The sequence below is a fragment of the Castor canadensis genome, chromosome 7 (assembly GCF_047511655.1).
Source record: "Castor canadensis chromosome 7, mCasCan1.hap1v2, whole genome shotgun sequence".
Taxonomy (NCBI): Eukaryota; Metazoa; Chordata; class Mammalia; order Rodentia; family Castoridae; genus Castor; species Castor canadensis.
In genome coordinates, this window is record NC_133392.1 from 5999621 (window position 1) to 7153053 (window position 1153433).

A 1153433-nucleotide genomic window follows, 5' to 3' on the forward strand; every position below is an offset into this window, starting at 1 on the left:
ATCACACCACAGTTTTCTCCTGTGGTCATACTGCTCAATGAAAGTTCAGCCACAGCTTGCTTCAGTCAAGGAAGAGGGAGAAGTTACCTACACCCTGGATGATCTCCAGAATCTCTGACACTGCCTATGACCAGTGGTTTCCATAGCAGCCAGGCATTCCTCAGAAAACCTCTTCTTGGTGGCCTTGGGGCCATAGTGGGATGGGCAGTCCTATAGGCCTCCACAGGGCCTGTGGTCCATTAGTGCACTGTGGTGCTAGAAAAGACCTGACTGCTTATTACCAGAACTTCAGGATCTGCTGGGCAGGAACAGATAGGCACCACCAGAAGCTGGTTCAAACGGACGGCTATATAGGGGTATAGGAATTGGTCTTTATGGCTCCAAGCCAGGCAAGCAGATTCCTTCTTTCTTTGAGGTCCTTATTTAGTTTTAATTTCTTTATTGCCTAAATTTCTTCCCTGGCTGTCTTTATCACGGAACTTCCAAATCCAAGATGGTGCTCCACAGTGTAGTTCACTGGGGAGTCTCCAGCATGACTCTCAGGTTTGAATCATGGATCTTGGCTTCCATCAGTTGGGTCTGGCATCCTGGCTGATATCCTTGGGAGAATCAGAGGCAGAATTAGGCAGTGTTTTGTTTAAGGTAAAGTGAATGCCACTCTGAGATGTTGGGCTGGTGTTCATTCTCTGTGGATCTACTGTTTTCACACTCCGATGAGAACATCGGTCTGAAAGGTCTTTATTGTCTTTCATCTCCTCCTGTGGTTTAGTTCTCAGTCTCTACATTTCCCTTGTTTCCAAAAGTTTAGCAATCCACTAGCCAAGTCCTAGCTGAGTGTGGCTTGCAGACCTCCCACCTAGAGCAGATGGGGTAAGGTACAGGGTCAGGAACTGTAGCTCTGTTCTCAGGAAAGTCATTGCAGCCCTTCATTCAGCCTCTTCTATGGCTTGCGATATCAGGCAGGTGAATTAAATTTTCAAGGGTTCAGCTTTGCTAAAGTCAAGAATAAGTTCCTGTAAAGAACAGTTTTGTGTCTGGACTTGGAGAAGCCAGAGCACTTGTCATCTATTTCCTCCTGGCACACATCTTTGACCCAAGACTTGTCATTTTAACCTCCAAAACACTAGATTTTTTCTATTCACCTAGTGAATAGAAATGGCAAAACATGAAATGAAAAGTGAGACTATCATGGATCCACATTTCTAAATGATTTGAAATTTGGAATCTAATCATTTTAGCCTCATGTAAATTTCCACTATTTTCTAAGTGTAGGGAGAGAACTTTGGGAAATAATTTGAGCAGAAATGTGCAACTGTCCCTTGAGTATCATTCAGTGCTCTTCCTGGGGGAAACTGAGGCTCAGGGTAGAGAAGGGACTTCCACTGTTGATCGGGGTCTTGAGCCCCCATGTGAGCCAGTGTTCTGGCCCAATGCTTTTCCCAAATTCTCTAGCAGTCTTCATTTCTGTGCTGGGAGTCTCTTTGTCCCTTGAATGTGTCCCTTATCTTTTCTAGGGCTGAGAACGCTCTTTGTGTCAGTAGGCAGTCTGCACTTGCTCCTTTCAGTCCTGGCAAGAAAAAGTAGGAATTCTAAAAGGCATCAATTATCTCTCCTGGGTCCTTTGTACAGAGCTCTGTAAATAATTTATTTGTATTTGAGGGCCTAGAAACAGAAACATTGTATCTTTTGGTAACCAGGCAAATTCTGCGCTCAGAACTTGAGTGCAGTGGGAAAGAAACGTGTTTCTTTGAAATCAGAAAACAGAGTGACCCACCAGCTGGGGGACATGGCTGGTGTTGGTCAGATCCCAGCAAGAGGGTTTTTTTTTTTTTTCTCGTGTCATGGAAAGGTCACGCTGGAGGTTTCCATGTCCTCATCCTTCATCCTGCAACTGGGATTTGGGAACTGGCTGTGAAGTTGGAAAGCCCTGAGCCAGGCCTGGCTGGGGCGCTTCCCAAGCCCCTCCTGCTGCACTCAATACCTGGGTGAAACAAAGAAAATTGTGTTTGCCAGGCTGGCTTGCCGAAGTCACAAGAATCCGAGCAGGATCACGCAGTGCACTGGAATGATTGCAAAAACTCCTGTGCAGGGCCGCAAGGGAACGCCTGTCCACTGTCCGTTCCAGATAAAGACCTTTAGCACCGAGCCGAAAAAGCATGCGATGATCACGGATTTTGTGAAGAGTAACTGGTTTCCCTCCCAGAGAAGAGCCAAAGTGTGTATTATCCATGTGTGCCAAGGCCTGCAGCCCGCCCAGGAGCCAGCCAGCAGATATGAGGTACCGTGGGCAGGTGGGGAACTGCGGGGGTGCTCTCGGTTCCGAGAGAGGTGGAGGGGTGCGTGTCACATATACAGTTCAGGTGTCTTACCTGGCTTAATAAATTAATCACATCTATTTGTAGTCTTTCCTGAGGGATTTGAAAAAAGACTATTTGTTCTTTATTTCAATTTTTGCAACATTGTTACAGGGGTAGCATGTTGGATCAATGTCATTTACACACGCCAAGTTTCTGCCGTTACAAACATTTCATAAGGCTCGGAAGACTTCTGCCGGTGGGCCATTGGTGTTCACATTTAGAAAATGCAGTGCATTTTATGAGTTCAGTGTTCTATAAATGTGCAGTTATCTGTCTTTAAAGAATGAAACCTGTTGAAATTATACTAAGAAGGGGCGGGGGTGGGGGGGAAGGGGGAGGAGGGAGAACGATGGAGGGGTGAATCTAAGATATATTGTAAAGACACATGTAAATATCACAATGTATCTCCTTGTACAACTATTATATGCTATAATAAAATTTCTATTTGTTTCCTGATGTGTCATGCAGGAGGATATACATGACATGCTTTGATACAACTAAATAGAATGATCCAAGAAAGGTCTTTCCATTTTTGAGGGTGAGCTCTCATTTTTAAGCACAGACAACTTTATAGAAACAAAGGCAAACACTGGCAATTTAGACAGCAAAGTGAGATGAACACATTACTATGAAACATATTTGCATTCTGCAGTGGTATCAGCCATAAGCAGTTATCTTTTCAGAAAGTAAACACACATGAAATCTGATCAGCTCTTTATCGTACATGGAATAAATTATGAATGACACTGTAATTGACTCCCAGATAGCTCACTTACCCATCTCTTTTGATGAATGTAACATGCAAATTGCTAATGCTTTATGAAAAGACAACCTTTCTGAATATTGATGCTGTTATTAGGGAGGCCGTCCCATGGTCTGATAGCCGGCAAATACTTCAACTCTTTTGTTCTCTACACTTGGCAGAAGGAAGCCAGCACAATGTGGAAAAAACAGGTTTTACAGGGTTCAAGGCTGGCTTCTTCCAGTTCCAGCCCTGGGAGAGTGAATTTCCATGTTCACAACCCAGATGTAAAGGCCACAGGAATAATGGTGTTAATTAAATTCAGTAATCGTTGCTCATTACTTCATTGCCCAATCAACCAGAGCAAAAGGTATGCAATTAGAATATAATTGAAAGAAACCAGAGCTGTTATTATTCACAAGTAATTAATGGGATGGGGACAGAATTTTATCATTTTCATTGAGGTTACTTTACAGTCCTCTAGAGAGGGAAAAACTTGCTGAATTATATCATCACACGTTTTACAGTCTTACAATAATTCATGGTTATGTTTTAAGCCCTATGTAGCAAACAGTCAATTTTATGTCCCCATTTTTTTCATGCATAAAACTTCATTTATTCCTGCATTAGTATAGTCACACTGAAGATAACAATGTAACAAAAGTGAATCTTTAAAGAACATTGTAAAAAACTTCAAATACATTGATCATCATAGCTACTTTTTTGTGGTTTGTTCCTCCACTGCCTTTTACAGCCAAGAGTTGAGCCATGGTTGGTAAAATGAGGCTCAGGCCCTTCCCCTGGCCATCTGTTTAATTATCTGGATGGTTTTCCCTGCGTCTGTGATGTGAGACATGGTCTAGGCAGGGCCTGTTTACTGGGCTCAAGGGTAGGCCAAGTTTGAAAAACAACAGATAGGATATATGTCTGCTGTCCTTCTGAATTTTGAGGTTTGCTTAACTCTCAGTAACAAACATGTCTTGATTAAAAATATCCCCATCCATTGAACTATTATGATTACTCTCAGTGGGGCATGTCAGCACCTCTTAGATTGAGGAAGGTAGGAAGAAGCAAACTTCCTTGCTCTGTTTCACAAGCTGAACAGTTGAGTGAGCCCAGTTAACAGCCTCTGGGTCCTGTCATTGGACTTGACCCCGTGACTCCTCCTCTTCCAGCAGCTCAGGGGCCATCCATCAAGCTGTCCTGGGCTGTGACCACATAGTGCCCAGTGGGGTGAAAAATGAGCAAGGTCACTGGGATGAACTTTCAATGCACAAAGGTGCTGGATTAAAGAAACTGGTTGGTTTTCCATAAAGGTGAGTTTGGGTGATTTTGTTCCTAGGAAAACCTTATAGATTGCAAATTCTTTCTGCAAAAACTTGCAAACTTTCTTGGGTTGAGTGGAAGTTCTACAGACAGAGATTTGTAATGGCCTTAGTCCTGAGCTGTGTTAATGCTTGGAGAAGCTATCTGTCACTTGGGGTAAGCAGTGACCCAGTATAACTGCAGCCCAGGGATGGTCCAGCCACACCCATTCCCTTCCTTAAACTGCCTTGAGGAGAAGCCACTGTGCTGAAAGGTACCTAGGGTGGGAAGCAGATGAGGGAGGATGCTGAAGATCCTTGTCCTTGCAAAGCCTGGATCCCCATTGATTCTGAGATGCCCCAAATGAGCAGGAACCCAGATCATTAAGGGCATTTATCTCCCCATATATGTTTGGATAAATTTCAAGTATCAAGAAAGCCATGAATGGGCCCTGTCTTTCAGCTGTGCCTGCTGTCCACATTGTGAGCGTGGATACTTTCTGAGTCTCCCCAAGGCAGAGCGCAGATGGCCTTGCCAACTTCAGGAAGGGAAATCCTATAATTCTGTGATGTGCTCGAATCTCCCAGAGTGTGAAGTGAGGAATGGTCCCTTCATTGATTGTGGAGACCTCTTTGGTGATAGGCACAGACCGGGACTTGCCAGCCAAGGCTTGTCCATTGTATGGGTGACAGTTTCTAACGCACTTAATCATGAGATGAAGCGGGGAAAGGTTTTGTATTTGGAAATCACTATTTGGCCCTGCCTCTCAATATTTTCTGAAACCCTTGTCATCAGTTGTGTCTCTTTTTTCTATTCATCTTTTTTTTTTTTTTTGAAAGGGGTGGAAGGAGGACTTAGCCAGTAATGCTTAATTCTGGTTGGGTATAAGGATCATGGTGAGCTTTAAAAAATTACCTATGCCTGTGACCTAACCAAAGCCACTGTGACTCTGGGCTCCAGAGCAGTGTCAAAGCATCAGCAACAGACAACAAGCAGACATTACACATATCAGGCAGCTCCTTGTACCTTCCATTTCTCTCCTGATCCAGTTGGTGATTTCCTCTACCTGCTCAAGCACACAAAGCATGTTCATATTGGCAGTTTTTAAGGTCCTTATTTGCTCATTTCACCATTATTTCACTGTTACTTCTATAACTGTTTCTACTGATTGGTTTTCCTCTTGATTAAGGATTGTATTTTCTTGCTCCTTTGCACATCAGACAGTTTTTAGGTTGAATTTTGCATTGGAGTTTTACATTGTTGATTGCTTATTTTTGTTGTACTTCCATGAGAAGCACTGAACTTTGTTCTGGCATTAGGGCAAACTACTTATAGACAGCTCAGTGCTGTTGAGGCTTACCTTTGAGATCTATGGGAGCAGGTGTAAAGCAGGCCTTCATGCAGGGCAGTGGTTCTCAGCCAAGGATGATTTTGCTCCTTGGCAATGTTTGGAGACAGTTTTGACAACTTGGGGGAAGATGTCACTGATTCTAGTGGGTAGAGACCAGAGATGCTGCTAACTTCGTACAGTGTGTGAGATGGCTCCCTTCCTTCCTTCAGAGAATAACCCAGCCTAAAACATATGTAATTTTGAAGCTGAGAAACCCTACTCTAGGTTAGGGTTAATTTAGCCCCTCAGTGAAGACATGCCCCTTCTGAGGGTTTTACTTGATGTCACAGGTGTGATGAAATCTTTGCACTTGGGCTGGTAAGAACTTGAATTCTTTCCAGCTCTGTCTGAGGTCCTACACTTGTCTGACCTACCACTTTCTGGTAGTTTTTTTCCTTTTGCTGCTTTCAGGTAGTATTCTCTCAAACAGGTGCAGATTAGTATTCAATGAAGGACTTGAGGGGTTCCTGTAGGTTGCTAGCTCTCTATTTCCTTGCATTTCCATGCTCTCCACAAATTCTGGCTACATAGGTTTCCCTGAGTCCTGTCTCTGCCTCCTCCTAGGCTCTACTGAGTTTCCCATCCCAGGGTCATGACCTGGAAACTGCAGTCATGTGGGGCAATTGTGGGGCTCCTCTCTTGGTTCCTCTCTCTTAGGGCACAGTTCTGTATTGCTTTCTGGAAACCATTGTTTCATACCTTTTGCCTGGCTCCTCCCTTGTGTCTGGAAGTAGACTTTGCCCAGGTGGGCTTTGATGGATGCTTTCAAGAAGTTGGGCTGTGTCTTGAGGTCTTGTGAAATAAAAGTACTCAAGTTTTAAGTGCTTGGGCCTCAAGATAATTTGACCCAGAGAAAAAAGAAATCACTGAAGCCAAACCAGAGGAAAAATAAGCATTCCCTTTTCTTTCTCAGTTATCAAAAGGAATAAAGGAATTTTGCCTATTTCCCAATCATGCTGAAGTGCTTTAGTCAGATCAAAGTCTTCTGAATCTTACTTTTCTTCCTGAAGTCCTGGCCTCCAAATGATGTTTTTGCTGGGAGATGCTGGTGACTGACTGTGCTCCAGAATGAGCAGGCTGAGAAAAAGGTGTTTCACAATGGACCATAATGATTGCAATTGGCTCTGCCACTCCACAAACAGGTCTGGAATCCCTACCTCATCCTTAGGTCTTGCCTCCTGTCTGGGCATGTGCTTAGTGCTTCTGCTAGAAGCCCCAACAATGCAGGCTCCATTGGCCATGGCCTTGACTGGGAGCCTCCACTGGCCTTGAATGAGGCTTCCATTGGCCATGATTGGGGCTTCCATTGACTTTGACTGTGAGTGTCCATTGGCCATAACTGTGAGCTTCTATTGGCCTTGAGTGGGAGCTACTTTTGGCCTTGACTGGGAATTTCCATTGGCCTGGACTGGGAGCCTCCATTGGCCTTGACTGGAAGTCACTATCCAAGTGCAGAAAGAGAGAAATCTAGAGGAGAAAGGTAAATGAGATGACCATGCATGGGTATTGATGCTACCTCCTCACCATATTCTTCCAGCACCTCACTCACCTGCCAAGGGAGACTGGCAGTCAGAGCTCTGGAAACAGTTTTGTCGCATCAGAAGTCATGCATGGTGACCACTGTCCATCTCACCACACTGTACAATGCTTTATTGTAGGTGAAGTGTGACTTGGGGCATTTGCAGCCAATACTGCTCAGATCTGATATCATTTTGGCCAATTTCTACCAGGGAATTGGGCATTGGTGGGGAGGTCATGTCCACATTTCAGCCAAGTCAAGGGAAGGAAGATGGGAGGTGAAATGTGTTGGTGTGGTTAAAGTGAGGACACTGGATTGAGATTGTCTGGGATCCTGCTATTTGAGTAACCTTGGTGATTTCCTTGTCCTGTCTGTGCTCAGTTTACTCTTTTATATTCACGAGAACAATGGTAATATCTATCTTTTGGGGTGATTGGGGGGATTAAAGGAGTCTACATGAAGAACCATGCTTGGCATGGAGGGAGTACCACATAAAAGCCAGTATCATTGTCCAAGTTCCAGTGTACCTTTTTCTACCATCCTGCCACAGACGTGGAATGAAAAATATGGCCCCCAGACCCAGGGTTGTGACCGGTGCTTGTGGATGTTATCCTCTGCAAGCCATCTTGCTTAAGTCACAGAAAAACAGTCCCATCCATCCTTCCCCACCCTCAAAATGCCAGGTGACAGGGACTTCAGACCTTCCATGCTTTCCTGCATATTCTTTTGTGTAGTCTACATTCTTGGCTCAGGTAATGCCCTTGTCTCAAGATAGTGAGAAGTTAGTTACAAACTGGCTGTAAGCTGATGGCCTACTCCTCCTATGGCCAGCTGCAAATTCCATCAGTGACAGAGTGTCATGAGAATGTGAGTTCCTGTATATCTGATTCCTACATGAGAAAGCCAGGGCAAAGGCAGAAAATGGCAACATATTTTTTAAGGCAGTACTGGAGTTTGAACTCAGGACCTTATCCTTGCTATACTCCTACCCTTTTTGTGTTAGTTTATTTTACAGATAAGGTCTCACATTTTTGCCTAGGGCCAGCTTTGGACTGGGATCCTCCTACCTCTGCTTCCTGAGTAGCCACCCCACCCAGTTTTTAATTTAAAACTGCAGTCCTCCTATCTTCTTCCAGAGTAGCTGAGAATCCAAGCCCAAGCCACCATGCCTGGCCTGTTTTTGTTTTGGTAGTGCTGGAGATTGAATTCAGGACCTCACCCTTGTTAGGTAAGTGTTATACCACTCGAACCACACCCCAGTCCACTAGCAGGGCATTTTCAATATAAAATAGACATCCCTCAGAACTCTTACAAGGGTCCTAATGGGATTTTACCACCTCATAGAGGTTGAATGGGCCTCACATCGTATTGTACTTAGGAATATTGGGAACTCTCAGACTGCAGATATCTGGATTCTGGGAGGGCACCATCTAGAAATCTGTGGGTTTTGGTTTTTTGTTGGTTCGTGGTGCTGAGGATCAAACCCAGAGCCTGTGCATGATAGACAAGTGCTCTGCACTTAGCTACTCACCCCTACCCCCATAAGTCCGTGTATTTGACATGAAACCTGATTCTGATGCAGGTCTGAAGCCCTGACCTGAAGTCCCAGATCAATCCTTTGTGACCACATGAATAGAGAAAGCAGTGACAATGATGCCAATGTGAACTAGTGTGCTACGAAAACTGGTGTGTGAAGGGCTGTGGGCGTGGTGTAGCAGTGGTGAGGCTGGGATCACTGTGTGCTAGTAGCCTAGGGAGTCAGAGACGGAACAAAGGAGACTGGTGTTGGCTGATCCCTGACTCGCCTCATTGATCCACACCACAGCTGTATGGGACACACGAGCCCCATTTTTCTAGAGAGAAAATCTGTGAGGCCTGGAGTGATGATGCAGACTGCACAGTGACACGGTTAGAATGGCAAAGGGGACTCCAGCCTTGTGATATCCTACTCTGAGTCTGTGATTGTCATGTGGTGCCGGGGAGGAGAGAGGCCAGTAGCAAATCTAATGGGCTGGACCCAGCTCAGAGGCAGCCACAGAGACACCGAGAAAGCTGCCAGTGCCAGGACTAAGTGGTGAGAGGCAGCTACATAGACTGTGACTCCACTCCTCTGTAAGTGCCTCCCTCCAGTCTGGAGTTCCTCTGCTTGTTTTTGCTGTTCCAGGTTCTAGTCCTCCTCTAACGAGCAGAGAAGTCAGGGAGGAAACACTTGTGCTGGCTCATTTTAAAGTTTGAATCCAGAACATCCTGTGTAGCAGGAACAGTATTAGATGCTGCAAACATAGGTCACAGAAGCAGAGCTCCACTCCTGTTGGTTGCTCCTGTGGGAGCATCAGCCAGTGAGTGTCTACACAGAAATGAGGACCTTGAGGACGCAGAAAGACCCCCTCAGAGGAAGAGACATTTGGCTATGTTCATCATGGAAATTTGGGAGGTTTCTGGGCTTAGCAGGAAGGGTGAGGGTAAAAGATTGGGGAAGGGGAAGACATTTCTGGTAAAATGTCCACCATTTCCAGATGGTAGCACAGAGAAGGAGACCCTAAACAGAGTCCAGTGGCTTCTCTGAACTGAAAAGAGAGAGGTCACAGCTAGAATTTGAGGGCACAGTTCCTGAGAGGAGGAAGCCAGAACTCCAGAAAATTGCTGCAGGTCTGCTTGAGTCTGGCTGAAAAAGCCACCTGTGTTCTGTAGGACAAAACTCTGTGAGATGGGGCAAAGAACAACTGGCCAGGAAAAAACAGTTCCTGGGGAGCTATGAGATGAATAGCATTTAGCATCCCCTTGGGGCTGTGGATCACTCAAGCTGCCCTCCATCTGAAATGTAGGGACCTCACAGAATTCGGGGACAATTTAGCTGAACTCCTAGGTAATATTTTGGAAGTGTCACTAAGCTAGCCACAGAGTAAAGGCCCTGTAGACCCATTCCCTAACAATTAAAAAAAATTGTTGGAAGACCCAAGCATCTCTTGAGTAGTTTAACCAGTTAGCAAAACGGAGTTCAATACTTTTTATCAAACTAAACCCAGTAATATAAAATTCACAATGTGTGGCATCCAGTCAAAAATTTCTAGACATTCAAAGAATCCAGAGAATGTAACTCTATACACAGCAAGGATGGGAATCTAGGGTAGGATCTGAGGGGCAGTTTCTGGTCCCTACTCTGCCCGCCAACTATTTTTTTCAAATGCTTATATTTGTGAAGAAAAGGAAATACAAAGTACTCTTGGAATTGAAGGTACATAGGTTAGAGCCTCTGTCATGAAGAGGGGTACTCATGACTTGCTATGGGACCATGCACCCCGACACCAGGTCAGTCTTCAGTAGACATTTCTGGACTGTGTTGGAATGAATTACTGAATGCATAAATGAAAGCACATGAAATACATATTAGATGAGAACCTGAGACCAGGGTGAGTGATAGTTGACTTTGGGCACATGAAAGATCTTCCTCTGACTCAATACTTATGTTAGGATCCCTTACAGATTCACTCATTTTTCAATGATCAATAGACAGATGATGTATGGATAGATATCAGCTGTTGTTTGTCCAAGAGAAGCTACAAAATGGAAGTCACTTGTTTTATCCTTCTTTTCATTAATTAAATTCTAAATAGCAAAATAATTTCATTCCCTCTTAGTGAGTCTAATCTAAAGCCCTTCTTCATCCCAAAATGCCTTTGAGACAGCTCCAAAAATGAGTATGCTTGAAAAAAACTCAAGCTTTAGAAACAATATTGTATCAGAGAAGCAAATAGGACTGAAACCAAATGGGGTGTGGGTATTTTCCCAAAGTATATGGCAAACTGCTTGTCATTTTATATCAAAGGCAAGAAGCCACTTCCCAGCACAGCCTCCTATAGCCAGGAGCAAGTACATGGGCACCCCAGGGACTCGTCTGCATCAGGGCCCAGATGTCTCTGATTCAGCCCTGAATTTACAGAAAGTTCACGAAAACCATTATTTTAGCTGCAAATGTGTTCAACTCCTGACTAATGAGTTCTGGGTCCTGCTGGCTTCTTAGCACTTGGCTCTGTTGGCTGCTGTGTGTTGCTTTGTAGTCACTGAGTGGCAGCCTGTTGATTGGCAGTGAGCTGGGCCTGATGATGGAGGGGACTGGGTCTGTATCAACCATGAAGGTCCCAGGAGCAACTGGGACTCACTGTGTGCTCCAGTCCTTACTGATCACTGGAAGGAAAGAAGCTTTGTTAGCTTCCAAAATGTATATACCACTGCACTAATATACAAGAACAAAAACACGAAGACACTCATTAAATAGTCCCATAGAAATAGCTATGTAATTTGTGAGGACTATTGCAAAATGAAATTGTGGTCCCCTTATTTAAAAAAATCAGGGAAATGATCACTAATGGCACTCAAATCTAAGCTTTCTCATTTTTCCCCACATTCTTTCTTTCTCTCTAGTTTTCATGGCATTTTAAATTTGCTGTTTAATGGTGGTCTCAGTAATGAAAATGACAATTTCACAATTGGTATTGTGAATTGTGTAATGCTTGTATTTAATACATACATAGAACAATTAAGTGATATTTGGAACCACCAAATGTTGCAGTCATAGTGGGTGTTGAACGTAGGGCCTCATGCTTACTAGGCTTGCAGTCTGTCACCCGAGCCACCCACACCTCTAGCACTTTATGTGTTGGGTAATTTTGAGGTAGGATCTTGTTTTATGCCTTGGCTACCTTGGACCACAATCCTCCTGTTTGTGCTTTCCCACAGAGCATAGCAGGGGATGACAGGTGCATACCACTGCATCCAGCCATTTGTTGAGAAGGAGGCTCATGAACATTTTGCCTGGGCTGGCCTCCAACTGTGATCCTCCTGATTTTCACCTTCTAAGTAGCTGGGATTACCGGTATGAGCCCATGCACGGTTGCCCATAATCGTGTTTTTCAGCTGATCCAAGAATATGTGTATTTCATTCTTACTAGAATAATGGAAGTGCTGCAAAAACCAACACACCAGTCTCACTTTCTTTATATGACCACATTCTATCAGCATCTGCTTTTGGTTTGTTGGGGAATAAGGAAGGACCACACGGAGAGGCAGCTCTGGGTTGCCCGACCTTTCCTTCCTTTTCTATCATCATTTCAGCATAAATGGTTGCCCAACCCAGGCAGCAACATGAGTAAGTATGGAAGCCACGGTAGGGTTGCTTGGCCGTTCTCAGAACACTTTTACCTCCCTAACTGTCTTGCAGTCGGGTTGGTGCCAGCAGAAGGCACAGCTTCAGGGCAGTTGGCATTGCTGCATACTTGATCTTAGATGTGACATGCTCAACTCACATTCCCTGTGATTTTTGCCCAATCCCATGAGCATGAGCATGTAGGCTCACCCAGACTCTAAGTGAGGGGCACCTATGTCAAGGGCCAGCCAAGAAAGGAGTGAGCACACACAATGTGTGTACCTCCTCTGCCCACACATCTACTCCACCGCCCCATTGGACTTCAATCACAAGATGCAAGTTGAAAGATACCATTATTAAATTTCAAGATGGAAACACCAAAAGCGGTGACATACCAAAGGAAAAACTGATTAATTGGATTTCACCAGAATTACAGGTAGATGTGCCTCAAAGGACACTCTATCTTCAGAATGAAAAGGCGATCTGCCTGTAACACGAGTGAACTTGGAGGACATTATACTAAGTGAAGGAAGTCAGACACAGAAGGACAAATATTGGACTCCACTTATCTGAGGTGCCTGGAATAGTCAAATTTGCAGAAAGAAGGTAGAATAAGGGGTGCTGGGGGCAGGGGGAGAGAATAGAGAGAGAGTTCTGGAGATGGATACTGGTGACGGTTCCATAGCATTGTGAAGGTGCTTAGTTGTTCATTTAAAAATGGTTAAAATGGTGAATTTTATATTATGTATTTTTACCACCATAAAAACCTATTCAAGATGGTGACAATTAAGCCAAATGCACAGACCTTCTTGGATAGGTGCCTGTGCAAAATACAGGTCCCACATCCATAAAGCTGGCCTTGCACCTAGTATTCATAAGAAGGTGAATTTTCAACTTATAGACGGTTCGCATTTGTAGGTTCTTCCACCACTTGGGGAGACCTCTGAGAGCAACATCTGAAACTCATTTCTCCTACTATGTGTTTGATGAAGCTCTAAGCCAAGTCAGAGCTTACATGATATGTGTTCTTTAAAATCAGCCTTATTAAGATATAATTTACATACATTAATATTCAGACATTTTCAAAGGACACAGTTCATTTTGTTCTGGCAGATGCTGACAGAAAATGTCTGGGACATTTTCACCAACCCAAAGACTGCCCTGCCCTGCTCCCTCAGAGCCCTCCCCCAGCCAATATCCTTTTTGTCGCCATAGTGTTACCTATTCTAACATGTTCTGTAGTGGAAATCCTGCAGTCTGTAGTATTTTGTGACATGATAAATTTCCATTACAACTTTCAGCATCTTAATCAAGTCCATTGATGTTCTCTTGAGGCAGCAGAGGGCCGAGGGCTTGGACCCTCGTGCAGGGAAGTGTGTATTTATAGCCCGACTCTGCCAATGTTTAACTCTGGAACTCTCCATGGAACCTACCTTCTCCAGCACCACTGGCTTCGTATATAAGATGGTGTTATGATGGTATTGATATCAAACGCTACTGTGGGGATGGAATAAGGTCCTGTGTAGAAAGTGCTTAGGCCACGTGTGGCTCACAGTAGCGACTCCTAACACTTAGCTGTTGCTCACACTGTCGTTGGTTTTCTTATGAGCAATAATACAATGCCTCCTTGCCTTTAGGTGGGATTATAGTAGACCCTTCTTTCCAGGGTTGCCATGGAAATGACTTAATGCTGTGAAGCATTTAGCATTGTGCTTCCTCATGGTAAGCCCTCCAGAGTGTAACTGTTATAATTTTCCTGTGATAAAGCCATTAAAGACCAAATTATGTTAGCCTTCAAAAAGTAGAAGACATCACTGCCCTTAATTCCGAGAAGGTGTAAAAGTCAGATATAAAAGGGCTCCTTTCAGATTGCTTTTGGCCAGTCTAGTTGAAAAAAATCACAAAAAGCAGCTGTCAGTGTAAAATATATAAAATACTAAGTCCTACCCCTCTAGGAGTTCCATGGGAACAGGTAAAGCCTCATCCTGCTTGGTGCTTTTGTTTTTGACTGTATTGCTTTGAAAGAAGAAAAAAACCAACTGAGTTAAAAGTTAAAGATTTGAGTGGGCTACTGAATTCTCAGAACTTTCTGATGTGTTCCAAAGTCAGAGTGACTTTAGAGTACTTGTTCTGAAGTAGTTCAAACCGTGCAGAGCTCTAACTGAGGGAAGGGAGAAGGTGACGGGAGACAGTGTCTAGGGAAAACGTCTCTACGTGGTTCAAGAAATGGATTCTGCTTGTGGAGTCATCAGCTCACATTTTAGAGTAGGGAGAAAATGTTGCAAATGATAGCCAACATAATAGAACATGCTGGAAGGAATTCTTAAGGAATCAGGGGACATCCTTCTCTTTGATATACAAAATAGTTCAGCTAAATTTGACTTTGTAACTGGGTAATTAACATGCCTATATTTTGGAGTTATTCTCCTTCCCACGCCTGGTGTTTGCATAGACATCTCCAGCAAGTGCTTCATTCTTGCTGCTGTCATTTTACTTGCCAACAGAGAGGGCTAACATGGCCCCGGGGGGAAGACCAAGAGTGAACTCTGCAGACCACATTTCATTAGTCAGCTGGGGAGGCTGTTTGCCTCCTTGTGTGTCTTGCAAGAAAAGGAATGATTGAAATCATATATCCTCTTTACATCCTGATTTGTCTCATTTTCAAATCAGAACCCCACCAAACACCACCCTTGGAGACAAGAGTGAAGGAGAAACCCAAGGAGAGTCACTGTGGTATCCTCATTCAGATCCTAACAAGGAACAATGCCCCCATTTGCAATCAGATAAGGGATATTATCTCGGTAATAAAAGGCAATCGAGAATCTAAATGAAAAATCTAATGCTTTTCATGCTGATTTATTTTAGATTAGAAAAAGTTAAACCAGATGTATACATGAAGAGATGAAGCATGAAGAGGGGTCATGGTGGAGAGAGAAATCTCAGATTTGAGTTATTAGAGGTGCGGGGTTGCATTAACCAGAACGTACACTGTCTGACATTAATTACTGTTGCAGAATAGAGTTCAGAAGATTGAAAACAAACATTGCAGCATTGGCAAAGATCAATCATGCATCTGATTGGTGTTGGAGAGTGTGTACTATTCCTGAGAGAGGTGTACTAACTAGTGGTCCAACCTGGACCCAGCCACCCCATGTGCTGTTTGCTCCCCCAGTAGGACCTCCTGAAACCCCAGGGGAAGGCATTTGGGTGCTGGAAAGAGATGCCCTCCTTTCCTTTTCCAACAATGTCTATCATTATTCTAAAGAAAAGACCCAGCCAAAACCCCACACATGTGAGATACAAGTAGATAGGGGGCATCTCCTTTGTTTCTCTGTGAACCATTCACATATCCAGAGAAACAAAATTGGGAAGGTGGTATGTTGGCAGCAAGGTTGTGTATAGACCTGAACATTTCCAATTGTTTTATCCCCTTTCTTCTTTCCTGGGGTAAATGAAGTTTTAATCCCCGATTTGCTTGCTCAATATTTTGCAAAACTCAGTAGATATCTCTACTCCCACCAGGCAAGTGCACACAAACACACACGCACACTACGCACACATGCACACATGCACACATGCACAGTGCATCTAGCTGGAGAGGGGAAAGTTCAAGTACTTGAGTTCACGGGGTAAAGTGGGAGCATTTGAACTAGGCGAGGGCTTCTCCTGACTCCAGATTTAGCAGCTCTGTGCCCTAGAGCAAATTACTCAATCTCTCCATACCGGGATCTGTGGTGTGGTGCTGCTATGAGGACTGGATGAGGAACGAATGGAAAACCCAACCCCAGGACTAGCGACCAGCGCTCAGTAAACATCCATCGTACTGATGTGCAATCCTCTCACCCAAACTCTGGGGACTAAATGTGGCTCGACAGCAATTCTTTGGATTTAAAAGACGAGTCTGTGCAACTTCTCCAGAGGACCTGAGGTGGCACTGTGTAATTAGGCTCACTGATGCTTTTGCAATAAAATCCATGAAAATGCACACTAAATGGAATAAATTAATATTATAAATAGCCTTAGGTTAGTGTAGGTAAGGCTTTGCTGTCAGATTAGCTTGCTACAAACCCAGGGAGAAAAAGCTGTCGGATTTCAGAGCATTTTAGAATTGCAGATAAGGATGACAGCTCCATAGTGAGATGCAGGTATTTTGAAGGGGAAAGGGGTCGGAAAACACGAAGATCAGCAGAGCCAATAATGTGTGTGCTCTTTGGAGCCCAGCTGCTGCAGCAGGACTTGGGAGGATCCAGTCAGAGAATGAGCAAGTTGCTCTGCACAGTGTGCAGTCGTAGGCATACGCACAGGGACAGGTCAGTGTTACTGCACCTGCAACATTCAGTCAAAGCTCATGAGAGCACTGCTTCTGGCTGCCCGTGGGATTGGAAGATGAATTTACTATTGATGTCATTGCCCTAGCAGACACCAGGCTTGACCACTGAACCTTTGCAGAGCAGTACTGGCAGGAAGACCTGTCCTCTGTGAGGTGGTGGACAGAGTTATGGTGTGGAATCAAGAGGGCTGGTGTAGGTGAAAGAGCCACCCTTTCCTTGTCTTTGGCACTAAGGCAGTTTACCCTCTTGGTGCCTTAGTCTCCTTATGTACAAAAACAAAACAAAACCTAAACCACCAAAAGCAATAATAACAAAAACCCAACTATGTCTCCTGGCCACTTCTTGTGGATTTTGGAGAATCAGAATGAGGTGACATACAGTAAAGATAGTTGCATATTTTTGTGAGTTCCCAGGATATTTTAAGGTGATAGATCCTAATGATGGTTTCCTATTCCCGAAAAGCGATCCTATTTGACTGCGTTCCAATCTGGGTTCCTTTACTTGATTATTAGGTATATGTGACCTTGGACAAGTCACTTAACCTCCCTGTGCCTTGAATTCCCATCTACAAATGGAAATAATGGTTTCATGCCCCTCTCACAGAGTTGCTGGAGGGTACACAAGGCAATTGCCCAGTGGCCATGGTGGTTCCTCATGTAGCCTCAGGGTGAACCAGACCCTGGACACTGGAAGCTGGAAAGGGGCCTCACCTTTTCCCCATTCTATGACTTTGGTAGATTATGTCCCTGGTTTATAGTGGCCCATGGGTATGATGGGGTAATGACCTCCGTTCTTTGGGTACAGTGTTGAAAATTAGAACACTATCACCATGGAAAAGGAGAATAGACAGGCACAGTGAAGAAAGAGACTTCTATTGTGAAAAGAAGGCTTTCATTAAAAGGGATGGTATGCCTCTGAAGAGACGTGAGGTGGACAGTTGGGGTGGGAAAGCCCAGCAGCCTCCAGTTGTTGCCATCTTGGTCTTTTGCTGGTCAACGTGGTGGTGAAATCTCATGATGCAAACTTTTGGGTCCACCCTTAATTCACGGAATGGGCCAGAGCTGGCACACGTGTTGCCAAGTTGTGTCGCTCTTGCAGGAGAGGGTTTGTTAGTCATAAGCCCAGCATACTTACTGCATTTAGAGTGTTTCAGATGTGGGGCATGGGTCTGTTCCTTTTCCCGTCCGTGTCTGGCTGTTTGCTTGCTCTAACAATTACTACTCCTTTCACTAAATAACACTTCATGCTTTAGAGACTTAGGCAGACAGCCTTGAAAGGACTGAGACTGGGTTCTCTGATCACTCAGGAAATGGCTCAGACTGACAAGGGGCTCCCTCTGCATGGGAAGCTCTAAAGAACTGGAGCAGTGCCTTGGTTTTTTTTTTTTTTTTTGAGTGTGGGGAGGTTATCTATTTGTAGCAAGAGTGCCACATAATCCTGCTATTTACCTACAGGTGGAATTATGGGCCACACAACCTCCACCAAGCCAGAGACTGCTAGCCATCCCTTAACTCCTAGCCTTGGCCAGGCTCTCAGCCCCAACCCTCCTGTTTTCTTCCTTCCTTCCTTCTGTGCCTCCTTCCTTCCTCTCCTCCCTCCCTCCTTCCCTCCCTCCTCTGTAGCCTCTGCAGTGTATGATACATTGCTGTGCAGGACACCAGAGATGTGCAGGTAGGCCCTATCCCAAAGGAGCTCTCAGTTCTGGTAGAGCAACAGCCTGGCTGGGTGAGGAGGTCAGGTGCCTCAGGGGAAGTCAGGGTGGACCCAGCACACATGCGGGGCTGAGAGGCCGCATGGAAGAGGAGATCCCTGACTTTTGAAGACCTGTTTGGTAGCCATCTCCAGTAGAAAAGACACACAGTTTCCCAGAATTTGAGAAGTCAAAGAAAATGTATTCATTTTTGTATGCTTTTCCCATTCATTTTTTCATATAATTTTCATGAAATAAAATATTTTTCATAACTTTTTTTGGTCTTTTGTTTTTTGGTGCTAGGGATTGAACCCAAGCCCTTCTGCACACCTAGGCAAGTGCTCTACCACTGAGCTATATCCCTGCCCTTTCGTATGAGTGAGTGGAAATCATATTGAGATCCAGTGATGCTACCTGCCGTATCTGCAGGCAATCATAAACATTGTCACACATGGTCTCACAGGCCAGACACTCATTCATTCCTTCCACATGTAGTTTAAAGAGCACATTGTGGCCCTGGGGGCTATTCTAGATGTTACAGTACAGCGATGAACAAAGAACTTACCTTGTGAGGATTACATTCCGGTGGGAGCAACTGGAAAACAGGCCAATAAATACGTCATGTGTTGGGCATGATAAAAACAGGGTCGAAAAATACCACCTGTTACACCAGCAGCAACTGAGAGAAGGCTCCCAGAGCAAAGCTGGGATCTCCCCTGAATACACAACTCGGCTTGGATACACAACTGAGCATAAGGTGCCAGCCCTCCTTTGTCAAAAATCCCCCATGCTTCCCTGTCACTTAGGAAATCGTATCTAGGTTAGCACAGCTCTCAAGGCCACTCCTGACATGCTTTAGTTTGTAGATGAGTTGTCCATAGTGTTAATAGGCCTTACTGGGCCCATATGTTACCCACAGAGCCATTCCCTGCTGCGGAGGATTCAGATACTTCTGGTATTTTTAGATTGTGAACCACCCTGAAAAAGCTTCATGAACATGGCCTTCACCAGACTTTGAATTGGTTGGAAAAAATCTAAAAGGTGTAAGCTGGGAATGACATACTGGATTTGGATACATGGAGGGTGATGAGGTGGAGGGAGGTGGGTCATGGCAAGAGTTATGAAGGTCATGAAGATCTCCATCAAGGTCATGGGAGAGCGAGATGGAGGGGTGAGAAAGCTGTTTGGGAAAAGGAGCCAATGGGAACCATCTGTAAGACCATCCACGGAGACAGCAGCTGAAGGACCACTGGGGAGCAGAGCTAGAGGAACTTGGGGAGCAGGTCAGGTGGCCCAGCACAGATGTGGCAAGCTGAGAACTGGTGGGAGGGTGTGGCAGAGCCTTTGTGGAGGGCTTTGTGGCAAGGGGGAGGGCAGGGAAGAGGTTGTCCGGTGTGTGTGAGAGGGAGCCTTTGTTCCAAGTTAAGAAGAGTGGGTTGTGGTTGGGAGTGCTGAGGAAGGCTCAGTTGTGGATCCTTCAGGTGCAAGAACTCCAAGAAGATAAGAGAGGGAATTCTGGGGACACTGTGCAAAATGCTCCTGGGATAAAAATGGTTTGCTTTCATTTATTCATTCATTTATCTTTTTTTCCTAACCAGTAGTTATTGAGTGGTTTCTGTATGTCTAGTCCTATATTAGGAGCTAGTAATTTGATGGTAAGCACGACAGAATTTATTCTTTAGGGGTTGTAGCAAAGTGAAGAATTGGACATTAGCTGAAGATTCACCTCCTTCATGGTATTTACAAAACCACGGCATGGGATCTGAAGAAAAGGGATGTTCTGTAATGCTCCATAAATCAGAAATCTAACCCGATTTCAAAGGTGGTGTCAGGAGACACTCACATTGCCAGGTCATGTGAGCTGAGATCCACAGGAGGATGAGTAGAATATGTGCAAAGGCCCTGTGAGCAATGTGCAGTCAAGGACATGGAGCTCACACAGAGTGTGCTCTAGTGATCCACTGAGATTAGCAGGGGTGGACACACAGGATCCTCTCAACACTTTATCCTAATGGCAATGTAAAGTGTTACTCTTCTGCAATTGCAGAAAGTAGAGTCAAAGTCAAGTCTTGACAGATGGGGTTGGATTGAGCCCTGCAGTCAGCTGAAAGCAGTTCCTATGTCACACTTCATTGACGACTCTTGGATCTCTGGTACCCAGAGCTACAGAAGACAGTTCCTGACTTTGGAAAAGCAGAGGGTCAAGGGCCTAGTCAATTAGTCACACCCTGGGAACTACTGAGATGAGAGAGACAGACAGGTAGACAGATAGACAACCTTAGTTCAAACCAGCACACTTCAGTGTTTGTTCATTCATGGTGGGGCTGAGGCTCTTGACTAACAATTGCATAGCACATTAGACAGAAACAAGTAAAAATTAATTTCGTGATGTCATATGCCAGATTGATTAACTTGCTAGGCTTGATAGTTACATTAAAAAGTATATGCGATGATCTTCTGTAGAAGGGTGCTTATCAGACTCTGCCCAGGCGAGAAGCAGTGCTCACCTTCAGCCTCCACCAGCCCCACTTGTCCTGCACCCCTCTGCCTCTGAGGCTGCTTCCAGACCCGCCTGATGAGTTGTATCAAAGCAGCAGAGACATAGCTTATGGCTGCTAAATTTTGGGATTTAAATTCTTTTCTAACCCTATATCCAGTGTCATGGCCCTTTTTTCTTTCCTAAAAAATTTTTATGTGTTATGAGGTATTCCTGTGACATGTCTAAGCTAACTTGGAGCAAAGGAGAAATGGAGGGATAATGGTTCTGTAAGTATTGCCAGATGGAACCAACTAGCCAAGCAATAAGCATTAGTAGCAGCAGTAATAATAACAGCAACACTAGTCACTGTTTGGAGCATGCAGGTTGGAAGCTGCGGTGCTTTGGTTCTGACTGGCCAGGTCGGAGAACTGACTCCATCTCATGCCAGCTGAATGACTTGGCCAGTTCCTTCACTGAGGCCCTGGTTTTCTCAGCTGCCATCCTGGGCTGGTAACTGCAGGTCTTTCTTACAGTCATGAGAATTTGATGAGATATCATAGGTATGCCGAGCATAGTGACCAGCACTTGTGAAGTCTCAGTGGTTGTCAGCACTTCTTATTATAATTAATAATCTGTTGCTAGGAGGCAGTGGCTGAGTGGGGCTGGAGGAAGAGGTCAGGGAGCAGTAGAGATGATGCCAACTACTGACTTCTCTGGGTCTCAGCCAGCCCTGTCCACACATCTGTGTCCCTTGGATTCCTTCTCTATCCCCATGGTGTCAGGGGGAAGGCTGATATCTTCCTGGGATGGAAGAATCATTTGGTGACAGCTACCTCCTGTCACCCCCAAATGCGTAGCCCATAGGTTGGGGATGAGCAGAACCCAAATTGAAAAGCAAGCATCAATAAGTTTAACTCAGCCTTAGTACTAAACAGTGGCCTGAGGTCTGAATGGGAGTCATGCCTGAGCCCTGGTTAGGACAGGACTGTCAAGAGAGGGACTTTTCAGCCAAGTGAGGCCATAGGGTATCTGAGGGCTAAGGGGGGTCATGGGCTGATCCCTGTGGAGGCAGATGCTGCCTCATTATTTGTATAACCAAAGCCCAAAGTGTCATCCACAGCTTTGCAGAATAAACCTTTGCCTTCTGGCAGAGAAAGCCAGCATAACACACTTGCAGACAGCAGAGAGCTCTTGTGTTTATTCACACTGTTTTCATTGGGATTTAAAAGATAACTCCTAAAATTTAATTGCTCAAGGTGAATCAATTTATCAATATTTATTGAATGTTCAGTTTTAGTGCCACACCCACCCAGCACTGTAATGGGTTAGAACGGAAATATTAGACGTGGTCCTTTGATCTACTAACAAAATCCTCACAGAATCGATGTCAATTGGTGACAGGTTTTCTCCCTCCCTTCCTCCTTCCTGTGCGTTTTGAAATCATCAGAAACCTTCCTTTTGTTTATTGGGACAGTTAACTCAGGAGAAAATGGAGATGTGTATTCATTACACTCTCCAGTCCTAGAGAAAGGCCAGAATCTAGGGGTGCCTGCTTTTTACAAAAATGTACATTATTGAAGATTATATATCAGGAAAGTAAAAACATAAAACTGGGAAAGGTTTCTGTTTATTTTCCAGATCCACAGTCGGCTTTTCTCACCCCCCAAAGATCGCTCTGCCTGGGAAAGAAATGAAAATCTTTCGAATGCAGGTAAAGAACTGGACTCTTGCAAATCCTCTCTCTCTCAGTCTCTCTCTCTCTCCTCCCCCCTCTGTCTCTATGTCTTCTTTATTTTTATTAATAATGAAATGCCTTTTGGTGCCTAGTTTCCTCCAAACATGATATGCTAGCTAAAAGTTTCCAAGATTTGAAGCTGATTTGGATTTCTGAGCCCTCAGGCTTTCAGGCCAGCAGTCTATGAAAAAGCAAACAGCGCAAAAGCAATAGTGGTGGCTTCAGGAATATTGGTGCCTTTGGAACCCGAGGTGGCCGCAGGCAGCAGAGTAGGCCAGGTCAGGCAGTACCGAGCAGGGCTCTGACAGGGATAAATATGTAATAGTCTCCCAACCAAGTGGGATTTAATTTAAATATAGGCACAGTAGCTATGTATCCATAAATCATTTTTTGAAGCTTTAATTCATAGCCACTATACTATAAAAACAAGAGGTGAGACGGTTACAGTTCATAACTTTTATTAAGTTTGTTAACATAAATTATGTGAAAACTGCTCCCCCTACCTCCTTCCTGCTAGAATCATATGAATTTAGGTCAAATGTTCCAATGGTGCTGTAATAAGACAACGGGGTTAATAGAATATTCAATTCAGAGACTCGAATGAAAACAAGTTCTAAAAGAATGGTACCAGATTTTATTTTTAATTTTCATTTTAATTTTAATTCATAAGTGTGGCAGATGAGTTGTAGATGAAAATATATGTTTGCTTGTATACGTAGGTATGCACATATACATATTTGTGTGTGCATGTGTGTGTGCATATGAACACACACATATTTATAGCTTTTCTTCTCATTATCTGCCACCATCTGTCTGTATCAAAGATATTAGGGACTTGAATTGCTTTCTGTAACTGACATAGTCAACCCAAGACAAAAATATTCCTTGAAAGAAGCTTTCATTCTTAATCCTCTCTGAAGTTCCTGGAGTGTGGTTTTTAGCTTATTATTTAGTAGATATTTAGTTTGGTTTGTTTGAAAACCTAGCCCAGAATTTGCCTGTGGTGAAAATGAGACTCCATTTATAGGTGCTTCTGCCTGGATAACAAAGGCAGGCTCAGGAAGCACAGCTGGCATCTGAAGCCCAGGAGAGTTTGGGGACATTGAGACAAGTCAAGCTGGCCATGGGAGCATTTAGACCTGACAGCTCAAATGTGCACATATTGGAGCTCTTTCTCTTAGAATCGGTCAGTCCAAGGGGGCCTATCCAGGTGTTCCACAGAGGATGCTGCTCCAGAGGTGCCCAGTGGTTCAGTGGCTCAGGAACCAACTGTGTTCTGGCCTTAGGGTGGCAGTTGACGGTCCAGGCTGCAGGCAATATGCCAAGCAACTGCATGTGAAGAGGGAGACATATTTCCTGGTTTTCTTTTTCTCTTTGAGCCTATCGGTATTGTCAAAGGGCTAATTATTACAGAATACTTCAAAGGTGGATTTGAACTTGGGTGTTCTGATGTGAGGCAGTAAGTCATATCTAAATGGGCATTGCCCTCCTGCAGGATTGATTTTCCACCGTGCTCCGTCATGCTCTGAGTGTCTTCCTCCAAGGTTGTTTCCATCTGTGGCAAATCTGCATCGGGTACTTGTTAAAACTGAGATTGTATTTTTATTTGAGTTATTGCCATGGGGGAGAGAAGCTTCCATCTAGAACTAAGCTCAACTCTGAATAGTAGGGGCAGCTGGGGGCTTGTAGCAGTGGCTGGAGTGAGGCACTCACTGGATGGAAGACTATGAAGAGGAAACTGGTATCGAATGAGGGAAGAAGAACCTGATCACAGTCAAGGTGGGCAATCCCCTTCCCCCCCCGGCCCCTCAACTGTCTTGATCAGATTCTCACAGAGGGATTCTTTGCTCAAACTGGGCTTGGCAGGATAAGGTTGAAGCCCAGGAAAAAAGAAGGTGCAGAAGAGCCTGACCATAGTGTGGTCAGGAGGAAGTCCTGCTCCTGCCCCATCTTTTCTGGGAAGATGAGCCTGAGCCCAGCTGGGCCTCTGAGCTCTCGGTGGTCCAGCTCTCTCCCTCTGAAATGTACAAGGAGTTTGAAGCAAGAACTTGATCCCCATCTTAGCTACTTTGTACTGCTGTAACAGAATTCCCCAGATGGAATTCTCCAGAAGAGCACTGTAGGCCAGGCAGATGTCCCAAAGCATAAGGAGGCCTGAAGAATTTCAAGTTGGTGGTTGGGCACCAAGTTTTTTTCCCTCAGTTTCTTCGTGATGCTGATATCAGTGTTTGAAACCCTCTTCCTCATGGCCACATGGTAGTGAGGAAGCCTCTAGACTGGGTGAACACATCGAAAGACAAGGCTAGGGGACATACTCTATTTTTAGTTAGATCGTGACATGCTCACACAGTTGGAATTGTTAGAAAGCTTTTAGATGGCCAAAATAAATAAGCTCACTGATTTATTGACTGTATTTGTTGACTAGGCGAAGAGGCACCACTAAATATTTTTAAGTTGCTGGAATATGTGATCTGATCCTAGTTGGAGGAAGACAATCCCATTGTGATGTCTCAGGCAGGAGATGATGTGGGTTTAGCCATGACAGTGACTTTGGTTGCTTGAACTATGGGAACACTGAGAAATGACCCAACGAATTGTTCACTGGTCATTGGGATAAGAGGCTCCTGAGTAACAATGAGAACAGTGGGAAGGGAGCCCAGGATGGGGTCAAGGGGCAGAGCGGGTGGGAGGGTCCTAAATTTGTGGGGCTTGGCTACTTGATGTGAGAGGCCAGTGTGACATCTACTTCAGGTGTCTAGCAAGCAGGGGGACATTTGGTATTCAGAAGGCCAGAGCAGGGTTATAGGTCTTGCTATGGCTGTCATGCACAGGTGGACAGTATGAGAAACCACAAGAACAGCTGAGATTACCACAGGAGAGAGCATAGGAGCTGGGAAGAAGGTGAGGTTACAACCCTAAAGGAGCTCACAAGCCTGGGTGGGAAGAGAAGCTTTGTCCTGGGAAGCACCTGCCAGGCCTTGGGGTGTCTCCCAAGCATGGATGTTGCCCAGGAGATCAACGGGATTTCATTTTACTCATTTCTTGGCTTTCCTGAGACAGTGGAGGTTTAAGTTTCTTCAGTCCTCTTTGGGGCATGCTCTAAAGTTCAGTAATGGGGTGGTGGTAGACTGATTGAGAAGCTAGATCAGTGGGGTACTGGGACCTAACACCTAACAGAGCTCACAGTGCTCAGTCTGAAGCCAGTGCTGGCTCTGGCTCTTCAGTTCTACTTCTTTCATTTGCACAATTCAGTTATTTCCTGCTGGTCATTGGAAATCCCAGGCTGGGAAGGGTGGGAAACTGATTTTCAATGGTTAAACTCTCCTTTTGGCAAGGCCTTTGAAATCTGTTGGCTTAGGTAAAATTTCAGTTTCCTATGATTACCAAGATCTGAACACTAAGGGAGAAAAAAATTTAGGCAAGATGCTTTGAGAATCAGAGGAAGCTAGAAAGTACCTTTCAAATTCCAGTCCTATATGTTATAAAAAGATTCTGTTTGCCACTTTCACATCACTGCACTACCCATCTGCAAATGAGCTGCTGGATGGCAGGATGAGGATGATAGGGTGTGAGATACCTCATCAGGACACTTCTGGGGAAGCCAGTTAGCAGAACACAATAAAGGGAATCAATGAAGGTCACCTGGAATTTTTAATTATGGATTCACTTGGCTTAGAAAGGAGGATGGGACCACATGAAATTTTCGCCTTCCTGATCAATTAAGCCCGACCTTTACAACTGGCAGTTTTTAAAGGGTGGGTCTATGATTGATGAGAGGGATAAAGTAATTATATTTCACTTAAACCTGGAGGATAATTGTTCCTTTATTCTAGCTTTTGTAAAAGCAGAGATTAGCTGTGTCCCTAACAATAGTTTTAATCTTGTTACTATGAGTCACCAGTTGGCTTCCCCGATAGAATGTGGCCATGGTCCTGCTTTGAGCAGAACGGTTCTGTTTTCCTTAAATAGAACGCCAGGCCCACTCTGAGTGTGGTTCTTCTCTCCTCCACACAAAGTTGTTTGTAAATGTCATAGCTTCTCCTGGTTTTTATGGTGGTTCTAGTTGCTGGAGTTGAACATGAAGATATATGTATCTATATACACACACACACAAGCCATTTTGATCATTTTTCCTTCCCTGGGTCTTCTTTTCATAGATTCCTCCTGGCTACAGGGAGAATTCATCTACTGACAATTTATGAGTATTTTAAACCAGTGCAACTTCCTTGGTCAAAAACCCCATCAGTCCTCAGAGGACAAAGTATAAACTCCTGGGCACAGCACAGAGCTCTCCACACTTCAGCCTTAGTTTGTCTTTCTAGATTTTCCTCTAATTATATCACCCTGTGAGCACTGTACTCACCACCAACCATCTCTGTCTGTGCCCAGGGGTTCCTCTGCCTGACATTCCTCTATATTTCTGTGGTTAAAACCAACCTTTGACCAGTAGCTTCTCTGATTCAGGGTGCTCTTACCTGGGGCCTGCCCAGGGCAGTTTGCTTGTTTCACAAAAATCAGTATTGCCTAGTTTATTTTGTTCAATTGTCCTTCTTGCCTTCAAGGCTGTGGGCTCTGAGGACAGGGACCTTATTTTCCTTATTGCTATGATCCCAAGTTCAGAGGCCAGTGCAAAGAAGTTGTTCAATAGATTAAGCTGCATGATTTGCACAAAGCAGCTTCTTGGAGTCATTTCTGTGTCAGAGGACCTCATCTGACCCTCCCAGGCCAGCCTGCCGAGCAGGCAGGAACTGGATTGTGTGACAGTGTCCCAGAGCCTGGCAGGGAAATCATATGTGCTCAGACTTCTCCAAGACACCTTCCAATTCTTTAATAACAGGCTCCTGACCTGTCACTCTGCCTCCTTTGTTGAAAGGGATAGAGGCTTCCCTTTGGTGGTTGCTTTGGGTCTGCTGGGCACTTCCTCTTCCTGCTCTGCATTGTGGAGGGAGAAGACAAGCCCTGGTTTGCTGACCACTGAAGGATAAAACATATTCACTCCGTCTTCCTGCAGAAGAAGTAAAGAGGCCCATATATGTTTATTGCACCTACTTAGGTGGGACATTATTAGAAAACAGACCAAGCCACCCTGTCACCAGGGCTACATGACAGTCCTGCCTGCTCTCTCATAAATCCCCTCTTGAATTCTGCCAAGTGGCTGTCTTGGGCTTTGCCTCTGTTTTGCTACAATTGCCCATAAATGGTACAATACCCAACTCGTGAGCAATGGCCTCTAGCTTCCTTTTTGCCCGTCACCTGGTGCACAATCTAATTTAAAAAATAACTGTTAAATCACGTGCTACCCAAAGAGCTCAGGGGCAAACTCCCAGCAGTATTACGACTCTGTCAGGCAGAGCTGCAGCCAGCACGTTTTACCACTTCTTCTCACAGGCACAACAGCATGCTTCTTCCTCAAGTCAACCGAGGGGTTGACTCCAGGACCTCATCCTGAACTGGGGAAATCAGACGTGGGGGTAGATATGGGGTGAACGGTCCATGAGTGTCACTGTCTCATTCTTACAAGGGTGGAATGAGAGCCCTATCCATAATTTCAGTTCATCCCTTCTTCCCAAAGGGTATGAGCCATTCTGACTTGCCATGGGTGCCAGGAAGGAACCTTGGCACATCAGTGTTCTGAGCTGAACACTGTCACCAGGTCTGGAGATGGAATACAGCATTGTGTGTTCTCTGGGAAGGAGTATATCCTGCAGAATCATCACCAGGCAGCCTTAGTGGAAAGCTGAGAAGCACTACCATGCCATCCAGCTTGGTGACAAGACCTTCCTGAAATCCTAGGCAAGCAGCATGGCTCTGCTTTAGCAGTAGATCTCAACTGGAGGGGTGAACCTGAGCCATCCATACAGCCCAAAGCCCAACTGGCTCTCTAGGTCCCACTCAGACCTTGGAGTATACAGGGGTGGAGCCCATGCACCCCTGGAACTCTCATGAAGTTTTCTGTGCTTTTAAGAAATAAAGGGGTAACATTTGCTAGTACAAGTCGTCACAGAAAATGGCAATCCCATTTTGTCACCACAAGAGTTATGTAGAATAATGTTCTTCTATCAAGGGATGTCTCACTTGCATTGTCTTCATGCCACGTGTGGGAGAAGGGTTCCTGCCCTGGGTTTATAGGTTAGCCTTGCCTTATAGAATACCCAACACTGGGCAGAGAACATTGAGAGAGGCTTATTAGTCATATATACTCATCTTCAGGAAGGACACCATATGCTGTTCAGGTCCACATGGGGTTCTACTTTGGAACAGAGTGAATAGGCGGGGTAGTGTAGTTACTACAAGGCAGACCTTGTAGTAACAAGAGGGTGGAGTGCCTCAAGTTCCTGCCAGAGGATGTGGTTGGTTTGTTTGAATAATTCCTGTCAGGGAGCTGAAGTTTGCCACTCAGGGACAAGCAGGAATAATGCCTGGTCCTATGATATGGAGGGTGTTTGGCTGGGGAGGCTTATCTGAGGGAGCAGCCTGGGTAAGGGAGTTACCCAGCCCTTTGAAGCCATTCAAGGTCCACCTGGTTCTCTCAGATTTGGGCCTTAACTTTTGATCTTATAGCAGTATGGTCTGGCTCAGAGACAAAAGGATGGGTCAGAATGAGATGGGTAGTACCTGGGGAGCAATACACACCTGCCAGGGCAGGAAAGACCCAGGGAGGGTTTTGACCCTGCTGCAGGAAAAGTGGTAAGAGCTAGGCACGGACAACAACTGGGCAAGAGACCAGGTCAGGATGAGCAGAATAGCACAAAGACCTCAGATGGAGGTACATCTGGCACCTTGGATATAGGGTGGAGGCATGCGGGAAAAGAAGCTGTGATTGGCCCCCACTCAGGACCCTGGCTTACACCAAGCACTGTCTAGAGCATCTGAGGTCCCAGCACCAGGAAGAGGGATGGAGTACAATCATGAACATACTTCACAGAGCAGAAACCTGAATTCTAGCCTGGGCTCAAGCAGGGCACGAAGCCAGAGAGCTTTGCCCTACAGCCACAACATCTCTGCGAGCTCAGGACTATTGTTCCATCTCAGGAATGGCAACCTCTTTCCACCTGGTTAGCCAAGCCAGAAGTCCAAGAGTCTTTTCACCTCTCCTGTACTCCTGTGTCCAATCCATGACCAACTCCCTCTGATTCACCTCCTAGTCATTTCTGGGATCCACTCTCTTCTCTTCATCTATGTGGTCTGGACTCTGGCAATGGTCTAGCTGTGCCTTCCTTGTTCTCATCTCTACCTTCAGCCAGCATGAACTGCTCAGGTTACACCATAACCCATGTAATGACTTTCCAGGCCTTCCAATTGCCCCTGGAATAAAGATCCCAAAAGTCCAAGAGATCCCAAAGGCCATGGGCCCTGTGTTTTCTGCTCCACCCTTGCTTTCCATGAGCCTCCTGCTGCTGGGTTCCTGCAGACACAAGCCCTGTGCCTGAGCGGTCCACCGCTGCCTTTCTCCTCATTAATTCTGCCTGAGACTCATCCAAGGGTCCCATGAAGTCATTATGATGTCAGGGCCAATCAGGGCCCCTCTTTTGCTGTACCTGTTATAGTCATGATTTCATGTTTGTTTGCACTTAATGAATAGTTGCTCCACCACCCATACCAGAAGCTTCATAAAAGGAGGGGCCCTATCTGAGTTTGATTGCTAGCTCCAGTGCCTCCCCTAATTGCTCAGTAAACACCTTCTGGGGACAGAGCTGGCAGGCTGGAGACAGTAGTGCTATCACCTGTGCAGTATGAGGGAGGGTGGAGATAGAGAACTAGTCCCATCACCATGACTGGCATTGAAAGGACTTGTGACACCACTCTGAGCTGCTGGATGTGTCCCTTCCCTGCTTTCTATTCTCCCACTGCTCTGATTTGATCCAGTTTCACTCCTGACCTTGGTCTTCTCCCTCCCTCTGATTCCATCAGCCCGGCACCCCTCCCTCATCCCGGTGCTGCCCAGCTCCACAGCCAAGAGCCATGATCTCTGTCTGTGTTTGAGCTGAGCTCAAACATTAGTTTGTGGTGTGATTTTTAGGTTGTTTTTAATGAAGACATTTGTTCTTTCCCACTTCCTTGCTAATTATTAGTTATATATCAAAAGCCTCCCAAGAGAAAAATAACAGTAATTGCTGGAAGTCACCCAGTCTTCAGAAGGCCATATATTATTAGGGGAACCTGCACATAGAAGGCACGTCTCCAAACTCGGGAGATGCTGGGCAGAAGGCTGATTGTTTGGGTGAAAAATTGTTAATAAGGCTTGGCGAGAATGGACTTGGTCCTGAGCTGAAGTGTTTTTTCAGTTGCATTTGACCAGCTGGCCATCTAAGGAGAGGATTTTTAAAAGAAAAAAATATAAACAATGCACCACAAACAGACAGCAACACAGAAGCAAATGCACTTTTGAAGCTTATTGAGGTATTTAATTCACTGCTCACATTAATGTTCAACTTCCCAGAATAAAAGGAATATTTATCTCGTAACTGAGCCGTGACAGAGCCAGAAGAGACAGGGACCCTGAGTAAAGCAACTATCAGATGAAAACAAACCATCTCTTCTTCCATTGCATACCTGGGGCGTTCACTGCTTGCTTTAAACCTTGGCAGCAAGACCAGCGTGTTGGCCAAAAGATCATTCTTGAAGCATCTTCTTTTGAAGGAATTACCTCCTTATCGGCTTCCTTCCCTCTTGTTTTTTTTTCCCCCAGGAGCAGCCCCCTTCATCTGCCTCTGTGCTGGTGAATACTGACAAATTGCCCTTAGCTTATATTTGAGAGATACAGTAGGCAAGGAGGCCCATACCTGGCAGGGAGGGAGAGGGAGGGGGAGAGAGAGATACAGAGAGAGAGAGAGAGAGAGAGAGAGAGAGAGAGAGAGATTGAGATTATATTTAGAGCCAACCACCCCCTTCCAGTTTACAAGGGCACACAGAGACACCACTAGTCATGGGAGCAAGCTATGTTCCTGTGTTTGAGTGGGAGACAGATCTGACTTTGATCCTTGGTCAAAGGGACCAAGCTTGAGAGAGCTTTGGTTTGTGTCACATGCCTACCTTGGGCATGTGAGGAGAAATTGTGATTAAAAACCTTCTAGAACATCCTCCCCTCAGGCTGGTATTTGGCAGCTCCTGAATAATATTTTAACATTCAGCTGTGAAGTTTCTGGTTTCCGAAAACTGCTTGGCCATTTGGGGTCAGCACAGATCACAAAGGGCTGGTTCCCTAAAGCAGTTCATGTTATTTTTAAATGGAAGTCTTTCTTAAAGTAGGCTCTTGTGGGAAACCAATTTATAAAACAGATGAAAGCAAAGGAACTCCAGAAAAAGGGGGGCAGTGAGCCAGGGACCCAGGTGGGCACTCTCCCTGAGGACTTGGCCCATCTAATAGTGGCCCCAGCACGATTGAAAACTGTTAACTACAGTACTGGAAGGAGAAGATGGGCTGTTTGAATTACAATTGATTGCTTTCTCTTTGAACGTGAAGATTTCCCACAGTTAACCTGGAGCCCTGTGGAATGAGTAGGTTGTCACCATGGGCAGTCCATTTGAACCCAGAGACATCCCCACTTCCTTATTGATCTGCATCTTCTTCCAAAATCCTGAGCCCACTTTGTGAATGAGATTATCTTAGTGCCTTAAGCCAGAGCTGATATTGCAGGCTCTTCAGGGGTGGAGGGCCGCCCCCCAACGAATGGAGAGGAGGTGAAAATGTGCTCTGTGTTTTAACTGGAAGAGGGGACGAAGCAATAGTTTATAATAAGACTGTGCTTTTAAAATTCTCTTCCTTTTCCTGTATTAAGTAGCTTTGCTTTTAATAACCCTCAGCTTACAGTTTGTTTTAGATCCTTCATACCGGTGCTGGCAGGACTCCAGTTCTGCACTCAACTCTGAATGTGGCATTCTCTAATAGCTCACGTGTGCTTAAGTTTGATTTGTTCTTTTTATGGGATTTAAGAGATAATCTATGAGGGTGATTAAAGATCGAGACAGGCTGCCTGGAGGTGGGGCTTTGGCCAAGTGCCTTGAAAACAGGGAAAGGGGGCTGGGACTTCCCTCCCAGAAAGTGATACCATGGGTGAGGTTTGGCAATGTGGACTCTGAGGACAGGTTAAAATTTGTGTCAGAGATATTGTCCCTGCCCTCACAGACATGATTGGGGGTCTTTATTCTGGGGTAAAAACCCCAGATCTCCCACTGTTCCTTCTGTGACCTTAGACAACTGACTTTTGACTCACTATGGTTTTGACATGCATTTCCCTAATCATTGAGTTTTTAAATTAGCATTGCATGCGATCTGTCTCCCCACCTGCCAGAAAAATTAAAATACCTATAAGTGTTCATATGTTATTATCTTATTTTCTGAAGTTTCCAGTTTGTGCTGTCTATTGGGGGAAGCAGACAGGTTAGGGAACACAGAGGGGAAGGACAACCTGTCAGAGGATCTATGAGCTCACTCCAGGTTGGCCATACCAGAATTGGGTGGCTCTTCATGTGGCCACAACACACAAGTCAGTCCCATGCTTAGCCTGTCCCCATGCCCTCCTTCCTCTTTATCCCTGCAGCTTTGTCCCAAGCAGAGGGTCTGCTCTTCTCCCAACTTAATATAGAGCCTGCTGCCCCATATCTTCCGGTCAGGAGCTCTACCATGGCTAACTCTGTCCGCGACCTTGGTCACCTTGGTCAGATCACCCTACAGAATGGATCAGGCCTGTGCCCTGGCCTGTGCTTCAAAGACCAGCAGTGTCTTGTAACCTTGTGCTTTTGTGTACAGCCCTACCTCTGCCTAGGAATCATGTAGCCTGGAATGTGTGACAGACCCTCTTCTACACTGCTTCATGCCCATCAGCCAAGTTGCGGCCTCATGGGTCTCTGGGCAGCTGGTAGAGGAATGATGGGAAATGCCTTCAGAGCCTGGATGCTATACCCTCCTAGGAGAGTTTTAGCACATGGTGACAATGGGCGGGATGTATCCAAAGGATGGCAGCAGGCACCAGAGTCAGACAAGGATCCATGTAGACTAGGAGGTACCATTTTATCAGAGGATCCAGGGGACTGAGGTAGGAGCAATAGTCATGGGTTCCAGGTATCTGTAAATACAAGAATGTCAGAAACCAACCTAGCCCCAAGACTTGGTGGCTTATAGAACAGGAGGCATTTGTACAGCTCTAGAGTTCAGGGGTGGCAATGGTGGTGGTATTCTGCTTGCGTGTTTGGGATGGGCAAGCTGTCTTCTGGGACAGTGTCCTGTCAATCCAGCTGGTCTGAAAATGCTCCAAGGGCAGAAACAGAAATGCCCAAGTGCATGTCCAGACCAAAGCAAGTCAAATGGCAGAATTCTAGAGATGGGAAAATAGGCCCCACTTCTTGATGGAACAGCTGAAAGGTCATTGAAAACAGCGGGGTCCCCAGGGGCATGGGGTTTAGGAGCTCCTAATGCAATCCATCTGCCACATGACGGCCTATGTTTATTGACACCAACTCTACTCCCAGCAATTCACTGGGCATTCTAAGGATTTGTGCTGTTTTCTATAAGCACCCAATGAGGAAGCTACAAACATTCCCATTTGATAGATAAGAATAGTGGGAATGTTGATGATCTGGAAGATGGAGATTCTGTTTCCTACCCCAAGGTCTGCACCGGGGGCATGTTAAGTGCTCCACACCCCTATGCCTGGAATATTCCAATGGTCCAGTAAGCACCGGCTGCCCACTGCTCTTGAACTCCAAGACCAAGGACCGTGAGCGTCATGGAAGCCTCAGTGCACAGTAGTTTTAGGACCTGATAAATAGCTGTGGACTAGATGGCTGGCAACCTGTGGGGTCATGGCAAAGGTACACCTGAAGGTCAGACAGTCCTGGGTCTGATGCTGATTAGTCATTCATCAACCGTGGCACCTCTGGTTTGGGTGTCTGGAGAAGTGGTGTTTCTTTAAGGTTGTTCTTGAACTTTTCCAGTCCTGTCTCCTCCATTATGAATATTGCCAGTTTGTAAATCTTGGGTTGCTGGGGCTACTCTCCCAGGCTGTGTTCAGCTGCACAGAACATCTGCAGTCACACAAATGAAGATGGTGTCTGTCTTAACTGATGCCTGCCCTGTCTGCTTTTGCTACTTTAGTAGTGACTCAGTCCTTTGCCTGACTGTTTCATTCTTTCTGTGTGTCTTGGTGTTTATGCTATCTGTCCTCAATTTCAGTCCCTCACTGTTCAAGTTCTTATCCTTAAGGAAGGTCAGCGATCTCAAAGATAGGAAGGAGGAGGTAGGGAATTCAGATGGTAGGTGGCCCCTCTTTGCTGAGCACTTGCTTACTAAGTGCCAGAAGCCAGGCTGAGTATGCAGTGCCGAGCAAGACATCAAAGAATGCTGCTGAGCTGAAGTTTGTGTTCTTGTGTTCAGAGCAGACAGGAATCAAGTGGGCAGACAACAAGCAAAACTGCTGCAATGAGGAGACAAGAACCAAAGCAAAAGGAGACCTGCTTCTGATCACAAATGCTGAGCAGAAGTTTGTCATACAGGGAGCACGATAGGCTGCTGGAAGGTGTTTGTGCTTGGGTGCACAAAGCTCCCAAGGAAGGGAAATCCTGGCACATTCCTTCAGCTAAAAGGAAACCCATTGTGGCTTGATCCTGTTGGGGAAGAAGTAGTGGAAGAGAAAGTAATCGGAGAGGTGGGAAGGTCAGAGAGCCTGGAGGGCTGGGGAAACAGGGTGGCTCTTCTGTTTTGTGCAGGAAAAGTAGAACAAAGGGTTTCAAAGACAGGAGTTAGGTGTCCCATGCTGCTTTGTGAGAAAATAACTTGTGCATGCTTGGGAGGTTGCAGGTGCTGTGAGGCCTGACACCTGTATAATTTGGGCAACCATGTTTAAAAAGTGGAATACAAAATGACAAAGACAAAACCACTGGGCCCTCCTGTTGGTTTGGAAGGGTGCCAAGGAGTGAGGGCCGAAAGTTCACTTCCTTTGCTTCATGTGGAGCCCCCTTGATGGTGTGAGATACAGGAGGAAGACAGAAGAAAGGCCTGTGGCAGCTGTCATGGAGAGCTGGATGCACTCAGACTGGTGGTGTTGGAAATGGAGTTCAAAGGACTGGCTCAGAATCTGATGCAGATGGAGGTGGGATGGAGGGATTGAAGATGGTGATGCATCAACCCTTTCATTTCATCCTCTTGCTAGGTCCAAGGGGTGCTAATGCTCATTTCAGTCCAAAAGTAAGGGAAGTGATGCTGGGGTTTCCGGTAACTGCCCAAAGTCTCAGCGTGACTAAGCCATGGGTATGGATGGAGAACCTTGTTGGTCTACCAGCACCTGCCTGGAAGCTATTGTCACCATGCTGCTCGGGGCTCCAGAGCAGAGACTTGTGGTGGTCACCGTTGACTTTAGACCAGACACACCAGGGCCCATCAGATAGATTGGAGCAGAGGCTCTGACCTGTTTTTTTGTGGTACTGTCATTTGAGTCCTCATGGGGCAGTTTTTGTCCTTCTTCACTTTTCTTCTCCCTCCTCCTATGCTCTTCCCACTCCCGCCATCTCCAACCCCAGGGTCCTTCTGCTGCTTTTTTGGAGCCCTGCCTGGGCCGTCTCATCTGAGGCAGTCACCTCTCCTTCCTCCTCTGTCTCCCACCCAATCTCTATCAGCTCATTTACAGAGTGACTCACTGAGGCCACAATATGTCCTTTTCATCAGCATCTTCAGGACTCATACACAGAGGGATGAAGTTGCTTTTATTGTATGGTTTCTCCTGTGCGTGCAGAGCTGCAGGCTGGCGAGGTGCAGGGGGACTGGGGAAGTTAAACTGTCTACCTCTGCTTTCTTGTTATTAAAACAGGGCAGTGATAGTTCTTGCATCATGGGGACATTGAGAGGATTAAATGGGGCCATGCTGACACAGTGTCTCAAATATACTGCACATGCAGGTGGGTGGTGTTTATAATATCTATATTTTAAGAGGAAAGAAATATGAACAATGTCCTGTAGCTAATGTCAGATAAAACTGAGGTACATTTACAAGTTAAGAGAAGCTGGTGGATGCAATGAAGTTTATAGACAGTCTTTGGGGTCTGGAGACCCTTCCACCTCCACATTCACCTTCCCTTGCAGCTGGCATTCATCAACCCTGCTCTGCCAGGCTCCATCTCTGGACAGAGCCTTATAGGATTGGTGGCTCATGTTTGCTGAATACCAAGTACAGCTGTGAGTTTACTGATGCGGACGGATCTTGTATCCACATGGAATACAAAACATCCATAGTTATTTTATTTATAAGCCCATTTTTGTACAAATCCCTTGTGAGCTTCCATTTTTTTGGATAAGTTTAACTAAAAATTTAAATAAATGGAATTCAAACTTACTTCGAAAACTTTTCCTCTTTCAAGTCACAGCATAAAGAATAGCTCCCTTCAGATCTCTGCATCTGTCGGGCAGCTGGAAGCTCCATCCCCTGTTTTTGCTTGTAACACCTGCCATTTGTCTCCATGCAGACATTTCTTGATAATTGAGATGTGTTGTGCGTGAGGCAGGGGCCTCATGCAAGGCTGCCCAAGGGATGGTCTCTGGCCAGCTGCTCCCCCTTCATTAGAATGTGTCCATCAGATACTGCTCAGGAGAAACCCTTGCCAGAGGGAGTTTGCCTCTGTCATCCTATTAGATAGGATAAGCTGGGCTTCTTCTTCCCTAGATAAAAAGCTGGAATTAGCATTTAAGAAGCCGTTGTCATAAAAGTTTTCACCCTTCACAATTAATCCAGGAAGAGGTCAATGATGGCGGATTAATGCTACAGAAATCAGCCTTCATCATTCATGAGCAGTTAGGGCCTAAATGCCACATCTGAAGGCTGCCTCTGCCTTCCAGTCCTGATGAGGATGTAATTGTATGGAACACTGGCTTGTGTTTGGAATCTTAATTTGTCACAAGGAGTCCTTTTAAGACCCCAGATTCTTACAGAAGGACCATTCAGCAATCTCTTCAAAGGCCATGGTGTGCCAAGGACAGAGCAAATGGCTGCCTGCAGAGCAGTGGGATGTGTGTATGGCGTGGAAGTGGGGAGGCACACAGGTAGCATGGTGTTTGGGAGGCACAGAACACATCCCAGAGCCCACCTCCTTTGGAAGGAACTGGGTTACCTGCTTAGCCTGGTCCCCAGAGAAGCTGTGAGGACTAGATGAAGCAAGGGCAGGCATGCTTGAGGCTGCAGAGATGCCTAAGTCAAGAGGGGTAGCTGCCAGAATTCAGAACTGTCCACTTAGCAAAACCACCTCCAAGTTACTTACTGAATGACTACTGCTGAGAGTCAGAGTCAGTGGAGCACATTGGTATCCCAGAGGCTGACCCCCCACCAAGATTATCACCCTCTCCTGGGCTCCACTTGGTGTCCCCAGTGACAGAACTCAAGCAGAAGCCTCATCATTTCTTTATTTGTGGAGAGTCCATGAAATAGTGACAAACTTAGCAACCAGTCACCCAACTCCATCCTATCCTTTTCATCCATGTATCCACCCATCCAGCCAGCCAACATCTAATAAATGCCAGCTTTGAGAGAGGCCTTGCAAAGTACATAAATAAATAAATAAGACACCTGCATTGACATTTTGAAGGCCCTTCAGAGAATGGACCTTTGGAGAGCTTAAGAATGTCAAAGCCAAAGAGATCTTGGGGATTTCCCTGTGAGATTTAGCCAATAGGAAAACTAAGCTATTAAGCAGATGAGTGACCCTGCCTGGCAGGGCTGGAAGCCAGGACTCTGCTACCAGTTGAGGAGTTTTCACACGTCACACAGAGGAACCCATCTTCATGGTAGGAATAAATGTATGCTTTATAGATCGGGTATAATTCCGTGCATTTTCTTCAGAGACACATACTATTTTTGACAAAGAGAATAAGCAGATAACATATTCAGGGAAAACTGGTCCAGTATGTTGGGAAATAAGCCAGGTATATTCACTCTCACATGAAAATGGGCTCTGCCGAGCAACTAGGATCTGGGTTTCCTCTGCTGGGGGCACAAAGGAAGTGGAAGTGCCCACTCTTGCCTGTGAGCTTCTACTGTGCCTTCAGCAACCAAAAGGTTAAGTGAACTAGGAGTGATTTTTCTCTAACAGTGAATCTCCCTGTATCACTGCCTGAGGTTTAAGAAAAACAAATGAACAAACAAACAAAACCTCAACAACTCTGCGATGACTTCTGGACTAGAAGAAGGAACCATATAGAGATAAGAAGTTTGCTCCCTTGCAGACCTCCCTTTGGATATCACTTTCAGTAAATCAGATGTCATTTCATTGCTATTTCACCAATGGGGACCATAACAAGGTTTTCCTAGTCATCCACAAGACGTGCTAAGGAGGAACTATTTCTAGAAACTAAAACAGTCAGTTATCTCCAGTATTCTTTTAAAAAGTCACCATTTGTATATGGCTGACCTGGCTTCCAAGCCTTAATTAAATTTAGCAGGATGGCATTTGTCATGGTAGCCAATGGAGCTGCTGGATGGAAATGTCCTTGTAGGCGAGAAGAATTTAGAAGTTTTGACAGCCTCAAGGACAGCTATGCTTTCACTTAAAAATCAAGGTTACATGCTCCTGGTGAAGCACTTTTAAAGTCGACCCCGTTTCTTTAATTGCCAGCACCAGCCTACCCAGGAAGCCTGCAGCAATGGCACCAATATAGCTCAGGTTATTGATCCCTGTGATTCAGTGTTTCTGCTCAAGGCATATTTCAGCACTTTCAACAGATCAGCACAATAGTTCAGGGATCAATCATTATTTCTCCCACTGATCCATTTTAATTGTGATATCAAAGACACAGTAATCCCTTCTTAAGTTGGAAGAATGTATCTGAAGCCAGTGTAAGTTTTTTGTCACAGTAATGAGTCTTTCACACATGAGTCAAGGGTCCTAAACTGACCCCAAACACCCAGCAGCCCTGAACTTAATGGAAGTTTCTAGTCAGCAGTTCATCAGCCAGGTGACCTCTTTCCCTCCCTCTTCATCTAGACCACTGTGGGTTCTGGGAGGTAAATGGTCCCAGTAGGACACAAAGATGCAACTCATAAAGCAACAACCCCTCTCCAGGATTTGCCTGGGGTGAGGGATGGACAGGGGTGCTGAGGTGATGCTCCCCACTTCCATGAGAAGCTGTCCTCACCTCAATGGAGAGGGGGCTCCTTCCCCAGGAAAGGAGATACACTTGCGCCTTCCCACATTTTATAAAGGGATCCAGAATTCCCTGGAAGGACTCTAACCTCAAAACCATCCACTACAGGGACTGTGGATTACCATAACATTTCTGGCCCACAGAGGAACAAAACGATTGGATTCCAGTCCTCAAGCTAATTGCCGTGCTGCCACCTATCCTCTCCATTTTGAGGCTCTAATATCTTTAGAAAAAATGTGAGAAACAGCAAAAGGTGAAGTCAGCCAACCTGAAAAGAATGTGGACTGGCTCTACCTTCTGCTATCTCTCTGCCACCTTCTGCTTTCTGACGTTTTCCTGGATACGTCACACTAACCAGACATGAGAAAGGAGTCCTGAAGAACACACCCTAAAAGATTACTCTTCCCTGGGTAACCTTCCCAAAGCATGCTCCCTTGGATACTAGTTAAGTGGGATGTTGAATACTTGTTATATTTTTTTAAAGTGTCCCTTGGTCAAGTCAGTTTGGGAGGTGACACTTGGTACTGGATGGGCTGTTTACTGAGGCCACTTAAAGTCTTCAATATGTTACTGTGCATATTTCTGCAAGCCTGCATGACTTTTCCATGACACAATGACACATTTTGCAGGACAAGTGTCACAAAGAACACACATTAGGAAGTGCTGGTCTGGACATGAGATTATCTGGAGCTGAGACATCTATTTGCTAAACATCTGGGCTAGACTGGGCCGGGAATGATACCTGTCTGCTTCAGTACTATCTCTGAGATTTCAAGAGGGAAGCCTGTGTGTGTGTGTGTGTGTGTGTGTGTGTGTGTGTGTGTGTATGATTCTGGGGGCTCACCAGGCACTTTCCTCAGCACCCCTCAGCTCTCTACATTGGTGTCCTTCAATTGAGCATGAAATACATGTATCTCTCAAAAGAAACCATCTGTGCTAGAAGCAGGGGCATCTAGTACATTGTGCAGGAAATGCTGGAGGGCAAGTGCAGAGTGGATATTTGCTCATCTCTGACTTCCCAGAATCCTCTCCCTTTCCCATCAGCATATGAGATTCTTTCTAGGGCTGCCTCTACCCACAGCTTGCAGACTATTGGGAATATATCTGCATCCTATCCCCTCCTGTGGAAGGTGAAGAGGTCTTTAGGCAGATTTTTCTACCAGATCTTTCCTTTTCCTGCTCTGAACACTCAGTGTAAGTCCAAAAGGTAGCTCATGTATGCTCTTTTCTGGGGCTTTAACTTTGGAACGAGTAACATAAGGACAACACAAACCATAACACACATTTTGGTTCCATGTTCTTCTACCTGTCTGCTTGGCAATGAAACCATTCCTGACTCTGCTGCTTTGTTCCCACAAGCCCACTTAGCTCGTGCCAGGTGCCAAGTCTGTTCTCAGTCTTCTTAGTGATTCTGTGAGCTCCCAAATCCCATTGGCTTAGGTTAGCCAGAGGCAGTTCCTGATGAGACCTCTTAATGAAAACAAGGCAAAAAAGATACTGTGTTGTATTGTCTTGTAGTCACCGTGCAGGGCTGGCACTTGAAAAACAGACAGTGAGATTTCAGTGGATATTCGCTGACTCAATCAGCAAAGTTCCTCATTTCTTTGCATTATGGGGATAGACCCCCAAATACAATGATGGGGCTTTTTGTTAAAACATATTTGATAAATGCCCACTATGTTTTAGTGATTGTTCTGGGACCTGGGACCATATTCTTGAGCAACCAAAGTCCCTGTCACACGGAGCTCTCATTCTACCTGTGGAGAAAGAGAAATAAGGAGGCAAACTGCCAGGGGGTAGTGAGTTCTGCAAAGAAAAACAAAACCATGTATGTAGGTAGAGTGAATCGGGGTGCCCTACCTCATATTGAGTGTCTGAGAAGGCACCTATAAAGGTGCATTGAGAGACCTGAGTGACAGGGGAAGTGAGCTATGCAGAGAGGACAGACCCCCGAGGCCAGATATGCACAGAAGGTTTGAGAACAGCTCAGAGGCCAGCCCAGGGCCAATGAAAAAGGATGTAGTGAGCTCATACTCATGGGATGGGGTTGTCCTGTGGCCATCAGGAACCAGGGAAGGTGTGAGCAGGGGAGGGCATGCTTTTACCTGATTTAAATACAGGATCCTGGAGTCCTCAGTGATATCCAGCTGCAGGTTCATCTAGCAGGTCTGGGAGCTGTTGGACAAGCAGGATTAGCCCTGAGCTGTTTCCTCTAACTTTTGTGTCTCCTATGGAAGACAGTTACATAGAATACTTTGAAATCAAATTATATTGTTAATACTGCATATGAACTTTTCCAATATGGCTACTCAGCTTGTGGCAGTAAAGAGTGTGTATGAAAATATGTGCTTGCACATGTACGTTTTAAATAATTTTATGACAAGTAGGAATCTGGAGGGTCATAGAAGTTTCCTTGCATGGTAGGGGTGTGTGCACTTTTCTGACTATGGCATAGTTGGGGCTGTGAGAGTGAGGGCCCTTGTCTGCAACAGGAGCATTCTGGGCTCCTCAGTGAAGAAGCTCCCTGTCATTCAGGATTCTAGGGAGATGGAGACCCCTAGATAGTGGGCAAAGAGAGTGAGGGACTAAAGACGCTGGGAAGAATTTCAGAGAGTGAGGTCTCTCAGCCTGGACACTGTTGACATTTGGGAACAGGTGCTTCCTTGTGGTGGCAGCTGTCCTGTGTACTCTTCATTAGTTGTATCCCCAGCCTCTGCCCCACTCTAGCATCTTCTTCCTCCAGTTATGGACACCAAGATTGTCTACAGCCATGGGCAGAGAAGTCCTGGAGATGCAGTTCCACCCCCTGGTTGAGAACTACTATCACAGAGTACTGAGGTTTAAGTACCTGACTCACAGTGGGGAGAGGGGAGCACTTTCCCTCCTTGAGAGAGAGCGCAGAGGGTTTAAAGAGTGGAAAGTTGTATCCCTCCTCATAAAATTATTTATCAGTTGAGCTACTGAGGTAGAGAGACATGGACCACTACTATGTCCTGGGGACTGGGCTGCAGTCAGTGTGAAGAGAGCCAGACAAACTTCCTACAGACTGTTCTATACCACACGCAAAGTGTTGTGATAGGGACATGGCCTGGGTACAAAACAGGGGTGAAGCACCTCAGCAGCCCATGGGAGGGATGGGCCAGGAGGATGTGGGCTAACTGGGCAGTTGAGGTTTCTGGGGGTGAGCCAGTTGGGATGGGGATTGGGCTACGGCAAGGATGGTAGAAGGGGTGGAGTAAAACATGTTCACAGGTTACAGTTTGAGAGGGAGTGCCCAGCATTTAGTATTGTTGAACTGTGAGATTACTGCCAAGCACGAGTAACTGTGTATTGATGAGTTAAAGCAAAGTCAGGGGAATTCTTTTTAAATTTTCCTTATTTATACTATATTAATCATTTAGAGAAATTTTTATGAATACCAAGAATAAGTGGAGTGGCCTCAGAAAAAATAATCCATAAGATTGCTAGGCTGAAATAACCAAATTAAGGACTCTTATTCATGACAGATACCACTAAAAATAAATATACCATATGTCATCATTATCATAATAAACAATCAACATATTAGTTCTTTCCTTGCACAAGGCACAGATGGTGACAATATAGAAGAAGAAAATTTGAAATAGATATGACTTCATTCACTTTTGCAAATATTGATTGAGCACAAGCTGTGAGCTAGTCATGTACCATCTTCCTATGAAGATAAACTCTATGTTGTCCTTGACCTGAAGTGTCACAGGTCTGACTGAAGTCAAATAGCTATGTTTATGTTTTATCAAAGAAGTGCCATACAAATTGATAAGAAAACACATCACTCTATCAATGTACCAGGGACAAAAGAGGAGACCTAACTGGAAAACACATTAAAACGTCTCCAACCTCATTAAGTGTAAATTAATTCATAATTCATTCATTGAAACTGAATATTGTCACAGTGGCCATGTAAACTACTAGACTGCACTGGGAAGAAAGAATTCCGTAGAAGGAAAACAACACTGCTCTTAAAGATGTTCATTGCTGTGTTATCTAGTCTGAGAAGAACCAGGAGCAATCTAAAAGCATGGTAGTAGTGAAAAGATCAAGTAAATTTTGGCAATATATTCAATCTCTTGTTGCATTTATTTAAATGGGAATTATGAAGAAGTTGCAATAGTATAGATATGCTAAAATGCTTATGTCAAATTAGAAAGTTAAAAATGACTAACAATATGCATGAAATAAAAACTAGGCTGAGATACATCAGATTTATACTTGTTGACTTTCTTGGGAATAGAGATGACTCCTCCCATTCATTGACTGAAATTTATGAAATATTTTAATGCTCAAAAGTTTAAAACCAAGCAAAATATAAATAAATGGTTAACAGTGCATCTTTCTAGCCTTTTCCTCCTCTCTGGCCAGTAAAAATATTTTGGATTTGATGGTTTTTCCCTTCCTCTCCCCATTCTCCAAGGAGGGTCTTCTATTTTTTTTCTGGCTTCTGAGAGGGAAAAGTGTGTGGGCTAAAATGGAGGGAGAAGGTGCTAAAAAGTAGAGTTCAAGAAATGCAAATGAAGTTGTTGAATCAATTTGAAATTCCTTTAATTTCAGTGGAACTTGTTTTTTTTGCCCAGGACAGTGAGGTGAGGAATTGCATGGCTGACACTATGATAGTGTAAACTTTCAGTGTAGTCACCCAGAGAATCTCAAAGAGGCCACTGAAATGGGGTGTGGGGGACAATGGTCCTGAGCCAGTTAGACAGTTGTAGAAAGACTTGATTCTAGGTGGAATGTAGACCTAAATGTAAATGCTAAAACGAAAAGGTTTCAGAAAATGATGTGTGAAATAGTTTCACAACTGTGGAGTGAGGAAAACACAAAGCACTACCTGTAAAAAAGGTGCAGAGTTGGATTATCTTAAATTAAATTAAAGTAGAAGACTAAGCTTATCAGAATTATACTGTGTAAGATAATAAAAACACGAGCTGCAGGATGCCAGATAAGAATTTATTATATATGAATCACATACAAATGCAATTGAATATATGATGTATTACATATATATATTCATGTGATGCAAAGGGTTTTTAGCCAGTATTTAGAATGTGTAAGCAATTTCTAAAAATTCAAAAATATGGTGATAGTGTGCTTTGAACTCAGGGCTTTATACTTGCTGGTATATGTTTTACGACTTGAGCTACATCCCAACCCATTTTTAGCTTAGGTTATTTTTCAGGTAGGATCTCAAGTTTATGCCCAGACCAGCTTTCAACCTGGATTCTCTTATCTATGCTTCCCCTGTAGTTGGGACCAAAAGCATGCATCACCATACCTGGCATATTGACTGAGATGAGGTCTTGGTAACTTTTGGCTCTGTCTTGTCTCAATCCTTTCAATCTCTGCTTCCCAAAGTAGCTGGAGTTACAGACATGAGCTATCACACATGGCTCTAACAATACAGATTTTAAAAGGCCATAGACTACAATATGCCCTTCATGAAGGAGGATATCCAATGACCCATTAATAGATGAAAAGGTTCTCAAGATTATGAATCATCAGGGAAACACAAATTAAAACTGTGATGAGATATCACACACCCAAATGGATCAACTCAAGTAGAAATTTTCAAGTGTTGATAAGGATTTGGAGCCGTTGGAATGCTATGCACTGCTCCAGGGAGTAGGCATTGGCTCAGTTACTTTGAGAAACTGCTGAGCAGTGGGCACCGACGATGACCCTGTGATACTCTATGACCAGGTACTGAGCACTTCCGTGTCTTCCCAGCAGGAACACTGCCTCTGTCCTGGAAGACATGCATCAGAATGTCACGACAGTGTTTCCCAGAATAGGCAGCAATGGGAAAGAACCCAGGAGTTCATCAATAGTGAAATGCATAAACACTGCGGCAACAAGAGGAACCAGTACTGCCACACACTGCAAGGCAGTGTCACAAAGCTAAGGAGTCAAATGCAAAGGAGCAATTATCATGCGCTCTCACTGTGTCCCGTTCCCAGCAGGCCAAGTGAAGTTCTGGTTCTGTTAGAAGTCAGGATGATTAACTTGGCTGTGAACATGAAGAGGAGGTGCATAATGGCGGCTTAGACTTTTCTTTTTAATCAGTGTCGTGATTTCCCAGATGTGTTCACTGCAAAAAAAAATTACCAAGTTATGCACATGCAATTCGTTCCTTTTTTTGTATGTATGAATTCTACCTCAATAAAAAGGAATTGAGGTTGGTTGACTTACAGAGCAAAGGCGATGGTGCTTGATGAATGTCTTTAAGCAAATACAGGATTTTATTTAAAACGAGAAAGGAGAGGTCTAGCTCATATCTGAGCAAACAAATATAAATTAAAGTAATGGAGCATTTGGCCAGGCACGAGGGAGGATTTCTCAAGAACAGGGATGATTCAAATACAAAATGGTTTGTGGGGACACAAGGGGGAGGCCTCTGCCTTAGATTTTTTGGTGGGAATGTTCGGCACCCTTCACCAATGGTTTGGAGTTTCCACACCAATGTCAGGTGCATGACCAGATAAAAATAGCGTATTTCATTGATTCTAAGATGCACATTTTGTCACTTTTTAACTTCTGTGCAATTGAGATGCTTCACATAGTAAACAGCCCTTCACAATTAATGGTAGTGTCTGTCTTAGGTCCAAGAAATAATGGTGCATGAATATAAGATTGTAAGATTGAAAGGCACCTTCAAATTGATAAAATACAGTAATAACATTACTTCTAGCTTTAAGATTCCCTCCTAAGCCTCACAGGGAGGGAAGCTTATTCCCTTAGGAAACATTTTCTGTCCTTATGGAGGACAGCTCCACAAGAGGGTCAGAGGGGCCTCGTCCATTATGGGCACTCAATAAACATTAAACATCAGCCATGGCCCACGGCCAGCTCCGAATAAAAATTGGCATATGTTCACATTTATTGCTCATGGATGTTGTGACTCATAATCTCTCTCTCTCTCTCTCTCTCTCTCTCTCTCTCTCTCTCTCTCCTTCTCTCTCACAGTGTAAGCTATGCTCATAAGGGCAAACCCAAGGTGGACAGAGGGAGAGCCCATTGCAGATGATTTTCACTGTAGAGGTACACAGTGTGATGAGGGAGCAGATGAGCCTGGCAAATCTCATCTGAGAGAGGAGCCCGGGCACAGACAAGCACACAGGCTTTGAAATCTGAGCTCCGTGCCCTAGCAAAGACCTTACAAACCATCTAGTAAATGACATAGTGTGTTGAGAATTAGTTGAGGAGCTTTGTGTGTCTGTGTGTGTCCATACCTAAAGCTGACTATTTAACAATGCCACATACACCTGCTGAGAGGACTGGCTCTGGGCTACAGCAGCCTCAAGCCCTAGCCATGATGGCTTGACCTAGTTGTTTGGGGGAATCCAAACCAGTCATTATCAGTGGGAAAGCACAGCATCTCTGCATAGGTATTTAGGTCAGTGGTGTTGTCTTGCTGTAGGACACATGACCCACTGTGATGCTCATTCTTGCCCATCAGCAAGTAGAGCACTCTTCTCATTGGTACCCTGGGGAAAGGATTAGACATCAAGAACTTGTCCTATGGCATTCTCTGGTTGGAGATCGAATTAAATCAAGCACCTGGAATTTTCTCAGTTGGGGTGGGGCATAAGTGGCTAGAGTAGTTTGGGGAAACTAAAGAGTTAGCAGGTCAAAGAAAACTCACCCAGTGTATATAGAGAAATTTTGTAGTAGTAACTTGGGCACAATGTGTTTTTTATTTTATGTCTCTTTTGCTTATAAGGAAGAGGAGGAAGTTTCTAAGGGTAGTTGGTTTGCTTTTCTGACAGCAAACGGTGTTGGGTAGACACCCAAATTCACAGACTTTAGTCCACCATTAACATTGTCTTTCAAGTTAGATTAAACCTGTCTGGCTAGAAAGAAGAGGTGTGAGAAGCCAGAGGAAGGCAAGTCACATATTGATGTTGTAGGCCCTATTTGCCAGGGCACTGAATGTCACAGGAACCAGGAGGAAAGACTTGCTATTATTTTTCTTTCTGCCTGAGATTCAGTTAGGAGGAGATGAGCAAAGAGCAAGGAGCAAAAGGTTTCGCTCTTCAGGTGGTGTAAATTGCTACAAGCTCAGCTTTAATTATGAATAATTATTAGTTAAGGAGATGGATCATACAGACCAGAAAGATGAGGCTCATAAGACCCAAGTTCCACTGTGGCCTCCAGAGTTATGTTAGTGGACAAAGAGCCACCACATTGCCCATCAAGAGAGTGCTGGAGGCTGCCAGGTATTCATGCTGCATGTCCACTTGGACACTTGGGCCTTTGCCTGTATCCATCTCACCTCTCTTCTTTGGAAATCCTCCCAAGGCCTAGCTCATAGGCCACCTCCTCCATGAACAATTGGATGCCAGGCTCTGGTAGATTCAGGGAAGGAAAAATCATGTTTGGATGTATTTCTCCCCTACCTCCTTCTCCAGAGCTCATGAAATTCTTCAGTTGAGTCCTGAAAACCATTCTCCTGGGATGGTTTTCCCTGCTGCTTGTTGGAAGAGTGTCAATGCAGAAATGGAATCATAGGTGACTGCAAATGCTTGGTTATTAAGTTCAAAAGACCTTGGCTTAAGTGTGAGGGAAACAGATTTGGATGTGCATTTACAGAGGTAGTTTGTTTTACCCCCAGAGTAGATAAAGCACTCAGACTTGGAAGGAGAGCCTGCTCAGACAGGAACAGCAAAGATCTGGCAGATCAAAAGTATTAGCACTTAAGGGGATATAACATATGACCAGCCAATTGTCCACTAAAAAAACAATGCTCATTTGTGCCCTGAGATATTGGTCAACCCCACATCCAGCCATATTGAGGGATGTTTTCCTGCTCAATAGTATAGGACATTCAGATATCCCCATCACTAATGCAAGACCTTGGATACCAATAAAGATGGTGGCAAACTGATGGGAAGGTCCTGGCAGATGCTGAATTGGAACCACCTAGAAATTGCTTGGGGAGACCATGAATAAATGACTTGTCACTGAATGTTTTCAGAGCCTGATCTTCAGCCATTTGGACTTTTCTTTGTCTCTTTAACTCCCATAATCCCCTTCTCCATCTTCTGTGGAAACTATTGCAGTGATCTGACTAAAGACTTTATCTGGAAGATGGCGACTAGAGGGAGGAAGCACAAAACGTGCTCCCTAAAGTAAAATCTTGGAGAGACACTGGAGATACACCTTACAGGAAAAACCACTGAGAGGAGGCAAAACTTTGACTCCTCCACACCCCCAGCCTTTGCATAGCATCTCCACTTCACATCAAACAGAGAAACCAGGAGGGCTCCCACGCTGCAGATACCAGCACCCAGACCACTTGGGAAGATGCAGACCACAAGGTCAGCTAAGTGGCACACGGTACTCCCACTGACAACCCTGGGCCAGATCAGCATAGCCCCCTTGTCAGACTGACCCCCACCCAGGGAAAAAAGAGAAACCGAATAATAAGCAATAACAACAAAAAAGACATGTAGCAAAGAGGGCAGGGCGCCCTGAGCGTCGAAGCAGGGGGAGGGGAAATCCCTCCTAACAAGCCGGCTGGAAAGGCAGGAGCAGCAGCACACACCCAGCAATCAGGAGCAGGAAAGCTCATAAAAGTGGTGGTGGGAAGAAAACTCCACAGGAGAGGGGGGAAGGCCCACTTCCCATGTGAGCTGTAAATAAACACGCAGGCCTGAGAAAGCGGGTGCAGTGTCACCTCCCCCAGTGTGCTTGGAAAGGGGAAAGCTTGTAGCAGTGCTAGTCGCATAGGAGAACTCTGAGTAAACAAAGCCTGAGGGGCCAGGTGAGTGTTAAGGTCACTCCTGAGATCTGCATAAATAACGCCTCCAGCAACAGCAGGCTGACAGCAGCAGGCAGGTGAGCTGCAGCCACAGATACCATTCACAGAACTGTCTCCAGACTCTTTTTTTTTCTACCTCTCTCTCTTCCTTTGATGAGACAACAACCGAATTACACCTGCATGCTGAAAAACGTGCGGAAACTGTATTGCATTTGAACTTGGGACACTTTGTGGTGTTTTCTTGTTGTTTTTCCCCCCCCCCTTTGATGAGACCATAACAGAACTACTTCTGAGACACCATTTCCAGGATTGGAGCCTGAGGGACTAACACCAAAATTATTAAGACTGAAACTTTATTGCATTTGAACTTGGAGATTTTTTAAATTTTAATTTAATTTAATTTTTTTCCTCAATCCTCTCTCTGTCTCTCTAATGTCTGTTCAGCTTACTGTTGGTTATTACACTCTCACTCCCTGTTTATATCTTTGAAACTTTTTTGTTTTGTTTTTTTACTTGTCTGTTTATTTGTTTTTCCCTTTTTCTTTACATTCTTTGCTTTCCCTCTCCTCTCACTCTTCCATTCTAAATATCAACATTATTATTATTACAAGCTAGAAAATACTTAATTGCACACAGTACAGGGACAATAAAAATACCAAGGGCAATGACAGGAAGACAGAAAAAAACAGGGAAACCAGTTTCCCCACAGCAAAAAATTAGTACAGGAACCAGAAGGAAATGAAGAAAACAGATACTCAGATCCAGACTCCAACAAAATGAAGATAAACTATGCCAAGGAACCCAATGAAGCCCACAAGAATAATCTAAAAGAAGAAATCCTACAGGTAATCAATGAGAATTTTATAGAGATGATACTGGATAGGGTCAACCAAAAAGTACAGGAGACACTCAAGAAATTCCAAGACAACAAAAATAGAGAATTTGAGAAAGCACAAGAAGAAATAAAGGAAACCATAGAAGCACTGTATAAACACTAAAGTAAAACAAAGAACATGATTAATAAAGAGATAAAATGAATTCAGGATGAAAATAGACAACATTAAAGAGGAAGTGACTCAGGATATGGAAAACATCAGAAAAAAGAACGAAACAGAACTACAAGACAAAATGGAAGGCCAATCCAGCAGAATAGAACAAACAGAAGACAGAATCTCAGAACTTGAAGATGAAATGGTAATTAAAGGAAAAACCAAAGAACTATTAATTAAACAACTCAAGACCTGTAAAAAGAAAATGCAGGAACTCACCGACTCCATCAAAAGACCAAACCTGAGAATCATGGGCATCGAAGAAGGAGAAGAGGTGCAAGCGAAGTGAATGTGTAATATATTCAACAAAATAATAACAGATTTCTAGAGAAATCTATTCCCATACAGATGCAATAGGCCTCCAGAACACCAAACAGACCAGACCAAAATAGAACTACTCCACGACATATCATCATTAAAACAACAAACAGAGACCCAAGAAAGAATACTGAAGGGTGTAAGAGAGAAAAAACAAATAACATACAAAGGTAAACCCATCAAAATCACAGCAGACTTCTCTACAGAAACATTAAAAGCAAGAAGAGCTGGGGGTGAGGTCTTCCAGGCACTGAATGAAAATAACTTCAACCCCAGGATACTCTACCCAGCAAAACTATCATTCAAAATAGATGGAGCAATAAAAGTCTTCCATGATAAGCAGAAACTAAAACAATATGTGACCACAAAGCCACCACTACAAAAGATTCTGCAAGGGATTCTACACACAGAAAGTGAAACCCAACATAACCATGAAAGGACAAGCAGCACCAAACCACAGGAAAAGAAAAAGCAAGACAGTAGAGAGTAACCTCAACTTAGGTACACACAATCAAACCTTCAAACAACTAACACAACTAAATGACAGGAATCACCACATACCTATCAGTACTGACGCTTAATGTTAATGGACTTAATTTCCTCATCAAAAGGCACTGTTTGATGAAATGGATTAAAAAGGAAGATCCGACAATTTGTTGCTTACAGGAGACCCATCTCACCAACAGAAATAAGCATAGGCTTAGGATGAAAGGCTGGAAGAAGATTTACCAATGGCCCCGAAAACAGGCAGGAGTAGCAATTCTTATCTTGGACAAAGTAGACTTCAAACCTACTTTGATCAAATGAGATAAAGAAGGACATTCCATACTAATAAAAGGGGAAATAGACCAGAAGGAAATAACAATTATCAACCTGTATGCACCCAATGTCAATGCACCCAATTTCATCAAACATACCCTGAAAGACCTAAAAGCATATATTAACTCCAACACAGTGGTTGTGGGAGACTTTAATACCCCATTATCATCAATAGATAGGTCATCCAAACAAAAAATCAATAAAGAAATCCAAGATCTAAAATATACAATAGATCAAATGGACCTAGTTGATGTCTCCAGAACATTTCATCCAACCTCTACAGAATATACATTCTTCTCAGCAGCCCATGGAACCTTCTCCAAAATAGATCATATCCTAGGGCACAAAGCAAGCCTCAGCAAACATAAGAAAATAGAAATTATACTATGCATACGATCAGATCACAATGCAATAAAAGTAGAATTCAACAACAAAAATAAAGACAAAAAACATTCAAACAGCTGGAAACTGAATAACACATTGCTTAATGATCAATGGGTCATTGATGAAATAAAAGAGGAAATTAAAAAGTTCCTGGAAGTCCAATGAAAATGAAAACACAACCTACTGGAACCTATGGGACACAGCAAAGGCAGTCCTGAGAGGAAAGTTTATAGCCATGAGTGCATATATTAAAAAGACTGAAAGATCCCAAATCAATGACCTAATGATACATCTCAAACTCCTAGAAAACCAAGAACAAACAAATCCCAAAACAAATAGAAGGAGAGAAATAATAAAAATAAGAGCTGAAATCAATGAAACAGAAACCAAAAAAACCATATAAAGAATTAATGAAACAAAAAGTTGGTTCTTTGAAAAAATAAACAAGATCGATAGACCCCTGGCAAACCTGACTAAAATGAGGAGAGAAAAAATCCAAATTAGTAGAATCAGGAATGCAAAAGGGGAGATAACAACAAACACCATGGAAGTCCAGGAAATCATCAGAGACTACTTTGAGAACCTATATTCAAATAAATTCAAAAATCTTAAAGAAATGGACAGATTTCTAGATACATATGATCATCCAAAACTGAACCAAGATGATATTAACAAACTGAATAGATCTATAACACAAAATGAAATTGAAGCAGCAATCAAGAGTCTCAGCAAATAGAAAAGTCCAGGACCTGATGGATTCTCTGCTGAATTCTATCAGACCTTTAAAGAAGAACTGATACCAACCCTCCTTAAACTATTCCACGAAATAGAAAGGGAAGGAAAACTGCCAAACACATTTTATGAAGCCAGTATTACACTTATCCCAAAACCAGGCAAAGACAACTCCAGAAAGGAGAACTATAGGCCAATCTCCTTAATGAACACTGATGCAAAAATCCTCAACAAAATAATGGCAAACAGAATTCAACAACACATCAAAAAGATTATTCACCACGACCAAGTAGGCTTCATCCCAGGGATGCAGGGGTGGTTCAACATACGAAAATCAATAAACGTAATAAACCACATTAACAGAAGCAAAGACAAAAACCACTTGATCATCTCAATAGATGCAGAAAAAGCCTTTGATAAGATCCAACACCACTTCATGATAAAAGCTCTAAGAAAACTAGGAATAGAAGGAAAGTACCTCAACATTATAAAAGCTATATATGACAAACCTACAGCCAGCATTATACTTAATGGAGAAAAACTGAAACCATTCCCTCTAAAATCAGGAACCAGACAAGGATGCCCACTATCTCCACTCCTATTCAACATAGTACTGGAATTCCTAGCCAGAGCAATTAGGCAAGAAGAAGGAATAAAAGGAATACAAATAGGTAAAGAAACTGTCAAAATATCCCTATTTGCAGACGACATGATCCTGTACCTTAAAGACCCAAAAAACTCTACTCAGAAGCTTCTAGACATCATCAATAGCTATAGCAAGGTAGCAGGATATAAAATCAACATAGAAAAATCATTAGCATTTCTAACACTAATAATGAACAAACTGAGAAGGAATATATGAAAACAATTCCATTTACAATAGCCTCAGAAAAATCAAATACCTAGGTGTAAACCTAACAAAAGATGTGAAAGACCTCTACAAGGAAAACTACACACTTCTGAAGAAAGAGATTGAGGAAGACTATAGAAAGTGGAGAGATCTCCCATGCTCATGGATTGGTAGAATCAACATAGTAAAAATGCATATATTCCCAAAAGTAATCTACATGTTTAATGCAATTCCCATCAAAATTCCAATGACATTCATTAAAGAGATTGAAAAATCTACTGTGAAATTTATATGGAAACACAAGAGGCCACGAATAGCCAAGGCAATACTCAGTCAAAAGAACAATGCAGGAGGCATCACAATACCTGACTTCAAACTATATTACAAAGCAACAACAATAAAAACAGCATGGTACGGGCACAAAAACAGACATGAAGACCAGTGGAACAGAATAGAGGAGCCAGATATGAAGCCACACAACTATAACCAACTTGTCTTTGACAAAGGCACTAAAAATATACAATGAAGAAAATACAGCCTCTTCAGCAAAAACTGCTGGGAAAACTGGTTAGCAGTCTGCAAAAAACTGAAACTAGATCCATGTATATCACCCTATACCAACATTAACTTAAAATGGATCAAGGATCTTAATATCAGACCCCAAACTCTAAAGTTGGAACAGGAAAGAGTAGGAAATACTCTGGAATTAATAGGTATAGGCAAGAACTTTCTCAATGGAACCCCAGCAGCACAGCAACTAAGAGATAGCATAGATAAATGGGACCTCATAAAGCTAAAAAGCTTCTGTTCATCAAAAGAAATGGTCTCTAAACTGAAGAGAACACCCACAGAGTGAGAGAAAATATTTGCCAGCTACACATCAGACAAAGGACTGATAACCAGAATATATAGGGAACTTAAAAAACTAAATTCACCCAAAACTAATGAACCAATAAAGGAATGGGCAAGTGAACTAAACAGAACTCTCTCAAAAGAAGAAATTCAAATGGCCAAAAAACACATGAAAAAATGCTCACCATCCCTAGCAATAAAGGAAATGCAAATTAAAACCACACTAAGATTCCACCTCACCCCTGTTAGAATAGCCATCATCAGCAACACCACCAACAACAGGTGTTGGCGAGGATGCGGGGAAAAAGGAACCCTCTTACACTGTTGGTGGGAATGTAAACTAGTACAACCACTCTGGAAAAAAATTTGGAGTCTACTTAAAAAGCTAGACATCGATCTACCATTTGATCCAGCAATACCACTCTTGGGGATATACCCAAAAGACTGTTACTCCAGAGGCACCTGCACATCCATGTTTATTGCGGCACTATTCACAATAGCCAAGTTATGGAAACAGCCAAGATGCCCCACTACTGAAGAATGGATCAAGAAAATGTGGTATCTATACACAATGGAATTTTATGCAGCCATGAAGAAGAACGAAATGATATCATTTGCTGGTAAACGGATGGAACTGGAGAACATCATTCTGAGTGAGGTTAGCCTGGCTCAAAAGACCAAAAATCGTATATTCTCCCTCATATTGTTGCCCTCAATACAGAGAAACTAAAGCAGATACTTTAAAGCAACTGAGGCCAATAGGAGAAGGGAACAGGAACTAGAGAAAAGGTTAGATCAAGAAGAATTAACCTAGAAGGTAACACACACGCACAGGAAATCACTGTGAGTCAACTCCCTATGTAGTTATCTCTACCTCAACTAGTTAAAACCCTTGGTCCTTCCTATTATGGCTTATACTCTCTCTTCAACAAAATTAGAGATAAGGGCAAAATAGTTTCTGCCGGGTAGCGAGGGTTAAGGGAGGGTAAAGGAGGGAGCGGGGGTGGGGGTGGGGGTTGGTAAGTGAGGGGGCAGGGGAAGTGGGGAGAAATGACCCAAACATTGTATGCACATATGAATAAAATTTTAAAAAAAGACTTTTTCTGTCCCAGTGGGGTAGAGATCCCATCTCTTACTAACTTTTTGGTCTCTACAATGCCTTATACATCATAGGTGTTGAAAAAGGGGCATTTTCTGAAGATCTAAATGACTGAACTTAAGAGGGTAAAACATAGGAATTTGATTCGAGAATTTTATATATATATATGTGTGTGTATATATATGTGTGTATACACACATATATATATATGGAAATTAAAATTATGAGCTGACTCTGATCATTGTATTTATGTTATATTTTTATAGCATCGCTTCAAAGACATCTTTTTCACAGACAATGGTTACTTGAAGTTACCATTCGGTAATTACTTGAATATTATGAAATATTCCAATGAGTACAACAAGTTGGCTTAAGACACTTTGTCAGTGTTCTCTATGTCCCCCTCAACAGAAGAGTGTTTTGATGGTTTCTGGTACCCAGGGCCTCACATCTGGAGCAATTTAAGGTGGATTGTTGTAGAAATGTCCTCCAGTGTGTTGAAGCTCCTTGTAGCTGCACTGTTGGGTAGTTCCTCTCCATGATTTGGAATAGGCAACGTGACTCACTTTGGCCAAAGGGACATTGGCAAATGAGCTGTGAACAGAGAGGCTTGACAAGCCCCTGTGAGGTGGGGCTCATCCACTGTAGTTTCTGAGAGCCTTCCTAGACATCTTACATCAGCCAAACCAGTGAGAACAGTGAATGCACCAAGCTGTGAGAAGTGAACATGGATTGTCTCTGGAACTGCGTTTTGCAGCACTTTGATATGCTGTGTGCCATCTGATCCACAGCTGCCCAGTAGCTGGCACAAAAGAGTTGAAGGTGATATCAGTGCTCGGTCTGGTTCTATGTCACACCTATTAGCAGAATTACTCGAATTCTTCTGTTCAGTGTCACTGAGCAATGCTCCTCTTCACTCACTGCTGTTCTTCAAGTTTGATGCCCCTTCCATGGGACGAAAGGCTGAGTTAACATAAAAGTCCATGATACAGATTTTCCCTGGACTGTGGATTTCCCTAAGAATGTCATGACTTGTCTCATCTGAATCCCTGGTGCCTCATGTTTACCCCACACAATGGCCTCAGTCCACAGTCTTGGGAAGGGCAGAGCACACGCAGACTTTGACTGCTTAGCTTTCAAGTTGAGCGAGAGATACAGGTTCACTGGCTTTCTTGTGCTTTTCTCCGAGTCCACACAGGCAGGCTGAGCCTATTCCTGACCTTGGGATATTATTTGAAGGTGCTTATCACATTTCATATTCCCTTCATGTTGGCAGGATCCTTGATTCCTGTCCTACCCTGGAGATCTTGGGAGGATTTTTGATTTCTGTGACTTTCTTTGTAAGTCAGGGATGTTAAGACCTTGCCTCCTCAAAAGTGGTCAGGGCAGTCCCAGGGGCTCAGTGCAGTGACCTCTACAATCTCACTTAGCTTACTCTGACCCTCAATGACTTCAGACTGTGCCCACTTTGAACTTGCTTTGTAACTACATTGACTTTTCCTAAAGCCTGCTGCTGATAACAAGGTTATCAGGGTGATGGAGACACAAAACCCTGTGTATTATTCATGAGGACTAGAAAGCAGGTCTTTGGGAAGAGACTTGCTTCCATGGAGCCCTTGCTCTCTGGCTTCCTTTGAGGAGGACCAGGCTGCTACCCAGATTTCATAAATGAGTGGTCATGCCAACATGGTCAGCCAGCCCTCCCAGGGCTTCATATATTCTAATCTGTGTGTAAATTGTTGAAAACCTTGGCTCATGCATGTGAATTCGATTTATCCCGATGAAGAAGTTACTGGTTGTCTCCTTAAAACCAGACCTGACAAGACTTCATTTGTCTATAGCAATCTAAAGAGGAAAAATCTCTGCACATAATTTGACTTTTAAGATACTTCTTATAGTTTTTCAAATTTGAATTATCAATTGAAAATTTTGTGTCAGTCAATTAAAATGGTCATCTATAGCTTTGATCTTTGGCAATCATTTAACTTATGGAAAATGTTGAATTATAAATTTAGAGATGTCTAGTGGCCATTCATATCTTATATATAAATAGTAAGAGTGTCTGCCTTCTTTTCAAGTTATAAATGAATGTATTTTTGGAAAAATAATAATAATAATTAAAGGTGTATGAAATTCAACATCTGCTATGCCTCATGAATAGACCGCAGCCCCAGAATGCAAGGCCCACTTGATTTGTTTTTGTATGTAACACACATTGTTGCTGCAAGGGCAAGTTTTCTCCCTCAATGACTTGGTTAGCATTTCTAACATGCTGGAAGTAGAAAAGTGTTAATTGACTGCTAATTATTAATAGCACTTATGCAGCAAATTCCGCATTTAGAAATGCATGAAAGCTGGCACTCCTTCACAGAAGAGCTTTCTGGAAGACAGCCTTTGAGATATTTAATAGTTCTCAGCCCAGTCATTGAGCTTTGGGTAGGTGGACTTTGAGGAGTGAAAAGAATAGTTTAAATGTTGTTGAGCTGATTGGAAAACACCACAGTCCACCAGAGATCTTGAGGTCTAACTTTCTGCATTTCTATATAAAAAGTACACTCGTCTCTTGGCATCTCTGAGAATTCTGAGTTTCTTTGGGTGATTGGCTAAATGAGTCATAGGGGTGTGTGTGATGGGGGACTTAAGAGGAAGGTCTGGAGACAAAGCCACTGTGATTTCTCACAGGTTGACAATGTCCTCTTCAGTGCTGTCTGATAGAACCTTCTACAATGAGTTCCAATGATGGACTCTTGAGCACTTGACATGTGACCAGCATGACTGAGGAATTGAATGTTTAATTTTACATCACTTTAATTAATTTAACTTTTAACAGCCGCATATGCTGGGTAGTTACCATGTTGGATAGGACAGCTGTAGAGTATGTAGGATTCATGTGTGGAATCTGTCTGGATTCTATGTGTGCTACTTGGGACCAAACTACTCTGTGTCCTTGGAGTGGAGAGAGAACTCTTGAAATGGGCAGTGGCTTGGAAAGCATGTCTAGGGCAATGTCTTGTACTTGGGGCCACTACAGTGGGGAGATCAGACAGCTGACTGAAGCCACCTGCAACCAAATCCCCCTGTCTTGGGAATGTTTAAGGATGCATATAAAGCTGTAATAGAAAACACAGATAATGATATGTGTTGACAGGGTGTGAACAAATTAGAATCTTCATACATTGCTGGTGGGAATGTAAAATGGTGCTGTTGAGTTAGAAAGTAATCTGGCAATTTCTTAAAAGGGTAAATGGTTACTATGTGACCTGGCAATTTACCCAAGAGAAATGAAAATGTATGTCCACATAAAACTTGTATAGAAGTGTTCATAGCAAAATTATTCATAATAGCTGAAAGTGAGAACAACTCAAATGTCTATCAACTGATGAATAGATCAAAATGTAGTCTATCCATACAATGGAATATTATCTGGCAATAAAAAGGAATAAAGTGCTGACCCACACTAGTATATGGATGAAGCTTGAGAACATTGTGTTATGTGAAAGAAGTCAGACGCAACAGACTACAAATTTTATGGTTCTATTTATATGAAATGTCCAGAATAGGGAAATCCACAGAGCCAGAGAGTAGATTAGTATTTCCTAAGGCTGTGGGTGCTGAGGGGGAACAGGGAGTAATAGCCAATGCCATGGAGTTTCTTTTTGGAGTTATGAAAACATTACAAATTCAGAGAGTGATGATGTTTGAACAATTCTGTGAATTTACTGGGAAATAATTGATTTATACATTTAAATTTTTAAGTGGTGAATTGTCTTATATTCAAATTATTTTTATTATATTTAAGAATGCCATAGGTAAAAATAAAAGACAAATGAAAAAAAAAAAAGAGAGAAATAGAATCAGACTTCCACTTCATCTCCAGCTGCAAGGGTTTGTGTCTGGGATGTGAAGAGCCCTAAGTGACAGTTCCACATAGGGATTCATCTAAGCTGTGTTCACTGATGACTTGTGGTGTGTCTGTTTTTCATTTATTAACTTTGGGTGAGTGAAGATTTGATTAAAGCTATGGACTGAAGTAATGACTAGGGGAGGCAATTAATTCCCATTCTAAAGTGTTTTGAAGCATTTGATTTAATGTGTGAAGAGAATCAGAATGAAAATTCATTTACCATTCAGTCATCTAATAAATATTTAATAAGTGCCTACTATGTGCCTGGAACTCTGGAGGACAGCAAGCAGGAAGCAAGAAGGACAGAGGGGGCAACTACCCTCTCAAATGGACACCCACATCTGATGTGTTGGACTGGACTAAACACTTCAAGGACTTTGGGAGTCCTTGAGCCAGAGGCTTGGAAGAAGACAAAACATTGTTCAGTTGGGTAGTTTTATGTTTATAAATAGGAACATTTTTAGGCTGTTGGCAGGGGATGATGCAGAATATTAGGCTCCTGTCAACACTGGTCTTGCCAACAGTGGTGAGTGAGACCAGTCTACCAAAGGGTATGGTGGACAGTGGGCAGCACACAGTGGGAGGCTGGGAGGAGTCAAAGTGCTGTCTATAGGACCTGGACTCAGGCAACTCCAAGAGGGTCAATGAGGAGGAGCCAATGAGTAAATAGCCCCAGTCCTCTCCCTCCTGTGCCTACCTGGGGCATCCTTTGAGTGAACACAGCTGGAAGCCAGAGGCAGGTGAGCCTGCCAGGGCTGTGTGAGTGGATGTGAGTCTAAGAGGTAGGCAGGAAAGGTAGAAAAACATGTGGAAAGGGCATATTTCCAAATCAGACATTCATGACGTTTAGGGTCCACAGAGCAGCAAAGGAGGTGCATATTCTGCCTGGCACCTCCGGGGAAGTCTCCATGAACAGGTCCCTCATGATGGGAAGTGTCACGAGAGGTTTGCTGGAAGAGCTTGGGCAGTTCTGGGAGATGCACATCCCACTGTGGTCTTGTTGACCTGGAATGCAGATCACAGCACGCCTTTGCTCAGCATCCCCCATGCCATTTGTCTCACTCAGCAGGAACCTAGAGTCCCCTTGCTCTGGCCAAGCCACATGGGCCACCCTGGACCATTCTGAGAAGCATCTGACTAGCCCTCTCTGGTCTTCACTCGCATGCTGCCTTCTTTCTAAGTCCTCCCTAGCACACTCTTCTCTGAACGACGGCCCCTAAGGCACTCCCAACTGATTCCCACAGCTCTTCCCCCATCACACGCACTCATATTTTACCTCTTGGTGTGTCTCTGTGTCTGCTTCCCTGGGTAGAAGGAGAGTGCCTTGAGCAGGGATTTGTATCTATTCTGCTTTGTTGGCTGTGGGTTCCTCAGAACCCAGAACACTCTGGCAGTGAACAGATCAAGAAACACCTACTGGGAAGGCAGCGATAGCTAACACATCTGAGTGCTTGCTTTGGACCATGCATGGCACAAAATGACTGACGTACACGATCTTATTTTTATCCACATTTTAAAAACGAGGACACTAAGGCAGAAAAGGATTAAAGTCCTTGCTAAGGCCACACAACCTATAAGTAGCAGAGACAGAACATTTTAAGCCAGTGGTTCTTTGACCTTTTGGTCAGAACTCCTGCATACTCTTTGAGATCATGGGAGACCCACAGGGCTTTCATTAATGTAGTCAATATCTGTCCATTTTGCTGAACTAGAAATTTATAACCAAGATAAATTAAAGCACTAATTAATTGACTCACTTAAGCAAAGTGATAATTAGGTTGTGATAAACCTGTTTATATTGAAATGAAACATTTTTCATAAAAATGATCATGTTTTACAAGACAAAAAGTTATGAGAAGTCTGGCAGTGTGTTACACTTCTGCACACCTCTCTAATGTTTGGATTAATAGAAAAAATCTGGGTTCTCAGATGTGCTTCTGCATGCAATCTGTTGCAATCTGTTGTTGGGGTTGAGTCGGGTGAGGAAAACGAGGCATTAGGCAGGTGCGTAGCTGGAGGAGGAGGAATAGAGAAACCATCTCTTCAAGTAGCATGGGCCTTCTCCAAAGTGTGATGAGAGGTTTTCCTTCTGCAGTTTCTTTTGTAGTAAAACAAACTAAACATAAAAGTTACTGTCTTAGCCATTTTTAAATGTACAGTTCAATGATATAAAAAAATCCATGGTGTTAGGCAATTATTATTACCATCTATCTCTTGTGTACTTTCTAAACTAAAACTTTGTGTCCATTAAACACTAACCCCCTCCTCACCCTCTACAGCCCATCGTGTCTATGATTGCGATTACTCTAATGCCTCATGTAAGTGGAATCATACAGTATTTGTCTTCTTTTGTACTGGCTTATTTCACTTAAACCCCATTGGCTGATCTTACACTATAAATACATCTTTACATCCAAGTATGGTTTTCTAATTCCTTCAATTGGTGAGTTGGAAAATATTGATTCCCTGAGTTATACAAACCTTCAAAATGTTGACACATTTTATTTTACAATGGAAAAAAGAATTCATTAATATCACTGAACTCATCAGAAAAGTCTAATTATTGAGAAGCTGTCAGGCTCAAGGAGGCATAGACAAGCTTTCAAAATTCTAATATTACTTGAAAGTTCAAGTTTGATCATTGACAACTAAGAATATCAGTGGTTTTCTTTAAAATGACAGGCTCACTTTGTTCTTGAAAATATCTACCAAGTACTCATATCTGAGAAAGCATAGTTGGTCTGTCAATAGTTCTTTCAAGTTAAAATGATGTTTTCATGAAAACAATGGCTAGTTAGGCTTGCAACTACAACAAAGCAACAATTGCACAAGTGTTTTTCATGGGAACAATCAATGCTCTATAGCTAATGTGAGCTTCCCATGTTTTAAGATTATTTTTGAATTGGCATACATGAACAATATAAGGGGATTTCATGGTCACAATTCCATACATGCATCCAGTGGACTTTGAATGAGTTTCCCCCTCCATTCTATTTCTGTTCCCTTCTTCCTTCTCCCCCCCTTTTCAATATCACATGTTCTTACTCATTTGTGGAACCTAGACCTAAATTGATGATGGTAGTGATAATTTGACATATGAATGTAAATGGGGACTGTCCATGGGCGCTGAGCAGTGGGGGGAGGGGAAGGGCAAGGATGCTGAGGGGTGAAGAGGATGAACATATGCAAGGGCTGCTCTGTAATAAAGTTAATGTTTTTTCTTGCTTCACAGGGAATAATGTCGAGTAGAACTAGCATTTTCTGTTTTATCCTCTGGGTGTGTGATGAGTACAATGCCTGCTGTAGAGTGTGGTGTCACAAACTTGACTCAATAAAGGGGCAGATGCTTTACCTGCCATTACTTCTTTACCCATCAGTACAAATGCCAACTCAGCTGTGAAGGCAAATATCTTGGTAATATTGCAGAAATTGTTTCATTTGTGGAATTCTTAGGGATCATGAATACTGTCATCTCAATGTGTCTCCCTGTGCTCGTGTGTCAGAAACTTAATCTCTGTATGAATGGATTAATGCTGCTATCATGGAAGTGGGTTAGTTATTGAAAGAATGAGTTATAGAAGTGAGTTTACACCTGGGTGTGGTGGTGCATGCCTCTTGCCTCAGGACTTAGGGGGCTGAGGCAGGAGGATTGTGTGTTTGAGGTCAGCCTGGACTACACGTTAAGACCCTGTCTCAAAATATCAAAAAAAAAATGAGCTTGCCTCTCTCCTTTCTTGTGCTTTGTTACCCCTCCAACTTCCCCCGTGGGATGGTGTAGCATGAAAGCCCTTGCCAGATGCTGTACTTGATCTTGGACTTCCAGTCTGTGAGAAGAAAGTCTCTTTTCTTTATAAACTACCCATTCATTTCTATTCTCTTCCAGCAACATGAAACAGACTGAGACAGAAATTTGAGAAATTTGGTATACAGATCAAGACAGAAATTTGGCACAGAGATGTGGGGTTGTTGCTTTATAACAAGTAACTTAAAAAGTGAAAATGCCTTTCCAACTGAATAATGGGGAGAGCTGGAAGAGTTTGGAAGAGCAGGCTAGAAAAAGCCTAGGTTACCACAGATGGAGAATTCCTGGAGATTCTGGTGAGCACTCAGAAGACGAAAAGAAATGGCAGGCATGCCTGCAACTTCTCAGTGATTACTTAAGAGGTTGTGATCAGAACTTTGGAGATCAGCACAGTAAAGATGATTCTGGTCGGGTCTTTGATGGAAACAAGGGATGAGGAATTGGAAACAGGAGTAAAGGCCATCCTTGCTATACAGTTGCAAAGAACCTGGAAGAATTGTGTCCATGCCCTAGGTGTTTGTGGAAGGTAGGCTTTAAGAGTGATAAGCTAGGGTAACTGGTGCAAGGAATTGTAAAGGAAATGCTGAAGGAGTTGCCTGGCTATTTTAAACTGTATACAGTGAGATACAAGAGGAAATCAATTAAAGATGGGTATAAGAGAAGAGGTACAGAGAGATTTAGAACAATTCACCCTCTAGTAAAGAGTAAAAAGCTGTGCTTAGAACATACCAAAGGTGTGGTCAAGTGATTATTTATTAAGTAGATTAGTATAGATGCAAGGTTGCCAGGACAGTGGGAAAAGGGGCAGAGAGCTTCGAGGCTGCCCTTGCTATCACAGTTTAGAGCTCCAAGGGGCAGGATGGTGCCAGGGGACAGGCCCAGGATGCCATCCCCAGGGCTGCCTGGGGTTTCTGACTCTTGGTGCAGTGCTCCCCCACTGCACCACCCATGCTCACACAGGCCCACAATGCATTCCTTTGGGAAGCACAGGCTGTAAATCTTGGCAGTGTCTCCATTGTGTTAACACTGCAGATGCATAGGGTGCAAGAGCTATGAGGGCATGGCTTTCTCCACCTGGATTTCAAAGAATTGACTATTCATAGGTCACTACCAATGTGAGGCAGCCCAACATCCACTCATGGGAACCAGTGCTGACCGATGGTGCCATGGTAATGGGCCATAATTGTTTTCTTCCACAAGTGTTTTAAACCCCAAATCATTTATCTTACTCATAATAATCTACTAGGGTGACATTATTCATCTTTTTAATATCACTTCATGTCCCAAAGGACATAATCATTCTTTTAATCACATCAATACAGCTCCTCATGGGTGTTCTGTGTCTTGAAAATCACTTTATGTACTGTGGGCAGGGCTCTTAGGAAGGCATAGGTCCCCAGGGTGTGAAGGGACAGTGCTCCCATCCTGGAGCAGAAGCTGCACTGCTCGGGAGCTGTGGTGCTGGCGCCAGAGGAACCAGTTCCCCCATGTGATATGAAAGGTCTCAGTGGCGGTCACCTTCTTCTTCAATTCGCAGGCAGAATTTCTAAAGTTAATGGTCACATTTCAGTTAGAGAAAGTCCTTTCTTAACTCTGCAGCTGAATTCCTTTATTTTCTTAGTTGTTAGTTTTTTCCTCTAGCAGTTCTGTCACTGGGAGCTGCCTTGTCCAGACTTCGGCTTGCTCCTCTACTCTTGCACTGCTGGGTTTCCTAGTCCCAGGCTGTCATTATTCTCTGAGTCCAGGTGGCTCCAGCAATCCCTCTCATGCTGGGAGCTCAGCAGCCTCCATCCCTAAGGGCAGGTGTCATCCCAGCACCTGCAGGAGGCCTTGGCGCCTGCCTTTCTCCTTGGCTGCAAAGGTTGAAGGCTGGTAGTTCACCCATTGTTTCCCCTCTCTTTTGTGCCTTTCCTGGACCATTTATATAGGTTCTTCCTACCCAGGAAAGTTAATCCCCAATGTCCTTTGCAACCAACCAAAGAAGGAATGAAGTCTCATTTTGTAGCCTGCAGGACTTTGGGGCTGAAGCTCCCCATGGGACCAGGGTTTGGGTCCTGGACTGGCACTGGCGTTGGGAGAGGAGAGAGTCAGAATCTGAGAAACCCATTCTGGTGTCCACACAGCCATTGCCACTCTAAAGCACCTGCTCCTTGGAGGGTGTGTACAGTAGCCCATATTTCTGACTTTGCCCAGAATTCAGGCCTTCCTTAGAATAATATGAAGCTACTTTTAGAGGGGTATTCTTTTTTCCCTATTTCTGGTGTAAGGTTAAAAATGGTGACTAGTGTGAGTGAAGATATGAAGCAACATTCATTTGAAAATTGAGTTCTTGTAACATTTGCAATCTGTGTCCTTGTCGTGTGTCTTCTGCTGCTAGTTTTGCTGCTTCTTGAGCTTTTTCTGGTGTGGCACCAGGTATACCAAGAGGGTACACTGGAACGAAATGCTTACATTTCATGCAGACGCTCTGTGACCAAATCCCAAGATCCATTAATGGAAAAATATGCATGCCTCTTGTGCCCCATTATGAAAATGTGCCTTATCTACCTGATTAGACTGTCAGTTCTTATTAAAACAGATCCATGTAGCTAAAAGCATTCAGGCTTGGTGGAGTTCACAGGGAAGTGTAGCTAAATCATTGCCTTCTTAAGACCTGTGCCTATTACTAGAATACCAGCCTGTCTGATGTGCTGGATGTTGAAAGATGTGGTACAAACTAGCTGCCTTTGGCTTCTGAGGGGAAACAAAACCTCAGATTAACTTTGCCGGAGATCTGGAGAGAGAGAGGAAGAAATGTTGCTACCCACATGTGCATTTCTGGGCTTTATGGATTACCTTCCTATCTTCAGAGAGCTAGGGTCTCCTCAAAGGAGGACTTGCTGCTTGAGCAATTTTTGCTGTCCTTTGAAAATGTGCATATATGTGTAGATTTGAACTTGTTTCCCTTCAACTAAAGATCAAGTCAGAATGGATATCGGCAACCAAGATAGCCCAACATTTCAGGCAAACATATTAGATAACTTACCTGAATGCTTTTCCTTTTCTTGTTTTACTTTGTGGGAGTATGGCCAAGAAGAAGGCTCTCAGGTGAGGCCTAGGGATGCAGATGCTGGTTGTTCCCCCTTGGCCCAGTTTTACTGAGGTTTTGAGAGTCAGTCAGGTAGATGGCTAGGCTCAGGTGGCCATCAGAGGATTGGTGAGAGAGGCCACATAGCTTCTCTGAGCCTGTGTGGCTGTGGGGAGCCCACCTTGCCCCGTTAAGGTGGGTGGCAGTAAAGACATCATGAAGGGTTTGAGCATGGGAGCCTCATTTGTGGGTACCATGAGCAGCAGTATCTCTGCTTCACAAACTCATCCAGACTGATTTTCTCTCCAGTTCTGTGCCAGTCACTTCTGATGAGCCTGGGGACATCTTCCCTGACCATACAGAAATCAATCTCCCATGTCAAGCTGGCTCTGATGGCTTCTTTCCTTACCTTGCCTGCTGCATACAGTCCTTTTTGTCACCCAGCAAATACTTCCCCCAGTCCTAACATCTGTGTTAATTTAGCACTCCTCCATCCCGCTGAGGGAGGCTTTCCATAGGCAGGGAGGTTTGGCAGAATGATTGAGGTCTAGGGCATTTTCAGCACTATATGTGTGTTATTAGCATATGGATGAACTAGAAGACAGGCAGCCATTAGCTCCCTTTCACAGATAGGGAAACTGAGTCATGGAGGGCTTCAGTAACTCACCTAAATTTGTTCAGCTAGCAGAGGAGGCTGGAGTTTGTTATTCTGATTTTTGAGAACTGCTCTTTTGGAAGATACTACAATCAAATGTATTTACCATATTTCATCAGATCTAAGTGAAGACCCACTGATTGTAAGATTCACTGTTACTTTATGTGGAACTAAGACAAACCAAAAGAAAGAAAGAAAAGAAGAAAGCCCCACTGACTAGTAAGCTATGTCCTACCATCACTCATGAGATCCATCCTGCTTTTAGTGAGCGTCATTCCCCTCACCCACAGGACAAACACACTTGTCCTGTCACACTTGTAAGTCACATCCCCTGCACTTGTGTTGATGGGGGCTCCATCCAAGTCAGGGAATCGGTCACTGCTCTGACAGTTAACAGGCACAGCTGCCATCTAAATGTCTATGTTCTCATGGTCCCACCTGTGCCCGGAGGAGAGGGTTACAGGCAGGAGTCTGCATTGAGATCCAGTCAAAGCCCCTTCCCAGCTGGGTGATCTTGGGGCCCTCTCACCCTTGCCACATCTCAGAGAAACCCTTTCCCATGTAGGAGCAGATCTGATAATCCCAGCAATGGACAGGGCCAGGGCAAAGCCACTGCTCACTGCTCAGTGGCTGCTAGCCTTCTTAACTCTTGATACTTAGGATCCTTACAGCTGCTTGTTTGTGGAGGTGGCTGTTCGGGGCCAAAAGAAGCACTCACTGGCAGAGCCACCAGCACCCAAGTGTAGCTCAGATTCAGGAAAAGGTGGTAAGGTTGAAGCATAACGTCTCTGTTCAGAGATGTGACTCCTTAGAAGGGCTGGCTCTGAAACCTGAGCAGAGATTTGAGGTGACCCAGAGGGACTCTGGAGCTAGAACCTGGGTGTCCTGGGAGGACCAGCTGTGCTCTGGAGTATGGAGGAGACTAACGGAGCCATGTGGGAAACTGCTGCTCACATACCCTGCATTTTCCTACCATACCACACCCTGCAGGGCAGTGGCAGCTTGTGGTGATGAGACAGTTAGAGATGAGAGAGAGAGATTAGGGTGGAGAAAGCGATGTGGTGCCACAGGTGTGTGGGCAAGCATGAGGCTCGCCCTGTCCCATGTATGAGGGTGACACCAGCCTCTACATTCTCTGACTCAGCACCGTATCTGCATTGTTCCCAAGAAGGCGACTTGCTTGCTTTTCTGAATCCAGACAGTGTGGTGGGAGTCTTTAGGTGAGGAACTTGATCCAGCCCCTAAGTTCTAGGGTATAGTGACAAAAATCACCTTATTTGTCTATTAAAACTGAAAAGGCTTTGTAAGTCAAATGTGATAATGGGTACGTAAGTGCACCCAAGCAACAAGAAACTGGGAAGACTGGTTGGAAGTCAAGCATTGTATATAATGCTTTGGGGAAGATTAAGGCAAGAAAAACACAGCCTTTTCTCTGGTGCTCCCCTTGTTTTTTTTTTTTTTTTTTTTTGCTGTACCAGGGCTTGAACTCAGGGCCTATGCCTTGAGCCACTCCACTAGCCCTTTTTGTTTTAGGTATTTTTGAGATAGGGTCACATGCTCTATTTGCCCAGGCTGGCTTCAAACCTCGATTCTCCTGATTTCTGCCTACTGAGTAGCTAGGATTACAGGTGTGAGCCACTGGCGCCTGGCTTCTGTTTTCCCTTAATTAGTTAATAAAGTGCATTTAAACATGTGCTCCAGGAGACATACATGCATGCATACACATACATTTGCACATGCATGCAAGTGTACAAGTATGCAAATGCACATATACATACTCCCTTGCAGCTATATATACACACTCTTGTATACACACACATACATATTCCCGAGGAACACACATGCATATACAAGAACACACACACACATACACATACATGTAAATACATGCTCCAAACACACATACATGTACCCTGGGAAACACAGCCCCACGTGCATATAAGTACATTCACAACACTGTACATACACACATGCACAGACATACACATACATATAAGCACACACATGCAAACAACATGCATGCCAGAAGAAGCACTTGTGTATATACACACATACACATACATATGCACGTCCCTGAGGATGCATACAAGCACATACATGCACACATTTAGTCTTTTGCATGTAGCTGAGCCTGTCATGCATCTTACAAACTCTAGTTTGAGCAGGAAGGAAGACTTGGGTATTTTTTGTCTGGTCTTAAGTTCACATACCATGAAGGGCTCCCGGTAGGGTGGGGTGGCTCTTCTCTGCATTGTCTCCTGAGCCTTGTACACAGCTGGCGTTCACTCGATGGGCTCTGTTTGCCACGTGTTCACCATGAGCTCCTTGATACCTCTGCCTTTTGTTTCAAGTAGCTCCACCCTACACAAAGCACAGGCATCTGCACACAGCAGACCCCAGTGTAGGTTCCATGTGACTGGCCCTGAAGGTGTTAACAATCTTGTCTTCCAGACTGTCCCTAGAGTCTCCCAGGAGCAGCAGAGACCTGCACGACTTGGGAAGCCTGTTTGGCATGTGGTCCTGCCAGCTGGCCCCTGTGGGCCCTGACAGCCAGGAGAAAAGTCACCGCCTGCACACACACGCTCCCACTCCCACACATACAGGCACATCACCTGAGCCTGTTCACATCACCTGAGCCCTCTCTGCCTTAATCTAATTTACCTGCAGTGGCCAATGATAAAATTGTTGGGGGAAAAGGTAGACATTTATGTCTTAGAACTTAAGACACTTTCAACTGATTAAATGTTGAAAAGTGAATGGTGTTCTCTCTCTTCCTCCTTGAGTTTTTCATGGATCACAAAATTTGTGTCCTACAAGTGAAAGCACACAATAGAGCCTTCCTGCATGCAGAAAATAAGCTGGATATTACCCTACCAAACTCTGTTCTGTCAGTCCTCCCTTTAATGAAATCGTTAGTGTTTGTTGCATCATAAGAGAAAATGGCACTTTAATTAATATTAACAATTGGAAGGGGATTAGTGTCCAAATCCCCTATTACCAGTTTGTCTAATCCACCTAATTGCATGTGCAGCTATCAGTGAAGTACTTAAAAACCTACAAAGCTTCAGGGCCAAGCAGACCGTCCATCAGCCCCGTGTCTCCGAGAAGTGCCACCACCCTTAGAGGTGGGCCCCACTCAGCCTCTGCCCCTATTCTCTCGCTGTGGTCCACCCTCCATCCACTGGATATCTCTGTGAGCCTTTCCAACCTGGCCTCTTCATGAACAGAATACCAACACACCCAGCATCCTGATCTCCACGGTGCATGTGCATGAAGAGACCTGCCCACTGTGCGGTGGAGATCCTACTGGAAAGAACTAAGATGGGGGCAATGTCAGTAGGCTTCAGTTGAGACCTAGTGTCTCCAGCAGAATTGTCTTCAAATTCTAAGTCACTGTCAACAAAATAGCAATAAGAAAGTTGTTAGTATGTATCTATAACATTCTCTTTGAAGTAGAGTGAAGCTAACTGATAGACTGCCAGGAAACAGCAAATCTTTCATTGAATGGGGAACAGGGAAAGGGAGGGAGGGAGAAAGGGAGAGAGGGAGAGAAAGAAGGAAGAGGGAGGGAAGGAAAGAAGAAGGGAAGATCTATATACTTGATTCCCCCAGCCCATTCCCTTCCCCTCCACACCCAATGCCAGAGATGGAAACACTCCCCAGTAAACTCGTTAATTTCACTCAGTTTTGACAGCCTGCTTAAATCAGCTTTGAAATGCCACTGCTGAATAAGCACATCCATGAGTTGACGATTGCTTCCCTCCTAAAGACTAGCTCACGTGCCAAGTGCAAGTGAAGTAGTGAGCGTGCTGAAAGAGTGGTTTAATTACAGGCCTGGTAGAGGAAGACACAGAAAATGTGTAAGAACAGAGGAGAGCACAGGCAAGGGGTGTGATGCCATACTGGTGTGATGGATGCTTAAATCATAACCTGTTGGATGGCATAGCTGGAGGACAAGGCAGGTTTTGTTCTAAATATCTACTTTCAGTGAATTTGGAGTTCAAAGACATTAATAACCATGTGGTCAGACTGTTAGATGTTTACAATGAAAAAGATGTCAGGAGGATCTTTGCTATTTCTCTCACTCTTCCAAGAAAAGCATACCAGGTGTAATTATGCACGCAGGTTTCAGCACACCATGCAAGAGGACAAAGGCTAGTTCTGCTAGAACTGTCCTAGTCCTAGATCTTGCCAGAGAAAGGGCAGAGGTGAAACAAGCTTGGCGTCCTGTGTGTGGAACCAGCTCTGCCATGGCTGCTGATAGTGGATGAGGACCACAGACAAGCCCTCAGAGGTCTTTAGGTGGCCAGGACAAGTTTATAAAAGGATGAGGATGTTATGCTCTCCATCTCCCTTTTTCTGATATGCTTACTAGAGCAGCCATTGAGGGGAAATCCATGGAAATAGGTTATCTGGGGTACTTTACAGCTCTCTCATGATATCCACGACGGAAAGTGGAGAAATATGGCGGTGTGGATTCATCGTCAATAGAATGTGAGTATTGTTCCAAGTCATCTTGGAGGAAGGTTCTTCTGCCTCAGCTCACTGCATCTTGTTTCCACATTGGTAGCAATGACTCAACTGGCACTGATCAGAATAGTAAGGAACAGCTTTATGTGCAGGCTTACAGAATCCAAAATGAAGAGTACACGCCACAAGATGAAAATCACAGAGATAAGTGGAATGTTTTCCCCAAACCTCATCAGTGATCAGGTGCTGCTGGCATAGTCTCCTGAAGTAATCTCCATCCTGCTCAAGCATGAGCACCTCTCATCTCCCTGTCTCTACTCTTGCTCTTTTCAGTCCATTCTTTCCCCAGTAACCAGCTATCATTTAAAAATGAAGATCTCAGGAAAAGATGGAGGGGATGAACCAATTTGGGATGTAACACCTACGAATATAGAAATGTCATAATGAAACTCCCTGTGTAGCTATCTTAAACAAACAAAAATGTCTTTGTTCAAAAACAGAGGTCAGGAAGGTAAAACAGATCGTGCAGGGGGTTGGTACCAGTGGGAGGGAGGAGGATATAAGGAAAGGGTGAAGGAGGGTGAATATGGTGCAAATATTGAGTACACATGTATGCAAATTGAAAAATGAGGCCTGTTGAAGCTATTCCAGGAATGGGGATAGGGAGGAGAAAGGAGAATGATGAATGGGGTGAATTCATGTATGATATATTGTAAGAACTTTTGTAAATGTCACAATGTGCCCCAGTACAATAATATGATAACAAAAATAAATAAATAAAAATCCAAATCTCATTAAGTAAATCAGTGACATCACTTTCCTAGAACCAATCTTGGTGACTTAGCAGGTTTTCCAAGCCCTCCTCTCTATCATCCCTATCAGCCTCCTTCCAACATCTCCAGTCCATGTTGGTGGTCTACTCTCTCACCCCAAAACGTGTCATCTCACCTTCAAGCTCATCAACCTGTTCTCTCTGCCTAGATCATCATCCATCCATCCCTTATTTCCAAGTACTATTTCATTACATAGACATACATGTCCCACATATGATTATATTCTTGAGAACATTTCCACATCACTCTTTATGTGGATGTATGCTTTTTCTTTTCAGGGAGTGGAAGTACAGGTAAATTCCTAGGAGTGGAATTGCTGATTTGTGTGGTAAACATATGTTTGATGCCAAACTGTTTTCCAAAACAAACTATGAAAGTTTTAATTTCTCTATACTAGTAACAATGCTTGATCTCGACAGTATTTTTAGTTTGGGCCATATTAGTAGGCAGCCAATGATGCCTTACTGTGTGTGAATGACTGTGTATACGTGTGCCTCTATGTGTGTGTGTGTGTGTGGTGTGCTGTGCTTTGCTAGGATTGGGACATCCCAGATCCTCCCCTGGAACTCTTCACTTTTACCTATAGCCTTAGGGGGGTTCTTCATAAAGTTTCGTAACAATGGATTTCATATTTAATAATGTTAGAATTCAGTACAATTCCTAAGGTATAAGATGGCAAATGAGGCCCAGGGAAGAATGGGGTTTCCCCAGGTGAAGCCAGATCTTCTCCTGCCAGTAAGTCCTCTCCCTCTGCAAACACCCCACACAGCCTCTGCTGAGAGCCACTGGAGATTCCACAAAATCCCTTATTTGCAGTTTGCCTTTTCAGCATTTTACACATTGAAAATGGGCCACCCACAAAGCTAAATAATTTAGATCCTCTTTTTCTGATGCTGTCACTTGCAAGGGAGATGAAAGATGGGTTTGTCAGGAGGGGTGGCAGTTGTCCAAAGGCTACGCAGGCACATTCTGAGTCTCTGTGGAGGAGCCCAATCTGTCAATCAAAGTGGAACAGAGGTCAGCTTCATGGGTATCAATTAAGGAATTTTTTTTCACTTTCTGAAATGTGGCCTGACATTCTAATGATCTGCTTGGGTTTTCAAAGACTCTGAATCCTTGCAACCTAGCTAATAACTGTAAGTGCGGTGGACACAGTAGAAGCTGGCATACACAGTTCTAGAACAAAGCAAGAGTCCTGGAAATCCTTAATGAGGCTTTCAGATGGAAGGCTATTGTGGTGCCACCATTTCCTGCACGTCATTGTGTTCTCAGAAAACTTCAGATTTTGGTGAAAAACTTTTAAACTGCGCACATAGAACATGAATTCATTCTCTTCTCAATCTGCTCTGACCCAGACTTGTCTCCTTCCTACTACTGAAACTGTGTTGGTCAAGGTCATCAGTGATGGTCATGTGCACATGACTCCACCTCACCAGGAGACACTCCTCCCTCAGGAGTGTCTGGATCAGTGGGTCACTTTCTTCTTCCCAAACCATTTGCTGCTCCAGCCTTCCAGGCTGCTCTGTCACCCACTGCCCCTTCCTTTCTGTCTTCCATGATTATTCCTTCTTCTCTGGGTCCTAAATGTTGGTGTGCCTCCATTTCCATCCTGCTGCTATCTCTAGCAACAGCCTCTTGACCCAGACTGTAAAGCACTGCCTTGACCAGATCTTCAGTCTGACTTTCACCAATGTCCCTCACCTACTTGTGTGACCATCCTCTTATACCTCCTCCTAGATGGAAACTCATGCTGCCACCATTGCTGATTTCCCTCCAAATTGTGCCACCCTCCCTACCCTCCTCAGTTTAATACCTCTCAACAAAATCATCTCCCACCACGTTGCCCAAAATGTTATCCAAGGGTGAGAGTTGGGCTTCTCTTCTGCTAAAAGCCCCACTGAGATATTCCATAAGCCCTGTCAAGTCTTCCTTCAAAAGCAGACCCTAAAAGTGATCACTTTATACCATTTTCAGTGCTACTTCCCTTGTCAAACTGTATCACCCCTTCCTGGACTGTGGGACCCTCCTTCTCATGAGTGTCCTGCTCCGCATAGGCGGAGTATCTTACTGTTCATGAACCTAGTCATGCTTCTCCTCCACCTTCACACTCTCCAGGGCTTTCCCTTTTCATTTAGGAAGTAATCTAGACACTCGATCCTCCCACCTCTTACAGCCCTTCTTTTCTCATCTCCTCTGCCATTGACTCCCTGGCCATATTGGTCTTGAGCATAGAAGCTCTTCTTGCCTCAGCGTCTTTCTGGTGGACCCCTCGCCTAGCATGCTGTCACTCTGACCTGCCATGGCTCTGTCCTCCCCACCACTCATATGCTTGGAGACTTCTGCAGCTCTACCTCCCATTCTCCAGCATGCTCCTCTTGAGTTGCACTCATAGTATTAATCCATACCAGAATTTACTTAGCTATTTCTTTATTCTCTCCTTTGACCCAAATTCAACACCTGGAGTCACTGCTCAGGGTCAGTTTACCCCATGTATGCAGCATCTAGAATGGATCAGCACAGGTGAGGTGGCCAGAAGTATTTTCTGATGGCTGTAAGTGAGCTAAATAATTCAAGAAGCTCTTGAATGCTCGTCTTTCAATACTCCTCTTCCTGATACAGATTTCCTTCCTGGGGTGGTTGCTGCTGATATTTTGTGTATGTCCTTCCAGTCCTTTGTCTGGGGATGTATAAATTTAAATTGAAAACATCTGCTTTGTGTCTACAGTTGCTACTTGTTTGTTCCTTCAGTGAGTGAGATCTAGCCATGCTGTTTTGCTCCTCACTCTTAGCACTTAGGAGTGTGGCTTCAGGGTCACTTCTTCTTCAGCACACAGAGATTCACTGCCTGCTTAGAAAGTCAGCCTGGCCTTCTACAATTAGGTAACTGTCCGACAGTCCATGGATGTACGAGTCGATTTTGCTCATGTGGTTCCAGTATCTCACCAGCATTCTTTCTCTGGGTTTACACTGACTTCTGGGGCTCACTTTATCTTCCCTTTGGCAGGCCTGTTCATGAGGTGGTCTTCCCTATGGCCTTTCATCCCTTCTGTGCAAAATTATGAGGAGAGACCTTTTTCCTAACATGCTGTTCCTGTGTCATGGATGCTGTGACACTTCATCTCTCACCAATCATGATGCTTGAAAACAAACAACAAAAAAGACTTTAAGACTGCAAGGCAGCAGAGAACACCTTTATGGAAAGAAACAAAAAAGATTTAAGATAATGTACATCTGAGAAAAACACCCAGGAGTAGTGATAGTTCTGAGCTCCCCTTTCCAGTGAGCCCTACATGTAATCTGTGGACTGTGAGCACATGTCTCCTTCTCTTGTCATTTGCTCCCCTGGAAACCCTCTGCAGCATCCTCTTGACATCCTATGTCACGTGTGGATAAAGGAATGGATGCAGAACACTTGCCTCACAATTGTAACCCAACAAGGGCTTTCAGATTGTGTTCCACAGGTGCAGTGTTTCAGCCTGCCTATTTTTTATTGGTCTGTGAAATGGTTGAGGCCCAGAAAATAATTTTAACCAGCTCCATAATGTGGAAGAAAATGCACAAAATTAATATGAAAAGTGCTTTAGTACATCTGTACAAAATATCACACAGAACTCAATTCTTAAAGTGATAGAAGGAAATACTCTGGATTGAGTGTGTCCCATCAGAGTTCTATGCAGAAGCTCTGACTCCCTGTGATGGGATTTGGGGAAGGGCCTCTGAGATGTGACTAGGTTTAGATGAGGTCATGAGGGTGGGGCCCCCAGGGTGGAATCAGTGGCCTCCTAAGAAAAGAGACCAGGGAACTTGCTCTATCTTTCTGTCACATAAGGATGTAGGGAGAAGGCAGCATCTGCAAGTCAGGAAGAGCCCTCATAAACACAGTCATGCTGACACCCCATTCAGACACTCCAGTCTCCAGGGCAGTGAGAAATAAATCCCTATTGTTTATGCCACCTTGTTTGTGGCATTTTATTTTGGCAGCCCAAGCTAAGACTACAGGCATTTTAATACATGACATTGGATATGGCAAGGTCAAAAGTCTTCAAATGCACCAGGTCTCACCCACACTTTAAAACAATAGTTATGAAGAAAATATAAAAATGGCCAGGAACAGCAAGTCCTCCAAGATGTCACTGTTGTGATATCATCAGGTTGTGACATCACCAGTGGACATTGATTGGTGGAGTCCTTTATTACAGGCCTGGATCCTCATAACTGGCCTCCCTGCAGCTATTATAACAGTGTGACTATAAAAATGGATGGTTGCAAGGTATCCTTGGATGGGCTTGAGTGTGCTGGTGCCCATCTACCTGGTTGTCTTTTTCCTTGATGGAACAGAGGCTGAGTAGGGTTTGTTTCAGTGTTGGCTTCTGAGAACCTTTCTGGCTTAGACTTTGGTCTCCTGGGCTAGATTCGAAAGTGTGAGAAAGGGAAGAAGTGGGCAGTCACCAAGAAGCAGCCTGTGGTGGGCAGGACAAAGCATGTATTTTGCAATTTAAGAACCTTTTCATTAAACCCATATTTTCCTCTCCCTCTAGCTGTTGCCTCTGCTCCTTTTATCCAGGGACTTATGGAGTCCCTTGAGTCTTTGTCCCTCCAAGCCTGACACCTGTCTCTGAACTTCTAGGGATTAAGGGACCCAATTTTAAAAATGCTCTATAGGCAGATTCTGAGTAACTGTATAAAATTTAAGACCTTCAGGGAAGAAAAGGATGTCAACGATCACTTTGAAGGTGCTGGCACCAATTATTGACCTGGCATCTTATTGGTGACTTCATGAACAGAGACAAAGAAAGGTGCACGCTGGCGATTGCATAGACCTCAAAGGGATGTCTCATTGGTCCAAAATGTGTCCGAGCTCCTTTTGCCTGATTTCCCCTGTTACAGACTTGGGGCACAGCAGCCCTTGCTCTGCAAATGCTCCTTTGCTTAGTGAAAGCCAAGGTGTCATGGGTTGCAGCTTTGGGGACACTAGCATGTGAATGCTTAGGTCTTCAGCCCTAAGATGGCATCTTGGCACCTCTCTCTGCCTGGGCAGACTTCCTGTGGTTCTCATTGTCACCTTAGGTATTGCTCTATGATGGAAACCATTCCTGGATTAATTAAGCTTGGATATTTCAAAGCGCTCTGAAGACCTTTAAAGTTACAGAATTAGGACATGAAATAACTTAAGCTTGAGTTAACCATCCACATTGTGTGTTGCTGGAAAAAAATAAGTTCCCTTGGTTTTTTTGAGAGTTAAGCTGCTTCTCTGTTGTAGGAAGTCTTCAGTGACTTCCTACTGCCAACATCAGTGAGTCTTAAACTCTACCAAGAATCAAAATTAGGAGATTGCTGGGCCCACTCAAAGGCATCAGGTGCTATAGGTGATACGGGGAGGGTCACATGCATTTCTACCTAGTTCCTGGGCAATCCTGCTAAAGCCGATGCTGTGTCTGCAGACCCTCACCAGAGAACCAGCAGCTATAGCATAAGATGTGAGTGCCTTGGCCTGGCACGGCAAGCTGTCCATTCTGCCCCTAATTCGCCTCTCTAACCTGGTCTCCTATTCATAAATCCTTTTGCTTCAGTCCACTAGAATTCTCTCCTTCTTTGCACTTGCCCCATACATGCTGCATCTGACCTACCCTCCCTCCCTCCTTCCTGCCCCATCTTTTCAATTTTCTTCCAAGGCCCGAGCCCTACCCCAAGGATTCAAGTGCTAGCTTAATTACTGCATTATCTTTGCCCTGAAGAGTCGGGATTCCTAGCCTGAATTCCTGTCTCTATCATGGCTCCCTCCATCCTACCTCCATAATGCTGGGAAGGTATCTTCCAGATAGATATTTGGTAGCATGTTTGCTCTTCAGGAACTCTGTGTTGTCTAAAACCAACATTTGCTAACCTGGTTGGGGTTACTGTGCAGTGAAATTCCTCAACACCCACCTCTTTGTTGCAGAAGCATCAACCACTCTCAAGCTAACTAGATCCTGGGAACAGAGCGAGTCCTTTGGTCCCCTATGCCATTAAACACCAGGGACAGATGGGGGGCTAGCACACACAATGGATGTCTTCTCTAGATGGGAAGAACCACCTGGCTCCTCTTGATATTTCCCAAGTGCCATAAAGCATGTCCACAGCCTGTGAATGGCTGTGCTCATGCTGCTGGGCCTCAATTCCAGATGGAGATCTTTCTGGGCATGTTGGACAGCTCTGATGACCAATACATTGGCTACTGGTGGTTTTTTTCCTTTTCAGAGCAGAACACTGAATTTTTGTCCAGCTTTGCTTATCATTGCAATGGACGGCAGCTAGGAAATTGAGTGGCTGGACTATGTCCTGGAGGCCCTTGAGCACTGGCAGAGCTGACAAAGCTGAGCCATTTGTGGTGAGTTGGGGTGCACAGTCAGCTTTAGTGGGTGGTCCCCACCATCCCAGACTTGAACAGGCACAGTACCTTCCAAATAATAAGAGAAACAGCCAACCATGCTGGGCTGAAAAACAGAGAATGCCAAGAAATGATTATTAAAGAACGGTGCTGATCATTCTTGCCCTCATAAATATGAAGCAGAATGAAATTTGAGAATATAAATTCAGAGCTTTTAAACCTGAAATATTAAGTTGGATAAGGGACCTTTTAGACAAACTAGGATCTGTTTTCGTGATAAAATCTCAATAGAAGGAGGTGACTTTTGAGGATGAGACTTTTGAGCTCTTTATATTAGAATTCATAGTCACTTTTCTCTCTCCGAATGTTTCAGAGATAAAAGAAAATTGCCTTGAAACTTAGTGGACACCTCTCAAGTTTTTCTTGAGCTATACAATTTGTGTGTGTGCATGTGCACATTTCCTGCACTTTCTTTAGGCAAACTAGTCTATTACTTCTACCTCTAAGTAGTGGTTCTTAACTCAGGGTAATTTTGTTCCTCAGGACGTGTGACAATGTCTGGAGCCATCTCTGGTTAGCACAACTGGGGGGAGCCATTCTACTGGCACCTACTGTATGTGGAGGCCAGGGAAGCTATTGAACATCCTACTATAAATGGGACAATTGCCAGAGCTAAGAATTACCCAGCTCAAATGTCAAAATCATCAACTGAGGCTGAGAGTCCATCTTGTAGAATAACATGGGAACCATTTGGGGAACAGTCTCTTGATCTGTGATTTTGTGATACCCTCACCTCTTCCTAAGAGTGGTGAGTGGTCCAGACATTTTCCAGCTGTGAGTTGTCTGATCCAAGCTTTATGTTAAGGCTTTTGGCTGAGTCTTGGAGGTAGCATGGAATATGGCTTGTATCGCATGATTGTATCATTGTTGTGCTGTTTAGAAAACAGGAAAGAGATTAAACCATGAGAAGAAAATGAAGAGAACCAAACGGAAAGATGTACATCGCCACATTCATCTCCATAGTTCCATTGTTGTGTATGAATCCAACCTCTCTCCTGTGCATCCAGAGGCTTTGTTTCCTTTTTAGCCACAGAAATCCCAATGGAATCTGGAATATCAGCTCCTACTCACTGCTCTCCAAGTTCTGAGCAGATGCTCCTTAGTGCAAGCTGGTGGTCCTGGCAGGTTGCAGATGTGCACATCCACACACGCAGGTTTCCACACCTTCCATGCAGGCTTCCTAAATGTCATGTGGATGTGGAAAAGGATAAGGAAACCAAAAGAGACTGGCCAGGGGAGCAGAGCAAGGAAGGCAACTGCACACTGAATCAAAAGCACAGCAGTATGAAGGAGGAGGGGGAAGCAGGAAAGACACAGCCCTGTTCTTTAAAAATGTGCTTAGCACAGGTCAGCACAGGAGACCACAGGCCCCTGCTGCAGATTCAAGGGGTTAAGGGACATCACCGAAAGCCACTGGAGCAGGCTGCAGACTTACTTTAGGAACAAGTTCCAGAACCACTGCAGAATGTCCTGGTAGAGGAGCTGCCATGGTGCCAGGAATATGCTGTTCGCAACCATGGTCATGAGGCTGTTGCCTCCTTCTGGGTGGGAGCCCAGAGTCCCTGCTGCAAGCAGGAACTGTCACCCCAGCTGCCAACCTCAGAATCAAATTGCCTATCTGCAACTGAGATTCTGCCACTGCCTGGTAGCAAGAAGGAGACCCGGGGTGACCCCCCAGGTCTTTTGCAGCTCCCTTCTGCATCAAAGTCTGCATCTGATGGATGTGTATGAGTCAATGGCTGCATGCTAGTAGCAAGGCACACTGGGAAATGAGGCCTTTTCTGTTTTGAGATTCTGCACTAACTACAGGAGTCACCACACAGGGAAACTGAAAGCATGCGGAAGGAGTTCAGCAGATTTTACATGGCCACATATAATTCCAGTGTACTCCATCCAAACACTGGCGAATGTGAGCTTCTCTTCAACTTGGACTTGGCTATCAGTTTCATGCCTATGAAGAGCATGGCCAGCTTGGGAAAAGGTGGAAGGCAGAGGTCTGTCCCTAAGAAGGAAGAAGGGAGGGATCATGACCCACTGGAAGGTGGAGGAGGAGAGCACTGCAGTGTGTCCTGGGCCAGGAGAGATACTTGGTACAGCTGGAGGGCGTGATGGCAGGACAGCTGGTGTGGAATCCACACCTCTGGGAAGCCATCTAACAGTGCTGCCCTGGCTATCCCAACTCAAGGATGTGACCCTCAGAGAATGACCAGAAGATCAGACTATCTGTCTCCCTGACACACACTTGCTGGTCAATTGAATTCTAAAGCTGCAATTCCCACTGCAATATGCTTTTCCTTCCAGGTCATTTGAGTACTTCAGAATGAAAGGGTCCAGCATGAATATCCCGGTTAGTCTCTTTTTGCAAAGGGGCATTGTGAGGCAGAGGCTGGTCTAGCTGAGGCCCTGGCTAGGCAAGCAGCAGGGGACAAAGCGTGTGTTCCCGGGTTTCTTCTCTGCATAGTAGCTAGCCTAAACAGGTTGTGTTCAGACAAGCTGTGCGTGCAGTTTTCTGGTTGGACACCTGTAGTTTTGCCTTGTAAAGGTAAATTAGTGCCTCCTGTAACACCGTAAGTGTCAATCATAACATTGGAAAAGCAGGGCCAAGAGCACAGGAGAAAACTGACAAAGTCACTAGATACTTGTGAGGGCAGTGGGAGACACACATGGAAAGGAGAGGGATGATGGAAATCTGTGCAGAAAGCACACACACGTGTGCGTGCACACACACAGTTCCTCACACATCTACACATGCATACACATTCACAAGCATGTACTCACTGGCACACACAGCACAATCATACACACACAGTTCACACACACACTTCTTGTTTCTGTTATGGAGAAGTAGAGGATACATCTCTTGCTTTAATGGTCTTTTCTCCCCCATTATGGTGAGAGAAATCTAATTTGTGTCTGGAAAAATGGATTTATGAGAAAAGGTCCAAATCTTGTAGGATCCAAGGAAGAGTTGGATATGCAAGTCTCAGGAGAGAGCAAACTAGGGCCTTGGGGACCAGGGCAGTGAGAATCCACCAGCCTTCCTTGCTTGGGTGTTTGTGTTTACCACTCGCATTCCTTTGAGTGGTAGCTTTGTGATCAGCTCTGGACACTGACCACAATGTAGACTCATTCCCACCAGTTGGGTGTCTGCCCCCAGGAAGTCCTCCATAGCCCAAGAGGGACAAATCCACAGGGCTCCCAGATCCAGAGCTTGCTCGGTGGGAAAAGGTCATTCCCAGGTGGAATCAGGAGCACGTGAAGCAGACAGCTCAGGGCTTGAGTCTCATCAGTGTTTTGGGGAGATCTGTGGTTCTGAACAATCTGCTATGGTAACAATCCTTCCATGGTGAGTTTGCTCTAAGGATGACGAGTACCTGCAAGAGTGCCTGGCTTTGAGGTGCTCGGTATGAAGCAGGTGCTTCTCATTACTTCACCAACACCTACTTATAGTTGAGATACTCTGCATTATAACACAGTAATACAATGGCAGATATTTCAAGATCCCTCCTGAAAATCTTTCCTTTTGTTGTTTTTTGTCCTTTCTTTAGACATGAATACTATGCACGCTAAACTTCTTACAAGTTTCAAATGGTTTTGATTGGAACAGAGTTCAATGAAATTTGCTTGGTGTAAAATTGCATCAAGAAATACAGATTCATGAAACCCTTCCAGAGTGAAATCTCACTGAAACACCTGTGTGTGAGTGGTTGATAAGTCTGACCTAGAGGCCGCTGCTCCCACTGAGAAAAGGATACGGTGTGCTTTTTATACCTGGGCAAGAAGCCCTAAGTGCCTATGAGTGGGAGCAGAGCTGATTTTTTAAAATTGAAATGTGTTATCTGTGCTGAACAATGTGCATATCATAAGTGTACAGCTCCATGAGCTTTCTCAAGATGCCCACACCTCTGGAACCAGAAACCTGACTGAAAAATGGAATGTGACCAGCATTCCTGGAAGTCTCTTTCCAGTCACTCCCTCCTGGAATCAACATACTGGCCCAGACTGTGGACAGTGTCTTTTCATCTGTAGTTCTTAATTAATAAAGTCCAATTTGATAGCATTTTATGCTTCATGAATAATGTGGTAATTTTCTAATTTTTTGCCTATCCCAGGATCATGAAGATGCTATTGTCTAAGTCTTCTTCTAAAAATTTTATATAATTTTACGTCTTTTGTTAAGATTACATCACCTGGGATTTGCCTTCCTGTGTGGTGCAAGATAGAGACCTATATATGTTTTCTTGCTCATGGATATCCACTTGGCCTGATCTTTCATGGGAAGACTACCAGAGGTATCATGCTTGTCATAAATAGGGCATGGTTTGTTTCTGGACGCTACTCATCTCTACCTGTTGTTTTGTCCATCACAGTGTCTTAACGTTTGTAAGATTAGCATGAGATAATATTTGGTACTGTAAATCCTCTAGCATTGTTTTTCAAGATTACCTGGTCTTTCCATATGAAGTTTAGCATCCCTTTGTCAAAAGATCAAGCTAGAATTTTGCTGGAACATTGATGGGGCCATGATGGATTTATGGATTAACTTGGGGGAGAATTAACACCTTTATAACATAGAGTCTTTTAATCCACAAGGATGGTATTCCTCTCCATTTATCTGTCTTCTCTATTTCAACAATTTAAAATATAGCCCAGAGGTCTTGCATGGTTTCTGTTAGATTTATTCCTAGGCTCTTTATTTTTCAATGCTAGTATATGTGATGTAACTTTAAACCTTTTTGTTTTCTATTTGCATAATTCTAGTAAATAGAAACCAATTAAATTCTGTATCCTGCTTTCTTACATCCAGAAACCTTGCTACTTTTACTAAGTGACTTTACTTCTAATTTTTAGCTGCATTTGGACTTTTTACATTTGTTATTACATTATCTCTAAGTAATAAAGACCTTCCCTTCCCTTTCCTCCCCTCCCTTTCCTTCCTTCCTTCCTTCCCTCCTTCCCTCCCTCCATCCCTTCCTTCTTCCCTCCCTTCCTTCCTTTCTTCCTTCCCTTTCCTTTGGTTTACTTTTCCTTCTTATTTTACTGGGCCTGGCCTCCAGTAGCATTTGAATTAAGGTACTAGAGATAACATCTTTATCCTCTTCCTGAATCTCAGAGAGGAAACTTTTGATATTTTACCATCCAGAATGAAGCTCACTGTGGAAACCATCCTTGCACTAAACCCTGTTCATCTTTATACATCATTCTGTCTGAATGTCATTCTGTCTGGTTTGCTGGTATTTTCTTCATTTTTGTTAGAGACTGGTCTCTAATTTTGCCTTTCTTGTAATATTTTATGTTGTAGTGATAATTTATACTTCCTTCTTTATAGTGAAGTCAAACATACATTCATATTTAAGAGCCATTTCCTGATTTTTGCCCTGTAATCTACTCATTTGTGTTCTTTGTACATTTTTACTTTTGTTTGTTTTTCCTTATCTATTTTAAGGGCTTCTATGCATTAGGGAAACTCATCTTTTTTCTCACATGAGTGTTCAATATGTTCCTGCTAGTATTTTGCTTATTTTTGGTTTGGATTTTTTTGAGACAGGGTCTGGCTATGTAGCTCAGACTGGTTTGATCCTCCTGTCTTAGCTGCCTGAGTGTTGGGGGACTACAGGCATGCACCACTATGCCCGGTTTTTATTGTTTGATTTTGTTTATGGTGTATTTTTTGAAAAAAATTTTTATATGTCACATTTTGTGTGTGTATATGTGTGAGTGTGTACGTGTGTGTGTATGTGGTGCTGGGGAATGAACCCAGGGCCTCACACATGCTAGGCATGTGCTTTTACCACTGAGCTACATTCTCAATCCTGAAAATTATGTAGTCATATTTTCAGTTTTTCATGACTTCTGGATTTAGTCTTGCTTTGAAGGGCTTTTGCATGCAGACATAAAAATATTCTCCTTTCTACTTCTGTGACTTTGTTTCTCAATGTTTAAATCTTTGATATTAGAATTTGTTTTGGAGCAAAGAACACAATACATTTTTGCCAATCCAAACTGACTTACATGGGCTCATGCCTGTAATCCCAACTACTTGGGAGGTGAAGATGGGAATGATACCAGACTGGATTTTTGTTCCCTGAGTTCATGTCCTGGCACATTTGATGACTGAAGGCACAGACGAGCAGTTAAAAGTTAAAGCAAGATTACGCCACAGACCAGGAGTTAACAGTTAAGCAAGCACAAAGTTTATTGGAAGGACAGCAAAGCACTCTGATGGCTGGGACTTAGTGAAAGAGCTAAGTCAAAGAATGGCTGAAGTTCATGAGATTATGTAGGGGCTGACTTTAGCTCCCCCACTCTACTTTGAAGCCGTAGCTATAATTGGCTGTTTGATTAATTTCTTGCTGAACCCGACCATCTGGCTGCCCCCATCCCTTTCAGGACAGGAGATTCCAAGAGGGTCTCTTCATCCTGTCCTTGAAACTTGTCACCTACATTTTATGACTACCACCCATTATTCTGATGAGACCCCTTTCTTTGTTTATCTTGGGAAAGTTTGCTATGTTCCTCTCCTTTCAGAAGAGTTCTATATCTCATCCCTTTAGATGTGTGCCCATAGGAGTGTTTTATCTTGTTTTCCTCGTCTAGGAAGAGAAACTGCTGTGCCTCATCACCTGTGTGCTAAACTGGTTTTTCAGATTCCCCAAATGTTTTGCTTTTAAGTATGCCTTCCTAAGTCCTTTATCTAAAACAAAGTTACTTCTGCCATCTGTCCCTTTACATTTGCAGGGTTATTTTGCCATTTGTTCCTAGGGATATTTCTGCCATTTTATTTCTCCTTACATTTGTTCTCTTATAGGAGGATCATAGTTTGAGGCCAACCTGGTCAAAAGTTAGTAAGATCATGTCTCAAAAACAAGCCAGGCATGGTGGTACATACCTGTAATTCCAGCTACTGGGGAGATGGAGGTAGAAGGATTATGGCCCAGTCAGAGGCAAGCCCAGACAAAAGCTTGAGACCTTATCTGAGAAATAAACTAAAAACAAAAAAGACAAAGGCGTGACTCCAGTCCTGAGTTCAATCTCCAGTATGCCCCAAAAAAATAGCGACAATAAAATACCCATATAACTAAAATGTCAGCCCTCCAGAACAGGACTGAGCCTGTTTTCAGGATCCTAGCCTTTCCCACTCTGCCTGCCTGAGGTAGAATTTGAAGAACATACCAACACTGTCTGTTAAGGGTTAAAAGTCGAGGGTGCCTTCTTGTGTCAGGTATTATGTGGGGTGCAGAGAGGAAGGCAGGGGCCACCAGGGCTCTGCTAGAGCTGTGGGTTCAGGGGTTGGGTGGGGCATGGCGCTCTCCCCAGAGAGGGAAAAAGGTTTCTCAGCAGTGGGAGGAGCTCAGGGAAGAGAGGTAAAGCCAAGTAGCTCAGGAGAGGTACAGGATGATGGATGCCTGGGGCACTCAGACCCAAGAGCAAGTGGAGTGGTCCCTGGGTTATTTCTGTAGGTGGGAACCAACACATAAGCAAACACTCCTGTTTACAGGTGTGCCCTCAGGGCCAGCAGGGACTCTGAGGGTGCTGACTGTCTGGGCACTGCTGAGGGGTTGCTGACCTCTGGTTTGGTAGCCAGAGGCCTGGAGTCCAGGCTTCCCTGGAGATGTTTTCCCCTGGGTAGTGAACTGTCCTGGAGCTGAGAGCTGTGGTGTGGGAAGAGAGTCAACTCCAGGGGGCATCCTCCTGAGGTCCTCTGCCTTCCCAGGTCCCCCTGGCTGATCCACTAAGGCAAGCACTTCTCCTTTGAAGCCAGGCAGAGAAATGGACGGCTCATTTGTGTCATTTGAATGGAATGCTAATGATGGGAGCTGTAAACATTCATTATTCATGTATGTACAACCTCCTCCCTGGCCAGGGACACCTTAGAGGCTTCCTGGAGGCAGAGCAACAGGTGACTGCCGGTAGCACTGTGAGTCTCTGCTGCAGGAGTTCCTGACTGTGCCAATGCCAGGTAAGATGGGCCAGTGGGTCAGGACCAGCCTCTCCTGTTGAGTCTTACCTGCCCTTTGGTCTGGAGTGTGATTGTAGACACTCCTGTGTGGATGAGAATGGAGGACATTTGTCTTTTAAAAGTGACTTCTCACTTTATGAAGGAGTCTCCATGCCCCAGCAGGACCTTGCAGGTCAGTGGCTGAGTGCATCGCACTGTCTGGCTGTCTTTCTAATCGCCTTACATTTCCTCTGTGACTTCTGTGGAAAGAACTGGGCCAATCCTAACATTTATTTCCCTGGCAATCTGCAGGCAGCAAGTGCATGTATTTTAATGGAAATAGATAAAGCTGAGGGCCAAGGGCGTGGGGGAACTGTGCAAAGGGAAGGGATAGAAATGACATTGGATACTGAGTCTGTGAGGTGCTGCCTGGCAGCGGGGACAAAATGTGTTTCTGGGATCTCCAGAAAGGTTCTATTATGACTCGAATAGTTTTACTCTTTCTTTTCCTTTTAAATGAGATCACGTTCATCTGAAAGACTCTGAGAGAGACCTGGAAGTGTGGCAAGGAGGCTAACATTGCCCTGAATAAGGAAGCATCAAGGATTCTGCAGGTCCTCTCCAGAGAACCCACAAATGGGACCTTAATGTGAGGTTTCCATCTCATAGGAATGGTGGCATTCTTGTTTGGTTTCTTATTTCTTTTCAGCAAAATACCTTAGGTCAGACTGTAAGAAATGGTACTCTTGAGAATGATTTTGCAAGAACTCAAAAGATTAAAAAAAAAAAGAAAACTGCCGGGTGCTGGGTGGTTTCCTCCTGCAATCTTAGCTATTCAGGAAGCAGAGATCAGGAGGATCATGGTTCAAAGTCAGTCCAGGCAAATAATTCATGAGGCCCTATCTCGAAAAAACCCTACACAAAAAAGGGCTGGTGAAACAGCTCAAGGTGTAGGCCCTGAGTTCAAGCCCCGGTACTGCAAAAAATAAAAAGCAAAAAAAAAAAAAAAAAAACCTTCCTGGGATTTCCAGGAGATAAATTATCTAAGGAATATGGGAGTGTTTTATTCCAAAGTTCTCAGAAATTCACCAAGAACCCTGTAAAGTCTCTAAATTTTCCTAATTAAGTTGTAAAGTAACTCCTTTTAAAAATCATTGAGCACTACATTACAGCACCATGAAATAAAAGCACGCTAACTTGGTAATATATATTAAGTTCTTGGGGATCCATTTCCACACATTGGAGTTCTGCAACTTTGAGAACCCAGCCTCATGGAAGGAAGTTAAGGAGGAAAGTGAGGCCATGCATAAAGTTCATTGTAACTCTCCACTGATTGACAGAAACCTTAATGAAGTCCGGGCCCTAAGGAGTTCCCGAGTCTGTGCAGGCATAGAATTCACCGTGCAGGAGAATTAGAAGAAGCGAGATAATGCAGCGCGCAGTGGAATATGGTTAGCGCAGAGCTCAGCCAGGAGGGTAACACCAGCCCTCGTGGAGCGGTGGAGGGTTTTTTTGTTTTTTTGGTTTTATTTAATTTTTAAAGAGATATTTCTTTTAGATGCATGCTGTTCCCTCTGGTTTGCAAGGATTACAATGAATCATTTAGTACAGCCATTGTGCAGTGTGCCCAGTGGCCAGCTGAAATGAAGCATTGCATTTCTTTTCTCTTTCTTTTTGTTAAGGTGATACATACTTGGTTTTCCCCCCTTGTGTTGTGGTGTTATGGATCAAATCCAGGCTCTTGTTCATGCTAGGTGAGTGTCCTACCACTGAGTTACACCCCCAACCCTATACTTGCTTTCTCTATGGTTCAGAAACACCTGAGGACTTTGGGGATTCTTTCTAAGTTGATTTACCCATGTCAAGCATTGGTTTTAATGGGGCTAATCACAAGAACGATCAATGCAGTTTTGGGTGGCAAAGCTTTTGTAACACTCATTAGCATAGATTGGCCATAGATACCCAACAGGTTGTTCTCAGAGATGAGTCCATGCCTCCAGTAAACTCTCCTCTCATCATTTTCCCAAGACACACCCTTCCTTTTGCTTACTCTGTTCTTGGCTTCTAATTTTTTGTTTTCATACCTCCTTAAGACTGTTTCACCAAGATGCATACTTAGTTTGTGCCCCATTGTGCCCTGTCTGGGTCCTACTACCTACATTTGGCTCACTTCAGGCCCTGGAATCCAAGGCCTGGCTTGAAGTACCTTGGGCCCATGGGACTCCAGCAGAAGATGCTGGTTTGGGTGTCAAGTGCAGCATGGAGAATAGGTTCTCTGTGACCCCAGAGCTCTGGGTTTCACAGACCTGCGCTACTCAACATGGCCCCCTATGGATGCCCCTCTCCAATAGCAGTGCTTAGAACAAAAAAATGTCCTTGGTTCCCTCTAACTACTACTGCCGCCAGAGAAGAGTTCTCCCCTTCATTTTTGTAAGAGTTCTCCCCTTCATTTTTGTAAAGCCCTGCTCTACAGAAGTTGGCGCCTGCTGATTTTGCCATGCACACATGCCCCTGGCTGCTGGCTGGTGAGCCTGTGCATGCCTCAGGCTCTCCCTGCCACAACAACCCCAAGCATGCATGCTATCTCCCTCTCCACCCACCTGCCAGCCGGGCTTCTCTGTAGTGTAACCCTCTTTCTTTACCCACCATAGTCTCTGCTCCCACTTTCTTGGCAGGTGACTTTGTCTCATATTGCATTGAGAAATAGACACTGGGAGCTGTAGAGCTCCTTGTCTTCTCTGCTCTGAGCTTCCAAACATGTCTGCCCCTGTCTCCCTCTTTCCCTCTTTCCTCTGAATCCGTCCTCCTAGTGTCCACACCCTGCACGATGCCCTCCCCTTAAGTGTGGGCAGAACCTGTGGGTATGATGGGTTGTGATTTTCATGATGAGATGGATCTTCAGTCAAATTTGAGTTTAATCGAAAGGAAGATTACTTGGTCAGACCGGACCTAATTTGGTGAGTCTTAGGAAGGGTCAGAGATATTCAGTGTGAGAATTCTTTGTACTGACAATGAAGATGGTGAGGACATATGGCGAGGACCTGGGGAGGGGGTCCCTAAAAGCTGACAGCAACTGCCGACCCACAGCAAGTAAGAAAATGGGGATCCCAATCCTACAAGGGGCTGAATTCTTCCTGTAAACAATCCAAATAAGATTGGAGGCCAACCTCAAGCCCCAGATGAGAGGCATTCCTAATTGTCTCTTGATTCCAGCCCTGCAAGGGCTTGAGGTTGAGTCCTGCAGGATTTCTGTCCTCAAGAACTGTGTGACCATCAATTTGTGTGGTCTTAGGGCTAAGGCGGTGATCATCTGTGTCACAGCACAAAGAACTAGGTTTCCTCCCTAGTTGGCTGTGGGTTTGCCATCCCTGGTGTATGGCCTACCTCGACCCCCCATTCTGCCCACCTCTTCCCCCTTGAAGAGCTTCCTTCTGCTGTCCCCTTCTGGGAGAATACCTCTGATACGTCCCTTCTGGATTATTTCCATCAGCACACAACCTGCTGTATCAGAAAATATCCCTCCTTTTGCCACTCCCATCTCCCTAGATGGCATACTATTCTCACTTCCATCATAGGTACCCTTCTCAGGGTTGCATCTGCCACCTTACCTGGTCCCCCTGTGCTCCACGTGCTCAGTGTGTCTCTGCCAAGCTCTGCAGTGCAGTGCCCCTCCATTCCAACCTCACTTGACCTCCCAGCAGCATCTCATACACAAGCCTGCATTCTCTTGGCTTAGAGGTCCATCCTCCTGGCCATGCTTTTTCATGCTTCCCTGATCATCCTATAGCTGACCTAGCCTTTGTCTGGCTAGCTGACCCAAGCACCCTTCCCTAGCACCTTCTTGGAAGAGATCTCATATAGTTCTGTGGGTGTCACTATCTTCTTCATGCCTGGGACTCTTGCTGTGTCTCTACCCTCCAGGCCTCTGAACTCCACACCCACACAGCCAATGCCCACTCAGTGCCACTCTTGGGTGGGCGACACACCACGCAGACTGCATGTGTCTAGATGGAAATCCCCATGTCCTTCCATCCTGCCCCCTACATCATCCCAGTCTTCTTGCCTCCATGGGAATTCCAGAGGTCTTGTTAACTTCCTTCCCATCTTCCCATCCTGGGTTCCATCTCTGAGTCCCTCCTGTCCTGCCTTCTGGTCTCTCTCTTTCTGCTTTTCTCCTCGCAGCAACTCTACTCACATCAGCTAAAGGATTGCTTTTAAAAGGCAGTGCCTCTGGTCACCTTTGCCACCACCCCTGTTCCCCAGCCCCAGTCTCACTGCTTCCATTTGGGTCCTCCATCCTTCCAAGTCCCTTGATGCTTTTGGTGTCCACATGTGTATTGCCTATGGCCCAGGATGCTTTTCAACTTCTCTTTGTTGGCTGCCACCTTCTTCCCTTTTGGTTGAGTCTTCCAGAAGCCTGGCCCTGACCCCTTGTCCAGCAGGGCTGCCTGGGATCATTAATTTTCCCCTTAGTTTCTGTCCTAGAACTTATCAAAAATTGAAAATAATTGCTTGTTTTGCTTTCTTGTCTCCTGAGGGACTGTTCTCTGCTTGTGGGCAAGGACTTAGTTACTCTCCTCTCTGCTCCATCCCTAGCATTTGGCCCAGAGCCTGGCCCATGGGGGCCCGTAGGGAATATTTGTGGACTTAAAAAAGTAGTGAATAACATCAGTTTTTGCCTTGCTGTCTTTCAAGCCCCATCACATAAGTATCCTGGTTGTGACTATTTAAAAGGTTAAAAAAAAAAAAACCAAAAAACAAGGACGGGCACCTAGCTCAAGGGTAGAATATAAACCTAGCATGCTTGAGGCCCTAGGTTCAATTCCCAGCACCTCAAAGAATTTAAAAATAAAGTAAGTAAATAAAAGATGAATAAAATTGGAATGAGGTGAAATAACTCACCCCATTTGGGTCATTGCCAAAATCAGGATTTAAACCCAGCCATTGTGGACCCAGAGCCTACTGTTCCTCCTCCTCCAGGCTGGGGGGATACATCCCCTCATAGGACCATTGGGGGAGATTAGAACTTGACCATAGAGTAGTTTGGCAATACACAGAGCCCCCTATAGAGACATGTGTTCGTGTGAATGTCAACATGGTCAAGAGGTACAGAGGACAGTACTTACGTTCAGCACTGGGCCCTGAGTGGCTGGTGTGACTGCGTTAGGTGAGTTTGTTTCAGGAGGTGGCAGGGTGTCTGAAGGCTGTGTTTCCTCAGTTTCAAAGCAACTTGGGAAAGATGCCGGGGCTGGAGTGTGGAACGTGGGGCTTCTAGAGAGGAATGTGGTCACAGGGTGCCGATGAGAGACACTGGCCTTCCCCTGTTGGATGGAGAGAGCTTGCATGGGATAGCTTCTTTCACATCCCTTTGTTTTCTGTTCTCAATTTGTTCAAATGGAAAGGGGCTTTGAAGTGCCTTAAGCTGCTCCAGTGCAGGGCCTGGGTCTACTGTATGTTGAGAAGTTTTCTGTTTTGCTGGAAACATGCTAATTTTCCACATGCTAATAAAGAAGGACTTAAAAAAAGGAAACAGAGCTTGTTGCTCCTACAAGTGCTTTGTATCTTCTTTTTAGGGAGAGTGACAACAAATGGATTGCTCTATGAGTTTTAAATCATATCAATTAAACTTTGGGCCTGGAGTCTTATTCCTAAACTAAGAAGTGAGTCAACACAAAGGGGTCTTAATTTTATTATTTAATCAATGCCTTGGGGAGGGTGGGGTAAGCAATGGACTCTTAGCAGGCATTCTGCTTGGAAGAGAAGGGGAGGTTGCTGTGGTTTCAGCCAGTTTCTTCTCAAGGCTGCAAGAGGGGGCCCTGGCCTCCCTATGGAAGCAGTTGCTTGGAGAGTTGGTTGTCCCCGAAATGTGGATGTTTACCCGAAACAGAGTTAAAGGTGAGGATTGCTTGGGGCCTGGGTGAGTCACCCTGCTGCCATTGTGCCTTTCCCACCCATCACCTCTTTCTTCAGAGATAATATGTGGAGCTTGGATGTCAGGATTGTGAGCTCTGATTCCAATTCCATCACTTGGGTGGTGGAAACGACCTCATACCTAAGTCACAGAGAGCCTTGAAGACCAAATCCATGCTCAGAGGGGTGGTGATCATGGGTCGCAATTTCTCTCACTTCTTGTTCTGGTTCACTATTGACGTATTCTGAGATCTTGAGAATATCTTGTGGTACACTGCGTGTACCACAGTTTCTTTGCTGAGCAAAGAAGGGATGGTTCAGTCAAAGGTGTATAGTCAGTAAGTCAGGCTGGGTGGGCGCCCAGGACATAAAGTACAATGGGACCTGTCTCCACACGGCCCAGACAAGACTGCTTCCTCTGAGAGCCAGGCTGTTGCTTTCTGAAGGTCCTTGGGTGACATGGAAGGAGGCTGGCATTCATGGAGGGGCTTTGACTCTGAGGCTGCTGCAGGCTAGGCCTCCTTTGCTGCTTTCAGAAAGAACTCAGGTCAGAATTGTAACTTCTAGACCCTCTTCCTATGCTCATCCAAATCTGGGGGTTGGGACTTCATCCTTGCCATTCACAAGGACAGTTACAAAACCCAGTGATACAAACTGCTCAGCTGGAAAGAGACACGGCTGTGCACTTTTCCAGATGTCTCTGAGCCTACAGATCCGTGGAGCTCCGTGGTTAAGACCCCCTGCTCTTCCCCTGCAGCCCTTCCAGAAGACAGCTATCTAAGCAATGGTTCTCAAACACATCAAGTTTGAGACATTTGTGATGTTTGGAGACGTTCTTGGTGTCACAACTGGGGTAGGGATGAGGATTGCTGTTATTCAGTGGGTGGAGGCCAGGGATTCTGCTGAATACCCCAACACTGCACAGGATGATCCCCAACCCAGGAAGTGGCTGAGGTAGAGAAAAATCATTGTGAGCTCCTCTGATCTTGCCCAGAGCTCACTAGAAGGCAGGGGCTGCACCTGGCTGGTCCTGGGGGTAATGAATGAGCAAGTTTCTCCTTGCACATTTGATGCTACAGCCCACTGCCCTAGTCTAAGGACCAAATGAGCAGAGCCTGGATGCAGGATGCACTGGGCTGTGTTCCTTCTGTTTGGAGCTCCTGAATTGCTCAACAGTGTGCATTGGCAGGAGGTTTTGCTCAGCACAGCCACCTCTAGCACAATCACCAATGTGGACTGGGCACAGTGCCACGTGCTGCTCCATGCACTTTCACACAGATAATCTCATGTAATCCTCACGATGATGTGTAAGGAGGCAATTGTGATTGTGCTGGGGAGGGAAAATGGTGGTCTTCTGCCCTTCTAGGTTCTTTGGCTGGGCTACAAATTGAATTGGCAAAAGACAGATGAACAGGAGAAAAACTAATTTAATTATGGGCATACATACGGGAGTCCCGGCACCATGAGACTGGAAGGAGGACCAGGTGATGGAAGCATATCTGGCATCCTAAGGGGGAGAGGATTTGGGGGGTAATATAAGCTGAGGGGAGGGGGTAGCTGCATGGTGGATATGACTTGTTTAGTTCTGTAGATAACTCTATCCGTTTTCTGCTACTCATTGTCTGAGCAGCCCCTTCCTGATTCTGATAATTTTACTACTGCAGATACTTTCAGATTTTCTTTCTAGGTGTAAAGGACAGCTTTCAAAGCTACCCCTGAGACTCGGTTTCTCAGAATAACTAGTTTGAAATTTGCTAAAGTATGTTTTGGTGTGGCACATTCTGGTCTCCTATTCCTGTATTCTGAGGTCTGGTGTCCTGAGTTCTCCAAAACTATTCCTTATTCGCTGGTAAATGGATGGAATTGGAGAACATCATTCTGAGTGAGGTTAGCCTGGCCCAAAAGACCAAAAATCATATGTTCTCCCTCATATGCGGACATTAGATCAAGGGCAAACGCAACAAGGGGATTGGACTTTGAGCACATGATAAAAGCGAGAGCACACAAGGGAGGGGTGAGGATAGGTAAGACACCTAAAAAATTAGCTAGCATTTGTTGCCCTTAACGCAGAGAAACTAAAGCAGATACTTTAAAGCAACTGAGACCAATAGGAGAAGGGGACCAGGAACTAGAGAAAACATTAGATCAAAAAGAATTAACCTAGAAGGTAACACCCACGCACAGGAAATCAATGTGAGTCAATGCCCTGTATAGCTATCCTTATCTCAACCAGCAAAAACCCTTGTTCCTTCCTATTATTGCTTATACTCTCTCTACAACAAAATTAGAAATAAGGGCAAAATAGTTTCTGCTGGGTATTGAGGGAGGGGAGAGGGAGGGGACGGAGTGGGTGGTAAGGAAGGGGGTGGGGGCAGGGGGGAGAAATTAACCAAGCCTTGTATGCACATATGAATAATAAAAGAAAAATGGAAAAAAAAAAGAGACAGAAAAGCAGGCTCCAGAGGCCAGACCCTTACTGCCACAGTGCACATCTAGCAAGCTGAGAGCCTTGCGTTCAGTTGTTCACACTACCAGGTAAGCTGTGGTAGAGTCCAGACATGGCTCCACTTGGGCTGCCGGGATGGTTCTGCAGTGCCTCTGGGGGAGAAGCTGGAGCCTTGGGCTCATTCTGTCATATGTCAGATGAGTGGGGGACATGTGGCAGGAGTGCTGTGGACAGGGGCCCTATGTTGAGCAGCACACTGCCATCTTGCCAGTTGAACTTCTCCGCTGGGTCCACAGCAGTGCCTGGCCCAGTCAACAGGTGGCTGCTCACTCTTGGGGTAGCAGCAGGGATTGCTGAGTTGTGGTGTTTGTTGCTTTCTATGGTGTAAACCCTCCCACCATGGCCAGAATCTAATTAACAACTTGACACCCCAAGCACCGCTTTGAGAAGCTCCATGTACGCTTATTTCCACCACCCCAGTGGGCAGGTCCTGCCCACCACAGTCTGGGCCATGAGGAGCCAGTGATGTCAAATACCCACAGGGGATCTCAGTTCTTGCAGGCTGTGCCAATATAGCCTCACATTGACAGGTGGGGTGATGAGTACTTGGTGAGTGATAAAAAGTGGGGTGCTCCTAGTAGCCTGGTTATCCTGGCTAGGGAGCTCTGTTAGGTTTTGCTGTCTGGATGGTGCTGACCTTAGCTGGGGCTATGGGGCTTTACCATAGGCCTAGAGGAGCCAGTTCAACACAACTGGTGCCACTAACACTGTGACTTCATAATAAAAAATAGTCCCACATAGAAAGGGAGTGGAGCCACTGAACAACTGCTTTATGCAGATGTTTTGTGTCCCTTTGATAGGTTGGTCAATCACACAACAGTAAGGCACAGGTAGCAATGAGCAGAGCCAGAATCTCTATCAGGTGTGTCTGGAACTGTTTCCTCTCATGCAGATAGGAACAATTCTGCCAGGGGCATGTCTCCCGTTGCCTGTGTGGTTTGTAGGCTCCATTTTTGGTGGAAGAAGACCACACAGAGCATAGTTAGGGTGCCCACCCTAAGCAGAGGCCAGGCCTTTGGACTTCCCATATACACTGCCTAAGGGAGAGGGGGGTAACCAGGCAAATCCTCATGCCATTGTGAGCCTGCAGACTGTGAGAAGCACCCTGGCTCCTCCAGAGTGCCAACCAAACCCTGTGAACCAACACTGGCAGGCAGCTGTTGGGCCTGTGGCTTCTTCTGGGCAGCCTGTCCTGCTGGGGCAGAGGGGACAGAACTAGTCAGCACCCCTGATAGAGGGCAACCCCTTGGGCTCTTCAGTTGCCAGGAATGACCTTGGAATGAAGCTTCCTGCCAGGCTGCCATGGTTTCGGCACTGTATTCTGATTATGGGATGGACTTTCCTGGTCACAGGCTTTACTTCCCTAATTCAGCTCGCAGCAGGGGTGGCGGGGGGGAAGTTCTTTCTCACTTAACTTCCAAATTTACACCTCTCCTCTCTCCCTGGCACTCCTATCTGGAGGTGTTGATGGGTGCTTAGCAGGCCACATGGGGCCAGGAGGCAGGGCTGGGCCTGGCCCCTCCAGTGCCAGGCACGCATCTCTGTTCCTGCCCTCACTCTGCCTGGAACACATGCATTGTTTCTCTGAGAGTCTCCTTGTTTAATTTGCAGCTGTGGTTCCAGGAGGTGACATGTCTCAGTCACATCCAAGCCTCCTTGGGCAGCAAACATTCTGTGGTTCCCCATAGCACAGAGAGCAAAAAATGTGTCTTCATTTTTGTCATTGGGACTACTGAAATGCCACAGCCCCCAACCCAATTCCGAGGGCAAATTTTAACGAACCCAGCAGCAACTCGTAGAACGATGAGAAAATGTAATTGCCCACACCCATCTCTCCTCTGTGAGCTGCAGAATTCCAGCTCCCGGTTTGCAATTTCGTCACCATGGAGTCACTCCATCCTAAGGTGTGCACAGCTCGCACATGCTTGAATGGAACGTGTGGTGAATTTTCACCATGGTACCAGGAGCAGGAGCAGAAGCAGAGCGGGAACAGGCGGTGCTCCACTAAGATTAATTAGTGGGTGAGGCCCCCACTCAGGAGCCGGCGGCAAGCTATGAATTATATCTCAGTGCACTTTTCGAAGATTCTTTCTTCCAGAACACCTCCCGATTTTCCCCCCAGCCATTCTAGACTTCTGACTGTGCACGTTGACTCCAGCTTTGGTCACTCTGAACACTTCCTTGAGAGAAGCCAGGGTAAATGCCAGTGACAAGGAGTGGAGGCATGCGGTATGCTTGTGTCTTGAATTACCTGTGGGAGCTGAGTTTATCCCAAATGTCTTGAGAGATGTGATTCAAACATGGGTTCCTCACGACCCCGAGACAGTGTCGTAGAAAATCACCTTGCCTGTTTTCAGGAGACCTTTAAGCTAATAATGTTTTAAATTATTAGAAAAAATAAAAGCATAATCCCATGTGACATGCAAAAAAATTATATGAAATTCACATTTCAGTGTCCAGAAAGAAAGCTTAGAAGGCCATAACCACACCCATTTCTTTACGTATTCCTCTGGCAGCTCTCCTGCCTCAGTGGCAGGGTTGAATAATTGTGACAGAGGCAGTGTACCCTGCAAAGCCTGAGGTGCTTACTCACTGGTCCTTTGAGAAAACATTTGCTGCCCCTCATACAGAAGAGCAGGTGCCTCCATCGAGGGTGACGTTGGGCCCTTGGCCAGTGTTGATGACCAATGGCTCATGTCTTTTATTCAGTGGACAGTTACATTTTTGGTGATGGTCATGAATGAGGTCACTCTGGTTTGGGGACCTGTGCCCTTCAGTACCATTTTCAGCCTCTGTGAGCCAAGGCTTCAGATGGGAAGGGCCACATGACTGTGCTATGAAATGCAGGCACTGGGCGTCCAGTCGTGTTCTGAGCACGGTGGCAGCCTGTTATTTGCCATTCGTCACTGTGCCTTCAACGATCAGCAAAGTGAAAAATAGTTTGCCAAAGAAGGAAAGTGGAAAATTAATTTCGGTTTTCCTCCTGTTGCAATAAATGCTGAAATTAAAACGATACCTGTAATCACTGGCGTGTTTTCACCTTTGGGTGAATCTTACCCACTTAAAAATTAGTGGGGGGGATGAGTTTGCTTATTTTAGTCAGAAAATAATTCTTGGTGACCAGTGAGAACGGTCTAGTAGAAGGAAAATATTCCGTTTTCTGTGTGGTTTTGCTCAAAGAACAAGCCAAAGAGTGCCGGGGAATCAACGGGGTGATTGTAAAGAGGTATGACATTTATCATGAAGAGCAAATACCATAAATTGAACATGTGCCACCTTGAAGATGGCCTGACTTCCTCAGAGCTGGCTGTCGTGATGGGAAACAGAAAAAGACCAGAGCTTCAAAAAGCCAAACACGCAGCTCTCCCAGGCTCCAGCTTTACATCATCTTTTACAAACGATGTGCTGCGGCATGTTCTCTGAAACCTTTGAGTCTAGTTTCAGCAGACTTTCTTTCCATCAAGTATTCTGAGTTTGGCAAGCAAGGTCCCGACCTGCTTGCTGAAGGGAGCAACTCTGGATTGGGTTTCTATGTAAAATATCCTGACTTGCCCAGCTGGTATGTGCCTTGGCTTGAGTGTGCCTCCCCACAGTGCACGCACTGGAACCCAGATTCCCGGGTGTGGCAGTGTTAGGCCATGATGCCTCGTGGGTCATGGGGTGGAGCCCTCAGAAATTGTCACTGCCTTTTACTGACTCCTCACTCTCGGGGTCTGTGTTTGTCACCATGAGCAGGTTGTTATAATGCAAGCCCTTTCCTCATTTTCTGTCTCTCTCTTCCTCGTGGCCCACTCCCTTCCTCTCTCTGCCATGAGTTGAATCAACACGAGGTTCTCACCAGCACCCTGTACTGGGACTTCCCAGCCTCCGGAACCATGAGGCAAAATAAATTTCTTTTCTTAATAAAATTGCCTAGTCTTAGCTATTCTATAAACAGCAACAGAAAACAGATTTTTCAGCCTCATCCAAGGACAAAGGGAGGTTTCTTGGTTGATTTGGGTTTTAAGCCAGTGGCAGCTGCTTAGACACAACAGAGATATCCCACTTCTTTGGTTCCCATCTTTGGCTTTATAGCACTGGCGCGGAGTGATAGCGACACTGGCTCTGGGGCAGAGGCAGAAAGAGAGGAAGGAGGCCCAGGGGATGGTGGGTGTGTAGCCTTGTGGATCTTTTCCTGGCTGCCTTTAGTCCTGTGCTCAGTGACAACTCTTAACATCACTGTAAGAGACATGGTGCATGGTGGTGACTGCATCATGGCGATGAATCCAGTCCCCTGAGAGCGAGAAGTCAGTCAGCAAAAGGCAGTGACCATTCCCAAGGGCTCTGCCCCATGGCCATGAGACCTTCCTTTGTTGACTGAGAAGTGACAGAGGAATGACAGTCAATGGCATTGAATAGGGAAATCAAGCATCTACAAAAGTGATGCTTGTCCCCAAGTTTGGGACAAACCCTGGTGTGGATTTCTCGCCTTGGGAATGAATGTTTATTCTAATGGAGCTTTTTTGCTGCTCACTTTAAAAATCCGAGAGGGCAAATAACCAGGAATGACATTGAAATATGGACCAGCAGGGCACAGCACTGATCTCTGAGGATAAGGTGATTGTAAAAAACCCCTCCAGCATACTGGAGGACTTTGGCTAAATATCAGCCAGTGTATAAGGTTTTTAAGAAAAATTCTATAGAAATTACTCAGTAAAAGTATTTCTGTCTCAAAGGGATGAAGTTCAGAGGTGTGGAATAGCAACACAAGCTCAGTAATTCCCTTGTTACCCTTTGGGGTCTCTGGGGTAGTCTCATGTTTCCCATGGCTGATGGAGTTCATCCACACTCACCCATCTCTGCCAGGTATGTGCTGCAGTGGGGCTTGGGGTGTGTGAGGTGCATGGTAGCCCCTGCTCCCTGACAGCCACCCTCTGAGCGTGAAGAAGAGAGAAGGACCAGTGAGCACCAATCAGTGCAAATGTGGTCAGAGATGTCATCCATGAGATGCTGAAGGCCAAGGATCGAGAGCTCATCCTCCTGAGGGTGTCCAGAGGAATTTTGAAGGACCAGCAGCTAGCACTGGCCATGTGGGCAAGGGGGAGAGGGAACACACACAGAGGAAACCATGTGCTAGGTCAGGTGGCTCACAGAGATTCCATAGCTCTTGTGTGGTGGAGTCTCAGCAGGCAAGGCTGGCCAGCTGGCCAGGGATCGGATCACAGAGAGTCTTCTGTATTATGTTTTGGGGTTTGGATTTCATCCAGAAGACAGTGCAAAGGCACTGAAGAATTGTAAGGTACAGGGAAGGGCATTTGATAAGATTCAAGTTTCTGTCCTAGGAAGACCCTGGCAATGAGCTAGAGGCTGGTCTAGTCTTGCAGTAATGATACTGGGAAGGTATCACAAGAGTGAGATGATGGTGGCCTGGCCTGGGCATTAGCAGTTGGGATGAGTGGAGGAAGGCTTGATCCGGAGACAGCCATGAGCAGAAGGCTGAGCAGAGCTTGCCACCATGTAGGCAATAAGAGACGGGCTCCTCGTGTGAGCAGAGTGTGGGGAGTACACGGGGGATGTTTGAGGGATGCTGGGAGGGGCTGCCAGCAGGACTTGGTCATTGGCTGCCCCGGGGCAGGGGGTTGAGTGGAGACCAGGCATGTGGAAGATGTCTTCCCCTTTCAAACTTCATTCCACACTCCTGGTACCAGTAATGTCTGCCTCATGTAGACAATTTGGAAACTGGAGGGGAAAAAAGAAAGACAAAGGGAGAAGCAGAAAGAGATTCTACAACAGTGAAATACTATTTATTAACATCTAACAACATGCAAAACAATAGCACACATTGCCAACGAGTCACATGATGCATAGAAGTAAGGACATGGAGTCCAGGACCACTTCTACCTGAAGAAGGGGTGTAACTGGGGAAAGGTGCAGGAGACTGTGGCTAGTTTGGTAACAGTTACTTCTCAATCTGGGTGGTGAGGATGTGCAATTTCTATGTATTATGCTTCATCTGTCTTAAATATTTCATGATTTTTTTTTGTAGTACTGGGGTTTGAACTCAGGACCTTGCACTTGCTAGGCAGGCATTCTACCACTTGAGCCACTCCTTCAGTTCTTTTTTACTTTTACTTTTCAGATGGGGTCTCCTGTTTTTGCCCAAGGCTGGCCTTGAACTGAGGACTGCAATCCTCCTGCCTCCGCCTCTCACATAGCTTGGATTATAGGTTTGTATCACTTCACCCAGCTTGTTTGTAAAGATGGGATCTTACTAACTTTTTGCTCAGACTTTTCTTGAATCTCCGTCTTCTCAATTTCCATCTCTTGAGTAACCAGGATTATAGGTGTGCACCACCAAATCTGGCTTCATAATTTTTTTGTCATCAAAAACTCATTATCTGAGACCATCATTGTAACACACACAGTTCCTGGGAGCAACTCCCTTCTCTTATGCAGAGCCTTCATAGAGACCACCAGACCCTGTAGTACTGGCTGCCCCTCAGGTTCAGGGGTCACAGTGGGTGTTCGTGGTGTTTGATCCCTAAAAGAAACTTCTGCAGGAGCCCTCCCCTTCTTTTCAAAGATCGCAAAACAGATCCAAGCAATAGGATGTCTCAGTGATTAAGGACTCAAAGTCCCGGATTCAGCACTATGGAAATGAACCTGAAGACACACAGCCCCTAAAGGGTTATTTGTTCTCTGCCGGGAACCTGGTCCTCCAGCTGACAATGTGTTGTGCTCAGCTGGAGTTCCACCGACTGCTTCATAAATTGAATTTCATTTTTGGAACCAGGATGAAATGAAGAAATAATTTCACATACTATACACTTATTGAAATTATATCAAAATAAGCAATGAAGGAAAATTTCTCTTGGTAATATGATTTCAAGGATCATTTCAAGAGTTTGCATCTGGAAAAGCATCGGAAAGTGTCCGGGTTTGATAACCACAGGGAGAAATGGCCTGTGTTCTATTTTGAGCCTGAAGGGAGAAGGCGTCACACTGGCTTCCTTGGCTGGCCCCTGCCCAGAGTTCTCCCACCCTCACTGTCCCTGCTCCTTGTGCTCTAGGGTGCCTGCCATTGGTATTTTCAGTTGGGCATATCACAAGATGGATATCATTCTTTTGTATGACTGAGGACCTGAAATTACCATTATGGGATACAGCATTCAACCAACGGTCATTTTGGCCAATGCATTGGTGTAACTTGACTGCCTGCCAGGCACCCAGCTGGTTTTGATATCAGACAGTGGAGACTCATTTATGATCTGAAGCAAGCTGAGACAGACATTGCTCACCAATGATGGCTAAAGGGAGGTTGACTCACTTCACAAATTTACAGGCATTCACCAAAATTGTATAATTTTATAGAAGTTTTATGACAGGTTAAAATGTGAAATTGACTCAAGCATCTATAGTGATATATTTGTGGAATACATTCATTTCTCTCTATTTCCAAGAATGAGCAGCTTGTGAGATGAGCTAGTTGCTCAGAGAGAGGGACTTCCACCCACCCATGCCTAGCAGCCTTTCTGTCTGATGCAAGGGTTCAATTGGCTGGTTTTACACTCTATGCCAGGCCATGCAAGCTAATGTGTCAACCTCTCCCAGTTCCTTTTCTATTTGGGATATGCTGCTTGGATACCACTGTGTGTTGTTTTATTTACTGCTTCCTGCTCCCTCTACCCCCAAAGCCCAATCCATTTATCCTGTAAACACTCAAGGTTAACTCAAAGTCAAGTTGTGAATCAAGAAGAAGTGAAATGCTGATGAGACAGGTGGAACTAACTAGATCAGCATCCCACCCTTCCTCATTTAACTTCCTGGTTCTAGGGCAAAATCCTGGTGACAATACACAGGTGGTGTCTCTCAGGAGAAGTGCCCCTTTGTGTGCCCCGTGATCAGATTGTGTGATGGAATTAAAGGGGTTTTCAAGCACTGTGCAGATGAAAGCAAGACCTGCTATTCCCAGGTTATTGGAGGCTCCTAATTATCAGCTGTCCTCTCTGCAGTTCTTTCTTTCCCTATTTTGATGTTGGCTTGATTGTACTACACATTTTGCTGGATATCTCATCCAGGTATAATCAGCAGGAGTAGTCATTTGAAATAAAAGTCTCTGATTTTCATACACATTTTCTGAGACAAAGGGGAAAACACAGGTTATTTTTAGCTTAAAAAGTATTGTGTTGTCTCTGCAGCATCCTAGAGAAAAATGGCAGCAGGGAATGGGTTGGATGAGGACTCTATCCTTGTGATGACAAATTAACAGAATTAATAGATGACTAACCTTTCAAAGACAATTATATATCTTGCACAGTGCTTGGTGGGCTTTTATCATGTTAAATGAATAACATTTATGTGCACAATAATACTCAAATGCTGTGTGCACCTTGATGCATTTTTACAGATGTACACACCCCGTAACCATCGCTCAAATCAAGATAGAATATATTCAGTTAGTCAGAAGGCCTCTTCATGTCCTTTCCTCACCCATAACTACCTCCAGCTGCCCAACGAAGACCATCCCCATTCTGATTTCTACTGCAATAGATCAGCTTTGCCCCTTGGACTCAATGGAAGCATAATCACATAGTGTGTGCTCTGGTGTTTGTTCCTTTTGTTTGACATTATATCTGAAATTCATCCCTGTATTAGCAAGTTTTGTTGTAGCAATCTTTTAGGTAGCAGTGTGGCATTCCGTGAGTGGACACTGGGGTCATTTCCATTGTTTGGCTGTTATAAACAAAGCTGCCACAACAGTCTTGCATGTGTCTTCTGTGGTCATGTTATCCACTCCTCTTGGATATATGCCTAGAAATAAAACAGCTATACCAGAGCGGAGGCATAAGACTTTTCTTTTTGCTTTGTTGGCAAAGTCCATCAGTTTTCCAGAATGGCTGTGTCACTTCACTTTTTCAGCAGCATTTGTGAGCATTGTGGTTGCCTCACATCGTCAAGAATTTTAATGTTGTCTCTTCTGATTCCGTTTTCTTACTGTACCTATACTGGCCACTGGTGTGTTGAGCATCTGTCAAATGCTTAGTGGACTCTAGATTCCCTCTACTTTCTGTCTTTTTCTTACTTATTGGTAGGCATTCTTAAAAGATTCAGTGCATATATCTTACGTACCGTAGATACCCTTTCTCACATCTATGACTTGATTTCTTTCTCTTAGGGTGTCTTTTGATGAATATGTCCTTAATTTTTCTGAAGTCCAATTTATCCATCTTTTATTTTTAAAGCTTTTTTTATTCTCTTTTCAAGAAATGTTTGCCTGCCCCAAAGATACAAGATATTCTCCTGTGTTTTCTTCTGGCAGCATTGTACTCTGACTTTTCATATGTACATCTCTGGTTTTTGTGGCATTGATTTGTGTTTATGGTGTGAGGTAGGGGTTGAGGTTCACTCCCCTCCTGCAAACAGAAGACCAGCTGATCCAGAAACATTTATTGGGAGTATTTCTTTCTTCCCACTCTACTGTAACAGGGTGCTGAGTATATGTCACATGTTTTCTCTTATTTCTTACAGTAACCCTGAGATGTAGATACTAATTTTACCTCTACCAACAGATGAGCAAGCAGAGGCTCACAGAGATTAAGTAATTTATGCTGGTCATGTAGCAGAAGTTTGAGGTCTTCCTACTTTATCAAACACATACTGTTGCATTTCTTTTCATGCTGGGTAGATGGCATGAGTAGGTGGGAAGGGAAAGTCTGGTGAGTGGCATAGTCTGACTGCAAGGATGATATTGCATTGTGGGTGAATGTCTGTATGAGCTGGCATCTTCTTCTGGGGCTCACTCTTCTTTTTCTCTCCCTTGAGTCTGCTGAGTGTGCACCAAAGAAGAGGCATCATTGTGCTTAGCAGCCTAGGAAGATGTAGCTGGGCTCCACACTTGCAGAGAGAACTCCTGAATGGGGACCACCTGCCCAGTCCTCCTCAATTGCCTGGAAGATGTCCTGGAGTGAGCATGCCCATTTCTACTGTGTTTCCTTGGGTATTGCGGAGGGAGATTCTGGACCAGTGTGGAGGAAAGACAAAGGTGGAGTACATTCAGTGCTACAATTGATCGGTGTCCTGAGGCACTTTGGGATGACAACTGCAAACCTTTCACTCATTCAACTAATATTTACTGTTTGCTGTGTTGTTGCAGGCACTGGCAAAATGGCAGTGAACTAAATAATGGACACCCCTGCTCTCAAGCATCTTATGTGCAAACAAGAGTTTCCTAGAAAAACTCTGTTAGCCTGGTAAACCTGAAGCTTTTTCAGTTAAAACATCAACTGATTTTAACAATCCCCTTCCCTCTGCCCCAAGCATCTCAATCCACCAACTCTGACACGTTAGTTTACCTGGGCTCTGTGCTTTATCTATCTCTAAACACTGAAGAATAGAAGGAGCAGCTAGAAGTGCCTTGGGAAGTTGGTGTGTGCTCTCTTGCTCTAGCAGATGAACTCAATCAGAGGCATTGCTGTTCAAGGTTCTATCAGCAACAAACTGACATTGCTGTCTTCACTATTCTGTGTACCTTTTCAAGGTCATGGTCAGCAAGATCACAAGGTTTTCCATATTAATAAGGAAACCAATTTTGGACTTCATCCTACAAACTTCTCCTATGCCTTTTTCTTTGAGTCATCAAATAACATGGTCTCAGGCGCAACATGTGACCTATGACATGAATTTGGAATATTTGTGTCTGGTACAGTGAATTTCATTTAATGAGGTCGTTTTCATTCTTATTAATTTTTGGTTTTTCTGCCTCAACTGTTTTTGCCTGTGTCTTCTAATAATAGTTCATTCCATGGATTCAATCCAATGTGTGTTTACGACGTGGCTATGATATGAAAGGATATGCATCCTGGAGGAAAAGCAAATGAATAAACCCAGAACGTTACTTAAGGAGTTTCCAGTCCTGTGGGGGAGGGACTCATGTACCAACAAGGTTCATCGAGCAAAGTGGACTGAGTCTGTGAGTGGATGCTGGTAGTTCTAGAAGCAATCATTATTTACTAAGCATTTATTATTTGCTAGGAACCCAATCCACATATTGTAAATGTTCTCCAACCTTGGGGAAACCCTTTCAAGTAGATTTAGTTATCCCTGTGTTGGAGAATTGAGGCTTGGAGGGGATGAATGATGTACTCAAGGTTTTGCAGCTGGCATATGAAGATCAAGGACTTAAATACAGGATCACATGATTCCAAGACTGGCTCTGGTCTTCTTTTTCCCCACCCCTTCACCATCCTCAGTCTGATATCCCAAGAAAGAGGAAACATGGAGGAAGTTTAGAGAATCACAGTGACATTGGAACTGTTTTAATTAAACTTTAAAACATTTCAAGGTAATTGTAGATTCATATGCAGTTTTAAGATAGAAAGATCCCCTACCGTCAATCCTATTCCCCACATGACAGCATCTACAAAACTGCAGTATAATATCACAACCAAGATGTTGCTGTTGACAGTCGAGACAAAAAATGTTTCCATAAGCACAGGGACCCTGCTTTTGACTGTTTACCATCACACACACCTCCTTCTTTCTTCTTTCTACATCTCCCTGATAATCTCATATCTAGTCTCCATTTCTGTAATTTTGTCATGTCCAGACAATCAGATTGATAGAATCATGCAGCTTGTGGCCATCAGAATTGGCCTTTCCACTCAGCATCATTGGAGATTCATTCAGGTAGTGGCATGTATAAATAGTTTGTTCCTTTTTATCTCTGAGTAGTGTTCCATGATTGGATGCACTATGCCTTGTCTAACCATTCATCCACCGAAGGACATTTGGGTTGTTTCCAAACTTTTGCTATTGTGAATAAAGCTTCTGTAATAACTTGGATATGGGTTGTTTTTCTATGCATTCAAGTTTTCATCTTTCTGGGATGAGTGTCCAGGAGTGCAGTTGCTGGGTCAGATGACAGTTTTTCAAGAACCTTCCAAAAGATTTTCAGTAGTGTTGGTGTGCTTTCAAATCCTCACTGGCTGTGTATGAGCAATTCTGTTTTCTGCATCCTTGCCAGTTTTTGATGCTATCAATATTTTTTATTTAGCCTTTTTGATCACACTGTGGATTTCATTTCAATTCCCTATCGGTTAATGATGCTAACCATCCTTCCATATTCTTATTGTCATCCACACCTTCTTCACTGAAATGTGTCTTTGGTCCATTTTAGAATCGGATTGCTTGATTTTCCCACTATTGAGTTTCGAGAGTTCTTTATACATTTTAAATACCAGTACTTTTTCAGATATTGTCTCTCACTCTTGGCTTTTACCCTCTCATCAAGGTCTTTCCAGAAAGCAAAAATTTCAAATCTTGACTAAATCCAATTTGTTAATATTTCTTTTTTATTGATCATCTTTTGTGTCAAAAAGATCTGCCTAGCCTCAGATCTCAAGGATTTCTTTGAATTAAAAAAATTTTGTGATAGCCAGGTACTGGTGGGTCATGCTGTAATCCTAGCTACTTGGGAGCCTGAGATTGGGAGGTGTTCTTTTTTTGGAAGGAACTGTGTAGAAATGTTCTTAATGCTTATGTCAATGCTTGGCAGAATTCTTTAGTGAAATCACTTGGGATTGAAGATATTTTGGGAGAGAGTTTGAAATTGCGAGTAAAATTTCGTGGCTAGCTATGGGGCTAGTCAAGTTACATAATTAACATTGGGTAAGTTGTGGTAGTTTCTGTTTTCAAGGATCTGGTCCATTTTGTCTCAATTGTCAAGTTTTTATATGTAGAATTATTTGTAATGTTCTCTGACAACTTTTTTGATGTCTGCTGGCTCTGCAGTTATATTCCCAGTTAATCCCTGATAGTGTGTTTTTTTCTATTTTTTTCTTGTTAGAAGCTTGTCAGTTTTATTGATCTTTTCAAAATATAAGTTCTTTGCTTAATTTTCTCTATTGTGTTTCTGTTTTTTTTTTATTTCATTGCTCTTTGCTTAACCTTATTCATTCCTTTCCTTCTTCTTGCTCTGGATTAATTTGCCCTTTTTCTAGTTTCTTGAGTGGGGCGGTTAGGTATTGATTTGAAACTTTTTTTCCTCTCTATTATTTGCGTTTACTGCTATAAATTTCCCTCTCAACCCTGTTTTAGCTGTGTCCCACCAATTGTGATTCGTTGTATGTTCATTTTAATTCATCTTATTTTGATTTCTCTCATGACTTCCTCTTTGATCCACTGATTTTTACCTAGTTTCTTGTTGATGGCAAAAGGTTGGGTCATGCTTTGCAATCTACTATATTCTATCTTTCTTGTTACTTTTCTGTTACTGACTTCTAGTTTGCTTCCATTATAACCAGAAAACACAGTGGGTTTGATTTCAGTCCTTTTAAACTTATTGATGTGCGTTTTATGGACCAGGATATGGTCTATTCTGGTAAACATTCATGGTCACTTAGAAATAATGTTTATTCTGCTGTTCTTGGGTACAGCATTCTGTAAATGTCAATTAGATCCTAGCGTTTGATTGTGTTGTTGACTTCTTCTGTGCCCTTGCTAGTTTTCTATTTAGTTGTTCTATAAGAGAGAGAGAGATTGATTAAAGTCTCCAAATTTAATTTCAGATTGCTCCATAAAGCATTTCAATATTATCATTTCCTGCTTCACATATTTTGCAGTCTGTTTGTGGACTATACATATTTATGATTCATATGTCTTCTTGATAAATCAACCCTTTTGTCATTCAATAATATCTTTATCTCACTCTGGTAATTTTATTACTCTGAAGTCTATTTTTATCAGATATTAATATAGCCACTCTTGTTTTATTTTAATATTTTCATGGTATATCTGCTTCTATCCTTTTACTTTCAGCAGTCCTGTATTGTCATATTTGAAGTGAGTTTCTTGTTGACAGCAAAAGGTTGGGTCATGCTTTGCAATCTACTAAATTCTATCTTTTAATTTATGCATTATCCAATTTATATTTAATGTAATTATTGATATGTTAGCTCTTTAGTCAACCTTTTTATTTGTTGTTTCTGCTGTTTCCTCTGTTTTTCATTTTGCTGGATGTTTTTTATCCTGCCTTCCTTTAGGCTACTTGGAAAGATTTTATGATTCCACTATAGTATTTTTGAATATGTCTTTATATATCTTTTTGAACGATTACTCTATGTGTCACTATATACACCCATCTTGTAACAAATTTGATTCTTATAATGAAACTATATTTATTATATATAATATAATATAAATATGTCTACTGATACCATCATTTTAACAGTTCAAGTAATTACTAGAGACTTACTTTTATTTACTTCCCACATTTATAATAAAACTGTTTCAACACTTTGTCTATGTACATTTAGAAGCACATTAGTCAGTGTTATTAATTTTTTACTTAACTATCAAACATAATTCACAAAACTCAACCTTCTTTGACATATTTTTGCCCACTGTCTTCCCTCTTCCTTCCTGATGTTTCAAGGTTCTTTCTTTTATCTTTTCCTTCCTCTTTAGAGAACCACCTCCTGTCCTTCTCTTAGGGGAAGTCTGCTGGTCACAAATTCTTTTAGATTTTTTCCCCCTGTGAGCATATTTTGATCTCCTTTTCTGAGTGATATTTTCACTGAGTTTGGGATTCTGATTGACAGTTCTTTTCCTCCAGTACTTGAAAAATATTGTGTATTTCCTTCTGGCTTCCACAGTTTTTGATGAGAAATCTACTGTCATTGCAATGTCTTCCCCCCATAGCTATGTCTTTCACTTGCTGTTTTCAAGGGTTTATTTTGCCTTTACCTTTTAAAAGTTGAATTATGATGTTTTTGTTTGTTGCTTTGTTTTTCTTGTTACTATCTTTGGTATTCGACAAGCTTTTTATATTACATGTTTATGTCTCTTGTCAAATTTAGAATGTTTTCAGTCATTACTTCTTCAAGTACTTTGTCAGACCCATTTTTTTTCTCTTCTCCTCTGGGATTCCAGTGTCTCAAATATCAGATATTTTATTACATACAGTCTCACAGGTCCTTGAGGCCTTGTTCAATTTTCTCTCAGTTCATTTTCTCTCTGTTGTTCACTTTGGGTAATTCCCATTGTTCTGTTCTATCTTCTGATTCACTGATATTTTCCTCTGTTCCCTCTATCCCAAGCTTTTTTTCATTATTGTATTTTTTATTGGCATTCTTATATTTTTCCATTTATTTGATAAACCTTTTTTGTCTTTACTTTTTTGCTGATCTTTCCCCTTGCATTTTTTTCAAGTGTACTTGGAACTACTTGTTGAAGCATTTTTGTTGTGCTTTATTATCTTTTTCAGATAATTACAATGTTTGTGGTCTCAGTATAGATACCTATTTATGGCCTTTTTTTCATTCAGTTTGAGATATTCCTGGCTCTTATTATGACAAGCAAGTTTTCAATTGAAACCTGGACTTTTCATAGTATGCTATGAAACTCTAGATCTTATTTAAATTTTCTACTTTAATTGGCTTCTTCTGACTCTGTTTTGGCTGGGGAAGGAGTTGTGTGCTGCCTTATGACTGGTAGGTGTTGGTAGAAGCTCAGTTTGCTTACTTGGGTTCTGTTAACATGCAAGAGAATCTCTACATTACTGTTGGACAGTGATGAGACTTCTGGCTGCTCACTGGGTGTACACTGATCCTCTTCATTAGGAGTGACTTGTTACTGCTCCCCCAACTCTTCCACTGACACTGCATGGAGTGGCCTTGTTATCACTGGTGGGTGTAAAGGTCCTATATCTCTGCTTAGGCTCCTCTTGCACCACCCTAGTGGGTAGAGGAAGATGTGTCAGTACTGTTGAATGAGGGTAGAAGTTCATGCTCCCCAAGTGATCTTTACTGACACCAGCGATGGATTGCTTTGCTAGCAGCAATGGAAGTTCTAGTTGCCTATTTGCCTGGCCAACCCTATACCACCCTGCCAATGGTGTTAAGGTGCTTCCTTACAGTCTCACAGGTGTGAACATTCAGGCTCCCCACTGGCCTTTGCTGGCATGTTGGCATGGGGCACAGTTTTATCCTGTGGGGTTTGAATGGGGTAAAGTGATTATTGTCTTTTAAAGGCTTTTGGCCTAGTTAGCTTGTGTCTTTCTTGGTCATTCGGCTAGAAAGCAGACTTTTAAGATGCATTTTCTCTTTTGTTTGCTTATTTGTTTGCTTTGGTCTTTTATCTTTAATCTTTTCAGGTTGCTGCTCCCACAGCTCCAGGAGGCAAAAGGAAAACCCAGGGAATTTATCACCATGTCACTCTGTGGGTCCCCAGGTCCCTAGCTTATCTGCCTTCTTCTCCTCTTTTAGGGTTTTCTTATGCTTGTTTTATATGGAACATCCAGTGTAACATTAGTTCTATTTAGTGCAAGAAATAAGAAAAAGTATACCTCTCCATTTCCCTAGAAGCAGAATCAGTGCTGATTTGAAGCCATTGGAGCCATTTTTATTTTTAATTTTTTTTGAGAGCGTCTCATTGTGTAGCCCAGGCTGGCCTCAAACTCTTGATCCTTCTACCTCAGCCCTACCAAGGGCTAATATTACAGGCAAGCACCACCATGGACAACTTGATTTTTTTTAAAGTATGTTATTTAAATCTCTGAATTTTTTATTTGTTATTTAATTTTTAAGTGAACATTCATATTCAAAAGGACCAATACCAAGCATGCTCAGCCCAGTGAAGTTTCATTAAGTGAACATAGCCATGTAACACTACTGCTCTGCTCTTCAGGTAGATCTTGCTGACTCTGCAGCCCATGTGCTCCCCCCATTACTCCCTCCCCAAGAGCAGCCTAACCCTGCCTTCCAACCCTTCACCTGGGCCTGGTAGAGTTGAGAAGCAGCTAACTGGTGGGAATTGGGGAGGGGCTTTCCATGCTGATGATATGAAAGCAGGAAAAGTGCTGTGAGGTGAGGTCACATTGTCCTCATATTTGACCTCAGGATTTCCAAAAAATTGGTATTCCAAAGAGAGAAAAGAAGAGATAGAGATGGCTATTTCAATATTGTGAGAATGAGCTTGTGCCTCCAGGTTCTGCATCCATCTTGGGATCGTAGACAATGGAGACAGTTGAGCCTGAAAGAGTCATAGCACAGTGGTAAAAACAAGTGAACAATGATCCATGACTATGGTTCACTGGGCCAGGTATTTAGGCACTGATGCTTTCCTTAACACAATGACTATATCTACAGAGACCCAATGACCTTGGTGGGTTAGGACATTGAGAAACCAACCATGGCTTATACCTGTGTACACTGAACAATAGTTGAAGAGAAAATTTGTACTATTCAGTTGTCCATTGGGATCTGTAGGAATTGGTTCCTTCCAGTTCCTCAATCTACCCCTCAGTATGCTCAAATCCGTAGATGCTCAAGACCCACAAAGAAAATGATGAAGTATTGCATAGAACCCATACACATTCTCCCATATTTTTTAAGTCATCTCCAAATTACATGTAATACCTAATACAATGTAAGTGCTGTGTAAATAGTCACTATATCATATTATGTAGGGAATAATGGCAAGAATAGATGGAATTCTTTTTCAAATATCTTCATTGTGAAGTTGGTTGGATCTGAGGATGTGGGACTCAGGGATACAGAAGGCCAACTGAACTCAATTTCACCTCCTGTCCCTAGATCTCTGGGAACAGCAACCTGGCTCTGACTGAGAGGGATCAGAGAGGGGCTGAAGGCAATGCTGAAAGAGGTGTTAGGAGTGTCTGGCATGGGGGTAGAGTACACTAGGCAAGGCCTTGCTAGGCAGAAAGTCACTTACTTTCATGCAAAGATACTATGTGTGGGTCAGCATTTGTCTCTTCTAGAAATAATGGTGGTATCTAAAAGTTATTTTGCTTACACAGAGATGGGAAAACTCATCCTAGGAATTGGCTTCAATATCAGTCATCCTACTTGTGCTGATCAAGAAGAAATAAATGATGCTAAAAATCTCCAGGCATGCACAGGTCCCCACCCCTTTGGTGATGCATACAGTGCAATCAATAGGGCAACACAGGGAAGGAGTGGGTTTCAGAGTGACTCTCCCAGGTGTGAATCATGCAATTATTCACTCACCTCACTTAGGGAAAATCAATTCGGCTCTAGTATTGCCTGGTGATTTCTTTCTGCCTAATTCCATTACTCTTCTTTATATTCATCTGAGATAATCTTTCTAAAAGCTTCACTAACAAAGCAGAGACACTGAATGTCACAAATTCTGTTGACTCTTTTAATGGAAAGGAAAACAAAATTCTCACATGCATTCTCTGGCTAGAAAATGTGCCTTATGATTTATTTTTGACATTATTTCAAGTGATGATCCCCAACAGTGGGGTATAGCCCAGAAGCACTTCATGGGGCTGGGGAAAGGATGAGCCAAGTCCCAGAAGCAGGTGAGTGGCAGGCATAGGATGGGAAGCCATCTGACGTCCAAGGACAGGCTGGGCAAGACCCCAGGACACAGTGGATTGTTCTTCTATGACACCCACAGCCATGATCTGCATGCCCCTTCTCTTTTCCAATTTGTAAGGGAAATCTGTGGCACTTAAGTAACCAGCTGGGACCCTTGGGCCAGGTTCACTCCACAAGAAGTATTTGGTTGGGCTCAATGAGTTCTTTTTTTTCATTAACTTTAGATCTATTGACAATATAGACAAAAATTGGAAGATTTCTCAAAAAATTTTGGCATAGAGTTTCTTTTAAAAAATTAAATTTGACAATACCAGGCTTGTGCCAAATTGAGCTGAATCAGCCAAATTGAGAGACACTACTCCTGGGCAGGGGGCTGTTCAGCATATCCTATTTATTTTCCATGCCTGTGGCATCTACTTGCTTCTAACCTGCCATCTTGGGACTCTGGCACATGGCCTAGGTAAGATGACAGCTGCGGAGCTTGAGTCAGCATCACACTGGGTCCTTCAGGGAAGATCAAATTGGTTGCAGCTTTAGTAGTGTCCTTTCTACTTTTATTTGAGAAAAGATTTTCTTGAAAGTAATGGCACAGCTAATGAAAATTGATTTTTCTTTTCAACGGTTTATTTTCCAGAGAACAAACGCAGCAAACTCCTAAGCATATGTGCTAATGGCAATAGCAGAGGCACATAGAAACTGAAACTGACCATCAGGGACGTGTGTATTCATTCTTGGCCTCAGCTGTAAGACATTGGCCTGGTCTCAGGGAATCGGTTCATACTCAGCTTCCATAGGAATAGAATGGTGGTGGTAGAGTCTGCCACAGTTTCCTTTCCCTGTACCCCATGGTACCTTGTGTGTACAGCTGCTACAGTCTTCCTCACATTGGATTATAGAAAAATTGTGAGCTATCTACCTCTCCCGTTCCAAATGTTAACCCTTTGGTACCTAACAGTATCCCTCAGTTACAGTGTGCTTAAGGTAAGATGTGATTCCAAGCACTTTTATCTGAACTAACTCATTGCATCCTCTCAATAACCCTGAGAGGCAGGTGCTTGAATCATCTCATTTTTCAGTTGAAAGAACAGGAGTGCAGAGATTCTACTTATCAACATGCAGAGCTCGTGAGTTCGAATGTTTACAGACGTGTTGAAGTATGTCTTAGCAGTGAATACTTGAGTGATTTAAGTTTATTACAACCACTTTGCGGCATTGCATATTATACATTACAGTGTAAATTAATATATGTATATATTTTAATTGCTGTGCACAGTTGTTTACACCAATCATATATATATATAATTGATGGGCAATTTAACAGTGCGTAAGGACAATTAGAGACCAATTGATTCTTAAGTTTTGTCCTTAGGGTTCTCAACATGACAGTACCACACATTTGCCAGACTTTTTGTTTTTAATTTGTTTTGTTTTCTAAGCAAATAAAATATCAATAGCCATCAGGCTATTGATATGTATCTATCTTGAGATACATGTGAAATTAAATCCTATATATGAGTTGGTGGGCCACAAGGTATTTGCATTTAAAATTTTAATAGATGTCAAATTTTCCATCCCCAAATGTTCTACCCATTTACATGTGAGTCAGTACTGTAGGAAGAACTCACTTTCCCATTCCTTAACTTGGAATTCCATAGGTATATGTGTGTATTGTTTGTACTTATGTGCGTGTGTGCTTATTTTCAGCAAATTAAGCAAATTTTCAGCAAATTAAGGGAAAAATTAAATATTACTGTTTTAATTTACATTTCTTTAATTGTTAAGCAGCTCCAATATCTTTTTAACATATATTACTTTATTGTATTTGTTTTTCTATGAAATCTATGTTCATCATTGCTTTTTAAATTGAGGCAAAAGTCAGGTAGCATAAAATTAACTATTTTTAAGTGTACAATTCAGTGGCACATCCACAATGTTGTACAACAACCACTTCTATCGTGATCCAACAGTCCCACCCCTATAAGAAAACCCTGTACCCATTAAGCTGTCATTCCCTACTCCCCAGGCTCTGGAAAGTACTAATCTGATTTTGATTGCTGTGGATTTGTCTATTCTGGGCATTTGGTGTAAAGGGAATAGTACAACATACGACTTTTTTGTGTTTGGCTTCCAACTTTTACCATACTGTTTTTAAGATTCATCCACATTGTAGCACATATCAATCCTTCATTCCACTTTATGTTTCAATAATACTACATTGTGAGTATTATAACAACTTGTTTGTCCATTCACTCGGTAGACATTGGGTTTGGTCCACTTTGGCTATCATGAATTCTGTTAGTAGGAACGTTTTTGTGGGAGTATTTGTCTGATTACTTGTTATCAGTTATTTGGGGTCTAAACCATATGTAATTCTATGTTTGGAACTGCCAAACTATTTTCCACAGCAACTGTACCATGTTACACACCAGCAGAATTTATAAGAATTTCCATTTCCCTATATCCTCATCAACACTTATTATTTTCTGTTTTGTTTTGTTTTAATTATAGCCATCTTAGTGGGAGTGGATTTAATTTCCTTTCCCTAGTGGTTAATAATATTGAACATCTTTTCATGGACTCATTGGCCATTTGTATATCTTCTTTAGAGCATACCTATTAAAGTTCTTTGTCCATATTTAAACTGAGTTCTTTGCCTTTTAATGTTGAGTTACAAAAGTTTTTCATGTGTTCTGGATATTAAGCCTTTAACATAGATATTATTTACAACTTTTCTCCCATTCTACATAATATCTCTTGTTGTGAAAAGTATTATTTTAATACATTTTCCTTCCATGTTATTGTTTTAATTTATATTTCTTCAATTGTTGAGCAACTCTGGCATCTCTTCAATATATATTACCTTATTATGTTAATTTTTCTATGAAATTCATGTTCAAATAGTTTATTCACTTGTCTAAATTATTTTCTTCTAGTAGAATCATGGCAGTTACTTTTATAGTCCAGATATTAGTATTTTCTTACAGCCTGTTGCTCAGCTCATCTTATAATTTTGTATGTAATAACATCTGTCATGTAAAATTAATAGTTATTTTATGCTCCACCTGTTAATCTCTTATAACCCATGGATATTTTGTGTTCCTTAAAAGATTTCCAATATTATCAAAAATATTCTTCTGGGCTGGGCTGGGGGTTATTCCTCAGTGGTGGAGAACTTGCTTTAGCATGAGTGCGTATCTGGGTTCAATTCTCAACATAACACACACATATAAAAACCCTTCTATTATTTTTAAAATTTTTCATATCTTTATTTTTTTGTCTTCAATTAGTTTAGTACAACTTTATACATAGATTATAACATTATTTTATTCCCAAATACAATACTAATATTAGATACTATTCTGTTCTTTGATTTGAAAATTCTCTTTCATAAACTAAATTCTTAAAAATATACCTTCTTGAAAATTGCCATTTTGTTCCAGTGATCTTCTCCTGTACTGAGGCCATATTTTAACTAGTAGCACTTTAGAGTAAGCTTTGCTATGCAGGGCGGCACTTTCTCACTCTCATTGTACATCATCAAAATTGTCCTGACTGTCAATATGTGTTCTGTTTTCCACAAAAATTCACGAACCAGTCAAGTTCTGGACTAAATTTGGAATTTTGTAAATTAATTTGGACAGACGGACTTTACAATGATTACTTTTGCATTCAGGAACATGTCGCGTTTCCCATGCACTGACCATTCATAGTCTATAGTCATGGAATGAATTGACTTCTGCAGTAGTGTGGCTGCAGATCTCTGTGAGTAGAAGAATCGCTGAAATGCATTTATTCCTGCGGTCTCACATCTTCAAATAACATAGTCCAGTAGCCTTTATGGTTTTAAGGTCGGGTTACATGTTCATCCTGCGTGGATCCTGGGTTTAACCATTTCTCTAGTAGCCTTTTATGATACCCTTAGTACAGATTGTGCATATTTCACTTAGATGTGTTCTCTTATGTTTTATTGTTCTGTTGCCATTGTTTACTTTTTCTCCTGGTATTTTCTGTTTGAGTACTGCTGCTCTTCTTGACAGTTACTGAACCCTGAAGTTTGCTTTCATTTTGGTTAAATGACGCCTACTCTTAGTCATTCTAATAGCTCTTTTGCTTAAACTCTGGGTTTACAGGTAGACGGTCACATCCTCTCCTCCAGTGCTCTTCCTGCCTCTCACTGCCTTATCTCACTATGCTGGCAGCACCTGTGGTGTCTGGGATGCTCACTCAGCTGCCAGCCTCCCATGTTTTACCGTGTGGTGCTTCATGGTTCAGCACAGTTTCATAGTTTATGTGGAATTATAAAAAGTCTATTTTTCCATGCTTGAAAAAAATAATTTGTACACTGTTTAGAATATGTTGTTTTTCAAACTTTTGCCCATTTCAAAGAAATCACAATGTGTATTATATTTCTTTGGCTTTATTTTCAGAAATTTCCCCAGATTTTAATGGTTGGTCATTTCATTCATGCTACAGACATGGAATGTATCTGTAGCAGTTTGGCTGAAGCTCTGTGTGACTAGAATCACTAAGATGCATTTATTCAGATTGTCTCATGTTTTAAATAACACAATATCTATAGGTAGCTTCTTTGAGTGAAAGCTTGTCCCATCCTAAAGTGCTACTGCAGAGGATCCTGTTAATGATGAAGAATCCTATATACACGCACACACACATACACATACATACACGCATACACATGTACACACACACAGGCACACGCACAACAAATCTACAGAAATTTCAGTCTGCTTCTGCTGCAGAACAAAGCCCTGGCATGGATGCTTTGTTTCCATTCATGCAGGTTTGCTTTCCCTGATAAATACACTAATGCAAACTACAGTAGAGTTGCTGGGAATACCCAAGATGACAAATGCTTCCAACGTGCCCCCAGGAGCCATTGGGGTGGAAAGGTCTCTCCACACTGCTCTGCACAGCACCGGGACTTAAGGGGTTGCCTTGGCCTCTTTCTTCCCGGAGCCGTGGTGGTTTAATCAACTTCAAAGCTCATTTAGCTTCAGGCTCAGCTTTCTGTAGCAGGAATCTCTTGCCGATCAACCCAGGACCAGTTTCTGGCGGCAGCTCAGCTGGCGATGTGCCTTATGCCATCATATTAAATATTTCATGGTGCCTTGCTTTGGGTTTTCCCTGGCCCAGTTAGCACTTAGCTTTGCTTTTAGTTATGTTTGGAGGAACCCTTTCATTGTGGTGTGCTGGGAAGCCCCATCTAGAATAAACAGAGGTAGAAGACAGGGGTCCAGAGTATGGGGTTGCAGATACCCTGACTTGGGTTGGAATTTCTCTCCCTCACTTGGATGCTGTGGGATATGGAGCCGGTTGCGCCCTTCTCTGAACCAGTTTTCTTACATGTTAAATAGTTAAGAGAGAAAACAGAAGAATACATTTTAACCATGTGTGGCAACTGGAAAGCCTCTGTATACGTTTCCAGCCATGCTGTAGCAACACCATAGAAAGCAGGAGGCTCACATGACAGAATCAGTTGACCCATAGTTCTCGAGGCTAGAAGTCTGAGATGGAAGTGATGCCAGAGTCGGTTTCTTTGTAGACCATGTGTCTGACTCATGGGCAGTCTTGGGGTTCCTGGGCTTACAGAGCATCACCCCATCTGTGCCTGCATCTCTACACATCATTTTTCCTGTGTGTCTGCCTCCACATTTTCCCTTTTGATACACTGGTTGTATTGGCCTAGGACCCATATAACCTCATTTTAACTTGATCACTTCTATAAAGACCCTGTCTTCAAGTAGATATGGTGGTTCACAGCTATAATACCATCCCAGTTCCAGGTCAACACAGGGGAAGAAGTTTATGAGGCCCCATCTCTATGAAAGCTGGGTATGACGATGTGTGTCTGTCATCCCAGCTGAGAGGTTATCATAAACAGAAGAATTGCAGTCCTGTCATAAATGCCTAAAACAAAATGGGCTGGGGGCATGGCTCAAGTGGTAGAGTACCTGCCTAGCAAGCACAAGGTCCTGAGTTCTAACCCCAATACCCCCCACCCCCACAAAAAAGACCCTTTCTCCAAATCTGAGGTGCTGGCATTAGGATTTGAGCAAAGGAATTTTGGAGGGACACAATTCAACCCATAGTAACATTCAATAAACATTATCAATTTCAAAACATTCAATAATACACTGAAATCTGGGGAATCACCTCCTGATGAAATGGCAGTGTCTCTGCTGGGCCACAGAGAACTCAGTAGATAGATAGGAGGTCATGTCTGTCAAGCCAAAGCTGCAGGAGAACTCAAAAAAGTGGTGAAAGAGTCAAGACTTAATTTTTCAGGAGAACTACCTGTGACCTCAGACGCAAGGCTTTGTGTTCACTGGCCACACACCTGCGGGGACGCTTCACTCTGCTGCCTGTGGGCAGAAGCTATCTCTATTGGAGATGTTTCATTTTCAGAAGAGCCACATAGCCGGCTGAGTTTCTGGGGTGGGGGGCAGGTTGCTAGGCAACAGCATTCTCATTTCCTGAGAAGGCCACAAGCCATCCTGTCCCCCTTGTCCAAACACATCTTTTTAGGTAAAGGATACATTTGGACAACTGATGACGATTTACAACTTCTTTTTTCTGGGGGAAAACGAATGTATGTGCAATGTATGTGCTACATGAAGCCATCCTGTTGGAAATGGCCTGACTAACATTTCCCTGGCTATTTTTCTTTTGGAGTTGGGTTTTGAGCATCAGGGAGAGTTGACTTTGGTCTTCAGTAGCAGAAGCGGAGGTTCAGGACCTATGGGCTGTGAAGTATAGGTGTGATATCAAGTCTGCTCCTTCTTTACTTTCAAATTTCAAGTGCTAGTGATAAAAAAGCAATTACCTGTTATCTTCTGTTGGAAAAGAAGATAAACACCAAACCCACTTACAGTCCTCTTTATTTTTACTGTCCTGTGTTTGTTTTATCTCAGGTATTCCTTTTGCACGTTTGTAGGCATGGGCAGAAGAGTGGTTGAATTGCCAAATTCAGTCTGTGGAAACCTTATGTTTTAAGGAGAAACAAAAGCCCTTAGTGACCAAGCACCCAGAGCCTCTAGGCCTGGCCAGGCCTCTCCCTGTGAAATTTTCAAGGTTTTTTGAACAGAAAACATTTTTATCAAACTTGGGCAGAGCTGTGAATGAATTCAAGAGCATTCTTGTCTGTAAAAATTCAATTGTAGCTTTACTCACAAGCTTGTGGTGCTGGGTCTTGGGGTTGAGAGCACAGGACAAAGACCTTTTGCTTCTCTGAGGCCAGTTATAGTGAAATGGTACCGTGGGTTTGGAGGCAGCAAGTCTAGCTTGAATTCCTCTTCCTCGCTGAGTCACCCAGCTACTCTGAGTTTGGGCTTCCTTTTCTTTCAAATGGGATCCTATGCCCATCAATTAAGTGAGTTGAAGACCAGAGGAGATGAGCAGGGTCCTTCATAAAGCCCAGGAAGTGGGGCAGCCTCGCCCTTCCTGAGGTCTTAGACAGCACCAAAGCCAGGGCTGAGCTGAATAGCCCTGCAGAATCTTCAGTGTTCTCCTGGCACTGGGAGGACTGCCTTCCCTACCTGCCTTGCTTCCTGCGGCCACCACTCTCCCCAAGGTCAAACTTATACGAAAAGCCCACATCCACATCCAGAGGAGGGAACATCTGTACCCAGTGGTAGAACTGATTATCCCAGACCAAGGAGGCCCACGGGTTCCCACTAGTACCCTGGACAGGTCTTTTGGGAAACCGGTTACGTGCACACGTGAGGGGAGCATCTCTTGGCTATGGCCTTCCTGTGACCCCACAGCCCTATACAAAGCTGGGCGTTTGTTCCATTTTGGTAGAAAAGAACTTTGGTTGTGGCCTACTAAGCATAAGGTTCTGAGTTCCAACCTCCTTCTGACCCCAAAACCAACCCAAAACAAAACAGAATTCAGTACAAATCAAGGTTCTGCTCCACCTGTCAGGTCATGATGGACTCCGCTCAACTTGTTCTTGGAGAAGAGCAGACATTAGGCAGGGATTCTAGCATTAGTGCTAGGCCTAAGCTGCCTGGCACCCTGGAGGTTCAAGAGCGGCTCTGCTTCCTACAGGGTTTTATGGCTTATTGTAATTCATGCTGTGTTCCCTGGTGAGAATGTTCAGGAAGGAAAAGCCTGGCTGACTAAGGCCGGATGAGTGCATTTCTCTGTCACCCTCAAAAAAAAGCACCAGATTTTGCCACATTTATTTGCAAAGGGAAGACCCAAGATAAAATGAAAAATTACAATTTTGTTATATACATATGTATATGTTAGCATCCCTGCTTCTGTGAGCTTAAATTGTGAATTCTTTTCTCAAGATTCCCTTCGTATCTGGGAATTTCAAACAATGAACTTGATTTATATCGAGACTGAGCACAACTTCATGTTTTACAATCTTGTAGCAGGAATCTTTAAGAATCAAGCAATACATTTGGGGATCTGTCTAAAAATTTCCTGGAAACAAAATGATGCTATGTGGCTCTTCCCATGAATGTGGTCTCAGATTGTTGTGGGATTCTCAAACAGAGACACAGGACACCAAGGCAGTTCAGCAGGAAGCAATGTTTTATTGTGCTGGCACAGACTCAGCGGACTCCTGACCAAAGGCTGAGCCCCAAGAACAAAGGGGTCTTGCCTTATATATTCTTGCAAGCAGGCTACAAAATCAAGAAGCAACACCTATCCCATATATGATTAAATACTATTTCATTGGCTAGCCTTTTCTCAGTGCTAAGTGACCTTTTTCATGTTCAGATTCTTTAAGTTTTATCTCCCTGCTATGCTGTCCCCTCCTCCCTGCTACATTATGAGAACACAGACCTGATTGCTTTTCTTCTGGTCCTCCTCCCTGCTACATTATTTCCCTCATTTGATGCTTGGACCCACCTAAGGTCAAAGAGCATCATCCCGATTTAGGGACTTATAGTTCCACAACATCATTATATGGGAATCCAATTTTCTTTCTATAGTGGCCTCCATAAGAGTCCTGATAGACCACAAAACCAGGGGAACCATGCAGGGTAGCCTCAGACATGCTCCCAAGACTAGACCCACCACTATTATCAGGGTTTTGAATCCACCCAAGGCAGAAAGCCACCTGCCAAGCAGACTGTTTGAGTCCCATCCTTTCCACACCTGTATGGATACATGCACCACCTTTCTGCTGGCAATTTCCCTTACTGTTTGACCATTGTCATCTATGTGGAGGCAGCAGTCTGATTGGTTGAATTTGCTATATACTCCCCCTCCTCAGCTAAAAGATAATCCAAGGCCAGGTGATTTTGATATATAGCAGCTCACATTTGGGTCTGTTGCTTGGTCATTAGCTCTAGGGCAGAGGCGACCTGGTTGGTAATAATTTCCACCACTGCCTGTAATCTAATGATTCTGTTGAGCATATATATAGGAGTCCGGTAACCCCAGCTCCCATCTGCACCCAGGTGGCTGGTCCATAGGTCTCGATAATCCTCTGGGAGGCCATTCATCTTTTCCCCATCTCTATTGGCCCCCTACCTCAAGGTCCCTTTTTATTCTAGGGCCCCAAAGTTTCAAAAAGGGAAACCCCCAACTGTTCCCCTTAGAGTTTGGGCAAGAGGAAGAATCCAGGCTAGATAACTCCTACAGTACAGCTTCTCTTCCATGTCCTAGGGAGTTTGGTATAAACTCGTTTCCCACATATCCAAAATAACCCATCTGGTGCCCTGCACCACTCTCGGTCAGAATTGGTGAGATTATTCCAATATTTGCCAGTCTCAGGGATGCCTCATAATGGGTTCACCTCCACAGTAGTAAAACAATTTAAGAGGCTGTCATTGGTTGAACAATCATGACATTGAGGACTGTTTTTTTGATGGGGGCAATGTCTAATACCATTTAGGCTCATCAGGCCACCAGATTAGATTAGTCCCATTCCAAGAGCATACCCTTTTACAAAGGCTTTCTCCCACCCATTTTTCATATCCTGGCACAGCTCTTTTGATACATTCTTCCCCAATTACTTCTGATGTGAGAATCCAGGTCTGAGGTCGGTTACTCTCTTGTCTAGTTATAGATTGATTCCACAATACAAGTTGGTAAGCATTTAAGCTGGTCCCTTTCCAAGGCCATTCCTCACTCAGGAGGGCACCTCCGCACACCCAGCACTTTGAGACATTTAGTTATTTAGCAATCCTTTCCACCAGGTCTATAAAAAGATTTTTCCTGTTGTTGGAAGGTCTGATCCTCTGTCTAATTCACTTCTGATTTTATTATACAGTGGCCCAGTGCTTTGATTGGCAGCTGGCCCCAGTCTGGGTGAGAGTACCTTTGACACTCGGTGTGCTCTCTCTAACAAGTTGTTCCCAAGTTAGGTCCTGGATTCCCCCACCATCAGAGCTTCCCCAATATCCCAAATAAGCCCAGCAGACCCATTCTCCCTGCTTTCCATGACAAATGTAGACTGCATTATTCCCCTTACTCTGGGACTTCTACTATCGCCTACCAGCAACCTTGCAAACCTGAGGAGTATATGAGCCAATGTAACATCCAACCTGTTGGTGGGTGTATGGTACAAAGTATGGCTATGTGGAGGTCCCAACAAAGGCCCTCTTATAACATTCAGTACATGGGGGAAACCTTGCAAGGACCAAATCAAAAGGTAAAAGTCCAAGTGTGTAGATGAAAGCAGGTGTGCATCCCATGTTTGAGCTTCCACCTGCATAGACTAGTCAGCTTCTGGAGTGACTAGAGCAGGGCTGTCTTCCCATTGTTCATGGTCCCTTGTTGTTTCCTGGGAAGTGGAGTCCTGCCCGGGAAGAGCATGGGCATTCCAGAGGGTGATCTTGCATGGTGAGAATGGGTCAGGGGTGCATTCCCACTTGAGAGAGGCTGGCTTTACTTGGCTGTGGTGTATCCAAGGAGCAATCTCTGCAACTTTAACTGCTGTGGAGTAGACAAAATAACAACAAAAGGTTTTAGTGGTTGGACATTCCATTCCTTTACCCAGACAGCATCTCCTGGTTTGTAAGGGTATGTGGGAGTTGTCAGGTTAATGGGAAGTCTCTCCCAGATCCAGTCATTGATCTTTGAGAGAATCTGCATCTGTTGCCCCAAGGTGAGGTCCCCTATTTCTTTGAGGTCCCCCCATATGCCTTTGATTAAGGGGGGTGGGCATCCATAAAGGACTTCAGAAGGTGAAAGCCCTATCCACTTTGTGGGACTAGACCATTATAATCCTCAGTAATGCTATGGGTAGTGACTGATCCTATTGCAGATGGGTCTCCTGACACAGTTTTCCCAACTGTAATTTTAGGGTTCTATTTATATGTTCCACTTTTCCTGAACTCTGGGGGCAGTAGACCATATGCGACTTCCAGGTGATTCCTAAGCCACTAGCCATCAGCTGCACCACCTTGACCACAAGGGCTGGCCCATTATCTGACCCAATAGACAGAGGTATTCCAAAATGAGGGGGAGATTTTCTTTAGCAGACACCTGGCCACCTCCCAGGCTTTTTCAGTCCATGTCGGGGAGGATTCCACCCATGCTGAGAAGGTGCAGACAAACACCAATAAATATTTGTGTCCTCGAGCTCGTGACATTTCAGTGAAGTTCACAGGCAGGTTTTCCAGGGAAGTTGGTCAAGCCAGCAGGAAGTCATCTATGTACTGAAGGAGTGTGCAACCATGGTGATCGGCTGACAAAGCTTTGAGGTCAGGTGCCAAGGCAGTTCCAAAAACAATGGGTGAATTTTTGAAACCTTGTGGCAGCCAAGTCCAGGCTAGTTGTCCATTTTCTCCAGTATTGGGATTTTCCAATTAGAAGGCAAAAATAGACTGACTCTGTGGGGCCAGGCAGATGCAAAAAAAAGCATCCTTAAGATCTAGGCAGGTAAAAAACTTTGCCTCTGAGATAAGACCTAAAAGTGTGTAAGGATTCAGGACCATGGGGTGCAGAGTAACAGTTCCTGAATTTACTGCCCAGAGGTCCTGATCTGGCCTGATATCCTCAGTCCCTGGTTTCTGGATAGTTAATAAGGGAGTGTTCCAGGATGACTAGCAAGGTCAGAGGATCCCATATTTTAGGAGTCTGTCAAGGTGTTTTTGAATTCTGACCTGGGCCTTGCAGGGAATGAAGTACTGTTTTTGGCTGATGGGGTGGTTCCTGGCTTTAGTTCCACCACTACAGGGGGCATGTTTCAGGCCAGACCTGGGGCGGGGGGGCTGTCTTCAGTCCATATACCTGGAATCTTGGAGGGAAACTCAAGAATCTCAGGAGGCCTTCCCTCAGGGGCACAGAGCTGCCATTCTTCTCATGCGACCATGAGGACTAGTCTTTGCCTCAGGTCCTCTCAGCTTTAAGGCTGCTATATCATCTGAATCAAAAGTTATCTGTGCCCTCAGTTTGCATAAGTCCCTGCCCATCAGGTCCACGGGGCAATCGGGGAGATAAAGGAACCCATGTATTTCATGACTCCCACCCAAGATTGCATTGTCTGGACTCTAAGAAGGGGCCATGGCCCTGGTCTCCTGTAGCCCCAATAATATTGTATGCTTGTGCAACAGGGGGCCCACTGGCTGGGTCACAAGTGAATGTTTTGAACCTGTATCAACCCTGAGATCGAGGGGTTGACCCCCTATTTTTATCTGGATCATAGGCTCCTGCAGGCCAGTAGAATGGAGCCCAGTTGTCCTATTCCTCCTCCTAGCCTTCTAGGGCTGCCAGTCCAACGTTTTCTTCCCAGGGGCCAGCCTCCCCATAGTCAGGTTGATATCTTCTCTCAATTTGGCTTCTGCCTCTGGTTTGGGGGGCCTTCTTGGAGTCCCTGGCCCATTGAGGACATTCATTCTTTCAGTGCCCTTCCTGATGACAGTAGGCACATTGATTTTTGCCCTAGTTCCTCCCTGGGGTGGGGGCTTCCCGGGGGCACTGATTGCTGTCCATGGTGATTGCCTCTGCCTCTGCCTAGATTAGCTTGCCAGGCCCACCTGACTGTTCAACAAGGGCTGCAGGAAAGAGGTCCACTTTCTTTTTCATCTTCCTCTCAGCCTTGTGTTTTGCCTCCTGATCCTGATTGACCAAAAACCTTTGTGGCCACCTCCAGAAGCTGGCTGGCGTTCATTCCAGCAAATCCCTCCAGTTTCTGCAATTTTTGCCTTATGTCTCTCTTGGCCTGGCCAACAAAAGCGGTGTTAGTAATCCGCTGGTTTTCAGTGGCTTCCGGGTCAAAAGGAGTATATAACTGGAAGGCCTCACACAGACACTCATAAACTGGCGGGCCCTTGGAGGACTTCTGATGTTTTACTCATGTTTATGGTCCTTTTTCTCTCCTTCTCATGTCCCCTAATAGTGTCTCCTGATAACATTTGAGTTGCTGGTAGTCTTGGTCATTATTAGGGTCCCAATGGGGATCCTCCTTCAGGAAATAAGCCCAAGCATAGGCTTGGGTATTTAAAGTGCCAGCAGGGGCATGATCTTCCAGCCACTTTAGAGCTCCCAACATTATTTGATACTGAAGAGTTATGCCATATAGAGTCAGAAGAAGATGTCAACAATCTGTCCAGGTGGGCTTATGAGTCTGGATGATGGACTGCACCAAATCAACCAGAGCCTGAGGTTTTTCCATGAAGGAGGGGGTGTGATGTTGCCAGTTGAGGAGGTCTGTGGAGGTAAAGGGCTGGTAGATGAATGTTTGCCCTCCTCCTTGTCCTGGTCATAATACATTGGGCTTTGGACCTCCCTCAGGGGCATCTGCAGGGCAGTGGGAGTCTGAGGAGAGAAGGGTCCTTGCAGAGACTGTTTGGATGCCCCCGACTGAATGGGGGATGTGGAGTGAGAACTGGCAGACTTGGAGTGGGCATTGGGTCAACAGGACTTAGGGAGGTCAGGGAATTTAGGGCCTAAATGACTGTCCCTTGGGCTTCCACATCTGATGTTAAAGGTGAGGGTTTGGAGCTGTGGCTGGTGGCAGAGGTGAATAAAGTATCATATAGGGTGGTGGTGTTTTCTCAGGTTCCTTGGCCAGTATAGGCTCCTTTGCTTTCTCCCTACACTTGGAAGTTGTGGCCACCCTAGTTACCATAATCCGATGGGCCTTTTCCAGACAGGGCCTTAGCCATGTGAGTTGGCTGAGAACAGCATCCTGCCAGCAATCAATATAGGGAAACTGATCTGGATGCCCAGGCTTCCCTACAATTACCCTATAAACTTCATTAACCATAGTTTTGTCTAGTGACCCTTCCGGGGGCCACCCTACCCTGAAAGTGGGCCAATCTATTTCACAAAGGGCCTTAAGCTTATTAGGAGTTAACTTAACTCCATAGTCTCCATTAAATCCCCTTTTAGAGTTCTTAACCATATACTCCAAAGGAGTGTTTTTACTCTGACTTCCACCCATTTCCTCTCATTACCAGATGTTAAGACAGAAACAGAGGGGTAGAGGTTTTGGAGAAGAGGTAAGGGGTCCTCTTCTCCAACACACAGGGAAGAACAATAGGTGCCTCTTATCTGTGACCTGGACCTAGTCGCCTGGCCAGGAGCTGCACCTACACAGGGTCCTCACTTGCTTCCTCTGTCTCTGGCTGCTCCCCTTGCTTTCTTTAGGTGTCTCTTAGCCACAGTGAGTCCATGTAATCCCTGGACCAGAGGCTTTGTTAGGGCTCACCCTAGACCATATGAGTTTGCCATGAACCAGCAGATTGGTACTCACTTTAGCTTCATAGCCAGGCTACATCTCATTCACACACATTCACACGCAGGCATCCAGCATTTCTGCCCTGCTCCCAGTGCCTAGGAGTCATGGTTTTGCTTTCGCTCAAAGTTACTCTGATGACTCTGGGATCAAGCTCCCCTTCTGCCACTTAGGGGTAGGCCTAATATTTGAACCCGGGTTCTTACCAGTCTGATGGACGGTGCTCCCCTCACAGCTTCCTGTGCCTCACTGGGTTCTGTTGTACATCCGAGGCCCTAACCCTGACTTGCCAGGAGGGTGAGTCCCTCCTTCGATCAAACTGTCCATTGGTACCTGGCGGATCACCTCTCCTGGAGGTCCAGGGGACACACCCTTGTGACAAGGGAGGTGAAAAAACACTGGCTCTGAATCCTGACTGAGCCCCCAGTAATGTTGCAGAATTCTCGAACAGAGGCATGGGGACACCAAGGCAGTTCAGCAGGAAGCAATGTTTCATTGTGCCGGCAAAAAACTCAGCCGACTCGTGTCCAAAGGCTGAGCCCCAAGAACAAAAGGGTCTTGCCTTATATATTCTGGCAAGCAGATTATAGAAGCAAGAAGCAACACTTGTCCCATATATGGTTACATACTATTTCATTGGCTAACCTTTTCTCAGTGCTAAGTGACCATTTTCACATTCAGATTTGTTAAGTTTTATCACCCTGCTATGCCATTCCCTCCCCCTGCTACATTATCAGAACACAGACCTGCTTGCATTTCTTCTGGCCCTCCTCCCTGCAACAAGATGACCTGAGCAAGCTGTCTCATCCTCAGTTCCCCAAGGAGCCAAGCAGAAAGTGGCTCCCAGGAAGAAGGTACTAATTGGGGTGATTGTCACCTCTACAGAGCCTGACCAGGGGAAACAGGAGCACAGACCCAGCACACCGCCACCTTCCCAGGACATAAGGTAAGCAGGAGCTTACTAAGTGTTTCCAACTTCACCAGTTTTTCCCCATTTTTCAGTTTTCTGAGGGGTAAGAGAAGCAGAATAAGGAAACAAACATGCAATTCATGTCCAGGCATTTGACATTCTTAGTAGAAAAGTGATGGTTATATGAACCCAGAGCCTTATCATCTTCCTTTCCTTTGGAAAAAAAGAGATGGAAGAGAGACGTCTCCATAGATGTCCTGGAATAGAGAACTGACCATGCTACCTTGATCTTGGTTTATGACACTGATGTTATTCCCAGAAAAGGAGAAATTGTGTCTCTTAAATGCTGGAGGAAACTCTGTTTTACAGAACAGATTCTTGGGACAGAGAATTGGAGAGAAAAGTGCCCAGCCACAATTATGAGAGCAGGCACTGTGCAATACCTGTGAATGACAGGTGTTGACAGCAAAGAAAATGAAATGGCAGAAAAGGGATGCCCAGAAATTCTTGAAACAAAAGCAAAGAAATAGTTTGGGTATCACATGAAGGGATTCTGAGGCCTGCAGTGGAAGCACAGTCTGAGAGTGTGGCTCAGGCAGGTAAATGCACCGTGACCTGGGCTGGACTGCTCCCTGGCTTGTGATGCAGAGGCCACTTGAGGAAGCTGGTCTAGTGGAACAAGAGACTTTCCTCAGGTTGGGGATGACATGCACTGGCAGTTCCAGAGCAGGGTGGAGGGAGGGAGAACAAATGGAGCATTCCTTTCCCAGTGGATTCTTGTAAGCCTTCCTCCTCCTCTTTGTAAATTCATGCATCTTGGGTTGTGGTTAAGCTGGTCCCAGTGCCTGCAGGGGTCCTGGTCCCAAAGGAAAGATGCCATCTGAATGCTGCACTGGGGCCACCCCCCAGCACTTGTCATTCAGCCCAGCTCAGCAAACATTTAATTAGCTTGGATCCCTACTGGCAGCTGCCACTTCCTAGCTTTGGCTATGTGCCAGGCACTTGTGCTAAGAGCTTTCATGCAGCAATCAGCTCTATGAAGGGAGTGTGGTGTACATTGTTCTCTCACAGACAGGACATGGGCACCCAAAGGTTCCCTTTGCTGAAGTCAAAGTTGGTCCTCCAGGGCTGAGGCCCTCCCTGTTGCCTCCTTTCCCAATGCCCAGGATTTGGCAGTGAGGACGAGGAGATAGTGGCTCCTGCAACAGGAGGGCTACAACCCATCCAGGGGGGCAACCAAACCATCACTACATTATAATGAGGTTGGAACACAGAAGAACAACTGGATTATTTTGTCTAGGGCCAAATCTAGAAGGAAATAGAATCTGAACTGATTCTTAAGTGAAATGACAGATTTCCCTGAGTTTGAAGAGATTTACTTCTATGTTCAGAGGACTTGGTGAAACTCTTACCTTGACTTTAAACTTCCTGGGCTAACATCTGTGTGACATGGCCAAGAGGAGGTTAAGCAGAAGCATGTTACCCAGAAAGCTAAGCATGAATCCTAGAACTCTGCTGTCAGGGCCCTGCTGAGTTTATGTAAGGTTTAACACTCAGCCATACTGGGTTTCCCCTCACTTTTCCTGAATCCAGACCTACTCACTGGTGGTTCATCTGGAGTGACCCCAGGACCAAAAAAACCCCCAGACCAAAGCCCAGAGAGGAGAGGATATCCTCACCAAGGCTTTTAGGGCCACAAGAATGATAAAGATGCAGTCAGAAAGCCAGGCACTGGGGGCACTAGGAGGGTGGCCTCAGATGTTGGTCTCTGTGTTCTCTGGGAAGGTCCCATTTACAAAGAAGATGTAATGACTGAGTACTTGAGACTGCCCAAGAGGATCATCACAAAGTTATTCACCATAGGGAGATGGAGCCATGGGTTAAAGTATAGGACATGAGAGGCTGGAATGGAAAGAGAGAAGCAAAACAGACATATCCCAGGCAGCCTGCAAGCACCAAGTAAAGGTGGGAGTCCATCCTAATTCCAGAACCAAAAATGTACAGGAATAGGGGTTTAGTTCCTCAATATGGGGTATGGGCTACCTGAGTTTCTATGTCACATCCACTAATAAACATCCAAAGGTACCTGTTTCCAACCCAATGAGGATAGTTCAATATTTGGTAACTCCATTTTATATTGGGTTGTTTGTCTTTTTGTTATTAATTTGTAGGGGCTCATTAAATATCTTTTTTATCTGCCCTTTATCAGAAATATGGTTTACAAGAAAAATATTTTATCACAGTCTGTGGCTTGCCTTTTTATTTTCTTAACAATATTTCCTTGTGAGCAGAAGTTTTTTTAGCTTTGTTGAAGTCTAATTTATACCCTCTATTTTTTCTTTTATGGTGTTAACTTTCTGGGTACTGCATAAGAAAACTGTGCATACTCATAATTCACAGATGTTCTGCTGTTTTCTTCTGAAAGTTTGAACTGTAGAGTTAGGATTGTGATTCATTTCAAATTGGTTTTTGTAAAGTGTGTGAGGTAAGGTTCAGATATACTCTCTCCCCATGGAATATCCAGTTGTTCCAGCACCATTATTTGGGAAAACTCTACTTGCTCAGGATGAATTGATCCTTTTTATATATTGTTTGACTCTGTTTGCTAATCTTTTAAGAATTTTTGTGTTTATGTCAAAATTCCTGTCTTCAGAGCTATGGGGATTTTGGGCCAGGTAATCCTTTGTTGTGGAGGGTTGTCCAATGCATTGTAGGGTGTTTAGCACCACCATGACTTTTACCTATTAGATACCAATAATACCCACTCCCTAGTCATGACATCCAGAAATGCCTGTGCATTCTACCAAATGTCTCCTGGGGGCTAGTATAACCCCCCCCAGTTGAAAATTGTTGGTTTGTGTTCACAAGGAGTATTTGATCTGTAATTTCTTTTCTTTTTTAGGTAATAACTATCAGGTTTTGCTATTAGAGTTATGCTGGCCTTGTCTGCTTTCTCAAATTTCTGTAGTATTGGCATCATTTCTTCCTTAAATGTTTGGTAGAATTCATATTTCCTGTAGGTGTCTGAAGGCTGCCTAGGACTCTTTTCCAGCCCATTCTGTCCTGACCTCATATTTTCTCATCTGCAGTGTAACCATCGGGTCTAGAGTTTTCTTTGGGCTGGGAAAAGGGAAGCTTTTGATAGTGAGCCTATTCTTTTGACTCCAAACAGTTCAACATAGGACTTTTAGGATTTTTGTTTCATCTGTGTCACTTCAGTAACATATTTTTTCAAGAAGTTAGTATATTTTTCTAAGTGGTTGAACTTGCTCACATAGAAAGAATTCATATTCCCTTATTAGCCTTTTCACATCCGTAGGCTCTGTAGTGATGCCTCTCTTCATTCCTGAAAATGGCTATTTGCATGTGTTTTAATTTTTTTCTTCATCTATCTTATTGTGTTTTTTTTAAGAATCAGCCTTTTGACTTTATTAGTCATTTTTACATTTCACTGACTTCTGCCCTTATTTATCTTATTTTATTTTTGCTTTTTGTTATCCATGCTAATGTATATAGCTCTAGTTTATTCATTTTCACTTCTTAGTAGTTGAATATCTCAAAGTTTATTAGTCTTTTTAAAAAAAATACCTTTGAAAACAATGATGCTATGACAGTTTTGTTTATCCCAGTGCAAATGTGTAGGCTTTAAAAATATGAACACAGCATTTCATTTAGTTTAAGATGAATTTTTATAGTTTTATGTTTAATATATCTGAAATTAGGATATGTATTAAAGCCAATGACATTTTAGGGTAATATTAGGAGCTTTTCCCCTTTCTTGGTGATACTTTAAAAAATGGAGTCCATGCTTGGTGGTTTATACTTGTAATCCTAGCTACTTGGGAGGCAGAGAGCTACTTGGGAGAGTTTCAGATGGCTACTGACCCCAGGCAAAAATGCAGGACATAATCTGATAAATAACTAAAGCAAAAAAGATGGGAGGTGTCACTCATGTGGTAGAGGGCCTCAGGACTGAAAAAAAAGTAAAAAAGTAGAAAAGTAAAAAAGGAGTACATTCTTATATTTATTGGAATGTTAGACTTTGTCGAAATGCTATGAAGAAAAGCAGGATTCCTACATAGTTTGGTGTTTTCATCTTCATACTTATCAGGTCATTTTCCACAGTGAGCAGATCACAGTCACGCAGGTGAGTTCCTGCTGCCCTGCATCCTCACCTGTATTTAGTGTTATTAGATCTTCCTGATCTAGTATGTGTGAAATGAGCTGGTATTATCATCTCATTTTGCATTTCTGTATTACTTTTGAGGTTGACGATCTTTTCAGTTGCTTAGTGACCATTTCTCTTTAGAAAAACACAGGTTTTGTCTGCATCTCTTTTTCCATTGGGTTGCTGGTCTTTTTCAAAGTAATTTTCAGGAATTTTTAATTTTAAAGTTTGATACTTTGTTACATAGGTCGCAAATACCTTTTCCTAGTTTGTACCTTAGTCTCTCTTCATGGTATTTATTGATCAGAAAATATTATAGCTGAATTTATCCAACTTTTGTTTAAGTGTTTGGTTTGGGAACTTTCTAAAGTTAGCCTTTCTTGTCCAGGATCGTGAAGGTCTTAACTATTTTAGCTATTTCTAACAGTTTTAATCTTTCACATCTAAGTTTTTAGATGATTGTATTTGATTTGTGGATTTGATAAGAAGTAGGGCTCCAACTGGGTTTTAAAAATAATGACTAATAGTTCCAGCGTCACTTGTGATGTTCGTGTCTTCGTTTTGAACTCGTTTTTAATGAATAATTTCCATGTCTGAAGACCTGTTTCTGAGTTCCCTTTTCTACAGTTCCCTTCTCAACAGTCTGGTGTTGTTCTTTTCCCTCACCTGCATCTCAAAATGTGGTATTTGCTAAGACAAATCCCCATTTCTGTGTCTGCATTTACCAAAAGGAGTCCCTGTCTAACCCGGTTTGACATTATCCCCTACCCCCACGCACGCGCACGCACGCTCACGCACGCGCACGCACAGCACGCACGCGCACGCACGCACGCTCGCGCACGCGCACGCACAGTAGGCCGCAGTCATTGGCCACAGAGCATCCCAGGCCGCTGGAGGCCCCTCCCCGCGGGATGTGCGACGGGCCCTCCAGGAGGACCGGACCTCTCTCCAGGCAGACGAGGCCAAGTCGCAGGCCCCTCCGAGCCCGGAGAGCGGGGAGGGGAGAAGGTACGAGACGCGCTCCGGCCACCAGGTTCAGCGGAGCTGCCGCGCGCCATCCACTGGGCCAGCTGTCCCTGGGCGTCGCTGACCTCCGACCCCAGGGCCTGGGAGGTTGCTATGGGTCCTGGAGGCCTCTCTTAGACACCAGCTTTGCTATTGCATGCTCAGCCCTGCTGGACCTGTTTCTCAAGTAGCCAGAGCTGCATTCCTTGCTCCCTCCATTCGCTGCTTTTTTTGTTTTTGTTTTTGTTTTGTTTTGGGTGGGACTGGAGTTTGAACTCAGGGCTTCATGCTTGCAAAGCAGGCGCTCTCCGGCTTGGGCCACACTTCCACTCCAGTTTCCCATGCTTATTTTGTAGATGTGGTTTTGTGAACTATTTGCCCAGACTGGCCTTGAACTATGATCCTCCAGATCTCAGCCTCCCAAGGAGCGAGGATTACAGGCGTGAGCCACCGGCGTCTGTGAAGACATCCCCTCCTCTCTGGGCCTTGGCTGGCAGCTTTCCTATATGATTTTATGCTTCTAAAACTCCCCCAGATTGGTAAGTGGTCTTGCGGTTCTGTTGTCTGGATATGTGGAAGTGCTAAATCTTGGGAGTTTGCTTTTTTTCTCACTTCTCTGATATGTGGCTTCTTAGGCTCTTCTCCTTCTGAGTCTGTTTTAGGGAAAGGCCATGCCAGGAGCTGGCAGAGAGCGGTCATTACTGAAGTTCATGCTTCATTTCTCTTCTAAAGTTCAAGTTTTTGAAACTTTCTTTGTTTTGTCATTCTAGTTTCTGATAAGCTGGTACTTATTTTGTAAACAAGAGTAAAAGTGTTGTCTTATAATAACTGGTATCATTAATTTTTTTGAGAATGCTGTATGGCATTTCACAAGGACAGAGATTTTTCCTATCTGTTTTGCTCATTGCTGTGACCTCAGCGTCTAGATTAGTGCCTGGCCCTTGGTGGATACTGTACAAATACTTATTGCAGAATCAGAGAAATGAACTTTCTTGGTATTTCCACATGCCAGGCAGCATGCAAAGGGCCTTCCCTGCAACAGTTCTACAAAGTAGATGTCATGATGCCTGCCTCACAGATAGGGAAGCTGAGGGATCAGAAGTAAGGTCCAAGCTGAAAACTTAAGAAGTGCTCAAGCTGGATTCAAGACCATGTATATGGAACATTAAAGAATGTTCCCTCAGCCCCCAGATCGTCATGCCTCTGTCACCGATGGCACAGGGATGTGAGATATTGTCTGATGGGAGTCTTGAGACATCACTTCTGTAATTACTCCAAAGAAGTAATTACATGGGTCAACAATCCCATGAAAAGATGCTCAACTCTGTCAGTCATTAAGGAAGTGAAAATCGAAACCACCATGAGCTATCACTTCACATCCTCTAGGATGACTGTGGTAAAAAGATACGGACAATGATGAAGTGTTGGCAGGGATGGAAAAGAATGGAACCTTCATGCTGTTACTAGGAACATAAAATGGTGGTCACTTTGGAAAGCAGTTTGGTAATTCCTCAAAAATTTAAACATATGCCCCAGTACTTTTAATCCTAGGCACACCAGTGCATGCCCACCTGAGAACTGGGAAGCGAATGCTCATAGTAGTATTTTTTGTGATTACTAAAAAATAGACACAAACTGAATGCTCATTATAGATGTGCAGTGTGTAGTTTATCTGTACAATGGAATATTCTGCTATGAAAAGGAATGTGTGCTGCAGCATGGATGAACCTTGTAAACACGATGCCAAGTGAAAGAAGCCAACACAAAAGGCCACATATCACATAATCACATTACATAAAATTTACCCAGAACAGGCAAATCGGAGAGAGACAGTATTAGCAGATGCCAGGGACTGGGGTCAGGAGGTCAGGGGAAATAACTGTTAATAGGAAGGGAGATTTTTAAGGGGGCCTGTGGAAATGTTCTGGAATCACTGAACCGTACACTTTAAAGAGAGAAGCTTTATGGTGTCTCAAGAAAGCTGGTGTTTAAAAAATGTAATAATCAGTTGGAGAGACACACAGACACAAAGAGCATGAGAAAGGGGAGGGAGAGAGGAGGGAGAGGAAGGGAGAGCAGGAAAAAGAGTTGACGCAGCTGGAAAGGGTTGGAGGAAGAATTGACCTCAGAGACCTGGGGCCCTTATTAGGCTTGATGGAGTGAGCCCCTCTTGGGCCTCCATTTCCTTTTTTGTACTGTGGTAGGTGTGGATATGTCCTACACCCTTACAGGGACAGTTTCTCCGGTTCTTGTCCCAGTGTTGGGTCTGCCATGCAGCAGGTGGGGAGAGTAAGGACCCAACAACAGCAGCAGAAAGCCCAAAGACTCCAAGGAAGACCCACTGGGGAGAGTGCACCCTGGTGCTAATTGTCTCGCACAGCTGAGAAGCTGTTGGAGTGGTCTGTAGAGGCTACTCTGGTTTTCTAAGTAGGCATACTGGCTGATGGCAGGAGTGTGGGCAGGCATCTCCAACTCAGGTTTTCCTTTAACACTATGCTCTCGGATACAGCCCAGTGACAGCAGCTCTCTCCCCAGACCCCTGATGTGCAGTGTGCAGTTAATGGTTCTTATAATGAGAGATTTACAGCTTGGGCCTTTCAGATGTGGCACCAGCCTCATTTGTCCAGCTCATGGCAGAGCCTGTAATCATCTCTGTGGGCTCCAGCTCCAGGAACCAGACTTGCCTCTCTGGCCAATTCAGCTGAACAGACAAGAAACAAAAAACCTGTATGGTCCCACAAACAAGTGCCACGTTGCTCCTTGTAAAAGATAGGAAATGCATACTGACATCTTATGAAAATCTTTTTGTGTCTTGTTTCTATAATGAATCTTGAGCCATCAGGTTCTTTTGGTCTCACTGGAGTGTGTACTTTGCAGCAGGAGCAACGTGGCCACTGTCGTCCACCTGAGGGCCTCAGTTTCTGACAGTTCTGACCTGCACGGGTGGAGAACATCACCTCTGAGCGCGAACTGCTCCGTGACTTTCAATATGGTGTGATAATGATTCTTGTTTGGCAAGCTTGATAAGAGACAGCAACATAATACAGATGAGGCACCTTCCATTTAATAAAGGAAAAGAGCTCAAAGGGAAATTGCTGCCCTCTCCCACACACCCTCACCAATGTCCCCACCACCTCCTGGACCAGCCACAGTGGATAGGCAGTATGGCAGAGCTCTCCATTGCTCTGTAGCCCCTGTACAATGTTTGTGTCACAGATAGGGATACTGAGCCCAGGAGAAGAGCTGATTTGCTTAAAATCAGAGCTGAGTGGCCAGGTGGGATCTGGAACCCAGTGTTCTTGCTGCCTGTCTAGACTTGCGAGCATATCATGCTGTGTCCTCATGAGGCCAAAGGAATGGAGACAAATTTCTCATCTTCCAACTTTCCCCACAGCTCCTTCCTGCTGCTCAAGCTGTAGCCCTCTGCTTAGGAAAGGTACAGTTTCTCAGGAAATGGCACAGAACTCTTGGTATCCACACTGGAGTTGTGGTTTTCTTTTTGCAAGGTGGATGCCCAGCACTGTGGAATCTGTCCTGCAAAGGAAATGTGTCTATGTGTCTAGTCCCTTTCATGTCAAAGTTCACACTGAAGGTGCTTGGGTTATACAACAGAGGAGGCCTGTGCTCAACTGCTTACATTCACGAAGGCCTTCAAACAAGACCGTGGATTGCATCTCCCCCTCCTCTATGGCTATGTAGAGAAAAAAAAAGATGACTTTTAAAAGATGGTTTTAAGAATATTACTAAAATGATCTATGTACCTATCTATCTCTTTCTCTAACTTATCTTTCAAAAAAGGACTCTAGTTCATGCTAAGAAAATATTATAAAAAAGACCAAGACAGAACCACAGAATGAAAGGCAAAAGGGAACCTACAAGAAAGAATGGCAAGTAGGGGCTCAAACAGATATCTGTATCTGTGCTTAATGCAGCATTAGTCACAGCAGCAAAAAGGTATGAGCACCCCAAATGACTATTGACAGATAAATGGCTAAGCAAGATTTGGCCTGTCCATCTGATGAAAGGACACTCAGCCTTAAAAAGAAAGGAGAATTCTGGCACATCTATAACCTTGAGTACATTATGCTAAGTGAAATAAGCCAGTCCCAAAAGCCAAATCTGTATATTCCCCTTATATGCAGTCCCTCGCGTAGTCAGATTCATAGGGACAGAAAGGAGAAGGTGGTTGTCAGGAGGGGAGGTGGGAATGGGGAGTTAGTGTTTGATGAGGGCAGAGTTTCAGTTTTGCAATATGGAAAGAATTCTGGAGGTAGATGGTGGTAGTAGCTTACAACAATGTGAGTATGCCACTGAACCATGTATTTTAAATGACAAAGATGGAGGATCTTGAGTTTGAGGCCAGCCCTGGGCAAAGTTAGTGAGACCCTAAATACAAGTTGGGCATCAGTGGCTCATGCCTATAATTCTAGCTACTCAGGAGACAGAGATCAGGAGGATTGTGGTTTGAAGCCAGCTTGGGCAAATAGTTCGTGAGACCCTATCTTGACAAAACCCATCCCAAAAAAGAGTTGGTGGAGTGGCTCAAGGTGTAGGCCCTGTGTTCAAACACCAGTGTTGCAAAACACATAAGACAAGTTTGGGGGCATGGCTCCAAATGGTAGAGCGCTTGCCTGCTATGTGCTCCAGATTCTGGGTTCAATTCCCAGCACTGAAAAAAGAAACACTGAGATGGTAAATTTCACATTATGTGTATTTTATTGCAATTTAAAAACAACACCCCAAGAGAAAATTGTCCAAACCATATTGCACTGAAAAGACCACTCTGTGTATCTCATTTCCCTATTAGGCTGTGAGCTCTCCAAATGTAGGGGCTCCTGAGCTCTGTTCATTTTGTAACCCCAAGACCTCAATGACATGAGAGATTGTGAAAGAATATTTGCTGTACCGGTGAGCAGGCCTCGCAGTGGACAGACCTCTCATATATGGTACCATGTTGGTTGTCCTCATAGTCTTTGAGGCCAGTGGCCTTGCCATGTCCTGCAGGGGAGACCCACATTCCAGCCTCATGAAACAGAGCTGGATTCTCTGCCCTGGACACCAGTGGCTAGAGGGACTTTGCTTTAAACTCCAGAGGTCTCAGTCAGCCAGAGCCCCCAACACTGAAAAATCCAGTGGGCAGATGTTTAAAATGTCTTTATTACGTACATAGTTTTTGAGAGAGAGGACGATTATATGTTAAGCTGTGAATAAGAACATTCCATTTCTCTGAGGGCTCATTATGCATCAGCACTATGCAGAGCCCATGGAAACCCTTACTTAATTCACTTAATTGTTCCCAGCCCCACAAACACATGCCTTTCCTCCTCTTTCACAGGGATCCAGAAGTCATGTGGCTTGTCCAGTGTTAGAATGTGGTACTCCAAGTGTCTCCAGAGCCAGATGCTCAAACCCAGGCTTCATTTCTACTTTCCTTGCAGGCACTGATTCTTAACATGGCAGTCTCTCAGCTGAGAGCTTTTTGGAGGGTTACCCTTGGCAAGCACCTCAGCTTCCTGTAAAATGTGGATGATAAGTGTTAGGAAAAATGCCGCTCACAAAGAAAGCTCACGAGAAAAGTCCCACGTCCATAGAGCAAAGTTTAATGGCAGGCCCAAACTGCCAGGCTGGCTGGGGGGAAAGATGGCGCAGCAGCGAATCTGGGCCAGGCATGGCTTTTACGAGAATGGGAAGATTAAGGAAGTTAGCGCATGCACAGGAGTCTGTGGTAGGGGTGGGGCTGTCTTAGAGCGTGGGAATTTGTTTAAGGGCAGGGCTGTCCTTGGAAGTTTCTCAAGTGAGGTCTGAGGATAAAATGGCCACCAGTTTACAAATGGTGACATTATTGTTCTATCATTCCCCCATTTTTTCTTTAATAATGATGAGGGTAGGGGCTGAGGATTGGGAATTGGGGCAAAGCGTCAGTCTCTTAGCTGCTTCCTGCTGGTAGGGGGTGTTGTATGGAGCAGGATCCTCAGGCTCCAATGTCCTGGTGGGGGCCCTCATAGCAGTCCTCTGGACAGTTTTGGAGAGATTGATATCCCTGGAGGTACAACTGGTTAAACTTTTGATTAGCAAGCGCAGAAGGAAGGGAACACAAGGGAGGAAGCTTAAGAATAGGAGAGCAAGAACAAAGGCATCAGGATGGGCATTGGCCAGGAGAACCACTGTGAGATGTTGTTCCCTAGACAATTTCAAGAGTCCTCCAATTTCCTTCTCCGTTTTTTTTTTTTAACTGTTCCTTGAGATGTGCTGCCATTTGGGGATCCCATTGAGCTTGACAGCAGTGGGTGTCATGAGAATGACCAGATGAGGGCTGGTCCACTGAAGTCCCAGTGGAGAGGGTAGAAGATCCCTTTTGGAGAACAAGATGCCCTGGTTTAACAGAAATTGTTATAGGGTGGGGAAGGATCTGGTCTGCATGCTCTCTGAGAAGTTCCCTGAGAAGGTTAAGGTAAGGCAGGTAGTCAACCAGAGGAGCAGAGTCTGTTGGAGGCAAGTTTTCTAAGAGAAATGGGTGGCCATACATTATTTAAGACCCAAATAGGAATATTAGGAGGAGCATTAAAAAGGTGTCTGCTAAGGGACTGCATACCTAGGGATCTAAATTCTGTAAAATCCTGTAACTCCCAAGAAAGCTCTAAGCTGCCTTATGGTATGGGGAGGGGAATGGAAAATTAGGTTGATGCATTTATGACTCAGGGAGTGAGTTTGTCCCTTTAAGGCCACGCCTAGGTAGGTGACCTGTGGAAGGCAGGGGCTGTCAGGATTTAAATGTAACACTCATGGATAAAAGAGAGCTTTAGCTCATTATTTCATATAAATCAACACTTTTAACTTTCTAAATGTTTGTACCATATTTAGATAAAGTATAACATAACACTGTTACAAGGTGGTCATTTAAGACATATAAGCAAATATGTAAATGAACTCTGATTTAGTCGTACTTAAAGCTTGACAAGATCAGCAGAAAACACAAATAATTTCTTTGATAAAGTCTTTTTCTGTAACAGTTTTTTGTAGATGTTACTCAGAGCAGAACAATATTAAGATAACCTTGTTATTTTATAAACATAGAAAATTTTATTTTAGTTTGACATGACCCTAAAAATCTTTTAGGCAATTCTTAGATTATAGTCAACTTTAACTTTATCACACAACAAAGCTTTTTATTATACACTTTTAAAGCTTACTCAGACCTTTATATAACATACTAAACCCTTCGATGCCTTGTCTTTATCCCTCCTATTTGAAACAATCTTTAGGACAAACCCTTCTTTACATAAATCCTTTCTCATCCAAAAACATTTCTTTTTCCTTTAACTTCTCAAAAAATACATTCACTACCTATCTATATCCATTCTAGTTGTTTACTTTGTAACTGTATTTTAAAATTAACTTTTATAAAAATTTTAAATGTGTTATAGGGGCTGGGGCAACTAATTAGTGGCCCTTGTTTTTTAAGGAATTTATGATAGGCATAAGGTTTTTGTTTCTCAGAGGGGCTTGAGGGTATATTGTTTTTGGTGTGGAAACTGTGAGGGATCTTTGAGTTTTATTTGAATAGGGAGGGCCGTCCTGGCTTACCCTACACTCATCCCATCAGTCCACATTGTGGAATCTATTTGTTCCTGAAGGATGGGGCAGCAGAAATAGCTGCCTGGGGGGAGGAGAATTTGAGTTTTTAGTTGAGATAGTAAATCATGTTCCAGCAGGGACATTGGAGTTTTAGGTGCTATGAGGAAAGAGTGACAGAAGAGGAGGTCTCCCCAAGAGCAGGCCAGAAGCTAGGTAAACTAGTGCTCTAGGGGCTGGCCAGATTTGCCCTGAACGATAACTTTTGTCATTGGACTGGGGACCTGGAGAGAAACGTAAAACAGAAATGGGCTCCACTGTCTAGGAGGAAAATGACCTTTTGCTTCTCTACCATTATGACTACCTGAGGCTCCTCAATATTGATATTAATAAGTGGAACATGGACAGGAAGCCCTGGGACCCATCAATCCATAGGAGGTGGCACCTCACTTTCTAACTGGAGACAGGGGCACTTAGACCACCAGTGGTTACCTGTGCATAGAGGGCAGGGTCCTGGTTGGGGGCGGGGCTGTCTCCCTTGCTGTCCCCCCTTAAGCATTCTCTGCAGAAATGCCCCTCCTGTCTACCCTGGTAGCAAGTTCAGGATGCAGGCCCCAGTCGGGTGGGGGCAGCAATGAGGTCATGTCTCTTATCTTTCTCTCTGTTAATAATGTCCTGGTTATAATATACAGGCATGGCTAGTTGTATTAGTTGATCCAATGACTTTTCTTCTTCAGCCACAGACTGAGTTTTCTACAAATATCTGGGGCTGACTGTTAGAAGTTTATCTTTGAGGAGAACCTCTCTCACCTGTGACTCTGGGTCCACTGTGGTATGCTTTCTGATAGCATCCTTAAGATGCTGTAGAAAGGTAAGGGGATTTTCTTCAGGATGTTGCTGTAAAGCAAAGCTGTTATTTCACATTGACACCTGATACTCTGGAGAGCAGGTCTCTGAACTGTTCTGGGCCTCAGTTTCCTCACTTGAAGAATGAGGGATCTGGTCTAGGTTATACTACTTTCTTCCACTATGAGATGGCTGAAGTGGCATTAACACCATTTATCCTCCTCACCATTTTTGTTTTTGATTTAGTAATGTTGAGGAATTGAACCCAGGGCTTTGTACATGCTGGGCAGACATTTTTTCACTAAGCTACTTCCTCAGCCCCAAATTTTTTTTTGTCGTTGGCTGTACTGGATTTGAACTCAGGGCTTTATGCCTGCAAAGCGTCACTCTACTGCTTGAGTCATATCATCAGCCCCTTTTGGTGTGGATCTGTCAAGGGGACTGCCTGTGCCCATGTAGGTAGGCACACTTACTCCCTCATTTCCAGGTGCCACTAGTATTGGGGATCATTGTAAATGGTAATCATTTCCAACCTGAGTGGCCTGGGCCAGAACCCATTGTTTTTCTAATGAGGAAAGAGTTTGGTATAATAGAAGCATAATATCCTTTCATGCCAATTCAAAAGTTTGGATCACAGAGATAAAGGCTTGAATGTATTTGTCAGGTGTGTCAGTATAGGTGTCCAGACATTTTTTAATTTCCCTTAGATCTGATAGATGGAAGGGGACATAAGACTCGCCCTCTTCCTACCATTACCTATTGAAGGGGGAAGCACTTATTAAGGAGTTCTGAATATTAGGGTGTTTTAGAAGGTAGAAATTTGTATAGGGGACCTAAGTTTACTTTTTTTCCCTCTTATAGAAAAGGTCTAATTAGAGTATGGTATTGTAATTTAAGGAACCCTGTGAAGGCCACTTCTCTTGGTCACCCAAGGCATATTGAGGCCAGGCCTCAGTACAAAGCTTTTAACATCTATAAGCCAGAAGACTGGAAGGTGCAGGTCTCATCTAGACAGAAAAAAATGCTAGGATCTTGTCTTTTAGCTAACAGCAGGCAGCCTCTTTAATAAAGGCTACTTTTTAAAATTGTTTTATTATACATATGTGCATGCAAGGCTTGGGTCATTTCTTCCCCCCTGCCTCCACCCCCTCCCTTACCAGCCACTTCGCCCCCTCCCTCTCCCCCACCAATACCCGGCAGAAACTATTTTGCCCTTATCTCTAATTTTGTTGAAGAGAGAGTATAAGCAATAATAGGAAGGAACAAGGGTTTTTGCTGGTTGAGATAAGGATAGCTATACAGGGAGTTGACTCACATTCATTTCCTGTGCGTGTGTGTTACCTTCTATGTTAATTCTTTTTGATCTAACCTTTTCTCTAGTTCCTGGTCCCCTTCTCCTATTGGCCTCAGTTGCTTTTAAGGTATCTGCCTTAGTTTCTCTGCATTAAGGGCAACAAATGCTAGCTAATTTTTTAGGTGTCTTACCTATCCTCACCCCTCCCTTGTGTGCTCTCGCTTTTATCATATGTTCAAAGTCCAATCCCCTTGTTGTGTTTGCCCTTGATCTAATGTCCACATATGAGGGAGAACATACGATTTTTGGTCTTTTGGGCCAGGCTAACCTCACTCAGAATGATGTTCTCCAATTCCATCCATTTACCAGCGAATGATAACATTTCGTTCTTCTTCATGGCTGCATAAAATTCCATTGTGTATAGGTGCCACATTTTCTTAATCCATTCGTAAGTGCTGGGGCATCTTGGCTGTTTCCATAACTTGGCTATTGTGAATAGTGCCACAATAAACATGGTGTGCAGGTGCCTCTGGAGTAACGGTCTTTTGGGTATATCCCCAAGAGTGGTATTGCTGGATCAAATGGTAGATCGATGTCCAGCTTTTTAAGTAGCCTCCAAATTTTTTTCCAGAGTGGTTGTACTAGTCTACATTCCCACCAACAGTGTAAGAGGGTTCCTTTTTCCCCGCATCCTCGCCAACACCTGTTGTTGGTGGTGTTGCTGATGATGGCTATTCTAACAGGGGTGAGGTGGAATCTTAGTGTGGTTTTAATTTGCATTTCCTTTATTGCTAGAGATGGTAAGCATTTAATAAAGGCTACTTTTTAACAAAGGAATAAATCATCTGTAAAGTTAGAGAAGGGCATTCAGAGGGCATCCCTGGCCAATAACAGTACCATACTGTCCATTTTGAGATTTTTGGGACTATAACCTTGAGCTAACAATTGGCTTCAAGGGCTGGGTGTGGTGCCCCGAGGTGTGAGGTGGGGCTAGGAGCAGGGTTTGTGTAAGGCACCAATGCCCTCCATACACACCTGGGACAAGTGAGCCTGTCTGCCTAGGCCTGATCCTGTGGCCTGTCACCCCTCCCCCCTTCCTGTGTACTCTGTGCACGTTTATTCTAGGGGAAGTGGCAGTGGGCCGCAGTCATTGCCACATGTGGCTGGTGGCCCAGGATGTGTTGGGTCCTCTCTATGGATTTTCTTAGCTATGGCAGGCATTTTTGCTGTGTCCAGAAGCCGGCATCCTGTGCACGAGCGCGCCTGTTTGTTTTCCCTCCTCCCCTTGTGGGGGCAGAGTTAGAGCATGAGCCTGGCAGCCACAGTTTTGTAAGCCCTTTTGTAAAGCAGCTGATTTAAAGTTACTTTAGACTGAGAGGTCTGGCAAACTAGTTGGAATAACTTAAGTCATAAGATACCATGTTACAAGTTTTTCATGGGAGGCAGGGTCCCAGTAAACCCAGGGAGGGGAAGGCAGACAGAGACAAAGGACATGTGGTGAGACCGTGGAGGAGGCAGAAAAGGTGTCCTGACATCTTAGGTAAGGGACGGGAAGGCAGAGCCTGGAGGCATGACACATGCCTGAGGGATTAGCCATCACCTGTGCCTCTAGGTCACGCCCATTGACTGGTACTGGAGCACTTTCAGCAACATGAAACCTCCACTCTCCGATTGTTGTCTCGGGCTAAAGGGGCATTAGACAGGGGAAAAGAGAAGCAGTTGTCAGATAATCAAACAGGACTCCCACAACGTAGCATGAGGCACACCTGAATAAACCCCAGGCTTGGTCTCAGCCCACAGGGAGGGAGCATGAGCTCCCCAGAGCTGGACTCGCCATGAGGCCAGAGTTGGCAAGGAGTGGTTGGTTTAACACCATGGCAGGAAAGTTCCTCAGGAAGATAGGAAGAGACAGGCATGGTAAGCAGTGCAAGAAGTCTGCTTTCATGGGGAAGGAGGTGGTTTGGGAGAGGAATTAGTTGATTTAGAAACTGGTTTAGAGACTAATAGAATCTGCCAGGGGAACAGAAAGCACAGAGGGAGGGTTTGGTGCGGAGATAGGGAAAGGATTGGATGTAGGAAAGTTCCTTCCATTTACCAGCATGCTCACAGAGATGTATAAATCCCTTAAAATATTGGTATTGAAAGTGCCATTAACTGGCCATTTGGAGGCATTGTCTAATGGGTATTGGGGCCATGCCTGATTACAGAGAAAAGTGAGCTTTCGTGGCTTAAGATCAGCGTTAGGCCAAGGGGCCCAAGGTTGGCCAGGGGACATCCCATTGGGGAGTCTGAAGGAATTTGGGACGGTCCAACTCCCATAGTGAGGCCTGACCTGAGGAGAGATATGGCAGGCATCACCGATACATCAGGTCCTCAGGAGAGAGAGAGTAGATGTGGAGCACCCAGAGGGAATGTCTTCACCATGGGGGGGTCCACAGTCCCTAGTGGGGAACCCAGTTCCCAGGGATGAGAGCGAGCCGAGACCTAGCGCTAGGATTTCGAGGAAATGAGAGAGATCACAGCTCTGCATGAAAGAAGGACTCACCGAGAGGACCTTGAGGGAAGCTTGGCCAGTGGTGGATGGCGGTTGGAGGCACGCTAGGGTGGAGGAACTTCCCTGTGAGCTAGTGAGGGAGTGGCGTTTTCTAGGATCAGGGGTTCTGGCAAAGCAGCTCAGATCCTGGAGGAAGGTAATGGGAGTTGAGAAAGAGAGAGAGAGGGATGGGGTGGGGGAGGCCGGGAGAGCAAGCTCAATGCTGGGAGTGCACCCTGATCCAAGTCATGGCACCAAATGTTAGGAAAAACTCCGCTCACAAAGAAGGCTCACTAGAAAAGTCTCACGTCCATAGAGCAAAGTTTAATGGCAGGCCCAAACTGCCAGGCTGGCCAGGGAAAAGATGGCGCAGTAACGAATCTGGGCCAGGCGTGGCTTTTATGGAAGGGGAAGATTAAGGAAGTTAGCGCATGCATGGTGGTCTCTGGTAGGGGTGGGGCTGTCTTAGAGCATGGGAATTTGTTTAAGGGCAGGGCTGTCCTTGGAAGTTTCTCAAGCGAGGTCTGAGGATAAAATGGCCACCGACTTACAAATGGTGACATTATTGTTCTATCAATAAGAAACCCTCCTCAGAAGGCCTTGAGTGTCTAGAGAGACAGACCTTGGACATTGCCTAGCCAGTGTCTGTCTCATGGTCAGCATGTGTCAAATTCAGCTTTTATGACCTGATGGTGAAACTGGCCAGACTCCAAGTCCCTTGGATGAGCCAGTGAAGTTTACATCGGTCAAACTGCTTACAGAGGCACTTCCCATTTGTGTAATGACCCAGCCTATTGATGCCTTGTCCCAGGGCATAAAAACACTCTCTTTATGAGATGGTATTTCACTTGAAGGTCAGGAGTTATGCAGTTGATCATGTCTCCTCTTTGGCCTTGGCTGCGGGAACTTACCCTTGAGTTGTGATTCATCTGTGCCAGGGCTGGCTAAGCCCAGGGTTTTTGATTCAAAGATTTCTCCAGCTCGTTGTTAGCTTTGTTTATCGGTTTCACCAGTATTTACCGTGTTAGCCACCATATTCTCCCCTGTCTGCAGTTTACTTTCTATGGTTTGTCACCTATAGCCAACTGCAATCCAAAAATATTAAATAGCAAATTCCAGAAATAAGCAATTCATAAGTTTTAAAAGTTTTATTGCAGTATATTCTTATAACTGTTCTATTTATTATGCTAGTGTTGTTAATCTCTCACTGTGCCTCATTTGTAAGTGTTACTTTATCATAGGTAAATAAACATAGTATATTTAGAGTTGGATACAACCCCAGTTCCAGAATCCACTCAAGTTTTGGAATATGTCTCCTGAGGAGAAGGGGGAACCACTATATAGGCTACCTCAAATAAGTCATGTGCAAATTATATCACAGTGTTTATTGTAACTTACTGTCAAAGATGGTTTATTAGATTGTAAGAAAACTGGTCATAGCAGCCTGTATGGTGAATAGGCTGTCATATTGCTCAACTCTTTTTTTTTTTTTTTTTGGAAAGCAGAGAGTGGCGCTCCCAGAGCTGGGAGGGGTCCCAAGAGAGGGTACCCTGCTCAACTCCTTAGATAGACTGGTTTGCAAAAATTGTTAACAAGCAGCTTAAACAATTTTACTTTGCGATGCTATCTGGATATATTTTAATGCTAAGAAATTTTTAAACTGCCTAAAATGCTGCCTGGCAAGAGACCACCATCATCAAATAAGTGACAAAGTAGGGAGAGGTTGGGAAGAGAGAATTTTTTGTATTAATTGTACAAAGGGGTTTCATTGTGATATTTTCATAATTACAATGTGCTTTAATTACATTCGCTCCTTCCAATACTCTTTCTTATCCCCCTTTTTCACAATTTCAATGGGTTTTGTTATTTTATTTTCATACTTGCACAGAATATTCTTTGATCATAATCACTCCCCGTTCACCTGGGAAGAGAGAAATTCTTCCCTCACTGTAGGTAGTGCAGAAACTTGTTCTTTATCTCATATCTAATAGTGCTCTGCAGAAGGTTTTTAAATAATGCTCAGGAGACTTGTTTTAATTGTCAAAGGAACCTCAGCTATGAACCCCAAAGTGGTGGTAAAAGGAAGCAGTGTGAGTGACTGTAGGCCCCACCCTTGTTGCTTGGTAAACATTCCAGGGATCCCATCTTTGTGGGCAGTAGGTTGGAAGGTTGGGAGCTGCCTCATTCTGAGAGCAGTTACTGATGCAAACTGTGGCCAAGTTTTCTCTTTTAGTGAAATGCGTCCTTTTCATTAAAAGGCCTTTGAAATTGAGTAAAATGGCTTCGAAACGTCAGTGGAATGTGACCAGACAGCCGGGGGAAGGTATGTGCTGTTTTTCTCTACACGTGTCAAAGTATATGTGTTTGTCCAGGCCACACTTAGTGAGTATCTTCAGCTGGCCCAACACTATGCATCAGGAAAGGAGATGAGATTCCACTGAAGGTATCAGTATGGGGAGACAGACTCAGGAATAGATAATCACAGTATAGCATGCTAATGCCTGTCTGGGGCACTACTGTGAGTACAGTGTATTCCCCAAAAATATATTCCAGGCCTAGCCCCTGATGCCTGTGAATGTGACCTTATTGGGAAGTGGGGTCTTGACAAATGTGGTCAAGACAGAAAAGGTTGCCCTGGATTAGGGTGTGCTCTTGTCCAATGACTAAGATTTGGAGGCACTTGAACATGTGAAGATGAGGCAGAAATTAGAGTGAAGCGTCCACTCACCATGGGAGCTAAGGAATGCCAGCAGTCCTTAGAAGCTGGGAAGGACACAGGGAAGGGTCTTTCCCTGGAGCCATCAGAGGGCGCACAGCCTTGCTTGTGTCTTGATTTCAGACTTCTAGCCTCTGCGAACTATAAGATAAGATTGTTGCTATAAGGCACTCAAGTTAGTAGAGCCCTAGGCAACCAGTAGGTACCAATATAGGGAGACATGTAGGGGATGCCAGGAAGCTCTTCTAAGAGGAAGTGACCTGCTTTGAGAGAGGATGTGTTTTGGTCCAGTGGGGAAGCTGGGAAAGCAGCATCCATAATCAAGGCCATGGGGAAGCCCAAGCCACCAGTATCCTGGAGGTGAAAAACAGTTATTTCAACGGTTTCTCTTCTCAACTCCCTGGATTTCTAGGACCCCTACACATACACTCAGATTTTATATGTCTTCTAGGTCCTTTGTGTTTCTTGCAGGAGAGTTTTTGAGTGGGCATGTGGCCTTCACTGGCCATATCAAGGGTATTTGGCAGACTTGCCAGGAGATGTGGCTGGTGGGATCACTAGCCTGATTGTGACCTTGCCAAGACCAGGCAGCATAGGGAGATGAAACTGATGCAATGGAGTAGAGCTTGTTTTGAAGATAAAACCAGCCTTGTTTGCAGGTGACATTGGAGGTGAGGGGAGGGAGAGGAGCAGAGGAGATCTCTCTCTTTCTACTGTGGAGGTTGAGTGGGTCTGGCTAGTCATCAAGGAAGGGAGTCAGGAGGAGGAGGAAGGAAAGGAGGAACTGGAGGGGAGCTGAGTTGGAGGTGCCTTGGAGGCAGCTGAACCTAAAGGCAGTGCTCACAAAGGGAATTTTGGCCCCTCCTTGGCTAGATTGGTCTAGGGGTTTGGTAAGATGAAGCAACCAGAAGGTGGAAAGATACAAAGAAGACCATGTTCTGGAACCCAAAGATGGAAAGAAACTCCTGAGGCACTGTGTGGTCAACAGTGTTACATCTCACAGAGATGATTAATTGAATTTAAATCTGAAAAGTGATTCTCTCAGAAACATCTGTTTTCAAATAGTAAAAGGGTTTATTATCAAAGGTTTGGTAGGAATTCAGAGTAAACTTTGACTCCTAACAGATTAGAAATGAGGGAAGGCAGCTGAGATCCATTAATGGATGGCTGAGTACACAATCTCTGCCTCTTACGTGAAGGAGGTAGAAGTGAAATCATGTAGGCTCACCCAACATTTGCTGGTGCTTTGGTGGATTGATTCATTAGGCAATACATGGTGGTGCTTGTCTGCTGTTTCTGTAGTGACAACTGAAGCAGTGCTGGATGACATGCGGGACTATATATGATTCTTTAATTGGATCCTGTACTTCACCAATATGCTACTGGGTTTCCTCCAAATATGCTGTATTTTCCTCCTTTTATACTTGGCCTTAAACCATTCACACCTTTCCCTTTGTCCTTTGCTTGGGCTGTGCTGCCTTCTCCCCAGCTCCTTCCACTTCTGTCTAGATCACCCCATCCTGCAAGGCCACTTTCATTGTCCTCTTCTGCTCTAAACTGTTCCTGGTCCTCTCAGCTGGAAGAGTTCTCTGTGGCTTTCTGAGGCCCAGGACAGCAAAACTGTGACTTTGTCTTGAGGTCCCTGGGAAGTGAGAGCATCTCTCCCACTTTTGCCTCAGCGCAGGGCCTCACAGGCCCTCCTGACAGCGTTGGTTGACTTTGCTCCTGCAGCTGCCTCCAAGAGCTGGGAGTAGCTCAAAAGGGAGCTTTGGGTTTGTGGTTCAGGCTGGTCGAGATGCAAGTACAATCTTTCCAGCCGTCTCAGGAGAGAAAAGTTCTTGGCACAGTCTAGTGAAAGGATACACTGGGTAGGCCTGGAGGACCAGAATGCTGGACACCACGCACAAGTAACAAGGGAACCAGCAATGACCATGGAGGCAACTGGACTAGTTCTTAATTAGCCTCAAAATAAAAGTCAGCATGCTGACTTTAATGATCATTTTGTTCTAACTGAAGCCTTGTTTTGATCCCCATACTCACAGGCTAGGTATAGTTTTCTAAAAGTCGTGGGTAGTTTTTGAATCAAAGCATCGTAGTTCCCTTCTGGGGCCTCGGGGTAGATTTGAGCTACCATATCCTGGGAGGCTGGCTAAAACACAAATGTTTGAGCCTCACCCCAGGATCCTCACTTGGTAGGTATGGGGGTTATGTAATGGGACCTAGAGCATGTATTTCTCCCAAACTTCTCCATGATGCCGATGTAGCTCTGGGGCTGCACTTTGCTGTGAGACAGCCCCAGGAGGTCGGACATCTCTGGTTGTTTCTAAGAAGTGAAGCCTGAGGCAGAGGGTAGGACATGTGGGAGTTGGTGGGGGTGGGGGCTTTTCAGTAGGGACCCATGGACAAGTGAGGGATGCTCCATAGGGAAGGAGGAAGAGCTGAGTGAGGGAGTTGTCTGAGGTAAAGTCTGGCCTTTGGTGTCTGTCCTGGGCAATGAACAGCTGCAGTGTCCCAGTCTTTGTCCCAGTCTTTATCACAGCATAACACTGGCTGTGGTCCAATGTGGAAAATCATCCTAGGGAAGAAGGAAGCTGTGAGTTATTGACAGCAACCCCCTAATAGTAGGGGATTGGAGTGGTCCCCCAGCAAAGAACTGGTAGGGCACAACAGTGTCAGTCCTGTATTCTGATTTCATAGATGGGGAAACCAGAACCAATGAGGTTAAGTAAATTAGGCAAAGTCACACACCTGGAATGTGAACCTGGGCTATGGGACTTGCACAAATTCTTGTTGAGCATATATCCTGAAGTCCTTCAGTGCCTGCACCTGCTGCCAGCTCTTTTGAACCAGGGCCATTCTTGATGCAGCTACTCCTTTTCTATTTTTTGTGCATTCTCCATATATTGTTTTAATGTTGCCATCGTGTACGCCATAGCTTTTGAATCCTTTCTTTCCATAAACTTTGCATTGTTAGTACTTTTCCATATCCCTATCACTATACAGACTTCACATTCATTATTTAAAGGCCATACATTCTAGTCTGTACATCTGCTTGATTCTCCTCAACTCATCTGTGCTGGGTGAAATAATGACACTGTCAAAGCCGTCCATATCCTAATCCCTAGAACCTGTGCATATGTGACTTCACATGGCAAAAGGGCAGGTGTGGTTGAGCCAATAATCTTGAGATGGGACAATTTCCTGGATTATCCGGTTGGGCTCTACCTGATATAAGGGTCCTCATTAGAGGACAAGAGGTTGGAGTCAGAAGAAGAAATGTGATGGCAAAAGCAGAGGTTGGAGTGATGCAGGCTGGGAAGGAAGGAATGTGAGTGGTCTTTGAAAGCAGAAGGCATGGCAAGGAATTCTCTACCAAGAGCCTTCAGAAAGCAGCACAGCCCTGCAGACACCTTGATTTTGGTCCAGTGAGACCCATGTAGGACTTCTGACCCCCAGAACAGTAAGATAATGCATTTGTGTTGTGGTTGTTACAGCAGCCACAAGAAACTCAAACATAGCCACTGCTTACCTGAGCAGGCAGCTTCCCCTTCTCCCTGCTGGAGATGAGGTGCTTCCCAATAGTTGGTGTTTATTGTATGATGTTATGTTGTGTGTGTTACATTAAAGGCTACTTCACTGTGTCATTTGATCTTTTTCAGTACCCTATGAAGTAGCACCTTCATCCTCTCCATTTCACAGCTAGGAGCCTGGGAATGCTAAGTAACTTGTCCAAAGCCACATGCATGGCCAAAGCTGGGATTTAGTCCCTGGGGTGGTATGGTCTGATTCCAGTGGCTTCCTGAACACTGGTGCCACAGCATTTGTGACCATTTGGGCTTTGGGAATGGCTGCCCTGATCTTTCACATTAGCAATTACAGTTACTGCCATTTATGGTATATTAACCCCACACCCTATCCATGCTTGAGCCTTTACATGTAGTTCCCTCAGCTCAGTGACAGCAAGGACCACATTGCTGCAGGAGGTGTCACTCCTGCATGAAGAAACTCAAGAGAGGGGTACACAGCTCACCTACTTCAGGTCAGCTAAGTCCGAGCTGGATCACACCCAGACCTGTCTGGTCATAAAGTCTGTGCTGATTCTAAAGTTCCTACCCATGCGCAATGCCACACAACCAGGGCTGGGTGATTTCTGTCTTCATCAGCTTTACTGTCAGCTCATCATGGCACTTCGACTGTGCGCAGGAGTCCATGAGACCTTCATGAAAAGTAATCTGTGCACATCGTTTTGGGTGACCATCTCTGTCACTCTGTGGCAGTCACAGATGGAGCAATAAGCACGCATGTGGGCAAGAGCAGATGGAGGCTTGTCACCCCAGGTTGAAATGAGGAAGAGCTGAACTGCAGACCAGAATTGGTGACCCTTGAAATCCCCTTGAGGACCTTTGCAAATTGACCAAACTTGAAAATACTATATCATTTTCTCCATAAAATATTTCAATTCTGTCTAAAAATTTTAATAAGTCCTGCTTATTAATTAATTTAGGAAGCCATTGTTTTTAAAGTTTCTTTTTCCTCATTATCAACATCAGTAGCAGGGGATCCATCCATTGTAACATTTTGAAGTCACTTTCCCTGGAATATCACCATTGTGGAGGCAAAGTTGTCACCCCAGCCTGAGGAGACTGGGTCTCTGACTGGGCTTGCACAGATTCCTCCCTTCCAGTCTTCCTGTGTTTGCCTCACATTCCTGCAGGAGCAGCCTGACTAGGATCCCTGTGAGAGTTGGGGTTGTTGGTAATGAGGACCTGTAGCTAATGTGGTCTCATGCCTGTCTGGGTACCAGGTAGACTTTGAAATGCTCCTAGCTTACATCAGGAGTGCTGCTGCCTTGAGAGCACTTTTTCTCAGGCCTCTGAGTTGTGCTAGGCAGGCGTAGTGGAAGGCTAAGGGCTGTTCTGTAGATGCACCCATCGTTACGTGCACTTGGGCCTGATGGTATTCTTAGGTGTCCTATGGCTCATGCTTATGGGAGGGACATGTGGGGGATTACATACACAGTGTCTCACAATGTTATCATCAACATTTCCTCAGATACTAAAACGGTTTTAATATCAGTGTCTGGGTCATCCATTGCCCCTCCAATTTTGGTTGCATTAAAAGACTGGATGAAAGTCAGTCTTGCATTTCTGCCTTTCTTAACGCTTGTGGTGCTGGGAAATCTGGAGATGTGATTTTCTCTTCTGCTAGGTGTAAACTCAGGACATTGAGAGGTAAGAGGGCTACCCTTGTTCAATTCTTAGTGACTCTAAGGGACTGAAACAACTGTTTGGGAGATCTGCTGCAGTCTAGTAAACTAAATAACATTGGACTCCAAAAGCATTAAATGGAGGTGGGTGGAGTGAAGGAAGGAAATAGATAAGCTTTTATCGTGAGCTGAAATTCACTGGATTCACTACTGGCTATCTGAGCAGGGGACATGAAATTTTATAGTAAAGTTATATATTCCATTTTATCCTCTTATGTGCTAAAAGTAGCAATATTATCTTTCTTTGTCTAGGAGTGCCAGACCATCACTACAGTACGAACGATCGAATTGCCCTTAAAAATCTCCAGTCTGATGTTACAGAGAGAAAATCTGAGTTCACCAAGGTAACATATGTTTGTGACTTCTGGAGGGCATCTGACTACAAAATGTCATCCCTAGGCTACTTGAGATTGGTTTGCACTATATTTTGCTTAGTGAAAAATTGAAGGGTTTCCACGTCCTCCTCCATTCTCCACTGTGCAGTCTTTCTCTTTTCTTCTCTACAAATAAAATCTTTCTGACCTCAAAAAAAATTGAATTAATGCAGCAGAAAATTCAACCACCAGTGAGTAAGAATTGTTACCTGAAGGTATGGTCTATATATTTAATTATTCTTTTATAATCTTCACTATTAATTTGTAAATTTGTATTATCATAGGAGTATATGATGATTGATCTCAATTTTAAGCCAAAGTTAATATAAATACATGCATACATACATACACACAAACAGAAAGAGGAAAGAGAAAAATGTGACCTTTAGCACTTTGAAGGTCAGGAAAAGATATCTGAAATCTAACAAGTGAGTGTAGGTTGTTTTAACTGCAAAAGTGTCAGTGGTACAAAATAGGGAAGAACATTTAATGTCATGTTTATACAATAAGGTGTTTCAGATTCTAGAGAATCAAAGAACTCTGTGCACAATGGTTAGTATTACCCACTTACATGCCAGACTCTGCTTAATTGACTTATTTAACCTTCCTGTCAGTCCTGGGAGGGAGGTGGTTTTGTGCCCATTTTGTTAATGAGAAAACTACACTTCAGCTTGTAACTTGCTCCAAATCTTGCAGCTCCTAAGATTTCTGGCTCCGGAACCCTCCTCCTCCTCACTTGCTCTAGGGGACTGCTGCAGAGGATGTTTACTCCAGTTAATAGAACTTGAGTATGGATTTTCTGACCTTAAAGACTTGTCCCAGTTGTTGCAGTTTACAAGATACTTGCTGTCCTTCACAAATGGATGTTTGGCCACCACTTTTGTAATTCTAAGAGAGAGTGAAATTATAAGAATTCTGTTACTTAAATCTCTCAGATTTGAATAACAAAATATTCAGAAATGCTTGTTGGTACTACTTTGACTGAGTTCAGCATTTAGTAAAGCTCTTTGCATCCCTCAGGAACTCCAGGTCTCAAATCCCATAGGTGGAGAAAGAGTGCTGTTTTGGGTTCTGAGATTTAGTCATTTACATTCAAAACCCTTTCTAGGATGGAAGCACCATGCTCACTGTCTCAGGGTGTACACATGCGTGGTCCTAATTGATTTGTTCTCTGAGCAGGAACTCCAGGTAGAAGGAGGAAAACGAACAGGAGAAACAGTGAATCATGGAGAGTCTGGACTGGGAGCAGATGCTAGTTAGGAAGAGTGTGTGTGTGTGTGTGTGTGTGTGTGTGTGTCAGAGGGAAAGATGGCACTGCTGAGATGGATGATTACTCTTTTAAAGAAAGATTCCAGGGCCAGAGATGTAACTTAGTGTCAGAGTGATTGCCCAGTATGTACAAGGTCTTGTGTTCAACCCCAGCACCAAATATATTTACTCCAACTGACCTTTATTCCTACCTATTTTCCACTTTGAGCTGGCAGATTTAGGTATTTTCCTGTTGATGTCAAAATTAATCAGTGTTTGGTCATAAATGATGATACAGACCTTTGGGACTATGTGACTGGATCCCTATAATACCCCTCTCCCCACATTTACACTTGGTCATTTTCTGTGACTAAGTTAACTCCCAGAAATCACACCTTCTCTATATTTGCTCTGGAATTACTTGGATCATCTAACTTGATTAGTAGTGTGACTTTCAAATTTCCCTCCTAACATTGAGCTTGGAGAGTTTGTCCCTCTGTGTGCTCTAAGAGTGCTGTAAGATGATGAAACTGCCTGTGTGAGTGCCATAAATCTCTGTATCTCTCCAGAGGCTGCTCAAGATTGATTGCCTTCCGTTCCAAAATGTATTGAAGCTGTAGCAATGATATGAGGTACTCCTCTTCTGCCAAGTGATTATTTAAAAGGAGTGAAATATGGAAGAGTTCTCTTCTGAAAAAAAAAGTTCAAGTTTTCCTGTAGTAAAAGTAATTACAACCCCATGTAGAAACTTAGGAAAATACATAAATATATACATACATATACGTGGACACATATACATATTTATGTCTTTCCTTGTTTCTCCACATAAATTTTACAAAAGTATGAGTGTAACACATATCAACTTTTATGGTTCTCTTTGATTACCTAATATTCCATCACTAGCAATTTCCCATGTCATTTAAGTTATTTGTAATTTTAATTTCTGAAGAATATAAGATGCAGTTGTGCATATCATGATCAATTTACCCACTCCTTCTCTTTTAAAACCCAAACCCAAACATTGATTCTTGGTGGTTGCAGGGGTGGGGGGGAGTCTGTAGGAAGAGGGAGTGGGGACTTTTTATTTTTTATGTAATGGGTTACGGGGTTGCAGTTTCACAAGATGAAAAGTGTTCTGGATGCGCATGCTTGTGATGGCCACACAACATTATAAATGCATTTGCTCCCACTGAAATGTGTACTTAAAATTGGCAAGATGGCAAATTTTGTTTTGTGTGTATTTTGCCACAGTATAAACATTGGGGAAAATTGATTCCTGCCAGCTTTTCATTGCTGTATATTACTGTGCATGAATCCTCTGGTCTTTAGTAACTGCACAGAAAGACAGTCACTTCATGATGGAGAATGAGAGGAGCCCAGGTTCCCATTTGTCATAAAGCTCATAGAGAGTAAATGTGTACATGTGAAATGGTCTAATATCCAGTACGAAATAGCACCAGGTTGACAGATTACCTAGTGATGATGCTTCTAGATCTTTTCGGTGAGGGTAGCAGGCTTGCAGTGGGTGTAGAGGTAACTGTTGTAGAGTGTATCTGTGGGGAGATGTATCCAAAGACTCTATCTGGAAAAATACAGCTGTAGCTTGCAGAGCAGCATTGGAACAGGAAAGAATTGTCTTGAGGAGAAAAATACAGATTTCAAAGGTACAGATGAGATTAGATGCTTATCCTTTGGAGAAATAAATTGCTCCAGGAATAGAGGCATCCTCACTCCAGTGACTCCGGATCAGATTTCTCTGGTCATCTGCCGTTCATCTCTCCCTTACTTCAATTTATGAAATGATGCCCTTCTTAGTAATATGCCTTAAGGCATAAATATAAAGTTAAAAATAGTCAGTAAAAAGCATAAGACTATGAAAGCAGTTACCAGCTCTACAAAATCATGTTTGAAACATTTAAATAAATCAGTATCTCAAAGCAGCATCTATAAGAAAGAAATCGTAACAATGTGTTGGATGTTGATGGTCAGGAAATGAATGGTTTACTGCCAAAGCAAGACACAAATCCTACTATGCGCTGAGCTCTCTCCGACCTCAGAAGTGCTACTTTAAATACAAGGTGATCTTCTTTCTTTCAAGTCAAGTCTTAAATCAGTTAACTTTATTTAAGATGGAAGAAATCTCTTTTTAAAAGCCACATTTAGTTAACCCAGTCAAAAAGACAGCCGGAATGTCATAAAGTTGTTTTTACTTGCATTCATTTGATTACTATTAAGGATGATCCCTTTTCCATATTTGTTTACTAACTATATTCTCTCTTAGATGGAAGATAGATTTTTCTTTAGCTATTAAAGGGCATGTCTGAACAAGATAACCATGTATTAAGAGCCAGGAATTTCAGAATCTGGTGAATTCTCAATTTTCATCAATTGGCCCCACTAGGAGTGGGCATAAACATTTCTGGTGTTAATTTCCTTTTTTGTAAAGTTGGGCTGGGTTATAGTTTACTACAATTAAAGGCTATTTAGGAAATGCCTTGAGTTTATGTACCTTAAATTCTTTCTGTCCTCTTTTTATTAGTGCATATCAGTTATGCAAAGAGGTAGCATTGTGATATTTCCATATGTGCATACAAGGTACTTCAATCAAATTCATCTCTGTTACTTTCTTATCCTCCTCCCCCCCCCTTTAAACAATTGTAACTGGTTTCATTAATTTAACTTCATGCTTATGAAGTACTTTGATCATAGTCATCTGCCCTTCACTCTCTCCATTCACCCCATACCATTTTCATCCTTCCTTTTTTATACTTGAGTCATTTTTTGGTTTAAATTCTATATGTGAAAGAAAACATGCCATATTTATCTTTCTCAGTCTGACTTATTTCACTTAATATGATGATTTCTACTTCCATCCATTCTCTTGAAGAGGATATAATTTCATTCTTCCTTATGGCCAAATAATACTCTATTGAATATATAAGCCACATTTTCTCAATCCGTCAGTTGATGGACACCTAGGCTGATTCTATAGTTTGGCTCTTGTGAATAGTGCTGCTATAAAAATGGGTGTTCAGGTGTCTCTATTGTATCCTAACTTACATTCCTTTGGATGTATGAGTGGGATTGACAGAATTATATGGCAGCTCTATTTTTATATTTTTGAGGAACCTCCATACTGATTTCCATAGTGGCTGCACTAATTTACATTCCCACCTATAGTGTATAAGTCTTCCTATTTGATAGCAATTTTGCCAGGATTTATTTTTGTTTTCTTGATGATCGCCATTCTGACTGCGAGGTGAGATAGAATCTCAGTGTAGTTTTGCTTTGCATTTCCTTTTGGATAAGGATGTTGAACATTTCTTCATGTATATATTGACATTGGTACTTCTTCTTTTTAGAACTCTGTTCAATTTATTTGCTCATTTATCGATTGGATTGTTTATTTTTTTCATGTGTAACTTTTCGACTTCTTTATATATTTTAGATATTGTCCCTTGTCAGATGAAACCTGGCAAAGGTTGTCTCCCATTCTCTTGGCCATCTCCTCCTCTGATTATTGTTTCCCTTGCTGTGCAGAGCTTTTTAATTTGATACAATTCTAATTGTCAGTTTGTGTGCTTACTTCATGAGCTGTCGGAATCCTATTTAGAACATCTTTGCCTCTGCCTACATCTTGACATTTTTTCAGTTTTCCTGTAGTAGTTTCATAGTCTCAGATCTTACATTAAGGTTTTTAATCCATTTGTTGAAGAGGCTGTCTTTTCTCCAGCTTTCTTTTACACCTTTGTCAAAGGCGGGATGTCTAGTTGTGTGGGGTTATCTCTGGGTCTTCTGCTCCATTGGTCTACATGTCCATTTCTGTGATTATGACTCTGTGGATAATTTGTGATTATGACTCTGTGGATAGTTTGAAGCCCAATATTGTGATATCTCTGGCATTGCTCTTTCTTCTCAGGATTGCTTTGTCTATTAAATGTCTTTTGTGCATCCATATCAATGTTAGGATTGATTTTTCTGTTTTTGTAAAAATGATATTAGAATTTTGATGGGGATTACATTGAATCTGTAGATTGCTTTTGGTAGCATAGCCATTTTCATAATATTAATTCTGCCAATTCATGAACATGGAAAACATTTCCATCTTTTATGTCTTCAGTCTCTTTCTTGAATGTTTAATAGTTTTAATTATAGAGGTCTTTTTATTCTTAGGAATTTACTTTTTCGAGGCTATTGTAAATGGGATTGTTTTCCCGATTTCTTTCTTGGCATGTTTATTATTGGTATATAGCAAAGTATTCATTTTTGTATGCTGATTTTATATCCTTCTGCTTTGCTAAAAGTGTTTATCAGAACTAAGAGGGCTTTTTTTTTTTTTTGGTGGAGTTTAAGGTCTTTTAAGTATAGGAGCATATCACTTGCAAATAAGGATTATTTGACTTCTTCCTTCCCTATTTGTGTCCCTTTTCTTTCTTTCTCTTCCCTTATTGCTCTGGCTAAGAATTCATGCACTCTATTGAATAAGAATGGAGAGAGTGGATAATCTTGACTTATTCCTAGCTTTAGAGGAAATGGTTTCAGTTTTCTCCCATTTATTATGATTTTGGCTTTAAGTTTCACATATAACCTTTCTTATTTTGAGGAACATTCCTTCAATTCCTAGTTTCTTTGGGGCATTTATCATGAAGGGATGTTGAATTTGCCAAAAACCTTTTCTGTATCTATTGAAATGATCATATGGTTTTTGCCCTTGATTCTGTTTGTGTACTGTATTATGTTTACTGATTTGCATATGTTGAACCATCCTTGCATGCTTGGAATAAAGCCAATTTAATCATGGTATATGATCTTTTTAACATATTGTTGAATTTGTTTTGCAAGTATTTCATTGAGAATTTCTGCATCTATGTTCCTAAAGAAAACTGATCTGTAATTTTGTTGTTGTTGTGTGTCTTTATCCAGTTTGGGTATCTGGGTAATACTGACTTCATAGGATTAGTTGGGTAGTGCTCCCTCCCTTTCTGTTTTATTGAATAGTTTGTGGAGCGTTGGTGTTAGTTATTCTTTAAAGGTGTCATAGAATTTAGCAGTGAATCCATCTATCTGGTCCTAGGCTTTTCTTTGCTGGGACTTTTTATTCTTCAGTGTCTTTCCTTGTTGTAAATCTTTTTACATGGTTCCTATCCTCCTGGTTCAATTTTGCATCTATAAATTTATCCATTTTTTCTAGATTTTCCAGTTTATTAGGATGTAAGATTTTTAAGTATTCCCCAATGATCCTCAGAATTTCATTGGTGTTTGTTATGATATCCCCTTTCTTGTCTCTAATTTCATTAATTTGTTTCTTTACCCTCTTTCTTTTGGTTAGTTTGGTTAAGTATTTGTCAATCTTGTTTATCTTTTCAAAGAATCAACTTTTTGTTTCACTGATCCTTAATATTGTCCTTTTAGTTTCCATTCTGTTATTTTTTCCCTCATCTTTATTATTTCTTCTGTCTACAGCTTTTGGGCTTAACTTATTCTTAATTTTCTGAGAGCTTAAGGTGCATCACTAAGTTATTATATGAGAATCTTTGATGACCCATTGATCTTTCAAGAATGAATTGTTCAGGTTCCATATTGTTCGAATATTTTTGTAGTTTGTTTTTATTTCTAGTTTTTTTCTATTGTAGTCTAATAAAACATAGGAAATTATTTCAGTTTTGTTATCTTTGTTAAGACTTGCTTTATGTCCTAAGATATAATCTATTTTGAGAAAGTTCTGTGGGCTGCTGAGAAGAATATGAGTTTTGTGGCTATTTATACAGATATCTGTTAAGTCCATTTGATCTATATTGTTGCTTAATTCTGAATTATCCTTATTGATTTTTTTTTCTGTCTGGATAACTTCTATGTTGATAGGAGTGGAATATTAAAGTTTCCCACTATTATTGTGCTGGGATCTATCTGTGTTTTTATGTTTAGTGGTGTTGGTTTTATGAAATTGGGTGTGTCAACATTTGGTGTATATGTGTTTACAATTGTTATCTCCTACTGCTGTATTGTTCCTTTATTAATATGAGATAGCCTTCTTTGTCTCTAGTAATTTTGGTTTGAAGTATGTTTTGTCAGATAGCATACTTGTATGTGCTTTCAGGCTCCCTTTGTGTTGGAAATCTTTTTCCATTCTTTCACTCTTCTATTTAGTATGACTTATCTTTGCCAGTGAGGTGTGTTTCTTATAGGCAACAAATGGGTGGGCCTTATTTTTTAATCCAATCTGCCAGTCTGTCTTTTGAGTGGAGAGTTGAAGCCATTAATATTCAGAGCTATTGCTGAAAGGTATGTTATAATTCCTGTCACGCTATTGGTTTTGTGGTACTTAATCTTCATTGTCTTATCTGCTCAGTGAAAATTACTCTTTCCAGCATTTTTTGTGATTGCATTTACTTTCCTCTTCTGTGTATAGGATTCCTTTAGGTATCTTCTGTAGTAATGGTATAGCATTTGTGAATTGTTTTTGTTTATCGTGGAAGGTTTTTATTTCTCTTTCAATTATGAAGGATAGCTTTGATGGGTGCAATAAAATAGGACAGTAGTTATTTTCTTTTAGGGTCTGAAATACATCATTCTATGCCCTCCTTGCTTTTAAAGTTTCTTTTGAGAAATCTTCTATTCTGTTATTCTGGTGGCTTTGTCTTTCTAGGTGTCTGGGTACTTCTCTCTTGCAGCTTTCAATATTCTTTCTCTGTCCTGTATACCTACTGTTTTAATGTAATATGATATGGGGAGAGTCTTTTCTGGTCTTGTCTTTTTGAAGCCCTAAAAGACTTCAGTGCCTGGATGACCATCTCTTAAGGTTTGGGAAATTTTCTGCTATTATTTCATTAAATTTGTTTTCAATGCCTTTAGCTTGCACCTCTTGTCATTCTTCACTGTCCATGATTCATAGGTTTGGTATTTTAATGGTGCCCTGGAAGTCTTGCATGTTCCATTTGTACTTCTTAATTTTTTTTCCTCTGTCTTCATCTGCATGTTCAAACACATCTTTGTTGTCTTCAAGTCCTAATTCTCTGTCTTTAATTTGATTGAATGGCCCATCAACTGTGTTTTTTTTCTTTTATTATTCATATGTGCATACAAGGCTTGGGTCATTTCTCCCCCCTGCCCCCACCCCCTCCCTTACCACCCACCCCCTCAATACCCAGCAGAAACTATTTTGCCCTTATTTCTAATTTTGTTGTAGAGAGAGTATAAGCAATAACAGGAAGGGACAAGGGTTTTTGCTGGTTGAGATAAGGATAGCTATACAGGGCGTTGACTCACATTGATTTCCTGTGCGTGTGTGTTACTTTCTATGTTAATTCTTTTTGATCTAACCTTTTCTCTAGCTCCTGGTCCCCTTTTCCTATTGGCCTCAGTTGCTTTTAAGGTATCTGCTTTAGTTTCTCTGCGTTAAGGGCAACAAATGCTAGCTAATTTTTTAGGTGTCTTACCAAACCCCACCCCTCCCTCTACCCCCCACCCCCTCTATACCCAGCAGAAACTATTTTGCCCTTATTTCTAATTTTGTTGTAGAGAGAGTATAAGCAATAATAGGAAGGAACAAGGGTTTTTGCTGGTTGAGATAAGGATAGCTATACAGGGCATTGACTCACATTGATTTCCTGTGCGTGTGTGTTACCTTCTAAGTTAATTCTTTTTGATCTAACCTTTCCTCTAGTTCCTGGTCCCCTTTTCCTATTGGCCTCAGTTGCTTTTAAGGTATCTGCTTTAGTTTCTCTGCGATAAGGGCAACAAATGCTAGCTAATTTTTTAGGTGTCTTACCAAACCCCACCCCTCCCTTGTGTGTTCTCGCTTTTATCATGTGCTCAAAGTCCAATCCCCTTGTTGTGTTTGCCCTTAATCTAATGTCCACATATGAGGGAGAACATACGATTTTTGGTCTTTTGGGCCAGGCTAACCTCACTCAGAATGATGTTCTCCAATTCCATCCATTTACCAGCGAATGATAGCATTTCATTCTTCTTCATGGCTGCATAAAATTCCATTGTGTATAGATACCACATTTTCTTAATCCATTCATCAGTGGTGGGGCATCTTGGTTGTTTCCATAACTTGGCTATTGTGAATAGTGCCGCAATAAACATGGGTGTGCAGGTGCCTCTGGAGTAACCTGTGTCACAGTCTTTTGGGTATATCCCCAAGAGTGGTATTGCTGGATCAAATGGTAGATCAATGTCTAGCTTTTTAAGTAGACTCCAAATTTTTTTCCAGAGTGGTTGTACTAGTTTACATTCCCACCAACAGTGTAAGAGGGTTCCTTTTTTCCCGCATCCTCGCCAACACCTGTTGTTGGTGGTGTTGCTGATGATGGCTATTCTAACAGGGGTGAGGTGGAATCTTAGTGTGGTTTTAATTTGCATTTCCTTTATTGCTAGAGATGGTGAGCATTTTTGCATGTGTTTTTTGGCCATTTGAATTTCTTCTTTTGAGAAAGTTCTGTTTAGTTCACTTGCCCATTTCTTTATTGGTTCATTAGTTTTGGGAGAATTTAGTTTTTTAAGCTCCCTATATATTCTGGTTATCAGTCCCTTGTCTGATGTATAGTTGGCAAATATTTTCTCCCACTCTGTGGGTGTTCTCTTCAGTTTAGAGACCATTTCTTTTGATGAACAGAAGCTTTTTAGTTTTATGAGGTCCCATTTATCTATGCTATCTCTTAGTTGCTGTGCTGCTTGGGTTTCGTTGAGAAAGTTCTTGCCTATACCTACTAACTCCAGAGTATTTCCTACTCTTTCCTGTATCAGCTTTAGAGTTTGGGGTCTGATATTAAGATCCTTGATCCATTTTGAGTTAATGTTGGTATAGGGTGATATACATGGATCTAGTTTCAGTTTTTTGTAGACTGCTAACCAGTTTTCCCCGCAGTTTTTGTTGAAGAGGCTGCTATTTCTCCATCGTATATTTTTAGCTCCTTTGTCAAAGACAAGTTGGTTATAGTTGTGTGGCTTCATATCTGGGTCTTCTGTTCTGTTCCACTGGTCTTCATGTCTGTTTTTGTGCCATTACCATGCTGTTTTTATTGTTACTGCTTTGTAATATAGTTTGAAGTCGGGTATTGTTATACCTCCAGCATTGTTCTTTTGACTGAGTATTGCCTTGGCTATTCGTGGCCTCTTGTGTTTCCATATAAATTTAGCAGTAGATTTTTCAATCTCTTTAATGAATGTCATTGGAATTTTGATGGGAATTGCATTAAACATGTAGATTACTTTTGGGAGTATCGACACTTTTACTATGTTGATTCTACCAATCCATGAGCATGGGAGATCTCTCCACTTTCTATAGTCTTCCTCAATCTCTTTCTTCAGAAGTTTATAGTTTTCCTTGTAGAGGCCGTTCACATCTTTTGTTAAGTTTACACCTAGGTATTTGATTTTTTTTGAGGCTATTGTAAATGGAATTGTTTTCATACATTCTTTTTCCGTTTGCTCATTGTTTGTGTATAGAAATGCTAATGATTTTTCTATGTTGATTTTATATCCTGCTACCTTGCTATAGCTATTAATGATGTCTAGAAGCTTCTGAGTAGAGTTTTTTGGGTCTTTAAGGTATAGGATCATGTCATCTACAAATAGGGATATTTTGACAGTTTGTTTACCTATTTGTATTCCTTTTATTCCTTCTTCTTGCCTAATTGCTCTGGCTAGGAATTCCAGTACTGTGTTGAATAGGAGTGGAGATAGTGGGCATCCTTGTCTGGTTCCTGATTTTAGAGGGAATGGTTTCAGTTTTTCTCCGTTAAGTATAAAGCTGGCTGTAGGTTTGTCATATATAGCTTTTATAATGTTGAGGAACTTTCCTTCTATTCCTAGTTTTCTTAGACCTTTTATCATGAAATGATGTTGGATCTTATCAAAGGCTTTTCCTGCATCTATTGAGATGATCAAGTGGTTTTTGTCTTTGCTTCTGTTAATGTGGTTTATTACATTTATTGATTTTTGAATGTTGAACCACCCTGCATCCCTGGGATGAAGCCTACTTGGTTGTGGTGAATGATCTTTTTGTGTGTTGTTGAATTCGGTTTGCCATAATTTTGTTGAGGATTTTTGCGTCAAAGTTCATTAAGGAGATTGGCCTATAGTTCTCCTTTTTTGGAGGTGTCTTTGCCTGGTTTGGTGATAAGTGTAATACTGGCTTCATAAAATGTGTTTGGCAGTTTTCCTTCCCTTTCTATTTTGTGGAACAGTTTAAGGAGGGTTGGTATCAGTTCTTCTTTAAAGGTCTGATAGAATTCAGCAGAGAATCCATCAGGTCCTGGACTTTTCTTTTTGGGGAGACTATTGATTGCTACTTCAATTTCATTTTGTGTTATAGGTCTATTCAGGTGATTAATTTCCTCTTGGTTCAGTTTTGGATGATCATATGTATCTAGAAATCTGTCCATTTCTTTAAAATTTTCAAATTTATTTGAATATAGGTTCTCAAAGTAGTCTGATGATTTCCTGGACTTCCATGGTGTTTGTTATAGTCTCCCCTTTTGCATTCCTGATTCTACTAATTTGGGTTTTTTCTCTCCTCATTTTAGTCAGGTTTGCCAGGGGTCTATCGAACTTGTTTATTGTTTCAAAGAACCAACTTTTTGTTTCATTAATTCTTTATATGGTTTTTTTGGTTTCTGTTTCGTTGATTTCAGCTCTTATTTTTATTATTTCTCTCCTTCTATTTGTTTTGGGATTTGCTTGTTCTTGTTTTTCTAGGAGTTTGAGATGTATCATTAGGTCATTGATTTGGGATCTTTCAGTCTTTTTAATATATGCACTCATGGCTATAAACTTTCCTCTCAGGACTGCCTTAGCCGTGTCCCATAGGTTCCGGTAGGTTGTGTTTTCATTTTCATTGGACTTCCAGGAACTCTTTAATTTCCTCTTTTATTTCATCGATGATCCATTCTTCATTAAGTAGTGAGTTATTTAGTTTCCAGCTGTTTGCATGTTTTTTGTCTTTACTTTTGTTGTTGAGTTCTAGTTTTACTGCATTGTGATCAGATAGTATGCATGGTATAATTTCTGTTTTCTTATATTTGCTGAGACTTGCTTTGTGCCCTAGGATATGATCTATTTTCGAGAAGGTTCCATGGGCTGCTGAGAAGAATGTATATTCTGTAGAGGTTGGATGAAATGTTCTGTAGTCATCTACTAGGTCCATTTGATCTAATGCATATTTTAGATCTTGGATTTCTTTATTGATTTTTTGTTTGGATGACCTATCTATTGATGATAATGGAGTGTTAAAGCCTCCCACAACCACTGTGTTGGCGTTTATATATGTGTTTAGGTCTTTCAGGGTATGTTTGATGAAATTGGGTGCATTGACATTGGGTGCATACAGACTGATGATTATTATTTCCTTTTGGACTATTTCCCCTTCTGTTAGTATGGAATGTCCTTCTTTATCTCGTTTGATCAATGTAGGTTTGAAGTTTACTTTGTCAGAAATAAGAATTGCTACTCCTGCCTGTTTTCGGGGGCCATTGGCCTGGTAAATCTTCTTCCAGCCTTTCATCCTAAGCCTATGCTTATTTCTGTCGGTGAGATGGGTCTCCTGTAAGCAACAAATTGTTGGATCTTCCTTTTTAATCCATTTCATCAAACAGTGCCTTTTGTTGGGTGAATTAAGTCCATTAACATTAAGTGTTAGTCCTGATAGGTGTGTGGTGATTCCTGTCATTTAGTTGTCTTAGTTGTTTGAAGGTTTGATTGTGTGCACCTAAGTTGAGGTTAGTCTCTACTGTCTTGCTTTTTCTTTTCCTGTGGTTTGGTGCTGCCTGTCTTTTCATGGTTAAATTGGATTTCACTTTCTGTGTGCAGAATCCCTTGCAGAATCTTTTGTAGTGGTGGTTTTGTGGTCACGTATTGTTTTAGTTTCTGCTTATTATGGAAGTCTTTTATTGCTCCATCTATTTTGAATGATAGCTTTGCTGGGTAGAGTATCCTGGGGTTGAAGTTATTTTCATTCAGTGCCCGGAAGATCTCACCTACGCTCTTCTTGCTTTTAATGTTTCTGTTGAGAAGTCTGCTGTGTTTTTGATGGGTTTACCTTTGTATGTTACTTGTTTTTTCTCTCTTACAGCCTTCAATATTCTTTCCTTAGTTTCTGAACTTGTTGTTTTAATGATGATATGTCGTGGAGTAGTTCTATTTTGATCTGGTCTGTTTGGTGTCCTGGAGGCTTCTTGCATCTGTATGGGAATATCTTTCTCTAGATTTTGGGAAATTTTCCATTATTATTTTCTTGAACAGATTACACATTCACTTCACCTGCACCTCTTCTCCTTCTTCAATGCCCATGATTCTCAAGTTTGTTCTTTTGATGGAGTCAGTGAGTTCTTGCATTTTCTTTTCACAGGTCTTGAGTTGTTTAATTGATAGTTCTTCAGTTTTTCCTTTAATTACCATTTCATCTTCAAGTTCTGAGATTCTGTCTTCTGTTTGTTCTGTTCTGCTGGATTGGCCTTCCATTTTGTTTTGCAGTTCTGTTTCGTTCTTTTTTCTGAGGTTTTCCATATCCTGGCTGTTTTCCTCTTTAATGTTGTCTATTTTTGTCCTGAGTTCATTTATCCGTTTATTCATCGTGTTCTCTCTTTCACTTTGGTGTTTATACAGTGCTTCTATGGTTTCCTTTATTTCTTCTTGTGCTTTTTCAAATTCTCTATTTTTGTTGTCTTGGAATTTCTTGAGTGTCTCCTGTACATTTTGGTCGACCCTATCCAGTATCATCTCTATAAAATTCTCATTGAGTACCTGTAGTATGTCTTCTTTTAAATTATTCTTGTGGGCTTCATTGGGTCCTTTGGCATAGTTTATCTTCATTTTGTTGGAGTCTGGATCTGAGTTTCTGTTTTCTTCATTCCCTTCTGGTTCCTGTAGTAATTTTTTGCTGTGGGGAAACTGGTTTCCCTGTTTTTTCTGTCTTCCCGTCATTGTCTTTGGTGTTGTTACTGTCCCTGTACTGTGTGCAATTAAGTATTTTCTAGCTTGTAATAATAACAATGGTAATATTTAGAATGGAAGGGTGAGCTGAGATGGAAAGCAATAAGTTAAAGAAAAGGGGAAAACAAATACACAGACAAGAGGGAGAAAGCAGAACAAGGTTTCAGACAAGAAAGTTTCAAAGGTATAAACTGGGAGCATTAGTGTACTAATTGACAGTAAGCTGAACAGACATTAGAGAGACAGAGGATTGAAAATCAAAAATAAAAAAAAAATTAAGATAGGAATAAAAATAAAAAATAAGTAAATGAAAGAAATATCTATATATTAAAAATGAATTAAAATAAAATGGAAAATAGAAAATTAAAAAAAAAAACAAAAAACCCTCCAAGTTCAAATGCAATGAAGTTTCAGTCTTAATAATTTTGGCGTCCGTCTCAGTCTCCAATCCTGGAGATGGTGCCTCAGATGTTGTTGTGTAGTTGTGTCATCAAAGGGGACGCATAAAGTAGAACAAAACTACACTCACACACACACACAAAACCCACCTAGTGTCCCCAGTTCAAATGCAATACAGTTTCAGTAAGTTTTTCGGCTTGCAGGTGTAATTCGGTTGTTCTCTCATCAAAGGTAGGGAGAAAAAGAAAAAAAAGCGTCTGGAGGCAGTTCTGAGAGTGGTGTCTGCACCTGTGGCTTGCCTGCCTGCTGCTCTCAGCCTGTAGCTGGCGGCGTTATTTATGCAGATCTCTGGGGTGAGCTTAGCACTCACCTGGTCCCACAGGCTTTGTTTGCTCAGAGTTCTCCTGTGCGGGGGAGGGGGGCCTCTGCTACAGGCTTTTCCCTTTCCAAGCACTGGGAAAGGCGACACTGCCCCGCGTTGTCAGGCCTGCGTGTTTATTTACAGTTCACGTGGGAAGTGGGTCTTCCCTCCTCTCACAAGCGTCCCCGCTCCTGGTTGCTGGCGCGCCCCGCTCCCGCCAGAGCCTCTCCGGCCCGCCCGGCTCGTTTATTTACAGTCCCGGGAAGGATTCCCTTCCCCCAATCTTCAGCGCTCAGGGCGCCCCACCCTCTTTCCCGCGTGTCTTAACTGTTCTTATTGCTTAGTTCTCAGTTTCTCTTTTTTTCCCGGGTGGACGTCAGTCTGTCCAGGGGGCTATGCTGCTCTGGCACCGCGGTACCACGAAGCTCACCTGGTCGGCGTCTTCCCAAGCTATCTGGGCGCCGGCCACTGGCAGCCCGGGGGCCCTCCTGGTTTCTCCGTTTAACGTGAAGCGGAGATTCTCTGTGCCGGCTGGAGATGTGGAGGGGTCAAAATTATGCCTTTTCTCAGTGATTATCCTGTGTTGTTTTTTGACTGTTTCAAACCCAAGCCCCACCCCACCCCCATTTGTGTCCCCAGGAGCAACTTTCATTTCAATTTGATTCTTTTCAGAATTTCTGTATATTCATTGAATTCCTCTTTCACGTCTTTCTTTGTCTTATTTCATTTAGCTCTACATTTGAGTATCCGTGGAATTCATTCAGGTGTTTATTTGTGCCTTTAAAATTTTTTGATCATTCTTATAATCATTTTTTGAACTCTTTGAGATTTCATCCACTCTCATTACTGTTTGTTAGTGTGGAGTTGTTGAGTTTTAGAGGAGGTGATTTGCTCATTTCCTTGTGTTTCTGTGTTGGGATTTGTGCATCTAAGGACAAGTTGTTGGTCTTTCCATCGAAATATTTTTAGTGTTCCGGCCGGACAGCATAGCAGCCAGGTTGTGGTGCTATTTCTCATGCTCAGCAGCCAAGCACTTACCGCGCATGCTCAGGGTACCAGGCCTGATCCCCAGCACTCCTCAGACTGAGAAGGGTTGGTTTTCGGCTTCTGGGCTCCTTTCACCGTAGAAACTTCCATTCTCTGTTTCCTGGAAGCTGATGCTGGCTGCAGAAAGCTCTATAACTTGTGGGTCAGGCAGGTTCTCACTTGTTCCACAAGCCCCCAGTTTGTGTTCTCATGGATAGCAAGCATCCAAACTTCAGGGTGACATTCAAATGCATTGGAGAGGGGGAGCAAACAAAGCACTGAGTTCTACACTGGCTGGGGGAGAACTGAGGGACCTGGTCACTCTGCTTACTGGTCTCACTACTTATAAACACCATCCAGCAGTTCACCTCCCCGTGGGCAGGAGGAGTCTGTGGAAGTCTTGTGATTCAAAGGCTGGACTTGGGGACCTCAGTCCTGCCTGTCAGGAAACACACCCTGGGATATAGTTCCTAAAAGCAATTCTTAGTGCTTTCAGTGCTCACCCAGTAGTTTACCCTCCCCCAGCCCCCTCAGGGGAGGGAGCTGTGGAAATCGTGTGATTTTGGAGGGGTTAGGCTCCGGGTCATCAGGCTAGCCTGGCAGCTCACATGCTGGATGCAGTTCCTAGTGGCAGGCTCTGCTTTCAGACTCTGCCCTGCGGTTCTCCTCTCTGTGGAGAAGAGGCATCTTTGGAAGTCACATGACTCAGAGAGTCTGGGCTCTGGATACTAAGGCCCAAATTTGCCAGTTTTTTAAAAGCAAGGATTTATTTTAGTATAACAGGGTAAAGTAGGGGGGAAAAGGGAAAAACATTTCTTGCTCTCTACCCAGGAGATTGGAAAAAAATACGCCCAGTTTTAACAATAGTAATTGACCTAAAATAATACCTACTCCTCTCTTTCTTGATGTCCCAGACCCAGAAGGAGGATTGGACTCAAAATGATATGCTATAATCTGTGATAGGCTGAGTTGTGTCCCTCCAATTTTATATTTTGAGGCTCTAATCACAGTACCTCAGAATCTGACTGTATTTGGCAATAGGATTTTTAAAGAGATAATCAAGTTCAAATGAGATGATTAGGGTTGACCCTAGTTCAGTGTGACTGATATCCTTATAAGAAGAGTCAATTAGGATACAAAACAGGTACAGAGGAAACGCTATGGGAGGACCCAGGGAGAGAGGACTCAGGAGAAACCAGCCCTGCCAACACCTTGGTCTTGTATCTCCAGCCTCCAGAACTGTGAGACAATAAATTGCTGTATTTAACCCGTCAAAACTATTGACATTGTTATGGCAGCCCCAGCAAACTAATACAGTTTTTATAACGTTCAATATTATCTCTGATTATTTAATAAGTCTCAACTAGAAAGGATCTGATAAAACTTTCCTTACAAGAATATTGTGCATATTGAAGAGAAAAGGTCCAGTATTTCCTTTTTATTTCTTTCAATTGATTTTTTGGGGCTCTTGTTAAAGCTAAGACTAAACTCTGGAAATTATTAGTAATTTGATGGCTAGCTTATTGTTATCTCCAGGCTGTTTATCAAGATCAGGGTGTCCCCAGCACCCAGCATGGTGCCTGGTGTATAGGTGCTTTAAAAATGTTTGTCAGATGAGAAATTAAACAAATGGTTTGACCATGTCTGTATGTTGTGAATAATAGAACTTGTGCCTAAAAACACTAGGTATCAATTCACATTAACAAAATCTCAGTGTATTGGACATTGAATGGATTATTTTCATTTATGTAACTCAGATAAACTCAAATGTATGCATTGTACATTCCACTGGATCATGGTATAACTTGGATGAGGTAGCCCTAGCCCCTCCTTCTGTAGGTGTGATTATGTCAATTGTTCACTGATTTCTGTGGAGTCACAGGATAAGTAATTGCCTAGAATTAGATGACATGCTCAGATTTTGAGAGGCACTTTCATCTTTTTTGCTCTCCATGCCTTTCCTGTTTGGAGAGAATGCAGATAGAGTTTTCTTTGCAATGGCGCTGCCATCAGCATGTTACCCCAGTGACAGTGTCACCCTGACATCCTGAACAATTTCAGAACTTCAGAAATAAGTTCAAATGCACACTGTTCATTATTGTTCTTCCTTATTGCTTTTGATAGCGTCAAAATCATAGTCACATATGCCAGGCCTCTGGTAATAAAATGGTGGCTGACCTCTTATCTCATCGCCCTGGACTTCTAGGTTTTTCCAGAGTGACACTCTTGACCTGCAGCCCCAGGCCACCCTCAACACATGCCTACCTAAGCTGTGGCTGGAGCTGTCTGTCTTGGAACATGTGCAGCCAAGCCATTATTGCCAGTGTCAGGGTCTTTTTGTCGCAGCTCCAAGTGGAGCTGACAGCTCATCATCCCTTGCAACACACTTTTGTTTATTACAATGCTGAGGCTGTCATGGGATCCCGAGCCCAAAACGTGAGGTGCCCTCTTGACACTGGAGATTGCAGCACAAGGCTCCACCTTTACAGCTATGGAGACCAAGCTCCTTCTGAGGTTGTGTAGCTGGTCTGGGAGTCCCCACTTCAGCATGGGCCCCAGGTGGCCTGTGCAGGAGAATCACCTGAGAGGTGGTAAAAAATGCAGATTCTGGGCTGTATGCCCATAGGTCCTGACTTGACTCAAGCCTGGGGAATTGAGGGGCCCAGAAATCTATACTCACAAGTATCCATTGTTTCAAACTTTGGGAAATATTGCGCTGTAAAGTAAGACCAATGCAGTAGTTTCCAAGATGGATTTTTGGTTTTTTCTCTCCAAGGACCAGTCAAAGGAGTTCCTACTGGGTATGATTGTACACCTTGCAAGGTGTGAGGGAACAATTATCAGAACTAAATTTAACTAAAATGGGAGGGACTTTGTACCTGAAAATGGGCACCAGGTGCATTGCAGGTTTTTTTTGTATGTTAATCAAAGCTATGAAAAGTGATATGGGGAGCGGGCTAGAGTGAGGGGCAGTGCTGTAGAAGCATGGGGCCACCTGCCAATATCACATAGCAAGCTGATAACATGGATGCTTGCCATCAGCCCCAGGGATTCTACTGGAATTTGTATGGGGAGGAATACTAGATACTAGGGTTGAGCAAACTGTAGGTGACTTTGCAGCTTCAGAAATGCTGGAACAGGGGGCTCCATCTAAAGCAAGGCTCCTAGCCAGCCAGGTGCCCACAGAGTGTGACTTTGAAGCAGGAGGTGGCAGTGAGGCTGAAAGAGAAGGTGGAATGTCCTCATTTTTGTCCTTATGGTAGAGATATTTTGATTTTTAAAACAATGGAGTAGTTTTTAAAATGACTCTCCTACCTATTTCTTCTTCTTTGCATTTCCTAGGCTTCACGTATATCTTTAAAAATAGCTAACCACATAAAAGATACTGGAAAACAGCAAGCTGATCATCTCCCCACACCTGACAGGAAGGATGCAAGGCCCTGAGGTTGCTCAGATTACACATGCTGGGCTCCTTGTGGATGTGCAGGGCTCGGTGTCCAGCTAGAGCACACTCAGTTATTTGGTCAAATGGGTCTGAATCCTGCCTCGAGGTAAAGAAAAATGCTACCCTGCTTGCTTTGTCACATCTTGGGAGAAGAAAAACCCCAGCTCTCAACATAAGAAGGCATGCTCCCTCCAAAAGCATTCTCTTGACATGACCAGCAGCCCGGAGACTCAGTGCTTCTCTGTGGATCACATCCATCAGAATCACCAGGATGTGGGTTAAAAGGCATGTGCCCAGGCCCCACCCAGGACCTACATAGCCAGAATCTCTGAGCTGGGAGCCTGTGAAGGCAATGTCCCCAGTTGTTCTCCTGTATGTTGGGGTTGGAGATCTGCTAGGCTTCCCAGCTGTGCCTTTGGGCTCCCAAAGCAAAGGTTCTGTGCAAGCAGTGGGCAGTAACTTAGTAGTTACTGGAGTTTGGGTCCCATGCATTTCCATACAAGGGTTCATTTTAAAGACCTGTACTAACGGGTGAAAAAACAGGGCCCCAGATTCTGTGCACATTCACTACTGAGGTATGGTCACTCTTGTGTACCAATTTTTTTTAAATGTAAGCATAAAAACACGACAGAAGAATCTTCTTGATCTTAACCTGGTTTGATGCTATATTAAAAATCAGAGCACATAGTTGGGTCACACTAGTGATTTACTGTTAGGACTTACAACCTGCTGAGTAGGAAGACGTGAAATCCCTGACCATTTTAAAATAGTGCACAAAACTCACGCTTATGCAGCCAGGCATTGAGACACAGCAAGCTGTGTCAGTAGTTCTAATCAGTCTTGGTCTACCCAGGCCCCATCCTAAGAAGTGAAATCACCTGATTGTCACAATGCTGTCCTGGTAATTATCAGGGCCTGGGCATTGGATTTCCATTGTCTTGCTCTCTGATCTTAGACTCCTGTGGTGCCAAGTAGCAGGGAGCTACTGCATTAGTCTAAAACAGTGAAGGTGCAGGACTTGAGAGGGATGAGATAGGAAGGGGCTCCTTATAACCACATTTGCTGTCACCAGAGGGCTGACTCATGGCCTGCATAAACCAGTACCCTCCTCCCAAGTCCCACTCACCTCCAGAATTCTTCCTTCTTATTGAGGCTGTGAACTTTTTTGTGAGAGTTCCAAGTCTGGTGGAGGTGATTATCAAAATTTGATGATACTCATTGATGTCAGTTAGGCTGATATTTGAAGACATGTAACTTTCTCCTAAACAGAAGGGTTTCTTACCCTTCTGAACTCTCAGACTCAGTGTCAGGTGTGCAGTAAAAGGCCTTAGATGAGAAACCAAGGCATCCCGGTGGCCCTGGAGTGTTCACTGCCTGTACTATGATGGACTGCTTGGATAATTGGGATTCTTTCTCATTTGCAGGAGAGGCTTGCATCACAAAACGCAAAAATGATTTCATCCATCGTCATTTCACAGCTGATTGATAAGAATAAATCAAAAGAAAATGGGGCCACGCTGCCCCTGCCCTGTGCAATCGCTCGGCCTCGAGTGTGTCCCACAAAGCCGGCTCCTACTAATCTCAGCAGAGTCAACATCCACAGGGCATTTGCGTTACTTCCAGACAGATTGGGAATTCCAACCCTGTCAGATGAGCGAAGACCTGAGACCAAACTGCTGCTCACAGGGGAGAGCCCAGGTGGCGACCCTCGCAAAGGTTTCACATCCATCACCATCACTGCCCGGCGTGTGGCTCCCCCAGCCAGTGCCCTGGTTTGGGGCACTCTTGAGGATTCGCTGTGTCCCAAGTACAGGGCCGAGAATGCTCTGCTCCGGAGCTCCTCAGCCCTGGCTGGTGGAGCCCATCCATGTCAACACCATGTTCCTTTTGCTTGCTCTGAATTTCCCAGAAATGGCTCCATGAAGCTGAAGGTTCCTGAGACCCATGCAAAGCTGTGTGTGGGACACGAGTACTGGGTCACACATGTAGGTGACAAAGAAGCCAGTTTTTCTCCAGATATCCCACCATCAGGAAAGGGCCCACTGATGTTCAGTTCCTGTGTCCACTTCCAGGTGTCTCGGCAGTGTCCCAATGCTGTCTACTACTTGGACAAGTCACTCTCTGTTCCCATTGCACACCCTCCAATTGCCAGCCCCAAAATGCATAGATCCGTCCTGTCGCTCAACCTCAACTGTAGTTCCCACAGGCTAACAGCAGATGGAGTAGATGGCATAGCTAACAGAGAACCAATAAACAGAGCCCTAAAGCAGGATCTCAGGGAGGGAAACCAGAACCTCCCAGCCCCACACCAGAGCTCAGCACCACAAGAAAGTCATTCGAAACCATCATTGGGACAGGTGCATTTGGGGACTGGCACATGCCCTTGGAGTGGCTCTCCTTCATTGGAAAAGACAGAATTTGCAGATGTGGGAACTAACCAGCTCACTGTAACAAAAGGGAAAGAAGACCATGCACCTCATCACACCAGCGGTCATGCTGACCAACTGTCCATTCACATTCCTGGCTGGAGCTACAGGGCAGGTGAGTAGAGCTTCCATCTGTAGGTGGGAGGTTTATGTAAATGCCCTGCCATGGGGCATAGTGAGAGAAGTTCTTCTATATAATCTGTTCCAACCGGCATTTTGAAGTAGAGTTTCTTTGATCTGCTCTGTTCAAAGTTGACAGCTCTTAGCTCAATATTAGTGTCTGATTGGATAGATTTTCTTAGATGAGACTTTTGTAGATTATGAGAGACCTTCCATTAAATTTTTGTTTGCAATAATAGTGCCAGTTCATATGCATGGTTCCCAAAGAAGCTAATTTAAACTGTGCCCATATCATGTTCCAAATTGAGGTGAGAAGAATAAAAGGCCATCCACAGCCAGATTTTTTGTCTCTTTTGTGTCAAACATCTGCATATTTGGGATTGTCCAAAATGCTGAATGTTTTACTTTTCAATCATATGGAATTACCATCATAAATATCAAAAGCTCCATAATGGAGTATGTGTGTGTCTGCAGTAACCACAGGACATTTTCATGAGAGTTGGGGACTCTTACGAAAACCAGAAAGAAAAGTGTTTTTCTGTCCTGATTTGTGTCTTCTGGGACAACTTGGCTGGGCTCACTGCTGTTTCTACCATTTGCAAGGCCAGGTGAAATTCCCAAGATGGACTCCCTGAACCCTTCACCTTTCTTGGGAGATCAGGGAAAGAAACAGGTCTGTTTTGGAGGAAAGCAGCCATATTTTTTTCTGTATCTGTGTAAACTAATTTGCAGCTTTACTTTCTGAGAAAGAGACTAGTTTATGAATTAGTGACTTTCCACTTGGGGGAAATATTTAAAGATAATAGTAGTAAAATTGAAAATGCAGCATATGCATGATAGTTTTATGGTACAGTTTTTGTCCATTAAAGCTTTATTAATTAATAAAAATGACTGTTAAACATTTAAAACTATAACGTGCATAGAAACATTAAATGATGTAATTAATTTTAACAAGTGTAGATATATTGAATGCTCAGAGATTTTTAAAGCAATTTTGATACGGCTTTCAGATTGATTAAACTGTTGAAATGCCTCTGAGTCTTACAGACTTAGTGCAAGAAGGAAAATATATGCAGCCATCCATGTTCCAAAGATAAACCCCACTTTAGTATTTAAAGAAATTGCTCCAGCTCAGCACTTCATCTTCCTTATTGATGAAGATTCCAGAAATAGACAACCTGCTCTGTCGTGTGCTACCCTAGTGGAAGCACATCCTTGTCTACGTACTGTGTCTCGTGATGTGAGATAGTAATGTGGATTTATAGCACTTTTCACCAAAGGCTCTTTAAAAATAAACTAGAGCCAGATCTCAAACATCCATCTCAGAGCAGGGGAGCAAGAACAGAGAAAAATTCCCCCAAATTATTTTTGGCTTGGTGCAGAGAAGGTTTTTGATTATGGCTTTACAAGTGGCTACACCTATGAGGGATTTCCTTAAACAAATAGTGAAGGCTAACTCCTTACACACTGACATCCCTCAGAACAATCATGCAGTCCAAAGACTCACATCTGGAGCACTGTAGGTCACCTGGCTTCATCCCATCATCTGAGTAAAGACCCACAAGGCCAGGGGAGCCGTGGATGCCTTTTTAGAGTTGCCAGTCTCTTGTTTTCTAGTGTAGAGAATGAACAAGCAATGCCATCAGCTGATTTCCTCCTCTGGGTGACTAGATCAGGAGATGGACTGGTTGTTCTGAAGGTCTTCACGCTTAAAAACATTCTAGCTCTACCTGCCCAAAGTGGAATCTTTAAAAGGAAAAAGCTCCTTGTGACTCTGGGTCTCTTTATTGTGATGTACAAAGCCATAGTGCCTTGAGGCCCATTGTTTGGGGCACCTGCCTCCAATATGTACAGATGCACACGTGCACACTCTTGGGCTAGTGCAAGCTCTCACTCAGAAACTAGTTTTCAGTTGACTGTATTTCTTCTCCAGTGATGAGAAAGCACTCGTCTTCCTGCTGTAGAATTCTTGCTTGAAATTCATAAGCACAACTTGTTGACTCTAATGACCACAGTCTGTCCTGGAACAATGTACACCATGTTTCAAGGGTGTGCTTGCTGACCCACAGTGCTGACAGAGCCTTTTCACCTTAATGCAAGTGCATCCAGACCGTGGTGCTGCTCATTAAGACTAAGGAACAGTTTGTATTTTCCTGTCTGAAACCATAATTACATCTGAAGTATTCTTGACAGCATCCTGTGGTGTTACCCATTTTGTTAGTGGTCTTCATACTTTGTAGTGACTGAATCTGATTCTTCTTGTCTGAAGAATTTCAAAATACATCCTGAGCAGGATCCTCTTTAAGCTGACTTGTTGACATCAGCTCCGTCACAGGAACTGCCTGGGAGACTCTACAAATGGAGTTGAGGCTATTTTAGTTCTAGTCATTAGGTCATTGGGCAGAAAGTCCTACAGAGTGTAGTCTTGCCTGAGCTTCCAGGTTACACACCCAGAAAGATTACTAAGAATAGGGAAATGGGTCTCTGCCAACACTTCCTTAGACTCTGTCTACTGCACCCTGGGTACTTGTTTTCCTTGGGGGCTGAGGCTTAGGAATTGGTACTGTCTTTGATCATCTTCTTAACCTGTGATGTTTTATCTTTACTGTTAGTAAGCATCCTGCTAATGCTATGGAGGTGGGCAAATTCCCACATCTATAAGAAAGAATTTCACCAATATTGCTGTTACCCTCATCTTATCTGCAGCCACAGTATGTTGTAAAAATCCTAGATGAAGGCTATCCTCGATGTCAGTTATTTTACGTCATTCAACCTTCTTCAAAGAGCACATCATTACTCCATTCTGCAGATGATTTCATAAATGTGGCTTGAAGATTAGGCGATTTTCCCGAGTCCATGTGGCTGTTAAGTCCCTGAGCTGTGTATCTAGCTCCTCCTGTGTCCCTGCCAGAGATACCCTGTGCAGGGAGTTAGGACGTTGGTAACTCTCAGTAACAGACCCTTCTCCACTGTCACTGTGGGAGGTGGTACTTGAAGACTGTTCACATGTTATGTGGAGCAATACCAGCATGTAGTGGCCAGGAAGCTACAAGTGAATTTCTGATGAGATGTGATAGGTCATGTCATTTGATGCAGTTTAATTGCAAGCATTGGCTCAGAAATTCTTCCCGCCCTGAAATCCAGTTCTTTGTGCTGCTCTGTGGGATATCCAGTATTGATTGATCCCAGTGGTTCGGACTTCACTGGGTGTGCATGCCTGAAACGCTATTGACTTAGATACCTTACTGCCAATATCAGTGTGCATTCATGGCCCAGCTCAGAAGCTCTCTCACTTTCTGAGACATTCAAGTAGATAAAACAAAATCTTCTGGCGTTAGATGCTATAAGAGAAGATACAAGGAACACTCTGTCCACACCTGTTTGCCCAAGTGTTCCTGCTCTGTTGTGGGCTCTCCATGTCAGTAGGCCCCTGTCAGTGCACAGGCTCGGATGGCATTGGTCTGAGATGTTCTTGTGGTATTTAAAGTCACTAGTCAGCAAAGATGTGAATAACTGGAAGGAAGAAGTCCCTGCCAGGTCACTGAGTGAGTGCTGTGTCTGGTATGTTCTGATGGCGTAGTTAGTTGGACCTATTAGTGGTGAGTTTTATTTTGCTTACGCCCCTCAAGGGAAGAGAAAACTGTGCACATGTTGAGCCTACCTGTGAGGCAGAAGGCTCATTAGACTCAACTCTAGGTGGACTTCTTTCTAGAGAGGCCAGGAGACATTTGAAGAGCCCTTATTTTACAAATGTGCTTTTTTAATTTAATGATCTAGAACTAGGATGGCTTCCTCCTTCCCTCCCTCCCTCACTTCCTCTTTCTGAAAAGGGCCAGATAGGAAATGTGTTAGACTTTGCAGGCTATAAGTAGCAACTACTTACCTCTGTTACTGCAGTCATAAAAGTGTGGCTGTTTTCAATAAAATTTTATTTACTCAAAAATAGCAATGGGTCATGTTTGGCCTATGGGCTGTAATTTACTGATATAGAACCCAAATAAATCCATCCTCCAAGATAAGCATCACCCCTATTTGCCAGTGGTGCATGTTGAGTTCTGCAGAACTCAGACTCTGAGGTGGAGGTCAGTGGGCAAGGCATTCCTGGGAACCATTCATGGGAGTGACCGTGGACTGAAAGGGAGGAAAAAGGACTGAGGTGAGGGAGAAACTTTGTGGTGCAGGTGTAACCTCAGTTACACCTCAGTAGCCTCTTGGGAACTTTGGAGTCTAGGATGGTCCTTTATAGTTGTTCTGAGCCAAGACAAGGGGGCTGGTTCTCTGTATCCCAGGGAATAATATGTGGCCTTGAATGAGGCAGCCCTCTTCTGCCAGCAGTTGCTGTAGGTGGAGGCTGCCTTCCCAGGGGACTCCCAGCAGCTGGCAATATGTCCTCCCTTCCTGGAGGGGGTTCTGAATGTGTAGTGCAGTGTACATCTCTGCTGGCCATTCTGCCTCTCAAACTGCTTTCTACTCTGTGACCCCATAAGTCTTTGAAACAAGTCAGAGGGCTTGCTAGGCTAGACCTGGGGCCGGGTCAACTATTGTCTGTATGGAGAGAAGAATGGAGTTCTACTCTCCCACCTTGATGTTTGTTCATTCATTCACAAACACAGGCAGGGCAGTTGTCCAGCATTGGAAGTGGTAACCTGGAGCAGGGACAGTGGTGGAGGTGTTGAGAAGTGCTCAGATTGAGGGCCACATTTTGAAGGAGAGCCAACAGAGCTTGCCAATGGACCAGATGGTTTGGCAGCTCTTGGGCACAGGTGTGTCCACACCTCTAGGTTTCCTGAGGCTGCCTCCAGCTATAGGCTTCCCAGTGAGATGGGAAGTTATACTGTCACACTTCTCTGTCTGGCTGATGTGGTAGGTGCATAGTGCAGACCTGGTAAACAGTCTTACAATGGTGTTTTCTTGCCTTTTGTGAAGCTGGAAGAACTGGGAGGAATATCTTTTTGTTTTATTTTATTCATCACAGGATAAGCCAAGGGGGTGTTCATGTTAGCTAACAAATGGACAGAGAAACTGGAATCTGGTCTTGTGCAACAGCTTGTTGAAAGCAGATACCAGCCAACTATGACCCAGAGACCAAATCCTACCCTTGGCCTAATTTTGTTAATAAAGTTTTATTGAAGTATAGCCATGCATGTTCACTTACACATTGTTCTGTGGCTGCTTTTACACGATAGAGCTGAGTACTTGGGAAAAAGATTGTGTGGCCCACAAAGCCTAAAATATTTTCCATCTAGGCCTTTTCAGAAAAAGTATGCCACTCCTGCTCAAGGATGCTCTCTGGTGACTTTGGGCAGGTCCCTTGTCTGCGAGGTCTCCATCTTTTCACCTCTGGACAGGTGGATCACATGACTTACTAAACTCTTCTCTCCTAGTTGATCAATTCACTCATTTTGAAGCTGTGGTTTTCTGTCACAGTAGCTGTCAGATGAACCAGATTTTTAGGACAATTCTCAAAATGTAATTAAAGAGTGATGCTTGAGTCAAAGGGAGGAATGCTCTCATTTCTGGTCTCCACACCCCGTTTATATTGGCTTTCCCACGTCTTCTGGCCAAAGCCTTTCTGGCTCTTTCTGGTTTTTTTCCTTCATGTTTCAGCCTTGGCATCTAGCCTTTTGCCTCTTTACCTCTCAACAACAAGATCAGTCACTCACATGCCCCTTACCATTGTCACCAGTTGTTGGGCTACATGTTCAGCCCTGGTACCTACTGCTAGCACTAGACAGAGTCCCACCTGGATACCATTCCTCAATCACCTGATTTATCATTTCAGCTGTGGTACCAGCCCTGAGCTGTTCTCTTGTTCTATAGTGCTGAAACAAAGTTCAGATGCAGGGTACAGCCTTTTAATGGGACCCATTTGCTATCATGGGTGTTCTTTTCCTTCTTCAGACTGCATGTTTCTTGAGGGCATGATCGGTTTGAGCCATTGGAATTGACCTCTTTACACCAAGAACAGCACACAGAGCACAGAGCAGGTGCTCAGGACCTGTGTGCTGGGTGGGGGACAAGTTACTCTGATGACCCCACAAAGTCACTGCTGTGATGTCAGGGCCACTTAAGTGCTCTCTGTCTCTCCTTCCTCACACTACCTGTCCTTGCACCCACTCCTACAACACCATGGCAAGAACAGGGTGGGGATCCATGTAAGACTCACTGGCAGAGGTAGGTCATGAAAAATAGTGAAAACTATAAATTCCCATGTAGTTTAAAAACTGAGGCTGGCATGTGTTTGTGGAAAATCTCCAAATATTGTTTCCCTCCAGGAACCCAATCAGAATAATCAGGTATTGTCATGATAATACCTATTATCCTTCAGATGGCAAAATTTAGTGTTAAGGAAAAGAAAATATCCACAGTGTTGCAAGAATATTTTGAAGGTGTTTTAGAACTTTTTGTTTATTTAACTCTTGGTAAGTCTTGATGAGATAAGGTCATTCCCCCACAATCATAAATATGATTTTCAGATCATTTTCTATAGCTGTAAGATTTAAATGTGGCTTATTTCAGCCACTCAAGCAGACTCTATGGAAACAAGGGCTTTTTTTCCTCCTCTCTTTTTCCTAAGTGACCTGCTCAGTTGTGGTAATGGGCCATGCCCCCAAATATTTAGGAGGAAGCCATTGCTCATAGGCCATTTGCTCAGGTTTGCCAGGGATAGCTGATGAGAAATGGATTCAGGGCCTGAAGTGGGTTAACCAGATAATGGCCTGATCCTTTAAATTAGGATACTTCAGAGCAGGCGTCCTTACAGGAATAATGGTCACGCAGAGGGTGGCCTGCAGAGGCGTGTGGTCTTGGGAATGAGGCCCAGGTGTGTTTGAGTTCACTCTGCCAGCTGCTGGCCATGTCCACCAGCAGATGGTTCACATGAGGAGCACCGAGAAGTTTGGGCTGACAGTGGGGACTCTGTGCTTGTCATTATCATTAGTCTTCAGTACCCTCTGAGCTGTCTGCAGGAAGTCAATGTAGACATGATCTTGGAGAGAGGAAGTGGTTAGCAGCATGACTTCTGTAAGAAAAAATACTCTAGATGCAGCTGATCCTGGAAAATTGAAAAAAATGTGAGAAATAGATGGTGTCTTTGATTCTGTTGGCTTGATTAATTCTTTATTTCCTAATGATCTTAAAACAGCTCATATCTTTCCATAAAACATGATTTTCTTTTGTGTCAGTAACTTAACTCTGGAGGGCAAGAGATGAATGAAGATGAAAGAGCAACTTCATAAATTCACCTTAAACTGTGTTTTCAAAGTAGTTCGTTGTTAGATGTGGAAACATTTTTCATATTGCTATCACATGCTCGTTTATTTTCCCCTTACAGCATAGACACGCAAGGATGTCACGGCAAATGAAGTCCCACAGTCCTAAGCCAGGGTGGAGTAGTGACCTTGCCTCCTTCAGGGTTGTCCTCAGTGAGCGTGGAAAGACATTCTTGCCTCAGCAAGCCCATCAAATGCCTCTGCAGTTTTTTTTCTCTTTTTTATAGCATTCACACTGATCCTAGTCTGGAACCAACACATCCAAGATAGTGCTGCTGTGGCTAAGAGTATCTCTTCTGTATGCCTTGATTCTCAGCTGCTCAGCAGCAGTCAGCAGGCTCTTCAAGGTCGAGGTCTCCTTGAAGTTCTAGAGGACAGGTGCAGCGAACATGAACACAGCCTTTGTGACGCCACTTAAGATTAGAATCTGTCTCTTAACTGCCTGCCTTGCCCACTCTGATTCTTGTGATACATGTCCTACGGGAGTGTCCAAAGTCATGGTCAGAAGAACATATAAATAGGCACTTTAGAAGTTCATTGTCTTTGGAATCAGAAGTTGACTACAGAAGCTACAAAGCTTCACTTTTCCTTAACCATTTTCTCAATGAGTTAGAACATTTGTATGCAAGAACTGCTTCTTTCTGTCTCCTGTAGACTGAGTTTGCTTTCTTTGTGCTGTGGTGGTGTGCCCAGAAGCCCGTGTCAAGCATGTGGCCATTCACAGTACTGTAGAATGTCACCTATGTGAGCCTCAGTTTTCCCTCTTTCCCAGAGGTGTGCCTCTTCTGAGCCACTCAGGTTTTCTCTCACAGAACATTTGACCTGTGCTGCAGCTAAGGTTTCTATTTCCACATTGTTGAAAATTCAGAGCTGTCTTTGAGGGCTGTCTGCTATGAGTATGTGGGAGCTCATGCTGATATTTGTCATGCAAAAGCCACTCCTGACTTTATCTTATTTTTTGCGTGTATAAATATATGAGTTGTCTGAAATAAAGGGAAAATTCTATAGTTTTACTTAAAATCTGCTCACTTCTTAGGCAGGATATGAAATCCAAGGATAGGCTTGCAGTTGAACGGAGTGGATTGGAGTCTTGGGTGTCCCTTCAGTAGTATTTAAATGTTCTGGTGTTGAAGAAGATAGAAACTTATCCATTCTGGTATGTGGGTGGATTATACTAAGGTGGTTTTGCTCAGATTGCCTATGTAGATAGCAAGCAAATGAAGCAATTGACTGAGTTTCTTTGGCATCCTTCCTGGGCCACCATAACTACGCTTATGCATGTAACACCAAGAAAACCATTTCAGTGAAGAAATTACAGCCAAAGGAGCTGTGAAAAGTGGAGTAGCAGACCCAACTGTGGAGTTTGGAGGGGTGGTCAGTCAAATGCATTGGATGTCACAGTGTGGTTCATTTAGGACAGCCAGCTGACTGGGCAGCAGGAGAATTTATGCTGACAGGATTTGTGTGTCACAGCTAGCTATGGCATCCCAGCCTCAAAACCTTCCTGGCCTGTACCTCTTACCTGTTGTTTCTTCCTGGTTTGGCATCATCTATGAAGGTGTTTCTTGGAGAAGGGTATAAATGAATCCATTTCTACTTCAATTTTTTTTCGCTTTTGTCATTCTTTTTTCCTATTCAAAGACTAAAACAGGTGCATTGTAAAATTTCTAATCTAATGAAGAGAAATGTAAAAGTTAACCATAACTGCTACCCTGAGATAACATCACTGTTAATGCCTCCCTAGAACTTCCCAAATAGCTTATCTGGATTCTCCCATGAATGCAACAAATTTTTCTTTTTTCTTTATATCCCTTTCCTTTCTTCTTAAAAAAGGGGGTCCCATGAAAAACAGACAAGTCCATTTTATGTCCTCCATACTTTGTATTAATCATTTAATGGTTACCATTAGAGGCTTCCATTTATGCACCTAGAATCTTAAAAAGACTCTTATTGTTGAATAGTAGTTTCTGTTTTCACATTTTATATTGATAAATATCCTGAGAGAGAAATGTGGGCATATAATGTGATTTTCTTAAACCAGATTCCTAGATTTCTGATCAGAAGAAGGGCATCGTTTTAAGGCTTTTAAATGTAGATTTTCAAGGGGTTCTCCCTCTAAGTTGTACTGTCTGCACACAAATACCAGCTTCCCCAAACAAACCTCAGCACTGAGTATTGCCATCAAAGCAGTTTCCATGCCATGTTGATGAGTGAAAATGGCTCTTGTGATAGTTTGTTGGTATGTTTTCATAGAGGTTGAATTTTCTTGGTTCTTTAGTCATTTCTTATCTTGTATTTCTACTTATGTAGGAATATTCTTTTGTATTTTTTTCTTTTTTCCTTTTTTTGTGTGTGTGGTACTGGGGTTTTGAACTCAAGGCCTTGTGCTTTCTAGACAAGCACTCTACCACTTGGGCCACGCCCTGCCCTTTTTTCTTTTAGTTTATTTTTTAGGTAAGGTCTTGTGCTCTTTTGTCCAGAACTAGCCTCAGCTGGCAATCCTCTGATTTCCACCTTCCACATATCTAGGATCAGGTGTGCACCACCATGCCTGGCTATATTTTAGTTTTTAATGTTTGTGATAATTTTTTAAACTTCAAATTTTGAAATAATTTTAGGCTTACAAAAGAGTCACAAAGACAGCACAGAGAGTTCCCATATGGTCTACCACTGAGCTTCCTTCTCATGCAAACATCTTACCCAACTGCAGTCATTTAGCTAAGACAGCTTCTCATCCCAGTGCTGTGGACTTCTTGGGCTGGATGAATCCGGGCCATGAGGCAGTCTTGGGTATGGTAGGACTTTGCAGGTTCTCTGGTGTCTACCCCGAGATGCTAGCAGTACTTCCCCTAACCCACCGTGTGTGCAATCAAAACTGTGAAGTCATTGTAAGATGTTCCCCAGGGAGCAAAGTTGGTCCCAATTGATATCCACTGATCTCAAGTAAGAAATTGGTATTGGTGCAGTCCTATTAACTAAAGTACAAGCATTGTTCAGCTTTCTCAGTTTGCCTACTAATGGCCTTTTTCTGTTCCAGGATTCAATCCAGGATGCCACCTTGCCTTTAGTCATCATGCCTGTTCATGGTAATTTTTCACATTCAGATTCTTTATTGTCTCGATTTTTTCCTTTGTCTTGTCTCTGGCAGGCTTAGGAAGGCTTCTCTAGCCTATATTCCTCTCCCATGCTGTATTTAATTTATATTTTCTGTGTGGTATAGGCTGGAATCTATTTTTCCTAAATGGTGTGACAGTTGTCTGTAGACCATTAAAGAGATACCTGTTATTTCAGAACTGACTGGCAGTACCACCCATGTTTGGAATTCTTATTTATGCAAGGATTTCCCTGATGTGCATAGTTGTTTACTTGAAGATACTTCCATGCAGCTTGACTATTGTGAATTGTAAGAGTGGCTTTCTTCCTGTCTGTGGATATGAAAGATGGGGAATCTTTATATACTTACTCCTATTACTCCTAAGTGTGAGTTGTTGGCATTTGACATGTCTTGTCAACGCAGGAGTCAGACAGGGTCAGTCTCTGGCTGCCATCATAATTTTTCAAATTTTAATTTTATTTCATATAAATTTTATTTTATATATTTTAAAGAGACCTGCCCAATTAGGTCCTATACTCCATTGGTTGTTTATATTTTTTAAATAGGCTATTTTGTGTCACTATTTACTTAAAGTGTGCACATTTTATGCATATACCCATATAACCAATACCACAAACAGATAATATAATAAGTCTAACACCTGAAAAATTTGGGGCTCTTTTCAGTCTTCCCTCACCCCCTACTGCATTAGTCTTCTATTTGTTACATTCAAAAATCCATGTAAATTGAAGCAAATTGGACATAGTCTTGTGTAAGGGTTTTTACTCAGAGTACTAATGCTTTGAAATGTTTTCATGTCATTACATGTATCTTTACTTTCTCTTGCCCATGTTTTGTAGTTTTCAGTATATAGATCATTTGTGTATTTTGTAAAATTTATCTTTATTTTATATTCTAAATGCTACTGATTTTTTAAAATTTCATTTCATACTTTTTTTGCTTGCATACACAGATTTGATTTCTGTCAAATGACCTTGAATCCTACAGTTTTGTTAATAGCACTTAGCAAATACAGCAGTGTTTTTGTAGATCCCTTAGGATTTTCTGTATACATAGTAATGATATACATGATTAAAGGTTTACTTCTTCTTTTCTCATTTGATTACTCTATCTTTTTTCTTGCCTTATTGCCCTAGGTGAGCTCTCCAGTGGAGTGTGAGTAGAAGTGATGGGAGAACATCCTCGTCATCCCTTGTTAGCTTAGGGATTTTTAAAAACATGCAGATAGATTCCATCTCTACAGAAGACTCTTTCTAGTCCTATTCTCTCTTTTTTACTGTGATAAAATATATGCAACATAAAAGTTACCAATTTTTAATTTTACTATTCTGTGACATCCATGGCACTGAGTAAATTTGTATTTTGCAACTATCATATTGAACTCAAGGACTCTTTTCATCTTGCAAACTGAAACTCTGCTCTCATGAAGCAGGAATTCTCCATTGCCTGGCAACCAGCATTCTACTTCCTGTCTCTGAATGTGACTACTCTAGTGACCTCACATCAGTGGAGTCACGCAATATCTGTGCATTTCACCTCAGCATAATGTCCTGAAGGTTGCCCATATTGTAGGGTGTGTCAGAATTCCTTTCCTGTTGAGGCAGGATAATACTCTACTGTCAGTGTATGCCCCTGTGCTCACCACTCCCCGGGTGAACCCTTGGATTCCTTTCACCTTTAGGCTACTGTGAGCAGTTCTTCACTGAACAGGAGTGTACACACCTCTTTTGAGCCCTGCTTTCGGTTCTTTGGGGTATATACCAAGAAGTAGAATTGCTGAGTTATGTTTATTTCTTTCTATTGGTAAGTTTTGAGGAACTGTCATTCTGTTTTCTATAGGAGCTGTACCATATGACTTTCCTACTGGCAATGTGCAAAGGTTCCATATCTCTACATCCTCCCCAACACTTTTATTTTATTCTTTAATAATATCCATAAAGGGGTATTTTGCTGTGGTTTTGATTTGCATTTCTCTTATGATTCCTTAGTGATAGTGAACATTTTTCATGTGCCTTTTGGCCATTTGTGTTATCTTTGGAGAAATGTCTATTTGAGTCCTTTGTACAGTTTTTACTCAGATTGTGTTTTATTGCCATTGTTCTACTGCTAATTTGAGAGCATTTGTTATGCATGGATGTTGAATATTAACAACTTTTTATGTACCTGTTGGAATAGTAATAGGGTTTTCTCCTCTATTTTATGAACATGGGAACTACATTGATTTTCATGTTAACTTGGCTATATATTGCTAGGATAACTATTTGGTAATGATGTATTAGACTTTAAAAATAAATATATTTCTCAATTCTGTCTGCTAATATTTTTCTAATTTTTTTGTGAGAAGTGGTATGATGGTCTTTTTTTTTAAATGCTTTTTTTTTTGTTATCAGGAAAATAACAGCTTTATCAGCTGAACTGGAAAGTGTTCTTTCCTCCAATTCTGAGAGAGGTTTGGGGTTATTGATATTATTCTTGTAATAGTGTTTGGTTGAAATGACCAGTGAAAACATCTGGGCTGGAAGTTTTTGGTGGGCACGTTTTAAATTATGAATTAATTTTCTTTACTTGCAGCATGACCAACCAGGGTATCTGCTTCTTAAGTCTGTTTTGGCAATTTGTGTCTTTCAAGGAATTTGCCATTTCATCAGAGTTATTTGAGTCAGTCACTATTGCCCTCTTTTTATTAGTATATATTAATGTACAGAGGATTCATTGTAATGCTTCTCTACATGGATGTAAGTTTCTTCTTTTTATCCTGCATCTCCAGTGATGCCCTCTGGTTTATTCCTGATGTTAGTGATTGTATCTTTTCTTTTTTTCTTATCAGTCTACCCAGAGATTTCCCCCAAAATCCAGGTTTTATTATTTTTATATTTTCTATTATTTGTTTGTTTTCTCTATGGTTGAGCCATCCCTAATGCAGAAATTAAAAATCTTAAATGCTCAAAATCTGAAATTTTTTGAACACTGATACAATACCACAGGAGGAAAATCCCACACATGAAACTTTGTTTCATGCCCAAAATTATTAAAAATATTAAAATTACCTTCAGACTATGTATACAAGATGTACATGAAACATAAATAAATCTTGTGTTTACACTTGAGTCTCATCCCCAAGAAACTTTATTATGTATATGCAAATATCCCCAAATCCCTTATCTGTGTGGCATCTGGTCCGAAGCTTTTCAGATAAGGGATGCTCAACCTGAATATTAACTTCTACTTTTAAGTTTAATTATATCAATTGTTGGCTTACTTTGTCCTGAACTAGCGCTTGTTGTTGTTGTTAGCTTTTTAACGTGGAAGCTTCGATCATACTCCTGTCAAATATTTTACATAATTTAAGGTATAATCTACTCATTTAGATATGTATTGTTTACATTTTCCTTCATTTCAAAATATTTTCTGCAACTACTCATCAGTATCAATTTTAATCATATCTTCATGATAAGCTTTAGTATGTGGTAGGGAAAGATAATGGTTACTACCTTTTTGAAAATTTTATGAGCTATTCTCAAGTATTTAAATAGAAAATTTAGGCCACTTAGAGTATTTTGGTTATTGATATGTGTGGGTTTATTTCTATCATGTTAATTAGGTTTCTATTTTTCTCACCTTTTTTGTCTTTTTAATCTCTTTAATAGCCATGTATTGTATTAAATTTCTTTCTTTATGCTAGTTGGAAGTTGTATTCCTTATTTCTATTATTTTAGTGACCAACTAGAAAGTATAGCTCTTAGGGCACTTCCCCTCCCACAACCTTCAAGTGGGTGCACCAAGACTGTTGACATGTCTTAATTCTGCTGCTTTTATTTTCTACCCTGAGAACTTGACCTTAGTTTTATGCAATGTTTACATGTCCCTCATGTTTGCCACTGCCTTTGGTTCCTTTCCCTTTGTGTGTGTCAGATGCTGGCATGTCATGTTTTACATGTCACTTTTGATGGTTCATGAAAATGAATGGAATTCTGGAATAAACTCTGAGACTGGCATGAATTTGGGGGAAGATAGGGATTCTAAAAACATGCTTATTTCACCATTTTGGGGGGCCTTCTTGGGCTTGAACTGAGGGCTTCACACTCGTCAGGCAGATTGTCTACCATTTGAGCCACGCTTTCAGCCCTTTTTGCTCTGTTTCTCTTGGAGTGAGGGTTGCACTTTGCTTAGGCTGGCCTGGATCATGACCCTGCTATTTATGCTCCCACTGTCACGGGATGACGGGCACTTGCCACTGCACCCAGCTATTGGTTGAAATGGGGTCGTTGGAACTTTTTGCCAGGGCTCTACCATGTTCTTGGAAGACTTGCAGCACCTACTATTCTATGTTGACAAAGGTTTCCTCTCAGTTCTTTGAAAATGTTGTCCTAGTGCCTTTGGGCTCCCCTGTTGCTGTGGAGAAAGCAGCTGCAAGTCTTTTATGCCTTTGTTCTTTTCCTTTGGGCCACATTTAAGAACTTCTCTTTGTGTTTGGTGTTATGTTTCTGCACAGTGTGTTTAAATGTACATTTCTTCTTGGTTGTTTCATGATGTGTTTCATGTTTCTGATGATTATTATATTAGTTCTGGAAATTCCTCAGACATACACTTCCTTCATTTCCTCTACTATTGGATTAGATATGTTTTATATGGTCTCATTCTATTTTCCTTGCTTCTAATCTTTTTCACGTTTTCCATTTCTTTGACTTTCTGTGATCAATAATTTTGAAAATTTATATTCTACTTCCCTAATTCTCCTTTTAGCTATATTTAAAGTCATCTGAGTTTATTTCAATTAATTTATTTTTCATTTCTAGAAATGTTTTTGGTTCTTTTGAAATCACTTGTCGTTTTTATAGTTTATTGTTCCTACTTATAATCTTCACTCTTTAATGTCTCCAAACTTACTATTTTATATTCTGTATTTATTTCTAATATCTAGGCTATGTATATGAGTCTGAGTCTGCAGTTTGTCTTCTCTGTTGACTATTATAATAGTCACTTCTTGTATATGTTATGATTTCTGTTGGATATACAGTATTATTTTCTCTCTCATTCTTAACTCACCTTTACTGGAAATTTCTGGATGAGAGTAAGTTCTTCCTGAGGGGAGTCCCATGCTGCTACCAATTTCTGCTACATTTTCAGCTTGTGATGGTTCCTACAAAGCAAGTTGTGTGGATTTTGGCACCGCACCCAATGGGACCAGCTTGTGATGAGGAAATGTGCTGTGTGCAGAGCCTTCTCACATTTTCAGGTCCCAGGTTTTGTTTCCTGGCCTCTGTTTGGCCTTCCGTCTCAAACTCTAGGTGACCAGAAATCAGCAGTCATCCCCACCACCACCAGATTTATTCCTCTGTCTTTTTCTTAACCCTGCATTTTCATGCTGCCTTGCAAGCTGAGCTGTGCATTTAAAATACGTATTTAAGCCTATTTCTAAAGTTTTAGTTGCTTCATAGCACAGGAGTTTTGGGGTACCTGCTCCACTGTATTTTAGGGAATATTAAATTTAGCTACTTTTTTTTTCTTCTGGAATTTTCTAACATTGACCATTTTTTTAAAAGTTAGAATTTTTAAGATTTTTATATCTTTAAATTTGTAGATAAATTTAACTGAATCATTGCAGTATTAATTTTCCTGTACATACATGGTATACCTCTTCATTTACATAAGTAGACTTAAATAGTATATTGTCTGTTTGTGTTGCTATGACAAAATACCATAGAGTGTACTACTTACACACAATGGAAACTTATCCCTCACAGTTCTGGAGGTTGAAGTCTCAGATCAAGGGTTCTGGCAAGGGCCCTCTTCCCATTGTAGACTCTTGATTTCTTCTATCCTCACATAGTGAAATTTGAATTACTTGCTCTCAGGCCTCTTCTTACAAGGCAACGTCCTCATGATCTGATTACTTCCATAAGACCCTATCTTTTTCCATCCCCACACTGGAATTAGAATTTCAACACATGAATTTGGGAGGTGACATTCAGTTCATTACAAAATCTCTATTCTTTAACAATTCTTTTGCTGACATTGTTAGGCTTTTTCTAACATCGTTGCAGTTTTTTATGAAACCATGAATCAGAGTGAACCGTTTCCATTGCTATTAAAAATTCTCTATAAACATGTGAAATAGCTGTCTGATTTTCAGTAAACTTTTTAGCTGTGTCCCTAATGTGGGGCATTTAGCCTGATTCCTAATTTTTCACTATTTTAAATATAATTTGAAACATATTTTTGTCTATTTCTGCTCATGTTCTTTTTGCTTTTTACTTCTATATATTTTATTTGTTTATTTTATTACACTCACAGAATTCACTTTTTTAAAATTGTTTTTAAAATTTTTATTATTGTACTGGGACACATTGTGACATTTACAAAAGTACTTACAATATCATAGTTGAATGGTGATTTCAACAGGTTTAAAAATTCTGTAGTCATTATTATATAGAAAGTACATCACCATATTCACCTTAACTTCCTTCTTTTACCTTCCCTCTCATTAGTGACCTCCCACTAGCATGACTTGTTTTTCATAATATTGCTTGTATTTGTATTGCGGCCTTTGGCTTTTTGAGCCTGGCTATCTTCACTTAAGACAGTGTTCTCCAGTTCCATCCATTTACCTGGAAATGATCAAATTTCATTATTTATGCCAGGATAAAATTCCAGTGTATATAAATACCATATTTTCTTAGTGCACTTGTCAGTTGTGGAGCTTCTTGGCTGTTTGTATAGCTTTGCTGTTGTGAATAATGCTACAGTAAACATGGGTGTGCAGGTGTCTTTATTGTAACCTGACTTACATTCCTTTGGGTATTTCCCTAGGAGTGGTATTGTGGGATAATATGGCAGTTCTATTTTTAGTATTTTTGAGGGACTTTCATACTGTTTTTCATAGTGGTTGTACTAATGTGCAAGAGTTCCTTTTTTCCCCATATCCTCGCCAACACTTAATGCTGTTTCTGTTCTTAATGATAGCCATTCTGATAGGAGTGAGGTGGAATCTTGATGTGGATTTTATTTGCATTTCCTTTATGGCCAGGGATATTGAGCATTTCTTCATGTGATTTCTGGCTGTTTGGACTTTTTTCTTTGAAAAAACTGTTCAGTTCATTTGCCCATTTCTTCATTAGGTCATTGATTTTTTTGGAAGTTTAGTTTTTTGAGCTCCCTGTATATTCTGGTTATTAATCCCTTGTCAGATGTATAGCTGGCACAAATTTTCTCCCATTCTGTGGGCTGCCTCTTCAATCTGGTGACCATTTCTTTTGTTGTGCTAAAGCCTTTTGATTTCATGTAACTACATTTGTCAATCCTTTCTCTTAGTAGCTGAGCCATTTGAGTTCTGTTTAGGAAGTCCTTCCCTGTGCCTATTAGTTCCAGTGTATTCCCTGCTCTTTCCTGCACTAGCTTCAAAGTTTCAAGTGTTATATTAATGTCCTTAATCTGTTTTGAGTGGATACTTGTACAGGGTGAAAGACAAGGATCTAGTTTCAGTTTTCTGCATCCAGATATCCAGTTTTCCCAACGACATTTGTTGAAGAGGCTGTCTTTTCTCCATTGTATATCTTGGATGCGTTTGTCAAAAATCAGGTGGACGTAGCTGCATGGATTCATATCTGGATCTTCTATTCTGTTGCATTGGTCTTCATGTCTGTTCTTGTGCTAGTACCATGCTGATTTTATTGCTATGGCTGGGTAGTTTGAAGTCTGGTAATGTGATACCTCCAGGATTGCTCTTCTTGATCAGTGTTTCTACTCATGTTCTTAAGCTCTATTCCTGGAAGGAGAATTTTTGGATGACTGACTTGAACATGGTTAAAGCTTTTGACTTTAGTTTATCGACTGCTTTTGTTGGGGCTCAGAAAACATACTCCAAAGCATGGTGCTTAGACCTTCTGAGTTAAGAAGCAGTCTTGGGGTTCAGCTTGATTCAGCAGACTCCCTTACTACCTTCAGAGGGCAAGTTTGAACTTCCCTGCACCTCACCAAACATTGAGGTAATGGGCGATGCTGTTGGCAGTATAGAGTTTCTGTCTCTCTCTAATCTCCCTAGAACTTAGTAGATATAGTTTTACATTTTGTTAATTTGGTAGGTGAAAGCAATATCTTATTTTTGTCTAATTTCATGTACAAGTAAAGCAAATTTTTTGTTTATTGTCTGTATTTATTTCCTACTTTGAAAATTGCCTTATATTTCACATTCCCTGCAGCTATCTGCTAGTGTTCTTCTGAGAAAATGAATCTTTAACGTATTAACTCTCTTAGGATGCTTGGAATGGTTAGTCTGTATCTTTTAAGCCAGCGTACAATGACCCCTAAATCATTTTGAACTTGTGTTTTACATTTGCGCTATTGCATTCTTTGTATTTAGAGAATTAGAATAATTCAAAATATGGTGGATTTAGAGGAAATTGCCACAAGTATGAAGAAACCTAGAATGCAGAAAAACATGTTTTATACAGTACATATGAGCAACGTGGTAAAGTCAAGAATAAGGTAACTTTCTTGGTCTCAACATGAGACTGAGGAGAGGAAGGAAAGGAAAGCCTACCAGAAACCACTTCTGCAAAGTGGGTCACAATCAGGCCTCTGGGATATCCAAACCTTATGCAGAGCCATCCCAAGGGTTGGAACAGCACACAGTGGATGTAGAAATGCAAAATGTCCTGTAACCATGAGATGATAATGGGAAAGTAGTTCAGAACCCAGCATGGAAGCCACCACATCTCACTCTGAAGGTTTCAGGCCTCTCTCTAGTGCCTCTCTAGGGCAGAGAAGATAGGCAGTACCTTCATCCAACGGGCCTGAAATCAGTGTTTACAGAGTGAATTCTACCATCTGATTCTGAAGTTGTGTTCCTTCTTTCTTAGTATTCCCTTACAGACTTACATCCTGTGATCTCAAATCTCAACCCCAAGCATCTGTGTATTTTCAGACACCCTTGGCTGCTGCTTGCAAATGAGCTTTCTGCTCTCCTGAGCAGTGATCAAGTCGGCACAGGAGGTACCGAGTCTGGGATTAGTCAAGAAAGGATTCGGAAAGGATTTTAACATGATGTAATTGGATGTGAATTGTTAATTACATTAAGAAACTCAAAGCACACGAGCAAGAATCTCTGCAGCTGAGTTGAATTAGTTCCTCAACCAAAAGAAATTAAAGTACAAGTCAGAAGACTCGCAAAGACCAGAATGCCAAGCGCAGAGCAGCACATTTCACTCAGGCTCCACCTGCGGAGCATAAATTGCTCTTAGTTTGGCACCGCGTGACTCCCAGCTGCCTGCCTGGTTTAGAATCTGCCGGCCACATGCTTATCGCATGGTGAATGGTCTGGGTTTTTAAAAGGTTTATTTATAACAGCTTCACTGAGATATAATTCATTACTGTAGCTCTCTTGCATGTGTTACTTCAGCCAGCAATATCTTCTAGTAGGTAGTTCTCTAAAAAGTACATTGAGGTTCTTTTTTTTTTTTTTTTTTTTTTTTTCAGTACTGGGGCTTGAACTCAGGGCCTACACCTTGAGCCACTCCATCAGCCTTTTTTTTCTTTCTTTTTTTTTTCTGGTGATGGTGTTTTTCAAGGATCTCATGAACTATTTGTCCGGGCTGGCTTGGAACCACAATCCTCCTGATTTCTGCCTCCTGCGTAGCTGGGATTACAGACATGAGCACTGGTGCTCGGCTGCATTGAGGTTCTGAATATCACATATTATCATATAGATAGAGTGGTAATGGGACTTAAAGTTAAGGGTCCCCCAGACCAAACTCATTTCTTAATTCCATTTCCAGCAGAGAAGATTCCCCCAAAAACTCTGTTTTTTCCTGCAAGGAAATGCACACCCCCATCTTGCTATTGGCAAAGTCTGAGCCTCTTGCTTTCCCTGACAATGCACTGCTGTCAGGACTGTGTCTGTCTGGGCTGTGTGACCTGCAGAGATCTGCACTTCCTTCCTGAGAGTGGCCCTGGCTGGGCTGGAGGTCATGTCAGAAATGGAACACATGTAATTGTGAATTCAGGAGAACGTTACAGTGGCAGTGCTAGCAAGGGAAGGAGCTCAGGATCTCAGTCACTGTGATCTGGCTCTTTGCTTCTCTGTTCTTGCTCTTCTACCCACCTGGCTTTGGTCTAATTTTCCACCCGTCTGTGCTTCTGCAGAGTGTGCAGAGAAGGAATGTGAAGTTGGATTTGGTGACTGTTGCTTTCTGGTTTAAAAGTTTCAGAGTGGAGAAGGGCAGGGGAAATGGTTAAGATAAGGTACATGCATTTGAATAGTTGCCATTATCAAGTGCTCATTGGATTGTGATGCATACAACCCCACTGTCCCTCATCCTTTTCAGCCAAATGGGTTCATAGCACCTGCTGGCATGATGGTGTCCGCCATACTGCTAAGCACAGAGCAAATGACTGAGGAAAAATGAGGGACCAAAAGTGTGCGGAAATGCCTCTGACACTCGACACGTATACTTAGTCTAAAACAGTTTTTCCTCTCCTTGAGACTATTGAAACTGAAAGAATAATGTGCTTTGTCACGTCCTGAGTGGAATGGATTGTCTCCAGGCTTAAGGTTTTCATTCTTCTGTCACAAATTTCCCAACTTGCCCACTCTGTGGGGACAGCAGCCATCATGTCCCTGGCTTATAACAGGATGCTGGAACATAGGGGGTGCCTCAAAATATCTTTGAATTATTGAGGTTTTACTCTGTGATCTGCCAAAATTCTTCTGATGATGCTTTGGGTAGGGATTGTGTCTCTTCATTATCTCCTAGTTCCTGACAGGCAAGAGAGTCTTCGGGATTTTATACAGCTCCTTATGGGTACAGCGCCCTTCCTGAGGACACAGGACACACTCTCAGTGATGATGTGAGTCGTGTTTACTCAGTGACAGGTGTTGACTAGGTGCCAGGCACTCAGCAAACAACACAAGGCTCTGCTCTATGAAGCTGGCTACACAGTGGGTAGAGATGAATGATAGGATACTTCTGCCTGTGAACACTCAGTGGTGATGAGGGCTGTAGCAGAGCCCAGAATCGGTTGATAGGATTGGGTTGGTCCTTGTTGGCTCCTTTTCATGGGGTGGCCTGGGAAGTCCTTGCTAAGTAAAGTGACATTTCAACCAAGCTCTTTATGGTAGAAGGAGCCTGCCTATGACAGTGGAGAGGATGAGCATTGTAGATGGAAGGAACCACTGGTGAACAGTCCCTGACATGACACAAGAATGGAGCTGGACACCCAAGGGACAGTACAAGGCCAGTTAGGCTGGGCTGCAGAGGGCCCCTGAGCTAAGGGAGTAAGTAAGTAGAGTCAGGGATCAGGTGGCAGGAGTTTGTGATTTACTTCAGGTGGAACTGAAAGCCATCGGGTGACCTAAGCAGAGGATTGTCATAGTCCCATCTAATTTTCTGCTCTCCTTAGGTGAAGCAGGAAAAGGGTGTGAGAACCAGGTAAGTGGGATGCATGCAGAAGGATGAGTGGGTAGTTCTAGGTGTGTTTTTCAGTTAGTTGCAGTTAGTAGCACTTACTGATAGGTGCCATGTTGGGGTGTGTGGGGGGAGTAGAAGTTGAGGAAATGCCTAGATTTGGTGATAAGTCATTGAACTAAGGGACATGGGGGTTAGCACAGGCCCTGCTAATCCTTCACTGATCATTTTTAAGCCCACAAGACACTGAGAAGACTTCTCTATGTTCTCCAGTCCCTGGGGACAACCTTCATTGCCAAGCAGAGACTTGTTCCCAAGCACTAGACCAAATTGTATTGAGAGGTGTGGCCATGTTTAAAGATCCCTGCAAATTCAAGTAATCGGAAAAGGATTCCAAATAGTGAAACAGTCTTACATGGAAAATTGGAGTGTTAAAGACAAGAGAATACAGGAATTTTTGCCAAATTTAGAGATTACTGCACTTAACATGAGACAAGGCAGACCCGAAGTTCATTTGAAGTGTTGCTGTTTTGTGACATTTGGGGATTGGCCCACAGTGGTGGTGGTATCTTGATTGGGTATTAATGTTTTGTCACTGCTTTTTTCTTAACCACGTAACTTTGAAAGGATGTTTGTGTATTTTTATGTGTAATTTTTTATACCTAAGAGGCGTTTCCTTTTTACCACTGTCATACATACTCAAAAGTGAATAGTGAAAATCATTAGGGAAATAGAACTCTCCTTTTAGAAACTTTCTCTGCAGCAAACTTTTCTGAAACATAGCTGTTCCTCTGAACCATAATGCAGGAACTGTTCCATACTGAACTTGCCAGTAAAAACCCTCCAATAACCTGGTCATCAAAGAATGGGTAGGATGTGTTTGTCAGGGATAGAAAGGGCACTGCTGACACTGCTTTCCTTCATAAATACAGCAGAATGTCATATTATTCCACATGGAAGCCTGCTACATCATTGGGAAGGAACTGGATCTCCAGGGCAGCAAAGCTTCCTTTCTTAGTTCCTGTTCATTTGTGTTTTTACATTCCCAAATAGAAACAATACATATGTTTTCCTTCTCCACAATTTATTTTTAGAAAATTTGGAAAATGAAATGCCTTCAGTTCAGCCACATGACTCCCATTAGCCTTAATGGGAGAAAGGCGTCTTTGTGGAGAAAAGGAGTAATCCCCCAGTGTATAAATAGCAGCAGGCAATGCCATGTTGTGACCTCACTGATGTGAACATCACCAGCTGTGTCCTGGCAATCACTCTTACCCTGGATGAGTCGCATTGAAAGCTCCTTTGGAGCTCAGAGGTTCCTTCTGAGGCCCAGCTCTTGGCCATCCAGTGCATGCAAGGCAGGCTCTACAGTGCTTGTACAGAAACCCATGCATTTTTGGGATCGACCCTCTCTTCTCACTGCATTCTCTTCCCCAACTGCAGGTCCAAACTTTGGAATCTTAACGCTTGTGCTGCTGACTGGACTTTTCTGAGAAACTAACTCCTTTCAACTCACCTAGCATGGACCTGAGCCCCAGCTCCATGGAAGGGGTGTCAGGAGGGCCACTCGTGGGATAAGGCACGACTCTTCCCTCAGTGCTTGCAGCCCTGTGATAGAAGCATCCAAATGTCCGCTCACAACTTGACCTTGAACCGCTGCGTTTATCACCTCTGGTGGGGAGGAAGTGTGGTCCAGTTGTCATTTTAGGCCACACTTCTCCTTTCCCCACTCCAGTGTAACTATCTGTATGGAGACAAATCTGACTGAGGAGTTCAGGGGCATTTTTGAAGGTGAGAAGTCTTAAGATGCGTTCTCCAAAAGGAGCCTGTCCTCTCAGGGAAGGGACAGAGGGACAGGGGCTCTTCTTGCCCACACTTCAGCCCTGACTTCGCATTTAAAGTTCACCTGAGAGTCTCAGGTCTGGTCCAGCTCCTGCAGCTATCTCCATATCCTTCTCTCTCACCAGTTCCAGGTGAGACACAGCAGAGAACTGGGCACATCAAGGGAAAAAAACCAAAGCAAGGGCGGGGCGGGGGGCGGTTAGACAGTTGGACCTCCCTTGAAGTAAGATAGCTGGGCTCGCTGTACACAAAGGACAGTTCTCGTCCCGTGATATAAGATGGTCCCATCCTGAACCTGCATTAACCTTCATCTAGCCTTTTCCAGAACATTTGGCAAAATAGGCTGGAAATAGTAGTCTTTGGCCATGAGAGTGAAACACTGGCCAAGAATTTGATCAAGGTCTTCCTGCCTCTCTGCATCTTCTTGTGTGTATATTTTTCCAAGATTTGAAATGAAGGATACTGTCTGTCCATTTCATTTATAGACTATGTATTTAGGGTTGCGCATTAGAAATAGATCACCCACCGTTTGGTCAATCATAATGAGGGGTCATCTTTGCTTAGTGTATCATTGTTTCCATGTTTCACATGGTCCCCTCCTTCCTCCTCTGAGGGCAAAGTGTTATCATCCCACTGGAGACTGGATGGCTGGTGACCTGTGCATAGTTACACAGCTAATTGGTAGCAGAAGCAGGCAGCAGTAGATAACAGATCTCTGGGCTTGTATTTCAAGTTTCTCTCACTTTCTCTCTTTCTAAAATGGTGTTATGTTGCATATTGAGCCATCCTAGGAGATGTCACGTCACAGCCTCTCTGAGGGCTGTGCAGGTGTGTGGCATGAGTCGTTAGGCTGAGCTCAGTGGGATTCTGAGTTACTGGCGACCCCTCTGTACTCGCCAGCACAGAAACCATAAACCATGTTGCAATCTCTTGAGTATTTTAATAGCTATGACTTTAGCAGTGTTTTATGCCATTTCTGGTGAATCAACAGACACAGAGATTGTAATTTCACAGTTGTTGAAAAGTGACTTTCACTAAGTGGAAATCTGCTGCTGGGTGAGGGCCCTTTTGCACCTATTATGACTGTCCATTGTGGGGCAGAAACAGTTCACAGGCCTCCCTGGTACCCCAGCCCTGTTCCCTCTAATGCTAACATGTGGTGTTAGTAGTGGCCATTTAATTTTTCATCTTCAATCAATGAGCACTGGTGTAACCTAAGGACCTGCTGCCTGAAAGCACACTTCTTAAAGAAGGCTGCACTAATTCTATAGCCTCACCAAATATTCCTTTGAACGGTGTCAACAGGGGAAAATGCAGGTGGCTTTAAGTACAGTGGGGATGGTGTGGACCCACGGCCATGAAACGTGGCCAACCTAAGACCCTAAAAGCAGCTCTAGAAAAACTCAGTTGAAATATTCATAGGTTTAACATCCCAATGAAAACTAGTGAACTATCTTTTCCCCCAGTGTTTGGAACTTGATGAATATTCTGGCCAATATAAGAGGTAGGGGTTGGAATGGTTTGAGAGGGAAAGTACCCATCTTCTAGCCATTCTGTGTGATTCACTGCCAACAGTGCAGGTTTACATAAGACAACACTCACCTGCATGTGTCAGCTAAGCATTTAAAACTGCTGGAAGGTTGGTACTTCCTCCCCTAGCCATCCTGCAGCCCCTCCTTCCTCCAGGTGCATAGACGAGACATGGGTACGGGAGAGAACCTTGCATTTCTTAGTGACTCATTTTGCCTTCTCCACATTGCTCCAAACAATGGGCTGGTTTTTTTCAGTGAGATGTTAGTACATTTATTTTCACAAAGAAATACCCACCTTCTCAAGGGTAGCAGGGTAATGCCTTTTTAAAAAAATTCCTTTTATTCATATGTGCATACAATGTTTGCGTCATTTCTCCCTCAGGGTAATGCTTCTATGAGACAAAATATTTACTGTAGCTTTTAAACAGTTAAACACATTTCCATTTTTCTATACCTAAATGGTCTCATGAGTCAAGTGCATAAGCTAAATATGTTTGTTTCTTATGAATTACTTAGTGAAGAGGAATCAATAACTCAGGAAGTTTACGTTATACAAGAGTATTGAGAAAGCAGTGTTTGTCCCGTGCAACACCACCTGCTTATTTCATTGGAAGTGACCATCATTTGGGAACAGGAATGAAAGGACATTAAGCGTCTAAGTTGGAAGTCACAGGAGACGAAAGCAGAGAAATGCAGCCAGCGTCAGTGTCGCTTTCTTTGCATCCTGACTGGGGCCTGGCCTGTGCTGACTCAGCCTCTCTTCATGGCGTGATTTATTCCTAGTTACATTTTCACGTGGCATGTGCTTCTCTTCAGAGGCCCTTGGGAGTGTCTCCAGTGCTGATTGTCAAAAATAGTTCTTCAAAGGGCGCAGCATTCTTAGGAAAGGATGTACACAGGGCCGTGTGCTTCCAGCTGAGTTGGGGTTGAATGATTGAGGTTTGGAGAACGTGTGAGAAAACTAAAAGGATGATGTGAGCAAGGCTAGGAAGCGCTTGCAGCCGCCCAGCAGCACTGAGAAGCCCAGCTCAGGGCAGTTTCCAAGGGAATCCTGCAGGCTTGGAATTCACTTCCTTTTCTGACATGGAATCTCAGAGGTATTTATATCCTCCTCAAATGGGGTTTCCAGATCTTGCAGTGGAGCAGAGGGTCTGACCGGTTGGAGGGGAAACCATCTGACCAGGAAAGGAGGGAAGTGGAGGGATTGTGTGTCAGCACATATGTCTCTTCTTGGCTCCTGCTCCCTGAAGCACCACAGCCGGGCAGTGCGTGCAGCCATGGCCTGTGTCCTAAAAACACCTGGAAGTGGAAAGTATATGCACAGTGTGTTAGAAAGGGAAGTCTGATGTCAAAGCCCTTGTAAAAACCCTCATCTCATATCCCACACTTTTAGGCCCCATCTTGGCCCTACATATTTAGCATTTTCAGTTGGCTCTTTAGTTCTCTTCATTTCCTCAGCATAAAGCCCACCATTTCTGGCGTAGGTCCCATGACCGTGAGTTAAAAGATTTGCCACTTCCAGCACCTGGTCTGTTCCATCTTCATCTTAATTATGATTATTAAGTTTATGAGTGCCAAGCATGCTCAGATGCCATTCGCTTCGCATTTTCATTAAAAGGGGGAAATGGAATTTATGCTCAATTATTGCCAGAAAACAGCTGTCCAAACAAGAGTGAGGACTATGCTAACATGGGAGGCAGTTCCATGTGCGTGCTGTGGAGGCTTATGTTTGTCAGCTGACGTGCTGACATTCAGAAGCAGCGTGAGGACATTGTTGTGTTGTTCTCACTGTAGGGAAGTCAATATTAGGAACATTAGGTCTTTTGTGTGGACCGTTCAGAGCTTAAGCCTAAGCATTGCTGTCACTGAGGGGTGAGGAAGGCCCTAATCTGTCTTCAAGGGCCTTTACCTGCTGTTCACTGGAGCCTTCTCTAGACTGCCTGGTAGGTTTAGTCTCATTTGAGATGTCTTGGGTTTGCAGCCTTTTGGCTTTCCAAATGGTCCTTTCTACGTCACCTTGATGATGGATCAGCCATGAGATCTTGCTGTGTTCTAGCACCTGGCATGATTTATTCATGGTTTAGTGACAACATCAGAGCAGGTGACTTAGTGCCACAGTCAGAATTGGCTGTTTGGAGGTCACCCTGGACTGCCCAAAAGCAAATTGAGGTAATGTCCATCCATTCTATGGAAGGGCCATTACTCCCCACCAGCCCAACCCCTCAACCTTGGATCTCTGCTGCTTGCCCTTGGCTTATGTGCAGACAGAGGAGAAGAGCAAGGAGCTAATTGAGCTAATTGAGGTAAGGTCTGTTGACTACCTTCTAAGCCTACCACACTGGAGTCCTGGTGGAGGGATGCTAGTTGGAAGGGCAAATTCATGTATAGTTTTGTCAGTCCTTGCTAAAGATCCTTTGCTTTTCAAGTCACATTGAAAGCCTTTCTCTTTTAAAAGGTGAGTTAAATCCATTTGTATTTATTGATATGACTGACATTTGGTGTCACCTCTTTCCTAACGTTATAATCATAGTATTTGCATTTTGTCATATTGGCTAGGTTTCTTTCCTAAGACAATTCTCTGCTCTGCCTGTATCACCGTCTACACATATACACATTACATATGTATTTAAGGTTTCTTATGTTTGTCCTAGTGGTTACCATTGTATTTACACCTGCTTTTATTTACTCCATCCCTGGAGGGAAGGACAGGCAGAGAAGCCAGGCAGACTATGGAGACTATTAGGCTGTTCTTCCACATTCTGTTCTCACAGCACCTGGTAGGATCACATACTCTCCATCTTTGATGTTAAGCCTTTGGCCAATGAAATTCTAAGCTATGTGAGTCACTTGTGAATGGAGCCTTGATGAGCCAGTGCAGAATGTCTGCACTCTTCCTCCAGCTCTGAGGTCATACAGGCAACTCATGACCAGAGGGACCCCCCCTCAGGGCCAGCACAGTGCCTGTAGCTCATATGCTGCTCCTCAGATTTGGATATGCATGGGAGCCACCTGGGAACTACAGTGCAGATTCTGATCCCAGGGCCTGGGGTGGGGACTGGATTCTGCAGCTCCAATAAATCCCCAAGATTCTCAGAGCTGTTGGCTTCTAGAGCATAGTTTTAGTAGGGAGGCACTGAGCCACTGAAATTTGTTTGCTTTATTTCTCTGTTTCTCTAGTATACCATAAGCTAACCCCATGGTTCTCAGATATGGTTCCTGGAACAGTAGCATCTGCAGCACTGAGAACTCAGCATATTCCTGGGCTCCATTCTAGATCTGGTGAACTAGAAACTCAGTGTGGTCCCAGCAGCCTGAGTTTTAACAGGCCAGCCATATGATTCTGATATGTGTTACCATTGGTCTAGCCTAACCAGATCCATACCTTGAAAGATCAGCTAGGGCTTGTGTCTACCTTTGTGTAGATATTCAAAAATAAGTGGCTTGAAAATGTAAGGGAAGAAAATGGAAGACATCCAGAGGTGGGCAGTCTAGGTTAGGTATGACAGGCCCACAATGTCTTCAGGAACCCATGCCTTTGCCTTTCTTCTCCACTTTCCTTAGGTGTGGCTCTCATTATGCTCACAGAATCCACATTGAATACCAGTGGGACTATCCCTTCTCTCGACTTTCCCACTTCTTCCCAAGGACTTCTGTTTATATCTTACTAACTAAAGTAGAAGCCCATGCTGTCAAAATGTGACTTTTAGCTGATTCTGTTGTCATCTTGAAAAAAATAAGGACTTTGTAGGTAAGTTAAAAAAATAAGAATGAATATTGAGTAGGCAATCAGCCTTGTCTGCCACAGAGGTGGTGGGGACTTGAAGTCTTTGATGCTGGATATGAGATATGAACAAGAAGGGCTGGAGTGGAGGTGATGGTCCTTGGTTGTGGAGTCATATGGGCATATAGTAGGTACTGAGTAAATAATTGTTGAATTGAACAGATCACAGTTGAGAAATTTCCTCCAGAGAATAGGAGAGACTAACAGCAAACCTTTTATTCTCCCGGGAATACTGAAGACTCCAGTGTCAGGACAGCAGAGTGAAAATCTGAAATGGAAGCCACCCTCCTCACTCTTTTCTCTCTCTCTCTCTCTCTCTCTCTCTCATATTCATACACCCATACACATATGTACTACCAGTGATTTGGGGATGAGAGTCTGGCCCTGCACAGACATTTCACTTTGCTGGAGCCTTGCCCAAAATTCCCTGCTGTTCCCTTTGACACCTGGCAGGTCGTCGGTATTCAGTGTTATCCACCAATTGTCAGAGCACCCAGGAAAAGCAAAAGGAGGAGAGGAAATGAAAACTCTGAAATGGTCAGCCAGCAAGAGGAGAGTGACCATCAACAGCCATAAACTCCACCTCCACTCCCTACAAATAGGGATAATTTGACTACTTCCTTTCCTACTTGAATTCCTTTTATTTCTTCTTCCTGTATTATTGCTCTGGCTAGGAATTCTAAAACTATGTTGAATAAGACTGGAGAGAATGGGCAACCATTTCTCATTCCCAACTTTAGAGAAAATGGTTTCATTTCTTCCCCACTTAGTATGATGTCAACTATAGGTTTGTTATATGTAGCCTTTTTTGGGATATATTCCTTCTATTCCTAGTTTCATCAGAATGTTTATCAACAAAAGATGTTGAATTTTGTCAAAGACTTTTTCTGCTTCTATTGAGAAGATATGTGACTTTCGTCTTTGTTTTTATTGCTGTGATGTATTACACTTATTGATTTGCGTATATTGAACCATCCTCCTCGTCCCTGTAATGAAACTGACTTGATCATGGTATATGATCTTTTGGATATGTTATTGAATTTGTTTGGCAGTATTTTATTGAGAATTTTTTTTGGTGATACTGGGATTTAAACTCAGGGCCTCATGCATGCTATGCAGGCACTCTACCACTTGAGTCACTCTGCCAGTCCTTTTTTTGTGTTGGATAGTTTCAAGATAGGGTCTCTTGAACTATTTACCAGGGCTGGCCTTGAATGGGAATCCTCCTGATCTCTGCATCCTGAGTACCTAGGATTATAGGCATGAGTCCCTGGTGCCTGGCAAGAGAGGTGGAAAGGGGGCTTCTGCTGATTGATTAGCAGCAGAGGCAGTGGGCATGGGAGAGGATTGAGGATGGCTTTTGCTTTCTGAATGATGGTTTTTTTTTTTTCTTGCTCTGGGGTTTAAACTCAGGCTTTGTACTTGTAAAGTAGGTGCTTTACTGATTGTGCCACACCTCCAGTCCTTATTGAGAATTTTTGCATCTATGTTCATTAAAGAGATTGGCTTATAATTCTCTTTTTTTTGTTGTATTCATGTCTGGTTTTGAGATGCATGCAATAATGGCTTCATAGAATGAGTACAGTAGTGTTCCTTCCCTTTCTGTTTTATGGAATAGTTTGAGTAGTTTCAGTATTAGTTCTTCTCTAAAGGTCTGGTAGAATTCAGCAGCAAATCCATAGGGTCCTAGACTTTTCTTTTTTGGGAGATTCTTTATTGCTGTTTCAATTTCATTGCTTGTTATAGATCTATTTAGGTGGTTTATGTCCTCTTGGTTCAATTTTGGTTGGTCATATGCATCTAGAAATTTATTCATTTCTTCTAGATTTTCCAGTTTGAGTATAGGTTTTCAAAATATTCCCTAATGATTTTTCTGAATTTCATTGGTATTTGTTTTGCTATCCCCTTTTTCATCTCTAATTTTATTAATTTGGGTTTTTTCCTTCCTCCTGTTAGTTAGAGTCACTAAAGGTTTATCAGTCTTATTCATCTTTTCGAATAAGCAACTTTTTGTTTCCTTGATTTGTTGTATATTCTTTTTAGTATCTATTTCATTGATTTGGGCCCTTATTTTTATTATTTTCTCCTTGTTCTAGAGGTTGAGATGCAGCATTAGGTTACTTATTTGAGATCTCTGTGTTTTTAAGGTAGGCACTCATAGCTAAGAATTTTCCCCTTAGTGCTGCCTTTGCTATATCCTATAACTTCTGGTAGGTTGTGTTTTCATTTTCATTAGATTCTTCGATGACCTTTATTTCTTCGATGGTTGTGCAACAATGTGTTGTTCAGTCTCCAGGTGTTTGAACATTTTCTGCTGTTTATTTTGTTGAATTCTAGTTTTATTCCATTGTGGTCCATCCAGGTACAGGAGGCCTCTAGGACACCAAACAAATATGATCAAAATAGAACTTCTCCACAGCATATTATAGTTAAAACAATAAGCACAGAGAATATTGAAGGCTGCAAGGGAGAAGCATCAAATCACTTCTAAAGGTAAGCCCATCAGAATAACAGAAACCTTATAAGCAAGAAGGGTACGGGATGAGGTATTTCAAGCATTGAAAGAAAACAATTTCAAACCTAAATTACTCAACCCAGCAAAGCTTCATAATTGAAGAAAAAATTAAAACCTTCCATGATAAACAGAAACTGAAGCAACATATGACCACTAAGCAATCACTGCAAAAGATACTCAAAGGAATCTTATACACAGAAGATGAAGGTACACATAGCCATGAAAGGATGGGAATGAGTGAATCTCAAGAGATGAGCAGATAAGCAATTGCAGACTGGCAAAGAATCAAACACACACACTCAAAGCAACAAAATGGCAGGAATTACCATGTACCTCTCAATATCAACACTGACTATTATATTAATTGTCTAAACTCCCCCATAAAAGAAATAGATTGATGGGCTGGATTAAAAAAGAAGACTTGACAATTTGTTATGAATAAGAAACACACCTCACAGACAGAAACAAACATTGAATTAGAGTGAAAGTGTGGAAAAAGGCTTTATAAGCAAATGGCCCCTGAAAACAGGCAAGAGTAGCTATTACATCTGAGAAAGTAGACTTCAAAATTAAATTAGTTAGAAGAGACAAAAAAGGTCACTTCATACTAATAAAAGGAGCAATACACAAAGAGGAAATAGTAATTGTTAATTTATATGTGCCCCCATGTCAGCACACCCAACTTCTGGACTTAAAAGCACAGATAGAGTACAGCACAATGATTCTGGGAGACTTTACCAATAGATCATCCAGTCAACAAATCAACAAAGAAACTTCAGAATTAAAGGACATTGCAGACCAAATGGCCTTAACAGACATCTATATAGTATTTCATCCACCAGCAGCATAATACACAGTCTTCTCAGCAGCCCCTGGAACTTTCTCCAAAATAAATCATATTTTAGGACACAAAGCAAATCTTAAAAAATATAAAAAGTTGAAATAAGTCCCTGCATACCATCTGACCACAATAGAATAAAACTAGATTGCAACAACAAAAGAAACAGCAGAAAAATTAGAATTTCTTGACTGTGATCATTTGTGGCTTTAATAATTTTATTTAATGAAAAATGTAATCTATGTGCTTTAGGATCTGAGTCATCCTTTGGGATAAAGGATTGTGGGGAAACTGAAAATCTGGGATTATTTCCTGAGTAGGAAGTAGAAGGATGTGATTTAATAGTTAGTTGGAACTTGTATGTCTCAGCCATCAGTTGTGGTGTAGTGGAGGTGATCCTGCTGTTAGGAAGCAAGGGTGTGTGTGTATGTGTTATTTCTGTTTTTCAAATGCATCCTTTTGCATGCCTTAAGACTTTTGTTTATAAGTCTCCAACACCTCCAGAAATATGACATCATTGGAGAAACAGCTCTGGATAGTTATCCAGCATTTCCTGGATGTTGGGAGTGGTGGGGGGGGAATAATTTGTATTCCTACTCTGTAATAACTACATGTACGAATTTACTGTAAAGTCACACGGTTTTCTATGTGGTATCTTGAAAATTGCCTCTGGGTTAAAAGTGAACACATTGTTTTCCTCCTTTTTCTCTGGATGTAGAGTGTGTCTGATCACTACACTTACACACTATGCTCTAACTCCACATTGACATCTGAACAGCAGCTCTTCCTGCCCAGCCACCTGCCCTGACCTGCAGAGAAGTGGCTGCTACTACTTTTTACAATGCAATCTTGTTTCTTGATCATTGCTCCCCCTTGGGCTACTTCTTTAGGAAGAAAAGCTGACAGTGGCCTTTTTAGAGGAAACCTGTTTGCTGTCTAGGAAGGGCTGGCATTTGCAGGAAGTCTGGTTTCCTGCAAGGGAGAGACTCCCTCATTGTGTGCTTCTTCTCTGGATGCCCCTTATCCTTCCAGCTGATTTCCAGCTTGGCTCTTCCCCTTGGTACCAGCATTTCTTTTTCTTTCCTCTTCCCAATGGCGCCAGTTCTGCCTCTGCTGTGTGGACTGTCTTGCAGACCTTGCCAGCAGCCCTGTTTAGGACTCCCCTGCACTCTGACAGGAGCTGTTTATCCCATTTGCCGTCTGCCTCCTTCCCCCTTCTCTTCCTCCCTCCCTGGGCTGCAGTGTCCTCTGCATAGAGATTGAACAGAAATATGCTGAAACAATTATTGTCTGATTTTAAACAGAAGTCTGCATGGGACGACATGCAGCGTTACCAAATGGAGACGCATTTCCACATGAGGAAATGGTTTTAACCCACAGCCAGAAGATGAAGCCTTAAACCAGTCAAAAAGCAGAGAACACACCATCAGCTGTGCCCATGGAGAAGACTCGTTCTTTGTTTTTTTCTCCCTTGTTTCTCAGAGGCCACAAACAAGTTCCACTTTCTTTTATTTCATTTTCTGCTTGTCCTAATTGAAGGTAGTTGTAGGTTTTCTCTCTTCTTTGAGAGGAAAAGAATAAAGCAAACAGTACTTACTAGGGAAGCTGTGACTTACAGCTCTTTTCCCTCCTCTTTGGTGGCTTCCACGTCCATGAATTAGCGAGCTTCATGCAGAAGAGTGCCCTGTTGCTCCTCTGCAGCACCCTCACATGTCCCATGGCCAAAACAGGGACAGCTAAGATCTGGAGGTAGGGGGAGAAGAGTAGAGATGGAGACATAGGCAGTTGTAAGATGGTCTAGCTTTTGAGAGGGAGACATCACCACCAGAGACATTGACATGTGGGGAAAACATGAGTCTTAGATTCAAGGAAGCCTGGTGTGTTCAGAAGTGTCTCTTTGGTTGACTGGATGATTTTAGTCTGTTTTAATAAGGTAGGAACACAGAGGAGAGTCCTGAACCCTCAGAGATGATCTCTCTCTACCAGAAGGAATGTTCTAGAGAGTTAAAATTTCATCTTCAACTCCAGAACACCTCTAACACCATTTAATTTATGTACAAACAATTGTAAAGTGAGTTTTATATGCTTTTTATGGGCCTTGGCTCTGGGCTCAAGTGTCTACTTTCCCTGGTTTTCTTATTTTCCTTTGTGATTTGACTGGCAAAGTCCTTGTGCTGTGCTGTCCACAACAGCCTGAGCACTTTCAGTTGTCTGTTGTGATCCAAAATACCACAGGCATTAGAACTGTGCCCGTGGGATCCAGGAGCTCAAGGGGCTCACGTAAGACTATAAAAGATGTGTAGTCCTTAATATTGGGGGGGAGGTAATACGGTGTTTTTGTTTTATTAAATCAGTTTATGATAGCATTTTCTGGCTAGTGGAGGTAGTGTCCAGAGGAAGGGACGCCTTGTTCTCGTGTTATACTAAGTACCCCTCACCTGGCCCTCAATCATGCCTCTTCTCAGCTGTCCTGGAAGATGAATCCCTGAGCCCTTCACTCCTCTGACCCTGCGGGGTCAGCTGGGGCCTGTGTTTACCCTGCTCAGCCTGTCCTAAGGTCCACTGTGAACATGGGTGTCAGGTCAGGCACAGAAAAGTCCAGAGAAGCCCATCCTGCTGACCCCACAGCAGCAAGCCCGTCCTCACACTGGCCCTGCCTTATGCCTCTGAGGTCAGCCCCTGGTGCTCTAAATGTGGCTTGCTACTCTCTTCCCCAGAATAATAGCTCATAAGCTCTTGGGGAAGCTAGGCTCCAACTAGACTGCTGAACTCTCTCTCTCTGGAAGCTTTTGTCTGATGACATACTTATAACAGCTGACTTTGTACTTGCTATTCAGAATTTTGGTATTAAGAACGTGGACCCCATAGCCAGTAAAGTGCTGTAGGGGGATCCTGTACCCTAAACTCTTTATACTTTTCACTGTGCTGCATGACCCAGCTTCACCCATACCCAGCTGTTATCAGGGACTAGGATACCAGAGACTTGGGGACAGAGGGGTGGTTCAAACTGCCAGACATGGGGACATTGTTGTGAGGTCAGTTTTATTAGAGAGGTGGTCATAAGCTTGTTTTATTTCTTTTTTTTGCATAGTAAATATTTGAGAAAGCAGAGCAAGAATCTTTTAACAACTTTATTTATCCAACAGTCCACTGAATTTTTTTCTTACCCCAGCACACAGGAAAGTTAGGACAGGTTCTCAGAGCAGTGGCTTCCACCAGAGATGGGGCTGTTCTCCTTGGAGGAGACAGCATGGGGTGGGGGTTGGGGGACAACTAGGGATAGAGTCTCAGTCTTGCTTAAACAAGTAACTTTAAACATTTATAGAATATTCCAAAAGAAACGTTTAAAAATTAAGGCATTAAAAAACAGGCAGTGAAGAGAAAATGTGTCTTCTACTGTCCCTCCCTGAGGCTGGGTCCTTCTAGAGTAGCTCTGTGCCTGCAGGCGTTTGCAGGGGGAGGGACCCCACATATTGCCTTCCTCGTGTGCTTTGTTCACTTAATAATATACTTGGAGGTTATCCACATTTACACAAAAGCATCCATCTTGTTCTTTTTAACGATTGCAAAGCACAGGTGCACATAATTTATTTAACCAATGCCCTAATGGTGGGTGGAAGGTGATTTTGACTTTTGAGGTTACATTGTAGAAACAAGCAACCCGCTGCTGGGAGCTGTGGACCTGTTGCTTCATTAGCACTATGCACGTGACTGAATAGCTTGTTTCCCACCCCTGTACTCGCAACTACTTGGCATCAGCACTTCTGCAACAATAACAACTGAGTTGTATCAAGTGTCCTGCTTGTAGGACACTATTCTAAACACTTTACATGCAGCATTACCTTAATTTATTGTTACCTCAATTTTAATGTTTGATATTTATATAGCTAATATAAATATGTTAACTTGATATATATAATTAAGACAATTATGTAAACATATCTGTATTTATGTATTTATTACATAAAAGTAAATTAAGTGAATAATATCTAGTATTATTAATTCATTGGTGAGGTTGGGTAGCTTAAAGTGGTGGATGTGGGATTTGAACTCAGGCATTCTGGCCCCAGAGTGAAGGTGTTAAATCAGTGTAGGGATATAGTGTGAGTTCCTGAGGGCACTGCTGAGCATGGTCCCTTTAGGGTCCAGTACATGTATGCATGTGGAACTCCTGACTGTGGTTCAGGGCAGTCTTGCCAGCAATGATGACCACATGTTGAAAGCTTAAGCACACATAGCCAACCAATTGCCAGAGGTCCCCTGAAGCCCTGTGGTGGCCCCACCAGTCTGACTCCAGAAGAGTGCCATGGGCAATAGATGTCAATATGTAAGACATGGGCTCATCAGCTATTTTGAGCACAACTCTCATTTTATTTTAGTAGAAACAAAACTATTTTCTGGAAGCAGCAAGGAGCAGCAAGGAGAAACACGTGTGACTCTGTCTGCTCCCCCAGTGGAACAGAAGCCCATTATATACTTCCCTCCCGATGGGGACAGTTCACCAAGCGATGACGGTCAGTCTAGCGACCTTTCTGAGCCCACTGAGAGACGACAGCCAAGCTTCCTGAGACCCAGAGTCCCTTTACCTGGGTTTTTTTGTCCCTTACAAGATCTTTGCACCTCTCCACAGGAAGACAATGGTGGTCAGATAGAAAGAGAGTTCCCCAAAGGTAAGGAGTGAGGGTGGCGGTGGACATGGCTTTTTCTTGATACTCATGAAAATGGCGAGTATCTTCCTGGGTGTGGTTCACACAAGCTCACCTTTTGGAGGTGTCAGAGTAGAGAGGGAGCCGGGTGGGCAGGTTTGCATCATAGGCAGGTGGCACCTTGCAAGTAGCCAAAAGGAAGCCCCATGTGGGTCAGAGGCTCCCAGCCCTATGGTGTACAAGGTCATTGCCAACTGAGGCCAAGAAGGCCACCTTGGTGCATAGCAGCTCCTGCGCTGAGCTAAGGAGTATCTGAGGAGCTGGTGTGGCTGCTCTGAAGGCAGCAGTTCCCCCAGGCTGCCCAAGGCCCCAGGAACTGACTGGCAGGGTAATGGCTGAGGGGTGTGGCCCCTACTTAACACAGCTCACTAGACCTCACAGTGCGCATGAAGCTGGTCCCCATCTCAGCCTCTCGCAGAGGAAGGGAACAATTAGAACACAGGCAAGTGCACTGAGCACTGATGTGTGAAAGATAAGAATTTCACAAAAAAATGATTGGTGGTGCCAAGTTATGCCTGTGAAGAATTTAGTTTTCCTGTTACTCTACAGATTTTCTCAAAGAACTAGGGAAAAGGATAGAAAAAAAAGATTATATACGTTTGGGTTGTAAAAGTTAAAATGATTATGGTAACTGATAAAAATAATGTCACTTGGAGCAGAAGTTGATCCCTAGATCTTCATTCATTACAGAAGAAATCATTAAGCACCTGCTGAATGCTCTGAAGTTCTCAGTCCAGTGCAGGAGACCATTGATTACATAACTGTATCTATGTTATATGGGCCACTAGGGAGCTGAGCACAGCCTGGCACTCTGAGAGGGTCTGCATAGAATTGTCTTCCCCCAAAATGATTTCAAGAAGGAACTTGTAATGTCATCAGAGGTTTAAAGTTAGCCTTGAGGACAGAATTCTGTAGGCTAAGGGAAAATCACAGAAAGCAAAAAGCTGAGGGAAAACACATGGCTGTTTGGGAAGCAGCAAAGGGCCTGGGGCCAGAGCACAGTGATGGTCTTCCACTCACAGCACTAAGTCCATGGTGGGAGTCTGAACTGAAGGCTGCCACAAAGCCTTGAAAGTGAAGAGCTGTAACGTTTTCTCTAAGGTAGCTGTCCCATGAACAGTGAGAGGGGGCGAGGCTGGAGCTGAGACCTGGCTGCAGAGGAGAGTAGATGGTCACTGCTTTCATCAGTCACAGGGATAGAGACTTCCTAGAATCAATGTACAGATCCTTATGAGCAGTAGGAAGGTGTGAGTGTTAGGACTGGCCCTTGGGTGGCTGGCTGTAGTGATAGGGAGGAAAGTGGAGAGGGGGTGTAAAGAAAGTATGGCTTCCTTGTGAGCTAAAAAATATATATTCTCAAAGAGACATGGGAACAGTATAGTAAAGGGAGAATTAATTCTGGAGGAGGAAACTTTGGGGCTAAGTGTTAGATCTGGGCTAACCTGGGCTAATCATTATGCCTAAAGAGGAGGGGACAGACAATGGAGAAATCCTCCAGAAGGAATGAGAGCAAACACTGAAAAAAAATGAGAGAATGGCGTGAGAACATCTAAGTGGTATGATGTTGGTAGAGAATCACAAGCGACAGCAGGAGGTGGAACATCCACCATGAACAAACCATCCAAGGTCCATCAGCTTGGGTTTGCAGGGAGTTGAGAGCATTGATGGATTTCGAGTAGAGATAGGACAGCCTGCCCAGTGGAGAGGATGTAAGTGTGAACAATGACCCTGGTAGGAAGGGGTTTGGATGAGCTGCATCCTATAGCCAGGTAAGCCTCCTCATAGCCTCCTCACCTTGCCCAGAAGAACCAGCTCCTTTAGACACCTGACCTGGTGCTGTGGACAGACACAGACTAAGCACAATGTGATCCAGCCCTTGAGAGAGCCACAGGCTTGTGGGGTTAAACCATCATGGTAGAACTCCACCTTTGATTCATGCTGCTGACTGGGTGAAGAAAGCTCCCCTGTGGGAACACCAGTTGAGGCAGAAATGGGAAGGGGAGAAGGCATCCTGAAGTTTGGGACTCAACCTTTGATTCTGGGCAGTGGATCAAATGGGGCTTCATGGAGATGGGCGAGCATGTTGGGCAAGGGGATGCTGTTTGGGTCTAGTCGGAGGGTTTGGTGAGACTGTGGCTAAGGTAGGAAAGGTGCAGCAGCAGGGGTAGGGAGGCTCAGACAGGCATGGAGGGCCGAGAATAGACTGAAGGACCTACCATTATGTTCCAGGCTGAGGGCTTGGTCAAGAGATGGCCAGTGAATACTTAACTAATCTCCCTTCTACCACCCCAGAGACAGCCCTATCCAAGGTGCTGCAGGATCAACTCATTTCCTGATTTCCACAACGGAAATTCAAAAGAGCCCCAGGAAGGGGCCCAAACCAGTGTTGAGAAAGAAATCTTTCCAATTACTTATGTAAAGCCAGCTGTAGACTCTGGCAAATTAAGGGGAAGGATACATGATTGAATGCCATTCCCCGTCCTTACATCATTAGTGCAGCAAACACAAGACCGATTAATATGCTGTCCTGAAACAACCGAACTGTAATAATTGTACAGGACACACTTAATATGAAGTGCAAAATAGTAGTTTTTTTCATTGTAAGCAAAGGCATCTAAACAACAGAAGACAAGGAGATAACTCTGTGGCATAATTAGCCAGTTGTGGGGTCTGGCTGCCTGTAAGAGTCCTTCCCTGTGACCAGAGCAGCTGGGAGGCTCTGTGATGAAGCATGATCTTGTCAGCTTAACGAGGCTCATTAATTACCCACTGGCATTTCTATTTTCAAAATTGTCTTCTGTGTCTAATGGTGTTGAGGAACCAGGCAAAAACCACTTGGTGCCCTCTAAGTGGAATTTATTCTAAATCTTCTCTCCTAGCAGATTACACATGCTGTGACTTGGTCGTAAAACTAAAGGAATGTAAGAAGAGCGGTGACCCCACCTCGCCTGAGCTCTCATCAGCAACCCCCTTACATGTACTCCCAGAGCGACCAGAGACCCCTGGCCTGTCGGAAGATGTTTCTGAGCCTCAGCAGATACCTGAAAGTTTCATGACTTTGCAGGTAAGGCCTCCCATGCATCCCAGCCTCATTCTCGCCAAGGCATGATCTTCCCTAGGAAGTTGATAACCATGCCTGTGTCTCCTAGTCTGGAAACCTGAATCATCTTTCCCATGTCTGTGTGACTGGCAGGTTCCCTAATGTTTCTGAGCCGCAGTTTCATTGTTTGGATAATCGAGATAATGACACTGACTCCACCAAGTTAAAATGAGGATCAAATACACTCAGCGGTGACAAGACCATAGCAATGACAGGTGCCGAAAATTATGCAGGGCACTTTATATGATCAGCACCTTTGCTTCTTGAAAGACCCTTAGGGCACTGGAGGTGTGGCTCAGTCAGTAGAGCGCCTGCTTTGTAAGTGCAAAGCCCTGAGTTCAAAACCCAGTGCCACCAAAAGAAAGACCCTTAGAAAGCAGGAGTCCCTCAGAGAAGAACACCACATCTTTGAAAGGTCAAGGAATTTGCCAAGGCCATAGCCTTGAGTTGAAGGATGTGGAAGATTTCGTTTGACATCTGTCCTGATTATGGAAGTAGTGTGCACACTTGTCTTAAAGATCTGAAAATCAGAAGGGCAAACAACCTCAGAGATAGCCCCTGCTGCAGTATCTTACAGAGCCCACCACACCTCTGGGAAGGCATGAGATATGTTGTGAGCCTCCCTGAAAATGCAGAGATGACTCCATTAGCTGACTCCTGCTCTTCTGGAGCCTTAGTGGGCCCAGATGAAGTGTTCATGGTGCCCCAAAGCACCTGAGCCTCCAGGGCTGTCCTTAGTAGGTGGGCAGTAAAGCAACAGCCACACTTGGGTCAATAGGGAGTTCTCAGAAGCTATCTCTGTAGCCCTAGACCTCCCTGAAGCTTCAGCACACCCACTGACTGGTATTTTGTAGCACCTGCTGGCCAGTGGCTAGCGCTTAGCCAAGAAAATGCCTTTCCCAGCACAGCTGCTGAGACACATGCATGACATAGATGGAGCCTATGATGCCCACTCCCAGAGAACTCTAAGCTCCTGGTGGACCAGAAAAGGAATGGGGCAGAAGAGCATTTTCCATCATGGCAGAACATCCAGTGAGCCTTTGCTAAACACCTACTCTATGCAGAGCTCAGAACTGTGCCTATAAGAAATATGAAGTGGATGAGACATGGCCCATGCCTCTCACAGCAGCATGGAGATAAACGGGTTAGTGTGTGAGGCACCAGGATGCTCTGGCTGAACACAGAGACCCAGCAGGGCTAACTGGGAGGGATGGAACTTAAGGTATGGCTGTGGGTAGTCCTCCAGGCAGGGGAACTACTTGAGCAGAGCCATTCAAAGAATGGGAAGTTAAGACAATGAAAGGCACCATAGGAAAAGTGTTAGACTTACACAGCTGAGTGTCACCACGTGAACTACCAAGCCTCCGTGTTTGCTTCTGTCAGTGGGAATAAATACACCTGCCTCCCAGAAGCAATGCGGGGACTCCAAAAGATGATGCGTACCCAGGGAGCTCCCAGCCCAGCATCTGACAGGGCAGCACGTGCATGAATAGCTTAGTGCATGAGGTTGGGAGGCCTGCGGCTGCTGTGGAGATGTGGGGATTTCGAACCTATTCTGTGGAGCCCACAGAACCATTCTTTGTAAGCAAAGATTTCCTCCCAATCTTTCTTCCCAGGAGGAGAAGTGGTTTCCTTGGGCCACAGTTTCTCTTCAGACAGCCCATTTTTCGCCCTGGGAGGGTGCTGTGTGTCTGTGCTTCTTAAAGTTCCACCTGCAGTGGGAGTGGGTGACTCATAGCCCTTGCATTCCATCCCCACCCATGACTTCTTGGAATGTGGGATGCAGGGCACTCAGATTTAGGTTGGTTCGTAGCGAATGGCTTGACTGGGTAGAAGGACAAATGAGCAGGTGTTTACCTTTTGCATCCGTAGTCATGATGCTAGGTACTGCTTGGTTCTGCTGCAGTGGGGCCCTTGGTGCTGGCTGGCACTGAACACCAGGACCATGTCATCAACATGTCCATATCATCTTTCTTTACGAGGCCATTGGAGAAAATTATGACATGCCTTTGCACTATGCCTTTTGGTCTCTGAGGGTCATACTTTTGATTGCCTTATCTTGGCCAAATTGTACAGATGTGTTGCCTTTTGGTGTCAGTTCTCTTAAAAATATTTTCTTTGCTCCAATTAGGAAGCACTGGAAGTCCATAAACCTCAGTTCATTTCTCGCTCACAAGAACGGCTGAAAAAGCTAGAACACATGGTACAGAAGAGAAAAGCACAGCAGAAGGAGAACCCGGGGCAGAAGCAGAGCATCCCTCCCATCCGGGCCAACAAGAAGCAGTTCACCGTTCCCCATCCACTTAGTGGTAAGCTGCAGATGGCTCAGGAGGCCTGGAGAAGACTGAGGAGAGGGATCCTCAGGGCTGGAGTCTTCATCTGGGACTCATGGTCCCCCAGGATGCCACTGACATATGCAGAACCAAACCTCAACCTCATACAGCCCATTCTGCAAGCCAGCCTATTTGAGAGATGTATGTGAGCATCAAACTCAGCAGAAATAACTTGGGACACAAATTTACCATTCTAGCTGGGAAAGAAACCACACCACTGTAGCAGCAAGGGTAGCAAGTTCAAATTCTTGGCTCCTAGCTGATGTTTGCAAGAGATCCCCTTTGCCCTTTATAGATTGCAAAACAGATCTCAGGGTAAAAGGTTGACTCCAGCTTGTCTACATCAACATTCATCATCTTAAAACCCCTTCCTGCTGTGAGCACAGAGAAGGGACAGCCAGCTTGCTGAGCACTGTGAGGCCAGGGTCAAGCTGACCTGGGAGGAAGGGCACTAACTCACTTGTGGGAGAAGGAGTTATCAGGAACCTTCTCTGGACCAGGCACCATGTGGTGAGCTGGGGACACTACAGTGAGCAAGATTGACCTCAGCCTTTCCTTCATGGAGCTCATAAACAGACTATTAAACTAGCAAGAATAACAAGAGATGAGGGCAAGCCTGTGGGACATTGGAGCACACTTACTGCCTGCCAACCCAAATCATAGAATCTGGAGGCCTGGAGATGTCTCTGTTTTATTCCTCTGGATAGAGGAATGAGGGCTCTCTTCCTAGGAAAACGCTTTGGCCCTCAGGAGGTGAAATCATGTGGATAATTCTGAATGGAAGTCTTTTGGGAACATGACCATATTCACTAAATTAAGCTTAGCAAACATTACCAAGGGGAACTGGGGGTAGAGGAAAACAGGTGTTGTCATGTATTCCTGTTAGCCCCCGTGGGTCATGGGCAGGCTGTCTCCTTTCTGCCACCCAGAGTACTGTGTGAAAACTGTCTAGAGATCTTGGCAGGGGTGGCCTTGGATGCATCCTTCTTGTGCAAAGACAACCTGTTATCTTTGGCAAGACTCCTATTGTGTCTTCCTCAGGACACTTTCCAATATGCTGAGAAATGGAAACAAACAAGGTAGATGAACAAAAAACTTCCTATTGTACAATGTGTATCCAGACAGTGCTTCAAGACAGATGGTAGATGTGGGCTTGGGTTGGGTGTGTTTGGCTTCTGGCTCAAACAAAGAACATCACGGTTCGGGCACGTACTTCTCAAGGTGCTATGAAGACCAAGGCCAGCCCCACCTTGGTCCTGGCTCTTGCCCTGAGAGGTTGGGTGGTGGTGCCTACTCTGTGTGGTCCCTCAGCCTTAACAGTGCCTAAAGGTATCGCTTGATAAAAATGGTCAGGCTCCCAAAACTAATGTAAACAAATATACAGTGATACTGCCTTAGAGCACAGCCTACTCATACACACACCTAACCTAATAGCATCTGAGGACCTTCCTATTTAGCAGATCCCTTTTCCTTGTGTAGGAAAAAAATAGAGACCCAGGCAGTAGGGAACTTGTACAGTGTGGTACTGTGTCACTCAGCTTTATGTTACTATAACAAACACTTGAGATAAGAGGTTTGTTTTGGCTCCCAATTTTGGAGGTCTATGATTAGTTGGTTTCATTGCTTTGGGGCCTGTGGCAAGGCAGCACGTCATGGCAGGGAACACATGGTGGAACTAAGCTGCTTACCTCGTGATAGCCAGGAAGAAAGAGAGAAGAATCCCTTTGAGGGTACTCCTCCAATGACCTGAGACCCCACCACTTAATGTTTCTACCATCTTCCAATACTCCAAGCTGGGAACTGAGCCTTGAAAATGGGCCTTTTGTGGGGGGACATTCTAGATCCAAACTCTAGCAGGTGCTATGCTGACTTTCTCCTCTCCTGAGTCAGGCTTTCCATCTGTGCTGCAGTGATGGCACAAGTTTCCTGAGTATCAGAAGCAATGTGGCCTTGGTCATCTGTTCTACTTTCCTAAGATTGCTGTAGGAAATCGCCACATACAAAGTGGCGTAAAATAATAGATTGTATTCTCTCATAATTCTGGAGGCCAGAAGTCAGAGCCAAGGTGTCAACAGGGTTGGTCCCTTCTGAAACCTCAGAGGGAAGACATCTTCCATGGCTGTGTCCCAGCTGTGGTGGCTCCTGGCCATCCTTGGTGCTCCTCAGTGTGTGACAGCACCATGCTAGGCTCTGGCTCTGTCTTCTGTCTTCACATGGCCTCCTTCCCTGAGTCTGTGTGTCTTTGTGTCCAGATTTCCTCTTCTTATACCATGGGTTAAGGTCCACCCAACCCAGCATGAGCTTATCTTGATTACATCTGCGAGAACCATACTTCTAATGATGAAGTCAAAATAGGCATTTGCAGGCATGGGGAATTAGGATTGAATATATCTTCGGGGGTAGGGGGTACAGTTGTACTCACTACATCATCCAACTTTGATGCTTTCCACAACACTAATATAAATTCTCATTCCTATGAACAAAATCATTAAATTGTATATAATAAAAGGGGATTAGGCCCAGTCAAGAGTATTTAATAACCAGGGCACCTTTTTATTCCCCAAATTCCAAGACAGTTCTGGCAACTTTGGAATGCTTTGGTAGGGGGACTTGGCTGATTTTATGGCCATTCCAACTGTCCTTACAATATTGACATGTTGATGAGAGCTTTATTGTCATGTTTGTTTGTGTTAGGTCAGTTAAATCAGACAAAATCTGGAACCAGAGGCTTGAGTGAGCTCAGGCAAGTGAGAGGGAATGTTTAAGGTCCCATTAAACAAGTCTACAGTACCCATCTTGTCTTCAGCCTGTCTGCTGGCAAGATGATAAAAGCAAAATGCAGATGTTTTCCTTACATTCTAAATGAGTTCATAAATCATGTGCGTGAATGAGCTCTGGCTGCGGTGTCAAGGCATCTGGTGAAGACTCAGGTTTGCTTTTCTGGGCCTGGGTTGCCACCTCCCGTCAGGGCTCCACGGAACAGTGTTGGCTCAGGAATAGAACCCAGGAAGTTCAGGTGGGAACTCTGGCATCTAACCGAGCTGGGAGAAGTAAGTCACTGCATTTGCAGAGATGACTGTGACAAGGACAGCTGTTTCATGATGGATTCCAAGCAGCCTCTGAGGCTCAGGCAGAATATGTCTTGTGTGTGCATGTGTGCGTGCATGTGTGTGTAGGTGCTGATTAGGGTTAAGGGTCTCTTTGTAGACAGGGAACTTTTGTGAACACTTGGTGATGACAGAGGGACCAGGAACTTGGAAATAATATTATTATGGTGGCAGCGGGGGGTACAGTCCCCAGCCCTTGATGGAGGCCTCCCAGTTGCATTGCAGTGAATTGAAACTGCACAGGTGAGTCCTGGTGCAGGGTAGATGAGGAGGTAAAAGCACAATAGTGAGAAGTGGCTGGAGATGCTCAGCACAGCTGTGGGGACAGGGTAAAAGGGGACAGGGCCAAAGAACTGCTCAAGGGAAAATGAACGCAAGCAGGCCAATAGGCACTATATATGTAACTACTATGTTTGGCCTCATTCTGAGGTCAGAGGCCCAGGTAGGGAGCTGTGTACAGTAGCTGTAGGCAAGATACAGTGAAGGCAAGCCTAGCTCAGGGCACTTGTGCACCCTGAGAGAGGTGAGAGGGTCTTAGGTGCGATAATCAGTGGAAATTGTTTGCTGAGCTGTAAAGGAGAGAAGCTGAGCTGGAGGACATGAGGGAAACTGGCAAGAGGGCTTTACTTTCAGTCTTGGACATGACAGATACTCCACATGAGGTCCTCTCTTCTTTCCAAGCCAGCACTCTACCTGGTCAGTTCACTAGAGTCACCTGAGAGCCATACCCAAAGATTCTCCATCATTGCCACATAGCTCCTGGGATCCCAGATGGTCTGGATCATGTGCAAAGGTTGACTGTAACCTGGGACAGAATTAGTCATTGCTTCTGCCTTACAAGTAGAACCCAACAGAATAGTCTGAAAGCAGGTGAAAACCATAGGTATGGCCCCTAGGCAATAGGTATTCAGCACCTGCAGGGAGTAGGGATACTACTCTGTCTGCAGGTAGTGGGGGCTCCACACCTATAGCAAGTATATGCAGCCCTCACCATTCTTTGTGACATGCAGCTTCATCCTGTGCCCACTGCCACTCCCCAGACCTGGCCCTAACCATCTCTCACTGGGCTGGGGTCCCAGCCTCCCTGGATTATATCCCCATCCTGAAACTCATTCTCCTAACCTGACTCTGCCACCCCTGGCCTGGTCAATCTCATTTGCGGGTCTTACCCAAAGGGACAGTTTCTCTGTCCCTTCTCTGTGCCACATCATCCTTCCTGCCCTCACAAGCCCATCTCAAGTCTAGCCTCTTCATTAGGCCTTTCCTGTACCTTCTTGACCCATGCATGGCCTGTCTGAACCAGCTTTCACTTCTCAACTTCTCATCTGAGCACTTGGTGGATGATGGATAATGACTGCTACCTGTATGCAATGCTGCAGTCAACTCAGAAAGCCTGGCAGGGCCTAAACACGCCCATGCGGCCTGGCCACTTTCTTACTCAGCTCCTTTTCTGTCCACCTGTCATGATCCTCTTCCTTGGCTCTCTCAGGTTGAGTTCACCTTTACATGTGCAGAAAATTCACCAGGAATATTCCCTCCATAAAACCCTTCCCTCCTAGCCTCCCCCCGCCACGAGGACACTCATGGCTCTTGTGTGGGTACAAATGACCTACCCTCTTACCTTCTTCACTTTGGATTATAGTCATGTGGGTATTCTGGGAAAACGTTCCTGGACTGGAAGCACTAACAGACACATGCCCCACTGAGTCACTGAGACTTCTCATGCATGTACATCAGACTGACTTAATCTGAATTGCATTATCCACACTTCCCAAGGTGAGCCGAGTCAGAGCCATTCAACTCTCAGACCATAGAGGAAGCAAACTTCCTTCCCCAGCAGATCAGCCTTCACTGAAGGTTCTTGGCTGAAGCAAGTGTTAACATTAATTTGGATTCCTCAAGCATCTTGCTTGAGATGTAACCCAGCAGATCGAGAAGGGAGCAGAAGTCATTGCTGTAATAAAAGTGTGCTGCATATCACGCAGCTAGCTGAGCAGGGTGCCTGGTGCTCACTGTTGCCCGATCTAATCTCATGAGTGTTTTTCCATAAAATGTTGAAATAAATATTTATGGTTAGTCCTCCCAATATTAATCACAAAGGAATTTAAAAATGTGCTTATCAGATAAAAGTAAATTTTTACTTTGTCCCAAAGAAAACAAGAAGCATGAGTTACTTAAAGACTATTTCTCTGATTCAAAGTTATTCACATGTACACTGTTAGCAGTGTCTTTTAGATATTGCCATGTGCAACACCGTGTTGCATTTTTTTAAAGAAACATAGGAAGAAAGACCAATGTATGTCTGTTGACTAGAATTAGACTAAGGATGATGTTATTTCCAATTAAAATAGCATAAAGTACAAACACTGAATTGCAGAGTGATAAGGAAAATGACTTACGAGAGAGTACAATTGTTGTTTCCCAAATTACTTCACTTTATATTCCACAAAGCAGTTAAGTAAAAAACTCTGTAGTAACATAAGGATTAAATGTACTTGCCACCAGCATGAAATTTTTTTATCAGTCATCTGTAAATCACCACATTTTGTTCTCTAAAACATGCTGGAAAACCCTGGAATTGGAGCAAATGCTGACTTTAATAAACACTCACTACCAGACTTGGAATGGATGCAGCTGCGTGATGTCAAGCTACGTGATTTGAGTTTTAATTTGTCACTTAAAAACACACCTATTTTGTTTCAGCTTTATTAATGTTTAATTGAAAAAAATTATATGTACTTAAGATGTAGTGTGTTTTCCTAAATGAGTGCATTGTGAAATAATTGAGTCAGATAATTAACATCTTTTACCTCACATCCTTCTTTTTTGTGGTGCGAACATTTAAGATCTCTCTCATAGTAATTTAAATTATAATACTTTATTATTAACTATAGTCACTGATAGAACAATAATGTCACCATTTTGTGAATCAGCCAAAATGGCAGCCCCACCCTTAAACCAATTCCCGTGCTCTAAGACAGCCACACCCCACCAGAGACTACTGCGCATGCGCTAACTTCCTTCCCCTCCCCCTTCTATAAAAGCCACTGCTCTCCCAGGCTCTTGGCTGCGTCATCTTTTCCCTGGCCAGCCTGGCAGTTTGGGCCTGCCATTAAACCTTGCTCTATGGACATGAGTTTTCTCGTGAGCTTTCTTTGAGAGCGGCGTTTTTCCTAACAGTCACCATGCTGTACAGTAGGCCTTCACAACTTACTCCTCCCATCTCATTGAAACTGTTCTCTTTGACTACAACTCACCAATCTCCCACCTCTGCTCCTGGTAATCACCATCTTATCTGCTTCTGTGAATCCAGCTTTCTTTCTCTCATGTAAGTGATAGCGTGCGGTGTTGCCTTTCTGTGTCAGGTTCATTTCACTTAACATAATGTCCTCCAGGTTGACCCATGTTGCCACAAATGACAGGATTTCTTTTTTTCGTGAAGCCGAATGGTATTGTGTGTGTGTGTGACATTATCCAGTCGTTTGTGATGGACACTTTGCTGATTCCGTGTCTTGGCTCTTACGGATAATGCTGTGATGAACACAGGCTCTCTTCAAATGACCGTTTCATTTCCTTTGAAATGAAAGGAAACACATACCCAGCTATGTGATTGCTACACCTTATAGCAGTTCTATTTTTAATTTTTTGAGGAACCTTCATGTTTTCCTTAACGACTGTTCTAATATGGATTCCTACAAATACTGCACACAGGTTCTCTTTTCTCCACCCCCTTGCCCTACTTTCTGTAGGTTTTTTCTCTTCATAACCGGCAGGCCACCTTAATAGGCGTGAAGTGACATCTCATTGTGGTTTCAATTTGAATTTCCCTGTGGATGAGAAATACCTGCTGGCCATTTGAGAAATATCTACTAGTGTCCTTTGCCTATTTTTGAAATCAGGTTATTTTTTTGAGATCAGGCAGTTTGATTCCTCCAGCTTTGTTCTTGTTGCTTTGGCTATTTAGGGTCTTTTGTGGCTCTGTGTGAATTTTAGTAACTTTTTTCTTTTTCTGTGAAAATTGCCAATGAAATTTTGATAGGGATTGCATTGAATCTGTAGATTACTTTAGGTAATCTGGACATTTTATCAGTGTTATTCAAATCCATGAGTACAGGATAGCTTTTCATTTATTTATGTCTTTTTCAGTTTCTCTCATCAGTGTTTTAAAGTACAATTCTTTCATGTCCTTATTGAACTTTTTCCTAATTATTTCATTTTGAAACTGTTAGAACAGGATTGTTTCCTTGATTTGTTTTTCAGATATTTCATTGTTAGTGTATAAGACACTGCTGATTTTTGTATTTTCATTTTGTATCATGCAACTTCACTGAATTTTTAAAATTAAGCTAAGAGTGTTTGGTGCAGTCGTTAGGGGTTTCACATGTAGAGAACAGAGTTCAAATTCTTTCTTTTCAATTTTAATACTTTTATCTCTCATGGCCCGCACCAGCTTGTCCTACAAACCTAACTGGGGGCGACAGGAGATACCCCGAAAAGACAACAGACAGGAAGTGGGGTCAGGTGTGTTGGGTGCTCAGGTGGAGATGCCCAACGCTTACTGCTTCTTTTCTCTGTCTTTATTTTTTAAGGCCTTACTCCTTGCAGTTTTTTTAAAACCTTGTTTCTAAAGTCTTCTTTAAAACCTTGCTTGATACCTCTTTCCTGAGACTGGCACTGTCCCGTGTTGTGTTTTCTCTTAGCTTATCTTTAGCCTAATTGCTCTAAAGTCTTTTGCCCCCAGGCTTGCAGCTTTTCTTTAGCATTCTCTCTTTTAGCTTTCTTAAAGCCTCTGTGCTCAGACTTGCAAAGTCTTGGTCCTCTGTCTAGCACTGTCCCATGTTCTCTTAGGCTTTTCTTTAGCTTCTAAAGCCTATGTTAAAGTTCTTTCTTTGGCTTTCTTTCCTAAGGCCTATGTTAAAGTTCTTGGTGCAGATTTTCTATCAACCCCTCTTTAGCCATACTTTTCCCTTCAGCAATTTCCCTTTAGCAATTCTTTTCCCTTCCAAAAACTTACCACACCAAAAAGCCCAAAGCAAAAGCCACACCCCGAAAAACCCTCCAGAGCCCAGTGTAAAAGCCAAAGGCAAAAAGCAAAAAGCCCCCCAGCCCTCCTTCAGCGGGAGGCAAACGGGGTGGAGCAGAGGCTCTTGGGGAGGGGCGTGACATAGTAACAGGAGAAACCTGCATACCTGCTTCTCTGAACACAAGCTTAGGAGACACAGCTGTCCTTCTTTTTTCTGTTTCATGACCAGCGCTGTGCCTATCTCGGCTTACAGGTAAAAGCTGCATCTCGCCTTGTTTACATCTAGTTCTCATAGGCTTTTCATAATCTGCTCTCCACATTTATCTCTTTTTCTTGCCTACTTGCTCTGACTAGGACTGCCAGTACTTCGTTGAATACAAGTGGTAAGAGTAGGTGTGTTTGTCTTGGTCCTGATCTTGGAGGAAGTACCTTTAGTTCTTCAGTTAGCATCAGAGTATGATGCTAACTTGAACTTATCATCTCTTTTTTTTTTTATTCATATGTGCATACAATATTTGGGTCATTTCTCCCCCCTTCCCCCACCCCCACCATCTCAATACCCGGCAGAAACTATTTTGCCCTTATTTCTAATTTTGTTGAAGAGAGAGTATAATCAATAATAGGAAGGAACAAGGGTTTTTGCTGGTTGAGATAAGGATAGCTATACAGGGAGTTGACTCACATTGATTTCCTGTGCGTGTGTGTTACCTTCTAGGTTAATTCTTTTTGATCTAACCTTTTCTCTAGTTCCTGGTCCCCTTCTCCTATTGGCCTCAGTTGCTTTTAAGGTATCTGCCTTAGTTTCTCTGCGTTGAGGGCAACAAATGCTATCTAGTTTTTTAGGTGTCTTACCTATCCTCACCCCTCCCTTGTGTGCTCTCGCTTTATCATGTGATCAAAGTCCAATCCCCTTGTTGTGTTTGCCCTCCATCTAATGTCCACATATGAGGGAGAACATACAATTTTTGGTCTTTTGGGCCAGGCTAATCTCACTCAGAATGATGTTCTCCAATTCCATCCATTTACCAGCGAATGATAACATTTCGTTCTTCTTCATGGCTGCATAAAATTCCATTGTGTATAGATACCACATTTTCTTAATCCATTCATCAGTGGTGGGGCATCTTGGCTGTTTCCATAACTTGGCTATTGTGAATAGTGTCGCAATAAACATGGGTGTGCAGGTGCCTCTGGAGTAACCTGTGTCACAGTCTTTTGGGTATATCCCCAAGAATGGTATTGCTAGATCATATAGTAGATCAATGTTTAGCTTTTTAAGTAGCCTCCAAATTTTTTTCCAGAGTGGTTGTACTAGTTTACATTCCCACCAGCAGTGTAAGAGGGTTCCTTTTTCCCCCGAATCCTCACCAACACCTGTTGTTAGTGGTGTTGCTAATGAAGGCTATTCTAACAGGGGTGAGGTGGAATCTTAGTGTGGTTTTAATTTGCATTTCCTTTATTGCTAGAGATGGTGAGCATTTTTTATGTGTTTTTTAGCCATTTGAATTTCTTCTTTTGAGAAAGTTCTGTTTAGTTCACTTGCCCATTTCTTTATTGGTTCATTAATTTTGGGAGAATTTAGTTTTTTAAGTTCCCTATATATTCTGGTTATCAGTCCTTTGTCTGATGTGTAGCTGGCAAATATTTTCTCCCACTCTGCGGGTGTTCTCTTCAGTTTAGAGACCATTTCTTTTGTTGAGCAAAAGCTTTTTAGTTTTATGAAGTCCCATTTATCTATGCTATCTCTTAGTTGCTGTGCTGCTGGGGTTCCATTGAGAAGAAGTTATCATCTCTGAGCTTTATCGTCTATGCATTACTTCTATTTGTTGAATTTTTTTTATCATGAAAGAATATTGAAGTTTGTCAAACTAGGGCTTTTATCCTTCATTCTGTTAATATTGCTTGTCACATTTGTGAATTTGCTTTCCAGGAACAAACACCACTTGATCATGGTGAATGATCCTTTTACTGGGCCATAGAATTCAGTTTTCTAATATTTTGCTGAGGATTTTTACATTTATGTAGTCATTGAAGACACTGATTTGTAGCTGTCTATCTACCATATATCTGTCTATTCATTTATTTATTTTATGGTGCTGAGGATTGAACACAGAGCCTCGTGCATGCTAGACAAGTGCTCTACCACTAAGCTATATCCCTAGCCCTTTAATTTTCTTTTCTCATAGTGATCTTGTCTAAATTGATTTCATGGTAATGTTGGCCCATAAATGATGTTGGAAGTATTGCCTTCTCTTCAATTGTTTAGAAAAGTTTGAGAAGGATATTCTTCCTGAAATGTTTGGTAGAATTCAGCCAAGAAGCCGGTAGGTCTTGGACTTTTCTTTGATGGGAAATTTTTTATTTCTTACTCAATTTCCTTACTCTTTATTGGTCTGTTCAGATCTTCAGTTTTTTTCTTGGTTCATTCTTGGTAGGTTTTATGTTTCTAGAAATTTATCCGTTTCTTTGAGGCTATCTAATTTATAGGCATATGTCTCTTCATAGTGGTCTCTTATGATCCTTTGTATTTCTGTGGTATCAGTTGTAATGTGTAATTTCTAACTTCATTCTTCTCATCTTCTCTCTTTTCCTTAGATTAAATGTTTTCCCCTCTTCTTTATCTTTTCAAAAACCAACTTAGTTTTCTTAATCCTTCATGTTATTTTCCTATTCTTTATTTCTTCTCTGATCTTTATCATTTCCTCCCTTCTGCTACTAGTTTGTTCTTTTTCTCATTCCTTCAGATGTAATGTTATATTGAATGGGATCTTTTTTCTTCTTTTTGAAGGTAGGAATTTATTGCTATAAACTTCCCTCTTAGAGCTGCTTTTGTTGAATCCCATAAATTTGTGCATGCTATTTCATTTTTATTTAGCTTTAGAAATTTTTTAGTTAGCTTTTGATTTCTTCTTTGGCCATTAACTATTCTGGAGTATATTGTTTAATTTTGATATGTTTATGAATTTTTAGTTTTATGCCATTGTGGCTAGAGAAGATATTTGATATGATTTCAGTCTTCTTAAATTCTCTAAGACTTGTTTGTAGCCTAACATACAATCTATTCTGGAGAATATTCTCTGTGCCCTTGAGAAGAATGTGTATTTTGATGCTTTGGGATAGAATGTTCTGTATATGACTATTAGGTCCATTTGGTGCAAGATGTAATTCAAGTGCAATGTTTTCTTACTGATTTTCTGCCTTTCAACATCAGTTGTTCAAAGTGAGGTACTGAAGTCCCTTAGTGTTATTGTGCTGCTGTCTATATCTACTTTCAAATCTGTTATTTGCTTTATAAATCTAGGTGTTCTGATGTTGAGTGCATGCATATATAAAATTGTTTTATCCTCTTGATGAATGTACCCTTTATTATTATATCATTAATTTATATATCATGTGTAAATCCTATCCAGCAAGCACCAGTAATTTTGAAAGATGAGAATGAATTCTGTTAATGTCCCATAGTTGGCTTCACTTTTCTTCTTAGTGTCCTCTAGCCATGTGCTACCAAGAATACATTTCAGAAGAGGACCATTACTTTCAGATTCTTTTGAAAAATGTTTTATGTCTTTTATATTGTATTCTCTTGGAAGTTTACAAAGCCCAATGCTTATTAAAGATACTTATAAGTCCTACAGCAGAAAACAGTGATTAAATCCATTTAACCTTCTTTTCCCTAAACTTCTTTGACTTTGGAGTACTTTTACCTAACTCTTGAAAGTCCATTTTGGAAGCACTGCTCTGGGAATCTTTGCTACGTATCTACCGAGCTTTTCTAAGGAAACTGCAACTGGAGTTTCAATTTGCCTTTTTTCCATAGATATCTGGGTCCATGAGGAAATGGTCTTTCTCTCTTTACCTATAACACTTTGGTCTAGCAATGCCAGAAAGTGATGGCTGAGAGCCCCAGGGCCTCCTGAACAGCAGGGAATGGTGCCTATCTCCATCTGTGCCTGGCTTTGCCTCACTGGAAGCTTCCGTACTTAACAGGCCCTGCCCAGAGGTGGCTCGACATTAGCTCCCCTGGCATCTGTAACAATGCCGCTGTGCTAGCTTCCAGCACAAAGTCTTCTGCAAAAAGAAGAGTTAGTCACATTCCCTTCAGAAAGTATTCACAGATACCACAATGGCAGATCAGCCATGCTATTCTGTGAGCTGACAGAATGACCAATAAAAGCAATAAAGACTAGAGGTTCACTACACCAGCAGTGCTTTCGCAGGCAGCTCTTTCACACTGTGACACTGGGCCTTGGGCTTGGTGGACCTGATACTTCATTGCCATGGCATGGTAGAGGGTCAACAAATGCTCAAAGTAAGGTTGCCATATTTACCTAATGACATATCGGATGCCAGGCCAAATTTGCCCTTCAGATCAATAATAAACAATTGTTTTGCCAAAGGGTGTTCCATGTAATATTTGAATTTACACTTTTAAAAGTTTCATCATTTATCTGAAATGCAAATTTAACTGGACATCTTGCATTATGTCTGGCAATTCTTCCTTAAGGCTATGAAACTCACAGGAGGACTTTGCTTCTTTCCAACCCCTCTTGTTACCATCTGTCAAAGTAATAGTGGTCCTCAAATGAAGGCAAATACCAGGATCACCTGGAGGGCTGGTGACACAGACTACTGGTCTACCCCCAGAATTCCTGATGCTGATGACCTGGAGTGAAGACAGAATTTGCATTGTGACAGGTTTCTAGGTGCAGCTGATTACTGCCTATTCAGGGATAGGAAAGTCAATGGAAGCCACACAGATGTTAACATTTACTGAAAATGAAGCCCTGCTTTGAGAACCTCAACTGTATACATCTTCTATAGAGAACAAAAATCTCACTGATTCTGTTAGTGCTTAATTCTCAGGTCTCTTAACTACTTATTTTGAGATCTGAAGTAAGTTATTTAATCATAAGACCGCCCTTTCCTCACCTGGATGGAAGAGAATAAGACCTACATTCCTTGGTCATTATAAGGATGAACTGAAATGTGAGTGGGAAAGGTAGGGGTCAAGTACAGAGGGGGACAGTGGTAGTTAGCATTAACTTTTTCACAGTTTATAGAACACTTTCATACAGACCATTCCCTTCTGTCCTGCCAAGAACTTTAAAGAAGATTCTCTGCCCCCATGAAGCAGGATAGGAACTGAATTTCAGTGCTCAAGTAGCTTGTTCCAGGGCACAGAGCACCAGGCAGAGGCCTAAAGGATTGCCCGCAGGTCTTAGCCATGAGTCAGGCAAGCCCAAAGGATCACCACATGTACATCATAAAAGTATAATAGTTAACTTACCAATGCTTATATTATCTTCATAAAAGCAAAAAGAAATAATTTCCTGTCATGTTGAGTGAGGTCACTTGAGGATGGGGGCAGTCATTAAATCCTGGAGACTGGGTAAGACTACTCATTTAGTAGCTGGGTTTCCTTCCACAACAGTGTGCTTGGTGCAGGAAATATTGTGCCTCACTTTCCCAGCCTCTGTAGAGCTCCCAGGAGTTAGGGACCATACACCATTTTGGCAATGGACAGGAAGGAGCCCTTTACTGGGGTTCACATTTTGAGTTTCTGGGCTGGAATAGGGGTCCAGTTTGGTTTGGGAGGCTCTGATGCTACTGATACCACTGAATAGAATTGGCACAAATACAGCTCCTGATTGCATGCATCCTTGGCAGACTGATCTGAGTTAGGAGGTGGTGTGGGCTGGCCCTCCCAAGCAGTTTCTGTGCCTCCTGGGGAGCTAATGGAGATCCTCAGATCCCTTTGTCCCTTGCTGGATTCCTTGAGCATCATACCAACCAATGCCTGTAAATCTGAAGCACCCTGTGTCTTTTGGCCATTGGAGATGGCTCCTTAGCTAGGAGCCCTGGGCTAAGGAGGGGGAGGAGAGAAGAGGCTAACCCACCCTCTAGGGGCTCACAGGCCCCAAGGGGAGAGAGGTGGCAGGCAGAAACTGTAAACAATATATAGAATCTTCTAGGAAAACCTCTACAGAACTGGAAGGAGAAGGGGGCTCATGGTCCCAAGAGATAGAGCAGAGTTCATTTCTCCCCAAAAATGACTTTTGTAGGCATGTTTGACATGGAGGGCAGGAGTCTGCTTATTGCTGTGGCCCAGGCCCCATCTGCCATCTTGCAGCAAGTTTCTTTCGTGGGAAGAGCTTACGGTTCCTGTTCTGCCCTGGTTACTGTAGGCCCCTCTAATCACTGCCCCTCCGAAAGGAGCAGACTCTTTCTAAAAACCCATCTGGTATCTTCCCCGTCTTTGCATGGAATCCCCAAAATGGTGACCCAGCTCTAAGCTCAAGGGTAAAACTTCACATGCAGAGATGAGCCTTCTGCAGAGAGAGTAGTTCCCTCATCCCACCCTGAGACCCCTCCTGCCTTATTTCTCAAACTAGATGTCCAGAAGCAATCACTGTTACTGAAAGCCCTCTGGTCAGTTTGCGTTTTTTCAGTTTGTATTTCTTCACCGTAAGGGTCTGGGAGCCATGTTACATTTCCAAACTGTGCCGTCAAAATCTCATGTGTCTGCATAGTAACTGGTGCTCAGTGCCCTTTTCATATGCATGGGAACATCTGTATGCTTCTTCCACTCACATTCCAGGCCCTAGACCAAGCTGGTCACCATGTGCCACTGTCATCCAGGGACAGGATTCCACAGAAGCAGGACATGATTTTAGAAAAATGGGAGTGTTTATTCTGCACATGATTTTCTCAGCAGAAGAGCACTTCCAAGGCAAACCACCTGAGTCTGTACTGTGCCTCTGTATGGTGTAATGTGTCCTGTTTAATTTCTGTAAGGCTAATTAGTGCAAATATACCACTCTGCTGTTGCCTATGTCAAACAAACAAATTTAGAGGTTCCACCATGGCGAGCTGAATAGAAATGATGTGCAGATAACTGGATTAGAATTTTGGAAGCCATGGTGTGATTTCTCCGGCGGTGGCCTAGCCAGATGCTTATTTGAAACCAGCATACAGAACAGCCTTGTGGTCTTAGAATACGTGTGTCTGGGGGCCCCCCTAAGATACACCCCATTTCCATTCTTCCTGGGAGGTGCAGACTTGGCCTCTAGACTTCAAACTGGCTTGTCGGCCAGATTCTCTCCCAACAGGCTTGTCTTGGTTTTAGTGTTTCAAAGAGAGGGGAAGCAAAGGTCTGAAACATTCTTCAAAGCTGAGATGACCAAAGTAAATAGACTTGCGAGAGAGCGTTGTGCTAACAGATCCTGCGCTGTTGATTATTGATGAGATGACTGTTGAGCAGGGAAATGAAGAGTGAAGCTTTACAAACAGACAGAGCTGTAGATCTAAGGGTTTCCAGGGAAGGAAAGCAGCCCCAACCCCCCAAGAACAACCAGTCATGCTGGCAGCTAGGTGGTCCTTGCCGCTTCCTGGTGATGCTGTCAGCTGCCTGCATGTTGAGGCCGCCTATCCACAAGTGTGCACACATGTGCACACATGCAAAGTGGAGATTGTAATAAATACCTGTGTATGTTTGTAGAGATTAATGAAATATTAGGACTTTGATTTTACAACAGTCTCAGAAGCTCCAGGACCTTGGTACCTGGTTATTTGTTGACTTTGAAACAGGCAGGGACTTAAGGAACCCTGGCCTTGCCAGATTAAATTAACAACAGCTCTGTAGTTTACATCCAGTAATAAGCCAGATGCAAGATATTCAGGGAGAAAGAAAAAGTAATTTCCAGAAATACAGAAATGGGCAACTTACAGTAATTTTATTGAGAGAGGAAAAAAATTTCCTTTCTATTTGAATGCTAATAATAGGGAGTAAATATAACTGCCTCTCTCTCCTCCATGACAGTGAGTTAGAATGTGTGAAGCTTCAGGGAAAAATCCATAAAAGACCCATAAACCAGCTGAAAATTATTCTCACCAGTCACTTTAATTTTATAAAAGCAGAATTTCCATTAAAAGGGAATTGATGGATGAGATTTCACTATGTTTTTTAACAAATCACATACAGGATAAATTTCCATGCCATGAAAACTTAGACCCCCCAGGGACCATGCTGCCCGAGCCCTTCAAAAGTCAACACTTGGCTCAGACAGGTCCTCATGGCCCTGAGCCAGTCCTTTCTCTCCCCAGTAGACCTGACCCTCAGGAGGTTTCTCCTTTATCTGTGCAGGCATTGGTCTTAGCACCTAAAGGCCCTGCTTATCTGGCTCTCATCTTGGGCTCTGAACTGAGTCTTATTTATCTTTGTGTCCCTATCACCAAGGAGATAAAAGCTTAGCAACCATCAAATGAATAGGCTGCATAGTCCAGAGTCCTGAGAGTCGTGACCCCTCCCTCGATCTCAGCCCACCACTCACTCTTCCTGTCCAGAGTACCGAATCCCATGGCTACCCTCTGTGCTGAGCACTGCCACTTTCCACCAGTTAGCTCCAATTGCTGGACCTGCCTCCCTGCTGCCATTTTTGTATCTTCCCCCCATGTTCATCTCTTGAAGAGCCACTGCAGTCAACTGTCATCAGCCCTAAAAATCAGATCTCCTGTGTAACTCTGTCCATGGCTGTCTGGCTCTCCTACTCTGAAGGCAGGTTTCTTAACAGATAGGTAAGTTCCTTGAGCAGATTTGTAAAACCCAGCATGGGTGGTTCCCAATTCTGGAGATTATGGTTGAGATCCCAGTGTATATGCACCTAAATCTGTCAAAATCCCAGGTGGCTAGGAAGTATAACCTGGGTAGAGAACCACAGTACTACCTGTTCTCCCCACTGTGTCTCCCTCCCTCATACTCTAGCCACATTCCTACAGCAGGAACTCACTACTCCCTCCTACCAGATCCTGCCATGGCTGGCTCTTGTGGTCATTTGGGTGTTGCTTTAAAGCTCTCCCCCCAAGGCCCCATGAGACCCCTTCCCATATGGTGGTACTTCATTTTTATCAGAGCAGTTGCTGAATACTTTCCAGCCTACCTCCATAAATGAAATCTTATAAAGGCAGGATCTCATCTATTATTTTTTCTCAGTATCCCTAGCAAGATAGAAATTGCTCATTAAATGTAGAAGAAAGGAAGAAGGAGAATGTGAGCAATGAATTTTGGACTAGTCTCATAAGAAATGGAGGCATTGGTGGTGGCATTCTGAGGTTAAGAACATGTATAGATGATGCTGGGCTGGTGTGAGCTAAAGCCTTGTCTTTACTACTCACTTGTTCACAGTGTGAACCTGAGCAGGTAACACTTTTGCCCTTTTGAATGTCAGTAGGCCTCAACCCTAAAGTGAAGAAAATCATGCATGTCACTGGGTCAGTGTGAGGACTAATTGAGATCACACGAGGAGGAACTAGTAAATGTTAGCAGTGTCATCATAAATCAGCACACTGAGCACCCACTCTCTCCACTCCCTGCCACTTCCCCTACAAAGTGCTCAAGACAAGTGCATTCTTCCTGCTCCAGTGAGACTGGAGATACTGGCATGCACTTGCTGTATTTCATACACTTTCTTCAAGGAGGTCAGCCACCTTTCTCTTTCCTCTTGGCCAAGAAGACCCCTGATGTTTATCAGCAGGGCTGCACTGCTAAGAAATCATAAAATCTACAGCCACCAGCATGCAAGCCCCTCTCCAAGGGTGGGCTTGAGCCCACCAGCCAGAGCTCTCTTGGATACAGACCTGCTGTTTTGTACCTATTGAGGGTTGCTGGGCCTAGAATTTAACCTTCTGCTCTAGCCCAGCAGTCTGAGAAGAGTTCAGAAAACAACAGTGGGGTGTCAGATGCCTCACATTTTGTGTTTTCTGTTGGAAACAGAACCAAGGATTAATTATGGTATCAGGTGTGCCAAATAAACAAATTTGGGGAAAAAATAAAATTTCCAGAATAGACCACATACAATTGAATTGAGATTGTGAAAATCTTTACAGATGTAATTTGTAATGTTTTTATCCTCTCGGGGGACCATCCTGGATACAATCCATTGGTTACGTCCTAGTTTTGAGTAGCCTCTAAGGAATGCTAATCCAAAATTGGGTCTCAGTCTTTGTTCTTCTGAGAAGAGTCTCGAAGCAGTCACATATTTGTTTGCCCAAGAGCCTAACAGACTTAGCTACCATTCCTTTCTGGGATTTCTGGAGGCTTTTAGATCTGGCCTGGCCCTGTCTGGGGTGGGGTGCTAGAGACATCCTGGCATTTTGGCCTATTAAATCTCACGGTGATGTCTTCTTCCTGTTTCACCCCTCCCCATCCCATTTTCTAAACACTGGTGACATTTCCCCTTAATTGGAAATATTATCACTTCTTTCTCTTGTTTCTCCTTTCAGTCTTGTCTTTGATGTTAAGTAGCAGTGCCACATCCTCCTCTTCTGTGTTTCAGTAACTTAGGATGCTTAGCCACAGTTTTGTTTTCTATATTGTAGTCAGTGGCTGAGTTCTATTCTCCAGTATCCTTGCCTCTATCCCACCTTCTTGGATATTCTTGGAAAACTCTATTTATTCTTAAGCCTGAGGTGGGGTGGATGAGCCAGGTGGAAAGCCTGTACGCTAGGGAGAAATAAATAGAAATATACCCAGTCCTCATTGGGGTCACAGCGTAGCTTAGCAAGGGTACAAAGCTTCCTGTCTGCTTATGCTACGTGAAGACTGCGAGCTGCCTATGCTCAGGTGTTCCAGAAAATGTGGCAGCTGCTCAGATTTGCCCCCAGCAGCCGTGATGTGAGCCAGACCTTTGGCTAGTCTTTCAGGCTGAGGGTCTCATGGGCATTTCAGATTTTTTGCAAAAGGGTACATGCTATTTTTTAACACGCGTCATTCTTAAGTGTGCTGAATATAGACACCATGACAATTAGTAATATGCACTTAAATTGAAAAACATTCCAGTCTCAAAATTTTTGCTGTGGTATACTTTCTAAATCAAAGGACACTGAGTATATTTGACTATGGTGGTGTTGTCCATGACCTCTTTGAATATTAGAACAGGGGTATGGGGACTTGCCTCTTGCAGACGCTAAGCGAGCCTTGATGGAGGACTACAGGCATGAGTGGAACCTCCTGCTCTCAAAATGCTCCAGGAATAGCTGGGATGTTTCCTGGCCTTTAGTGGGAAAGCTCCCTAGTGTGTGGATTTTTCTCTGAGTGGATGGCCTTGTATCTGGCACTTCCCCTAGCAAATCATGACTTTATTTGCTAAAGGAAACACTCAGAGGAATGGCTTCTCCATGAAGTAGGCTAGATGATAACGTTTTACTTCCTGCCCTATTGAACCCTTGGCTGGTCAGTTGTCAGTGCAACCATTTATGGTACATGAGTCCCTGCACTGTTGGTCACAGACTGTGGCATAGAGTGAGGAACAATGACAGAGCATGTACTAACTCCACTTCAATGTTGCTGCAGAAATGTGTGATACTCTGTACCCTGTGAAGTTAATCCTCTTTCCGTTTTTTCCAGATAACTTGTTCAAACCCAAAGAGAGGTGCATTTCAGAGAAGGAGATGCATATGCGGTCTAAAAGGTACTTGGTCTTGTTCATTGCGTGATGCAGAAAGGAGGGAGGGAGGGAGTTGGGGTGGTTTGATGGATCTAGGCACTGTCCAGTGGGGCCCCTATTTCTAAGGCCATGTTTATGCTCTGAGGTTCTCTTGGCCACAGATCTGAAAAACTGGCTAAAATAAATGCAGTTGTCGAATTGTACCTCAGAGTGTTGTGCTACTCTTGGACAAACCTTAGGAAAGTGGTAGGTCTTGGATTCTGGACTGATCCAGTAATTGGTCCCTGAGCGATCCCCAGACTCCAAGCTGGAACTCTTCTGCCATTCACATCATCAGTCAGGGCAAGAGCTCTGTGCACCACACCTTTGAAGGTGATTTTATAAGGAGGAGAGAAGCTGTTGTCCTGAGGGTCTTGACTGTGGCAGGGCCCAAAGGGAAGAATCCAAACTGGAAGCCGGTGGAGTGTGGGAGCCAGCAGGGCCTCAGAGGGGCCACAAGCCGGCTTTCCTGGCACTCTGTCTCAGGCAGGCTTGGCAGCCCTGCTGCCGGCAAATTCTCCCTGTTCTGCCTGCCTGGTTGCTACCCAAGACTCCCACTAATTCTCACCACCCTGGTGCACACAAAGGCTGCCATTCTTCCTGGATCCTGGCCTCTTAACCAAAATGTAAAAAGCTCAGCAGTGTTGGCCACATTCATGCAAGTAAAATGTCATTAGGTTATAATAAAGTACCTAGCACTGGGAGGAATTATAACAATTAAATCAAATTGATAGTACACTTAGAGACACCATTGAAATAGAAAGAATAATTTTCTCCCCACTCCAGGCCCCAAGTCTCTGTTTTTACCATGATTATGCTGTTTCCATGATGATTAGTACCTTCCATCATCTACAGGGAGCCTCTTTTTATGAAGGGAGGGAAGGAGAGACGGGTCCCTTCCCATTAAAAGCTGATTCATTGCATCCTAACTGGAGCTTACAAAGGGCTGCTGGGTTTGAGAACTTTCTGCTTCACACGTGTGAAGTTTGCATATACCTCATGCAAAGCATTCTGTCTCTAGTCTAGTGAAAAAGAAATCAGCACATCTTCCCCTTCCAGTCCCCAAACTCAAAGAAGCTATTATGGAGCCTTACAAACCAAACAATTAAAATAACAGCTTTCCAAGAAGCAATAGTAGACAGAGTGTTGTCCTTTTGTTTCCCACAAAGAAGAAACTGAGGCTGAAGGAGCCTAGCTGGTGAGCTAGGTGATGCTGCTCACCAACCCCATTGGTCTCTGATGGATCCAGCAGGTGGGTTTCTTTCTGCTCTATAGAATGTGTCTGGCTTACCCACAATCACCCCAGCTCTCATTGTTTCACATTCTTTGTTAATTATATTTTAAATTATCTTTTCATTTAAAAACTCAAACATTGGAGATGAAGCTAGAGTTCCCCCATTACCAACTAGCCTTCTCTTATTTTCCCAGCCTCAGACCTGTCTGCCACTCTGCCCACTGTTTGGCTCCTTTCTCTTGATCTGGACATTGACTTCTGTTTGCACATAAACAGCTATGTGATTCTTAACCGTTAGTGGTATCATACTGTATACTGTCCTCCTGTAGCTTGCTCTTTTGACCGCATACTACTTCTGTGAGCGTTCATGTTACTGTCCTCATTGGCTTTGACTTTCTGCAGAGTACCCATGGTGTGCATGTGTCATGATTTATTTATTCATCTCTCTTGAGAACATGACTGTCATGACAGAGGTGAGAGCTAGGAATTTTTACTTTAAATCTCTGGATCTGGATCTGAAAATCTTCCCGCTGTGTAGCTTTGGGACACGTCGACTTTCCTGCAGTTCGCTTAGGGATTCTCTCCTGGTCCTTTCTAGAATCACTCCTAAATTTGTCAGCTGTGTATTCACCCACTCATACACTTATTCAGCTCATGCTGGTGCGCATGGTGTGCCAGGCACTGTCAAGCACAAGCATTTCTAGACTTCATGAGCAGCTCTGTGCTATATAGTAGGATGGTAGTGATGCATAGTGAGTTAGGAATCAAAAAGATCAGGCTCAAATGCCAGCCCACAACCAGCAGCTTGAGATGCTACCCATCTCCTGATCTTCCTGGGGGTTGGCTTACTTGTTTATGTAACAGTGGGACCCTGTATGCCTCCTCCAACTGTTGTGAGGACTGAGTGAGTTAACTCACGTTAAATGATAACCAAGATGTCACCTGCTGATACTGTCATCAATATTATTTTTATGCTTTGCATTCATGATTTTAATAGTGGAAGATCTTAAACAGATTTTGTCTGGTTTTGAAACATGAGAGAAAATGAGGAAGATGTTCTAGCTGCTACATGTTATACAGGTAGCAACCCAAAGGCTTGGGCTGCAGTGACGCCACTGTGTTGGTGGAAAAGCACCAGTTGGAATCGGTCCATGAACAGTTTGTGCTTGTAACTTAAATTTTTTTACATCAAGACAAGGACATAATACTCGTTCCTGGGATATAGTTGGAAACAGCTTAATTGGAAATGCAGTGGACTGAGAGGAAACCCACATTTTTTAATGTTTTGTTCCAGCATTATAGTTCCTGCTTCTTCCACCTATCTGCTGCTCCTTTCCTAAAACACAGAGAGACAAAAGTTGGGTGGCAAATAAAGGTACTTTGGATGGCAAAGCAGGAGGTTTCAGAATCCCTCCTTTTAAAGTAAGCAGTTATCACTGAGAATGGAGAGATGAGAAAAGTGACTTCATATAAACACCTGGCCCCTCCAACTTGCCTGTTTCACCGTCTCAGGAAGCACAGAGATGAGGCCCTGTCCCCTGCCATACAGCCATGTCCTAGGATGTCAGGAAAGCCCTTCATGTGGCATCTCACCATGTACAGATAGCCCCCAGGCAGGGCATTTCCTTTGAGATGAAAGCACATGCTGACAAGACAGGATACACTGTACCACAAACACACGCTGTCTGCTGCCATTCAAAATGTTCTCTACATCTGTTTCAGAATCTATAATAACTTGCCGGAAGTTAAAAAGAAAAAAGAAGAACAAAAGAAAAGGGTGATCTTACAGAGTAACCGACTCCGTGCAGAAGTCTTCAAAAAGGTAATGGCTTTGTGCCAGCAGGTGTGATGTTTGTGGCACACAGATGTGCATGTGAACTTGACATCTCTGTTTCCTTGCTTCTCCAGCAACTACTGGACCAGCTCCTTCAAAGGAATGAAGTCTGACCCAGGCTGCCCTGCTGACCACTACCTGGACCAGGAAAGACTTCAAATGCTGGATAAGCCATTAAACTTTAACATTGTCTTCATGACATAAAAATGCTTAATTTACTTTTGATGTTTTTTCATAAAGGAAGCATCACTTCCTGAATGACCCAAAAAACAGAGACAGAAGTGCTGGATAAAATAGGTCAACAATCTGTTGCAGAGAAAACAACTCCATATAACTCACCAAGCTTGGTCCCCTTCCTTTTTGATTTCTGGATTTGACCTTGGGCTTCTGATGTTTCTACCCTGCCATTTCCACCAAGCAGAAAGGCTTGATATATTCAAGTGTGCTTAGATCTCTTGGGGAGGGGGTGATATTCAACAAATATCTCAGACACAATCCATCATTTTAAAATAGCAATCCCAATGCCTACTTCAAAATATGGATAATCCCATAGTATGTTTTCAGAGTGAAACCTCTAAATACTAGAGGCTGATTTGGAAATGAGCAGGTGAAATGCTGGAGACTGAAGAGCAAGCAAACTATTTCTTTGTGACCTAGAAAAGTCAGAGCAGCCCTTGGCTGCCCTCCCCTCCCCACATGCAGCTCCTGTCTTTGTGTAACCATGTTGTCTATTTCAGTAGGGCTCTAAGGGCAGAACTGGCTGAATAAATGGATAGGGAACATCAGTGTCTTCTTCATTTCCCCCACCCATTATAGTTAAAATGGCCGAGTTGCTCCAACATTATTTATAAATATGTATTTGGGGAGTTAAGAGTAAACTAGTTTTTGCAATAAAATGGAAATAAATGCAAGCACTCAAAAAATTCAAGTGTTTCTCTCTGTTTATGTATTCTGACTGAGCAGTGATAATAAATACCACTCAGTGTAAAATGCCGCTGCAGCCTCAGGGTGCTACTGTCCTCTGTTGTTCCCCTTTGGCCACCATGGAGCCCTTGTGCCAAATAGGGAATGCTGCCTTCCAAACATCTGGTATGGAAGAAGCAGATAAAAGTGCTGAGAACACTTTACTCTTGAAGACCCCAGCGGTCACTAGCAGTATCCCTAGGAATGAGAGAAATTTGGAGGATGAACCAGGACCAGGATTCCTAGTTGACACCTCTGCCCCTTTCCTGAGATTGCCACCTTCCTTCCATCTGCCGCTGTTGCACACATCTTTCCCTCTTTCTGGAACACTGGTCCTTTCCAAGTCTGCTGGGAAATTGTTTATGAACTGCTCCCTCTCTGCTGTGTCCTCCAGTAGAATTAGAAACTTCACTTTCACGTCACTGTGACTGTCCTGGCCAGGTGAGGTGGTCTGCTGATAACACCATCAGGAGTGCAGGCTCAGGAACCTGGCTGCCTGGATTCAGATCTTGGTTATTGCTCCAGCCTGTGGCCTTATGCAGGGTGTCAGTCTGTATCCAGGTGGGAGAGCGAAAACACACAGTAAAGTTTGAGGCAGTTTCGTATACTTACTTATTAATCACGTAAAGAACTGGAGTAGGGAGGGGTTGGCTAGTAAGAAGTAAAGCTAGCTCTGTAGAATGCAGGTAGCGATCGCTCACACAGGAGCAGAACTACCCCTAGGAAGCTCCCTGGGACCCTGGCTGAGGGGAATGGATGCGGGCTAGCAGATGATAGAGAAATGTCCGTGCTGCCCCTCTGATGGAGTTGGCTGAAAAGTCACCATCCAGAACTTTCCAGAAATCTACCCTCTGAGCTGCATAGGAAGATGTCTTCCCTGCTACAGCAGCAGCTCAGGGAGGCTACTGAGTGTGCCCTCCAAGCCTGGCTCTGGAGTGCTTGCTCCCAGGACACCACCTTTTTTCCATTGCTGTCTCTCTCTCCAGCGCCCCCTACTGACAAAGTTTACCATCTTGCCAGAAGCAAAGGGACACTGTTCAAAGGGCCCTGAATCCATTTTAACAAATCAGGCAAAAACGGGCGAATTTGGAGGTGAGAGAGAGAATACAGTCAAGAACAGGCACAGCAAATTGTTTAACTTTGCCTTAGTTTTCTCAACAGCCAGATGTAGATAATTATAGTGTCCCCTTTATGGGGTTACTATGGAAACAGAGTACATAAGTCCTTGTGAGTGGAGCAAGTAGAAGGATGCCTGGGCCAAACCAAACACACCATGAGTAAGTTTTTGCCAGCCGTGGTGAGCAGAGGTGGAGGAGGAGCACAGGTGCCCTGAGGCGCTCATCCCCATGACTCCCAGCTTGGCTGTGAGGCACTCCAAAGGCCACTCAAGTCACGAAGTTCATTGCTGCAGCTGAGGTCAGTAAAGAAGGATGCCCTGTAAGCTTACTGCGTCCTCCTGCATGTTCTTCTCACCTCAGGAATCATCTGAGCAGCGCAGCAAGCTTGCCGTACGGATAGTTCTTTCTTCCACGAGTGATCAGACCTCTCACAGGTGCTACACTGAACTTATTTACAGCCTAAGTGCTTGTTTAAAAAAAAAATTTGAAGTCTATGATATTTAAGAGCAATCTTAGATAATAAAGATCCTGGCACACCTCTTCTTGCTTTTCTTTACTATCTTCAGAGAGTTTCAAGAGCTTTCCCCTAACCATTTAAAATTCAGTGCCCAACTACTTCTAGACTGTTCTGGGATACTTTTCAAGAAATGGATTCGTGTCAACCTAACATTTTAAAGAATGAATGCCTAGATGGAGCCAACTTTCAAAAAAGAAATCACCTTTTCCTTCACTGTGACAAAATACCTGAGAAGATCAACTTAAAGAAAGAAATTACTTATTTTGGCTCATGGTTTCAAGATTTCAGTCCATATTCCTTAGGTCTGTTGATTCTGGGCCTGTGGTGAGGCAGGACATCATGGCAGGAGCTTTTGAAGGAGGTGGTCACTCACCTTGGGTGGACAGGAAGCAAAGGGGCCTGGGACAATATATATAGCTCCCAAGGAAAACTCCAGCAACCTTCTTCCTCCAGGTAGGCCCCACCTCCAGAGTTTCCAGAACTTCCTAAAAGAGTGCCACCAGCTGAGGACCAAGCCTTCAGTACATGAGCCTTTTTTTGGAATACTTCATATCCAAACTAACAAAGAGCTTGTCCTGTTGTAAACTTGTTTATAATTTAAAGAATAAACAAAAATCAACTTGAGATGAAATGCCACTGAATAATGTATTTCTGCAGATGGTTCTTAACTAAGGTGCCTGAGGTAGAGGATTGGGTAGGAGTACATAATGATGTCTGGTTTGACCTGGTCGTTCCTTTGGACAGCCAACTCAGGATGAGGCTAAAAATTAAAATTTGGGTCTATTGAACTGTTTTTCTTCCTATTGTTTTTAATGCTGACAAGTGAATCTCAGACACCCAGCATTTCTTACTATTGTAATCAGGTTCTATGTTAGAGTAAATTTGGAAGTCAAAGCCTTACAAATCAATCAAAGCACCCCCCTCCCCTTCTATTTGGCCATCATTTGTTGGACTGTTTAATTAAAATCAGACTTCAGGAAAGACTTTAAGGACTTTGAAAATTCTAAGTAGAATTTATCATTGTAACTTCAAGAAGCAAATTTAGTTCTGGAATTGGTTTGTTGATATCTGAGTATGCTTTGGTTAAGACAGTTCTTCAGTGATGCAGCAGGTAGCAAGGGTTCAAGATTTTAACTGAGATTCATGAGCGTGATCCCAGGAACATCTGGGAAAGGTGGCTTCAGGCAGTGGCCTTTCTGTCAGATCTGGAACTAAGAGAGGGGGCCCAGGTGGAAGCAGCAGGCTGTGTCCCTGTGGTCTCAATAACTTCATGTCCAAGGAGAAATTCCTATTTTGGTTATTTGTCCTCTCCGCCAGCTCATAATGGAATAATGGAAAAACAATCCCCTTGGTTTTTCAGCCAGTGTCTATTGCCAAGCAAGCTTCCTGGAAGTTGTGAGCTCCCGGGGTGAGTCAGCAAAAGCTTGCTGGGATGGAACAAGGCTCTTTGAAAGGAGTATTTGTGAAACAGCCAATCCTGGGAGAGTGGCTGAGAATTCTATGTCTCTTGGAGTTCTCCCATTTCAACACTTCTCGGTTAAAAACAAAATTGCAGGCAATTTTTAAAAATTGAGCTGGCCTCCAAGTCATCAAATGACCCACATGTCTGAGTATGACACGTGTTAATGCAGGATGAAAAGGAAGTGATGTGACCATTAGGACATCAGAGTTGTGGTTTAACAATGAGGCTGCAATGGATGGAAGAACTGGCTGTGGGTTTGTGTGAGAGGGTTTGGTGCACATTAGAAGAAGCAAAGGGAACGATCTGGTAAGTGATTAAAATGAACTCTTAGCAGATGGATAGGCACGATAGGCTTCCTTGAATTGGTACTTTCATCAATGCCTGATAATTGCCACGAATATCTAGCTCTGTAAAAACCTTTCAAAATTGGCTGTCACTGGCAGAAACAGCCTACCCCAGGGACCGTTCACTTTTGAAACCCCTCCAGCCCTCTCTTGTCTGTCCCAGCAGGAGAGTAGGCTGTGGACAGCTCCTTGATTCTGTGTGTCCCATCTTGTCTTCCAGACTGGGGTGGGGTGGTCTGGAAGTGGCAGGCTCCTTCGTTCAGCCAGATGTTTTAGCCCTGTGGAATGTAGGGACAGCTTTGGCTGGTTTTCCTGAGAATTAGGGCTTTTCTTCAAGTAGCATTGTTTGCCTCAGGCACAGATCTGGTTTGAGACCCCCATGAGGCTGTCTAAGGTCATCCTCTGGGGTGTGTGGATGGGAGAAAAGAGAGGAAGTTGTTGAAATTCTTCCATTTTTCTCACTTCTCCAAGAAAGTTCATGCACACATTGTGTGGAAGCCAGCTCACAGCCACCAATAGCCACCCTGCTTTAGGAATGGTGACTTCAAGCAGTGGCCTTTCTCTCAGATCTTAGCACATTAGGAACTAGAAGAGGGACCAGGGAAGAAGAGATGTGCCTGCCTCAGGCATCTTAAAAGAATGCTTCCTTTTTCTTATCAGAACTAAAAGGAAAAAAAAAAAAACGATGGAAGTGGAGGATCTAAGTGACTTCTGGTGGAAAAGAAAGATGAATTTCTTTAAATTGTTTTTATTAAACAGCACCAGGAGTGAACATTTTAAAATGTGTTGTTTTGAAGACTTTCAGAGCATTCCCCCTCAGTTTTAACATCTTTACTTTCCTGATATGCCTGAAATGGTGCAGCAGCTGCAAGTGACATCAGGAAAGATATTTGACAACTGTCACCCATGTGGAATCACATGACAGGTACTGATCTTTCATCAAAGCCAGCAGCCTGTGGGCTTGCCTGCCCAGTGATGTCAGTGAGGGGGACATTACAAATCTTTACACCATGGTCACCAGTTTACACAAGAAATAAGCCCATACCACTGTGTTCTGCCCACTGCAGTTCCTCTTGACTAATGTGACTATGCGGACATCAAAGAGATTAATGACGACAGGGTCCACGTGGCCAACTATGCAGGTCCCATTAAAAGTCTCCTAGTGTGCCCATGGAGTTTTTGTTTTGTTTTGTTTTACTTAACAATCCACCTGGAGGCTAGTTAAGCCACCCTTAGTAATAAGTGTAATGCCAGGTCTTGCTCTCTTAGCTGAAATGTTTATTAAATCGAAATGACAAAATAACCCAAAATTTTTCTAAGGATTTTTTTGGGAGGTAGCCTGTGACATTTCATTAGCAAGGCTGAGCCTGGCTTTTCATGATGGATAACAATTTTTTTTGCATAGTTTAAATGGGTATATGGATGTCAGTATTTCTGAGATGGTGGAATTGATTTAAATTGGTGAAATGTGTTTTTGTTAAAGCATTTGCCTGAGATTTTGGTGTTCCATGGGCTGGAGGCTTGGCAGTACAGCACCTGCTTAGCAAGCACAAATCCCTGAGAAGCACCTCCAAAAGAAGGAAGGAAAGGAGGGAGGGAAGGAGGAAGAGAAGGAAGGAAGGAAAGAAGGAAGGAAGGAAGGAGAAAATGAAGAGAAAGAAAGAAAAAAGAAATGGGAAAAAAAAAGAAACATTAGGGGTTGGAGGTGTGGCTCAAGTGGGAGAGAACTTGTCTAATAAGTGCAAGGTCCTGAGTTCAAACCCCAGTGCCACCAGAGAGAGAGAGAGAGATTTGGGTGTACAAGCCTAATTCTTACTTAGTTGAACAAGATTGCCCCTCCTACCACTCTCCCAATACATGTAGTGGTTTCTGGCTGATTGATGGTGAACTGTCTCTAAATAGAGGCTAGAACCTGAACAGAAACTGAGTTCAGAGCACATTGCAGATTTTGTTTTTATAAACAATAATAACTTAGTAAAAAAGCCACTCACTTGCTATGTGCTTTGCATGCTCCTGTTTGGTCACAGCCCCCTCAACATATGCAAATGAATTGAGCCACTGTGTGTCCCATTCCTGACCTGCACTTTGTAGGCGCTTCCACACCACCACTGAGTGGGGAGACAGTAAGCAAGTAAGCATCTTGTCTCTTCAGAATCAAGCAGTTCCACTTCACTTAAAGGTTCTTTCTGTCTAAGGCGTAGCAGCCAGCAAGGCTCATACTTGGTCTTTTGGGTTCTTCCACCACCCTTTTCCTTTCCAAGATGGTGCCCAGGTATAGGAATGGTTTACTGGGAAATGTTAAGTAAGACAGAGCCCCAGGTCTGCTTCCAGAGTCCTTGGGTAGCAATGGACTTGCTATGTGTGGTGTTCACACAGTGAACCCCAGTCCCCAATGTAGCTATATTTTGGAGATGGGCTTCCAAGGAAGAGATTAAGGTTAGATGACATCATGGGGGTGGAGGGGGGACTTGATCCAATAGAACTGACATCCTTTTAAAAAGACACACCAAAGAGCTCACTTTTTGAGAGTACACAAAGAGGCCACATGAGCACACGCAGAAAAGATGGCAGCCTGCAAGCCAAGAGAGAAGACCTCAGAACAGAACCTACCTTGCTGGGACTCACCTCCAGAACTGTGAGAAATAAATTTTCATTGCGTAAGCTGCCCAGGCTGTGGAATTTTGTTATGGCAGCCTGAGCTGACTAACACAGGACTCTTGCTGTCCTCTCTAGTCAAGTGTGGCTTGCCCATTTTTTTTGGGGGGGTGGGGGCATCTGCTACCCAAGTCTATAGCAGGAAAACTCCCAGAGCTGAGGCTGTTTGTTCTTGTTGCTTTTGGTCCATCTTTGCAATTTTGGGACTTGTGGATCCCCCCGAGGCATGCAGTGACTCCCAAAGACCCTGGCCTCTGTGGTCAACTCTTCATCTTTTGGCTGTGGAAGTGCTTCGTTCACCCTGGCACACGCTGGAAAGTTTGACAAAGAGTACTACTTGCTACTTTCCCATCTGTCCATAGGGCCTGCAGGAACTTCCTGTATGTGAAGCCTGCTAGAGAACCAAATGAAAGCCCATGTCCGGTCTGGTAGCGGGTGGATTTCTTCTGTAGGTTTACCGTGGATTCTCTCTGCCTTTGCATATAGATAACCCCCATGACCTAGGTCCTTGGTATAGTTCTTGACAAGAACTATGGATTCAAGGGAATTAATTTCTCCTTGGCTTTCCAGACAATCTTCTCATGAAGGATGCTAGGAGACCAGCCTCCATTACTCATTGGCCTCTTTTTAAATTCTGTGATATTATCCCCCTTCCTTTATGTATGGAGGCAAAAAGTCTCAAGTGAATTGATATTCCCTACACATTTACAAATCATTTCAAATCCATTGTCTCAGAAGAGCCCTAGGAAGTAAGCATAGGTAAGCTCTGGTTGGCTTCCTTTCTATAGGGGCTGTAGGAGATGGTGTAATAGTTTCTAAAGTCACATATAATAGAATACTATAATATCAAAATCACCCCTAAAATTCCCTTAGGTACCATCTTGAAAACAGACCTAACAGTTTTCGATTCAGGTTGGCCCACCTGACTAGTGTTTTCTCCAGCTGTGAAACAGATGGTACATCACAGGAAGATATGGGCAGGTTTAGAGGATATCATGTACAAAAAGCCTTTCCGTTGAAAGACCAGAATCCCCTTCAGCATGGTGAGATGGCCCTACTCTGAGAAGAAAGGAAAGTGTAGATTTATATTTCCATCTGGACCTCCTCCAGGGCAGAGGCCAGAGAGGCATGATGAGTGAGTGTGATCAGGGTACCATGCCAGCGAATGCCTCCTCCCACCTCCCCGGGACATCTCTGCACTGGGAGAAGCACGTGAGTGTGCAGTACTCCCATGCAGCCCTCTCCATCATGCCTGAAGAGATGGAGTCACTCAGAGGACAGGTATACCTTGCCCAGGTGGTTTCACTGAGAGCTGGGACTGAGATCTGAGCTTCATCTGTCTCCCTCTGGAACTGCAAGCTCCCATGCTGACCCTATGCTAGAGATGGTAAAAGAGTGCCCATGAATGGAAATAAAGGCATATTTTTGGATTTTCTCTAAAGTTTTAAGTAATTTTACTGACTCTGACAAGACTTAAATTATGGAACAGAACACCTCAAAGTTTCAGGGAAATAAAATTAGAGTTTGCCTTAAAAACTTGCATCCTTAGGAGCAAAATGTCAAGTACTGTAGAATAAGGAAGAGCTAAGTAGGTTTATCATGACACAGAAACATGATATTCCACTAGACTGAGACATCCTGGCACGGAGTCTGTGTCCTGCTTCTCCCAAGAAGCTGTTACCCAGGGTTGTCAGAAATATTCTCCTCACTTCACTGTCACCAGCCATCATGGCTTAGTTTTTCTGCTATATCACCAGCTGTTTGTCTTTATTTACGTGTCACACTCCATCTGAGAAAGCAACCATTGCTCAAGTTCTGCCCCCAAAATCAAAGGTGATAAAGAAACAGGCAAGAGACTGCAAGTTCTGACCAGAAATTGCTAAGTTTGAATCATATTCCAAGAGGTGAGGAAGACTTCTTAGATGTGTGTGTCCATAGTGGTGGTCACACATGCCAGATTGTCTCTTCACAGTAGACCTTTAGGCATTGACTGTGCACAGGGCTGTGGAGTTCACAGTGGATAAGGAAGGGGGGAGGCACCATCAGTAAAACCAAAAAAGTACACATAAACCCTGAACCCTGAGCCATCCAGGTTACGTCAATGAGGAGCTTCCAAGACAAGATTTCATCAAGTATAGGTCGCAAGTGCACTGTACACAAAGATTCAAAGTTTGAATCTGTCCATAGAACTCATGCATTTCCCTAAACACATGCATTATTAATAACCTGTAAAATATTAGCTCCATCTAAAATGCATTACTAACAACATGATCTGTGTGATAGACACACTAGTTTTCTCCAGACACTTTATTTAGAATCCTTTTCTTGATTGAATGGGAAGAGACAATTGTGCAAATGTTGATTTGTTCTGATCAAGAGAGTCATGTGGTCAAGGAGTCCACACAGAATCAATAGCTCTGACCCAAAAGCCAGATTTCCAATCTAATATTGTTTCTGAAAGTTGCACAACCCCAGGGGCCCAGTGCTAGTGCACGCTTTTAGAATGCACTAAATGTTATCTTACTTTGTTTTGTTTTGTTTGTGGGCACTTTCCTTTTTTTCTTTTCTTTTGTTCTGGTACTGGAGATTGAACCAAAGGCCTCCTGCTTGCTAGACAAGTGCTGTACCTGTTGAGGTGAGTACTCCACTACTTTTGCCTTTTCAGTTTGTTTTACAGAAAGGGTCTGGTACTCACTTTGCCTAGGGCCTATCCAAACTGCAATCCTCCTACATCTGCCTCTGAAGTAGCTGGAATTATAGGCAGGTACCACTATGCCCAGTCCTTGTAGACACTTTCTTAAAATGAAATGTTAAGCCTAGGAGCCACAGTGAGGCCCAAATCAAGTGATGTTCTTGTCTCCAGTGTATGTGCTTAAAGACACCATAAAAAGATTGACAGTGACAACAAATTCATTGCTTCAGGCTTATGCATACCACTTGCACTTTAAACCAAGGCTCTGGCTTTGACCTTTGCAGACAAGCTCTGGATTATCAGCTAGGAATTTCAGAATTGGTCAATATAGAAGGTTCATGCCATGTTTCAAATGTCCAAAAAGGAGAAAGGAAGATTCTGACTTCAATCTTGATTTGGTCCTATCATGGGATGCCAGGGCTCTGTAGAAAGCTCATTCCCATTAATGGTGGAAAATGCCATCCCAGGAACTGCTTAGGACATTGCTTCTGGAATCCTCATTGACTGCCTTGCAAATAATTTTTTAAGCCATTAGAATTGACTTCATTTGAGTCAAAAACAAACACTATTAACTGAGTGCCTGCTTAGCACAATGTGCTGTGTGTACCTAAATCTTTCAAGGGGTACAAACACTAAAGTGACCAAGAAAGAGATAATTTGTAAGTATGTAGAAGGCAAAAGCATTCTAATGAAAACAATGAAAGAAAAAATTCTATAAATGTTGAGCTGCAGAAGAAAGAAAGAAAAAGGGAGGGAGGAAAGGAAGAGGAAGGCAGGGAAGGAGGAAAAAGGAAGGGAGAGAGGGAGGGAGGAAGGAAGGAGAGACAAAGAAGAAAAAAAGAAAGAGGAAGGAAGTACACTTCCATCTGATTATACAAAATGAGAAAGTACTTGCTATGAAGATGTTCCTCCAAAATTTCTTTGATGAAACCCATCACCAATGTGACCGCGTTAAGAGGTACCTTCAGGAGTCAATTCGGTCTGAGGCAGAGAGCTCATGAATGGGGTCAGCTCCCCTGTGAAAGAGGCCTTAGGGAGCTGTTCATATTTTCTGCCATGTGAGAGTTTAATTTCTTTAATAGCATACCCAGTCAACACTCTTTTGCTTAGTGGGCTGAATGGTTGCAGACACTGCTGAAGGTCAAAGAACACTGTAAACAAAATTAAAGCAGCAAATGGAAAAATAGAACAAACACTATATGACAAAAGGTAAGATCTTTATAAAAGCACTCAGATAGGAAAATGGTTAAAGAGTGTGAACAAGCTCTTCACGGAAGAAACATAAATGGACAAGAAATATTCAAAAGTGCTAAGCATTGCTAGTAATGGAAGAAGAAAAATTTTAAATGATGAAATATTAAACCAAATCTCAATCCCCTTTTTTTTCAAAGATTCAAAGAAAACCTCCATTGAAAGCACAGGTTAAAGGTGGCACACACATGTAATCCTAGCCATCAGGAGGCACAGACAGAGAGGATGGAGGCTCAAAGCCAGCCCAGGCAAAAGTTGGTGAGACACCATTTCAACCAATAAAAGCTGAGCATGGTGGCACACACCTGTCATCCCAGCTAGATGGAAAGTACAAATAGAAGGATCACTGTCCAGGCTGGCCCTGGCGTAAACGTGAGACTCTGTCTCAAAAATAGCCAAAAAAAAAAAAGAAAAAAGGGCTGGAGGGGAGTGGCTCAAGTGGTAAGTGTGCCTGCCTAGCAAGTTCAAGGCCCTGAGTTCAAGCCCCATTATTGCCAGAAGAAAAGAAAGAAAGGAAAGAAGGAAAGGAAGAAAGACAGGCAGACAGAAAGAAAGGCAGAAAGAAAAACACAAAGAAAGAGAAAGAAAAAAGAAAGAAAGAAAGAGGAAGCAAGAAAGGAAAGAAAGCAGGCAAAGGGAACGCATCTAACTTGGAGGTGAGCGTCGCTGCCTCCTTGTTCATGCCCTGTCCAGGGTTACCTGTCCTTCCCTATCCCCCGTCATTTCTCTGACCTACACACACCCTGGAGAGCAACTTGCCTAGAGCATGGGGCTCTGCACACCACAGCAGGCAGAGGTTCCCAGATGTGAATGAAGAGTCAGAACCCAGAGCCTGGCAGAGAAGGTGCCAGCTCACCAACAGCAGGGTGGAGCGAGAAATTGCTGCAGAGAGGACACAGGCAGATGTGAGAGACTGGGCTTTTAAGGCCAGACTCTGCTTCCTGCAGCCTTGAGGTCCCCAGGTCTCTGGTGAGGTCCCCAGAGCCTTACCAGACCTGGTTTGAGCAGCACTGCTACATTGCATTCCCGGGGGCCGAGGGGTCACGAGTGACTTGCAGGGACCCAAATGGTCTCTGGCAGGTTGTGCTAGCAGCCTCACAGCTAGGGCCACATTTCAACCCACAACTCCCAGGAAGGGAAGACGTGACTGGAGATGATGTGTATCCAGGGACGCTTATGTGTTTATCAGTGAGAAACTGGGACAGCTTAAAAGTTTTCTGGGAAGGAAGAGGCTACATCCATAGGATGGTAGACAGAGGTCACAGCAAATGTACTTACAACATACTGACTTTGCCACGCCTACAGCTGAGAAAGCTAAGTAATGTGAGCCCCAACCTAGCAGAAAACAATGTTTTATTCATAGAAAAAAAATTGAAAGGAGATCACCAAAATCTGTTAACCTTTTATTTTAAAATAATATCACATAGGTAGGTTACTTTACAAAAAAAGAACAAAGAATTCCCTCTTGTCTTTACCCAGGATCACCAACTGTTATCATGCTTTACGGTTCTGGCTTTCTCTCCATTTACGTATAAACACACATGTAAGCATCTTATATGATGTAAAATAACATAATTTACATAACATATGGATAATCTGTATAATATAACGTATAACATTAATTTTACATAGTAGATAATATGCATATTTATACAGATATGTATGAATAATATGATACATATGTAATATTGTATTTATTATTACATATATATTATATAAGATTAAGAATATTATTTTCTGAACTATTTGATAGTAATTTACTAAACCATGTCTGTTTGCTCCTATCTGGCATTTTAATTTTTTTCCTCTATTGTTACTTTATATTTTCTAAACTTCCAACCTTTGTAATAGATAACATAAATTTAAAATAATGATACATATTATCTTAAGAAGTGAATTTCAACTATTTCATCTTTCAGATTGTTAAAGCAATGTTTAAATTACTGACTGGACAATGAGTTGAGACATCTCTTCTAAAATCAACTTAGAGATACATATGTAACGTTTAAATTTTTACATGTCTCTTGAACCAATAACTATTTCTGGAACTCTGTTCTAAGAAATTATTCTAAAATCTTAAAAGGGCATTCTGTACAAAATGTGCTAACAGCATTCCTTTTGAGAGAAATATGAGTAAGCCAAATGTCTTATGAAATAGCTAACTGGTTATAAAAACTAATGTTCATCCATGAAGATGGTACTTGTGAAGGACTCCTTGCTCCTGGGAAATATCTAGCAAGGTTCTGATCTCAGGTAGCACTGTTGGAAGGTTTGGGCTAGAGGTGTGTGTGGGGAAGGACCCTAAAAAGGCCCGGTGGAGCCCACGAGAGAGAAACCCCCAAACATGGAGTCTCTGAGCCAAGCTCACCTCTCCCGTTGGGAAGCTCTGGGCCCACAAGCATCATTAGCCAGGGTCAGATGTCCCTCTAGCCCGGACAGTGAGCGTGAGAGCTGTCAAGAACTGAGCAGAGATTTAGTCTCTCCCCGCTCTGCGCCCAAGGCAGACCTCATGGTTGATGACTGCCTTCTCTCCCACTTAGTCCAGGTGTGGCCTCAGAATCATTCTGGATGCCACCACATGTTCAAAGTGACCGCATGAGACAGACCTATCTGCCACCTGAGCTAAGCCTGAGCTAAGACAGATGAGGCTCATGACCTGGGTCATGGGGGACATGGTAGAGGGCCAGTTGGCAGTGACCTGGAGCCATCTTCACCCTGATCATGAAGTCCCACCTGTAAAATGGTCAGTTTTCAGAAGCAATGATTACTGGTCTTGAACAAACCATTCATTTGAAAGCTACATGAACAGTCATTGGCTTCGCTTCCATTTCACCTGCAGCTCAGCTGGCCCTCGTGGCCACTCCCAAGCTGCTTAAGGCTTCCTTAATGGCCCGGAAGACTTAGTGCCCTTGGGGTTGGATGGTGACCGTCTCGCCAAGTTCTGAACACAGACAAGCCTCAAGCTGGTTCAGTGGAATTTCAGCTACCCTGGAATATACCCTGACCTTGCATTGACCTTGAAAGGCAGATGCTGTGCTGACCAGCCAACTTGCCAGGTCTCAAGGTGGGTGCCAGAAGGCAGACTGCCACTCCTGAACAGACCAGAGAGCCAGAGCCCATGGCTCCCAAGGAGCAGAGTCAACTTGGTCACATAACTGAATTGCCAGGACATGTCAAATCTTGCAAAAAAGAAAAAGCATTTCCTAGGTTACCACAACCATACCTGCTGCTTGAAGAGAAAGAAAACTTGCTGAAGTCAGCAGTATCCTGGGTGCCAAATGCAGGGTTGCAGCAGGAGACTGTCCTCATGGACTGGTCTAGCTCCTTAACTTCTGATAGGTAGACTTAGAAATGACACATCTGTCTGTGTCAGGGTGTCACACCCAAGGGGTGTGAGCTGGCAGAAGGCAGAAAGAGACACAATCCCCAGGAATAAACCTCCAAGTCCAAGTTTCAGCTTTAAAATCCCTCTCACTTATACCAAATGAGATCTGCAAGGAAGTGACATTTTAAAGGTTCCAGTCATGCAAGGATAACAAAGACAACCATTATGTTGAAAGAGCAGCTGTGCTTTGATGTCTTAAAGGGCAGCAGACACAGTGCCCAGGTGGAATTAGGGTTGGATTAGGAGACGTGCCCAGGCAAGAGGCTGGGAGGAAGCTCTCCAGTTTCAGGCTCTGTTCTGTAGACAGAGTGGCCCCAGAGGAAGCAAAGCCCTGTTGCTCAACATAACTCATCCCCCAGTCTGGAGTCAAGAGTAGGAATTAATTGTTCCTGGGTAGATAGTCTTTGAGTGATTGTGAGCAGAGAGAGACCCTGCCATCTCTTATCTTCTGCGCAGGAAAGAGCTAGAAAAAGTGGCTTTCAGCAGCTAAAGATGGTCTTCTTTGCAAAGATGGCTTAAGTGGACCTCCAAGAGAACTGGCAGAGAATTTGTCCTAGCTGGTCCCAGAGGATGAAAATGAACTCCTCAGCAGACCACTGCCTGTTTAAGCAGCTATTCAGAATTCAAGTTTCATTTTTGGTGGTACTAGGGTTTGAGCTCAAGGCCTTGCACTTGCTAGGCAGGTGCTCTACCACTTGAGCCACGCTTCCAGCCCCGTTTTTGTTTTAGTTATTTTTTAGATAGCATCTAAACAATGTTATCTAAAAAATCCTCCTACCTGTGCCTCCAGAGTAGCCTGGATGACAGGTGTAAACCACCATGCTTGGCTTGTTGGTTGCCATGCAGTCTCAGTAACTTTGTCTGGACAGGCCTCAAACTACCATCCTCCAAATCTCTGCCTCCAAGAGTAACTAGTATTAAAGGTATACACCACCACACCTGGCTGGAATTCAAGTTTTTAAAGAAATTGCAGATCAGAAAACACCTTGTGGCTCAGAGTCCAAAATGTGTGAGGTTGGCACATTGTCCCTGAGGACATCTGTCTTTCTACCAAGAGTTGCTTATGGGTTGTCAAGAATTAAATGTGCTTATTCTGTGACAGTCAATACCTGTTCTGCACCAGGTTGTTGCTGAGAGGTTAGAAAGATCTCCATTTTTCTAGAAGGCACTAAGGCACTGACTGTACCTACCATTGTCATTGGAATGTGGATTTCTGGTATTAGTTGTTGGCCTAGGAAAGCCACAGTTCTCTGCTGAAGGAGAGAGGGCTGCTCTCTTTCAGAGGGAAGTCATAAGTCACTTGTCAAGAAGGAATCTCCTGAAGGAAACAGTGACCAGACCCAGATAAGAGGACCACCTTTCAGAAGCTGCCCTACAAATGCCCCCCACTCGCTCTGGTCTGGGAGTGAACACTGGGTGACAGGAAGTGCACTCTGGTTTGTCCCTGCCCAGCTTTGCTCACTCTCCTTCTGCCAGGAAAACCACCATCATGCCCCCACCGCTGGACACCAGCTCTCTCTTCAAGACCTCCTCTCTTACAGGAAGTGCTTCCTGACCCCTGCCACCAAGTTCCCACAGCCTGTGTGGCCTTCATGTAAATACTTCCACGATCCAGTTAAAATTCTGTTTCAGGGATAGGACAGACTGTTTATTGGCATGAAAACCTGTCCCTACCCAATAAAAGCAAAAACCATCAATGATAAAAAGAAGGTCCAGTATGATCCCAATTAGGTTTAGATCAACTAAATAGATAAGAACCTATCTGAACTAAAATATCATTCTCCACAGATAATGTGAGTGCAGACGGTTTGTGGTTTGCTCTTTGTGTTTCCATGCAGTTTCCAGGTTTTCTCTTGAACATTGTTCACATCATCTATTGTTGCCATAACAAACAGTACAGCTTAAAACACATACACTGAGGACGTTTTTGGTTAGGAGTCTGGTAGGGGCTCCATTGGGCAAACATTGTCAGCAGGTCTGCGTTGCTTTCTGTGTGCTGGGGAAAAACCCATCTCCAAGTTCACTCAGGTTGCTGGCATATACTGCGCCTCTGGTGTCGTAGGTCCCCTTGGTTTCTCTTTCCATGCTGGTGTTAGCTGAGAGCCAGTCTTACCTTCTAGTGGTTCATGGGTGCTTTGCTGCCCTTTAGAGCCGGTCTGGGGTGTCAGGTCCTGCTGAAACTGCTGTCTCTGTCCCTCCCTTGAGTCTCCCTGACTGCCTCTCCTTGCCTTTCTGCTCTGCTGTGAATGACATCCTCCCACCCCCTGATCAGGATGATCTGCCCAGTTCAAGGTCACTTGATATTACCAATCTTAACTCCATTTCTGCTCCCTTAGTTCTTTCTTGCTTTGTAATGTGACATATCTGGGGGACGAAGAGCAGGGGGACCCAACTTCTGCCTGCCACAAACATTTACCTCTAATTAATGGAGCAATGCCACTGGAAAAAGAGCTGATTTAAGTGAGGTCAGGGAGCATCCACTATCTTCTGGCCTTTCGAAGTTAATTACAGAGTCAATGTCTGTAAATGGCTCATCACTTCTGTGAACGTTGCTTTTTTTTTTTTTTAGAAACCCTAGCTTCTTTAATTCTCAACTAAAATTCCAAATCTGTTGGCAAAAATTTTCTTCTATTTTTATTCTTTAAAAATGAACTATTTTTTTTCTGATTTCAAATGTCACACATACTTTCTTGCATGACCACAACTTCCGATCTGGGTGTGTGCAGTGCTTTGCAGGGTGACACATAGCACCTCCCACAAAGAGGTCCCATCTCCTACTCCACCCATCAGTCCTGGTTTCCCATGTGACTTGCTTTGGCCACTATTTGTGAGCAAATGTAATGAAGTGCCTTAGCACTTGACCTCTTTGCTCTCTGGACCCTTGATGCCAACGTCTGAGGAAGCCTGGGCTGGCTCATGGGAGAATGAGACACAGTGGAGGCAGACACACTCCTCCCAGTCCAAGTCATCAGACCAACCCACCTGCCACCTACCAGAAAGGTGAGCACAGCCTCACTGGGTCACTGGCTGCCAATTGACCATAAGACCCACGTTGGCCTGGACCCAAAGAACAACCCCAATGAGGCACAGAATTGAGAGAATGATGTTCCTTATTTTAAGACATTCAACTTTAGAGTAGCTTAGTACATAGCAAAACTAACTGAAATATATTTTAAGAAAAATTTGTCATTGCAGAAAATGTTAATAAGAAACAAAAGTCACCCAAAATTTCATCAACCCAAAATATCCAGTGTGAATATTTCAGTGCAGTTTCTGTGATTTTTTTATTCAGTTAGTTACATAGCTGAAGAAAAAGAGAGACAACTATAAATCAACAATGATGGAAACCCACACAGAATATATATACACTTACCTTTAACTCTTACTTCTTTTCCTTACCTAATTAGCATGATTTTGTGTCACTATTTCTGGAAAGTATGGCCTTCCTTGGCTTGGCAACTTCTTTCAAACATTTAGTTTTCTTAATAGTCACTTTATTAAATAATGTCTCCTACATAAGCTCCTTTATCAATGTCTATTTCTTTGAATTCAGGTGCCATAAATTGATTTAAAATGATTTGAATTGATTTAAAATGAAGCAAGCAAATCTTTATTGGCTCTCTTATGTTGCTAAAACTTTTCTGAGTAATGCACCAGATCTTGAGGTTTGGTTGGTACAGTTTAGCCTTGGAGACAGGAAGCCATCCTTGTGAACGTGGACTTCTTACGAATGGACATTTCCCTTTACTCTAGGACAGGAAGTGGCTGAGTGGACAGGAGAAGCAGCTGCTCACGGAGCCCCTTCCTAGGCATTTATTCCTTCTCAGTGGAGCTGGCCAGCTTCACTCGAGCCTCACTCGGTGGGGACATGGACCTGGCTGGGTAGACCTCAAGGCAGCCTCCTGCAGCAGCCTCGTCCTGGGTTACAGGTCTGATAGGAAGGCTGGGCCGTCTGTGCGGTGACGTATTCATTCACATCTGAGTCCTGGAGGAGAAGGGATTGGGAGGACTCAGGCTATGGCTAGTGTCAAGAGCATGGCTCAGAAGCCACGAACAAGTCCATGGATAGCGCAGTCCTCCCTTCTGGGTCTCCAAATCGTAACAGCCAGGAATTTATACCACATTCTTTGAAGTCCATTTTCAATTCTCCTCACCCCAACTGTCCTCTACCCCCAAATCAGGTACCTGCTCCTGTAACCCTGCCATATCCTCCCTCCTTACTCCCCACTCCCTGCTTTTTCTGCCTAATGTCAGGGACTGCTTGGGCTTCTTGGTGGCTTTCAGCTTTCTTGCTGGCCTTCCTCCTGTCCTCCTCAGCTCATCCTCAGTTACAAGGCCTGTGCACCCAGGATAGCCTCTCCTGGGCAGAGAGGAGTAAGCATGAAAACACTGAGAATGTTCCCACAATGGTCATTTTTCAACCCTACTTGATAAGTGCTATGTTCACTAAAATTCCAAGGAGACATTTGGAAACAAGGCAGCCTGGCTGGGGTCATGTGCCATGGTCACTGCTAGAGCCCAAAGCTGACCATCTGGCCCTTTTGAGGTTTTCTGGTGCACTGTTTCGAGGACATGGAGCTGAGGGCATACAGGGTGAGAGTGGAGGACAAGGGAGGCTCAGTGGATCCCATGTGACTGTCCTAGGGGTGGTCCTAGGCAGGACCTGCTATGGGCACAGGAGCCAGTATAAGAAATGCAGTAAGGAGCCAGAGTAAGGCCACAGAAAGAGTGGGGCCTTCTTCACTTCCTGGCAGATGTAACTTAAGGAAGCCCAGTGATACTAAAATGATGCTTGTCCCCCTTGCTAGTCTTTTTCTCACAGCTCCACTCTTCCAGCACTCAGAGTCCTTTTATTTTTCTCATTCTGCAGTAGCCCCAGCATCTAGAAATGCTCATGACTTACTCACAACCCAAGATGCAGATGTCAGTCCACTGGTGTAATCATTTTGCTAGAGTTCATTGAAAGCCAAATATTTGCCTGAAAGATGGGCTTTGCAGTATAATTGCAGTGTTACAATTATCTGCATAGACAGCCCAGTTATTTTAACCCAGCAGTAGACTCTCAATCCCAGGTGATACATGTCAGTCTTTCTGTGGACAGGTCTATTAGAGGAATCCAAAATAGCATCTCCAGGCTCGTTTACCTCTCGCGCATGCACTTGGACCAGGAGGCCACTGCTGGGAATTCCTGAGGCAGAAGCAAGGCTGGGCAGGCCCAGCTATTGAATCCCATGGAGCTTCACATAGAGGATGCTGCTGGTCTCGGCACGTGCTGGAAACCAGATGTGAAAATGTTGTTTACTGTGATCATGACAACATGGTGGCCGGAGGGCAAGAGGTGGTCTTTTCAAAACAGATCCACACTGTCTAAGCCAGGTGCCAATGACAGCAGCTACTCATGATCCTGAGTGCAGTACAAATGAGACCTTGGAAGTGGAAAACATGTCTATCCCTGACCCCTTAGAATGCGCAGACCAAATTCTCACTACGTATTACAGCTATGGAAATGGCTTCATCTGATGCAAAGAATTTAGTTGTTTGTAAAATGTGTACAAAATCCTAACAGGCAAATAGGTTTGTAAGCTTTTAAGAATATGGGTTGCTCATTCATTCATTCAATCAATCAATCAAGTGTTGCTGGAGCCAGGCCTTATACCAAACACTGAGATCCCAAAGAGAAGGACACTGTCCATGTCCGTGAGGGGTTAAGACTCTAGTGACGAGGGACAGATAGAAACAAGTGCTTCTGCTAGAGTTTATCAGAACTGTGCTGAGATTAGGAGAAAATGCCACAGGATCCAGAGGAGGGAGGTCAGCAGAACCCAGCCCATCTCAGAGGTCTCCAAGATGGAATGGCCGCATTCCAGCCGTGGCCACCCTCTGAGTCCCTGAGTATGAAGCACCTGGGACTTTCACCATGTGCTGATAGTAGTGACAGTTGTTATCTTGCTGGTGACACTTTGGCAGGTCCCTACTAAAGGTGAATTCTACTCCTGGGGTCTCACTCAAGGTAAGTGCATGCCTATGTCCTCAGAAGACGTTTATGACAGCGCTCACTGTAGGTGCAGTCATGTAAGTTACAAACTGGAAACAAATATTTGGATGGATGAATAAATGCATCGAGTTATATTCACACTGTGAAATACTATGCTGCATATAAAAGAATAAGCCACTGCCACAGGCAATCACAGAAGTGACTCTCACAGACTTAAAGATGAGAGGAAAATGTCAGACCCAACAGATCACCCCGTGTGATGCCACAGTTGCTACCCTTGGGCAAAAGGAGGGGAGGTTTGAAGAAAGGGCCCCAGGGGAGGTGCTGGGTAGTGTTCTGTGTTGTGATGTGTGGTGACAGTTACAAAGCCAAATGTGTCCGTACAGTAACTCATGAAGCTATAAACTTAAGTTCCATGTACCCTACTGTGTGCATGTTATAACTCAATAAAAAAAAACCCTTTAAAGTCAAAAGCCATCCAATAAACAACCACATGGAATGCTGTCACCTCATATAAACAATGTGCTGGATTAAAAAAAAGAAAGGTTTTTAGTCCCCCACCCCATCTGTCACCATGTGGAGATGGAACCCAAACTCCAGCACTGAGCTATATCCTGGCCCCACTGAAAAAGGTTTTCTTCTTGACTGTCCTACACTCAAACAGAACCAGATAGAAGCCAGCGTGCCACCCACCCTGCTCAGCACTGTGACCTCAGGAAGGGCCTTCTTAGATCTCAGCACCAGCATCTTTAAATTGGTGAAAGTGGTGCAGAAGCTAATGGCTGAAATCATCTAATAGTCTCTGCACATAAAACCTCAAGGATAGCCAAAGCAGCCAGGTATGGTGCTGTAATCCTAGCTACTCAGGAGGCAGAGATCAGGAGGATCGTAGTTCAAAGCCAGCCCAGGCAAATAGTTTGAGAGACCCTATCTCGAAAAAAACCCATCACAAAAAAATAGGGCTGGTGGAGTGACTTAAGGTGAAGTCCCTGAGGTCAAACCCCAGTACTGCAAAAATAAATAAATAAATAAATACATACATAAAAAAGAATCGCCAAAGCAAATATGTTAGTGTTTTCTACAGAGACACCCATATTTTTAAGCATAACAACCTTTATTTTTTAATGGATTTTTTTTAGTTTTAATTATAACACAATTTTCAAGCATATAGAAAAATAAAACAATCAAATATCCACCGTAATCAATCCAACTTAACAGTTGTTAAATTTTTGTTTTATTTGCTATATTATCCCCTGAATTAATTCTTTTTACTATTTTATTATGAAAGGTTTGAAATGTTAAAAAAAGAGAGGTTCAGTGATCGCTTCCCGTGTCCACCGCCAGCCTTTGTAATTACGAAGTCTCGGTTGATCGTGACTCATCCATGTCCCCACTTCCTGCCCCAGAATTACTTAGAAGCAAATCTCAACCATGACATCATTTCATGAGCAAATGAAATCTCAGTATTAGTTGCAAAAAGGTCCAGATCAGCCCTTTAAGAAATTAACGATTTCTTAGTATCAAATACCATTTCTCACATAAAAGATACAAATGTTTTAAAAAAAAGAAATAAAAGGTATTAGGATTTTTTTTAAAGGATACTTTTACAGGTTGCTCAATCCAGAAGACCAACAAGGTTCTGCACACCTCATATTGTTATTTTAGAAAATTGTTTCCTTTTCTTTTTTTTTTGATGGGGTTTGAACTTAGGGTCTTGCAAGTACTCTGCTTCTTGAGCCACACACCCTCAGCCCTTTTTTGCTTTGGTTATTTTTCAGATAAGTTCTCACATTTTTCGCCAGGGCCAGCCTTAGATGGAGATTCTCCTATGTGTGCCTTTCAGGCAGTTAGGATTACAGATATGCACCACCATGGTGTTGCTCATTTGTTAAAGAAACCAGGTTTCTTGTCCTACATATCAGTGCTGTTCACATTTTTGCAAGCAAAGGAATCACCTAGCAAGCTTGTTGAAATGCTGAGTCCTGGGCCCCAGCTTCAGCTAGCCTGAGTCAATAGGACTGGGGCAGGGTCTGGGAGTTTTTATTTCTAAGATCCCCAATGATGGTGAGACTGGCCTGTGAACCCATGGTGAATACCACAGCTCTGCCATCCTGTACCGCAGTCTGCAGAAGCTGTTGGGTCCCTGGGTGTCTCGGCACACACGTCTCTGTTCCTTGCATATTTTTAAATCCACTTGTAGAATCTGCAGGTTGTGCTATATACTTTCAAAAGGAGGCACAGCCTCTGGCCACTTAGTGGCTGCTACTGTCATTCCTGTATCTGTTTTTTTCACCTGGGGTTGCAAGACTGTGATGCCCTTTTTCTATTGCTCCTTTTTCCTGTACAACCTGCCCCAGTTCCAGAAAGAGAGATTTTCTGTCACCAGCTCTGTGCATACCTCACAGTAGAATTCACACAGGGAAGTCAGGGTACGTGCTGTGTCTGCTTCTTCATTGACCCCTTCTCCAAACAGTGTCTTGGTGCCCTCCAACCTGAGAAGCCAGAGAGATGTTTGTTTGTTTGTTACCTGCCTAATGAACTCGAGTACAAATTCATTTGGTGAGTTGCTCAAGTTGTCCCATCTTTGACTAATGGGAGCATAGTCAGGTTAGCCCTGCATCCTTTTGACATGACACATGACCTTTGATGACGTTTTGTCTTCTGATGTGACATGATACGGTATAGTATTGCCTGTATTGCAGATACTATAGGTTTCTTGCTCCAGACCTAGAATCAGCTGTATCTCCAGGAAGCCCTGCTTGCATTTAAGGGGAAAAAGTGCACACAGCACAATGTAGGCTCTAGAAGCATTCATTAATGGTGAGATGGTGATTGTTACCAGAATTTTGGTGTGTAAAGCTAGAAAATTTGATTTATTTTTCTAAAATAAAATTTATCATGAGTTTATATGCATGCTCTTGGTTGGAATTTATGACGTATTTTACTTGATCTCATCCACCTTAAATCTCAGAATAATAACTAACCATACAACCCATAATGTGACTATTAAAAACCACATATATTGCTTTTTCTTTTGTACTTCCTTTGGCAGTACTAGGGATTGAACTGGAGGCCTTGCTTTTGCTAGGCAAGTGCTCTACGACTTCAGCCATGCCTCCAGTTCTTTTCATGTTGTTTTCATTCTCAGTTCAAATCTCCCTACCACAGAACATAGATAAGGAAAAAACTGACAGTGCATTCAGTAGCACTTTTCAACAGAGTAAGTAACCCTAACGCACCGATGGGTAACTTGAAAATGTCAGTCCCCACGTCTGTCCACCTACAGAAAGTAAGACCTTGACTTGAATTACCTAGACCATCAGGGACCACAGGAGAAGGACTTTTTCCCCCTCTTCATTTGAGAATAATTTCAAATTGAAGAAGAATCACAAAGACAGTACAGAGAGCTCTCCCCTCTTCTTCAACCGGCTTCCCCCTGTTGTCAGCATTGAAAATAACATGGGGGCATTTATCAAATTGGGAAGCCAACATCAGGACGTGGGTATAAACTGAACTCCAGATTTCCATCCCATTCCAGGACCTTTTCACTAATGTTCTTTTTCAGGATCCAGTCTAGAATATTGCCTTCAGTATCTTTCCAGTTTCAATCGACCTAAAAACTGACCATGTTAAAGGGTCCTCCTGTGTCCTAAGGGACATGAGAAAGCAAATGAATGGTTTACTGCCAGTAGGCTGACCACAAGATTTAAATCAAAATCTGACTAGAATCCACTGTTATCAGGGACTGTCTGGTTTGGGCAAAGATGATGTAGATTCTGGGGTTAGACGCATCTGGACGAGGGTCCTAGTTTGTGTGTCTCCTTACTAGTGTGAAGGCTTAAATACTTTAACATCACTGAGTCTTTGTTTTTCATCTGTAACACTGGAAATGAAAATATGCTTCACGGGACAGTTGGGAAGTTTATGAGTACCATATGCGAAGTGTTTGGACCATAGTAAGTGCTCATTAAATGGTGACGGTCATTACCATGCCAGACCTGTAACTATACTTGGGAACTGGATGTCTGGGCATTTGGTGCCCCAAACATAAATCTCTCTTGTAAAACATATGTAATTTTTAGTTCACCAGCTGGCTGTGGGGTAAATGCTCAGAGTACAGCGTCTGGTTAAAGTGACCCTAAGCAGAGGGGTGTTTGCATTTGATTCCAGCATGACTCATGCATGAGTTGCCTGGCTTGTTGGTAAGACTTCCCACCAAGAGGCATTATCCTGCAGGAAATTCACCAGAAAATAAGCATCTAGGAAATTTATATATACATATATATGTATACATATATACATATATATATATGTATATATGTATATATAGTTTTTACTTTTGAAAGTAATGTTAACAATTTTTAAAGCAGCTCCTCACAAGTTTTGTGGGGTGTGTGTGTGTGGTGTGTGTATGTGTGTGGCGGGGAGGGGGGGGTGTCACACAAAACAAATGCTCCTTTCTGGAAAGTTTCCAGCCTTGATGTCTGAGTGTGTGTCTGTAGGTGCTAGGCATGAGTCTCTCCCTCCTCTTTTTGCAGACGTACAAGACACTTTCCAAACTAGAACTTAAAAGTGGGTCAGTAAAAGAGGTCAATTGCCATAAATGTAGCCAAAGAACAAATGGAGACTGGACTGGCTGGAGACTTCATGCTTAGACCCCTGGGGCCTGATCTGTGAGGAGCTGAAGAGCCACTTTGGGGACAGTGACACCGATGCTCTATTGTGATTGCTGGTCATGTGCATTTTTTTTCCTCTGAGGTGAGGCTTGCTCTTGCTGGTCATCAGGGCCAAGCTGGCAGAGTTGAGCTTGATGGCCATGGGGAAGACAGCACGGGGTTGGGGTCCACACTCTGCTCTGCACAGGATGAATAAGCAGGGCGCTTTCTTTCCTCTGCCAGTAGGTGAGTAAGTGACTGGTTTTGAATAGCAAAAGCACATTATTGGCTCATGCTTCTGGTATGTCAGTGCCTAGACACCCCTGCTCAGAGGGATGTGAGCTTTGGGGTGCTGGAAATGGACCTAAGTGGATTAGGCCTCAGGAATGGCATCCACCTGGCTTTTAAAGGTCGAGTCTGAATGACACGGAGGCTTCCTCACCAACCCGGGTCATTTTCCCGTATGGCATACAAGACTGTCTACATCTCCCCAAGATGTGCTGCATTTTCCTGATGATGGAGGATTTTGTAACTTTTCTTGGGGCCCCACCAGATAGACAGTCCTTTCTAATAGATGCAATTTTGATTTAAAAAAAAAAAACCTATCAAACTTGATCTCGTGTCCAAGGCTCTTCCACATGACTTTCTGAGTTACTGCCGACACACATTTCTGGTTTCAAATTATTCTGACTCAGGCTCTTATTTACTTTCTCCATTGTTAGCAGTATCCTCAGATAACCACAATCCTTATCCCTTGTCTGATTACTAGAACAAAACACAGTCTGAAGTTGTTTAGAGCCCTGGAAGAGCTTCATTTTGTTTCTATGAAATTTAGAAATAGTACCAGAAGTAATTGACTTAGTTAAAAAATCAAGAATTTTAGAAAAAAAGCCATGTCTCAGTACAGATTACTGCTCTGTGAAAAGATCAGTCTAACTGAGTTTGCAATGTAATAGGCCCTACCTGGAGTAATTAGGGAGGTTATCGGGACAAAGGTTTGGGAAAGAGATGAAACACTGTGCCTTATCTTCTTGAACCTCAGGCATAAATAAGTTCCCATAGAATCACCTTTCTTGAATCTGGAGTAGAAAACTGTACAGAAGAAAATTCGGAAAAGCCCAAGTGGAAACGTGGCTCCACATTGGCTCATTTATCTACTCAATTGGGAATTTCTGTCCTTTTCCAGGCTCTGGGTTAGGCAGTGACATATCAGATATAATACTGAGCAGGACAGGGCTTTGCTCCAAGGGCATCCCTGTCTTGGACGTCAGACAGGTGTGCACAGTAATCATGGTAACACCAAGTGTCAAGCCTCAGGCTAGCCACTGCCACACGGAACTGGGAGAGGGAAAAAAGAAGTCTTCATTTTCCTGAAGCAGGAGAAAGATGTCACAGAGGCAACGGTACAGCTCTGGGCCTTGAAGGCTGGGCATTCTGACCTTGGGAAAAGCATATGGAAAACCACAAAGTATTAAACATTTACAGATGGATGTTGATTGGCCCCCTGAGACTAAAGGAGGGGGCTGTGTGTTATGAGACGGGAAACAGAGAAGCTTTTGGGTTTTGGTCTAATCCCAAAGGGCCTTGTGTGTCCATGAAAGAGATTTGTTCTATTTCTGAAGGCAATGAGGACCCACACAAGTGGTGTCAGTTTTTCACTTTAGAAGGAGCTTACATAGCAATAGCTGGAATGACAGCACAACAAGCCCCAGGCTCCTGTGACTGTCTTCAAGGGGAGGTGCTATGATTAGTCCTGGGTCTGGGGGCCGGGCCTTCGAGGGAAAGGATTGATGGGCAATTGGAAGGGTGTGGTTGAAGGATAAAGGAAGGAAGGGACCAAACAGAATTGTTGAGTTTTGGGCCATCATCAGCAGAGGAAATGAAGTAGAAGCTCCTTGGAATCAGACAGACCCATTCTCCCAGCTGTGCCACTTCGAGTTTTGTATTCATGAACAAGTCATTTTTCAGAGGCTCCTTTTCCTCTTTCAAAAGAGGAATTGTAGCTAGGCTCAGTGGCTCAAGCCTGTAATCCTAGCTACTTGGGAGGCTGAGATCAGGAGGATCATGATTTGAAGCCAGACCTGCACCTCCTACCCAAAAAAAGTTAGCAAGACTCCATCTCAACCAATAGCTGGGTGCCATGGTGTGTGCTTGTCATCCCAGCTAAGTGGAAGATCACAGTTCCAGGCCAGCTGGGGCAAAAAAAAAAAAAAAAAAAAAAAAAGGTTATAAGACCCTATCTTAATGGAAAAAAGCTGGGTTTGGTGGTACATGCCTGTAATCCAGCTATGGTAGCAGGAAGGGTAAATTAGGAGTATCATAGTCGAGGCTGGTTATTAGTGAGGTCCTAATAACCAGGGTAAAAAGGACTAGGGGTGTGGTGCAAGCTACAGAGCACCTGTATAGCCAGAGCAGAGCCCAGAGTTCAAACCCCAGTACTGCTCCCCCCACCAAAAGGCGGGGAATGAGTGAGGTTGGTGTGAGATCTGAAAGCCTGGGTAGTAGCTGCAAGACTGCTGCTCTCTGTTATGACTGATTTCATGGGCTCAGAGCCATTCCCGATAGCATAGGACAAGGAGGTCTTCGAAGATCAGGGCTGTTCTGTTCTTAGTCTTGGAGAACATTTGCTCAACTTTTGGTTCTTGGTCTTGCAGCACACCCTTTGATAAAGAAAGCTGAAGAAATAATTGCTTGTGAATACAGTTTAGGATTATCACAGGAAAGGAAGGCTGCCAAGCAGCTGGTCACTGACCCTGACCCTGCTGAGAGATGTAGGTGGGCATCAGCAGGTAGTGGTAACAGAATTTCAAATGCTTAGCAACTGCTAAAAAATTAAAGCTGCTTTGGATCCCAGATCAGCACTCAGTGGAGGAGGGAGAACAATCAGCCGGGCCCTAGAACATAGGAATTGTCTTTTCTGCTTGAGTTCATGGAGAGGTTAATGGGAGACAGGAGTCCTGGGTATAAGTGCCCACCAGGAGGCAGAACTGAGAGAAATCAGAGGCAGATGCAACAGGTCCAGGAAGTGGACAGAAATAACTATGGCTAAGATGGAGGGTTGCCTGTGCCCCATGCCAGGTGGGAGGAGATGGAATGAAGGGCAGTCATGCCCTTCTCAGGAAGCCAACCTCCCCAGAACTTCCCAGAGTTCCCCTGAAGTGGAGAATAGACCAGGCCTCTAAAGAAGTATTGCCAGTCTCAGCTGCAGAGACCCCACCAGACACAATAAACCAGCCCTCTGCTTTCCTTGGCCTTCTGCAGACCCTTTTTGGAGCAATTTGACCACATTTGGCCTCTTCGTTTGAGAGAAATCAAGAAACTGGAGTGGATCCAAAGGAGAGCAACAAACGTGATTAAAGAAAGTGAGAACAGGGCCCAAGAGGCACGTTAAAGAAATTGGGGTTGATTTTCCTAAAACAGTGAAGATGAAGTGGGAACTGTACTCGAGTACATGAAAAGACCTGTGTCCAGTTACCTTCCCATCTCAAAAGCACAGAATAAGAGGAAAATGGCCCAATTTGTCACCTGAGAAATCAGGTAAAGAAGGAGTTTTATAGGCTGGGTATGGTTGCTAACGTTTATAATCCCAGTGACACAGGAGGGATAAGTAGGAGGACTGATGTCTATGCTGGCCTGGGCAAAAAACCCCATCAGACCCTATCTGAAAATATAACTAAAGCATAAAGGGGTGGGGGACTCCCTCAAGTGGTAGAGCACCTGCCTCGCAAGCACTAGGCTCTGAGTTCAAACCCCAGTACCACACACACACAAAAAAAGAGTTTTATAATGTATGTATATCTTGAATGCCATGGCACTCCTTGAATGCAGATCCTGCCTCTTCCCCTGAAAGGAAGTCTGCTAGAAGTCAGATATGGAGACCCCAGCTTGTTCCCAGGGTGCCTTTGAGTCCTCCCCATCCTCCACCAACCATGGCTCTCTGGGCCTCTGGAAGCACATACCGTCTTTTCAGGAACAGAAACCTGGTGATGAGAGAATCTTTGCTTCCTTGGGTGTGTCTCTCCACCCAAGAGCAACCACGACTTTCCATCACATTTTCTCCTTGGTGTATTCAAGATATAGCTGCCAGCAATATCGGGTTCTCTGAAATCCGGCTAAAAAAAACCACCTCCATTTTCTGGCTGTGGCAGTTCAGGTCAGACTGGCTAACTGCACAGTGAAGACACTGAGAATCTGGAGACGTCGAATCCGAAACTGTTTTGCTTTAGGTATCCTGGCTGCAGCTATACTTGGGTTCACCATCCATCACTGAGGACTTAGCCCATCATAGAAGGAACCAAGTCAAGACGTGGAACCAAGCATGTGTGCCTGCCTCCTCCTCCTTCCCCTAAATACCCTACACTAGACAGATTTATCTACACATAGCATAACTGAGCAGTTTTCTGGCAAACCAGGATGCTCATGAGAGGGAAAGGGGCACTGTTGATAATTCCAATGGGCTAAAACTGGGACCCACAACTACCCTGTCTACAACCCATACTCAAACTTCAGAAAGGGAGGTACTCTTGGTATTGAAGTGATCGGAAATCCTGGAAGCTAAAACAAATGTAGACATGGAAAGTTTGCTTTATGTAACAAATTATCTTCAAACTAGTGGCTCAAAACAACAAACACTCCTTACCTTTCTGTGGGCCAGGAATTTGGGAGCAGCTTAGCTGGATAGTTCTGCCACGGGTCTCCCCTGAGCTTGTAGTCAAATATTGCCCAGATCTGCCATCATCTGAAAAATTGACTGAGCCTTGGGGATCCATTTGCAAGATGGCTCACTCACAGGCTCTTAGCAGGAGCCTGCCATTCCTCACCTTGGTACTTCTCCATGGGGCTAATTGCGCGTTCTCACAAGGTTGTGCTGGCTTCCCTCAGAGGGAGTGAAGGTGTCAAGGAGGAAGCTGGCTACCTTTCACCAGTTAAATTCAGAACATACACACTGTCACTTCAGAGTGTGTGTGTCACCAAGCCCAACACACACCAAAAGGGAAAAGAATTAAGCTTCATTTCTTGAGGAGTATCCTCAAATGTTTGGTCATTCTCCTTGCAAGTTCATGTTTATTTTTGATATTCCCAGTTTGCCTTTTCACTCCTCTTCCCCAATATGTGAACTCCAGGGCTGTCTCAACGCTAAGTGGGGAGGGTTACTGAGCTCCCTTGGCAGAACGTGTAGGTGGGGAAGCTGAATAGTCAATTGGTGGATGACACAGGTTAATACAGGTGGGGTGACCTTTTCTGTCTCTCAGACCCACATCCATGAGTGCCTCTCCTCTCCCCCACATTCTTTCTTTGGCATTTAGTTGGTTCTGTGTGATAATGGCCTTGGGAGATTGAATCTGACAGCAGAGTCTATACTGGGAGCAGATTTCTGAGGAGGTGAAGGCTTGGGTTCTTGAAGTGAGAAAATATATGAAAAGAAAAATGGACCATGTGCTATTATGGGCCAAGTGGAGCTAGGATTTCAGTCTCCCTAAGAGATGGAATTAAAAAGATTTCCAAGACTCTTAATCACGGGCGACTGTGTTTGTTTACTTTTACAGCGAGCCTTAGGAACTGTACTGGGAGAGACGAAAGCTTTCTGCGAGTTCGTGTCTCAAGTTCCACCAATAGGTCGAGCTGCAAAAAGGCTGAGCCTTCACTTACTGCTCACATCAGGAGTGGCTGCCTGAGAAATCCCCTCTTAGGAAGATTTGCCTCCATTTTTCCTCTGCTTGCACTTAAGGCCGAGTGAGCTAAATGTGAGCTTGGCCAAAATAAGTGCCCTGTTATTGTGAATGCCCAGGCTGTTAAAAAAAAAGAGCACACAGGAAATGGTATTGCAAAGGCCAATTCTTCGAGAAAGGAAGGGACAACAGCCATCTATCTGACACTTTAATGAGCAGATCCTGGCCTCTGACCCCACACCATTACCTAACAATCCAGTACTGAATGTGACGCTAGCTTCCATTTCCTGTAAATGAGGAGGCAGAATTCCCATCTGAAGGCAGACCATCTGCCGGACGCAAGCTTTGCTTTTTGCCTAGCTGGCTGTGGCTGCTGTGCATGAAGTCTTTATGGATAGGGTGTCAGCCAGGCCCTTGCTTCAGAGAGATGATCAACTAGAGGGTTGGGAAACCAGGGCTTGTGGCTAGGATTTTCTTTCTTTTTTAAATTTTTTTCTGCGATGGCTGTTTTGTTTCATTCAGTTAAACACCAAGGACAAACTTGGGGGAGCACATTGAGTCTTGCAGAGAAATCTCTGCAACTTCAAGGTAAAAAAAAATGTAAACATTTATGGTAAAGAGCAACAGCCGAATATTAAAGAGCAAAAAGAAATGGATAATTAAGAGAGAAAGTGTGTCAGGCCCCTGGTCCAGTGTACAGCATGCATTAATAAGTCAATTGTGAACAAACCATTTATTTATTCGGTCCGTGATTCAGGCCAGCAGCTGTGCTCATCCTGAAGCTGGTCTGTTCTGTTGACCTCAGAGGAAACGGTTCTAAATTCCCTTGCTCACTGTTTCTGAAGTTCATGAAGCAACAGTATCAGAACTGACCAAGTACAATACTGGCTAACCTTGTCCTTCCAAACCTTCCACATCAGAAGCTCAGCACAGAGGTTCTAGGAAACAGGTTGGTGGAAGGGCTTTGCACTGGCTCCTTCAGTGCTCCCACCTCCTTTAACAGATACTTGGAACTCAGGGTTGAAGACTCATCTGTTACCTGAAACGGATCTGAGTTCTGACCTACTTCCTCACTGCGGTTGTGGAAAAGCTATGACGTGCCCTCTGTACAATGTGGTTTCCGCATCTGAATCTTCAGGACATTGAAGTGAAATAATGCAGGCAAAGTGCTTTAGCACAGTACACAGATCGTGTCATATGAAGTACGTAATAAATGATACAGTGGTCAGCAAGTCTAGTTATTAACTAGGCTAAGTAACCAGCTCACACTGCCTGACAATGATGATTTATTGGAGTATACAGGGGACAGAAAAGTCTTTGAAGGCAAGAGGCATTTCTCCTTAGTTTGGCTTCCCAAGTCTCCAGCATAGCCTTGCTAATTCTGATTGAGTGAGGGAATGGACAAAAGACAGACCTGCAAAGCTGGTTAGTACCGGGACTGATTTCAGCTGGTTATAGCTGGGCTTGACGGCAGTCCTTGTCTTCAGATCAAGTACTGAAGTGTCCTGGCTCTGGAAAGGGGCCCATGAGCCAGTGCTTCTGACTTTTGTTGTTTTAAAGTCCTGCATCTTGTTAGGAGGGTTGACCTATTTTGGGGGGTGGGGGTGGGGGTAAGGGAGGATATGCAAACACCTGAGGAACCTAGTGAAGAATAGGGGCTACTTTTCAGTGAGATGGTAAAGACCACAGTTTCTTAAATGCTGGCTACCCACCTCTTAGAATGGGGACCTGTGGTGGGATGTCACCTGAGCAGAATAGAATTTCTGTGGTGGTCCCGGGACCTGGCTGCAGTAGAATCACTTGGGGCTTTGAAAACTATCCTGGCTCTGCTCCTCTTAGGAGATTTTGGGTTATTGTTCTGAGTGGGGTGGATTGTCCTTAACCCTTACTATTCTAAGAAGTCCCCAAAGTTGGAACTCAGAGTAGCTCCACGAGGTGAGTGTTCACCATCCTCCGGGGACCCGTATGTCCAGCCACTTCTGTCTGTGAGGCCCGCCTCCCCCGGCTGCGCACATGGCCCTTCCGAGGGCAACAAGCCTTGACACTTACAGCGAGGCTCAACCAGGCTGTTCAGCAGCCCAGGCCATAAACACCAGCGCTGAGATTCAAAGGCCAGGCGGTCCATTCTCTTATGGGTGCTTCCCCTAGCCTGGTGAAGATACAGGAGGGCGCCCGGGGAATTGCTAAAACCAACCCAGGTGTTTTTTAAGATCGGGGAAGTTTGGGAAATATCACTCACTGCACACCCTTTCCCGAGTCCAGACAGTGGAAAAGAAACGTGAGCCAATCTATAAAAGTAAACCCTAGAGCAGTACATCAAGAGCGTCGTCATGCCCGCACACTTCATGCCTGCAAGTCCAGGTTTGTTCCTCAGACGCGGGAGATGCCCGTTTGGGGGCTCAGGGCCGGGCCGGGTGCGGGGCGCCTGCCGGGCTGTGGACGGCCTTTCAGACCTGCTTGCTACTTGCGTCCTGCCGGTTCCCGGCGAGCCGGCAGCGAGCAGCCAAGTCATCATTTCCAGCCTCAGCCTGGAAAGCTGGACTTTGCCGCCGCGTGTGCTCTTGGCAGCCGGGCGCCCGGGGCCCCACGGCCACATCATCCTGGGGCGGGGATGTGTGCGCTCCGATCGCCCGCGCCGCCACCGAGCCACGTCTGTGCAGCCGGAGCGCGCGGCCCGGGGAGGCGCCCCGCACCCAGTCGCCCCGGGGGTGGTCGAGCGGAGGCGCTTGGGCGGGACCCTGGCAGGCGGGGACCCCGGAGCGGTCTCTAGGACCCGCGGGACGCCGCGGGCGGGCGGGGAGCCGGGGAGACGCTAATTTGTTCCGTGGTAATGAGAACGGTGACTGTTGGCCGTGGATCCATTTCACAGGCCTGCCTGCTCTCCCTAACGATCTTGCTCGTCCCCGCGCCAACTCGGACAGTTTGCTCATTTATTGCAACGGTCAAGGCTGGCCCGTGCCAGAGCCGCGCGCGCGCGCGCGCACACACACACACACGGGTGGGAGGGGGGACTTTTTTTTTTTTTTCCTTCTTTTAAATGAAAGGCTAGGCTCGCTCCTCAGCGGCGGGGCGCTGCGCGAGGGGGTCTGAGCTGACTCGCTGCAGCAGGAAATCCCTCCGGTCGCGACGCCCGGCCCCGGCTCGCCGCCCGCGTGGGATGGTGCAGCGCTCGCCGCCGGGCCCCGAGAGCTGCTGCACTGAAGGCTGGCGACAATGGCAGCGCGCCCGCCGCCCGCGTCCCCCGCCCGCGCCCTCCTGCTCGCCCTGGCCGGGGCTCTGCTTGCGCCCCGCGCGGCCCGAGGTAAGTCACCCAGCCCGGGCGGCTGTCTGCCCGCGTCCTCGGGAAGCTCGCGCTGCGCTGGGGGCTCGCCGAGTGCCACAGCTGCCCCAAGAGGCGGCGCGCTGGGGCGCATCTGCCGAGCCTCGGGGCGCGCGCTCCCAGCGCGGCGAGACCGGTCCCCTCCCAGCTACCGATTCCCCGGAGGAAGGGGGACAATTGGCTCGGGGCCCTGGAACAGATCGCATAGCCTCAGGCTGCTGCCCCGTTCCCTCCCTTCTTGGGGTGACTTTTGCTACAATGTCTCAACAGTTACATGTGTCGCCCGGAATGATGGGCGTGGGGTCGTCTTGCTGACCCTATCCCATAGTGAATTCCCCGACCCTAGCTTCTGGGTCGACCGTCCACGAGGCTTTCTTTCCACCTCCCTCCGTTCCCCTCTGATGCACTTGGGAGACGCGTCACAGCCACACAGGTGAGCCAGCCCCTCCCTCCGCAGGTGTGCCTGCTGCGCTCCACCGGGGCCTCTGGTTTTGTTTTGTTTTTTTTTTTTAATTGACTCTGTCACCTATTTCATTTCTCCTCCCCTTTCCTGTTTGGCTCCCAAGTTGTAAGCAGCGGCCAAACTTTGGACGAATTCTTCCACCTCGCCGTGCTCGGATTCTTGGCGGTAAATGATCGCTTACATCAACCTCGTGTAAAGAAGAACTCACTTTAGAGTTCACTTGCGTACATTATAGCTGTTTCACCGACTTGGACTTTCTTGAGTCGAATCACCTTAAAACCGGGCACCTGTGGATGCTGTTTGCGTAATGAGGACTCACACAGCAGGTGCCTTTTTAAAATTAGGGAGCTTCCCCCTGGTCCCCGCCTCTGCCGCCCGCTTTCTGCCGCTAGGGGCGCTGTCGGACCACCAATGAATGATTTGCCTTGGCCTCAAACTCTAAATTTCTGTGATTCTATATAATAGGCATTTATGTTTCGACAGCTGCCGTCAATCGCGAGCTGCTACCACTGTGATACGTTGTGTTTCGCAATTGTCACTGTTAGCCTCCACCCCCACCACGTCTGCTGTAATGTGGCTGAAACCCAGTTCTTGTTAATATCAATAAAGATCAATTTGGGAATTAGTGATTAAATAAAAGGCTTGCACAGAACAATTAAGCAATGAGAAAGCCAAGAACGAATACTGCTGACCATTCAAAGCACTCTGTGACCCTCAAGTGAAAATAACAGTAGTCAAGTGTTTTTGAAAGATTTTTTTACAAGTCAGTCCCTTTGTTTATTGCAGATGAACTTTTAAAAAATTTAAGCAAAGCCTCAAAGTGTGTCCCAGGTGGTCTGGAACTTGCTATCTCCTCCATACAAATAATCAGAAGTCTACTGAGCACAGGTGATCTTTATTATTTTTTTTAGTGGAAAATGTTGAATAAACCAAACAAATAATCGGAAATTATTTCATGGTGGGGGAGGCTTTTTATTATTTCATGACTACAATTTCAAAGTGTTTTCCTTAGTGTAGATACAACCCCAGACAGAAAACCATTAAGGCCCAAATACATTTATTTATTTATTTGCCGTACTGGGGATTGAACCCAGGCAAGCTCTCTAAGACTTGAGCCACACCCCGGATCTTTTCTGCATTTACTTTGTGTTTTCAGACAGGTTCTCTGCCTTTTGCCCAGGTGGACCTAGGACTGTGATTCTCCCACCTGCTCCTATTGAGTAGCTGGGACTACAGCAGTGTGCCACCATTCTGGGCCCCAAGGCCTTTTAATGACTCAAATATTGTGATACAATATTTCAAGATTCATTTCTTGTTTATCCTTGGTTCTCCATATCAACTCTTAGTCTCCAAATCATGTCACTGAGTTTTTTAGAAATCAAAACATGAATGAAACATTTCTTTAGGTTGGCAAGTGAAAAAAAGGCATTATTATTTGTTGAGGGCAAAACTGGTCCTGAGTTTGTCTCCAGCTTTGTCTGTTACTCTGCCGATCTGGTACTTTCTGTGACAACTTAACCCTAACAGGTCCAAAACAGAACCATGGATCCCAGGTCTTCATTCACAAATCATTCCTCCCATCTTCCCCATCACAGTGGGTGACATCCTCTGCCTTGTCCAGAATGCTGCACATTGATACTTAGGAAGTCACCTCAAGTCTCCCTTTCATGCCTCAAGCCACCAACCACCAGTGTGTGTTCCCATCTGTTCACATCCCTCCACCCCCATGTGCCTTCCCCAAGGTGGCCTGTATTCAAACCCCTTCTGCAGAAGCCTCTTACCTGCAGGCTACCTGGTAGCCTTCTAACTAGTCTGCTGGCTTTTCCTCCTGTCTTCCCAGTGTATTCACCCCGGTGTTACAGTCAGAGTCACCATTTCCCATCATGAATCAGACTTTGCAAGTTGTTTTTCCTCGGTGTCCTTTTTCCTGGAGCCCTAATCCTCCTGTCCCAACATGACCTGCTTGCTTTTTTAGACCTAAATCTCCAAGGTTGCCCCAGGATGACCCTTACTACCAGGATCCTGGAAATTCCTCTTGCATCCTTCACTGGGCCACCTGTTTTCTGATCATGCTAGGTTTTTTTTTTTTTTCTTATTTGTGGAGCACATCTTCCAGTAACTTCCTGAGGAAGAGTGTGTGCGAAATATAGCCTTTTGATAATTTGTGAATTTGCAATTGAAAGATGCTTTTTAGTTGCAAATAATAGAAAACCTGGTTACAGCAGTTTTTGCAAAGTTATTTCCTTTACATAGCAAGCAATTGTGAAGTAAGCAGTATAGCAGTGGAGTCACTGGTGCCACATGTCAGTGGTAGAGTCAGGGGTGTGGCACTTTCTGTTGTTTGTGCCTGATGCCACACTTAGATACTGCCTTTTGCATTTATGCTTACTGCCTCATGGTCCCATGATGGCTGCTGCACCTTTTGGCATCATATTTAGGCAGTAATGAGGCAGAAGAGGCAAAAGGTAAAGGTAGCCAATTCCACTTTTACCTGGAAAATAGTATTTTTAGGTCTCTTAACAAATTTTTTCACAGATCGAATTACCCAGAGTACAACACAGAGCCAAAGTTAGCTGCACAGGCTAGAAAAGTTAGTATTTATAGCTCTATACATTGGTGCTTCAAACAAACTAGCATTCTGTGAATAGCACAGTCATGCTATCCTCGATTGCTAGTTTGCTTAGGTATAAAATATCAAGGTGCAGCCATATATCCTCAGCATTTTATAAAGTGTGTTTTTGTTGTCTCTATACCCATTACTGCTTGAGAATTTTAAATAGTCTTTTTTCTTTCTGCAAGTTATTATCTTTGTGACTGCTATCTTTATGTTTCATGATGATGTGTTTTAGTGCTGGGAGCTCAGTAGGACTTTTCAGCTTGAAAATTCACGTTGTACAGTTCTAGGAGACGTCTTAGTTACATTTTTTAATGGAACCTGATCAGCCAAAGGGGCAAGGATACAGAGCCTCAGGTGAGACGCTTGGCATCCTCAGGCCAGTAAAGTTTCCTGTACCACCATGCCCCTGGTAATGTCCCTGCTCTCAGTTCTACAAGTGCAATTGTTTTTGATTACACATATAACTGAGAACATGTGGTAATTGTCTTTCTGTGCCTGTCTTATATCTTATTTCACTTAGCATAATCTCAAATTTCACCATGTTGCTGCAAATGGCAGATGTAAATATAAGTATATATATTGCAGTACTGGGGTTTGAACCTGCTTGCTAGGCAGGTGCTGTACCACTTTAGCCACACCTCCAGCCCTTCTTGCTCTGGTTATTTTGGAGATAGGGGCTCACACTTTTTGCCTATGCTGGCCTGGACTGTGATCCTCCTATTTATGCTTCATGCCATAGCTGGGATGGGAAGTGTGCACCATTGCACCCAGCTGAAATGAGAGCTTGCAAACTATTTGCCCCGGCTGACTTTGAACACCAAACCTTCTAATCTCAGCCTCTCAAGTAGCTAGGGTTACAGACATGAGCCATCAATGCTCAGCTATTATACGTTTTTATATTATTTCTTCAACTATTTTTTCTTCCACCTGAAAATATTCTTTAACTTCCTTCTCTATTTTTCATCATGGCATTTTTGTTTTACTCTCTGGATAGCTGTTTATTTATCCCAACACTTAATGAGCTGATAGCAAATTCCTCTTACTTCCACAGGTGGATTTGTTGACTGGTGTCTTCATTTTGTTGGTAGATGTCTGTATAACACTGGTTCTGTGTTGCTGTCTCTCTCAGGCTGGCCAGTTTCTCTACAAAGAGAATCCTGCAGCCTCCTGCGTGGTGTTTAAGGCTGCAGGGCCCATACGGTCTGCAGAGGAACCCGGTTAAGAGGGTGTCATACCATTATTATTATTTTTTACTTAATTGTTTGATTTTCAGGTAAGCACTTTGCTGTATTTCCTCTCTAATTCTGGGAGTCCTTGCGCTCAGGACCGCTCTGCCACAGTGTCCCCCCTGTTCCTGCAGACAGAGGGGCGGGCACCTGCTGTGCTGGCTTTGCAAGACACCTAGGACTCCAACTTCTTAACCAGTCTTGCAGCTCAGCCTATGCTGGCTCCAAGAGGTGCACAGGGTTTCCATTCCCAGGCCTTTCCAGGCTTCTGCCTCTCCCTTTCACCTCTGATGGCTTTTTTCCTCGCCGGTGGGCTCCAGTTCTCCTCTGCTAAACAGACAACCACCCCTCCATCTCCTGTTCATCTTCCAAGGCTTTTTTTTTTTTCTTCTATTTTTGATGGTGCTGGGGTTTGAACTGAGGGCCTTGTGCTTGTTAGGCAGGTACTGTACCACTTGAGCCATACCCCCAGCCCTTTCTGCTTTAGTTTATTTTTCAGGCAGGGCCTTACTTTTGCCTGGGGCTAGCCTTGGACAATGATTCTCCTACCTTCATTCCCCCAGTTTAGCTGAGATTACAGGTATGCACCAACACATCCAGCTTGTTTGTTTTTTTAAGATAGGGTCTTACTAACTTTTAGGTCTGGGCTGAACATGGATTCTCCCATCTCTGCCTTCCACCTAGCCGAGATTACATGCATGAGTCACTGCACCTAGCACTTTATTCTTTCTGGTGCTGAAGATCAAACTAGCATATGCTAGACAAGTGGTCCACCACTGAGCTACACCTCCAGCCCTAAATTTCCCAAAACTTTGCTTCTTCTCTTACCTGTTTTTATCTTCTTTCCAGTTTCTTGATTTTTTTTTTTTTTGGGTTTTGTTTTTGTTTTTTGGTGGCACTGGGGATTGAACTCAGGGACTCATGCTTGCTAGACAGGCACTCTTACTGCTTGAGCCATTCCGCCAGCCCCCAGTTTCTTGATTTTTATTGTTAGCATAAGTATTCCTGTATTGTAGAATTCCAGAAGGGAGTATACTAAACACCTGTGGATTTGCCATGTTAACCACACTCGACAGAAACAGTTTCTTCCTCTCACTTGTCATTTGGCTCCTTCTATTCCTTCCTTGTGGAAACAAGAATTAAATCCATTTTTAAATGTTTTAAAACTTTCTTTTCAAAATCTATAAAAACTCAAAGTCAGTATATACCTAATTAGTTAAATGCTGCAGCTGTGGAAACTTAAAAAAATGTTTTTAAAGAAATGAAACTACATTATTTAGAGAAGCCGTGCTCATTTCCTCCTGACATCGAGGATGCTGCAATGAAGTCATTATGGTTGCAAAAATGCTTTTTGTATCAGAGCATGTTCAGGAACCTTTCTAAGTGAAATCATTCCTGCAGTGTCTATCATGTACAATAGCAGATGTGAGAAGCATTTGGGGATGCTTTTCTTCTGTACCAATTGGCTAGCTCTATAGCATCTTGCCTGCATGGCCCCCTGGGAGCAATATTAAGTAATGCTGGAGATAAATACGTTTATACATACATACATACACACACATATAGTCGTTAGTGGTCAAGTCTCGTGTTAAGGAAGTGAAATTGATGTAATCTGGACAGGATGATTGAGAAGACAAGTTCTGTGTGTTTTTAGTAGCATTTGTTTGGTTGGTATTTTATTAATCCTAAAGTTTTCCTATCAGGACATAGTTACTTTAAGACTTTTATTGAGTGCATTGGTGTCAGACACTTTGCCAGGGTCTCACAAATGCTGGAGAAAGAATCCTGTGGTCACCCTCCTGTACAGCAAGGTAAGTTGGCTTCAGATGGTGTCTGCAATGTGGCAGACACTCGGCAGCCTCTGGATGCTGGCAGGTGGGAAGTGGGTCTTAACCCACTTTGTAGTGTGTGCTCTCTGTCTTTGGCATGATAATGATGCCTGTGGCAATGGGTTTGGTTTTAAACAGAGCGGAAATGCAGCTCAGATAAACTTTGTTTTCCAGTTCAAATGTGTGTGTTGAGCAGTGCGCTTTCTAGCACATTGCGCTTTCCATCCTCCTACGTTCTCAGGGTCAGTTTTCATCCTGTTCCCTTTGCTTTTTTAATACCCAGTACACCTTGCCTTCAATTGACAGATGAGGCAGAGAAGCCGAATAATTCAGCCTCCCCATTGATAGCTCTAATCCTTTAAGCTCTTGGGCCCTCTCAAGGCTACATAAAAGCTCAGCTTCTTGACAGCTGTTTAAAAGCTTGGGCATTGTCCGCTGGTCCTTCTGCCTGCTTCGTACTGCTGCAGGCTTTGGCTTCCCAGGTTGGTTTAGATGACTGTCCTTAGAACTGCTGTGGCCACATAGCCACTGGCCTGAAATTTTACCAAGAGCTCCTGTAATGAAAGTCAGGATAGAATTTACCCATGCCTCGTGGGGTCTGTGCTCATTGAATCTGGTTATGATCTGGAACCTGGTTTTGCTCATTAGTTTGGTTTGGTTAACTCCCGGATGTTTGGGTAGTGTTCCTGGTGGCCTGCATTAGGGTTGCAGCCTGTGTTATATCTGAAAGGGTAGCTGCTCTCTGACTCATGGAAATAGGTGCGTTCCTGAAGTGAGGCATACCAAGTAAACATTTTAAACTAAACTCATTTTTTTCAGCCAATTTCAGTATAATTTGAGATATCATGAAAAAAATGATTGAAAAAGAATTTGGGCTTCATCATTCATTCTTTCAGAAAACGTGAAAAATTTAAAGGTTGAAAAAGGACATGGAAGAAGTTATACACCTGTATTCTTGCCACCGGCGTTTCATTATAGACTCTTCAGAAGTTTGAAATTTAAAGATGTAAAATGTTGAAGATATGCTTATAGCAATCCACTAGCCTCCCACTCATCTAATTCTCAGCCTTCCCCCCACACTGGGGTTACATTACTCTGAGGTGATGGGTTTGTATAGACACACATCCCTAACTCATGGCTGATATTAAATATTAACGTTAAATATGCCTTACTGTAAATAACAACATTCTGCTCTTTTTAAATATGCACATATTTTAAAGACTTATTCATGCTGATGCATGTGGTTGTTCATTCTGTTAATTGAGTGTCTAAAACCATAAACCATTCTCTTCTCTGGTGACAGATGCCTGTTTTCTCCAACTTTCTGATATTACAGTGGTGAGTTCTTTTTCCTATCTTTCTCTCCTCTTTTTTTGGTGAGATTGGAGTATGACTCAGGTTTCATAGTTGCAAAATAGGTGCTCTACTGCCTGAGCCACACCTCCAGTTCATTTTGCTCAGGTTATTTTGGAGATGGGGTGCTCATAACTATTTGCCTGGGCTGGCCTTGCACCTCGATCCTCCTGATCTCAGCCTCCAAGTAGACAGGATTACAGGCGTGAGCCACCGGTGCCAGCTTTTTCCAGTCTCTATGTGTACATGTGTGAGCCCTAGGGAATCTATCATAAATGAGTTGCTGAGTTGTAAGAGTATGCCATTTTCTGCTTTAATATAGTTTACTAAATTGCTTGTCAAATTGGTTGCATGAATAAATAAATATGCTTACTTGTTGGAGCATTCTGGTTACCTAAATTTTGGCAATATTTGGTATTTTTCAGACTGGAATTTTGACAAGCTGGATGTTGTTGGCATTCGCCTGTTAACTAGAGACTGTAAGGCTATTTTACGTGTTCATATGCCTTTGCGTTTCTGCTCTGAATTCTTTACTCTTATCATTTGTCCATGTTTTGTTTTTAAGTTTAGCTTAGGCAATCCTCTCTTTTCTGAACTCCAAAAGAGATTTTTAAAAATAATTTTTTTTCAAATCTTACCTTTGCATTGTTAACTTTTGGTGTGCCTGGCAGTTATTTTCCATTTCTTGTATGAGATCAGCATGTGTTTTTTGTCCACATCTAAAGAGCTGATTGTCCCAGTAACATTGAATCCGCTCTTTTTGATGAACACCTGACGTGAACAGATGAGCTTCTGGTTCTCCGTTCTGTTGTGTTCTTCCCCCTTCCCTCAGTTCCCCCAGTCCCCCAGTTCCAGAAGAAGGCTATGTTCAACATGCTGAGCTGTTTAGGCTGTGATCTTGTGATGCAGAGGGCAAGCACTGAAGTCAGCTAGTTGGGGTTTTCTCTAAAAACCCTGTATCATAAGAAACCTCTTGATGCTGGGCAAACTGGGATGGTTGGTCGCCCTAAAACTTGGACAAATTATGTAATCTTTCTTCTTCAGTCTCCCCTCTATGAAGTGGTGATAGCAAGAGTGTCTCCCTCCACAGGTATGTGGCAAGGATGAAGTGAGACAGTGCATTGAGCCGTGCCTGGCCCTGGCTAAGCTCTCGAACGGGAGAATCTACCCCTCCCTTTCTCCTCTTTAAAAATCACCTGGCTTATTCTTGAAACTTGAGTCTTTCCTATGAACTTTGAAATCTCCCTACTAAAGGTCACAGAATACCCTCTGGGGTATTCTGGTTGATTTGGTAGAGAATGTGCACCATCATGACGTCAAGGCAGCCATCATGGATGAAAGCACTTCTCTCTTCACTTGTGAACTTAACATTTCTTTCTCCCCATCTCTGTATCTAGATACCTTAAGAGCCTAATGGATTCATTGCCATTCTGAATGGTGTCACTGTGGCTTTTTGTTGTTGTTGTTTTAGATTTTAACTCTTTAATACAGAAAAATTTAAACACACACAGCAGTAGACAGACCCTTGTGAACACGTGTCGGTCACTCAACGAGTAACCACTCATGGCTATTTTGGTTTATCTGTGGATAAATACCTTTCTTTTCAATTTCTAATTGATGTTTCTAATTGATTTTCTGGTTTTCTGTGTGTTGATTTTGAATTTAGAAATCTGACTCCATGTTTATTAATTCTAATACTTTGTAGATTGACATCATAGAAATTTAAGAGAATTATCACCTGAAAATGATAAGTTTTTCCTTTATATGTCTTCACAGTCTACTTTTTTCTTCTTTGATTGGTTAGCACGTCCATTACTGTGTAAACAAAAGCAGTGCTTGCAAGTGTTCTTGGTAGATATTCCTTTAGTTTTATTGAGAATACCTTTAGCTTTCTGCTACTTTTCGACACCTTTTTCTTCTTTCCTGTCTTCACTTACATTGTCGATGGGTTAGCCACAACTTCTTCTTCTGGTTCTAGTAATCTAGAGGTGATATGTTCTGCTTCCACATTTTTTAGCGTGCCATTAAATTTCTAGCATTTTCACTTCAGCAACAGAGTCAATGGATAACAAACACCGCTGGCCTTCTCAGTCCTACAGACTAAGATGCCCGATGCCCTTCATCTCTCCTCCTGCTTTCATTATTATCTGGCATTGTAGTTGTACCCTTTTAAACACTGCCCGTCACACAGTGCAATGGGGCAGTGGGGAGCCTGCTCTGTTCTTAGCACTCCATGCCTGGTCTGGTTTATCCAGTGCAATCAAATCCTTTCTAACATCGTGGCCCTTAGAAACTTTCTGTTTCTGGGTTCAGTTTGCTCATCACAGTGGTCCTCCATGGAAGGAAGAGCAAGGTCTCTGCATTTGTTGGCCTGGGAAATGTTCAATGTTCATTTTGTCTTTTTCATGAATGTTAGGTTAGCTGTGTAGAGAATTCTAGGATGGCTGGTGTTTCCCTTGAGCAGATCTCCCCTGTTGCATCCTGGCCCCTCCTGGGCTGTTCAGAACTCTTCAACATAATGATCATTCCTTTTCACTAAAATCGCCTTTTTCTCTGGTTTCTTTTAAGGTAGTTCTCTGTGTGTGTTTATCACTCCTTCTGTATAGTCTCCGTGTCTAAATTCCCTTTCACCAATTCTCCCTTGAGCTATGTCTAAATTGCTGTTTAACCTGTCTATTGACTTAGTTTGTATTTTCCAATGTCTTTAATTTTTCATTTATGGAAGCTTTATTTGCTTTTTTTCAAACTTACTAGGTAGTTTTCAAAATTAATGTCCTTCCATCATTGCTTCTTTGTACTCTTTCATCCCTTCAATAACGTTGGATCTGTCTGTTGTATCCATTTCAAATTCTCCATTATTTCAAGAGTTAGGGGGTGATTCGTCTTTATGACAGATTATCTCCTCCAGTGCCTTGCAGTTCTGAATTGTAAACTCCCTCCAGCTTTTCCCCTACACCACTGCCCCCTCCGTGGGAGTCCTATGCACCCCAGATCCTGGTACAATCAGGAACTTTCCTGTGGAGAAGAGCTTGTTTGCATATGACAGGTGCCTTGGGGATTTCACTGGTATAGCATAATCCCAGGTCTTATATGAATCTCATTCTTGGGAATTTCACACCATGTGATTATTGTAATCCTAGTTTTCACTCCATGTTGCAGAATCTTGGTTTTGGCTCCTAGCTTCACCAAATCTCTAGGTACAGAGAAGCCACTGGGTAGCTTCCTTGGGTATTTGGTAGAGATTTTTTTTCTAGCTAGCCCTAATAACTTCAGAAAGGCAATTCTATAAGGGCCTGTTTTTCTTTTTGCTTACTTTCTTTATTTTTGTGGTAATGGTGATGGAACCCCGGGCTTTGGTTATGCTAGACATGTGCTCTACCACTAGGCTGCATGCCCAGCCCAGGCCCTGGTTTTATCTGAGAGTCTTGACTACAGCGCTCCACTCTGTGACTTCAGGGTCACCTGCCACTGAACTTGCCGGTGTCTGCTGGGCCTCCTGGGTTTTCATGGTATTGGCAGTGTTCAAATGCTATGGCTGGGAATTCCTTTAATTTCCAGTAATTTCCTTTCGTTTCTTTCCAGTTCAGTTGTGTAGGTTCTCTAAAGCTGTTATTTAACATTTGTGTATTTTTTGGTACAAAGGTTTCCTGTGTAGCCCACCATATTTTCAGAACCCACAGTCTCCAGTCTTGATATTTTGGCTCTTTTAGTCAACACGTACACTTATTTGTTGCCTACTATGATTCCATATTTAGGCCCAGAACTGTGGATATGGTAGTCTGAAAACCACACTGAGACACCACATGACATGTTGAGTGTGTGGACTTAAAGATGTGTAGAGAATAAACTGAAGCCACCTGGTTGCCCAGGTCTCAGCTTCCAGTCCTCTGAACACTCATCAGAAAAGCCCGTCAGCTGCTTTCCTGCTGGAGCGTTAGTCTTTGCCTTGGCAGCTGTGAGGGTGAGCTGTGCTAATGATGGGAGGTCATCAGCTGTTCCCATCTCCCTCTGGCAGAGGCAAAATGAGAACAGCTGGTGAACAAGGCCAACATATACTCCAGAAGCTGCCTCTCTGCTAGTGGAGGTGTCAACAGAACTCCACTCGTGTCTGCCTCCAGGAGTGCACGCCGGATTTGTTCTGACTCTGATAGAGAGAGGGGACCATAGGACGGAGTAAGCTGTTGATGCAAATACTCATCTGAATATCTTTGCAACTTTTGGAATGAATGCTACGATTCCACATAGATGGACTTCTCCACTGATTTGCCTAGAAAAAAACCAGATGCCTGATTGTCATCAAAATTTGGTCCTGTCAAATTGAGTCAGCTCGATTCATGAAGTTTTATGTCTGGTTTCTTCACAGGGAAAATTGGTTCCTTGGAGCATTACTTATTTCCCCAAATTGCATGGTCCTCCTGAAACTCCCTCTGCCAGTTTGTTCTCCCACATTTTAGTCTCTTTGCTTTTCATTCTTTCTCCCTGGCACAGCTGAGGACTAAGCCATTGGTTATAGAGGCTCATTAGGAAATCAGTTTCAAAAGGGATTGGAAGGAGGGCTAAAAGAGGGGGAACAGTTGAAAAACCAGACCAAGACAACTGTAATCAAGCATGAAAGAGCTCTGATGCAAGCACCTGCTTCTCCTATGGCCAGCAAAGAGATAATAAAATGAGATTTCTTTAACCTGTGTCCCTCCAGTGTCACTTCTGAGTGGAACGGAGCGGGTTTAGGGTCTATGGACTCTCCGTTTGCAGTTGTGAAACTGACAGGTGGCCTGGATCAGGCCCAGGACTGGGACTTGGAGTGAGAAGTGGCTCTGAGTCCTGGCTTGGCCTCTTTATACAGCTTTGTGACCCTGGGGAACCCAGTAAATCTTTCCAAACTGTTTCTTTGTTTGTCAACAAAGAGTAAGTGTGTGATCTACTTGATTGGGCTGTGTGGAGCTTTGAGGGGGAGATGTCCTGGGGAAATGCTTGGTACCTCAAGGTCTTCTCCTAGATCATACAGGAGGACACCTGGTACCACTGTTCAGTCTCATGCTGGGCAGCCACAGGGTCTCAGCTCCATCTTGTTCTCAGTAAATGGGTGTCAGAGTAGTCTCCCAATACAACAGGAGGGTGGCAGAGGTTCATTTTTCTCCTACCTTAAAGCTCACATTTCCATTTCTGTTTTGGTGTATCTAGGGTTAGGGGCATCTCTTTGTTAACCAGGACTATTTGAGATTTTCCTAACAATAACAACCCTGTCACATCTCATTTACTTATAGCAAACAGTAATAATTAGTTTTATTCTTTGCCACTGGGTGGGTTATACTGAGGGCCGGGCAGAAAGGTTATACAGAAAGGAGAGATGATGGCAGGGACTTTCCCAGCCCCCAGCTTCCTCTGGCCTCTTTAGAAAGGACTTTGAGAGGAGGATCAAGAGTAGAATAGGAGGGCAAATAAAATTTTAATAGAAGAATGAAATTATGTTATTGTAGGAAAATGTATGGAACTGAAGAGCATCATTTTAAGTGAAATAAGCTAGGTTCAGAAGGACAAAGGTCACATGTTTTCTCAAACCTGCAGAATCTAGGCCTAAAATGAATATGTGTGGGTGTGTCTATCTATCCACCCATCCACCTGCCCACCTGCCCATTCACCCATCTATCTACCTACCTATCTCTCTATGCATGTATATGTGTGTATATGTGCAATAAACATACAACATGTACATATAATGTGATTGTAGTTGTAAGACTGTTGAGGGGCATGAGGAGAAGGAAAGAGAACAATGGTGGATAATATTGAAATATATCATGCCTATATATGAAGATGGTGTAAGGAGACCCACTGAAAGCTGTTGAAAGAACAGGGGTGAGGAGGAGGAATTGAGAAAAGAAAAAGCAATAGATTGAGTTAATCTGATCAAAGTGCAGTGTATGCATTGTGAAATACCCTGAAACCTCTTTGTATAATCATACACTAACAAAAATTATGTATAAGCAGGTCAATTTAAATGTTCATTGGGGTGCTGGGTAGATGTTAATGAAATTGCTATCAAAATAGCAATCTTTCACATTTTTGAGAGTGAAATAGTCACATACATTCTTCACTTTTGTGCTAATTACCAGTTAGAGCATGTGATTTCAGTAATGTAGCCAGTTAGAAGCTCTGAAACCTTGTGGTTCTGAATAATGCAAATTTAGAAAATGTAGATCCTTCCAGAACCTGATAGAAATGTTCTACTCTGAGACCAAAAGTTGCTATAATTTTCCAAATTTACTGAAAAAAAGCAAACGAGAATCTCTCCACCCCAAGGATGACTTATCTTTGAATCTTTTTTTACACTGTTAGTTCCAGCTGACATTTCATCATTTACAAAGAAGCAAATGCATTTTCAAAAATATCCCTTCAGAGACAAGGTTATCCCTCTAAACCTTGCTACTTGGAAGGCTGAGATCAAGAGGATTGCAGTTCAAGGCCAGATCAGGCAAATAGTTAACGAGACCCCATCTCAACCAATAGCTGGGTGTAAGGGCTTACGCCTTCATCCCAAGCTGCACGGGAGGATCGTGAGACCCCATCTCATCAGGAAAAAAAATCTGGTTTCTGTGGTGCCTGCCTTTTATCCCAACATACAATGGGAGGATTGGGGTCCAGTACAGCCTGGGCAAAAGGCAAGAACCTATCTCAAAAATAACCAGAGCAAAAAGGTATGGCTCAAGAAGTAGAGTGCCTGCCTAGCAAGCATGAAGCCCTGAGTTCAAACCCCTGTACTGCCAAAAATAAATAAATAAATGATAAATAAAATCTACCCATCGTCTGCATACCTGAAGGCGACTATCCTTATGTTGTAGGAGAGAATTAAAGAATGCACAGGGGGTTTGCTTGTGTGAGTTCTGTGGGTCTGCCCTGCTCAGAAAGGGAGGCAGGCACTGTGATCAACTCTTCCTGATGAAAAAGCCACGGCTAGGAAATTCAGGTTTCACACGTCATGCTTCTGGCAGGAAGCCATGTGCACTATGTGCATGAACTCCCATGCAAGTAGGGAATCTAGAAATGGGACTTAGGCAGATCAGGGCAACAGAGATGCCACTGGCAGTTACCCTAACACTCAGCAAGCACGAACTAAGTCTTTTCCAGGCTTGTGTCACCATGCCTCTCAAGGTGTGTGTCATTGCGATTGCCATTATGCAAATGTAGAAACTGAGGCCCAGGGGACATGTGATTTGCTTTGGCTCTTGCAGCTTTAAGAAACCGAGTCAAGGCCAAACTAGGTGCTGACCTGGGAAGAACCACGAGCTTCAGCTGCCCTTCCAGACTCAGATGCTCCTCAGCCATCTTAGTTTGTGCTGGTCTTGAGACACTGGGGTCAGAGGAGAGAGCAGCTCAGCTATCCAGGAAGACACTGAGCTAGAACAGTGTTCTAGTCATTGACTGGATGGGTCCAAGGATTTGTCCTGTGGGCTCTGACCTACGGGACCTATTGTCAGGGTTCAATACAATTGAACCTTTGTTTTTTTGTTAAAGGAAACTGTGGACTTAGCTGCTAACCTGTGTTTTCTTTACAGGAGAAACTTACTGTTTAACAATTAAGTGCCCAGTCTTCTGCTCTATCTCACTAGTAAAATACAGGACTCTGATAGCTTTTACTTATGATGGATGTAGAAAATGTTTATAAAAACTATAAATGTGCATACTTGAGTGTGCTAGTTATCTTTCACCATGTGACAAAAGTCCACAACTCAAAGGCTCATGGCATTATGGGTCAGGAATCTGGGTGCCATTTGCCTAGTCCTCTGATCTAGTTTTTCTTGAAGGCTACAGTGAAGGCATATCTAGGGCTTGGACTCATCCGAAGGTTCAGCTGGGAAGGCTCTACTTCTAAACGCACATAACCTTGCAGAATTCAGTCCTTGAACTGCTGTACTGAGGCTCTCAGTTCCCAGAAGTTCCTCTGATTTCCTAAACACATGTCCAGTCTAGTCCACCAGCTTGTTTCACCAAGGTCAGTCAGCCGAAGAGTGAGAGGGGTTGCTAGTAAGACAGAAGTCACAACTTTTGTGGAAACAATTGCCACAGTCTTTTGGTTGGAAGCAAGTCCACTCTTAATCCTTACCAGGTTGGTTACACAGGTTGGAAGCAGAAGTATTTAAGAACTACCTTCACACTCTGTCCCCCTCAGTGAGTTAATAAATAACGAGTGCTGATATCAGGAATGAGTTTGATGGCTAGAAGCTTCTGATTTCAGAGGTTTTAGAGTGGGTAGTGGCGTCCTGTTGGTAAGATGGTTCATTCCTACATTTTAGTTGCCTGACTGTTGCAGGGTGTTTCACCACCATGTCTTTGTTGCCTCTCCCTGACAGTTATTTCTCTACCCTCACCTCAACCAGGTTAGAATTCACTCTCTGTTCTTGATGCTTGCCACCTAACCCCTCCTATAAAGCGCTAGTTCCCCATCAGGGCACTGATCACACTGTACTCGCCTGTGCATCTTCCTGGTTAGATTTCAAGCTCTGTGGTGACAGAGATCATATCCCTCTTATTCCCAGCTTCATCCCTAGTGCCTGGCACATCACAGCTTCTCACATATTGGCACAATGAATAAGTGATTCCAATTCCACATACTTCTTTTGCTTTTCAACAAGTGTAGCTCACTGAAGCTCAACTCTTTACTTATAATTTTTGCCTTCATATGACCTTTCATGTAAATGAATAGCATATTTGGGAAAATCCTTTTTGAAAGACCACGTGTCCTGATATTGGGTATGGAGCAGGGAGTTAGCGTTCACTAGGGACCTGAAGGAAGCCTCTTAGGGAAGTGCTACTGTACCCCGATTCGAGTGCTAACTTTTCTATAGGGTAAACAATGAAACGGTAACAACACTCAGTGTCTCTACTAAGTTTACTTTATCCCCCTCATCTCCCTGGGAAGCATGCAGTAGGAAGGGGAGTCTGAATAGTTCTATGAACTAATTTGGGTTTGAGTTTGGGTTTTCTATAGCTAGAATCTAGTGATCTAGTGGTGATAACTTTTTTCTTTTTAATTCCCTCTCCCCATTTTAAACTTTTGAAGTGATTTTTTTTTAAATATTCGGTTTTTCTGCATAGCTCAGTCTAAGTCTCAAATTCACTACATAATCCAACATGGCCTCCAACTTCCTGCCTCAGCCTCCTGAGTGCTGGGATTGCAGGTGTGTGCTACCATGCCAGGCTTGAAGCAATTTTGACTCAAATGAGTAAAAATTCAACTGGGAAACAAAATAATTCCTTCTAAAACAGAGCTCAACTTCAGCAAGGACAAAAAGAATAGAGATGTGTCAGGCTAATTTGCAAATCATGAATTTTATTTTGTTTTATATTACTTTCTTACATTGACCTCGGTTATCCTTTTGTTTACATCCATGTTGAATGACTCTAGTGATTTAGGAAAAACATTTGTATATACAAAATTTTGAAAACGTAACATGAAAGATTGTTGTTGATAAACTCTGGGTCATTTTAAAAGAACATTTCTTAGGATTGTACTCTATTTATTTTTATAATTCTCTTGGTGTTTACCATCAGTGCTTTGTAGAAATATCCTGAAAAAGAAGCCAGGGTTATGAAATATTGAAGTAGGTTATCAAAGGAATAATGAGATTTATGTTTTTGAATAGTTTTAGCATAAATAACAAGTGGGTGGCCTAATTAGTTATTGGCCTGGGAATGTGGACTGCAAGAAACTACTTAGGTTTCACAAATTAGCATGCCCATTTGTTTCCTGTTTATCCCGTCCAGTATGTGTGTGTGTGTGTGTGTGTGTGTGTATACCTGTTTATACATAGATACTCATTCATATGCATTTGTGTTCATGTAGAGATATCTGGGTTTGATTCCCTAATATTTTGTTAAGAATTTTATAAACACCACTCCTCTCAGACCAGCCTTTGTTAAGGATTTTATGCCTATGTTCAAATAATATATTGGTCTGTGATAATTTCCTTGTTATGTTCTTGTCTGGTTTGAGGTTCTATCATGAGGTTATACTGACTCCATCATAAGAGTTGGGGAGGTTTTCCCTCCTCTTCTGTTTATGAAAAAGTTACTGTAGATTGCTATTTCTTGAATGTCAGATAGCATTCATCACTGTCCCCATCTGGTGCCAGAGGAGCGAGTGGGGTATGTGTGTTGGGGGAAGGGTTCATTATTTAGTCAATTTCTCTGACAGATGTAAGGCTAGTCTTTCTCATTCTTATCAATTCTAGTAATTTGTGTTTATTAAAACTATGTCTGTCATCTAGGTTAACAAATTTATTGGCAGAAAGCTTTTCATGATATTTCTTACATTTACTGCCCACACTAACTAAAATGGTGTCCCCTCCTTCATTCCTGAAATTGGTAAGTCATGTTATTCTCACTTTTTCTTGCTAGCAATTTAATGTTATCATCAGTGTTTTCAGATGACCAACGTGAGTTTCAAAGTCTTGCTTGTTTTTACTTTGTGGATTACTGTGCTTTGCTGTTTCTTTCCTTCTATTTTGTCTGTGACTTGCTCTCTTAGCTGTTTTTAGTGGCTCCTGAGATGACTAACATAAACACTTCATTTTCTAGTATAACCATTTGGAAATGTAAATATACCTATGCGGTGCTCCTTTAGTTACATGTCACAGATTTCTATAGGCCATATTTATCATTAGTCCAAAGCATTAACAACTCCCTTCTGATTTTCCCTTGAGCCTTACCTGAGTTAGAAGTAGATTTCATTTCTGCATATTTGAAAAATGTTAAAGATATCCCTTGTTATTTCTAATTTCATTTTCTTATAATCAGCGTGCTCCTTGAGACTGTGATCTCTACATTTGTTGAGACTTATTTGTTTATGCCCCATCTTATGACTTACATCAGTGAGTATCCCGTGAGCTTTGAGAGAGATGTATATTCCACAGCTGTTAGGGTGCTGGTCTAAAATAGAATAGCTAAATCTTTATGAGCTTACCAAGCCTTTTGTTTACTATTTCTATCAATTATTAAAAAGTAGAACCATTGACTACAGTCTTTCTTCAGGTCTGACGGTTTCCTTCATGTATTTGAAACTCTTTTAAGGTTAACATACGTATCACTGAGAGAAGTTTTTTTTTTTTTTAATTTTTATTCATATGTGCATACAATGATTGGGTCATTTCTCCCCCCTGCCCCCACCCCCTCCCTTACTCCCCCCCGCCCCCTCCCTCATCCCCCCACTCCCTCAATACCCAGCAGAAACTATTTTGCCCTCATCTCTGATTTTGTTGAAGAGAGAGCAGTTCTTGAAGTCCACCTTGATATTAGTATACCCACCCTGACTTCTTATGCTTGGTTCATGTGAGTGGAGCATGGAGTATCTTCTTCCTTCTTTAAAAAAACAAACCAGATTTCAACATGTCTGTATTTATTCCTATGGTATATTTCTTATAAAACAGTATGTAGTTGGATTTGCATTTTAGTGCATTCTGAGGGTCTCTTGTCTTTTGACTGGAATATTTAACCCAATTACATTTAATTATTCATAAGGAGGGTGAAGTTTGTTATCTTGGTGTCTTTTATATTTGCCCAATATGCTTTTGTTTCTTTTCCTGTTTTCTTTTGGATTGAATGGTCTAAATGTTTTAGTTTTGTTGTTACGTTTTAGTGGTTGCCATTGCAATTACAATATTTATCTATAACATACAAAATTCTTTTTTTTTTCTGTTTCTTTCTTTTTTTTAATTGTTTTATTATTCATATGTGCATACAAAGCTTGGGTCATTTATCCCCCCTGCTCCCACCCCCTCCCTTACCACCCACTCTGCCCCCTTCCTCTCCCCCCACCCCCTCAATACCCAGCAGAAACTATTTTACCCTTATCTCTAATTTTGTTGAAGAGAGAGTATAAGCAATAATAGGAAGGACCAAGGGTTTTTGCTGGTTGAGATAAGGATAGCTATACAGGGAGTTGACTCACATTCATTTCCTGTGTGTGTGTGTTACCTTCTAGGTTAATTCTTTTTGATCTCACCTTTTCTCTAGTTCCTGGTCCCCTTCTCCTATTGGCCTCAGTTGCTTTTAAGGTATCTGCTTTAGTTTCTCTGCGTTAAGGGCAAAAAATGCTAGCTAATTTTTTAGGTGTCTTACCTATCCTCACCCCTCCCTTGTATGCTCTCGTTTTTATCATGTACTCAAAGTCCAATCCCCTTGTTGTGTTTGCCCTTGATCTAATGTCCACATATGAGGGAGAACATACGATTTTGGTCTTTTGGGCCAGGCTAACCTCACTCAGAATGATGGTCTACAATTCCATCCATTTACCAGCAAATGATGATATTTCATTCTACTTTATGGCTGCATGAAATTCCATTGTGTATAGACACCACATTTTCTTAATCCATTCGTCAGTGGTGGGGCATCTTGGCTGTTTCCATAACTTGGCTATTGTGAATAGTGCCGCAATAAACATGGGAGTGCAGGTGCCTCTGGAGTAACCTGAGTCACAGTCTTTTGGGTATATCCCCAGGAGTGGTATTGCTGGATCATATGGCAGGTCTATGTTCAGATTTTTAAGTAGCCTCCAAATTTTTTTTCCAGAGTGGTTGCATGAGCTTGCATTCCCACCAACAGTGTAAGAGGGTTCCTTTTTCCCCCTATCCTCGCCAACACCTGTTGTTGGTGGTGTTGCTGATGATGGCTATTCTAACAGGGGTGAGGTGGAATCTTAGTGTGGTTTTAATTTGCTTTTCCTTTATTGCTAGAGATGGTGAGCATTTTTTCATGTGTTTTTTTGCCATTTGAATTTCTTCTTTTGAGAAAGTTCTGTTTAGTTCACTTGCCCATTTCTTTATTGGTTCATTAGTTTTGGGAGAATTTAGTTTTTTAAGTTCCCTATATATTCTGGTTATCAGTCCTTTGTCTGATGTGTAGCTGGCAAATATTTTCTCCCACTCTGTGGGTGTTCTCTTCAGTTTAGAGACCATTTCTTTTGATGAACAGAAGCTTTTTAGCTTTATGAGGTCCCATTTATCTATGCTATCTCTTAGTTGCTGTGCTGCTGGGGTTTCGTTGAGAAAGTTCTTACCTATACCTACTAACTCCAGAGTATTTCCTACTCTTTCCTGTACCAACTTTAGAGTTTGGGGTCTGCTATTGAGATCCTTCATCCATTCTGAGTTCATATTGGTATAGGGTGATATACATGGATCTAGTTTCAGTTTTTTGCAGACTGCTAACCAGTTTTCCCAGCAGTTTTTGTTGAAGAGGCTGCTATTTCTCCATCGTATATTTTTAGCTCCTTTGTCAAAGGCAAGTTGGTTATAGTTGTGTGCCTTCATATCTGGGTCCTCTATTCTGTTCCACTGGTCTTCATGTCTGTTTTTGTGCCAGTACCATGCTGTTTTTATTGTTATTGTTTTGTAATATAGTTTGAAGTCAGGTATCGTGATACCTCCAGCATTGTTCTTTTGACTGAGTATTGCCTTGGCTATTCGTGGCCTCTTGTGTTTCCATATAAATTTCCTGGTAGATTTTTCAATCTCTTTAATGAATGTCATTGGAATTTTGATGGGAATTGCATTAAACATGTAGATTACTTTTGGGAGTATCGACATTTTTCTATGTTGATTCTACCAATCCATGAGTATGGGAGATCTCTCCACTTTCTATAGTCTTCCTCAATCTCTTTCTTCAGAAGTTTATAGTTTTCTGTATAGAGGTCGTTCACATATTTTGTTTGAATGACCTATCTATTGATGATAATGGGGTGTTAAAGTCTCCCACAACCACTGTGTTGGCGTTTATATATGCTTTTAGGTCTTTTGGGGTATGTTTGATGAAATTGGGTGCGTTGACATTGGGTGCATACTGGTTGATAATTATTATTTCCTTTTGGTCTATTTCCCCTTTTATTAGCATGGAATGTCCTTCTTTATCTCGTTTGATCAATGTAGGTTTGAAGTTTACTTTGTCAGAAATAAGAATTGCTACTCCTGCCTGTTTTTGGGGGCCATTGGCTTGGTAAATCTTCTTTCAGCCTTTCATCCTAAGCCTACGCTTTTTTCTGTCGGTGAGATGGGTGTCCTGTAAGCAACAAATTGTTGGATCTTCCTTTTTAATCCATTTTGTCAAACGGTGCCTTTTGATGGGTGAATTAAGTCCGTTAATATTAAGCGTTAGTACTGATAGGTGTGTGGTGATTCCTGTCATTTAGTTGTCTTAGTTGTTTGAAGGTTTGATTGTGTGTACCTAAGTTGAGGTTACTCTCTACTGTCTTGCTTTGTCTTTTCCTGTGGTTTGGTGCTGCCTGTCTTTTCATGGTTAAGTTGGGTTTCACTTTCTGTGTGCAGAATCTCTTGAAGAATCTTTTATAGTGGTGGCTTTGTGGTCACTTATTGCTTTAGTTTCTGCTTATCATGGAAGACTTTTATTGCTCCATCTATTTTGAATGATAGTTTTGCTGGGTAGAGTATCCTGGGGTTGAAGTTATTTTCATTCAGTGCCCGGAAGATCTCACCTCATGCTCTTCTTGCTTTTAATGTTTCTGTTGAGAAGTCTGCTGTGATTTTGATGTGTTTACCTTGTATGTTATTTGTTTTTTCTCTCTTACAGCCTTCAATATTCTTTCCCTAGTTTCTGAACTTGTTGTTTTAATGATGATATGTCGTGGGGTAGTTCTATTTTGATCTGGTCTGTTTGGTGTCCTGGAGGCCTCTTGCATCTGTATGGGAATATCTTTCTCTAGATTTGGGAAATTTTCCATTATTATTTTGTTGAATATATTACACATTCCCTTTTTGCACCTCTTCTCCTTCTTCGATGCCCATGATTCTCAAGTTTGGTCTTTTGATGGAGTCAGTGAGTTCTTGCATTTTCTTTTCACAGGTCTTGAGTTGTTTAATTAATAGTTCTTTGGTTTTTCCTTTAATTACCATTTCATCTTCAAGTTCTGAGATTCTGTCTTCTGTTTGTTCTATTCTGCTGGATTGGCCTTCCATTTTGCTTTGCAGTTCTGTTTTGTTCTTTTTTCTGAGGTTTTCCATATCCTGGGTGGTTTCCTCTTTAATGTTGTCTATTTTTGTCCTGAGTTCATTTATCTGTTTATTCATTGTGTTCTCTCTTTCACTCTGGTGTTTATACAGTGCTTCTATGGTTTCCTTTATTTCTTCTTTTGCTTTTTCAAATTCTCTATTTTTGTTGTCTTGGAATTTCTTGAGTGTCTCCTGTACATTTTGGTCGACCCTATCCAGTATCATCTCTATAAAATTCTCATTGAGTACTTGTAGTATGTCTTCTTTTAAATTATTCTTGTGGGCTTCATTGGGTCCTTTGGCGTAGTTTATCTTCATTTTGTTGGAGTCTGGATCTGAGTATCTGTTTTCTTCATTCCCCTCTGGTTCCTGTACTAATTTTTTGCTGTGGGGAAACTGGTTTCCCTGTTTTTCTGTCTTCCCGTCATTGTCTTTGGTGTTGTTACTGTCCCTGTACTGTGCAATTAAGTATTCTCTAGCTTGTAATAATAACAATGGTAATATTTAGAATGGAAGGGTGAGCTGAGATGGAAAGCAAGAAGTTAAGGAAAAGGCAAAAACAAATACACAGACAAGAAGGAGAAAACAGAACAGGGTATCAGAGAAGAAAGTTTCAAACGTATAAATAGGGAGCATTAGTGTACTAATTGACAGTAAGCTGAACAGACATTAGAGAGACAGAGTATTGAAAATAAAAAATAAAAAGAATAAAGATAATAAAAATAAAAAATAAGTAAATGAAAGAAATATATATATAAATAAAATAAAACAAAATGAAAAATAGAAAAAAAAAAAAAACTCCAAGTTCAAATGCAATGAAGTTTCAGTCTTAATAATTTGGGTGTCCGTCTCAGTCTCCAATCCTGGAGATGGTGCCTCAGATATTGTCCTGTAGTTGTCTCATCAAAGGGGACGCATAAAGTAGAACAAAACTGCACAAAAAAACCCCACAAAAAAAAACCCCACAAATTGTCCCAAGTTCAAATGCAATACAGTTTCAGTAAGTTTTTCAGTATGCAGGTGTAGTTCAGTTGTTTTCTCATCAATGTTAGGGAGAAAAAGAAAAAAAAAGTCTAGCGACAGTTCTGAGAATGGGTATCTGAGGCTGTGGCTTGCCTGCCTGCTGCTGTCAGCCTGCTGTTGCTGGAGGCGTTATTTATGCAGATCTCAGGGGTAAGCTTAACACTCACCTGGCCCCAAAAGCTTTGTTTACTCAGAGTTCTCCTGTGTTCGAGCCTCTGCTACAAGCTTTCCTCTTTCCAAGCACACTGGGGGAAGTGACACTGCACCCACTTTCTTAGGCCTGTGTGTTTGTTTACAGTTCACGTGGGAAGTGGGTCTTCCCTCCTCTCCTGTGGAGTTTTCCTTCCTCCGCCACTCTCACAGGCTTTCCTGCTCCTGGTTACTGGGCGCGTGCCCCGCCCCCGCTCCTGCTGGAGCCTCTCCGGCTGGCCTGGCTTGTTTATTTACAGTCCCGGGAAGGGTTCCCTTCGCCCAATCTTGGGTGCTTAGTGCACCCCACCCTCTTTCCCGTGTGTCTTTATTGTTCTAATTGCTTATTACTCAGTTTCTCTTTTTTCCCCAGGTGGAGGTTGGTCTGTCCAGGGAGCTATGCTGTTCTGGCCCAGGGTTGTCTGTGGGAGTACTGCAGTACCGCTAAGCTCACCTTGTCCACGTCTTCCCAAGCTGTCTGGGTGCGGGTGTCTGGTGGCGTGTGGGAGCCCTCCTTGTTTCTCCATTTAACATGAAGTGGAGATGCTCTGCGCCGGCTGGAGGTGTGGCGGGGTCAAAGTTTTGCCTCTTCTTGGTAGTTTTGCCTGCAAGGTGTGTCTCCAGTGTCTCTCCAAGATTTCACTATAGGAGGCACGTTTTCTGCTTCCTCCCTCTAGCCACCATCTTGATGTCTCTCATACAAAATTCTTGAAAAGAGCATGCTGTGAGATCCAGAAAGACTGCATGAAGTTAATGTGGAACTAGTGTTTGTTTATCTCTAGTAATTTTATACTTTTTCTTCTATTGAAGTCATTCATCCATTTAGCATTTATTTTGATACAGTGTGAGAACAGGAATCCATTTTCTTTTCATACAGCTATTCAGTTGTGACCATTGTTCTGTTTCAATGATTGAACATAATATCTTGTATATATACTAAAATTTCACACATATTTGAGTCAGTTTTCTCACGTTCTCTTGCTTCTGTTGTTCTGTCTCCATTGCTACTTGATAACTCTCATATCTGGCAGATCTAAACTCCTTACATTATTCTTTCAGAGTCTGTTTATACATTCTTGACTATTTTCCACATAAATTTTAGAGTCCAAAAAAAATCACAATACACGTGAGCAGGACTGCATCAAAATCACAGGTGAATTCCGAGAGGAGTGAGCACCTTTTAAAAATTTGTCTTCATATTGTAACTTGACTTCTGAAGCTTGTGATTACTTAGGTTCTTCCCAGACTGTGACCCTGACACTGTTCATTAGTGGTATTGTTGTTACCAACTCTTCTCATCTTTTTTTCTTTTTTAACAGTTTTCTAGTTTCAAATATTTTAATTTGCATTTCAAACTTGTTGGAGTGTTAAAAGTTTACTTAAGCCACAGTTCCCTTCTCTTCTTAGGTTCAGAACTAATCCATTCCTGAGGAGGCCGTGTTGGAGATTACACATCGGTCATTAAAGTCTGCTGTCTGTTCTTCATGTGTGTGTGGAGGGGAGGGTGTACTTGAGTTTGAGCTCAGGGTTTTGCATTTGCTAGGCAGGTGCTGTACCACTTGATCTACACATCCAGCCGTGGTTGGGCCTCTGCGTTCATATAGGATCCACATCTGCAGATTCAACAACTGTGACTCAAAACTATTTGGAAAAAAATTATATCTGTACTGAATATGTGCAGCCTTTTTTCCGTGTCATACTCCCTAAATAACCTAGTATAGCAACTATTTACATGGTATTAGATATTATAAGTGATCTAGAGATGATTAAGAGTATGCAGGAAGTCATGTGTGGATTCCATGCAAATGCTATACTATTTTATATAAGGGAGTTAATAATCTACGGATTTTGGTGTCTTTGGAGAGTGCTGGAGACAGTCCCTCAAGTACACAAAGGGACAACTGTACCAAAAAGCTGATTGGAAAATTTGCTTTAGGTCCTTGAGAAAGTTGGCATGCTGCTACTTTACTGCCCAGTAAAATGAGAGTGGCCAGTCCTGCTGGACAATTCTGATAGTTTGGAATCTTGCCGAACAGGATCACATCCTTCACCCTATGGTGTAGGGCACACCAGAGTAGATGTGCTGTAAACAGATTGGAGAAGAGGGAGAGCCAGAGGGATCTCCTAGATCCCTCCCAATGCCCCGTTCCTTCTCCCAGAGTCTTCAATGCTATGCATTGCTGTTCCTTCCCTGGGAGTTGAGGAAGAGGGGAGGAGCCAGGGGGGCATTGCTCTATTGGAAGTTCGCACACAGAGAAACAAAGATGAGGGAGGGAGGTGGAGAAGTTGGGGGGTGGAGAGTCTCTTTAAATACTAAAATGGTTGAGCACCCCCACTTTTTTTTTTTAAATCAACTTGTGATTCTTGATCTTTGAATTGTCAGTGAATTTCTTTCAGTCACTTTGTTTTTGAGGTACTTATCTTTTCTTGGTTGATTTATTAAGAGCTGCTCACATATTATGGTACTGCCCTTCTGTGAGCCATGATTTTGCATGAATCATGTCCATTTCCTACTCCTCGTTTCAGGTGGTTTTTTCTTGTCTTGTCATTATAATGGGATCCAATTTTCAATTTTATTTCAGTAATAGTATTTTCTTATATTGATTTTCACACTCAAGTTCTGGGACTAGTCTGGTTATTAAAATCTCTTGTTGGTTTTAGTAAATGTTTAGTTGACTTTCTTGGGGTTCCTAGGTAACTAATCATATCACCTATAAATTGTTTCCTCTTCTAACATTTATTTCTCAGAGTTTTTATTGCTTTATAATAGTGTCTCAAACATATAGAACAGTTTTTTAAAATGTGTGCAAATGGTAGGAATCTGTCTTGTTTTGGTTTTTAATGTGAAGAATCTGAATGTCTCACCATTGATTGTAGAGTTGACTGTTGATTTAAGATGCAAGTTCATTATTATAAGGACAGATCTATTTCTAGTGTTTGAAATAATCAGTATTGAACATTAAACTATGCTGTTTTTTAGATATATACTGAAGTTTCCTATCTTTCTCTCTCTGTAAATGCTTTGACCTACTAATACAAATATTCATCATCTCATGAATATTGATACTTGTCATGTATTGATGTGACTAGTCATTGATAGATAAGTGGATATAATTATATCAAAATAATCTAGAGATTACTTTGCATTTTTGGTACATATAGCCTACATAACACAGTGTTAATGTATATATAATTTGCTTGGTATGCTGCTGAATTTAATTTCCAAGACTTTGAATTCTGGTTTTTTCACACCTGTATTAAAGGTAAAGAACTTTTGTAAATCAATTGTGTATTGATACAAACTCTGTGGCTTCAAACAGTCAAATGTGTCTTTAACTCAAGGGTCAGGGATTTAGATCAAGCAGTTCTAGTTTCTGGCATTGTAGGGGCCACCGACCATTGACAAGAGGACTGGGCTCTTCTCCCCATGACTTGTCCATTCCTCCCACAGGGCAGCCCAGGCCTGGTTGCATGAATGGTGGAGGTGTCAAAACAAGTATGTTCTCACAGGCAAGCCCATTTAAGGCTCCTACTTGGGTCTTACCTGCACACATCCCACTGACGTGTTGGGGAGCCAAACTCAAAATCAGGGATGGGGAAGTTGGCTTCACCACTTGAGAGGACTGCAATGCCACATCCCAGCCCTGAAGCAGGGGCTCTTTGGCTCTGGGATGGAGGTAGAGGTAATATCAGGGTCATTCTAGCAACTGGCCATAATCCTGAAGTTTCTTTTGTCCTGTCTTTTGACTCCATGTGTGTTTTTTAGAATAGTAAAAGTTATAGGACAATAATCTATATTTGGGGGTTTTAAAATCTCTCCCTTAAAATTATCTTCGTGAGACCTAAGGCTTTATAAAGTTTTCAATTTTTTACATGCTCTGTGGTTTTGCTACTTCTTATTGAGTTGATTTTGCCAACTTGGCCTTTCGTGGAAAAATCCTTTATTGTATCCATGTTTGCAGATTCATTAGTATAAAAAATGTGTAATGCTGCATTATAATTTAATTTTTATAGCTATAATTATACCCATTTCTCTTTACTATTAGAAATTGACAAATTATGTTTGTATATATTTATGGGGTACAAAATGATGTTATATTTTATACTTGCATTTATTTGTAGAGTATAAAATGATATATTTGTGAATACAATGTGGAATGATTAAAAATAGCTAATTAACATATCCATCACCTCCAATATTTATAATTGTTTTGTGGTGAGAACATTTGAAAAGTTTCTCTTAGACATTTTAAAATGTACAATACACTATTATCAGTCAGATTTTGAAATGTACAATTCACTGTTGTCTAGTGCTGTGCAACAGATCTCAAAATAAAACAATTTATTCTGGCACCTGAGGCTTTGCATACTTGGACCAATATTTCCCCATTACCCTACCACCAAGCCTCTGTTCTACTCGTGTAATTGTTTTTTTATTACACTTATAAGTGAGAGCATGTGGTAATTGTCTTTCTGTGCCCATCTTATTTCACTTAGCATACTGTTCTCTAATTTCACCCATTTGCTACAAATAACAGAATTTATTTTTTTAAAGACTGAATAGTATTCCACTGTGTATACATAACACGTTTTCTGCATTCATTCACTATTAATAGACACTTAGTTCTGTAATGTGACCACTGTGAATATTGCTGCAATGAACATGGGAGTGCAGACATCTCTTTGACATACTGACTTCAGTTTTTGGGAGTAAGTGCTCAGAAGTAGGATTGTTGAATCATATGATAAGTCTATTTTTTTAGTTTCTTGAAGAATCCCTATAGAATTTCCCATAATGGCTCTACTACTTTATGTTCCCAGCAACAGTGTACGGGGGTTCTGTTTTGCCTCATCTTTGCCAATACTTTTGTTCACTTTTGTCTTTTTGATAACAGCCTTTCTGACAGGTGTAAGGTGACCTCCCTGCAGTTTTAATTTGCATTTCCCTAATGATTAGCAATGTCAAACATTTTTTTCTTTTACCTGTTGGTGATTTGTCTTTTGAAAAATGTCTCTTCACTTTCCTTGCCCATTTTTTTTAATAGTCAGGCTAGTTTCTTTATATACAGTTGAATTTCTGATTTATTTCAGATAGTAACCCCTTTTTGGATGATTTGGAAATATTTTCCTATGTTTTATAGAAGCCTTTTCATTTGAAGTCATATCATTAGTCTATTTTTGCCTTTATTACCTCCTCTTTCAGGGCAAATCTAAAAGTATCATTGATCAGACCAATGCCATGTAGATTTTAAATTATGTTTTCTTTTAGTAGTTTAGCACTTTATGGCATTATCCTAAATTTTTTTATCTACCTTGAGTTGATTGTTTTGTGTATTGTGTCAGATAAGGGTCCAGTTTCATTCTTTTGGATATAGATATTCAGTTTTTCCAACATCATCCCATTGTGTGTTCTTAACACCGATGACAAAACTCAGATGTCTGTAATGTAGAAGTTCATTGCTTCACTCGCTATTAAAATGGTTGATGTGTTTATTTTTATGCAAATATGATGCCATTTTAATTGCAATCATTTTGCAATGCAGTTTGAAATCTAGTACTGACTCTGGCTTTGTTCTTTTTGCTCTCGATTGCCTTGGATATTTAGGTAATTGTGAACAAAATCACATATTTGTGGTTCCAAATGAAATTTAGGATTTTTTTCCTATTTCTCTGAAAAACAACATTGAAATTTTGATGGGAGTTGCATTGAATTTGTAGATCACTTTGAGTGATATGGATACTTTAACAAAATTTGTTTTTCTGATCTATGAACATAGGATATTTTTTGTTTGTTTGTATCTTCGAGTTTTTTCATTAACAATTTATAGTTGTAGTCCTGTCAGTCCTTCACTTTAGTGGTTACATTTATTCCCACATATTTTTGTAGTTACAGGAATGGGATTGCTCTCTTGTTTTCTTTTTCAGATAATTCATTGTTAGTTTATAGAAATGCTAATGGATTTTGTGTGGTGATTTGGTATTCTGCAGTTTTATTGTATTTATTCCAGCAGGTTTTTTGGTGGCATCTGTAGGGTTGTCTCCATGTAAGATCATGTCATCTCACTTCTTTTCCTACTTGGATGCATTTTATGTATTTATTTTGCAGAATTGCTATAACAAAGACTTCTACTACCAAGTTCAACAGAAGTGGGTAGAGGAGGCACCCTTGTCCTGTCCTAGATTTTAGAGAAATGACTTTCAGTTGTTCACATTGAATATGATGTTACCTGGGGCATCATATATGGCTTTTATTATGTTGAGGTATATTCATTCCTCATCTAATTTGTTGAGCATTTTATTACGACAGTATATTGAATTTTGTCAAAGGCTTTTTCTGTGTCTCACAAGATGATCATGTGGTTTTGACCTTCATTTTGTTAATGTGAATCGTGTTTATTGTTATATATGGTGAACCATCCTTGCATCCCAGGGATAAATTGTACTTGATCACGACGAAAAATTCTTTTAATGCATTATTGAATTAGATTTGCTAGTATTTTGGAAAGGCTTTCTGCATCTGTGTTCATCAAGGATTTTATCTTGGGCTGGCCTTTGTGTCAGGGTAATACTGGCCTGATAAAATGTCTTTGGATGCCCCCCCCCCCACCAACGCTCCGCCACACACACACACACTTCGTTTTTTTAGAACAGTGTGTGAAGGATCGGTATTTGTTATTTTTAAAAATACTTTGTAGATTTAGGACTGAAGTCATCAGGTCCTGGGTTTTTCTTCAATGAGGGCTTTTTTTTTTTTAATTACTGATTCAGTCTCCATACTTAGGCTTTGTCTGGGAAAGTTTCTGTTTGTTCCTCATTTCTGAAAGACAGCTTTGCCCCATGAGTGTTATTGATTGGCAACACATTTTCCTCCAGCAGTTTGCAAATATCATGCCTTCCCTTGCTGAAGAATCCTGCTGTGAAATCCACTAGCAGCCATGTCAGCGCTCCTTTGTATACAGCAAGCTTCTCATCCCTTCCTGTTCTCAGGAGCTTTTCTTTATAATTGACACTTGACTGTTTGATTCCTAGGTGTCTTGGTGAACTCTTCTTTGGATTGTATTTGATTGATAACCTCTGAAATTCCTGTACCTAAATGTTTAACTCTTTCCCCAGATTAGAGAAGTTTTCAGCCATTCATTCCTTAAATATGTTTTCTGGCTCTTCTTTTTTTCTGTCTTCTCCTCTGTAACTCCTGTTCTACAAATATTAGGTCATTTAATGGTGTTCCATTAATCTCATAGTCTTTCTTCTTTTAAATCCTTCTTTCTTTTTACTGCTCTATTTGCATAATTTCAAACTCACTGATTCTTTAGCTTGAGTAAGCCCACTATTGGGGCTTTCTGTTGCATTTTTCAGTTTAGCCACTGTGGTCTTCATCCCTAGGATTTGCATTTTTAATTTTTTCTGTTTTTGTTAAAATTCTTGCTTTATTCACATATTATCTTCCAGATTCATTTAAATTTTTATCCTCCTCCCTTTTGTTTTAGTTCACTGAAATCCCTTAAGAGAATCATTCTAAATTCATTATCTGATTTTCATAAATCTTTATCTCTTTATGGTTCATTGTTAGAATTTTGCTAGCTTATTTTGTAGGCGTCATAATTTCCTGAATCCTTGTATTCTTTGCTTCCATGTGTTGGCGTCTGCACATTTGAGCAGACAGCTATCTCTTGTGGCTTTTGTGTGTATTCTTTGGCAAGGCAGGCAAACCTTCACTCTTAAATCAGGCCCATGATTGTGGATGGGCAGGCAGAACTTATTTTCAGGTTCTCTAGATGACTGGGCTACTCTCTTTGCTCTACGTTTAGGTCAGGCATCTGGCTGGGCTCTTCCACCTGACAAAACCTCTTGTTGAGCTCTAAAACTAAGTAGTGCTTCTGGTTTATCACTGCAATTACCTTTGGACTAGGGTCTTGGCCATGTGGTACTGCTATCTGAGTTCTGCATTTGCATAGGGTTACAGTAAGGTCCCTCAAGTATAGGTAGAATTATTATGTGTGGTGGACAGGACCAGTTGCAATGCTCAGTAGAAATGTATGGTTGAAGATTGCCTCCCTACCTAGGCAGGGACTTAGTGTAGTCTTTGAGGATGAACTGAGTGATATTTACATTTCTGGTTATAGCAGAACTAACCATAACGTGGTGGCAGGCAACTCTCTCCCTAGGTGAAGCCTTAATGTAGGGTCTGAGGCAATTCCTGGAGGTTGGCCATCTAGAGAGTCAAGCCAGGTACAATTTCCTGCCACTTTTGGGAGTGACCAGCTTTGGCTTTGCTATGCTGTTAGCTGGTACCTCTGATTGGTCACCACCATGCGCCATCACCAAGATGGGTGTGCAGGAATCTGGAGGCTCTGCCCTCTTACTTTCTTACTATCTGACCTCAAATGGTGAATCCCTGCTGTTACCCACTGTGCTCATTATGTGGTCAGACTGGGGAGGGCCTCTGGGACGCATCTTGGAATGTCACAGAAGCTAGATCTCTGCCTCTGGTTCTCCCTTCCCACTGCAAAAACCACGCACCCTGGGGAATCCTCTCTGTGTGGTGCTGACTTTGGGGAAGGAGAGAGGGAATGCAGTCAAAGTGAGACTGTCCTCCTATCCTTGCAAGGGAGTCTTTATTCATATCTGTGGTCAGCAGGTGTCTCAGTCCTGTTTCCAAGCTTTGGTGTCTTTGCCAAAGTCTTCTTGTGTGCAGATTGTTGCTAGCTGGACTTTCTGTGGGAGGTAGTGAAGCTCGGTATCTCTTTCTGCCATCTTTGTCCATTTCTCTTTATTTTTAACTTACTTTTATCTTTCTTTGGAATTACTAGATGTTTAATATATATTTAGTCTGTCAGAGAATTAAGTTTTAGTTTTATTAATAAAATCTACTTTCATTTATAGCTTCTAATTTAGTAATTACTATTTATATTAACTCCTTCCTCTTAATTTCATCCTTCTGTTTTTTTTTCTAGTTGAATACTCTGTTCATATTTCTTGATAATAAAAGCATCTTAAACTGTATGTTTGTCTTAGTAAATTTTTGGTTCCATTTCATGTATTTTGATGTGTAAATTCTTCAGACAGATTTAATTTTTTTCTATCTTTAAATGTTTTCATTTTCTGTGAGGAATTTCTGTTTTAAAATTGACATAAGAACTCTTAAGGGATAGACTTTCTGGGAACGACTATGAATCCTATGATGTAAGATTTAATGTAAATATATGAAAAACTTCTATCTCCCTATTTTGTCACCCTTTCAAAACAAAATGGTTACTGAGAATTTCGGTGGACTGAATGGATTTTCTGAGTATTTATTCTGCCCTCTCCATCTCTTTTGGCAGTGAATATACAAAATCTTGCTGTGGCAAAGCCCATGACATTCTCTAGAAGACTTGGATCTTCAGCAGTACTTTTCCTCCCTGAAGTTTGCTCCCCAGACTTAGTTTTGAATGCCAGTTTGTTCTCAACATTATTTCTCCATTTAAATTGCACTTTTAATAATTAATGATTAAAAATTTAGTTAAAATTTAAATGTCTTTTTTGTTTTCATGTATACTTGCCAGTAAGGGATCCATAGAATGAAAATAGGAATGACAGAATTTTAGAAATACAGCAGACAGTAGACATGCACACAGTCTTATGGTTACCAGCCTTTCCCCATTGCCTCACAAATGTTCATGGAGTACCTACCATGTGCCACACTGCGCGTGGTCATTGCTGGATTTCTTCCTTTTCTCTCCTTCTAGAACATAGTTATTTGAAAACTTGGTGGAAGGCAGGAGCCAACTGCCTTACACACATGAGTATTGTTGTGAGATATTTTTGAGGACTTTTACCACAATAAAAATGACTTCTGGAACCACAATAGTATGTTTTTGGACCCCAAAGTTTTTCAAGGACAATCTCTACATCTGCTATTACTTTTCAGATGAGGAAAGCAAGGCTGGAGAGGACAAATGATTTGTCCAAAAACAGATACTGAGCTAGAGAGTGAATAGGAGTTCCTGGGGTCATAGAAGAAGTCTCAGCAGAAAAATAAGTCTAAGTAAATAAATGCAATTATATTTCCCTTTCAAAACAGTCTTTTTCCAATATAAATGCATTGTAAATCATCTCAAATTCACCTTGGTTAACTTCCTTCCATAGAACATTTGGGAGCATGGAATTTGTTGCACACGTGGTTTCCCTGGCCAGCTTAAGACACGATCTTACAGACTTGTGACAGGGGCCTCCTCCCTGGGACTCCTGCTTTCCAAAGTAAGGGCATCTGGAATTCTACAATTGACTTTTTTGTGCCAGAGCAGTCAATTGGTTATAGAAAGGCGTTTTCCTTTCTCTTTAGGGATTATGGCGGGTTCATTGTGGGATCTTCCAAAGGTATATGAGCAGGACTAGGCTGGACCTGGATCCCATTAGCTCTTTCTGTTCACAAACAGTGCTTAGCATTGCAGGAGTCATAAATCTTTTTTTTAATTTTCCTACCAGCAGCCCTCATATCACTCAGCTCTCTCATAAACAAGTTGAGGGACTCTGCAAATGCAATAAAATGGAAAAAATGACAAACTGATGCAAATACAGTATCTGCTGTGTTTTATCACTGAGTACCTCTTTGTGCTGGTGGCTGTCCTGGCCCTGAATGCTGCCTCTGCACACCTGTGGCTGGTAACCTCTCCCTCAGAAAGCCTCCTGGCCCATTGCCCTCTTATCTCCTCCCCACTTCCTTACTCCTGGCTGTGATAGCCGATGTCCCCAGTGCTCCGCCATCTTTGTTTGACACTATTGTCTTCTGTGAAATCTTTCAGAGGCGTTTGACCTTTGTTCACTGCAAGGGCCTGGTACACAGTAAGTGCTCAATAAAAGCCACCAGCAGGTTTTATAATGATCTCAAGTTTGTAAGCTCATTGATATTGACTTCATGTCTTGGACACCTCCACTCTTCAGATATTGCAGCCATTTGAGACTATGGAGTGAGTGGTCATTCTTCTTGAATCTGTGGGCTTCATTTGGCAGGTAGGAGGAGTTCAGCTGTCCCATGGGTAGAGGAATGGGGACTCTGGAGCAGTGGAGAGAAGCTTGCTCTGATCACAATGGGGAATAAGTGGAAAACACTCATAGCAAGAGCAGCTTTAGGGCCTTGATTTCAGGGTTGGCTTAAAGGCCCGGGTCTCATTGTCTACCAAATGGCCTGCATTGAAACTATTCCCTGGGAGCTCATGATGAATGCAATGATACCCCCAATCTGAATCAGAATTGCACCTCTGCCATGATTTTGAGACTTAGCTTGTTTAACCAGGTCCTTAAGTAATTATACATATGGCAGCAGTGACCAGCTGTGGTCTGAACAGTCCATGCAGTACCGAGTTCCCCAATGTTATCTGAGAACTACTTTCAAGATTTTTTTTAGATAGTGTGTCACCTGTGCTGTTTTTCATAATTTATCTTAAAATTTCCTTTGTCAATTTACACATTTTCTTTAAATTTATTTAAGAAGGAAGTTGTACTTCCACATTATAAATAGAAGGTCAGGATCACTTGACATAAATGCTATTAAAATAAATCAAAGGAAAGCCAAACAATGCTATTAAATTCTAGACAATCATGTCTGCTCATATCCTTGGGTAGAGCCCTGTTTCTTTTGTGAAAAAAGGACAGATGGCCAGTGGCTGTGGAAGTTTTCAGCATGTTACACCAAACAGATTTTGTCCTAAGTAAAAGGCTTGAGAGGGAACTGTAAAGGAAACCTTTCCTTAACCTTATGTTTTGTCTCAGTCTACCTAAATGCATCTAGCATCCCGCTAGCTGCGTGGGTCTGGCCCTTTGAAGGATGCTAACAAATGTCGGGGCCCAAGTCCCTCAATGCAGACCCCAGAGTGACTCCCTGAGATAGAAGGGAGGAGGCCAGTGTCCCCCAGTGACCTGAGCACTGTCATGGTCTACTCCTTGGTGTGAGTCCAAAGGCTGCAGAGGACTTGGTGCTAGAAATGGGGAGGGGAGGATGTGGGGAAAGCAGGGTACAGGAGGTGCATTGTGTTAATGAGGAGGTTGGGTCATCAGTCAACCATAGATTATTGTCATTCATTTCATGTGTCCCTCTCCATTACATCCATTCAGTGCATTGCTTCAGCATGTTACAGGTCCAAGGTGTGAGCTCTGACAAGGGGAGAGCTCCTGGTCTCCTGAGGCTGCTGTGCCCCACCTCCACTAGAATGAGGTGGATAATCCCATCCCAGCGAGAAATGATGTATTTGGGAAGTACACTGTAAATTCCTGGAAGACATCGATACAAGACTGCCATATACAACATAGGCAAAACCACACAAAATCCTCTAGGAGACAAGAAGAGTTGGATTCTGGGACAGGAACTTCCTAGAATGTTGGTGACAGTATCAAGCAAAGTGTGTCTCTTTGTGGTTGAGGACACTAAGGTGGCTGTCACTGTCTCTTGGACTAAATTCCTCTCCACCCCCTTCCCTTCCTCAAGTTCAGCCTTCTAGAGAGCTTGCTTCTACTCAGGCTTGGCCGCCCCTGTGTGGTATGTGTGTTTTTGAGATGAGAGTTTCCCTCCATGTGGCTCTGATTTATGCTGATACTGTCAAGTTGAAAAATATAAGCTGTATGATTTCCACAGAAAATCAATGTGACAATTTCTTTGCTCCCCACCCAGCTCTTCTCATGAAAAGTAATCTTGAGGACACACTGGAAACGTTAGTGGAATTATAGTCCATGCCAGTGCATGGACCCTGCTTTCTTTTAGCTGTTTCAGTTTTTCCACTGTCTTCTTGGGAACAAGGAGGGTATTGAAATATTTACAAGAACATCATTGGCCAACCAGTGGTGAATATCGCCTGCTCTCCAATAGCCATGTCTAGGCACTGTCACATAGTTGGAGGAAAAATGGGAAAGAGGCAGAAAGTCTACAGATAGGTGGCTTTTTTGACACTCAAGACAAAATATCTATATTTCAGCATTTCAATTTTCATCTAGACATTTGTCTAACAGGGAAAGCTACTTAGAAGAGCAGCCAGAATAGCTGAGTGCGTTTGCATACAGAGAAATATGTTTTGTGACTTTTTCTATGGTTGAATAGCAAAGGTGAACATAACAGTGTGTGCCTTGTTAAAGGTTTGACGTTGGGTTTTCCTTGATGGTAGAGATACTCAGTTGTTGAGGATGTAAGGGACTCGTGAGGCTTATTAAAATATGAGCTGCCACTCGTGGTAATTGCAGTCTAAAGTTGGAGCTTTAGAAGGAGCTTCCTCTTTGTATAAGGAATTATGCAAATATTTGGCTTGTAGAGGGTATATCTGGATTCTTGTCCTTTATTTTATAACAATTGCATACTTAAACAGGCATCTTTGGCAGCAACCCCCTCATAAACTTATCTTTCTTTAACATATTTTAAAAGCAAATAATTTTGGTATTGTGGTCTGCTGCAGACATCATTTGTAGTATAGCCAGGATATTATTTGAGAACTGCAAAGCTCTGTAGGTATTACATCTGTATATAAACCATGTGTTAGAAAGATATAAATTCAGTTTTGTAATATTTGTTAGACTGCTCTTGGCTTTCAATCCGTGCCAAACATGTGCTTTGGTGACAGATGGAGTCATGTGAGCCCTGAATGAAACACTATTGTGTGTAGACTGTTGTCTTCCAACAGTAGGGTTGGAGAGGCTGGAAGATTAAAGAGAATTGGGTTGCTAAGAGGTGTGTTTTTCACTGAGTGTAACATCCTTTCTCTCTCCCTCACACGTTACCAGCTTATGAGGATCTCAAATTCCGTGTCAAAAAATATTATTAATTTGCATTGTGAATTGGTGCAGAGGAATTAAGTTTAAGGCACTCTCATGTTAACTTTACATTTTGAAATTAATATATTTTTCTAAGGAATTACTGAAGGATTTTGGTTTTGTAGGCCTATGAACTATTCAAGGAAGGCTGGATCAGCACCCACATTGCTCGCTGTCATTCTTAGTTCCCCATAAATCCCAACCAAGCCACAGGAGTTCCTACTTCTGAGTGTCCAACAGGTGGAAAGAGGGATGAGACATGCCCCTGCTATTGCCTTTTAGAATTCCAAATATAGGTCCCCATAAAAATGCATGGGGCTTCAAGTCTAAACCTGTTACCTGAGTTAGAACTCATAGTGCATTTTTAAAAATGAAGTGTTCTAAATTGATGGCACAAGAGTCAACTACATTATGAGTTAATAAGCATTTGAGAATCAGCCTTCAAGAACTTACTTGGCCTATAGAAAATACCTTTCAAAACTCCAGTCATCAACCTGTGCCTTTTGGTGCGCTTGCTGGGGTGTAGCTCTCCCTTGGCTGCTGTGGCAGGTGTGCACTGGTGAATAGGGAAGGAAATGACAGGTTACCATGGTGACACTCTCTATTATGGCTCCTTAGTCCCCTGCTCTGATCTTAATTTGGCTCTCGAAGGAAGCTTTCCTGCTGGGCACATAATGAGTGAAATGTTTTAGACAAGGACTCCAGTTGACATGGCAGTTCTTTCTCATTAAAAAAAAATCAGTAAATTGGAATTCCGCTCATAAATAAGACACATGTGGATTTGGTTCTAGGCATCAACCTGCAAATGCAGATATTCCTGGGTGAGCTAAGAGTGAGTCACCTGTCAGAACTTTGAAGAACAAAGAACAAGCCCTGGGCCCCCACCTGTATCATCATGACCACAGTCAGGCCACAGAAACTTTCATTTTTTTGGATAGTATTTCACTGAACAAATGGTTATCTACATCTGGAGATAATAGGGCAGGGGATTTGAAGGACAAGGCTTCTATCTCTTGTTATGGCCAGTTTCGATTGGAGGGTTGGAGAGTGGGGTGGTGGAGATAGACAAAAGAATGAATAAAAAAATCAAGTTAGATAGTGGTAAGTTCCAAAAAAGAACGAAACAGGGTGATAGGTTAGAGAGAAACTTGGGCTGGGAGGAAGGATGTAGAATTAGGGCAGCCTCTGTAAGGGGCAACATTCAAGCTAAGTCTTGAATAATGAAGTTTGGGGGCCTCTTGAAAGTTTGAGAATAGACTCTTCTCAGCAGAGGGAATAGCAAATACAGAGGACATGAGGTGGGATGTAGCTGGGCATCTAAAGGGGTCACTGGGTGATCAGCGTGGCCACAGTACAGTAAGCAAGACGACACTATCCGGAGATGACGTTCCAGAACTTGCAGGACCCAGGGAGGAATTTGAATTTTGTTATGAATATCTCCCGGTCAGAGTGATTTGTGTAGTAATTGCTCAGCTGGTATTCACCATTGTAATCAGCAAACATTTATTGGTTATATAATCCATGCTCAACCCCTCATTTTTACTTTATGGAAAGTTCTTGTCAGTTTTTCTCCAAGCTTCTTACACTCTGTTCCTGGGCAGAGAGTATTTCCAGGATGAGTCAGATTTACCCTGCTTACAATCCTTAGGATGGCTTCCCACTGCACTCAAAATCCACACTCAAGATCTAACACTTCATAGTTGGAAGGCCAACTATGACCCGATCCTTCTCTATCTCCTGTCTTTCTGTGCCCCCCTCTACATTATTTCCCTCATTCCATTTTAACCACACTGATAGACTCTGTTCCTAGCGCAGGCTCCCAATTGCTTTAGGAAACTCACATTAGCGTTTTCTTGACAGAAGACCCTGGCATGGATGGTTGCTCTTATCAAATGTCCCCCTCCTTTAGGTTGGAGAGAGAACCTTCAGGTGAAGGGAGCAAGTCCCTTCTCTCAGTGTGTGATGCTTGGCTGACACATTGGTGCTAATTTTATGGAGAATTGGAACTCTATTTAGAACAGTTAATACGTCACTAGTGTGGATTTTAAACCGATGACAGTGTTCAGATTAGAAGTGGGAGAGTTTTAAGAAGAAAGAATAGAGTGAAAACAAAGCACAAACACCCAGTGGGAGTTGTTGACTTGGGCAATGCAAAGGAGACTGTGTCAAAAGATCACTCAGCTACGTGGCTTAAGAGGGAGTGGTGGTGGAATTAACAAGACACTTATGACAGAAAATGTCTTGTTTTTTGCTCAAAGATGGAGATGAGAAGCCTTTAATTTTTAAACATGTTGAATTTGAGGTAGCAATGATAAGACATTGAAATGAACATGTCCAGAGGACATTATCATTCAGACTGTGCTGGGGTGAAATGGCCAGATGGGAAAATACTGAGTCCAGATACATCCTCTTAAAAAAAAAAACCATGAGTTCTCTGGGGAGCAGGGAGGGTGGAGGGGACAGAGGGCCAAGAACTGAAACTTGGGGGATGTTCAGGAGGAGAAGGCAAGATCTGGTCAGAGAAGCGGAAGCACCTGCTCGCCAGGCACTGTCAAAGCAGGTGTGTGTGTTGCAAAGGTGGTCAATGATGCCAAAGCTTAAAGCAAGGGGAGATGCAGACGACTTCTTTCTCACCGCTGTTTAACTCCATTTACTATAATAGAAGGCCAAGTGGAATAAATGAGGTTCTAGCTTTGTCCTTTTACTGCTAATGTCCAAAAATTATTTCTGGGGTATAAATTTTTTAATAATTCTTCAAAGTCAACTTTGAAGAATTCTGACATTTCTCACTCCCTACCATGAAAGTATTTCAAATGAACAGTCTGTCTTTGTCTCTCCAAGGGACAAAGTGATTAATGTATTGAAATGCAAAGAATTGGGAATTTGTCATTAATTCTGACATTTACTATTGGGTAACTTTGGGAAAAACCATTACCACTCTATAGTTTAGTTTCACAATTTGTAAACTGGGATTATTATCAGCTTCCACTGACCAGCCAAGGGGTAGAAAAACATAAGTGGATGTGGTGAATAGCCTCACTCCCCACACATGGGAGGCACTGTAGGCATGAGAAGAGATGTTTATGTGCGGTAAGACAGCTTGTGCTTGGGGTATGAATCCATTTGAAGCATTTACGGGAAGCTATAACTAGCTTTCTTTTGAATTTCAAAATAACTCATAAAACATCTTTTCAAAACTGTAATTGTTCCATAGTTCTTGATTGCTTTTATTTCCTGTGGGCTCTGTCCTCCAGCATGCCCGAGGCTGTGAGCTCTAATGCCAGGAACACTCTTGGTTTATCATCATGGGTCCAAATGATTGATGTTTTCAAGTTTATTTTTTCCATAATAAAAGTAATATGTCCTGATTATAGAAAAATCAGAAATACACACAAACATAAAAAAGAAGAACATAATGAATTCATAGCCCCAGTGTTCAAAGAAAACCAGCAAGACTATTCTGGTTTGTTTCTTTCTAAGCAAAAAGCTGAACTAAATGACATCCAGTCACCCTTTTACACCCATGATCTCACTTGGTCTTCCTGCTAGCCTTCTAAGTTGGGTGGTGGTCATACCCTCACTTGACTCACAAAGGATCTGAGGTGCAAGGAATGTGAGCAACTCGCCCAAGATCATGTACAGAGCAGTGTGCGGACGCTGATGTCCTCTGACTGAATCCCACAGAGTCTTCTCTCTGCCAGGCTACATCACGATAATGTAGCTACTTGGGTGGTTAGCTGTGGTCTTAGATTCCAAGAGAGTCTGTTTCAGCCATGTTTTATCAATGAGTTGTGCAATAAATAGTCATATGGTGTCACTTCCCCAAACCAAGTGGCAATTGTCCCTTTCACTTCTCTACTATTTCAGAGCCCTGGAGTCCAGACTCAATAAAGACTTCTACATCTCTGAGCCTGTTGTTACTGTGTTCTCTTGAGTGCCCTGGAGTACTTTGAAGGGCCTTCAAACTGCTTAAGGATCAACTGTTTTCATATCCCTCTGCCTCCCTCCACCCTGGGAAACCTTGTCAACGAACTATGCTTTGCTCCACCACAGTTGCTGAATCTTTTCTACCATCTGTATAAATAGCAATGCCAGAAGCAAGGTGAATGGCAAAGGCTCCGACTTGCTGATATCTGCAGCTCTGGTGATGGCTGCTGTCTCTGAGTCTTTTGATACTAAATTGCTCCAGAATAACATGATCGTTCTTACAAGATTCAGATTAAATATAAAAGTACTATCAGTGGACTGTGTTTTAGAGCAATGTTTAAATTTATAGAAACATTGAGAAGCTCAGATAAATGGTTCCCAGATACCCTACAGCTCATTTCCCCTTCTCTTAACATCTGACATTCGTATCGTACATTTGTTGCAACTAATGAACAAATTTTGACATATTTTAAGTAAGATTCACACTTTACTCATCTTTCCCCTTGGCTTTTATTTATTGTGCTTTTCCTGTTCCTGTCCCGTGCAGGATTCCATGCTGTATTTAGCTGTCACATCTCCTCAAGCTCCAATTGGCTGAGGCTGTCCTGATTTTTATGATGTTGACAGTTTTGAAGTGTACTGGTTAGGTGTATTTTAGGACACAGCTCTTTGGGGATTTACCTCATGGTTAGACTGGGGTTGTGGGATTTGAGGCAGAAGATCACAGATGTGAAGTGTTGCTCTCATATCATGTCAAGGGTACCAACCCCCCAGATGACCCCTGAGTGTTGATTTTGGCCTTGATCTTTTGGCTGAAGTAGGGCTTGTTAGATCTCTCCACTATAATAGTGCTCTTTTCAGATGAACTTTTGCCTTTGATTCTTCTGCGGCTCCTTAAACTATGTTATTTTAAAATTACAAAGCTAATTTCCATTTAGGGAATATTATAGATGAGATGAAAGGATGAGGTTATTTGGTTGAGGTTGAAGATGTAAATCTGAACCAAAGAGCTATTTTTGCCTTTATGGGAGACTGTAAAGACACTACCACTTTACCCCAGAATGAGTAGGCAGTCCTGTATGATTTTATTTAGCTCTTAGGTATTTGGTGCTAATAAAAATGCTGAATGAGTTTCTGAGGCAATGATCCTGGCTTTTGCAGCTCACAATGGCTGCTTCAACTTTCCTTTTATTTCCCATTAGATTTTCAAAAGAACATTCATCTCAATTCTGCTTTGGTACTTCTGATCGATTGTCATCTCTTAAGTAATGCAGGTGTCCACAGTGATTTCCGTTAAAGAGGGACTTCAGGTCCCATGCGTCATTTCCTCTCAACTGAGTGACCTCATCCGACTTTGTCTTCTCTATGCTCATTGGGTGGTATGCATGCATCCTGGTATTTTCCTTCCTTTCCTTTTCCTTTTCCTTTTCCTTTTCCCTTCCCTTCCCTTCCCTTCCCTTCCCTTCCCTTCCCTTCCCTTCCCTTCCCCCTTCCCCCTTCCCTTCCCTTCCCCCTTCCCTTCCCCCTTCCCTTCCCCCTTCCCTTCCCCCTTCCCTTCCCCCTTCCCTTCCCCCTTCCCTTCCCCCTTCCCTTCCCTTCCCTTCCCTTCCCTTCCCTTCCCTTCTATCCATCCACTGGGGTTTGAATTCAGGGTCTTGCATTTGCTAAGCAGGTGCTTTACCACTTGGGTCACATACCCAGCCCTTCTTTGCTTTATTTTTCAGATAGAGTTTCACAATTTTTCCTGGGGCCAGCAGTGGGCTGTGATCCTCCTACCTCTGTCCTCTCATGCAACTGAGATGACAAATTGGTGTCACAATACCCAGCTTGGTTGTTGAGATGAGGTCTTGCTAACTTTTTGCCTGGGACTGGCCTTGAACCAGGATCCTCCAGATGTTGAGTAGCTGGGATTATAGATGTGACCCAGTGCATCTGGTGTGAGTCCTGGCATTTTTTAGTTATCAGTGTGTACTCCTGATTTTCTTACCAGTAGTTATGAAAATGTCACTGCTGAGCCTAGAAACGTGGATATCAATATCCTAGACTGATGTCATACGTCACACTTTTTGAAGGTCTTTGCTGCATTGCCTCAGTTGTGCTTCCTTAACACAGTGGGACTCACGAAGGGACAGAGAATGGAACAACAAAGTTTTCATCTTGTAAAGAGTGAACCCCAGACTCGGACAGTGACAAAAGTCAGTGAGTGAAGGAGGAGTCTAGACCAGGCCTGGATCCTGTGGGTCCCCGATGGTCTTTGCCCTCTGTCAGCTGTGGTACTGATCTCCATCTTTGGAGAACTGAAGCATCTGGGTGGGCACCTGCATGCTGTGCTGTGTGTCTCCCACTTGGCTGTGTTTCCCTTCATAAGCTGCCCAAGGGGCATTGGCTGAGCCAGGATGTGGCAGGGCTCATGTAGCAGCCAGGGTCTGGGTGGCGCACATTGGAGCCACCTGGATCACTTTGGGTGTGTCTTCTTTGCCAGCTTTTCCATAACTTCAAAGCCACCATTATAAAGACTCTTGCCTGAGGAGAAACTGGACCTATAACTTCCCTCTTGACCAGACTTAATCAAGTCTAAAGATGACAAACCCTGATGAAGAGACAAGAAAAGCAGGCCACACATCCAGTAGGAAACTGAGCTGACTTCCATAGAAGATAACTCTGTTAGAAACCAAAATATCTCCTATCCTTTCTTCCTTAATGAGGTCATTTTATCCAACAGCAAGCAGTGTGTCAGGTTACCCAAGAGTAAAAACGCTGGAAGTTCCTCCCAGTATAAGTCATACACATTTCCTATTTAGATAACAGTGAGTTTTGTCAATGTCCAAACTTATATTATACAAAACAAAATGTATGCAAACTGTGTTTTATAAGGTCATATTTTTTGAATGTATGCATCATTCAAGACCTGCTTTTATGGTTTGTCAACAAGATCACTCCATAAAGTATATTCTGATATCTCACAGCTGTGGATAATTTATTCTGTCTATCCATGCAGCACAAATAAAATTTTTATTTGCACCATCTAAAAGAAATACCAGTGTATAAATACATAAGCAAAACTCATAAGAAGCAGTCTTCTGACTTCAGATGCTGCCGAGGGGATATTGTGCACCCAATTAAAAAGCTGAGAGATGGCTTCATTGTCCATTTACACAGATAGTAAATACTGTGCTCAGCAAATAGTGCAGTTTCTCAATTTCCTAAAAGGGTTACACAACGTCCCACAAGTGCTGGCACAGTCCGCTTGCAAATTCTCCTAGGAGTATTTTGAAATAAAGCCTGTTCAAGGAAACCATTTGAGCCAAAAAGGGCTTCTTTTGGATTAAGAAGCTGGAATATATAGGTGAAAAGGGAATTGCTCAGTGGTTGGAGTATTTTGTCAGATTCTGTCTTTCTCTGCCACCAAGAACATTGAAGGAAACAATCCTGAGGACTCAGAATGTTCTTCACATCCAGTTTGTACAACCTCAGCCTGAACAAATCCGAGGCCCTACTGGGTCCTCCCTGGTGTTCCCAAAGGTAAGGCGTGGAGTTACTGTCTTCCCCGATCCCTTGCTGGTAGAGCACATGTTAATGCTTGAGTAGGAGACGTGGGTTTCACGTTTCCTCTCCTTCCTCTTGACAGCTTCTCAAGTGAGTTCTAATAAGTGCAAATAAATACCTTTCTTCCAATATCTGAGGCCTGGTGAAAATCTTGCCAGCCTTTTGGTCTGCAGCTGGAAGCACATGGCAACTTCCTGTCCTGTGCTTGCCATGGTGGTTAGTAGGAGACACACAATGCCAGTGTTAAACCTCTTCCCCTGCCCAATTTAACAGGCCCTTGAAGAACAGAGTTTCCTATTCATTCACCAAACTGACTTTGTTGCAAACTTAAGTCAAAGCTGCCAGGAGTAGTTTGTAATTCAACTGGTTTATTTATGTGGAGGAAATGTTAAGAGCCTGTAATCACTCTGACAGTTTTACCTGGCTTTTCAAAGAGCACTATGATGACCACAGTAACACTTGGCATATGGCATGGTTTTCAGTGGTCAGGGGGGAGAAGTTCTGGCTGGGTGTGGTAGGACACACCTGTAATCCAAACTATGCACGAAGTAGAAATAGGAGCACTGGGGTCTGAAAAGGCATGGCTCAAGTGGTGCAGGGCCCTGAATTCAACCCCCAGCTCACCCAGAAAGAGAGGGAGAGGGAGAGAGTGTGCGTGTCTGTGTGTAGAAGTTCAGATGGATCTCCATGATACTACTTCAAATTCTGGATTTACAGGGGAATTGCAAATATAACATCTTGAATAGCATGCCCCTCTCTGTTATCTGCAATTAATTGCAGTATGCACACTGGAGTCTGACTCTATAGGAACTGCATAAATGGATCTGAACCCACTCCAGCCTCTGACTTCCATGGGATCCTGGGCAAGAGACCCAGGTGTTACAAAGCTTCAAGAATTATGCCATTGACATCGGCCAGCTGAGGCTGAGCTGTACTTCCCATGGTAGCTTCACATACATTTTGTTTTGCATAATATAAGTTTGGACATTGACAAAACTCACTGTTGTCTAAATAATAAATGTGCACAGCTTATACTGGGAAGAACTTCCAGCTTTTTTGCTGTTGGATAACCTCACTGCTTGCTGTATGGATAAAAAGGCCAGCACCAGCCTTCTTGTGGAAGAGCATCCATGGATCATTTTCCCAACTTGCCATGCTCTGCCTATTTCAGGAAAAGGACAATACTCATCCTGTCTTGGCTGATGTGATCTTCAACCTTCCATTGGGGCTGGAGGTGTCCCATCTTTGGTCTCAGCTTTATGCACTCCCCAGCTCCAACCACCACCACAAAGGGCTTCCCTGGCTTAGCCATCAAGGGTGCCATTCCTAGCCACACTCCTGTCACCCCAATTTTCTTCTTTAATTTTTATCCTGGAATAAGATTGGATTTGCAGGACACTTGCAAACATGATAAAGGGTCTCCCAGAGTCCTGTTCTTTTGTAACACTTTCTGCTCTCCAAAATGGTCTTCAAAACTGAGTGTCCCTTATCGGGTCCCCTGGGACAAGAAGTATTTCAGAGTTTGGATTTTATAGAACTTCTTTTGTTGTGAAATATTTGCATCTACTTAAAGAGGTGTCTTGGGGATGGGGCCCAAGTGTGAACACAAGATTCAATTATATTTCATATATGCCTTATACACATACCATATTACATTCAACATATTTAGTGCACCTGCCTTTTGACTGACACCCATCACAAGAGATCAGGTGTAGACTTTTCCACTTGTGATGCCAAAAAGTGTCATAGTTGAGATCATTTGAGAGTAGTGATGCTCAGCCTATATTGGTTTGGTTATTTCTGTGCCAGTATGAGAATTTGCACCAAAGGGCAGCTGTGTCCCTGTCTTAGATGAATAGGACTGAGGTGGCTGAATTTTAAGCTGTGTTTAATAAATGAAAGTTATCGTAGTGTACATGGATGCACATAGGTGTGCTGGCCTGAAGTACACACAATGGGTGTTTTGAGTGGAAGCATCAGGTCTAAAGATCCTACAAGCAAGCCCATGTCAAAGCCAGCTTTTAGTAAGCACTTGGCAAGTGAATGGACAGACAAGCTGTAGGACCAGGGACCTATAGCTGCAAACTCCTGCCGTGCTACTTGTGAGCACTCTGCAGACCACAAACTGGAGTCATGGGAGGAGGCTCATTGACTGAAGATCTCTGTAGCTGGGAGGACTTCTGGTATCTTGCATTCATTCAGATAGTCCATCCCTTCCCCTTCCGGTTAGCACTCCACAGATGTTCACAGGTGTCACCACCTGGAGCCAGACCTCTCTGCTGGCATGGATGGGACTCTCATCTTCTGTCTACAGGTTTATTTCTGGGGACTTGGATCCATTCCAGCCTTGAGTTCCCCCTTGCCTTTCCCTCCTCACTTGGTCTGTGACCACATTACCATGGTTCTATCTTCCTATGTAACTGAGGGATTCAGCTCATCCCTCTGCCTCTGGTCATATTCCTGACCTCTTCATCCTTGATCTTCAATAACTGGCAGTTTTAGAATGCTTAAGACCAGCTTCAGAAAGTTCTGGAAAGCCTGTGTCAGACAGTGAATGCTCCAGTAGTACTCCTTTTGTAACCTGACTATGACTGCAGACTTCCACACCGAGAATGATAAAATGGTGTGGATTTAACAGTATTGGGGGAATTATAAAATGTCTAGGATTAAAATTTCAATACCGTTTGTGCCCAATAAATGAGAACTCTTTAGTAACTCTAAACTGTGCTGTGATGACTCAGATCTGAAAATCATGATTCCTGGCTCAAGAAATGAGAATAGCACATGAGGGAATCTGGTCCCATCCTTCACTTCTGGGGTACAGTGTGGCTGTTCTGAATAGCAGGTGTGTGACTTCAGGAGAGCAAGCCTAGAAAAATCACTGTGTTTGTTAAGAAAGTGATAACTCTCTCCAGAAGAGAAAATGTTATCTTTTCCACTAAGATTGTTTATGGAAATGGGGTCAAACTGAGCCTGTGTTGGTAGAGTAACTGGTTCAACAGACAGCACTGAGAAACAAGAGCATATAACAGTTTATTGAATGAATTGAGGTTTTTTTTTTACATAAACCAGTCTAGTCAGTCTGAACTGTAAATTAATTTTGTCTATAGAATCACTTACTGAAGCATATAAAATTAGACTTCTTAAGTACAGGGAGAAAATTGGCATTGCGTCTAACAGATTCGCTGGGACTTAAGTTGGTGGATTTAGTCTTCATACAGCTAAAATCTTGAGGCTTTGAGAACTAATCTCATGTAAAGGGTTAATTCATCATTTTAAAAAGTCACTGCTTATGGGTTTTTATTGCTTATTTGAAGGATGGAATTATAGACTTCAACTATGATAAAACCCAGCCATGGTATAGATCTGGAGGGGAAAATGTAAATTTGTTTTCTGTAAGGTGCAATATTTTAATGGTGGGATGGACAGAGAACCCATCAGTTTTAACTCTTTCTTGGATTTAATGGATTAGTGTTTCCCTGTACTTATTCTGCCTCCAGATATTTTCACCATGTCATTTATGTAGCAAACTTCTGATGCCACGCTCATTCCAACCAGGATGAAAATGCGGCTTCTTTTCTTTTGATTCAGGGGTGAGCTTATGGGACCAGGAAGGAGCTTACGAAGTTGCCAGCGCCTCTCTTCTGAGTGGGGACCTGGGGACCACAGGAAGGAGCATCAACTCGAAGGTCAGCAGGGGTTTTTATTGTTTGTTTTTATTTTGTCCTCAGCTTGGGGGCTGGCTAGTTTCAAAATCATGTTAACTGCATCATATTCTGTTATTCAAAGTTTCTCTTTACCTATTTCAATGCTAACTTTATCCTCTGAGAATGAAAGCCTTATTCTTGGGAACTTAAGTACAATTCAATTTTGATGGGACAGTCTAATGAGTGACTCAGCAGGCACCAAGGATTACATTTCTGGCTATCCAACTTCCATCTTTACATTAATGATTGGTATTTTTTTAATATTCATGTCTATTGAATATTTAACCAGCATTTTGTCGTCTTAATCGATTATTGGTAGAAATGTTTTCATGCGATTTAAAAAATTCATAATATGTTTTAATATAATCTAAACTTTTCTTACTTTAACACGTTTGATTTGCATTTCTATGATGTAAAAGAATGCTATAAAATAATTGAACTACTAATGATTGAATTAAATATTTGTTTGAGTTTTGTCTGCCAAGTTTACATTTAGATTTCGAAACTTGTAGGAACAGTTGGAAAGTGATAAAACCTATAGAAATGTGAGCCCTTGGGGAGATCACATGGACAGTTTTGTCCTTGTAGCATGCGGAAGAACTTTTTGATCATTTTCCATGACAGAAAGCAGACTCTTTTAAAAGACCAGTTGAGATTGTGAAAATCCCATGTAGCTTTCTGGAATGGTTGCAGTGGACCACCTTTATTTGGGTTTTGGTAGGATGATTTACATCATTATTTCTAAAGCATTTGCATTTCAAATTGAGTATTAAGAAAAGTTGAGGGATTGACTAAAGGAGCCAAATAACAGAATCTGTATGAAAAAAAAAACCCTTCAGATTGATGGAGGTGTCGTGAATTAAAGATACAAAGGGCAAGTCCAACATGGTGGTATTGATGATGCTTCCTGGGAGGAAACTTAAGATCTTGAAAAAAATATCATATTGCTACTAAGCAGCAATATTAGAAACCATACGATAGGTGCAGAAAAAGAGGAAGATATTATTTGATAAGAACACGTGCATTTAAAATATTTATAATATAAAAATGTGGAACAATCTAAACTTTCTTGATTGGCAGAAGCCATTATGAGGACTGTTCCTGGGAACAGAATTGCCAGTTTAGCTAATAAAATACCAAATACCTGGTAAAGGGTGGATTTCAGGTAAACAGTTGGGACATACTTACACTGAAAAAGTCTTCATGTCCCAGAATTGTTTACCTGACATGAAGATTTAACCCAGAGTCCTGGCTTTCATCTGGCAACCCAAGCTGGGGGGAGTCAACATGAAGTTTCTGAGTGTGATGGGTTTCCATTGGTGTAGGTCACTTCAGGTCTGCTCTGGGTTTCAATCATGGCTTTGTCCTTCCTGTCCACTGGATGCCTAGCAGACATCACAAGATGTGATCAAGGAAGAACTGGTATATCCATTGCCAGCCCAGCTTCCTTACTACCCAATGGTTTCAGATATGACTACCATCTTTATAGAAAACTAACAGAAACTATTATTGTTCAGTACAACTCCCAATTTCTGTGTGATTCCACTCCAGATCCAGAACCAGGAAGGTGACTGTCATGTTTCTAAAATAAACTGCACTCAGATAACTCCATGTTTGTGGCATTATTTAAGAATAGGGACCTATGTGACATGGGAACAGCATTGTGTTGTAATGCCATGGGGCTTATCTCAATAGACAACTGTGACATCAACATTGCGACTTTATAATTACAGTAGACTCTCACATTTGGTGGATCACTGGCAAACCCTGAGTGAAAGGGGATCCATGTAAGTGATCGGTTAGCATGTGCGTGACTGTTTGTCAAGTTCTCTAGTCAGGTGTGGGTATGTGCTGTGGGAGGAGGGATCTATGACTGTACCTGTCCTTGTTATCAGTTTCAGTCAAGATTTTAACTTCAGCTGCATCAATACAGTGTATCTTCACATGGACAAAGTGTATTTGCGTGAATGGATTTTCAGCACGAGTGGTCTTCTGCACTTCCTGCTTCCTTTTGTTCAGCTGGTTTTTAGTGGAGAACTTCTGACGTGCCAGGTGCTGGGCACACAGTCATTGAGGAAGACAGCTAAGCATTCTGTCCCTGCACCTTACATTCTAATGAAGAAAACACAAATAAGATAACTTGGGATTGTTTTAAGTGTTAAGAAGGAAGCAAACTATTCTAGGGACCAACGGAGGAGATGCATTTGGATAGATTGGCCAGGAAACACCTTTCTTTTTTTTTTTTTTTTTTTTTCATTTTTCTTTTATTATTCGTATGTGCATACAAGGCTTGGTTTATTTCTCCCCCCTGCCCTCACCCCCTCCCTTACCACCCACTCCGCCCCCTCCCGCTCCCCCACTCAATACCCAGCAGAAACTATTTTGCCCTTATCTCTAATTTTGTTGTAGAGAGAGTATAAGCAATAATAGGAAGGAACAAGGGGTTTTGCTGGTTGAGATAAGGATAGCTATACAGGGCATTGACTCACATTGATTTCCTGTGCGTGGGTGTTACCTTCTAGGTTAATTCTTTTTGATCTAACCTTTTCTCTAGTTCCTGGTCCCCTTTTCCTATTGGCCTCAGTTGCTTTAAGGTATCTGCTTTAGTTTCTCTGCATTAAGGGCAACAAATGCTAGCTAGTTTTTTAGGTGTCTTACCTATCCTCACCCCTCCCTTGTGTGCTCTCGCTTTTATCATGTGCTCATAGTCCAATCCCCTTGTCGTGTTTGCCCTTGATCTAATGTCCACATATGAGGGAGAACATACGATTTTTGGTCTTTTGAGCCAGGCTAACCTCACTCAGAATGATGTTCTCCAATTCCATCCATTTACCAGCGAATGATAACATTTCGTTCTTCTTCATGGCTGCATAAAATTCCATTGTGTATAGATACCACATTTTCTTAATCCATTCGTCAGTGCTGGGGCATCTTGGCTGTTTCCATAACTTGGCTATTGTGAATAGTGCCGCAATAAACATGGATGTGCAGGTGCCTCTGGAGTAACAGTCTTTTGGGTATATCCCCAAGAGTGGTATTGCTGGATCAAATGGTAGATCGATGTCCAGCTTTTTAAGTAGCCTCCAAATTTTTTTCCAGAGTGGTTGTACTAGTCTACATTCCCACCAACAGTGTAAGAGGGTTCCTTTTTCCCCGCATCCTCGCCAACACCTGTTGTTGGTGGTGTTGCTGATGATGGCTATTCTAACAGGGGTGAGGTGGAATCTTAGTGTGGTTTTAATTTGCACTTCCTTTATTGCTAGAGATGGTGAGCATTTTTTCATGTGTTTTCTGGCCATTTGAATTTCTTCTTTTGAGAAAGTTCTGTTTAGTTCACTTGCCCATTTCTTTATTGGTTCATTAGTTTTGGGAGAATTTAGTTTTTTAAGTTCCCTGTATATTCTGGTTATCAGTCCTTTGTCTGATGTATAATTGGCAAATATTTTCTCCCACTAGAAAACACCTTTCTAAGAAGATGTAAGATCCAGTCTGAGAAGAGTGAGTGTGTGAAAGGCTGGTGTACATGGAGCAGGAATGAGGTATCTGCAACATAGGAAATCAGGTGGTCAGACAGACAGACTTGAGATAATTCAGGAAGGGCAGGGGCCATCATGCACCACTGGGGATCTTTCACATATGACCTCACTTGGAGAAGACATATATTTGTTCTGAGGTGATGAACTGTGGCTCTCTTTATCTGATGGTTATAGATTTGCATGTAATCAGGGGAAAGTCCCATGATTTTATGGGGCTTTCCAAATTATAACATTAAATTTTCATAATTACTCTTGCCCAGCATGGGCATGTACAGTGTTCATCACAATGAGAGGAAATCCTTGTTCATACAGAAACACTTGACCCCTGCTCATGGCTTCTGTCTATGTGGCCATTAGCCATCTAGTGAGGCAGGACCAAGAATGTGGACGGAGGGCTTAGAGGGGATAGGCCACAAGACCCTGAATGCTGGGCCAGTAATGCAGAGAAGGAGACCTCAAATTCCAAGTCACATCCCTTTGGCTTCCCCGCAGACAAGTTGCAGAAATTGTTTTTCTAAAATGAGGATCTAATTCATCACCATCCTGCTCCAGCCTTCTTCAGAGGTGAACTGCAAGTCAACAACATGAAGGCAAATTCCAGGCTTGATATAAAAAATTCCATCATTGTGAGACTCTCTTGTTACTAACGACTGCTCCCCCAACTTACCCAATGTTCTGATCCACATCCCTCTGCATCCTTCCCATGCCTGCATGGGCTTTCTGTCATCCTGTAAGTCCACGCTTGTGATCTACAGGGTGCCTTGTGATCTGTACTTGCGCTACTATGCTATGTCCTAGTCCTGACAACTGTACAATGACTCACACACAGGGCTTGGGATGGAAACAAGGAGACCCCAGGAGGTTGGAGTAATGTCAGGAGGAAGAGCGAGGCAGCTCAAACCCCGCTTGAGGTCAGTAGCAAGACTGGGGAGTATTTTAAGGAAGAGTCAATTGGACTCATCAGTAGATTAGTGACATTAAGGATAAACCCTGTGTTTGGGCTACAGAGGTGGAAGGAGGTACCACCATAAATATCCTCAAAGAAACAGGACTCCTGTCAAAGCTAGCTTTTCACTATATCACTAACTTGCTATGTACACTGGTTCTAGTCTGTCTGTGGATCAGAATCTCCTGGAAACTTATAAATATCAGCATTCAGCTTCTGGTCTTTGAGAATTTAATTGACTTAGAAGAAGGCCCAGGTATCTTCCTTTTTTAAAAAAAAAAGTGCCCCCCAGGTGATTTTAGTGAACACAAAAGGTGTAAAAGCACTTGGGGAAATTGAGACTGTAGCCAACTTAACCCAGTGATTTAGGCAAAGGTGCAATCAAGTTCTCTCTCTCTCTCTCTCTCTCTCTCTCTCACTCCACGCCCCCCCCACTCCCCCTGTGGCTGAAATACATCTGGAAGGGATATTAGTATATTCCTTCCAAATCAAGAATCAAGCCATCACTGCCACTGATAATTTATTTGAAAAAGTAGGATGGGGGGGGGCAGGAAAGAATGTGGCCTTGTGCACATTGGAGAGCATCCAGCCTTCTGTCTGTATACTTATGTCACCATCTGTGACAGGGGGATTGTCTTACCTGCTTTCCCTCTGGTTAGAGTCATTATAAGAATGAGATGAAACATAGCTTTAAAAATACGCTAGAAATGGAACATTGCTACACAAATGTAAGGTGATATTGAACGGTTTACAGTGTCTTTGGAGACCAATCTCCAATTTCACGTCTTAGAAAAGTCAAGCTGAGAACTGGGAAGACATGTCACAATGTGATTGATCATGGGAAGGCCACAGTGGGGCTCAGCCTCTGAATACCCCAGGAAATTTCATATTTCCAGCTTTCACACATGAGAATGAAATTAACAGAAATAGTATGTGAAATGGAGAATCAAAGGCAAATGGATTAGAACAAGAAACCCAAGCTTCCTGTAGCATATGTTGGGTCTCAAGTATCGAATGAAAACTAATTAAAATGGCAGAGGTAGAGCCTACTCCATCCGTTTCCACTTTCTGTCCTCAAAGTTGAGAAAACTCAGCCCTGTTCTTCCATCAGGAAGCCACCCCCATCTGTCCCTTCAGACTTCCTGGGGTGGGGGACACATTCATTTGCTTACCTCATTTCCCCAACCCTCTCCTCCTGGATGGTAGCTCCATTCCCAGCACTTCCTCAGCCTTTCCAAGGTCATGGGTGTCCTCCAAAGCCTTTCCCTCCTTATCCGACTTATCTCAACCCTGTCTCACTTTCCCATGAAATTCTCTCTTCTTTTGGACCCTGAGGTCCTGTTCTCTCTTGTTCATTCTTACAGGTTTTTAATTCTTGCTTTTCATTCCTTTTCCTGGCTTTGCACCTTCACAGTTGGTCTCTTCTGAGTTTTTTGGCAGGTCTCTACAAGTGATGTCACCTTCACCTATTCCCATGGTCTCACCGGTGCCAAGGCTCAGATGAACGGTACCAGCAGTGAGCTCCCACACTCCGAGTGCTACTGGGTGTGAGGTGCCATGTGTTCTACGTGGATCACCTACCTTGCACCTTGCATTGACCTGAGATCCAGATCCTCACTCTGAGATTCCATCTTTGACTTCCAGTGACCTGAAAGTTCCTAATTATCCCAGGCTCATTGTGTCCCAGAGTGACATCATCCTGTCAGATCACCCTGAATTCTCTGTATAACAACCTTGAAGATAAGACTGACAGCTCTCGTCCCTCCTGAAATCGTAAGGTAGGGAGAGATCTTTGACTTCACTGGCCCTGCGCTTCTAACACATGCTCCTCCCTCACTGTGCCCACCGCCACGGTCTTCATTACTCTCCCTCTGCTCTGTGCTCATGGGTAAAGAGAAGTGAGGTGATCTGTTTACAATACAGATACAACCTGTTCCCTTTCCACTTTCTGTTCCTTCAGATGCACTGTGCCATCTGCCTTCAAAGCCAGGTCCCTGAGCACAGTGCTTCTCTGCTTGGTAAGCGGGGCCATCCTGACTCTGGACCACACCCCCTACCCCCCCCCCCCCGCCCCACAAGCCATGCTGCTGTAAGTGGCAGCCCATTGCCTAAATAAACCATGTTCTTATCAACATGCTTAGCATGTGTTCTGTCCCCATGTTCTCCTGGCTTCTCAAGGCCTAATCATTCTCAAAGCCCCAGCTCACATAGCACTTTCTCTTGGGAAGCCATCCTGACCTCCTGGCCTCATGGCTAAATGCATCTTCCCATCCCTTCATTAGCAGGGCATACACATCTCTGTGATATGCAGTCTTCCCGTGTATGCGTCTCACTCATCACATCCAGCCTGTGGACATGGCAATACCACCAATGCTAAGACTTCCCTTGTGCCCAAGCCCAAGTCACTCACTGCTGTGGAGATGGTGTTTCTTCAAACATCGGTAGGGGTGGGGGAGCTTGAAAGCCTCCCCGTTTCTATAGAGAGTTTGCAACTACCCTGTGAGCACCTCAGCTTTGCAGATGTCACCCACGTCCTTGTAGCAGATCTGAATCCTTTGAGGTCTTGGGAAGCCTCTGACAGCTTGGAAGGATGTTGCATTGTTCACTTTGGGGCTGCTAATATCTTACTGGAAACACACACAGACACACAGACAGACAGACACACACACACACACACACACACACACACACACCCTCAGGAGCAGCTCTGCTACTCTGTTTGTGTAGGTTTTCTAGGGCCAGCCTCAGAGAGACTGACTTTCCCCTTCTCTGAGGACTTGTTCTGGAATTTCAGGAGCTACTGTAGGCTACACAGTGGTACCTGGCACTCAATCGAGTAAGCTCAATGGTGAGCCTTTGTGACTTAATGGGATATTGAGCTTATATTATCTTACAAGCCAGCCAGCACTGTTTCTTCTTAAGAAAATAATTTTTAAAAATTGCCAGGCACTGGTGGCTCACGCTTGTAATCCTAGCTACTCAAGAGGCAGAGATCAGGACGATTGCGGTTCGAAGCCAGCCCAGGCAAATAGGTCATGCACGAGACCCTATCTCAAAAATACCTAACACAAAAAAGGGCTAGTGGAGTGGCTCAATGTGTAGGCACTGAATTCAAGTCCCAATACCACAAGAAAAAATGACCTACTGTGGAGCATCTCAAAAGAAATGTACAAGGACGCGTAAGTTGGAGCATTATTTGCAGACTGAGTAGATTTCTAGGATGGTCTGTCCCACCTCTGGTCTTCAACCTTCTGTTGGAACCCCAACGCCACCCATACCTGATGATCCACACGAAGCCATGTCCGGCACAGTTGGGAGGCTGGTGGAGATCCCTCTGTAGCTCTGGCTTTGTGTAACCCATCTAGCCACCACTCTGCCCACACTTTAGACACCTTGGTATCTTAGTCTGGAATTGAACTTTTTCAAGTATCCCTGCCAATACAGGGGAAGGGGAATAGTGGAAAGTGGTACATTCAGAAATGGCCCTCGTTGACCCTCTGCTTCCTCAACTGTACAGGAGATGGTGATGGTTGTCTAGATGCCTGATGCAGCAAATGTCAGCCACTGTCTCCTTCCTTTGACTCAGTTTGGGCTTTCTGCTTATACCAAGGCAGGGCTTCTCAACAGCACCATGCTACCTGGTCTGGGAAGGTCCTTGTGTATGTAGGGGAGAAGGTGGCTGTTCTGTGCACTGTAGGATGTGAGCAGCAACCCTGCATGCCCAACCCATGTCCATCCTTTCTCCATCTGGGACAACTGCTAATATCTTTAGACATTCCCAGATATTTCCTGCACAGTGGGTGACTGAAGAACCAGTTCCTAGGTTCTGGAGGGCTAGCAAGGGACCATGGACTTTCTCTGTGAAGAGCTAGGCAGTGAGTGCATTCAGCTGTGCAGGTCATGTGGTCACCATTGCAGCTGTTCAACACTAGTGCCACAGTACAAGCAGCCATAAATGACATGCAAATGAGTGGGTGTGGTTATGCTGCAATAAAACACATTCGTGGACACTGAAATTTGAGTTTAATATAATTTTCATGAGCCATGATATATTATTTTTTGTTTTGAAACCATTTAAAAATACAAAACCAGTCCTAGCTCATAGGCTGTACCAAACCAGGCATTGTGGTGCTTTTGGCCACTGCTAGGCTGGATGCTCCATGGCTGTGGTCTCCCTGGATGCTTCCAGCACTGGCAGGTGGGGATGCTGAAGTCATGGAGGTGGGATGCAGAGAACATAGCTAAGCAAATTGGCCTGGCTCTCATGCCTGAGGTCTGGTGTTCTTCCCACGGTGCTTCCCGGAGCATCTTCAGCCCTCATGCATGGTATCAGCACAGCACTGCTTGTAAATCTCAGCTCCAAGGCTGAGGTCAAGGATGGAGGGCAGCTGGCAGGGAGCTCCTGCCAGCATGCTCTCTCCCTAGCTCTTAGTCCTCCCCCACCCCTGGGAGATCTGGCTTTCTTGGAGATGTGATTTCTTCATCCCAGCTCCCTGCCAGGGTCTTTCTCGTTCATTCTTTCTTTCTGGCCAACCCACAAAGAAGAGAAAGCAAGCCAAGGCACTCTGGTTTTCTCAGCGGTGCCCCCTCAGGAGCTCTCCAGGCACTTGCAGGGACCAGGGAAATACAGTCATGGCTAACTCACTTATCTCTTGAAACCCTTTAGCAAGACCTCAATATGACTTAAAAATTGCCCTTATTGAATCTGGTCTCTGTGCAGTTCTTTAAGCTCACTCCCTCCAGCCTCTAACATCATCACAGAACTGCTTTTTTTAAAAAATCATGTTTTAAAATAATGGACCAAATGTGGGTACTAAGAAGTAATTGTGGTTTGCATTATTTAAACACAAAGATTATTTTTTTATAATCTTGGGTAACACGTTACATGTTTGACTGATATGTAGGGCATGCTCTTGCTTGATATCAGGAGAAAGGGAGCTTGAAGAATTGTCTTCAGTTGTTCATTTATCCAAGGACATACAGATATCAGCTGTGTCTGAGATCCTGGGTCAGGATTCCAGGACACAGGGATGAATGATACCCAGTGTTGCTCTTGGGAGGCTCACAGATTGTAATGAATTTAAATAAGTACTTAGAGACATGTGGTTTTTAAACATCACTTATTTTAGAATTGGCTTAGGTTTACTGAAAATTTGTAAGGACACTAAAGAAAACTCCCATATACCCCACACTCACTCCCCTGCCCTTTGCATTTGTATTTCTATGGTAGGTTTGTAGCAGTTAGTGATCTATTATGGTAACCTTTTCAGCCCCAAATCTTTTAATAGGAGAGAGTTTGGGGGATTGAGGTCATTTAAAAGAACATGTAATTTCTGGACACTCCATAGTATTTTCATAGAACATGTAACCTCCAGAAAGAATTTTGGTTCTAAAACTTCCCTTTCATCTTCCCCCAGAGATATTTAATGTGTGCTAATGTTACATTTCAGAGCTTCATATTATGTAAGGGCTGAGGACACTATCATTTCTGTGAACGAGGAATAGCTGCTTGATAAAGTCATGATGGTGATGAAGATATTTGCTTTGATCATGATTTCATGTAAAAAAAAATTTTGGCAGTACTGGGGTCTGAACTCAGGACTTGCTAAGCAGGCACTCTGCCACTTGAGCCACACTTCCAGCCCTCAGGTTCAGATTTATTTTTTAAAGGTCTTCCTATTCTTTCCTTTAAAAATGAGATATATTTTTAAAACCTATCACAAGGGTACCTTTAGCCAAGTATGTAAAATCATGTTTAAAAGAAAAACAAAACTGAATGCAGGCGATTTGGTAACTGTAACCTGGCTAGTGTGAGAACTCACGCGGGAAGGTTTTCCTTTTGCATAGATTTAATGTGCTCCTGACCCTCCTGTCTCTTGCAGGCATCCCTGTGGGTATCAGGCACGTGTTTCTGCTGGTGAACTCCAGAGCTGAAAACATGCTTTCATTATTGCCTGCCTAAGAAGAAAAATTAAATTACTTAAAATTAAAATTTAATCCCTCCCTAACAAGGCAAATTGAACACTGAGGAATAATTTTGTTGGGTAATACCGAGTTCTTTAGGGCCACAATGATTGTACTATCTAAGAATTTTCACCCCTTTCCTGAGTGCCAATTTTAAATATCCAGCCACATAGAGAATGCATCATGGGTACTGCCTATAAGTGGACAAAAGGATAGTTGTCTCACATGACCACATTGGCAATTTGGGCAAATAAGAATAAAATTTAATTATACCCCCCACCTCTCCCAAAGACAGCTCTTGCTAGATTTTTAAAAACAAGATTTTTGTATAAGAGCAATTTTAGATTTACCAAAATATTGCAAGTATCATACAGAATTTTCACATACCTCTTATCTGGTTTCTATACTATTGACATCTGACATTATTCCTATGCTTGATATAATTAATGAATCAATATCGATTGGTTATTATTTACTGCAATCCAGGCATTATTCCAGTGTCCTTAGTTTTTCCTTAATATCCTTTTTGTGTCCCATCCAGGACCCTAAGAAGGGTTTCCCTAGGTCCCTCTTGCTGGTGTCGTTTCTTAAGTGGTTTTGATGACTTTGATGGTTTTCAGAAGGACTGGTCAGATGATTTTATAGACTGTCATTCAACTGGAATTTGTCTGATGTTTTCCTCATAATTAGATGGGCTTACCTGTCCATGAAGGTAAAATACCATTCTTATTGTACTACATCAAGGATACACACCATCAGTATGACTTCTCATTGTTGATCTTGATCTTGATCACCTAGCTGAGGTACTGTTTGTCCGACCTCTCCACTCTCAGGTTCCTCTTTTCCCATTCATAGCGTTCTTTATAAGGAAGTCACTGTGTACATCCCACACCTAAGGAGGAGTTATGGTCCCCCTCCCCAAGAGGCAATGAGCTACATAATTACTTTTAATTCTCATGAGATTTGTCAACTTTCCCTACTTATTTGTGCACTTAATCATTTAGTCTGATAATTATATATGGTCTCATAGATATTTATTTTATGCTTTAGGTTGCAATTCATTACTCTTTTGTTTATTTTGTTCAAATTGTTTCCACTTTGGCTATTGGGAGTTCTTTTGACTGGTTCCTGTATGCTTTGATGTATGCCCGTTTGAGGGGTGGGGTGAGCAGGGAGGAGGGGAGAAGGCACATTTTCTTCCTGTTATTAGAAGATGCACTGTGTTCATCTGGTATATTCATGCTTCTGTCCTAAACTTAGCCACTTCTCCAAGGGGCCCTGATACATTGGAGAATGGTATTAGAAACGAAGGCATAAGCGTTAGTATGCTCAGTGACACTCACTGGGATGTCATTGTGTCCACTTCCTCTCAGCTGAGAGAGCATAGGAAATGTGTGAGCACCCATGAATTCTTAGTAGGTTTTAAAGAAGTGATTCTCAAATGCTGGGTCATGGCTGAGGCACACCATGTTCTTTCAATAACTAATTACAGAGATGATATAAAAGCAAACATACCATGCTTCACATTATTAGGCCTGTGGAGGTGAAAAGAAGAAGAGCTCTTTCTAGTAATCCTTGAGATTGAAACATAATCATTAAGTTCTTTCTCCTAAAAATTTTAATTTAGGACTTACAAATTAACTCCCGACTCTCTAGCATTTGACTTAACTCTGGTGTTTTGAACTCCCTGAGTTGATCCATGTCTCAAGGCTGCCTTTCTGCTAATTATTCAAAATTAATTTGACCTTTTCCTACAAGTGGTATGTGAAAAGATTTTATTCAGCTGGCACAACCAATTTCACATGCAATTTTTACTCAGTAAATGTACTAAGGGTCTTCGTTTTTGCTTGAACCTATTACTTTCCCAAGCATATAATTTAAAGACTTGGTCATGAACCCAAAACAGAGTTGGTGAAAGGGCAGAGCTAACAAGACCGGGGTTACAGGTTTTGACATTGTTAGGATTCCTTGTCCTCATGGGACCATTCTCTTGGCTCAGTTCTTTGTCCTTACCTGACAGGCATCTGACAGGGGACACCTCTGGGTATATGTGGCCAGATTGGCCCAAATTCAGAACATCATGTGTGTATTCCTCACATTGATGGGTTATCAAGGTGTAGCTTTATATAGGTGACATATCTTACATCCATGTTTCCCAAACTTCAATAAGGATCCTAATTACAGAAGCAATTGCATATAACAATATGTCCTCGCTTTATGTACTTACTGATTTTAGATAATTTAAATTAAATATACTGTAATGCTCTTAAAATGCATCTGTATTTCATCAGAGGACACATTTTATGATTTGGAAAATGCTGTTTTAGACTTTTAAAACTTTCTCTGTATTTCCATATGATAGATGTTTTTTATTGAGTGCCTCATCAGGGCAGACCATGCTAGTTAAGCCCTGCACAACACAAGGGGGGGTGGGGGGAGCAGCATTCGATTCCCAGAGTTGCGTGGCATAAGATCAGCTTGGCTGCTGATTCAATGGAATTCTGTCTAAGAGTTTTAATAATGTTTGAGGGGAATAATTACCAACCAGAGATTATCCTACTTTTCTATTGAACTCTTGCTGTATTTAATTGACAAATATTTGAGTATTTCTCATGTGCCAAACCTTATGTTAGAAGCTAAAGATATTTTGCCCTTTCAAAAAATGCATAAAAACTGACAACTGCATTTCAGAGCTGCTGTGCTACTCACTGAAACAGAACCCTGGAATTCTCAACAACTCCCACAGTGCAAACACAAGGAAGAGCTGGGGTCCACCAGTGAGAGGGAATGCTGTCATTCATGGCTCCTTCGAAATCCAGCCCTGGTTCAAAACAAGACCTCTGGGGCATAAAATCTTTGGTCTTACCTATTTGACTGATAGGAATGGTTTTTATTGCCAAAAGTGATGGCTGGGCTCAATGTTCTTTGCCACAGGCAGATCTCTATGTGGGATGTGTGAGAATTCATCCGATCTCTGAGGGCTACAGTCCCCCATGCTCAGGCCTGCCTGTATATGTGTCACTACACATGCAGGGAGCATTGAGAGTGGACCTGGGCCAGCCTGTTGGTTTCACATTGCAAGTTAGGAATCTGATTCTCTAGACCCCAAGCCTTGCTCAGTCATAAGGAGGAAGAGAAGGGAAGCTGTTGAAGGTCCGTCTCCAGGAGGAGCTCACTACAGACCTGGAAGGAGGCTGGCTTTTCCAGTCTGCTGTTTCCTGCAGGTGCTGAACATCACGTGGCTCAGTCTGGAAGCCTTTCTGGGAAGGCAGCTGCCACGGGAAATGCCTGGAAGGGGCGCACACTGGTCATCCTCTGTAGTTTCCAGGACCAAAAACATACTCTGATTTTCATGCTACATCCTTCAGTTGCCCAGATGTGGTGAGAAGGGACTGCCAGTTGGGAAGGATGGAAAGACATTTTGAAGTCACAGAGGAAATAGGAAATGCATCAGGATTGGTCATGACAGATAGGGCCATGCAGACATGTCCTTGGCACCAGCAGGCATGACAAGGAAAAAGCTGGCAAGCAAAGCTGGAAGGTGAGGAAATGAGTTGGAGAACCATTAAAGATCTTTTCCTACAAAATAAACGTCCAGAAGCGGTGGAAATGTCCATCTTTAGTTAAGAAAATATCTCAACATGTGTACATTTTTCGGTGAAACCTTACCAGTTACAACTGCCTAGATTTTCAAATTCCAAGAATTTCAGCACACACAGAATTGGCCTATTATGCTCATTAACCTTAGAGGCAACTCCTTGCAAGAAATTCCTATAGCTGTGACAGCAAATTAATTTAACTCTTTTATTTGAAGCAGCTAAGGCTGAAGCTGTAGTTCCTTGCTGTATCTCTTGGGCTTAAGTGGGAAGGACACTGATTTAATTATAATTTCTAACTTCTGTACAGCCCAAGGCAGTGCAGGGAGACCCCCAACTCTTCTCTTCTTTCATAGGAAAGATCTTAGTGGGCTCTACATCCATCAACTGCGCTCTGACAAGCTGTAGTTCTCTGTTCACTGTTACAAATGACTCATAAGTTCCTATCACAGATAAGATCGTGTCAGGTCTTTGCCTTGGGGTGGGGAGTTTTCAGGTGAAGCAGGGCCTTGGCTGGCATGCTAAGGTGTTGGAATTCTATCCTCAAAGCTACTGAGCGTCCCTAAAGGTTTCTGAGTAGTCAAGTGACATTTGTGGACTGTAGTTGTAGAGGGGATTTGAAAACAGTGTTACTGGAAATGTTATTACAAACAGTAGGCTCTTAGATACATAGTTTTTCCTTGAAAATGTCACTGTTTACCTACTGATTGATTTGTGTGTGTCTTGAGCTATGAGTGGATGGTGCTCTCAAGATCTGTCTCCAGTGAGAAGCAGAGGTCTTAATGTGTGACTCTACTGAGACGGTGTACTAGAAAGCAGCTAGCCTGTACTTGCAGCCCCAAGGCTTATGCCTGCTCCACTCTCTTGGCCTTGGCACTCCCTTTGGAGCCCCTCCTCTGTATCCTGTCCCCATGCTACCACTGGCTGCTTTCTGCTTGGTCTTACCTGGGGCATCTGGTCTCCTTTATAGCAACTTACCACTGGGTTTTCCACATTGGAAATTCTGTCCAATCACTTTCTCCAGGCTCCATTCTCTCTTCCCACTCAGGCCCTGTCACAGCCTTCTGACTGCATGACTGGCTATGTGACATGTTCAGGACAAGCAGGATGAAGGAGCTCATCTCCACCCCAAAATGGCTCTTCCTTTGCCTTTTGTCCAGAAGAGTCCTGGAAAACTCTCCTGTGGCTCTCTGCTCCTGACAGAGTCCCTCTGGCACCCTGTCTTTTCACATGGTAGAGGAGCCCCTTCTCAGGGAAACCTCCTTTCCTCAAACCTCAGGGAAGCAGGTATCCACCCAGTGGGATTCTTAAATTGTTCTTTGTTCCTTGTACACTCTGCCCCCTATTTTATTTGCTAGTATCCTGGCTTAATGTCTGCTTCTCCAACTACTCTGTGCATTCCAAGAGGAAGGACAAGTACCTCTTTTGCTCCCTCGTCTTCATGAGAGTGCATCCCAAAAGCACCTGTGATAAATACCTGTGATGTGATCAGTGGATGGGTCTGGACAGTACCTGGATGCAGATGTCATTGATGTGGCATGTGTGTTCTCTGCCTCCCTTTTCTGTGGCCTCTGGCACCTCTGGTTAGTCCTCATAAAATCTTCAAAGACATCCTTCTACTTTCCACGTTGGGAGACTTTACCCCCAATTAGCATATATTCAAAGGTGAATTCAAGGGCTTTGTGACTCCAGTTTCCAAGATGGGCTTTGCCCTTCCCAAATTCCTTCCTCCATTGAGTCAGGATTGGTCTGGGTGACCTTGAGGTTTAACATGCGAGAGAGACATTATACTTTTCACTTGGTTCTCTTGGATCTCTCACTCTGGAGGGAAGTCAGTTGCCAAGCCAGGAAGCTCCAGCAACCTGGTGGAGAGGCCAGTGTGGAGAACTGAGGCTTCAGCCAACAGCTGAAAAACTTGCCAAGCCTGGGAGTGCACTATCTTGCAGTGACTTCTTCAATCCAAATGGAGCCTCAGGGACTGTACCCACACGGACATCCAGCTGCACTCTCGTGACACACCCTCAAGCTGAAAACTCTCAACCAAGCCACAGAAACTACAGGCAAAGTAGGAAGCTCATATGTTCTTCATTTGAACAAAAGTGGCTAATGTATGTATGGAAATAATAGAGTGTCATGAAAATTAAAGAAAAGAAAACATGAAGTCTGAAGATTCATCTTCTGTGGTGCCCATGCATGGACCTGTACGTGTGTGCACACACATGGCCTTCACGAGAGGGCGTGGGTCCTGGTTTGACAGAACCTCAGATGTGCTGATGCCATCTGTTGGACTGTTCTCTACACAGAGAAGAGCATCATCCCTCCTAAAGCAGGAGAAAGCTACAATAGTAAGCAAGCTGAGTGTTTAACAAAGCCAGTCATGATCTGGGTCCTGTGTTTGACTTGATCATTTAGGTTTAATTACAGGGAATTCAGAATTAGAATTTAAGAAGAGGTTCCTGCTTTTCCATGTTTTCCTTCTCCTTGAAGGACCCAGCATAGGCCCTCCTCCTCCATGAACCCTTCCTTGACTATCCAGCTCTGCTATGCTATCCTACAGTTTCCATGTCCCATCACCCATGTGGTCAGAACTACCTGGCTGCATGCAAAATATCTCCTTTTGTTCTTGGTTTGTGAAGAAGAAATAGCCACTTAAATCCAGTCACATCCATTCAGAGGCTCAGCCAGGTTCTAACCTCAGGGCTTGCAATCCTGGGGGTTGAAGAGGTGAGGAGTGGGGGGGGGTGTTGGAAAGCCCCACCTACTTCCCACTTGCCCACCTCCCTTGCTCTACTCCCTCACCTACCTTGTCTTCCAGCTGTGCTCTGCTGAGGCTTCTTCCCAACACGTCTCATGTTTCCTCATTACAGTTGTGTGGAAAAAACTACTTCCTAATGCTCACTTCCCTTCTACTCATCAAATGTGCATCATCTCCCCTGCCCCAACCAGTTTCCCAACTCTCCAAATACCTACAGTTCACTAAATACATGGAGGTGGAGCAGACTCCACAGTGAAGGGCTTGGTCCCCCACATGACTGCTCCCAGAAACCAGATGCTAGTCACAAGGAGGGTTTCCCCAAGGGACCCACACTTCTGCCTGGCTTGGCTGCAAATCAGCCTTCCCACAATCTCCTCTTACTTCTGATAAGTTGCTGGTTCACAGAACTCAGAGAAACATTTACTTATACTTTTCTTGTTATTATGAAAGATTTGATAAAGCCTCCAGATGGACAGCAAGATGAAGAGGAGCAAAGGGACAAGGTCTGGAAGAGGTCTTCAGGAGAGGAACTTCTATTGCTGTTGGGTTGGGATACACCTCCTGGCAACTGAATGTGTGCACCAACCTGGAAGCACTGCAAATACTGCCCCTCAGGGACTTTGCTAGAGGCTTTATCACATAGTCACAATTAATTATTACCCCACCCTTTAGCCCCTCACTCCTCCCTGGAGGACAGAGCTAGAATTTCCAAGTGTCTAATCATGGCTTGGTCTCTTATGGCCAGCTGCCCATGCAGGAGCCCATCAAGGGTCACCTCATTAAAACCAAAGCACCCCTGTCACCCAGGAAAGTCTGTTCTATGTCTGGAGGGAGAGACCAAAGGTATGTTTTGTACTATGTCATGGTGGTCTTTACTGCTCTGCTATTGTATTACTTTAAACACTATGCTATGCTTTAAAAATTACTGTTCTTAGAGAACAGGCTTAGAAGGAATAGTTGCCCTCTCCCAGGTTTCTCTTCCTTCCACCCAAGCCCCAGTTGCACTTGTGTATTTATTCAGCAAGTATGGACAGGATGTAAGTTTGAAGGGTTTCCCTTATTCTTCTCCTACCTCTTTGGCCATTCCACATTCCTCCACCAGCCTTCAGTCTGTTTCCTTTTCACTGTGTTCTTTCTCTGGTCTCTTTTAGCATACTCCAAGATTTCATCTATCTCTTCTGTTAACACAACACAAAATCCATGCCTGCAGTCCTGATCTTTTGTAAGGTTCAAGTATATATTATCAATTATTGTTATTATCATTGCAATCTGATTTATTCCACCATTATTCCATAGCTGCTAACTTCCCAAATGAATTTCTCCAATTCTCCTGCAAAAATGGTGGCTTCTTATGTCCATATTTGCACCATGACACAGTCAGCTCCTGGTCATGAATTGTCACTCAGTGTAATGCAACAGGGGCAGTTACTTTTATCCCCATTCTCTGGACAGAACTTACTGTTCAAGCTTTTTTCTGAGAATGAGGATCCATTTGCTGAGAATGGATTTAACAAATAAATTGAATCTTGGTTTCCAATAACCAGAAACCTAAATAAAGCCTGCTTGTATGAAATCAGGATTTTTTTTTCTATTAACAAAGCTGAAAAGTCCTGGCTTCATACATGATAGACTTCAGGAACAGGCCAATGTCCTCAAGAATGGTATATTTTGTATACACCCCTTAGCTTCTCTCTGTTGGCCTTAATCTCAAAGAGGGCCTATCTTCATGGTGGCAGTGTGGATGCCAATAGCTGCAGTCTCATATTCCTTCCCAGCAAACTCAACTGCAAAAATTCTCTCCCTCTATTATGTCCTTAAATTGAGTCTCCAAGGACTAATTAGGTCATGTGTCCACACTTTAAATGATCAGAAGGCATGAAATAGTGAGTGACCAAGCCTAGGATGCACATCCATCCTTACCATCAGCAGGAAAGGATAATCAAGCAAAATCACAAAGACCGAGTAGTAGAGTTCTGGTCCCCCAGCCGCACCCCCCAAAAAAAAAATCCTTGAATTCTGCTGCTGGATAAGATTAGAATGAAAGAAAATCATGCAAAGATGACCAGTTTATTTGTTTGCACAAATGCATCCTTCGGTCATCCCAGGAGAGGTTCATGACAGCTGACATAGACATCACTCGTGGACCAGAAAATGGTAATATCTAACTTTGAGTGATGGATATGACATTAGATGGACTTTGACATGTCACATCTGTGATTTGTAGTTGCTAACTGTGAGAATGGTCCTTGTCTATTAGATGTTCAGATGTCATCCACTACAAAGTATACCAGGCATCACCCAATCTGCATGAATATTTTTAAACTTGTAGTAAATAGTTTGAAGGCACTTCTCAAATAGCAAATCAAAATTTAAAAATAGTCAAAACACAACTTACTCAATATTTGAGTTAATTTTAAATAGTGACTCTGTAGAAATTTGCTTTTATGCTATCTACCAAGAATGATGAAGTCAACAGTGAAAGCAAGATTTCTGTGGTGATGCTTTAAATGGCTGAGAAAACTTTCCTTGAGTCAGTTGTATAAATGTGCATAAGAATTCTGGCACAAGTTAAGAGGCTTGTGTACTGTGTGAGAAATGCAGAGTGAAACTTTCCACACTCTCCTGGATTGGGGAGAGAGTCCAGACAGAATAGGCTTTCCTAGCAACAAACACACAACTGGCCTTTAAAATGCCAAATTGAAAGTTGGGTGGTCAAGGAAACTAAAGAGTTACCTTCTAACTTCTTCTGTAGTCATTTGGGACTGAGAAGACAGAAACTGACAGACTGTCAATAAATAGTCACCTCAAGGAACTGAGTCTTATAACAGTGCAGCCCAGCTTAATTTCTGACAAGTGAGAGACTGATCACATGAGTCTGGACTGTCTGTAGATGAAAAACTGTACTCCCTCTGGTAGTAAATTCTGTCTGGAGCCTTATGGAATTTTTATGCACACTATCTGGCATGAATGCAGTAACTAGACATGTTAAAATTGGAATCTGTAACTGACAATGAAGAGGAAAAACTACAAGCAGAGAAGCAGATGGTATAGATAGTGGACTTAGTTGAGGACTTAAAAATAATCAGGATTGGCTTTTTATAAAAAAAATGTTTGAAATGGAGAAAATATACAGATTTCCAGTAGTGGCCTGGGAGCTACAAAAATGGATCAAATTGGCATTCTATAACTGAATAATGCAATGACTAAAATTAAGTAATTGTTAGTCTAGAAAAAGAACTTGAAGACAGACCAATAAACAAAAAAAAATGAAATAGAATAATAAATGGGAAGAACAGAGGCTAGAAGACATATGGAACTGTGGAAAGTCTAACTTACATGTTAGTGGACTTCTGTAAGGAGAGAAAGCCAGAGCAGAAGCAATATCTAAAGAGTCAGTGGCTGAGAAAGTTTCAAAAGTAATGAGAAGCAGTCAACACAGAATTTCATGTTCAGTGCACACTGATTAGCATAGGTGCAAAGACAAAACCTTAAATTTCAAATCAATAATCAAATTGATGAGGTCCAGGAGAAAAATCTTTAAAATGTTCAGATGAAGAAAGACTGTCAAAGGAGCAGTCTTAAGAATGACGGCTGACTTCTCAGCACAAATATGCTAGCTAGAGGAAAATGGAAAGAAATCTTCAAAGGGCAAAATGCTAGAAAAACCATCAACCTCTAATTCACACCTAGAAGGAGTGAAAAAATGAAGGAAAAATAAAGATGATTAAATAACAAACAGAGGTGATAAAATTCATCTCCAACAGATTACAATCAGCAAGAGATCCAAGAGGATGTTTTTCAGGTTAAAGGAAAATGATCCCAGAAGGAAGAGCCTAAGAAAGTAACACTTGGCACAAATCTCTTACTGGTGATTTAAAACAACAATCACAATATGTTCAGGGATTTAGAACATGTGGAAGTGAAATATATGAGTAGCACAGAGGAAGAAGCAAATGGAATTAAGCTGTTGTTCTATTGTTGCTTGTTCTGAAAGCAATAAAGATACTAAGTTAAGATATATGGTAACAAGTCTCAGATGCTTATTTTAATCTCTAGTGTAAGTACAATAATCTGGTAATAAACTACCAGATGAGAAAGAAAATAATAAAAATGCATAAGTTACTTTTGTAAAAAAGGAAAGGAAGGATACACGAGCAAAGACTAACAGATAGAAACAAAAGTAGAAAGATGGGAAACTTACTCCCCTCTCTGCCATTGATTATACTAAAATTAAATGCACAAATTAAAAGCAAACATTATCAGATGAGATTAACAAACCAAACTTCCTATATGTGGTTTATAAGAGATACAGTGGAAACAGCAATATATACATAAATATGGGAATTTCTGTAGAAACAAAATAAAAGGATGGAAAAATTTATATACTTGGTCAAGATCTGATCAGCTGCAATGATATCAACTGTAGTAGATTAAAGACAAGAAATTTGATTAAAAAATAAGGATTTCTCATAATGAAAACAGACCAATTAATGTGGCTATAATTCTATTCAAAATAATTTTCCTACAATAGTAAACATTTCTTTTATAACTTTTCACATAATTTATAGAACTAAAAAGAAAGATAGACCAAACCATATCATAGTGGAGATTTCTATTTTAACCAAACTGTAAGGGCTGGGCATAGTGGCTTATGCCTGTAAGCCCCAACTATTGTTTGGGAATTTTTTTGCCCGGAAAAATTTAGTGAGATCCCCAGCTTAGCAAACAAACTGGATGTGGTGGGGCACATCTGTAAATACAACTACATGGGAGTGTAGATAGGAGGATTGCACTCTAAGGCTGACCCAGGTAGAAATATCAGAAAAATAAAGTAGGAAGGAATGGAGACATGGCTCAAGTGCTTACTTAACAAGTACAAGAGTCTGAGTTCAAACCCCAGTACTGCCCCCCCAAAACCCCAAGACATTTGACATAAAACAATAAATCCACCTATTTTAGTGTGCCAAGTATTGGTGTATAAGCACCCATAATGCATATGTGTTCCTAGAGGGAAGTAAAAGAGGGTAACAACTTTGGAGAATAATTGGAAAGTTTCTTAGAAAGCTTGTATTTACTCACTATTTGAATCAGGGATTCCATTCTTATTTTCCCAAGAGAAATAAAAATACATAATCCATCCTTGTGATGGCTGAAGGCACTCCAAATTAGTCACTGGAGGAGGTCTGGTAGAGATGGCTTTGGAGTTTCCACTCTGGTTCTTTGACTCACTCACAGTTGGCTGTGAATTAACACCTTTAGCCTCGGATCTTTGTCTTTTTATCTCAGCCAGCTCATTTGATATAGAACGTGAAGAAGACCTCATGCTTTAGAAGCACAACATGAGTTGTTACTTTGCTATAAATGAAGGAAGCCAAAGCCACCATGGGTCCAGAGACATTGCTACGCTGCTTAGTCTGTCCCAGAACTTCTTTGTGGCTAGGGCAGGATTCAAACATATTGTTTCTTGCCTTCCTTGTGTGGCCTTATACAGGTGGGACAGAAATAACTTTTCTTTTCCATTTTCCATGGTTTACTCAAAGCATAATGCCTGAAAATTATCTAGGAGCCAGGAGTCAGGTAAGGCTTTCTCGATGACCCAGAAAGACTACTTAAGAAAGGTGTTCCATGTTATTCATCTCTTCCTAAAAACATGTCATTTAATGACCAGTCTTGGGAAATGGTCCCTGTGTGCACTGTGACATCACTCTGTCACATTACTGTTCTCCTTGGATTTCTACAACTATGTAATTATTCCTACTTATCATGAAAGACCAACTTAGTAGAAGGGAAAAGACAGATTTGCCTTCAAACGAGCCATACAAATATGCTCGTGCTTGCTGTCTTTCCCTACCTGGTGCCAGAGGCCGTGTCACTGCTGGTGCTGTATCAGCAACACACGTAGGTCGGCTTGAGCAACTGGGAATGCAGATGGGAGCCCCTGGAGGCATGGGGGTTTTACTAAGCTGCAGGTGAAAAGAAATACCTGCGCTTCCATCCTGAAACAGCCAGTGGTCACGATGTACTTAAAGAAAGCCTAGCTGCACATTTGGAAAAATAATTAAATATCAAAAATGATCTAGTCAGCCCTCTCATTTCTCTTGGGCACCAGTCCATTCCCAGGCATCCAGCTTCCCATTCTTCACTTCCATTCTTCCATCCTTACTGACCAACCTGTCCCACAGTCATGCCACCTCTTCCTTTGTTCCTCTCTTATAAAAGTCACCTCTTTTCTAGTGTTGTTGCCATGTGCTCAAGTAATAGAAATTGGAAGTGGTGAGGATTTTACTGTATTAAAACTCAAACAGTGGGTTTATACCCCTGTAAAGAATAAGACCAACTCAGTAGAAGGGAAAAGATCCTTCTATCCTTGGTCGTGATATTTGTGGTCTATTTCCATCCTAGATATTATTTTCATCCTAGACGTTATTTTCCTGCAGTGACTTATAATTCAGGACAGCAGAGCACCTCACCATTGGTGGGTTCCTTTCCAAAACAACTGAATAGAAATGGACTTCAGGCAGGAGATAACTGTGCTTTTAAAGGTATAGAGACCATTCCAAACTCTTAGGACCCCTCTTCATTTTCTTCTTCTGCACCTTGGACCCCCACTCATTGTCCTAAATGTCCTCACACAAGGGGTGAATTCTTTCCAATTCTCTGTGTGCATTCTCTGTGCAAAACATTCTGTTTTGCGGAAACTCATTTATCATGTTCAAAATATTATAAAGGGCCAATTACTTTCTAAAAACTGCTGATTTTCCACTTTCAGCCCAAACTCTTTGAGAACGTGCATAGAAGCCACACAGGTGCAGAAGTGCATCTGTGATCACCTGAGGAACTTAGTGAGGATTTGATCTGAGCCCTCACCTTGGAGAAGGACAATGTGAAGGCTGAAGGTTTAACTTGCTGAACTCAGCACAGAAACACACTTGGTGACACCCAAAGGGGAGGTGGCGGTGGAGAGAGTTAGAGGAACAATAAGTGAATTAAGCCAAATGATTATTTGATTTAAGCCCTGGAATTGGATGACCCTGAGAATCCCTCTGGAGAACATACTGCAGAATGTTGCTTCTCCAGAGAATGTTGAAATTTCAGACAAGACCAGGATGTTTTTGTATACTATTCGAACTTAACATTTTCCTTAAATGGCTCAAGCTGCCCTGTGGTCATGAGACATGCTACCCATGTATGTTTCTTTTGTTGGAAAAAGATCAAGGGATTAGACCCCAGTCATGGAGTGTGAGCTATGACTTAAGGAGGCAGAGTATTAACTCTGCCTTCAGATTTGGGACGACACAAGAGAGTCTGCAAAGGGTGATGGCTGCAATTTGGACAAGGGAGCATGGACTGATGTGGGTTTTGTCTTCTGAGTATTTCTCAGTGGACTTGAAATAGTCTCTGCCCTTTCATTGCTTGGGATTAAAATACAGCCTTGTTGATTATCCCCATAACTCCTTGCCAGCTAGTCACGCCCTACAAGCCATGACCTCTTTTAAATAAACCCACTGATCAAGCTCTGCTGACCATCGTGCTCCCTGCTCCCATGCTCCTTTGGCCCATTTCCTAGCTTTTGCACATTTGACCCAGAAACGTGGAGATTCTTCTTCCCTCCTGTCAGCCTGCCCTCCTCTCCCTTTAATGAGAACTGAAGATGAATCCCTTCCAGAAAACCCCAGATCACATGCACATGGACCTGTTTTCCGATGTGCTATCATGTCTGAGGATGAATGGAACTGCAGTCATCCTCACATGGGTTGAATGGAGTTATATTTTGGCAAGTTTTTCCTCCCATTCAAAAAGGTGGTCTTCAAAAGCACATAACACATCTGTTTGCATATGTAATCAAGATAACAAGGACGGGAGCTGTGTTAGCTGGTGGGTTGTTAGTACTTACTGCGTTATAAACCAGCTGGTTAAATACAGCTCTTCAAGAAGAAAAAAAATTCAAACCAGGGTCACCTACTGTGGTGCTGTTAACACTTCAGTCTAGAAAATTCTCTGCTGGGAGCAGGAACAGTGCTGTCCTGTGCTTGTGGGATGTTTAGATGGCTCTCTATCCTCGATGCCAGCAGCAGTCCTCACCTTGTGATAGTCAAAAATGTCCCCAGACATTGTCCCAAGTGAAGGGCAAAATCATCCCAGGTTGAAACCATCAATTTCAACCTATTTATTGAAATAGTGGCATGTTTTGAATACTTGTTTTTCAAACTAAAGCTTCCATACTAAGAAGACCTGTAGACAGACAAGACACATTTGGGCCTCTGTGATGCTGGTCTTTTTGACCATGCTATTGTGGTCTCTTTTAATACCCTAGCAGTGTGGAAGAAGAGCAGTGCTAATCAGTTAACAGGTGAAAAGGCCCAAACACGTGACCTATGTAGACTTTGACATCAGGGTTTTAAGGGTTATTTGAATGTTTCTGTGTCCGATTTGATTCTTCAGAATGGTCAGTTTCTTATGTTCCTAATAAAAAAAAGTAAGGTCCCATGCTAATATGTTCTACACTAAAAAAAATTTGGACTTTTAGGTTAGTAACAGAAATGTTGAAATAGTGTTTCAGTATTAAAAATGTATCTTGACCATACTTTATACATAGACATGTGATTGATGGTTGCTGCATAGAAATAATTTTCCCTTCAACTGTTTACATTGCAATGAAGAAATATTTAGAAGATTATAGGTATGAACTAACTTGTTTTGTTCAGATGAGGTCTCACTAACGTTTTGCCTAGGCTGGCCTCAAAGCTTAGTCCTCCCAAATCTCATTATTCTTTTAATGTGATTTGCTGCTGCTGAATTCTTTCAATTTTTGTTTAAAACATATCTTTATTTTATTAATACCTTCAACTTTGAAGAGTATTTCCTAGGATATAGAATTGCAGGTGACAGTTATTTTCTTTAAGCATTGTTGTCTATTATGTTGTCTTTTGTTGGTCATCTGTGAATTATGGTTGCACCTTTGTCTCTTTTTACAGCAATTTTATGATGATTCCTCTGGTATGACTTTTATTTCTTATTTAGAGTACTTTGGCTCATGGTGTATTTTCAAATGTGTCACTTACTGTCTTTGGCCAATTTGGAATTGTTCTTATTTTCTCTTCAAACATTGCATCCACTGTGTTTTCTCTTGCCTGCTTTCCTGGGTCTCTGGTCACAATTACCTTTCACCATGTTGTGTACACCTTTGAAGCTCTTTCTAAGTTTTCCAGCCCTGTTCTCTTCCTTCAGCCCTGTTTTCCCCTGCATATGTTCTCCCTTTGGCTGTGTTTAAATAACTGTTGAATGCATTCATTGAGATGCATTTTCTAGTTTTAGAATTTTTGTATAATCTTAGTTCTTTGCTAGAATTTCTGCTTTTTAAGTTCCTTGAATGGATTTTAAAGTCTGTTTTTGGGTTTTGTTGACTGGATCTCCTACAGGTCAGTTTGATCGTCTATTATTTCTTCCCCATGTGGTTCTTGTCTCCTTGGTTTCCACTTACGCCTGGTTAGTTTTTGGGTGACAGACATTGTATATAACAATTTGAGATAATTTGAGGCACTGGGTGATGATGTGGGGCTGTGTCTTAACTTGGGGTACTTGTAGTTTCAATCTGTAAGAATACGCCCCTTCTCATGGCCCTATCTTCTAGGACACAGCATTTTAGATGTCACCCAAGCCCAAGGGCCATCAGAGCCACCTCCTAGCTGCTCTCTACTCCAGAATTTGTGTCCAGCCTGTGAGTCTGTTGAAAGTTCTGCTGAGGTCTTCAGCCTCTCAACCACCTCTTCCAGGATTATAGGGATGCCTTGCATGGAACAGTTAAGCCCCAACTCTGGGGTCACACCTTGGGCTTCCTTCTCTACCTGGCTCCTGGTCCCATAGGTCTCCATTATTGTGGAAATTCTATACTGCTTTTAAATACAGTTTTCCAATATGTCCCCAAGCTTTACTGGTTGTTTTCAGTGGGAGGATGGGTTCAAATGACTCTGGAAGCAAAACTCCTCCATTCTGGTTCCACGAGCTTGGTACTGTGGATGTCATGTCGTGTGTGTGTGTGTGTGTGTGTGTGTGTGTGTGTGTGTGTGTGTGTGTGTGTTGTTTTGTCTTTGTAGCCATTTCCCTGGGTAGGACATCAGTGTGTTCTTTCCATTCACTATGAACCATGCTGAAGGTCTTGCTGCTGTGTCTGTGCGTTCTTTTCTGGTTATTTCCTCTAGATGAATTCTTGGGAGTGGAATTGGTGAATCAAAGCTCTGCACATTTTTGAGCAGTGTAATAACTGTTTCCAGATCTCAAGGAAGGCTGCGCCAATGTACACTTTTACCAGCTGTGCATGAAAATGCCCACTTGCTGGCTTCCCAGCCACAACAGTGTTTCATATTTTAATAAACCTGGCACTGCCCTGGGCAGCTACCAGGTTGGCTTTAAATGTTCTCAGTAATTTGGACCTGTAGGTCAGAAAACGTACAGTAAATCTGGAGGTAAAATGATGACCACTGCACTAGTGGAGCAGGTCCAGATTGGGAATCCTGGAGAATAAAAGCAGCACCTATGAAAAAGGGTCACAGCAGATGAGTTAATGTACTCCTGGGCTGAATTTATAGACCTGGAGGGCACAGATCAAAGGGGACAAGGGGTGTCCTTGGACTATGAACAAGGTGGCTCATATCTGAACTGTTCTAAGCGTGTTCTATTTTAAGGGCTTGGTATACCTGATGAGGTTACAGAGCAGGTACAAAATGATGTGTGGCCCCCACAAAGATGGACTTGGAGGAGGAAATGATGACTTTGGATGACTTTCCTTCTTAACTACATTTTAAAATAAGAAAAAGGAAGTTGTCTACCAAGCATTTTATTTAAAAAATATTTGGCACCCATTTCCTGGTAGTCCCTACACGGAGATGGGCTGGACCTACTGCTCTCTCTAGGCCCTGCCCCTTACGACCACCACAGTCCAGGACTTAATGGGTCGTAGCAAGACGGTGCATAGGTGCAGGAGGGACCCCCAGTGTGCATCGCTCTGTTCACCTCTTCAGCACAGCTTTTTACTTTTTATCTTTGATTGTCAGATGAGCTGGCCTTCTGTCCACGCCACGTCCCACGATTTTGTTTGCTTTGTTTCATTTTGGTTTTCTTTATAAATGGCATTCCTCCAGGATAGGCAAAACAAAACAAAACAAACAGACAAACAAAATATGGGTGGAATGAGGGCAGCAGGGTGTGCGTATTCTTGTGGCAAGGGGACTTATTAAGCTTCTCTTTGTCTGATAACTATAATTGACAGTTTGGATAAGCTTCTTACGAGTGATTTTTCCTCCCAAAATCTGACAGAACAGAAATAAATGTGTGTGTGTATGTGTATTTGTGATAAGATGTTGTGGCTTGTAACAAAATGGAAACTAGAATGTAAGAACAGGAGGGTCATGCTGGATTGAAGAACAAAAATACTCCTAGACAAAAGAAAAAGACCAATACAGATGGCACCACGGTGTGACCTTTACTGTCAATCACAGTGCTTCCTGTGGGCCAGCTTTGTCCATGTAGTGATGTAAAATGTGAAATTTCATCCTCCCAACTGGTATATTATGTTTGTAGATGAAGAAAGGGAGCTCAGAGAAGCTAAGAGAAACTGAGTCACGCGGTAGTAAGTGGCAGAGCTTGACTTACTCCCAGGTCTGTTGATCCTGATTCATTTTAGGGGAGGGAGAGGAGACTCTCCTGAGAAGATGAGTTTCATTTCCTGTGAAGCTGTGGTGAATTTACTACTTTTATCCTCCACTAAGCCTGGGTTCATCCTCCATATCTCTCTCCCCTCCCCCCTCCTTCTCTTCCTTTCTTCCGTTCTTCCCTCCTTCCCTCCCTCCCTTTTTTATGGTACTGGGGATTGAACCCAGGGCCTCATACATACTAGGTAAGTGTTCTGCCACTTTAGTCACTACCCCAGCTCTTTCTGTTTTGGCATTTTGTTTTTGTGATGGGGATCTCGCTAACCACCTAGGCTGACTTTGGATTGCAGTCCTCCTGTCTCTACCTCCTGAGTAGCTAAGATTATAGGTGTGAGCCACCATTCCTGGCATAAGGCTAGATTTTCTACTTATAAAGAATGAGGAGGAAAACCACCAATTTAAACCTGATGTCCGTGTGACAGCTTTTATATTTCTTAATTCCAGTGCACCTTTAGGTCAGATCCTGCTCTATTTGTAAGGAAAGCACACGCACGCACACACGCACACACACACACACACGTTTTGTTTCTACTAAATGTCTTCTACTTAGCAATTCATTTGAAATTTTTTCTGAGCTATTCTCCTTGAAATTGTTACAAGCAAAAGACTTTTCAACAGGAAAAAGATTTTTCAGGAATCATTAATATGATGCTCTCTGTCTAAATAAATAATAGGAATTTGATTTTCATTGGTTAGAATTCTTGTTGGCCAGTTAAGATTATCCACACCCATGTGCTGTGTCTGTTTAGCTGTCTTGTCTAGCCCTGTGCTTTTCCTTTTGCCAACTCAGTATTATTTAGTTTTATCATCAGGTTAAATTGATTATTTACTTAGTTTTTCTTCACTTTTATAAAGTCACTCTCAGGAATAGTGCAATTCTCTCCTTTTCTCTGAAGGACACAGAGGGGACCTGAGCACCCCTGGCTTTTCCCCCAAAGCAAAGCCATGTGTAGTCTCTGGGAAAATGAAGGCACAGCCATGACAGGGATCTTTGTTTATCAGAGCCACCTCCAGCTAGCCAATATGGTCCTGGTAGAAAACCTGCAGTTCCTGCAGTGACCTCTTAACTGCTGTCACATTTTAACTCTTCTGATTTAGTTCCAAACAGGCCCATCTAAGAAGGTTTGAAATGGGCTGAGGGTCTGGTTACCGCCCATGTGTAACCATTCCAGCCTCATCCTCAGCAAGGCATAGACTTTCTATTTTGATCTGCAAATTCTCTACGTTAAGGCTAAGTTTAAATACCTACTCTATCAACACAATGGCAGCACTCAAGTGGCAAGTCATTGTTTCAATGACTGACCTACTTTATAGCAAAGATCAAGATTGGTTATTAAGGTAGACAGCCTGTATTAATACAGTATCCAGATCTGCTGTGTAAATGTTTGACAAAGGAACCAGAAAGCAACATTTCATAATGCATTGATGACATTAATCCAAAAGGCACTGATTCCATACTTTCTGTAAATCAAGAAATCAGTGACCAGGTCTGCTTGATGTGTTCTAGAAGCCCAACCGTGAGCAGAAACATCTGAACTCCAGGCAGCACGAGGGGCACCATGGAGAAGCAGACGCTGGGAGAAGTGTTCTACCTGAGCCACCGGGGCCAAGGATCAGAGGCCAGGTGTCTCTGAGGGGCCTCAGGAATGGGTCATTCAGGAAGTGGAGGGAAGGTGAGGGAAGAATTGGGAGCTCCTGCATTCATTCCACATGTAGTTGTAATACGTGTTATCCTCTGGGTTTCTTTTCAAAATTTATTTTTAATTGACAGATAATAATTGCACATATTTATGGGGTATGGTGTGATAGTTCAGTATATTAGGCCATCGATCATTTCAGCCACTTCACATTTCTTTGTGATGAGAGCACTCAAAACCTCTTCTTCTAGCTGTTTTGATGTATATAATATAATATTGTTTGACTTTACACTAGGGATTGCAAACCCAAGTGCCTTTAGAGGTCAGGCTGGTGTTAGAAATGAGTGAAGGGGGTCAGGCCTAGGATGATAACCTTTGCTCCTTGGCTCCATGTGGCTACAGTAGGGCCAAGGGGCCTGGGAAAATCATCAGCCTCTCTCTAGTTTGAGCCAATTGTTACCATCTGAAAGTGCAAGCCTATTTCCTGACATTTTTCCCTTCTAAGTTGTTGCGTGTTAAGATTTGTCTGACATTTTCCTGACTCTTGGACGCTAGCAACTAAACTAAATGGGCACCATCATATGACCCTCACTTTGGGATCAAACTACTGCTGGCAGCTGACTACCTGAGCCTCACCAGCTTGTGAAACGTGGCCAAGTTTGGAGGTTCTGCAAATGTTGTCCCTGGGCCAGCAGCACCAGTGTGGCCTGGGATCTTGTTAGAAATGCAAATGCTGGAGTAGGCCCTGCCCAGCCCTTGTGAACCAAAACCTCACAGACAGCCTTACAGTGTACGCTTTAAGAAGCCCTAAAGGTGATGCTTGTCGTTGATTAAGTTTTAGAATATTTTTTTGTCTTTTCAAATGGCTGGGGGTAATATAAGAAATAGCATTTAATAACACATAGAATTATATGAAGTTCAAATTTCATTGTTCACAAACAAAGTTTTATTAGAACACAGCTATGCTCATATTACCTATGTCTTCTTCTGCATTGTAATGGTAGAGTGGAGTTAGGTATGCCTGGAACCAAATGGCTCACAAAGCTTGAAGTATTTCTATTTGCCCTTTCAGCAAATGTCCGTCACCTTGCTCTGGAGCTCTGAGTTGGAGGGAGGAAAAGACGGCACATTGAGGTGTACACAGTGCTCAGGCACCTGAGCCTCGAACACACAATGAAGGTAGAGAAGGATTGTTTGAGACCTGAGTTAATAAAATGGCATTGGGAAGCATTCACAGGTGGTCCCGGCTGCAGTGGCTCAACTTAAGGTTTTTCCACTTACGACCGTGCAAAGTGATAAGCGTTCAGTAAAACTTGCGATTTGAATTTTGAAGTTTGCTCTTTTCCTGGGTTAGCGTTGCCTGGTGTGATCCTCTCTGGGTGGTGGCTGTTTCTGAGGGGAAACATCGGTACTGTGGCTGTGCTGAGTTATCAGCTTCAGCAGGACGGGCAGATTCAGTGCATTTTCAGCTTGGAGTATTTTCAACTTACTGTGACTCTGCCAGGACATAACCCAGTCATTGCGCGAGAAGCATCTTGGAGGAGTGGCCGAGGAGAGTAGCCAGGAGCAGAGTAGGACGGAGGGCCACACAGCAGGAGCAGGAGGATTGCAAAGTCAGTTCCGAGGAGGAATCGAAGCACTCAACCAAACTCAACCAAAGCTCAACAGGGAACTAAGAGAAACGATTCAGAAGATGGTACCCAAGGGTGGCGATGGCAGTAGGAGTAAGAAGGGGGTCACAGATAAGGAATGAACTTGGCTATCTGGGAGGAGATGTGAGGTTTGCCAGTGAGTTTTAAATGCAGTAGCATTTGCATCACACACATTGGGCTCCAAAGAAGTCAGAGCTGGAGATTGGAAATAAAGGCACTTTTACATAAAGAACAAATTTCCCCACATGTATCACTGACTTCATGATTTTACTAATATTTTAACAGGAAAAGAGTTGAGCCTCAGTTTTCTCTTAGCAATGCGCACTGGTTGGGGATCGCTCTGCCCCAAAACTAAGCGGGGTTGGAGACGGAAGACTCTTCTGCAAAAAGCGCAAGGGCCTTTCTGGCCAGAAGTGAGGGACCACAGGAGGCTTCCAGAAGTCACACAACAGCCAGATGACTCAGAGGAGCCCAGTCCTTCACTTGCTCTTCTCCAGTCTTGAGTCCTTAAGACTGGGACCTGGGCTGCACCCAGCCTGTGCCCACACTCCCAACTCCAGGGGAGCTCCACCATGGCCCCACCCTGCACACCTTCTCCTCTTCCTGCTCCTCCTCCCTCCTGATTTAGCAAGAAACAGCAAGCAAAGGGAAAAGCTGGTAATGATCCTAATTCAGTTCTTGTCTGAATTAGTGAAATGTGCTTTCTCTTCAAGAGGCTTGGAGCATGAGTTTTCACGGTGCGGTTAGAATGGGTGTTGCAAAAAGTTAGCAATTAGCTGTAATTCTGTTTGTAACAGAAGAAGTTGTTTGCACTTGGCTTCGCTTGGTCCACAACAACTTGGCAGTACTGTTGTGATTGATAGCAGGATTACTCTTTAAAGCGCTTATTATATTCTACTAATGTTTATTTGAAGGAGATTAGAATGATGCTTTATAAATGGCTCTCAGTCAACATGTGACGGGGCGTTCTCTCCAGCAGATAGCTTGCATGCAAACAAATCAGCAACTTAAGCCATTATCTTCTTCCGAATGACAGTTTTGAAATGGCGTTGCAGGGAAAAAAAAGGTACATGAATGTTTCCAGACATCAAATTAGCAAGATAAATGAACTTTGGATTAAAAACCAAGCTTTCTGGTTAATAAACACAGTGCATGCTATTTTACGGCTGGCCGTGTCTTGTAAGGATAGCAAGTCACTCCAAAAAGCAATGCTCTGTGCTATTTTATACTTTAATATTCCAATTGTATCAGTGAGGACAGCATAGGAAGTGTTACCTTTAAGACATTTTATATCATGGTGAAGCTCATTCCCGTACTTCATGCTGCAACCACACAGCTGTTAGAACCTTCCCTCAACTTCTAACACACTGGTCACATGCATATTACATAAGATCTTTTTTGCATATGGAGGAAGGGGAGACACTAATTTGCTTCCAGCCATCAATCCAAGACTGGCACCATGCCTGACTCATAAAGAGACCTGCAATTAATAAACATATAACATTCCTTTTTGAAAGCATTAAAACCTAATTTACTATGCCCACATGGGCATAATAAGTACAAAAAACTTATAAAAGATTTTCGTACATCTCAATACAAAAAACTTATAAAAGGGTGTAATCTGGGCAAGTAACAATAATAATAAGTGAAATAGTGCCTTGTCACTGTCATGCTGTGAAGTCAGTCTCATTGGTGATTGGATTTCTGTAACAAGCGTGCGTTTTCATTTTATCATGCATGATGGTTTACAAATAGACAGATTGCCACCCGAATCTCATAGTGATCTTCCTAATTATGTTAGTTTTTGAGTGTTGCTGTAACAAATTACCATGATGTAGTGGCTTACAACAATACCCATTTATTATCTCTAGGTACTCAGGGTGGGAAGTCCAGTGTATGGAGCTGGGCTCTCTCCTCAAACCTCACCTGGATAAGGAAGGCAGAGCCGCCTTCTTGGTGGAGGCACCTGTGGAAGATCCGTTTCTGCTCCCTTGAAATGTGACATAATTCACTTCTGTCTGGTTGTAGGGCCAAGATCTCTCTGTCCTTGCTGGCTATACATGCAGGTCATTGCTAGACTCAGGGCTCCCTCGCTTTATCTTCAAAGCAAGCAAGGGGCGGGGGTCAGGTCTTTCTCTCATCCCATCTCTTTGATCCCAGTGATGAGACATATCTCATGTTTACTTTGGGACCCTCCAAATATTCCAGATAATGTCCAGATGATGCTGAAGGGCAAGTCCCATCTTAGCTAGCATTAGCCCCCAGGATCCCTGAGCCAGCAGCAGGTGGCTAAGTAGGTGGATAAGTCTGTGTCCTTGCTGTTGAGAGATGTCTGGAGGCAGGAGAAGGTAGGAGGGCAGCTCAAGTTGGAGGACCTGCTACCACAGCTGAGTAAGCGTGACCTCTGTTGGAGGCTGGTTTCAGCCCCTGATGGAAACACCCAGTCCTGTCCCTGGCCATCTGCCACCATGCGGCCCTATCCCCAAATCGTCTCACCACACAGTTCTGTCTCCAAGCCATCATGTCACCACATGATCCTGTCCCTGGGACATAATGTCACCACCATGTCTAAGGACCAATCCCCTAATGAGGCCAGGCAGTTAAGAACCATTAAACAGCAGAGCAGGACTTCCTAACTCTCCCTGCCCTGCTCTCCTCAACAGCAAGTCATCCTGATGGCTCTGTGAATTCTCTGCTCCACCCACTAGTCTTTGCTATGAATCTTATGTTGAGTCACATTTTACGAAAAGCCCTTCCATTTCTGTGATCTGTTCCTCTCCTCTATTCTGGATTCTTAATCAACAAAGGTCAAAGGAACTGAGCAGGATGACCCAGAATCCACTCTGTTTAGAGACTTGAGGGTGCTGGAAGCCAGACTGGGAATGTATCACTGGTCATTTTTATCCAGTCGCAAGTATGAATAAGAAACTCAGCACCCTTGGGGCTGGGGGTGTAGCTCAGTGACAGAGCACTTGTCTGTCACATGCAAGACCCAAGTATCATGAAAAAGGAAGGAAAGAGAAAGGAGGAGAAGAAGGAAGGGAACTTCAGCTCCTAGAGCAAGCCCTGCCTCCCTTCTTTAGAAGAACAGAGCACAGTCCATTTCCAATGGCCTGGTTTCCTTAGTCACTGGGAAGGGCTCCTTTGTACAGCCACTTGGCTCCCTCAGGGTGTCTGCCTTCCAGAGAGAGGCATCTCAGGTACTGGGGGAAGTTCGCAGCCTCCTGAGGTGAAGTTAGCAGTTTTGGGGTTTCTCCTCTCCCCCAGTGTTCCTTCATACTTCCCACCCACAGGTGTGTCTAGGTGGCTTTGCTTGGGCATAGGGAGCTTGGACAGGCTGACAAATGCTCTGCCCTCACAAACTTTCTGTTCTCCTGGGACAGAGAGACCACCAAAAGTAAAATAAAAACACAGTTGAATGACCACAGCTGATGAAATATGCTAGGAAAAGACAGAAGACAGAACTGGGTGGGTGAGAGCAAGCAGCCCCACTTGGAAGGTCAGGTCCCTGAGGCGGCGGTGTCAGGCAGATCACTGGCACGTAAGGCCCTCAGAGTGCGCAGGGAGGACGGTTCAGCAGAGGGTTGAAAGGCACTGAGGCCCCAAGCTGGGCCATTTCTACAGAGGGATGGAAGCCTGTGAGCAAGCAGAGGAAAGGGGTGGGCAGGGGTCCTCTTTGTGCCCTGAAGGCCATGAGTTTTATTCTCTGTACAATGGATCACCATTAAAGGGTTTTAAGAAAGAGCACCAGGAAGCTGGGGAATTCCAGTGGAAGCTTGGAGCGGACTTCCCCCAGCCTCCCCTATGCTATGGATAGAAAGAGGGTGGTAAAATAAAAACTGGATTTTAGGTATGCCAGATGCAGAACTCCGCATCACATTGTTTTCCAGAGGGCCTTCCCTAAGTCATGCTGTCACCCCCGCTTCCAGCCCAACTCAGAGGGATCAGGTGACTGTTGTTGCTTCATATCCACTGTGGTTCTCAGGTGCCCGTGAGCACACGGTGAGCTGTCATCCCCCAGCCTTCAGATGGAGGGAGGAGACAGAAGATGAAGTATTTAGGTGAACACATAAGCCTTAAGATTCTCTGGCCATAGCTACAAAAACTAAAGTGAAAATCTAAGCCATTTGCTACAGATTTAAGGATCAGTGTTCATACCAGTAGCAATGATCAAAAACTGAGGCCGTAGGGCTGACAGAGTGGCTCAATTGGTAGAGTGGCTGCTTAGCAAGTGTAAAGCTCTGAGTTCAAACACCAGTACTGAAAAAAAAAAAAAATGGGGCCAAGAGCCCTATGCCGGCCAGAGGGGGCTGTGGGTGTATCTTTTCCTGATCTGAAGGGAGAAAAATGTGATGCCACAGAAAGAATTCCATGCCACAAATAATCCAGCATTGTAACAAAAGAAACGAAGACAACCTTAGGTATCCTTTCGGTGAGTGTGGTGCTGGGGGTGGAGCCCAGCCTCTTGTGCATCCTGGGCAAGCGCTCTACCACTGAGCTATACCCCAACTCTTTATGTGTTTTGATAACAGCTTTTAGCCAGGCTTATTGGCACATGTCTATAACTCCAGCTACTCAGGAAGCCGAAATAGGAAGATCACAGCTCAAGGCCAGCCCAAGGAAAATAGCAAGATCCTATCTGAGAAACTAAGAGTAAAGTGACTGGGGCGTGGCTCAAGTGGTGGAGGGCTTGCCTCGCAAGCCTGAGGCCCCCAGTTCAATCCCCAGTGCCATCAAAAAACAAACAAGAGAACAGCTTTACCTCTGGAGAATATGTAAATGACTATACATTTTGACAAGTTAATGTCAACTTTCCACTGGAAAAAAAAATGATCACTACCTCATGGATAAAAATCATCATCACTTATGTAATAACTATGAGACCCCAAGCTGGGGTCCTCCCATCATGGAGCCTTGGCGCCTTAATTCCTTACTGTGCCATCCTGCAGTTAATTCAGCTCTGTCCTCTAAATTCCATGGTATGAAGAGCTTGCCGGCGGTGGAACCAGTGCACTAATTTTAAAGTGGTAATCAAGAGGCTTCTAAATATTCATAGCAATAAATGCCTCCCTCGGGCCCCATGAACGCCAGGGCTGCAGTCTGAGGCATTTATTTAGTGCTGGAGAGGGACCTAGTTATTTCAGAGTTCCCTTGAATGCAATATTTTAATGTTGTTCTGCTTAAAAAAAAATTGGATCCCACCGAGCTTCCCACACGGATGGTTAAGATGGATGGCTTTGGCTTTGAATGGGCCACAGTCTTGGAAAGGATGACCTAGAGGCTGTGGTGGGAGTGGGCGTGGCCATGAGGACCATTCCCTCCTGCCTGCTGACCCTGCTGCCAGCCCACTGCCACGTGGTTTCAACTTGACGGGCAGGGTTGGATTTTTCTAAGTCATTGAAAATTAGTTGTTCTTCACAGATGGATATTAAGGAGAGGATCCTGAGCGTCATTGCATCCATTCAGGAGAATAATGAACACAGCTTCCCTGCATCCATGCAGAGCTGCCTTCAGAGACTCCAGAAGTTTTACACCCATCATGGGTGAAATAATTTAGACTCAGGTTTGGGTGGGCTTCCAGTTTCACAAACTAGAGGGCCACTACAACATGGGTGACACCAAGAAGCAGCAGCAGCTGTGGCTGATCAGTAAGTCACTATTTACAGATACGTTTATGAACCATTAAGGTGGGAGCCCCTGGCCATTTGTACCATTGAAGACTTCTGGATGAGCACAGGTGATTGTCTCTTCTTTACAGACTGGATGTGCTCACAGGGGGGCATGACAGGAGGAAGTCCTGTGCCTCTCAGGAGCCTGCCACGCGTGGGACAGTCTGATAAACGTGTTCCAGTGGCAAAGTTTCTGTCCTGGGAGGGAAGGAGGATGCTAACTAAGTAAGTGCTATGTCAGCCTTTGGATTTGTCTCCCAGCGCACGTGCCCCAACAAGTGGTATTAGGTCTGACTTCTGGACAGAATTGGGAGCAGAATATAAGTAAATACAGCGAGCACTATTTCATCCAAATGCCCGATGAGAAACTGGGATATCAGCCAAGGTCCTGTGTCATGATTATACACAAACACATACACGGCTGTACATACTCAAAGGAAGGTAGGAATATCAATATCAACTCCTTATCACTTAAGGGTCAGAACAATGAGAAAATATACTGATTTGCTTGTCCATTAAAAGTAAAAAAAAAAAAAAGTCTCCTGCCCTTGAGGTGACTGGACACTGTTGATCACTGCCATAACTTCCTTTCGCCTCCCAGGTGCCATGATTGCCTGCACAGCTCCCTGCTGCTCAGCACCCATAGCAAATGGCCCTGTTGTCTCCGTGATATCCATGTCCCAGACCCCTGTCCAGGATTTCTGCCTAGGGCTCCTTTTTGGTTAGTACCTGGGGCCTCACTGACTCAGCTGTCTTCCTGTCTTCCTTAGTGTGTCCTCACCACTCTCCTGGTATCCTCCTCTGACCTTTAGTCCCTTTTGTCTGTGCAGTCCATAATCTGGGATTGTTCCCTGTCTGCTTTCGATAGCGCGATGTGGGCCCTGAATACTGCTGGAGAAAGACAGGTGTGTGCAGGTGACAGAAGCAAATCTACATGAGGAAGAGAATGTTCCTGTCTGCCACAGAAGACAAGTGAAAGTGAACAAATATAAGGAAACCCACACTTACACATGTTATAGTGACACTGCAAACACAGAAGAAAAGGGAAGATCACAAGATCAGCCAGAGAGGAGACAGATCCTGGCTGAGACACCTAAGGGCTGACTTCTCCATGACAAGCTCACTGCAGCAAGATAGTGGAGTGATGCTCCAAATGTGAGGACTTGTGAGGAAGCTGCAGTGATTAATACAGGCACATGGTACATGGATAGGTAGACCAGAAGCAGACCTCTGTGTGCTGTGGCAGAAGACAGAAGGACAGATGTTTTAATACACAGTTCTGGGACAGATGGTTATTTGTATTTTAAAAGATTTTGAAATGAACATCTTCATACTGAACACAAAGTCAAGCCTGGATGGGATAAAGGCTTAAATGCAAGAGGCAAACCATAAAACATTTAGCAGCAAACACTGGCTGCTTTTTGATGTTGGAGAAGGAAAGGATTTCTCAAATGAGGAAAAAAAGTGTAAACCGCCAAGGACTTCATTAAAACACAGCATTCTTTCACCAAAACACAGTGAAGAGGATGTAAAACAAGCCACAATGAGGAGAAAGTATTCCTGACATTATATAATGGACAAAGGGATCAAATCCAGAATATGGAAAGAAAGAAAATAAGAGCAAGATGAAAAGAGGTGAAAGGGATGGATGAAAGCAGGGAGGGAAGAACAAAGGGCAGGTAGTCACGAAAGCATGAGCAGCTAATTCACAAAAGAGGAAAACCAAGTGCCCCATAAACTTGAGCTGCCCTGCCTGTTACCAATGAGGGAGATATAAACTAAAACCACGAGAAGTACAATTTTACACTTAGCAGATTGGTCTTGCCTGATTTTAAAGTTTTTGCCAAATATTCATGAGGATATGGAGTGGTTTGGAACATTTACTCACTAATAGAAGGGATGTAACTGGTTTGTACTTTGGAAAACAGTTTAAAGATTGCTGGGGGCGGGGCAAACATGCAAACCTCACCACCCAGAGGCTCCGTGCCAGATGGAAACCCGAATCTGCCCTGTAGGGGTGAGCACACAGGAATATGTGTCAGTATGTAAGGCAAAAGACCTAAGAACGGATATGTAAATTGTTCATCCAGTAGAACACTGCAAAGCAATGAAAGTAGATGGCCAACAGCTACAGACAGCCACGAGTGAATCCACACGTAGAACAGTAACTTAAACCCAGTCAGAGAACAGACCAAGTGTGAGACTGTTTTTATAACACTCAAAACTGGGTAAAGCTGAAGAGTACATTGTTTAGGAATATGCATAGTTAGCTAGCTGGATGGGGTTGGGGGAGAGAGAGAGAGAGATCGATCCATGTGGAAGTATCCTGTAAAGGAAGTCAGGAAGTTCAGCTTGATGGCTGCCTCTGATGAGCAATGAGAGAATGTGGGAATGACTTCAGCATAGGGCTGACTAGGGCTGAGTTGCATCTCCGCAAACCTGCCAAATCCATGCCTCGAGTCCTAACTCCAGTGCTTTAGAAAGTGACGGTGTTGGAGACAGTGCCTTTAGAGAGGTGATGAAGGTAAAAGGAGGTCATATAGGTGGGCCTTTTGTGACATGGCTGGTGTCTCCTCCGTAAGACCAGGTTAGGGCACTGGGATGCAAGAAGCAGCACCAGGCAGCTTCTGAAAGCCAAGAATTGAGGCCTCAGAAGAAACCAACAACTTGGGCTGATACTTCAAACTGCCAGATCTCAGAGAAAACAACTTTCTGATGAACGAGTCACCCAGCATGTGACATTTTGTTATGACAGTCCTAGAGAGCTGTTCAAGGTACCCTGGTGATTATTTCATTGTTCTCTTTTTTAAAGACACACTGATGCATTTTATCTATTCTTTTGGGTGTGCTTTCCCTGATTTAAAAGATGGAATTATAATTCCCAAATATTCCTGGCCTATTGATTAGCATTTAATTGAGTTGTTCAGTAATGCTGTTCTTTAAGCATCCAACAAAAGACATAGTTCCATTAGGGGAATCAGTGCACCATCTTTAAGAAAAGGAATGTAGTATTGCTAGTGCTCCTTTATAACCTCCCACAGAGGTTTTCAAAAGAAAAGCAAACAAACACAGCTTTCAAACTAAAGTGTCTAATGCAATTAATGGCTTTAAATTAAAATAGCTCTCTGTGTTTCCTCTCCATTGAGTTTGTCCTACACAGCCATATATCCACAAACACATACACAAAAAGATTTTCTTGTCACCCTGGAGGAAAATATATTTTATTATATATATATTTGTGGTACTGGGTATTGAACTTAGGACCTCATGCTTACTAGAGCACTAGATAGGTGCTCTATCACTTGAGCCACTCCACCAGCCCTTATTTTATTGGTTATTTTTTGGGATAGGGTCTTGATTTATGATTGGGCAACCTGGACTGGAATCATCCTAGTTGTGCTTCCCCAAACAGTTGTGATGGCAGGTGTGTATCACCACACCCAGCTGTTGATTGAGATGGGGTCTTGTGAACCATTTGCCTGGGCTAGCTTCAATCTACCATCCTCCCAATCTCTGCCTGTGAAGTAGCTAGGATTACAGGCTCTAGCCAAAGCACCTAGCCAGAAAATGTACTTGTTTGAAAGTTGTTGACATTGAAACATTACATCGGCTCTTGTTCATACTTTAAGTGGAACTAGTGCAAATGTTAATAGTTAAACTAGCTCAATTTTGGGGGGCACAGGGGTGCATGAATTGTTTTGTTGTTTGTTGGGAGTGCTGAGTGTCAAGCCCAGGACACTGCACATACCACACACACACTTTACCATGAGGGTGTATTCTTAGCCTTTTATTTTTATTTACAAGTACACTTGTCAGGATTTCTCTTCAAGATGGTGATATGTTTGTGTCAATATCTTAGACAAACACAATTTGTAAGTGAAGTAACTAGTATTGATATATACACAAATATAAAACAGCTAGTTATACATACAAAGATGCAGACATATGGGCCAATCTTGACAGAATATTAAGACATATTTGTGTTTTAATATCATGTTGTAAACTCAATTAATAATCCTGTCCTTCTAAGATATAATTAATGAGTACCTATTGCAAACCCTGCACAGAACATTGTATAAATGTTTGAAATTAAATCTAAGTGTCAGAAAGTATAAACAAATACAGGCAAAAGTCCTGGGAGAGACACAAAAGCAAATAAAAACACTTCGCACACTATGCTAAAAAGAAGTAACATGGGTTTAAAGTAACTTAGGATGGAATAAAAATATTTTAAAAGTTCAGCAAGCATTCAGAAATCCCTGCAATTCTTATAAACACAAGATATTGTCAAAATAGGAATTAAATATCTGAATTAATATATGAATGTATGCTGGTGTAGTCTTTTGCTAGAATAAATCCATGAAAGGCAAACCTGTGTAAGTCCAAAAATTATGCCTGAGCATGGAAATTCAGCTGTTTAACCCTCAAGCTTAAGTAACTATTTAAAATAGCATCATCCCTCAATTAAAATTGAGACAAGCCTCTTCAAGGCACATTAAAAAAAAGTTGAGTTTGTGTCTGATGTTATCCCTGCAGGCACCAGATTCTAAAATACCTATAACTCAGGCCATGATTGGATGATGCACGTTTTTGGCTTTATCTGTCCCTCAGAACTGACCAATAGGCCTTTGCACAAGTGGGAGTGCCCTGTACCTGTCTCGCCCAGGAGTCACATGTAGCTGTTAGATCACCCAGAATAGCTGGTGAACTTACTTTTCAATTTTATTTTAGTTTAATTTAAATAGATGTATGTGGGTAATTTAATTTAAATAGATGTACCAGATTAGACATAAGAAGACTACTAGAAGATGTCAGAGAGTTGACCTAAAAATAAGACAAATAGTTTTTATTAGTTATCACATTTTATTATTTTCCCAAAACTTATGCGAACTTCAGTTATTGTGGGGTTTAAAAAAATTTTTTTTTGTTTCGTTTTGACTAATTATTTTAATGTTGGCTAATTGGCATTTATACTCTGTTTTGTCTTAAAGTGTAATATGTGGTTAGTTAACTCATAATATAGCTGGAACGCTATGTTGTGAAAACCTTTTGAACTCTGGAATTATTATAATACCTTTCAAGTTGTGGAATATTAGAAAACTATATATAAATTTCTTACTTTCAACACTCTTTCACAGTATAAAAGCAAAGGAACTTATAAGCACAGGCAGACAAAGCCAGTATAACTTCAGCTAGCTCTGGGGTTGACTGTGGACAAGGATGTCTCGGTAAGAGAATGACCATGTACAGTGCTCACACGGGGCTTCTGGGTAGAACCAGACACCCGTGAGGCAGTTGTGCTGGTTCTGTGGGGTGGCCCAATTCTCCATGCACTTCTCTGGTTTTTTTCCTCTTCAAGGCACTGGGAATTGAACCCAGGGCCCACCACTTGAGCTATACTCCTCCCCTGCCCCTCCCCTCCCCTCCCCTGCATTTAAGCTGCTAAGAAACCTTAATCTGCACACAGGCCTATGACAGCACTTTGGCCACTTCTCGGTTGACAACATCATTTATGACAGAGCCCACCTTCTGTTCTTTCCATCAACTGGGCAGCCTCCCCTGAACACAGACCCAGTGGCAAGCAGTTTCTGAGTCTGGATATGCAGTCAACTATCTTAACAGGAAGAGGAGAGGAGCGGGAGGGGAGGGATCTGCCAAGCAAGAGGGAAAGAAAGAGGACAGTAGCGCCATGGCCCCATCCATTATGGTTCCTTCGTTTACCAATGTTACCTGAGTTTCTGTAACTCCTCAGGCATCAAGATTGTCATGATAAAAGAGCAGAAGTTGACACACTGCTGTTACAAGTAGAATGAATGCCCTTCCTGAGGAGAAAGGAAAGGACAGTAGGCTGGAAGAAAGAATAACTGGGGAGGGGACATAATTAGGTTGCGGGTAAGGTGAGGCTTCTTTGCATCGTTGACTTTCAAACTGAGACCAGTTAGAAGAGTTGGGAGGAAAGCTTTCCAGGTAAGGGAACAGCATATGCCAGGGCTCCCAGCTCAAGAAAGCTCTGTGTGCTTGAGTAGCTGAATAGGCTGGAGAGGTAGGACCAGGTGAGCAAAGAGGAGAGCAGCTTAGGTGGATGTGGTAGCAGGGGGCCCTAGTCACAGGGATGGGACACTGTAGGTCAGGTTAAAGAGTAGACATCTTGCAGTGTGGCAGGCAGCCAGGGCCATAGGGGTGGACTGGTCAGGCTGTATTTTTAAAGATATCCTCCACTGTCATGGAGAATGAATGGGAAGAACACAAAAGTAGACATGGAGGAGCTGAGAGTAGAAGAGTTTTGCATGTGGGGTTTGCAGGTGAGAGAGAGCATGGTTTGGGGTAGAGAGGGTGGGGCAGGCTGCAGGACTACCTGCAGGAGATGGCAGGTACTTTAGAGCCTCTTGCCCTGCCTTTCATGGAGTGGACCAGGGCATAGAGAGGAAGACCCTGAGGGATGACTTGAGATCTCTGGCATGAGCAGTTGGGGAAATGAAGGTGCCTTTTGTAGAGCTAAGGAAAGGGTCACTGGGGTGGAGGGAGCCTGTGGTGAATGGAGAGGGTCCCAAGGGTATATGGTCAAAGGCAAAGAGTATAAAAAGCCACATCTGTGCCCAGTGTTTCATTTTCCAGCTTGTGCCCTGGTCTTCTGAACTTGGAGTCTCAAAATGCTTCCAAGAAGAAAAGGAATTTTCTCTCGCTTGCTGACTGTGCCTGTAGAGCATGGTCAAATGGTTTTCAACTAGTTCTTCTTGTTTGTCTTTCAGGATCATCCAGAAGTATTGAGTGTTCGAATTCAACTGGAAAGCAGAGAACTGATCATAAATCTGGAAAGAAATGAGTAAGTCAACTTGATTCTTGTTTATCAATGATGGGAGAAAGTTAAGACAATGTGGACTGAACAGTGTTGTGTAATTTGTGTTAGCACTTAAAGAAACAGAACTAAATGGCATGCATTTGTAATCCACATTCACATCTGAGCCTGAACTTAATTTCAAAAAATTTTGCAATGTAAAAACAAGGACTTTTAGCTCTCTAAAAAAATAAAATAAAATAAAATTAAAAAAACAAAGAACTTGATCACTCAGCAGGTTTTCTATAATTCCAATGTTTCTTTTTCTCGAAGAGAGAATTTAACCAGCCCCTATTCACTCAAATGACAGTGTTCCATAATTAGATGACTTTTGACAATTCCTGACCTGTAGAAGAGGAAGTAGCTTCAGAGAGGTAGAAATACTTATCTCTGGGGAAATACCAAGAACTTATTTTGTCTTTCAAAGCATGTTTCCAGCAATACAAACTTCACTTTAAAATATCACCCTTCTCTGGAAAAATTAGATAAATTTACAGAAAATGGCATTAATTATTTTTGAAATGTGTGGATATTATTACATATTTTGTCTGGCTTCCCAGTAGAAGCTGTGTCTGCTTCAAGGTACAAGTGAAAATAGCTCCTGCCCACGTCATTCCTTACCCTGGCTCTCCCACCAGTGCTTTGGCTCTGAGGCCTCTTCCTAGCTAGCTAGTTACTAATGAGCTCTTCCCATGAGCAATCTGTATTTAAAGGACTAAATCAACTTCCCAGGTTCTGCTTGATTAAAAATAACAGTTTCTGTCTTTAGGAAGCCCTTGTCTCTTTCTCACTCATCAGTGCCGTGCTGGGGTTTGCTGAAATACAGTGTGAATGGGTAGGCCTCTTCAGAAAGAAGCTTGCCAGGGATGAGGTATCACAAAAACCCAAATCAGAGTCTCCACATAAACAAGTCAATCACCGTGGGTGTTGGTGCTTTGATATAAGCACACTGAGCAAGTTAGAGGAAAGAGACCATCACTAGCTTATGCTACCATTCTGTATCAAATGTCACAATGTATTTGAAATAAAAACACAGAAAATCACGTGGCCTGCTCCTTACCATCTGCAATCTGCCTCTTTGTATTTCTTTTTATATCCATCCATTCCCTTCATGATTAAATGGATCGAAATCTTCATAAACAGTAAATAAGTAATGTGTTTCAGCTTTTCTTGTGACCTGGTGATCTTAACAGAGAGAGTCAGGCACTTGTGTTGAATAATTTGGGTTCTGAACTGAAAACTGTGTATTGGTTTTGACATGTCTTTCTTAGGAAAGTAAATATTTTATGGTCTTTCTTTTTCTATTTTTTCATGTAAGAATATTGTAGGACATTTCAATTTTTGTATATTGCTGCTGGTATATGACTTTGAAAATATCTCCATGCAGGAAGCTAGGTATCCTTAGAAAGAGCAAAAGAAAGGCTTGCAGTTGTGACCCATATCCCCGATGGGTTACTGTGCTTGGAGGCCTGTTCTAGAAGTTTCTTTATTGAGAGTACGAGGCATTTGGAAGGACATGCTGCCAGCATCCAGGAGGCTGGTCCTAAACTTTGTAGATGGTGTTATGTCCGCAGGTAGAAGAGCACACATAGACCTAATAAAATCCTTGAGTTACTTGTTTTTGCTGTAAAAGGAATACGTGCCCCAGCAGAAAACCGAACAGCATAGGGGAAGAAAGGAACAAAGAATTTAAAAAAAATGTACTCCTGTTATCAAATGTAACCCCGGTTAACGTTGCAGCAAATGCAAATACAGATTTTTTTTCTTGTACATAAGGTTTTGCTTCTTTTGTCTTTTGAGTTGATGTTGTTGTCTGTGTAATTTTATACCCTAGCTCTTCACTTAGCTTTATAAAGTAGACATGCTTCTCCATGTAGAAATGATTTCTTAGAGCCCATCTGGTTCTCGGAGTTGGTAAAGTAGTTTAATATTCTTGTTCATGGGTTCCCTGAAAATGCTTTGCTTCCCATTACTGCAGATGGAATAATACCTGCTGACAACCAGACAATGACTAATTTGTATAGAAAGTCATTTTAACAGTGACTTAATTTGCTCCCTTCTAATTCTGGGCCTTTCATATGATAGTCTCAAAATTAGAAAAGTTGAATACATGAAACTGTCTCTTCTCAATTTATTTCTCTCTTTCCAAACTCCTCATCAGCTTACATTTAAAAACTCAACGGAGAATATTTAATATGCTCCTAATAGATCGTTTAGCTTTGTTTTGATTATCCTCGTACCATTTTTTTTTTTTTGGCGCTAGAGATCAAACCTAGAGCCTTGTGCATGCTAGGAAAACAGTCCTCCACCTTGCTACATCCTCAGCCCCTACCTGTACCAAAGTTAAAGATTCCATCCTGTTAAAAATACCATTTCCATAATTAGAGCACACCGGTGGTACTATTTTAATAATGCATTCCCCCGTACAGTATAACAGTTTTTAAAAGGCTGCCTGTCTATTACAAATGAATACCTCCAAAATCTACAATTTTAGAAAATGCTTTTATGCTACTAACTCTTAATGCTGTCAGACACAAAAGATAATCATCCAGTTTATAACTAATTTTTCAACTTGCATAGCTTTTGGCCCAATAGATCCAATCCAGAGTTTATTCAAATGAAACTGTAAGAACTTAAACATAAAAACATAAGCAGAGCCAGGCACTGGTGGCTCGCACCTGTAATCCTAACTACTCAGGAGGCAGAGATCAGGAGATCGCTGCTTGAGGCCAGCTTAGGCAAATCGTTTGCCACAAGACCCTAGCTCAACAGTACCCTGCACTAAAAAGGGCTGGCAGAGTGGTTCAAGTAGTAGAGCATGAGGCCCTGAATTCAACTCCCAGTACTGCCAAGTATATACAGATATATACACCTATATATACAGAAATCATTGAAATACCGAACACCCATTGCAGTATAGGGCCCAATCCATCAGAAAGAACAGTTGACCAGTAAGGCAGCCAGCTGATTGTCACCGGCTTTGCTGCCTACAGGTGGGGATCAGCCCTGTGTTCAAAGACGTTCGTTACAGAATATGAACATGCAGTAATTAAAAATGATGAAGGTCTTTATTATTGGGGGAAATCCATGATGTAATCAATGTAAACTTCATGTTAGAAAATAATTTACAAGGTATTCAATTTTTATTTTGCACATGGCACACATCTCTAAACACCAAGATTATGGAAGATATTTTCTATTGAGTTAATGTTTTATAAGGGTATCTCACTTTTAAAATTAAGAAAAAGCCTTTTTGTTTTGAAGGAAAAAAGTTACTGTTAAAACTTGACCATGGTTGAAAACAGGAAGGTTGAAATATTTATTATTTATAAAAAGGATACAGTGAAAGACGTTTTAAAAGACTTTTGAATCACGTTTAGCAGCTTCCAAATGACAAGAATGTTCTGTCCACTGACGAGTGAGTTCTTTGAATTTCCAGAAAGCTATATAAGTTAAAAACTCACTTAGAAACGAAAACCTGACTAAAAGTAGCCTCAGACCCTTAAATCACAAGAGGTACAATCTGTAGCCTCTGCTGGAAGAGAATAACCTAGTTATCCCTACTCAGAAATGGTAAACTACTTCTTCATGGAGCAGGGCCGGATTTTTATTTAATAACCGTTTCAGGGACTCTTTTATTTACCTTTGAGCATTCGTAATTTGTACAAAGATCTGCCGTTCACTTAAAACCTGTGTTTGTACAGCCGTAATTGAATGTTTAAAGCAACACAAAGCTTCCCTCGAGAAGCATCTTTCACAGTGCTGCTGCCTGCCTGAGGGACTGCAGAGACCAGCTTTATCACGTCCATACCTCTCCTGGATCCCAGTGGGCTCCCGGGCCGTTCTTCAGACAGGTGCTCTGCGAGACTGCATCTTTGATCAAAATGCTTTATGGGACAGGCAGGCCAGCTTAGACATCGTTTTTCCAGTTTAGGATAATTAAAAGTGAGAGCTGTAGATCACAGTCCCACATCCCTCAATCCTGTGAGTGTTCTGATTGTAAACTCTGAAACCGGCACTGATTGAAGGGTTGTCATGGGAAGCCCGTGGTCCACTGAGTTTAGGTTTGGGTTTGGGGTGTCTCTGGGCTAGAGGAACTTTAGCATGGACTTTCATTCTATCTGGAACAGTGCCAGACTTTTCTGAAGGGGTAACTTTAAGTAGTGTTCACTTTAGAACAATAATAGCACATTTAAAAATTGTCAAAAATGTAGACAAAAAAATCTGAGAAGGTTGTTTAGTTTAGATTATCTCTCAGACTATCATGGACCGAATGGAGAAATGCAGCCAGTGCGAAGGTGATGGTGGGTGGCTGAGAAGCTGGCTAAATGACTGTCCAGAGGATATTAATCCAGTATTCATGTTGACCCAGGCAGCTGGTCTGACACTGCCTCAGATGGCCTTGGGTTGTGTGCACAGCATCTCCTTGGTCCAGGGTTTTGTCAGCCATCACTATGAAGACATAAAATCTGCCCTGATCACATCTCCTGGCAACACAAAGCTGGCGGGGAGAGCTAGCTCCTCACAGCAGAATCTGGATCATGGAGATTTCAGCAGTTGAATCAAAGCTAACAAGATGAGGTTTAATTGGGGGTAAATGCTAAATCCTGTGCTTGGGTTAACAGAAATGAAATGTTCCAAGTTGAGAAGAAAGGAAGCTAGTGAGTCGCATGGATGGGACCTGCAAACTCAACAGGAGCCCTTGAGGCAACGTGACTGCTGAGGAAGGTGACTGCCACCCAAGTATGGCACTTCTAATGTGTGGGGACCCTGGCCAGGCCACATAGCCAGACCCCTGTGTAGTTCTAAGTACAACATCTGAGAGCCATTGGCTGCTTTGTTCTCATCCCTCTCCTCTTCCACCAAACAGGGATGTCCTTAAATTGAGGGGTTTTAAATCCTCACCACCAGCACTACTTTCCATCTAGGGTGCTGGACAAGTCTTCCACATGGGTAAATGATGGGGACTGGGCAATCTGTAGGGAAGCAAATGGGAGTCGCCAGTAGGTTGACCCATGTCTTGAGGGTGTGAGCCACAATTCTAAGAGAGAAGCTTTGGGAACCCTGTGTTTGCACAGCAAAATGCTGAAGGTCTCTCCACGTCCTGGTCTGCAGATGGCAAACAGTCTGTGAACAGTGTGCCCTGGAGCCTGGAACTCATGAATTGATGGTCAGGCTGAATGACTCTGTGACATTTCCCTGTGGACCCGGTGTTACTAATTGTTCTACTAACCTACATATGCCACAGGCTTCACTTTGTGTTTTATTTCAGACTTTCTAAGTTAATGGAAATTATGTTGTTCCTACTCTTTATCTGGTAAGTCTTGGTAATGGTCAAACATCTCAGTTCTGACCAAACCTGAATAGAATCTTTCAGGATAATCCTTTGGGTTCCTATTGCTGTACGGGTCTTGATTTTACAATTGTGACATTCTCAAGAATTCCAGTGTTCACATCTTTTTTGTTTGTTTGGGCATGGAGCATAACAGCTCTTCACTTCTACTCTTACGGAAGAAGGCTAACCCACCTGCAGCGCCACAAGCTCCAGTCGGCACTGTGATTCCAAATATTGGCTAAACGAATGAGGACAGTACCATTTCTTAGATACTTGGCTATCTAGTGTCAGCTTTAGGGCCTGGGGATCTATGGTTTTTACCACAATCCGTAGTTTTTAAACACATTTTCCAAGGAAGTATATTCATGTTTTATTCAGAGAACACCAGCCACAGGTGGCTATTGAAATTAAAATTAATTTAAATCAAATGAACACTTCAGCTCATTGGTCATTCTAGCCATGGTCCAAGGGCTTTGGGGCCTGGAGGGACATGTCCCTGTCATAGAAAGTTCTCTTGACAGCATCTGGACTGACCAGGGAATGGCTACACATCAAATCCTTCTAGTTTGGGGTTCCTTCTTAGCAGACGCGTTCTCAAGGAAAAGTCCTTTCCTACAGAAGTGACCACACCTCTCAGGTTGCCTAGTGCCCATGGCATAATGAACCCCAATCTGTGCCTCAGAGAATCAGGAGGCACCAGGGGGTCACCGCTGCACTCAAATGAATATGGGAGAAAGTTCTCTGAGTGTGTCTGAAGAATTGACTGAAGCTACATGGACTCCAGTGATCTTCTAACCAGACCAAACTCCTTCAGATTTAAGTTGAAGTATCTCAGCCTTAACATCCCAGGTCTTTTAAATTGAGCTAAATTTTGTTTCCTGAATATGCACTCAATCCCCTGGAGCTTCTGCCCTCATTTCATTGTTTGGGATTGTACAGACATTGGAAAAGGTCAGAACACCATTTTTAGAGCATTTTGTTCTCCAACCTCATTTAGATTGAAGGTGCCTAAATGGGCTATGATTATCCTTCTCAAAACAGCACCTCCCTTACTTCCATCTGAGAGTAAGTGTCCTTGAGTGACTCCGTAATGTGGGAAGGACCCAGAAAGGACATGTTGCATGTTTGCTCTCTTCACTTGCAGTCCCTCACCTCATGGACCTTGGGTCTATGATTTTCTAATGCAAATCCTGCTGCAATCTTGGACCTCTCTCTCAACACTGCATCCTAAATGCATAGAAATGGGTATGCTGCCCTTTTCAGGTGGTCTCTAGCCACCAAGGAGAACTGATGCCATCCATGGATGTCACTGCACTGTCCCCTTTCTACGGCATGGCAAGTCTCTTTGCCACTTTTTCAAGTTGTTTTGTCCTCAGCAGAAAGATTGTGACACTTCTGCTTGTGTGTCACACTGAGACTCTTCACCCAGCACTTTAAGACAGCAAAATCAACTCTCAGAGAGCTTGAGACTTTAACATAATTTTGCTAAGTTTATAAGCAGATTCAGATTGATTCTTGTAATATAACTCCACAGGAAACCTAAACTGTAGGTTATTCTTTCTCAGAAGGGTTTATTTACTTCAAACATCATCCCAAAGGGAACTGGAGCCCTTGTCTATCACTGGCTATGCTTCACAATGCATTTGGAAAAACTTAACTCGGTAGTGGTAGTTCTGCTTTCCTTGGTTTCTTCTCACTCCTTTCTTATTTACACTGAGCATTCATGCTTAATTAGTGATAATAAGGAGCTGTAATGGTGTTAATTACCAATAGCTCATTGTTATGTGCAAATTATATGTGTATTCCTTTCCTTCTCATTATAAATAAAGCCTTTGTTTTAAAGCCAGGCTGTATCAGGGACTTAAACAGACATTTGTACATCCGTGCTCACAGCAGCATTATTCATAAAAGCCAAAATGTAGAAACAACCCAGTATCAATCAAGAAGTGAGTAGATTTTTTTTAAATGTGATTATAGGTTCATTAATATATTATTTAGCCTTAAAAAGGAATGACTTTCTGCTGCATGCTAAAGAACAGATGGACCTTGAAGATGTTACACTAAATGAAATAAACCCCTGGACACAGACTTATAGATGTGCTGAGAACAGGCAAATTCGGAGACACAGAGAGTGGAATGGTGCTGCCAGAGGCTGGAGGAGGAGGAAGAGGGAGTTTTCATTTAATGAGAACAGTTTCTATCTGGGAGGATAAAAACGTTCTGGAAATGGATGGTGGTGACAGTTGTACATTGCTAGCATGTTTCAATCCACTGAATCACATACTTACAAGTGGTTAAAATTGTAGACTTTATCTTACATATATTTTACCACAGTAACAAGTGGGCTCCCTGTATGTTTCTATTATCAGACTAAACGATCCTTTCCCTGTCCTCCTTCATGAGCATATTTAATGTAGAAAAGATGGCAGACAGTTTATTTTGAGTCTTTAACTCTAGGAAAGTCATTCTGCCACTGATCTAGCTAAAGGATCAGGGTATAGCTATGACATAACTAATGAAAGCCAATCTGCTCTTCTTTGAGGTTCTAGCTCACTTTTCCAGGAGCTACTTCCACATCTCTGGTGCAGGGGGTGATTGGTGCTGCTGAGGATTGGATTTGGTTAGCTGTGTTTGGAGATAAGTCACGTCACCACATCACCATTCTAAGATGGAGAGGACAGTACCTTCCAGAGAGCTTGATGCCATTTTGTCATTCTTTCTTTCTGTTTTGCCTGCCCTAGCCTCTTCACCCTTGGGCTCTCATATGAGCCCCTCCTGTCTCCAATTCCCCATGATTCCTTCTGTTCCGGGGCCCTGACCTGTATCCCTGTCTTCCTCACTCTAGTTTTCTCTTCCTTATCCCAATCCTGGTCAGCTATGTCAGTCCAGTGGCCTGCTTTGCTCACCCCACACACCCGTTCTTGTTACCTGAGGTTGGGAACCCTATTCTTCACTCTGCATGTTCATCAGCAATGGGAGAGCTACAAGTTAGCTGTGGGCTATGGGTTGAGTGGACCAGTAGGGCCAGGGTTGTCTGTTCAGGTGTCCTGGACACCAGTTAGATTAAGTGGATTAAAACTTAATTCCTACAACAATGGGAGTCACCTTTGTGTGACACACAGTCATGGGACTTTTATCCCATCACTTCATTACAAAATTGTTCATCCCAAAATTGTTATGTATCACTGAAAAAGAATGTTCTTTATTGCACCTAAAAATTAATAGTAATTTCTTATATTATCAAAAATGCAGCCAGAATTAACAGAATTAACAGAATCAACAGTGTCTCCTCCCCTCACTGTCTCTCATCCTCTCTTTCCTGACAGTTACCTTGCTTGAATCAGGATATAAGCACCGTCCCCACTTCTCATTTGTTTGCTATAAGCCTTCAGTCTCTTTTTAAAATTCTTGCAGCTGAGATCTTGGAGTCCACACAATTAAAAACAAGTTGTTTGCAAATGAAGCCAGCTCACTTGCCCAGTAGAATTTTCCTCCCCCTCCACCTGTTGTTCCCATTGGGGCTGCTGAAACCATTCCACCTGCCCCTGTCGGTTCTGTTACCTGGTAGTAAGAGCCATGTAACTTTACAGATCCCGGGTCTGAGTTTTGGTGCAACTCTATATCAAATGGTGCCTCATCCTTCCTCTGCACCCTGTCAATAGTTCTGTGACCAATGACTACTTCATTTTTGATGCTGGGTTGATCCCTGGTGCCAGGGGTCACCCTGATGCTTCCTTTATGAAGCTCTACCTGAGCTTTTATTACCAGCCATTAGTGATTAACACTTGCATCCATACTCCTTTAAGTCTAGAAAAGGGTGGTGTTCTATCATTCCTCCTTCATTTATTAGCTGGTATGCTGCAATACAAGACTTGCCCTTGTCAAGAGATAACAAGCAAGATAATTCTTTAGGGACTCCTCTAGACATTGCTGTGCCTCTGCCAGTGGGTGGCCTCTGTATCCCGCAATGGTGGGGGATGTCCCACCAGTGGTGGTTCACTCACAGTCCACATTTCAGCATGCTCTGTGGGGATGTGGAAGTGCTGGGTCTAAGTCTGAAATAGTTGTCCTTTTAAAGGCAAAAGCCCCTCTGCACTCTGCAGGAATACAAATGCTGAGGGGTGAAAACAGGAGCTGGGTCCAGCAACTGAGGTAGAGGACAGACACAGCCTGGCCCTTGGAAGGCTGTCTTTGTAGACCACAAGAGCAAACGTCACTCTAACTGGAGGACAATGGCAGTCCTTTCCTCAAACATCAAGAGCTTGAGAAGGCGGAGGGGTAACCCACTTATTTGGATGCCGTGAGAGACATGCAAGGTGTGTATTTATCTAGTGCTACTGTGGGATGTTCCGGGTTTCTTGTCAGCATGCTGGTAGCTCTCACCGTGGGGTAAGGTGAGTGTTCCATAAGTGCAGAACAAGAATGTCGTTCTGTTTTCATGATTTTCTTCCTTATGAGAACCATGTGGGCAGGTAGAAGATGATACAGGACCAGCCCCTACAGTGGGAGGGTTATTTTGAGAGACAATTTATTTACCCAGAATTATTTTCACAGCCTTTCTGAAGCTGCTCTTTCAATCTAGAGGATTTTGCTCACAGGTTTCATGGTCATCTTTGAAAATATGACGATTCTTTGGAGAATCCTATGTGCTGTGTTAGCAGCCAAGGGATACCCATCTGACAGATAGTTTGGAACAGAAGCTCCCTTGGAAATTGTAGGCTATGGTTTTTAAACGTACAGTTTTCACAAAATAAAAAAGTAGCAATATTTTCAATAAAGCCCCAATGGTATTGTGCGTTCATACCAACAAAGTATATAGACCGCTAGGAGATTGGTTAAATAAAAAAAGATATTAAAATACTATCTTATTATTTTGTAAGTATATTTGAAATTTATTTAGGTTTTAGAGCAAATTTATTATATTACCAAATAAGGTCATTAATGATTGTGACTTGATTCTATCACTCCTTATGTTCTACAAACACTTCTTCATCTCAAAGCCATGTATTTTTATATCGAACTGTATATTACCTATAGAGATGTTACACAAGTCTCTTTAGATGTAGGAAATAAGTTATATCCAACTGCTGCTTTTCCCAAAATACTTTTGCCTCTGAGCCACATGACGCAGGAATCATCTGTGCTGGAGTCTGTACTGGCTGCACCCTGAGGAACGTGTGAACTGATCATGCTGGCAAAAATGCACTCATGACCCAGATGAGTAATTGTGTAGAGTGGATTGTATTTAAGCATTGAGACCAATAAAACAATTCCTCTGAGAGCCAAGGTTTCTCACTCAGTTGGATTTTAGTAAACCAGGAGATGCTGAGTGTTCCACAGGGCACTGAGCAATTCTCCCTGGAGACCTAAGAATCCTGGGTCTCGTCTCCATTTCTTTGGGAGATTTAAGCATAAGAAATATGAAGCCGAGGGAGGAATGTGCTCAGCCATGATACTGCCAGTGATGACCTAAGTGGAATCCAATGTAAAGATGGAGGTAGGGCAGGAAGTGCCCCCTAGAAAGCTCAGGTCTAGTGGCCGGGGTGTAGGTGGCATTGGGAGAAAACTAGAGGGTCACCATGACATTCTAAGTGATGGAAACCTCAACCTTTTTAGAGGCTTTCAAATAATTAAAAAACAATTATGATGGAAACATGGAAGTATGTGCCTCAAGGATGTTCTGGCAAAACCTAACTTAAGGGTTCTTTATCTACAAAGAGCGACTGTTTTGCTCCCTTAAGTACATTTGTCCTCTCCTCCCTTCTGACCTTCCTGAGCAGGAATCCAGATGAATGTACAGAGGATGCTGCCCTTAGGATGAGTAGATGAGACTTGGCTGAATATTCTGATGAGTTGACATCTCATTAAATTTGACATAGACGTTTTACAAGTGGAAATAGTGAAAAGAAACACAAATGCTACATAAAGAGTGCAATTTCTCAGATTTTATTTATTATTAAACTTAAATACATGAACAAGTATATTCATATATTCTATGTGTACTGTATGCTAAATAATACTACATAAATATGCATTATAGTGCTTAAAAGGCAATGGTTCATTTTGTTAGGTTGAGACAATAACCAATGTGTTAAGTTTAAAAGAATGTAGTCTGAGCTGTCGGAGTGGCTCAAGTGGTAGAGCACCCGCCTAGCAAGTGCAAGGCCCTGAGTTCAACACCCAGTTCCACAAAAATAAAGAAAAACAAGAGACTCTAGTTCAGACTATAACTTCAATGATTTTTCAAAAAATTCCGTAGCAATGCAGACTTGACTTTCTGTAGGTTTTGGCTTTCTACAGGTTTTGACTTAGAAATAGATATCAGGGCTCTAAGAAACAAAAACCTGAGAATGGATCCCTATCAATCCCTGCTTATTTATAGAGAAAAGGACTTTTAATCTGGGGTGTGTTTTGTTTTTCTCATGTTGACATTGAGGTGCTCGATCATCCATTCTGTTCATTTGTTTGCGGGGTTCCCGCTTTTCATGATGCTTAAATCCACCCCCACTGTACAGAACAGCACAGGATTGGCTTGCCTGAATCATTTACTATAAACACTCACCCTGGGGTAGAGTTAATTTGCAACTTTTTCATTAATATAATGGGAAAATTAGAAAATAGCATGCTGCTATTCCTCTCCTGATTTTTGCCTTGCCTTTTTCTCCAACAAATTTGGATTATTTTGGCCTTTTTCTGAGTATAGTCTTAATTGCTTTAAACTTGGCAGTTTGTGTGTGTATGTATACAAGTGTGTACATATGCAAGTATTTAGTTAAATATGCATTATGTATTGTATAATTATTGTTTTGCTACAGTCCAGTCTGTCACATAGTAGAGATGATGTCACCATTATGGCAGTGTAATAGCATCCTAATCTATCCTAGGATTGATGGTCTCTGGATCTAAAGGGCAGCCCTTCTTGGTATGCCACCATCACCACTGTCTTGTCAGGGGTCTATGATGCCTTCCTCACAACCTTAAAGAAAGGGCAGAATTGTAAGATCAACCTCTGTCTGTTCAGAATGAAAGACCTGTTTGTTTTTGAAGGTCTTTTCCCTTCCTATTTTTTTGTACCCTTTCCCCAGAAAGTCAGTTTTTCTAAAGGAAAGCCAGGTGAAAAAGCAGCTTCCTGTCCTCAGAGGTTTGCTTGGTCCCCTCACAGAATTTTTTAATTGTGAAGGCTGCCCTGTCAGCTCTCCCTTGGGACTCTGTTACAAACACTGGCCATTTTCAACTCATGGCAATCCCAGGCAGAGGGACTGGGACAGAGACCAGTTTTTAAAATGCAAATATGTGTCCATGTTACTTGTCAGCACAGATATTCAGTAGGCTTCTTGGAGTCCTGGTAACTGGTCCTATTATCACAAACATATGGAGAGGAGGTGGAGACTACTTGGCCCCCATTAGTGGGTAGGTAGGCAACATGCAAGGTAGAAATGCAGGTGGAACCTGTGTCGCATAAGGGGGCATATGACCTCACAGGTGGGGCCATCACCTCGGGGAGGTCATCCTCAGCTTTGTACTTCCAAAAATGATTCTTGATAGATTCAAGTGTTCTGACTCCCAATGACCAAGCTCACATATGATGGACATCTGAGCTTGCTCTCAGATGCCCCAGGCAGCCAACTCCATGATCAAAGAAAGGATGACCCATTCAGAGGAGCATGGGGGCAGTCATGTCCCCGTGAGCCCTAGAGTGAGAAGGTCAGACTTGGAGGTTGCATATCACATGCTCTTTGTGACCTGGTTCAACCATTTTACTCTGCTAAGCCTCAGTTTCCTCTCTATACAATGGAAATGATACCTCTGAACTTGTGGTGGATTACGTGATGGGGTTTTAGTCAAGCATTTCCCCAGAGCTCAGCCTATTCACTTTATTTAATTCAGGGCAGAATGAGATCCCATGTTCCTGACCACGTGGGTCCCCCTATCTGCAGAACAGAATCATCATGGTCTCTATGTTCAGCCTCTTTCTCTTGACACTGGGTTAGATAAAGTCTACTGCATTCCTTTTCTGGGTTGGATGTTCCACTCTGGTTTCAGTCAGAACTCCACTGGTCCCCACATGGCCACTTTCCAGGTCTCTTTAGCCCATCTTCGGCTTCAGACCCATTGTTCAAGGGGATTTCAGTGACCATCAGAATGAATCCTTTTTGTAGTGACTTTACTAGTTTACCCTGCAGAGGAAATGCTTAGTTCCTATACTTCTTCATGCTTAGAGGGTCTCTTCTGGCACTACATCCCTTATTTCTCTATCACCATGCATAAGGCCAACTCTTCCCTGTTTTCTTTTCAAAATTGTCTCACCGAACCATATATGAGGACTTGAAGCCTTTTTTCTAGAAGTAGATATGGGCCAGCTGGGCTGAATGGTCTGGTTTACTTCTCAGAGGGTGATTTTATTCCCTCACGTGCAGGAAAGGGAGCTAAGTAACCTATGTGCAGGTGAGGTCCACTTGCTCCAGGCCTATGTAATGGAGCACAAAAGAAATCAGGACATCAAACTCCATCGTGAATTTTCATAGAATTGCATTTTCCCATAGTAAAATAGTTTGCTGTCTCAGACCAGATCATGTGCTGGAGAAAAGAGTTACATGAACAGCAGCAAGGACATTGCTGAGAAAAGCATGTCATACTCTTTCCAGTAAACAAAACTACAGAAATTTTGAGAAGGGAGCTTTTGAATCACAAAGACCAGAGATATTTTGCGAACTTAACTTATTTAACTTTACAGAGCTGAGCTTGTCAGAGCTCCTTGAAACTTTTTGAAGGAATTTTCCTCTGTGTCACATTTGCTTGGACATCTGAGAAGGTCATTCATTGTCCTAGATACATTAGGATCACCAGGCTGGAAGTCTGATAGTGCAGGATACAACCCACACCCTGCTGGGTGAATTAGAAACTGGGTTCTCTAAGCCTCTGTCTGAGGTCAGTGTAATGAGGACCACCAAGACCAGGCTGTTGTTTTAAGAATTAAAGTCAGTAATTCATGAAAGTACTTAGTAAATATCCCACAAATGTTGGCTGGGGCTGCTATTATTAACTCTACCAGTATTTTTGAGCTTCTGTATAGCCCAGTACAGGGGGGACAGGGTGCTCTAAGAGCTTGCAGGCTATGGGGCAAGGAGATGCCAAATAAATCCCGTGAATGATGGATGAGCCTGTCATAAACCCTGGACATGCCTATGGGAGTGGACAATGAGAGAAAGAAAGGAGGCTTGGTCTGGGAGCCAGGGAAGGCCCTAGGATTAGAACCACAATCTCCTATAGGAGTCCAGCCCAGTGAAGAGACAGGGGAGGGGAGTTTGGGACCAACCCAGCAGTACACTTACACACGCAAGTAGATAGGAGGTTGTGGCTTTGAAGAGTTGTCAGAGGGCTGGGGTCCAGGCTGAAAGTAACCTAGAAGGACAGTGAAGAACCTGACAAAGACCATGCCCCACAGAGCCTTGGCATGGTTTTCAGACACCACCCTGCATGCTGTGGACAGCCATTGAAAGTTGTTAGGCAGGGCAGTGACAGAATGAGATGTGTCCTTTAAGTACAACATCTCCATGAAGCTAACAGTTTCAAGACTAATGTCAGAGACCTGTTGAGAGACGATGACTGTAGTGTAGTTAAGAGCTGGTGGAATTGGTTGAGCCTGGAGATGGTGGAAGAATTTAAAGAATAGTTAGGGAGAAAGTCCTGAGTCTCAAAATTTAGATGCAAATGAAGATGATGGCTCTAGAAAACCTTTAGCTGACACAGAAAGACTCTGATGAGGACAGAGATTTCAAATTACAGTGTTTGTCAGATGTATATACGAGTGGAGAAAGCAGTATTAAGTAAATGAACTTATGTAATACATGCTTGGAAATAGGCAACCTAGTTAGCAAAGTAAATATTTCCACAATGGGTGTGTGTATATATATATATATATATATATATATATATACACACACACACACACACACACACACACACACAAATACACATATAGATTCAGCAGAAATATAAAACTATAGATACGATGGCCGAAGATCCTTTTGGACTCTTTGCATCATGACCTTGAGAGACCATCTTCTATGTGGGCACATTCTTATGTTTAGAAGGTATGCCTGTCTACAGCCATACCACCTGAGTGCACCCAATTTTGTCTGGAAGGTACAGCTGATGCCTTTCCTTCTATCTGTCCCCAAACTACTCAGAAGGACAATTCCTTTTGTGCAGAAATCTATAGCCTCTAGTTGAAATCAGCTGCTGGTAAGTACCTGGCATCATTTCCTCTGCCCCACCTCTCCCAAGTCCTTGGCAGGATGGACTCCTTATTTTTTAAATTCTAATCTCTGCATTTATGTGTTTCATCTTTATCTTTGTTCTTGCCTCTATAAAATGAAGACAGGTATATTTCCTTACCCATCTTCATGGTTGACAGATGAAAGTTATTTTATGAAGCAACTGTAGTTTTTATTCGTGATGTATTCTTACATGATTGCTGTGATAGGTCATATTTCCATTTTTCTTTTATTATTATGTATTGAATTTTATTTAGAGAGTCAATAAAATTATGTGTGTGTGTGTGTGTGTGTGTGTGTAAATACAGCATAGCAATACATGGCCACTTATGTATCTGAGAAAGGTAGTAAAAATAATAGTTCTTCATGTGCTTGACAAATTATTCTGTGTTTTAAGTTGCATTTGGGTGAGAAAGGCTTCTTTTTCTAGTATCTGTGCAGCCCTTGCCTTTTCTAAGTAGTAAAGAGACCATCTCCATACAAAGGGGACATTTTGATCCCAGAGCTGAAGACAAATGTGGATGTCCCTGGTTCCTTATTGAAGTATGTTTAGTGAGAAGGCTGTAGTGGACAGATGTGGTGCCTTGGCTTTAGGATCTTTTTGTCTGATGTCATTCCTTCCCAGTCCTGCCTTTAGAGAGTGACTACATGTTTCACTGTGTTAGAGGGCAGTGGTTATAATTAAGTACAGACAATGAAGACAGCTGGCACAGATGTAGGAGATGGGAATGTTTGGGGAAGAAGGGCAAGAGTGGGTGCTGTGGTCCCTAGGCAGGGGGCAGAAGTGGGCTCGGGTTCTCAGGCACAGGTGTACAGTCAGCTTCTCTGAGTGGATGAGCAAGTGTCGTAAAGGGGAGAGTTGAAACCAGAAGTCCATTTGTGATCATTACTATTACAGTTCTCCCCACCCCAAAGCTGTAGGAGCAGAATTCATTAGGAATGAATGGGCTGGAATGGTACCTAAAGGCCAGCCTTTGCAGTGTTGATGTTAATATGAAGGAGGTTTCTGGGTAAATCCACTATTTCCACATCCCCTATGTCTCTTACCTAACCTCATCATTATTATGAGACTCTCCAGAGTGACTCAGGGGATATTTCCTTCCATTTGCTCCACTTTTTCATGGATCAAATCTTTGCTTCTCTGAATTGGGCTCTTGTCCAGATCAATGAAGCAGACTCTCAGGCTGGTAGACTTTGCAAAGTGGAGGCAGACAGCAGTGAGATGCCTCCTGGAAGGTAGCTCCTGGAGTACAGGCGGCAGTCTGGTCCTTGGTTGCACCCAAGACAGAGCTGGGTGCACAATGGTGCTGAGTGTTGGATGCATGAACACAGGGACCTCAGCACCATCGTGTCCACATCACACTCACACAGATGGAGACCCGGAGAGTAGGAAGGCTTAGGCACTTGCCCAAGGTCACACAGTTGGCCATGGAGCTGAAAATTCAGCCAAAGGCTCCAGATTTATAAACCCATGCTCTTTCCTAATACACTGGCATTGGTACACTGCTGCTGCAGTCCTTAGACTCTGCATTATGTTTATCTACTCATTCATAAGACAAGCACTCATTTATACAACCTGATGATTCTCTGTTAAACTAATCTGCTTAGACATTATCACCTGGAGATCTTAGAAAAGAAGGTCCTTAGGTAGGGAGCATGGTTGATTTACCTTTACCTGAACGTCTGTATTTTCCTGGAGCACCCCAGCTGATCTGAAGAGGTGGCAGGGGTGAGGTCTGCTCATGACAAGGGGTAAATGCCCTGGTGCCAGGAACCCACCTCCTCCCTACACCACTCCTCACTCAGGAAGCCCTTGGCAGCCCATGCTAACTAGATTTGGCTTCAGGTAGAGATGGTAGAAGTAACACCACAATTCTCAGTTTCTGTGCCCCAGATGTATGCTGCCTTGGTGCAGGTGTGTCTTAGACCAGCTTCAGTCTGGCGGGTTGCCTTTGTCATCTTGTCTTCAGTCTGTCACTCAGTTGTCCTGGAGACAACCTCATGGAACCAGGTGCTTTGTTGAGGATTCAGAGAAAAATAAATGCTAAGATGTTGTGGGGTACTCTGTGCTTGGGAGGAAGTCATGGTTTGGTATTCATTAATTCAAATTCAGTGATCACAGAGCACCTTGTTCCTGCTGGGATTTTAAAAAGCAGTATCTCTAGAAACCTTTGCTGTTTGCTTTTTCAACTTAATACCATTGTCACTGGTGCCTTCACCATGTTGAAAGGACCTCATCAGACTTCCAGGTCCTCCCTGGCATGAAGGGGTTTGTTTTGAGGGTGACTGTGTGACATGGGGCAAAGAGGGGAGTTGGATCTGAAAGCAAATATGACCTGGATTCAGGACACAATCTGAGGTTGTCAAAAATCTGTGGTGACTCCTTGAGATAAAAAAGAGAAAACTTCACTTCCTCAGGTAAGCCAGAACCTGCTTCTATTCAGTGACAAGGCTTCTTTCTCACTAGCTTCTATTGGGAAAAGAACAGTGAAAGGCAGATCTAAGAAGACACCACCTGACCCAGCCATGCTTGTTGTTGGCTTGAATGCTACCAACACTCAGTGAGGGTACACTGAGGTTTGTAACCCACGGAGTGAAGTTTCTCATCCTTGCACTGCCAAACAAGCTAGCATAGGAGGTCAGGAAGGTAACCCCAATGCTGGCCAAGGTACCTCCACTACCATAGCAGGACAGCCAAGCTCCAAATGTGGCACTCTCTTCAAATGCCACTGATGGTTGGGGGAGGGAGGAACTGGTAACAAGGCAGCTGGGGAAATGCAAGACTTTGCACCTTCAGGATCCCAATACCAGGAAGGAGAGATTATGTCTAATTATAGTTGTCTCCCAGTGGCTTATTTTTAAGGCTATCTGTGTTGAAACAATTTCTGAACATGTGAAGAAACTCTTCTGCTCCCTAGCGATGGCAGCACGTTGAGTAGCTTGGAGGAGGCCAGGAAACACAATTGTAGAGCAGCTGGTGATCCTCATCCCCAGTAGAGCAGCAGCTCCTAAGGTGCTCTACAAATCCAAGGGGAGAATGGACTATGGTCCTGGAGTGAGGAGGAGGGGTCCCCATGGAGGCCAAACCTGAGACTGATGTTGCATAGCAGATCTCCAGGGTGGATGCCCATGAGCAAGGTAAGGAAGAGAGGGCAAGAGGCAAGAGGACCATCCCCTTGGGTTGGGGTCCAGTGCCTGTCTTGAGAAGGAAGTTTTGGCCGGTCGAATGGCTGTCTGGACTGCAAGTTAGCTCTGGAGCCAAGGTGGATGGAGCGCATGGTGGTGCTAAATATTTTTATCCACACTATTTTTTCTTCTGACACAGCTGGTAGGAGACAGAGGTGGATCCAGACCCCAACAGGTTGCCTGAAGACCTGTTTTGACAGCTGAACCTCTGAAAAGAAGGTGTAAGCTGGGAGAAGAGTGGTGCTGCTCAGGAGAGGTCTGGGGAAGAGCCATGGAGAGGGGTGGGCAGGGAGCTTGGGAAAAGGGCAACTGAGTGGTTCCACCCGAGCACTGCATGGGGCTGGTGAGCAAGTATGGGACTTACCTCTTAGGGATGCCCTCAGCATCCTGCTGTTCATCAACAGGGGAGGTTCTGGAGCTTGCCAGAGAAGAGAAATGGGGAAGGCTTAGGATATACCCAACTAGTACATTAGACTTCCCTCCCCAAGCCTGTGTAAGCTCAGGCAGAACAGGACCCATGTCTTATCACTGTCTCCTTCACAGTGCCCTGCCCCCAAGGGTCCCCACAACAGAAGTGGGATGGTATGTGAGGAGAAGACCCCCCCACAACCCCAACCCCTAAGGATACTCTCATGCCAGGCAAGTTCAAATGCTATCAGAGAACCCGGAATTTTCTCTTGGGGTGGGTGTTCCCATCCTGTCCCACTCTGAGCCATACAAGAAGCAGATGTCTTATCCTAATCTTCAAGTGGACTCAGTCAGGGAGGACCATTAGCTGGTCTTTCTAACACGAGGAAACGGCTGGTTAGTGGTTATTCCTGCGTGGCTGAGCTCACTCAGTACAGCAGCTTCCCCCCTGGAGAACAAGAAAATGATAAGCTAGTATAAATCATGCTGAAAGGAATGAGTCCCCATCGTGAGTCATTAGGACAGATGACACGTTGGCGAGCAGATGAAAAACCTTTGATGGAGACCAGTTGTAAAAGCACAAGCTAATGCTGAAGAAATGCAGAGTGGTGACTCAAAGCATAGTCTGTGCATTTCTCCTCTTCTCTCTTGCTGTCTTCAAAAATGTTTTTGTGCAGTAAATGTCAAGAGTGGCAAAATAACATTTCCCGTGCTGGGCCCTGGGGGAGAGGTTCGGGGAAGGGTGAACTTGAAAGGATACTTTTAATCAGGCAATACTGAAGATGGTTCTGCAGAGTAATTTGGGAATGGCGTCAGAATTGTGAACCACTGAGGTGGAGAGAATATGGAAGTCTGCAAGGGCAAGCAGGTCTTACAAGTTTGCATTTGAAAGCCAGTTCCAGCATGCAGCCTTTGCCTTCGATGTAATTTCAGTCACAGGAACTCTAAAGGCAATTTAGAATACCGGCTTCATTTGCTGTTTTCTTTTGAGTCCATCCCACCACCTGGCTAGCACACAAGTCATACAGACCCACTCTCTTGACTGGTCATTACTGGAGCACGCACACATCATGGCCCACTATCACTTCTGAGACTTGCCAGCCACACCTGAGATGTTGCACAGAAGGGTCATATAGTTGCAAAAGCCACCTCCATCACTGCCACAAGCAACAGGAGGCAGGATGCCCAGGGCTGAGGCATCAGGTCTCACACAGGCACCCAGATGGGTGTCTTTGCTCTGCTACCTCATAGTCCTGGACCTGTGATGGTTAATTTTAGGTGTTAGCATGACTGGACTAAGGGACACCCAGAGAGTTAGTGAAGCACGACTTCTGGTTACGTCTGTAAGGAAGATCCACCCTCACTAGGTCTGGTTGAACACCATCCAGTTGGCTAAGGCTTGGGTAGGACAAAAAGGGAAGGTAAATTTGCTCTGCTTCATGAAGCTGGGAGGCCCATCTTCTGCCCTTGAACGTCAGCCCTCCAGCTTCTCCAGCCTTCAGGCTCCAGGACTTGAACCAGTGCTGCCAGGTCCTCAGGACTTTACCACCAGCTTCCCTGGATCCTCAGCTTGCTGGCATGTGGTGAGGTGTCTCAGCTTCCATGATTATGTGAGCCAGTCCCCATAATAAATATAATAGATGTCCTTTCCTCCACCTTCCTACCCATCCCTCATCCTTCTTTCCTTGCTGTTGGCTCTGAACAACCCTGCCCTGCCAACACAGTGACCATAAACAAGTTCCTTGCCCTTTTAAGACCGCTCCCTCATCTAAAAGGAGGTTGATGATCACAGGGCCCACCTGTGGATGGATTTCTTTGGTCACAAGCAGCGAAAGTGGCCTCTGCAGACTTAAGCAGTGGGGTATTCAGGAAAGATGTAGAATAGCTCTCAGAACTAGAGGGAAGCACAAAGAGCAGGTGTCAGGAAGGGCAGGAACTGGGCCATGGAGCATCTTGAAAGAACAATGAGTGGACAGGCTGGTAGATCTGATAAGGACCACCTTTGAGTCATGTTGCCTGGATCATAGTCCAGAGAGAACATCTGATAGATTCATTGGGTCACATTTCCACTTCTTGCCCAGTGGAGGACAGGCCACCTTGACTTTGGCCATAGGGAGAGTAGAGTATCTTATTACCAGTGTTAGGCAAGACCACTATGGGGATGGATGAGCACTGTGCATGTGGAGTGCTTAGCAAATCATTAAGAGCTGAAAACCCAGTTGTAAATTAACAATTGTATAATTGGAATGGTTGGTAGCAGATCACTAATATAAACTATTCTGAACCAAAAGCTAGTTGATACATTCACAGAAATGATTGTACTTAAGATGGGCAATCTGGTTAAAATTATTGGATTAAATCTGGGTCAGCATCCTGGTTGTGGTGTTATATCGGAGGTCTGGAAACTCCACTGGAAACAGGACAAAGGATACAGAAATTCTCTCTGATTTATTCACATGACAATTGCATGTGAATCTACAAGGATCTCAGAGATCCTTGTAGATCCATCAAAAAGTTGATGGCAACTTCAAAATCCCAGCAAGGTTTTGGCCCTGCTGGAGGTCATCATCTTAATTTCCCATGCTATCTCAGTGTCAGAGTCATGATGGATTAAAAATTATTTTTAAATATTTGAGAAAAACTTCAGATACAATAAAAGAACAAGGCCAGATCAGAACATTCCCTTTACAAAAAACACTTACTGTTGAACATTTGATTAACTTTGCCATACATGCTTTCTCCTATCACATACACACTCCTGCCCTCCCAGTGAACATGGGAGCAAAATGTCAGCCTGCTTTGTCCCCAGCGGTTTATTTTAGGGAGAGCTGTTTGTTCTCACTCTTATCTCTTAAGTGTTAGTTTACTCGAGCAAAGGTGGGCCCCAGTGTGCCTCAGCTCCCAAAGGATGTCTGTTAGGCAGATCGAGTCCTTATATCTCTGTTTATGTATTCTAAGATTATGCTGGGAAAAGCAGCATCCAAAATCCTTAAAGAGCCCTTTAGTCAGGGGTGCCTGACTCTGGTGGAAGACAGACTCAGCCATGCACCAGACTTCTGCTCATTCATTTTTTCCTTTCTATTTTTTCCAGTCAGTGTTTGTTGGATGCAAAGCATTAGACACCAAGATTTACTTCCATCCTAGACAACCCCACGGCACGATGGTAGACTGTGCTGTGTTCTCTGATGATGGCCACTCAAGGCAGTGGGTCCGTGTGTCTTGTGCACTAGCAACATGGTGGATGGATTCAAAAGAAAAGGCAAAGGAAGCCATGAATTCTAAGTTGCATTTAGCAATTCCCACAACAGAAATTATTTTGAAAGCAAGGACTACAGGGTGGCTCTGGCTTTCTGAGGCACACCTGCAAATTTGTAAATCCTGTTTTCCCTCAGTGACTCAAATGCCTACTCCACCACCACCGTAACAACCATCACTAGCTCCCACTCGGGCAATTCCTTTGTTGTCTAGAGTAGTGGAGGACAGCTTGTTTATGTTTGACTCTTATTTGCTAGTAAGTGTAGCTAGATTTTAAGAGGGTCAAAAAATGTCTTCTAGCACTAATTAGAGCAAAAGACTAGAAATATTTTAGCCTAGAGGGGCTGAGAACCAGGAGAAAGCCCAGCTGTGTGGTCTTGAGCAGATTACTTAATTTCTTGGTGCCTCAGTTTCCTCCAGCTGAAAAGTAGGGATAGTATTTTACTCCATAAGTGGTCTTGGAAAATGTAATAGGTAAACGTGTGAAGTACTTAGAATGGTAGGCATTGAAAAGCTATCAAAACTATTAAACCTGCTGGATCCTGTGCTGAGTACTGCTAAATGTCTTTGCGTGTTAGTGAGCCTATCAGAGGGCAGGGATGTCATTGTAGTCTTTTTATTTATTTTTTGGTGGGACTGGGGTTTGAATTCAGGGCTTCATGCTTGCAGAGCCTCACCTCCAGTCCATTTTGCTCTGGTTATTTTGGAGATAGAGGTCTTGCAAATAACTCCTCCCCCAAAAGACTGGTTTGGAGCTACGATCCTCCAGATCTTAGCCTCTCAAGTACCTGCCCCTGACTTTTGTTTGTTTATTGGCAGTACTGGGATTTGAACTCAGGGCCTCTTTTTGCTAGGTGGGCACGCTACCAGTTCATCCATACCCCTAACCTTTTCTTGCCTTAGTTATTTTTCAGATAGGGTCTTGCATATTTGCCCAGGGCCTGCCTTGGACTATGATCCTTGTACTTATGACTCCCACATAGCTGGGATGACAGGCTCACAGCACTACAACTGGCTTATTGGTTGAGATGGGGGTCCCACTAATTTCTTGCCCTGTCTGGCCTAAAACCACTATCCTCCCAATCTCCACCTCCAAGGTAGCTGAGATTGTAGGCATGAGCCACTATGCCTAGCCCAGAGGTGTGTTGTCATTGGCTACTGAGGATGGATATAGAAGGGAAACCAAGCAAAGGCTGAGAAATCCCAGTACTGTGCACAAGAGTTGATCTGCCTCAGAGGAGGGTGATGTGTAGGAGCTACAACTGCCTCCCTCACACAGCAGGTAAGGATATGGAAGCCTAGAGGGGTGAAATACATAGCCAAACACCTTCAGCTATGAGCATTGCAGCCAGCCAGAGGGTAGAGGTTGGAGACTCAGAACACATCCAGTGTTCTCTCCTGCAGTCCTCCACCAGGGCTGTCGCCTCCATGGCCTGCAGAGACCCTTCTGATTGTCCAGCCTGTGGCTCAAGGAAATTGCAAAGGTCAAAGAGTCATTAGCTCACTGCTGAGTCATTAGCTCTCGGAGCCATGGGATCAAGAAGTGGACTCCGTTACTCCTGGGGTTTTAGGGAATGGCTAGACAGAAAGGGAGGTGAAGTGGTGGCCACTGTGAGCTGACAATGTTATCTGCTTGTGGCCACCAGCTGATCTGCGAGGTTTTTAGAGTCACATGTTCATGCCTCAGGGTTGACGTTTTTTTACTAGTACCAAAAACCAGATAACAAGGAATTCCTGGTTGGTGACTTACTGTCAAGGTTGGCACCGAGCCCTGTTTTAAGTGATTCACTTTCTTCTGTGCTACGGAATGCCAGCAGTTCCTCGAGACACGAGGCCAGAAAGCCCATGAGTTTCTCAGGACCAAGCTGGGCATTGGGAAGACCAAACCTGTGTCAGAGATGGCAGTATCCCAGACAGACCTCAGTAACTGTTGAGTGAACGAAAGTTTCCAAGTCCTTGCTACTACTGTGAAATATGAGTAAGTTTGGTCAGTGGCTCTGCTGCTGTGAAGTCTTTCTTAATACTTGGTTTGTTGACATTGCACTTGAGTGGAACCAAAGTGGTTTTGTCTCGGAAGAGGGGTGAGAAGAGTTAATATTCTCAACCAGCATTTCATTCAGTGATACCACTGAGTGATTTCGTCTCTCTAGACGCACTGTTGTTTAAATAAAGTATATACTTGATTCTCTTTAAACTTTCCAGCAGGCTTAGTGTGTTAGCAAAGTTGACGTGTGTTGGGAGCCTTATGGTTGACAGAGGAAACATTTTCTCATGAACCTCTTTCAGATCCTTTAAAGAATAATTGGAGTTATTTTCCATCAAGAAGTGATTTTATACAATTTTGAAACTATTTTTATTTAAATATCAAGTGACATTTCTTCTTTTATAGAGAAAAGAAAAATGTAAATATGTACCTGTGTGGGTGACTAGATATTTACCTTGGCGGTCTGTGGCTATTTTCTTGAGAATAAAGCTATTGAATCTGGTACACTTTGCAACAGGTTCAAGATAAAGTGGAAAAGAGCAATTTCTCAGAATTTTACGTCCACAGGTCAGCATCTCAGTAGGGGCCTCATTCTACTCTAGTTTTTGAGAAAGTAGGCGATCTTCTGTCAGTAGGGCCATTTTTCCATCTCTACCTTAGGTCCTATTTATTTCTCCTCTGGGACACCATGGTTTTGTGTTCCCAGTATCATCTTGGTCTTCACTGTCTCTCCTCAGCCTTCCCCATTTACTCCTTTCTTTCCACTGCTAAATATGCTGGGTTATCTCCATTGTTTAAAACAAATCTGGGGCTGGCTGAGTGGCTCAGTGGTGGAGTGGCTGCCTAGCAAGCGTGAGGCCCTGAGTTCAAATCCCAGTGCCACCAAAAAGGAAAAAAAAAAGATGTGTGAAGAACATTATGGGCAGGGGGGAGAAATGACCCAAGCCTTGTATGCACATATGAATAATAAAATTTTAAAAAATCTGCCTACCTCCTCATTTATCCATCCATCCATCCATCCATCCATTCCCAGTCAAGTTTTTCTCCTTTATCTCGTTGCCAAACTGTACCCACATGTTCTTCTGTCATATGTCTCCCACTCATCCCCTCTCATTCTGCCCCCTCCTCTCCACAGTCTTTTCTTTCAGAGATTCCAAAGGAAGGTCTCTTTCTAGCCATACCCAGTGCTTTCTTCTCAATCCAAGCAAGTTTAAAATCAGGATTAACTATGAGATTAACCATCACACCATCATCACCTTCATTACCTTCATTTTCCAAGTTACAACCCAAGACTGTCTTTTCTTACAGCTCTTCCTGTTCAATCTAAATCTCATACCCTGTCCTGATTCTAGTGTAGCCTTCTCCTCTCACCCATGCAACTTTATACCTCTCTTCATTGTAGCACGTGCATTTTTTTTTAAATTATTCATTTATTCACATGTGCATACATTGTTTGGGTCATTTCTCCCCCCTGCCCCTCTCCACCCCTCAGTTCCAGGCAGGTCCTGTTCTGCCTTTATCACTAATTTTGTTGAAGAAAACACACAAGTCTAATAAGGAAGACAAAGTGTTTTTGCTAGTTGAGTTGAGGATAGCTATACAGAAATATTCCTAGCATTAGCACGTGCATTTTATTGAGTCTATTTCCAGGTCTGCGTATACTAAAAAACTATGGGCTACTTTGGGATCTGACATATCAGGTGTTCTCCCTGTATCCTGATACACCAAACTTGTACATTTATAGATGTCTGTAAAGACTGACTGAATTAAATCCTGATGGAGGAACAGATTGAGTCTTTTTACTAATTGACTTATACAGTGCAAATGTCCCACCATATTTATCATGATTCCCCAATACAAAGTCAAAGATTTCCAGAAAATTCCCTGGTCTATTCATACATTATGTTCCTGAATCCTCTCTTCTCTCTGCCTCTATGAAGCCTATCTTCCCCTCCCTCGCCATCTGTACCTCGTCCTCTCTTCACACAGTCTGTGTTACCATCAATACAGGCAGTACACTGCACGGCCACGGTCTCATGTGTGTTCGCCAGCTGTCTTTTCTGTTTGTCTTATCTCTTAGGATTTTGTTTGAGCCAGATGAATGCAGAAGCTATGCTGTGTACTTCCTTTGACTACTACCAATGCTGGACTCATGGCATGCACAGAGTTGTGCATCAAAGACTTGATGAGTTGTTTAGATATCTTCTACTTCATTTCCAAGTACTCAAGACAATCAAACTCACAGTTTTATGGCTAAACCCTCGTGTTCTAATCATAGAGCTGCCAAAACATGACTAGGCAGTCTGGAAATGACTAGAATTCACGCAACAGAAACCTTCTGCCCCTAGCCTAATCCAGTTGGTACTGACTGTGCCTTCCACCAGACTTTACCAGAACAACAAATCTTTCCTCAACTCTAGAATTTGAGAAAGCTTGTAGAGATCAGTCACTGAGGTTGAACCCTACATTTCCCTGTATCAGTGTCTGTTCTATCCCAGAACAATCAGAAACCCTAATACCTCTGAAAAATAGACCATGGTCTATTTCCAGGAAAAAAGATGTTAGAAGCTCCTTTCATTTGGTTACTTGGGAATGTCTATATATTTGCTTAGAAGTGTCTATAAAACAGAACATATTTCATTAGTATTCTTGTATTCAGAAAATTAGTACTTATAGGAATACCACTTTATCCCTCTCCAAAAGAAGTAAAAAAAATAGATTCACTTCAGAGTGAAAAATGTACCCCATACATGCTTTTAAGTTGGTCTGCATGCCCTCCTCTAACACACCCCAAAGTTTCTCCCCAGTGGTCTACACTGAGGATCATGTTAGGTTCTGTCTCCCGGGATGCCAAAAGGAGTAAGTAGATGATGTGTGAGCAAAACCTAGTACAAAGAAAGAATTTAATGAATGTTTGGTCTTTATGCACTCTCAAAATTGCTGTGATTATTGTCAGTTTACTTTTGTGCTGCTTAAACATCCAAAAGTTAGGCATAAGATTGACAGGATTTGATGGCTGGTACCATCAGCAGCTCTGGGTGGGGACCTCATGCAAGTAGCATGAGGGGCAGCTCTCTGCAGCAGGGGCAGCTTCAACACTGCCCACTCGGGAGCCACGTGCCAAGTGACATAGCACTGTGGGTTCATCCCCGCTGCTCTGAGCATGCAGACGAGATGAGTGTGTCTAGGCTGGAGAAGGGGATGGATGAAGTCATTCATATCCCATGTGATGGATTGGTGGCCACCCCTTGGGCTTGCCTGTGCACCTCTCTGGGTCACAGCCTTGGCAAGATCACACCCTTTCAGGGATGGCTCTAACATGGAGAGGAGAGCAGTATTCCCTTGATGAGATCATGAAAGTCCACCAGTTTGTGATATCAAAATCAGCCATTCAAAGGAATCGCAACAAGTGACATTCCTCACCAAGCCCAGAGCTGGAGAAGGTCTGTGTCTACCTCTTTCTGCCCAAACGTAGACATTTTGACATCCTGAGGAGCCTGGGACCCCAGCCACGGCTTTGTTTGTTATTTGTGTAGAAAACTTAGAGTGCACTTCTGTGCCTATTCCAACTCAAAGCAAAATCAGCCTTCATTAAACAGATTTGCACAGCTTGTGTCAGAGGCTCTGCTGAGTACCCACCACGGACAGGCGAGGAGCTGTGCTTTACAAACTGCTGTGTTTGCAGGATCTCACAGAGGGGAAACAAGACTGAACCCTACACCCCACCCTTGCCATGCAGAACTGCTTACATTGTGCTTAATTTTGCATCGTTTTGCCTTGATTCTGAAATTCTTTGGGGAATTTTAGGGGAAAATAAGCAAGACCATTTAGTGTTTACTGCTGACCCAGAAATACGACCCCATCCCCTGCTTTGTAGAAGAGCCTCAGGAGTCAAAGGCTGATTTTAAAAGGTAGGTAATGGGGGTTCCTGCAAATGCCAAGGGCATTTTAAAGTATGTTTTTACAACTTGACAAAGTCTGAGGAGAAAAGAGGCTTACAACTAAAGTGTTAGGAGCGGCTGCCAATTGAAAATGAGTCACAAATGAAGATAAATCACCCCTGAGCATATAATGTGGAACAATGGGAAAATATTATCAGAATTGTAAAAATTTGACTTGCATGCAACTTTTCAGAAACATAGTTTTGCAAGCGTAAATTGAAACAAGCAGACTGACTCATGTAACAGGGGGAAAATCAGTCTAAGATTCCAAACATGTATGTCAGGAGATGACTGTTGGATTTGAAAACACAAAACCAAACCAAACTTTAATTTACCCCACCAACTCCTTCTTTGCCATGGAGGATTACAAAGGGTATTCATAAATTCCATGCGATACCAAGACCCTGTAGAACTATCGATAACTATCTTCCTGATTATGCTTACAATGATCCTGGAAGCATTCTTGTCCCCATTTCACAGATGAAGTCACCTGTGCCTAATGTTCATGAAACTTGCCCCAAGCCACACAGCTCTTGAGTGACAGAGACACTCAAGCTCAAGTTCATACTGCCCTTAACTCCACCTGCCTTCCCATGTCCTCCTAAGTAACCAGGGACAGGGAGGAGCAACTTCCTGCCATGGCCTCTGCATGTATTTGAAACAATAGACTGAACATCAATCAGTCCAACATATGCATTCTGCTTGGGGAGAAAGGGTGGAAAAAAGAGATTTAGCCCAAGTCAATGTGTATGGAATCAGTCCATATCCAGATGGTTTCCTCGATGCTCCTGGCCAAGTTGGGTTTCCCTTGTGGCAAGGACGGTAGTCCACTAAGTGTAGTGTCCAGACCAGTAGCATCAGAAGCACCTGGGAACTTCTTAGATGTGCCAGATCTTGGTCCCCACCAAGAACTCTGGGGTTGGAGGTCAGCAATCTGGTTTTAACTAGCCCTCCAAGGGATTCTAATGCCTGCTGAAATTTGAACAGCCCTACTATAGGAAATAGCCCCAAATACACTCACATTCTTACCCATGGTGTTAGGAGCTCCCTCACCAGGTTGACTTCCTGGATCCAAAAAGTGATCCAGAGAATTCAGGAGAGGTTGCTTAGTCACACAGTGAAAATGTAAATGAAAATGGCACCCAGGTCTCCTATACGTTAGCTACTTTCTTCAATATGAGGCAATAAAGTGGCTTTTTGATCCCCTCTTCTGAGTCTATAGCCAAAGGAAATGAAATCAGGATCTCTAAGAGATGTGAGAACTCCCATGTCCATTGCAGCATTACTCATAAAAGTCAATACATGGAATTCACCCAAGTGCCCACCAAGGATGGCCTGATTTTAAAATGTGTGTACATGTGTGTGTGTGTGTATATTCATATACATATATATTTGTATGTATAGATGTGTGTATAGATATTCATATAAACAACACGAACAAAGTAGTACTATTCAGCTTCAAAAAAGAAGGAAATTCTGTCACTTACAACAACATGGATGAACCTGGAGGCCATTAGTGCCAGGCCCTGGAAAGACAGATACTGAAAGACCTGGATTACATGTGAAACCTAAAGAATTCATAGGAACAGAGAGCACAATGGTGGTTGCCAAGGTCTGGGTGTGGGAGCTGGGGAGTGGGGAGATGTTGGTCAAAGAGAGTGAAGTTTCAATAGTCTTTGAAAGGAGAAAGGAGTCAGGAGATCTGTTGTGCCACATGGTGACTGTGTAGCATGTCTCCTTGAAATTTGCTCAGGTTTGACTTTAAATGTTCTCAGCACAAAAAAAAAAAGAAAATCTGTGCGATAATGCATATATGACTTGACTTGATTGTGGTGATCATTTCACAAGGTATACATATATCAAAATCATGTTATTTACCATAAATATGGACTATTGTCATTTGTCAACTATTCCTCAGTAAATATGGGGCAGGGAGAGAAAAAGGAGGACCTGTGCCCCTTTAACCAGCCACAGTGAGTGAGTTGTCACTGTGTCACACCATGAGCTAAAACCTTCAGTGCCATGGATGTTCACCCCAGGAGTATCCTGACATCACTATCTCTCCCGAGATAGGAGGCATCCCAGTGTGCCTGGAAAACCTTGTTATAGAATGTAGTTTCTGCTGTTCTCTTAGGGTCAGAAGCTCATGCCTGTGGTGCCCACCTATGGTGCAATTGAATGAAATTTTAAAAGAATGTGTGACTGGTTGTCTACATTTCTGTCAGCTGCCAGAGTCCTTAGCAATGCACAGCCCACATGCTGGGCTGAGTGGGAGGCAAAGACAAGGCTCAGCCAAGTCCCTACCCTCAGTTTGGCCTCTGGAAGACAGATAGAATGCTGTACCACCAACAGGCCATCCAGATGCCAGAGCAAGCCCAGCGAAAAGATTTGATCAGACTCAGGATGGAGTCCAGACAGATGTTCTGGAGGATGTGCCACCTGAGCTGGGCCCAGAATGATGGAGCAGGAGGGCAGAGGTGGGAGGCATTGGGTGTGGCAGTAGATACCCAGCAGTGAGTGTAAAATGCTGGGGTGGAAGCCATACCAACTAGAGCCTGCCTAGGACCCACTGTGCAGATGCCACCTGCTCACCATGGGCTGCCATGAAGTCTTTCTTTAGAAGGGGGCCAAATTTTGATTCCCATCAGAAAATTATTATAGGCTGAATACCCCCTACCCCAGAATTCAGGATCAAAAATTCTCTAACATTCAAAATTTCTCAATGACTGACATGATGCTCAAGAAGTTTGAGATTTGGGAGCATTTAGGATTCTGGGTTTTCAGAATCCTAAGTAAAGTTGAGCACATATTCCAAAATATACAAAACAAAAAAACCTCAGAAATCAGAAAGACTTGGGTCCTAAGCATTAAGGGACTCAACCTGTAATAAGTAATCAGACAATTGTGAATGGAGTGAGTGGTTCTCTTCAACCTCCCAAGGTGTTGGAGGGGGTCTGTCATTGGGATTTATAATCAAAAAGTTACAAGCATGTTCTATGTCCTTCCTTAGATACTACAAGAGTCTATTAGAATTATATTCTGTTATAATTCTTTTTAAGATGATTCATCTTTTCTCTTGGAGGAAATAAAGAATGAAGCAAATATTGTGTGTTTTAATTCTGAAAGAACCATCTCATCTCTATAGCTATTTATCTGAGAAAGATAATGTTTGTTCCTTGTGAATAACTACTTTAAGCCACCTGGTGATTTAGACATTCCCAAGAATTCTAAAGAGTTGACCGTTAGAAATCTAACGGCAAATGTCACAACACAGCTAGAGAGCTGCTGGCTCTGGGCTAATGACATTTTCAATAGAAATTCACTGTCATGTCACATGGTGCAGGGCAGGCTGTATTCACACAACTTCTTGATACTCTGTGCTTTGGTTGTGTCCTGTTGTACGTTGGTTATTATGTCACGGCTGCATGGAAACCATGAGTGTTCTTCCTCTGTAATTTTATTTCTGCAGTTTTCATGTCCTACATGTAGTTGAGAAACAATGCTAAATTGTATGTACATGTAATGTTGTTTGAATTTTTTCAGCATAGAAGAGGTCTCTTCAACACTGACATTGCTAGAGGTGGTTCTCACCTACTCCCTGCTTTAAAAAAAATTGTTGACACGGTTTCACTTCTTAATTTTGATTGAATTTAGCTGCTAAGAAGCCTACTTAGTCAACATGACCAAACTCATATAGAACCTAAGGCTTCACTATTCTAGTTCCTAAACCTTTTATCTCTGCATATGCATGATTCATCTGTATGCATAACCTCAGAGATAACCCTTCTTATAAAAAGGAGGGGGGCCAGGAAGGGGATGAAATGTATAGAGCAGAATGAGTGCCAGTAACATCTCAGGTCTGCCTTCAAGAACAAGCTAAGGTTGTTTTGAGGGAGGAAAAGGGTTTCTGTTTCCAGTGGCTCCTAAGCAGGCAGATAACTATGGATTCATTTTATGAGCTCTTGCCTGGATGAGGTAATGACATAGGTATTTAAGTGCAAGACCATGCAACTTCCTGTCCTTGAGGACATCACATTTCTTTGCTGTAGGTCTGGGTGAAGGATTTACATTACAGCTCTTTTGATGGCATAGGACGTAACCTGGGCCACCCATACACTGAGAGCTGATGTGACTGTATTGTTAGGAATGTCCTGGTACGTGAGTATTATTTTCATGTGGGATCTACCTACAACCAAATAGTATTTGAGATGGTACAGCCAAAATAATAAGGATAATAGCCCAGTATAAAGATGTGAACCAAGAAGAAAAGGAAAAGGGAAAGAGGGCAAAAATACACTAAGAAATTATAGATAGGAAATATCTTGAAAGTAAACATGGCTGATATATTTTCAGTGAAGACATCTGGGGTCTGCTTCAAAATAATCTAGTGAGAGGAAGGGGAGAGGGGGCTCAAAGAGATGGAGTGAGGTCAGCCATGAGTAGATAGTAGTTGAGTTGGGGTGACGAGTCTGTGAGGGTGTGAGGGTTTGTTACGACTGTAGGAGCGTAATGGGTACCTGGGGGCCTCACCATCTTTGTATAATTATAAATTTCCAAAATAATTAAAAAATTTAAATTACCAGGCTGTCAAGCAAGCAAAACTTTCCATAGTGGTCTAATAGCCAAGACAAAGAATAAAATAATAAGTATGTTTTTCTTATAATCCAGGAAAGGATCCATAGCTATTTTAAAGAAAATCTTCAAATTAAATACTATGTCATGAGGGTATTTACTTACAGTGCTGGAAAAACATGAAATAAAGGCAGACGTGAAGAGGGCGAATGGGGTACAGGGTGGTGGGAGGGTTGGCCCAGCTGAAAGGAATGTTATCTCTGATGTAGTTTAGTACTGTCGACACAGGGTGAAAATGAAAAGCACACTGACTGTGGTCAGTTTTATACTGTTTTAGATTCACTGCTGACACACCTCTGACCACTTGTGCTCAGGCATTAGGGCCGTGACCGTGCTGTGCACTGGATTTCCTTCCTTCCTGGGACCCTTCTGGTAGTGCTCCTCAGGCTGCCTCCCCTGCTTTCCTCTCCCTCCACACACACTCCCACACAGTCTACCGTTCTGTGTCTCCAGCTCTGATTTCTCCATGTTTCCAGGTAAGTCCAGGAATTTCCGGGGATCAGACTGCCATACCCAGTTGTACCTCAGGCATCTCAGACACAGCAAATCCAACCTGAGCTCACTGGTTTTCTGTACCACCCTGAGCACTCCATCACAGATCCTGGCATGGCCATCTCCCCTAGGGCTCTAGCTGGATGCTGAAGAATGGTCTCTGGCCACTAGGCATGTTGGTGGCATCTCTGCATACCTCCTCATGTCCTTTCCTGTCCTGTCTCACTGCCACCCATAGGTCCAGTGGTCATCTGTCTAGGGACATGGCAACAGCCTGTAGCTGTCCGGGAATAAGTAATCCTCTTTTGAATTACAAATGTGTACTTTCTAGAGGATGCCCCTCCCCCCTCAGATTGAAATCTGAACCCACCCTACACTAGGAGCCTGCCTGAGCCCCTGGCTAGCCATTCCCAACTCACCCCTGTGTCTTCCAAGCCCTGATCTCAGGTCATTTCCTGCACTGCTTTTGCATACACACCTCCCACCACCCTTTGATTTGGTCACGTCCTGCTCATCATGAATTTAACTACCACCTGCTCCCCAATGTCCCCTTTCTTCAAATCCCTTTGTCCTCTTCGTTCTGCCTGTTCCTTACCCAACAAGCTGCCAGGTCCTCTGATTGACCTTCTTGATCCTGTTGCCACCACCCTAGTGGAATGCTGTCATCATTTTGCACACAAGCCAATAGTTTGCAAGCACAGTCTTACGACAGAGCCCTTTCATCCAATGGAACACAGTGCAAGGCTGGGGAAAGGTTTAGTGAATACGAAGACCTGGACTGTGTGCTACACCCTGGCAGATAATGAGGACTCCCAGGTGGAAGGTTTAAGTTGCTTGAGGAAGGTGGTCATCAACACTCCCTCGTTTGTGGAGTAATTCCTGTTTTCCAGATGCCTGCTACTCTTTTTGCATCTGCCTTGTCTTTACTTACACAGCTGGAAAGAAGTACAAACATACATGTTAGAGGTTTGAGCATTCAACTGGGCGTGGTGGTGCACATGTCTAATCCCAGCTATTCAGGAGGCTTAAGAGGATCATGGTCCAAGGCTGACCCCAGGCAAAAACATGAGATGCTATTTGAAAAATAACTAAAACAAAAAAGACTGGGGTGCATCAGGCAGTAGAGTGTCTATCCAGCAAGCTTGAGGACCTGAATTCAAACTCCAGTACCACCAAAAAAAAAGAGGGGGAGGGAGGGGAAAGGGGAAAGGAGAGGGAGGAGAGGAGAGAGGGGAGAAGTGTGAGACATTGATTGATTAGGCATCCAGATGGATCGATAGGATCAGGCGTATTTCATGAATCTGTTCCCCACCTTCCCCCAGGGTTTGAGCTGGATACTCTACCATGTTTATTTTCTTCATGGTACCCAGCCCATCATTTAGCACAGACCACACACTAAATAAATAATAAGGGATTTTTATCGTTGAAGTATAAACAGCGACGTTGATCTGTTGCCTAAGCCTGTTTGGATATGAGATCACGTAGTTTCATGCAAATACCCATAAAGATCATAGACACTGCAAAGTGTTGTCTGCCTTTGCATGTTTGAGAGCTGGCTTTCAAACAAATAGAAAAAAGTTACTGGACTTCTTTGTGTCTATTTAAAGACTACGTTTGAGTTTTTGTTGACACACACAATATTTGCCGTAACAGCTCTTACTGCTTTTCTTCTATAACTACAACTCCTGATAATTACATAAAATGGAGAAAGCACAGGTAAGAAAAAGAAGCAAAAAAAGCGGTGACACACAATCTCATCCCATTTTGGTGTACTCCCTTCCTGTCCTTTTGTCTGTGGCGGGTGATCTTGGAACTAGTGGCGTTCTCTGCGTGGGAAACCTGAGAGCTGACTGGCTGGGAATCTCCAGTCTTCGTGACTTTTCTCAGATGAGTAACTGCAGTGTTACACTTTCTTTACAGTAAAATAGGCGTATGTTTATTTTCCCTTCACACACATGCAAACAATGATGTATTGCTCTTTCCTTATCTCATATCCCTTTTAGAACTTCTGGGATGCAGGATTCTGAAAATGAAGGGTCATAAAATACCAAGTGTGATGCATACATTACAGTTGTCACTTACCTCTTTATCTGTTGTCGTAAATCACAGCTCACTCACTGAGTGAGAAGCCCAGGTTCTTCTGCAGGTGGGACTCCAAGGAGGGAGCAGCCTTCCCCCGACACACACACTCCCTGCTAGCAGCCTTCCTGGTACTATTTCCTACATGATGTATCTGTCTCCTGCATCTCCAGCCCTTCCCAGCTCCCAGACAGCCTGCAAAAATGTGCATTAAAACCAGCCTTACAGTGGGCCTCCTTTCTTCAAACGAGCACCCAAACCTTGTGGAGCTGTGGTGTCCCTTTACCCGCCCCCTCTCTTCTCCACGCCTTCTTGTCCATAGCTGCCCTCATCCCCCATCTCTGCAAGCTGTTGTTCACTCCTCCCCCACATGGCCTTGTTGGGTGCTGACCTAATGTGGACCCATGTGTGGGGCACAGACTTTCTGTTCCTCCTTTAATGCCTTGATCTCCTCAGCAGATTCCATGGGCAGCTCTTCCAGCTCTGGACCACCTTCCCCTAAGCTGTCCCTCCTTCTTCTGGGTCTGGAGTGGAAGTGCACTGGGGTCCTGCCTTTGATTGTTACTCTTCTCAGTCCGTCACCTGTCCCTCAGGGGCCATCTTTGAACTCCCATCTCTTTGTTAAGAAAGCCATTAGGGAAGTTTAAAATTTCCTCTTTTCCCTTTGAGGTTTCAATCATTTTAGTCTATAAACAAATTGATAATAGATTATCAGGAAACATACCAAGTTTATTAGTGTGCAGAAACACAGGAACCACACACAAAATATGAGAGTCAACGAGTGGCAAGATGGCTGACATTTCTTTAGGGATAAACACTGGGCTGGGGCTCAGCCTCCAAGTGGAGGAGAGGTGTGTGATAAAATCCCTCAGGCAGCAGCTCACAGGAGTCCCCCTCAGCTTGTGGGAATCTTGGCCTGGGCCAGGTGTGGCCTCTAACTTCTGTGACACGAAGAAGGATTATTTCCTGCAAGCTGAGTGGAGCTCAGGAAAGCCGTCCTGTTTGCATCTGATGTTTAGCTCATGCTGGAGTTTGGATGTTGAGGGTTGGTGGGTGGGGGATGGGGGGGTCCCTCAAGGGTTCGTGTGTTGGAGGATTGATCCCTGGTGTGGTGATGTGAGAGGTAATGGCACCTTTAAGATGTGGGGTCTAGTAGAAGTTTGCAAAACTTGACCCTCCCTGTGCTCTTTAGCTTCCTGTCACACCAGGCACTCAGCATTGTGATGCCGTCAGCCTTAAGGTGGCAGGGGAGGAGGGACATACAAGCACACACACACACATACACACGACGACATTACCAGAGCTGGAGCAATGGCGGTTGGACTTTAAGCCTCCTAAAGTGTGACCTACACAAACGTCTTTTCTTATAACCCACCCAGCCTTAGATATTTCATTATAGAAGCAGAAGCAAATGGATACATTTTATGAATGCAAATAGCTAAACATTTCTTTTCACATAAGCCCAACTGCCTGCAGCTTTTCAGAATAGCCATCTTTAAATATGCCAAAGAAATATATTTTGGGGTGCTATGTTTTGGGGATCTCACAAGCCTAAGTCCACTCAATTTCATTTCTGTGTACCCTAGTATCTCAGAGCCAGGGCCCTTGGATCCAGTGTGGGAGGTCTCTGCAACATTTGATGACTCCACATCTGTCCCATGGACTTTCCATCCTCCCTGTCCTTCCTCCCTCTGTCTCCACCCATGACCCCACCCACCCACCAACTCCTCTTTGTCCCCATCCTGCGGATTTTACATCCAAGATACTTTTAATTCTCTCTTCCTCCCTCCTCAGTTCTGTCACTGTTTTCTTATTGCCAACCCTCAGCATTAGCTGCCTGAGCTATGGAAACAGCAGCCTAACTACATAATAGGCAATCCTCCCACGATTTGCTTGTTTTGCTCAAGTGTGCCAGCCAATGGTATATGGGATGTATGATTTAAGAGAAGTAGAAAGGGTGACATCTGGGAGGCTGACAGCCCCTGAGCAGGTGTTGGCTAAAGGAGGAAAAGAGGGATTGCTGGCTGTTAGTTGCCTGGTTTGGGAGTTTGGAGTGGGGCTGGTGATTGTTAGTTTGCTATTGCTGCTCTACAAATGGCCACCAATGCTGTGCTTAACACAGTACAGATTTATTATCTTGCTGTCCTGGAGGACAGAGATCAGCAGTCCCTCTCATTGGGCTGAAGTCAACGTGTCAGCAGGACTGGGTGCCACCGGAGGCTTCCTTGCCTTGTCCAGCATCTATAGCCTACTGCATTTCTTGCTCTTGACCTCATCCTGCCCTGTCAAAGCCAGTACTGGATCACCTTTTAATTTCTCTCTCTGACCCCCACCCCTGCCTGCATGTAGTTACCTGGGGCCCACCTGGGTCACAGAGGATAACCTAACTCAGCTCAAGATCCTTCATTTAAGCACTCAATAAAGTCCATTTGCCAGCTAAAGTGACTCACTCTTAGTGTCCAGGGATTAGGATGTGACACCTTTGAGAGATCATTATTCACCCTGTTACAGGGGAGAACAGGTGAGGGGACACTAATACCAAGAGTTCCTTTCATTCTGTGAAGTTGGCAGTATGCACTGACATTGAAGTGTGAAAAAAAGCAGCTAGAGAGAAGTCCGGGGTTCTAAGCTGAAGAATGGTTGGGAAGCAAAAAGACATAAAGAGAAGCAGAATGGGTCAAAGACCAACCCTTTTCCTCCATGTCCCCTGCAAGTTGAGGCTGGGAAGATGAGGAGGGTCCCACCAAGGAGTGCTCAAGGCAGCAGTCAGGTGGGAGGAAATAGAGGTCCAAGGTGGAGGTGCTACGTCGGGGTGGGGTTGCCTGTGCTACTGAGAGAAAAGTAAGACTCCCAGGAGACATGCTTCTTCTGATTGGCCAGAGGAGTAGTCATTGACCTTGACAAAAGCCATACTAGGACAGGAGGCCCTCTGTAGGGTGGGAGGGAATAAAGGGAAAAATTGGAGCTGCCAAGCCAGACAGAGGGGAGTTGGTACAAGTGTGCAGAAGCTAGAGCCAGAGACCAGGCTATTTTGTCTATGACATAGACATTATTAGGGCATTCAGTATCCCTGGGGTTATGCCCAGATAAACCCATTGTTAATTTGTAAATGTGCTAAGTCAAAAATTCTTCAAATACCCTAAACTGCAGAACCCTGCCGCTCAACAGCACAGTGTGCTGAAGAGTGGGGGTGTTCTCCCCCCGTTCTTGGGGCTCACTGGGAACCAAGGCTCGAAGATGCCACCTGACAGCATGAGAGAGGATGTCATCACATATCACTTGCCAGGAAAGGATCAGGGTTCAGAATTCATACTACAGTTCATACCAAACCAAACCATATCACTTTTGCACTGTAAGTCACTGGTACTTTGGGGACTGAGATACACAGAAAAGACGCCTACCTTGGGCTTCAGGAACAGAGGAGTATCCTGGGAAAGCTTCTTGCAGGAAGCTGCATCTTAGCTAAAATGGAAGGGACCCATAGAAATCAGCCACATATAGAAGGCAGGAGGAATTGGCCAGGCTAAAGATGTGGGCTGGTACCCTGGGGACAGATGGAAGCTGGGGAAGCACAATTTGTGGGGTTCCCGTCACATGGAGTGCCAGAGGGGTGGACCAGCAAGGTGTGAGGGCTTTGGGATCCCTGTGATGTTCTTTACTTAATATATATATTACTTTTATAACTCTAAAAATGTAAAAACTCCTATAATTATTCCAATCATAATCACTCCTCAGCCTGCCAGGCCCTTAAGAAAGAATGTCAGCTGACAAACCCAGAATGAGGCTAGAGCCTCAGCAATTGCACAAGACTGGGATTTGCTATCTATAGACAAAGTTCTCCGTGGGAAATCCAGAGCCCACAGCTCGAGAATAATGCTTGTGCTCTAATCCTGTCTCCTTCCTCACCTGTCCCTGCTGCCTGCAAGGGTGGAGAAGTGCTCAGATGGCCTCCACCTGTGTGGTGGTCTGAAGTCAGGAAGCCTCCAGGCTCCCTGGAAAAGTGTTTCCGTAAATGTGGCCATCTCAGATTTTATCTAAGCAAATAGGGAATCACAAGTGGCACTGGAGTTTCTTTGCTTTTGTACCCATGGGCTTTGGGTTGCTGACAACTCTTTGTGTGCACTGCCAATAAGACCTTTGATATTAAAGATAGTGTATAAAATCTTCCTCCACATGATCACTGGATTGAATTTTGGTTTTTTATGTACTTGCAAAGAAAACATTCATTTGCCTTTAGAGAAAAATGGTGGTCTGGACATAGTGGACAGTTTGGCTATACAGGTGAAAGACTTGGCCTAGGTTTATGTGGATAGTGATTTATGGGCAGAAGGAGCTGTATGAAGTCCACCCGTCCTCCTGGGAATCAGAACGTAAAAGTGCCATGAGGGGTCCAGTCCGTCTGTTTTATTTAGTAGGAGCTGCATCTCTAAAACGTAAAAGTACTCTACTGGAAACACGACTCCTAATTGTCTGGTTTCGCTCTAGTATGACATAGACCTATGAGTAGAATGTTTTCCATTTAAATATTTCAAAAACATATGTTTGAAATATTTCAAAAAACATATGTTATAAAATATAAACCTTCTTAGGGTTTTATAAAAATTAAATCCTTGTATCTGAGAGATGTTCAAAGTTACTTTTGGAAATCTGTTTCGCTTCTGTTTCCTTAGCTGCTGGTTCTTAGTCTTGTGGGGAACGATCTCTTGGAATCATGCATTTAATAGAAATTGAATGGAAAAACGTCTTAGGATGTGCTAATGGGTCCAAATCCCTCACGATGTAAGCGTGAAGCTTTTATTGATACTCTTTGTTGACTGGCATAGTGTGAACTTTCAGAAAATATTGATTTGCTTTTGTTGATAGGATTTGGCTTTCATCCGAGAACCTGAATCGTGCTGGAAGGTGCAGGACTTCCCAAAGCTACAAGGTGTAGTGCATCCTTCTCTCTATGTTTCAAGTAGGGAATGGGAGTGTCTGGGATGGAACTTAGCCTCCCATCCAGACCATAGTTCTGGTGTCATCCCAGGAGACCCCTCCCACCCCCCCCAAAGACTCAAGGCTTTGCAGCAGTGCCAAGGAGTGGCTCTGGGGTCAGAAGGGGAGGCCTGCCACCAGGATTGCTTCCTCTTCAACTTCCTCCCTGCTTCCATCTCTTTTCAGTCTCCTGAAGTACTGTGGCTTTTGTTTTTCTACACCTTGGTTTCCTTGGTCTGGTGAGCTTATCAGAAGGATTGTTCCATGAGTTCCTGGGGAGGAAGAAGAAGGCTGAGAAAGGGGATAGGGATAGGAGCTCTCTCCATACCAGCCACTTTTTCCCAAGAGACAAGGCCATCCTGAGACCTATCTTCTTATTCAAGTCAGTGCTTCTCAAACCTGAACTCGCCTACAAAAAAACTGGGGATGTGGTTGACAGGCAGATTCTGAATCACTAAGTCCAGATGGGTCCTGAGAATCTAATGGAGCTTCTGGGTCAGACAAATGCTGCTGGCCCATGCTTGAATTGCAAGGGTGCTCTGAGAAAAGGGTGCTTCACCTGAAAGTTGGTAAGACAATTCCTTAGGGGGCCAAGGAAAGAGTTGGGTGCATAGTAAGTGCTTAATAAAATGCTTGAAGAATGATCAAGATAGGACGATGGTGATGATGGTGGTAATGGTGGTGGTTGTGATGATGGTGGTGGTTATGATGGTGGCGGTGGTGACAATAGACATCATTTATCATCATAGAAAGGTCACTGTTGAACTTGGTATAAAATAAGAAATTATTGTCAAAGAGCCAGCATCAAGAACAGAGAGTAAACCCGAATCAGTTCACTTCAGCCACTACAAGCTGTGAATAGCCACTCTCCACAGGAACTTAGTAGAGTTTGCAAACCAGCCCTCTCTCCTCAGACCATCAGCTCTAGAAGGCAGCAACCACATCAGTCATCATTACCCATCTGTCCTGGTGCCTGGAAAAGTGCCTGGCTTAGGAATCGCTCTGCAGGTGTTGGCCACCAACCTCATTTCCTGAGCACTTGCTATATGCCATGCACGATGCTCATTTTTCTCACTTAACCTTCACAACAAACTTGGACAGAGGTGTGACTATTAATTTCAATTTAAAGGTACAGAAGCTGTCATATCCAAGGTCACTTAGCTGGTTAAGGAAAAGCCAGGAACTCAGAACCACCATCTCTCACAGCCTAAACCCTTAAATCCAGTACCATCTTGGCTGTGGTACTGGATGTACCTGGACCTAGGGGTCCAGAATGGTGCTGCCACCTCGTGAGTGAATGGCCCTCATCCTTGGCCACTGGAACTATGGACAGGCCACCACCCCCTCTTCATGTGGAAGCACCTGCCAGAGGAGGCACATGCTCAACCTCCTCTATGCTCAACAGCTCTTGCTGCTGTCCCCAAACTCATCGTGCTTCTTGTGTGGCTCTGACTCCGTCCTGGAAAGAGGTGTTCAGGCAGATGTCCAGTGGCTACAATAACAGCCCTGGGCTCAGGAAGGATGCAGGCTCCTTGTTTCATTGTAGGACTGTCATTTTTAAGACATCTGTAACATGCACAGAACATGATCTTGGCTTGCCTGGGTTGTCTGTGCCAGGTGTCCTGGCTCTGTAGCTGTCCCCAACAAGATGTCCATCCCTGTGGTCTTCCAGGGGTTTTCAGGCTGAACCCCAGATACCCTTTTCATGTTTCTGGATAAACTTGGCTCCACATCAGTATTTCTGTTAAAATTACAAAAGGCTCCAACTTTGTTCCATTTGGGAGGTAGGCTAGGATTGCAGGCTCCCACATCCTGTGGTAACAGTGTTGGAACCACTGCTTCGTGACCCTGAGAATTCCCAGTTTCAATTCCAGGGAGGTCAGAGAGGTGCAAGGCTCCCAGGCACATTTCCATGAGTCACGGCTCACACTGGAGTCTTTTGCTCGTTTTGGTGATAAAGGCTGACCGTGGTATGTGATGAAATCATAGAGGGTTATCAGACTGTGAGACAAGGCCAGCCGACTTTGTGAAAGCAGCTCTGTGCCCTCCCCTGCACTCATCTTGTACCCGTAATCAAGCTCGATTTCCAGTCCCATGTGTTAAACACGCACGCCATCCACCACCAGTTACACAGGGGAGTCTGGCTCCCGGGTGAAAGTCAAAGCAGACTGATTTTCCAAGTGATTAGGTGAGATAATACAAGAATCACAGAAGCTCTTGTCCTGACTGCACTTTAATTTCCTGTGTGACCTTGTGCAGGTTTCTTCACGTGTCAGAGCTTATTTCCTCATTAGTAAAATGAGAATATCTAACTAGAAAACTGTCCAGAGATCATTCAGCTTTGAATCTGTGACTGCCAGACCATAGTCCCCGAGTATGTCTCTTATGTTTAAATAGTTCCTTTCTCACTGTTTCCCTTCCAGCGCCTTGCTTTGTGACACATAGATCATGACATATAACATGCACACTGCCTTAATAAATGAAACTGACTCTTGGCCACCTTTCCCAGGGGGGCTGGGCAAGTATGAGTGTGACACAAATAGTCAGGAGCCTTTTTCATTCCTAGGAAAGCATTCACACCTCAGCCACAGGACCACCTGTCCTGGAAAAGTGAAGAGTGGAATCAGTACTCCTGCTCTCTCTTGGTGGATTTCCTTTCTAAAGAGCATCTTCTCGCCACAAACCTGGGTTCACAGGTTTCTGGAGCCATGTCTGTGACTACAAACAAGAGATGTCCAGGTAGAGGAGGAGGCTAATGGGGAGGCTCAGCCTTCCTAGTGCCCAACTGCCAAACAATTGCTTTCTTCCCTCCCACTGCAGAGCCTACCTGGGATCCTCTTGGATTATCTGAGGTACAGCCAGCCAGGAGTGGGCAGAATGAATGCCTCCCAAAGTCCACCTCACTCCTGTGCCCCTTGTTGCCCACTTCTGGCTGGTGGCGGATGTTAGATGTGATGATGGCACTGTGGCTGCCCTGAGCCAAGGTGAACCAGGGAAGGCAGGAAGCAGAGGAGCCCTGGAGGTGATGTGTTGTGGTTCAGGTGAAGTGATGGGCTGAAAGCTGCAGCACTGTGGAAAGACACAATGGAACCTCCTATCTTGCCAGGCTGCATTGCCATGTCCTAGCATCTTCCTGCAAGCCAGGAGACTGCTGCCCATTCTTCCTGCCTGTGCCTCCCTCTCTTGCCTGGGGGACCCACTTCTCCAGAAGCATACCATGCAATAAGAAACCAGGCTGGAAGCAGCCCCTAGCTCCAGAAATCAGAATAAGACCTCTGTAAAAGGAGACCACTAGACACAAGGGGCATGTCCAGGTGAGGCGGGGCTTTCCTCCCATCTGGAGCCTATGGTGAAGCTGTCTTACCAAGAAAGAGCTGAACACTGGGTAGCTCTGACCTGGGGAAGAAAAAGAAGAAGCAGGTAGAGACCCAAGTCAGACCTCCTTTGCAGGCTACCCTGAGGGTAGTTGGTGTCACATCAGAGCTCTGTATGTGTTGCATTGGCATTGGCCCTGGATGGTCCCCAGAGACCCACCTGAAAGTTGCCTTTCCTACACTTTTCCCAGCACCTCCCCCAGACATCCAGATATTTTGAACCCCGCAGCCTTGGTTGAGCTGAGGGTCATGAGTCCCACTATGAAGGCTCATTGCTAGGTTTAAGTTAAGTCTGCCCTTTATGGGCTGCTGGGACAGTCACCCCACCTCTCAGTCCTCATCTATAAACTGAGCATTGTCCCCCTGGGACACCGTGAGGACTCTAGTTGATGAAGTAGCAGGGTGGAAATGTCAGTATTGGCCCTATACAAAGCACCTGCTTGCACAACCTAATATGGGCACACAGTAATGCAGCCTCGTCCAGCACACAAAGGTGTTCCCTTCCTCCAGCAATTAAGGTCCTAATGCCAAGGCCCAGTCATTTAGACCAGAGGCCACAGGAAGTTCCCTGTAATGCTGTGGAGCCTCTGTTCTGTACCTAACTTGGCATCAACCTGTGTCCTGTACCACTAAGTACTGAGGACAGAGCCATGCTGGTTGGTCTTCTCATGTGGTGCTAGTGCCCACCATGTACAGCCACTGAGAAAATCCTCCTAACGTTGCTTGTTTTTACTGTTCTTTCTCAAATTTGAGTGGTGGCCTTTTAATTTTTATGTAGATCCTAATAGGCACTCAGCTCATTCATCAAGGCCATTTAAAATGGAAGGCTGTTCTTCACTTTATTGTGTTGGGATGTATAGCAAAAGCCGACAACAGGGTAATTTCCAAGAAGAAATGACATCCGCCCCTAACTAGTGTTCTTATTCTCAGCACCTCAGTTGATCTGGGTGATCAGAAGAATGTGACATACAGAAGCTGAACTAAGAAAAACACTTCTTTGGAATCCAATTTGAATCTATGTCAGAGCATCATATCTTCTACTTATTAAGGAAGTGAGAACTGTTAGGTTAAATTGTACAAGCTTATTTAGAATTGTGCGTATGAGCAAAATACCTCTTCCCAAATTTCATCCTATCTAAGTAAAAATACTTGTGGAAACTGACAAACCATAAATGGATAGGGAAAATGACCCAGCCCAAATGCAGAGTATTTGCTGCCTGAATAAAGCATGTGCAGTAGATTTGGCAGGGCTGTATCCTCCAAATCTCTAAGGAACAGAGGAACAACTAGTAAGGATGATGGAGCAGCTGACAAAGGCATTTTCCCTTGGCCCTGTGTGAAACGATGGCAAAGATCCTATTGCAAGTCTAATTTCCCAAGGAATTGTGCATATTGAATAAAAGCTGAGGTCTCTGAGGAGAGGCAGAAAGGAATGGGTGATGGGAGAGGACACAAAGAAAGATTCTTAGCTATTGACTCAGATGCAAGGAAAGTGTGAAATTGCTGGCTCCTAACACCTCTGCCATTGCTGACAGTTTCTGAACATGGATGTTGCTACCTTGATAGCTATTTTGTGGTTAGAAAACAACCCAGAAATGCAGGATCAGAGCTTCACATAGAAGCTTTGGGCAACTGTCTGGATCAACATGACCATCTGGTTCACTGAAGGACCCTGGCAAGTGTCACCCACCAGCTGGCATGCAGCCCTATCAGGTACAGAACCCTGCCCGGCTGGAGGAGACCCTGTCCTGTGCACCTGCACTCACTGAGATCAGAAGCTGCTCTCTTCCTCTGGCAACCCCATGGGGTAGGCCCTGGCCTTGTTCCCAATTCACAGATGAATCAACTAACTCATAGAGAGACTAAAAGATTTACACAAAGAAACCCAGCTGGGGGTGGTGTCACACCTTATGAACCCGCCTGTTCATTTCATGTTGCACCCCAACAGTCCATTGATTGCCCTTACTGGATGTTGATGAAGGAGAAGGCTGGGCTGCAGAAATGCTCAAACCTGGCCTCTCTGTAAACACAGGCTCTCTTCAGAAACCCAGAACACGCCCTCAGTGAGTCCAAAGGCCAGGAACCCGGGCTGGGATCCCCGTGGCGAGATGTCCCAGTGTCCATAGTTCCATGTGATGCCTGTGCATCCTTGGTTCAAAGGGGCTGAACTCTGACCTCAAGAGACTGCTTCCTGGGGTGGGAACTTCTGATGGACAGTGGGATTGCTCCGTGCGTGGTCCAGGACAAGATGGCCTCTTGGGATGGCTAGCATCTTGGTTCTGAAGGTCTGTGACAGACAGGGCAGTGATTTAGAGATGAACGGTGAAGAAATGGGAAGATGCCAGTGTTTTTTACATTTGACCTGGGATAGCTTTGAGTATGAAGTATCTCTAAAATAATCGTTTCACAGAACCTGCCCAGCCCCATTTCACTGTGGGGAGAATGAAGAGGGCCTAAGGGGGATTCACAGGGAAAGGGAATTCTGGTTCCTTTGAATTTCAGACCTGCCCTGCCTGCCATTTCCCCCAGGCAGATCTGGACACCTCTACCCCATCTGTGTTGAATGCAATGATGAGTAACAACTTATTGGCCAAGTTCCTTTTCCTTGAGTGAAAGAGGAAAGACAGATGGCCAAGAGTCTTTTAACCTTGTCCACATGTTATAACTTTGTAAAATGAGTAGAAACTGGTGCATATTAAAACCACCCATAATCCAGTAACCCAAGCATAATCATTGTTATTTTGCACCTCTCTCTCAGATCTTTTATGTGTGTCTGCATCGTGATGCATCATGTCAACATGACTTTGCATCCTTCTCGCTCTTTTAATATGCCATGTGCACTTCCACATGTGGCTGCAGAATGCTTAATATCTCCAAATCCCAGTCCTTAAAAAGCATTTGCCAACGGTTGAAGCTATTCCCCTATTGTTGGGCTCTAGGTGAGTCTTGTGTTTAGAATATTAACTACACTTAGATGAATATCTTGATACTCAAACACTACAGAACCATTCCACAGGGCTTGGACACCTTTACGGTTTTGACTGATTTGCTCTGTCAAATCACTTTCCAATGGCTGTGTGAGTGACAAAGTGTCCCTACAATGGGGAGAAGTTTTGTCTCATCCCTCAAAGAGAAGGAACTAAAATTTGTTTACAAACCTCTGGGTTTCTGTGGCCTGCTAGAGATGCAAGATTCCCTGCTCAAGTCACCGATCACAGCGAGAGGCAGGAAGACTCACCCTGGAACTAGCAGGCAGCCCGAGAGAAGCCTAGACTTGGCCAGCAGGGCATGGATGCTGCCAGGATCCAAGTCTGAGAGGAACAGCTTCCTAATACAGGTCAACTCTTCATATCCTTCCCAACTACTCAGGGTGGGCGAGGTCTTCAGCACCACTTTATAAGGAACATATTGAGAACTTTGAGGCTTATTCTTAGCATCTCAGAAATCAGAAGACATTAAGGATGTCCAAATAGAGTAAATATACATTTTCAATTTGAATTTCAAATGGAGAATAATTTTATAAGTACAGTAAACCTGTCTTATTCATGGTTTTATTACACATGGTTTGCACCAAGCATGGTCAAAAAGTAATTTTTTTAAAAAAATCAAATTTCAAAAGCAAATATTTTCCATTCCTGCCATAGCCACAGCTCAGTGGATGGAGAAAAGCCCCCAGTCAGTCCTGCTTCATCATCAGTTGTGTTTAAATTTTTGTGTTACCTGCTAAGAGTTTCCCTGACCTTAATTTTGTGAAAATCTGCCTCCCAAAAAGCAATGGTGTCCAAAAAAGCAAGGTAAAAAATCAATGTGCTTAATTTAAGAGGTAAAGTGCAAATTTGAGATTTGTCAAAAGGCAGAACGTCTTTAGCGTAAGTTGGGTGGCATGGGAAAAAGGGATCCGCAGTTCAGTGCTGAACTTGGCATCCTGAACATTCCTGTGCTTTCCTCGATTGTGGTCTCCCTGGACCCTTAAATACCTGTGGATACCCAGGTCTACTACGTGCCCCAAATGGTGTATACTAACAACGATTATTTATTGTTTATCTGAAATCCAAACTTAACTGTATGTCCAGTGTTTATTCAGCACAACGAACACAATAAAAATGAGGGCTGGGAGACCTTGGACCAGTATTGGCATGCCCTGACTTCTCTTTCTTTAGCGCTGCCAAAGTGTGTAGCATAGTTGTCCCTTAGTATCTATGGGGTTATCGGTCCCAGGGCCCCAAGGATGCCATTGTCTGCAGGTGCCTAAGTTCCTTATGGCGTAATGTTTGTAGGCGTCCATTCTCCTGTATACCTTAAATCACCTCTAAATTACTTGTTACCCCATACAATGCAAATGCCATGTAAACAGTCGTCTACCATGCTGCTCATGGAGTAATGATTAAGTATAAAGTCTGTGTACAGATAGATATACATACTTGATCCACAGTTGATTGGGTCTGCAGGTGTGACATCTACACATTTGGAGGGCCAATTATATTTGTATTTACTTGACACATAGTCAGCACACAGTAAATATTTACTGCTACTAGTCTTTCCTTTTTGTTTTTTTTCCTTTTCTGGTGGTGGTAGGTCTGAACTCAGAGCTTTGCCCTTTCTAGGAAAGTGCTCTACTACTTGAGCCACACCTCCAGTCCTTTCTGGTTATTTTGGAGATATGGTCTCACTTTTTGCCCAGCCCAGCCTGGACTGCAAACTTTCTATTTTATGCTCCCAGGCATAGCTGGGATAGCAGGTTCATGCCACCACACCCTGCTTTTTGGCTGACCTGGAACCATTATCCTCCTGATCTCAGTGTCCCACATAGCTGGGGTGATAAATGTACTCTACCATGCCCAACTGTTAACTGAAATGGGGTCTTCTGAACTTTTTACCTGAGATGACCTCTACTGCTATTATGAAAGGGACAGCTTAGGTCTGCAGAGTTAACTAAACTATGTCATATTTCATGCATGAAGGTACAGTCTGTTTTCCTCTGAAATGTAGAAGGCCATTGGGTTGACCAATGTGTGGACATATGCCATCCTTGAAGGAGACATGTGAGCGACAGGGTTGGTCTCTGAGGAGCTTAGAGATGTCCTTCTTGGTATGGCAAGGTGATATTATCAGCATAGCAGACTCCAGAATTACTCCAGCTGCTCTCCCATTTTTCCCAGCTTCTTTCCAATTCCCAGTGGCCTAATTTTGGCAACATGATCCAGGTCAATTCCCATTTGTCAGTCAACTCAGCCAAAAACCCTATTTCCTAATTTCCCTACGAACTGACATTTTTTTTTCACTTGCCCAGGGTTATCTGATAATAACAACAGAAAAGAGAGCCTATCAAAAAATATGAATAGGTAAAATTTATTGATGCACATACAAAGCTGATGGTTTCACTAGGATCAGCAGAGAAACAGTGACTTCTACAGGGCATGCCATGTCTATTTCTGACATAAGCTAATCTGTTGACTTAAGGTTGCTAAGCTGTAGGGTTTTCACCAGACTCCTCTGGGTTGTTAATATATAGTATTGTAGTAACACATGCAACTGGATTTATAGACATTCCTTTCCCCCATAAAATGTGAACCTTTTATAGCTTTACCAATCTTAAAAAAAACAAAAGGCAAAGGCCATTGGCATACATGTTGCATAGATGTAAAGGGACAAATGTGTCTTACTCTGGGGGAGGAAAGGCATGAGCTCCTGAGCTGTTGTGGCTGCTGCAAGAACCAATCAGTCTGAGTAGAGCTTCACACAGCAGGTCACAAGGATGTCCCCGCGAGATGTTTAGGACAACTGCAGCAGGCTCTGATCTCAGAGGTCACCTGTTGTCGGGCATGACATCTGGTGTAATCAGTCCTTCAGAGGCTATTACAATGGGTTTATTTATTTTTTAATTCAAGAGCATCCTCCAAATAGCCTGAACCATGTGGTCTCTATCACTAGAGAGCCAAGGGCGCAGGTGGGGTGTCTCCATGCCTGGCTACCTCATCTGCACCTGATACTGAATACCTGCAATCACCTGCATCTCATTTTCCTCACCTTGTAGGGTTGGGAGGATTAGAGGTAAGGTCCATAAAGCATCAGACACAAGCCCAGGCCTGAAGCAGATGTGTAGTTGATGGGAAGCATTGATTTCATTGTCTACTGCAAACATCGAACCTACTCACTCTTATCTGTACCCCCAAACATCTCTGCAGATTCTCATTCAGCAGACACCATTCTCATCATAACACCCCACGAGAAATGGGTAGAACAGTGTATTTCTTCTGTGAAGAGCTTTTTTCTTGGCTTTGCTTTTGTGCTCAAACATTGGATTAGAACAGAGATAAAACAAAGCAGGGCAAGGGTGCAGGGCAAGGCAACCCCATTGCCTAGTGGTCTCCTGTTCCCTTTCCCACAGAACCTTCCCTGGCCCTTCCCACAAATCCTGAAGGGAGGAGGCTCTGAGGCACCCACAGTATGTCTCTAATTGACTGTCTGCCTCACTGTGTGACCTTGACCAAGCGTTTCCCCATGTGAAATGGGTGTGATGACACCCACCTGCCATAGATGCCATAGGAAGATTCTCTGTCCAGGTTTGCCTGTGATGCCTCAGTTTAGGCTACAGTGTCCCTTTTCACTCTCAAAAGTGTCCCAGAGTGGATGTCACCCTAAATATGTACATGCCAAATAATTGTATTTGCTCTTTTGTTGCTAGAAATCACAGTCACAGTGATTTCACTGGTCAATGAGACTGAAGTGCATGTATCAAAAAGTTCTTCACTCTTCTTTTATGTTATACCTCATGCAATTAAAATTTTCTTATTTTCCTATTAGAAAAATAGCATCATTTATATGGTAAAAGTGGGTGAGGTGTACAAGCTGCTATTTTCCTTCCATAGCTTCATAGATTCGGAGTATTTTTCTTCCTTGTAGAAACCTGTGGGACTGGGGAGTTTTTTCTCAGTGACCTTTTCTCTGTCTGGGTAAACTTCAGTTCATCTTTTCAGAGAGCATATGTATTTAGACTATTCACCAGAGAGCTAAAGTTTGACCTGTCATAGCTACTATAAATGTGTGTTCATCGCCATCAGTCTTCTCTGTTGTAATAGATGTTTTTTCTCATGGCCATCATTCTGTTAACGAAGCTCCCCTGTGTACTGGGATATGTTAGCAAGCATCCCTGACTCTTGAGCTCAGAGGCAGACAGCTGAGCACCAAGATAACCAGAGAAGCCTTCTGCTTCTCTGTGATTATCACACAGGACTATCTCCAGAGTCATAGGGAAAAGGTGCCAAGGGCTGAAGGTTCAGGGTGTGTACGGAGAGGAGAACAAACCTGGAGCTCCTTCTGAGACATCTTCGGGGTCATCTTTCAAAATCTGGACTATTTGGCCTTCTGCCCTGGTCACCCTGGTGGCCTGGCTGAATTCCAGGCAGGGGGAGAGACCACCTCCCTGACATCCCAAGCCCTTGGGGTTTTGATACACGTTCCTCATTCCAAATGGAAGGACAGGTCTAAAGTAACATTGGAAGCTGTGTGATGTATTTCCCAGTGCAGGAGAAACAGATTTATGGTCTTGGAGGATCAGCCTCTTCCTGGAGTTACTCAGGCCCAACAGCTTTTTGAGACGGAAACAAAAGGTCTATCAGGAGTGTGATTTATGGAGAACGAGCTGATGGAACACATCTTGTGAGAGGCGAAACGAAGAGCTTTCGAGCTTGGTAACAGTCAGGAAAAAAAAATGACCAAGCCCCGGCAAGCTGACTTGGACTTGCCGAGCTTGCTTTTTAATCTTTATGAGAATTCTTTTAACTGGAGGGGTCTACATGGTGTGGGGAAGGCTGCGGCTCATCCTCACTGAGCATCTCTAAGCCTTACCTCCCCAACTCATCACAATATCTGCACAAAGGAGGCCCTGGAAACCTGGAGGCTGAGCTCCTCAGCCATGCACACACCCACACTTGGGACGGTATGAGCTGGGAGTTTTACCATCCTCTTCATTATCACGCAAAGTATTTTACAAGAAGCAAGTTGTAAGCCAACACCAAGTGCGGAAGCAAGCATGGGAAAGGGAAAAACAAAATCCAAAATCAGGTGACTTGAGGATATGGTGGTTATTGCTGACTCCTTTGGGTGGGGTCACATGGAAGGCAATAATACAGATGTTCTCAGAGACTGAAAGCACGAGGACTTTAGGCAGAAAATGAGGACAACTCATAAGCTCTCACTAGTCAAAGTATTGTTGCATTCATGGATCCCACGACCCTTGGCCAACACACCAGCTTTTTGTACCATTGACACAAGCATGCAAAGCCGTCATTGTGCTCCATTTACTGTCACTTGTGCACACTCTGCTTTTGAAAAGTGTCTGGCTTTCCTCATGGGCTCAAGGCTCACATTGGAGCTGAGTCCTTGTCTTTGGTTGATCCTGCCTCCTGCCTTTAGATAGACATACCTTCCCTCTTCTCCTGAGCCCTTCCAGTTCCTTCCTGCGCTTGACCGGTTGGTCACCTGACCTGTGTTGTTGTTTACCTAAAGCGACCTGACCAACCCACTCCCCTCACACCTCCCATGAATTCCCATGAACTCCCACAACCTCAGTCTCTCTGTCTCAGCCCCATCATGTGCCATGATTTCAGGGATTCTGAGTTTCTCCAGGGCAAAACAACTCACACCCTGCAGGTTTCCCATGTTCAAACCCCAAGTCAACAGGAAGAGAAAAAGGCAAAGCAGAGCCAGGAAGAGAGGGAAGAGAAAGGCAACATGGGACTGTCTTAAGTCTAGGACATACCTCCTTTACCCTCTTGCCTGTGTTACCGGTGGGCAGTGTCACCCTTGCATCTCCAGGGAGGCTGAGGACCAGAGAAGATGACAATTACTGCATCTTAAAGCCAAAACTGTCAGTGGCAGACTGATTTGAACCTAGGGAGCCTGAACCCATGGGTCAGTGCAACATGGGCCCTCACGGAAGGCCCAGAACTAACAGAAAACGCAGGTTGCAGATGAGGCTGGCCTGGGCAGACTAGGTGTGGTTAGATAAGCTGAAGGAGCAAAAAAAGCCAGCCGACAGTCATTCTACCAGCAAAGCTGCCTGGGACACCTTCCTGGTACTGTGCTTCTGTCTGTCTGGGCATCCCCGGGAGCTTTTCAAAATATGGATTATTGGACTGGCAGTAGAGTGCCTGCCTAGCAAAACATGAGTTCAAACCCCAGTACTGCCAAAAGAAGACAAAATATGGGTTGTTAATTACAACAATAATAAGCTTTAATCTTGAGATTTGGGGATAAGAATAAATGTCTAGTTTTATGTTGGTAGATAATTTAGCCTGTGCATATTTTTATACCCAGCAGAGTTATTCTGCAACCATGTGGAGAAAACAGTTGAGTGTTTTCCGTGGATGGCTTATTTATTCAATGAGTTGGTAAATTCTAGCATATCACTTCACAAAATCCCATTTGAAACAAATTGCTCAGTTGATTACAAGCTTATTTTTTTCTGCCTCACTTAAGAATTGGTAATGTTCAACAAATTCCCATTGGTATAGGTTCCAGGCATCATCTCTAAAATGTGCTAGCATGAAATTTAATAAAAAAAGTGTGTTCTGTAAAGAACAAAGTGTATGTGTATCTTAGCATATGATCTATGATATTATATGTCAGGTAAGGACAGATAACCTGTAACATTTTATTATTTACAAAACCATAGTTTATACCTTTGCCAGGACACAGCTATTTATATACTTAAAAGCTCTCTGAGCTTATCCCTCCTGTAAAATAATAGGTGCTTCTTCTAAAAGTGTTTATTGCCACACAGTGTGCTAGACACTGCAAGAAACAGAGCTTTGTGGGGTTTTGAGGAGTCAGAGATGAGACCAATTGAGCATTTAGAAAGAGATTCCCATCCAGGTATGGTGGCATATGCCTGTAATCTCAGCACTTAGGAAGTGACAGTGGAAGGAACAGGAGTTTGAGGCCAGCCTGGGCTATGAGACTATGTCTCAAAAGTCACACATTTGTACACACACAGACACAAAGATCCCTTCCACATCTCTATGAATATAGTAAAAACCGCTGAACTGTACAGTTTAAATGGTGGCATGTGAATTACACTCAATAAGGCTGTTAATTTTTAAAAAGCTCATTCTGGCTGAGGAATGTACAAGAGACTGATGGTAGGAGTGAGCGCTGGGATCTAAGCACACTCTGAAGTGTCTCGTCATAACAAGAGGAAAATCCTTTTTCTACTATTACAGCACAATTGAAAGGAATCGATCTCTCTGTAACAAAGTTGGTCTCTAAATTAAGCTCTGAGAATTCACATGCACACATACAGTGTGCTTCAGTCAGCCACCAACAATGATAAAATGACATTCACCACATTCAAGCAAAGCTGGCATCCAGAAGTACCTGCAACACCAGGAGAGCTCTATGTTCTTCATATACTCAGGAAGAAAAGATGGATTGGTCCAACTGAAGAGACAGAAGGAAAGAACACTTGCCACTTAACTCCCCATCATTAATTTTTATTTGCTTTGGGGGATAAATACCAAAAGATAAACTAATATTTAATCAGATAAGTTTATCTTAATTTTTTTTTATAAAACTGAGGGGAGGACAAATGTGTGTTCAGAGTGTGCCTTTCATTCTTCAGTTTAAGATAAAGTCCATAGAATTTAGCAGAACCTGTTTTCAACAGATTTAGGGGTGTGGATCTATGAGAAGTTCAAACTCTAGCTGAACTGGTTTTTCTCCTCCTTATTGGCCTACCTCTGCCCAGAAAAGCACCAGCTCTGAATGAACCCAGGCCGCGGTCCGTCTCCTGCTGTCTCCTGAAATGCAGATTCCCCTGGTAGAAGGTAGTCACCTCCTATGTGCATATCTGAGTCTCATTGGGGCTCCCTGGTGACCTTCCTTGTGGCCTACTCATCTCCAACACCAGTCACGCCAACAGCAAATATCCATCTCCTCTGTCATCTTCTTCATTCAAGTCATTTTTTCAACCATTAGGGAGCCATAGGAATCCACATTTTCCCTGGCGCCTCTCTAACCCCACCCCACTCACTTGCCACGCTGTGCTTATTCCCAGCTCACTCTGACACACTGTGGTCACTGCCTCCTTTCTGGACTGGGATGTGCTGGGGCCAGGTGGTAGGTGACTCATGGGGGGCCAGTACCCAGGGAAGGGAGGCAGAAATTGCTGTAGGTGTTGGTTTCCTCCCTCCAGCTGACCACATGGGTGGGTTAAATAATATTTAACCCAAGCCCAGCACAGCCCCTAGCAAAGAACAAAGCATCCTCAGTCAGCAGGAGCTGCTGCCTACCCAGCTTTGTCGGGTACTATTTCTGGAAGAGTGAAAAGAAGACCACCAGGCAGAGAGGAAGGAAGGACCTGTGCATAGAGGGTCAGCACAGGAAGAAGGCAGTGGACACTGATGTGCCCAGAAGAGGGTGGGGATAGAGGAAAGACAGGACATTCCTTAGTTGAATCTACTGCTTCCCCTAGAGAGATCAAGAATCAAACCTGAAAATTAAAGCATCTGAAGAATCCCAAGTTGCAGTTATGTGACTGGGCAGTAATAAAAGCATTGAGGAGAACAAGTCACTCATGAGTTACTGTTTGTGGACTGTCCCCAGGGATGTTATATGCTAGCTAGAATAATCAGAGTTTGAACTTCCCATGAGCCCACACCTCTGAATTACTTGAATTGTGTGTTCTGCTGTTGAACTCAATGCTAGTAGGGCTGCAGGTTATCATGAAAGAGTAAAGAACTTCTTGGCTTATCATATCTTTTTCTTGGATAGTCTGTGGCTTAAAGCCTGCACCCAGTGTAATGCTATAGTCCTCTTTGTCACTCTTCCTGAGACTTCCTGAGTAGTTGTTGACAGAATGCAGCTGACACATCTGGAATATTCTGATATCATCTGAGCATTGCCTCAAGTGCTATGGTTTGTAAAATCTAACTATTGTGTTTATCACAATCAAAGGAAAAAAACCTCATACCGTGGTTATCAGGATAGATCCTGACACATTCTAGTGACAATGGGACAACTAGGAATTTTCTTTCCACCATCAATTATCCTTATGACTTCTAAAGAACAATCCTTGCTTAAGACAGCTTTGTCTTTCAGGAACAGTACTGTGGATGGGTAATTTTTATGCATTTTTATCAGTCTGAAGCAATTTACATGTCCAGCAGAATTTTATACAGGTGTCTAGAAAATTTATACCTAGGGATGGTACCATAATAAAGATTTCAAAAGCTGCATTATCTTTTCACCCCTGTTCATCAAAGTGTGAGCAGTCCACATTTTTTTTGGAAGTAGCCATGAGAAGCAATTAAAAAGATGAAAAATCTACCTCCTACCTTGATAGGATTTTGGTTCACTGCCAAAATTCCCAATTGTGACTTGACAGTGTTCTTGCCTTTAGAATTCTGCTTTTCATTGCTCTGTCACTGGTCCCAATTTTGACAGCAATATAATAGGTAATAGAAAAGTTTCATTAATTCCTGAAAAGAAGCATTCTGTTATCTGCCACTTCTCAGAGAATATTTTTATGACAAGAAGTTGGCACATAATTGAGAAACAGCTCCATCTTATAGGATAGGATAAGATATTTGACCAGCAAGAAGGATGTGTGAGGAACTGGAAGGGGGAAAAAAACCTCTGCACTTTTTCAGTTCGCTTCTAACCTGCAGAGCAGGAGTTTCTGCCACACAAGTTGAAGAAGGTTGCCCTTTGACTCATATAGCCTTTCTTGCAACAAACCATGTTTTTTAACCAGGTCCCTTGGACGGTTCTGCTTAGTCTTCCTGTGCTGTGAGCCATGTTCTCTTTTGTCTGCATTTTGGAGTGTTGATTGGGTTCCTCTCATAAACATGTCCAATTGGCCGAATGACTAATTGTCTAGCATTGAAAAATGAAAATAAACCCTAATTTCGTTTATTTCTCCATTTTAACTTCTTGAACTCCTGGTGTGGTGTGCCTGTCCTGCACCTCTCTTTTGTTTGTTGTATACAATTGCACGTGAGTTTCAAGAGCTCCGAAAGCCATCCCAGCCACCAAGAGTAAGGGCCTGATGGTGTTAGAACAGGTCTCCGAGCCTCCACACGTCAACATTTACAGCTGGATCACCCAGTGTTTGGGGCTGCTCCCCGCATCCCACGGAGTTTAGCAGCATCTTGGGCCTCTTCCCACAGTCCGTGCCCCAAGTTCTGATAACCAAAAATGTCTCCAGACATTGCATTGTCCCCTGGGGGATAGAAATCAACTGCAGTTGAGAACCACTGACTTAAACTCAGGAACTTTCTTGACCAATTCTTTAAATCCCCTAAGATTTCCTTCCTTACTTCAGTCAATTGATAGAAGTGTAAATTGCATCAAAGTAGCCTAAGTCCCATATGAAGAGACAAAGGGATTGCAAACCTACACAATTTCCTCTATAAAATGGAGTACTGGTGAATAATAACTAGTTAACATCCATGATGAGGAAAACATTACAGAGCCAATTGAAATAATGTTAGTTAACTCGGAAGGCTAGCTGTCCGCTCTTTTTCCTTCTAGTATTATTCATGTTAAAGCAAGTAAGAGTTTCTGTATATTTGTGTAACCTTATCAATGTTAATTCTGGAATTTAATCTCTAGTTCCTAAGGGATGATGATAAGGAGATGAGTGGAGCAAGAATCTGGGAGAATACTGTGTTCGAGTAACCATTTAAGTAGACAGCAGCAGCTGTAATCTTCTCAGTATCAGTAAATAACCTAGAATAATATAAACTTTGAAGGTTTTACAAAAACAGCCACAAAAGCGATTATGCCTCAGTAACAAGTTGCTGTAGGAGTCAGTACAATTGAAGTGGAAGAAACCATATTTAATTCTGAGCTTATCAGCAGATGGGGCCTAAGCACAGTCCTCCAACCAATAACATGTCAAAACAGAGAAAGTAATATTTGAAGTGACCAGGATATGCTGAGAACTTCTTTCAGAGTTTTCTCCTGGTTTTTTTCCTGGTACTGGGAACCAAACTCAGGGACTTGCATTTGTGAGGCAAGCATTCTACAACTTGAGACGCGCCCCAGTCCAAGAATTCTCTTTTAAATGACTATTTTTATGTGATATTTTATTTCACATAAAATATCCGACTTCTGGGGCAGCCACGGTACCTCAAGCCCATAATCCCAGCTACAGGGGAGGTGGAGATCAGAAGGATCATGGTTTGAGGCTCACCCCTAAGCAACAATAAAAGACCCTATCTGAAAAATAAACTGGGGTTTATTTTTCAAAGGGCTGGGGTGTGGCTCAAGTGGTATAGTGCCTGCCTAGCAAGCACAAGGCTCTGAGTTCAAACCCCAGTACCATAAAAAATTAGACCTCAATTATTGTAGTAGTTTGCATAATCTCTGCTGTAGGACAGCTAAGGTTATATGAAAAGACCCTACCTAACGGATCATTAGTTCTTATGAACTCAAAGTAAGCCAAATCCGTTAGCATGTTCAGAAGCAGACAGCGGTGCCTTTGGCCAGAGAAAAGGCAGAATGCCTGCTCCCTCTCCCCATTTGCAGGCCATGTGAGTGACGTCCAGTTTATGTTCTTCCTGTTGCTTTCCTTCCTATATGCAGAGAATCACAGTCTTCAGGAAAAAGAAAAACCCACCCACCAAAGCACACTGAGGACTCAGCAGGATTCCCGCGTGTTTCTTTCTTTGAATGATGATATTTACCAGATAATCTTATAATTACCTGGTGTTTGGCCTCAGCAGATGCAAACACACAGCCTGTAATAGGAAAAGGTCTCCTCCTGACAGCAGCCAGTCGGTGTGCCCGTCGACACTGATGTGAATGCATGTGTTCTGGAAACGGGAGACTGTTTCTCTTTCCTTATGCGATGTTATGATTTACTTGATTCCCTGGCTGAGTGTTAAAGATTCAACTTTGACTTTCATGCTTGTGTTTGAAAATGCTTTCAGAATTGGATTAGCATGTGTCCTAGACTAGGCAGGAGAGCATCTCACCAAGTATAATTTAGCAGGATGCTGCTGTTTGGGGTCTTAGGATCCAAAGTCTCTCCAGGTCAGCGTTCTGCTGTGTGTGGCAAATACTTTTTCAAAGGGTAAAGAGAGAAATTCACGTCCACAGACTGTTCTATAGATTAGTGGTTTCAGCTGGCAGAGCGACGGTGTTTACTTACAATGTATTTCCCCCAGTAATGAAAGTTTAACTGCAACCTAACGTCAGTGATTTCTGTGGTCCACTTGCTTGAGTTCAGTTTAGACTCAGCATTGCTGTACTCAAAGTAATTTGTTTAACTGTTGCTGGAAAAAAATTAGACATTTCTCCCAGACACATGAAGCCTTGCTGGAAAGGTTGCGTTATAACCTCCCACCAAGATTTTTGACTATGGAGGGGGGTGTGTGTGTCAGAGAAAGAAAAAGAGAGAGAGAGAGAGAGAAATGTGGGGAGTTTGTGTGTGTGTGTTTGTATGCGTTACTAGAATTTGCTCAGATACCAGTTGTGTTTTGTCTATAAATCTGATCACCTGGTGGCCAGACCATCTCAAATTTAAAACGATATTGACTCAAAAAAAAAAAAAACAATAAAAAGGAATGTTGCCACTGATACTGGTCAGCTGTTCCCAAACAACAGCGGGATGTATATTCTAGGGCTGCAAAATAGAGTCATGAGAGATGGGAAGTCAAAGACAAGGCGCTGGCAAAGTCTGAGGCAAGATATCTTAGCCTGGGTTTTGGCTTTCCTTCTGTGAAATGCAACAGGGGTTGGTACCTCACCTACCTGATGCTGGGTGTCCACTTGACCCATGGAAGCTCATCCTTCCTTTTGGAAGGATGTTGTGTGTGAAGGACAAATCATGTCTGACATATGTACTGAGCCTGAGTTTCTATAGGCTATCTAGGCTCCATGAAATGGGAGCAAGTCAGTGAGTCTGTGAAATCCCTTTCATTTCACTGTTACTAACATTTGATAAAATCTTTCATCATGCTACGAAAGTGGGCTGTCATGATTAAACAAGTTAAACTTAAGGGGAAATGAAATTGACCTGAGGTACGTAGAGTTTTTTTCTAAAGAGTCAGAATTCTTCTAGTGGCAAGTGGCAGAAAACAATTCAAGCAGCTTGAAGATGAGGTAAAGAAGTCTTGCACATAACTGAGAAGTAAGGTCCAGCCTGCCTCAGCTGTGTCAAACCAAGGGCCCAGAATGCTTTGGGGCCCCATCTCTGCTGTATCTTGGTTAGGCTCTTCAGCTGTGATGGTCCAGAAGGCTTTGGCATTCCCAGACTCGTGCACTATCAACTGGAACCCTCACGAAGGATACCATCTTTCCCAAGAGCCTTTGGGAAAATGTTGAGGTGTCACCAAATGACTTTCATCACCTACCTATGCCTGAACTATCCACCATGGGCAAGAAACTGGGGTCATTCTGGCCAATTTTGCCCTCCAAGCCCATTAGGTAGATCAGACCTTCCTACTCCACAGGAGGGCAGTGAAGGGGAAAGGAGTGATGGATAGAAAGAAGGAAAAGGGACCAGTGCAGCAATGGTGGAAGTATAAAAACAGAATCTGGATAGAAGACAGTCTTACAAGACAGTCAGCAAACACATGTTTAAATCTATAATACAGAGGCTTCTTAGAGCACCCAGGAGGCAGAAATATAAGAAGTCATTTCCATCCCCTGTGGGCTGTGTCCCAGTGAATCGGTCTGCAATGTGTATGGAGCCCTTCTAACTAAATGATATTTCTGAATGTATATTTAAGCATACCAGGCACTGTGGTGGGTTATGTAGTGGTCAGCAAAGCAGGTCCAGTTCCTGCCCCATTGAGCCAGGATTCCATATGGTGGGAGCGGGAGCTTAGTGAAGGGTTCCTGTAGGGGACAATAGTTGCAAAGAGAAATCATGTGTGCTGCAGTGTGTCTCAGACATTAATATGCACCCCCAAAGTGTGGTCCGTAGCTGGCAGCATCTACGTCACCTGTGAGCTTCTTAATGCAAAAGACCAGGCTGCACTAGCACTCTACTGCCGAAGGCAACTTGTCATTTTCACAAGATGCTTGGGCACTTTCCGTGCACATTAAAGTTTTAAGAGGTTCTGCTCTAGTTCAATGGCTAGCAAACAAGAACTTCTGAACCAGAGTCACCTGTTGCTATGAATAAAGTTTTATTGAAACACAGTCATGCCCATTTGCTTGCAAAGAAGTTGTCTATAACAGCTTTGACTCTACAATGAGAGTTAGGTAGTTCTGACATAGATTGTGTACCTAACAGAGCACAGATATATTTGTTGTCTGGCCCTTTATAGAAAAAAATTGCTGGGCCCCAATCTAGTAGGTAAGCAGCGCTACCTTTGTGAAGGTACAAACTGAGTGGTCACACAAGTCCCATACTTAGAAGGGGCCTGTGGATGCCTTAATGCTCTTCTGTCACCATCTCAAAGTTCTTAATAATTTATTCACTGGGAAAGCCACATTTACAGGGGAATAGCAGCTGAAGCTCAGTGGCCACACCACCTTCACAGGCAGCCTTGCGTTGGCTGCTCCTACAGCAGGGAATTCATTGGAGAACTCCTTTAGCTCCTGAGAGCCCTGGAAAATAACTGGGGACACACGCACACACACTTACTCACTCACTCACTCTCTTGATTTTGCCAGGAATACATCGATCAAAGAAAGTAAGGTCCTCCATGACAGTTAGACTCCCAAGGGGGGACTGGCTTGATGTGGTCTCTGGGGGTCACACCCTTCTGTTGCCCACAGTTATGAGACACTTTTTAAATAGTGCTGCTGAGCAGTTTCTGAGGAATTTGTGGGAGTCAGGAGGAAAACTATACCTCAAAAGATATTTGGTCAGATCCCGTCAGATAAGTAAAGGATGTCCAGGAGAGGTTTGTGAAATAGGATTTCATAGCTAAAACTTGAATGACTCTTCAGTAAAAATGGTACTTAATGCTTTTCTAGAGTTTATGCCTCATTTTTCTCACTGACTTCTGTGTTTCCTCTGTTTATGTTTCTATATTTGTTCAAAAAGAACGTCTGAAATCTGCAAAACATAATTTTTCTTGGCTGAAGCACCTACATTCCACAGGAACTCCACTATACTTGCTTTGAGGAAATAAAGTTAAAACGTCTGTTGGAGTTTTTACCTTAAGTAAGATTTTTGTTACAATTGAACCAAAGTATTTTTCCCCTCCAACTGTAATTCTTTGGAGTATATGTTGGTAGGATGGCATATAACATATTAATATGTGTAGCAAATAAAGAGCACATTCTAGTGCCTTATAAAAATCACAGCTGTGATTTCTATAGATTAGCTAAAGTTCATACACTCGTTGGGTGTGAAGGTCAAAAACTCTTGATATGGAAATGTTCTGTGTAGGCTTTGCCACATGAACAACCTTCCTACCGATTTTTCGATTTCTTCTTACTAATCCCTTCCCCGATGAAAACCAGATACTTTGGACACCCAAACTTTCACAAAAGATGTCCGGGTAAGTATGAAAGTTTGTACAGAATTTCTTCTACAGTCTGTCATCTGCAACAGTGTAAAATGAAAGAAAAATGTCTCAAATGGAGACGTGTTTTTCTTTTCAGTGGCTTGAAGATCCAGTCTCAATTTGACCTTTGGAAAACTGTCGAGGCTTTTCAGAGATGCCGAGGTATTCGAACCTGCGGTAATTTGGGGACCTTATATAACTCGAAGCCACTTGAATCCTGTAGACACTCGGGGATGATGAAAATTCTATTGAAGCGAAGTGCTTTTGGCTTCCTGGCCCCAGCAAAATTGCACGTTGTGAACAGCTTGTATTTTTAGTTGATGGTTTTGCTTTGGGGTTCAACTGCAATTTTACTTTCATCGTTATCTTAAATCTGTAATTTTGAGAGAAAGTCTTAAAAATATCTTCTCTCCACTGTAGCAATTATTCTGACTGGAGAGTGACCTTTTTTTTTTTTTTGATTCTGGTTAAAGAAAGAGAGGGACAAAGAAGAACTAGAGCACTTTGGGGTTTTTCAAACCCTTGGATTACAGGATGGAACACCTCAAGAAGAAAAATAGGAACAGTTTTGGACATGGTAATGTCATTGGATAGTCATTAAGTTTATACAAAATTACAGTTCAGTGAACTTCAGGGTGCACCAAAAGAGGTAAAAGCCGCAATAATGGGAGAGGCCAAAATCTGGAATCAATTAACTAGAAACAAATTAACCAACAATTACAGCATGCCCTGTTTATTTTTCTAAAGATCTTGAAATAAAAAGTTTTCTACAGGTACTAATAACTGTAACCCCATGTGAAGGGTTTGAAGCAGAATTCTTCCACATGAGAGGACCTCCAGTCACCGTGAAAGAATGGTCCAGCTGAGACCACAGCCTGGATGCTGTGATTTTCCAAGGCATGAGTGGAGGCCCAGGGGGCCTGGCCTCTGGTGCTTATGGTTTGTGAATTGAAGACCCTGAACTTTCCTGCTGGGCAATTTCTGTCATTATAAATGTAGAGAGCCACCAAGGTTAAAAGGTCCAGCTCATGGAACAAGCACCTCTCACGATGGCCTTTCTTCCATTGAAGGTAACCTTCCCATACCTTACATATTTTTACCACTTCCCGTTCCCCTTCATCTGTCCATTGGCATTGTCATCTTACCTTGTTGGGACATCAGTCTTCCTTCTGCTCTTCCTTGAGATTCTCCACCATTATTCATTCACCAGGCATGGCATAACAAAGTTTCACAAACTGGATGACTTAAAACAACAGAAACTCACTCTCTCGCAGGGCTGAGCTCCCTCTGAAGATGTTATAGAAAAGTCCTTCCACCTCTTCCAGCTGCTGGTGGTCTCTGGCATTCCTTGGCAGTTTTTGGCTTGCAGTTGCATCTCTTCCTCCACTGCCATGTGCCCTTCTTCCCTGTGTCTCTTCTGTGGTGTCTTCTCTAGGTGCCTGTTCAAGTTGCTGCCTTCTTATGAGGTCTACCATCTAGGGTCTACCTTACTACAGTATGGCCTCTTTATAACTCACCTACATCTGCAAAGACCCAATTTCCAAATAAGGCCACAATCACAAGTACCAGCTCTTAGGTGCTTATTGTATCTTTTTCAAGCTCACAGTTCAACCCACGACATCTGCCATTATAGTCCTTTCTTAAGCATGGCTTTTCCTCTCCACAAAAATCATGGCTGTGAAAGAATTCTGACAACTTTAGCTTGGTGCTCTTGCTCTTTCCCAGGTGCTATGCGTATCTTTCTAGTGTTGCCTCCCATCAGCTTTCAAATGAGAGATCTCTGCTGGACTTTCCACCATAATATTTCCAGAACATACCATGTGCATTTAAAGTATCTTTGTCTTTGCTCACTGCATCTCTGCTGTCTCCAAATAACTACCACCACCCTGCCCCTCACATCTAGCAGCTCTCCATCTTAACGCCACACTCTGGGGTCCCTTTCTCTAGGTCTTGAAGGCTCCAGCCTGTTAGATCTTTCTTTGCCCCAGTTACTGCACTGTGTATAGCTTCTTGTCCCATGCCTCATTGATGCTGATGTCACCCTTGCTGTAACAGCTAGCGTTCACAGAGGTCTCACTTGGCTACACACCTGAGCACTTTGCATACATCATCTCATGAAGTTCTGCAGCACTGTGTAGGTACCATCATATCCTAGCATTAGGATGCTGAAGCAGCAAAAGGGAATGCCTGGTCTGAGATCTCCCAAAGTAGTGAGAGATGGAGCCAGGAGTCACACTGATTTTTCTGACTCCAATAGTCTGACTCTTTACCCCCATACTCCCCTGCTCCCATCAGTGTTGGTCACTATTTGATTTCAATGCCATCATTACGGTGTTAATTTCCTGGGTGTTGAGACTATACCTGGACCCTCCCTGTGATGATTCGGAAGGTATCTGATCCTGTTTAAGAGCTAATGACACGATTATGCTCAGGCAGCCTTCAGACTTTCCAGTTACAAGCCTTGCATTAATTAGAAGCCCGGCTGCCCAAGTGCTTCTCCATTTTCCCCCCACCCACGCAGACCCTAGCGCAAGCCGCCTGTCTCTCCAACCTTAACCACTTGCACCTGTCCCACCTCATTGTGCAGCTCAGGTCAGACCTGCATGGAAGGCCAACTCATGGAATTTCCTAATTAATAGAACGGTGAACATTAAGGTGTGTCCCAGGTTCTAAAGATCTGGTAACAGCTAAGTCACTGTTTTTCCCACCGTTGAGAGAGCGGATGGATCATGATGTGTGTGGAAGGAAGGCTCCATCCATTTACCACATGCAGTGCTGCCGAGTGCCTGTGTTTAGTACGAGCCAGTGGACATCTTATTTTCATAGTCAATTATTTGAACAAAGATTGCTACTTTGAGCAAATAGTTACTACCTACCTCTGCTATAGAACAAAGCTCAACTCTTGTTTCAAGATCATGTTCAATATCAAGTAATTAGAGAGAGGAGAAGGACACTACTTATCTTAAACAAATCCACTCTCATTGTTCCACTATTGGAGAATGTTATTGATATGTGAAACTTTATATTGCTTCTTTTTCTGGATTTCATTTATAATTTTAAATATTTGTTTACTCTTCTCTGATTTAGTGAGAAACTAACTCACGGAAGACTAATAGTGAAAATCTGGTCTCTAAATTCATGAGACCCATGGCTGCAGGGAATGCACCACAGAAACCAATAATGACCTCCTGTCAACAGAGGGTCAAGGATGCCTCAGACATGAGTGGTCTCTGACAGCCTGGTGAGCAGAGGTTCCTGGTGGTGCAGGGAGGGCCTCTGTAGTTGGTGAGGGAAGTAGTGTGTGGACAGGACACAACTGGACCATGCCGGGCATTCAGGGGACCCATACACAAGATGGTGGAGTCCCAGCACGTCAGCTAGAAGCCAGAAAGGTCTGTTAATGGCCATACGTGAATGAAGTCACAGGTCATCACCCAGAAGAGTGGCCAGCTGCCCTCACACCTGAACGTGACCCTGGCACAAGACCATCTGGCTGTCAGTGTGACTTGAGCAAGGCCATTTCAGCCAAAGCATTAGTTCCACTTGTCTTCACAGAGTAATTCACCAGTGGCACTTGGTGGTCTCACTGTTGTCATCTGGGTCCCTGGGTCACTTTTTCTTTACTTTACCGAATATAATTGCCCCCAAAGAAAACCTTTGTTCCATTAGTCTGAGCATACTGGAGACTTCAACCTTGTAAGAAAGGGGTTTGCTAAGGGAGGCCGACGACACGACTCTGTAACACACCTAATTATTTGGAGCCTAAAAGTACAAAAGCTCTCTATAAGAAGGTCAGGCCTCCTATCAGACAGCCCTGGCATCCCAGACCTCCTCCTCAGCCCTTCCTCCCTTCCGCTTTGATATCAGACATGCAGTCATAAAGTGGGACATATTTTTGATAGATTGGGAAAAGTCATTTCTTCCCCTCTTGAAAACTTTTCTCTTTTCTCACCACAGCTGGGAACTTGGAATATGAATAAATCACCAGGAATTTGGCAGTAACTGTATATTCATAAATACACATGAAATTTGGTGGGGTTTAAAGAAAAATAGAATTGAAAGAGCATATTGTCAGTTTAAGCCAAAACGTACCCCGAGACTGAAACTGAGTTTGTTTCCAATGGGTTGTTCATTTGCTTTGCAAGGATGGATGCCAGGTCCTGGGTCCTGGGATGGAAGCATGGGGAGACTCCTACCCGCACCCACAGCCTGGCGTGGGAGGTGAGGGGACCTTCAGCTCAAGGCTGTGCTTGTCCTGGCTGCACATTTTGCCTCCAAAAACTAGGAGATCTGTCACTCCCACAGCCAGTGACACATCCAGCATCTGACCCCGTCCTCTCGATGGCTACATTCAGGGGCTGGGGACAGTTCCACGTGTGGGAGAGAACTTACGGCAGTGCTCCTGGTCCTTTTTCAGTCGTATAAATTCTCATCAGAGCCCCCCACCCCCTGCAGACTGTGTGACTTTCTCCAGAGTTAAAATGAAATCTTTGGAATGTTGTCGTGGACACTGGAGATCATGTGTACCTGCTGGTAGTGACTCACTCCCCCATCCCATTCCATGTCAGTAGTAGGGGCTCCAGGAAGGGCCACGGATCTGCACATTTGTCACTCGAGGGGAGGCCTCATTTGCAGTGATGCTCATTTTGAATGTGTGACATCATGGCAGAGTGATAAGCTGAGCGGTCCCTCCTCCACTGCCATTCTGTGCCAGTGAGGTTCTCTCTGAACCTTCCAGATCCCTGCCCTGCACCAGGGAGCCTGGGGAGCCCATGAACTTTTCCTGTTTCTTCCCCGTTGTGTCTGTGCTGCTTCCCAGAGCTGTTCCACCTGCACTGCCTTTCTGTGCCTTCTGCCACCTCATGCCTTCTTCACTTCAGCCTTCAATCCTGCAGGTGGATGTTCCCTTTTCCTCTCTAGCAACTGCCTACCTCAAGGCTGGATGCCCTAATTCCTCGTCTCACATGAGCTCTGAGAGCCACCTGGTGGTCCCACTACACTCCTTAATTCCCTCCTCTCCTCCTTCCTCCAAGCTGCAGCAGATACCCTGCCTGTGTCTCTGTCCCCAGGTGCTCTGCTGCTTTTCTCTAGTCCTGTGAGTCCTCCTCTGTGAGGCAGTTCAAGGCCAGAGTGCCACTGTGCCAGGGTCCACCTCTCGCCCATGGCAGGGTGTTGCTCCAACAATCACTGCCCACCCCTCCTCTCTAGCAGCATCCGGTTTGTGCTCTGTCCTGGGTCACTTCCTAGCAGCACAATGTGACACTGCTCTGAAATCCTTCAGCCTCAAAAATGACCCTCCCTGCATTGCAAATGGACTTGGGCTGCCATTCCTACTCCCATTCTTCCCACATCCCATTCCTTTCCTGTGATCTTCCTTCATTCCTGCCTTCTACCAGACAGCTCTTACTTGTCCACCGATGACCTCTAAGTAGCTAAATCCAAAAGTCAATGCTGGGTGCTGCCTCCCCTGACCATGTATCAGAAACACTTTCTTCCCAGGGCTTCCTTGCATTGGTTATGATGAAGTCAGTCTTTACAAATGGCTCCCCAGCTATGCTCACCTTCCTCAGCAGCCCTGCCTCACTGGCTGGGCACCTTCTCTGTCTCAGGTCTGGATGGTTTCAAGCTACTTCTCTTCCTTCCAGTCTGGAAGCCACAGCGGCTCCCTCTCACCCAAGGTGATGGGGCCCACTTGGTGGTGTCACACCCAAGGCCTCTGCAGTCTGGCTTTCCTGCCTCATTCCATTTTGTCCCTGTCTCCTACTCTTCCCCTAATATCACACAGCCTTCCCTGATGCTTTCAGAAGAAAAATTCACCTCCCACTTGTGCTTTTACCTTGTACTTTAAGTTGCCATTTAAAAATTTTTATTAGTGTATATTAATTGTACAAAGGAGTTGCACTGTGCTATATCCACTGTACTTATATTGTACATTTTATTTCTTTTATTCATATGTGCATACAATGTTTGGGTCATTTCTCCCCCCCTATCTCCCACCTCCTCCATTTCCCTCTGTCCCCTCCCTCTCCCTCTGTCCCTTCCCTCTCCCCCCACCTCCTCGCTACCAGGCAGAAACTATTCTGCCCCTATCTCTAATTTTGTTGAAGAGAGAGTATAAGCAATAATAGGAAGGAACAAGGGTTTTTGCTGGTTGAGATAAGGATAGCTATACAGGGAGTTTACTTGCATTGCTTCCATGTACATATGTGTTACATTCTAAATTAATTCTTCTCGAACTAACCTTTTCTCTAGTTCCTGGTCCCCTTCTCCTATTGTTCTCTGTCACTTTAAAGTTTCTGCATTAGTTCCTTTGCATTGAGGACATCAAATGCTATCTTGTTTTTTGGGGGTTTCTTGCCTATCCACATACCTCCCTTGTGTGCTCTTACCTCATCATGTGATCAAAGTCCAATCCCATTGTTGTGTTTGCCATTGATCTAATGTCCACATATCAGGGAGAACACATGATTTTTGGTCTTCTGGGCCAGGCTAACCTCGCTTAGAATGATGTTCTCCAATTCCATCCATTTACCAGCGAATGATAACATTTCATTCTTCTTCATGGCTGCATAAAATTCCATTGTGTATAGATACCACATTTTCTTAATCCATTCGTCAGTGCTGGGGCATCTTGGCTGTTTCCATAACTTGGCTATTGTGAATAGTGCCGCAATAAACATGGGTGTGCAGGTGCCTCTGGAGTAACCTGTGTCACAGTCTTTTGGGTATATCCCCAAGAGTGGTATTGCTGGATCATATGGCAAATCTGTGTTTAAATTTTTAAGAAGCCTCCAAATTATTTTCCAGAGTGCTTGTACTAGTTTGCATTCCCACCAGTAGTGTATAAGGTTTCCTTTTCCCTCACATCCTATTCTAACAGGGGTGAGGTAGAATCTTAGTGTGGTTTTGATTTGCATTTCCTTTATTGCTAGAGATGGTGAGCATTTTTTCATGTGTTTTTTGGCCATTTGAATTTCTTCTTTTGAGAAAGTTCTGTTTAGTTCACTTGCCCATTTCTTTGTTGGTTCATTAGTTTTGGGAGAATTTAGTTTTTTAAGTTCCCTATATATTCTGGTAATCAGTCCTTTGTCTGATGTGTAGCTGGCAAATATTTTCTCCCACTCTGTGGGTGTTCTCTTCAGTTTGGAGACCATTTCTTTTGATGAGCAGAAACTTTTTAGTTTTATGAAGTCCCATTTATCTATGCTGTCTTAGTTGCTGTGCTGCTGGGGTTCCATTGAGAAAGTTCTTACCTATACCTACTAACTCCAGAGTATTTCCTACTCTTTCCTGTATCAACTTTAGAGTTTGTGGTCTGATATTAAGATCCTTGATCCATTTTGAGTTAATATTGGCATAGAGTGATATACATGGATCTAGTTTCAGTTTTTCGCAGACTGCTAACCAGTTTTCCCAGCAGTTTTTGTTGAAGAGGCTGCTATTTCTCCATCGTATATTTTTAGCTCCTTTGTCAAAGACAAGTTGGTTATAGTTGTGTGGCTTCATATCTGGGTCCTCTATTCTGTTCCACTGGTCTTCATGTCTGTTTTTGTGCCAGTACCATGCTGTTTTTATTGTTATTGCTTTGTAATATAGTTTGAAGTCAGGTATTGTGATACCTCCTGCATTGTTCTTTTGACTGAGTATTGCCTTGGCTATTCGTGGCCTCTTGTGTTTCCATATAAATTTCACAGTAGATTTTTCAATCTCTTTAATGAATGTCATTGGAATTTTGATGGGAATTGCATTAAACATGTAGATTACTTTTGGGGGTATCGACATTTTTACTATGTTGATTCTACCAATCCATGAGCATGGGAGATCTCTCCACTTTCTATAGTCTTCCTCAATCTCTTTCTTCAGAAGTTTATAGTTTTCCTTGTAGAGGTCTTTCACATCTTTTGTTAGGTTTACACTTAGGTATTTGATTTTTTTGAGGCTATTGTAAATGGAATTGTTTTCATATATTCTTTTTCAGTTTGCTCATTGTTAGTGTATAGAAATGCTAATGATTTTTCTATGTTGATTTTATATCCTGCTACCTTGCTATAGCTATTGATGATGTCTAGAAGCTTCTGAGTAGAGTTTTTTGGGTCTTTAAGGTATAGGATCATGTCGTCTGCAAACAGGGATATTTTGACAGTTTCTTTACCTATTTGTATTCCTTTTACTTCTTCTTCTTGCCTAATTGCTCTGGCTAGGAATTCCAGTACTATGTTGAATAGGAGTGGAGATAGTGGGCATCCTTGTCTGGTTCCTGATTTTAGAGGGAATGGTTTCAGTTTTTCTCCGTTAAGTATAATGCTGGCTGTAGGTTTGTCATATGTAGCTTTTATAATGTTGAGGTACTTTCCTTCTATTCCTAGTTTTCTTAGCGCTTTTATCATGAAATGGTGTTGGATCTTATCAAAGGCTTTTTCTGCATCTATTGAGATGATCAAGTGGTTTTTGACTTTGCTTCTGTTAATGTGGTTTATTACATTTATTGATTTTCGTATGTTGAACCACCCCTGCATCCCTGGGATGAAGCCTACTTGGTCATGGTGAATAATCTTTTTGATGTGTTGTTGAATTCAGTTTGCCATTATTTTATTGAGGATTTTTGCATCAATGTTCATTGAGGAGATTGGCCTATAGTTCTCCTTTTTGGAGGTGTCTTTGCCTGGTTTTGGGATAAGTGTAATATTGGCTTCATAAAATGTGTTTGGCAGTTTTCCTTCCCTTTCTATTTCATGGAACAGTTTAAGGAGGGTTGGTATCAGTTCTTCTTTAAAGGTCTGATAGAATTCAGCAGAGAAACCATCAGGTCCTGGACTTTTCTTTTTTGGGAGATTCCTGATTGCTGCTTCAATTTCATTTTGTGTTACAGATCTATTCAAGTGATTAATTTCCCCTTGGGTAAGTTTTGGAGATCATATGTACCTAGAAATCTGTCCATTTCTTTAAGATTTTCAAATTTATTTGAATATAGGTTCTCGAAGTAGTCTCTGATGATTTCCTGGACTTCCATGGTGTTTGTTTCTATCTCCCCTTTTGCATTCCTGATTCTACTAATTTGGGTTTTTTCTCTCCTTATTTTAGCCAGGTTTGCCAGGGGTCTATCAATCTTGTTTATTTTTTCAAAGAAACAACTTTTTGTTTCATTAATTCCTTGCATTTTTTTTTTTTGGTTTCTATTTCATTGATTTCAGCTCTTATTTTTATTAGTTCTCTCCTATTTGTTTTGGGATTTACTTGTTCTTGTTTTTTTGAGAGTTTGAGATGTATCATTTGGTCATTGATTTGAGATCGTTCAGTCTCATGCCCTCATGGCTATAAACTTTCATCTCAGGACTGCCTTTGCTGTGTCCCATAGGTTCCGGTAGGTTGTGTTTTTCATTTTCATTGACTTCCAGGAACCTTTTAATTTCCTCTTTTATTTCATCAATGAACCATTTTTCATTAAGCAATGAGTTGTTCAGTTTCCTCTGTTTGCATGGTTTTTGTCTTTATTTTTGTTGTTGAGTTCTACTTTTACTGCATTTTGATCAGATAGAATGCATGGTATAATTTCTATTTTCTTATATTTGTTGAGGCTTGCTTTGTGCCCTAGGATATGATCTATTTTGGAGAAGGTTCTGTGGGCTGCTGAGAAGAATGTATATTGTATAGAGGTTGGATGAAATGTTCTGTAGACATCAACTAGGTCCATTTGATCTATTGCATATTTTAGATCTTGGATTTCTTTATTGATTTTTTGTTTGGATGACCTATCTATTGATGATAATGGGGTGTTAAAGTCTCCACGACCATTGTGTTGGAGTTAATATATGCTTTTAGGTCTTTCAGGGTATGTTTAATGAAATTGGGTGTGTTGACATTGGGTGCATATAGGCTGATAATTGTTATTTCCTTTTGGTGTATTTCCCCTTTTATTAGTGTGGAATGTCCTTCTTTATCTTGTTTGATCAATGTAGGTTTGAAGTCTACTTTGTAGAGATAAGTATTGCTATTCCTGCCTGTTTTTGGGGGCCATTGGCTTGGTAAATCTTCTTCCAGCCTTTCATCCTAAGCCTATGCTATTTCTGTTGGTGAGATGGGTCTCCTGTAAGCAACAAATTGTTGGATCTTCCTTTTTAATCCATTTCGTCAAGCGGTGCCTTTTGATGGGTGAATTAAGTCCGTTAACATTAAGCGTTAGTACTGATAGGTATGTGGTGATTCCTGTCATTTAGTTGTCTTAGTTGTTTGAAGGTTTGATTGTGTGTACCTAATTGAGGTTACTCTCTACTGTCTTGCTTTTTCTTTTCCTGTGGTTTGGTGCTGCCTGTCCTTTCATGGTTATGTTGGGTTTCACTTTCTGTGTGCAGAATCCCTTGAAGAATCTTTTGTAGTGGTGGCTTGGTGGTCATATATTGTTTTAGTTTCTGCTTATCATGGAAGACTTTTATTGCTCCATCTATCTTGAATGATAGTTTTGCTGGGTAGAGTATCCTGGGGTTGAAGTTATTTTCATTCAGTGCCTGGAAGACCTCACCACAAGCTCTTCTTGCTTTTAATGAGAAGCCCGTTGAGAAATCTGCTGTGATTTTGATGGGTTTCCCTTTGTATGTTATTTGGGTTTTTTCTCTCTTATAGCCTTCAATATTCTTTCTCTAGTCTCTGAACGTGTTGTTTTTATGATAATATATTGTGGGATATTTCTATTTTGGTCAGGTCTGTTTGGTGTTCTGGAGACTTCCTGTACCTGTATGGGAATAGATTTCTCTAGATTTGGGAAATTCTCTGTTATTATTTTGTTGAATATATTATGCATTCCTTTTTCTTGCACCTCTTCTCCTTTTTTGATGCCCATGATTCTCAGGTTTGGTCTTTTGATGGAGTCGGTGAGTTCTTGAATTTTCTTTTCACAGGTCTTGAGTTTTTTAACTAATAGTTCTTCGGTTTTTCCTTTAATTACCATTTCATCTTCAAGTTTTGAGATTCTGTGTTCTGCTTGTTCTAGTCTGCTATATTGGCCTTCCATTTTGTTTTGCTTTTCTCTTTTATTCTTTTTTCTGAGGTTTTCCATATCCTGCATCACTTCCTCTTTAATATTGTCTATTTTCATCCTGAGTTCATTTATCTCTTTATTTATCATGTTCTTTGTTTCACTTTGGTGTTTATACAGTGCTTCTATGGTTTCTTTTATTTGTTCTTGTGCTTTCTCAAATTCTCTATTTTTGTTGTCTTGGATTTTCTTGAGTGTCTCCTGTACATTTTGGTTGACCATATCTGGTATCATCTCTATAAAATCCTCATTAATTACTTGCAGGATTTCTTCTTTCAGATTGTTATTGTGGGCTTCATTGGGTTCTTTGCCATAGTTTATCTTCGTTTTGTTGGAGTCTGGATCTGGGCATCTGTTTTCTTCATTTCCCTCTGGTTCCTGTACTCATTTATTATTGGGGGGAAATGGTTTCCCTCTTTTTTTCCATCTTCCCATCATTCCCCTTGTTACTGTTACTCTTCCTGTACTGTGTATAGTTCAGTATTGTCTAGCTTATAATAGTAAAAATGATGATATCTAGAATGGAAGGGTGAGAGGAGAGGGAAAGCAAAGAAGGGAAAAAAAATAAAACAACAACAAAAAAAAAAACAGAGCCAAAGAAATAAACAGGGAGAGATAGTGTACAAATCAACAGTGAGCTGGTGGTCTGCATCTCCCAAGCAGGTTAGGAGCTGGCGTCTGGCGGCGCGGGATCCCTCCTGGTTTCTCCATTTAACATGGCAAGAGGATGCTGTGTGCGGGCTGAGGGTGTGAGGTGTCGGAGTTTTGCCTCTTCTTGGTGGTTTTTCCTGCCAGGTGTAGCTCCAGCATCTCTCCAAGAGTTTACTTTAGGAAGCACGATTTCTGCTTCCTCCCTCTAGTCACCATCTTGGAATCTCCCTTATATTGTACTTTGATCAAATTCACCCCTCTGTTACTTTTGTCCCATTTCCCCTCCCCTATCCTTAATAGTTCTAGTGGGTTCCATGATGTCGTTTTCACATAGAGACCTAATGTACTGCGACATTATCCCCCGTCACCCTCTCCTTTCCCTCTCCTCCTCCTACTTGTCCTCTTCCAATCAGTTCCACACTTACATGTTGTATATATATTTAGGTCGAGATTCTGCATGTGAGAGAAAACATGGTGTTTGGCTTATTTTGCATAATGTCTCCAGTTCCACCCATTTTCCTGCAAATGACACAATTTCATACTTTTTATGGAAAACAGTACTCCATTGTGTATATATCCTGGGCTGATTCCACGTCTTGAGTTTTGTGAACAGTGCTGCAGTAAACATGAGTGTGCAGGTGTCACTATGGTATCCTGACTTACATTCCTTCAGATACCTGCCCAAGAGCATGGGCAGATCATACTCTAGTTCTGTTTTTCAGTGTTTTGAGGAGCCTCAATACTGATTTCCATAGAGGCTGCACTAGTTTTCATTCCCACGAAGAGTGTATAAGAGTTTCTTCCCCCAGGATTTGTTGTTGTTTATATTCTTGATGACAGCTATTCTGACGGGTGAGATGGGATCATGGTGTTGTTTTGATTTGTATCCCCTTTATGACAAATGATGTTGAACATTTCTTCATGTATTTATCAGCAATTTTTACTTTTTCTTTCAAGAACTGTTTATTCAATTCATTTGCCCATTTTCTAATTTGGTTATTCGTTCTTTTGGTATTTAGTTTTTTGAGCTCTTTATATATTCTGGTTATGAATCCTTTGTCAGATGAATAGCTGGCAAATATTTTCTCCTATTCTATAGGCTGTCTCTTTGTTATAGCAACTGTTTCCCTTGCTGTGTAGAAATTTCTTAGCTTGATGCAATTAATTCTTGCTCTTATTTGCTGAGTTATTGGAGTTCTTCTATTCAGGAAATTGTCTCCTATACCTGTGTTTTCCAGGGTTTTCCCCACATTTTCCTGTAGTAGTTTCAAAGTCCCAGGTTTTATATTAAGGTCTTTGATCTAATTTGAACTGATTTTAGTACAGAGCAAGAGACAGGGATCTAGTTTCAGACTTCTCCAGCTGGATATCCAGATTCCCCAGCACTATGTGTTAGAGGCACCATCTTTTCTCCAATGGGTCTTTGGTGCTTTTGTACAAGGTGCCATGCTGTTTCTGTTACTATGGCTCTGTAGTACATAGTTTGAAGCCAGGTACTGTGATACATCCAAGCATTGCTCTTTTTTCTTAGGATTGATTTTGCTATTCATGTTGAATTGACACTTTTGTAAAATTAAATTAATCCCTTTTTTTCATTTTATAAGAAGTAGTAATTGTTCTTTACCCATCAGTAAGTGTACTGAATGGTCATTAACTGTGACTTTTACTATGTAAATTCATCTCTGAACATATATGTCCAATGTATCAGAGTTATGAATTGATGAGTTATTTTCTACACTGTTGTACCAATCCCAGTTCTTGCTCTTAAGTCCCATGTGGCACCTACAGTAACACTTCCACAAAAAGGGCTTGGTAGGCCCTTGGGCCAGTCAGAGTGACTCAGTGATTGTGTATTCACTGATCAAATGTAAACAGATAAGTTATGCCAAAATAGAGATTCCAGAAAGTTAAAAACATGGTTCTCATATAAATATGTAGAAGACATTTGTCATAGCCTAATGCAGTTCTTTAACGAGGGACCCAGCAGGATGGTAGAACTGACTGAAAGGAGGATAAAAAGTGCTGACTTAGAGCTGCAGGACAACCAAACAGAGGCTTCATCAGAATTCATTTTTATCCTACAGAAATCCCTTGCAGTGCATCAGTCTTGTACAAGTCAACCTTCTACTTCACAGACCCGAGTCTGTAATCAAAAGCTAGTTGTAAGTGAACCCAAACAGCACCCCTAAAACGAGGGTCTGCGAACATTCTCTCAAAGAAGCAGGTATTAAATGGCTTAGTCTCTGTGGCCATACTGTGTCACAGTGACTCAGTTCTGCCATTGCAGCTAAAAGCTGAAGTAGACAACACCTAAGTGACTATGTCTTATAAAATTTATTTACAAAAACCAGGCCTCTCAGCAGGTGCCTGACAATCGCCCTTCTCAGGCGGGTGAGTGGAAGATGGTAGGTACTCTGGTAGCTTAAAGGTATGTACTTCCTGCCTCATTCGCAAGTTTCCTGTGTTTTAGATATCGGTTCCCTAGAGTTTAGAGTGGTTAAAATAAATAGCACAGTTAAAAGAAAAGTTACAATGTTTTCTAGGAGTTCAACAACATTTAAGATTTATACGTAATTAGGGCAGATTTTTGAATTTTTTATTAATTTATTTTAGCTGAAAAATAAGAATTGCATGTATTTGTCATGTACACGTTGTCTTGAAGTGAGTACATCTTGTGGAATGGCTGATCAACCTAGTTAACATGCACTCCTTCATTCCCACCACTTTTCATGGTGAGAATGCTTGAAAACTCTCGCGGAGCTTGTCAGGAATTCAGGGCATTGTCATTAACTGCAGTCACCATGTTGTACAATCATCTCTTGAGCTGCTCCTCTCATCTAGCTGAAACTGTGAATCATTCGAGCACATCTCTCAGCTCCTCCCCCCAGCCCTTGGTGCACACCATTTTCCGCTTTAAGACCGACATGTAACTATGGCACAGTTCCAGAACCACAAGCATGTCACCTCAGCTTCAAATAACAAAGTTACCAAATTCTACCTCATTGTCATAGTTATTCAAAGACGGCTTGCTGGTGGAATTTGGGGACACCTGAGGTCTGATTGTCCTGCTCAGACAGATGAAGCTCTGGAGGTTTCCATGCACTCTGTGGAACCAGATATGCATGAGGGTGTCCTTAGAATCTGATGTAGAAATGTTAAATGTAGAACAAGAATCAGGGTGACCTACTCTGAAATTCAATGTGAGCAATTTTATTTCAGCAAAACTAAGATATCCATGAAGCTGAATTAATGTTCAATCGAAGTTTTTTTTGGAGGGGGGAGTGGGGGGAGGCAGAGGTAGTTTGTTACTTTGTATTTCATTTGTAAATTTGATTGGTGTAAGTGGCATGAATTTATGTTTATACTTTGTTTTAAGCTTGTATGCATTCGAATAATATTAGGATAAAAATAATTTAAGTCCCCATGGGGGTGGGGGGAGGTCTCTGAGAATTGCACATGTGAATTTTCCCCATTACACCACGGGCTGGTGGCCCGTGGCTCAGCATCCTGGCAACAGTGAGGCAAAATGTCCCTTTCCCTCCTTGCCTTGGTTTGCCTCTGAAAGTGGAAAGCATTCTTCTCTAGTCCCCACACAGATGGGCTGACAGCTGCCAGAAAGCAATTTTTTTTTCAAGCCTATGAGCTTCGTATTAGGTGTCCATGACTGCTGGCAAAGAACCAGAGAACAAAGGACATTTGATTGCTTAAAACTGGGTCACTCCACGGTTTGCTCACACCACACACTGTATGTGGAACCCTTTTCTTTTCTCATTAGCTTCTCCCTATAAGCACCTGGAGAGTTTATGGAATAGTATTTTCCTTATTTCTCAGGAAGAAATGCACTGGTTCTCCAGTATGGGGGGTACTACAGCAGCATTCTGCCCCGCCATTTCTAAATCACTGCCTGTGTGTTGGTTCCCCACAACTGACCTTTCTCACACATCTAAAAGATGCTGCCAACGCCGTTGTTCCTTCTTTGTCTTTTGGGAGAATCTTCTCTTTCCCTGGCCTCCATTAGCCCCAGTTCTATTGGACACAAGAAATTAATCCACCCAGAGTTTTTCTCAAATGCATTTTAACCCATGGCAGGAATCAAATACAGTTTCTTCTACATGGACACAGGATGCCAAACTGAAAACTAAAGGAAACCCTTTATCAGAGTAGTTTCCTGAGTTCTCATTCCCTAGGGCCTTCTACTTAGTCAAGCTCATTGGATATGTCTGGAGTTTGGGGTTTGTTTATTTTGCTTTGTTTTTTGTTTTATTTTGGTTTTTGTTTACTTGGGTTTTTTTTGAGACAGGGCCACCCTACATAGCACAGGCTGGCCTTAAATTGTCAACCCTTTTGCCTCAGCCTCCTGAGTGCTAGGATTACAGGCATGTGCTGAAACACTAAGCTACTTCTTTATTTTCTGACAATAACCAATTACAGTATTACTTTGGCATATGTGCCTACTCTCTCCCTTTGGAGAATTACATGGCAGAACTCACAGCAGCTCTAGACCAATCAAGATGCACCAGACAGTTGCATATTAAAATGAGTCTTTGATATATTTTTTATAAAGTACCACTGGCCTCCTTCCTTAAATTTTGATCTTTTCAAATATTTTATAACCACTTCAGAAGCTATGTGATCAAGTCCCGACAGAGGGCATGTCCTCAAAGAGGATTACATCTGTTGAAAATTCAACATGGAGGTTTGAAAATGAGCAAGTATGTGACATGGTGGATAAAAACAACTGTGTAGTGGTTCCTAGGTCCTGTTTCTCCTGGAATTCTGGTCTTCTTTACCTGTAATAATGTGGCCATTGGCTATAAGAGGGAGTAATTGAAGGTATATCTTTTGAATAATGGTGTAGTTATTATTTCAGTGGAACACAGGCTGATTTCCTAACGACCCCTTGTGCTCAGGACAGAGATGCCTCTGGCAGAGTCGATGTTCAATGTGTGTTTTTTCATAGTAATAATAATACCCATCATCTATTAAGTGCTTTTTTTATGCCATTTACCAGGCACTGTACACAAACACACACACACACACGTGTGTGTGTGTGTGTGTGTGTGTATATATATATACTCATGTAATCCTCATGAGACACATAAAAAGTTTGCCCTCATTTTTCAGATATAAAAAGCTAGTCACAAAAAAGTTAGGCAACTTCCCCAAAGACACAGAGCTAGTTATCAGCAGATTCAAGGTTTAAGCCCAGCTTGCTGGCTCTAGAGTCCTATCGTCTGAACCCCATATCAAGCTGCTGCTCACAGCATTCACAATTGTTGACTTTTCTTTGCCACCTAACCCTAGAGCACTTGGACTTCATCCCACTTCTGACCTTACTGATCCTGCCTCAGTCTTCTCCATGCAAAGAACATGCAATCACAATATTACCCAAGTGAGGCCATTAGGAATCCCCTGTGATGCCTGTCCCTTCCCACTCACACTCTCCAATCCACCTTCCTCCCAACCCATAGTCTCCAAGCTGTCTGTTTCCCTTCATCCCCATGATCCTATCCTGGTCCAGTCCAGACCAGCCTCAGCTCCCATCTGGATTCTACAGAAGCCTCCAGAAATCCTCCAGGCTTCCCCATGGGCCACCCACTTCCATCTCATCCTCCCCAGCTGCTAGAGGGATGAAAGCCTGAGCCAAACCATGACCCTCTGGCTCCCACTCCTTCACGGGCTCACAGCCCGTCATAAGCCCACAGCCTCTTGCAGGCCACAGCCCCTCACAGTCTCACAGACACTTTCAGACGTCTACTGCAACTAAAATAAAGTCTGCACTTTCACCCTGTTGTTTACCAACCTGCTGGTTTGGTCAGCGTCACCTCACAATCCTTGTTCCCTGTCCTTTTGCTCGCTTGCTCTAGCTCTGCTGTCTTAAGTCCATATCTGGCTGTTACGCACCCTCTACCTCGGCCCTCTGCTGGAGGGTTTCTCCCAAACTCAGCACAAGGCCAGCCCAGCCGGCTGGGCTCCAGCTTGACAGCATCTCAAGGACCTGACCTTCACTGTCTTCTCATTTTCCGTGTTTCATTCCTGTTTGTGTCTGTTGTGGATAAAGTAACTGCAAGTTGTAATACACGCTCCTCCTGTTTGGTGAATTTCCCCACCAGACTTTAAACTCCACGAGGGCAGGAAAAACACTTTCAGAGGCTATGGAACCTCCAGCACCCAGCATGTAGTGGGTGCTTGGTTGGTTTTTGCTAAGTGAATGCAGCAGTGCAATTTGAATACAGGCCTACCATGTGCCATCCCCCTCTGTCTCAACCCCCGGAGGCTGGCAAGACAGCAAAAGATTTATACTGATGGTAATCGTGGCAGGTGGGGCTGACAAGTCTCAGTTTCACTTGGGTGAAATGCAGCCATTTAGAAGAGGGCATTCACAACCACGTTTGGGATGCTGTGCCACAAGTGACCTTTTTGTGAGAAGTCACAAAGGCCTGCAGGATCCTGTGACCTGAGTGGGAACATGTACCTGAAATGCTGAGACAAGTTGTCACATGGTCGAGGCAGTCAGAGGAGTGGGACCCTGCAGTGCCATGTCTGGGAAGGTTCTCCCAAACAGAATGGGGCAGAAGCTGGAGGTCTAAGAGGCCAAGCAGAAGGAAGGGTGCGACCAAGCACAGCCAAAGCACACGGGGCTTGAAGTGGGGGTTCCACAGCAAGCCTCTCCATGCACAGACACAGTGCCACCGGGTGTCAGCTGTGTGGTGGGGGCAGGAAGCCCAGTCTGTCCTGTGTTGTCATGTGTAAAGTAACAGTAATAATACCATGTACTCATAGGTTACTGTGCATGCTTGGCACGCACGTTGTCACCAATGGAAAAGTAGCCACGAGAGTTGCTATCAGTGGAGTGGAGTGGCCGAGGTTGTGGCTGCTGCTGTCATAATAGTAAGCATTAATAATGGAACATTCTCTGAGCTAAATGCAGATGGATGGCCCTCCCTTGTCAGCCTGCCCCCCATGTTCCCAGTGCCCCATCATTAGGGGGACCCAAGAGGCCAGGCCTGGGAGGGCGTCATCTTATGCCCAGGATGGAGTGTGACAGCCAAGGGCACCTGTACTGTGGACCCCGTGGATCATGCAGTGAGGCTCCTCAAAGTCCCCTTGACTTCATCTTATCAAAGAACTCCAGTGAAAGCCCCTCCAACCCTGCACTGGTCTGCGCTTCTCTTTGTGCCCATTCTGCAGCACCATCTTGTCCTTCAGGCAGTCTTTTGAAGTCAGTTTGAAGTGGCAGAGGGTGAAGCTGCTTCAATGGCACCTTTGAAGCACGAGCAGTTTGCTCCAGCAGGGCAGGCCGTGGGTACCTGACTCGGTCCCTCCTCTCACTCTTGGTGATCCCAGACCCCAGCCTTTATTCAACAGTAATCTGCACCTGCGTGTGAGCCTTTTGGTTTTCTTGGGTTTCCGAAGGAGCTAGAAGGAAGTTGAAATCATTTATTAAGGTGCCCAGGCAGCAAAACGGCACTCGATATCTCATTTGCAGCATTACATTTATTTTTTATTTCATTTCCTTCACAGTTGGGAAGAGCTTTTAACAAAGGGGTGAATCATAAAACCCATGTGGAGCCAATTTTCCCAAAGTGGACAGTTTCTCAGTCCGCCTATCCTTTGTTATAGCTGTATTTTAGGAAGAAATATAAAAATTCTAACCTATGTAGTAATTCCCACAATGCAAAGATGTTTTTCTTTTATTTTTTTTCTGGGGGGCACTAGAGCTTGAACTCAAGACCTCATGCTTGCTAGGCAGGTGCTCTTACCTCTTGAGCCACTCCTCCAGTCCAAGGTATTTTTTCTATGTAAACCATGCCCAAACATTAGAATAAAGGAAAGAAGTATTTGCTACATCATCCTATAGAACTAGTTGCTGTTGGGGCTTTTGTTGTTGCTATTTTATTGGTGATGCTGGGGATTGAACTTGGGACCTCACACTTGCTGGGCAAGCATTCTGCCACTGGAGCCAAGCTTCCAGCCCTTTTGCTTTAAGTTTGTTTTGCAGATAGGGTTTCCCACTTTTGCCCAGACTGCTCTTGGACCCTGATCCTCTTACATCTGCCTCACCAGTAGCTGGAAGTACAGGCATGTGCCACTATACCCAGCTAGAACTCATTTTTAAACAGTGCAGAGAGGAGCCACCAAGTCAGGGAATGCCAATGGTACCCAAGGAAAACTGCACAATTTGGAATCCAGACTCAGAAATTGACCTGCTCACAGCTGGTGACCATATGACCTGAGAAAGTAGATTCGCTCAGTGTGCCTCAGTCTCCCCACCCACAGAACAAAGACGGTAGTACCTGCTTTCCAGGGCTGGTTTGGAGAACAAAGGAAAATAATACAGCTGGAAGTGTTGCCTGATATCAAGTCCGTGAACATGTTGGTTTATTTAATGAGAGACTAACAGTCATCTTTCACCCATCCCTGTGCGTCCTACTCTGCTGGGTCCCCCACTTCAGCTGTTGGTCTTCTCTGCCCTCTGCCACCTGACTCCTGTCCCTGTCCCTTGGCCGCAGCCCTTCCTGATAGCTGGTGTTCCTGGACTCCATGTGATTCCTGCCCCTTCAGCAGCCTCCCAACACAACATACAACCAGATAACTCACAAATGGCTCTTCCCAGCTTCCCCCTTATCTACCTGCTGTGGAACCACTGAAGGTAATAATAAATACTGGATTTGGGGTGGAACCTTTCTTTAGGGCTCAGATGCACTCCTCTGTGTGCCAAGTTGCAGCAATGGTTCTATGGGAGAAATTCTCCTTGGCGCAGAGGAAACTGCAGGCTAGATGTGGCACTGGAAGGCTTCCACGGGCAACGTTCAGTGTGACTACTGTGCAGGCACGGGTTCACTCACTCCTCCTTACCGTAAAGGATTCCTGCAAAGATGACACTTGCTGAGTGTGTTGGTGGGATCTTGCTGTCCCTCGGGGATGGCAGTGTGACAAACCTGGTGGTCAAGCACTTCGCACTGTCCAGTTGCAAGAGAGAAACCTGCAGAGACAGGCTCCTTGTGCAGACCCACCTGGCACTGTGGACTCTCGGTTTTGCCAGATCCCTCAGCCCTTCAGCTTGAGGTGGGCCAGGGCAGCAGGTGGCCATTCAGATAGAGGTCAGTAGCTCCCAATGGCAAAGCAAGTCTAGACAGCACATTTATACAAATGTCATCAAACTTCAGAATTACACGGGATGTTGATAGGTATCTGGTTCAGTCCCTGGGCTAATCTTCAAATATCTTTGAAACTATACGTCAAGTCTCCTTCATAACCAGGGCCAGGAGTATCACTTTCCTTGGAGGCTGTGTCTCAGAAGAAAGTAATAATGCTGACAGAGCTGCGCTGCCCCTGCCAACTATTCCTAGTCCATTCTTTCTCACTCAGATCCCCTCTAACTGTCCCCATGGCAATGTTCCCATCCTTTCTCTGAGTGGATTCCTGAATGTCACACTGTCTTTGGGAAGCCTTTTGCTATAATTTCCCCTTGAAGAGCCCACGTGAACATACAATAGCCCCCAGTTGACTTCACTATGTATTTTCCAAGATTCATTTTTCATTTATTCTCAAAAAAAAATAGATGTTAATGAAAATATAAATGTCCCAACAACTCTTGGCTTTTGCAAAGTGGGAGTGCTGTGTTGGGAAAGGAAGCTGTCACCTGCTTCTGTAAGGCCACCAAAGTCATTTCCCTCAGGCTCCTTCAAGGCCCAATCCTGACTGGCCACTGGAAATTCCTAATAGGCATGCCCTAGAGTAAGTCCACACCCTTTTCACTACGCAACGTTGTTCAAAAATAAAAATACTTTTGAAATTGGAATGAGTGCTGATAGTGTTCCTCATCCAAAATGCTTGGGACTGGAAGTGTTTCAGATTTCCTTTTCTTGTTTTTGATCTTGGAATATTTGCACATACACAATGAGTTATCTTGGGACTAAGACCCAAGTCTCAACATGAAATCCATTTAGGTTTCTATCTACCTCATGCACATAGCCCGAAGTGATTTTATACAATATTTTAAATTCTGTGTTTTGGCCACGATCCATCACATGAGTGTAGGTGTACAATTTTCCACCCGTGATGTCATGTCAACACTCAGAAGCTTTCATATTTTAGAGCATTTTGATTTTCAGATTAGATTTCAACCCACGGCAATGCCTTTCTTTCCTTGAGAACTCAGAATGAAAGTGTATTTTATCACTTTGCGGTCGGTAGTCCTTACCCATAGATGTGAGCAGAGGATTCAGTTTTGTTTTGTAAAATCCCAACCACTGGGTAAGGCAGTACTGAAAAGATGTGTGGCAGAATTAGAAAATGTGAGAATGAAGCCCCTGCTTACATTAGATGAGTACCTTTCATATAAGGGAAGATTAGAGTCAGGCTGCAATGTGGCTTTCGTCCCTAAATCCTGCGGAAGGCTCCCGTCATAGCAGTGGTCCTCTCTGCATGTAGAATGACATTGGCCACTCACTAAAGTGTAGCAGTTTTATCCTCAAGTGACCCTGGAGGCCTGGCCTTGCCCTTTTATCCCTGCTGGGTGTGTATAGAAGTAGTGGTAGGTGCCTGGTCAGAACCTGAACTCTGGTCTCCCCGGGTAGATGTTGTACTTCTGCTGCTCTGTGCTGGCTTTGTTTCCCCTGAAGTACAGGTGTCAGTAGACGAGGCCCAGAAACAAGAGGCAGTCCTACAGAGTACAGGCTCATAGAAGGCCACCGAGCTGTGACGGTACCCAAGTATAAAGCCATCAGCAAACAGCAAAACCACGTACTGTAAAACTCAACTCCAGGGCTGAATCCCTTCATCTAGCCTAGAAAATGTCATTTGCAATTTGTGAAATATGATATAGAATTTGCCATTTCATCATAACAATTGGAATACTTAAGTCTAAATAAATCATTTTTGGAAGACTTAATGTAATAATGAATTGTTTAAGCATGAAATCGGAGCAGGATTTGTAAGCTTTGCACCATATTAAAAATCTGAGATCACTTCTACGTAGCACTCAAGGGCTTTCTGTAGAGAATCCCTTCATTACTTAGGAAAAACAATAAAACCTGTGGTAGGTTAATGTGTTTGCCTTATCTAAAAGTCGCTGATGTGACAAAGCAAAGTTTAATGCCAGTGAAGTGCAGCTCCACAGTTTCACTGTCCAGTAGTTCAATTCTGATGTGTTCAGCGTTCAAAATTGGAAGAGCCTGGGGCTGGGGAGAAAAGGGGCAGGGAGCTGAAGTGTGCACCTTCAACAGGGCTGTGTCTTACTGATTTGGTAGGACCGGGGCCAGACTGCTTGGCTCACGAATTACAATGTGAAATATCATGCTCTTTGGGGGGAAAATCATGCGAAATATAAGGGCAGTAATAAAATCAGGAAAGAATATTAAATATCTCATTGTGTTATACAATCATTTATTAAGTGTAGACTTAGGAAACATCTTTTGACGCCAAGTTTTTGAGTGTTAGTCACAGAACTCCGTAATAGATTCTTCTATAGTTACATGGAAATTGCCATAACATCTCTGTGTTTGGATTTCAAAACATCCTCTTGTGTATTCATTTTTCCAGCCGTCCATCCATTCATGAGACCTCGCCGAGTGCCTGTTGTGTGGCTCTAGGAGAACAGCTGCTGTGGGATGCCTGCCCCTGCGCTGGGGGAGGTGAACCCCACCTTGCCCTGTCTTTGTCAGGCTCTCAGCACGTAGGAGAATGTGTGGGAATATAGGGGATGGCCAAGAAATGTCTGAGAGAGTTAAGAGAAATGGACTTAAAGAGAAGTGTGGGATAACTGTCTCAATGTCAGGGCAATCACTTCCTTGTTGGATATGCCTCCAGACAGCCTGTGCTTCCCAGATCGCTCACTCCCGTGCCGTTTCAACTCTGATTTGCTTTTCTGGAAGTGTGTACACAGAAAGGCAGGAAGAGAAGCTCCCCTGACTTGAATGGTCACCCTGGGACTGAGTGGAGGAGTTTTAAAGTGTAAAGTCCTGATTGTATCCAGCGTTCAGTAGATTGAATGCTCAGGTACCAGAAGGGTGAAAACCTCTCCTGGTAGGTTGGCTCTCCCTGAGATCACACAAATCCCTGATGTCCTGAGACTATGGATCATCTAGACAGAGGGGACATGTTGCAAGCAAGACCCCTCTGTGATACTATCAAGCTTACCTCTGATGGTCTCGAAGATCTATACGTTGCTGCTCCATCCTGACTAATATTGACCTTGACTTTCCCAACAACTCACATAGCCTGGGCTCTTCATGTCCTTTGCTTAGTTTCTCTTTATCTCGTGTGTGTGAGTGTGTGTAAGTTTTACAACTCCAGTGACATTTTAAACTTCTCAAAGGCAGAATCTGATATTTTTACTCTTTTACATCTTTTATACCCTCTCTAGCCCATGCAAAGGGTTTTTTGAAAAGATCAAAAATTCAGTAAATCCTCATTAAGTAAATGAAAGCACACTGGAGGACAATTCAGAGTGAACATTTTTTGTTTTGTTGAACAAAATCCGGGTCCCCTGTTGAGGAAATTCCATCTGTACCAGACTGTATGAATATGTTTTCAGTTTCGCAGCCATTTTTATCCAGCACATGTTGACAAACCTTAGACAAATGAGAACTTCACTGTCATAAAAACCCGACCTCAGTATGAGTTTTCTGATTGTACTCCTCACTTTCCCTCCACACTTTTTGTTTTTGAAATGGAAATGTTCCTGAGAAGTCAGTCCAAGGAAACTTGCCAGTTACCAGGCAGATTAGTCCATGGTTGCAGGGCCACCGTTTTCTGAATGTGCCATCCATCCAGATGCCATTTTAGCACCACATGAGGTCACAGGTCACCTTGGTTTGTTTCCGGAATCATGCATTAGAAATGACTTCTGAAGGACAGTCATGCCCTGCCATCATCCAAGAGAGAACGACTTTGTGTAGCCAGCAAACTGATGTTCAGTGACCAGACCCGCAATTAAAGGTGGCAGAAGTTACTAAATCTCCCAGTGGATCCCAGCTGCTTCCAAGTCAGGAGCCGTTCCTGCCCCCACTCTTGAGTCCCGTGGGGGCCTGATCTGACTGTCAAAAGCTGACTCATTGCCAAGCAAAGCAGTGCGATGCCAGTTAAGGCAATTTTAACCAAGTAGGAAATGGAGATGAAATCCCACAATGCATGTCTCTCCTGTATCTCCTTTTCCTCTGTTTTTCTTCAATTTGCTTTGCCCATTTGTCTTTCACTGCCTTACTCAGTGCCTTCACACAGCATGCATTTAATTAATGATTTTTAAATGGATGGGTTGGTAGATTCCTGGATGACTAGGAGGCTGGGGCAGGGAGGTAGATGACTAGATGGGTGGATGAATGGATGAATAGGCAGCTGGGTAGTGGGTGACTGGGTGGGTTGATGAATGTATAGATTAATGGATGGCTAGATGCATGGATTGGGGAATGGAAGGATAGATGAATGGACATATTTCTAAATACTAACTTATGAATGAAACAGTAGTAACCAGAATGAATTGGATAAGACAGGGATATCATGTAAAATACACCAATATAACTATTGGAATTATTTTGAGGAGTTAATACAACCATAATCAAAATCTTTGTAGAATAATCTGCTTTTTAATCTGCTGTATAGCTCAGTCATCCTTATGTCACTACGTGTTTTTACTTCTTCCTCTTCCAGAATGTCTTTGGCTGATTGTTGAAGGATGCAAGTGTATTTAGTGTAATTGCAGTAATGATGACCCTCTTTACAGAAGTGCAAAAGGAACTGAAAACCAACAAAATAACAAACTTACTCTTCATTAGCTTTCTTTCTGAGAAATGCCTTTGTATATGATAAGGTTTTATAATTGAGTAGGGAAATGGATCAATAACTTCAAATTCAAAAGCAAATTAAAACTTCATAAATATTTATATGAGGGAAATGAGGTAATTTTTTGCTGTTTGATCTTAAATCCTTTTGGAGCAAATGCTAGATAGACACTGGAGCCTATCTTACTTTGGAAAGAATGAAAAGAAAATTACAGAAATTACCAACTTGCACACACCCCTATATCTGCATGTACCACACCGATTCAGTGGTTTCTGAGGTCAATTGCTGACTTGCAATGGATGCAGTGTGACACAGCCTGGCTGTTAAACAGGGAACACTGAAAGCTTGGAAATGTTTTCCTTACTACAAACTTTGCTGTAATTTAGACCTTGAACCTTGGAGTGAGAAAGCTCCTTTTCAAACTTTACTTCAACCACTTACCAGATGGATGACACTAAGAATATTCTTGATATTTCTAAGCATCCATAAATTAGCATAATGACAGTGCCTGAGATTGTTAAAGGAATTTAAAAAATTTTTAATATAGTGCCCAGGACATGATAATCATCCTAAGTAATTATGTTTTTGACAATATCATCTTTATTGTATCAGTATTATTTAGATGAATATTGTATAGACCTTGAGACCTAAGGAATATTTCTTTTCGAAGAACAATTAGTACTTAAGTTTCAGAAAACTGAGAAAGAACATCTTTCCTCAAACTGGAAGTTAAGCAGAAGAGCTTAGAACCACGTCTGCACGTGATGGCCACATCTAGGAAGTCACTCTTAAGCTCTCAGTCCATCCCCAGTCTACCACCTGATTACACTTGATACTTGCTCTATCAGACCTGGTGTGCCATGCATAAATTGCTTTTGCAGCATCTAGGACACTTCATTTACACACGTTTACATCTTGGTCACCCCACTAGACTGGAGGGATCCTTGAGTTCATGAGCTATGTTCTAATTCATTGGTTTCCCCAGTACCCAGAGAGGCACATAGAGACACTCAATGTTTATTGAATTTATTGGCAACTTGATCCATACCCCCTACATAATGTTGAAAGAGGTCAAAAGGCAGAGAGTACCAGTGACTCCATTATGCCTTTTTGCACTCAAGAGGTACAACCTGTGCTCCCCCCAAAGTCAAAGCATTTCTAAATTGCTTCAACCCTCTATCTAGGATTGACTTTTGTGTTCCTCCCTAGAGCTAGTCGTGCTACTCTTGGTGGAAGTTAGAAATTCCCTTTGGTTTTGACCAATCAGGCCAGCTCATTTTCAGTCCAACATGTAAAGAAAACAGTGCCAATTGACTGTATGTTGTGGCATGACTTGGTTACAAAACAAGAAGCCAGCAGAGAAGGGAGTGGGAGATAATGTACCACTTGCTGGGGCTCTTTCGGTGAGTACAGGAACACAACGGTAGATGGCGGAGGGGAAAGAAGAGCTACAAAACCATGCATTTCTACTAACACTTGTGACTACTCTGGCAGGAATGATGGGAAATTCCCATACAATCCTCTTATATCCACAGGAAAAACTGCCATCTCAATGATGGAGATGCCTTGGTGGACTCCGATAACTTCAGTCCTTATCATGTTTTCCAATCCACACCCAATACGACATCTTCTCTTTGATTTTTCTACAAAGCCCCATCTACAAAGGCATTCTCTGTGGTTTCATCTTTTTGCCTCCTTTGATATCTTCCCAATATGTGACCTGTTTTTGTTGTGTTCTTGTATTTACAATATCATAAAAGAAAGGTAAGAAATAATTTTTACAGACCTACAAGGAAATGGATTGCTTTTTTAGATGTCAATGTTTTATATGACAGAGATTCTGACAGCATGTTTTCAAGTGCTGGTTACCTTAAAGCTTCTTATCAATAATAACAATAACCTCCAAAGGAGAGCTCAATCAATCTGCATTTAAGGTATAAAATTCCCTTAATTTTTAAATCTACAAAAATATCAATCAATAAACAGAACCATGTTATAAACCATACTCCTCTGATACCGAGCTTCATAACTATAATGACTATTTTTCTTCTTGACTCTGAGACCATGTTTATTCTCTCTACCACATTTATATAGAAAGGTTTATTCAAGTAGCTATGGTTTGAGTTTGCCTGATGTAGACATGAGATTTTAACACAACCATTTTCATGTCAACAATAGCCATAAATACAACACAAAAACTTGCCCAGTTATGGTTTTTATAAGTCCCAAATTCAATTACAGACTAAAATGTTATTCAAAGTGATGTTAATATAGTAAGTTAAATGAACACACAGATATTCTTATTTAATGAAGCTGAATTACTATGAAAAAGACTTGAGTGGCACATGGCTTGCATCCAGGTACCTCTCCAAGTGCACAACCTTCCTTTCTTCTTGGCCAAAATCTCAGTTTTGAGGAAGGACTTTGGGTAGCAGCTGAATTCCCATTCCTTGTTGTAATATAATCAAGCATGGGCTAACTCTTGGTTTTATTATTTAATTTTTATTGAAAACTTATTGTATTATAGTTATTTTTTGTTTTTGTTTGAAGATTGGAATTTGGATTCTGCCCTGGGCTCCCTTCCCATTTTCTTAAACCAAAATGTCATTTACTTTTGTACATAACTAATTGAAGCAAAGCAAAACCAAAAGCCTACTCCTATCACAGTCTCCAATTTTCAATCAGTTTCATTTAGTTATTTCAGATTTTCATTGTTCCTTATTAATAATTATCACTGTTTCAAGGCTGGGGTTTGAATTGAGGGCCTTGTTCTTGCTACGTAGGTGCTCTGCCTTTTAAGCCGTGCCCCCAGTCCTCGAAGCTCTTGTCTTCTATCACTTACTTTTTTTTGGTAGTAACAATCTGATGTAGTCTCTTATTTTCTTCCTAGGTAAAGCACTTCTATGTTTTCCTTAGTATTTTCTGGCAACCTGGCCTCTCCTTTCATAAATGTTCTCATAAACATTTCCCATAATGCAACAGAAACAATGTATAGCCAAGTGCATTATGACCTGGACACCTCTCTGTCTCTCATTCTCAATCTCATTCTCTCTCTCTCTCTCTGCTTTGGCACACCCACCTTGCTTAAGAAATAGGACACAATGACAGATCTATTCTGGCTCTCTACAGATGGGATGGCTCTTATTTAAACAAAGGGAGCTGATTTTTCTCTATTCAGTTCTCCCTGGGGCCCTGCGGAAAACGCTGACAGAAAAGACTCTACAGCCTGTTGACACCACATTGAAAAGCCGCCTGACAGTTAACCCTGTGAGTCTCCGGGCTGTAGGAGGCAGTGAGAGATTTTCTTCTAAGCCCTTACGAATTAAGTTCTGATCCCCATTTATTTTTATAAGGTCATTATTTTTAGGCCAAAAGAAGATTACCATATTTTAGTTACACTATTGCTTCCTCTACCATCAAAACCAAAGAACTGCATGACTCTGCTGAACACAAATAATACAGATGTACTTAATTCAGCTCTTTGCTTACTCTGAAGGCAAAACAGGATGAATGATTCTGAGTTCTCCTTGGAATTTCAGCATCCTGCTAGTTCTGGTTTTATATTCTTTCCACTCTTCGTAGGTCTTAAATTTCATCCAGTGTCTTTATTTAAAATGCCAGTAAATTCTATTTTATATCACATATATAAATGAATTCCCTAAGAGGCCTTGGGATAATTAATCCCACCCTGAAGGATAACAGAGCCAGAATCTTGACTCATGGCCATGGGTGGAAAGCAGTGTTCATCCCTCTCACTCATCTCATGAGCCTTTGGAAGCCAAGTGCAGTTGGGCTGAGGAGGCCTTGAACACCGCTAATTTGCAAGGCTTCTCCAGGTGCAGCCCCTAAAGTCTTCTTTACTTGGGATCATTTTGAGGTTGTGTGTACTCAGTGATTTCACTGAACTAACTCGGTGCCTGACCTGTTTTATTTTATCAGTCACTCAGTTCTCTGACCCTGAACCCAGGACTACAGTGACCTAATCCCTTGCTTCCAGAAAAGCCCTCTGTGGTGTGCAGGGGAACAGAACAAGCATGTCCCAGTGTTGAGTGTGCATACTGAGGAGGCCGATTTCCATCTGATGGCTTTGTCACAGACCTTACAGAGTCCCTAAGGGGGAAAGAGAACAGTGTGCCTGCCTCTGGGGGTCACATGCCCCATGGAATTCCAGAACGGGAGGCCCTTTCTCGCTCTCCACAAGCAGCTTGCAGAGTGGCTGGTGGCTGGGCTGGTTTTCCATGGTAAAAGGGACTGTGCAATCAACGGCACAAGAGAACCCTGTACCCATCACTCCCCCACCTGCTGCACACATCACACGAAAATCCCCTTCCTCCACTGCAATGAGATAACTAATTAGGCTCAGAACTCCCTGTACTGTCCTGGGTTGTTTTTGATGAGAGAGAAACTTTGAGGCCATTTAAAGGCAGTTTCCAAAGCAAACCCTGTTCACAGAAAGAGGAAAACAGACTCAATGCTGCGTTCCTGGCAGTCCTCCTCGACTGTCTTAGGAACATATGTTTAAAATAAAAACCTTTACAAAGCACTTCTTGGTATTCTAATAGTTTGCCTGTTTGGGTTTTTTTTTTCTTTTTCGAGCCATTGTTGTTGTTGTAATTAAATAATAATAATACTGTTTTGTGGAGTTGTGCTGGAAACGCAGGCCCAAGCCCAGGCAGCACCTGGCCGTGTGGCCCAGTGGGCTTCTGACCCCCACTGTCGGCATCTCTGGACGGCCTCCCACACACACACCCACTCCTGTGTTTATGAACAGGCCCCTCCTGCGTGTACCCTGTTCTGTTTCCTTTGGCTCTGGGTCCTTGTGAAGACATGGTTTCCGGCCATTCCTGAAGGACTCTGGCCCTGAGGTGGTCTCACCCTTGACCTGGTTTTGGGCCTTCTTCCTTGCCGGCCTCCGCACTTCAGAGCAGGAATACTCTGCTCCAGGGGTCAGCCCCACTTCTCCCTGACCCAGCTGGGTCAGAACAGCAAGGAGTGAGACCCAGGGCAGCTCTGACCCGAAGAGAAAATGATTCCATATGAGCCATCTCTTGCTCTCATCCACAACCAATGTCTGGCTCCCTTGTGCGCTGTTGGCAGCTAATCCAATCCCACCATCCCTGCCACCTGCTCTAGAGGGAGGAAAGGGGTTCTTTTCCCTCTGTGCCCTTCACATTTTGCTGTGGAGACTGTGGGCCCCGCAAAAGAAAGGCAGAGGCCCCATGGATGTGGGCTGTCACAAGAGAGCTGACCATTCCAGGGAAACCAGTGAAGCCACCCAAGTCAAGGTGCACTGGAGGGGCTGAGTTGCTGATTTAGACCGCCTTGTTTTCTAGAAGCATGTTTCTTTTCTCCCTTAGTTCCCTTATGTTCCTGTGAACAAAGGGTTCACAGGAGCCAGGAGCACCTTTCACAGAATTATCAACAACTAAGCAGTCCAGCTTTTGGCAGGGAGGCTGTGTAATGGGAGCTAGTCTGTTGTAGACTATGACCGACCTGCCTACATCCACCAGGTGTGTGCCAGAGAGCAGAGACGCAGTTGGTGCCCAATGATGGCTTTGTCTTCTCCCCTTCCAAGTAGTGAGCAGCCTGTATGGAACATCGGATGACTGTGCACGTATCTTGTTCCTTATCAAAAATTTCCCCCAGATGAGCACCCACTGACCTAATGACACCCCCACGATGCCCAGATGACCACAATTTGTATCAGTAAGAGACAGAATGACATCAAGTCTCCCAGCTGAGATATCCTGAGGAAGGAACACATCATCAGGGAAGTATTTGCATAACCTCAATTGAGTCATAAGGACTATCAGACAAACCCATTTTTTTTAATTTAAAAGAAGATGTGTCTCTCAAAAATACCATCTTAGGACACACACACACACACACACACACACACACACAGTCACTACAATCTTTGCACACACCAAATACACACATACGGACCCTGATTCAACAGCTCAGTGCATGTGTCTTTATTTTTGGATGATATAAAAGAATAAACTTAAAAAAAAAATACCATCTTAGAAAAGACAAGGAAAAACAAGTTCAAAGTTCATAAAAGAGAATGAGACAGGGTGAAGGAGAAAAGACAAAATATTCTAAGATCACATTGTGGTGATGACCACCTAGGTCTGTGAATACACTAAAAATCACTGAATTGTTTGGTGTGAATTGTGCCTCAAAGTGACTTAAGAAAACACAAAGGGACATAACAACCCAATGCAAGACCTGATCCTGATGGGTCCCCGTGGGTGGGGGAAATAAATGTGGCAACAGCACCACAGGGTCCACTGTGGCTGCTGAGATGAGGTGGGAGATTACTAAGGACTGCTCCATGTGACGCCTCCTGGCTGTTGGTAGCTGTGCTGTGATTAGTAGGAGCAGATCTGGTTTGCAGGAAATGCCAAATGCAGGATCTGGGGCAAAGGCCATGGCCTGTGTCACTTCCCCTCAAGTGGTTTAGGAATTATGAATGCATGTGTGTGCGTGCGTGCACGTGTTCAGAGAGAAAGAGAGGGAGGGAGCAAAAGATAAAGCAAGTGTGATAAAATTTACCAATAGATGAAGCTGGATAAAAAGATAATTTTTTTTGTTTTTGGCATTTTTCTGTAAGTTTGAAATTATTTCCAAATAAACGTTGAACGCTATTTTTAAAAAATGCACATTTCTTGGATTCCAGCTCTGTGAGATGTGGACTCCTTGGGCCTGAGAGGATGCACACCACTCCTGTGCTCTGATGCTGGGGTCCTGGCCCTCCTGTGGTCACAACGTGCTCTGTGACACTCTTCAGGAATCTTCTCCCACAGTCCAAGAGACTCAATTAGCGTCGTAATTTTTCACACTTATGTTCTGAGACATTTTAAATACATTCAAGAGAAGAGAAAATAGTATGCTAATCCCTCTTACACGCCAGTGACTCTCAATTGAGGGTTACATTGCCTCCTGGGAGACAGTTGACAACATGGGGGGATAGTTAATGTCACACATGGCGGGTTATTACTGGTGTCTTGTGGGCAGGATAGGTGGGTGTTGCTATACAGCCTCCATTACACAGGGCAGGCCCCCTCAGCAAAGTACCATCCACCCTAAATGGCAACAAGGCCTACGCCTATCCTCCAGGTTCAACAGGTATTGAGACTTTGCCACACTGCTTCCTGCTGCCTCGCCCTCCTTGAGGTCACTTTAAACAGACATCATGGCATTGAGCTCCTTCACACGTCAGTCTGCATTTCTGAAATGACACGGCTGCCTTCTTACCTAACTACAGCACCATTGCCTCACCCCACAAAATTAACTCCACAGGATCATCTAATAACTGACCCAGATTCAAATGCTCTGACCAAACCATGCTCTGACCTGCAGAGAGTTGAAATGTGACGGATTGGTTCTGAGCTCCCACCCTTATGAGAAAAACATAGGACACAAATGGCATTTTCTTCATTTTCTAGATCGTGATCCAGTTCCCCAGCCTTGGAACACACAGCAGTGCACTTGATACTTAATTGTTTTCTGACCTCAGGAAGTGTTGATTAATTCAATAAGCTTTCAGGTGATTATAGTATTTTTTTTTCATGAAACTATTAGGGGGAATTAGTGAGGCAGATCATTGTAAATTACATTTTTTAATCATTAAACTGTACCTCCCCCCTCCTCAACATCTATTTTTTCCCCAGACACATGGAAAGCTTTCAGCTTTTAATGAAGAACTTCTTTCTGGAATATGAGTTTAGTAGCACACATGACGTAATCCCAACTTCGCGTGCAAGATTGTTGTGTGAAAATGAAACCATAAGTCCCAGCTGAGTCCTGTGCTGGGTTCTTTATAGGAAGTATTCTTCCGTGTTCCTTTTTTTAAAGAAACCACAGCATTGTCATCTGAGTAACAGATCCATGGCTGGGAAGCCAAAAAATAAAAAACTAGAGGCATATTCATCCTGGTTTTTTTTTGGCCAAAGTCCATCCAGGAAAGTGAAGTTTTGCTCTGGCTGGGTGTGCTAAGTATGTAAGCATCCATTTCTGCCCTGTAATGTCTTAGGGATGTAGCTTGGAGAGGCCACAACCAGAAGAAAATTGCTCTAGTTCTCAAAGTGATACTATAAGATTTGTCACTGCCCTAATGCCAACAGTTTTTTAAAAATGCACTCCAAGTAAGTAATATGTCAGAATGCCTGCATAGCAAATGAACCCTGGGGATTTCATAAATGGAATAGATTACTGATTCAATCAAATATGAACCAACTAATCACCTCTGTCATGCTTTTTAACTAATTTTACAATTTGAGACCAGGATGCTTATTAAAGGTCTCTTTTTCATGACCCAGGGTAATATCTTCTCGTGTATTGCATTACTTAACTAAATCCACAAGGTAATTCAGACTGCTCTAGCCTAAGAATAATGAAAGTAACGTAAAATATTCCCATCCACCATTCTGACTGAACTACTTAAGTGCTTGTAGAAAATTAGCTGTTAGAATAAGCTGAACTCTTGTAACCTGCAGGGCTGGGACTGAATGAGAAATTAAGGCACTGTGAACAGTGTTCATTTGCCTTTGGAGGGCCCATGTGTTCAAAGCCAGCTGTGGGCATATTGATTGGGATGGCCTTTATTCTAGAGAGAAATCCATCAATGGCCCCAGGTCACTGGCCTGTCCTCTGGTACTTTTTCTGCAGGGTTCTCGGCAGCATTAGCTCTGAAGTCAAAACCCTTCCAGATTACAAAAAAGAAAGTGTCCATTTGCTGATCAGGTAGTAAATCAACTAAGCACCTAGAGAACAGTTATTGGGAAACAGACTTACCCAGCTTGGGGATTACAAGTGCTTCTTGTAGTTTTTTTTTTATTTTTTGGTTTTTAAAATAACCTTTATTAAGTTAACATGTGCATTACAGGAAGCAAACACATGAAGGAAAGAACAAAATCATCCATAGCCACAAGCAGTACAGTTGGACTGTCCTAAATCCTGTGTTGTAGGTTTTTTAGAACAAGGAAAACAGAAGAGTATTTCCCATGAAGAATGCAGCAACTAGAATTCAGATGGGGTTTATGGTTTTATTTTACATTTTACAACCATTCGTTGTCTCAAAGACACGTACTTCTCTTTTGTAATGGTTCTCACAGGCAGCAGTGCCTGATTTCTTGCTGGCAAACACCCATGTCCCTGACTCAGTCTCGGGATCGAGCAGGCAAAATGGGTGTACTTTGCTGGTGATTGCTGTGTGCACTCAGGTTTACATTTGGGGGTCTCACTTAAAAAAAAAAAAGGAGGAAGACATTCACTTCAAAACCCAAGCACTTTCCCTTGGTAGCTCAGGAGGAGGACCATAGGCCAGTTTAGAAACTTTTAGAAAGTGAGGGTCTTTTGCTGTGCTGAGGTTCCTCCTGGTATCTCTCTCTGGTGAGGATGGCATGGAGATTTGCAGAGCATAACTGTCTCTGAGCAAGCAGAAACGAACAAAGTTGATCTCACACACATTCTGCGAGTTTGGTGCAATGTAGGTCAGTGTTTAAGAGAGCCCAGCTGGCCAGTCTGCACGTCTGCCTGGGAGCTGGCTGGCTGGCTGGCTTCCGCGAGGCCAAGAAACTCCCCCTCGGCCTCAGAACACCAATTAATTAAAGTTCTTCATCGCTCGGTGAGGGTGAGGAAAGCGAGACTGAAATGCTTCCAGCTCACTGGGAAACTACTTACCAGGTCCTCAGACCCGAGGCCTTGCTGGGCTCGCTCACCGCTCCGGACACAGCTGCCTCTCAGACGTCAGCTGGCACAGGAGGGACACGCATGTCAGAACCCTTTTGTTTGTTTTTAATGCTTAAGGCTGTGTGTCCAAAGATTAAAAGGTGTTTTGGCTTAATGGATCCTAATAATTTGGCTAAACATTTTTTAATGTTAGCAATTTCGAAAATATCCTTTGAAGATGTATTTTTTAAGTATATATATATATATATATATATATATTTTTTTTTTTTTTTGTTCCACTTACAAAGTAAAGATCAGGTAGGTTCTAGAAGGTGGAACTTTTAAGGGTTAAAGAATTTATTATTCGTTAGACTTGTGGGGTTTTGGTGATAGTGATGGTTATTATTTGAGTAGAAAAAAGCTCACGTGTTGAAACAGCAGTCAGCAAATAATGACACTCTTATCTATGAGCACGTCCAGTGTGTTGTTACACTCACTCAACAATTATCTTTTAAGTACCTACTAAGTTCTAGGTGCTTGTGGAAGGGTGAGAATGCAGAGTGACCCTTCCTGATGTGGGTGCCTGCCTGAGGCATCCCATAGAGCAATAAACAGCCATGTGTGCTTAAAGAACAGGTAGACACCTAAAAGAGAGGCAAACACAGAGAAGTAAAACGAGAAAGCCAGACAAGGGGGCTCCAGCCTGCGGGGTGAGGACTACTAGGGGCTGGCCAGGCAGAGGAAGAAGAACGACCATTCCAGACCAAGATAAGAAGGGTGGAACCTTTAGGGAACCAGAGGGAATCGTGGGGCCTGGGAGGAGTGGGCTGGGAAGGAGAGAGGGGCAAGGACCGTTTCATACCACGGCATCTGAGCTTGACTTTGGGCTCTGTAAGAACTATGCAGGGGTGATGGAATGGATGTTTAAAAACCTCACTGTAACAGTCGTGTGAAAAATGAACTGTACATTGCAAGAGTGAAGCTAAGAGTCTACTTAGGCTCTCCTAGAGGTTAGGCGAGGGAAAATGGAGACCTGTACCAGACAAAGGAGGTAAGACAGAAGGAAGCCAACAGGTTCATGAACGATAATAATTTCTTACTTTTATTGAGCATGCAATGTGGCTGGCCAGGTGAGCTTATAAGCATTTAGCATTTCTTACCTTTATAAGAACCCTGGGAGGGAGATGACGAGAAAGCTCCAGCTTGCAGTCAAATCTTATGCCCAAGGTCACAGAAGAACATGGAAGAGTCAGACTTGAGCTCAACCCTGTTAACTGCACTGCAGCCAGGATGCAGTTCCGAGGTAGATTTGTCGTCTGCCTAATTTTTTACTTGGAACTGCATCTGTTCAGGCATTCTACAGATATGGACTGAAAACCCTTGGGAGCCAGGAGTGGCCTCAGAAGTGAGTGAAGACAACCCCACCCAGCTCGGACAGTACCAGCTGTCACACCCCTTGGATCTGGCCCCTTTATGCACTAGGCATGGTTATTCAGTTAGGTAAATCCATTCCCTAAAGTGACTGGCCAAGTCCTATATGGGACTAGGGGAGGAAAGCAGGTTTTCAGCACGTAAGCATACATGGCCAAGAGAACGTAAGGTGTCTTAGCATCTAACAACCTCAACCATTGCTCCTGAATTAGCTGTGTGACCTTGGGCAAATTTCTTAACACCTCCAAGACTCAGTTCCTACATCTGTAGAACCGCCATAGACTAATGTCAACATGTTAATGGAAAGATAAAAAAAAACCACAGGTTGTAATCAAATACTGTGAGGGTGCCAGTAAGCAGTGAGGTATAAGTGCCACCTGTAATAATCCAGGGCAAGGGGGACAGGGAGAATGTGAATTAAAGTTTGACTTTGTTTCTAGGGTCAAGCCTATTTTGATTATTTTCAGGTAATATTTCAGTTATCTGAAATGAATTATTATATTATTATAATGATTGTTACTTATATTAATTATATTACATGGCTTGATTCTTCACTTGCATGACTGAACTGATCATGCACCTTTTCAAGGGTAATAGTGTTGATTTTTCCTGTCCTAATACACACAAAATGACCACATGTTAATGAGTATTTTCCCTAGGGTTAAACAGACCCTGGTTCATACAGATCCTCATTGAATCTTTCGGTTTTGACCTGGGACAATAGGCGGGACATAGACTCACCCAACCCAAACTAGAAATTCTCCCTAATTGCTTTCAAAGACTGAGATTATCAAGTATCTTTGTTCATCCAGAGGGAGGTGGACAAGAAAGGCCAACAGAAGACTAAGGGGAAATGGAAGTGGTAAGTCTAGCAGTAAGAGGTTGAGCTCTGAAGTCAAGCTGCCTACGCAAAGCTGGCTGTGCGACCCTGGACAAGTTGCCAGGCTCTCTGTTTCTCTTCTCAAAACAAGCACCTATCTGCTAAGGTTATTGTAACTGTCACATTCTAAAATGCACACAAAGTGCCCTGGTGCTGCTACCATTGTGGCCAACAGTTATTTTTTAAAAGGAAAAATCTGAAGCTTTAGAGAAACGGCTGTCTAACCCGTGTTGGCAGTAACGTTGGAGTGTCAATGGGAGCACTCCACCTTTTGCGTGGCATTGACCCCAGGGTCTCGCACGTGCTAGGCAAGTGCTCTGACACCTCAGCTTTTGAGCTTTTGGCTGGTTATTGTCTTGTTTGTCTCACAACCTTTGCTCAAGCTGGCCTCAAACTCGCCATCTTCCTTCCTCTGCTTCCCAAGTAGCAGGGATTACAGGCATGCACCACGTCCAGTCTTGTGGTTCATCCTTGACAGAAGTGGGTGTGGGGCTTTTTTTTAACCTGTTGGAAATATGGTTTTTTGGGGTTTCAACAACCCTCTGTACCTATAGCTTTATTTTTTCTTAAAATGTGTTACTTGCACTTGATAAACCTCATCTGTGAAGACAGTCATACCACACTGAGAACAGCCTGTGACAGGCTATGGCCCCTCATTCAAGACTTTCAAACTACACCTGGTCATTCAGAAGGGGAGAGGGTCTTCCAAAGCTTTAAGGCCCATGTGGCATGAAGGGGGGCGGGTGTGCAGAGGCAAGGCCATCACTGTTACCCTGCTTTTATGTTTCAGCTGGAGGACCCTGGACAGTGCTCCCCCAGCTCTAAAGGGATTTCCACTGCGTCTGCACTGCCAAGGGGGCATGTGTAAAGACATAAGCTCATGTGGACAGTCCCAAAGGACAGTAACGAGACTGGAAGCCAATGTAGATGCCCCACAATTTGATCCAAAACTCTGTGTTCTCGTGACTTATAATGGAGGCAGTATATTAAGAAATAATTTTCCAGGAAGGTTAATTGTCCCCCACAGCTCCCCAAATGCTGTATCAAGTTTTGTTTATTATAGTTTTTGAAACTAAATGAGAAAGAACTGGGCAAAGGGAGCTTTTTATTATTAGTAGTAGTATTCCAATGAAAAAACTGTTTTGGTTATGTTGAGCATTTTAGTAAATGGAGAATAACAAAAGGAAGCAGTGTAAATGCTCCATTGTTCTCACAGATGTACATTTCAAGTTAGAATCCCCAAATGCTGAAATTATAACCAAAATTTATCTGAATTTGTAACTAAATTGAATTGAGTGCAAAGAGAAGCAGCATAAGCCCCATTTTCAACTGCTTGTTCCAGCATTACAGAAAAACTTTTTTTCAGAAAAATATGGAATATGATTTGCAGCTGCCTATTTTTCAGGCCTTCAGATCTGTGTGTCAGTGTTTCCTCTTGGGAAGGCAGTGTTGACCAGAGGTTGCAGAGGGTCCAGTTTTGGAGTCGAACACAGTCAATCTACCTGGGCTCTGCTGTGTGGCTTTGGATAAGTCACTTAACCTCTCTGAGTGTTTCTTCTTCCTCATTAGGCAGGTGCTAGCACTCTCTACCCAACAGGGTCTCTTTCAAGGCAATGTACGAATGTACGTGGCAAAAGCAAGTGACCCTGGGCTTGACACAGTGAGCAATAATAGGCAGGAGGAGAAGGGTGGTGGCAGTACCCGTGATGGTGACAAGACGTGAGAGTGACATGCTTTGCTATCCCTCCCAAAACCAAGAACCCAGAACATGTTGCCGGGTGTGGGGCCACATATCTGCAAGAGGAATTGCAAGTTCAAGGCTAGCCCGGGCTATGTACTGAGACTCTGTGTCGAAAAACTGAATCGATAAAAAATAAATAAATAAAAGAACCCAGAACATAAGTTATTTACAGGCAATGAGAGCCTCCTCTAAGGGAAAACAAGAAACGTCAATGTTTGCAGGTGGAGTTCTAACAAACGCAGAGCTCTAACAGACGGCCCTGCAGAGCCAAGACGGGGGAGGTGCCAGATTTCTCAGACTCTGTTCCTCATTCTCATTTTCCTCATTTCATAAGGCATGCACTGCTTTCATATCTCACCGATTCCTCTGTTAAATAGTCCAGACGATTCAAGGACGGGGAGATAAAAGTTCTGTCATTCCAGTCCATCTAGGATTTTTGCTAAAAACCAGAGAACATTCTTCAGCGTATGTGGGATCCAGGCTGTGTGCACCCTGGTTTACCTCTCTATCTTTACGTTTATTTTGCTCTGATTCAGGCACAGATAACATTCAGTAAAGGATACTCATTTTGGCAACTAGGAAAATACAGATCGTGGTTTTAAATTATGGTTTTTTATTGTCTGCTATGTTTTGTTAACATTCTAGGAGATTCACCCCTTGTGTGTGAGTATTTGGAGCTATATTTCTACATTCTAGTAAAAGAAAACCATTCCCAAGTGTACTAGTAAGTGAATGATTCCATAATTTGTGGAATAGTAACTTGATAAAGTAAATCTGCAGCAGAAAACGAGGTTGGAGACTCTCACAAACCGGCCTCCAGGAAGAACTCACTTAAGCCTACATGCATGTGTGATTTAATCACAGAGTATCTCTAGGGCCTGCGGGTGTTAATTGACAATAAGAACAGTCTTGTGACACTCTGGCATGAATATGTTGCATAGAATAATTAAACCCACACCGTATGTATGGCCTTCAAAGAAATAAGAGGAAAAAGTTGACATGTCAATGAATTTTCCTATTGTAAGTAATTGATGCCAACCTCTCTTTTCATCCCGGCCTTCCTCATCTGGACACCTGTGAAATGGATGACCAGGTGTCAGGGTTGATCTAGATAACCTGAGAGCATTTGGAATTTTTGAAATAATGAGATCAAGGTTGTGAACATGACTGTCCCTTCCCCGCTCTCTCACTCCATCCCTGTTCCAGGATTAACGACAGCAATTTGAGCGGTATTTCTGGCCATTGATCCAATGAGTGTGGACACCCCTATCCAGCAATAATGTCTCTGTGTTTGCCATCCACTTTTTGAGCAGTCACTGTGCTAGGCTTGGGATGTAGTTTCTAACCTGTAGCTCAGCTCAGTGTAGGAGCAAAACAAGAAAACAAAAAAATATTGCAGAACAGAGAAAGTCCTGTGACAGAATCCTGCAGGAGGCAGGAGAAAAGGCGCTCACTCCAAGGGGGTTTCGGGAGGGGGGGGTGTAAATAAAGGCCTCAGAGACACGGTGAGCGCATGTGCCTTTCTGCTTACTGACACTTTGAGGAAAAATACGTTATTTTAGTGGAATTCATCTCATTCAAACTACACAGCTAAGTTCTATAATGGTAAGTTTGGAGAAGGTTAATTTTAATATTGATCTTAAAAATCACATTAGAGGTAATTTGTTTTTTTGGTTCAATACTCAAGTCTTTTTGGAAATGCAAGATATTTTATAAGAATGTTACCTACGTGGTAATGTCATACTGCAAATTCCAAGTGACTGTTTTCAGCCATGTTTGCCCAAAGACTTTGAGATCAGAGAATATAACACTCAGGTGGAAAGTACAGATTCTGCCTGCTCTCCGGTAAAGGAGGTGCATGCTGGCTGTGTCCTGGTCAGTTTCCACTCTGAGTTGCTCCCCAAGCCACACAGGGTCAGCTGCTGATCAGATATGGCCAAGGGTAGGTCTCTCAGCACCTCACTCACTCTGCATGCCCAACAATGAGGTCAAGGTCACCCTTCCCATCCCAGGTGACCTCCCAGCCTTCAGCCATTATCAACACCTTCTCATGTGTCAGACCCTCTTGAATCCTGGAAGCTGGGATCCTGGCCTGGTCCTTAGGGTGTTCACACCTATCTGCCTGATAACCTTTCCTTTAGTCCTACCCACATCCCTGTTAGGGTGGTCTTTTGCAACCAAGCTCCTGTGTGCTCAGGTCACTGCCATCTGTAATGTCTCCCATTGGGATCTGCCCCCAGCCTGCCTGTCTCAACAATAGCACATCCATCACCCCTCCTGAGACCTCACTCCCTGAGGAGTGGGAACCCCATGTCTTTTCATACCCCCTAATATCACGGTCCCCTGGCTGCTGTCCCTGTAACCTCGGTGCCTTTTAGCACATGCTCTGGAATGTTCTCCTCTGTCCCCACTCCTCACCTCACACCCCACAACAGGTCTTGTTCTTCTCTCATCTTTTATGACTGACTTGGACCCCATTCCCAGGCTGGCTGTGGGGTTAGAAACCCTTCCTTGACCACACACACAGCTCCTGGCATGTCTTTGTCATGGAGTCTTGGCCAGTCCGGGTCCATCCTTCCCCTATGGGGACTCCCATGCGGTATTGGGGGTACAGTGGTAGGCATAGCTTCCTTCCACAGGGGACTACTTGCAGTGTCCTATTGACATGTCCAGCACCAAAAATACTGGTTAAGTGAAAGGATCTTTAGGTATCACTTATACCAGCTAAGCATATGGAAAACAGCAAAACCAACTCCTGGCACTGTTACCACTCATTTTATTTTCTGGTGTCGAGAGGAACAGAATGCCTTGTTAGATCCGCTAATCCAATAAGCAAAGAGAAAGAATGTTCTCGTGAAATTATGCATTCACCTTCTGTTTCCATTTGCTGACATGAGAGGGTCCATCTAATTGGATTTTCTCTTTGGGGAAATCTACAGGATTATTGCTGTCATATTTCCAATATGGCCATTGTCCATCTGTCCTTCTTAATTTTCTCCAGAGGCCTACGACTTCCAGCCACCTTTAAATCAGACACACATCTTCAAACACCACAGTCAAGCATCTTCTCAGGTTTGTCATGGCTCTGGACCCTTGTGCAGTGCTTGCTGGATTTTTTCAGATTCATTCCTTTATTCGTCCTTTATTCCACTCAACACATATCTAGCCATCACTACACGAAGTGCTCTGTAAATATTGTTTGACCAGCTTGTAAAGTCTGCTAGCACCACACAGCAGTTTAGAGCACAAGTTCTAATGCCAAACCCACTGGCACTGCCACATTCAGTGTGTCATTGAATAGTTCACTTGACCTCCCTGTACCTTGATTCCCTCTTTAAATGGGATTAAGAATGGATTAATACCAGATTAATAGATTAATAGGATAGATTAATTGATCTATTTTAATCTACTAATAGAATAGATTAATTAAGAATAGCCAAGTGCTGGTGACCCATGCCTGTAACTCTAGGTACTTAGGAGGCTGAGATTTGAAGGATCATGCTTCAAGGCCAGCCCAGGCAAAGATCCCACCTCAACCAATAGTTGGGACCCTGCCTGTCATCCCAAGCTACATGGTTAGGCTGAGTTCAGGAGAATCACAGTTCCAGGACAGATCAGGTAAAAAAGTTTACGGGACTGCCATTTCAATGAAAAAATAAACACTGAGCATGATGGTGCACACCTGTCATTTCAGCAATGGTGGGAAGTACAAAAGATAGGAGGATTGCAAACCAGACTGTCCTGGGCAAAAAGCAAGACAGTCTCCAAAATAACCAGAGCAAAAGGAGCTGGAGGTGTAGCTCACGCAGTAGAGTACCTGCCTAGCAAGTGTGAAGCCCTGAGTTCAAACTTCAGTACCACGCCCCCCCCGCCCCAAAAAAAATAATAGATTCTCTAACTCATGGAGCTTGGTACTAGAAGGATACAACAAGCCTAGTAAGTGTCTGACCAAAAGAAATGCTTTGCAAGCATTAACTGCCATGGAAAGGGGACACACTCCATTCTTGAGAGGAGGGACAGATAAGGAAGTAAGCCGATGGATGCTGTGCTGCCCAGGAAGCCCAAGGAGCTCTGGGACATGGGACAAAACTGTGATGGCGCCACTTTAGATGAGATGATCAGGAAAGGCCCCTCTGAAGACAACATTTAAGTTAAAAGCAGAAGGGTGACACATACCAGCTGCGTGAAAAGAAACCATGCAAAGGATGGTCCAGACACAGGGCTGGCCAATGGGAAAGGCCCTCAATGGGAAAGAGTCTGGAATGCTCTAGAACCATCCAGAGGCTAATGTTGGCTGGGGTAAGTGTAAGCTAGAGGGGAACTTGCTTAGGTGCAGAGGAAGAGTGGGTAGGGTGAGGTCATGAGCGCCTCAGAGTCATGGGAAGGCACTAAAAGATTGTAAGCAGGGGGTGTCCTGAGCCTGAGGAGGACCTGAGGGAGATGTGAGCTGGCGCAGAGGAAATCAGAGCAGGGAGCAGGAGCCCCAGAATAAGTCATGCTAGCAAGTCTGTGGCTCCTGCATTGTCACCTTCTGCCACCAGCACTGGGACTCTCCAGTCACAGAGAAACTGCACGGTAGTACCAGGAAGTCTCAGGAGCCTGAAGTGTGACCAAGGCTGTATTTCTGCTGGACTTGAATGACATTTCCACGACAATGAAAATAGTACTGCACTGAGTCACGGTTTTAAAAAACAGTAATTAGCTTTATTGCTGTTTCACCCCCAAACTTCTCTGTCTCTTCATTTGCTGACCACTGTCTCCTGAAAGCTCCTTTTCCCTCTCCCCAGTTTTATGATGGACTTTCCATCTCTCTCAGGCATGAAAGGAGTTTTCTCCAGATGTCCATCTCAACTGGCTTTCAGCAGGGCCTGGTCTGAGGCCTTAGATGATGTCTCTTCATTCTACAGAGCCCCAACCTTGCTAAGACTCAAATCACTAATAAATTAATAATAAGACATGGGATAAGTAAAATTATTAAAGAATAGGAAGCAGTACAATAAGTAATGATATAATTTAGACTGTACTAATGTTTTCTTCTCCTTTCTGTGATCTTGGAGCTGGCCAAGTGTCCTCCTCCTGAGACCACTGAAGCCATGACAAGTCCTCTCTCCACATAGGAGTGAGCACCACATAGAGCTCTGCATATCCTTCTGCCTGGGCCTCTGCGGCTGATGTCCCCACGTCTCCTCTCGCCATGTCTTCATCTTCTCAGCCCATCCCGTTCCAATGACCAAGTCCCCATTTGTTGACGTCACATCTCTCTGTTTCCCTTGAAAATCACTCTCTGAAAAGGATCCATTTAGCTTCCTCATGCCCTTCTCACTATTTCTGTCCTTGTCAAGGTCACCAGCCTCCTCCACCCTCCTAGAGACCTATGCCATGTGAACACTGTGCACCCCTTGTCTAAACTCCTCTCTTCAGGCTCCTGTAGCTTCCCCCACCTGCTCTGCTGCTCTCCTGCTCTCCCTCCCTGCTTCTCTCTCCTTTGCTCCTGACAGTCCCCACAGGGCTGTGTCTCCCTAGGAATGGCCTGCCCAGGGAAGCCCTGGGTAGCTCAGAGGAGGTGGGGAGTTTAGAAGATGGGTCTTTGAGAGCCAAATGCATTTTTCAGCATGATTTGTATGCTCCACTGCATAGTGAGGAACAAGGGCAAAGGGAAGGACATCCCTTGTGCCCCATCAGGGAGTGCAAAGGATTGTCTGTATCTTATACTTTCTGCACACTCTCCCCAAACACTCACTATTAAATCCAGTACAACTCAGACCCGCCGTAAAGGTTCAACTGATTTAAACCAGGCCTTTCCTGAATATATCAAAATCCATGTAAAATAGGGAGATTACCCTTAATGCTGAAGTTGGCTGGGGGAGGGCCGTAGGAAATCCCTTCCCTGCCATACTTAGCAGGATGCTGGCTGCAAAACGCAAACTGAACCATCTCAAGCCAAAGAGGAATTCATGAAGAAAAGGAGAGGGGTGTCAACCTGGGGGCACACAGACAGTCTCCCTCCTTTTCCTCCGTGTCACCACACAATGACAGCTTTGTCTCCCTTGCCAGCATCTTCCCAAGGAGGGACCAGGCTGGAGGCCTGCAGCTACATTCTGAGCCTTGCAAACAAGAGGAAGACCTCTTCCCCAGAAGTCCCAACTCACAGTAGGCTGTAGGGAGGATTCATGATTGGTTCATCCTTGGGTCATGTGTTCATCTCTGGACCCAGAGCCACCTCCAGGAGTGGAGAGAGCCCCACCGGAGTCAATGGTGTGAAGATCCAAGGAAAGATAGCATTACCAAACTCCACTGTACCTCTGCAAAGGTCAGGGTTTAAAACAACTCTTGATTCCTTATTTCCTAGATAGATAAAATCCAGGTTCTGTTTACAGCCCTTGTACCAACCTGGCTCCCCAGACTCCATACTCTTCAAGTATTCCTGGATTTCCCTTCCCCTCTCACTCACCTCCTACTCTATCTGCTGGGGCCCAGTGATTGCCAGCTCCTCTGCAAACTCTCCCTTCCCCTTCTCTTTCTGCCTACTGCACATCTGTTCACCCAAGAAGATGTCTCTCCTACTCTGTGACATATCTCCCCACTGCAGGATGCTTCACCTGTCACCCCAGGCTGCAGTGTCCTCAAGAACAAGGGCTGGTCTTATCCTCATATCCCAGCAGCTAGAAGCCAGCACAAATAGGTGCACAGGAAGTACTGCCTGTGGTCGTGTTGAGCAGGATAAAATAGCACAGATCACTTAAGAAGCTGCCAAACCATTTAAAGCCTAAATAATGCCTGCTTTCTTGTCCTCAGTGAAGGACAGTGGATTATCCTAGTGGATTACACAGTTTTAGGATAAATGGGGGGGTGGTTCCTTTTGTCCAGTTTATCTTGGAAATTCAATACTTCAGTGTGTCCAAAATCATTTTTCTTCTCTTCTCACCTGCACTACTGCTTTCAACATTTCATTGTTATTTTAATTTCATCTGTGACATTTCAAAATTGACATCTGGTTCTCTCACCGGTGGGCCTCTACTGTGGAGGTTGACTTGGCCATTGATTCTAGGGCCATGGAGCAGTATGAGCTCCAGGTGTGAGGTCTCAGCTCAGAAAGCTCTGAACTCTGTGTGTGTGTGTGTGTGTGTGTGTGTGTGTGTGTGTGTGTGTGTGCGTGCGCACATGTGCAAAGGTGTGCACTCAGGTGTGTGCGCTGGAGGAATGAGGTGGGAGGAGTGGACGAATCCATGTACCCGGTGCACTGTTGTTCAGTGCACATGTAGTCAGTCTTCACCCGCCTGGGTCTCCTCCAAATTCTCCCTGACAACCGGAATGGGAGAAGGCCCTATGGTGGCCTCAGCACATCACCTGTGCAATAAGGAGGCAGTCAGCACCTCGCTGCCTGGTGACCCAGCCATTCACAGTAGCGTATCAGCAGAGCTCCTGCACTCACCTGTCATGTGGCTCTTATGTTTCCACAGAGGTCTCATTGCCAGCAGCTTCACAGAAACCCATTACCTGCAGGACGGCACCGATGTCTCCCTCGCCCGCAATTACACGGTGAGTGCTGCATGTTTGGATCAACAGAACCCTGAGTTGTTGAATCTGCGCTTCTGCTTTGTAGCCATTCTGTTTCCAGCAAGTCACATGTTCAGATTCATAACTTAGGCCCCAAGAAGCCCTGGGTGTCTATCCCCCAGTGTCTAGGAATCCAGAGTTACTCCAGAAAAACTTGGCCTGGGCCAAGTACGTATCAGGACAGCCCTTTGAACCTGTATGGCAGGGCTGACCCTGAAACCACCTTCCAAGGTCTACAGGATGATCATGGGAAGACTGTTTTTAGAAAATCTAAGCAAAATTAGGGGTGCTTAGGAAGTAGCTCTACCTGGGCTGAATTTTGATGCATTAGACTTTGAAGGACCTTAAAGAAAACTTAAGGAAAAGGGACTCTGCTTAAATGTATCCACAATGTTGATCTGGTTCTATATCAAGAGTATCACTGCCAGGTGTAATGGCACACAACTGTAATCCCAGCTACTCAGGAGGCAGAGACAGGAGGATCTTGAGTTTTAGGCCAGCCAGGGCAAAGTTACGGAGACCCTATGTGAGAAACAAAATACAAAAACAAGAGGATTAGACATGCTCAAGAGGCATCAGACCCTGGAGTCAATCCCTAGTACTGAAAAAATGAACAGTATTACTGTAATATGACATTTACCACCTCCTAGTCAACTTTTCTGACACTTGAACTTTTCTGTCTAACTTCAACAAAATATTCATTTCGTTTGTGCATTCTGTATGCATGCATATAGTCCCATGCAGGAATATGAAAACGCAGAGCAGAGGCCAAAGTTGCTGCCCTCTGAGGGCAGAAAAGCAGGCTACGTGTCTTTAAGAGCTATCAGTATTTGTTTTAAAACAAACTAGCTGGAGGCAAGCTGTGCTTTCTTCTTTCTCTGCATTATGCCAACACTGTTCTTATCGTGAGTCTGGCTCTGGGTGCTTACAAATGGATGGTCCCCCTTTCCAGAAACACAGTGGGGTGGGATACTGCTCTCTCCCAGCCCCAAGAAGACACAAGATTAAAACAGAATCAGCAAAATCACACTGAGGTAGAGACAGAGAGAGCACTGACTGCTCAGTTGGAGCTGCTGGATTCCAAGAGCTACTCAGGACCCAAAGCCAGGTGCTAGGGGTGGGAGCAAGAGACATGGAATCTCTACCAATGGAATCTCACAAAAGCTGGCTCCCCAGGAGAGCTCCTTCTGGTGTGAGAAAAGAGGCAAGAAAGAATTGTTTGCCAGAAATCCCAAACAGCAAAAAAGATTCCACAAGAAATAGGAAACCCCATCCAGCTGTGGTTGTGTGTGCATGCATGCGTGTGTGTGTGTGTGTGTGTGTGTGTGTGTGTGTGTGTGTCTGTGACTGAGTGAAATGGGCTGGGCCCGTGTTCAAAATTTTAATACCATCATAAGAATGGAATTCCCAGGCAACATATTGACCTCAAAACTGGTCTCAAATCAGTGAAGCCCCCATGGGCCCAGGCTGAAGCCAACCCAGAATTGTTCCTTAGGGATATTTCTACAGCTCAGGTTATGTGAACTGCCCATGCAAAGAAGAGAAAAGGATAATAAAAACATTAAAGATGAGTCCCAAGTCACAATTACAAACCAAACAATGAACAAAGCCACTGTACGTGACCATCAGTGGACAAAAGAAGCGAATTACTACTTCCAGGAATACAAGATAATAGAAAAACCAGATTAAAAATGTACAGAGAACAGAGTAGGTCTAATAGAGATTCTCCTAGGAAAATATATTTTTCAGAAATAGGAAAGAAGCAATGATTAAACAGAATGTGGTCAGAATGTCCCCGAATTAAAGAAAGATGTGAATCTTGAAGAACGGCCACCAAGTCCCAATCAGGAAGAATCAGAATGCACCAAATGACTTATAGAGAAACTGCAAAACATTGAAGATGAAGTCATAAAACAAGCAGAGACAAAGAGAAATTTGTACAAAACAATAACCATTGAATCAACAATAGATTTCTCATTAACAACCACAGAATTAAAACTTCAGGGGAGCAGAGGGAAAATTATGGCCACAGTCAGCCTTATACTGAAGTTATTTTACAACAATAAGAGTAAAGTAGACACACTCATATAAAGAGAAGAGGACTCTCGCATCTGAGCGAAAAATACTTACCCAAGAACACCTAATGACAGTACCCAAATAGGAAGGAAATGAACAACGGGTGGTCAGAAGCAATAGTAAGCAAAATAATTGCATGTGAATGTCTGCTTAAAATAACAAGCACAACAATAATGACTAAATTATTAAAACAATTATAAATTATAAAAACAAAGAAATAGATTTAAAACAGTTTAAGAATTTGTATTGTGCTAAAGAATAATAGACGTGCGAATAAACTTTGGAGTTTGATAAGTAAAATATGTGTTCTGCAATTTCAAGCGTAACAATTTAAAGAAAAGAAAAAGAGAATGTATTATTCCAAGTAATTGAGAATGAATAAAAATAGTGTATCAACTTAGTAAAGGGCAGGAAAGAAGGAAAAGAATAAAGAAGAAAATGTACGTAAGACACAAACTAAGATGAAAAGGAGAAGCCTATTAATCTCACTATATGTAAATAAATTTGTTAAACTTAAAATGAAATCCAGCTACATAAATTTTACAAGAGTCACACACCCAAATACAAAATGGTTATGAAAGGAAAGGAATGGTAACAAAAAGGATTGGATTAAGAAATCTTAATCCAAAGAAATCTGCAGACAAGCTAGACCTTAGGGCAAGAAAAAAAAACATTATTATAATGTACTGATAAAAAGATGAATTCAAAAGGATGGTAAAGGAATTGTGACAGCATATAAGAAATAATGGAAAGACTCTAACTGTAACCTTTAAATCTAGCTATAGATTCATCTAGAATTAATGCTTTAGCCCAACTCCCAGTTAAAGGGTTTCTTAAAATCTAAGAAATCCATTAAAAATTAGGTGAACTAAGGCATTTTTTTTTTGCTTCTTAGTAAGATCATAATTTTTAAAAACCCACTAATACCAACATAACACTTAAACTCAGTAATTTCTCAAGAGAGAAATTCTCTAGGTCCAAAATTGGTCTGGAAGATTCCAGATCCATAATCTCTCCACAGGGCGGGGGGCTCTGTGTGTGTGCAGAGCCAGGAGCTGTGTCTTTCCTTCTCCCCATCTTCCCATGAGGAGATGGATGGCCAGGTCCTTCCCCAGGATGGGTACCAAGCTTTGGCTGGCAAGAGCAGTAGGGTAGAAATTTCCAGAATCCTCACTTCTACCAGGCCTCAGCTAGTATCCTCTGCAGAACATCCCAGAAGCCCCTTACTGAAAGGCTCTCAAGCTGACGCTGTGTTGTGACCTTCAGCCTACTCTGAATCTTTCTTCAGTAGGCAAAGCAATTGGAGGATGGATTAATTGATACCCTCAACCACCCAGAAGCCACAGCACCCTCGCTGCCATAATTAGAAAAATAACGACTCCTCTTTTTCATCCAAAACCTGACTTCACCCATTCCGAGTGCCGTCCTAAGCGTCAGCTATGTTACTGTAAAGATAAGGACTGAGAAAGCTGGTTCTCAACACACAGCCCGCGGGCCAGTCATCTGGACCTCGGAAAGTCCCAGGCCATGTATTACTGTTGATGGTGAGGAGACAGATGCAGCCTGGGGAGGAGATTGGCTCTTATTGAATCAGGATGCAAAACAAAAAGAAATTTGCTGATTCATCTCTTCATCTTCTAAAGTCAGCCCTCAACGAGTTTCCCTAAATTTGAGGTTATGTATACAATAAGAACCACTTTGGCTGTAGTACTTTTGTTTTGTTTTTAATACCTCAGCGGTCAGTGTAAGCTGGCTGACTCCGAGGAGTGACTGATTTTAATGCATGGAATTCATCTCGTCCCTTCTCTCCATTGTCCTGACATGATGAAGTACTTGTGACTTTGTCCTTTGTTGACCACATCTAAGGGAGGATTATGTTTTATATTGTCACTTCTAATAAGGCCTGTGGGAGACAGTAGGCATGACATTTGTGCTGTTCACATGCACAAAAGCAGCCCTGGGAAAGGGAGAATCACCACCCAGAGCTCCCTTGTGCCCTCTGCACTGTGGTAGGAAAGCATGAATCGGGGGCCAGGAGAGGGAGGAACATTCCAGGCGGGTGCAGAGTTTTCCTGGGGAAGGGAAATGTGTAGATGGTAGCAAAGATCAGCGTGTACAGGACCTGGAGACTGGTAATAAACTTGTTCATGGTAGGGAAACACTGGGAAGCCATTACAAGACTTTCCCCAAGGCATTGTCACCATGTTTGGACTCTGAGAAGACTCCACTGACCCAAGCATGAGGAAGTAGCCAGAGGGTCAGGAGCTGGAAGCCCAGGTGAGAGGCACTGCCATGGAGGCCAGGTGCATAGAAATGGAAAGAAAGAAAAATGGCCCGTACACATGAGAACTGGCCAAAAATGTTCCATGTATCTTATGTGTTTCTTGTAATATGATACTGGAAATCTTTCTTAGAAGAGACCTCAGAAGGCAGCCAGCCAATGCTAACTGAGGCTCGACCGCAGCAGGTCATGGAGTCTAACATTTTGTTAAAGGTGTTGTTGGCGTGACATCCCAGCCATTTCCATGACAACTATTTCCTGTGGAATGCAAGTAGAATCTTTGACAATTGGCTTGACTAAGCACATTGGGCAAATGGACATTTGCTCTCTGCAGCTAGAAAGCTTCTGAAAAGAAGGGAGGATGGTTCTGGAGGAGAGAGGGAAGTCAGCGCATATCCTGTCTCCTAAGTGTTCCAAGTGTGAGCAAAGCCATCACTCTGGAAACCATCTGAAGTGCACTGAATTTCCCATGTCCCTGCATGCCCCTTGCCCCTAACTCCCCAACTCTTCTGCTTGCCTCTTTTTTTTTTTTCTTTTTTTTTCTGGTACTGGGGCTTGAACTCAGGGCCTTCACCTTGAGCCACTCTACCAGCCTGATTTTTTTGTGATAGGGCTTTTTCAAGATAGGGTGTGGCAAACTATTTGCCCAGGCTGGCTTCAAACTGTGATCCTCCTATCTCTGCCTCCTGAGTAGCTGGGATTACAGGTATGAGCACCAGCACCCATGCCTGTTGTGCTTGCCTCTCTAATGGCCACTCAGTTCGTTCCTTCTGACGGAAGCCCTCATCACTGGCTGCTCCCCCCAGGTCTTCCCCATCCACAAAAACCTCTGCTCTGTAGCAACCCTCATCTACTCCCTGCATGCGCCAGTCCGGTCCCTCCTTTCTTCTCCATCTGAAGATGTCTGGCCACCTGACTCTCCCCAACTTCCAGTCTTACCTGATTTCAATCCAGACCCCTTCTGCCTAAAACATCTTTCTATTTCTGTCACTCCCCATTGCCATTGTATTTTGATGTTCTCAGATCATTAGCAGTTCCCCCCACCCTTGATCAAGTGCAAATTTCTTAGACTTTACCACACAAAGGTGGCACCCCCAACCTTTTCCATGCATGTATGCATTCACTCATTCACTCACTCCACAAATGTTACTGAGTGCCCAATAGGACAGGTAATCCTGAGTGAACATCAATATTTTGCAAGGCGCTGTGCACCTTAGCTTTCTTAGTTGATCCTCGTCATCAGTCAATTTTTGTTATTTTTATACCCAAATGGGGAGACTGAGGCACAGAGAGGCAAAGTTACTAAACCAAGGCTATAGCTATTGAGGATCCCAGCCCCTAAGATCTGCCTCCTGAATCGGAGTGCCTGGCCACTGGGAAGTGCTGTCCCTGATTTCAATCTGGCTCGGAGCAGAAGGGAGCCATGTTGCTATGTGTTTGTTGTCATGGAATTAGTCTATCATATGGTAGTGAGGAAGACTAGGGAACAGACTGGCACTCATTTACAAAGGGCAACCTCTGACATGCTTTTGGAGGAGAGAAGAGAATGTTTGGATGAACCAAGTCCTAGAATATGAAGATAGAGGTCAGGCCACCCCTGGAAACTCACCAAACGGCTCATTGTGGGGCCTGTCTGAACTCAGCTCAGTAAGGTCCCAGAGGGAGGACAAGGCCCTGTCCTCAGGAAGCTGACAACAGGTGACATGATGGCCAGGGCAAGGACACTGTCAGAGTCAAGCAATGGAAGCACCAAGCCATCTCCCAAAGGGAGTCCAGGCCCTGGCGACTTTCATTCCTCTAAAGTGTCAGGAGAATTTAGAGGCAAGGCTCGGAGCCAGGCCTTCTGACTGGGGCAGAAGTGTGGACATTAGGAAAGTAGCCACAGGATCTAAATCCTTAACCAGCCACACGCTGTGGAGGTGAAGCAGTGGACACTGAGTCAAGCCTTAAGAAAAGTGAGCTAAGGAACCCTCTTACACTGTTGGTGGGAATGTAGACTAGTACAACCACTCTGGAAAAAAATTTGGAGGCTACTTAAAAAGCTGGACATCGATCTACCATTTGATCCAGCAATACCACTCTTGGGGATATACCCAAAAGACTGTTACTCCAGAGGCACCTGCACACCCATGTTTATTGCAGCACTATTCACAATAGCCAAGTTATGGAAACAGCCAAGATGCCCCACCACTGACGAATGGATTAAGAAAATGTGGTATCTATACACAATGGAATTTTATGCAGCCATGAAGAAGAACGAAATGTTATCATTTGCTGGTAAATGGGTGGAATTGGAGAACATCATTCTGAGTGAGGTTAGCCTGGCCCAAAAGACCAAAAATCGTATGTTCTCCCTCATATGTGGACATTAGATCAAGGGCAAATACAACAAGGGGATTGGACTATGAACACATGATAAAAGCGAGAGCACACAAGGGAGGGGTGAGGATAGGTAAGACACCTAAAAAACTAGCTAGCATTTGTTGCCCTTAACACAGAGAAACTAAAGCAGATACCTTAAAGCAACTGAGGCCAATGGGAAACGGGGAACAGGTACTAGAGAAAAGGTTAGATCAAAAAGAATCAACCTAGAAGGTAACACCCACGCACAGGAAATCAATGTGAGTCAATGCCCTGTATAGCTATCCTTATCTCAACCAGCAAAAACCCTTGTTCCTTCCTATTATTGCTTATACTCTCTCTACAACAAAATTAGAAATAAGGGCAAAATAGTTTCTGCTGGGTATTGAGGGGGTGGGAGAGGGAGGGGGCGGAGTGGGTGGTAAGGGAGGGGGTGGGGGCAGGGGGGAGAAATGAACCAAGCCTTGTATGCACATATGAATAATAAAAGAAAAATGAAAAAAAAAATGCAAAAAAAAAAAAAAAGAAAAGAAAAGTGAGCTAGCCACAGCCACTGCTCTGCTGTTGTCATCACTTACAACAGCCCTTTCCTACACTGCGCCATTTTCCTCCTCAAATCCCTCATAGATCGTGGTGATAGATGATAAAGTGAACCTCAGCTGACAAACGTGGGTGAGTCGCCAGTAACCAAGCTCATGAGACTGGTACACCTCCATCAGATAGCAAGCAGCCCCTTGGGTCTTCTGCCCCTGCCCACTGCCCCCTGTGTGCCTTTTCAGGGTTCTGCACAAAATCCTCCCCAGCACCTAAGAAGATCAGGAGCTGAAAGTTAGGAACAAGTGAGGGGGTGCACGCAAATAGCACCCTTTCTTTCTGACAGGTTTGTTTCTCTCACACTCGTCTACAAAACTACACTGAGCAAGGGTTTGGTACGGAGGAGAACAGTAGGTGGAAAGTAGAGCTGACAGCATAACAGGCTGCAAGTTCTTACCTATTTTGGTATTCCAAGGGCTAAGGATGCCTTGCATCTCACAAGGTTCTTCATGATCCTTTGATCCATAAATCTCTGGGCAATTAAGTGCCCATCCCATTTCCCAGATTAAAAACTCAGACTCCAAGTCTCAACTGAAGACTTCCATCTCTGGATTGCTCTGTGGTCTCATGATTGCGGACGTGCTGTTTCCAGGCCTGATTTGCCAGGAGGTCCCAGAGAACTCGAACGTGATTTCTTACGCATGGGTTCTCCAACGCAAAGGAACTGGAATGGCCCCTGGGTTAGGCCTGTGCAGTTTCTAAGCAGACGTGATAATCATTAGAGTTGTGGGAGCATAGGTAGCCCTGGGAGGATGGGTGTGTCCGCTGTTTTCTCACTGATCCTGCCCTGCAGGAGCTCAGGGCTGAGCTGGGGTAGCTAGCTCTGCAAACACAGAGGCTGCAGTCACTCTTTGCTTGGTGAACTGTCACCTTGTTTTGGTCTCAAGCAAGCATGTGCTCAGTGGAGGCTTGATGTTCCATATAGGGAACAAAGGCCCACCACCTTCCTGGGGAAGTGCAGTAGAGCTCTGTCTCCCTCTCCCCCTCCCTTCCCCTCCTTCCCCTACTCCACAGACTGTTCTCTGCTTTTGGGAATGACTTCACTTTCCTTCAGTCCCATAAGTAACATCATAGTGAGAGACCACAAGACAGCATGCGTGCAAGTTTGCATTTTAGGTGGGAGTTTTCATTCTAAAAAAAGAAAGACACTCATGAGAGTGTCATGCAAGAAGTCATGGAGGGAAGCCAGCCAGGAGTATAGAGACCTGGGTTTGAGGTCCTGCCCTGCCAGAAGCTGCCTCTGTGACCTTCAAAGACTGTTGAGCTAGCAAGGCCTCATTTTCCACAACTGTTGGGGGAGTATCTGGCCCAAAGAGCGAGGTTGGCCTGATGTGGCTTCTTTCAGCTACATCTTGCAAGGCCTTTTGTTGTGTTGCCTATGGCAGGGGTGGGGGCAGGCTCTCTGAATTCCCAGGAAAAGAAGCGATGAAAATACCGTTCTCTGGGCACATGCTAACTGACTCTGTCTGCTAGCAGTCTTTTTAATCACAAGGTCGGGCCATTTTTGTTACCACTTTAGCATATAAAATTCCTTTATTTCTAGTCTACTGAGAGTTGAGTACCAGAAGTCTGATTTGACTTCCCGCAGGGCGTAGAGTTAAGGGCTACCAATTTTCAAGTTCAAGAGTTCTTATTCCAGCTTCCTCTTACCCACCATTACATATGATTGATAGCATTGGACAGAAGGAAAACGTATCTTACTGGAGTGGGGAAATGTATTAGGTTAAATAATAAGTATATAAAATACATGGTTAGAGGTTTTGTAAAGGGAAAGATGTAATTTTGTGGCCGTGCATGTTTGGGACTCTTTTCCATGTTAGGTTTTGTTGGTAGAAATAGAATGTATTAGATCAGCAGAATGAGGCAAAGACAACTGCCCTAGGAGGACAGCATCTTGTTCAGTGATGCCTTCACAGATGTGAGCATGAGGAAGGGGACTGTACAGTTTGATGCCTTTGGGGCAATCAGATAGAGGAGATGGGTGCATTCTGGGAAAATGTGTGGAGAGCCATAGCTCTCCAGCAAGGAGCTACTGTGGTGATCAGTTGGCTCAGGGAGCTGTAGGGTGCAGATGTTGTCTGGCATGCTGGCACTCTGCCATGTTCCTTGCCAGCATGGCACATCCAGCCAGCAACAGGCCTAGTGTCCATGAGACCTGTGCGCCTCTGTCTCTGGGCATCAGTGTATAATGACCACTTGGCTTTGGAATACAGCACACACTGGCTTGGGGACCTTGAGCAGACACCACTGGTCGTGATGCTGCCTGCAAGGCTCCTCTCCTTCTGCCTCCTGCCTAAGAGATCAAACCCCCATTAAGATCAGAAAATATGTTTCTGTCACTCCCACAATCAAATTTTCTAGTCAATCATGTATACATGGTATGACAGCCATGTTTATTCTTCATTGCATTGTGAAATTATCAAATCAGGTGTCACATTATAGAAACTAAATCACATTTATTTACACATTCACTGAGTCATGCTCAAATAATTAAATTTCATGAAGTCAGAATTATCCTGGAGAACCTGCAATTTAGAATTCTAGCAATTATGTATAGTAACGTAAGAAGTTAATCCCTGCTTGGTAGTCAACTGTCTGAAGGGGATAGTGGTGTCAGAGCTGAGGCATAAGTCGTTAGCTCTCGTGATGACTGAGAGTGCTGGTGTTGTTTAAGGAATAGCTCAGAGGAGCAAAACCCTATCTCCTCCTTCCTTCATAAGCAATCCTTCAACCAGATGTTGAACTAGAAATTAATTTGATACTAATTTGCTCTCAGCTCATGCTTTAATGAGCTTATATTTCTGTGTATTTAATTCGAAAGCACATTTGATAAATAATCTATTACAAAAGTAAATTGAAATTTAGAATAAATGAGTTTGAATTTTCAGAGGTCACTACTTGGTTTTTAAACAGTATTTGGCAGGTTAATTATTTAACTGTTATTTAGCTGAGAAAAATATTATTATCAAATTAGTTTCCAGTTTTCAAATCAGGACTTAGCCAGTATTTAACCAGTTTTCACCTATGGTGGCATTTCATATTTCTCTAAAATGGAGGAGATTCTAAGATGGACCCCAAAAATCAGCAGCAGTCAGAACCTAGAGGGTGAGGTCACTGCAGGCAGGCTAAACTCCAACCACAGCTGCTGTCACTTCGCACTGAGCTATCTTGGGCTGTGACATGCCTCTGTGTGCCCAGGGCCGAAATCCCCACACCCCACGAGCCACAGCCTAGATGGGGATCAGAATCTTACTGACGCCCTGAGGTGTTTCAGCCCAATTATGTAATCTCCTCATAGTCAGAGAATTATCATCGTGCCTCTCTTAGGAGTTACCTAGAGAGAGGGGACCGTGGAGCCATCCAAAATCTGTTTCACAGCCATGCTGAGGAGGCACACTGGCAGCAAGGGCTGGCCTCCTTGATGGCCTGGTGGATCTGATGCAACTGGTGGGGCATCCTCAACCCTGTTCAAACCTCCCACGTGCCCTTGACTATGCTACACACTTATTAACAAGAACAGCTGCACTGGGGAGGAACAGGCCACTGCTAGTGCCACATTCATTCCTGTGCCTGCATCCACAGCCAAGCAGAACTAATACCCCCATCCCCCATTGCCTCTGCCCCTGAGTCCCTCTCCTGCCCTGGTCCCTGGACGCCAGCCATCCCACCCCATGATGTGTAGGGAGGATCCAAAAACAAACCCATAAGACTTGCATTGTTTATTATTGATATGTTCAACAGCACAGAAAATCCAAGATTTGCTGCAAACTATTAAACTGGTATCATCAGCAAGATGTCTGATACCAGATCAACTTACAAAACCAAAAGTTTCCCTTTACATTAAAATAGCAAAATGTGAGACATAATAGAAAAAAAGATTCTATCATGATATCAATAAATCTATACAATGATATCAATAAATCTATACAATACCTACTATAAGCTTTACAAAAATTGATCACCACATGTAAGAAAACAAATAAACTTAAGGACAAAAAAATGGCCTCATTAAAAGAAGAGCCCTACATGGGCATGAATAGAGCAAGTCTTTGTGAAAATGCAAGCTCTCCCCAAATTGACCTATACCCTCAATGGAAAACCAAGCTGAAATAAAAATTTGATTCTAAAATTCATTTGAAAGAGAAATAAGTGATAACATCCTAGAAATGTTGAAAACAAACAATACCAAAAGAAAAGTTGCTGTTTGTAGGTTACCATAAAAATTCAGTGGGGGAAAGAATTGTCTTTTCAACAAATGGTTCTGGGATAATTGTCTACCCATCCACATGCAGAAGAATGATGCCAGACTCCTACTTTAAACCATATACAAAAAATTAATTCAAAATGGATCAGAGATATGAATGGAACCGTTAAACCCATAAAACTCTTAAAAGAAAACAAGTGTAAAACTTCATGGCCTACATAATGGTTTCTTGGCCCCTAAAGTATAAGCAATGAAAGGAAAAAATAGACAAATTGGACCTCATGAAAAATAAAGACTGTGCTTAAAAAAACACAACTAATAAAATATAAAGATCACCCACAGAATTGGAGACAGCATTTGCAAATCATATATCTGATGAGGGACTAGTATTCACAGTATATAAAGAACCCCTCCAACTTGACAATAAAAAGGCAACAACTCAACTGAAAAACAAGCAAAGGATTTGAATACACATTTCTCCAAGGAAGATTTCCAAATCACACTAGCACACAAGAAGACACTGAATGTCATTAGTCACTAGGGAAAAGGAAATCCAAACCACATTAAGATGCAGGTCTCAGTCCTAGGATGGCTGTAATTAAACAATCAGAAGTGTTGGCGAGGCATGGAAAAGCTGGATATCTCACACACTGCTCATGGAAATAGAAATAGAAACAGTGTGACAGTACTTCAAAGAGTTAAGCATCCTGTGTCCAGAGGACCCAGCAAGTCCACAGCAGAACAAAAAAGCATGTCCACACAAAAATTGGCACTCAAGTGTTCATAACGGCGTAACTTATAAGAAAAAAAGCTGAAACAGTGCTGATACCCACCCAATGACAAATGCATAAACAAATTGCAGTGGAGTACCACGCAGCAATTTAAAAAGAATGAAGTACTGACGCCTGCTACAACATGACTGTCTTAAAAGCATTATGCTAAATGCAAGAAGCCAGACACAAGGCCTTAGATTGTACGATCCCATTTATACGAAATAAATAAAAGAGGCCAATCCACCGTGACAGAAGGTAGATTAGTAGTTGCCAAGGAATGGCGGGGGGAGATAAGGAACATGGACTGTGGGTGGATTCCAGGTTTCTTTGGGGGCTGATAACAGTGTCCAGGAATTAGATATTGGTGGTCATTTCACACCCCTGTGGACCTGAGTGATGGAGAAAATCCTCTACTAAATGTACTCTGAACCACTGAAAACATTTAAAATGGTGAAATTGGTGGTATGGAATTGAGTCTTTATCTTAAAAGAGAACTTGCTCTATCAGATATCAAAATGTAGTATACAACGATTATAATTGATTTCACAAATGGGAGTTTGCCTTAGTGGACTGGAGAGTCCAAAGGCGGAACCACAAACAGTGTGGGTATTTGGTACTTGACAAAGTGGCATCCTAAATCAGTGAAGAAAGGACAAATGATTACGGAGAGTGACTGGCTCTTAGCTTATCAGGAAGCTACGATTCCAACCTCATACTTTCAGATAATAAATTCAAGATGGGTAAGAGCTAATTGCAAGATTATTTAAAAAATAAAGAAGAAGAAAATAGGGCTGAGCACGTTGGTACATCTCTATAATCCCAGCTACTTGGGAGGCAGAAGATCATGGTCTGAAGCCAGCTGGACCCTATCTGAAAAATATCTTATGCAAAAGGAAATGGGGATATGGTTCAAGTAGACCCTGAGCTCAGAGAAAGCTGCCTTAAGCAATGCACAAAACTCAGATAGAGAAAGGTAGATAAACTTGAACTTATAAAAACCAGAAACTTGGACCAACAAAAGATGCCAGAAGCAAAGTTAAAAGACATTTCCCACATATTACAGGTAAAATATTAATATCCTGACTACATAATGAGCCTCTAAAATCAATAAGAAAAAGTCAAACAAAATAACAAGTCTCCCTACAGCCTCCCCATGTCTTTCCTCTCCTCTGTCTCCTCTCCTCCCCTCTCCTCCTTTCTTCCCTTCCCCTGCTAGACTCTTGCCCTCTATTCTGTGAGTCATTGTAGCCCCTTTTTCATGGTGCTGATTTCCCTCCATTCCTCAACCCCAAGGGTCCTTGTTCTTAGCAAAATCTAGGTAGTCTGTAAATTACTGTTGTTGTGGGAGAAAGCACCATTTGCTGATATGGGCAGGGTTGGGACCAGTGTCTGCTTCTCTTTTCCTCTTTGAAGTGGCAGCCCCTTCCCTGTAGGGACCCCATACCCAACTGGCACAAGGAGGACCTGAATGAAGAGGGCCTGCATGAAGGACCCATCAGCCTTAGTGGGGTTGTAGCATAACCTTTACCCGCCAGCAACTTTAACCTTGAGTCCGAACAGATATCTGTCTCCACTAAGGAAGCCTCAGGTGCTGTGGTTTCTTTTTGCAAGCAGTGACATTAGTGACACCACAATGCTGCAGGCATGTCACACGGGAATTTTTGTCTTCAACTTACACCACCTCATTGTGCCTTCCTGCAACTGTGAACTGGGTAATTCAGAGAGGCCCCTCTTTCTTTCCTCACCTCTCCCTTCTTCTCACGTGCTTTTCTGTTTTCATAAGCCATACATTTCACAGTGTTGCTTAAATACCCCCTGCAGGTCCTTCTCTCATTACCAAAGGCAATTCACATGAGGGTAAAATGACCATGTCACCACAATTTGTTCTGCTGGTGGATTTTGTGCAACACTGTCCCAGGACTCTTCCAGAGGGTGTCAGAGAGGCAGGGATGGGGCTGATGCATTTTAAAGCCCTCACGATAACCTCTAAGTGGATAAGATCCTCCAGCCGTAGATCTTGGTGGGTCACATTCGCCTTAGCACTAACTATTACGACCACTTATGCAAAAGGAAACTGCGATTAAAAACGAGGGGAAAGGACTGGAGGCAGTTGACTTACTGTAACTGGTCAAGAAGCTACAATTACTGAACTCGCTTTCTCCCCACTCCCCTCCAGGGCCATTGTTACTACCACGGACATGTGGAAGGATATGCTGGTTCCATGGTCAGCCTCAGCACTTGTTCTGGTCTCAGGTAAGTGGCCGTGACCATGGCAAGTCTGGTCTTAAGTGCACCAACCACAGACCCGCCCCCCCCCCCACTGTCTTTTCGCACTTGTGCCAAAGTCCTGGGAGTCTGTGCTAGAGCCTCACAGCGCCTGATCAAGAGGGACAAGGCTTTTGTGATTACTCACAGCCGTAGGGCAGCACGGCTAACGCGGGATCTTAGCGCCCTGTTCACTGCTCCTTTTGTATGCCATTCGCAGACCTGCTGGGATGAGTTTCAGCATCCAAACATTGTGTTCATATCTTTCATTTTTGTGGCTTGATAATTCCTGGTGCTGTAAGTCAGGGCATTAGATATTAAACTGCTGCCTTAATTTTTAAAAATTTTAAAACGGTCCTTCTCATTAGGAAACAAAATAAGGGAACTAATTTAAAGTTGACCAAGGTGAGTTGGATATAGGTGTGCATTTGTAGGGCTTGACTGCTATGGGTGAATGCAAGAACTAATTGCCCTCTGGTGGGGGCCAAGTCAACCCTGGGCTCACAGCCCCTTCCCTCCAAATCACGGTTGTTGTCATCAATTGGCTGTTATGTGCTCCCCAGGAAAGCCATTTGTCTGACACTTTTCAAGCTACCTCAGCCTTTTTACTGGGTTGGTTTATTGAGTTTGTGAACTGACAGCTTGTATCCTCAAAATCCTGGGTGGTTTGGGACCATGGCACCAGAGTGTGGCTCTGAAGGAGGGAAGACAGAGAAGGATCTAGAAGAATGTATCAGCTTGAGTTAAAAGGTGAGGTTGCATTCTGTAGGTCCCAGTAACTGCAACATCCTTGTGAGTTCTGTGCGGGATTGGGGAGACATACCACACCCATGGCATAGCATTCACACATCACAACACAGCTACACCACACACACATACCCACAACACCACAAATGTGATATACGCACATACAGCACAACACAAATGAAAGGCCATCTTGTCTTTCTTGGTTCTGCAGTTCACCTCCTCTTCGGCCTCCTCTTTGGCTCACGTAGGGCCAGTTCTTTTCTTTCACTGCTGTGTAGAATTCCATTTGACCAGCACATCGCATTTGATCAACTCACCCCACATCGGCGGTCATTTAGGTGGTTTCCAGTTTTTCTCAGCTGCAGACAGCACTGCTCCCTGCAGGGCCCTAGCCATCAATGCGGGAGAGAAGAATGTGATGGGGAGGGGGACTGGGCACTCTCACCCTTACCAAACACCAAGCATCAAAGGGATGCTTTGATTTCCACTCTGGTCCACAAAGAATGGGAGTTTCATTTCCTCCCATCCTCCCCAATGTTTGCTGTATCTGAGTATTTTTTATGTATTTCCCACTGGAATTAAGTGTTTACTATTGGAATCTACCACTGGAATATTTGCGTATATATACTCAAAGCTGTTTCTCTCCCCCTTCACCCCACTGCAGTACCACACAGGTGAAAATGGCAACAAACTGAGTTGTACGCCTCCCACCTCCTGCTCCGTGAACATGTAATCAGGGACCAGGGCATGTCTGACTGTTTTAATAACAGAAGCACACCATGCACAAAGTCAGCTTGATTTTGTCACCTAATCTCATCTGTCTCTCCAAACTCACACACATTTCTGCATGTATTCATTGCTTTTAAAATCATTTCTGATAAACCATTTACATAACACTATTGGACTGTAACATCTGAGAGATGAAAAAGGTGCCATGTTTGAATTTGTTTCACCCCGATTGGTCATTCATTCAGCAAACCTCCCTGGAGCATTTCCCCATGCCAACTCTGTTCTAGGTCCTGGAGATACGGAAGAGAACAAAACATGTTCCTCAGGTCAGGGAGTACATCCCAGGAGGGAGCAATGAACAGAGTTAAGTGTGTGATGTGAAGGACCGTAGAGAGAGACAAACCAAGACAGGGGACAGGAAAGGCACAAAGTGGCAGGAAGATTTGGAAGCAGGCAAGCTGAGCCCCAGCCATGAGCAGGAAGCACATTCCTGGCAGAGAAAGAGCGTATGCAAAGCCTCTGAGGCAGAGCAGCAAGGTGGCAGGTGTGGGCAGAGAGGAAGGAAGGGAGGCAGTGGAAGAAGAAGGCAGAGGGAGGCAGAAAGGCAAGATTACATGGTGCCTTGGGGGAGGCCAGGTGTCCTGTGGCACCTGACTACAATGGGTGCCCCGGGAGCTTTGAGCAGAGCTGGCATGACCTGACTTAAGGTTTCCACAGGACCACTGTAGCTGCCAGGTGAGATAGGCTGGGGAGACACAGAAGCAAGAGCTCAGCAAAGCACCTTTGGAACAATACTGCCAAGAGATGGTGGGACCTGGTCAGAGGTGGCAGCTCAATGCTAACGCCTCTAGCTTTTGCTGGTGACCTGGGTGTGAGCCTCACTTCCCCAAGGTAGTGTGGGCATGGTTCTTTGAAGGCATCACCTTCCTGCTGCAGATGTAATTTTGAAGAAGATACAGGGAATCTCTTAGTAGGCAGGGTCTCTAATGCACACTTAGGCCCAGTATGCATGGTGGCTGCTCAGAGGAGAGGCGTCTGGAAGTGACCCTCCAGCAAAGAAACCAGCTGGTCATTCCATAGGAGTGAGGAACACGAGGGAGGACATTAAACAACAAGGTATTCGCTCGGAAGACTGCAGGGAGGTGGTGTCCACAGGGGTCCATAGGTTCCAGTTGGGGAACATTTGGTGGGGGAGAGAGAGAGAGAGAGAGCTATGGGTGGGGCAGGATTTGAGGCTGGACTGTGAATCCCAAGAGCACAGTGGGAAAGTCCAGTGCGAAGGCTGTGAGGATAGGTTAAGTTAGAAGATGAAGATTTGTTGGGAAGAAGGGCACAGTTTTCATGGAAGACTAGGGCTCATGAGGCTTGGACTCCTGGAGAAGACAGAGCTAGGATGGGATGAGGTCAGACCTGGTGACTTCTGGGGTGAAGGTGAGTGACCAGTGGAGGTTGAGATCACCAGATGGAGCACAGTAGCCAGGCACTGGACTAGCCTTGTGACAGGAGGTAAGTCACCCTTTCTGACTTCAGTTTCCTGAGTTTAACATGGAGATGGAATCTCTGACTGAGATGGTCGATTTGAAAGCAAACACAGTGACCTATAGGGAAGCACAGCCCAGGCCTGCCCCTGGTGAGCAGCTGAGATAGCCTCACAACCTCTGATTCTGGACAAGACAAGTTGGGGAGGAGGGTGGGCTTACAGCATCCCTGGACCAACTCTGTCTCTCATATATTTGTGGAAAAGGAAAACCACACTGCATTGTTGCCTCTCTGGGGCCTGAAAGATGGATCAGTTTGTTCAAAGTCCAGTTATTAAAGGCTGAGTAATTGTGTCCTCCCATTTAATGTTAAAGTCATTGTGTACAAAGAAGAGAAAAGCCAATTCCAGCTGGCATAAAGAAAAGCAAAGTAACATGAAGGTGGACTCATGCTACTAAGAAGTCCAGGTGGCTTCAGGTGTGGCTGGATCCAGAGTCCCAGCTAATGATTCAGCGTCCATTTTTTTCCCCAGTCTCTAGCCCCCACATTCGTTGGCTAAGACACTATCTTAGATTGGATTACCATGCAAAATACCACAGATGGTGCAGCCTAAACAATAGAAATGTGTCTCTCACCTTCAGTCTAAAACCTGCCATCAAGACGGGTTTCTTTCCTAGGCCTCTTCTGTTGGCTTAAGGTGGTTACCATCTTGCTGTGAGCTCACATGACCTCTTCTTGTGTGCACTGAGAGAGGAATCTGAAGGCTTTTCCTCCATAATCCCTTCCTGGGACTCCTCCCTCATGACTTCATCTAAACCTTCTCACCTCCCAAAACCCACGCCTCCTAACACTTTCACATAATGAAGTGCATGGGACAAACATTCAGTCTTATAACAGGCACTGTTTACTTTATTTTACTTTATTTTATCTTGGTGACCAACGGGCTGCCAGTAGCACCAGGCTTTTACATCCACAGAAAGCAAGTGCAAGAGTGAAACTGAGCAAAGAGACCCAAGAGTGCACCTTACCGGCCCGTCCCCAAAACAGCCGGTGGCAGAGGGGTAGGATGCTCGGCTAATAGGTGTCCACCCCTCCCAGAGCTGTACTTCTGTCCCTCTCTTCCCACACGCTGCCCCCGAGAGAGGCACAGGTAACCTCTGCACACCGAGGTCACCCTCTAATGCAGCAGTGTCTGAGTCTTAGCGCCCACTTCCCATCCTCACAGATCCCAGAGGAACATTGTAAAACTCTTGCAGCTGGTACTTCATGACATCAAACGAGTAAGTGCTGTTTGTCTGGTGCCACCACAAGAGAGTGGGAAGAGTGGCAGGGAGCACTGTGTGGCCTAAGGCCCGCCTGCTATGTGGGCCCAGGGGTTTGCACTCCCAGATCCTTGTGCTGCTGCTGTTGCAAGAGCAGAAGACCAGGTATCAAGAGAGAAAATCTGGAGCCACGCCATCAACTCTACATCTTGCAAGTAGGAGAATCAACGTGGGAGATAGGGACAATTGCATTCAATCCCCAGCTTCCTGACAGAAGAATCAATTAGGGCTGGAAATGAAGAAAAAATAAATTTACCTCTAGGAGTACCAGCCTGGTAGGTGTTAAGAAAGTAGGGATGCAGACTCTGTTGAGTGAGGCATGCTCTGACAGCACATGACGATCCATGGAGGTAAGGGCACCTCAGTGAGACTCAAGGACACCACCAGGAACCAACAGACTCCAGTGTCCTACAGAAAAGCAGAGAGGCGACATCCCGCACTGCTGCAGAAAGGCTTGATCAAGATGGTGGGCAAGAAAACACATCCCGGAGTGGGCGAGAAGGGAGGGAATAAGCAAGTCACTGTCATTGGAAGGTGAAGGGAAAATGATAGGGGGCAGTGAAAGAGGACAGTGGGAAAGGGGACTAAAAGAAATGGTTTCCGTGGAGGGAATGAGGGCCATGTGGAAAAGAGGCCACACAAACGAGGTCAACTGTAGAGCTTACTGGTACTTTGAAGCAACTTCAACTCCAATGTAAAACTCCAGCTCTGAGTTAGCTTTGTCTCACACGGCGTGACTCCTCGGGATGCTCAGCCTGGTCAGCATGGCTCGGTGTGGTGTTCATGGTCCCTCATTGGGCCTCTCCACTTCTGCCTTTCACCCCTGCTGGCCAGTGAGCCCAGCCTGGCCTTAGCAGCCGGGGCTCCCTCTGCCACACCACAGTGCACAGAGAGCAACCCGTCATGGTGATAGGGAGAGAAGCCAGCTTCTGGCCTACAGGAACTCACCTTGGAATGGGACCGATACCCGGTCCCATATGCCCCCACAGGGCCTCAGAGCAGCCGTGTGCCCAACTTGAATTCAGATTCGATTCATAAACACCACATTCCCTCCCCATGCTGCTCGCTGGTGACAGCCTGAGCTCCTTTGTGGCAATGGTTGTCTCTCACTCTTTTTCCTTATTCTCCTGCCCCATCCTCCAGCTCCCACTCAGATCTCTGGCAAGAGGAGTCTTTGGGCTCCTACTTTCTCAGTGAGCCCCGAACTTTCCCTTCACCAGCAGACACAGGTTTAGAATTAGCCTGAGTCTCTCAAGGACCCATCAGGACTTTGACAGACCTGAACTGGCTCTCACTTACCAGGTGAGGAAACTGCATATCCACACACTCACGCACACTCACCCATGGGGTCAATGCTAACTGGCCTATGTCAGACTGTCTTTTTTTCTCTGTGCTCCCATGAGGGCAGGCCAGGTGTCATTGTCACAGTTTTACAGAGCAGTTCGCAGGCTTGGCATCCTGAGGGCCTGCTCTCTGTGCTATAGTCGGTGCTTCTTGTCATTATCCTCCAAATGCCCCCAGCACATCTGTCACACAGGCTTCGCTTTTAAAGCACCCTGCGCCTCATCCCTGGATGCAACAGATGTCTTCCCAGGTCACTACCAACTGTCCCCAGCTGCCATCTCAGAGGAGAGGGAGAGGCCACTCCCACATCTGCACTGAGCTCCTGTGTGTTTGCCTGGGATGCTCACAGAGGCCATAGGCAGGAACTGTGCTCCTCGGTCCACAGGGAGAAGCAGTGCTGGACATGTCTTCCCCACAGTCCCTTAGCAACAATGGGCAAAGCGCCACCCAAGTCTGGCCGACTCCCAGTTCCACGCTTGCTCCTCTTGCACAGTGTGTATCCAGCATTCTTCTTCGGCTCCACCATCCTCCTCCCTGGAATCTGCTCTGTTCCTGCCACACTGTTTTCTAGCTGTGCTCAGGGCATACCGCACACGTGCATCTTGCTGACTGCATTCTTGCTGTCCCTCTGCCTGGGCCACATTTCTCTCCCACCTGCCCTTTGGCTTTGGAAGAGTCCACTGACCCATGAACACCCAAATTAAGCCGGGTACAGTGGCTCATGCTACACAGGTGGGATCAGGAGGACCAAAGCCAGCGCAGGGAAAAGGTCAAGAGACCCCATCTTGACTAATAAAAAGCTTGGTGTGGTTTTTCACACCTGTCATCCCAGCTACAGGGAAGTGTAATAGGAAGATCAGGACCCAGGCCAGGGGGCGGGGTAGCTTAAACTCAAGAACCTATTCTGATAATAACTGAAGCAAAAAGGACTAGAGGCATGGCTCAAGTGGTAGAGTGCCTGCCTAGCAAGCACAAGGCCCTAAGTTAAAACCCCAATACCACCAAAAAAAAAAGGCCCAAATTAAATGCTGCCTCCTCTGTGAAGCCTCTTGAGCCTCCTCTTTGCCATCTGACTCAACAGGACCCATCATGGTATACCATGAATATTTGGCTACATCCTGCCTTAAGGCACCTGTTCCTCCTTGTTCCGCCTCCACCTACCCTGCAGTAATAGCTTCAGGGTAAGGAACATTTCTGACACTTCCCTTCTATCCCTTACTGCAAACTGGAGCCTCAGATGAAAGAAACAGTACACAATGCGCTTAGAAATTCAACTATATAAAAATATCAAAGGCTGGGGTGCAGCTCAGTGGTAGAGCCCTTGCCTGTCGTGTGCAAGGCCCTGGGTTCCATCTCTAACGCTGCAAAAATAAAAACATCGAGATGCGAGGCTATTCATGCCTGAATGAGCCCACACATTATTGTCTTCTTTGAAGGTTCTTGATGTTAATTGTGTAATATGACATTGACTGCACCAAGTCTTAAACGGTTGAAAACAAATGCAACACAAAATGCAGGAGTAGCTCTTGCCCCCATACTATTTAAAAATAGTCATTAATTTATTTTTCAAAGGGTAGGATTGATCAGTATTGTGGTCCATGGGATCTGGTGTAACCACTATAATGAAAACAATAATTTGCAATTTAGTCATCAGGGCAAACGCAGCCATCGTAAAATAAATGCTGTTAGGGAGTCAGTATTACTATTTATAATTTAACAAATGAAATGGATTGACACATTTAAAGAAACCCACCCAAAATTCTCAGCTGAGAAACTAGAAGAAGAAAAAGACTTGTAGGAAGAAAACAGGACAGGGGGAGATAGGAGCTGTGGGATGAGCTGCAACCTCCTGCAGGGTCAGGCCATCGTCCTAGGGAGCCACATGGTCACTGTCCTCCCCAGCCCCTTACAGCTTGACTCTCAAGCTCTGACCTAGATAGATTGGGGGTTTTTTTTCCCACATTCTTAGCTCAGCCTAAATTGCTGACATGGGCTACAGCCCTAGCGAATCAGGCCTATAGAGGAGGCCGTTGTCACCTCCCTGTGTGCCGATGGCAAGTTCTAGCAAGGCAGGATCCAGAGTCCCCACACTGTGCTGCATTAGAAATGATCTGTACAGACACTCATGAGTAGCGTGCTCCATCCATATGCTCAGGTAGCAGTAAACCTCCATCCTGGTCAGGCCAAATTTTCAAAACTTGATTTCACATCAAGGAAGCCATCAGCAAAGAATGGAAGCCAAAGCAATCTGTCCCTAACTTTGCCCCTATGCATGTCTGTTCCCCCAGCCTCTGTCCAACTAGGCTCCCTGAATCTCCTCCAACCCTCAGTCACGTGTCTCTGTACTTCTGTCTTCCTGTCTTCCTCCTGTGGACATGTTGGGAGCCTGGGTGAACATCAGTGGTGGCGTGATGGGGTCTCTGGGCTGTCTCCAAGGCTGCACTATTCTCCCCCTCAGAGGACCCCACAGGGTCCACTCACACACCCTCCTCTGGGCAAGTCTGCACACTGGCTCCCACCACCCTCTCTTCCATTTATGGTCACATTCCCAGGTCCTAAACTTGACCCCTAGGAAGCTTTGGGTAACCCTACCCATCTTGGCCCTGTGTGCTCTCCCCCACAGCACACAACCATCGAACCCCTCTTCTTTATCATTCCACCTTCTCCAACCCTCGTCCTGAGATTTCCAGCTTGTCCTCACTGTGCCTCATTCCTTCCTGCTCCCTTATAACCCTCACCACATCCCAGAAGGTTCTGCTTCAAAACCACGGTTTGGTTGTATTGTAAGTCCTGTGCCCATTGCACTCAAAGGCACCATGAATCCCTGTGGCCCACACATCAGAGCCTCGCTCGTTCACCAATATTCCCACAAACATGTATTGATCACCTACTCACCGATTGACTCACTGATCAGTTGGATCATGACAAGTCCCAATGCTGAGCAAACCATAAAATAAATAAATAAATAAAAATAAAACAAGGAAAGTACTCTGTGGGTGTGTAAAAGAGCCAGGCATTATCTAAAAACAACAAGGAGAAACTGCAAAGTGCCCTACCTACCAGGGAGTCCTAACAGAAGGGTTGTCTACCCTGGACCCCCAAGGTAATGCATCAGCCTGGAACAGTGTTCTGATAGAAGCCTGCCCCAGGAGTATCTAAGGCTTTGGGTAGGAACACCTGGTCCTGAAGCTGCTTGCTTCCAGCTAATCATAGGTGCAATATGAGGAGCAGGTAGGTTGACGGGCATGAGGAAAGGCTCAGGGCAGAGGGCAGGGCAGGCAGGGTCAGAGTCCCGGGAACTGGAAATTTGTAAGAGGCAGTGCTTCAGTGTGCACGAACAGTATGTGGAACAATGGGCCAGAGACCATGGGCAGTGAGAGGTCTGATGACTAAGTGGTAGCAGCAGTGAGTGGAACCAGGAGAACCTGGCATCCTGTGTCATGTCTTCCTGTCCCACCCTCCTCTGTGGCTCCTGATGTCCATCTGCAATGCCCAACCCTCTTCCACTAGTCTTCCTCTATCTTGGAGTGCACCCTGACCTTCCTTCCACCTGCCCTGTTGCTCACACAAGGCCACTCAACTAGACTCCATGCTCCTCACCTCTTCAGGTCTTCCCTGCCCTTCAAAACTTCATTCAAGACCCATGTTCTATGTAGTGCTATTTATCAAGCCCTACCCCATTGCACTGAGCTGACCATCCTGCCTGTGGGCAGCTCTGAACTCCTCCATACTTGGCATTTGGAGTCAGCTGCACCTTCCCAAACACAAATGTGGGGTGACAGAGCACAGGGTCTTGGCCATCCAGGATGGCCAAGGGCAGCAAACAGCTTGAGGGCCAAGTTCATCTTGTCCCTGCCACTGACTGGTGGTGTAGAATCCTGTAGACTACCGACACAAACTACTACACACTGAATGACTTAAGCAACAGAAATTTACTCTCACTGTTCTGGAGACCAGAAGTCCAAGATCAGGGTGTCAGTGGAGCTGATTCCTTCCGGAAGCCTTAGGGAAAGAGTGCCTTCCACCCCTCTCTCCTAGCCACTGGTGGCCTCTGCCAACCCTTGGTGTCCCTTGACTTATAGACGTGTCACTAGAGTTTCTGTCTCTGCCTTCACTTGACCTTCTTCCCTTAAGTGTCTCCTCTTCTGTCTCTTGTAAGATTGTGTCACTAAATTTAGAGTCCACCCTAATCCAGAATGATCTCATTTTAAGATACTGAATTTAATGATGTCTGCAAAGACCCTTTCCTTAAATAAGGTCCCATTCAGAGATACTGGGGACTGACTTGTAAACATATCTTCGGGGAAACACTATCCAGCCCCTACAGTGACCTTAGGCTCTCAACATTGTTTCTTCATTTGTAAAATGGGCCTGTGTCATCTGATTTACAGGATTACTGTAAATATTAGGAAAAAATAATTCATTCCACAGCCTGGCTCAGGGAGGTGGGGGCGCCGGGGGGTGTGGCGGGGTGGGGGGGAGTAACTGCTAATGGGTACAAACTCTCTTGGGGGTGATGAAAATGTTCTGAAATTAGGTAGGGGTGACATTTGCCCAACTCAGTATTCTAAAAAACATTGAATTGCATGCTTTGAAAAGGTAAACTTAATGATATCCAAATTATTTCTCAATGAAGAATATTTCTCAGTGAAGAATCTGAAAGGTCTCAGGGGAAACCGGTCACAGATCTGTTCTTCTTACTCATGTGACAGTAGGGGCTGAGAAGCTCTTGTTTGAAATGCCTGGGACCAAAAGTGTCTCGGAATTGCATGCATTAGGATTTGTGATATTTGGATTAGGACTGCTCAGCCAGTAACAACTATCCTTAAAATCCTTCACGATACTTTGGCCTTTCATTTCTTTTTTCATACAGCCATCCCCGGTTACCTCAGGCAGGATGTCTACCCCAGTTTCCGGCACACAATGGGGACAATGAGTATTTGTTCTGCTTGTACGTGAAGAGCTCACATGGAAACGACTTTCTGAAAACAAGCCTGATGGTGATCAGGCACTGGCTAACACTGCTCCCTCACGGTTTACCAAACACATATAAGGCAGGATATTACTTTCACCCATGAGCTCCTCCAAAAAAACCTCTGAAATTAAATTTCATGCCAACCGTATTTCTGACTTGTGATTGGCAGCATGCTATTGAGAACAAAAGTCCTTTTCTAGGAAATGCAATTAGCAGTTGAACATGAACTAGCCAGGATAATTTGTATTTTCGAATCATTATTTCATTACAGGTAGTGCCTAAATTCACAGGCCACTTTCCTGCTTGCCTCTCAGTAGCAAGAAAATCATAATACAAGCAACATTAAGCTGCATATTGCTGAATCCACCATTGCTTCTGTGATTAAAAACTGAATTTTCAGAAGGACAAAAACTTATCTTGAGGGAACATAGGCCTCCTGGGTTTCTACATTGAAACCTAACAAAGTCACTTTATTATTTTTATTCATTTATTCATATGCACATACATTGTTTGGGCCATTTCTCCCCCCTGACCCTGTCTCCTCTCTTTCCCTCCCACCCACCTCACTTTCAGGCAGAACCTGTTCTGCCCTTTTCTCCGATTTTGTTGAAGAGTAGACATAGTGATAATAAGAAAGACAGTGTTTTTGCTAGTTGAGATAAGGATAGCTACACAGAGAGAGTCCTAGCATTGCTTCCATGCACAAGTGTGTTAAAACTCAAATTGGTTCTTCTCTACCAGACCTCTTCACTTCTTCCCGGTCACCTTCCCATAGTGACCTGTTATTTTAAGGTTATTGTACTAGCATCTCTGCAGTGGGGACATCAGACATTTTCAAGTTTTGGGTTTCCTACCTATCCCCATTCCTCCTGTACATGTTCTCCCCTTAGCGTGTGACCCAAGTCCAACAACATTGCTGCATTTGCCCTACATCTAAAGTCCGCATATGAGGGAGAACATATGATTTTTGGTCTTCTGAGCCTGGCTAACCTTGCTCAGAATGGTGTTCTCCAGTTCTATCCATTTAGTTGAGAATGATAGGATTTCATTCTTCTTCATGGCTGCATAAAATTCCATTGTGTATAGATACCACATTTTCTTAATCCACTCCTCAGTGGTGGGGCATCTTGGCTGTTTCCATAACTTGGCTATTGTGAATAGTGCCGCAATAAACATGAGTGTGCAGGTGCCTCTGGAGTAACCTGTGTCACAGTCTTTTGGGTATATCCCCAAGAGTGGGATTGCTGGATCATATGGCAGATCTATGTTTAGACTTTTAAGAAGCTTCCAAATTTTTTTTTCCAGAGTGGTTGCATGAGCTTGCATTCTCTCCAGCAGTGTAAGAGGGCTCCTTTTTCCCCACATCCTCGCCAACACCTGTTGTTGGTGGTGTTTCTAATGATGGCTATTCTGACAGGGGTGAGGTGGAATCTTAGTGTGGTTTTGATTTGCATTTCCTTTATGGCTAGAGATGGTGAGCATTTTTTCATGTGTTTTTTGGCCATTTGAATTTCTTCTTTAGAGAAAGTTCTGTTTAGTTCAGTTGCTCATTTCTTCATTGGTTCATTGATTTTGGGAGAGTTTAGTTTTTTGAGTTCTCTGTGGATTCTGGTTATCAGTCCTTTGTCTGATGTACAGCTGGCAAATATTTTCTCCCACTCTATGGATGGTCTCTTTGGTTTAGAGGCCATTTTTTTTTTTGTTGTGCAGAGGCTTTTTAATTTTTTGTAGTCCCATTTGTCCAGCCTTTCTCGTTGCTGAGCTGCTGGGGTTCTATTGAAGAAGTACACCAATAGAACTTGCTTCCGGAGTACTCCCTGCTCTTTCCTGTACGAACTTCAGAATTTCAGGTCTGATATTAAGGTCCTTGTTCCATTTTGAGTTGATACTAGTACAAGGTGATAGACATGGATCTAGTTTCCGTTTCTTGCAGATGGATAACCACTTTTCCCAGCAACAATTGTTGAAGAGGCTGCCTTTTCTCCATCGTGTGTTTTTGGCACCTTTGTCAAAAATAAGGTGGGCATAGCTATGAGGATTCATATCTGTGTCCTCTATTCTGTTCCACTGGTCTTCATGTCTGTTTTTGTGCCAGTACCATGCTGTTTTTATTGCTATTGCTTTGTAATAGAGTTTGAAGTCGGGTATCGTGATACCTCCTGCATTACTCTTTTTGCTGAGTATTGCCTTGGCTATTCGTGGTCTCTTGCATTTCCAAATGAATTTTAGGGTAGATTTTTCAATCTCTTTAATGAATGTCATTGGAATTTTGATGGGAATTGCGTTAAACATGTAGATTACTTTTGGGAGTATAGACATTTTTACTATGTTGATTCTACCAATCCATGAGCATGGGAGATCTCTCCACTTTCTATAGTCTTCCTCAATCTCTTTCTTCAGGGGTTTGTAGTTCTCCTTATAGAGGTCGTTCACATCCTTTGTTAAGTTTACTCCTAGGTATTTGATTTTTTTGAAGCTGTTATAAATGGAACTGTTTCCATATATTCTTTCTCGATTTGTTCATTATTGGTGTATAGAAAAGCTAATGATTTTTGTAAGTTGATTTTGTATTCTGCCACCTTGCTGAAGCTGTTTATGGTATCTAGGAGTTTTTGAGTAGAGTTTTCTGGGTCTTTGAGATATAGGATCATGTCATCTGCAAATAGGGATATTTTGACAGTTTCTTTACCTATTTGTATTCCTTTTATTCCTTCTTCTTGCCTAATTGCTCTGGCTAGGAATTCCAGTACTATGTTGAATAGGAGTGGAGATAGTGGGCATCCTTGTCTCGTTCCTGATTTTAGAGGGAATGGTTTCAGTTTTTCTCCATTAAGTATAATGCTGGCTGTAGGTTTGTCATATATAGCTTTTATAATGCTGAGGTACTTTCCTTCTATTCCTAGTTTTCTTAGAGCTTTTATCATGAAATGGTGTTGGATCTTATCAAAGGCTTTTTCTGCATCTATTGAGATGATCAAGTGGTTTTTGTCTTTGCTTCTGTTAATGTGGTTTATTACGTTTATTGATTTTCGTATGTTGAACCACCCCTGCATCCCTGGGATGAAGCCTACTTGTTTGTGGTGAATAATCTTTTTGATGTGTTGTTGAATTCAGTTTGCCATTATTTTATTGAGGATTTTTGCGTCAATGTTCATTAAGGAGATTGGCCTATAGTTTTCCTTTTTTGAGGGGTCTTTGCCTGGTTTTAGGATAAGTATAATACTGGCTTCATAAAATGAATTAGGCAGTTTTCCTCCCCTTTCTATTTCGTGGAAAAGTTTAAGGAGAGTTGGTATTTGTTCTTCTTTAAAGGTCTGATAGAATTCAGCAGAGAATCCATCAGGTCCTGGACTTTTCTTTTTTGAGAGACTCTTAATTGCTGCTTCAATTTCGTTTTGTGTTATAGATCTATTCATGTGATTAATGTCCTCTTGGTTCAATTTTGGATGGTCATTGTATCTAGAAATTTATCTATTTCTTCAAGATTTTCAAATTTATTAGAATATAGATTCTCAAAGTAGTCTCTGATGATTTCCTGGATTTCCATGATGTTTGTTGTTATCTCCCCTTTTGCATTTCTAATTTTACTGATTTGGGTTTTTTCCGTCCTCATTTTAGTCAGGTTTGCCAGGGGTCTGTCAATCTTGTTTATTTTTTCAAAGAACCAGCTTTTTGTTTTGTTGATTCTTTGTATGTTTTTTGTTTGTTTGTTTCTATTTCATTAATTTTGGCCCTTATTTTCATTATTTCTCTCCTTCTGCTTGTTTTGGGATTTGCTTGTTCTTGTTTTTCTAGGAGTTTGAGATGTAGCATTGGGTCATTGATTTGAGATCTTTCTGTCCTTTTAATATTTGCAATCATGGCTCTAATCTTTCCTCTAGGACTGCCTTTGCTGTGTCCCATAGGTTCTAGTAGGTTGTGTTTTCATTTTCATTAGCTTCCAGGAGCCTTTTAATTTCCTCTTTTATTTCATCAATGATCATTGATCATTGAGCAATGTGTTGTTCAGCTTCCAATTGTTTGCATATTTTCTGCTGTTGTTTTTGTTGTTGAGTTCTAGTTTTAATGCATTGTGATTAGATAGAATGCATGGGATTATTTCTATTTTCTTATATTTGCTGATGCTTGCTTTGTGCCCTAAGAGATAATCAATTTTGGAGATGGTTCCATGGGCTGCTGAGAAGAATGTATATTGTGCAGAAGTTGGATGAAATATTCTGTGGACATCAGCTAGGTCCTTTTGATCTATGGTATGATTTAGTTCTAGAATTTCTCTATTGATTTTTTGTTTGGATGACCTATCTATTCATGATGGGGGTATTAAAATCTCCCACTACCACTGTGTTGGAGTCTATACATGATTTTAGGTCCTTCAGAATATGTTTGATGAAATTGTGTACACTGACGTTGGGTGCATATAGGTTGATAATTGTTATTTCCTTTTGGTGTATTTCACCTTTTATTAGTATGGAGCGTCCTTCTTTATCTCATTTGATCAATGTAAGTTTAAAGTCTATTTTGTCTGAGATAAGTATTGCTACTCCTGCCTGTTTTCAGGTGCGGGGGGCACTGGCTTGGTAAATCTTCCAGCCTTTCATCCTAAGCCAGTGTTTATTTCTGTTAATAAGATGGGTCTCCTGTAAACAACAGATTGTTGGATCTTCCTTTTTAATCTAGTTTGCCAAACAGTGTCTTTTGATGGGGGAGTTGACATTCAGTGTTTAGTTGACATTTAGTTGTTTTTGTCACTAAGAGTTTGATTGTGTGCAGCTGAATCAATGTTACTCTCTGATTCCTTGCCTTTTCTTCTCCTGTGGTTTGGTACTGCTGTTCTCTCATGGTTTGGTTTGCTTTCATTTTCTGTGTGCAGAATTCCTTGAAGAATCTTTTGTAGTGGTGGCTTGGTGGTCATATATTGTTTTAGTTTCTGCTTATCGCGGAAGACTTTTATTGCTTCATCTATTTTGAATGATAGTTTTGCAAGATAGAGTATCCTGGGGTTGAAGTTATTTTCATTCAGTGCCTGGATTACCTCACTCCATGCCCTTCTTGCTTTTAAGGTTTCCGTTGAGAAATCTGCTGTGATTTTAATGGGTTTACCTTTGTATGTTATTTGTTTTTTCTCTCTTATAGCCTTCAATATTCCTTCTCTATTCTCTGTTCTTGTTGTTTTCATGATAATATGTCCTGAGGTAGTTCTCTTTTGGTCAAGTCTATTTGGTGTCCTGGAGGCTTCCTGTACCTGAATGGGCATAGCTTTCTCTAGGTTTGGGAAATTTTCTGTTATTATTTTGTTGAATAAATTATGAATCCCTTTTTCTTGCACCTCTTCTCCTTCTTCAATGCCCATGATTCTCAGGTTTGGTCTTTTGATGGAGTCGGTGAGTTCTTGCATATTCCTTTCACAGGTCTTGAGTTGTTTGAGTAATAGCGCTTCAGTTTTTCCTTTAATTACCATTTCATCTTCAAGTTCTGAGATTCTGTCTTCTACTTGTTCACAAAGTCACTTTAAAATCTGACAGAATCCTCTTCATTTCTTTTGTGAAAAGCAACAGAACTTTCCATTATAACAGAAGGCTGTCGGTTTTCACAGCAGCTGCTCGTTTCTCTGCCCCTGTCTTTTATACTTCAGCTTAATCACTCCTGTCCCTGTTCTGGTCACTTGGTCCTTCTCATAACAGTGCTGGGGTAGGAAGGTAAAAGTGGGATTGAGAAACCCAAGCCTCAGACACATAGGTCTTAGTTGAGTCCCCAGCTCTGCCTGGAGCCACCTGGCACCTGGTACAGTAGGGGAACAGCTGCAGTTTTAGATCCGTGAGGACCAGTAGAGCAATAGGTGTAAAGACACAGCCAAGAACTGTAGGAGGAATACCATCAGGGATGGCCTTCTTGCCCCTGATGTCCTCAGCCTCCCATAATGGCTGATCCAGTGTCCACCCCCCTTGTCCCTCCAGAGAGGGTATCCACAGCCTCCATCTTTCCCAAACACTAGAGAGTCCCTTCTGATCTTCCTTCCTTCCTCTACCAAAAGAAAAAGAACCTCAAGCTCAAAGTCTGCTGGATTTAAATGCTATACTCAGATTCTTCCAACTTTAAGTTTTCAGCCGAATATCTATGACATTCAACTTAAAACAAATTACATCTCCTTATCTAACTTGGGGCCAGGAGGGCTGTGAGAACATCAAATTTTTACATCTTGGAAACCCTGAGTCCTTGAGTTTTGTGTCCACTGTTGTTTCCAGCAATCTTTAGAACTAAATGATTAATTATACTCAAGATAGTCCAAAGCAATTATTCAATTATGCTGTACATAGGCTGCCAATTGTGTGGTGCAAAGGGAAGGCCTTCACCCCCGTTTTTCAACATCTGGCCTTTGGATGACTCAAAAGATAAAAGGAGATGCAAGAACATTTTTATGACCAAGTAACAATTTTCTAGAAATTTTTCACTAAGTAGAAAAACTTTTTCAGCAGTTTCTCATGATTAGAGCATGGTGACATCTTTTACTATAGGTTGCCAGCATATTTAAATCAATGCAATATAAAAAAGGGTTGCAATGGAAAATGAATTGTTGGTACCATTTTCTTTTTAGGGTAGGAAATTCCATTTTCTAACAAATCTATATTTACCCCCCTCAGTGTTTTCACTTCTCCTGTCTTCCTTGCCTGTGTTTTAAAGTTCTCTTTCTTAAAAATTAGGCTTCTCAAAGTCAACATTAACAAACATCCTCATCACCCATTCTAAGTGTAGAAATGTCAATTTTATTTCATAAAGAACAGCTCAAGGAAAGGCACAAGCCACAGCACAGAGTGCATGACAGAGTCAAGCCTAAATGATTGACTTAGAGATACTTGAGTTGCTTACTTGGAGGGAAAGAGAATAGCTACATACAGTGACTTTTAATCAATCTGTGGAATTTAAAAAGAGTCAGCAATTCTTTGGTTACTCCAAACCATATTGGGTCCCCATTCATTGAAGAGTTAAGAGCTCTGATCCTTGGTAATGTACAGCATAGCTGGCTGCTGATGTCTCACTGCTCCCTGTCTGGGTGCTGTCCTTGTCATCAGAGTACAAGCATCCCAAACGTGTTCATTCTCTTTCTTCTGCCTACAATACCTCCCCAAAAAGGATTGGTGAATGGACCAGTTGAATCAAAAGAGTTGAAAAGAGATAAGTAACTAACTGATCGATTCAAACTTCTTTCTTCCATCACATTTGAGTATACAAATTCAGTCTTTCATTCAAACTTAACAGTGGTTCAAACAGTCACCTTGTTGGTAGGCCATCAATAAGCAGAGGATGAGTGAATGACTGAACAAACAGATGAGCGGTAATGAATGACCTCAGAGCACCTTCCACAGTCCCTGCTTTGGAAACAAGCTCAGATTGTTTGAGGCAAGCTTATTTCTTCAGGGTGAAAGGTGTTCTCAAATATTAATTGTGCATCAGAACTAAGGCCCTGAATCTGGAGTCTGTGAGCCTCATCCTCAGTCCTGAATCTGCTAACATAATCTGAAAAAGAATTCTGTGGTTAATACATAATATGTGCCTGAATCATTCTGGTGGAGTCTAAGGAGGTTCCTGTCTCAAAAAGGGCTGAGTCCCTGTGGGGGGAGAGTCTGTTTACAGGGAGATGAATTGTGATGAAAATGTGGCTCTCCAGTGCAGAGGCGCCTTGCTGAGTAATAGAAGGTGCTAGATGGTGGATGTGTGTGATTCAGTTCTCTGTCAATGGACCAAACTGTCATTTCTCCCAGAAAATCTCTCTTTCGGCATCAAGAAGACGCCGAAATTTTAAATTAAAGTACTTTGTTATATCCCACATTGGGAAATAGAGAAATGAAAACCAACATTCAAGCCAATGTTCCCTATCACTTGAAGGAAGCTGATACCCTCAGGGCAACTGCTCATTTCCTTAATGGAATCAGGGCTCAGTTCTGAGCTCCACAAGGTCAGACAAAGGTCATAGTGCATGGCTGAATGCCCTCTCTGGCTCTGCAAGTTAGAGTGTTTAGGAAATTTGTTCTTTTTTTTTTTTAATCTGTGTGTTTATTCCCAAACCAAAATGGTGGTTCAAAGAGTTCTGCCTTTGTTATTGTCAATCCCAGAAGTGTGTTTATCTTATGAATGTTGTATTTCATGCTGGGGAGACACAGATGGCCTGTACTCCTATGGGTAGATGTGTTAACAAAGCAGAGGACTTCCCGAAAATTGTCAGTCTTTGCAATAACACATGAAGATCAGCCTTTCAGTAATCAAGAGAGATGCCACCATTAAACACTGACCGGGTCCTCCACTGGGCCAAAAGTTCTCACCGGATGGCATAGTCACCTTGAGAGGTAGCTACTATTGTCCCCATTGTGCAGGTGAAGAAGCCAAGGTTCATTGAGATCAAGATCACACAGCTAATAAATGGCAGAGCTAGAACTTAAACCTGGAGCTGCTGGACTCCCGAGGACACCTTCTCAGCTGTGTGACTGAGGCATCTCACGATGGGGCCCAGCTCTGTAAAGAGCTGTCCACTGGTCTAGAGCCAGACACCTTACCCTCCAAGGAACAGTTCAAACACTTTCATTATTTAGATCTGCCCTTTCATTTGAGCATCTCTCACAAATTAAATAAATAAAAATATATAAATATATACATTTGCACACATCCTGTATCTGACTCTGTTCAAATACTTAGGAAATATGTATGATCAGTACAAGTAATATCCTGATCTGAAATAAGAATTTTCTTTAAAAAAGAAAAGGATGATTTCCCTTCTGAGTTGGGTCTGCTGAATCAGATATAGTTATGGCAAGGAGACATCTTTTCTCTGGACTCTTCTTCCAAGCAATGTATCTTTGAGACTTAAGAAAGAAAGAAGAAAAAAAAAAAAACCAGAAAGGCACAATGCAATCTATTCTTTGCCATAAAATATTTCAAGCAAAACATCCTCAAACTTGCTTTCTAAAAGCCTTGCAAAGTGAATCAGTGCAAACACATGGCACAGGACCGTCCTTTCCTAATAAAGCCTGAATATAGAGATAAATTGACATTTCTCCTTTATTCTCTCCCTCATTAAGCGTCTTAGCCATAAACAAGGATCTATCCTTTAAAAAAATATTCATTCTTATTTCTTTTTTCAACAGGGGACTTATTATGTTTGAAAATAAGACCTACATCTTAGAACCCATGAAAAATGCCACCAACAGATACAAACTCTTCCCAGCAAAGAACCTGCAGAGTGTCTGGGGGTCATGTGGTTCACACCACAATGTGCCACACGTCCCTGTGGACTACGTGTCTCCTGCACCCTCTCAGATGCGGGACAGAAGGGTAAGAAAGAAACCCAAGCTCGTGTTTCTAGGCAGCTGGGGGCTCGAGGCATGGACACCCAGTGCTGGGGGGCTCGGGGCAGTTTTGCTGCTGTTTGCTGGGTCTAGGGAAAGGGAATCCCCACCGAGCAGGAGCACGGACATCTGGTGACAGACATAATCACATGCTGAGTAAAATGACATCACCAGGGTCAGGGATGGCAAGGTGACCATTCCTCAAATATTCTGTGAGCACATACAATGAGCTAGGCCCAGGGTTGGACCCCATCAAGGCAAACCCTGACCCACTCTCTGGCAGCTTTTGAGAAACAGCACTGGGCAGTTTCTTCATTTGCCATCTGTCCTACAGTAAGGGTCTCTCAATAGCGTGCAGGTAGTGCTCACTCTTTGCCCAGCTGCTTGTGCAGAGATGCACTGAGTCCCTGTCCCTGTGGTCTGCCTAAGGAGTCGCTCTCACACCCTGGCCACACTGCAAACACCTGTCATCGCCACACCCGGGACTGAGAGCAGTCTGGCCACCTACCTGCTCCAGGCTCTGTTCACAAAAGGTTTCCTTCTGCCATAACACTGAAAAGAGTTATGTGCCAGTGGAGTCTGCCTTACAATTGGACTTCCCTCCCTGAGGGAACCCAGAAAACTTTTGCCCTGACAGTGGCCTATTCACTGTGTGGACTACAAAGCCCAAAGCCCACAGCAGAGCACTGTTAGCAAGAACTAAAGGGGTCTTCACCACTATTTTGGGGGCCCTAAATTTAAATGAGCTCAACCAGAGAGGAAATGATCAACAATTTCCTGATTTTTTTTTAATGTCTTGACTTTCATGTTCCTCAGCTGACAAGAAATTCTTTTTTTTTTAAAGTCAAGCATGGGATATCACTCATGCTAAGAACATCCACTGTCTGGAATGTGCTCTTCATGTCTCTCTGAATGCATTTTATCTTTCTTCACTTTAATTTGTTTAGATCACTGCTTAACATTTTACACTCCATGAACATTATTCTTGGTTCATTTGAAATCCTTTTCTAAATTTGAGCAGTTTCTCATACCTAGGACTGCCTTCATACCTGGGAATAGGTGTCTGTTCCCCTAACCAAACTAGCTCAGGTCTGACTCCCCTAATTTTACACGTGTTCTTTCAGTGATAGTTTTCTAACCTCCCTACTAACGTGGGGAGTCCCAAGATTTCCTATGGCAGATGCTCAAATCCTCCCTGTCTTGTTCCGCCCCATCCCAGGAAGGGAGAGCTCTCCCATCAGGAACTGTGGCTCACCTTGACACTGATGTAGAAGCGGTTGGGGAGTTGACTCTGAACCCCAGGGAGCAGAGCTTACATATATACCCACCAGTAGCCACAGTCACTCAGGAAGGTTCCATTCTGCATTCCCCCTACCCCCTGCCCCCTGCCCCGACCCCTCCTGACGGACAGATTTAAGAGGCAGGATCACAGAGACCTGCCTCCACAGTCCCACACATGTTTATTTTACTCTTCAAACGTGTTTGCCTTTGACTCTGGAGCTCGGCTGAGATGCGATTAGCTGTGGCTCCCGCAGTCATAAACGAGCACACATTTTGTTTTACAGGTTCTTGGCTTTGAACACCTTGCTGGACACCTGTTATCCCCATAATGCAATTTATAACCTGACAGCTTAAATGACACTCAAGTATTTTTGCCATTTCATTTCGAAGTACAAACTTCATCTGTACTTGCCAACCATTTTTTAATTCTTTAAACATACAGTTTTGTAAAACCATGATTGGCACAGTAATTTCCAGTCATTTCAACTTGTAGAGAAATGGGGAGAGCCCGTTCTGTTAATAATGCACATTGAAGTGTAAATGAACCTTTAAATTGAAAAAGGCAGGCAGGGATGCCCTTTTGAGTTCTAGAAATAGTTGGGATCGTTTCTGCACAATAGAACACATCCTCGACCTCAACCGTGTGTGTGTGTATAATGCAAATGGTACAAAAAATAATTTTCAAATAAGTGGAATACTTAGGAATTGGAATTACTTAGAAGATCGTTCTGGAAAACACCTATGATAAATATGAAAGGCACATATTAGAGTTATATGGTGTTTACTTGCCTCACTTACGCTCCCTCTATTTTATACTAAAAAAAAAAAATTCAACATAGCTGCGGCTAGTTTTTGCTCATGCAGCGGAGAGGTCACACGTCCCTTACCCAGCATTGTCCTGCCCCATCAAATGTTCACTGTCGCAGAGATGGGTGTGCAGACACACACGGCGTCTTTCTTCACCGAGTGTCAGGAATCAATCTACGCTCATCGTATACACCAGCTACAGTATAGACCTGAGCTATTGCTTGTCATTTTTACAAGGCTCTACATTAGGGTTTAGTGAGAGCCCAAGTCACTTCTGAAAGGGCACAGAGAGACAGGAACTTCACAGCCTGCTCTCCTCCAAGGATTTTAAGTGCTCCTGCTCTCTGCTCACCTGCATGAACTCCTTCCCTCTCCATTGGCTACGCATTTAAGAATGGAAATGAATTTGAATACCACCTGAGTGAGCTCTATAAGGGAGGCAAAGACTAAATCTTATACTAAAGAAAATCAAATAACACATCCCAAAAGCAATGGAAATTATTGTTGAATTTTCCTTTCTTTCACGATGACCTCTACCATTGTTCCCCTCCACTAGCATGGATAATTATGAGTCAGATACAGATATTGCTGCCTTCTCTGGGAAGAAATGTTTGCATGAGCTTCTGGGTACACAGAGGACAGCAAGGCAGGGAGATGCTGCTGGTGTCCTCCATGCAGCTGTGCTGAGATGGACTGGTCCCCTTGCTTATGTTTTCAGGTGGCCTTGTGTTTCCAGATATCTGTTTGGTAGGAGCCTCAGGACGGTGGCCATCTTAGCCATAATGGTAATGCATAGTGTATGCAGAGTGTGTAGTTAAATCTTGAGAACTGGTCAGAACCACTCATTAATTTTGGCGGGCATATTTAATTTCCCTCCGACACAATCATCCTTACCTCCATACCATCCCTAAGAGACCAGATCAAGTTCTCTTTCTGCTATGGCTGCTTTCTAAGCATGGGGAGGGTGGACACAGAGACACAGCACCACCTCCTGGGCTCTGAATGTCTGCCAGTGCGAGCTGAGGCTCCATGTTTCCAGGTGTGCATTCCTGTTGAGTCTCAAATCCATGAACACTCTAGATAAAGAAATAGCAGAGCTCCCTGTGCCAATGGCTTTTTGAATTCAAGTCCACTACTTCCCATTTGGCCTCAGGACTCAGCCCGATACACTCTTCTGTTGTATGGGATCATTTCCTGTTAGTTCTGCTGGTCCACACATTAGCCAGGCCTTAGAGTCAGGGTCCCATGTGGACGTGTTCATCTGTACTGTCCCCATGCATGTCACAGTCAAGTGGTAGAGATAGCTTCATAGCGAAGGGCAGGCACCACTTGTACCACTTGTCCCTAGGCATCAGTGACCTTAGAGCTGGGCATGGAATTGAGCCGTTAATGATTCTTCCTTGCTCGGGAGATAATCCATCCCGTGTACTGATCTTGCCAGCCCTGGGACTATTGCTGCAGTTGTTTTGCTGCTGCCAGGTTAGAGCACATCTGACCTGCATATCTTCCCAGATCTCCGCCATCTCCATCACTCCTGCCCCAAGCCATCTGCAGCTCTTTGAGGTAGAAGTAGGCAGACCCCTCAGAGTACTCACAGCAGGCGGTTCCAGAAGCTAGCTTTTAAACCTCACATTCAAGGACTTCACTGGTCCAGTTATTAGACTATCATTAAACCTCCTTGCCCTATACCCTGTCCCCATCCCCACCCGCATCCTGCCTGTGGCTGCCACCCTCCAGACTTACCCCAGCTCGGGACTTCTGCTGTGGTCCTTCCATCTCTTGGGAACACAAGAGATGTTCCTCATCCTTCAGCTCTCAGCTCACTTAGCTCTCCCCACCACCACTGCTACCCTGGTTGTAGAACCTATTTGTTTCCTGTATAGCACTTCTCACAGACTATGTTTTAATTCTGTTGATTCTTTATTATTGCTCCATCTCCCCTCCACACACACACACCCCTAGAAGGTGAGTTTCATACAAGCAGTGACCTTGGTCATTTGGTCAGCACCTGGCTTCCAGGGGCTCCCAGTAGATGCCAGGGGGTGACTGAATGCTGTGCAAACAGTCTGACATATGAAGAAAGGATTGCAGTGGAAATGCACAGTAACCTCCTCTCGGCTTGCGTTCCTAACTTGAGTTCTCTGTGTCAGAGTTCATGGCAGGCAATTTGGAGATAGTGTGTCTCTGGGAACTTGGCTGTGATGACTTTGAGAGTCCAGGAACTGGTCCCCTCTTGACCAAGTCTGCAAGAATGCCTCTGTCCCCACCTTGGAGCAAGGATGGGGGGAAGGGTAGATTTTCAGAGGCCTTTTTAAGGGTGAGCTTTTATTCATAAACCCAAAAGTAAGAATTCAGTCAAGCAACCCAGATTCAAGTATTGCTCTTCATATCACAAATTAAAAATAAGATTTTTTATAAACCGGACAGCCTAGATAGGTGGAAATCATGTGGAGGTAATTTAAGCCTCTCTCTAGGGCAGCGAGTCGGCCACTCCCCTGTGGCTTTTCATTATGGTGCGGTTAAACTTCTCTGAGCTTGCAGTTCTCTGAATTCATGAGAAAATGTGAACTTCTCTGAAAACTGCAGAGACAGGAAAATTGTGTTCATGTGTTTGTTTTCATTATCTGGAATTGTGTATTTTCTAAATGATGATCCAAGGCCAGTTGGAAGTAGTCTCTGGCCGTTGATTTCGCCTTCTGCAGTCTGAAAAGTATAAATGTATAAACAACCAGAACCCTTTCAATGAGATTTTCGATGGGAGATGGGTTTATTTCTTCATTTCCAGACCTATATTTCCTTCCACATAATTCGTGAATTTGTTCATGGTTGTTCATGGGCAAAAGCGATTTCTGCTTCTTTGATCCCTCAGTAAGGAACAGGGGCAAGACCTTCACACTTTCCAAAGTGAGAAAGTGTCTCATTTTGTGAGCACACGTGGGCACCACAGGAGTGAATTTTTTTCCTTTATAAATCTGTAGTTATCACCATACAGCCTGCCTGGAAATAGAGTGAAAGCTTGCCTTTTTTTCCTTGCATCGTTGTAAAAGCATGAGAAAATCTTCCTTTCATAGTGCTCTAAATTTTCCCTTCCTCCAAGAGCTTTGCAGAGTCCTTCAGGGACACCTAGATTCTTGAATCGGCACAGCTGGACAGCAAGCAGGAACACCACTCTAATACAAACATTTTTCTTGTAAAGATCCGTTGGGAAGATCCCGAACTGACGGGGAATTGTTTTTTAAGAGCTGTTTCCCTGAGGATTATGTGACTGGCACTTTGATTCAAAGCCTGCTCTGGTCCCTTTTGCTTTTGTCTCTAAAGAGACAAAACATGCCAGTTTTCAGCATAAGCAGTGTGTGCTTAAGTCATAAACCAGCAATTTCAGGCAGGAGGACCAGAGACCAATTCAGCCCCCACTTCCTCTGCCGGCGTGTTATTGCAGAAACAGGAGGCTTTGCCTTTTGTTTTTAGTGTTTGCTTTTGGGGACCACCCTCCATGAATTGCTTTCTTTCTCCTAAAAATGCCTTTGGGATCCTCCTCGTAATCTATGGAAGGCTGCGGATGCAGCTTGATTAAAATGTAACCCACTTCAACCTACTTCGGAGGCTGCCTAGATTGCGATCCGCATTTCCACACTGAACACCCCCAAGCCCGGCACCTTCCTGTTGATTACGACTGTTCCACTCACCAATCCCAACTCTCCGGGCTTCTGTTTTCAGCTGTCGCTTTATGCTTTCTCTGCTTTGCCTCCCAGCATCTCTTTGCCTCTCTAGTCATCAGGCTGGCTGCTCCCCTTTTTCCAGACCACCCCCGCCCAGTCTTCCAGGGCCTCTAAGCTAGACTTTTAAAGGATCAGTCTTAAGACCTGAGCCCCTGGGAAGGGCTCCTCGGTGTGTGCCCCGAGGATCACACAGCTCCTTTTCAAAGGGTCCTCTCCTCTGCATTTCTCACATCACAGAGCAGGTACTTCTGGGCCCCAAAGGTGATGGAAACACCCAGGACACGCTGGATGCCAGTCCGGTCTCTGGTGACCTCATGCCCTATGTGTGGTTGGAAGCTCTTCTTCTAGAAAGAGTTTTGAGGTTTTTCGTTTTGTTTTCTCTTTTGTTAATGAGCTCATTTTGTTTAATAATGACCTTGACTACTTCTGATAATACAAATTGATAACTCAGCAAGAAGGTTAAATTCCTTTTTAGTATTTACTAAGTAGAAATAGAAACAGCTTCACTAAAAGATGGTCAGATTGGGGGTCACTTCCAGGTGGGCTGGAGCCCGGTGGGGAGTCTCCCCCTGCTCGTAGCTGGACTGAGAGAAGTTGACAGTTTTCTGGAAGCACCATAGAAGCATTAAGGAAAATTAAGTTCACATTTGCTTTTGGCAGCATAAAAGAGAAACCCTCAAGATGACCAAGTACGTCGAGCTGGTTATTGTTGCTGATAACCGAGAGGTAAGGACTTGGTGGAATTTCTCAGTGTGCTTGTTTTAAAAAAGAAAAAGAAGGAAAGGTTCAGCAAGTTATTACTTGCTTTACCATTGCCTATCCTTTTTTCAATGTATCACAAAAAAAAATTGAAAAGGGATTTTCTGATTTTAGTAAATATAGAATCTTAAAAATGTATCTGAGGTTATAAAATAATAGCAAAACCTACAGGGGAGAAAAAAACACAGCTTCTCTGTAGCTAAGCTCTCTAAAAAAGAATTATTTGGGAGAAATGATGAATGGCTTTAGACTGTATTCTAAAACATTTGGGGGAAAGTTAAGTTTTTATAATGTATGACATGTCCTAAACCAGAATGAATGAATGAACAAATGAATGAACGAAGGTTATAGACATGGCAGAGAAATGCCACCCTGTTGAAATATGGCTTGGTACTGTGTCAGTTTTTTCTTTTAATTAATGTTGACTTGGTTTTCATGTAGATTATCTTCACGGCATTTATCTATTGTCTCATTGATGTATTATGAACCAGGGAACATGCATGCATTAAAGAGGTTTGACAACTTTTCAGAAAATTATTCTCATCTGGGAAAGTGAGATTAGAGAAGAGAGTGGGGAATTTATTAACTTTTTATCCAATCTCTTCTGTATCATCTGACATGTTGCCACAAGCCTCTATTGCTTTTACTATTTAATTTGAAAAAATGAATATAACGAAGATTTCTCAGGAAGATGACATCAAGTCGGTGACATGAAAAGTGGCTTTGGACTGCCTTCTGGTTGTCCTTTTTCTTTTTGCCAAAACATGTCACTGCCTCTGTCATTCACGAGGCTGCAAAAATTGCAGAACTTACTGTCTTCTGAGCACTTAGCTGGGCAAGTTTCAGGGAATTTCAGGCAGTCCCCAACTGGGGAAATTGCTAAGTGGGGTGAAAGCCTGCTTCACCCTAAACATGCAGGATCCCAAGCATTTTACAAAAGCCCAAAACTTCACATTTGAGGAGCTGCGAAGATGAGACTTGATTGATATTCTTGCCGTTATTAATGCTGACGTTTAAAATTGTTAAGTTTCAGAGGCAAGGAAAAGATCTGGAAAAAGTTAAACAGAGATTAATAGAGGTCGCTAATCACGTTGACAAGGTAAGTTCTTTTCAAGATAATTAAATCACTCTAATCATGGAAATGAGGTTGAGAGCTGAAGCAGAGAGACCAAGTTCTGCCTCAAGATCCTGGGCTGGAACTCGGAGTGTCCTGTCCTCTGAATATGGGGTTCTCAGGTCCTGGGTCACTTCAAGAGATTCCAGCCTGTGGTTGTCTGGACTATGGTGGCCTTGGGGTCACAGCTTCTTCCAGGCTGTCTTCTAGCCAACCAGAGTTCTAGCCTACAGGAATGTTGGACTCCCAACATTCCTGATCCCAAACATTTTAGATCCCAAACCCCTATGGAGTGTACGGGACCCTGTTGAGAACTCCCAAGCCCTAGTGTCCCATAGATGATCCCATCAGCGCAACCTGCCCTGTGCCAGTGTGGCTCTGCAGGCCAACTGTCATCCATAAGGGATGCACAGGCTCCACTGTTCAAGAGCACAGGAATTGGCTTTCAATTCAGTCCAGTGTGTTTGTCAGTTTTTCATCATGACAAATTTCTGAGAGAAACAACTTTTTAAATTTTTATTTTATCAATTTTACATTTACTTACATTATTTGTGTAAACATTATCTCACACCTCCTGGTGAGAGAAACAACTTAAAGAAGATTTTGTTTGACTCATAGTTTCAGAGTTCTCAGCCCAAGGGTAGCTGGCTCCATTGCTTTGGGCCTGAAGTGATGCAAACCATCATGGCACAGAGGGTCTGATGGAGAAAAGCTGCCCACCTCATGGTGAACAGGAGACAGAGACAGACAGGAAGGGGCCCAGAGGCAGGTACACCTCTCCAGGGTATGCCCACAGTTACATCCTTCCTCCGACTAGGCCCTGCTTCCCAACAGTGCTGTCATATTATGACTCCATCAAGCATCTCTTGATTGGGTCCACTGCCTGGGGACCAATCCTTCAACACACGAGTCTTTAGGAGACACTTCGTATCCAAACCACGACAATGAACTACTAGAGAATCCCTCACTGAGAACAACTTGGAAACCTGCCTTTCACAAAGACGAGTTCCTGGCAGGAAGATCCATGGAAATCTGGTCCCCACCTGGGGATATTTGCTCACAAACTGCTCCTTCCACGGAAATGGTGATTCTGCCTGTGTAAAGCCCCTGACCTCCACTGACACCTCCTATGGGACAGAACCTGGCCTGTTTAGGGCTGATGGCTCTGTGAAAATAGGACTTCTCACACTGGCCTGCATCTTGGCTCTGCCTGGGGAACTGCTTATGTGCTGGGGTGGGGCCTGGACCTCAGTGCTTCCAGAAGCTCTCCAGTGATTCTCACATGCACCCCGGCTGGCAACCACAGACCAACAGCTCTGTGTCTCCTGCCTGTAAGGACACTGGGCATTGCAGAGTGACTCAAGCCCAGCTCCTCCAACATGCTCACCTTTTGCACAGCATGGTTTGTGAGGGTGCCTCACTGTAGCCTTCTTTCCAAGCAATCCCATTATATTCTCATTGAATTTCTCAGTTTTCAGGAAAGTAAAGGCAAAGACCCTTCCAAAAACGTGCCTCTCTTCTACAAGCCTTTCTGCCCTACACTATGCTCTCTACATCAAAAATTCAGAAAGAATCAGATGTGGTTCTTCCACTCGAAGTCACAGCATTGTAGGGAGGCAGACATACAAGCCACAGAACATGGTCCCAGCTGACAGCCCCTGCAGAAATGCCATGAATCGAGGTCTTTGGGGATGCAGAAGAGACCCACTCGCTTTCTTCTGACTTCAGGGGGAGTTTTTTGGGAAGGGATCCTGAAAGGTGAAAGGGGGTGTGCATCTCCACCAGCAGCAGAGCAGGACAGTGCCTGGCCTGCATCCCATACGTCTGGCAGTGGCAAACAGTTCCTTATGACTAAAGAGAATGTATGTGTGTGCACACTTGTGGGCACACACATGTTCCTCTGTGTGTGTGTGTGTTCATGAATGCACATATGCATGTCCGTGTGTGCGCAATGTGTGCATTTGTGTGTACATGTATGCACATGCATTTGTGTGCTTGTGTTTGTGTGTGAATATATGCACATGCAGTCAGGGCAGCTGCAAAATGAAGCTGAGAGGATCATGCTGCCGAAGGCCCCAAGGCCCTACAAAGCCATATCGGTTTTATTCTACATCCAATGGATGTTTTTAAGCAGGGAAGAGAAGCACAGGAAGATACAAAGACATCCTTGCAGTTAGTGTGGAGGAGGAGCTGCTGACAGGTGGGCTGCTAGGAGCTATTGCATAGAAGTGACAAGTGCCTGACCCAGGCAGGAGAAGTGGGGGCAGGAGGGGAAGAGGACAAGGACTTAGAGATGTATGAGGGACATGGCTACTGATCAGTGTTTTTTAGCACAAGCAAATCCCTTAGCTGGGAGCTGGGAGCATAGTACTCAGGAAAGTACTGTACTGCTCCCATTTTTTATGGCAGAGGAAGCTGAGGTTTGCAGAGCTTAGAATTTGCATATGTTCAAGCAGTATTAAAGGACAAGACCAGGAATGGGCCCACCTCTCTCTGACCCCAGCAAGGGCTTGGCCTTGACTCCATACCACTTGCTGTGGATCCCAGGACCCTGTGACCAAGCAGAAACAGAGGCCAGGGAGTCTAAATGATGGCAAGAAGTGGTGGAGGGGCAGGTGGACAATGCTTTAGAACCTCGGGGATTTTGTGGGGCACTCTAAGCAGTCAGAGACCTGGCTTGACACTCAGAGAGAAGCAATGGCCAGATAGAACTTTCTGACAATCAGAAAAACACAATGGCTGTTGATATCATGGGACGGTATTGCCTTTGTCTACTGGATCCTTGAGGCAGGTCAAACTCATGGGCAACCCATGCTTTTTGATGTGTTTTCAGTAGCAACTCTTGGCAAGTGAGATTTTATCACACAGTCAAGCCAAAGCAGGAAAATCTTGGTAAGGAGTGAGTCCTTTGGGAACGGGAGGGTGAAGGTTAGATTCTAGAAAATCTGTCAAGAACAGTATAGGAGTTAAAGCTGGCTTGCAGCCCAGGCTGGGTGTTAGAAACCCTTAGGAAGTTGTGTTTGGATGTGTACTCTCTAAAATAGTGATTCCCAAGTCTCAGCCCAGGGTTTCTGATCTGATTGGCCTGGGGTGGGGCTTGGCACAGACATTGTCCAGGGTGCTCCAGTAAGGCTAGCACAGGACAAGACTGAGATGCACTGACAGACAGATAGAAGATTTCTGTATCTGAGATAAGAGCACGGGTCACCATTCCAAGGTGCGGAGGACAGACTGTTGTCTGGAAGGCCTCAGGTTGTGCAAAAAGGAGAGTGTGATTTCTTTTAGGCCTTGGAGATAAAAGGAAATGACGAGCCATATTAAACTAAACTAGAGATTGCTGAAACTCCATTTTAAACAGTGCTATGTTCGGCTCTCTGTTTATATGTCTTTATGTATTATCCTAGGTTATTATCATGCTTTAGTTTGCAAAACCAAAAATGAGCAATCAGGGATTTGTTAACAACATGCACTGGTAATTAAAGAACAAGGCCTCAGAAAAGTCCTGATGGACCAGGGTCGAGAGTGCCAGCATGGCTGTTCTTGTGTTTCTGGGGACGGAACTGATCTGCTGAGCACACACATACATCCAGCCCTGGTGTCTCTGTCTACTGCCAGCAGCCCACAGAGACCCTGGTGGGGATTACCCAGGCTCCTTAGGTGATTCTGTGTATCTAAGTTGGTTGACTGACATCCCAGGCTACTCTGAACACTCCAAATTTCAGTTTTGCAATTCTACATGTGGGAGTCTTGGCCTCATAGCCACTTCCTCATTTGCTGACATCTTGGCTCTGCTGGGCCAGTCTAAATTAATAACTGCTTGGCTGCCTAGGCTTGGAACGAGAGAAGAACATCCCAGATTGGAAGACCAAGAAGTGACAAAGGTGACATTCTGAAATGTTAAGGAAGTCCCCCTGGAAGTGAAACCAAGTGCATGTCTGACATGTATTTCTTGGCCAAACTTGAGGTGCTCTCCCCAGACGGGGCTGATTGCATCACAGCCAGCATGGCAGAGTGTGGGCCTGCCTAGGAGACAAATGCTGAAGCTGTGCCTCTTTAACCCTTCCCTCCAGCCCACTCTCCTCACTCTTCCAGAAGTTGGCACCAGCTGTGAAGTCTTTAAAGCCAAACCTCAGTGACTGTCTGAAAGGACTCATCTCCGTATTGAATTTCTTCATTCATTGTCACTCATGTGACTACCTTCTTCACCTCCCCCAAGACAGTTGCCTGAAGAATGCAGTTCTTCCTAAAACCCCAGGGAATTCTACCCCCTCATTGTAGTTCCACTCCTTCCAGAAAGTCTTTGTGGCTGTCCATCCCAGCCTTCCCTGAATCTCCTGTTCACACCATTGCTTGGCAGGCTGCTATGTCAGAGTCAAGTGGAATAATGGCGACGTGCCCCATGTCTCAAGCCTCTTGGTGACCTCTGAGCAGCTGAGCAAGGGCCAAAGCATCCTGATCTTTCTTCTGTCTGATCACGACAGGCCTAGCCCACAGCAAGGCTAGTGTATAAGTAGGAGAGTCTCTCAGCTGTGTCTCTGCATCCACATACATTCTGGGATCCCCAAGCTGAGCAGGCTCCACTTGTCCTGCACAGGCCCATGAGTTATGGTCGAGGGTGGCAGTGTTACTTTGTTGTGCAAATTGTGCTGTCAGAGTCAGCCTGCCTGTGTCCAAGCCCAGTCATGCAGCTGAGGTCTTGAGTGACTTACCTGGCCCCTCCCAGCCTCAATGTCTTGACTGAGTATAAAATCGGAACAGTAATATTTCGTGACTCATAGACTTGTTTTGAGTACTAGGCTACGGCACAGAAAGCACTTTGTAATCAAGCCTGGAACAGGGCAGTGCTCGTGCCATGTTAGCTGTGGCCATTATCATTGTCAAGAACCAAAAGCACCCACAGGCAACTGTGGAAGAACCTTTGGAGTTCAGCACCCATGATGGTAATTCATGGGTGGCACTAATTTTGGAGGGAGGGTTGTGTGTCATATTCTGCTGGCCTGGCATGTGACTGACTTTTCAGGGCTCATAGGTGAAAACATAAACTCTTTACTCTTAAGGAAAGCTCTCTGATTAGTTAACTGACCTTAGTTCCTACTTCCTTTCAAGACTCCTGGGAAGGAAGCAGTGTCCCCTTCTCAGATGACAACTTTGAAGCCACCCAGAATGGCTGGTGCTAGGGACATCTCTTAGCCAGCTGCTATAACATTGGCATTGGATCACCTAAGTTTCTGTTTCCTGACCACAGTGGCCTTTGTATGTGATACAGCTGACAACATAATCGAGCAGAGGACACAGCCAAACACATGCGCGCAGAGGTCAGGGCATTCCAGGAACTTCATTTTGCTTGAGAAGCTTTGGACTGGGAGCTTGCAAGTAAATACCACAGGTCAAGCAATTCTTGATTAAAAACATACTATTGGGCAACATTTTGGTTGTGTAATTGTCTCGTTAACTTATTCATGTAATATTTATTGTTATCTGTTAGAAACAAAGTTGGACTTCTGCAATCCATGTGTCCTATGACACAGTTTGTGTCCCAGTTGTGTTCTTCTGCTGACACGGTGCTCACCACATGACTGTGGGGACCAGCAAGGACAGCAAGGACTGCCTCCTGTGGGTCAGAGCGTAGGTCAGATGCTCAGCCTTGGGGAGTTCTTTGTACTTTAGCTCACTGCATTGGAATGGTGTTTAGCTCTCAAATGCAGAGCTGTCATGACGTGGTTACTTGTTGGCCAGATGTTCTAGTGACTAATACAACCTGCTCACAGCTGGAGTTTGGCCTTGGCTGCTTAGCCATATTTTTCTCCCTGGCTACCTGGGGTCTCAGAAGATGAGAACTTTCTCCATTGCATGCCGCCCTGTACATCACAGGTATTGAAAGATTTACAGGCAATGAGGTGACCCCAGGTCCTTGGCCCTTCAGCTGTGACCTCAGCACCATCTCTCTATAAATGTGATGCATCTAGGACAGGGGACAGTTGGTGGCCGTGGGTAGTCCCTACATCTACCCTGACCACTCACCCTGCCCGCCCATCAAGGCTTATATAAGACAAACCCACACCTCAGCCACCGGAAGACTTGTGTTTTCCCCTGACCCAGGATTATGGGCTGTAGGTCGAAGTCATGACCACCTAAAGGTAGAGGACAGGAGGGGAATGAGAAGATGCAGTCTGAGCAGAGCGCCTGATGCTGTATGTCAGAAGCCCCTAGGGAGGGGTTTCATGTACCAGACCTTCCTGTGATGCCAGTGCTGCGCTAACTTCGGTCATAAAGCTTCTGAAGAAGGAACCTTTAGGCTTAGACCTGTATTATCCTGAAAGATATTGACTTGTTCATATAATTAAACTTTCCAGGTTGCCTGTAGTGTAACAGAATATGACAGTGTCAGCCAAGGCTGAGTCTTTTCACGAAAAGTTATACAGATTCGTTTTTAGTGCATCCTAGGCAGAAACTTTTGCTTCAAATAAACAAGTTATTGTCCTTGGCTGAAGTGTCTGAAAGATGCTAATTCACTCATCATTTTTCATACAGTGGATATTAGCTAGCAGCATTTAGCAGTAATGTCTACGTGCACATTCAAATCACCAGTGAATCACCTGAAGTATGTGTTTGCGTACAAATTCAGGCGGACAGTAAAAGGGCCAATGACTTTAATACCAAATTTATTGATCAACATTTGAGAGACCAGTTAACACATCACTGTGTCTGGTACTGCAAATATTTCTTCCATTCTAATGCCACAGGAACAAAGGCACACAGAAGATGTGGTTCTCACCTATGTCAGTGAACCTCAACAAAGTCTGTTGTGATTTTCATTTTAAGTTCTCACCAATGTGATCCCCCAAGGTTGCCTGCTTTCCTCAGTTTTACAGACCACTGAACATTCGGATAGTGTTGGTGGGTGTGGAAGTGTGGAATGACATTGACAAATGCTCTATAAGCCAAGACCCATTCACCAGCCTGCATGAATTTCTAGACTGGAGGAAGATGAAGCTTCTACCTCGCAAATCCCATGACAACGCACAGCTTATCAGGTAGGGCATTCTGTTTCCCCTCTACCTAAAGAAACAGTGCCCTGTGCATGCACTTTCCTCAGGTGCAGCTCCAAGGCACCCTGTTTTGTAGGAGCACACCAGCTCCTACAAGAAGTTCTCATCCCACATTATTGGGCAGTTGCCATCTTACCTGGAATGGGCAGATCCATTGGGCAATCCCTTTGAACACCTGGGAAACCTAAACATTTGCCTCTGGGCCAATTTTTATCAGAAAAATTGATATAAAGTTGTCCTGGGTAAACTTTCTTTTGAAAGGCATGCTTCCTTATATTATTAATGAAAAAATGTATGTTTGTATAAGATCTAAAGGTAAGACATTGGGTGAATATTGTTAGACACCTAGAGCAAAACAACTTCACTCCTCCTCTGTTCAAGCTCTTGCTCTCTGGTTTTCTAGATCAAAGAGTGCCAGTAGCATGGCATACTGACCTTGTGGTCCTTCTTTAATCAGTATGTACTGAGCACCTGTTGGGACCCAGAGAGCATTGTAGAGGATTTGAACATAGCAGTGACCAGCACTAAACTCCCTGCTGTTGGGAGTCTCTAGTCTGTTGAGAGAAGACAAAAGGAAACGAGAAAAAAATTTCAGCATGAAAAGGGTCATGAAGATATGAAATGAAGGAAAGCATGGCTATCACATAACATATGGTGAGATATTTCAGGCACCATTATAATTAAAAGAAAAGAGTGTTCTTATACAATAGTCTGAACTGGATCAAAGTAGATGTTTCCAGAAGTGGCACATGTTTATGTAAAGCTTTAAGTAGTTTGTGCTGTGATTCTTTTGTTCTCATGTAGCTTAGGTCATCTTTGGGACGGAGGATGCTTTTCTTTGGCAAGTCAGGTCCAGTTTACTGAACAATGTATGGGAAGTGAAAGACTAGTCCTGCCCCACCCTCACCTTAGGAAATGCCTACGCCCACATCGAGGCTGGTGACAGTCCCTCGTCATTTACTTTGGCCATTTTCACAAGGGTTTCCCCCCTTGGATGTTGTGGTTGACTCATATTTTATGCATTAATTAGTTCTGTACTATTAAAAGTACATTTCATGTGCTTTGAGTCAGAATGTTTTGTTTTGATTTCCCCCTCAATGGAATCTGCCCAACTTGAACATCTGGAAAGAAATTAGCATCTTATTCAACCTCATTATTTGCATTGTTACATGTATCATTGTATCTGATCATGTGGTCTATATAGATGTAAACATAAAGACTGAAATGCCTACTGCTGTAAATACAAGTATACAGTTGACCCTCCGTATCTGAGGGTCCACATCTGTGAATGTAACCAAACTCAGACCAAAAGTCCTCAAGGAAAAAAATGCATCTTTTTGGACACGCACAAACTTTTATCCTTGTCATTATTCCCTAAACAATAAGGAAGCTATTTACAGCGTTTATGTTGTATTAGGCATTATAAGTAATCTAGAGGTTATTTAAATTATATGAGAGGAGATACTTAGGTTCTTTGCACATACTGTACCATTTTGTATGACAGACATGCGTGTCCATGGACTTAGATGTCCTGGAACCAATCCCCATGAATACCAAGGGAGGACTGTACTGGGATAGATGGATAGATGGACAGACAGATAGTCAGACAGCTTTATATACACTTGTCAGCTTTGTCCAATCAGCCACAGCTAAAATATCTAACTTTTCAATCTATGCATTATCTGTATATGTGTGTGATCAAGATAGCATAAATAGGTCATTTGAAATCTTAACAAATTCCATGTTAAATTTTTAATGGATGAGTTTGGGATTAACAGTCCCCCGGTGCTATTAGATTCATGATCAGAGCAAGATTCCAGAGAGGAGGAAGCCTACAGCAAAGCCCCCTTGCAGAAGCTTCCTCCCTGGGTGCTGAGGCTTTATGGGTGCTTATTCTTATTCTCCACTGGCTCCAGGGGAGCATTCGCCCTTCTGCTGATTTCTGTAAGCCACAATGAAGGAGTTTGGGTCTCTGGAAGAACTGTAATGAGTTACAAAGGAAAGCAAAGTCAGCGACAGCAAAAACTCTCCTAAGCCATCTAATGCGTTTTCTTTAGTGAACAGTGATTCTCCATGACTGAGCTCAGCCTTTCCATCAGCAGGCATTGTTTCAAAGGAACAGTTCTCTACAGTGGTTCAGGAACCAGGCAGGCTGTGACTCACAAATACAAAGTAATGACTGGTTGCTCTCTGAGTCTAGACAACAAAATGCTGCAAGAATTATGGAACCATGATGCAACTGGAAAAATAGAGCATAAAGGTGGGGGGAGGGGCAGGAGGGAGAAGCCCCATGTAAACATAGCCTCATGTGGCTGTCTTCATTTTTGCACATTCTGTTTCAGGGTGTCTGACAGAACGTGAAATGTTAGGAGATGCATCCATTCTACATTAGACTAAAGAAGGTCCTTCCTTTTGTTTCCTAGTGGGGTGTATTTCCAAGGGACCACCATTGGCATGGCGCCAATCATGAGTATGTGCACCGCAGAGCAGTCTGGAGGCGTTGTCATGGTAAGCCAAGGATGCCAAGGAGCTGGCTCCCCCAGTTAATGGTTCCCCAGGACATTCCAACTCTTGGTAGACTTTGTGAAGTTAGATCCTACTCTTTCATGCTTTCTAAATTTATTTCTGGTCTTATTCTAGCCACGTTTGTGATCTTACATACCGCACAACATTTTAGGGACTGTTAGAAAACCCAGACTGCACACAGAAAAAGTGGGCATGTCGAAACAGCTCAGTGGAGTTGAATCTGCCCCTTTTATGGAAAAACATTTCAACTGGGACTTTTGGTCAGAGCATCAAAAGTCAGGAATTCTTCCTAGCATTGGGCATGGGGGTTTGTCCTCAGCGCTCAGCTTTTTGGATGGACTGTGGTCTTACCAAATATTTCCATTTAAATGATTTTCTGATGGTTCTGCCTCTAAGGCCCAACAGCCAAAAGTTTGAGGTTTTTCACTCTGTACCACTGCGAGTGCTTTGCACACCTTCTGGCCAGTGTACAGTTTGTCTTTATAATAACCTTATGCTTGGAAGGCAGAGGCAAAGTTTATTGCTTTACAGGGTAACTTTGTCACATATGGGCTTATCATGTTTGTAAAAGGAAATAAAACAGGAAAAATATTTCGACTTCCTATGACTTTGAGAGGGAGAGTCCTGGGAAGCTGCCCAACAGAGGGCTCCTGCTGTAAACCTCTCTGACAGTTCACACTCTGATGTCCCAACACTGAAACTCTTGTGCCTGCCATGTACCAACCCGCAGGCAGGAAGTATCCCCAGAGCCTGTTCCTCCGTCTCTATTAAATAAACACAGACTTGCCCTCCAAGAAGCAATGAGTTCCTCCACATTTTTCAGACAGAACATTTGTGAATATTCGATGTAGTTACGGGTGGAAGGAGTTATGTTCTGCTGACTATTATTTTCATTCCACATACCACCTAATCTAATCTTCTTAGTGACTATACGTAAACATTTTCCCCTCATCTGGGTGCAGTGGTTGATAATTGATGTAAGCATGCCCTACTTGGGTAGGCTTTTTGGAGAGACTGCACCCACTCACTGAACTGCTGGCTTAAATGGACTGCTGTCTAGTTTTCTTTGAACACAGAAGCCCTGTGGGTGATCTCCATGGTAGAAGTCAAAAAGTTTGGTTTTCATTGGTGCCAGGTTAATTTCAAGTCACATCACAACTTTATTTTTACAGAGTATACTGTAAAGTTTTAAGAGGGGATAATTTTCAGTTTCATGGTTTCATGGTTAGTTGCTACTGACTTTGCCACTTAAAACTGGCATAAATATGTTTTGAGAGCTGAAAGTGAATTCAACCTTGGCAATTCGGGTCTTGCCACTGTGTGGTGCTGAAAGATCCTAGGACCCATGTGACAGTGTTAAGAGGCTTTCTTCAGCTCATGTCCCTTGTTTTGTTTCCACAGAAGCATTTTAACAAGAGTCCTTCTTTAAAAACATATAGGGAAATCTGTTTTTTTTTTAAATATGTAAAAATAAATGTAAATGTGAAAAATATATGCAAATTGTGCATATACCATGAGATTCAAGTCAAGACCAAAGCTAATTATCAAGAAGTAGGTTTTTACCAATTTAAGAGCAGTTAATATCACCTTGAGACACAATCCTAGATTACTCCACATGTAAGACAAACATCAAACAGGATGAAAATGCCACACAGCACCTTTCATGTTTATAAAATTCATGAGACCAGCAAAATCAATATCTTGACCAGATAAAAATTTCTATACTAACTTTGTCCTATTGTGTCTCTAAAGTCAAATTTATGGGAGTTACCTTGTTCAAGGACTCTCAAATCTCAGAGGAAGGAAGTATAATCTTCATAAAATGCAAAATATGACTTCAATGACCATTTCTCCATCTTTCTGAGATAGAGCAAATCATTAATTTTAGTAACTTAAAACTATGCCTTTGTGTCTAATTGCCCTAAAAATAAAACATCTTAATTTGGGAGTAATGCCATGAGTAAAGAGATTGGTGTTTTCTTTCCACATTACAAATGTAAACTGTTTATCAGAGTCTTGTAAGAGACATTCTTACAATCACTTATACATGAAAGAAGGTAAAATAACTTGGCAATTAAAAACAAAACTGTGATTTTTCACTGATGCAAAAGAGGCAGCAGCAGAGTGGTCTTTAAGGGTGAATTCCTTGAATTTTATGCCAACACATGCTGAATTCAACCCTCTACACTCTTAGACTGGCTACATTCTCTCCACCAATGTGTGTTTTTCTTAAAAATTGATTTCCTGAAACATATTTGTAAAGCTTCCTACAGCAGGAAACTGTACAATCTAAACAAAGTCATTAATTAGGAATTTCATCTATCCTAAGACAAACTTGCTTCCTTGCATGCCTTTCTTTCCTTAGACTAAGAGGTAGTGAGAGAGACAGCTACAGTTGTAAATACCACCAACAAATATGTAAGATTGTACACAAACATGTTTTATCCAGAGGCCTCATAGAGACTGGCTATATCAGGAGTGATATTTCTCTAAAATACAGTATAACACAGTTTCCTTGGTCCAGGCATCATCCCATGATGCACAGGTCTTTTCCAAAACTCTACTCATGGGCACAATTTCTGTAAATCACATTCACTAATAACTAACTTTAGATTAAGTTAAATAATTATACTTTCATTTAATTCCTAGTATCTTTTAAGCCAAGCAAGTTCTGTTAAGCTGGGAGTGCCATATATTGCTTGCTGAATGGAGAGATGGCCTTCCACAACCAAGCAAAAACCTGTGTGAACCCCAGCAGCACAGAGAGCCAGACACCTCCATGCATTTCCAAGGTCAACCTGACCACACAAAGGGCCAGCAAAAGTGAGACATAATTGGATTATAACCTTAAGTCAATAAGTCTTTCAATAGATTACTCCACATGGTCAGCTGTTACTATGAATTATTGCAAACTTTCTCAAGATCCATCACTACCCAGTGGGCAGGAAGAGGTGGAGTGAATCACACCTGCTCAAGTCTCATTTAGAACACCACAAGACGTGCTTCCTCCAGCCTTCTTCATATCAGCAGCCTCTTAATCAGGGTTAAAATGGGACTTCCATTTCCCAGGAAGTGATGAGCATTTTCTGCTTCATTCAAATGGAATGATGTTTTGTGAAAAATTGAGGATGTGGGGTGGAGATCATGCTGTACTTATCTTATAGAAAGACACAAAGAATCCTACCTGTGTATGTGAGAAAAGAACCCAAACTAGCTTAATGAAATAGATCAAATAATTTGTTTAAGTTCAAATCCTTTATGGGGAATTCAACTAAGTCAAGTGTTAATGATGAGTAAATGTTGGAGGTAGGGAGAGAACAGGGGAAAAAAAAAAAAAAAGACCAAGCAGATGTGAACTTTATGTCTGTGCTCTTGTGTTTTCTTCAAGGACCATTCAGACAGTCCCCTTGGTGCGGCTGTGACCCTGGCACATGAACTGGGCCACAACTTTGGTATGAACCATGACACACTGGAGAGGGGCTGTAGCTGCAAGATGGCTGCCGATAAAGGAGGCTGCATAATGAACCCTTCCACTGGGCAAGTACAGAGTTTCCCCTGGCTTTGACAGTTGCGCACAGCTTGGAGTGTGTACTGAGAAACAGCAGAGGAAAAGAAAAATGTCCCACTGGTTTTCTGGTCAGACTATCTTCAGAGGCATCCAAAGAGAAATTGCTTCCCAAGAAAAAATCAAGAATGAACTGTGTTGCTCTGGAGAGTCACAGGCAGCCAACTTGCAATACCACATATCATGAGGGCTGGCCTCTTCCCGGGGAAGTGGTGGTGATGGTTGCTGTTATTGCTTAGAAATTGCAAAATAGCCCATAGGGTTCTTTTTTTGTTGTTATCTCAGTTTTTTTTTTCTTTTATTATTCATATGTGCATACAAGGCTTGGTTCATTTCTCCCCCCTGCCCCCTCCCTTACCACCCACTCCACCCCCTTCCGCTCCCCCCCCCCAATACCCAGCAGAAACTATTTTGCCCTTATTTCTAATTTTGTTGTAGAGAGAGTATCAGCAATAATAGGAAGGAACAAGGGGTTTTGCTGGTTGAGATAAGGATAGCTATACAGGGCATTGACTCACATTGATTTCCTGTGCGTGGGTGTTACCTTCTAGGTTAATTCTTTTTGATCTAACCTTTTCTCTAGTACCTGTTCCCCGTTTCCTATTGGCCTCAGTTGCTTTAAGGTATCTGCTTTAGTTTCTCTGCGTTAAGGGCAACAAATGCTAGCTAGTTTCTTAGGTGTCTTACCTATCCTCACCCCTCCCTTGTGTGCTCTCGCTTTCATCATGTGCTCAAAGTCTAATCCCCTTGTTGTGTTTGCCCTTGATCTAATGTCCACATATGAGGGAGAACATACGATTTTTGGTTTTTTGAGCCAGGCTAACCTCACTCAGAATGATGTTCTCCAATTCCATCCATTTACCAGCGAATGATAACATTTCGTTCTTCTTCATGGCTGCATAAAATTCCATTGTGTATAGATACCACATTTTCTTAATCCGTTCGTCAGTGGTGGGGCATCTTGGCTGTTTCCATAACTTGGCTATTGTGAATAGTGCCACAATAAACATGGATGTGCAGGGGTGCCTCTGGAGTAACAGTCTTTTGGGTATATCCCCAAGAGTGGTATTGCTGGATCAAATGGTAGATCGATGTCCAGCTTTTTAAGTAGCCTCCAAATTTTTTTCCAGAGTGGTTGTACTAGTCTACATTCCCACCAACAGTGTAAAAAACTTATCTTTGACAAAGGAGCTAAAAATATACGATGGAGAAATAGCAGCCTCTTCAACAAAAACTGCTGGGAAAACTGGTTAGCAGTCTGCAAAAAACTGAAACTAGATCCATGTATATCACCCTATACCAAGATTAACTCAAAATGGATCAAGGATCTTAATATCAGACCCCAAACTCTTAAGTTGATACAAGAAAGAGTAGGAAATACTCTGGAGTTAGTAGGTATAGGTAAGAACTTTCTCAACGAAACCCCAGCAGCACAGCAACTAAGAGATAGCATAGATAAATGGGACCTCATAAAACTAAAAAGCTTCTGTTCATCAAAAGAAATGGTCTCTAAACTGAAGAGAACACCCACAGAGTGGGAGAAAATATTTGCCAACTATACATCAGACAAAGGACTGATAACCAGAATATACAGGGAGCTTAAAAAACTAAATTCTCCCAAAACTAATGAACCAATAAAGAAATGGGCAAGTGAACTAAACAGAACTTTCTCAAAAGAAGAAATTCAAATGGCCAGAAAACACATGAAAAAATGCTCACCATCTCTAGCAATAAAGGAAATGCAAATTAAAACCACACTAAGATTCCACCTCACCCCTGTTAGAATAGCCATCATCAGCAACACCACCAACAACAGGTGTTGGTGAGGATGTGGGGAAAAAGGAACCCATAGGGTTCTAATTGGAGCAGGTCCCGCTTCCAGCAGCCAGAGGAGCCAGCCCACTGAGGGCCCTGCAAACTCATCAGGAAGAGCTGGAACGGGTCATTAGTCCTAGCAGGTGCTGGATAGGAGGTGTTTCTTCCCTCGTGGTTGGCTCTAGGGCAACCATGTTTGGGTGTGGGAGGACTTGTAATGTCCCTGCCTGACACCGCATCACCTCACCAGACCTTGGGGATTTAAATGAAATGGTTTTTCTGCTTTGGTAAATTAGGTCGATCCTCCTTATTCAATGCCTTCTGAAACTCTAGACTTGGTTCAATTAGAAAAAAAGAAGACAACTCCATTATTGGAGCCCTTGAACAAGGTGAAAACAGATTCAACTTGGGTGATTAGAGATTCTGACCCCTCTAAGGGCCTGTCCCTAGCAGGAATGTCGGGCTGATGTAGGAAGGTCCTCATTAGTCAGGGCAAACACACACTGGATGCAACACTGACTTCTTACGTTAAACCTTGAGACCTTGTAGACACATACCTTCATGGAACTTTCCAGCCAAGCCTGCTCTCTGGGTTTGCTAAAAGGTTTGGGACTGAATGGCCCAAAGACTGGACTCTACTCAGCCTTGCTGACAAGGGGCCAGAATGGTGTGAGGAGGACACCTGCCAAAGGGACTTAGAAGTCCCAGAAGAGGGAGGAATTGTTAAAGAATGTGGTTATGCTTTTGCAAGCAGTAGCCTGAGGGCCCCCTGCCAAGTAGTTTATAGGGTGTTAAGTTGCTCCTGCCACAAAGACCGAGCCCCACCTCAGGGCATTGTCACCTTCTGTGAGCTGTCAATGAGATGTCCTCTCACTGCAAGTTACTCTTCCTCACATCCATCCCCACCGCAAGCACCAAGCCTTTGGGGCCCTCTTTTCAACTCATGATTCTGTCTTAAGCATAATCAAAGGGGTCACCAAGACCTTGCTAAGGATGTCTCTCTCTGAGTCTGTGATGACAGAAACCAAGAACCTGCACTCTAAGTGAAAATACCTTAGAGCAATGCCAGCAGAAAGTGAAACAGTGCAAAGCTCTAGACTCTAACAAGTGGAGCTCTCCACAAGAGAGGCAGGCCACCCTGAAATGGAATGTGCTCTTTGTCATTCCAGGGATCTGAGCAGAGGCAGAATAATGGTTGGACCTTTAGGGCAAGGAGTTTGTTCTTGGGATGTGAGGTTGGCCTGGGATCTGCAGGTGTCTTCTGTCTCCATCATTTCGTGGGCTCAGATAGAGTCAACCTCCCCGGGGTAGTGCTCTATGTGTGCCTCTCAGAGGTTGGTGGAGTCTGCCTGCACCTGGTGGTCTTTGTGTTGTCTTGTTTTTATGAACTCACAGTAGCCACAGCAAAGGCACTCTGCTTCGTTCACCTGATTATCAAGTTGGTACTAGCGCATTCACTCATATGCCCCCAAAATGGCTCCCAGTGACCAAGAAGACCATGTTAGTCAATATTGCTACTGCTTTTAAATTTTTGATAAAGAATTTATTTTAAAAGAAAAAATAGAGGGGAGGAAAATCTAGATTGGGAACACCAGATTGGATTAAAGAAACATGGTTGTCCCAATTCTGACCCCATAACTTTTATAATACAGGCAAATGAACAACCCCTGTAGACCTGATGTTTTGTCAGTAAAATGCATGAGCCTATCCATTCATCTGCCCTGCCCACCTCCCATTCATCCACCCACCCACTTACCTGCTCATATATTAAACAAATATTTTTGCCCTTGTACTCATTGTTGTTAGGAATGCACAGGTGAAAAAACCCTACAGTCCTAAAGATTCCAGAATTCGCAGGCATGCTCTCTGGAGCTCTAGGAGTTCTGGGTAGAGCCCGTCAACCTGGCAAGTGCTGAACAGTGTGAGCCAAATTACTCTGGAGGTATTTGGACACCTCAGGTAGAAATGGTATTGTTAAGAGCTCAGCAAAACATTTCAAACTCTCCCTACCTCATCTACCCTGCCTGCCACGACTTTCCAGGGCTCTGCTAAATAGCCCTTATTTGATTTATACCTTATTAGCAATTTCTAAGTTTTCTCTTTTGCTTAGCTTGTGCTTTTGCATAAATCTTTTTTCTATTTGTTCTCATTTATGATCCCACATTCCTGTCCAGAGAGTGGTGTTTTTAATTTTCTCAGATGGAAAGCAACTTCCTAAGCAAGTGAGTGAATTAATCACAAAAGTCCACAGTGAGGGGGGCCACAGTGCAGTCAGCCCCCATCATCCATCACTCATGGTGGAATTTCCCAGGCTGCTTCAGCATTATCTCAAAGCAGTGGTTCTCTTGCCTCATGGTGTCCCCGAGAGAGTGGGAAAATGGATTAATGAGATTGTGTGTCTTTGTAAAGTGTAAATCATTCCACAAATGCAAAAGGGTATTATTATTGTTTAGTTCACAGGGACATCAGAGATGAAGGTATTAAAAAATTAAAGATCATTTTCAGAATTCCTACTCACAGTTGCAGGAAGGACTCCGGGTGCCATTTAAGTGTTACTGGGCAACGTGTCCAGTTTCTGTGTGGATGGCTGGTTTTAAGCTGGCCCGTGTCTAAACACTATCCTTCCTTCTGACTCCTTTTCCCCCACCACTACTGCTTTGGCTATGGGTAGCAGGTGTTTAAAATGTTGGTTAATTGAATTCTTAGCCCCAGAGGTGACTCAGAAAGAGATGAATTAGTAACTGCTTTGATACTAAGGCTCAGAATAAAAAAGAAGTGAGTATTATGAATGCTTTAAAGGGGGAAAGTGTATCCCCTAACATACCTGCTTTCCCCTTTATCTCAGCATGCCAGAAGCCTAACTCTGAAAACATTAACCGACTGCCACCACTGACAGATGGGACCCAAAGGCCTGCGAATGCTAGCATGGAGTGGAGTCCTGTGTGAATGTGGTGTCACGACTTCTGTTGCATACCGCAGGAGTGGTCGGAGGGAGTTTCCTTATGGCTTGTCTCATTAATTACTGAGCGCCTTCGAGTGTGTGTGTTTTATGTCTTTGGATAGTGACCATTTAAGACCTGTCTTGGACATTACTCTTTGGCAAATGCAGTATCTGAGGATTGGTGTCGGAGTCAAACTCAGTGGAGTCTATCCATTAAGGAGCTTCTCAAAGACCTGGATCTTACGGGGCTGACAGCTGAGTATGCTGTATTTAACATGAATGATGTGAGCACTCTTAGCAAAGAGTCGTTAGCATAACAGTAAATGCCACTTCCCAGAGTGGAAAAAGGCAAAATTTGTATTCAAAATTAGTATCAGATTCCTCTGTGTTTTTGCAGAATTTTTTCTGTTAAGAGTTGGGGTTTTAGGGCCATCTCTGGGGAACACGGGGGAATTTGTGCACATGTTAACTGAGCTCCTACCACATATGATGCATACCTTGGGATTCAACCATGAATAGGGCAGATACACATCTCACCCTTGGAACTTGTATCATAGTGAGGAAAACCAACAAGAAAAAGAACAAACGGGGGTGGGGAGGGGGGAGGCAGCACAAACAGTGTATACATATGTAAGTAAATGTAAAACAATAAAAGAAAAGAACAAATAAAATTGCAAATTAAAAGGAGTGTGATGAAGAATGCAAAGAGGATGAAAAGGAGTGAAAAGCAGAGGGTAGGAGAGGACCAAAAAGAAGAGAGGGAGAGAGAACCAACAAAGAGAAGAAGGGGCAAGCCCAGCAGAAGGACGTGTGTGCAAGGGCTCTGAGGGGGCAGCCTTGCTGCCAGGAGGCCAGGGGCTTGGGAGTCGGTGAGAAAGTGACGTTGGATACTGTAGGATGGAAATGACAGGAGCCAAGTCAGACCAAGACCTGCCTGCCATCCTAGAAACATGGGTTCCTCTCTCCAGAGCAACAGGAAACAATGCCAGTGTTCAGATAAAGCAGTAATGTGTTATTTCTCGTAAGAGTCCTTCGTTTATAAGAGGGTCCATGTAACATTTAAGCAACTGTAGCTTTCCAAACTAAAAGACTTCCTGGAAAAAAAAAAAAAAGAGGACTAGCATATAAATTCTAGTTTTCTTTTAGTGTAATTAATAGGTATTTGGAAACTGGAAAGGAAGGGTCCGGCATTAGCGCGCCAGGTGGTGGGGCTTACCACACTTCACATGCCCAGCTCTCCGATATTCCTCTCTTGATGTAAAGGAGTCTCTTCTGTTCCTGATTTCCACTCCCCTTCCTACAGTGGGCATCCTTTAAGGACTCAAAGAGCCATAAAAGACACCGGCACATTCCTGTGTGTGGGCAGCTGAAAGGAATCGCCACCACCGTCTTCAGACCAAGGGGTTTGGACCTGTCTTGGTCATGTTCATGGGCAAATGGCTCCTAAGCAAAATATATGTCCCCAGTTGCCAACCAGGGGTGGAAAGCAGCACGTTGAACACCAAGGACAATGTAGACTGGGAAACTAAGCACATGAGGTTACTTACTCCTTGTTCTCCAGGATTACAAAAAAATCACAGAACGCAGAGGTCAGAGCCTCAGGAATAACCTCCACACCTATAAAGTGACCTGCTTATGAAGAAGAATGTCATTTACTTCCCAGCAGTTTGTATAATCGGCTCGTTCAATCACTTCAGTTTAGTTCAGGGTGTGCTCACAGCATACCCTCTTGCTACTCAGGTGACTGAACATGGAGAATATCTAGATGAACCACTGGATCTGCATGGCCTCCACCCAAATTCAATCTCCTCAAATGAAAAGGCCAAGATATCAGCCTCAGACTCAGGACAAGCCCATGATGGAACCATGTTGATAGAGAAATGGCCACAAGTCAGAGCAAACTCATTCATCCACCCAGCAAGCACTTACTCTGTACTTCCTATGAGCCAGATCCTAGGGAGCAGGGCAGGGGCGTAGAGGCCAAAGGCAGGGTCCTGGACTTCCCAAGACCAGCATTGCGATGGAGAGACAGGCAGGTGAACTGGAAATGGCAGCCTGGGAGGTGCAGGATTCCAACAGCAGGTGCTTTGGGTGAGGGGGTCTCAACCAAAGGCATCTAGTCTACTCTGTCTACACAGGCTTGGGCGTTACAACTTGCCTGTGAATATTTAAGTGTGTGCATGTGTGCCTCTAAAAGATCAGAAGAAATTTTCAAACATGACCATGATACCATTTCACATCATTTAAAAAATGACCAGTAAAATTCCTTGTGACCAGGGAGCCAAGGGTAGAAGGGGATGGTAGGCAGAGAAGACATCCAGGGTGGAGCCCACCTGAATTAATCTCTGGAGAATTGAACAGAGGAGACCCAACTCAAACTATGCTAACATCAATGTCTTTTAGGGAAGGCCTCTGCCTACTGATGTGTTTCGAGGAAGTCAAACAAAGAGCAGTTGTTGAAAACTTCCTAGAGCTTCGCCTGTAGTAGGACTTAGTTAAAAATGCAGGGTAGTTGGAAAGTCATACTCAATAGAACTCACTGTCTTGAAAATCAGTCCACCCCCTTTTGAACTTTGAGGAGCCGTTTGAGCTCATGAAACACCCTGATTTACCAAGATGGGATAGGGGGGAGTTATTTCTCTCTTATCAGCTCCTCATTTGAGGGTGATTTTTTTTTTCCCTCAATGAAAAGTTTAATAAAATCTCATTTCTTCTCTCAAAGTGTTAGGGGAAAACTGGAAATCTTTATCCAAATAGAAGAAGAAAGGAGGAGGTCCTGCAAAATGAGGACTCCAGTAAGATGAAAACAGCACTGGCCGGAATCAATTTAATTACCCAGCTAGAGTCATTTAGTCAGCTGCAATGCCAGCATTGTCGGGGAAAAGGAACCAAGAGGAAGGATTCTGGAAAACAGCTCGAGAAGGGCACATCCATTTAGAGCAAGTTCTTGTTTCCACTCCGTGTAATTAGATACTGCTCACTAGAAAATAAAAGAATTTGCCTGCAATTAATACAGAGTTTGAATACTAAACGCCACTGCCCCAGGGCCTGGCAGAATTGTCCTTCTCTTTCAAGCTGGATGCAAAACAGAGGTCAAGCAAGGGAGGCCAGCTCTGCATGGGTATTGCTCCTTGAATGTCCAGTCCAGGGGAAATAAACACAAGCAAACTTGCTGTCCATCCTAGATGATTACACTTGTGCTGTTCTAGTGAGATGGGCATGATTGGGCTCATTTTAAAGGTAAGGGAACTGGACCTCAGAGAGTTCAACAGGCGGCCTACCTTTTCAAACTTACCCAAGTGGAAGCCCCAGGACCTCTCGCTGAGTCACTTCCTAGTGTGTTCACTACATGGAAGTGGCCGTGGCCATATTTGGGCTTCCTATGAGGACAGAGGCCTTCTCAGGACAAAGCACAGTCTCTGGGAGGCAGAAGGCAGCCCCATTTTTAAGTCATTTAGTTCTGCAGACCTCCTTCAAATTGGGTCACAAAAACAGACAGCAATTTCCAGGCTCACTAACCCGGCATTCTAGTTGTGGTAGAATGTGTGCAAAAGCATTACAGCTGAAATTCTCCATGTCCTTCCATGTCCCCCCATGCACATACCCCATGGCTTCCTTCTATCCCCAAGAAGTGGCATGAGGCTGCAGTGTGAAGTCAAAGGTAATTTCTGGGCCTCTCTGCAACCACAGTGTCCAGAAAGACTTGTGTTTAGGTTCTAGAAGGTCAGGGACTGGTGCTCTCTTCACTGAGAATCCTCAGCCCCTAGAACAGTGCCTGGCACTGGCATGCAGTAGCACTCAGTAGGTACTTCATGATTGAAGGATGTGTGGACGGGTGGGTGAGTGGGTGAGTAGAGGGATGGATCAATGGATGGGTGAGTGGATCAACAGATGAAAAGACAGACAGTAATTACAAGACAATCAGATGCATGCACAGTGAGGCTTTCTCTTCATATTGTATGTAATGGCTGAACCTCTGGGGAGAAGACTTTTATAGTAGATCTAGCATTTTCTTTGTATACTACTCATCATTGTACCCATGGGTTTATAGTAGCTTACAAGAATAGACACAATGCAATCAATAGAAAAAAATCACAAGCAAAAAATAAGGGCTGAGAAACCCAGATGACTAGAAGGCTGAGTCTATTACTTTTCAGTACATGCTCCATGGAGAGTGGGGTGATGGGAGCAATTTGGTTTCCAAGGGTGGATCCTTTCAGCAGGGACTTTTCCTGAAGGCCTTTGCTAGATTTATCCCAAGCAGGCTGGAAGCAGTTCAAAAATATAAAATCTAATCGGGAGGTGGAGGTAGGGGAATCACCAACCCAGACAAAGACCCTATCCCAAAAACAAGCTAGGTGTGAATGCACACACCTGTGGTCCCAACTACACAGTAGGTAGAAGTAGGAGGATCAAGGTCTAAGGCCAGAGCAAAAGCATGAGACCCTATCTTAAAAATAAACTAAAAAGCAAAAGGACTGAGGTATAGCTCAAGTGGTAGAGCGCCCTGAGTTCAATTCCCAGTACCAAGATATGTAATTGAACAGTTGTAAGAATTAATAACATCCCCAACACTCCAGTAGACCTCTCTGCACTTTACAAAAAAACTTTGACAATCACATATTGTCACAGCCCTGAAGAGAAAAAAAAATAGATGAAACCACCTCCATCTTACAGCTGAGAAAGCTGAGGTTCAGGAAGGCCAGTGGGCCCAGTTGGTCAGGGCTGGATTTTGGATGCCAGCCCACAGCCCCTGGCTCCTGACCCAGTCTTTAGCCCCTCACCAGGTGCATGTGACCTAAGGAGCCTCTCAGCCCTGGGATGAGGGGCAACCCCTCACCCCTCCTGCATTCTCTGTGGTCCTGGTGACGAGCCCATCATAAGCTGCTCACTTAGGCCAGGACAGGGCATGTGAGGACTTCAGCCCTGGTTGGAAGTCCATGCCCACCTTCTCCATCACATTGGGTGGCAAGTCTCTTCCCTGTTACATCCTTGCAGAGTCAGCAGAATCAGCTGGCATTGCCTGTCTGCTGGGGCAAGAGGAAAGGGTACAGTTATCATTAACCATGGGATCTGCCTACATCTGTCGGAGCCCAGTCCCAGGTGAGTCACACAGATGGCAGCCGCTCCTTTCAACAAATGTGAGCAGTGCATCTGATGCATTGCTTCTAACCAACCAAGGTCCCATCAGCGGGAACACTGTGTCCCCGGCCTCAAGTTCTCGGACTTGCTGGAGGAAACTGTATCATCATTGTACAGACATGAAAAGCCCAGAGCAGTAACATCCAGAAGCCTCCTGTACATGTCGCAACCGAGTAGAGGTCAGTTGGTGTCCTTATTAAAAATTCTAGGAAATTATATTTGCACTTTATTTGGTTTCCAGGGAGGAGGAGCAGAGGTGAAAGTTCACATGTTAAGATCGTGGATTATAAAGTGCTGCAGATGGCGCCATTCTGGGTCCCAGGTGTTTGCTATTAACAATTGAAATGGCCTACTGAGGATGTTTGTGATTGCTCACTCCTGGCCTGGTAGCTTCCTTAGCATTCCAGGGCTCATCTGGTAGGCCCATTCTGATACAATCACCCTCCACTTCTGGAGGGAGGTGAGGATGTATCGTCCCATTGGCTTCTCCTGCACGGCAAAGTCCATTCCATCAATGAAGTCACAGTTCTCCGTGCTGGGCCCAGTGCACCCTCTAGTGGCAGGGTGGGTGGACTCAGGTCTGCATACCTCCCCCATCAGGAGGTTGTGCTGCTACTTAGATGGTTTCTCTTTTCCTGCCAGCAACTCATTAGGTCCTGGATAGCTCGCAGCCTCAGATGTGTGCAAGCTGACCCATGCTTGACCTGAGTTGGATAAATCCCAAGACCTGGGATTACACCAATGACCCTTACACCAATGGTGAGGTGTACTTGGAATGGAAGTAGGACCTCAGGATTTACTTTTATTTGCAGCTGGCTCTAGGGAGCACTGAGGAAGTCAGGCAGCTGCCTACCTCTGGCACTGATAACTCGAGGCCAGGTGGTTGAATGAGAGGAGCATAGACCTTCTGGTCAGAGATCTGTGCTTTTAGTCTCAACTTTGGAAACCCAGGACCCTGGTAAGACACCTCACCTGTCTGAGCACCACTTTCTCAATCATAGAACAGGAGTGATGTAATTTGATTCACAGGGCGTCAATGAGAGGGAATAACCTCTGAGCTCTTGGTCCACAACAGGGTTTCACTAAACAAATGGTATTTATGGTCACGATCCTAATGTGCAAGGGGACAGAAAGGAAAATATCCACGAAGTGGGGTGACCTCCTTGGGCTGCACGGCAGTCCTGCCACACCACTGAAGGTGAACCAGTCACCCAAAGGTGCAAGCACCTCTACCCCACCCAACATGACCGTCAACTCGTTCACATAAGTCCTGTGCATGGATTAAAAGTGTTTATTCACCAGCATAACTGTGAAAAGACGTAAAGATTTTTGTAAAGATGGCCCTAAAATCTTCGATTTGAAACCTGGTGGAGCAAAGTCCTTCTTCCTGCCTCCCCACCCCTGCTGTGAGCTCTTGTACCTTCTCACTGTAAGAAGACCTCACTCCCACCTGGGAAGCAAAGATGGGGTTATCGTGGCTTCTGGGAACGAGGAAGTAGAATGGGCTCTGCACTGTGGGAGACTGAGTTGTGTTTTTAAAAGCCCATCACACTAGTGGAGTGAATGATAAAATATTAGTTGTGGGCTTATGTTCTCTGGAGAATGGAGTCTGGGATTTGTGCCATGGCCCACCCTGCGCTCCAGGCCTGGCCTTGGATTTGGAGTAGGACAGGAGAGCATGTGGAACGTACTCACAGGAGGTGATCTTGGGGGAAAACATTTGGAAAAAGCTTCCAGGAACTAAACACAAACATAACCACATGGCAGGTAACAGCTGTGGGAGCTGCTCGTTTGTGTGTTTAGTCTGTGGTTGGTCAGTTACTTCTGCCCTTCAATCCATGTTCTTGTTGAGCTGGAGAAAACCCAGCCATTCCGGAATGGAGCAGGGTCGCCTTGCTTCGTTCACACCACCACACCTGTACTAAGTTGAGGGATGCTATTTAACCGCCTGATCATGCCTTCAGCTCCTAAACCATGTTACTCTTAAGCCTCCTCGCACTTGTGGTTTTACAGATTAAACATTGCTGCATTTTAGCTGCAATTATAATATATTCTGCACCATATTGGAAAAGTTTCTAAGCCCAAGAATACACAAGACAGTAGCAGACATCTTTTCCGTCTGGGCCCTGGCAGCTGACACCTCACAGTGCTGTGAAGTTTACCAAACTTCCACTGAAAAGGAGAAAGTCTTGTACCCTCCTTGGAATGGAAGGTAGTGATGATCCCCACTTTATAAATGTGAAAACTAAGGCTCAATGCATGCCAATAGAAGAGTTGCCCAGACATCCTCTTCCAATTTGGCCTCCTCCCTGCCTCCTCCACACCACATGCTCAGGTGAGAACAGTCACCAGGTCTGCTCAGTCTGTGACGTTCCACGTTTGTCAGGAAAAGGCAAAATTCCATTTTGGTCTGCCAAAAGAAACCAGTGGGAAGCTGGATGACAGCAACCTATTTTCCAAAACCAGTTAGGATCAAATAATTTGTCAGCTGTGGACAATAGAAGTTTGGGATTTTTTTTTTTTTCAATCAATTTAAGGAGAAAAATCTGGATGGCTTCCCAGCCCTGGTTTCCTGCAAGCTGACTTTTCCCGTCACACTGTTTCGTCAACCCCAAGCTGTTCTCAGCAGCTGCCCGGACTGCTTCACTCTCTTCCTCCATCACTCCTGGTTCTTCCCGACAGTCAGCACTCGGATGGATGGCAGTGCAAGCCCAGAGCCAGGGAATTGAGACACGTTTATTAGGGAGACAGCTGAGTCCCTGGAGACTGCAGGGACTGTGACCTGCCGCCCCTCAATCCAGCCTGATTACAGCTGCTTTGCCTGGCTGCCTAATTTCCAACAAGAAAAGTATTCTGCTCCAGAATGCTTCCCAGAGAGCCTTTGCAAGGGAGCCAACTCCCGACTTCTGTCAGGGTTGATAAATTGGCTTAGTATGATTCACCCCAAGAACATAGCGGTGAAACGCACAATAGGCTTCCCGCAAGAAAAGAAGTTTCTGACTGTAGATTTGTCAAAGTAATAGTAGCCTGTAATAATGTTTAACTTGGCAGGTTTGTGACAGCTGGAATATTAAGCCATGAGTGCATTCGTAGTGAGAAGCTCTAAGTAACATTCCTTTTTTTTTTTTTACAAGTGGTGGGGATTTTTTTCTCCAAATCACCTAGCTTTCTCTCTAGGTGGAATTTCTTCCTAAAAAGAGGAATTTCTTCCTCTTTTTATTTCTAACCTTGCATTCAGCATGGTAAACTCGCCCCAAGAGTCCCTGGTAGTTAGTATTAGAGGAGAAGGCGAATGTGTCTAACAAAAGAGGTCACATCCAAGCAGGGGCCACAGTCACCCTGCCATGGTGTCTGAGATAAATTCTCTGCCCCTGAGCTAACAGCAGCCCTTTTTTTCTGGGTCTCAGCTCTAATTATTTTAAAGTGCTCTTGTGCCAAGGGAAGTATCACTCGAAACAGCTTCTCATCTGAGTAATTCTCCAAGTCTATTGCTTTGCCTCAGTCTATCATTGCTATACGTCAATTCAGTTAGCGACTGTCCTGGCATATTTGGGATAATTTATTAGATGTATTAAAAAGGACATTGTGATGAGCTTGCCAAAAGTTATGGAAGAAACTGAGGCTTGTCGTTTTACATACAGACCGTGGGCTGAACCAGATCTTTGATGTCCAAACAACTAACTACACAGCCCAATTCAGCGTGCTTTTCCTGGATGCTCCAGGAAATACAGCTACTAACCAGGAAAGGAAAACTATGAGCGAGAGGAAGGCAGAGCTGTCATATTGGATTTTGAAACAAGAGGAAGGGAGCATCTCTCTGCTAACCACCAGACACTGCCCTGCTCCTTAATTAAGGTGCACTATAAGAATCAGTGCATTTACTGTAATTCCTAAACATTTTAGCATGCATTCCTGGTTTGAATTTAGTTTGAAGAGACAGGCAGATACGGAATTTTCAGTCCATACCTAAAGCCAGGTAAGGTTTTCCAAATTCTATACTTTGCACTTTTCTTAGAATATGGATCCACGATGTCAGAGCTGTACGTAAGCACAGTGCAGGAAAGGTGATCTGTGATAAGTCTATATTGCATTTCTTACTACGCCGCAAGTAAGCGTGGGTGGGCCACACATCATCCTTAAAGCACGTGCATTTGAAATCTAGGTGGGTTGGTTCTAAGCTTTAATGGGCCACTAAGTGATGATCAGATAAACTGTGGTATGGCCTTACTTACAACAGAACAAGTATCTAGCCATGGAAAGGAATCAGTACCCATTACTAAAATGTGGATGAAGCACCGTGCTAAGTGAAAAATGCCAGACACAAAAGTCCACATATTGTATGATTCCACCTCCGTGAAATGAACAGACAGGCAAACCCATAAGGCCAGAGAGCAGACGTATGTTGGACAGGAGAATGAGGACTGGCTGTTTAGTGGGCATGGTGTTTGTTTGGTGAGCCCAGGCTTTGTAGTGTTGACGCACTCTGTTCTGTGCGTGAGCGACCCTAAGCAAAGATCTGTCAGGGCCATGAATTCATTGGGCCTCCACTTAGCATCTGAGGAGGCTGCTGCTATCTTGCAGTTAAAACCAAGGCACCTTGAAGAATTAATACCCGCAAGTGCTTTCTCAGAGCAAGGATGGAGCCAGGGCATTGGATGAATCACATCCCCCTGTGATTGTGCATGAGGGCGAATTTTAAAAGCACTTGGGGGGTTGTTCTTCAACAAAATAAGAAAAAGCTAAGGGAAATAGAAGTTTATTACTACACAGATCACTGTGCTTCCAGCCGACCACATTTAGCACAGACACGAAGAAGGTACTTGGGCCAGTGGTGATTTGTTCTACCCTCCCAAAGTTCTACCCTGGCACCTAAACTGACCTCATTCATATGTGTTTCTGTCCCTTTTCTTTAATGTCAGTGACATGGGGAAGACTTGTCCCAGCTTGCTGAGTAGAGCTGGTCTCAGCCCTTCCATGCCAGGGGTCTGTGGACATTTGGCTCTCTTGTGAAACAGTCTGACTCAAGCCACCCTTTCTTCTGGCTTCTACTACTATTATTCCCACTACAAACACTTCCTGAGACCTACAACTTGTCCTCAGGTTTTTTCCTAATGAACTTGAACACTATCTAGAAATCTGCTCCCTTCCAAAATGAACCAATCATAGTTGTCATCACATCATGGAGTTGCAGATGATTGGGTGAGAATGAGGTTCAGGCTCCTGAATCAGCATGGAGACACACACATGTCCTAGGATCTCTCGTGTAGGAGAGGCTCTCACCTAAACCATGGTGGAAACTGCTCCTTTGCAAAGAGAACTACTCATAGTTCCTATGCAATGAACTAGTCTCTTGCATACAAAGCCCTTCTAAATTGAAGGTAGTACACTTTGTAATTCGATGAACCTGTTCAGCCTCATTTTGATACCAGGAACAATCAATCTGTCTGCCAAGGAGAGGTGTGATGCCTACAGAGGAAACTTTGTTACAGCTTTTGCATTGTACAGAGTAGGACTTTGATTCATTAACTGATTTGTGGATTAGTATTGTACTCCAGTACTAATTGTTAATAGCCTGAGCCCTTGGGTTGGAGTGGGATCATCAGGTTGGCTCTGGAAATCATCACAATCTTGAAACTTTGCTAAACTCAGTCATTATGTGGCAGCTACTGTGCCACCTTCAGAGAAATGGAGCAGCTTGTGTTGGTTTGGCTAATTGGTTGAGATCCAGGTATGATGGCAATCCATAAATGTCTCCATGGGAAGGGGCCCTGCTTCCTCACTAATAAAACCTTTTGGGTTTCTGGCATGCCTGCCTCAAGATATGGGAAAATACATTTGTGAAAGAGAGTGACCCTTTGTGTTGGATAACTATATTAGTCTGATATCTGTTGCTGTAACAACATACTTGATGCCGGGTGGTATAGAAAGTAAAGAGGTATCTCCAGCAAGTTCACAGGCACAGTGCCAGCATCTGCTTGGCCCTGGTGAGGCCCCATGGCAGAGGGCATCACAGGTGTGCATTCAGGAAGGAGAGTTAACATGGCAAGACAGGAAGCAAGAGGGATTTGGGGGTGCAGCTTACTCGTTTTATAACACCTCACTCTCGGGAACTAACCAAGGTCCTCAAGAACTACCTTAATCCCTTCTGAGGGTGGCATCCCTATGACATTACCACTACAAGGCCCTATCACCTCCCAACCTCAGCACACTGGGGACCAAGATTCCAACACACAAATCTCTAGGGCCTACACTCAAACCATGTCCTCACCCCTAGCTGCAGTAAGAAGAAGCCTCCCCTCCCCACCCCACTCCTGCCCCTTCCCAGGGCTTACCAGATCCAAAGTGTGTTTCCCTTCCGTATGACACACTGTGGCTCGTGGCCACAGCTGGCTCCCCTCCTTCCAACGCGTCAGGACCAGGTGCCATGCTTGAGTCCTCCATCTCCTAAGGCATAGAATACCCTGATCTCAGCTGGCAGCAAGGGAAAGAAGGGCCTTGCTGTACTAGCAAGAGCCTAGTGAGCCCTTTCCCTTCCACCGATGTGCCACCAAAGCCAAAACTTAGTCACACAGCCCACCCAGGAGCAAAGAGTCTGGGAAGCCCCTCTAAGACCACCGAAGGAAGGGGAGCACAACTTTGCTGAGGAGTTGCCTGACTCCGCCACAGCCCTGTGTAGCCCTGGAATTCAGAGGTGAGCGCTGGTGCTGCGTTGTCCCCCAGCATTCTTTTCCAGCCATGTGGGGAGAGGGCTGATTTGACCTTCACAGAGCCGAGGGCCAGTATCCGCTGGCCTTGACCTAGGGTGCAGCCCTCTGTCTCTATATCATGAAACTGATAGGTACCGTCAGGTGGACCTTTCTCTTCTTTATTCTCACCAATAAGGACACCAATATGTGTTCTTCTTATAAGCTACAGTCCTAAGATTTCACCATTTTCCCCAGAAATATTCATGACACCTGTGATGACATTCTGTCTAAAGTTGTTGAAAGTTTGAAAGCTGTGAAAAAAAATTTTTTGGTGGCATTGAGGTTTGAACTCAGGGCCTCGTGCTTGCTAGGCAGGTGCTCTCCCACTCGAGCCACTCCGCCAGCCCGTTTTGCTTTAGTCATTTTGGGGTCAGGGTCTTGAGTTCTTGCCCAGACTGACCTGGACCATGAGCCTTCTGTTGCTTCCCATTTAGCTGAGCGATTGGTTAAGATGGGGTCTCACAAACCCCATCTTTTTCTGGGCTGGTCTTGAACCGTGATCCACCTGATCTCAGCCTCCTGAGTAGTTGGGATTACAGGCATGAACCACCATGCCCAGCTATTTCTTCCTTAGCAGTGGTGGCACTGAACAGAAGCGACTGTCATGAGGGCTGAATGTCCACTGTATTCAGTAGATTTAGACCTTTGTTCATCGAGCCTAAGGGGGAACATCTGGGCAGACTGCCACCAGGTGGCATGAGTAGCAGCAGGTGACAGCAGGAAAGGTCATCCTGTGCCCTGTGACTCACTCGGGCTCTTCCTCATCAGGTTCCCGTTCCCCATGGTGTTCAGCAGCTGCAGCCGGAAGGACCTGGAGACCAGCCTGGAGAAGGGGATGGGGATGTGCCTCTTCAACCTCCCAGAGGTCAAGCAGTCTTTCGGGGGCCAAAAGTGTGGGAACGGATATGTGGAAGAGGGAGAAGAATGTGACTGCGGGGAGCCCGAGGTGAGCAAGCCCTTTCTTGGCTCAGGCTCTTGGCTGGAGAGTCAGGATGGAAAAGTCCGGCAAGGCCACCTTGAACTAGCTCTGCAGCTGGGGTGGCTGCCCTGAATGTTAACTAGTGCACAGAGTAAGTTGTATCCCTTGGTTTAAATAGAAAAAGAATCTTCTCTACGGAAGGGTGCAATGTTCTCTGTGAGATGAGGACGAGAGCAATAAAAATGCATTTAGCTTTGAGTCTGACAGAGAAGAAAGCCTTGGAATTCTGGCTTCAAAGAGCTGGAAAGCACCATCTCCTTCTCTCTGTGAGACACGCTACCAGAGGGGAATGTGAATCAGCCACACTCGGTTTTAGCTTTCTCTCGAGGTGAAATTCTGCCACAGCCTCCTGCGTGTGCAGGGCCCGGGGCTCCAGGGCTTCTGCCTCTCAGCTTGTCAGCTCTCAGAAGCTACCAGCAAAAGCAGCGAGAGAAGGTTTTGATCCACCACAGGGCTTGTTTAACCCTGCTTTCCAGACAACCGCAGCCAATGTTCTCATTTCTGTGTGGCCCAAGTTAATCAACATAGAAAGTATGGCAGCCACTTTGTAATCTCTGAATAAGTCCTGAGAAGGAAAGAGGCGAGGGCACAGGGAGAACTCCAGCTAAAACAAGTGTCCCCTCGAAGCCAAAAGGAAGTTGTGTGCAGCATAAATCAAAACAGGGCGTTTGTACAGTAGGCAGGCTGCATGTGGGATTCCCTCCCCAAGAGCTCATGTAAGCCAAAATGGCAGACCAATTCAAGGCAGGCTTAGCTAAACACACAGATGGCTTCATGAGGGCTCAGGAAGAAAGTCGCAGAGGGCTGCTCTGAGAAGGGGGTTCCAGGAGGGAGGCTGAGCTGGAGGGTCCTGTACATTCCTGCGTTCCCCTCATAATCAGCTGGTTTTTGGAGTTCTTCTTATGTCTTATGTCCAAGTGTCGGGGGTGGGGGCGCCACACCAGCAGGAACGACAGCTTCTGGAGAAATTTTAGAGGTACTGGGTGGGGCGGGGGAGGTAGAGGTGGTTTTATCAAGTGTTTCTGTGCCCTTGACAAACTCAGAACTTATCAACGGTAAGTGGTGGTTAATTTTGCTCACAATGAGCAGGTGTGCTTGCTGTGTAGCTGCAAGTCCTAATCATGGTGTTACAAAAGCTCTTTAAAATTGGGGAGGAAATGTGAAACCATCATGGGATGGGGTGTGCAGATGGGAAAGAAGTTCCTTGGAGGTCTTGCTAATTTCTTAAAGAAGTGACACAAGTAGCTTAAATCACCCACGTTCCTCAGGAAAAGCCATGTTGACTTCAAAGCCATGCTTTGTCTTTGATTTGAACTCTGTTATTAATGGAAATAAATCTGACAGATCTTCATGGAGCCATGACTCTCAGGTTGGGAAGGACTCCATTGGCTCATCTGCCACCATCACCACCAGCTAACACTACCACTGTCACCATCTCCACAGTCTTCGCCACCATCGTCATTACCACAGGCACACCAGCATCCCCACCACCATCACCACTGGTCCACCATTAATTACCACAGCCACCCTTCTCCACCATATCAGCATATACTTTGGAGCCTACCATCTGCCAGCCAGTTGTGTGTTTGTCCTCTCTTACCTCCAGGAAGTAGTTTGTGCAGCTATGGCACTATCTTCTCCAGGTAGCACATTGCATTGTGGGGCAGTTTTGCATATCACAAAGCCCTCCTTATGTAGAACCAAATTCTGCTTGTGTGTAATTCCCAACTTTGCATTTATGTGGTTAGGTTCCTTATATTTCATAAGATGAGTTCTTGATATTTTAAGAGAAGTCTCCCTGCCCTCTTCCAAAGCTCTTCTTCCCACAAAATCTTTTAAAGTCACAGAGAGTATTTTTGTCTCACTTGTTATATTTTTTTAAACTTTATAATTTATGTTTTGCTTTTCAAGGTTCAAGCTCCAATTGTGCCTAGCATTGCAGTAGCCCATTTCCAGTTCCCAAACTTCTTTGCACAAGAATTGCAGTCAGACTTGTTACCTGGGCCCTTTTCCCCCTTGCCAGTGCTCAGGCACTGCAGATATTCCTCTACCATTGATCAGAAGGGCCATATATCTCCTAGCCCAGAGAGGGACTCAGTGTGTCACTTAATCAGAGAACCAGGGAGCTAGTGGTGTCAGAAATGTCCAGCACACAGCTAGAATCAGCCCCACTCCCACACTCCCAGAAATAAGCTCCACCATTCCCAAGAAGGTACACTGGAGTTTTATCCCAGCTCATTGTGACTAAGAATCTACATCTGCTACCCACAGCTTGAGAATGACAATTAGGGACTTGCAGTGGATTCTTTAATGCTTTCATTATTCTTTCTTCTTCGGGGACTTAGTATTCATTGGCTCTGTTGCTGCTCTATTGACTTCTAAAATAATAAATGTATCAGCAGACGAGGAATTTGTCTCTTCTGAGAAATATGGTACTGCAGAAGAAATAGATTCAGGGTAGTTAAAAGGCAAGTGAGTGTTGCAGCCTTCTGGTTCAGGACATTGGATTTATATCAACATAAGGAAATCTTGATGACTCACTCACTCTTCCAGCTAACTGGGCTGGGAAAGCGGCCTTATCTCCTTCTTTAAAGTCATAGGATGCCAGTAGCTTGCACATACCTTTTAAACTTAGTTATCTTTTTCACATTATCAATCCCCTTTGAAGCCAAAGACATTCTACTTGGCTGCATTTCCATTTGAGCTGCTGTTTATATTATCTGGTGTTTTGGAGGGAGGTGGGTTCTTAAGGGATTTTAGGACCCAAATATCAGATGGCCGATTTAACTTAGAATTTCCAGGGCATCTCTAACTTGGTTAATGTGTCATTAGTAGAGCCATTTAGACCATAACCAACAAGACAGAATTGTTGTACACTTGATGGTTTTGTCAGGGTGTGATTAATGGACTCCTTAAAAAAAAAGTTTCTAAACTTTTGTAGAAATTAAGTCTAGGAGCTAGAAACCCTTACTGTCATGAAAGTTACAGCTATGACTTCTGGTTGGCAGTTTTATCTTATTGTATACATTACACATTCCGGATGTTTATAAAGTCCTCAAACAAATCTAAAATTTAATAACTTTTGAAATATGTATGATAAGAGCAAATGGTAAACAGCAAATGATAACATAATCCATAGGGCTCCACATAGGGAGCAGTTCAGGTATCTAGGGTTGCCATAAATCTTCTTGATTGCTGGCAAAATTTATGAATTGCATGTGTAATAGTAATGATAAATTCATACAAAAAATGGTTTTCAGGAGTCAACTATCATATTATTAAACTTGTATACAATTAGCTTCACACTAGCCACTAATGTATAAATTCCTCAGAGCACATTAGACACTGAATAAAATCAAACAGCATTGGTAATTGAAGCAGGATTAAAGACTCAGTGGACTGTTCAATCTTATGACAATCACAATTTCTTCCCCCAGCTATTGGGGTACTATAAAGTCATAGACTTCATAAATTGACCACAAAAATGTGGCAGGCCCTCTGTTGAGAACTAGCAAAAGATGTCAATCCCTGGTTTCTTTTTGTGGGAAAAACAAAGTACTTGTGAAGGACAGCTTACTACAAGAGTTAGTGTTCTCTCAGCTTTGTTTCAGAGAGGACAATGTGCTGATATTTGATCATCTGTTTAGATCCCTTGAAAATCAAAGGGCTGCCAGCCCCAGCTACCTTCTTACCTCTGGGTCATGCTGATGTCAGTCCCCACTCTGACTGCCCTAAGTCAACAGGCTGTGCATGATGAGCAAGGGTCTCCTCTATGCCCACCTGGTTAGATTGCAGTGAACTGGGTTCAAATACTGGTTTTACTTCACTTCCTGTCAAGGCCTTTATTTTTTGTCAAAAGTGAGCCTTTATTTTTACTCATTCATGTCTGTGGGGGGGAGGGGGGAGATACTGACACCTAAACTCAGGGCCTGACACATTCTAGGCAAGTGCTCTACCACTAAGATATACCTCTGGCCCTATCAAAAGGGTTCATTTTTGAAGAGTAAGGTGTACATAAATCAATGTATATTTTTCTGAATGGGTAACTGGAAAGACTTCCAAGGATCCTCCTGGAATTCACTGTAGTGAGTCCTGCATGGAGACTTCTCTTGGAGCCCCAGCATGCCACAGATCAGAACGGCTTCCTGTCTGCAGCCAGCCCTCCTCCTCTAGCCCCTTTACCTTTCATGAAAGGTACTCAGTGCAACTGACTTCTCCCAGGGATGCACAGCACTAGTCAGTCCATGGAACTTAGCAGACGTTTTGCTGTCTTGCAGATGAAATGACCCTTGAGCCGGATTTCAGGTCAAGACCCAGGCCCTCTTGTTCTGTCGCACACCATTCAGATGCCCACTTGTGTCCTATGACTCATTTCTCTGTAGGACCTTGTCAAATGGATCTTCTTTCATTCCCCAGGAATGTACAAATCGTTGCTGCAATGCCACCACCTGTACCCTGAAGCCAGATGCTGTGTGTGCACATGGGCTGTGCTGTGAAGACTGTCAGGTGAGGTCATGCAGGCTGCAACTTCGCCCCAAAGTCACCGACAGAGTCCAGTGGTTCAAATCTGATGCAGGGCAAGCAATATGGCAGATCAATTTCCCAGTGCTTGTCCTGCGAAAACTCTCATTCCTTTTCCCATGCACTAGTATTATCTATTTTTATTGCTTTCTAGTGAAATGCACATTTACTTGCTATTCATCTTGGTAAATTATTTATTTATGGGCTGAAAACTTAACAGGACAAAAAGCTTGAGCTCAACATTAATGATCCATTTATGCCATGGGTTGCACAGGGGGTCCTATCACCAGGACTAGAAAAATGGGAGGAGAACCAGATCCCAACCCCTGTCACTTAGCCTCACACCTCGTCTACCTCCCTGATGCCAAGAACATCTGCCAAGAAACCATACAGGTTGTTCCAGGATGGTTCAGATAAGCATCTTGATTTTAACGTCCTTCCAACAGAAGATGCTGGGCCCACCCGGCACAATCAAGAGTAGCACTTTTATGCTTTTGCCATTATTGCCACTGTGACCACATTTGCTTTGGCAGTCCATTGTTTATCTCATAACAGAGCTGATCTGTGACAAAGTAGAACCCTGAGCTTTGGCTTGAGTTTTATTTCTTATAACTGAAGCACTTGGTCTTGGCTTACAGAAGACTCCCTTTAGCTGTCCCCTGGCACAGGTGATTTAGAAGTGCATCGTAACATTTTATGTTCTGTGCTAAAATATCCTCTGTTCCCCTCCTGATGGTCATTAACTTCTGGAAATGTCGTAAGAAGGTGGCAACTCCTGGCACCCAGCTACTGCTGATGGAAGGTGCCTGAAAGTAGCTGAGGGGAGGAGGGAGAAGGCTGAGCTTACCCAGAAGAGACTCAAAATGATCACAGGAGGCAGGAGAAGGAGGAGCATGTGGCAATGCCAGGGGGTGAGCCATTTTAATGACTTTTTTTTTTACCTTTTTTTTATTGTTTTATTATTCATATGTGCATACAAAGCTTGGGTCATTTTTCCGCCCTGCCCCCACCCCCTCCCTTACCACCCACTCCACCCCCTCCCTCTCCCCCCCCCAATACCCAGCAGAAACTATTTTGCCCTTATCTCTAATTTTGTTGAAGAGAGAGTATAAGCAATAATAGGAAGGAACAAGGGTTTTTGCTGGTTGAGATAAGGATAGCTATACAGGGCATTGACTCACATTGATTTCCTGTGTGTGTGTGTTACCTTCTAGGTTAATTCTTTTTGATCTAACCTTTTCTCTAGTTCCTGGTCCCCTTCTCCTATTGGCCTCAGTTGCTTTTAAGGTATCTGCTTTAGTTTCTCTGTGTCTAGCAATAAAGGAAATGCAAATTAAAAGCACACTAAGATTCCACCTCACCCCTGTTAGAACAGCCATCATCAGCAACACCATGAACAACAGGTGTTGGCGAGGATGCGGGGAAAAAGGAACCCTCTTACACTGCTGGTGGGAATGTAAACTAGTACAACCATTTTAATGACTTTTAAACAATTCCTTCCAAATCCCAGACCTTCTAGAAGGGAGCAGGGATTTTTTTTCTCACTGCCTTTGAGAAGTGTGCAGGGATCCAAACCCACAATGTGGAGGCCCCTGGCTTATAGCCTCAAACAAGCCACTCTGAGCCTGAATTTCTTCAACCACAAAAAGATGAAGCGGTGGTCAGAGGACACCTAACATCCCTCACCACCCCTGTGTTTTACCTCTTCTCTAACTTTTCCCCACAGAGATCTACAGAGGTTTGTAGTTCTGTAGTTTGATGACAAATTAACGTTGCTGTTGACTTGTGCCCTTGGAATTATTTTTGTTAATTTGCCCACAAATGCAAACTGGGAGTACAAATGTCAACTTAAAACATGTGACAGTACTGGCAACCAGAGAAGAATCAACCTGCCTGGTGGCCTGAGATGACAGGTGATAGCCAGCAACATGTTCGCTCATCTAGAAACCCTAACACTGCTTGCAAGCCCAAAATGGCTGCCCATCCCGTTACAGAAGAAAGGTGAATGCCAGAACAAGACCGTTTAATAAGTTCTCTATGCTGTAAAAGGGGCTTACCTTAAAATTCTCACCATTTCTGAAGGGTGCATGGAGGTGGCCTTGCTCTGCTCCACCTCTGGAGAGCCACTTTCCCTTACCTGAGTGCTCATGCCCTAAGCCACCCTGTCATTCCAGCTGAAGCCTGCAGGAACTGCGTGCAGGAGCTCCAGCAACTCCTGTGACCTCCCAGAGTTCTGCACAGGAGCCAGTCCCCAGTGCCCAGCCAACGTGTACTTGCACGACGGCCACCGGTGCCAGGGAGTGGATGGCTACTGCTACAACGGCATCTGCCAGACCCACGAACAGCAGTGTGTCACACTCTGGGGACCAGGTATGTGGCTACCACTTGCTCGAGGCTGGGCAGAAATCCTTGCTCCTGGATCATACCACCCACAAAGCATCCATTCTGTCCAGTGCGGGATGACTGGCTACCCGGCAGAGGCAGAAGCATGGAGCAGGCAACAGTGCAGCTTCCTGGAGCCTGAGGAGTTCAATGCAGCCCAACAAGAGAGGCAGGAATGACACTAGGTGCTCCATGGGTGGCAGGGAGGAGTTGGCCAGGACTTGGCATGTACAGGGTTGAGTGGACAGGTAGAACTTCCTGCCACCACTCAGACTGTGGGGATGTCTCTTATGCACAAATAAGGGCCCCAATCAAGGGCTGAGGATCCTAGAGAGAGATGACACTGCAGCTTGGGGAGGGGTAGAGAGAACAAAGGCTGGTCCCAGAGAAGTTCCCAGATCCAACTTGATGCAAGAGTAAGTCTATGACCCCCAAAGAACAGGCAATGGTGAGCCAACTCTTAGACAAGAAAGCCTATAGCATGTAAGAAACAGTGGATGCGAGGGATGTTAGGTGTCCTCTGACCACCGCCTCATCTTTTTGTGGTTGAAGAAATTCAGGCTCAAAGTGGCTTGTTTGAGGCTACAAGCTGGTGGTCGGGGGAGATGAGACAGCTGTATGATGGCGTGGAATGCCATTTGCTAGGACAGGTTTGGTGTGTATTCTAGAAAAAGAACCCAGGTGGGAAGGCAGCCAGGATGTAACTCCCATGGTGACTGAATCAAACAAGAAGACATCTATTCTTTGCATCCCAAGGGACAGTGCTCTTAGTTGGGCACTTGGCCCACTTGGCCTTTCTGACCCTCCAGTCCTTGAGGTATGGTCAATGACTTTAGCATTACAGAGGGTAAAGCTAAAACTCTAAGACAAGAAGTCCGCTTCCCAAGGAAACACAGCTGGAATTTGAACTCTGTCACTGGCCCAACCACCAGGTGTAACCCCCCATAGAGCACAGTCACCCCAAAGAGCAAGTGAGGTCTTGGTCTAAAGTCCTACAAAAAGGCTCTCAAAGTAAGCAGAGGTTCAGAGGCAAAATGGAGCAGAATCTGTACCCTACATTTACCTCTCTACCACTGCTCCAGTCTAGGGTCAGAAATCCAGGGCCTCGCCACCCCAGGAACCATTTGGGATTTGATCCCTGCCTCCAGCAACCAGGATTCTGGATGAGAATTCTCTGGGGAGTGCTCTTTAAGAGGGTCTTGTGGTTCTCTCTCTTTCCCTTACAGCTTGGCCAAGGCCTTGCTTGAGGCTGAAAGGTGACCTGGCCAGACCCCAGCATCAGCCAGGCTACTATGATCAGCTAGACTCAGACCCAGGGTCAAGTGACCTCAGGGAAATCTGAGCCAGGCTTTTCAGTAAGGGTCTGGTTTCAGAAATAACAGGGGAATAAACTAGAGCAGAAAATGATGACTAGAAGTAGAAGGCCGGCCTTAAATGTCACGTGGAAGCAGAGGCCAAGCATGGAGAATGTCTCTGGAAGCTGTGTCCTGGCGTGGAGCCCATTGCCTTGCCAACCACAAATGCCCCTCTGCACTTAGAGCTTCCTGAGGTAGAAGACAGTAACCTGAATGCAGTGAACCACAATTGCGATATGCAGGTGGCACGAGGAAGCCCGGGGTCCCAGGCCTCCTTGCTACCACTAAGTGCTCAAGGTAGAGTCGGGACACCCTTGTTACAAGACAAGCACTGCGAAGGCACTCACTGCACACACATCACATGGCCACAAGGGGTCTGAATGGTTTAGCAACCTCAGACAACTTTCAGCCAACAAGATCACTTTGGGACAGCAGCTACTGCTGCAGACCAGGTCCTTGTGGCTTCAAATATTCCTAGTGGCCGTCCCCTCCCAGCCCTTCTGCAGAGTCAGTAAGCTCTCTTCTAGAGGGACAGGGGTCCTTCTGATGCTATCAGGGAGCATCCTGCTGCCAGAATACGCTGACACTGAAAACTGAGGCTGAAAGAGCCTCTACTGCCCCACTGTGCTGAGAAGGCTGGCATGCTCTCCAACGTGAGGTCAAAAAGAACTCCACGGTGCTCTCTGAACCGCTGTGCAACGTAACTCAGCCTGCCTTGTGTTCTTGATTGATGGTGACCTACGCTGATATTTATTATCTTATCAGACTAGTCCTTCCTAAGCTGCCTGAAAAGAGAGAGCAAGAGACAGGAGGGGAAGGAGGGAGGGAAGGAGGGAAAGAAAAGACTCACAGATTGGCTTTTCAAAACAAGAGGTCATGAAGAAAGTTCCCCCTTGACCTCTCATCTTTGTTGACAAGGGTGAGGCCAGAGGCCTGGCTGCTCAGGAAGCTGTGTCCCCTTCCTGAGGAGGGTGCTTCCCTGGAAACCCCGCTTCGATCTTCTCTCTTGATCTCATCTCTCACCCTGTCACTGATCACTGGGGAGGCCTTGACCTGGGCATGGCAGAATTGGCCAGGAGTAATTCATTGCAGGTAATGCTAAGCAAATCACAGAGACAAGGTTTGGGAACCAGGTTTGGGGAGCTACCTCACACTTGTGACTCCCTATGTCTCAGAGTGCCCCTGGCAGCCCCTTCTCAGCTCAAATTACCAGCAAACTTCCTTGGGAGAGCAGAGAACATGGAAAGCCACCACCAGCTGTGGCCCTGTGCACCATCAGCTCTTGGAATGGGCCTTTAACCCCCACTTACAAATTCAATGGGACCCTCTCTCTCTGTATTAGTGGGGCTGCCTAGTCTCCAAGGTGAAGGGCACTCTGAGAGTTTCCTATGGCTGCTGTGACAGTTCTGGAGGTCAGACATCCTCAAAGCCAGGTGTTGGCAGGTCCACTTGCTTCTAGAGGCTCCTGAGGAAAAATCTGTCTTCCTGCCTTTTCCAGCTTTCAGAAGCTACCTGCATTCCTTGGCTCATGGCTCCTCCTTCATTTTCAAGGCCATCTGTATAGCAGCTTTCAATCTCTGTGTCTCTCCAACCTCTGCTTCTGTAGTCACATTTCTTTCCCTGACTCTGAGCCTCCTGCCTCCCTCTTAGAAGGACGCTGGTGATTATACTGGGCCTGCCTGGGTGAGCCAAGATAATCTCCTATCTTTAACTTAATTGTATCTGTAAAGTCCTTTTTGCCATTAAGGTAATGTACTCACAGGTTCTAGATTAGACCGTGGACCTTTTTTATTTTGAGGGGGGACTGGCACTGAGCAGACCACTAACGAATAGGACCACCTTCAGTACAGTGCTCAGCCTTGTTGTGCCTTAGCTGAAAAGTGGATCTAGTAGTCTACCTACCTCAAGGGTATTTTGTTACCCTCTTTGTAACCCATAATCTACTGTCTGTAGTATATTGTACATGGGACTGTTCCTGATACAGAGCGCCTAGCAAATCGAAACTCTAGAAATAAAATGCAGCTGGACTTGCAGAAAGCTCCTGGACCAGTGAACAAGACATTCAAGTCCTTGGGGCTTTTTAAAAGGTCTGTGAGAAGATGGCAGGCAAGAGATGGTGAGGCAGAGAGGAGAAGGCTCAGGTTGGTGGGAAGAGAAGAGCACCAACTGGGAGGCCTCATGACTGAGGCTGCCCTGGAGTAGCCACCTGCCAGGGCAGGAAGAGGAAGGGGGCTTCCAGCATCCAGCATGGGATGGATAAGGTGCAAGACACAGTGGGACCAGCTGAGGGAAGTACAGGTAACTCTGTTTATGTAGGCTTGGGCTGTGACTGGAAGTGTGGAGGTCCTCTCATCTGTCACCCATTCTCTCATTTGCTAAATATTTACTGACATCCTGCTGGGTGAAAGATGCTGACTCAAGAGCCCAGTCCTGCCAAAAGAACACACTTCCCTCAGTCCCTGCACTCTCGCACAGACCTGCAGTGGAGTCAGGATGTGACTCCATCAGTGTCCTTTGGGAAGCACTGATCCTGGGCAAATGTAGCCCTGGGGGCAGAGGTGACTTCCTCAGCCAGGCCTCCGGCCAGCCAGATGTCCTGGGGATTGAAAGAGTTGGAATGCTTTGTTACAGTGGTTGGTTTGAATTAGCTTTTCTTGAGTCAGGAAGGAAGACATTGTCCAGACTGCATTTGCAGTATTTCATCTCCCCACCCAGCAGCAAGGGCCCCAGGTCTGGACCATGTTCGAATAGGGTCATGGGAGGCCTTTAGGAAAGCATGGTCACTCAGAACTCTAGGACTCACTGCATCCTTGCCTTGATGGCGATGCCACTTGTACCCCAGTGACCTGGCCCACTTGTTGAGTCACCCAGGATTCTCCAGTTCCTTTCAGGATGTCCGTTACTCATGCTCCAGAGCTGGCTACCCCAGTGCTGGCCGGATGAAGCCCTTCCTTCCAGCTAACTATTCCCTTTGGAAATGGGCTTTTCTCAACTCAGCATTAAATTTCAATAATGGATTCCTGCTTCCAAATCTTTCTACAAATGAAACAACAGAAAATTCAAAACATATGCCTGTAACTCCTAACTGGCAAGGCGATATGCTTTCAGATACCTTTTGGGGTTTTTTGTTCATTTATTTGTTTTTCTAATTATTATTGATGTTGATAATCTTCCTGTTGGCTTCCCAGCCAACAGGATTTTTTCCTCTCACTGATTTTCTCCCACAGATCTTTCATCTCAAGATTTTTCTATGTTGGGCTGCAGGGGTGGCTCGAGTAGTAGAGTGCCTGTCTAGTAAGCATGAGGCCCTGAGTTCAAAACCCCCAATATCATAGAAAAAAAAGACTTTGTATGTTGGTGTCTGAGACATAAATGTTATCTGGATTCAAACAGTGTAACTTTGGCTTAGCTCTCCTCCAGTTCAGTCTTAATATCCACAAGGATTTTCTGTTGATGTGATATGACCTTTAGTCTTGATGAAATGCAACTGGCTATTTTTCTTCAGGCAGCAAATTTTTCCAGTGTTTTTCAGAACCACTGGCACAGAGGCTGAGAACATTACGATGTTACTTGGCAATTAATCTCACAAATAGTGCATGATAACTACATGTAAAGGCACACATAATTTGCCATGGGGAAGCTTGAAACATACTAGTGTTATCTATTTTTATCACTCACCAGAACCTAGAGGCATTTGATTTACACAGTGTGAGCCGGCCAGACAATTTTTATGGGCTGGTAATATTCAGTGTTTATCGGCAAAGCTGGTTTAAATGAACTTGGCTTAGCAAAATCCACCTGGGGCCCTGCATTTACTAATCACCTATAAGGCTGGTGGTTACAGATGGGAAGAAAAGATATTTTTGCCAAGAGGCATATTGTTTAGGGATCCAGGAAGTACTCCTATCGTCCCAGCATATAAGATGGAAATGGTAATATTGGGTCATTTGCTGCTGAACACAAAAGCCAATTTGGAGATGGGAGACAGGAAGAACAAGCCAGCCTCCAATTGTTTGTGCAAATGTCTTTGTGGATATTGGTGACAGGAGTTAGGGAGCTGAGTGACGGGGGAGGGAGGAGCTGGTTTGACTGAACTGGAGAAGTACATTTGCATAATAGAATCATTTTAAGTAAAAGCTTAGAATGAGTAAACTGTGGGCTTCCTCAGAGAGGCCATCATCTCTCTTTCAAAAGACAAAATGACATTGGGAACTTACAAACTACAATTACAAATGTAAGTTACATCGCTCTGAAGATAAATCTGGTAATTAAAGTTCATCACTTCCAACATAATTATAAAATGCAGGGTGATATCAAAATTCCCTCTGAAAGGCTAAATTTTATCTCTTGATAATGGCAAAACATTTGAGTGTCCCATTATTAAGAACTCAGAGGCTTTAAATTGATGTACTGTAGAAGCGATAAGAAAACTGCTGCCCTTCTTTCCAAGAGACAGACAGGACGTCTCTGGATGCCCTGAAGGAAGACCAGCATCCTTAAGTGCAGCAGCTTTGCAGCCACATCTCTGCCTTTGCAATGTCTTCCAAGTGGACAGAGTCATTTACACTTTTCAGCTATTGACCATTCTGTCTGTAAGATAAACACCAGCTGGCTGCCAACACCCCACAACCAAGAGAAGCATTTTGCAGGCCTTCTCCACCCATCCTAATGGGGACTGGACGGGTCCAGAGAGCTCAGCAAGTTGTCTCTGAGCTGGCACCTTACTGTCCCCTTGCTTGGTGGTGTTTTCCTTTATGCCCAAGCACCATCTGCCTAACAGGGTAGACTGAGGCTAATTTCAGACCTCCTATGTGTAAAGTCTCTTTCTTTAATTAAACTCTGAGGAAATGGGGATTTCTCGTTCCTGGAAGGAAAGTGTCTGTCTTTTTATGACCTCACGTAAGGTGACACAGTCACACTTCTCTCAGTGTCAGCAAATCAGTGAAAAAGCAAAGTTGCAGAGAGCCAGAGAAATACGCTCATCTCCTGCAGAGTCCAGACAGCCTCTTCCAGGAGGCGTTGGAGGCAGGAGGACACAGTCACTGGGTCATGCTGGTGAGCTCTAGCTGGGAGCTCGCTGGCCCCAAGAGGTGGCCTAGGTCCCTGCATGGCACGATCCTACAGCCTAAGCTAGGAGATTGGGACAGCAGTGGTATGTTGTAAGCTGAACCAAGTCTCAACTCATTGTGACATTTGCAAGTTTGGTTCATTTTAGACACCTTGGCCTTTAAATCTCCATGTTTCTCTTGGGGGCTTCTGGAAATGCCAGCGTAGGAAACACCAGCCGAATGGAAGAGAACCAGCATTGCACACAGGGCTCTGCCAAGTCCTTCTCCCACCTCCCTGTCCCCCTCACCACCCAGTGAAAACCACAGAATCTGCAGGGGTTGGTAAACCTCGCCAGTTCCGACATGCTTGAGGGTGGAGAAAGCAAAGAACCCTGTCCAGCAAGGTCATGAGTTACCATGGCTGTATCTTTCCTTTCATCCTCCAGAGACAGGAATGCAGGAAAGGAAATGATAGGGGGCCAGGGTGCAATTCTGGTCAGAGACAGATGTAACTCTATCCTGTCAACGAAATCATGACCTGACTTTCATCCAGATTTCCAGATTGGTTTTTTGGGTTGGTTGTTTGTTTGTCACACCACAGTGAGCCAGGTCATTGCTGTGTCCCATTGATACCAATGTCTTGGCCATACATAGGTCAACAGTGGGACCTGCTGGCTCCTGCTCCCTCACAGATTAGGTGAAGGCTCAAATATGTATGTCTTGGAAAGAGACCATTATCATTTTCCTGGGGGACAGAAAGTTAACCTTTAGAAATCTGCATTGTTCAAGCCACTAGACAAATTAACCCCAGAGCAGAGGGAATTTGTTACTTAGGAACTGACTTCTCTCTCAAAAGTATCCAAGTCATCTTATTTGGGATTTTTCATTTCTTTTCCAGAATAGAGAGAGATGCAACGAGAGGGTCATAGACCTGCACTGCCTTTCCCCAGCACCTCCCTGCTCTGAGGGAAATGCTCAGACTCAAGGGAGGGTGTCCCCCACTATAATTCAATGCCTGAGATGGAGAGAGCAGCTGGTGTTGTGTTTCAGCCTGTCCAGTTCTTTGAAAGGGATTTGGTGGAGATGGAGTCAAGTCCAGGAACAGGTGGATTACAGGCATGCCTTGGTGTCCTGAAGAGGAAGGAATAGCAGAGAAGAGGGAGACAGCACAGGATCCTGGCTGATCATGGATCAGCTTTAAATCCATGAGTCAAGCCCAAGCTTGCACCTGTGATCTCTAAGATGCTGAAACTGAGCCTTAGTGTTCAAATCTGGGAAATGGGGCATGTAGACCTTGCTAGTGGTCACAAGAATGAAAGCTATCACATGGTGTACCCAGTCTCCTACCTAGTAGTGGGGGTGAGCGACAGATGGCTTATGAGTGATCTAAAATGCAACAGTCATGAAAAGCGTGTTAGGTTTACTAAGGACGAGAAGAGGAAATGACAGGGGAGATGATCTTTATTCCCTGTGGAATAAAGAGGAGTCAACTCCGGTGTCTTTACTGAAGGTCCCCTGTGGTCTTTTTCTAAATTTCACTTGGTGTCTACTAAGTTATAGCAAGTTCTGGAAGCCCAGCCAGGAGCCAGCAGGAAGGGCACCCAGAACAAGCCAGGACATGGAGCCTGAAGGAGGCTCCAGTGTTGGGAGCAGCAAGGAAGAGACGGTGCAGGGAAGTCCCTGAGCTAAGGTTTCAGTTTTGGTTTGCTACATTTGCTGATGTCCTCAGAGTCCTCAACAGATACCATCCTGTGAAGCATGTGTAGGATGGGGGTGTCTTTTTTTTTTTTTTTTTTGCAGTTCTGGGATTTGAACTCAGGGCCTACATCTTGAGTCACTCCACCAGTTCTATTTTTGTGATGGGTTTTTTTGAGATAGGGTCTTGTGACTATTTGCCTGGGCTGGCTTCAAACATCGATCCTCCTGATCTCTGCCTCCTGAGTAGCTAGGATTACAGGCGTGAGCCACCAGTGCCCAGCAAGTGTGTCTTTCTTCCTCCTCGTGCCCCAGGGTGTCGTTCATTCACAGTTTTCACTGAGGCCTGTCTCTCTCATGGGTTCCAGAAGAGAAATCCCTTTATAATAGTAAGGTGACTAAATCTGTGCGATATCCAAATAGCATTGTGTTCAGTGGCACAGTGGCACCAGCTCTGCCCGCCCTGTCCCAGGAGCTTGGTGTCCACTAGAACCTTCTGGCACTCCATTGTCCTGGTCACTTGAAGTAGGGAAAAAATAAATGAAGCCTCCTCCTGCCTCATTTTATCAGCTGTTCAGCGGGTGGCAGCACACGTCACTGAATCTAGAGTCCTTTGGGCTATGGGATGGGATTTATTGTCTTTCTACCCCTAAAACCAGCCCAGGGCATCAGGGAAAGGCCACCATAACCAGGCCCGGGGAGCAGGAGGGACAGCTCAGCTTCCCTCAGACAATCCTGCCCTGGACAGCTATATATATAACCTCTTAGCTCCTGGGTTTGTGTGTGAGATGGAATGAGACCTTCCTTGTAAGATCTCTGGCAGTCCTAAGGGGTGCCTCTTTTGTAGTAGGTTTTCCCTGAGCAGGCTGCCTTAAAAAACAATAGCCCTTAAGCCTGGTGCAGTGGTACAGGCCTATAATTCTAGTTACTAAGGAGGTGAAGATCAGGAGGATCATGGTTCAAGGCCAGCCCAGGCAAAAAGTTAGTGAGACCCCCCATCTCAACAAATAAGTTGAGCATGGTGGTACGTGCCTGTCATCTCAGCTATGTGGGAGGCGTAGGAAGGAGGATTGTGGTCCAGGCCAGCCCTGGGGAAAAGGTGAGATCCTGTCCAAGAAATAACAAAAGCAGCAACAGCAACAGAAAAAGACGGGCATGGCTCAGATGGCAGAGCACCTGTCTAGCAAATACAAGGCCCTGAGTTCAAACTCTGGTACCACCAAAAAAGAAAAAACAGTCCAGGACCCCTTTATTCTGCCTTTGTCCTTCATAGCACTACCCGCCACTTGACTTCAGAAGAATATATTCATTTGTTTGTTTTCTCTTTCTCATTGCAATTTTCAAGCAAGCTGTTTTGCGCAATTGGGTAACTGGCAGATCATTAAGTGCTGAATAAATCCATGTGCATGGTTAAAGTCCCAACTGAATGAAAGGAGGGAAGGAGGCAGAGAGGGAGGAAGGAAGAAAGGAAGGAGGGAGGGAGGGAAGAAGGGAGGGAGGAGGAAGGAAGAAAGGGAGAAGTGAGGGAGGGAGGAAGGAGTGAGGCAAGGAGGAAGGGAGGGAGGAAGGAAGAAAAGAAGGAAGGGGGCAGGGAGGAAGGAAGAAAAGAAGGAAGAAGGAAGGGAGGAAGGAAGAAAAGAAGGAAGAAGGAAGGGAGGAAGGAAGAAAAGAAGGAAGAAGGAAGGGAGGAAGGAAGAAAAGGAAGGAGGGAGGGAGGGAGGAAGGGAAGGAGGGAGGAAGGGAGGAAGGAAGGAAGAGGGAAGAGAGGGAGGGAGGGAGGGAAGAAGAGAAAGAAACAAGGATGGATTGTTGGAAGGGAGCAGAACTGACAGGCAAGCCACAAATACACAGGGTCCCTGCAAAGTCACAAACAGCGGCTGCATTGCTCCTATTCCATGTGCCAGTGTTTCCAAGCTGCATGGATCATTTGGATCCAGCACTTTGATCAGAGGTACCACCAAATAGGATTAATTTAAGTACAAAGTGCAGGTTCTATACCAATATCACTCTCCCAGCCCCTCACTCTCCAACAGACAGGTGAAAAGGAATTAGAGGGCAGAACTCAGAAGAATCATGTCCGTTCTAGGCCGCTGAGGGTGTCACAGGTACAACAGTGAGCAAAGACAATGTGAGTCAGTAGAAGAGAAGGAAGGTGACACTGGCGAGCGAAAGACCTTATCTTTTCCACCACAGGCAATTGTATGGAGGTGGGGCTAGTGCCCCTCGGAAGGGAATTTGAGAAGGCCTGTCTAAAGCAGTTGTTAATGGGAAAGTGACAGTGTGACTGGTGGTCGGGCACACTGCCCACCCTCCTTGGGGTGAGAGTAGGAGATGGTGGTTGTGTCTGCTTTTGCTTTTGAATGACATGATCCTGTCAGCTAGTAGCTGCTGAGAGGAATCAGGCACAAGCTAGAGACAGGGGGGTGTTTAGGAAGGAGGAGGGAAACGCTGCCTGTCGTCTGATTGGAATCTAAGACTGGGTCTCACTGTAGAAGGCAAATGGAGGCTCCCTGGAGTTGGGAGCACAAGGACACGGGGCAGATCTGGAAGGCTGCATCCTGCCAGTCGGAAGTCACATGAAAGAAAGTGCCCAAAGCCAATGCCAGTGTGGGACGGATAGTGCCGTTTGTTCTGAAGAACATGCCATGTCTTCCTGATGTCCTCATGGTTGTTAACAGATGTCACTAGGCCCAGGATTCAGGAGACCACTGTAGCTTTGGCCCTGCAGAACCCAATTATATCTTTGTCTTTCCCTGACTGGAAGATGTGCTTCAAAATGACTGTTTTCTGAGTTCTCGGGCTGCCATAAGCCTCTCTGCTGGGGACTGTCATGCTGTGCACAGTGACTCTCGGGGTTTATGGCTCCATGGCCTCTGAGAGCCATCTCGCCTTGCAAAAATAGGAATTAATTGAAGCCAGCACTTTGTCTTGGAACTGTCTGGGACTGAAAGCATTGTGCAAGGTCTCTGCACTGCTCATTTGAGCTTTCTCTCTCTCTCTCTCTCTCTCTCTCTCTCTCTCTCTCTCTCTCTCTCTCTCTCATCACTCCCCCACATTCGTCATCATGACTCCATGCAGGCTTCCCTAGCTTGCATTTTCTCACCGGAATTGTGTGGGATGTTGCTAAAGAGAGTAGCTTCCCCTTCTCTCTGCAGCCAGCCAGCCAACTCCTTCCTGCTCCAGATTGGATCTGGCCACACAGCCAGCCCTCATCTCCTGAGGGGCCGTACATGCTGTGAGCCACGGACCTGTAGGCCTCCAAGCACAAGCCATGAGACATGGGCTTTGCCATGAGCTGGGCCAAGAGAAGTGCGAGTGTTGACACTCCAGGCTCCCCCAGGCCAGCTCCCATCACCAGTCGGCTGGGGGCTGGGTGTGACTTCTCTAAACTCAGAACCCATCTCGACTTAGCTCCACAACCCACTGCCTGAGGTAAAGGTGCCGTCGTGTCTCTGTTCCAGGTGCTAAGCCTGCCCCCGGGATCTGCTTCGAACGAGTCAACTCTGCAGGCGACCCTTACGGCAACTGTGGCAAAGACTCCAAGAATTCCTTTGCCAAATGCGAGATGAGGTATGGTGTTGGCACGTCCTGACCACGTCATGACTGTATCTTCCCACATGGCCCAGGGGTGCTTCCAAACCTCCCCTCTTTTGAGATCGTTTCCTCTCACCCTTCCAGAGATGCTAAGTGCGGAAAAATCCAGTGTCAAGGAGGTGCCAGCCGACCAGTCATCGGTACAAATGCCGTTTCCATAGAAACAAATATCCCACTGCAGGAAGGAGGTCGGATCTTGTGTCGAGGGACCCATGTGTACTTGGGCGATGACATGCCGGACCCAGGGCTTGTGCTTGCAGGGACAAAGTGTGCGGATGGAAAAGTAAGACCCAAATTCTCACTTGCATCATAAATGTGAGACAGGTCGTGCAAGACCTGGGGTGTGAGGTTGGTTGGTTTTCTGAGATCCACTTCTCAGAGTGAGGTCTCCGGAATCCAATTCTTTGCACCTAGAAGAAAAAGTCAATAAAGCTGAGGTTCCAGTCTGGCTGTTGAGATGCAGATCTGGGGAATCCATCTTGTCTTCTTGGTGCTTGAGGGCTAATAAGTCATCTCTACACCCTGAGTGTCGTGAGCATTTCCAGCCAGGAAATTACTTTGGAATGAAATGCAACAGCAGAGCATATTGCTTTTGGAAATGTGGCTTGATTTTTGGCTCAGAGTTCTCGGGGGCTTGTTCTCACCTGGACAAGATGAGAAGTCAAAAGTATTTTCAGAGACCCCGTAGAGAAGAGGAAGAAAAGGGGAGAGCAGAGATCAGCTAAAAGCCAAAGTGGAGTCCTTTTAGAAAATGGGGAAAGGTACACTGAGAGAATCTGATATTTAAAAATAAAATCAAAATTTTTTAAAGAAAGAATTGAGATTTTCATGTTCTGCCACACTCATTTCTTTCACCAGACATTTTCATCAGACTAAATGTTAGCAGATTAATAAAATGTTTTAGGAAAAAAAATGACTCATTTCCCAACTTTTTTTTAGGACCCATTTTCAGCATGATAGTGAAATCACAGAGGTTGCCGAGGTGACAACAGAGGAGGGACAGACACCTATCCTTTTCCCTACAGCATCCCAAAGTCAGGAATTCCCTTCACTCCTGCCTCTGAGCCTCCTTATACCCTGAGCCGCCACAGATGCTCTTCCCTTGAGGACACAGGACAGTACAGAAAGCATGTTCCACATTCTACATGACTCCTCAACCACGTTAGCTTGTGTTCAGGTCTTGACATTTCAACAGCACCATTTTTAAACTGTAATGTGAACAGCCAGGACTGACACTTCCAACCAGTGAAATTCCAAGGACTCCCTTACTGAGGCTGGTCTTTTTTTTTTTTTTTAATTTTTATTGTTTTATTATTCATATGTGCATACAAGGCTTGGGTCATTTCTCCCCCCTGCTCCCACCCCCTCCCTTACCACCCACTCCGCCCCCTCCCTCTCCCCGCTACCCTTTCAATACCCAGCAGAAACTATTTTGCCCTTATCCCTAATTTTGTTGTAGAGAGAGTATAAGCAATAATAGGGAGGACCAAGGGTTTTTGCTGGTTGAGATAAGGATAGCTATACAGGGCATTGACTCACATTGATTTCCTGTGCGTGGGTGTTACCTTCTAGGTTAATTCTTTTTGATCTAACCTTTTCTCTAGTTCCTGGTCCCCTTCTCCTGTTGGCCTCAGTTGCTTTTAAGGTATCTGCTTTAGTTTCTCTGTGTTGAGGGCAACAAATGCTAGCTAGTTTTTTAGGTGTCTTACCTATCCTCACCTCTCCCTTGTGTGCTCTCGCTTTTATCATGTGCTCAAAGTCCAATCCCCTTGTTGTGTTTGCCCTTGATCTAATGTCCGCATATGAGGGAGAACATATGATTTTTGGTCTTTGGGGCCAGGCTAACCTCACTCAAAATGATGTTCTCCAATTCCATCCATTTACCAGCGAATGATAACATTTCGTTCTTCTTCATGGCTGCATAGAATTCCATTGTGTATAGATACCACATTTTCTTAATCCGTTCGTCAGTGGTGGGGCATCTTGGCTGTTTCCATAACTTGGCTATTGTGAATAGTGCCGCAATAAACATAGGTGTGCAGGTGCCTCTGGAGTCACCTGAGTCACAGTCTTTTGGGTATATCCCCAGGAGTGGGATTGCTGGATCAAATGGTACTGAGGCTGGTCTTTGACCTTGCCCATGGGTTCAGGAGGTGAGTAACACCCATACACTGCGGTCCTGACTGAGTCACATGTGTTCAGTTCTTACCCTCTGGAACATAACAGTCCCCTTGGCCAGGATTCCACCGACCTCTCAGCTGCTTGGGTCGGCAGCACTTTCGTGGAAGGGCATTCGTCATGCTTACATAAGTTGTTGGGGTCAGTGAGATGTGACCTTCCCACATGAAGGACCGACTCAATTAAAAGCCTTCTGCATTCTAACCTCCTCTCACTCCACTGAGTGAAACAACTTGTGGAAGAGAAAGGGCCTGGTCCCTAGAGCCTGGAGCACATCATACACCTCTGAAACGAGGCAAACTCCAGCAAAGCCCTACCTCTGCAGCGGCTGAGTAAACACAGAGGAGCCTGTACGCCTCTGCCAAGGTCTGCTGATGGGTTATGTCTCTGATAAGGCTACTTGTCAGTATTTTGAAAAAGTTCCCATATTTCAATATGTCCCTTCGATAATTCTTGAGCTGTAGATTCTTGGAGTCTGTGAGTCTGTCCAGACCCCAGGGGAAGAACTAACCCATCATGTCCTCTTTATGTCTTTTAATGGAGATTAATGCTGTAATAGATAGTTTTCATAGCAGGACTTAAAAAAATATGAGAAAATTAGTCGTAATTTCAGGATTGACTGAAACCATTTTAAATGCCATAGAGCATAAAACAATTCAATAGTGTTCACATTGGTCTTAGTCTTGAAAAGTGCTCAGTTTGGAGGCAGACCACAGGCCCCGTGTCTGAGCCAAACAGAACATCATTGTGCTGCCTCAGTGTTAACAAAAACCGGGGCCTCTCCACACTGTCCTTTTTAATGCACACACGTGGGGAGGGAAGCAGAAGACTGAGACCTTCCTTGTGTCTCCCTCCTTCCACAGATCTGCCTCAATCGTCGATGTCAGAATATCAGTGTCTTCGGAGTTCACCAGTGTGCCACACAGTGCCACGGCCGAGGAGTAAGTAGGCTCAACTGCCTTTTCATCTCCAGCACATGGAAAGCCAGCAACAACAACAACAAGAACACTGCTTGTCTGCAAAGGTCTTTTCAATCAGGGCTTTTAAAAATACAGCAGTCCTCTCAATATTTTCCTCCGAAAGCATTAATTTTCTTTGACCTTTACATGGCATGAGAAATGTCATTTTCATTTAACAAAGAAAATCAGATTGAATCGTAATTATCTTTTAAATTAACAGTCTGTGATTTAAAGAAAGAATTTTGTCATCTTCATAGTAATTCAAAGCTAACCTTGCTTCATGAAGGGCTTTCCATTAGTATTTTTTTTATTTTATTTTATTACTCATACGTGCATACAAGGCTTGGGTCATTTCTCCCCCCTGCCCCCACCCCCTCCCTTACCACCCCCTCCGCCCCCTCCCTCTCCCCCCTACCCCCTCAATACCCAGCAGAAACTATTTTGCTCCGTTAGTATTTCAAACAGGGCATCCTTCTTGTCCCCACGTTCCAAATATATGTCTGAACCAAATGCTTTCCAAAGGGACTAGAATGAAGACAATGGATTATACTAACCATGTGTTCTTGACCCCCTCATGATAGGTTTTGACTACAACAGGCTGTTATTTTAGGTCAGAGGAGCTGTAGGGAAGAAGGAGACTCTGTTTTAAATATACTTTATTTTTCCTGATGGGCTTAATTATTTCCAACGGAGTCATACTAATCTTGATTAACAAATGTCAGTGGTTCATTTGGTTTTTTTGAAAACTTCTCTACAAAAAAATCATGCCCTAAATTATAAACTCTATTTTTAAAACTTCCAGACACTCGCCAGTGATTCAAACATGGGATGATGGGTGTTTTCATAAAAATCACCACTGTGCAGTAGCCATCATGGGTTCCAGGGCCACCTCGGATGAGCCTGTTGGGGCTGCGTTTAGCTGATATGAAATGGAATCTCTCTATGCCGTCATTGGATCATAGGTTTATTTTTGATGACTGCAAGAGACAAACTAGTCCAGCTCTGTTGTCTTACTGATGAAGCAAGGTCCGCATGGGTGGGAGGTTGGGGGAGTCAGCAGCAAGCAGCGGGGGCACTGTGGGACCCTCCTGCTCTAAGATCCCTGGGGCCTCTAGCACTTATTGGAATGCAAAGGGTCACATGTTCTGGAACAACTGCTATGACCGGGTGACAAGTAGCACAGTCTTGGTGCCTCTGGGATGAGGCCAGGCTCAGAAGTAGCACTTCTAAGCAGGGTGTCAACTGCAGTTTCTCCGCCAAGACACCCCAAAAAGGTATACATTGCAGTGGGAGACCAGGCAGGGCAGTGTGAGAATGCAGCATGTGGTATGTCCATACCAGCACCTTCGAGGGACCAGCCAAGATGCTCAGATCCGCACAGGCTCAGCCACAGGCTGAGGAATCCTGCTCAATCATAGCTTCATAGAAAGACACTGCCCTACTCATCACAAGCTCTCTTGACTGCTGGCCTTCAAATCTGAAGAAATGGGGGCAGCTGGTCAGATTCTTCAGAAAAGATAGATAAAGCAGGAAGCCATCAAAGTGAGACATGTGCTCCAAATGTCTTATTTTGCCTTAAAATATGGAAAAATTTGGCACCAATGTTTTTGAGGAGGACTACTAGGGTTGGTTTACTAACTGTAGTTCCACTCTGACTTCTACATAGAAACTGCCCAGAAATTCTTCACCTGAGACTTAAGTTTGTTTCTTTAAGTGGAGAGGAAACTTAAGACACTCGGCTGTCATCTGGGTACATGGTCCCCTTGTCCTGTGCAGCTTTTCCCAGTCATTTTATACTTGTCTAACCCATTCCTAATATGTCAGAAATCCTTTTTTAGTGACTTGCCTTTATCCAGTGTTCTCAAAAACTCAACCTAATTCATAGCATTAGGTCTTCCTGCTGGTATTCCATTGTCCTATATACTAGTTCAGTAAGTTGCATATGTGTCAATAGTGAGCCCACCATTAGTGACCCTTGGCAAGGCAGCACGCACTCTCCGAGGCCCTTCCGTGGAGGACACTGGTCTCCCATCAGGATGCTTGTTCAGGGCCCAAAAAGAGCAAGAACAGCCTCCTCCTGTCTTCGCCACACTCTGTTCTTGCCACACTAGTACCACTCTCTTATTGCCCGAGGGAGAGTTCATTGTCTTTGCCCATTACGCAGGATGGAAAGCCAGAGAATGGCGAAGTGGTATTTCAGGAATGAGCTATCAGAGCAGGCTTGAGGAATGTTAGTGGAACCCTTGCATGCTTTTGTGGGCATCAGGATGCAGGGGCACACTGTCAGTCTACCCCTACCTGCTGATGGACCAGGACCAGTGTGGCTCCCAGCACCTCCTGTGTAAAGGAGGCAGGGGTGTGCCCTTAACTTCTTAGGTCCTACCATGCCCAGTGGTCTGATTCCTGGTCCCTGAAGCAGGTCCATCCTCACCACTGGAGGACTTCTCATCTCAGGCACGGGGTGGGGGTGGGAGGGTGGTTCCCGAATTAGAAGGAAGGACAGGGAGATGCGAAGAGGAAGAGGGGAAGGTTGCTGGGGAGGCTTAATAATGCCTGCAGCTGCTTTCACTCACAGCCTCAGACTCTGTCTCACCTGTGTGGTGCTGTGTTGAACTGCTTCTCACAGGATGTTTACTGAATCTGAATGTTGGGTGCTGGTGGGGCTTGAGCCCACAGTGCCCTTGCTTTTGCTATGGCACTCAGTTAGGGCTCAAAGATTCACCACCACCCCATGCGGAAGGCACCCCCTAATGCTGCTTCCTCTGGATGTCTTTCTCCCCTGCTACCCCCAAAGGTGTGCAACAACAGGAAGAACTGCCACTGTGAAGCCCACTGGGCACCTCCCTTCTGTGACAAGTTTGGCTTTGGAGGAAGTACAGACAGTGGACCCATCCGGCAAGCAGGTGAGTAAAGCCCTGCATCCCTGCCAGGTGGGCACCCAGCTGCTGGAGATGGCGGACAGGGTCGGCTCACCTGCACTCAATGTGGTTGTGGGTGTGGCCCCACCAGCAGGGGGTGGGGCCTGTGTGGCCCTGACCCAGCCTGAGGCCTCTACCAAGTGCCCAACACTCTTTCCTTGTCACCTGGCCTTTCCAACACCCCCTTGCTCTCTGCTGTGGCTGAAGGGCAGAGTTTGAGATTCTCAGCCTGTGACACTTTTCTCAGCTAAGGCAGGGTCCCCACAAACTGCCAGACGAGTATGCACTTCGTTGTTTCAAAGGTCTTTTCAAAGGCCAGCCTCTGTGTGTGGCCACCGTGAAGTGTATGAAGTTGAATGCCTTTTAAAACGCTGGCCAGAAAGACTGCTGCTTCTTAATGAAGATAACGGTGGCAGCAGCTGCAGTGTCATGGTGGCTGGGTGTCTTGAGCAGTCACATGCAGGCAGGGTTTTGTGTGTTCTGTCATCTGTTCCTTACTCAGCTCTGAAGCAAGTATTACAATGAGAAGACCCAAGGTGCAGGGAAGTCCAGTTGCCCAAAGTCACACAGCTAGGATTGAGATGCAAGTCTATCCCCAGAGAAGCTCTTGATAGCAGCTGTGTTGAGCCCTCAGTTCTTTTTTCCTCGGGTGACCTTTGGAAATGTTCTTGTGCCCAGCTGCAGTCTCTGTGTTCTTGTCGGAAGATTAAGGAGCAAATGAGAAGAATGTCCCTCTTATAGTGAAAGAAGCAAAGCAAAAAATGGCAGACTGCCAGTAGGGGGCGCCGCTGGGGAGCGGGTGGGGATTGAAGGAGGTGGCCTGGCCTCCACTGGAGCCCATCGAGCCCCTGGTGACGCTTAGACCATGACCAGTGCCGCAGCAGAGGAGTCATACATCCCCAAAACCTGCTGTGACTGGCAGTGTGGAGTCTGTGGCTTTGCCACTGTTTCCATGACAACAGACACAACACTAGCTCTGCGGGGCCAGGCAGACAGTGCAAGACTCAGGAGGGATGGCCAATCTTGCAGGCACATGTGCAGATGCTGTGAAAGGAAGGGCAGGAGTTCTTCGTCACCCTTCCCTTAAATACAGTGAGTAGGAAAGGACCAGAAAGCCTTACCTATGGTTGCGCATCCATTGCGGGGCTGCAGAAGTAAGAACTTGGCCCAGTGTCCTCTTTCCTCCATGATGTCCCAGCCTTGACAACCAGCCTCCTGCTGCAACTCACTATTCTAATAGGACTTCCAGGGTTTATCTTACAAACTCAGTGCTGTTTAGTTACTAATCCATCAAGGGCCCTGCCACCTATCCTGTCTCCATTCAAGCCAACCCAGGGACATCCAAAGGGGCTGGAGAGGAGCACATGCTCTGCCTCTCTCTCTGCTGTGGACAACAGTGCACACAGTGTATGATAGTGAGTACATAGTGTACTCAGACTTTAGAGTTTCCCAAAAGTTGAGGAACCCACAGAGCCGCCCACTCTCCTCTGCACCAAGTAGAAGCATTAAGAATAAAAACCCCTAGAAAGCAAGTGCCTCCTATGGTTGCATCATCTTATAGAAGGAGGTACATTGCAAATACTTCCTGGCAAACATGCACCAGAAAGAGGCAGGTGTGAGCTGCCATGTCTTGGCCTTACTGTCCCTGTGGCCTGCTGTTCACTGACCTTACCATGACTCAGACACTCATTCAGCAAGTTCTGTCACATATCAGTTACTCTTTGGGTCCTAGAGAGGCTTTAAGTAGATATCATGTGGCCAGGATGGGGAAAGAGAGGGTGTTTTGAGAGGGGAGCAACACCCCCAGGCTCAGGAGTGTGGGTATAGGGTATCAGAAGGCTCCCAGAGACCTTGATATACCTGCTGAGGTCTGCAGAGGTGGGGAAAAGCATGTTCTAAGCACAGAGCACTAGCTGTGCCAGGACCCAGTGTAGGGCAGGGCAGGGTAGGGTGACAGTGGCTGAGGAAGGGGATACAGGGAGCCAGCTCCACAGAACATGTGACTCCATCACTGCCTGGGTCTTTCAGGCAGTTTGGTGGATGGCACTGTAACCCTGTGGTGCACCAAGTACAGTTTGGGGACCTAGTGTTTGATTGGATAAATATATCGGTTTAAGATTTATGGATTTTAAGAAACTAGAAATTATGATTTAAGACTTTTGCTGTTCACTTTTGATTCAGTTTTGCTATGAAACAACAGAGATCTGGCTGGAGCCCTAATCACCACTAAGAGTCTGAAAAGAATGACATTTTGGCCAGGAAACCAGAAGTTATGCTTTTCCAGTCTCACTAGCAAGTGAATCCAGGCTGTCACAGATGCCCCTGGTAGGACTTGTCATTTGGGGAGAAAGTCCAGAAACGAGGTACAAAGGCATTCTTCCCAGAGTAGGGGCTGCTGCCACTCAGACCTGCAGGCTGCTGAGCACTGAGGGGAGGCAGTAGAGTGGGGAGAACCTGGGAAGTGGAAGCCACCTTTGTGACTGTCACCAGCAGCCTGAACAGAGGGCTACGCACCTACTTTGTAACACATACACTGCTTATTGCCAGTGGGAAAAGAGAATTGAGGTCCCTGCTCTTGAAGACTTCACAGTCTGGATGAAACCTAAATAAATCTCCTCTAATTTCTAGCATCTTGGGTCCCCAGACAGCCTGCAGTCAGAAACCAACCTGATGGCTCCTGCCTCCTTCCTTTCTACACCCTTGACAAGCCCCTTGAATGTGCCGTACTAAAAGGGGATCAAATCACCAGAAAATTTGACATTTTCATATAGAAAATAAACAGCATCCTCCCAGAGAAAGGGGTTCACCGCCAAAGGCTATATCATTAAGTCCCTAATGTAACAAAACCAAATCCAGGGGCATTTTACTTAAGCCATGATTTGTCTCTTTCCCTCTCTCAGAAATAGAGTCCAGAAATAGAGTCGTTTTTTTACAAAATAATAGGAAAGGTAAAAGCAGACGCCAGTACTAAGAGTAGGAGGAGTTGGGTGTAGCAGATTTGTGGAGAGGACAGGAAGACTGTACTGTGGAGATCTCCCATCTTGATGAGACTTTAGTGATGGCTCCAAGGTCCTTTCTGTGGCCACACAGTTCACTCTGCTGTTGTCATGTTCAGTGTGGTCCAGCCAAAGTCCCGCCTACCAGACTGTGCTCCTGCACGTGGAGTGAACCTCAAACACGACCTTTGAAGTAAGACTAATTTATTAGCACATCATCCAGGGATTTACTCGCTCTGTTTCTGTTTGTTCCTTCAAAGTTTGCTCCACCGTAAATGTCAGGATGAGATGTCTCCTGTATTTTATTACAACTGCCTCCTTCCGTGAGCCAACGTGTTTTCTTTCAGATAACCAAGGCTTGACTATAGGAATTCTGGTGAGCACCCTGTGTCTCCTCGCTGCTGGATTTGTGATTTATCTCAAAAGGAAGACCTTGATACGACTGCTGTCTACACACAAAAAAACCACCATGGAGAAGCTCAGGTGCTCTGAACTTGGTTTGTCATCCTTTTTGAGAAATGATGGTGGAAGGAACTTCCAACAAACCTCTTCTCACATCGTTGTCCTTAGCAAAGAAAGCAGCAGACTTTCTGGATCCTAAGACTGGATCTTTTCACTTTGTTTTGTGTTTGTCAATTTCTGCCAGACCAGTGCCTCTTTCTCTTTCCCTTCAAACTCTGTGCTGCTTGTTAAATGACTAAGCAGGGTGGAGTCCACCGGTATGCTTTCTCCCACCTTTGCATTAGTAATTTTCGCAGGACCTGAGGACACTGACATTTTTTTTTTCAGACAGGGTAGCTTGTGGTCCAGGTCTACTTCAGTGACACTATTGCTTCACCCAAAAAAAATCCATGTGCCACGTGTCACAAGGCTGCATTTCTATGGGATGCAAGAACTAATTTGGTAGAACAATGGCTTGGGCAGGGAGGCAAACATCAGTATTTGTTGTGCATCTCAGAGTATTAGATCATTTTTTCTCTGCATATTTATCACACTGAGTTAAGATAATCAAGTTATATTTTGACCATCAATAGAAGGACAATCTGAGAAGTTAAGCCAAAAGGGAAACCACCATCAGTTAACACTTGGGGTTGCATTGCAGATGTGTGCGTCCTTCTCGGCCATCCAGTGGCTCCCGGCCTGGGCAGGCTCTCCCCACCCACCTCAGAAAAGGCCTGATGAGCAGGCCACCACATTCCAGCGCATGCAAGGTAAACTGGCCCAACACAGCACTTACTGTTGCACTTACAGCACAGCTTTACCATGCAGGGTTGAGTGGGAACAGGATCCTGGCTTCCTCCTGTGAGACACTGAGTGAGTCAGCACCTTTGCTTCAGGCCCATCGCTGTGACAGTCTGGGGATCCAGGGAGGCCCCGCAGTGACCCACTGCAAGCTCTACTACATCTACTTGCTGGCCAGTGCATGTCCACACGTGGCATGGTGTATGCTGCATTGTAAACCACAATCCCTCTAATCACCCTGGTTGCACTCCAGGCCCATCAGGGCTGCACCCTGAGCAGCTTCCTGATGTCCTGACACTGGGCCCCCCTCAGTTCCCAAAGGCCACCGGCTTGGTTTGAGTGAGCGTCTCTGGTCCACTGTTACTCCTGGAGGACTTCTGAGAGTCTCACTGAGCCTCAGTTTTGCCTGTTTTTCTCCATCTCAGGGCTGTGGAAGCTCTGTCCCCTGAACTCTGTGGAAGAGCTGGATCCTTAACCATAAGTACCTCATGGCTCCCTACTGCCTCAGTGTTCCTGCTACCCTGACGAATTACTGTGCGAGTTCACAGTCATATTTAGGTTTCACTACCAAGTTTTTTTGGTATATCCACAAGAATTCTTGAATATTGAACTCTGTCATGGTTTGAATCTGAAATGTGCCTCATAGATTCATGTGGTGCTATTTTGGGAGGTTGTATGAATTTTAGCAGGTGGAGCCTACTTAGAGAAAGTAGGTCCCAGGGGCATGCTTTTGGAGGTTGTGCCTGGTCCCTTCTTCCCTCTCAATATCCTGTCGACCATGAGGTGAAGAAACCCTCTGCCACGCGCTCCTGCCACCATAATGTTCCACCCAAGCACCTGGGGCCAAGCAACCATGGACTGAAGCCATAAGCCAAAATAAAATTTTCCTCCTTTTAAGTTGTTCTTGTCAGATATTTTGTCACAGTGATGCAATGTCTGACTAACAAAAATTCATTCAACGAAATGACCAAATTGTAATGGAAGAGACAGATGTCAAGAAATGATTGAAAAAATTATCATATATTAAGTAGACAATATGCCATTTAACCTCCAGTGATGCAAGAGTAGAGGGTGGGCTTCCAACAGGGCAACCATCATCCCTGGTAAGTTTTATTACTGTTCTCCTCAGTCCTGGAACCACAAGTAAGAACAGCGTGCATTGTCAGTGGAAAATGTTGTGCTCTATTTAATCTTAAATATAGATTAAGAGCCAAAAATGTGAAATGGTCCAAATGTTCATTAACAGGTAAAAGGGCAAACTGTAGAATATTGACACAAGGGATTGCCATTCAGCAATAAGAAGGAAGCAGCCAGTGACATACATAACACTGGGGGTAAATCTCAAAATCGTTATTCTGAGCAAAAGAAACCAAACAAAAAGGACTACATACTCTGATCCCATTTCTATCCAATATTAAGACATGCAAACTAATTTGCAGTGGATCCATGGTAGTCAGATTCCAGGGGGCAAAGTTGGGGAGAGACAAAGGTAACAGGGAAACTAAATGTATATGTTCTGATGGCTTCATGGGTATACACAGTCAAGCTGGGCACAGTGGTAAATGCCTGTAATCCCAGCACTCAGGAGGCTGAGGCAGGAGGATCATGAGTTCAAGGATAACTTGGGCTACATAGTGAAATGCTAACTCGAAAAAAAAAATCCGTCAAAAAGGACCAAATTTTGTACATTAAGTATGTGCAGTTAATCGAATGTTGATTAGATCTTAATAAAACTCTTCTTAAAAAGAAAAGGAAGAGCCAGTTGCTGGTGGCTCAAGCCTATAACCTTTGCTACTTGGGAGGCTGAGATCAGTAAGATCGTAGTTCTAGGCCAGCCCAGGCAAAAAAGTTTGTGAGACCCCAGCTCAATGGAAAAAAAGCAGTGCATGATGGTGTCTGCCTGTCATCCCAGGAACAGCAGGAAGCTTAAAATATGAGGACCACAGGTCCAGGCCAGCCTGGTTATTCTCCAGACTAACCAAAGCAAAAATGGCTGGAGGGATGGCTCAAGCTGTAGAGCACCTACTTCACAAGTGCAAATCTGAGTTGAAACTCCAGTACTGCTATAAAGACAGAGAGAGAGACTTGTTTTCACACCATCCTTGCCTTCGGGGGCTGTGTCTTCGTTCTTGATACTTCATCACAAGTCTTGCACCTTTGTGAATGAAACCAGTTTTGTTGGTTTCCTTGCTTTTTTTATTGAGATGGGGTCTCACTGTGTAGCCCAGGCTAGCCTCAGCCTCCTCTGTGCTAGAATTATAATTGCTGCCAGGTCTGGCTAAGCCATTTTTTTTTTTTCATCTAAATAAAAAACCTACCTCTCTATTCCAGATTTGGGGTGAGGTATACTTCTGTTGGAACTTCGAAGTGTAAATAATAACATCCTCTCCCACCTTTCCGCACACTCCCCCACCTTCAGTGATCACAGACTGGCTTTGAAACTCTTTACAGCCTGCCTCTCTGCTTTGACCACACAGGACAGGAGGTCACCGCACTGTCAGAGTGTTGACATCAGCAGACCCCTCCATTCCCGTGCTGTCCCTCAGCCCCAGTCACCTCAGCGAGTGCTCCTGCCCCTCCACCAGGCCCCACGTGCACCCAGCGGCCCTGCCAGACCCCTGCCCGCCAACCCTGGACTCAGACAGGCCCAGGTATGCCTCCAGTGCTGATGTGAGAGGATGGTGATCAAATCCAGACCCTGCTGCTTGCTAATGTGTGAACTTGGGCAAGTTGTTCAACTTCTCAGAGCCTCTATAAAATGGAGATAATTCAGCTATTCAGGTGGCTGCTGGCAGAGTGGCTCAAGTGGTAGAGTGCCTGCCTGGCAAGCATGAGGCCCTGAGTTCAAACCCCAGTGCTGCAGATGGTTAAATGAGATAACTGCACATGGCATTAGTACAGTGTTTGAAATAGTAAGATGCAATATATTGATCCAAGACAGATGGTCTCTGTAAGGATAATAACAGTTATACTTGCTTAGCATTTTTTTAGCCTCAAAATTAATTACAGTGGGGTTGACAGAGTGGCTCAAGGGGTAGAGTGTCTGTCTGGCAAGGATGATGCCCTGAGTTCAAACCCCAGTATCACCAAAAAAAGAGAGAGAGATAAATAAAAAGTAAGTATTGAATGCTTCTGGAAAAAACTAATTACGAAAATTTCACCACCTATCTAAGTTTGGCCTCGACTTAGCACTCATTTGTGTACTTTTTGTACATCTACTTTTATGCTGCTTTTGAAAGTAGCAACTTGTTTTGACAGCAAATGTGACATTTCCCAATAGGATACCTGGGAGGAGGGGACAAGAAATGAGAAGCCCAAAGAGTAATTTTGTTTACTGCTACTGGTATATTTTTCTAGAAATTTTTGCATATTTGTATTTGTATATGTTTTGTATATGTGCTTTCACCTAATTTATTCTCTATGTATTCAGCTTTATAAACTGCATTTTCCCCAGAGTCATTCCCACATACCATGGCATTATAGACCCTATAAGATGTTATTTTACAATAGCACTCTGCTGGAATATAGAATAGTTTCTGAAGCCCTTGCCAATGAATGGGCGTGCTTGAATGTCTCAAGTTTTTGCTATGAAGATTTAGATAGACAAATTTTGAACCTCTTTAATTATTTCCTTAGAGACATTCTTAAAAGTGAAGTATTGGGTTGAAAATCATCTGGCCATCTAAATTCTCATAAAAGTTAACTATTTGTTCAGGACTATCATATATATTTCTGATTCCATATTATTATTGTGTTGTTATGACTTTGCCAGTACCAAATGCTAACATTTCAAAGCTTTGCCAGTTTGACAGGTAAAATGTAACACCCCTATTTTCTTTCTGTCTAGTAGTCCAATCAGTTACTGAGAAGTATCCAACTATACTTGTGTTGCTTTGAGTATGTTGAATCTCTGTTGCTTGTGACACACATAGCTGGGATTATTGCATCTTCTTTGTGAATGGTGAGATCCCTTTCATCATTATGAACTGGCTCTCTTTAGCTTTGGTCATCTTTGTTCTAAAGTCTACTTTATCTGATATTAATACATCCACAGTAGGTTTTTTTAATTAGTATTTGAAAATTAGGTCTTTTCCCACCCTTTTACCCTCAGTCCACATATGGCATTATATTTAAAAAGAGTTCCTTTTACACAGCACATAGTTGGATCATGTATGTCTCATCCAGTCACTTTCTTTTAATAGATCCTTTACATTCAACTCAATTATATTAGGATTTAAGTCTACTGCTAGGTTTTCTTTTTTCCTTCTGATTTTTATTTCACCGTGCTCCCTTTCCTACACTCCTATGGTTTGGTTGAATGTTTCCAGTATACCATGTTGATTTATCTATAATGTCGTTGAGCATGTGTCTTTGTACAGTTTTATATATCGTTTCTGTGTGGCAAGACTTCCCACCCTCAGCATTTTGACATCTTGGGCTGTGTAACTTTCCTGTGCATTGTGAGAGGTAATAGTAGCATCTTGGCCCCTACCGACTACACAGCAATATCATTTGCAATCATGTCTCCAAACATTGCTGTCTCATGAAGGACAGAATTGCCTCCATAGAAAACCACTGCTCTAAACACCATACATGTATACGGTCATAAGTTATCACAGCCTAGTGTTGATGCTTTATCGCTTCAGGTTCAATGTAGAAACTACCAGCTAATACATCCCTTTGCCTTTTCTTATGACATAGATTTCTTAAATATTGCCTTTATGTATCCTGAGATCCTCTTCAGATGACGTAATTTTTGCTTTCAGCCAAGCATAATGGACTCTGAAGAGTCCACTGCATTTACTCATAGATTTAGCTTTTCTGTTCTTTCTTCATTCCTGATGTTCCAAATTTCTTTGATATTGTTGTCTTTCTGCCTGATAAACTTTCTCTCACTGTTCTTTTAAGCAAGTCTGTTGGTAACATTTTCTTAGTTCCTTCATCAGAGGATATTTTTCACCTTTATTCCTGAAGGATATTTTTGCTGGATATAGAATTCTGGGTTGACTGTTTTCCCCTTTTGACACTTTAAAACTGTATTCCCCTTCTCCTGAACTCTGTGGTGGTCAAAATCTTTTGGTCTTTCTGTACCAACCTTTTTCCAGCCTTTTGGCTACAGAGGGGAGGATTTTCTTGGGTTGGTTTTTATTTCTGTATGCCACTTAGTTATTTTCAGGTTGAGTATGCTAATGTCGTTTTTCCCTTTATATAGCTTACCTGGGGCTCTGGTGCACGAGTACACGTTCACACACACACACAGACTCATCACTGGCTAGTTCTACTTTCTTTCTTCAACTCTCAGTCTTTCATCATTTGTTTTATGAATTTTGTCCAGGCTTTTTGTTGTAATTAGCAGGAGGAATATGATTATCCCACCTTGTCCAGACCTCATTTCCTTTTGTAGTTCTTTGATTACTGCTACACTCAAACTATTTATGTCTAGTAATCTATAATGTACTGATAAACTCTTTAAAAAAAGAAAAGTCTTGACTTACAGCTAATCTCTCCCAGCACATCCAATTGTTCCAGCTGTTTATGTGACAACATGCCCAAGGAGTAGGGAGCTGGCTGTCATGAGCCAGCTCGAGCCAGCTCTGCATACCTCCTCTAACTGTGTTCTGTAGATATTTCTTCCTATCCTGTGCTTTGTTTTTTGTTTGAGTGGTATGGTTTTCCTTGCTGGTTTATATGTTTCTTTTTAAATATAACTTGTGTAATTTATTGTAATTTTATTTAGGTTTCTGGCATGAGATGAACTCTAGTTTTGAATAGTACATTTATTATTCTTTCCTCGTGTGAATTCTCCCATACCTTCTATGCTTCAAGCCTTCCCATTTCTGTATCAGTTAAGATATACATATAATTTTTTCAGTTAATTTTGTTGACTGCTGACAGTTCTGTCTTTTCCATGGTTTTCTGGCCTGTTTTGGATTGACATTGGTGCCAGGCAGAGGATACACCCTAAACTTTTCTGGACTGTGACTTATTTGAGAACCTAATGAGAGCTATACGCCCTTATGAAAAACAAGCACCAACACTGAATATTTGCATGCACACTACAGTTATTCATAGCGCCTGTAGGCATCTGCCCTCTGCATTCCTTTGTACTGAAGTTTTTTGTTCCTTTCTCTAAGCAGCCCACCTGTTCACCGTATGAAACTGGGACTGTCTCTAACAGAACTTGTGATCAGAGAAAAGATATTTCTACATGCTTGTGTCTTTTCCCCCACAGCTGTGAATGTCTACAGAAGGGATTCCTTCAAGATTTCCTTTAAAGCAAGGTCCCCAACCCGGCTTTCATTCTGTTTTGTGAAACTACAGAAATGTTATCCTTCAACCATTAGTCACCGAAAACCCCACATTTCTCACTCCAGGCTGGTGTCTGTCTGGAATCTTTCCGAGACATGTGACATAGATTAAGTGCATGATTTCTCTCCCATCCACATAGGGAACTGGAATTAATTCCATGCAGGTGTGGGGAATATTTGGAGGTGACTCTCGCTTGGCAGCACGAGTCGAATCCACTGACGTTTTGCACTTTCCAGTTCGCTCTTCCCTGCCCCGCATGACATGACACACACAGCTACACGGCTGGCCCTGCTCCAGCCGTCCAGATTTGCCATGTACATTCCAGGAGGAAAGAAAACACCATCATAAGCACCATATTGGTCAACCTAACACTTAAAGCGTAAGCTAGTTCTTTGTGGAAAACATTTCAGCTTCTATGAAATGTTCTGTTTGATTCTGTAAAATCAAGGACAGGTGAGTCAACTCACTCTCTTGTCACAGTAAAGGGGCCTTTGGAACTGAAGCTTCTTATCCTAACTGCTTGCTCTGGATAAAGGAAACAAACTGGAATTTCCTTTTCCTCCTGCCAGCTATTTTAGAGGAAAATGATTTGGTGTATTGTTCATCTAGCTGTTGGCTGCTGCTGCCCAAACCATGACCTGAGCGTGTATGGCCAAGTGTGAGTGGAGAGAAAACTAACTGAGGGAAAACGAGAGGGGAAAAGGGTTCCTGGCACTGACACTTGTGTACCTAGGCAGGAAGCGCTTGGCATTGAATTTGTCTCTGTGCCGACTTGTATGTTAGATCTGCAGTCCACCAGGAACACCCACCTACAACAGGAGACAAGACAAGTCCTGTGCATTTTACATCGTACAAGGTCTTTTGGAGGCACCAGGGGAGTTTCCTGCACCTGCTCCTGCTGGTAGACTTCATCCCAGGCTCCAGAAGGGAAATAAGAGAAAACAAAACCAACTTATAGGAGGGTGGAAGATGGATCTGAGTTTCTGAGAGATTTCTTGGAAAAGCCAATTCTATGATATAGTTTTTAAAATGAAAAGAGTTATATGAATCAAGTGGAGAAAACACAGGGCAGACCAAGCATAGGTCTCAGGCAAGATTCTGAAAGAGACTTTCATGGGAGGCCACAGCTTGACCTTTAACCTGACACTTTGAGGTGCAAAGCTCATGAGGACCCTCCATGGAGTCCTCCTGGACTCCTGCCAATAAACACAGGAAATGATCACCTGCTTGACTTCAGACACTGTTTGCAAAGTCCACTGCCTTGGCTTTTGGGAGGAAAGGGGGCCCTGGGACTGTGCTGGGAGCTGGGTGGGGGAACCCTTCACCACTGGAAGGCCAGGGCCTCTGAGAGGAGCAACAGTTGATACTGAGTTTTTCCCTTTTCTTCTTCTTCATTCTGATTCCCTGGCCACCCCTTAACTCTAAGTGCTAGCCACCACAGCCTAGTGTCAGTCCCAGGTCAGAAAACGAAGAGGATGTTGCATTCACACTGGGGGACACTCATAGGTCAAGGACAGCATTCTAGGTCAGTGCTGAGGGGCTGAGAGAGTGTGGCTGGTGGAGCCATCCAGCCTGGGAGGAGGCAGGCAGCTAAGGGTCACAGAGAGGCATCCAGGGGCCTTAGAAGGGCTCGGGCATACACAGAGCAGTGTCCTACCATCCTACAGGAGAGAGGCTCAAGTTGCTAAATTTTAATTAAAAATAAGCATGGCCCTGAAAAGACTAGAAAGCATAGGCCCCTTTGCAGATTCTCCTCACTGCCCAGGCTCAGTGTTAAACTAGTAGTCCTAGTTGGACTACTAGGACAAAATCTTGGATCCAGCTGAAATCCTTTATGCCATCTCTTCTGAATTATCAGATTAATTGACTCACTTAAAGTTTAAACAAAATCATGCTCAATGGCACATCTAAGAAATAAATTTCTCGGCTCACTGAAAATTATGTCTAGAGAAGACCAAACTGAGATGCAGTGGATCGAAACGCAATTTTCTGCTGTCAGCTCTCAATGTGCCCTGATCCTAAAGGGAGGGAAAGTGGCACCTTCAACTGGTAGACAGCCAGGCCATTCTTCTAACAAGTAGAACTTTACCCAAGGGTCGCTCACTTAGCACTTGCCTGGTTGCTTTTCTAAACGTTTGCACCATAAAGCGACATTTGAACTATACCTGATCATGGGTAGCCATACACAGCTCAGGGTTATTTTCAGTTTTATTTTTTAAGCTGTGTGCTTCCTAGAAAATGATAAGGAGTGGTTTTCCTCAGAGAAATCTTAACGGTGAACTGTGGGACAACACACAGTGGCTAAGATTCTTTTCCCAGTCAGATTAGCTTCTTCAGTAGAGGACGAGAACATTTTAAAAGGACAACTGAGTCCATCTCTCAGAAAGGCTGACTTTTGCTGAGTCAAAATCTTTTCCTGACAAAGCTAATGGGCTCATGAAAATGTTTGCCAATCCTGTTTTCAGCACTGTGTATCTATACTGCAGAAATTCCAGCAAAAACAACAATGGCAGGATTCATTTCTGTTTTTACTTGTATAATTGAATGATATGTGTGTGTGTGTACATGCAAACACGTGTGTGCCTTTGGGCATGCTGTCTTGGAACGCAGAGCTTCTAGTTTTGTTTTGAATTGTTATAGCAGATGCTTCCTAAGTACCAACTACAAGGCATTTCTCCAAGGAAGAGATGGTAGCATTGGCCCCAATTAACACAGGGAGAATGAGGCACCATGAGGATACACAGGTGATCAGGAACGCAGCAGAAGTGGGAGAGCCAGTGCCCAGATTTACATTCTTAACCAGCAGGTCTAAAATAAATGTGCGTGTGGAGGGATGGGCAGACAGAAGGGAGAAGCCACAATGATTCATGCCACCCAACTCCCCCAGAGAGCCTTTGTTTATACCTCTTCCAGGTTTGCCACAGAGCAGCAAGGTGATAAGGACTGTGCAGAGCCTCCATTCTCTGTGGAAGAACCTTGCTCCTCTCTTTTCTTTTGCTCAGAGCATGATGGGGCTGCAGTCATTCTCACCTCAACTGGTCAGGCCACGGTTCAACAGCATCACCAAACAGGAGCTGCACTGTGGGCACCAGCAGCATCTTCAGTGGAGGTGGCTGTGTTTGCTGTGGAGGGATTTTCAGTTCAGTGTTTTGACAGACACCCACTGCCAATCAACTCCCACCTGTGCCTGCAGTGTATAGCACATACAATATTTGTAAAACAAGACTGGATCTAGGACAGCCTCTTCCAGGGAAAGGCAGCAGAACAACGAAGCTTTGCTTACATGGCCACAGGAGGGGCAGCAGTACTACAAGGAGGTCAGAGAAAAGTGATGAGTGACTCACTGGGTTGTTACTGGTAAGCAGCGGGTATTCATCCTACACCATTTGTCAGGATGTGAATGGGAATGAGACAACCATTCTGGTAATGGCCAGCACAACAAATCCAGCTTGGAATGAATGAGGGCATGCACCCTTCTGACCACGTGGCTGGCTGAAATTTGTAGCGTCTGGAAATCTGATGCTGTAGGTCTCTGCTCATCAGAAATGTGAATATGAAAGAAAAGGAAATCCACTCATCAGTATGTTCTCCTAAGGAAGATGCAATGCGAGAGAACTCATCCAACAGCAGTCTTCACTCTGTCGAGCAAATGACATCCTAACAACAGTGGGAAGGTGATAGATAATATACTTCCATGTCTGCCCTCTGCTTTCCCCACCTTCACCTTACACTGAAGACCTCACTCCACGACCACTTCTCCCTGGGCTTTTCCACAGTCCTCCCTCCCTTGCCCGCCTGCTACGTGAGCCTGGAGCTACCTGTACACCTGCTGTGCCCCGCTCAGAGGGCCGCTGGGGCTACACATGTCAGAAATGCCAGAGTCCAGACCTGTGAATACAGTAGACGTGGAAGAAGCACACTGACTGGATTTTACACAGTGGAACACAAGTCTCGTCACAGATCAGTCATTCTCAATGGGCCACCACACTCCAGGGGTCACAGATTGATGAAAACTTGAGGCTATTCCTCCTATAAATCTAAAATTTAGCTACCAAGGTTTCAGATTGTTGCTAACCTCTTCTTGCCACCTGCTCAGAACTTCAGAAACCCTAACTGACCTGTCCTTGGTTTCATGTCACATACTCATCAATCATGTGACAAATCTATCCAGTGTCTTTAAAGGTGTATACTCCAGTGGAAGTGGAAGCAGTCCTCTCTCTCTCTCTCTCTCTCTCTCTCCCCCCCTCTCCCCTCCCCCCTTTCACAGAACACAGAATTGCCAGGTGTTTGTTTTCCACTCAATTCTGTGATGTAAACATGCAGATTGCATATGAAAAGTGGGTGCCTGATATTTCGCCCTTCACATTTGTTAATAAGTAATGTATGCCTATAATTAAACATCCCTGCAGTATAAAGGGTTTTACAGGAAAAAATCAGTCTCCCTCCCACCTGTCACCAGGCTCCCTTCCCAGAAACAATCACTGTTAGCAAAACACAACCTGGAACACAACAAAATTCTCTGTTCTACCCACCTCTCTCTGCAGAGAGACATTGTGGAAATGTTCAAACACTCAACATGGGAAAGAGAAGTACAGTGAAATTCTGTCTGCCGAGCTTCAGCTACTGTCACCTTGCTGTCACTCTCATTTATGTCCTTGGATTGAATGCAAAGTATAGCACATCACACACTTCCTTCCACTTTGACTACTCTTTTCAGTTCTCTGCACATCTGCTTCATTCTTTTCCCTGGCTACAGAGTATTTCATTGTAGAGATATGCCATGACTTGCGTAACTGACCCTTACTGGTGGCCAGGTGGGTCATTTTCAATTACTTGCTACGTCAAACAGGCATATTCTTTTTTGTTTGTTTGTTTATTCATATGTGCATACAATGTTTGGGTCATTTCTCCCTGATACCTCCCGACCCCTCCCTTTCCCCCCACCCCCTCGCTTCAGACAGAAACTATTTTGCCCTTATCTCTAATTTTGTTGTAGAGAGAGAATAAGCAATAATAGGAAGGACCAAGGGTTTTTGCTGGTTGAGATAAGGATAGCTATACAGGGTTGACTCACATTAATCTCCTGTGCGTGTGTGTTACCTTCTAGGATAATTCTTTTTGATCTAACCTTTTTTCTAGTTCCTGGTCCCCTTTTCCTATTGGCCTCTGTCACTTTAAAGTTTCTGCATTAGTTCCTTTGCATTGAGGACATCAAATGCTATCTTGGTTTTTTTTTTTGGGGCGGGGGGCGGTTTCTTGCCTATCCTCATACCTCCCTTGTGTGCTCTCACTCACCTCATCATGTGTTCAAAGTCCAATCCCCTTGTTGTGTTTGCCCTTGATCTAATGTCCGCATATGAGGGAGAACATACGATTTTTGGTCTTTTGGGCCAGGCTAACCTCACTCAGAATGATATTCTCCAATTCCATCCATTTACCAGCGAATGATAACATTTCATTCTTCTTCATGGCTGCATAGAATTCCATTGTGTATAGATACCACATTTTCTTAATCCATTCATCAGTGGTGGGGCATCTTGGCTGTTTCCATAACTTGGCTATTGTGAATAGTGCCGCAATAAACATGGGTGTGCAGGTGCCTCTGGAGTAACCTGTGTCACAGTCTTTTGGGTAGATCCCCAGGAGTGGTATTGCTGGATCATATGGCAGGTCTATGTTCAGATTTTTAAGTAGCCTCCAAATTTTTTTCCAGAATGGTTGCATGAGCTTGCATTCCCACCAACAGTGTAAGAGGGTTCCTTTTTCCCACCATCCTCGCCAACACCTGTTGTTGGTGGTGTTGCTATTCTAACAGGGGTGAGGTGGAATCTTAGTGTGGTTTTAATTTGCATTTCCTTTATTGCTAGAGATGGTGAGCATTTTTTCATGTGTTTTTTTAGCCATTTGAATTTCTTCTTTTGAGAAAGTTCTGTTTAGTTCACTTGCCCATTTCTTTATTGGTTCATTAATTTTGGGAGAATTTAGTTTTTTAAATTCCCCATATATTCTGGTTATCAGTCCTGTCTGATGTGTAGCTGGCAAATATTTTCTCCCACTCTGTGGGTGTTCTCTTCAGGTTAGAGACCATTTCTTTTGATGAGCAGAAGCTTTTTAGTTTTATGAGGTCCCATTTATCTATGCCATCTCTTAGTTGCTGTGCTGCTGGGGTTCCATTGAGAAAGTTCTTGCCTATACCTACTAACTCCAGAGTATTTCCTACTCTTTCCTGTACCAACTTTAGAGTTTGTGGTCTGATATTAAGATTCTTGATCCATTTTGAGTTAATCTTGGTATAGGGTGATATACATGGATCTAGTTTCAGTTTTTTGCAGACTGCTAACCAGTTTTCCCAGCAGTTTTTGTTGAAGAGTCTGCTATTTCTCTATCATATATTTTTAGTGCCTTAGTCAAAGACAAGTTGGTTATAGTTGTGTGGATTCATATCTGGGTCCTCTATTCTGTTCCACTGGTCTTCATGTCTGTTTTTGTGCCAGTACCATGCTGTTTTTATTGTTATTGCTTTGTAATATAGTTTGAAGTCAGGTATTGTGATACCTCCAGCATTGTTCTTTTGACTGAGTATTGCCTTGGGTATTCACAGTCTCTTGTGTTTCCAAATAAATTTAATGGTAGATTTTTCAATCTCTTTGATGAATGTCATTGGGATTTTGATGGGAATTGCATTAAACATGTAGATTACTTTTGGGAGTATAGACATTTTTACTTTGTTGATTCTACCATTCCATGAACATGGGAGATCTCTCCACTTTCTATAGTCTTCCTCAATCTCTTTCTTCAGAAGTTTATAGTTTTCCTTGTAGAGGTCTTTCACATCTTTTGTTAGGTTTACACCTAGATATTTGATTTTTTTTGAGGCAATAGAATTGTTTTCATATATTCTTTTTCAGTTTGTTCATTATTAGTGTATAGAAATGCTAATGATTTTTCTGTGTTGATTTTATATCCTGCTACCTTGCTATAGCTATTTGATGGTGTCTAGGAGCTTCTGAGTAGAGTTTTTTGGGTCTTTAAGGTATAGGATCATATTGTCTGCAAATAGGGATATTTTGACAGTTTCTTTACCTATTTGTATTCCTTTTATTCCCTCTTCTTCCTAATTGCTCTGGCTAGGAATTCCAGTATTATGTTGAATAGGAGTGGAGATAGTGGGCATCCTTGTCTGGTTCCTGATTTTAGAGGGAATGGTTTCAGTTTTTCACTGTTAAATATAATGCTGGCTGTAGGTTTGTCATATATAGCTTTTATAATGTTGAGGTACTTTCCTTCTATTCCTAGTTTTCTTGGAGCTTTTATATTGAAATGGTGTTGGATCTTATCAAAGGCTTTTTCTGCACCTATTGAGATGATCAAGTGGTTTTTGTCTTTGCTTCTGTTAATGTGGTTTATTATGTTTATTGAACCACCCCTGCATTCCTGGGATGAAGCCTACTTGGTCGTGGTGAATAATCTTTTTGATGTGTTGATGAATTTGGTTTGCCATTATTTTATTGAGGATTTTTGCATCAGTGTTCATTAAGGAGATTGGCCTATAGTTCTCCTTTCTGGAGTTGTCTTTGCCTGGTTTTGGGATAAGTGTAATACTGGCTTCATAAAATGTGTTTGGCAGTTTTCCTTCCCTTTCTATTTTGTGGAACAGTTTAAGGAGGGTTGGTATTAGTTCTTCTTTAAAGGTCCGATAGAATTCAGCAGAGAATCCATCAGGTCCTGGACTTTACTTTTTTGGGAGACTCTTGATTGATGCTTCAATTTCATTTTGTGTTATAGATCTGTTCAGGTGATTAATATCCTCTTGTTTCAGTTTTGGATGATCATAAGTATCTAGAAATCTGTCCATTTCTTCAAGATTTTCAAATTTATTTGAATATAGGTTCTCATAGTAGTCTCTGATGAGACTTCCATGGTGTTTGTTGTTATCTCCCCTTTTGCAGTCCTGATTTTACTGATTTGGGTTTTTTCTCTTCTCATTTTAGTCAGGTTTGCCAGGGATCTATCAGTCTTGTTTATTTTTACAAAGAAACAACTTTTTGTTTCATTAATTCTTTGTATGGTATTTTTGGTTTCCATTTCATTGATTTCAGCTCTTATTTTAATTTTAATTATTTCTCTCCTTCTATTTGTTTTGGGATTTGCTTTTTCTTGTTTTTCTAGGAGTTTGAGATGTATCATTAGGTCATTGATTTGAGATCTTTGAGTCTTTTAATATATGCACTCATGGCTATAAACTTTCCTCTTAGGACTACTTCTGGTAGGTTGTATTTTCATTTGCATTGACTTCCGGGAACCTTTTAATTTCCTCTTTTATTTCATCAATGACCCATTGTTCATTAAGCAATGAGTTATTCAGTTTCCAGCTGTTTGAATGTTTTTTGTCTTTATTTTTGTGTTGAGTTCTAGTTTTAATGTATTGTGATCAGATAGAATGCATGGTATAATTTCTATTTTCTTATATTTGCTGAGGCTTACTTTGTGCCCTAGGATATGATCTGTTTTGGAGAAGGTTCCATGGGCTGCTGAGAAGAATGTATATTGTGTAGAAGTTGGATGAAATATTCTGTAGACATCAACTAGGTCCATTTGATCTATGGTATGTTTTAGATCTAGGATTTCTTTATTGATTTTTTGTTTGGATGACCTATCTATTGATGATAATGGGGTGTTAAAGTCTCCCACTACCACTGTGTTGGGGTTAATATATACTTTTAGGTCCTTCAGGGTATGTTTGATGAAATTGGGTGCATTAGCATTGGGTGCATATAGGTTGACAATTGTTATTTCCTTTTGGTCTATTTCCCCTTTTATTAGTATGGAGTGTCCTTCTTTATCTCATCTGATCAACACAGGTTTGAAGTCTACTTTGTCCAAGATAAGTATTGCTACTCCTGCCTGTTTTCGGGGGCCATTGGCTTGGTAAATCTTCTTCCAACCTTTTATCCTAAACCTATGCTTTTTTCTATTGATGAGATGGGTCTCCTGTAAGCAACAAATTGTTGGATCTTCCTTTTTAATCCAGTTTGTCAAATGGTGCCTTTTGAAGGGGAATTAAGTCTCTTAATATTAAGCGTCAGTACTGATAGGTATGTGGTGATTCCTGTCATTTAGTTGTCTTAGTTGTTTGAAGGTTTGATTGTGTGTAGCTAAATCGATGTTACTCTCTACTGTCTTGCTTTTTCTTTTCCTGTGGTTTGGTGCTGCCCGTCTTTTCATGGTTAAGTTGGGTTTCACTTCCTGTGTGCAGAATCCCTTGAAGAATCTTTTGTAGTGGTGGCTTTGTGGTCACATATTGTTTTAGTTTCTGCTTATCATGGAAGACTTTTATTGCTCCGTCTATTTTGAATGATAGTTTTGCTGGGTAGAGTATCCTGGGGTTGAAGTTATTTTCATTCAGTGCCCGGAAGATCTCGCCCCAAGCTCTTCCTGCTTTTAATGTTTTTGTTGAGAAGTCTGCTGTGATTTTGATGGTTTTACCTTTGTATGTTATTTGGGTTTTTTTCTCTCTTACAGCCTTCAATATTCTTTCTCTAGTCTCTGTACTTGTTGCTTTTATGGTAATATGTCGTGGGGTAGTTCTATTTTGGTCAGGTCTATTTGGTTTTCTGGAGGCTTCCTTACCTGTATGGGCATAGTTTTCTCTAGATTTGGGAAATTTTCTGTTATTATTTTGATGAATATATTAGGCATTCCTTTTGCTTGCACCTCTTCTCCTTCTTCGATGCCCATGATTCTTAGGTTTGGTCTTTTGATGGACTCAGTAAGTTCTTGCATTTTCTTTTCACAGGTCTTGAGTTTTTTAACTAATAGTTCTTCAGTTTTTCCTATACCATTTCATCTTCGAGATTCTGTCTTCTGCTTGTTCTAGTCTGCTGCATTGGCCTTCCATTTTGTTTTGCATTTCTGTTTCATTCTTTTTTCTGAGGTTTTCCACATCCTGAGTTTCTTTAATATTGTCTATTTTTGACCTGAGTTCATTTATCTACTTATCATGTTCTTTGTTTCACTTTGGTGTTTATACAGTGCTTGTATAGTTTATTTGTTCTCTATTTTTGTTGTCTTGGAATTTCTTGAATGTCTCCTGCACATTTTGATTGACCATATCTGGTATCATCTCTATAAAGTTCTCATTAATTACTTGTAGGATTTCTTCTTTCAGGTTGTTCTTGTAGGCTTCAATGGGTTCTTTGGCATAGTTTATCTTCGTTTTGTTGGAGTCTGGATCTGGGCATCTATTTTCTTCATTTCCCTCTGGTTCCTGTACTCATTTATTGTTGGGGTAAAATGGTTTCCCTCTTTTTCCATCTTCCCATCATTGCCCTTGTTACTGTTACTGTCCCTGTACTGTATGTAATTCAGTATTGTCTAGCTTATAATAGTAACGATGGTGATATCTAGAATGGAAGTGTGAGAGGAGAGGGAAAAAAAAGAAGGTAAAGAAAAAGGGAAAAAAACAAAACAAAAAACAGAGCCAATGAAATAAACAGGGAGAGATAGTGTACTAATCAACAGTGAGCTAAACAGGCATTAGAAAGACAGAGAGAGGATTAAAAAATAATAATAATATAATAATACTAATAAATAAATAAATAAAATTTCCCAAGTTCAAATGCAATAAAGTTTCAGTCTTAATAGATTTGGTGCTAGTCCTTCAGCATCCAGTTCTGGTGTTGGTGTCTGAGTAGTAGTTCTGTCATTGTCTCATCAAGGGGGATAAAGAAAAAAAAATATCCCAAGTTCAAATGCAATACAGTTTCAGTCTCATCAAAGGAAAAAAAAATGGAGTCTGGAGACAGTTTTGTGAATGGCTATCTGAGGTGCGGCTCACCTGCCACCTACTGTCAGCCAGCTGCTGCTGCAGGCTATATTTATGCAGATCTCAGGAGTAAGCTTTACACTCACCCAGCCCCACAGGCTTTGTTCATTTAGAGTTCTCCTGGACGCATGCCCCTTTTGTTTTCTCCAGTTTACGGCCCTACCCACCTGTTGCAACTGGCCTCTGTCGCTTTAAAGTATCTGCATTAGTTCCTTTGCATGGAGGACATCAAATGCTATCATGTTTTTTGGGTTTCTTACCTATCCTCACCCCTCCCTTGTGTGCTCTCACTTTTATCATATGATCAAAGTCCAATCCCATTGTTTTGTTTGCCCTTGATCTAATGTCCACATATGAGGGAGAACATACGATTATTTGTCTTCTGAGCCTGGCTAACCTCACCCAGGATGATGTTCCCCAGTTCCATCCATTTACTTGTAAATAATAAGATTTCATTCTTTTTCATGGCTGAGTAAAATTCCATTGTGTATAGATACCACATTTTCTTGATCCATTCGTCAGTAGTGGGGCATCTTGGCTGTTTCCATAACTTGGCTATTGTGAACAGTGCCACAATAAACATGGGTGTGCAGGTGCCTCTGGAGTAACCTGTGTTGCATTCCTTTGGGTATATCCCCAAGAGTGGTATTGCTGGATCATATGGCATGTATATGTTCAGATTTTTAAGAAGCCTCCAAATTTTTTTCCAAGGTGGTTGCACCAGCTTGCATTCCCACCAGCAGTGGATTAGGGTTCCTTTTTCCCCACATCCTCGCCAACACATGCTTTTGGTGGTGTTTTTGATGATGGCTATTCTAACAGGTGAGGTGGAATCTTAGTGTGGTTTTGATTTGCATTTCCTTTATGGCTGGAGATGGAGAGCATTTTTTCTTGAAACAGGCATATTCTTGCCTAAGGTATCTGTAGGATAAATTCTTCAAAGCACAATTTCTGGGCAAAGTCTGCATGAATTCAGAAATTCCATAGATTGAGTAGGACTGCCTGTAAAGGAAGTGCTTGATTTCTGTCGCCAGCTTGGCACCAACATGGCATCGTCAGAGATGGCTCTAATCTTTGCCAATCTGATAGGTTAAAAAGGCATCTGTGTTCTTCCTCAGATCCATTTGATTTGTTTTCCTTCTCATTTTGGCTATTTTAATCGTCATGTTTAGAAGAGCCTGGTTGCTCCAAACTTGCAAACAGAGCTTTCCATTTCTTACACTTTCATGATCTTTTCTCACATTTAAATATTTGATCCATTTGCTATTTATTAGGGCTGGAAGCATAGCTCAAGTGGTAGAGTGCCTGGCCTGGCAAGCATAAAACCCTGAGCTCAAACCCCAGTACCTCCCAAGAAAACAACCTTCCATTTGTTATTTAACATGTAATGTAGGAAGGCTGCTATTTTTTCTAGACAAGTGACTAGAAATTCTCAACACCACTTACTGTATTTCTGTTACTCAGGTCCTTTATTGGCCATATTTTATTAGATGTATTTCTTTCTCAATCCACCACACCCCCCAAAAATCATCTGGATATATGGAATTGTCACAATGAATCCTCCATTGCTGGAGTGGCTCAAGCAGTAAGAGTGCCTGCCCAGCAAGCGGGAGGGCCTGAGTTCAAATCCCATGACACAAGAAAGGGGGGGAGGGGATAAAGGAGAATGATACAGGGGGTAAATTCAACTATGATTAATGTAAGAATTTTGTAACTGTCACAATGTACCCCCAGCACAACAATAATATAATAACTTTTAAAAGGAAAATAAAACACTGGCAAAAAAGATACAATGAATCCCCCTCTATACAATGAATATACGCTATAATAAAAACAAAAATTTTGAAGGAAAAATAAAGCAGCAGCTAGAGGTGTTATATAGATATTTTCTTCTTCCTTAACCACCACCAGACCTCAGGTGTTACTTTTATCTCCACTCCACAGATTTGAGATGATAACAGACTTGCCTTGTTGGATCTGGTGATAGTTGAATGAAAATTTCTAACTCTAGGGTGGGGGTAGGGGGGAGAAATGGCCCAAACAATGTATGCACATATGAGTAAACGAATAAAAAAATTTCTAGCTCTATGCATGTGCATGATGTATCTTTGAGGAATGATAACTTTTCTGTTGTTTTTATAATTTATCTTTACTATCTCAAATTTGTTCTTTAACTTATACCCTTATTTCATTTTTATTCATGCTTTATTAATATAAGTATGAGCCTAAGAATCTCCCTCTGTGCTCACTAGTTCTAATTTGTAGAGAATTTTATTATTTTTTTTTGAATAGTCTAATAACCAGGCATAGTAGTGCACACCTGTAATCCCAGCACTTTCGAGGCTGAGGCAGAAGAATCACAAATTCCAAGCCAGTCTGGGCCACACAAGGAGACCCTGTCTCAAAAAAAAAAAAAAAAAAGTGTTACATGTTTCTCTTGTTTTCCCCTTTGGTCCAGAGATTGAAATTACTTTTTGGTTTTTAAAATATAGAAAAGTAAAAATAACCTAGAATTCACCACTTTTACGTTGCACAGAAGTAGCTCTTGTTCTGTTTTCCTACATTTGTGCCTATTTAAGTCCCAGATGGATAATACACATGCACTCCCTTTGTTACAAAAAGGAAAATCAAGAAATGACAACTAAAGTCATTTTTGCCCACAACTTCCCCCTCCAGATACAATCACTGTCTTGAGTCTGTGCTTATTTTTATAAGTTCTTTGGAATATTTTACGTAAGTATATAGTATCTTGTTTTGTAAGTTTACATTAACCGCAGCAAACTCTGCTTCCTTCATGCAGCTTGCCCTTAAACTCACCCGTTCTACTTTGTTTCAGAAGTTCTCCTTGGCGCTAAATGAAAATATGTGCTTGTCTTTCGATTCTTGAAGCACAGTTCTCATCATCCCCACACCTGAAGTCTCTGGACGTGTTGCTGCCGGCTCTTATTCCTTCTCACACGTGGTTCCTTCTGCTTTGGAAGAATGATCTGTGAGGTGTAGGAGAAAGGTGTGCTCCTCTGCGGAGGGTGTGCTTTGTCTCTGTAGGTGCCCAAGACAACACCTGTTTGGGATGACAGTTAAACCAACAGCTTGGGGCTTATGGACCTTCCCACGTGGTGTGATTTCAGCTTCAAGGCCTCAAGGATGATGTGTGGCTGCCATTTCATTTTCCTAGTGTATTCTGCAAGGCTCTCAACATCCACAACGGACAGATAGCGTCACCAGTCACTTCTACATGATTCTTGACCTAAGGTCTCCTCCACAGAGCCCAGCTTTTTTGGAAAGGGGTTGGAAAAAGAATGATGTCCTATTCAACTAGTGCATTTGCTTTCTGTCCAAAGGTCCTGACCTTTGGTTCCTGTATCCCTCATCATAAAAGGGCATCAAACCAGAACTCAGTTTCCCCAGCTTGGCAGAGGCCTCCAGCTGCTGTGTGTATTCCTTACCTCTTCAGGCTGCTTCTTCTGTTTAGACTTGGTCTGATAGCTTCCTGCTGTCTTACTTCTTGAAGCTATTTATGCTTTTAAGAAAAAAATTAAGTATATTTTTCATCCAACAACTACAGCGGTTTTCAGAGGAAAAGTGGATCCGCACAACTCAGCCGGCCCTGTGGCTGGCTGTAGAATCCCCACCTCTCAGCCTCAGTTATTTCTCTAAGGTTTATAACATTTGTTCTGTACCATAATCACAAGTCCCATCGTCTTTTAGCCAGAGATAGGCTGAGTACACAGAATGAGATTTGTTTATGCCACACTGGGCCCTGTATGACATCTCTGGCATGCTCTGGTGATCACTTCCAGTCTCCTTGCAGAGATCTCTCTGGATAACAAAGGGGTTGTATCTGGATTTTATAATGCTTGTTTTCAAACTTCTTAAAAATCTTGGAATATGCAGCTATTGTTAGAACCTGAGCAAAAGGTAGAGGACTGAGAGTTCCTGTATACCAGCACACCTGGTGTTTCTTCCAGGACACGGAAGAAGGTGAGAAGGAAGAGGAATAAGGAATGAATTTGTTTCCTTGATTAAAATGAAAATAGATCTAAAGAAATCTTTATCGAATGTGAGCAACCTAGAGTCCTTTCTTAGCTCCCTGCAGAAGAGTGTGTGACTGGACTGGACTTCTCTGGGGGAGTCCTGGTTTAGCTTTTGCAAAGGCAACAGGAAAAGCAACAAGCAGGCGCGTGGAAATGTCACTCCTTCCACCACGGTCAAACTTCCATGGCCATTTTGTACCCCTTAGGCCTGGCAGGAAACCAGCCTCTTACTGAGGCATAACCTTTACATGTTTCCTCCAGACTATATCCGAGCCAGGTGAAGGAAGCAGACTTCAGGTCTAAAGTCAGAACTTTCAATCAGCTACTTGGACCTTTCTCACTAGAGTGACCATATCATTTTTTCCCTAAAGTAGAGGACATGTCTGAGAGAATGTGACTAATAATTCCCACAAGCATAAAGTGGGAATATCCCAGGCAAGTTGGAATGAATGCCCAATCTAATTACTTTCTAAGGTCCATGATAAATCCAAGTGTGTTGTGATAGGCTATAACACATATCTCATTTCTCCATACAATTAAAACCTGGCATCATCTTTATTGCCAACACTAGGCATTTAATCACACTTAACAGTAACACTTGTATCTGTTAGTAGTGGGTTATTTAATCCCCAAGACTTGCAATTTTATGAGTGTGTCCATCTGTTTTTATATTGCACACTGATAACTTGCTCACAGTGTTCTGTTCTGTTATGGGAAGGAGAGCTTGATTTGTGGACTTAGCTCATTACTCAGTTTGTTGGTGGGAGTAGGATGCTCTTGGAAGGTAAACTCGCCCCGTCAATCATAGTGGAGCAGCAGCTCACACTTCATGGTGACTGCATGCCACGCCCTGTGCTGAGAGCTTTACTGCCTTCCCAGAGGGAGGGGCTGTGATCTCCTCTCAGCCAAAAAGGAACCTGCATGTGCTCAGGAGCTCGTGAGTGCAAAGCCTGGCTGAGTGTGCATGGCCCACACTCTTCAGGCACATTCTGTGTCCTTGTTCCTAGCTAAGGAATTTGTTCTAGTCTACATTCTATAGCCTGCTTATGTTTCTTTTAATGAAATCTAATGTGAAAATCTAATGTCATTTGTCTGTCCCTTGTTCAGGTGGTCTCTTCTAGCCCCTTCTGTCTGTTGTTCCCACCTGGCATGTCTCCCACACCACTGTGGGCTCGGAGCTCTGCTGTGCAGGGAGAGGTTAGACAGTGAGTCTACTGTTACATGTGTTCCACTGAGCTCCAGTGCTGGAGAAATGTGATTTTAGTGTGATAAGTACTGTGAGAAATTCAACTCCAGTGCTTTAAAATCATTTTTAAATGTTCTTCCTGGATGTGTAGAACACTGAGTCCTAGGACTGTGTATTTGTTTTGATCTTGAGACAACAGTCTCACTGTGGTGCCCACACTGTTCATGAATTCCTGGGTTCAAGTGATCCTCCTGCCTCAGCCTCCCAAGTAGCTGAGACTACAGGCATGTACCACCACACCTGGTGACAACAGTGAGTTAGATCATTTAATTACTCGGACATTCTGTCTCTCTTGAGGTTCCAGCAACATTTCCCACAACCTTGTGCATTTGTTGGTGCTTCCAGGCTACCAGGTCTAGAGTAGAAGGTATCTTGCACCCAGATTCACCCGGGGCTGCAGAGGAGAGCAGTGTCAGGCACTTACTAACTCCCGCCTCCCATGGGGAGCAAGGGAAGGGCCAGGAGAAGAGGTTGTGGGTGTACTAGTATACTGGGCTTTTTATTATTTCATTTTGTGCTTTCTCTTACTTCTATTAAGCCTTTTTTAAAGTTTGTGGAATGAGGGGATGCTGCTAGCACTAATCGTTTTTACCTGTGTGCCGGGAGTTTCCTATGCATTATTTTGTTTAAGCCTCACAACAATGCTGTGAGATAGATCTTGTTTCCCAACATTTTGTGGAGGAAGAAATGGAAATTCAGAGAGGTTGGCTTTGCACAAGTGCCTCAGCGTTGGTCTTTGGATATAACCCAGGATAGAACAGCCCCCAAGTTCATGCTCTGCCTACCGTCCTCATGGCTTCTGGTGCAGCTGTCCCTAGCTCCTTTAAAGAGCTTTATTTGTCCCTTAAGCCACTGTGCAGATCCTTTGAACATACCATAGGAAGTATGTGGAGGGAAGAACGTCAGAGCAATGTGTGCATGTCCTTGATGGGCATGAGGAACACTGACAGGGGGCAGGGCTGTCACCTTCATTATCCAGGGCACTCACAGTCGACCTAGTCCTGTCATGGGGAAGAAAGGAAGGTAATTCATTAGTGCTTGGAAGAGTTTCCCCAAGACCTTTATAAATAAATTGCAAAGTCCCTGAAGGCTCATGAGAGTTCACATCTCCTGACCATCACTGGCAGAGAACCCCAACATCACCTGCACCCCTAAGGCCTCTGAACACCAAGACCTGCCTTTGAGTGTTTGCTATACAATCCTACGGATAAAGCTTTTAAATGTTAGAGAACAGAACGTGAACGGTCACACCCTACCTGCCTTGTATGGCAAGAGGATTAGCCACAGACGTGAAATCTCTCCAAATTGTGCTTCTTGGGGGACTGATAGCTCCGTGTCTGGTTCTGGAGCTGAGGGATCACGTATAGTCTTATGTTTATTTCAGGGAATCCGTAAGCCAAGCCCCCCGCAGAAGCCTCTGCCTGCTGATCCTTTGTGCAGGACTCTGCGGTTCACCAGCACCCCAGTGGCAAGGACCCTGGGACAGCAAGAACCTGCATCACGTCTGGCTCCCACCAGGTGGGTCTCTTTCTCCCTTCAACACTGTAGGGCAGATGAACCAACCAAGCCAGGAGAGTTGGAGGGGGAAGCTAGACCATGCTTTCTGTCTCCCTCACAACTAGGAGCAGTAGTCAATAGATGTGAAAATAACCAGGAAACAGTCAACACAAGCTACAATCTCAGATATTGCCACCTGACTCTCAGCAAGGGCCCCACTATACCTAAGAGACCAAATGGGGAAAGCTATAGCTGCCAATAGGGCCCCAGTCAGGTCTTCCACAGGCACTAAGAAGGAAAATGGTATGGTAGCATGAAGGCTGGACCCCTACCTCCATCACTCTCAGCAAGACTAACTCTGCCCAGTCCCAGGATTGAGAGGCACCAAGTCAGGTTGGAGGGTCAAATATAAAAATGGGGAAATGAATAAGCTGAAAATGCTGAATAGCAGGAGGCCTGGAGCTTCTCTGTACAACTGAATCTCCCTTAAAGGCTCTCCTGCTGTCCTCGTCTCCACCCTCTCCTACAGGGATGGAGGCAGACTTAGCCTGACTCCTACTTACACAGGGAGGTCAACCTACTGTGATGCTGGAGTTGGGTTCATGCTTTTGGTGAGGGCTACCAAATTTCCTGGAATTTTGCAAGCTAGATGCCCAACCTAGTCAATATTAAGGATTAAGCCACATGAACTTGCTATGATGTAAGTTATAATATGAACAAAGGTAACGAATGCTCAAAATGCCTCTTCCAATTTGTTACTACTTTCTAATGGCTATTCGCATGGTTTCCATGTTTGTGATATCAGCCTGGTTTGGAGTATTTTTGCAAATGCTACAGATCAAGCTCTCTTGCTACAGTGGGTTGTTAAACACTGACCAGCACAGAGGTGTTAAACTTTCAGCCAAAGCCCTTGCCTGATTCATGTGCCCCCTAGCAGAATGCTCACTCCATGAGCTCAAAAAATCCAAACGTACTAACTGTTAGCCAGACCCTGCACCAACTCACATCTCTGAAGGGAAAAACATGCTTTAGTGATTTCATTACAGCTTTTTGGAAAGAATGTTTGACCTGGGAAAGAAATAGTTATCTAATAAATCTCAGAGATAAGACTGGTCAAGGACCAGGGCAATGATTCTATTCCTGAATGCAGAAATGCAGAAAAATTGTGTAGCATCCTACTTATTTCATGGTGGTTTGGAGGCTGAACTTAGTTACTTTTCTTTGTCTATTTGGAAAAAAAAAAAAAGTACCACTTTACATGGCCATGACCAGGGAATGATCATTTTTCACAGTGCTCTCAACCAAGGCCAGTCTTAACCTCTGCTGCTGGTGCAAGCTGACTTGGGTCTTGTCTTGCATATTCGTTTTTGAGGGATCCCATGTGCTGGGCAGCTTTGCTCTAGGACTTAGAGCTCTGCTGTGCAATCCAATAGGTGTTCAGCACATTGTGGCTGGTAAATAAATAAATAAATAAATAAAATGCTGTAAGTATAAGCACATGCTGGATTTTAAAGATTCAGTACCCCCCACATGTCAGTTCTCTTAGTGCTTTTTATATTGATGACACATTGAAATGATAACTCTCTAGGTCTGTTAACTTATAATGAAAATTAATTTCATCCCTTTATTTTTTACGTGACTACTAGAAAACTTAAAATCACCTAAGTGACTCACATCATTTTTCCTGTTGCATGGTGCTGTTCCAGAATCAGTGGGGGTTTGGAGCTGCAATCCCTGCTGAAGGAAGCATGGTCTTGGGCCCATACATGGGCTGGTGGGATCTAACCTATGAAGCTCATCAAAGTGCAGGAAAACACCTCTCCTAAGGCTGCAGGTGTGGCTCAAGTGGTAGAACCGCTAGGCCTTGAGTTCAAACCCCACTACACACACACACACACACACACACACACACACACACACACACACACACACACACACACACACACACAACCTTTCCCATCCTGTACATCTGTGTCTACAGCAGTGGCTTCCAAGACCTCTAACTACAGTTTCATTTTCTCTCTTTATTACTCATCATTCAGACCTGCTCCTAAGTATCTACCCCAAGTGCCCAGATCTACCCACGCCGCCTTCATGAAGTGAGACAAAAGCCAGCACCTTTTTTCAACAGTGAAGACAGAAGTTTGCACTATCTTTCAACTCCAGTTGGAGTGATTTTTTTGTACCAACCTTAAGAATTTTTTTTAATGTTTAAAACACCATTATTTCAAGAACTTTGAGCTACTGCCGTCGGGGCTGTGCTGTGCTCTGGTGCTCTGTATACTTGCTCAGGTACTTGTAAATTATTAATTTATGCGGAATGTTTATTACAGTGCAGTGCGCTGTAGTAGGCATTTTTACATCCCTGAGTTTTCCATGGAAGGAAGGCTTGTGCTTTTAATGTTTTAGTGAACTTGAAATATCCTGCTTGATGGGATTCTGGACAAGATGTTTACTTTCTGAGCAAGGCTCTATTGGAAAACAGCTCCCAAACTACCCATAGCTGTGGTTGTGGTACCAGACCCAGCTCCAGAGACCCCAGTAGAACTTAGAGTGGGGCCCACAGGTCCAGGCTGTGCTTCGCCTTCAGGGAGGCCTTGGGTGCCTGCATGCTGATAGGCCCCAGGGGCTGTGCCTTGATGCTTTGACACTACAGGCAAGGATCTGGTTTCTGGCCAGGGACCTTTGGTGAGAACCTGGGTTGCAGACAGGAATTCTGAGGTGTGGCCAGACCAGGCCAGGCAGACACTTGACCTTGAGCTGACCGGCCATGAGCACATTTGGAGAGCAGACAAGGGATCTGTAGTACTGCTCAAGGTTTTGCTTTATAGCAACACCAAGAACTTCTTTTTCTGGCTTCCCTTTATGAAGTGCTGGCAATGGCAGGTTATTTAGATTGGGAAGGGTGGTGTTTCTACAAGAAAGCCACTGCCTGGGCACTGCAAAGCCACATCTCCCTGTACTATTTGGAGCTAAGCAAATTACCATATTGTCTTCTCAACTGCAGTACAATGACCCTGTGTTCAGACAGATAGATGAGGCTTTCTCTGGGACCATAATAATGATTTTCAGATGTGAACTAGTAACCAGATCTAGTCAATCAATTCTGCAGATAAAAATCTCCTTTTACAGCAAGGCTCAACATATTTAAAAATTAGGCAGAATCCCTTTGCTTGCAAAAACTATAGCCAAATGGAATGCTTATGCTCATTGGTACAGCCTATGTCTTCTATCCTTACAGTCTATGTTGGGCACAGACCCTAAGTTACCATTCAGTTCTCTTTGGAACATCCTATTTTCTCAGCTAGACAGCAGGAATCTTTAAAGGATGTTTTCAGCATACAGTCTGAATCTTAAAAGCTTGCAATCTACCTGTTGAGCATCACAGAATGTGTTAAGGAAATCAATTTCCTAATCCTATATATTCATGAAAGGCAGGCTTGGGCAAGCTGCCCCTTCAGCTTCTTATTCTTCCAGTGTCTTCCTGGGGAGCTGTTTTCACAAAGTCTTTAAGATGCCTGAATCTAATGGCATGAAACATACAAAAATACTCAAATAAGGCCAAATGCCATTATGCCTCTCACTGTATTCTGTGGAGTCATGTTTGACTAGTTTTCACATTAGAAGGCAAGTGACAACATTTCTATCACTCACTGTAAGTGTTTTATGATAAGACTTCTTTTTGAGGTCATTTCAACAGTTCTCTTATGCCTTGAGGCAGAAAGAAAAATATATACCAAGAATCTTGGCTTGCCTTCCAAAAAAATGAAACTGCATTTCACTTTGCGCATGCTCCCCACTGTATCTAGACAACACGGTATTCATAAGTATGGATAAAAAATCCAAGTCACAAATGCACAAATGGGAACCCGGGCTAATACATTCCTATAGCATGCATCTGTTTATGATACAGTTATTTTCTTAGAAATGCAAAGCCATGCTAGATGAAATTACTGCTGATGAGGTACATACAGGATTACTGTAACTGATGTGACACTTGGTAATTGTATTAAGGCCAAAACATACACTTTGAAAGGTTTACAGAATTTTATGGTGCATGATGTGCATATTGTCTTTCTAGATGCCCAAATCCTTAGAGCTGACATTTTAGCCTCTCCTTCTATTTCGAGTAAGAGGAAAGATATGAACATCACCAGGTTTTTGTTGTTGTTGTTGTTGTTCTTTCTGAACAGATAATGGTATTAAAGGAGGTTAAAACTGTGATCTTATGCCATGTTGTCAGTGGCCACATAGGGACTGTGGCTGGTGACACATTCTTATCTCTACAGGACTACGTGCTTTTATAGAACCGTGCCATTTATTACTGAATAAGAACATATTTAATCCTAATAGTCCCTTACAATACACAAATCATATTAAAAGAATACTTCCAACATGCAATATTTATCAAATAAAGCATATTTAGCAATAACTTCCACTTTAATGTTGCTTAGGAACCAGTAACCAGGGTAATTGTTGGGGGCTGAGAGAGTATTTCTCTCCATTTTTATATTCTTTAAATGATGGAAACAAAAACCAATACATCTATTTCAATGGCAATTTCTTTAATATGTTTTTAATTTTATAAGTATAAACAATAGAGTTGGTTTGAACTTTATAAGACTATCACTGAGGGCATGTCTCAAGTGGTAGAGCACCTGCCTAGCAAGCATGAGACCCTGAGTTCAAACCTCAGTACCAGCAAAAGAAAAAAAAACAAAGAAAGAAAGAAAACACCATAACTGAGAAAGCTCAGTGCCTAGACACAAAGCAGGCCTGGAAGCTGCTTGCTTTTCCTCCTACATCTAGGAATGGTCGTAGGCTACAAAGCCCCACTTTACCAGGTGGTATACAGCTAATCTTCCAGGGATTCCATTGAAAAGTTTATCTATTGAAATATTCTTAAGAGTTTGTTTTCTTGACACATGGAATCAGATGTGTGGCAACCAAGAGAAACGATGCATAACTTTTTCCATTTGGAAATCTGCATGAGGAGGTTACACTTCCCAGTGTGAATTTTTCCAGCTTACACATGTGGGATGACATCACAGAAACCAACAAAAGCAACAAATTAAACTATATGAGAATGAATACTCCTGACAAATCTCAGAGGGGACATTTTTATGCCTTCTTAACTTTATTAGGAATTCTCAGGCTGAAACTGTAAGCCATTGTTCTCTGACAAATCAATACAACACATCAATGCATCCTCTAGAACTGCTCAAAGTGATCTGTGTCAGAATATTCTTAGGAGCCTGTGACCCCAAGGTGCTAAAAAGAGCCTGGAACTGGGCCAAGGAGAACCCCGTGCCACCTCTCAATTGATGTTTACTAAGCACACTGAGCCAGCGGGGCCAGATCTTCCTAATGTACCTGACCACTTGCAGTCTTTCCTCATGAGGTTCACTTCACATTTCAGCTGTTCTAGGAGGGGCTCCCTTCACTAGGTGTTATGGAGAAAGCTCAGGGCAGACGTGGTCTACAGATCCTTCCTCATTGCTCTCAAAATGGTCCCAGCCATACACAAGTGACCCAGATTAAAGTTATATCAGCCCTCCCAAAAGTCTCCCAGCACCTGTGCTGACCCAGAGCTGTGACTCTCACACACTGGCTGGTGGAGGACTGTCTGCTCTCCCCACTCAAGCTAGAAACCAGCCCTATGTTGCCAGTCACTCTCCATGACTTAGCAACGCCATGCACATATCTGGACTCAGGAACCAGAGACTAATGCATCTGTTTTCCTTCCCCTATCACTGGACACAAGTGCCTTACTCAGGCCAAATCCAATGCCGAGGCCTCTCCACTCTCTGATGGTCAAATCTCTATTTTCAACGCTACTTCAGGTCAGCCAAAGTGGGGGCTGCCGCAGTGTGTGGCCATGCTGCAAAAGTCCACTTACTGGGCACCAAAGTCCAGCCTTTTCCAGAGACACAGAAGAGCAACCCTACCAGTATCCCCAGCCTCAAGTCCCTCAGAGTCCCCAACCCCTGCCTATAACACACAACTCAGTGACCTCCTACCCTATACCTTGTTTTAATTAAAGAGGGAAATCAATTTAGCTATGATTACAAAATTCTCTTGAATCACTCTAAATTTTCCATTGACACCTATTGCTCTTAAATGTTTTGAAACTCTGGCAATGAAACAAGTAATCATCCAAGAAAGACTTGGGAGCCTGGCACTCAGAATCGGGGCTGTGCAGTAAGGGACCTTCCCTGGAGCCATGTACCCACATGTGAGTGTGCTGTTTCCTGCCTGTTGTAGACACACCTCTCCCTTAAGTTGTGGACAGTAAAGGCAGTTCAGAATCTAGCCATTACAAACTTGTTTCATATGAGAAAAACTAGGAAAAGAAATACTGCATATCAGATTGTTAAAGTGCTCAATAATGGATACTGGTCACAGAAGGTTTAATACTCAAAGTCATTGTCAATTTAAAGTGAGTGCCCTCATTTTCTACATTGCCTTCAAAACGTGCTATGTTCCCTGTGATTCTTCTAGAGAGTAACTTTTTGAACCTTAATTTAGCACATTTAAGTTGAGACAAGAGAATGAATATCATGTGATCATTTTAGTTTTACAAAGAACTTGAATAGTGTTTTACATCCATGGCCTATAAGCAGGCACCTATAGGTCATGATAAGAAAAACAAATTTTAAAAAAAAAACAAGCAAAACTTCTAAGACTCCAAGGCAGGATAAGTTGAGGCAGAACAAATAGTTCTCTTAGCTCCTTCCATCAGGGCAATTTGGTAGGTAGTGGGGAAGCCCCAAAGTGTGTGGCAACTGTCCATGTCACTCTCTTCCCTTGGCCACAGGCTATTTAGCACAGTATAGATTGAAGTTATAGCTACATAAACCAGCATAGTCACACTCCAGTGCTTCATCCATTTATAATGCTTTGGTTTGCCAATTTTTTCACATAACTTTTTATACTATGTTCTGTTCCTTATGTACACATTGCTCATTCTGGGGATTTACAAGTGAACACAACCTGCTGTTTCAGTAGAAAATGTCACTGTTAAGAACATTATATCCAATAAATGGTAAACAGGTAAACAAAAAGTGTCTCATTCATTACTGAGAATGTTACAAAAACGGGAGAACTCTCATGTTAAAAAAAAATGTATAAATGATGTCATTCATTTATAAATGCATAAGGAAATTTTGGAGCAATGCACAAAAAACTAAGAAGAATGGCTGGAGGGGGCTGTGAGCCTGGACTGCTTGCTGCCAGTCCTCAGGATACAGGTGAGAGGATGAGGAGGGACAAAGACATCTGTTCATGCACCACCCATGAGCGGGTGGGGGGCCTGGTACTTTTCTTTGAACAATGTAAATTTGTAACCTATCAGAATAAATTTTAAAACTCACCTTATTTATGTAAGAGAGAAATTCAAACACTAGACAGTGTGTGCAGATGTATCATGCATATAAGGCAAAGCAAATATAAATGTAATGGATATATGTGTACAAGTTTTTTAATAGCATCCAACTTCACAAAACTGCAGAAAACACGCATATGCAAGATGGTTGCAAAGATGACAGCATTATTCTTACTTTGTTCCACTCACGACAGAGCAAGTGTGCTTTGTGAAGTAACATAGATGAATGCCAACATGGATGACAAGGTAATGCAAACTGATGTGTGTCACGTGGGATCTTACACACAAAGAATATAACTTCCTTGCAAGTGCCTCTGGGGGGGTGGGGAGAAGACTATCAAAAAAACAATTCTGTGCCCTGGAACTGTAATGAATCTTTACTTAAAGATAAATTGCAGATGATTATTTGAAAATAAAGCACATTGTAACTTTTATGACTTTCTCAACTCCCTGAAAAATAACTCACCTGTGACCCTGTTAAAATCCATACTTCAGAGGGTGTGAGGGGGGTGGCCAAGAATCTGTAGTTAGCAAGTCTTCCCAATTGAATCTTTAGATCAGAAAGTTTTAGAAGGGAAAAAAAAAAACTTATGCTAATACAACTAAAGCCGTGCTGAGGGGAAAATTCATAGCCCTAAATACATATATTATTTTTAAAAGTCAACAGTGAGTGGATTTAATATCTATAAAAGGAACTTCCAAAAGGAATAGGTAAAATAGAAAAAAATGAATTTGTAGCAATAAAAAGTATAAAATAAGGAATTAGAAAAATTGGACTAATAAAACCATGAATTGTTCTAACGAAAAATTAAGACAGGCGATAAGCCATCTTCTAATCTCATTAAGCAAAAAAAAGGAGACAGGGCTGTCCGATGTAGCACATGAGCATAGAGAATCCAGCAGTCCACTAGAGCCCGGGGAGACCATCGCAGGCATGTAGGATGCACCACGTTGCCAAGCTTGATGTTAGCAAGAAGGAATGTGTGTGCACTCCTTCCATAGAGAGGCCAGTGAATGCATGCTGCAACAGACCGGGAAATGAAGTGAAGGTGAATGTCAACACTGATCACAGGGAAAGTGGGAGGGGAGCTTCAGAAAGTCGTAAATATGTTCCAATTTTTAGACTTCTTTAGAAATCTAATCTAGCAAACATAGAATGCATTTGTCCAAAAGGCAAAAGAGAAAAAAAAAATGCCAATGAAATGTCTGTGAGCAGGATTATTTATAGCTCACAAAACCAATTCCCAGGGTGCACATTCAGAATAGAGCTGAAGATCACCAACATCAATAAAACAACACATTCTCCCTGTGTCCTCTCCCTTTCCCAAAAGCTTTGGGGTTGTAATTACCTTTAAGTTGGTCCTTCCCCACCAAGAAAATTCCGCTCCTGTGTGGATCTTTGTAGCAGGTTTACTTGCAGGCCAAGCTAATCAGTCTGTGTCTAGATGTGATCTGCATTTGGTCTGCTCACTTCTTTGCTGTTTTTCAATGTGTTTTCAGAGCTACAGCTCCACCACGTTTGTGTCTTTAAGCTCCCAAACAGCAGATTTGGGTGCCATTAACCCTTACTTGTCTGCAAACTACAAGATCAGCTTCAAAATCCTTTTCACTCCGAAGACTAAATTTAATGCACTTAGTCTGGTCAAGCTGTCAGTGGCTACCACCGTGAGGTATGCAAACACATGCACAGCCAGGCCTGTTCCGTGAACACGGACCCTCAAGCAGACACCACTAACAGAACAGGACCAGAGTCTTGAGAGATGCATTTTGAGCTTTGATGTGAGGCCAAGAACAGAGGAGAAAAGTTCTGGGTTTTAGAAGGAGCAGCGCGGCAGGAGGTAACAGCAGCCTGGCGGCACAGCCGGGAAGGCCTGCAGTGAGGAGGGGAGATAATAGGAAACATGTGGGGGGAAGAAGGCCCACAGGCCTGGATAGCTCGAGGGACAGCTGGGGGGCAGAAGCTGGGAGTGGAGACCCATGGATGTTTGTGTAGCTCTGGTGCATAAACGTTTTGTTTCATGTCTAGCTCCAAAGTCACAAGTGCAAGCAAACATCCCCGAGCCATAGTCGCCCAATGATGAGAGCACATACACACGTGCTTAGGTTAAAAAAGATGTATTTCAATGCGGGAACAGTTGTCTGTTACAGAAAAGTCACCGTGAATCTTCAACTAAATAAATAAATGTACAGATCTCAGAGACGCAGGATTTCTTTGGTTTAACAGTCGCACTTTGCTGTTTCACTTGGCCCTTGGAGGCAGGTGGTTCTCATTGATGAATGGAGGACTTACTTAGCACCTTTTTTTTTCTTTCTTCTAACAAGGAGAGGACATTCTAGAAAAACAAAACAAACAGGTGAATGTCCTCCAAGGTTTTGGTGGCCATTTCGATTGTGAAAGTACTACAAAATTAGCCTTGGTAGACAGAGAGGACATCCTCACCTGTCTGTCAAAAACTCTGGCCATTTCTAGGACACCTTTGCCAAACTGAAAGAGGAAACAGCAAAGATTATATAATCTGTATTAGACTCTATATCCTTGTGTTGTATTCTCCTCCAAAAGAAAATCTCCAGTAAAGTTTATTTACCTCATTTTTGACACTTGGATCTGCCCCTTTGTCAAGAAGTAACTGAACCAACTGTTCGTGATTATTTAATACGGCTACCTGAAAAAGAGAACAGTGTGGTGTGAGGAGCACTCCCCTTCCTGCAGGGGGTGCAGGCAGCCGAGACAACCAGCAACATCAGAAAGGCACAGCTGTCAGGCTTTGCATGACAGGACTGTGTTCTAGTCACTGCCCAGCAGTGGCAACCACAAGGACAGTGGAAATGTCACCTCCCTTTGTCCTTGCTGAAATAATGATACAGTAAAGACCAGGCCAGCCCAGCACAGAAAAGCATTGTTTTAAAAGGTCTGTTTTGATCCTCCAGTGGGACTGGGGTTGGTAATCCTCAATCAAGCAGTTGTAAAAGACAATCAAAAGAGTACAGTGCTGGGCATGGTGATGCACCCCGGTGGTCTCAGCTACTGTGGGAGAGGAGCTGAAGCAGGAGGATAGCTTTAGCCCAGGAGTTCAAGGCCAACCTGGTGGTGACATTCTCATGCCTTTATTAACAGGCTGCTAGGGATTAATATACACAACCAAAACCAGGGCTGAACTCACAGGAAGGTCAAATTGTAGAAAAAGCTGAGACCTGCAGGTGAAGGGCGTACCATGAGTGGTGTCTTTCCGTCTTTGTCCTTCACATTCACATCGGCCCCAGCCTCGATGAGGAGCAAGGCCACCTTCTGGTTTCCAGACACTGCAGAGACTCTCATGAGCGGGGTCCACCCACAGCCAGTGTCCATGACATCCACCTGTGGCGACAGATGAAGCACTGCGTCAGCTCGCTGCCTCTCTATAGCATACTTCCTCACAGGCTTGCAAAAGGAGCGTTTACCACCCAGCTCCTGGCTTCACTGAAGGTCTGTCTAGACTTGGCTCAAGTCGATCAGGTTATGCTAACAAGTCACATCTGTGTGCAATGAGAAGGTTCCCCCTCTGCCACAGGCCCCGGGACTCTCATGGGCATTTTCATCTCCATTGTTTTAAAATGGAAAAAGATGCACTAGAAGTGGCAACTGAACTTGACCTTACTCTTGGTCCCGTATGAGCTCATGTGGTATGTTCTCTTGCATAACTTTCCCCACCTGTTTTTAAAAATTGTGTTTGTAAGTGCTTTAAATCCTTTCTGGAATAAGATAAATAGACACACACCATTATACTTAGCAACACTCACCAAGTTCAGGCAGGAGACCCACAGTCAATGCAAGGAGACCAGATCCATTACACCAGCTCTAACAGGAAAAGCTGACTGACTAAATGCTTCTCCAAAACAGTGTGCCCAGTAGAAAGAAACCCATTTTCCAAAACCTGCTCTGCACTGAATTCTCTCAAACTTAGTGTTTTAAAAGAAATATTGTAAAATAAGAAAATGTAAATGTTGCCCCCCCCGCCCCCGCAACTCCAACAAAGACCTAAGCAAAATAGGAAGAGTGGTACTGAAGTAAAGATAGGTGTGTGTGAGCATGGTGGACACACACACACACAGACTTCTGTTACTACTCAAAGATGATCTTCTGCTTTAGTGAAACATCAGGATAGAATAACCAACAAGGAACTGGCAGGAGGTCCTGGGGACACTTTGGGTTATTTTTATGTATGAGATCATCCAAGCAACCTTATTCTTCTTCATGCAAATAAAGAACTCATGAGCAACAAGCCTACTGAGTTTGAACAGTGATAAAATCGTCACCTGCTAATTCAAGAGGCTTTGTACAATTTTCAACATGCTTTCACCCTTTGGTCCTGAAGCTTTCCAGTCTGGAAATGATCAAACCAATCTCAGAGACATCAAGTGTCTCTTCTGAGGTCACGTGGCTTGTCAAATGTAGAAATGGTTCCCCCATTCAAGGAAATGTGTCACTCTCAGCATAACAGCATTACATTTGGGAAGAAAATGGCAACACCCAGCTTGGCTTCCCACATCGTCAGATGTGTCAGGTGAGCCTTCAGCCAAGGGCACAGACACTCAGGTTGCCATCATCTGTCCACCACTAGCAGCCACAGGGAAATATCCAGTGGAGACACATTCATGCTTACGGCTATGTCCTCTGCAGCATGGCTTCTGTGCTACAGAGAAAGATAGAATTTATCCCAAATAATTGTGTTTTTAGCTGAAGTCCAGAGAGCATACATTTCCAAAATTCCATATTTAAAATGTTCAAAGCAGAGACTGTCCAATTCTGGATTCTTTTCCTCTTTCAGCAAAGATCGGCCTTTTTCAACTACAGACTTTTATTGGGTCTGAATCATGAGCACAGCTCACTATAAACCAAATGAGAAGAATATGGCCTGGCTCTCCCTCTGAAGCCCAAGGGCTCAGCCTCCTGACCTCTTATGCATGTCTGTAAGACATAAAGAAACAAATGATGAACAAGAATCTCTTCATGGCTGAGATTTTCCTTCAAGGGAACACTTCTCAACTCTCCACAAACAGCAACAGGAACCAATGATACTCTGCCACATACACCTTGCTTCCCCTCAATCATACTTCAGCAGCAAATGAGAACAAATCTGCTGACATCTTCTGGAAGACATGATTTTTCTTCATTTGAGTTAATTCTCCAGGTCATCAGTTTAATTTCCCAGAACCCTGCCATCCGGCAGTCACTGTCAGCATGGTATTTGTCCATCCATTATTTCCATGCCCAGAAATTCTTAGTCCAAGGCTTTGAAGAGATTAAAGTTTTCAAAGATGCCAGGCATCAGCAGCTCACACCTGTAATCCTAGCAACTTAGGAGGCTAAGATCAGGAGGATTGGGGTTAGAGGCCAGCCCAGACCCCCCAAAAAAGCTTATGAGACCCCCATCTCAACTAATAGTTGGGCATAGTGTCGTATGCCTGTCGTCCCGGCTTTCAGTCCAAGCCTGCCTGGGTAAATGTGAGACCCTATCTCCAAAATAATCAGAGCAAAATGAGCTAGAGGCATTGCTGAAGATGCAGATTGGCTGCCTAGGAAGTGTAAAGCCCTGAGTTCAAACCCCAGCATCACCAAAAAAAATTTTTTTTCAAAGTTAATAGCAGTTATCATAATTGGTCTAATTGTAATTGCCCTCCATCAAATACCTATCCAAGTTCAAGAAGCTCAACTTCTGTTTGTCACAGCAGGTTTGTTCTTCGTGATGACAGAACCCAGGAGCCCAGCATGCCTGCTCTGGGTAGACAGAAAGAGCTGAAATGTTCTGTTCTCCATACACTCAGCTTGACCCTGGGGCCTTTCTGCAATGCCTAATCTTTAAAGGAAACCAAGAATAAAAATGACTTTAAAAGCAACAAGAAGCACTGTGGCTGTGACACCACTCACCATCCTTGTGCCTCCAACACTTAGGACAATCTCTGAGATGTGGGAGAGGCTCAACAAAGCACTGAGAGACTGAATAAGGAGAGAAATAACTGAATGGACAGAGGAATAAATGAAGCAGAAGCATCAGGTCCAGCTCTGAATTCAGCCCCATTTCTTTCTTCTCCACAAGACCAACCTGACAACCTGGGCCCACTAAGTGTATCGGGACCACCAGGATCTCACTTTCCAAGATCCTTGCTTTCTTGCTGACATGCAGAAGCCCTTCTCAGCATTTCCAAGTTGAAATGACCAAAGCCCTGTTCTTTCTTGGCCCTACGGAAAGCATTTCAGGTTCCTGACGGTACCCTGTGGTTCACAAGGAAGGCCCATACCTCACAACCATCTTTTATCATCCACTCAATCACAGGGCAGTGGCCTCCATCTGCAGCCCAGTGCAGAGCTGTACAGCCTCCCAGGTCTCTAGCCTCCCAAGAAGCTCCATGTCTTCGCAGGTATTTCACGACATCGAGGTGTCCTGCATAGCACGCAAGCATTAGACTGCAACACACAGAAGAAGTAGCACGTCATCAACCTCAGGTTCACATTTTATCCACATGGCTTACACCATGAAGTCCTAATGTGAGCGAAAAGTCTGTTTTGTGTGTTTTCTTCATATGAAAATGTACATGTGTCCATCAACTGATGAATAGATACACAAAACATGGTATATCCATGCAATGGAGTATTATTCGGCCATGAAAAGGAGAAAAGGGCTGCAATATGAAGGAACTCTAAAATACTGCTCAGTAAAAGATGTCAGACATAGAAGGACACATATCGTATGACTCCATTTATATGAAATGTCCAGAGCAGGCAAATCTGCAAGGCATAACCAGCAGGCTAGTGGTTGCCTATAGGAGGGAGAAATGGAGAGTAACTTGGCATCTCTCCAGGATGAGGAGAATGTTCCAGAATCAGATAGTGGTGGTTGGTGAATCTTGTGAATATATTTTTAAAGCCAAGTTGTGTATTTTAAAGAAGTGTATTTTATGATTTATAAATTTTTCTCAATAAGAAAATGCATAGTGACTATAATTGAGGGTAAAATATTAGAGTTTAAAACATCTCCACAACCCTGATGATATCCAAAACAGAGTGAAGGAAGACCCATGTTTGGCACTAATGCAATTCATTACTCTGCACTTCGGCATTTAGGGGGAAATGCCCACTGACTATGTGTGGCCTCTGCTGTTGATGGGGAAGCTCTTTCTTACAGGAGAATGTCAGCTAGTAAGACGGAAGCAACCGTGTAATTCCTCCATATACAGTTCTCTCGGACAAGGGTCCTCAGCGGATGCTGAAATCACAGGGTAAATGTCAATGGGGAACGAGCTGTCACACGGCACTGCGTTATTACCACATAGGTTGTTATCTAATTGCAGGGGGAAACTATATCACTGCCAAGAAGATCTCTGGCTGTCACCACCCTCACCACTGCCAAGCCTAGACTCACCAACTGTGAGACACCCTGCAGTCCAGGCCTTCTGGCGGGTGTGACACCAAGTCACAATACCAGCACTGAAGAGTTCTCATTAAAGATGTTAACCTGCGTCCCATCAGCCTTCTATACCTAATTTTAACTTCATTGGAAATAAAGGGTTAGGTGAACAAGTTAAATGTCTCCCTCACAAGTGGGGACAATTAGGCAAATCTAGAACACAGGGCATTCTATAAGATAATCTGTTCCCCACAGAAAGTCACTGCTATGGGGATGAAGGATGAAGAGAGGTAGAGAGAGAGAGACAGAGAGACAGAGATACCTAGTCTAGAATATAGAAGATAGCAGAGGTAAATCAAGCAGATACAGTGTGTGAGCCCTGGCTGGATCATGGGTTTACCCTAGCCCCCACCCCAAATAAAGCTATGGATGACATTCAGGGGCAAATGGGAGGCCTGTATGCATGGATTGGGTATCAGTGACAATAGGGGACAAGTGGGATGCACCTCAGTGGAGATGACATGGCAGTCATTCAGGTTAGTGACCTTGTTTGCAGGAGACGGTACTGAATTACAGTACTGTGAAGACACCAAATATTTACTATGGAATTAATTGTCCAAAAGGGGGCAGGAGCAAAAATGTAAACAGAGATGCAAACATGGGCAAATGTTAACTCCTGTCAAGCCTGGATGGTGCATATACAGGTGTCGGTTTTACTGTTCTTTCACTTTTGTTAAAATGTCTGAAGTGTTTCTCAATAAAGATGTGGAAAATAAGCTAGGCACTAGTGGCTCACACTAGCTCATTCTAGCTACTGACTAGATTGAGATCGGGAGGATTGTGGTTCTAGGCCAACCTCAGGCAAAAAAAAAAAAATAGTTTGCAAGACTCCATCTTGATTGAAAACAGCTGGGTATGGAAATTGTAACATAGAAAGATAATGGTGTCAGCCAGCCTGAACAAAAAGCCAGAGTAAAAAGGGCTAGAAGTGTGGCTCAGGTGGTATAGCACCTGCCTAACAAGCACAGAGACCTTAATTCAAACCTCAGTATCACCAAAAGAGAAGAAAGGGTTTGGAAAACAAAGCAGATGATCCTCCTAACAAGGAAATTGCAAGAGCCTCTCTGAGCAATCACCAGCAAGGAGGCAAAGCCAGGCTGCACTGGAATGGCCCCACTGCCCAGGTCCCCGTGTCCTCACGCAGGCCTGGTGTCCAGGAGACAACCTGAAGACAGCAAGCATCCCGCACACCTAGGTGTTGGATGCTCTGCCTCCTTCCCAAGCACGCCAGGGTCTTGACCATAACCTTTGCTAAGGAGGGAAATTTTCATTCTTAGGACCGTATGCAAATAAAACTCTAGTTATTTGGATAATGTTTTTAAATAATGCTGCTTTTCTGATTATAAAGCAAGGCATACCACCTGGGAAAAAAATTCCCATAGCCTCACTTCCAACAGAACAAACTCCTGAGATTCTGTTGGCCCTGCTTCTGGGAGACAGGAGAACTGTGTGTGACGACCGAGGTACTCTGTACTGCTGGGCAGTGAGCTGAGCCGCTCCTCCTTCCTAGGGCCAGCGCCAGCCTCTGAGCTTCACTTCCCACCAACCAGAGGCCAGCACGGTCCTCCAAGTCCCAGGCAGCTGACGTCGGCCTTCAGCCCTCTGACTGACTGCCAGGCACACCAGCCCCCTGCTCCTCTTAGCCTTAAAAGCCATGCTCACATTCTCCCATGGAAAGGGAGAGCAGCAGGACACAGTTCTGGCGAGCAGCCCTGCAGGGACCCAACTGAGCCTGGCAAACCCTCCTGGAGTGGCAGAGCTGCCCACCTGCCACTCCCCAGGCCACTGTTCAGTCACATTCCCAAACCCTGGGCACAAAATCCCGGCCCTGCTCTGTGTTCTCACTCTGTTGGTCCCTATGATTCTCTCTTCTCCCTCTCTTTTTCTGACATACTGTGTCAGCTTTTTTTTGTTTTTGTTTTTTAATTGCTGTGACTAAATTCTTGAGAGAACAACTTAAAGGAGGAAAGATTTATTTTGATTCATGCTTCCAGAATGAATCAGTCATTCATTCTTCCAGACAATGAATCAGGATTCATGCTTCCAGAGGTCACAGTCCACCGTGGTAAGGAGAGCATCACGGAGCAGAGCAGCTTGCCTCCTGGCATCCAGGAAGCAAAGACAGAGCAAAGTACGCCTGCCTTCCAGCTCTCTCCTTTTACCCTCTTATTCCTTCCAGGCCTCCAGCCTATGGAATGGCACTGTTCACAGTCAGGGCAGGTCTTCCTTATTCATTAGTAACCTCCAGAAACCGCCCAGCAGACATGCCCAGAGGTATGCATTACTAATCTGAGCACTTCTCAGTCCAATCAAGTTGACAACCAAGATTAACCATCACACATATTATCTTTCATTTCCTTACTATTTCATACACTTCCCTAACTTCTAAATTCCACCAACAGTATCTACATGCCAAATATTCCGCCACATGAACACATCAGAACTTGTCAGTTCATGCATGTATTGCTGGACATTTGAGCTGTTCCACATTCTCCACAATTTTAAATGAGGCTACAGCAGACATCCTTGCTATGGAAAGTCTTATTTGCATTTCTGATTGTTCCCTGAGGGTATAATTCCTAAAAATGGAATCACTGTATCAGTATCCATACTTACACGCCCCCCTCCACCCCACTTGTGCTGGGGCTTGAACCCAGTGCCTTGCATACACTAGGCAAGTGCTCTACCACTAAACTATACCCCAGTCCCCATGGCTTTCTGTAGATGCATATTTTCATATTGCTTCTGAGAAGGCTATATCAATTTACACTTGCATCCACTCTAGGGAAGTATCCTTTTTGCTCTACCTTCACCGATACTAGTAGTTTTTAATTGCCAATTTTATAGGTGGTATTTTTTGTTACTAACAAAGCTAAACATTTTTCATATGAATTGTGTATATTGGTTCTTCCATAAGTTTTTTTTTTCATGTAACTTGTGCTTTTCCTGCTGTGAAGAGTTGTTTTGGAGTGTGTGTCTGTGTGTTCATGTCTTCTATATATTGAAGGTGCCAGTCACATGTCCCTAACACATTCATCAACATTTCCTCAGACAGACCTTAACTTCTAGTTAAGTTTTTAAAAATATTTGATATAAGCTGGGCACTAGTGACTCATGTCTGTAATCCTAGTTACTTGAGAGGCTGAGATTGGGAGGATTGCATTCTAGGCCAGCCCAAGCAAAAAAGTTCCTGAGACCCCATCTCCGTGGAAAGAGTTGGGCATGGTGGCACACATGACTGTCATCCCAGCAATGGTGGGAAACATAAAACAGAAGGATCACAGTCCAGGCTGGCCTAGACAAAAAGCAAGGCCCTATCTCCAAAACAACCAGAAGAAAAGGAGTAGGGGCATAGTTCAAGTGGTACACCTCCTGTCTTGCAAATGCAAACCCCAGTACTGCAAAAAAAGAATTTATTCTTTTCCTTCATGCTTTTATGCCTTTCACATTGCAAGATCAGATAAATATCATCAGATTGTTTATTTGCAATCTCTCTAGTTTTCTGATGGGTACTCAGGGCTATAAACTTTCTTCTAAACACTGCCTGCCTTTGCTGTGTCCCACAGGTTCTGGTAAGTTTTATTTTCAATTTCATTTGAATCTAGGTATTTCTGAATTTCTTTGCTAATTTCTTCAGTGACCCAGTGATTTGCAAAAGCATGTTGTTCAAGCTCCATGAGTTTGAATACTTTTTGCGGCTTTGCTTGCCATTGATTCTGATTTCATTCTATTATGGTCTGTTAGGATGCAGGGAATCACTTCAATTTTTTGTTTGTTGAGATTTGCTTTATGACCTAGGATGTGATCTAATTTGGAGAAAGTTCCATGGGTTGTTGAGAAAAATATGTAATCTGTTGCTATAGGATGGAATATTCTATAAATGTCTGTGAAGTTCATTTTGTCCCTTGTTTACTTCCATGATATCTTTGTTAATTTTTGTCTGGATGTTCTGTTCTACTTGAGATCTCCCACTGTTATTGTATCTGGACTCATCCGCTCCTTTAGGCCCAGAAGAATTTGTTCTATGAACTTTGGGGAACCAGTGTTCGGTGTGTCTCTATTTAGAACTGTCATATTTTCTTGGATTGTTCCCTTTATTAATATGTAGTGACCTTCTTTAGCTTTCCTGATTGATTTTTGCTTAAAATCTGCTTTGATATGAGAATAGTAGCTACTCCTGCTTGCTTTCAGTTTCTGCATGCCTGGTACATCTTTTTTCCAACCTTTCACTTTTTGTGTGTCTCTGGTTGTGAGGTGTGTTTCTTGTAGACAACAAATTGTTGGATCTTGTTTTTTGATCCAATCAGACAATCCTGTGTCTCTTGCTGGAAGAGTTAAGTTTGTTTACATTTGTGATTATGATGGAGAGGTATCTACTGATTCCTGCTTCTGTTGCTTTTTTTTCCAGGTTGCATGTCGTGTTGATTGTTCTTTACTTTTGGCCTCGTTCCTCTTCAAGTCTGCCTGACTCTCATGGGTTCATGAATTCCCCCTTTGAATTTTATTTTTTTTCTTACCGTTCACAATTGAGATTGTTTTTCTTCCTCTTCTATGTGAATTATTTCCTTGACTATCATGTGGACATGGTGGACACGAGCTGCTTTAGCTTGTCCTTATCCTGAAGATCCTTATTTCTGCATCAACTTTGAAGGACAGCTTTGCTGGGTTGAAGTCTTCTTGGTTGGTAGTTCTTTCTCAGAGTTTGAATTGTATTTCCTGGCTTTGGGGGTTTGTGTAAGAGGTCTGAGGTGTTTACCTTTGTATGTAAGCTGATGTTTTTCTCTTGCAGCTTTCTGTATTCTTTGTTGTCTAGTTTTGGCATTTTAATTAGGATATAACATGGAGGGTTTTTTCCTGGTCATGTCTATTTGGAGTCCAAAATGCCTTCTGTTCATGATTGTCTGTATCACTACATAGAGCTGAGAAATTTTCTGCTATGGTTTCATTATATAGGTTTCCCATGACTTTAATTTGTATTTTAGCAACTTCTTCCACCCAGCAAATTCTTAGATTTGGTCTTTTGATAGTGTCCCAGAGTTTTTGTATGCTGTAATCATATGTATTCCTGTGTTTCTTTGTGATTGTCTGTGTGCAATATCTCTTCGATCTCTGATGTTCTTTCTTCTGTTTGGTCTTTGCTAATAATGCTGTGATTTTTATTTGCTTTACTGAGGTTTTCATTTCTAACATTTCTACTTGGTTAGTTTTCATAATTTCCATTTCCTGAATTTCTTTTTCATGATGCTAGCTTTCCTGTCTAGGTCTTGAACTGATTTCCTAACTTCATTTATCTGGCTTATATGAATCCTCTTTGAAGTCACTGATCATTTTTATCAGTAGGCTTCTGAATTCTCTCAGACATTTTGATCAAGCTTTGGATCCAGCTGTTGAGTTCCTGTGGGGTTTTAGAGGGGAGACATTCCCTTGGTTTTTTATATTTAAATTTCTACATTGTGATTTGTGCATCTGTTGGTCTAATTTTCTGTCTTACTTCCTCATGTAACCAGAGAACCTACTACAGTAACAAGGTTTACAACTCAGCAATAAATCAAGTAGTTGAATGGGTGAGAAACTATTGGAACTCTTCTGTCTCCCAACTAAGGTTGTATGGAGGGAAAATTTTGGTTTCTAGGGAAATGATCTGGGAACTTGACACTGGTTGAAAGATATAAGAATTGGAATTGAGTAATACAGGAGATAGGTATGGAGAAGGGAGGGGAGTGGGAAGATTTTAAAAGGGGAGGTAGGTGTAGGAGATAATAGTATTAGAGAGCTGTATATATTTATAACAGAAAGAGAGAGTGGTTTGGGAGAGAAGGAGAAAAAAGAAAATAAAGGGAAAAAAGATTCTGACAATTAGAAACCAAATTTTAAAAACAGAAGAAGGAAGGAAGGAAAGGAGGGAGGGGAGGGAGGAAAGGAGGGAGGGGAGGGAGGGAAGGAGAGAGGGGAGGGAGGGAGGGAGGGAGAGGGGAAGAGGGAGAGAGGGAAGAAGGAAGGAAGGAAGGAAGGAAGGAAGGAAGGAAGACAAAGAAACAGCCAAACAAATTAGATGAAGAGAAAAAAGGAAGAAAAAAAGGGGGAAATTTTTTTTAAAGCTTATATTTCTTACTGGAGAGAAATGTTGGTATTCCTTGTGTTCTGTCCACATTGGTCATTCTTGCCCTGGTTGTTATGGGAACAGCTTCAGGAGGACAGAGTTGCACCTCTAGCTTAGGGTGCAGGTGGGAGCCTCAGGGGAAGGCAGCTCAGACCCTGTGGTTGACACACTCCAGGGTAATTCTCTTAACAAAGAACTTTGTCTTTGAAATTGTTTTGGGACTGCATGGCCACGGTAGATAGAGGGGGAGACTTCAGGTTGAAATGCAGCAAGATCTGAGCAGGTGGAACCACTCATTCGTTGCATAGGGCCTTGGATAATGGGGCTGCTGTTGCTGGAAAGGGCAGGGCCACCAACCTCTGGGCCTTTTGCTGCTTCTACCAGGAACCCTCAGATTTTCCTCCATCAGAACTCCTCTCTCTCTCTCTCCCTCTCTCTCTCTCTCTCTCTCTGTCTGCCTCTGGTAGCAGACTCTCATGCAGACACTGTGGCTGGGAGTCCCAGAACTCTGTGCTGTGATCTTTCAAATCCCCCAGATTGTTTAGTCTAAAAACTCGCCTGCCTGCAAGGAGTTTCAGAAATCTGAGCTCTCTGCCAGCAAAGGGTAAGTGCTTTGTTTCAGGAATTTTCCACTGGCAGTTAGGATTGGTTGCCAATACTGTGCTTTTCCTTCCCCCTAGCTCCTTTAACTTCGCAGCTTGCCCCAAGTCAAAGCCTCTCCCTCTCCAGGAGCCTCTTGTGGCCAGCCCCTCTTATACACTGTAGCCAGATGTCTCTCATGATACCCTGACCTGTGACTGTTACTTGTTTACAAGAACCCCTGAGTACCTCAATCTCAATCAGGAGACCCTCTCTCAAGATGGTGGTTCACCACAGCTGTGTGAGGTATGGGGAATGAAAGGTTGTCTTGTCTGATGCTGGTCTGTCATGCTTGGGAAGTCACTGTCACTGCATTGGGGTTAGGGTTTGCGGGCAGTGTAGTTATTTGTCCCACAGTCTGTCATGGAGGCTTCCTGACTTACCTTGAGGGGACATTTTCACTCCCCACTCCTAAGGGAGCTGGGGCTGTTTCTTGATTTACTCTTGCCATATTTTCAGCTGTCCTGTCCCTCGTTTGTGGTGCTCAGTGCTCTTCGTGTCTTTTGCTCTTCTGCATATAGTCTATTCTTTGTCATCCAAACTCATTCATGGGGTCTGGATGTCCAATGGAAAAAGCATCTACTCCTCTGCCATCTTGCCCCCTCCCCTTTTTTTTTCCAAGATCAGATAAGCATATGCCCTGTTTTCTAGTAGGTTTTTATTTTATGAGTTTTTACATTTAATTCTCATTCACCTGATATTTATTTTGATGCATGCTTTAAGGCCATGATCTAATAATGTTTTTTTTTCCTTCAAACAGCCTATTTTTCAGTACCTTCTGCATTGGCTTGTTGGCATCAAATGCTAAGTTTTCATGTATATGGGGATCCACTTTAGGATTTCTATTCTATTCGATTTGTCTTTTTTCCAATTACTTTTGCCATTGTCACACTACTTTAACTACTATAACTTTAAAGGCATTCTAATATGTCAAGAAAATTCTTCCATCGCCTTCTCTGACACCGTTTTAGTAGCTATTATCATATATTTGTTCTTCCAGCTAAATTACAATCATTTTGATAGGTTCCCAAGAATAATTCCACTTGAGGCTACATTCAATCTATATGTTAATTCGGGAAAAACTGAAAATGTTCTAAGAGTCAATCTTAGGATTCTGGCATATGGCATATGTCTCTATATTTTAAAATCTTTATATATATCTCAGTATAGTTTTATAGGCTTTTTACATTCAAATTTCTTACTTTTAGATTTTTTAATTCTAATTTATTTTCACCATTATATTTATTAACTAGTATTTACAGGTTTTTTTTTTAATTTTGTCTTGTAGCTTCCCACTTTAACCTCTTTATTAAGTTCCAGTATTTGAAAGTTGGTTCTCTTGAATCTGGCAGGACAGAGGTCATCCTTCTTACTCTGTGTCTTATCAAGTTGGTCAGCCTTCCAAAGTATACTCTAATCACAAAATAACAAGATTATAACCTGTATTCACCATGTGCCAGGCACTGTTTTATACATTTTTCATATGTTAACTCATTAAGTGCTCACAACAACCCTATAACATAAGTACTTCTATTATCCCTATTTCCAGGTAGAGACAGGATAAGTAGCTGGCCCAAGGTCACACACTCTGTCAATGGAAGGATGAGGATTTGACCTCAACTTCTCAGGCTCTGTCTACACTCTTGCCCCTCTCTTGCAAAGGCTTCACTACTAACCTGAAGAAAACATAAGACGGAGTATCTCCCATGCTCAGGGATCAGCAGAATCAATATTGTTAAAATGGCAACATTACCAAAAACAATCTGTAAGTTTAATACAATCCCCATCAAAATTCCAATAACATTCTTCACAGAGATAGAAAAATCAAACCTAAAGTTCATATGGCAGCACAAAAGACCTCAAAGATCCAAAGCAATTCTGAGCAAAAACAGCAATGCTGGAGGTATCACAAAAACAGGCACAAAGACCAATGGAACAGAATAGAATAGAAGACCCAGACATAAATTCACCCAGCTCCAGCTGACAAAGGAACCCCAAAACATGTTGGAGAAAAGAGAGCCTCTTCAACAAACAGGTGCTGGGAAAACAGGATATCCATGTGTAGAAGACTGAAACTAGATCTATGTCTTTCACCCTGTACTTATATCAATTCAAAGTGGATCAAAGACCTTAATGTAAGAACTAAAACTTTGAAACTATGACAGGAAAGAATAGGGAAAACTTTGGAACATATAGACATAGACAATGACTTCCTGAACAGAACTCCAATAGCTCAGCAATTAAAAGAAAGTTCTGACAAATGGGACTGCCTCAAACTTAAAAAGCTTCTGCACAGCAAAAGAAATAGTCACTAGATCGAAGACAGCCTACATAATGGATAAAATCTTTGCCAGTTAAACTGGCTATTAGTCTGACAAGGGACTAATAGCCAGATTCTACAGGGAGCTCAAAAAACTAAACTCCCAAAGAATCAACAGCCCAATGAAGAAATGGGGAAATGAACTGAATACACAATTTTCAAAGGAAGACATCCAAATAAATACATGTCCAATAACTACATGAAGAAATGCTCAACATCCCTGACCATAAAGGAAATGCAAATCAAAACTACATTAAGATTTTACCACACCCCATTTAGAATGACTATCATTAAGAACACAACAACAAATGTTGGTGAGGATGCAGTGAAATAGGAATCTTTATACACTGTTGGTGGGAATGTAAATCATTACCACTATGGAAAGCAGTATGGAGATTCCTCGAAAAGCTAAAAACAGGCCTACTATTCAATCTATTGATACCACTCCTGGGCATATACCCAAAGGAATACAAATCAGGGTACAATACAGTCACTAGCACACCCATGTTTATCGCAACACAATTCACAATAGCCAAGCTATAGAGACAGCCAAGATGTCTACAGCTGATGAATGGATTAAGAAAATATGGTATATATATATATATATATATATATATATATATATATATATATGCACACACATACAATGGGGTATTATTCAGCCATAAAGAAGAATGAATTTTTTCTTTTTTCAGGTAAATGGATGGAACTGGAAGTCATCATGTTAAGTGAAATAAGCCAGGCCCAGAAAGACAAAGTTTGCATGTTTTCCTTTATATGTAGAAGACAGATCCAAAAGAAAAACATCTACACAAATACAAACATTATCATATATATATATATATATATATATATATATATATATATATATATACACATACATACATATATATATAGAGAGAGAGAGAGAGAAAAACATGTTTGCAATAGAGGCACCATTTGATGGGACTAGGAGCAGGAGGGAGGGGAAGAGCAAATGATAGTGTTAAACAATATGGAAATACATTATCTGTGTAGGAAGATGGCACAATGAAACACACTGAAAGCTGTTAATTAATAAGGGTTAGGGAGAACAAGTAAGGTAGAATAATAAAGGAGGCTAATCTGATCAAAGTACAATATAGTCATGGGTGAAATGCCATGGTGAAATCCCTTTGAACAATGAACAGACACTTTAAAAATGAGAGAGAGGAATGTAAAACAGGTCTTGTTAGGGGTTGAATATTAGTGGGAGGGGGAGTGGAATAGAGGGAATAAGAAAGGGTGAATTTGGTCAGTGTACTTTATATACTTATGTCAAAATAGGACAATGAAACCTGTTGAAATTGTTTTAAACTGGGGGAGGGATGAACCTAACCAAGGTGCATTGTTAGCATATATGGAAATATCACAATGAAACCCTCTGTAAAACTAATATATGCTAGTAAAAAATGTTTTTTAAAGATTATAATTGGTTCATGGAAAATCTGAACAAACTCACTGGAGAACAGTCAAGCCACAAGCCTACACTGGAAGCAGTGGTATAATACATTTTTTAATTCCTTACAAGGATTTTGGCGATTTCAGATTTTTTTGCTTCTTGGGTTGATTTTAGTGGTTTAAATTTTCTCCAAAAAAAGTATCCATTTCAATAAAATTATTAAATCTACTATAAGACACAAAGCACTATTTTATTTTCATGTGTAAATTTCCTCTATAAGCTGGGCGTGATGATTCAGACCAGTAATCTCAGCAACTGGAAGGCAGAGGCAGGAGTTTAAAGGCAGCCTGGCCTATATTGCAAGACTCTATCTCAAAAAACCAAAGAAGCCAAGTGCAGTGGCTCATGCCTGTAATTCCAACTATTCAGGAGGCAGGGATTGGAAGGATCCCCCTCTCCCAACTGAGAGCCCATCTCAACCAATAGGCTGGAACAGTGGCACACTGCCAGTCATCCCAGCTGTGCATGTGGGTGGGATAAATCAGAGGGTCGAGGTCCAGGCCAGCCCAGGCAAAAACTGGAGACCTATCTGAAAAATAATTAAAGCAAAAAGGTCTGGGGACTCAAGTGGACAGCAACTACTGCATGAGGTCCTGAGTTCAAACCCCAGTCCTGCCCCCGCCACAAAAAAAATCCTCTACAACTATCATTATGTTCCCTACCAAATTTCTGGTTTTCTCTTTTCTCATATTTACAAGTGATTGGTCTGTTTTATCACATAGGTGTTTAAGAGGCTGCTCTCAGATTTCCCAATGATCTTTTGCTTTGTGATTAATCAGTTTCTAGTTCTGTTTTCATTCTTTTTTCTACTTTCCTCACATTTTTTGTTTGTAAATTGGCATTATTCTTTTCAGACTTCTCAAGTTGATGGCTTAGTTCCAAATTAACCTAGAGTTAATTTGGAAACCAAGAGTTCTTTGGAAAAAATACTTTTGAAATGTGTAAGTGAGTTTTTAAATGTTATTTAAAATCTGTAACTGCACCACATCCAGCGAATGGAACGGGCAGGCATTCTGATCTTAGAAATTAGTTGACCTTTCTTTGTGACTGCTTATGCAATTTGTGTTGTGGTGCCCACACCAGCCGTCAGCATGCATTCAGTGACCAGGAGCTTCTGGAGCAAAGTCCTCAGCTGCTCCCCATTCCTCCCAGGCTCCATGCACAGTGCCATGTGGTAGTCACTCAAGAAATACTGGTTGGAGCCAAGCATGCTGGCTTATGCCTGTAATCCTAGGTACTTGGCAAGTGGAGATTGGGAAGATCAAGGTTTGAGACAAGCCCAGGCAAAAAGTTCCCAAGACCCTATGTCAACCAATAGCTGGGTGCAGTGGCGTTGCCGTCATCCAGCTATGCAGAAAACATAAGTAGGAAGAACACGGGCCAGGCCAGCCAGGGCATAAAGTGAGATCCTATCTCAAAAATAATTCAAAAAAAGGCTGGGGAAGTGATTCCAGTGGTAGAGCAGCTGCTTAACTGAGTTCAACCCCCAGTACTGCCAAAAAATAAAATAAATATTGGTTGTTTTGAAATAACTACATCTAATTACTAATTAGCATTTAAGTCTTTCAAAAGCATTCTGTCATCCATTCTTTACAATGTCATGCTCTTTACAAGAACTTTTCCTGTAATGCCCTCAGATGGTTTTATAGAACCCTCAGGAAAGTCCTGCAGCTGTGTCTTTGATGCTGATTTCTGGAAAACAGAGGAAGGATGAACTACAACCAGAGCCCTGAGAGAGGAACAAAGTGCCCTCGGCAGGCACCAAGGACAAGGTGCCATCATCTCTGTGCTGGGCACCTGTTCCATGATGGTTACCATTCATGGACCAGGAAAAGGCAGACACAGTATAACCCAGGCCCAAGAGCACACTCATGAAGGAAAGCACGAAGATAAGCCAGCTCGGTCACTGCCGTTGATCTCCTTTGGCATCTAGTCACCTCTCAGTACTTTCAAAAGAAACTGAAGGAAATATTTGGGTTAAGTCAGAAAAACCCTGCACACACACTTAGTGACACAGTACCATCACCTCAGCACACTTTAGGGGCTTCCCACCTCCTACCTGTCCTTGCCACTTCCATTCTTCAGATTCACATCTGTGCCATTAGAAACTAAGATTTTCACAAGCCTAAAGGAAACAAAGTTAAGAGTAGCAAGATAAGTCTCTTTGATGACTTGGAACCCATGATAACCTGGTAAAAAGTCAGAAAGGTGACATTTAAGAATCTTTGCAACACCTTCTCCACCTTCAGAAGCCAGCCAGTTTTAAAGGCATTGTTAAACTGGAACGCCATAAACAGGTTTTTACCCTTACATGAATTAGTCATTAAAATCAAACTAACCCACATAATACAAATTGGACCTCCAAAATAACTCCTGCATTTTAATGGCCATTGTTAATACATTCTCAATTGGCAGCATTTAATGAAAACACATTTTTTCCAAAATGGCATTATAATAATCAAAATACTATGTATGATTGGAAAATAACATGTTAGCACTTATACTTTGTGGAACAGATAATTGTTGTTGAAATCTTATCTTGACAACCTAACTGGAGGCAAGGGGGTCTGTTTTCCAGAATGTTCCTGATACATCTTCTGTCATTTGTTTAAAGGAATTCAAATTCCAATATCCAGTGTTCCTGGGCCATAAAAAACACACTGCATGTGAGTAAATGGCTACCTTTATTCCTGAATACATGATTATACATTCTGCATTCTCTTCTGCATGCTGCATAACTGTATGTTAAAAGCAGCTGAATTTGGAAGCCATTACACGGATGGCTTGGAAAAGAGAAAAGAAGATGGGTTGCCCCCAGTCTAGTTCCTTCCCATCCCCATCCTGACCAGAGTTTTTTGGGGGGGAAGTGGAAAATGGGACCACTCACTCAGCAAAGCAGTGCCATACCTGGTGAATCCTTTCTGGGCAGCAACCATCAGAGCGGTAAAGCCAAACTTATTGGGAACATCAACTTTAACGTGGCTTGGAAGAAACACAGAGAAGAGACACAAACATGTTCAGTCCAGCTGCTTGTATAGGTGGCTTTTTGCAGAACACAGGTGGCTAGAATGATTCATTTTACCAAAAATCCCAATTTCTTCTTAAGGTTTTGTTGCCTTATAATGCTCTGCCTGATAATTTTTAAAGATTCAAATTTCACTTGAAATAGGTACTCCCTTCAGCTCAAAATCATTGTGCCATTTGATAGACCAGGCCTGCGGTGGGCACAGCCTACTGATGCTGATTGAGAGCAGTATCTTCATCACAGACTTTCTGAGCTCCCCCCAGCAGGAGAACAAAGTTTTACCTTGACTCCCAACTCATCTACTAAGTATGAAATGCAATGTTGCTCAAAGAGCAAAGTCCAGCTCTTACTGTCAGCTGAGGAGCTTGGCTTTTGTGGGAACCTTTTCTTCTCCAAACTTACAGAGCCCTAATTCACAAATTGCTTGTCTTCTAAGACACTCAAAACTATTCATTTGGGTCTGAGGACTTGGCTAGCAAGCACGAAACCCTGAGTTCAGATCCATATACTGCCAAACAAAAGAAATGAAAAAGCAATAGTAAAAAAAAACTACTCAGTCTAGAAAACGCCTTTGCATTTGGGAGGTGGCATCAAACACCACCATTTTTCTCTAGTGTTCGACCTACCCTCTCGATCAGCAGGCAGCTGACTTAGTGATTTCCTGATTCCATCAGGGTTAGATGTGGGCATTTTGAAGTGAAATGTGTCTAAATGCTAGGGCCTCTGAGCAAGGAACAGAAGTTTTTCCAGAAATAAAATATGACACCCAGGCTCATAATTTCCTTTCTACAATTTTCATTAACAACAAACTGTAGCATTTACATGTGGCTTTATGATCATCTTTATCAACTAGGCTTTACTAACTCATACCACTCACCAGAGAGCAATTTAGGAGGCAGTTTCAAAGGCATGGGAACTTTCAGGAAAACAAAATAAAGCTACATCATGTATTTCTACGTACTTTATGGTCATTAAAAAAAAAAAAAAGCCAGCAGAGTTCTCTCACCCTGCTTCAAGTATTCGAATGAGCAAATCTTCATCATTCACGTTGACAGCTCGATGAAAGTGCTCGCTACTCATGGGTTCTCCTGAAGAAATTAGATGGGAAGCAGTCATCCAAAATGTAATGACAGAAGATTCATTCCAGCGCTATTCCTCCTGTGGCCTTCCGTGGGAGTTTACGTTCACCTCCAAGAAGGCACAGAGATGTTCCTAGCGGTGGATCTTACATTTCCTACTCAACTGCTTCTTTTTCTGAAAAAAGACCTGATTTTCATGTTAAGAGAATATTTAGACTGACTTAAAGGCTTGGGACATTTTCAAGTTATAAAGTATTGCTTCATAAATGTTATTCTGATATTTGAGTAACCCTTTGAGATTTCATAAGGTTTAATCAATGTTTCTTCCAAGGAAGAAGACTTCAACAATTGTTACAATGTGATAGTGTTGTTTGCCAAAGAGTGGCTAAACTACTTGAACAATAAAGAACAAATGGCTTTGACATTTGCCATTGAAATTTTCAGTTCTTCCCAGGAATATGACACACATATCAGCCTTGTCTCCCCTGAGTTTGTGGGGGCAGAAGGGACTCATACCCACAAGAGAGGTGGGGAACCTGTGAGAAAATCCAATCAAGGGACACCACCTGTTAAATAGAGAAGAGCAAGAACAAGTCTGAGAAAGGCAACATCAGTGGGAAATGGAGTAGGGGAGACTGGTACAGGGAGCAGGGACTCTGTGGAGACAAGAATGGGGCAGATCAATAGGAGCAGAGTACAGAATAAGGGGACCCTGGGAAACAGCCCACTTGCCAAGCCATTGTTACACATTCCAGGCCTTTCAAATTTTTTTGAACTATCATGATCAAGCTTAAAGGAAGTATAAGCAAAGCACTCAGAATAGCTCCTGGCGCATCGTAATACCCAACACAGGGAATTGGGAGGCGCAGCTGCCAGCTCTACTTGCTTCAGCACTTCCCCCATTCTGTGCCCAGCAACCCCTCCCACGGTTGTAACATCCACCTGACCTCGACTGCCATAAACCGCAAGTCATCTGGATAGCCTTGTCGAGGGGGACACGGGAAACTCATCCTATTTCTACTAAATTTTAAGATGTTGTGGTATCCTAAATCAAATCCTATTGATTACGCTATACATAGGATTTTAGATATGCTTTTTAAATTTTCCTCAAAGCTACAAAACCAACACTCTGAAATGCTACGCTGTCCAAGGTCACACAGTGAGGAGTGGGCAGCAGAGCTCACAGCCAGGTCTGTCCTTAGGTCATACTCCTTCCCTTTAGTCCATAATCAGCAATGAGGTAACTGACAAGTTCACTGTTGGCTTGCATGCTCACTAAATTTTGGACACAGACATCTTTAGTAAATGTGAATCCCCCCCCACCAAAAAAAAGTGTTAAAGGGTTGCCTAAAAAACTCAGAGAGGGCTAACTTCTCAGGATTTTTAAGAAAAGTTCTGAAAGCACCTGCAGCATCCCACACCTCTGCACTGACCACCTCTATTCCACAGCACCTACCTTACCTGCACGGTGAGGCCCTCTCGATGGGGGCACTTCCTAGCACATCCTAACCAGGAGGCTCTTCAGCATGCAAATGTTGGAAAACAAGTGAGTTCATTTCATGCTTATAAGCTTATCTTGGTATTATGATCCAGCTAGAATAAATGTATGTCTCTTCCAGCTTCTGTGAGGGGTCTACAGTGCTTCTCATCCTATGCTAGGAACAAAGGGACCCCTCGAAGAAGAGAAGGAAAGACTGTCATTGTTCATCACTCCTTATTTGATGGATTCCAGCAAAAGGAAGCAATCCCCATGTGCCAGGTATGACAGCAACTTCTCATCATTAGCTCAATCCCCCTCCTCCCAAGAAGACATTGCCCCAGAAAGGCAAAGAGGGACTGCAAATTTCCACTGGAGCCATGGGAAGCAGCCAAGGTCCAGAAAAGTCCCACAGTTAGCATGAATTTCACATAGACACTGAAAAGAAATGAAAAGGCCCTTGTTTCCTGAGCACAGCCATTCCTTCTACTCCCACTATAGACAGGAGTAATGAAGAACAGAGAGGAAATTCCAGGGTAAGCAGAATGTTCCACTCCTCCCACTCCTGAACCCTTCGAGACTCTGTGGGCTAAGTGCAACTGAAAATAAAAAGGCAGTCCTTTGCCTGGGTGGGTTTGATTGTCTAGAGCTTATTCTGAGTGTTGTGACTACAAACATCAAGCTGATCTGCTGGTGGTGAGGATGCCCTGGAATTCGCATCAGAGCTGGGTGTGGTGCAGGGAGTGAAGATTCCTGGGGCTGGGGACAGCAGAGTGGTTTGGGTGAAGCCATCATGCTTGCTCTGTAAAAGGGTCATTTAGCTGCAGATGTGTCTGCAGATATTATATGGTGATAGCACCTTTCTTGGTGGAGTTTAGGTCTTTATTGATAGCAGTGAATAAATCACAAGCTTGTTGGAGAAGATATTTGCCAATTAACAAGTAGCAGCTGTTCTTCTTTCCTTTTAAGGGCCCAGCTGATTAAAATTGCATGCCTCATTTAAGCAAGATCTTGTGTACTTTACCTGGGAAGGTTGGGGGGAGGGGAAGCTGAGCATTCTTTACTCAAAGTACATACTTTTGTGATTCGCTAAAACACTCTCAAATTGAATGCAAGTTATCAGCCTACAGAAGTATTTTCGCTTGCAATATATAATGTGCACACTTTTTAATTCTCTGTATAGAATGATCTGCTTCCTTAAGAGAGGCTGCACCAGATATAATAATGACAACAATAGCATAAGGAAGTAGCAGTCGCCCAGCAGAGCCCCTGGAGGCCGAGATGGCCACTGGGCTGCAGGCACTTGTGCTGTGCCTCACAGGGAAACAGTCAAGAGGCCCCTGCACATCTGGTCAGCACCAGCAAGCCCTTGTCCTGCAGGAGGTCTTACCTAATTACCCATGGAAGCCGAGGCGCTGTGATGACAAAATGCCTGGACCAACTACTTCTGCAAAGGCAGCTGGGCAAGAAGAAGGCACACCTGGCCACAGACACAACCCTTGTCAGCTGATTGACAAAGTTAGTCTGGTCTCTACCTTCCTAAAAAGGTCCCATGCAACACACTGGCTCCATGTGAACTCTGGCTAGAAAGTCCAGAACTCCTGGCCCTGATTTTGATGTGCTATATAAGAGGACACTAGTGGCCACCTGAAGCCTACCATAGTTGATTACAAAGCCGACCATGTCCACCTTTCCTGGAAGGTTCAGGTGGACTTGTTCTGATTAGTGGGAAATGGATCTATCCACCAACAGACATGAGTGCAAGCCAAGAAAACCAGAGTTTCTCTTCATACACTTAATGATGCCTCTGGGCCTTAGTTCATCATCCCTCTATCTTTCCATCCATCCATTCATCGAGGATCTCCTACATGTTAAAAACCCATCATCACCACCATCCTTCAGGAGCCCACAATGTATGGAGTCTAAAAAGGCAAACAAATATGTAAAATGAGATTTAAGAAGTCTTGGGAGTCTCCGCTCCCATTTCCTGCATAGGGAACAGGAAATGTTTCTTTCTCTTTCTCTGCCCCCACCATCTATACTTTACCCTGTTATACTAAAATAAATCCTTGCTAAAACTTAAAAAAAAAAAAGTGCTCCTGGAGGTGGGGAGCCCTGCTTTGTGCTGGGTAGAAACTGCAATGTGTGCAGAGAGGAACAACTGTACAAACAAATTGCCCCTGAGCCAACTCTGACCATGGAGCAGGTATGTGGGGGACTAAGCTCCAGGGAGGAGGGGAAGAAGCAGAAGTAGGCAGTTGGGGGTGGCCAGGGACCTATAGGTTGGTGGGGCAGCAGGACAGAAGGAAGCAAAGAGGCAGCCTCAGAGAACATCCTGGCCAGTGTGCCTTGGAGACTGTTCAAATGCCAGGCTCCCTTTGCAACCTTTCTCCTGTCCACTTCTCCCCTGACCTTCCATGCACAAAGAACTCAATGGCATTATACCACTCTGCCTTCACACACACCCCCCATCCCCCACCCCAGGACTCCAGGAGCCAAGTATCATCCCTACAAAAGCAAATACTTTCAGCATTGCCAGATCAGAGAAAAGGTCCTCTTGCTTGACCTGCATCTCCATGATTGGCCATTTCGCTTCAAGAGTCTTCTCTGAAATTGCCCTTTTCATGGCTATCCGGGCATCATTTGGGAACGTAGAGTCCCCACTCTTTCAGCTTTGACTCAAGTCACAATTTGCTAAATTTAAGCTTCAATGCCCTCATGCCACATTTGCAACTGAAGATGTGACAGGGCACCTCAAAATCTGAATTATCTTCAGTCCACACAGAAACTTAGCTAAAGAAATGCCTAATGGACACAACTGAGCACCACAGAAAATATACATAACAAGCCAAACACCATATTGAATAAAACTGGAAAAAGAGCTTTATTCACAAAAGGAAGAGTTCTTTTGTGCAATCCAAAAAAACCTTGCCTCTACTGTCAGAGGGTGGGCCATGAAGGATATTCCATCTAAATCTATGCAATATTCCAGATCAAAGATGACACAGAACAATCCATCTTTAAAATGTCTCAAAATATCAATAGCAGAAAATATCATAAAACTGGGATAAGACCAAAGTGGTCAGAGACGTAGCATCCAGCCTCACTGGCCACCTCCTCTGCAGGCCTCTCTCTCTGTGGGGCTAGGAGTGCACTGTTTTCTCACTCTGTAACCCCAGAAATCAGACATGTGTGACCAAGTCACATACACTGAAGCCGTCCAAAGTAGACAAGCACTGAGTAGACTTCCTCAGCAAAGTCTATGCCCAATGTCTGTAACAGACAATCCTGGCACAAAAATCAGCTCTCCCAATTTGTGAAAGCAGAATTGGACTTCCCTATGTCACATGATGCCCAAGCCCAGGCAGTAAATGATATTATCATAGTACTTAAAAATGGAATCCTTTCTGCTTCTGGTAAGGATGAGAAAAGGCAGAATATTTTTACCTCTAAATCACTTGTCATCATCATGGGTCTCTAGATAAATGAACAGAGCATACTCACTGGTCGTAGATACTGAGATGACTGGGCTGTACTCGTACTCTCCCGAGGGGCTGGTGACCTTCAGTCGGAATCTATACAGTGTCCTGGGTTCCAGACCCTCAATAACATGCTTCGTTGCATATCCCCTAGACATGAGGGGAGACAGGTCAATAACATCAGGAACCTTGTTAACACTCTCTGACAGACGTGGCAAGAGCAGGTGGAAGCAACTTTTGAATAATAGTTCTAGTACAGACCTAATTTGGTTGAATTCCTTGAAGAAAAAAATGGACTGGTCACATATGCCACTTCTATCCCCACCCAGCATGCCCCTCTCTGTCCCACAGGGCCTTGCTAGTTCCTGGTGCATGGTTAGTGTACAATTTTGTACTTTGGCGAAGTAATCATGTTAATCCATGACATTAACCTCAAGTGACAAAGTTTCACTTTGAAAGATAAGACAAGCAGTCAGTGGGGTCTTTGAGTGGGTGGGTGAGGCTACTGAATTTTATTGCAGGCAAATCACTACCACAGGGCAAGGCCCTGAAGAAGTGAACATGTGATGGTTTGCTGCCTTGACCAACTTCCGGCCCAGCTGGGGAGTCAGGCAAGGCATGAGAAACAAGTCTAATATCATGCAACATGGGTAAGTTCTCCGAGGAACATTGGTGGCCAATAGTGAACACTTCTCAAATAAGAAGTGTTAGAGGCTTGAGGTGGAAATCCACACATTTCCAGAGGGAAGGAGTTCTGAGACTAGTAATTTGGAGTCTGAAAAATGAGCACCAAGAAATGCAGTGAGGCAGCTGGCAGCCTGACTGCTCAGAGGACACTGGGACCTTGCAGACCTGGGGAGATCCCACCTGGGCTCCCATTCAAAGATATCAGGCCTTCAATGGTGACAGGGATATATATATATTTCCCATATTGCCCAAAACCTCAGTTTCCCTTTGCTGCCAAAAGTCTTTATTGATATCCGACTAAATTTCAAATCTGTCTAAATTTTTTCTTTCCTACAACTTCAAAGGCTTGAGTTTCGGGAGGCACACATATTGTTTCCAGCTCTCTTCTTTCCTGCTTCACTCCAGCACTTGTTCTCTTCTTTTCAGAATATTCTCTGTTGTTCCTTGCACTCCAAGTTTACCATTGTTTTCTGCAAATATTTTTTGCCTCTAATTTTTCTCTCATTTTCAGTGGATCTTCTTCAGAGGCCAAAACCATACTTTGATACTCACAACCAAAATTTCAAGGATGTTTATGTGCAACCCAAATATTTATACACCAATTCTATTCCATGCAATTCAACAAACATATCTAGTGTCTAATCCTTGTTCCTTGCCAGGGGCTGGGCCAGGCTAGGAGGCAGCCTGGACCAGCTCTGGGCTGAGATGAACCTCAGAACAGCAGGCTGATGCTGTCTTCTGCTGAAGGGGTGGCAAGATGAGGGGTAGTCAAGGGGGGTGCAGAAAGGACAACTGAGTCAAGTTGAGATGACAATGCTGACCAATAGAAGCTCACCTGAAAAATGTGGCTTCAGACCTAGGAAGGTAGAATCTTGTCACCTCACTTATTAATGACACTTTGCACTCTCTCCCCTGATGAAGGGGTATAGATCCACCACCCACTAAGAGGGAGCAGGACCCCCCAGAAGACACCCTGGTGGCCTTTTTGAGCTCCTTCTGCTGAACTCACTCATCAGACAAGTGATTCCTGAAAGTAAGGAGTAAGGGGTGGGGGAGAGGCAGGAGAGCATCCTCTAGGGAGCCTCTCTCTAGCCTGCAGTAAGAAATTGGGTGAGGGACTTCCATGACAGACAGATGATTCATTTCTAGATGGCAACCTGAGAAAGGAATGTGGGGTCAGAAGGGCATGAACACTGTAGAGGCAGGACCCGGTACCCTCAACAGGGTGAGCACAGAATGCCAAAGAGGATGTTGTGACCAGAGAGACCCCTCAGTGAGATCCAGAGGCCCACAGAGCCCTTTCTGAAAACTGATAAATGTTAATGAAGTCCCCTCTTTTCTTGGTATCTCTCCCCTTTATTGTTTATCCAAAAGATGACATTTCCAGGTGAAATAAAGTTCTTAACACTTAGCCATCCTTTTTTTTGCACCACAAGTTACTTCAGACACCAAAACCTAAATGATTTCTCTAGCACAGTTTTAACAGAACCAAGAAAATGACTCGGTGTCTCAGGTCCCCTGCCATATGGCTCTGCTTCCCTGCTCTTTGCTGGGGGATTCTACTGAGATCTGATGTCATCTTTGCTTGAAGTACACTTCTCTTCACCTAAAAGAAGTGGCATGTACTAGAAGGCCAGCGAGACTGGCAACAAGCCCCCCATGCCTGCAGGTACACAGAGGCAGGGTCTAGCCCTCTCCCTGGAGTAAGAGGGAAGGCGGCAGAAGTCATGCTGTGCAGCTCTGGACATGGATTATACGAGGCCTGGAATTTCTGCATTCGTGCCCTTGGAAAGGGCACTTCCTTGCTAGAGAGAGGTTACCTGATAAGACAGTCACTGGAAGATGGCAGACAGTGAAGGGAGAGAGAAAAGCCCAGGTAGTTTCCTGTAGTACCTGCCACCCAGCAGAGGCTGGGGCTAAAATGAAGCTACTTGGTTCTTCCCACCCAACAGAGCTACCAATTCCATACAGAACAGAGCTGAGTAGCCCCACATTGCCCAAGTCACAGATCATGAGCAGACACATGCATGTTTCTGCCTTAGGCCACTAAGCTTGGGGGCAGATGGTTATATAGCAATAGATAATGGCTATCTCACATATCAATGAAAAAGAGGCTGTACGACAATAAAAAGTTATACCAATGGCATTAAGAAAAATATTTTAATTGAGAAAACAAGGAAATAGATATGCATGAAAAACAGGTATAAATACACTGAAAAGGAAAAGCTCTAATACCAAGATAAATATTCAGAAAAACTGCACACCCTAAAAAATAATTTATAAAACTAAAATATCAGCCTGGCACAAGCTATTCTCATGAACTGATGAATTTTATAGTTAAGTGAGCATAGGTCTGTGCTATGGTTTGGGTAGGCTTTGTCTCCTAAGTGTGCTTGCATACACACGAACTCCTCTATCTTCTTTCTCTCACACCCAATATCTGCTTCACTGGCAATTTTTCTAAAAAAATTTTTTTTGAAACCAGGTATCGTTCTGTTGCCAAGGCTGACCCCAAACTCCTGGGCTCAAGGGATCCTCCTGCCTCAGCCTCCAGAGTGACTGGGACTACACATGTGTGCTCAGTTACACTAGCCCAGTTTTCAAACCTATCTTTAAAACATATCTTGTGTTCAACCACTTGTCATACTGTTCTGTAATCTTCCACCTCAATTACTGCAAACACTTCCTAATTAGTCCTCCTTGGTGTTTTCTGCCTTGCATTCCCTTAGCCCAATATCAGCCTGGCAGCCAGAGTGACACTCATACAACATAAGCCAGATCATGCCTCTCTTCAGCCTAGCAGTGTCTTTGCACTTTCCCTACCTCTCTGAGTAAAGACAGGGTTTTGGTGGAAGCCAGGCTCAAGCAGTAGAGCATCTGCCTAGGAAACATGAGGCTCTGAGTTCAAACCCCAATATTGCAAGAGAGGGGTAGGGGAAAGGATGACCTCATCTCTATTACTCTCAGCTTTGTTCCCTCTGCTCCACCATGTTCCTGGAGCATGCCAGGACACACCAACCTCAAGGCTTTCCCATTTGGTATTTGCTTTGCCTGGAAAGTTCTTCCTCCAGATATCTCTCACTTGCTTCAGGTCTTCACTCAGAAGTTTCTTTCTCAGTGATGATTTCCTTGCCTCCAGCCCAGACTCACAACTTTTCCTATGCTTTTCCTCTTAGTACTCATTACCATCTGACATACTACATATTTTCATTTATGCAACTTACTTATGATTTGCTTCCTCCCCATGAGGAATTTCTATCTGTTCCCAGTGCCAAATCTCCAGCATCCAGAACAGTGTCTGGCACATGGTAGGTGCCTGATAATATATGCTGATGGAATGTATAAAATGTATGATATGGGCACCAATTGTCACAGGAATTGGGGGACAAAGAATAGGACAGGAAGGAGAGGTTCTTGGTTGAGGTAAGAGAAAGGATGGATGATGAGGGGAATTTGTCCAGGGAGAAGAGGAAAAAATCAAGGCATACTCAAAGGACAGGAAGTAGATCTGATGAGAGGGTTTGTGCTCAGAAATGAGAGACAACAAGAAAGGCAGGTTGTGGGCAAGCTGTGAAAAGGCAGCAAATTTTAGTCTAAGGAAGTTGACCTTCATCCTTCAAACAAAGGAGACCCACTGGAGATCATTTGACAGAAGGAAGATTACAAAGAAAAGTAACTGGCAAGATAGAATGAAGGGACAGAAGCCAAGGAAGGAAGGGTAGGACCAACTCATTCTATCAGCCAATGTCCAGGCAGTGTAGGGTCTGGGATGTAGCTGAGAACTGCCAGAAAATGGAGCTCATGTTCTAGTGGAGTAGAAATGCCAGTCTCTTGAGGGGGAGCATAAAGGGACTTTACAAAGGGAGAATTCACAAAGCTAGATGACTGATTAGCTCTGAGACACCATGGAGAAAAGCCCAACCTAGAGACCATACCACTGACTCAAGATGGACTGATGACAGATGGGAACAGAAACTGACAAGTCAGAAGAAAGCTCCTGATCCACAGCCGGATGTCAGATGGTCCAGATAATCACTTTTTAAAGAAAGACATCTGCTAGTTTCAATATCTAGAGAAAGTGGTCTAATGAAAAAACAGGTGAAGATTGATACAGTCTAATTCTGCCACCTAGCGTCAAGATTTGTACCATATAATTCTCCAAGGGAACACTGGCATTTATCCACTGCCCCGGGAACTGGCGCTGCAGGCGTTGCCAAGAGCTCAGCAATACTAGGCCATCATCTGAGACCACTCTGGCCTCACAGCAACCAGCTTTGTGGGAAGAAGGTAAAAAATGCAGACATACACTCCAAACTGGAGGCCAGTGTACATGGTCTATCCAGCCTCTAGGCAGGGTGTCTATCCAGCCACTTAAAAAAAGAAAAAGGCCAAGTAAAAGAGTATCTAGGAAAGCCCTCTGCCCATAGCCAAGAGTAGCTTGCTAAAGGAGAGAGATGGGGAAAGAAATAAACCTTTCTCTTTCTCCAGAGAAACACTTAAAAATATCACTCATGTTTTGAGATGGAGACTACCTTCACAGAGGAGTACATGACATGATTAAAATTAAAATTGGGTAGTCAGGTCAGGAATTACTTTCACATTTCAAATAATGCTTTTTTGTTTGATTAGATACAGAGAAATATTTCTCAAATATCAGGGATACTGTCACTCAGGTAATAGCTAAATTGTGTATGTGCATGTGTGCATACATAGGAAGAGGGTTGACAAGGGACAGTGATATGACATGGGCTCAGAAAAATTGGCTAGGGGAATTCCAAGATGGCGGCTAGAGGTAGGAAGCAGAAAGCGACCCTCCTATAGTGAAATCTTGGAGAGACGCTGGAGACACACTTTGCAGGCATAATCACCGAGAAAAGGCGTAACTTTGACTCCTCCACATCTCCAGCCAGCGCAGAGAATCTCCACTTCACGTTAAATGGAGAACCGAGGAGGCCCCCGGGGCCGCCAGGGGCCGGCGCCCATACGGCTTGGGAAGACGCGGACCAGGTGAGCTTCGCGGTACCGCGGTTCCCCCACAGACAAGCCTGGGCCAGAGCAGCATAGCCCCCTGGACAGACTGACCTCCACCCGGGAAAAAAAGAGAAACTGAGTACTAAGCAATAAGAACAGTTAAGACACGCTGGAAAGAGGGTGGGGCGCCCTGAGCGCTGAAGATTGGGGGAAGGGAATCCTTCCCGGGACTGTAAATAAACGAGCCGGGCCGGAGAGGCTCTGGCGGGAGCGGGGCGCGCGCCCAGCAACCAGGAGCGGGGACGCTTGTGAGAGGAGGGAAGACCCACTTCCCACGTGAACTGTAAATAAACACGCAGGCCTGACAACGCAGGGCAGTGTCACCTTTCCCAGTGCTTGGAAAGGGAAAAGCCTGTAGCAGAGGCTCCTGCACAGGAGAACTCTGAGCAAACAAAGCCTGTGGGACCAGGTGAGTGCTAAGCTCACCCCAGAGATCTGCATAAATAACACCGCCAGCTACAGGCTGAGAGCAGCAGGCAGGCAAACCACAGTTGCAGATACCACTCTCAGAACTGTCTCCAGACGCTTTTTTTTCTTTTTCTCCCTACCTTTGATGAGAGAACAACCGAATTACACCTGCAAGCCAAAAAACTTACTGAAACTGTATTGCATTTGAACTGGGGACACTTGGTGGGGCTTTTTTTTTTTTTCATCTGTGTGTGTGTGAGTGTAGTTTTGTTCTACTTTATGCATCCCCTTTGATGAGACAACTACAGAACAACATCTGAGGCACCAACTCCAGGACTGGAGATTGAGACGGATATCCAAATTATTAAGACTGAAATTGCATTGCATATAAACTTGGAAGTTTTTTGGTTTTTTGGTTTTTTTTGTTTTTTTTAATTTTCTATTTTCCATTTTATTTTAATTCATTTTATAAATAGATATTACTTTCATATACTTATTTTTTATTTTTTTTATCTTTGATTTTCAATCCTCTCTCTGTCACTCTATTGTCTGTTCAGCTTACTGTCGATTAGTACACTAACACTCCCTGTTTATACCTTTGAAACTCTCTTGTCTGATACCTTGTTCTGCTTTCTCCCTCTTGTCTGTATATTTGTTTTCCCCTTTTCTTTAACTTCTTGCTTTCCATCTCAGCTCACTCTTCCATTCTCAATATTACCATTGTTATTATTACAAGCTAGAAAATACTTAATTACACACAGTACAGGGACAGTAACAACACCAAGGACAATGACAGGAAGACAGAAAAAACAAGGAAACCAGTTTCCCCACAGCAAAAAATTAGTACAGGAACCAGAGGGGAATGAAGAGAACAGAAACTCAGAGCCAGACTCCAACAAAATGAAGATAAACTATGCCAAAGGACCCAATGAAGCCTACAAGAATAATTTAAAAGAAGACATACTACAAGTACTCAATGAGAATTTTATAGAGATGATACTGGATAGGGTCAACCAAAATGTACAGGAGACACTCAAGAAATTCCAAGACAATAAAAATAGAGAATTTGAAAAAGCAAAAGAAGAAATAAAGGAAACCATAGAAGCACTGTATAAACACCAAAGTGAAAGAGAGAACACAATGAATAAATGGATAAATGAACTCAGGACAAAAATAGACAACAATAAAGAAGAAAACAGCCAGGATATGGAAAACCTCAGAAAAAAGAACGAAACAGAACTGCAAAACAAAACGGAAGGCCAATCCAGCAGAATAGAACAAACAGAAGACAGAATCTCAGAACTTGAAGATGAAATGGTAATTAAAGGAAAAACTGAAGAACTACTAATTAAACAACTCAAGACCTGTGAAAAGAAAATGCAAGAACTCACTGACTCCATCAAAAGACCAAACTTGAGAATCATGGGCATCGAAGAAGGAGAAGAGGTGCAAGCGAAGGGAATGCGTAATATATTCAACAAAATAATAATGGAAAATTTCCCAAATCTAGAGAAAGATATTCCCATACAAATGCAAGAGGCCTCCAGGACACCAAACAGACCAGATCAAAATAGAACTACTCCACGACATATCATCATTAAAACAACAAGTTCAGAAACTAAGGAAAGAATATTGAAGGCTGCAAGAGAGAAAAAACAAGTAACATACAAAGGTAAACCCATCAAAATCACAGCAGACTTCTCAACAGAAACATTAAAAGCAAGAAGAGCGTGGGGTGAGATCTTCCGGGCACTGAATGAAAATAACTTCAACCCCAGGATACTCTACCCAGCAAAGCTATCATTCAAAATAGATGGAGCAATAAAAGTCTTCCATGATAAGCAGAAACTAAAACAATATGTGACCACAAAGCCACCATTACAGAAGATTCTGCAAGGGATCCTGCACACAGAAAGTGACACCCAACTTAACCATGAAAAGGCAGGCAGCACCAAACCACAGGATAAGAAAAAGCAAGACAGTAGAGAGTAACATCAAGTTAGGTACACACAATCAAACCTTCAAACAACTAAGATAACCAAATGGCAGGAATCACCACATACCTATCAGTACTAACACTTAATGTTAATGGACTTAATTCACCCATCAAAAGACACCGTTTGACAAAATGGATTAAAAAAGAAGATCCAACAATTTGTTGCTTACAGGAGACTCATCTCACCGACAGAAATAAGCATATGCTTAGGATGAAAGGCTGGAAGAAGATTTACCAAGCCAATGGCCCCCGAAAACAAGCAGGAGTAGCAATACTTATCTCTGACAAAGTAGACTTCAAACCTACATTGATCAAACGAGATAAAGAAGGACATTCCATACTAATAAAAGGGGAAATAGACCAAAAGGAAATAATAATCATCAATCTGTACGCACCCAATGTCAACGCACCCAATTTCATCAAACATACCCTGAAAGACCTAAAAGCATATATAAACGCCAACACAGTGGTTGTGGGAGACTTTAACACTCCATTATCATCAATAGATAGGTCATCCAAACAAAAAATCAATAAAGAAATCCAAGATCTAAAATATGCAATAGATCAAGTGGACCTAGTAGATGTCTACAGAACATTTCATCCAACCTCTACACAATATACATTCTTCTCAGCAGCCCATGGAACCTTCTCCAAAATAGATCATATCCTAGGGCACAAAGCAAGCCTCAGCAAATATAAGAAAATAGAAATAATACCATGCATACTATCTGACCACAATGCAGTAAAAGTAGAACTCAACAACAAAAGTAAAGACAAAAAACATGCAAACAGCTGGAAACTAAATAACTCATTACTTAATGAAGAATGGATCATCGATGCAATAAAAGAGGAAATTAAAAAGTTCCTAGAAGTCAATGAAAATGAAAACACAACCTACCAGAACCTATGGGACACAGCTAAGGCAGTCTTGAGAGGAAAGTTTATAGCCATGAGTGCATATATTAAAAAGATTGAAAGATCCCAAATCAATGACCTAATGATACATCTCAAACTCCTAGAAAAACAAGAACAAGAAAATCCCAAAACAAATAGAAGGAGAGAAATAATAAAAATAAGAGCTGAAATCAACGAAATAGAAACCAAAAAAACCATACAAAGAATTAATGAAACAAAAAGTTGGTTCTTTGAAAAAATAAACAAGATCGATAGACCCCTGGCAAACCTGACTAAAATGAGGAGAGAAAAAACCCAAATTAGTAGAATCAGGAATGCAAAAGGGGAGATAACAACAAACACCATGAAGTCCAGGAAATCATCAGAGACTACTTTGAGAACCTATATTCAAATAAATTTGAAAATCTAAAAGAAATGGACAGATTTCTAGATACATATGATCATCCAAAACTGAACCAAGAGGAAATTAATCACCTGAATAGACCTATAACACAAAATGAAATTGAAGCAGCAATCAAGAGTCTCCCCAAAAAGAAAAGTCCAGGACCTGATGGATTCTCTGCTGAATTCTATCAGACCTTTAAAGAAGAACTGATACCAACCCTCCTTAAACTGTTCCATGAAATAGAAAGGGAAGGAAAACTGCCAAACACATTTTATGAAGCCACTATTACACTTATCCCAAAACCAGGCAAAGACACCTCCAAAAAGGAGAACTATAGGCCAATCTCCTTAATGAACATTGATGCAAAAATCCTCAACAAAATAATGGCAAATCGAATTCAGCAACACATCAAAAAGATTATTCACCACGACCAGGTAGGCTTCATCCCAGGGATGCAGGGGTGGTTCAACATACGAAAATCAATAAACGTAATAAACCACATTAACAGAAGCAAAGACAAAAACCACTTGATCATCTCAATAGATGCAGAAAAAGCCTTTGATAAGATCCAACATCATTTCATGATAAAAGCTCTAAGAAAACTAGGAATAGAAGGAAAGTTCCTCAACATTATAAAAGCTATATATGACAAACCTACAGCCAGCATTATACTTAACGGAGAAAAATTAAAACCATTCCCTCTAAAATCAGGAACCAGACAAGGATGCCCACTATCTCCACTCCTATTCAACATAGTACTGGAATTCCTAGCCAGAGCAATTAGGCAAGAAGAAGGAATAAAAGGAATACAAATAGGTAAAGAAACTGTCAAAATATCCCTATTTGCAGACGACATGATCCTATACCTTAAAGACCCAAAAAACTCTACTCAGAAGCTTCTAGACATCATCAATAGCTATAGCAAGGTAGCAGGATATAAAATCAACATAGAAAAATCATTAGCATTTCTATACACTAACAATGAGCAAACGGAAAAAGAATGAAAACAATTCCATTTACAATAGCCTCAAAAAAAATCAAATACCTAGGTGTAAACCTAACAAAAGATGTGAAAGACCTCTACAAGGAAAACTATACACTTCTGAAGAAAGAGATTGAGGAAGACTATAGAAAGTGGAGAGATCTCCCATGCTCATGGATTGGTAGAATCAACATAGTAAAAATGTCTATACTCCCAAAAGTAATCTACATGTTTAATGCAATTCCCATCAAAATTCCAATGACATTCATCAAAGAGATTGAAAAATCTACTGTTAAATTTATATGGAAACACAAGAGGCTACGAATAGCCAAGGCAATACTCAGTCAAAAGAACAATGCAGGAGGTATCACAATACCTGACTTCAAACTATATTACAAAGCAATAATAATAAAAACAGCATGGTACTGGCACAAAAACAGACATGAAGACCAGTGGAACAGAATAGAGGATCCAGATATGAAGCCACACAACTATAAGCAACTTATCTTTGACAAAGGAGCTAAAAATATACGATGGAGAAATAGCAGCCTCTTCAACAAAAACTGCTGGGAAAACTGGTTAGCAGTCTGCAAAAAACTGAAACTAGATCCATGTATATCACCCTATACCAAGATTAACTCAAAATGGATCAAGGATCTTAATATCAGACCCCAAACTCTTAAGTTGATACAAGAAAGAGTAGGAAATACTCTGGAGTTAGTAGGTATAGGTAAGAACTTTCTCAATGAAACCCCAGCAGCACAGCAACTAAGAGATAGCATAGATAAATGGGACCTCATAAAACTAAAAAGCTTCTGTTCATCAAAAGAAATGGTCTCTAAACTGAAGAGAACACCCACAGAGTGGGAGAAAATATTTGCCAATTATACATCAGACAAAGGACTGATAACCAGAATATACAGGGAACTTAAAAAACTAAATTCTCCCAAAACTAATGAACCAATAAAGAAATGGGCATGTGAATTAAACAGAACTTTCTCAAAAGAAGAAATTCAAATGGCCAGAAAACACATGAAAAAATGCTCACCATCTCTAGCAATAAAGGAAATGCAAATTAAAACCACACTAAGATTCCACCTCACCCCTGTTAGAATAGCCATCATCAGCAACACCACCAACAACAGGTGTTGGCGAGGATGCGGGGAAAAAGGAACCCTCTTACACTGTTGGTGGGAATGTAGACTAGTACAACCACTCTGGAAAAAAATTTGGAGGCTACTTAAAAAGCTGGACATCGATCTACCATTTGATCCAGCAATACCACTCTTGGGGATATACCCAAAAGACTGTTACTCCAGAGGCACCTGCACATCCATGTTTATTGCGGCACTATTCACAATAGCCAAGTTATGGAAACAGCCAAGATGCCCCAGCACTGACGAATGGATTAAGAAAATGTGGTATCTATACACAATGGAATTTTATGCAGCCATGAAGAAGAACGAAATGTTATCATTCGCTGGTAAATGGATGGAATTGGAGAACATCATTCTGAGTGAGGTTAGCCTGGCTCAAAAGACCAAAAATCGTATGTTCTCCCTCATATGTGGACATTAGATCAAGGGCAAACACAACAAGGGGATTGGACTATGAGCACATGATAAAAACACAAGGGAGGGGTGAGGATAGGTAAGACACCTAAAAAACTAGCTAGCATTTGTTGCCCTTAATGCAGAGAAACTAAAGCAGATACCTTAAAGCAACTGAGGCCAATAGGAAAAGGGGACCAGGAACTAGAGAAAAGGTTAGATTAAAAAGAATTAACCTAGAAGGTAACACCCATGCACAGGAAATCAATGTGAGTCAATGCCCTGTATAGCTATCCTTATCTCAACCAGCAAAACCCCTTGTTCCTTCCTATTATTGCTTATACTCTCTCTACAACAAAATTAGAGATAAGGGCAAAATAGTTTCTGCTGGGTATTGAGGGGGGGAGCGGGAGGGGGTGGAGTGGGTGGTAAGGGAGGGGGTGGGGGCAGGGGGGAGAAATAAACCAAGCCTTGTATGCACATATGAATAATAAAAGAAAAATGAAAAAAAAAAAAAAAGAAAAATTGGCTAGGGTTCTCCATCCTGGAAAAGGCCAGACAAGTGACAGATGTTTTGTCTTCTGACTGCATCAGGGCCAACCTTCTGGTTGTGATACTTCAGAAGTTTCCCAATGCCAGGGGAAGGTGTGGGGGCAGGGAATGTGTACACAGACAAACTCTATCATTTCTTATAAATGGACATGACTCTACAATTACCTCAGAGCAAAGGGTTGAAGTAAAAACCATATCTGTATCTTATTTCTGGTTTTCTGAATCAGATACGGAGCCATTTTGCAAGGGATAATGCTTCCAAAGAGAGATCAGTGTGAGCTGACAGGAAAACTAAGAACAAAAAGACCCTTGATCCCTGCTGTAACCGGGGTTTACTTGTACTACAGCTCTTTTGAGGGCTCTGCCTACCAGCCAGTGCTATCTAGGAGCAGGGGACAGAGTGCCACACACATAGCCATCATACCTGTCTCTCACTGCAGTTTAAATACTGGTGGGGAGACAGCAAACAAACAAGCAGACAAGTGAAATAGCTGTAGCAGAGCTCAGGGCTCTGACGCATCCAAATGAGGATGGACACAGGGCTGCCCGGGGGGCAGGGAAAATGTTGGATGGCCCTTTGAGCAGGGGAGGGTCCATCTGAGATTCTCCAGCCAAATAAAACGGAAGGAAACACACTTAAGGGAAAGCAAGGAGAAAGGTCCTGACATGGAAGCCAGTCTGGCCTGCTCCAGGCCAAAAGGGTGGCCAATTGGTTGGAGAGGGTTGACAGGGGGACAGAGGTATGACAAGAGATCAGAGCCATTGGCCAGGGCAGACTACACATCCCACCTCCATGAACAAAATAATCTCATTTAATTTTATCAAAGTGTCTTTGGTTTCTGTTGCTAAATCTTAGATTTTAAAAATATACCATTAGAATATTTCAGAAGCCAAAGAAACTCTCAAAGGCACAGGAAGTTTAATTTCAAAGTTATTGCTAATGCTTATTTTCCAAAAATTATGATTCATAAAAGAACATGAATGTAAATGATACTGACTCATTCTTTTCTTTAATTTCAAAACAAGTAGAGGCTTTTGAGGGGCAATAGAAGTCATTCTAGACAACCAGGAAATCACATCAAAATGGTAAGCAATTCAATTTTGCACCTACGTATAAATGATACCGTAACTGTGCATTTTAGGGTCTTCCTCTTCAATTGAGAACCTATGCCACTGCTCCTGAGGTCCTTGACGTTTTGCTTTCTTTTCCAGATCCCAGTATAATTCAATGCTGTGATGAGTCACTTTGCCCACAACAGGTGGATGAGGCTTTGAGGATGGCGTGATTTCTAAAAAAGGAATGACAGAGGACTTTAGGACCCCAGAAGAAGGGCTAGCTGAGTGGATTCTAGCTACTCAATGATTCAACTGTTTCCTGTACATCAGGCACACAGGGGTGTTGAAGAACACCTGAAAAGCTGAAGGGATGCAAAACTCGGCTGGCTCATTGAGTTCTCACTTCCTTGCACAGGCAGACTACACCAGGCCCATCAATATTGAACTCCAATCATGGGCCCTTCCAAAAGGTGGGTTAACATATCAAACTAATATGTTTCAGCTGATGAAATTCAATTTGCTGCCATAATCCTTCTGTTTCAGCTGATGAAATTCAATTTGCTGCCATAATCCTTCAGTGAACTGACTAGTAGACACAGCCAAGAGACAAAGGCCCAAGTTTTTATAATGCAGATGAAAAAGGGTTGACATCTATTCTATATAAATAGTTCTTACAAACCAAGGCATAAAACAAAATCTAATCCTAATGAAGGTAAAAAATGAGCAGTGGACAAGCTAGCAAAAACAAATAGCCAACAATAAACATGAAAAGATGTTCAGATTCCACGGTGTTCATGGAAATCGGTAGCAATGAGCTGTAACTTTTTGACTAGTCAGACACTTAAAAGAGATATCACTATTAGTAGTGACAACCTAGGAAGAAGCTAACTTTCATTCATTGGCTGTGGGAAAATATGAATCAGAGTCTTTTTAGGAAGCAATATGACAGCAATTACTGAAAGTAAAAACACACACACCCTTCTACCAGGCCTTACCAACTTTAGTAACTTCTTCCACAGACATCAGAGCACTAGTGAACACAGAGACACAGATATAAGGACATTAGCTACTATTAGCAGTTTACAGCAAAAAAAAAAAAAATACCCATTAAGAAGGACATTGGCAAAGAAGTTATGATTTGTGGATGTATTATGTAATGTTACATAGCCTCTTAAAGAGAACTAGTTCTGTACAAGATGCTTTGAGAGGGTTTCCATAAGGTGCTGTTGGATGAGAAACCAAGGTACAGAGAAAACACAGAATGTCCCATTTTTGTAAAAGATAAGGAGACCGGTACAGTACATACCAAATTGTCTAGCATGCAGTGGTTCCTTTTATGGGCTTTGTCCGCCTGCTGCTTCTGGAGTTTCTTAGGTTTTTAAATTTCTCAGTCCATGTCTTCCGCTCCTTTTGAAACCTCTCCCTGTGCCTCAGTACTTTTCAGGCCCCAAATATGTCACTGACTTACCACATTGGTCATTCAAAAAGAAAAGATTTTGTATTGCCCTTGAAGCTGGCCAGATGCTCTCTGAAGACCCTGCGACCTCTACAGTCCACTGAAGAAGACAAGGCTGCCCTGGTCTTGCCTGCCTCAGGTCAGCAGGGCCCAAGCCAACAATTCCCTGTGCATTGAGATCCCAGAGCAATGTGAAGAGACAGCTTGCAAGCTCATATTTCCTAACTTAATTTTCCAAATATTTATAGAAAGCATGGTGGAATTGAATCAACCTGGATTTGAATACATGCTCTGAAACACAGCCTAAAATACTTTGGAAGTAGTTGTGATAATTAAATAACATGTAAAAAGCATCTAAATTTTGGTATCTTTCATGCCTGAAATTCCATACTGTAGCTAAAAGGAACTAATTCTATATGCATTGACATAGATAAATCCCAAATGACAAAAAAAAAAAAACACAGTTTGCAAAAGGAAACATTAAGTTTTTACAATAAATAAACAGTACACATTATTTATGACTACTTAGATAAGCAGACAAAGTTGAAAACACAGAGGGCAAGAAGTATACAACACCTCAGATATGCACTGAAAGGGACAGAGACATGATGGGTGCAAAAAGAAAGGTGTCTCACCATTCTGTCTGTAAATTTTTATTTCATTATTATTTTTTTCTGGTAGTACTGGAGTTTGAACTCAGGGCCTTGTGCTTGCTAGACAGGTGCTCTACCATTTGAGCCATACCCATAGCCCTTTTTGTTTCCATTATTTTTTCTAATAGGGTCTTGCATTTACGCCTGGGCCAGGCTGGACTTTGATCCTCCTATTTATGTTTCCTGCATAGCTGGGATGACAGGTATGTGCCACCATACTTGTTTCTATTGGTTGAGATGGGGGTGGGGGTTGAGATAGGAGATCCTCTGCATCTCTGCCTCCCGAGTAGTGGGGATTACAGGCATGAATCACCACACTCAACAAGGTTTTATTTCTTTATGAAAAGAACTTTGAACATATGTGGCAAAATGTCCACATTTCAAACCTGTATGATATATTTGGGTGCCTTACTTTCATTTTAGTAGGCTTGAAATATTAATTTCTGAAAAATAACTATAAAAATAAATACTACACATTGTTCTTATGGGACTGCTGGCTTTCTCAGAGAAACCAATTCCAGTGTTGTAAATATAAATTACCACATGTGGGGAAGACACTAACAAGCCAGACACTGACCTTTCAGCATGAGTCATCTCATTTTATCCTGGCAGTCCTGGCTGGCAAATGCAGTGACTCACATTGGCACATCAAGACACCATGTTAAACAAGTCACTTTGTTTTCAGAGCCCTCTGAAACCAAAGGCCAGGATAGGCAGATGATAACAGAATAGCCCCAGCATAACAAGAGGCCAACTCATGTTTCAGTTCCAAAGACATCCAGCCTAGAATCTCACTAGAAATCAGGACAAGCAAGAAATTCTAAATTAATGTCAAATCTTGGAAGGGACCAGCCAAATGGCTCCTCATGAACCTATATGAGGATCAATAGAGCATTAACTTCTCGGGTACACTATTTTCTCAGGCCTTGCTCTTCGCTTGTCTATGATACAGGCAAACAAGAGACCTCCTTCAGTCAGTTTGGCAACGCCACAACCATCTTCTGCCCCAAGGCCTATCCTCGAGCTCACTTAAGGCTGCTGGGTCATGATTGAGTGGGAGCCCTCACTGCTCATCATCCCTCCAGATCCCAGACAAGCTGTAGGTGTGGAAGTTCTGTCATTATTATTCACTCAATTGGTTTTTAGGAGTGATCCAAATGTAAGGGCACCACAGCCTCTCTAATTGCACTAGGATGAGTAAAGCCTTGTGCCTGCACACCAGGTAATAGGAGTCACATGATTTTGCCATGCCCTGTCACTGACCACCAATGACCTTCTCCATTGTCTTTTACTCTGATACAAAGCTTGGCAAGATGCTGAGGCCCACTTGGGCAAGAGCTACTTTTGCAGAAAGCTATAATGCCAGACAGGACCTGATGGTCCTTTTATCTTTTATCAGTAGAAACACTCTTAGGAACTGTTTTCATAAATTTTGCACACGTTTCCTAAGATATATACAACACAGGCCACCAATACACATTGGTAGACACAATTTGCATGCTGTGTTTTTATATACAAAACTTTTCTTTGGTGGTACTGGGGTTTAAACTCAGGGCTTTTCTAGGCAAGCACTCTATGGCTTGAGCCATGCCTCCAGTCTTTTTTCTCTGATTATTTTGAATAGGGTCTCACTTTTTGGCCCAGGCCAGCCTGAACCACCATTCTCCTGCTTTACACTCCCCAGCATAGCTGGGATGATAGACTTACACCATCACACCCAGTGTTTTTTTCTGTTGAGATGGCCTCACAAACTTTTTTGTCCAGACTGGCCTGGAACTGTGATCATCCAATCTCAGCTTCTTGCATAGCGTGGGATGACAGGTGTGAGCCCGGTGCCCAGCATACAAATTTTAAAGCTCTATTTTTTTTCCTGGCTTTAAGTATCAGATCTTTTTAAAGAAACTTTTGCTTGTTTAAGTCTAATAACCAGAGTGAGTCACATATTCTAATATCACAAACTAAGACCTAAAGTTTATCTTTAGATTACCAACAAAATAGAAAAACAAGACCTTACTTTCAGTTTTGCATGGTCCCTTTAAATAATTGGGAAGATCTTTTAACTTTTCTTATCTTAAAAGTTTCACAAAAAATGCCAGGGTATAGCTCATGGCTTTAATCCTAGCTACTTCGGAGGCTGAGATCAGGAGGATTATAGTTTGAGCCCAGCCTGGCAAATAGTTTTCAAGACCTGATCTCCAAAATAACCAGAGCAAAATGGACTGGAGGTGTGGCTCAAACAGTGTCTGCTTTGAAGCTTCAAACCCTGAGTTCAAACCCCAGGCCCACCAAAAAAAAAAAAAAAAAAGTTTCTCCAAAAAGGAAAAAAAACAAAACTACAAGTACCTCAAAAGGACTATTATATGAGAGCCGATGTATGTGTTATGTACCAAAAAAACTTTCTGTAAGAAAATTCTTATGCAAATCTGACAAACAGAACAATTTATACTGCTGGTGCCATTTGTTGAGTAATAAATGTGAAAAAGTGAAGGACTTCAAACACTGTCACCATTCAGTCATCCCTGTGGTTTCTCGGGAGATGGCAAAAACCATGGCTCTTGAGTCATAAGAAACTCATAAGACAAGGCTGCTGCTGACAAACTCTAAGTTTAGATGTGGAAACCAGAAAGTTTAAGTAAGCCACTCTATGACATTAGGCCTCAACATCCTGTTTCCAGGACTTTAATAATTAACACAACAGAATTGTGCCAAGTCCATAAAAGAAAACTCCAGAGACAAATTAGGAAAAATATCAGATTACTAAGTATCCCTATGATAACCAGTTGACCATATTTCAAAACCTGCAGGTGGGAGTGGTGGCCATGCCTATAATCTCAGTACTCAGGAGTTTGTAAGACAAGAGAATTGTGAGTTCAAGGCCAGCCTGAGTTACATAATGAGATCCTGTCTCAAAACAAACAAAAAACAAAACCAACAGAGAGAATTGCTGATCAACTATGAGTTTGAATTAGTAACTGGATTAGTATCATGAAAAGAGGGAGATTATGAAGAGAAAAAGCAAAAGCTTTGGTTCATTATATAAATATAGAAACCATAGCACAGAACTGCTATTTTCCTGCTCTTCAAAAAAATACACCTGAAAGCTTACTGAAGTCAGATTTCATGATGAGGGACATGTGCAACCTGGCCTCTGGTGGCAGATGGCCCATAATGAGGACAACGGCACACTGAGGGACGGCTGCTATATAAAGAACAGTGTAGTGATTTATTGTGGCTTGACCATATATTTATAGCAACCATAAATCAAAACCATATTCAAAATCAGCATGCCATGGAGATCATAAGAATTCCCACATTTCGGATTTTAAAAGTATCAAAAATGTTTGCCATGAATACATATAAAGAAGGAATTTTTAAATCAAATATCAAAATGATCATAGAGTGATGACAGCTTTTCCTTTCCCTCAAAAATAAGGCAGCTAAAATAAGTTTAATTCCACCAAGCTGTTATATTGCTTTTATAAAACCTGAACAGCTGAAATGAGCAAGCACAGAAGTAGACAATGTGAAAATTTTTAAATGATAACTGCCAATAACTGCAATTAAGAAAATGCTCAAATTTCTAGACTCTAACTATCTCTACGACAAAAAGGAGTAGAAATATGGCTGATTTTCTTTGGTAAATTTTAATGCCATTATGGCATAAATAAAAAATAGTTAAGTTAAAATAACTGGGAGGCATTGTTTCACTCACAAAACTGCACTGGAAACGTGTGCTGGTGGTAGCCTGTGCTGTTTGAAACTGATGAGCTCACAATTATGGATCATACTGCACATTTCACTAATCAACAGTGATAGGATTTCTCATCTGGTGACCCCACCTCTAGAAACATATCCAAAGAAAATGATTCAGAAATCAAAAAATAAATAGAAAAGCTAAATGATTTTGGTATTATGTGTGCTTTTAGTGTTTATTATAAAAGTAAATTTCAAACATAAAAAAAGACAGCAGTATAGCAAATCCCTTTGTACCTGTTGCCTGGCTTCAGCAATTGTCAGCATGAGCCTGTTGAGACTTATCTCATCTATGCCTTCATCCAGCTCCACAATGGATTGTCTTAGAGCTAAATTTTAATGAGACTTCACTTTGTATCCATGTTCTAAGCTTTTTACATATATTACTTAATATTCACAATGACCTCATGAAGTACTAGAATTTCCCTCAGCCAGTATAGATGAGGCTATAAACACACAGAGGTCACATAACTTTTGCCAGGGAGGTCGCTCATCAAGCAGCCATGCCCCTAAACTTTCTATGTGCTGCCCACACCACCCTATATTTAAATACCTGCATACAAGAATGATAAATAAGATAAAAGCCAGAGAGAATCACTTTAGCACCACTCAGAGTAGCAACTGCAAACAATCTAAATGTCCAAGTGTATGGAAGATGTTACATTGCTCAAATGCAAGAATGTGTAGCCAGTAAAGCCTGGAGGCAGCACTGACATAAGTGTGCTGCAGATGCTAAGGAAAAGATGAAGATGCAGTGATCATGGTGACATAAAATACATAGACACATACAGGAGAAAGAACTGGAAATGAATTTAGGAAAAGGATAACCAAAGAAATAAAATTATAGCTGATGTTTTTGGTAGTTTAATGCCATTATAGCATTGGAAAGGGAAAAATGTAATTAGGCATTTTTACTTATTTTTAATAGGAGAAAAATTCAGCTAAACCAACTACCAGCCTACATTCTTCCTCACTAAGCTTCCTGTGGCAAGTTTGATATAAAATAAAACAAGAATAAGTCAGTGAGTAAGCATCATGGTGAGAGACATTTCAATTACACTCTGGCTCAATTTATTGACCTTTCTGTTCCAAGTAGATATTCTGTATCACATTTATTTCCAAGGAATCAGTTTACTTACACCCATAACCCACATTTGTGGGCACCTCCTCTGTCTCCAGGACACAAGTGTAACCAGGATGGCAGCAGGGAGAGGGCTAACATTGGTGGGGAGCAAGGACACCAAACAGACACCAAGCAAAGGAGGCAGGAGGGGTTGGGTACAGAGGAGCCCCCCACTGCCACTGCCAGGCCTCACCTACTGGCCATCTAGCAGAGCCTGAAGGCAAGGATGCCATCTAAGACATTTTAATGTAACATACCTAAATTTTTTCCCCACACATCCTTATCCTTTAAAACTGATAAATACTCCTTCCTCTCCTGACTCTACTATGGGTTTTCCTCATTAGGAAACTGGAGATTTACTGCAAAGACAAAAGCATGTGATAAGATATTGAAAAGTGATTTGAAGTATATAAGGACTTTGCAAACCTGAGGTAGTGGAAATGCTTTTGAAACAAGCCATAACACTCACTTATCTCACACTTTTTGGTACATGGAAACCTTGGTTGGAATTTCATATGGATAACAGATAATAAGAAAAGTGAGAAATGTGGTTCCAAGACAGTTCTTTTACTTAATTATACTAACTTCAACTTACTGCAGGCCTGCTCTAAGCAAGGCACTTCACAGAGCACTCGATCAGTAGTGTCTAACCTCGCAGTGACTTAGTGTTCTCAATTCACAAATGAGGAAGGAGAGGAGGAGACCATGGCTCAAAAAGGTAAATCAGCTTGTTCAAAGCTACAAAATGGATATATGAAGAGCATGCCTGAGTTTCAACCCAGGTCTCTAACTCCAAAGTCTGTGCTCTTTCTCCCATTAGCAGTGCCTCACATGGAGCTCTGGGGCTTTTCTATGGAAATGAACAATGAATCTGTAAAATGACAGATATGAAACCAAATACGAAAAGTCAAATTGCTATACATATTCTTTTGACAGTTTGCACTGAAGTTTAAAATATACTTAGAACAACAAGTGGTAGGATATTTTATAACAAGCAACAGGAAAATGTTCAAAATGCATACGATTAGCTTACATACATCCTTTTTTGTCTTTTGGCTGTACTAGGGGATGAACTCAGGGTCTCATGCTTGCTAGGCAGACACTCTACCACTTGAGCCATTCTGCCAGCACTTACATATATTCATAAGGAAAATAAATGCTACTAAGATATTACTGAGCAATTCAGCAGAAGAGAAATGCAAAAATAATACGCCAACCTTACTGATAATCAGAACAATGTGATTAAAATGATGGTATTTCACATTCAACAAATTTATTAAAATTGGTATTTGCCGATAGCAACAAAGAGGAAGAATGGGAATACTCTCAAGCTGCTCAAGAGGGTAAATTGAGAAACCACTTTGGAGAGCAACTTGGCTGGGCACAGGTCAGGATGAGCACTTTCATCCCCCAGCAATCCCACTCCTAGCTTCAGTCCTTATCATGCATAAGGGCTATGCAACTTTGCCCTTGGGGAAAATTGAAAACTACATGCACCGAATGAGAAAAGTAGATGAATTATTAATAACCATATAACAGAATGCTACATAGCAGTTAATATTAAAGAGAAAGTTAATTATGTTCCCATATATCTGGGAGTGAGAGGTTGAATCACAAAGGGAAGTTATAAAATGATATGTACAGAATGATATTACAAAAAATTTGATTTGAAAATCTGTATCAGAGAAAGAAAGAGTGAAAGGAGTAAAATGGAAGAAAAATAATTTTACTGGTAATATTTTGTTTCTTAAGCTTGGGTGGTGGCATAATAATGTAATTATTATTTTACATCTTTGTCTGATGCACTTAATAAAAAAAAAAAAAGAACAAGGTACTGTAGGTGTGGTGTATTTCTATCCTTATTCTTGTCTTACTTCCCGAGTAAATAGGCATCCAGGTAAGCTATACTTCAAAGTTATCTCTAAATGTTAGTGTTGATGTAGCTCGGTTTCAAATTCAGAAATCCATGGTAGCTCTGTGTTTGTAGTATTTTCTTAATTCCAACGACACTTCAATCCAGCTGGAGATCAAGCCTGTCAAGGAAAGTCCTTCCCTCTCCCTCTACCCAATTCAGCAGATGTTTGATTTGAGCTTTGAATTGATCTGTTAGGATTCAAATATTCATGAGGTTCTGTTTTTAACTCCCTAAAATATACTATCATTAACTTAACCATGGCAGATAAGGAGTGTCTTAACACACAGTGTATAACATTATATTTCATTCTACTGCAGTTAGCACTCATCAAAATCTAGACTCCGTAATATTTACCGGTGGGTATGAAACAGACAGCAACTAACTTCAAATATGCAGAGAGGTTCCCAATACCTTTATCAGTTAATTCAAATCATCTTGTGAGTACATCTTCTAGTGCATAAGAGTCATCCCCCAGGACGTGACACTCTGTCTCCAACTCTGAGCTCGTCAGCAGTAACAGAAGTAACAGAAATCAGTCACTGTTAGGAGCCTCTCTTTTTCACACAAAAGTAATGAAATAATGTATATTGACCCCAAAATATTTGAAACCGTACAGTTTTCTAGCAAATAATGCAGAATTAAGTGGTGATGGTGACTACATCACTACTCTAGACTTTAGTCATCATTTCTTTCTCTGCCCCACATCCTTCCATGCTCCGTCCTTTGATTCTTAATATCTTTTTGAATGTTACTTTGTGATGGACCTCTGCTAAGTATTGAACATGCAGAGGACAGGACAGTCAGTTCCAGCCCTTTTAGACAGTCTCCAGGAGATACAAACAATAAGCAGAGACTCCTGCCCTCCAAAAGTTATCACAGCTGTGAGTATTGAACTAAAGGAAAAGGACAGGAGCTGGGGGACATTTGAGCTCATGCCTCAAGGAAACCCTGTCAGGGTGATAAAGAACAGGATCATCCTTCCATTTCTGTACTTCTGCAGTAACATGCTCTGCAAACTCACCCAGGAAAAATCTAAACCTAAAAGTCAATTCAACCACCTCAATAACAGTAGAGTGGTACAGCTAATATTAAGCCCTCCAGAGAAAATTCACTCATTATTTAATAACAAAAACATTATACTTTCATGTTTGAATCAATCCTTAATATTCATCACACACTGTAGTTCTTCCAAATAGGATTCCTTTGTAATGTGCAACCACATCTTTGATTCCAACAGCTTTCGACAATGGTTTCCAATAATAAGAAAAGAATAAACAGAAGAGTTGGATAAACTTAGCTTATAAAGACAAACTTTGTACTGCGAATCTCCCCAAACACATTCCTTCTAAATAGGTTACCAGGGTGTACACAGAAAATATATTGTATTTTTACTGCCAGTTTAGAAAGAACCAGGATCATAAATTGGATATTAATTATAAATAATGGTCATTGTTCTTTGCATTTATCAGAATAACATCCTATAGAAGAAATCCCCTGCTTCCACTATGGGATTGTTTTCACATTCATCTGTCTCTTGGCTCTAAGCATGTCTTTAAGACATGCCAAGATTCATGTTCAGACCCTTCCCAGCAAACAGTAACTAAACCTGTTCTGCAAACAAAATTCAAAGGCAGCTATTATATCATTGTTGTCCTTCCAAAAAGTGTCTTTCCTATGTATAAAATACAGTTTGAAAGTAGATTTACTTCCCCTCTCTCTACAAGTTACAAATGCACCGCTTTGATCTCAGCTTGAATGCAAATAAATCTTTTTCATCTTCCCATAAGTATCACTGACCTCTCCCACCTTTTCCATTCTTCTTTCTCAACCCCTTCTCGCTCCTCTGCCCAAAAACCAATAACTGAATAAAAAAATGTATATATATATATATATATATATATATACAATGATATACAATGAAGTGTTATTCAGCAATAAAAAGAATGAAATTATGTCATTCACAGGAAAATGGATGGAATTGGAACTCATCATGTTAAGTGAGATAAGCCAAGCTCAGAAAGGCAAATATCACTTGTTTTCACTCATATTCTCTATCTAGACCTTTGTAAAAGGGGACTGTCTTAGTGGGGGGAACCACTGGGAGAAGGGAGGGAAGGGGAGAGGAGACAGCGATGGGGGGTGAATATGATAGAAGTACATTATATATGTGGCATGAAAATAGTATAATGAAAAAAAGAATAGTATAATGAAACCAACTAAGGAGAGTGGAGGAGAGAAGTTAGCTAAGAAACAGTAATAGAGAGGGGGAGTTTAATCAAAGTACATAATATGCATGGATATAAATATCTCAATGTATCTAAATATGCAATTAATTTATGCTTATTTAAAAACAGAAAACAATTAAGGACAGAGCCATGGTTTTAGTGTGGGTGACCAAGATCTCCAAATAAAATAAAACCAACAACCACAGTATGGGGATACTGGACTTAGAAAACACAAGTACACTACTAAAACTACTGCTGTATACGAGAATCTCTGGGGGACCTAAAGTGGCCCTTGTTTGCCGATGCCCCTGGATGACCTGCAGAGGCAGAAGCAAATGCTGCCTGAAGGAGACACACCATGTTAGCCACATGGTGTACAATCAAAGACTAGCAAGCACCAAGCCGGGCCCTGGTCGCTGACATCTGTAATCTTAGCTAGTTGGGAGGCCAGCCGGGGGCAAATAGTTCATGAGACCCTATCTTGAAAATACTCCACACAAAAAATGGATGGCAGAGCAGCTCAAGTGGTAGAGCACCTGCTAAACAAGTGTGAGGCCCTGAATTCAAACCTCAGTACCATCAAAAAAAAAAAAAAATTAGCAAGTACCGAGGAGGGCAAGCATCATTGCAGTCAGAATGTAGACCCTACAGGAACAGAAAAGGGTAGAGTTGTCAGATTCAGAATACACAAAAGCTATACAAAAAAATTTAAAGAAATAGAAGATTCAACTACAAACTGAATGTACAATGAAGAAAAGCAGGAAACGATGGAAATATTTGAGGGAAAAAGTAAATGGAAATTATAAACATGAAAAAATAAGTCTTAAAACAAGAAACTAAGTGGGTGGATTAAATGGCAAATTAGGCAGACATGAAAAACTAATTATATATTTGAAGAATTTACCCAGAAAAAAAAAAACCAAATTGAGAATATAAAATTAAGGGAAGAAAGCAGAATGAGAAGAGTTAGTACATAATAACAGAGCCAGAAACAAAAAAGAAAGAGAATGGAAAAGTGCCAATATTTCAAGAAAAATGTTTCATAACTAATCAAAAATATGAATTCACAACCCCAGGAAGCAAAACATATATCAATCAGAATATGAAGAAAAACATGCCTAAACACATAAAAATGTACCAGCAGAACATCAAAGGCAAGGATATAATGCCCAAAGCCACTAGAGGGAAAATACACAACACTGACAAAAGAATGCCCGATGTCAGCAAAAACACGATGGAAACCAGAACACAGTTGACACTATGCTCAGAAAAGAGAGGAGAGCTGTCAGCCTAGCACTACATATGCACTGGAAATTCCCTTCCAGAACAAGAGTGAAATAAACGCATTTTCCAATTTACAATGCAGGTATTTTGTGAATTTTTACAAAAACTATTTGATAAGACTTATATCCAAAATAGACAAAGAATTCTTAAAATTCAACAATAAGACAACAGCCCAATTCAGAGATCAAGATCTGAAAAAGACACTTCAGCAAAGAAGATAGTATAGATGGCAAATAAACAAATGTAAAGATGCTCAAATCGTATGTCATCACAGATCTGAAAATTAAAACAATGTGATATCACTCTACACATATTACAGTGGATGAAATTCAAATGCCTGACAATACCAAGTGCTAGAAAAGATGCCAAGCCTCACTCATTGTGATGAGGCTGTGAAATGGTTCAGCGATTTCTTACAAAGTTAAAGATAGCCTTACCATAGGATCCAGCAATCATGGACCTAGGTTAATCGCACAGTTGATTTAAAAACTTATATCCACTCTATGAACAAACTTACACATGAATGATTACAACACTGTTATTTACAATTGCCCCAAACTGGAAGCAATAGATCCTTCAGTAAGTGAATGAAGAAACTGTGGCACATCCCAACACTATTATGCAGTGATTTTAAGAAATAAGTTGTCATGCCATGAAAAGAAATGGGGGGAACTTTAAACGCATATCACTGAGTGAAAGAAGCTGGTCTGTAAAGGATATATCTATATGATCCCAACAAAATAACATTCTGGAAAGGCAAAACTATGGAAACCATGAAAAGATCAATGGTTTCTAGAGATTTCAGGAGAGGGAAGTAAGGTTGAATAGGTGAAACAAAGGGGAATTTATTAAGGTGGTAAAACTATTCTTTATGATACTGTAATGGTGGTGTTATGGTTTGAATATTAAATGTCCCCCACATGCTCATGTGTTGAAAGCTTGGTCCCCAACTGACAGCACTATTTTGGGAGGTGGTGAGGCTTTGGGAGATGGGACCTAGCTGGAAGAGATAGGCCGTGGGGTAGGAAGTATATTCTTGGGAGCTAGATCTTGCCCTGGCTCCTTCCTGCCTCTCTCTGTTTCCTGGCCACCAAGAAGCCAACAACCTGTTCTATAGAAGGGAGGAGGGGACAGCATAGCAGGCAGACAGTCTTAAAGAATCTGAACGTGAAGGAGGTCACACAGCACTGAAGATAAGGTAGCCAATAGAGATGAATACAACCATATATGGGTTAAACTTTGCTTCTTACTTCTGTAAACTGCTTGCAAGGGTATGTAAGGCAAGGCTACTTTGTTCTTGAGGCTCAGCCTTTGGATGGGAATCTGCTGAGCCATTGCTGGCATGCTAATAAATACTGTTTCCTGAAAAGCCTTTGGTGTCCCATTTCCCTGCTTGAATATCCTGCAACATTTCTGGGGGCTCAGTCTGGGATTCGGAGATGGTGTTTTCACTTCCTTGTCACCAGAACTTGGCATCCCCAGCTTGTCAGGAGAGCATCCTGCCAGGCACCAGCAGACCTGCTGATCTGACGGAGGGACTTGCCTCTCCTGGCACCAGAGAGCTAGTTTTGGTTCCACAAAGGAATCCGGAGAAGGCTCAGGAACCAGTTGGGAGCCCTGCCCACCAGACTGGTAAGAACCTGGGTTCAAACAATAGGCCTGCCTTTAGGAGGCAGAAGGGGAGCCTGGCCACCTCCCAGAGACGCCAGATTAGTTCTACTGAGGGTGAAACCACGTGTCTTAGGTTCAGGGAGCAGGGCAGAAATGTGTGAGCATATATGTGTATATGTGTGAGAGCCTGAGATGTGGCCTGGCTATGAAACCAGTGTAAAGTCCTGATTTGCTGCACCATGGTGACCTCATATAGTCTAGGGTGAGCCCTTGGTGTGGGGGGGAGTGCACTGGTCCAGGGTTTATACAGACTTACTACTGCTAAGAGGCTCCTGAAGTTCCCGCAAGGGACATAGCCGGATGAAGCGAGTGATGTATTGCTCCCCACTGTGTGTCAGAAAAGGGGACCCCTTACCTCTCCTCCAAACCCTCTACCCCTCCATGTCTGTCTTGACATTTGGTAATGGGAGGAAATGAGTGGAAATCAGAGTAAAAACACCCCCTTGGAATGTATGGTTAAGCACTTAGTAAAAGATTTAATGGAGACTATGGAGTTAACTCCTAACAAGCTTAAGGCCCTTTGTGAAGTAGATTGGCCCACTTTGGGTGTATGGTGGCCCCCAGAAGGGTCAATAGACAAAACTGTGGTTAATGAAGTTTATGGGGTAATTGTAGAGAATCCTGAGCACCCAGATCAGTTTCCCTATATTGATTCCTGGCAGGATTCTGTTCTTAGCCAACCCACATGGCTAAGGCCCTGTCTGGAAGAGGCCTGTAGGATTATGGTAGCTAGGGTGGCCACAACTTCCAAGTGTAGGAAGAAAGCAAAGGAGCCTATACTGGCTGAGGAAGCTTAAAAAATACCACCACCCTATATGATACTTTATCCACCTCTGCCACTGGCACCCAGATCTGCACCCTTGCCTTCGACATTGAATGGGGAAGCTCAAGGGACAGTCACACCTATAAAATTTGGTCTAGAGGCCTCAGGGCCTCAACTCCCCTGACCTCCCTGAGTCCTATGGACCCCATACCCACTCTGAGTCTGCCAGTTCTCACTCCACATCCCCCATTCAGTTGGAGACATCCAACCAGTCTCTGCAAGGACCCTTCCTCTCCTCAGGCTCCCACCACCCTGCAGATGCCCGAGGAAGGTGCAAAGCCCAATGTATTATGACCAGGACAAGGAGGAGGGCAAACATTCATCTACCAGCCCTTTACCTCCACAGACCTCCTCAACTGGAAACATCATACCCCCTCCTTCACAGAAAAACCTCAGGCTCTGGTTGATTTGGTGCAGTCCATCATCCAGACTCATAAGCCCACCTGGACAGACTGTTGACATCTTCTTCTGACTCTATATGGCATCACTCTTCAGTATCAAATAATGTTGGGAGCTCTAAAGAGGCTGGAAGATCATGCCCCTGAGGGCACTCTAAATGCCCAAGCCTATGCCCAGGCTAAGTTCCCTGAGGAGGATCCCCAATGTGACCCTAATGATGACCAAGACAGCCAGCGACTCAAATGTTATCAGAAGACACTATTGGAGGCATGAAGAAAGGAGAGAAAAAGGACCATAAGCATGAGTAAAACATCAGAAGTCCTCCAAGGGCCAGCCAGTTTATGAGTGTCTGTGTGAGGCCTTCCAGTTATATACTCCTTTTGACCCAGAAGCCACTGAAAACCAGCGGATGATTAATGCTGCTTTTGTTGGCCAGGATCAAAGGGACAGAAGGTGCAAATTACAGAAATTAGAGGGATTTGTGGAAATAAATGCCAGCCAGCTTCTGGAGGTGGTCACAAAGGTTTTTGTCAATTGAGATCAGGAGGCAAGAGGGGAGGCTGACAGAAAGATGAAAAGGAAAGTGGACCTCCTTACAGCAGCCCTTGTTGAATAGTTAAGTGGGCCCTGGTGAGCTAATCCAGGCAGAGGCAGAGGCAATCACCACAGACAGTGATCAGTACCCCTGGAACACCCTCACCCCCTGAAATCAATGTGCCTACTGTTGTCAGGAAGGGCACTGAAAGAATAAATTATGTCCCCAATAAGCCAGAGACTCCCAGAAGGCCTTCCCAGACCAGAGGCAGAGGCCAAATTGTCGAGGAAAAGTATCCACTAGCCTGTGGGGAGGCTGGCCCCTAGGAGGAAAACACTGTAGAGCTGGCAGCCCTGAAAAACTATGAGGAAGACTAAGACAGACCAGGCTCCATTCTACTGGGCCCCCAGGAGCCTATGGTCCAAATGAAGATAGGGGGCATCCCATCAATCTCATGGTTGATATGGGAACAAAACATTCAGTTGTGACTCAGCCAGTGGCCCCTCTTTCAAAAACGCATGCAACTGTTATTAGGGCTATGGAGAACTGGACCCACAGCCCCTTCCTAGTATCTAGACGATGCAATCTTGTGAGTCATGAGATAAGACATGAATTCCTTTATCTCCCCAATTGCCCTGTGGGCCTGATGGGCAGGGTCTTATTATGCAAACTGAGGATACAAATAACTTTTGATTTGGATGGTATGGCAGCCTTAAAACTGAGAGGACCTGAGACAAGAGTTTTAACTTCACTGTCGCACAAGAGGAATGGCAACTCTATGCCCCTGAGGAAAGGCCTCCTGAGATTCCTGAGCTTCCCTTCAAGATTCCAAGTGTATGGGCTGAAGATAATCCCCAGGTCTGGCCTGAAACATGCTCCCGTAGTGGTGGAACTGAAGTGGGGAGCCACCCCCATCAGCCAAAAACAGTACTTCATTCCTTGCAAGGCCCAGGTCAGAATTCAAAAATACTTTGACAGACTCTTGAAATATGGGATCCTCTGATCTTGCCAGTCATCCTGGAACACCCCCTTATTACCTGTTCAAAAACTGGGGACCAAGGATTTTAGGTCAGTTCAGAAACTCTGGGCAGTAAATTCAGCAGTCATTACTTTATACCCAATAGTCCCTAATCTTTAAATGATTTTAGGCTTTGTCCCAGCTGAGGCAAAGCTTTTACCTGCCTAGATCTTAAGAATGCACTTTTCTGCATCTGCCTGGCTCCACAGAGCCTTCCAATGGAAAAATCCCAACACTAGAGAGAAAGGGCAACTAATCTGGACTTGATTGGTACAAGGTTCCAAAAATTTGCCCACTATTTTCGGAATTGCCTTGGCATCTGATCTCAAAGCTTTCTCAGACAACCAGCATGGCTGTACACTCGTCCAGTATGTAGATGATGTCCTGCTGGCTGGACTAACTCAGGAGAACTATATGGAAGGGACTTGCCTCCTTTTTTTTTCTTTTATGGGAGGCAGGCTAAAAAGTCTCTTGAAAAAAGGCCCAGATTTGCTAAAACACTGTCAAATACGCTAGAACAGCGCAGGCTTGGCCCCAAGAAGAAACAAGTTGTCTATTCCATTCCAGCCCCCAAGACCTGCTGGCAAGTCAGGGAGTTTCTGGGAGCCACGGGTTTCTGCCGAATACGGGTCCCTAACTACTCCCTCTTGCCCAAACCCCTCTACAAAGCCACAAAGTGGGGAGAACAGGAACCCTTAACATGAGGAGAGGAACAGAAAAAAGCCTTCAGAGGAATCAAGAGGGTGCTCACAAATTCCCCTGCTCTAGGCCTGCCAGATGTGAGGAAGCCCTTTTTTTTATACATCCATGAGTGAAAGGGAACAGCTGTTGGGGTCCTGAGTCAGTTACTAGGCTCCTGGTATCGTCCAGTGGCTTACTTGTCAAAACAGCTGGATGTTGTTGCCCAAGGCTAGCTGCCTTGCCTGTGTACCCTAGCAGCCACCGCTGCCCTGGTGGCAGAGGCAGACAAGCTTGCCCTGGGATGAGAACTTTTGGTATGAGTTCCCCCACTCCATCCTGACTCTCACAAGAGTATAAGGAAAATTATTGGCTGACCAACTCTCGGATGGTCAAACATCAGAGTGTGTTATGTAAAAACCCATACATCAGGCTAAAAGTTGTTAAGACTCTAAACCTGGCCACCGTATTGCTGGTTGACCTGGGCCCCCCAGAGCATGACAGCTTAGAGATTATGAATGAGGTTGCCTCAAGCCAGCCAGATCTAACTGACCAGCCTATATTAAATATGTCACAGATGGCAACAGCTTTATCTGGGACAGCATGCACTTTGCTGGGTATGCAATAGAACTCTAGACTCAGTCATTGAGACCCATCTGCTGCCAGTTGGAACTTCTATACAAAAGGCTGAATTTGTCACACTCACACAAGGCACTCCAGCTCACTGCAGGAGTACAAGTAAATATCTACACTAACTCTAAATATGTCTTCACAACCACTCATGTCCATGGGGCCCTATATAAAGAAAGGGGACTCATTAACTTGGGAGGAAAAAATATTAAGTATGGACAAAAAAATCCTCAAACAGATGTCCTAAACAGATGGCAGTTATACACTGCTGAGGGCACCCAAAGGGAGACACAACAATTGCTCGGGGAAACTGGAAAGCTAATAGGGAAGTCAAACAAGCAGCCCTCAAGAGGGGACCAGCCCCAACTGCCCTGACTGCTGCCTTCTTCCCATGTCCCTTAACTGAATGGCACCCAACGTACACACCACAAGAACAGGCCTGGTTTAAGACTGAAGAGGGAAGTTTTCTACCAGACAGGTCATAGAAGTTTGCTGATGGCTGCATCACCATTCCTGAGTCACTGGCTCCTGCATTTGTTAAGCAGTTCCACAAAGGAACCCATTCAGAGTGAACAGCCCTAAAGACTATCCTGGCCCAGCACTTTTATGTCCCCAAGCTCTGCAGCATCAGTAAGGGGTATGAGAAAAATGTAGCTGATGTGCCAAAAACAATCCCTGTGCTGCCCAAGGTACAGAGCATTGGTAGGACTCCCCTGGAAAACCTGACTGTGGACTTCACTGAAATGCCACGGGCTCGAGGATACAAATATCTATTAGTGTTTGTCTACACCTTCTCAGGATGGGTGAAAGCCTTCCCCACATGGACTAAAAAAGCCCGGGAAGTGGCCAGGTGTCTGCTAAAGAAAATCACCTCTCGGTTTGGAATACCTGTGTATATGGGGTTGGATAATGGGCCAGCCTTTGTGGTCAAGGTGGTGCAGCTGATGGCTAGGGGCTTAGGAATCACCTGGAAGTTGCATACGGCCTACCACCCCCAAAGTTCAGGAAAAGTGGAATGTATGAATAGGACCCTAAAATTATATAGTTAGAATAACTATGTCAAGAGACACATTTGCAATGGGATCAATTACTACCCATAACATTACTGAGGATTAGATCTAGTCCCATGAAGTGGACAGGGCTTTCCCCCTTTGAAGTACTTTATGGACACCCACCCCCCCCCCTTAGTCAGGGGCATACGGTGGGGGGGAACCTCAAAGAAATAATTGACCTCACCTTAAAACAACAACTACAGGCCCTCAGGTCAACTCTCTCAAAAATAAATGACTGGGTCTGAGAGAGACTTCCCGTTAGCCTGACAACTCCCACACACCCTTACAGGCCAGGGGATGCCATCTGGGTAAAGGAATGAAATGTCCAACTGCTGAAGACTCATTGGAGAGGCCCTTTTGTTATTTTATCTAACCCCCCACACTCCCCCACCCCCCGACATCAGTTAAAGTAGCAGAGATTGCTCCTTGGATCCACTACAGCTGACTAAAGCCAGCCTCTCACAAGTGGGAATGCATCCCTGACCCAGCCTTACCATGCAAAATCACCCTCTGGAATGCCCGTGCCCTTCCCCAGCAGAAGTCTGCTCCCTAGAGGACAGAAGGGGACCATGAATGATGAACAACAACCCTGCTCTAATCATTCTGGAAGCTGACTCCCTCCAGGGATGGGTCTTTTCCATGTTTTCCTTTTGTTAAATTTAATCAGTTCCTTACTCAGAAACCCTCAGATCTCGAACTGTGACCTACGTATACATACTACCTGGGCAGGAAGTGTTGTCACCAGGACTCTGCTTTTCCATACTTACTATTCAGGATGACAGTACAGGCACTGTCATCAGGGCATGCACTCACAACCATACCATCTATTCCGTGTGTTCCCGTGATAATCAGTATATCTGCTTCAACCTTACCTACTGCCCTCGGGAGCAACGGTTAGAAGTCCAGAGCTTCTGCAACCCTGGGAACCTGGTCAGCCGCACCCAGGTGTTTAACCCTGATAAACCAGCATCAACATTCTTTGATGCATGTGGCATCAAGGTGGATGTGGAGGTATAGGCTGTGGCCGTGGGGGCCTAGCTTGGGAAAGAGACTATATGTCAAATACTAAGTATATGTGCTGGAGAGACAACTCTTGGCACTCCTACTATTGTGGACTCCTACTGTTGCCCTTATTGGGGTTGTGTTTCATGGGTTACAAGGCAAAAGACAAAACACACAGCCCTCCTTCACCAGGGGACAGCTGACCCTGACTGTACCCTAGACACCTGTAACCCTGTAAACTTTACTGTACTTAAGCCCTCTGATTAAAAACAGGGACATATAGTTAACATAAGGATAAATAAAAAGGACCATGACCCCAGGACTCTGATGCGCCTCAGATTAGTAACTATTACTCATGAGAGTTCCTCATACCAAGTTTATCACTCCTTTTATGAGGAAATGCGGTGTGAATTTTCTATCTCTGTCAAGGCCAGAAACCTGTTCTTCTCACTAGCCGAGTCCATAGCCCAGACACTCAACGTCACCTTGTGTTATGTTTGTGGGGGAACCAACCCGGAAGACCACTAGCCATAGGAAACTATGTTGCTAAAGCCATGGGAGCCCTTTAATGAGCCTGCCTTTCGCAGCCACAGGAAAAGTGTCTGGCTCCTAAAAACTTCCTTCATTGGAAATTACGGTATTTCCTGCCCCAAAGGCCAGTTCTCCACCCTGTTGGGCGATTTAACTTGTTTAGGACAAAAGTTTTACAATGACACTGCCCAAAAGACCCAATGATGGAGAACTCTAAACCACACGTAACCCAACCTCACCTGTAGGCCAACCTCTCTGGTCTCCAGGCAGCTTGGGACAATCTTACTGAAAACATAGATTGGCAGGCGCCCAGGGGACTATATTGGATCTGTGGGAAACTAGATTATATGATGCTACCCAGAAGTTGGTTCAAGTCTTACGTAGTGGGCACAATTAGGCTGTCCTTTTTCTTGCTTCCCCTCACATAAGGTAAAAAATTGAGAACTCCCATACATGGAAAAAAAATAGAAAAAATGAGGTGCCTTAGAAATTGACAATTAAAAAGATGATAAATGGCCTCCCAAGCAAATCATTCAGTATTATGGTCCTGCTACTTGGACAGAATATGGATCCTGAGGCTGTTGCACCCCAATTTATATGCTCAACTGCATTGTCTCCAGGCAGTAGTTGAAATTATAACTAATAAAATTACAAAGACCCTTAACATACTGTCCAAACAGCACACAAAGGTGCACAATACAATATACCAAAACCACCTAGCTTAGATTTACATATACAAATATTTATAGATATGTGTGTGTGTATGTGTGTGTGTATACAAACACAGGTTGGTGTAAACTCACCTTTCCTTGTTCTATCAACTGAGAAAGCCTACAAGCAATGACACCCTACCAACAATGTTATATGTCTAGATCTAGGTCTTGGTTTCTAATGACATTCTTCCATTAAAGAAACCAGAATTTCTTATAGAAATAACTGATTCTAGAACTGAGGCAGGAAATGATACAAAATAAGTTTGGAGCATCTTATAATGCTAAGAAGTTACTTAATGACAAAATAATGCTTTTCAAGCCCCTCCCCACCAAGGTAGGGATAAGTCAAGGGGCATGGGAGAAATGTGAAAAGCTCCCAACAGGTGAAACTGGAACATCTGAACAAGAATTAGATAGTATTAGATTATAACTGAAAAAATGAAAAAAAATTCCATGAGTCTGTACTGACATGGATAAATGAGAAAAGAGGTATGGAAGAAGACATAAAATTCCATGCAGGAAATTGCAAGCTATTTATGTGAGCTCTGTTCTCCTTGAGGTGAAGCACAGACAGCTTCCTACTCGTGAGCATGGGCTCAGTAAGGGAGGCAGATAGAGACCTTTTCCACAGAGCACAGCATGGACAGTCAGAGATGCACAACTTCCCAGTGAAGAAACCTCGTGAATGCTGCCTCGGCCAGGTGACCAATGTGAACATCACTGGTGACAAGTCATGCTGATGGTATATACCTTTAATTTGATGTGATGAAAATGACTTTTTTGCCTGATGTCTCCTCTCAAAAAAAAGAAGCTTATAAAAATCAATCTAATTCTGAGAAAAATATATCAGACAAACCCCAACTGAGAGACATTTACAACAAGGTCATCAAAAAAAAAAAGTCTAAGAAACTGTCATAACCCACAGGAACTTAAGAAGACATGACAACTGCATTTAAAATGGTGTTCTGGGTGGGACAGAAAAAGAGCATTGAGCAAACACAAAGGCAATCTGAATGATGTATGAACTTCAGTTAACAATGCATCAGTATTAATCAATTAGTTCAGTACTCGTAACAGACGCGCCACATTGGCATAAGTAGTTAATAGTGGAAACTAAGTGCAGGCTATGTGAGAACTCTGTGAATTCTATTTGTAATTTATTTCTAAGTCTAAAACTATTATGAAAGTAAACTATTTTTTAAAAATCACCAACATGTAAAGAAACTGAAAATATGACCAATAATAAGGGGGAAATCAATGAATACAATGAAGCCAGAGACATCAATGACAGAATTAATGCACAAATGCATTACCCTACCACAAGTATGCAGTATACATCCAGGAAGATGAAGTACATACAGCATGAACCAGAATGAAGACGCAACTGTTAGAAAATGGTAGGGAATTAATATAAGTCTGTACATGGCAGAAAAATATACCAATAAACTAGAAGGCACAGAAGTACAAATGGTAAAATAAGTCAGAGAGAGAAAAAAAGGATTGGGAATAAATTGAGAATACCATCAGTGACAGGACCAAGCAGTCGTGCATGAATGTCACTGTAGTCCAAGGAGGAGAGGAGAAAAGTCATTAGAAGAAATAACAGGCAAACTTCCTCAAATTTTATTTTAAAACACATAAATCCACAAACCTAAGAACTTTAATAACCCTATGCAGAAAAAAATAGCCTTAAGAAAACTAAATCAAGGGCTAGAGGTGTGGCTCAAGCAGTAGAGTGCCTACTTTGAAAGCACAAAATCCTGTGTTCAAACTCCTGTCCCACTAAAAAAAAAAAGAAAACCAAATCAAGTAGCTTTTTAAACTAACTGTTAAAGGTCAGTAAAAAGTCTTAAAAGTAGGCATGAAAAGGACAGGAGATGAACAGATACAGAATGACAGCAGACCTCTGTTCAGAAATATGTAAGCTGAGCACAGTGGAGAGATACCTTTAAAAAAAAAACACTCAAAGAAAAGCTGAGCACCAGTGACTCATTCACATCTGTAATCCCAGCTACTTGGGAGAAAAACATTGGGAGGATGGTGGTTCCAGGCCAGCCTGGGGAAAAAGTTCACAAGACCTCATCTCAACCAATAGCTGGGCATAGTTGCACATGACTGTCATCCCAAGCTACACAAGGAGGCTGAGATCAGGAAAACTGGGGTTTCAGGTCAGCCTGTGCCAAAAAGTTTGTGAGACTCCTATCTCAACAGAAAAAAAGCGAGGTAGAGTGGTGTGCCCTGTCATCCCAGCTAAATAAGAAACTGCCAGGCTGGCCTGGGCAAAAAGCAAGACCCTATCTCCCAAATAACCAGAGTCAACAAGGATTAGAGGTGTGGCTCAAGCAGTAGAACACCGCCTAGCAAGCGTGAAGCCCAGAGTTCAAACTCCAATACTGCAAAAAAAATTTTAAAAACAAAAGCAAAGAAATCAAGGTTAAAAGTGTCAACCTAGAATGCTTTATCCCATGACACTATGCTTCCAAAACAAAGGTCTCTTTAGGTAAACAAAAGCTAAAGAACTCATTAGTGCACCTAAACTAAAAGAACTGTTAAAAGAAGAGGAGAAACCAGACAAGAAGCAAATTTAGATCTACATAAAGGAATAAAAAGTGCTTTAAAAAGGCAAATATGTGGGTAATATAAAATAGGCTGTCTACCTAAGCAAAAATAGTAACAATGTATCTTGAGGTTAATAGGATATGTGAAGGAAGATACCTGACGATAGCACAGGATGGGGGTCAAAGGATATTTGTGTTAGTTACTTTTGGATAGCTGTGTTAAAAATACCTGAGAGGAGGACTTAAGGGAGGAGTGATTTATTTTGAATCATGGCTTCAGAGAGTTTAGCCCACATTTTCTCAGCCCCGTGCTCTTGGGCAGAACATCATGGCAGGCAGAGCTTGTGGCAGAGACAGTTCGTCACTTCTTGGTGGACAGGAAGCATAGAGAGGGCATTAGGAAGAGGTCAGGGACAAGATACCCCAAGGTCCAGTCTCCCAGTGATCTACTTCATCCAGGATAGGCCCCACCTCCTAAAGTTTCCAGAATCTCCCAAAATAGTGCCACCAGCTGGGAACCTAGGCTTTAACACGTGAGCCTGTGGAGACATTTCATATTTGAACCATAACAATACTGCTGTAAGGCTCTTCTGCATAAAGATATTCTTGAAGAAAGATTGTGATGAGTTGAGATGTTTAAATCCTAGAGCAACTACTAAAGGAAGAGATTCCCTGCATATTGCAAGTCTGTACTGCGTGGGATACAGCCTTCTGCAAGCTAATAACAAGTTCATGCTTCTCCCTCTTGTTTATTAAAACTATCTTCCCTCTAATTTGTCAGGTATTTTCCTAGTGAGATTGAGTAAGTTCACTTCTGGTCACCAAACTTGACAAATAAATGCAACCATAGATTAATACACAATCACTTAACAGTTATAATTATTAAATTATAACCTTAAATTTATTTATAATTACCTAGCTATGACTTTAAAATTTTTTACTTTATACCATTGCAAATATACATAATAAATATATCACACTTCATGTACCTGTACCATGTTTTCTGCAAATCCAATAAAATCTTTGATTCAAAGTAAAAAATTCCAACTTGGTCTGAAGTGGGAAGCAATAAAAGTAAAAGTTATTCACATTCATATGTGCCAATAAATCCACTTGCTCTTTCCCATTTACTGTAATGGTAAAACTTGAATTATATATTGAGGCTTGCAGCAAGCAATACCTCTAATAAATCATATTGTCTGTACAATCTTTAAGAACTCCTTTGATTCTTTGCTTTTTCAAAGTGAAGTGCTCAGTAAACATCACTTTGAATCCCCTTTCAAATATATTCAGTTCTAATAATGACTGTTACTCTCATTTATACCAAAAGAGCACCATCAAAGTACTGGTTTAAGCTTCAAGGACTGATATTCTGTGTAAAATGTTTGTCCTTGCTTGGTAGAACAAATACTTTCTAGTCAAACTGTGAGTCAGCAAAACTCTTTATCTCAGTCTCCATTTTCCTCCTGATTCTAACTTGAAATTGTGAGTAAATGGGAATGCTGGCTTCCATGTGTCCTCTGCCATTTCCAGGATAATTGGTCAGAGTTCATTCGATTAGAAAGCTAGAGCACAGCTACTGAAGGAGGTCATTTACCTAGATCAATGCACAAGGCTTCAGGAAAATGCCCTCAGTGGTGAAAGACCTTGTAAACACATAAATTACCAGCCATATTTTGAACTCAATGAGAAAAGGACAAAAATATGTTTACCCCAAAGATCTATACTTGTGCTATGGACCTTTGTCTTTACTAGGTGCTAGACTTTGACTAATCTAGGGGTGAGGGATGGGGAATGTGTAACTACACCTGGTACAGGAATCTGGTCTCCAAAGGAGCTTCCCCCTATTACAGAAAACAGTTCTGCTTGCCTTTCCCCCAGACTCCAAAGCACCTTTGTCCAGCCATATGCAACATGTGAGCAGACCTGGCCGAAGTCCTGCAGCTGGTGGGGGAGCACAGGAAAGCACTCTGGTGGAGAGATGGAGCACATGAAATGTTTGTACCATGGATCTTGGAAACAATGCAGACCCAGTAAACAAATGTTGTTGATCTGAACCCATATTTACTAAATATATAGGTGGAAGATCCCTAGAGGGATATTTGCTATAAACTAATGAAGACTGAATCTCTGGGGAATCTCATGTGCATTGGCACCTTCCAAGCTACAAGAGGTCCCAGCAGTGTGTTCACATGGTCAAATATTTTTGAGAAATTTGCAAATGAAGTTCAAACTCTAAGCATTCGAAAAATTATCTTCCCTCCTTCCAAATTCCCCTATGTCCCCTGTTGGCTGTCAAAATGTTGAAGGTATTGGCATTCCTGGGATCTGACTAAAGAGAATTTGACTGAGAATGCATTTGGCTTGGTATAGCAGGGCATATCTAATGCAGTCTCTTCCAAGTGTAACTGAGGTACTGCCAGTGTCCCTCTGTAAAAATCACTTCCAGGGACACTCCTGCCACCTACAATGCCCATTCCATGACAGAGTTCCAGGGTGGCAGGCCATACTGCCAAACAGGCAAGTCTATGGAAATTCTTCCAAACATTAAAGTTTTTAAATTTTAAGCAAAGGATTTGGTTTTCACTGATACCTAATTAAAACCAAAGCTTTCTCTTGTCAGAAAGTTATTCAATAAACAGCATATACAATTTTTTTTAAATCTACACTTTTGCAACAAATCACACAAACTAAAGTTTGCCAAAATTCCCAGGTTTGTAGGATGCAGACACACAGTATTACTACAAATAGTAAAGTGTATCTGAGGATGCAGAGTGATGATTTATGCATTGCTTATGTACACCTTAACTTATCTGGTACATCTTTTCCTCACAAAGTCTGACAGTTCCATATAAAACAGCATGCAAAATTGCCACCAGTACAGCAAAGCAGCCTGAAGAAACAAATATTCCAGTGAGAAACTCCTACACATATCCCTTCAATAATTCAATATTTGTAGCTTATGAATGGTTTGATTATACAATTGTGGGCCTCAGTGGCAATTTTTAAATGCTTTAGAGTTGCTCTTATGTATGCCTTAATTTCAGATCAATTTTCTATTTTTTCTACAATTATTGATCACTTCAGAATTAAACTCAATAGAAAATAAGTATTGTCATTGACGCTAAGAAGAAATAGAAGGAATAAAGATTGGCAGTAGCTTCAAAATGTCCAAAACCCTTATATTATAAAACTCTTGATGGTTGGAATAGTATGCAGAACCATTTCATAAAGAATCACAATAGCCAAGAAAATATGAATAATAACAATGATAACAGCAGAGATAAGTAAGACTGTGAGAATCAGAATACTCTCCAAACAAGAAACAGAACTGTCCAAAAAGAAGACATGATTTCTATCAGGATAGCCTCATTTTCATGAATGTCTTGATTTCCATAAGTATAGCGAACTTTCACCCTGGTCTGTCACACTGAGGCATTCACCAATACACTGTGAATGACAATCTTTCACCTCCAAAATCATGATTTCAGCTTATAATACATCAAACAAAATATATAAAGGCTTTGTTAAAATGGTTTTATAACAGTTATTTAGAAAACAGACTTCAATATGAAGAAATTGTTGTAAGATGTTAGCTAGTCTATTCCTCAATGAAAAATATGAATAAATATAATGTTTGTTGCTGTTATTATTAAGTATTTTTAACAAGGTACACATTATACCAGGTAAGTTTTCACACTGATTAAATGTGTTGAGAACTCTCAAAAATCAGAAGACATCACAGAACACAAGGAGGCTGTGTTTACTTGGTTTACCTATAAATGAATTATAATGTACTTTATCATTGGCTTGAAGGACAAACAAGAAATGATACACAGTAATATTCTTGAAGTAATATGAAAAGAAGTGGAAGGTGTTCAGTAGTGAAGTGAAAAGGGTTTACCCATCAGAGATCTCAATGGAAAAGTGGTGTTCTTCCTACTTGTGCAAGCCCCTGGATTCCATTCCCAGCACTGCAAAAACATTTTTAAAAATTAAAAGTGATGTTTTTCAAGTAACAAGTTTCAGAGAATCACCAGACTAATTTCTTGGTTTGATCAATTTTTGTTAGTGCCTGGAAAACTATCAAGATAAAAAACCAAATGTGACTTATTTATCTAAAACAGCTCATGCAGAATTAATCAAAATAGGGAAAACATAAAATTAAGTGAGAAAACAAGAAAATAAATATACCAAGAACTAAATAATACATTGCTGCAAATATAACCATACTACCCTAAGACAGAAAACCCATTTGCCATACAGAAAACCAAGTTTTAGCTTTATCAAAATCCACCTGAAATTAAAGCATACAAGAATAATTCAAAAGCCATTTTGGTGTTTCAGCAGAATGAAATTAAGTTCAAGATGTCTTTAATCTGTTTTGTGTAATTGCAAGCAATGGTATGACAGCATGACTGACTGACACAGGGTGTCTCCAGCATTCTTAGAAACATAAAGTAGTGAAAACATACATAATGGACGCAGCTCAACTAATCACTTAGTCATCTCGGGGAAAGCTACTTTCTCTCCCAGTCCTTGAGTTGTTGGCTACTTCAGAGTTTGCAAGAGTTACATATTCTTCTTGGATTGCTCTATTGTATTAGATGTGATATTTTAAACACCCACATCAACTTGTATTTGCTTTTAAGTGTGTATGGATAGGGACAAGGTTTGCTCATTATAAAGCATTGCAGTCTTGTAGCATCAGTACATAATATTTTGAAGACTCCAGAATACACTTTCTATGACTCATAGGAGAATGAACACAAACAAAACAAGAAGTTGTTCAAAAAGTTAATAAAGTTTGCACAAAAGGCCACATGTGAATTCTTCTCCATGTGAAATGTCCAAAATAAGCAAAGTCATAGAGGAAGACAGTAGAGTAGTGGATGCAAGGAGCTGAGAGAAGGGGAAAATGAGGAATGACTGCTAATAAGCATGGAGTTTCTTTTGGAGGTGATAAAACATTTGAAATTAGATAGTGAGATGATTACACGACTTTGTGAAAAAGCTACTGAACTGTATACTTTAAAGAGTGAATTTTATAGTATGTCACTGTAGCTCAATATTTTTAAAGTTAACAAAGGTTGGTTATGCCATATAGCTGCAATTTAGAAAAACAATTTCAGACAAGTTTATGAATTTTTTTAAAATTTCAGTTCCTGATTTAGACATATATGAAAAGTTTCCATTTAATCATTAAATAACAAAACACAGGAATTAGATAATGAAGCAAATGATTTAAGAGGAAAATGAAACTAACAGAAATTATTCTAACCTCATGGGAAAAGTTATTAGAAAAATTATCCGAACTAAAAGCAATAATTAAAGAAAAAGAAAAATTTCAAACGGATGTAACAAATAGGCTCTTGGATTATTTGGTAACTTAATTGATGAAAAAAAAATCATATGACCACATGGGGAATATATTAGCTGAATTTTCATAAAATACTGACTTAAAGATAAACTAAATTCATAATTGTTACTGGTTTGGAGACATCGATGACCAAAAGGTTAACAAGTATCCTCAATGACATGAGTACTCTACTCATGGTTAGCCCAGCCCAAGAAAACAAGAGACAATCTGAACTCATGCTGTTCATTCCGCAGGGCAACTCGCTGGAAGTCTCAGCCAATGCAAGAACAATACTAAAAGTGTTACATGACATCACTCACAATGAGTTGCAAAGCTGAACTCTTCTAAACCCTAAGAAAAAAATCAGAAGAGAGGAAAATGGCAGATTAGAGGCATCTAGCACATTGCCACATCTCCTCAAACCTAAACAAAACATCAGGTGTGTAGCTACGGGGAGAGATGAGTGGTCTGGAAAGGTATGATGTACAGCAGTAAACAGAAGACAGATGAAGACCAGGAAGAACCCAGAAATATGGACACTAACATAGAGCAAAAGGCAAAATGGTGGGGCAGGGCAAGAATCCCCAAGTGGAGCATTACAAAAGAGAGAAAAGGAGAGCCTCCGTGAGCTCCACAAGCAGTTTGACACTCTGAAAAAATATTCCTGAGTGGGAAGAGTGGGCCATGCTGCAGAGGGAAGCTAGGCGGTTACCTTTGAGGAATTACAGCCAGAAGAGGGGACAGACCAGCTGGATGTGAATACAAGTGTGTCTGTGGTGGGGAGGGGTTCTAGAACAGAGACTGGCATGGCCAGGGCACCCAGGATTGCTCAGTGCCCTGCACCTTCCCCCACCAGCACAAATTCCTTTGGGCTGACTGCTTTCTACACTTCAGAGAGCCTCTGCTGGGGCATTTCTCACACCCATGCCTACACTGGCAGAGCACCCCTGGTGTGAGGTAGCTCCAACCAGGTGTTCTTGGGCTCAGCTGGCAGGAGCAGTTCAGGGGCAGCTTTTGCATTCCTGGTGTTGCTGGTCCTGGATACAGAAAACGCTGGCAGCAATTCAGCCCAGCAAAGTCATATCTGCCACAATAGCATGCTGGCAGGACAGGGGGTGGGGCTCTGCCTGCACACAGACAGCCCTTTCTGATCTAACCTGTTTGCACTTCAGAGAGAAAACAACTGGATACCCTATCCCTCTCACCCTCATGGTGAGTAAACTGCAAAATGACAAGCCTGAGAAAAAATGAAGCGTTGCCACCCTATGTCTTCTCAGGAAGAAAGAAATTTTGACTGGTCTTATTTTGTTTTGCTTCATTTTGTTTCATCTTGCTCTATATTTTATTGGGTTATTCCTCACTATTAATTTCTTATACCAGGCTGGTGGAGTGGCTCAAGTGGTAAAAGAACCTGCTTAGCAAGCATGAGGCCTTGAATTCAAACCCCATTACCAAAAAAAGAAAATAAGAAATTCATTTCTTATACCTTTGTCCCATATACTTTTCCTATCTTGCTGCTTCTCTTTTTCCTTTCTCTATTCCCCCTTCTTATTACTTACTTAATACTTTTACCTTTAATAATCTTTAAATTCCCAGGTTAGGCATGTCCTTACTATTTAGAAGTATCTAGCTTCTTTCTTTTCTACCTGCATTTGGGGATACAGTTGATGTTGTCATTAAATGCATATAATGAAAAAAACGGAAACATCTACTATATCTAGTTAGCCTTTGAACTGATGTTTTTATTACTACTCTCTGATTTTTCTTTTCTGAGTGATAGTAGGGATTGAGGACCCAAGAGGTGCCTGTCTACTAAGAAAATACCCATAAAAAACTGGAAAAATGGGTAAAAAAATGGAGAAAAAAACTTGAAATGGAAAAAAAATTTCAACCAATGAACAAATTGCAATAAAGAAACACAAGGAAAATGAAAAATATGACTCCACCAAAAACTAATAACTCAATAACTGAACCAAACTATATTGAAATAGTCAAAATACTGAATAAGGAATTCAAAAAGTCAAGCTGGGGGCGTGGCTCAAGTTATAGAGCACCTGCCTAGCAAGCACAAGGCCCTGAGTTCAAACCCCAGGACCACCAAAACAACAAATTAACAAAAAATTCAAAAGTGTAGTTTTAAAAATGATCAGTATCCTCAAAGAGGATTCAAATAAAAAGATGAATGAGGTAAGGAAGCCAATTCAAGTGCTGATGGAGTAGCTTAAGCAGTAAGAGTGCCTGCCTAGCAAGCATGAGTCCCTGAGTTCAAACCCCAGTGCTGCCAAAAACAAATCTGGAAGCCAATTCAAGACTTAGATGAGAAATTCAGCAGCTTGGATAAGAAATTCAGCAAGGAAGCTGAGATTTTGAAAGAAAAAGAAAAGAAAGCCCTCTCACATGTTCATGGATCAGCAGAATTACTGTTGTTAAAATGCTCATATTACCAAAAGCAATCTACATATTCAGTGCATTCCCCATCAAAATTCTAAAGGCATTCTTTACAGAGATAGAAAAAAAAATACTAAAATTCATATGGAAACACAAAGACCCTGAAGAAATAAAGCAATCCTGAGCAAAAAGAGCAATATGGGAAGTATCCCAATATCTGACTTCAAACTATACTATAAAATCATAATAACAAAAATAGCATGATACCAGCACAAAAACAGACACATAGACAAATAGGTCCAGAAGTTAGCTCACACAGCTATAGTCATCTGATTCTTGACAAAGATGTTAACAAAATAAATTAGAAGGAAAAAAAAAGGCAGCCTGTTTAATAAGTGCTGCTGGGAAAACTGTGTATCTGTATGTAGAAGACTGAAACTAGATTCCTCTCTCTTACTCTAGGAAAAGCACCCATCAATGGATGAATGGATAAAAAAAATATGATGCTTATACACAATGTTTTACCCAGCCATAAAGAAGAATGAAATTATGTTGTTTGCTGAAAAATAGAAGGAACTGGATGGAGATCATGATATTAAGTGAAATAAACCAATCCCACAAAAACAAGTATTGCATGTTTTCTCTCATTTGTGGAAACTAGGGTAAAACAAAACAAAACCAAGGTCATGAAAGTAAAAAAGGGACTACTAGGGAGGTGGATAGAGAAGGGGAAAGGAAAGGTTTCGGGGGGAGGGGAATAGTGAAGAGTAATAGAGGAAGTGCATATTATCAACATACATTATGTACACGTATGGAGATGTCATGATAAAACCCTTTTATATACATATATATATGCCAATATGTATATATATATGTATGCCAATAAAAATATCAACTCAAAATGATTCTAAGACCTAAAACTTTGAAAGTACTAGAGGAAAATGAAATACAGGAAAAACACTTAAAGATCTCGGCACAGGCAATGACTTTCTGAATAGGACATCAACAGCTCATGAAATAATAGCAAGAAATGACAAATGGAATTGTATTCAATTTAAGAGCTTCTGCACTGCAAAAGTAGTCAATAGAGTGAAGAGACAGCCTACAGAATGATAGAAAATCTTTGCCAGCTATTCATCTGACAGGAAATTAATATCCAGAATATATAAAGACTGAAAAAAATTAAAATTCAATCAATAAATGGGCCAATGAACTGAACAGATACTTTTCAAATGAAGAAGTACAAATAGCAATAAGTACACTTTTTTAAAAGTCTGACATCTTTAACTATCAGGGAAATGCAAATCAAAATTATATTGAGATTCCACCTCAACCCATCAGAATAGCTATCATCAAGAAAACAAAAAGTAACAAATATTGGCAAGGAAGTGGGAGAAAAGGACCCCTTATACACTTTTGATGGCAATATAAATTAGTCTAGCCACTATGGAAATCAGTATGGAAGTACAGAACTTCCATATGATTCAGCTATACCACTTCTGAGCATATACCCAAGGAATCAAAGTCAGGTTACTATATATACCCACGCACTCACATTTACTGCAGCACTATGCACAATAGTCATGTTATGGAATCAGCCTGGATGCCCACCAGTGCACTAATGAATAAAGAAAATATGGTATATAGTCAATGGAGTTCTATTCAGCCATAAAGGAGAATGAAATTATGCCACTTGTGAGGGAATGGATGGAAATGCAAATCGTCATACGAACTGAAGCAAGCCAGTCTCACAAAGACACATGTCTTCTCTCACTTGGGGAATGTAGGAGGAAGGAAGAAAGAAAGAAAGTAAACGGGGACTATAGACATGTGGAAGAGGGAGAAAAAGGATAAGAAAGAATAATAGAGGGGTGAATAAAACCAAAGTGCTTTATATGCATGCATGGAAAAGTCATAATGAAAGCTCTTACTTTGTACAATTAATATATCATAATAAAAATTCACCCAAGTAAAGACTAATTTTATTTCGAATTCTTTTCCTTAAAGAATACTTCCTTCCCAAATTAAGATTTATTGAGAATTTTCAGCTTGTCTACACTGAGAAGTACTTTAGAAGTTCTATAAAATGTTAAGTTTACAGATTCAGGGAGAGTTGACATCTTTCTGAAAATACATTTTTCTAAGAACAAATTATGGTTTTCCATTTGTTCCAGTCTCCTCATTTGTCTTTGTAGCCTTTCACTATTCTCTTCTATAGCTCTTACACATTTCCTGTGAGATTAAAATGCTAGGGCATTTTACCCATTAAGCCACCCTCCTATATTACACCTTCCAACTGATACTGTTCATATGTGCAAGGGTTTTTTCTTACTAGTGATGCTATTGCTGCTTCATCATCACCAGCCTATTCGATATTTTTCAGAGTATGTGGAATATTATGTGATAAAGCAATCATCAAGCACACATTGTAAACCAGCTATCAGAACACCACCAAAAATCAAGAGTCTCTGCTTGTGTACTGGCTCCATCTCCTTCCCCTAACTCCCAAAGATAACAGTACCATCAATTTTGTGTAAAAGTGATTTGACCATCATATGTACATACTTAGTTTTGTTGATACAATGCTAATGCGTTTTAACAACAGTATTAAACTGTATTATATTTTACCATGGAATAAATGACATTTTACTAGTGATAAACATATTTTAAAACTAAGCAAAACAACACGATTAACTTCTTATCAATATTCTTTTCTGAGACTTGTCACTCACATAAACACTATGCTACTGTGGTAGATCCAGCTGGGAGTAAGTAGCCGTGGTTCACACTTCTCCACTGCCGTGTGTGACAGCCCCTGAACATAAGGAAGGCTGCAGTTATGATTTTTAAATTTTATGATGGCGCAAAGGTGACATGGTTTCTGTGGAAAAGGTTCCTTGAATATTGCATCTTGATATTTTCCCAAGCTAGACATATGCTGAATGACACCTGGTCACCTAGCAGGGCAGCAGCAGTGAGGGCCAGCTCTCAGGCCGTGATGGCTGGTAGGGTAAGTGTATTAAATGTACCTCACCTTGCTATGGGGTTACCTGGGTTTACATAGCAAGTCAAGGAGCGTCTGCACTACCTTCCATCACGCGATCGCAAGTAATTTACTCAGCCATTCTCCTGACAACAGACATGCGGTTATTCCCAGGTTTTTGCTCCTATAGACAGTACAGCAGCTATGAACATTCTTGGCCTTCTGGTATCTACACACAAGTTTCTTTGGCACCTGGACTTAGCAGTGAAATCCGTTTGTCTACAAATACACAAAAGTTCAACTTTATGTGATAATGACAAATGGTTTCTCAAATTTATTATGCTACTTTACAGTTCCCCCAGGAGCAAAAGAGTTCCCATTGACGTATACTCTACCATTATCAGCTTCTTACTTGTTGCCAATCACAGAAAGGCAAATTGGTATCTGATCATGGTTGTGCTTTTTATTTAAGTAACTTCCTGTGATTTTATTTGCCAAGGAGCTCCCTTTGTTGTGAAATGTCTACCATCTAGCTGTTGTTTATTTTCCCACTGGGTTTATTTTTATTGATTTCTAGGTGTACTTTGTATATTCTAGACTTTAATCTTTTGTCTGATATGTTGCAAAGATGGAATTTCTGCAAGACTGTGGCTTGTTACTGTGTTTTATTTACTATTCACCTTTGTGGAAAAAAGTTACCTCATATTCCAAGGTTAGAAGTTATATTTTACTATATATCTCTCCAAAGGTTTCTAAGTTTTGCCTTTCACATGTAAATCCTTAACCCATTTGGAACTGAGTTTTACATATGGAGTAAGATGGAAATCCAACTTCATAAGGCTTTCCCTCATTGTGATATCAATTGTCCAGCATCATTTTGATTGGAATTGCATTAAACATGTAGCCCAACTGAAGAAAAGAGATACCTTTGCAACACTAAGTCCACCTACCTGTGAACTTTTAGGTCTACTGTAATGTCTTTCAATGAAGTTGCATATGTTTCTGCACACAGGACTTACACATATTTGTTAGAATATTCCCAAATTCTTCTTGATTTCATATAATAACTGTATTTGATTACTTTGTATTTCTAAATAGACAAAACTTGTTTGTGACACATTAACTTTATACATTGCTGTTTTAGAAACTAAAGTTCATCACTTCTGCTTCTCCCTCCGTCTCACAGTTTGGTATTCCTCTTTAAGAGAAGAAATAGTCCTTGGGAAATCGTCTCTACTTCCTGTAAACCCAGGACTGCACAGGTATAGCCTAAACCTAGCAATTTTATAATAGGAGGAAGAGTCCTTTCAAATACTTTGTTTTCCATAGTTTTAGAAGCAGAATTCTGTTAATTTTTACATGGACATATCAGCTAATGATTACGTATAATGGTTTGTTTTCATTCTCTTGGGTTTTCTAACTAAATACTCACATCATCTACAAACAATGAAAAATTTATCTCCTCCTTTCCAAACTTTATTTCTGTTTTTTCCTCGTCTGTTTTAGCTACTACCACCTAACTATAAAAATGAATAGTGACAGTGGGATTATCTTCTTGACACTGTCTCTAATGAAAATGGTTCTAGGCATTGTTCCCTTAAATCACAATGCTAGTATTTAGAATGAAATTTATATAATTTCTATGTAAAGGAACCATCTGAATATCTCTACCTCATATAAAAGTATGTTAAGGTTGTGGTCATAGTTCAGGGGCAGACACTTGCCTCACAGGCACAAGGCCTTCGGTTTCATTCCTAGTAACACCAAAAATAAATAAATAAACAAGCACAACTGGAAAAGATTTTGACTTACTAAGTGCCTTTTTGCCACTCTTCTTATGGATTGTATTAACAAATTTCCTCTTGGGGAACCATCAATGACAAAATGGAAAATTAGTATCCTTAATGTAAAAAGATATGAGGCTTAGATGGTAAAATACTTGAAAGCACTTGAAATGTTCGAAATCATTATCCCCAACTCCTTATTTCAAACACATGGAAAGATTTTTAAAAACAGTCCAATGAATTCTGGAATGTTGCCACGCTTGGTTTGTTTGCTCAATATCTATGTATATACCTTGCTTATCATTGAACATTTTAAATTAATTTACGGATATTAGGACATGTCTCCAGATTATTCAGCATGTATCCCCTAAGAAGTTCAGCTTCTCACATAAGCCAATACCATTGTGTTCAAACAGCTAAACACTAGTGTTATTTAACATGTAGTCCATATTCAGATTTCCCTGAATTGTACTGTTTCCATCATTGTTAGCTGCGGCTTTTTTTTTTCAATTCATTGACAATTCAGTTAAGAATTATGAATTGCACTAGCTGATCTGTCTCTTTAGTCCCTTTACTCTATCACAGATGTCTATTTTTTGTTGTTGTTTTTCATTACATTCACATTTTTTTTAAAGCCCAGGCAAGCTGTTTTATAGACTGTGTCATAATTTGGGTTTGTTTGATTGCATATTCATGAATACATTCATGCTGAACATTTTTAGCAAGGACAGTATATAGATGATTCTGCATATGGTCCCATCCCATCAGGGGGCACATGATGTTGGCATGTTTCATTATTAGTGATGTTAAGCTTGTCACTTGGTTACAGTGGAGTTTGCCATATCTCTCCATTGGAAAGGTGTCAATATTAACTTTGTGATGCTCAAATTGTTCCAAATTTTGCCAATGGGAGACCCCTCAAGCTAGTTCCTTTGACTTTTTAGTATGTCCCCATAGATTTTTAAGCACCTGTTTGCTTTTCTGGCATACTTTGATATTCTAAACCCACCTGCAACTTTTCAGGTCCCAATACTGGAATCACATCAAATTCAGTAAGCCATTTCTCATACTTCCTTTAATGGAAATGTATTTAGCAACTAAGATCTTGTACTGTTTGTTCATTCCTATTGAGGAATCATTTATTATTTCTAGGACTTTATCAAACCATCAGGATTTTTTTAATTCCTGAGTTCATGTTGATTGCTTTAATTTAAATCCAACATGACAATGCTATTTTCCTTCTTTAACATTTATGTATTTCTTCTCCCAAAATGAAAATTCTGTCTTCCAGTGGCAAGGATGTGCTTTATCAATTGCTCAGCATCAGAGTGTACACAAAATAGTATCGAGACCACTCTCAGCTAACTAAACAGCATTCAACAGGTCTCTAGCATCTTTTTGTCTTTAGGACCTATGTAAATAAAGGTACAGTCAGAAAAACATGTTTGAAAATTAAATGAATTATGGTTCTATGTGGTTTATTAATGACTTGGTTTTTTTTTAAAAAGTACACTTGTTTATGTTTATATTAAATTTTAGGGTTCTTTTCATCCTTGTAAATTTTATGTGTTGAATGTGTAAAACATTACCATGGCTTAACAGCTGTTAAAATGTATCTTATAGGTACTTTTAGATTCACATTCCCTTACTTACCTCTTCAACTCTATTCCTAAGCACCTCATTTGTGCTTAATTTCATTTTTGCTTATTTTTGTATTGATAGGTCCACTATCTATCCTCTTGCAGCTTGATTTGTTTACTAAAATATCATGGAATATCACTCTATATTAGTTCATTGGTTTTATTCTTTTTTATTTTAATATAGTTGCATTAAATAGATGTGCCATAGTTATTCAATCAGAATCCTATGTATGGGAAATGCCTTGAAATCTTAAAGCTCATATGAAAAGAACTGATAGAGTTCTTCCCAAATTTGGTAACATTTCTAAAAATTTGTACGATACCAAAACCAAGTTTTGAAGCACAATCTTTTCTGTCAATAATAAAAATAAATTGCAATGCAAATTGAAACTACAATGAGATACCACTAAATAGGCACTAGAAAGTCTAAAACTAAAAGGACAGAAAATACTAAGTGTCCATTATAATGCAGAGGGACCAGAACTCTTACACCTTGTTGGTTAGAGTGTAAACTGCAATTTTAAATAACTGTTTAGCAATATCTTACCAAAAATTTCTGTATGAAAACTGTATAAATCAATAATTCAACTCTCAAGTATATATTCAATGGAAATGCATGCATATATGTTCACCAAAAGACATGTACTAGAATGCTCACAAAAGTAATATATATAATAGCCCCAACTAGAAACTACCCAGTTATCTGTCAATAGTAGAACTGGTAAGTAAATGGTGGTCTATTCACACAGTGAAATAGCAATGAGAAAGAAGACTTTTCAACTGTATACAGCAATACAGATGAATCTTACAAACATTAATGTTCGGGAAAATAAGCCAGATCCAAGTAAGCACATTCTGCACATTTCCACTTTACACAAGGTTCAAAACCAGGCGAAACTCATCTATGCTGTTTGGGAGTCAGGGCAGTAGTTATTTTAGCAGGAATAGAGATAAAATCTGGAAGGAAACATAGGAGGCTGTTCTGGGGCTGTGGCAATTTTCTGTTTCTTGATCTGCGTTCTGAGTGTACAGGTGGGTTCACTTTCTGGAAATTCAGCAAGCCATATACTTCTGATGTGTGCATTTTTCTGTGTATATAGTCTACTTCAGTAAAAGCTATGCTCTAAATTTCAGTTATGAAAGAAAAAAAATCACTAAACTCAACTAAATACCTAAAGAAAAATGGAAGAACTGTAATGGAAACGAGAATGGCTGTCTTAAGTTAAAAAAATATCAAGCTATTAGTCCAAAATAAAAGCCTTCTACAGTCTGGTACTTGAGCTTAAACTTAATATACATTGTGCATCCTACTCTCTCACATTTCTGTCTGCCTTAATGCAAAAATGTTTCTACATATGTAGTGAAAAGTAAAACTGATGCTCTAGAAAGAAGTTCCACCCTGTCCTTGGAATTTGAAAACCTACCCTCAACCATGCTGCTACCTATAGACAGAACAACACATTCAGAGAAGGTTAAGTTTGCAAACTTTTCTTCCGCTCGTGGCCCTACTTAGCTTTAAAATATTGTAGCTATAACATCACAGGAAAATTATGTAAGAAGTCTACCAATTTTAGACTAAAGAAAAGTTTAATAACTATATTAATGGAAAAACTAAATCATCTTTCTCTTCTAACCACAGAAGTTATTGCAAAATTGTTACATAAAAGTAATATAAGGACATGCAGTCAAATGTGTAGGAAAGATACTATAGACATATATTGGGCAAGCAGTTAATGTTAATTTGCAAGTTTAATGGCATTTATAGTATTTGTCAACTTTTTATATTTTTAATTAGGTGGACTTTTGTCATTCTACATATATACATACCTTTTGTGCTTATAGGTTGTGTTCTTTTTCTCCAGGACAACTCTCCAAATAGCTTCAGACCCACAAAACCTTGATCTGCTCCTGAATGGAATTTAAGTTTACAGCAAACCTTTAGTTTTTACCATGTCAAATACAAGATGGCAGGGTTGTGATCTCTATACCACCAGCCAACTTAGAACTAAGAAACAAAGTTAATTTAAGAAAGTCATTCACATATTATTCATTCATATAGTAAGTATCAAAGGATGCTCTGTGCTAAGCTGTGGGGTGCAATGGTGAGCAGACATGGCCTCTTCCCCTTCATGAAGCTTCCAGATCTATGGGACAGAGAAGTAAGTGCCTGATCATCCCCCAGTGACATACTATGCTCAATGCAGTGAAGGACTGTGGAGTGCACAGAGTAACATAGGATGAGTTTAGCAAAGGTATGAGTCTTGGGGAGTAATCCCACGGCAGGGAGTCTTAGTCAGAGCAGGAGCAGTTCTCCAGTGAAAGTAGAGAGATGAAGAAAAGAAGTTCTGCCCACACCCCTAGCAGATGGATCCAGGGATACAGACAGCACAGTTTCAGTCCAACCAGATCTCAACACTGTGCATATATAGGGGAGGAGTACATCTCACAGCACCTCAGTCAGGGCCAGGCAAAGAGCCTGCAGGGCAGGCACCAACCCTACCAAGCTGCCACAACTGCCAATTCCAGCAAGACTATTGTCACCTAGTGATTAAGAGCATGAATTTGAAGATAGGCAGATGTAATCCTGGTTGGGTCAGATTCAACTACCTACACAATTTCTCTTATGTATTTGCAAAAAAAAAAAAAAAAAAAAAAAGGAACACGTAGAGAGCTGTTAAGGCGGTCTGCACAGAGCTTGAAACCCAGTGCTAAACAAATGGGAGTTGCTCTCACGAAGGCCCTCCTCTTCCCTCAGCCTTTTTTGTTCCTTCCATTTGGTTCTGGGACCGGTTTTTATTCATCCAGAACTGGAATTCTGCTGTGTCTCAATCCTAAAAACCAGGCAGCGGCCCTAATGCCTTCATCTGCTTGCCCAATACTGCCACCTACTGCCCAAGGCTGGATTATGCACAGAGCCGGGTTCATCTCAGCCCTTACCCAAAGAGGCAAAACAAACAGCAATATATGTTTAGAGATATTTTTCTGTGTAAACTACAAGGAAAAAATAAGTAAACAAATGCAAACTATCTTTCAATTACGATAACGGTCTTCTACTGCATTGTAATATTAATCTTAGTAAAGAAGCAACTTAAAAACCTTAAACACAAGCACAATTTTAACTTTTTTTTCCCCAACTATACCACATTATCTGAAATTAGCTTATTTGAATCTCCAATTATAAGCACCTTAAGAGTAGGGATTGTATTTCATTATGCTTCTTATTCCTAAAATCAAACAAAATATAGATAAACCAACCAAGGGAACAGCTTGGAGAGCCAGGAACACACCCATCTATATGCAGTGTGTGATTTACAATAAAGGTGACACTGAAGAATAGTAATGATGGTCTTTTTAATATGCAGTGCCAAGGCTGGTGCCAGTGGCTCATGCTTGTAATCCTAGCTACTCAGGAGGCAGGAGACCTCAAGGTCAGGCCAGGCACAAAGGAAGACCCTATCAAAAAATACCCAACACAAAAAAGGACTGGTGGAGTGTCTCAAGTGATAGAGCACCTGCCGAGTGAGCATGAAGCCCTGAGTTCAAACCCCAGTACTGCCAAAAAAAAAAAAGCAGCAGCGCCAAGTCAACTGGATAACCATTTGAAAAAAAACTCCTATTTTACATCATACATAAAAAATCAGTTCTGAACAAATTATAAATTATATGTGAAAAGGCTTTTAGGAAATAATATACAATATCTTTATGATCTTAGATTAGGCAAAAAAATTATAAACACCAAAAACATTACCAACAAAAGAAAAGACTGATAAACTGGAGTATATTAAAATTAAATAGTTCTATTTGGAAAAAGAAACCCTGAGAAAGAATGAAAAAGTATTCTACCAGGCAGAATAAAGTATAACCAAAGAACTTTGACCCTGAAGATATTTAAGAATTTCTATAAATCAATAATTTCAAAAAAAAAAAAAGAAAGACAACCCAATCAAAATTTAAACAAGAAACTTCAGCAGGCCCTTCCCCAAAGAATATAACCCAATGGCCAACATTAGTACACAAAAAGATATTTAGCCTAATTAGGCATCAAAGAAACTCAAATTACGAACATGATAAGATCCTACTTCACACCCACCACGACACTTAAATTAAAATAAAAAGTTTTGGAAAACTAACATAATAGTAACTACTAGGAAGGACGGGAAGCTGGAGTATGCGCTCACAGCTGCTAGTGTGTACATGGATAGAACCACCGTGGGAAATTTAATTGAACATTCACCTGCTCTAGGAACAATGCTTCCACTCCCAGGTAGAGAGCCAATAAAAGTGCACATATGTGCACCAGAAATTAAGGACAAGCAAGTCTGTAACAGCAATACTTACACTAGATCCAAACTGGAAAGAGCCCCAGCAGAAAAGCATACTGAGGGGCATTGGTAAAAGGGAATGCACATGACAATAGACACAAACTAAGTACTTAGTGCCATGTGAAATGCCATGGACATATCCCACAGCCCGATGTTGAGGAAAGAAGACAGATACAAAAAGGAAGATTCCACTTACAAGGTGCAAAGCAGCAAGCCTAAGGTCCGGTGTGGATAGCCAGGATAGGAAGTACCCTTTGGGGAGGAGGCGAGGACAGCACCTGGAAGGAAATACTCCATTTCTTGGATGTTAACTATGAAAATTTATTGAGTTGTACTTTCAGAATCTGCATACTTACCTGCATGTATTTTATACCCAACAAAAGTTTCCTTTTTAAAAACTCTGAGAATGAAAAGGACAGTTCATGATGCTCACAAATTGAGGGAGCTTACCCCAGGAGAACATTTCTAAACAGAATACTTGAGGATGCCAGGCAGTAAGAAAGTACGCCACGTGGAAACTCTGAGAAATAAGAAGAAAGGAAGGAGGGCAAAAAATAAATGGTGAATAGGTGCTAAACAAGCATTAAATGCAGAAAACTATAAAATAATGTCCCATGAGATAAACAAAGAAAAAATGATAAACTAAATCATAAAATAAAAAAGATAAAACATCCAAATGGATCTCAAGAGATTTTTGCTGAATAAAAAAAGTCAACATCACAGGATTAGATTATATGTGGTTTCATTTACATGTGTTTTTGAGGTGACAGAATTATATATAGAGATATGAGAACAGATCAGTGCCTGGGAAGTGGGGAGTGGGGATTGCTTGTGGCTAATCACAAGGGATTCCTCTACTGCAGCTGTTCAGTATATAGGGAGCAGTGGTAGAGGCCATACAGCTATGCATGTATTCAGATTTCACAAAATGCTAACTAGAAAGGCCTTATGTTTAGAAACTGAGAAATGTACTTCTAAATAACCTATACCTAAAAGACAGATTTATTATTATCATCAGTAATGCATATCAAAACTAAGGTGCAGTCAAATCTATTCCTAAAGGGAAATCTATAGTCTTAAATGAATACATTAAAAAAGGAATATTGAGGGGGGAAAAAAATCAATAAACTAGCATCAACCAATATACTAGAAAAAAACAAGATAAACTCAAAGAAAGGAAAAGGAAAAACATAATAGAAACAAATGAAATAAAAAGGCCCACAATAGAATCAACCAAGATAAAATTTGGTTCTTTAGAAAGCACAACAAAATTCATAAACCTCTAGCAAGATTTATCAAGAAACTGAGTAGTCAAAACATAATCTTGTATAACAGGACTGGACTATAGATATGAGACTTTGAAAAGACAACTTGGAGTTATGAATAACTTTATTCATATTTCTCTTTATGAGAAATAAGAAACATTAAAATGAACTCAAGTGGTGGTACATGCCTGTAACCCAGCATTCAGGAGACAGGCAGGAGAATCATGAGTTCAAGGACAGTGTGGGCACAATAGCAAATCCCAGGCCAATCTGGGGTGACATAGTAAGACTTTTTCTCAAAAACAAACAAAAAGACTCAAAAAGTAGGGGAAAACTTACATATATTGAATCATTACTCAAAAAGCTTCATACAAAGAAATTTTCTGTCCCAAGTAGCGTTACCAAAAAGTTGTATCCGTTGGGCACTGGTATCTCACAACTGTAATCCTAGCTACTCAGGAGGCAGAGATCAGTAGGATTGCAGTTCGAAGACAACTGGGGCAAATAGTTTGAGAGACCCTATCTCAAAAAACACTCAAGCAAAAAAGTGCTGGTGGAATGACTCAGGAGGTAGAGTGCCTGCCTAGCAAGCATGAGACCCTAAATTCAAACTCCAGTACTGACAAAAAAAACGTTGTGTCCATGAAGCATACATGTGAAAAAAAAAACGATGGGATTACAAACGTGGTGGTACATGCTGGTAATCCTAGCACTTGGGAAGCTGAGACAGGAGGACTGAGAATTCAAAGCCAGCCTATGCTACATAGCAAGACCCTGTCTCAGAAAAAGAAGAGGTGAAGAAGAAAAACAAAGAACAACCAAAAAAAAATTTACTCTGTAAAAGAATAGAAAAAGTCCCCAATTTATTTTATGAGATTAAAATAAAAACATCTTTCATATAAAAAGCTAAGAAGGCAAATGCAAGAAAAAATATTTACAGGTCAATATAAATAAGTATGGATGGAATACTTAATTTTTAAGTGTATTGAGCAAAAGCCATGTGGCACATGACTGTAGTTCCAGCTACTCAGAAGGCTGGGGAAGAAGATGGCTTGAGCCCAGAAGATCAAGGTCATTTTCAGACCCTGTCTCAAAAACAGAAGAGCTGACAATTTGTAGGCCTAGCCAAATGGAAAGTGCATGCTACAGCCTGTCCTTTCCATTGATTACCTTTTCAATATCAGGACAAAATACCAATAGGAATGATATGAGGACTCTGCAACGTAAATGTTCCACAGATTAGGAAAAAAAAGCCAAACCTTAGGAACAGTCAGTATGCCAACAGTGATGTGAGCCATGTTCTTGGTTATAAAGCAAACTCTAACGTTAAAGATTTGAAATCAAATGAAGTATGCTCTCTGGTGATAAAAGAATTAAGCAAGAAATCAACAGAAACATTTTTGGAACATCTCCTAACATGTGGAACTAAACAGTGTATTTCTAAATGATCCATGAGTCAAGAGGTCTTAAAGAAATCAGAAAATATTTTGAACTGAATGAGCATGGCATAAACTTAGCAAAATTTGTGCTTACTGGGAAATTTACAGTACCAAATCATTCTATCAGGAAGGGAGGAAATACCAAATCAATAATCTAAGCATCTACTTTAAGACAGTAGAAAAAGAATCAAACCCCAATCAAGCAAAAGGAAGAAAAGACTAAGTAGAAGTGACTAAATCAATAAAATTTAAAATAGAAAAACAAATAGAGAAAAATCAATGAAACCCAAAGCTACATCTTTGAGTAGAGGGGGAAAAAATCAATAAAATTGAGAGAGAGAGAAAGAGAGAGAAATGAGAATATAAATTACCAGTACTAGGAATGACAGGAGTAATGTTATTACAGACATAATAGATAAGGCATGTTAAAACAAAAAAAACTGTAGGCTTATAATATTTCTACAAACTAGATGAGCTCCTTGAAAGACACAAACTAACCAAACATAAGAAGACATATTGAATACTCCCATATCTACTAAAGAAACTAAAATGGTATGGCCACTTTGGAAGACAGTGTGGAAGTTCCTAATGAAATCAAACATAACATTGACCATGTGAGCCAATGAATCTACTCGTGGGAATTTGTTCAAGTGAAATGAAAACTGGTTTACGAATGTCCACAGCCAAGTTCATTCATAATTCACCAAAATGGAAATATTTGTGCTCCCTTGATGGCAAACTGAGAAACCAAGCAGTATCATCCACACAGTGGATGCATTTTTTTTTATTCAGCAATAAAAGAGGAATGAACTATTAATACAATAGTATGGATAAATCTCAAGCACATTATGCTACAAGAAAGTCACCTGGGGGGAGGGGAGCAGGGGGAGAGAAATGACCCAAACAATGTATGCACATGTGAATAAATGAATAATTAAAAATAATAAATAAATCAGAAAAAAAAAGAAAGTCACCTGATTCAAAAAGAAAACTATAACCTGAATAATTCTGTGTGATATTCTGAAAAAAGCAACCCTAGGTGACCAGTAGTTGCCAGGTGTTAACAGTGGGGGCTTCAGTACAAAGGGGTAGCCCACAGCAAGTTTTAGAGAGACCAAACTGTTTTGTTTCCTCATTTCAGTAGTGGGACATGACTCTCTCTGTATTTGTCAAATCTCAGAGTTATATACCAAAAAGTAAATTATACTATACATAAATTTAAAAACAGTTTTAAGATGTATATTTGCAATATATCAAAGGATATTGCAAGTTGTGTTTATCTTGAGATTTTAATATAAAAAACTGAACACAATCAACACATTAGCAGATGAAGGAGATAAAAACAAATGGTCATCTCAGATGCACAAAATATTTGAGAAACTTTAAAACCCATTCCATGAATTAAAAAAGCTAAGTAAATCAGGAATAGAAGTTCAAAACCCTTCCCATAAATTTAAAAATCTAAGTTAAACAGCAATAATCTGTTTCAGGAGTGGTGGCTCACACTTGTAATCCTAGCTACTCATGAGGCAGAGATCAGGAGTATCAAAGTGCAAGTCAGCCTAGGCAACAAACGAGACCCCCATCTCAAAAATACCAACACAGAAAGGGCTGATAAGTGCCTTAAATGGTAATGTGCCTGCCTAGCAAGCGTGAGGCTCTGAGCACAAACCCTGATACTGAAAGACAAGTAAATAAAGTTCCTTAATCTGATAAAGGTCTACCATGAATACAAGCTATCGTTCTTAATATGAAATACTAAAAACATTCTCTGAAAGTGGAAAGGTAACCACTGTGGGTACAAAAAGAAAAATGAGTCAAAAGTAAAAGAATTGACAACGAAGAAACAAAATTATTATTTCAGATGGAATGGTGCTGTACGTTGAGAATTTAAAAATCTATAGATGAGTATAACAAGTTAGCTATTCAAACACCCAACAATTTAAATTAAACTTTAACCAACTGTATACTTTACAACAGCACCAAAACTGCGATGAACTGTGAAAGTACAAGGACGATCTCAATGAAACCACACCGAGAGTGCTTTCGCAGTGGAGTTGAGGGGCCGTTAAGAGAACAGAGCTCATGTACATCTCAAGCAGCCTCCTGGGAGTGTGCACTTTTACTGCAGCTATCTTGACCAAGCAGGCAACACACTGACTCAAGACATGCGATAAGAGGTTATGGGGTTCTTGCTGAAAGAACATTTTACAAAGCATACACATTCTCTTCTTTTTTGAGGAGGGGAGGGGGCAACTGGTGTTTGAAGTCAGGGCCTACTGCTTGCTAGGCAGGCACTCTACCACTTGAACCACACCACCAGCCCTTTTTGCTTTGGTTATTTGGGAGATAAGCCTAGCTTTATGCCTGGACCATGGTCCTTCTATTAGGGCTTCCCTACGTAGCTGGGATATCAGGCACATGACACCATGCCCACCTATTGGTTGAGATGGGGGTCTCTCAAACTTTTTGCCTGGGCTGGCCTTGAACTTTGATCCTCCTGATTTCAGTCTCCCAAGTAGCTAGGACTACAGGCGTGAGCCACCATGCCTGGCCTCGTTCCTTAATTTTCTATCAGTCACATAACCTCTATCACATAGCCCCCGTTCTTTCTCGACATTGGATAAAAGTATCCTAGGAAGGAATTACAATAAGTCAGCTCTGGTTGCCTATGTGAGCTTTCACTTTCCCTGCCCCCTCAGACACGCATTCAGCACTATCTGCATCTATGTTCCCTGAACTGCAATTTCTAAGACCCCCCCCACCAGATAAAGTTCTCTATTATCTCATAGCTTGAACTGATCCATAGAACCAGTAATAAACAGACAAAATATACAAAATGGCACGGAGGAAATCATAAAATGTTGAAAGAAGACACAATAAATGGGAAAATAAGTGATGTTCATGGATTGGAGGACTTAATATTGCAAAATTCACCCCAAAATAAAGTATGTAATCCTAATGGAAACCAATGAGATTTGGGAAGACTGATAAATCAACTCTACAATTGTGCAAAAGCCAAGAATAGCCCAGATCAAGGGGGACGAGGCAGGGAGGGTAACACAAGTGTTTTTTGGTTAATGAGTAAAATAAATAGAAGACAAGCAAAATTAGTATGTATCATTAAACCAGAATTTCTAAAGCCAAACAACAGTAGGCATATCTAAGCATTCCCTAAATTAGTTTTAAAACAGACTTTTAAAAAAATGTATTGGAAATTGATTTTTAAAGAGATAAAAACCGTCATAAAAAAAAAAAAAAGCCTCCAGGCCTCACCTAGTGTCACAAAGTGTCAGTCCACTGAAAGATCTAAGTGCTGGCCAACCACCTTCGAAGCTGACCATGGCCACAAAGGAGGTGCCACCGCTCGGACAGCAGCGTCTCAGGGCTCTTTTCGGTTCAGCAGCCATCACAGCGACTGAGCCCAGACTCTGACACTTTATTTATGATCATTGTTTGAAATCGCTTGTCACCCTTACTTACAAATCACAGAGAAGCCGAGATGTTTATGTGGCCTTCTGCCAAAATAATCATCCCACAGTGTTCGCACTTAGTCCCAGGAAACAGTATTAGAAGACTTTGTTTGGGTTGTGTTTTGTTTTGAGACAGGGTCTTGCTGCATAGCCCAGGCTGCCCTTGAAATCGAAATCCTCCTGCCTCAGCCTCACTCAGCTGGATTGTAGGCATACACTACCATGTCCCCCTTAGGTTTTAAAACAAGAATAAAAGGGAGCTGGCAGAGTGGCTCAAGTGGTAGAGTGCCTTTCTAGCAAGTATGAGGTCCTGAGTTCAAACCCTAGTGCTGCCAAAAAATAAAAAACACAACACACACACAAGAAAACCAAAGAAAAAAAACTTCCCTAAATTTCCTGCATATTAAGTCTAATGAGCTGTGATGAGGTACATTAATTCACTTAGCCACCTTATGAAAATGTCTGTAAGAAGACATCTAACTTGTAAAATGGAACTAACGCATTGTCATAGTTCTAGAAGACTCAAAGGCCAGAAATTCCATGTTGGTCTATATCATAAATCCTGCAAATTCAAAAAGCAAAACATACTGGCCAAACAATTACTGGTTTCTTCTGTGTATGATATCATGTTTCTTCACTATAGCCTGAAATTACATTCTATCTTTGACCAAAAACCATAGCTAGTTAAAACAATAAAATAACCAAAAGCAGCATCACAGAGATTACAAGAGGCAGGAATTATTTTCCAATCCCAAATTCTGCCCCTACATTATTACACATTGTCTCAGTTCCTTCAAACTGAAGGAATATTGATGACAGCATTAGCAAAATCTATACTTGACTCATCAGAAAAAGTATTTTTATTTAATTCCAGAATTTTTTTATTCCAGAACTATTGAAACAAACAAGGGATCAGGAATGAACACTCTCAAGAGAAAACAATTTCAAAAGTAAAATCACCTGGCTTTGGGATGGGTTTAAAAAATCAGGGCAAAACCAAGCACCCAACAGAAAATAATCAAATTCAGTAGAAAAAAACTCTTGAAGGATCATGGCTAACTGGGTTTATACACCTTTGATTCACTTCAAATTCATGTAACCCACAAAGAATTGCTCCTTTGTGAAGGTCCCAGTTCATGTTTAACAATGGAGTAGCAGCAGACAGATTACCTCCAATGTGACTGATCTTTCATACTCTATGTGATTCAAGGCAAATATTTCTTTCCCTCTCTCTTAAAGCCCTCCCAACTGGGTCACAGAGCCCCTAAGTGTTTCCTAGCCGTGTGTTTGTATTTGACATTGAATACTTCCCAGGCTGATGATAGAAGTCAGCTCCTTACTAAATATTTTCTGTAGCAAACCATAGCTGACCCCTTTATTGTCTTCAATGGACTAGGATGTAGATTTATGTAATTCTCATGATTTCTATTTCACCATGAACCTAGAAATCCATTCCCTTTCCTTCTGATTTACCTTTCAATTATAAGTAGACTAGCTCAGTTCCGTGGCCTCTATTCAAACGCTGTAATATTGGTTTTTTTATTACTACAACTTTATTAGTTCTGAGACTCTGCCCTGGAATTTTTTTCCAACCATGTAGAAAGGAGAGTAATGGAGTAGAAAGATTACATGATTTAACATTATAAAGACCTATGTCATACCAGCTGTGACACTTCAGATAAACAGCTAGCTTCTGGGAGCCTCTGTTTCTCATCTATGAGCTAGGGATATTTTCTGTGAAAGGCTGTTTTAAGGATTTGTGAAACAACTATGAAACACTTAGCATTTAACAGGTGTTCAAATGATAAGGGTTCATTAAATTTTTATCCTGGTAAAATATACATAAACTTTACCATTTTAACCATTGGCATTAACCATACTACCATCCATCTCTAGAACTTTTATCAGCCCCTACTAAAATTCTTTACTAGTAAGAGTAAAAATGGTTGCAAAATAGTAAAAAAAAAAAAAAAAAAAAAAATCCTGTTTTGACATTAGAAATTTAATGATAGTAGGAAATGTCAGGATGTCAGAAACTGAAACTGAATCCACCAGAAGGGACAATTTTCCAGGATCTAGCAACACCTTGTGAGATTTGAGAAATACTGGAGTGACCAGTTTGTTCCTGACCTGGCTATTCCAAAGAACTTAACCTTGATTTGCACCTGTTTTCAGTCCTGGACTGGTCAAAGTCCTGCTTATCTCCCCATAGGAGAGAGTGGGTGCATGCACCCACTGCTCCTTGTTAGAAAGACCCACACCACCATCCTGCCACAGACACTGGCTCAATGTGTGCAAACCTGTTTCCCAATTTGCAAAGGCATTCTGCGCCCAAATAGAACTGTCTTTGGTTGTATTTTAGCCTCATTTATGATTTCTTGGCTTACAATACTCATTAAACAGTAACTCTGCATTCCTCTCCGCTCCACCCAACAGCAATCCACTTTCTATAAATTTGACTAATATAGTACTCATGTAAGTGGAATCATATGGGAGAAGAAAAATATATTTTTCTTCCACCCTTCTAAATTCTCAGCTGAGACTTCCATAACAAAAGGCAGATTAAGCATCCAAATTTACTTAATGTAAGTTTTATATGACACAGTTTTCATAAGGAAATGAAGACCTAAAGAAATAAAGCCAAGTGTTGTTATACTGGTTGGATGAAGAGTGGGGAGCCGTGTGAAAGGTGATAGGATAAGAGAGACATGCAAAGTGCAGTAAACCAGGGGACAGCAAGACCTGCTCGTTCATTCTCTTCAGAGGTGGGGACACTGCTTTCTCTGGGGGTAGGGAGGGAGTCTCTCACACGATGTCCCATGATCTGCTACCGGGAAGAAGACTGTGGGAGGTCAGAGAGTCCTCACTGCCATTTCTTAAATTCCTTCATCTTAAAATACTCTGTATGCCAAGGTACCATATTTTGGGGTGGTGTTCCTGAACCCCATTACATATACCATTTGTCCTCTTTGTGACTGGCTGATTTTACTTAGTATGTCTTTAGGGTTCATCCATGTTAAAACATGTGTCAGAATTTTTTTCCTTTTCAAGGCTGAATAGAATTCATGTTTATATACCACATTTTATTTACCTATTCATCTCTGGATGAACACTTGGCTTGCTTCCACTTTTTGGCTATTATTAGTGATGCAAATGGCAGGTATTTTAACAACACATTTTTATATCAGTGCACAATCAAAAAAGTTTATCCTCAGCCCACATAAAACTTTTTTAAATGCCTTCTTCAATAACCTGTGTGAGGGGAATACCGATAGAGCCTACTTTCTACAGAACTCTATTTAAGAGTTCCCATTAACCCTTTCACAGAGAAGTGAAATATTCCAAGTAACTAGACTGAGGAAATAAACAAACTGCTAATACCCAACAGCTATTAATAAATTGTCAAATTAATACACAAAGCAACCTGCAATTTGAAAATGCCAATTATAAATTGTAAGGAAAACCTGTGCATAATAGACCACTCTGCATTGTGTAGATTCCCACCCATTCAGGGTTTCCAGTGTGGCCTCAGTGGTTTAACAAGTTGAAAGGCATGCAGACTCTCCCACAATCTGCTCCAGGGGGCCAGTTCTCCATGAGGCAAAGCCACTCATGTCATTTTCAGGTTTATCTCCAGTTTATTTTCATGTATTCTGATCTCAGATGTGCCTGCTCTTTGGATTTTTCTTTTTTTTTTTTTTTGACTCAGGTCTTGCTATGAACCCCAGGTGGCCTCTTACTTGGGGTCTTCTTGCCTCCATCTCCCAAGTAGCTGGGATTATAGTTGCTTGACACCATGCCTGGCATCATGCATCTGTTCTTCAGATTTCCTTTTGAAGTGGTTGTAGCATCTTACTGGTTACTTCATTAATAACCTTAATAAATATCAACGTACTTGTTTTATACCTGTATAACAGTCAGACTTTTACACTCTTTTGAAAATTTATCCTTTGAGCAATATAAGTAATATCCACAGGAGTTAATTCCATGCTTCTCCATGTGGCCTGTGGAGCAGTAGCTGGCCACCCCTTGAGATGCCTGTCAGCAGTGCAGGGTGTTGAGCTCTTGGAAATTTGGGGCTTAGCATGTCTCTTTCACAGACACACTGAAGTCAGAGCCACCCAGGTGAGTACACAGCATCAACTGACCTCAGGCATAGGAAAACCAGATCTACCAGTCCCTGGGGTTGGCCAACTGCTGTCTCCTTCCTGGCTTCCTGGGAGACTGTACACTGGAAGTGGGCTCACTGCCAGCAGCCAGGTGTCACTTTGCCTTCATGCCTACGCCAACACACAGCCTCCCCTCCTGTACAGGGAGCCACACTTTAGGGATTGAAAGTAAGTGTCCAGCTAGGAGCCTCAAGCCTCAGATAGCCAGCTCTCCACTAGGATGGCATGGGGTTGGGAAGATCTTAGATAGAGAGTCATTTGTGGTTCTTTAGAGTACAAGCATCCCTGATTTTAAAAACCATATGAAACCAAGTTTTGGACCCAAGGCCCAAACTCCTGGGATTCCATATACCAGGTCAGACCACTCACCTGTGTGTGACAAATAAAGAGCCATGGTGAAGGGCAGAGAAAGGAGATTTATTGTGCAGCCTGGGACTCGCCATGGGAAGAGACAAAGTCAGTACTTCAGCCCATCGTCAGCCATCTTCTGGTTACAGATATGAGCTTTAGCTTCAAATAGACAAAGAATTAGGGCAAGCGGCAAAAGAACGAATAAACAGTCCCAGTCACAGGTGTATTACAGTGCTCAGGTTGGTTGAGTGGGACCTGGTTGACCATTATCTCAGTCCTTATTCTCCAAGGGTTCCAGAGAAATTGTTATAACTTTCATCACTTGAGGGGAGCAATATAGTTGCCATCAGATTACTCCTGCTCCACAGTACAGCCTCATCATTATAGGTAATTGTCCTCATTTGGAGGGTGGTCTGTCCTGCAAGGCTCCACTGAGCCTTAGGGGAAGTTTCAGTCCCTTGTTACCAGTCGTTCCTGTCCTTTCTTGATTCCAAGGTGGCTGCAAGAGAGAATGACTCAGAGCAAAGGACAACAGGTACAAAATGGAGACAGAGATGCCAAGCTTTTCCCTCATTTAGTTAATTTGGGGGCCCAAGTAAGGAGTCAGGGCTTTTCAGCAAAAGCAGTTAAGGACCTCTTACACTTAATTTTTGTATATAATTTCTCTTGTTAGAGAAAATGTAACTTTTACCTCTAATAATGAAAATACAGTTAAGAAACACAGCTTTGGAGCTGAGGGTAACATTCACTGTAAGAGCACTTGCCCAGCACGTTGGAGGCCCTGGGTTCCATACCTAGTGCCATAAAAGAAGAAAAGTGAAACACAGCCCATGGTTTCTTTTATCACTGTGGGGTTCCTCTGCCTACATTTCCAGGTCTTCCACTTACTAATTCAACCAACACTTGATTGCCTACTCCACATTTGCATTATGGGCTTTACAGTATGCTGAGGGAGGGTGTGGAAGCCGCTACCTGAAAAGACTATTGAAACAAACAAGCAACAACAACAACAACAAAAATTTTTTTTTAAATGCTGAAGCCAGGTATGGTAACTCACAGCTATAAACCCAGTTACTCAGGAGGCAGGGATTGGAAGGATCTTGGTTAAAGGGCCAGCCTGGGCAAAAAGTTAACAAAACACCATCTCAACCAAGAAGGTGTGGTGGTACACACCTGTAATTCCAGCTACATGAAAGGCTTAAGTAGGATTGTGATCTGAGGCTGTTCCTAGGTAAAAGCCCAAGACACTTTCTGAAAAATAACTAAAGCTGAGGTGGAATTTTAGAAAATGAAGAAAAAGTAAAGCAAATTTAGAATGTGAATACTATTGAATTATATATATGTTATGTTGAAAAAACACAGGAAGTTGGGAGGAGTGTTCCATCCTACAATAAACGTAAGTTAAGGACAGAAAATACTGAATTCTAAGCAGGGAATTCAAGTAGAGATCTCCTCCTGCTCACTGCTCAGTGGAAAAGAGATTGGTCTGTCCCACCCCATCCACTGATATCCTCCCAGTGGTGACAGACAAGTCTTTCATTTGGCTGGTCAGTTTAGATTTACATTGCATTTGTTCTCTTCCGGCCTTGATTCTATCAAGTGTTTTTGTGTAATTAATGTGTGCAGTGATCACTGGCCAGGACCCCTGGTGGGCACTGGGCAGGCATCCTCATTTAACCTGCCCAGGAGCCCTATAAGGCAGGTCTCACTCAGAGTAGCTAGGACTTGCCCAAACTCAGCACTAGTACACAGAAACCCGGGAGTGACTGATTCCTGTGCCCCCCCCCCATGCTGCCTTGCTCGACCCTGCTGTTGACATTGCCACAACTTTGTAAATTAACCTACCTCCACCTAAAATTAACTCAAAGTAAACAGATGTTTTTTGGAAATAATGGTAGCAATGGCAATTTTCAGAGGAGAAAGTCCTACTTTTACTAACAGTTGTGGGGAGCCAGTCTGACTCCCCTAATCAAGTTACCAGCTGACAACAGACAAGGAGACAAAGCTCATGGAGCACCAGACTTTTGACACTACCCTCCTCTGGCAGAGGAGACTGCCTTCAGGTGTCAGGCAGAATGAGCAGCAACCAAAACGGGGTACAGAGTCAGAGGACAGAGACTCACCTGCTGACTCTTCTGCACTGGTGCAGAAGAGCAAGGGCAGATGTTACAGGCTTCCCTTCAAGGCCTTATCTGATTGCATCAGTTCAAGTTGAAGGTATGGACTGAAGTAAACAGATTAAACATTGTAGCCTTGAGCTCAAGTCATTAACCAGGACAGTTATCTGATTAGTACTTCTACCATACCAGCTTAAACCTCAAACCATCCAGGCCACAAAAAGCAATGAATTCAAGATGCCAATGTTTTTAAGGTAATAGTTATCGCTTTCCTTAATGTTTTAACACAAAAAAAAGAAAAAGAAAGAAAGAAAAGGAATGATGGCAGTGTCAACACATAAGGAAAGAAGAAATGCACGCTGTAATATTGATCTCCAAGCCAAGAGCAGAGAAGGTATCCCTTTCTGGTTCATTTTTCACTGGAAGGGGACTTCAATTCTAGTTTGTGGTGCAGGTGTTAGTTCTTCCAAATGGCAGCACAAACAGGTTTTACCTCATGTGCAAATAACTGATAAGCAGTGGCGCCATCCAGAAGCCTGGGTTATGTTATACTGACCTCAGGAGGAAAGATCTCCAACAGCTACAGGAGCACAGAGGCAGGAAGGGACACATAGGTGTGTTTGTAGATTCCACCTTATATCCATGAGTCAATAGTAGAAATGATCAGTGCATTGCTAGGTAATCATTTCTTCAATGTCCACTAATCAATACTTACAATTAGGACATTTTAGTCCAAAACAAATTTTCATCTCCATAAACAGAACTTGATAGAAATATTGATGGATAGAATGTGTTCTACAATATATTTCTTATTTAATTTTTTTTTGGCAGTACTGGGATTTGAACTCAAGGCCTCATGCTTGGTAGGCAGGTGCTCTATCACTTGAGCCACTCTGCCAGCCCTCCAATACATTTCTTTTCCACTATTGTGGCATAGATGCCTTTGGATATATTACTTCCAGAGAACCCACACTGTGTAAGGTAATTGGAGGGCCAGGAAGGTATAGCAATATAAAATAGAAATAAGGACCTAGTCCTAATTCTGAAGGAGATGAAAAATATGTTGACAGATGAGAAAAACTGAGTAATATGGGTGGCCCAAGGAAATTAAGATTTTTCACTAGCAAAAATGGTAAAAATTCAAGTTTGATAATACACTATGTTGAAGAGGCTGAGGAAAAGAGGTATTCATGTACATCCCTGCTGAAGGTGTAAACTGGTATGGCCCCTGTGGAGGGGTGCTACAGTTTGGATGCTGAGTGTCCCCCAACGGCCCATGTGTTAAAGGCTTGGACCCCAGGGTGGCACTATTGGGAGGTGAAGGAATGTCAGGAGGGAGCTAGGGCCTAGTGGGAAATGCCCCTGAAGGATATTGTACAACCCCAGTCTCTTCCTCTTCTGCTCTCTGGTCACAGGATGAGCAGTTTGCTCTGTCATAATATTCAGCACCCCCAGCAGGATCTACTCCAACATGCATGGGAACTTCTAAAACTATGAGCCAAAGCAACCTTTTTCTCTTTATAAAATAACTTTACCAGGCATTTGTCATAGTGATGGAAAGCTGACTAACAAAGGGTGATTTAACAATTAAGAAAACTAACGCGACTTTGACTGCGCAATTCCACATTCAGACGTTTACTCTGTAGATACGCTTGCACAGATGCAAAATATCAGATATGAAAAGCGATTCTTCCCTGCAACTTTCTTTATAATTGCTTGCTTAAAAAATATATCTGTAATATTTTCCTATTGGTGCTGTAACAAATGACTACACACAGTGGTTTAAAACAACATAGACTTTTGTCTTATTGTTCTGGAAGCCTAAAGTTCAAAATGGGTCGTGTCGGGTTCAAGTCAAAGGCTGGTTCCTTCCAGAGGATCCAATTCTGTTCCTCTTCCAGCTCTAAAGGCCTCCCCACTTCCTGGCTCCTGACCTGGCATTCCTCTAGCTTCCCCATCACCCCTTGGCTCTGGCCCTCTGCCTCCCTCTTTAAGGACCTGTGTGGTTGATCACATTGGGATAACACAGGCTGCTTCTCCCCATGTGATGATCCTTAATCACAAAGCCCCGTTTGCCATGTAGGGTAACATATTCACAGGTTGGGGGGATTATAATGTGGACATCTACTCAGCCTACCACAACAGTAAATAATTAGAAACAAAATGAATCTCCATCAGGAGTGTACTGGTTAAATTATGATAAACTCCTAAAACAGGATACTATATAGTTGGGTTTTGTTTTGTTTTTTGGTGGTACTGGCATTTGAACTCAGGGAGCATCTACCACTTGAGACACACATTCTAGCCCCTATACAGTTATTTTTTAAATGAGAAAACTCACTATGTAGTAAAGAGAAAATTCTCCAAAATATTATGTTACATGAAAAAAAGCAAGAGTACAGGACAGAGAAAGAAAAGAAGCATGTATAATTTGCTTTTGTATATAATGTTTAAATTATCTCTGGAGTAACATACCAAAACTAACAGTGGTTGCCTACAGGACAGGAAGTGGGAGGTATCATTGCAAAAGTGAGGCTTTTATTATATATCTTTTATAGTTTTTGATTATTGAAACTTGCAACTGTATTACTTATCTAAAAAATAAAATAATGAGGTCTAGAAAGAATAAAAAAGAAAAAGTATAAACAGAATCCTATAGGGCAGGGATCAGTGTACACTGGAATCAGAAAGGCCAGTTTCACAGCAGAAGATACAACATGAGTGTGCCAAACAAGGCCCTGGGTTTAATCCCCAGAACTCAAGAAGGGAAAAAAACAAAAAGATCAAGATGGTACAAGATTCCAATACTGCATAACCAATTACCCCCAAACTTAGTGACTTAAAACATCAAATATCATCTCACAGGTTTCATGGGACAGATAACCAAATGGAAATATGGGTGAAAGACTTGAACAGGCACATCATGAAAGAATACTCAAGTAGTCTATAAAAATATATGGAAAAGTATTTAGTATCATTAGTCATTGAAGAAGTAATTTAAATTGCAACAAGATAGCTCTGCATATTCAGTAAACTAGCTAAATCAAGAAGGAGAAAAAAAAAAACCAGCATTGACAAATATGTAGAGCAACCAGAAGTCTCTCACACACTGCTAGTGTGACCACTCTGCTAACCTGAAGTATCTACTAAATCTGATTTGGCAGAGTAGTCCACTGAGCAGTGCTTCCTGCTCCTAGGTAAAAACCAACAGAAATGCACACATGTGCACCAAAAGACATGTATGAGAATATTCTCAGCAGCAGCATTTGTAATATCCCCAAACTGGAATCAACCTAAAGGTCCACCATACAAAGAACAAATAAATTACAGGATACATATACCACAGGACACTATATAATAATGAAAAGATAAACCACTACTCTATTTAACTGCATGGTTGAATCTCACAGGTAAAATATTAAGCAAAAGAAGCTAATGGCAAAAAAAAAATCACACACTATCTACCTGTTTAAAGAAAATTTTAAAAGGAGATGAAATGAATGCATTACAATAGAAATCTAGGAGTGGCTACCTTAATAGGTCAACAACTAGAAGGGTGCAGGAAGAGGGTTTTGGGGTCAAGGAGTGTTATTTTTTACTGAGTGGTGATATTATGGATGCATTCAATTCATTAAAGTATAATCAAGACCTGTTTATTCTATTGAATGCATACACTTCAATTAAGAAATAAATATCGGTTGTCTAGGGAAGAGGGGAGTAGGGATGCACTCAATCAGCAGCACTATTCTCAACTCGGGGAATTAGTTCTCTAGAGAACTAAAGTACATGCATGATCCTGAATAAGCTTTTTTAACCTGTTTGTCTCTCAAGCAAACAGGATCTGTAAGTCTATCTTTGATTTTTGCCTTTTTTGATTCTGGGCATGGGGCCTACGGCCTTGCGCATGTTAGGCAAGTGCTCTGCAACTAAGCCACACCCCCAGTCTGTGAGATCATTTTTAAAACTAAAATTCTGCAACTGGTTTTCCAGTCCTTCACTCTCTCATTCTAAGGTTAGTAAAGGGATTCACTAGACTCAGGAAGGTGAAGATCTTATCCTGGTCTCAAGGCAATTTCTCATGGGAGAGCTGGGCGTATATATTGATTACAATATACTAGAATAACAAAGTTATTGTAAAATAATTAATGAAATGAAGCCTCAGTATATTGAGAGAAATTAACTTTGATTTAGGGGTTTGGGAGAGTAAATAGAAGCACCAAGTCTGTGAGAGATGGTGATGTCAAGGAGGTTTTAAAGGGTGACTAGGTGGGCACGCAGTGAGCGCATTCCAGGCAGAAGTCAGGGGGCAGAAGGGTCTCTGCGAGAGCCTGCCTCCTCCTTCTTCCAGTCTTCATTGAGGAAAGCCTCTGAGCGCCCCCAGGATAAACATCTTCAGTTTTGCCCTAGACTTGCCACCCAGCCCTATGTAAGCACACACAGGGAACATCAGTGTGAGTTGTTTACTTTAGGAGTGTGGTTCCACCTGAATTTAATGACTCATCCAGGCCACTCTTAGATGATGCTGGTGAGCACAAGCCCCTCCTTGAACCTGGTTTGCTGGTTCAGAAGAGACAAGTTGTAACAGTGCTTCCTTTGCTGATCAAGACCAAGCAAGGCTGAGTCAGCAGGAATAGAAGAGATCCGCAGCTAAGGTGGGTGAACCTGAGTTACCCAGGACACACAGCTTCAACTAGATACCTCCTTTGGCTGACTGAGCATCACAGGTCAGGACTGAAATGACATTTAGTATTTTGAGGGGGATTTTAAGTTAAGACTGTTTAAAAGGTATTGCTTTGAAATTGCTAAGTTTTAAATTTGATTTTTATAAGCATTTATTTCTTAATAAGATTTGAATTATAGCCTAATTGAAAGAATTAATATTCTCTAAGGGCTAAGACTATTTGAGAAAAAATGTTACACAGATTTGTTGAATGATTCCTGGGCTTCAGTAAGAAATTCCCTTCTAGTTTTCTCCAGCCTCCCAGGTGATTCAGAGCATGTGCTCCACGGTAGTGCAAAGATTTTGTTAGGTCCTCTGGCCCAAAAAATAAGATTACTTACATAGATCCTTAATCTTACCAGATAAAATGAGACTCTTAAAACATCCATTTAGATGAGAAAAGAAAATGGGACTACCATACTGACCTGACATTTTTAAACACCTGATTTTAAATTAACTTTACCCAAAATATACTCCACATTTCTTTCACATTTCACTGGAGCATAGCCCTTCTGTTGTAAAGGAAAACATCTTTCTTCTTCTTCTTTTTTGTCTTTTCTTTTTTGGTTCTAGGATAAACCCAGGGCCTCGCACATGTTAGGCAAACACTCTGCCATTGAGCTACATTCCAGCCATCTTTTTTCTTTTAAGTATACCATTCTTAAGGAAACAAACTAGGCATCTAGCTGTTAACAGTAATACCATTCCTTCAATGTTTGTTTAGGGCAAGCTCCCTGTGAGGCACTGAGGACAAAACAATAAACAAGACAGGGTCTTGCCCTCTTCAACCACAGGAAGTAGATGTTGAAAAATTAACAAAACAATTACAAACTGTGATTATTGCTATGAAGAGAAAAATGCAGAGATAGTAATATCAGGGTGGGGCACTCCCTATTTTAGGGAGTCAGAGAAGGACTGGATGAGAAGTGACATTTAAGCAAAGACAGAAGGTCATTAGGATTCAGACCTGCCAGAGCAGGAGGAAATAGTATTCCTGGCAGAGGGAAACATTTGTACAAAGAACTACAGTCATAAAATACCTCACACCGACCTCGTGATGAGTTTGAAGAGGCAGCTAGATCATAATAAGAGCTTCAAGGGCTCTGGGGCAGGACAGAGGAACTGCAGAAATCAGCAGAACCTGCAATCATGACTTAAGTGGGATGGTGCCTTGGGGTGCCTGATTCCAGCAGGGAAGAGGAAGGAGGAGCATTTTTGGGGTACACTTTGGTGGTGGAATAAACAGACATGCCTGTGGGGGGGTGGGGAGAAGGAGTGGGGAGTGAATAAGAGGAGTCAACAATGACTCAGATTTCAGGCGAGAGTAACTGGGAAGATGGCAAATATTAGTGGAGAGACAGGTTTGGAGAGACAAGTCCAGTCTTTCAGTGTATGCCTCAGTCCCTCATCACTGGGATAATTTAGAATTCCATTTAGTGGAAGCTGCAGCCTGGCCTATCCCAGGTTTATGTGTGGGTGTACATGAAAAGAAATAAAGATTAGAAAGGAAAACAAATAACCATTTTTATAATCAACCTGACAAATAATCAGAACGCAGTATTTGTAACTGACATGGAGAGTTTAGGGAGCAGGAGCTGGGGGTGCTTATCTCAGTGTTGTATTTGATAAATAGTTTTTACTTAGACTATGTGTTTCCTTACATTTGTCTGTTTACTCTGACTGTACTTGTTTAGATTTGAGCTAAAGGCTCCCAAAGCCACTCCGTTCTTTTCACTAAGAAATTCGGGAAGAGAAAAAGCAAATTTTGGTGTGCATTTTCCATGTTATTTCAGACGTGGGTTATCTTTCCAATAGTGAAGTTAGTTTAAGAAGAAAATGTGATGTGCAGACCAAGAAGCCAGCCTGGGATATATAATAAGACCCTGACAAACACAAAAACAAAACAAAACAAAAAGTATAAATATGTAAGCCAAGAGTGCAAACCATTATGTGCAACCCTAGGTTGTGAACTTATTTGTCCTTTCCCCAAGGAATCATTTCTTGGCTCATTGACTTATTATTCTGTGAAAGAGTAGTAGCCTGACATCCTTTGTCTGTTGCCGGAGTATCATCCAGCTGTGGGGTTTGACAAATCTGTTTTTATTGGATTTTAATGACTGTCTACAAAGTAATAGAAAACTAAGCGTGTGGAGACCAGAGGGACACAAGTGACTTCAGGGGTCTTTCTAGTAGCTCCTTAGTGTTGCCCTTAGGTATGTTTAATCCTTAAAAGCACTTAAGAAGGATCCTTCATCTTAATCAATTTCCTGATACAGCTAGTCTTGTAAAATGTTGTTTGAAATCCCTCAATAATAAAAGGTACCATGTAAACACCAGTCTTAAAATGTTTCACAATACTGTTACCAACATACTGTTAATATAGAAAAATGTTATAATTAATAATAATTTTATATAATTATAATACTTGTTAGTATTGTATCCATGGAGTGCTTCCATTTTCTGTGAAAGAATTAATAACTTCAGCATCAAGCAGAATCAGGCTGAATATAAATCCTGATGTTAAAAGGGAATTTAGAGATTATTTAATCTTGTCCTTTTAAATATTTGCTAACCATGAATGACTTAGTAAATATGTGTCCAAAAAGGTATTTATTAGACCGTGAAAGTTTCCTAAGCCACAGGGTGATTTTTGAATTACTTGAAATGAACAAAAGCATTCAAGAGTAAGTGAAAAACACAGGTAGTCATTCTTCATGCATAAATTACTTAACAAATATTTCCCACCTCAAATCCAATGAGCTCACATATAAATGTAGAGTTCACACACGTAATTAATTTCTTATACAGCCCTTCTGATCTGGCTCCCGTTGACTTTTGCACCTATCTCTTTTCTCCCTACCCCCCAAACAACTCTTCTTTTCTCCTCCTCCCTCTCCCCCTCTTCTTACCTATAGCTCTATTAATCTTCCTCCTCTGAGCCTTGAACCCACTGCTCTCTCAGATCTCAGGGCCTATGCACTAGGACTTCTTTTCTCCTTGGGACTGATTTCCCCCTTTCTTTTCAGGTCATTCTACAGGCCTACTACTTCCTCCTGGAAGCCTTTTGCCATCTCCCCTTCCTGGGTCTCAGACCCCATGGAAGTTCCAATAGTTCTTGGGCAAGTCCCTGCTTAGCTGTCCTAGGATGGCCAGAACTTCTGCTGTTCAACCCCTAATCCTGAGAACACAGCTGCAACGTTGTCACAGGCAGGGTGAGCAAAAGGATGGATCAAGACAGTGATCAAACACCAAACATTCTGAAATTTACAGTTTGCACCATTAAACAACACAAACCTGAAGAAATAAAGTTTCTATTGTAAAAGATATGGTGCACTTCAAATCATTTCTTCCCTAGAGAGAACTACACAGCAGTTGACATGGGACAAAAAAATAATCTTAGCATTATTTTACCTAAATTTCTTTTCAACAGGTTTGATAAAATGTAGCGTCCAATAAGTTTTAAAAAAAAGAAAAAGCAAATGAAGGAGAGTGTTTAAAAATCCTATCAACACAAGCAAAAATTTTTTTTCCCTCAGCAAATGAGTTAAAAGAAAGGAAAAAAAGTCTTTAAAACTTTCTTTTTGAAAATGCCCTTTAAAAATGCCAGCATCTAGCTCCACAGAAATTTGGACTTGGCCTGAATGTTTTATTTCTAAAACGTTTCAAGAAGGGACTGCTTGGTTTTGAGAGTCAAACTGAATCCTTCTATAAAGTTTTAAGACCTTTCAAGTGTCCACATAAAACACGGACCTTGTAAGAACAAAAGGGCAATAAAACAGCTTGGGCGGGAAGGGGGAAAGAAGCGCCTAGGACAAAGTCCCAGGAAAGGATGGAAACCCCAGCAAGCCAGGGTGTAAGTGCCCGCTCCGGACACCTCTGGTCGCTAAACTGCGCACCTTTGGCCGAACACCGGAAACAACGTGGGAAGAGAGAAAAACGAAGAAATCCTTTTAAAAAAATGCTGCGTGTCTTATCTTGTGGAACCCCTAACAGATCAAATGCCGGGACAAAGGTCATTCCCCGTCTCCGCTACAGGACAGACGGACTGGGGGGCTGCGCGGGTGCACGTGGGGTCTCCGCAAACATTGCTGGCATTTTAGAAGCAGGTGCGTTATTGACGATCAAGGAACCGGACTACCAAAGTGAAGTGATGGCAGGGGTGGAACTTCGTGGGGGAATTTCGCGAGGGACGCGTTAGGGGCGCTCGTCCCCCCGTCTCCCGGGGAGAGCAACGCGCGAGCGGAGGCGCCGACCGCAGTTCCCACTCGGAAGCGTTAGAGCCGCGCAGCCGCTCGGGGCGCCATGCTGGATCCCCGAAGGCCCCGGCCCGCTCCTCCCCAGTCCGGCCCGGCCCGGCTCGGCCACCTTACTCTGGGGCTCCATGGTCAGCTGCTCCCGGGGCCCCACGGGCCGAGCGCCAGCGCCGCCGCCCTTCTAACGCCTCTCCTCAGCGGCCGGCGTCGCTCGGGTTGCCGTGGCGACCGGGGGCGTGGAGGAGGCGGGGCCAGGAGGACGGCGAGAGGGTGGGACCAAAAGTCGCGAGGAAATGCGGGCGCGCGCGAGCGCCGGAGCGTCGCCGGGGGCACCCAGCCAGTAGCCGGCCGAGGACACCGCCCCTGAGAGGCCTGGTCGGGCGCCCCCGCGGGACCGCGCTCCGACGTCCTCCGCGGTGGGCGCTGTGGGGCCCGAGGGCGTCATCCTGAGGCCGTCTGTCCGGACCTCCCGAGCGTCGGCGAGCCGGCCTGGCCGCCTCCTCCTCCTCCTCCTCCCTCGGGACTTCGCCGCAGGTAACGGCCGGACCCGGGCGGCCGGGGCGGGGCCGGGTGGGCGCACCTGTTGCGGCCGGGCCGGGAACGCCTGCCCAACGTTGGCCCGGGCGACCCGCCCCCGACCCCGAGGCACCGCTGCCGTGGGCGCCCCCTGGTCGGGCGCCGGCGATTGCCCTGCAGCCCCCCAGCCGTCCAGATGGGGGTCCCTCTGCCCCCCCAGGGCTGTGCCCAGGCCACCGAGGGCCGCGCGTGGGCCCTGTGGTCCCGCTGGGCCCAGACTCGGGAGAACCCCTCCGCCCTGCATTGCTCTGTCATCCCGAGTGTCACGTTGCAGGCCCCGGGCCCGCGTCGGATCTTTCCGGTTGGTTTAGTTTTTTTTTTTTTTTATGGTGTTTCACTATCCTCCCGGATTTCGATTGAATTCCTGATTCAGCCCACATGTTTTGTAGCACAACTTGGTATAGGGCTTTTGGACGAATGGAACATTACCTCCCGCGCAGTCATCTTGAGTGAGACTTGGTTTGGGTTTGGGTTTAAGGAAGCCGGGAGGATCCCAAGGATCCCAAGTTTTATCTGGTATGTTGTAGAAATATTCACAACCCGGAATGTGTCATAGGGTGGGGGGGGAGACCAGCCGGAAGGAGGAGAGAAAAAATGGAGAGGAGATAAGCAGGAGGATGGGAGTGGGCGGGGGCGGGGTGGCGGGGGAGGGATCCCAGGGTTGATTTAGTGCTCAGGTCCCCAGATTATGACCTCTCTATCAAATCCCACCGCTGCTCCAGACAGCAACAGAGGAAAAGGAAGGAAGAGCCCTTGGGGGAGGTCATGTAAGTGTTTGTCCATCTTTGCCACCGGAGAGATTTGCACTCCATGGATGACAAGGACACCGTGCAGAATCACTTACCTCGTAGAAAGTAAATCATGCAGAGGTTAATTGAACCTGAGAAGCCTATATTCTGTGGTGGAAAGCCGAATTAGGCTTCCCCTCTCAGACTGTATGGGGACCCTTTTCAGATTAATTGTCAAAGCAAGAAAGTTTATGTGTGGATGTTGACAAGCAGTAGGATTTATGAAGAACTCATGATTCACACGCTTAAATACTGAAGTAACAAATTCAGGTTAGAAAGAAAACACGCATATGCCCCCATCTCTAAATTTCAGGAATAAGTTAAGGTACTGTGGTACCATAACTGCTTGTTCTGAAGCTTAGAGAGGGGAGGATGCATTTTTAGACAGAAAGTATCTGAGAATTTCAGTGCTTCTGTGCACAATGTTATTCAAACTCTGGTTTTTCATAAGCAGACTTAGGAAATGGCCATCTCATTAATATACAAACATAGTGATGCTTATCAGTACAATAAAAAGTCTTAAGACAGTGATTTAAACAAACAAACAAAAATCTGGCATTATTGGCACAAAACAAGAAGGTAAGGTTATGATCCTTCCAATCTCAGCCTCCCATGTTATCTAAGAATACAGGCATGAGCCACCAGCACCCGGCTTTGAACTCCAATTAAGCAAAACAGTATCTCCCTGTTATTGATTGAATGGTGTCCTCCCCAAAAAGATATGCTGAAATACCTCAGAATATGACCTTTGGAAACAGAACTGTTGCATACAGAACTAGTTAAGATGACGTCAAGAAAGGTTAGGCCCTTTCTTACAAGAGAGAAGACGGTGAAGACAGACCACACTCCATGTCATCAACACCAGGTGATGATACAGGCAAAGACAGGAGTGATGCAGACACAAGTCAAGGAATGCCAATGATTGCTGGCCACCACAGAAGCTAGGAGGAAGCAAGGAAGGACTCTACCCAGCATTGCAGAAAGAAGTCCACCTTGATTTCAAACTTCTAGTTTCCAGACCAAAGAATAAATCTGTTCTGAGCTTCGCAGTTTTGGTACTTTGTTATAAAGGCCCTATGAAACTATTATAACACCCCTTGTCCCCCTAAATTAATTCCATCCTTCTTATTAGATTTTGTATTACAAAAACTTATAGCCAATTACTTTGAATATTAATAAAAATATTATGAAAAGTAAAAAAAAAAAAAAAAAAAAAAAGAAGGTAAGGTTAAATTTTCCAAAACAGTAAATGATTAGGCATTTGTTTTTTGGTTTTTTTTTTTTTTTTTTAAACTAAGGAGAAAGAAACAGCATTGCAGATCTCCATGCAAAGGTAACAAGGACTGAATTTGGTGGTTACAGATTTCCAGGTTGGGAAAATGGGGATATGTATCAGTGACGTACTTTGTAGTAGTTTAGTATTATTTTATAATTCTTGAGGTTGACATTAAGGAAGTTTTATTCAACAAATAAATATGAAAAGGCATCATTTGATTTTAGGGCATGTGTGGTGTACCTGTGGAGAAAAGACTGGTTAATTTGCAGAAGCGGGGAAGAAAGTCACTAAAATGTCCAAGGGAAGGACAATATTCAGTTTTCCTTTTTCCCTCCAGCACCACAGCTCAATGTGCCTATTAAATGAAAGAGAACTTTAGAGTCATTGCTACTACTGGAGAAAATAGCTGAGGTCAAAAGTTGCTAGTGGAGTGTTGGCCTGGCCAAAGTCTTATTATCCCTTAAGGGGGTGTTCAACTATTGTGTTTATTTTTACTGCCTAGTTCAGTATGTTATTGGTGGTCAAAGGAAACAATGAACTACTGTGGTTTTGGTTTTTTTTTTTTTTAGTTTTTATCACTTGCTAGAATAGTTACATTACTATTTACTTCACTGACCCTTAACTAAATGTATCACACCCAAGCACTGTTACCAGAGAATAACATGGTAGCAATGAAGACATGTAGTCTTTCTTTTTCTTATTTAAATCTCTTGGGCACATCAGAATCTGAAGTAAAAGTAACTCTAGTAGGAAGTTAACTTTATTCAGTGCAAATCAGATGATTAAAAATCATAGCAAATGAATATGTTAGTTCTGTCCCCCTCTCTTATATGTGGGTGAAAGGTTTTGTTTTTGTTGGATGAGGGGGTGTATTTTTTAAAAGGGGTTCTGGGGTCTAAACTCAGTGGCTATCACTTGAGCCATGCCTCTGGCCCTTTTTGCTCTGGTTATTTTGGAGATAGAGTCTTGTTTGTCCCAGGCCTGCCTGGACCATGAGCCTCCTGTTTTATTCTTCCCACTGCAGCTATGATGACAGGCACGTGCCACCATGCTTTTTCCATTGAGATAGAGTCTCCTGAACTTTTTGCCCTGGCTGGCCTTCAACCGTGATCCTCACAAGTAGCTGTCGTTGCAGACTTGAGCCATTATGCCCAGCTACTTTTAATTTTTTTTTTATTTCTTTACCAGAGTGAAGGGTACTTTTTCTTCCTTCTGTTACTTTCTGGAACCATTAGGTAGTCGAGTCAAAGGTAGAAATTTTGCACGTTTTTTGTGTTTTTGCGTTGTCCCCTAAAACTTCACAGACTGCACACAAATCCTTGTACTCACAGGAATGCCCATCTCTCAGCTCTTTGGTTCATTCATAGTGTAATCCTGCTGCTGGACCTTGCTGTCTCCCCTCCCTGTCCTGGAAAGTCTAGGAATGCCCACCAAATGTACTTTTCTCTCTTTCTGGAGGCACTGTACAGTTTGCACTTAGCCCTGTATGCTCTTGTGGAATTTTCTGTTATTTTATGTTTATTGATCTTGTACCTCAGATTAAACATTTTTGGAGCTAAATCCATGATTTATGCTTCTTCCATATTCCTTTTTATCCAGTAGTGAGCTTGTAATAGAGTGGTATCCAGTAGTAGGATTGTAATAGGACAAGTTTCAGTCAAGGGAAATTGTAGTAATTTCTAGCTGTGGCACTTTGGGAAAGTCAGGAACTATTAGTTGCTCATTAATGACCTGCAGTGATGGTTTATCGTAGTGATAATTAAACTAAATTAAATATGATTTTAATATGAATGATATCTTATATGTTACAAAGAACTTTTTAACTATCAAGGGCTGTTATTGATTCCAACATAGAGCAAACATTTATTGAGCAATCTGTATGTTAGACACTTCCTGGCATCTGGGTTGCTTTTCATGAAGGTTAAGTAGGAACTGTCCAGACTGATGTGTATGTGGGCAGGAGGGCTTCCTAGCAGAGAACAGGTTGGCAAGAGGCAAGAAGGCAAGAGACAGCAACTACTGGTAATGGTTCTTTGTGGTTGACTGTCTACAGCCTATACATTAGAACAGAGGGGGAGAAGTGAAGCCAGAGAGATAAGTGGAGCTACAGCAGACAGAACCTAAAGGCTATGGTTTTATCCTTAAAAGTAGTAAGGATTGGGGTCAGTGATAGAATTAGTGCATTTGAAGAGGATTAAAGATTGGTGGAGAGCCAAAATTGGAGGTGGGAAAAAAAAAAAGACTGGGAGATTTTTAGTCATTCAGTGAAGAAATGGTAAGGTAGAATTGGCAAGTCTTGGCAACATAGGGAGGAAGAAGAGGAGAAACCACAGATAACTACTGGTGTCTGACTTGGGGGGTAGGGTGACTTGTTCTGTTATTTGTTGAAGTCTAGAACACAAAAAGAAGGGAAAATGTTCTTTTTAAGGAGTGGAGAAAATGGGATGGGTACTGAGTTCAGTTTTGAACATGAGGGCCTCAGATGCTCCCCATTTACGTTGGAAGGGTCCAGAAGCACTAGTTGGACTTTGGGTCTGGAAAGAAGTCTGTGAGGAAGATGGAATATTAAAGATTCAGTAGTGGAAGTTAAAATAAGAATAACTTCTTCCGGGAAACTGTGCAACAAGACGGGGGTTGAAGATAGCACCCTGGGGTACACATATTTTACATGGAGGGGCCTGGCTGGTGGAAGGATCCAAGGAGGCTAAAGAACAGTGACCAGAAGCTGAGAACCTGGAAAGGTAATTAAAGAGCCCTTGCGCTTGTGGAGTTTGTGTCTGGTCTTCCCTGAAATGGTGATGCTTTCTTCCACCTGCCGCCAAGTGCACAGCCTAGTTTTGGGTTATTATTTTATTAAAGCTCATGCAAAATGACCACGCATTACTTTGTTAACAAAAAAAGAAAACTTCTTGGTATTTATGGGTTTTCACAGCCTTTATCTGGGACAACAATTCATGTAAAATGTAACTCAGAAGTTGGTAATGATGATGTTCAAGCAAATACGGTTTTTTTTTTTTTTAAAAAAAACAAAACATATTTTTAAAAAAAGAAAAAGGAGGAGAAAGAGGACTGAGGCAGGAGAATTGTGAGTTCAAGGCCAGTCTGGGCTTCACAGTGAGAGACCCAGTCTAAAAAATGAATGAAATAAAATATTTTAAAATTCATTTTCTAAGTACCAGTGGAAAGTAAAATACGTTAACTTCCTTGGGGAAACTGGCAATAGTCTTAGATCCTTGGAGCTCACCTTTACTGGATCTTATATCTCTCCATCTGGACCACATGAATAAGCCACATAGTATTTTAGCACACTGTATTAACTCTGCTTTTACTAAGAATAAATTAGCTTTTACAATGCTATGCAGTCAAAAATCATAAAAGCAGTATTGAAAGCACCGAGTAGTTCAGTCATTTGAACTTCTAACAAAACCCTTGACTCACAAACTTCATTGTGGAGAGTGGTATATTATTTGGTATATAAGCACTGGACAGTCTTTCTATCTCTACGGCTAATATTTAAATTACCATTAGAGTGTAGGATTTATAAAAAAAATTGTGCAGAATTTGTTCAAGCTATATGAAGCAATACTGAGTAAAAAGTGAATGATTTTTTGATTTGCTTACTTAAAATCAAAGACAATATGTTAGAAGTACAGAAGTACAGTCTTGAAAATAAATTTTGACCTTAAAACCTTTGCCAGAAAGATTTTAAATAGACACTGGAAACCAAATAAAGGCAAATAGGATGCATTTTGGGGATAGTTGAACCTATTAAAACATAGAGTTTTGGGGTTTTTTTCTTTTTTTTTTTTTTGTACAGGGTCTTGCTATGTTGCTCTGGCTGGCCTTGAACTCTAGATCTTCCTGCCCTCCTGCTGGGGTATAGGCACGTACTGCCATGCCCAGCAGGTTTCTGTAAGTCTCAGTAATGGTTAAGTGCATTGTTTCAATTAAAACATAGCATGCCTGAGAGGTAAAGTTCACATACTGAATAACTCCATGAGGACAATTAGAACTATGTTTTTCAAATCTTTAAAAAAGATTTACAAATGGTTCTGTACCATGTTTTTTGTTGTTGTTTCAGAGTTTTGGTTTTGATTTTTTGCTGTGTGTCATCTCTCATAGTGTCAAGTATTTCTTCAGCCCACAGTGGTACAGCATAGGCCTATTTTCTTTAACTTTGTCCGGAAGCAGTATGGTCATGTGGCTAAGCATGCACTGTACACTTAAACTGGGGTCAAACTGGGATCAGACTGCCTGCCTTCAAGCACCTGCTGTATCACGGATGAGCTGCTAGAATCTGGGTAAATTAACCAAACCTCTGAAGTCTTAAATTTCCTCATTTGAAAAATGGAAATAATAAAGCGAACCCTCGTGGGGTTCTTAAGGGTTTAAATGAAATAATCCATATAAAGTGCTTAAGTGCTTAGCATGGCATCTGGCATAAAATAAGCACTCTCTAAACGCTAATCAGTAGAATTATTATCATCATCATCATCATTAGTCTGACTTTAGTGGTAGTGTGGAATCATGTTCTCAAAGAGTGGTCTGTAGACCGGTGCCAGTCCACAGCCTTACCAGTTTGCAGGGAGAAGTAGTTTGTACCTGGATGTCAGTGGCCTGGCTCTGTCACTAAATGCACTGTTTCACTCAGCTGATCTTGAAGTAGCAAGACCTCTTCAGTGGTGGTGCAGTAAATTAATTTACACTCTGCACAAGCTCTTTAGCTTGCCACAGACCAGCACTTTCTATAGAATTGCCATGCAATATTGGACCAATGATCACATTCTCCAAAAACTAAAGGCCAGTTGTCCTGAATACAGTATTATTCACTTGTAATACCTCATTACTTCTCCTTTCTAAACATTATAATCACGAATTTTAAGTATATTGTTTATTAGTTCAGCAAGCACTTATTGATCACACACTCTGGGAAAAACCCCATATTTTATTTAGTAGGAGTTGCAAAGATGCCTCAGAAATTTACCTTACCTTCAGGAAGTCTACTGAACCTGGAACAGGAAGAAAGAATAAATATTTGACTAACTATGTTGAGTAGGTGCGGTGAGTGTTTGCAGTAGTTTTATGACTTGGTTCCAAATGGTTTTGCATAGACAGATGGTCTCCTTTTACTAAGCTGCTTCAGGAAAGGGCAGAATAAATACCTTTTACTTTTTCCACACTAGACTATGATAGTGGAGATCAGTGTTCATGTTATCAAGTAGTGTTTGAATCTCCTAGAAATCTGAAATACTGGGGAACATCTGAATTTTTAGGTATAATTGAGAAAATGATAACTTTTAAGAGTAGTATTATAGAAGATCCATCCTTAGTTTTTTAAAATGACTGATTATGTGCTCTTATATGCAAACATGAAAAATAATTCTGTACCGAATTTAAAGATACATTAAATAGATATTAAAATGCTTGTAAAGTTTTCATAGAAATTAGCACAGATTCTTCAAAAATATATTGGTTAAGGCTGGGTATGGTAGATCATGCCCTGTAATCTCAGATGTTTGGGAAGTAGAGACCAACCCAGGCAAAAAGTTATCAAGAGCCTATCTCAAAGAATACGACAGGTGTGGTGGTACCTGCCCGTAATGCTAGCTATGCAAGAAACAGAGTAGGAGAATCTTGGTCTGAAACTTGCCCTGGCCAAAATGTGCAGACCCTGTCTGAAAAACAAAAACCAAAAGGGCTGAGCACGTGGCTCAAGTGGTAGAGTGCCTGCCTCTGCCTAGCAAGTGTGATGCTCTGAGTTCAAAATCCCAGTACCACAAAAATAATAATAATGATGGGTGTTTCTGTGTGTGTGTGTCTGTGTGTGTGTTGTGCCCAGTGAATTAGATTATGGGACAGACTTGTTTTCACAGACCTATTAGAAAATAAATTTCCAAGTCAAGAAATGCTGCTAATTTTAATTATTCTTGGTTCTTTGTTTATTTGCTTGCTTTTTGCATGGAAATGGGTTTACTGGCTTCTCTTGCTGCTTTGCCTGATGCCACGATCATAACACCTCCGTTGTACCATTTGCCTTAGTCTGTCACCAACTGTCCTAAAGCCTGATCTCAGTAATAACCCTAAGAACATCAAAGGCAGATATTGGAAATGTTGTAGATAATATTAAAGAAAATAGAGTAATATCAAATTTAAGAAGAAAATCACAAGGAAACCAGAGTTTAAGAAAAAACCTTGAACAAGAAATAACTAGGTGACTTAAACCCATGACACTTAAAACAGACCTTTATTGCCACAGTGTTATCACGCCTTTTGTGGTCTGGCCCCAGTACTTCTTTGAGCTCATTTTATGCCAGAGTGTGTCTGTCTGTATCTGCTATTATGTACCAGCCACACTTTTCCTTCTTTAAGTGACCTGTCTATAAGATCAAGACCCTTTCATGTCCATGGACAAAGAATTTCTATTTCCACACCTGCCCTTAGCCCCCACTAAACTGTAAGCTCCAGGCCAGGAGCCAGCCTGCCTGCTCACACCGTGGCAACATCTTCACCATGCAGATGTGTACTAGACCCTCAGCTATTAGTTGAACTAGTGAACAGGAGACCTGAAAATGTAGGTATCAAAGATGAGAAAACTTGAGAATAAAGAAAACCTAGTGGATGATGAGTGGTACTTATGATAAAATACAATCAGATGTTAGTCTTAAAGGCATAAAATCCCTAAGGAGCTTAAAACAATTTATTCATTATGCATTCAGCCAATAATTTTTAATTGAGCACCCACACTATTAGGATTCAAGACTATGGAAATTACCAGTAAAGAAATTATAGCTCCAACAAGAGTCTAAAGAGATTTAAAAACAAATGGGTAACTTGGAAAATTTAACAAAATTGTCTCTGAAGGCTCGTAGAGTGACTCAAGTAGTAGAGCTCCTGCCTAACAAACGTGAGGCCCTGAGTTCAAGTCTCAGTACATCAGTACACCACCATCTATATGCATACATATGTGTGTATATGTGTGTGTGTGTGTATATATATATATATATATATAGCAAGAGAGTGAGTTCAAGCCTCAGTACACCCCCGTGTGTGTGTGTATATATATATATATATATATAGAGAGAGAGAGAGAGAGAGAGAGAGAGAGATCTGTATAGGTATACATATATATCTGAAGTGTTAGCATCATCCATTCATTTCACAAATATTTATTGAGCACTTAGTACGTGCCAGGCACTGTTGTAGACAATGACACAGACCCCTGCTTCTTGGAGTTTGTGTTGAGATGGACACCAACATTAAACAAAGAGGGAAGATATACCTTATGTTAGATTGTATGTTGAGAAAAACAAAATAGCTACAGAGGGTGTGAGTGGGTTTGGGCAGTGGGGGAGTTGGTCATTTTGGAGAGGGCATCCAGGGAAGCCCCTACTAAGTTGACATTTGATAAAGCCTTTAGAAGGTTAAGGAGCTAGCCATTGGATATCTGAGGATGGAACTTTTTTTTTTAGACACAGGAGAACAAGCACCACATCCCTGAGGCATAGGAGGGATCCATATGGCTGGAGAAGAGTTGAGTAAGGTGGTGAGCTGTTGCAAATAGGGGCAGAAAGGCAGTGTGTTTGAGTCACAGAGGGCTTCCAGATCCTGTTAAGGTTTTTGATGTTTCCTTGGAGTGAGAGGAGATGGGAAGCCATTGGAGATTGTTGAGCTGGCTTTGACAAGGTCACACTGACTGACTCTTGAGTATTGCTGAAAGGGGTAAGGTTGGAAACCAGCTAGGAGACTACAAGGACAGGGCCCAGACCAGGTGTTCACAGTAGAAGTTATAGGGCCCTTGCTATTTTTTAAGTGTAGAATTGACCTGCTGGGATGTATTAGTTTTTCTATTGCTTCCGTAATGAATTACCACAAATTTAGTAGTAACTTATTGTCTTACAGTTTTTTAGGTTAAAAGTTCTCACTGGGCTAAGGTGTTGGCAGGGCTCTGTTCCTTTCTAGAGATGCAGGAGAAATAGTTTCCTTGCCTTTAATGGCTTCTAGAGGTCACCCACTTCATTCCTTGACATGTGATCCACTTCCTGCATCTCTCTGACTATTCTTTCATATCTCCCTTTGACTGAAACTGAGGAAGTTTCTCTGATTTTTAAGACACATGTGATTAGATTGAACCCACCAGGATAGTCCATGATAATCTCCTGATCTCAAGGTCCTTAATCACAGCTACAGAGTCCCTTTCAGCATGCAAAATATTTGTTTACAAGTTCCAGGGGTTAGAACATCTTTGGAGGCCTCCCGCATTCTGCCTCCCACACCAGTTAAGGATCCGACGTGGGATTTGAGACTTAAAAAAAAAAAAAAAAATCAAGGGGGTTGGGGTGTAGCTCAGTGGTAGAGTACTTGCCTGGCATGCTTAAGGTCCTGAGTTTCATCCCCAGCACTGAAAAAAAAAAGAATAAAGGATAACTTAAAATACTTTGATCTGAGCAATTGGAGGGAAGCAATTAACTGAGATGGGGGACCAGGTTTGTGTCTTTGAGGTGTATCTTGGGAGGTCAGTTTCAGACAGGCAGAGTTTGAAATGCCTATTAAATATCTAAGTAGGGGATGATGAGTAGATAGTTGAGTACCTAGAGTTTAGAGGCAGCAAATCAGAAGGATATAAAAATGGGAGGTTTGATGAGACTGCATAGGTCCTATTAGAACAGGGAAGAGGTCCAGGGACTAAGTGTTGGAAATTGTCAGATCACTGCAAAGTGCTAAAATTGGACAGTGGAGAATTTGATAGGTGTAAAGAATGTTTTTATAGTTAATTGAACACAAAGAAATAGAGATAGGGAGCATTGAATGATGAAACAAAAAGTTACTCCGGGCAAATTTCAGTCTTGCTTCACTTAATCTCTTGCAAACTTTGTCCTTCCTTTCTATGAGCTAGTTATCTGACAGACAGACACACATACACATAAATAGCTAAGACACAGCTTCTGATTCTGTGTTACTGAAGTGGTCTGTTGGTCAGATCTGTATTTTGTTCCTGCATACCCTTTAAAAGTAGTAATAGAATCACTTCAAAGGGCAGTCCTTGACAAATTATGCTGTCTACAGTATACACACAGGACTGCCTTAAAAAGGAGTCAGTACCTTTAGACTTCAAATCCTTGTAGTAGAATGTTACTTATGTTGGTACCAGCATTTTTAATTGAATTTTATTTTAGTGACACATAACCTAACTATACTATTTATTTTTCCTAGGAGTAATAACAATACTATTTATTTTTCCTTCTTTAGGTTGGCACAATTAAATTTGCCAAGCCAGGTGCTGGTGGCTCATGCCTATACTCCTAGCTGTTCAGGAGGCAGAGATCAGGAGGATCATGATTCAAAGCCAGCCCAGGCAAATAGTTCTTGAGACCCTATCTCGAAAATTCCCAATACAAAAAAAGACTGGTGGCATGGCTCAAATGGTAGAGTGCCTGCCTAGCAATCTTGAGGCTCTGAGTTCAAACCCCAGTACCACCAAAAAAAAAAAATTGCTAGAGCAGTACATGGATCTCTTATATGTGTTTAATCACCTCTGAAAACACTTTAGCATGGCTTACTCCAGATGCAGGATGAATGAAAAGTGGTGCATGAAGATCACTGGAGTGATGCCTACTCCAAAACTCAGCCTTTAGTTGAGCCTAAAACTCAGCTTCTAGTTGGGTCTTAGTCACTCTCCACTCCACATCTGGAACTCAAACCATATAAGCAAAACATCCCTCTAACTAGTCAAATAGATGCTCTAAAGTCTATGAACTTCATAGCTTTGCCCCTCAGACTCATTGGATTCCATGTGGAGCTCTTGTGGACTCAACCATTAGAACATTTCTATCACCAAGCCTGTCTGGTTTCTAATGTGCCAGGGAGGAGAGCAGGTTAGACGAGCCAAGAGGAGCCTCGCTAGATGCGCATGCTGACCCCAGGGTGGCATGGGCACTGAATCCCAGGGGCAAGCAGAGCTCCACAGCAGCAGTCTGGTCTTGACCCCCATCACTTCACGGAAATCTACAGACATCATTCTCTGTGGTAACTGGTGTAATGGCAGCCCTGAGTCATAGAGGAAAAGTTAAGTTGTGAGTGTGTTGATGTAGAAGGCAGAAGATTGGCCATCTGTTACTGCAGGACAAACCACCCTGGAATGAGCATTTATTACCTCTCATGGTTCTTTGGGTTGAGTGGCCTTCTGAGCTGCCTGTTCAGGGCTTAGTGTGGTGGCTGGAGGCCCATGGGGCTGGAGCATTTTCCAGGGTTCACTCCTGGGGTTGGCCCAGCCTTCTCAGAATGACAGCTGGCTCCAAAATGGAGTGTTTTGAGTAGGGGAACACATTGGAAGTGATTCGGCTTCACTTCACTGCATTCTTTTGGTCATAGATAGTCACAGGATCAGCTCAGATGTCAGGAGATAGGAAGTAGACTCCACTTCTTCTTGGAGCAGCAAGGATCCATGGCCATCTTTAGTTCCACCATCACAGTGCAGTGGATATAAATACATAATATGCAACAAAGGGGCTAGGTGAGTCTTAGGTCTCCCGGAAGAGGACTGTGGAGAAAGCTTGTCTGCCTCCTGAGGGTTCAAAGTGGTCACTGCTTTTGTTGACACAAAATACAACTGTTGCTTTAAAGGAAGCAGAAGGTTTATTCTGAGCCAAATATGAGTGATCATGACCCAGGAATATGGATTCAGGTTATGTTGAATGACATGTTCTACAGTGGGAGAGGTTTCATGAACTTTTATAGTCATAGGACAAAAGAAAGTCATTAATTAACTCATTTACCATATACATTGGTGTGGACATCATCAGGTAGGCAGGTCACAGTAGAGTCTGGAAATCTCTTCTGTAGGTTTCAGGTGTTATAATATTCTTAGCTTTAGAGTTGATAGGAGCTAGTTGTCTGATAAGTTAACAAGATATTCCAGTAGTTTTACCTGATAGTCACAAAGATGTTAGATGAGATGTAGAGATTGATAGTAAACGGCTATTAAGGGCACTAAGGAGAGCCCATGGTAACTTTGGCTGTCCACCTGCAACATTGCATCTCCTCACAGTCATGATGTTCTATCCCACCATTCGGTCTCCAGGACCTTCAGCACAGATGTGGCTTCTTTAGAGAACTTCATTTACTGTAATTACAAGATCATTACACTATTAGGGAGTATTATAACCTAACAAAAGCATTTATATTTGGCAAAAATAATAGCTATGCTTTTTTAAAGGTAAATTAGTTACTAAGGTAGTTACTAACGGTAGGACAAGAACCCTTGGAAAGAATTCTAACCAGAAAAAAAGAAAAATTAAATATGAAACCAAATTTTAACTTCTCTTGGGGTTAGAATTTTCTAATTCTTGGATTCCTTCTCAGTTTGCTTGTCCTGGCATCTCAAGCTACTGTGTTTCCTGGAGCTTATCTAGGTGTCTAGTCTAGTCTGGACAGTGAAGGATTTGGAAGTAAATACTGTATTTGTGTTACACACCATTATGATTCTGTCATGTGCATGAGATGTCACGGGGGAATCCACAAACTCACTAAAGTGTTCTTGCTCTCAGAACACTCTCGAGAATAAGAGGCACTGGAGTTACAGGCAGGAAAGAAACTTTATTGATAGAAAACGGCTGAGCGGAGGTCCGGAAACCGGGCTTCTCCCAGGTCATGAGGGCTTCTGCATTCCTAAGATGTCATGGAACTGATTTATGTTATGTGACTGCTACAATTCCTTTGTGGTTTTTATTTTTTGCATAACTGAGGTTTGAACCCAGGGCTTTGTGCTTGCTAGACAGGCAATCTACCATTTGAGCCATGCCCCCAGCCCTGTTTTACTTTAGCTATTTAGGTTATTTAGGTAGAACCTCCTAGTTTTGCCCAGGTCTAGCCTCAGACACACAGGCCTTCTATTTACAGACTCCCATGTAGCCGTGATCACAGTCATGTACCACCACACCTGTCTTGTTTTTGAGATGGGGTTTTGCTAACTTTTTGCCCAGGCTAGCCTAAACTGTGATCCTCCTGATCTCTACCTCCCAAGTAGTTGGGATCACAGGTGTGAGCCACCATGCCCAGCCTTCATTTTAATTTCGAAACTGGTTTTCAAAATGAATTTTTAAGAACCCTGCCTAGAGTCAAAAAAGTCTCTCTCCCTCTCTGGCTATTAGTTTCTCCTCCTTGTAGCTTGTGTGTAAATTTATAAAAATTCTACACTGCTCTTGCTTCCACCATTATAATACATTTGTGTGTGTGTGTCTAGTACCTAGTTTATTAATTTAAACCCCAGCAGGCACTTAGCAAATGCCTCTTGAGTGTATGACTGCCTCCTTGGAGCCTCCCTTGTTTAGTGTAGAGATTGTCCTCTTACTGGCGGGTGAGAGACCAGCCCTCTGAGTGCACTGACGCTGGCTATGTAAAGCACCAGCAAAGGTGAATTAGGGCTCTGAGGAGAGTAATTTCAATGGAAGCTACCATGCTTGTGTGAGCTGTTGTTTTTGAGGTAAGTTTTCTGTCCTCTTAATTTTCACCTGGCTAAGGTGGGAAGGGACTTTCTCCAGCAGCACTGATTGGCTTTTTTCTTTGTTAATGGCTAGTGATTAGAGGAGGACAGACCTCCTAGCTCACTGTCAGGAATTCGTCCCTGGTGTAAAATCACCCCCCTCCCTTAGGTAGTTTCTCTTCTTCAGTTAAATTAAAAATTGTCTTTTGTTAACACTTGGATCTGACAAGTTGGGCCCAGGAATCTCAAGAAATATGTTGGAGGCTTCCGATTTAATTAAACAAAATACTTTATTATCGAAAGCTAGCTATAACCTCAGATGGAAAGAAACAAATTCACCTCCTTCACTTGACTTTCTAAACTGGCACAAACAGAAGTAAAAATGAAAGTTTCTGAAATACTTTCCTTCAAACTGAAGAACTTCTGGATAACAAGAGACTTTGTTGTAGCCCACATTACTGGAGCACTTACCAGGCCTTCACAGTATCCCTTTTATAGGGTCCCATCTCTTTTGTCATGGGATTAGGGGACCACGTGACTGATTTAGCCTCACAATTACAATCACCCCTCCCCCTGCTGCTTTCCATTCACAGTGACCCAGATGCGGAGGCCTGTTGTAGAGGTCAGGCTTAGAGGGCCTGGCCCAGTGTGGAATCATTTTCCAAACTGGCCAGGAGAAAGTTACAGCCAACCAGCCTGTAAGAGCTAGCCTAAGTTATTCCTGGTTACTTAATCAACAAAGACAGACAGAAGCCACTTAATATACACTCAAAAAGTCATACATTTGCTTTGAATTCCTCTCCTTTTCCTTTTAAACTTCTTATATATGTGCCTGACTTTATATTCTTTTTTCCTTGTGTTTGTTTTCTAGTGCGGTTTATTGGCAGTCATGTAACCCTCTGACGAGTGCTGAAGTGAGCACAACGAGGGACAGATGCAGGTGTGCTGAATCTTGAACTGAGTCTTAGGAAATCCAGAGGTGTGTAAGTAGGCGTCAGGCCCTGTTTGCAATGAGCTGTTGGTAGAAGAAACTTGATGGTGAGATGTCAGCTGCCTAAGTGCACTGTTGGGACAAAATGGAAGAAGAACAACTAGAATGTCCAAACTCCTCCTCTGAAAAACGCTATTTTCCTGAATCCTTGGATTCCAGTGATGGGGATGAGGAAGGGGTTCTGGCCTGTGAGGATTTGGAACTGAACCCTTTTGATGGATTGCCATATTCATCACGTTATTACAAACTTTTGAAAGAAAGAGAAGATCTTCCAATATGGAAAGAAAAATACTCCTTTATGGAGAATCTGCTGCAGAATCAAATTGTGATCGTTTCAGGAGATGCTAAATGTGGCAAGAGCTCTCAGGTGAGTGACCACTACAAAAACCACTTGCTTTATGCGTTGCTTAAGTAATTATAAGCCATAGCATAGCATTTTGATTTAATGACAGTATCTAAAGCAAAAAAGAGTACTAGCAATTGAAACAGAATAAAGTCACTTGTTTTATTAATGGCAACTGCATACAGTTAATACTTATTTAGAAATTATGTTTGGCCACTGGGAGTTTGGGGCTCAATCTCCATGTTTACTGACCGGAGGTCAGATAGTCACAGAGTGTGTCTGTGCTTGTTGGTGAAGCTGGCTAAACCCCAAAATTTAAAAGCACAGTAAATTCTTATTTTCCTTACAGTAAGAAAAAACTGACCAAGTATCACCCAGGTCTGGGGCTACATAAGGGAAAGACTTTAGAGTTGTTAAAAGAAAAAGTTAATAATATTAAATTTTTAAGGATTTTATTTGAGCAAAGGATTTATGGCTTGGGCAGCACTTAGAGCAGAAGGGGGTGCTCTTCAGCAGCAGGCAGTGCACTCTTCTACGCTGATGTGGAAGTCAGATGAAGTATCTGTGATTGGTTAGAATAGACCATCCTTAGAGACTGGGTGGTGATTCTAATTGGTGAAGTCTCCAGTTTCCAGGGACTGTTTCTGGACTTTGGTTTGCCTATGTGGGAGCTTAAAGCCCAGGAGCTGCCCCGGCCCAATGTGTCCCACTCCCCAAATCTTTTTTTTTATTTTTAACAAAAAAGAAAAGGGAAAAAAATTAGAGTCTTCTTGGTTCTAAACTGGGGTTCCCTGTAGCAACAGACAGACTAAAAGGAGAAAAACAGACAAGTTAATGAACATGTATACCTCTAGCATGTAGAGAGATGAGCAAACCTCTAATCTGGAAGAAAGCCATTTGAACAGGAGGCTCAAGTGTCACATTCTCTGAAACAGAGTGAGAAAGATGGGGAAGTCCCAGGGGGTGGGGATGACACAGCCAGGAGAGGCCTTCAATAAAGGTGACCAAAGTCATCTCTACTGCCTCATCCCCTTTCCTTGCAAATAGGGATTTCCTGTATAGACCTAAATTTCTCTTACAAAACACAGCTTTTTGGAGCTACTTTTGTGTATACCTTTCTCAAAATAATCAGTATGCTACACAGGCAGATTCTGCTCCCACAGTCATGGGTGGTGTGTCCTGAGTCCAAAGCTAAATAGTTAACAAATGCTTACTGTCCAATTTGTTGTATTTAAATTTCAAATTTTGACTCACGTGAGAGCTGCTTTCCTTTTAAGTTGCAGATTCTCTTGTCATGTAAGAATTAGAATAGACCACAGAGATACTCAGACAGAATCCTGTCATTTTCAGAAGATAAATCTGTGGTCCAGAAGGATCTGGTAGTTTGTGTGTCTCATGTCATGTAGTTTTCCGAACTGGAGTGAAAAGAATACTTTCTATAATAACTGAGGCAGGCTAAAGTAGGGAAAGTTTGGAACTCACATGCAGGTTGTCCAGGGATGGCCGAGACCACCCACACCTGTCTGGGAACCACCCATGCTCCTCCCCACTCATTGATTATTGGATGGGAATCACCTGGTTCTTCCCTTCCCTTAGGTAATTGTAGGTTTTTAAAGCACCTCTTTTGGCTTCCAGCTTCCACCTGGGCCTCACCATGCTCCCTTTGTATTTCCCTTCCCTAACTTTTAATAAACTCCATTTACGTAAACCCACGTGTCCTGCCATGGGTTCTTCCCTTCAGGACAAGAATTTCGAAGCCTTCTGATCACAGACAGCACCAGCACTGTTAACATAACCACTTCCCAGCTTGTTAAATCTAAAGCTTGGCTATTTTAGGTATAATTTGAAGAGAGGAGAGCTGGATAATAGGCGTTTTTGTTTGACCTAGTTTTTTACTGCCAATATCAAGGGTTTATCATGATTTATTATTTGTTCTGATGAGTTACTGTTTGATTAATTTTAGTTCATCATTAGAACTAAATGTATATAATTTTCCTAGTTTCTGTGGGAAATGGCAAGTTTTTTAAAATTTAAGATTTTATTTTTTTCAGAATTTCTTTTGTGTGTTTTTGAGATGCTGGGGATCAAACCCAGGACCTTGCACATACTAAGCAAGCACTGTACCACTGAGCTACATTCTCAACCCTAAGTTTTTATTTTGTGATCATTTGAGACTTAAAAAAAAAGGTACAATAATAATATAGAGGTTTTCCATATGTTGTTCACCCAGAGTCCCCAAAACAATACAATAATCAAAATAGTCATTTTATCTAATTTGTAGTCATTTACATTTAATTACTTTTCCATGACTTTTATAAAAAAATATTTTCTAGTCCAAAATGCAATCCAAAACTACATTGTATTTCGCTGCCATTTTAAAATCTCCTTTAATCTGAACCAGGTCCTCAGTCTCTCCTTGTCCTTCATGACCTTGATATTTTCAGAGCACAAATGCATTGTTCTGTAGAAATTCTCCAGTTTGATTGTATCCAACGTGTCCTTAGAGTTAGGCACAGACTGCCTTCATGGCAGGAAGACTGCAGAAGTGCTTGGTATCCTATCTCACTATCAGTGTATGCCATCAGGAGGCATGCCATGTCTATGAGGCTGGTGGATTTTTTTGGAGGGGGTCAGTACTAAGTTTTGAACTCAGGGCCTTGCACTTCCTACACTCTACCAATGTTGTGTGTGACATTTGATTCAGAAAGGCCCTTCCTCAGTGAAGTATACTAACGTACTGGTTCACGCTGGGCAACATGGGCTGCCTTGTGAGTGGTCTCAGGCATAAATACTTTGCGGGAATCTTGTTCAAGGGATTCATATCTTGGGTTAATTGGTGGCCTTAGGGTTTCTTTCAACTAAAAAATTTTGTGGTTATCCTGGTACTAAAATGCAAGTGTGCGGTTAAGACCTTGACATTTGCTGTGGGATTGGGAGTCCAAGGGAACTAAGAGAAGAAAGCAGAAGAGGAATCTGGCCTCATGACATTTAAAGGAAGGGTTGGAGCCTTTAGGACCAGAATGTGTTTTAACAGAATGTAATAGTGCTCTGTCTTACAGAGGACTTTCATACTCACTTCATTTATTCTTATTTAGCCATATTGCCATGAGATGAAGGGAAACAATCTTTAGCAATGGATGGGAAGAACAAAAAGTTGTATACCAGTGTTGCTCATGAGGATGTCCTCATGCCATGTGGCAGTGATGAAGCTGTACATGATGTTTCTGCAGCTGCTGCTACTCTCAGTTTTGCTCTGGAACTGGCTTTGAATTCTCAAACAAATTCTCTGCAGCCGATCTGAAGACCCTGGACCCCAGGTTCCCCAGAATCCAGTAGCTCAGCCTCTCTGCATACTGCTCAGAGTCAGTAATGGAGCTGCTTTGCTACTTTCTGAATTTGCCCAAGGTGTAGAGCTCCAGTCCATACTAAAATCAACAGAGCCTTGATGTGGATCAGGTCTGGGCTACCCAAAGGACTCCTCTTCCCTGATCTGTTCTCATAGTAGCAGGTCAGCGTGAGTCCTATGAATTCCTTTGGGCAGGCAGGAGATAAGAGGCTGGGTGCACAGGCCGGAGGCACTTTCTCAGTGTCTGTCCTATGGGCTACTCGCCTTACATGCCCAAAATCAGGCCAAGGCTTGCTGTGGGGCAGAGTGCAAGGCACAAGTCACTGTTTAGACCTTCACACATTAACACTTCACACAGTACATAAAATGCTTTTAGATGTGGATTGAAAAAGTATGAAAAAATTGTTAGGTGGGTTCAAAACGATTTCCAGTCAGTGAGGGTTTCTAGACCCAATATATAAATTTGGAGGTTTTTCTGTTGCCAAAACCCCCATGCAAGTTGCTTTGTAAATAAATTTACTTTTAAACATGTTAAAGAAGATATTTCCTATTTTTTCCACCATATTGGATAATATTTGCTAAGTGCTCAGTGCCATTTAAGTCACAGTGACCCAGAGTTGAATTTCTCTGAAGACAGAAGAGTTGAATGATTCACAGAAAGCTGCAGCTGTCTACTCCAGTTCCCACAGTGCCCACTAGGCAACTTACCCACCTTGAAAATTACTTCCTGACAGAGGGAAGTAAGACCTTTACTCACAGGTAATTTAGTGGTGAGAGGAGGAAGGTACTCTTGGGACAATGAAAAAGCTCCCGAGGTGAGTAGTTACAGAATCAGGGCAAGGAGTGCTAGCACCCGCAGAAGGTACAGCATTTATTATAAAGCAGAGAATTCAAATGTTCCTCAGAAAGCTGTGCTCTTAGTGTCCCTTGAAATTATTAAATGTCCATGTTTCCAGAATTTGCTGAATCATAACTTTCTTCAGCCAATACTCATAGTTTGCTAAGGAATCAAATTGCACAGTGCACCTCAGCTGGCCTAGAGTGATCCAGAGGCATACAGTGTAGAAATCCTAATACATCAGACAGATAGATAGCTCTGTGTTTCTTCCTTTCTGTTCAGATATAACCTTTTCAGTTTGCATTTGCTTCACTCACTGTTATTCTCCATGTCTAATTGTCACTGAAAGGGTAGATGTGTGTTATGTAGTCAGAGCCACAACTATGTGGGCTCTGTAATTAGTTGTGATTTCTGCTCAGCTGTGAATGTGGCTACTAAGTAAACATCTCTACATTGAGCAAAATACATATGTGTTCAGTCTTTCGCTGGATAGTTAGTATCTGACCTACAGAGGGACTATTCTATTTCCTCTTGCATAAAATGAGGGGCTTGGCTTTCCTGAGATTCCTTTCAGCTCCAAGATTCTGAGATTGCTCTCCTTACCTCTATCTCTAACTTCCTTCTCAGGCTCCTGGCCAGCTTTTCAGTCTCAGCATAGCTGCACCTCTTATCATTGCTTAGGTCGCCTTAACGCTTACCGTCTTCCTTACTAACCCTCCGTCCCCTCCAAAGAATTTAATGCTGTTATGAGCTTCATTCATTCATTGTGTTTTACTTTCTAATTTCCTGTTCTTGTTAATTACCACATTACCCCCAGTATTTTAAATTAGAAATCATGGAATATTTGTTTTCTTCCTGTGCATAATTAGTCTGTAAGTGAGTACTGCATATTCTTCCTTTGCAGTAAATGACTTTGTTTTATTACTTCTCTCCCATGCTTGGTCCTGAGCGCAAGCCTTTCTCTCCTTACTTTTTGGTTATTATGATGTCCTTCATCTAGTCATTCACCCATCCCAATATCTATTGTTCCTGTCCTCTATTTAGTATTGGTGACAAATGTGAACCACACACATGCAGCTTATGAGACTCCCAGTCTAGGGGAGACATAAAGATTCAGAAAGTGATTTTAGGGTTGGAGGTATGGCTCAAGTAGTAGAGCACCTGCCTAGCAAGCACGAGACTCTGAGTCCAGCCCACAATACCCACCCTCCCCCACAAACGCAGTTTTTTAATGAAGCTTTGCACGTGAGTGCTATCTGAGGTCTTAGCTAGAAACCTGGACATGAAGGAAATCAGCTGACAAAGTAAGGATTTGTCAAGAATAATAAAAATTTCTTGCTAGGGAATGAGGAAGACAAAATTCTACTGACCTGTGAATTCTCAGGTCAGTAATTGTGAAATAACTCAGACTCTGTAGAATCACAGAATTTTAAAATATTTCTGGAAAGAATAAGACATTAATTTGTTCAGTTAACATACATTTATCAAGCACTGGGGTAATTTGGTAACCAAAAAGATGGATCCTTGCTCTCAGAGCTTGTATTCTATTGGGGAAGCAGGAGTAGTGGCTCTAGGAACTGACATGACATAATGATACCTGCCATGGTGGGGAAGTCTAACAGGGAGCTAATGCCTAGAGGGTGACAGCGAGCCTTGGAGAAATGACACCATTTTGTTTTCCATGTTAGGAAAGCAAAGCCTAGGAAAATTGATATTTACATGGAACAAATCAGTAACAAGCCAGGATTATGACCCTAACTTCTGTCTCCTGGGTATTTTATTATTTCCTGGGTCATGTCTTGATTCGGATTTCTGGAGTACAGCATCTTAAACTTTCTTCTTTCATAAAACAAAGTAAGCATTGGGTAAATCATTACTGATAATTTTCAACCTGTTGACAAGGCTGACACCTACCTTAACATGAAGGAAATGTATTTGCACTTTTAATCATTGCAAATCTACAGCTGCAGAAGGGACTCATTTTAGAATTACTAATACTTTCAAATTACAATGAGGATTAAAAATCTAAGAATTCCATGATGAGTCTAGTAAATATCAGACCTCAAGATAATTAAAAATCTAATTACATCTATTTTAAAACTCTTGGATTTTTTTTAAATGCACACAACAGAGCACAATTTATTGACAGTGCCTTAAGATTGTAGTAGACAAATGAATTTAGTACTCTCTACTATGATAATTCTTATGCAAATGGACTTGATAAAAAAATAAGCTGAGGCATAACATTTTTTTAAATGATTTTTTAAATTAAATGGCTCTGAAGCAAAACCTTGCTTGGAATTGATCTTTACAAATCAGTTCCATGAGTTGATTGATTACCTCACTGGATTTATTTTTAATTATATTTAGATAATTAATTATCAGAATATTTTAGCTTCTTTTACCAAATAAATATCAAGTATGCTTATCTGGATATTTGTTATGATCATTTAAATGTAAAAGCTTTCATTTTGAGTCACTTTTTCATTTAAATGATACTTAATATTTACACTGTTTCAAACATAATAACTGATAACAGAAGTTATGTTTTTCATTGGGCTTTCTTATTACCAGAAAGAAAATAAAAATCCATGAGTATGTTAGTCCTTCAAGCAGCATAAATTAAAAACATTTTTTCATTGTTCTCTTTTTTAATTTGCTTTTTTTCATCTGTGACTCAAACTTTCATTTTTACTGCTCTCTACTAACACTTGTATATTCTTAACTTTATTTGCTAGTAATAACAGTACATGATATGATACAGATTATTCAGAGTTCCACTAAATAAAATTTAATGCAGTCCACTGGTGAGTCACTGGTGGAAGAAATAGTCTTTTATAAAATGAACCTACTCTAAGAAAAAGCTATCCCTTGGTTTTTGTTTTTCTTTTTATCTTTCATTGTGGGTGCTGATCCTGTGTCATTTTTCCCCATTAAAGGTTCCTCAGTGGTGTGCTGAATATTGCCTGTCCATCCACTACCAACATGGGGGCGTGATATGCACACAGGTCCACAAGCAGACTGCAGTCCAGCTTGCCCTGAGGGTAGCAGACGAAATGGATGTTAACATAGGACATGAAGTTGGCTACGTGATCCCTTTTGAAAACTGCTGCACCAGTGAAACAATCCTGAGGTTGGTTTTGGGAGGCTTTATCTCTCCGCCATGACTCTTGGGTTGGGTTCTGCAATCCTAAAAAGAGCACTGTTCTCACATGTGCAGCATCAATGGTATTCTAACAACTGCTGTCACTGTCTCCATCCTGACCCTCCTCAGAGATACTTATCTAAACATCTTCCATGACTCTCCATCATCCTCACTGTCTCCATCCTGACCCTCCTCAGAGATACTTATCTAAACATCTTCCATGACTCTCCATCATCCTCACTGTCTCCATCCTGACCCTCCTCAGAGATACTTATCTAAACATCTTCCATGACTCACCATCATCCTCACTGTCTCCATCCTGACCCTCCTCAGAGATACTTATCTAAACATCTTCCATGACTCTCCATCATCCACTGTCTCCATCCTGACCCTCCTCAGAGATACTTATCTAAACATCTTCCATGACTCTCCATCATCCTCACTGTCTCCATCCTGACCCTCCTCAGAGATACTTATCTAAACATCTTCCATGACTCTCCATCATCCTCACTGTCTCCATCCTGACCCTCCTCAGAGATACTTATCTAAACATCTTCCATGACTCCATCATCCTCAGGCACAAATTAGCCTGATCCCCAAAGACCTTCCAGCTTGTACTTACAGAGCTCTCCCTCCTGGTGGGTCTACATGTGCAAGTCATGGGGCACCTATGACTCTGTGTGTGCACTAATGCCCACACACCTCTGTGCCTGTATCCCTGCTGTTCCCTGCACTTAGAATGCCCACACCTTTTCTGGGTTTAGGCAGTTCCTCTTAGTCACTCAGGACTTGGTGTGAGAATCACCTGCACCAGGAAGGCTCCCCGCCTTCCCCTTAGTGTGCAGCAAGACCCTCTACTGGGCTTGGTGTCAACTTCCACAATGACAGTTCTGATCTGTGTTTTCCCAGTCCTGTGAGTTTCAAAGAGCCTTCTCTGTGGCAACTATAAGCTGTATCTCTTTTATGTTTAGCTTCCTTGTGAGACTTCTTTTGGACAAGGGCTACCAAGAACTTGATACAAAGAAGAAAAGAAAAAGGGAAAAAGGAAATAGGAAAATTGGAAAGTCACTGCTCTGGGCCAGTGCTTCTCAAGTGGTTTTATATCGTAGCCCTCACACACACAGATAGGGTCTGTCTGGCCCCTCAGGAAAGTGGTGGAAGCTGCTCGCAGCCAGAGATGACCTCCCATGGGCTTCTTGCTGAGATGAGCACTCACTGATCTCAGGGTTGGAATATCTGCACATTCATAACTCATTCATGTGGCATGTGTCAGAGTAACAGCACAGGGATGCCTTTCAGCACACCCATATCCCCAACATTTGTGTGCTTGTCCAATGGAGGTTGCTCAGTATGCTTGATAGTGGAAGGAGGAAGTATTGCCTGGCCCAGCTGACTGCCGCAGACTTGGGTGCGGCTCTGAGGCCATTCAGAAAGCTCACTTGGTTTGAATCAAGCTATTTTCCCTGCAGTGTTTTTTCTTCAGAGATGGAAGACATCATCTTCCAAGCCATAGGGGATCTTTAAACCAAAAGTACTCTAACTTGAACTTCTTGAGTATATGTTACCTTTGTGATATAGCTATGTGTCCTCAAGGCAGGGAGCATTTGTAAATTACCTCGTATGTAAATGGCACATGAGCAATACAAAAGAAATGCAAAAACCTCCCTGCCTCTTTGGAACTCACGGACTAACGCAGGACTGTTGGACAGAACACAACTGAGGCACTGAGGGGCAAGCGATTCCTGAGTTTATTCTTTACCTTGTCTTCGGTTCTAAATTTTTATTTTTTACAGTGACCTTTCAAATTGTCATGGTTTTAATTAAATGAGGGCTCTGATTAAGTCCTGAAGTTAATGTATGTGTTTTTATATCTTTAATGCAATCTAAACTTTGGGAACCCTTAGAAAGGACTCTTGAATATAATCACCTTTAAAATAAAGTAACTATTTTTTCTTAAATGGACTCGTGTGCATGTGTGTGTATCTGTATTTTTTAAGAAAGTCACAGAGATAAATAACTGTTGTGAAAGTAGGCTGAGAAATTCCAACTCTGTCACTTGTTGGACTTGACTTTTATGGGTTTGTGGTGTGGTGAAAAACCCAAGCTTCAATTCTGAAAGGCAAAGGAAGTAGTGTACGTTTACATTAAAGTATTCCTTTCTGAATTAGGGACAGAGGTTTTCAGGTACAGTGGGGCACAGTTGGTGAGGATGGAAAGTGGTGGCCTGCTCTGACCACTGCTGGTTCTATTCCCCTGTCACTGCTAAGCTGCCGCCTTGTCTCACGGTTTCTGTATCTTCACCTTACAACTCTGTTGCTGGGTTTTCTTTTCTACCACAATGTTCTCCCGAAACCAATGCACAGTCAGCAGACACACTCTGCTGCATTATTGTGAACAGAGTGTGAGTCACAGGAAAGAGGCCACATGACTGAAAAGCACCCTCCCTATGGTTAAAAAAAATAGTACCTGACTTTCCTCCTGGAATCCAGTGCTCTGAAGAGGAAGCAACATGGCTGTAAAGTGAGCATCTCCACCACTTCCTGTGGCCTTGAACAAGTCACCTGCCCTCTCTGCTCACCTTTCCTCACCCGTGAAACTTGATGGCTGATACACCTGCTCCGAGGGGTGTTGTGAGGACTAAATGTGTGACTATATGGGACTGAAGCATAGTGGATATAGGTGGTAGCTATTTTTATAATTATAATCAAATTTGTAATTATATCTTTATAATTATTATTACAGCCAGATTTGTTTTCTTAGAGAGAGAGAATGCTAGCTATAGTTTTGAATAAGCTCAGATTGAATAGCTGTTTAAATCAAAGGATTTTTTTTAATGGTGCTGGGGATTGAACCCAGGGCCTCACACAAGCTAGGCAGGCACTCTACCACTGAGCTACATCTCTAGCCCCTAAATCAGAGGATTTAAGGTTGATTACTAATTATGGAAGGCAGTGTTCTGATTTGATATCTTTTTCATTTTCTTTGTTAATCCCTTAGTATCTAATCTGTAGGGCATCTGGTGGGCATATAGGCACATAGTAAAGCTGTCTTCATCTGGGTGTGTTGATGTGATACATACCTGTAATCTCAGCACTTGGGAGGCTGAGGAAGGAGGGTCACAAGGATCACTATACGGTGAGACCTTGTCTCTCCCCCTCCCCAGCTTCCCCCACTGAAAAACTATCTTTATGTCTACTGCTTTTTTTTTTTTTAATGCTGCTGTATCTAACAAGTTAGTTTATCTTTAAGTTTTTTTCTGGCCTTTTTTCAAATACTAGATACTGAAATATTATATGTTAAAAATAATCTTGGACTACATGTCAAGGTATCTAGTAGAACTGGCAAAGTTTTGTTTTGGTTTTTGGTTTTTTTGTGGGGGGGTACTGGGGTTTGAACTTGGGGCTTCTTACTTTCTTTGCAGGCACTCTACACTTGAGTCATTCTGTCACTCTGCAGCTCTTTTTTTGTGTTGGGCATTTTTGAGAGGGTCTCCTGAACTATTTGCCCTGGCTGGCTTCAAACTGCAATCCTCCTTATCTCTGCCTGCCTCCCGAGTAGCTAGGATTATAGCATGAGCCACCAGCACCCAGATAGAAGTGACAAAGATTTTATAAACTGACCTTTTCAGTTTAGAGAACTGAAAAGTTTTCTAAATTTCCATAAAGTCAAGCACAATGTGTAAATTTTCACAAAATAATATTAATAAACTTATAAATAACTTATTTTATCATTGGCTTTTTTGTGTCTTAGAGGAATTTAAAGTGTAAACTGCATTTCTTAAAGACTTGGCAGTGAGTGTATATATATATATATATATATTTCACTTAGCCACCAGCAGTACTTTTAAATCAGCATACATATGATACCACATAAACGTAAAATGTAGATCTGGGTTGTGTGGAAAAACTGAAGGCAGAACTGGGGGTCGAGGCTCAAGTGGACAATGCTTGCATACCGTGAGGCCCTGGTTTCAATCCCCATTTCTGCAAAAGGGAAAAGAGAAGAAAAGCTGAAAATTTGTGTAGTATGTTTAGAATGAGCCCTTGTGATTCCTTTAGTGTCACATAATCATCAAGAAAGGCCAGGCCTATGGAGCCTGCTGAGTCTAGCAGAGTTTTAAATAAGTCACTACCTTCTCTTTGTTAAATTAAGCCTGGATATATTTATATAACACATGTACTGCCTCCACTTTATGGTGAACTTTGCTTCCTGTAAGATTAGTGTTCAGATGAGTTTTGCTAAAAAAAAAAATTCATTTTTCTAACATGAAAACAATAGCATAGGTGAAAAAATTTAATTGTGAAATATGGCAATAATAACTTGTAGATTTATATCATACTAATTAACTTTAACAAAAGATGACCCGAAAGCTAGATTTTGGATGGATCTATTTATTTCATCTTGCATAAAATGCAGTAATTTAGTAGTCAGGGTATTTCCTTTTCTTTTAGGTTTGAGAAAAGGGAATTCACAATTTGTCATTGCTCATTTGGTAAGAGGATGAGACTATGTATGACAAGAAGGGCAGAGAGCAAATGCTCTGATGCCATCCAGTGACAGAGATGAAGAGCAGAAACCTTAACCCCAAATAGCAGAGGAAGCCAAAGAAGCAATCCCTAATTTGACAGTGGCATCAGAGTTGATGGATGCTCAGTTTTAGATCTTGATTCTGTCTCTGGCTTTGTGGCCCTTGGTGAGGTACTTAACCTTTCTAAGCCTCAGTTTCTTCTTTTTAAAATAATGAGGTGGCAATGTCAGCCTTCAGGGAGTATTCAGAAGGATGAGGATGTGCACCCGACACCCATAGGAGCTAAAAACATACTTGCTTCTATTCTTTTCTTCCTTTGAAAAAGGAGATTGAGGACTATGTAAGGGTTTTCAAGATCACCCTAGGTTTAATGATTTGCCAGGAGGACTCATAGTTACAGTGAAAGGATACAAAGCAGAACCAGCAAAGCGTAATTGTGGATTGGCTTTCCAGAGTCCTCTCCTAGTGGAGTCACACACAACATGCTTAATTTCTCCAGCAGTGAGTTGTGACAACACATGCAAAATGGTGCCCTGCCTGGAAAACTCTTAATTAGAGCCTCAGTGTTTTGACTAGGGGTTTTGACTAGGGGCTGGTCACACAAGCACCTTCTGCCAAGTATGCTCCAAAATTCAAGACTCCCAGGAGGAAAGCTCATGTGCAGTGCATGCTATATTGCTTGTGCAGCTTGGGCACAGCGAGCCACTCCTATGAGTTCTGGGAAGAGTGGGAACCCTCCCCAAATCTGAGCTTCCAAATGCCAGCTAAGGCCAGTCCTCACAAGGATTGTAGTCTTCTAGCTGCTGCTATGTACAAGAATAAATGATAGTAAATACCTTAAATGGGTAGAAGATTTATAAAATTGGTTTATTAAACAACAGTATAGTTAAGTATATAACTACTATCAGAAGGATATTTGTATGTTACTGAATGACTAATCGGTGGTAATGATAAGTTGTAAAATACGCCAAGAACTATTGAAGAAAATTCTTTAAAATCACTAATGATCCCTGTTGCTCCTTCCTCAGGTTTTCTGGCCAATTTGCATGCCACCCCCAAATTGATTAGTTTTTAGATATTTCTATTTGGTTATTATTTGAGCAACATTTCAGATTTGTTGACACTGGCATCTTGGTAATATGGTCACCAACCATGAACCCTCAGTACTAGAGACCTCATGCAGGTGGCCGGGCCATGAACCTGAGCCAGAGCGAACATTGTTATGTCCTTTCCTTGGAAAGTGTATGTCATTGCTCAGAATTCTTCCACTGATGAAAGGGGAAAATGCTTACCCTAAAAGGCTGTTTTATGATAATCCTTTGTTTGTTTGTTTATAAACCTCAGGGCAAATGTGAAAGGCAGCTCTCATTTCTATTTATAATGAGCATTTATGCAAGTGTTCAGTACTGGGTTCTGCCATGGTCCCTCGGAAGCCCATGAACATACAGACAGTAAATTTAAATTTTACCTGTGTTTTCTGTATTGTAGGTCCGTAGATTCTGTCTACTCAAAGGAATTCTGGCTTCCAAGAAGGATTTAGAGCCACTGATTTAGAGAAAGGCATTTTTGCTGCTAGGAACTTCTTTACATGACTTTCATAAGAATATTCTAACTTTAATATTTCTTCTTTGTAGGTACTGTACTGATGATATGTTGCAAAGAGAAATGATGTCCAATCCTTTTTTGGGTAGTTATGGGGTCGTCATCTTAGATGATATTCATGAAAGAAGCATTGCAACAGATGTGTTACTTGGACTTCTTAAAGATGTTTTGCTAGCAAGACCAGAACTGAAGCTCATAATTAACTCCTCACCGCTCCTGATCAGCAAACTCAGTTCTTATTATGGAAACGTGCCTCTCATAGAAGTGAAAAATAAGCACCCTGTGGAGGTTGTGTACCTTAGTGGGGCTCAAAAGGATTCTGTTGAGTCTATTTTACGCCTTATCTTTGAAATTCACCACTCGGGTGAGAAGGGTGACATTGTAGTCTTTCTGGCCTGTGAACAAGTAAGTAAGTGATATTCTAACCTAACAGAGTATTGTAATAAGGTTTTTCATTTAGGAAGCTTTTAATAACTAACGTGGTTTCCATTTGCTAATTCACTGTTTAAATATTTGGCCTCGTCATACCTCATCTTTTTACACTTAAAAGTGCATAGATAAACAAGGAAGTGTTGCTAAAATCACTGCAGTTCTGAAAACAGAGTGGGGCTCAGCAGGCAGGCTCCTTGAGGAGTTCATAGAAATGATCTCCAGAGCCAGTGACTGCCCAGTGTGCAGCTGCTTAACTTAGGCCTGTGTGTGGTGTCCTCACTCACTCTCTTGGCTGCCTCGCTCATGGCTAGGCACACCTGTTGGATCAAGCTATAACTAAACACTTGGCATGGAGTTAAGCAATAAAAGATTTCCCATATGTCCCTGCAATAGTGAATGGGGTTTGAGGCAGACATAATTTATAGCACTCCAGAGGTCACTGTCTTCCTGGACTGAGGCCCTTTTCTTAAAAGATCAATGAAAAATCTTAACTTGGATTTCTTACAAATCTCTGTTCAAAAGAACACTTGAAAATATGGAATTTAGCATCTTTTCCCTCTGTTACTGCTTTTATACAGTCAAGGTGCCAGTGGGGTTATCATTATTATTTTTAATGTCAGTTACTCTGTGCCTTTCTTCTGGGATAGGATCTAAAAGCCTCCAGAGTCACCAGAATTAGTCCTCTCTTCTTAGACACTAACTGCCTGCTCTTTTTTTGCTTCCTGTCTCCTCACTTATAAAAGCACTAGTCTTTAGACTATGACCCAAATTTGTAGTGCTTCTAGTGATTCAACAGAAACCAAAATGGAAGTTGTTTAATACCAACAGAGCCACCCACTAAACAAAGAGGAGTATCTTGGCTGCCAGTCAGAGCCTCTGCTTAAGCATTCTCTTTCAGGACTAGCTCAGAAGAATCTACTGTGCCTCTATTCAGCATAAAGGGTGACTTGAGACTCCTTTGGAACCCTTAGACAGTTTTCTTATGGCTTAAGCTTTATCTGATTCCTTAAAGAGAATAATTTAGAATCTCAAATGCACACTATAGCATATTTATCATTTTTTGCATCTACCTATTGTAGTGATTTATTCTGTTACACCTTAATCCTGAGGATAGTCAGGAAAGTAATAAAAATGATTAAGGAGGCAGAGAATTTATGAAAACAGTCAGATGTTCTCTGTATAACTGAGTGAAGCCTAAGGAAGGGAAGAATGGCAAAATTAGAAATCTAAAACATTTGAGAAATAGAACTGCCAGGTGAAAAAAGAGGACATACATTTCTACCAAAAAAAAGTATAATTAAAACTGATAGGATGAGTAGCTATCTTCATCATTCAAGTTGAAATAAACAAAATTCTAAAATGCAGCTGGTCTAAGTGGCATATGCCTGTTATTCCAGCACCAAGAGGCTGAGGCTGGAGGATTGTGAGTTCCAGCTCAGTTTGGGGTACAGAGCAAGACCCTCGTCCCAAAAAAAGAAAAATTTTCTGAATAGGTTTTTGGGAAATGAAGCTCATAATAGAATTGGAGTGAGGGTATCTTAGAGTATTTGATTCTTGTAATTATAATACAAGCTATGCATTAATTGCATAGTGACTTTTCAACCAGTAGACTTTAGAAGACATTTTCACCAAGGCTGCAGTGGGAACTGTAAAGTCTGCAGGACTTAAGAGAGGTATCTATGTAGCTCCCCTGGTCAGGCTGGAAAGGTATGTCCTATTAAGAACCACCAATATCACAGTCTTAATATATAGAAAGTGGCCTGGCTATGAAAGCTACAGTAGGATTTTGCAGCCCTGACCTGGGAGGATGATAGGTGCTGCCACTGTGCCCACTTACACTGGGCTCTCTGCTGATGGGCTCCTTTCTCTCCAGAAGTCCAGCAGCTGCTTTGTCCCAGTATGGACCAGCAAGGTAGACACTGTGGTTCTTTCTGCTGGCTCCTGCAGACCTTCCTTGAAAAGCAGTTTTTTCTCATGGTTTGGGCCCAAATTCCACAAGTGTTAGCTGGTTCTCCTTCTCCATTTACCACTAGCAAGCTGCTCAATTCAGGGTTCTGCTGGGTTTTCCTTTTTGCTGCTGTCATCCATATCACCATTAAGGCATTCCTGTCTTAGGGTCTTGGGTAGGTTTGTCTTGCGCGGCAATCCCTGTTCACAGCTGTTGATCATTATTTCCCCCAAGCTATTTGATTTCTGAAGCTTTTCTTAATTAATTCTGTAGCATGTCAGTACCATATGAGAACAAACCTAGGCATTCTAACAGAAATGTACAGATTGTCACTTTTTATTTTAAGAAATACATTTCAAATTGCAGAAATACTGACAAACATTTTGGTTTTGGTGAGTCAGTAATGCATTTTGCATTTTCTCCAGTGGCTCCTTAGCTCCACACCTGCTGTGAATTAATCCCCATAGTTCACCTGCTGCCCTGTGGCTTGGTACTTAACTGAGATGGAGAGCCCAGAATGTCCAGTGTGCTGTTCCTTTTCACTTAGCTGTCTTTATCCTGAAAGCAAAAAGTGAAATAAGTTAATTTTCAAATAATAAATTGAGATTGATGGTACGGTCTAGCCAGATTACTGTGCAATAATAAGCTCTTACAAAGAACACCTGGGAGGTGTTCTGTGTAGTTGCAGGTATTCTTGCATTTGGGGCTAGGTGTTTGCTGCTGTGTTCCTTCAGTAGGTGCTGCTGTTCTCCATTGCAGGGCAGGTAGTTGTAGAAAAGTCCTGTAAATGTAGTGCACTGGATGCCTAGAATAAGAATTAAGGAAATGAATAAACAGAAGATCGGAAGCATCACTTGCACACTTAAGCATTTTTTTTCAGTTTCTGAAAATGATGGCCTCAAAGCCCTCTAATTAGCTGTGATTGAGGCATCTGCACTACATACAATGTCTATTTCTATTGCATTCTGTTTTTTTCCTAGTGAAGATTTATTTCCCCCCATTTGGAACAAAATTCAGTATTCAAACCCACCTATGACTAATTTTAGCAACTAGAGGCAAATAAAAACTTAGTTGCCATAATTATTTTTCAATAGACTCTAAGAATAAGAGTAAATTTTATTTTGATAGGAAATTGCTCATGAGCGGGCTACTAGAATGGAACCTCTTTTTCCACCTCCAGGTTATCTCTGTTTGGGGGGGGTGGGAGGTTAAGTAACATCTGTTTTACATGAGGTTCTAAAGAACAAGTGATTTGAGAAATAGAGCACTTTCTGAAAATGCCTTACCTTTTGAGCATTTTGAACCAATTGCTTGTATATAGTTTTATGCAAATTTTCCCCAAAGTATTGGACGTATATTTAAACAGATTTTTTTTAAAGAGCTGAATCATGCAAAGTTGTCCATAGCAGGGACAATTTCCTATTTACTTTATGGTATTTCTGCTTTTTTTTTTTTTTTTTGGTGGGACTGGGGTTTGAACTCAGGGCTGCGTGCTCACAAAGCTGACACTCAACCACTTGAGCCACACCTCCAGCCCATTTTGCTCTGGTTATTTTAGCGATGGAGTCTTTTAAACTATTTGTTTAGGCAGGCCTCGAGCCAAGATCCTCCTGATCTCAGTCGCACAGGTAACTAGGATTTAAGGTTTGAGCCAGTGGTACCTAGCTCATTTCTGCTTCTTTAAAGTGCTCCTGAGTCAAAAGGACTTAGAGAGTGATCCAGATGGGGATATCCTGATGATGTTTGTACCTGTGCCGTTACAGGAAATCTAGGGACTATTTTGTAAATCTTAGTTTTGCTAGCATTATTCTCATCATTGATGTGAGAATAAGTTTTGTTTACCTGCCATTGTTAATAGATTTGAGAAATTGCATCAAGCTGGAAAAATAGCAGTGTAGAGGCTTAAAGGTAAAGACAGTACTTTTCACAAGAAGAAAACCAATGAAATTGTTTATAAATCATTTATAATTTTCCAAAACAAATTTTTTCATCCAGTTGTATCTTTCTTTCTTTAAAGATACACTTAGGCAACAATATAGGTATTACTTTCCCTATGTATTTATGTAGTATTGTTTACAATTTTATTGAATTCTGACATTTTTTAAGTAGTGAACTTGTTTGTATTGTACTTTATTTTCATGGATTTTTTTTTTCTTTGCTTTAGGATATTGAAAAAGCCTATGAAATTTTCTGTGAAGAAGGCTCTAACCTAAACCCAGATGTTGGAGAACTGGTGATTGTTCCTTTGTATCCCAAAGAGAAGTGCACACTGTTCAAGCCAGTTGATGAAACAGAAAAACGAAGCCAAGTTTATCAACGAAGAGTGATGTTGACTACTAGCTCTGGGGAGTCTTTGATCTGGAACAACACAGTCAGATTTGTTATTGATGTGGGTGTGGAAAGAAGAAAGGTAATTATAATCAAGGAGGTTAGACAGTCTGCTAATCATCGCCAAGATCTGCCGTTGTACTGACCAGAAAGAGGATGAGCTCCATGATCCAGGTTCCTGTGAATTTGGTCATATGTGCAAAGAGTGATTGTAGCAGCAGCTGAAGTCATGGCTGCATTTTCATTAGCATACTGGGAGTCTGGAAATATTAAATGAGTTGAGGTGCCAAAAAAGGTTTTGAGGAAAGAAAACTTTAGCATAAAGTGGTAGTTCTCCTAGACTGTTTCTCCCTCCCTCCCTTCTTTCTTTTGTTTCTCTTTTTTTTTTCTTTTGATGGTGTTGGGACTTGAACCCAGGGCTTCTCACATGTTAGCCAAATGCTCTATCACTGAACTACACACCACCACTGTTTTTTTTTTTCCCCCCTTTAGGTAAGGTACTAGCATTGCAAATTATTTGACTCCTAATTTTCTCCTGTGTACACCTATTGAGTAATTTTTTGTAGTACCCTTTCAAGTATAGTGACCTTAATTTTAGCAAACACTGTATTATAATTGACATAAAACTTTCATCCTGAACTTTTTAGAAAATATATTATTGCAAATGAAACAGTTTTAAGTAAAATATATTATGGTTCCCTCTAAATAAAAAAAAAAAATTCAAAATGAAAATAAGGTGTATCACACTCTAAAGACACTAGGACTAAAGAAACCCTAGCTTTTAAGAACTTAAAGGAAACCACAGAATGCCGGCTTATTTCTGTTATTAGATGTTGAACAGCTTTTATGCTTCTAGGAGACTGGGGGCTTCCTGCATGTCCTATCTTATGCTCTGATTTCTCTTCAGACTATATCAATCTTTCACCTTTTACTAAACATCTTTTCTTACCATGATAGAAGAGTCCTAGTTGTTACAAACCATTTGGAGTTGGTCTTGACTGAATTTGTCCACCATTCTTAGAATGTAGGGCTATCACTTACTCCTTAAGCCATGTGGAGTAATCACTGTTAGTACTGTAGGTGGTGCTCGTAATAGGTGCCATATCTGTTCTATAGGTGAGCCCACTAAGGAATGCTCACTGACCATGGTGAGTCTAAACAAGACAGCACAGCTCTGCTGAGAAGCAAACCTTTTTCCCTTGGGGCAGAGGTGTGTCTTTCCCATTCACCAGTGTGCTGCTTTGAGAAGCAGCAACTCTAGTATCTGGACAGATGATACCAAGGTCCCAAAAGCATGGAAGCCACAATGAAAGCAGACAGCCTTTAAGTCCATTTGTCAAAACACTTTCAGTTTCCATCTCATGGCCTGTGAAACAATATTAAATACTGGACCAAGAAAAGGAGCATCCCTGAGGTGACTTGCTGCACAGCACAGTTGCCTCAGGGTCAGGGAGTGACCGTGCCCAGTTTCTGGACACTAACAATGCTGTCTCTCCGTTAAAGGTATACAACCCCAGAATCCGAGCCAACTCCCTTGTCCTGCAGCCCATCAGCCAAAGTCAAGCTGAAATTCGGAAGCAGCTTCTTGGGTCTTCTTCTTCAGGTAACACTGTAGACACAAAGCCAAAGGATCCGAACTCCTATATGAAGGCAACGCAGTGACATTAAAGTCATCTTCCTTGATTTCTTTTAGGAAAACTTTTCTGTCTGTACACTGAAGAATTTGCTTCCAAGGACATGAGGCCACTTAAACCAGCAGAAATGCAGGAAGCCAACCTAACCAGCATGGTGCTTTTCTTAAAGAGGGTAGACATCGCGGGCTTAGGCCACTGCGACTTCATTAACAGACCAGGTCAGTGGAGCTGTGGCCTAGACTTCCCTTCTTACTTCTTAATAGTGAGGGGCATCTGGAAGTATAGGCAGGCATGGGGATTTGGTTGGTACTGAAGCCTTTTTCCCATTAGAGGCAACAGTGCTCTGAAGATAACTTAAAAACAAAAAACAAAAACCTAGGGAATACCCTTTCCTGGAAAAAGTCTGTCTTTGGACACTGGAGTCAGGAGTACAGGCCAGGCCAGCAGAGATAGGGAGGGAGAGTGGAGTGTTAGAGAGTGAGGGTGAGACTAACAGATGGTGAAAGGTGTGTTCCCAGCAGCTTGTTGCTCCTTGAAGGGATGTTGGGAGGCATATGATCCTTCCTTACGAGTCATACTATCACCCAGGGAAAAGTCACTTCATTTTCACTCCTTTGTAATTCAGGTCAGACTTGGTGTGAAGGAGGTAACGATTTTAAAGTCAGCACTGAGACTTTATGATTACAGTCTGAGCACCTTCTTCCTGGAGGTGTACTGAGCACACTGAGAAGAGTACTCCTAGCAGAGCCCTGGTTTTCTCCCAAGTCACAGGCCTTGTTAAGACCTTGGCTGTTGTAACAACTGGCTGCTCAGTACAGAACCGCCAGGTGCTGAGGGAAGGGCCAAGGAATCCCAGGACAAGCAGCCACTACCTGTGTGGCAGAGCTGCAAACGCCTAGGCAAAGGCCTGCCACATACTCAGGAAGGAAACTGGCTTTGTGACCTCCTCTGCATTCCTGATGTGCTTATGCTGTGTAGTGGTGTGGTAGGTAAATACAGTGTCCAGGGCAGTGTTGCCTGTTCAGTTTTGAATGTCAATGAGCAGCTGCTGAGGAAAGTTTGCAAGCAACCTTACTCTGCTGACTCTTGCCCTCTTTAAACACCTGCCTGGCCTCTCAGGATTGCATTTACGTGGTGTTTATTGACACAGTAAATCATTTCCTACCACAACCCTGTGAAGTGGATGCTATTATTTGCTCCATTTTATAGGAAACAGTCACAAAGAAATGAGGTGAATCATTCAAATGGAGATGAACTTCAAATTCTTACAGTGGTTACAGAGTCATCCTAACTACTCTGCTTACCATGTCTGCTTAATGCAGACCAGAACCCCACTCCCTCATTCCCACAGCACCTTTCTGATCATCCTACCTTTCCTTCTGAAAGTTTCCTGACCACTCTTCCTTCCCCATCCCAGAGCCAGCAGGTGCTCCTAGTCAGGTACTCCTCCCAAAGCCAGATCACCAGGGGCCTAGGACACAGGAGTGTTCGCCAATACAGTCCCCTCAGTTCCACCCAGTCACTCTGCTCCTGAGGCCACAGGGACCTCGCCCAAGGCCAGGGGCACTGGGCGGCAGTGATTCACACCACCCACGGCATGACCCTGCTTCCTCCGGACCTGCTGCTTTGTTGCTTTGTTTTCTAACCTGCAGCTTCACTTCAGAAAAGCTAAGTGGGTGTTTAGGTTGTCATATTGGCTGCCCTTCAGTTGATATTTTAGTTTTCAATTTGTGCTTTACATAAAAGAACTTCCCTTAATGTTTTCCACACTTTAGACCCGTGGTTCAAATTTTCCAGTATGTGTACCGAAGCAGTAAATGACATGTTGGTCTAGGTGCTCTGGTGTTCATATCATTTGGACCAATACACAAGAGAGAACAGTCAGCCAAAGGCCTTCTTAGCAGAGGGCAGGCTTGAAATGGAAGCTGCGGAATTCCTGCCTGTTTACAATGTTTTCTCCCATCATTTGTCCAATGGCCGCAATAACATTTTCAAGCACTTGAGAGAACGTAGGTCATTTTAGAGCTGCTCTTTCTCCAATATTTCTTAAAATGACTGGTAGAGTTTAGAATAAGCCATTTTTAGTAAGAAGAGGGTCACCTGGGGACACCAATCTTTGAAAAAAGAAGGTGGGAAGACAAGTGCACTGGAGACTGCTCGCTGTCAGAAAAGCAGAACAGAAGCCTAGCATGCATGGGCCCAAGATACAGCTCCTCTGCTGCCCCAGGGCAGTTGGGCAATGTAACACGCAGGTCCTGCTCCAACAAAACCCAGTCCTTCCCCACACTTCTTAGGGAGTTTTGTATTGAACTCTCCCAATAAATACTTTGAAAAATCAATTACTCTGGGAATCCTAGACTTTCAAAAAGGATTGTTACCTAAAGAAGCAGTGGCGTCTTGGAACCACACAAGTGCCTCCCTTGTTCCTTCTCAAGAGACTTTTTTCCTCTGTGGCCCTATTCCCCCATTGTGGGTTAGGGTTGCAGTGACTGTTCTGTAAACCATGCAATGCCCCTCCTTTGCCTACTGTCTGTTGCTCTAATTGTGAAAGTAGTGATGTCCCTTGAAGCCAGGAGTAAACCAGAGCAGCCTGGGAGTCCTAGTGGAGGCTGTCCTTTAGGTAGGAGACTCTGGCTTTCCAGAGCTTAGGAGAGCAAGATCTCAGAACATACTATAAATGGGATGTTCTCTGGAATATGAGGAGGAGTTGTATGGGAAGTGCAGAGGTGCAAACTCAAAGGCATGCAGGGAAAAGAAGCCTACATGGAATGCATGAAAGGATAACCTTGAAATTCAGATTCCAAGGCCAGGCACTGGTGGCTTACACCTGTCATCCTAGCTACTCAGGAGGCAGAGATCAGAAGGACCATGGTTTCAAGCCAGCCCGGGCAAATAGTTCCATGAGACCCTCCCTATCTCGAAAAAACCCTTTACTAAAAAGAGCTATTGGAGTGGCTCAAGGTGTAGGCCCTGAGTTCAAGCCCCAGTACCACAAAAATAAATAATAAATTCAGATTCCAAAGTGTGCTTACTCTCACTCTGCCCCAGGGAGAATTAGCACGTTACTTGGCTAACTGCCAGGGCCCCATTCCTCTTTGCCTAGCTCAGAGCATGCCAGCCAGCTTTTCCTGGCTCACAGTTCCCACCCCACATCCTACTGAAAAAAAGGGACTCATCCCACCTGGCCCTTTCCTACCTAACTGAAGTAATGGATGTATTTGTGATGAATATACTTGTCTAGAAGGGGTGGCTCTGAAGAAAGAAACAGTCATAGAATGTGATACAACGTTGTGGAACATGTGGCAGATGGCTCCAATGTAGACATCCTTAGGCAGTACAAGCCGGGTAGACAGAGCTCCAGACTGGCTAGGAGATGCTGGCTGCAGTATTCCTGTAGCTGTGGATCTTCTGCCTTTGAGCAGCAAAGTCACCATTTTTGGTTTTTTCCTGGCCCTAAGGAAGGAAGCGAGATGTCTTCCACCTTCCTCCTTTCCCCTTGGTGACCGTCAGGCCTTAGGTGACTTGACTTCTGTTACACGTTGGTCCACTATAATAATTGTTCCTGAAACCATCCTCTGGAGAAGCCTGTTTCTTTCTGAAAATTGCTTTTCCAGCCCCACCACTCATGTCTAAGCCTGGGAACTGATGAGTTATTGATGTCCAGGCATTGTCATAGGAGAGGGGCTGATTGGTAGACTAGACATGGAGGGGAGAAGGAAAGGCGGGCTTGGCAATGTCAGAAGGTTCTGAAAGCAAACTCCCGAGGCCATACTGCGGGATCCCTGTGTTCTCTTTGGGAGCTTTGTGCTGCTTACTCTGTGAGGCTTAAAGCTGATAAGTGGGGACAAAAGGGTCAGGGTGACCATTTATTTTTGTCTCCTGACAGTACACACACAACTATTTTCTGCAGTGCTTAGGAAAATGTACCTATGGATTAACTCTGACTCATCATTTTGGAAGCAAAAAAAATAAAAGATGCTTGCAGCTGCTGTATTTAATTCAACTTATAACTGAAATCCGCAAACACAGCAAGCTTGTTACCCTTTCCTGATTCACAAGCCGTGTGAAATGAGTTTGGCTTAACGAGGCTACAGGCAGTTGATTGAATTCCCTTAACAGGGACCTCTTTTTGAGAACCAGGATTTCTTCTTCCTTGGCTGCCTGAGGATTGACCTCCGTGAGTGGCACAGCCACTGTTGAACTGTGTCGGGAAGCTCAGCAAACACAGATGGCTCAAGACTGTGCTTGCCCTTGGAAGGCAAGGGCCCTCAGCTGCACATATAGAGAGAGACGGGCCAGAGCACACCAGACTACACCACACGTCACCTTGTGCTGTCACTAAGCTCATTCTGCTAGTTGCCAGACAACTGGTTCTGGATCTTGCAAAGAAAAATGAACCCAGCTTAAACCGCTAGGCATGATGTATAAGACAAGTCTAGGGCCTCAAGAAAATGGGAAGACACAGGCAGAGACTGAAGTCAGGCTACAGAAGCCAGTGCTGGCAACTTTGCAGTGGCTTCTTCTGTGGTGAGGATACAGAGTTTTCACCAGGCAATTCATAAATCACCTAACCAGAATCTTCTGGAATCACATTTGCCACACTCACAGCTATCTGTGAGTGCACTGGAGAAGTGTATGGGCATGTCTGTAAGTCAGTGCAAGTTCAGGATTTTGTTTTGAAACACAGAATGGTCTTAAAATTTTTACAGTCTGTACTTAGAAGAAAGTGGAAAAAACAGCACTGCTGACTTTGCTCTCCCACTGTGGCCTCATCCAGAGCTTTGCTGCAAGACTCTTGCTGCCCATTGCCTCAGAAACACCAAGAAAGCTAAGCTCATGTTCTACCCTGCACTACAGAGGCCATGGGCGAGATTTTTAAGTTTGTCAAACACTATTAATCTGCTTAATAAAAACCTCATCGTCATATCATCTGAGTGATTCCTACCTGAACTCTAAAACATGAGGCTAGTAAGCTCTGAGCTACAGAGGGGCAAATTTAATCTGCACAAAAAATAGATCATGAGCTGCAGGTACTTAGGAGATGTGGCCAGATTGCCCCTATAGCCAACTGCCTTGGGCCTGCTGGGACCAGAGTCAGTCATGCTGGCAGAGCATGTCAGCTCTGGGCAAGATGTTGCAGGGGAAGATGTGACATTAGAGCCTCAGTTCACCAGTAGGGAAACCTCTGGGTTGTCATGTGGCCTTTGCAAATCATTTTCCTTTTTCTTGACTATAAAATGAGGATAGAGGGTCTGCACTCTTGTATCATGAGGTTATTCAGAGGTACAAATTAGATGTCTATGCAAAAATGCCTTGTGCCCTGTAAAAGGGTGGGAGCTATGCAAATGCCAGGTTCTAGGAGTGTGTCCTTATAAAAATAACTGAAGCACAAGCCTTTCCTTACTGTCTTCTTCAAAGCCAAATTCTTAATCCCATTCCCAAAGTTCCAAGGCTTTTAGAGTCTATGCCACCAAAACTGGCACCATCTTGTGATTTTTCAGTTTCTTCCTCTCTGTATTCTTTACTTCAGTGTACACAATGCCTGTATCTCAGTCCTGAAATAAATCCATAATAGAAATTTCATTTGTCCCTTGAACCCTCTGTATCTGTCTATGTAAATATGAATATGTGTATAATCCTGTAGGTACTTGGTATGTAGAAGTGCTGCGTGTGTTTAGTTCTCTGTTCTTCCTGGGCTGACTTTGTACCTACCTCTTCTAAGCCCCTGTTGTAGTAGTGAGATTATTATCTGGACGTAAATGCCAGTCATCTGACTCAAACTAGCATAAACAAAAGTGAGTTACAATTAAAGAAATTGTGGTTCATGAAATCCAAGATGTGAGTACCTTGGGAATTCATAGGCACTCCATTTTCTCATCTCTGTATCTCTTGCTTCCCTCTCCCTCCTTGCATTTCTCTCTCTCTCTCTCTCTCTCTCCTGACCATGTAGCAGAATCTGACCTGCTTTCTGATGTAACTTATGAAATTCCAAAGTTAAAACATCCAAAGAAAGGAGTCCCGGTTCCAATTGAGACAGTGCCCACCCAGAACCAGTCAGCTGTGACTGGGTTAGTGAAGGAGTAATTATGTGGTACAGACCATGCTTCACTAAACATGGAAAGTGGAGTAGGGATACAGTTCCTAGAAAAGGGGACAGTTAGGAGTAGTTTGACTATTGATTTATTTGTGGATCTCTGTTGTGAGACCTTCTACTCCAGAAGGACCAAGACTGGGATGTGCACTTGCCCCTAGGATCTTGCAAGTGTCAATAGCATAAGATACTAAAAAAATGGACATAGAGCAAGTGAATGACTTGAGCATTATCCTTACAAGGAAAGAAGTTAACTAATAAATAGCAAACATAAAATCTTTTTAACTATTTACATAGAAGGTATTCATTGTGGGGGTTTTTTGCGGGGAGAGGGTTGTCTGATTTTTCTAGGTTCTGGTATTGCCAGTCCCATACCATCTAACTCAGCAATGTCTTATTTGAAAATTGTTCTCTGCTATGGTGTGGAGTGGGGAGAGCCTTCAGCTAGTCACAACAGCCTGGAGCCAGGCTGCTTAACTATCAGAACAATTACTGAGGATGGGGCTGTTTGTAATTTGTCAAGTGGCCATTTCATGGTGCCTCTTTTTGGTTTTTAAAACAGGGTCTACTTATATAGCCCAGGATGGCCTCAGACTCACAGTGCTCCTGCCTCAGCCTGGGGAGTGCTAAGGTTATAGCATGAGCTACTATGCCTGGCATGATGCATACTCTTGAGGAACACTGATGGAGGTGAGCCCTGTAGAAGGCCAACAGTCTTCCTGAGGGGAATGCATGAGAGATTAAACTCAACCTCTTTCTTGCCTGCTTGATTCTTTCTGAGGCCTGAGCTAGGGAGTGATGTGGTTGCTGGGAGAGCAGAAGAGTTGGCATTGACTGCTTGGCATTTCCTTCCACGTCATGAACAGGAGCAGAGCTGGCACGTGAGAGGTCTCATAGCTCAGCTGAGCTGGGCCACCACTAGCCTCATGGTACTGACAGCACTGGGCACAAAAGAATCTTGGCTCCTGCCTGTGGTCAACATGGACCCGAAAATGTTTCTTTCCAGTGTACCATTGGAAGCTGCTGTGTCTCTAAAATCCTTCCCCTGTCTAAGGACCTATTGAGCCTTAATCCTCTGTCCTTACTGGTAAGAAATGGGCTAAGGTATATGGCCGAAGGAGAAGGACCAGCTGTGGTTTTGGGAGCTACTTTCCAAGAGACTGCCCTATTCTGTACCTGGACGGGAGGAGGCGTGATGTTCCTCTAAGGATATTCCCAGGTATAATTATACACTAAAATGTTTACCTAGGAGAATGACCTATGAGTAGATTTATATAAATTTGCATAATATCACCTACTTTAAAAGGAAGTTTCAGTGTTTCTAAATTGTTTTGACAAGTGAGACAGAAAGTAGGACAGAGATTATGAGAGCAAAGGAGACCTGCAGAGGACTGAGTAGACAGATATTTTTGGAAGGGGAGGAGGCCAGCTAGAACTCCTCCCATTTCATATCCAAACTTCTGGCTTGTATTTTAAGAACATAGAAAATATACTGTGTGAAGCTGTCATAGCACAGCCTTGGACTCCTCATTTGACCTGTGCTCTTGCTCAGAGTTGACCCTGCATCAATCAGCCGCTCCTCTGCAGGTGGACTTAGCCTTGTTGCAAGTTGATGACTTCTATTTGTAGCTGGTCTTTCTGCTGATGCTATGGATGGAAAATGCAGATGCATGTTGGAGCTTGGCATTTGGGGTTCCATGGAACTTCCATGTGGAAGAGGGAAGAAATACTGTGATTATAGCCCCTCAAGGGGTGTGACCTTGCAGGGAGCTATTCCACAGGGAGTACTGCTGCCATTGCAAGAAAGCTTAATAAATTGACATTTTATTCCTCCCAAAACTACCTTCAGAATAAAGCAGGCTCATTTTGCACTGCTGTGAAGAAGAGGCCTCATACGAAACACTTAAACATTCCATTTGTTAGCATTATTTACCATGGCTTGCATGTACACAGCACTGCCATAAAGAACCCTCATCTAAACCCTTCTGCTTTTTATCTAAGACAATTTTATGGGCCACAGTGGGGAGATATCTTAAAATGTCAAATGTAATATTAACAAGTCGAGTTGTTTATTAGTACTGTGCAGTTGTTTATTAGTACTCCTTTGCCTGTGTAATCTGCATTCATTAATTCTTTATATATGATAAAACCTCAAGAACGAGGAGCAGAATCATGAAATCATTTCTGTTCCTAACTTTGTGTGCAGCCAACTCAACGCCAGGGTGTAAAAATGAATAGTCAGTTCTCTTAGGGAACAGAGCCTGGCTGTCAAGCCAGATGCTCATAGGGATAATTGCCAGAGAGCCTGTAACTTAGAAGGCAGCTGCTTTTCTGATTTATAGAAGCTGGTTTCTAAAAAGCTGTCTGTGACTGAGTTTGCACACCTAGCCCCATCAAGCTCTGCTTAAGCATCTCACTGGCTTATTCCTGCAGCTGCTGCTTGCACCTTCTCCAACACATCAGCGTTCCTCTCAGGTCACACAGCTCACTGATGGAACTCTTGAACTGGTTTTCTTCTCAGGACTGCAACCTCTCAAGGTCTTGTTCGCCAACATGGTTAGGCCAAGAATGAAGTATGATTCCATGTTCCATGCTAGCAGCCAGGCAGAAAAGGAGAGTCAAAATCAAATCCAGGACAGGATTACACCTGGAAAGCCACAATTTTTCATTTGGTTTTAAATTTTGAGGGGAAAAATCAGAAATGAGAGGGCAATTCAGTGCCTCCCAAGTAGAGGTTCAAGCTTTGCTTCTAACAGGTGCTAGATTCTCTGCAGATTTTTCTCGGGTCATTTCTTCCTAGCCCATCCATCCCTGCCCCTTGCTTTTCCAGGAATTGATCCCTTGCTTAAGTCATCTCTGTTAGTTGCTCTGCTGGCCTGGTTACAGTGGGATGTGACCAAGTCAAAATGTGAGGCTGGGCTTTTAAGTTACTGTTTGCCTGAAAATTTGACAATTAGTTTCATGGTCAACGTTTGGATACCACATAAGCAAGTTTTTACTGTCTGTTACTTTAAACCCCCAGATGCAGACAGGTCCAATTGCTTCTTAGGTTCCCACAGTCTACATCCCCCATTCACCTTGCACATCCTGGGACTGAGACAAATGAACGTGCTCTCATCAGCCCCTCAGTTTTCTACATACAACATGGCAACGTTTTGCTTCTTTGTGACTTTTATTTCTATACCAAGTACAAAACAGGTGAAAAAAACATATTTATTTTAATATAACTTTATTCTACAAGGATAAAGATAATAAATGGATTGCTTTGAATAGAGTTTTTGGTGGAGACTGAGCAAATGTAATAACACTACAGCATTATCAATGTTATATAAATCAAAAGGAAATCAAGAGATGGAGAAAATCAGTTTGCTATCTTCATTTGCACTGGCAAATAACTTTGAATATCTGTGTCTACTATTCCATCATCTCTGTGAGTTCTGAGTGCATTTTAATTTTTCTCTTTATTAGACAGTGTGTTTTCCTGCCTTTTCACTTTTTACTGGATGCTAGCTAGACATTGTATATCTCACTTTTTTGGTCACTGAGTGTCTTGACTTCTTATCAATACACAGGGCTTGCTTCATAGATTTGTCCAGTGGTGCTACAGCAGTGCTCATCTGGCTCATGATTCTGTGCCTGCCAGTCAGTTTCTCCAGTCTGGCTGGTGGGAGCAGGCCCTTCCCTGGATGCTATATGAGCACAAGACACTGTTTCTTCTGATCACACTGATTGGTGCTTTACTACCCTCTTGGGAGGGATCAGATCCTCAGAATCTCATCTCTGTAATTCTCTTAGGCAATAGATTGGTGGACTATAGACACCTGTCTCCCTAACTCCAGCACTGCTTCAGTGAGCCTGACAACGTACCCCTAGCTCCTCTCCTTGTATGGCAGCCTGTAAGCCCCATAAAGGAATTACCCAGATATCCATGGGACTCACTTTGTCAGTTACCTCCCAGGAATCACTGTCCTTCATTGCCTATGTTTGCAAACTGTTGTCACACATATTTTATCCATTGTTTGCTTGTTTTACAGGATGGAACATCCATACCTATTGCTCCATCTGAGCTGTATGAGACTTTTTTGATTATTTTTCTTTACTTTCCTAGCACCAGAAAGTTTGATGCAGGCATTGGAAGACTTGGATTATCTGGCAGCTCTAGACAACGATGGAAATCTTTCTGAATTTGGAATCATCATGTCTGAGTTTCCTCTGGATCCACAGCTGTCAAAGTCTATCTTAGCATCCTGTGAATTTGACTGTGTAGATGAAATGCTAACCATCGCTGCCATGGTAACAGGTATTCCCTTAATGACTTTTCTTTTGTACAGGGAATGTGTATCAAGCATAGCTTTAAATGAGATCCCTTTGAAATGATGTTTCAGGAGTACATAGCAGAGGCAATGTTCCATTCATTAAATCTTTTGAAATGATAGTGAAGAATTTTAATAGATTGAAAAGGAAAATTATCTTAATATGAAAAGGGAAATTATCTTAATATGAAAAATCTAAATCTAAATCCAGTGAATTTCCTAATTAGGAGTGTAAAAGCATGCCAGGCTTGCTTTTCCTAAAGGGATCAATGCAGATAGAGAAAAAGTGCCACACCAGGCACAGTGGCTCACACCTATAACCTCAGCTCCCAGCTACTTGGGAGGTGATGATAAGAAGATTGCAGTTCCAGGCCAGCTCAGGCAAAAAGTACGCAAGACCCATCTAAACAAAAAAGTTGGATGTAGTGGTGCATGCCTGTCATCCTAGCTATGCAAGAGGCATAAATAGGAGGATTGCACTTCCAGTCAGTCCAGGCAAAAACACAAGACCCTATCTCAAAATAATGAAAGCATTAAGTGGGTATGGCTTAAGTGGTGGGCAGGCATGAGGCCCTGAGTTCAAACTCAAAAAGAAGTGTCACGATAAATGTTCTTCCCCAAATACCATGCATAGTTATTTCCCGCCAGCCTCATTCATCCTTCTGTGTTTTCATATATTCTTTTGCCAGCAGTACCAACCAAACACTGTGCTGTGTCTGGGCTTCTGAGCCCCTTAGAGGCCTCCTGCTTCCATTGGAATACAAGCAGGGTATTAACTGTTATTAGCAAAGCAACACACAAAAAGGAGAATTAGGATGACTCACTCTAAACTTGACTTCTGAGAAACAAGAATAATGTATTTATTTGGAGAACCAAGAGAAGAGTGGTTCCACAAATAATAAGGACCTTGCCCTCAGCACATTGTGCTAAGAAATGTTATCATTATTGCTGACCATGGGACCTTTTGCATTTTAAAGCTCCTAACTGCTTTTCGAATCTGCCTCATGGGGCTGAGGAGGCTGCCATAACTTGTTGGAAAACATTTTTACATCCTGAAGGTGATCATTTTACCCTCATCAACGTTTACAAGGCCTACCAAGATGCGGCTGTGAACTCCTCCAGTGAGTGTAAGTGAATGCTATGGTTCCCAGAAGTTACCTCCCAGTCCCATCTCCTTTTCCCAAATCAGGCTGAGTTCGTAGAATTGTTACTCATCAGCTACCCTTCTCCTCTAGCCCCACTGACCCCTTCAGTGAAATGGCACTTGACACCCTAAACGCACCCCCAGTTCCCTGCTGAGTGGCAGATCCTTGTCCTCCTGCTCCCACAGAGTGCTGGCACACATGCCTAGATTTCTGCAGCTTTGGTACTCTGGCCAGCCAGCCTTCAATTTGAGATTGCTTACAGCAGAGTGACAGGGACAGAGACTTGGGGAGCAAGACAAGGAACAGACATCTTCAGGAGCCCACTGTCAGAGCTGTGCTGTGTCCTACCATATACTAGTATGTTCACTCTACAGAGAAGACACAGAGCCCTGAAAACCAAACCACCTTGGCTCCAGGGAACACTGAAGATTGGGCTGAGAGACAGGAAAGGATCTGACTGGAGTTTGGCCACAGCAGTGGGCATCCAGAGAGCAAAGGGCATGTGAAGAAGCCCTGTGTGTTCCTGAATGACAGAGGGTATATTAACTCCATAGGATGGGACCTGATGCTAAGTGAGCTAGAAACTCCTACACAAGGGGCAGAAAGAGCAAAGTAGCCTGGTGGAGGCCTTTTTGCACCTGTGTTTTTCATAAAGCATCTTTTACCTCCTTTGCTCCAAAAGATGACATGAAAAATATTTGAAGTGAGGTAGGAAAATGTGATAGCAATTTGAAAGGCAGTCGAATTTTTTAAAGAGTGGGGAGTTAGTGTTTCTGAACCGAGAAGTTGTCAGTGGAGTCAGAAAGTACATGGGGATTTGATCTTTTGAGAGCAAGCATGGTGGGTGACAAGTGTTTAACCAAGCATGTGCTCTTGTTGCCCTGAGTGGACTGAACAGAGTAAATGAGGATTTTCTGCCCACTTTGCCAAGGCCATATGTATTCCAAGGTCAAGGTAGAATTTAAAAAATTATAGGTGGCAAGAAACAGTAACTTCAAACTGAACCAGATAAGTGAATTTTTTTAAAAAGTTGCAGCAAGGGTAGACAGATTAGTTAAGCCAGCCTAGTAGTAATCTTCTTATTAAATGAACTGTGAGATATTTTCACAGATCCAAGGAATTTATGCTGTCTTTTCCTTCCCAGTTTGATTAAAGTTGTGACAGTGCACATCTGTGCTGTATACCCAGGACAAAATGTACATCTTTCTGCCTCCTAATAACCTCAGATTAAGGGAAAACTTTAGATCAGCACTGGGAGCAGTGTCCCCAGTATGCTGAGATCATGGAACCTCAACAGGTGGCCTGGGTGTTGCTTATGGCACTGTCTCCTTTCTGGCAGTGCTATGGTTGGTGGATCTCACGATCACTGCAAATCCTTATCCTCGCTGCCTTTCTACAACTCACTTAAGTGACCATCTCCTCGGGAGAGGAGAGTACACAGGGCTTAAAGACAGTGCCTGCCTGGCCTGGGCTCTTTGACCCTGAGACAGATCATCTGTAAATGACCTTTTGTTCTTCTTTCCCTCTCAGACTGTGTGGAAAAGTGGTGTCACGATTACTTCCTCAACTGTTCTGCTCTCAGGATGGCAGACGTTATCCGAGCTGAACTCTTAGAAATTATCAAGCGAATCGAGCTTCCCTATGCAGAACCTGCTTTTGGCTCCAGGGAAAATAATCTGAACATCAAGAAAGCTCTGCTGTCTGGCTACTTCATGCAGGTGACCAGGGCAGGACTGCCTGCATGGGCTGCAGTGTCTCACCTAGGGTGATGCTATTACTGATCTTAACTTTAAATCAAACTAGAAATTAAAGATCCGGTATTTAAACACACTTCCCTTCAAAAGGAATATACAGCCAAGTCAAAATATATGTCAACTTTGTCCTAAAGGACAAAAGGTCTTTTTACTACAAAGGGAAGCGGACATCACAGTTCATCATCTCCCCTATTTACTAACTGTTGGGATCAACAGATAAAAGTACTGTCTCATTTTGTCCTTTCCCATAATGGAGGCTAATTAATGCACATTTCAAATGTGCACATTAATGCACATTTTGTCCTTTCCCATAATGGAGGCTAATTAATGCACATTTCAAAAGTAGGTAAGCCCTTCACATCATAGTATGAGAAATACTGTATTTCCACATAACTCTAAAGCAGTCTTAATGGCAAGAAAAGACATTTCAGCATGGATTTCTTCATCTGTAAGGAAAAAGTAAATTATGTTAGGTATAACAGGTTGTGGTGAGGATTTCTTAAACTAAAACATCCAGTGTAAAGCCTTGACATTTAAATATATATTGGCCCTAACATGGTAGGTAACGTTGTAAGTTTTACTTCATGGCTAAAACACTTTCACTTTTATAGCTGCATTGTGTTAGCATGTTGTCTTGAAATTGCTGAAGTTAGTTTAAAAATGTCACTGTTTCAAAGTTTTGGGCAAAGTATCTATGATTTTTTGTATAGCCAAAGACAGGAAACATGGGTGGAAATTTTTAATTTCAGCTACACTGTATAGACTTTGTTTTCAACTCACACTTTTGTGTACCAATCTCCATATTAATGCTAAATCTGTTTTCTTTAAAACTTGTCTTATAGATTGCTCGGGATGTTGATGGGTCAGGTAACTACCTGATGCTAACACATAAGCAGGTTGCTCAGCTGCATCCCCTGTCAGGTTACTCCATCACCGGGAAGATGCCGGAGTGGGTCCTCTTCCATCAGTTCAGCATCTCTGAAAATAACTATATCAGGATCACCTCAGCAATCTCTCCTGAACTGTAAGTTTAAAGAAGAAAGGGGCTACTTTTAGATCCACCCTTGTAGGTATAAATGACAAATTTGGTTTTTATTTCATTTTCAGATAGAAGGAGTTGATATTGGTGCCTATCTTAATGTGGAGTGTACCTGCTATGGGCAGGTCTTTGTGGATGACACCTAAGAAACAGTCTCACCTATGTATGAGATTACAGTTCAAAATGTAGAAATGCTAAAGTGTGATGTGTCTTTCAGAAGAGCACAATGTGCTGCCATGGTGGGGGGGGGGTGTCACTGTTCACAGGTGCACTGGCCTTGAGGAGAAATGAACTTAGCCAGCCTTTAGGAATAGATGAGCCACTGTGGCTGGAGTTAGTTGGAGAAAGGGGAACAGGGAAAGTGAGATTGAGGGTCCCAGAGAATGTAGGGCTTTTGTGGGCCACATATATGGTTCAGATTTTATCATAAGTGCAATACACTGCTGTTGCTGTCAAGTGGAGAATGAATAGGAGGGGCAATATGGAGAATGGAATCTCCAGAGGTAATTGTAGATTCTGGATTCATTTTGAAGGCACCACTATTACTTGGACAAAGTTAAGTTCAAAGCAGCAACCAAGTGTAACTCATAGGTGTCCAGCTTAATCAACTAGAAGTAGAGTGGAACTAGTTAAGATGAGAAAAAAGCAAAGATACTCTGTTGACCACCCCAACCCCCAGGGGAAAAAAAACCAAAAACCTCTGAGGTATATAAGCTGATCCCTCTTGAAATGATTTACTAGTTCCCACCAATGGTCAATGGTGAGCTTCCACAGTATGGCCCAGTAGTAAAGAAACCAGAAATGTAGTTAGATTGGTTGTATGAAAAGGCAGACTGAGATACTGGGGAGTTGAGTTAAATAACAGCTCTGTGAATAGATTCTCCAGCGCTGGGAAGAGTCCAGATATAACATTTGGTATCTGTCACACCACTGCCCCCATCTAATTTTTTTGTTTTAAACCAACAGATTTATGCAACTGGCCCCGCAATACTATTTCAGTAATCTGCCTCCTAGTGAAAGTAAAGACATTCTGCAACAAGTCATGGACCACCTATCCCCCATTTCAACCATCAAGAAGGAAGAGGACATGTGTGAAAAGTGCCCTGATACTACTGAACAGAGATGTACTATTCAATGACTGCTCATCGAATATAAGGTGCAATAAGGATCTCACGGGGAGCCTACGGTGGATGTCTGGAGCCTTATGCAGACACGTAAGGTGAAGACAGACATCACAACCCACAGGACAGTCCTAAAGAAGCAACACTTCGTATATGATTTTAAAATAAAAAATAGGAGTTTTTATTGTGTTCTTTAAATTACCTACTCCATGTTCTTATTCGAAGTTTTTAATCAACCATTCATAATCTGACCAAAATTTAAAAAAAAAACATTATTTTGAAAATGTGTCACAGACACATGAAATAGAACCCTACTTTTTGTAGAGGACTTTACCCTGAATAAAGTCATGAGTTTTTCAGTAAATCTCCACTGGGTATTCTCATATTTTACAAAAACAAGCCCATCACTACCCATGGGAATTGGGCTAGATAGATAGATGTTCTTTCAGTTTTTCCATGATTTCACTCATCTTGTCGCCTGGAATTAACATCACAGTTCGCAACGGCTTCATTGGTACATCATCAAAAGACCATCTGCCTCCCAAACAAGTGTCGCTGTCCTCCTGCACTGAGTAACTGAACTCTAGGATTGCCTTCTGCAGCAAAAAAGAAACCATGAATTAAAAAAAGTAGACACCCAAAAACAAAAACTCATTTAGCCTTCCACAAAGAATACTATGTTCAAATAAAATGACAGCTAAAGGAAGCAAAACTCAGAGTAAAATAAGTTTGAAAGGGATATTTCAGGAAGAAATTATGAAACCAAGATTTTTAACCCACACAAGGAACATGGATTAAGCGTGCCATTTCTAAGAGGTAAACAGGCAGCTAAGTGATACAATACTTCTACCCAGTTGTGAACTGTTAATTCCAAGTCACTCACATTCATGATCTCATTTCATTCCCAAGATAAGCCTTTTGATAGGTAAGTGAAATTGAGACTTCTAACTTGAACATATTAACTAATAAGAACAGTCTTCAAATGCTAGCCTATTTTCCCCTGGTCACTTCCTTAGCATAAGGCTGTTGTGTGAACATTAAGTTTGCATAACCAGGCCATATTGAAACACCCACATGTACTTTCTTGAAATGGCTCACCCCAGGTGTTAAGGCATACTTAAAAAAAAAAAAAACATTTTTTTACCATCTACTTCCTGGAAAACAAGGGCAGAGCTGAATCTATATCACTTTAGTCTTCAGTGGAAGTCTTAAAAGTAATAAACGATATCATCCAATTCAGGAAAATCTGTTACCCCTCCAAGATTTATTTCTAGATTTTTGAGAAGACAGTGTGAGAAATATTCTCTGGTATTTGGTATTCTTTGGTTGTCCAAGACCTAGATAGAAAAAATGGTAGACATCCACACTAGGGGCACCATGCAGCAGAGGCCACCCAGCCTCCCTGCTGACCGGCTGCGTGACCTTCACTAGTTTCCCTAGTCTCCCTCAGACTCATCCACATCCATCCACTGGGCTTGTGTTTGCCTCATGGAATGGCTTTAGAACCTAACATCTCAAAGTTAGTCGGCCTATGGTAAGGGCCTCGTCACCTTCCCACACTAATACCACCTGCAGTGGGGTGGGAAGGCTGATGGCTATGATGTGCCAGCCCAATGAAGCTGCTAGCCAGTGACCATGCAGAGAAAAACAGGGTGGTCATGCTTGAAGGACTTGAACATAAAACAGGAGAACAATAATCTTGATGATTTTCAAGAAAATCCTTATTGACATCTAAACAAATAGAGCAAACAGGATAGTTTTACCTCATAAAAAAATTCTTCCTCTGCGTTTGCGAACATTAAAACATCTTTCTTTTGCCTGTTCCATCTCTTCTTGGAATTGGATCTTCCTGCTTCTACAAATGTCTTACTGATCAGCAGGTAAAAGTAGCACTTCCCACATGGCTTGTTAGTTTTGTGTGCCTCTGCTAGTTCTTTTCTGCAAAGCATACACACAGAATGTTTACCTGCTAGGCCAGGATAAATCTATCCACAAAGCAGAGTACAGAGAAAACCACTGAGGTATCTTCAGTGGGCTTTGCTGCAACACAGGGCTAATGATCAGTGACTCGATGGGATACTGGCGAGGCTATAATTTTTACTTATACAGTCAGGTGCACTTTAGGGTGCTTATGGTACACTTCTTATAATAAACAGTGTGAGGAATCGCTGAGATACAGAATAACTAAAACAGCAACTCAACATCACTACTCTATGCAAAGTTAAAAATACATAAAAACCTGATTTTTTTTTAAAGCAATGACCATTTAACTGAACCATACAAAGATGCACAGCCATGGCCAATATCACTACAGCATATGATGACTACAGAGTCTCTAGTCACTTAGTCTGGGTATAATTTCTGACAAAAATTGAGAAGTAAATACCATAAATTCTAGAATCAATGGAATAGCAATGAAGTATTTTCTTTCCAAAAATTACACTTAACTTGTACATCTAGCTGCTCCTAGGCAAAAGTCTAAAGATACAACACAGTTGACTGAGCTCTAGAAAATCAGCAGAAAAGACATCATTCTCCTGTGAAACCAAATAACATGAGCCCCAGCTATTTAGAGAAAACAAAAAATTTTTTTAAAAAGACATGGTACCAGTAGTACAATCTGAGTAGCAGCTGAGAGAGTAGGAGGAGAATGAGTATAAAACTGAAAAGCACTGAGTAGGTAGAGGGAAGACTGACTGTCAGGTGCAGCACCAGCCCACAACTATTTAAGGGAAACAACAAAAGTGTGAAGAGCTCTAAGAAATAATGTTCTGTGAAGGACTATGTCATCCAGTGTTTCAAACCAGGCAATGTAATTCTTAGTTCACTTAGTTTGCTAAATTTCAGTTGTTACATTTAAAGTATTTGCAAACTTAAAACTCCTGCATTAAACAACAAAAACCCTGAGAAGTGAGAGACACAGTATCAAGACTATGGTTTTATGAGTTACAAAGCATACCAATGGAACTTAGGAAATTGATGCAGATTTCATTATTATCATCATCATCATCGTTATTATTTTGGTGGTACTGGTATTTGAACTCAGGTCTTTACATTTGCTAGGGAGGCACTCTACTACTTGAGCCAGTCCGCCAGACCCAGATTTCATTACTGTTGTAATTATTTGGTATTTTATTCAAATCACAGAAATCTGAATATGAGAAAATTCAATCAAATGGGGTAAGAAGTTTCTATGAAACATCTATTTTATATCATTTAAATCTTTGACAACATTAAAATATCGAATAATCATAACTCTTCAAAACGTTGATTATTAGAAGTGAATGTACCTCATGGAATTTTTCTCTACCCCCTTCTAAACTTGCTTCAACTCAGGCTGAAGCTCTTTCTATACCTACACATTCCACTTAAGTCACATTTCTGAATCTACTTGAAAGAAAACAAGTGTTGGAAGGCATTTTCCAGGCTCTTACTGAAGTTGCTGGTGCATGGGCAGAGCAATCTGTGGAGGGACATTGATGAATCTCTCACTTAGCAGAAAGCCCACAGGCTTGGTGGTGTCATTTAAAAGCTTATCCAGCTGCTCAACCATGCTCTTTTCACAGTTCTTCTCACAGAAGCTTAGAACCAGCTCTTTAATTTGTTCAGCACACTGGGTACCCTAGAAAGCAAAGAGAAGTCTTGCTTTTTATCTCACACGGAAGAGCAGTTTCACATCATAGTCTTTAAAATCTTGTATATCTTTAATGTTGACTGCTTCCGTATTTCCTAAAAGTAACTACACCTGCTTAAGTTACCATCTTGTGATTGGTAGTAAGACAGGGTTATAATTAACACTCACACGCTGGAATAGCAGCCCTAGTCCGTCTCACAAAGGCAAAGTTCATTTTAAAATTAATGATTAAGTGTAGCCTGCATCTTATTCTCAAGAAAATAAGTGGCTGGCATAGTTTTTATTAGAACTAATCAGTGAGTCAATGAAAAGATGAATCAAAACACAAGTAAATATCAGTAAGTGCCTTCAACTTTAGAAAGCAGCAAAGCGTCAAGAGTATTCACACTATATAGGTAACAAAGAGACACTGTACAAACAGCTCCTCTGTCAGTACCAAATCAGAACACATGAGCCTGAAATGCAGTCTGCCTGTGTGCCACTGGGAGTAATCTACTTGAACCTGGGTACAAATTATTCAAAACAAAACAATACATTCATACTGAAAAAGGGATTATGGTAAGAATTCATGACAGCACATATCCTTACAGTTAATTTCACTGTAAAAGACACTTTCACCATGTATTAAATAAAGCTGGCTTTGGCCTTAGGAATAAGCATTCACATACTAGCCCACGAAACTAACCTTTCTTTCAGTTAAATTTAAAAGGCTTATGAAGCCAAATATCTCATCTTCATCCATATCATCATCACTGTCTTCTGAAACATTCGTTTGCTATTTAAAACAAGAAAAAGTCATTACATTTTATATTTAGTTGGGAAGAAGTATACGAAATCTTAGACTCAAGGCCTTACTTATCTTTTTACTTTTCAAAAACAAAGCTTTGTCACCCTGCTGTCAGCTTAGTAAAGCATCACGTCCTAAATACTGTGTAGCCATGTTCCTATCACTTCACTTCCGTGACTCAGTTATTACTCTTTTTATATTCTGGACAAACTCATCTTGCCCTATATTTCATTATACAAGATTTTTAGGCCATCCTCCTTTACTGGGTTCTCAATATACCGTGGAATCCCAATGAGGTAAAAACTACTGAAATAAAGCAATACAATTTGTGTTCTCGATGATGTGGCTAGAGGCAGGCCTTGCTCGGATCTCTTCAGGCCCACAACGCTACTCCACCTACAACTCATGCTTCCAAACCACCTGGTCATTAAGGAGTTGAACAAAGTTTAAGTGCCATTTATACCACATGGCAGGAGAGATCAGAGCAACGAAGGAAAACAATGAATCAAGAAAATAAGAATGGAATGGTTGGCTTCAATTTGAACATTCTAGCTCTACATTGATGGGTCCTCTACTGAGAGGCCTAAACACTGCCCAGTTTCTCTGCATGTGTTGACTGTTTACTTGTCCAAGTCATAAACTCTTCTCACAATGCATTCCCAGCACCTTGCAGGGAGCCTGGCACAGAGTAAGTGTTCAAGGGACACACACTAAATGAATGGGATGAAATGAGGCTGCTGCTGCTTCCATACCAAAGGAAGGCAGGGGTCTACAACTGCCCCCTTTGTCCTCGAACCTATTCAGGTGGGAAGGGACTTACAAAGTTCTAGCCACAACCTTCAGCACCAGTTAGGTATTGTCTGTGGCCCTTGGCAGGATGTCTTAAGTTCAGTAAGTCATACAGAAGTGGAGAATGAGAAGGTAGTCCATGAGCTTCTGATGGCTGAAGGTGAGCAATTAGAGTGGAAGTGAGCTGGAGTGTTTCCACAGCAGGCCCAAGAATGGGCAGCGTTGGGAAGAGAGATCAACAGTGATTGCTACGTGTATTTGGCGCTTGCCCCGAGCTAGAGCCTGCACTGAGTATGCGGCAGCTCACTCCATTCACCTGCCCACCCAGCAATGTAGGTGCTCGTTATCACCGTTTGCAGAGATGGAAATGATCGGACTGCATCTTCCACAGATCACCCCAAAGACATCTCCTGCCCACATTCTCATATCACAGAGTGAGCTAGACCCTGTTCTATCTGCTGTCCCCTGGCTAGCCCTTTCCTCCCCTTGTGTCTATGCAGATCAAGCAAGTAAAAGAAATCACACTATCATAAAATGCTATGCATTTCCACCTGGTCCTTTTGGGCTGCTTGCTCTTGGAACCCAACCAATGTGTAGAGGCCCCAGGGAGAGCAACTGAGGCCCCTGACCCAGTGTCCTAGCTGGGCTTCCAACAGCCAGCCAGCACTAACTTGTCATGTGAGTGAGCCACTGTCAAAGTGAATCATCCAGCCCCCTGTTGAGCCTCCCAGCTAATGACACAGCAGGAGCAGAGATAAGTCATCCCTGCTGATCTGCTGATCGCAACTGCAGATCCACAAGCCAAATAAATGCCAGTTGCTATTCTAAGACACTAAGCTGTGGGATAGTTTGTCATGCACAACAGATGACCAGAAGAGCCCCCAGGTGATAACGAGCAGAGTCAGGACTTTGCTGAGTCCTCATTTTGTTGGACTCTCTACAACTCTGACAATGAAGACAACTGCCTCTTCCTTCAAATGCTCCTTCATTACTTTTATGATACACTCTACTGTTCTTCCTTCTACCTCTCCAGTCATCCCTTTCAATCTCCTTTGCTGCCCCTGCCACTTATTTTGCTCATCCAAATACTGTTGTCATAACCAGGGTCTCTGTCCCCTGTTCTCTCTAAACAATACCAACCATTTCTGTGACATTAATGACCAGTCATCTGCTGAAAACTCCCGAGACTCAAGGTTCCAGCTGCTGCTTAGTATCTCACTTGCATATACCACAGGCACTCCAAACTCAAAATGTACAAAACCAAAGTCACATTCCCACCCCCAACCTTATCTTCCTCCCTGTTTGCCAGAAACTTGGGAATCACCCTTAATTCTGTTTTGTCTCACTCTCAAAGTCAACCACACACTAAGCCCTATCATAGTTTCTGAGTCATCCCACTTCTCTCCACTGCTACTGCCTGATTACTGCATTTAACAACACTGACCATTGCAATGGCCTCTGAGCAGTCCTCCAGTAGTACTTCTTTTCAGCTAGAGCTGAACGGGGTAAAAAACACTCATTATTAGAATAAACATAGCTGTCCTGCTTACCTTAATCACACTCCCGATATGGTTCTGTTGAATTAAGAGATCTGTTAGTTCTGCAGTGTTCACAGGAGCCTTTAGGAAAAGCTAAGAGGAAAAAAAAATTTAAATTAAGACCAAAGCAGAATTTTTAATAAAACTTTGAATCCCTTATTCAAACAAAAATAATGAAATTTTAATGGCTTCATCAAGAAGATGACCTAGAAAAGCATCCCCAAGAGGGAAAGGGAAGTCAAGGAAGCTAAAGGTTAGCAAATTTCGAAAAAAAGGTAATCAGTGCCAGCAAAGAGGTATGGGGAAGTGGATAAACACAGGACCAAAGAACTTGGTGACGAGGTCACTGGAGGTTGTAGTTTAGAGAACTGAAGCCACATTATTTTGGGATAAAGGAAAAAGGAGAGGCAGCAATGATTCTGTAGCATTTGAAGGCACAGTTAAATGACTATAATCCTAGCTACTTGGGAGGCTGAGATCAGGAGGATCACAGTTTGAGGTCAGCCCAGGCAAACAGTTCTCAAGACCTCCTATTTCCAAAATAACCAAAGCAAAATGAACTGGAGGTGCAACTCAAGCAATAGAGCACTTGCTTTGCAAGCACAAAGTCCTGAGTTCAAACCCCAGTCCCACCAAAAAAAAAAAAAAAAAAAAAAAGACTTACCTATGAATTGTTTGAGCTACAAAATTTGGAAGTAGAGAAATTACAGAAAACAGAAGTGTAGCTCAAGCAATTAGCATATGAAAAGGAGGGTATTTTAGGACACCAGGAAGTTAAATGTACTAATCAGGGAGAGCTCTGGGAGCAGAGACACCAACAGGGTTAGCAAGTGCAGAGAACAGAAAAGGGAATTCTGAAAGGATGAAACCTGAGAGCAGTTGTGTTGAAAGGCCTGGAGTTTCTCAGAAAAGCAAATGTATATGTAATACACAAGAGACAATACCTGCTGCAATAATTTCTTAATTCCGTCATAATCGTTATCTGAGATGGAATAAGCTTCGAACTCAATATTCACTTCCTGTGAAGAATATACACAGTAAGTCATCATATATAACTTCCTAAGATGATTCAGGTATTGTTTTCCAGTTTGCAAATTTTTTTTTTCCCTCAACTTCCATTCCTTAGATTCAGGTATAGAAGATGCCACCCCCCCTCCCATAAGACTAAGAAAATGTTAGCTGAATAACTTTGTCTAGTTTCCAAAATAGTCAAATATAGTCAGGCATGGTAGTAGACACTTGTAATCCCAGCACTAAAGAGGCTGAGGCAGGAGGACTGCCAAGTTTAAGGCCAGCCTGGGCTACATAGCATGACCCTGTCAAAACAAAGGAAGGGAGTGAAAGAGGGTGGGAGGGAGGAAAGGATGAAAGGAGGAAAGGAAGGAAGGAAAACTCTGCCAGTATTGCTACCTGTACAGATTACAAAGAACATTCATACAATTTCCTCATGTGACCCAAAAGCCTGAGAGAAAAACACACTCAGAGTGACCTAGTAGAAATGCTTAGAAGTGACTGATAAAGACAGTCACAGCAGCCACAAAGGAGAAACTATCATTTACCTGGCTGCAAACAATAAAGAACAATATTACTTCAAATGTCTGGAATCACCTGCAGCTTGATTTAGCCCATGGATTTGAGGATACACTTCATTCACTTAGCAACTATTTATTAAGTACTACCAGGTACCAAGCACTTGGAATGAAACGATGAACAAAGCATATGTGAATGGTTATCCTCTCATGGAGCTACGGTTTAGGTGAGAATATAGCCATTAAAGAAATACTAACAGAAATAAATGTAAAGCTGAAGCAATATGCACCACTAGAAAAGGCACATGTGCTGTAACAACTTCAAAAACAGGAAAAGAAGAGACAGGAGGTGGGAACTTGGAACAAGTAAAGAGGATTCCTATCAGAGAACAGTAGCAGAGGCAGGAAGAAATATGGTCAATCCAAGGGACTAGAAGTGTAGCTGGGCTCCCTGATTTCTTTGAAAAATAGCTGCAAAATCCAAAAAAAGATGCCACTGAAATAGTCCACAAAAGTAGAACTGTTACTTCATGAAAACAACAATAATCTTAGGTGCTTTTAAATGCTACACAAGATCAGTCCTCCAGCTGGGCACAGTGGCTTATATCTGTAAGTGGAGATCAGGAGGATCAAGGTTCAAGGCCAGCCCAGGCCAAAAGCTCTCAACACCCCATCTCATCCAACAGTTGGGCATGATAATGGGACCTTATCATTCCGACTATGTGAAAAGTGTAAATAGAAGGATTCCAATCAGGCCATCAGATCATAAATTGAGATCCTATACAAAAAATAAGGCAAGCAAAAAGAGATGGGGGGGGTGGCTCAAGGGGCAGAGCACCTGCCTAGCATGCGCAAGGTCCTGAGTTCAAACTCCAGTACCGCTAAACAAACAGAACAAAAGATTAGTCCGGATGAGCCCTTCGTAAGTGACACACTAAATGTGGGCGCCGATGAAATCGTATTTACATGCATTGCAGGTTTTACAAGTTTGGGAATTTGGGTCTTAGCTGAAGTACTTCAAGGGGGAAATAAAAGCGACTTTTGCCTTGCCGTTCTGACCGCGCAAATACCGAAAAGGCTTTGGCTGTTATCTTGCCAGGGCGTGGATGTCTATAGCCGGCAAGAAACTCAAGAGGCAGGTGGGTTGATGCAAGGGTCCCTGCTGGCCTGTTTAAAGATTTGAGGCTTTAGGCGAGAAGTGAAGAACCTAAGTGCGGCGTGCCGGGGATTCCGGGATGCGGAGCTGGGGACGCGGCCCGGCAGGGGAGACTTCGCAAGATTATCACTGACCGCAACGTGCAAACGACTGAAGGGGAGCTTAAGAATTTATCATCTCCAGTTCCTGCCTACCGAGCCTCGGGGACAGGGAAGTCACGACTCCACGCAGCTCACACGATTTTCAACGCAGCTTTGATTGCAAGGTTTTTCCCCCCCTCAGGTATAAACCAACGTAGGGACGCGCGTGTTTCTCACCTCGTCAACAATCTCGTCATCTTCACCCTCTGCTTCGTCACTGTCTTCATCCTCGTCTTCTTCCTCATCCTCGACTTCATCTTCCTCTTCTTCCTCTTCGTGCTTGACAGGGGCTCCCGGAGGCCGCGAGACTCCACTCTCCGTCGCTCGCCGCTTGGCCCTGGACGCCATGTTGCTGGGCACACTGCGCCTGCGCAAACTCCAGACCCTGCCCTTCGGACCAACTCATACTAGCCGAGGGGGTGGGAGAATACAAAAAAACCTCGCGGTTGAGGCGACATCAATCCCATTGCCATACTTTATGCCTCAACCATACACTATAAGCCTTCTGTCCATCTCTGAGCCATGTTCTGGGCTTTTCTTTCTCCCTTTCCTCCTTCACGCCTTTATTCTTTTCAGTACCTCCCCCCCTTCGCACAGTGGTTCGACCCATACTGTCATTCCGTCAGCGGGCGCCTGAGTGTCAGTACGCATGCGCAATCACCCAGCTGTGTACTGCGGGGTCGCGGGGTCGCGGGGTCGCGGCGACGCGGGACTGAAATACAAAGCTCAGTGCAATCCCGTGCGGACAGTCGCTTGACAGCTCAGGTTACGTAGTGACCCGGGGCGCTCACCGTGTTGTCATTGCCCCCATTGGGACTGGGAGATTCCGACCCCCCGCGACTGAGCGCCTGCTGAGTGCGGGGTGCTGTGCGGACAGGGTCCCGCCTCTTAGCTGGTTCCGGCCTCGCCGGCCCCGCGAGGTAGGTGTCGCTGCCCAAGGGAAGATAAGGACACGTGCACGGGGGCCCTAGCGATAATCGTGACAAAGTGGGTCTGAATCTTCAAGGCTGCTGCCAGCTGACAGGCTAGCCGTGGCCGGGCTCAGGTGTGGCCGGGGCAGGCAGGTCAGCGGATCCTTGCAGGTGAGAGCGCCAGGATCAGGATCAGACCCGGCCCTGCGGGATCTCCCTGAAAGTCCTTAAGTAGGCACGGCACCCTTCAGTGCTTCTGGCCAGTGGGGTAGTCCGAGTTAAAGACTTGAGCCTGTTTCCAAGCACTACAACGGGAGGACTGTGGCAAATTAGAGCGTGTGTCCTCCTGAGCTGCCACCAGCTGAGGCACTGGCCAGTGTACTCAGATATATTTCAAGAGAGGCTGGATTTTTACGAGAAATATCTTGATAAATTGGATCTCCTAGTCAGGTTTATGCCACAGGCTAGCAAATTGCAGCTGGTTATAAAGGTTATTACTTGAAAAGAGTAACTAGGGGAGGCATCACCTTTCTGAGAATGAAATCTATGGTTCTTCATATTTTTCTCTGTAAACAGAGGCAGTGGATTAGATATGTTTGAATCTAAAAAAGAAATTCGCTGTCCTCAGTGCTGGGGAGGCCATTGCTAGAGGGGTTTAGGCAGAAGCTTGAGTAATTTCTTGGTGCTTCATCAGGAGGAGGCAGTCATTGTGCCCTAGATGACCCCATTAACCCACAGGCCCCATGATGGTATTTTCTGAGATCCCTCTTTCCTGAGAGTCTCCTCTCTACCAGACCAGATGGTGGACAGTAATAATACTTGTACATCGGGCCTCGACGTCAGAAGAGGTAGCTTAACATGGCCCTTAAAACGGTTCCTGTAGTACACCTATTAAAAGGCCAAGATTAGACTTAAAAGGCACAAGGCCACCAAGTCTGTAGAGTTGCATGAGGCATCATAGGTAATCCCCTTTCTTTATACTTTTTTATTGTGGTAAAATATACACAACATAAAATCTACCATTTTATCCATTTTGAACATATGGTTTCCATGGCATGAGCACATACACATTGTTGTACAAGCATCACACCATTCCTTCTCCCTAACTCTTCATCTTGCAAAACAGTCTACTCATCTAACAGCTCCCCATGATTCCCTTCCACAGCCCCTGGCAACCACTTTTCTACTTTTCATCTCTTATGAATTTGACTAAGAACTTCACTTAGGTGGAATCATACAGTATTCTTTACACGTCAGGATTTCTCCTTATTAAGGCTGCATAATACCCCATTGTACATAGGTGCCACATTCTGCTTATCCACCTATCAGTGTATACTGGGTTTGCTTACATGTTTTAGCTATTATAGATAGTGCTGCTAAAACCATGAGTACAAAATCTCTTCGAGTCCCTGCTTTCAATTCTTTGGGATATATATACCTAGACGTGGAATTGCTGGGTCACATGATTTATTCCATTTTATTTATTTATTTGGCAGTACAGGAGTTTGAACTCAGGGCCTCATGCTTGCTAGGCAGGTGCTCTACCATTTGAGCCATTCATCCAGCCTTTTATTGATTGATTGATTGATTGATTGATTGAAGAACTGTACATTTTGGAGTTTTCAAGTTTTCTACAACTAGCAAGTATTGCTTTGCTAGGGGAAGAAGAGAAAAGTTTTTCTTTGTGACCTCAGATTAGTTCCCAATGTTTAGTTCCCAATGTTGAGCTGTGAATTCACACAGTCAGAGTATAATTAGAATAGCAAATGTAAACAAGTGGTCCACCTGTGGTTTGACCATTGAGAAAATAAGAATACTGACCCCAGGGAACTTAGTCTGGGGTTGCAATGATTACTACTGCCTCAGTCTTCTTCTTTAGCACAAAACTTATCTTAAAGGCAGAGAGGTGGAAGTGAATAGTTAGGAGAAAGCACCAGACTTCAGACCTGGATTCACATCCTGCCTCTGCCATTTACTATGTTGTGTGATCTTAAGCAAATTAAACCTTAAAGAACCTTGGTTTCCTCTCCTGTGAAATGAGGATGGTAACCTTGCAGGCTTAAATGAGGATTGTGGTCTTCCATGTAATATGCTTAACTCGTGCAATATTTAATTTTCTGTGTCAACTTGACTGGATCATGGGGTGCCTAGATATCTGGTTATATATTATTTTAGGGTATGTCTGTGAGTATGCTTCCAGAAGAGATTAGCCTTTGAATCCATAGACTAGTAAAGTGCATTGCTCTCTCCAAAGTGAATGGGCATTATCTGATCCATCGAGGGCTTGAATAGAACAAAAAGGGGAGGAAGAAAGGAAGATTCTCCCCCTCTCTGCCCTTCTCCTGCCCTGGGTGCTCCTGGTCCTCAGGCCTTCAGACTGGGACTGGAATCTACACCATCACTTTTCAGCCCTTCAAACTACACTGCTAGCTTTCGTGTGTCTCCAGTGTTGAACCAAGTCTTGTGACCAGGGAGTCTCCAAAATAGTTTCCTGATCATGCTAGCTGGCAAAGGAGTGGGTCCTAGGACAAATTCTGCAGTTGCCAGCAGCAAGGCTATATAGCAGGTGGGAAAATGTCACTACACCTGAGACCTAAGAGCAATTTTATGATGGAAACTTGGGGAAGGAAAGCATAAGTTGATGTGTCTGCAAGCCACCCTCTGGTGTGGGACTCCAGCACGGGAAGCAGCAGCAGTCCCTATAATGTTCCTCTGGAACTGCTTTCGATGGTGGCAAAAGAGGGACAGGAGGGTGATCTGATTTTATTTGTTCAGTCCTGTAGCACATGTCAGGAAATCTCTTTTAACAGTTTCTATCCGGAAGCCTAGGCTTCATATTAGCATCAAGTTTATTACCTAAGATAATGCAGAATAGAATTGAGAAGGGATATTTTTCTGCTCCTGGTGTGTGGGTTGATTTTGCTGTCATGTTTATATAATTAAAGTAAGCACTTTGTACTGTAATGATAGTTGATATCTTCATACCTCTGTTTTTTCCAAAGTGTTTTTGTATGCAAAATATGTTAAGAGGCAGCATATATATAGCAAGCAGAGTTAAGAACATAGAATTTGGGGCCAGATTGCCAATGAATCCCAACAGTCACTTAGCAGTTCTGAGTGTTTGGGTGACTGTCACCCTGTATGTGTCTCAGCTGCATGTAAAGCCTGGCAGTAGTAAGTGCTCAATAAGTGTGCCATTCTCATGTCTGGATCACCCAGCAGCCCTGTGTCTCAGTGGGGCAGAGATTATTCCCACTTAACACAGAAGAAAACAAGGTCACACCATGGAAAGTAATAAAGCCCTGACCCAAGCCCAGGTCCCTTGATCACTAATGTGCTTGTTCTGTGACACCATTCTTCTTCCATGACACTATCTCCATACAGAAATGGGAAAATAGAGGAGCAAGCAGAAATGAAAAGAGAAGTAAGTTCATAAACAAGAAGCTTCCCATTCTATTACAATCCAAATGTGACCTGATAAAGCCCAGCAAACTCCAGCCCCTGCCCACCCACCTCTCCCCATTCTGCCCTGTATGCTGTAGCTATCAGGACTTATCCTTGTTCCTCCGTGTTCCTCCGGTCTACCTACCTCACTGCTTCTGCAGTAACTAACTGTGTACAGGCTCCAGGTCTGTATCTAAATGTCACTTCCTCAAGAAGCCTTTCTCACCCCTGTATTAGTTAAGAGAAAGGTTCAGCTACCTAACAGAGATCCAAACAAACAGTGGGTAAAACAGGATAGAACTTTATTTTTTTCTGATGTAAAAGTCCTGGCTGGTGTGGCAGCTCTGTCATACAAACAGGGCCAGGCTCCTTCTCTCTTGTTCTGTCATTTCTAGGTCATCCTCTGCATATACAAGGGACTAGTCATAACATCAGTGTCCCAGCCAGCAGGAAAGACGCAAAGAGGAAGAGGAGGGACCGGGACTTCCTTTAGGGGCAGGACCCAATAGTTGGACAGGTCGCTTCATGTTGCATCCTGTCAGCCAGCACCTGGCAACATCTAGTTACATATTTTTATTTTAGGCAACCATGTGCCCAATTAACAGTAGCTTTCGATTTCTTTGAGGGAGAAGGGAAGTAAGGACATTTGGTAGCAGCTGGCAATCTGTGCCCATCTGCAGCCCCAGTAAGACTTGCCAGGTGTGTTTCCACATAGGTTTCTGCAGCAGCTTGAACTTCTTCAAGACTCACTGCCCTATGACTGTGTCATTGTGATTACTACTTTGTGACATAAATATCGTGGTGCAGAGATCCTATTGTATGCCTAGTGCCTAGTACACAGATACTGAAATATCTGTTGACTAAATGATAGGATTAAACCATTCAAACCTAAAAATCTCAAAGAAGAAAGACTCATTTTCATCCTGGTCACACCCATTTGAAATTAGTTTCACCCAGACTTCTGTCAATGAGTCCCTACAGCTGTCCTCAATGTGAATCCCTAACCCACTGCTAACTGTTGGGCTGTGCTGCCACCTCAACTCTGATCCACACCAGGATCATTTTTACCTAACCTGTTGTGTCCTGCAGGTCTCTGTAGGCTGTCACAGAAGCCCATAGTGTTTCTAAGGAATGGATCTCTTTACTGACATGCAGCTTGACCCTGTCAGAGAATTCCCTCTTCTCATGAAACCCAAAGTCCACCTTGTCTATTACACTGGAGCCACCCTATCCTAGGCCCCTTCCTGACAAACAATGCTTCTCTCTACTGCCATTGTCATTCAGATCTCAAATGTCACCTCCCCAGAGAGGTCTTCCTGGAGATGCAGCCCCACTACCTCACTTCTAGCACTGGTTAGTACCTGAAATTATCACACACACCTCCAGTAGACTCTGCAGACCTAATTTCCCTGAAGGAGATCTAGGCTCAGGATTGGTTTTACTGTCTGAGAACTACATAGAAACACTTGTGTGAGAGATTGGCTCCTGGTATTTGAAAGCATTGCTAAAATATCCTTTGAAAATTTGAGGATCTATATGCCAGAGCTTGGGACTATAGTAGGGAGATAGAAGGGTCCGAGTAGAGCTGTGAGGCCCCAGGATTACCTGCTTCTAACAGCTTTATGATTCAGACTTTTAGTCCCCACAGTTGTTGCCTGTCAGCTTTGTGAGCCCCAGAAGAATTTATGCATCAGCAGAAAATGCTAAGTTTTATACCACTAAATAACATACCAGATCCTTGTAGCACTGATTTTGGAAGGTGTATTAGTTAAGAGTTCAAGCAGAGAAACAACCAGGAAGAGACATATATTAGGTTTATTGCAAGAAAGTGCCTTGTACAACTGTGGAGGCTGACAAAGCAAGTCAGAATCCACAGTACAAACCAACGAGGAGGCAGGCCTGTTAACAGAAAGGGCATGCAGGAACTCGTACAAGCTGAACTTCTTCCTTAGGGAAGCCTCAACTCTACTGTTGTTAAGGCCTTACTAAAAGCCTGTTGATAATGGACTTGATCATAAAATACCTTCACAGTAGCACGTACATGTTTGTAAATAACTAGGGGTTGTAGCTGTTAGTTACCTTTCTGTAACTGACCAAAATACTTGGAGGAACAACTTACAAGGAAGAGTTATTTATTTTGGCTCATGGTTTCAGCAGTTTCTGTCTACCATTGGGGTGGGAGCTACAGTACAGCCACATGGTGGCCAGGAAGCAGAGAGGGAGAGAATTCCTGTACTAGCTAACTTTCATCTTTTTCCCTTTTTATTCCATCCAGGCCCTCAGCCTATGGGATGGTGCTGCCCACATTCTGGGCAGGTCTTCTCCCCTTAGTTAATCCTTTCTGGAAATGCCCTCACAGATACACACACACACACAAATGTGTTTTATTAATCTTATAGGTCCTTCTCAGTTCAATCAAGTTGGCCTTCAAGATTAATCATCATAATAGCATAGCCAGGGTGACACATAAAAGTGACCAACTGAAGGGCAGGCTCCTAATTTCTAAGTGAGACCCATTTTGAGAACTTCAGGAAATGACAGAAACCATACTGCCTGTTTTCCCAAATCCCCAATCTCTGTAGCACTTTCAAGCAGCAATAATTAGAACTAGATTTCATAATTATTATTTGTTCACCCAGGTTTGGTTGCTTAGATACAGAGTAACTTATTTTGAGCCAAAATTTCCTAAGATGTTCCATAGATGTAATATTCAAGCAATATAACCAGTAGTAACTTACAAGTCACAGCTCCTAGTTAACACATGTCTGGTTCAGTGTGCTCTGTTGACTCTTAACAACCACTGCACACAGTATTTAGTAAGTAAATAACTGATGAGTCTAACACTATTTATGGATGCCAATTCGCATTTCATGCAGATTTATACTGCAGCTCTTCAGCAGCATTTATTTTGAGGCCTTTAGGATAGTTATATTGTGTTCTGCCCTCAGGATGAAAGGAATATAACGCTCATTATTTTTAAAAATTTTTTAAATACTGAAGTAGAAAAGAAAATTATCCTAACATACCACTCAGAAATATATACTACTAATATTTTGGTACATAACTCTTTTCATATATTTACATATATATCTAATCATAGTATTTGTGGAACTCTGAATCCTGCATTTTTATGTAACATTATTTTCAGTTAAGTAAACCATGTAATTAGGTTATTTGTGAATATTTTAGTGATTTTTGTGAAACTGTACCATTACTTAAGTGTCCTCTCACTGTGGGATGTTCACATTGTTTTCAGTTATTTGTGATTGTGAGGAGTGCCAGGACAAACATGTCCATGTGACTATTCGTACACTCTTATGAGTATTGCCTTCTTATTTATTCTTAGAAGTGAAATTAGAGGAAGAAAGGGTGGGGAGGATGTAGGCCTCAGATACATGTGGACAAATTGTTTTCCGGGTTTTTAGGATTATCTTGTAACACTTGAGAACATTTATAAACACTTTTTTTTTTTTGGCAGTACTAGGGATTGAATTCAGGGCTTCAACTTGCTGGGCGAGCACTCTACCACTTAAGCCACTCCCAGTCCTATAAACATTATTTTGAGAAGTGGAAAAGTTGATATAACTATTTCTTGAAGTGCTTATAAGCTATTTAGTGTGTTTATCTTGAAATGGAAATAATCATTTGTTTACTTCTTAAAATATAAGGTATTCATTTCTTTGTTACTGAGGCAACCTAGAATTCTCACTACGTCTCTTCTGTAAGCTACAACTGTTTGGTACAGGACACTTGACTTTTACTAATGGCTTTCATCTGCCTTTCCGGGTGATATCAGCTGCTAACATGCTGTCCCTTGGCCTTATCAGTGACAGGAGTCTTTAGAAAGAAGGAGCCCATTAACACTCAGTCACTGAGGGAAGGATAGATCTCTTCAGCAGGAGACTGGTTACGTCCTTCTCATGCTCTGTCACTGTCCAACATTACCTAGGAAGAGTCTCTGAGATCTAATTAAGATCTCTTTGCTTGCTCCTGTCACAGTGCCCTGTAAAGACTGCCAGGCAATAATGAAGGTTCTCTTACTGAAAGACGCAAAGGAGGACAACTGTGGCCAGGATCCCTATATCAGGGTAAGTGTTCTGAGCCTCCTTCCTTGTCCCCTGCACTGGAGCTTCCTTGCTAATGGAGTCATGGGGGGTTGGGGGAAGGCTGCTAAAACTCAGCAGATTTGACATGGAATCATTGTTAAATGTGATATCATGACCCTTTCCTCGTTTTCAAAACAGCCCTAGCCAATCCAGAACTGCATTCTTTCATTTGCAGGAATTAGCAGTGTATGGACTTGAAGCCACATTGATTCCTGTTTTATCATTTGAGTTTTTGTCTCTTCCCAGTTTTTCTGAGAAGGTAAGTCCTGAACTCCATGGTAAGGTTGGGTCTCTGTAGAATCCTTGCCACCCCAAGCCAGAACAATGTTTTCTAGCTCCTCTTTTTACCGTCAAACTTAAAAACAAGGGCAACCCACCCTCACCTACTACCCTACCTGTCTTCTCTCCCAGACTACTATCTCCTCCAGGAAGCCAGCCAGACTCAATATGGGCCTGGGAGAGCACCATTCATCCCTCATTTAATCTATCCTGAAATATGCACAACAGACAAGACATGGGTTTCAAATTTTAGAGACTGAGGCTCCAGGTTAGGCAATTCAGGCAGTGCCTCCACTCAGTTAGAGGCAGGGCTGGGATCCAAACCCAGGCTTCTGCCTACTACTACTACTACTACTTTCTGCCCCCAGGTGGAGGAGATGGGTATTGCAGGAAATAGGCCCAGTAAACCCCTCCACGTGTTTCAAGTTCCAGGCTCAGGTGTGGTTCACCAGCACAGTATTTGCCCGACATTTGATTCCCAGCACTGAAGAAAAGGTTCAGTGCCCACAGCTTGAGTGAAGTCAGATGTAAACACAAGTCCAGCATCTGACTCTGCATAAACGTTCAGTAAGGTATTTCACCATCATTATCTGTGAAACCCGGGTGTCTGCACAGTGTTATCGCCATAACTGTTACAGATGCAGGTCAAGTCTGCCTGCAGCCCTCCTCGGACTCAGGCTAGGGACTGTGTTCTGCTGCCCCTGTGCTCTGCTGCAGTCACTCCTGTCACAGTGTTGTAGTGTCTCCCTCACTGAGCTTCTTGGAGGAAGAGCTGTGACAATGAATGAGCTCCCCAGTGTGTCCTAAAAGGCCTGGGATAGTTCCAGGTCCACATCACTGCATAAGTGACGCATGGATGGAGGGACAGAGGGGTAGAAGGAATAGTTCCCACTGCTCACTGTTGGGATGCACTTGGAATCCTAAGTCGTCACCCATTCTTTGGGAGATGTGGAGCTGAAGCTGCCATATAAAATGTCTTTGTTGCTTTTTGCTACACAGCTGTCCCATCCAGAAGGTTACGGGGGACTCATTTTTACCAGCCCCAGATCAGTGGAAGCATTGGAGCTGTGTTTGGAGAAAGACAGTAAAACTGAAGGTGAGGGTGGCCTGCACTCAATTCCACTGGCCTTTTCTTTACTCTTATTTCTCCCACTCAGACGCCAGATTTCAGCATAGCTGCTCTCCTGACATGAGGAGGTGTCTAGTGCTTCTGGGTCACAGATGCTCCCTAGGAAAATGGGAGGCAGGGCCACCACCTAAACCCCAGAAGAAATGGTGGAGGGCAAGCCTCTCCACTGCCTTGTAAGTGTTCAGTTGCTGGGCGTTCAGGTTCTCTTCTCAGAATGGATGAGGTACCAGTTCTTCCTCTGAAACGGGATAAATACCACTTTCTTAACAGATGACTAGAAAATTTAACAATGTATGAGGAAATGTCCATGCCCTGTCAGGCCCTTATTGACATAGCTGCCTCGTTGACCCTCTTCCTCCCTCTGTCACTTTCCATCACAACAGGATGAAATGGCACTGCCCACTCAATGAACTCTGGGTTTCAGTCTGACCAGCCACCTCCTTCAGAACTTCCATAGAGCAGCCCCCTAGCTAATGTTAATGGAGGCTGTGTGTTACATACTTCACATTCACCCTCCCATTCAACCGCAGACAAAAATCCTACTTTACAGATTTACTACAATCCTACCTTACAGATCAAAACACTGAAGCCTGGGGGAGGGTCACCAGTGGATAGAGGCAGCAGGGAGAGTAGGTAGTGTATGCGTGAACTTTGGAGGGCCTTAGGCCTGGGTTCATGTAGCCATTCTGACTTTGGTGAGCTCTTGTTCTCTCTGCCCCTTAGTACCCTTGCCCTTGAGCTAGCCTAGTAATCTGCACCACAGGATTCTTCTACTTCTTGCTGCCTAGAACATACCAGATGCCCACTGTATGCCAGGCACCATCTTCAGTCTTTGCCTCATGAGATAGTCGCAGCCAGTAGTTCCACTTGGCAGATGGGTCTGAAGAACAGAGGGTGCAAAACTCAAGACTACGTGATCTTTAGCCACAGGTTTGTGACGCACTGCAGAATGTGAGTGCTGAAGAGGAGCACTCCAGGACATTATCTGGAGCAGAGTGTGCAGGGAATGAGAAGCAGTGATGGTGTCATCATTTGTCTGCACATAGAGCAATGCTTGCTTTAGGGCCTGTGTGCACCTGTGTTGCAGAAATCCCAAGCTGAAATATGGGACACTGAGGCCGTTTAGCAGGAAGCAACATTTTATTGTGCTAGCACAGACCCAGTGGACTCATGTCCAAAGGCTGAGCCCCAAGAACAAAGGGGTCTCACCTTGCAAACAGGTTACAGAAGCAAAAAGCAAAGCTGAACCCACATATGGTTATGTGTGACTTTATTGGCCATTTCGTTATGTGACCTTCTTTATGTTTCAATTCTGTCTTTAAGTTTTATCTCTGCTATGCCATCCCTTCCCCCTGCTACATTGTCAGAACACAAACTTGTCTGTTTCTTTTCTGATCCTCCTTTGATCATCATTCCCCACTTTGATGCTCAAACCCACCTAGGGTCAAAGAGCATGATCTGGGGGTTTGTATTTCCATAGCATCATTACATGCATGCCATTTTCCTTTCCATAGTGGCCTCCATAATAGTCCTGGTAGACTGCAGTACCAGGGGAACCAGGCAAGGTAACATTAAATATGCTCTCAAGGCAAGACCCATCACCCTGCTTTTCATGATAGATGTAATCTGTATTCTATTTTTACTCTGGGACTTTTAGTATCGCTTACCTCACAACCTGGGGAGTATATGAGCCGATGTAACATCCAACCTGTTGGTGGGTGCATGATACAAAGTATGGCTGTGCGGAGGTTCCGGCAACAGCTGTCTTAAAACATTGAGCACATGGGGGAAACCTGGCAAGGGCCAACACAAAGAGAGTCCCAAGTGAGTAGAGAAGAGCAGGGGTGTGTCCCGTGTTTGAGCTTCTGCTGTGCACAGACTAGTCAGCTTCCGGAGTGACTAGAGCAGGATTATTACCTGTTGCAGTGGGGATGACAAGATAACAACAAAAGGTCCCCTCTAATGGGGTTTTGATGGTTGGACATTGTATTCTTTTATACAGATAGTATCTTTTGGGTTTTTTTCAAATTTTTTTACTGAGTAGGGTTATCATGGCAACAATATATTATCAGTATATATGTCCAAGAAAATGAGTTGTTTTAAAAAAGTTAAAATCGCCATCTTTAAGTATCAAAGGACATGTTTATAGTCAGTAAAAATAATCACTTTGTCTCTATTAAAGTAGAATACCCTGCCTAAAAAATATGAGTTTGTGTCTGGAAGGGCTTTAATGCCAGATAGCCACACATGTATAAGAACCATTTCCTCAATCCTCTCAGCCTTGGTTATTTTTGACAGATCTTGCACAAGTGACTCCATTTGAACTTTGATGGCATTCCCACCTTGTCTCCAAACTGCTTGTCTCTGAGCAGTCTCCTCTGAGGATCTTTTTCCCATCCAAGTACTAACCAGGCCTGACCCTGCTTAGCTTCTGAGACCAGATGAGATCAGGTGCATTTAGGGTGATGTGGCCATAGACTAAAGATCTTTTTTGATTAGTCACTTTTTCCTTTATCCTGAGGATTTGTTTTTCCTGGATTTTGTTTGGTTGGTTGGCTTTGGTCCCATGGCAGAGGGGAAGTAGTGAGCAGGTCAGGTGGGAGTCAGTGCCAATTGGACCCTTTGGCTAAATTTAAGCAACAAAGAAGGTTAAAAGGAGTGGCTCTTAGGTAGTGGACTTCTAGACCAGGACAATACAAAACAAAATCCAACAAAAGCAGATGTCTAAAAAACTAACCTGGTTAACACATAGGTACTTACTAGAGTCATTTTTTTATGGACTTGATTGTAAATGCCCCAGAAGGATCAGAACTGTAATGACAAAAACTTAAAAGAACCATGGTTAAAATTTTGATGGACAATTTAGCAACTAATAGAAACTGTTCTGTTAGTACCATTGTATAACTGTTTATCAGTACCTTTAGCTTTTTGTTATATTTATCTAAATTTTGTATTTTAGAAGGCTTGATATACTTGAAAAACATAAATATATTTAGTATATAGGAACAAGCAACAGCATCACAGCTCTATAGAAGTTATATATACATATGGGGAGCAGAGTAGGAGAAGCACAGTTGTACTCAGTGTTTTGTAGGCTGAGTTCAGGATAAGGCTACAGGATAAGGCTAGAGTAAGATGCAGCTCAGCTTTTCCTAAGTTGTTTAATGCAGGTTTCTCCTGTTACAATGTCACACCCCTCCCCAAGAACCATTGCTCCACCTCCTTGTTTACCACTGGATATAAAAGACTTGCTGAAGGAAAACACAAGGCTTTTTGGATGAAGCAAGGCTTTTTTGGATGATGGGAGGCTTTTGGATGGGAGAGGCTTTTTGATGGGGGTTTTTTGGCTGAAGGGAAAAGAATTGCTGAAGGGGAATGGCTGCAGGAGAATTGCTAAAGGGAAATTGCTAAAAAGGGGTTGATAGAATTGGTTGGTAGCTTGCAAGGACAATGCAAGTCTATATAGAGAACTTTATACATAGGCTTTAGAAAAGCTAAGCTAAAGAAAAGCTAAAGAGAACATGGGACAGTGCAAGTCTGGGGGCAAAGACTTTAAGAGAGATTATGCTAAAGAACAGCTAAGAGAAAACAGGATAGTGTGAGTCTAAGGAAAGAGACTTTATAGAACAGAAGTTAGGTTTTAAAGAATAGAAAGAAGAAAGACTTTTAGTAGCAAGGTTTTAAAGAATTGTAAAGGAGTTAGGCCTTAAAGAAAAGATAAAGAAAGGAAGCAGGGTAGAGAGAAGAGATTAATAGAGATAAGAAGCAATGAGGCTTTTGTGTGTCTTTACCCAAGCATCCAACACACCTGGCCCCAACTTTCTGTCTGTCTGTCTATCCTATGTCCTTTCTGCATCTCTCATCGCCCCCAATTAGGCCTAGTTAGGTTCAGTAGTAACAAGGGAGTGAGAAAATCTCGCTCCATATACGTATTAGTTTAGTTGTTGTTCTTGAAGTAAAACTTTAGATTTTTTCATCAGTTGGGGGGAACAGATCAGTGACCCCAAATAGCCCAGTCACAGACACGTATAGGGTATCGACTGCATTAGAATCACCCAAGACAACAGTTGTTTAAACCATGAAGTCATCTAGAAAATTTTACATAAACCAACTTTTAAATGAAGTAGTAAAAACTCTGACAAAAATCACCAGAGAACACAGGTAAATATTTATGGGGACTAACTGTGGAGTAAGGAAACTTAATGGCCAAGAATAATGGCTCAGATGTTGATAAGGGATCACATCCCAGACTGTTAACATTAACAGATGGCTCATGACACACAGCAGGATTCCACCAACCTGTAGCCAATGGAGCCCCCCTAAAATAACAGGCCCAATCTGCCCATCCCAGGCCAAAGATTCCTTCCATCCAACATGTGGAAGGAGTAGGACTAACATCTCCACTCTGTTGACTCTAATAGAAACTGGAGGTCTTGACCTCCAGTATAGTGTTATTTTTGAGTTCTGGTTTTTTTTTTTTTTAATCCTATCTGGAGGGTGAATTTTGGCTTTTTTTGCTTTATATAAGTAAATTTGTTTCAACTCTCATATCAGTGCAGTAGTACTCCCTGTGCTCAGCTGCCTCTTGCCTCTGTGTGTTTTAATACTCTTGTTGTCTTAATAAATTTGTAGATTAACCAAAAATTCTTGACAGAACAAAAACCATTTTTAAGACAGTTTTTTGTAAATGTAAATGTTATCAAGAACAATATAATATTTTTAAGATAGCCTTGTTGTTATGAGCTTAGAAAGTTAAGTTTTATTTTAACATCAGTACATTAAAATTTGACCTTACAAAATCTTTAATGTAACTGGATTTTAGTGAACTTAATCACTTACATAAGCATTTATAAGCTCTATCTTTTTATGACAATTTACTCTGTGCCTTTATGACAACTTGTATCCTCTGGGGGAGCTTGTCTTTATCCTTTTTTTTTTTTATTTAAAAGTACTTTTTAACCTTTTATTTTTAAAAACCATATCCTTAATATATATGTATACATATATATATATAACTTATTGAAAATAACTCATAAAACCTTTTAACTTAGAACCTTATATTTACATTAAAAAAAGAAAGAAAGCAACCTTAAAATTATATTTTGTATAAAAACAATTTATAGAAAGCCCATTTGTTAATAGACCCATGTATTATAAGAGAGAATTAAATTCCAGATTTTATTTATGACAAAATGAAACAGACTACTCACATTTAAGATTCCTGCTGCAGGCTGTGCACCCCCCCCCTACTTCTTCCTTTCTTTTTTTTAATTTCTGGTCTGAGCTGGATTGTTAACCCCTGTTCCTGCATCCTAGTGAGACCTGGTTAAAATAAGTTTGAAAACTGTTTTTTTTAAAGTAGCAGTAGAACTGGCTAACAGTTTTTTACATTTCCTCTATAATAAGAACCATCCTCAAGATATTTACATATTCTTATGTAAAAAGCTTAAGCAGTTTATAACAGAGATCTTTAAAATTGTTACCTTGAATATCACATTAACCTTATAACAGCAGTTTAAGAACAATTTTGAAGATGCTTACACACACACACACATTATATACACACACACACAAAAGTTTTATAAATTAAGCATGTCAGAAAAAATGTCAACTTAAGCACACATAAGATGAGCTGGAATTCCAGGAGCAAATTAAATTTTGCCCAATGCTTTAAACAAATTCACACACACACACACACACACACACACACACACACACACACACACACAAAATTAGAGTGCATGCTCAAAAAAAAAAAAAACCAAACTTTCAAATTATACCAAGAGGGCTATCTGGTGGAATGGTGGATCTGTTCTCTTGTGAGTCACCCTCTTTGGAAATGAATTTTTGTTATCCATCCCTTAACCTCAGTTGTGGCTATTTCCCAGAAAAAGCTCAAACCCCCCTAATTCCTGGAGGTGTCTCACACACTTTCACCCTTCTCCCTGAACCTGAGAGACACGGTTTCACTCCAAATAGGGTTATTAGGGGGTCTCTGGGAGGTGATCAATCTCCCCTTCTGCCTCCTAAGGCAGGTCTGAATTTGAATCTGGGTTCTTACCAGTCTGATGGGCGCTGCATCCCTCCCCTCACTGGTTCCTGTGCCTTACCAGGTTCCACTGTGCATCCAAGGCCTTCACCCCAACTCGCTGGATTGACGAGTCCCTCCTTGGGATCAAACTGTCCGCTGGTGCCTGACGGAAACACTTCTCCCGGTGGTCCAGGGGATGCACCCTGGCAACAAGGGAGGTGACAATCCCAGGAGTGAGCCCCCAAGAAGTGTTGCAGGAATCTCAAGCTGAGAAATGGAAAACTGAGGCATTTTAACAGGAAGCAACATTTTATTGTGCTGTCACAGACTCAGCAGACTCATATCCAAAGGCTGAGCTCTGAGAACAAAGGGGTCTCACCTTGCAAGCAGGTTACAGAAGCAAAAAGCAAAGTTCAACCCATATATGGTTGCATGTGACTTTATTGGCTATTTCAATCCCCCAATGTTATATGACCACCTTTATGCTTCAATTCTTTAAGTTTTCTCTCTCTGCTTTGCCATCTCTTCCCCCACTACATTATCAGAACACAAACTTGTCTCTCTTTTCTGGTCCTCCTCCCTGCTACACCTATACCTCCTGTTGAAGGGAAGGCTTGATGCTTCTGTTAGGAGAAACAGACTGTAACACCATTGTTTCCAAAGTGGATAAAGGACAGTCCAGGGCAGGGAAGCATGTTGTCCTGTCCAGTGGGGCTTTGGGGTGCTTTGTTTTAGTTGCATTTTTCCTTTTGTATGTGCTTAGAAAGTAAAGGTAAGAAAGAAAAAGAAAACCCTAGAGTGAACACAAGAACTTTTTGCCCTGCTTTACAGTTTAAAAAATATTTCCCATACATTTTAAATTTTTGGTTCTCACAAAAATGATATGCTATGGGAGAGGTACAGTTAACCCCAGCTGTGCATCTTGATGAGGAAGCAGGAGGGGTAAGCTGGCTTGCCCGGATCACACAGCAGTTATGGGGTTGAGCAGGCTTTTGCCTTCCAGACAGTGCTCATTCTCATTGTTCTGCTGTGAGCCTTGGAAAATAATTAGCTCCTCAACTGTGAAAACTAGTATTACTTACTAGTTACTATTACAATATTACTTACATTTGTAGTGTAGGAAAAAAGATGAAATTCAATTTGGGGTTTTAAAGTGGTTTCCCTTAGGGGTATAAATTCAACACTATTGAATTTAGGGGAAAGTTAAGGCTCATATCTAGTTTTAGGAAGGACTGTATTGTCCTCTAAAAATATATTGAAACCCAGCGGCTTGACATATTTATATAATCCACTTTCTCTTTGCAGTTCTTTAATCCATATTTAAAGATCTTTCTTTGTCACAAAATGGTAGTATTCTGTACTACTTTGCGTTTGTTAATGAAGGTGAAATTATTATTCTACTTTGACCTAAAGGATAAATGAACCTTCTTATCTGAGAATACAGTTTGCTGACTACTTTCAGATTTATGTCCCAAATAAAGCCAATTTATTGTTTTATTGTTTTATTAGAGTTAGGGTCCTCTTTTTTTTTAATGACCAGTGACTTCAAAGTCTAGATTTTATTTTAATATAATGCAAATTAATTCTTCAATTTTCTTCAATTTTAATGTGTTTTCTAGTACACATTAAAAACACTTCCAGTGCCAACTGTGGAAATGAGTTATTTCAGGCAAATCATACTGAAACATTTACCAAAGTGATTTTGAAAACTTCGCCTGCAGAATATGAATGCTGTTCAAACAGAAGTTCAATGTGAAATGTGCTCTTTACATTTGATTAGTAGTAGTTTGCCTTGCTCACGAGTTTCTCAGATGAATGAGCAGCCTCTGGCAACAATCCAAATGGCCACTTTGGTATTTCCAACTCACATATAATTTCATGTTTTACAGTCTGGGAGAAGTCTCTGAAAGAAAAATGGAATGCTAAGTCAGTGTATGTGGTTGGAAATGCTACTGCTTCTCTAGGTAAGGAAGTAAGGTAAAAATAAAATACTAGAAAAGCTATAGCTTTCCTTCTGTTTGTTTGTTTTATGTGACAGGATCTTTCTTTGTAGCCCAGGCTTTCCTGGAACTCACTATGTAGCCCAGGCTGGCCTCAAACTGGCACTCCTCCTCTGCTCCCTAGTCCTGGCACTACAGGAATGCTTACCATGCTCTACAGAAAGACTTAGCTTTCTTCTTCTTTCTTCTCCTCCTCCTCCCCTTCCTTCCTTCCTTCCTTCCTTCCTCCCTCCCTCCCTCCTTCCCTCCCTCCCTTTGTTCTTCTTCTTCTTCTTCTTCTTCTTCTTCTTCTTCTTCTTCTTCTTCTTCTTCTTCTTCTTCTTCTTCTTCTCCTCCTCCTCCTCCTCCTCCTCCTCCTCCTCCTCCTCCTCCTCCTCCTCCTCCTCCTCCTCCTCCTCCTCCTCCTCCTCCTCCTCCTCTTCTTCTTCCTTCTTCTTCTTTCTTTCTTCTTTCTTCTTCCTTCTTCTTCTTTTCTTCTTCTTCCTTCTTCTTCTTCCTTCTTCTTCTTTTCTTCTTCTTCCTTCTTCTTCTTCCTTCTTTCTTCTTTCTTCTTCTTCTTCTTCTTCTTCTTCTTCTTCTTCTTCTTCTTCTTCTTCTTCTTCTTCTTCTTTTCTTCTTCCTTCCTTTCTTTCTTTCTTTCTTCTCCTTCTTCTTCTTCCTTCTTCTTCCTTCTTCTTCTTCCTCCTCCTCCTCCTCCTCCTCCTCTTCTTCTTCTTCTTCTTCTTCTTCTTCTTCTTCTTCTTCTTCTTCTTCTTCTTCTTTCTTCCTCCTTCTTCCTCCTTCTTCCTCCTCCTCCTCCTCCCCCCTCCTCCTCCTCCCTCCTCCTCCTCTTTTCTTTCTTCTTCTTCTTCTTCTTCTTCTTCTTCTTCTTCTTCTTCTTCTTCTTCTTCTTCTTCTTCTTCTTTCTTCCTTCTTCCTTCTTCTTCCTCTTCTTCCTCTTCTTCTTCTTTCTTTCTTCCTTCTTCCTTCTTCCTTCTTTCTTCTTCCTTCTTCCTCTTCCTCTTTCTTCTTCTTCTTCTTCCTTCTTTCTTCTTCCTTCTTTCTTCTTCTTCTTTTCTTCTTCCTTCTTCTTCTTCCTTCTTTCTTCTTTCTTCTTTCTTCTTCTTCTTCTTTTCTTCTTCCTTCCTTTCTTTCTTTCTTTCTTCTTTCTTTCTTCTCCTTCTTCTTCTTCCTTCTTCTTCTTCTTCTTTCTTCTTCTTCTTCTTCTTCTTCTTCTTCTTCTTCTTCTTCTTCTTCTTCTTCTTCTTCTTCTTCTTCTTCTTCTTTCTTCTTCCTTTTCTTCTTCCTGCTTCCTTCTTCTTCCTTCTTCTTCCTTCTTCCTCCTTCTTCCTCCTTCCTCCTTCTTCTTCTTTATTCTTTATTCTTTCTTCTTCCTTCTTCCTTCTTTCTTCTTTCTTCTTTCTTCTTTCTTCTTCCTTCTTCTCCTTCTTCTTTTTTAAACACTTTAATTCAGTTTTGGTTTTTGGTTTGTTTGCTTTGTTTCATTTTGTCTTGTATATATTACTAAGTGGCAATGAAAATTGGTTCATGCCTCTTAAGAAATACTGACCATATGTACTCAGAAGTGTTACTTAAATGTTTGTAAGTTTTGGTCCATGAATTTTATCAGCTATGTACTTAGTGTTACTGAATTCTGCTTAAGAAATAGCTCAAAGGGTAACTTTGATGTCATGTATTTAATCTACAAGAAAGCCTATGTTTCCAGATTGGTTTATTCTAGTTTCCTAGTTTTCTTAATGTTCACTAGATTTTTCCAAATAGTCTTAAATGTGTGTGTACATACATATACATATGAATATAGACTTAAATGCATGTGTGTATCTGTATACATATGCATATATGTATAAACTTAATGTGTGTGTATATGTGTATATGTTAAAGTATAAAAGGTGGACCATGGATTATTAAAGGTTAACATTTTAAATACTTGAAGCAATATGTAGCAATTGTGAATAAATTAACCTATAACTTCGTTTCAAAGCTGTTCAGTTTGTCTACATGAGTTATAAAATATTGGGGGAAAGTATAGCACGAGTGAAAACAGCTAAAGAATTAAAAGCACACTTTCCAGAGAACAACCTGAAGTCAAGGGAGAAACAGGTTGGATTTGCCGGTCTAATTAAAGGTGATGCTTGGCTGTCTGCACTGGGGAGCTCAGCAGGAGCTCAGAAGGGCAGCCACGGAGAGGGATTGGGTTCTGGGTTGACAAGGGAACCACTTCTACTTTCCAGATCTCCCTCCAAAATAAGTAAAAAATTCTTTTATTTTATTATTTTCTTTTTCCTGAACAAGAAGAGGGAAGAAGATAGCATGGGATTCATACACCAAAACCAGAACTATCCCTTGCAAGTTATATTTGCGAGTTTTCCTACTTGAATTTTCATACTCCAAATTCAGACTTCCGCACGTTAGCTGACAAATACTTTGAGACATCACATGCCCTTCAGTTCAGTTCTAGTAGCACCACTGTGCATTTTGCTTTCACTGTTCTGTCAAATGCAAAAAAAAAAAAAGAAAAAGAAAAAAAAGCAAGCCATGTCGTGAGACCTAGAGTAGCTAAGAGTGGACCAGATTAAATACAGCACAACAGGAGAGCATCAGTGGGACACTCACTGGCTTCAGGATGGTCCCTGTGTATTCAGTTGTAAAGGAGAAGGATATGTTCTAAAGGTTGGAAACTATCAAAGGAGAAACAAAATCAGAGGTTTTTAATTTCTAAAACTCTGTTTGGGAGGAAACCACATTTTCCCTTAACAGAAAAGCCAGTCACCCAACTTCAAACATTCAATTTTAGTTCATCTTGTCAGATGTGGTATACAAAAGAGCTGCCTTGAGTGGGTACAAACAGGATTGCCTTAACTTTCCTGTTTATCTGGAGTCTCAGCTGCAGCTGGAGAGTCAGAGGGAGTTGAGCACCAACAGCTGGGAGGAGACCAGGCTCAATGTGTCAGTCGTCTTGGGCTGCGTAATCATTTACCCCAAAACTTAGCAGCTAGAATCAATAAGCGCTTATTATTTCACTGTTTCCTTGGTGGATCAGAAATCTGAGCATGCCTTTGTTGGTTTCCTCTGGCTCGGGCCTGCCACCAAGCTGCAGTCAAGCTCATGGTAAGGGCTGCAGACAGCTTGAGGCTTGTCTGCTTCCCATCTCACTCACATGGCTGTCAGCAGGCTCAGGAGACCTTACACAGGACTCTAAAGACTACCTAAGACATGGCAGTAGCTTCCCTATCACAAGGAGACCCAAGAGAGAGAACAAAGTGCCAATGACAGAAGCGACAGTGTCAAAGGTGACACTAATACCATCTTCTTTTTGAATCAAGTCAGTAAGTCCATCCTCACAGGTAGAGAGGATGACACAGGGATGCGAACCCCTGGGACACTGAGGGCCACTTTACTTCATTTAGCCCTCTGGATTCAGACAAGGGAGAGGGGCCCAGCCTGGCCTGGTACTGCAGTACAAGGAGGGTTTTGTTCTTGAACAAAGTTTGCATTTCCACAAGACTTTTCCTCTGACTCAGAACATTTTTTATAATGTAGGAATTAAAGCTGATGATATTTGCATTAAAACTGTCATTTGGTACCAGCTAGCCTGTTGTGTGGCCTCTAAGTGGAATACCCACAGCACCTCCGAGAAGTCCACCTTCTTACATGCAGGTGGCAGTGACCACTGAGATACCCTGGGTCCATCCTTCATTAGTATCCTCTGCACAGCAACCGCATGTTTACTGTCTGAAAAAGTGCAGGGGCCTGAGTCTGTTTCCTTCTTGCTCACTTCACAAACAGGAGCTTCACAAGAGTGGCTGGCACAGTCCCTCATCCTAACTGACCTGCATCCATGGTGCTGTGGCAGGTACTGTGAAACCTTTCCTCCCCTGTCTTCTATTTCATTCTGGCCATGTCAGCCTATAACCCCTTTCTGGATATGGGCTGGCCTCATCTCCCTAACAAAACAAGGGCTAGCTAAAGAGATTCCTGCAAAACCTGGTAGATCCCCAGTGCTCACCATCTCCTAACTGATAAGAAAACAGCCTTCAATGAACTCCTTCCAGAAGGCCAGTAGTTTTCCTCTCTTGCAGATGAGCTAAGTGGGGTTCAGAGAAGTTAAAACAAAGCTTCATGCCAGGTCTTGATGCTTTCACCTCTGAATGGACATTTGTGATCTTCTGTGCTGGCTTCCAAAGGAAATTTTTCTGTGTGATTTGTAAAGCAATTTGCCTATGTATTTGCACATTTAAAAACAACAGGGGAACAAAAGGACTTTAATAACCATTTTAAAGACACATTTCTTTGTTTTTTTCCAGTGAGTAAAATTGGCCTGGATGCAGAAGGAGAAAGTTCTGGAAATGCAGAAAAGCTTGCAGAATATATTTGTTCCAGTAAGTACAAAAAAAATTAAGCCCATTAATGTTGTGTTTGTTGATTTCACAAACACTTTCTAGGGAAAAGAGTATTTCCTGGTTCATTCTCAGTGACGGTATAAATTGATAAGCAGCACATAAGCCACTTGAGGACCAGAATCTATTTGTATTTGAGTATGTCTTTTCCTGTTCGAGATATATTCCACCCCCTTCTACCTTCTATACCAAAGGACTTGAGACAACTTGAACATAAGGCAAAACAACATTTGGAGACCAGACCAGGACAGAGGCCATCTGAAGTGATTCTAAAGTTGGTGTACGTGGGTTCTCTTCCCCCTGAATCTTGTCTTTCCCTTCTTCTGAAAAACTGCTTCCCTTACTGAATTCCCTCTCCCCAAAATGTGCTCCCAAGGAAAGACCCAACATCTCTAATAAGCTCAGCTTTGGGCAGCACGTGGACTGGGATTTAGAATGATACTGGTTCTAGGGATGCTTTCGTTTAGATGGCAATTAGCCTTAAACTAATCATGGGGCTTAGCTTTCTGAGGAGGAAGGAGGATGTGGAACAGAGATTTTGGAGTGAGGAATGGGAAAACAGAGTGTGCACATGTAGGGCAGCCCTTGTCTAGGTTGCATCTCCCTCCTCGCTCTGCCCTGAGCATCTACTCCTACTGTGAACACAGGGTCTTACAGCCGGGTCACACAACCACACAGGACTGACGTGGAGTCTTCTTCCCATAGGTTGTGGAATAGGAAATCAGGACCTTGCTCCTCAAGGTCAGGCTGGCACCCTTAAGGACCAGGCTTTGCAGGCTTTTCAGTCAGCGTTCTGTGTCAGAACTAGTAACTCTGCAGTTGGAGTAGAACAGCCATGGCAGTGTGCAAGCTCTGGAGCTTGACTCTGACGCAGGACGGTCATTGCTGACCCCTGTCCAGAATTACTTGGGTGTCTGCTGAGCTGGGAGGAGGGAGATGCAGCCTGGGTAGAGGGCCTGACAGTTGAGGTTGTCCCAGGACAGGGGCATCTTTTTACCCCTGGGGTGATGGTGTCAGGGTGAGTAGGGAAAGAGAACACTTTCAGCAGGTCTTTGCATGGCTCAGAAACAGTTGTGTATTTTTTTTTAGGCAAAACAAAACATGTGTGTTTAAAAATAATGCTCTCCCACAGTGGTGCTGCTGGGCTTTTCATGATCTGCCAACTTGTACACTGAAGTCTTAGGAGGTGGTCCTGCCACAAGCCACGAATGTTGCCTAGAGATTGTCTAGCTTGCATGTTTCTGTGTTCCCCTGGCAGCTGGTCCTAAGAAGAGCCTGCATCCTGCACTGCACTGAGGACCAAGGCTCCCCAGAGCACAGGCATGCCTCGGGCAGGGACAGTGACAGCAAAGACTACTGAGCTTAGTGGGCCCTTCGCACACTCCCAGTTCTCTCTTTTTTTTAATTTTTAAAGGTAAAACTTTTTATTTAAATTGAGTTCTTTAATTGATTCAAAATATCTTACATATGAATGCCATACCAATTTTCTTTGAAAAATAATTTTAAGACTGGGGCATGGCTCCGTGGTAGAGTATGGAGCCTTGCATGTATGAGGCTCTGGGTTCCACCTCCAGCACCACAAAAATTAATAAATAATTAATAAAGTAAATAATTTCATTTTACCTTTCCTGACTCACTGTATGTTCTGTGTTAACACTGAATACTAGCCTTTAAAATTTTTATTAGCACAAATTAACTGTCCAGGGAGGTTTCATTATGATAGTTACAACACACATATAATGTACTTTGACCAAAAGCTAGCATCTTTTGAGTGCTCAGTGCACTCTAGGAACTTAGTCACTTTGCCTGCATCAGCTCACTTAATCTTCACCACTGACCAATGAAGTTAGTGCCACCTCCAGACAAGCTAGGCCCTCTAGGGCAGTAGCCACTAACCACATTCATTCAAATTAACTGAATAAATTCACTTAATTTAAATTCAGTTCCCCAGTCATACTAGGCATATTGAATAAGCTCAGCCATAACTCACGCTAATGGCCATGCATGGGACAGCACAAAATATTCCCATGGTGGCCAGATGTTCTTTTCCACTGCGCTGTTACAGAGGCTCAGAGGAACCAAGGATCATGAACTATGAGTGGCAGGGTTTGAATTCAGACTTAGCACTGCAAGGCCATTGCTGACTTTGGCTCGTCACCTTCCAACAAACCTGACAGCACTGCTTTGTGTCCTCCTGCCCTCGGGCTGCTGGACAGTCACCCCCATCCATGAGAATTCAGAAAGGTGGTGCCCCACCGGGGTGAGGGTTACAGTGCCTGACCCTGGTATTGGCAGAGTCTCAAGGGGCCTCCAGCTTGGAAAGGCTGCATTGCCCTTTTGTGATCACTCTCTATTAAAGGATTAAGCTCCATCCACGGAGTGGTTCAGCCACTTGAAATCTCAGGCCCGGGCTCTCCTGAACTCCATAGATGCACGCGTGTTCATTGGCTTCGACAGGCCTACTGGGTATTTGATGTACTAAATGACCCTCCATTGCTCCACCCTCCCCACCCCCCCATTATGGAGGCCAGAACATTTCTGACAGCAAATATGTGGGAGTTTCCTTATGCCAACAAGCAGTTCTCCAACTCTCCAGATACCAGCCGGGTGTCCCACAATTCAGGTCAGTTCTGACATTTAACTCCCCAGAGTTAGGCTAGCCCTCACAGTCAAGGGGATCAGTCCCATAGGAGTGGCCCTGACTTTAGATGGCAAGTATTAGGTGTCCAAAGTACCTACACTAACTGGACCACGAATCAGTGGTTACCATAGCCTTCTCCTCACGTTCAAGAACTTGCTAGAATGGCTCACAGAATTCAGGGGAACACTGTCATAAAGGGTGTAAGGACAAAGACGGACAGTCGGTTTACAGGCACATAGGCAAGGGCAAGAAGGGTGCGAGCACAGGAACTTCTGTCCTTATGAGGCTGGGGACACCACCCTCCTGGCATGTAGCCGCAGTCACCAGCCCTGAAGCATTCCAAGTCAAGGCAGAGAAGTTTTATGGGGGTTCTCTGTGTAGGCTGCATTGATTTTATCACCACCATTCACCCTTCCCCAGAGGTCAGAGTGTGGTGCTGAAAGTGCCAGCCCTCTGATCACATGGTTGGTTCTGGCTACCAGCATCCATCCGGAAGCTACCTAAGGCCATCAAGAGTCAACCTCGTTAGCATAAACTTCTGTGAGGTTGAAAAAAGCTATGCATAAGGAAAGATGATTTCTCACAGCTGTCACTTAGAAAATTCTAAGGGTTTTAGAAGCTATGTTTCTGGAACCAGGGGTGAAGTCCAAGTGTTTATTTCCTTTTACACACAATATCATAGGAGTGTCCAAAGGAAGGTCAGGTAAAGAAAGCTAAAGGCAGACTGCACTACAGTGGATGTGAAATGCCCTTCTGGTCTTGCCAAGTCCCCACAGCCTGGCAAACTTCAGTGCACATTGACAGTTTGTGCTAGTGCATCTAACTTTCTAAAGTACTGCTGTTCTGAGTCCCCAACATGGAGCTAATCATTAGATCCAGTTGCCAAGGAAGAAGCTGAACTCAGAGGGGTGACTCGTACAAAGGAACAGCTAGTAGGTCTAGGCTGGGCCTCCACCCTAGTACTGGCTGACTCCAAAGCTCTTCCTATCCTTGTTTTTTATACTCCTAGAAGTTAAGTGAGTCCAAAGTGTGCTCAATTTTTTTCTGTCACATGAAGTCAAAAGCATCCTTTGAAGTGAAGAGAGCAGATTGTAAGAGCTCATCCTGCTGGTTTGTGGGTTTGAGCATGTACTTGGTACTGAAGAGTCACCATGGTGACATCTGGGGCTTATTTGCATCCTCAGGGACACTACTGTGGAGAAAGCCCCCAAGGACAGACCCTGCTGATGGGATATTAGCCTGAGCCCTGAGGAAGGGGGCTGCAGGAACTCCTGGCCTCAGAGCATTCTGGAGCACATGAGCCTCACACAGGTGTCCTGATCTACATCGCTGGGAACCCGAGACCCAATGCCCTTAACTGGGTCATGCTGACAGACTATTAGACACAATATGCTGGGTTTTCTTTAGAAACTTTTATAAGCCAGAACTGTGGGATATTTTGAAGCTGAAAGTGTAAAGTTCAGGAGACAATTATTTGGGATAAAAAGTGTTGACCATTTACTGTTGGTAAATTCTAATGACTTCTTTCTTCTCTGGCCATCTGTGCTGAGGTGAGGATCCATGTTAGTGCAGGCCTTCTCAGCCTGGCAGCTCTGAAGAATTTTCTTTCTTTTTATTTTATTTTTTGACAGTAGCAGGATTTGAACGCAGTGCCTAGTGCTTGCTAGGCAGGTGCTCCACCACTTAAGCCACGCCCTCAGCTTCAGGAGCATTTCTTGATGCCGGTTTGTGGAGAAGCACTCCTGGGAAAAGCACTGCATCAGCACATGAGGAGAAACAGCTCTGTAAGCAGAAGGCCCCCATGGTTGCCGAGTGTTTTAGACTATAGATTGCTGAGGACCATTTTCTTTAATGTCTACCCAGACATGGCAGCTTCTCGCTTTTGTGCATCTTGAAACATCTGCAAGAAGCCAAGGGAAGATGTTTCAGATGTCCAGGTCAGGGCCAGCACTGGTTTGTGCTCTTTGTCATGCGGCCCAGCCCCATGGGCTGTTGCTCAGGCTGTTAGCATGCAGGGTTCGCTCCAGGGGACCCTGGTGCAGGATGCCACTGTATCAAGAGTGGTCTGCTGCCAGGCTTTTCATTAGCCATTTCCAAGGAGTAATAGTCACAGCATTAAATAGTATCAAAGCCCTTATTTTTAAAATGTAGAAATAAGTGTAAAGGGCAGATCTTGGCATTCCTGGTGGAATTAAGCCCCAGACTTTTCAAGGAAAAATTAATTGTTGGTTCTATAGAAGGAATGGCAATCAGCCCCCCTTCCCCCACCCTTGTTTCCAGGGCACAGATTGAGCTGTACGCACATTCAATGCCTCTATTCTGGAAGGAGACAGAAGGGACCCAAGTCATTCCTCAACTAGGGCTGGTTTGCTTGCTTTGCAGCACAAGACAGCGTCACTTCTGAACCATTATGTGTGCCTCAATGAACTGACTCAAGGTTCGGTAGGGTGGGTCTTCACAGGTTCTGTCGTTATCTGGAAGCATTGGTCTGCATTCTTTCTAAAACCTTTGTTCTGATTTATTGCCAGCATGTCTGTGGCCCTAGTAAATCTTCCGTTTCCAATTGGAATGTCCAAATAAAATCCAAGTTGGCGCTAATGAGGGTCTTCACCTTGGTGTACCACAGCACTGGTGATTTTCTCCCTCAATGAACTTTGAAGCCCAATTTTAAAAGCTGAATACAAGTATACTTCCAGTGCTTACAGTAAACGGTCTGACTCCTACTTACTGTTATTTACTTACTCAACTTTTACTAACTATGAGACAGGAGTGATTGTGTTTAGAGCTGTTAACTCCACCAGGACATACTAATTTAATCTCATCACTCACAGATGATTCTCCTCTCCCAGGATCTCTCTTCTAATGGAAAAATAATTACAAGTTAAACAGTAAAGGGCAGAAGAGGGTTATAATTTTTAAAAAGAAAGGCGAAGAGAGTCCCAGGCAGACCACACTGTCATCCATGGGAAATGTCCTCCTGCACTTGCAAAGTCCCTGCAGCCTTGCAGACTTGCTGGGCTCCTCCAGGCTCCAGTTGGCCTCGGTGTCCTAATTATCTGCAGTTAACTACCCACTGGTTGCACGACCTGATTCTCACGTAAACCTGGAGGTGGCTATAGCTTTACTTGCATGTTGTCCAATGAGATTACATTTTAAAAGCTCATCCTCCTTGTCTTCACAACCTATGGTGACTGTTCACTGAGCCCCTGCTCTGCTGCCTAATGCTTTTCTGGGACTTTCAACACTTGCTCTTCAGCCCTGACAGGCGAGAATGTTAGGCCTCCTTCCTGTTGGTAGAAGGGAGAGCAGAGTTTTTGGATTCCACAAATCAACATTTTAGAGTCACTGCCCCTAACCATTGTATTGACCTGTTTGTGTTGAAGATAAATCCACACATCAAGCTTATCCCCAAAAGAAATGGGTTATTTGCCTTTGACTTCTTGACGAGAGTTAACTCTCGGGGAAATGTAGTTGCCATAGGTCAATCCTTCAGGAGCAAAGAACACCACCAGGAATAGTAATGTTCCTTTTTTTTTTTTTTTTTTTTGAGGTACTGGGGTTTGAACTCAGGGCCTACACCTTGAACCACTCCACCAGCCCTTTTTTATGATGTTTTTTTCCAGGATAGGGTCTTACAAACTATTTGGGCTGACTCCGAACTTATCCACCTGACTTCTGCCTCCTGAGTAGCTAGGATTACAGGTGTGAGTTTCCCTTTTTTATGCAGATAGGGCCAGGCCTTTCCAGGGAAGCTGGCTGAGTTGATCACATGTGTGAGCCTTGAGTGCTGCGTGATCAGGTTTTTGGCCAGAGTGGAGTGAGAGAAACTAGCCCCTCCCTCAGGGCGCCTTGTACCTACTGCAGCCTGGGCTTGTGAGTGCCTTGTCACAGCCTTGTCAGGGACAGGATAAGAATGAGCAGTTCAGGTCTCCACTGACCTTCAGAAGAGATTCTTGAGTTTACTGAGGCCCTTGCCTGCCTGCCTGCCTTTGGGACTGAGCTTGCAGGAAAGTTGGACTCCTGTTTTGCTGCTGGATTCCCACAGCTGCCCCAGGAAGAGGTTTGGCCCCTAGCATCCTGCATTCCTTCTCCAACACTCACATAGACAAACAGATGTGGGAAGTACTCCTGTGTATGCCACTTACCACGGAACCTGGGTGACCGAAGCCATAAAAAGATGAGGGGACTACTGAGTCCTGCTCAGTAGCCACTTTAATGAAGTATACATTGCTTTTTATAAACTCCTTTTACAAAGAAAGCATTTGGTCAGAAAAAGCTTGCCAAGTATTACGTGTCAAGGTTACATTAGCACAGGGAAGCACAGTTAAAATTAACTTTGTTATGTCTCCTTTAAAATGGGAACAGAGAAGCAGGAGAAGCACACGGTCAGCATAACTTTCTTATTTACATCTGAAGGACACAAAGCCATCTTGGAACCTTGAATACTGTTTTTCTGGATGTCTGGCTTTCTCACAAGGCCAGATGCTGACTCACACAGGCAAGGTCCCACTGCTGGGTCCAACACTCCTGGGCTTAGGTTAAGAACCCAGCACCTGAACACAGTTCTGAAAATGTCTCTCTAGGGGTGGCATCTGAAGTGCCTGAAACATTTCAGGCATCTCCAATCTACAGTTAACAATGTTCCCATCCTGAGTACTCTGTAATGTTGCTATTGATAAAGAAAACATCCACCAGTGTGAAGCTATTACACATACTTCAAACAGGGTAGCCTGCTATTCCTGTTGCTTAACTGCTACTTGAGGGGCAAGTACTTGGTGCTGGGTGGAGAACTTTGTTTTGCTTCTTCCTCTGATTGCAGTCACTGCAGATGTGGTCAGGAGATCCTAAGAATGCAGAAAAATAGGTAATGTTTGTACATGACCAACACCCATTAAAATTTCTGCTATCTAATGGACAGATGTGGGGAAAATAGTTGGTCCTACTGAAGTGCTTTGTCTCACAGTTGAGAGAGATTCTGAGACCTGACAACCCATCAGTTTTGTTGGATGATATTGTTACAAATTGCTGTTCAAATAGTGCTGTCTTCACTATTATGCAAAGCACTTAGGGCTTTGCCCTTAAATCTTCACAGAGAGGTGACAGTGTTAGGTCACAGTAAGAGGCCTTATCTCTGCAAGGCCCTTTGGACACTTGGCCTGGTGACTGCTGAGGTGACGGGGAGGCAGTAGACAGGGAGCTTGCCTTTGTTGGAGGTGGCTGCAGAGTCACTCCTAGCTGCCATTCCCTGCTGCCACTGAGCATGAACCCTGGCTCATCCAGAGTGTCCTGTATAGCTCAACAATCTTTGCCCAACCCTTACCTTTCTGACTTAGTTATTCTAAACAGTGGCTGCAGGCCAGGAGCCACTTCTGGACCAGAGAGAGTTGAGAGCGCGTGTATGACAGCTTACCTTGTTCATGGAGATGTTCACTTTCTAAGCACCTTTGCCCACTTTACCTCTTACGTTCTTTGTACAACGGCCTTCAGGTTCTGCAAGGTGTGGTGGTTGCTCTTCTTGTTTGCAGGTACTGGAACCGAGATCCAGGAGCAGAGCTGGGCCTGCAGCCCTGGGCACCTGTGCCAGCTGGGAGCTGCCCTCCCCATTACCCTGCACACCGTGCTCACCCTGAGTTTTTAACAAAGCTTTTACAAAGTCTGATTATTTATTCACAGGGGAGCCATCAACATTGCCTCTTCTGTTTCCCTGTGGAACCCTCAAGGGAGATACCCTACCGAAAATGCTCAAGGACAAAGGTGACTAGAATGTCTTGACTGGAGATGATGCCCTGAGGCCCAGAGAGGTTGTACTTGGCCATACAGAGACAGCCAGGGCCCCCAACTCCGAGCCTCTACTGAGGCTGCCCTCGAACCTCACTTCCTGGCATCATGAGTTCAGTCTGGAATTCATAGTGGCTAGGGACATGTGTGTGACAAACAAACATGGGGATGAAAGGCATCAGTATGTACAAACAAAGGCCTTTGTTTCTGGTCCTTTGCCCTTTCTCTACTGACTCAGTCTCCCCCACAAGAATTGTTCCACACTGTTCAGCAGGCCGCAGAAGGCTGTCTGGGGCCTCAGTCCTCAGTTGAACCTCTCAGTGTTAGAGCAGCTTATTCCAGGAGGGTGGTGTCACACTGGGGGTCCCAGCCAACCATTTGCTGGGGTTGTGATGGTTCCATCACATTCTCAGTGTGGTTAAGTCCGTCTCCTGATTCTTACTGTGCCTAGGGATTCCTATGGAAAGCATAAATGTCTACAAAACAGTTCCACACCCAGGAATCCAGGAGAACCTGAACAGCTATTATTCCAAGCAGGTATGTGCTGTTTCCAGGGAAAGCCCCAGGAGTGCGGGTGACAGGCATGAGCTCACAGACGCTGACTCTCCATGTGCTTCCACCATCTCCAGCTGAGTGATTTTGAGGGAATGGCCTTTCTGTGTCTATGTAGTAAGAGTAGACCTGTCTAATAAAGTTTTATAAGGATTAAAGGAGATGATTCATGCAAAGCTCTTCATATAGCATCTAAGGTATACACAAGCCCAAGGTTTGTGGACAGTAGCCTTGATATTGCCTTTGTTCTCCACCGTGTGGTGGCTGAGGCTGAGCTCACACTGGGAAGAGCCCACTATGGAGTCTGCCTCAGGCAGGAGAGTGCATACCTCTTGTTGAGTTGATTGATGTCTTTACCATTTCCATTCACAAGACTCCGGGTTTTGCTCTCCCACAATAGGCTTCCAAGAGTCTTACCTGATTCTGGGAGTCCTGCTAGGACAAACCAAATTCAGAGAGGCCATGTGGGTTGCCTGGCTGCTTGCTGCTCAACCTCCAGGGGGCTGGGAAGTTGACAGGAGCCAGCACAAAACTTCCTTACTTGGACAGTGCCATTTCACCATAGGTGTCAGAGGCACTGACTGTTCAAGGCTGCTGAGACTGGGCTTCATGTGCCCATGTCCTCTGCCGGCCAGACACAGACAAGGGGCCAGAGCAGCCCAACTAAGGGTCAACACCAGCCTCTCCGATCACAGCCTACTCTACAAACAGTTCCTTCAAACAGCACATTGATGGGGCAGAGCATCCCACACAGCCAGGGACCGCTCCTGCTGTAAAGCCCTGGGGCTGCTATGGCTAAGCTGGAGGAATTATTGCTGTCTCTCCTGTCCCGTGGCAAGGATGGCTCTTGTTTTCTCTTCCTTGCAGGGTATCCCAGCCAGCATCACATTTTTCAGTCCCTCTGGCCTTAAATTCAGCCTCGAGCATATTCAGGAGTTATCTGGTGACAGCATTGATCAAATTAAGGTACAGTATTCTATGGGCTTTGGTCATTTTCAGATTAATCTGTACTAATTATTCTAGGGTTTCCATGCCAACTCAAAGAAAGCATTCCTGGCCTGACAGATGCCATCAACTGCTCTGTAGAACTGGAAGAGCTGCTTCCGCCACTTCTTCACTGGGGCTCCTCACACCTTGCTGAACCTCTCTGAGCCAGTGTCCTCACTCAACTCAGGGCTAATTATCCCTAAGTGGTCCTGTGGACATGTGTATGGCCTTCCCTGCACAGGATTTGCCTCAGGGTTAGATGAGCCAATCCAAACGAAGCCCTGCATGCAGGGCTCGGTGCCATGTTGACATCCTTCCCTTCCTTTATGCTCAGCTAAACATTTTGAAATAATTATCTATTCTCAAGCACTCCCCTTTTCATGTCTTTAAAGGATTTACATCCACATTTTTAGGGACTATGTGTTATGAGTCTCCCCGTAATCCCAACCCTTAAGCATCTGTAAAGGAAATGTCCTTGAGCTGGCTCCAGGAGACTGGAGAGGATGTAGAGTGTGACCTGGAGCCCAGGGACAGAGCCACCACTACTATTGAGCACTTACTACAGTCCAGCAAGGCCAGGTGGATCTCACAGGAGTGTCTCATCTAAGGCATCCAGGCTGCTTTCTCAGTTAAAGATGGAATGTTAGGCCCAGAGGAGTTCCGTCCTGCCCCATCTCACACTGCTGGGAAGGAGGAGTTAGAACCCAGGAAGTTTGATGCCAGGCTGTTATCCACAGCGATACATCACTATGGTTCCAGGAGCCCTTAGGCATTGGTCACGTAATATGTATGCGAGCTGGTTGTAAGTAACCAGCAAGATAGGAGTGATTGTCCTTTACAGTGAAGAAACTGAGGCCCAGAGAAGTTAAGCAACTTGCCTAAGTCACATGGTGAGTTACTGGGAGGCCCGCTTGTATGTGGGTCACTGGGGAAGGGAGATTGTATCTGAATCCTGTGGTTAGGTTAGAGTGAAAACCCCTAAGGTGCTTAGCATAGTGACTGCCTGTAGCGTAATGTGCAGGGGACTGGGCTTGGGCTGTGGCACCTAGGCTTAACCACCCAGGTCACTGGGCTGGCCCACCCCTGATATGCCCTGTGGACCCAACAAAGACTGGGGTTCCCCACACCCAGACTCCTCCCAGCCCCTGGAAGACTGTGCCACTCCCTAGGGTCCTATATTGTGATCATTTGCAAATTTAGAGGGAGGCAAAGGCTCAGGTGAAAAAGTCTGTCTGTAACAAAACTGTTGGTAACTCCACTATCCTACTGTCAGCCTGTTTGCTGGTTCCATCTCAAGGAATTTCTTTCCTTTTAAATTTTCTAAAAATGATTTCTTATTGAGACCTGATTTGCAAACCATGACAGTCACTATGTTACTAATTTAGTATGTACACTTTTCTTTTTTGGTGTACTGGGGTTTGGACTCAGGACCTTGCACTTGTTAGGCAGGTGCTCTGCCACTTGAGCCACAGCCCCAGCCCCAATCTGTATACTTTTAAAGTGCACAAATCCATGGCTCTTTGCACAGTCACAGAGTTGTGCAAATGTCGCAACTATCTTAATGTACGCCTAGTCCCTTGTTACCCTCATCCCTGGCAACCACTAATTTACCTTCTGTCTCTATGGATTTGTCTGGCCTAGATAGAAGCATAACGTAGGTGAGTATTCTTGTCTGAATTCTGGATTCTTTCACTTAGCATAATGTTTTAAGGTTCATCCATGTTGTAGCATGTATTGGTATTTCACTCCTGTTTGTTGCCAAATAATAGTCCAGCTTTATTTATCTATTCTTTAGTTAATGGACCTTTAGGGGTTTTTCACTCTCAAACCACTTTGAATAAGGCGCTCTACCACTTGAGCCACACCTCCAGTCCAATTTTTTGTAACATTTTGATGAACTGTCAAATTGTTTTCCACAGTGGTTATACATTTTGCATTTTTGTCAGAAATGTATGAAAGTGATACATACAGCAATTTCTCCCTTTCCGCACCAGCACTTGTTATTTTCTGTTTTTATAATTATAGCCATCTGAATCAGTATGAAGTAGTTTCTTTTTGGTGCTCTGGATCAAACCCAGGGCCTCACACAAGCTAGGCAAGTACTGTACCACTGAGCTACATTCCAGCCCCTCAGTATTTTGTTTGCTTGTTTGTTTCTGTGGTACTGGGGTTTGAGCTTATGGCCTCACACTTTCTACCACTTGAACTACTTCACCAGCTCTCTCAGTACGGTTTTGATTTAGATTTCTCTAGTGAATAATAATATTGGGAAGCTTTTCATGTGACCATTTTCTGTCTTCTTTAGAGAAATGTCTGTTCAAATTCTTTGCCCATTTTTAAAGTGGTTGGTTGTCTCCTTGTTGTCAAGCTGTAATAGTTCTATATTCTGGATACAAGTTCTTTTCCAGGTATATGACTTGCAAATTTTTTCTTCAGTTCTATAGGTTGTCTTTTTACTTTATTGATGATGCCTTTTGAAGTCCAAACATTTTTTAAAATTTTTTGATAAACTCCAATTTATCTACTTTTTTCCTTTTGTTACTTGTGCTTTGGGTGTGGTATCTAAAGAAACCATTGCCTAATTCTGTGTCTTGAAGATAGAGGGAGGCACATCAGGCCACAGACTCCTGAGGCTGCACAAAGGGACATGTGTCATGTGGACTCTGCTGCCAGCCTGCCCAGCTTTCAGCTTCTAGAGAAGGAGGATGAAGGGGTCAGGGCTGCTACTGTAGGACTCACATACTCCCAAGCAGTGCAGTGTCCATAGCGTTAGTCCAGAGGGGAGACGGGGCAGATGGATACATTCTCTCTCCTGGAAGCTGCATGTTTTCTCCTTTAACCCAAGTCTAGCCCTGTGAGGCAAGGGTAATTATAGGTGGGAGAATGAGGCTCAGTCAGGCTATGTGACTTGTAACAGTAGCTAGTGGAGGGAAGAATCAGGACAGAAAACCATGTTCAGTCCAAGCTTGGCAAGGCCCTTGAACATAGTGCCTGATCAGAAAGAGGCATCCTGCTAAAGAGACTCATGCCATAGAATTGCTAATTTGGAGTAAAGATGACCGTGCAGGCAATAGCCACCAACAGTCATTGAGCACACACTGGTGCCAGGCACTGGCCAAGTGGTTCACCTCATTTGATCCCCTCAGCAGCCTGGTGGAGAGCCTGATGACCCCTTCTGTGTTACCAGTGAGGGAGGTGGAGGCCAGAGAAGGTGGGTCATGTGCCTAGGTCTCCATCTTGTGCAGCTGGGATTTGAACACCAGCCCTCCAGCTCTAGAGACCAGTTCTTGCCTGCTCTGTTTTCCTGAGCGATCCAAATCCACCCCAGCCACCACCATGGTGCACGTGAGCCCCGGGGATAGCATGCACTTGCTCAGAGTAGCATGAGGCTATGGTAAGATTGTGACTGCCAGGGTATTTAACAAACTATGAAGCCTGCTTCAAATTAGATGTCACTATCACTTACATAAACATGAGGAGCGATGTCCTAACAGAAAGGCTGGCTGGCCTTTTTGCCTGTCTCTTCCCTCTTTGTAGATCATAGCTATCGGCCCCAGTACTGCTCGTGCTCTGGCTACCTCGGGCCTGCCTGTGAGCTACACCGCAGAGAGCCCCACCCCACAAGCTCTGGCTGTTGGCATCAGGAAGGTACTACAGTCTCACTGCTGCTGAGTAGGCTGCGGCCTTGGCCCCACGTACACTTCCTGGGCCTGGCTCTTTCCCTGTGGGGAGAGGGCATCTTGCCACTGCCTCTGGGATGCAGCCAGCGTCAGGCTGAGTCTTTTGGGAAGCTGCTACCACCAAACTCCTACCTCGAGCCTACAAGGAAGCACACAGGCCGAACATGGGTCCAGTCCTGCGACTGGTCGCAGGCCCTCGTGCACTTCCCTGCTGTACGCTGTCTCCCAGGCCTGCGGGAGCTTCCTGTGCCCAGCAGGATGGAGTCAAATAAACCACACTGGCAACTTGTGCTCACTGAGTATGTGTTATTACTCACCAAGAATGGGTTTTGGGGCAAAACTGTTGGGGGCTGAGGGGAACCGATATGCTCCTGTTTGACAGCCACCAAGCCTGGTGTGAATGATAGTTGCTATGCATGAAGTAGGTTAATTCATTCTATATAAAAAGTCCTTGAAGTTCCTGCTTGTGAGCTATGGACAAGTGTAATTAATACCCAGACATGCTGATTGAGAAACAACTGCAGTGCTGGTCAGGTGGACCAGCAGATTCCCCGGCGCCTGGGGCCAGGAGGTTGGGATTTACTTAGAAATGTAGTCCCCTATAGAAAGGCTTTGAAAATCTGTCCCAAACATCAGTGACTCACGCCTGTAATCCTAGCTACTCAGGAGGCAGAGATCAGGAAGATCGCAGTTCAAAGCCAGCCTGGGCAAATAGTTCACAAGACCCTATCTCGAAAAAAATCCCTTCACAAAAAAGAGCTGGTGGAGTTGGTGGAGTGGCTCAAGGTGTAGGCCCTGAGTTCAAACCCCAGTCCCACAAAAAAAAAAGAAAGTCTGTCCCCAGATTTTATTTCCATTTTTTTAATCCTTCCCAGAATTTGAGCTTGGGGTAAGATAGCCATGTTTGTCTTTTAATACCCATGGGCTGGGGGCAGGGAAGACCTCCATGCCATCTTCCCGGCTCTGTCCTCGAGATACCAGGTCAGGAAGCCTCATACGACAAGGGCTTTTACCCAAGTAATCACCATTTATCACAACAACCCTGAAATTCATAAGCTGCCTCCTATCAGATTAATAAGGAGAAGGAGGAAGCCAGCAATAATCAGTTCTTCAAATCTTGGTGTGACTTGGTGCTGATTTGGACATGGGTTGAATGTGTCCGCCAAAGTTGTGTGTTGGGAGCTTGGTCCCCAAGTTGATGCAGTGGGAGCTGATAGAAACTCTAAGAGGAAGTGAGCGTTTATTTGGAAGCTGAAGAAGCACACAAGATGGGCATGGAGGCACTGAAGCAGGACACCAAGAGACAGGCTGGAAGCAAGGGTTTAAAGAGAATGGCAAGGTGAGGGTTGCCATGGACTTCTGAGGCAGGTGTGAAAGGAGCGAGCAAGAGGCTCCTTCTCAAGCCTGGGGAGGGGATTTACTGCATGTCTACATGCTACCAAGTGTCATCCCTGATGCTGGTGGTCCTGGCAATGCCAGAGGGGTGAGCAGGGCTTGGATCCAGATGGGGGTCTGCAGGGGATCAGAAAGAGCTCAGAGGCGGGCATCAGGGACCACATGCTGGAGAGCACTGAGGGGCCAGGAGCCAGGGACCTGGGCTTTTAGCAGCAGACTGGAGGCTCCCTGTGGCTTCAGAATGCCTGGAGGAACCACTAGTGGCTCAAGAAGACAGTGGGCTAAGAAGCTTGAGAAGAGTCTAGAACTCTGGTTTAAAAGGGTTAGACCAGAGAAGCCACAGGCCATTTTTCTGCTGTGTCCGAGAGGACGGTGATTTTTCTTAAAGGCTGTAACTAGATCAATTATTCCAATAATTATGTTAATTTGTGGCCTAGTGGTGGGGTGCACGTGAATGGAAACCAATACAAAGATGTGCCCAGCGGAGCTGGTCCAGCCTGGGAAAGTTGAGTATTGAGGTGGTGATATACTGGGGACCCTGTTGCAGTGTAGGAGCCAGGACGGGGTGAGAACCCCCACTTCACCCTGAGTGGACTGTAGCTGAGCCATTTCCACACAGAAGGCCACTCCAGCAGAGAGGCTGGGTGACTACCAGAGGGTGTCGTTGCAGAGGATCCAGTGATGGGGTGGGAAAAGACATCCAACAGAGGTGCCAAAAATTATGTGGCCTGCCTTCCCTCTTCTCACCAGCTCTGCTGAGTGCTAGGGAGGAGTTAAGATCATGGAGGGACCTAAGAGCCAACCCAGGGTGCAACTGGGCTCTGAGTTTTCATAAATAAAGAACAAGAAAGAGGCTGCAGCAAACCAGTTGTTACAAGTGTGATGGTGGACAAGAAGGGCGGGGACATTGACTGGTCGCCTGTGTTCACCATTCCAGGTAAGAACTGCAGTGAGCAGAAAAGTCTTGTCCTGGGTTCTTTATTGTCCCCATGGTATCAGGGAAGGCCTTCATTCTCTCCCTTGGGCCAACTCTGTGCCTCTTCCTCTCCCCAGGTTCAGCCCTCTTCTCCCCACCCCCACCCCCACCTGGGCCATGTGGACCCACAGGGAGAGAGGAGGAACAGGAAGTGTTTGTGGAGAAAAGTGGGAGGTTGGAGGGTGGCACAGTGGGTAGCCCGCAGGGGCTGCAGGCACGAAGGATGCAGAGCTCAGTGAGCAAGTGTGGGCACCGAGATGAGCACTCAAGCCCACCCAGGACTGGGACCCTGCCCCAGGAGGTGAAAGCACTCAGGCAAGGGGTGGCTGAAGTCCCAATCCTGGGATCAAAGTAGGTCAGGAAGAAAGACCACAGACTTGAGGATGCTGATAGGTGAAGCAAGACAGGATGCATGGTACCCATCAGGGGGCCTGTGCAGTCGGGGGACCTGTGGTTGGGAAAAGACAAAGATTGCAAGGAGACCTGCTGTGGTACGAGGAGCCATCTGCACTTCTGGCTTCAGAGGTAGTAGTTGGGGGTACAGGCAGGTGAGGCCAGGTGAGCAGGCAACCAAGCAGAATGGACTTGACACCTCAGAGGACATCAGCAGATCAGAGCAGTGCACTGGCCCATTCCCAGGATGTCAGCAGGTGTGATGAAACTGGGCTTTGGAAAAGGTGTAAGCACAGAGCAACTGAGTCATCAGACTTCAGCCCTGGGAAGGCTGGAGTGATGCCGCAACTGGCCTAAGGCCCACAGGACCAGGGTGTTTCCCTAAGTGGAGGCAGAAGTTGGGACTAGAACCCCCATCCTTCCTCTTGACCTGCTCAGCCTCTACTAGCCAGAAAGACTGTGGCCTCTGGGGCAGGCAAGTCTCCCAGAGGGAGGAGAATGCTCAGATTGCTTCTAGGACAGACCCAGCGCCTGGGGACATGTATTAGTCTGTTGTCTAACTGCTGACCGACACTAAATCTCAGGCCCACCACTATAAAGCCTACTTCTCATTTCAGAGATCAATCAGTGTTAGAGGCTGCTTATGGCGGATGCTGTGCTGGCCAGGAGTGAGGGGGAATGAAATCACAGAGAATCAAAAGGAGGCCTTAGGTTGGGGCATCCTGGGGCACAATCTCTCTTCAAATTCCTCTGGTCAGTCCCATGGGCCAGCGCGGCCCGCTTGGTCCATACTCTCCAGAGCCTGTCAGCTCTCGCCTGCTTGAATGAAGGCCCACTGTTAGGGGAGGTTCTGTCTTCAGGGTTCCTTCTGGAACGCCAGGCTCCTCTGAAGGAGGCGGGGTTGTATGCAGTGTTCCAGACCCTCGGGTGCTTCTAGTCTGTCCTGTAAAAATCTCTGACCTGCAGAACGCACTGAGCACAGCCCTTAAGGAGGATGAGAAATACCAATATTCAGGCTCACTGAGGATACCCATGGCATGCTGTTGAATTGTAAATAACAGTCTGGAGCATATATGATTTATGTAAATTGCATGCACACACATTACTTCTCCATGTATGCACCCATATGGATCTATAAGACTCTTCACCAAATCCGAACTGCTCGAATTGCAGGATTTCTTTCACCTTTATCCTCAGTACTTACAAAATTTACATTTTCTCCACCGATTAGACATTCTCTTTTAATAAAGAAAAACAAAATCAATAAGACGTGAAAAGAAAGTCTGAGGAACTAACAATCCTCAAAACCCAGCCCACCCAGAAAACCGTGCGGACTGAGCAGGTTCACGAGCACAGCTGTGAGCTGGCAGGCCGTGTCCCGCAAGGCCTGTTGTCGGGGTGGAGTTCCGGCTCCTACCAGCAGGCCAGATGGACGGGGCGGCACTCCTGCACTTCATTTAGGAAGCAAACTTGCCCACTCACACATTGCCACAGAAATGCAGTCACAGGCACCTGCAACTCTGGGACTTAATTCCCCAGGAGGTGGCAAACAGGAGAGGCTGAAAAAAGAGTTGTCATCACACTAACGAGAAAGGCAGCCCTGGGGTCTTCAAAGGCAGCGCACCTGGGGCAGGCACACTTTAGGCCTGTGTGAGAAATGCTTGTTTGTTATAAAAGGGTCCCATGCCTTCCTCTTTAAGGAGAGGAGAGAGGGACAAAGGAAGGTGGGAGGGCAGAGTCCAGACCGGGCCATGCTCACTGCCTTTGTCTTGCACCGGACGCTACTGCTCTGCTGGCTGGCTGCCCCCTGGCCGGCTCAAACCGAGAAGCTTTTCCACAGCCGGGACCGCTCGGACCTGGAGCCATCCCCCCTACACTGGGCCAAGCCTATCACCAACCTCCACTCTGCGCAGGTAGGAGAGCCACGGTGCAGCATCACTCACGTGCACGTGCAGCGCATGCACAGGTTGCATATGCCAGGACATATGCAAAAGGTCTGGGCAGGGCAGAGACAAAGAGGGTCCAGCAGGCCGTACTGGGTGGGACATGCAGGCCTTGTGGGGAACCTGGTTGTCATGAGTTTAGTGTGAATGACGGCTCCAGGCTTAACCTGATGTTACTGTTTTGGTGGTGCTGGGGTGGAACCCAGGGCCTTGTGCATGCCGGGCAAGAGCTCCACCACTGAGCTGCATCGCCAGCCCAGCCTGGTGTTGTTAATGGATGACCCCATGGGTCAGCCTATAGTCAGTGATTGACATTGCCGGGGCATACAGGTGACAGACTTAAATGTGAAGGGTTAAGGCACTGTTCCCATGGCATTTCTTGCCTACCCCCTTCTGGTCTCTGGATTCAGAGAAGAGCCAACTCCCAGCACAGACCCCCTTACCTGGCATATGAGGGTCCTCTATGGAGCTGTCCCTGTGGCATTCACCAGCTTTGCTGCAGCTCCACCACCACAAGAGCAAGAGAGGAAATTCCATCCTTGGGAGTCATGGGCCAGGACGGGGAGTGGTTGGAGGAGATCTCAAGACCTGTGCTGCACCCTTCAGTCCTAGTGGTCACTGTACATCACAGATGGTCAGGGTTTCAAACTTTAACCACTGGCTCCTGGAGCCCCAGAGGTGTGGAGTAATGAGAAGGGGCTCTGGGCCACACTCTGTTAGCTACCAAGGACTGCCTGCTGAGAAGAACCGCCCCCCACCAAGAGGTTCATAGTTATAGTCAGTCCCAGTCCCCTGGTTCTGACTCCCAGGTCCCATCTCGGGCCTCCTCTGCCCTTAGCATGTATCCATCTCCAGCCCTGGCCTCACCCTGCCCATGGCTTCTCTTCCCACCCCATGCCCACAGGGCCTGCTCCAACTCTGCCCTTCTCGGGCCACACAGCACCAATGACTTCACCCAGCCCAGCCCAGCCCAGCCTAGCCCACTCACAGGCCAATGTCCTTGACTCCTGCCCCACTCCGCACACCCTGCACTTGCCCTGCCTCCCTCCGTCTCTCAGTCTCTCTGTCACACAGTTTGGGGATCAGGGCAGACGCCAGCACGGGAGAAGCCCTGGTGGGAGTCAGCCTCCGGATTTGGGTGTATTTCTCTCCCACAGAGATTCTTGTCCCGATATGGCTGGTCGGAGGTGTCTTCAGCCTGGGGTCCCATCCCCAAGGAGTCATCAGAGGCCCCTACGGGCACCACCCTGGCTGAGGCCATGCGCAGGTTCCAGAGGGCAAACGCACTTCCAGCTAGTGGGAAGCTGGATGTGGCCACACTAGCGGCCATGAACAGGCCACGCTGTGGTGTCCCTGACACACGGATGCCACTCCAGGCCACCCTGACGACCCCACCAGCCCCACGAACCCCTCTAGGTCCACGGCCCAGGGCCCGACCAAAGCGCTTCCTGCAAATGCTGCTGCCCAGGCTGGGTGGGCAGCAGGAGGACTCCTCGGGCCGCAGGGCCATCCAGGCCTTCTCCAAGAAGACCCTGACTTGGAGGCTGGTGGGTGAGGCCTACAGCAGCCAGCTCTCTGTGGAGGAGCAGAGATACATTTTCAGGCTGGCCTTCAGGATGTGGAGTGAGGTGACACCGCTGAATTTTCGGGAAGACCTCACTGCCCCTGGGACTGCAGTGGACATAAAACTAGGGTTTGGGAGAGGTAAGAGGGCACAGACTCAGGGCTGCCTTCCTGCTAGCCTCCCTCACAGAGGCCCCATATCAAGTGCCATGTACAGGATGACAGGGGTCAGCTGCAGAACAGTAGCTCCAGCTCTAACAGTTGGGCTTGCTCTGTGCTGGCACTTGATGGGGCAGGGTAGATTTAATCCCGCTATAGATCCTGCCTTCTTAGAACTCACTCAGAACGGGATGGCTCAGCATTCCCCCGAGCCAGCAGTGCTCACAGGGAACAAGGCCAGTCCCTCCGTTCCCCTCAAGGCAGGTGGGCGTGCTGGGTTCAGGCTGGCTGCTGCAGTCTGCTCACCTGGAGCACAGATGTGCTTGGTGTGCTCCTCAAAACTCAATGCCAGATCGCCCTCTCTTGTCCCATGGAGAAGCTACAAGTGCAGCTGACCCTAGCAAGAGCCAGGAGGGGACATGCTCAGAAGGAGACATCGTAGATGGCGGGTTCACACCCGTCCTAACATCTCTGCAACCCTACCTGTGAACTGGGGGTGCTTCTGGCCATCTTGCTGGTCTCCCTGGATTAATCTCCCAGTGTGAGAGTGCACAGGGTGCACACTTGTTGAAAAAGCATAGGAACCAAGGGGCCAGTGACCTCTCTTCCTTCATGACCTTCCACACTGTTGGGACCAGCTCAAATGCTTTCTCCTCCATGTGCCCTTCTGCCATTGCCTGTATCCCTGCCACACACTGCCCTCTCCCTGTTGCTCCCTGGCATTTGGCACCCAGCTCTGCTCTACAGTTTTCATACTTTCCACTTGCACAGTTGGTAGACCACCTGTGACCTGGGCCCTCCTCCCATGGGAATTCAGGCAGGTTATCACTATGCCTGCCCAGCCACTGGACACAGCTCCTAGAGGAGTGCCAAGGGGCACTGTCACCTGTGCAAGTTAGGGAGGGAATCCGTGACGGGCACCCCCCCAGTCACTGCCATCACATCCTTTGCCCTTACTAGGCCGGCACCTGGGCTGTCCTCGGGTATTTGACGGGAGTGGGCAGGAGTTTGCACATGCCTGGCACCTGGGTGATATTCACTTCGACGATGACGAGCACTTCACGCCTCCCACTAGTGACACGGGCATCAGCCTTCTCCAAGTAAGTAGCTGAACTGCGTGAGCCCAAGTCCAAAAAGCCAGGGATTTCCTGTGACATGCGCACTTCTTCCTAGGAAGTTAGCAGCTCTACGGTGATAGCTCCCCAGTTCTTACCCTGCTCCCCTTTACCTGAGCAAGCTCAACTCTACAGGAGGCACAGGCCTGCCCTCTGTAGCCTGGGGTTTCTTCCCACTGGTACTTGGAGGTTCAGATTGGGCCCTGTACCCATGGATTGTCCCCCTCCTAGGTCGCTGTCCACGAAATTGGCCATGCCCTTGGCTTGTCCCACACCTACAGGATGGGATCCATAATGCAACCAAATTATATCCCCCAGGAACCTGCCTTTGAGTTGGACTGGTCAGACCGAAAGGCCGTTCAGAAACTGTATGGTAAGGAGGGTTTGGGCAGGTCCTCCCCAGAACTCCCAGAGGATGTTTGGTGGCAAAGCCCAGCAGGACCCCCCCACTACTCACACACCGTTGTACATCTCTGCCCACTCGCCATAGTGCAGTTTTCTTAGTCACAAGTGCTCATGCTCAGAGCACAGCCTCAGGTGGCGGGTGAGCTCAGTGCTGTGGGCAGTCTCACCTGTGCCCTCTTTCATTTGCTGCCTGCCCTCGCCAGGAGGAAAGAGGCCGAGGCAGGAAGATCAAAAGTTCCAGGCTAGCGGGTGCTCACGCCTGTAATCATAGCTACTCAGAAGGCAGAGATCAGGAGGACTGCTGTTCGAAGCCAGTCCAGGCAAAATAGTTCACAAGTCCCTATCTTGGAAAAAAAAAAAAAACTATTGCAAAAAGGTGGAGTGGCTAGGGGTGTAGGCCCTGAGTCCAAACCCCAGTACTGCAAAAAAAAAAAAGTTCCTACCTAGAGAGACCCTATCTGAAAACAAACAAACAGAAAACAAGGAAGATGACTAGTGACTTAGCACAGATGCCCAAGGCAAGGAGAGCTGCCCTTGCCTTTCCATTTCAAAGTTCACAGATGCCATGTCTGCCCTGCTCACATCCTCCTGTCGGTTCTTGGCACTCAGCATTCAGAGACAAAAGCCAGGACACACTTACTTCACTTGGTGGAAATCTGACTTTGTGTGTGCCCAGAACCAAACTTATTTCCTCTAATGAAGCCAGCCAGCCATCAAAAGGCAGCAGCCAAGCTATACTTAGGGGGTCCTGTAACGGCATCCACACTGGGTCTGGGGGCACAGTGAGTGTGAGCCAGGGTGTCACAGGCAACCTGGGACCCCACTCCTGCTCCATCTCCAGTCTCATCCAGATCTTGCCTTAAAAGATGTTTCAACAGAAAACCCCAGCTTTGCGGTTGTCTGTATTCCAGTCCAGTGAAAGTTGGGTTTTTGTATCATGTAACAAGTGGCTGGATTTTCTTTTCTCTTTTTCTCAGGTTCCTGTGAGGGATCATTTGATGTTGCATTTGACTGGATTCGCAAAGAGAGAAACCGATATGGCGAAGTGAGGGTGAGATTTAGCACGTATTTCTTCCGCAAGAGCTGGTACTGGCTCTATGAAAATCGCAACAACAGGACACGCTATGGGGACCCTCTCCAAATCCTCACCGGCTGGCGTGGGATCCCGACACAAAACCTAGATGCCTTCGTCCACATCTGGACGTGGACAAGAGATGAACGTTACTTTTTTAAAGGTAAACACTCTTCTGGTGGCTCCGGTTCCCTCATTAGGCAATGCATTCAGGATAGACGTTTCCAGCCCTAGCAAGGCCTTCACTGCCCTGTTCTGGTACCATCAGACCATAGCTTCCATGAAATTTTATTTTCTGCAGTGCTGAGGCTTGAACTCAGGGCCTACACCTCAAGCCATTCCACCAGTCCTATTTTTGTGAAGTTTTTTTCGAGATAGGATCTCACAAACTATTTGCCCAGGCTGGCTTCAAACTGTGATCCTCCTGATCTCTGCCTCCTGAGTAGCTGGGATTACAGGCCTGAGCCATTGGCACCCGGCCCTGATCTTCTTAAGAAAGCACTTTGGCCATCAAATGAATGAATAAGTGAGCAAACTTTGCTAGTTATATGAGGCAGTTGCCAAAGATCTGTAGAAAGGGAACCTATGGCAGTTTCCCCTGGTTCTGGAGAAGGTTACCTGGTAGCCAACCAATAGAATCAAGTGTACATGGACAACCACACAGTGGATGTGACCACTGCCCCCTAAAATCTGATGCTGGTGTCACCAGGAGCCAGGGCTTGAGCTAGACTTTCCGATAGGTGGGACCTGGAATGCCCAGACAGGGCACCTGGAACGGTGTGCGCACGTGGCCAAAGGCCAGCAGCACAAGCTGAGGATGGAAAAGGCTGAATCCATGGAGGGGTGTGGTGTGTGCATCTCACTTGGGTGAGATGTGGCTGGGGAGGGCTGGTTGGCCTGATCTTGGAGAGCCTCAAATGCCAGGGCCAGACCTAGGACTAGGACTTCATCCAGCTGACAGTGAGGAAGCAGTGGAAATTTCTCGAGAGGGAAGACTAGTGTTTTCTTGGGAGGCGGTGGGGCCTGGAGTTGAGCTGACCAAAGGAAGGACAGGTCTTATTCTCAACACCACCCTGTCAAGTACCTCTGCATGGTGCTCTGCAAAACCAAATGGCTACAGCCTAATCCCAAACACAGTGCTGTGGCTCCAGCTTTTTCCTTCACCTTTCCACCCAAGAAAATTTGTGTATACTCTCTCAGCCTGAATCCTAGAAATACAACTATACTGCTTTAAACTGCTCAGTTAACCCAGAAGAGAAACTGACTCTTATGTGCAAACTTTACCACCAGGTCCTGTGTGTAAATTTAGTCTGAAATTTCCTTCACATCCCACAGAGAAAGAGTTCTTTGGCTTAGTTGTGGTTGGCAGCTGCCTGATGGAGCTTTCATAGTTCAGGTCTTTCAGTTAGAAACATAAGAAGTCCTCTACTAGAACTTATGTTGTCCACACTCAGAGTCTTCATTACAGAGTAAGGTCTTCAAGGGGTGACTGCTACAATATAGCTGTATTTTATTCTTAAGGGCTTTAAAAACATCTTACATTAAATTTTCTGTGAATCATTCAAATTAAACATTCCAGTTAGAGTGAATTGCATCTCTACTGAGACATGTCATATTGTTCTCAATGGCAGACTTTTCCAAATATACTGAGTATTTGGTAACTGCTTGAGGTCTTCTGAGTCTTTGTGGGACTAGGGTTTGAACTTAAGAGCTTTGCCCTAGCAAAGCAGGTGCTCTGCCACTTAAACCACATTTCCAATCTGAGCTCTTCTGAGTTGTAAACTCAGAAGTGTCTAGCTCAGTGGATTTATTCTGCGTCTGCCCAACATACAAGACTAGGAGCTAATAAAGCAAGCCTAGAATGGTCCTGTCTTATTTGGAGAACATGAAATTAGCCTTTAGATTTTGGAACAAAATGGAGCAAAGTGACGAGATATTATTTCCCAGGACAGTGTGTAAAGTTTCATGAGGTGGAGTTCAGTAATACTGGGGTGATCTCTGGTCCCACCTAGGCTGTCTGAAATTGGATGAGTTACTTCAACTCTTTCTACTCTTTCCACCTTAGTGAAATGGGAACAGAGGGGCAACCAGGTGACTCTAAAACACTAAAACACTGGAAGGTGTTTTATAATAAGCATCAGGATTTCTTATGTAAGGGGCAGGGAGCGTGTATATCAATTAGGATTAGAAAGTGATTCAGGCCAAACCATGGGCCTCACATGTAAAAGGATGACTTTAAAAGAACATACTCAGATGAAAAAGACCACATGACATTGCAAGTTGCCCTGTTTGTCATCTCCCATGTTTTTTGGTGGTACTGGGGTTTGAACTCAGGGCTTCATGCTTGCTAAGCAGGTGCTCTACCACTTGAGCCACTCCTCCAGCCCTTGTTTTGTGTTGGTATTTTTGAGACAGGACCTTGAGAACTGTTTGCCCGGGCTGCCTCTGAACTGTGACCCTCCTGATCTCTGGCTCCCAAGTAGGTAGGATGCAGGCATGAGCCACTGGTGCCTGTGCTTTAGGAACATTTTTGATTGGTTCTTAGGAAACCAATACTGGAGATACGACAGTGACAAGGATCAGGCCCATACAGAAGATGAACAAGGAAGAAGCTACCCCAAGCTGATTTCAGAAGGGTTTCCTGGCATTCCCAGTCCCCTGGATACAGCCTTTTATGACCGAAGGCAGCAGTTAATTTACTTCTTCAAGGAGTCCTCCGTAAGTGGCGCTGCTTCTCTAAGCCTTGACTGCATCTGTCAGATGAATAAGTTCTTAGTGAAAAGCTGTTCTCATTACTTCGGCTCTCTATAGCACTGGTAGATCATGGGATGGGAAATTATTTAGAACTTCAAGTCTAAAGAACTGCAAAGTCAGACTATTAACTCCTCATTGCTATAAGTGGACCTGAAAGTCTATGATCTTCAGAAAGCCAGTCTTACCTTACTATCTGATTTGCTTCGCAGGTATTTGCATTTGATGTCAACAGAAATCAAGTACTTAATTCTTATCCACTGAAGATTACTGAAGCCTTTCCAGCAATAACACCACAGAATCATCCCTTCAGCAGTATAGATTTGGCTTACTACTCCTATGCACACAACTCTGTTTTCTTTTTCAAAGGCAATGCATATTGGAAAGTAGTTAGTGACAAGGACAAACAACAGAACTCCCGTCTTCCTTCTAATGGCGTATTTCCAAAAAAGTCTACTTCAGGGAAGTGGTTTGACATTTGTGATGTCCATCCATCCACACTGAATATGTAACAGGAACATGAGAACAGAAAAATTGAGGTAATCACAGGATTTCTCTTCTACAAGAAAAAGCCTGACTTCTTTTACAAAGAAAACAGATACTAGTTAAAACCAGTGGGAAAGACATTACTAGAGCTTTAAAAATCTTTAAGGATCAACTGATCCTTCGTAAAATTAGTTTTACAAATATTTTAAGAAAAAGAAAAAAAGCACTCCACCCCAAGGAATTCCTATTTTTCCCTCTCTGCATGGAGTGCTGCAGCTGTACCCCAACACATCCTGGCCATATGTGTGGGAGCTGGGAAGCCAGCTGAAAACCCTTAAGGAAGGAGACGTTACCCCTAAAGGTATGGAATGACTACTGTGCTTAAAACCAAGGGGTTCAACAGAAAGAATCTGGAATTTACTATGTTGCAAAATCCTAATCCTTGACAGTGGGTCAAAGGTTTTCCTGTGTCTCTTACCTTCCCAAGCCTGTCAAGATGGCAGGATGGAAAAGGTTGTACACACTGCCAGCTGCAGCTGAAGCTGAAGCTGAAGCTCCTTTATCTGCCCCAACTAGGGCTCTGCCCTCCCTCCCTCCATCCTGCTGGTGGTCTCCAGTTGGCAGCCAGCTGTGTTCTTCTTTGCACACACAGGACAACTGTGCCCTGTTCCTGAACACAGAAGCTTTTTGGTTCATTGACTCACCTGGTGTCTCTTTTCCTGCAAAGCCACCTAGCTGACAGTTCACAAACGCTCCGACGGCTACACCACCATGATAGGGCTCTGGAAGCCAGCTAGGTAACTATTTTTCCTGTATCCGTATATCTAGAGTGGGCATTATGTCCCTTTAACATATATACACTATGGCTACTAATTCTTCTTAATACCCTCAGAAACAAAGATCCATGTAGCAGCAGAAAGCAATACATAAAATCTTCTAGTGAGAACTGAATGGTTGGTAGAACTCTGAAGGTCATGACTTTTTCTTTGTAAAATTTATTAACTAAACTGAGGTCAATCACAACATGATGTGAGAATGCAAAGTGGAAAATACAAAGATATGTTAAATAAATAATTTATTTATTCAAAATAGTTTTCTTACCTTATTCACAGTTTCAAGTTTAAGGTGGAAAAGGGTTAGTACCTATTCTTTATCGACTATCATCGAAAGCTGCAAGGGGCTCCTCCCCACCATGCATTTAACAGACAGATGCACAACGGTTGTTGAAAAATCTTGCACTGTAGCTTAAAAAGGGCCCACTTTTTTGTGCCATTTAGAAGGAAGTTTCTTTAACCCACTCCAACCTGTAAAATCATTTGGATAAAAGTTCCCTCAAGCAAAGTACATTCTATCCAAAATAATCACATCCTAAACCCATGTAGCTTAACATAGCTCAGAAGTACTTGAAAGTGTAATTGCATCACAGAAGGTCTATTAAGAATGAGGTACCACATGCTTCTCAGAGAAACACACGCTGGAAGCTTTGAGTTCCATTCTGGTGTTAGCACTTCAAAGGAAGACGCCAAAGAACTCCACGTGCTCTGTCTGCCGTGGGAAATGACTGCGTCTCCACTGCTCTACCTGATTTAAATGGCATTTCCTCATGTTTAATGAGATGAGAAGCAGAGCGGACAGAGCAGCTGAGTTCAGAAGGCACTGGCAGCGTGTCTGTGGAAGTGGCTCTCTGTGGGTCACTGGACGGCGCTGCCACTGGTCACACTTGCTCCACTGTCCCCGAGAGCCAGCTGCTCCAGCAAACGGATGACGACATCAATTCTTTCCATAAGAGTCACACCTTTGTTCGCAGAAGCTCTCAGAAGCTGAGAGTAAATGTGCTTGTTGGTTTTGAGGACTACATCTTCTTCAGTGTTACTGCTGGGGTGGAAAAAAAAAAAAAGAGGTGAAGGGAATGGTGACAAGAGATTGAGAAACACAAGCAGTGACAGCCTCCTGACTGTCACTTTTTGGAGCAGCAGGTAGCACACTAAGGCCTCTCAGTACAACCTTCTTACATCTACTGCTCCTGGTCATTTGTTAGACATCAATTGTAACACAAGTGTTCTCTCTTTTTGTAAAGTTACTGCCCGCTATGTACCAACTGCTGTTGGCCGTGAGCCAGATGGAGACCCTGCCTTCATAGCATGGGTAGAAGTGGGGCACTGAGAGAAGACATACAGTGCTAGTTTGTTCTGAAAATATGAATCCCTTATGGCCAGTCAATGTACTGTATTTGTGTCACTAGAGCACAAGACAACCAACTGTAAGGCTACTCAATTCTAGCAGCTTTGTTTGTTAAGAAGCCCCTGGCTCACATAACCAGATGACAGCCAAGACTCCCCAATGTGCATGAGCCTCACAGTAAGCCTGATCCCCTGAAAAGGGCAAGGACTAGCACTCCTATCTTACAGATGTAAAAGCTAAGACCCAGAAGTTATAATTTGGATCAGGGTCAAAGCGTCTTGTTTTCCAATTCCAAAAGTTATGTCTTTCTCTGCTCCTGTGTGCAAACTCTCCCTTCACCAAGTGACCATCAGGTCTGCCAGAGAGCACCAGCACTGTAGAGAACCCTTCCCCAGTCCAGGTCTCAGCTGTAAGGACTTTCTTTCCCTTTTCACCGCTCCATTCAGCCCTCATCCACAGCATGATCCATTAGAGACCCCTTTCTCCCAACCTCTATTTCTTCAGGCAAATCTCCCCTCTTCCCTCCAAACTTGCCACAGCACAGTAAAAGTGATTATTCACGTTCTGACACATTCACTACCTGCCATTTGGGCCCAATGGATGTTTTAGGATTTTTTTGGGGGGTGGGGTGGGAGGAGGGGAGTAGGGCTGACATTCACAAAACCTTATAAGAAATCTAAATTGCTCTTTGATAGCACCTAACAATCAGAAGAGATGTTTGAAATATCAGTGCTTTATAGGCAATAACATACTGTCATATTAGCTAAGTGCCTAAAGTAGCTGATGACTGCTGAGATCAGATTTCTGAACCTTAGATCTCCCAACGTGTACATTTCACGCCCTTCCTTAATGACTCATCTAGTAGTTTCTTGGATATGAACCCTACTCACAGGGCTCCATTACTATGTGGTTTTCTTTTCCTTGAAGGGAACTATCGTTCTTTCCTTCCCTTTTTACTCTTCGTAACTAAGTATTAAATGTGAGCATAAATCTAAGGGCTTGTTCTCTGCACGTAGGAGAAGGCTTCCTGAATCCTCAGCTTATCTCCACTTTCAGTAATTTCCATTACATCCAACCCGCAAAGTCACCAAAATGTCAAAATGTCAAGAGGCTCCATTCTGCTAAAGAATGAATACTGAAGTACAATATAAAAGCAAATAAATTCCTAACCCAGAAAGAAAATAAGCCCCATACAGCCTAGTAAAAACTAGCATTTCTAGGACAATACCAACACAACTGTCATACAATGAAGTGCATGCATAATCTGAAAATAAAACCAAAACCAAATTTTAAACAAATTGTGCCTAAATTTTCTTTCCCCTATTTTAACATAGAAGAAAGATAAACTTATTAAGGTTTGCTTTCTTTAAGACCTCATTTTGATCTCCCTTCACTCTAAAAGGGAGTATGCATTACTGCATGGGGAACTAAGTGAACAGAGGATGTTTTCCTCAACAATGAAATTACTGGTGGTTTCATCTGCATGTTATCAAAACATGAAAGAAACAGTCACTGACTTAATAATCAATATTGTTCTGTTTTGAAACCTGTCAACATATTTACTTTATTAACACAATATCACACTTAACAGTTTATTAACTTAATAGACCTGAAAAATCAACAAATTAGCTAATAGGACTCTATGAGGCAAACATGAAAACATTAGATTATTCTTCAATAGAGTATTAAAACCTGAACTGAAATAAAAATTACTTAGGTCATACATAGGACTGTTATGATTATAAAACATATCAGACAACTGAAACTATTACCTGTTTAGCCAATTACTCAAACTATCAATTTGTGAAAATCAAAGAATTTCTATGTTCCTCACATACCATGTGTTCATACAGTCATTTCGGGGAAAACAATAAATAAAAAAATTTACCCATTGTTGTTAAGAAAAAGCCATGAGTTCTTTTTCAACTGTGTGTTACTAGATGCACTATCTATTTTACCTTCTGGTTCTTCAGAAAGATGGATGTACCTGCTAAACTCTAGTGAACATAGCGCACGCCTTGCTGTGCACTAGAGCTGGGAGACAACAAGGACCAGCAATTAGCTGAATGAGATGTAAAGTACCTAATACTGAGTCTGCCACCAAGTATAAGTTCTCCTTAGGCTACAGAGAGTTACTAGAACAATTAGCCTGCCTAAGAATGAGTGTTCACAAAACCACCAACATGAGTTACTAGAACAATTAGCCTGCCTAAGAATGAGTGTTCACAAAACCACCAACATGTCCTGGCAACTTACTCTTCCTCTATCAAACAAGCTACAAAGCACCAAAGGACAAGTGATAGTGGACTATGGGGGGAGGGGGGCACACACACACACACACACACACACACACAATGCTATGAGTACATGAAGGTACGTACACACACACACACACACACACACACACACACACACACACACACACACACACACACACACACAATGCTATGAGTACATGAAGGTCCTTTCCAAGGTACCTGTGAAGGGCTGATCTAAAGCTGAAGTGGAGCAACATTAAGAACCACCTTATACCAGGGACTTCTAGGACTCCCAGTGGATGCCTAAAACTGTGGATAGTACTGAATTCTTATGTATGCAAACTAAGCATGTAGGTACACATACACGTCACTCACCTGATCTACTATGTAGTACTATAGTTTCAAACTAAATTAGTAATGCCAAAGTATTAGCTGTGGCAAAAAAACATACTGTCCAAGGCGACAGAGGAACCTGGGAACAATGTCTATAGTGCTCACTTCTCTCACTCGTCCTCGCTCTACAGAGTTTTGCCATCTACTTGGCCCTAAGTATCCAAATTGTACTCCAGACTTCCCATTAAAGACAACATTCAGGAGCTTTATTAGAAACACTTGAGGTCTGCTTTTGCAAGGTCTCCATTTGTATCTCAGAGAACTGCAAAAACAGAGTGTTTACCTAGGCAGCAACACTTTGTATTTATCATCTGAACATGCAGGAGGCCACATGGCAACCTGCACTCACTATCCTGGATCTCCACATACAAGAATGAATGCAACCTATTTTTCTTTATGACATTAGTAGAGATTATTCATGTTTTTTTTTTGCATAGATAAGATGCTAGGAAAGAAGGTCCCATAAACAAACACGTTATTTACCTTGTTTTCTTTTTAGTCGAGGACAGCAGTTTGATGGACTGAAGGAGAAGGAATGACAGTCGAGATTCAAATATACTGAGGAGTTTAGTCACCTCTTCTCGATTAAGACTAGGAGAGGAATCAGCAACTGGAGTGGTCCCACCACCCTTAGGCCAAAAAGAGCAGAAGGTTACTTCGCCTTGGCCACCTGGCCACTGTGGTTTCATATGACATGATGGAGCTACAACTTCGTAAGTCTCAGTACACCCGGACACCAAAACCAAAGCACAAACAGAAAGCACACCTGAGATCATGCTGTGCTCTGAGACACAGTGTAAGTGCCCACACCTGAGCACCAAACTGATCCTGAGCGAGCATCTCAATACCAGTCACTGCAGAAGCAGCGTGGAGATGGGCATCACCCAGGATGTGAGAGGTAGGTGGAGCATGGGGACCGGGGAGAGCTTTGAACAGCAGCAGACTGCGTCATGCATGCTGGAATGCCCACAAAACTAGAAGCTCCACCCCTGCATGGAGCCTGTGTAAGCCAGCTGACCATTTAACTACCCCCAGGCAGTTTAGTGGAAATTATGAACAAAGGGCTTAGCCATTTTTTTCTCTTTTAAAAACAAAATAACCCCCTAAACAAAAAGCCTTTGAGAGACTTTCTATAATTTTTATTACTTGGGCCCCATTAGGATATATTCTTTAAACCCTTTTAAAATATAAAGACATACCTGCAAATTAAAGAAAAAAGCATAGCGATCTACAATACGGCATAACTGCTATGGTGTGGACATGGTTTGTCCTGCAAAGGTTCATGTGCTAGAGGCTTGGTCTGCAGTGCGGGGGTGCTGAGGTAGTGGAACCTTTAAGAAGTGGGGCCTAGTGGAAGGTAGATTTCGGGTGCCTCACTCTTGCAAATGGATTAACACTGTCTTTGGGGAGTGGGTCAGGTGATTGGATTAGTTCTTGCAAGAGAACGATGCTACAGGAGAGACCACCTCACATCTTGGCCCATCCTGTACATGACCAGTTCCTTTTCCACTTCACCATGTTGTGACACAGACAGGAGGACTATACTGTGAAAATTCCATCAGACTGTTCAGACACTCTAATAGGATCATGAGCCAAATAAAGTTCTTTCCTTTATAACTTATCCAGCCTTTAGTATAGCACAGAAAGTAGAGTAGGATATCAACAAATGTGTTTTTATAAGAGCACATATGTATGTGTATGTATACAAGCACACAATATATACATATGCATATATATACACATTCATAAATATGTGCCATATATAAACTTATCACTTAATGTAGGACACAAAAACCAAAGATAGTGATTTTCTCCATTTACCTGGTCAAATTCTTCCACAAGCTCCTTCTGGATGAGCTGGAATGCATGCTCAGTCCTCACCATGATATCAAGAGCTCCTGATAGTGTTTTTAACTTTCCAACATTGCTATTCTGACCTAAAGTATTAAACAAAATGATTATTTCTTCAACTATAAACCAAGTAACACATCTAATGTTAATGTTACTGATTTTCAAATGCTAAGGTAGCTCGTGAGAATCCCAACAAATATAAACCCAACTTCTGTTAACTAATTTTCCCTTGAGAAAAACATTAAGTCTAGCAAAGCAATCATATAATAACTTTAACTTTTGAGCATCAACATTGTGCCACAGTGGTAGTAACAGAAGTAGCAGCAATTGTACTAGTTGTAGTGAAAGCAGGAAAATGAAGTTTCCCTGACCCACTACTTGGTTTTTTTGAATGAACACACAACTTTCTTGAACAGGAGCCAGTATCTGAAGCACTGAGTGACAAAGAATGAGCAGAGAGAGTCTGGTTTTGAACCCAACCCACCATTTGCCACTTTATGACATCAGTCAAGTCACTTGGTCTTTAGTGTCAGTTGTCCCACTGTAAAATAAGCCTATCACACTTCTCTTCAAAGGTAAGAGGTCAGACCAGATGAACAAGGTTTCATTGTATTCTAGGACCTTCGGAATAAAAATTTTCTGTAGCTATCAGATACCACAAAGCACCATTGCCCCTGTTCTCCTGGGGCTTACATTCAGTACATAGCACTGGTGAGTAGTAAAAGGACTAATTTTCTCTGAAGAGAAGTCTAGTGTTGGTCACTGGCTCCCAGAGGGTGATCTCTAAGCCCCTGGAATGTCCTGTATGATAAAAGTGTCTTTGTTTACAATGGGACCCTGGGCTAACTGGACAGTCTAACCAGACTGTGCTCATCTTCCAGAGAGGCTGGAGGCTAAGGTTAGCCACACAGCAGTAGCCATGCCTATGTGACCAAATCCCAGTAAAAATTCTGGACCCCAAGGGCCGGTGAGCTTCCCAGCTGATAGTTGCTGTGTGTACTGGTCACTGTGGGGCAGTCAGTGCTCTCTGTAACTTGACTGTGAGAGGACAAATGGCAGCTGCTCCTGGACTCTGTCCCTTGTACCTCTTCCCTATAACAAGCTACAACCAAAAGCAGAACAGCTTTCAGTGAGTTCTGTGAGCCTTTCTAGTCAACTGCCAAACCTGAGGATGGTTAGAGACCCTCAAGCTTGCAGCTAGTACCAAGTCAGAGCAATCTGGGGAACTCTCCACCTGCTAATTGTTGCCTTCTCTACAGTATAATCCCATCTTAGCAAAGTTGTTTCCAGTATCTCTATTCTTTTTAGAAAAATGAGGCCTGCTCACTCTGAAGAATTCACAAGTTGGAAAATTCCAACATGCAAGTGAAAGATCACCCCAGCCTACACCAGAGAGCATTGTTAGTCCCAGGGACCATTCCAAACATCTATCATACGTTATACACTGGCAAAAAAAATCTATAAAACAATTTGAATAAAAAGTATTCTTAGGAACTGTTGAATATGTTCCCAGATTTACAGGGTCCAAAGGATACACAATGAAAAACATCCTTCCTGGCCTTCAAGGTCCCTTCCTCACAGGCAATGTCATCAGTGTTTTGTGTACCATCCCAGGGCTACTGTATACCTATACAAACTAAGTTACATGTATTTAACATACAGGTTGAGTTCCTTAACCGAAATGCTAAGGATCAGAAGAGTTTCAGATTTCAGAGCTTTCTGGATCTTGCAATATTTACAAACACTTTACTCGTTGAGCAATTCTACTACCAAAACCAGAAATCCAAAATGTTCCAAAATCTGAAACTTTACTTAAATAAATTAAAATTTTACTTTTAAAAAGAAAAAAAAAAATGAAACCAAATGAGTTGCTACACTTCAAACAGTCATTTCTTTTTTTTTTTTAACCAAATAAGAGGTAGTTCTCAAGACAGGAAAGGGGAGGCAGAGCTTGAGGAGGAGAATGCAGAGGAAGCAGTAAGTGGTGAGAGCATCCACTCAGTCCCTAGAAACAGTGTCTGTTCTAGAACCACAATCCAATCTGCCAGGTGTTAGCTCCATGTTTAAAAGGCAGTCAATGAGGACCACTGCTCCCTTACTGTCACTTCCTCATCCCTAAGTTTTTCATGCTGATTTAAATATTTAAGTGTCTAAATTGACTTCCCTCTCTGAAGTTGAAAAAGCATTTCACTTTAAAAAGTACAGTAATACCTAAAGTCACAACTATGGGCAAATTAACTAGAAAACAGAACCATTTATATCCAAGAGCGACATGCAGCTTGCCCTACCTCTAAGACAATCTGACACTAAGCTAACAAGCACCGATTTGAGAAGTGAAAAGTCAGACTTACTGGCCATCTGGTACTCCGCAAACGCTACTCTTTCTAACTGCACTCTAAGTAGTTCACAGGGAGCATCTTTGAGAAGCTGAAAAAGCTTTACAGCTTTGCTATAATGGAGATCTGCCAACACCCGGTGCTGCTTCCTAAGATGCTCATCGCCAACCTAGAACCAAAAAAAAAAAAATTAGAAAAAATCCTAAGGCTTAGGTTTCATAATAATTATTGAATCAAGTCTTCTCACTGGATCACTAACTGCTTTTTAGGTACTTTTCCTACAAGCTTTATCATTTTAGCTCTTTTGTTTAGTTCTTTCTTCCTTTTTTTTTTTTTTTTTTTTTAATAATGCTGGGATGTTCAAATGCTAGGCAAACACTCTACCACTGAGCTCCAGCCCCAGCTCAACATTCAACTAATTTTCATAGTAGCCTACCACTCTTCCTGTGTATGAATATTCCGTCTAGTGGCATATACTGAACGGTCGGGGAACCCTTATGTATGCTTTTTTTTCTGAGGCTACTGGGCAAATGTGAATGCTGGCTGGGAAAAGGGATAATTTAAGTGAGGACCTCCTATGGCCAAGTAAAAGAAATCCTTTCCAGAATGAAGCTGACCTCAAAGGATAACACTCTCAGGATGAGAGCAACCCAGAATTAAATCAGGCTGAGGGTCTGTAAGTTGCCTTTGGTACTGAGCCAAGAAAGAGGGAAAAACAACAAAACCAAATCACCATTGAGAAACTGAGCAATAGTCTCTAGCAAAAGCAAAGCAACCTCTCTGATGGGAGGTACCTTCATCTTAGGCCTCAGATGACTCCTAGAAATGCATGCTTCCAAGCACCAGGGCTCACATGTAACAGTGCTGATACCCGATCCCCTCCAACAGCTTCAAAGTGAATCACCCGCAAGTTCAATGATCACAGAATGGTAAATAAACTATAACTTCTTTCATCTAATGACTACTGAGCTGAGAAAATGACAGGCTACATGTACCAGCATGCTGAATCTCCAAAAACACGATGCCAAGTGAAAGGCAGTAATCTGTGACACATGTACTGTGATTCCTTCCAGAAGGGTCATGACAAAGTGAAAGGTAATATGTTTTAGTGATAAAACACAAAGGATCTGGACATGGGAAAATATTCAGGACAGAGTTAATCTGGTTGGGTTCTGAGGGTAAAATACCAGGAGGGACATGAGGGCTTTCCAGAGCTGTTCCATTCCTTAACGTCCAGATAGGTACACAGGGGCTTCCTTTTGTCTTTCTTTAGACTGTACATATGTTTCACCTGTGTTTTCTATGCACTTTCATATGCATGCTCCATTTCACAATATAAGATGGGGACTAGTATTTTAAAATTTTCATAGAACTGTTACTATAAAACCTAACTATACATTATGGAGTATAAATAACATACCCAGGCAAATATATAATTTTTAAACTAAGAGCCAATCAATTGTAGGAGAGGAAAAATATATGGCACAGGTGAAAGGGGAAAAAGAACTATAAGCTTTTTAAAAGTAGTTAATTAGAGTAGATGGCAGTTAAAGTAGACATGAACACATAAGAAAAACGCCATGAACACTTTTAAATGGACCCGGCACAGAACTATCTTGGGACAACGTTACCTGATTCCTCAGACAACTGTGATACATGGAAGCCAGCCTGTGATGGATGGTTGCAGCTCGATACTGACAAAGAGGTTGCCGGGCAGAGACTGAGTCTACATCACAGTATTTCAAGGACTTCATCATAGCCTCGCTGACTTCTTTTTCAATCTGTTTGTTTTTGTACAGGGGGAGAAAAAAATGACAACCTCATAATCTGATTATAAAAATATTCACAATGTTTAAATGCTGCTTGTTAAAGAAAAGACAACATCGGGTGCTTGACATTCATTGATAAAGGAGTAAGTGAGGTTGAAAATTCATTTCATAATCCAGCAAATTTTGTCACCTGCTCCTGAGCTTTTCTGGACAATGGAGCGTAATCTTGCTGTAGTGTTGCCATGGTAAAGTAAGTAGTGGACAATTCCCAGTTCACTGAATCCCAAACAGCTGGGTGTATGTCCCGTGTTCCCAGTGACCTCAGAGCTTTCAAATAGTAGTCAACAGCCTATGAGGGAGGAACATGTAAGATGTGAGTCAGTTTAAATACATGCTAATTCCACATGAAAATAAAACATACTTCAAAAACCACCCAGATGTCAATTTAACTTTAAGAGAATTTATAAAAGGACAGTATTATGAAGGAAGAAAATATTTAATGAAGGAAGTTATGTGAGGGGGACTGAACACTTTGTTGTTCTGAGGAGTCCACAGCAAGCCAGTCCTTGGTGCTGCTTTCTGTTTTGTTTTGTTTGTTCCCCTGTCCTCTGCACGTAGGAGGTAGGAGATGCTTCTTTCTGACTCAGGCTTATGAACAAAGGCATTTTTTTTTTCTTTCTCAATGAAAATTACATTTTATGTAACTACTAACTAGAAAAAATGGTTTCAGAATTATTTTACTATAAAAAGTAAACCCCACCCTTTGTCACTCCCTCTTCCAATACATGGCTATTTATATTCACAAAAACAAAATCACACTGACTTCATTTCAGGGGTATTTATTCACTCTTTTTTCTGTGTACACATAAAGTTACAATGTAAAAAAAATTCACTTTTATTTTAAAATTTATGATGCCATGAATATTCTTCATGAATGTCATTTAAATAGTTTTAAAATACTCAATTATGTAAGTGTTCATTTTCTGTGCCCTCTTCAACATAATACTATTTGCCAAAAAAAAAAAAAAAGTGGCAATTTGATAAATAAAACTCAAAATTTAAATTTAATGTAAGTTGGAATTTTGAGGGTTTTTAAAACTATTAACAATTTACTCTTCTTACATGTGTGTTTTCTGTTCAAGGTTATTTACCCTTTTTTCTGTTGGCATGGTTTATTTTCAACAACTAAACTTTCCTAATACGTGAAGGGCATATTAACCTCTGATCTGTCAAGTCTGCTGGTAGCATTTTCCCTAGATTGTGGTTTGCTTTCAATTTTGCCTTCCTTCATACATTTTTATTCATTTAAGTTTACTCATGTTTCACCTGTGACTTCCACTTGCCCTAGACTGTGTCCCTCTCAGGTCAGCATACTCTCTCACATTTCCTTGTGGTGTTTTCAGTTCCATTTCCTCCAGGTTGGTCTTAACCCACTGAAGATTCACTCCAGTTGCACCAACACAACTTATGGAATTATCTTTTCCCCAAGAATTCAATAGTAAACCCTACCATTCTTAAGCCAGTTTAAGTGTGTTATTGATTTATCTAGTCCTGTGTCACTACCATGGTTTAATTATTTTTAGTTTTCCGATTGTTTTGTGGAGCAATGGTCAAGGGTAAGCAAATGACAGTGGGGAATGGATGAGGACCAAAATATGTGTAAATGTGTTACCCTGTTGTAATATAAGCCTTCTTCTGGTGAAAATTCACGTTTGAATTCATCTCCTGCTCCACAGTGTGCCTGTGCACAAATTCGCATGAGTCTTCCCGTGTTACATAACAGAAGGGCAGCATTTGTAGCATCATCAATCGACTCAAAGTTGTGAATTCCCTTTTCAAAACAAGAAAAGCTTTTTTTCCACAACTGTTGCTCTGCAGCAGACACAGATTTGCTCACTTCACAAAGAAAGAAAGAAAACAGTTGCATAAGCAGACATCAGTTGTGAACCACCACTGTCTCGATGCTATAATGAGGAATATGGCGGTAACAGGAGCCTGGGGGAGGGCCAGACACCTGGGGTCAACTGTAGCACTGCTCTTACCATGCCTGCCCCCACAATTCATTATGTTAAGCTTTAACCCCCACTACTTTAGAATGTATTTGGGATCAAGTGTTTAAAGAGTAATCAAGGTTAAATGAGATCATAAGCGTGGGGACCTGATTCAACATGACTGGTGATCCTACAAGAGGGAATGACATCATCAGGGGTATCCACAAAGAAAGAACCATGTTAGGACACAGCGAGAAGATGGCTGTCTGCAAGTCAAGGAAAGACGCCTCAGAGGAATCCAATCCTGCTGGCACCTTGATCTTGGGCTTCTAGCTTTCAGAACTATGAGACAAGTCACCAGTCTGTGGTATTTTATTATAGTAGTCCCAGAAGACTAACATAATATTTAATCACAGCCCTCCTCATCCTGACTAAGATTAAAACATCTGAGCAAAGCACTGTATTGTAACAATTCAAAAGCCATGGTCCCATGGGATTTTAGGAAGTTACAGTCTGTGTTTTACCTAATTCGCCTAGGTTCCTGACTGCCACTTCCCATATTCCCCCACTTTGACTTCCTCTTCCAGATGCCCCTGGGTCTCCCACTAACAATTATGTCTTTGGGGCATCATTTGTATTCTTAGGGCCAAGCACAATTCACAACTGTGCAGGCACTTGGATGTGTGTTCAATTTACCTGCTGCCTTCAGCTCCAGCTCAGCCTCTTCCTTTCTCACACTGTCAGCCCTTATGTTTTCATGCACTCTTGCAGCTTCGGCTACCACGCTCATGGGAAATGGTTTGCAATGTGGGTAGCATTAATCCTAACAGCTTGAAGCATAGTTCTAATCAACTATTAAACTAGGCCTGTCACATATGTGTTCCAAACCCAACAAGGCTCCACCTGACTTGCCTGTCCTGTCTGCCTACCTCATACAAGGCTTCCCACTGCCACTTTTCACATGCACTGGACCCTTCATCCCCAGGCCTTTCTCAGGCTCGTCTCCACAGCCTTCCTTTCCTCCTATTTGCCTATTGATGTCCAACAGATCCTGCCCCACCATGCACAACTACACCTTCTTTCCAAAAGCCTTCCAAGAACTCCACAGCCTTGATAAGCACTTCCTTTCCCCGCTCTGCTACAATACTGCATTTGTACTGATTTACAGCATTTTCCAGAGATTTGTACTCCTATCAGATTTTCCAACTACAAAGGGCACTGGTTATATATCCTAGAGAGCGTCTGGCACATGGCTGTTGTCCAAGTTGCTTCTGTACTGACCAGAAGGTTTAAAGTATAAATGTGGAAATGGAAGAAAACTGAAATGATGAAGCCCAAGGAAAATCCTTTTTCTCCTAATTTCTTCAGATTTTAATATAAGATTCTCTAACAGGGTACCTTTTAATAACATATAATCAGGTGCCACAGTTCTTGCTTGATCCATAAAGAATCAGCATGACTTTACAATACAACAGGGAATAAAAAAAATAATCCAAAGAGATACTTACCCACTCTCTCACTTTGTAATGCAGCGGCCTGATTCATATAAAACACACCGATTTCATTTCTAATGTTACCCATTCTCTTTAATACTTGTACATAGTGTTCTGGATTTTGGCTTTTTAAGTCACTAAATTGCAAGATTTCATTAGCAGCCTCATAACATTTACAACTAACTGAAAGTTGACTTTCTAAGTCTGTAGATAAATCAGTTGCCCATGCAAATCCTTAAAAGAAAAAAAAAAAAAATCAACTCAAGTCATATGAAGTCTTCTTCCTTAGTATCTAAATGAGCCTGATATTTTAAAGCCAATAGAAAATGTAAGATAGTTTAAATATATTAAGATTCAATTAATACCAGGAAAAAATTTAAGTTTCATAGTAGAGGTATCTTTATTAATACAACCATTTTCTTGGGATATTAATGTTTGATTAAGAAAAACATTTTCCTGTCTATAAATACTGAACATTTCTCATCATCCAGACTTTCCAAGGTCTACTTGCACAGATCTAAAGTTGTCTACTGATACATGATAGTTTCTTGTTCTTTTTGTTTTTTTAATTAATAAAAACAGTTCTTAAAACAAAGTGCCAATGTTAAGTTTAAGCTACTGAAGAAACTGCTAGGTAAGTCATCAGATTTACAAATGCCACCTAGTAAGACTAGAGTAAGTCAGACACTGGCTGGACTCAACATCTGAGGGAAGGGAAGAAGTACTCCTGCTGTACAACTCAAATACATGGGAGAAAGTCACCCTCACAAAGAAATACTATAAATGAAATCACTGTGACAGGAGTGGTAAAAACACTGAAGATTTTCCCAATGTGTCTATTAAAATAAAAGGCTCATTTGGAAAAAAAAAAAAAAAAAAAGAGGGGGAAGGGGAAACAGGATAAAGACATTGGAAAATAATAAATCTCCCTCCTCTGCCAGTGCATTCCTCTAGCTGTTAATTAATGGTCCTTTTTGGGAGGTAGATATCAAGTGGTATAAACAATTTAAGAGATGATCAAACAGTTCCACGATAAATGTATCAAAAGCACCTTAGAAGACTGAACTTTATCTCTTTACCCTAAGTGTAGCATGCATATATAACTTGTACTGAGCTGAGGATACTGCTCCTATGCATTAAATTACCTTGCTTCCCAGCTTTAAAACAGAGTGATATAAGACAGCTGGCTAGGAACTAACTTTATCTTAGCCCCTTGTGTTCATTCAGAGGGTAATTAACCCACTTTCACCAACTGTTACTTCTTTTCAAAAGAAAATCCATGGCTTGGTTAGGTAACCAGAAAACCTCATCAAGAGGGTACAAAGGCAGCACAACTGCTTCAAGACCTTATAGTTAGCTATAATTAGTAATCATAAACTATTTGAAAACAATTTAATAAAAATACACAGGTTCAAGCTCAGTTTTAAAAGAAATGAATGAAACAATACGGCAAATATCAAAAGACTGACATTTCTGCTACTTTTCTGGATATATTCAAATAAGCAAGAGCTGGATAGACAATACCACTGAGTGTCAAATGAGGTGTCTGCATACCCTGACAACTGGACTCTCTATGGAGACTGTGCAGTATCTCCTGATCTTCTTTTGTTTGGTAATTAAACTCTTCTAGGTGTGCTGCTCTATTATTTGCATTCTGGGCCAGCATGAGTTGAATATCACCACAAAGTGTCAAATACTGAGAAAGAAACAGCAGCACTTCAGAAAGCATATTGGTGCAGAGACAGCAGTATGTATCTATTTGGAAAAGTGATAAGAAAAAAAAAAAACACAAAACACAGGCACATTAAAAATTAACAAACACAGTAAATATAAAAATCTGTTACCAGCTGAAAACCATGTACCAACTGCATCTGCTCTGTTTATCCCATGTCAGGTAACACATATGGCTTCATCTAGTTCATACCAAAGAGATGTTAAACCACTGAAAATAAAATACTAGTACATACACAGGATTGCTCTAAAAATCAAATTTTATAAAAGAAAGAGGAGTTAAGGCTCACTATGACTCAGATGATTCTGACTCCCTCCCAGGGCACACCGAACACACTCATCTGCAGTGGCTTACCATGACTCTGCAAAGCTAGCTTAATATATCGCAATGCTCTCCCGTATTTCTGAAGACTCATGGCAGCATCAGACAAAACGTAATAGGCCTTTGATGATTTGAGAATCAGTTGAAGTTTCATTTTATGTTGCCAAGAACCAGGGATCATTCCAGACTGACTGGAACAACTGCCCTTCTGAAGAGAGCCCACTGTGACATAGGAGGGAAAAGACAGCACATTTTAATTGAATGTAAGTCTCACAATAACAAAATATTGCCTATTTCTTAATAGAAACACTCCAAATTCAGGTACTATTGCCACTGAGATTGGTAAGTACCATGCTTTCTGGACCAAAGATAACAGTAAAACAGCAGACCCTTGCTTAGGAATTCCAAGGCTCTCTGCTTCCCTGCAGCCGGCAACTCTCCTTTTCTTCCAGGGCCACTGACACAGCTAAACAATGGCATCTGCCTCCTTTCTCTAGTCTCCAAGTCAACCTACCAAAAGGTGTAACTTCCTAAGGCCCAGTCTCACCCTTGGTCAGACCTGCCCTCAGTTATAACAGCTTCTCACTACCCATTGAACCTAAGCATCTTTGTCTACTGCCTAAGCTACACATTTCTAGTCTTCCTGCCACTCAATCCCTACTATCCTTCAATCAAAAGTAGGTCACTACTTGTTGCCTACAAAGATGCCTGTTTTGTCCTGTCTCCCATTATAGTTTGTTATTTCCTCTATCAGGAACACTCTCCTCAAAGTCCAGCCTCTACTACCTTCTTTATTCCACAAATGATCATTTTTGAGCCAACCATGGTGCCAGACACCAGAAAAAGTAACATGAAGTAAGGCCATAAACCCATGTTGCAACAGCCATTTGGTTTTTCACAAAGGAGCTCAAAGTCTGCACTGGAGAAAAGAGAGCCTCTTCAATAAATGGTGGTGAGAAAACCAGATATCCAACTGCAAAAGACTGAAACTAGGTCCCCATCTCTCATCTTTAGTTATAGTTGATTAAAGATCTTAATATAAGATCTGAAGTGGTGAAATTACTCCAGGAAAAAAACAGGGAACACGCTGAATCACATAGGTATAGGTGATAACTTTATGGATAGAACTCCAATAGCTCAGCAATTAAGAGAAAGAACTGACAAGTGGGAGTGCATGAAACTAAAAAGCTTCTACACAGCAAAGACAACAATCACTAGACCAAAGAGACAGCCTACATAATGGGAGAAAATCTCTGCTGGCTACACATCTGACAAGGGATTAATAAGCAGAATACACAGATGCTCAAAAAACTAACTCCTCAAAGAACCAACCACCCACTGAATAAATGGGCAAATAAACTGAACAGACAATTCTGAAAAGAAAAAGTACAAATGGTCAATAAACATATAAAGACATGCTCAACATCCATGGCCATAAAGGAAATGCAAATCAAAACAACACTGAGATTCCACCTCATTCTAGTCAAAATAGCCATCATCAATGATGCAAACAAAAACAAATGCTGGTGAGGATGTGGGAAAAAAAGGAACAGTTCTACACTGTTAATGGTAATGTAAATTAGTGGAACCACTATGGAAAACAATATGGAGGTCTCTCAAAACACTAAAAATAGAACTACCAGTGATAACCACTCCTGGGCATATACCTGAAGGAATGTGCTCCAAGATATGATAGCGCCACTAGCACACCTATGTTTATTGCAGCACTACTCACAATAGTCAAGCTTTGGAAACTCCAAAGGATTAAGAAATGTGGTGTATGTATACACAATGGTGCTTTATTCAGCCATAAAGAAGAATGAAATTATGTTGTTTGTAGGTAAATGAATGGAACTGTTGTTAAGTGAAGTAAGCCAGGTTCAAAAAGTCAAAGGTTACATGTTATCTCTCATATGTGGAAGCCGTAACTGTAAGTTAAATGTACACATGTGATCTTTTATATATGTATAGTGAGAGAGAGAACAAGATGGTATTAGTGGGTCTGTCTGAGGGGACTACAAGAGGTGGGAGAGGAAAAGAAAATGTTAAGAGAGGGAAAATAGCCCCTCAATGTATGAATACAACATAATGTACTATAAGTTACTGAACAAAGGAACATGGTGATAGAGCAAGTAATGAGGGGATTAGTCTGATTAAAGTACGATGTACACGTTTGAAATTCAAAGTCGAACTCCCTTTGGACTATAAATATACACTTAAAAAAAAATGGAGGACAGGATGGTAAAACAGGTTTTTTCAGGAGGTGGGTGCTGGGGGAAAGGAGTGGACCTAAGGAAAGGGTGAATGAAGATGAATATGGTGGATATACTTTGTACGCATATATGAAAATGGAAGAATGAAACTTGTTGGAATTGTTCTAAGCGGGAGGAGGGAGAACCATGGAGGGGTGAATCTAACTAAGATATATTGTAAGCACATATGTAACTATCACAATGAATCCCCCGTACAACTGGTACATGCTAATAATAATAACAGTACCAAAAGACTATTCTGATAACATAAGCCACACTGAAATATGCAAAGAGTAAAATGCTATGGAACAAAGGACACCCCACCTCCAGCCTTCAGATTTCTTCTTTTTTTAATGTGTTAATTTGAGCTTTGAACTTTTTTGTTTGGGTCTCACTACGTAGCTCAGGTTGGTCTCAAACTTGTTATATAGCCCAGGTGGCCTTCAACTTGAGATCCTCCTGATTCAGCCTCCTGAGTGCTATGATCACAGGAATGTGCAATCATGCTTGGCAATTTCTCATTTTTTGATCAACTAGACAACTAAGTCTTTCATGGCAACGACAACAAAAAATACTCAAGTCTCCATAGTGGCTTAATTTGTGCATGTATTTCTTTTTCTTCTGCTGCTATAAACATTTTCTGTGTGTGAGGCACTGTGAGAAAACCAAAGATGATTAAAATGAAGGTCTTGCTCATGACTCTGTGTATTTTCAAAACTGTTAAACACAGGTGACTATGTTAGAAGGCTGGCTTCAGTACCTACTCCCAGGACACACTAGTATTAGAATGAAGTAATTCTGACTGGAGATAAAGGCAAGTGTGGAGACGAAAGAAGAGACAGAAGAGACATAACAGCAAAAGTCCTGGTATGATTCTCACTGCATGCGGGTGAACCTGGCACACAAGAAGCACTACATAAGCCCCAAGGAAATAAATCTGCACCCTCTGCTTCTGTCATGTCCGCTCGTGAAAATAAAGGCCCAGAAAGTATTTGCTATTATTTCAAACACACAGACTTTCAAAATAATTTTTAAAATTTAAACTGATTAAAAAGGGAAAAGAGATATAACAAGATTAAAATAAAGAAGAAACTCAAGATTTCTGCCTCCAAGTCCACAGATTCTTCATGAAGTACCTTTACTGAGGGATCCACTGGATAATTTAAAAACACTTCTAGCTTATTTAACAGAGGTAACATAACAGTCAACACTTGTGTGGTGCTTATTATGTACACAGTTCTAAGCACTTTACCTATATCAACCATTTAAAGCTTTTAACAACCTTTCTTCTCTGCCATTGTCTCTAGTTTGAGAGAGGAAAGGCAGCTCAACAAAGCAGAAAACTCACCCTAGCAAACCCAGGGGTTTGAAGTCAGCAGCCTGGCTCCTGATTCTACACTCCTAAACACTCCACACGTTTACCAACTCAGCAACGTCTCAGAACTTAACCAGCTGAAGGCATTTGATTCTTAGAGTGGGAAAGGAGAAGACACAGGTTCCTTATGTTCTTATTAGATAGATCCAGGGAAGATCAAAATTATCATGCTTTGTTTGGTGTTTCAGATGAAAGAGTATTTTCCCCTACTTCCCATTCACATGACATCTTCTTTCTAATTCCTTCCAATGAATACCTTGGTATGCCTCCTGCTGATAAAAGATCAGTATATTATTCTATTTAAGGCCTTATTTGCACATGAATTCAACTTACTTTTGTCCAAAAACAAGGCCATCTGCTTCTCTAACCCCTCAGGACCTCCCCTTGTGGATTCGTCCTCATATTTTAAGGGGATTGGTGTGCTGGGGTCAGCTGCTGGTAGATCACTTTCTTTTTTGATGCTGCTATCTACAGATTTTAAACCCTTGGAGAAAAAAAAAAAGGAAAAAACATTACAGCACACTTAGGCATATATTATACACTTTCACAACCTTTAGACGAAGAAAAATATTTACTATATACTATTTACTAATAGCTGAAAACTAAATACAAGGCAGAATTTGTATTTCAGAAATAGACTGAAAACCTACGTTTGATCTCAAAAATATGAAAAAAACTTATATGGTTAGCACTTTAGACTAAAAGGAAAAAAAAAAATCACAGCAAAATACCATTTGGAATAACATTTAGACACCAAGAAACAAGTGCTATTAGTATATCAAGGACAAGCTTTCCGGAAAAAGTGAACTAAGCTTAAGACTTACCTCCAGGACATAGCTAAGGACAAGTCTACAGCGCTCTTCTGTGTCATGGCAAACTGGAAACGCACAACTGGGCTTCAGAAGCAAACATTTACAATTATTAACATGCCACCAATACAACAAATCCCATGGCTCTCATCTCTTGGCAATTACAAAAACTCTACAAGTGGTAATTTAGAAATGTGCTTTTTATTCAAAACAAACGAATGGTGAGGTATCTGATATGAAGGTTATCAAACTGCTTTTGTTTGTAGATTAAAATTGTTGTAAGCAAGTAAAAAAAACTTATTTAAAAAGATCTTCTAGCATATATGCTGCTTTAAATACTTGAAATTCTAAAGATAATCCTACTATGACAAAAAAGAACAAGAGTAGCAATATTTTAGATAAATGCATACTGAGTCTAATAGGTCAGCTCAACTCCTAATTAGCACTGATACCTAGAAGCACAGAGATAACAATATCAATTTAATAACAGGTTAACAAATACTACCCATCACCCAAGGTCTTACTGTATAATTTATTTGCTTAATTAAGGAGCAAAGCCAGTTAACAACCTCCAACTAAGAAACATTATGTGTAAGGGCTTTTGGGAAGCATTTCATTTTGCTGAATCGTGGGAAGCAGGAACTACTAGTCTTCTCTCACAGAGAAGCTAACTCAGGTGGCTGAGGACTCTGTCAGAGGACAAAGTAAGTAAATGGAGGAGCAGGGACACCGGAATCCATACTGGTTCCCATTACTGGAGTCCAGGGCCTTGTGTTACAATGCAGTTCTCCAAATATATGTAACTTTAGCAATCAAAGATTTAAGCAGAAAAACATGTTTTTACTCCACTGTGGTGTTTAAGCTGAAAGTGCACTGAAATTTAGGTGGGCTAACGTCTTCTTCCTTTAGTTACTTAGTAAATATTTCCTGGCACCCATTATGTGTTCCAGCATGGGAGGTAGAGTGCCTATGTCTACCTGCAAGAAACTTAACTCTAGCAAAGGGAGAAAAACACATACAAAAATGACAACATCAGGAACAGATAGGCTCCAAGAAGGAGGTAAAAACAGAGTATGTCTCAGCTACAGTGATCAGCAAAGACCTCCTTGAGGAGGCAGTATTTTAGTCTAGATGTAAAGCCTAGAAAAAGGCCGCTCTGAATAGATCTAGGGAGAAGTATGCTTGGAGCAGAAGCAACAGCAAATGCAAAAGCCCTCAGCTGAGCTTAATGCTTGAAAAGCAGACAAAAAAGCCAATGTGGCTAAGGTAAAGAAGAGGAAAGTGAAGGATAAGAAGGTTAGAAAGACAGGCAAATGTTTTATAACAGAGAATGGCCTTGCAAATACTTGCTCATTGTTTCATATGAAAGTTAAATTCACAGAGCTTAAATTATGACTATTTCAGTTCAGGGAAGCAGCCAGAACTCTCTTAGGGCTGACCTGGATCTAAGTGTGGGGAGGCAGTGTATGGGAAAGCCCACTGACGGCAATAAATGGATGGTAGGGCAGTCAATGCAACCCATACTCCAAGAAGCCTGAAGGGTATTGTTAGGGTCCATTTGGCTTCAACCAGGGCAGAGACACGACCAAGAGCACAGAAGAATAAGTTGTTTTATATAGTAAGGAACATTTACCAGCTACCTTCACATATGGAACAAAGCACTAGTCCCTTCTCTACTCTGACTCACCAAGCAACCTATATATAATTTCCCAGCAATTCAAAAGCTGGACCAAGTGCCCTGGTGAGCAGAAATGGCTATGGTAATGTGCTACTCACTGGAAAGAGGAATCTGCACATGAACATTAGCGTGTGGGTATGTGATGTATTTCTCCACAGCCCTGCATAATGTGGCCAATTCTACTCCATGTGGGGTTCTAAAACCAGGTTTTAGAATTCAGAATGCTAATAATTACCAGACGCTGGAGCATGAAAGACTTATCGAAGAAATGCCAGGTTATGAGAGGCTAACTGTATTCAAATAACAATTGTTTTGTTTTCCCATTGATAAAATTTCATCCAAATTTTTAACATGCTTACCCTGATTTGATGAATGGATTTGTACTTTTCTGGCACTGACAATTCTCCAACAGACTTTATTATAGCTACTGCTTTGTTATCATCTGATGGATCAGAGCCGGTACCATAGGACCCATTTTCATCACTGTCAGCCATCTCCTCCTCCTCTTCACTGTAACTTTCATCAGAATTCTCATTTAAAGAAGATTCTGAACTTTCTTCCTTTTTAGGTTCATCCAGTTGAAAAAGCTCTGAAAGCATGTAATTGGCTGAAGCAATAATCTTATAAGAAGAAAGAAAATATGTGCAAATAATTATCAACACTGTCCATCATCCAAAGAAAAATGATTTTTAATACTACACTGACAAGTTTGGAGGAGGTCTGCAAATAGTCTCTTTTCACTACTACACACAGAAACATTCCCAACTCAGTCACAAACAACCTGGTGTGCTCTGTGAAATTCTCACATATTGACAGTTCTCTTATTTCAGAGAAACTATGGTACCCTAAGCCCTCCCTTGGAAAAAGATGGCCACTATAATCCACTGGGGTCAAGAAAAGCCTTTACATGTACAGTGTTCTAACTAAACAAATGCCATCCCTACCAAGCGAGAGGCTACAATTTCTCTTTATAAACTATGTATTAATATGACTTTGTGTTTATTAGGCAACTAATATTTTTCTGCACAATCTATGGTTCTGGGGGGGTGGGAAGGGGGAAGTTCATTAGATTAAAGAGAGGAAATTCCATCCTGTTAGCTCTTAAAATTGACATTTATATCATTCAAGTACCTCTAAACACCAGCATCTCTATCAGCAATTAGATATTTAAGTCAGAAATTGTCTCAAGCCAGGCAATGATGGCTCACACCTGTGATACTAGCTACTTGGGAGGCTAAGATCAGGAGGATCTTGGTTCAAGGCCAGCTCAGAGAAACAGTTTACAAGACCCCCATCTCCAAAATAATAACCAGAGCAAAATAGACTGGAGATGAGGTTCAAGCAGTAGAGTGCCTGCCTTGCAAATGTGAAGCCGAGTTCAAGCCCCAGTCCCACAAAAAAAAAAAAAAAAAAGAATTTCACCATTTTTCTCCAAAAAATTTCTCTGTTTAGTCTCCAGAATAATCATGTCTTTCTTTTCTTTTTCTGGGGCTAGGGTTGGAACCTAGGGCCTTCAACAAGCTATACAAGTGTTCTACCACTGAACTACCTCCCCAGCCTTCTCTAGCATAATCTTTATCTCCAAATGGATATGGCTACAATTAAAATTAATTTGGATTTTTAAAGTGTATATCCTACATATCTTTTCTGATTTAGGTAGGATACAATTAGCCTCATACTGAAAAACAGAGTTGTCAAATTCAGACAACTGGGGTGAGTATGCCTGAAAGGATATTTAAGCCAGGCTTCTGTGTACTGAAGTATGGGATGTGGACTTCACTTACACCAACAAATGGGATCATTGTTCACTTGAGCAAATAGATCACTTAAAGGACACTGTAAGTTTTCAACCTTCTAATAGTGATAAAACAGAAAAATAGCACTGCTCTTGTAATTACATGAATTCTAAGTTTATAGAACAGTGTTATCAGAGTGTAAGGTGAAACACACATGAGATTTTAAATTTTCTAGTAGCTATATTAAAAAAGTGAAATATGGTAAAATTAATTTTAGTATTATATTTAATCCAGTATCTACAAAACATTCAACATAACCGATACCCTCTCTCTCAAAATCCAGAGTGTATTTTACACTGATAGCACACCACAATTCAGAGTAAGCACCTTGCAAGTGCTAACAGCCTAGTGCAGACAGTGGCTACCATACTGGACAGGGTAGAAAGGAAATCTGATTGGGGGCCTTACTCTTCAGCTCACAATTCCCTATAAGAATGCCAGAACTGTGTTAGAGAACATATAAATGCTAATCTTACTTGAGGATGTCTGCTTTTGTCCAGCAGTTTAACACAATTAAGAAGCAGGGTCCTAATAGTCCCATAGTATTTCTTATTTTGATTCTTCTTCATCATCATATTACAAGCAACCCTGAAAGAAATGTTTATGTTAGTTTGCTTCCCCTAATCATTCTCTGAAATATTACCTTTCCACCAGAATAAGGGCTGTAAGAAACAACTAAATATTGTATTTTCCCACCCACCCCCAAGTTTATGCTATGCTTCACATGAAAGTTGAGTATTTGGTACAATGTGTCTATGTATGTGTGTCTCTGTCTCTATCTCTCTATTTTACTATGAAAACCTTAAAAAGCATTTCAATGCCTTGGCTTGGATAGTGTAAATTTTCATGCAAGGCTATTTCTTAAAGCACTCACTTATACAAGAGAATGGCCACAGGCATTGTGAATGGGTTCTGGTATTTGTCTTCAGTTTCTTCACAAAGAGTAGTGAGATCATAGAGCTTCACGATATCACTGCCACTTGCTGAAAAGGAAAACAAACCTCATTTTACAGCTGCCAACCCAAATCAATTATTGACCATTTAAGAATTAGCTTACCTTTAAAGAGCCAATATGTATGTCCTTCTTTGGTACAATTAGATTTCAGAAATGACAAAATATTTTGTGCAATGTCTTTTATGACTTTAGTAGAAAAATTAGAGTTTTCCAAATTGGGAATCTCTTCTGTCTTTATCATTTCATATTTCTGTAAAGAAAATGAATTTAGAAGGGGGTGGGGAGACAAAGCACACATACACGTTGAATATTTTGTAGATACTGGATCAAATATATTAAAATTAATTTTTTACCAAATTTCAGTTTTTTAAACAAAGCTACTAGAAATTTCATATGTGGCTCATATTTTCTCTTAGATAGCACTGTTCTATAAATTTAGGATTCATGTAATTCTAACAAAGAAGTGCTGGTTTTTTCCTTTGCTTTTTCACTATTAGGAGGTTGAAAACTGTAGTCTTTTAAATGACCTATTTACACAAATGGACCATGCTTCAACTAGAAGGCAGTTTAAAAGAAACTGAGGCAGCAACACTTTTCTTATTAAAGAGCAACCAAAATATACAAATCCTGCAAACACACATCTATGTAGCATGAAAACCACCTACGTAGTGGTTTTCAATCTTCTCCTACTCCAAAAACTCAAAGGGAGCTGATTTACCCCTGCCAGCCAGGGTGTTTTTAAAAACATGGGTTTCTAGCCTTTTCTTTCCTCAGACACTAGAGTCTGTAGCTCAGGACAGAACATCACTTGGGATGTTTTTCCAGTAGAACTTCTTTTCCCTTGAGCTATAGACTCTATTTCTTTGCAAGGATAGAGTGGAGAAGGTAAAGGGAGCAAGAAGAGAAAAGGCTATATGGATGTTACTACTACTGCGCTAACATATATTTTTGCAGTGCTGAAGAAGAAACCCAGGGCCTCATCTAATGCATACTAGGCAAATATTCTACTCTGAGCTACAACTCAGTCTAGTATTGCTATCTTTAAAGTGTCTCCATGAAAAGGTTAGATCAAAAAGAATTAACCTAGAAGGTAACACACATGCACAGGAAATTAATGTGAGTCAATGCCCTGTATAGCTATCCTTATCTCAACCAGCAAAAACCCTTGTTCCTTCCTATTATTGCTTATGCTCTCTTCAACAAAATTAGAGATAAGGGCAAAATAGTTTCTGCTGGGTATCGAGGTGGTGGGGGGGAGAGGGAGGGGGTGGAGTGGGTGGTAAGGGAGGAGGTGGGGGCGGTGGGGGAGAAATGACCGAAGCATTGTATGCACATATGAATAATAAAACAATAAAAATTAAAAAAAAAAAAAAGTGTCTCCATATTTTCCAGCTTGTCTTCTGTGTAGATTGCCCTAAGCACCTCTTGCTGCATTTTCTGAAGCACTCAAACACCAGAAACTCCTAAGCAACTGGAACGTAACACTAAACCCAATCCCTAAGGTTGGTTCTCACCCTTCTTAGTAAATATAGCCCCAATCTGCAATTTACACTGCACTATTATGGTCTACTTCTCTTTCTCTAAGTGCCCTCATCCTTTTCTTTTCCTTTTTTTCCCCAACTCCTTTTCAATTTGTGTATTGCAAGGCTTCCATGAGTACTTGTAATAGAATTGTTGGTGATGAAACCTATCAGTACTTTGGCAGACTAAGCTTCAATTTATTTTGTGTGTGTGTGTGTGTGTGTGTGTGTGTGTGTGTGTGTGTGTGTGTGTGTGTGTAGTATTATGGTTTGAACTCAGGGCTTATGTGTGTGTGTGTGTGTGTGTGTGTGTGTGTGTGTGTAGTACTATGGTTTGAACTCAGGGCTTGTGTGTGTGTGTGTGTGTGTGTGTGTGTAGTACTATGGTTTGAACTCAGGGCTTTATGCCTCCACTCCCTACAAGTTATTCTCTAGCCTCGTCTTCTCTATCAGCTGTATCTTCAGAATGCTCACTGGAGCATTCCCCAATCTGAACATGTGTCAAAATCATACTATCTTCCCTGCCTAAACCAATGCAATGTGACCTACCTCACAGATGATGCACCTTAATTCTAGTCTGGAGAAATCCTCAACATTTCCTCCCTCCCCATCACAAACACTTTCTCCCTCACTCCTCTCTCCACCACAAGCCTCGCTAAATGTTACCATTTAGGGTGATGGCATGACAATGGTTCTCAATCAAGGCTACAAATCAGTTTCCTGGAAAGAAAGTCACACAGATCCCACTCATCCTGAAACACAGGGAGCCCAACTGCAATCCCAGCTACTCAGGAGGTGGAGACAGGAGGATTGGAAGTTAGAGGTCAGCCTGGGCAGCCTGCAAGACCCTATCTCAGAAAAAACTAAAATGGGCTGGAGACACGGCTTAAGCAATAGAGTGCTATCAAGTGTGAGACACTGGGTTCAATCTCCAGTAACACACACACACAGTGTCAAGTGATTTTGATGTCCAGCCTAGGTTAAGAATCACTGGGTGAGAATGATAGTCAAAAAAGCATGGCCTCTGCCAGACACAGGCTCTAATACTAAACCACCACTTAACAGAAGTGTGACCCTGGGAAACTCACTGAGCTCCCTGTCCTTCAGATGAGAAAAGCAGTACACAAGGTAGCTAAGATTAATAAGGTATTGCATGGAAAGCACTTAGCAATGTGTCTGGATCAAAATAGGCACATAAGTGCTAGTTATCATGACCATTGTCAAGACCTAATGTTTCTTCTGTAGTAGAGGTATGCTACACTATTTGTTAAAAAGTGCAATACCTGACCAGTCTTCTTGTCTTCCTTGCCTGTTCTATATGCTATCTACAAATTAGTAATCTAATACAATAAATTTCACCTCCTAAAGGCAAACACTTCACTGATTCCAGATTACCAATTGAACCAAGTCCAAAACTGCTTAGCTCAGTGTTCAAGATTCTCCTTATCTGGCCACAACTTTCTAACTATTCTACTACCTGAATCCTGTGTTCCTTAACTGCATTTAATATCAAGCCTTCATTTACTTACATCTTTTAAAATCCAGCTTCTGTTTTTGAGACACTAGTTATTACTCAAGACTCAGTTAATAAGCCACAAGGTCTTTCTTTTGGACCAACAGAAAGTGATCTCATCCTTCTGATTATCCAGGCCTATGTGGGTATTGCACTTCTAATCTTTAACTCCTGTCTCCTACTGCTCCTACTGTTTTATCTGTACATTGTTATTTCCTACTAGATCATCTCTGTGCAATAACCAAACTTTCTATTTTCCCTCAACAGTCCTTCTTTCCTTCCTCTCTTCCCTTCCCCTCTCCTCCTTCCTTTCTTCCTTTTTGGTAGTACTGGGGTTTTGAACTTAGGGCCTCATGCTTGCTTGGTATGTGTCCTACCACTTGAACCACATCCCCAGCCCTTTTTGCTTTAGTTATTTTTTAGATAAGGTCTTGTGCTTTTGCCCAGTCTGGCCTTGGACTATGATTCTCCTATCTATGCCTCCAAGTAGCTGGGATTACAGGCATTAACCACAGTGCCTGGCTCCCCCAACACCTCTATAATGAGGATAAAAAGCTTCTACGTACAGTGTGCTTAATCAATTAGAATTTGCTACATAAAGTCTACCATACACAATTTTTAGTGTGGTCTGTTTCTAAAGCTTTGCATATACAATAAAGAAACATGTCTACTGTATAGACACTTTCAGTTTATTATTATGGATGATTGGTATTAACATTAGAGTTCTGCAGTTAAAAATGTACTTGTATGTTTTAAAGTCTTCCCACAAAATACCTGTGAAATTATACTCCTGTAATACCTAGAATTCTGCTATTACCAACTTAAATGAGAAAACATTCAAATTCTAGTCTATTCACACCTGTCAAAATATACCTCAGTATTTAAGGGTCTTAAACTGGGGTTTACAAACTGGGTGAGGGTCTTAAAAACTGGGGTGACATACTCTCTGCACCAATCTGCGTTTGAGAGATTTGAAAAGTTGTACTGCATCTTACCTGTACAATTCCATTTACATGAAAACACATCACAAGCTCTGGTACGTTGCATATCAAGTTGTCCAGCCAATAGTCAATTCCAGTTAGCACATTAATTGGTTTGTTGTTATCCCTAAAAATACGTATTTCTAATGTTACTTGGTTTAATTAGGATGTTTCATAATGAATCTAATCAAGTTTAGATCTTACACAAATGAGATGGATGAAAGATCTGTTTTACCCAGAATAAAGTGCCACATATGCTCTCTTATCTGAGGAAACAGGCACATGTAGCTCAAGGGCTGAGTTGTATCTAATGTCCTTCCAAAAGCTTTAAATTTCTAACTCGTATTGATAGGTTTTCAGTTCAAGTTGAAGATAATATAACAGGAATTTTTTGTGAGCAAACTGCTTGCTCCTCACACAACCTGAGGAGAGACTGGCCACCATGTATGAGTGCCCAAGCCTGAATTCACACTGGCTAATGTGAATAAATGCACATGGGGCATTCAGAAAAATGCTCACATTGTGTTAACAGAAAGCTAGCAAACCATCTCCTTCATTAATTAAATAATCCACTCTCTTGTATGCTTGCAAGGTGTATATTCAAACAAAAGACTAGGTCAGTCCAAAAGGCCTCTATCTTCAATTACATATAGAATGAATATTTAGGTATTGGGCTTTCTGCATTTGCTAACTGTAGCTCCTTACTGTGACCATTTCAATTGGCAGGGAGGTGGAAAAACAAACCAGAAAATGAAGAGGATGCCCAAATACATAAGAGAAAGCAGATGGAACACTAATTCTAAAGGAAGCATTTAAGTAATAAACCTATAGAAAGGGGGCATGATGTTGGTTTACCTGAGACGTAAACTGACTGCTGGATATCTGCCTCCACCAAATATAGGCATGTTAGATCCAACCAACATGTGGATATCTTCAAATGTCCATAGAATATTCCGAACAAAATCGTTTTTAAGACCCTATGGTTTAAAATAGGAAAGATTATAATGAACAGCAGACCCACAATTTCCCCCATGATCCACAAAAAGACTAGAAAAAGGGGAGATGAAGGAGACAAAGTCAAGTCCCAGAGCTATAAGAGAAGAGAGATATTTACAAAGAAATTCTCAGGATCAAGCGGATTTTTCCCTGTCACTTCCAGTTGAGACTAGTTTTTAAATGATGAAGTAGACCATTAGACCAGGAACGAGGCATCTCAACTTGGCCGATGGAAAGCATACCTGACTGTTCTCCCCGTCATTGAACAAAGTAGTCAAGCTTTGCTCTTTGGGTGCTGAGGCCACATGCCCCACTATGCAAGAGGGCTCAAGAGGCTCACTGCCCTGTGGAAAGCGCAAGACAAGGAGTGATTCTGCTGACAATGCCTCTTAAAATTGACCTATGTTTAAAAAGTATCATCTAAACATCAAAGCACACACATTAAACCTACCTTTGTGAGTTAAGGCAATACAATTCATAGTGCTTATCACTGGGCGGCTTGCTTTAACTCTCAATTATTGTAGGCACTACAAGAATCTAATCAAGTTTAGATCTTACACAAATGAGATGGATGAAAGATCTTTCAGAGTTTTCACTTCTTATTTTTTAGTAAGTTTGATTTCTGTTCTCACAGCCTGTACCATCTCTACTGCACTGAAAAATTGCTAAACACCTCAATTACAGTTTGAAACTCTTACCACCCTGACAGTTTAGCATGTTCTAATGTAAGCTTCACGAAGTCCTAGACCCGGGGGACCCACTGAAAACTTTTCAAAGTGACTTTGGAAAAATACTGCTACCAAATATTTGCTTTTGAAGAATAATTATGTTTATCAACTCCCACAACCACTCTAAGCAGTCTTATGGTAGAAAACTGTACTTCTGCATAATTCAATGTTTCTCAAACTTGTTTAATCTCAGAACTTTTTATTCTTAATATAGTCTACAGAATACGTTTTGGAAACCACCTGATGTTGGATAAACTCCGTTTTCTAGCCAATAGGACATTTTTCCATTAAGAAACACTACTCTAAACCTTTTACATCAATAGTCTACATGACCCAAGATGAACATATGTGTGTGTTGCTTATTCTGAAACTCTGTCTTATTCCTCTTGTGTGTGCCAACAGGCTTGGTACCTGCCTATGAAGTGTGCATGACTACAAGTTAGGGGAGATCTCCAGAATTTCTGCTGTCTTGTTTCTTCCCTCAGAAGTCCTCCGAGAACTTCAAACTCTTTCATTTTATTATCTGTTTACACAGACAAGTTATCAACCTATGGGCCACTTCCCAAAATTACGTTTGCAGGTAGTTGCTGCCAGGGGAATCTAGGCTCTTGGTTACAACACTCTTAGAAAAGGTTTGGCTCCACAGCCACACCATGGACACTACTGCAACGTCTACTACTAGGTAGCCCTCAACTTAGCAGTTTTGGTTCTGAGAACAAGAACTTGTGAGGTGATAGGTTGCAAACAAATAAAGCTCTAAATGTTAGAATTCAGAGAGTATAAAAACATTCTGTAAAATATTATTTTAATGACTAGCTAGCTCTGCTTAGGACATGCCGTTGCGAAGACAATCTGATTGCTTCTAGGTCTTCTAAATATGTATGTGTAGAGAACATGGACACAGGGAAGTATCTGTAAGAAAGATCTGTGTTTAAGCCCTAGCTTGGACTTCACTAGCTGTCTAACTACAGAAAAATAGCTGCTTTTTATGACCTTTAGTTTACTTATTTGTAAAATGGTATCAGTACTTACTACATATGCAGCTTCAGAAATAATAAATTTTGGTGAACATGCACATCGAAGTACATGGCATAAGAGGCATTAAGTAAATGACAGTTGAAGCAAACTGGCATTCCTGCACATGCAAGTCTGCAGATCTTAAAAGTCTCAGTAACTCCTAATCAAGGTAAGACCAATCAATGATTCGGCTGACAGAGGGCAAGATGGTAGCAGCAGCTTAGTATTTCTGTTACATAGTCTTCTTTGTAAGGTGTTGGTTCTGAAGATAAGGAGTACTAAATGAAGTTTTAAAAATCCTTTGGTGACATATAATCACATGTGATAAAGTGCATAAAACAAATAATACAGAACAGTGGCCAATTATAAAGCAATTTAGGTTCTATTTATTATTCTTCCCTTTATGCAATGCAGGGGATCAAGCCCAAAGGCCTCATACACTCTAGGCAAGTGCTGTACCACTGAGCTACACTCCTAGCACCCACAAGTGCAAAGCAAATTACCACATAATCTTACCCAAATCACCATGTCCCTTCTCAGTCATAAAACGTCCCCACCTCCCGATGATTACTACTGTGACTTGCATGATAAGTACCTTCTTTCCTTTCTTTTTCTCTCTTTGAGAAAAAATTCAAATTCACTACAGTTTCATGGGCAGGATTTTCTACTTTAAAACCTACAAAAACTAAAATCATCTTAAATGTGTTTATTCCCTGCAAACCTATAATTTAAGAAGACTGAAGCAATCTTGTTAAATAGTGCTCAGTATATGGGAACACGTATCAAGAAGAAAAAACATAATTTACCAAGTTAAAGATCTTATTTTTATCTTCTTCAGGTTTATCAATATATTTTCCCGAAAACAGACATACCACAATTTACATAAATGGTGGTATTTTATTCTTTGGCAGATGCAATAAAGACAAAAATAAACCAGGTAAGAAGAAGAAACCAAGAATATAAGAGACAAAACACAACATAGTCTAATCTCTCTGTTCCTTTCTAAAAGCTTTATAACATTACTGTAGGCTAAGACTAGTAACTTTATCCAGAAAATCTTAAGAGGTATTTCAGGCCTAACAATCTGACTAATCTAAATTATGAATGAGTCTATCAGCCTCAGTATTTGACAGGTACTTATTACATATCTATAGTAACAAATAACATTTTCCTGCTATGTTACATAGTACTCTTATAACTTTAAAGAGAAAACCAGTATTAATAAACATATCAATAGGGCATTTTAAAATATTCTGAATTATTTCATTAAAAAATCTGATCTAACCATTCATAACAGTTCTTGTAAATTTTTTTTGTTTTTTTCTTGTAAATTTTTTTAAAAAGTATAATTGTGAAACATAAATTCACAGAATACCTATTCCTATTTATCCTTTCTCTTAGTAAGATGATTGGTTCTCTCTTCCTAAGTGAGTTTATGGAATTGGCATTCAAGTACTAACAAACCTGACTGGAAGCACTAGGGTCTTCAGAAACTGAAGAAGGCATTTCAAAGGGAGCAGGCCAGGAAGCCCCTTCAGAGTCATGCGTCTGGTTGGACCCAGATGGTTCCTGCTGCTCAGTTGCAGGTGGGACAGGCTGGGCAGCTCCATCTCCATTGATACTGGCCAATCAGAAATTAAAACAAAACACATGGTTAATAAAGCTTACTTTATGTTACAGTCTACCATTGTAAGAACTGGATCCTATAACCAAGCATACATCTTGTACAAAAGGAATCAAATAAAAAATAAAAATGCTAATTTACATTCTAGATGCAAACTTAATTACTAATTTACTAACTTCAAACTAAATTTTAGTTCAAAATCTCATTTTCCTTAAGCACAAATAGCCAAGTACCTGTAATACAAAAACTTGGACAGAATAGCCTTATGATACCAGTGCTCTTTGCTCTTTTTCTTCCTCTGCCACTTCTGATCTATGAGTCTTTGATAAAATTCTTTCAACCATGTCCAATCACCAGTCTGAATAACAAACACAAAGCAACTATTAGACACATATATACGTAGCAAAAACAACTTGTTACCTTGCAATAGCTTGGATCTTGAATGTCCCCAAAGGCCCATGTGTTGAAGGCTTAGCCCCCCAGCTCATGGCACTATTAGGAGGTAGTGGAACCTTTAGTGGAGTGAGCTTTTTCTCGCTCCTATTACTACTGACCTACCTGGCGGGGGGACGGGAGATGCAGAAAGGACAAACAATACACAAACATGCATAAAGCTGGGGCCAGGTGTGCTGGGCGCTCGGATGGAGAGCCTCATTGCTTTTTTACTCTATTATTCTCTACTTTCACTTTGCTTTCTTTTCTCTTATTAAGGCCTTGCTTCTTTACTATCCTTTAAAACTTTGTTTCTAAAGTCTTCTTTTCTATTCTTTAAAGTCTCTTTCCTTAGACTCGCACTGTCCCATGTTTTCTCTTTAGCTTTCTTAAAGTTTTGGTGCTCAGACTTGCACTGTCCCACGTTCCCTTTAATCTCTCGTAAAGTCTTTGCCCTCAGACTTGCAGAAAAACAACAGCAGTCATGTCTAAAAACTGCATTAGCATAACTCTTAAAGTCTTGGTGATCAGACTTGCAATGTCCCATGTTCTCTTTAGATTTTCTTTAGCTTAGCTTTTCTAAAACCAATGTATAAAGCTCTCGGTGCAGACTTGCACTGTCCCATTTTTCCTTTAATCTCTAGCATAACTCAGCAGCCCACCAGCAGCATCATTCTTGCAAGCAGCCCACCAATCAATCCATCCCCCATCAAAAAGCCTCCCCACCCAAAAAACACCTTGCATCCTCCTTTAGGGAGTCTTTTATATCCAGTGGTAAACAAGGAGGTGGAGCAACAGTTCTCAGGGAGAGGCAAGAGAAACCTGCATTCCTACTTCTCTGAACACAAACAACTTAGGAAAAGCAGCTGTGCTGCATCTTGCCTCTGCTCTCTTCTGCAGCTGGGGCCCTGCCAAACTCAGCCTGCAGATCATTGAGCATAACTGTGCTTGTGTCAAGTTCTCATAGGCTTCTCATAATCCACTCCCCACACTTTAGGAGGTGGACTGTAAAGGAAGGAAGCAAGGCCACTGGGGGCCTTTTGTCCCTTTCTTTCTGATTCCTCAGCCACATGTTCCTCTCGCTATGGTGCACTGCCTCACCATAGGCTCAAAGCTATGGAGCCAATCAGTTATGGACTAAAACCTCTGAGACTATAAGCCAAGATAAACCTTTCCTATTTTTACACTGATTATCTTAGGTATTTTGTTACAGTAACAGAAAGCTGATTAACACATACCCATTACTCCTTCAGAAGGTGGCACTCTCATTTTTGAGTATTGTTTCATAAGCACATACTCATAAAACACTTAAGCTTTCTAGACTCAGTTAAGACCACCTCTTTTTAAAAAGTCCACATTCTCTTCTTCTCCTAAGCCAGGCAGGCCAGAAGAGGTAAGCCTTCTCTGTAATATTTTCTTTGCTGCCTGAAGTATACCCTATTTTGTGCTCTTTATTGAAATCACCTGTGTGTTTTAATGCTCAAAATAGGAGCTGTTAAGGAGAGCAAGGGCTGTGATTTACTCAGTGTCATATCCAAAGACCTTGCCCAGTGTACACACATGAACTGAACTGCACTGTACTCTTTCCAAAGGGAAAAATATTTATTTTAAACTTCAGTTTAAATCACTATAACTTATTTCCTTTATCAAAGTGTTGCAGGAATATTGAGTAGCCTATGAACTGGCAGAACCATCAACTACTTGTTAATAGTGCAGGAAAGATAAGTAGAGAAACCGAAAGTAAAGCTTGAGAAATCATCCTTGACACATGGGGGCAAAATAGCCGTTGACTAGCATACAGTATGAGAAGTTAGGCTTTAAGAAAATCAGTCCAATTTAAATAACTATTTCTTTATAGGAACAGCTTTCTAACATTTTTCACATTTCCTAACAGCCATTTTTCTAGAGAATCTCCATAACAAAGAATTTTTCAAAAATTTCAACTAGCCCTTATATTTCATAAATTTTCCACAACTTTTTTCATTGGCTTCATCCTTTTCCTTGTAAGAAAGAATTCTAGCTCATATGTAGCTCTATTTTTTTTCTTGATTTAGTTTTTCATCTTTGGTGAAACTTCCTTTTTTTTTTTTTTTTTTTTTTTGGTGGGACTGGGATTTGAACTCAGGATATTGTGCAAAGCAGGTGCTCTACTGTTTGAGCCACATCTCCAGCCCCAAAACTCATTCATTTCTTGTTGGCTGCATTTTACTTTGGCATTTCTTTGAAACAAAATCTCATTTCCAGTACTCTTGAGTTAGAAGAATGTTTTCCTGGATGTTTTTCACAAAAAGCACTACCTGAGATGATCTCATAAAGAGTTCTTGAATATCCAGGTCGTCTAGTAAGAGGGTCCTTCCTATGCGGTGTACAGCCAGGCTTACATGGGACTTGCTGTAGGGAATCTTCAGGAGCTTTTTTATGTTCTTAAAATTAAAAGGAAAAATAGTTTAGAAAGACTCAATGTGATCTAGAATCTTTCAAAATTTTAACTTCATTCAATTTAAAGCATAATAAACTTTTTGTGTGTGTGGGGGGGGGGAGTGACGATGAGGTTTGAACATAGGGCTTCATACTTGCAAAGCGAGTGCTCAACCACCGGAGCCATGCCTCCAGTCTATTTTGATCTGGTTATTTTGGAGATGGGGTCTCAAGAACTATCTTCCAGGCTGAGCTCAAACTGAGATTGTCCTGATCTTAGACTTCCAAGTAGCTGGGATTATAGGCATGAGCCACCAGGCCCAGCTATAAACCTTATTTCTCTAAAGTTACATAAATTGCATTTTACACAAAGAGCTACATGCAACCAGATGAAAGATAGACCTTTAATACCAGACTCAGCTATGCTTTATGGTTCATTCTACGTTAATATGAATGGCAATCAAACATTTATTTTTACAGGGCAGAATTTCTCAAAGCACAGTATGTACAGGTAATCTGTTGCAGTGACCTAGGACGTTAGCAGATCAGAACAAAGCTACCAACTGAAGATCACTAGACTTTACCAGAACATCATTTGTAATTCTCAATGGTAACATATGGAGAATAATCTCAAACACTGTAATATTTTCAATTACTGTTATTAAAGCACAACCATTAATATAAATGTAACTGTCACCCACCACTGTTTAGGGGGGTTATCCCCTCCTCTGTAAAGAAAGGAGAACAACATTTTAAAAACGAAAGAGATATTCAATAATCAGATAACTATCTTATTTCACTACTAATTTCTCAAGACTATAGAACAAAACATGATATAAAACACCTAGCTCAACATTTCCCCCAAAGTTACATTAAATAATAAATAACACTTACTTCAGAGTCAGAAACGACATCCACATCATTTCCCACTGAGTCAATAAAGTCATATGCCATACCAAAACTACCAAAAGAAAAAAGGCCATGGGTTAAAAGGTGAATAGAATACCAACTTTTCTCTGCTTCTAGGATACACACACTTCCACTCAACATCTCTGCATCAAGATACATATTACCATTACAATAGGCCAGTGTTGCCTTCTCAGTGGTACATAAATTAAGTGTTCAAAAATCAACTATGAATTACCAACTTGGTAATACATGATTATAATCATGAAAAGCAATTAATATTAATTATTATCATGAATCCAAAAGAATCTCCAAGAGAAAGCAGTTCAAGATTGTTTAATAGGATTTTAGTTTCTGGGCCTATGTTTCCAGTGAAATATAATACCTCTTAAATAATACATATGAAAAAACTTACCCAACACCAATTCAGTCACAGAAGAAAAAGAAGTTAAGTGAGCACCCAAGGCATGCCAACTACTACATGAGGTACGTCTATAGTCTACAAGTTTCTAACTTCCAGTTAGTAAGTCAGGACACTTCCCTAGGATTGCCTACTGTGCTCACATGATTTACATCAACTCTAGGCAAGAAGCTTAACCATTCTTAGCTTCAGTTTTCTCCTATGCAAAATAGGAAAAAGTGCCTATTTCAAAAGGTGGCTGTGAGAACTAGGTGAGATAAGCATATAGAATACCTAGCAGTGTTTGTACACAGTTAATATAATTATCATTCAAATCACCTCACAACATTTAATATCATAATTAAGCCATTCCTCTACAAGAAAATATTTGGGTTATTTCCAGGTTTTCACTAGTATAAATATTACTACAAATAAATAACTTTTTAAATATAATTTTTACTTTCTGAGGTATTAGGATAATTTCTGAACTACTAGCTCATAGAATATTAATGTGCTTTGTGGCTCTTGCTGTAAGTTACAGGGAAGTATTTTAGGCTGATTCACTGAGAAAAAAACCAAAAGAATAAATAGCCTACAAGAATACAGACACAAGTATATTTTTCTCTTTTAAGACCAGGGTACTCTATCAACTTAACATACCACCAGCAAAATTTCTAGTATCAAAGTCAATGGTATAGATCACCCACCAAGCTGGGTTGTTACATCAGGCTTTTTCAGACCAGAAGTCCATCATTGCTTAAGGAAAAACTCCAAAAGAGAAATAAGACAGTAGTATGGGTTTTCCTCATGTACCACCCTGACTCTGGGTTTTCGCATAATCAAAAGGTATGCAAATTGGCTAAAATGGTTGATTATTGGTCAAAACTCATCTTGGTTAATAACATAATGTAGACTTGAAAGAACCCAATGCAATATGGTTCACATTGTATCACATCCTATTATCTGAGGGAAAAAAGGACTTTGAAAGTCAAATATAATCTTTTTCATTAAAGAAAAAAAACCTCATCAAGGTTTTTATGCATCACAAATTAAACTGAAAAGCAAGTATTAGGACTTTCAAGTGGGGGTGGAAAGGCAGGTAAAAATGCCATTGATTGAAACTTACCTTGAAAATGGCTTGCTTTTCTTACTATTGCCAAGAATGGTAGTTCCTGCTGGCCCTAGTTTGGCACTCTCTCGTAACCAGTTGGCAGGTGGGAGTTTCAAGTCTGTTTTCTCTTCAAGGCGTGCAAATGCTGTTCGAGGAGGAGCAGAAGAGTATTTCACCACAGCTCGGCTCTTCACTTCATTGCCTCCAAGAAATAAAGCTGATCCCTAATTAACATAGTGAATGAAACTTTAATGAAGACTACCAGGAACGAAAATCTCACCTTTATAAAAAGAAAACAAGAACCCACCACATCAGGTTTCACAAGGAACATATGCTAAGTATAATCAGTAAAAATAAAGTTGAGCATAAATTATCACGTTTACTTAGCTCTTTTCACATAATTTCAAAGAAAATAGATGGATGAGGCAAGGAGCATCATGGTTATGGTTTTCAGCTGGGAAACAGGCCAATCTGCCTTTTAAATTTGTTTCATATAAGGTGCAGAAGCAGAAACCAAAGATGCTAGTGTCATACTGACTACATGCAAAATTTAGTAATACTTCCTTTTGTTATTAAAGAAATACTCTAATTTCAATAACATACATTATTTACAAAGCCGTTTATAGTAAGGTAATTGGGTCTTTTTATTTTTTAAGCAGACGTTCAGCAATTGATTCATCGGCTTATCACAAACTCTGAACCTCTAACTCCACAGCAAGGTACGTGGGGGGGGGGGGCTCCTCGCAGCCTCCACTGCACGTCCCAAGGAAGGTCAGTGCCTGGGATCATTATTCTAACCTCTTTTCGTGCAAAAACTTGCCTCCTTCAACAATTAGCTCCTCCCCATGCTCGGTGAGTCCCTCCCGGGAACTGTCTTTCCCCCATCCCTGCATGGTTGTGTCACATTCTGGAACCAGAGATTTACACCTACGTTTCTTGAGAGCAGAGATCGTGTCCAACTCACCTGTCGATTACCACCGAGTGGAAAGCCAGGGTTGCTTTGGATACGAATGCCTTGCAAGAAAATACGCACGTACCTGGCGACAGGCACACTTGACAATTTCCTGTCCCTGCTTTGGAGGTCTCAGGGAGGCGTGGAGAAGGTTCCAGAAGCTGCGGGGAACCGTGACAACCCTCCCCCGCAGAGCGGGCCTGCAGATCCCAGAGCCCCGGGCAGGTCCCGTCCCGCGGAGGGCTCACCTGTGCAGAAGGTTCGTCGGACTCTCCTTGGGACAGGAGACTGAGTCCTTCTCGAGCAGCACCTCCCGCCTGCGGAGCCTCGGCTCCGGCCTCCTTGGCGTCCCCCATCACTGAGACTCAGGCAGGCGAGAAGAAGCGGGAGCCGAGGAGCCGCGACGGGAACCGGGGCCCTGAATCGCGAGAGCCCACCAAAGAAAGCGCCGGAGACGTTCCGCAGACTGCACTTCCGGCTCTTGACAGGAAGGGCTTGAAATGACGCGATTAAATCTCGCGATCTTTGTCCCAGCGGCCCGGCCCCGCCTCCTTCGGCGAATGCCTCCTTTGCGGCAGGGGCGGGGAGTTTAGTGCGCCTGCGCCGCTTCGGGTCTACCACTTCTCGCGATATTTGCCTCGCGGGCTTGCTTTCCAGGCCTGTTTCACTCCGTGCACCGGTCTGGTGGTAGCAAATTGTTCTTGGGACTTGGGTTTGGGAGAAAATTGAAGTCAGGGAGATCCTCCGTACGTGAGAGAGGAGATACTGCGCTCCGCGCCACTAGTGGCTCCGGTTAAATGAACTAATGGCGTCGGCACGCCTCCCCAGGCTTCAGCGCACCCTGTTTTATAACCGGGCTCACCGAGGCCCAGAAAGGGAGACGCACGCCCAGGTGCGGGGTGGAGCAGCTTCAGCCGTGGTCGCGACCTCCCTGCATCACAATGCCTGGTGTAGGAGCGGGGGAGAAAAGCCGGCAGGGCAGGGCACCCCCCGCGGATAAGGATGGTGGGTTTCCGCAAAGGGGGCCGGGGCGGCCTGCGCTGCAGGTTCCCCCTGCGTCCGCGCGCACCTGGGATCCAGCGGGTCGGGAGGGCCTGGGGGTGTGCACCTCCCCCGCCCTCAGCTGCTTCCAGGGCTTGAGAAATGCCTGGGTGGGCTTGAACCCCAAAGCCTAGGCTCCCTGTGCCCCAATACCCTCTCACGGTTAGACGTAGCCACGTCCCTCATCAGACATATTTTTCGTGGTAAAAATTTGTTGTGTTCTGTAGCAAAAAATTGCAAGATTTTTAAAAGGTTATTTTTGCCATTCCAGTTATTTGGCTCAGTTTGTAACTTACATTTGGCTCTAATCACTCACTGATCATTGCATCTTAAGGAATCGTGACTGTGCAAGCCCAATTTACAAATTGTTTTCAAATGTCGCAAGACATTTTCATGAATTACATTTAACAGTGCATTTGATATAACTGTACTTGATAGTCATTTGCTTCAGTATGTATTGATTTTGATTTTGGCGGTACTGAGATTTGGATTTAGGGCCTCATGCTTGCCAGGCAAGCACTACACCGCTTGAACCACTCTGCCAGTCCTGATTTTTGCAGTATTGTGTGTATTTTGCAGTCAATAGTTTTGTTTTTGCAAGTTGTTATAGTAAAATGTTGAACAAGCAGCTGGCTGTGGTCGTGTATATCTGTAATCCTAGCTGTGTGAGAGGGAAAGTAGAATCTTGAGTCAAGGCCTGCCTGGATAAAAGGTAGAGATCCTACCTGAAAAATAAAGAAAATAGAGCTGGGGGCATGGCTCAAATGGTAGAGCACTTGTCTGGCAAGCAGACGATACAGGAAAAAAAAAAAAAAAAAGAACAAAACTTAAATATTAATACAAGAGGATGGTTAAATTTATTTTTGGTACATAATAAACCTTGTGCTACCATTCATTCATTTTTCAAGAATATTCAAGAATTTTCAAGAATATGATATGTATATCATATTAAGTGATAATCAAATATTTCAAAAGCAAATATGTAATACCCCAATTTAAAAAATACGTCTATTTTTGTATGTCCACAAGAACAGATCTCTGTAGTAATGTGAAATGACTAAACATTCCTTAAGATTTTCTTATTTTGCTTTCTGATTATCTTTTAATTTAATTGAGCTTTTGTACACTTATAAATTAGCTTCTGATAATCTTTATTTGTTTTGTGGAACTGGGGTTAGAACTCAGGACCTTGCACTTGCCAGGTTAAGTGCTCTACCACTTGACTGATGCCTCCAGTTCTTTTTGTTTAAGTTACTTTGGGGGTAGGCTTTAGGCCACCCTGGATGGTGACCCTCCTATTTATCCTTCCTGAGTAACACCCCATTGCACCCATCCATCGGTTGAGATGGGGTTTTGATACCTTTTTGTCCCTTGAAACTCCATCCTCCCAATCTCTACCTTCCAAGTAGCTGGGATTACAGGTGTGAGCCACCACGCCCAGCTAAGTTCTCTTGTTTTATTGTGTATTTCTATATAAGAATATATTTACTGCAGTAGCAGTAATTCTTCAGCACTCAAACGTTGTGCATGACTTGAGAACTGAGTGTACCCTTGATAGGGAAGCTTAGCGGGAAATGTGTTGGCAGCAGCCTGTAGGGAGGCAGAGAAAAAGGAAACAGAGCCAAAAACTTGACACAGAGAGGCTGGGGCTCCAGGAGCCACACATGGGCCAGGACTAATTTTGTTGTTAAAGTAGGGTGGTCCCCAAGGCTTGGGTAAACTGCACATCTGGCATATATGAAGTTTATACATTCCTCTAGCTCAGAGGGCTTATTAATTTTTCTTTTTCCATAGTCAAACACTTTTACATGCTGTGGTTTTTAAAAGATATTTTCATTGTTTCTAATGTAAGTGATTAAAATATAATGTGGGATAACAGGTCATTCCTTCCCCAAATTCAATTTTTTTTGGCAGTATTGGGGGTTGAATTCAGAGCCTACCCCACTGACTAGACAGGCACTCTGTATCACTTGAGCCATGCTCCCAGGCCTCTTGCTTTTGTTATTTCTGGGTTAGGGTCTTACATTTTTACCAGGACCTGATCTTGGACTGTGATCCCATGTAACTTGGATTATAAAGGTGGTACCACCATGCCCAGCTTGTTTGTTCAGATGGGGTCTAGCTAACCCTGCCCCCCCCCGCCCCGGGCTGGCATAGGAACCTCAATTTTCCTGATCTCTGCCTCCCAGGTAGCTGGGATTACAGGTGTGTACCACCACACCTGGCCCTCACAATTTCAAATTTAAGACATGAATTTATGTTCTTTTTATATTGTACCAGTGTCAACCAGCTCCCCTGACCCCAGCCTTCAAGTCCTCCTTGCTCCCTCATTCAGAATGGACTCCATCATCCATGGCCTGCTCTGCCCTATTGGGCAGTCACCCTGTTGTACCCAGTCAGGGCTCACATATGCTTCTCTGCCTCCTCACTGCTTAAGATGTATGTTGAATAGATGGGCTGCTGATTATGTAGGTCTCCAGCAACCTGCTCCATTGCTCACAGTAGCTCATGCTTTCCATCTGCCTAGAACATCTTTTCCTGCCTTACCTGCCTTATTCCTGCCCACCTTCAAGATTCGGCTCAGGTATTATCTCTAATAAGTCTCTCCTGATACTGCCCACTCCTTCCCTCTCAGCATCCCTTTCTTTGTTCTCGTTGCTTGTATGGCTTTATCCTGTACTTGTCACATTACAGAAAAATTACCTGTTTGAATCTGCCTCCCTCACTTCCTGAGAGCTCCTCAAAGGCAGGTGTCCTGTCTGATCATCTCTGTTTCACCAACAGCTGGCACAGCACCAGCCAACAGAACTGTTTTAGCCCTTAGGCAATGTAGGGAAAAATGACTTCAGCTGACAAGCTTATCAAAATGTTTGAGACATAAAAACAATGTGGCTGACTCTAAAATATTTTTAATCTGCACAATCAAAGCTACAAATATTTAATGAAGTAGTTCCAAAATACCACAGTGTCAATGTCATTAATTATTAAAGTTAGTTTTGATACACAGTTTGTTCTATTCTAAAATAATTTGTAGGTCGGGCTTTCTCAGTTTGCAAAATTCCCAGAATGCAGGATGATTTCTGAGAAGTCTCAGTCAATCAGAAATTCATTTAGTGATTTGTATGCATGGTGTTTTTCAAAGCAAAATTAGAAAGTCCTTTCAAAAACTTTCACAGTAAGACAACTATATGAAAGGCAGATGTGGTATGGGGTGCTGCCAAAAATAGGAGTGCCTACTCCACTCACAGAGCTGCACAGAGGATGCCAAACTCTCAAAACTTCTACACTCTAGGAATCTTGGGGCACATGCTTTGCAGTTTGCCAAGGTCCCTTCCAGGTGTCTTATAGGTGTGACCTAACCAGCCTCATTCATTGACTTGCTGGACTTTGGAAGGCTCTGAGTTTCTGACTGCTGACTGCACTCAGAGCTGAAAGAAGAATTGAGATAATCCCATGGTTTCTTCTTTTAAGAGGTCAGTGCAGTCCAGGAAGGAGAATGGAAGTGACTCAGTAGCAATTCCAGGACAAGTACTTGGGTCCCTATTTGGGGGGCCCTGTGAAAGTTTAATTTGTTTCATATTCTCTTGTTTAAAGAGCAAATCTTCCAGCTAGCTCCAGATTCTAAACCAGTATCTCTGGTGTACTGCCGAGTAACCTCCATTTTTAGTGAGAGTGCTAGTTTTGGAGGGCCTTGGCCATACTTTAGGACAGTGGTCTCTAAGGACAATTCCCTGGGTGCAGGAGGACCTGTAATATCTTTTAATCTGAAAAATAAGGGCAAAATTAAGTTTTACTAATAATACACAGATTGACACAGGTACCCTTCCTTGGGGCAGGCCCACCTGGCATAAAGGTCAAGTGAGATTGGGTATGCAGCTCAAACAAGGTCCCCAAATGTCAGTGGCTTGCAACAAGGGTTGCCAGGTAAAATACAGCACACTAAGTTAAATTTGAATTTCTGGTGAGCAGTGAAAAAATCTATAGGGTGAGACTGTAGCGAGCATTTAGCATAAGTATGTCCTAGGCAGTGTTTGAGACATACTTATGCCAGTCCATGACATCTTTATTCAGTTCCCTGGCTGAGGATGTTGACTTATCTAGAGCATTCATTGACAGTTGGAGTGGCAGAGGACAGAGAGGAACTGGGAACTAAAGCAGTGCTTTTGGTCATAGTGACAAACATCACTGCCACTCACTTTTTTTGCCAAATAAGTCACATGGCCAAGGGAAGACCAGTGCTTCCCTGTGGAGGACCTTGGTAATCTGTGATCACCATGCAGTCAGCCAAAAGCAGATGGTGGCTTGCACAAGCTATCAGTGCCACTCGCAAGGTTAAACTTGGCGTCTAGACAAAGTGTTTAGGAGAATCTTTTCACAGGTTAGTGATGAGATGAGGAGCCACCTTGAACACCTCATGTACCACACAGAAATCACAGATCATCAGCGAAAAAGCAACCAAAAGAGTTGTCAAGCTTAAAAATGACTTCCTCTATTTTCTTTTACAAAGAGTGTTCCAACATTTTCTCATCTTGTCTGTGATGACAAGTGACTGTCATTAGGTGCTACTTAGGAGAAAGTTTCACAAAAACAAACAGACTTAATATGTTCCTTCAAGATAAAGGTGATGGTTTAGTGATGAGTGAGAAAGTATTTGGTTTTCAGAGGAATCTTCTGTTATGGAGGGAGCATTTTTGAAAATAGACATTTGGAAATCTTTCCAACATTATGTGATTTCATTGCCAAAAAATGATGTGCATTGCTTATAAAAGCTTCTTTCTGCACACCTAATTTAGAGAATAAAGATCCCAACCTCTTGGAGCAGTCTTCCTGATGGAGAGTTGGAGTTTTCAACATGGAAGCATTCTTAGGAGGACAGTGGGGTAGCTCAGGCTTAGGTAGGCCAGATGCTAAGGGAAGGCAGAAGTCACAAAGGCCGCAAGCTCATGAATTCCTCAGCCCTACATGCAGAGTTTTTGCAGATCTATCCTTACTTAGCTGTGTCTTTGATACCACTAGTTCACCAACCCAGAACACCCTGGTCAGCTGTCCACTGATTTGTTTACCCCAAAATATGCTGGCAAGATCCACTCTTCCCAGGCTGCCAGGTTTTTCCCACTCTCCTATCCTTACATGTCCTGCTTTAAATCTTGATCCATGACAACAGTCTATTGACCTTCCCTCCTCATGTAGGAGCAGACATATTACATGGGAACAACTGACTAAATCTCTCGGAATTATTCCTTACACTATTTAATTGGTTTGTAAGAATGATGAAGGGCCTTCAAAGAAGAAAGTAATATAACAAGCCAACTTGCATTCAAAACTTTTGCAAAATTTGTGGATCCAATTGAAAGAGAAGTTTGATTTGGTAAACCCGGAGGTCATATAATTCTTTCAGGTAGATCTACTTATCTTTTGAGGTAGGTTAAGTGATGAAAGCCATTAAACCCAAGTTGAAGGAGACTTCAAACTGCTGTGCCACAAAATTTTCAACTAAGATTCTCAAAATGAAAGGAACCTATTCAACCACTTTGCACTTTAAAAAATATTAATAAAAACAGCTAGTTTGTAGTCAATAAATAAATTTCAAATACCGTTTTATAGTTATTTTTACCTCTGTTTTTATGTGACTGTATTAGTGCTAATATTCCATTTATCAAGAAATAAATATGCATATATTAGGGTTTCATGTTTAGAACTGTTCCTAACAATAAGTGATTTTAAAACTTTACAGACTACTGCTTTTAGAAAGACTATTTTAGATGTACCATGGCACTAACAACCAAAGGCTAGCTACCTTTAAGTAAAGGACAATTAGCAAGTTAATGAACTGCACTTTGCTCTACACTGTGACAAGAACTGACAGTTATAAGCAGAGACAATGCAAGCCTGGATGTGCAGTATCCCAGTGTAATGGCAAGATGCTTTTGGTCACAACTGCCTGATGTCTTATTTAATTATTAACTGATAATTATTTAATTGCTGTGCTGTAGATTAGTAACATTTAAGCAGAATATTTGAAACTATTTACAGATCCTTTCAACTGCCTTTGAAGAAGTTTGTTCCCTGAACACCTGATAGACTCAGATTCTTTCATAAGTTTTAACATTGACTTGCAGGAAACAAGGCAAGAGATTGTTAGGGTAGGCTGTCTCTGTGAGGTAGCACCTTTTTTTTGGTGGTACTGGGGTTTGAACTGAGGGCTTCATGCCTGCTAGGCAGGCTCTCTCTACTTGAGCCACTCCACCAGCCTTCTTTGCTTTATTTTTGAGATAGGTCCTACTTTGTGCTCAGGCCAGCCTGGACCACGATCCTCCTATTTGTGCTTCCCCGAACAGCTGAGATGACCCACATGTACCAACACACCCAGCCAGTGGTTGAGATAGGGTCACATGAACTTTTTGCCCAGACTGTCTCAAACCTTGATCCTCCCCAACTCTGCCTCCCAAGTAACTCAGATTATAGGTGTGAGCCACTGTGCCCAACAGATTGTCACTTTCACAGTGGCAGTGTTCTTAGAGTCTTTGAGCTTTATCCTCTGAAGCTGATTAATACTGTAAATGAATCATAGGAGTGGCTTCAAAGTCACTAACAGCTGCTCTTCACGCATGCCGGTGAGTGGAGCCTGAATGCGTTTTCCATGCTGCGGGTGCAGGAATGAGAAGGAAAGAATTCTCCAATGACCCTTGTAGTCAGTTTGACAGACACTGCCATGGACCCCTTTCGAGCGAAGGGCGTGGCCTCTGCAGACCCCCGTGAATCCCATGAAACATTTACGAGGGGCTTCCAATGAAGAGAACAAAAGGAACACATTGGTGCAGTGCAAAGCTTCAAGTCAGAGCCATTGCCTGGACCTTTGTGCTAAACATTTCCATAACATTTGTCCTCCCCCCCCCCCCCCCCCCGGGCATTGCGGAGATGCGTTTTGCATTCTCAGTGTCATACAGTCATCAGGCACCCATTGCTTGTGAACGCTGCGCGGGACAGCAACCGCTGGATGAACCGGGGTGTTATCCACATATGACAGTTTTTTACAGATTTATTCACATTTTTTCTCTCTCTAGGAAATGGAGCCAGAATCCACAGATGTCATTATCCATCTGCACACTTTTGTTTACTACCCAGAAGGCAAGAATATTGCATTTTGAAAGTCTTGGACATTTATTCTTGCTTATTGCAATGATTTAGGAAGCTCTGACCAGTCACAGTTACCTTGAGTGAAAATGCCAGTCAAAGCCTTGCTTCCTGGGGAGTTTTGAGATTCTGGTACAAAAGGCATTTTATAAGCACAGAGTGGAAAAGCGTCATTTATATTCATTTGCTGCTGTGGCATTTCTCCCTGGAATCTTCCTCTTCTCTGTCAACATTGGGCTACAGGACTGACCTCATCTACATTACAAATACCCTTCTTTCCATGTCAATGTCTGCAGGTAGGAAAGATGCACGAGTGGGAAGAGAAACTTGAGCTCTTCTCTGGGAAGGTCTTTGGCTTCTTTATCCATAGCTGGTTGGGTGGAATCGGTGTGGACTTTATGAATTGTTTTGGAAAAACGTGAGTGTGAAATCAATACAGTGCTTTGTGCATCTTGGTGGCGACAGACGTTTATTACCTGATCACAGTGACCCATGGGAGAGTCACTAGAGGGAGGACTCCCTGAGGGATTATTTAGAAGCAACTGTTCTGGACAGGGGACAGTCTGCACTGGCCTCCACTGTCACAAGAAGGCATCCAGAGTGGAGACAATTTCTATGATCTGTAGGCAGATCCTTTCCCAGGGAGAGTGGGGCCTGCTCAGGGCGATTTAGAGGCATCAAAGGGACTTTCTGTCCCAGAAGGTCTTTGCAGTACATTTTCACAGGGTGTTTGAGTTGAATAGAGCCTGGCTCCTAGGGCCCCGTTTCCACTTGGAAATGTTCTGGGATGTGGAGCAACCCAAGAGGCAGAGCCTGGAGTCAAAAGTCACTTAGGTCAAAAGTCTGAGTGCTGGGATCCCTGTGAGAAAATGGGGCTTGCGGTGCTTAGAGGGCAGGAGTGCTGCACAGGGAGGGAGGAGACCCAACAGGAGGGAGGCCCATATTCCACAGTCCCTTCCTCATTCCTCTGCCTGAGACCTCCTCAGAGTCTCCAAATCGGCTGCTGCTTCTCTTCCATTGTCTTCTTCAAATATTTTCATCACAAAAAATTTCAAATGCAAACCTAAGTAGAACAGTAAAACAGACCCCCATGTGCCTGTCACCCTTCCACAGTCATCCACACAGGCCATTTTCTCCCACCTGTCCACCTTCCTCCTTCTTTATTATTTATTGAAATTAGCTCGTCTTAGTTACACTTAATTTGATCCTCCCCATCACATTTCTTCTGCCTATGCTCTTCTGTTCTGTCAATCATTGTCCTCAGTCAGACAGTCTGTTGGGTTGCCTAGGAAAAAAGCCCATGTCTCCAGAGAGTCCTCAGCAGTTCTGAAAGAAATGCCAGGGTTGGCCAGCAAGGTTGCTGAATTTCAATCAAGCTGATGGTTTCCTGAGTCCCAGGTGCAGCATGAGTGGAAGACATCGGTAAGACCCAACTCCTGACCTCTGGGGTCAAGGTTTTAGGTCTGAGTAGTGGATAAGGGCAACAGTAATACTGAAGCATGAAGGACAGAGAATGTGGTCACCAAGAAAGGAAAGACACAGGCCCAATGTGGTCACCAAGAAATGAGTACACTGGCCACAAGGCTGCCAGTGGAAGAGGAGGCTCAGGAAGAGAGGCTGTGGGGCCTGAGGCCCTGGAGAGAGGCAGGAAGGCTGCAGGGGTGGGATGACGAAGGAAAACATTGAAGTGTGGAGTGAGGGTGGCAGGGGGGGCAGAACAGCCATGTCGTTGGTTAGAACTCACTGTTGTGTGAGGAACCTGGTGGGGGATACAGGGGTCAGAGGATATAGTGATTAGATCTCAAAGTAACCTTGGGGTTCTTTCTAGCTTAATCACTAGACAATTTTTATTTCTAAGTAAGGAAAAGCAAAACTGGAATTCTAGAAGCATGACTGTTATAAGCAAATTCTAGGCCTGTGTGGTGGTGCACACCTGTAATCTCAGCACTCAGGAGGCTAAGGCAGGAGGATGGAGAATTTAGGCCAGCCTGGGCTGTATAGCGAGACCTTGTCTAAATAAACAAATAACAAACCCAAAAGTAACAAGCAACAACAACTTCCAAATCACAATTAGGAAACTGAAGGAAATCAAGGTGGAGGTCAATGAAGATGAGAAGCAATAAAAAGAAAGTAGCGCCCAAAACACATTGCACTCCTTGTCTGACTCCTGATGGATTTCGTGAAAGTTAAGTCATAGTCTTTTTCCACTAAGTTCTGAAAATTTTTTTTTTTTGCCTCTGCCAATGAAGTAAATACACAGAGTATTGTTATCATTGTTTTCATATGTAGAGTGACTAAGAAGATGTCGAGGTTAGGCAAAATGCTCACATTTTGTAAATGAAACAGAATAGTAACTTAATTTTTCAAAAGAATAAGGTTTTCTTCAGACATGTGAGCACATATGTTGGCAATAATGGTGCCAATAGGTTTCGGTTCTTACTGCACCCTTAAGCTTCTGTTTCCCAGGGTCATGGTCCTGCCTCAAGTCTAGCTTGAATCCTCCTTCTGCCCCCAACCTCCAATCAGCATGAACCATAAGATCCTAACCAATCAGATCATGCCAAGTCTCACTGAGGGGTATTTAAGCACCTGCCTCTCTCTCTCTCTCTCTCTCTCTCTCTCTCTCTCTCTCTCTCAGCTCTCTCCCTCTCCCACCCAGCTATAAATAATCTCTTGGCCAGATCACTCCTCTCCACATGGTCACCTTTGGGGCCTACATTTCCAACATTTTGGTGCCATGACTAGGATGGGGGCTCCCCACTAATTCTGGTGGGACCCCCATTCCAACTCACCCCACAACCACCCTGAGGACGTGATTGGCCAGAACTCATCCTCCCGATCACCCTGCTTGCATCCAACACCGGACATTCTTTGGTGAGTCCACATACCCTTCTTGGGCTCCCTTTGCGGTCTCTCCCTTCGGTGTCTCCGGGGTTTTCAAACACTGCCCCTGTTTGGCTATCTCTGGGCAGCTCAGGTGGCAGAGGGATTCCCTTCTTTGTCGGGCTTGGATCCATTTTGTCATAGATCTTAGCGACCCCTCGTCAAAAAGCCTGGGCCCAGGTGACCCATAGCCCTCGGCCATTCGGCCCAGCATGCCACTAGAACTCAGTGACAACTGATTCTCGTGTGCCTTGTGCTGTTGTCAGGTATTTGAGTTGCACGGGGATGCCCCACAATTCATAATACTCTCCTCCCCCATTACGGGACCAGGTCCCACACAATGGGTGCCTCTACATCCTCTTTGCCATCTGACTCCCCATTGAGATGCCTCCTCAATAATTTAGACACCTTGGGTTTGACCCCAGACATAAAACCAAAAAATTTAATCTGCTTTTGCACTCAAATTTGGCCCACTTATCCTTTAGACAACCAAAGTCACTGGCCCCTTTTCGGGTTTTTAGATCCCAACCTTTCATGGGACATATAACTACTGTGAGCAGTTGGGACGATGGGGAGAGATTCCATTATGCCCAAGCCTTTTCATACCTCTGTCTAAATCCAGCTGTCTGACTTCAAACCCTCCCTCTGTACTTTCTGTTCCACTGCATAGATTCTATCAGCCTGTAAACCAGTTTCTAAATCAGCCAATTCCTCTCCAAACCTCCTCCTTGCCAATGTAAACAGACTTCTTTCACTGCTTACCATACCTATCTCCTCCTATCTTCCTGAAAAACTTTCCCTGTCATGGAGTGAAGCAATCCACTCCTTGCCAATTCTGGCCTCAAGGTGGTTCCAGCTCTGGGAGAGCTCATGCTCCCTTCCTGTGGGCTGAGACCAAGCCCTGGATTTATTTGGTGACCAGAGAGTGGAGGTTTCATTTCCTGAAAGCCTGCCAGTACAATCAATGGGAGCAACCTAGAGACACAGGTGATGGCTAATCCCATAAGCATGTGTCATGACTCCAGACTCTGCCTTCCCCTCCCTTACCTAAGATGTCAGCTCACCTTTCTGCCTCCTCCATGGTCTCACCATGTGTCCTCTGTCTCTGTCTGCCTTCCCTTCCCTGGGCTTACTAGGACCCTGCCTCCCATGAAAACCTGTAGCATGCTACCTTATGACTTAAGTTATTCCAACTAGTTTGCCAGGCCTCTCAGTCTAAAGTAACTTTAAGTCAGCTGCTTTACAAAAGGGCTTACAAAACTGTGGCTGCCAGGCTTACGCTCTAACTCTGCCCCCACAAGGGGAGGAGGGAAAACAAACAGGTGCACCTGTGCACAGGATGCCGGCTTCTGGACACAGCAAAAATGCCTGCCATAGCTAAGAAAATCCATAGAGAGGACCCAGCACATCCTGGGCCGCCAGCCACACGTGGCGATGGCTGTGGCCCGCCACCACTTCCCCTAGAATAAACGTGCACAGAGCACACAGGAAGGGGGGAAGGGCGACAGGCTGCAGGATCAGGTCTAGGCAGTCAAGGTCATTTGTCCCAGGTGTGTGTGGAGGGAGTGGCGCCTTGCACAAGTCCTGCTCCTAGCCCCACCTCACACCTCAGGGCATCAGACCCAGCCCTTGTAAGCCAATTGTTAGCTCAAGGTTACAGTTCCAGAAATAACTAAATAGACATTACTGTGGTCTCTAAACTTCTCATTTAGAATTTTCTACACCTTTGACCTCAACATAAATTTTTCCCTCCAAATATTAACTCTAGTTGTCCCGTATGGCACTGTTCTTGGCCTGAAATGCCCTCTGAATGCCCTTCTCCAACTTTACAAATGATTTCTGTGTTAAAAAGGTAGGCTTTATTAAAGAGGCTGCCTGCTGTTAGCTAAAAGACAGGATCCTAACGTTTTGTTCTTTCTAGATGGGACCTGCATCTTCCAGTCTTTGGCTGGTAGGTGTTGGAAGCTTTGTACTGAGGTCAGCCTCAGTATGCCTTGGGTGACCAAGAGAAGTGGCCTTCACAGGGCTCCTTAAATTACAATAGACCTTTTCTATAAAAGTAAAAAAGTAAACTGAGGTCCCCTATACAAATTTCTACCTTCTAAGCCACACAATACTCAGAACCTCTTAATGAGTGCTTCCCTCTTCAACAGGCAATGGTAGGAAGAGGGCAAGTCTTATGTCCCCTTCCAGTTATCAGATCTAAGGGAAATTTAAAAACATCTAAACAGCTGTACTGATGCCCAGACAAATACATTCAAGCCTTTATCTCTGTGATCCAAACCTTTCAACTGACATGAAAGGATATTTTGCTTCTACTATACCAGACTCTTATCTCATTAGAAAAGCAGTGGGTTTGGGCCCAGGCCACTCAGGTTGGACATGATCATATAGCTCAAGCAGTAGAGTGCTGCTCTACAAGCATAAAGTCCTGAGTTCAAGCACAGTATGGCCAAAGTAAAAAATAATAATAATAATAATATTTGGGGCTGAGGAAGTAGCTCAATGGGAGAATGTCTGCCCAGCATGTGCAAAGCCCTGGGTTCAATTCCCCAGTGTTACTAAAAAAAAAAAAAAATTTAAAAAAAGGTAAAAAAGATAAGTGGCATTAATGTCACTTCAGCCATCTCATAGTAGAAAAATGTAGTTTAACCTAGACCAGATCCCTCATTCTTCAAGTGAGGAAACTGAGGCCCAGAGCAGTTCAGAGACTTTCTCTCCAATAACTTTACTTTACAGCAACAACTTAAAAAAAACCTCTTCCCTTTCTACAGCATCTTAAGGATGCTATCAGAAAGCACGGTGGACTCAGAGTCACAGGTGAGAGAGGTTCTCCTCAAAGATAAATTTCTAAGTCAGCCCCAGATATTCGTAAAAAACTCAGACTGTGGCTGAAGGGAAAAGTCACTGAACCAAGTAATACAGCTAGCCATGTCTGTATTTATGGCTATGTCTGTATGTCTGGGACCTTACTAACAGGAGAGAAAAAGATAAGAGACACCGTGGCCTCATTGCTGCTCTCAGAGAGGGCTCCACCCAACTAGGGCCTGTATCCTGAACTTGCTACTGTGGTGGACAGGAGGGGCACTTCTGCAGAGAATGCTTAAGGGGGGACAGCCCAGGAGACAGCCCCATCCCCAACCGGGACCCTGCCCTTTGCAAGGGTAACCACTGGAGGTCTCAATGCCCCTGCCTCCAGATGGAAGGCGAGGTGCCACCTCCTATAGATTGATGGGTCTCAGCCTCCTGTCCACACTCCACTTCTTGGCATCAATGTTGAGGAGCCATAATGGCAGAAAAACAAAAGGTCATTTTCCTCCTAGACAATGGAGCCTATTTCTCTGTTTTACCTTTTTCTCCTGGTCCCCGGTCCAATGACAAAAGTTATCATTTGGGGCAAATCTGGCCAGCCCTTAGAGCACTAGTTTACCTGGCCTCTGGCCTGCTTTTGGGGAGACCTCCTCTTCTGTCACTCTTTCCTCATAGCACCTAAAACTCCAATGTCCCTCCTGGGACAGGATTTACTATCTCAACTAAAAGCTCAAATTCTCCTCCCCCCTAGGCAACTATTTCTGCTGCCCCATCCTTCAGGAACAAAGAGATTCCACAGTGTGGACTGATGAGATGAGTGTAGGGTGAGCCAGGACGGTCCTCCCTATTCAAATAAAACTCAAAGATCCCTCACAGTTTCCACACCTAAAACAATATCCCCTCAATATCCCCTCAGGCCTGAGGGAGGCCTATGCCTATTCCTAAAAACAAGGGCTACTAATTAGTTGCTCCAGCCCCTATAATAAATTTAAAATTCTTATAAAAGTTAATTTTAAAATACAAGTTACAAAGTAAACAACTGGAAAGGATATAGATAGGTAATAAATGTGGTTTTTGAGAGGTTAAAGGAAAAAGGAATGGTTTTTTGGATGAGAAGGGATTTTGTAAAGAAGGGTTTGTCCTAAAGATTGTTTCAAATAGGAAGGATAAGGACAAACCTTCGAAGGGTTTAGTATGTTGTATGAAGATCTGAGTAAGTTTGAAAAGTGTATAATAAAAGCTTCGGTGTGTGATAAAGTTAAAGTTGAATATAATCTAAGAGTTGCCTAAAAGTTTTTTAGGGTCATGTCAAACTAAAATCAAATCCTCTATGTCTATGAAATAAAAAGGTTATCTTAATATTGTTCTGCTCTGAGTAACATCTACAAAATACCATTACAGAGAAAGATTTTATCAAAGAAATTATTTGTGTTTTCTGCTGATCTTGTCAAGCTTTAAGTACTACTAAATCAGAGTTCATTTACATATTTGCTTATGTGTCTTAAATGACCACCTTGTAACAGTGTTATGTTACACTTTATCTAAATATGGTACAAACATTTAAAAAGTTAAAAGTGTCAATTTATATAAAATAATGAGCTAAAGCTCTCTTTTATCCAAGAGTGTTACATTTAAATCCTGACAGCCCCTGCCTCCCACAGGTCACCTACCTAGGTGTGGCCTTAAAGGGACAGACTCACTCCCTGAGTCATAAATGCATCAACCCAATCTTCCATTTCCCAAACCCCATACCATAAGACAGCTTACAGCTTTCCTGGCAGTTATAGGATTTTGTAGAATTTAGATCCCTAGGCATGTAGTCCCTGAACAGACACCTTTTTATGCTACTCCTAATATTCCTATTTGGGTCTTAGATAATGTATGGCCACCCATTTCTCTCTCTGTAGTTGGAGGACTCTTGAAATTGTCTAGGGAACAACATTTCCCAGTGGTTCTCCTGGCCAATGCCCATCCTGATGCCTATATTCTTGCCCTCCTATTCTTAAGCTTCCTTCCTTGTATCATCTACATGTCTGCTATTGCTAATCAAAAATTTAACCAGTTGTACCTCCAGGGATATCAACCTCTCCCTACACGAGGATAGTTGGCTGATACCCACCATGTGGAGGTCGGAGGATTGGCTCAAGACTCTTTATGACCTATGGCTACAAGGGACCTTCATCAACTTCAGGGAAGAGGAAATCTTCATTTTTGGAGCCTGGGTGTACACCATCATGAGACTCGGCACCCCAACATTGTTTGCCAACTAACCCTCCCTTCCCCTATGCCGCCCCTTGCCAGCTCGAAGAAGCCAGAGCAAACACAACGCCCCCCTTCCTTAACAAACAAGAAAGGGAGGAATGTTGGCAATAATGGTGCCAATAGGGTTCAGTTCTTACTGCACCCTTAAGCTTCTGTTTCCCAGGGTCACGGTCCTGCCTCAAGTCTAGCTTGAATCCTCCTTCTGCCCCAACCTCCAATCATCATGAACCATAAGATCCTAACCAACCAGATCATGCTGAGTCTCACTGAGGGGTATTTAAGCACCTGCCTCTCTCTCTCTCTCTCTCTCTCTCTCTCTCTCTCTCTCTCTCTCTCTCTCTCTCTCCCTCTCTCTCTCTCGGCTCTCTCCCTCTCCCACCCAGCAATAAAGAATCTCTTGGCCAGATCACTCCTCTCCACGTAGTCACTTTTGGGGCCTACATTTCCTACGACATATATTAAAGAAATTTCAAGCAGCAGCAAAATGTGAAAAGGCAAGAAGATCCCTGGTCCCACCACACAAGGAACAGAGTGGTTCATATTCTGAGCATATCTGTAATGATTTTCGGACATGTTTTCAGGAGTGAATGGTTCTAGTAGTTCATCCCTGTCCCTTCCCCCTATTCGTTACACTTACCAATCAGATGGACAATCCTATTTTTATTTTCAGACACATGAGAAGCAAACCCTAGGCTATCATTTTCAGGGTCTGGGGAAGATTACAAGTAGAAGCTCCCAGACCATGTCAAATACTTAATGTTTTTATAGATTAAGCTAATTGTTAAATAAAACACATTGTCTCCTCCTTCCTTGATAAACTCTCCTTCATAACAGCCACTTTCAGGAAACTGTTAGATAAAATACTCTTTTCTTCCATCTTCATAGCCACTGTCCCTTGGCCACCCAGGGGTAGGATGTATATGCCAGGCTGTCTGGGGGACAGAGCTAGGAAGCAGGCTTGGAGCCATTAAGAGAGGCTCCCCAGGAGCTCCAGGTGGGCCCAAATCTTCACCCTGGAGCAGGGCATGGCCTGAGAAGAGCCAGAGTGGGGACCAGGGCACTCACCCTTCTGGCTGTGGTCCAAGTGGATCCCTCCATATTTCCTGTGTGCAGATAGACTGGGCAGTGGGTACATAAATGTGAGTAGAAACAGTCTAATGGGGGCGTAAGAAGCTTTATGTAAGTGTTCCCTTCCCCCCCAGTAAACTTGCAACTATAGCTGACCCAGTCAGAAGAAGGTAATTATGCAAAAAGTCAGGAAGGGGAGAAGAGAATTCCACAGAAGAGGCACACCCAGCGAAGTACCCAAAGGCACTCATGAGGCTGAGACAGAAGCAGGCTAGAAGGTAGGGGTGACAGGGACTGGTCAGACAGGTGGGTGCCAGGCCAGGAAAGGCCTCTGTGGCCTTGTTAAGAAATTTATGTTATCCACAGTGAATGACTTTCAGCAGGGGCCCTGTGGGCTGAGTAAATGAACTGGTCCAGGCCACTGAGTCAATCCTGGCTGGACTAGTAGCATAGTGGAGGAGACGAGAGAGGTGGACCAGCTCCAGGGAGATTGAAAGAGTCAGGAGGCAGAACACTGGGGAGGGATTGGGTTAGGAATAAGGGGGAAGTGGAAAACAAGAGATTGGATGAATGGGGTGGATAGGCTGAGTGAAGATCAATTTGAGGAGTGGACGGCCATGAGTTGGCTTTGGGACATTTGGGATATGAGTTGTAGCATGTTAGGGACTCCAAAAAGGGCAACAGGAGGTAGGAGGATAAACTGGCTGAGCAGTAAAAAGAGGTTGGGACTACAGATTTAAAATTTGTGTGAGCTGGGTATGGTAGGGTACACTGGCTACTCCCACTACTCGGGAGGTGGAGGTAGGAGGATTGTGGTTCAAGGCTGACCCAAAGTTATCAGGAGACCCTCTCTAAAAACTAAAAGCAAAATGGCTGAGGATGTGACTCAAGTAGTAGGACACTGGCCTAGCTAGTGCAAAGCACTAAAAAAAAAGTGTGGAGTCATCTCCACTCAATTGGTGGGTGGAGCCATGGAGGAGGCACTTTAGGGAAGACTGATCACTGTCAGAAATGGAACAACCCAAGCTTTCCAATGCAGAGAACTTTAAAAACAAAGCCACTTGAGCAATGAACTGAAATGGGGATGGGGAACCTTCTAGCCTCCTTGCATATCACATTTGTCACTGTGACCAGGCTTGTCAGACACAAGTCACCTGCAAAGACAAAGAGGCTAAAGGATGAGTTGGTCACCATGTCTCACGATCTGTTTGTGCCCGTGAGTTCGAGTTTGAAGCAGATCCCTGTCACTTCACACCATTTTGCCATGTGTATTTGTAAATGCATCTGCCAGCATATTTTACGCTTCAGTTAATTTAGTTGACATCTAATTTAGTTGACATCTAAAAATAAAATCTATTTTCTGACAAGATACCCAGAAAATAAGTGAAATGATATAATAGGTTTCGAAATTAAAATGTAATATATTTAGGCTTCTATTCTAAAGCAATTTCATCGAGAACAGTAGATATGGTCGATGACATTTTTTTATGCATCTGTGTCAATTATACAATAATAAATAGTGCTACAACATTTCAAAAGCTTACTGCTTGGAGTAGTTTGTCATGAAATATGAAAATTTTTGGTGAGGTTTCCTTCAAAATACCAAAGAGCCTAAGAATGAGTTCTTGCATTCATTTTCAGACTGCGGTTAAGCTGTGACAATGATTAGTACTTTGACTATAAACACTATCACACTTCCATTGGGTGAGTTCTTTTTTTAATTAATGTTGAGTTATGTTCTGTTTATTATTCTGTTTGCTTATGTTTCCTGTCATTTTCCAGTTGACGGCTTGAATCCTGTCTTTTAATGGTGATTTAGCAACTGATAATGTGTATTGATTTCAGTTTTGCTTCTATTTACATTTTTATCTCTTTGGTTGATGTATTTGGCTTAATCATTTTATTTTTTATAAGCAGTTATACAATTTGTTAATTTAGCTAGATGATTAAATTTGGCTTCTAAAGAGAGTTTGTTTTAGAAAATGATCCCTGAAATAAATTAGCGTTTGCATTTCCAACACGTCAAAGGGCTGGTCTCTTACCGATAACTAGTAATGCAACTCTCAGTTCTTAAAAGTCCTTTCATAATCTCCAGCCTGTGACTATCTATAGCTGTGTATTCCAGTAGGTGGTGCAAATCGACTCCATTTCAAATGGAAATGTAATTTTAAATTGTGATGTAGCTATTTCCACTGTGACAGTAATATCTCAACGTGTTTTCTCAACTGAAAAACGATGTCCCTCTCTTTCTGGAGGAAACTCATGTCACTCTCGCAGCTCTCATCTCTCTTGCATTTTATTCTACAGGTACTGCCTGGTGATTACTATACAGGAGAGGTGAGAGGAGGCATTAGAGGGGCGAGAAAAACCTGGGGACCTGATAAAAACAATGCCTATGTAGCAGAGTGACTTGCTTCCGGGCTTCAATTCCATAATGCAATGAGAGAATGTCACCATCAGTGCTATTCGAATAGTCTACATGCCGTGTGATTAATTGAATGTCAAGCTTTGTCTTTTTATAAAGACTGGGTTGTTTTACTTCTAGGAGTCTGACATCGTCACACAGCACATAAAGCGTGTATCCAAGTATATTTACTGCAGCATATTTTTAAAATTATTTTTTTCTTTCATTCCAGTAACATATGTGCATACTTAAAGGATGACTAGGGGCAGGGATGAGATGGAGCCTTCCATCTGTGTAGCTCCACTTCCTTTTCTGTGAGGTGTGGGTCATTACTGGCACCTGCTTTGTAGCGTGGATAGGAGGATTTCACAAGGATGTAGGCAATGCATTCAAAGCATACCTGGCACAGTAAACACTGTGTAAGATGAGAACAGGGCAGATGGATTATAATGAACAGCCTTGGTGTCTTATGACATCCCTCAGGCCTAGTGGCAAACACTCGGAACCCCTCTGTTGTTCCTGCTAGTTACACTACAACTTTAAATGTTATCCTAATACAAAGCTGGCATGATAGTGCACACCTGTAATGCCAGCATGAGGCTGAGACAGGAGACTTGCCTTCGCTACATAGCAAGAGCCTGTCTCAAAAAAAAGTTACTTTAATATAGCTATTTTTATAACCACTTGAGCCAGTTTTCAACCTATAATTTTGCAGCATCAAGAACATCCACAATGTGAATTCATCTGTTACTTATTTCCAGAATTTTTTTGTCTTCCCAAACTGAAACTCTGTCTCCATTAAATACTATCTCCCCATCCCTCTCCTCCCAACCTCTGGCAGCCACCATTCTACTTTCTATTCCTGTGCATTTAACTGCTCTAGGGACCTCATGTGAATGGAGTCACACAATATTCGTTCCTCTGTGTCTGGCTTATTTCACTTAGCATAATGTTCTCGAGGCTCATTCTTATTATAGCATGAGTCAGAATTTCACCTTTCTTTTAAAAGCAGAATAATACTCCATTGTGTGAGTAGACCAGATTTTATTTATCCATTCATCCATCAATGAACACTCGGGTTTCTTCTGCCTTTGGCTGTTGTGAATAGTACTGGTAAGCATGGCTATGCAGAGTTGTTCAAGCCTCTGCTTTCAGATCCTTGGGCAGCTATTTCTTTATTCACCAGGTTTTTATACTATTTCAGAACTTCAGACACAGCATGTTAGACAAATGAGGGTGCAATAATCAACTACCTACCCCTCAACACCTCCCATCCTCACTCCCACACTGGAAAAAAACAGTGCTTTGGGGTAGCACGCTGCAGCAAGCACCTGTCACCCTATATTTGCCAGGGCTTGTGGGGTGTGGGATGGCACCCCGTCACCCTAGTTTTGCTGGGTTTCTGTGTGTTACCAGTGCATTTTCCCCAGTGCGCTGCAACATGTTCACCAGTGACATGTTCAGTTTGATCAGACACAGTTCTTTTTTAAAACTTTTTTGGTGGCACTGGGGTTTGAACGCAAGGCCTCACGCTTGCTAGGCAGGTGCTCTACTGCTGGAGCCACTTTGCCAGCCCTGTTTTGTGTTGGGTATTTTCAAAATAGAGTTATGAACTATTTGCCCAGGCTGGCCTCAAACTTCAGTCTTCCTGTTCTCGGCCTCCTGAGTAGCTAGGATTACAGGTATGAGCCATCAGTGCCTGGGCAGGAGTTTTTTTGTTTGTTTTTCTGTCTTGTTTTCTTCTCTGTTCAAGAATCCCAATGTTCTCCAGCTGTGGTCTGGAGTGGTGGGTTCCCTTGCACTGTTGCCATCCTGTGACTCCCCCTTTCCATTGTCCTGAGGCGTCCCTTCTTTTTGATACTATCCTGCATCCCATTGGTATTGAAGTGCATTTTTTAATAAACTACACAGATCATCAAGATTTTGAGGTTTCAAATGTGTTGAAAAGTGCATTTGTTCTACCCTTGCTATTTTGGGGAATGATAGCATAGCTGGGAACAGGATTCTGGGCCGAATATTAGTTTTACTTAGTGTTCTATAAGACAACCTGGTTCTTTGGTCTCAGCTCTGTGTGACTGTTGAGAAGTTTCATGCTACTCTTTCCTTTTCTCTTTTGTTATGCAAAATTTTAAACCTAGGTAAGGAACTAAGGACAAGAGCAATGAACCCTGGAACACTACACACTCGATTCATTATCATGAACACTTTGGTACCCTGGCTGCCTCTGTTTTCTTGCCTCTGTTTCTTTCTGATCATCTACCCGTCTCTCTATGGATACATTCACACACATATACTTCTGTATTATTGGGGAATTTACTTGAGATCATTTGAGAGGTGAAGCTATCCTCATGCTTCCATCCTGAATACTTCAGCATGACTCTTCTGAAAACAAGGGCATGCCCTTCCATTTCCACAATAGTATCTTCATACAAGATTTAAAATGATATAAAAGCCAGGAAAGGTGACTCGTGCCTATAATCCCAGCTACTCAGGAGGCTCATTGTTCAAGGTCAGCCCAGGCGAAAAGTTAGTGAGGCCCCCTCTCAAACAATAGGCTGCACATGGTGGTTCACACCTGTCATCCCAGCTATGCAGGAGGTATGGGTAGAATGACCCCAGTATAAAGTCACCCCAGGCAAAAGTGCAAGACCCTATTCAAAGACATAAATAAGGCAAACAGGGATAGGGGTGTGACTCAAGTGATAGAGCGCATGCCTAGCAAGTGCAAGGCCCTAAGTTCAAATCCCACTACTGCCAAAAAAAAAAATTCAATAAAAGCTGATATAGAATCTGTACTTGAATTCTTCAAAGGTCTGAAATCACCCTTTATTAGTTGCCTTTCTTCTTTTTCTCATCTAGAGTTGAATGGAGGTCCCTGGGGCACATTTGTTTATTGTAAGAGACACTGTGCCCTGCCCGGACAGTGAAACCGTTCCATATGCAGCCATCAGTACCTGCATACTTCTCCGTGTTCAGCCCTGGGCACTCTTGTCTCCTCACCTGTGGACACCCTCAGGTTCACTTTCTCCAGAGAGTAAGCTCTCTTGTGGCAGGTTAGAGTGAAGAACAAACAGTGCTTGTCTACACAGAGTAAGAAAGAAGCAAGGACTTGACCCCTTTGAATACCATCTTCATACTGCTCTCCATCTCAGCCCTGCTTTGCCACACCTCCCACGGTGCTTGTGTCTCAAGGTCTTGATTTTCTGGGCTCTTTGTGTCACCTGGTTAACTTTCTGCCACCTTGGGATAAAGCTGCAGCTCCTTGTTGCATGTAGTACTACTTTTTATGTTCCAAGCATTTACTGAAATCCTTCTTTCACTGTTATCTCTTTAGAATTCTTCCTTCTTGTGGGTCTACACCTTTGAAAATTCCTTTATGGGAGGAGTTCCGGATGGAGAGGGCATAGAATCATGTGGTCAATTTGTTCTGGAATTTCCCTGAGGCATTTCTAATGGGAAACACATCATTCATTCAGGACTACTGAGAAGATCCCATGCATAGGGCCACCATTATGGGATGGCGAGCTCAAACCCAAAGAAGGTCCTGAGTTTATGGAGCTCCTTGTCTACACAGGAGACAGGAACAGATGTCACATGATAATCTGTGGTGGCCACTTTCTAAGGAAGGTTCAGGCACCTACCCTTACCTGGGAACCAGACTTAGTTCTCAGTTCTCTGCAGAAGTGATGTTTGAGAGCTGAAGGACGAACAGGGGTGGGGCAGATGAAGGAGTGGTGTGGGCTTTAGGGCATGGGTAGAGAAGCAAACACAGGCTGTGCAGTAGCAGAGGACACACTGCATGGAGGGAATACGTGGTGTGAGATGCAGCCAGAGTAAAGACAGGACCCTGGCAGTCTGCACCCAGGCCATGCTCCACTCTCTACTCTGAGGACTTCATCTTCATACTCAGGGTCATAGAAGCCACTTAAGAGACTTTTCAGTGCTGACATGGGCTTCATGCTTTTCAAAGACCACAGAGTACAGAATGGCTTGAGTGGGAGGGCAGTATAGACACAGGGATTCCAGGGTGGAGGTGGCTGTCCAGCTGATAAACAGTGATGACTTAGACCAGAGTGTTAGGGGCTGAGTTGGAGAGATAAGATATGGTGGGACTTGGGAATGAGTAGATCTGGGGAGTGGAAGAGAGGGCACTACAACAATGACATCTTGGCATGTGGGAATGGACAGATGATGGTGGCACAGAAGTAGAAAACTCTGGAAAATAACCAAATTTTAAGAGCCATCAGAAACAAAAGATTGCTCATCAACAGAAGAGCAAGATCAAATAGATTGCTATAGAAGCAAAGCTGGAGCAGCTGTGGCTTTGACCTACAGAAAGTTGGACAGACTAGGAAGGAAGAGCATGAATGATGGTTCTAGAAAACAGGCAGGGTCAGGGTCGAGATCATGGAACTAGTGATCAACAAAGGGCAGGCCGATAAATTCCTAGTCCCGGTGTTGAGAGGTCAGGATGGGAGGAGGAGGCTCTGGATAAGGAAAATTTAAGAATGTTGAGGAAATTACTCCTCCTCAAAGTTAATGACCCCCTCCAAAGAGGAGCCATGGGCTTCTGTATAATCTAGTTATCAAGAGGCTGTCCTTTGAGCAGGGCCCCTAGGTACCTGTCTGGTTACACACTCCCACCTCCCCAGCCAGCCCCAACTGCATCCCTACCTGCTACCATTCTCTGTCAGTTGCAGGTAGGAAATGGACCTTGTAGTTTCACAGAAAAGCTCTGATGAAGGAACTGTGCATAGAGGTGTGTACAGGTTAAGGGGCCATATGAGTGGTAAGGCTCTGTCACCATGCTTGAAGGGACAAGGGAGGGAATGGTGACCCTGGATCCCAGCAAAAACTGGAACCAGGGATCTGGAGACAGTGCCAGAGCAGGGAGAAATCAGGCAAAAAATATCCTAACTCTTTGCTTCCATCTCCTATGGCTCAAACCTACTTGGGAGATGGGGAAAGAAGCCATGCCAGGCTGTCTATAGTGTCAGTCTTCTGGGCAGGGCCAAGAGGATGAAAATGGTCAAGAAAGGGGCAAATGGTAAATCACTTCCTAAACCTTCTTCATCCTCCCTACTGTGCCTGCCACCCTTGCTGCTGGCTGAAAGACCCCTTTTCCAGAGTATAGCTTGGACCATTGGCCACACCCAGACCTCTTCCCACATACACTGATATGACCAGGAGGCTCACAGACACCCACACTCAAGAATGAGCACAGACACTTCCCCCAAGGCCAAGTTGAAATGGCTTTTGGATTACCCGCCATTTGGCCAGATTATCTGCATCATTGCTTCTGTCCATTACTGAGGAAAGCCAGGAGGGGTCAGGACTGTCCTTGGCATTCTGGGATGACCTTGCAGAGAGCTGATTACAGCCTGTGTGCTGACAAAGATGATGTTGGACTGTCATTCTTTTCTTCACTCTGGTTCAGCAATGCTTGATCTTTGGCCTGTGACTGGAACCCACATTGAAGCACTTGTCATCACTTGTGGTTTTTCTTGGAAGTTCTGACATTCCGACTAAAGCAAGGCCTTCCATTAGCAGAACTGTAATGAAGCCATATTTGTCTGTGAGCCTTCCAGGCTCCTGATTTGGGGCTTGGGACCATTTCTCTACAACCACTCAACTCTCCTCCCAGTTATGTACTACCTAACTGGGTGGCTGCTCTCCCTCCACCCAGATACCAACACCTTGTGTTTGAACAGAGTAGAGAATGAGAACAAAAGGCAGACTTTGAGATCAGGACCTGTGAGAGTCAGTGGAGCCAGTGCTGGGAATCAGACATGCCTGGGGGGCTCCTCAGACTTTGTAGACCATCTGCCTAGGCACAGTCTCCTTCGATGTCTCAAAGCCCAGGTCCAGGACAGACTTCCAGACACTGGGTCCCCAGTACTGCCCTGCTCATTTCTGATCTCCTAGGCCCCCTGCTCCTTCTGCCCCCACACTACTCTGTTCCCCTGCAGGCACTACTATCTCTATTTTGCTGGTGAGAAAACTTATGTGTGAAGAGGTTGAGTAACTTGGACCTCACATAAGAGGAAGTGCCATGGTACAAGCCAGGGTGGCTACCACTGAAACTTGCATTCTCATCCACAGGGAAGTCCTGTCCCCAGGGACCATCGTGGGTGACTTTTTCCCAGGGCATTTGCTGCTTGCTTTGCTTTTTAACTGTTGGAAAGTTTTCCTGATGTCCAGAGAAAGCATGAGGCATTAGCATTCCAGGTGGCTTTTGCTTGCAAAAGTATGTTCTTCAAGTATGACTTGAAGAACAGATCACAGATAATTCTGGAGACTGGGTCAGAGCAGAGGTCGGAAGCTTTCCAGACCGGAGTCCAAGCACACTACGATCTAGAAAACATGGTTGACAAAGAAGCAGTGTACAAATGCCTATTAACAGAAGAAACATAAAACTTTTCACCAGTGACGGGAACATACCAGTCTCCTAAGGAGGACACTGGTAAAAGAGCAAATTAAATATGGAACTTACCAATCTTACAGGAGGAAGTGGGACTGGTGGGATGAAATGGGACTGGTGGGATGAAGTGGGACTGGTGGGATGAAGTGGGACTGGTGGGACTGTCGCCAGTTGCTGTTTTAAGTGTTCATCATTAACGGTCTTCCCTGCCTGTCACAGCAAAGGAAGAAAGTGGAACCTGTGGGGAACAGATGGGTATACGAGGTATGGGTAACAAGAAAGCTTCACTTTGGACAAGAAGGGGTCACTCCATTCTTGGGGAGAGTGTCTGGGCCTATGTGCCAACTGGAGGAAAACCCCAAATCAGAATGGTGGAGCTGTGGTGGAGGCCCGGGATTTGCCAAAGGGAGTCCTTTCCAGGGAACAGCAGATGGTGTTTTGGGGTGAGTGTAAACTCCAGAGTGGGTGGGCTGGGGTTGGAGTCAGGTATGCAGAGGGCCCATGATGATTAGGGATCGTCGATTGGCAGTCCTTTCCCCAGCCCACCCCTGTGGGGGCTCAGTTACCTACCAGCATCATCCCTGGGGAGAGTCAATACCAAGACCTGACTTGTGGCATACAAGGGTGGCAGAGAACAGAGCCACGCTCAGCAGTGGGAGGGACCCAGCAGAGTCAAGGCTGGGGAGAGGGATGTATCCTGGCCTTGAAGGCTTCAGCCTGGCCTCTGGTAAGACTGTGTGATCCTGGAGGGGCAGAGTGTGTTTATTCTTTCACTCCACCCTCCAGTGTTCCTCCACACCCATACAGCCCACAAGGCCTTCTTTCTTTCCCAGCTTCTCCTTCATTCCTCACTCTCTGTGGACAAGCAGCAGCAAAATTTCTTGGCTAGTACTGAAAAATTCAGGGGTGCTGCTGGTTTATGGTACAAGTCAACCCATGTCCCATGTCTCCAGGACCAGAGTTTCCTCTACCTGTCTAGCAGGTCTTCTTTAAGAGATGGCCTCAGAAATGCCAGCCTACATGTGTTCAGATTCAAACCCGTTAGGAAAGATTGAGATTCTTTCTCTGTTCAAGTAGGAGATCTGGAATAGAGTTTAATTTGCTCTGATTTGAGTCATGTGTTCATTCTAGAACCAAACATTATTCCCAGGAAAATGTGATGCTCTGATTGGATTGTGTCAGAGACAGGGGCACAGCTGTACCTGAACCATGTGGAATGACCCTGGGGATAGAAGGGAAGTGGGTTATTGTTAGAAGGAGGGAGTGATAAATGCCAGAGAGGGAGACTGAGGCACTGGGGAGAGGAAAGCCCCAGATACCCCTTTCTACACCCCCCAGCTCTCCCTGCCTTTAGACCCTCCAGGATTGCCCCTTTCAATGAAGATCTGGTCCCTGGCACCAACCCCTTGGCATTGACCATAGGGCTAGCGCCCTTGGGACCTGCCCTAACCCTCTGGTGGTCTACTTATAAAACTTACTACTGGACATTCAAGAAATCATGCCAAAAAGCTCTCAAACATTGGAGAGGTGACATATGATCTTCTTTGGGGGGTCTGATTCCTGAAAGTTTCACAATTGTGGTTTTTCTTTTCAATTATTTTTGTTCTTGTTTTTTTGAGACAAGGTCCTCTCTATGTAGCTCAGGCTATTCTCAAACTTAGGATCCCCTTGCCTCAGCCTCCCGAGTGCTGGGATTACAAGTGTGTACCATCCAGCCACAGTTGTGCTTAGAGGAACCCATGAAAACAGTGTGGCAGGTCCCAGATTACCTACTTAAAGACCTCATCAGGGATTTTACTGGAATTCAGAGCTTCATTTTTCCTTATTAGTGGACTTCCAGGCTTCCTTCTTCAGAGTCTGGGGTAAGGTCAAGTGTGAGATGGGATGTTTTATATGATTTCACTTTCCATAATGCAAAGCTTGTTCAAGTGGAGGCCAAGGAGCTGACCAGAGACCTTCTCTGCCCACCACAAGGGTCAAGTGGGAATGCAATACTCCCATGGAAATGTGGACATGTCCCTCAGGCTGTGAGCCTTCAGAATAGGGACCACTTCTCTTATAGGGACCAACAGAACCAAAGTCCACTTAGAGGATTGCCTGTAGGACATTTTTCTGAAAGCCACAATTCATGATTTGACTGTAGATAGGCCAGCCCTCTGCTCTTAGAAGACACTCACAATTCTGTATACATCGAAGCTTAATTACATGTCCTTTCTGTCTTTCTTTCTTTGCAGGGGCCTCAGACTTGCTGGGCAGGCCCTCTACCTCTTGAGCCACACGTCCAGTCCTTTTTGTTTCAGTTTATTTTTCAGACAGAGTCTTGTGCTTTCTGCCTGGGGCTGGCCTCAGATTATGATCTTCTTACCTCTGCCTCCCCAGTAGCTGAAATTACAAACATGAGCCACCATGCCTGACCCTTAAAATTTTATTTCTGACCACAATAGCAATATATGTTCACTACAGAAATTTAGAAAAGCCCAATGAAGAAAAAGAGACATTTGAAGAAGAAGAAGAAGCAGTTGGAAGAGTCAAGCACCAATGGCTCACACCTATAATCCTAACTACTTGGGAGGCTAAGATTGAGAGGATCGCAGTTCAAGGCCAGCCTGGGCAAATAATTCACAAGACCCTTTCAACCAATAGCTGGGCAGAGTGGTACACACCTATCATCCCACACTCTGTGGGAGGCTGAAATGGGATAAGATCACAGTCCAGGCTGACCTGGGTTATTGTAGTTAGAATATTCTTTTTAAAATTGAGGTGACTATGGTCCCCTCTTGAGACAGTGTCTACTGAGGAAGGTGGTGCTGAGTGTTTTGGCTGTATCACTCAGCCTTTATTTTCAGGGAGGGTTCACTGGTCAGGACTGCCCTACCTAGGAGCAAGCCCTTCTCTCTAGAGACTTTGCCATCTGGAACTATTCCAACCACGCTATTTCACCTCGACAATGGCCTGGTTTCTAGGATGGCCAATGGAAATTTTCCTGGGAAAAGAGTTGAGGTGTTTCAGTAAGGCCACTTATAAAAACAGAGAGCTGACCGCCTTTGCAGACTTTTCAGATGCCAGCAATAATTGGCCAAAGGAGGAGAGGTTTGCTGGAAGGTCCCTGGGCTAACCATGGAAAAGTCGCAGCTGCCCTGGCCAATGGGAACAGGAGCTAATTTGCTGTAAGGGCCCTAATTGGCTGATGGTGCAATTACATGCCTACTATTTTAAGGCTGTGTTCCTAGCCCCAGCTTGGCAGGCTTTCTTGAGACATCTGGTAACAATGATCAGAATGCCTCTTTTTTTCAAGGAGGCTCACAATCGATTCATCTGTGGACTCACAAGGACAGGCTCATTTAGTAGGACCAACATGTTTCAAAGAAAAGTAGATTTTCATTAACCAGCCTCAAAGCAGTAATTATATGTTCAGAGAACGCAGTAAAAATTTATTTGGCAGTGAAAGGTTGAAGGCGGTGTGTGTGTGTGTACGTGTGTGTCCTCAACATGTTGCATGTGTTTCAAATAAACCCAGCATCTTCCTCTCTAGAAGGAAGCAGGATATACAATCATAGACTTTGAAATTCAATTTAATTTTTTGCAACAGGATGTGTTTCTAAATACTACTAGCATATCACGAAGAAAATGTGTGGTTAAAGGCAGTACAATTGCTATCAAAGCAATTGCAAAACAAATGAGGTGCCTTTACTTTTTTTCTTTTCTTTTTAAGGATAGTGGTGTCTGAACACAGAAAACCAATCTCTACGGAGGATCAAAAGCAGTGGTGGTGTCTGCATGAGATTTCACTGAACTTGGATGCTCCCCCTGATCTGATTCACAGTTTATAATCACAGTTATCACAGAACCATTAAAAGCCTATTAACTTGAATTCCCACAATTCCTTGAGGGCAAGGGCAAAGCGAGAGCAAAATAACTTTGAATGTAAATGTAACACAACATTTGAAGGGAGAGAATCTCTTTTAATTATGCCAGCAAAGGAAGATGTCTTATGGATGCATCTACCCTGGCAGATGGCTGATGAAAGAATGCAACATGAAGACTTAGGCGCCAGGATGTCATGAAAAGGATTTCTTTGGGAATAGACTGGTGTAGTGTGGGGAAGAGGGTCCAGACCTCTTCCTGGGAGGAAGAAGGAGAGGGGACTTGTTAAAATGGGTAGCTGCTGGTTAGCTCGACTGGACGAACACAGTAGTGCGGCTGATCAAATCAGCCTGAAAAGAACACTTGGCCATATTCGGTGGGAGCAAAAGCCCAACAGATACTCAAGCTGTTGTCATGTGGGAAATTTGATTTCAGGTTTTTCCACACTCCAGCGCCTTCACTGACATTTCCCCTAACAATGCTATTACATGCCGCCCCAGTAAGGCAGTGGAGTCGATAAGCTGTCTTGTGACTTCAGATAAAATGCAGTGTTCTTATCTCACTGCAGAACAATTAGACACATCAAATTACCTTAAAAAAATCATATGGCAGTGAGCTGCATGCATGCAGTGATAGCGCCTGCTTCCAAATATCCGAGCTCCTCCTCCCAGCACAGCTTTCAGGGTCTGGACCCCTACCCATGTGCTCTGGGCATCCGGATTCAGACCTTGCCGCATTGTTTGCAAAGGAAATATTAGAATCACCTGAGGAGGGAGTGCGCGCTCTCTCTGCATCTGAAATAACTAATTCTAATCAATCCGCCTCACCTTAAATGAGTTCTTCCTGCATGAATTACCCACATTCATCCCGCAATGGATAAAGCGAATGATTCACTCCAGAGGGAGTGGGTTATTGACTAAGTGCTTAACTAGGCGCACAGCCCTTACGTGGTCATTTTTGTAGTCAGAGTGACTGGACTGTGGCATGGCAAAACCATGAATTTGGTTTACTCTTGTTTGCCTGAGCCACAATCTAGATTAAACACCAAGACAAGCACACTGCAGCATATTTATGTCACGCTGCAAAACAGCAACACGTGTCTCAGGACCCTCCAGGGGACACATTGCCTGCTTCCTGACTGCTACTTCAGGCACACTGGAGAGGGCTATGGTGCACTCCAGTGCAGTTTTGAGCCCCTGAGGGGAAACCTTTCAGGTAAACACCATGCAAACTCATTCTTCGGCTTCACACTTTGGTTTCTGAGTCTTTAAAAGCCCAGTGTCACTGCCTAGTTAAAGGTGGTAGGCTTCAGTGCAAGGATGGGTACAAGGTCAAACATGTCCAAATGTGTCCTCAATCCACTGTCCTTATAGAACCGAGGAAGCGTTGAATACAGGGACTCAAACCGGTAACTTGTGCACAGGAGTCTCCTGGGAATCTTGTTAAAATGCAGATTTGGATTTAGAAGATTCTGCGGAGAGGGCTGAGATTCTGTGTTTCTAATGAACTCTCGAGTGAAACTGGTGCTGCAGTCCAAACACCTCAGTTGGAACAGTGAGGTCCCAGGGGGAGGACTTCCTCACAGCCAACACAAACATCAGAGTGAAGGAGGGGGAGGACAGCTGATATTCTGGTGACAAGACACATTGGAAGCCAGAAGGGAGGCTGAAAGCCACAGGAAGCAGCCAGCATGGGACATTTCTAGACTGGCTTCAATGGCACAACCCAGCTGGCTCTCCTTCTTCATTTCTTAAGCTAAATAAGCAGGTGCTCAGGTGTAGAAGGCAACACAGTAAGACTTAGTGCTATGCGTACTTTGTATCTGCCTTTCCAGGCACGCCCTATGTACAAAAATGGCCTGGAATGTGAAGAAAGAACAAAGGCAAAAAAGGACAAATTCGTGGTCATCCACACGATTAACTGAGTTGATGAACCCTGCGTCCCTATAGAGTTGGAGAGTGAGGCTGAAAGCCAGAACTCAGCTCAAGTCTGTCTTTTATGACTTTGTCTTCTTATTATCTTTGTAGCAAGGTTCTTTTATTAGCTTGCAATTTCCTGCCAACTTGATGAAACCTCCATTGTGTTTTATAGTACAAAATAAGAGGATCAGGGAGGTTTTAAAAAGATTTCTTTATTTAGAGATCCTGCCTCCTCCTTCATCTCTTTCTCTCTCTCTCTCAGGTGGAAATGAACTTTTTGTCATGTTCCAAGATATGGTTTATTTTCTTTTCAGTTGGAAAATACTTATTTTGCTGTTTGGCTTTATGATTCTAGAGGCTGGTGTTTTCCATCTTCATTTTGAAGTACTATGTAACTACTGCTGTCTTCATTCTGGGTTTTTCAAACCATGAGCACAACAGCAGCTGTCTTTCCAGGGGGTGAAGCAGTCACATAACGTCTTCGTGTAAACACCGACAAACACTGACACCCATAAGGTGACGTAGGCATAAACTCCAGCCAGCGGAGAAACAGGGATCCAATGAGGTATTTCCCCTACCACCCCTAGAATTTAGTGGAAGAATAAACTCAACATGCCTGCTGCTCTTTAGGGTGAATCTTATTTCTTACCCTGCAAAAGAAAAGATGCTTTCCCTCAAAAAGCCAAGCATAACTTTTGTTTTTGTTATTGTCACCTATTCCCTGCATCTCTTGACCAACTGGTAGTGCACAAAGAGCAGGGCACCTGCCCGCAGGTCTGAGTCTGCCCGAATGACCTGCCTCTTTGCTCTTTCCTCCAGCCTCTGCTCCAACACATGCCCTTCTCCTCTGCCTCAAAGCCACCCTGGCCTCTTTGTGGTTTCTTGAGTCAGCCAAGCTTCTTTTAACACCAGGCTCCAGCCGGTATCCATCTGCATGGGATGCTCTTTTCCTCTCCCCAGGGCTCACTGAAGTCATTCTTCATTTCTTCATCACCCTTCAGGTGCTCTTGAGGCAACTGTACCCCTCACAGTTCTGACCAGTTACCTGTGCAGTAGGGTGTCTTCCTACATCACAGTCAGCTTCATGAGGACAGTCACCGTACCCATGGTCGCCATTCCTGCATCTGATAAAACTTGCTAGATCCTGGCACTTCTTGGAGTGATCAGTTCTCCGAATTAGCAATCCACCAACAACTGTCCTAGAAAGTTTATATAGCAATTCATGGTGAAGCCAGGACATCAAAAACTCAGTCATTACAATGACAGCAGCATATGGAGTTTGACTTCAGGGTGACATGCAGGTGGGCATTTATAAATGTTACAGTAGGGTTTCTAACTTCTCGTTTAAGGAACTTGCAGGTTGATCAATTTATTCTTCTTGTCTTTCAGAAAGTCTCCTCGTCTTGGTCCAGGAATTGAGTGGGAGAGAGAGTTGCAGCTAATTTTACCAGAGAATTTGCAACAGGGTAAACTGGAAAGTTTGCTTCATGTTACAAGGCCTGACTGCTTTCCATGTTGCTATGCAAATGTGCTGGGCACCATGTGACTCACGTATCACAATAAAACAAGCGCAGTCAAGTCACCTCTAGTTGCCTAACATGTGCAAGAGAATCCAGAGTCACGCTTGCAGCATGACACACAAACATTCTGTATAGTTCAGACATCTGAGACTTTCTCAGATGATCAGCATTTTACACACAAGTGGAATGGCTTTCCCTAAGTGCACGTTCAATTGGCCAGGGTTTGTGGGCGTGAACTGGAAAACGAAACCTTTATTTGGTAACAGCAACACACTGCTGCATGCCTGTGTGCAGAATCTGAGCGTTTTGGGATGTACTCACAGAGTGGGCAGGTACACACACAGGTGAAAACATTCCTGCAGAGCTGCAATAATTTTACCAGTTTCTTGCAAAAGACAGCAAGCCATTAATTAAAACAAGGAACAGAAATGCATGAAAGAGATGAGCCTCTCTGCCTTAACACTGTGGAGGTAAAAAAGTTGAACTTCAAAGACTGTTACGTGAAAAAATTCATTAGATGAATCAATTTACTTAAATGTTAGAGATAGTTTGATGAAAACAATTTTTGGTTAATCAGTAATTTGGGCTACTGGTCATTGGATATGCAGCTAAAGCCGTGATTTTTGGTGATTGCTTCTGTACTGTCTAAAAATAGTGCTGGTCTACAGGAATCGGTATTAATATTTGTGGAAGGAGAGATTAAACCCTGCCACACACTTGTACTGCTCTCACAGACACTCCTTAGTAGCCCATTTGGGACTGCTACATTCAGAGCAGAGCCCAGCCCATGTAAAGGTGAGAGGCAGGACAGAGTGCCACCCTCTGGGCTTCTCAGCCTCAGTGCTTTGAGTACCAAGTGCTACAGGATGTTTTCAGAATGGCGGGTCACAAAGTGCAGCTGGTAACTCAAACCTCTGAAAATAACACCACCACCAAACGGCGCTACCCTAATCTATGACTGAGAAATCCTAGCTGAAGGAAAAATTTAATTTCATTTTCCTGTGCTGTTTTCTTTACTCAGCTTTGATTTATCTTGGACAAATGTGTTAGGAGTTTTAACAGACATTCAAAGGGGGAAATCAGAATGTTCCTTAATCAGTGTTTGTTCAACAGAGCGTAGAGTAAACATGGAGCAGGTGTACAATATATTTAAAAATGAGGTTTTCTGCTCCATTGCTGGAGACAAAGCAAATGTCCATGAAACACTGTTGGAAATGCCACCGTAAGTTCTAGGTCTATGGCTTCTTCCCCCTCACTGACTACTGTCAACATTCAGGTCCAGGAGAGCACCAGATGCATTGCTCCATGACCTTCATTTCTGAGATGCCTCCCTGCTCTGCTCCCACTGCTGAGGACCCAGCAGGATGTCAGTCATTCAACAGAACTCTTGCCCTGGCTACAGAGCTCACCTTAGAGGGGACTGTGAGTATGCTTCAGGCATATAAACAGGACTTGTTTTGTGTAGATTAAGGAAAGGGAATCACAAGCTGGGCATGGTGGTACACATCTATAATGCCAGCACTCAGGAAATTGAAGCAGAAGAATCAAGAATTTAAGGCTAGCCTGGGCTACATAGCAAGATCCTGTCTCAAAACCAAAACCAAAACAACAACAAAACAGAAGCAGAATTAACAGGAAGAAATCCTCTTGTAAGATCACTTCCCAGGAATCTAAGGGGAACTGGAGCAAATAAACCCCATTTGATGCTGGCATTGAACTTGGCCTCAGTACATGTGGGTTCTAGTTTGGGTTCTGTCACTAGCTGTGTGACTGTGGCTGAGTCACATCACTTCTCTGAGATTCATCATCTGTAAGTGGAGATAATTATTGACACCTGCTTTAGCTTCAATCTGTGTTTCAGCAGAGGGACTTATGGGACACTCCAAGACAGAAGAGTACTCAGTGGAGGGTCTCTTCTCAGAGCTGTGGGCAGGGTCACAGGAAGTGACAAGGGCTGGCACAGCTCAGGACCAGCAAGAGCAGGAGGCCTGTCCACCCCTGGGCCAGAGGGGCAGGGCCAGGGCATCAACAGCGAGAGCTGTGGCTGTGAGGGAAGGGCAAAAGGAGCGGCAGATGTGGCAGAACTCCCTCCTTCTAGATAATGGGCTGGTAGGGATGGAGCCTGGGAGGTCAGCAATTTGACCTAGTGCTGTATTAAGAGTCTGTTGTGCACAGATCTTCCAAACTCCATGTTCAGTGCTATCAGTAGCTTGAAATCCACCATGATGGAACATTTACACCATGGAAATTGGCAAACTCCATCTGAAGATCTGGTTACCAACATACTGGTGTTTTGACCTATATCCTCCTGCCCCTCCAGTTCCCATTGATACGGATAAATCCAACCAGAGCTGAAGGGTAAGGGAGTAGGTGACGCAGTCTTTATAGGTCAGACTCCAGGGTACAGACCAGGGTAGGAATGGATAGCAAAGGAATGACAGAGCAGTATGACAAAAGGGAAACCACCAGCACATCTCTTAGGGTTGAGGTGAAAGTTATTTAAAACGATGAATATGAAAGTACTTAGTAAATATTGAAGTGCTTTTCCTATGTGTCAGTCCTTGTTTTTGCAAAGTAAATCAGACTTTACAAAGTATTTCCCAAGGTCCCATGTCACCACAATGCTGAGAAGTAGATAGCATGCTTTGTCCTGCTTTGCTGCACTGCTAACTTGTGCTACAAGGGAGGAAGGGAGGCTTGTCCTCGTTAGAACGCAAGAAAATTCAAATGAAAGATCAGAGAGCACCCACCAGCCTCTGGGCTGGCCTTTGATATTGGCTCACTGTGTCTTCTCTGGAGTTGGAACTTTCAGTTGGATAATGACCTCACCTGCACAAATCCTGTTTCCTAGAGCCCTCTGAAGCAAAGTGTGGTCATGTGGCCATGAAAGGACATGCTGTGTGGCAGCTCTCCAGAACCTTTCTTGGAAGGAGGCAGCTGGGCCAATGACAGGTGTGTGTCATGAAGCAAGGGGATAGGATTGGACAAGATAAAACATGGGACCTATCCTTTCCCTCCTTCCCTTCCTCACTGTGCTGCCTGGAGTCAGGTGCCACATATGGGACCACAAGAGCCCTGTCTCTAAGGACCCTGCCTGGCAGAGCTGTCACATTGAACCTGGACAGAGAGCAAATCAATATATATTGGATTTAAACCTCTGTGTTGTGAGGTTTAAACTGGATCCTAATCCATACACAATCTTAGCCAGGTTGCAGAACAGTAGGCCTCTCTTGTGTAATAGCTGCTGAAATGTGTATACGTCCCACTCCTTACAGTGGAGGTGGCAGCCCCTGGGGATGCTGAAGAGATACTTGACAAGCTGCCCTGGGGCTGTTAGCAGCAAGTGGCAGCACCCCAGGAAGGGTGTGTCATCCCCATGGCAGGATTGCCTGGCTGGGGTTAACACAGTGGTGCCTAGCACAGCACGTGACCCATTTTCTCCTCCTTAGCATGTGACTTTTGTGTCACAGCTACAGCAGAAGTGTGGGCCCTCTGGCATCACATCCGGGAGCCATGCCTGGATCACAGATGCTGGCAGAGAATGAGGTCCCAACACTGCCGTGGAAACTCTCATTAGAAACTAGGGAGATGATTTGGGGGCTGGGCAGGGGTTGAGGACATGATTTCTTAGCACATGAGAGAACTGGACAGATTTCTCCTGTGAATGTTCACTGACCATCACCTGGGACAGCTGAGACAGTTGGCTGGACTGCATTCACCAAAGGAGAATGCTCTCTCATTCACCAGCGAGCACATGCTACTGAACAGGAGGGAGGCAGAACTAGTGTCCCCAGGCCCAGGTAGAAAAGCCAGATTTCAGAAGCGGCTTTCACAACTTCAGGGAGGCCAGGTGGCCCTTGGCTCCCGAGCTCTGGAACTGTCCCATGACCTTGGTTTTACTTTCAGTGTCCTGTTCTTGGGCTGTGTAACCCTCCTTTTCTAATTTGTCATTGTTGAAGGTTGTCATGGAGAATAAATAAATAAAAACACTGTGTTTAGTTTAGCACAGCATCTGGCATGAACACTACAACCTTGTGGCCTTCAGGTTGTGCCAGGCAAGTGAGAGTACCTGTTAGTATGTCCTGTAGTTGGGTCTGAGTTATGGAAGAGACAGAGAGAGGCTTGGGTCTTGGGGCAGAAGCACTACAGGTGTGGACAAGGACACCCCAGCCCAGGACTCAGTTTACCTCTCTGAAAACTAAGAGGTTAGGACGGAGAGTTACCATGGATACATCAAAGCAAGTACTGGTTTCAGGATTTAGAGGTTGTAAAACATCTGCCATTATCCTAAGACTGCCTTGTCATCACCTCTCCATCCTGCTCCTGGGACATCCTCAGCTGGACCCTGGTGTTTCTCTGCCCCATACTTTGGAGAACCTCAGCTGCCAAGTGGCAGGAATCCTCCGGCTCTTAGAAGACTCCTCTGCCCATTGTGATGGTGGGCTCATTCCATGACAACAATGGGTGCCCCTGACTTCCCCTCCCCTTCCCTTCTGCTGAGAAGTAAAGATCAGGAACAAGGAAGGAGGAAGAGCGGCTCTCCCAAAGTGTAGAGCTTCAGAGGCCATGGGGAGGTGAGGGAGCCAGCCTCAGCCACCATCAGCTTCCTGGAGAGAATGGCCAAGGGGAGACGCTTCAATCCCACTTTAGACAAGGACGGAAGATGGGTAAGGAAGATGGCACCCTCTGGAAGTTTTCTTGTACCATGTGGCTATGGTCAAGGGTGCAGAACCGAGTTCAGTGCTGTCCACGGAGGCAGGACCTGTGACAAGTCCTTTCCCTTGGTCTCAGCTCCTTCAGCTGTGAGTGGGACTCAGCACTTTTGGGAGAACTGAGTGGAATACTGCAAGGAAAATGCTCAACCCCATGTGGGCGCCATTGCGACCTGCTCTCCCTTTTGAGTTTTCCAGAACTCTGATCTTCAAACGCTCTAAATATCTTACTATATTGTGCGCATTCTTTGTCTCTCCTTCTTAGAACATAAGCGTCACGAAGGCTGGACCTTTGTCTGGTTTTACTCAGTGGTTTCCCCAGCGCCTAGAGTAGGCGTGCATAGTGCACACTCACTAAATATTTGTCCAAAGAATTACCTAGTATAATTATCATTCTACTAGAAACCTCTAAACAAATTCCTGCCACCCAGTCATCTGATTCCCTCAACTCCTTCAGACTATGGAGTGGACAGAGTCCAGGAAGGCATTGTTTACTCACCTCTGTCCCTGGGAAACTTCCCTCCCCAGCTCACATGCTTCCCCAGGCCACTCTAATTAAGAGATTGGGTCACATGGTGTTGCCTGAGCTGGCCCCAAAACCCCAGCCCCCAGTGTGGATATCACTTACAAAGCCCAGTGGGGTATAACATCCGGGTCCTTCCTCAGCGTGAGGTCTTAGCCTAGCTTCTCTCACTTGCTCTTCAGTACATACCTGTCGTGCACTGACAAGGGTTTTCCATTTTTAATACTTCTGAAACTCACTCACAAAAGACCACAACAGCAGAGAGCTGTCTGTATCCTCTTCCATACTCATGACCCCAGGCAGAATCTGAGAAAAGCTGGCATTCACCTCTATCAGGCAGCAAGACACAGAAAACTGCTAAATTTTTTGTGTAAAAGGAAAATGGAAATGACTTTTGCAAATTCCGGTCTTTAGGATGTTAAAAAAAAACCAAACACTGATTGCACCCACGTGTACCTAACCTTGGACTTAGGCGAAAGAGCTTAGTCTGATCTCAGTTTCTTTGCCTGTAAAATGGGAGCATAATGCACCCAGGTTAGTGAGGCTTACCGCGCTTATTCACTCAGGTGCTGAGTGTGAAGTACGAGCACATAGCGACGACACTTGCCAATTACACATTTCTTGTGTGCGTGTGTGCCTTTGTATACATACACAAAAATGCATGCCCGACTTCATTCCACTAAGACTGGGAATAATGTCTGGAAAACACATACAAAAAATAGTAAATTATAAATAAAATAAAAATGTATAACCACTTTCAATCTATATTAGAATAAAAGACCATGACTTTACAAAAATTTGACTCTGAGTTTCCTGGAAGCCCAACTAAAGTGGAAAATAGTGTCAAGTATGTAATATTAATTGCCCCATGCAGAGAAAATATGTTTCTTAACCTAAGTACCTTCCTTTCCTTCTGTCAACTACATAACAGTTAGAATTTGTGTTTGAATGATATAAAAATCTGACTACAGGATTCTAATCAGGTAGGGGTTCATATTTCTCAGGTAACAATAAATTGGAGAGGTTGGCAGTACAGGGCTGGGAATGCAAGAGTGCGCAGGAAAATAAGAGGAAGCTCAAAGAACAAGACAGAAGACAACGTCCTCTAAGGCTGCCCCACTCCCCCACCCCTTTTTATTTTATCAGGAAAATAAGTGCTTTCCCAGGAGGCCTTTCTTGCAGACCCGTGCTTCTGGCTTGTTGGGTCACGTGGCCAACTTAGCTGCAAGGCAGTCTGGGGAGGCATTTTTGCCACCCACCCTGGCATTTCAAACAAAGTCAAGCTGTTCTAAGAGAGAAAGTGAGCATCCACCTGCCATAGGTAGAAGTTTTGTCCTCCAGTTGGAAGACAGGAGGAGTACAGCCCAGATGGAGGGGCAATGTCCCCCCAGGTTTGACTGGAGCCTCTGGCACGAATCCTTCCTGCTGTCAGCACCTGAGAGCATAAAAAAAAAAAAAAATAGTGCTGACCATGAAGTTCCCAAAGTAACTTGGAGATGAGTTGGGGAAATTAAGAAATGGTTGTCTTTGAGTCAGCGGCAGTCCGTTGGGGAGGGCAGTAATTGCCCCATTAGAGGTGACAGTCATTTTGTAGTTGACCTTGCTGGGTGTCATCTGGCTGTTGCTGGGCAGGAAAGCTTTTTTCCACACACTCTCACTTTGCTATTTAATATTTCAGTCATTGAGTGATTGAATGCAGCAAAAATTTCACCGCCAACTAGTTAAAAAGCTATATTTCACGGTTACAATATCTTAACAGAAGGGTTTATTTCACAGCTATCATGTTATAGCCATTAAATATATATTTTAAAAGAGTGAAATTAAAATGCTAGAGCCATTTTTTTAACAGCAATTTCGTTCATAGACTTGCAGAATACAAATTAACTCAAAGTCAGCTGTCATTTTACTGGGAGCCACGACTCCTGATGTCAGAGCAGCCTCCCCACTGGCCCAATTTTCCCTGAGATGGGTATGACCCAGTCAGATAAAGGAAGGGCAAAGGGAAAGTGATGACCTGGAGCTCTTGAATGATTTGTATCTTCCTTTTAAAAACAATCATTTAGAAGCACTTTTGAAATAGAATCTAGGATGAATTATATACAAGTTGACAGAGATTTCCAGGATAAATTGTTAGGTGAGGAAAGCCCGGTATGAAGAAGTAAATAAGATACAATCTCGTTTTTGTTGGGCCATATTAGTCCCTTCAACAGGTACACATCTGTATGTGATCACATGTTCAGTGGTTAGTATTGTCATCGGAGGTGGCAACGGAGGTGACAAGAAAGGAAGAAGGCCACAAAGAGTGTGGCCTCTGATAATAAAAAGGTATTTCAAAATTTCCCCCCAAACTGTCAATGTCTTTTAATTGCCATATTACCAATTTTGTATACATTTGTATTATGTATACAAAATTACCCATCTATATGGACATACATCCACGTAGGGATAAATGAAAGAGTCGCCTCTAAAGTGTTAGGGAAAGGGCAATTGGATTCCGGGGGGCATTTTATTTCTTTTGCTATGTTTTTCTTTATTATTCAGATTTTTTAAACGAGTAGTATATATTACAACTCTCATCAGAATCAAATATATTAATCCTTTTTGCAAAAAAAACAAAATGACTTGCTTAGTTCAGAAACTACCACAGTGGTAGTCAGTGGGAAGAAAGTTCCTCCTTCCCTGGTGCTCCTCGCCAGTTCGCCACCTGTCCTCCATCCTCAGGGGCAGCTGCACACACAAAGCATGGGGCTTCCGAGACAACCATCTGAATGTGTTAAACGCTAGTTCTTTCATTTTGATGTGCTCCCGTACACTGTCCATTGCCTGGTGTGCATGGATTATTTATTCACACAAACGGTGCTGTTTCTTCCCTACCATCCACACTTCATTTAAAAGATCTACCCATTGCTATGTGTCTTCTAGCTTCTCCTGGCTGCAGAGAGTGCTCCCCACACATATACACTCACAAACAATCTCCCCACTAAACACACTCTTGTGAAGCCATCAATCAGAAACCATCTGGATTGTGATTTGGGGGCGTAGGTCACAGAGTTGGCCAGTGTCATACTGTGAAAGGGAAGCAAGGAAACATGCCCAGAGGTCCCCAAAGGGTTCTAAGGTGAGGCAATGGATTTGAGGCTAGGGAGGGGACAACTGTGATCAAACTAGAGCCTGCCAGTAGTTACCGAGCACTATGTGGCACTTGGTATCTTTTGAATGAAATCTACCCTGTCAGGCAGGTGTTATTATTCCCTTTCTGCAGACAAAAAAGCCCAGGCTTGGAAAAGTTAAGTCCTTTGTACAAGACTCACCTTGCAGGAAAGAGGGCTGTGCATAGACTCAGGATCTCTGAATGGACAGCCAGGACCATTGACACTGTACGAGGTCTCTTTCTCCCTTTGTGGGAATTCTCACAAGAGTTGGGCATGTCTTTTGTTGGTTTCAGTTTCCTGAAACTAGTTCTTTCCTAGAAATCTCTGCTCCAAAGTTTACTTTGAAGGGCTAGTATTTTTTTTTTCTTTTTTTTGGTTACTGGGGTTTGAACTCAAGGCCTCATGCTTGCTAGACAAGCACTCTCCCCAACAGATCCCAAGGTTGAAGAGACAGGCCTTCTCAGGGTCCCTCCCTTTCCTGGAGCAGCTCAGTAATCCATCTAAGCACAAAGACCAGGTCCCCAAACTCCATGGACAACTCAGAGTGCCATCCCATGCTCAGAGCTCCCCAAAGTGTCAGTTGAGGCTCTTATTGGGACCACCAACCTCTGCTTGGCTCTGTTTCCTTTCTTCCCTTTTGTAGGGGGACCCTTGGGGCACCCCAAGCAATCTTGCTTGTCCTCACTGCTTTTGCTGCATTCCCTCCTGACCGCTCTTGCTCCTTCCAGATTTCTCTTATGCTTCCCTGTGTTACTGGAGAGTCTGTGTGCTCCTGCTCCTCACTTGCCCTGGTTTTAGGGCCGCACACCATCCCTTCATTGCTGGAGGCCAGCCCATCCCTGTGAACGTAAGGTGCATGCTAGGGCCAAATGCCAGGGCTCCCTGGCCAGAGGAAGGCCTCAGATTTCTGCCTTCTCCCAGTACCTCCACTTGCTCTCAGTAGGGTGTGTCCTTCTTTCCAGGCTGTAGAGACATTTCTAGGCTCACCTGGGCTGGTACAATTGGCCCCTGCAAGTTTGAAGCAACTACTTCAAGTGTCTTGTGAAGAATATTTGAAAATGACAAAGATGGTGTCCTCCCCATCACATGCCAGAAACATCAGAACTGCATTTTAATCACTTTGCAGAGGAAGCCCAGATCTTTGGCTTAGAGATTCGGACGTGCCTGGTTCTAATCAGGACTGTGCTGTTTTCCAGTTCCCTCACATTGGACTAACACAGAGGACACCAGAATCCATCACGAGCACAGCATTAAAAGAGTCCCACTGTCCACGTTTGTCTGGGCAAGTGGAGGGGAAGCTGCCACCAATATACAAGGTCCAGGAGAAGGTGAGAAGGGGTTGGGGGCCCCAGCTACAGGTTCCTGTGGCTTTCCGAGAGGGTGGCATGTAGCATTTTAGCTGAAAGGCTCTTCCTTGTAAGGAACTGCCCATTTGCCATCCCTGTCTCAGGTTCAAATCCTCTGTGGAGGGAGCTACCTCCTGGTCCAGATGGCAAGCCAGGCCCCTTCATAGGCACTTCTGGTCACACTCTCGGGTCATTATCACCCACTTCTGCCTCTGAGGTCAATCACAAGCAACTTCGAGGTGCCTTGAAAGAAGGGCAGTGTGGACTTTACACCTGCCAAACTCACCCTGGACCTGGGCCTAGGCTCTGGGCTCTGGGGACCCTTATCAGTCAGACAAAGAGGGTGGCCCTGGGGGGACTCAAAGTCCTTTTCAGCTTTGGGTTCTATGGGGCCCTACACTTTTCTACCCTTGCTTCCAGAGGAGGTATTCTGAAAGAGATTTTTTCTGATTTTCAAAGCCCTAAGCTGTCACGTGCACCTGCACCCCTCATCCTGTGGGGTGCACTCCACTTGGTAATGGTTTAAACGTTTTCCTGGGAGGTAGACTTGGCCCATCCCTCTTCCCTCCTAGTCACTGTACCCCAGCTCTGGAAGCATTGGGCAGCTCTGACATGCACCTTTTTTCATCTCCCCCCTTGCTTTTCTCCAGCAAGCAGTTAACCACAGCTTCCCCTTCTCTGTGCACGACAACCGCCACAGTTTTGAGGACTGTGGATACTACCTTGACTCCGTGAGTACGTATTTCCTAATTATTAGGGGCTGGCGTGTAGCTCAGTGGAAAATCACTTGCCTAGCAAGCATGAGACCCTGGGTTCAATCCCAAACACTGGGATGGGGGGAAGAAAACTGATAAAATAGGGAGCAATATCAGGTCTTTTGATTTTCTGAGGTGCATAGAATATAGACAACTGACAACAAAGCTGGAACAAGGTCAAAACAAATCAGGGTCTTAAACCAGGCTTACAGCAGGCTATAGCACAAAAACCTCCTCTGGAAGCCCTCAAGGTGGCATGCATCTTCCAAAGTCTGCACCAACCATCTGCCACCATTAATGTGCACCTCACGATTACAAAGTCCCTTTCTGTAAATTATCTTTTGTGAGCATCCTTGTAAAGATTGTTCTGGGAAGGAGGGCTGTGCATGTCTCTGGATGGCAGAGCCAGGACTCCGAGGTGGGGTCACAGGGAGAGCTCCGTGACATAAGGGATGACTATCTAAGAACTACAGTTACTTGTCCTCTTGATGTGCAAGTTCCCCATGGCTGGAGAACTTGAAGTCTCATGGCATTTATTAGCGGGGGGTTTACATAGCACTGCAACAGAAATGCAGTGAGAACTGCATGTGTAATTTAATTTCTCCAGTCATTGCGTTAAGTAAAAGAAGCTGCAAAACGAATCATACAGATGCTCTCCTTCTTGGGTGGTGCGAGTCACAGTTTTTTGACTCTATGGAATGTGGTGGAAGACACAATGATGTCCTCCTCTCTTGCAATCGTGAAACACTGAGCACTTTACAGGGTACTGTGTTGGTGGAGGAGGTTAGGTGTATTAGAAGCTTTTTACTTTTTTGCGGTAGTGGGGTTTGAACTCAAGGCCTTGTGCTTTCTGGGCAAGTGCTCTCTACCACTTGAGACACACACCAGCCCTTTTTGCTTTAGTTATTTCTCAGTTAGGGCCTCGCACTTTTGCCTGGACCATCTGCAGACCTCAATCCTCCTACCTCCACTTCCTGCATGGTTGAGAATACAGATGTAGCCCTACATGCATTTTTGACTTCGGATATTTTCAACTTCCAAAGGGTTGAGCGGGATAGAAGTCAAGGAGCATTTGCACATTTTATGTAACCTGATATTTCCTCCAAATTATCAATTCAACATGTAATCCAGGTATTATAACTGAAATATTTTCCATTTGTTTTTCCAAGCTAAGTCTTTAAAATCTACTTTGTACTTTACACATCTTGATTTAGATGAGTCTCATCTCAAGTGCTCAGTAGTTACTGTGGCTGGTGGCCACCTCACTGGACATTGCAGGGTTAGTATTGTAGGTTGTGTCAGGTGAGCTCTGGGAATCTCCACCAAACCTGAAAGTCCATGATAACAATGGTGTGACATTGGCAATACCCACTTCATACTGTCTCATTGAATCCCCACAGCAAACTTATGGGCTAATTACTCTTTTGTTTTTGTTTTTGCAGTGCTGGGGATGAAGCCCAGGGTCTTGCAAATGCTAGGCAAGCACTCTACTACTTGAGCTACCTCCCCAGACTTTTTCTTTCTCTTTTATCCTTCCTTCACTCCTTCCCTCCCTCCCTCCTTCCTTCCTTCGTTTCTTTCTTTTTCTCTCTCTCTCTCTCCCTTTTCCACTTGCTTTCCCCCTTCCACTTTTTGTAGGCTCTGACTGTTGTGGACATTAACCATTTCTTTTTTTATTAATGTATATTAGCTGTACAAAGGGGTTTTATTATGATATTTCCATAGATGTGTACAATGTATTTTGATCAAATTCACCTCTATTTTACTCCCTTAACTCCTTCCCTGCTCCCCCCACCCTTTTCAAATAATGTTGAGTGGGTTTCATTATGCTATATACTTTGATCATGTTTACTCCCAGTACTGTCTCCTTTCCCCTCCTCCTCCTGCTGATCCCCCCAGACAGTCCCCCACCTGATGCTCATGCTCCATCACCATCGTCATCATTTTAGGTCCAGACCCTCGTATGAGTGAAAACATGTGACATTTGGCTTTTTGAGTTAATATTATCTTGCTCAGCATGAGAATCTCCAGTTCCATCCATTTTCTTGCAAATGACACAATTTCACTCTTTATGACTGAATAAAACTCGATTGTCTATGTATACCACATTTTCTTTATCCGTTCATTGGTTGTTGGGTGCCTAGGCAGATTCCATAGTTTGGCTATTGTGAACAGTGCTGCAATAAACATGGCTGTGCAGGTGTCTCTGTTGTGGGTTGGCTTACACTCCTTTGGATGTATGCCCAAGTGTGGTTTAGCAGAGTCACAAGGTTGATCTAGCTTTAGTTTATTGGTGAACCTCCATGTTGATTTCACAGTGGTTGCACTAATTTACATTCTCACCGACAGTGTATAAGGTTCCTTTTTTTCCCTTCATACTTGCCAGCATTTGGTGTTTGATTCTTGAAGACAGCCATTCTGAATGGGGTGAGATGGACTCTCAGTGTTGTTTTGTTTCGAATTTCCTTTATGGCTGAGGATGTTGAACATTTCTTCATGTCTTTATTAGCCATTTGTACTTCTTCTGAGAACTGTCCCTTCCATTAATCTGCTCATGTAGTAATTAGGTCATTTGTTCTTTTGGTGTTCAGTTTTTTGAGCTCTTTGTATATTCTGGTTATCCGTTGAAGAGCTTGCAAAGATTTTGCTCCTATTCTGCGGGTTCTGTCTTCATTCTGGCAATTGTTTCCTGTGATGTGTCCTGAGAAGCCTTTTAATTCGATGCAAACCCATTTGTCAATTCTTGCTCTTATTTCCTGGGCAATTGGAGTCCTGTTCAGACAATAATGGCCTGTATCTATATCTTCTAGTGTTTTCCTGCAGTAGTTTCAAAGTTTCAGGTCCTAGATTAAGATTTTTTGATCCATTTTGAATTGATTTTTTATACAAGATGAGAGATGGGAGTCTAGTTTCAGTTTTATAAATGTGGATATCCAGTTTTCCCAGCATCATTTGTTGAAGAGCCTGTCTTTTCTTCAACATATGTTTTTTGCTCCTTTATGAGAAATCAGGTAGCTGAAGCTGTGTGGGCTTATTTCTGGGTCTTCTATTTGATTCTATTGGTCTACATGTCTGTTTTCATTACTATGGCTCTGTAATATAATTTAAAGTCCAGTATTGTGATACTTCCAGTGTTGTTCTTTTTGCTCAGGGTTGCTTTTGCTATTTGGGGTCGTTTATGAATTTTAGGATTGATTTTTCTATTTCTGTGAAGAATGACATTGGAATTTTGATGGGAACTGCATTTAATCTGTAGTATAGGTTTCTGCCAATCCATGAACATGGGAAGTCTTTACATCTTCTGTGTTTTCTTTAATTTTTTTTCAAGGTTTTATAGTTTTCATTGTAGATGTCTTTCACATCCTTGGTTAAGTTTATTTATAGGCATTTTATTTTTGTGAGTATATTGTGAATAAGATTGTTTTCCTGTCTTTTTTCTCAGTCTGTTCATTGTTGGTATATAGAAAAGCCATTGATTTTTTTTGTATGTTGATTTTATATCTTACTACTTTGCCAAAAAAGTTTATCAGAACTAGGAAATTTTTGGTGGAGTCTTTAAAGTCTTTTAAGTATAGGATCAGATCACCTGCAAATATGGATTACTTGACTTCTTCCTTTCTTATGTATATCCTCTTTATTTTCTTCTTTTGCCTTATTGCTCTGGCTAAGAATTCAAGCTCTGTATTGAATAAGAGTGGGGAGAGTGGACATCCTTGTCCGCAGATGTGTACAATGTATTTTGATCAGATTCACCCCCTCTATTTTAATCTCTTAAACTCCTGACTTTAGAAGAAATGGCTTCAACTTTTCCCCATTTAGCATGATGTTGGCCTTAGGTTTGTCATATGTAGCCTTTATTATGTTGAGGTACACTCCTTCTATTCCTAGTTTCTTCAGAGCTTTTATCATGAAAGCATGTTACACTTTGTCAAAGGCTTTCTCTGCGTCTATAGGGATTTTCATGTGGGTTTTGTTCTGGATTCTGTTTATGTGCTGTATTATGCTATTGATTTGTGTATGCTGAACGAGGATGTATGAGCTTTTCAATGAGTTGTAGAATTCGATTTGCAAGTATTTTATTGAGAATTTTTGTATCTGTGTTCATCAAAGAAATTGGTCTATAATGTTAACTTTTCTGTTTTTGAGATAGAATGTCTCCACTATCCTCCCCTGGGCCGCCTTCCACCTTATGCTCCTCCTTCCTCCCTAGTGTCTGGGATTGCAGGGATGCCCCACCACACCCAGCTGAGCTAAGTTCACTTATTCTCAATTTAGAAACAAGAAAACTGAGAACCAGAGAAGTTAATCTACCTGTCAAAAGCTACCCTTTTCTCCCCGCTACAATGTCCTAAGTAAACCTAAGAAGCTTAACCAGAAAAATCTGGCTTTCTTCTGACTGACTATTGAATACAGAACCAGAATGTCCATGCTGCCTGCCTCTCCAAAAGGAGTGTCTAATATGTGTTCTAAGTTACCAAGGTACCATATCCTTTAAAAGCCCAAATAATACAGAATTTTATAAAATTGTCAATAAAATCCACACCTATTTTCCCTCCTCACAATCACACCTTGATGATTCACTGCTCATAGTAGTTTAGTGGGTAAAGTTTGAGAATGTTTTGTAACACACATAGACACACAGACAGACAGACAGACATAGACACACACACACAGACACATACCGACACACAGACACACAGACACACAGACACATACACACATACATAGACACACACAGACATACAGACACATACACACACAGAAAGACACAAATACAGACACACACATATAGACACACACACAGAGACACAGACACACAGACAGACATATATAGACATACAGACAGACACAGAGACATACAGACACACACAGACACACAGACATACAGACACACACATACACACACAGACATGCAGACACACACATACACAGACACACAGACATACAGACACACACAGACATGCACACAGACACACACAGACATACAGACACACAGACAAACATACAGACATACACACAGACACATACACACAAGTGCACATCTTGTTACCACCTGTACCTTACTGGAGTTATGAGAGCCTTATAGAAAGCACTGGAAGATTTCCAACTTCCTCTGTGTTCTGGAAGAGTTGACATAACATTTGGATTTTCGGCTTCGTGAAGGTTAAGTAGAATTTGCCCATGGAGCTGGGGATAGCTCAGGAGCTCAGTGGTTACAGTACTTGCCTACTATGACGAAGGTTCTGGGTTTGATCCTTAGCACTACAAAAAAAATTGCCCATGAAATTACTTAGGTTTGTACCTTTGGTGGAGTAAGTTTTTTTTTTTTTGATTGCCTTTTCCATTTCTTCTTAATTATTAATCTATTCAAATGTTCTCTCTCCTTTTGTATACATTTACATCATCAAATTTACTGACATACTCTTATTTTGTTCTTTAACATTTTCCTTCTTCAAATATTTGCTGTCCTTTAAACAGTGCTGAATGTTTAGTTCAAATGTTGTAAATTTTGTTAATAAATTTATTAAAACTATGAATACTCCAAATTATTGCTTTTACTACATTGCAAAGGTTTTTCTACTAAGGTATCATTATTCACTATTATTTGCTTCTCAATAGTTCATATTTAATTTTTAACTCTTTAAGTCAAGAGATATTTGGAAGAATGTTTTGAATTCTATATATGCCTAGATTTTTAGAGGCCATCTATTTGTTGGTAATAATCTAGTTTTTACGTTAAAGAAACTTCTATAGCTGTGTTCTGTGATTTTGGACTTTTGAGTTACAGAGGTTATCTTTGTATGTAATTAATTTTGGAGAGTTTCACTGGAGTTTAAAAAGAACACATAGTCTCCCCTTTATTATAATCTTTAAATTTATTGATTCAGGACCGTTACAAATGTTACCGAAGTATTTCTTATTCTTTTCCTATTTTTTGTGTTGCTTTATTAGTTTCTGTTTCTAAGGTTGTCCTTGAATTTCTAAACATTTTTTTTCTTTTACATTGTTTAATACTATGTCTTTCTGCATAAAAACTCATGATTGTTTCCTTGGTGGCTTTTGCCATTTAATAATATGAAGTATTTCTCTTTATATGCTTAAATGAGTTTATTTTTTGACACTGGTGATTGAACCCAGGGCCTCTACCACTTGAGCCCTATTCCTGCCCTTCAGTTCATGTTTGCCTGGCCTTGAACCTGTGATCCTCCTGCTGCCACCTCTTGAGTACTTTGGATTACAGACATGCACAAGCCTGGTTATTATACACTTTAATGCTTTTAGTTGTGAATTCTACTTGTTAGCATTGCCACTAGATCCTTTTTGTCTACTCCCTTGTCTTCATAATTTTTAGTTATTTTGCTTTGGGTTTTTCCTCTGTTATAAATAGAATGAAGAATAGTTCAGAAAAAATCTAAGAGTCATTGTTTTTTTTTTAATTTTTATTGTTTTATTACTCATATGTGTATACAATGCTTGGGTCATTTCTCCCCCCTGCCCCCACCCCCTCCCTTACCACCCACTCCACCCCCTCCCTCTCCCCCCCAACCCCTCAATACCCAGCAGAAACTATTTTGCCCTTATTTCTAATTTTGTTGAAGAGAGAGTATAAGCAATAATAGGAAGGAACAAGGGTTTTTGCTGGTTGAGATAAGGATAGCTATACAGGGAGTTGACTCACATTAATTTCCTGTGCATGTGTGTTACCTTCTAGGTTAATTCTTTTTTTTTGATCTAGGCTTTTCTCTAGTTCCTGGTCCCCTTTTCCTATTGACCTCAGTTGCTTTTAAGGTATCTGTTTTAGTTTCTCTGCGTTAAGGGCAACAAATGCTAGCTAGTTTTTTAGGTGTCTTACCTATCCTCACCCCTCCCTTGTGTGCTCTCGCTTTTATCATGTGCTCAAAGTCCAATCCCCTTGTTGTGTTTGCCCTTGATCTAATGTCCAGTGTTTCTTTATATATGAATTTAAGCCATTCACACAATCCATGATAACAATTTATGGTTTTGGTTTTATTTCTGTTATTTCTATTTCTATTTCTTATTTATATTATTTACATTTTACATCTTTCTTCTTGTTCTTCCAGCTTTGCTACACTGGCTGAATTTATTTATTTACTCTGATTTCTGTTGATACTCTCCTAGTAATTACTCTCTAGTATTTAAGAAGAACATTAATACCATATTACTCTCTGAACATAAAAATTAATACCTACAGCTTTTTCCCAAGGAGAAGGCAAGTCCTTCAGAGTGTTTTTCCTCCACACTTCCCTTCCTAGGGCTGTCATGTTGGTGGCCCTGGCTTCTGTCAGCCGTGGAGGTGCCACTCCGGGTCTTCTACCTGGAGCTCAGATCAGTGGCCGTGGCCTCTCAAGTCCAGTTAAAAATCTTGCAATTTCAGTTGTTGATGTTGTCTCTCTCAGCAAGTATTTGACCTTAATTATAAGTTCTGCCTACTGCCCTACTCATTTTGTTCTTCCTTTGGTTTCTTTTCGTTGTGCTGGAGTATCCTCAAGGAACCTTTTAGAAAGGTGCTTGGACAGTGTGCCTGGCATCTTCTGTCTGTCCCTCCAGAGCTGCCCTCCCCCTTTCCTCCCTGCCCTGGTCCCACAGGATGATATGTGGAGATGCCCTTGGGGTTTTCCTACAGGCTACACATGTGTAAACACAACCATCCCTCCGTATCCACGGGGATTCATTCCAGGATCTCCCCTGGGATACCCAAAACAGCAGATGCTCAGGTCCCTCGTGAAAGATGGTATAGTGTCTGCATAGGACCTATGCACATTCTCCCACGTATTTTAAATCATTTTAAGATTACTTATAATACCTCAGACAGTGTAAATGCTGTGTAAAGAGTGTCACTGCATTGACTTTCTCCTTGTCAAGGAAGAAATGTCTATACGTGTTCTGTACAGAAGCAATCTTTAAAAAATATTTTTGAGCCACTGTTCATTGCATCCAAGGTTGGTTGAACCCAAGAATACAGATGCAGGAGCTGCATCCATCAACTCATCCTAATTTAAGTGCACCATTGGTGAACCCAGCTAGTACTGGTCCACCTGCACAGACCGCCCCACTTTACTGGTGCAAAGTCTGTGTCACCCAAGGTCGATTTCCTTTAAGTCCTTTGTGTCTACGTGTCTTCTTTCTTAGTTTCCACCTACTTGTGATGAAATCAAATGTACAAGTTTGAACACAGAGTCATTCTCGGGTCTGCTTATGAGGGGCCAAGACACAATGGGCAAGCCTGTGGGCAGAGCCCACAATCCCGCTTCCTTCAGGGGAGCCAGGGGGTCGGGAAGAATTCAGTCTCCCTCCTGGCTTCTCAGGGAGAGGGCCATCTGTCCACTGAGGTTGGGAGGAAGCCAGGGACAGGTGCAGGGTTAAGGGAGTTGAGGTCTGTTACTAGGTTGTTTCTGGCTGGGCTTTCTCAGGTTTTGCCTTCCATTAAAAGTCCAGTCTCCTTGGTGGTACTGCAAGGTGCGAGGGCAGTAACAACAGCCCAAGAATGGAATGTCAATTTATGGAATTCAACAGGCTGTTCAAGGAGACTTCTTGTAATGGTTGTCATTTTGTGCATTTATAAAGGCATATATGTCGTGTAGCTGGTTTTAGTAAATCCTCAAAACTATGTGACCTTGCCAGGTGCCGATGGCTCACACCTGTAATCCCCCTAGCTACTCAGGAAGCAGAGAGACCCTATGTCAAAAAAACCCTTCACAAAAAAAAGAAAAGAAAGAAAGAAAGAAAAGAAAAGGGCTGGTGAAGTGGCTCAAGGTGTAAACCCTGAGTTCAAACCCCAGTACCACAAAAAAACAAAAGCAAAAAAACTTATTTGACCTTAAATATTTCCCCTAACGTTATCATTCCTCCCCAGGGCCTGGGACGTAAGAAGATCTCCCCAGATAAAAGGCAACATGCTTCTAGAAATTTCAATCTTTGGGCATGTGACTACATCCCATCTCGTCTCGATGGCTTTTCAAATAACCAAATATCATATGTGTATAAGGAGGCCATGGTGATGTCCAGCTTCAGGCGCTTTCCAAGACGTTATAACGAGAGATGGAGTGCTTTTAAATTTATTCCAGAGCAAAGCTATGCAGAGTTTTTGAAGAAGAAGCCAAAAATAAGGTTCCCTATCGACAAAAAGGCTATTTTGCCACGAGAACCCTAATCTTCCCAGAAGATTCTTGATGAGTCTTATAATATTTCTGTTTCATCAGACATTCTAAAAGTGGATGTTTTCTGATCCAGTACTTCTATTTAATCTTTGAAATGCTTTTGTCACTTTTAACAAGGTTGAAAAACATTCAAATCCTTATAAAATAAAGATATGTAAAACTATATGGCATGTAAAGAAACTTTAAGATGATTACATTTACCTTTGGGGGGAATTTAAAAAATTACTTCATACATGGTTATATTTTCATTTTGAATTTCTAAACAATACAGAGGAAGCAAAAGGCCTCCCTGACTGTACCAGGTCCACAATCCTTGTCCTGTCCCAAGAGGTCATTCAACCACTTGTTCTTCTTCTGTGCATGTATGATCACATATGTGCATAAATATATAAAATTTAAAATTTGCTATAAAACATTTATTTTGATATTTCATTGTGTATCTAAGAGTTTTTTCAGCATTAGTATAGACTAAAAAAAAAAACAGCTGCACTGCATCCCCAAGTAAGGATGCACACTATATTTTAAAAATTATTTTCTTATTAATGGCATTTGAATTGCTAATGCCCTTTTGAGTCAGGCATAATTCTTTGGGTGCATGTCTGCACACACTTGGGGCCAGGCTCTGACAGTGTCTGTTTGGTGATACTGGATTGGATAGGAAGTGCAGCTCAAGTTCACAGCCAAATTGCCTTGGAAAGACTGGCCCATGAAACTCCCACCAACAGTATCTGTGAGTTTCTGCTTTTCTCCCCTCATAGTTCAGATGCTTAAGGACAAAGAAAAGTCACTTTGTTATTATCTTATTCTGCATTTTGTTAATTATTGGGGAAGGTATCTTTTCCTAAACGTTGCCTGTTTATATTTTCCTTCAATTAATTGAGTAGGATCAGCCTTATTTTACACAAAAATTTTCTTGTTTATTCTTGGATATTTTCCCTACAGGTGAGTTTTAGAATAAGCTTGTCAAGTAAAACAATATGCATTGCCAATTTTGTAAGAAGTTTCCTAAATTTAGGTATTAATTTATGGAAAATAGACAAGTTTATACTGAGGTGCAAATCTCCCCAGTTGTTCTAATCTTATTTTGCATCTTCCCTGAAATGTATCATTTTGCTCATACAGGTCTACATGCTTTTCTACGCTGATTCCTGCACTTTTTGCACCTTTATGCTATTGTGAAAACTTTTTTCTTTTAAGTTGCACTTTCAGATTGGTTTTGGCTAGTATGTGAGAAAGCTATTGATCTCTGTATATTAATCTTTTATTTGCTCATCTGACTAAACTTCTAATAAATACATAATAAAGTTCTAACACTTTCTCATTTGATTCTTAACTGCATTTTCTATGTAAACAATTAAATCTTTAGCAAAAGTGATAATTTTGTATCTAACTTTTGTGTGCCCCCCCCCACATATATTATTGCATTGCAAGGACCTAGGTGTAATTTTGACATTATCACAGATAGAGAACATCTTAATTTTATTTCTGAATTTAATGGAGCTGTTTTTAATGTGATACCAAGAAACCTGACTTTCACCTTAGGTTTCAGATAGGTACCTCCATCTATTTGTCTAGTTAAGCACATTCTTTGATAGTCTAAGTTTCATAAGGTTTTCTTTTTTTGGCCCTAAAATGTTTCTTAAAAGTATATGTACATGAAAAGGTTTTCTAAGAAAATATAAGAACAATAAACAGTGAACAAAAGAATTTTTTTCCATCCCTGACTTCCCATCCTCATTTTCTGTCCCATTGCTGGCTCGATATGTCCTGTGTGCATCCTACCCTAGGTGGTCTGTAGACAGACTTTCTCTGTCTGTCTCTTACACACGGGCACCTTAACAAGCACTAAGGGAGACACCATTCCACCATTGCTTCCGGCTGCTCCCCACCAACTACACTGATGAATAGAGCCTCCATATTAGTACCTACAAATTTGCTTCTTTTTAAAAAAATGTGACTGCTGGATATTTCCTCAAGTGACTGTGCCATGGTGCTTGCAATCTTTTGATGGCCATACAGGCTATTTCCAGCCTTTTCTTACCAAAAGCAATCTGGAGCAAATGTCTCTATAGACAAACATTTGCATTCATTGACAAGCACTTCTAGATGTAAACGCCTGTGTTCATTAAAGAGTAAGCGAATTTTCAGCCTTAGTTCCTGTCATCAACTGTTCTAAGAGGTCATGCTCCAGGTTATAGTTTCACTAAGATAATGTGACAAGAGAGCCTCTAATTTTCCATGCCTTCACACGATCAAGCTTTATATCTGGTGTTTGCTAGCCTAAAAATGGTATTGTGTTTTAATTTTTGTGTCTTTCATTGTGTGTAGCTATCAAAAAGCCATTTGTATTTATCTTGCTGTAAACTGTTTACCTATATACTTTTGTAAGCTTTCTATTCGTCCCATTCTTTAATCGTTTGTAGGACTTCTGTGTACATTAAGTTCGGAAGCCTTTTGGAGTAAATGTGTTCTAAGTACTTTATCTGGTCTGGTTTTTTTTATTCCTTTGTTTCATACACACACACTATGGTTCTCTTGTTATTATTCATTTAAAAATAGCTTGAATTGCTTTCTTTTTCAACCCAAGAATCATTTAAAAAGTGTGGTTTTAAATTTATTTTGTTAATTTTCTTCTTCCTCTTCCTTTTCCTTCTCCTCCTCCTCCTCTTCTTTCATTTCTTTGAGAAGACAGGGTCCAGGCTGGCCTTGAACTAGTGATCTTCCTGCCTCCTGAATGCTGGGATTATAGATATGCCCCACCACACCTGGCCTCTTTTGTTGTTATTTTTTTCTTGTTAATAACTTATTAATTGATTAATTTCTGCACTACAGTAAATGATTAAGATCTGTGTGATTTCTGTTTACTGAAAAATTTTAGATGTATTTGTGACTTGACACATGGTCAACTTCTGTGACTATTTTACATATATTTAATGGCTGAACTCTCTCCCTTTTAAGTAACTCATTTTTTTGGGGGAAATAATTAAAGGGTCACGGGAGAGAAATCCTAAGCTTTTAATGAAAGGTTTTTCAATGCTGTATTCTGCTGTTTAGCCAACCTACTGAGGTTTTCCTATAATGAAACATTTTAATTTCCAGGATCTTGCTGGCTTTTATTTATGGATATGATGTTTAATTCTAATTATACTTTTTCCAATATCCTCTTAGTCTCCTCTACTCACTGCTTCCTAGTATGCATTTACCTTTCTTGCACGAAACAAACATTTGGTGAATCCTGGGTTGATATTCTTGTTGGGTTTTGAGAATCCCTGTGTGAGCTGTTTGTTCTCCTCACTCTGTGTGCATGAGGCTGGGTGAGAGGCAGGACAGGTGGCCTCGGGTGCGGCCACTAACTCCTTTTTTGGGGGGGCTGGAGCTCCTGGGTTGTCTTTTGGCACCTTCTTGGGACACTGCCCTGACCCCCAACCGAAGTGCAGACTCTCACTGACCTGGATCCAGTTCATTGTTTAGCACGGAGAATGTGATGGGGGCACCCCTGGCAGAGAACCTCTGTAAATCACCTACCCAACAACACCTGGGCCTTGCCTCTTCTCAAATTCACTGCCTCCAGGCCAGCACCCCCCAAGCAAAAGGTAACATGTTTGCAGCAAAGCCAACTGTGTACGACTTGATCTTCCGTCCTTTTGAAAATCAGGAGCACTTGTCATAGATAGAAGGTAATCTAAAAGCAAATACAGTGTGAAACCAACTAACCAATGTGATTATATTCCAGTTGTGGTCCTTGCCTCCTGAAGGCTTCTTGTTAGAGGCCTACCCTCGGCTTGTTGAAATAGGAATTTAGTAGGTGTTAGACATATTATCCCAAATCCAAAGTTTCTCCCAGACCTCAACAGGTTTGAAATTGAATAGAAAAAGAATAACTTATGTAATACAAGGCTGCATCTGGCAGCCACTAAACCTAGCCGCCCCCCCACCATGATGCAGGAAATACAGACCAATGGTTTCTAGTATGTGCAGCAAGACTAAATTTTAAAAACTGACACGCACGGAGGTGGAGAGAACATGAAATGACGTCTCGTGCATCCTAAATGAGGCACCGTGGTTTCCACTTTCTGTCCCTTTTCTGAGGGACACCTTGAAGGCCTTCCCTCCACTCCCTAGTTTCCAAAGCATGCTAAGTTTTTGTTGTGGTTTACTAGGATTGTAAAAGGCACTTTAGTGACATCAGAGCTTCCCTGGGGTCCAAACCTGCACCCTGAGTCTCACCTTAGATGCAGACACAGTCACTGCATGCTGGGGAACCTTCTGGGAATTGCACTACACATACCTCAAGTCCATCCTGACCCACAGGGTTGTATGGCTCCCCTCTGCCCAGGGCGAGTTCTCTGCAAGGCTCATCACTGCCTCCCCAACATGGAGGAATGTCATTTTCCACCACTTGAGGTTTCCTCTGTTTCCTCTGCTTTCTTCTCCTTAAAAAAAACAAAGCAAAACAAAAACCCTCTTGCCTGCCTTCTTCCTTGTTTCTCCTTCTCTGCCCAAATGCCAATAATCCCCAGTGAGAGTGACATTTGGTTCAATTGCCTGGAAGTGAAATTCAAAAATTGACCCAAAAGGCATTTTACAGAACCAAATCTGAAGTTTTGTGAAGGAGGAGTTGGGGGTTAAAGAGTAGGAGTTATATTTACCAACTACAGAAACGCAAAGTGGATAAACTCCCCTGAAAGCCTGTCTTCACTAATTTTTTTATGTAAAAAATAACAACACCATCAGATTATCTCACAATTCTCAATACAGTGAACCAGGAACAAAAGGATACTGCACGTTTGCACAAAATAGATCTGGGGATCTCCAAATATAATAACCAGCTTTGTGCAAATAAACGTCTTCAGTAACTTGGTACAGAATAAATGACTTGCTCTGGTTGGCACTTTGCTTTAGCGGGTTGTTTTGAACAGAGGAAAGGCCTACTTACTAATCCATTACGTGCAGGTGTTATAGATTTCTTCTGTTAGACACTAAAAGAGCAGCTGATGGCTCAGCTATCGTGTTCTGGAGGGATGCTGCCTGGTATCAGTTCCAGAAGAATGTCAGAAGCCTAGTTACTGCCAGTGCATACAGCAGGCACACTTGTAACCACTGAGCCTCTAATCAATATTTGCAAAAATCAGATCTACAGGTCCTTAGACACCACAGGTAAAGGAGCAGAGCGATGACATCCTAACTGAAAGTGACTGGTAGATGCAGCCTATTTGGGGACAGAGAAACGCATTCTTATGGAGACCATTTGACATTTATGTTTCAAAGAAGGCCCCATGACTTGTTTTTGTTTGGAGCATTTGTGGCTGTCTTTGGCCAAAAACATTCGGCCTTGGTGGCCTTGCTCTGGAATCAGATGTAGTGACCATGTCTCCTACCATGTGGTATGACAGCCATTCTAGGAACAATCTCCATGTTGCAGGTTATCAGCCAATTGCAACTCCAGAGTACAGGATATATCACTACTGGCCCAGGGGACAAGAGGAAAAGACATTTTTTTTTCCATCTATAGAACTGGTCCCATATTGAAGATTCCTGGGGGGAGAGAAGGATGTGGGGGAGGGACAATAAACTAAGTATAGGCTTCCCATATGTTCTTCTGAGTTCAGGGAAGAATCTGTGCTGTTATGGTAACACCCTACAAACATAAAACAATCAAGAACAATCAATTCCCTTCTCCGAGTTCTTTGCCACTCCCCACCATCTTTGGTTGTTGCATGTGGTAAAAGCCAGGGATTTGGGAAGACCCCCTTAGCTCTCCTTTATGCTTTGAAGCTTGGTGGTCCCACTGAGTCCTGCCTTTCTCTTGGTGAAACAGGATGGCACTTCCCAAACACTCAGAGTCACTGTGCTCATCCTTGTACAAGCTGAGGATGGAACAGTGCTGTGTAAGTGTGAAGTGCTGTGTGTTGCCTTTACAAGGACCCGTCAAAACAAATGAAAACATCTTGTTTAACACACAGTGTTTAAGCAAACATGATTCTGATCTACCAAAACAATCCCCCCAAATATTAAACAACAAATCAGCCCCCTGTCAGAGCCTGAGTCACTGAATAAATGGAATGAATAAAATTGTAACTCAGGCCTGTGACTATGGCTGTATGAAATTGTTCAGTTTGTTAGGTCTAGCGTGTGATTTCTACAGAGCAAACAAAATAAGCTCAAATGCTTTATTCTCTCTCCTAATCAAAATTAAACATATCTGCAAGTTCCCAGATAAGAAAACACAAGCACAGGAGTGCAAACTGCGTTCTCTTCCCTTTTTCTCCTCTTCCTGCCAAAATTGGAGCTATAGAAGGAGAAGGAGCAGCATCAAGGACTACTGTTGCTATGGATCTGGCCACATAGATAGAGGGGCATCCTGGCTCCAAACAGAAAGAACACCTCTGCTCAACGTCCATGTTCCACACAGCTGCTTGCAGGGTTGTAAGTGACCACAGCGGAAACCAGCCTTCTCTACTGGAAAATACAGCCATTCTTTACAAAAAAACCCCACAGCAACCATCATCCATATTATTCTGCTGGCTATAACCTTTGTCTACGATTTCATGTTTGGCCTTAGCCATGAGTGGTATAGACAATCCTCTCAGCAAATGACATTGCAATTCCAAAAGAGGACCTTTGAGTCCCTGTAATCCCACAGGAGAAGTCTTCTCACTCATCAAAAGAACAATTTGCAGTCCCCACATCTGGGATAGTCTGAATTTTTCAAGGAAGGATTTGGTTTCGCTGAGTGTTTGGGATCTTTGAACAATCAGGAGAGTTTCAGTTGAAGCAGACCCTGTTTGCTAGCTGAATCTGAGCTGATTTAAGCTCAGTTCCAAACATGGCACTGTCCCCATCTTCCTCCCAATGCCACCAGACACTCTCCCTTCCCAACTGTTCTTTGGAATGGGCTATATAGCCATGTCAGGAGTACCATAATGACCCCCAAGTGCTGGTGTATTTAATCATCCAGTCGCTATCTTTTGAGCCTTTGCTCTGCATCGAACACTGTGCTAGCCTCTGGGGTTCACGGATGAGCCACAAAGGGCCTCATTCTTGCTCATATCCAGACAAGACTTCCAGATAGCAAAATGTAGCTGCCCCTCGAAAGAACCAAGATTTCAAGCTAAGGAAGCTGGGTAAGTGTGGATCAGCGGTGATACTTTGAAAGGTCATAATTATAATTTTATTAAGCTGTGATCAGGGAGAGAAGATAAATGTCATAGCAATGTGTTTAATATCGGATACATATTATATTACAGGACGATCATGAATTTGTGTTTCTTGTGTACATTAAAATTTGGATATATGTAAGGGAGAAGGCTGAGTTTAATTTTTTATCTGCTGGGTAAGGAATTGATTTTAATTCTTTCTCTGCTAATTAAAGGAAAATAAAAAACAAACTACTTACTAAAGCACTAAATACATTTTGATTACTTATGGATATAAGCAGTTATTTTGGCTTCACTTATTTATTTATTTATTTATGAAAAGCCTAATGAAAGATAAAATGAAGAATTAATAGTATACTAGAGTAGCATAATGGATTTACTTGGTAGCTTGAACGAAGCCTGCTGTTTTCCCACCTTTCAGTTGGGAACACAAAGTCACAGTGTTTGGTTTTGGGTGATACGAGCCAGCAGGTGGCCAGCCCCTGTTGCAATGGAGTGAGCTACAGGAACCCAGTAGAGGGACCAGGTTGGGGGAGTGGGTGAGAGCGGCTGCAGATTCAGTTCCAGGTGCCGAGGGAGGCACAGCGAAGTGTCTAGCACACAGCTAGGCATGTGCTTAGCTCAGGAATAGCCCAGGATGAAAGCAGGTGTAGAAGGAGGGGATGTAGTGATAGCTTGAGAGAGAAACAGTCAGCAGAAGAAGTTTTTGCTTAAAACAAAACAAACTTATTCTAGTTCTGGAGGGAGATGAGAAGTCCACAGTGAGTCTTGGTGGACAGAAGTCAAGATGTTAGCAAGGAGCTTTCCTTTCTGGAGGCTGTAGGGGGGATCCATTTCTTTTCCCTGTCCAGCTTCTGCAGGCAACAATGACATGCAGCCCCCTCTTCTGCCAGCATGGCCACCCAAGTCCGTTTCCCACTGCATGACTCTGGCTCTGTGTACTAAGTCTGTCTTCCCTGCCCCTTAAGATTCTCTTTTTTAACATAGGAAAGAGTGGCACTTTCAGACCAAGGCAAAGAGAATGGTAATGGACAGACTGAGACTTCCTGATGATGGGCAGGGTGGTGTGAGGCCAGTACCATATTGTGCAAGGTATGCAACTGGAAAGGGGACCTGCCTCTGGATGGGGGGGTCATGTGGCATGGGTGGCTGTGAAGAGATGAGGGCAACTTCAGAGAGGAGAGGGAGGTGGCTGAGGTCCCCGGGACTGGCTGCTTTGGCATAGGGATGTAGAAGTTACCTGAGATGGGATCTAGAGGAAGTGGGCAGGGTGTGGAGTCACCATTTTAGGGAAGGCCACACTCAGGGCAAAGCTGGAGGAGGCCCAGAAGCAGAGAGAGGACCTGGATTTATAGAGGGCTCATGTTCCTTCTGTGGGATTTTCCCCACTGGGCCTGGCAAATCAGGAGTGGGACAGGAGGAAATCATAAAAGAGAAGTGAAAACCATTCCCACAGGGAAAATGAAGGAGATGTGTGAGAGAGGGGGCTGGGGGCAAGGTTCTTTCCTGCAAGTCTCCTGGGGAGCTGCACTAGAAACCACAAGCACCTGGGCCCCACTGGATCAGCGGTGGTAGGACCACAGGGAGTGGGACCAGCTTTAGCCTTTTAAAACAGCTCCCCACGTGGGAATAGCAGCTAGGGCTGAGAACTGCTGGTGGGAAAAGTACATCTTAAAGAACTGAAGGGCTGGTGGAGTGGCTCAAGTGGTAAAGCACCTGCCTAGCAAGCAAGAGGCCCTGAGTTCAAACCCCAGTGCCACCAAAAGAATTAAAATCAGGATCTCAAAGAGATAGATATCTGCTCTCCTACATTCATTTCCACATCATTCATGATAGATACCTAAATATCTACCAACAGATGAATCGATGAGGAAAATGTGGCATAGATCCATTGAGCCTTAAGAAGAAAGGACATTCCACAATGTGCAGCAATGTGGATAGACTTTGAGGACATATGCTAAGTGAAATAAGCCAGACACAGAAGGACAAATTCTTCTGCTTATATGAGGTATTTCAGATAGTCAAATTCATGAAACCAAAGACTAGAATAGTGGTTACCAGAGTCTGAGAAAGAGGAAATAAGGAGTTATTAATCAACAGGTAAGATGTTTCTTTTTTTCTTTTTTTTTTTGGTGGCAATGGGGTTTGAATTCAAGGCTTCACACTTGCTAGGCAGGCGCTCTTACTGTTTGAGTCACTTCACCAGCCCTAAGAAGTTTCGTTTAAGTAAGATAAATAAGCTCTAGCGATGTGCCATGCAAATAGTGTACATTCAGCCAATGATAATTTATTGTACACTAAAAATTTAAGAGGCTAGTTCTCATGCTAAGTGTTCTTACCACACTCGTAAGAAAATACACCAGGGTTTTGCAGATTCTGGAAAGGGACTGAAGGTGAGGGGGTGGTGCCTGGAGAAGGTAGAACTTGAATGAGAGGTGGGAGAATGGAGGACCTGGGAGGAGGAGAGGACCACAGCTGGTAGATCACAAGGTGTAGTACAGAGTCATGGAACAGGAACACAGGGTTTAGAAAAGTTGCGTTTGTGAACTTACACATCGCTATCAAAATTGAATCTCATTTTGGCATTCATCTGGTGAATCAGCTGTATAAGATAGTTCAGCAAATACATTGTGTAAATAACACTAGAAGAATTCTAGAAGTTCAGGCTGTAGGTGTCTCAAGCTGGGTATACCTGGTGTGTGTGGAGAGCAGGAGGTACTGAGAGAGCAGGCAGGCCCAGAGGATGAGGTGATACTGAGGTGGTGCCAGGTCCTTAGGCCTGGAGGATGGCATTGTTTAGGGACAAGAGAAAGACTGTGTACTTCCCATTCTGCATTACCTCCAATACTAGGGTGAAAAAGCATTCCAGAATGTCTTTGCAAGGGACAGTTATGGTTGGTCTTGACTTACTGCTGAGAGCAAAGCTTTGGTACATAGCTCAGTTATCCACCATGTTTGGTACTCCAGGCACATTATTTCCAAGCCTTGGTTTTCACTGATGGGTACTGAGGCTATTATAGGACCAGCCTCCGAGGGCTAATGCATGGAAGCATTTTTCAAATTTTTTGGTACAGGGTAAGAATTCTGCACATTGGAAATTGGTTGGGGATGGAGCTCAGTGGTAGAACACTTGCTTAGCATATGCAATGCCCTGGGTTCAACCCTTAGAACCACACACACACACACACACACACACACACACACACACAAGAGTTCTATACATAGGCACTTTAGCTACCTGGAAGATTTTAATGACCAGTCAGTGATGCCTCAGAATGATCCCTCTTGATCCCTTCTAGATGAATGGGATGTTGACTTCTTGTCAAGACTCCCAAATCAAGTACCTAGTCACAATTCTTATGCACCAACAGTAGATTCTACTACTTTGTGGAGAATCCAGGAATATTAGTGGGCAGTATTTCTGGTGTGACCTTGACCCCTCTTCCTACCTTGCTGAGGGAAGACCTGCCCCTTTCATCCTGGCCCCAGTCACAGCTACTGCTCCCTCCTCTGAAATCTCTCCCAACCCCAGCAGAGTGCGTGCAAGCCAGGTGTCTGACAAGCTTCTCCAGCAGGTGACTTCAGGACAGGGCTGGCCACCCATCCATTCCACCCTCAGCTTGTCTTGGAGTTTACTTAACTCCCTTTCTTCCCCCAGCAGCAGCTTACTGCACTAATGACCAAGCGAGTGTTTTCAAACAGTCAAGCACTAAACCAGTGTTTGCAGATCTGGGCATTTTAGCCTTCTGGTTTTTAACAAAATGGACGATATCCAACCTAGCAAGCAGTGACTATCATTATGCTTGACAAAGCCGTGGCAGTAACTGAAGACGTGCCTGCAAAAATGACAGCTTTTTTACAAAGGTTGAACTTGTGGGAAAGACCTGTCTGATGTTTCTCCTCTGAGGACAGATTCCCTTCCATCATTTATTTAATAGCTGTGATCACAGGTAGGCAAGACAACAATTTTGCTCTGGACTAAGCATGTGAGACACATTTCACAAGGAAAAGTGCCTGGAATAAACAGTGGTTTCCCTAGAACTCTGGTCAAGACCTCCAACTCCAGTGGGCTCGTGGTAGAACATGCCAGAACAACACACCCTGCCAGGGATGTCACAAAACACTGGGAGGCAAATGTGGTTGCAGCATTTCTCCTGTCTAGTGCCAAAGAGAAAACGTGGCAAATTTGGAAATGGGCTTCCTGGTGTTCTGCAGAGCAAATCATACTGCCTGCATTTTAAGTTCCCAAGCACACAAGGGCCACACAAGATGAATCAGATTCTAAGAACAGGTTTTTTTTTTTTTAATTAAACTTCCTTTTCCTTTTTCCTTCAATGGCTGTGCAAAGATCACTTTGTTGGTTTGAAATTTTGGACAAACAAAAATCATGTAAGGTAATTTACAAAACAAAACCTAAAGGCATCTAATGCTGAAAGAGCAGACTTGAACCCTAAAGGCAGCGGTGAGCACTGATGGTCCCATAAACCAGCACCCTGCTCCTGCTCAGCGCCTAATTTTTCATCAGCTTGCTTTTGTTCACCCGACCTGAGTCTGCTTTTACAATGCAGTCAAACAAGGTAGAACTGTGTCCATTTATGGGAAAGTCAAAGACCAGTAAAGAAAAAGTTTAATTTCCTGATTCCCTGAAGTGGATAGGCCTTCGAAAGCACTTACCAAAATTTCCAACAATGGTCTTGCAACATACCGTGGGAGCAGCGCCTTGTATCAAATTTCATTGCTCATAAAAAACGAATCAGATAATGTTAAGTGAAAAAGAGCAGGATGCAAGGGACACTGTTTACAACAAAAAGCCGTCTGCTGATGGAGAAAGGCTGCCAGCTCTGATGGCTCTCAGAACCACTGTGCCAGAGCAGGATGTGGGGAGATGTTTGCCTTGTCTTCTAAATTTTCTGCTGCTATGTTGGTTTTTACAACAGAATGTTTTAAAAAGTCAATCGGTTAGACAATTAGTTAATTGTTTAGCGAACACTATTACTCAGAACAAAGGCATCACTCCAGGTTTCCAATGTTAAGCACATCAGCTAAAACTGGAGAAATTAAATCAAGTATCATGACACAGAATTCCTTAGCTTTCATCTGCAGAGTGGTTGACGTCTCCAGATGCCCAATGTTGCTACCATTAATAAAAAAAAAAATCCTCACCAATCTCTCCACCTACTGAATTCTTTCACATAATTAATGATATTTAAGGAAATTTTCTCTATAGAGATGAAGTGGAAACAGAGGCAATTGACTGTGCATATAATTTCTATCTCCAGTAAGAAAATGTCTTGGGAGACACCTTCATGTAAGCGGACAGAACCGGTTCTGAGCAGCCCAGACCACACTGTCAGGTTGATTGGGGACAAACACCCTACCTAGATGGTTTCTCTTCTCCCTCCCTGCTGTTCTGTCTCATCTCCTTTGCCTGGCTTCTCTTTTTCCAAGTATTTCTCAAAGGGTGGTTCTCAGAACTACAGTCTTGGTCCTCTCTCCTCCCCCTCAAGTCACTTTCCTCTTCTAATTCTTGCATTTGAGGGCTAATGGCTCCTGCTGACAAGCAATTTATCAGCAAAGTCTGCTGAACCCTTCTGAGGAGCCAGGTGAAACAACAAGTCTCTTCCCACTAGGATGGCACATTCCAGTGGCTAGGGGATATATAGCTAAAATGAATTCAGGAGATTAATGTCTCAAGGGAGGGCCAGAATTGGTGTCTCCTGGATATCTCATAGCAGTTCAGACAGTCCAAACGTAAGCGCAAGCTCTGCCGAGACCAGCCTGTCCTCCTCTGAGTCCATAGTTTGGTTAAAGATACCACCATCTATGCAGTGATAGAAGCTCAAAGCCTGAAGCCCTCCTAGACGCTGCCCATGCTGCCATCCTGTCTGGGAAGTGTCTCTATGAATCTCCTTCTTTCCCCATCATTGCTGCGGCCCCAGGCAGTCCTCACCTCCAGGTCAGGCAGAACCTCTGGCTTGCCACAACCCACCAGCTCGGATTGACTGATTCTCCTAAAGCACGCGCGTGCACACACGTTTGCATAGTGGCCTCGGTTAGAAGACCATCAAAGACTCCATCACTGAGTTAAGTCCACTCTCCCCACAGTGGCCCTCACTAACCTTCACATGTAGTATCACTTGCCTTCAATGCTCTCCTTGTGTCACCAACCAGGGCATTAAGCGTATGGTGCTTGGTGACACCACTGGCCCTCAGTGACACCACTGGCCCTCAGTGACGTGCCATTCTCTTTATCTACAATGCTTTTCCCTACACCCCACCAAAAAGAAGGGGGGAAAACTGTCTTGTTTATCTGTCATTCAAGAACCAAGGGCAATTCATCTTCTCTGGACTTCCACATACCCTGCTCCTGCCCCCATGTCATCTCCTTTCTACTCCGGTGTCACATCCTTCTCTGGGTGCCTCTGGAAAATGCACTCCTCATTCTCACCATGGCAGAATGTTCAACACCTGCAGTCAGATGGGCTTGGCCACACCCCAAGAACTCCTGGCTACAGGGATGTCTCCTGAGACAGCTTGAGTAGTGATCACGGTGTCAACATCTGGTTTTCCTGAACAGGCTACTTTTTTAAGAATCAAAATATTCATTTAAAAACAATAAAAATATCTGAATGAAGACTTGAGATGAACTCAGCACAGAACTACATCTTTGGATTGAATGCTGTTACCCTCATTGGAGAAGGCATTCTGACCACACCTTTCTGCATAAAAATCTTTCAATGTCTATTTCCAGTACTGATGAGATGGAGGATTTAAAAAAAATGTTTACTAGTCCTTTGTTTTTCTCCCAGAAGTCCTTGATGGAATGCCTTTAAAATGCAGGTGGAATTGGGGGTAGACAGTGGTGGAAGGCTTCTTATAAGCGGAGGGTAGAGAGGAACCCATTCTTCCCTGGTGCCCAGCCACCCCCACTCGTCTGTGCTAGAGCCCCTCCCTTTATGCTAGAGCCAAATCCTAGAAGATTTAACCTGCTGTCTTGGATATCCTCTGTTAGGACTTCTTCCTTAAGCATCTTCCTGCAGACATTGAAGCAGGAAAGACAGGGGAATTCAATCCTACACATTGACCCACAGCTGGATAGGGAGTATGTTAGGACTGGGTACCATACCCACTAAAACATGCTTGTTTGTTTGTGCAATTTGTGGCATCCAGTCTTCAGGATGGCCCCAGTGACCCACACCTCCCTGTATCTGTGCCTTTGGATGGTCCCCTCCCATATTCAGTGAGAGCTGGCCCTTTGTGACCAACAGAATATAGTGGAAATGATCATATCTATTATTTTGGCTAGGCTGATCTGTTTTTTATTTGGAATTTGAATGAGAAAGTGTGAAGAGAACTAACCAGTTAGTGGTGAAATAACAAAGAGCCACAGAGAAAGTATAGGTCAAGTGCCAGGTGGAGAGCCATTGAAGGCAGAACAGAAGAAGCAAGATCTTTGAGATCCTTCTGACAATAAGGCAAAAAAAGCTATCATGGATCCCATTTCTTGAGGCAATTTGTGTGAATTTTGATCTTTGCAATCAAGTCAAAATTACATATAAGTATAGTTGTCCCTATGGATCCACAGGGGATCAGCTCACAGAGCCCTTGTTCTACCCCTTGTCCCCCACCCTGCACAAGGGTACCCACATCCATGGATGCTCAAAGTCCCTTTTATAAAATGGTGTAGTGTTTGCATAGAACCTGCACAATCCTCCTGTATGCTTTTTGAATCTGATTTTTTCTTTTTTAATTGACATGTAGTAATTGTAGATATTTGTAGTGTACAGGGTGATATTTCAATACATGGTTACAATGTGTACTACATATCTAACTTTTAAGACTAAGTCATAAAATGGAGAGAGCTGCCTGGCATTCTCTCTTTCTCAAGACAGTCAGCTTTGGAATATAGCCACTCAGACCTGAAGAATCTCAAACCAGCCCATGGGAAGAGCCCACACTGGGAGAAACTGAGCCCCTATTCCCAGTCAATAGCCAGCCTCAGTCAGCAGACCTAAGTGAAATAGCTTTCAAAGGATTCTAGCCCCAATCTTTGGTCTTCTACCTCAGGCCCCAAACAAACTATCTCCTGTCTGAGTTCCTGACTCCAAGAATGGTTGTTTTGCACCATTAAGTTTTGGAGTAATTTATCATGCATCCCTAGTATCTGGAAGAAATAAACAATGAAATGTCAGTGAAAGAGCTTTGTTCCATCAAATATGAACACCTCCAGGGTTTTCTGCCTAGTAGAGAAGGTATTCAGTAAGTGGTGTTGAAAACATCAGGACTAATTGGGGACAAGGCTCTGTGGATGGGTGTATGGACAGTCACTTGGATACCCTATTTCTTAGTCTTAAAAGTGCATGTTGATTGTGCAGATGTGGGCCACAAGAGGGCAGGTGTACATGCTGGAAAAAGGTTTGAGGACCTAACCCTAGTCTCTCATATGGACTTCCGATTTCATCAGTGGTTTTATTTCCTGTTGATCACTGCCCACAGAGAGCCTTCGGTTTTGAGGAAGTGAAACTAACTTTGAAAACCCAAGCAGCTAGGAAAGTCTTCAGTGAGAGTGTTCCCTAGCAGCTAATTTAACAATGCCATATTGTATTTATTATGAAATACATTTTTATAATGAAAACACCTACAATTTCATTACTAAGAAAAACTGAGCTGCTATTTAAAAATGTCAGTGGGATAAACATTTCCTGACTTGGTGTCACCGTGTGAATGCAGATGTGCTACTTACTCAATCTCATTTACTTCATAATGGGATTAAATAATGCTTCATTATTTCATAATGAACAAAGTAATATGCGATTTGGAAAAAAGAAGCAATTACACTTATTTTTCTTTCTCCTCAACCCTCCCCGCCATGCATTCTGACATTAAAACGAGCTAATTTGTTGGGTAATTTAAAGTCGCCTCCCTGTCTCTGAGAAAGATGGGGAGACAGGCTTCTCAGAACCTGATTACTGATTTTCTTCTCAAAATGTTTCATAGAGACTTCAGATAGCCAAGCTCAGGGAGCATTTCGCCCTCGCAGCGCAGTTGGTATTTGCTTTGTGACTCACCCTCATGGCTGTCTACTGCAGCTATGGCAAGGACAGTGTCAGAAGAGCCAAGACTGACGGATGGCTCCCTCGCCAGGGCTGAGAGGGGAGCCCCAGCACTCAGAGGCCAAGTGTTTGGCTATCAGTCATGTGACTTTGAGCACCTCAATATCTTCTCTGAACTCCAGCTTCCTGCCTGTAAAACTGGGAGTCATACATTTATTTTTCCCAAGAGGACGCTATGGTCCGAATGAATGCATGGATAGAAATCCTCCCAACCCCATGTCAGCACCTGCCCCTGGCTCTCCCTGTGGTCCTCCATCACCTGCAGAATGTCCACGGGGCCTGGGACGCAGCAAACACTTGGTGGACAGTTAATTATCATTCTTTATTGTCCTACTTTCTGTTCTTTAAAACGATTTTGAAGACAATGACCTAAGATAAATGTCCAAGCTCTTCTAGCAGCTGCCATAAAAATGCACAGCATCTCTACAGTGTTCCAGAAGCTTCTTCACAATGGCTGCTCTGCTCACGTTTCCTTTCTGCACTTGATAGATGCAGTTTTGAAAAACGAGATGCATAAAGCCTTTCCATCCTATTTTCCTGCCAGTGTCACGAGGGATTGGCATGCTGAAGGACTCCTAAAGGAAGCCACTTCCACAGTGCTTGTTTTCTGTTATCCTCTCGGGAGGTTCACCGCCTAGGACTCCAGGAAGATTTTTGCACAACTGCTATGACCCACCCCAGGGTCACAGTCACCAATAAGATGTAATGGGACCCAAACCGTGCTTCCACGCCCAAGGTGCCAGGCCAGAAATCACCTCCGACAGAAACTGCACGTCTTGGCAGCCTGATTGCATTAAGCAGTGACTCCAAATGGATTTTTTAAAGCTTTGTTCCTTCCAGGGCCAAGCTCACAGAAGCAGATATTTTTATAGGGGAGAATTCCACAATTCAAAAAAACCATGCTTGGATTTTTTTTTTTTGTTCCCCTTCAACATACCAAGTGTTTCTTATCTCAAATACATTTTATTATTAGCTTTTAAAAAAGACATAAATAACTTGTGTAACATTTAACTCATGAGTTTAAGCACCAGATTTGGACATGCAAAAAATTGTGACTCTAGTCATAAGGTCACTTGGGTTAGCCTGGACAAGTCTTTCAATCTTTCATTTGGATCATCTTTGAAGAGTCCTTTGTGGCATTAACATTCTGGCAGCCACCACCTCATCCTTTCCAACTCCCACAAGGAAGCTGGTGGCCTCCTCTGGGTGCTGCAGGGCCCTGAGCTGACTTTTGTAGTCACCCAAGGACTGTCCCTTGGCATCCCAAGACCTGGATCCTTTCTTGAGAACACAGCATGAATGATGTCCCCTGGAGTTGTACAATGTGGCAACACATAGTATAAGCTCACAAAAATTTGTGGAATAAAAGCTATAAGTTACAATGTATTTATGACACAAAATATTCATTTTAATCTTTCTTAATAAAATTAAGATCAGGATTGTTTTAAATAATGCAAAATGCGATGCTTAAATAGAAAATGACATTTTAAATTAAAGACATGCTTTCAAAGAACTTAAGTTAATAGATTTTTTTTTCTGAATGACTTTAAGCATGACTTAAATATTCTAACAGGCCAATGGTTTATTGATCAGAAAAACTTGGGTATTAAATTACCAGCGGAATAGTGCCCTAGGAATCCCATTTGTCTTTAGATTATAGGGTGATTAATTTGATAAATAACCAAGATATATTTTCATCTTCTTAGCATCTTAAAGCACAACCTGATGTACATTGTTCTTCTATCCGGACGTGTTCTAAAGAAGTGTGTCTGGATACACTTAAGCATTTAACATGTTTTTCAAGTGTCAATGTGTAGGCTCCATATGTGGATTAGGAAAAACATCCTGCTTACATGTATTTTTTCATCTGGTTCTCTCAAGGTGCTTCCCCTCCCAGAGATGCAAAATTCAGAAAATCCTGTTGACTCTGGAAAGTAGCAAAGAAGGATTTAAGTTAATCCAGTGCTTGAAGGGGGACTTGGGGCAGCTTGCCAAGATCAAATTATTCTTTCATTTGGAATCCCACGGTGCACGACCCAGGACCTCCCTTCTCCCCTTTCTACTCTCTTTCCTCCTAACACAATTGCCCTGGCCCGACAGCCAGCAATCCCAAGGAGCCTTGAAGGGCTTGGTCTGGGGGCAGGTTGGTATCACTGAGGGATGCGCTGGCTTGGATTCAGTGCCCTGTGATCCCATTGCTCCCATCTGCTTGTTCTACAATTAGCTAGGCATCTTTCCTCCCCAGAAAGCCCTCCTTGATTGTCCCCTTTCTCATGGCTTCCCTGCCCTCTCCATGCTAGGCTTTAGCTCCTGGGAGAATTGCCTGGTTTGGCATAAGACTGATGCACCAGTCTATGAGCTCCACCAGGGAGGGGAAGTTCTTTTTCTTCATCATCTCCCCACTCCTCTGTGGAACGGGCACTTCACCATGTCTGTTGGATAAATGAGTGAAAGAGAAGAAGCAGATGAAGAAAGAAAGTGAGACAGGGTGTGTAAACACCACAGTACCATGGGAGGCAATGACTTCTCTCCAAGTTTGCTAGCACCTGGAGGCCTGCTGGGACATAGAGGGTGCTCGGGTGCTCGGTGCCCTCTAGAGAAGTGAGGTGGAGGAGCTGAGGGTTGCTGACTGCTGCTGCAGGTCACCCCCTGGGCAGTCCAAGGTGGTGCTCAGGGTACCGGATGCTTCCCAGAGCGGCCACAGAGAGAGGGAAGGGGAGGGCAGGACAGGGCAGAGGCAGACATTGGGCTGTGGTGCTGGCAGCCAGGGACAGCCTTGGCTGACCCATAGGAACTCTGAGCTCAACTCAACTCTTCAGAGTTGCCTTGAGTTGGGTCAAGATGGTCAGACCTTTATACCCAGCACTGCCCGTCATTGGATGTGGTTCTCCCCAGGAAGGACTGTGACCTTGGCTGAGGTGGCTCTGTAACCATGGTCCCTCAGGATGAGTCTAAACATGCCATAGCTGATGCCTCCCTGATGGAAGGTGGTCTGGGCAGCACACCACAGTGTTCACTACACTGCTTCTCTCAGAATCACGGCTGTGAGGAGCGGAGACAGCTGGGGTCAGCAAGCCCTCCACCCACAGTGGAGGTGGTTCAGCTGGAAAAGCCCAGCCTGGGACGTACGCAGAAGGTCTCCGTGGTCAAAGTACTTGGGCCAGATGCCAGGACGCTGGAAAGTCCAGGGCTGAGCCTCTAGGGCTCTGGCAGTGTTCTGTACCACTGTGTGTGGGGTTACATTGTGTTGATCACGTTTCCTTGTATATACACATTATGAAAATTGCATCTTAATCATGCTGTAAAAATTAGTTTAACACTTTGTAACAACTGCATGGGGTTTAATCCTCCAGTCAGCCTATTTTCTCTTTTTTAAAAAACTAACCATCACAGGAGTTTTACCACACTGCTTTCTTCCAACCCCTGGACAGAATCAGATATTTTAGAACTAAATTGTAAACTGAGACAGAACATCAAAATAATCTTTGGATTGGAACCTGAATTTCACTTTAAATTTGGACAACTCTCCTTTCTCTGTTCAAACCCTTAAATAGCCTCCCATCGCATTCAAAGAACAAAAAGTAAAACATTTGGGGAGAGTCTAAATTATTTTCAGTTATTTTTACTTTCACGAAAGTTTATTTGAGCATCTCCTTAATCCTGGGCACCACAGCTGACTTTGGGCTTAGAAGTAGGGTGAATGAAGCACAGTCCCTGCCCATGAGGGTCTCCCACCAGTGGGGGGTTCAGATGGGCACAGAGCAGACAGGTAGCTGCGCCACCTACGGTACAAAGCTGCCAGGGCTCAGCATGGCCTTTCTAGAAGGTGCTGTTCTTACCAGATTTTGAGAGATTGCTATCCAAATTGTCTGGCACCTCTCCTGGAAACTGCTTTTTGCCTGTGTTTGTTCTCCTTGGAACCCTGAGGTCACCCTGACCTCCTCTACAGTTATGGCTCCCTGGTCCCCTACCCTTCCTTATCTCTCTACGCACAAAGATGCTTGCTCTTAGACCCCGTGCTTGCTTGTTGGAGGGACACTTGCTCTGTCTAGAGTCCTTTGCCTCTGAGCCCTTTGTGCCATTAATTTCCCCAAGTTCACTGAAAAATGCTTTCCCAAAATTCCCACGGTGTAAACTGTAGAGCTGCAAGCCTCACAAGTATTTGGTCATGTTGAGGAAGGCTCATTTCTCACCCCCAAATAAAATGAGCCCACAAGTACAAGAGGAACTCACAGTGGCCTCCTCTGAATGGCTACTGCTCAAGCAGTAATGGCCTACTCCACCCCCTCCTCTGGCCCCACTGACCTCTCACAGGATGGTGTTGAGAACCAGATCCTTTGGTTTGGTTCAGACCCAAAACAACTTGCTTTCAAATTCCAAGTACTGAGCTGCACTTACCCCAGTTAGGGGAGGGAGCATCCCGCCAGAATTCATGTAAGCAGTTGTGTTCTTTGCTATCAGCAGGAGTTCTTGAGGTCTGCTTGATAGAGGACTGCAGGGAGGTCTTGGGAGGAGCTCAAGAGATTCAACAGCCTAACTGCATGTTGCACACACAAATCCAGGATTGACTCACCTCTCAGAGCCTGTAACAATTCACAGCTGGGAGAACGAAGCCAGGCCAGCAGTTTACCTGGCTGAGAATCAAAAAGTACCGTAGGGACTTCTGAAAGCAGAGACCAAATTATTGATGATCCTAAGGGGAAAAAAAATCAATGCCTTAGAAAACCTTCTCGTCGTCCACACACGTTAGTCCCTCAGATTCTCACACAGGCGTCGGCTCCAAGGTGGGATAAGATGGTCCCTGTGAGTATGGCCCCAGGCCTCCAGAGCCAAAGCAGAGAGTTCACTGCATATTTGTACATTCAAACTGCATAGACAGCTATTCAAAATGATTTACATCCAATCCTTTCTTTAATGCGTTATTAAATCCCTGGATACATTGCTGATACAACATTCACAGTGAGGTTCTGAAGAACTGGAAGGAACATAAGGTGCTTTTTCCACCCTTAGAGTCCCTTCAGCCCTACCCGGCAGGTCCCTGCAGGCCCCTAGGGTCTCGGGGGCTATGCAGGGGGATCAGGGATCGACACCAGCTTTCTCTCCCATTTTGAAGCTGGCCAGTCTCGAGGGTGAGCTCAAGTCAGCTTCATATTGCAAATATTTCCCAAAGGACGTGAGCCAAAATGGAAAGACAATGGCTCCCAGTATAGCCATGCTACATGCAGAGGTGGTGAAGGCAACATCAGAAATAAGTGGGTCAACCGTCCATCACCACATGAAAGGGTGCTCAGTATCAGCAATTATCAGATAAATGCAGACCAAAACCACAACGAGGCAGCACCTCACTCCACCAGATTGATGACTGCATATATAAAGGAAATGTCAGGTGCTGGCGCAGCTGTAGAGAAGTTAGAGCTCTGGGTGCTCTGGGTGGCACTGTCAAATGATGTCATTGCTATTGAAAGGAGCGTGGAGGGCCCTCAGAAAAGTTAAAAATAGAATTTTATGATTCAGCAATTTCATTTATTCCAAGAAGATTTTTTGGGTATATACCCAAAAAGTATTTCCATAGTTATCCACAATATCCAAAAGGTAAAAACAACTGAAGCATCCCCTGACAGGTGACTGGGCAAACAAATGTGGACTATACATAGAATGGAATATTATTCGACCTTAAAAAGGAAGGGGAATTTGACACCTGCAGCAACAGGGATGTACTTTGAGGTGTCATGCTAAAGTAAAAAGGGTGTCACATAGAGACAAGTTCTGTGTGATTCCTCTTGTATAAGTCCCTACATAGTCAAATTAATACAGACAGGAAATATAGATGGTGGTAGCCAGGATCTGGGGTGCAGAGACATACAAAGCTGTGGTTTCATGGACACAGAATTTCAGTTTTGCAAGATGAAAAGTTCCGAAGACTGGTTATATGGAAACATAGGCCGGGCGTGTTGGCGCACATACGCAGTCCCAGCATTCAGGACCCTAAGGCAGGATATCACAAAGTTGATGCCAACCTGGACCACTTAGGCAGACACGGTCTCAACAAATACATGAATATCCCACTGAGGTATATGTTTAAAAGTGATTAAGATGGGGGGCAGGTATGCAGCATCATGATAGAGTGCTTGTCTAACCCGTGTGAGCCCCAGGGTTGTATCACCAGCACCTCAAAAAAAAAGGTTAAGATGATAAATTTTATCACAACACTTAAAACAAATATTATCACAGATGCCTCCTCATAGCAAATGTCGTTGGCTGTCAGGTCGCTTTTGGCATAGGTGTGTTGTGAGTCCTTAACTAGCTCTTCGAGAGCCATGCCTACCATGGTCTGGTTCGGGACGTGACTAACAGAAGCTCAGTTAGTAAATTTTTATTGCATGTTAGAGGAAAAAAGGGAGGAGGGCGGAGGAAGAGAAGAAGGAATGAATAGAAAATCCACAAAAGATAAATTACAAGTGGACAGTAACCAAATGAGAAAATGTTCAGCTCCACTAGTAATCAAAGAAAAGTCCATTAAAGCAACAATGTGTTTCTATTTCTCACCATGAAATGAGTAAAGATTTCTATTATTATAATTTAAATATCTAATGCTGGCAAGGATTTTCTGAGATGGATAACTTCAGGCAGAATTGGTCCATTTCTGTAATGAAGTGTGATAGCACAGGTAATTGGCCCTAAAAATGTTCCCATCTTCTGACCCCATAAGGATCAATCTTAAAGGACTGACAAAATACTCAGACAAAGATTTTGGGGCAAAGATGCTTATTACAGAGTTATTTATAACAGCTCAAAGTCCAGAGTTAAAGAATGCTTTAGTACAAGATGAAAAATTTTGTAGTTGCTAAAAATCATATTTTAGGAGAATATTTGATGCGAGAATTTCTTACAACAATGTGGGTTATGTATTCAGTAGATCACATTTGCAAATAAACATAGAAAATGAGGAGAATGTGCCAAGTCAAAATGTGACTGTGATTTCTAAATAAGGCGCTTATGATGGATTTTCCTGTACATTTGTGTAGCTTCTAAATATTATAATACTTTATTTGCTTTTTTTTTTTTAAGAATTATGTCACCATCCGAACACCTAAAAAGTGCTCAGGCATATTCTTGTTCTCTAGAAGCAGCCAGCATGGTGGTGGAGCTGTCTTGCTATGGTTCTAGGTGTATGGTGATGGGTCCCTGGAAGGCAGTTGAAGGGTTCCAGTCCTATCTCTGCATCTGTTGTATACTGGCTGTGGTTGGTGGTGGCACCCCCTGCTGCTGTTGTTCTTCCCTGGCATGGCACATCTTCGGTCCTCTGCTGTCTTGCTGGGTTTAAGGCACATTCAGGTTTATTCTCTCTGTGATCTGTTCAGGCTCAATTCAGCCCATTTAGATCCCCTCCACGGTTTACCTCTTCAACACTCTCTGCAGCAGGGTGCCAGTGAATGTTTATTTAGTCACTTGGCTTGCATCCACTCTAGCAAAGATTGCCTTGCTCTGGGACCAAGGTCTGGGAGGCAGGCAGGACCCACACAGTCCACAGGACCCTGAAAGCACAAGCCTGGAGCCCAGTGGGAAGGGACAAATGAGACCCACAGAGAACAATCACTTGTCAAAGACAGGATGCCAGCCCAGGGGCAGAGCTGGGATCCTCACAGCTTTCCTGACAGCCAGGGGGTGCACCTGCACTCAGCACCACTCACAATCTCTGCTGGAGGGGACATGGCCCCTGCTTTCCACTGGAACACTGGACTCACCACACTGGTGCCAATGAGACCAGAGCCGGCTTTGGGTGGGGCAGGTGGTGCTGCTTTTAGTACTGATGAGAGCCACTCCCAGGAAAACTCTGTGTGAAAGTCAGGAGACCATCTAGATATCTTTTTAAATCTACAATTGAAAAAAATTAAAGCCCAAATGAAATGTAGCCATCTTCTATTTTGGTTTTATGTAGATTTTTTTTCTGATTATAAAAGGCTCACGTGCTCTGGAAACTTTAGCCAATGTCATAAACAAATAAAACATTCAAGTTATAACTGATAGAAGTAAGATCAACTCAATGGCTTTCACAGGAGAGTTGCTGCAATGGATTGGACAAGGTGATCAGTGAAGCCCGCAGACTCCTGCCTGGCTGCAAACTCACAGAAAGCTGGACAGGATGTCATCATGCAACACAGATGCTCTTGTGGCTATCCGAATGCCCACCAAGGTAAAGAAGTCCAGGCAGGGACTGCAGAAAGAAATAGAAACCCTCAGGGTCCCTGAGTGGTGGCTCGGGAGCAGAGGCAGGTGCCTGGCACTTTGATGACGGAAAAGAGACAGAGCTCCTACCTCCAAGGGACCTGCGTGCTCCAGCAGGACACAAACACGGCTCAGAGCATCGGACAACCAGAAAACACTGCTGCTGGAAAAAGTGCTGCACAGGAGGGCTTGGCGCTCTGTGACCTCACTGGTGTCTTTACCCGGCCAGGGAAGCTGGGAAAGTTACCCTAGCTCTGAGTGTAACAAAAAGGCAGCGTAAACAGTGAATGTGAAAAACAAAGTCTAAAAGAACAAAAAGAAAACACAGAGGAATAATTTGGAGGTAAGAGGTTTTTTGTTTTTTTTTTTTTCTTTTAGCACAACACTAAAGAAAAGCCCTACTAGATTTGACTCTGTCAATTATTAAAACTTTTGCATTGAGAAACCACTTCCAGCAACAGTAACAGGCAGAGGACAAACTGCAGAAAAAATTGCAAGAAATGTATGCAAGAGTTATAATTTTCATATGCAAAGAGCTTATATATCAATAAAAAGACACATAACACCTGCATCCCCCACACCAATGGACTCAGGACGGGATAGTCTCACACACATGTCAAAACAAGTTAATGCAAAAAGTCAAAGAGCAGAAAACCCCTTTTTTCTTCAAGGGTAATCAAAGACACATGAATTACAACAATTGTAAGTCCTTTATTTATTTATTTATTTTTGCTGATGAAATTGGCAAGGGTTTAAGGGGTTTAAGTGCTGAATGTTGAGGAAAGTGGCAGGAAACAGGTGGGAATATAAATTGGTACAATTTTTTCTGGAAGGCAATTTTTAAAAATATGTTTTAAAAATATGCCTGCTTGGTAATTTCCCTCAAAGAATCTAGCTTAAGGCATTCGATGTGCACGTGTGCAAGGACGGTGTGAAGGATTTGAACCTCAGCATTATTTACAATAGAGGGAGGACAAACCGGAATAAGGTGCGATAGAGAACGAGGCAGCTATTAAAATTTGCACCGTGGAGGAACACCTATGATGTGGGAGAATGTTCACAGGGTACGGCTAGAAGGAAGAATAAGCAGCTCACAACCAAAAATTCAATAGGGAACCACGTGGGCAGAAACTTGATCCCCTGTCTAGGACCAGGGTCACATTACAGATCAGAAGAGAACGGATGGATGGTTTAATGAAGAGCCCTGGGATAACTGATTATCCAGATGAGAGAATAAAATGAGAGCCTTACAGTACACCACAGACAAACATAAATTCCAGATGGAAGAGTGATTGGTGAAAAGGAAAGCTAAAACTTTTAGAAGAAAATGTAACATGTGATCTACATGATCTCAAAAAGAAGAATGTCTTTTTTTTTTTTTTTGTCAGTACTGGGGTTTGAACTCGGGGCTTTGCACTAGCTAGGTAGGTGCTGTATCACTTGAGCCATGCCCCCAGCCATTTTTCCTCTCGTTGTTTTTGAGATAGGGCTTCACTTTTTGCCCAGGCTGGCCTAGACCAAAATTCTCCTCTTTTAAGCTTCCTGCTGTAGCTGGGATTACAGATGTCTTCTACTAGACCCAGTTTTTTTTTCTGTTGAGATGGGGTCTCACAAATTTTTTTTGTCTGGACTGGCCTGGAATGGTGATCCTTCAGATTTCACCCTCCCACGTAGATTGAGATGACAGGTATGAGCTATTGGTACTCAGCTAGAGAATAATTTAAGTGACACAGAGGACAGACAAACCATGTAGCAAAAAGTTGGTAAATATTATACTGTTACAATGGGAAAAAAATCAGAACATCAGAAGTCAGCGCTCCAAAGTACAAAGGTAGCTCCAGACTGGCAGAAAATTAATTCAATGCAAATAGAACAGGAAGAATTATCTCAGGACATTTGGAGTAGTGCATCTTTAATTTTACTCAAAGAAAATGCAGCTTTCTGCCAGTGGGTCTGGGTGGGACCCAAGATTCTGCATTTTTAACAAGGTCTTAGGTACAGTTGATACTACAGTTGATGTTACTTGTCTACAAGACACACTTTGTTTTGGTTTTTTTGGAGACAAGTTCTTTTTACAGAGCCCAAGCTTGACTCAAACTCACGATCCTCCTGCCTAGTGCTGGGATTGCAGACATAACCACCATGGACTGCCGGCTCACAGTTTGAATAATGTCGGAGACAAGGCTCCCCTTGTGAGCCATTCTGTCTTGACCTTGCCCTGGAACATTTTGCGGTTGTTTGTCTTCCTGGGACATCTTGCGTTTCTCCGAACATCCTGTGTTCATGCAAATACCCTGCGGTGTCGCGCCACCCGCCCAACTTCTCCATCTCCAGCACAAGATGACCCCGTCCCCGCTTCTCTTCCGGGAGTTTACCTTGCCGCCGGCGCGAACGGGCACCCTATCAGAAGTCCTATAGCAGAACCAGCCAACCAGCCTGCACCTCGTCGTACCCCTCACTCCCTCAGCACATAAATACCCCTGTGTGAACAGTAAAATTTTGCAGCTTGATCAGAACTCCTGTCTTGCTGTCATCCTTCGTGTCTCTTGTCCCTTCATTCTTCCCCTTCTAGGTTTGCTACCCACGCTGATGTGTCCTGCAGGACGGGACAGAATAACAGGGATAGGATGGACTCCTATGATAAAAAACAAAAAGAATAAAAACTTCAGACCAAGTATGGTGGAGGGTCTGAGCAGGAATTGTCTGAAAGGAGAAACCAAATGACCAATAGACAGGTTGAGTGAACTAGCCTGGGGTTGCTGCTACCATTCGACAGTTTCTTTCTTATATAAAGAAGACAAACGTTGTAGGCTGGTGAGGGGAGGGGTGGGGGGCTCCTCATAGCCCATGGGACCTCAGGCTCCTGGAGGCTCCGCTGTCTTCAATATGGCAGGAACTGGGCAGCTAGAAAAAGAGAAGAGGGTGAAGGGTCCTGTGTGGGAAGTTTTTAAGGGCTGGACCTGGACATGGTGCTGGATTCTCACATCCATTGGTTGGAGTTCTGTTCAAGGACACAGATCACTGCAGGAAAGGCTGGGAAATGTAGTCAGACCTTGACAGAGAATAAGGGGAGTGTCGGATGACCAGCTAGCAGACTCTGCCACATGTCTGAAGAGATACTCGGCTCACTAGTGACCAGGAAAATGCAATTAAAGTCATTTTCAGCATTGGATTGGCAAGGCAAAACATCAAGGTGACCCATGGCCGTCTCCAAGAAGAGGCATCACAGAGAATCTTCTCACCCTCATCTCCCCCTGCCCTTACCTTGCTTAAAATCCATAGCCCGTGCTACTTCTACAATACCTTTTGTTTATTTAGCAGCCATGTTCATTGTTGACTGTCTGCACTGTTTCCTCAGCGATTCCAGCGTTCTCAACACTGCTTGGCACCAGCAGCCACCGCTCAGCAAGGATTTGCTGAATGGAGAGGCTGAACGGGAGGTGTTCCAGGTGGCTTTGCAGCCTTTCAGTCACCTGAGCCCAGGGCACAGGCACCAGACATGATTCGGGCCCAGCGGGGGCTTTAGCCAGGTGGTCACTTCCAGCCCTGGGCCACATAGGCTGAGGTGAAGAGATGACAAACATCTCCACCATGCCTGTGGCAGATTCCTAGCCCCGCACCCGAGAACGCAACCGGTGCTTACTGTGTTCAGCCTCTAGGTTGGTTGATTTTATTAAGTCAGATTTTTAAAGGTGTGTTTCGTGAAGTTCACCCTTTCAGGCATACAGATTGATACATTTTGAGCCAAGTGCAGATCTGATGAGAATACCCTGGGTTGGTCACCTTGAGTTGCTGTGACAAAAAAGGCTGACACAGACAACTGGAGGAAGGATTTATTTTGGCTCCTGATTTCGGGGTTTCCATGACCACCTGGCTCTCTGTGTGTGTGATGAGGCAGAGCTCACAGGACTGACTGTGTTGTGTAGTTGGGGAACCACACGTAAATCCAGTGACCACGCCAAGTGTTGGGTTCTGTCAAACCATGGTAAGTGTGATATGAACCTCGCCATCCTGAGCACAAAGGTTCTGTCGTGTTCTTTGACTCATGAACAACCCCATGTTCTCTTGGAATCATTGCTCAGGAGGGAGAATTGTTCTTCTTTGCTGACAAGGTTAGAGGTGTCCTGAGAACCACTGTGTTTGTAATAGTAATAGTCTCTTCTGAAATAAACACCGGGAAGGCAGAAACAATCAAAACCACCATCTCTGACTTTAAAACGACAACATAGGCCTTTCAGATAAACCAATCAGCCTCCCCAGTATTGTCCTGAATTCAACCTGGGGACACTTGCTTGAGAGCGCTGGAAATTACAAATCCCTCACACTTATCCTTTGCTGACTTTACTGCTGGGGAGGAAGCAGACTGCCTTATAAATATTTCCCATTATGGAACTTTTTACTAAGCTCCTAAAGTAATTTCAGATCTCAGTTAGCTTTGTTCTCCCTGCTGCCCAATACAATATCTGCCAGGGCTGCAGTTCGGAAGTGATAGAGAGAGAGGAGAAATTAAGACAAAGCCCCAGCATTCTTTAAGCATTTGCATGTGAAAGCAGGCCGTCCTGCTGTTTGATAAATCTGATATGTAAGAAAACCGTGAGAATCAAAGTTCACATCCAGTCGGGGTGCTTTCTATGTACATCGTGAAGGTTGCTACAAAAAAAAAAAGTGATAATATCCTTGCAAGTATATGACTAATGAGAATATATACTGCACATCTGAGAGAGCCCAAATGTGTAATTATTGCGAGGAGTTCACAGACACATAAATATAATGGTCTTCAGCTAAGCAAATTGCTAGCTACCAATGAGATAAATAGGGTCCCTTCAGAATTTGAAATAATTTGGAATGGGAGGTGATGGAGAATGAGTCACCTTAGCTGTTATCTCTGGAACCGTAATATAGGAACACGCCTGCCAACTCTGGTGCCTGTTCATTGTTCTTCATATCCTGTAGAGTTTGTCAGAAGAGCTTGGTCCCCGCTGACTTCCAACCCCTTATTTTGATAAGCTGCAGAGCAGCACGGCTCAACAGTGGTAGGGGCAGTAATACTGTTTACCTCAGTAGGCATCCCAGGCATATATTTTGCCAAGAAACACTGATGTGTTTAAAGGTCAGGTTGATACTGATTTGACGGAATAACATAAATTCATCTTTCTAGGAGTAAAATGGTGTACACGACTTGGTTTAAAGGTTAAACTGTTTTTGTGCACGGATAGGTCGAAGATAGAAAACTTTAATACACAGAGTATAATTACCTGTTTGGACAGGCAGGAAAATGTGGTTTAGTGTTTGGATTTTTGTAGAGATGTTTGAAAACTTAGGAATCTATTGACATCTTGAATATATTTCATTGTAGGGGAAAAAAATCCTACAAAGGCGCTCTGTTAGAGGGACTGTCTTTTTTTCCCTTTCCTACTTATGTGATTCTACGAATTCATTTTCTGTTTCAAGATACAAAGTTCCCCCAGGACTAATAAACTCCTAAATATGAAAGGTACATAGTAGATGCTGAATGAAAGCTTTGTGGATGAATAAAATGAGTGCAAGTTTTGAACACAAAGTTGGTTTGACAAATGAGAAGGAGAAAGGTGCATAGATTCTCTGCAGCTAGAATCTAAAAATAGACAAATCCAACCCAGAGAGTTTCTTTCATTCATTCCTTCATTTATGCATACACTTTTTTCATTCGGCAAAAACTGTATTGAGCACTTCCTCACCACTGCCCTGTGCTGGATGTGGACACGAATGGGGAAGGCTTGGAGCTGACTTTATAGACTTTATGGTCTGTCTGGGAAGAAAAATAGAGTGAGCCAATGGCATAAAACAGGCAGGAGAGGGAAGAAGTGGGACATTGCTGCCTGCCCCAGAGGAGCTAGGACTGGCTGCTCCATTGGCATCCTGGGTCCCTGTACTTACTGCATTCTCCCTGATGTAGCCAACACTTACAGAACACACATCTCTTCCCTGAGCCTCCTTCCCCACTTAGCAGCTCTCCCAGGGACCCACCACCTGCACTCATCAGCAGGTACTTACTGAAGGCCACTGACACAGGTCCCGGAAGAGGCCTACATTGAGCAGAGATGGGTCAGGGGCAGCCCCATCCCCTAAGACCCAAGGTTTTATCCTGCTGGGGGGGCCAGAAGCTGCAGAGCTTGGTTACCCAGCCCTCTGTGCCTACCCAGGACCCCTTTGCACTTGGACTCTGTCCTGGACCGGCTCCCAAGCAGGGGGAGCAGCTCAGGCCTGGGGGGGGGGTGTTGTTGGGGTTGTGGTTTTTAACACTAGGACTGTTGTGTGTGTGTTGAGAGGTGGAGCTGTGGATGCTCTTTCTTTCAGAGGATCCTATTTAAGGCCTCTGCCTTAGACAATAGTTAAGCAGGTCTCTGAACTTGGCCAACATTTTAGAAGCAGGAAGGTCTGTGCAGGCTCATTGATCATGCTATGCAGTAAGTGCTAAGCAGCCGGGTTAGTGGAGGAAAATCCTGGAGGGGGGCAGGGTGGGGGAGTCATGGCGGAACTGTGGGGGAGCAGAGGGGAGCAGCAGGAGGGACTGAGGAGCACAGCCGGGGGTGAAGGGGTGGCGCAATGGTGGGGGGGGAGAAAGGGGGAGCAGAGGAGGAGAGGGTAGCCGGACTTTCTCGTGGCCCCATTTCTGGCACAGGGATGGTAGTGTTGGGTCCTTGTGAGTTGAGTTGGAGAAGTCCAAGGGGGAAAGTATGTCTTTGTGTGGTTTCTAGGGGGGTCGTGGGCAGGTCCAACTTTGATTTGAATAATTGTAGTCTGAGCAGCAGCAGGACTTAGGAACAGGTGGCCTTGCCCAGGTGGAAATCACTCCTGGAAGAGGGCCACTTTGTGCTGCCCACTTTGTGCTGCACCTTGGCCTCAGGCCATTGCTACCTTTCTGGGCACACAGGCTAGGTGGGCTGTCCCACACATGGAGCCTTCTGGACCAGGAAATGGAGAGGGAGGGAGCAGCTCAGTGTGCAGGCCCACAGGTGGAGATCTCCAGATGGGGATTCTGAGCAGTTCTGGACTCCATTTATACCAAAGTTCTTGGTGGATTCTTCTTTCCATGGAAAGGAGAAAAGTGTTCTTTTTTTTTTTTTTTTCTAAAAGGGAATGAAATTCTATATAGCATGGGAATATAGTCCAGATTTTAAAACACCTGGATGAACGTGGGAAGGTGAGACCTTTACACCATCCCTTCACCTTTGATCTTTCTGCTTTATCCTTTCTTCTCTGTCCCATTTGGTGATCTCAATGGCACAGAGCTGGCACTCAGAAGTGTTTGCTGAATGAGTGATTCAAATACAAGTCAGAGTGATGTGATGCCCTGCTGGGGAACACACAGGAATCAGGTGGGACTTGGTTGACACTCAAAGGGAGGACAGCCTGGAGCAGCATGAGAAAGAGCAGGAAAGTGCTCTGTGGCACCAATCATCCCTGGAGCCAGGTGACCCTGCAGCTCCCAAAGTCTCTGCTACTCCCAGGTGAGGCAAGAGGACTGCTTGAGTCACAAGTTCAAGACCAGTCTGGGCCCATCACATGAATGAATGAATGAATCACTCAATCCTTGCTGGCTAGAACATGGAAAGATGGAGTAATTATTTGACTAGATGAACAGTGCTTCCCCTTCTGTTTTTTAGCAACGACTGACAATTTTCACTTTAAACTTCATGCCCAAATGCTGGCCCTGTGTATTTCTAATCATTCCTGCCAGGAGACAGGCAATGGGCTAGCACCCTGCCCCGCCAAGAGTGAAATGGGAGGGGTCCCTGCATCACCAGTCCCAGCTCAGCCTCTCTTCCCCTAGGACCCTGGGCCCCTTCTTCTTGACAGGTAAGGAATCCCAGGCACCCACTGGCAAGAGGGGTGAGGGGCAGTGACAGCGGCCTCCTGTCCCTACACCACCACCTGGTCCTGTGGGAGAGCTGATCACCTCCCTACTAGGGGTACCAGCATGGCCCTTAGATATGGGCCCCAGGTCTTCTGGAGAGCAAGGAAAAGGGAGGCCCTAGAATTGAGCTGCTGTCCCTGGGACCCTGCTGAGGGTGGGACCCTGAGGCAGGCTCCATTCAGGCTCACAGAGCTCTGTGTGGCTGAGCACTGCCCTCCCATGTGGTAGCAGTCAGAGTTTTCAGAGGCCCTCTGAATGGTCCATGAGCTGTGATACATCAACATTCCCCCAAATTTCCCAGGGTCACAACTCACCTTCCAGATGTAGGACTGAGGCCAGAGACTGCAGCCAACAATGTGGAGGGTGGGAAGCTGGCTTCCTGGTCGAGCCATCACAATGGAGAGCAACCGGAAGTAGTGAGCACCATTTTTTTTCTCAGCACTTTCTAAAGCAAGCTGGTGAGCACCGTTGTGCATAGGAAATAATTCAGCTGGAAACAAGTGTCATGCTTCACATTACAGTGAATGTCTAACTAATGTCCCCCAGCAGGGATGAGCAGTTACAAATTCCTGAATCATTCTCTGTGCTGTACCTCAAATAAACAAGCAACCATCTGTTTCCTTAGCCAGCCCCCTTTGGGGCCATATGGCTAGAAGGTTGGGAGAGAGTGGACCTCTGAGTGGGCACCTGGCGTTGCCACTTCCTGGCCATGCATCTTCAGCAAGTTTCAGGAAGTACTTCGTGTAATCACTATTATATTTCTATAATAATAAACTTGTCCCATAGGGTTACTGTAAAGATTAAGTATGTTTATTAATGAAAAGTTCCTTGCACATAGTAAACATTCCATAAATGTTAGCTGTTGTTATTAACTGGAAGTTAAACCAAAAATACTGTGATGATAGATATGCTTAGCGATCACAGATATGTTTACTTTCTCTCAGTCTTGTATCTCAACCAGAGAACCATTTGAATCAACACTGTGTTAGTTAGCTTTTTTGTCGCAGTGACAAAATTCCTGAGAAAAACAACTTAACGGAAGGGAGAATTTATTTTGGTTCCTGCTTTCAATCCATGGTCTCTTGGCTCTGTTCCTGGACTGTGATGAGACAGAGCGTCATAGTCTGGAGAATGAGGAAGAGAAGAGCTGTTCACCTTACAGTGGCCAGGAAGAGAAAGAGGGAGCGGGGAGGGAGAGAGGGATAAGGGGCTGAAACTTCTACTTCCCTCCTTCCCTGGGTCTGCATGGTCCTGCTCTCCAGGGCAGGGCTGAGCCTGGAGGTGGGGAATCTCACCTTCCAGCTCCATTGAGGGGAGCTGGGATGGCCAGGGAGCCAGACAAGGCCCCCCTCAGGGGGCCCTTAGAGTCTTCTCATGTTTATAGATATGGAAACTGAGGTTCAGAGAGGGATTCACACTTATGGAACCTCCAATCAGCTTCCATCTCTAAATACTGGGCCACAAAGTGATATTTGAGCAAATCCAACACATAGTGCTATTGACTTCAGCAGCTATCATTAAAGGATTTTTATCAAGGTGTTGTAAACAGTGAAAACGCTCCTAATTGCAGTGAGACGTGAGGCCCTGGGACAAGGCTCTCCTCGATGCTCAGGTGGCCATCCTCCCTGAGAAGACAGTAATTTCCTTTCCTTATTTCTTGATATCCTTTTGCCCATGTGGAACTGGGGAGCAGGTAAAAAAAAGACTCAGCTCTTAAGGGACTTGGCTGGAAAGAAATGAAGAAAACCAAACCCTAAATATGAATAGGAATGAGCACCCACAAAACGAATGAAGAGAAGCAAACAGACTTGTACACTCGCACAAAATAGCATGCTGCTCCTTCACAGGCAGGTATAGTGACCTGTCACCTGTGTCAGCTGGTCCTTAGCCTGTCCACGTTACTGAAATGGACTTCAGTTTTACCATCTCCTAGGGCTACAGTAGGGATGTCTGTTCTTAGCCACTTCAATTTGCTGAGGAAAATTCTTCCTTCATTTACCAAATCGTTAGTGTGGTCATATTTTATAATGAAAGAATATTTTCTCTAATATTTTAAGAGGAAAAATCCAAGATAGGGACCCCTTTTAAACTTTCAGTGAATGATTCTTCAGGAAGTAGAGGGGGAAGTGGGGAAGTGGGGAAGGGAAAGCAAGGCTATAGTCAAGAAATATCTACGAGGAATTCCCCATTTTGGAGGAAAAAAAGTTGATATGGTCAACTTCACGTTTAACTGATTTTTGTATGGTTACTCAGTCAGACCAAGGACATAATTTTGGATAGGTCGGTGGGGGGGGTTCCAACTATAGTATGGGATTCTTAAGCCAACGCAGTTTAGGCGTTTCTTTTACAGCAAGGATGCAATAGAACTCAAGTAAAGTGAGTTATTGTTGAAGCAATTCTGAACCTGACCAGTGATTACACACAGAGTCCGGCTCCTCTGGGTGGATTTGATTTCCTATAATGAATCTGCCGGTCTCTTAAAAACCTCCCAGCAAAAATCAGTAAAATTGACTGATTAGCGATTATGGCACTAAATCAGAGCTTGAGCATGGTGGAAATGCACTTTCAGGAGTTGGTTTCTCAAGACAAAAGTTAGGCCCATGCAGAGGTGGGTCATCAGCACTGGGTTGTGTTGGTTGGGGTGGAGAGTGGCCTTGTCAGGGTCCTGAAGAACAGATGTTCCCAAGGGCCCACTTCCTACAGAACAGTGTGAACTGGCTACTGAGCTGTGTGCAAACCCAGATCAGGAAGGAGCAGAAGTAGAAGGACCACTGGCCTTGGCCTTGCCCAGAGGGGTGACGTCATTCACTGAGTGCCCAGTTCGACCTTGGTTCCTCCACTGCTGCTACTCTACAGAACTTTTGTGAGCTTGCAAACCAGGGCTGGGCAACCTGGGCTATGACCTCGCAAGAGTGCAGTATTATTGTCATCACTCCCCCACTGCTGTGTAAGCAATCACCCCCAAGTTGGTGACAACGCGTATTTTTTACCCCACAGTCCTGGAGGTCAAAAGTCTAAACATCAAGGTGCCGTGAGGCTGTGCTCCTTTTGTGGTCTCTGGGAGAGGCTGTCTTCTTGTCTTTTCCAGATTCTGTGACCACCAGTGTTCATTCCTTGCTCATGGTCACTTTCTTGGTCTTCAAAGCCTACATTTCTCCCCACTCCCTCCCCCTTTCCCTCCCTACTCACTCTGATTCTGGCTTCAGGTCTCCTTTGTCTCCTCTGACTCTGGCCCTCTGCTCTCTCAGAAGGACCTTTGTGGACCCAGCTGGATTCCAGGCTAACATCCCAAGGTCACCAACTTTCATAACATCTGTTAAGTCCCTTTTGTCACATAAGGTAACATATTCACAGGCCACAGGTGTGGTTGAGGGGCCACTTTTCAGCTACAACTAAACTGTTGGCACATTTTCTCAAGCTGAACCATCCTTGAATTCCTGAAATAAATACTACCTACTCGTGATGCTGTTATTAGTATTTTAAATAATTGCTAATATTTTGTTGTATTTATTTCTGGGTTTTTGAAGCAGAATCTCACTATGTAACCTAGGCTGGTTTTGAACTCACCATCCTTCTGCCTCCACCTCCTAAGTGCTAGCAATATATGTGTGTGTCACCATACCTGACTGCAGATCGCTAATATTTTCATTAGGATCTTGACAACTAACTTTATAAAAGGGATTTCTTTCTTTTTGAAGCACCAATAATGTTGGAGCCAGGCATTGTTCCAGGATATTAGGGCTCATCAGGAAGCAAGACAGATGAAGGTCCTAGAAGAATGGCCAGTGCATAGGCCCCGAGGCATGGGGAAATGGCCAGTGCAAAGGCCCTGAGGCATGGGGAAATGGCCAGTGCAAAGGCCCTGAAGCATGGGGAAATGGCCAGTGCAAAGGCCCTGAAGCATGGGGAAATGGCCAGCGCAAAGGCCCTGAGGCAGGACCGCTCAATGTGTTGGGGAGCAGCAAGAGGTCTGTGCGTCAGCAGTAGAGGACATAGTGGAGATGTGGCTGGTGACCAGAACAAAAAGAGACATGCAGGGCTTGCTGAGCAGAGCTGTCGAGAAGGGCAGTGTACATTTTAAATACATCTCTTTTGGTTGCAAGGAAGATAAATCCCAACAGAACATGGTAGAGGCTGAGACTGGTGCAGAAGATTGGCCAGAGTTTTCTCTTTTATGAATGTTCTTGTCTGGTTTTGATATCAATAGTTCATAAAATGAGTTGTGGAACTTTCCCTCTGTTTATTTTGGAGAGAGGATGGTTTATATAAGAAAGGGACGATCTATTTATTATTCAGAGGTCTGGTATAGCTCACCTGTCAGGATGGCTGGGTCAGAGGCCTTTCGTGGGAGAACATTTTTGACTCTGATTGCACTTATATATAGATTCACTGTGATCTTCTAAATTCATTGTTTGTAATATACATAGTTCTACCTGTTTTCAAACATTGGTGCTGTGAAAAATATGGTTTTACATCAAAGAATTATTTTTATTTTTAAAATCTTAATTTTGCTGTAGTTATATCCTCCCTTTTGTGCCTAATAGATTTTATTGTGTTTTGTTTACTTGTTTGAGACAAGGTCTTGGTGTGTAGCCTGGGCTGACCTGGAACTCTCAATCCTCCCACTTCTCCTTCTGGAGTGCTGGGATTGCAGGTGTGTATCGCCATGCTCACCCCTATAGATTTTTGGGGGGACTCCTGTCTCTCTTTCTCCTTTTATGTCTTCTTCAGTCAGTCTTGCCAGATGTTAGTCTAAGTTAAAAAAATCCCAGGCATTGGTTTGTTAATTTGTGGGTTCTCCTATTCTTTTGTTCTGTTTATTTCTTGTTAGTTTTATAATTTCCTTCCTTCTGCTTTTCTTGCTGCTGTTCTCATTCTAACATAAGCCATTTACTAACTTACAGTCTTTTCCTTTTTTCCAAATATATCTTCTGACTTTCCAGCTAAGTAATGCCTTAGCAAAAGCACATAGATTTTGATATTTTGTACTTTTTTTTTGCCATTCATTTTTTAATATCTCAGCAACGTCAACTTAGTTTCTTCTTTGACCCATATATTTTAGAAAATTGCGCTTTTAAATTTCTAAGAACATGGGCTGGGGGACTTTTTGGGGTGGAAATTTTTTTTACCTACTTGATCAATTTCTGAGAGGTGTGTCACTTCTCCTGGGCTTTTCAATCCCTTATGATCACATGTGTTTGGAAGCTGAGGGGCTAAGTATATGCCAAGCACAGAGGCTCACACTGTCCATCAGTGTACAGGCTTCTGTTGTCTTCCTTAATGGCCGTCACGGTGAGTTCTGTCTTGTCTGGTATCAATTTTGCCACATGTGCTTCCTTTTTGTGTCCTCTTAGCTATGACAGTTTTTTTCATACCTGTACTTTGAACCTTTTCTTATATAATGTTCTAGTAAACAGGGTATTGCTTAATATACGCTAATAAAAATAGAGGAAAACAGTCTATTGGTCCAGATATTAGAGAAGACAGTTGGTTACCAGGCTTTAGAACCCAAGAGTTTAAGACTTAAATTTTTGTGGGCTAAGTGAGGAGCGTGCACCCCATCTTTCCCCAAATGTAGCCCAGGTGATTGCTGCACCTTCCACGCCTTGCAAATCTGCTTGTCGCGGAGTGTAGCCTCTTGGCTCCAGGGGGGCTGCATGCTCACCCCTCTCAGTGTTCTCTGGACAGAACATCCTGGGTCAGCTCTGCTAGGAAGACCTACATCTTTCTTCTTTTTCTTTTTTTTCCAAAAATTCGAATAAAATTCAGACAACATAAAATTAGCTGTTTTAAAGTGTACAGTTAAGGACTTACACAGGCCCACATTGTTGGGCCACCATCAGCATGGTCTGCCTCCAGAAATGTTCACCATCTTAACAGATGTTCCCTTTAAACACTAGCTCCCCTTCCCCCACCCCCTGCCCTGCTTCCCAGGTAACAGCTTCTCCTTCCTGTCTCTCGAATCTGCCTATTCTGGATCCTCACACAAGTGGAATCACACAATAGTTGTCCTCTTGTGCACTGGTTCCTTTTTCAATTTTTACTCCATGTTCCTCATCGAAGCACTTAATAGGCGTTAACCTCACATGCTGCAGTGAAAAAGCACCACCTCATATTCTGTGGAACATGTTGTACCCTCTAAGATTTGAAGGTGTTGGTCTGTTTGGGGGTCACATAATCCTGGAAGGAAGCTTGGCAGCCCTGCCCGCCTACAGGGACTCAAGTGCAGAGAAGCCCACTGCATTGTCTGAAGTCATGTGGAAGCAGAAGGATCAGGACAGAAGCCTAGGTCTTCACACTCCGTCACCCTTCCCAGATTCTGGCAACTTCTCCCAAGTTGAAGATTCATTTTTTCCTCTTGAGCCCAGCGATACTGTAACACAATAAGAAATACATGTTTGCTATCTGCCCCTGACTGCTGCCACACGGCTCTGGAAACCCTTGGACTCTCTATTGAGAGTCTGTATCTTTCTGTATCCTATTGAGATGGCTGGCAGGCGGGGGGGGGGGTCCTGGGTGGCCTCAGGAGGGACTGGTTACCAAAAGAGCCAATCACATGACTAGAAGGTTGGCACTGAGAGGGGCTGAAAGTTGAACTGCTCCCCAGTGGCTAATGACGTAATGAACTATGCCTACGTAATGAAGCCTTCATAAAAAGCTGGGAGGACCTATCTGGAGCGTTTCCGGAGTGCTGACCTGTGGGGGCTTCTGAGGCAGGCGTGGGAGGGCAAGGCACTCGTTGCCCCTTGGTGTGTCAGTCTCCCTCTGACTATTCTTTGTAATTAATGGGTCTGGGTAAAGTGTTTCCCTGGGTTCTGTAACCTGCTGTAACAAAGTAATCAAACCTGAAAGAGGGGGGATGTGAGAACCCCAATTTATAGCAAGCAGTTCAGAAGCATGAGACACAACCGGGGGCTTTCGACTGGCATTGGAAGTGGGGGGCATACCTAGGGGAATGCCTTGTCATTTCTAGGTATGTGTTGTCAGGAGTGAATCATATTAGAGGACACCCAGTTGGTGGCACTGGAGGATTACAATGGGGAGGGGACCCCATGCTTGGTGTTAGAAGTGTTCTGTTGAATGACTGTAAGAGAGCAGGAAAACTATCTTTGATTTGTTCTTGTATCTCTTATAGAAATTGAAGCTAAAATTCAAATAACTACATTTTGTCCAAGCAAAGAAAGAGCCATGCTGCATTTGTGAGCACTGGGGAGGGTCCTTTCGTGGAGGTCAGGATCCAGTGGGTGCTCACTGCAAACAGTCTGTGGGGAGGGCAACTGGACATCGTCTGGCTTCCTGTGGTTGGTCTCCACCTGTCACCTTCAGCCTTGCTCTCCTCCTGCCAGCCGTCTTTCCCAAGGCCTTTCTCCCAGTGAGGGCTTCAGGCTGTACAAGATACGCTCTTCCCAAAAAAGTGGGGCATTTCTCTAGGAGCCATAAAAATCAATCAGTTCTCAAACAGGCTGGAAGACCATTGGTTTTTCCATCTCTGAAATAATCAAAATCACACCATGTACATGTTTGCAAACAAGAAGGAGCAGTACCGATTCAGCATGGAGTGTTCTATTTGCAGTTCTACGGTGCCAGGACCGTCATTTGTTAGGGTCTGATTATAAATGTCACTTTGTGAAACTATTGGTCAGCCTGGGCCCTGCTCAGAGGTGAAATCTCAGAAATCTCTCTCACTTGAGAGGTACAAAGGCCTGTCTTTCCTTTGGAGCACTAGTGATTCTCATGAAGAGTGGGAGGTTGGTTTCAACCAAGAAAAGTTGACAATAAGAGAATAAAAAAAGACCAACAGGGTGTAACTGCTAATTGATCCTCTGACTTTGGGATAGTTCCCCTCACTGCGGCAGATGTATGCACATGTGTGTATATTATAGGTACACTTTCAAAGTTAAGATTTGCTCTGCTACAGGAACACTACTTTTTTATTGACTCAAGTAAATCAGAGTAGAAGGAGAACCACGGAAGATACAAGGGTGTCTGGGCCTTGCTGGATCCCAGTTACTACGGAAAGAGTTAAATGGTAGGTATTTGGAGGACTTGGGGACTGGGATCTACAATGAAAACCAGCTACATACAATCTTTCACTGTCACTGTCCACCACCTGAACCTTCCCTCCTATTGATAAGCAAGAGTAGAGTGCAGTGATATCACAGATGGCATCCAACACTTCACAGTGCTCTTTTAATGTTCTACCTTTTGTAATTCAGGATTTGATTCCCGCAATTCCAAATGGAGTAGATTTCTGTCAACATCATTCAAAGAGGAGAAGATGATCGTTTTGCACAGGCTCACAGCCAAGCAGAGGGGAAGAGCAGATCCCATGGACTTTGGAACCCACAGTCCCTGTCATCAGCTTGTACTGTCTCAAGTGCAATACAGCACAGGCCAGTTCCATTGTTGAGACTATTTATCTCTGAGCCATCAGTGAGAAAAATATATCTATCACCATGATGCAGAAGAACCAAATGCAGTGAAACATTTGAACTATGCACTAGAATATCTGTATGAACACTCTTGTAACTCATAATTTATATGTGTGTGTGTATTTATAAAATCTCTATGTTCTGTCACAACATATTCATATAAACACCACCAATACAAAGGTTAATATACAGTAGATTCTATTTCTTCATGAGACAATTTGATTGCAACAATAGCACAGGTTGTACAGTGCTTTTGTTGCCAACACTTTTCACAAACATTGTCCTCTTTAAGTGTTCACAAAGCACTCACTGAGCAAGGACATAAGGATATTGACTTCTGTCAGATGGGATTGGCGAATGGGAAAGCCATTTGCCTAACAACAACAATAGCTGCCACACTTTGAGGACCCATCCCATAATATTGTACTGAAGTTTTTACAAAATTTGATTTAATTCTCACAAGATACTGCTACTATGAGATAGTGCCATCATTACTTGCACCACCACCCCCCATTTTTTAAACAAAGAAGAGAATGGGATTGAGAGAGACTAAGGAATTTGCTTGAGTTCATACAGTACTGATCTGTAGTTTCCCTGTTGAGACCCTGCAGACAGGTGACAGCAGTTGCAATAGTAAGTTGTGACTTAATTCTACAGATTTATAAAAGCAAAATGGTACTCAAAGATGAAGATTGGTCAAGAGCAATGTTCGTCTCATATCCAAACTTTATAAACATCAATCAAAAGAATAAACTAGATTATGTGTCTCCATCAGACATTATTCTGATATTAGGCCAAGGTCATACCAACCAATGGGATTGACAGCTTCTTATGCAAATATACATAAGAGATGCAGAAATTAGTAAAATCCAAAGTAACTGAGTCTTGTACTATATTAGACGTTTAACACACTATGCCAGGAATGCAAGGATAGTTCAGGACTGGAAAATCTGTTCATATAATTTATCATAAGAAAAACATGTGTGATTCTCTGAACATATTCTGAAAATATTTTAATAAAATTTTATATCCAGTATTGATTAAAATAAGAAGCACTGCTTGTAGTGCCTCAGTAAAGCAGAAAAGGATACTCCCTTTTTAATGTTAAAGAACACCTACCTCGAGCCATCAACCCAGATCACACTGATTAGTGACATGCTGGAAGCCCCTCTCCCCATAAAGTCAAGTATAAGAAAAGGATGGCCACCAGCACCCCTGCCATGGAATGATTTTCTGGAAATCGTGAATGAATGTCAAAAAACACCCACAGGAAAGGTAAAAATATTAGATGGTACTGTTAGAAAGAAAAAGAAAAAGTGGTTATTACTTGCAGGCATTACGGTTGTCTACAAGAAAAGTCCAAAACCACTGATAAACTATCAGAACTAAAAAAGAGAATTGAGTTTTATATGTGTGTGTGTGTATGTGTATATATATATATATATATATATATATATATATATATATAAAATAAGCAAAGAGCATGAATGGATAGTTCTCAGAAAAATAAATATAAATGGCTTTTAAACATGTGGAAGGAAATTGAGCCTCACTCATAGTAAGTGAGAACTACACAGCAAGGCTGTTCTTTACCCAACAGCCTTGCAAAGAGCAGAGATTGGAACATTTCACACCACACTGAGACAAGAGTGAGGGACTCCGGAATCTCCTTGTAGAATGTAAATTGGTATAACCTCTATGGAGAGCAATCTATCAAAATTACAAATGTCCTTTGACCCATCAATCCCACAGCTAGGCGTTGTCTTACAGCTTTACCCCATGTGTATGACATGATGAGTTTACAAAGTTATGTCTGCTACTTTTTGAAATAGTAAAAGATTAGAAATATTCTATACACCAATCAACAGTAGAAGGGTTTAAAAAAAAAAAATCATGGTACCCACACTATGATAGAAAGCCTGGTTAAAAAAAACAAAAGAGGAAGATCCTAGGGCACTAATATGGTTGATCTCCAAGAAACTTTGTGAAATAAACAAAAGCAAGGCCCAGCAAACTGTACCACTACAAGGGGAACATGCAAGTGTGCTTGTGTGCAAGTGTGAGTGTTTGTGTGAAATGTCTCTCAAGCCTAGATAAGACACCAGCAGCAGTGACTGTCTCCAGGAGTGGGAGTCTTGGGGGAGACCTTTTAACTCTATAACTTTTGTAAACTTTAAAAGTTTGAGACAAGGAAATGTAGTAACTTTTAAAAATTAAAACATGATAAAAACTAGAAATCGCTGATAGATGATTATATACACTAATGGCTGACAGACTATATTGGAGTACAACACCATTCACAATAGTCACAAAGACAAAATAAAAGGCCAGGTATAATTCTTACAAGAAGTGTCTGTAGTCTCCACATGGTGTCTATCGAGGTGGTAATGTTTATCAAAAGCCTCAACATGATGCTCAACCTTTGACCCAATGATTTCACTTGTAGAAATTTATGCTAAGGTAAGAGTCATCGGTGAGAATAAGGGTTAACCTATAAGAATGCTTATTAGTATAGAAAGTTGAGAGCTGGATGTGTGGCTCAAGTGGCAGAGCGCCTGCCTAGCAAGTACAAAGCCCTGAGTTCAAACCCCAGTGCATCCAAAAAAAAAGTAGTAATTTGGAAACAAACAAATATATAAGGACAGGAGTGAAATGATTGCTTAGATAAATTATTCTGAGTACATATGTGCTGGGCACAAACTTGGCATGCCTTGTAAGATTCCCTAGACAGCACCCATCTTTCTACCATTTGGGCTTGGTGCCCACCTCCACACAGTCATTCAATTACTGAACTGACACCAAATGCCACAAGTCAGGGCTTCTGAGAAAAAACACCAAGGGCTCAGACAACACAACTAGGAGGTATGGGATAGTCAGCTCCAGGACAGCAGGACAATTTCTTCAACCATCCAAGGGTTTCTGTCAAGGTCTGAAAATAAACCTGACAAAGACAGATTAATAGGAGAAAAGCAAATTTATGTAATGAGAATTCTATGTGACATGGGGCATTAATCCATTTTCCATTATAACTAAATTCCTGAAGCCAGTACTTTATAAAGAAAAGAGATCTACTTAGCTCACAGTTCTGGAGGTTCAAGGTCATGGTGCTGGCTTCTGCTGGGCTCTGGTGAAGGTCTTGTGGTGGATGCCATCACAGTGGTGGCGAGAGGGAGAAGTGAGATGGCAAGACAGGAAGCCAGAGAGAGATGGCCCCATTAGATCTACTTATTAGACCTTTTCTAAGGGCAAGCCTGCAGTGACCTAATGATCTGGCAATTCAAGGTTCCACATCTGCTGACATTGGTACACTGGGACCAAGCCTCCAACACAAACCCTTGGAGAACACATGCAAGTCACATCCAAACCATAATACATGGGGCCTTCGTGAGGAAATGAAACCTGGAGGCTCAGAGGAACTCTATTTTTATGCTGTCTGATGGAAGTGGGTAATGTGGAGAGCAATGACCAAATGGTGACACACTGGGCAGGTTTGTGGGAACTCAGCAAAGCCTGTTCAGACTCTTTTCTGTGTCTTTGTAAGGTATTCCTTGCCCCAGGTAGCAGGCAGGACATTTGTCACATGAGGACTTTCAAGGGGAAAGAGAAGAGGACAGAGAGTGACTCTCCGAGGTTTTATGATTTGTTTAGGAGGGAGGAGTTCTGGTTTCTGTAGGTCTCTGTGCAGGGCTTGCACCTCCCAAATAAGTGCCAGCACTTTAATCCTTGCCCAGGCTGTATTTTCTAGAGAACCCATGTCAAGACATCATCATTCTAAACCACTACTTAAAGTGACAATGACAACTGTCATAGGACACGAAAAAAATTTACATTGGATGCACGAGTCAGGCACCAGTGGCTAACACCTGAAATCCCAGCTACTTGGGAGGCTGAGATCAGGAGAATTATGGTTCAAAGCCAGCAAATAGTTCAAAAGACCCATCTCCAAAATAACCAGAGCAAAATGGATTGGCAGTGTGGCTCAAGTGGTAGAGTGCCTGCTTTGTAAGTATGAAGCCCTGAGTTCAAACCCCAGTCCCACAAAACCAAATCACATTGGATACACGAAACAACCACTGTTTAAAACAATATTCAGGTGGTGCTAGTCTGCCTGGGTTGCTCTAAACCAAAGCAAAATGCTACATGCTAGGTGGCTTGAACTGAAACGGATTATCTCATGTTTCCTGTGGCCGGAAGTCACGGTTTGTTTTTGTTTCTGATGAGACCTCCCTCCTTGGCTTGTAGACAGCTACCTCCTGCTGTGTCCTCACTCTGCCTTTCCTCTGTGAAGAGATTAGAAAGCCAGCGAGAGAGAGAGAGAGAGAGAGAGAGAGAGAGAGAGAGAGAGAGAGAGAGACAGAGAGAGAGAGAGAGAGAGAGAGAGCCAGCCCTCTGGTGTCTTTCTTTTTATAAGGACACCAGTCCTGTTGGGCCAGAGCCCCACACTTACGATCTCATTTGACCTTTCATACCTCCCAAGCCCTTCTTCTAAATACAGTCACATGGAAATATGGGGGAACATGCTTCGGTTCGTAACAATGTATTTCAATTCTTACAAAAAACACAAAGAAAAAGTTTGGAGGAAAAGCACCCCCACCTTAATGGTAGCTAAATTTGGAGTGGGATTGTGGAGAGTAGCTGTGCTTTTTGTAATTTTATTTCTGAATTGTCTCTGCTCATGAAAGGTCCATTTGTATCAGTTATCTGTGGCTGCATTGCAAGCCACCCAAAAACTCAGTGGGTTCACGAATACTCATTTTGTTTGTTGGCAATCCTGTGGGTCAACAACTTGGGCTGGCTCAGCTGGACGGTCCTTCTGCCAGTCCTGCCTGGAGTCAGTCAGGTGGTCCCACTGGTCTGATAGCTTTCCTGGGGCTGTTTGGTCCAGGATAGATGCTCTACCAGGGCTGGCAGTTGGTGATGACCATCTGCCGGCTTGTCTCTCGGGTTGTCTTTCAGGTCCAGGGTGTCAGCTGGGGCTTTGTCACATGGTTCAGCAGTGTTCCAAGAGGACCAGAGTAGAAGCTGCGTGGACTCCTAAGTTCTGGCTCTAAGTTCACACACAGTCACCTCCACCATCTACTGCTCACAACAAGTCACAAGGCCTGCCCACTTTCAAGGGGGTCAAGGGGAGAGGGACAGACTCCCCTCTGGACCTCTGGGTAGGAGCATGGGTAAAGTCACAATGAAGAAACCAGCACACAGGGAACAGAAGTTCTATGGGACTCTGCAAGCAACCCTCTGTGACATCTCAAAGAACTTTTAAAAGTTTCTCTTACTCTGTGTACCTACATTGAGGGAATAAAAATGGCTCACGCTTTTACATTGATTATTTTGTGCCAGACTCCCGATTCTATTTGGATTTAAAAGAAAAAAAGGTGCTAAGTAATTCCTACAGTTGACATTTCTTCACCCAAATATAGTAGCTCTTTACCAGGGTCTGAATGTGGCTCCCAAAGTGCCTAGTGAAACCCAATAGTAATGGGTAGTATTGAGACGGGGTCTTAGGAAGGAAAGGAAAAGAGCATCAATAATATCAAACATAACATCTGTGTAGGTAGAGGGTACAGGGTATGTGTTGAAAGCTGTTGAATAATGGGGGTGGGAAGGAAGGGTAAGGGAGAGTAATGGAAGGGTTGAATGGACCAAAATAAAGCACACTCACAGTGGGATACATTGAGAAACCCCTTTGAACTTCAACTTAGATATTACTAACAAATGACAGGACTGTAAAATAAGTACAGTGTGTGTGTGTGTGGAGGTACTAGTGGGAGGGGGAGGGTGGATGAAGGAGATTAAGGTGAAGGTATATGGTGGATGGACTTCATATACCTATATGAAATAGAACAAAGAAACCTCTTGTAATTCCCTTAAGTGGGGCAGGGAGGGAATCAAGGGGGAGAGGTGGTGGGGGTGATCTAACCAATGTACAACGTAAGCCTATTTGGAATTGTCACAATGAATCCCCCCCAATACAAGGAATATATCCTAATAAAAAATTTTTTTTAAATAGAAAATAAACAAAAACAAAAAGATATGAGGTCTTTAATAGATGATTAAGTCAGTCACAGGGGCTCTAACTTCATGAATGGGATTAAGGCCTTTCTAAAAGGAGCTTCACAGCATACCCAGCCCTCTTTCCCTTCTGTCCCTTTTACTTTGTGTGTTCATAGCATTCATCCCTATGGAGGTGGCAGCAAAAAGGCACCGTCGTGGAAGCACAGACCGTGCCTGCACCAGAAACCAAACCTGTTAGTTTTCTTGGATCTCCAAAACCAAGAGAAATAAAGAGCGGTTGTTTACAAATTAACTGCACGCAGGTGGTTTGTTATAGCAGTGAGAAGAACTAAGGGACTCTTCCTCTCTATCACTTTGAGGGAATTATTTTTTTGGTGGTACTGGGGTTTGAACTCAGGGCTTTGTATTTGCTAGGCAGGTGTTCTACCACTTGAGCCACGCCCCCAGCCCATCCTCTCTATCACCTTGATAGTTGTTGTGATAGTGAAATTCACAACAGCATCAGTATCAAGGAGAGAGAACTTCAATTTAGGCCTGGGCTCTAAGCTTCTAAGCTTCAATTTAGTTCCTGGCTGCTGGACAGATCATCAGATTTGTATCGTGGTTAGAAGAATGGATTTCCCAGAATTCTGCAATTAAAATCCTACTGGTTTTCCATTCCTGATTACGTGGTAGGATAGGGACTGTCTCTTAGCAGCTTACTATTATTAGATTAGCAAGAAGATGTCTAACACGACTCAGTGTTGTTCTTGAAAAATAATTAGTTCCCTGAGTGGAAAAGACCTCCATGGAATACAAGAATATGTCTTTCATAACATTTAAACTTGGAAGCTTAATTATCTAGTGAAAAATTGTCACTTTAGCACTTTAGTCTGTTTGGCTATATATTGACATTATTAAAATGCTTTCCTGGTCTTTATGCAAATTACTTTAAAAAACAATTTATCTCCTAGCAACCCAAAGTGAAAAAAGCATTGAAAAATGACATTTCAAGAAATCCTTGGATTCTTAATCCCAGTAATTCCGAGGTTTATTTGTTGATTGTCTGAGTGAACAAATGCATTTGTGCCTACAGGTATATGCCACTGACTCGCTCACTAAACTGAACTTCTAAAAGGCTAATGAAGAAGTGGTTGAACTCACTCCAATCAATAGAAAAATCTAGTGTGTTTTGGGCACCAGTTTGGAAGTGTAAGCATGAACCCGGCAGAATGGTAAAGCCAAACCTGAAGTTTGAAAGGGTGCCCAAATCCATGCTAAAGCCTCAGCATCCCCCGTGGGCAATGTGCAGAAAACCTGAGCTCTCGAATTTGAAGTTAAGAAGGTGGAGTTGAATAATGAGAGTGAAAGCACCTTCTAGACATCACTAAGGTGAAAGCCATGGTTCTTCCAAGAATGACACAGCAGTTAGGACATGGGCAGCAGGCTCACTGTGACCCAGAGGGCACCACTCCATCTCTACCCCCTGCAGTGCAGCTGGCCTGCCCCCTGGAGCATCAAGTGTCAGGTGGAAGGGGCCAGGCATCTGTGCTTCCTCATTTACTCGGTGGCCTTACCATTGCAGGCCACTCACCCTCGCCTCTTGCAGCTGGATGCTCAGGAGTGCACCACACCTCTGAGCCCAGGTCTGTGAAGATGCTCTGCTTGATGGTGAGGAGCACTTGTCACTTGGTCTTGTCTGAGTGGGGCTTAGTGCACTCTTGCCGCTGCTTCCGTGGGAACCTAAGCTCCTTGTTCAGGTTGTGCCTAGATTTGCAGCAGAGCCAGAAGGAGACTGGAGAAAGACCGCAGGCAGGGAAGAAGGTGCAGGGCTTGAGGTGGGAAGTTGTGCCCGGGCTGCTGCTGCTGCTGCAGAACTCAGGTGGCCTGGGGACTAATGGAGTGAGAACAGCACCTTCTGCTCTGGACACGGATGTCCTCAGGATGCAGTGTCTCATTTGTCCATCACTGCTGGGTTGTTTTGCTGTCCCTGAAGTGAGTGGCCTCTTTTTCATGGAACTCCATCTAAAGCCTTTCTGGGCCTACAGAGCACAGAGGGCTCTTCCAGCATCACTCAAGGAAATAACAGGAATGGACTCTGATTGGCCAGGTTGGGTCATGTGACCATCTCTGGGCCAGTGACAATAATCTAGGTGATGGAGTCATATGATTGGCTCAGGATGGACAATGGTGTTCACCTCTGCAGGAAGGTTTGTTACTAGAAGTGGGAGTTTGAGGTCAAGAGAAGCGTGGGGTCCTTCTGGCTGTCAGACTTTGGCCATCATCCACCAGCTGACCTGGAAGGCTTCAATGATGCCTATACTTCCACGCTCTAAATTTAAGTTTGCCCTTTTGTCTTGCCCAGCAGTCTTCAAGAGCTGTATAGCCATGACTTCCCTTCTGTCTTTGCCACCTGTTAGTTTCCACTGGCCAGGCACTGGGAGAGTTAGAAGGTACTTAGAACACATCAGTCTCATCTAGTTAGGTGGGTTTAGTGGTATTCTGAGAAAACTCTCTTCTCCCATTTATCAAACATGAATAAAATTTGGAGACAAGGTTTTGACAAGGGATGCTACCACAAAAGAGCAAAGGGAGGGTTTTAAAGTATTTTTCATACCTCAGGCAATTGGCATTTTAGTTAGATTTATGCCTTTTCTTCCCCTTCTGGAAATAAGATTTTCACTTACTTGATCATAATGAATGTTAGGAGGGTCCTTCACAGCCCAAGATGAACCCAATATTCAGAAAGACACTGTTAAGAACTAGGGGGCCATGGGCTCGAGTAAAAGTGATAATGCAACACATCCTCCTCTAGGGCTAATAACACAGAATATGTCTTCTCAAAGCAGAATGTTCATTCATCCTTTTATTCAACTCATTTATTTATCCAGCAGGTGCTTAATAATTCCTGTTGACTGAGGTCAATGACATCCTTGCTTTCAAGGCACTTACTTAGAATTGCAGCAATAGAAAAGAAGCATGCATGAATGAAAAATAAAAAACAGGATTCCTTGTAAAAATAAGTGTGCCAGAAACAAAATGCAGCAGGGAGCAACCAGGGAGGCCTCGCCAAGGAAGGCGCTTCTGAATCCTTTGTGTGGTGGACCGGGAAGGCTCAGATGGAAGATGAGCAGATGTCAAGAGGCAGGAAAAAGTCTGGGGTGTTCTGGAACAAAAGAGGAGGTGTGAGTGACTGGGACGCAGCATGGGAGGAAAGAGAGGCAGGAGATGGGTCAGAAAGAGATTCAAGCACAGGGCTGGAAGGGGCTGTGAATGGGGCTGTGAATGAATGGGGATGTTAGCTGAGATAGGTGGTGCATACCTGCAATCTCAGCACTGAAGAGGCTGAGGCAGGAGGATCATGAATTTGAGAACAGTCTGGGCTACAAAGGAGACCCTGTCTCAGGAAAACAAAGGCAGCAACAACAAAAGTGTGGGATGTTGGGCTCCGTGCAGCAGGAAGGCATTAGAGGACCGTGAGTAAGGGTGTGGCACATGTGGTTCTGGTGTTTGAAAGGTCACACTCTGGTGGGGATGATGGCTGAGATTGCAGTAGTCCAGGTGAGAGATAGGCTTGGCCTAGCAGCAGGTGGTAGCTGAGGAGGTTCTCCAGGCAGGACTGAGAATGTCTAAGGACTGGGGGACCAGGGAGGAGTGAGTAGAGGACATTGCACAGGCAGCAGCCTTTCCTTGGCTCTGTGCTTAGGGGAAGCAGGCCTACTGGATATGGAGGAAGCCCAAAGCTAAACTTGGCTGCGGACACCAACTGTTTTCTAAAGTCACCGAGGATATCTGGGTCCCATCCATGCTATCTTGGGAAAGAAGCAAATTCAAGTCAGAAAGTGACAGGAAATTCAGTTCTGTTAACTGAAGACAATTTAATTCCAGTTGAAATGTCATTTCTGTGTCAGCAAACAAGCTCTACTCAGTCACTATCCTTGTGTGACCAGGAGTTTGTTTTCGTCAGCCATAGTAGTCAAGTTGAGCTAAGCCAGAATTGGATTTTGATGTGAATTTCAATTAAGCAGCTTCAGAGCCTGTGGGCTTGGCTCTGCACATTGCCTCAACTCTCAGTCAGAAGCTGGAAGTGCTTTTGGAAAACCCTGGGTCTGCCCACGACTCATGATAAATCCACAGATTCCCTGGAAAAGTGCTCCTTTCCCTACAGTGGCCTGTGGCAGGAGATCACAAGTTTCCACCAGCATCCAAGGCTGTCTGGTGGACTCAAGTTATTTAAAAAATCTGGAGGAAATTCATATATATTGATTAATGGCTGTAACTGATAAATACAGCCATTTCCCATGCACTCTCAGGTGGAAAACACCATTTGTCCATCTCAGCAGCTCTAGGAGGGTCACACATCTGCTCTTCAGGCTTCCTCTCCTTCTTCACAATACTTCTTATTTGTGCAGTCTGCACCAGTGTGCCAAGAAGCTGAGTGGGGAGGGAAGTGGCTTGTGTAGGGAACAGAGTCCAAGGAAACAGCGTGAGAACATCCTTCTGTTCTAATCTGGAGTAAAAGGAGCAGGATGCAAAATTGTCTACCCAGCACTACAGGACCAGGTTAAACACAGGCATGTGGGGAAGGAAAAAAGACTTGGAGGAAATACTGCGTAGTGTCAATTACATAGTCTGGAGATGATGGGGTTATGGGTGGTGATTTTCTACACATTTTAAATATTTTTCCTTGATTTAAAATATTGGACATTGTAACAGAGAGCTACGCTTTTGTCCATCCGGAAAAGCACCTAAGACCTGTTACAAGTTGCAGTAGTTGGCTTTCTGTCACTGTGGCAGTACCTGAGAAATAATTTAAAAGGAGGAAAGGTTTATTTTGGCTCACAGTTTCAGTCCGTGGTTGGCCCAGTCACTCTTGGGCTTTGGTGGGGCAGAACATCATGGTGGTAGCAGTGAGTGATGGAGGGGGCGCTTCTTCTCCCATCCAGGAAACAGAGAGAGAAGGGGCTGGGGAAAGATGAAGTCCACAGGGCACACTCCCTCTAGTTCAGTCCCACTTCCTGAGTTCCCATCACCTCCCAATAGCCTATCATATTACGAATGAATCCACCAACGGCTCAATCCACTGATGAGGTCAGAGTCCTCATTTTCCAATCATTTCCCCAAAGTGCCACCTCTGAACCTTGCTGCACATACGAGTCTTTGGGAGACATTCCAGGTACAAAAACCTGTGCTTCTGCTATGGGCTGCCCAGTACAGCTCCCACCCACTAGTGTCAGGGATGGCCCCAAATAAGCCATCCCAGCCTCTGACTCCAGTTCATTGATGGGCACAGGACTCAGAACGGGTCACACTAAATCCTTCTTCTGGATTTTGTTTTTTCACATTAAACAAAGACTGTAATGTCCCCTACCCCTTTGATGGTTGAACTACAGAATTTGAGCATGATTCTGTGCCTGGCTTTTCCTCTTCCATGAAGGAAAGGATGGTGTCAACAGATCCACAGAGCAAATCAATCAGACAAGTGACATGGGTCCTGGAAGCCTTTAAGTGTCCATCCACATCTCTTTTAGGGCTGAGGACAAACACATTCCTCTTCTTGTAGCTTAAGCTCTTTGGAGGCAGGTTTCTGTCACTTGCTCCCAGAGTCCTAAGTAATAGAACATGGGTTAATTAGGGAAAAAAACCTGTGACATTAAATCTTGGCCTGGTTAGTTAGTGCTCATCAGTATCTACAGCAGTTCTTCTTTATCCAAGGGAGATGGGATGTGTTCTCAGACCACTAGTGGGTGCCATAGAGTGAAGACAGTACCGAGCCTCTGATTCAGCAGGGGTTGATGGGGTTAAGCAGGAAAACTGAGGCACCAATCTGATCATCCATCCATCCATCCATCCATCCATCCACAAACATACTCTGAGCATCCAGTACAAGTCAGATATCATGCCAGGCACTGGCAATACAACACCAAATAGGACATATGGTCCTGACCTCCAAAAAGTTCAGTCAAGTTAAGGACAAAGACCAGGAAATGCAAGTGCACAGATGGAGGAGCTGTGCAATGTGACTCACCTAGTCCTGAAGGCTGGTGGTCCTGCCCTCTCCAATTCTGCATGCAGGGGCATCTTCATTACCAAGAAAGCAGAGCCCATGCCGTGCTCCTTCTTCCTCTGTGTCCCCAGCTGGGCACTGTAGGTGGTCCAGAGCAGCTTCAGCCCCCAGCATCTGCAGGGAGGGGGCCAATGCTGGGTACTCATTTTGTCCCCATCTCTATCTCCCTGCAGCTGAGTTAAAATCAGTCAAAGTAAGGAGAAAGGAAAGAGTAGTTGTAACCCCATTAGTGACACTGGATGAGCCTGGAGTTACGAGGGTAAAGGTCTACCATTTACAGGGTTTGGGACAAGATAAACATAGAGGCCTTCATACTGTATGTCCAACTCTTAAAAATAGTACCAAGCAACTGAGTGTGCTGATACATGCCTGTAATCCCAGCACTGGGGAGGCGGAGGCAACCTTGGCTACATAGCAAAACCTAAATAAAAAAAAATCTATCAAGTTATTAAATAAATATATCCTGTACTCTAACTCCAGAGCTGTGCTTTCATAACAATTTAAAAATATTTAAATACGTTATAAATGTAAACATGTTAATGTTAACATGTTAAAATGAATATATTATGACTATATCAAAACATTTGGCTATAGTTTTAATATGGCAAAAATTGCAAAAATATAAAAAATGACCAAATTTAATTATTTTCATGTGTACTGATGGCTCAGCAATGAACTAGTGAGTAATAAAATGGAACAGACATATATAATTCATAAATTATGTACTGATTCCAGAAATTCTATTTCTTATTTTTATCTCAGTAACATCACTAGTTACACTGTTACAATAAAAATCTCCATATAATTTACACGTAATATAGAACAATGCCAAATTAGACATTTCTTGAGTTATTATAGCACTTAATTTTTTTATTAGTTTCAAATTGAAGAGACTTTGCTCTGTGAAGCAGTAGTTACTCATCATTAATAAACTTCTGCAAGCAATATGTAGATTCCAAAACGGACCAGGGGGGCTGGCAGAGTGGCTCAAGAAGCAGAGTGCATGAAGCCCTGAGTTCAAACCCCAGAACCTCCAAAAAAAAAAAAAAGAGGAAATTCATTACAGATGGCTGAGGCTGGAAAGTATGATGGCTGGACTTGATATTGGAAGTGCAAAATAAAATATAACTCATCTCTTCATGGAAGTCACAGTCCACTAGAAAGAAAGACCTGCAAATAACTATAAATCAACTAAACAAATGCTATCACAGAAGCATAAAAAAGAATGTTATGGGAAGCACAGAAGATAAAGTAGTTATTAATTCATCTTAGAAGAATCTTCACAGAGAAAGACACTTTAACTCAATTTTGTAGAATCAGTGTGACTTCACAGATGGAAATGAGAGAGCAGGCACAGAAGTGAAGGGAGAAGCAATCATGTGAAAGAACAAAAGTATGTGACGGTGTCAGGAGCCTACCAAGAGTCCGGTGTTCTCAGCACAGGACTGGGGAATATGTTGGGAGAAAGGAAAGGAGCGGGCAACAAAGGTGTTTGGGCAAGACAACCACAGCCAGAATAAAAGGCCTTGACCATCAAAGATCATGGAAAGCTTTCAAGCAGTAAAATAAAACAAAGCCAGGTTTAAAGAAAGAAAATAACCAAGAGTTTTACATATTACATTCACATGGCAAGGGAGTCACACAGAACAAATATTGTAGAAAATATTACAATTTTGTCATACAAAGAACCATCATTTATTCAGCAATTTGAGTCAACTCTTAAAGCACTGTCTAGGTTGATTTAATATTTCTTAATTTCTTCTTTTAAATTTTGCAAGGCCAGAACATTAAAAAAAAATTGAATATCTCAGTAAATTGCTCATTTTTTTCCACATCTCTATTCAACTAGGACTGTTACATGATCTGTGGTTGGCCAGAAAATATCCCATATAGAAGCTAATTTGGATTTGTTTTCATGTAGACCTTCTTCATGTTATCCAGTTGCTTTTGTTTCCTTGCTCCAAATTCCTCACATTTTATTGAACCACTATGCATTTTGTATGTATTTCCCTGTGATTAAGAAAAATCATAGTCTTTAAAATCTGAAAATATTCTTTGAAATAATTAAAAAACGAAGTACCCACACCTAAATTATTTTTTCTTTAAAGGCTTCTGATAATATTGCTAAGAGCAGGTAAAGAGGGTAGGGATATGGCTTAGTGGCAGAGCAGTTGTCTGGCTTGCACAAGGTCCTGGGTTTGATCCCCAGCCTTGCAAAAATAAATGAATTAATTTAAAAAGAAACAATTAATAACATATGCCAAAGAACTATGGAAAATTCAGACTCTAAATTAATCTCTATTTCTACTCATTCACTTTTTTGGGTGAGTCTTTTGTTGTTTTGTTTAACTGTATTTTCTTGTGTTTTAAATTCAGTCTAAGTGCATGAATTAGATTCATCGTGTGCTGAGAGAGGTTTAAGGTCAGATTTGATACACATTCCATTAAGATGTTCAGTCTTTGGGTCCATCCAGAAAACATCCTTCATACTTGCTTAATTGTTCTGAAGAATGATCACCTTGGGTCAACTTCAGACCACAGGTTCTAGAAACAAATGCAGACTATGAGCTATGCCTGAATGCTCCTGAATTTTGGGTCAACATTCTGGTCCACACAGCTTTCTCCTTACCAACTACATTCATGCCTCTTCCAAAGACTTATCCCAATGCCTAAAATGGAAAATTATCTTTCCGCTTCTTCACTTAAATTAAAACTCGTATTTCTAGGTGTAAAGACAACACACTATGTTCTTGTTTTCTCCTTCAACACCACATATAATGAATGTTAACTGTTCAACATGACTTTTGTTTCTGGTATCTAGTCAATCGAGTAATATTTACTTATTCTTGTGTGTTATGTGTATTTTATTCTCTTTCTTTATTAAGTGCTAAATTAATCATCCCATTTTGAATTATTCAATCTACATACTGATTGTTTAATTGCTTTTGTCCATCTTATATTTCTAGAGTTCGCATGTTTGCCTTTCTTATATGTGTGTGAGTGACATTCCTGTTATTGAAATTAAAGATCCAAATGTTTCGGATCACAAATAACTTCTTGGGCCACAATTGATCCTGAAAACTGGTGTGGTTCATGTGCATATAACAAAGACCTGTCTTTGCCTCAGGTTGCCTGCTGCAAAAGGTGCTTTTCCCCTTAGAAAGACAATGCTATAAAATGAATAGCAAATTTTCTGCCATGTGCATCCAGTGAGAAATTGTGTTTGCTCATTTGAATCAGATTGCATTTTTCTATAAAGTGTCATGTGTCAGGGGGACACGAGTAGTGGATGGACGCCATTTTTAGGATTACGCTGAGGAGCATATTTCTCAGTCAGTTTGCTGACTTCCTGCAGGGATAGTCCTGCGTTTCAAAGGGCAAGCAGAGTTGCGCTTGCTGCACCAGAATGCTGGATGTGTCACGAACAGTCTTCATCAGCATTGCTTTGATCACTAATTAAATCTTCTGGAAGTGAAGACAGAGTGTGGGGACTTCCCCTGATCTCCTGAAGTCGTGAATTTCACTGGAGTAATTTTCTTGCCTGTATTTTACTGTTTTGATCAGTAATGAAACTTTATTAAATATAGATTTTGCACAGTCTTGCTAGCAAGACTTTTGTATAAGTCATGCCTGATAGGAGACAATTCTTACTTTTATTGCTTCGAACTTAAACAAATTCAGGCAAACTGCTCATTTGAAGGTATTGTTTTTCTTTTTCTTTTCACATTTTTTTTTTCTCTTCTGAGTTCCACTTTTTTTATTCCTATCATAATCTCGCTTTATATCCTACTGATTTAAAGATTAAAAATAGAATAGAGTTGTATTTAAAGTAAAAAAATTTAAATAGAAATGAAAATGACAAATCAATCATTATTTTAAAACAATATTGAATATTAAAATTAAAAAGGAAAATAGAGAATAGAATTAAGTATAAAAAGTAAAACATTTTTTACATATGAAATTTTTATTTAATTTTGAAAGTTAACTAAATGTTATTGAATAGTTTACCAAAAAGAATTACTTCCTTTGTTTGAGACAGTCTTGCTACGTAGTGCAGGCTGGCCTGGAACTCCGTTTGTAGCCCAGGCTGGGCTTGAATTCTTGTTTTCTTGCCTCAGCCTCCGGAGTGCTGGAATTACAGGTATGCACCACCATACTTGGCCTTACGTTGCGGTGTTCAGTGGCCATCAGGTTGCAGGCATAGGAGTTGGCACCAGGCTTCATCATGCTGTATCTAGAGCCACAAATCCACAAATTTAAGAGTAATGTTAGTTATTTGACTATTGCAAAAAGTTCTGCAGATGCCAGACACACTGCTGCAAGCAACGTGCTAATTCTTCAGTATCTCTGTGCCACAAATTGGAAAGTGAAGAGACAGAAGAAAATGGACTTTCAGCACCACAGAAAACGAATGCTTCCTCTGCAAGAATCTGTTGTGCCAGTCCTATCTAAGAGGCCATGCAGTTAGTTATGTGTCTTCCCTGAGCCCTTCCGCTTCTGTTTCTGACATGCACAGGTGTAGCCCCCAAGCTTTCACTGCTATGGGGCTCTATTACTTTTTTTTTTTTTTTTTTTTGCAGTGCTGGGAATCGAACCTAGGGCCTTGCACATGCTAGGCAAGAGCTCTACCACGGAGCTACGTCTCTAGCTCTCAGTTAATATTTGTTCCAAGGAATGGGGCAAGAGACACTGAAAAGTGTTTTCCCGGGCTGAGCTGTGCTATTCACCAGAGGAGACATTCAGATTTGTAGCTAGCACTCTCCTAATATTACTTGTCAGAGTCCCAGTGACAGTCGTCCGTGTGTTCTTTAAAATGTTCTCAGTGTGTATTATTTGTGATACACAGAGCCATTGGAAATTCAGAACCCAGGACAGAGCCCCTCTTGCCTGGAACTATGGGTAGTACCTGCCTTAAAATATTCTTGGATATCATGGATAGAGAGGCTTGGGAAGCAGTCTTTTTAGTCCATCGGTGTAGAGTTAGGCAGGGAGTCGGGATATCTGATGGCTGAGAATGATGGCTTGAGTGTTGATAGAAAATCTCATCTGGACTGCTGAGGTTAAATTAACATAATGACTTGTGACTACAGCAGGGCTGTGCAGACCCAAAGCCCCCATGGCCTATGAAAAATGATAGTCCTGGTCTAACCACCCAAAAGCACAAACTCTCCCACCAGCCTGTGGGAGGAGTTGATGATGCACAGCCCAGTTTCTGGAAGTTAATGACCCACTGACCCAGTTTTCCAGGATTGACTATCCCCATGTGCACACCTCAATAAAAGTTTGAGATCTTGGGATCTCTAGTGCAGGGCTCCTTCTTGAGCATCCCCAGCCTCTCACCTGGAAAGGGCACTTTTGCTTTGCTTTTACTTTGCTTTGCATTAATAAACTTACTCCTGCCCAACTCTCTTCTGTGTTCCTCCTTGAATTCTTTCTCCAATGAGACCAAGAATATCTGTCCCCTGACTCAGTGGTCTGAATATGAAGATGAACATATCCACCCATTTATTCAAACAAAACTACTTTTGACAACCTCCCATGTACAAGGTAATGTGTGAGGTCCCAGGGCTACAGACTGAGGGCACGGAGAGCCCTTTTGTGAAAGAAAACAGGACTGGCCATCCTGGATGGGGCAACATGGAAACCAGTCTTAATGGGTGAAGGCTCACCAGGGGAGAAGAGTGAGAAAGACTGATTATTTAGGAGAAACAGATTCATGAAAGGGCTTTGAACGTGGCTGGAGGGCAGGGTTTCTAGAAAGGCCCGAGGAGCCTGGTTCGAGTGGTCCCACATCATATCAAGCGTTCTTACTATGTCCCGCTGGCATCAGTGGGACATGATCGTGTGCATTGTGTCAGGGAGAAAAGTTTTCCACCACACTTTTAGGTTCAGTATCAAGGCTTGCAAATTAATTTGACAAAAGACAAATTAACAAGAGAAATAAAACAACAGATACAGTTACATTTGGAATTCTAAAGAAATGTGGCTGGTGAGAATTGGGGGCTGGTATGCCAGCTTAATAGAGGATGGGAGGGGTAGATGGTGACTTCCAGGAAAACGAGTAACTTCCTAGAAGAAGGAAGAAAGGACACTTGTGGAGAAACCAATGCCCTTTTAGGAAAAACAAGTGTGCATTCGGGAGAATGGATGGATGATCAAAGGTTTTGAGATGATGTTACTCCCCTCTCAGGAGAACATTGGAGTTGCTTCTGGGAGGGAATTTATAACAATTGAGTTCTTTTGGGAATCCCTGCTTCTAAGGCAGATAAGGAATTCGGGGACTCAAATGCCCTCAGCTCAAGATAATTTTTCTGCCTTAGTGGCTTATTCTGGACCATTCCAATATGGAGGTAGTCTTGAAATGGAGTGGAATTGAGGAAGGGAGATGCCTGCCAGGGCTATGCAGAGTTGGGGCAGGAGAGATTGAGGGCCCTTCAGTTACCCACAACTTAAGAAGGGCTTCAGCCAGGGCAGGGGTGGGGATGGGGAGTGACACAGTGAAGGTTCTAGACATTGCTGCATCATAGAAGCACTGGCCTTTATCCACAGCCATAGCATCAGCGTCTCGGGGGACCCAGACATCAGCGTTTTATAAAGGTCCCCAGGTGATTAAAGCTGCTACAAAGGTTGAGTGGCCGTGTCTCAGAGCCAGGCCAGCCAAAGCTCCCCCTTCAGGACCACAAGCCACCCTGTAGGTGGAGTTGTCCAGCCCTTAATCCAGAGCTGGCTCCTGGCAGAGCACGCCCGATGGCTTCGGAGAACTGAGACAATCATGGAGTGGGATAGAAATGATGATTGTTTTCATCTCCATCTTCTTTGTTGGTTTTAATTTTGCTGTCTTACTTGGAAATTGTCTTCGTGGATCTCAGCTTTCATAGAGTCAGAAAGCACAAGCAAGAATCTGCTGTGTTTACCTCAATTGAATAAACATCCTCGAACCCTGTGTTCCTACTGCAAGCCACAGAAGACTGAGCTAGACAAAAAAGCAAGAAGGAAAACATAAACTGTTTTCTTTTGTTTTCAAAAATGTCAGTTGCTTTTCCTAATTACAAAAATTATACAGGCTTATTGTAGAAAATTTCAAACATGATGGACAGATAATATCTAGAAAGGGCCAGTCCCCTGGTATCTAGTTATCTGTTTTGTTCTAATTTCCATTTAGAAAAAAGAACTCAACCCATAAGTAAGGCAATGAAACCAGAATGCAATTGGAACCGAAGCCAGCCTTCTTGTCAAGCTTCCTCTGCACCTGCCATTAGCTTTTTTTTTTTCTTTTATTCATATGTGCATACAATGTTTGGGTCATTTCTCCCCCACTTCCCCCCACCCCCTCTCCTCCTCCCCGCCTCCTCCCTCTCCCCCCTCCCCCCTCGCTACTAGGCAGAAACTATTTTGCCCTTATCTCTGATTTTGTTGAAGAGAGAGTTGACTCGCATTGCTTTCCTGTGCATGTGTGTTACCTTCTAGGTTAATTCTTCTTAAACTAACCTTTTCTCTAGTTCCTGGTCCCCTTCTCCTATTGGCCTCAGTTGCTTTAAAGTATCTGCTTAATTTCTCTGCATTGAGGGCAACAAATGCTATCTAGTTTTTTGGGTGTCTTACCTATCCTCACCCCTCCCTTGTGTGCTCTTGCTTTATCGTGTGATCAGAGTCCAATCCCCTTGTTGTGTTTGCCCTTGATCTAATATCCTCATATGAGGGAGAACATATGATTTTTGGTCTTCTGGGCCAGGCTAACCTCGCTCGGAATGGTGTTCTCCAATTCCATCCATTTACCAGCGAATGATAACATTTCATTCTTCTTCATGGCTGCATAAAATTCCATTGTGTATAGATACCACATTTTCTTAATCCATTCGTCAGTGGTGGGGCATCTTGGCTGTTTCCATAACTTGGCTATTGTGAATAGTGCTGCAATAAACATGGGTGTGCAGGTGCCTCTGGAGTAACCTGTGTCACAGTCTTTTGGGTATATCCCCAGGAGTGGTATTGCTGGATCATATGGCAGGTCTATGTTTAGATTTTTAAGAAGCCTCCAAATTTTTTTCCAGAGTGGTTGTACTAGTTTGCATTCCCACCAGCAGTGTAAGAGGGTTCCTTCCCGCTCCCCCCCACCAATTCTCACCAACACCTGTTGTTAGTGGTGTTGCTAACTGCCATTAACTATTTAACTCCCAAACTTTCACAAATGTGAAGCCGTACTCATCTTCTCACCTGGTGCGATCACTACATAATGGTGGTGATTAACTCTCCAGCTCAGGAGGCAACTGGTTATTAAAAATTCTCCCATACAATGCACTCACAAACCCCAGGGTTCTCCCCACTCAAGCCATGTCCTGGTTTGGGGGCAGGTGGCACAGCTGAAATCATCCCCAGGCACACACTGCAATTTGCAACCAGTTCCTCTCCATCGAGTTTTAAGCAACAGACAATTCCCAATGATTTAACTCACTTGGTTAAAACCCCCACAAGTGTTGCTATTAAGCAAATGTGAAGTTATAAGTCTGTTTAATGGGATAAGGAAATAAAATATAGGGTATTTTTAAAACATTGAGCTGGCTCAATTGTGGGACATCTGGGGGAAGATATTAAAATACTGTGAATTCTTGAGCATACCAGAGGAAGAATGGAAAGAACAAGGTGGCAGCTCTGTCTACCACAGAGGGAAACAGAATCCCAGGAATAGATTCTGTGCTGGGCCAGGACTGGTACACCTGTGTGAAGCCTGTATTCCTACTGTAAGCCACAGAAGACTGTGCTAGACAAAAAAGCAAGAAGGAAAACACAAACTGTTAGACCTGAAGGGACATGGGCTAATTTGGTAGTATCTATTTCAAACAGATTGAGGACTGAGATGCACTGAATAAGAGGGAAATGGTGGTCTGATTTGGGTGATAATTTGACAGGGGAATATCTCCTCCAAAGAATCTTTCCCATTTTTTCCACCTGTTTTTTTTTTTTTGCCCCCAACACGAGGCCAACAAAGAAGCTTCATAAGTTGTGATTTATTTAGTCCCTTGGAATTCTCAAGAATTCATCTCTGTGCCCCACTGTCTCATTTGATGGAATCAACACCATCCACCTTTATGGTGAGTCCTGAGCTCTCTCTGACTGGGAATCAAAAGCTTTGCTCAAGAAGAGCCTATCTCTGGTATCAAGGTGAATTTTCAAGTTCAGTTGAGTTTCCCACAGTACACTGCCACTCTAGAGAGGGTAATTTCTTTTGCTTTTGAATGATGATGTTATCTTGCTTCTGAATCTGCCACCACCTCACATTTGTGAATGGTACTCTTTATTTACCTTCTGAGTGGTCTGTCAGGTTCTAGAATGCAAATGGCTCTCGTTGGGTCATTTCTTACCTTTCTGAGCCACTCCTTGCATATGAGACATTGGTGAATCAATTTAAGCCATGGCTCAGCTATGCCAATTTTGAAAATAAGTTGGGATCAAGATTTGGAGTGTGTCCCTGATGGGAAATGGGAAAGGAATGCCCATGTATTTTTAGAGCACTCTAATCCACTACAATTGCCTGGATAATTCAGGTAGAAGCAGGGTCTCTTTCCACCTAAATGGTTCAGGTAATTTAGGCTGTGAACTGTGCTGCACTCTGTAGACACTGATTGTAAATGACTCATACAGTAGTCATCAAGGAATAACTAAATATGTTGCAAAAATTACTCCCATCAGGGGACTTGATTTCCTACTATTTGTGATGATCAAAAACTCATCATGAAAGCTCTCCAAAATACATTGTTAAGTGAAAAATGCAAGATGAAGAACAATGCATATAATGTGCTATCATTTGTGACAAAATTAGAGAGGAGAAGAATATATGTCTGTACTGCTTATCACTATTTTAAAATGTCTTTAAGGAAAAAGAAATGACAACAACAAATGGACAAAAGGCCCCCTGTTGGCAGAGAGGGGTAGGACGGATAGAAGACTTTCCACTTGGTGTCTCTGATGTTTGAACCATGTGAATGAGTAATTTGGGAAAACCCCCAAATAATTCTTTAATTAAAAGTGGGTAATGCCAACTAATTGGTGATTAGCAACTAAAGGAGGGACCTTTACCCTACACCATAGGCTTCTCACTAGTACTTGTTCCTTTAACGGCAGAGGCTGGAATAAAGGCTAATGCATTCACTTTCTCTTACAAGCAACCCAAGAAAAGCACACAGCTGTCTAGCCTGGGGTGTGGGAGGACTCCCATCACCAGGAAGGCCTCTGGTAGGTGCATAGAGGTCATGTGCAAAAGTCTGTGCTTGGGGAAGCAGTGATGCCATGTATGGCTATGCAGGAAGCCGGTAGGGCAAGGTCAAGTGAAGCAGTCCAGAGTATGGGCGCCTGACTATGTCTGTCCATCGTTCCATCACGGGCCCCACAGGCAGGCAGGCACCCCGACACAGCTAAGCAATCTTTGATTTAAAAAAAAATCAAACAACCTCTATGCTACTTACATTCTACCATAATTGTTTTAAATTAATGATGTAATATACCCAACAGTCAAGTTGTATACTTTAAGTGGAAGAATTGTTTGGTTCATGAAGTCTCTCTCAATAGAGCTGTTTTAAAAAATCAGATCCCAAACCTTGCCTTTCTCCTAAAATACTGGAAGCTCCCAAGGGTGGAGGCTATGTTAGACTTTTCATGGACAAATACCTGAGGGAAGCAATTTATTATTTTATTTCCTTTATTCCTATGTGCATACAGTGCTTGGGTCATCACTTCCTCTTTCCCCCTGCTCCCTCCCTTTTCCCCCACCCCCTCCCTTTCGCCCCCACCCCCTCACTTCGAAGCACATACTGTTTTGCCCTTAGCTCTAATTTTGTTGAAGAGAGAGTACAAACATTAATAAGGAGGACCAGGGGTTTTTGCTAGTTGAGGTAAAGATAGCTATACAGGGAGATTCCTAGTTTTGCTTCCATGTACATATGTGTTACTTTCTAAGTTAATTCTTCTCGAACTATCCTTTTCTCTAGTTCCTAGTCCCCTTCTCCTATTGGCCTCTGTTGCTTTAAAGTTTCTGCATTATTTCCTTTGCATTGAAGACATCAAATGCTATCTTTTTTTTTGGTTACCTACCTATCCTCATACCTCCCTTGTGTATACTCGCCTTATCATGTGATCAAAGTCCAATCCCCTTGTTGTGTTTGCCCTTGATCTAATGTCCACATATCAGGGAGAACATATGATTTTGGGTCTTCTGGGCCTGGCTAACCTCACCCAGGATGATGTTCTCCAGTTCCATCCATTTACCTGCAAATGATAACATTTTGTTCTTCTTCATGGCTGCATAAAATTCCATTGTGTATAGATACCACGTTTTCTTAATCCATTCGTCAGTGGTGGAGCATCTTGGCTGTTTCCATAACTTGTCTATTGTGAATAGTGCCGCAATAAACATGGGTGTGCAGGTGCCTCTGGAGTCACCTGTGTCACATTCTTTTGGGTATATCCCCAAGAGTGGTATTGCTGGATCAAATGGCAGGTCTGTGTTTAGATTTTTAAGAAGCCTCCAAATTTTTTTCCAGAGTGGTTGTACTAGTTTACATTCCCACCAACAGTGTAAGAGGGTTCCTTTTTCCCCACATCCTCGCCAACACCTGTTGTTGGTGGTGTTGCTGATGATGGCTATTCTAACAGGGGTGAGGTGGAATCTTAGCATGGTTTTAATTTGCATTTCCTTTATTGCTAGAGATGGTGAGCATTTTTTCATGTGTTTTTTGGCCATTTGAATTTCTTCTTTTGAGAAAGTTCTGTTTAGTTCACTTGCCCATTTCTTTATTGGTTCATTAGTTTTGGGAGAATTTAGTTTTTTAAGTTCTCTATATATTCTGGTTATCAGTCCTTTGTCTGATGTGTAGCTGGCAAATATTTTCTCCCACTCTGTGGGTGTTCTCTTCAGTTTAGAGACCATTTCTTTTGTTGAGCAGAAGCTTTTTAGTTTTATAAGGTCTGAGGGAAGCAATTTAAAAGGGGGAAAGATTTATTTGGGCTCATGGTGTCAGAGGTTTCAGTCCATGGGCATCTGGCTCCATCATGATGAGCCTGCGGTGAGGCAGAACATCATGGAGGCAAGAGGGCATGGTGGAGCAGGGCTTCTTACTTCATGGAAGCCAGGAAGCAGAAGCGGGGGTGGGGGGGGAGAGGGGGGAGAGACAGAGAGAGAGAGAGAGAGAGAGAGAGAGAGAGAGAGAGAGAGAGAATATTTTTCAAAGGCACAATCCCAGTGGTGGCCTACTTCCTTCAACTAGGCCTATGGCCTAGTAATACATTCAGCTATGAACTCATCAATGGGTGAATCCACTCATGAAATTAGTGCCCTGATGAGACAGTCACCTTTCAATATAGCCACCAGCTGGGGACCAAGCCCTCAAATCATGAGCCTTTTGGGGGAGGGGAGATACTACATATCCAAACCACAACAGAGGCCTTGCTTCTTATACACATGGATCCCATGCCATTGGGGGCTGGCTGAGAAAGGTGTCTAAATTTCTGTTGACTGAATGGAGATTCCCATTGGCTATAAAATAGTCCACACATCTACTAATTCTGTATTTTCTCGGATGCCAGTGCTGTGTGAATATCTACATTTCCGTTATAGCAAGCAAGTCATTTCTCTTCTTTTTCAATTGTTTTGGTTAAAAACAAACACAAACCAAAAACCTTTCTTATATCTCCACTGAAGAAGCAACCACAACAACAACAAAAATCAAATAATCAAATAAAAAGTACACAAAGAAAAAGAACTTGAGTACATATTTCTTTAAAGATGATATACAAATGGCCAACAACACGTGCAAAAATGACAGTTACTAATTATCAGAGAAATGCAAATATAAGTCGCACACCCACTGGATGTCTGTCAAAACCCAGAAAATAACAAGGATTTGCAAAGATGTGGAGAAATTAGAATGCTTGCACACCGTTGATGGGATTGCTGAGGAAAACAGTATTGAGGTTCCTCAAAAAGCTCTCATAGGATCTAACAATTCCCTTTCTGGGTAGATAGCCAGAAGAATGGAAAGCTGAGTCTCAAGGAGTTATGGATACACCAAAATCTACAGCAGCACTATTCACAGTAGCCAAGAGGTGGCAGAAGCCTGTCTACCTGGAGACAATGGGTAAACACATGGGGAGTCCACACCGGGGGACAGTTTTCAGTCTCAGAAAGGGAGGAAATTCTGATGCATGCTGCAACCTGGATGAACCTTGAGGACATTTTGCAAAGTGAAACAAGCCAGCCAGGAAAATGACACATACTGCGTTACATTTATGTGAAGTCTGTAAAGTGGTCAAATTCAGAGTAACAGAAAGTACCAGGGCCTTTGCCAAGGGGCTGAGAGGAGGAGGAGCCAAAGGAGGGGTGAGTGTTTAATGGGTATCAAGCTTTAGATTTGCAAGATGAAAAAGTTCAGCAGATCTGTTTTACAACAATGTGACTATCTTTAACACTACTGAAGTGTGTACTTAAAAATGGTTAAGATGATAAATTTGATGGCGTATGCTGTTGGGGTTTTTTATTAACTATAATAAAAAAGAGAAAAAAAAGGCAGCTTTAAGACTGGAAAACGTTACTAATTGTTGAAGCTGAGTGTTGGGTCCATTGGAGTTCACTCCGCTGCTTTTTCTATTTTAGTAAACGAGAATGTAATAAAATTCATTTACAATAAACTTAGTAAATATGTTTAGAATTGAGTAAAATTTAGTAACGGGTATGCTTTTTTATCCATGATAAAAAGCAACTGAGAAAAGAACACAACTCTTTTTAGAAAAGCCACACTGAAGAAGATTCACGGAGGACAGGACTTCTGAAACACGCAGAAGTGCACACGGCCACTTCCAGCACTGCGGGGACCGGGTGGGGGGTCTGAGATGCCCAGAGGCTCTGGACCACACCCGTCAAAGTGTGCCACGATAGTAGGCAGCCTATGTCTGTTTCTCAGATTTTTCTAACACACTGCAAAAAGCTAAGCATTATTCTGTGTTGTAATTCTCTACCGAGACACAAAGCTAGTGAACCTTAGAGGACATATATTTCTGATCTATTTCATTCACGTTCTCTAGGCTATCTGAAATCTGATTAAACCTCTCTAGCTTCCTTCCTGGAATAAGCACTATCAACAAGCTTAATGTTTATTAAGATTTTCAAACACGCCGTCAACTCCCCAGCCAGAATACCTTGCTTTGTTACCATGGCTCAGGTCCCAAAGCAGCTTCCCAGGGATAGCTGTGAAAATATTCTTGGATTCAGTCATAATCCCTTTACCAACTTATATTTGAAGGATAATTGTTTGTGTAAAATATTGACTACTTCATTATACCTGTTGATGGCTACCAAGATGACTTGGTAAATTATACAAAAATAACAATAAATAATACAATAATAACTAAATGTGGGAAATCAAAGATGAGCTTAGCTTTCATCCATTGTGCCAAATTCAAGATGAAAACTGAAGGAGCTGCACGTCCGGATGTTGTGTTTGCCCTCTGCCACCACATCTGCACTTTTGGATAGATTAGGAGATGTATAATTGTCAGATAAATTGACGGGCAATTCAAAGGAGACTGGGCTTAGAGGATGAAAAAGATGGTGCTAAAGAGAAAATTGGAGGGAGAAGAACCCAGGGGTAGGGATATTTTAGGAGAGAGTAAGATGCCAGAAAGTAACAGTAATGGAACATCCAATGGATGAATCCACTGTTCCAAAGCTCACAGCAGTGTTGACTCTGACACGGGAGGTTCTAATTGAGCTGCCATGTCATCTACAGAAGTCTACCAGTTCCTTCTTCCTCCCAGAGGGGTAGGATGAGAGGAGTGAAAGGAATTCCCAAGTGCAATGTTGCTCACTGTACAACCAGCAGAACTTTACTTTTGACACTGGTGCATAAATTTCCAACCTTGGGACACAGGTCTGAAATACAAATTGCACAGAATCAACATAGTAAAAATGTCGATACTCCCCAAAGTAATCTACATGTTTAATGCAATTCCCATCAAAATTCCAATGACAGTCATTAAAGAGATTGAAAAATCTACTGTTAAATTTATATGGAAACACAAGAGGCCACGAATAGCCAAGGCAATACTCAGTCAAAAGAACAATGCAGGAGGTATCACAATACCTGACTTCAAACTATATTACAAAGCAATAACAATAAAAACAGCATGGTACTGGCACAAAAACAGACATGAAGACCAGTGGAACAGAATAGAGGATCCAGATATGAAGCCACACAACTATGAGCAACTTATCTTTGACAAAGGAGCTAAAAATATACGATGGAGAAATAGCAGCCTCTTCAACAAAAACTGCTGGGAAAACTGGTTAGCAGTCTGCAAAAAACTGAAACTAGATCCATGTATATCACCTTATACCAATATTAACTCAAAATGGATCAAGGATCTTAATATTAGACCACAAACTCTTAAGTTGATACAAGGAAGAGTAGGAAATACTCTGGAGTTAGTAGGTATAGGTAAGAACTTTCTCAATGAATCCCCAGCAGCACAGCAACTAAGAGATAGCATAGATAAATGGGACCTCATAAAACTAAAAAGCTTCTGTTCATCAAAAGAAATGGTCTCTAAACTGAAGAGAACACCCACAGAGTGGGAGAAAATATTTGCCAATTATACATCAGACAAAGGACTGATAACCAGAATATATAGGGAACTTAAAAAACTAAATTCTCCCAAAACTAATGAACCAATAAAGAAATGGGCATGTGAACTAAACAGAACTTTCTCAAAAGAAGAAATTCAAATGGCCAGAAAACACATGAAAAAATGCTCACCATCTCTAGCAATAAAGGAAATGCAAATTAAAACCACACTAAGATTCCACCTCACCCCTGTTAGAATAGCCATCATCAGCAACACCACCAACAACAGGTGTTGGCGAGGATGTGGGGAAAAAGGAACCCTCTTACACTGTTGGTGGGAATGTAGACTAGTACAACCACTCTGGAAAAAAATTTGGAGGCTACTTAAAAAGCTGGACATCGATCTACCATTTGATCCAGCAATACCACTCTTGGGGATATACCCAAAAGACTGTTACTCCAGAGGCACCTGCACATCCATGTTTATTGCGGCACTATTCACAATAGCCAAGTTATGGAAACAGCCAAGATGCCCCAGCACTGACGAATGGATTAAGAAAATGTGTTATCTATACACAATGGAATTTTATGCAGCCATGAAGAAGAACAAAATGTTATCATTCGCTGGTAAATGTATGGAATTGGAGAACATCATTCTGAGTGAGGTTAGCCTGGCCCAAAAGACCAAAAATCGTATGTTCTCCCTCATATGTGGACATTAGATCAAGGGCAAACACAACAAGGGGATTGGACTTTGAGCACATGATAAAAGCGAGAGCACTGAAGGGAGGGGTGAGGATAGGTAAGACACCTAAAAAACTAGCTAGCATTTGTTGCCCTTAACACAGAGAAACTAAAGCAGATACCTTAAAGCAACTGAGGCCAATAGGAAAAGGGGACCAGGAACTAGAGAAAAGGTTAGATCAAAAAGAATTAACCTAGAAGGTAACACCCACGCACAGGAAATCAATGTGAGTCAATGCCCTGTATAGCTATCCTTATCTCAACCAGCAAAACCCCTTGTTCCTTCCTATTATTACTTATACTCTCTCTACAACAAAATTAGAGATAAGGGCAAAATAGTTTCTGCTGGGTATTGAGGGGGGGGGAGCGGGAGGGGGTGGAGTGGGTGGTAGGGGAGGGGGTGGGGGCAGGCGGGAGAAATGAACCAAGCCTTGTATGCACATATGAATAATAAAAGAAAAATGAAAAATAAATAAATAAATAAATAAATAAATAAAGTTAAAAAAAAAATGAAATACAAATTGCTCCCCGAAATAACAATAAAAACAAAGCATATGCCATTTCTGGTGGCATTTTGCTTCCCAGGCTCGCCTTTGATCTCTGCAGCATCACAGGCCGTCCGCAGGCACATTGAGTAATTCAGTTACCAAGCGGGTTTTTTTTTTTCCACTTTGCCATTTGTCAGCGTGTGCTGTAAAAATCTGAGCCGTCCCTCTTGATCTCAATCAGAGAGTGCTGTCTCCTTTGATCTCCTCCCCGGTGGGTGACATTTGTGCACGGCTTCCCCTTCTCATTGTCTGACTTTTGGTTGTTGTTTTAGTTTAAAAGTTAAGGGTAGCTTTGGGGTGTGTGTGTGTGTGTTTAACTTCTATCATCAGGTAAAGTATGCAATCTCCCCACGACACCTAGTCATTTAGAGTAGATGCCTGCCCTGGATTACTTTTGCATATGTAGTAACTTTCTGAAATCACCAGGAGAAACACCTGGTAGAAAAGTTTGTGAAGTTGTCTTAGTTTTCTGTATCTCCATGAAAGATACCAAGGCTGGTTTGCAAAGTGCAAACCCTGTTAGCCACAGCCTATCAGTCTCTAATTTAGCCCAAGGTTCTCAGGTTACCTCCAGGCACCTCCAGCCAGTAGAAAAAGAAGTAAAAAAGCAAAAGAGTACATTTGTGCTCCCTCCCTTCTCCCTGAGCTGCTTGAGTGCTGACAGTCTTTACAGATTTCCCTCCCAGAGCCCACCCGTGAGTGAAAGGCATCTCAGAAGTTTCCCACAGGTTAGATGGCTAGGCGCATTCTCAACTGAGACTTTTTTTTTGGCAGTACTAGGGTTTGAGCTCAGAGCCTCTACCATTTGAGCCATACCCCTAGTCCTTTTTTTCTTTAGTTTGGTTTTTCAGCGAGGGCTCTAGATTTTGCTCAGGGGACCAAGATCCTCCTACCTGAGCAGCTGAGGTTATATGTAAGCCTTACCACACCGGCCTCAGCTGATACTTTTAAACCATCAGTACCAGCACAAAGGGGTTGACATTTATTAGGGGCAAAGCCATGAAAGTAATGCTTCAGAAATACGTTTTGTACCGTCATGGCCCCCAACTTACACATGAGAAAATGGGCCGATGAAGTTAATGAGTGCCTTCTCTTCTTCACTACTTGGGTGTTTTTTGACTCTCACTTTTTTTCTCCTGACTGTTATTGAACAGGCACCTCTGGGCTCTCAGCACTCACATTTGTGTTTTAAAATTTACAGCTAAGTGTCACACCGTGGAAGTGCAAATGATCAGTGAGCAAGCGCTGGTAGGCAGTGGTGCCCATGGAAGGAAGGCTGGGAAAATGGCTCACGCCTCACTTCAGAGCAAAACACTTGAGAACACACTTGAGACTGAAGAAAACACTTCAGACGTGGTGGTAGACATGGCGGTAGGCAGCCTGGGCTCCCTCTGCCAGGAGAGGACCACGCAGCACAGTGGGTCCCCTGTCATCCCTCCTCCGCACACCCAGCTGAGCATCCTAAAGATGTCTGTGACAGTGAGGAGCCACACTCACCCAAGGCAGCGGGACCTGTCCTCAAGGTGTGTGGTGGGAGCATCTTAAAACCAGAATGTGTTTCTCATGCAGTGACTTTAATGACCATCAGCACTCTGGGGGACCTCATGAGGAGTGAGTCACACAGGCACGTGTGCTGACTGGTCACAGACACTTCCTTTGTGACACACATCACAACTGTGAGCAGATAAGTGTCGGTGGACATTTGCGTCTCTTTTTCCTAGAGGACTTCATACCTCTTGTTAGCAGGGTCTGCGACTGTTTCATTAGCCACTGACTCCCAGGACCGCTCCAGAGCGTCATGTAGAAGGTGCTCAGTGAGTATTTGTTGTGTGAAAGAACAGAGTAAGTATCTCTCAGATCGGTGCTTTTGTCAGGGAGAGCCCAGACGCTGATCCAAAGGGAGAGGCAATGTCTTACCAGGCAAAGGAGTCAGTCAGAAGTGGGCAGCTCACCTAAGGCAGAAGAGGGGTTCAGAACTGGCAGCCAGGCCCAGGCCTGGGCAGGGGTGTGTGGGGAGGGACATCCAGCAGATGGGGCTGGCAGCAGGTAGGTTAGAGAAAGGAGCCAGGGTCAGGCTGGACATCTCTTGACATTCTTGTGTGAAGACACTGGGGAAAAAAGAGGGAGAGAAGAAGGGACAAAGAAAGGAGAATGAGAAGGAAGGAAGAGAAGAGAGAGGAGTGTTGGAAGGAGGAAGGAAAGTAAGAAGAGAGGGAAGAAGAGAAAGAAAGGAAAGAGAGCACAAGAAGAGATTTCCTCTTCCACTAGTAGAAAAAAGCCTTAAGTCTGGGAGGACATGATTGTTTTATAAAGCATCATAAAAGGCACAGGGAAACACAATGGAGACACAGAAGCATTAATCCAAGATCCAGATGGGGGAGAGACGCCCTGTATCCAAGAGGAGAGAGATTGACAGGGAAGAGATGGGCCAGGCAGCAAGTAGAAATAGTAGCTCTGGCTTATTTGTAACTTTCATTTTTAGGTAAAGATGATTGGCAAGTGGATGGCTTGGATAAAGGGAGCCTCCTGATCTTTAACTTGCAGGTCACATGGAGAAAACTTTGCGAAATGCTCCGACATGGAGATGTCAACTTGAGTGACAGCCCTGCGCGAGGTGCCTTGCACTGGCTGCTTCCTTTACATGCATGGCTTCACAGAAATGATGACTGCCATTTGAACAGAGAGACATCCTTCCTGCCCGGGGTCAGGAAACTGACAGGGCCCACCCATTAATAGAAATAACTGTCATTTAAAATAAAATGCGTGGTGGAAAACTTCAGCAATCTATTAGATAACACGAGGCCTGTGATCCGGGCACCCATGAATCACCGTGTGGGATGGTGCTCCTCAGATATGGGCTCCATGAACAGAAGACAATTCCGTGGGATCCCTCCTCTAGGCTGGCCACATGGCTTCCTCATGCACACCGTGCTGGTTCTGTGTTTTAATCTACAGCCTGTCTACATGGTAACTGTGGGCTTTTCCTGTGTGACAGTGTGGGAGGGCATCTGAGTGAAAGATGAATGACAATATAGTTTCTGATTTGACAACCTTTTATGGCAAAACTCTTTGGGTGGTAAGGTTTCTTTGGAGAAGGCTCCCTCCTGATAAAAATAACCAAGGTGAAGCTGATCCCCTGGCCCAGGACCTGCTCTGAGCTCCCAAGGTGCCTTATTTTTTGAGCAAAGAAAATATTGCATCACAATACTTGGTTTTATTCACAAGGATAACAAGATATTTAGGCAGCTTTCCTTGAAAGCTTAATAAATTTCTTAAGTACAGCTCCTTCAAGTGTACAGATGATGGTGTTTGATGATACATTTGCAGGAAACGATGATACCCTTGCAGGAAATGGCCCATGATGTCCTGTTCACGGGTACCTGGGGGCTGTGCCTTGTGCTCACATTGGTGATGTAAATAACGAACATTGGTGTCAGGCCCTGCAGCCATTATCTCATTTGACATGATCTTTGGAACAGTGATGAGATGAGCATTAATGTAGTCCACTTCACAGAGGGAATGACTGAGGTACAGAATGGCCAAGTGACTCTTCCAAGAGCAACCACCTGGTGACCAAGAGTCCTTTAACCCCAAGCCCTTGGGCTCCAGTACCTGGGGCAGCCCTGGAGGTAGGTATTGTGCCTGTTACTTTACAGCTAAAGCACTTACAGTTGCTTGGAGGTTTGCATCAGATAAGAAAAGTAATGGGAAATCCAACCCTGGCCCATGCTCCATGCTGCTAAGAGCTTCCACAGAAAACCAAATCCTCCTTCCATTAGCGGGCAAGCAATTTCTCATTTATTACAGGGTGCGGTAGCTCGAGCCTGTAATCCCAGTTACTTAGGAGGAACAGATGGGGAAATGATAGGCCAGTTGGGGAAAATTTTTCATGAGATTCCTTCTCAACCAATGGTTGGGTGTGGCGGTGGGTGCCTGTCATCACAGCTATGTGGCAACGCATGAATAGAAGGGTCGTGATCCAGGCCAGCCCAAGGAATAAAGTGAGACCCTATCTCAAATGTAACCAATGAAAAGGGCTGGCAGAATAGTTCAAGTGGTAGAGTGCCTTCCAACAAGCATGAGGCCCTGAGTTCAAACCCCAGGACTGCCAAACAACAACAACAAAATCCCACCCATTTATTATTTTGTAACTCTGTAGTTCATAAGGCCACTGGGCTCAGCTATGTTCTGTTAAGAGTCTCACAGGACTGGAATCAAAGTCACCTTACTGGGCTTTTATCCACAGGCCCTAGGGAAGAATCTGCTTCCAGGCTTACTCAGGTTGTTGGCAGAATTCATTTCCTTGCTGTTGTACTATTGGGGTCCTTGCCCATTACTGGATGGAGGTTGCCCTTGGCCCCTACAGGTCACTCTACTCTCCTTGCATGTGGAACCCTTTTTGTACTTCAAACCTCTCCAATCTCCCTTTCTACCACCAACCAGCAAAAACTCTGATGGTTATACCCACCTGGATAACAGCCCTATCTTAAGGTCAACTGGTTGGTAATCTCAATTACAGATGCAAAATCTCTTGGCCATATCATGATGGCAGGAGTGATTTCTTATACCCACATAGGAGGCAATTACAAAGGAGCAAGGGCCATCTTAGAGTTCTGACCACCACAGAGTCCATGGGCTGGCCACTGCTGGCCCTAGGATACTTGGCACTGCACCTTCAGCTCAAGGAAGCTCCCCGAATCTTTTCTACTGGTGGGCAGAGCTAACCCCCATTCTGCCAAGAAGTAAGGGATGGCAGTATGGAAAGAGCATGGTCTAGGGGCCTGGAGATCCAGGTTCTCACTCTGCCACTCATTCCCTCCAAGACCCTGACAGGCCACATCCTCTCTGTGGTATCTCTGTGCTCTCTGTGATTTAGAGTCCAAAAGTGAACGTAAGACCCATGATGTGCGTACACTGCACCAGGCACTGTGGGCACCAGGAAAGGAGTGGGGCATGGTCCCCACCCTCCAAGAGCTCATGAACTTGGTAGAGAAACAGCCCACTAGGCAGAGTCAACAGATTCATGTTTCCAGGAGAGCTACCAGCCATCCTGCAATGAGGACTCCCCTACATCACTCTCACATCTAGGCTGCTGGATCTCTCATAGCCCATCTCAAGTGTGGATGGACATGAGCACTTCCCTTAATCTCACAAAGTTTAGCAAAGACCAGCAGGCCATGGTGGATTTGGGTGACATCAGGGGGACAGAGTAGATGAAGGAACTGTTCAAATCACTTCTGAAAGCCAGATGCAGCTGCAGGCCAGGTGACACTCTCCTTAGGTATCCACCAGGGACTGCTGCTCTTGACAGGGATAACTGGCTCCTCATAGGAGTAAGGGGACAGCATAAGCCATACTCCTTTAATTCCAGTTGATTAAGCTCAGAGGGGGAAAGAACCCTGCCCCTCCGCTGGCTGGTTTCTATGAGTATCATTGCAGTCTCAGCAGAGATGGAACTCCTTGCCTGGCAAAGGAAACCATGAACATCTACACGTGGTGCTCAATCAGGTTATGGCCTCAACCTCTCTGTCCTAGAGCAGGCTTGAGGCTCTGCCTCCATGACAAGGACATTGAAATGTCCTTCCTACCCTGAAACCAAAGACTGCAATCTGTCCTCAGGAAAACTGATCTCCTACACTAACAATGGGCAACATTGAAATGGCAATTTCCTTCAGTTAGCCCCCAAGGTTTTGAAAACTGTGTCACAGGGAGCTCAGCCTCAGAACACCCAGCTAGCAAACATAAAATAAGACTAGAGGGCCATGAAGGGTTGGTCCAGGTCAACCCCTCTGGGAAGACTGCAAGATGGATTGCTATGAACAGAAGTTTTCTGAGTGTAATGGGGAGGTGGAGCCCTACTTGGTGGGAGGATCCATAGCACAGGTGCATCAAAGGCCCTCCCCGGCCCATCCCTTGGGAACTCTGAAGCCAGAATGGTCTTTCAGCTCTGTCTCCAAATTGAGTGAAATGGACAGAACTTGGACTCCCAGCATCCTCCAGTCACTGGCCCTGGGCTGCCCTGGGAAGGACATAACCTTGGGTGAGGCTATTCCCTATGCTGACAGAAATTGCCAATGAACCCTGCATCTGGGTGGAGTACCCTGTATCCACTACAAAGAGGCAACAAGAAAAGCTGAGGGTCGCATAAGAAGGAGAAATCCATCCAAGATGGCTTCCCAGAGGAAAATTAGCACCACGAGCAACTTTGGAAGTCAATAGGACGTGGAGGAGGAAGCCACCTTACAAACAATGGGGGCCCAGAACCTGTGTGTCCCCCCACAGCCAGTGTGAGTGTGGTCACTGCCCACAGTTCCTGCTGTATTTGGGAAACAGGCAGCTCGGATCTGGGAATGCCAGGATGCTTGAAGCTCTGAAAGGATTTGACCCTGTGACCCTCTGTCTGTCAGAAAAACGCACAGGGAAATAAAAGTAATGGGGAGGTTAATTAATGGTGCCTGCAGAGTTCTTTTTAACCTTCTCCACTTCACTGTGTCAATAATAACTCGAGAGTAGACAGTCCCCAGGATATTCCAAAGTGTGACTAATTGCAATAATACCGAACACATTTCTCCCGCTCTCCTCCCTCTCCAATTTGGAAAAATGGTTGTATCCTTTTCCAGACATACAATGCAAATGGGTGAATTGTTCCAAAAACTTCTGCATCAAAAACCCTCGCTTACTAAGACCTGGGTACCCCTAGGGACTTCTTAGTGATTCTTTGGAGACCACACCCCACAGAGGCCTACAAGCTGCCGTTACAGGAGGGCAGAGATCTGCAGACCCCCACATCGGCGCACAGAAAATGCTCTCGGAGGATTCATCTGGAATCACACATGCAATATTTCTTTTGCTGAAAGTAAATTTTGCTTCTAAGACATTCATATTGTTTCCCCAAAGGCTGTATAAATGCCTTGGCTTGTTCATTTCTCTTTGTTAATTTCTGTTTAATTCACCAGATCCAAGGCTCTTGGGAGCAGGAGGACTGGAGGCTCTGATGAGGACCAGGAGGTTTACAAGGCCATGTGGGAAGTGAGCTGTGTCTGGAACACATTAAGGCTGGGCTCGCTGTAGACCTGCCAGTCCCAGGGACCAAAGGTCTGTCACACATTTATCGTGTGTGTCAAACAAGGTGCTCATGGCAGATGACAAAAACAGCTATAATTTGTTTGACTTCCTCCATCTACCCCCTAAGTAGTCCCCTCCCACACTGGCTGTGGGTACTGGGACATTAGCCAACAAGCCATTGAAGGCTTACAAAGTGATTGTCCATCGGGGCTGGCTGTCTTACTGCCCTCGCAAGCAGGCCACCTACATGCAAAGGAACCCAGCCTTCTGTTCTAGGACATGAGATCCAGCCATTGTCGTCACCCAGCTGGTGGTCAGTCAACTACCAGACAGGTGGGTGAAGCCTCAGCCTCCAGTGACCTGCTGGTTGATGGTGAATGCAGTGGCCAGGCCAAGATCAACAGAAGAAAGTCCACCTGAGTCCAGCCTACACTGCTGACCTGTAGTACTGGTCGCTAACTCAAGGGCACATTTCCACATTGAGTCTGGGAAAGCCTGGCCAAGGAGCAAAAGCTTGTTGATTCAATATTCACTCTCGGTCTCTCCACCTGTAAAACGCAGAGAAGTGGCCTACTTCATAGGGTGTCTTGGGACTCATGAGTCCTGGCCCACAGTGGGCATCCCATGTTTGGACACCCCTTTTTCTGCAAAAGAGGAAGTAGAGTTCTGTGGTTGGTTGACCTGTTGGATCACATCCCCATATCCTTGCCTAGACCACTATGGATGACGTCCCTGCCCTTGGGCTTCAGGCTGGGCCATGTGACTTGCTCTGGCCAATGATACATGGGCAAAAGTGGCAGTGACTGATTTTGGACTGGACCCGAAGAGCCATGGAGTGTTTCTGCTGACACCCTAGGCTCCTGCTGTTGTTGTTAGAAGTACTCATTCTGGATAAGCAACTGGTTGCAGGAGGAGGATGAGGACATGTCCTCATGAAGTCACCCCCAAGTGCCCCCAGCCAGACCCTTTGACACCAGCTGACCCACACATCAGTGAGAATACATCCGTGTTGTTTTAAGCCCCTAGGTTCAGGGGTAGTTTGTTACATAGCGCTATTGTGGCAAAGGCTGACTGATACACATAGGACCCCAATTCACAGATGACATTTGAAAGGCTTTGTTCTGAACAACTCCTACAGGTATTTGGAAACAAGACCCAAGGAGAGAAGGCATAAGAAAGCCTTAGTTCTGCCCCCTACTCATTGCCTGTGAAAATGCTTGCTGCACACTGTAGAGTGGGAGCAGAAAAATTGAGAATGCTACACCTCCCTGCTACACCATGGGAAGCACTGTTTCCACACAGTGCTCCCAGCCATCCCAGCAGCACAGGAGGAGGTTCTGTAGTGAGACCTGCTCTCTCAGTAAGAGGAGAAAAGCAGGGAGATTGGGAGGCACAGCCGAGGACACTGGAGTCAGAGTCAAAAGGCAAGAGTCGACCCACTACCAGTGTCTCCCCTCCACCACAACTCAGCAGCCTAATCCACTGGGTCAGTCCTAATCTCCTGGCTTCGGCTCTTACCCTGGAGCTGTGCTTTGTGCTCGCTGTAGTGACCTGCTGCACCGCCACCCTGAAACACAGCACCTCCTTCCACTGATGAGTTGGAGAAGGGAGAGTTTATGCAGGGAAATGTTTCTTCACCACCAGAATCTACGTTCCTGACGGTGCTCCACGAAGTGCTTCTTTCTTTTTTGAGATGCTCCATGGGAATGTGCCACAGAACACTCACTTCTGTGCAAGGCTTCATTTGCACTCTTGGCTTGGCCACAACTTCAAAGACCGCAAGTGTTGTTAGGCAGAGGAACTTTCAGGAACAGCTAGTGAGAGATGGAAATTCCAGAGTGAGGCGACTGGAACTCTGCTTGCCCACTTGCACTTATCTCTTCCACTGGTGACTCTCTCAGTAGGGGACTGTATAACCTATTTGCCGAGCTGGGATGACCCAAGGGATAGAGAGGGGTTGGCAGAATAGGTGCAACTAGGACTGTTCTGGGTAACCCATGAGGCTGTGCTCCTCCCATCCTGTTAGGGAATGGGACAAACATAATAGCAACTAACTTTTAAAGGACATCAGTCCTTAGAGATCTCTTTATATACTCTGCCAAGCAGACCAGAGTATTATTTCACAGACGAGTTGGCATTTTAGTGCATGTTAAAAGCATGCACTTGTCACAGTGGTGACTCTAGGTATTAGATTCTGTTATGGTTTGAATTTGAAATGTCCCCTTGAAGGCTCATGTGTTAAAGGATTGGTTGCCAGCCAATGGTGCTTTTAGGAAGTGATTGGATCATGAGGGTTCTGACCTAATCAGTGATGAATCCATTGATGGAGCCATCATTCAGTGCATTGGGAGATGACAGAGGCCAGGAGGTGGGGCCTGGTTGGAGGGAATAGGTTGCAAGGGTATGTCTTGTCTCTAGCCCCTTCCTATCTTCATCTCTCCCTGCTTCCTGGTCACCATGAGACATGGCCTTCTGCCATGACATTTCTGCCTTGCCATAGGTCTAAAAACAATGGAGTCAGCTGACCATGGACAGAAACCTCTGAAACCTTGAACCATAGGAAACCTTTCCTTTTTAAAATTGTTTTCTGAGATATTTTGTCACAGTGATGAAAAAGTAACACAAATTCTTTTTCCTGTCGGCTTTTGTTGTGTCTATAACACATGTCATAGCCTGGACATGGAGATCACTTGATAAATCTTATTGAATGAATGAGTGAATGTAACAGCCAAAGAAACAGTGAGTAACATGCCAGTGTTCTCTCTTGTGATTCCATACAGGGCTCAGACCTAACGTGAGAGAAAGGCTCTGTGCTGCTGGGATGTCTCTGAGTCTCCTAATAACTTAATTGCTCCTTAATATGAAAAGGTTTGCCAATATTCCCTTCTTCTGTTCCTAGGTTGCTAAAAATGAGCACTTTGTTCTTTCCAGCGTGGGAGGATCGGCTTGAGCTCAGAAATCAGCAATAGTGGGAATAATATCTTTTTATGTGTTCTCTGCCTCCCACCCCCCCAGCTCTCCTTTCTTACTTGTGAGTTTTAAGATGTCCTTTTATGTGCAGTCCCCTCTCGTGCCCAGTGTCAGAGGGGTGCTGCTACCTTTCATAAAAGCTTTGAAAGGCTCCCTCCGGCCCTCCAAAGTTTCTGCCCAGATGTGTTTGCTGTAAACACTTATGAAACTAGCTAGTGGTGTAATTCCCCAATGCTTATCTTCAACATTAGTCTTTATTTTTTTCTGGAGAAAAACGCTTTCATTTCTACACTTTGGGGACAGTAGGAAGTGAGGTGGTTAACAGAATGTCCTGCCATGATATTTTAGCCACAGTGTCCAGGAGTGAAGCTCTTAATAGTTTTCTAAAAAGTAATCTTATCTAGAAATGAACTTGCAACAAAGAAGGAATGCATGCTCTGTCTCTGTTCAACCTGCCAGGCTTCTCCAGTTGTCCTCTCACCTACAGTCCCTTATGGTCCCCACAAGCTTTCCAGCTGTCTGGGAACATGTTTGCCCCTCAGGAAGATCTTTCTCCACCCTCCTGACAGGCACAGGCTGACTGAATATCCCCACCTCACAAGTACAAGGACACTCGCCTTGGCTATGGACTGATGGGCACAAGTAGAGAGAAGCCCTCTGAGCACTGTCAATGCAACCCTGTGTTTGGTGAGGCCATGCCGATGGCATCAACCTGCACCCTCCAGGCTCCAGGTGGGAGTATGGACCAGTCCCCTGCCAACACAACAGCCAGAAGTTGTCCATGAATGAAACTGAGAACCTAAATGAACAGTGGAAACAAAGCCCCACCACCGAGGCTCTTTAATCTTGTCCTCACCAAGCTGTGGAGGACATCAGCGTGCTCCTCCCAGGTCCCCAGCTTCTGGGCCCTGTCTCTCCTGCCCACCCCTGTACCTGCAGCTCCCACAGAAGCCTTTCTGAGGGCCCAGATCCCAGTGCCCAAAGGGCCTGACAGACTGTGTTCTCCTGGGACTCAGAGCCTGGGGCAGGGGTGCAGGACAATGACACCCACTGCTAGTCTTCCTGCTGAGGTGAGACTCATGCTTCCCACTCCCCTTGGAACCAGGCCAAGACTGGGATTTTTCCTGGAATTGCAGCCTGCTAGAACTTCCTTCATGTCCCTGTCCCTATTCCCACTCCCACCTGTGTCCCCAGGAGCAAATCCTTCATAAGTCACCTGCACAGAAATGCTTCTCTTAGAGGGACCTAATCTAAGATCAAGTTTGCAAAAAAAAAAAAAAAAAAGCACACATTACTAAGAAGCAGGTATTTCAGCAGGAATCTGTCTGGAGGGGAGACACCTTTCGTCTTTTCCAAGTGAACTCCAAATAAAGAATTTCACCATCTGACACATACATGTGACATCTGCAATCAGCGACCTAGCAATAGGACAGTAAAATAATGGTGGTAACTAAGGTTGAACAGAGACTTACAAGAGTGTGGAGGATCTGATGGCTAAGATCACTTGGTCACTCAGTCTTTATGTGTTCGTTGAGGGCTTAGCATTACATACCCTAGAACCTGTGCTCAGTGGAGGCACACAAACAGGGTTAGGACCCTGACCCAGGAGTTGCCAGTGGAGACAGACAACACAGACCAACAGTGCAGGGGCAGAAAGTTCTGGAGGCAGTAGATGGGAAGCTCCCTGAAAACAGAGACCATGTCTTATTTGTCTCTGCATCTCCAGAGCCCAGCACACCAGAGACAGCCAGCAGGGTGTGCTGGATGAAGGGTGTGGGGCTGGGGTGAGATGTGGGTGGTCAGGAAGGATTTCTGGAGGGGCTGGTGCCTGAGCTGAGTTTAAATGACTGGATGCAGAAGGGGTGTGGGAACAGAGTTTCATTCAGAAGGAACAGCAAGTCCCAGGGACTATGAGAAATGCAAGTGGTGTGGTGTTTCTGTATTAGTAACGGTAATAGCTCACTGGCTTTCAGAAGGGATTCCTCAGCCTAGGCTCATCGGCCATCAAGTTAAATAAAGGGCAGGGACTTCATAAGCCCGTGTTCTTGTGACTAAGCCCAGTGATGTGAACAGCAACAGTGCAGACAAAGGCAGTGATGTCACACCATGGCCTGGAGCCACCTACACTCACAAGCCACCCAGGAGACGAAAGGCTTCCTTATGGCCTGGAGTGTGGTGAGCCTTGATTTACCTTTATTCCATAGAGGGATATAGAAACATGTCTGCTTGAGACAAAAACCCAGTATCTAGGTTTTAGAAAAGTTTACAAAGTGGATTCCTGGACACAAGGATCATTTAAAAATTGCCCAGTACTTCTATGCAAAAGGAAAAGGAAGAAGAATTCCAAGATGGCGGCTAGAGGTAGGAAGCAGAAAGCGACCCTCCTATAGTGAAATCTTGGAGAGACGCTGGAGACACACTTTACAGGCATAATCACCGAGAAAAGGCATAACTTTGACCCCTCCACATCTCCAGCCGGCGCAGAGAATCTCCACTTCACGTTAAACGGAGAACCGAGGAGGCCCCCGGGCCGCCAGTGGCCGGCGCCCATACGGCTTGGGAAGACGCGGACCAGGTGAGCTTCGCGGTACCGCGGTTCCCCCACAGACAAGCCTGGGCCAGAGCAGCATAGCCCCCTGGACAGACTGACCTCCACCCGGGAAAAAAAGAGAAACTGAGTACTAAGCAATAAGAACAGTTAAGACACGCTGGAAAGAGGGTGGGGCGCCCTGAGCGCTGAAGATTGGGGGAAGGGAACCCTTCCCGGGACTGTAAATAAACGAGCCGGGCGGGCCGGAGAGGCTCTGGCGGGAGCGGGGCGCGCCAGCAACCAGGAGCGGGGACGCTTGTGAGAGGAGGGAAGACCCACTTCCCACGTGAACTGTAAATAAACAGCAGGCCTGACAACGCGGGGCAGTGTCGCCTTTCCCAGTGCTTGGAAAGGGAAAAGCCTGTAGCAGAGGCCCCCCTCCCCCGCACAGGAGAACTCTGAGCAAACAAAGCCTGTGGGACCAGGTGAGCGCTAAGCTCACCCCAGAGATCTGCATAAATAACGCCGCCAGCTACAGGCTGAGAGCAGCAGGCAGGCAAGCCGCAGTTGCAGATACCACTCTCAGAACTGCCTCCAGACGCTTTTTTTTCTTTTTCTCCCTACCTTTGATGAGAGAACAACCGAATTACACCTGCAAGCCGAAAAACTTACTGAAACTGTATTGCATTTGAACTGGGGACACTTGGGGGGGCTTTTTTTTTTTTCTTCTGTGTGTGTGAGTGAGTGTAGTTTTGTTCTACTTTATGCATCCCCTTTGATGAGACAACTACAGAACAACATCTGAGGCACCAACTCCAGGACTGGAGATTGAGACGGACATCCAAATTATTAAGACTGAAATTGCATTGCATATAAACTTGGAAGTTTTTTGGTTTTTTGGTTTTTTTTGTTTTTTTTAATTTTCTATTTTCCATTTTATTTTAATTCATTTTATAAATAGATATTACTTTCATATACTTATTTTTTTTTTATCTTTGATTTTCAATCCTCTCTCTGTCACTCTATTGTCTGTTCAGCTTACTGTCGATTAGTACACTAACACTCTCTGTTTATACCTTTGAAACTCTCTTGTCTGATACCTTGTTCTGCTTTCTCCCTCTTGTCTGTATATTTGTTTTCTCCTTTTCTTTAACTTCTTGCTTTCCATCTCAGCTCACTCTTCCATTCTCAATATTACCATTGTTATTATTACAAGCTAGAAAAAACTTAATTACACACAGTACAGGGACAGTAACAACACCAAGGACAATGACAGGAAGACAGAAAAAACAAGGAAACCAGTTTCCCCACAGCAAAAAATTAGTACAGGAACCAGAGGGGAATGAAGAGAACAGAAACTCAGAGCCAGACTCCAACAAAATGAAGATAAACTATGCCAAAGGACCCAATGAAGCCTACAAGAATAATTTAAAAGAAGACATACTACAAGTACTCAATGAGAATTTTATAGAGATGATACTGGATAGGGTCAACCAAAATGTACAGGAGACACTCAAGAAATTCCAAGACAATAAAAATAGAGAATTTGAAAAAGCAAAAGAAGAAATAAAGGAAACCATAGAAGCACTGTATAAACACCAAAGTGAAAGAGAGAACACAATGAATAAATGGATAAATGAACTCAGGACAAAAATAGACAACAATAAAGAAGAAAACAGCCAGGATATGGAAAACCTCAGAAAAAAGAACGAAACAGAACTGCAAAACAAAACGGAAGGCCAATCCAGCAGAATAGAACAAACAGAAGACAGAATCTCAGAACTTGAAGATGAAATGGTAATTAAAGGAAAAACTGAAGAACTACTAATTAAACAACTCAAGACCTGTGAAAAGAAAATGCAAGAACTCACCGACTCCATCAAAAGACCAAACTTGAGAATCATGGGCATCGAAGAAGGAGAAGAGGTGCAAGCGAAGGGAATGCGTAATATATTCAACAAAATAATAACGGAAAATTTCCCAAATCTAGAGAAAGATATTCCCATACAAATGCAAGAGGCCTCCAGGACACCAAACAGACCAGATCAAAATAGAACTACTCCACGACATATCATCATTAAAACAACAAGTTCAGAAACTAAGGAAAGAATATTGAAGGCTGCAAGAGAGAAAAAACAAGTAACATACAAAGGTAAACCCATCAAAATCACAGCAGACTTCTCAACAGAAACATTAAAAGCAAGAAGAGCGTGGGGTGAGATCTTCCGGGCACTGAATGAAAATAACTTCAACCCCAGGATACTCTACCCAGCAAAACTATCATTCAAAATAGATGGAGCAATAAAAGTCTTCCATGATAAGCAGAAACTAAAACAATATGTGACCACAAAGCCACCATTACAAAAGATTCTGCAAGGGATCCTGCACACAGAAAGTGACACCCAACTTAACCATGAAAAGGCAGGCAGCACCAAACCACAGGATAAGAAAAAGCAAGACAGTAGAGAGTAACATCAAGTTAGGTACACACAATCAAACCTTCAAACAACTAAGATAACTAAATGGCAGGAATCACCACATACCTATCAGTACTAACACTTAATGTTAATGGACTTAATTCACCCATCAAAAGACACCGTTTGACAAAATGGATTAAAAAAGAAGATCCAACAATTTGTTGCTTACAGGAGACTCATCTCACTGACAGAAATAAGCATAGGCTTAGGATGAAAGGCTGGAAGAAGATTTACCAAGCCAATGGCCCCCGAAAACAAGCAGGAGTAGCAATACTTATCTCTGACAAAGTAGACTTCAAACCTACATTGATCAAACGAGATAAAGAAGGACATTCCATACTAATAAAAGGGGAAATAGACCAAAAGGAAATAATAATCATCAATCTGTACGCACCCAACGTCAACGCACCCAATTTCATCAAACATACCCTGAAAGACCTAAAAGCATATATAAACGCCAACACAGTGGCTGTGGGAGACTTTAACACTCCATTATCATCAATAGATAGGTCATCCAAACAAAAACTCAATAAAGAAATCCAAGATCTAAAATATGCAATAGATCAAGTGGACCTAGTAGATGTCTACAGAACATTTCATCCAACCTCTACACAATATACATTCTTCTCAGCAGCCCATGGAACCTTCTCCAAAATAGATCATATCCTAGGGCACAAAGCAAGCCTCAGCAAATATAAGAAAATAGAAATAATACCATGCATACTATCTGACCACAATGCAGTAAAAGTAGAACTCAACAACAAAAGTAAAGACAAAAAACATGCAAACAGCTGGAAACTAAATAACTCATTACTTAATGAAGAATGGATCATCGATGCAATAAAAGAGGAAATTAAAAAGTTCCTAGAAGTCAATGAAAATGAAAACACAACCTACCGGAACCTATGGGACACAGCTAAGGCAGTCTTGAGAGGAAAGTTTATAGCCATGAGTACATATATTAAAAAGATTGAAAGATCCCAAATCAATGACCTAATGATACATCTCAAACTCCTAGAAAAACAAGAACAAGCAAATCCCAAAACAAATAGAAGGAGAGAAATAATAAAAATAAGAGCTGAAATCAACGAAATAGAAACCAAAAAAACCATACAAAGAATTAATGAAACAAAAAGTTGGTTCTTTGAAAAAATAAACAAGATCGATAGACCCCTGGCAAACCTGACTAAAATGAGGAGAGAAAAAACCCAAATTAGTAGAATCAGGAATGCAAAAGGGGAGATAACAACAAACACCATGGAAGTCCAGGAAATCATCAGAGACTACTTTGAGAACCTATATTCAAATAAATTTGAAAATCTAAAAGAAATGGACAGATTTCTAGATACATATGATCATCCAAAACTGAACCAAGAGGAAATTAATCACCTGAATAGACCTATAACACAAAATGAAATTGAAGCAGCAATCAAGAGTCTCCCCAAAAAGAAAAGTCCAGGACCTGATGGATTCTCTGCTGAATTCTATCAGACCTTTAAAGAAGAACTGATACCAACCCTCCTTAAACTGTTCCATGAAATAGAAAGGGAAGGAAAACTGCCAAACACATTTTATGAAGCCAGTATTACACTTATCCCAAAACCAGGCAAAGACACCTCCAAAAAGGAGAACTATAGGCCAATCTCCTTAATGAACATTGATGCAAAAATCCTCAACAAAATAATGGCAAATCGAATTCAGCAACACATCAAAAAGATTATTCACCATGACCAGGTAGGCTTCATCCCAGGGATGCAGGGGTGGTTCAACATACGAAAATCAATAAACGTAATAAACCACATCAACAGAAGCCAAGACAAAAACCACTTGATCATCTCAATAGATGCAGAAAAAGCCTTTGATAAGATCCAACATCATTTCATGATAAAAGCTCTAAGAAAACTAGGAATAGAAGGAAAGTTCCTCAACATTATAAAAGCTATATATGACAAACCTACAGCCAGCATTATACTTAACGGAGAAAAATTAAAACCATTCCCTCTAAAATCAGGAACCAGACAAGGATGTCCACTATCTCCACTCCTATTCAACATAGTACTGGAATTCCTAGCCAGAGCAATTAGGCAAGAAGAAGGAATAAAAGGAATACAAATAGGTAAAGAAACTGTCAAAATATCCCTATTTGCAGATGACATGATCCTATACCTTAAAGACCCAAAAAACTCTACTCAGAAGCTTCTAGACATCATCAATAGCTATAGCAAGGTAGCAGGATATAAAATCAACATAGAAAAATCATTAGCATTTCTATACACTAACAATGAGCAAACGGAAAAAGAATGTATGAAAACAATTCCATTTACAATAGCCTCAAAAAAAAATCAAATACCTAGGTGTAAACCTAACAAAAGATGTGAAAGACCTCTACAAGGAAAACTATACACTTCTGAAGAAAGAGATTGAGGGAGACTATAGAAAGTGGAGAGATCTCCCATGCTCATGGATTGGTAGAATCAACATAGTAAAAATGTCTATACTCCCAAAAGTAATCTACATGTTTAATGCAATTCCCATCAAAATTCCAATGACATTCATCAAAGAGATTGAAAAATCTACTGTTAAATTTATATGGAAACACAAGAGGCCACGAATAGCCAAGGCAATACTCAGTCAAAAGAACAATGCAGGAGGTATCACAATACCTGACTTCAAACTATATTACAAAGCAATAATAATAAAAACAGCATGGTACTGGCACAAAAACAGACATGAAGACCAGTGGAACAGAATAGAGGATCCAGATATGAAGCCACACAACTATAAGCAACTTATCTTTGACAAAGGAGCTAAAAATATACGATGGAGAAATAGCAGCCTCTTCAACAAAAACTGCTGGGAAAACTGGTTAGCAGTCTGCAAAAAACTGAAACTAGATCCATGTATATCACCCTATACCAAGATTAACTCAAAATGGATCAAGGATCTTAATATCAGACCCCAAACTCTTAAGTTGATACAAGAAAGAGTAGGAAATACTCTGGAGTTAGTAGGTATAGGTAAGAACTTTCTCAATGAAACCCCAGCAGCACAGCAACTAAGAGATAGCATAGATAAATGGGACCTCATAAAACTAAAAAGCTTCTGTTCATCAAAAGAAATGGTCTCTAAACTGAAGAGAACACCCACAGAGTGGGAGAAAATATTTGCCAATTATACATCAGACAAAGGACTGATAACCAGAATATACAGGGAACTTAAAAAACTAAATTCTCCCAAAACTAATGAACCAATAAAGAAATGGGCATGTGAACTAAACAGAACTTTCTCAAAAGAAGAAATTCAAATGGCCAGAAAACACATGAAAAAATGCTCACCATCTCTAGCAATAAAGGAAATGCAAATTAAAACCACACTAAGATTCCACCTCACCCCTGTTAGAACAGCCATCATTAGCAACACCACCAACAACAGGTGTTGGCGAGGATGCGGGGGAAAAAGGAACCCTCTTACACTGTTGGTGGGAATGTAGACTAGTACAACCACTCTGGAAAAAAATTTGGAGGCTACTTAAAAAGCTGGACATCGATCTACCATTTGATCCAGCAATACCACTCTTGGGGATATACCCAAAAGACTGTTACTCCAGAGGCACCTGCACATCCATGTTTATTGCGGCACTATTCACAATAGCCAAGTTATGGAAACAGCCAAGATGCCCCACCACTGACGAATGGATTAAGAAAATGTGGTATCTATACACAATGGAATTTTATGCAGCCATGAAGAAGAACAAAATGTTATCATTTGCTGGTAAATGTATGGAATTGGAGAACATCATTCTGAGTGAGGTTAGCCTGGCTCAAAAGACCAAAAATCGTATGTTCTCCCTCATATGTGGACATTAGATCAAGGGCAAACACAACAAGGGGATTGGACTATGAGCACATGATAAAAGCGAGAGCACACAAGGGAGGGGTGAGGATAGGTAAGACACCTAAAAAACTAGCTAGCATTTGTTGCCCTTAATGCAGAGAAACTAAAGCAGATACCTTAAAGCAACTGAGGCCAATAGGAAAAGGGGACCAGGAACTAGAGAAAAGGTTAGATTAAAAAGAATTAACCTAGAAGGTAACACCCATGCACAGGAAATCAATGTGAGTCAATGCCCTGTATAGCTATCCTTATCTCAACCAGCAAAACCCCTTGTTCCTTCCTATTATTGCTTATACTCTCTCTACAACAAAATTAGAGATAAGGGCAAAATAGTTTCTGCTGGGTATTGAGGGGGGGTGCGGGAGGGGGTGGAGTGGGTGGTAAGGGAGGGGGTGGGGGCAGGGGGGAGAAATAAACCAAGCCTTGTATGCACATATGAATAATAAAAGAAAAATGGAAAAAAAAAAAAAAAAAGGAAAAGGAAGGGAGTGAAAGAAACTTGGGTATGTCTCAATAGAGTCTGTGCTCCCTACACACACAGGACCCTTGCATGCCCTTCCCATATGAGGCACACTAGAGAAATGCCAAGAGAGCGCTATGCCCTGTCTGCTCCATCATCTTGGCTTTGTATAGCAGTGCATGCTGGGACAGAGTGGATTGGGAACAAGGCAATTACGTATGATGCTCCTCTTGTTACCTGCCACCTCACCCCCAACCCCATCCTCCATCTCTCTTTGGCTCAACTTCCCCTCTCTACTGTTCTCAATCTGCCTTTTCTGACATACTTCTCAGACTTTCAAGATACAAAACCAGAAAAAAGGCCAGTACGTGACTCATTCCTGCAATTCCAGCTACTTCAGAGGCAGAGATCAGGAAGACAGTGATTTAAAGCCAGTCCAGGGGAAAAAGTTAGGGAGACCACATCTCAATAAACCAACCAAGTGTGGTGGCATGTACCTGTGGTCCCAGCTACATAGGAGATATAGGTAAGAGTATCACGGTCCCATGCTGGCCTGGGCAAAAAGTAAAACCCTATCGTAACATAAAAGCAAGGTGGAGGTATGCCTGAAAGGGTAGAACACATGTCTAGCAAGACTGAGGCCCTGAATTTAAACTCCAATACTGTCAAAAAACCAAAAGCCAGAAGACTGAGCACAGCAAGATAGGGCTAGGAAGGTGAGAGGGAAGAGGAGCAGACTTGAAGAGCCCAGAGCTGAGGCTTCCAGGACACCGGGAGAGTGGAGTGTTTAGTCTGAGAGCCCCTGTGTGGATGTGAATGAATGGAGAGAAAAGGAAGGAGGCAGCAGAGGGTTTTGGGAAGTGTTTCTAGATATTGCAGCTTAAATTTCCTCTGACTTTCTTTGGAAAGAGATTGAAGTGGTTTTTTTAAAGACCTTCTTTGTTCTGTACATTTCATTGAGTTTTATTCTGACATTTTCACACATGTATAGGATGCACTTTGATCATACCTCCCCATCATCTTCTCTTGTTTTCCTCCTCTCCACACTAATCCCCTTCTCCTTTCATGTCCTTTAAAAAATTTATTTCTATTTTGAAATTATTTTTAGTCATTTATTGTGGCTCAGCAATTTCTAGTGACCCTGTGCTGAGACTGGACACATGGAGCCTGAGGACTCGTCCAGGTTACGAGAGGTTGTCTTGGAAAGCGAGGATGGCCTTTCAGCTTCTGAGCTGCTTCCCTGCCCAGCATGAGGGACGCCATGTATCGCTCCTGGGAGATGAGGACTGAAAGGTCACCTCCCTCTTGCTTTGCCTCCATCCTCAGAGACTGTAGCCAGGGCCACAGAGCTTTGAGGGGTGGTTGGGCTCCACCACCCAAATACATGTGGCCCGGGCTTCCTAAGCCTCAGTTTCTACATGTGCTAACTGGGGTACAAGTGCCTGCTCTCCCTTCCTCACAATGTGGGAGCACACAAGACAAAGGCCTTCTCACTGCATGAGGCACAATCCTGCTGTGCCTTGAAGCTCTGTGACACAGGGCTACAGCTTTCTACATGGCCACCAGCATTGTCCCGGCATAACTGTGGAACGTGGACAAAAACACAAGTCTTCAACAAGGCCTCACATCCAGGGGATTCTGGCTCCTATGGGAGACACTTCCCAGATCCCTAGGAAAGGAAGAAAAAGTGAAAGGAAGAAAGCAAAGCAAGGAAGACGCTCTGATGGACAGAAGGAGGGAAAAACGCCGTTCCTCTGTGCGAGGCACTAGGCTCAATTCACACACCAAAAATCCTATAATCCCCCAACCGCCACACACACGTGACTTATTGTCCCCAATGGAGAGGAAGTGAAGACTCAGAGAGTGTGAGCAACTTGCCCATCCAGCAAGTGACAAGACTGGGACCACGCCTGCTGCCTAATGAGGGCACCTGCCTTTCCAAGACTCATGCCACACTGTCAGACTGAGTCTTTCCCAGTTAGCCATATTCCAGGGCTGGGAAAGGTGAAGGAGGGACCCCCAGGAGAGTTTGCAGTGAATCACCTGCAGTCAGACCAGCTGAGTCCCCTCTCAGCTCACAGGGACCAGCCAGCCCCTACCTACTGGAACACACAGTTACTGGGCAATCTCCAGGTGCTAGTGTCCTCCTGTGGCTTGGAGACAGTAGTGTGGTGGGAATGACTGGAAACCAGGAGCCCTGGGCTCTATTCTCTGAACATAGCCAATCACTTACTCTCCACACACCTTGGTTTTCTATTCTGTAAAATGGAAAATCAGGTTTATCAAACTCTTCCAAAGTTGATGGCATAAAATATGCATCAGATGTGAAAGTCCTTTAAAAGACCAACGCAGAAGCAAACGCGTTTGTCCCAGCAGGATTGTGCCTCATGCAGTGAGAAGGCCTTTGTCTTCCTTTGTCTTGTGTGTTCCCATATTCCTGTGAGGAAAGGAGGGCAGGCAGTTGTACCCCAGTTAACACATGTAGAAACTGAGGCCTGGGAAGCCCGGGCCACACGGTTTTTAGGTGGTGGAGCCCAACCTTCTAAGTCCCCATTGCCTGGTTCTCCCTCCCTGTCACATCTGTTACCCGCTTGTCATCTGTCCGGACACATCACCCATCTTCGGGTGCCTGCCCAGGGTTGACAAGGCTGTGGCTTTATCTTCTTGTGGCCTAAGATATCTCCCAAAGAGGTTGCCAGCTGTGGCCAGGTTCTAAGGGTATCAAATTGGGAGGTAGCATGTGACTGGATAGACACAGCCCATTTTCAGTCGTGGGGAGGAAGAGCCACTGGAAGCAGGTGATTATTATAATTTGGTAGCAGGGCTCAGTGTCAACTTCAGACAAGAGGAGGAAATGACAAATGTGAGCGGTCCTCAGTCAGGCTCAGCTCATGAATTTACGACCTCTTCTGGTTTCCAAGTGCTGGTCTGGTTTTCATGGAATAACATTTATTTCAGGTTGAGGGATGAGACACAAATCAATGTCAATGCCCCCCCTTTCTCTGTTTTTGGGGGGCCTGCTATACTATTTCTTTGTCTTTTTTTTTTTAAAGGAAGTTGGAAAGATAATTCTTCCCAGAGATGGATTAATGATTGCACATCTCCTGTTAGCACCGGCTTGTAAGACCAGGATTGACAGCTGTTTCCACGCTCCCTGGCTGGGAACGGTTTGTTTAACAAACACAGCAGGACACACATGATCCCCTGGATGCCTGTTCTCATTCCCATCTTGTGGGATGGCATGGTGCCCACTCACAAGCATCAGCTCCCTGCCCTTGGATCGCCAAGGAATCATGGCTTTAACCTGGTGCAAGTAGAACACAGAGGATGTGTGGCTTTTTTTTTTTTTTTCACTCAAGTTGCCTGCTGCCTCCAGCAACCCATACCCTGCCTCTTCTTGGTGCACACTTCCCTGTACTGGTACCAGACGGTTACAATAAGGCTGTAGACAAAAAATATTACAAGCAGTAGTGTGTGTGTTGAGTGGCTGTCATGGTCAGATGTGGGTCATAGGTTAGACTTCAGGTTCTTCCTCTCACTTGAGCATCACTAGTGCCCCTACAGATTTGTAGGTGGGGATGTTACCCCATTCAGAGGAAGAGCAGGCTCTGAGTTTAAATGGCCTGTCCAACATCTCACAGTAGTAAGTAAGTAAGTAGTATGTGGCAAGGCTAGACAAGAACCAAGGGGCAAGACCAAACAACTCCTATTTGGGAACATTCAAATGCTAATTAACAAATGGAAAAGGTGAAGACTAGAATGAGTAAATTCAAATGACAGCTACCCTGGTTTACCATGTCTCATCTTTCTCATTAGCAGATGACTAAGTATTTTTTATGAGAGTATCCAATGACACTCTGATAAATTTGAGGTGCCCAAAAACTCTTTGACACTTCCCCATTGGGAAATAGTCTAGGTGGGCTCTGTGACTTCTTTGACCAATGCTCAGCCTGAAGAGGTGGACAGTTTTTACTTCCTGCCTTTGGGACTTTGGGCTCACCCATGGTGTCCTGAGCCACCCTGGGAGAAGTTTGAACATCCTATGGAAGAAGACCTTGTGGAGAGGCCCCAAGATCACACTGGGAGAGAAAGGGAGTTCACTGAGTCCAGCTTTCCAGGTGACCCTGCAAGGATACTGGGCATATGGAACACCTACTTGGCCTCTCTGATCAGCTGCCAGGTAAACACCACCAAGAAACTTTTTTCCTCATTCAGTACCTTGTCAGACACAAGAATCAGGCAGCTTATCCCTGCATGAAACCCTGACCCCCAAAATTGTGGGAGATAATAAAACAACTGTTGGTTCAAGTCCTTTAGTTTGGGGTACTGTGTCCTGCAGTGTGTGTAACTGGAAGACTTGGGGCTGGAGTGTCTCGTGCATGTGACCTGATGGGGCAAACCTTCCAAAAAGCAATTTGGTAATAGGTATCTACAATCCTAAATGTCATCTCCACTGATTCTGTGGCTCCCTTTGCAGGAACACACAACCAGCACATAACCCAGAATGTGGGCAACACTCTCTGAAGATGTCATTTCAGCTTTATTTATATTGACATAAAATTAGAACAGTCCAAATGTCAAACTCAATGGATATTTGAGTTGTTGCACAATCAATGTCCTGTTCTGTAGTGCTTTTGAAATTTTTAAAAAATTTTTATTTAATTCATATGTGCATACAACGTTTGGGTCATTTCTACCCCCTTCCCCCACCCCTTCTATTACCCCCCGCCCCCTCCCTCTTCACCCCACCCCCTTGCTACATGGCAGAAACTATTTTGCTCCTATCTCTAATTTTGTTGAAGAGAGACTATAAGCAATAATAGGAAGGAACAAGGGTTTTTGCTGGTTGAGATAAGGATAGCTATACAGGGAGTTGACTCACATTGATTTTTTGTGCGTGTGTGTTACCTTCTGGGTTAATTCTTTTTGATCTAACCTTTTCTCTAGTTCCTGGTCCCCTTCTCCTATTGGCCTCAGTTGCTTTAAAGTTTCTGCTTTAGTTTCTCTGTGTTGAGGGCAACAAATGCTAGCTAATTTTTTAGGTGTCTTACCTATCCTCATATCTCCCTTGTGTGCTCTCGCTTTATCATGTGATCAAAGTCCAATCCCCTTGTTGTGTTTGCCCTTGATCTAATGTCCACATATGAGGGAGAACATATGATTTTTGGTCTTTTGGGCCAGGCTAACCTCACTCAGAATGAAGTTCTCCAATCCATCCATTTACCAGCGAATGATAACATTTCGTTCTTCTTCATGGCTGCATAAAATTCCATTGTGTATAGATACCACATTTTCTTAATCCATTCGTCAGTAGTGGGGCATCTTGGCTGTTTCCATAACTTGGCTATTGTGAATAGTGCCGCAATAAACATGGGTGTGCAGGTGCCTCTGGAGTAACCTGTGTCACAGTCTTTTGGGTGTATCCTCAAGAGTGGGATTGCTGGATCAAATGGTAGATCAATGTTTAACTTTTAAAGTAGCCTCCATATTTTTTTCCAGAGTGGTTGTACTAGTTTACATTCCCACCAACAGTGTAAGAAGGTTCCTTTTTCCCCGCATCCTCGCCAACACCTGTTGTTGGTGGTGTTGCTGATGATGGCTGTTCTAACAGGAGTGAGGTGGAATCTTAGTGTGGTTTTAATTTGCATTTCCTTTATTGCTAGAGATGGTGAGCATTTTTTCATGTGTTTTTTGGCCATTTGAATTTCTTCTTTTGAGAAAGTTCTGTCTAGTTCACTTGCCCATTTCTTTATTGGTTCATTAGTTTTGGGAGAATTTAGTTTTTTAAGTTCCCTATATATTCTGGTTATCAGTCCTTTGTCTGATGTGTAGCTGGCAAATATTTTCTCCCATTCTGTGGGTGTTCTCTTCAGTTTACAGATCATTTCTTTTGTTGAGCAGAAGCTTTTTAGTTTTATGAAGTCCCATTTATCTATGCTATCTCTTAGTTGCTGTGCTGCTGGGGTTCCATTGAGAAAGTTCTTACCTATACCTACTAACTCCAGAGTATTTCCTACTCTTTCCTGTACCAACTTTGGAGTTTGGGGTCTGATATTAAGATCCTCAATCCATTTTGAGTTAATATTGGTATAGGGTGATAAACATGAATCTAGTTTCAGTTTTTTGCAGACTGCTAACCAGTTTTCCCAGCAGTTTTTGTTGAAGAGGCTGCTATTTCTCCATCGTATATTTTTAGCTCCTTTGTCAAGGACAAGTTGGTTATAGTTGTGTGGCTTCATATCTGGGTCCTCTATTCTGTTCCACTGGTCTTCATGTCTGTTTTTGTGGCAGTACCATGCTGTTTTTATTGTTATTGCTTTGTAATATAGTTTGAAGTCAGGTATTGTGATACCTCCTGCATTGTTCTTTTGACTGAGTATTGCCTTGGCTATTCGTGGCCTCTTGTGTTTCCGTGTAAATTTAACAGCAGATTTTTCAATCTCTTTAATGAATGTCATTGGGATTTTGATGGGAATTGCATTAAACATGTAGATTGCTTTTGGGAGTATAGACATTTTTACTATGTTGATTCTACCAATCCATGAGCATGGGAGATCTCTCCACTTTCTATAGTCTTCCTCAATCTCTTTCTTCAGAAGTTTATAGTTTTCCTTGTAGAGGTCTTTCACATCTTTTGTTAGGTTTACACCTAGGTATTTGATTTTTTTTTGAGGCTATTGTAAATGGAATTGTTTTCATACATTCTTTTTCCGTTTGTTCATTATTAGTGTATAGAAATGCTAATGATTTTTCTATGTTGATTTTATATCCTGCTACCTTGCTATAGCTATTGATGATATCTAGAAGCTTCTGAGTAGAGTGTTTTGGGTCTTTAAGGTATAGGATCATATTGTCTGCAAATAGGGATATTTTGACAGTTTCTTTACCTATTTGTATTCCTTTTATTCCTTCTTCTTGCCTAATTGCTCTGGCTAGGAATTCCAGTACTATGTTGAATAGGAGTGGAGATAGTGGGCATCCTTGTCTGGTTCCTGATTTTAGAGGGAATGGTTTCAGTTTTTCTCCGTTAAGTATAATGCTGGCTGTAGGTTTGTCATATATAGCTTTATAATGTTGAGGTACTTTCCTTCTATTCCTAGTTTTCTTAGAGCTTTTATCATGAAATGGTGTTGGATCTTATCAAAGGCTTTTTCTGCATCTATTGAGATGATCAAGTGGTTTTTGTCTTTGCTTCTGTTAATGTGGTTTATTACGTTTATTGATTTTCATATGTTGAACCACCCCTGCATTCCTGGGATGAAGCCTACTTGGTCATGGTGAATAATCTTTTTGATGTGTTGTTGAATTCGGTTTGCCATTATTTTTTTTTTCATTTTTCTTTTATTATTCATATGTGCATACAAGGCTTGGTTCATTTCTCCCCCCTGCCCCCACCCCCTCCCTTACCACCCACCCCACCCCCTCCCGCTCCCCCCCCTCAATACCCAGCAGAAACTATTTTGCCCTTATCTCTAATTTTGTTGTAGAGAGAGTATAAGCAATAATAGGAAGGAACAAGGGTTTTTGCTGGTTGAGATAAGGATAGCTATACAGGGCATTGACTCACATTCATTTCCTGTGCGTGTGTGTTACCTTCTAGGTTAATTCTTTTTGATCTAACCTTTTCTCTAGTTCCTGGTCCCCTTTTCCTATTGGCCTCAGTTGCTTTAAGGTATCTGCTTTAGTTTCTCTGCGTTAAGGGCAACAAATGCTAGCTAATTTTTTAGGTGTCTTACCTATCCTCACCCCTTACTTGTGTGCTCTCGCTGGTTTGCCATTATTTTATTGAGGATTTTTGCATCAATGTTCATTAAGGAGATTGGCCTATAGTTCTCCTTTTTTGAGGTGTCTTTGCCTGGTTTTGGGATAAGTGTAATAATGGCTTCATAAAATGTGTTTGGCAGTTTTCCTTCCCTTTCTATTTCATGGAACAGTTTAAGGAGGGTTGGTATCAGATTCTTTAAAGGTCTGATAGAATTTAGCAGAGAACCCATCAGGTCCTGGACTTTTCTTTTTGGGGAGACTCTTGATTGCTGCTTCAATTTCATTTTGTGTTATAGATCTATTCAGGTGATTAATATCCTCTTGGTTCAGTTTTGGATGATCATATGTATCTAGAAATCTGTCCATTTCTTTAAGATTTTCAAATTTATTTGAATATAAGTTCTCAAAGTAGTCTCTGATGATTTCCTGGACTTCCATGGTGTTCGTTGTTGTCTCCCCTTTTGCATTCCTGATTCTACTACTTTGGGTTTTTTCTCTCCTCATTTTAGTCAGGTTAACCAGGGGTCTGTCGATCTTGTTTATTTTTTCAAAGAACCAACTTTTTGTTTCATTAATTCTTTGTATGGTTTTTTTGTTGTTTCTATTTCATATTTTTATTATTTCTCTCCTTCTCTTTGTTTTAGGATTTGCTTGTTCTTGTTTTTCTAGAGTTTGAGATGTGTCATTAGGTCATTGATTTGGGATCTTTCAGTCTTTTTAATATATGCACTCATGGCTATAAACTTTCCTCTCAGGACTGCCTTTGCTGTGTCCCATAGGTTCTGGTAGGTTGTGTTTTCATTTTCATTGTCTTCTAGGAACTTTTTAATTTCCTCTTTTATTTCATCAATGACCCATTGTTCATTAAGCAATGAGTTATTTAGTTTTGAGCTGTTTGCATGTTTTTTGTCTTTACTTTTCTGCTGAGTTCTAATTTTATTGCATTGTGATCAGATAGTGTGCACGGTAAAATTTCAGTTTTCTTATATTTGCTGAGGCTTGCTTTGTGCCCTAGGATATGATCTATTTTGGAGAAGGTTCCATGGGCAGCTGAGAAGAATGTATATTGTGTAGAAGTTGGATTAAATGTTCTGTAGACATCAAGTAGGTCCATTTGATCTATTATATATTTTAGATCTTGGATATCTTTATTGATTTTTTGTTTGGATGACCTATCTGTTGATGATAATGGGGTGTTAAAGTCTTTCACAACCACTGTGTTGGCATTTATATATGCTTTTAGGTCCTTCAGGGTATGTTTGATGAAATTGGGTGCATTGACATTTGGTGCATACAGGTTGATGGTTATTATTTCCTTTTGGTCTATTTCCCCTTTTATTAGTATGAAATGTCCTTCTTTATCTCGTGTGATCAATGTAGGTTTGAAGTCTACTTTGTCAGAGATAAGTATTGCTACTCCTGCCTGTTTTCGGGGGCCATTGACTTGGTAGATCTTCTTCCAGCCTTTCATCCTAAGCCTATGCTTATTTCTGTTGGTGAGATGGGTCTCCTGCAAGCAACAAATTGTTGGATCTTCCTTTTTAATCCATTTCGTCAAGCGGTGCCTTTTGATGGGTGAATTAAGTCCGTTAACATTAAGTGTTAGTACTGATAGGTATGTGGTGATTCCTGTCATTTAGTTGTCTTAGTTGTTTGAAGGTTTGATTGTGTGTACCTAAGTTGAGGTTACTCTCTACTTTCTTTCCTTTTCTTTTCCTGTGGTTTGGTGCTGCCTGTCTTTTCATGGTTAAGTTGGGTTTCACTTTCTGTGTGCAGAATCCCTTGAAGAATCCTTTGTAGTGGTGGCTTTGTGGTCACATATTGTTTTAGTTTCTGCTTAGCATGGAAGACTTTTATTTCTCCATCTATTTTGAGTGATAGTTTTGCTGGGTAGAGTATCCTGGGGTTGAAGTTATTTTCATTCAGTGCCCGGAAGATCTCACCCCACACTCTTCTTGCTTTTTATGTTTTTGTTGAGAAGTCTGCTGTGATTTTGATTGGTTTACCTTTGTATGTTATTTGTTTTTTCTTTCTTATAACCTTTAATATTCTTTCTCGGGTCTCTGTTGTTTTAATGATGATATGCCACGGGGTAGTTCTATTTTGATCTGGTCTGTTTGGTGTTCTGGAGGCCTCTTACATCTGTATGGGAATAGATTTCTCTAGATTTCGGAAATTTTCTGTTATTATTTTGTTGAATATATTACGCATTCCCTTTGCTTGCACCTCTTCTCTTTCTTCAATGCCCATGATTCTCAGGTTTGGTCTTTTGATGGAGTCGGTGAGTTCTTGCATTTTATTTTCACAGGTCTTGAGTTGTTTAACTAATGGTTCTTCAGTTTTTCCTTTAATTACTATTTCATCTTCAAGTTCTGAGAGTCTGTCTTCTGTTTGTTCTATTCTGCTGGATTGGCCTTCCATTTTGTTTTGCAGTTCTGTTTCGTTCTTTTTTCTGATGTTTTCCATATCCTGGGTGGTTTCCTCTTTAATGTTGTCTATTTTTGTCCTGAGTTCATTTACTCTTTATTAACTGTGTTCTTTATTTCACTTTGGTGTTTATACAGCTTATATTTCTTCTTGCGCTTTTTCAAATTCTCTATTTTTGTTGTCTTGGAATTTCTTGAGTGTCTCCTGTGCATTTTGGTTGACCCTATCCAGTATCATCTCTATAAAGTTCTCATTGAGTACCTGTAGTATGTCTTCTTTTAGATTATTCTTGTGGGCTTCATTGGGTTCTTTGGCATAGTTTATCTTCATTTTGTTGGAGTCTGGATCTGAGTATCTGTTTTCTTCATTTCCTTCTGGTTTCTGTACTAATTTTTTGCTCTGGGGAAACTGGTTTCCCTGTTTTTTCTGTCTTCCCATCATTGCCCTTGGTGTTGTTATTGTCTCTGTACAGTGTGCAATTAAGTATTTTCTAGCTTGTAATAATAACATTGGTGATATTTAGAATGGAAGGGTGAGAGGAGAGGGAAAGCAAAGAAGTTAAAGAAAGAGGGAAAAACAAGTGAACAAACAAAAAAACCAAAACAAACAAACAAACAAAAAAGTTTCAAAGATATAAACAGGGAGAGATAGTGTACTAATCAACAGTAAGCTGAACAGGCATTAGAGAGACAGAGAGAAGATTGAGAAAAATAAATAAAATTTAAAAAATAATAATAATAAAAATAAAAAAATCTCCAAGTTCAAATGCAATAAAGTTTCAGTCTTAATAATTTTGGTGTTAGTCCCTCAGCCTGCAATCCAGGAGATGGTGACTCAGAAGTAGTTCTGTCATTGTCTCATCAAAGGGGAAAAAAACCAAACCAAAACAAAACAAAAAACCCCACCAAGTGTCCCAAGTTCAAATGCAATACAGTTTCAGTAAGTTTTTCAGCATGCAGATGTAGTTCGGTTGTTTTCTCATCAAAGGTAGGGAGAAAAAAAAAGAGTCTGGAGGCAGTTCTGAGAATGGGTATCTGAGGCTGTGGCTTGCCTGCCCGCTGCTGTCAGCCTGCTGTTGCTGGAGGCGTTATTTATGCAGATCTCTTGGGTGAGCTTAACACTCACCTGGCCCCGCAGGCTGTGTTGCTCAGATTTCTCCTGTGCGTGAGCCTCTGCTACAAGCTTTCCCCTTTCCAAGCACTGGGAAAAGTGACACTGCACGTGTTCTCAGGCCTGCGTGTTTATTTACCGTTCACATGGGAGGTGGGTCTTCCCCCCTCTCCTGTGGAGTTTTCCTCCCACCGCCACTTTCACAAGCTTTCCTGCTCCTGGTTGCTGGGTGTGTGCCACTGCTCCTGCCTTCTCCAGCTGGTTTGTTGTGAGGGATTTCCCTTCCTACCCCCTTTGGTGCTCAGGGCACCCTGCCCTCTTTGCTATGTGTCTTTTTTGTTGTTATTGTTTATTATTTGGGTTTTTTTTCTTTTTTCCCTGGGTGGGGGTTGGTCTGTCCAGGGATCTGTGCTTATCTGGCCCAGGGTTTTCTGTGGGAGTACCCCGTGCTGCTTAGCTCACCTTGTGGTCCGCGTCTTCCCAAGTGGTCTGGGTGCTGCTGTCTGGTGGTAGTGCAGGAGCCCTCCTGGTTTCTCTGTTTAACATGGAGTGGAGATGCTATGTGCAGGCTGGGAATATGGAGGAGTCAAAGCTTTGCCTCTTCTTGGTGGTTTTTCCTGTAAGGTGTATCTCCAGCATCTCTCCAAGATTTTACTTTAGGAGGCACGCTTTCTGCTTCCTCCCTCTTGCCGCCATCTTGGAATCTCTCCTTTTGAAAGTTTTTAAGAAGTTTGTTTTTGGTTTTTTTGGGATGCTGGGTATTGAATATAGGACCTTGCACATGCTGGGAAAGTACTCTATCACTGAGCCACAACCCCAGTCTCTTTTCTTTCTTTTTCTTAAATGAGTTTTTAATGATAGTGGTAAGGTCTCTCAGTTGTGAGTTAAATATGTGCTTATCAATGGAACACATAAATATGTAAGAAAATATGACAAAAATAAAAATCATGGCTACCTCTAGGTAACAAGGTTATGGGTGACTTTTCTCCTAATTCTTCTGAGCAATGAATGGTCTGCTTTCTCTGCTCCCACTTTTTGGAAAGAGAAAGACTTAATTAGCAGGCAGAATTGCTTCTCAAAGAAATGCTTCCAATTATTTATAATAAGAACACATTACTTTGTTTTAATCAAAATGTGTTAGCTTTCTGTCACTGTAATGAAATACTTGAGATGACTAATTTAAAAGAGAAAAGGTTTCTTTTAGCTCATGGTTTTGGAGGTTCTAGTGAAGACTAAGTTGCTCCACTGCTTTGGGCCTCTGACGAGTTATGTGTGGTTGGCACAGCAAACTGCTCACCTCTTGAGCCAGGAGACAGATGTGAGAAAGAGTGTGGGCTGGGAGTCGCACAGTTCCCTTTAAGGGAATACCCAGTGACACGAGGACCTTCCATAGGCCGCACCTCCTGATGGTTTCATGACCTCCCAACCACACCAAACTATAGCATCAAACAGATAAAGTAAAAACAAACAAATACAAAGGAGAAATGCCTTTGAAATTAATTGGAAATGAGAGAATACTGAAGCAAAGTGGACACTTCTCTCAAGTACAAGCTATAATGTATATTAGACAAGCTATTTGTATATATATGTTGACATTCTTAGGAAGAAAACGTAACTTTTGAAAGATACAAAAAAAATTTACATTTAATCATTGGGGTTTGACAAAGAGACCGTGTGAAGTTCCACAGGCTCATTAAAGCTGATAGTCCAAATGGGCCTGCCTTTGGGGTGCCCCGATCCAGTGGCACGCTCTGCTCAGGAAGGCTGGAGCAGCTCCTGGTTTACAAGACACTTGCCTGGCCTCATTTGTTATCATGTTTAGAATCGTGGACTCCCGCCAGCCACCATGCTTGGTCCAGAGGACACAATCATGGTCTTCACCATCTAGTCTCAAGGCACCTGGTGCTTTGTAGGGTTGTACTAGTTGTTGGTGTCCTTGGCTGATCTCCTCCAGTACCCTAGGAGGAGCCCAAGGGTGGTGGCATCCTTGCCAGACTCTCCTCTGTGTTCCCACAGCTGGCACATGGCATATAAGAGGGTTTCGGTGGAAGGAGTGATGCATCGAGTCCCTGCCCACTTCTGTGCTAAAGCACACACATAAATGGCAAGCCAGCATGTAAACACAAAGCGCTGGAGTTATTAATTACATGGAATGAGAAACGCTAAGCATTTTCACAGAAGGGGAAGAATTCTCTCCTCCACATTTCTCTGAGAAGCAATTCTGCCTCTTAAATAAAGTTTTCTTTTTCCAAAAATTGGGAGCCGAGAAAGCAGACCATCCGTTGCCCAGATGTCAGCAGAAGCTGATCAGAGCACGTGTCTGTGGCCTCCGTGGCTCCTACTATCCTTCTATTGAGGCAATTTTAACCATGGCCTTGATGAAAAGGAGAACTGTCATAGGCCAGCATTACTGCATGCCAAATATGACACTTATTTCCCCTTTGTATCTGTGGATGTTTTCAAAGGCATAATCCCTAATTTAACTGCTTATAAGACCATTAACTCAGAGGATATGGGGCAGTTGTCCTTCAGCCATCACGTGCCCAAGTGTCACCTCAAGTATATGTTCACAGCACAGACACCCATACCCCACCCCAGAGACTTAGTGGGTCTGGAGAGGTGAGGGCATGTGACCCTGATGCAGATTCCAGGACCTCAGGCTGCAATGCAGGGTGTCATGGTATGCAGATGTGCAGGCTCTCCAGAGCTAAGCTGGTTAGATGGGTGGGGGACAGAGTAGAGGAAAATGAAAGCTTTTCTTGTAAGAGTTTGTGTATTTACTTATTCATTTATCCCTTTACTCATTTACTTTACACAAACATTTATTTAGAGACAATTATGTGCCAAGATAAAGACTGAAACTGCCCTGGGATCTCTGTAGGGTGAGGAGCAGGAGGCAGATTGCTGTGGTTTGAAGAATGACAGGGGAGGTGAAGAAGAACCAGTGATATCAGCAAGAAGAAGAAGCTCTGTGTGAAGGGGAGTTGAAGGGAATGGGGAGAGAGAGAGAGAGAGGATGAGAGAGAGAGAGAGAGATTTGGGGAGTAGGAAATTTGAACCGGATATTAAGTCTTTAGTAGACAAGGGATAGAGTCCAGGGACTGCCTTCTGGCAGGATAGGGAGAAGGTGGTACAGCCAAGGAGTTTGACAACAAAAAAAGGAGGAGGATTCATGGGTCAGAGGCTGTCAGTGTCCATGCCATGGTCCCCAGAGCCCTCTGAGTCACTGATGCTTCTGAGGTCAGGTTCTGGCAGGCAGACTGTGTATACCCACAGGATAATCTGCTCCTCTGTCCATGCCATCTCTGCCTTCTCCAGCCTCTCCAGCAGTCCTCTCAGTTCTCTAGCAAGGTGGCTCAGAAGTGCCAGGGATATTACACACCAGGGACAATGCTCAGTCACAGAGGGACAAGGACTGGTGGCTGCACACCTCACATTCTTGTTTGTTGGCAGCCAGTTCTGGGAAGGTTCTACCCAGGTCCTTAGTTAGAAGTCCCAGGCATTATGCACCCTGTGTTGGTTTTTCTCTCCCTCTCTCTCTCTTTCTTATTTCCTCCTACAGGAGAGAGAGGTCCTCTCTGATCCCCTTAGTTCTTATGTGACTGGATCAAGGACCCCAGTAAGAGCTGATTAATAAGAGGAAAACATAAAAGTTCTATTAATTTTACGTGCACACGGGTATCTTCAAGAGAGAATGAAGGCCAAAGAAAAGATGAAAGCATAGTTTTTAATACCTTCTAGACAAAGAGCAATAAATAAACTATAATCCCAGCACTAAGGAGGCTGAAGCGGGAGGATCCTAAGTTTGAGGCCAGCCTGGGCTACATAGCAAAACCCTGTCTCAAAAACTAAACTAAAATAAAAGGAACAATAAATTATAAAGGACAAATGGCTATCTGGACTAGGGCAGTAAATTCTTAGACTGTTACTAAGCGATCTATGAGCATGGGGGGCAGAATTGAGAAGCCAGCGAAGGAAGGGTGACTTCAAAAAGCTAGTTCAGGTGTACTGCAGCCCCCATGATCAGTCTTTGGTGATAAAGGCAAGGTTTCAGCCTCGATATGTGAGGGACGTCTCTCCAGAAGAATCTTTATGGCCTGCTGCATGTGGGCCATAACGAAAGGGAGAGATCCTGTCCCTTTCTGAAGTTACCTTCCTCAAGGGATTTTTAGCTTGACACTCAGCATGGCAATTTGTCCTTAACTCCTTCACCCAGTTTCTTCATGCTTCCCGGGACACATCCAAAGATGGCTGTACCACAGGCCCTGTCTCATATTCTGCTTTAGGGAACCAAAACCAGGGGCAGCACTGAGGCGGGATAGGGCAGCCTGACCTGAGGAGAGGCAGGTCCTGCTGGGCCAGAAGTGGAGAGAGTTCACCCTGAGGAGTCTGACCATAGTGGGAATGTGGAAGGTTATCAATGGAGCAGGCGTCCTTATGTTCTTGATTCACCAAAGGAGGGAGGTGACATGGTGAACAGGAAAGCCTGAGTTTTGGCCAAATTAGTCCCCAGAATAGACTATGAGGCATTCAAGAATTTGATTACCAAAGATGCTATGGTTCCTTCATGACCCTGAGAGAGACAGCCACCTACATGTTTTTAAAGTGTCATGGTCACACAGTCACTACTGTTTGTTTACACATTGTCTGCGGCTGCTTCTTCCCCACAAAGCAATGCTGAGGATTAGGACAGAGACCATATGGCCCCTCAAAGCCTAAAATACAAGTCAGCAAAATACATTACAGAGAATTTTGCCAGCCCCCGAGTTAGAACAGGCCACCACACAAGGCCACTTGGTTCTACTCCTGTCTGTACTCAGAGAGCAATGCCCTGGGCAGAGGAGACTCACACAGCACAATGGTGTGTAGTCGCCACCTGCTCAGACTTCAAACTGTCCATCTTCACCCATCTCAGTTCACAAGTGCCCACTAGGCAGGACCATGTTACCCCAGGTGTACAAATGGAGGGGGCTACAGACCTGGAAGAGTTTGTGCCACCTGCCCAATGCCCTGCCTGAGGAGCCAGGTTTTGGAGAGTCAGCAGGTCTTGCTCCTCCTCACTCTTCTGTGCTGTTGGCCCTGCAACTGAGGGTTGCAGTTTTCTGAGAGCTCTCAGCGCCCACAGCAGGAGAGGAGGCTGGACTGCAAGATGGGGCATCCATCTTGACTCTCACCAGGGATTTCACTTTTTTGCAGCCTGGATTGATGAGTAATCCTCATGAGATCAAAAGTGTGGGGGCAGCTATGCTCTGGGGACCCTTCCAGGAAAAAAAACCTGTCATTTCCAGGGCCCACAGCTAAATGCCTTAGCATCCCTCGCCCAGTCATCCACCAACTGTTGACTCTACTACTAAATGTCTTTGTTCAGCCCTGTTGCCACCCTCCTGGACTGTGACAAGAGCCCTCTGATGGGTACTCTGACCCTGGTGTAGGCTCCCAGGGCCACATAAGCCAGTCTAACTTCATTCTGCCCTGTGGCTCCAGGTGCACACACTCACCATTCTTGCACTTTGGTCCCTTGGGACAATGTGTGTGCAGACAGCTCCTGTTAAGTTACAGACCCTTCCAGACATAACATGAGTGCTCCAACCATGTGGGCACAGACAGCTGTTCTATCTAGGAGCATTACCCAAGGGCTCAAGAAAACACCCATAAAGTGACTGAACAACCATACTGGGACATCAAATTGAACTGCATGTTCTATTACAGGAGACACGGCTAACAGTAGCATTGTTGCCTTAAATCTTCTTATTTAATTCCTTTTTATTTGGTGACTTTTGCTCTATGTGCACAAGTTACATGCTCCTATGTCAATAGTGCCCCAAGAAATGCCTGCTATCACTTCAGCCCTCTCCTCTGTTTACAGCACAGTACAGTGGCTTTGTGTGATGTAACACAGACTGACAACAACGGAGCCACGTAACAAGCATCACTGTGTACACAGCTCCCACGGGCCAGGATGAAAGCTTCGTCTCTGCCCATGTCGAAACTAACATCTGCTTGACAAGAATGCCTGATTGCATGACTCCCTAGAACAAAGTCTAGTATATCAACACACCCTGCACTCATTTCAAAGAGAGGTTTCCTCTTCTCCCCAATTAACATTACACTAATCGTGTTCAGCATTTGTGTGGCTCAGTAATGTTTTCAAAATCCATCAGATGTTTAATTAAGCAGTAAATACCTAGCTTTTCCTTTCAAAAAGAGCTTAAAATCAAGTCCATCAAGGTATGACTCAACTGTGACCACCTGCCTTTTGAAGTCAAATCTGTTACACTCAGGCTAAGTGTGAAGTTGAGGCAATTATCTGAATTAGTCAGAAAGCAGAATTTTGACCTAAATCATCACATCCTTAAAGAGCAAAGAATATCTGTCAGTTCAGCCAAAAAAGCAGAAAAACTGAACACTTTGCTCTTTTTCTACATGAAATGGCTTATATGCTGCCTTATTTTCTCGAGCTAATGGGCTAAATGCATTCTCAGTGACCCTGTGCAAAGATAGGGACTGTGGTGAAGATGAAGCTAGAAAATGGAAGATTCCTTCCTTTGCAAAGTTGGAGTCTACCTAGGGTCATTCTGCTTTAAGTTCCAGGGGTCAAATTGGAACTTTTGAAAAATGGCATTCATTCCTTTTCTTCCTTCCCCAGCAGTTTCCATGAACATATTCCATGAACATAGAACTGGTGAGAGTCTTGATTTAATAATACAGTTTTCTGTTCTTTCCAAGTGACATGGACTCTGAGAAGTCACTCAGAGAGCAAATGCCAAAGTTTATAGATTAGGTAACATCACTTTTGTTAGCATAATTGAGGAGCTTTGTGTAAAAAGCCTTTGATCCTAAAAATGGTGGGGTTAGCCAGAAACGTTGGCTGTCCTATCTGTGTATTAAAGAATAGGAAGAACTTTCTTCCTGAGGAAAAGTTTGACTTTGAATACAATCAAAAAGAGCCAGATTGGAGAGGGGTGTAGAGTCGATAGTACATTGTTTCTTTCTTTTCAAATAAAGCAATAAATTGCCAATTAATTAGGATCTGAAAGAACAGAAGTACTTTGAATTTCTAATTTTGAAACCCTCAAAGTGTAAATTCTTCTAACGGCTGACACAGTTTATATAGCAACACAATATGTGCAGAATAAAGTCTGGAAAGAATCGGGACTCTGTTCTTGACGAGCAGAGAATATGCAGTCCTGGAGCCACCAGGTCTCCAGATGACAAGCCATCAGCGGACTCATCTTGATTTCAATGCTGCTGACACCTGCTCTGAGTGCCTCTGTTTCCATGGTAACCAAGGGACAGCATCCTGTCCACATGCTTCCGGAGCCTTATTAAATCAGGCAGCAGGACAGCAGCTGTGTTCTCCAAGCAATACTCTGACAGCCATGGACAAATTTCACGATGCTCAGGTGATTTTGGGTGCTTTTTGGGCCAAGCTGTTGAGAATGCATAGATAGGGAGACAGATGGCAGAATAAATAAATATTGCCAAAGTGTTTAGTGCACACATATTTTCTGAAAGGTGAGAACCAACAATGGTAATTTTATTGACTGAGATAATTTGATGCTAAATAATAAATATGTAGGGGCTGGGAACTCTTAGAAAATGGGAACATGAGGCTCTCTTTGGAGGGTACAGACCTCTTAGGAAAATGGTCTTCTTCAGTGTAACTCATGGGTTCTAGGGCAGGTGGTGGCCCAGGGTGTGAAGATGTGAAATATGGAATCTGCTTCTTCCCACCTTCTGATTATTTGCTGGATTCAGGAAGATCTGAAGGAAAATCCTTTCCCAACACCCACCCACCAGGACAGAGATGTTTGGACCAAAATGCCTACAGCCAGATGTTCTCCACTGCTTTTGTTCCCAAAAAAGTGCTTGAAGATGCATTTAGTTGAACAGTGTAGGTAACTTGACTGATTTCCAAGGGTAATTCCAGGTCCTGCCATGATAAGCATGGCACAGAGAGCACTGGATTAAAGAAGATATCGAACAGCCCAAAGAGAGACCCTTGGCTTCCCTTGTTCTCATCAGGGACAGAGTTAACTTCTTCCCACAGGTGGAGGTGGAAAATGGGTTCCAAGTCCTGCCCTGCTGCACATAGGGGACTGGCCTTGGACCAGTTGTCTGATCTATCAGCAGTGTGGTATTTGCCTATGAACTGGGGGTGATAATAGTTTCCACCTTGTAGGGTCTTGTGGAGAATACAATAAACTCACATCTGAGGAGAGCTTAGAGCAGTGCCTGGTTCATATCAAGATCAGCTTAGGGTTGGTGAATTGGAGTTGTCCTTCTGTTACTACCATCCTGAATGAGTGTCTCTAATTCATATACCACTCCTAATTGTCCCATGTTGCTATAAAGAAATGGTTTGACCTTGGAGAAGTTAGCCTTGTACCCAAATCCTTGTTCTGCGGTAGACTTACTGCGTCATTACTTAACCACCTGCGCCTCACTTGTTCATCTGTAACAGCAGAACTTGTCACCTGGGGGACAGAGAGGATGACGTGTGGTGACAAGAAACAGCACGAAACTAGTGTCTGGAGCACATCAAAAGCTCAGTGCCTGGCTGAAGATGGAAAGCTCTCCTATGCTCAAGGATTGGCAGAACCAATATTGTGAAAATGGCTATACTACCAAAAGCAATCTATATGTTCAAAATTCCAATGACTTTCTTTACAGATGTAAAAAAAATCCTGAAGTTCATATGAAAGCACAATAGTCAAAGCAATACTGAGCAGCGACAGAGGCATCATAATATCTGGCTTCAAACTGTACTACAGAGCCAAAGGCATAAAAACTGCATAGTACTGGCACAAAAACAGACAATGAAATCTGCCGAAACTGTTCTAAGAAGGGCGGAGGGGGATGAGATAGAATAATGGAAGGGGATTCATGTAATTAAGATACATTATAAGCATACGTGTAAATGTCTCAGTGAAACCCCCAGTACAATTAATATATGCTAAGCAAAATGTAAAAAAAAATGCTCAGAACATGAAAAGCACTGTCTGCCCTCAGTATAAAGTTATTGCTTATCAAAGCTATGCAAAAATCTTAGGACACCCAGCATTAAGACTGTCTTACTTGAGGGCTAGAGGCACAGCTCAAGTGGTAGAGTACCTGCCTAGCAAGAGCTAGGCCCTGAGTTCAAATCCCAGTACCACAAATGAACAAAAAGACTGCCTTTCTTGACAGAAGTGATGGAGTGACCAAGTAGGTTCTGGATTACACATGAATTTTGAAGGCAGAAACAGTTCCTCCTTGACCTTTCTTGGTGTGGATTCAGTTCCTTTAGCCTTCAAAAGTTGGATAACAAAATGTTCCCTGTATTAGAAGAGGTCAAGAATTCTGTAAACTTTTACGTAATTAGTTCAAGTCAGAATACCATTACCAACTATGTCAACACTTGGAGTTGTCACTAGATATACCAACTCTCTGTTTCAGAAGAAAGATGCCCCCTTACTGGATGACTATCCAACACACACAATTTCTGGGTTACTCTGAAACTGGATAATATTCATAGGCAATGAGTTAAAGCTCCATTATGCAGACAGAAAGTCCTTTACTTTGGGGGTGAGAGAGACCAAGGTGTGAGAATAGAGAAACTAGACTTGGAGGGAGAGAACCTGAAGTGGCCACACTGACCGCTAGTGCTTACTGTCCCTCCATGTCTGTTACTCTTCCTAGAGCTATGGGACCCTGTGACCTCCTGTGGGCTCGATGCTGGACAGGGCTGACTTAGAGGAACCCATTGTGAAATGACACTACATATGTTATTTTAGAGCATGAGCAAACATTTGTTGGCCTGTTTTGTATGAAGCCCTGTACTAAACACCAGTGTCCCCATCCTTGGGGAAGCCTATGGTCAATGGAAAGAGTCATCTGTGGCTAGGACGAGAGAGGAAGACAGTGAGAAGAGGAGGGTGCAGCTTGTGCTAAGCTGGAAGCGATGTTGGGCTGTGAGAGAAGGTTGGTCATGTTCAAAGCCACACCAGGCACGGCTGTCACAGGAAGTCTTCCTCAGGCAGTAGAAAAAACAGTACAAGGCAACAACCTCTGCCAACAACCTCTGCCAACGACCTCCCACCCCCATGCTCCCTGTGGGTGAAAATAGAAGGCTTATATTATTTTGATATTTCCAGGTCTCCCAAAGTATGAAAGCTATACATGCTTATAAAAACATAAAAAAATTTAAAAACTCATCGTCCAAGAAAACTATTTGATAACTTGATGAATTTCTTCTTTGTTGTTTTCTGTGTTCATTTGTTCGTTTGATTTTAATGAAGGTTTGGTCACATTTTTGTCTCGATTTTCCACTTAATGTTAAAATGAATGCATTCTCATGCCGCTAATAAAATCTTTGTTCACATCAGTTTGTGACTGCATGATGTCCTATTCTGTTATAATTTACCTAAACATTCTCCCTATTGTTTCCTAATCTTTGTTATGATAAATAATTTGCAGGAAGTATCTTTGTACTTAAAGCAGCATTTCCAAAGCTAATATATCTTTAAAGATAGCATGTAGGATGTATTAATAGGTGATTCTCTCTTCTCCACTCTCCCAAAAGTGTCCTGTGCCTGAGTTACTTTGGGAAATGCTGAGTGGACCAGAGCTGCAATTGAAGAACTAGACTTCTTCCCTGCAGGAGTTTCCAAAGTCTGCGTACATGGAATATTGGTATCTTGAGCATCACTAATGAGTGTCATTTTTTTCCAGATCTATTGAACCATAAAATCCTTTCTTTTCAGGGAGTATTTATTAGCATATCTGACACTTTTCAATACAATTAAGATGTGTTTTGCATTTTTTTTGCAAAAATACATTCAGAGTGTCTTTTAGACACGTTTTAAATGACTAATATATCCCTTATGTCAAAATCAGACAGCTGCAGCTCAAGAAAGGAAAACTGCAGGTCATTTTCACTCATGAACAGAAATGCAAAATCCAAACCAAATACTGGCAAATTAATCAATAGGATATAAAACAGGTTAAGGATGAGATTACTTACCTTTAGGAACTCTGTTAATGTAAATCATTGCACTGAAAGAAAATTTCCTGTGATCCTCTCAAGAGACATAAAGACATCTTAAAAATTCCACATATATTCTAGACTTTAAAAAGGAAACAACTCTCACAAAATAGCTACTAAAAATAAAAAACTTTGACAAAATGATATCACATGTATATTGCAGTGCAACAAGTTAGTGTCTAATTGGGATTGTGTTAAAGATAATTGGATTAGTGTTAGGAATAAAACAAGAATCCCTCTCTAAGCACCATTACTCTACACCATGTCACAGGTCTAGCCAGTGCAATAGGGCAAGAAAAAGAAAATTAAAGACATAAATGGTGAAAACTATCCTTAACAACAGATCATATGATTGTCTATCTTGAAAGCACCAGAAAATCAGTGGAGTAATTATTGCAGTCAATTTTATAATTTATAGTACTGGTTGTTTTCTAAATAGGTACAAGATGGCTGGGCTCTGGTGGCTGACGCCTGTCATCCCAGCTATTCAGGAGGCAGAGATCAGGAGGATCGTGGTTCAAAGCCAGCCCGGGCAAATAGTTCGAGTGACAATGTCTCCAAAATCCCGTAACAAACAAAAGGCCTGGTGAAGTGGCTCAAGGTGTAGGATCTGAGTTCAAGCCCCAGTTCTACAAAATAAATAAATAATACAGATACATGATGATTGTGCAAAATTCAATTACTTTACTTTGTAACTGCAATAACCAGCTAGAAAGTATAATAGGAGCAGAAGCCCCATTGGCAATAGAAATTAAAAGTGCAAGATCTGGGGAGTAAAACTGACAAATGTTTAACATTATTGTGAAAAAACTGATGACACTTCACTGAAAGATACGACATCATACCTGAATAGACAGAGACAGACCATGTGTCCAGGTGCAGGGAAAGTCATGCAAAAATATTACCAAGCCAAGATCTACTTCCTGCTGTTTTCACCACAACCTCAAGCTCCATTTTAGTTTTGTGCTATTTACTTACTTTTATTTAATAAATAACTCTCCATTTTTACCACAATAAAATTTCAGAAATAATTCAGAACATCTTAGAAGTGGTTTCACCTCACAAGAACAGAGTCAAAGAAAAGGAGAAATAGTTTGTGCCAGTGGGTGAAATGCCTTAGCATCTTGATTTCAAATAATAGTTTTGAAATATGTTTCTGATTAAGGGTTCTGGGGGAAAGCCAATGATGATTAATTGAATAGAAATGTTTGCTTCAAGTTCCACATTAACTAGAGGAAAATGAAGCCAGTAGTAACTTGACTAAAAAAGAAATGAGAAAAAGGAAAAAAAAATGAAAAATAAGCATAAACACGGAAGGAACAGAATCAAGAAAATCAATTAGTTACAGCACAATGTGAAGTGCTGAGCCAGCCTGTGAAGAGACAGAATCAGATTGGGTTAAAAATTAAAACCCAGATCTATGCTGCTTACAAGAAACACTGCAGCAAGGTTTGATTGGAAATTTGAGACTATTGATCAAAGGAACCAGGGGTGGTGATGCACGCCTGGAATACCAGCTACAAGGGAGGCGTGGGTAGGAAGATCACAGTCCATGGCTGACACCAGGCAAAAAAGTGCAAGTCCCTATCTGAAAAATAACTAAAGCAAAAGGGGCTGGAGGTATGGCTCAAGTGGTAGAGCACCTGCCTTGCACATGCCAGCCCTGAGTTCAAACCTAGACCCCTGAATAAAAAGAACAACAGAAGAGTTAATAGAAGTATGCTAAAAAAAAAAAAAGTGGACATGGCCACATTAATATCACCAAATAGAATTCTGGTTGGAAACACTAAATACAACAATGAGGTACATTGTATAATGACAAAGGCAAAACTTACACAGAAGAGAGAACAGCTATAACACATGTCCTAGGAATGTAGCAATTAAATATCTAAACTATAATTGTTAGAAATGCAAGGAAAAGTTGATTTTTTTTTTAAATAGCATATTGAGCCAGGCATGGTAGTGCAGGCCTGTTATCCCAGCACTCTGGAGCTGAGGCAGGAGGATCAGAGTTCAAGGCTGGCCTGAGCTAAAAAATGAGACCTTGCCTTTTAAAAAATGCCATTATGATCAGATACAGATCTACTAAAGAGTGTAAAGTAATTCAATAATACCATCCATGAGCTTGGCTCTACTGGCACACTTGAGCCTTACGTTTCTCAAATGAGAATATACTTTTGTTCCTATGTGCATTGACCATTTACAAAATTCACTCGTGTTCTATTTGCTCACATAAAAATCTTAAAATCATAAAGCAGATATTTAAAAGCCATACTGTAATAATGAATAATTAAGTGCTGATAAAAAATCTTGCAAATTAAGAATCACAATCCCAGCTAATCACTGGGTCAAATAGAAAATTAAAAGGAAATAGAAAGCTACTTTGAGTATAACAGAGACAACTTTATTCTACAAACCTCTAACACAGAAGAGAGTCCAGAAGTAAGCCTGCAAATATACAGTAACTCATCTTCAACAAGAGTACAAAGAACAGGGCAGAGGATAAATGGTGTTTGAAAAATGGGATATCCACATGAAAAAGAATGAAATTAGACAATTATCTTACACCCCACGCAAAAGTCAACTCAAACTGTAGTAAAGATTTAAGCGTAAAACCTGAAACCACAAAACTCCTATAAGAAATCACAGGGGAAAATAAGTCTTTGGCGTGGGACTTGGCAATGATTTTTTTTGGCTCTGACACCAAAAGCACAATCATCAAAAACAGAAATAAATGAGTAGGAGTAAATCAAACTAAATGTTTCTGCACAGTCAATAACCAATCAACAAAATGCAAAACAAACGATTTATCAGATAGATTAATACCATGATACATTAGGAACTTATACCATTCAATAGCAAAAATTAAATTTTAAAAACCCAATTACAAAATGGGCAAAAGATCTGAATAGACATTTTTCCAAAGAAGACAAACAAATGATGACAGGGACAGAAAAAAGTGTTCACGTCACTTGTTGCCAGGTAAATGCAAGTCAAAATCCCAAAGCAATACCATCTCACACCTGTTAGCATAGCTGTTGGGAAACAGATGGTCAGTGTTAGTAAGGATGTAGAGAAAAAGGAACACTTGAATACTATTTCCAGTGTCACTAGTTCCACACTTGGAAATTTAATTATGTACAAGTACACTTATACTCAGGAATATAAATTGATAGAGCTATTATGGAACAATATGGAGACTCCTCAAAAAAGTTAAAAATAGAGCTACCATATGATCCAGAAATCCCACTATTGGACATACAACCAAAGGGAATGACACCAACATATTGAAGCAATCTCTCCATTCCAAGTTCCCCCACCATCATCCACAATAGCCAAGATGAGGAAACAACCTATCTGTCAGCAAGAGAATGGGTAAAGAAAATGCAGTGTGTGTGGATGGGATGGAAGGTTCCACAATAGGATATTATCCAGCCTTCAACACGAAGGGAATTCTGCCACTGGTGACAACACAGATGAACCTAGAAAACATTCTGGTGAGTGAACTAGGACAAGCACAGAAAGAAATGCTGCATTATTTCACCTATCTGAGAATTAACCTAAAAAAGCTCACTTCATAGAAGCAAAAAATAGAATGGTGGTTTGGGGGGAGGGGCTGGCAAAATGGAGATGTCAAGGGGTACAAAGTGCCAGCCATGAGCAAAGAGCAAGTTCTAATGTGCAGCCTGGTGGTCGTAGTTACAGTGTAGTTACACTGTAGTGTACATCTGAAGTTTGCTGAGCTAGTAGGTGGTAATTAGGTGTTCGCACCAGACGTGTAAAAAGGTTGTGATGTGATGGGTGTGCGTACATCAATGAATTTAGTGATGGTAATTATTTCATAATGTACATATATATAAAAAGCAAGCCGTACTTCTTAAAAATATTTGTAATTTTATTCAGTAGTGAAATAAAAATCTACAGTGCACACACAAATGCTTTAAAAATCTATAGATTTAAGTATTTAATCATTAGAAACAAAGAGTAAGGAAATAAAGTGAAAATTAAAAGTAAGCTAAAATAAAAATTTAAATTAGAAAAATGACAAAATAAATACAAAGAAGCTAGAAAATGGGGATTTGTCAGCTAAAAGGTGAAAAGAAGGAAGTAAAAAACCATAGCAAAAAAAAATAATAGTAGAGAGGTAAGTTGATCCCAAAGTTGTTTCTCTAAAAACACCAAAATACTCAAAGAACACCAAAAAAAAAAGTTCTTTTGAGTTTGAGTTTGGGTTAAGGAAAGGACAGTGAGAGAGGAAAAATGTACAAGGACTTTGTAATATGTGTAATATTATAGCAAGAATCTTGAAAAACCTAACTAGAAACTAACCCGAATTGAACCGTAAGAAGCAAAAACTCTGACTAGCCCAACAACCATAGAAATTATGACTGTTCAGAGATGTCAACAAGAAACACAGAACAAGGCAGGTTCACAGCTGCATTTTTTCAAACTTTTAAAGATTAATGCCAGGTGCCGGTGGCTCACGCCTGTAATCCTAGCTCCCTGTGAGGTTGAGATCAGGAGGATCAAGGTTTGAGGCCAGCCCTGACAAATGAGTCATGAGGCCCCATCTCAACCAGTGGTTGGGTATGGTGTTAAATGCCTGTCATCCCAGTGATGACAGGTGGGAGGATCACCGTCCAGCAAGGCCTGGGCAACAAATGAGAGCCTCTCTACAGCACAAGAGCAAAAAGGGCTGGAGGCGTGGCTCATGCAGTACAGCACCTGCCTCACAAAAAGATAACACCTGTGTACCCAGAAAACCTAAGGGACCTAGTTTTTTTTTTTAAGTTGCTACAATTGAAATGGCAGTCTCTACGGTGGCCTAATTTCTAAGGCGGGAGGCACCATCAGGACAGTGGAGGGCAGGCTGGGGAGCCAGCAGTTCCCTTCCTGTAGGACAGTGGAAGGCAGCTCCCTCCTCCAAGGGCTTGGCCTCTCTCCTCAGTCCTTCCCTGCAGCACAGCCTCACCCCCACCTCTTCCTCCACCTTCTAGAAACCTTCCATCCAGCCCTCCCCACCACGCTTGGCTGACCCCTGACTGCCTCTTCCCCTTGTCACTTCCCTGACCCAACTCACAGCTTTATAAAGACTTTTTTCTTAAACTCTCTGCAGTTTTCTGCCCCTCTTGAGTAGGTCATGCATTTCCTGCGAGGACACTGATCCAGCACCCAGAAGTGGAAACTGGAGGGTAAATCTCACGCAGAGCCGTTACAGAAGCTGCCTATCCTTAGAAACTGACTATAGGAAGAAGTATCTTAAAGAAGAAGCCAAAGACTGGGTGAGTGATAGGAAATGAGATTTGAACAAATATCTTCCTTAGATTGAAAGATTTAATATCATAAAGCGTCAACTTAATGAGGCTTCTTTTAGTGGTATAGAACAATATTACAGAATAAATACCCAGAGAATAGCTAAGAAAGTTATGGAAAAGAACAGTGAGTACATTTGCTTTGCAAAATAACAGATCGTGACCTAAAGCCTGCCGTCGAGTCATGGGGTGTGAGTTAGGAATAGACAAATAGATCGGGGAATTGAAGAGAATCCAAAAATAGATGTAGCAAATTCAAAAATATAATGCATGACGAAGGTTCATTTCAGTGGGAAAGATGTGTGATTTAATAAATAGTGTCAGCACAAAGGCTTTCTGAAAGAAAATATAATTGGATCTCTATCTTACATTACACTGAAAACTGTAGCCTAGATGGACCAATGACAAATGTAAAAAAAAACTGTAAAAAACGTTAAGAAAGCCTGTGTGTCTGTCTGTACCACCTAGGAGCATCTCAATCCTCACAAGAAGCCTAGAAGCTATAGTTTTAAAAATAATAAGACGGCGATAGTTTTTAAACTTTCAGAAGACAATTTGGCTGTGTGCAAAGTCAACAGACAGAAGGTGATTTGGGAAAAAGATATTTGTGACATAGGAAAGATAAGGACTCGGTGCCAGCATTGCCAGTGAGACACTGGAAGGAAGCAGCAGGGAAAGGAATCTTTCTTTCCTCTTGGTCCCTGTGTGTCCTCATAGCATGGGCACTGTGCTGGACACATGGTGGTGCCCAGTCTCCGTGATTTACCCAGACAGCACCCAGGCACGTGTGGAGGGTGGCCTTGCTCTGAAGTCACACCTGCCCTGGCCACCTCTCCTGCACACAAATGAGCTCCACTGGATCCTTCCTGCTGCTCCTCTTCCCCTGACCAGCTCCACACTTGCTTCGGGTCTCTGCTCCAATGTCACCTCTGAGGCCCCCACCTGAGATAGCACTGCCTGCCCCTTCCCCCGTCATTCCTGCTCCCTTTCCTTCAAGTCCCTTCTGACTCACCCAGTATTTCTGTATTACTGTCTGTCTCCCTCCACTAACCTGTATCTCTGCCAATGCAGGGATTTGACTTGCTTTGTTCCCTGCTGTATCCCCTGAGCCAACAACAGTGCCTGGTATACAGAAGGTGTCCAGTAAATGTTTGTTAATTGAGTGAGTGAATAGTATTACAGCTGGAAGACTAGAAACAAGTTTAGCTAGCTAGACTCGGATATTGAATGTTGGTGGGGTGAGTTTGTATGTCGTAAATTGTTGCAGCCTGTTTTAGGTGCTAGCTGGAAACTTCTGTCAAAACTAAAACACACAGCTGCCCCTAGCATCTGCAGGCATCGGTTTCAGGACCCCCAGATACCAAACTCCTCACAAGCTCAAGCCCCTTATAAAAAATGACAAAGCATTTACACACACCCTCCTGTATACTTTAAACCTTCTCTCATTACTTATAGTACCTAATACAATGCTATGAAAATGTAAATTAATGCTATGTAAATGTTTGTTAGATTGTATTGTTTAGGGAATAATGACAAGAAAAATATCTGTATGTGTTCAGTACAGGTGCAGTATTTTTTCAAACACTTTTGATTTGAAAATATTGAATGGTTGATCGAAATAGTGAGTTGTTGATTGAATCCACGAATGTAGACCTGTGGATATGGAGAGTAGACATCTGTACATAGACATCACTTCTAAGAGTCTAACCTATAAGAATAGAAGCAGACGGACATGGGACAAATCAGAGAATGTTTGTGCATTGCTTGCAAAAAAAAGGGAAATTAAATATCCCCTGTTAATAGATGAATTGAATAAATTATAGCACAATCCACAATACTTTAAAATGAGCTAAAGTTATACCTGTTGATTGGGAGGAAATTTCCATGAGATTTTGTTGAGTTTTAAAAACAGATGCAGAACTATGTGCATAATATAATCCTTTGTATGTGTAAGTATTAAAAAGAGCAATCATCAGTATTAAAACCTATTAAGTTTGACAACAAGATAAAATGAGTGCATACAATGTGCTAAAAAGAACAATGCAAACATACCAAAGAAATAAAAGTAATTGTTCCAGTTCTAAAAGATGTTAGTTAGCTCATTGAAGATTCACATGAAAAGGTTGGCTTTCTTGTGGAATAGCAAAGTGACTATACAGCAGGACAGAAACATGGGAAGTTTCAGAAGGGGGTTGACTCACAGGCTCTCTCCAGATCACCTAGGGCATGGTTTTGGAGGAATGGTGCTTTCAGCAGGAAGGAAGGAAACAATGGCCACTTTACTTGTCAAGTTTTTACTTTCTGGGTACGTCAGACTCCAAGGCTCTTGTGCATGTGGTCCATGAACCAGGAGAATTTACCCTGCAAGCTATGCAAATCAAGATGCTAGGCTCATTCATAATACAATTGAATAATTTGCATCATTAGTATAGCATTTTTAAAAATCACATTATTACATCTACTGAAGAATTATCTTGAGCGTGATAGGATAGCTGAAAACTCCTGCAGCGTAGCAAGCCCTGAAAACCAGAGAGAACATATGACTAACAAAGAAAACTGGGTTTCTGTTTGAATTAGTAAGAACAGAAATAGAGTTGTTTAGACGGTAAATGATCCCTAATGCTCCCCAACTCCATCTTCCCATCGGTGTGAGCTTTTCAGAATTGTCCACAGCTGATTTCATCATGAAAGCCGAGTCTGTTGAAGCCATTGATCGACAACTTAAAGAAACAAAATCCTCAAACTTACAGGAAAAAATTGCAGATACGGTATGAAGAATTCTCTTTAGGAATCGCTTCAGAAAAAGTTACCAGTGTGGATATTTCATACGTATCCTGGATTCCCACATAATAAAATGCAACCATACAATCAGGAAATTAACATTGCTGTATGACTACTGTTTGATGTCAGACTGCATTCAAGTTTTTCAACTGTCCCAACAATGTCCTTCATAAAAAAAGATCCACTTCAGAACCACAAGCTGTAGTTATCATGTCTTTCTTCTCTTCAGTCTTTCCTTAACATGACCTTGACATTTTAGTTCTTTTGTGGAGTTTCCTTCATTTTGGGTTAACATTTCCCCTCAATGAGACTCACCACATGTATTCATATCTGTGCACCACAGACATGACACTGTGTCCCTCTGCTCCTCAGGTGGCACATGGTGTCAATCTGTCCTGTAGCTGATGTTGCTCCCCTGCCAGCGTCACCACGGAAGAAGCTCTTTCTCTCCTGCATTTAGTAACTATTTCGTGGGGAGGTAGTTTGAGACTACACAAGCATTCCAATCCTTGTGATATTTCTATTCACTTATTGAATAGAATTTCCTACTTTACTCAATGAATAATAATCCAGTCGAAGATGATTTAGTTTGACCTCAAATTGCACCAGATTTGGCCAGAGAGAGCCCCTTCAAGATGACTTCTGTGTCTTTTTAGCCTGTCCCCATCACTCTGCAGGCTTTTTTTTTTTTTTACTTTGTGGCACATAAAAATAATTCCCAGCTCATTTTGTTCTTTCTTTGTGCCAGCCATGGAATCAGCCACTTCTCCAAGAAGCCCTGGTTTCTTTCAGCAGAAACGGGCATTTATTAACCAACATCTGGGAGCTAGATGTGCTCACTGCTGCTGAGGTGTCCCTGGTTCCAGGTCCTTTTGGTAGACAGAACCAGGGAGTACATGCTCACCTACATACCCAGATGGCAAATAACAGTTATGTGTATTGAAAATCATGTGTTCACACCAACACTCACAGTATTTAAGCTTTCTTCTTTGCCATAATTGCATCTCCCTTCACTGACAATGAGAAACCTGACTCCTCTTACCCTTAACAGGAAGTACATATTTAGTCAGAGCCCCCGTGAACACCTCCTCTCTCACACAGGCTCTGATACTCCTCATCAACCCACCTCCTCCCAAAGGCACCCTCCAACAATGAACATGTCCTCTCTCCCTGTTCCAGCATCCTGTACTGGGCAGCTCCTGATGTGGACACCACCCTTGCCTTAGTCAGGTGCCAGTCCCCTGTTCAGGGTTCCACCTACTCCTTCCCCTGCACAGAGATTTACTTGGTTCAACCCTACCTACTGGCTTTGGGATGGGATTTCTACTGACCTCTTTCTGATCCATACTACTTAGTAAGATATGGAAAAGCATGGACTTTCTGATTGTGCATATCTCAGAAAGTGCATGCGTGGTGGTGGTATTGGAGGTCACCCATACCACCTTCTCCACATGCCCTGATGGAATAATAGCAGCTGTATGGTAGCATTTGGCTGTCCCCACAAACCACGAAGGCTGGATACAAGGATTAGGTGACAGGATGGCTTTGTCACCTCCCATCCCTCTCCATGGCAAATGCTGCCTTCCCCTGAGACACCCTTTCTTAAGTTCAGCTGAAGATAGAAATTTCTGGTGCAGCTACCTTGTGAGAAGGAGAGCGCTGAGCCCATGGTGCACATCTCTAGGGCCTGCTGTCTTCTGAGGCTAGGGATGGAGAAGAAAAGGCCCTGTGGGCGTTTCCCCTGACCACAGATTGACTATTTCAAATATGATAAGGACGACATTGTCTCTTGCCATTAAATGTCTGAAGGAGAAAATAGGTGAACTTAATGTATCAGGGAGAGAATCATGAGATAATTTTGATAGCTATGTCATCCCATCTGAATTGGAAATTGTTAAAAGCATTGTCTGTGCTCATAAACATTTACTATTTTATACTAATTTTTATTTTATGCCGATAATAAAAATGATTTAAGCGTGTTGTCTTGTATCCGAAAGGTTTGGAAATGTTTGTGCTCGGACCCTCACATTTTTGGCTCTCTTGACACTTGCAGGAAGGATGTCATTTCTGAGTTCTCCTCCCTCACATTCCAGCAATGATGATTTGGTCAGGAGGGAACTTAAACAACTGCACGCACATCCCAGTCACAGGTTCAGATGAAACCCGCAGTGTGAGTTTGTCAGCACGTCTTCAGGTTTCTGCTTCTCAGGAATCGTCTTTTATTTTGACAGCGGTCACATCGATCCAGCTCCAGAGGGTAGCAGGGCTGTAGCCTACTAGTCATGCTGGAGAATCCCCCAGAGCCGCAGAACACCCCAGCCACTCCAAGGTGGGTCCAGAGGGCACCGAGTCACTCTTTAGATCCCAGTCAAAATGTGCACCATATACAGAGCATCCGCCTCTTCAGTAATTTTTAAAGTTCTGCAAATTCAGAAGCATTTATTTTTCTCTAATTGTGTCAGCTTCATTTTTTTTTTAAGCTGGATGGCTGTGGAGAAGCCAGTGCCTAAGGCACAGCCACCAGCATCAATGAGGCATTTTTCAGTCCCTCAGGGATGCCCCGACTAGAGGACATGGAAAGAAAGTGGCTGCATATGCTTGGGTGACTCAAGCTGAAATGGCCACCGTCCTCTCTCTGCAAATCTCAACCTTGAAGTCTTCTTTCAGCCATCTTTGCTCTGAGGCTTTCCAAGTGACACACAGCTTCAGATGAAGCAGGGCTCCTGTTCCTGCCTGTGTGTCCCACCTTTGGGTCTGTCTGGGCAACTTCAAGTTCTTTGAAGCTGGTAGTGAATTGAATTCAGCCTCAGTGGCACACAAGCAGTTGATGGGATGAAGGCGAGAATCAAATGAGATCGCAGTGTTGAGGAGAAGGACGCCCATGAGAGGTGGTTACTGCTGGGGTGACAGATGTGTGTCCTGTATCACCTTCAGAATGAGGCATTGGAGCTAGTGAGAAGGGACTGTCCAGCTAAGAATGGTGGATGTCCCTCCTCAGTGTGTCTGTGTCCTTGGCTTAAATATTCTTGGATTCTTCTGAAATCTCTGTAGCATAAAGCCTGGGAAGAATTAGAGATGCGTTGTCTGTTACAAAATCATCTCAGACACTGGACTCGGAAACCTTAAGATGAAATCCCAAATCTTTGAAGAGGAAAGGCCATTTTTGTTTATCAAAGACAGAAAGGAATTTGAGAACGCCACATAAGGGTGACAGAGAACCCCGTGTCACATCTATACACACAGGGACCAGGCACCCTTCCAGCCCCACCTTGCAGCCCAGTATTGAACCACGTGACATTAATAACATGTGTACCCGACAAGTCACTCCATCAATTAAGCTGTGCCCACCATCCTGAAGCCTGTGCTGTCGCAGTGGGATTCATTATAACCGTGGGGCTCCTTTTTCCCTCCTCCCAATTGTGTGGCGTGGTTTCTCTGGCCTGGCCTTGGTTTCACAGAACCCAGCGCTGGCTGCTTTCCAGGCACTCCCCTCCCTGCTCACAAAAGAACTGGGCTGAGAGGGCAAATTGGGACCAGCAAAGTTTTTTTTGGAACTTCTTCTGGCGACAGGCCTAAAAGGCCATTAAAGCTAAAAACCATGTAATTTTTTCTGCTGTGCAAAGAATGGCGTGAGGGTCTGGTTCTACTTAGGAAGTAAGATTTTTGCTTTTGTGGGAAGTTTGTGGTAAAAAACAAACCATTTTGTGTTCTTAGTTTAAAAATTATTTCCTCAGCTCTGCTAGATGAATAAATAATTGTGCTCCATTATGACAGAAATGATCATTTTGTCCACATAGGAAAGCCTCGGGCAGCCTGGAAACAGCAGACAGGAAGCATCCGTGCTGGGTATCACGAGGACTAACTTTTCCAAGAGCGTATCTCTAAAGAATGCCAAGGAATAAAGACATCCAGCAAAGGTCAAATTCATGTTCTTAGTTAAGGACGGTGTTCATTTGACATTTTGGTTGAGGAAAGACAGTTTCTCAGCTACTCAGAAAGGAAGTAAAACTTGTTTAATGGCAGCTGTAGTCACTGCTGTTAAACAAAGGCCCTGATACGAATTCTTCCTCTGTTCTAAATCACTAGGGACACAGGAGACAGCTTCGTCATTGCCAGATGAGAGAAGACAAACAGTAAAGGAAAATAAAATGCTTCCCTAATTGTGAAAAGACAAACACGAAAACTATCTTAAATGAAACAACTTTTTGACAGATGTCTTTTAGCTTATAAACACACACACACACACACACACACACCCTCTGAAAATGACTTGTGCAGGAAAGAGGAAACCAAATATTGGTGGAACATTCTACAGATCTTAGATTGTGCACACACTTGTGAGGAATAAAACATGCATCAAAGATGCACGATGGGTTCACAGAGCTTGACTTTCTTGAGGCTGGACACCGATAGTCAGAGTCACTTAGGTCAGCGGGCACCTTAGACCACCCCATCCTTGTCCTCAAGAGCCCTGCAACTGGCTTCAACCTCTCATCCTCCAGTCCACTACTCTCTGGTACAGCGTCACCAAGGTGTCCAGAGGCCTGGGTGGTCACAGCCTCTGCCAGCTTGTGGGTGCAAACCAGCACCCCTCTGTCCACCCTCACTGCAAACATACAATCTGCCAGAGTCCACATGGGAATCCACGGGAGCAAACCAGTTGGCTTCTGCTGAGTCCGATTTGTCTTTCTCCTGCAGAATGCATTTGGGCCTGGATGGCAGAGATCAGTGCCTCTCCCATGTGCTTCAGACCAGAGAGGAAGCAAGCAGACGTTTCGAGCTTGCCACAACTCTGGTTGTTTCTAAACAACTCTGTCTGCCCTGCTCTGACCTCCACTGCCCCCTCTTCCAGATCAAGGCTGGTGTTAGTGGGTGAAACTCTCTGTAATAAGAACCCCCTGTCCACCTACTGGCTAGTTCACACGGTTATTCCAGCCGAGATCACTTGTTACTTACAGAGCCCTTACTAGAAAACCTTTCTGGCCATTCGCTGTAAATAACGCCTTCAAATTGCCAGAAACATTTTTTCTAAAAGGGCTTCCAGGAGATCTTTCTTTAAACGATAATCTAAAATTTTTATTTTAGAATTTATGAAAAGTAGGAAGTAGGAAATAATTATTGCAAAAGGGATGGCTTTGAATATAATTTTTAAAAATTTAGTTTACTACGACTTTTTTTGTGTGTGTGAATGTTCCAGTTTCATTTTCTTTTAAGTTCTTTGTTTTTTTCGGGATTTTTTTATTGTTTTATTACTCATATGTGCATACAAGGCTTGGGTCATTTCTCCCCTCTTCCCCTACCCCCTCCCTTACCACCCACTCCACCTCCTCCCTCTCCCCCCCACCCCCTCAATACCCAGCAGAAACTATTTTGCCCTTATCTCTAATTTTGTTGTAGAGAGAGTATAAGCAATAATAGGAAGGAACAAGGGTTTTTGCTGGTTGAGATAAGGCTAGCCAAACAGGGAGTTGACTCACATTGATTTCCTGTGCATGTGTGTTACCTTCTAGGTTAATTTTTTTGATCTAACCTTTTTACTACAACGTTTTAAAGGTAGACCCTGCAAACATGGTTGAATCGGATGTCAGAGGAGTTCTTTCCCCCATGAAAGACCGGTAAGAGTCAGATTCAAGGCTTTCACCAAACAAGTGCTTAAAATATTCGAGAACTTTTACACTTTTGGAAGCAGCAGAAGGGACAGGGTATGAAAATATCTCATCTGAACTAAAAGGAGGGAGCAACCACTCTCTGGAGTTTTGCTTGATAGGGTTCCCCTTACTCCTGATCTTATAGACAATGTCCCCCATCTGCCTATAAGTCTGGATAATCACAAAAGGACACTTTGTCAATGGCTCTTCATGTCATATCTTATTGGAATTTTGGAGAGAGAAGCATTTTGTTGAACTCCAAATACTATTTTTCTGACTACCAGCCTCCTCAAACAATGAATTCAAATGCATCAAACGGAAACACCCCACTGTGGTCTATGGGGACATAATTTTATCAATGGGCAGGGCCAATCCCTGTTAGCCTTTTTTTTTAATTCAGTAAATATGTATTGAGTACCTAGTGTGGGTGGACAACTATTGTAGGCATTGGGATTTAACAATAAGCAGTATCCAGTTTCTGCCTCCATGGAGTTCACAGCCTAGTGGGGAATAAGCAACAATACATTGAGGCAAGTTGCTGTCACAAATAAGGACCCAGAGCAGGGTAGCTAGCCCTGCCCTAGGTATCAGGAAAGGCCCCCAGGCAGAAGGAGTGTCTTAGTGGGGATTGGCTGAGTTTAGCCAGGCATAAGGGGGGTGGACAAGTTTGTTACAGCACTATTCACAATAGTCAAGCTTGGGAGTCAGCTTAGATGTCCTTCAACTGTTGAGTGAATAAAGAAAATGTAGCATAGATATGCAATGAAGTATTATTCAGCCATAAAAAAGAATGAAATTATGGCACTTGCAAAAATATAGATGGAACTGGAGATCATCACGTTAAGCAAATGAGCCAGGTTCAAGACAAAGGTTGCATGTTCTCCCTCATATATGGAAGCTAGACCTAAAAATGTACAGATACGTATCCCCCTTTGTGTGTATATATACATATACATATGTACACATACATATATACATATGTGTATACACACACGCACATATGTATGACTGTAATTGGGGGACTGTCTGGAAGACATGAGGGGGAATGGGGAGAAGGAAAGAGACAATGCGGAGAGATGACCACCCTGTCTATTTCAGGCAGCTTTACTGCCCGGTGCACACCGAGCACCTCTGGTGTACCTGTAAGGAGGTGTCATAGTCTCCCTCCTTGCAGAAGTGTGGGAGACTTGAGCACAGAGAGGGAGGCCTAGTGGAATGGACGGAATTAGGACAGCACAGCCCTCCAATAAAGACATACATCTTTCACAAACATCTGCTTTAGCTAATGCTGGCCTTTGGCAGTATTAAATTATGTATTCAGCTCTTAAACTATTACAGATTCGTGTTTCAAGAACATAACCGTGAGAAAATATTGCACCACTAGCAGAAACAAAACAGCTCTGCTCATTTTGCATTAAAAATTTTTGGTGCATTTCTGTAATAATTCATCTTTCAAATTAAAGGGTACTGTGGGAGACCACATAGGTTAGAATGCATAGGAACTTGGTTTTTTTCCTTTATTGACTTACTGAAAAAAAGAAAAAAAAATTACCTCTTTTGCTCACCAAGCAGTGAAGGGACTCCAAATAAATAACAATAAATTACACAATGAATTAGAGGCAGGAAGACCTTAGAGAACTTTCCTACATGTATTCTAAAGCCCGATACCTTCCTTTTATTTACAATGAAATATTTGTTCCTCAAAGATCTCAAATCACTGTCTTCTTCTGTGCACACTGAGCAGGAAGTCTCCCATTCCTGGTCTAGCATTGTTTAAAACAAAGAAGACTCAACCATCAGCACCAAAACTCCACCTGAGAATTTTAAGAAGAGAGATGTTGGGGACAGGGTGGAGGTCTCACTTTCGTCATCGCTGACACATTTCATGGTACCTGCTGCCCCTTGTTCTTCTTGTTTTGCAGGAAGAAGAGGATACAAGGGGAGCATTAGGCAGAGACCTAAAATAGCGTAACAGTAATAATAGCTATTTGGGAGCTGGCACTGACCCTCAGTGACTGAAAACACTGGTCTCCACGAAGGCAGGGTCAGCATCTACCCTCTTAATTCCCAGGGCCTAGCACAGTGCCTGGCATATCTGGACATTTCCTAAACATGGCTGTGGACTTCTTTTCCAAGGGCCTACACATTCCTTTTCTGCCACCTCCCAAAATTAGTAAAGCTTTTTTGTTGTCAACTCTTTGCAGAGGGGATAAAATGCAAAAGAAGGAGTCCTGGCTTGTGAGTGCCAAATCAAAGCCCTAGATCTTCAGGGCCTTTATCAGTGTCTCTCTTTTCCCTTCTGCATGAGAATGGGGGGCTGGACAATAATAGCTTGGCAAACAAAATGTTGGGCTGACTAAGTGGATATCTACATAGGCTTTTTCCCCTATGAAGGGAAGAAGGTGATACCCTGCACCTGTTTTTCATACAGATGACAGGCAAGGTGGGAAGGCAGACCTTTAGTGTTAAGCTATGCCCTCAGATAGCCAGGAGCACCCCAATATCCAAGGAAAACCACCTGGAGCAGAAACCATTGTTCCGAGGTACCACCCAGCTCTTCACCAGAGGAGACCTTACAAGACCTGACCTGATGTTAGGAGTGGACCATCACCTCCGTCTTTCTGGAAAAATGAGCCTGGAACTTGCCTGAACTTGGACTGTCTCTAAGAGTATGGAAATAATCAAGAGAATTTTGACCCAGGCCAGAGAAGCCACTGCTTTTTCTGTGTTGCTCTCCTATGTCCGGGCTCTGCCTTGGAATTATTTAGCTCAAGCCAGTGACAATCCTGGCCAAATGGCAGAGTAGAGTTCACAGCTGTTCTTCCTTAGGGCTGAGACACCACTGAAAAGTGACTACAAAGCTGGCCCCAAGGGCTTGGGAGACAGGCATAAAGGGACTACAGACCAAGTAGGAAGGGTGGACAACGAGACCAGTCTCATGACCAAGAAGCCTGTGGAAGCTGTGAGGACCCCAAGGCCAGCCAGGGGCAGAAGCGGAGTCTATTGTCCAGCCCATCATAAGGGGATGTGGGAACGCAGAGAGGGAGCCAACCTTGTCGTGTCAAGGCTCTGACCTGAGAACACGGCTGGCTGCATGCAGCACTCACACCGTGCACCCCATACTGGTTTTGAGCCTTTGTCACAGGAGGATCAAAACCAACCTGCTAGGGGTGTTGGTATCTGACCACTGGGCCAACAAAGGCAAGAAAGGAAACCATGGGATTTGAGGAGTGGATGGGAGACACTGGTCATTAGCCCTGTAATGGTTTGGTGTGTCCTATAACTCACTGTATGAGAACTGCCATGGTGACCTTCACTAACTGGTCTGGAAATCTTGCCTGATTTCAATGTTACTGCCTGAATTGATCACAAATTAGAACACAGCATCCCAAAGTTTTGATCTTATACAAGATCATTTGTGTAAGATTCAATGAAAAATCCTACTGCTTTAAAGGGCATATTTAAAGCAAGTTGTAGCTCAATGGTATAAAATTAAAAATTAAAAATCCCTCAATTTATTGAGGCCCTGGGTTCAATACCCAGCAACACACACACACACTACATGCAGGTAGGAATAACTATTTTTTTATTGTTTTATTATTCATATGTGCACACAAGGCTTGGGTCATTTCTCCCCCCTGCCCCCACCCCCTCCCTTACCACCCACTCCGCCCCCTCCCTTTCCTCCCACCCCCTCAATACCCAGCAGAAACTATTTTGCCCTTATTTCTAATTTTGTTGTAGAGAGAGCATAAGCCATAATAGGAAGGAACAAGGGTTTTTGCTAGTTGAGATAAGGATAGCTATACAGGGAGTTGACTCACATTAATTTCCTGTGCACATGTGTTACCTTCTAGGTTAATTCTTTTTGATCTCACCTTTTCTCTAGTTCCTGGTCCCCTTTTCCTATTGGCCTCTGTTGCTTTTAAGGTATCTGCTTTAGTTTCTCTGCATTAAGGGCAACAAATGCTAGCTAATTTTTTAGGTGTCTTACCTATCCTCACCCCTCCCTTGTGTGCTCTCGCTTTTATCATGTGCTCAAAGTCCAATCCCCTTGTTGTGTTTGCCCTTGATCTAATGTCCACATATGAGGGAGAACATACGATTTTTGGTCTTTTGGGCCAGGCTAACCTCACTCAGAATGATGTTCTCCAATTTCATCCATTTACCAGCGAATGATAACATTTCGTTCTTCTTCATGGCTGCATAAAATTCCGTTGTGTATAGATACCACATTTTCTTGATCCATTCGTCAGTGGTGGGGCATCTTGGCTGTTTCCATAACTTGGCTATTGTGAATAGTGCTGCAATAAACATGGGTGTGCAGGTGCCTCTGGAGTAACCTGTGTCACAGTCTTTTGGGTATATCCCCAAGAGTGGGATTGCTGGATCAAATGGTAGATCAATGTTTAGCTTTTTAAGTAGCCTCCAAATTTTTTTCCAGAGTGGTTGTGCTAGTTTACATTCCCACCAACAGTGTAAGAGGTTTCCTTTTACCCCGAATCCTCGCCAACACCTGTTGTTGGTGGTGTTGTTGATCATGGCTATTCTAACAGGGGTGAGGTGGAATCTTAGTGTGGTTTTAATTTGCATTTCCTTTATTGCTAGAGGTGGTGAGCATTTTTTCATGTGTTTTTTGGCCATTTGAATTTCTTCTTTTGGGAAAGTTCTGTTTAGTTCACTTGCCCATTTCTTTATTGGTTCATTAGTTTTGGGAGAATTTAGTTTTTTAAGTTCCCTGTATATTCTGGTTATCAGTCCTTTGTCTGATGTATAGTTGGCAAATATTTTCTCCCACTCTGTGGGTGTTCTCTTCAGTTTAGAGACCATTTCTTTTGATGAACAGAAGCTTTTTAGTTTTATGAGGTCCCATTTATCTATGTTATCTCTTAGTTGCTGTGCTGCTGGGGTTTCGTTGAGAAAGTTCTTACCCATACCTACTAACTCCAGAGTATTTAGGAATAACTATTTTAAGTTTGTATTTTGGGGGGTGTTGATTGTTTTTGAGGGGCTGGAGATAGGACTCAGAGGCTCAGGCAGGCTAACTGCACACTACAGTACAGCTACACCCCCAACCTCTCATACATAGGTAAAGCATTCAGGCTTCATTTAAGTAATTCTCCTTTCACCTCAAAACATATATTTGGGGATTTGTTAGTCTATAGATGAGATGGGGGCGAGTCAACACAAATCAGGTGAGAAAATATCATATTGGTATAAACTAAACAAAGAAAGCTAAAGACTCAACTGAGTTTCAAGAAAATAAGCATTATCACTTACAAAATACCAAGTTCAAGCACAGTGGCTCATGCCTGTAATCCTAGCTACTTGGGAGGCAGAGATTGGGAGGATTGCAGTATGATGCTGGGCTGGCAAAAAGTTCTCAAGACATCGATCTGAACCAATAAAAATTGGGGAGCAGGGGGTTGACACCTGTCATCCCAGTTGCACAGGAAATATGAATAGGAAAGTCACTGTCCAGGCTGAACTGGGTGCAAACACAAGACCCTGATAAACAAAGGAGATTAGGTGAGGGAATCAAGGTGAGGGAATATGGTTGATGGACTTCATACACTTATACAAAACACAACAAAGAAACCTCTTGCAATAGTTTTAAATGGGACAGGGAAGGATCAAGGGGGAGAGATATTGGGGGTGATCTAACCAATGTACGATATAAGCCTATTTGGAATTGTCACAACGAATCCCCCTGTACAACGAACATATCCTAATTTTAAAAAATAATGGGAAAAATACCTAAAGTAGAAAGGACTGGGGGTGGCCTAGCAAATGCAAGGCACTGAGTTCAACCCCCAGTACTGCCACCTCCTTCCCCAAACAATTACAGCAAAACCCAACAACTGAGGTGTTAGATATCAAAATTTGATCTGCAAGGTTGGGGGCTTACAGAGAAGTCTACACACATAGAAATATGATCTCCAGCATGTAGTCAGGGTTACAGAGCTTACATGGAAGCTGGCACAGTCTCCTGGCTTCCTTTTTCTGGAAAATAATTCTACATTAGGACTGTTTGTGACTAAGATGTAGTTCTACTGCACAATGTCATCACCAGCCATCTTCCCCTGGGTCTAGGCCTCTAAATTCCATCTACAATCTGCCTTCAGGCACATTATGTACGATTAGAAAGCCTCCTTTAGTGACTCATTTTTTTCCAAATATGTAATTTTGGCTGAATGATATTAAGGGATTTAAAAAAAGATATCATTACATTAACTGAAATTATTACAATTTTAATTTGCCTGCAAAGCCTTTATTTCAAGTATCATTTCTTATAACTTGCAACTCAGTGGGTAGCATAATTCTGATAGGATTTTTGCCACTTGATAGCCAGCGACATTTTGGAGGAGTCATTCCCAACAGAAAATCAGTTTAATGAGCACTTCTGGCGTTAACTGTGAATAGCTCTCTTCTCCACACTCAAAGTACATGACTGAAGCGGGGACTTATGCCACCTTTTTTAATGTAACACCTGGTATTCTGTTCCTCCCCACTCCTGACCCTAACAATCATCCTCGAGTAACGCCTAGCCAATTTATGGAATGGATGGACAACAGAAAAAGCAAAGGAGTGGAGCCAGCTTCCTGAAATAGCAAGCTTCAAGATGAGTTCCTGAAACAACAGCTCTAAAGTGTAACACAATGGAAGTTTCTCTTGTAATTTTCAACCAGCCAAGCCTTTGCCAAGAGGTACTATTTGTTGGAAAAGTGACATGCCCAAGAACGCAGGAAGCAAATCACTGATAGCAATGGAAGTATCTAACCACTCGTTGCACTACCCCTTCAACTAAAGCACAATGCAAACCTGGGGCACAGTGTTGTGTGAAACACCCAGCGTGTGTTCTGCATCCTGCATCCTCCAGTTCTGTGGTCTGTGTGGGGCTTGGGAGTTCTCCCCCTGCTCCAAACACATCCACAGCAAGATGTGCAGTTACTATTCTGTATTTTACAAATTAAATTACATACTAAATAACACTACACATATGAAAGAATGGCTGTATTCAAAAATGAGCAGGACAACAATAAGGACTGGAAAGTAGAAAGTGTTACCAGCAAGGGCTCTGCAGGGTTCTGGGCACTAAAGCAGACAAGGGTGAGGAGGACTTAATTCCTGTGAAGTGATCAGGACTGGAGCATCCTGTGTGCAGCTAGAGCCAGAGTTAAGCTGTCTTCATACAACTGAGGATGGGATCAGGCTTTATGATATGTGAAAGGAACTGTTGCAGTTGCATGGCTGCTGGAGTGGTGGGAGCGGGCAGAAGGCAGCCTGGCAGCACCAGTAGCTGGCCCTGGGATGGCACCCAGAGCACAACAGGACAGGACACTGAGCGATCAGGTGAAGACCTATGGTCCCAGAGAGCCTCCTAGCATCCACAGAAAGGTAGACAGGGCAGACCTGCAAGCTAAAGCATCAAAGCTCGTGAGGAGAAGCAGCCAGAGATGGAGGTGTATCAGCCTCCCATGGCTGTTGCAACAAGTTTTCACAAGCTGAGTCACTCCAGACAACACCCCACAGCTCTGGAGTTCGGGAGTCTGGCTCAGCAGGCTGAAACCTAGGTCTCTGTAGGACTGAGCCATTCCTAGAGGACCTAAGGAGAAACGCATTTACTTGCCCTGGCCAGCTAGCAGGGGCTTCCCACAGTCCCCCACCTTCATAGCCAGCAGCAGCAGGCCACATCCTACTCATATGCACCACACTGATGTCCTTTCGTACCTCCCTCTTCCACATTTAAAGCCCCCTGTGATTATGTCAGGCACACCCCAATAATCCAGATAACCTCTCTATGCTAAGGTCTGCCAATTAACAATCTTAATTCCATCTGCAGGTTTAGTTTGTCTTTTCCATGCAATGTAACATAGTCACAAACTCCAAAGATTAGGATGTGAATATCTTTATGGGGGATATTATGCCATGTACCACACAGAAGATCAATTTATTCCTGAAAATGGAAGTTATAGAACAATCTCAAAATGATTTAAAAATAAGTATATACAAGATCCTCAAAAAAAAAAAAAGGAATAACACCAATTTAAAAATAAACTCAAGCTTTGTACATATAGGTAGTCAGTAACAGTAAAGTTGGGAAACCATCTCAGCTCTGTTCTAATCTCCACTAGCATCCTTTCCTGGATTGAAAAGAGTAGAAAAACTCCTTAAAACTGCATTTCCCAGACTCCCTTGCAGCTAGAGAATGGGAAATGATTTCATGTTGGTCAATCCAATGCATTCTCATGAGTCCTGACCCAGGAACTGAGTTACTGCTGGCAAAGCAGACGCAGGAGACACATTTTTCTCCTGCAGATTGCGTGGGTGCAGCATGACCTGAGGCCCACAGTCGGGCTGCCATTTCTCATCTGCAGACTGCAGCCTTGGTGGGGACTTTCTGGAGCCAATGATCCCTGGAAAGAAGCTGACCTCGGATAGCTGAAGTGATCCTGGGGGCAGTAGTTACCACTGCAGCTTCTCAATTCAGTGCTCTCAGAAGCCAGGTTCTGCAAAACTGCTGGGGTCACTCCTGAACACCAGTTGAGACAGCCTGTTCTTTCACGCCTTCCAATGACTGTTTGAGTTCCTAATTCCCTGTGTAGCATCCTTTTCTGTTAAAAATAGGGGAAATGCATTCTATTATTTAGAGCAATGCCCCAAGTGATTAAATATAAATTCATTTTCCATAATTGGGGGCAGGATGCTAATTGCCTGTGCTTCCTACACATGACTTAGTAACACCCAGTAATTTTTCTCTTTGGTCATTTCAAATTAATTACTAGGTATAGGTGCTTAAGTTGTGTGTTGAGCTTTAGTTGAAATTATAAACAAGTGGCTTTGCAAAATTAGTAGTGTCATGGGCAGTGGGAAAGAGGGAGATGTCTTTCCACGGAGCCTCATCTTTTCATTTTAATTAAGCAAGTATCCTGAAATTAGGAAAAGTAAAAATAGTCCCTAGAGAATAAATAGAAGCCACAATAACACTTGATGGATGATATTGACAACTATCTCTTTCCAGCCCTGCTTGCTTGGTGACCCCTTTATTCCAGATGTGGTGTCATAAAGGAGAAACATTGAGGCTTATGCTTGTGCAGGTGTCATCACAGAGTCATGCAGTGACCTGGGCAGGCCTTTACTTCTTGTCACTCTTTTGCTCTGTGGGATGACTGTTGTGGTCACAGGCAACTTCATATTCCTTCACTCACTGAATTCCTCAGAGTGTGGAAGGACCAAGGTAAGAACCTCATCCAGAATATTCATCTGTTTGCTTTTGATCCTGCTGTTCAGAAAAATAGCGATGGCTCCTTTGAGTCCTTGAGTGAAATCAAAATAGCTGAGAATCTACCGTATAGGAACTCACCAGCCACCTTCCTTCAGCCAAAGAAAACTCTCAGCTTCAAAGTTTAGACCTACATTTATAGCTTTCTCACCTACTACCTGAGAGTGTAAATTGAAACTTAGACATATTCTGTACCTTGATTTATGTTCATGACATGAAACCCATCCAGAAAATAACAGACTCCTGTTAACTTTTATACTTAGTAATTGCTTCTCGAGGATATTATATGTTGATTTTTTTCTTTAAAAATCAGTTTTTCCAAAACAACGTATGCTGCCATAGAGGATGAGAGTAAATGACAGTAGTTGAAATAGAAAGCAAACAACTTTGTATTGAAAGAGAGAAAACTTTGGAAGGCATCAATGATCTAACTGAAATGATTTCCTGTGTTGCACCAAGTAACTCAATGGCGCAGTCACCATTCATCAGAGGCAGAGCACCCCCATCCCCAAAGGGCATGGGATTGGCACAGATGCCATCACACTGTGACGGGGGGATGGAGGGGATGTGCCTTGGGAGGAGACATTAAAAACGGGTGTGCCCTTTCTATGCCATGGCTGGGGTTCTTCTATTAACTCCTGAACTGTGGGAAAGTAGGTTTTCCAGCATTATCCTTATTTGATATTTTGATATAAAATGAATTATATAGCTCAAGTTTAGCTAAATACCCCTAGCAAAGAAATATTCAGCAATCCTACCCTTGAGCAAGGCACTGCTGAGTAGGGGGTCAAAGGTAAGAAAAGAAAAAGTATGGGTGGGTAAGCATTTTTAAAAATGAAAATGTAGTCAAGCACCTAATTAGCCAACTACCTTCAACACTTGAGACTTTCAGCCTACCCGCACAGCGTTGTTAAAGTAGAATCAAGCATTTTACATGACTAGGTTTTAGGAAAATATGTGAGAATCATTCAGGCAAAAAATCAGTTTGAAATGGACGAAATTTTCCATCTGAGTGCTTCTACTGGGAGAGCATGTTTCTAGGAGTGCAATATTTTTAATCTTGTTTTAAAATAAATACTTTAATGTATAAATCACTCAATTGTAAAGGCACTTCAATTTTGTTTTCCTTTAGTTTTGAGGTTTTGGAATTGCGCTGTGCAGTTCCAAGTAAAAGCTCTCAGATAAAACTCGCACACTGAAAACCACCATCACAAATGTGCAAGTACAGCTATAAATTTATACAACACTCAAGCTGTTTGTAGTTTACAAAATTCGCTAATAAAATGCAGAAGAAGCGTTTCTGTTTGACGTTCTCTGGCACTGGCATTGCCTGTGGATCGTCAGTGAAGACAGAAGATGGAAAATTCCATGCATGGAGGGTCTCTCGTGGATGTGATAGTTTGCTAATATCTTAATGAGCAAATTATGATAATTATGAAAATCTTAGCTTTACATTATTTGTAGTGTGTGTGTGTGTATGTATGTGTGTGTGACAGGCTTCCCAAGCAAACACAGCATTCTGATTCAGCAGCAATGAGGAAGATTTCTGTGCTAATAATACAGAATGAATCTTAAACTGCCGCATATTAATCAAATACATTTAAATACATTCATTAATTTGTGTGTATAACAGCCAAACTGGGAATGTGGAGTGTGCTGATTTTGCACAAAATACATATATTAATGAATGTTAAAACTTCAACATGAGTAATAGGTTTAAAAATATTTTCATAAAGCAAATTCTAGAGGGATAATACTGAATAATTGTTTTCTTTTTAATATTCCCATTTTCATTTCATCCTGTGTTATTTGGTTTTAAGTAGACAAAATAAAAATGGAAGAAGAAATCTATTAAATAAAGGGTAAGTCCAAAATACTGTAAAGAAAAAAAAAAAGTGGCAACACTGATATTAAATTTCCTCTCTCTCCTTCAATCACTTAATTTAAAAAATAGGTTCAGGCCACTTTGGATGTGATCACATATCTCTGTAGAAAGATGCCGAAGTTAGAAGCTAATTGTGAAGGAGCCTTTCATTTCCCGTATGGGATGGGAAGCTAGGAAAGGAGTGGGAGGAAAATCCACCTTTGGAGGGTATGACTGTGAATCTGCATGTCTAAACCAACGGAAATCTTTTGTGTTTCCTCCCAAGTCAGATGATTTAAGACTTGTGTGCACAATCTAGCTTTGCAAGGGTCTTTTTTGCACCCTGGATGCTAATTGCTGCCACGATCTCACTCTCTGCAGCAAATGGCTGACCAGGAGTCTATGCTCAAAACTATTGCATTTAAAGAACTATGGCACAAAACAAAATCTGCTAAGAGTTAATCAATGAGGAGTAGACATAATAGCTTCAGCCTCAGAAAGTCAGCAAGATGGACTGGCTTGGTGGTTCAAGTGGTAGAGCACCTGCTTAGCAAGCGTGAGGCCCTGAGTTCAAACCCCAGTACTGCCAAAAACAAAAAGGCAGCAAGACAGGAAATTCTGGGAAGGCCACTAGTCAGAGGTTGTGTGCAGGACGGGAAGTGCCCAGAGAGCAGGGCCTTTCAGCACCTCATGGCCCTGCCAGCCACTTTGCCCTGTGTGTGACTAATAGATTTAGTGGGGACAACCTAAGTGAGGAAAGTCAACCAAACAGATAAAAAGAGGCAGCAATTTCCAGGTTGCACTGAATAAGGAGCAGCAGTTGAGGTACACCTGCTTGTCCCAAGGGACTGAGTCCCACGGAACCCGCCTGTGTGATTTTGTAGTGGGCAGAGAAGGACTGCAGAGGCATAATAACTATTTCCTATTAATCAGGCCTTGTCTGTCAAATTTCTAACTGTGCATCCTTGCTTAGGGACACAGCTGTACATCAGCACTTCCCAAACGGTGTCCTGTGAGGTGTGACGTAGCGGAGGGAAGGCCTCATTATTTTTTTCTTTTAAGACAAGGTCTTGCTCTATAGCCCAGGGTGGACTCCAACTCGAAATCCTCCTGCCTCATCTCCCTAGTGCTGGGATTACAGGTGTGTGCCATCATGCTCACTTGGAGCAAAGTTCTTAAGGAAGCTTTTAATTAAGTTTAAAGATGCCTCTAGTTCTTTGTGCTTGAGCTTTGCAAGACAGCATATCCAGGGTCTGAGAAGACCGCCTTGAAGACACCTCACACTTTATAAAACTTTTACTTCCTCAGATGACTGGAACACATAACCAAGTATCTCATAGCACTCGTTAACATTTCATGGGACCTTATTTCTGCTGTATGTTAAAATTCTCTGGCACTCTGGTGGCCATAAGAGTCATAAAACTTCTCATGAGAAATTCAAAGTGTACCAAAGGTCCCTGCCCTCGCCTTCAGGAACAAACGTCTGTTGTTGGCATGAGTGAGGATTTTTCCCAGGGTGACCCACTCGATTCCACTTGTCCTCCCATTCTCATCTGTCTGTACCCTGGGTCATCAGAGAATTCCTTATGCCTCTCACATAAATGCCTTGTGCTGCTCTTTCAGAGGCAAAATGGTTAAATGCTCGTTCTTGCGGGTCCGTCAAATCCTCAGCTTCCTCTTCCCCACTGCTCACTCTCTCTTCTACTTTCTTCTCAACTACCTTAACTCCTCGCTCCTTCTCACTCTACTCTAAGAAAGACAGCTGGGGTAGGGACCAGCTGACCATATTGAGACATTCACCACGAGCAAAGAAAAGGGCTCCAGCACCCATACTTAAGCGTTATGATTCACATTGGTTCATTAATCCCAGTTATAAGAAACATCCCCATCTTATACACAGCTTATTTTTCTTTCTTAATTTTCTTTTTTTTCATTGACTTCTATTGGTAGAAGAGTCAGTTCTCAGAAGGATGATGAAAGACAATTGTTTCTACTTAATAACCACAGAACTAAAATTTGTGAACTGTTTATCTCGTTCATAAATAAAAAGAGATCCAGGTGATAACAACACCCTTGTTCCTGGACTCCAGCTGGTGGCGGGCAGGCCAGGGAGCCCACACATATCCCAGCTCTCTGTGATTGGAAGTCTGGTGAACCACAGGCGTCTGAGCGCCATGACCACGGTCAGTCATGTCTGCCCTCGTAGGAAAGCATTAAGGAACACGTTTGATATGAACTCTATCTCATCCCTCTTGGACTCATTTGGAGACTCTGAACAAATGACTCTATGGTCATAACCAATATGAAATAACGGGGGAAGCTCTGGAGTTCAAATCCTAGCACTAATCATTGGAAAATTAATTGATCTGTGTCCTCCTTTGGCTGTTGGCAGAATAGAATGACGGCAGTCACATCATGGGGGTGACATGCTATGACGGATGGAAGCCCTCTGCACGTGTAGGGCCAGAAATGCCATTGTTCTCCCAACTGCGTTCCGGCAATGCCAGGGGCCACAAGAAAGGGCTTGTGGGTTGTGGAGAGTGGACCGGGAAGGCTGCTTCCCGGTCCTGCTCCCCGGCCCTGCTCCCCTATCTCCTGCCCACACAAACAGTTTGATCAGAACACAGGCAACCATGGCCTGTTTGGAAATCAGCCTTTCAAGTAAGAATTCCTTTGAAAGGTTTCACTGGCAATGAAAGGGGGAAGAGAGTTGAAAATCACAAGTACAAATTATTGATCCACGCAATTGCTGTGAATACAAAGTGTTTATTTTGGATCTGTGCATATAATGTTCAGATTCAAACACGTAAGGGACACGCTACATGTCTATATAGTTCTGCATTTGGACGCAGGATGTACAAAAACGGGCTTCTGTCACCTACCAAATCATTTGCTATTCACAGCATTACCATGAAAATCTATGTTTTGACTCTCAAAAGATGATAGCTGGGGTTTTTTTGTCCTTCAGAACAAACACATCAAGTGATTTGTTCATTAAATTGCATGGTGTGAAACAATATAGTACATGACACGTATACATGACCAACACAACCAAACACTAAGCTACCCAACATGAGCTCTCTTAATTATGAGCTGTCATATTGAGATTAAATTGGGCATTAAATTAAGTTTAAAGAGAGATTAAATTGTGACATGAGGTGCAGTAAAGACACAATAATCATTGAAAAGAAAAGGCAGTTATTCAGAATAAAATCACAGAATTAAACATCTGAATACTCGGCCACTTTCAAATTTAAATTTAAGTTTATTTTGGTCTAAAAATAGGGATAAAAAGGTGAATTCCATTATCTTAGAGCCTTGACTTTGGAACTCTTGGGTAGTACAGCCTTTTGTTCATTACTGTGACTGAAGTTTCTTATGTGATGTCGGTGAATTTTAACAGATATTCTGCACATATCACATTTCATTCTTTTACGTGATCACGTTCTATATCTAAGTTCCTTCTTAGTAGATGAATTACTCAATAGTTAGGACAATTTCTCAACCTTTATTTTTTCTTTCAATTAACCTAGACCGTTTCTCTCTAAACTTTACACTTACATTCCCCACTGTCAAAAAGATTTTTTCAAACTTTAACTGCCATAACTTGTATTATAAAAATACCGAGTCTGTGGAATAGCCTTTCTTGACCAAAGCACGGAGTTTATCCTGCACACTCCAATACGAATGTCCACTCTGTCTGCCTCACTTGTCCTGTGCGAAGAATCCCAGGGAAGGGCCAGGTATATGTGGACCTGAAATAACACTGCCAGGCATCCTAAGTCCAAGCTGAGGTCCCCCCTGCCCCCACCCCCTCCCTTACCACTCACTCCACCCTCTCCCTCTTCCCCCCACCCCCTCGATACCCGGCAGAAACTATTTTGCCCTTATCTCTAATTTTGTTGAAGAGAGAGAATAAGCAATAATAGGAAGGAACAAGGGTTTTTGCTGGTTGAGATAAGGATAGCTATACAGGGAGTTGACTCACATTAATTTCCTGTGCATGTGTGTTACCTTCTAGGTTAATTCTTTTTTATCTCACCTTTTCACTAGTTCCTGGTCCCCTTTTCCTATTGGCCTCAGTTGCTTTTAAGGTATCTGCTTTAGTTTCTCTGCGTTGAGGGCAACAAATGCTAGCTAATTTTTTACGTGTCTTACCTATCTTCACACCTCCCTTGTGTGATCTCCCTTTTATCATGTGCTCAAAGTCCAATCTCCTTCTTGTATTTGCCCTTGATCTAATGTCCGCATATGAGGGAGAACATACGATTTTTGGTCTTTTGGGCCAAGCTAACCTCGCTCAGAATGAGGTTCTCCAATTCCATCCATTTACCAGCGAATGATAACATTTCGTTCTTCTTCATGGCTGCATAAAATTCCATTGTGTATAGATACCACATTTTCTTGATCCATTCGTCAGTGGTGGGGATCTTGGCTGTTTCCATAACTTGGCTATTGTGAACAGTGCCGCAATAAACATGGGTGTGCAGGTGCCTCTGGAGTCACCTGTGTCACATTCTTTTGGGTATATCCCCAAGAGTGGTATTGCTGGATCAAATGGCAGGTCTGTGTTTAGATTTTTAAGAAGCCTCCAAATTTTTTTCCAGAGTGGTTGTACTAGTTTACATTCCCACCAACAGTGTAAGAGGGTTCCTTTTTCCCCACATCCTCGCCAACACCTGTTGTTGGTGGTGTTGCTGATGATGGCTATTCTAACAGGGGTGAGGTGGAATCTTAGTGTGGTTTTAATTTGCATTTCCTTTATGGCTAGAGATGGTGAGCATTTTTTCATGTGTTTTTTGGCCATTTGAATTTCTTCTTTTGAGAGAGTTCTGTTTAGTTCACTTGCCCATTTCTTTATTGGTTCATTAGTTTTGGGAGAATTTAGTTTTTTAAGTTCCCTATGTATTCTGGTTATCAGTCCTTTGTCTGATGTGTAGCTGGCAAATATTTTCTCCCACTCTGAGGGTGGTCACTTCAGTTTAGAGACCATTTCTTTTGTTGAGCAGAAGCTTTTTAGTTTTATGAAGTCCCATTTATCTATGCTATCTCTTAGTTGCTGGGCTGCTGAGGTTCCATTGAGAAAGTTCTTACCTATACCTATTAATTCAAGAGTATTTCCTACTCTTTTCTGTACCAACTTTAGAATTTGGGGTCTGATATTGAGATTCTTGATCCATTTTGAGTTAATCTTGGTATAGGATGATATACATGGATCTAGTTTCAGTTTTTTGCAGACTGCTAACCAGTTTTCCCCAGTTTTTGTTGAAGAGGCTGCTTTTTCTCCATCGTATATTTTTAGCACCTTTGTTAAAGACAAGTTGGTTATACTTGTGTGGCTTCATATCTGGGTCCTCTATTCTGTTCCACTGGTCTTCATGTCTGTTTTTGTGCCAGTACCATGATGTTTTTATTGCTATTGCTTTGTAATATAGTTTGAAGTCAGGTATTGTGATACCTCCAGCATTGTTCTTTTGACTGAGTATTGCCTTGGCTATTCGTGGCCTCTTGTGTTTCCATATAAATTTAACAGTAGATTTTTCAATCTCTTTAATGAATGTCATTGGAATTTTGATGGGAATTGCATTAAACATGTAGATTACTTTTGGGAGTATCGACATTTTTTACTATGTTGATTCTACCAATCCATGAGCATGGGAGATCTCTCCACTTTCTATAGTCTTCCTCAATCTCTTTCTTCAGAAGTTTATAGTTTTCCTTATAGAGATCTTTCACATCTTTTGTTAGGTTTACACCTAGATATTTGATTTTTTTTGAGGCTATTGTAAATGGAATTGTTTTCATATATTCTTTTTCAGTTTGTTCATTATTAGCGTATAGAAATACTAATGATTTTTCTATGTTGATTTTATATCCTGCTACCTTGCTATAGCTATTGATGGTGTCTAGGAGCTTTTGAGTACAGTTTTTGGATCTTTAAGGTATAGGATCATATTGTCTGCAAATAGGGATATTTTGACAGTTTCTTTACCTATTTGTATTCCTTTTATTCCTTCTTCTTGCCTAATTGCTCTGGCTAGGAATTCCAGTACTATGTTGAATAGGAGTGGAGATAGTGGGCATCCTTGTCTGGTTCCTGATTTTAGAGGGAATGGTTTCAGTTTTTCTCCATTAAGTATAATGCTGGCTGTAGGTTTGTCATATATAGCTTCTATAATGTTGAGGAACTTTCCTTCTATTCCTAGTTTTCTTAGAGCTTTTATCATGAAATGGTGTTGGATCTTATCAAAGGCTTTTTCTGCATCTATTGAGATGATCAATGGTTTTTATCTTTGCTTCTGTTAATGTGGTTTATTACATTTATTGATTTTCATATGTTGAACCACCCCTGCATCCCTGGGATGAAGCCTACTTGGTCATGGTGAATAATCTTTTTGATGTGTTGTTGAATTCAGTTTGCCATTATTTTGTTGAGGATTTTTGCGTCAATGTTCATTAAGGAGATTGGCCTATAGTTCTCCTTTTTTGAGGTGTCTTTGCCTGGTTTGGGGATAAGTGTAATACTGGCTTCATAAAATGTGTTAGGCAGTTTTCCTTCTCTTTCTATTTCATGGAACAGTTTAAGGAGGGTTGGTATCAGTTCTTCTTTAAAGGTCTGATAGAATTCAGCAGAGAATCCATCAGGTCCTGGACCTTTCTTTTTGGGGAGACTCTTGCTTGCTACTTCAATTTCATTTTGTGTTACAGATCTATTCAGGTGATTAATTTCCTCTTGGTTCAGTTTTGGATGATCATATGTATCTAGAAATTTGTCCATTTCTTTAAGATTTTCAAATTTATTTGAATATAGGTTCTTGAAGTAGTCTCTGATGATTTCCTGGACTTCCATGGTTGTTGTTATCTCCCCTTTTGCATTCCTGATTCTACTAATTTAGGTTTTTTCTCTCCTCATTTTAGTCAGGTTTGCCAGGGGTCTGTTGATCTTATTTATTTTTTCAAAAACCAACTTTTTGTTTCATTAATTCTTTATATGGTTTTTTTGGTACTATTTCATTGATTTCAGCTCTTATTTTTATTATTTCTCTCCTTCTATTTGTTTTGGGATTTTCTTGTTCTTGTTTTTCTAGGGGTTTGAGATGTATCATTAGGTCATTGATTTGGGATCTTTCAGTCTTTTTAATATATGCACTCATGGCTATAAACTTTCCTCTCAGGACTGTCTTTGCTGTGTCCCATAGACACAAACATAGGTTGTGTTTTCATTTTCATTGACTTCCAGGAACTTTTTAATTTCCTCTTTTATTTCATCAATGACCCGTTGTTCATTAAGTAATGAGTTATTCAGTTTCTAGCTGTTTGCATGTTTTTTGTCTTTACTTTTGTTGTTGAGTTCTAGTTTTATTGCATTGTGATCAGATAGTGTGCATGGTAAAATTTCAGTTTTCTTATATTTGCTGAGGCTTGCTTTGTGCCCTAGGATATGATCTATTTTGGAGAAGGTTCCATGTGCTGCTGAGAAGAATGTATATTGTGTAGAAGTTGGATTAAATGTTCTGTAGACATCAACTAGGTCAATTTGATCTATGATATATCTTAGATCTAGGATTTCTTTATTGATTTTTTGTTTGGATGACCTATCTATTGATGATAATGGGGTGTTAAAGTCTCCCACAACCACTGTGTTGGCGTTTATATATGCTTTTAGGTCTTTCAGGGTATGTTTAATGAAATTGGGTGCATTGACATTGGGTGCATACAGATTGATGATTATTATTTCCTTTTGGTCTATTTCTCCTTTTATTAGTATGGAATGTCCTTCTTTATCTTGTTTGATCAATGTAGGTTTGAAGTCTAATTTGTCAGAGATAAGTATTGCTACTCCTGCCTGTTTTGGGGGGCCATTGGCTTGGTAAATCTTCTTCCAGCCTTTCATCCTAAGCCTATGCTTATTTCTGTTGGTGAGATGGGTCTCCTGTAAGCAACAAATTGTTGGATCTTCCTTTTTAATCCATTTCATCAAGCGGTGACTTTTGATGGGTGAATTTAGTCCATTAACATTAAGTGTTAGTACTGATGGGTATGTGTTGATTCCTGTCATTTAGTTGTCTTAGTTGTTTGAAGGTTTGATTGTGTGTACCTAAGTTGAGGTTACTCTCTACTGTCTTGCTTTTTCTTTTCCTGTAGTTTGGTGCTGCCTGTCTTTTCATGGTTAAGTTGGGTGTCACTTTCTGTGTGCATAATCCCTTGAAGAATCTTTTGTAGTGGTGGCTTTGTGGTCACATATTGTTTTAGTTTCTGCTTATCATGGAAGACATTTATTGCTCCATCTATTTTGAATGATAGTTTTGCTGGGTAGAGTATCCTGGGGTTGAAGTTATTTCCATTCAGTGCCCAGAAGATCTCACCCCACGCTCTTCTTGCTTTTAATGTTTCTGTTGAGAAGTCTGCTGTGATTTTGATGGGTTTACCTTTGTATATTATTTGTTTTTTCTCTCTTACAGCCTTCAATATTCTTTCCCTAGTTTCTGAACTTGTTGTTTTAATGATGATATGCCATGGGGTAGTTCTATTTTGATCTGGTCTGTTTGGTGTTCTAGAGGCCTATTGCATCTGTATGGGAATAGATTTCTCTAGATTTGGGAAATTTTCTGTTATTATTTTGTTGAATATATTACACATTCCCTTTGCTTGCACCTCTTCTCCTTCTTCAATGCCCATGATTTTCAGGTTTGGTCTTTTAATGGAGTCGGTGAGTTCTTGCATTTTCTTTTCACAGGTCTTGAGTTGTTTAACTAATAGTTCTTCAGTTTTTCCTTTAATTACCATTTCATCTTCAAGTTCTGAGATTCTGTCTTCTGTTTGTTCTATTCTGCTGGATTGGCCTTCCATTTTGTTTTGCAATTCTGTTTTGTTCTTTTTTTTGAGGTTTTCCATATCCTAAGTCCTTTCCTCTTTAATGTTCTCTATTTTTGTCCTGAGTTCATTTATCTCTTTATTAATCATGTTCTTTTTTTCACTTTGGTGTTTATACAGTGCTTCTATGGTTTCTTTTATTTCTTCTTGTGCTTTTTCAAATTCTCTACTTTTGTTGTCTTGGAATTTCTTGAGTGTCTCCTGTACATTTTGGTTGACCCTATCCAGTATCATCTCTATAAAATTCTCAATAAGTACCTGTAGTATGTCTTCTTTTAAATTTCTCTTGTGGGCTTCATTGGGTCCTTTGGCATAGTTTATCTTCATTTTGTTGGAGTCTGGATCTGAGTATCTGTTTTCTTCATTTCCCTCTGGTTCCTGTACTAATTTTTTGCTGTGGGGAAACTGGTTTCCCTGTTTTTTCTGTCTTTCCATCATTGCCCTTGGTGTTGTTACTGTCCCTGTACTGTGTGCAATTAAGTGTTTTCTGGCTTGTAATAATAACAATGGTGATATTTAGAATGGAAGGGTGAGAGGAAATGGAAAGCAAAGAAGTTAAAGAAAAAGGGAAAAACAAATAAACAAGTAGAAAAAAAACAAACAACAAAAAAGTTTCAAAGATATAAACAGGGAGAGACAGTGTACTAATCAACAGTAAGCTGTGGTCAGTGTCTTCCCAAGCCGTCTGGGCACCGGAGTCTGGCAGTGGCGCTGTAGTCCTCCTGGTTTCTCCATTTATCTTGAAGTGGAGATGCTTGCGCAGACTGGAGGTGTGGAGGAGTCAAAGTTTTGCCTCTTCTCGGTGGTTTTTCCTGTAAGGTGTATCTCCAGAGTCTCTCCAAGATTTTACTTTAGGAGGCACGCTTTCTGCTTCCTCCCTCTAGCTGCCATCTTGGAATTCTCCTCCTAATTGGCCTTCTAAATGGCCAACGACTGCCATGTGCAGAAAAAAATAAGAATTATTAATGACATAAAATATTTTCTTTCAACTTGTTTACATAATCAGTCAATGCTGAGAATATTGTGATAAGGTTATAACTTTAATGTTACCAGAATTAAATGCTGTATCTGGAGTAGAGCTGTCATTTTGCAGTCAAATCTTTCCTCTTTTTATACTGGTCTAGGACATCATTTGAGTCTACCATTTATATTTAGGTCTGGGATAGATTTCAAAAGTTCACTATCAGGAACACATCCAGTTTCTCTTCATTTCTTCATAGGAATATTTTAACCTCCTTTGGTTTGCACTTAGTGACCTCATTAATACAAATATTTTAGTCAGAACACAACTCAACAGGCCATGGATGCATCCAGTGAAACGGAGAGACCTGCAGAGTTTGGAGATGTTTGGTTCTCTGGATTGGTCCAGGGTTCTGAAACCTGGGCTCTCATTGTCCACAGGAAGCTGAATGTAAGACCTTCTACAAACACTCTCACAGACAGGCCTGTTTACAGAATGTGCTCCCAAGCCAGCAGGCTCTGCCAGCACTTGTCTGTCAAACGTCCAGCCTCTGAGGTGCCATGGAAGCTCCAGTTACCCGCGTTTCCCAGGCCACAATGACTGCTACCAAACAGATTTCTCTAATTCCACCCCCTACCAAGTCAGGAAAGCCCTGCATGTTTGCCAGGTCCCTTGCCTTCCTTTCCAGCAGCTGTGGATAAGGCCTTTTGCTCCTCTGGGCTCTGCTCCACCTTGTGCCTCACAGAGGCAACCAAAGCAACCAAGCCTGAGCTTTGTTCCTACCCACAACAAAGTGACCTAAGTGACCAACCTCTGGGCTGGGTAGACAATGTGAATGACACAATCCTCTTCCATGGAGCATAAGCCTATAGATGTTTTGTCTTCATTTCTTATGGGTGAGGCAGAGCACTGGGGGACAGAGGGGGAGTTAGGATGGATAAAGGGTGACAGGGAAGAGCAGAAGGGGACCAGCACCAAGATGCAGATTGGCAGTCAAAGGCTTCCCTGTTTGGCAAAGCAGAAGCTTACAGGTATCCACCTTCTTGGGTAGTCTATGGTACCCAAAAGGCATCTTGGAGAAGTCCTCCAATCACAGCAGGGAGATGTCCTGTGATAAACAAAACAGGCTGTGAATCCATTCCACCTCCACAAGGATTTATACCTAAGCATTCTGGGCATATGCCCAGGTGGTCAGGCCTTAATCTGCTCATCTCCACACACCATGAGAGGACAATTTCTACCTCTCCAATGAGCCTTCCATCCCCCCAAGTCCTGGGATCCCTTGAGCAAAATGCTGTTTCCCTCCAGCTGGGTAGGATTCCTAGCTAGGGAAGGCAGACTCCACAGTTAACTAATGACAGGCAGGGCGCAGGGGCTTTCTGCTAACAGCGCCAGAAATTGACAATTGAGCAATGGCTGCCAGGCAATGACTGCAGGTATTGATTGACCTTGGGACAGCAGATGCCAGCAATGGTTACCAAGTTAACAGCCCCATCACCTGGCTTAGGCCTATCCGGGGTCAGCAGCAATGTGGTCATATGTGGCCTGTTTCCTAATGGGTCACATCCTGAACATGCTGATGAACTTGTCAAGTTCAAGGTCAAGGTCAAGTTCTAGGCTGCTAACCATCTTGTTCTGTTATCTGCATCACCACCCGCCCCAGTGCTGTTTCACTGGGAGGTCGTCATCATTCTTAGGCCCCCTCAGCTAAAAGCAAATGCAATCATGCAAATAATTATTTTTCACCTTGCCCCAATCATCTTGTCTTGATAACAAACTTTAAGTGATGTAAGTAAACATTACCCAGACAACCTCTCTGTACACCACACCTCACTCACTTAGCAAACTAAGCATGGAATGAGAAAAGAAAAATGTTAATATCCTGTCAATACTGATTCTTCTGTGAATTTTTCTCTCTGGCCAGTCTTTTTCATTTTTGGGAAAATTTATCTGTATTTTGGTGTTTTAGAGATTTATTGTGAGATACAATAGTCAGGATAAGGTCAACACATAAAACGTAAAAATAGCTTTCCAGAGATAAAATTATTTATCAAATGTAAGCTTGCATTCACCAAAGCGTGCCTTAGTAAATAATGCTAGAACAAGATCCTGAATATCTTGTTTTCCCATACCGGGTCTTTCCTGGGATCAATCAGAATTAATATACAACTACAAATTCAAGCATTATTTTCTAAGTCAAAAAAGAGGAAACTTCTAGAAGAAGTTCCAAGACTGTGCCTTGGTTAGACAACTAGATCCAATTCAGTAGCCGTATCTCTCTGAGCAAAGTCTGATAATTTTATTCTTGTCACTGGCTCCGGAGCAGCCACGACTGTGGGTTCATTCCATCCCCAGCTCCTTTGATCTCTTTATGCAGACCGCCTGGTTACTGCATTGGAACAATTCACCCCATTCATTGCTAGTCTTTGTTCATCACTTCAGATTTTTTCCACCTTTTTTGTTTGTTTGTTAAATGCACAAGAGGGTGCATTTGGCCTTGGGGATGAGTCCCCATGTTTTCACAGAGTTGATCTACAGAGATTTCCTAAACTGAGGAGTGAGTTAATTGTCCCTCTCTCTTCTGGATGGAAAGTCATTTCCTTGCTAGGATTCTTGTTTCTAAAAAAGCAAAGATTATCTCTTTGGAGATGTGTGGAGAAGCTGAGCAGTCCATTTTCTAATGATGGGGTCAAGATGTCTGGAGTCATGACAATCCTGTCTGTCCTGTTCTGTTTCTCTCTGGAACAGAGGAAAGTGCATCTTCTTTCTTTCCCTTGCTATGCTGTTGTTTGTCAGTGGAAGCTTGAAGGTGGTGCTGTTTAGCATGTAAATAAACCAACACTTTTTTTCCCCTAGTAAATCGCTCTGTCTAGTATTATATGCCAGGAAGCCTCGTCTGCACAATGATGAATTCAGTTTCTGGGATGTGCTTTCCTTCTCTGTCCTTTTACAGAGCGAAAGGTGATCACATGCAATTACGTAAGCCCTTTTTAGTTTTTTTCTCCTTGTGCCCCTGGTCCCCTCATAGATAGCATTTCCCATTGCTAAGATAACATTCCTGAGGCAGCCTTTGTGAATTAATTTACTTCCAAGAGTCCAGTGTTTTATAGATGATGTAAAGGAAGGATGTGGCTGGCACATCTATTTAAAGAGCCATGCTTCTACTTCACCGTTCTGGGCAGGATGAGTGGGTACATGCTTTTGCATTTTTATTTGAACCCCACTGAAGTTGGTCATTGTATTCTGAATGCCACAGCACGTCTATACCATTATTTAAAGGACCCTGTTCATCCATCCGTATAATGATTGGCGTTGGCTATAACTTGATGCAATGTTACACTATTTTAATTCTTTCTCAGGCACTGTTATCTTTGATCACTTCCTATTCACTGGGGGAAAAACGCCACACAATTGCATCCACATATGCTTTGGTGGTGATGCCAAAAGCTCCCTGGAATATAGCTATTCAAGACAGCTCTTCCACCCTCAGGCTGCTCGTTAAAGAGATGGCAGTTTCTAACTTTAATGAATAAGGTGGAATGGAAATTCCTCTCTTCTTTCAAAGAGACGCCATGGGTTTTGTTTTGTTTTTTTAAATGTTTTCTATTCCTGATGTCTTTGTTTAATTGGAAATGGTGTACACTCCAACATAACCATGGCCACAACTCAGCACACCAAGTGTCTGCTTGTCACATGTTCTGCTTTGTGGTTCGAGTGTGTATTCTGTCAAGGAATTCCAGAGGAAGATTTATATCTCCCCTCAAAAAAAAAAAAAATCCACCCTGGGCTATCACCTTGACTGCGTGTGGAGCGACTCCCACCATTGGTTTTTCTCCTTTCATACCAAATGCTGATTTAATTGTTCTTTTAGCCCAGGGATCTTGGTGGCATCCCTGAGACCCCAGTGAAAAGTTGAGCAAGAAAGAGCCAAGTAAGAAAGAATGACAGGGGCCAATGTTTAGGAAAGATGCTTTCTTTTCAAAACCTGGTAGCTAAAATCCCAGCCAAACTTGAGTTCATGTCCATGTTTAAAGGTGTAAATTATCTTTGCTCTTTTTCAATACCTTAAATGAAGTCTAAAAATTTCTATTTATCTTCTAGTGAATCTTAACCAGAAAACAACATTCAAATAAACAACAGGAGGGATCTTAAGATTTTCTCTTTCTTTCCTTTTTCTGTGGTACTGGGATTTGAACTCAGGACCTCATGCTTGCTAGGCAGAATCTTAAGATTATAAGCCAAGTTCTGGGAGACTCACTGCATGAGAGCAAAGGGGTCTGCACCATGCGGGGTCCCTCAGATCTTCTTTCTTTAGTTCCACAGTTAGGGCACCTGAGCTCCAACAAGTTCACAGTTTCTGAGCAGTCAGAGGAGAGCAGACCACGAATATTAGGATGTGGGGTCAAGCACTGAAGATGCTAGCGACACCCAAAGCAAATTCTGGCCCTCTGTGTCACTTATTTCCTACCTGTTCAGGATATGACAGTGCCCAGGCAAGCGAGGAAGACCCAAGATTAATACAGGGTATGATCTGTCTCTCCCTGGAGCTGTCAAAATTGTTGGAAAGCTGCATCTAATTTATTTAAAATGAGGAGAAAATAGTTAAAACGAAATGCTAACTTGTGCTCAGTTAGCATGGGACATGCTTATGCTAAAAAATTATTCATTGTTATTTGAAATTCAAATTCAGCTGGGCATCCCGTATTTTATCTGGCAACCCTAGCCCAGTCTTAGAGCTGAGAGTTCTGGTCCCACTACTGCCTTCTGTGAGCGAACACACTTCACAAGGAGCAGAGGAACACTTTCCACATGCACGTGGTCTATTTAGGAAGTGGTCCACATACATATTTAAATCTAATCTTCACACAGCCCCGTGACATAGGCGGCACTCATCCCACTTTTAGAGGAGGCAAATGGGGCTCTCAGCCATTATCCGGTTTGTGTCTGGAGCATCCCGCACAACACTCAACCCAGATCTCCTGATTCCAACTCCAGCGCTTTCAGGACACCGCAGCCCCCCGTATTGGTCCACAGCTGGTGGGCTTTCTTCCCTGCACAAAGCTTCCTTTTGGCTGCTTTTGCTGCCAAGTTTCCTACTGGAGTGGCAACTTCCTGTCCAAAGCTATTTATTCAGCACTCATTGTCGCTGGCTAATGCCACCATCAGCCTGCTAGGAGAGGGGAGCAAAGGGACAACATTTGTGATGGTTCTCCCTCGGGCGTTTCTTCTAATCCTGTGCTTGAAAGTTCCCGCTGAATGCACTGACATTGGAGCCGAAAATTGAGGTTTCCTGTGACACTGAACTCATTCAGTCAGCTTATCAATCCAGTTGGTGGCCTTCTTGCTCGCTCTCTCCCTCTCTCTCTCTCTTTGTTCCAGAAATTTTCATTTTGCCACTTATGCAGAATCTGGAAGTGAAGAAAAAAAAAACCTTATGAATTTTAAAGTTAGTTCTGAATTTTAAGTATTATTTTCCTTGATGGCTATAACACAAACTGTAAGAACATGCCAACTCTCTATCAATGTACAAAATGGAATTAAGACATCTCCTGTCACTCTACCTTCTTTTTCCACTTCTCAAAAGTGTCCTTGTGGCAGATTGATATACATTTTTTCAAGATCCTTTTCTGTACTTGTGCAAATATACACATCCTAATTCTTTACAAAAATCAATCCCTTCGCTATGCAATTAATAGTCTTCACTGCCTCCACGTCAGTACCTATAGATTAATTCATGTTTTTAAAACTTTTTGGTGGTTGCACAACATTCGATTGGATGGATAGACCACAATATACGGAGTCAACACCTTACTAACATATATTTGGATTTTTCCACGTTTTTTCTTATTACAACCAATACTCCCAGTTTTGCATTTCTAGACAGTAAATTCCTAGAAGTGGACCATCTAAGCCAAAGTATATTGACTGATCCTCCCTGAATATTTTTCCCCTCTTCTCCCTCCCCCATTACTTCCTTTTCAAGTTTGTCTTAGAATTTTCACTTTTTATTTCTTTCAAAGAATATGGATTTTTGTTTTTGTTTTCATTTTCGTGGTACTGGGGTTCGAACTCAGGGCCTCACACTTGCTAGGCAGGTGCTCTACTGCTTGAGCCACACCCCCAGCCCAGAATATGGATTTTTATCTTTTATGGGTAGGAAAGATTTCCCTCATCTCATCCTTTATCATTTGATTTTGATCATGCTATTTTTTTTATTGTGCAAAAGAGTTTAATTTTTAGGAAACATAAATATTCAGGTTTGTATAATTTCAGGTTTTCTCACCATTCTAGAAAATCCTTCCCCACACCAAGATTACATATCACTCATGTTCTCTTCTGCGCTTTCATAGCTTTAGATTTTCACAATTAAACCTACAAACTATTTTAATGTGAACAGGGCCACAGAATTGTAACTTCATGTGAGATGTAGATGGCAGGCCATCCGAGTTATCAATCACTTCCTCATTGATTGAAAATGCCGCTTTTATAGTATGTTAAATTTCTCTCTATATATTTGAGTCTATTTCTGGACAATATGTTCTAACCTATTGATGTTCTTCCCTCATTCTGAGTCAGTGTGACACTTGTAAAAGCAGAGATGCCAGCATACTTGAATATCTGTTGGTATTACCAATCCACTGGCTGGGCCCTTTTGCTCTACCCAGATGGGATTCATGGGTGAGCAAGGAGACACTCTTCCTGTCCTGCACTTCCAGACCCTTGAGTGCTCAAGGCCCAGGGGCTGGACTAGTGGACCCAGATGCTTATAGAACAAGAAGCCTGTTGCTCCAGGCTTTTGGAGTCAGGAATTTAATGACTCTAGGCACTTGGGTCGTACACTTATTTCTCTGGGCTTTAGCCATGACTAGCCCCAGCACTTGGCAGCTTTTGTAGTCCTTTGCTTTGGGCATCAGTGAGCAGTGACAATATATAACAGCAAGCCACAACAAGAAGCACCTTCTAGTATTACAGCTCTCACACAGGCCTTGGAGACCCTACAGCCATGAATGTCACAGCTCACAGGCCAAGTGTGTTGGGGTCCTCAGCCCTTGACCAAGCCAAGTATTTCAGCTGGTGGGAGGCCTATGGTGTCTGTGACCCTTGGCCCTTTGGCAACTCCCTGGAACTCTTCTAGGAACCAGGGTCTTCAGTTCTTCACATCTCTCATTGTCTCTGTTGCTTCTGCTCACCATCATTTCTGTCCCAGATGCTCTCTGGAACTTTCCAGGTGTCCCTGTGTAACTACTGCCATGGTTGTTTCTGGGGTAGTAGCTGCTGCCATTCAACCATCCTCTCTTTGTGTTGTCAGCTCAGCCCACTCTACTAATGAAAGATCAAAAGTAGGCAAGAAAAGACCACTTGAGAGAAACATTTTCTTGGATCTAATATTGCAAAACCAGGGGACAGCACAGAAGGGTGCTCATAGCTGGGTGACAAAGTATGCTGAACACTTTATATAGTCAGAAAAGGGATGTGGCAAGGATGTTTGTCCTAATCATGACAGGCCCTCATGCAAATGAAGGGCTGTTTTTGTACCAATCATAGGCCTTCTGCTGGCCCACCAGGGGAAGTGCTTCCTTCCCCTTGGGTGAAAATAGCCTCAGGGTCATTTAGAGTTCACCAAAGCTAATGATGACAACAAAAAGCTCCAGCACAGTCTGTTTGGAGTAGTCATGGCTGGGTCAGTGCCTTCAGGAGCTGGAATTGTGCTTGCAAGTAGCCATGGTTGCAGTTTAGCTTCCTCAGGGCATCTGTGGCAGGTTCAAAGCATCTGGTGCTGACTTGTAGGCAGTCCAGCTGACTGCTTTTCTGGTAGTCCTCACTCAAGGCACCTGGGGCACCTAGGATGGGTCTGGTGGTCATCAACTTTTGAGTCAAGTTACTCTGGTCCCCAATATCTTAGTTTATTTAAAGGAAAAACTATAATTAAAAGCCTTATGGTAAAGGCTATGGTCAACATTGAGAGTGATTTAATGCTATTTAACAACTCCTATTCCAGTGACCCAGAGAGGGGCGAGGGGTCCCTCTAATCTGTCTCATTAGTGCCTGCTTTTGTTCTGCAGACTCTTGATTCTTCATTTGCATGTGCTATTTTCATAACTGAGTTTTCAACCCACTTTGTCATATCATCTGATCACATCAAACACCTTTTCACTGGAAGTTGATTGGACTGTTAATATAGATGCCCTATTTTAACATAAAAATTAAATAATACGTTCCCTTCACCATCATCCATGGTCCAAGTTCCAATTCCATGATCCTGATTTGCAATTTGTGGTATACCTTACAGTCCCCAATAAACACATTTACAGACTTAAAGACATGGATATGAACAGACATGAAATTAAGTGGGCTGAACTTTCTCAAAGGAACCCCAGCAGCACAGCAACTAAGAGATAGCATAGATAAATGGGACCTCATAAAACTAAAAAGCTTCTGCTCAACAAAAGAAATGGTCTCTAAACTGAAGAGAACACCCACAGAGTGGGAGAAAATATTTGCCAGCTACACATCAGACAAAGCACTGATAACCAGAATATATGGGGAACTTAAAAAACTAAGTTCTCCCAAAACTAATGAACCAATAAAGAAATGGGCATGTGAACTAAACAGAACTTTCTCAAAAGAAGAAATTCAAATGGCCAAAAAACACATGAAAAAATGCTCACCATCTCTAGCAATAAAGGAAATGCAAATTAAAACCACACTAAGATTCCACCTCACCCCTGTTAGAATAGCCATCATCAGCAACAACACCAACAACAGGTGTTGGCGAGGATGCGGGGAAAAAGGAACCCTCTTACACTGTTGGTGGGAATGTAAACTAGTACAACCACTCTGGAAAAAAATTTGGAGGCTATTTAAAAAGCTAGACATTGATCTACCATTTGATCCAGCAATACCACTCTTGGGGATACACCCAAAAGACTGTGACACAGGTTACTCCAGAGGCACCTGCACACCCATGTTTATTGTGGCACTATTCACAATAGCCAAGTTATGGAAACAGCCAAGATGCCCCACCACTGACGAATGGATCAAGAAAATGTGGTATCTATACACAATTGAATTTTATGCAGCCATGAAGAAGAACGAAATGTTATCATTCGCTGGTAAATGGATGGAACTGGAGAACAGCATTCTGAGTGAGGTTAGCCTGGCCCAAAAGACCAAAAATCGTATGTTCTCCCTCGTATGCAGACATTAGATCAAGGGCAAACACAACAAGGGGATTGGACTTTGAGCACATGATAAAAGCGAGAGCACACAAGGAAGGGGTGAGGATAGGTAAGACACCTAAAAAATTAGCTAGCATTTGTTGCCCTCAACACAGAGAAACTAAAGCAGATACCTTAAAAACAACTGAGACCAATAGGAGAAGGGGACCAGGAACTAGAGAAAAGGTGAGATCAAAAAGAATTAACCTAGAAGGTAACACCCACGCACAGGAAATCAATGTGAGTCAATGCCCTGTATAGCTATCCTTATCTCAACCAGCAAAAACCCTTGTTCCTTCCTATTATTGCTTATTCTCTCTCTTCAACAGAATTAGAGACAAGGGCAAAATAGTTTCTGCCGGGTATTGGGGGGGGGAGAGGGAGGGGGAGGAGTGGGTGGTAAGGGAGGGGGTGGGGGCAGGGGGGAGAAATGACCCAAGCCTTGTATGCACATATGAATAATAAAAAAATAAATAAATTTTAAAAATTTTAAAAAAAGAAATTCAGTGGGCTCCTTCCAGTACTGGGCTCACAGTTGACCAGAACATACCAGGAAAGCTGCTAAATCCAAAAGTAGTTCCATATCAGTTGGAAAGCAGCTTCTGCCTCCCGCCCTCACTGCCGGTCCCTCCTGGGCTACTCCGGTGTCTCCAGATAACATTTATTGTTATCTCAGATTTTGCATGGATTGTTCACAAATGACATTGGTTTACATTTGTGTGTGTGCTATTTTCTATTCTGATTGGTGTCAGGACTATATTAGGTCCACAGAAAATATGGGAAAACTTCAATCTTTTTCTTCTTATTCCCTGGAAAGCCTAAATGTCACAGAGTTGTGAAGGGTTTTTTTTGGCAAACTTGGTTATTAAACCAGCTGAGCCTGTTGCCTTTTGGGGAGGAAGGGCAGTGGCAGATGCAGTTTTTAACACTCACTCCAGTTATCAGGTTTGCCACTTGGTGTAGGATTTCACTCTCTTTGTGGAGAAAATGGTGACAATCTTTGTTTTCCTAGGAAGTCATTTACCTGTTCACAGTATGAGCTATGGAGTCAGACCACTTTTATCCTACCATCACCACTGACCAGTTTCTTTCTCATAGACTTTCTTCTCATTATTGTTTTTTGATTGACAAATTAAGAGTTTCTATCTACCCTATGCCCAGTTTACTCTATTATTAGCATCTTACCTTTGTAGCTACAATTAATGAGTCAATATTAATGTATTATTATTAACTAAAGATCATAGTTTAGATTCCCTTAATTTCTACCTGATATCTGCCCCAGGTCCCATCTAGGACTCCACATTACATCCAACTGTCCTGTCTTCACAGGGCCTCTAAGACCTCCCTGTTTCTGATGACCATAACAGTTTTGAGGGGCGCTGTTCAGACATTTTTCAGGATGCCCCACAGTGGAATTTGTTTTGTTTTTTTTCATCATAAGAACAGGGCTAAGGGCTATTGGGAGAGTGACCACAGAGGTAAAGCTCCATTTCATCCTATTGTCCCAAGAGTGTGTACTTCCTACGTGCCTTATGATCGTGGGTGCTGGCCTTGGAGACCAGGCTGAGGGGTGCGTGAAATCTCTCTACTCTAAAGTTACTCTCCCTTCTCCCCTAAACTGCACGCTTTGGAAGGGAGGCACCACGTGCAGACAGCACCCAGGAGAGGGAAATTCTGTTTCCCTCCTTGAGAGCAGAATTTCCACTTAAATTGTTTGGAATTCTTCTTCAGGGAGACCTAGTCTCCTCTGCTGTTTAATCTATACAGTCATTTACTTACATCAGTATAGATTCATGGGCGTTTATTTTGTTTTTTGGGTTATAATCCAATGCTACTTTATTTTGTTGTTCAAATTGTCCCATCTTTCTTCAGTCATTGGAGTTTCTTTTCAGTTGGCTCCTGTGTCCTTTTTACATAGTCCCATCATCGTGAGGTTTGGGGGTTTGTTTGTGTTTAAGCACAGTCTTACTCTCTGGTCCTACTAGAACCCCCAGGCTCATCTCATTTGTTCTCTGCCTCTGAACTAGACCCTCCATCTCTCCAGGAGTCCTGGCTCCTTTCACTGGAGAATGATATTGGAAACAAGATTTGGGTTCTAGGTATGCTCATAGCTTTTGGGCTGCTCTTTTGATTTCCATTTCTCTTTGGATATAATTATCTGCCCTTGGTCATGTCAGCCATGTTATTTTCATAGCTGGAATTTTCAAACAATTCTCTGGACTCTTCTAGGAAACAGCAAAAGATGAAGTCCTCTCTCTGCCCCCTTCAGTCTCTGCAGTGAGCTGAGTGTCAAGGCCTCCCAACTCCACTTTATTGGAATTTCACACAAGTGACTCCATTTTTATTCTGACAACTTTCATAATACACTAGGCAGCTAGTGAAGAGAAAAACATTTGCAATATCAATATTAGACATATTTGAATTCAAGAAGACTTCTGAGCTATCCAGAAGGCCATTCAATTTTTCATTACAGTGTGGTCAGTTTTGAAGGCATTAGTTGTCTTTTATGCAATACCAAATGGTATAAATTTAAGTGTAAAACTCACTTGCTTGTGTTGTTACCAATACTTTACTGAGGTAACAGAGGAAGAAGAGAGAGCTTTGAAGCAAAGATAAATTGACTTGTGTGCAGGCTACACCTGTCCCAATAGTCCCCTGTCTGGCAGCTTGAAATTTCCTTAACCATAATTTATAAGACTTAATAAACACTCTTCTTAGAAGAGAGAAAGTAAGTATTCCATGGTTTTGATTACGATTCATATTTCTTTTTTAAATACTTTTAAGTGTGTTTCCCTATGTCTTTTTGGTTATTCTTGCCAAAGACTGGTCCACTTTACCAGCTATTTTAAAGAACCAATTATTGATTATATTTATCAGGTTTGGTTTTATGCTTTCTACTTCAGTAATTTCTAACTTTGCACTTGAACTATGAAGAAATTCGCTTTAATTTTATGTTGTTGTTTTCCTTTTCTAAGTTCTTGAGCTGAATTCTTAGTCATTTAGCCTTAGAACTCACTGTTTTTGGCTAAATATACTTAAGACAATAAAATTTCCTTGTTAATATTGTTTTGGCCACATCCCAAGAACTTTGATTCCTTGTGTTTTGGTTTGTGTCAGTTTCGAAATGTTCTAGAATTTAATTTGTATTTTCTAAGTCGTATTATCTAGGAGAAGCTTTCTAAATGCCTAAGGTTTTAAAGCTATTAATTTGTAGTTTAACTGAATTATAGTCAAAGAAAGTGACATCTGTGATTTCTGCCTTTACGAGCTGAGATTTCTTTGCAGCACAGAACACGAACATGGGTCTTGAAATGTCACATGGCTGAGTAGAATGGTGATTCTTTGTGTACTAGGCTCCATACCCAGCTATACACCTCTGTATATAGCTATTAGATTAGGGTTATTTGTTGTGTTATTTAAATCCCTCCTGTCTTCATTTATCTGTCAGTTTCTGAGAGTTGCATTAAATTATCAATTCGTGTTAGTATTGCTTTTTTTTTTCTAAGTTTTTGCCTTGCACAATTTGAAACATTACAATTTGTAACTGTTTTCTTAGTAGGGTGTTTCTCTAACAAAACCTAGTGTCTTTGCTCCATTTCATACTTTTCCCTTGATTTCCATTTTGATTTTTCTTAGTACCTCCACTAGCTTTCTTTTGGTTAAGATTATATTGAATTTATAGTTCATATAAAAAGAACTCACATATTAAGCATCATCTTTTAAGAATAAGAAGAAATTTAAGTCCGGTTTTTCCAAATGTGTTCCTAGTTATTTCACAGCTATTATAAATTGGATCTTTTCTTCTAGTGTATGTTTTTCACAATTTTATTTATTAGCATACATTAGCTGTATGGGGGTGGGGATTCACTGTGACCTTTACATATGTGCTTACAATATATTTGGTTAGATTCACCCCCTCCACCATTCTCTTCATCCCACCAGACCCCCCCCCACCTTTTTGTGGTACTGGGGTTTGAACTCAGGGCCTCAGGCTTGCTAGGCAGGTGCTTGCTCTCTTCTTTGAGTCGCTCTGCCAGCCCTCCTTACCCTCTTCCTAGAACAATTCAACAGATTTCATTGCTCTGATTTTATTTTCTGGTTAGTGATTATATTTATAGCAAATCCATTTATTTTTATAGATTAATTTTGTAGCCAGCCCATTAGTAAGTCATACTTTCAAGAATAGCTTTCAGTTCGTTCATTTGGATGCTGTGAGGATCAGTCAGAGCACCTACAATAACGACAAGCCTGCCTCCTCCTTTCCTTGTCTCAATTTCGCATTTGGTTTTCTTGTTGAGTTGTGATGTCCAGGGCTTCTGGACACAGGTGAGGTCTCAGTACCATAGAAGCTTCCTTGCTTTGCCCCTGTGTTTAAAATGAGTATAAAGCACTGGTTTGTCATGGTAACAAGGAAAACACTCCGTTCCGTTAGAAATGCATTTCATTGCAAATAACAGAAAAGTTGGATCACAGAGATTCGAATACAAAGCTCCCTTTCTCCCATAACGAGAAATCTGGAAGTAAACACCAGATCATTCACAGCACAGCTCGATTGTGTTGTGTGTCTGTGAGTCTCTTGACTTTTCCTTCATGGATGCAAAATGACACATCTGAGTATCTCAGAGTCTGTCCCTTTATCAGGAATGCAGATACCTCCCCAAAAGCCCCCTGTCCCCACAGATGTCCCCTTGGCAAGGGAGACTGCAAAACAGAGACAGTTTTCATGATTGACTTTCAGCCACGTTTTCCAAAGTATCAGAAGGAGCTGTGCAAAACATTGTTTTCAATTTTTTTTTACTTCCTTTATATCCACAACTATTTTTGTATTGTTATTTCTGATGTCTGTCTGTCTGTCTGTGTGCTTTTACTTTTTCTTCATCTAACAGTCTGTTTTACTGTGGGTTTCTTTCTTTCCTCTTAAAAAATCAGCTCTTGATTTTATTCTGCTGTTTTTGTTTGCTAATTCATCCATCTCTGTGTTTATCTCTGTTCACTCCTTAGTTTTGCTGTTGTGCTTATTTTGTTGTTATTTTTCGACCTACTTGATTTGGATGTCTGATCCACTTAGTTTCATTCTTTAGTAAATAGTAGTGAAAGAATTTAAAACTACATTTTTCTCTTAGTACAACTTTAGGATTTAATATGTGTTGTTTTGTTATCATTATTTTTAGCTGTAGGGTATTTGTGGGTTTGATTTCTTCTTTAGGCATAAGAGAGATTAGTCTATGCATGTACTATGTGGACTTGCCTTTTTCTCCTCCTTTGCTGTTAATTTTAGTTTTAAAAAACTTTACTATTTCTATTTTCTTAGAATTTACTGAGGTTTTGTTTGTTACTCAAGTTTTACAAATACATGGACACTTAAATTGCTGTTAATTATATTAGTCAGATCCAGTGGGGGTGGGGGTTAGCCTTGTTTTATTTTTATCTGTTTACTTACTTTTATTCTATGAAAGTCATTAGTGATTAAGAAATATATGTTACAGTCTTCCTTTATTATTTTTTTCAAACAACTTTATCTTTTATTTCCAGCAATTTTCACTTTATTTTGATGTTAAGATTTGGCATATAGAGATCAATCAGATATTTATTTTCATTACAGGTTTTATACTCCACATTATAACATGTTTCTCCATGAATTCAAATTTGTCTAATATTCATATTACAAACCCTGCCTTCTTTTCATTTGCTGCCCAGCATGTGTGAAAGTCACCAGAATCAAAATGGAGTAACTTGTGTCGAAGCCCACTGACATGGAGTCAGGAAGCCTGGAGGAAAAGCACCCATGCACAGCTGCCTTTGATAAAACCACTACAAGAACCCACTGAAGAGCACAACTATACACAAAGGTAAGTGCCACCTTACACAAAACATATTTCTATGAGGACATTTGCCCACCAGCTGCCTACACAACTTCTGATGGACACTGCCCCATTAATGGTCCTTGTAGACAAGAAGAATTGTTTCAAAACAACATATGCAATCTTCTGAATTTCATCCTAATGTCTGTCTCCTTTTGCCTCCCCAGACACACCTATGATCTGTCATGTCGGACTTAGTTTCTAATCTGCTATGCAAGTTCTTCTTTAAAAAAATAGAACTTAACTTTTATCACATTTGCTTAATTTTTATAATAGCTATGGTTCGTTTCAATTTTGTAATCTTACTGTTTTTTGGAGGGAGTTATTCTGCCTTATTCTCTTTGTTCTTTCTTTCACTATAGCTTTCTGACTATTTTGATTATTGATTTTCCTGGAGGCATATGAAAGATATCTGGTCTGTTTTAGTTTCTAATGACTATCTTTACAACTTTAAAACATATATTCGAGTGTCTCTCCATGAATCAATTTAGGAAATGAAACAATACCTTTCAGTACTACCTGAGGAAATCAGTACCTTTACATTTCTCTTGCTTACTTTGCCCCTATTGTTCCTAACGTTAATTGATACATTCTGGTACATTTAATTTGTATAGATGTTTATCCCAGTCTATTAGCATTATGTTTTTACTTTTGTACCAAACATTTTCATTCTCTTTGTAATAACAAGTTTTATAAAAAAAAAACTTAATGTCTTCATTGAAATTTTTTATATTTCTACATCTAAACTTGCATTCTGCTTTTTATACCATAAATGCTATTGGTAGTAAGCTTTATCTATGTACATTCTTCGCTTCAATGTGTGAAATGTCCTTTATTTCTAGAGTTTGGTGAACTCCCCAAGACCTGTGTTTTATTGTGTTTGGTGAGTGTGTTCGATGAACAGATTCAATTTTTTCACTCGAGGGAAGGTTTTTCTGTTGTCCTTTGAATATGTCTTTCTCCTTTGGTAAGTTCTCTGCTCCAGGACCTTAGTTACTTATGGCTTGATCTTGACTGTCTGCCCTCTTAGTCCGTCATCATACTTCTTATCTGTTTGTTCATGTTTCTTTTTGCATTTTGTTCTTTTCCCAATCTCTCCCCCACCTCTCTGACTTGGTTTTCTAAAGCAAAGCCAATTTTTCTCCTTGTTTGTCATGGATAGACTCATTCTGCAAAGGGATTTGTTTTGCCCTCATTTTTTTTTTCTTGGCTTCCTGTATCCTTGTTCAGATAATTCTTACTTGCTCATCTATGTTGATCATACTTTTCATGGGGATTTGGGTTAGTTAATTTCCTTGAGAACATGAATATTTCTGATGATGCTGTCATTTAAGCAGAGACATAAATAGGATAAAAAAGGTGTCCTCAGATGGCAAGTTGGGACAGAGCTGCTCCATACATGCTGAGCTCCTCAGGCTCCTTCTGCAGTCTGTCTCCAAGTTCTCTCTTCCACTAGTCCTGCCCACATAGCAGAAAAAGGGAAGATAGCCTTATCGTCATTCTTACACTAAAGAAAAATCATTTTTAGGTTAAATTTATCAAGTACGTATGCTCAGTACTGGATAAATAGCCAGTCCTGTACTTAAATCCTTAGGAATCAATATATCATGCAAGGCTTTTTAGGTGAAAGGTTCACTTCCTTGATCCTGACTGCATTGTCAAATTCAAGCAGCAACATGATCCAAGGAGACAACAGTAAATCACCATGATATCCACAAAACCAAACTGGAAAGTCTATCCTTGGCTTCGCTAGCAGCAGCTGGCAGCCATATATTCCTTCTGTTGGTAGTAAGCACAGGTTGGTTCTCCAGGGACCCTGTGTTCTGGCTCCCCTTCAGTCTCCTACCAAGATCCCTCACCCTCACTCTCTTGAAGAATCTTCTTGATCCCACAGCCTCTCTTCTCTTTTTCCATTCCAACCATTCACCTTGCTCTGGTCATTCAAACCCTTCCTTTCTTCTGGGTCAACCCTTGCCAGGAGCATAGACTTAAGCAGCTGTGCTCCCTCCACATCTTGCTTTGAGAATTCCCACCTGGACCAACCCCACATGGCCCACGTCCCAGGTTTCCCATTTCCCAGAAGGGGAGGGGAGTTGGTCTTGAGAACAATCTAAGATACATCATGAGTCTTAAAATAAAAACCATACATTCCACAGTTCTTGGGTGACTCTTGTTGTTGGCCTGACACCCAGCTCTGTGTCTCTTATTTCTACATCACCATCAAGAGACAAAGTAAGTGAAACTGAGATTCTTGGTGATGGAGGCTGAGAAGAGAAGGGCTTGTCTGCTCTGACACAGGTGTGCTGGGTGCCTTTCTACCTCAAATCCCATAAGAGCAGTTGTTCTTGGATCTTCTGAAATAGTGAAGAACTTGTGCTCAAGTAGCCAGGAAAACTTTCTTGTCTTCCCTTAGTTTACACCATCGTGACATTCCTGGATATTTCTGTGCATATAAAAATCACACAAAGTATTTTGTGCTTGTGTGTTGCACAGGAGTAGGATCTAGGATTAGATAATTACCAGCAGGATTTTTACCCACATGAATGTGCAATGGGACATTTAAGCAGTGTGCCAGAGACAGAAAGTGTATTGTCACGTGGGACTGTCCCTTCTATTGCTGGCTGTCTTAAACTAAATACCAGTGGTGCCCATCCATCACTGTAACAACCAAAACACATCACTGCAAATTTACAGAATGCCCCTGTGGGTGGTGCTCAGTCCCCTTGAGAACTTCTGGTTTAGATAAACTGAGTCTGCCTTTGGACACCTTTAGGAGACATACTGGCCTGCTCATGGGACAGAGGAGTATCAAGCAAATACACATAGAGTTTAGAACAATGCTTTCAATGTTCCATGTGCTATGTGTTTATTCTGTAAATAAACAAATGCAGCCAATAACAACTAAAACATGCCCAGGTGACAATTATGAGGGCTAAGCCCACCTGATCAGTTTTTAAAAAAATACATAAAATGTACACAATTTATTATTTGTTATTTGTGCAAAAACGGGGGAATAATATCCCAGAAGCTTTCTTTTATAAACAAGGTATATAAGAGATGAGTAATAGGGAGGGGGACTGGAGGCTGAGGGGGAAGATAGGAAGAAGACAGCTTCATATACACTTTTAAACTGTTAATAAATGAAATGCCTCATTAGCAACAATTTATACATATATATTTTGCATTTTTTAAACAATTTGGTCCAGCATATATTTCAGATTCTTTGTGCAAAGGAAATACAAATAAGGGCTTAACATAAATGACAGTATTATTTACTTTTAATAGTTCTCTCTTACGTGGTTCTACATTATCCGTTATTAAATTCAGTCTCAACCATACCCCCTGACACCATACAGCTTAGTTATTGTTGTGTGCAGAAATACACCTGGATCTTTGGCACTCAACCCCAGCTTGCTTCCTCCAGTCCTGAGGTCCCAGGCACTTTGGAGGCTATAGACAGCGACAGTTCTGGACTCTAACCTTGCCTTGTGTTGGGCCTCTTGAACACATAGGGCTGTGGTCACCATGAAGCCAGAGAGTGAGAGAGATAAGCTGGCAGAACATAGGAGATGTGTAGAAGGTACAGCAAACAGGGACTGAGTGACCTGGGAATTCCAGAACCATAGAATCCCAAGTTTGGAAGGAAGATTTAAAGATGGCTCAGGTTACTCCCCTTCCTTCCTCCCTCCCTCTTACTCTCCCTTCTCCTCTCTTTTCCTCTTCCTTCCTTCCATACTGTCATTCCCCCTCCCTCCTTCCTTCCTCAGCAGATGAGGAAAATAGGAGGTTTGCTCCAAGGTCACGCAGTATGTGGGAGGCAGAACTGGAAATCGAACACAGTCTCCTTTCTCAGCAAAGGGATGCAGATGGCAGGAGATGGTTTCCCCAATCTTTTCCAACTGGCTGAGGATCTTCTTCGCCTCTTTTCAAGGAGCCCAAGTGAGGGAGTGTGAAGGACATGAAGGAGTTGGGCACAGGTATTTCCGTGCTGTGTGGAAGTTTAGAAAACAGTTGGGAAGCACTTGTAAGACAATATTTTTTTTTTGAGACAGGCTCTTGTTGTTTATCCCAAGCTGGCCTGGAACAAATCATGTAGCCCAGGTTGGTCTCAAACTCACCATCCTCCTGCCTCTACCACCCAAGTGCTGGGATTACAGATATATACCACCACGCCTGGTTTAAAAGACCATAGATTTTAAACTGAGAGAATGTAACTGCATCTGGGGAGTGAGAAGCATGACCTAAAGCCCTTCTGGACGGAGGGAAGAAGGATGCAGACTGACCCTGACGGCAGTCTTGAGAGCCCACCCGTGCTTTACAAGGAAGACCTGAGAGTAAATGAAATCATCCTCTTAGCTCAGGTACTGACCTTCACCTTCAGGTGGATATGTGAAAGATTCAGCTGTGTCCTCCTCACCATGTCCTCCCTCCAGGCACCTGTTGTAACCCAAAGGTCCTTTCTTACAAGTACCCTGTGAAAACACTTATTTGCACTGCCAGGGTGCTTTCAACAAAGAGAGAAACACAACTCTGACATCTCCCACCAAATCCAACACAGCTTTGGAAAACCATGTGCTCTTCCCTTTCCTGTGGGGACAGTGGGAGACCTCAGAGCTCATCCCACCCTACCTTGGGACAAACGTCCTGAAGGCTTTTGGTTTTGATTTTCTTCTCCTCTCCACAAAAGCATAAGATGATTAAAAGAAAAAAAAAGACTCCTATGTCTATTTTCAAATTATGTCAGAAAAGTAGATTAAAGGTTTTATGCTGAGGAAAATGGGGATAAATATTCAAACATAAATTATGGTGGTATTAATAATTGCACATTCATGCTAAGTAACTAGAAAATTATTTGAGCGTTAATTCCATTTACATATGTTCATTTGGATTTGTCTCCCCGAAGCGTGCAAGTCTTTGGGGTCTGAAACATTTAATCACTTAGTAAGCAGCCCTCAATGGGATTGCCATTTATTTATTGTCTTTATTGATTTTTCTCCGCAGCAGAACGTTCAGGAGTAGAGAATCCAGCTGCCAAAGTGAAAGAACTCTATCTTACTAGTGCAGAACAAAGGCTCCTATTTTTTCCCTTTTTTCTTTTTTTTAAATAGCAACCTATTTTCTTCAGATCATACCAGTGGACCAAAAAGCCTCTGCCCCTACACTGGTGGGACATTGTATTGCTCTAGCTGGACCACGCTGGGAAACACCTGGGTTGTACTCAGGTCAAATCAGCAGACTTAGTTCTCATATGAACCATGGCAGACACTCAGGCTCCCAGAGGCACACTTAGGTTCCAGCTGATACATAGGGACCTCTGCCCCCAACAGGTTCTTAATTGATATGGAGGACCCTCCTCTAAAACCGAACCTGGAAAACCCTAGAACCCAATTCATTGGTCTGGACGTGTCGTCTTCTTTAGTTTGACTTTAAAGAAATCTCTTTGGTGACTTGGTTATGAAGTTGTCATTATTAAGAGGAAGATAGGCAGACCTGCCCTGGTACTTGAGGAATGGCAGGTGCTGAGCTTAAATTTGGTATGACCTCAGTCTCTCAAGACAAAGGTCACTAGGGGGACTGGTTAGATTGATGCACAGGACTGGTTTTGTCACTTAAAATGATTGAAGAGGCAATTCTGTGTATTTTGTCCTGGTATTACGCCATTTTACAGAAGAGGACATTGGACGTTGGGAGGTTAGGTAACCCACACTGTCATACAGTCATCACTGATGCCCCCCAGGATGTGGCCAGAGGGACTCCCAACATACATGTCACCATGAGGTCAGCTGCTTTCCAGCCTCTTCAGCTGCTGTCTGTCTGGCTTAAGAGCAAGTGGAGACAGCCCCTGCCTCCTTGCCCTCTGCTGCAGGGCAGCCATCTGAACCTCCCCCAGTGTCCCAAAGCTCAAGAACACATGGAGAAACTAAAGTGGCATTATGACTCAACTGAGTGGGCAAAGAGTGATGGGAAAAGATACAACTCGTTTCTGGAAATCCAGAGCTGCCCTCACAGAAGCCAGGGAGAGAAGTGGCCCCGAGGCATCCCAGCTCTCCAGCCCTCCGTCCACTCTCTTGACATTTCCATCTCAGGTCCTTTCCAGGGAAGGTGTCCCAAGACCCCATTCAACAGTTTTGTCATGGGACTAACCCTTTCTGATGACGTTCTCAGTGGGGCCCCACCCACCTGGAGCCAGGTGAGTAGTGCAGAGGTAGTCACTCCAGGTCACAGAGTTAGAGAGAAAAGCCCCAAGTGGGTGCCCCCGAAACTGAATCCAGGTGTAAGGACCACATGCCAACCTGGAGGGAAGACAGAAGAGCCAGGCTACCAGAGTAGGAAATTGTAGGGAGAAGGCCAGGCTGATAGAGGCAAAGGAGCTAAGGCAAGAGGGACACTCGTTGAATGACATTTGTCAGAACTGATTGGGGTTCCTCAAACCTAACTCAAAGCAGCTCACATGAGAAAGATTAAAAATTTCAGAGATTATCCCCTCCAGGAAGTTCACCATAACTCCCACATGTACCAGCTACCCTTCAAACCTCCTTCCAAAGAGCAGCACATGGGAATGAGGAAAGTCCCCTCCCCACCCAGTGGAGGCTGGCAACTGCAGGTGGTCAAAGTGAATGTCCCTGACACCCAGAGGCTGGTCTGGCTCTCACAGCTGAGCCTTGCAATTTTCCACGTAGACACAGTCTCACAGAAAGTCAAACTCAGAGATACCCTAAGATTGATAAATTGAGACAAAGCACTGCATAATTTTGTCTAATCACAGACAAAAATAAAGCCACACTACCACCCTCACACCAAACCCCCTCTCTCAGCTGGCCAAAATGAGTTGACTGATGCCTTTTTCCCAATTATAGCCTTTTCCCTGCCTCTTGATAAGATTCCAAAGCTATAGCTATATAAAGCTATATGGACATCAGGTAGGTAAACTGGCATAGATGAGGGTCAGCATGCCTTTGGTGAGAAATTTACTATATCCAACCTCAGAAGAAAAAAATTAAAATAATATTTAAAAAGCAATCATTTCAAACTCCAGATTCTTATTTTAGAGACAAGATTATCCCAGTTTCCAGCCAGGCTCAGACAGCAGTTTTTTGTGTAGGTTGTGCCAGTCAACAGGAGAAAAAGCCAGACTCAAAAAAGGGTGCCCACTTTCAAGAAAGCAACACCAATCACCCACATGGCTTCCTGACTTTTTTGGGAGGAGGATTTAGCAATTCTAGTTAATTCAGCAAGATAATATGAGTATGTTTGATTTTGTAAGATATATGGTTGACATGGTTTATGTATGGTTTGAGTGCATCCCTAGGGGTTCATGTGTTGAGTTTGGTCCTCAGTGTGGTAAAGTTGGGAGGTGGTGACCTTTAATAGATGGGGCTTAGGGGTGGGGATACCACCCTTGGAAGGGATCAAGTAGTTCCATCAGTTAATTCTGAGAGTGACTTATTTAAAACTAACTCCCAATCCCCCACACACCTGCCACAGTACCATCCATTGTAAGGTGATGCCACCAGGGGACCCTTGCCAGAGATTCTATCATTTTCTTTGGACTTTTAGCCTCCAGAAGTGTAAGATAAACAAACCCCTTTCTTCACGAGTTACCCAGTCTCCAGTAATCTGTGGCAGTAAGGGAAAATGAATTAGTACAATATCAGTAATCTCCTATTTTGGTGTCAGTTTCTCAATAAAATTTTGATTTTGGTGGAAAGCCATTGCACTAGTCTCTTCTTCCTACACATAAGATTTATTGAAATACCTAATCATAGAATTGCCCCACTATCTGACACCATCCAGAACCTCTGCTTCCCTAGACCCACCCTAAATCACCCAACCAAAGCCTGAATCCCATCATAGATTCTCTCTGACATCCCCCTATTGAGATACCCACAGTTCCCCATGGCAGGTGTCCTCTCTCACTGCAAGGACCAAGAAGCCCAATGTGTTTGCAAACAGGTGTGTCCTTGGGCATCTCTGACTGAAGGACAGTCATGGTGTCAGTGATAATCCTTGTCCCCCTGATACAATATGAGCTGGACATGATCAACTCACATGGTTTTATCTCCATGGTCTTCCTCCTACAAACTCACAACCCCAGTCTAACCATGAGAAAAGAAGCAGATGAGTGCCAAAACTGTGGGGCATTCTACAGAAATACATGACCAGCTCTCCCCAACACTGTCAAGGTCAGCAAAAACAAGGAAAATCTGATACGCTGCTGCAGTTCTGAGAGGTCTAAGAAGAGCTGGTGACTAACCCTGTAATGTGGGACCCTGGAAAAGGCTCACTGGGGAGAAAGGAATAAAAACAGAATAATGCATGGGATTTAGTTGATTAAAAATTAGGTTTTCAGAGATAAGGTTGGCTTCTCAACCAGGTGGTTTTCTCAGGTGGGTTCATCTCACATTAAGGAGTGTGACTACAGAAGCTCAGATCTCGTGGACCTTTAGGCTTAAGAATCAAGGGAACAGGTCCACAGATTGACTCGTCCTCATCCCGTGATTTGACACATGGATGTGTCTGTCCGTGGTTGGACAGGACCATGGGTTCCTTCCCAGCCTCAGGTCAGCTGTACTCACACCCCACGGGCCAGCAGGGCTCTTAGGATTGAGGGAGATCTGGTCCCTAGAAGAAGAAATGGTTGCCCAGCAAGAGCATATATCCTGTAGACCAACCTGCTGACTGCTAAAAGTGCTTTGATAGGCCTTAGACACAGTTCAGCCCTTGGCCAGTCATGAGATGGGTGGAAGCATTTCTTCATAGAAGCCACATCACCAACCATCCTGCCTTTCTCTCATCCATGAAATGGGTGGGTATCTAACTGAGGAAAGCTAGAGTTAGGAAAAGTTCAGAACTCCTAAACAATATATGACTTAATATTGCATTTCAGATTGACCATGCCCTGGCTCAGGGATGGCTCAGACCACCCTCACCTGGCCCAGAAACCATCCATGCCTCCCCACTCATCGATTATTGGATGGGAATCACCTGGTTCTTCCCTTCCCACAGGTCAGCTAAGTTTTAAAAGCACCTGGAGAGGGAAGCATGCACTCTCTGCTTCCAGATTCCAACTGCACCCACCATGCTCCCCTCTGTAATTCCCTTCCCTAACTTTTAATAAACTCCAATTATACCCACATGTCCTGCTATGGATTCTTCCATGCAGGACACAAAAAATTTGGAAATCTGATCAGAGACTGCACCGTTGCCATTAACATAACCACACTGAAGCAGCAGAAAGAAGGAATGGGGAGTCATGTGTGACAGGACACAGTAGTACACAGGGAGTGTGAATCTGAGCCTTTCCTATTCACAGCTGATGAATTAACATGAGTAATTCTGCCTCTTTACAAAGAGTTAAGCCATTATTAAAAGAAGGCCATGCAAGTGCACTTATAGAATGCCATTTCTGCTGTGAGTAACAGTGAAAAATCTTTTATGCTATTAACCTGTGCAGATTTTAGATTTTTTTTTTAAATAGTAAGTTATATAGGTCACTGCGCTGTACCTGTAACTAATTGCAATGGTAGCTATCAAATTCTCATTGTTGGCTAATTGATCTTCAAAGATCCAAGAATGCAATTCAAGTTAATTACACCTGTATGCCATGTTTCATTTATGGCCTCCATGAGTCATAAATCTTCTTTCTATAACTGAAAACATTTAATGCAATTAATTCAAGAGCTCTGCCATGTATGTTGTCTAACCAGATTTAACATAAATTGCATAAGTGTGTGTTGTATTTTATATTCAACTCTTGGAATTTCACACGAAATAAGGCGTCTCCTGGTAAGATGCTTGGGGATATGGGGAGGGGATAGAGAGGAACTGTGTTTTTCTTTCTTCATGTTGGTAGGGGTTTTGTTAATTTTTTCCCCCTTAAATGGGGGCTAGAAACCTTTGAAACATCTTGGCGTGCGTTTCTCAATTTTTTTGGAACGAGTGAATTACACAAACACACCTTGCTTCTGTTTGATTTTGATTGCTTTCTTGGCCTAATTTCTTTGCAAGCATTTGCTAGGATTGAGTAATTTTTGGTTGTGTCTTCTTGCCCTGCCTATGTTAAGCCTCCAGCGGGTTAGTTTTTGCAGCAGCGTGGCTACAGTCAACTGTCTTTATCTTTTGCTGGATTTTTAAGTGGGTGTTTTACCATTCACAGTAGCTCTGGGCCCGTCATTCCTCCAGCCTAACGTGCATGCCCCCTGCCCTTGCCTGACTCTCTGTTCTCAGAGAGAGCCTCGGGGCCTCCCCAGCAACGACACCATCATTCCTCCAGCAGCTCTGCTTTTTGGCACACTCCTGACTTTTCATTTTAGATGAGTTGTTAAAGTTTCAACATAAGTGATAATGCCACTTAAGACGAGGATAAATTCTTTGAAGGCTCACATGATTTAATTTGCACAGCCTTTGCGTGACTGCAGCATGGCTAATGACGTCATGGCCTGTCTATGGTAGCTGTTGTGTCACTTGAGAAACTCTCTAGTAACAACTGGACTGTGATGTGGAACTCAACCTGTGTGTGCCCTCAGCTGTCAGACGGGGGGACCGTATCTTCTTGCGAAGCCCACACTGGCATCTTCCTACTCGAGATGGCTTCATTTGGGTCTTGGTGATAGAAGGTTTCCTTTTGATGTAAAGGACACAACTGAACAGGTGGGCAGGGTCAGCAGACCATGCTCAGTGGTCTGGAGAAAAGATTCTGGCAGCATGTCTACCTGGGTCACTACCAGATCATGAAAAAGCAGATGAGTTCCACGAACAGTCATTGGCACTGTGAACCTACCCTAGGGCTGTGTAGAAGAGACAAGAAAAGGCCTGCCAGTGGCAGTGGCTCGTGCCTATAATCCCAGCTACTCAGGAGGCAAAGATCAGGAGAATCACAGTTCAAGGATAGTCCAGGAAGAAAGGTATCAAGACCTAGAAGCCTGGCATAGGTAGGAGGACTGAGGACTGGGGTCTGAGGTCAGCCCTGGGGTTGGGGAGGAGGGAAGGAACGAGAAATCCTACTCGAAAAATAACTAAACCAAAAAAGGGCTGGGGGCAGATGACTCAAGTGGTAGAGCACCTGCCTAGAAAGCACAAAGCCCTGAGGTCAAACCCCAATACTGCCAAAAAAAAAAAAAGACCTTGTTAAGTAGCTGACTTTGTAAACTGCTTGAATGCTGGCATTCCTGTTCTCATTCATTCATTCATTAGAGAAGCATTTGCTGGAAGATTACTACAGAGCAGGCACTGGCCTCTGGTGTTATGGTATCCATAACTGGTATTACAGACACAGAGGTGAACAAGGCTAAGACATCATTCCTGCCCTTGTAGAGTTAATAAACTAGTTCTATTTCCAGGTTAGGAAAAGACCCAGCAGAAATTACAGCAATAGACATCTTAAAGAGTAACTTACTGGGGAAGAAAGGAAACGCCCTTCCTGGCTCTGATGACTTTTGGCCATGAGAACAGCCCTGCACCTCTCCCTCCCTGCTCTCCTCTCCTCTCCTTCTGTTGGGTCTGGGAACCTAAGGGACAGATGGGTGAGTCAATATCCCATCCCCCATGGAGAGCACTATGAGCCCTGCGCCCTGAGGAAGAGGTACATGGCTTCATAAATCTGCCACAGGGCTGATAGATAGAATGCTCTCAAGGCTGATCCCCTACCACCACCATAAGGGGCAAACAGACCAGCTCACCGAACAGAGCCTGGGAGCGCAAGTCCACGGCCAATGGAGAGAACCCACCTACCTAACCCTTACCCTAACCCAGAGTTAAAGCGCCCATAAAAGCCCCAGCCTTCACCTCAGCAGGGAGCCACTGGTTTCCAGGCTCCGCTGCACTGCTTCAGCTGCAGCCTTTTGTCTTTCTAATAAATCTACCTCCGTGTGCACTCTCTGTGAGCTTATTCCTAAACCCAGGGAAGACAAGAGCCCCCAGAAAGGCCCCTGTGCCCCACAACACTTCTCTTTCTCTCCCTCTTCCTGTCTGTCCCCCCACAAATATGGCACTGTGGCTATCTTTCTTTTTACATGCCCTCAAGTAGAGAAAGCATTAAACTACTGTTGCCTCTGCATTTTAGGGAGTTCCAGCCTGAGGTTTTGTTTTGTGGAAGCATCACTCACCACGTAATGTAGGAGGAGACCAAATGCTTCCCTGGTTGTTGTAAGATAGACTGAGAAGAAACCAGCAAAGATTTTCCAGAAAACATGTAAGTTGATTATTTTAAACTGTGATTAGGACTGGAGGTGTGCTCAAGTGGTAGACTGCCTGCTTTGCAAGTGCAAAGCCCTGAGTTCAAACCTCAGTGCCACACACACACACACACAAAAGCTCTTTAACAAGTGAAATACATACAATTACAAGACAAAATAATTCACTGGGTTAATTTATATCGTTTTCCTTTAAGCTAATGGCTCTCAAAGGGGGGGGGACAATTTTGCCCTCCAGGGGACATTTGGCGACATCTAGAGGCATTGTTGGTTGTCACATTTGGAGCAGGTGCAATTGTCATTCGGAGAGTTGAGTGAGGCCTGGGACACTGCTAAACCTTCTACAAAGCACAGGACAGCTCCCCACAACAAAGAATGACCTGGCCCAAACTGTCAGAAGCACCCAGGATGACAAACCCTGCTCTTAACATGATCCAATTATAGAGGCACTGCACGGCAATGCACAGGTGAAGTTGCCAAAACCAGAGGAATTTCGTGGAAGCAAGTCCAGCTTCCCCTCCTGCTCTGCGATTATCTTCTTTGTCTATTTCCTCACCATTTAGCTCCCTTTTGCTGCAAAGCTTTTTATGGCTTAAATACCTAACTATATGAGTTTTTCATGACCACATTCTAAAAATCGTGACTGGTGTAATGTAAGTTGTATAACACATCTTTCTGCAGTTTCAGATTCTGAAACTTAAACCTCTTCTGCTGCTTATCTGTCTTCCACCACCTACCTGCATTTTATGCACTGTACTTGGCATCCTTGATTGTTCCTTTCATATTAATTTCAATGGTGCCCAGAGGGTAACTCTCACCATATAATAGGTTGCTTTGTGAACAATTCCAGTAAGAAAACCATTCTGTCCAAACAGTGAGATACTCTGGAATGTAAAAAAGATACCCCCAGTGTATCATTTGCATTTGTAGGGCACCACTGTATTCTGCAATTGTATTGAAATTAAAATGGAAGATGAATCATTTGGTTCTGTTTTCACTCTAAAAATGTCCTCACTGTTCCAGGGAATACTCAGCCATACAAATTGGTCAGAACTTAAAAGTAACTAGTGGGACATGGATGAATATTTATTTTGTATTTAAATGTGCAAATCATTAAATATCCCTTGTCCTGAGATCATTATTTTCATCATAATAGACTTCGGCTGCATTCAGGTTGTTCCAGCTTTTGATTGTCCATTTGGAACGTGACAGTTGTTTGTCGCGTTTCATTTGGCTACCGTTGCCCTTAGTTCACTTGTCATTGTCCCTCAAGCATAGTTTGCTTTTCAGGATGTCTAAAGAAGCTTGCCTCTGTCTTTTCAGATATCTCCATTCGAATGGGAAAACTAAAAAGACTTTCTGAAAATGTTGATTTTTTTGTCATGGGTTGCTTTGACTTGGCAAAGGACATTGAACACTGCAGATTTTTCAGAGATGCTGGATTGAGTTGTTCACTTGAAAAATCAAGTCTGTTCAATCAGACTGTCTGGCATTGCTCTCCTCTTTTCAGTGGATTAAGATGAGGCAGAGGAAAAACTAGTTTAGAATCAGCAGTCTGATGCTTTGAAGCTGGGTCATTCTTCATGGGAAGGCTCCCTTTCCATCTCATCCTATACAGTTCCTGAGTTTAACATTTACAGTGAATTTTAACACTGATATCATCACAGATGCCAACACCCCACCAAATGTCCATGAGTGGCTGATTCTTCCTCTGAGCTCTGCTGCCATCTTCCCAGCCCATTCGAGGTTTGACACAATCACTCACACAGCCACTGCTGGGCAGGCATCTGCCTCCATGCTTCTACATTATCCTGCATACATGGAGATTAGAGTGGTCTCCATAAAACTTTGATTTCCTGCACAATTCCCCCCTCCCAAAAAAACCCAGAGTCGTAACTGTCCAGCCTATCCACTGTGTGAGAGTCAACTAAATTGAGTCTTTTCTGTCAAAGGGCTAGTTCAGTTGGTACAGCATGAGACTCTTAATCTCAGTGTCATGGGTTTGAGCCTATCCCCACCTCAATCTGGGATGTGTCTGTCATTTTGGAGATCTTAGCTAATTCTCCCAGTTGCCTATGTGCTCTGGCACATCGCCTAACTCTGTAAAGTCTCTGCCTTTAACAGAATTATTTGTCATTGGCTGTCCTAAACTCAAAAACTTCTAGTTTTAAGATAATCGTTGTCCAAAGGAATTTCTAACCCAAGGTCTCCTTGACCCGTGGGTTTATTATGTACTTCGTGCTGCCATTTCAGGTCACAGTCATTTCAGGCCTCAGTTTCCTCAGAATCCTAGAATTCCACACCTCATGGGTCACCCCTTTGCCTTTGCATACCCCAGTTGTTTCATGTCCATGCTTTACAGTCATGTCTGCTCTTCCCTTATGCCCAAGCCTAAACCTCAACCTTAGTCATTCATGAAATCTGTGAACCCAAGCTCCCTCCATCAAAGCAAGGAGCAGTTCTGCAGTAAGGACAAAAACTGAGGCTGTCCTTATGCCCAGTGTGCTTGCTTGCCTGACTTCAGTCGAAGGCACACCCTTCTGCCTTAGAAAATTTAGAAGTAAATTTTGCCTTACCCATCAGCTTTTGAACAAACGTCTGATTTGTGATCACAGCAGCACCCCAATAGTTCTAACAATTGGGATCTTCTGCAGTTTTGCCCTAAGCTGCTTTCCTCTTTATTTCTTCTACCCTACCAGCCAGAATACCACACTCCAGGTGAATATCTCTACCCTCTGCTCTACAAAATGCCTTTCCCCTTCTCATGCCCACCCTAAAATGGGTCATTCTCTTAAAAAATCCTATGAAAATCTGAGGTAACCCCCAACTAGAAGAAGTGTCTTCCTCTGGAATCCCTAGGTCATTTGTTCTTGCCAACCTTCACGGGCTTCTAGTCTCTCCTCCACTGGTTTTCCTTCATAAGGGCATCCACTTTAAAACAGCACCCAGTCATTCTGTCCTCAGCTTAATGGACTCTTCCTTCATCACTCTTTTTACCCCTGAAGATTACAATTCTTTATTTAACTGCTTATTGTCTGTTTTCCTCCACTAAAATGTAAACTTCACAAGGGAAAGGACTGTGTTTGTCTGGTTCATCCCTCCTCTTCACCTCAAGTGGAATAGACCCTTGGCAAATAGTTGTTGAAAAATACTTGAGTGCTTATCTTCTCTGATGGTTGGGTATCTTTACTGACCTGTGAACACATCTTGCTTCCCAGCTAAATTATAGGTTCCTTAGGAGGTGATCATGGGTTGCTGCTTTTGTATTCTGTCTTCTTTCCCTTTTCTACAAAACCAAAACCAAACAAAAAGCACAGGAGCACACCCACAGTAAACACAGTATCTGTACATAGTAGATGCCCAATTAAAAGCTATAGTAAGAGCGCGTTCAAATGATTTTAATCACACTTCTGCTTCCATATGAAGTAGCAAGTACTGCTGCAATTCTCCCAGAAGTAACTAAAAAGCAAGATATAACATGATTCTCAGGACATTGAACATCTAACAACAAAGAAAGCGATCCCTGAGAGACAGAGCACTAATGAAGCATGGGCTGTAATTGCCCCAGCTTTCTGCCTGGATGTTTCCAGGCCACAGCACATAAAGGGGGAAATCTAGGCAGTTGATTTCCCAAGTTGAAGAGACAGAACAAGGAATCCTGGAAGCCAAGGCAGCCTAAAGACACCAGGAGGGAGTATAAAGGGAGAGCTGCAAAAAAAGAGAAGTCTGAAGATCTGTAAAGGGCCCACTGAAATGTTCGGATGAGTAGTGGTCAGAGCATCCAAGGAGGAAACAAAAATCAATGAAAGGACTAGAGAGGCCATGCCCGAAGCTCATGGAGAGCAGAGAGGGATACCATTCCCCACAGCCTCAGTGTAAACTGGTGAATCTTGCCTCAGAAGCAGGTTTGTTAACCCTAGATTAAACACATCTCTAGTTCCCCCAAGCAAAGTTAACAGCAAGACTCAAAGAGATCCAACCTTTTTTAAAAAATATGACTAGATCCCTGATCAAAGCTTAAGGATATTTTTAGAAGTGAATAAACAAACAGACAGACAAATAAAAATAAACAGGGCATAAGGAAGCAGAACCCATTGTGGGTTGCCACAATGAAGAGAAAATCAATAATTGAAACTGGCCCAGAATTTACACCAATTACAGAATTAGTAGGCAAGGACATTAAAAGAGTTATTGGGACAGTATTCCACACCCACATCAAGAAACAAAAGAAAGACTGAACTTATTAAGTAGAGGCATAGAAAATACAAAAAGACACAAGTCAGCCTTCAAGGGCCAAAAACTATAATACCAAATGTGAAAAACACTTTCTAGGATAAATTTTAGAAGAAAAGATTAGTGAGCTTGAAGACTCAGCAATAGAAGCAAGCCAAGATCAAATAAAATACACAGAGGAAAAAGCAAACCAAAAATGAGCAAAGCATCAATGGTCTATAGAACAACTTCAAGTTACCTAAACTGCCTGTAATTGATGCCTCAGCAGGAGAGGGGAGAGGGGTGAAGGAAAGGTTTTTGAAGAATCTTTCATTGTTTGGTGAAAACTACAAGTCCACAGGTAGAAGAAACTCAGCAAACCCAAGCATAAGAAACACTAAAAAATTGGTCAGGCACAGTGGCTCATGCCTGTAATCCCAGCTGTGGAAAGCTGTAGGTAGGAAGATCCTGGTCCAAGGCCATCCCCTGGGTAAAAACATGAGACCCTATTTGGAAAATAACTAATGCAAAAAGGGGCTAAGGGCATGGTTCAAGTGATTTATCACTTGCCTGGCAAGAACGAGGCCCTAAGTTCAAATCCCGGTACTATTACCCTCCAAAAAAGACATATAAAGAAAACTACACTGATGGATAGCACAATCAAATCACTTAAAATGAGTGATCAGGAAAAAACCTTAATAAGTGCCAGAGAGAAAAGACATTACATCAGAGTAAGAAACTGTGAATGACAATAGATTCCTAATGGAAATCATGCAAGCTAATAAGACAGTGAAGATATCTTTAAAATACTGAAATGGAAAGGAAAAAGAGGGAGAGAGAGAGAGAAAGAACTCTCAACCTAGAATCCTTTACTCTACAAAAGCATCTTTTAGAATGAAGGCAATGCATTCCTGTACATATAGAAGAATTCAACAGCAGAGCTGAACAAGAAATGTTATGCAAAGTCCTTCAGCCAGAAGAAAAACTGATGCAAGATGGAAATGTGGACCTACATGAAGAATGAAAAGTACCAGAAATAGTAACTACACAGGTAAATAGAAAGATTTTTACCTTGCCAGGCACCAGAGGCCCACACCTGTAATCCTAGCTACTCGGGATGTACAAAACAGAAGGATGGCGGTTCAAGGCCAGCCCTGGGTAAAAAGTTTGCAAGACCCCATCTCAACCAATAGCTGGACACAGTAACATGTGCCTGCCACCCAGCTCCACAGAATGCTGAGATTGAGATCATAGTTCCCATGCCAGCCTGGGCAAAAAAAAAGATCAAGAAACCCCATTTCAATAGCAAAACAAAAAACCGCTGGGCATGGTGGTATATGTCTGCCATCCAAGATAAATAGGAGGATCATGTCCAGGCCAGCCCAGGCAAAAAGCAAAACCCTATCTTGAAAATAACCAGAGCAAAGGGGCTGGAGGTGGCTCAAGAGGTAGGAAACCTGCCTAGCAATCTGGAAGCCCTGAATTCAAACCCCAGTATTGCCAAAAAAAATTTCTTTCATCTTTATCTGTTTCAAAGATAGCATACAATTTAAATGAAAACAACCAAGTATTAAAAGGTTCATGATATATGCAGAAATAAAATGTATGTCAATGACAGCACAAGGGTCGGGAGGAAATTCGCTCTTGTAAGCACATCCCCAATGCTGTTCTCAGCACATATTTCACACAGCACAGTATCGCTTGAAGGTGATGACTTATGTATACAGAATGTGAATCTTAGAGAAATCACTAAACTAATTCAACAAAAACAACAACTGCTAAGTCAACAAAGGAGTTAAATTGGGAATTTAAAACACAATCCAAAACGGGAGAAGGGGAGACCAGCCAGTTAAATAACAGTGACAGTATGGCAGCTTTAGACTTCTGAATGGTTTAAAACAATCATTTCAGAATAACGAGAAAATGACTAAACATAGTCGACAAGTTGAGAAGTGATTATTGCAAACAAAACCAAACAAAAAAACCTACTGGAGCTTAGAAGGCACAGTGGGAGCCTATGGAATTTGAACCTAAGGCCACTGCCTTTATCACCCCTGCTCTCCACCCCCAGCTCCATGGTGAGGGGCCAGCCAGGATGTAGCAGGAAGGGTGTGGCTTGATTTGGAGCCCAGCGCAGAGAAATCTATACCCAAGAAATGCTAATGGGAGTTGTTCAGGTTGGAAGGTAACAGACTATAACTCAAATCCACATGAAGAAATAAAGAGCACCAGTAAAGGTAATTACATAGGTAATTATAAAGCACAGTATAAATTATAAAAGACAGTATAAATATATCTCTCCCTGTTTTCTTCTGTTAATTGATTTAAAAGACAATTGCATAAACAACAATTATAAAGCCGAATTATTGAGCTGACAACATAACACGTGACACAAATGACACGCACACCAATGTGATAACTATATGGACTAATAAAAGAACCCACATTTCCCTTCCTTCTAAGTTCTTCAAAAGACATGAGACTTTAAAAGGCAATATTATATGTGCTGTCTGGTCTGTAACACGTATAAATGAAATCTATATGACAAAAGCCCAAAGAAAGGAGAAGTACACTAGGAAATATGTATTTAATACAGAGGAATGCAGTAAAGAAGGAAAAGAAGGACAAAGAAGCCTTGGGTCACATAGAAAACAAGTAGCAAAATGATAGCTGTAAATCCAACCAACTCCCAACAGGCAGAGATTATCTGAGTGGATTTAGGAAAATTAAACAAGACCCAACTACGTGTATCTTTCTGCTTTCAAAGGACACTGTTAAGAGAATGAAAAGATGAGCTACAAATTTGGAGAAAACATTAGCAAATGTCAGGTGATTAAAATGTAAAAGACTGACCATAGAAAGTGTTGGCGAAAACAAGGAGCAACTGGAACGCCCCCTGCTGGTGGGGATGCATCAGGTCCACTAAAATTCAGTTTGGAAACACTTGCCATGTGTGAACACTTGGAAACTCCTCCCGTGTGAATCCGTCATCACACTCTCAGAGTGTAATGAGAAATGAAAACTTAAACCCACCCAAAGACTTGTACACAAATATTCACCCCAACATCACTTGTAATAGATCAAAACGAGAAACACAAGTGTCTATCAACCATTAGTGGGTAAGTGATGGTGCAGCTTCATAGTGGAATGCATATCAAAATAAAAGAAATCAAAATAAAAGAAATAAACTATTTAGGTGGGTTTTTTTTTTTTTTTTTTTTTTTTTTTTTTTTGCCCATACTGGGGTTTGAACTTAGGGACTTACACTTGCTAGGTGGCTGATCTACCATCTGAGCCATGCCTCCAGTAGAAATAAACTCTTGGTACATACATCCATGTAGATGAATCTTAAAGTAATTATGCTGAGTTAAAGAAGCCAGACAAAATAGAATATGGCATATGATTTTAGTTATATCAAATTCTATAAAATACGTACTAACCTTAATGACAGGTAACTGGGAGATAGTGTGGAGGGGAAGGAGAGGAAGGTTATTAAGAGGCATGAGGGAAGTTTGGGAGATAATTGATACGTTCATTATCTTAATTCTGATAAGGAACTCACAGCTGTATACACACAGCAAAATTTGTCAAATTATACATTGTAAAACTGCAGTTCATTGTGTGTCAACTATACCTCAGTAAAAATTTTAGGGCTACTAATGAATGAGTTATATGTCCTCCAGCTTACCTGCACCTCATCTCCCAAACAATTAACCTGCATCTAGTAGCTGTTACATAAATTGTCCTGAACTTGTAAATGAGTAAAAAAAATAATAATAATAAAGAATAAAAAAGAACCTATGTCCCATTATAAATTCCTCTTAACTTTCACGTCTCTCTGAAGAGTAGGAGTGTGGAGTTTATTCTTTCTGGACAATTTTCTGTGTGGGTGATTGATCCCAGTTTCAGGATACTTTTAAAATACAGAGCACTAAGTAGGTTTTAAATTTATAGCTGTAAAATTTGTAGCAAACACAGAGTGGGTGTCACACTCAATAATTAAAGCTATTCATTTTGCTGTATGAAGGTATCCAAGAATTGCTTCTGTCGCCAAACCTATTTGTTAAATCAATACATTGATATCTTTTAGACTAAGGTTCACTTCAAATTAATCCTCATGATTTGTGCTTTTATACAATTGCTGTGGTTACCTAGCAGAATATAACACTCGCTTCTAGATTCTCTTAAAAGTAACTGATTATGCTGTTTATAAAACTAGAGTTATAGGACAAATAACTACTGAGCCTATAAAATATTCATAAGCCTCCTTCCCTGGGGTCTTTCCTGCCGGCTTCCAGTGTGCGCATGTCGTCATGCGTTCGGGCTTTTGCAGATATTGGTCTCCTGGTCTTTAAAGAGCACAGATGATTTGTGTCCCAGGGTGATTTATGCAGCAGCTATTAAGTGATCAATAGCATTTCGCTCTCTCAAACAGTTCCTTAGCTTAGTTAGTTTCATAAAGTATCATTTCAAATAACAGAAGCAGCATCCTCCCCAAGAAAAGATCTAGGCAGCTGTAAAGTGCACTGGCATTTTTACTCATCAGAGCTCTGGTGACAATTAGGTTGAACTCATGGGGTCAGTGAGGGGTGGTGTGAAAAGAGCATGAACCTTGACCTCTGATCTAGGTTCATACTGGCTCCTCTACTTGTTGGTCATGTGAATGTGATCTTGGGTAGATCCCCATCTGCTTTCCTCATTGGTACAGAAGAGTTACATAGATTATGAAGATCCTTGAGGAGTTCTTGTGAGGACAAAATAATGGCATAATTACAAAAAAGCCATGCGTAGCACATAGTGGGCTCTCAGTAAATGTTAGCTTGTTTACTTATTTTCAAAGACTCTTCAATTTCCCTTTAGAATAGGTGACTCCGAATCTTAGCTCTGCCACTTGCCAGTTCTGACCTGGAATAAGTTAGGTTTTAGTTTTAACATCTGAAAAGTAGGAATAATAATTATGTCTCAAGGATCAGAACCAGACAGTTGACATTAAAAAATCTCATTGACTGCGCCTACAAACGTAAGCTGGTCATTGTCTCTCAGAGCTTGGCCCGGCCTGCTATTGGCAGGATATGGGGAAGGATTGCAGCTAAATGTCAATAGCCCCATTGGACAAGTCAAATGCTGAGTGGACAGGCCTAAATACAGCTTCTCACTAAAAACATATAATTGTTTGGCTTGGGTATGGGTCTTTCTGGGCCCTGGGATCCAGTAGAAAAATAGACTAGGTCTTGCTCAGGTGAAGCAGGGCTGGACCCCTGTCAGTAAAGGCAGCATTCCTGAGTTCTGTTGGTTTTCCCTTCGGTCCACTTCATCCTTCCATCTCTTGCCAATGCATCATGAAATAATCCCTTATTATATTTTTACTTCTATTTACATACATTATACTTCTTGTTCATTTCTAAATAATAATTAGAATAATGTAGAATTACAAAGATATATTTTACCTCCTCTTACTCTAGTTTATTTTGTACTGCTATAACACAATACCATTAGCTGGGTAATTTATAAAGAAAAGAGAACTCTTTCCTATACTTCCGGAGGATAAGAAGGCCAAGATGAAGAAGCCCACTTCCAGTGAGGGATTTGCTTCATGCTACCTCAGTCCATGGTAGAAGGCAGAAAGGCAAGAAAACAAGCAAGCAAGAGGAGCCAAACTCACTTTTATAACATGCCCACTCTTGACATAATGAACCCACTCCTGAAATAGCAGCTTTAATCCATTCACAGGGTAGAGACCTCATGACCCAATAGCCTCCCATTAGGCTCCACCCACCTCCCAGTTCCCCCAAATTTGGGGGACATATTCAAACCATAGCAACCCCATTTCTAAAGTTTTTTTCTCCATCCTCTATTGGTAGTTTCAAATTTTAATTTAAGTATGGGGAACAAGGGTGGCCCTAAGACTCCTGCTTCTTGGAATTTATTAGATTTTATTTTCAATTTAAGTCATATTTTATTTGGGGGAATTCTTTAGTGGATATTTGAAGAGACCTCTAGTCTCTATTTTGGTTTAGAAAATCTGTAGTAAAATATTAAAAGCAGCCTGTAAAATTATGCCATTGCAATATCTTATGGCCTGCTTGATCTGCAGATTTCTCCCAAGTGTCACCTGCTGTCATGATCCCCTCTACCCTTGTTTGTCTACAACACAACCCCATCCCATCTGTTTTCTCTTATCCAGGAAACCACTAACCTACCTTTTTCTTCTTAGTGCTATCTTTTTTTCTTTAAATGTTTTCCTATTTTATCTAAGATTTAGGAGCAGGAGGAAGAACAGCTCCCCACTCCTGCTTCGTTAGCCCTGCCCTCCTGTTACTATCCCAGGTGTTAAAAATGAGAGGGGTGGAAAGCACATGGGGTGGTGAGAATTCTGGGAGAGCCAGTCACAGACTTCACTGTGCGGCCAGTGTGGCCAGCAGAGGGTGCATTGAGAGGCACTGGACACGGTTTTTAGCCTAAATCTGCATTTGGCAGCTCTGCCACCTTGGCAAGGTAACTTAACTTTGTCTGCTTGATTTCCCATCTGTGAAATGGGCATAATAATAGGAATAGCCTTATGGGGTTTTTGTAGGATTCAATGAAATCATAGATGTGAAGTACTTGGAAGTGATCTGATATTTGATGGGGAGCCACACACAGGACAGTGGAGTGGATGGTGAGTGAGGTCCCCTGACACTCAGAATGAGAGGCAAGGCTCGCTTTGCAATCTCTTCAGATTTGCCTGTCCTGGCATTGGATGTAATTAAGTTTGATTATGAGACTGATCAGAAATATGGCTGTTACACTTGAGACGTTTTCCCTCTGATGGAGAAAGGGAACACATGAAAATCCAAATCCCCACGACCACAAGTCAAACTTACATAAACTTGAGGAGTGCCAAGACAAGGGAGATTGAGCCCATTAACTCCCCTCCACTTAGAACCAGTGTTTGGCTCTTTTAAAATTAAAGATGAAAGAAAACCTGAGCACTGAGTGCAAATTAATGTGTCTATTACTTGAAACTTTCTTTTATGGGTGAGTGAGATAGGCAGGGACTTGATAAACACACTAAAAAGGAGCAAATGCTGTATTCCAACATCGCCCAAAAGCAGGCTTTGTTCAGCCAATACTGCTTAAAAAATGGACTTCCTATCCTCTTATACAGACACTTATCACACTTCTATTACCTGTCTGAGACATTTGAGTCGGTGGCCCCTTCAGAAAATCCCACTGCATTTAGAACTTACATGAACCATTCTGTTAAATGTATTCAGCTTATATCATTTGGAGGATACATTTGATTTTTAAAAAATACATCTTCCAGGTGGGCACCTGTGATGCACACTTAGCTACTTGGGAGGCTGAGATTTGGAGGATAGCAATTCAAGGCCAGCCTGGGCAAAAAACTTGTGAGATCCCATCTCAACAGGAAAAAGCTGGGCATGGTGGTAATGTGCCCATCACCCCAGGGACCCCAGTAGGATCAAAGTCCAGGCAGGCCTGAGCAAAGCAAGAAGACCCTGTCTCCAAAATAACCAGAGCAAAAAGGACTGGAGGTGTGGCTCAAGTGGTAGAGCACCTGCCTTGCAAGCATGAAGCCCTGAGTTCAAACCTAGGACTGCCAAAAAGAATTTGTTTCAACTCACTGGTGATAAATAATAAGGGTGATCAGATAAGAAGTACATTGCATTTTGGAGGGGAAATAGAATGTGAGCATAATTACACAAGCAGCTGCGTGTAGGTGCTCACCACACACCCAGCACCCACATTCATACATCAATCAGCAAGGTGTCTGCTACTAACTTAATCCTTGCAAAAAGCAGAGCTAGGGTTGGGACAGAAGCAAGCAGGATGCCGCCTCTGTGTTCTTGCCTCCTGGGCCACATCTCCATTTGTAAGTAATTCCACTGGTTTTCTCATGTCACTGGTAAACTGGTTTGAACTGGTGTGAGCACTGGGTTTCTCCATGCCAGAAACTGCAAACTAGATCCACAGGTGATTGTCTTAGATTCGTGGAAACTTGAAATGGAGATTTATACTGACATTTTAACTGGATCCCGCCCAGGATTCAAGATTATTGGGTTTCCTTCTCCTTTCTGCAGTGGTTTCCTTTGGAAAAATCATTTGGCTTTTTTCCCATTTCCTTATTGATACGAGGCATCCAGGATCTGTCCACTCCCTGTTTTATGATGATGTGAGGAATAATTACACATTGCGTGCTTGGTTCTGAAGAGCACTATTTGGAAACCTGATATTCATTAATTATGTATTGGTCTTTATTGCATACTTTATGCCCCTTCTGAGACTGTTCTCTACTTCTTTCACTGATGTTGTTGTAACAAACACAGTGGAATTAGTTTTCTTTGATCATTGCCTGTAGGGATCAGATAAAATTCTTTCCGGAAATACCTCTCCAGGGATACTCGTCAGAGATGGGGCGGCATACCAAAGTGGCTGGAGACTGGCTCACTTCCTAGAATGAGGTGAAAGCTAGGTTGAAGGAACCCAGTGGTCACTGGGGACAAAAGAGAAGACTCCTTGCAAAGATCCATCTGGCCCACGACGGGTACTGGGATCATCGGTGATCCAGCCAGGATGATGGGATCCAACAGAAGCCAATCAGAAGTCAGGCAGGCAGCAGTCATCGTTCAGAGGATCTGACCACAAGCCCTGGGGTGGATCACAACAGGATGCAGACCCTGTGGAAGGTACTGAGCAAGAGCTGCAGGGGGTGGGAGGGAGGGGCGAGGTGGGCAAGAGGTGGTTTCCACCTTGCAGTGAGGAGTTGAACTCCAGAGCTGGACAACAGTTGCAATGCAGTAGGGGAAACTGAGTCAGAAGCTAGCTCTCAGAGCACAGAGCCAACCCAAGTGGCCAGGAGAGGGACTGCTCTGGCTTAAGTGTTGCGTGAATCCAGGGTTCCGCTCAGACCCAGCACCACGAAGACCCAGTGAGACAATAGTTGAAGGCTAGGTCCCCAAGGTCAGCCAGAGGAGGGGTGCAGACACTCCTGCCACTAGGGGCGGTGTTGGTTTGAAAAGTGAGGCATGCCACCATATTGTACGATATCCCTCATCCTGCAGTCTGTGAATAGTGCCCACCTCTCCCCACTCACCCTGCCATGGGGCAGAGCACAGCCACAGCCACGGTGATTAGGTGGCATCCTGGGCCACCTAAATGGCAGAGCTGCAGGCAAGGAGACAGGATGCTGTGGAGCCACCCATGAGGACAGAATTCCACTTTGCTCTGTTTTACTTTATCTTATCTGGCCATGTAGTACAGAAGATGGAACTATGAAATGAGGAAGAGCGGTGCATACTGGGGGCACAGAAAGGGAGGTATAAGAAGACCTCATGTTGAGCAGACATGGTTTCGCTACAGACTGAATTAGCAGGTTGAGGTGTCTGCTTCCTGTTGGGCGTTCACTGCTGTCTGACCCACAGATCCTGTATCAACAGGACAGAGGTAGAAAGGATATTTGTTATTGCAGTTCCATTTATTCTGGGAATTTGGCTTTCATTTTACTTTTAAAATAAGTCCTTGAATGGTCATGGAAAATTTACTGTTGTATAATTACGTATAATACCCAAACTTCATCCAAAAACAATTCCTGGGTAGGCAGAGACTTGTCACATTCAATTGTGTTTTTTTCTCTTTTTTGTAACAACAACCATTGGGAGAGAAAAGCAATTTCATTTGCTTCATTTTCATACAGAGTACAAGTCCAATTGTGCTTTCGTAATTAACTCCTCTCACATCAGGAGAAAAGAATTTGTCTGTGAAATGTGCGTTGAACCCAAATGGAAAAGTTAATTCAAAATAAAAGGCAATGATTAGCTTATGTTTATTAATGAGATAAATATTTAATAAAATATCCCTGTTTTCATCTTTCTATTAAAAACATGGCAATTTAAAAGCATTTTGGGACATAATAGCACCCAGATCTTGAGTTACTAATTGGATTAAGAACTCCTAACTTCTCACCAAATTGCTTCTTTTGGATGTATCATCACAAGACTTATTGTAAGAGTGACAAAAATCTCATCAGAACCCCTTTTTGCCTGTCATAAGGATCAGGCCATATGGGGTTTCACAGATTGGGCTGGGAAATCACAGGGCATGATGGTACCAGATTTCTTCACCTTGCAGCTGGGAATTCTGAAAATTCTGAAACATCCAGGGTTTGGGTGAGGATTTCTTACCCTCCTGCAATCCTGCCATAAGTCACCCCCTCTCTAGCCAATGTCAGTCGTATTTTCACTCCAGTCCTATTAGTCAGGGTACCCCCAAGAAACAAGAGAGAGAGGCTTGGCAAGTTTGAAAATCTGACGGGTTGAGCAGGGAAGAGTTGCATTTCCGGTCCAAAAACTGTCTGCTGGAAGAATTCCTTCTTACTCAGAGAAGGTCAGTTTTTGTTTTATTAAGGCCTTCAAGTGATTGGATGAGGCCCACCCACAGTAAAGTGGGTAATCTGCTTTAGTCAAAGTCCACCAGTTTCCATATTAATGTCATCCAGAAATAATGTCCTCCCAGAAGAGCACAGAAAACAAAAGTGATAGATATTTGGTAGAAAGCCTACGCTGACTTCTGATCTTTTCCCAGTATGTCTGCTGTGTAATTCAGTGCTGGGCAGTGGGAGAGCAGCGACATGGAGGCTCTGCTCAGCACCGGTGCTCAATGGTGCTCTGCACTGCTGAGCTAGGATGCAGGGGAAATGCAATTTTTTTTTTTTTTTTGGTGGGACTGGGGTTTGAATTCAAGCTTTGCAAATCAGACAGATGCCCTACCACTTGAGCCACTCCTCCAGTCCATTTTGCTTTGGTTATTTTGGAGATGGGATCTCACAAACATTTTTCCTGGGCTGGCCTTGAACTTTGATCCTCCCGATCCTCAGCCTCTCTAGAAGCTCGGACTACAGGCATGAGCCACCAGCACCTGGGTTGAAATGCATTGTTGAGTAATGATATTTTGATGCAGCTTGGGGGTGGGGGCATAACCCCAATAGAAATGCAGGCTCATCTAAGATGACTGGCTCAGAGCTGAAACTGAACTGAGCACCTCATCTTTCTTCCTTAGCAGGGCTCAGAGCGGGTGCGTTATTGTCCCCACTGGCAGTTATAAAGGTTAGGTTTGTCATAGTTATTTAGATTCTTGTTAAGCTCACTTGTTACTAAGCAACTTGTTTTTGAGTATGTCCTGGCGCCAGTTGTGAATGAAACAGGCCCTGGTCCACATGCTCACAGCAGTGGACCCATCGTTATATAGAGCTTGCCCACCCCTGAGCCCGTGAGGCCCACGAGACAGGGATGTGGGACATGGGCTGAAGCTCCATTGGCCTTCCTGATTGCCACCTGTCCCTCTTCCCCAAGACAGAGGTGTCTGAGAAGGACTGTGTGTTTTCACCTTTAGATCCAGAAATGAGTCCAGGGCGTGCCACATATTTCCTATAAAACGAGTGAGTGAGTTAATGTCTTCCCCTTTGGTCACACAGCAAGTCACTTTAGAACAACCAAAGAAGGAATAAAATAACGCTGTGTTCTTTTAGTTGACTTGAATAGAGAAGTTTTAATCTCCCCAGAATGGGATCATTTTTAAGACTCAGCAGGCACAGGAGATTTGGGGAAGCTAACACTGAGTTTTCATCACACAACTGTTCCATGCTCCGTGTAAGATGGAGGTCGTATTTCTTGATCAGTACATGGCTTTGGGCTTTCAAAAGGAAAATACAGTGTTTCTCCCTGAAGAGAAGAATAACTTCTCTGTCCTCTGAAGGAAGTCTTTGAAAAGTGTCATTGAAATTATTGACCTAGCAAAGAAGCAAAGCTACCCTCGATGTCCCCTTCATTATTGGGCACTCGAAGCCTGGGCACCTTCTTCCAGCTGTGAGCCCTCTGGAGAACAGGCCCTCCCCAGCTGCAATGCCGTGCTGTCTGCCCACGGCCCCCAGCCTCAAACTACAGCCGACACAACAGCTGGAACAAGAAGATGCAGGGCGCTTCACCGTGTTCTTTAATGACTGCTGCGTAAGACAGGCTGACAGCTTCACAGTGGTGCACTTCCAAGTGACTGACTGTGTCAGATATTTCAACACGACATTGGATGGGGAGCTAAGCAGCCCTGAGGCCGCATAGGACGCAGAGGGGCACCAAGGCAGCCACGCAGGTCACCGGGAGCTAACACTCAGGAGCAGGAAATGACTCTATGGAAGATTCTGCGTGTGGGTTTGTCTGCAGTTTTGCAGGAGGCCTGCTTCCCCTTATCTGAATTAATATTGCGTATGGCCAGAAGGCAAAACAAGATGATGAAGTGAGCTTTCCAAAAAACTGAGTCTTCAGTGCCATGACGGGTTTTCTCAGCTTTCCTCGTGCTGTTTGTGCAACATAGGGCTTGACATTAATTTAAGCCTCATCATATGAGCAGCAGGACAGAGGGCTTCTTCACAGTCTCGGGAAGACTCAGACCTCTTTTTCGGTTTTTAGAACAAAATCCTCCTACTCATTGCCCATCTCAATAAAGTAGGGATGCCCGAAACTTCTCATTCTGATTTAATCATCAAAATGCCATCCCTTGTTCCCATTTGGGCTTAAATAGCATTTTTAACCAAAAGATCACATTTTAAACAAAACCGAAACAGCTAAATGTTTATTTCCTTTTCCTTGGAGCATGAAGTTAAACTACACTTAGCTGGGGAAGGTTTTAGGGTCCCACAATCATTAAAAAGACAATAGCACATCTCCAAGTCCTAGACAAGGGGTCAAGGACTGGGCCTTCCCAAGGCCATTGAGGCAGGCAATCTATGGGCTGCTCCATGGTTCTGAGTTTTACAACGCCTCGTAATTTGCAGTATCAGTTCCTCCTACCGTCTTCAGCACCAAGGAGGGGGACATGACAACAGCCTTGTGTCATTGCTTTACCAGGATAAAACGTTTATGTGTTTCCTTCCTGTTATGGCACTTCTAAAACTATAACAATCCAGGGAAATTTAAAAATAAATCCTGCCTCACTAGGAAGGGGGGGTGTGATATTCATGAGCACACTTCAGTGCTATGGAATCCCACAGCATCACGGCTGCTATGAGGCAGAAGCTGGACACAGAACAGGCGCTCAATAAATACTTGTGGAATTGGCACTGATTAGATAGGCGGTGGGTCACAACCTGTCCTGATGTCCCTGATGTCCCTGATGTATACAGAGCAAGCATCAGACACAACTGTTCCAGGAGGCAGGGGGCCGAGGCAAACCACCGACACCAGGATCCAGGCCATTTGGTCTCCATGTTGAATTTTCTCCAGCAAATATTTCATCTTCCACCCACTTGAGCTACACAAATTTAGTATTTTAAACCCAAGTAGAATAACAACATGTATTGTACTTGAACAATGCAGATTAACCAAAAAACTTGTTATCTCTCAAATATTTCCAATCTAAATCCCAAGTAATATTCTTACTTGCTAGAAACTATCAATGACCACACAATTCAGATCAAATTGTGCCATTTCACAGAGCACAGCAAAGGATAGTGATTTTACCAGTCGTGACTTTGTGCATTGAGAAAGTCAATCTCTTGTCTAGGATGTAGAAAGTTAATATATTGTAAAGGTGGAAAGTTGTCGAGTCTAACTCAGTTAATTCAGGAAAATCCCACCAGTCAAATATAGGATCCAAAATCAGACATGGCTTAAAACCAAAATATACAAAACATGCTTCTACTATTCAGATATCAAACAAAACAATATACCCTGGTTATGTTTCCATTTAATTTCTTCTGAGTGGAGACCAGTTTAAAACTAAATGGAGTGGAGATGGGGAGAAATAATTAAAGAAATCAACACATCAAAAGGTGCCTACTGTGAGTATATTGAAATACATTATTCAGTAGCAAAATTTAGTGAAGCTGTATTTACTTCTGAAATTCTTACCATCACCATAAAGGAATTCTTTCCCCATAATCCATTTTCTGCTGCTTGACTTTACCCAAGCAGTTTTGACTTATCCTACTGATCAAACAGGCAGAGCAAGGTAATTAGCTATGCTTGGGTGCTTTGGAGTAAAAGATACCTCAGGAGCAGTTCAACTTTCTAATTTTTCAAAAACAAAAGGGGCCGGTGGGGGAGGGGGGAAGAAGCAACAGCACTTAATACGCAACTAATGAAATGCTAATGTGCACAAATGAATTTTGAAAGAGCACAAATATTGCCTTGAAATTAATTATACCTCTCCCATTGTCTTAAAAAAATGGAAGATTAAAACCTGTATGGCGATGTGTACACTGCTTAATTTTCAATTGTTTCTTTGATGTTTCAGATAGCAAGGTTTGCACCTGCAAAGAAAAAAAGCTTTGGACAGACTGCAAGCACTTGGCAAACACTTCATCAGGAATGTTAGTTGTCAGCCTTCCCCCAGCACAAGGGAGCGTTGATGATATCTTTGTGTGTCTTTGCCTCCTTTTGATTAATAAATGCAAACAATTTTTCTCAGTAACCTCTGCTGCAATCTATGCATGACAATTAGGGGCAAACTCGAGTGAAGGGATGCACCGAAGTCTGTTTCTGCTTCCTCGGCTGCAAAATAAATAGTTGATGTTTAATGCTTTTTGACAATTAGAGAATGAAATCTCTGCCGCTATGCGATTTCAGCAACTGTTTATTATTTCTGTTCCCTGCAATGAAGGATCAATGTTTATGACAATTTTAACTCCATTCTGAATGGACAATTTGATTATTTCTTTCCCCGAGTTTCATGTTCTGTTATTGAATTCTTGGGTGCAAATATCATTGGCTTTTCACAAAATGGATTTGTGATGTTTCCATCAAAATAGTCTTTTGAATGGGCATATTATTATAAGGAAGCCAGGTGTGAGTCTCATGGAATATTCCGTTATTGCTCTCCAGAGCAGAGACAGCTGTTGTAACCTGTGAAGAGTCAAGTTTGGTCTTGCTCTGAGCCCTATGGCCTTCCTCTGAGGACTGGCCAGCAGTGCCTTAACAAGATGCACCCTTGTTGGCACCTAGGGCCCTGGGGCACAGCCAGCCTTCTGCTATGGTTAGACTTTCCTGCTGCCAGGGAGCCTTTGCAAAAGGCAAGGATAGGTCTTTCCATCTCTCCAGGAAGTGACATCCGCATGGAATCCAGGATGGACAGCAGCCTGAGGCTGCAGGATATACTCAGAGCCCAGCATGTGTATACACAGCATGCCGAGTAGGCCAGGGTACAAAGAAAAAGGACAAAGAGGACGTGCTTTGAAGATGAATGCCTCTTCCGGGTGTGTGCTCACAGTGTCTGACATACCCGTAGCTTCTGCCAGTCAGCCATTCAACTTTCCATCATGTAGTGTTTCATTGAGCTATACAACTCATACTCACTGTGCCCTTGCAGTTCTCAGGTCACCCAGGGGCAATGATGGAGAGAGAGCTGGTGGCTTTGGGTTGCAGGTGATATGGCCAGGTGAATCATGGCTGCTCAGGGTGATAGGAGCCAAAGAGAGCCAAGCTTCTTAGACCAAGTAGGCCAGGCAGTCTGACAGGAAGGAAGACGCCAAGGTCAGAGGGATAAGTGGAAGACCAGCAAGGGATCAAGAGGGGGTGGATTAGCCTCCTAGAATAGGAAGAGGAAGGGCGCAAGTGGTCAAGAGGCAAAGTGTGGGAAGAGAAATTTTGTGAGGTGTGGGAGGCAGGGATGTTGTGTGGTAATTTTGTGCAGCTATGTGAGCCAACCTTGGTGACATTGTTTTGGGGACCTGCAGAAGTTGACACATCTAGCAAATTCCCATAACTATTGGCCTATCGTTCTGCCCTGAAGCCAGGGACAATAATACCTGTTTTCTGGTCAGTTGGGCTTTGATGAAATATGTCATGTGTCATTCAACAGTGGGACTCTGTTCTGACAGGTGTGTCTGTTGTTAGGAGATTTCACTGTTGTGTGAACATCACTGAGCATACCATACACAAGCCTAGCGTACACCCACCACCGAGGCTGCATGGTGTAGACTATTTTTCTTAGACCGCAACCTGAACAGCATATAGTGTGTAATGTGGACAACTATGACGCAATGCTATAACCTGTGTGTTAGACCAGTGTCACCACACAGATGGGAGGAGTGCTTTGCCATGAGCTTTTAGGGGTCAGGGTAGAGTATCATGGCTTGACTCTGCAATGTCCCCCACAGACTCATATGTTGAATGCTGTTGGAGCACTGGTGTTATTTTGGGAGGTTGTAAAAACCTTGAGTGGTAGGGCCTAGCTGGAGGAAGTAGGTCACTGAGGGGCATGACTTCGTAGGTAATACCATCCCCTCCTCTCTTTCTCTGCTTCCTGTCCTCCAGAAGACACAGCCTCCTCATCCACACACTCCCACCACCATGACGTTCTGCCTAACGATAGGCCCAGAATCAGCAAAGCCCAGGAATGAGGACGGAGCCCTTTAAATATGGAGCCAGAATCAATTCTTCCTCCTTTAAGTCGTTCTCTCAGATATTTTGGTCACAGCAACACAAAAGGAACTAACACACTAAGCAGCAGAAATTTTTCGCTCCATTATAATCTATAGGACCATATGTCATAAGTGCAGCCATCATTGCTATAAAACAACTGGGAGAGTAAATGCAGGTAATCCCAGCACTCACGAGGCTGAGACAGGAAGACTGGCAATTTGAGGCCAGCCTGGGATATGTAGCAAGATTTTGCCTTAAAAAGGAAAAAAAATAGAATGTGTAACAATTACTGACTCCAGTGGACCCAGTACTTTTGTGGGGATGTCACTTGGCTGAATGTCCTGTGTCCCCCTCCATATCTATAGACTTTGATTTTTTTCTCCCCGTCTTAATGATCTTGGTATCTGTATATATTTTTTGCTATAGTTACCTCCACTAACTTTTATAAATGGATGGCATACATGATAAATACTGGGAGAATAAGTATATTTCATATGCTGAAGACCCATCCATTCACTTATTTTCAAGGACCTTCCTATTCAGAAAAGGATGAAATATTTTAGGGAAAAATAAGATAAAGAGTAAAGAATCTCAACTTTAGATTATTATTTTTAGTTGAATGAATTGAGAGGAAAATGTTCCCAAATTTTATGCAAAACAAAGCTGATGTGATTTGAACAGACGGTGGTTGTTAGATGGAGTGGAATTGTGCTGCATGGCTGGAGTTCAACGTGAACAATGATGGTGGTTTATAAACTCTTCATCCTTCCCACACAGCTGATGTTCTGATTCCTTCTACTTTCTCTGATCCACTGGGGCATTCGGACTCTTGGTCTGGCACCAGGACACTAGGTAGCTGTGGGAAGGGAGGGGCCAGCTTGCCGGAGCCCACATGGGCCAGGTGTGGCCAGATGTAACTCCTTGACTCCCCTTGCAGAAGGCAGACCTTGGGAAGTAGTATCTGACAGCAGGAGGGGCCAACCTTGGGCCTGAATCCCATCTGTCCCTTAATTCCTAGCTGCTTGACCTTCAAAGACTTTTAACTTCTCTGAGCCTCAGTTTCTTTTTCTGTAGAATGGGGGAAAATATTGCATATGGCACAGGGTTTTAGAAGTTAAGGTGCTTGTTGAGCACTTCAGACTTTGCCTGGAATACAGTTAATATGCAATAAATTATTTTTAAAGAAAAATAGCAACAGTAATACTCTTGAATCTGGCCTGAATTCTGGTCAATGGTAAGGTAAGCCACGAATGTTTTTGGAAAATAAAAGCAAATAAAACTTGGGTTGTTATTGTGTCAACAGATGCATAAGAGTAGCCTTAGCTCTGTATCAGTAACTTTGGTGACAAAGCTCACACCTCCTATGCCTAGGCTGCCAGCTCAGGAACAGCTTCTTTGGACTTGTGGGATGCAGGTCTCTATGTGCAGGCAGTGACAATGGCAGGATTTGAACTTTGGTGGGATGGTTCTTTCTTGAGATGGAGACAAGCTAAACAGAAGAGGCTAGGGCAGTACTATTGTAATGAGGTGCAGTTCTCTGGAGAAAAGGGCTCCACTCTACCCCACGAGGTGTGAGCCAGTGTGGGCCAGATGCTCTGTCTGTCCTCAGGCAAGCCCCAAGGAAGGAGGAAAGAGCTATCACTATTCCATATCACAGGTGAGATGGGAAACTGAGGGCTCAGAGAGGTCAAGGTTACAGCAGGTAAGTGGTAGCATGGGGTAGACCTACAGGCAGTTTGACCCAGGGACAGCACTGTCAGCCAGCATCCCTCCCCAACTGGGTACCAGGCCTCTAAAGGTGTGCCCTGAAGACACAGTCAAGGGTAGCATGCTAATGAAGGCATTCCACAGAGACCAATTTTATTTCATATTTATGAGCGCTAATGTAGAGAGAAATAATTTTAACTGCATAGTGATAGACTAAAATACCTTTAGAGAAGAGATGTAATTAAGAAGCAAGGGTGGAAAAGGCTTGACTATTTAAAAGAAAAATTGTGAGCGTGAAAGTAGGTATCCTCAGAGCAGCCAACAGAAGAGCAAGGAAGGTGGGTCCCCAGCAGGAGGATGAAAGCATTTTGAAAGCATTGATTTGGGACACCCTAGTAATGGAAGAGTCTACGGTCATTATGGATGGAGCCCGCCACCAGCTCCTGGTGTGAACTTGTTATCGGAGTATTTTATAGTCCACCTGACCGAAAAGAACAACTGAACTGTGAAATGATAGAGCAAATAAAAAAAGCCGTAAAAGAGCTGGAGTGATAGTAATGGGAGATGGTAAGTACCTGAGCTCAGAGCAGAGTGCATTAAGTGGGTAAAAATAAAGCCTGACGTGTGTGTGGCAGGAAAGTTGGGGGAGGAAGGAGGGAGGTAGGGAGAGGCGGTGAGAGAAGGGAGTTCCTGCAGAGGGGACTAACTCAGCATCGAACATATTAGTGTATAACACTGCAGATGTAATTAAATCAAGCAACCGCATTCCCTGGCTTGTCCCTGCGGCTCAGTCTACCCTACTCCTTCTATCCTGCAGCCTTAGAAGCTTCCAGCAGTACCTCCAATTGTCCAGGCCACAATCCAGGGATCGCGGATGGGATTTGGAATCCCCAAGTGGATGTCAGCATCAACTCCTAAATTTAGTACATGGTTGCATTGTTCAGAGTGCACTAACTGTTGAGTGTTTATTTAAAATTTAAATTACATTTCTGGATTCTAATTCTAATGCGTGCTTCTGAATGTCTCAGAAGTAAGGGCTTCTTGTACCAGTAAGTTAATACGCATATTTTAATAAATCACTTTATCATAATCACTTATGAAATATAATTGTGTATTATTAAAATCATGTGTTTTAATAAATCAATTCAATCATCCAGCCAGGGTTGCTTCAGGTCAGTGATGTGTCAACTACCTGTGGCAAGCTCTGAGCCCTGGGGCTTCAGAAGAGGACACTGAGCTCTCAGGAGAAGATGTGGGCACAGGAAGCCTAATCACAAACCCACAAAGATCCCCAATCAATGCTATGGTTTTTGTTGGCACTGACTGGCTGCGGACAGTGAGGGAACTCAGACTAAAGGAACGCCACTGTCATCTCCTCCATTTCCAGGGTGACATGAACTAGGTCACCCCAGGCCTTGGGATAAGGTTGATTCAAACTCTTAGCCTGGGGCTGAGGAAATGGGTCCAATCTGTTTGCCAACACAAAACTCTGGCGTTAGGAGGATGAGGTGGAGTCCCCACCCCAGCCAGGGCCAAGGGTGCAGTACAGTAAGAGAGTTGATGGTTTAAGAGGGTAACTGAGATAGCAAATTCCAAGCTCACAAGTGTAAGAGGCAAAAGCGATGGCAGACAGGCCAGGGACCATACCACCACACAGGACGAGGACTAGGCAAGTGCAGGGGGCGGGATTTCCTGAAGCCGGGCCTCCCCTCTGCAGGTGCTGATACCCTCTCTGCCACTCCAGGGTGTAAGGAAGAAGGCCTCTGGCCTCTCCCACCCCACTCAGTTTTGTTTCTAAAGCATTTTTGTTTGAGCACTTGAAAGTGCAAAGGGAAGACAGAGAGAGAGAGAGAGAGAGAGAGAGAGGGGAGAGAGAATGACTACATAACCCTCGTCCTTCACAATGCAAAAAATAGAACACTGGCAAAACATTATTTTAGCTATTTGTTCTGAGATTATTCCCTCCATATCCAGATGTTAATACTGAGCTCTGAAGGGAATTCTTCCGTGCCCAATAGCAATGTTATAAAATTAAACATCCATGTGAGTGGGAGAAATTGAAGTAATTATCTTGCAGAGTAGAGGAAACCCTCTCCTATTCCAGAGTACCCCCGACAAAGAACTCAGCATTAATAACCGTTACTCCAAAATCATAGTTCTGCTTAAGTGCTAGGCACTCACCAGCATTTTGAAGCATAATTTCTCCAAATTATGCCCCCAGTAAGTATTCTGCCTTTCCTGGTGGCTCTTCAGGGTCTTGTAGGGAGGAGGAAAGTGCAATGAGGGGTTTGCCTGATGGACACTGTGTCACTGCCTGCCCCGGAAACCTCCCATCTCACACTTCCCCTGCCATTTGGGGAACACCTGTGCAAAGACAGAAGGAGACCACACTGTGACTTAGGGGAAGGAGTTTTCTTGTCCCCTCAGGGCCATCTCTAAGAAAGAGCTGAAGAGTAGCACTCAGAAATACTAGGATTAGAGCTCTAGCCAAACCAGAGCTTCTGAGTCAGTGAAATGGAGTCTATTGCCCAATGTGTGTCATGTGCTGGTCCAAACTGACCCTAGCCCATTCCCCAATGGGGTGGGTCTCTGATTCATTCAGAAGTGGCACCAACCCACTATTCAGTAGCTGTGAAGTCCTAGGCAATTTACTGGATCTTCTGTTTCTCCCATTCTTTTTGTAAATTGAGGGCAATGGTTGCAACTACTCACAGGAAAGGCAGAATTAGATGGACTCATGCAAAACACTCGGAACAGACTCTGGTGCAAAGTAAACACTCAGTAAATGTTAACTGTGACTTGTTGAACGTGGTGACCACATAAGCAGGGTCCGGTCATGGCAGTAGAAGGCACCCCAGTTATTTTAGCAGACAAAATGTAACATAAGACATTGGTTAAATGAGTATTGGAGAACAGGAAGGTGAAGGAACACAGAAGTGCCAGAGATGATAACTGCAGGAAGTAACTTTGATCTAGCCAGGGCAAAGTGAACATTGCTATGGATGATATTTTATCAGATTATTGCACTAGACTAAATTGTTATATAACCTGGACCCTTAGAGCTTAGACTGAGGAGTCTCAGTTCAGTGGGAGCTTCTGGAAATATGGAAAGAAAAAAAAACACACGACATGCTAGCGAAAGAAGTGAGCACAATAAATATTGCTGGAGAAACTGGTGGGAAAAGCCAGCAAAAAGGAGCAAAAGCATACTGCCCTGCCCGGGGTCCCTCTAGTGCCCCAACTCGGGAGCAGCTGGCAAAGGAGACTTGGGGCAAAGCAGAGACCATGTCCAGTATAGAAGTGGACCTGGGGCTTCAGGACAGGAATTAATAGACACACTGTGGCTGGGGTTGGTGACAGTGAACTTGGTTACAGTAGGGAACATACCAGAAAAATCTGTGCCCTGGTGTAGTTTAGGGCTACTGAGGTAGATGGGTATTAAAAACCACACAAAGATGAATAGGTAATCATACATTTTGATAGGTTCTGAGAAGGACACGAATAATATGACAAATTCGGATGGGGTCACCTAAGGAGACCTCTCTGAAAAGTTTGTTGGAACTGAGATATGAGGTATAACATAAAGGCTCCACTCTCAGAATATGAAGATGGGCTGGGGTGAGGAAAAGTGATTTTCTAAGCAAAGAAACATCAGGAACAAGCGCCCAGAGGCAGGAAAAGCTGGATGTCGATGGTCTCTTCTAGGTTCAGACAGCTGAGAGAAGGGTGTGGGCTCCAGGTTACCCCAAGCCCTGTGTCCCCAAGGCCAGCCATGGAGCTTCTTGTAGTTTTGGTTTTCCATCTTCGCAACAGAGGTTGGTATGTGCCCCTCTTGTCCCAGAGGCAGTGTGTGTGCAATGAAATCGTGGACAGGAGTCTGTCTGCAAGGCACAGTCAGTGTACAAAAGCAGGATGGTGTCTGGAGCTCAGACGACCCTGGTGTCTCATCGCAGCTCTGGAAGCCCGTTGCTAAAGTACATGAAGGGAGTTTTCTGAAGATTCCAGGTTGGAGTTTGGCCCAACTATGACATTGTAAGCTGTACTTACTACCTGGCCTATTTGCTGACTGAGGGGTGTCACACTGATAACTCAGTTTCCACAATCACTAATCTTTATGCCTAAAATAAGTTACCTCTGGCAGCTCTGCTCCCACAGCCCTCTATTTATTTGCTTCATGTGGACAGGTTTTTGTCATATTTCTGCTAAGTAGGACAGTTGGAATATTTACTTAACTCCATGGAGGAGTGTCTGACACTGGAGTCAGGATTCATCCATTCATTCATTCATCCAATACTCAAGCACCCACTCTGTGTCAGGACAGACTCTGAATTATGATTCTCTCTCTTAATAAGTCTAAGTGTTTATATGTTAGAATGTTGTCTTACATTCATATTCATAAAACTGGCAAATCATTAAGACACATTTGGGGGCTGGGGGCTGTGCTTGATCCAGGCACGGTGGATGTAGCTGCAGGATAGTTCCCAGCAAGTCATCAGGAACATCTTCTATGTTCATGGTTTCACCGCTCGTTTCCTGGAGACATCCACGCCAGCAAGTTGGTTGAGCACCATGTTGGGAAGCATGGACACTCCGAAGAGAACATACTGCACCCAGGGGCTTGGTACCAGTGAACTGTAGCTCCCAGGTGACTAGCTTTGAGCCAGGAAGCAGAGCTAGGAAAGAAAGTCAGGAAGGACTGACAGCAGATGAGGTAGTCAGGGCAGCAGACATCAGGAATGGGGGTGAAATGAAGAGAGCACATTACAGCCAACACGTGGGCGCTGCCTTGCCATCCTTGGGACAGTAATTTAAAGAGAGACGTTTACTTTATTGACAGCTATGTCCCAAGCCTTTCCTGGCCTTCCCATGCGTATCTTACCGTGCCAGTGGTCCCCTACCTCTTGACATTGCATGCATTCCAATGACATTCTTTTCCTCAGCAGTCTCCAGCCCCTGGATTGCTTCCATGGCCTGGTCTGTGTTTCCCAGCACACCTGAGAAGAAATCCAGGCTTCAGCCCCCTGCTTCGGTGCGGTGGAGACGAGGCAGCACCGCGCTCCCCGCTCTTTGTTTGCCTGGATCTGCAGCTATCTGCAGATTAGCTAATGGATGGTGCTCTGTCTTGCCAAATGTTAATGGCGTAAAATGTGATCGTTTTGCTGACAAATGTAAACAGGTTTCATTCTGACCTGCAGTAGAAATAATCCCTCACTTTTGCAGCCTGGGGACAACAGATTTTGTTGGGACCGGTTAGTCCATTTCTAGCTTCTTCCCATGATGTACGGATTCTTTCAATCGGAGCTTGCAGGTGAGATGTGTGAGATGTTTTGTGTGAGATGTTTTCTCATTAGCACCCTGATGATAGATACCATGAATCCCATGTCTGCAGTGCACCATCTTAGAACCGAAAATGAATTTGTTACAGCGATTGCTGCAACACATCTGCTGTCTTACTTTCACCTGCGTGGGGAAGATTCTTTTCTCTCTTGCAACACCCTGAGAAGCTCAGCATCTCTGAGCCCAAGCCACACCCTCACACCTTGCTTTACGCTTGTGTGCATCTCACTGGAGAGATGGCTTTCGGAGCATTAACCTTGGGTTAATATTAGTAGCCTGAGAAATTTTCCAGAGGATGTCCATTTATATACAGCTCTCCTTCTGCAAATATATGCAAAATGCACCCCAAATTTTAGTGAAAGAGCTGCTTAAAATTTCATAGGAATTGGGCATAAATTCCATTGTGAAACATCCCATTGGCAGGGCCCTGTGTGACGGCTTTTAAATTAATAATGAAGAATTCATTAATTTATATTGCATTTGTACTACTGTCCTAGGCCCTGGAGAGACAGGAGAGAGAGCAAAAATACTTCTTGGGGGACCCATGGTCTTGTGAAAGAGAGCACTATGATGACCACAGAAACCAAAGGCTAACAAACTGTGGAAAGGCTGGAAAGGAGCAGGAAGCTTGAAGAACTTCCACCTGCCTGGAGGGTCAGGGAAAGCCTCCCTGGGAGAATGACATCTGAGTCAAGTTCAGAAGGATGCTTGGGAGTGAAAACGCAGAATCATGGGTGAAGATATGCAAAGGCCCAGGAGGAATCAGGAAACATGAGGGCTGGAGGAGCTTACATGGGAGCAAGAGAGGTGGGGAAGCGAGGGATCCCACTAGGCCACAGGTCCCGGTGAAAATTGGAGTCTATCCTAGATGAGGGGGAGCCGGAGCGGGGAGTGGACAGTGGAGACATGGTCAGATTTCTATCTTGAGAATAACCATCCTGGCTTTGGGCCTGGAAACTGGATTGAAGAAGTTTGAGATTGGCAGTGGGAAGGAAATGATGGCAGCTTGGACTGGGGGTTCAGCTGGAGGAGGGAAGATGCAGATGGTAAGGAGATGCTTAGGAGACATGTGGCAGGACTTGGAAGGGGATGATGGCAGAGGAAATGTCAAGGGTGCTCTGAAGTTCTGGCTGGTGCAGCGGTGGATGGAAACAGGCCACACCGAGAGAGGACCTGGCTGGGGAGAGGGTCCCGAGATGGAAATGCTGTGAAGATGGCTCAATGCATCCTTGGATTCCCTCTATACAGCCTGAATCTTTCATTAGTCCAACGACCATTGCGCATGTGTGTGCCTCATAAGACAGTGGTCCATTGCATTCAAGAATCTGAAACCAGGGCTGGAAAGCCCAGGAGAGAATTCCCAGCATAGAAAGACTGGTTGGGAGGGGGGTGTCGTATGTGCAGGGGGAGGCAGGGGAGCATAGCAGTGATGGGGTAGATCACTTCACTTCTCCTCAGTTCCCCAGAAGAAGTAGGTCTGGGTGTGCCAGAGACTGACTGCAGAGGAGCTGAGCAGGCTCTCCCAGCCCCTCCCAGTCCCTCCTGGCCTGATTCATTCTGGAAGCTCTTGCACTTGGCACTTGGGGCCAGGTGCTCATCTGTGTGGTGTGATGTCCCAGGGCAGGTTCTACAGTGAGGAAGAGGCCTGCAGTTTATTTAAGGGTGTGTTAGGAGCCAGCCTGCAGCTGAGGTCAAGCTCCATGCTCCACAATCAAGCTGATGATGGGTTGATCTACTCCAGCCTGGCTCACGACATTCTCCAGGTGTCCCTCGACTTTCAGTGCACTCAGCTGCAATTGGCTCTGGGCTCACCTCAGATTGTTTCTGGCTTCTATTCCTTAGCTCAAGTCATCCCTTCTACCTGGGATATGCCAACCACCCTTCCTCCTGCCCCTGGTAGTGCTTCACCACTGCCTCCCTCCACATCCCCCTCCCCTGCACCAGGTTCATGCTGGTTGTAAATTGTGTTCTTCTTGGTGCACTTCTACGTTGGCCACCAGTTGATATGAGGCTCAAGGTAAATGACCAAGAAATGCTTGTGGAGGCCATCACAGAAACAAGAGCTGATCCTGATGGAATTTCTTTACCTGCTGTCACTGCTCTGGAGGGCACCTCTGCCCCCTGGCCAGTGCCTCTGGCCCCTGTAAGAAAGTCCAGGATGGCCAAGCACTGGTGGTACATGCCTGTAATCCTAGCTACTCAGGAGGCAGAGATCAGGAGGATTGCAGTTCAAAGCCAGCCTGGGCAAATAGTTCACAAGACCCTATCTTGAAAAAACCCATCACAAAAAAAGGGCTGGTGGAGTGGCTCAAGGTGAAGGCCCTGAGTTCAAACCCCAGTACTACAAAAAAAAAAAAAAAAAAAAAGTCCAGGGTAGCAATGGCAGTGGGAGGAGGAATGTTGCTAAAGTTTGAGGCAGAAAGCAGAATTGCTTCACCTGCCATCCCCTTGGCATTGCCAGGAAGCTGGGATGGACAAAAAAGCAGGAACAAAACATGGAAAGACTAACTACATGTAGTAGGATTGTAATAAAAACTTCCTGGGAACAATATGCATTATAAAGCACTAAGCATTTTACAGGGATCGTCTCATTTAACCCTCCTAACAACTCCATGAGATGTAGAGGTTTTTATTATCCCCATTTTACAGAAGAGACACAGACAGGCTAGGCAACTTGTCTGTGGTTACACAGCTAGAAAGCAGGAGCGTTGGATTCAAACTCAGGCTGCTGGGCCCCTGAGCCTGCATGCTGGTATGTCAGGAAGGGGAGTGAGTAAGACTTTTAAAATGGAAAAAAGTTTCCCTCTGAGACAGGAAGACCCAGGGTTATTAACATCAGATTCCAGCAATGTGTAGGACTTTCATTAGAAAAGCTGATGTGCTTGTCCAAAAATACAAGCAAAGGCAGATGGATCACAGATTCCCTTTCCTGGAGAGAGACAGGGAGGCCCCAAAAGGGAGAAAGAAGAGCGGAGCCATTTGGTAAGCCTGGATAGGACAGGTGGGCCTGGGCAAGGACAGGCAGGCTTTCTCAGTAGGAGACAGCAGGAGAGAATGGGGCACACAAGGTCATAAGAAACTCAGAAGTTCCGGATGTGAAGTGTCGGAACTGAGTGGAAAGGGAGAGTGGTGTGCGCCCAGTGTAGGCACAAGAGTGAGAAGCCCTGGGAACCAGAAATAGGAGCACTCATGAACAAAAGTCCTGAGCGCTGGTGCTGGGTCTCCTGAAGCTTTCAGGGCATCATAAACCATCTTCTGCCCTCATCCCTGCACTTGTCTCCATGCTCGCCTAACTTAGCCAGCCAGCACTGGTTCTGGGGCACTGCAGTGAGCAAGGTGAGAAAGCCAGATGCTGCCCAGGAGACCAGGTCCTGAACAACTGTCATCGGCCCAGGGCATAGTACAGAACCTTCCTAGGCATTAGCCTGTCAGGGCTCACAGTAGAGACTGGCTCAGGAGCCCTGGAACTGCTAGACAAGGTGGCCTCTCAGCCTGGAGAGCAGCAGAGCCCACCTTCAAATCCATGTGGTGGCCACTGGAGTCCATAAATCACAAAAGGTGAGGCAGAGACTGACGTCACCTCCCAGAATGGTACAGCTGAGATGATTGGACGCCAAGATCATGAAGAGACAGGGAACTTGCACAATGGGGAAGAACCATCATAAGGTCCAAAGGCTTTCTTTGGAGTCAGACATCTTTCAAGTTATAACATCATTTGGGAAAAAACACAGAAAGCATTTCTGAGTTTCCAATGTGCTACTTAGAAACATTGCAGAAAGGGTCGTTACTAACAAAGGGAAATGAAAATGAACTTGAGAAGAGTTAGGGGAGCCAGCTGAGGGGGTCTGGACACTTTGTCCACTCTTGCTGGACTCTTGTTAGCTCTGTGCGCGTGGGAAGGTGACTCACCTCTGAGAGCCATCTCCTGATCTCTGACACGTGGGGTCTTTACAGTCTCTACACAGGTGACAGAAAAGGAGCATACACTCACACACAACACAAACTCGTGAGGAATTTGACTTGAGGGCATGGTGTGGGAGCAGTGTTTGGTTCCAAGGCTGAGGCAGAAATGGAGGAAAATATTCCATTACCGCAGGCAATGGGTACCTGTTGTGGAAAAGGTCTCCATGAAGGAAGATGGGATATTCTGGTGGAGAGGAAAAGAGAATAAAAAGGGGGATGAGAGGGAAAAGGGTGATATCTGTGACCCAGGGCCATCAGTGAAGAGGGCATTCCTTGGAAGAAAACCAGACAGACTTGAGAATTGTATAAAATACCATGCAGGTGGAGGGTTGGGTTTAAACTGGAGCAAGATAAATTAACTGAGAGACCTCAGAGGCAGTGCAGGTGAAGGGTGACAAAGGACCCTGGTGGTAGGTAAGGTGTGAGCATACAGCGCCAAGTGTGGGGCTTGATAGGAAGCCAAACAAGGTGAACACAGCACAGCACAGAACCAAGCTGCCGCCACACCAACAAAACCAAAATGAGCCCTTTTTTAGAAGATATGCAGGAGGATACACATAATATCACCAAATAGGATATATGTATAAGAAAACTTGATTTTGTGGCTCTATTTAAAATAAGCCCCTACAGCTGAGCAGGTCACCTGGGTGAAAGCACATCACGTCCTCCTTAGAGGACAGGTGCAGTTCCAGGACCAAGGTGACTCCTCCAGTAAGTGGGAGACATGGGGCAGAACCTGGATCTCTCAGCCTCAAAACTATTTGTCAACCAGCTTTCTACTGGGCCTTTTAAGTTGGGGGACTTTGAAATGTGAAAATTTCCTGTTTTAATTATTCTAAGGTGCTGTTTCATGACATTAAGTACATTACCACTGTTAGGTAACCATCACCATTATTCATCCCCCAAAACTCTTCATCTCCCCAAACTCAAACTGTACTCATGGAGCAAGTCCTGGGTAATCGCGGTTCTACTCTGTCTCTATGAATTTGACTGCTATAGCAGCTACCTTCAGGATGAACAATATCTTACTGTATGGATATATCACATTTGTTTAGCCATCAATCTGATGGTGGACACAGGTTTCCAGCTTTTGCCATGAGCTTTCATTTACAAACATCTGCTCAAGTGCTTGTCATCAGTTCTTTTGGGTACATGTCAAGAAGGGGATAGGTTGGCTCAGATACTAACTTATGTATGACTTTTTTGAGGACCCGCCATACTGTATGCCATGGCAGCTGCTCCATTGGACAAACCCACCAGCAGCGCAAGGTCAAATTCCCCTTTGTCTGACTAACGCTTGTTTTCCTCTGGGTTCTTTGATAATAAGCATCAGAAAGACTGTGAAATGACTCATTGCAGAAAACATCAAAGTCATTAGAGAGAGCCGTGGCCACGGCTCAAGTGGCAGAGTGCTTGCCTAGTATGCACGAGGACCTGAGTTCAATCCCCAGTACTACAAAATAAATAAATAATAACATGATCGGAGGAAATTCTTGCTCGTATTGTATCAAGTCCAATTCCTGCTTGAGAGTCTGGATACACACATTACCAGAAAACCCAGGTGCAGTAGCTTGGAGCAGAATTTCACAGTTTGCAAAGCACCTTCAAATGTCTAGTGGGTGTGCTGAGAACCACAATAAGACTGAGGCTGGAGGACAGGTGCAATTACCTAAGGAAGAGCAAACGGAGGCAGGGAGAGGACACAATAATTTCCTGGTGTTACTAGAGCCAGGATTTGCTTTCAGGGCTGTTCTACTGAATCTCAGATTCCTTCCCCTCTACCACACTGTAGTTAAATCCCAACATCTAAACAAATCCTAGAAATATGGTTTGTACATATGGTACTATGTAAATATTTACATAGGACTTGTGTGTGCACATGAGTACACACACACGCCTATTCTGGGCCCAGGGTAGGCTTTTAGATATAAAATAGCCAATTCCTCTCTCTGGTCAAGATATTCCATTCTCTAATTCAGTGTGAATCAGTTCTGAAATGAACACAAATAGAAAATCATGATGATAAGTGAGAAAGCCATGTAGAGAGCATATTTGTGTGACATCTAAGGCCTTTATATGGTCATGTAGATTAAGACATATACGAACACCAAGTGTCACTATTCATTTATTAAGTCACCATGGAACAGGGACCACCAGGCCATGTAGCATAAAACAGGAACAGGTGTAAAAGCAGATCTGACTGATGAGGCAGAAGCTACTTTTAGCCCAGGACTTCTGCCATCTTTCATCCCCTCCTGACCACTGGCCCCCATCTCCTTCCCTCCAAAAAAGCTGGCATTCCCAATGGACAGAGGACAAATTAGGAAGTTGGGGATGAGACTGAAGGAAAACCAAGGAAATAAAAAGGGGGAAAGCATCACTAATGTCCCTTGCAGCACTCTGCTGAGCACCATGCCATCCCTGTGAATCCTTGGCTCATGTTACACAAAGCACTCTTGAGTTCAGTAGTCTTGGCTGAAACTGGAGCCACAAGTCAACAGCCTCAGTGGCACTGCATCCTGCAAGTTCAGGAAGAATTTTCTTTAGTTCGCTCCAGCTGATTTATAAAGGCGCACCTTAGCTTCCAAGAGTGTAATAAATATTAATTAATTTGCAATAATCTTGCTTAACAGTTTTACCGTAGCTTCATAAAGCATAATGAAGATAAAGACCAAAGACAGTATCAATACTAGGTATTATTATCTTGCTGCATTAATCTTCAAAAATGTAGTATTTAAGCAATACCTTGATCACCCAGATAAGTAGAGTTTGGTCACAATGCTCCAAGGGATACTTCCCAAGTGATGAGGGAGACAGCATGTTTCTGCATTGGGAAGCCAATATAAAATTCATCATCAGGACTTCTCATAGATATTATGATGCCCCGTGATCAGATGAAGAGGCTGAGGCTTCAGGTTGCCCCAAGGTTGCACAGTGAGTAAGTAGTAGCAACTGAAATTGAATTCATGTCCCATTTCCTGGAACAGCAGATCCTGGGCTTCTGGCAAGCAATGCCCTTTCCCAGGGTGCACTCTGATCTGAGGTCCAGAGAGCCTTTCTCTAGGGAGAGATGGAATACGAAATACACAAATAGGAGGAGTGCTTCAGGGTGCAGGGATGGAGCATGAGTTGATGCTCCTTCTCCATGGTCATGACCTTCACATCTCTGACTTCATGGAGGTAAAGGAAGGGAGTGGAGAAGAGGAAGCAGCAGGAGCTTGGATGGGAGTTGGAGGAGCTCACAGGCCCTGATGATAGATGGCTGTGGGATTGGGTACCACAGAAAGATCAAATGCCCCTCTGTTGGAATAAAGTAGCATGGTGGCTGGTCCTGCCTGTAGCTTCCATGGTATCCAAGAGGGAAGCAATGCAAGCCAAGAGTTCATTCAAAGCCAGAGTTTATGAGGGCTGCCATGCTGGTAGGAAGAAGGAAAGAGGTCCCCACCTGTGCAACATGGGATCCTGGGTTCCTCTGAGAAGGATATCACATGGGCAGGTGAAGTCAACAACTCTGACTCATGTCTCTTGGCAAGAACCACACAATAGGCTCTCTATGTACAAGGCAGGAAATGTAACATCTAGAAATTTCTCACCTAAGCCCCTGTGTGTCCATAAATGATTCTTGCTTCTTTGGGACAGAGTGGGAGTATAATTTACACATAAATAAATTAGCCCACGTTAAGCTCTGTGAATTTGTCAAATATACATTACATAACCGATTCTGTAGTCATGACATAGGACATTTCCGACCCCCTGAAAGTTCCCTGAGCTGTGCAGCAGTCAATCCCTTCCTCCAACTCCGGACCCTAGTTTTTGCCACTATATTTTTCCTTTTCTAGAGTTCACAAATGGATTTAGGCAGCACATTGTCTTCTGTGCCTGGCTTCTTTCATCCCATCTGATGTCTGAGATTTATCCACATTGTTTTGTGTATCAAGAGCTTGTTCCTTTCCACTGCTAAGTAATATTCCATTGAATGGCTAAGCCACGATGTTTTTAATCCAGTTCCCAGGTGATGGACCCTTGGATTGTCCCTAATTTGGGGCTATCGTGAATAATGTTGCTGTGAACATTAATGTAGATGTACTTTGGTTCTCTTGCATGGATACCTAGAGATGGTATTGATAGAGTCATATAGCAAGTACCTGCTTAATTTCAATAAAGTTGCCAAGCTATTTTCTGAAGTAACTGCACCATTTTAATTTTGCATTTTCACTGGTGATGTATTAAAATGCCATTTGTTCCCTGTCCTCATCAACACTTGATGTCATCAAATCATTGCTGTTCTATCATTTGAATGGTTGATGGTGGACCTCAGTGGGGGATGTTCATGGCAGAGGGCTGGGAATTGAACCCAGGGTCTTGCACACACTAGACAAACACTCTGCCACTGAGCTATAGCCCAGATCTCCACTGTGGCTTAATTTGCTTCTGTGACTACCTGTTCATTCACTTATTGGTCATTTGTAGATCTTCTTTTCTGGAGTGTCTGTTCGAAAGAGATCTTAATATACTCTGAACACCAGCCCTTTGCCAGACACATGTTTTGCAAATATTTTCTCCCAAATTGTGGCTTACTGGTTCATTTTCATAACTCTATTGAGGAGCAAATGTTTTTCTTCTTCTGTGTTCTAAGAAATCTTCTATAACTGAAGATAATACAGGTTTTCTCTGATGTTGACTTTCAAAAGATTCACAGTTTGATGACATAGTCTGACAATGGAGTCAACCAAAAAGTTCAAATTTATGTAAAAAACTACCTGAAATATGAATTTATATGTCTACATTATCCCTTGAAGTATTCACTAACAATAACATAAATATGCCATCATGATCAGAAGGTATGTAAATTCAATAAACACAGAATATGGATACAAACAGATACAAGGTTCTCGAAGACTTTCCAAGCCATGTTAACATCGGGTTGATACTTTTCTGAGCAATTACTAAATGTAATAAAAATGTTTCGAAGTTTCAAGAAGAGTTTTAAGCTTGTTCAGTTAGGTCCATGATCTATTGTAGGTTGATTTTTGTGTATGGTAGAAGGTAAGGGTGAGGTTCCTTGTTTCCTATACATCTATTCAAATGCTCCAATTAGTGAAAAGACCAACATAATTTACATATTCATTTTCACAATGAATCACCTTGGCTCCTTTATGGGAAAGCAGTTAACCATATAAGTAGGTGTCTAGGTTCATATTGTCTGATTGCCATGGTGTCCTAGGGGAACAGGTAGGATGAATCCTCTTTCTTTGATCTTTAAAAAAATTATTTTGGCTACTGGAGGTCCTTTGAATTTTCAGATAAATTTTATAATCAACTTGTAATTTCTACAAAAAAGGCCTAACTAGGAGTTTGATCAGAATTACAATGACTCTGCAGATAAACTTGGAGGTATTGTCATCACCACAATATTGCACCAACCCTGGTGCATGTTACATTTCTCCTTTTCCTTGTATTGTGAATTTTAAATCATCGATATTTTGTAGATACAGTTGTACATATTTTGTTAAATTAATGCTTCGTACTTTGTGCTTCAGTACATGGTATTTAAATTTTTCAGTTTTTAATCGTTCATTGCTAGTCCATGCAAGTCGAATCAAGGTCATTGACTCGTGGGGAGTCTCACTGAAGTCACTGAGTAGCTGTAGCGCCTTTATGCAGCACCCTTAGGATCTGCTATGTGGACAATCACATCTTCTGAGGACAGATGATTGCTTTTTATGTTTTTCTTTTCAGTCTGTATGGCTTTTCTTATACCCTATTTCAATTTTTTAGGATTTCAGGTATAATCCAGAGAGAAGTAAGGAGAGTGAACAACCTTGATCTACTGATGATGCCCGAAAGGAAGTGTTTGTTATTTCACCATTAAGTGTAATCTTAACTATAGATTTTTCATAAATTCACCTTATTGGTTTGAGGAAGTTTCATTCTTTGCTTGGTTTCAGAGAATTTTGGGGAACAGGTGTTTAATTTTATCAAATATTTTTTCTGCTTCTCTGGAAAGGATCATCTGCTCTTACTCTGTTCATGTTGCAATTTTCAATGATTAATTTTCTAATGAAAAAGTCAACTTTACACTTCTAGTATAGGAATACTTCTTTATACTAGTTTTGATTTTAGAACATGGTCAAGAACTTTTGCTGTTATGTTCATCATGATGCTGGTTCATAGATTTTTTTCTTCTTATCTTTATTTGGCCTTGATATTGGAGTAATACTGGCCTCATAAAATAAACTGGAAGTGTTCCCTCTTTCTGTTTTCTGGAAGAGCTTCCATAGGACTGGAATTTTTAATTCCAATATTTAATACACTATACCACTGAAGTGGAGAATATATAAAATTTCCTTTGGAATGATTTTAATTGACATTCAATTTCTTTCATTAATATAGGACTATTTATATTTGTGTTTCTTATTGAGTTTATTTTGATAATGTTTCTTTCAAGAAATCTATACATTGCATCCATTTTTATGTATAAATGTATACATTTTATACATTTTTGATATGACATCAAAAAGATGTCATATTTATTGACTTTAAGTTATTAGTAATTCCTCATTTGCAAATGCCTATAGAATCTGTATCAACATCCCTTCTCTCATTCATGATAGTGAAGATTTTTGCCCTCCATCTTCCTTTTTATTCAGCCTCCACACAGGTTTATTAAATTTATTGATATTTCCAAAGAACAATCATTTGGCCTTCAATATTTTTCTCTACTTTTTTATTGTATTTCATTCATTTCCTTTCTCGTTACTTACTTTGGATTTAATTTGCTCTTATATTTCTAGTTTTATAAGGGAGAAACTTCTAATTGAAGCTTTTTAAAGTAGAAAACTTTCCCCCCAAAATAAGCATTTAGAGCTATTTGTTTTCCTCCAAGCACTGCTTTAGCTGCATTTCAAACTTTAACAAGTTGCATTTTCATTTTCATTTGATTCAAAATATTTTCTAGTCTCTCTTGGGATTTCTTCCTTAACTTATTGATTATTTGGAAATGTTTGTTTAATTTTCAGATGCCAGGAGGCACTCTGGAAATCATTCTGGGTTTGACGAGTGGTTTAATTTGCTCCCTGTGGTCAGAGAACATACCAGCTATTGTTTCAATCTTTTCAAATGTACAGAAACTTGTCTTACGACTCAGCATACTGTTTATCTTGGCAAATGTTCAGGTGTGCTTGAAAGGAATGTGTGTTCTGCTCTTACGGGATGGAACAAATGCCTCCTACATCTAATTGGTCAGTAGAATCGATCAAGTCTTCTGTATCGATACTGAAATAGGAGTATTGAAATCTCCAGCCACGCCTATGGATTTTTCCACTTCTTTTAGTTCTAACCATTTTGCTTCATGTATGCTGCAACTCTGTTATACCCGGACCTACATTTGTAACTGTCACATCTTCCTGCTGTAATGCCCTCGTTGCTATTATGAATTTTCCATTCCAGTCTCTCATAATTCTCTTTGATTGAAGGTTTATCCATCTAACGTTCATACAGTCACTGTGGCTCCTTTATGCTTACTTTTTTAATGGCACTGTTGGCCAACAACAAGGAGCAAGGATCACTAGGATTGATAGAGAATATACGATTTGTCACCGAGATTTAACCTGATGTGTTGCTCCGGTGACTAGTGATGGGAGGGGTCAGCCCAGGAGTCAGAGAAGCTTAGGGGGCTATGGCAGAAGCTGCAAGAGCTACAGAACTGGCTGCTGCCTGCCTCATCAACCATGAGCTGATAAATCAATGACAGCATGCATGAGCCCAAACAGGCCCAACGCCTTGCACACACTTTGCAAGTGCTAAGAGAATATGCATGCACAGTTAACAGGCCAACAAGTAGCTACAATTCCACTCACACTTAGGGGCTCTGCTTCGTGATTCCCCAACTTCCAATTGCTCCACCAAGTTCAAGTTCTTCCCTCTGGTGCATCTAGTCAGTAAGGCTACTGCTTACTGCTGCCCAAGCTCTGAGTGGGTCTGGGAACTCATTCAGAGACACAGCAAATTTTAATCAGGGCTTATCTTTCAAAATAGGCCTGCCTCCTGGCTTCTGACTGCTTTTATTTCTGGGCTCTTTGCAGTCTCCGTGAACATGTGCGTGTTAGCAACCATCCTGGGATTTGAGCAAAGTTCATATCTCAGCTCTTCTGAGGGTCTTTCATGTCTAATGCTTCCCCCTTAAAGGGTCCAGCTGCTCTGCTGCTGTGGCCTCAGTGTCTGCCACCATCAGACAGGAGACTGTGGCCTTGTGATACCAGTGGAGTTGAGGGGGAGAGGACACCAGGTGACTCCTAAGAGTCCTAGCTGTAAATAAACTCTAAATTAGCGTGTATGTTCTCAGGATCAAGAAAGATCAGATGGCTTAAAGGCAGCCTGACATACAGACTTATTTCTGACTGAAAGATTCTTACTTGCAGTCACTTCCTTTTTATTCACAGTCAGAATGCTTGTCACTTAAATTATCTAGGTAGCTTAAGAAGAGGAGGGAAGGCGAGAGGAAAGAGGTTGATCTGAAAGACCTTTCAGATTTGACCACATGATCCAAATTCCGTGGCTATGCACCTGCCCTACTGCATGTACCATGTAGATTTGGTCAATAATCTGTGAATTGGGTCTCAGATATTCAATAACACCCACATATATTCCACAAAAGGAATTCATTCCTGAAATTCTGTATGTAACTGCTTCTCATGGTCTCTGGTTTGTTGACTTTACAAGTATATTGATGGCTGCACTCTCATCAGAAAAAAATACAAATTCCAAGATTCCTGTTGAGAAAAACATACTGTTGTGATACACTGACCTTTTGTTATCTTTCATATGGAACAAGGACTTCTCTATCCCACCAGACTTCATTGATGTGTTCAATAGGATCAGATGAAAACATCTTCCTATCTCTCTGTTGAATCTAATTGTTTATAAACAAACATAGCTGGAGGCCAACAATTCTGAACGCTTTTTGCTTATTTTATAACTTATTGGAGTATTTGACTATGTCAAGGACTCAAAGCTCAAAACTTGCCAAACAATTCAAAAGACCTTCCATCAAGAGTGTTGAAATGACCTGTTCTCTGTTGCATTGAAAGAAGAAAAAGGCTGAGAATGAGAGAGGGAGGCTGGGGGGCTAGGATGCTCAGCTTGCCTGCTTTTCAATAGACTCTGAAATTCAAGAGAATTTCTTATTCGGACCTTTTGTAAACTTTATGGATAAATATAAAAATATCATAGCAACTGCCAGTGGGTGACACATCTGGTTTAAGATGTGGGAGAGGGGGCAGTGGAGAAGGTTTGCTTTTCCATTGCAAAATGATAGTGAGCTTTGACACCTTTCTTGGTTTAGCCGATGGTCTAGGTTCATGACTCTTTACTGAGAATATAGTTCCTTCAAAAGCAAATATTAGCTTTAGTTGTGAATGTGTGGTTTTACATTGCAAAAGTGTACAATATTCTAAGCGAATACTAGTGCAGTCTTGTGATGAAATACTACACAACTGTCAAAAGTGACAAGGGAGAGTTGTATGTGCTGCCTGCAAAATAATACACTTTAAACACTATAAGATACTTTCAGAACAATATACATAGCATAATCCTGTTCTACGTTTTCCTAAAGTATGTGTCTATATATTCATATCCTTTCAGAACTACCTGGAATGCCACGCTCTCAACTGTTATTAGTGACCATCCCCAAGAGGGTGGAATTAAAGAGATATAAGGGCATGCATGTCCAATTTTACTTTAGACATAAGGTATGTTTTTCTGTATTTTTCAAAATAATAAGAAAAGTTCCTCTAGAATCAGAAAAACAAAGCAAAGGGAGTAAGAAGCCTCAGGTTCAAAAACCTTACTTGCCTTACCTCAAGTCCAAAAACTTTACCATTTTCTGAGGCTCAAATCACAGTCTATCTGATCACAAAGTGTTTGCACGTGTGTCTGGATTGCCCCCACTTCACCTGGATGTTTCTGCTCGGTCTAAATAAATGTCCACATACACCAAAACCCGAACTTGACTCTGTCACACGTTTCTTCAACTAGCCTTCTTTGCATGTCTGTTATCTGTGTCTTTGGAGTTGGCCTCTGCATCTAGGAGCTCCCATTATCCTGGCTGCCCAGGGAGGTGGACAATCCACAACATCCCCATGAAAGAGAGGGGAAGTAGGGCTGTGACCATCAGGAAGGTGGACCCACTGACTCAGTCTGGACCAGGTGAGGAAGGATCAATAAGGGAGTGACAGTGACACTTCACCCAGGCCTCTGAGATCAGGTGGACTAGAATGGTATTCTCATAAACGACTGGGGTAGGCTGAGGGGTTACCATCCCAAAAGCCCAGAGTAGAGGGCAGAGGTATCAGAAATGATGTCCTAGGGCTAACAAGTGTTTAAGAGGAAGGAGCAAAATAAGCAGACACCATGGAGAGAGCTGGGCCAGATGTGGCCTATGGCTAGGAGTGGAGGGAAGCAGAAAGACATGGAGGCAGTGGGCATGAAGAGGGTGAAGAGCTGGGGATTTGTTCAGATGACCCTGATGTGATGGGCCTGACATGAAAAGGAAGGTTCTGGCTTGGGAGGTAAAGTTGATTAGCAGAAAGATAGGCAGGATTTCACGACTTCAGCACTACTGACCTTGGGGGCTGGAGGCTGGGTAATTCTTTCTCGGGGTGTTCAGCAGCAACTCCCAACCACTGGTGTGATGATCCCAAATATCTCCAGATGTTACCAAGTATCCCCCAGGAGGCAGAATTGCCCTGGCTAAGAACAACTGGAAACCGGGTGCTGGTGGCTCACACCTATAATCCTCGCTACACGGGTGGCTGAGATTGGGAGGGTTGTGTTTTTAGAGCAGCCCACCTCAACATAACAAAAGAGGGGCATGATGGCTTGGGCCTGTCATCCCAGCCACAATGGGAAATCTAAAATAGAAGGATCACAAGCCAGTGTGGACTAAAAGCCCTATCCCCAAAATAACCCAGAGCAAAAAGGGCTGAAAGTACGGCTTAAGGGATAATGTGCCTGCCTCACAAGTGTGAAGCCATGAGTTGAAACCCCAATATAAAAAAAAAAAAAACTGGTATAGTGGTAAGAAGCCTGCAGCTGGGGTGAGGTGAGGGATGAGGCTGGGGAAGGGTGAAGATTCAGCACACAGCTGCTTAGAGTTTGCAAGTTTACAGGACAAGACAACAGCCAGGCAAAGGAGACTTCCAGGAGTCAATGCTTCAGAAGCAAATTAAAAATGTGAAACAATGAGCGAGAGAGAGAGAAAGGAAATATCTCAGACCCTGATATCCTAGGGCCTAGAAACCGTGTGGAAGATGACCTGAGGGTTGTGGATACAGGCAGGAGGCTGCTGTGCCCTGAATCATGTACTCTAAACCCTGCCGAAGCCTCAGCCCCCCAGTGGGGCTGTATTCTGAGACACAGCCTTTAAGGTTAAGGGGGGCCCTCGAGGTTAGATTCTAATCCAGTAGAACTGGTATCCTCAAAAGAAGAGGAAGAGACACCAGTGTCAAGAGAGCACTTGTAAAGGCCATGTGAGGACACAGCAGAAGGCAGCTGTCTGCAGCCAGGGGACAGGGGGAGCCCTCAGCAGACACCAACCTGCCAGCACCTTGACCTTGCCCTTCCGGTCTCCAGAACTGTGAGACAATCAACCTCTGTTGTGTAAGCCACATGGTCTGTGGTATCCCATTATGGCAGCCAAAGTACCAAGACTTGGGGATTGGTGTGGATTCCTGGAGTCAGCTATTGGGAGCCAGGCTGAGGAGCACAGGAAGATGGCGCACATAGAAAACTCAGAAAAGTTGGAGAAGAATGGAGGGAGGACGGCAGAGTCCAGAGTCACCAGGGAGAGGGGAGTGGAGGTAAGACTTTTTTAGTGTAGGGAAGATTTCAGCTTTTTATTTCCCTGCAACTCACCCAGGACTCTCCCCATCACTGTCCAGGCTTTTAAATTCCTGATAGCATGGGCTGTGGTCCCAATGTCTCCTAGTCCTAGATTCTAAATATCTTTGAAATTGCTTTGTGGGTAGAAAGGTGATAGATGCTGTTTGCAAAGTAAAGGAAATATAAAAAAATAAAGTAAAATACACCATTAATCTCACCACCCAGCACTCATTGTTACCCCATCAGAAAGTTTCCTTCTAGTCTGTGTATTTTCAACACAAAACTGGAATCAGACAATACACAGTGTTGAAACTGCTTTATTCATTTTTTTTTAATTTTTATTTTTTATTACTCATATGTGCATACAATGCTTGGGTCATTTCTTCCCCCTGCCCCCACCCTGTCCCTTACCACACACTCCGCCCCCTCCCTCTCCCTGCCACCCCCTCAGTACCCACCAGAAACTATTTTGCCCTTATCTCTAATTTTGTTGAAGAGAGAGTATAAGCAATAATAGGAAGGAACAAGGGTTTTTGCTGGTTGAGATAAGGATAGCTATACAGGGCATTGACTCACATTAATTTCCTGTGCGTGGGTGTTACCTTCTAGGTTAATTCTTTTTGATCTAAACTTTTCTCTAGCTCCTGGTCCCCTTCTCCTATTGGCCTCAGTTGCTTTTAAGGTATCTGCTTTAGTTTCTCTGCGTTAAGGGCAACAAGTGCTAACTAATTTTTTAGGTGTCTTACCTATCCTCACCCCTCCCTTGTGTGCTTTCGCTTTTATCATGTGCTCAAAGTCCAGTCCCCTTGTTGTGTTTGACCTTGATCTAATGTCCACATATGAGGGAGAACATACGATTTTTGGTCTTTTGGGCCAGGCTAACCTCACTCAGAATGATGTTCTCCAATTCCATCCATTTACCAGCGAATGATAACATTTCGTTCTTCTTCATGGCTGCATAAAATTCCATTGTGTATAGATACCACATTTTCTTAATCCATTCGTCAGTGGTGGGGCATCTTGGCTGTTTCCATAACTTGGCTATTGTGAATAGTGCCGCAATAAACATGGGTGTGCAGGTGCCTCTGGAGTAACCTGTGTCACAGTCTTTTGGGTATATCCCCAAGAGTGGTATTGCTGGATCAAATGGTAGATCAATGTGGAACTGCTTTATTCAACTGAGAATTGAGTCATGGGTATTTGTCTGTTATTAAACGTTTTTGAAAATGTAATTAAAACTAAAACAGAAATGCAGGGTGTGAGCCAGTGAGGGTCTTGCATGGAGTCCGCTGTTTTTCTTTGACGATGCCAGGGCCTGTTCCTGGTGGGCCATCTGACCACTTTATTTTGAGTAACTACAGGAAGGTCCAGAGTGTGAAAGTACATGTTTTAAGCATTTCTGTATTTTCAGAAGTTGGGCTGTTTTCACATTTTTGGACCTCAGTGCTAACCATGCCTGTCCATACGTCCTGTACATCGTTAATCACACCCTTCTAGTTTTCTCCTGGTTGTGACCAGATGGTTCTGAACTTGGCTTTTTTTTTTTTCCAGTTTCTTCTTCAAAAACAATTCTCAGTCCTTAAGCCGCAAATCCTCAGATTGCTTGTTAGTGAGAGACTGCTGTTCTAAAGAAGAGACCCTGTCCTCATTGGCAGAGGCCCTTATGCATTTACTCCTTGCATTTTCTTCTCATGGTTTTAAATTAATTGTCCAACCACAACCAGTGGGAACAGATCCCTGCAAATTCTGTCCCTCCTTGCAGACTCAGTGTTGAATGGTGTCCAGGCAGCTGTCCCAAGGAACTATGCCCTGCCACAGCACACACTGCTACGAGATGTACTTGGAAAGGCCACTTGTAGTCTTAGCACCAAATGGAAAAAGTGAAGAAAGAGCCTGGCTAGTCAACCATAGAAGTCTGTGTCTGTCTGTCTGTGCTTTTCTTTCTTTCTTTCTTTTTCTTCTTCTTTTCTTTCTTTCTTTTTCTTCTTTTCTTTCTTGTTCTTGTTCTTCTTCTTTTCTCTCTGTCTCTCTCTCTCTTTCTCCTTCTCTCCTTCTCTCTTTCTCCCTCCTTCTCTGTCTCTCTGTCTCTCTCTCATGTTGTGATAGCCAAGGATTCAAATCTTGATGAGGAATTCACAACTCCACAGAACAGAGCAGGTGCAGCCGCAGAGCAAGACTTCCATTGTTTGTGTTTGCTTATTTGTTTGTTTGTATCTTTCCCTTTGTGTAATTCCCTATCCAGCATATCTGTCTCACACCAGTTACTGGGAAGACAGAGGGACCCCCCACCACTGCAGCTGCCACTCCCCCACTCTGCCATCTTCTCCTGCCCAGGTTTCCTGTCCAAGCCAATGTAAAGCACCTGTTCCCTCCACGTATCTGAGGAAGTTCTGCACCCGGGGTCCTCCTGGCTCTTGAACCACCCAACAGCATCATAGGCACCACCTCACTAGGAAGGGAAGATGGGAGTGGAGTGAGCCTGCTGTGGACTCAGGCAGGGGCCAAGGTTCACAGGTCCTTGTCCCCACCCAGGCCACCAGGACCCTCATGTCCTCTTACCTGCATGGTTCCTAAAGTGAGCTTGGTCTAAGGTGCTCACATCCCTCTTCCAGACCCTCCTGAACACATATGCACAAGCATCCCCCACACTCACACACGTTCCCCCACATACATGTACACACACAGACCAACCTCCGTGTACCCACACACAGTCACACAGGTGACTCACCCACACACGTGCTCACATGGCAGTGTTGACCTGGACATCCACAAAGCTGAGCTTTTCCACCACCAACCCCATTCCTGAGGCTTGTGACTTCAGGATGTCCAGCCTGGTCAAGCCCAGGAACAGACCTCCCCCACTGCTGCCAACCCCCAAACTACCCTGATGTCATTCTCCTCATTAGTTGCCTCTGTTTGGGGACAAAGTCAAAACTATGTGTCTCAGATGGCAGCTAGTCCCTTTAAGTGACCGATACAGATTTTTTAAGAGTATTGGTGGAATAGAAAAACATTTTTTTCGTGATTGTCATGACCTGGAGGAGTCACAAGGACACTTACTTGGTCCCAGTTTGCGAGACTTTTGAGAGTGGTGGAGAGCACGGAGGTGGATACACCAGGGTTCAAGCACAGCCTCTGAAAGCCATTGGGCCTTGAGTGAGACATTTGCCATTCTAACTCTCAGTTTTCTGTCTGTAAATCAAAATTAATAATGGTATCTTTCTCATAGGTTGATGAGTCATATTAAGTGAGTTATCACATTGGAGCACTATATTCGGTTGACTACTGTCCCCCAGAGCCTGTGGGTGTAACCTTGTTTGGAATAGTCTCTGCACTTGTAATCAGTCATTCAGATGGCACATATTGGATAAGGTCCTATTCCAGTGACGAGTGTCCTTATAAGAAGCAGGACATTGGACACTGAGACAGGCACACATGGGAGAATGCCATATGAGGATACAGGCAAAAGTGAGAGCGGTGCTTCTACGATCCACGGACACTCTGGCTGCTGGTCACTGTCAGAAGCCAGGGAGAGTCGTGGAACAGAGTCTCCCTCAGAGCCACCAAAAGAGGCTGCTGACATCTTGACTTTGTACTTGTGACTTCTAGAACTGTGAGACAATATGTGCCCATTGCCTTAAGTCACCCAGTTTGTGAACCAGTCCTGACACTCATGTACCCACTTAACACAGTGGTTGGCATAGACCATAGCTCTTAATGCATGATGGCTTTTTATTAGCTGATGGGACTTTGAAGCATTTAAAGAAGTCCTAGTGGGTATATAAATGCAAGTTTATTTCATCGTTTTTTCTTCATTTTCAGCCTGCGGGTTTAGCCCCACTGCAATTTATATCATTGTCGTCTTCATCACCATCCAATAGTATGCAGCCCCTTACAGTTTACAAAACTTTTCCTAATGATTATTTCCATTAATTCTCATAATGACCCTATCAGATAGGTAAAATTAACAGTTTTTGCATATTGGCTGGGGAATCAAAGGAAATTGACTAAATGCAATGTGATATGTCAGATTGGATCCTATAAGAAAGGGGGGACATTAGTGGAAAGATCAGGAGAAATCCAATTAAATTCTGTGATTTGGTTAATAGTAATGTACCAATGATAATTTCTTAATTTTAACCAACGTAACCCATTGCTATACGATGTGACAACGGGGGAAAAAGGTGAGCGGTTATATGTAAACTCTCTACAGTATTGTTGCAACTTTTCTTTAAATTTCAAATTACCCCCACATAAAAGGGTTATATTTAAAAAGATAATTGGAAAAGCTCTCCAGCTGATTTGATTATTTTGCTGGAGGGTCACAGAGAAATGTTGGCAGATAAAAATGTCTCACAGATAGGGAGTTGTGACTACCCTTGCCTTTGCTTCCATATGTTGTTTCTTTAAAAAGCTATAATTAATTTGTTCACTATCTTAGAAATGTAGGAAATATGTAAGGTATATGCAATTTAAAGGAGAGAAAAGTCTCTCACCCATGGTCCCAACACCTAAAGATAGTCACCATGAATGTGTTGGCATAGCCCCTCATCATCTTTTTGGTTTGGTTTTATATATCCAAGGTCATCCTGAGGCCCAGTCCTTCCCACCCCATGCCTGTCTGAACTGCTGACCATTGCTAGACAGCATTCCTGTTTCAGGAGGGAGACTTCAAACTCCCCCCTGCAGATCATACTGGGCCACCAACAGTTCTGTAATCCATCACGTCCTCTTCCACCAAGATCCCCTGCAGGCACCTGTGCCCCCACACCCAAGCCCACACCCTTCACACAAACCATCCTTCTTACTTAGTATTCTTACTCATTGGGAAAATAGAAGTGACCCAAGGAACACCTCATCTCCCTGTACCAAGGCCACAAACCCAGTAGTTCCTGCCCTCATACCTGGCCTGTGAAGAAAGCACCCAGCGCCTGGGTAAACACCATTGTCAACGTAGGCATCATTGGTCTCTGCATTCTGTATTCCCTTGGCTTCCCAGGAGACCATGCCTCCCTCTTTCTCTCTGAATCACCCACAACCCATGTCTCCCTTTTCCATCCCAACAGCATACAAGAGCCAAGCTTTGATCTTGAGGGACCAAAGGGCTCCCTGTGTCCCACAGCCCCTCTGCCTATCACCCCTTTCTCTGATCCCCTCCTCAGGAAGGAAGTGAGCACAGCCACTGTCCTCATTTCCTCAAGCTGCTCTTCTGGCCGAGCTTCTGGTTTAATGCCCAAATGATGCCCGCTGTGAGTCCCCCTATTGTGAAGACTGGCACTTCTCTCTCACCTCCTTGGCTCCTGGCTGCAGGCACACAGCTGAGTATTCCAGCACTCTCCTCTGCCCTACCTCCTGGGCACCTCCCATCTCCATTCCCACCTCCTTCACTAGAGCCCTTCTTCATCAGACCTCAGATTTCAGCCCCTGCCTTCCTTTCAAACCTTTGCTTTGCTTATCCATGTCCAGTGGACACTTGAGCCACTCTGCCCTTCTGTCTTCTCAAACGAGTCACTCTTGTTCCCACCTTATGACCTTTGCACTGGCTCTTTTTTATACCGGGAATGCTTTTCCCACTGATATGTCCATTTTGCAATTCAGATCTGAAGTTAAAGACACAGAGAGGCTTTGCCCCAGTGGCTCCATCACCCCTCTTCCTCATTGTCTTCTCTGTATAACTTCATCACCATCTGGCATCTCTCATGTTTACTTCTTTGCCTGCTTGTTGCCAATCTCTACCCTCCCCTCCCTCCCACTGATGTGTGTGTTCCTCTATTTGTGGAATGTGCATGCCTTGTACATAACTCTATTTCCTGGGCCAGCAAGATTGACTGGTACACACATGGCAGGTGCACAAGAAATATCTGTGGAATGAATGAATAACAAATTTACATTCTGAGGGTTTTCTCACTAAATGTGATACTGAAGTGAAAGGTTTTTCCTTTTAAATATCTCCTCTAATAACTGTATTGCAATCTGTGCTAAATTTGAATATTAGGGTTTTCTGAAAATTCATTTGTTGAAATCCTCAGCCCTAGAGGGATGGGATTAGGAGGTGGGGCCTCTGGAGGGTGATAGGTCATGATGGTGGAGCCTTCGTGAATGGGATTGGTGCCCTGATTCAAGGGAGTTTCACCATGGGAGAAGTCCACAGTCTGCAACCCAAAAGTGTGCCCTCACCACAACCCATGCTGCCACCTTGACATCACACTTCCAGCCTCCAGAACTGTGAGAAATACATTTTGCTACTTATAAGCCACCAAATCTGTGCTATTTTGTTATAGCAGCCTGAACAAACTAAGACAGTCTACAGAGTTGGGACACTAAAATTTATTTAACCCTTTTTTAAAAAATACTTGGACATTTAAGTCAATCAAAAATTAGCTCAATCATAAACAACTCTGCTATGAGCATCTTTACCTTGAGTTACAGAAATGAGAATATTAGTCAATAGGACCTTTTGTCCTTTAGGAGATGAGTCTATGGGGAAGACAACCCTGTGTTTTGTAGGTTCAAATGTTCATTACCAAAGGACACACACATATATACATATCAGAGTCCTTTGCTTCCAGCACTATGGAAGTAAAAATGAGGGTAAGAAAGAAGGGATTCTGCCATCAGAGGAAGCAAAGACTGCTGGGTAAGAAACTGCTGGGGACACAACACACAGTCTTAGTCTGACAAATATTGAGAGTGTTGGGGGCCCAAGGGGGTGGCTAGTGGGGCTCACAGAAACTGGGGACCTATCATGTTCTCAGAGGAAGGCAGTTGTGTCTGCTCAAACTCTCCTGTAAGAAATGAGCTCCTACTTATGCATCTCATGGTCTAGTTTGTAAGACATCTTTGCCATATTGCCCTGGGTAGTCCTCAGACCCACCAATGAGGTATTCTGGAGTAGAGGGTTAGTGTTCTCACATGCAGGAAGGAGCTCAGAGAGATTTGCCCAGGATCACACAGCCAGACTCCAAGCCAGTAGCCATGTCCCTCGTCCTGCACCCTGCACTCCACACCCATGCTCAGTTACAATCCTGTGTTTGTTGTCACAGCACACAAAAGTGGCTGGGTGGGTTGCTCCAGATTGGAAGGCACTTTAGAGATGGGTGGATGTGAAATAATGGCGATGTAGTTTGTACAAGTTCACATAAGGGCACCATGCATGCACAGGCTGGCATCCTCTGAGCTTCACCTAATGCTGGTGGGGCTGAGGATGGGCTTCAGGGGAAAACTGTGAAGTCATAAAATATCAAAGCCAGGGCTCCAAGATCATCTTGCCCTGCCCATTCAATGCACAGATAAGGAAACCAAACTCAGAGAAGTAAATTTCTCAAAGCCACATAGCAAGTCAGCAAGGAAACCTGGACACATCGTTTTCTCCATGATAGCATATCGCTTATCTACAAAGTATCATTAAAGAAATGAAGCTTTAATATTATCCAATACTTAGAGTTGCACTGGGAAAAACCTCCCATCCAGACCTCTTAGAGAAAAACTTTATTGGATAGATAATATGTTTTATAAACATATTAGGCATTTTCCTCCCAAGGGCCCTTAAAATACTCTACCTGTCTTCTCTGATCTCTGTCTTCCTATGAGTGCTTTTGTCACTCAATCCCCAGGAATGGACAAAGGGGAGCCACAGCTGGCTATCATCAGCTTTATCACAAATACCGAATGACGGGGTCTGGCGAAGGAGGTCCTGCTGCCCTGTGAACTAACTGGACCTCACACTCTGGTGGCACAATGATGGGCAACTATGCCACAAAGCATACAGCACATCCTAAGCACTCAGAAACTTGACCTGGGCAGGAATGGGGAGACAGGATTGGTTGGTGGAATGTGGAGATGGTTTCTAATCATTTTCTGTGAAGATCTAACTGCACCTGAGATTTTATTTTATTTTTTTGCCCCACCTGCATGTTCCATCAAGGGCATGGGATAAAGCAGGATGTGGGCCGATCAATGACCCCTGTCCACAAAAGAATATTCCAGAAGGCATTGGTGGTGCGTGTTGGGGGAGGTCCACATCAAGCCCATTTCTCCTCCCTGTGGTTCTGCAGCTCTGCAAGCCACTATGCACATTTTGATCAGACTGTCAGGATGGAGGCTTCATACTTTTCTGTGATTAATTCTTGTAAAAGTCCTTTTAAAGGTACACACACTGACATTGCAAGAATTGATTTCCCTTGGTGATTAGATAACCACAATCAGACAATCTATTATGTGACATTAAAGCAATCTGTTCACAGAAAACAGATTCCTATCACATCACCCTTCTCAGGTCTCAAGATAGAGTCTTACAGAAGACAACCATCGTGAACAAACCCTCTTCAAGAGGATGAAGATGAATTAGGAGTGCCTGATGGAGACATCAGTCCATTGCAAATTTCCCTTTCTCACTCCCAAGCATGCTTGCCGGTGTCTAAGTGGAGGGAATTATTTTGAGGCAAAATTCTGAAAAATCACAATGAAACTAAAAGGGAAGTGACTACCTAAGTTGTCAGCCTGGTGTGAGGGTTTTGGCAATGTAATTTTTATCTTCCCTCCATTCATTAGATCGAAAACGACAAGGCCTATCACACTATGAAACATGACAAGGACCGTAATTCACATTCACAGCTAGATAGTTGTGCACGTGTGCGTGTGTGCACAGCGCTTTGCTTTTTCTGAAACTAGTAATGAAGCTGTAAATGCAGCATTTCTTTCATTACCTATTCATTAAAGATATGACATGAAAACAGAGTTTCCATGGCAATGGCTTTGTGGGTTCTGAGAGCATAATAAGAATTTCATTGTTTACACCACAGCACAGATAACTGGCGGGCGCTATTGTAGCTGGTAGTCTTATTTAGCATCGTGAATGCACAGAAGGGCAAATAGTAGTGTGGCCGGTGCTCAGGAGGGCTGGCGCAATCGTCAGTACACACGCATGTCAGGATAGAAAGCTTGCATCCGCTATGCCTTTTCAATGCTCTTGAACTTAAATAGTGAAACAGTCTAAAGAAATCAGAGCCTATTTTGAAGGTCTGAAATACTTCCACTCAACATTTAACATAAGTCCATTTGACATGAAGAAAGATCTTTCTCTGCTAATGTCTGAGATGAGATTGCCACAATTCAGAGCTCGGCTCCTAAACTTACTAGCTGAGGCTTACTAGTGACATTGGACCTAGTCTTTCCCTACACCTTGGTTTTCTTATCTGTGAAATGGGAGCAATCTGCACCCACAAGATCTGTGCAATATATAAACACATACAAGACAGATGCAAGGCAGACAATGGGCTGCGGAGAATCCTGAAGCACTGGCTTCTGGGCTTCTGCCCAGGGCTCCATGTTTTGATGTGGCATTGTCGACTGCCATGACAGACTGATCTGGTTTTAGAACTGCAAACTTCAGGCCCAGCTCAAAGGTACACTCCTCCCGTTTGATGTCCTCCATGCAGTGCAGCATGGTCTCTGGCCCTTCTCCCATAGCATCCTCAGCTCCCTCAGCCTCATGGTTCATAGGTCTATTTCTCTCCTCAGAAGGCCATGCTCCCCTCTCCCGGCCTAGGGCTGGGCACAGGAGAGGGCCCCCAAAAAAGAGAACCCTGATTTATGAAAAATTAAATTAATTAAACCCACTATGCAAACTCACTTCAGAGCAGAGGGTCTTGTTATTGCTAATGTTGTTTTAGTTTGATTTGGGGATGGGAGTCACCTAAAGAGGTCAAGATTTTTTTTAAGGTCAATTTAAAAGGATTGAGGGAATGCATGACACTGGTTCAAAATGGTGTTCTTGAAGACTAAAGCCATGTGGTTTTCCCACAGTCTGTTCACTGTCCCCAGCAGGGCAGGACTAGACTGAAGAGCATCTGGCACCTAGGGCATAAAATGCACTGTCACCTCATTCTCAGTCACTGGCTGTACCATTGTGTCCCCTCTCCGCCTCACACCACTTCCTCATCCCAGCCTGAATCCTGTGTGGCCGACTGATTGGGTTATGTGTTTGTCAGCTCTGGCTGTGGGACAAAACTCTCTTGGATCCAGTCAGAGGAAAAAACCAAAGATGATTCCCAACACAGCAGGTGGAGATGTGACAAGGTGACGCACTTTTCAAACAAAGGGATATGATTTGGTCTTATTTACAAAACAAGCACTAATCCTGTTCGGTACGGTTGAAGCACAGTCTACTCCAAATGTACTAGGATGTCTTCGATCGAGCCCATTAAAGTAAACCCTGACTGAGGGCATCTCGATGCAAGAGAAACTCAACCATGAAGACACACTGACACAGGTCATGACCAGATACCAAAATGCTAATTGCAAAGAAGTATTCCTCATGCAAGTTAGAAGTAGAGAGTGCAAGGGACAAAGAGAGACAGAGACATGGCGTTGTCCCCTGTCCATATTCACACAGCACTGGGGCTGTGCTCACTACCCTGCCAGGGCACCTGAGAAACCACAAATGCCTGGTGTCACCTCATGCAGGATAGCAAGGGGAGCTGGAAAGCTGGCTCTGAAACCTGTGTGGAAACCCAAAGGACCTTGGCTACCAACACAACTTTGAAAAAGCAAAGGCAAAAGACCTGCTAGATCATTGTAAGACTTATTAAAAAGCTACAGTAATCAGTATGATGAGTTATGAGACAGCCATAGAGACCGAGGGATCAGAAAAGAGTTCAGAAATCAACCCAGACGTCGATGGTTGATTTTTTTTTTCCACAGCAGAAGGCTCAAGGCAATTTAATGAGGAAATAAAATCTTTCCAATAAAAGGTGCTGGAACAATTGGATTTCTATACAAAATGAACAAAAGGGCAAGCCCCAGACTAGGAGACTAGTCTGACAAAAGACTAGGTCTAGAATATATAAAGAACTTTTATAACTAAACAATCTGTATAAGCACTGTAATGTAAAAGTGGGATAAATATTTAAATAGACACTTTAACCAAAGAAGACCCACAGACGACAGAGAACCACATGAAAAGGTGTTCAGAGTTAGCACTCCATAAGGAAAATGCGAAGAACCCCATGTGACAGCAGTGCACATCTCTAGGATGGCTAAAATGAAAAAGACTGACCATACCAAATGCTGGCGAGGATTTGAAGGCACTGGGGTAAATCCTCAGACACTGTTAGTTGGAGGATAAAGTGAAACTCCTTTTGAAAACATTTTGGCAGTTTCTTAAAAAGTTAAACATAGACCTGCCATATGACCACCCATCTCCTTTCTAGTATTCACCCAAAACAAATGAAATCATATGCTCCTACAAAGACTGTACACAAATGTTCATAGCAGCTTTGTTTATAATAACCAAAGGCTGGGGAAAATGCAGGTGTCCACCTGCAGGTAAATGGATGAACTCCTACTCAGCACTATACTGGAGCAAACTGTGGGTACACCCAACATAGACAAATCTCAAAATAACCATACTGTGGGAAAGAAGCAAGAAAAAAAAAGTACACACTGTATGAGTCTGTTTATATAAAATTCCGCAAAGTGCACACTCAGCCATGATAGCAGAAAGCAGGTCTGTCAGCAGGTGGGGAGGGCAGCTGAGGCTGGGGAACAGATCACAAGAGGACACAAGAAAATGTTGGGGGAGAGGAACACTTTTATTACCGTGATTGTGAAGATGGTCCCATGAGTGCATATACATGCCTGAACTCGTCAAATTACCTGTGTTAAATATGTATGTCTTATTATGTGTCAATTACATGTCAATCAAGTTGGGCTTTATTTAAATCAGAAAACAAAGCAAAGCATTGAAGAAATATGTTAGTCAGCTTTCTGTCACAGTGACAAAACGCCTAAGAAAAATAACTTAAAGCAGGCAAGGTTTGTTTTGGCTCACTGTCTCGTTTTCGTTCATGGGTGGCCGTTATGTTGGGCCTGTGGTGAAGCAGACCATCATGGTGACTGAAGCCCGTGACAGAGGAGGCTGCCCACCTCATGGCACCAGGAAGCAGAAAGAGTGAGCCAGGGACAGGGGACTAAATATGCTTTTGGAAGGCATGTCCCCAAGGACCACTCCCTCCAGCTAGGTCCCAGCTCCCAATTTCCCATCAGCTCCCAATAGCTCATCAAACTCTGATCTCATCAATGGGTTAATCAAGATTGGATCAAGAGCCCTCATGATCCAATCACCCCACCAAGCCCCACCTCTGATCACTACTGCACTGGGGACACACCTTCCCCCCATGAGCCTTTCTGGGACATTTCAGATCCAAACCATAATAATAAGTAAGAAAATTAGTCTCAGTCTTGGCTCCAAGTAAGAGACTGTCCTTTCAACTCAAGAAGTCAAATGTGTTTTTAGAACTGAGAGAACTGGAGTCAACGTGTGGGCGTTTCTCGCTCTAGCCACAACAGGGCTTCTCTTTTGGACCCCAGAGACCTTCCTCCAACCTGGAGGCCTTTGCACTTACCATTCTTTCGGCCTGTAATACTTTTCCTTTTCTAGCTTTCCACACCACCACCACCCCTGCCACTTTCTGACAATACACTGGTACTGACCTCTGTGCCTTGCACTCCCTGTTTAGTGTAAGCACCCCGTCCTCACTGGGGCTTCTCTAACCTTCCTCTCAGGAGTCCCAGCTTCCCTGTCAGCCTCCATCCTCCCTTCCGGGCACTTCTGTAATGCATCTTCATTTTGGTCATTTGCTTGCCTGCTATATGTTTCCCCCACTCACTTGTGGGCTTCAGGGCCCAGACCATGTCTTGTTCACTAGGGTTGGTAATTGGGGCAGGGAGTTGGAAAACACTCACCGGAAAAGTTACTGTCCAGGTTGTCATCCCAGATCTAGGGGAGGAAGGTTCTCAAGGCTCCTCCTGTCTATGTGTTCTTCCTTCTTCTTCCCCACATCTTGATTTGAATGCCTTGTCCTCTACAAGACCTTTTCCAACCTCCTGACTGAATTTGCACCCCCACACACACACTCACTCACTCACACACACACACATTCACACACACACTCACATTCACACATTACCTGCTTTCCCACCTTGTCTATAATTGTCCTCCACGTTAGATGACAGGCCACATGAGGACAAGGGCTTTTCATCTATTTTGTTCACCGTTCTATCTTGAACACCTAGAGCAGTGCCTGGCACAGAGCAAATGTTAAAGCAATAACAGCCTGTGATTGCACTTTGAATGAATGACATTTCTGGTTGGGGGCTTTATTTCCCTCCTCCTTCATGAGTTGTAAAATTCTGTCCAGGCTGTGGTGGCTATGGAAAACACGCTGCTTTTCACTCTAACAGACCACTAGGGGCTACTCCATACCATCAGTGGGGCCAAGCCTGGAGTCCTCGCTCTGCCACCAGCATACAGGCCGTGGTAAGCAAGACTAGCCCCTCTAGTCATGGACCGTGCTCTGCAGAAATGGACTCTATGCAAGAGATATGAATACAGGAAGGCACATGGGGAGTGCTCCCAGCTACAGTCATGTGGGGATGAAGGAAGCAGGACTGGGCAGGGATCATCCAACTGTGCAGCTGGAGTCACCACTGAGGGCAGATCAGGAGCTGGGATGGCCTGCAGGCTTGACTCAGCTGACACAAGGTTGCTGGACTTTGTCTCCACTGAGGACAAAGCCTTGGGCATAGGCTTCTCATGGGAAAGGCCGATAGGGCTTAGGAGAAGCAACTCCCCTCTCTGAGCATAATATTTGCAGCAGACCACACTCCTGACACCTAAAGGAGGACCCAGCCAGTCCTGGAGGAGGCTTGGGTGTTGCTCCACGGCTCATCTTCCACCTATAACAGAGCAACAGGCTTTCATCTCCTCTCCTCTCCTCTGCCAGCAGGGACACTTTCCTCCCCTGGGAGTAGAAGACCTGGAGCTTATGCCCATGGCCTAGCTGAGGCAGACAGTTGTCTGTGACACCATCAGGAGGCCATCAGCATGTCAGGGGTTCTGCTGTTCCCTCCTATCCTGCCCCACCCTCCTGGGGCGATCCTTCCTGATAGGTGCTGGCGCTCTCTGCACATCCCTTGCCCACCCGTGGTGGTCATAGCAACAAGGAACACTATAAGTGTAACTGAGATGTGGTGCTTTCTAATGGGATGATTTGAAATCAAGAGCAATAAGTAATCACTGACTATTATATTACAGTTCAAGAAGAACGCCCACGCCTCTTATCACACATAATTAACAGTAATTAAGTGTCCTGCAAATACTACATGTTTAGGAAATGGCAAAGCCAGGGTTCAAGTTCAAGTCTGTACCATTAGTCTTATACTAGACCTTGGTAAATTTTATTCAACTCTGTCCTCTTACTAAATTAATATTTTTCCTTTGATTGATTACCTTTCATAAAATAATACATTGGTTTCGTGTCACTCATAAATGGAATGACACAAATAGGAAAAAAATAGCTATAAAAACAAATGCAGTGCACACAAAACAGTGTGATTAATGGCTAGCTTGAAGCTGTTGTCTGCAGAAGGGACCAAGCAGGAGATGGCATTACAAAGGTGTCAAAGACTAACAGTAGGTGGGACCATGGTCCTGGCTGAAGTCAGAGTGATGTGAAGGTGACAAAGATAATAACCTTGTCACTGCAAGGTATCTATTGCACGCCTCTGTGCCATCTAAAATCAGCTCAGCCGCTCTGCATGGCACACTCAGCCATCTCTTCAGTTGTCACAGAGGCCCATGTGAGTGGGAGAGCCCATCGTGTTGTTAATATTCCCACAGTTCCACTCTAGGAATAGAGAAGCAGGGCACTGTGGCTCTCCTGGTCTCCGAAAGCCCTGACTTTATGTGCGTGCCACAGGCCAGGGTTGGAGGCTGGAGCCTAGCCTCTAGACTCACTCCTGCAGCTGGGGAAGGCCTGTCAGCCAGGAAGTGAGGTTTCCTTGTGCCCCACATGCCTGCGGCCATGCTGGCAGCAAGCAGCACTCGTGCTGGGCCCACCTATAACCTGCTGTCTTCTCCAACCTGGCCTTTCAAGGGTTCATGCAAAGAAGTTACACCCCGTGGGGACTTTAGTCCTGGCTGAAGTCAGAATGATTCCAAGGGCCTTGGAAAGAGAATTACACCCAGGCTATTCCAGATTCTTCGTGAGAATTCAGAAAGGATCCCACAAGACTCAAAAAAAGCAAACAGCTACCTTTTCTTCAAATGTTAGTTTTTTGTTAATTTTCCCCAAATGCTCAGAACACCTGCTGCCAGGTTTTAGAATGGTTTACCACATGTCCCTGATTATAGGCCCAAGCGTCCTGCACCCTTTGCCCTGTGAGTTGGGCCGAGGCAACCTTCAAAGTCACCCTAAGCTTCTGCTTCTCTGCCCACTCATTACACTCTGCTTGGTGGCCTTGAGTTGTTTGGGACTCAGGAAGAATCCCTGGCTGGCAGCCCTACAGGTCTCTCAGACATAGCCTCCTGCCTGGGGCAGGGAGGTCTGTTGTGCCAGGGGATCTTGGGTGACCAGCTGCCTCCTTGCCATGACCCAACTTCACTGCTGAGGCTTGGAGCAAGCAGCCCCGAACTCTTCTCCAGCATTTTCAAGGTCAAGAAGGGAAGAGAGGGATATAAATACAGAGCAGGCATTGCTGGAGGAGAGCAGGCATCAGGCACCTGAAGGCAGAGGCGAGGTCACTCGTGGGATGCCAGCCCACGCACCCCATCGTGGAACTCTCTGGAGCTGCCTGTAGGGCCAGGGGCAAAGCAGGCTGTCTTGAGAGATCTGCTTACTGTTCGGTGCTATCAACCCTCAGTCTCAAGCTTCACAGTATGCAGAGGCAGCAGTTTGGATTCTTAGACCCTCAACAAAAGCTCAGGGAAGGTGATTTGTCCACCCCAAAGCTAAGACAGGCAAACTGCCTCCCCCAGAGCACGGGGTCATCTCCTCTCCCAAAGGCTGCTCCTCCCTCATGCCACCCCCGGCTCCTCTGAGACCAGCTGTAACGCAGTGGTTCCCAGGGCCTCAAAGCCCACCTGTGATCACAGTCTTGGCTGGGTTTGGCAAGTCCAGGAAGGGAGACACTTCTCACTCTGCTGTCCTGAGATTAATGTTCACTCACTAGGTTGGAAGGAAAGAGTGAGGGTGCGGAAACAGGGTGTCCAGCCAGCTGCATCCAGGCACCCCTCCCCTGTGATCTTGGGCCGTTCAGCCTTGCTTCCTCATCTGGCAACTGGGAATAAAATCATTCCACACTGGCTCTTGTGTGGCTCCAGCATCATTACAATAGTCCTGAAACTTAAGATGCTGTGTTGAGCCCAGAGAAATGACGCATGTCTGTAATCCTAGCACTTAGGAGGTGAAGGTAAGAGGATTATGGGTCAAGGCCAGCCCACATATATGAGATCATGGCTCAAAAACAAAAAAATGGTGCTGTGTTGATGAGTGATAGCCGCTTTTTCAATGGTGATGATGACCACATCACAGCTCAGGGTAGTCAGAGAAAGGAAAGAGCTGCCACTCTTGGGTCTTCTGCCAGGCTATGGGATGCTCAATTACACGTAACTTCAGAATAAACTCCGGCATATCTACGATCTTCAGTTAACCAGAAGTTGTCAGCATTCACCTTTTCAAACAAGTACCCTACAACCCATCACTTTTTAGAAAAGAACTAAGACAAAAAATGTCCACATTCCTTCCTGTGCTGAGTGCTCTCCAGCTGACTACTCGCCTTTATTTGCTACAAGTACACACTGGTCAGCAGCCTCTGATGCTACATGAGATGACCTGAACACCATCAGGAGGCCTAGGGGTTGTTGAATGACTGTCCTGCAAGCCTGAGGCTCTGGTTTGTGTTTAAGGCCATGGGCACATGTACATTTTCTTTATTAAAAAAAAACTGTGTTGAATATTTGCCTGAATTCCAACTTTGTATCCCACCTTTATTAATGGACAGGAAAATAAGATGCAATCTTTCTTCAAAATATAGATGACTTTGTTTGCCTTATTTATTTATTTATTTATTTATTTCTCCCCTACATAATCACAAAAGCAAATGGCAGCAGAGAGTATCATTTCCCTAAATATAACCAAGTTACAGGCACTGCATGTTCTAGTGGCCTTCCTATTTCTGAGTTTGGAAGACAGGTTCAATTACCGGAGGTGCACAGATTAAAAGGAACTTAAGATCACATTACCTACTTGGCGTTGACGGGCAGCATTTTTACCTGTCAGCTACTCTCTTATAGCCCATTGGTAACCATGTAAAAATCTGACTTCGTGAACAATTTGATTCCTCCTGTTTTCCCAAAGAACCATAAATTGTAGTTATTTGGTATTATGTGCAATCACTTTTATAGAAGGCAAGCTTTAAAAATTTATGCTGTGCATTTCACACGTGTTATCTCAAAATGCTTTAATGTTCTGGAGGTTGGACAAATGAGGAAATGATTCTAAGCCTAAATTTTCAGCTCTGACCTCTGATGTGTATTCAGATCTAATAGCAAGGGGTGAAATTCCACACAGTAGAACTAAAGCATAAAACATTCCAAAATCAATCTTCTGCACCTATGTCTTGGCCTCACCTAGGAAGAGATTAAGGATGCAAGAGGTATTGATTGCTGGGGTTTTCCTTTTCTACAGTTTCAATAACACTTCTTTGTCTTTCACTTTTGCAAGATGTTCTGGGGACAATGCTGTCCTTGGTAGCTTTGTGTGAAAGTCTTCTTTGCACAAGAGGACTTCAGCTGGGAGCCCAAGGTCTCTGCTGCTCTGTATCTGACAAATAAGGCCAAAATGATAGATCTCTTGGCTTAAGGAGATCTTACATATTTATGGAATGACACCTTTCTCCATCAAGATTCAGGATCTAGATTTTTCAGCTATCAAGAGGGACCTTGGCCATTGTTTCAGCAAGAAGTGAGTTAATAAGACCTTCATATTATTATTCAACTTCAGAGGCAGAGTGAGGAAAGTCAGAGGCATGCAGACATCCTGATCTTCAGACTTCAAACACAGAGAACCTATTACATTGAGAAAACTTTAGCACAATTCAGGCAGATTTTTGTAAATGACACTTTAATTTTTTATTTAATATGTTTCATGAAGCCTGAATTTCAAAATTTGTCTTCTTAAAAACAGGGAACTCCCTCAAAA

At 43.0% G+C, this 1153433-nt stretch overlaps 9 protein-coding genes across 40 annotated transcripts; 6 read left to right on the plus strand and 3 right to left on the minus strand.

The window, feature by feature from the left end:
* The first annotated feature begins 1518 nt into the window (after nt 1-1518).
* C7H10orf90 (chromosome 7 C10orf90 homolog) lies at nt 1519-242976 on the plus strand. Of its 11 annotated transcripts, none has more exons than XM_074078066.1 (11): nt 2216-2278; nt 22595-22667; nt 101344-101431; nt 154797-154888; nt 175758-176874; nt 213555-213845; nt 216761-216945; nt 219113-219290; nt 238846-238909; nt 241881-241980; nt 242067-242975. In XM_074078066.1, exons 5-11 carry the CDS (start codon nt 175785-175787, stop codon nt 242103-242105), a joined length of 1947 nt encoding a protein of 648 aa, XP_073934167.1. In that variant the 5' UTR covers nt 2216-2278; nt 22595-22667; nt 101344-101431; nt 154797-154888; nt 175758-175784; the 3' UTR covers nt 242106-242975. The 11 variants fall into 11 exon arrangements, with proteins under 11 accessions (XP_073934160.1, XP_073934161.1, XP_073934165.1 ...); XM_074078068.1 differs by lacking the exon at nt 2216-2278 and adding an exon at nt 3603-4415; XM_074078059.1 differs by lacking the exon at nt 101344-101431 and having other exon boundaries at nt 1519-2278; nt 242067-242976.
* A 32223-nt stretch (nt 242977-275199) lies between these two features.
* On the plus strand, nt 275200-608071 carry Adam12 (ADAM metallopeptidase domain 12). Of its 2 annotated transcripts, XM_074078071.1 has the most exons (23): nt 275203-275999; nt 324548-324645; nt 368876-368949; nt 478024-478102; nt 492586-492662; nt 512405-512591; nt 519073-519138; nt 520199-520270; nt 527150-527319; nt 529758-529842; nt 533249-533397; nt 550838-551015; nt 555465-555554; nt 557744-557939; nt 569511-569619; nt 569728-569926; nt 572685-572762; nt 575575-575683; nt 579042-579177; nt 579797-579905; nt 582414-582587; nt 603735-603868; nt 605890-608071. In XM_074078071.1, the coding sequence occupies exons 1-23, from the start codon at nt 275912-275914 to the stop codon at nt 605948-605950; spliced, it is 2718 nt and encodes a 905-aa protein (XP_073934172.1). In that variant the 5' UTR covers nt 275203-275911; the 3' UTR covers nt 605951-608071. The 2 variants fall into 2 exon arrangements, with proteins under 2 accessions (XP_073934173.1, XP_073934172.1); XM_074078072.1 differs by lacking the exon at nt 520199-520270 and having other exon boundaries at nt 275200-275999.
* On the minus strand, nt 601542-716359 carry Fank1 (fibronectin type III and ankyrin repeat domains 1). 9 transcript variants are annotated; one of them, XM_074078082.1, is made up of 14 exons: nt 716234-716323; nt 694780-694849; nt 694526-694607; nt 691835-691915; nt 638298-638422; nt 633244-633325; nt 632120-632194; nt 631272-631337; nt 617508-617673; nt 614443-614586; nt 613817-613894; nt 613672-613716; nt 612581-613564; nt 601542-603351 (listed from the first exon to the last, which is right to left on the minus strand). In XM_074078082.1, the coding sequence occupies exons 2-13, from the start codon at nt 694790-694792 to the stop codon at nt 613499-613501; spliced, it is 1023 nt and encodes a 340-aa protein (XP_073934183.1). In that variant the 5' UTR covers nt 694793-694849; nt 716234-716323; the 3' UTR covers nt 601542-603351; nt 612581-613498. The 9 variants fall into 9 exon arrangements, with proteins under 9 accessions (XP_073934183.1, XP_073934180.1, XP_073934185.1 ...); XM_074078076.1 differs by lacking the exons at nt 694526-694607; nt 694780-694849 and adding exons at nt 651890-652067; nt 705045-705525 and having other exon boundaries at nt 601544-603351; nt 716234-716359; XM_074078078.1 differs by lacking the exons at nt 694526-694607; nt 694780-694849 and adding exons at nt 651890-652067; nt 705045-705185 and having other exon boundaries at nt 601544-603351; nt 716234-716351.
* Dhx32 (DEAH-box helicase 32 (putative)) lies at nt 711642-768430 on the plus strand. 3 transcript variants are annotated; one of them, XM_074078075.1, is made up of 12 exons: nt 711642-711795; nt 732106-732592; nt 739692-739885; nt 746060-746432; nt 750572-750817; nt 752239-752338; nt 752429-752587; nt 762569-762760; nt 763751-763900; nt 765449-765636; nt 766515-766696; nt 767678-768430. In XM_074078075.1, the coding sequence occupies exons 2-12, from the start codon at nt 732311-732313 to the stop codon at nt 767847-767849; spliced, it is 2238 nt and encodes a 745-aa protein (XP_073934176.1). In that variant the 5' UTR covers nt 711642-711795; nt 732106-732310; the 3' UTR covers nt 767850-768430. The 3 variants fall into 3 exon arrangements, with proteins under 3 accessions (XP_073934176.1, XP_073934175.1, XP_020034946.2); XM_074078074.1 differs by having other exon boundaries at nt 711727-711867; XM_020179357.2 differs by lacking the exon at nt 711642-711795 and adding an exon at nt 716394-716650.
* Nucleotides 767987-777795, minus strand: Bccip (BRCA2 and CDKN1A interacting protein). Of its 4 annotated transcripts, XM_020179359.2 has the most exons (7): nt 777583-777794; nt 775525-775599; nt 774593-774673; nt 772152-772241; nt 771267-771454; nt 769596-769770; nt 767987-768428 (listed from the first exon to the last, which is right to left on the minus strand). In XM_020179359.2, exons 1-7 carry the CDS (start codon nt 777751-777753, stop codon nt 768258-768260), a joined length of 951 nt encoding a protein of 316 aa, XP_020034948.1. In that variant the 5' UTR covers nt 777754-777794; the 3' UTR covers nt 767987-768257. The 4 variants fall into 4 exon arrangements, with proteins under 4 accessions (XP_020034948.1, XP_020034949.1, XP_073934187.1 ...); XM_020179360.2 differs by lacking the exon at nt 775525-775599 and having other exon boundaries at nt 777583-777795; XM_074078086.1 differs by lacking the exon at nt 772152-772241 and having other exon boundaries at nt 777583-777795.
* Nucleotides 777414-813629, plus strand: Uros (uroporphyrinogen III synthase). Of its 5 annotated transcripts, none has more exons than XM_074078088.1 (10): nt 777414-777547; nt 785760-785848; nt 786042-786125; nt 787145-787241; nt 795195-795269; nt 799610-799684; nt 808017-808097; nt 808573-808658; nt 809541-809639; nt 813198-813629. In XM_074078088.1, the coding sequence occupies exons 2-10, from the start codon at nt 785786-785788 to the stop codon at nt 813330-813332; spliced, it is 795 nt and encodes a 264-aa protein (XP_073934189.1). In that variant the 5' UTR covers nt 777414-777547; nt 785760-785785; the 3' UTR covers nt 813333-813629. The 5 variants fall into 5 exon arrangements, with proteins under 5 accessions (XP_073934189.1, XP_020034938.1, XP_073934192.1 ...); XM_020179349.2 differs by lacking the exon at nt 777414-777547 and adding an exon at nt 778044-778325; XM_074078089.1 differs by lacking the exon at nt 777414-777547 and adding an exon at nt 778371-778487.
* Nucleotides 813630-817855: 4226 nt separating this feature from the next.
* Mmp21 (matrix metallopeptidase 21) lies at nt 817856-826196 on the plus strand. The gene is made up of 7 exons (XM_020179356.2): nt 817856-818017; nt 819205-819751; nt 820730-820869; nt 821116-821257; nt 822267-822524; nt 824907-825079; nt 825325-826196. The coding sequence occupies exons 1-7, from the start codon at nt 817856-817858 to the stop codon at nt 825622-825624; spliced, it is 1722 nt and encodes a 573-aa protein (XP_020034945.2). The 3' UTR covers nt 825625-826196.
* Nucleotides 826197-827194: 998 nt separating this feature from the next.
* On the minus strand, nt 827195-865873 carry Edrf1 (erythroid differentiation regulatory factor 1). Of its 4 annotated transcripts, none has more exons than XM_074078092.1 (25): nt 865634-865873; nt 864449-864657; nt 862911-862977; nt 861896-862021; nt 859400-859524; nt 859007-859163; nt 856040-856141; nt 855657-855778; nt 854817-854928; nt 850891-851038; nt 850708-850816; nt 850310-850421; nt 848397-848657; nt 846375-846446; nt 845884-846034; nt 841957-842145; nt 841425-841625; nt 839886-840104; nt 838059-838282; nt 836577-836735; nt 836249-836398; nt 834633-834786; nt 832252-832367; nt 830914-831059; nt 827195-827470 (listed from the first exon to the last, which is right to left on the minus strand). In XM_074078092.1, exons 1-25 carry the CDS (start codon nt 865739-865741, stop codon nt 827290-827292), a joined length of 3720 nt encoding a protein of 1239 aa, XP_073934193.1. In that variant the 5' UTR covers nt 865742-865873; the 3' UTR covers nt 827195-827289. The 4 variants fall into 4 exon arrangements, with proteins under 4 accessions (XP_073934193.1, XP_020034934.2, XP_073934194.1 ...); XM_020179345.2 differs by having other exon boundaries at nt 827195-827473; XM_074078093.1 differs by lacking the exon at nt 856040-856141.
* Nucleotides 865874-903328: 37455 nt separating this feature from the next.
* On the plus strand, nt 903329-918372 carry Tex36 (testis expressed 36). The gene is made up of 4 exons (XM_020179355.1): nt 903329-903379; nt 908296-908427; nt 909096-909176; nt 918076-918372. The coding sequence occupies exons 1-4, from the start codon at nt 903329-903331 to the stop codon at nt 918370-918372; spliced, it is 561 nt and encodes a 186-aa protein (XP_020034944.1).
* Nucleotides 918373-1153433: the final 235061 nt, after the last annotated feature.

Bases quoted from the DNA above. Each gene is read 5' to 3' on its own strand.
- C7H10orf90 (XM_074078059.1), top strand. From the start codon at position 2,066: ATGATTGCAAAAACTCCTGTGCAGGGCCGCAAGGGAACGCCTGTCCAC. The intron at 22,668-154,796 runs GTAAAGAACTGG...TTCTTTGTCTAG, and splicing joins TGAAAATCTTTCGAATGCAG to GAGTGCCAGACCATCACTAC. The intron at 216,946-219,112 runs GTAAGGCCTCCC...TGCTCCAATTAG, and splicing joins AAAGTTTCATGACTTTGCAG to GAAGCACTGGAAGTCCATAA.
- Adam12 (XM_074078071.1), top strand. From the start codon at position 275,912: ATGGCAGCGCGCCCGCCGCCCGCGTCCCCCGCCCGCGCCCTCCTGCTC. The intron at 569,620-569,727 runs GTATGGTGTTGG...TCACCCTTCCAG, and splicing joins TTTGCCAAATGCGAGATGAG to AGATGCTAAGTGCGGAAAAA. The intron at 579,906-582,413 runs GTAAACTGGCCC...TTGACCACACAG, and splicing joins CACATTCCAGCGCATGCAAG to GACAGGAGGTCACCGCACTG.
- Fank1 (XM_074078076.1), bottom strand. From the start codon at position 705,069: ATGGCTCTTTATTTGTCACACACAG. The intron at 633,326-638,297 runs GTGAGTATGCTC...TAATTTCTTCAG, and splicing joins CATCTCAGTATCTACGACCA to GAGAACCCATGAGTAGCGAG. The intron at 632,195-633,243 runs GTGAGAGAACTC...GTTTCTTCCAAG, and splicing joins ATTCGAATACTTGAAGCAGG to CCACGTTAAAGTTGATGTTC.
- Dhx32 (XM_074078075.1), top strand. From the start codon at position 732,311: ATGGAAGAAGAACAACTAGAATGTCCAAACTCCTCCTCTGAAAAACGC. The intron at 739,886-746,059 runs GTTGGTTTTGGG...TCTTCTTTGTAG, and splicing joins ACCAGTGAAACAATCCTGAG to GTACTGTACTGATGATATGT. The intron at 762,761-763,750 runs GTATTCCCTTAA...TGCATTTTAAAG, and splicing joins CATCGCTGCCATGGTAACAG to CTCCTAACTGCTTTTCGAAT.
- Bccip (XM_020179359.2), bottom strand. From the start codon at position 777,753: ATGGCGTCCAGGGCCAAGCGGCGAGCGACGGAGAGTGGAGTCTCGCGG. The intron at 774,674-775,524 runs GTATTGTCTCTT...TTTTCCTCTTAG, and splicing joins TTAAGAAATTATTGCAGCAG to CTTTTCCTAAAGGCTCCTGT. The intron at 771,455-772,151 runs GTTAGTTTCGTG...TTTGCTTTCTAG, and splicing joins TAAATTTAACTGAAAGAAAG to GGTACCCAGTGTGCTGAACA.
- Uros (XM_074078088.1), top strand. From the start codon at position 785,786: ATGAAGGTTCTCTTACTGAAAGACGCAAAGGAGGACAACTGTGGCCAG. The intron at 786,126-787,144 runs GTAAGTCCTGAA...TTTGCTACACAG, and splicing joins TTCCCAGTTTTTCTGAGAAG to CTGTCCCATCCAGAAGGTTA. The intron at 795,270-799,609 runs GTAAGGAAGTAA...GTTTTTTTCCAG, and splicing joins AAATGCTACTGCTTCTCTAG to TGAGTAAAATTGGCCTGGAT.
- Mmp21 (XM_020179356.2), top strand. From the start codon at position 817,856: ATGCTCACTGCCTTTGTCTTGCACCGGACGCTACTGCTCTGCTGGCTG. The intron at 821,258-822,266 runs GTAAGGAGGGTT...TCTTTTTCTCAG, and splicing joins GGCCGTTCAGAAACTGTATG to GTTCCTGTGAGGGATCATTT. The intron at 822,525-824,906 runs GTAAACACTCTT...ATTGGTTCTTAG, and splicing joins TGAACGTTACTTTTTTAAAG to GAAACCAATACTGGAGATAC.
- Edrf1 (XM_020179345.2), bottom strand. From the start codon at position 865,741: ATGGGGGACGCCAAGGAGGCCGGAGCCGAGGCTCCGCAGGCGGGAGGT. The intron at 862,978-864,448 runs GTAAGTTTCAAT...TTCTTTTGGTAG, and splicing joins AAAAGCAAGCCATTTTCAAG to TTTTGGTATGGCATATGACT. The intron at 851,039-854,816 runs GTAAGATGCAGT...TTTTCTTTACAG, and splicing joins ATGTAAATGGAATTGTACAG to AAATATGAAATGATAAAGAC.
- Tex36 (XM_020179355.1), top strand. From the start codon at position 903,329: ATGGCCAAGGGGAGACGCTTCAATCCCACTTTAGACAAGGACGGAAGA. The intron at 908,428-909,095 runs GTGAGAAGGGGT...GCTTTTCTCCAG, and splicing joins TATACAAGGTCCAGGAGAAG to CAAGCAGTTAACCACAGCTT. The intron at 909,177-918,075 runs GTGAGTACGTAT...ATTCCTCCCCAG, and splicing joins GTGGATACTACCTTGACTCC to GGCCTGGGACGTAAGAAGAT.